Below are 1076035 nucleotides of genomic sequence, written 5' to 3'. Positions count from 1 at the left end.
CCTGCCCACGTTTTGAAAGGTTGTGAAGTCTGGATGGAGGTGTTCCACAACAGCTGAATAAATCTCCTTTTCATTCCCATGACAACTGATATTAAGTGGATGGTTATAATGGCAAGCCAGATGACAGACTGTTACCAGTTTCTTAGCCAACACAAACATAACTCATCTCTTTGGGCATAGCAGCTGAACAGGTCTCACACTTCTAATTACACTGCACAGCTGTGTTCTCTTTTCAGAAAATGCATGTAGTAAAAGGAAGAATGATGTACATAATTACAACGCCAGAAGCAAAAAGACATTTTGACTCCACATTAAGGCTATCTTTAGCACAATAATGGGTGCTCAATGATGCAACTAAAAATTTTAATAATTCACTCAGTGGTATAAAACACCTGACAGATAGCAAAGTAAAATTTGAAAACAAACTGAAAATGTTGCTGCTTGAGAGCTTCTGTTCCACAGAGAAATTTCTATTATTGTAATGTGTGCAAGGTGGAGGATTGGAATTATTAACTCACATCTGTAGATTTAATAATAATGAAAAATTAAAAAAAAACATAAATATTCAGCATGTAACCTTATTTAAAAATTAATTTGCCGTGTGAATGTAAAATGATTCATTCCATACCAGCATGATTTATTGTGCAAGTGATCCATGGAATGTGATGCTGTTCCTAGCATATAGCTAGATTACATTAGCTGACAGAAGTACATGATTAGTGATATGTGTTAAACCAAAATGGAGTACTTCTATATTTTGATTAATTATTGTAATTGTGGAATATACAGTTAAATACATCTCTCACGGTCCATGAATGGTCATATTGTGATCAAGACTGACTGTCAGATACAAGTATGAGTACAGCTGTGTAGTGCATGATGCAATTCCTAATCTTAAAAGGGTGTTCAGCACCACCTACACAAAATATTTTTAAGATAATTGTAGCTAAAAACAAAGATGATGTGACTTACCAAATGAAAGCACTGGCAGGTCGATAGACACACAAACAAACACAAACATACACACAAAATGCTAGCTTTCGCAACCAACGGTTGCTTCATCAGGAAAGAGGGAAGGAGAGGGAAAGACGAAAGGATGTGGGTTTTAAGGGAGAGGGTAAGGAGTCATTCCAATCCTGGGAGTGGAAATACTTACCTTAGGGGGTCAGTATACTGAAGAATACATCCATCAGTGTGACAGCTTCCATTAGACATCATCAAGATAGTGGATAATTCAGAAATGAAAGAGGTGTTTGACAAGGAGACTCAATGTTACCAAAACTATTATCAGCAGCTCTAGAGGAATTTTTCATGCTGTTAATTTGAAAAAGGATGAAAGAGGTGTTTACTCTTTAAATTATTTACATTCTATTACTGTATGAGAATGATGAAAGTGTGTTTGTTAACAGAACATAGCTGAACTCCTTCATTTTGCTAGTAGCATGGTACTGTCCATCTTCTAACCTATTCACTTTGCAATGGGATAAGTATTTAAAATTATTCAGCAAATCTGAATGATGAGCATTGGTGTGGTGTGTGGAAATAATTCTCAAAACCGTGGGAACATACAAAGGGGTGCTGAATCACCACTGTGTGACATAACTCACAAAACTTGTAAAAATTGTTTATTATGTGTCTTTGACTCTTCTTTATAGTTTTCTTGGTGCTTTTCATTAGCACAGTATATGTCTAGATGTATGTGCCCTACGTGAAGAGGAAAGATCCCGGGTCATAAATCTGGTGACTTAGCAACATTAAAATGATTTGTTGCAAAACTTTTTCTCTTGATTTTTTCCAACATTTAATACTTTGTTTTGAAGAACGCATCATGGCACACAAATTTTGAATTAAAAAAAAAAAAACTTTTCATTTAAAAATATCTGCCTTAACACCACATTGGCAACCAACACACCATTCTCAACAAGAGCCGATTAAAATGAACCACAAAGATAAGTGATGCATTATTTGTTAGACCGCGGACATATTTTAATTAAAATTATCAATTTTTGAAAATATAATGTGATTTTATAGATAAGAAATCTACACACCAAGTAGTGGCCGGAGAACACACATGTAACGGTATTGAAATTTACAAGTTTTGAAGCCTGTGCCCCCTTATTCTGGCGGAATGGTTGAAGGGTGAGGGGAGAGGTGAAGGAAAAGGGCTGGTGAGGATTATGAAATGGGAAAGTTCAGAAAAGTAGTGACTCAAGGGGAAGGAAGAAGGGTGAAGGAAAAGTACAGGTGTGCATTCTGAAATGGGGAGAGTTTGGAAAAGTTGCTGCTTTTCCAAACTCTCCCCGTTTTCTAATCCTCACCAGTCTTTTTCCTTCACCCCTCTTCCTACCCTTACAGCCTTCTGCAAGGAGGAGGAGCCCCTGGCTCCAAAAACCTGCAAATGCCAATACCTATGTATGTGTGTTCTCCTGCTGCCACTTGAGGAGTAGATTCTTTTTGGATATGTTTTGTTATACAAAGGTGTTGCTTTAACTCAATCTATGAAAGTAAAGATAATTTTATGTGTAACTGACATTCTAAATGTTATGAGTGATCATACAACACTGTAGAAATAATAATAATAATAATCATTATGAACTGTTTGCAAAATGTGTTTAACATGTTTTTAATACTACAATCTTCAGTCTGAAACAACTTTTTCATTACACGTTTTTACTTTTGAATTTGACTAGATTACATTTTACCATTTGCTTAAATGAAAATGAAAACCAAAATTTTGTGTTGAGTGAAAAATATTTTTGGACCAGGTAGTGACTACAGAATGTATTGAGTTGTGTACTAAAAATAAAAGTGTCTACCACTGACCAGCTCCATTATAACCTCTACAGGCAGATGTACTGTGGTGTCACCGCCAGACACCACACTTGCTAGGTGGTAGTTTTAAATCGGCCGCGGTCCATTAGTACATGTCGGACCCGCGTGTCGCCACTGTGTGATCGCAGACCGAGCGCCACCACAAGGCAGGTCTCGAGATACGGACTAGCACTCACCCCAGTTGTACGGACGACGTAGCTAGCGATGCACATTGACGAAGCCTCGCTCATTTGCAGAGCAAATAGTTAGAATAGCCTTCAGCTAAGTCAACGGCTACGACCTAGCAAGGCGCCATTAGTAACATTGCATGTATCTAAAGAGTCTCACTTGTATCGCCACAATCTCCAGATGTACCAAAAGGATGGATTAAAGTTAAGTATTCCAGAAGCTATGTACTTTTCTTTATAGCATTCATTACGTATCCTGTTTCAGACCTCACGCCATCCTGCTTTAGCTTAGCGCGTGCCTTTCGGCTTCCTCTCATTGTGTCTAGGCTGTCTTGTCTAGACACAACATGTACTTCCAACACCTAATGGAAAAAAACATAACTGAGCAAATCTGGAAGTAGGTGTGAGAATCAATGATGATAACAATAAAATAATGTGCACTGAACACAACGGAAAATCAAGTTGTACAGATTTACAATGAGGTCACAGAACCTGATGTTGAGATGATATGTTTAAGACAATTTGAGACAACAACTTTAGAATACTAGTAATAATAATAATAACAATAATAATATTTATTCAATTTTAAATCATTTTGTACAATGATATGGACTAGTCACACCTAAAAAGCTATTTGAAATACAGGATGCAGATAATATCACATGAAAACAAATTAATATACCTTAATTATGAACAAAAAGACTGAAAATCAAATGTTAAAATCCTCAATGCATTTCATGTCTTTGTAGCAGCAAGTGATATCGATTAGTGGACATAGACAGCTGTGATATGTTTCAGTGTGTTTTATCTTTATTTATGCATTTCTTTGTTCTATTTTTCTGGTGCTTGCTCTGGGTATGTTTTGGCTCTAACTCACTGTGTTTGTAACTTGTTCTTTAGTGTAAATACATTAAGTTATCTTGCATGTGTGGAGCTTATTCTTCCTTGACATCAATTCTACTCACTTAAGGTAGATAGCTAAAGTGGTGACCCCAACAAAGAACTAGAATCATGATTAACAACCCCAATGGCACTACAGTCAAGTCAGGGCCACAGGAGCAGCTTCAAAATGCATCTGCACAGGACACCACAGCAGAGACAGGCTCTTCAAATGGACTTACAGTCTCTGAAGTTCAAGGTCAGAACTTCGAAAATGTTAAGCTTCACACCTTCCTGACGAAAAAACTGCACCTCAGACAGGTAGAGAGTATATTTTTGCAACATTGCATCCTAGCTTCTCTCAACAGTTTTCATTGTGTTGTGGCACATCTGAATGTGGCACAAATTACATGAGCAGAGGACTTGTTAAGTTCATAAAGTCATGAGATTCTAAAAACAGGTTTAATCAAAGAGTATTCTTTAGCCCCAGAGAACAGATTGCATACACTGTTACAGGAGATGTCGACTGGTGACATGTCACCAAAACAAATACTGGCACAACAAAAATTACTAGCTTGCAATGATTTGCTGCCTGAGGCTTCACTTAAGTTATTGTGGCTTAGGCAGCTACAAACAACAATCAGCATTGCCTTACTAGCACACATCGAATTACCCTCAGGAGTCTTGGCTGACAAAGCCGAGATGATGGCTGAATATTCAGAATGTAAGGGTTGTAACACTGTCAAACAGACACCTGGCCGAAAGCCCTGTACTGAGCATTACCCATAAAGGTGGGCAAGATACCCCCAACTTATGTATAGTGCCAGCCATGCATGCAAGCAAAGCAGAACAACTGACAGAGTGTGTGTATGTTACAAGCCATGGTGGCAGCTCTGAAACATGAGTAAATAGCCACTCTGGAGACAAAAGTAAACACAGATAAACAAAAAAATATCAATCCATGCAATTTTCCAAACTAGTTCAATAATGTGGTAAGGATGTAGGTGATCTTTGACAAAAAAATTGCCCTACTGTTTCTTTTTCTCCCATGTCTACCATGCAAGGGTTACAGGAGTTGATTGCTGCCATATGAAGGCAATGTGGGACATACCTGGATTTGTCAAACGAAGAAATTTCCACGGGCTCACCATTCAATGATCATCAATCAACAGGTCATGTACCACTGACATGAAATGGGATCCACCAAACTGTTTTTATGCCAAAGGGAAGCATTGTCTACCATGCAACTCAGAGGTCTGTGAGAAGACAGTGCATAACATTTATGGAGGGACTCAAAACCTGTTGGTTCAAGGAGCTGCAACTGGCAGATAGGAGGCAGTTGACAAAACAGATTGCCTTTGCATGTGCAACTAAGAAGCAATCTTGCCAGCTGTTTGTGAGGGACAATGCATCCGGAACAATGATTTTGGTAGAAACAGGTTCTGTTGTAGTGTGTTACCAGCTGGAATTTTCACAGGAGATGGTTCCAAGGTTCTGATAACTCTAACAGAAGCATATAATTCTAGAACCGATATTATGGAAAGAATAGTTTTGACACTTGATCTTGGGCTACAACACACATTCACATGGCCATTCCTCATGACAGACAGGGTGGAACCAATTTTGGGAGCTGATTTTTTACAAGTCTTCCGACTGGTTGCAGACTTGTCTTCTAACCGACTCCTAGAAGTGGCTTAATTGGCACAAATGGATGTGACACGGTACGGCTAGAATTTCCAGAGATTATAGAAATCAGGAAAATAGGAACAGCTTGCAAGAACAACACTCAGCACTACATTCAGACTTCACCCAGTCCTCCAACAATGGCACGCCCACACAGGCTTACAAAAGAAAAGTTCACCACAGCTGAGGATGACATAGACATTCAGATTACTGAAGGCATCTTGTCTCTGTCAGATAGTCAGTAGGCATGACCTATCTGCCTAGTAAAAAAAAAGGAAAGAAATTGGCACATATGTATGGAGTATAGACTCCTAAATTCCCATACTATTGCTGGTAAATATCCATTACCTTAAGTGGCAGACTGGAACAACACTATAGCAGGAGCGAGAGTTTTCAGTGTTGCAAGGTGTACATACAGATTCTTGTCACAAAGGGCAGCAGGAAGAAGACTACTGTCACTACTCCAATTTGTTTGTTCCATTTCAGCTTTACATTGTTTTGTCTTAAAAATGCTGCACAATCATGGCAAAGGTTTATTCATCAGGTTTTTAGAGGGCTTCCATTCCTGTTTTGTTGCATGGATGACATTCTTGTCTTCTCCGACAGTGTGGAACAAATAAGGTGCACTCACAAAGCCTTTTCCAGAGGCTTAAGGACTCAGAGTGGTAATCAACAAAGACAAGTGCATTTTGGTACAGAGAGCATACAGTTTCTCAGGCTCTTCATTTCTGCAAAAGGTCTGTCTCCAAACCCTGACAGAGTACAACTCACCCGTGACTTCCTGGTTCCGAGGACTTTCGATGAATTACAAATATTCTTGGGAATTATGAATTTCTATTGATGCCACACGCAGCTGTGAGACAGGCTCCTCTGACTGCACTTCTGACAAGAAATTTCACCTCAGGGAACGAGAAGGTACCATGGAATGAGAATCTACTGGAGATCTTCAAGAATGTTGAGGATACTATGACAAAGGCTGTGCTATTACATCATCCTATTCATGATGTCAAACTGACAGTCATGGTTGACACCAGGCAGGTGACAGTCGACACGACATTACGAGGATCAATGTTGATTGGCAACCATTTGTCATTTTTTTCCCCGCCTCCTGACAGAAGCACAGTGCAAGTGGAGTGATACAGAGTGTGAATCACACCATTAATGCAGCAATTAAATTCTTCAAAGAATACCTGGAAGACAAGCACTTTAAAATTTGTGCAGATCATGCACCGCTTACAGCATTCTTTTCCAAGAGACAGACCTTGCATCGCCCCATCAGTGTTGTATAGTGGACTTCATGGTACAGTACTCCACAGACGTTAGACACATAAGCAGCGTGAATAATCTTGCAGCTGATTAGACAGGGTAACACTGATTCTGTGGCATGGGATTTATTAATCAATTTCAGATAATTTTTGTCTGCTCAATAGGAAAATAATAATGGTTTTGTTGAATTGACTCTACTTTTTGAAGTAAAGTCAATCCATTTATACTGGAAATTAAATTATAAAAAATAAGAGAATATTTTTTAAAAGGTTTATTTTAAAGTCATCATATGATTTCAAACAAAGTGCTATAAATGATACAGAGAATAAAAAAATTAATAACAACAACAAAAACACATCAATAAGAATTAAGAAAATCATTTTGTTTGGGATTTTCTTCAGTGTTTTTGGTCTGGACAGTCTCTCTGCAAGTCCCAACAGTTGACTGCCATCATATGGAAATCCCAAAAGTCTTGATATCTTACCTTCAAAATCTTGATGTCCTGGAGGAACATTTTCCCTGTAATCGCCCAAGTTATTAGCAAATTTATCTAAATGATTATGCAAAAAATGCAATTTGACACTCATATTAGTTCCTAGTTATAGAAATTCTGGAGCATTTTCTCTACTATTTTGGAATATTCTTCAGCTTTGTGATCCCCCAAAATTTTTTGAGAACTGATACAAAGCTTGTCCATGCTTCCAATCAACCTGAGTCATGCGGTTTGTGAATTCATCATTGTTTATAAGATTTGTGGCTCATCAAAAATTCCTACTTTTAACTTTTTTATACTGAGACCAGGTAATGATTGATACACATATTTGAAGCAATCGTCATTCCTATCTAAAGCTTTAGCAGACTGTCTTATAAGCCCAAGTTTAATATGTAGTGGCAGAGGAATGATTTTTTTCTCAATTGACCAATGGTTCATGAATGATGTTATCTTTTCCTACAGTAAGGTTCATTCTTGGCGGATAGTATTTCCTGTTCCAATGTTCATTTTTCGCACTACTGTCCCACAGACAAAGAAAGCAGGAATATTTAGTGCATGCATTTTGCTGATCCAATAGAAAATTCACCATTTTTAAATCTACACACACTGATTTCAGCAGTAAATAGGAATATTAAAAAGGGTAGGAAGATTTTTCTGTTTAGAAAAAGTGACAAAAAGCAGATTTCAGAGTACCTGTTGGCTCAACACAAAAGTTTTGTCTCAAGTACAGATAGTGTTGAGGATCAGTGGACAAAGTTCAAAACCGTCGTACATAATGCGTTAGATGAATATGTGCCAAGCAAGATCATAAGAGATGGAAAAGAGCCACCGTGGTACAACAACCGAGTTAGAAAACTGCTGCGGAAGCAAAGGGAACTTCACAGCAAACATAAACATAGCCAAAGCCTTGCAGACAAACAAAAATTACGCGAAGCGAAATGTAGTGTGAGGAGGGCTATGCGAGAGGCGTTCAATGAATTCGAAAGTAAAGTTCTATGTACTGACTTGGCAGAAAATCCTAAGAAATTTTGGTCTTATGTCAAAGTGGTAGGTGGATCAAAACAAAATGTCCAGACACTCTGTGACCAAAATGGTACTGAAACAGAGGATGACAGACTAAAGGCCGAAATACTAAATGTCTTTTTCCAAAGTTGTTTCACAGAGGAAGATTGCACTGTAGTTCCTTCTCTAGATTGTCGCACAGATGACAAAATGGTAGATATCGAAATAGACGACAGAGGGATAGAGAAACAATTAAAATCACTCAAAAGAGGAAAGGCCTCTGGACCTGATGGGATACCAGTTCAATTTTACACAGAGTACGCGAAGGAACTTTACCCCTTCTTGCAGCGGTGTACCATACATCTCTAGAAGAGTGTAGCGTTCCAAAGGATTGGAAAAGGGCACAGGTCATCCCCGTTTTCAAGAAGGGACGTCGAGCAGATGTGCAGAACTATAGACCTATATCTCTAACGTCGATCAGTTGTAGAATTTTGGAACACGTATTGTGTTCGAGTATAATGACTTTTCTGGAGACTAGAAATCTACTCTGTAGGAATCAGCATGGGTTTCGAAAAAGACGGTCATGTGAAACCCAGCTCGCGCTATTCGTCCACGAGACTCAGAGGGCCATAGATACGGGTTCACAGATAGATGCCGTGTTTCTTGACTTCCGCAAGGCGTTCGATACAGTTCCCCACAGTCGTTTAATGAACAAAGTAAGAGCATATGGACTATCAGACCAATTGTGTGATTGGATTGAGGAGTTCCTAGATAACAGGACGCAGCATGTCATTCTCAATGGAGAGAAGTCTTCCGAAGTAAGAGTGATTTCAGGTGTGCCGCAGGGGAGTGTCATAGGACCGTTGCTATTCACAATATACATAAATGACCTTGTGGATGACATTGGAAGTTCACTGAGGCTTTTTGCGGATGATGCTGTGGTGTATCGAGAGGTTGTAACAATGGAAAATTGTACTGAAATGCAGGAGGATCTGCAGCGAATTGACGCATGGTGCAGGGAATGGCAATTGAATCTCAATGTAGACAAGTGTAATGTGCTGCGAATACACAGAAAGATAGATCCTTTATCATTTAGCTACAAAATAGCAGGTCAGCAACTGGAAGCAGTTAATACCATAAATTATCTGGGAGTACGCATTAGGAGTGATTTAAAAAGGAATGATCATATAATGTTGATCGTTGGTAAAGCAGATGCCAGACTGAGATTCATTGGAAGAATCCTAAGGAAATGCAATCCGAAAACAAAGGAAGTAGGTTACAGTACGCTTGTTTGCCCACTGCTTGAATACTGCTCAGCAGTGTGGGATCCGTACCAGATAGGGTTGATAGAAGATATAGAGAAGATCCAACGGAGAGCAGCGCGCTTCGTTACAGGATCATTTAGTAATCGCGAAAGCGTTACGGAGATGATAGATAAACTCCAGTGGAGGACTCTGCAGGAGAGACGCTCAGTAGCTCGGTACGGGCTTTTGTCAAAGTTTCGAGAACATACCTTCACCGAAGAGTCAAGCAGTATATTACTCCCTCCTACGTATATCTCGCGAAGAGACCATGAGGATAAAATCAGAGAGATTAGAGCCCACACAGAGGCATACCGACAATCCTTCTTTCCACGAACAATACGAGAATGGAATAGAAGGGAGAACCAATAGAGGTACTCAAGGTACCCTCCGCCACACACCGTCAGGTGGCTTGCAGAGTATGGATGTAGATGTAGATGTAGACCTCTGATGTCAATGAAATGAAATTGTCTCTAAAACAAGTTTAACATCTTGATATTTTTCCTTAAGAGTAGTTGAATGAGCTATTGTGATCAAAGCTAATTCATTTCCATTATGCAGTAACACACATTTAGAACTTGTTTTTGAGCTATCTAGGAAAAGTTGCCATTCTTTTGGTTGGCATACTGGTAGACCCATTAAAAAGCCCAGAAATATTACTACACCATATGACATCATTCATCTCATTAAAATATGGAAGATTGTCATGCTCTCTAGTTCAATAGGATGTTATTGATATGCTAAGCTGAAGGCAGTCTTTTTCTTTCAGTCTTGATGCAAGAAGTTCAGCTGAGTTCTTAGATAAATTTAAATATCAAATCAAGTCATTTAGCTCAACCTGAGAAAAGCCTTTCAGAATAGACTGCATTCTTCGAATTCACTTTCATTATTGCTTTTACTCTGACTGTCTAACATTTTCACACATCACAGTATTTGCCTGATAAGAAAGTAAGTACCAGTATTGGCAAATCTCCACTATGCAAGATTGGTGGCTTAACGGATTGTATGTATTTTTTATAGAACAGTTTATCATGAGAACCAGAGTAAAAAAAAAAAAAAAGGGCTAAGTACTTCATCATCGTATGTATCTAAATAGACTCAGTAAACTTATGCCACAGAGAAAAACCTTTAATTTTTTGTTCCCCTGTGTTATTTGTCATGTAGCTGTGCAAGTTTCAAGGTAGTCTTCTGGGAGAAGATAGCAGTTGATCAAAAGAAAGGCCCTGAATTGGATCGGTTGTTGGCTAATCAGTCTGAAGGTTTGGTCTTTGATAAAGCAGAGGTGAAAGACTTTATGGTGTGATACATCACAGGATAGATTACATCCTTATATTACGCGAGACACAAGAAAGAGGTTGTCTGTGCCTTTCATAATTTAGCACTTCCAGGAGTCAGGGCTTCAACTAAACTGCTGGTAAAATACATCATATGGCATAGAATAACAAAGGATTCCCACTGATGGACTCAATGTTGTTTACAGTGTCAGAAGAGTAAGGTCGGCAGGCGTGCACTGGCCTATGGGAATGTTCACTGAACCTACAGTCCACTTCATGCAGTATTGATTTGGTGGAACCTCTTCTGTATTCCACAAGTGTAGTTACTTGTTGATGGTGGCAGATCAGTTTGCCCATTGACCAGAACCATTCTCTGTTTCCAACATTTCAGCAGATATGTCAGTTACAAACTACTGACTGCCTGTTTTGCTCTCTATGGCATACCCCAAGTGATCACGTATGACAGCAGACGAGAATTAAAGGCTTGTCTATTTCAAGAGCTGATGCAGATATGGAGCTGCAGTCACATTCAGACAACTAGTTACCACCCAGCAAGCAATGGGTTCCATGAAAGATTTCGCTGATCTCAATGGGTGGGTTAACGGCACATGGCTCTAAGTGGACGGGTGCTTTGCCCCTAGTGTTGTTAGGCCTTCGATCAGTGATGCAGGAAGATCTAGGTTGTTCATTGGCAGAGTTGGTGTTTGGTGAGCAAGTATGCCTGCCTGCTGACCTACTGACTGACGAACCTACAATCCTAATGTCTGAGGAACATACATTTGATTTCGATCGACAGTTAAGAGCGAGAATGTCACAGATCAATATGCATCCTCCATGACATTATGGCAACAAAAAAGTTTTCATACACATGGATCTGGTCACATCAATGCATGTCTAACTACTGGATGACATTGTACAGCCCCCTCTTCACCAACCATATACATATCTGTTTCAACTCTGCACTGATTGCCGAATGATGTCATGATAGATTGGAACAGAAAGCATGAAATGGTCACCATAGTGTGGGTGAAACCAGCTGACCTCAGCACACAGAATAAAGAGACTTTTGAGTGCAGCCACTACAAACCAAGGCCTAATGGGGCCACACAAACCTCAGGCTATGGACCACACCGCACCACCTACAGACCCTGCACCTATTGCTCCAGTGATCACACGGGCCAGGCGAACTGATCACTACCAATACCCCGAGTTACCTGGGGCACCAAACTTCTAAAACAGGGCCTAGTGTAGCTGCAAGTGGACATAGATAACAGTGACATGTTTCAGTGTGCTTTATCTTTATGTATGTATTTCTTTATTCTATTGGTCTGTTGCTCACTCTTGCCATGTTTGTAATTTGTGCTTTAACATATATATATTAAGTTGTCTTGTAAGTATGGAGCTTATTCTTCCTTGCCATCAATTCTATTCACTTAAGGTAGATAACTTAATCTATAATGAAACACACATCATAACTACCACTCTCACAGAATCAATATTGCTCTTCACCTTGGTTGCTTTTACTGGGTAGTGGGTACCTGAATACAGCAACAATTAAAATAGAAAAGTATAAACATTCTTTTCATTTATTCATAGTGTTCCTTTGTATAGTTTCAGGATAACAATTAACGGAATTTGCAGGTAAGTTCCAGACCTAAATGTAAGAATAATGAAGAAAAGTGTGCATCATGCAAAAATTTTAACTGGTATTGCAAACGGTTATGTATGACACGTTATACAATTTTCAAGCAGCAGAGAAAAGTGCTAAAACTAAAAATTTTTATAAAAAGAATTCTCTGGAGATAAGCGTACAAGAAAGACTGAGCTCTGCAAATAAAAGCAAACAATCTGAAAAAGTGTGTGAAATGTAAGAAGTCTGAAGTATTTTGTGACAGGCATGTATCTTTTGTAATGTAATCATGAAGGTTATGGAAAGTAACAAGGTACTTGCAAAAGAGCATGAACACACTGTTTGCGTAGCATTTAATTCATAATACAGTCATGAGCGTAGAGCAGCAATGGCCAGCAAACAGTGCTTATGTACAAAGCAGTTCTTAATAAATTATAAGTTTTAAATTTAAGATTATAAATAACAACTGTGTAAACGAAAACCCAAAACAAAATATATGAATATGTGGCAACTGTATAAAAGTGAACACTAAAGATAGCAAGGAAGAAATCACTAGTATTATTAGAAGAGTTACAAATATTAAAATCTGAATATGACAAGTTGTTGCTTAAAAAGCAATGAAGTAAATGTGAAATCCAAGATGAGAGTAACAGTTGGCACAAGCCTAAAAGACAATGAAATCTTGTTTCTCAACAATTAAATCACGTGAACACCAGCAAACATTTTAATGCCTTAGCAGATAAAATTGATGAAACAGGAAAATTCTGCCAAGTGACAAAACAAGAACAGTCATCCTAAAATACAACAAAAAGATCATTTAAGAGTTATCATATGAAAACAAAAATTTATTAGTATCTGAGTCATCACCAAAAATATGCTTCCCTGCTAGACAACCTTGTAAAGCCTAAAATTGTTAGGCCCTAAATTTAATATTTTTCAGTTAACCTGTTTTGAACTGAACTTGCTCTAATAACAGATGAACACAGTACATGTAGAAGCTCATTACTTAGAGATACTTTTTTTCAAGTAACCATGCTCAGTACAGTTACAAATGCACTTGCACGTAACTGACATTTTCCTTAATTTAATTAAGAGAGAAAAGAAAGAAAGAAACCACTCATCTCAACACAAAAGACCCATCTTATGGCATAACTGACAGTCTTGGTTTTCCCAGGGGCTATGTCAGTTTATCTGTTAGCAGATCTTCAGCTAAAACACACGAAATGTGTACCTGTTCTTCTATCACTTCTTTTCGAATAAAAATGAAGGTCTTTATCTCTATATGTTTAGTTTGAAGAAGGAATTCAGGATTTGTGAGAGCCTCACCATTTTAGCACACTTGATGGAACTTTGGTCCACTTTCATATTTCTCTAAAAATTCTACACATATAAATTACTCCCTTAGCAGCTTCTGTTACAGCTATCACCTCTGTTTCAGATGTTGATATCAGGCCCGGATCGGGTGGGGGGGCAAACCTTTGTTTTTGAACATATTCTAAGTTGATGCTTACCTGAAGTCTCTGCCAGAGGAATCCCTGTTGCATCTAGAAATGAAAAAAACTTTCCTCCAGACAAAAGGGGACGGCGCTATAAGAGATGAGCCGAATAAATCCTGAACAATTGAACGCCAATCACTGTTTGTTCGTGTGGTTGATTGGGTGTGTGAATGATCAGCCTTGCTATAATTACTAGTGAAATCCACATAGTCACACTACCAGTGTGGAAATAAATGACTAACAAGGATAACAGGTAAGAAAGATTACATATTAATCTTCTTGGCATGTGAAAGAAAATAAATTTTGACAGAAAATTTTTGCACATATTAATCTTCTTGGCATGTGAAAGAAAATAAATTTTGACAGAAAATTTTTGTCCTATCACTACACTGCTAAGGTTCAGTTGTACAGTTCCCGGTTAGCAGCCGCTAAAGTTCTGTTCTCGGAATAACGTGGAGAATGCGTTGTACAAACAGATAATAATGCCTAACCGGAGAATAAGCGCGTGGTGATTCTGGCAAGGTTAATGAAGTCAACTGGAGAATAAGTTTTGACAATGGCAGCAACAGTTGCGGGATTAGTGATGAACGATTGTTTGCTAAAAAAAGGAAGGAGAAGAAACGGGGACATCATACAAATTCTACAGATAAATATGATGATTCTGTTAGCATATGAATGAAATGTGAAACTATTTCCTAACATAAAACTGTTTCCTTGTAGTGGGCCTAGCAGACAGTTACAAAACAGACGTAATCAAATCAAGAAACCACACCAGGTTTGAGTGTATTTGTATTAATAGCTTTTTGAGTATTAGATAAAAACATTTTGATTTTTCATGTACCAAAACGTTTTACTAACTTTGATGAGATAATAGAGTCTTTCGCAGAAAGGAAAGCACGCTGCATAGAGCTGTAGCAAGATAAGAGAGAAAAAATGTTGTGATCTAAGGATTGAAGAAATGTGTTCTGCCTTGCTTGTCTTTACTGCTATTATGTTTCCTATATCTAATTTTATGTCACACAAAAGAGAAAGTTATTAGCTTATAGGCAATAAAAGGTGTAAGTTTTCTGAAGATTTTTAATTCTTCCAGTTACAAGTAATCCCACACAGCAATAGTTGTGAGCTTTTTAAAGGGGTGTCGGACGTCAAACAGGCTGACTGCAAGCAGGATAGGCAGCTCGTGACATTTTAATTTCCACTATGCTGAATATAGGTTTGATGGCTCCCACTACAAAATATACACATTTGAATTCCACAGAGCGAAATACAATGATGTGCGATAGAAAAATGCTGTGTGAAGGGGCGCGGCACTGCACTTTGGTACACTTAAGACCAAATAACATATATCACATTTCCTCAAACACATATGTTTTACGTATCAAACTCTTCAGAAAGATATGTGCTACGAAATGAACATATTTTTGAAAAATCAAGTTTTGTATTAATTTTTTGATGACATGTAGCAAACGCTCGAGGTGGGGAGGGGGGTGCCACTATCAAGTTTTTGCCTCACTCTGGAAATATCGTATATCTTAGGCAGGTTGGTATGACATCGGTGATCTCTATACTAATATACTTAGTATGGAGATCATTGTATGACAGTCATTGTCTGTTTCTCGCTGAGCCAGGAGTTAGCTCCATCTGTACAGTGTAATAAGGACATCAAATGTAGACCAAATGGTTTTGCTGCATTCTCCAAAGTCTACATTACTGTAGCAAATCGCGAATGCCCAGCACAAATCTGGATGACAGATTATATACTCATGTCAGGATAAAGTTCGTATGAAAGAAAATACTTGAAATATTCCCCCTAAAAATAGGAGATTTGGTAGGGTGACCATATTTTCTGCGGCAAAAGTGGGACTTTCATACATTTTCTTGGCCAAAAAGTGGGACAATTTTTATTTCTCGTTAAATATCACTTTTAATGCTAACATTTCTTCTTCCTCTGCAAATATAGCCTTCACTGATATTTCTGTGTGTGTGTGTATGTGTGGGTGTATGTGTGTGTACAAAACCAAACAAAGAATGGAAAAACTGGAAAGAAGTACATTTCAAGTTTTCAGAAATTTACTTATTAAGAAATGTAACATTTATAACACAGAATGTAGAAAGACATACAGTAACAATCACTACAAAAAAAACACAACGAATTTATGGTTTTGTGGATTCCACACTGCAATCATATTTCTTCGAAGATGAAATTTCATTCAGAAACTCAGGTTTGCCTAATAGGTATGAGTAGATGTCAGTGCAACTGTATTTACTGAAATTTAAACAGGTCAGTAAAATACACTTAACGCTCCTCAATGTAAATCTATTCCTCTCAGCTGTCCACTGTGGCGATAGTAAGCTGAAAACTCTTTCAACATTTGCATTGTGGGCAGGGAGTGAAAAAAAGTACTGCGCTATATTAAGCGATTCTCTGAACTGTTCATTACACTGGCAAGATCTGGAAAACCTACACCATTTTTCATGTGCCATCAACTGGTTCCATTGTTCACTGTTGTTTCCACTTGTTGTTTTACAAATGACTGTATATGAACTATTTCATCAAATAAGAGGCTGTCTCTTACTAGAATGTCCTTTTCATTTAGCCACATTAAAGTATTTTCAACTAGTTATGATTCTGGTGGTTCTGTGAGCATCCATGAGAATACAGAAAAATCAGCTATTCCCTGTAACCATGAGGATAAATAGTCAACTGAAGCATCATAAAACGTTGATACTGCTATGTCACATTTCTTAACAGACTGGTCATCACAATCATTCAGCAGTTTTTTTACACTTAGTTGTACAAAATGTTCATGTTTCCATGAATTTACAATTGTCAAAGCTTTATTTAAGACTGCTAATACTTAACATATGGAATTATTCTGTTTCTCAATGCTCAGAATGGTTCGTTGGAAAACATTTGTGAATGTACAAAAAGTAAATAACATTCATTTATAGGATCACTGAAAAAATTCTATAAGATTGCAGGGCACTTTGAGTTAGACTGTGACAAAAAGTATGATTTTAAAGGTTCATACATTTTCAAGATCCTTTCTATGGCTGGCAACAATGAAACCCACCTTGTTTTGGAAAAGGAAAGTAAATTTTTATAAGTGACACCAACAAATTCACAGAATTCAGTGAGTTCTGCAACACAAATAGAAAAAATATGAAAATTGTTGTACAACTTCATGACAATGCAGTCAATGTCAACAGGTAACATATCCGAAGCACTTTGGAGTGCGTTATGAACAACATGTGCTGGACAACATATGCCAACAATTTTAAAGTTTTTTAATTTTTCTTTCAGACGTGTGAAAACAATATTACCCCCTTTCTTCATTAACCTCCCAAAATTACAGTTAGTATTGTCTGCACCAAATGCAACACACTTTGAGATGATACTGAATGACAGTATAACATGAGAAAGATAATTGGAAATTGTTTCGGACTTTTCGTTCTGCAATTCGTAAAGATCAAGCAATTTTGTCTGCAGTCCACCATCACTTACAGAAAACTACTGAACTATCACAGGAAAAATTTTCTGATGCCCATGGTTGCTAAAGTGTGCGTCATTTATGTTGGCGGTCGAGTTTAGGTTCGTTCTGCGCATCTGACGTCAAACACAGTCAGCCAATGAACAGAGAACGAAGTTGCCAGATCTCGACTGCAGTGCAGAGCATGGACAAGTGTCTTCAGTTTTAGAAACGTTCAGTCATAAATAAAGTAATAGAACAAATGCAATGTCTTGATAGCAGATATTCTTTTATAGAAAGTTTGGAAAAAGCTTTCTTTATACCAATTGCTTCATATTCTATTAATTAATTAAACCAAACAAGCAATAAGACTCCTAATTCAGGCGATAGCAAGGAAAGGTGTTTGTATCACTCTCACGAACCGCTTTTTCGCAATAAAGAACAGCGGTAATTGTTTATTTCCTATTGTACTTCAACGAAGCGTGAGTAATTCGTAGTCGTACCAACAGTGTTTGTCAGTATTTTGCGTGACGTGTTAAAGTCATCATGACGTAATGTAGTCAAATGAGGTGCATTGGCGTATTGGTATTAGGCTGATACGCGAGAGGTTATGAGTTCAGACCCTGTGCGGTGCTTAATATTTTCATTATTTAAAAACAGTATCGAAGAGCCTTACTTCACGAATTATATTCGTTTGAATGCAATTTTTTGAAGTTTCTAGTGCTGTGTCTCTTCATTAACCCTTTCGCTGCTGCAGACACGTGCTCGCCGCATTCCGCGCTGTGCGCGATTTTGTCATCACTGCACTGCTCGCCTGTGCAGACACATGGTGTTCCCACTGCTTTGACACACTTATCATTCGATTTCACAAAAACTATTTGGCCCAAAAATTTGATTTTTACACGTCTTATTGACTGATACCTTCCGCCCATAAATGACTTAATTTTGTCTCGATGTTCAAATCAGTTATTATGCAGCATTAAATATAGTAAACCATTGCACGAAATTTTGAAGAGTTTGCAGAGGTAAAAGTCCATAGAGTATACTTTCCGTATGGTCGATTTTAGTTGCCACAATGCTGAGAATGAAATATCGACAAGATACCTAAATTTCATATAAAATTTACTGTATAACAATATCTCATTTAATTTAAGTACGACATAGGTGTCGTATGCAATATTGAGAAATATTCCGTCTTTCGCGACTGTAATAAAAGTATTATTTACACCGGACGCGTTTGGCTTTATTTTAAAGCACTTCAATCAAGGAGAGGTATGGCACATGCACAATGGTACTCATGTTCTCTTTCTTGTTTTTGTTCCACAGTCGCAGTTTTACCAATGGTACTGAAATATATTCCTCTTCTGCAGCTGCAATAAGGGGCTTATTTAGACCAGACGCGTTATTCTCTTTTGAAGCATCTTCAGTGGACAGTATTTTGTCTCCTCCATTGCCAAGTCACCTTTCGTAGTTTTGTGCTGCGGTAACACAATATTCAAAGTTTGTGTTGGCAGATCAGTGTTTTAGCAAATAAATGATGTTTGTGTTTGCCACACACAAAAATTATATTTGACATAGCTCAGAGCACTTCACTGATAGACGGTATATGCAAGTCCTAATGTTTTTGTAAGTCCACAGTTTTGTTTAATGTATTTTGTCTACTTCCTTATGGTTGATTGAAGTGCTTTAAAATAAAGCCAAACGTGCTCAGTGTAAATAAAACTTTTGTTACAGTCGCGAAAGACGGAATATTTCTCAATATTACATAGGACACCAATGTGGTACTTAAATGAACTATTGTTATACAGTAAATTTTATATGAAATTTAGGTATCTTGTCCACATTTCATTCTCAACATTGTGGCAACTAAAATCGACCATACGGAAAGTATACTCTATGGACTTTTACCTCTGCAAACTCGTCAAAATTTCGTGCAATGGTTTACTATATTTAATGCTGCATAATAACTGCGTTGAACATCGAAACAAAATTAAGTCATTTATGGGGGGAAGGTATCAGTCAAGAAGATGTGTAAAAATCTAATTTTTGGGCCAAATAGTTTTTGTGGAATCGATTGATAAGAGTGTCAAAGCAGTCGGAACACGATGTGTCTGCACAGGCGAGCAGTGCAGTGACAAAATCACGCACAGCGCGGAATGCAGGGAGCACGTCTTTGTAGCAGCGAAAGGGTTAATGCGGCCGTGATGGCTTTACTTCATGAACTGCACGCTCCCCCCTAAACGTAAGCTTGCGAACTATGCTATACTATGGCGCTGCTTCTATTGGCGCGTGCATCGTGTGGAACTGGCAACGCAGCAATCTCCCGCGTCTGGGCGGGCATGCGCGAGCCGCCAAGATAAAAGAATTGAACTATAGTGTCAGTAGATATTGAAAAGTATTTTGCACTATTTACAGCGCCTATTACCTGTTTCTGGGAATGCGGAGCTACAACATTGTTGATAATTGCTTCACACGAAACATTTTCTGCAATCTTAGAATCAGGAATTTTTCTGTTTTGTTTAGTTGAACACTGCAGTCATTAGAACGATAGCTTTGGTGGTGTTTAACAACATGGAATGACAGGGTTCCTTCTGCTGCAGCTACGTTTTTCTGTTCCTATGTATTTGAAGTCACAAAATATCTCGTCATTTTTTGCGAGGAACCTGCCGATCGAAGATCGTGTTTGAATGATTCCATATGATGCTTGAGATCTGCAGCACCACCATGAGACACGGATACAGCACAGTTACATACGTTACATTTTGCTGAACAGTCATCGTCTGTAGCAGTGAAGCAAGGAAGTTTCCTCTGAAGCTCTTCCGAAAACTTTGATTTCCGTTTCGGCATCGCCACGACGTGCTAGCACTTCACGAAACTGATACTGAGTGCTGATAACAATGGCAAGCAAAAGGAAAGAAAATAAGAGCACGCAACAATTGCAGAGTAAAGATCTCTGGAGTGAGCATTGCGTTCTGCTCATGTTGTCAACATTAAACCAGGATTGTCACGTGTTTTCGGGACTTCGCTGTGCGTGTGTGCGTTCTGCAGCGTTTGAAGTTTATAATATCAAGAGTTTTTGTTGTGTTTCACCTTTTGTTGATAGTGTAATAGCGATGGTGAATTACTGTGTAAGGAGGAATAGTAATTCTTCATGGGTACATACCATGTAGCTCTAATTACAGTTATCATATTAGTAAGAGACACTGTATATGTTCAAAAATTTCGAGACGCATTATAATTAAGGCTTGATTCTGTAAACCTATTTTTCTACGATTTTATGACTATATTATAGACATTACGACTCATACAAAAGCTTACAAACAATCGCTTCCTTTCTTAAATTTGAGTGGAACAGGAAAGGGAATGGTTAGTTATTTCAGCAAATACTATCCTCCATGCATTTATCAGTGACTTGTCGATCATGTATATAGATTACTCAGACTACTATTTATTTAATAATCTGGGAGCAAGTACTTAAAATGAGTTAAATAAATACTTCAAAGTGTCACCAGTAATAAAAATTGTGCTTTAGGTTGCAAAAACGAGAAAATAAATACACAGAAATGGCAGAAAAAAGGACGAATTAGCAGGGATATAATCGCTAATGTGTGGCAAATTTGGTGTTTTTCGGACACTTGCAAAAGTACTAGCGTTCTGTCAAGTCGTTTTGCAAGACTATCACTGTAAAACTGTACGTCAGGCTCTGTAATACTATAAAGTGCAGTATCATACCGAAAACTACCAAAAATCATGTGCATCTGAACTGTGAGACCTATCGCAAAGAAGCAGGATGTAATATCACTTGCCCTTAAAAGTTACGTAGCTGGTTTATTCCCGGTATCAAATGAATACTGTTAAAATGTCTGCACAACATATATAAAATAATCCACGACATGTACGAAAAGAATCCGTCTCTACTAGGGATGTAGTGACATTCCTAATATATAGGGCGTCACACGGACAAACACACGACTTCCCGAGAACACGTGACCAGCCCGGCAATGTATGTTAACAACACAATATCTGTTCTGCACATGTGAATGCTCACTCCAGAGCAATTCCAACCTCCCTCCAATCAAGATTCTCCTCCCCCGTCCCTTTCCACCCAGTGATCCTCTGGTTATCTTTCAGGAATTCCTCTCTTCTAGTGTGGCCTCACCTTCCTTTCCTAAATCAGTGAGTCTAACATGCCCAGCATCACTCCAGTGGACCACACAGCTATCTATCACCTGAAAACCAATCCAGACCTCATCATCCTTCCTACAGACAAAGTCTACACCACAGTGGTCAGGAATTGTAGCGACTATGTGTCTTAGGGTCTCTGCCAACTTTCCAACACCAATGTATACAAACTTTACAACCATGATATCATGCCAATCTCCTTCCTGACCCCAAACTCCACAAACCCAGTCCCACAGATTTCATTCAAGATACTGCTCACTTCATTCTTTGCCTTTACACAGTTCCTGCCCATTACCACCAGACTCCTTGTTGGTCACTGTGGATGCAAAGTTCTTACATACTAACATTATTTTCCAACATCCTCCTCATATCAAACACACCACCTCTATATTTTATATTTTGCGAAAAAGTGCAACTGTAATCGATTTTTGAGTATTCAGTTGATTTCAGTTTGTTATTTATTTTTCGGAAAAAAATGCTATCAGGGAGGCGTCGAAGTGTCTGATGGTGTGCGTGCAACACAGATAAAATGATTAATCATAGACTCCATTTTCTGCAATGTACGAGGTGTTGTCCAAGAACACGTTCACCGACTGGGAAGATAGCGCTCGATCTGGAAAAATATTTCTCGGAAATCGACAATAGTAATGGACAAAACGCCTTACCATTCCGTTTGGATGCATAAAGCTCGAAGGATGCAGTGGAGGAAGGTGGACATTTTGCTGTGGCACATGGAAATGTTCCATGAAGTTGAACCTAGCATGTGTAAGCGAAGTTAATGGAACTTGTAGGGTTATACTAGCCAAAACTAACGCTACTGGGTCGGCGAACTTGCTAACGGTGCAGGGAACAGTTTAATCAGGCTTCTTCCATACCATGCTCGTTTAAATCCGACAGAGTATATGGTTCTAGGTGAAAAGTAATGTGGCAAAAAACCATAGTAAGTACTCTCACTGAGGCTGAAATGCTGACAAAAGTTAGACAAGACTGGTCTTAAGTTATTAGACATACCAAGAAGGTAGTTGAGGAGACATTGATTCATGAAGGACTGTGTCGAGTTTTGAGGAAGGTGTAACTTTCTCTAGTTGCCATGTTAAAATCTGATTCTTTTGTCGAAACACAGCAGAGTTTATAATTACTCATATTACTAACATTTTATTCTTAATGATTATTTTAATACATCTATTTACCACAGATTACAGTTACTTATGTCTTTAGCTGAAAATAGGTTATTGTATTGTAAATTATATAATTATATGTAATTAAATATTTCATATTATTATTGGATACATTATATAGATTCTATTTTATTTAATATAGATTATTCGTTTTATATAATCAATTATTTTAATTCTATTAACATAAATAATTATTTATCAATGAATAGATTTTTTAATTACTAAATATTTACGTTAACTTAATATAAAGTTAATTTTATATTAATAACATATTGTAAAAATTTACATATTATATCTAATATATTTATTATATTATTTAATGTTTCTTGATTATTAGAGAAAAGAGAGATTAAATAGAAAGACATAATATAATAGATTTATTTTGTATACAGGTTCCATATTTATTTTAAGTTATATATAATAGAGAAGTTGTTGTGGTCATGACGAGGAGCACGGCTCAATTTTTGTTCCTATTTGTTTTTCTTTTCTTTTAATTTCTTCAAATATTTGTGTTTTTTCTTATCTCTTGTGATATTTAATTTTTTATCTCTTTATTGTTATACCTTAAAGTTTTATTCTTTTTTGTTTATTCACTTTTAATTTGTGTTATTTGTAAGTTTTTTTAAACTAAATTTTCTTTTTGCAGTAATTTGATTTAATTATTAAGTGGACTTGGATATAGTAATTGACTAATATCGGCATAATTTGTGCTAGCAGCCACGGTTATACGATTGATACAAGGGAATATTATTGGTTGAAACAGTTGATTGTATTTTTTGGGGTGAAATGTAAATTTGTAAGGTGAAATGTTAAAATTTCTTTATAGCTCTTTTTATGAATCTGTGAAATTTAATTAAAGAACTAGGATTACCCTATTAATTTAAATGTTAATTATATTTACCAGGGTATTATTTGTTAAGGTCTTTAAACCCTACGAATTTTGCTGCATCTCATTCCATTCACAGGAACCTGCCCTGTGATTGAAAATACATGATTTACTCTACTTAATTTACTTGTTTGTATGTCTCCATTAGCAGAGAATCATTCTAGAGTTTTAATTCTCAGGATTTGTAATTATAATATATGTCAGCTCAAGGTGCAGCTTATAGTTAAAAGGAGGTGGGTTACAATAGCGTTTTGTTTATAACGGATTTGATAGTGAAATACTTACTGTTGATGCAGTTGGACTTGGTAATAATTTAATTCATTTAATTTAATAGATATTGATCTGATATGTGTACACGTCACCCATTGCTCTCATTATTGATTATTCGATTACAGTTAATTTAAGGTAGCTTCAATTTAGATAACTTGTAACGTAGCTGATGTACTGGAAAGTGTATCTAGCTTCTAGCTTCAACATATAAGTTATTAGTAAAGTATTTCAGCTACACTGAAAATTTTTCTGTGCAAATCAGGATGTCTTGATTATTTTTTTTTATTATATTTATTTTCTGTTTATTTAAAGTAAAATTTATTTTCTGTATCTTTTGTATCAGGGCTTATCAAAATTTTCGTATTTATATCACTTATCTCGATTTAGGTTGATTTATACATAATTTATAGTTAATGTGTCATAATTATTGTTAAATTATTTATAGAAATTAAATGTTAAGCATTTCCTTACATGTCTAGTTCCTTAAGAAAAATTTGATTTTTTAAAGTTAATTGTTTTTATTCAATTTTTTAATTATAAATATTAACTTATTTATTCTTTTAAGGATAGGCTTAAAAGCTATTAACTTATAATTTGCTTTTTGAAGTATAATAGTAGGCTTTAAACCATCTATCTTTAGGATTACATTATAGTTCATTATTTTATATTTTGATTTTATAATAATTTTTGGTTTTATATTAAGATTCTTGATATAATTTAAAAGTCTTTGTCATAATGATAGAATTTGTATATTTCTTTATATAAAAATTTTACCTTGTTAACTTACTATAAGGAACTAGACAAAATTGATTTCTGTATATTTATCAAAAACATGTCCTCTTGAAAAATTTTGGAGGTCTGCCCTGCTCACTGAGCGAATTTTTGAAGAGCTGCGGTATTTTGACTGTGCAGATTTCCAGACTGTGACGAAAAGTATATAATAGCAAAAATGGAATCGCTAAAGACTTCTTTTCGAAGAGAAAAGAAGAAAAGTATTAAATTCGAAGACCAGAACGGTAAGCGGTCAAGATGATGTGTATCAACCGACTCTGTGGTGTTACGATTTACTATTAATCACTGCTGCTCAGTAAATCGCCAGGAAACCCTACCATTGTTGGGAAAATGGAGCAGAGATGTGTCAATGGAAGATGAGGATGGTGAGTATATGAAAGTGTGTGGAAATCTTAATGTACATGTTTATTTTATTTCTGATAGTAATTACAATAGACTAAGAACTGTAACATCACAAGTATTACAAAACTTTAAACAGAAAGTCTAAAACCTTACTGAATTATTGTTGTTTTAGGAATGTGTTAAATATTGGAATAAAATGTGAAAAATGTAGGGATGGAGTGGAAAGATAAGGGTTAAGGTCCTTGAGACTCACTTTGTATATTACTGCAATAAGGAGGTTAATTTCTGCAAGCACAAGTAATTACAACCATTTCGTAGTACGCAAGGAACTTAGTGTTGTGAAACATATCAGTTCATTTGGTTTTGCAGTAAATTGTATTATCAACACTTGTTGATAATTTTTTCTTGATATTCAACACTTCCATCAGCGTTATAATAACATTTGTACAGATCTCAAATTGCATTAGCGATTAACTGTTCTTTACTCCATGTTTCTAAAATAGTTATGGATCTGCTAAACCAGCACAATTACATAGACAACAGTCAGCAGTGAAATCCATATTTCGCAGATACAAATGTTCAGACTCAGCCTTTCGCCAACAACAGGATAGGTAATCCACATCCATTGAATTTTGATCAATTCCATTCATACTCTTTCAGTATCTCCAATTACTTTCCGTATTTCAACAGAGCACCTTCCCTACTATATTCTACAGAAACAGGCACAGTGTCTTATGATACAACTGTTCATACTAAGTGCACCTAATCTAAGTACATCACATCCTGATAATAGACTTTTTCGAACAGAAGCATGTAATTCTTCTTCTAATCGCCAAGAGATGAAGAAAGAGACCAGGGAAGATCTTGGAGAGCTTTTACTTCTGGATAATGTTGCAGATAATGAACGATGAATAAAATTTAAATATATACGGTTTTCTAAGGTGTTTTATTAACCATGTTTTCAATAAATCTGCATTTTTACTACCATACAGTCGTAAATTTCAGAAACTTATAATTTGTACATTGCATCATCGATTAATATTGTGCTAATGCAGGCTGCTAAAAGTTTCACATTGAATATTTTGATGAATTGATAATTACAGTGTTTGAGATACAAATATTAATTCATATCAGATTACTATTCAAAATATTAACATTTCAAACACAAAACACGATTGTATTATTCTCAATGTATAGCACAATTTATGCTGTAAATAGTCTTTACGGGTTTGACACCTGACCGTGTTGTGCAAATTCCACAAAATTTCCTTGTAGCTACTGTCTGACATCTTCAGGAGGTACAACCTCGCTGGTGGCTAGGTACAACTTATGGTATCAGCATGTTGATGCCCCGCTTCTAGAAATAGGGTGTCGACATGTGGATACCGCCATTTGTAACTAACCAACAGCAAGGTTGAACCACATAAAGATGTCGGACATTTGCTCCAAGGAAACCATAAAAACCATACATTTAAAACTCAGTAGTGAATTATATTATGAATGTCATGTGATATTAAGTGCTGCGGTGTTAGACTTGGAATACCCACAAAAATTCATTACAGCTGTACTTGGAAGAAAATAATTGTTTGAAATTACGTGGAATTTTCACTGAAAATTATTCTATTTTCTAGCATGACATCTGACAATACTAGCTGCACATTGTTTGCTCAAGAATGCAAGGTGAGATCTGTCCTGAAATAAAAATGGCTTACCTCTTGCTCAGCATACTGTATTTGTATCTGGAGTAGTGAAGTTCTGGCATGCAAATACAAACCAGCAGATTGCAGGAGCTAAAGGATAATAAACTACTCACTGCTAATATCTTGTCTTTTGATTGTCAGAAACAATATGTGACTTTGTGTAAGGTGCATTGTATATACAACAAAATAATCAAAACTTTACTATAAATTGTGGAGGTTGGTATTGTTGTTGTGGTCTTCAGTCCTGAGGCTGGTTTGATGCAGCTCTCCATGCTACTCTATCCTGTGCAACCTTTTTCATCTCCCAGTACCTACTGCAACCTACATCCTTCTAAATCTGCTTAGTGTATTCATCTCTTGGTCTCCCTCTACGATTTTTACCCTCCACGCTGCCCTCCAATACTAAATTGGTGATCCCTTGATGCCTTAAAACATGTCCTACCAACCAATCCCTTCTTCTGGTCAAGTTGTGTCACAAACTTCTCTTCTCCCCAATCCTATTCAATACTTCCTCATTAGTTATGTGATCTAGCCATCTAATCTTCAGCATTCTTCTGTAGCACCACATTTCGAAAGCTTCAATTCTCTTCTTGTCCAAACTATTTATCGTACATGTTTCACTTCCATACATGGCTACACTCCATACAAATACTTTCAGAAATGACTTCCTGACACTTAAATCTATACTCGATGTTAACAAATTTCTCTTCTTCAGAAACGCTTTCCTTGCCATTGCCAGCCTACGTTTTTTATCCTCTCTACTTCGACCATCATCAGTTATTTTCCTCCCCAAATAGCAAAACTCCTTTACTACTTTAAGTGTCTCATTTCCCAATCTAATTCCCTCAGCATCACCCGACTTAATTCGACTACATTCCATTATCCTTGTTTTGCTTTTGTTGATGTTCATCTTATATCCTCCTTTCAAGACACTGTCCATTCCATTCAACTGCTCTTCCAAGTCATTTGCTGTTTCTGACAGAATTACAATGTCATCGGCAAACCTCAAAGTTTTTATTTCTTCTCCATGAATTTTAATACCTACTCCGGAATTTTTTTTTTTTGTTTCCTTTACTGCTTGCTCAATATACAGATTGAACAACATCGGGGGGAGGCTACAACCCTGTCTTACTCCCTTCCCAACCACTGCTTCCCTTTCATGTCCCTCGACTCTTATAACTGCAATCTGGTTTGTGTACAATTTGTAAATAGTCTTTCGCTCCCTGTATTTTACCCCTGCCACCTTCAGAATTTGAAAGAGAGTATTCCAGTCAACATTGTCAAAAGCTTCCTCTAAATCTACAAATGCTAGAAACGTAGGTTTGCCTTTCCTTAATCTTTCTTCTAAGATAAGTCGTAAGGTCAGTATTGCCTCACATGTTCCAGTGTTTCTACGGAATCCAAACTGATCTTCCCCGAGGTTGGCTTCTACTAGTTTTTCCATTCGTCTGTAAAGAATTCGTTTTAGTATTTTGTAGCTGTGACTTATTAAACTGATAGTTCGGTAATTTTCACATCTGTCAACACCTGCTTTCTTTGGGATTGGAATTATTATATTCTTCTTGAAGTCTGAGGGTATTTCGCCTGTTTCATACATCTTGCTCTCCAGATGGTAGAGTTTTGTCAGGACTGGCTCTCCCAAGGCCGTCAGTAGTTCCAATGGAATGTTGTCTACTGCGGGGGCCTTGTTTCGACTCAGGTCTTTCAGTGCACTGTCAAACTCTTCACACAGTATGATATCTCCCATTTCATCTTCATCTACATCCACTTCCATTTCCATAATATTGTTCTCAAGTACATCGCCCTTGTATGGACCCTCTATATACTCCTTCCACCTTTCTGCTTCCCTTCTTTGCTTAGAACTGGGTTTCCATCTGAGCTCTTGATATCCATACAAGTCGTTCTCTTATCTCCAAAGGTCTCTTTAATTTTGCTGTAGGCAGTATCTATCTTACCCCTAGTGAGATAAGCCTCTACATCCTTACATTTGTCCTCTAGTCATCCCTGCTTAGCCATTTTGCACTTCCTGTCGATCTCATTTTTGAGACGTTTGTATTCCTTTTTGCCTGCTTCATTTACTGCATTTTTATATTTTCTCCTTTCATCAATTAAATTCAATATTTCTTCTGTTACCCAAGTATTTCTACTAGCCCTCGTCTTTTTACCTACTTGATCCTCTGCTGCCTTCGGTACTTCATCCCTCAAAGCTACCCATTCTTCTTCTACTGTATTTCTTTCCCCCATTCCTGTCAATTGCTCCCTTATGCTCTCCCTGAATCTCTGTACAACCTCTGGTTCTTTTAGTTTATCCAGGTCCCATCTCCTTAAATTCCCCCCTTTTTGCAGTTTCTTCAGTTTTAATCTACAGCTCATAACCAATAGATTGTGGTCAGAGTGCACATCTGCCCCTGGAAATGTCTTACAATTTAAAACCTGGTTCCTAAATCTCTGTCTTACCATTATATAATCTATATGATGCCTTTTAGTATCTCCAGGGTTCTTCCATGTATACAACCTTCTTTCATGATTCTTAAACCAAGTGTTAGCTATGATTATGTTGTGCTCTGTGCAAAATTCTACCAGGCGGCTTCCTCTTTCATTTCTTAGCCCCAATCCATATTCACCTACTATGTTTCCTTCTCTCCCTTTTCCTACACTCAAATTCCAGTCACCCATGACTATTAAATTTTCGTCTCCCTTCACAATCTGAATAATTTCTTTTATTTCATCATACATTTCTTCAATTTCTTCGTCATCTGCAGAGCTAGTTGGCATATAAACTTGTACTTCTGTAGTAGGTGTGGGCTTCGTATCTATCTTGGCCACAATAATGCGTTCACTATGCTGTTTGTAGTAGCTTACCCGCATTCCTATTTTCCTATTCATTATTAAACCTACTCCTGCATTACCCCTATTTGATTTTGTGTTTATAACCCTGTAATCACCTGACCAGAAGTCTTGCTCCTCCTGCCACCGAACTTCACTAATTCACACTATATCTAACTTCAACCTATCCAATTCGCTTTTTAAATTTTCTAACCTACCTGCCCGATTAAGGGATCTGACATTCCACGCTCCAATCCGTAGAACGCCAGTTTTCTTTCTCCTGATAACGACATCCTCTTGAGTAGTCCCCGCCCGGAGATCCGAATGGGGGACTATTTTACCTCTGGAATATTTTACCCAAGAGGACGCCATCATCATTTAATTATACAGTAAAGCTGCATGCCCTCGGGAAAAATTACAGCTCTAGTTTGCCCTTGCTTTCAGCCGTTCGCAGTACCAGCACAGCAAGGCCGTTTTGGTTATTGTTACAAGGCCAGATCAGTCAATCATCCAGACTGTTGCCCTTGCAACTACTGAAAAGGCTGCTGCCCCTCTTCAGGAACCACACGTTTGTCTGGCCTCTCGACAGATACCCCTCTGTTGTGGTTGCACCTACGGCATGGCTATCTGTATCATTGAGGCACGCAAGCCTCCCCACCAATGGCAAGGTCCATGGTTCATGGGGGGGGGGGGGGGAGGTTGGTATTACTTTAAAGAAAATCGTTCTTGAAAAATTAAACATTAATTATTCACAAATGGACTGTAAAACACAATAAGACTCTAACATCTACAAAATTACAGACATCTCAACCACTTGCATAATTTGCGAAATAATGGAAAGAAAGAGATCAAATTGATACTAATGATAAAAGTTATTTCTCTGAAGGACAAAGATTTACTCTTTCCTGATCTTTAAAATTCCTCCACTCTCTTCTCCATCAATACAAAGAATGAGAATGTATTATAAATGCGTTTTCATCTCCAAAATAAAGTATTCCAGGTAGTTTCTCCCACATTTACAAATAGCAGATCTCATTCTCTAACAAACTCAGTTGCTCACTAGTATGCCTCAAATAAGAGAGCCCAGTGCTACACGACTGACTGAGTAACAAGCCAACCACAGATAAAACTAACCCCAGAGTCAATGATCTTATTCACAACTCATGCAGTGCACTCATCATCTTAGCCACAGTACAGTATAGTGGTGTATTTACAATAGCAAAAAAAATGAGAACCTTACAAGCTTTTCTCCTACTTCCTTCAACCTGTGACCTTTCAATGTTAATCAGTTAAATATGCTACATAGACAAATGTATCCCTGAAATTTCATTACTCTACTTTAATTACTTTTTGGTGCGGGGTTTTTTTTTCATCAGTGTAGATTCTGAAAATAGAGATCTTGCGAATCTCTGTTCGCTCTATTCCTCTATGAGATCCACAGTGCTGTAGACATTGGCGCTCAGGTTGGTGCCGTGTTCTTCAACTTCAGGACTTCAGTGCCAATTACTGAAAAAAAATACGAGCTTACCGAGTATCGGATAAGATTTGCGATTTGATTCAAGACTTTCTTGCATATAGAACATGACACGTGAATCTTTATGGAACCAAATCGACAAATGTAAAGGGAATTTCGAGAGTACCCCAGTGAAGTGTGATAGGACCGTTATTGTTTACAATGTACAGTATGCAAATGATCAAGTAGAATACGTCAGAAGCTCTTTACAGCCGCTCGCAATGCTGCAGTTGTCTATAAGAAAGTAGCAATGTCAGTAGACATTATCGATTTTCAGAATAACTTGTAGAGGATTGATGAATGGTACAAGCTCTGGCAGCTGACCCCGAATGTAAATAAATGTAACATGTTGCATACACATAGGAAAAGATCCACTACTGAACAACAGCATTACTGATGACAAACTGCTGTATACAGCATATACCGTAGAATATCAAATAGCAACTATCCAAGGCGACATTAACTGGAATGGCCACATGAAACAAATAGAAGAAAAAGCAGATACCACACTAAGATTCATAGGAGGAATCTTAAGGAAATTTAACTGGTCCACAAAGGAAGTATCTTACTAGGTGCTATTTAGACCAATTCTTCAGTACTGTTCATCAATCTGTCACCCTTACCGGATAGGTCAGATAGAAGGGATAAAGAAGATCCAATGAAGAAGAGTGCATTTTGTCTACACGAGAGCTTTACACAGATGCTCAACAAATTCCAATGGCAGAATTACAAGAGAGGCATTGTGCATTACAGAGAGGTTTACTATTCAATTTTCGAGTAGGACTTGACAGGAAGAGTTGGACAACATTTTACTTCCTCCCACATACATCTCATGAAATGACCACAATGAGAAAGCGACAGCTTTAAGAAGTAGCCAGAAGCCTCCCGACCATGGTCAATGCAGCTTCCAGCTGTTTACTGACAGCAGTCAATTCCCATTGTGTCAGCTCAAAACAACCACAATCCTTAGCCATATCATAGTGTTTAAAAATTGCTGAATAAGAACTCAAGAAACACAAACAAAACATTCATGAGCAACTGAGAAAGAACAACCAGAACCCTGCAAAAGAGAAACTCACCTAACTGTGGCGCTACTGAAGTTAGGATGTGTCCAAAATATAGAGCAGAAGAATAAACAAATACTAAAGTCTACACTGTAGACATATTGCAGAGATGTTGGTGCTGGGAGTAGAGTTCGCACTATAACTGAAGATTGTAAGACCTTCAAGTTCTTAAACCAGAATTTAATTTTTCTGCTGATAACAGGTATATCAACAGTTACTAGTCATTATAGACTCGGCTTTCAGAAAGACTAGTGCAGCAAATAAATAAACAAGTTCTAAACGTAAATAAATTCTAATTAGGCAGATAAGATAACAGCTAATTTTCACTTCTTCTGAGAAATACGACTAATCCCATTTAACATTCTGGAAGCCAACATAAATTATTAGGTTTGAAGCATCAGGCACCATATCCAAGACCTCAATGGAATACAGCTAAGCGCTCGGTCTCTCATTCACAATAATTTCCACCCATGCGGCCAGAGATGCTCACAGTCACAAATGATGGATTCGCGTGCTTCCTGTACATTTGCTGTATATGTTTAAAACAACAATATACTTTTATAAGTTTTTAATGCATTATTGTGTTCGTTGATGAAGGTCTTGTGAAGAGTTTTCCTTTTAATATTTGCAATAGATAAATCACAATTGAGGACGTTTTTCTGTTCACCATCCACAATTTCAAGCAATACTTGATCTCCTAAACTTCTATTTGCATTCGTTTTTGTCATTCCATGAACAAGATCGTCCCTTCTGCAGTTCGAGAAACTATACAGTTGTTGCTAACGACAAATTCTCAACTTTTTTTGTAAACTGAAAAAGTCACAACGATCTGTCTGTCACACATATCTGTGCAATTGTCTGTGCATTCAATAAATCGCTGCAAATATCTTGTGTTTACACGATGCAACTTTCAGTCTACTGCTCACCCACCATCTGTAGGTCTAGGAAACAAATTTCAGTGGCAAGCAATATGCATTCGCAAACTCAAAATTTATTTCATTTATTCTTAATAGAGAAAGTACTACTGTAATCTGTGTTTGCAACTTGTGTAGCAAAATATTGTAAACGTAATGCAAGAAACGGAAATAAATATCAAAACTGGTCTACACCAGGGTGTAACCTCCCCACAAAATAAAACAACTAATATTGGTTAATGATTCTGATTTAGTGTAACCTCAAAACAAAATTCTTTCACAGTGTAACCTCCCCACAAAATTCATTTACATTTATAACCTCCCTACAAAATTCTTTCCACATTAACCTCCACACAAAATTCGTTTACATTTAATCTATGCACAAAATTCTTTGTGATTTAATCTAAGCACAAAATTCATTCACATTTAGCGTAACCTTAAAACAGAAAAATTCCTAAACCTCTCAACAGTAAAAATTATAATTATGTCGTTCACATTCAGTGTAACATCCCAATAAAAAAATAAATTCAGTAACCTGGTAATAGAACAATGTAACTAACTTCTCAATTAAATTGTCACTTATGATTTTTCAATAATTCACTGTGAATTTAACCTGGTAAATTTTGGATGACAGCAGTGCTGCGTCATGGCCCTGAAAGATCATTCTGAATAAAAAAAGGAAAAACTTCTTACCTCAATGAAGTCGCCGGATATATCTGCTCTTACAATAAATTTTTCCGGCACAGCTCTGTGCAATGCTGGCCGACCTATCTGTCGTTTATGATAGGAAGCAACTGATTTTTCTATTGCAATAATCGGGATGATCATGGATGGGAGAAATTAGTAAATTCTTTAAATTGAAATGAATGGTTGTTAAAAGTTACTTTTTATGAGGAAGATTATTATTACGAGAGTTTTAAAGCATTTACATACGACTTGAGATAACATTAATACATAGGCGCGAGGCTGCTTTTTACCTTATACAATAATACTCAGACTCCGGTATCGCCCCACCGCGACCCGGCCAGCCAACATGATACACCAGACCAGACCAGAGCAGACTCCAGACTAGCAAGTAGCAACAACTTACTGCTACAGCTACACAGTTCCTACTGCAGTCAACACTGCTCTCTGGTCAGAGACCTTGCATATCGCAGGCAGCACATGAGCAATACATCGAAATTACATCTGCTCGGATCTCTTACAAGAGCTGGCCATGGCATGCCAAACAGCCCGTGAGCATGATATGTGAGCTGGTTGTAGGACGAGGCTTGGTGTATCTCAACTTTGCTCAGGCCTTCTCAGTAGTAACCACTACATTGAAACATTTTATTTAGTATTGCGGTGTGCCACTTTGTTGGCTGATTTGACTAACTTCACTTTGGCAGAATCATGGAGTTAATACTGTTTACCCTTCGCTATCAGTTGTTGCTATGTCGGACTTTCACAGCTCCAGCGACTGTTTGCATAAAAAGAGGCAGTCTAGTGATTTGTCCCTACAAATCTTTAAAAGTGATATCGAATGACAGAAGAGATGGATGAGAATTCTCAGTATCTATTTCGCATTTGCAAATTTGTTATGTGATGACGTTACAACACCATGCAGAAAGAAATTAAAGATGTATTTGACAATGAAAGAGCAAAAATTGCGATGGTCAACAGATGGGATACAGTGTTCTGTACATCAAGAAGCAATGAAGAAACTGAATTGAATTTCTGGAGTTGCATGCATCATTCCATTGTCTATTTCAACATTTTTCGATGGAAATGAATGAAGAGTATAGAGACTTTAGCATTACTGTAAAGTACGTTGGTTAAATTAAGGGAAATGTCTAGAATAACGATTTAAAACCAGCTATTATTCAATTTATGAAGGTAAAAGGAGTGCAGGAAAGAAAATTATAACATTCGAAATCGATCACAGACCTCGCATTTTAAGTGGACTTAACTGCCCACTGCCTGTGGTAAGACACTGCAAGATGTAAAACAACTTATTTTTGATCTGGCAGGGATGCATTTAAAAAGAAAATCGCACTGCAAAAGGGACAAATTCGGACAGAAAGCACAGTCCGGTTCCCTAAGTTCTTAACGTTAAAGAACACGTGAGGTTTGAAGAACTCATCGTGAGGACATTGCACCATGCTTTAACTTCACCACAGTGAAGGTATCATAAGTGTAAATCTGTAACTGTAAAGGCATGGAACTCATTGTCGCCTTGATGGAGTTATAAGGATAGTTTTTCTAGGCGTTTTGAGGACACTGCCAGTCTTGCATCTGTTAGACAGTTTGACACTTCAGTCGAAAGTGTTCCTGTGCATATGTGAATAGAACAGATTGATCTGCATTGAAATTCCATTTTAAAGACAAATCTTTTTCCTTGATGTTGCCCAGGACGTCTACATTGTTTTTCTCTGGAAGAGTTTCCCACATCTCCATCACAGGTCTGCAAACACGATAAAATATTTCGATCAACATATGTGTGTGAATGTTTTTTTTCAGTTATGAAACTAAATAAGTCATCATTACGTGGCAGTCTGAGAGCCAAAATCTGTGAATCTGTCTCCGACTGCCATATGCCGACAGTTTGTACCAGATGAAAATTCTATTACGTCTACAGTGCTCCAAAAACAATTAAATAATTCTGAAAATTCATTTCGTTTGAGATATATGTTTCTGATAAATATGAAATATGAATATAATCGTATGTAGTGTGACTGCATTTCCACTTAGTTATGGCACATCCTCAGTTTACCCCTCTTCACCCACCTTCTATTCAGACAACATGGAGTGGCGTTTGGGAAGTGTGTAGTGAGGCTGAGCACTGTGACACAAGCTGCATTCTTGATGTCACTGATCTATACAGTGGCTGCTTAAAGCGAAGGCAGGTAAATTTACTTCACGATATGCAGGAAGAATCCTACCACTGACATAATGATCTGTGGATTGCTTTGGAAACATATAATTATCTTTTGGCGTTCATAACTTCTAGAATAATACGGAAAAATATTTGTGTGAGGAGAGTAGTTTCTCCGCATGAGCAGCTGATGGTCACGTTAAGGTTCCTGGCAAAAGGAGGAAGGTATAAGGATCTAGAATTTTCGACTGTAATTTCAAAAGAACCATTGAATGAAACCATACACTATACATGTGTAAATTTGAACACTTTCCTGAAGGCAGCTTTCCTAAAGGCAAGTAAATAACGTCAGATCTGTAATATATCACTAGTGAAAAGGTACAGACATTATTTTTATAGTTTTAGACGTGTTTGAAACTCAGCATATCTAAGAAATTATAGGTGTGTGTGGTATTAGCTGCAGTTTAGTTTCTGAGTTCGGATATTCAATTTGCTGCCTGAAGTCCACCAGCAACCCATTATAAGCTTCCTCACCACAATATAAAACTCTATTTCAAATTATTATATAGGGATTACAGCCCATTTGTAAATTTTTACTTCTAGTTATAACATAGTGATTTCTACAGTTCATCTCTAATTCACTCTTACTATGAGCTACATATTGTTTTAAGATTTCGTAACTTTGCTTATCTGTTTACAATAAACAGCTCCAACGATACTTTTATTTTATTAAAAGTTTTCTTTATCGTTTCCCTATTAGTCGTAGAGTTAAATGCTCGTATTTCCTCTGTTAACAATGAGAAGCTTATCTCTGTCGCTTTATTCATTGCCCTTTATTTTCCACAAACATATGTGACTCCAGAGCACTGATATGTAGGCCTATTTGCCGTTCTGAAATTCGTTGTGAACACACAGACATGAAACACTGGACTGCAATAACAAAAAACTAAGTCGAACACCTTCCACGCGCTGGGTTAGAATCGATCTCCTGTTCACACGCCACTACTTTTCTGTGTAGATGTGGTTGTCGGCAACAGATTGGAGCAAATGTCCTGTCCACATGCAGGTAGCTCGCTGCATAGTTGTGATATGTGCAGACATTTGCGCCAGCAGACCATTGCATGTGGAGAGGCCTTAACACGAAAAACCAGAATACAGATATGGTACTTTGAAATTCTCCCTCGAGGTGGCAGTTGAACGACATTAATTGGTGGTAGAACACAGAAATTGGCGTCACAAAGTTAACCAGTTTTAACTTTTAGTGGTACGGCTAAAAGTGGTATCACCCGAGGGAGTTCACAGGAATCTGGATATTTCCAAATGCAACTTTAGTATCGCCACTCAAGTTACGGATGAGTGGCGTCACTTTAGTTACACGTCGCAATAGTGCATTTGGACACCTGTTGGTAACCCAAATTACAGCATCTGTAGCAAAATCTGTGCTGTCTTTCGTATATAGTATCTTTGGTATTGTTGTTATTTTGTGGTATTATGGCGGATAGCAGTTCAGAAGAATTGTATGATGATGCTATTTGGGTGTTTTATAAAGACAGAGTTAATTGGAAGGATGTTACACCAGTTCCACAAGATGATGGACCACATCCAGTTGTAGCTATATCATATACTGAAAAATGTGCGTGGTATTTCACTGTCAGTCAAAGTAAACATTGTGTGCTAGATAAGATTGTAACTATTATTCTTCCATACTGTAAGGTAGCCAAGGGATGTGTGTCACAATACGAGTGGAAATTATTTTTCAAGCTCTGTGTGCAGTGAATCATTGGTGTATAGTACTGTTGGGAAGGAAACAAACGTAGCACGGCCTAGAATGTTTGCTGTTTTCGGTTAGTGACTTATTGAATGCACGGTAGTTTGTTGACATCATACAGTCTGTATAAAATTTGCCTAGACATGTGCTAATAAGTGGTAGTTTTATTAGAACCGATAACCATCAGATTCATGGCATTCAGCCGCACGAACTAAACCTGAATGATGGGCAGGTGAAGATGTTTGTTTGGAAAATATTCCAGATAATTAATAAACCGCGTTCAGGTGCACCATATTTGTAGTTGTTTTAAGTTACATGTACGGAGGACGCTTCGAAATTGTTTTATCATGCTCATCTAATTGATTAGTGGTTACCAGCAGCCTGAAAATCACGACGCCGGGCGTTGGTCGAGACCTGTGATGTAACGGAAGACGTGACGAGCGACGTTATAGTGTTATTGGTAGTATATTTATGTGCTCTGTGAGAATTGGGCGTTTGTAGCAGACGTTTGCTTTGGGTGACGCTGCCTAATGTCTAATTATGCTCCTGGAAAGTTGTTGGTTGTGGTGTTTGTAAAAGGGTATTTTGTGGGAAACGACGGTATGGATCACACTATAAGGTGTGTTATACCACGTGATGGAATGGGACATTTGCATACATTTTAATGTGTTTATATTACATAAAGAACTCTTTCGGTGACCGCAAACTATAATTTCAATAAAGTAAACTATGGGATTGTTATTAAGTATAGAGAGAGTCATCTGATGTAACAGGGCCCAAGTCAACATAAAAATCTATCTGTGGTAATGTAGTATAATAATCTTATTAAATTACACTCAACTGGAGTCTGAAATATCTTTTGCTTGATAAGTAGATGGAAAGTAAAGTCATATGACATTGTCACCCAGGAGATCCTAAAGGGCAGATTTAGATGCATAATTTCAAAGGTTTCTTTATTTTTCTTGTACTTGTGGCACCTTTCATACACAAAGTGTGTGAGATGTGTATTTAACTGTATCTGGTTAGGGTAGGTGATAGTAAAGGTCCTTTGTAGTGTGGTGTCATGCCTGTGTTGATGATGAGAGAATGGTTAGGATGAAACCTAGTGCTGGCAAATAGCCTACGTCTCTGGAAGAGCACCGAGGGGACTGACAAGCTTAATATCCTCATCTGATGGACATCTCACTGCCAACAGTTTCACATGCCCTTACATAATGAGACAATGCAGAGAGATTTGGAGTTTAATCCAGGACAGTAGTGCCAAGATTGGTGCCCAGGGAGCTTACAATGCCATAACTCCACCCTTCTGCCTTAAAGGCAAAGGGAAATCGTCCAACATCAAATGGTATACCCAGGCGATGACCCTGCATTAATAATTTTTGTATTCCTGTCTGTTATTTTAATATTAAAATTATTTCTTGAAATGATGTGATGGGAAAAGTACAAAACAATTTCATTTTGTCCTACTTTATGTAGAAGTTATTTGTTTCAAACATGAAAATGTACTATCATATGATATATCATTGATGCGCAATCCAAGTAATGAAATCCTTTGTCAGTGGTTAATATCAAGAATATAAACTGAAGAGTATCACACCTTGACACACATGCAGTGTTATCAGTTTTAAATGTAAATTCAGTGACAGCACTGTTAATTCAAAGGAAAGTCATTTGTTTATCAATGCCTCATATTAGAACTTTTCCTTTGAAGTGCATAATCATCATTTTGGTTGCAAATTTAACAAAGGAACTCGCGTGAATATCTCTTTTCACCATCCATTTGACCATTGGCCGCCCTTCTGTAATCTCTCCACTGTGTCAATCATTATCTGGAGACCAAGCTGACATAAATGGCCTATGCATTGTCAGACCCATTCCAAAAAAGGGCTGGCAGAAGCATCCGATCCCACGCATCGGCTTTGACCCATGATGTAAGGGTGTTGTCGTGTGTGACGGCGCAGAGTTTGGTTTGTGAGTATGGTGTGTTTGTACATGTCGTCGTGTTGTGGTTTGTTGTGCTCTCTGGTGGTATGTTCAGGGTTTTCGTTTGTGTGGTGTAATAGGCTCAGTTTGCTTTTGCTCATTATCCAGAATTGTTCGAGTGTTGGCTGTGTTTGTAGTGGAATTTGTTTCAGTGAGTTAACGATTTTGTGTGAAGGTTAATTTAGTGTTGTTTGCTGTACTTCGTGTGGTAATTTTAGTAAAATTAATCGGTTGTTGTTTCTGTTCAGGAATGGATATGACGGATAAAATTAACAGTGTGCAGGTCAAGGAAAGTGTTCGATCCCAATGTGTGGCTGTGTATGTTGATATTGGTATCGGGAGATGTTTTTGAGCTATATAGGCCAAGGGAAGTGTTTGACCCTAATTTATGGGATCGGGAGCTGCTGTTGAGCTATATAGGTCAAGGGAAGTGTCCGATTCTAGATGAATTGTGTTTAGTGGTATTTGGGGAGTTTTGTGATGTCAGTTTTTTTCGTCATTTTGTGTGGTTTTGTATGGGGGTGGGTGTCTAAATTTGTTTATATTTAGTTTGCCCCCACCCAAAAACACCCCATTTCTCGCGCTTGCCCCGTTAGTGTCATTAGGCATTTTGTGGAAAGTGTGTGTGTTTGTTTTTCAATGTATTTTCGTCCTCATAATGTGTACGTACCGACTTTATATGCGCCATATTGGAATCGTGGTTTATGGTCGTTCCCGCCATATTTGTGACGTCATGGGTCAAAGCATACGGGCGGGATCGGACGCTTCCGTGTTTCCCCAAAAAAGTTATTTTTTTCTCTCTCCTAAACTCCCAGCCATCTGGCTCTTCCACTTACATTTTTGCCAAGCCTGGCATATACTGTAAGTTTAAACAAAATCTGTGAAGACGAGTAGGCACAGACTTTTTGTTAGGCTAGTTTTTTTTTTCTAAATTTCTGTGGAGATATGAGGTTGAGTGGTATATTTCGTAATGGTTTCCTGTGAACAGAAATCGTGGCTGAGTTAACTGGATCACAGCAGATATGTTTATCCTTCCCTAATGATCACTGGTCAGTCATCTGAACTGTCACAACTTTCAGTCTACAGTAAAATAACATCTCATTATTATTCGCTTTCAGGGACTAATTTCTATGTCAAACTCAAGATCACTATGACTATTAATTTTCAGAAGACTTGCCTGAACAACAATACACGAGAGAGGCAGAAACAGCACGTTTTGTTGTTGAGCATACAAAGCTGCAGGTGGTAAAGGCAATATCTAGTGGTAGCCATCTCAACTTAAACATGACTGTCAGTGCTGAGAGATGTATAAATAAGGTTTTATTTTTTCAAAGAGCTGTTCTCAAGTTACCTGAGTATACTCAGGATTTTAAGTTTCTGTCAAAATAATAAAAGTGAGAATTTAGGACTTTATGTTTAGGGTAATGTGTTCCAACTCTCTTCTTTCCCTAGTCTCAAATGTTGATTATTCTACCTTTCGTCACTGTTTTTCCTCAGCTACCATGAGACCTTGCAGGTCATGAAACGAGTTGATGCATAACCTGTTTATTTTATTTTTATTTACGTACTTGTTTTACCTGTCAGGATTAGAACCTTCATACATTTTATTTTCAACCACATCTCCTTAGTCAACATAACAGTAAGTAGAGTACGTGAGCAGTATATAATGATGATGATAGTGATGACAATTAATTGCACAAATTAAGGAGAGAAGAAGATAAAGAAAGAATTGGTATTATGCCTGGGTGCAGCGAAGATTCTTGGATCTGGTGCTGCTGTTATGGCGTGATAGATATTTGGCATTTGAGGAGAGGTATTGAGGACACCACTGGCTAGGAAGCTAGTGCATAAAACATAGTGTATGAAAGCCGTGGCACCAATCTGGCCATATCCACAGTGCTGTACATATGAAGGACTGACATAATCAAACAACCAAATATTCCACTCATGTCCTAAGCAAGTGTTCATGGCTAATTCAAGTCATCTGGCATTATCACTATTTTTGCTGTGTTGAGTTACATCACAGTAGTAAATATTTCACAAGACTGGAGACTGACCTAATTTTTGTTTAAATTGAGGTGAAAATATTCTCTAAGTTTTTTGATTGCACCTAGGGAAGGCAAGAGATTTTCTGCAAGCTGAAACAGTTTGTTCTTCTCAATTTAGATGCTTATCCAAGACATCTTTTACTGTGTTTGATAGTATAATTGGATATCATTAAGGATTGTTAGAGGAGCTGTTTCACCAAACTGTCCGTTAATCAACTTTTGATGTAACATGAAGATGATAAGTGGCTCTTTAGCATTCAGTTTAAAATTTTATGTCGATCATGATACTGACTGAAGTTGGTTGCTGATATAGCAGCAGCAATGTCCCTAGGGCTGGTGCGTAGAAATAACTGGCTGTTTTCATTATATAATCAGTGATTACCAGGATGTAGTGCATATGAGATGACATGATATAGATATGCAATGAGAACAGTAATGGACGAAGGCTGTACCCTGGAGGACTCTAGTGTGTGTTTGTTTCCATGATTACTGCTCTGGCCGGCAGACAAGTCTTTAATATTTGTTTTTGAACTAGCTGTAGAACTGTGTTGTTTGAGAAAAGCAGCTGTTTCATTTCTGTAAGCTTGCAGAAATCAAGCAGTGTCAGAATTGTCACTTCATGCCTATGCATGGTGTTGTCAGTCATTTTAATAAAATTGCTGTGCTCTGATGTTTTTGGAGGCCTGACTGATATTGTCAAGGATCTTATTAATTCTAAAGTAGTCCCTCAGTTGCTCATATGATGGTACTGCAGTTAATATGCTCATCAGGCCATACTCGCTTGGTGACCATTGGCTGTTGGTCATTGAAGGATATGGAAAACTAAAAGATGAAGATTGAAGGCATCAGTGAGAACTGGAATTTAATATTGACAGTGTTCTTAATCATACCTGTGGGATTTCATCAGTACCTGCTACTTCAGAACATTACTTTATTTATTGTTGTTGTTGCTGTTGTTGTTGTGGTCTTCAGTCCAGAGACTGGTTTGATGCAGCTCTCCATGCTACTCTGTCCTGTGCAAGCTTCTTCATCTCCAAGTAACTACTGCACCCTACATCCTTCTGAATCTGCTTAGTGTATTCCTCTCGTGGTCTCCCTGTACGATTTTTACCCTCCACACTGACCTTCAATACTAAATTGGTGATCTCTTGATACCTCAGAACATGTCCTACCAACCAATCCTTTCTTTTAGTCACGCTGTGCCACAAATTCCTCTTCTCCCAAATTGTATTCAGTACCTCCTCATTAGTTACGTGATGTACACATATCATCATCATCATCATCAGGATTTGCTTCCAGCGAGCCGGTTAGGAACTTTGTGAACGATATGCCTCCATTGGTTTCTGTCTTGGTATAGCTTATCCCTCTCCACTACATCCCATGTTACTCCTCTCTTCTTGAGATCTTCCTTAACCTGGTCTGTCCACCTCTTTCTAGGCCGCCCAGTTGGTCTTCTTCCTGGTACCTCCGTCTCCAAATACTGGCATGGAGTTTCAGTCGGGTGCATTCGCTTCACACGACCGAACCACTTCAATCTCAAAGCACTTATCCTCTCTTCTGTAGTCAATGTCAACTACAGGTCTCTCCTTACATAATCATTCCTGGCTCTCTCTCTCTTCTAGCTTTTTGTAGAGCTGACCTAAGGAACTTCATTTCACATGCTTGTATTTGACTCTCTTCTCTCTTATTTATGACACAGGCCTCTAGACTATACAATATGATTGGCAGGTGATAAGTTTTATACATGGTCTGTTTGGCTCTTTGAGGGACTTCCTTGTCCCAGATTAGATTTTGTACTTGGTGGAAGAAGCTAGAGCCTTTTGTTATTCTGTTTAAGACTTCTAGTTTGGAACTTCCATCTTGTGATATGATGCTACCCAGATAACTGAAACTTTTCACACATTCAACCATCTCCCCCTCCAGTATGATGTGACAAGGTGTGGGTGTCCTGCTCGTCTTCATTGCCACTGTCTTGTTCCTACTCACAGTTAACTTGAATTTTTTAAATTTTGTGTTCCAGTAATCTAGTCTTCTATGAACCTCCATTTTCGTCTCTTCCCAAATGGCGATGTCATCAGCAAAAACAAAAGCGTTGATATCTTCATTTTCTTCTTGCTTGATTTCTTTCACAATTGTGTCCACAAGTGTAATGAAGAGTAAAGGGGAGAGCGAACTGCCTTGCTGAACAACTCTCTTTGTCTTAAACCATTTTGATCTTCCGCCTCCTACTTGTACACTGCTCTCACAACCATCGTACAGCACCTGGGCTTTTTTAATTAAGGAATCAGGAACATTATGTTTTCTCAAGCATTCCCATATTTTATCCCTTGGTACATTGTCATATGCTTTTTCCAAATCCACGAATACTACTGTCAAGTAATTTCCTTTTTTTTCAATATTTATCCATTAACTACTAGAGGGAGAAAATGAGGTCTATTGTTCCCCTGTTACTTCTGAACCCATGCTGTTGTTCCTCTAATTGGTGTTCTAGAATTTTATGCAATCTTTTTTCTATGACCTTCTTCCATTATCTTAAGGCAGTGTGATTCCTCGGTAGTTGGTGCATTTCTTTCTACTACCTTTCATGAACAATGGTATTATAATTTCTTTTTTCCATTCATCCGGCACTTTGTTTTATTTCCAATCACCCCCAGCACCTGGTGTAACCATTGTATTCCATGGATTCCTATGGCTTTAATCATATCCGCTGTCGGCTCATCTGCTCCAGCCACCTTCCCACTTTTCATCTGTTTCATGGAATTCTCTGTTTCTAACCAAGAGATTGGATCCTGCCCTTCCTCTAATTCAATGACTTCGGTGTCACTTTCTTGTGCACCTTCCCCATTCACTAAGATTTCAAAATAATTCTTCATCTCTTCTCTGATACCTTCCGTGTCCCTGATAATATCCCCATCCTCTGTTTCAATTGCTCTTATGTCTTCACTATCAGATCTTTTACTTTTCAATAACCCATATAGCAGTTTTCGATTCCCTTTGCTATCCTGCTCTAGTTTCTGGGTGAATATTTCCCTACTCTTCTCCTTTTCTTCCTTCACAGTTCTCTTTGCTTGGAGTTTCTTTTGTCAGTATTCCTTCTCCAGTGTTGTCACCTTGTGTTCATCTAAATGTTTTAAGAAAAATGCATTCTGTGGGAAGATGCTGTCCTGTGGCTAACAATTTATCACAACCGAGGAACGTATTGCTGTTGAGAAAAGTTGTTTTATTTGTATGTAGGGGCTTGAAAAACAGCATCAGTTTTTGATTTTTCTATGCTGAATCTGTACTGCTGTTTCTGCAGTGCTGCTGGATTTGACACTCTGCATACAACACAGGGACTTCATTTTGCTCTACAGGATTGTATGCATACAAAAATTTAGGTATTGGATTTTGCTTGAATCTTTTATGTGCAGAGTTTCATTTATTAACTATCTAGCATCATTCCATAGTCAGCCAGAGGTATCTTTGCTTTAATACATCACTGAGGGGCGTGTTTTCACAAAACACTCTAAGCCTGTGACTGAATTCCCACACTTTCCTGTGTTAAAGTCGGCTCATTGCTTATATTCTGCTTTTGAACATCTGAAGAGATCTTTTGTACTACTTCAAGGTTAACCAGGATTAAGCTTCTGTAGATTATAAGGTGAGATTTTTCTGTGGTGGTATGATCTCTATCTGCCAGAAATTACGATTTGCCTCATAGTTTGGATGGTCCCTCTTTCACTTTCTTGATTCCCGCATGCTGGTGGCTGTCAGAACATCAATCACTATGTGATTGACCCTTTCTGGGATTTGGTTGGTCAGCAACTTGCTTGTCACTGGTCCTTAGTAGCCCCTATTGCTGCTTTTTGGACTCTCAGGCTGTTCAGAGACTAATTACAACATGTGGGGCTTCACAGTCTATTGAATACCCAAAGCCGGAGAACACACAGTTTTTTAATTGTAATCACCTGTGTGTTGACTAATCTGTGTTTGTCACACTAATATTTATGTTGTAATTTTTACAAACAGTAGTACAACATCCTTCATTGTACACATGTTCATTGAAATTCATTTCTTTTGCAGTTGTTGATGTTTATAACTACTTTAGAGCAATCCTGAAATCAGGAGAGAAATCAGAGCGAGCCCTGCACCTTACGAAAGATGCACTGGACTTGAATCCTGCAAATTATACTGTTTGGCAGTACAGGTAATTTTTTTTTTACTTTCTCGAGATTAGTTTGAAGTCACTGTTAACCTTATGTCTTCCAGGATACACAGTAGGCAGGTAGGTTTGATTTCTTATGGTTGTAATCAGTAACATAGTATGAGATTGTGTTGTACACATGGGGCACATATGTGTTTTGTACGTACTGTATGTGGATTAGATCAGATTAACTTCATGGTTTCTACACCATTTACTTTATACTTTTTACACTATTTGCTGTAATGAGTGAATTGAAGGACTGCTTTGTTTATACATCAGAGAGGAAAGGGACCAGTAAGCAGCAAGGGAAGAAGTGTAATGAATTGTGTGCTTATACATCAATCTGTATATTGAGCAAGCAGTAAAGGAAACAAAAGAAAAATTCTGAGTAGGTATTAAAATTCATGGAGAAGAAGTAAAAACTTTGAGGTTCGCCGATGACATTGTAATTCTGTCAGAGACAGCAAAGGACTTGGAAGAGCAGTTGAACGGAATGGACAGTGTTTTGAAAGGAGGATATAAGATGAACATCAACAAAAGCAAAACGAGGATAATGGAATGTAGTCAAATTAAATTGGGTGATCCTGAGGGAATTAGATTAGGAAATGAGACACTTAAAGTACTAAAGGAGTTTTGCTATTTAGGGAGTAAAATAACTGATGATGGTCGAAGTAGAGAGGATATAAAATGTAGACTGGCAATGGCAAGGAAATCGTTTCTGAAGAAGAGAAATTTGTTAACATCGAGTATAGATTTAAGTGTCAGGAAGTCGTTTCTGAAAGTATTTGTATGGAGAGTAGCCATGTATGGAAGTGAAACATGGATGATAACTAGTTTGGACAAGAAGAGAATAGAAGCTTTCGAAATGTGGTGCTACAGAAGAATGCTGATGATAAGTAACTAATGAGGAGGTATTGAATAGGATTGGGGAGAAGAGAAGTTTGTGGCACAACTTGACTAGAAGAAGGGATCGGTTGGTAGGACATGTTTTGAGGCATCAAGGGATCACAAATTTAGCATTGGAGGGCAGTGTGGAGGGTAAAAATCGTAGAGGGAGACCAAGAGATGAATACACTAAGCAGATTCAGAAGGATGTAGGTTGCAGTAAGTACTGGGAGATGACAAAGCTTGCACAGGATAGAGTAGCATGGAGAGCTGCATCAAACCAGTCTCAGGACTGAAGACCACAACAACAACATCAAGTAGCTGTATGCAATGTTGTATTTGCCAAAACAAGTATAGCACCCAACATCCAAGGTAGCAGGAAGTGAACCCCCTGCTACAGATAGGTAGTTGCTGTACAAGGTAGCTGTCTTTTACACTAATAACTGATGTGCTCACAGGGCATTATAACTGAAACACAAGTAATGTGTGCAACACAAAATAAAACAAGTAAGGACAGCTGACAGCAATGATCCCCCTTCAATTTACAAAAAATAATTAACATTTATTAACACAACAAACAATGAAATACTGAGCTTTGAGTGATGAGTGATGCATGACTCTGTAGTTGGAGCTGTAACACTAATCTAATTTTTATCACAGTGAATGAGAACTATCCAATGTAGAGGTTCTCAAACTTTTTTGGTGACAGAACCATTTTGCGATGCTAAATATTTTACAGAGGCCTAAAATGTGCATTGATGTTCATTCTTTAATTATAATCGTTTATTGAAAATAGTACAAAATAGATGCATTATACACTACTGAATTCTACAGCAATGTACAAAACAACACACAATAACACAAAACATAAAATATATGCTGATTGTTTTGTTTCACACAGTTATGTTGTTGGGAACAGGAGAAGAACAGACAGAGCCTGTGTGCAAGTTTTGGTTGTTCATCACAAATGCTACACCAAAAATCAAGTGACATAGTTTTGAGTGATGATACCATGCTTGACTAATGTTGGTTCTAAAAAGGAATCATAGTTTTGTTTGACATATGTATGGCTTCTGAAAATTTGGTTCACAGGAATTCTGAACTCACAAATTCATTTTCAGTTTTTTAATCTGCTTTTCAGGGAAACATGTCGCAAAAGGTGCAGGTATATGGTGGAGACGGACCAATTCTTCAGATATTTCATTTGGTAATTCTGCTCTCGCCATAGAACACATTCAGCATTAAAAAGCTTTCTACTTCTTATTTGCCAATATAAACAATCCAGAAATCTAATTTCTGCTTTGAAGGCGGTTGTTCTGTTATTAGTATTGAAAACTGTTCTGCTTTCCTTGTAAAGATAAATTTAATTCATTAATTTTTCAAAATATATCTGCCAAAAAGGTTAGTGTGAGCAACCAGGTGACATCTCTCAAATGGTCTTTTAATTTAAAAGAAATATCAGACACAAAAGCTTGTAATTCAGCTCATAGTTTGAATAATCTTGTTAAGGTCTTAGCCTGAGATAGCCATCTAATCTTGGTGTGGAGTAGTAGTGTTTTTTGTCTGCTGCCATAATTGTCACACAATATAGAAAACAATTGGGACTGAAGAGAGTACGATTTAACATGATTGATTGTTTTTACTTCATCACCTAAAGCCAATTTTAGATATGGTGGCATCGTCTTTATTGCGAATGCTTGTCTATGTAGGATACAGTGGCTGAAACTACAGTTTGTTGCTTTACTTTTTATTAGTAGTCCTGCTCTTACTTTTTTACCAGTTATTGCCTTGGCCCCATCAGTATGAAAATTGAACAGTCAAACCAATCGAGTTGGTTTATAAAAAAGAACTTGTTAGTTATGTTAAAAATTTCTTTTCCAGTAGTGTTAGTTGGCAGTGATGGGCACACAAGCAAGTCTTGTTTGAGTGAATGTTATATGGACGTCATAAAATTATCAACAAAGTGGCTGGTCCAGAACAAGATAGTTTGTTTGTGTTGAAGACGTCCAACTAGTTCTTGTTTGGTGTAGCCTGCGAAATCATTAATTTGATACAAAGTGGTGTCATTTGAAGGTTGCACTGTAGAAAGATGCTTTGCAGATTTTTCATCAAGCATACACTGTTTTATGTCTGCCATAGATGGTTTTATTAAATTCTCAGCATTAGTGTGCATTTTGCCCACTTGTGCAATGCGATAGCTGACCAAATACAATGCCTCCTTTTTTTCATTCACAGTTTGAGCCGCATACTTCAGTTATTTGACTTCTTAACAATAGTTCTTTCTTACATATAAAAAATCCTTCATTCTTGTCTTTGCAATTGGGGTGTACAGTTTCTAAATGTTGGGGCATGCTAGCAGGTACCATGGACTATTAGGAAGTAGCTTGGTACGTAACCTGCAGAGATGTGTGCCATTAGAATTAACATATCTGAGATTGGTGTAAGACTCTTCAGCTTTAGAGACTAGTTGGAAACCTTACTGCTTACAGCCAAGGAACTAGAAGTCATTACAACGCCTTTTCAAATTTCCGTCTTGATTGTAAATCTTTTAGGTTGATGCTGCATCTTTTATGTGAATCACCTTTGAGGTCTTGATGCAAGACTTTTTTGCAACACCTTTAAGCCAATGCTCCTTTCTATCTTTTTAAATGAACAGTTTAATTTACAATACAGCAAACGTAAAATAGTGCTGCCAGAAGATGGTGAATTTCACATCTATAATCAATAACAAACATGAATTGAATGTAGTGTAGTCTGCGAGTGGTGTGCAGGTTCACCATGCCAGATTGGATTGCACATTGCAATTACAAACTTGAGTAGGAATTGTACTCTGTGTTGCACTGTGTGGGTTTATGTAGCTGCAGTTGGAGAAACACAGTAGTGAAGCCATGAGTACTTTGAGGCAGTTCGAGGTGTTTGTGCATGAGAGAGGGATGGAGACACTGTAGTGACATCATGGCAGCGTGTGTAGGTGAGACAGCAAGAGAGAGAGAGCATGACAGCACGGTTGCCGCATGCATGTATAATGTTGAGTCACCATATACGTACTTGTATAACCTGAGAGAGAGAGCATGTCAGCACGGTTACTGCATGTGTGTGCAGTGATAGTTACCACATGCCTGCTTGTACAACCTAAATTCTTTTCAGTCAGTAAAATTCTTCTGGGTTTGAGGCCACATTGTCATCTGTAAAATTCTGATGTTTCGGCGACTGTTGCAAGGCGTCTTCCTCAGGGTGTATTGCCAACTGCTGAATGAGCACTAGTTTGGATACTTATATACTATGGAGGAGTGCAGACGTCCCTCATAAAATTGTACAAGGCCAGGAATATCTGTGTACAGGCTAGCAAAGCTTTGTTGTGGGTAAGTATCCGCCACATTCGTGGTAGTCTTGACACAAACAACTTAAAACTGTATGAACTGCACCTCTTTCTGAGTGGGAAACTGGATGAGGATGACTGGCAGAAGGTCAACAGTTTAACCTTCCAACAAGCCACAAGGTCAAATGAAAGTACCACTAGTCTCTAGCTGATGAAGTTTGACAAATTGCAACAGAAAACAACAGATGAAGGACCAATTCTGGATGCGCTGAACAGTGGTGAACCTCTCCAGCCATACCTTGAGTGCTGCAGCCAAAAAAATTTTGGCCGAAAGGATGAACTAAGCAATCGCACCAGAACTAGTACCGAAAGAAGACATTATTGAATCAGTTGAGGCCTCAGTTCATCATCTACCACAACCAGAAGCAGAGAAGATCTGACAAAAAACAGTACGAGTCTTGGCTCACTCAAAGCCTCCGAAGCAAAACATCAGTAAGGAGGAACGTCACGCCATCATGGAGCTGAAGAACAACTCTCAGATAGTGCTAATATAGGCAGACAAGGGAAATGCCACCGTTGTGTTGGACACAGTAGATTGTGACAAGTGGATGGAGGATCTTTTGAATGAACCCATTTACCTTAAACTTAAGGGAGATCTGACGGCCAAGATAATGAAATCGATTCAAGCGCTACTGAAGCAAACCGAGATGAATTTTGATATGACCTGAAGACTCATTCCACAAGTGCCACAGGCACCAAGAATATATGATGTACCAAAGATCCACAAAGAAGCCTTTCCTTTACGGCCGATAGTGAGTAGTATTAACTCGCCAACCTACAAATTAGCGAAAGAATTGGCTCCGAAGCTTAGACGTTTAGTGAGCTGTACAGATTCGTACGTTAAGGACTCCACCCATTTTATAGCACTTTTGAAAGAAAAGCATGTATCAGATACGGATCTGATGGTCAGTTTTGATGTGAAGTTTTTGTTCACGAATGTACCTGTGATGGACACCATGAACATCTTAGAGGAACACATGGCACCTGATATCTGTGAGCTAGTGCGCCACTGTTTGCCGACCACCTATTTCAATTGGAAAGGGTTTTTATGAGTAGATGGACAGAGTAGCTATGGGTTCCCCTCTTTTGACGGTCGCAGCAGACAATTTTATGCAAGCGTTTTAAGAAACAGCACCCCAGTCCGCACCATTATGCCCAGAAAGCTGGCTACAATATGTTGATGACACCTTTGTTTTCTGGCCACACGAAGAAGAAGAGCTTCAGAACTTTCCGAACATCTCAACCACCAGCACAGCAAAATTCACTTTACCATGGAGCTAGAAAAGAATGGGATATTACCTTTTCTCAATGTGGAAGTTTACCGTAAGCCAGAGGGGAAGCTTGGACACAGAGTTTATAGGAAGCCCACCAACATGGACAGGTACCTGCATGCACCCTCCCACCACCTTCCTACGCTAAAGAATTCGGCCCCGCAAACTTTAACTAAGAGAGCATACAGGATCAGTGATGAACACAACCTGCAAGCTGAACTACAGAACCTCGGGTCCATTTTTGGAACTAATGGCTACAACATGAGGATGATACACAAAACTATGGTGCCGAAGGAGGAGGGCAACAGGGAAATGCAGAACAAAGCACAGAACATTGTCGTGTTACCATATGTACAACAGGTTACTGAACGTCTGGGCAAAATTCTCCATTGGGCAGGCATTAAGCCAATTTTTCGTAGCAACAACAAAATAAAAGACATTCTGGGCTCGATGAAAGATACAATTGACAAGTTTCATGCTGCCGGAGTTTATGAAATTGGGTGCGATTGTGGACTGGTGTACGTAGGTGGGACTGGGCGCCCAATAAGCACAAGGTTAACTGAACACAAGAGGTATATCTGCCTCAAACAATACAACAAATCAGCAGTGGCATAACATCAGGAACAGTGCAGGATGAAGATCGAATTTTGAGAGGCCCACGTACTGGTGAAACAGCCGTTTAGTTTGAGGAGGAAGATTAAGAGAGGCTATGGAAATAACCAAGCGATCCGACAATATAAATAGAGAAGACAGGTAGCGGCTTCCAGCGTCTTGGCTGCCAGCTGTGACAGCTTTGCGGAAGGACAGCTCTCGCAGAGCAACAGGCACGCGGTAGGCCACAGCGGTAGAGGACTGACGCGGCCTAGTCGATACTAGGTAGTTAGTAAACAACCCTATGTTGTAGTCGCCGCTAAGGCTCCTATTTGCCGATTTCCACCAATGCAAGCAGTAAAGGAAACTCCAGTGGAAAACGCCCATTTCCGCCAATGACGACACGCAGTGCAAAGGCCAATAAAATGACCTCCTAATACCCTTCCTCCTCACCCTCACATCCAATGACAGCACTCCTCCACAGTATATAAGTATCCAAATTAGTGCTCATTCAGCAGTTAGCAATACACCCTGAGGAAGGCCCCTTGCAACAGTCACTGAAATGTCGGGATTTTACAGATGACAATGCGGCCTCAAACCCAGAAGAATTTTATTGACTGTGACAGTGGCCACAGAAGCCTACGTTTACAACTAAATTCTTTTGTTCGTAGTTTTGTAGTTTTTGATCATAGCATTATTGTAGGGTTATCATCATGTTTGTTGCCCCATTTTTGGCTATTACCCACTTGAAGAAAAAATAACTTTTATAAAAAACATTCTCAGTGTGTGAAAGACTCGCTGTACTTCGTTCTTTAGGTTGATATTATTTTGGCGGAGCCCTCCCAGATTCCTCAGAGAGTCCCAAGGCTTTGTGGAGCACTCTTTGAGTATTTCTGATCTACTCTATAGAAGTTCAGCCTGATGATCAGTGTAGGCGAGTGTTGCTGGCAATCTGTGCATATTGGAACTGTCTGCAACTCTTGCACACAATGAACTGTGACAGGATTTGCAGCTGTGCGGACTGATGAACTGCAACTGGCTAAGGGTTGCTGTGTGTGCATATGTCTATTCTTGGTGAAAGCAGAAAGTAGTTCCTTGTGTCAGTGCCCTCTGTGTGACTGCCATCACTTTAGGTGGAAGTGAACACTTTGAAGGTCTCATGGTGGAGGCATAAACTAGCTACACGTTGAGCACCATCTGTGTGGTGGCAGATTGGAACTGAGTGGTACGTGGCACGGAGATTGCCTGCTTGGTGGTGCCCCCTGGTGTTTATTGCTGCACACCATGTCTATGCAGCATATAGTAATGCATATTTTAGTGTTTTTTTCTAATTAGATGTTAAACATTTGAGGTAGAAATAGGAGCCCAGTGCAGATTTTCACAAAAGTTTACTGATGTCATGCTGTACCTCTGAGCAGTTAATTAGTTAGTTGTTCATTTCTCCATAGATCATTTACAAAATGTCAGACATAGCCATTAATTCTTAATTGAAAATGGAAACAATTTTTGAAAAAATAACTAATTAATGCTTACAGTAATATTATCTTATAAGAAAAATGCTTTAACGCCATCCCTCTCCCCCTCCATCTCCCCCCCCCCCCCTCCCCCCTCTCACTTCACTGGCATCAGGGCCTCGGTAGTACTTTCAGCATTTTATTGAGTAATTTGTGTTGTCACCTAGGCCCATCTGAAAAAGCTGAGTCAGCACCTCACTACCATGATGAGATGTTGAGCTCCTGAAAGTGCAAAAAGATCAGAATTACATCTTGGGTTGTCGGGTGTTCTGCCGGATATCAGCGTCGTACTTGCACGATATTTCGGTCACGTAGCTCGAGACCTTCATCAGGTGCGACCTGAGACTGCTCCTCGAGTGGACCTGGTCCAGTATTTATGCCTATGGCCTTCCCCCTCCACCAACGGCTGCAGGCGCTTCTTCTGTGGTCCGCGCCCATTCCCTGTGACCTGCTGGAGCGTTGCTGCTCCGTTTTCCGTCCGCTGCGGTTATAGGTGTTCCCTCTGCGGTCCGCGCCCACCAAACCCGCTCCTGGGGGTTTCATCTACGGTCTGGGGTACCAGGCGTTCCTCCTGCGGTCCGCGCCCGCTCACCACGACCTGTTGGAGCGTTGTCAATGTGGCATGTCCTACATTGGCCAGACGACAAGAACTGTGGAGATCAGGTGCAAAGAACATCAGAGGCACACTAGATTAAGACAGGTGACTAAGTCAGCCATTGCTGAACACTGTCTAGAACTAGATCATGCCATGAAGTATGAGGATACCAAGATTCTAGCACAAACACCCAGATTTTGGGACAGTGTTATAAGAGAATCGATTGAGATTAAAATGGCTGACGATCTTATGAATCGTGACACAGGGTACCAGCTAAGCAGAGCCTGGGATCTGGCTCTGGAATTGTTAAAGGAGCAACGGGGCCAGCTGCAACACTACACAAACAGAAGAACCAGAGACATGGAGATGGTAAACGAGCCCCTGACAGACTGCCCGGAGCACCAGACCGAAGATGGAACACCCAGAAGTGGGACTGGTGGGCGCGGACCGCAGAGGGAACATCCAGAGCCGCAGCAGACGAAAAACGGTGCGGCAACGCTCCAACAGGTCGTGGTGAGCGGGCGCGGACCGCAGGGGGAACGCCTGGTACCCCAGACCGTAGATGAAACGCCCAGGAGCGGGTTTGGTGGGCGCGGACCGCAGAGGGAACACCTAGAACCGCAGCGGACGGAAAACGGAGCAGCAACGCTCCAGCAGGTCACAGGGAATGGGCGCGGACCACAGAGGAAGCGCCTGCAGCCGTTGGTGGAGGGGGAAGGCCATAGGCATAAATACTGGACCAGGTCCACTCGAGGAGCAGTCTCAGGTCGCACCTGATGAAGGTCTCGAGCTACGTGACCGAGATATCGTGCAAGTACGACGCTGATATCCGGCAGAACACCCGACAACCCAAGATGTCATTAGTTCGCCGGGAAAGCCTGAAGATCAGAATTGTCTGTCAGATACTGGGCACAGGATTTTACAGAAAGAAATATTAAACTATGACAGTTTTCTGTAAATAACAGTTGTTTACTGATAAATAATGTTAATTCTTTACCATTCCATACCGTGTTATCTAAATAATGCTCAACTTTCTAGTACAGATGTAGGAAAGTTCTTGTAGCGTGTAAATACTTTAGGATTAAAGGAGACCAATCACTGAAAAGTAGAAATGTTGAGTTGTCAATAGACACATACAAAAAGAGGGAAAACTTCCTAGCTTTCGGAGTTATTCTTTGATGAGCCAGAGTATTAAAAGAAAAAACCCACCCACACCCAATCCTTTCTCGAGGACCGGCATTTTCATTATCGCATTGGTGATGCCATGTCTTACTCTATGTTCAGGAGAATAGATGTCCCTGGGCAGTGTCCTCAGTGTCACATTGTTTGCCAAGGCTATCAGTGACATTTCCTCCACAGTCAGGAGCCCTGACAAATGCTCTTTGTTTGTGGATGACTTTGCAGTTTTCTACTCTTTCTCTGATCTTACAACAATGACAAGGAAACTATAGCTGACCATTAGGAGGCTGGAAACCTGGGCCCTGACAACTGATTTTTGGTTCTCACCCCGAGAAGACTACATGTGTCAATTTTAACCGTGCTCGTCGGAGTTTTAACCAACCAGTGCTCACAATGGGGAACAATATTTTATGTTTTCAAGACACTGTGTGCTGTTTGGGTTTATTATTTGACTCGAAATTGACTTGGCTTCCACACCTGAAAGACCTACGAACAAAGGGCTTCCAGTCATTGAATATTTTGAAATGCCTTAGCGGAAAAACATGGGAAACTGATTGGTCCCGCTTCCTGCAGTTTTATAGGGCATTTGTTCGATCATGCTTAGATTATGGCAACATGGTCTATGGATCGGCCCGTCCTTCCTACCTCAGTATGTTAGATGCTATCCACCATGAGGGCCTTCGGTTATTGACTGGAGCCTTTTGAACCAGCCCAGTTCTGAGTCAGTGTGCAGGGGCTGGTGAACCACCACACTGGATTCGGTGACATATCATTTTGGCTCAACAGGCACAGAAAATCTCAGCCTCACCTCAGTCATTGACATTTAGTTTAGTGGTCCAACCCACCTTTGAATGACTGTTCAGGAATTGGACCCATGCAACCAAGGCATTTGGTATGTGTGCTACAGACTGTCTCAAGGACCTGGATCTTTCAGGTGTCAAAATACACTGTCAGGAATGGAATGCATTGCTGCTTTGGCGTCTTCAGAGGCCCAAAGTGATTTTAAGCTTGACACAGTACAAGAAAACTTCTACTCCAGATTTTGTTTATGCAACTTTGTTTTTGCCCATTTTTAATACGTATCAAAGTTTTATCATTGTTTATACAGATGGATCCCAGCAAGAGAATGCTCTCCATTGTTCTACTGTGTTCCCGGGTGCAATGGTTGAAATGATCTCAGCGACAAATCTAAAGTGTATTTACGTGTGCAACAACAAGGATGCAGTGGGAATGCATTTACATCTGTTGGGCGAATGTTATGAAAGCAAACACTCAAAACCAACGTTTCATGACAATTAATCTGTAAAAACACACCAAATGTCATAAAGAAAGCATGTAAACCATCTGAGGATGAATCACAACGATTCCAAACCGGTATCGGTTTCCTTTGTATAAAGGAACTGAAAGTAAATTTGTGGCTGGTTGCTGTCCTAACACCATCAACATATTGGCTGTTGTTTGACGAAGCCTTTGAAGAAATAACATGCATGATTTTGTTTACTAGCAGTTTTTTACCAGAACCTTTTCCTCTGTAAACGGAATGCTCACTGGGTGGTATTTTGTAATATCTGTATTGTTCTCCTTTCCAGGATTTACTGCTGGTACTGTTTTGATTTTCTTCCATTTCTTTGGAAAACAGCAACGTTTTAAGCAAGTGTTGTTTATACTTTGGAAGAAGACTAAACATGTGAAGGATCATTTTGCTGTTGATCCCATTGTGACAAGGACTAATTTGGATTCATTCCTTTTATTATTTCAAAACTTTCTTGCTCTGTAAGTTTTCTGTCATCAGGTGTTTCTATAGCTTTCTGTGTCTGCCATTGTAATTGTTTATGGTGTTCATTATCAGCTCTTTCTTCATTTCTTGTTGCAAAATAATCATTGATTTTGTCTTCTAAGTTATAGTTACAGAGATTCCCTAATTTCTTGAAAGTGATCTTCATCACAATTATACATACAATTTTTCCAGCTAATAGACCACAGACTTGGTTCCAAGAGTTAGTTTTGGGCATTAGGTCACAACATTCCTTCCATAACTATAATTTTCAATTTAGTATAGACTTGATTTACTCCTTTTCAGCAAACCATTGTGTATTTGTGTGTGCGCTAAGCTCATCATCATTTTTTGTCCATTGATAAAGTCACCTCATTGTGTTTTTTTCCCCTTTTCGTTAACCACCTGTCCACCAGGGAAATGATTTGTTCTGCAAGTAGAATGTTTTAAAAGCCATACTGCAGGCCGTTCGTGAAATTATTTTGTATGCAGCTACAATTTTTCCACTTTTGTTTCTCTTTCAACTAGTTGGCTCATCTTGTCATCTATTTTCCTTTTCATTATGCTGCTCATGTGAAAATTCTGGCAAGCAAGCTTGTCAAATATATACCCATAAAATTCACCCAATTTCTGTTCTTTGGTGATGAATATGTTTGAAATGAAGGTGTCATGAGGTTAGCTAAGTATTTTCTTATAATGGAGCAAACAATTTTACGATCTGAACAGCTTTCTTCTTCGCTAAATTCCCATTAATGTATTACAGATAGCGTGTGAATTTTCCCTATCATGAGGTCAGTATTACTCTTGCCTTTGCTAATTTCAAAAGTGTTTTATCACTGGCTTCATTCATAATGTCTAACCCCCCCCCCCCCCCCCCCCCCAGGGAGCCCACAGCTCTTTTGTGGCTATATGTGTGGTTTGCACGGGGCTCTGAGCTATTGCAGCCTTTCTCTCTGCCGGGCTGCATTCCCTTTCCCATATCCAATCCTTCCCATCCTAACTCCTCCCTCACCTGCCACACCTCCTTTCTTTCTCGGTGTTTCCCTTTATGACAACCTGGGTAATCCCTCGGTTCTGCTATTCCTGTTCAGTCTCGTGTTTCCACTCTCCCCCCCCTTTTTTTTTTTTTTTTTTCCTCTGATCCCCCTTGGGGTTTGACCTCCCTTTCTAAATTATTTCCATTAAGTGAGCCATTTGGGGAAGAGCTTTCTCCCTAGCGTCTCCGGTGCAGGCTTCTCTCTCCCTAGCATCTCTGGTGTGGGTTCCTCTCTCCCTAGCATCTCCAGTGTGGGTTCCTCTCTCCCTAGCATCCCCGGTGCGGGTTCCTCTCTCCCTAGCATCTCCGGTGCGGGTTCCTCCCCCCCTAGCATCTCCTGTACAGGCTCCTCTCTCCCTGGCATCTCCAGTGTGGGTTCTTCTCTCCTCTTCCTTCCCCACCATAGCCTGCCCACCCCCCACCCTCTTGGTATGTCACTAGCATTTGTAGCCAGTCCTTGCAGTGGGGCTTTTATGTATCCGTTTGGCTGAGCCCCCTGACAACACAGGGATCACACTTCTGCTACCTGAACTGTCACTGTCTCGTTTTTGCCTACGAGTGGTTTCTCATTGTTTTGGGGCATCAGAATCTCGCCATTGATTGCTGTGCCTGGTGGCCCTTGCTGCAGCTGGGTGGAACTCATGGGGTGATGGGGTGAGCCCCTGATTATAGTGGGTGGTACCAGAGTGGGTGCTCTGCACATGAAGAGTGCTAAGCACTGTACTTCTGGCTGCTCTTCTGTGGCCATCTCTTCAGGCAGGAATGGTTCTCTCTCTGCTCCTATTTTTGCTTCCTCACCCTTTCCCTTCCCAGTCACCCCCTGGGAGGAGGGCCAGGCCCCGTGAAGTGTTGCCATATTTACCTGTGTAAATATGCCCTTGGTGGCTGCACCTCCATTGCATCTGGCTGAAAAAAGTGATTGTCTACAGTAGGCTATTTTAAATGATGCTGTCCAGATAAGGTTTTCAGTCCAAATACTTTAATTGTACATTGTTGTTGAATAATCTACATGTGATAGCCAGATCAAGTCTCATTCACTATAATTTATGCACCAGTAAACAGCTAGCCACATACTACACTTCATAGATGTCATATATTGTTGTTTGCGTGCAGCAACCTAACACTGAAGTGACCCAAGTTTTCGTGTGGCAAGTAAATCAGTAACACAGTTACTAGTTACACTGGCCTTCCAAGAAGGTAATTATATTGTAAAAAAAACGATGTGCACTGTAAGTATAATTTGCAAATGACAACAGTTTAGATAGATCCTGTTGTCACAGTAAGCATTACTTCAGATTAATACAGTTCAGGAAACCAGTTAAGAGTTCACTGTCAATCATTGAAAAACATTCATTGTGTAAACTGTGGAACATGGCGTTTAGATGAAACTCTACACATTTTATGAGTTGTATTTGTGCTAACTTTTCTGCGGCACATTTTTAGACACAAAATGACTCGGATGGCTTCCAGCAGCCTCTCTTTTATAACATTATAATAATTAGCAATACATTCACGTATCATTGTTTGCTTTTGTTTTACAAATTACAGTTGAAGATTTACATTCCAGATTAACTTAATAGTGGGGAAAGATTCTTCTAAATGTGAACTTTTAGATACAGCAATAATTGCTATTTAATTATGCTGTCTAGTTTGCCAAAATATGGCATCCTATTTCAGTAACAATGTTTTGACTAAAAATGCCAATTACTCTGAAACTAAATGAGAACAAGACTTACTACCATTTTTCCAACATTAGCTGTATAAATGCTATAATTATCTGTAAATAGTTTGATCTGCTTTATGTAGAAGTTAGTAGTTGGGTATATGTTTACATAGGAACAATAACAAAGTTTTATATTACTAGTATCTTGCAATTACCACAGTTTTTAGATAAACTAATTACACTAATGGCTTCTCAACAACAGGGGGGGGGGGGGGGTAGAATCCACCTGCTTTGTTACACACATTACTCGGTTTGTTCCATGGCAGATGGGGGGAGACTTTTGCCACTACCAAACCATTCTATTTTTGTAGAAAACATCAAAGATAAGTTTGGTGAAGTTGACCCACTTAGTAATATATGACCTAATTCCTTGCTGAATAAAACCTCGTCTGTCAGGCAATCGGCTTCCTAGGAACTCTCTCCCTGATGTCTCCAGGACAAGAAGCATGTTCAACTCCCATGCCCTATGGGCCTCAAGGCTGCTTGTTATCTTTCAAATCCTGATATTATTGCAACTTGTTCTCTTCCTAATCACATCTTCTTTTGCGCTCTGAAGGGGAAGAAGAAGAAGAAGAAGAAGAAGAAGAAATGTCATTCTCAGGATGAGGTGCCCCCCCACCCGTGACATCCCAGAGGTCGTCGCCCCCTCCCTCTCAATCAGGACTGATCCTATATCATGGCTGTTACTCTGTCATTACTGATGATGGACACGACTTGTCACAATGACCAATTCTGGCTCATTTGATGCCCATCCAGCCTCTTGTGCTACTCTTCTCAAATGGAACTGTAAAGGTTATTATCGTCACTGTCCAGAATTGCAGTCTCTTCTTTCTCTTCACTCTGTAGCTTGTGTTGCATTGCAGGAATCTTGTTTTGTGGATACTCATTTGCCGACTCTTCATGGCTTCCAAGCCTCCTGTCAGAACCAGGTCAGCCCTTTGAAAGCCTCTGGTGGTGTCTGTACCTGGTCCACTTGGACGTCATTAGTTCCTGGGTTCCTCTTCATACTGCACAGTAAGCAGGTCCATTCATATCCATTTAGACTATGTGGTAATGATATGCGATCTATATTTCCCTCCAGACTAGCCTCCTACACTTCCTGCTCTTTGTGTCCTCTTTTGACAGCTCTCTCCCTCCTACCTTCTCGTTGGGGATTTAATGCTGATAACACTGTGGTATGCTACTGTGACCACTGACTGGGGCAGGGTTGTTAAAGACCTGCTTGATCTCTGCCTCCTCAACACGGGAGCCCACACAGACTTGAGTGTTGCACATGACACTCTCTGGGCCATTGATCGTTCCATCTGTAGCTGTGGATTCCTCCCCTTCATCACACTGAGAATTAATAATGATTTGTGTGACAGTGATCATTTTCTGATCGTCTTATCTTTACTTCAGCACCACTCGCATGGATGTGTGCCATAACTAATGCGAGTTGGGATACCTGTTTCTTGGCTGCTATCCCAACTGCTCCACTACACGATGACATTGATGAGTCTATAAGGAATTTGACCGACACCATCCTTTCAGCAGCTATGTTGGTGATTTCTTCTTGCTTGGGTTCTCCCTCACGGAAGACTGTCCCTTGGTGGCCCCTGAAATTGCTGCAGCTATTAAAGACTGCCATTGTGCTCTCCAATGCTATAAGTGACATCCATTCTCAAACCACCCCCTGACATTTAAATTGCTTTGTGCCTAGGCTCATTATCTTCTTTAAAGGCAAAAATGGATTTGTCAGGAATAATATGTCACTGCCACACAGCTGCATGCTCCCTCTTCATAGGTATGGGCAAAGATCACTTTTAGCCGCCTCCTTCCTACAGGTATACCAGGAATTTCCCTGAATAGTGTTATCCTCACCAACCCAGACATTGTTGCTGAGCATTCTGCTCAGCATTTTGCCCGGGTCTCAGTGTCGATCCACTAACCACTCGCATTCTGTCTTCTCAAACACTGTCTGGAATTTATCTTTAGTTCCCCTCCACCTGGAGCCTTGTAACACCCCATTTAGCAAGTAGGAATTCATCAGCATCATTCTCTCTGTACTGACACTGCTCCTGGGCCAGACTGGGTGCACAACTGAATGCTTCAACAGTTATCAGTGGCCAGCCAATGTCATATACTTGTACTTTAACCGTCTCTGGAGCAAGGGGGAATGCCCTTCCCAGTGGTAAGGAAGTTCTGAAATTGAGTAAGTTGCCCCTTCGGATGGACAGCTATCACATGATTAGTTTTACCAATGTCCTCAGCAAGTTACTTGAATGATTGGTGAGTCGAAGGCAGTATTGCATCCTTGAGTCCCAGGACGTTTTGGCTTTGACCCAGGATGGTTTTTACCGAGGCTGCTCTACTGGAGGTAGTTTACTCCATCTGGAGTATGCTATTCAGATGGCTTTTACCCAGAGTCAATGCCTTGTTGCAGTTTTCTTCAATCCCCAAAAATCTTATGATACTGCATATCACCAACACATCCTTGCCACCTTAAATGAGTGAAGCCTCCCTGGGTCACTCGTGATTATTAACTGGATCTTTCTTTTGTGCTGTACATTTCAGGTTGGCGCCTCCCATCTGCAGAAGAATAGGGTTCTGAAGGGTTCTGTTTTGAGTAGCCCTCTCTTTTTTATTGTCTGTTAATGGTCAGGTGGCAGCTGCAGAGCCTTCTATGTCCTCTTTGTAAGCTGATGACATTTGCATTTATTTTTGCTTGTATGTGTTGAGCATTGATGAAGGTAGACTGCAGGGGCAATACACTAAGTGCAGTCTTGGGCTCTCACTCATGGCTTCCATTTTTCAACTGATAAGACCTACATTATGGGGTTTCTATTATCATCATACAGTCCATCCCCATCCAGATCTGTACCTTGGTGGCCAGTCCCCCAATGTGGTGGACAACCACCATTTTTTGGGACTGGTCTTTGATTCCAAGTTGACAAGTCTTCTGCATCTACACAACTAAAGTGGACATGTTCTTCGCAACTTGGTGCTCTTCAATGCCTCAGCAACACCAACTGGGGTGTGGGCCTCTCTACACTGATAAGGCTGTACACAGCATTGGTCCAATCCTTTCTAGATTACGGGAGTCTGGCATACAGCTCAGCACCACCCTCAGTGTTGCAGATGCTGGACCTGATACACAATTGAGGGGTATGACCAGCAACTGATGTCTTTTGCACTAGCCCCATGATCAGCCTCCTAGCAGATGCACGGGTTCCACCATTGCAGGTTCTGTGCCAGTAACAGTTGATTGCTAATGTTTTATGCATCTGCTGCTCCCTGGAACTCCTGAACTACTGTTTGCTCTTTACAGATATAGAGATCCATCTCCTCCAACGGCAGCCCAGGTCTGAGTTTACTATTGCTATACACATTCAGTCCCATTTTCCTGGACTCCAGCTTTTGCCTCTACCACCTCTTCTCCGGACCCACTCACATGCTCCTCTGTGGTGCTTCCGTTGCCCACAGCTCTGTCTTGACCTATCACTAGGTCTGAAAGACTCGGCTCATCCTGAGACCCCCCCCCCCCCCACATGCTCCTCTGTGGTGCATCCGTTGCCCACAGCTCTGTCTTGACCTATCACTAGGTCTGAAAGACTCGGCTCATCCTGAGACATCCCACCCCCACTGCCAATTCTTCTTCATTTTCAGCACATTTCAGGATTTAGAAATAGTCGATACTAATAGCTCGATGGTTGCTGGTCGTGCTGGTTTTGCTTACATTGGTGTGGGATGCAATGAACTCTGCACCTTGCCGGATGGCTGCAGTATTTTCATTGTGGAGTTAGTAGCCATCTCTTGTACTCTTGAGCATATCTGTTCCTGCACCAGTGAGTCCTACCTCATATGTAGTCAGTCTTTGAGCAGTTTACAAGTTCTTGACCAGTGTTACCCTTGCCATCCCTTCATCCTGACTATCCAAGATTCCCTTTTTGCCCTCGAACAAAGTGGACACATGGTGGCCTTTGTCTAGATCCTGGGTCACATTGAGGTCATTCCATGTCAAATCAGCCAGAAATTTTAGGAAATGACACCCATCATCATGCAAATCCTTGTAATTTTGGGTAGTGGAAATTTACCTAGATATATTGACATTTCCAATTGTAAATGTTGCAGATCAATTACTTTATCACTTATGATAAAAAGAAGTTGTATAGATTCAGGAATTCAGGCTCTTATAGACGAGCTGCATTGTATTTTAAAAATTCCTATAGTTTTTGCAGTGGAAGCTTGAAATTTTTTAGTTAAAGAGGAAGGTTTATATTTTTATAGGAATGCTTCTTGTGGTGAATATCCATCATCTACATCTCAGAAAGAATTGTAAATAATTTCTTTTAAACAAAATCCGTGCATGGACATTAAAATTTTTTAAAGGTATTGTCCCCTCATAGATACCTTTGAAAAATTTTCAATATTATTATAAATATTCCATTTCATCACACAAAAAGAATCAGTTTATAGAAATAATGTGAAGTGTGAAAAACAATGTTATTGTAAAATGAAATATTGAAGTTGCTAATTCATGACTACCATGTCATCACTAAATTGTTGAAGTTGGCTACACTGGATTTCCCTAGAAACAAATCATATTTGAAAACACTGTTTTATTGCCACTACATTATTGCATCATCCAGTTCCTTTGTTTTGAGTCATGTGTTCACAGAGCATGTAGTTCTGAGCTCTTGTACTGAGTTGTACCCAGAGTCAATTATTGGTTAAAAATTCTTTTAACTATTCATTCCAAAACAAAAGTAAGTCCCGCAATGTTACAATAATAATGTGAAATAGTTTTGTAATGAAACAATGGGATAGAATGATTTTTTTTATTATTTAAATACTTTTTAGGTTACACCAGTCATCTTTTGAATTATTTGCAACAAATGTTGGTTTTATGACTGCAGCAGTACGGAAAGTACAAGTAGGCAGTGTATTCTTGGACTGCATCTGCAAGATATATGTGATAATGCCCTGACTTGTGTGAATGAACTGACCAGTGAAGAACAAGAACTTTTATTATGGCAGAGCAACAGTCATTCCTACTGTGTTTCATATGTGTGCATTAAACACAAAGATAGGTACCTGCACAGATTCTCTCTACATAAGAAAATTTGCTGTGATCCCTTCAATTGCCATAAATCTGTTTCATATGGATTGCATGAAATTAGCTTAGAAAAGGCAAAGACCTTCAAAATGAGAGGCTTTAGTGTTATTCCTGGGGAGAAAATGTGCCCAACCTGTATCAAACTTATTGACGAAAAACAAGCAAGTGGCGACTCATCACCAGACTATATAAATGACAGTAATGTGAAGGTGCAGACTCCTGAAAAATCTGTGCTAAGTACTAGCTTAACTAGCTTATGAATATCTCCTGCAAAGCTGCATTCAGTTGCTTGGCATAGTCGGTATGCAGCAGCCAAATGAAAATTGGAATCAGCAGCTGGGGCCCTGAAAACTATAATTTCACATACATATCAAGCTGATCTGGCTGCTGATGCAACACTATCCCTGACAGTCATTTAACAGAACTGGAATAAAAGGCAAAACATCATGATGAACTCATGGACAAAATCAAATAGAATATTGAATATACAAATAATCATGAAAAAATTCAGTTACTTACTCTTGTTCTGCCACCTTGGTCTTGACAGAAAGTTAGTTCCAAATTCCAGGTTTCTGAATATTTGGTACGACAAGCAGAGGCTCTTCTAATGGAGAAGGGTATTTTACTGATGGCTGAGCAAAAGAGAGGAAAGACATTGCCACATGATGCAGTGCAAAAAGTAGAGAGTTTTTGTTTGGATGACGAAAACACAAGAATAATGCCTGGGAAAAAAGACAAAGTGAGCACCAGCAAAAATACCTATGAACAAAAGCGTCTTGATAATCAAAATATCCACGGGTATGCTGCCGGTCTATAGTGTCCAACAGGCACAATATTTCGGCGATCATACATGTCGCCATCATCAGGTGAACTGACGGACTGAGCTCCTGTGAACATGCCGGCACGGAGATCCGTACGCTATGGCTGCTCGGAGGGAACTGGGTTCGGCCGCGGCGGCGGCCGATTTAAATACCCTCCGCCCGCGGCGCGCTCCCTCCGCCATCAGCACCCCGCGTCACGGTCGCGCGGTGGAACAGATTGCGACGGCGTCTGAGATGACGTCGGTGTGATGGCTCTGTCCGCCGTGGTCGTCACAACTATACGTTTGCTCGATTTACTCTTGATTAACCCGATCACTGGTTCCCAAGCCTTGCTAAGATTATAGCCACAGTCACGGTCTATGAGGTCGTCATTGGTGCGAATTTCGATGGCCTCTCTAACAACGCTGTCCCAGTATCTCGACGTCTTTACCAGAATCCTCGTGCGGTTATACTCCATGGCGTGATTTTTCGACAAACAATGTTCAGCGACCGCCGACTTGCTCGGATACATCTGTCGAGTGTGCCTCTGGTGTTCACGGCATCGATCCTCGATGGTATGCATCGTCTGACCAATATACGACTTGCCACATTGACACGGAATCTGGTACACGCCGGCCTTCCTCAAACCGAGGTCATCTGTGGCACTCCCCACCAGTGCACGAGTTTTATTTGGAGGACAAAACACAGTTCAGACCCGGTGTTTCTTCAGAATGCGGGCGATTTTCCCCGAGAGTGCGCCTGTGTATGGAATAAATGCAGTGCCTACCTCCTCCCTCGTGACTTCATCCATCTCAACAGGTTGTGCTGCAGTGGTTGGGCGGAGAGCACGTTGAATCTGCCACACTGAGTACCCATTTTTTCGAAATACAGTTCTCAGATGTTCCAATTTCTGGGGTAGACTCTCTGCGTCAGAGATAGTGCGCGCCCTATGTACTAGAGTTTTAAGTACCCCATTCCTCTGTGAAGGGTGGTGGCAGCTGTCTGCGTGCAAATACAGATCAGTGTGCATAGTCTTCCGATACACCCCATGACCTAGGGCACCCTCAGCCCTTCTCTTGACCAAGACGTCAAGGAAAGGTAATTTACCCTCCGTTTCAGTCTCCATAGTGAATTTGATGTTTGGGTGTATGGAGTTTAGATGTCTAAGGAAGTCAAGGAGTTTATCCATACCATGTGGCCAGATGACGAACGTGTCGTCCACATAACGGAAAAAGCAAGTAGGTTTCCATACGGATGACGACAGGGCTTCCTCCTCGAAATTCTCCATGTACAAATTCGCTACCACCGGTGAGAGTGGGCTACCCATGGCGACTCCCTCCGTTTGTTTGTAGTATTCTCCATTAAAAAGAAAATACGTGGAAGTCAAGACATGCCTAAAAAGTTCAGTGGTCTTCTCGTCAAACTTCTGACTAATCAATTCTAGTGACTCTCGCAGGGGTACCCTCGTAAACAAGGAAACGACGTCAAAACTCACCATGCTATCTGACTCATCCAACCTGAAGCTATCAAGGCGTTTAACAAAATCCACGGAATTACGGATGTGATGAGGGCATTTACCCACATAAGGACTTAATATTCCCGTCAGGTATTTTGCCAACAAATATGTAGGTGCCCTGATGTTGCTGACAATGGGGCGTAATGGTAACCCCTCTTTGTGAACCTTCAGGAGTCCATATAGTCTAGGCGGTACCGGACCTTGGGGTAACAATTTCTTAGTGTCACCCTCCGGTAAATCTGCGTCCTTCAGAAGCGCCCTCGTCTTCTTCTCCACCTTCTTTGTAGGGTCAACGCTGATCTTCCGGTAGGAATCGTTATTTAGCAGGCTCTGCATCTTATCAGTGTAGTCCTTATGGGAGACAACAACTGTAGCATTGCCTTTGTCAGCCGGTAAGACAACAATTTCAGAGCGCTCCCTCAGATCACGAATGGCCGCCCTCTCTTTACTGCTGATATTTGACTTCATCGGCTTGGATTTCGTCAACGCACGACAAGTTTCACGACGTATTTCCTCGGCTGATTCTGGCGGAAGTCGAGCTGCAACCTGTTCAACAGCACTAACAATTTCTGCGACCGGAGTGAACTCGGGGGGGTGGGAGCGACCGAACCCAGTTCCCTCCAAGCAGCCATAGCGTACGGATCTCCATGCCGGCACGTTCACAGGAGCTCAGTCCGTCAGTTCACCTGATGATGGCGACATGTATGATCGCCGAAATATTGTGCCCGTTGGTGATCTGACTTCGGTGATCTGACGGGAACCGGTTCTGTTAAGATTGATAGTCTGGATTTGGACCTTGATTGCTATCGTACTGTCGAGTTCTAAGAACTTGGAGTGGCGTACTCTGACTTCTGAACAAATGATAGGTGGTAAGGGAGACCAACCCCCCCCCCCCAGTCCCCCCCCCCCCCTCACCCCCCCAATGAACCATGGACCTTCTTGCCGTTGGTGGGGAGGCTTGCGTGCATCAGCGATACAGATGGCCGTACCGTAGGCACAACCACAACGGAGGGGTGTCTGTTGAGAGGCCAGACAAACATGTGGTTCCTGAAGAGGGGCAGCAGCCTTTTCAGTAGTTGCAGGGGCAACAGTCTGGATGATTGACTGATCTGGTCTTGTAACTCTAACCAAAATGGTCTGGCTGTGCTGGTACTGCGAACGGCTGAAAGCAAGGGGAAACTACAGCCGTAATTTTTCCCGAGGGCATGCAGCTTTACTGTATGGTTAAATGATGATGGCGTCCTCTTGGGTAAAATATTCCGGAGGTAAAATAGTCCCCCATTCGGATCTCCGGGCAGGGACTAGTCAAGAGGACGTCGTTATCAGGAGAAAGAAAACTGGCTTTCTGCAGATCAGAGCCTGGAATGTCAGATCCCTTAATCGGGCAGGTAGGTTAGAAAATATAAAAAGGGAAATGAGTAGGTTAAAGTTAGATATAGTGGGAATTAGTGAAGTTCAGTGGTGGGAGGAACAAGACTTTTGGTCAGGTGAATACAGGGTTATAAATACAAAATCAAATAGGGGTAATGCAGGAGTAGGTTTAATAATGAATAAAAAGATAGGGCTGCGGGTAAGTTACTACAAACAGCATAGTGAACGCATTATTGTGGCCAAGATAGACACGAAGCCCACACCTACTAAAGTAGTAAAAGTTTATATGCCAACTAGTTCTGCAGACGATGAAGAAATTGATGAAATGTATGATGAGATAAAAGAAATTATTCAGGTAGTGAAGGGAGACGAAAATTTAATAGTCATGGGTGACTGGAATTCGAGATTAGGAAAAGGGAGAGAAGGAAACATAGTAGGTGAATATGGCTTGGGAGAAAGAAATGAAAGAGGAAGCCGTTTGGTAGAATTTTGCACAGAGCATAACTTAATCATAGCTAACACTTGGTTCAAGAAACATAAAAGAAGGTTGTATACATGGAAGAATCCTGGAAATACTAGAAGATATCAGATAGATTATGTAATGGTAAGACAGAGATTTAGGAACCAGGTATTAAATTGTAAGACATTTCCAGGGGCAGATGTGGACTCTGACCACAATCTATTGGTTATGAACTGTAGATTAAAACTGAGGAAACTGCAAAAAGGTGGGAATTGAAGGAGATGGGATACTGAAAGAACCAGAGGTTGTAGAGAGTTTCAGGGAGAGCATAAGGGAACAATTGACAGGAATGGGGGAAAGAAATACAGTAGAAGAAGAATGGGTAGCTTTGAGGAATGAAATAGTGAAGGCAGCAGAGGATCAAATAGGTAAAAAGACGAGGGATAGTAGAAATCCTTGGGTAACAGAAGAAATACTGAATGTAATTATTGAAAGGAGAAAATACAAAAATGCAGTAAGTGAAGCAGGCAAAAAGGAATACAAACGTCTCAAAAATGAGATCGACAGGAAGTGCAAAATGGCTAAGCAGGGATGGCTAGAAGCCAAATGTAAGGATGTAGAGGCTTATCTCACTAGGGTAAGATAGATACTGCTTACAGGAAAATTAAAGAGATCTTTGGAGAAAAGAGAACCACTTGTATGAATATCCAGAGCTCAGGTGGAAACCCAGTTCTAAGCAAAGAAGGGAAAGCAGAAAGGTGGAAGGAATATATAGAGGATCTATACAAGGGCGATGTTATTGAGGACAATATAATGGAAATGGAAGAGGAGGTAGAAGAAGATGAAATGGGAGATATGATACTGCGTGAAGAGTTTGACAGAGCACTGAAACACCTGAGTCGAAACAAGGCCCCGGGAGTAGACAACATTCCATTAGAACTACTGACGGCCTTGGGAGAGCCAGTCCTGACAAAACTCTACCATCTGGTGAGCAAGATGTATGAGACAGGCAGAATACCCTCAGACTTCAAGAAGAATATAATAATTCCAATCCCAAAGAAAGCAGGTGCTGACAGATGTGAAAATTACCGAACAATCTGTTTAATAAGTCACGGATGCAAAATACTAACGCGAATTCTTTACAGCTGAATGGAAAAACTGATAGAAGCCGACCTCGGGGAAGATCAGTTTGGATTCTGTAGAAATATTGGAACACGTGAGGCAATACTGACCCTACGACTTACCTTAGAAGCTAGATAAAGGAAAGGTAAACCTACGTTTCTAGCATTTGTAGACTTAGAGAAAGCTTTTGAGAATGTTGACTGGAATACTCTCTTTCAAATTCTAAAGGTGTCAGGGGTAAAATACAGGGAACGAAAGGCTATTTACAATTTGTACAGAAATCAGATGGCAGTTATGAGTCGAGGGACATGAAAGGGAAGCAGCAGTTGGGAAGGGAGTGAGACAGGGTTGTAGCCTTTCCCCGATGTTATTCAATCTGTATATTGAGCAAGCAGTAGAGGAAACAAAAGAAAAATTTGGAGTAGGTATTAAAATCCGTGGAGAAGAAATAAAGACTTTGAGGTTCAACGATGACATTGTAATTCTGTCAGAGACAGCAAAGGACTTGGAAGAGCAGTTGAACGGAATGGACAGTGTCTTGAAAGGAGGATATAAGATGAACATCAACAAAAGCAAAACGAGGATAATGGAATGTAGTTGAATTAAGTCGGGTGATGCTGAGGGAATTAGATTAGGAAATGAGACACTTAAAGTAGTAAAGGAGTTTTGCTATTTAGGGAGCAAAATAACTGATGATGGTCGAAGTAGAGAGGATATAAAATGTAGACTGGCAATGGCAAGGAAAGCGTTTCTGAAGAAGAAAAATTTGTTAACATCGAGTATAGATTTAAGTGTCAGGTAGTCGTTTCTGAAAGTATTTGTATGGAATGTAGCCATGTATGGAAGCAAAACTTGGACGATAAATAGTTTGGACAAGAAGAGAATAGAAGCTTTCGAAATGTGGTGCTACAGAAGAATGCTGAAGATTAGATGGGTAGATCACATAACTAATGAGGAGATATTGAATAGAATTGGGGAGAAGAGGAGTTGGTGGCACAACTTGACAAGAAGAAGGGACCGGTTGGTAGGGCATGTTCTGAGGCGTCAGGGGCTCACAAATTTAGCATTGGAGGGCAGCGTGGAGAGTAAAAATTGTAGAGGGAGACCAAGAGATGAATACACTAAACAGATTCAGAAGGATTTAGGTTGCAGTAAGTACTGGGAGATGAAGAAGCTTGCACAGGATAGAGTAGCATGGAGAGCTGCATCAAACCAGTCTCAGGACTGAAGACCACAACAACAACAAGGGAGACCATGAATTTGTGGAGGTCATCCATGCGGGCCCCTCGCAAGGACTCCGTTGTCCTTTGCCACCTCAGCATCGCTCATACTTGGCTGACTCATGGTCATCTCCTCCATTGCAAGAATCCACTCCACTGTTTTTGTGGTGCCCATTCGATGGTGGTTCACATTTTGCTGATCTTCACTAATGTAGCCGCCCTGCAGCAGACTCTCTAATCATTCAGACTCGCTACCCCTGGTGTTAGTGGGCAATATGTCAGCAGGTGGATTGGTCTTACAGTTTATTCATGGATGAAGTTTACCATTTTCTCTAAGGGAGAGCTCCTCAGCCTTTTCAGCCAATTGAGGGGTGCGCAGGACACGTTGTTGCCATCTCTGCCCTTAACAGGCTCTGGACTTGGTGGTCTGCTCCAGCCCTTACCCTACCCACTCTTTTGCTCTTCTTCCCCCTTCTCGTTTGTTCTGTTTGACATGGTGTTTTTTCTCTATTTTCCTTTGCTTGTCTTGTACCTATCGACAGTCTTTTCGGAGTATTAGTGGATGGTGTGCCTCTGGTACATGGTGAGGGGTATGCCTCCATTGCATGTTCTGCCTTTGGGGCCTTCTGGCTGCTCTCTGGATGGGAACTTCGCCTTCCTTTCTCCCTTTTTCTTCTTCCTTGTTCCTTTCTCTAGGCTTTGTTGACCTTTGGTAGACCTTGGAGTTTTCTTTGCTAGGGTTTTGTGCACTAGAGCCTTCGTTGGTGTAGAGTTTTGTTGATTTGCCTGTTCCAGGTAGGAGCAACTGATGATCTTGTAGTTTGGTCTCTTTAAGCATTAAACCAAGCAACCACAATACACAAATCTCTGATGCTCAAGTATCCTTCCATTTCTTTACCGCTGTCATTGGTTACTGAGTCATGCTGCATGCTGGACCTTGCCAGAATATCTGTGGCAGCACCTTTCTTAATAGATAAAATTTTATCTGTTTTTCCTAAAGGAAATTGTAGGTCCCTTTCTATATCAGAATGCATGTCAACTCTCTAGAGTTGTAAGTATTTCACAGTTATTTCTACCACTACAGTATCCTCATCTGAATACTACTTCAATATTATTTTGTTTGTTCCTTTGTTGATGATTATTACTGTGATGAGTTTCCTTCTTACTTCTTTGTTATTCCAGAGGTTTTATTTTGTATTCAGTATGATACTTTGGCAAATACTAATATTAAAAAAAAAAACGTATAAATCACAAAGTATTCTATAATACAATTGGATTGATGAAATATCTACGGAGAAAGCGCTGGCAGAGAACACATGTATAAAATGTATTATGTATGCAAGCTTTTGGAGCCAGTGGCTCCTTCTTCTCACAGAAGGGTTGAAGCGGGAGGAAGAGGGGTGAAGGAAAAAAACTGGTGAAGTTTAGGAAAGGGGGTAGAGTTTGGAAAAGTCAGCCAGGACCTCGAGTCAGGAGAGACTTATTGGATGGGATGAGATGGAAAGACTGATTGTTGTGGACTCACCAGGTGAGATTTGAAAACCTGAGAGCTTAAAAGCAGAAGATAGGGTAATAATGCAAGACAGAGATTACTACTAAAACATCATGCATGAGTTAATAAGAATGAATATCTAAGTGCATTGTACACTGTGTGATCAAAAGTATCCGGACACCCCCAGAAACATATGTTTTTCATATTAGGTGCAGTTTGCTGCTACCTACTGTCAGGTACTCCATACCAGCAACCTCAGTAGTCATTAGACATCATGAGAGAGCAGAATGGGGTGCTCCACAGAACTCTTGGACTTGGAATGGGGCCAGGTGATGGGTGTCACTTGTGTCATACGTCTGTACATGACATTTCCACACACCTAAACATCACTAGGTCCACTGTTTCCAATGTGATAGTGAAGTGGAAATTTGAAGGGATACTTACAGCACAAAAGCGTACAGGCCGACCTCATCTGTTGACTGACAAAAACAGCCAACAGTTGAAGTGGGTCGTAGAGTGTAATAGGCAGACATCAATCCAGACCATCACACAGGAATTCCAAACTACATCAGGATCCACTGCAAGTACTATGACAGTTAGGCGGGAGGTGAGAAAACCTGGATTTCATCGTCGAGCAGCAGCTCATAAGCCACACATCACGCCAGTAAATTCCAAACGATGTCTCGCTTTGTGTAAGGAGCGTAAACATTGGACGATTGGACAGTGGAAAAACATTGTGTGGAGTGACAAATCATGGAATACAATGTGGTGATCCGAAGGCAGGGTGTGGGATGGCGAATGCCCAGTGAACGCCATCTGCCAGAGTGAGTAGTGCCAACAGTAAAAGTCGGAGGCTGTGGTGTTATGGTGTGGTCACCCCGTGTTGTTTTGCGTGGCAGTATCACAGCACAGACCTACATTGATATTTTAAGCACCTTCGTGCTTCCCACTGTTGAAGAGCAATTTGGGGATGGCGATCGCATCTTTCAATCTTTCGAGCATCTGTTCATAATGCACAATGACCTCAGCAGTTTGGTCATGTAGGAACTTACTCCCCCCCCCCTGCCACCACACTAAACAAACAAAAGGTAAATAAAAAAATTACAATCACTTAATCTTGGGAAATGTACTTGCCCATGTGAATCTACTACCGTACTTTACAGATTATAAGATGCTATGGGCTGTAAGAATGCACCTTAATTTCCGAGCAATTTAAAAAAAAAAAAAAACACTCACCATTTTCATTATTAGATTACCAGACTAAAAATATTTCTTAGTTTTTAAAAACTGAACTGACCTTTAAAATCCCTGGAAATCATCATCCGGACTTTCTTCTTCTCCATCTTCTTCTTATTCTTCTTCTTGCTCCTCTTCATTGTCATCATTGTTCTCTTCATGTATAAGATGGTCTTCACTGCCATTGAGAGCATTTCTTATGTCAGACTTTTTGAAAAATTTAACGATAATGCCTTCTTTCACTTTAGACTATGATTTGGTTTATCCACTGACACGCTTGTTTGATTGTTGGTCGTTTTAAAGCCCCCTTAGGCGTGAATTCATGTCGGGTTTCATCCATCGTCCATCTGTTCCATCCCTCTCTCATATATACTCTAAATGGTTTATTTATCAAGACATCAAGAGCGTACAATTGTGGAGTAATTCCTCATGAAATAACAGCAAGCTCTGGATTTCTGTGTCTCAGTTTCACTTTCACAGAATTTTTCAAATGACTAATAAAATGATCTAGCCCAAGAAAAGAAATCTTTTTCAATAAATCATCTTTCCTTCTCTCTCACACTCTGTTAATCCATAATTTCATACCAGCCTTGTCCACCCAGCCATTGTCATGTACATGAACGTCACCACCTGGCAGTATTTCAGACGGTTTTGACATTGTTTTGCACTTGAAGATGACCATTGGATTAAATTTAGTACCATAAGCACAACCTGAAAGGACAACAGTGTAGTGCATTTTTTCATGTCCACCTGTTTTTATTGTTATAGTTTTAGCATCTTTCATGGCAACAGATCTATTATTTGGCATATCACAGTTTTAGCATCTTTCATGACAACAGATCTATTACTTGGCATATCAAATGTAAGAGGAGTTTTGTCCATATTCCCTACTTGGCTTATTTCCACACTGGTTTTCTTTCGATATTTAATAATAAAGTGATGAAAAGGTAATATTTACTCTTCATACTCTTGTGGCATTTTGTGAGATATTTTGGTTTTGGTTCACTTGCTAAATCCATGATGCTTCATAAACCTATAGCACCAACCAACTCCACCATTAAAGTCTGTCAAGTTCCACTGTAGTGCTAGCTTATGAACATGTATTTGAATCATTTTTACATTAATTCCAGTGACATTTTGATGGTCTTGAATCCATTTCAATTTTCCATCTTCTAGTTTTGGCCGTTTTGTACTTAGTCTTCCTCATTGTTTTCAGTTCTTCTTTTGCTAGCCCACCAATCGCGAACGGTTTTTTTTTCTGTCGGTGGAGGGCCAAAATGCTGCTCAGCTGCTCTGTTTCTATGTTCTTTGGCATATGCAATTACTTTCAATATATAGCCTGCATTGTATGAATACCTTTTAATTTTTTCCATTACGAAACTAGCTACTAACAGAAATATTGTACTTTTACCGATAACACAAATCACTTTCAATTCACATTCTGTGGTGTAAACTGGAGTGATGCATCATAGGCTAGACAGTGTTCTGGGTTTGTGATGGTGGGGTGGGAGGGAGACAGCATTAGCAAGCTTGTGAATCCCTTCAACTCATGTTCATCGCATCGGTGCCCTGCTGCTGCCAGTCGAATCCAGTGTTGCCAAATAGAGGTATGATTCCGACGAGATTGAATATGTGGCCATTTTTCAGATTGTTGGGAGTTTTAAGTCAAACATTGGACATTTTGATATTAATTTTGAGTATAAGATGCACCTGAATTTCAAAGAAAAAAGTGCATCTTATAATCTGTAAAATACAGTATTAAACTGTATCTCACACAGAAATACTGATACATATAATGAGTTTATGCTAAATATTTTGCAGTGCTTGTTTAACCATTGCTATTGTCATTGCTAACCAGTGATAGGTTCAGCGCAGGTGTCAATTTAATTATACCCTCTGACTTATATAATAATGATTATCCAGTATCTAGATCACCTGGTATAGAGGGGCCTGAAGATGGTGCAATGGAACACAAAAATCGATTACAAGAAAAATAAGACCCGCAAATATAGCCTAAATATGTAATATCTACTACATAAAACATTCCTAATTGTAGTCTAGACCATTGTCCATCATTACACTTGAGATAGTATCCTGTGTTCCAGTTGAATATGAAGGAGCAGAGTCCCACAGTGTTTGTGTCTTTTAATTCTGTAGAATGACTGGTAGCCTGTTGGCAGCTTCCATTCTGGAGGGCTTGGATTTGGGTTTGTAGCTTTCATTTCATAGACCAGTTGCTTATTCAAAGTCAAGAGCCAAATTTACCTCAGGAGTTATCTTTGGAGTTCCTCCTACTCCTAGCTTTTAAGGAGCTATCCACTCTATACCTACAAGATAAGAGGGTGGTTTGAAAAGTTCTCGCAACAGAATAGAAAAAAAATACTTACATCATTGAAACCTTTTTTTTTTTTCATTGTAATCTCCTTGTAGATTAATGCACTTGGTCCAATAATGATCCAGTGCCCTGATCCCATTTTGCAAATGAGTTTCCTCCAGGCCTGCAAAATAGTTGTCAACTCCAGCTATCAATCCTTTGTTTGAAGTGAATCTTCGTTCACCAAGGAAAAGTTTTCAGTTTTGGGAAGAGATGGAAGTCTGACAGAGCTATAATAAGGCAGGTGTGGCAACAATTCATACCTTAGTTTGTGTAATTTTGCTATGGCCATGGTACATGTGTGCGTGCGCACATTGTGTTGATGGAAGATGAATTTCTTCCTTGCTAAACCTGGCCTTTTTTTGTATATTTTTTTTCTTTTTTTTTTGCAGTTTGTCCAGGGGTTAACATAGTATTCCCCAGTAATTGTTCGCCCAGTGGGGAGATAATCTACAAACAAAATCCCCTTCGCATCCCAGAACACTGATGCCATGACCTTTCCTGCCGAACGAATTGTCTTTGGATTCTTTTGTGGCAGAGAATCGGCATTTTTTCATTGCTTTGACCATTGTTTTGTCTGTGGGGTATAGTAGTGCACCCAAGTTTCATCTGTGATCACAAACCGGCGCAAAAAAATCTTGTTCGTTTCTCCTAAAACGGGCCAAGTATTGTTGTGATATGTCCATTCTCGTGTGTTTTTGATCCAGCATCAAGTATCAAGTGTTGCGGAACCCATCCTGCAGATAATTTTTTCATTTCTAATTCTTCAGTTAAAACGTGATATACCCTTCAGATGACATCTGGCAAGCGTGAGCAATTTCACACACTTTTAATTGGTGATAATCATTTTGTGCACTTTTGCACTGATTTCTGGAGTAGTGACATATCTTGGCTGACCACTGTGTGGGTCATCATCTAAGCTCTCCCGACCAAATTTAAATTAATTTGTCCACTTGGCAACAGTTGAATATGAAGGAGCAGAGTCCCACAGTGTATTATGGAAGTTGCATGAATGTCCTCTACTTTCATGCCTTTCTTTATGAAGTACTTAATCACTGATAGAATGTCAATTTTTTTTTCCATCTTCGCGAATCACTACGCGATAACAACAACAGAGCCATGTCATCACCACAGCTCTCTTCCAAGAGCACTGACGTGACGTGTTTACAGGCAACAGTCCAATGAATATCACGTGAACAACTTGGTGCGCTAACACTGACCTCTTGTGGTGATTCCAAGAACTTTCCAAACCACTCTCATAGTAGAGTGAGAGCTTATTTGATGATGGTACATATTCGCTATGTCAGTGGTCACTGGGCTCTCTGGTATATGTTGTATGATCATACTATTATTCTAAATTATTTACTTTTTTAATGACTGAACAGACTTTGTACATGTTTACACTTCATAATTTTTTGAATCTTTACATTAAGATCATACAGATGGTGATAACCAAATGTTTTGTACTATGGTAGTAACATCACACAGAAATTTTTTAGCTTGTTAGTGAAACACCTTTGGGTTAGAGATCACTCATTGAAATGCTGAAGCATTGAGTTATCGATAGGCACTTGGTGGGCACCTGTTGATGGCTCAACACATCTGCCTTTTTGGTGAGTGATCGCCTATAATCCAAAAGTATTTATGCTGTATCAGAACTTTCCTGTAATGTTTTTTACTGAAACAGTTTCTCATAATTCAAGGACATTTGAGTTTCGGTCTAAAATTTTTGAGTGTCATCATTCCGATTTTGAAAAGTGTGTTAACTGCGAATGTACTAAAAGCTTTTGGTTTATGCTAACATGTTTTTAACTATAATAAGATTTATCACTACAGCATTCAGTGAATATAAATTTAATTTATGGTTTTCTGACTTAGAAGTGTAGTTGTCTCATGGGTTACAGAAATATAGCCGTGGTTTCGTAAGTGCTTTGTTATGAAACAAGTTATTTGATTTATAAATATTGGAATATTTTGTGTTTCAGGAGAGAGCTGTTGAAACATCTAGGCAAAGATTTAACAGAAGAACTAGAATACGTTAAGGCGATGATTGAAGAAAATACAAAAAATTATCAAGTGTGGTAAGTTCGTGACTGCAGTTAAGGGGGTGCTAGGAATCTGAGTCAGATATTAATTTGCATTGACTATAATTGTGTGTTCTTATTTGGTAATGGCATTTTGTGCTGACAGTGAGCTCAAGGTAATGTCCATCTTTAACCAACTGGAAATCTCAGTTATAACTGCAACTTGTTAAATTCATCTTCTGGTTAAATTTATAATATATTAATTTTACTGTCTCATTACATGCCGTTTTCCACATCTCTTATTAGAACTCTGTGTTATACACTGATATTTACAGTATTTTGTTCCATTTTAATGATTGATTCATTATGCCAGTTGACTAGTTGGATAATAAGAATGTTTGGGGTTCAGTCCATGGCCACTACAATAATTCTTTTCAATATTTAAACGGTAATCATCTTGTGCATAAATTCCTCTATTTTGAAATGGAAATGTTCAACCCAACTTTGTGGATGTGGTATTGCTTCAGAGGACTCCAAGGGATTTAATTAATGTATGGTTTGTGTCCTCAGTTGATAAAATTATAGTTTTTATTGTATTTATTTTTTTTTTCTTCAATTATCTAGTGATGAAGTAATCATTGATTTTGTGTGCTCTGATGTCAGTGTCTGGATTTTGTGCTTATCTAACTACATGCATTTTTAAACTTATGCATGTAAGCTTGTTCTCCTGTTACTTAGCTTGCCATTGCTGACTGTTTATAAATGAGACACACATTTGAGAGTATTTAGTACTATCAGTGTAGTTACTCAGTGTTGTGTAACTTTTGTGTAAAAACACTACACTTGTGAAATGAGATTAACCTATATACTCAGAAAGGGCAGTCTATAGAATTCATGAGGGAAAAGGGGTACCAAATTAAAGAAATGGCTATAGTAGCAGAAGAAGAAGACATGTGATAAAGGAAGTTCTGGCAGAATGTAAATAATTTGGGAGTAAAGGTGACCAGTCACCAAACAGCAGAGGCACTGAGTTAATGAGCCAGTGTGCGCCCCCCCCCCCCCCCCCCCCCCACACACACACACAAAACTGTGACCTGTGACTCTACGTGCCGGCTAGGTAACATAATGGTAGGAAGAGGAGTTGGGGATGCCAGAGCCATGGTGTGTAGGGCGTGATGAAGGTGACATGGTGGTGTGGACTGGGTAGTGGTGACAAGACAGGGGGAGGGGAAACTGTTGGGTAGAGGACAGTGGGGGCAGTGGGTCTCATCAGTTTCCCCTTCCTCTGTTCTGTCAGCCCCTACCAGTCCACATATCAGTGTCATCTTCATTATGCACTGCACCTCACTGGCTCTGGTGCCCATATGTGTCGTATGCTTAGCTCCTGCACGAGTTTTTGTGTTGTCCTTGCCTCTGTGGAGTCTTGCCCTGCCATCTGGCTTGCGAGGCAACAGGAACTTCATCTGGAAAACTGCTGCCAGGGCACACATCCAGGCCTGAGGGTGTTTCCTGGAGTGATGATGGCGACGGTGACGGTGATGGCGGGTCTAGATCCAAGGGGTCAGTGAGTGGGGATGGTGGGAGCAAGGGCGCATCGTTCATCTGCTCTTCCTGGGATGTCCTGGTGGCACCTACGGATGGCTGCGAAGGCCGCAAGGTCCTGTGGGGCCGTGAAACTGGGCGAAGAAAAGCAGCAAAATCATGGGGCAAGTGCCATGCCCGAATTTGGTTCTGGTGGTGGTGCTGCAAGCCATTGGCCCCTGCAATCAAGTACATAAAAGAGTCAATGCATTCCTTGATCACACCTCTTTCCCAGTGTCCATGGTTGCCACAAACCCTGAAAATAATGAGATTGTGTGGGGCAAAGCGATACTTGTGGACCATTGGCGACACCGGATGGTGCGGTGGGTGTAGCAAGTGTAGCAGTGTCCGATGGCAGTTGCTGTGCAGAAGTTCTGCTGGTGATGGTCCGTCTCATGGAGCAATAGGAGACGAGAAGGAGTTGCAGCGCCTGTTCCCTTGTGTGGGTGGTGCAAAGCTTGGCTGTCTGTTGCTTGAAAGTGTGTACCAAGCGTTCTGCTTCGCTTTTGGACTGCAGGTGAAACGGAGCACTTGTTAGATGACAAATGCCATTTTGTTCACGATCACATGAAGTGAACTGTGGTCCATTGTCCGACACAAGTACTTCTGGCAAACATTCTATGCAAAATGCGGACTGCACTTGAATGGTGCTATATGATGTGGTAGAAGCCATAGACACAGAAAATGGAAACTTGCTAAAAGATTCTACCGCTGTGAGCCAATGAGTGTCCAAAATGGTCCTGCAAAGTCTACGTGCACTCGTTGCCATGGTGATTGAGTATTAGGCCAAGCTGCAAATATCTATGGTGGAGCGAATAGGTTTTCTGCACATGTTCGACTTTGTGACATCATCTGTTCAATGTGGGGATCCACGCCCTGCCAAGTACAGTGCCATTGTGATAACTGTTCAGTGCGAACAATTCCCCAATGTCCTTGGTGGAGCAGTTGCAACCCATCCTTTTGTTACACTTTGGGAATAAGTACACATGATTGTCCACTGTCAGTTTGAACTAGAGCCAAACCCTATTAAAGAGAAAGGTTATGCTGACTTGCAAAATATCAGTGCACCACTGAGTTCTGGATGCTGATTTGGCAGCAAGGTGCAGCAGATGCATGAAAATCAGAGTCTAGGCCAATCGAAGGCAAGAAAAGACATCTGCATTGCTTTGCTTTGCTGTAGGTCTGTACACAATTTCATACTGATGTTGTGAAAGCAACAAATCCCATCATTACAATTTTTGGGCAGTGTGTGTAAGAACTGGCTTTGACGGATGAAACAAGGACTGTAAAGGCTTGTGAGCGGTCACTAAATAGAACTTGCGACCATATAAATAGTGATGGAATTTTGTCACACCATACATAGCGAGAGCTGCTTTTTCAGTTTGAGAATAATTGTGCTGAGTTTGACTTAACAGCTTTGAGGCAAAAGCAATAGGTCTGTCTTGTGCATCAATTCTGTGCAAAAGCATAGCACTGATTCTGTAGGAAGAGGTGTCGACTTGGAAAACTACTGGCTGTGCAGGGTCAAAATGCACTAAACATCTGTCACTAAACAAGGCATTTTTGAGTTTCTGAAAGATGTCTTGACAGTCTTTAGTCAGCACAGAGATACCTTTTTTCCAATGCAAGCGATGCAATGGAGTCGCAATCTGAGCGGCATTCATAATGAACCGAATGTAGTATGTCATCTTGCCTATTACTGACTGCAGTTCAGACACATTGTGAGGAACAGGCAGGTCACGGATTGCAAGCAGATGAGATTGAAGTGGGTGCACACCCTGACTGTTTACCACATGATCTAAATATTATAGTTCAGTTTGAAAAAAGTCACACTTTTTGAGATGACACTTGAGTCCCGCTTCTGACAACATTTGAAAAAGCGTACACAAATTAGCAAAGTGTTCCTCTGGTGTATGACCTGAGATGACAATATCGTCAAGGTAGTTTGAACAAAATGGCACACTGGCAGTCAGCTGTTCCAAGAAACCTTGATAAATGGTGGGTTCGGAAGCACTGCCAGAGGGCAAACACGAATACTTGAACAGTCCTAAGTGTGTGTTTACAACGAAAACCTTCTGTTATTCTTCATCCAATGGAACTTGCAAGTAGGCGTCATGAAAATCTGTCTTAGAAAAGTAATGTCCTACGCCAAGCCTTTCCACGAGTTCCTCAGGGCGAGGTAACGGATAAGTGTCAGTTACTGTCTGTAGGTGGAGTGTAGACTTGAAGTCAACACACAGGCAAATGCGACCAGAAGGCTTAGGCAACAAAACTAGTGCCCTTGCCCATTGACTAGCGTGAATAGGAACAATTACACCATTATCTTGCAATTCTTTCAATTCAGTGGCTAGTTTTTCTCTTAAAGCAATTGGAACGGAGCAGTCTTGGAAAAACTTAGTCTGTGCATTGTCTTTCAGTGTAACATGCACTACAAAGTTATTAGTTTTTCTCATTATGTCTGGAAATAGTTCAGGAAATTCTTTAAGCAAGGTAGCTACATTGGTGTTCGGATCACAAGCTGATAGGGAAAGTTCGTTGTCTTGGATGCTAAGGCCAAACAAAGCAAAGGCATTTAAACCAAAAATGTTCTCACTGCCTCTTGACTTCAACATAGTAAAATTCAATGTCCTAGTGTGAGATTTGTAAGTGCAGGCAAAATACACTGTCCAAGCACTGGAATTTCCTGTCTGTTGTAAGCAGTGAGGTGCTTGCTAGATTTAGAAAGGCATGGTGAGCCTAACTGTTCGTACGTGTCATGATTTAGCAAAGTTATTGAGGCACCTGTGTGTAACTGAAAGTCAATGGCCTGCAATGCGTAACGAGACAAAAAGTTTGTTTGAACACCATTGCACAGCATTAGGGTGAGTAGGAGGCACAACCTTAATCTCACTTTTGTGAGACCCTGTTGTAGTTTTTGAAAATGCAGTATTTACTGCATGTGCATGAGTCTGTTTTTCTGGGAGCGGGCAAAATTGGCGTTTTTGTGCTGTTGCAAACAAACTGCTTGGACATGGCCTTTTTTTCCACATGTGTAACATGTTGCATTACGTGATGGGCAGTCCTGTCTTTTATGGTGAGAAAAACATCTATGGCAACATTTCACAGGGCTGTTTACATGTCTGTGTAGCTGTCTGTGTGGCTGTGTATGCTCTCGTTGTTATGGCTGCTTGCTGCGGTCGTGAGCAATGGGCAACTTGACCCGACAAATCAGGGCCTGGTCAAACTTATTGGCTGCTGTGGCACCCGAATAAAATTGCTCTAAGATTTGCAATACTTGGGGAAATGATGGATCAGAGTGCTTTAGGATCTGTTCCCATATTCTAGTTTCTGGGACATTGAATGTTATTGCATCCCTAACCATTAAATCACTGTAAAAGTTGCCACAACTACACTTAAATTTACACTTCCTCGTCATGTCCGTTAATTCTGTGTACCACTGACGATACGTCTGTTCAGCTTTTTCTCAAGTGAAAAAACTGATATCTGGCTGCAGCTACTTGAACTTGCTGGTCATAGTATTGAGTTAATGCAGCGATTACTGGGTCATAACTGAGTTCATCGGGAGATGCTGTTGGAAATAGTTTTTCTATTAACCTGAACATTGGGGTCCCTGCAATCAAAAGATAGTATTGTAGCTCTACAGTACCTTCAGCACGACGAACTTGACAATGTGCTTGGAACTATGAGAGGTATTTGAGCCATTCCTCTTCTGTGTCACTAAATTGCAGGAACATTGGTATAATGGTCGGCAGCACTCACTGGGCTGATTTGTCGCCTGTTGTGCGGCCGAGGCCGCTTGTGCAGCCAGTAGTTGTTGTACTGTTGTCAGCAAGGCAGCAGTCTGTTGGTTCTGAAACTGAAAAGCTGCTGTTAGATCTGTCACATTGGCTGTCTGCTGCTGAGGCATGGGGGCACGGGTGGAGGGAGTGGGGTAGCAATGGTTCACACAAATACTTTATAGCAAAATAGCAAGCAAAGCCTCTGAAAAAAGAAATTTGATTAGTTCTGCGGCTACCCTCCTGGAATGCAGGAAAGAACACAACAACAAATTAGCAAAATGAGCCCCCCTGCAAGCTAAAACACAAGAGAAGCAAACAAAATCTTTGGCCAAGTTGATGAACTTTGATCTGCACTGACATTTCCTCGTCGCCGCTTTTGTGTCATCATTACCACTGTAGAGTTTTGTACCAGGTGTAGCAAGGGAGAGGATGTTTGGTGGCCGGTATCCCCTTTCTACAACACAACAGCACACATGTGTTAACAGGGTTCTTTATTCATAAGAACAAGAAACTACTTCTTCAAGCAGGTTGTTGTGGTACAAGTTCTTCTGCAATGGTCCACATTAGCCTCACTGCTGGTAAAGTACAAGTCCAGCTATAAACATTGCACTCTCGTGGCCGGTGATGTGAACTGTCAGGTACCAACTAGAATAATAACTGAGCTGACTGCGACTGTCTCTGTCTGTGCCTGGCTGGGCCCACGACTGGCGGTCGAGAGGGCGTTGGCAGCACATTGCTTGCAAGTCTGTCTTTGGCCCCTCTCCTGATAGGCGCACTTGATTTAGCACCTATTATCAATCTTCTTGCAATATCTTTGCTGACTGGAGTGCTGCCAGCACACATGCCATCCCTCTCCCTCCCACAGTCCTAGTGAGCAAACCTGCTGTGTCCCTCCGAGGCACTATCTACTGAGCCCCGACACCTCTTCCAGCCAGGGTGTATACGACCCAAGAAAACTTGAAGATCCGGGAAAAAACTGGGAATTTTTTAGAATTCCGGGAAGTTTTCATGGTTTTAGTTTTCAGTTAAATTTTTATAATTTCGACTGGTAAGAACCGATACTCTAACAAAGGATATTACTGTATCCCGCTATTGCAGAATAATACTGCAACAATAAAACATGAACGAGAGAAAAAAATGAAAAAAATAAAACTTAAATTGCAAACGAAATGCGCCATATACAACAAAACACAGTGCTCATACAAGTGTCTGACAACAGCAAAATGTTTCAAAGGCTTTAGGAAGACTATGCAATGCTTCATAACAAGAAATTGCTTCTGATGAGCATGATGTCCCAACTGTTAACATTAGATTCGTTTTAGCAGTTACGAGCGGGCTCATGTGCACGTGCAATTGAGTCGCATATGAGTAGTACCTTCTCCTGCTTCTGGCTGCAGAAATGTGGCTGTTGGCTTTGTAAGCAGTCGCAGCAAGCAGCTAGATGCTACTGGGAAAAATTTTACTGGTGCATTCAAGCTGCCAAATTCACGCATGCACAGCAGGCCCAGATCTAGGAGGCAGTGGAAAGGGGGGGGGCAAACTGAGGTATCCGATGCGGTGGAAATATTGGGTGGGGGGGGGGGGGGGGGGGGGGAGAGGAGAGGGCTCCAAATTCATATTCTTGAGGAAAAAGAAAACCTTATTTCACAAAGCGCCTAGCAATCAGCACACATTGGTTTATCGATTTTCATATGATTTTGAAACGCTTCCCTTTTGGTTTTCGAACATATTCTAAGCTGATTTTTGAATGAAACATGAGTTGGTTCTTGAATGCGTGCGTAGTGTACGTGATGTCTCTGTCAGGGGCATCCCCAGTGCATCTAGAAATAAACTTTCCTGTCCTGTAAAGCCAGACAGGTGAATACCAATCACTTTCTGCTTATGTGGTTGATTGGGTTTACGAATGATCAGCATTGTTATAATTACTATCGAAATCCATAGATTCAGACTACCAAAGTGGAACGACTAACAGGAAGAACAGGTAAAAAAGATTATTTATTATCTTCTCGGTGTATCCAAGAAAATGAAACTTTGCCAGAAAATTTTTGGCTATTTCGCTACACTAGTAAGGGCCAGTTATACACTTCCTGGCTAGCAGCCGCTGAAGTTCTATTCTGGATGTAGCACAGAAAACACATTGTATGAACATGTAACAACGCCTAACCGGAGAATAATCGTGGGCTAACTAAACTGGTGATTCTGGCAAGGTTAGTGAAGTTAACTGCACAATAAGTTTTGAAAATGGCAGGAACAGATATAGAATTAGTGATGACAAGATTGTTTGTTAGAATGAGGAAAGAGAAGAAATGGGGGACATCACACAAATTATGGAAGAAAATGACGATTCCAAATTTATATAAAAATTTTGTACTACTACTTTTCAATTTCATGCTTGAGAAACTGGAACGTATGATTGAAATCTGAAACTATTTCCTAACATAAAGCTTTTTGCTTGTAGTAGGCCTAATAGGTATTGAATATTGGTACTTTGTGAATTATATCCTGTCGTGTCATAAAAATGACGATTTGTGCCAAAACAGTCTCGTTTATTTGGTGTGTGTTACAATTGCTGCAATAATAAAAAGGCCTATTTTGTTTTATATAGCAGACAGTGACAAAATAGACATAATCAAATTGAGAAACCACACCAATCTTGGGTACTATTTGTATTAACAGCTTTTTCAGCATTAGACAATGACAATTTCATTTTTCATGTAGCAAAATGTTTGACGAACTTTGATGTGGTAATAGATTCTTTTGCAGAAAGGAAAACACGTCATGTAAAGCTGTAGCAAGATTAGAGAGAAAAAATGCTAGGAGCTAAGAACTGGATAAATGTGTACTGTTTTGTTTGTCTCTTGTCTATACTGGTTTTATATACCCTATATTTAATTTTATGTCACACAAAACAGTACGTTATTAGCTAACAGGCAATAGTGTGTGCAAATTTTCTGAAGAGTTCTTGTTCTTGCAAGTACAAATAATCCCATTCAGTATTAATTGCGAGTGTGGCTTAAAAAGAGAGAGAGAGAGAGAGAGAGAGAGAGAGAGAGAGGGGGGGGCTGTGGGGGGGGGGGGGCTGGGGGGGAGGGGCAGGATGTCAAACCGGCCAACTGGGAGAAGGAGAGGCACCACAGGACATTTTAATTTCCACTGTCCTGAATATAGTTTGATGGCATTCATTACAAAATATACATGTTTCAATTCCACAGAGCAAAATACATTGATGTGCAATAGTAGAATGCTGTGTGGAGAGGCATGGCACTACGCTTTGGCACACTTAAGACCAAATAACATGCCTTACAGTTCCTCAAACACATACATTTTGTGTATCAGACTCTTCAGAAAGATGTGCCTACAAAATGAACATATGTTTTAAAATTTGATTTTTTAAATTTTTGATGTCCTATCTCAAACACTCAAGGGAGGGAGAGGTTGCCACTATCCAGTATTGCCGAGGTTCGGAAATATTGTAGATCCGGGGGTGACGTGCAGAGTAGTCTGAATTATAGTGGGGAGGTGGGTAGTCTCCATGTGACCCTTGTTTACATGTAGTGATTTTGCTGTTTCCTCTTCGTTTACTGCTCTCACGTCAAATGAAAACAAAACGGATTTCCATGGCAGGGAGCTGTCAAGCAAATTAAAATACATTCACATAATTATGGAAGGCCAAAATATGTTATTAGTTTCAGATTTTATTTTATTTACACCTTTCTGACAGTCAAGCATTAATTGTCTTGCAGAACAATGAAGTTATTTTTGTCGGAATGCTAGAGAAATTTGGCTTTTATTAATCTTTTCCACTGAGGCAGACATGTATTTGAAATGGAGTGTTTAATTCCACACTATTGGCTGGCACACTACTGTTCGCTCTGTTTCAAGTGCACAATTTCATCTCCTAGCATTTATGGCATTATGCCATAATAAAGAAGCAAACATGAGATAATACAGTACTGGTACTCCAAGATGATTTATGCCCTGAAAACCACACTGAAAAGCTTAATATCAGGTCGAGGCCTTATATCATTGGGAATCTAGACATATGAATGTGCACTTTAGGTATGCACATTTTAGTATGGCTCACAAAATTGCGATGCTCTTGGAGTATCCTCTGATGTGTTGTTTCTTTTATGAAATAATGTAAAATGTAAGATCATTCAACATTTTACATGTACAAACATATGGGCTTCCTACATTGTCGTAGCTGCGCAAACGTGGTGGTGCCTGTTACCTTGTACTCTGTGACAACTGCTGAAATGAACCTATTTCAGACAGGTCACAAATATTGTGAATGGTGATTTGAAAAGCATTACTTTCAAAGTAAATTTCCTTTTACGCAAGTTGAACAATGTGCGAGAATGTACGATGAATTTTTTTAAATCACATAGCATTTGACTCTCATTTAACAGTCAACTCTTTGATGATGAGCCATTTAGAAGAATGTTAAGCCCAGATATTGGACATTTATGTTGTTAATAAAAATTTTACTGGCACATTTGTGTGATGTATCTTAAGTGTGACATGCACAAAAAGATCAACATTATATGTGAAAGCATATGTTCTCTTGCAGCTTATTAATCTTCGAGACCAATATTATATGTGAAAGCTTTTCTTTTCTTATAGCAACACTATGTTTTAATTTAAGCCATCAACTTTTCCTATTCGTGTGCATGGGCTACTTAACAGTGATGTTGTAATTGGGTGACTACATCACATGTCCTATGCTCTGAATATCTGCTGTCATTGGCTAGCGAGATCACGTGACGTGAGCTATGACTGGCTTACAAAAGCACATCGCAATCTCGATTTCAATTCTTTGGAAAGTAACATGCAGTGTTTGGTTCAATTTGAATTTATCCTTTTGTAATACAAAAATATGCAGCGTACATGTTGCTGCACATCAAAGATCTATCCAAAACATCTTTTTTTCCCCCTGAGTTTTGCTTTCTAAAGTGCTGGAAAATTCTATACCCGTGTATAAAATCATAACCATTCAAAGGATTGATAAGTTTTACAGTTCCAACTGAAAATATACTGTACTATCGCTTAACATGGTGGTTTCACTCTGGAGAAAGTGTTTTTTTTAACTGGGAAATCTGGGAAAAGTCTGGGAACTTTTTCCCCTTGTCCGCGTATACGTCCTGTGGCACATTTGTATGATGTATATTAAAGACCAATACTATATGTGAAAGCTATATTACTGTATGTTCTCTTAGCATTTGTGTACAATCACCTCACACCCCAACAGAAACGGAACAGAAACAGGTGGTTAAAATATGCCAGTTAAGTATGATGTGAGATGCCATGGTGATGCAAGAACTCAGAAAAGTGTTGGAGGAGATGGACTTGCACATACTGTGTATACAGGAGTCATATTCCAGGAATAGGACATTACCCCACATTCCTGTTACAGCACACATCATAACACCAGGTCATATCCAATGGCTGCTATTGTGGTGCTAGATAAAGACAACAGTGACAAAGATACATCAGCTGTGTGATAAACACATGGTGACAATAGAAATAATGACTGTCTTACAAAAAATTTTCATAACTGATCAATATTTTCGATACTGTCAGAAGATACAATCACATATAGAAAATTTAAAAACAGCAGAAATACTGGGTCAGCACAATAGACACATTTTCATATTGGATGCAGAGGCAAAATCAACATTGTGGCATAACAGAGTAATTGATGAAAAAGGAATCTCGACTTCAGGACTCTATGCAAGAACTTGGCCTTCATGTCATTAATAGGCCTTTCCACCAGCCAGCTTTCCAAAATTGCACAGGTTTGGCAACAAATATAGATCTTAGCCTCGCAAATTTGAGAATCTCACCACATTGCAAACTAAAAGGTGTGTGACGGACTTACAAGAAGTAACCATAATCTCATTTACTTCTCAATTAAAGGTGCAGATAATGACTTAGAAGCTAAAATTCCATTTGAGTGGCTGTGCAATCTATACCACGCGATTGGATACTTTTAAAGGCAGACTTCAAGACACAACCACTGCAAGGAAGCAGATTTGATGTTGAAGCCAAAGCCGGTGAATTGGTGTGAGTGTTGCAAATAATGCAAAAGAAGGTGATCTTAACATTTATTAGAGAGTCAAAAGGTTTAAAATTTTCTGGAGTTTTGCCATACAGTTTTTAAGATGCTGAGCAACACAGATGAGATGATAATACCAAAGATCCTTTGAGGAAACAGAACAACAAAGAAGGCTGAATTTCTTTCGAACAGTCAAACATCATGAGGAAAAAGACTGCTTCAGCTGTAGGATAAATATTTATTTATTATCCTACTAGTTTCATGGTGTTACAGCCACATCTTCAGGGATACATCTGTATATAAAGAAAAGAAAAACACATAAATATCTTGTTTGGTTAAAATGTATGGGGTTTCCTCAGAAAGTAATGCACCACATTTTTTCCTTCAACAATTCTTTATTGAACATAATGATAACTACACACAGGAAAGAATGGTGTTTTATGTACACATCCTATTTTTCCATGTAAACTCCATTCTGTTCTGTGGCCTTCCTCCAGCGTGAGACAAGGGCATGTATGCCCTGTTGGTACCAGTTCTTGTCCTGGTGGTGGAGCCAGTGCTTCACTATGTGATTCAACTCCTCATCATCCTCAAAATGTCTTCCATGAAAGGCATCCTTTAATGGCAGAACAAGGAGAAGTCCGAGGGGGCTAGGTCAGGGCTGTCAGGTGTGACAAGCCTTGGATGGTCTCCCAGACTGGTGCAAAATGTGGAGCTCCGCCAAACCGCCTTCTGATGGCCTCACCCTCTGTGCCCAGCAACTAGCTGTACTTCTGTTGACAGCAGATGCTCCCTAGGCTTTGCACAAACATTTGTGAATATTTCCTATAGTTTCTTTCTCTGTAGTGATAAATTCAATGATGGCATGTTGCTTGTAACACACACCACCTACAGACACCATTTTTAAACTGTCCTGCTGCTATGCTATCTGTTGGAAGTGACAAAAACTTGGTGCCCTCGCTCAGTAGACTTCAAATAATGCATACATAACGTTTCACATTCGTAACATTGTTTTCAGCTAAGGGGGGGGGGGGGGGGGGAACAATGTGGTGCATTACTTACTGGGCAACCCTTGTATATAGAAAAAGTATATACTCACATTTATTTCGTAATTTACTTTGAGCAATAACCAGTAGGTGACCCAACATTCTTTGACCAAATGTGATAAAAATGTCCAGCCATCAAGAGGTCGTCAGTCCAACTTAAAGTATGGCAGAATGCAGGGAACATCATCACAATACAGGAAATGTAGAATAAGGATAAAGTGGTAAACCAGATTGAACAAATGATGTGTGTAGGTGATGAAAGTCACATTCACACTGGTAAGATAAAATAAATCTTGTAATGCAGAGCTTATATGATTGTACAGTAGTTAACGAAGGTCATGTTTAGATAAGGTGTTGCTTACAACAGAGGCCGTCTTGCTAAAAGATGAACTGGGGAAAGGTAGACCGCACGGAACATCATCAGGATGCAGGAAATCTAAATTAAAGTGGTAAATCAAATGTAACGTAAAAGTATAAAACAACTTATGTGTAGGTAATGAAACCTACGTTCACACTGTAAGGTAAAATAAATGTCATAAGACAGGGTGTGCTTGATTGTATGATAGGTAATGAGAGATATTTAATTTGTCTTACCAAGTGAGTGTAGGTTTCATCACTTATATATCATTTGTTTTATGCTTTTATGTTGTATTACATTTACATTCCATCCGATGTACCACTTTGTTCTGCCCCCTCTACGTTATGAGCTGTAATTAGTGGCATATTTGACATTTGTGTGTACATAAAAATTAGAAATTTGATATAAAAATGTATGTTTTTGTCTTGTTTTACATGATTTTTGTCCTCAACGTTCATGTACTATATAAAGTTATGTCATTCTCAGATCCAACTGTAGCATTTTAATATCATTTAATTAATTTTCTGTCTTAGCAAAATTCGCCATGGTGTTCTTAACTTAAACTTTCTCAAAACTTAATTCATTCATCTAAGAATGAAACTCTCACTATAATAATGCTTTGAAATTTTCCAGGCATCACCGGAGAGTGATTTCTGAATGGCTGAATAATGGTTCATCAGAACTGGAACTTACTGAAGCTGCTCTTTCATTAGATGCCAAGAATTACCATGCCTGGCAGCATCGACAATGGGCTATCCGACATTTCAAGTCAGTAAAATCATTAATATGGAAATTGATAAATTTTATGTAACACGAATCTTGCATTACAGGGAAGCATTAGGAAACGCTTGAATGGTTTTTTAGAGTTAGACTGGCTCACAAGGAAGTTTTGTACGTTGAGTTACGTTTCAAGTTGTGGAATGCAAAACAAATCATATTGTTATTTATTCAGGTCACAGAGGTAGGTCTGTGTAGAAAGTAGCATCTTTATCACATTGAAATTAGCATCAAGGGTTGGTCAAATAGAGGTGGTTATTTGAGTAATAATATGTATAATATTAAAATGTTGGTAAGACATGTGTTTGATACTTAAAAGCATATTTCCCATGTTGTATGTGAATGATTTTCTGGGAAAATACAGGGTAATCATGAAGTCCATGAAACATTGTAAAAAATTGATACAGGTAAATTGCTAAACATGCTACACATGAAGCAAAAAATGATGAAAGACAGAAAGACAAACTCTCATTTTTTTAAGTGTGGTACTGGAGAGTAGTTTGTTTGGAAAACTGTCTTCAGAGGCATCAACAATAATAAGTTGCTGAAAATGGTGGTGAACTAGGCAAAGTATGCAGAGAGCTTTCCATCACAACTTTCACAGGATACCACTGGTCTATGTGAGAGAAGTGATGTTTTGAAGTCCTACAAAGCCTGCCTATTGAGTTAATGCCGAATTGAATTTCCCCCAGCCAATAGTGGGAAGAATCAAGGCATACAAACTGCAGCTTGCACAAGTCATAACCCTTGATGATAAATTGTTTGATCAGCAGTTTTGCATGCTATGCAGAACCATTTGAAAAATAATGACTTTGCAAGCAAATTGATCTTCAGTGATGAAGCCCCTTTTCATCTTTTCAAAAATGTCAACCAAACAACACTCACAAGGGCACAGAGCATTCACATGCACCTGTTGAACATGTTTAGGATTCTGAGAAAGTTAATTTGTTTTGTGCCAAGTCCAATAAGTAAGACAGTCTACAGACCTGTCTTCTTTGCTGAGAGAAATGTCAGTGGTATCACCTATGTCAACAGGCTGCAGTTGTTACTCATACCGTAACTGGAAATTAATAGCAGGGATTTTATCTTTCAACAGGATGGTACCCCTTGACATTTCCATTATTGTGTAAGAGATTTTTCCAATGGGACCTTGCCATATCACCCTGATTGGGCTTGTGTGTGTTCTTAATCTCACTCTTGATATTTTGGGGTGGGTATGCACAGAATTGGGCTACCAATTAGATGTGTGCCATGTGATAAAGGATGTGCACACAGAATCTTTTTAATCATTGTAAAAAGACTGTGAGTGTTAATTTTTCATGTACTGTATCATTTGAACATTGTCTTTTGCTATTTATCTGAAATGATTTTTTGAAATGTTTTGTGGACTTCAAAATTTCCTTGTATATGGCAGCTGTTGACAGTTACTCAAGCCATCTGATATTTAAAACGGCAGAACCAATGACATAATTGCATCTCATATGTGCCATCATGAACTTACCAGAAATCAAACTAAAGAACTACAGTAATTATAAAGGTACCTGTTGTACAGTATGTTTCTGATTGAAAGTAGTGTTCAGTATTGTTTATTATGAAGGGTCTCACAATGAAAATTTACAAAATTACCATTTGTCATTGAAAACATGTGACATTACAGAATGTGAGAGAAAAGACATATAAATGGAAATACTCATATTTCCTGCATTTTGGGTTCATACACGATATGAACTCACACCCCAGATTTGGATTTTATAATTTTCTTTGGGTGCCTTTCCAGACAACATGTCATCATTTACATGAAGTGCTCAAAAATAAACATAGAATATTGGAAGTGACTGGAAAGCAGTCTATTAAAAAAAAAAAAAAATCTTGTGGATTCAGGACTCCTCTTAGTTTTATGTTTTTATTTTTAATTTATTTCATTTGTAATGCCTGATGCCCAACACAACTGTCCTCTACGAAGAAGACAATCTGCATGATACAGTGGTAAATGTAGTGCAACATAAGCTCTATATATAATCGAAGTAAATCTACATTATTCTACAACTTCTACTTGTAAATGATCTGTGAATTATGCACATTAGTTATTAATCTGTTCTGCAATTATTACTTACTGAGCAGAATGCTTGTGGATGATTCAAAAGATTTTGCACCACCACTACATTCAAATGGAAATAAGTCTTCAGATCTTCAATGTTATCATTTTGCTTCAAGCAGGGACCTTTTCACAATGCAGTTGTTTCTGTCCTTGTCAAAAACTGATGATTGTATTTGTGTAGTGGAAGAATAAACTTCTTTCCTCTTTGAGGAAGAAATGTACTAACTTTGATGTCTCAGATAACAAGGTATATAATTCTTCATCTTGAATGGAGCAGTACATAAAATAAGGGAAAGGCAACCACTCACCTATAGTGGATTGATGTATCAGTCACAGTAACACACAAGACAGCATTCACACAAGCTTTCGAGCATTAGCTCTTTGTTGAGCTATGGTACACACATTCACACACTCAACCACAAGGGCATCCAAAAGCACGTGGCCACAGGAGCAAAACTCAGTTTGCTTTTTCGAGCATGTAGTTGTATGTTGTTTTAATTTATCACCTCTTCTAGCATGAGCTTTTGTAAATTACAGATTGCAGTGATCAGTCATCCTTGTTTAAATTTTATTGTGCCTTGTGTGTGTGTGTGTGTGTGTGTGTGTGTGTGTGTGTGTGTGTGTGTGCGCTATTGCCAGAAAAAGAGCTAATGCTCGAAAGCCAGTGTGAATACTGTTTTCTGTTGTGTGTTTCTGTGCCCCACGCATTGATCAACCATTGGTAAGTGGTTGCCTTTCCCTTATTTTACGTATTGCTCCATACAGGAATTTCCTTTATTGTTATAATTTTTTATCTTGGTTGTTCATTGTGTTGATAATTTTACAGGTTGTATGATGGTGAACTTAACTTTGTAGACAGATTACTTGATGATGATGTCCGCAACAATTCTGCATGGAATCAGCGCTATTTTGTGCTCAAGCATACAACAGGATTCACACCAGATATTATTCGACAGGAGGTAGAATATACCAAAGAGAAAATAAGAATAGCATCAAACAATGAAAGTGCATGGAATTACCTTGATGGGTATGTATAACCAAAATGTTTTTTTGGAATAATTGTTTTGTTGTAATACTAGCAAGTGTGTACCATGTTGCCATATTACTTCTGTAGGTGTTACAGGAATGTAAAATATCATTAGTTGAAAAGGTTTTTTCCATTTTGCAGCACCATATCTGCCAAATTTTAAATTTCTATCCTTTCTATTAAGGCAGTGGAGATGTAGTCAGGAGCTATGTTGTTCAAATCCTTTCGTATCTAGGTTTTATATGGCTTCTCTAAATCACTTATGGGGTGTGCTAGGATGATTCCCTTGATAAACCTATGCCCTATTTCCTGCCTTTTTTTATCTAATCTGAGCTAGGACTTTATTTGTAATGAAGGCAATGAAAACTTTTTATTTTTGAGACTCCTATGACTTATAGGTGGTATAGCTTCACATTAAAATATCCTCCTTGCCACAAGAGGACAAATCTGATTTTCCATTAATTTTACAAAACTCAGTTTGCTTTTTCGAGCATGTAGTTGTATGTTGTTTTAATTTATCACCTCTTCTAGCATGAGCTTTTGTAAATTACAGATTGCAGTGATCAGTCATCCTTGTTTAAATTTTATTGTGCAGATCTAGATTTCGGCTAGAAGCTAACCATTCTCAGTGCTAAGGATACAAGAAGTACATAGTTAGATGATGTCATAAAAGTTACAAGTAAGGGCTTAACTCCTATGGTTTGTATATTCATTGAATACTACGAGGGTCACTCCAAAAGAAATGCCCACTATTTTTGTAAAAATACAGTGTTCATTCAGCATGTGTGAAAGTTTTAGTGTGTAGATACATCCTTCCCGCTTGTTTTCAAACTTAGTTCAACCTGTTCCCGTGAGTGGCGCCGTCACAGCATGTCTTCAAGTTGGCTGCTACACTTGATGTTCATCAGAAGCAACGTGCTGTCTTAGAATTCCTATGCTGTGAAAATGAGACAGTGGGAAACATCCACAAGAGGTTGAAAAAGGTGTATCGAGATGCTGCTGTTGATTGCAGTACAGTTAGTTGGTGGGCAAGCAGTTTATGTGATGAAAGCGGGCATAGCAATATTGAGGATTGTCCTTGCAGCGGCAGGCCTCGTACTGCACACACTCCAGACAATGTGCAGAGAGTTAACGAATTGGTGACTGCTGACAGACGCATTACAGTGAACGAATTGGGATTGGGGAAGGAAGTGTTTGCAGAGTACTGAAAGTGTTGGCATTAAAAAAGGTTTGTGCCATGTGGGTTCCCAGGATGTTGACAGTGGCTCACAAAGAAACAAGAAAAACGGTATGCAGCAAACTTTTGGAACAGTACAAGATTGGTGGAGATGAATTTCTTGGAAGAGAGACGAAGAGGCAATCAATGGAGTGGCATCATGCAAATTCACCCAAGAAAAAAAAATTCAGGACCACACCTCTGGTGGAAAAGTTATGGCTACGGTGTTTTTCGATTCCGAAGGACTCTTGCTTGTGGACATCATGCCAAGTGGAACCACCATAAATTCTGATGCATATGTGACGACGCTGAAGAAACTTCAAGCTCGACTGAGTCGTGTTCGACCACATCGGCCAAAGTAGGATGTTTTGCTGTTGCACAACAATGCACGGCCACATGTCAGTCAAAAAACCATGGAAGCGATCACAAAACTCGGATGGACAACACTGAAACACCCGCCTTACAATCCTGACCTGGCTCCTTTTGACTATCATCTCTTTGGGAAACTGAAAGACTCTCTTTGTGGAACAAGGTTTGAAGATGATGATTCCCTTGTGCCCACTGCCAAAGAGTGGCTCCAACAGGCTGGTCCAGAATTTTACCGTGCGGGTATACAGGCGCTGGTTCCAAGATGGCGTAAGGCAATTGAGAGGAATGGAAATTATGTGGTGAAATGAAAATATTGTTCCTAAAGGATGTATCTACACACTGGAAAACTTTCAAACATGTAGAATAAATCATTTTGAATCTCAAAAACTATAAGGCTTCGGGAGAGAACCAAATTACAGCTGAACTGTGGAAAAATGTCAATAGAAATGCCATAGAATCTCTCCAAAACATATTTGAAGAAATATGGAAAACAGAAAGAATTCCGGATGAATGGAAGATGGCCCTCATTCACCCAATTCATAAGAGGGGATCCAGAACAGACCCCAACAATTACAGAGGGATTTCGCTCCTTGACGTAACATACAAAATACTGTCTAAAGTCCTTTTGAACAGAGCAGAACCCCAGCTAGATTGTCAACTTGGAGAATACCAGGCAGGCTTCAGGAAGGGAAGATCCTGCCCAGAACAAATTCTAAACCTCAAAAATCTTATGGCCTACCAAAAATCGAGAGCAAAAGCGTATGTCATCACATTCATTGACTTTCAAAAGGCGTACGACTCCATAGACAGGGAATCTCTAATCTCCATATTAAAAGAATTGAACCTAGACAATAAAACTACAAACCTAATTAGAGAAACCATCACCAACACATACTCCAAAATTAAATTTATGGGAGAACTCTCAGACCTATTTGAGATAAAAACTGGAGTACGACAAGGTGATGGACTCTCTCCATTGTTATTTAACTGTGCCCTAGAAAAAATAGTAAGAGAATGGAACAAGAAAATCAATAGTGGAATCCGACTAGGAACAAAAAACAAAGGCATCAAGGTTAATTGCCTAACATTTGCAGATGATATGGCCCTACTAGCTGAAACATGGGAAGAAGCCAAAGAACAGATCCTCGAATTACAGAAACAAGCAGAGAAAATAGGCCTTAAAATTTCTTTTGAAAAAACCAAAATAATCACAAATATAAAAAAGCCAATGAAATATCTTAAAGTAAGAGACCAAAAGATCGAAATTGTTAAAGAATTCAAATATCTTGGTGAATGGATTAGCTGGAACGCCCTTGAGAAAAAAGCAATAGAATTAAGAAGAAACAAAGTTGAACTAGCCTTTCAGCTTACTAAAAATACTTATAATAAAAAGTCCCTCTCATGGAATTCAAAAATAAAACATTACAACACTGTCATTAAACCAGAAGCACTATATGCAGCTGAGACATTATCTATCACTAACCATGGCCCAATTGAAAGGCTAGAGATCAAAGAAAGAAAAATATTGAGAAAAATTTTAGGCCCCAAATTTCATAACGACAAACTAATTCATACCAAAAATGAAACACTCTACAAAACCACAGAAAAACTTTCGGATACAATGAGGAAAAGAAGAATTGAGTTTTATGGGCACATTCTCAGAATGAACCCAAATAGACTTACAAAAAGAATGTTTGACTACTTCAGGAATAAAAAATCCAAACCAAATTGGTTTATCCAAACAGAGAAAGACTTAAGAGAACTACACATCACAGAAAAAATGCTCACAGACAGGACCGCAAAAATGGTAAGCAAAGACAGAAAAGAGGGATTCCAGCTCCAAAATAGAAAGAAAAGAACGATTGTCATCTCTGATGAGGAAAGAAAAGCAAGATCAGAAAGAATGAAGCAGTACTGGGCGAAAAGAAAGGCACAGAACACACAGAAGTGATTGATTCAACGTACCCCAAAGTTGGGTGAAACGAAGAAGAAGAAGAAGAAGAAGAAGAAGAAGAAGAAAAGATGTATTTAAAAAAAAAAAAATGGTGTGCATTTCTTTTGGAGTGACCCTCGTATACTGAATACTACATTGAATACTGCTGTTTGCGGAAGGCAGGCTGTATGGAGAACACATCGGTTAGTTGCATGGCACCATCTACGTGAACTATGTATATGAACTTCAAGGAAAGTAAACCACTGTGGATGAAGCCCGACCAACAGGCATTACATGTAATATACAAACCATATCAGTTAAGCCATTACTTGTAACTTTTATGACATCATCCAGCTATGTACTTCTTGTATTCTTAACATTGAGAATGGCTAGCTTCTAGCCGAAATCTAGATCTGCACAATAAAATTTAAAAAAGGACGACTGGTCGCTGCAATCTATAATTTACAAGTCAATATAATAGTCATGGAGTGCAACAGCTTTCAGAGTGGAAGGTAACCTGACATGAGATTTTTATTAACCACTTGGACAGATTGGAAGAAAACATGGAAAGAAAAATGAGGTTTAGCTCCTCAACTGATATGTCTTGAAAAGTGCGCTCCATGAGTGATTTAGGGAAGCCAGGACGAAATTGAGCTATAACATCACACTTCATAAATAGAAGCCCATTGCCTTAGTAAAAAGGTTGAAAATTAGAGATGAACAGGTCAGTTCCAAAGAGCTCTTGCAGTGAGTTATTGTTTCTTGTCTTATAGATTCTGTTGATGAATTATGCCAAACTATAAAAGTAAACGAACATCAGAAGGGTGTTTGTTTGCCAATAACTGAAACAAAACAAAGTAGCAGTGATAGAGACATGAATAAAAAGTCTTTGGGATCAGCAGTTCCTATCCATGGATCCATGGTCAGAAATGTGGAAGTAAAATGAGGTGAAAATATGATAGCGTAGGCAAGAAAGTGATCCGTACAACCAGTTTCTGTTTTCACCTTGGAGACTGGAAATTTGATGTCTCCTTTTCTCTCTACCTGCCTTTTGTTGTTGTTTATATACTTCACTGTTGAGGGGGGAAAAAAGTATCTTCAAGCCACATCAGTAAAGTTCCTGAACCACAGTCTTCCTTCCATGTTTTCTTCCAATCTGCCAGTTAGTTAATAAACCACTTATACATAAGAGGAGGTAATAAAATGTAACTGAAACACAACTACTTGCTCAAAAAATTTAGTTAATTATTGTAAATTTAAGGCAAGATTGAATGTGTCCTCTTATTTTAGACAAAGAGGATATTTTAAAGGGAAGCTATACTACCAGTAAGTAATCAAATCTCAAAAATAAAAGTTTTTATTGACTTTTAATGGAACATTGTTTTCTTTGCTGATCTCTGAATGACAGAAAATTTCTAAAGCTTATTGATAGTTGTTTCATTTATAATATGGATGTGGAATATTGAAAGTCTGTCATTAGAATACATTCTTCAGTGCATTGTTTCTTTTTGTTTCTGTTAGGATACTGTTGCACGCAGAACAGAACATGGCACAACAATTAAGTTTACAGGAATTCTGTGAAGAACTCTATGGTGCAGGCAGCCGTTCACCCTATCTATTGGCATTTATGGTCAATCTTTTAGAGGATCAAATAGAGCAACAGCCAGAAAAAAGGCCAGAACTGTTGCAGAAGGCTCTTGCAGTAAGTTTTTGTTTTATCTCATTCATAAATAATCCTTTACTATAAAGTAAACAAACATTAATTATGCGCAATTCAGTTTGCCAATAACTGAAACAAAACAAAGTAGCAGGGGTATAAAAATGGTAAAATGACTTTGTTACCAGCAGTTCCTTCCAGTGGACAGAAAAGTGGAAGTAAACTGAAGTGTAGGTAAGAAAGTAGTACTCATCTCCAGTTCTTGTTCTGAGTTTTCACTCTAGAAAATTGAAGTGCCAGCTCAAGAAGTTGGAGAATCTATGTCTCTCCCTCTATCTACCTTTTATTGTTGTTGATATGTGCGATTGTTGAATAAAATCCTCTCTGTTGAAGCCATGTCAATTAAGTTGTATTCTCAAGATTTCAACAGTTGTCACTATCACAGTCTTCAGTTGTAATTTCCGAAGGGTTATTCAGCTGTTGGAAACCAAAAGGATTTTATGAAGTCATGGTGCTGGGAAAGACTTATAGGGGATATTTGATTGTTGTTTTAATCTTTATCAGGTGTGACATTGGACTGGGCTTATCTTGTAAGTAATTAATTGTAGATGGAGTATCATGAAGAGATATAAAAATAATATCAGAACTTTCCCAATATAATGCAAAGCAGCAGCTCTTTACAATACTTTTAAGTGACTTAGCTGGTCATTTCTGTAATTTATGAGATTCCTTGCAGCATTTGCTGTTAACTGTTGAGAGGTGTTGTCTCGTAAGGAATATTAAAATTCAGAATGACTTGCAAAAAATTAGTAATTTTTTTATTTTAATTTTTTTTAGTGACCTACTGTTGACTGTATTGTTGTTGTGTTGTGGTCTTCAGTCCTGAGACTGGTTTGATGCAGCTCTCCATGCTACTCTATCCTGTGCAAGCTTCTTCATCTCCCAGTACCTACTGCAACCTACATCCTTCTGAATCTGCTTAGTGTATTCATCTCTTGGTCTCCCTCTACGATTTTTACCCTCCACGCTGCCCTCCAATACTAAATTGGTGATCCCTTGATGCCTCAGAACATGTCCTACCAACCGATCCCTTCTTCTGGTTGTGCCACAAACTTCTCTTCTCCCCAATCCTATTCAATACTTCCTCATTAGTTATGTGATCTACCCATCTAATCTTCAGCATTCTTCTGTAGCACCACATTTCGAAAGCTTCTATTCTCTTCTTGTCCAGACTATTTATCGTCCATGTTTCACTTCCATACATGGCTACACTCCATACAAATACTTTCAGAAATGACTTCCTGACACTTAAATCAATACTGGATGTTAACAAATTTCTCTTCTTCAGAAACGCTTTCCTTGCCATTGCCAGCCTACATTTTATATCCTCTCTACTTCGACCATCATCAGTTATTTTGCTCCCCAAATAGCAAAACTCCTTTACTACTTCAAGTGCCTCATTTCCTAATCTAATTCCCTCAGCATCACCCGACTTAGACTACATTCCATTATCCTTGTTTTGCTTTTGTTGATGTTCATCTTATATCCTCCTTTCAAGACACTGTCCATTCCATTCAACTGCTCTTCCAAGTCCTTTGCTGTCTCTGACAGAATTACAATGTCATCGGCGAACCTCAAAGTTTTTATTTCTTCTCCATGAATTTTAATACCTACTCCGAATTTTTCTTTTGTTTCCTTTACTGCTTGCTCAATATACAGATTGAACAACATCGGGGAGAGGCTACAACCCTGTCTTACTCCCTTCCCAACCACTGCTTCCCTTTCATGTCCCTCGACTCTTATAACTGCCATCTGGTTTCTGTACAAATTGTAAATAGCCTTTCGCTCCCTGTAATTTACCCCTGCCATCTTTAGAATTTGAAAGAGAGTATTCCAGTCAACATTGTCAAAAGCTTTCTCTAAGTCTACAAATGATAGAAACGTAGGTTTGCCTTTCCTTAATCTTTCTTCTAAGATAAGTCGTAAGGTCAGTATTGCCTCACGTGTTCCAGTGTTTCTACGGAATCCAAACTGATCTTCCCCGAGGTTGGCTTCTACTAGTTTTTCCATTCGTCTGTAAAGAATTCGTGTTAGTATTTTGCAGCTGTGACTTATTAAGCTGATAGTTCGGTAATTTTCATATCTGTCAACACCTGCTTTCTTTGGGATTGGAATTATTATATTCTTCTTGAAGTCTGAGGGTATTTCGCCTGTCTCATACATCTTCCTCACCAGATGGTAGAGTTTTGTCAGGACTGGCTCTCCCACGGCCGTCAGTAGTTCCAATGGAACATTGTCTACTCCGGGGGCTTTGTTTCGACTCAGGTCTTTCAGTGCTCTGTCAAACTCTTCACGCAGTATCATATCTCCCATTTCATCTTCATCTACATCCTCTTCCATTTCCATAATATTGTCCTCAAGTACATCGCCCTTGTATAGACCCTCTATATACTCCTTCCACCTATCTGCTTTCCCTTCTTTGCTTAGAACTGGGTTTCCATCTGAGCTCTTGATATTCATACAAGTCGTTCTCTTATCTCCAAAGGTCTCTTTAATTTTCCTGTAGGCGGTATCTATCTTACCCCTAGTGAGATAGGCCTCTACATCCTTACATTTGTCCTCTAGCCATCCCTGCTTAGCCATTTTGCACTTCCTGTCGATCTCATTTTTGAGACGTTTGTATTCCTTTTTGCCTGTTTCACTTACTGCATTTTTATATTTTCTCCTTTCATCAATTAAATTCAATATTTCTTCTGTTACCCAAGGATTTCTACTAGCCCTCGTCTTTTTACCTACTTGATCCTCTGCTGCCTTCACTACTTCATCCCTCAAAGCTACCCATTCTTCTTCTACTGTATTTATTTCCCCCATTCCTGTCAATTGCTCCCTTATGCTCTCCCTGAATCTCTGTACAACCTCTGGTTCTTTTAGTTTATCCAGGTCCCATCTCCTTACATTCCCACCTTTTTGCAGTTTCTTCAGTTTTAATCTACAGGTCATAACCAATAGATTGTGGTCAGAGTCCACATCTGCACCTGGAAATGTCTTACAATTTAAAACCTGGTTCCTAAATCTCTGTCTTACCATTATATAATCTATCTGATACCTTTTAGTATCTCCAGGGTTCTTCCATGTATACAACCTTCTTTCATGATTCTTAAACCAAGTGTTAGTTATGATTATGTTGTGCTCTGTGCAAAATTCTACCAGGCGGCTTCCTCTTTCATTTCTGTCCCCCAATCCATATTCACCTACTATGTTTCCTTCTCTCCCTTTTCCTACACTCGAATTCCAGTCACCCATGACTATTTAATTTTCGTCTCCCTTCACAATCTGAATAATTTCTTTTATTTCATCATACATTTCTTCAATTTCTTCGTCATCTGCAGAGCTAGTTGGCATATAAACTTGTACTACTGTAGTAGGTGTGGGCTTCGTATCTATCTTGGCCACAATAATGCGTTCACTATGCTGTTTGTAGTAGCTTACCTGCATTCCTATTTTCCTATTCATTATTAAACCTACTCCTGCATTACCCCTATTTGATTTTGTGTTTATAACCCTGTAGTCACCTGACCAAAAGTCTTGTTCCTCCTGCCACCGAACTTCACTAATTCCCACTATATCTAACTTCAACCTATCCATTTCCCTTTTTAAATTTTCTAACCTACCTGCCCGATTAAGGGATCTGACATTCCACGCTCCGATCCGTAGAACGCCAGTTTTCTTTCTCCTCATAACGACATCCTCTTGAGTAGTCCCCGCCCGGAGATCCGAATGGGGGACTATTTTACCTCCGGAATATTTTAGCCAAGAGGACGCCATCATCATGTAATCATACAGTAAAGCTGCATGCCCTCGGGAAAAATTACGGCTGTAGTTTCCCCTTGCTTTCAGCCGTTCGCAGTACCGGCACGGCAATGCCGTTTTGGTTATTGTTACAAGGCCAGCTCAGTCAATCATCCAGACTGTTGCCCTTGCAACTACTGAAAAGGCTGCTGCCCCTCTTCAGGAACCACACGTTTGTCTGGCCTCTCAACAGATACCCCTCCGTTGTGGTTGCACCTATGGTACGGCTATCTGTATCGCTGAGGCACGCAAGCCTCCCCACCAACGGCAAGGTCCATGGTTCATGGGGGGGGGGGGGGGGGTTGACTGTATTTATCACACACATCATTACCAACAGAAGCTGGTGAAACTGTAAGTGCACTACACCAGTGTGTGCATCTCCTTTAAATCTGACGTCTGACAAAGGTTTTCATACAGTCATTACATTTTATATGATTTTGAACAATAATGTCGAATTATTCCAGCAATGTCAAAAATTTATTTCTACATTTATTCAGGTTGACTGTATTACCTGAATAAATGTAGAAATAAATTTTTGACATTGCTGGAATAATTCGACATTATTGTTCAAAATCATATAAAATGTAATGACTGTATGAAAACCTTTGTCAGACGTCAGATTTAAAGGAGATGCACACACTGGTGTAGTGCACTTACAGTTTCACCAGCTTCTGTTGGTAATGATGTGTGTGATAAATCGTGAGTAGTCAACATGACATATCCGGAGTCAGACATAAGTAACCAATGAGCTTCTCCTTTATAATTTTCTATGGGTTTGTTAGGTTGGAATTAAACTGCATCCACAAATTTTTTCTCAAAATGAGAAATAAGACGTAGAAGTGGGTTATTATAAATAATTTAGAAGTAAAGGAGACCACTCACCATAGCAGAAGTATTGAGTTGTCATCAGGCACACACTGAAGAGAATTAATATTTTGGTATCTTCCAGAAGAGTCTATTGACAAGATAGTTCTCTCTCTCTCTCTCCCCCCCCCCTCCCTCCCTCCCCCTCCCAATCCCTCCCCCAACACCTCTCCCCCCTCTCCCCCTTCCCCACTCTCCCCTCCCTCCCCCACTATCCCCTCTCTCCCCCTCCCACTCTCCCCATCCCTCTTTCCCTCCCTCTCTCCCCCTCCCTCTCTCCCCCTCCCTCTCTCCCTCCCCCCTCCTGGCCCTCTTCCCCTCCCCTCCCCCTCTCCTTTCCCTCTTCCCCTCCCTCTCTCCCCCTTCTCCCTCACTCTCTCCCCCTTCTCCCTCCCTCCCTGTCCTCCTTCTCTCTCTCTCTCTCTCTCTCTCTCTCTCTCTCTCTCTCTCCCCCTTTCTCCCTCTTTCTCTCCCCCTTCTTACCCGCACCTTCCTTTGGTAGGTGGAGTGGGGCGGTGGCTGTGTCAGATGGTGTGGTGTAGGGAGAAAGTGGCGGAAGCAGAAGGAAGCTTTGGCTTATGCTGCAGGTCAGTCTGTCAGCTCATCTAGTTTTTTCCCTGTCATCAAAGATATATGAAAAATCAGTAAGCAACCTTAAAATTCATTATAACCAGCTCACTAAACATTACTATCACACTATCCATATCAAAAATGAATGTAACATCTTGAATGTAAAACTATCAATATCATCTTCAGTTGAAACTTCCGGGCTGAGAGGCTGTGGTCGATGTATAAAATTTCCACCTAACGTTCCGTCTCCATCTGCGCGAGACATCTACTGCAGTAGCCAGATGGCCTCAGAAGATGTCTCCTGCAGATGGAGACGAAACTTTAGGTGGGAATTTTATACATTGACCACGGTCTCTCAGCCTGGAAGTTTCAACTGAAGACAACACCGGCCATGAAAGCCTACATTGTGTCAATATCATCGTCCTAATAGCACAGATAAAATTGCTATTAGTGACATAAACACCAATGAAATTTATGATCTTGGTTATCACAAATATTTGTCTATTTTCCTGAATATGTAGCAAGTTCCAAGGTTGTGGTTACCATGTGACCTGAGAACACAGCTGTTTTTTAGTACATTGTGGATTTCACATCTGGGTTGATGTGAGAATGTGACAGTATTCATTCGTCTCTTGCTTTACATATTGTATGCTGTTGCTCTCTCTCTTCAGTTGTGTATAACCAGCAGCTGACACAGCCCCTTTTGTTCCCATCAGACCTCACAGTGAGCATTGACATTGCTGCTTGGAACACATAAGTGCTCCATTGACCCATATCTAGACTTTCAATGCAGTTTAAACAAAATAGATATTCATTAAAAGCCAAGGTATGTGGTGTACTTTCACATGCTGGGCAGCATGACAAAATTTGCTGCCTGCTCACCACTTCCCTTCCCTTATTTGCCCTAGTGCTTGGCCAAGCTTGTGTTACTAACCCCTTCCAGCTAGTATTGTGCTTGAAAATGACTCAAACTGTTCAAGTTCAGCTTGAGAAATCCGTAGCTTTGATCAAGTATTCAAATGATGCACAGTTTAGTGACTTCTGTTGATACTACTTGCTTGACGTGTCTTCATTTATTAGTATATTATTGATGTTCATCATAAAAGTAACCGTAAAACACAAACTGCAGTATCTTATAGAGTGCAGGTAATATGTAAACACAGTTGCTAATAAATAAAGAAATGATCATAATCATGATTTAATCTTGATGTCTTGTCTTGTCATGTGATCAAGTTACATCTGTATCAAGTTACATCTGTTAGTATTATATCACAACATGTTTTACCACTGCACTTACTTGCATGTTCACAGTTACAGACAATTTACTATGATTTATTTCTTTTGTTAGGCATTTAATCCAAATTTATTGTGTTAATAACAAAGTTGATTTTTTTATCTCATAGAAGCATTTGTTTATTTGTAAATATTCAGCTGTAATCTATCAGTTTTGACTCATTCCTATCTTATTAAGTGATGATAAGAGAAGTAGCTATAATAACCACAATAAATAATAATAATTGTCATAACAAAAGAAAAATTATTTGATTGAAAATGGAATACTTAAAAAAATTTCTTGGTGTCAGGAGACGACACTTCATGAGCTAAAGAAGCCGTTCAACTTTGATGGGAACCTATCAGAACTTGATGAAATACCAAGTGATGATATGAGTGGTGAGACCTTTGTCTCAGTTACAGGCGCAGCATCTGTAGTTAAGTTGTATGATGATGACTCAAATGTGTTGGATCAACAGTGATGAAGTCACACTTCTTGGCACTGTATGTGGGTATTTGAGTCCTTACTGCTCAAGCTTTTGAAGTGGTAGTTTGAGGAGGAAAAGAATTTTTTTTTGTGTTTTTCCTTTGCATCTGCATGGATTGAATACAGGTGGGACTGCAATGCTCTGAAAATGGAGAGTTAATAATTAATAGATTACCCGAAATTCAAGGTTCAGGAATCAAAATGGTTGCTCTATGCTAAGAAGAATCACATGGCAACACCAAAGAGTACAGTAAAGATGATGTAGACGTAATATCCAGCCCTCCAACAAAAAATAAAAACTTCTGGTGTGATATCCAAGCCAACCCGAAAAGGTAGACAGGAACATTACATATGCCAGATCCCCAGAGGGGATCGCCGTTCTTTGGCGGGTTCTTGCTTGGCTCCCATGGGGCCCCAGCCTTTGCAGCATCTTTTCCCTTCCTGAATGAGGAGTCATCACAAAGGGAGTCCCACAGGGTTCAATTTTGGGTCCTCTGCTGTTCCTTATTCTTGTGAATGACCTCTCACTTAACATGCAGCAAGCAGAATGAGTACTTTTTGCAGATGACATGAGTGTTATAATAAATCCCATTCCAGAAAAAGCAGCTGAAGATATTGTTAAGGATGTCTTTCAAAGAATTATTAAGTGGTTCTCAGAAAATGGACGCTCCCTTAATTTTGAAAAATCTCACTATATCCAGTTCTGTACACTGAATAGAGTCATACCAACAATTGATGTTGCTTATGAACAGGGCTCAGTTAACAGGGTAGATTTCTCCAAATTTTTGGGTGTTCACATTGATGAAAACTTGAACTGGAAGAAGCATATTACTGAGCTTCTCAAACAATTAAGTTCAGCTTCTTTCGCTCTTCGTTTAATCGCTAGTCTTGGTAATAAACGGATCAGCCTCCTAACATTCTTTGCATATTTCCACTCAATAGTGTCTTATGGAATAGTTTTCTGGGGTAACTCACCACTTAGACATAAAGTATTGATTGCGCAAAAGAGAGCAGTGAGAATAATTAGTGGTGTCCACCCAAGGATGTCATGTAGGCACCTATTCAAGGAGTTAGGTATTTTAACTGCACCGTCAGAGTACATATATTTGCTAATGAAATTCATTATAAATAATCCATCTCAATTCGCGAAGAACAGTGATGTTCATACGTACAACACTAGAGGGAAAAATGACCTTTCCTATCCATTATTGAAGCTGTCAGTTGCTCAAAAAGGAGTACATTATTCAGCAACAAAAGTCTTTGATCATTTGCCCAACAACATTAAAGTGTCTGGCAGATAGCAGACCAAGTTTTAAATGTAGCTTAAAATCATTTCTTGTGGACAACTCCTTCTATTCCATGGACAAGTTTCTGTTTCAGAACTGGTGAAGAAAAAAAACCTCTAAATGTAGTTGCATGTGTAGAACTAAAAATTTCAGTAATATTAATATTAGCACTATTCATGTGTGTATATATATCTTGTAATCTATCTTGTTCCACATCATATCGATAAAGTAATTGTGAAAATGATCTAATCTATGGAACATGACATAACTAAACTAAACTAAACTATGCTGCATGTCTATCCTGTTCTTTTACCCCTCCCTTGGGGAACGTGTCTGGGATGTTTTTGGGAATGTTCCGCATAGTCTGTCATTGACATAAGAACAGTCTCACCATTGTCTTTTGTTCCCTTTTACTTTCTTTGTTTACCTTCTCCTCTTGTTCCTCTGCTTCGGCATTTGAGGCTCCTCTTTTTCTTCTTCCTCCCTGTGTGCTCCTGATGGCCAGCCCATGCGTCTGACATGTAACAGGTGATGGGTAACGCATAATTCCCGGCCCCGGGTTGACAGATGGGGTTCGCATGTACCCCCTGGTACAGACCAAGCCCAGGGAGGAGTGATTGTCTGAGCTGCTACCTTCCCAAGTTGTCAATTGATCCCTCTGTCAGGTGTTCTGGAGGTGTGACTTGAGGTGTGAACAGTCACCTAAGACAGGTGCGCCCCATTGTGAAGGGGGCCCCAGTTGGAAGGAGTGTGCCATCGGAGACACTGGCAATCGTGGGGGATTTTCTTGCAATGAGACAATCATCTTCACAATCGGTGTCTACAAAACATAAACGGAATGAGGCTAACGATTCCGAGACCCTTCCAGCTGTACCACGGTTTCACGTTCTGAAGACGGTCAGTCCTTCGCTATGCTAAATCCACTTATTATTCTGAAAGGTGTTGATACAATTGCTGGCCCTGTGAATCCTGCTGTCATTCACACAATGGTACTTTGTTTTTGGAGACTACTTCTGATTCTCAAGCACAACTGCTTGCAGCTTCGCTCTTCCACAGCTATCCTGTTTGTGTCGAGGCCCATACAACTCTGAATCCTTCCCATGGTGTTATTTACACTAGGCTGCTCGATGGTCTGACACAGGCAGAAAACCAATCTTACCTCTCTGAACAGGGTGTCATTGCCGTCTGTCGGGTGATGAAAAAGTTAGCCCTGTAATGGCCTGTCTCTCGCCATGCATCTCCAGCTCCCTTGTTTATGTGTCTGTGCGTCCGTCCCTCTTATGCCGTCTCAACACTATCCACCATTGTGGCATCCGTTTGGCCAGTGGCGCCTTTTAAACTACCTTGGTTGAGAGTCTGTATGCTGAAACTGCTGAACTACCGCTGTCCTACTGCTGTGACTTTCTCCTCAGCAGGTATGCATGCCATTTGTCTGCCATGCATGGCCACCCATCCTGTGTATCCTTCTTCGGTGATTCCTTTGATTGCCAGTATTGGATGCGTCCTTCTTCTCTGTTACCTCCTGGAGTTCATTTTCGGCACTTTCTACGGCTGCTTATCTTCACACTACCTGCAACTTTCCTGGTGTGTGTGAACCGTTCATCACCTTGGCATCATGAAGCGGGCCGTGTTACCCTTGGCCTTCATTGGCTTACTAAGGATACTACTCCAGCCTCACTCTATTGCCTTCAGTTTCATGATCTTTGCATGGAACTTCGTTATAGTACATTTTGTGTACACTGATGGCTCTTGGACTGACGGTGGTGTAGGTTGTGCCTTCGTCATTAACACCCACATCTTTCAATATCGGCTTCTGGCACACTACTCAGTATTTACAGCTGAGCTCTTCACTTTGTATCAGGGCATGGAGTACATCTGGTGACACAGACATTTCAATTGTGCCCTCTGCTCAGACTCTCTCAGTGCCCTTCAAAGACTACTTGCACTGTACACCGCCCATCCCTTAGTGCAACAGGCCCAGGAAAACTGTCACTTGGTCACTGTTAGGTGGAGCCACTGTGATGTTTATGTGAGTCCCCGGTCATGTACGTGTGCCAGGAAACAAGGCTGACAACGCTGCTTCCAATGTTGCGGTCTTCATACCTCAGCCCATTAGTTCCTGTATTCCCTCCAGTGATCTCCGTGTTGTCGTCTGTCAGGAGGTGGTGTCCCTTTGGCATCGGCATTGGCCCTCCCTTCATGGGAATAAGCTCTGCATAATTAATCCTCTCCCAGTGCCTTGGAGGACTTCCTCTTGGCCCTTCCTCCGTCTGAGCTACTGGCCGTTTTAGCAAATGACTCGTGAGCTGTCAATCGCATTCTACTGTTTATCCGTCAAAGCAATATTGTGAAGGCCATTTAATTTTTGGTTTTGGACCTCCATTTCTGTATGGTGTCTTTTGTAGAGCTGTTTCTCCACATCCCTGTTTTTAGCTGTCTTCTATTATGTCAGTTGGGATTGACGTATAGTCATTTTTTAATGCCTCTCTGTCTTTGTGTTCTATAGTTTTGACTTGGGCCTGTATGACCCCAGTTGTTTTTGTGCCCTAAAGCAAAACAAACAAACAAACAATCGGAACAGTCTCATCACTGTTTATACGATCCATTTTTCTTTCTTCGTTCATCTTTTCCTATCCTTCCTCTGCTTTGGTATTTGAGGTTCCTCTTTCGTCTTTTTCTTCTTCTCCCTCCCTGTGCACTCCTGAACGGTAACCCATGCATCTGACGCATAACAGGTGACTGGGTAATGTATAATTCCCAGCTCCGGCTCGCACATATTCCATGGTACAGGCCAGGCCATGGGAGGGGTGACTGCCTTAGCTGCTACCTTCCCAAATTGCTGATTGATCCCTCTGTCAGGTGTTCGGGAGGTGTGACCTGAGGTGTGAACAATCACCTAAGGCAGATGTGCCCCCTTTTGAAGGAGCGTGCAATTGGAGATGCTGGCAATTATGGAGGACTTTCTTGTATTGAGCCAATCATCTTCACAGTCAGTGGCTACAAAACATGAATGGAATGAGGCTATCAATTCAAAGACTCTCCCAGCTGCACAGTGGTTCCTCGTGTTTTCCTGTACTGAAGATGGTCAGTCGTTCGCTATGGTAAATCCACTTGTTATTCTGAAAGGTGTTGATACAATTGCAGGCCCTTTGAATCCTGCTCTCGTTTATACAATGGTACTTTGCTTTTGGAGACTACTTCTGATTCTCAAGCACAACAAGTGCTTGCAGCTTCACTCTTCCACGACTATCCTGTTTGTGTCGAGGCCCATGTAACTCTGAATTCTTCCCTTTGTGTTATTTACAGTAGGCCGCTTGATGGTCTAACACAGGCAGAAATCCAATCTTACCTCTCTGATGAGGGTGTCATTGCCATCCACCGGGTGATGAAAGAGATAGCTTCTTCATTAGTGGCCACCCGCACTCTACTTCTCACCTTTGATAGAGTGGTGCTTCTGTCCAAGATCAAAATACACTATGAAATTATCACAGTCCCACTGTACATTCCGAACCCGGTGTGCTGCTACCAGTGTCATCATTCCAATCACACTAGAACGTCTTGTCGACACTGAGCCCCATGTGTAACCTGTGGTAGGGATGCACATCCTCGTCCCCATTGTATCAGCTGCAGTGGTAACCATGCCACCTCCTCCTGCAATTGCCCTGTGTGTCTCAATGAGTGGGCTATCCAGGAGTTTTGGGTGAAGGAAAAAGTGCCTTACTCGGTCGCTCGCAAGTTGTTGGCTAGTCGGGAACTCTGTGTCTATAATCTGGTACCTACAGTACTGTTCTTGCTACCTCTCACTCCATGAAGGACATGGCCACGCATACGTGCAACCTCACATTCAGCTTTGAGGTTGTGAAATCATCCAATGTCATGGTAGTGTCCCTGTCTCCTCCTTCAGCTGTGCAACATGCCACCAAACTGTCACCTCTCAGGGTGAAGTCACCAGCTATACAATTGGCAGGCCAGAAAGGACAGAAGGAATACTCTCATGAAGGTTTCCTACATCCCTCCAGGCAACCAATATCTGAATCTTCCTCTGCAAACCAGAAAGGCTCAAAGGAGTCAAACAAAGGCAAATGGTCTCCTCATTCGCCGACTTGAAGATCCTCTTTGACTGTGTCACCATGTGATACCTTCGCCCGGCCAACCTCTGTGTCACTGGTGTGCAGTACAGAATGTTTTGCTGCACTGTACTTCACAGGCTGATAGCAGAAAAATGGCGATGCTCCTGTAGACCACAGGGAGCAGGATCCGAATTGTGGTCTTTGATCCAACATAGAGCATTTATGGCTGCTCTTAGCGTAGCAGTGTCCACTTGTTCTCTGCCTTCAGGAAAAAATTGTCCTCACAACCACTTTGAGCTCTCGTGTTTCCTCCTGGTCCATTTTGACCTTCCCTCTGAGTTCGGCATTCCATCTCATGAGGGAGACATGCTGCTCATATGGGATGCCCGTTCATAGTCAACCCATCTCCCTGACTATCTGCCTACAAGCTGTTGCAGTTCCCTTTTCCTTCCTCACTTGACCTTTTCCCTTTGTAATGTTTACATCCCTTCATCATTCAGTATTACCAGGGCAGACTTTCTCCAGCTTATTGGGCAGCTACCTCACCCCTTTCTGCTGCTCGGTGACTGTAGTGTGCACCATCCGTTTTGGGGTTGTGCACTGCCCAGCTTGCACATCGTCTCGAGTGGTTCATTCTCTCTGACACATACTCGAGTGACCATTTCTCGTGTGCAATCCATTTGTTGACACCTACCCACCTATGTTCACACCCAAATGGCAACTTGGCATTGGGAAGGCGTTATAGAAGATAGATCAGGGATGGTACATTAGTAAGCACTGTGTCAGCAGCAGCCCAGAAAATTTGAGAACAGAGTAAAAAGCAAAGATAGATTGAGGAAAGAGAAGTGAAAACTGCAAATAATTTCATGCCCCTCTCTCCCCTCCCTGCTCTGTGTTGTGTGGTTCAGTTCTTAATTGCACTATACCTCTCTTGTCTTCCTATTGTATCTCCACTTCTCTCTGGACAGAAGCTGGTGCAGTGGTGACCATTGTACTATCTCTGATATACTTTCCAACACCTCACCCTTTATCTTTATCTACCCACGTCCTCACTACAATTGGGTCCCTCTCATCCTGGGTTCCTGAGCTACTTGCCCTTCCTTTCCAACCTTCCACAACCAATGCCCCTCTCTTCCCTTAGAAGGAATCAATGGGTCTAAAAGCTATGATAGCATCACCACATTCACTATTGTGTGTCTCTGTTCCCAATACTAAACATTCTGCCTCCTGAAATTAAGTACTGGCCAGCCATTGTGTCTCAGAAGTTATTAATTTTCTCAGTTGAATTTTCCTTTGATATAACTGAATATTTTCTGTTACACAAAATAAATGTGCTTCATAATTAAGTTTCACCATTTGTGTTTTTTATTGTCCTCCAGCTCTGGACACTACCACTGAGACTGGAAAACTATAATTGTACTTCAGTCTACAGGGTAATTATAAAGTCCATGAATTAAAACTAAAAAACTAAACTCTGTGATCAGGCCCTGAAAACCATTCAATGTAGATCAGCTGGTGTCTCATCATCCACCAACATGGCTTCATGTGGATGCAGTCTTAAGGGACATGTGGTCAGCACACCACTCTGCCGGCTGTTATCAACTTTCAAACCTTGGAGCCACTACTTCTACAAGCAGCTCCTCAGTTGGCACCACGAGTCTTACTGCATAATGTTCCAGTCCCCTCACAGGAAAAATACCGGGAGTTGAACATAAAACGTTTTAAAATATCAGTGTAGGTAAATGGCTAAACATAATGTACAAACTCTCAGAGTGTTATTTATTTTTAATTTGGAAGACTGCCCACAGAGGCGCCACCAGCCATAGTGGCTGAAAATGGTGGTTATCCAGCCGGAGAGAGCATTTTGAATGCTAGAATTTGACTTTTGCCAGTTGATAGTGAGTGTGCAAAGAGCTTTCCATGGGGAGTTTTTACAAGACAGCAGCAGTTTACAACAACATTGTAAAGTAGTACAATGCATTTGAGGAGGATGGATGGTTGTGTGGTGCAAAATGTTCGAACCAACAGGGTGTTACAGAACAGACAGTGGACCATGTGAGGGAGATGATATTGTGAAGTTCCACAAAATCTATGTATCGAGCTAGTGCAAAACTCAACATCCGTCAGCGAACAATGTGGAAAATCCTTCATAAGCGATGGTGAGTGAAACTGTATGAATTGCTGTTCATGCAAGCCGTAAGCCATGATGAGGAACTGCACTGTCTAGTGTTTTGCATTGGCATGCAGAACCGTCTTGAGAATGACAACTTCCCAAGCAAATTAAGTTTCAGTGACAAGGCCTCTTTTTATCCTTGGGGAAAGATTGTTGTTCTTTCCACCTTGTGACCTTTTTTTTGTGTGATTACTTCAAGGATAAAATTTTTGTTCCAACTCTCCCACAAAATCTCAAAAACGTCTGATTCCGCATCACAACAGCCGTTCTCACCTTCACTCCTCTTATGCTGGCTCTAGTATGGGTAGAATTGGGCTGCTAGTTAGATGTGTGCAATTTGATGAAGGGTGGATACACAGAACATTTATAAACATTCTAAAAAAGCTTTGAGAATTTAATAATATTATCTGTTATCTGTTCTTGGCCATTTATTTGTAACAGTTTTTTTCAAATGAACCTGGATTTTAAAATTACCCAGTATTTATTTGTCAGTATTCATACTACAACTCTGGCAGGTAGACTTCCTGCTCTTCAGACCATGAATTAAAAGGTATATCCCAGTTTACTATGTATGATTTTCTTATGTTTTTAATTTGAATATGGATTTTGTTTTCAGTTGTGTGATGCCCTAGCTAAAGAACACGATGTCATCCGTGTTGCTTATTGGAAATATATTGCAAGAGTACTTGCCAGTAAAGCTTCAGCCAATAATCTTAGCAGTGATACAAGAGGAGGAGGTGATACCATTTAATTTTATTAACAAGATTTTACCTATCTCCTGGGCTCTGTACAAATGCTGTTACTTTTAAATGGCACTCTAAATGAATTCAGTTTATTTAAGAACCTGCAGGACCATCCATATATTTGCAGACTAATATATGAATCAGTGTTTCTTTTGTAATCACTTTTATCATCTGAGGTAACTACAAAGTTGTATAAAACATATAACTTGCAGTATTTTTCTGTGATACACTTATGTATATTACTGTACATTCTTAAAGTTACTTTATTTTTACAACTTGTATATGAGTGTTGAAAGAACTTACTGCTTTCCACTTAAGATAAATAGCTTAGCACATCTTTTGCTTTCTTATGCGATTAACACTGTACAAAGACTGTATACAATAAACAGATATCAACAGTAAACTTATTTGAATCTCTGTGATTTATTATAATCATTTAGTGACATATAATACATAAAAATCCTTATGTTACTTATGGCTGTACAAATGTTTAATAGATTCTATCTCCTATTACATATAAATATGTAACACCCCCCCCCCCCCCACTAAAAAAAAAAAAAAAAAAAAAAAAAAAAAAAAAAAAAAAAAAAAAAAAAAAACCATTTTTAGCTTGTGAACTGTAGTATCCCTCTTATGCCAGAACCACTAATGTACCTACAAGAAAAAGGCAATTTTGATGTACATGTATTGACAAGTTTAATTTTTGTGTTCTTTGTTATGTCAAAACATTGAATCAGTTGCCCTGGTGGTGTAGGAAAGAATGCAGTGTCCTTTATCATGAAAGTTTATAATGGGCATACTTTGTGATGCCACAACATCAAATGCCACATTTGCGATTTGACACTCTGTTAAGAACCATCAGTGTGCTGTGCAGTAATGAATGTGCTACACAAGTTGAGTAAGTATCCTTATAAATTTTCTTGCACGTGGTTACCGTTGTGTATTTTGTCATTATTTTTTTAAACTTTGGATATAACAATGTGACTGATAACACTTAAACTGTTCACTTAAGAGATCAGTTCTTGATACACGACTTTATTGTGAGAAAAGAATGTATTTCAACAGTGTAGCCAGGAAAACACTGCACTTTATTTGCTACTCTTTTGTGGTGAGCAGTAATTATTAAACAGTGTGTATGATATTACAAGAATAATACGTGGTATGGCCAAAGAGGAGTATGAAGGAACTGAAATGATACTGGCATCTTGCAGAGTAGTAGTATCAAATATGAATGTGGTCGCACTAAAAGTCTTATAAGTTTTAATTTACTTTCACTTTCCATTAGTTATGGAGTTAGTGACTATAATCAGCAAAAGACTCTAGAGTCATTCCATACCAGTTGCTCCAAGGGGAAAAAAAAGATTACTTCACCATATTAGAAAAATATGATACTTCCTGGGTGAATTCTCTAATGTTTAGCGAACTCAAAAATATTTAAAAATTTTCTATTATCACTTAGTAACAGTGGCCATTTTTGTTTCAGGCCACATTTTTTTGCATGTGCAACCATCTGTAGTTTTTTAATTATTCAGTAATGGGATGTAATAGGTCTTTAAAATAAAAAGCATTTAGTTCAGCACATTCTGGCCAACAAATTAAAACCATTATCACCTAGCAAAATACATTCCTTAATATATTTTTGATATCTCAAAGTTATTGGTCAAAAATAAAAAAAAAGACCCTCAATTTTTGAATAGTAGTTCTCTGAAGACGGAGTAATTTATCAGCCTTAATATTTTTTATGCTGTTATGCTGTATAGTATTGTTACTTTTTATTGAGTGTAAGTGGTGAGAAGCTTACACTTAAAACGGATTTTTTGAATTTTTTCATTTTTTGGCGTGCAGTATCTAGGTTAGGGGACTAGATGAAAATCTGAAAATTACACACTTAATATGACTTTTATGATCTCAAACTTCAGTATAAATTTCAACTTAGAGAATCAGTTGGAAGGTAGGGAAAAAACTTACAGATATGAGTCAAAAACACATTTTTAACATTTGCGATATCTAGTCTAATGCAGTAAAGTACAATATTATGAAAAAAAAAGTTGCTACTCACCATATAGCAAAGATACTGAGTCACAGATAGGCACAATAAAAAGACTGTCAGAAATAAAGCTTTCAGCTAGTAAGGCCTTTGTCAACAATAGACAAAGGAGGAGGCTGGGGTGGGGAGGGGAAGGGATAGTATGGTAGGGGTGGTGGACAGTGAAGTGCTGCTGTTTAGATGGAGGGCAGGGGAGAGGTGGGGAGGGGGAGCAGGGAGAAATAGCCAAAAAGGAGAGAAGTAAACAAACTAGGTGTGATGGTGGAATGACGGTTGTGTAGTGCTGGAGTGGGAACAGGGAAGGGGCTGGATGGGTAAGGACAGTGACTAAAAAAAGTTGAGCCCAGGAGGGTTACGGGAATGTAGGGTGTATTGCAGGGGAAGTTCCCACCTGTGCAATTAAGAAAATCTGCTGTTGGTGGGAAGGATCCATATGGCACAGGCTATGAAGCAGTCATTGAAATGAGGGATGTCATGTTTGACAGCGTGCTCAGCAACAAGATGGTCCACTTGTTTCATGGCCACAGTCTGTGTGTGGCCACTCATTTGGACAGACAGCTTGTTGGTTGTCATGCCACATAGAATGCAGCACAGTGGTTGTAGCTTAGCTTGTAGATCACTTGACTGGTTTCAACCCCACTGCCCCCAAATCACACCCTGTTAACTTTCCAGAACTTCCTAATCTCGAACCTTGCCTCACCATCATTCCCCGAATCCCTTAACATGCAAACTAACTTTATATCCACAGAAAGAACCACAATCTGCCATCTAAAAACTGATCCTAACCTTATAATCCTACATGCGGACAAAGGCTCCACCACTGTTTTGAACCGCAAGGATTAGCCAGCCGAAGGACTCCGCTAGCTGTCAGATACTTCCACCTACAAACCTTACCACAGTGACCCCATTCCAGAAATCCATTAGGATCTCATCACTACTCAAATCCTAGGCCCATCCCAGAACCTCTCCCTGGAGTCCATCTCTCTACTACCCCTACCACTCCTCACACTCCTGCCTTCTACACACTTCCTTAAGTCCATAAACCTAACCACCCAGGACGCACCTGTGGCCGGTTACTGCGCCCCCACTGAGAGAATCTCTTCTCTCGTAGACCAACAGCTTCAACCTATTACCTGGAACCTACCCTCCATATAAAGGATACCAACCATTTCCTCCACCCACTCTCCACAGTTCCTTTCCCTTTACCACACGGTGCCCTGCTCATATCGATGCCACCTCCCTTTACACTAACATTCCTAATGCCCATGGCCTTGCCGCTATTGAACACTACCTTTCCCAATGCCTGACGAATTCCAAACCAGCAACCTCCTCCCAAGTTGCTATAACCAATTATATCCTCAGCCACAATTACTTCTCCTTTTAAGGCATTACCTACAAACAAATCTGGGGTATGGCTATGGGCACCTGCATGGCACCATCCTTTGCCAACCTATTCATGGGCCATCTAGAGGAATCCTTCCTGAAAAATCCAGAATCCTAAACCCCTCACATGGTTCAGATTCGTTGATGACATCTTTGCGATCTGGATTGAGAGTGAGGACACCCTATCCACATTCCTCCAGAACCTCAACAATTTCTCCCCCATTTGCTTCACCTGGTCCTACTCATCCCAACAAGCCACCTTCCTAGATGTTGACCTACACCTCAGAGATGGCTATATCAGTACCTCCATCCATGTCAAACCTACTAACCACCAGCAACACCTCCACTTCGACAGCTGCCACCCTTTCCATACCAAGAAGAGCCTTCCGTATAGCCTAGCCAACCATGTTTGTCGCATCTGCAGTATGAGCGGTCCCTCTTGATATTACTGAGGGTCTCACTGAAGCCTTCACAGACTGTAATTATCCTCCCAACCTTGTACAAAAACAAATGTCCCGTGCCTTATCTTTCCAGTCTCCCACCACCACCCAAAGTCCCACCGTAAGGCCACAGAGAAACATTCCCCTCGTAACTCAGCACCACCAAGGGCTGGAGCAACTGAATTACATTCTCTGCCAGGGTTTCGACTAACTCGAGAAATGTCCTGCCCACTATCCTTCCCACCCCTCCCACAGTGGTATTCCGCCGTCCACCAAACCTACACAATATACTCGTCCATCCTTACACAACCCCTGCTTCGACCCCTTACCTCATGGCTCATACCCCTGTAATAGACCTAGATGCAAGACCTGTCCCATACATCCTCCCCCCCACCACCTACTCCAGTCTGATCACAAACATCACCTATCCCAGTCAAAGGCAGGGCACCTGTGAAACCAATCATGTGATCCACAGCTAAGCTGCAACCACTGTGCTGCATTCTATGTGGGCATGACAACCAACAAGCTGCCTGTCCACATGAACGGCCACCGACAAACTGTGGCCAAGAAACAAGTGGACCACCCTGTTGCTGAGCATACTGCCAAACATGACATCCTTCATTTCAATGTCTGCTTTGCAGCCTGTGCCATATGGATCCTTCCTGCCAACAGCAGCTTTTCTGAATTGTGTGGGTGGGAACTTACCCTACAACATATCCTATGTTCCCGCAACCCTCCTGGGCTCAGCTTTCGTTAGTAACTGTCCTCGCCCATTCAGCCCCTTCCCTGCCCCCATTCCAGCACTACACAGCCGTCATTCCACCATCAAACCCAGTCTGTTTACTTCTCTCCTTTTCCACTGTTTCCTGCCTGCTGTCCCTGCCCACCTCTGCCCTGCCTTCCATCTAACCAGCAGCACTTCACTGTCTGCCACCCCTACCATACTATCCCTCCCTTCCCCTCCCCGTCCCAGTCTCCTCCTAACCCCCACCCAGTTGCCACTCCCATCATGCAGGGGTGCTGCTGCTCGCAGTGTGGTTTCAGTTGCCTGAGACTGCAGTCGTGTGTTTGGTTTCTGCATGTGTGTGTGTGTGTGTGGGGGGGGGGGGGGTGTCTATTGTTGATGAAGGCCCTACTGGCCCAAAGTTTTATTTGTGACAGTCTTTTTGTTGTACCTATCTTCGACTCAGGAGCTCTGCTATATGGTGAGTAGCAACTTCCCTATTCATAATATCATCCTGGATTTTCCATTGTTGGAATAAAGTACAGGGTGATCAACTGTTAATGGTACTGATTTTGTGGCATGTGGCCGCCGTGTCCATAGTGTGGTTGACAGATCTGCAGTAAATGTAGTACAGTTTATCATGTAGGTTATTTCTAACACACATGACATAAAAACGTAAAAAAAAAGTAAATTAAGCATCTATACAAAGCAAGGGGTGCTGGAACTGCCTCCCTTTATTGTTCAAGCATTTCTGATACCTGCTTAGAAAATTGCTCGTTGCACTTTGTTGTTCCCTCTGAGAAATGGCAGCAATTTCTTGACAAAAATTTATTGTTTTAGTTCATCTAAAGTGTGTGGATTCCACTTGTACAGTTTCTCTTTTAATGCCCCCTCAGAAAAATTTCAGGAGGTTAAATCGGGGAAACCAGGGGTCATATGTTATTACCTTGAAACAAGTCATGAATTTCCTGTAATGAGAAGGTGGCTGTAGTGCCCTCTCAGAGTCATGCTGAAAGGTCACAAAGTATGGTCTCTCACAGTCAACTGGCAAAAACAGGCCACCAAATGTGTTCCTTACATCTCTCGCTTTCCTGGAAAAGAATAGGACCTATTATTATCTCATCACCAATGCCACACTCCTATTTTTTGCTGTTGCAGGAGTGCTTTGTGTGTGATGTTGATATGTTAGGCTTTTCAGAGCTCCAATAATGGTTATTTTATGAATTAATTTCTCCATCATGCACCCTATTCAAAATCCACTCATGAAACAGTAACCTCTTTGCAGGACCACCCGATTTAAGTTCATGCACTGCAGTTATTTTATAGGATTGTACCATTTACCATTGGTAATTTATAGCTGGTCCTGTGGCTCACAGGAAATTCCCATTTGCTGAGAAAGATGTTGAACTGAATTTCTAGGAGACCTTTCCAAAGCATGTCCAGTGTTATGAAGAGTTTTCTCTGTGAGTACTGTAAGTGGTTGTCTGTGTTTCCTTCAATAACACTTCCCATTTCACAAAATTTATTGACCAATTGATCAGTCATATGCCAATTGGAAAACAGAATCAGGAAATTCCTCTCAAAGTAATCTGCTTACTGCACACGTGGATTCTGTACACACGTATGAGTCACACATGTATTTCCCGTTTCAGTTGAAACATTTTCACTCAATATACTGCTTTGTTCTGCTTAACAAACATAGGATACCTGCACAAAATTTCTAAACAAAAAAAACCTCGCAGTGGAGGGGAAATATACTGCCCACCAGTGCTGGTACCGGCTTGCCACTGGCAGGGGAAAAAATTTCCTGCCTGGCGGTTGCATGAATGATTGATCACCTTGTATATCAGTTATATAATTTAAGCTTATCTATGCTTACTTGTTATTTTTTGTTGAAAATGAACCAACTAATTATGTTATCATATTCTTGTCTAATTTGTTTTTACTACACTGCTCATTGAACAGCTGAGAAACTTCTTCACTCAGTTTGGGCATTAGGTTAAAAATTCTACAATCACTGTTGTAAATTTCAGGGGGGACAGCTTCTTCATTACATTTTTAACTGCAATCTGACCTTTATCCCTCTCAACTTTTTTAAATGAGGTCCATGGTCCAAGTGGGTGATAAAATGTAACATAAACTTCTTGGTTTGACAATCAGTATTATCAACTTTGACAATCCACCACTGTTAATCGAAATTGCTAGCTACTATGTCTTTATTATGAAGTGTTAGCAGTAAAAGTTTTCCACATTGGTGAAGTTCACTATCAGGGTTGTTGCAGTGAACATACAAGTGAAACTGTTATGAGACTTGTAGAGGTCTTGTGTGTGCTTGCATTTTACTTACTCTTGACAGAATTTAAACATTTATAGGTCTGGTTCTCATAGGTCCATTGCAGCCTAGCTTTTGTTACAGTTCGCTTTGTTATACCCTTGGTCCCATCACACACATTCTTCCCATGACATGAATCAAAACAGTGTTATTCTACATCAAGTCCAAAATCTTCTTTGTGGAAGGAGATGTTAATTTTTTTGTTTTTATGTTAGTTTGCAGCACCCTAGAGAAGGAGGCCGCCCCCCCCCCCTCCCCTCCACCCCCAATGAACCATGGACCTCGTCATTGTTGGGAAGGCTTGCGTGCCTCAGCAATACAGATAGCCATACCGTAGGTGCAACCACAGGGGAGGGGTATCTCTTGAGAGGGCAGACAAACGTGTGGTTCCTGAAGAGGGGCAGCAGCCTTTTCAGTAGTTGCAGGGACAACAGTCTGGATGATTGACTGATCTGTGGCCTTGTAGCACTAACCAAAACGGCCTTGCTGTGCTGGTACTGCGAATGGCTGAAAGCAAGGGGAAACTACAGCCGTAATTTTTCCCAAGGGCGTGCAGCTTTACTGTATGGTTAAATGATGATGGCGTCCTCTTGGATAAAATATTCCGGAGTTAAAATAGTCCCCATTCGGATCTCCAGGTGGGGACTACTCAAGAGGACATCGTTATCAGGAGAAAGAAAACTGGCGTTCTACGGATCAGAGCATGGAATGTCAGATACCTTAATCGGGCAGGTAGGTTAGAAAATTTAAAAAGGGAAATGGATAGATTAAAGTTAAATATACTGGGAATTAGTGAAGTTCAGTGGCAGGAGGAACAAGACTTTTTGGTCAGGGTTATAAATACAAAATCAAATAGGGGTAATGCAGGAGTAGGTTTAATAATGAATAAAAAAATAGGAGTGCAGGTAAGCTACTACAAACAGCACAGTGAACACATTATTGTGGCAAAGATAGACACGAAGCCCGCACCTACTACAGTAGTACAAGTTTATATGCCAACCAGCTCTGCAGATGAGAAAGAAATTGATGAAATGTATGATGAGATAAAAGAAATTATTCAGGTAGTGAAGGGAGATGAAAATTTAATAGTCATGGGTGACTGGAATTTGATAGTAGGAAAAGGAAGAGGAAGAAACGTAGTAGGTGAATATGGATTGGGGGTAAGAAATGAAAGAGGAAGCCGCCTGGTAGAATTTTGCACAGAGCATAACTTCATCATAGATAACACTTGGTTCAAGAATCATGAAAGAAGGTTGTATGCATGGAAGAACCCTGGAGATACTAGAAGGGATCAGATACACTTCTGGCCATTGAAATTGCTACACCACAAAGATGACGTGCTACAGACGCGAAATTTAACCAACAGGAAGAAGATGCTGTGATACGCAAATGATTAGCTTTTCAGAGCATTCACACAAGGTTGGCGCCGGTGGTGACACCTACAATGTGATGACAGGAAAGTTTCCAACTGATTTCTCATACACAACCAGCATTTGACAGAGAAATGCGTACCATCACGTTTCCGACTTCGTTGTAGGTCGGATTGTAGCCTGTAGCGATTGCGGTTTATTGTATCGTGACATTGCTGCTTGCGTTGGTCGAGATCCAATTACTGTTAGCAGAATGTGGAATCAGTGGGTTTAGGAGGGTAATACGGAACGTCATGCTGGATCCCAACGGCCTCGTATCACTAGTAGTTGAGATGACGGGCATCTTATCCGCATGGCTGTAATGGATCGTGCAGCCACGTCTCGATACCTGAGTCAACAGATGGGGACGTTTGCAAGACAACCACCATCTGCACAAACAGTTCGATGACATTTGCAGCAGCATGGACTATCAGCTCGGAGACCATGGCTGCGGTTACCCTTGACGCTGCATCACAGGCAGGAGCGCCTGCGATGGTGTACTCAACGATGAACCTGGGTGCACGAATGGCAAAACGTCATTTTTTCGGATGAATCCAGGTTCTGTTTACAGCATCATGATGGTCGCATCTGTGTTTGGTGACATCGCTGTGAACGCACTTTGGAAGCGTGTATTCGTCATTGCCATACTGGCGTATCACCTGGCGTGATGGTATGGGTTGGCATTGGTTACTTGTCTCGGTCACCTCTTGTTCACATTGACAGCACTTTGAACAGTGGACGTTACGTTTAGATGTGTTACGACCCGTGGCTCTACCCTTCATTCGAGCCCTGCAAAACTCTACATTTCAGCAGGATAATGCACAACCGCATGTTGCAGGTCCTGTACGGGCCTTTCTGGATACAGAAAATGTTCGACTACTGCCTTGTCCAGCACATTCTCCAGATATCTCACCAATTGAAAATGTCTGGTCAATGGTGGCCGAGCAACTGGCTCATCACAATACGCCAGTCACTACTCTTGATGAACTGTGGAATCATGTTGAAGCTGCATGGGCAGCTGTACCTTGACACGCCATCCGAGCTCTGTTTGACTCAATGCCTGGGCATATCAAGGCCGTTATTACGACCAGAGGTGGTTGTTATGGGTACTGATTTCTCAGGGTCTATGCACCCAAATTGCATGAAAATGTAATCACATGTCAGTTCTAGTGGAATGTATTTGTCCAATGAATACCCGTGTATCATCTGCATTTCTTCTTGGTGTAGCAATTTTAATGGCCAGTAGTGTAGATTATATAATGTCAAGACAGAGATTTAGGAACCAGGTTTTAAATTGTGAGACATTTCCAAGGGCAGATGTGGACTCTGACCACAATCTAATGGTTATGAACTATAGATTAAAACAGAAGAAACTACAAAGAGGTGGGAATTGAAGGAGATGGGACCTGGATAAACTGACTAAACCAGAGGTTGTACAGAGTTTCAGGGAGAGCATAAGGGAACAATTGATAGGAATGGGGGAAAGAAATACAGTAGAAGAAGAAAGGGGAGCTTTGAGGGATGAAGTAGTGAAGGCAGCACAGAGGAAAGTAGGTAAAAAGATGAGGGCCAGCAGAAATCCTTGGGTAACAGAAGAAATATTTAATTTAATTGATGAAAGGGGAAAATATAAAAATGCAGTAACTGAAGCATGCAAAAAGGAATGCAAACGTCTCAAAAATGAGATCAACAGGAAGTGCAAAATGGCTAAGCAGGGATGGCTAGAGGACAAATGTAAGGATGTAGAGGCTTATCTCACTAGGGGTAAGACAGATACTGCCTACAGGAAAATTAAAGAGACCTTTGGAGAAAAGAGAACCACTTGTATGAATATCAAGAGATCAGATGGAAACCCAGTTCTAAGCAAAGAAGGGAAAGCAGAAAGGTGGAAGGAGTATATAGAGGGTCTATACAAGGGCGATGCACTTGAGGACAATATTATGGAAATGGAAGAGGATGTAGATGAAGATGAAATGGGAGATATGATACTGCGTGAAGAGTTTGACAGAGCACTGAAAGACCTAAGTCGAAACAAGGCCCCGGGAGTAGACAACATTCCATTAGAACTACTGACAACCTTGAGAGAGCCAATCCTGACAAAACTCTACCATCTGGTGAGCAAGATGTATGACACAGGTGAAATACCCTCAGACTTCAAAAAGAATATAATAATTTCAATCCCAAAGAAAGCAGGTGTTGACAGATGTAAAAATTACCGAACTATCAGTTTAATAAGCCATGGCTGCAAAATACTAACACAAATTCTTTAGAGACGAGTGGAAAAACTGATAGAAGCCGACCTCTGGGAAGATGAATTTGGATTCCGTAGAAATATTGGAACACGTGAGGCAATACTGACCCTACGACTTATCTTAGAAGATAGGTTAAGGAAAGGCAAATCTACGTTTCTAGCATTTGTAGCCTTAGAGAAAGCTTTTGACAATGTTGACTGGAATACTCTCTTTCAAATTCTGAAAGTGGAAGTGGTAAAATACAGGGAGCGAAAGGCTATTTACAATTTGTATAGAAACCAGATGCAGTTATGAGTCGAGGGACATGAAAGGGAAGCAGTGGTTGGGAAGGGAGTGAGACAGGGTTGTAGCCTCTCCCCGATGTTATTCAATCTGTATATTGAGCAAGCAGTAAAGAAAACAAAAGAAAAATTTGGAGTAGGTATTAAAATCTATGGAGAAGAAATAAAAACTTTGAGGTTCGCCGATGACATTGTAATTCTGTCAGAGACAGCAAAGGACCTGGAAGAGCAGCTGAACGGAATAGACAGTGTCTTGAAAGGAGGATATAAGATGAACATCAACAAAAGCAAAACAAAGATAATGGAATGTAGTCGAATTAAGTCATGCGATGCTGAGGGAATTAGATTAGGAAATGAGACGCTTAAAGTAGTAAATGAGTTTTGCTATTTGGGGAGCAAAATAACTGATGATGGTCGAAGTAGAGAAGATATAAAATGTAGACTGGCAATGGCAAGGAAAGAGTTTCTGAAGAAGAGAAATTTGTTAACATGGAGTATAGATTGAAGTGTCAGGAAGTCGTTTCTGAAAGTATTTGTATGGAGTGTAGGTATGTATGAAAGTGAAACATGGACGATAAATAGTTTGGACAAGAACAGAATATAAGCTTTCAAAATGTGGTGCTACAGAAGATTGCTGAAGATTAGATGGGTAGATCACGTAACTAATGAGGAGGTATTGAATAGAATTGGGGAGAAGAGGAGTTTGTGGCACAACTTGATTAGAAGAAGGGGTCGGTTGGTAGGGCATGTTCTGAGGCATCAATGGATCACCGATTTAGTATTGGAGGGCAGCATGTAGGGTAAAAATCATAGAGGGAGAACAAGATATGAATACACTAAGCAGATTCAGAAGGATTTAGGTTGCAGTATGTACTGGGAGATGAAGCAGCTTGCACAGGATAGAGTAGCATGGAGAGCTGCATCAAACCAGTCTCAGGACTGAAGACCACAACAACAACAACAACAACAACAACAAACAACAGAGAAGTAGATCTATTTGTTTACGGGAAGGTGGTGCTGTTTAATGTAATTTGTTAACTGCAGTTGAGAAGCGTGCACAGCTGTAGGGTTGTGTTCAAGGTGGTCACTTATGACTAGAGCTGTGCGTTACCAAATTTTGATACAGTACATAAATGATGTAGTAAATGGTAGGATCACCAGTGGTATTAGTAGCTTTGATAGAGAAAGAACGTAAATGTATATGTGGGAGAGGAACTGGGAAATGATGACTTTTCTTTGTTTTATTGTTTGTCTGTTTCATGCATAAATAAAACCACACATCAGTATTAATCCATGAATCATTTTATATTTTTACAAAATGCAAATTGCATTGTGTAAGTAATAAAAAATTAGCTGCATGTGTAACCTCTGCATTTTTATGTAACCAAAGTAATTACCTTTGACACAAATACAATTTGCAAGCACAAACACAAAACATTATATAATTATTGTTGTTATTTTGTAAAATAGAACGTTCATCATAATCAAAGGCAAGAGTTTTCATCTTACTGATAAATGAAAAAGTTGTTTAGCAATAAGAGACACATCTTTTATATAAGATCATCGAAGTACTGTAGCAATATTTGAGATGTTTTAATTTTTCATTTTTAAAAACTTTTAATGATTTTTTTGAGGAACTTTTGTTTTCAAGCACTGTATGATAAATCTGTATTTCATTTTTTATTTTTACCACATCATCTCTCTGTTTCACATTAAAAAAATAAACTATCAAATAAAACCTGAATTAAACATTAGCAGTTTCAATTTTTCTATGAACACTGTATATTTTTAAATAACAGACAGGAGGATAATTACGTGAAATAAAAATATTTTGTAGGTTATGTGGCCATTTATATATCATCACTCAGTTTCTAGACGGTTCACCACTTCCAGTTTCTAGGGGAATCGAGTAAGACACTGATCACATATTCAAACAAAGTGATCAAAATGGGGCAATGCCCGACAGGTGGTCTTAACTGACCAAAGCTGCTGGGAAAAATACCCTAGTGAACACTGAATTACAGTAGTCCATGGTAACATATAGTAGTTTTACAATTCTACTTATGACACAAAAACTGAAACTCTATAGTTTATCTTGATCTTTATAATAGAATGCAAATGAATGAATTGTGAATGATTTATTTATCCAATCTTGAACAACGAAGGAATAAAATTCAGAAAAGTTTGCAAGAGCTAAGCATTCATCAACTACTAAGGTTTGCTTTCTGTCTTTCATAAATTTACAGTCAGCCTTGGTGATAAAAAAAGATGCATTTTCAGATTTTCAAGGTTAGCTACCAGCACTTGAAAAAACACTTCTTGTGATTTTATGATTGTCACCATTTCCAATCTGTTTCGTCACCCATTGTTTGTATTCTACATTGTTAGTCATTACATCATCATCTTCAGATTCTGCAGGCATAACAAGTAAAACTTGTTTGCGTGGACAATCTTGACTTTTCTCATGATCATACACATATAACTGTCAACACTGCTTATCACAACTTCCAAAATATTTTTATAGTCAGCTCTAAGAGTGGCAAATCAATCATCAACTTTGCATTGTGCTGATACAAACGCATACATTATGGGTGTCAAATATCCCTTCAACAGTACACCATTTCGGTCTCAACTCGCAAAATTTTGACCTTTCAGTTTCAATGTCAGGATTTACTTTTTTGAATTCAATAAATAGTTTGTTTAAATTACACAATATTAACCTTTTTTGTCTTTGAATCTTATCTTTTTTGGCTGAATAATTTGTTTGGAAAATATTAAATCTTGGGTGATTAATGTTTTTGCAGTGCTTTATGCCATACAAAAGAGCAGTAAACACTTCAACCATCTCAGTTTTTTTGTTGATGAAAACATCGTGTCATCTGACAATGGTGCAAAAGTCTTTTTGTAGGTTTTGTTTTTTGTGAAAGTTTGAAACAGTTTGTTGTTTCCTATATTGTAGAAAGCAGCCATGTAATTGCAGCCTGTAAGTGCGTGGAACGCTGGTAGATGCTGTTGCTAATTCTGTGCAGTTGATGCTGTTAAGGCCTTTATTAATTTTTGTACTAGTGGCTGAAACTGCCACCCAAATGTCAGATTCAGAAACTTTATGCATACTGGTCGGTAATATTATTAAAACATCAGTATCAGGGACTTTTACTAAAATTTTTGACATTAGTGGCACTGTGCCAACATGAAACATAAACTATGTATCCTCTTCTTCATGTTGATGTTTGTAATCAATCTCTCCAGCTTTTACAACATGATTTTCCTTTGCTTGATAAGAGTAAGAAGCACTGACCTCCAATGGCTATAAAGGCTTTCTTAGTTTGCATTATTGATATCAAATAGTCATCCCTCCATTAATGTACTAAGATCTATACCAAAGCCTCCTTAAAATAATTAAGTCTTCCCACAAAATTGGTAGGTTTGGCTTGTGGAGGTTCTTTTAATTCTATAACAAATATCAAACTCTCATTGATTTTGATATTCGGAACCTTTGATTGAACAATATATTTATCTCTGGAGTATAATTTGAACAAAATTTTATGAGAATAGGCTCAGCTGCATTTGCTAAGGTTTGTGGCAAGGAGGACCCAAGCTGATATAAGATGTAAAATCTGCCTACTATTTCAACATAGATTTGTATGAACTTGAATTGTGTCGACTTGAGATTCCAGTGTCTTGAAAAATGTGGTCTTGTCTGTTTTTAACATTACCCCTGTACACAGGAAAAGAGTAGATGGTATTGATCCTAGTGATAGTGTCTAACAAGTGTTCTACACATACTTTTTTGTCATGGCTAATTGCGTGTAGCTGAACAAAGATGTTTTTCCAATTTTCAGTCCTGCCTCTTTATCTTCATTCATTTGAACTCTGGAGGTGCACTGTGATGAGAAATTTGAATTTTGTTTTATGATGTTGGTTTCTCAAATCTTCCAATAACAGGACTGCATTCAGAAATAAAACTTAACTTTTATTGATTTTCCACTGACTTAACAGTAAGCAGGAAATCTCTAACATCAAATGATGCTGCTCTACCAGTAGAAATTTACATAAAACATTTTTTTGGTACTGTCATCAAATTAATTAGTGGTATTTTTAATCATCTCTCTCTCTCTCTCTCTCTCTCTCTCTCTCTTTAGATATATTATCTTATTGTGACAAACCAGGATTTTACATGACAGCAGTCAATATTTTTGTTCTCATACTATGGTGAGAGCCAATCTTTGATACGCAGACATAGAGTTCGCAGTAAGATTATTAACAAATTGATTACAGGCAGCAGCGTTAAAAGCCTGCTCTAGTGTCATGTCAGCAGGTGATCTAGCAAAATTGGCATTTGTATGCCTAATTCCAAATGTGCCTTGTCGAAATTTGGTAACCAACAGTGAATTTTCTTGATTCAGCCTGACTGAGTTACTTAAGCACATTAAGGACCGTCTGTCATAATTAGTCTGGTTTAATGCAAAAAATAAATCAGTCATGCTGAAAACTGAGTCAGAGTACAGTTGAAATTTACTGGTACAGATGCTTTTCAAAAACTGCTTGAATTAGTTGATAACTCACAACAGTAGTAGTAGCATTGAGCCATTTTTCCATGTTCACCCATCAAAGTATGCCTGCAGAACTCTTTGTAACCTTTAACAGCTTTGCTTAGTAAATTAGGTAATTCAATCCTCTCGATGTCAGAAAGACTTTGATTAGATGTAGTATTGATAAATATTTTCAAGAGTTCATCCAGCATCTCAAGCACAATTCGAATTGTGAATAAGTGCAGTGTTTGCAATGAAGCAGCAGTCAGCAGATGTAGTTGCTTACGATGATTTAAGTGCTTGGTGTAAAAAAAAAAAGCTGACTATTGAGCCACCAGCTAATACTTCTGCTTGAGCCAGTACTTCAGCTAATCCACAGGAATGTATAAATTTTCCAGTGGCATCAAAAAATGCACCCAAATTTACAATTTACCCTGTATAGTGCAGCAACTCAATGTGGCGTGGACTCAACAAATCATTGGAAGTCCCATGCAGAAATATTGAGCCATGCTACCTCCATAGCTGTCCATAATTGTGAAAATGTTGCCAGAGCAGGAATTTGTTCATGAACTGACCTCTTGATTGTGTCCTACACATGTATGATGGGTACGCAAATCATTCACTCAAATTGTCCAGAATGTTCTTCAAACCAAATCACAAACAATTGTGCCCAGTGACATTGCACATTATCGTCCAGAAAAATTCCATCGCTGTTTGGAAATATGAAGCCCACGAATGGCTACAAATGGTCTCCAAGTGGCAGAATGTACCCATTTCCAGTCAATGATTGGTGTAGTTAGACCAGAGGACCCAATCCATTCCATGTATATACAAACCACACGATTATGTAGCCACAACCAGCTTTCACAGTGCATTGTTGACAACTTTGGTACCGAGCGAGGTGTCGCACTGGTTAGCACACGGGACTCGGATTTAGGAGGGTGACAGTTCAATCCTGAGTCCGACCATCCTGATTTAGGTTTTCTGTGCTTTCCCTAAATCACTTCAGGCAAATGCCGGGATGGTTCCTTTGACAGGGCACGGCCAACTTCCTTCCCCATCGTTCCCTAATCCGATGAGACCGGTGACCTCGCTGTTTGGTCTCTTGCCCCAAATCAACCTAACAGCTTTGGTCCAAGGCTTTGTGGGGTCTGTGCCATACTTGAATCCTATCATCAGCTCTACGAGCTAAAATTGGGACTCATCTGACCAGGCCATGGTTTTTTAGTCGTCTAGGGTCTAACCAATATGGTCATGAGCCCAGGAGAGGCACTGTGGATGATGTCGTACTGTTAGCAAAGGTACTTTCATCAGTATTCCGCTACCATAGCCAATTAACACCAACTTTTGCTGCACTGTTGTAATGGATACTTTTGTTGTACATCCCACATTGATTTCTGGGGTTATTTCATGCAGTGTTGCTTGTCTATTAGCACTGACAACTCTGCTCCACCACCACTGCTCTTGGTCTTAATGGCTGTCGGCTACTTTGTTGTCTGTAGTGAGAAGTAATGCCTGAAATTTGGTATTCTTGGCACACTTTTGACAATGTGGATCTAGGAATATTTAATTTCCTAACAATTTCTGAAATGGAATGTTCCATGCATGTAGCTGCAACTACCATTCCATGTTCAAAGTCTGTTAATTCCCATTTGGCCATAATCAAATGAGAAACCTTTTCACATGAATCACCTGAATACAAAGACAGTTCCGCTAATGCATTGCCCTTGTATACCTTGTGTACATGATACTGCCACCATCTATATACGTGTATATCACTATCCCATGAGTTTTGTCACCTCAGTGTAAATAGTCATCTTGGCTATGGTCAAATCATACAACATGATAATTACTTTTCCACATTTTTCAGCTGTTTTTTGGACAATGACAACTGTTTCATTTACAGCAGCATGAGAAGTTGGAGAAAAAATTATTGCAGGCAAGCAGTCAACTTTTTGAATTCTACTATGATATGTTGCATCCGGCAGTCATGTGGAAGGCATGCAACCATGGAGTTTCATGCTCACTGGACAGAGCTGCAGTTTCGGAACCATTCAGTTGTATTTCTCTGTCAGGCAGAAGGCACAGAGAAATGAGTATGCTTACTCTGTTTTACTCAGTGACTGTCTCACATGCTGCTTTTATTCTGTGTCTTTCTCTATCACATAGGTTTTTAAATTGTGTTTCTGTGCTGCACAGTGCTCTCATACTGTACATGTACAAGAAAACACAGTGAGGGGAATTTACTGCTACATGCTTACCTCTTTACATCTAGCAATCTTTCATTATTCTCTGGAAGAAAGAGGAAACTTGATTTTGGCTTTTTATTTACATCTTTTACTCTTTATTTGTGATATATATATATATTTTTAAGAGACTACGTAAGAGTTACTACTGAAAAAATTTAATTAAGAAATTTTTAATTAAAAATAGCTGTGCAGGGATATGGCATGGGAAACCAATCATGTTTTGTTTGTTTATACTTTATTGTACATAAAATATACATCTGATTATGAAACTTGATGGTTGAAGGTTGATGTAAGTCAGGATCTTGGACTATAAGCTCAATTCCAAACAATCACCACTGTACGTGTTCGCGATCAGTAAAGATGTCCCAAAATCATTGAATGCAAATCTTTGATGATGTCTTTGGAAAGGAAGGTTGAGCTTATACCCCATCCTCCTTTGCTGTGGGCTTGTGCTACATTTCTAGTGAAATTGCTGTTGAAGCATCAACCCCAATCTTACTTTCAATTTGACAGAAAATTTCTGTTAAGGGTTTTTTTCTTCAGATAATTGTGCATAACAGTATTAAAAGGTGTAGCTGCTCCTTGAAATTGAAGGTACTGCCTCCGGCAAAATGTACTCTGTCATGAGTACTTGATTGTGTGTAAACAGATGGGGGACAGTGAACTCTTAAATACTGTACCTGTAGCATCCACTTACTTTAATTGAAACATTACTCTGAGAATTAGCAATTATGATGTGAGTTATATCTTTGTCTTCCTTGGCTTCATGGCAGATTGGCACAGAGCATGCTTCAAAGCAGTGTACAGTCAACTGGCAATTGATCTAGGGGCTCTAATGTAAATTAACAGTATATGTGAAACCGAGATTATATGATTCAAGGAAATGCAACCAAGTTACTGCTAATACCTTCACAACTGCAATGTAGGGTAGAAGAGTCCTTGAAAATAAGGGTTGGAAGAAGAATTGAGAATATAGCTGTTGATAGCAGTTTATATGAATACTGTGAATGGAAGGAGTCATTCACAATGAATGAGACCAAGTAGTTCACTGGAGAGCAGAGCCTTTAGAGGTTGTTTTACTTTGGCCATGTGATTAAGGAGTGTTCTGTGGAAGAGGATGGTAGCCAATCCAGGCAGACATAAGTGTGCATATAGTGGGAATAGCTGTGTGGTCCACCAGATCCCTGAAAGATAACTGCATCTGAATGAGGCAGCTGCTGTGTGTTTCACATCATAGTCAGCAGTTGACTGACATCTTTATGATTGTTGATAGTGAACAAAAATCATGTTGAATCTGTAGTGTGGGCAGAACTATAAACAGTCAAGTACATTGCAAAACTGGAAATTTTTCAAATGGTGTACAGTTTGTGTTAACATCTACATTAATTTTAACAAAAACTTGTCATTCAAATAGGACACATACAGGAAAAGTAGGGTGTAAATACTGTGTAAGTTTTACCTAAGTGTCAACATTAAGAATTTGTTTCTGTGGACAGCAGCAGCATTGTGTTACAGAACTTTCTCTACATCACGATAATGGCCTTGTGGGTGCTTCTTTTCTGATTGATTACATGTTTGCTCATTTGAAAAACTGTTGTTTTTTCATAGTTTATTTATTCATACAACTATTATTAATGCTACTATTATTGTCATCATTGTTGTTATTTCATTTGATAAATTAGGCTGTGTACTTTACCATGATAATGATCTTGATCTTAAGTTAAAAAGGAATAAGGAGGCTACTGCCTTAAGGATGTAAAGGAAAGAAAAACATTATATTAGGATTTAAGCTACACATGTGAACTGCACATAAAATTTATTTTGTATCCAACATTTATATACTATTTAGCATAGTCAGAGATTATGTTAGTTTAACAGGCACATTACATAAAATATTTTGACACAGACAACTTTTGTGTTATATGCATATCAAAATACATTCACTTACATAAATACATAAGAATATGCTTTTCTGATAACAGAGATGAACTGCTTGTACAATTTTCTTCCTCAAAAGATTCTTAATTTTTCATGAAAACTGGATGATCAAAGATCTGTTTGTGTATGTGGCTCTAATTCACACTTAATACTTGTTGTAACATAATCATTTATGCTATTACAATTTTTACAATTTTATTAAAAATAAAGCAAGAAATATTACATATAAAATAAAGTTTTTGATGACCATGATCTCTTGTTATATTCTTAGTTCATTAGAATAAATTTTATGCTAAATTAAGGTTGTGTGTTGTTGTAGAATATGGCAAGCAAACAGTTGGGCGGTATTTACATTTAATGAAGAAGATGGATCACAATTTAGTTGTCACTCAGACCTATAGACCATGATGAAAAGAAACTAAAAACTCGCAACATATTTTTGGTTGGCAAGTTACTCTTTGAGTATCCTTCTTATATATGATGTCCCTGAATAAGAATAAAAACCTCCAAACTGGAAATGTCACTCTTTTCAAAAATTCTTGTTTCTCATTCTTTTATGGAAATTATGGTATGCACCACTATGCAGTTATGGACATCGCTATTTATGCATGGAGGTATGAAAAATGGGTAAGGGTTTCACTTAAACAGAAATGCAGCAAAGCAAGAATATCTACATAAATATTTTATTACCATATGCGGAACCAAGCTTTGAAATATCGAAGCCATGTCATTAGGTGTGGTAATGACAGATTTGTGATAAGAAGGCACGTTAGCAAAGAACTGCCATTCTGTGAAGTGTATTGGTATTGTACAGTGTATTTTAGTAGAAATTCCAAATGCACACTGTAACTTATGAGAATTGTGTGGTGTTTTGATCACTTAGATGATTAATGACATTGAATTAATTTAAGGAGCAGATCACAGAAGTGACATGGGAGAGAGAAGACTTAATCTTTATAAAGTGTGTGTGTGTGTGTGTGTGTGTGTGTGTGTGTGTGTGTGTGTGTGTGTGTGTGTGTGTGAGAGAGAGAGAGAGAGAGAGAGAGAGAGAGAGAGAGAGAGAGAGAGAGCGAGCACTGTTAGGGCTGAAATATGGGCAAGACTAACTTTTGGAACTGACAGCTCTCATTGAGTATAATGTGCATGTAATTTTACAAAATTTCCAAGTTTAGACTGTGATGATTATTAGGTCGGCAATGGTCTTTTTATGATTATTTTCCTCAGTTCATCCAAGTCTTCATTTATTTGCCAGGTTTCCACAGAGAGCAACAAGTTTTTGGTGCAGCATTGTTTTAATTATTTGTTGATTCTTATTGTGGTTGAGTGTTACTTAGAAGTTGTGTTAAATAAAGAACACACTTAACAAATCATAGTTGTTTTATTGATGCCAGGGGCAAGACAACATTTTCTCATTTTAAATAGAATTATGCTTTGCATAAAAAATTTGGGCAATATAATTCTGATCTTTTTTCCTGTTTTATGATCTCACAAAGAGAACTAAGTTTAGTTAACATAGCATGTGAAACAAGAAGTTAATATTGACATTGTAGATTACTTATGGAGAATGAGGTTTTCAGAGTTTCCATCAATAGTGATGAACAATTTACTGTACAGAAGGAACAAATACAGTGATGGAAATCCAAAATTTTGTTGAGATATATGATAAATATTTACCACAAACTAAAGACACCACTGTGTTTTGAGATTATTCTGGTGCTCTATGAACAAACATGTGTGAAATGACTATTTAATTTCTGTTATAGCATAAATAGGTACTACCAGAATTAAAACGGCAGTTTTAGGGAGAAATCACTAGATTTCTTTTCTGTAAGTACGTGTGATGGGAAGTTGTCAAAAAATTAAATTTGATCAAAGGACAACAGATTTGCCAGTATGTATTATTTCTTACAAGAGTTACATAGTTGAGGAGCAAACAGCTCAGCAAGAATAACATTTTGTGGTCATACAGTGGTGAAATAGTATGCACTGACATTTTATTTGATGAATTTTCCATAGAGATTATAACAGATCCCATTAGAGTACACACATATTCATATTTCAGTTGTTTCTCACTACAGTTAAAGAAATTTTACACCACAGTAACATTTATGCCATGGGTTACAACTTTTGTATCATTAATATCTGAATAACTGATGATATATCAGCTTCTTCTGATTAAAATCAAATCAGTTTTACACTTATGGTGTAAAGATATTATTTCTTTTCCTTTTGCTTGACAGAGAATGATATGTACATTATACAAATTACTGCATTACGAATGTGGAGTTTCACTTTTATGAATTTTGTATGTATTTGATTTTCTTGAACATCTATGAGATAGTATTCTTAAGAAGTATTGTATAAATAAGATCATTTAATACTTAAATTAGAAAAAAGACTGAAATTTTTTGCAACTATTAGATATGGTTTTTGAGTAATTACTATGGCTTGCCAAGCAGTCAATAAAATGGTGAGCTTATCGAGTCGAAATATTACTAAAAAATAATAGCTTTCTACAACCTTTGATACAAGACCATGTGTGGAGAACCATTTCCATATAATAGTAAAGCCAACAAAAAACAAAAACAAAAGGTGTGGCGGAAGAGAGATATAAAAGTGATTATCTAGACAGTAACCCAAATTCAGTTCTACATTTCATATATAACATGCAGCCATCTTATATCTCATTGCAAACTGTCTCATAAAGAATTATATTGCAGTAAAATATCAGACACATCAGTAACAGTGTTTTTGCCCATGTTTTTGTGAATTGTAAATTATGCATTTATCTATGTTTTTAAACAGAAGTTCCAATCATGATACTTGTGTGCATATTTTACTGTCAATGATCTGAAGGTGTCACATACATATATAAGCTCAAATGCGTTTTTAAACATCGACCATGAAGAACTGCTCTTTCCAGAAGATCATTTAAGAGGAAAACATTCATCCCTATATACTTGTGACGCATAAAGCTGATTTGAACACACAGTTTCATACACTAATTGTGAGGAAATAAATATTCTTTTACAAAATTAATGTCTTATTTACAATACTATCTGATGGCTTATAATTTATCCCAGTAGCATTATTTGTCACAGGTAAAGGTCTATCCATGCAATCAACAACATAAACCCTTTGTTTTTTTTCTTAATATTATGTTACTGTTTATGGATGTTGTAGATTTTATGCTTAGCAAAATTCTTTTACTTGTTAATATCTTTTTAGTTAACACACAGAAGTGACAAAGAATGCATATAAGTTCAAAATGCTACACACCGATAAAGCTTCTTGTAATTCAAATATACATTGTGCTTCATGATAGTCTTCACACATTCTGTTTAAATTTTCTTACAGAATATTCAGATATGATCTTTCTCATATAAAAAGAATTTCTAGTACTAAAGCATTTTTTCTCTTAGCTAAGTGTATATTTCATACTTACAGAGTTTGTCACACTACTGTATTACATTCTTTTCTACATCACAGAAATAGTTTGTTAATATATATATATGTGGAAATAATTACTTTTGTGGACAGTAGGAGGTACATAGAGCTGCATTAGAGACATATCTTTTTGATTCCATCAGAACATACAGTGCAGATACCTAAGTTTTTATTTCAGTATCATGTATCCAATTACCTTCTTCAGGAAATGTACCTCTTTTGAGCAAACCTCCATCCAGTTTTCCTCTGTGCCATGTTTATTTTAGCGACTTTCTCTTCATCTGGAAAGAGATAAAGATGCCATGAGTTGAATTACTTCAGGTACTTGTAATGTACAATATCACTTTTCGATGCGTGCTATAATGAGACTACATCAGTGTGATCCTGGAGTGTAGTAGCTGGTGATATAGCTGTAATCAGTTGTACAACATGATATGCCTTTTTGCTATTATAATATTTTGTAACATTGGTAATGTATATTTTTGTCAATATGAGATTATTGGTTTATATTGATTTTGGGGATCCATATTTTTATGTAATGTTTATTTACCTCCTTTTATTACAAGAGAGTATCCAAAACTAATTGATTGTTCAAAACTTAACAAAATACAATCAGTATCTGAAGTAAAATATTCTGCTTAATTAGCATCTGTGAACAAAAATCGATATGTATCTCTGTGAGTTGTTGATGGAAAGTTTTTGTAACTTTGGTTTATGTTTTCTCTGTGTAGCAATAGCTGAGAGCTGGGTGTGAGATGTGATGGAGAGAATCTGAAATGTAACTCATCTCTGATGTACCCTTGTGGGTCATATTGTTAATATTTTATGAAGTGAGAAAAAGTTGTTTTGTGGTTAATCAAATATGATGAATAAGTAAAAAAGTAACTTTATCAGGTTTTTCATTTTAACTAAATTACATTTAACACCTGTTTATGCTGATTTGAGTACAAGACAGAAAGGCATTATTGATGGCTTACTGAATGGAGGAATCATACCACAATACTGACAGCAAGAAGAAGATTAACATTGACTTTTCACGATGAGCAGTGTTAATGAATTAGTTCTTGGACCCATGCCTTGCAATTGATCGTAATCATTTTTTTGTTTGCCAACTGCCAACAGAATTATAACTGTAGTTTTGTTACATCAGTTATTTACTGAATGGAGGAATCATACCACAATACTGACAGCAAGAATCAGTTTGGATTCCGTAGAAATGTTTGACTACGTGAGGCAATACTGACCTTACGACTTATCTTAGAAGAAAGATTAAGGAAAGGCAAACCTACGTTTCTAGCATTTGTAGACTTAGAGAAAGCTTTTGACAATGTTGACTGGAATACTCTCTTTCAAATTCAATTATAGGCAGAACAGGCTTCCATTAGAATGCGAAAACTTTGTCTGCAGAAAACACAGATAATTCGCTTATGAAATTTCCTCTTGCATTTTTTTGTTTCCTGAGTAGAAACAAGGCCGCGGGAGTAGACAACATTCCATTAGAACTACTGATGGCCTTGGGAGAGCCAGTCCTGACAAAACTCTACCATCTGGTGAGCAAGATGTATGAGACAGGCGAAATACCCTCTGACTTCAAAAAGAATATAATAATTTCAATCCCAAAGAAAGCAGGTGTTGACAGATGTGAAAATTACCAAACTATCAGTTTGGTAAGTCACAGCTGCAAAATACTAACGTGAGTTCTTTACAGAGGAATGGAACAACTGGTAGAAGCCGACCTCGGGGATGATCAGTTTGGATTCCGTAGAAATGTTTGAATACCTGAGGCAATACTGACCTTACGACTTATCTTAGAAGAAAGATTACGGAAAGGCAAACCTACGTTTCTAGCATTTGTAGACTTAGAGAAAGCTTTTGAGAATGTTGACTGGAATACTCTCTTTCAAATTCTAAAGGCGGCAGGGGTAAAATACAGGGAGCAAAAGGCTATTTACAATTTGTACAGAAACCAGATGGCAGTTATAAGAGTCGAGGGGCATGCAAGGGAAGCAGCAGTTGGGAGGGAGTGAGACAGGGTTGTAGCCTGTCCCCGATGTTATTCAATCTGTATATTGAGCAAGCAGTAAAGGAAACGAAAGAAAAATTCGGAGTAGGTATTAAAATCCATGGAGAAGAAATAAAAACTTTGAGGTTTGCCGATGACATTGTAATTCTGTCAGAGACAGCGAAGGACTTGGAAGAGCAGTTGAATGGAATGGACAGTGTCTTGAAAGGTGGATATAAGATAAACATCAACAAAAGAAAAACGAGGGCAATGGAATGTGGTCGAATTAAGTCGGGTGATGCTGAGGGAATTAGATGAGGAAATGAGACACTTAAATTAGTAAGGAGTTTTGCTATTTGGGGAGCAAAATAACTGATGATGGTCGAAGTAGAGAAGATATAAAATGTAGACTGGCAATGGCAAGGAACGCGTTTCTGAAGAAGAGAAATTTGTTAACATCGAGTATAGGTTTAAGTGTCAGGAAGTCGTTTCTGAAAGTATTTGTACGGAGTGTAGCCACGTATGGAAGTGAAACATGGACGATAAATAGTTTGGACAAGAAGAGAATAGAAGCTTTCGAAATGTGGTGCTACAGAAGAATGCTGAAGATTAGGTGGGTTGATCACATAACTAATGATGAAGTATTGAACAGAATTGGGGAGAAGAGGAGTATGTGGCACAACTTGACAAAAAGAAGGGGCCAGTTAGTAGGACATGTTCTGAGGCATCAAGGGATCACAAATTTATCATTGGAGGGCAGCGTGGAGGGTAAAAATCGTAGAGGGAGACCAAGAGATGAATACACTAAGCAGGTTCAGAAGGATGTGGGTTGCAGTAAGTACTGGGAGATGAAGAAGCTTGCACAGGGTAGGGTAGCACGGAGATCTGCATCAAACCAGTCTCAGGACTGATGACCACAACAACAACAACAACATGATTTAACAAAATTAATGTCAAAGTAAGAGTCAGCTGTGAGTGGATATTTCAATAAGCAGTTCCGTGGAAGACTTCCTGGATCACATTGACAATACACAGCAGATACCTAACAAGTGTGGCAATGGAATGGATGGTTTCGCAACCCTGGAAATAGTACATTATATTAGAAACCAAAAATGGGAGCGGTGCCATCTTTTCAACAAACCTTCGCTATTGACCCTGATATCAATGTTCAGCTGAGATGGTGTTGTGTACCGGTGAACAAAGTGCTGTTGCCATGAAGGTGTTTTACAAAAATATGGCCGTGTAGCACGTATTTTGTGTTCATTACAATTTGATACATCACACTGAGTGCCATAAACACATGCTGTTGAAGTGTTGGTACAGAACTTTGAGGAAATGGATGGATGTGCAAAATGTGTGCACATCAGAGAATATTACAGGAGTTGAAGAAGCCTTCAGGCAAAGTCCCTCCCATACATCCTGCATACAAGAATGCACTGCAACTTGAAATATCGGCTCACAGTGTACAGGGAATATTGCACGAAGAACTGCAATGCCACCCATAAAATATTCAGATAGTGCAAAAACTTAATCCAGACGACTTCGCTTGGTTTACAACTGAAACATTTTTTGCATTTTGTGACCAGTGTGCTGTTTAGACCAAGCAATTCCACTGAATCTTTATAATGTGATTGTTTTGCATATGAATTTGTTGGTGTAATGTTGTTCTGACTTTTGTTCATGAGCTACAATAAACTAGCGACAGTCCTATAAATATTGGTATGTGTGAAAACTGGTATATAATGTTTAGATTCCTTTCAGCATTCTCTCTACATCATTTGCTTTATTATACACACTGAAAAGTCACCCTGTATGTAGAAATGAAGAAATGCTGCGGAGTCGACGAAAATTAAAATTGTTAGTACTCTGTGAAATTCCGTTTTAGGAATTACATTATCCACTCTTACCAAGAAGATTATTCACATGTCTTGAAAAAACACTGCTTAAAACAATCAACAGTAAAGTCAAGACACATCCTGAGGTTAACATTATGACTGGAACAGTTTGCCCAATTCTGCACTGATCAAGAAAAGGTTTGTGTCACTCTCATCATTTAAATAGTTTTTCTTCTGTTTTTAATCAGTATTTAAATCAGAAACTTCTCTCTTAATACTCTTTTGACTACGGAAAATAGCTGTCTACAATTACCTTTGCAATTGAGGTAAAAGAAAAACACCATCCTGAGTGCAGTTCATTAGAGCATACCACGTTTGCAACTTTGAACAGGACAGGGCAGTTGACAGAGAATCCTGTTATGACTTACTGGCAACCAAAAGATCCAAAAATTGTGGTACTTTTGCAGAGTTTTGCCTGTGACCTACATTCTCTGTGATCTACAACTGGAAGAACTTATATCTTTCTTGCAGAGCATTAAATTTCTTACAATTTGCATTGTTAACACACTGCCTGCCTTGAGACTACCAGGAGCCACAGCTGACCCTCACTTGTGCCTGATGCTGTGTGCCCACCGGCCTGGTGGTGAAACGTCCATCATTGTGCATGCAGCTGTCAACATGTTTAACATTTTTTTACACAGATACAGTCAAAAGATACAGAGCTTCAGAGGAATAACAGAATTCTCAGAGTATCTAAAAAAACTGCAAAAATGCAGGTTTTAGTGTTACAATTTTAATTTTACATTTTTTTTTTTGTGAAAACAAAGTGGTACAGGCTTCTGATGGTCTATGTTTGTCAAATGAAAAGAAGCTACCTCCTCTTCCCCTCCATGCCCTAACAACAGAGTGTTTATTTCTACTGGGGTTGGAGAGTTAGGAGGCCAGATGCTGATGCATGAGCACAATGCACCCTTGTGAAGACCTCCCCACACAGTGGATAACCTCCAGAGGACAGTTGCTTAAATGTAGGCTTGAGCAGCCATATCTCGACAGCCTTGTGGAGAGCATTCCAAGGAATATTCATCCATGTTGCAATGCATAGGGTGGAGCATCATGGTGTCGAATGGTACCAAGAAGCAGATTTTGATTTAAAAGATATGCACTTTCTAACAGTTTAGTTTTATTTTGTTTATTCTTTTGTTTTGTTGCCTTTCATAGTGAAGTTGTTTTTTTCATAAGACTTTTTCTTTCATTCCTTTTCACCCCTGAGTGTTAGCCTGTTTATGTTCACAGGTATGCATGTAGTGCAATTTTTTTGCAATTTTCTTTACAATAAAACAAAGAAAATGTATATTTTTTTGGTTAATAAGTGAAAACAAGTTTCAATTTATTGACTTGTTCTATACCACTGTAATCATTTCATTTAGAATCTGTGCAATGGACATTAAATCATTAATGCATGTGGAAAGTATGTATTCCACAATAAGTTTTTCAGATGCATTCTGCATCTATGAGGACCTCCTCAAGATCAGTCTATGGAACAAATAATGTGTCTGATGTAATTCATGGTAAGACTATTCTGCTGACAGAATGTCTTGTTACCGTACAACAGATAATTTTAACATATCACAAATACTGAAATTCTACAAGCAATCAGTCCTGGTGGTCATTTTCACATAAGCAGTGGTGATGCACTGTGTTAGCAGAATGATTTACCACAATTTGTCACAAGGTTAACCATTGATAAGGCAGTAGCTGATCAGTCAGAATGTGAGGTACCAAATTCCATTGGAGTATTTAAAGTTGTAATTTCGTGACAATTTAGAATAGTATTATCTATCAACATTTACAGCAAGGGTTGCTGAAAACCTATGAGATTGCATCTCAAGGACATGGTTTTTCAGCTTGCTACAGTGTGCACAGTGTAAATGTAAATGGTTCAGAGCCTTCATGAAAGAAGTTTTGTATAGCATGTACTTTTCATTCACAGAATGGTGTCACAATAACTAATGACATCAGGAAGAGGAATTTCATGTTTGGAGTTATGTTTATACTCTGATGAATCAGTTCAGTGTTGGATTTGACAGCGGATAGTTTTTCATTTGGAGAGAGGAGTACAGAATATTAGGATAAATTAACTTTATCCACGGAGCATCACAATATTAAGCAGCTGACTAATGATGAGGGTGGGAATCAGCAACTATAGGTGCACAGACCCTCCCTGTCAGAATATCTTTTAAAAAAATTGCTACCAGATTCCAAGTATAACATAAAAATGGAGGGATCTATCTGAAGTTGAACTGTGAATATGTCAGGGTTAAAATAAATACAACCAGTAACTGTATAAAATTAGCCTTGCTCAATTTATATCTATACTCAAATACTTGGCTGATTCTGGACAAGAATGTTCTACATATACTTGCAGTTACCTGCTGTTGAGACAGCTGAAACTTGCTGGCAATGGGTGTGGTCCAGTAGAAGGAATCTGGCCAGGAACAGAATCAAGCAGTGGGTACCACTGAGCTACAGGCTTTCGTGGGTTGTCAAGCATCTCCAACCAGTGGTCGCGACCAACACCAATAAAGCTTGCACCAATTGCTGTACAACCCATGAGTTCATTTGGTCCAATCCTGTTGGAAAAATAATTAGAATTTTTATATTTTAAATTGACATTGTAAGTGTGATAAAAATGTAAAATATTATGAGTGAGGACACTGATATTGTTCACGATTATATTTGTGATTGTAACTATTAACAAAGATAATAAAATGAACATACACTGCTTAGTCAAGACATTATGACCACCTGTTTAGTACCATGTTGTTCCATTTTTCAAACACAGTGCAACAGAGATTCTGCTTGGTATGGATTCTAAAAGTCCTTTACAAGATTCCAGGAGTATGTGGCACCAGATATCTAAGCACATATCAAGAAATTTGCACAGATTACAGCATGATGGTTTACGGGCGCACAGCTGGTGCTCGATATGTATTCCGATGGGTACAGAGCAGGCACACATTCCGGCCAAGACATCAGTTCACAATAATGCTTCTCAAACCACTGTAGTAGGATTCTGACCTTGCAACAGGACAGTTATCCTGCTGGAAGGTGTCATCACCACAGGTGAAAACTCGAGCACGAAGCATTGCAGATGGTCCACAATAATCTTTATGTAGTTCATGATGCCTTCGATTACCACCATACAGGGTGTCCAAAAAGTCTTTCCCTGATTACATAAATTAATAACTCAGGCTAGAAGTAAGATACAAATATGAAACTTGTGTCAAATTGTTTACAACTATCAAAGTTTTTTTCTGTTTTAGGTTCACAGTACGTAAGTAGTGGATGAGGTACAGTGCCCAAGATGCCATGTTAACCAATCAGGAGAAGGCAGAGTGTGTCCTGTGGTACAATGAGACACGATCACCAAGCACAGTGCAGAGACACTTCCAGACAACATTTGGAAGGAATCCACCTGATGTCAAGAGCATTAAAGCCGGGTATGAGAAGTTCAAGAACACAGGATCGGTTGCTGACCTTCCGAGGTCTGGTCGACCAAGAACCTCAGCAGACAGGGTGGAAGCTGTAAGGTAATCTTTTCTGTGAAGTTCGAAGAAATCGGCGCGCAGGGCCTCACGTGAATTACAGACGTCAGAAAGCTCTCTCCATGACGTTTTATACAAACGTTTATTGTTCCATGCATGCAAAGTGCAAATTGTTCGGGCCTTGTTGCCCAATGGCAGTACATGTCAATATGACTTTGCGGTCGAAACGCTATCACGTATTGAAGACGATGATGGTTATCTCAGACAAATTGCATTTTCTGACGAAGCGACCTTTTTTGTCAGTGGAATAGTGAATCGCCATAATGTGTGCATTTGGGGTTCACAACCCCCTGGCGAGGTCATGGAGTTCACCAGAGGCAGTCCAAAGGTGAACGTTTGGTGCGCACTATTGCACGATCGAATTATCGGGCCATTCTTCTTTGCTGAGGCTGCCATCACATCTGCAGTGTATCTGGACATGTTGCAACTGTATGCTGTGCCTCAGCTGCTTTAGTATCACCCTGATGTCTTGTTTCAACAAGACAGTGCACCGCCTCATTGGGGTTTGGACATCCGTGCCTATCTCGATATGATCTTTCCTGGGTGATGGATTGGTCGTGATGGGCCAACGGTTTGGCCTCCATGCTCTCCTGACATAACCCCATTAGACTTCTTTTTATGGGATTATGCCAAGGACGAGGTCTATCGAACACGTGTACCAGATCTTGAAACCCTGCGGCAACAGATAACCACAGTCGTTGAATCGATCCCTCCAGTGATGTTGGCTAATGTGTGCACGGAAATTGAATATCGCCTAGATGTGCTACATCCTACCAAGGGTGCTCACGTGGAAGTTTACTGATGTATGAAAAAAACTTTGATAATTTGTAAACAATTAGACACCAGTTTCATATTTGTATCTTACTTCTAGCCTGAGTTATCAATTTATGTAATCAGGGAAAGACTTTTCAGACACCCTGTATATCCCATGGATGCACTACTAAATGTACCCCAAAGCATAAAACTACCCTCACTGGCTTGCATCTGTGGCTCAGTGCGTGTTTTGTGCAGCCATTCGCCCGTGTGACGGGGTGTAAGGACACAACCATTGACCTGGTGTTACAAGGAATGCGATTCATTCGACAGGCAATACGTTTCTACTGACCCATAGTGAAAACTCAGTGATGCCGTGCCCACCACAGTCATAACTGATGGTGGCATTGGGTCAACACAGGAGCACATGGGGTCATGTGATGTGGAACTCTAGGTTCAACAATGGCCTTTGAATGTTGTACTCCGAAACACTTGTGCCTGCACCAGTATTGTACTCTGTCTTCAGATCTGCCACAGGTGGCTGCCTATCCTGGATTACATCACTTTGATAAAAGCATGGCTTAATTTCTTATACCTCCCAGGGATTTTCTTTTTAAACTCACTGGAACAAGTCAACATCAGGGAATTAAAATGGTACATGTCTATTAAATCACAACATATCTGTATTTTGAAGATGTATGGTTTGTGTTCATTACATGAATTAAGAGAAACCATCAACATACTTGTGGAGGTGGGTGTCCCTCCATTGTGGTTACGGCGCCAACGTTTGCTGGCCGCTTATGCTACGCATGTTTGTAGCTTGCCCGGGTATCCTAACTATTGTCTTCTATTCCCACAGTCGCACGTCCATCTCCCAGAACGTCGGCCCCGGTCGGGTTGTATGATCGCGGTCCGCATCAGAGAACTTCTCTCCGGGCTTGAGGTTTTCCCTCTTCCACCTCCTTTCCGGGCCCCTCTGCGTACACCCACGTGGTGTGAGCCCCACCCTTGCCTTCGGCTCGAATTGGCACAGGGCCCGAAGGACTCAGTCCTCCCAGAGGCCTTCCGCCGCCGCTCTTATTCCATCCTAGCCATGCATCAGGGCTCTGGCGTTTTTTACACTGACAGTTCGATGGTTGCTGGTCGTGTCAACGTGCTCTAACTCAAGGGGACCATTACGAACAACGATCCTTGCTGGCTGGCTGCAGCGTTTTCACTGCTGAGCTGGTCACCATCTTTCGTGTCCTAGAGTATATCCGCTCCTGCTCAGGTGAGTCCTTCGTTATCTGTAGCGACTCCCTGAGCAGTTTACGAGCTATCGACCAGTGTTTCCCTCGCTCTCGTCTGGTGATGACTGTCCAGGTGTCCCTCCATGCTCTTGCCCGTTGCGGACGCTCTGTGGTATTTGTGTGGACCCCAGGCCATGTTGGGATACCCGGCAATGAACATGTAGACCGCCTGGCGAAAGAGGCCACCAGTAAACCATCTCTGGACATTGGCCTCCTGGAGACTGATTTGCGGGCAGTCTTACGCCGCGCATTTCTCACGCTTTGGGATGCTGAATGGCTCGATCTAACCACATGTAATAAACTCCGTGCTGTCAAGGAGACGATAGCTGTGTGGCGATCATCCATGCGAGCTATTCGCAGGGACTCAGTCGTCCTTTGTCGGCTCGCATTGGACACACCCGGCTGACGCATGGATATTTACTGAGCCGTGGGGACCCGCCTCTCTGTCGCTGCGGGGCGGTTTTGACGTTGGTGCACATTTTATTGTCCTGTCCGCTTTTAGCTGTGCTCAGGCAGAAATTTGCGCTGCCTGATACCCTCCCTGCCGTTTTAACTGAGGAACCTGCTATGGCAGGCTTAGTTTTGCGTTTTATTTGGGCAGGGGGCTTTTATCAACTAATCTAAGTGCTTGTCTTTCTGTTTTGATTCTGGCCTATGGCCTCGGATTTTAGTCTGAATTTTTAGTGTGTTTCTCAGTGGTTGGCTTTTCCTTTTTTGTCTCTATGGTCGGCCAACCACTGTCACACTCTGTGTGATTTTAATTCGTTTTGTCTGATCTCTCTCTGAGTCTTTCTTGTCCTATGTCGTCTGCCGACTTTTCTGTTGTTCGTTTTTTATTCTCTGTGGGTGTTTTTAGTTTTTGGAAAAAGGGACTGATGACCGTAGCAGTCTGGTCCCTTTAACCCCACAAACCATCAACATCAACCGCATTCATGCTTTGAAATAAATACAAAGCCAAGAAGTGCAAATTTGTGCCTGATTGGGACTCGAATCCAGATTTCCTGCTTAACACAAACAGTCGCCTTGACCACCTTGGCTGTCCTGGCACACTTCTCATCTGACCCAAATTCCCATCCTGTTGCATGTAAGTAGCGTCCCTGCCCATTCTCTACCTGGTGGAAACTCTCCCTGGTTCCCACATGACTTTGGACGTAATGTGAGAATGGACAGGGACACTATTTGCATACGACAGAATGGAAATTTGGGTCGGATGGGAAGCTTGCCAGGATAGCCGAGGCAGTCAAGGTGACCGTTTACGTTAAGTGGGGAATCCAGGTTTGAGTCCTGGCCTGGCACAAATTTTCGCTTGCAATGTTTGGATTTATTTCAAAACCCAAATGTGGCTGCTGTTGTTGGTTCCCTTTAATTCATAGTATATGTCAGTAACCTTCGTGTCGACTGTCTTTTGTTTACAACTGCCAGCAACCTCAGCATTCTGTAAGTTGAGTCGGTGTAAGCACAGGCACTGACTCCATGAGTCTGAGGGAGCCCTTGCCCCCCCCCCCCCCCCCCCCCAATAACTTAAGAAAATTAATAGTTATATTATGCTTTGTAAAATCACAAAATTATGTTGGAATTTTTTATTTTCCTTGTTTGACGATACTTACCTTTCAAAATACATAACAGTAATGAGTTAAAACAAATAATCATTAAGGTAGTAAGCAAAAAAATGGTTCAAATGGCTCTGAGCACTATGGGACTTAACATCTGAGGTCATCAGTCCCCTAGAACTTAAACCTAACTAACCTAAGGACATCACACACATCCATGCCCGAGGCAGGATTCGAACCTGCGACCGTAGTGGTCACGCAGTTCAGACTGAAGCGCCTAGAACCGCTTGGCCACACTGGCTGGCGGTAGTAAGCAGGTTAACTGAAAACGAGTGGTGTACATCATGATAGTGTTACGGTGCTGTGGGCACACTTAGAATTTGTCTCGGGGCGCGAACCTTCGGGTAAAGTCTGGTGCCGCAGCCACAGAGACATCGAGGACTGGAGCAGAAGCGCCTGGAATCCTCCGCCTTGCGTCGCCTTGATGCTTTGGGACATTATGACGCTGCGGCTATATAAAGCCTACCCTGCTGTCACAGTCATTCAGTGTGGGTAGTTTCATTCAGTGCATGCTGCAGACGTGTTTAGTGTTCCGACTTTAGTGTCTAGTGGACTATTTTACATGACTATATTTTATTCGTTTACTTTACGCTCTTAGTGTATTGTGAATTAAGTTTTTATTGGATAAATTTGTTACCAAAAAGTCGCACTTGGAAGTTGATGATACTGCAAGTCAACCTCCAACAATTACTGTGTTGTCAATTGATTCGTTGTTTTCAGGCGAGAACAGTTCACAGCCGAAACCTGGACAATCTGGTATGGGAAGATCATTTCAGAAGTGTTGGTTGATCAAATATACATGGCTAGAATATGAAGCATCTACCGAAAAAGTTTTTTTGCAAAACCTGCAAAGAGGCAGATGCTAAAAATCTATTACAATTTTCTTAAAAGGAAGAAGATGCATTTAATTCCGTAGGGTTTTCTAACTGAAAAAGGGCTTTGGAAAAATTTCATCTTCATGAAAATATGCTTACCAGTATGCATAAAGAAGGTGTTCTGAAACCAGATTTTATTGCTAACCGAAGTGTGGCCTCTCAATTGAATGAACAGTTAGATAGTGATATGAAGAAAGGCCGTTTAGCTCTTGAGACAATTTTTACTACCGTGCAATTTCTATGCCGACAAGGACTAGCAATTAGAGGGCACTAAGATATAAACTCAAATTCTTTTCAATTGTTGGAATTCCGAAAGAATGACTTACCTGAGTTTAAAGATTGGTTAGGGCTTTTGGGGGTATAAATGGACGTCGCACGATATTCAAAACGAGATCATTTATCTACTAGGAAAGTCCGTGTTGAGAAAGGTATTGGCTTCAGTCAAGAAGACCGACCATTTTTCTATTATGGTTGACGAAACAAATGATTCTTCGATTCACAAACATGTGTCATTTTGTATTCTTACTGTCGATGATTCCATAATCTTCAACGAAGACGTTATTGGCTTATACGAGACCCCCAACACTGAATCACAAACTCTGTTTAGTATTTTAAAAGATGTTTTTGCTCATCTCGATTTGTCAATGGATAACTTAAGAGGACAGTGCTGTGATGGTGCCTCGAATATGAGACGTAAGTTCAAAGGACTAAATAAGTTAGTTTTGGATATACAACCAAAAGCACGTTATGTGCCTTGCACTGCTCACGCGTCAGACTTACGACACTTCCTGTGGCTAGATATGAATCTGAGCGTCATGCAAAGTCTTGGCTAGCAAAGGGGTTATTATCGTGCAATTGATACACAGACAGAAAAGAAGCGTTAAAGTGTATAATGAAGATAATATTGTGTTATGAAGATGTTTTTCTTATTTCAGCTTAGGCTGTTTGTTTTTGATTGATTGTGTTTGAAATAATTTGTTCTTTCTTTGTTGAGCTTCTGAAGTAGGAATTCAGTTAAAAGTACGAGCTTAGTCAAAACTAACTACAAATATACGAGTGGTCACCACAACTGACTGGTCACATGACACTGACTTTCGTCAGAATTCAATAACAGATGTTTATCGTTTTAAGTTAATATGCTATGCTGAAAGCGTAATAAAATTTAAAGGGAAATCATCATTTGATTGTTGAAAATTTTCCAGCTCCAGGCTGCATATGTTTGGAACATAAGCCTCGTCATGTAGTCCTATTTTGCCACCGTCTTTCTGTGTCTCTCTGGTCCAGTCCTCGCCTCTGTTTTCTACACACTCCACATCTTTCAATCATCTGTCCCTTAAGTCGTCCTCTTGGTCGTTCCCTTCGCATCTTCTCGAGAATCCTCTTGCTTTCCATTCTCTTTACCATCTTAGTCTCGATGTTTTCATCCTGCTCTGCAAAGTTTTCTCTTTCATTGTTTCCCTTACCCTTGCATTCCTCATCCTGTCTCCCTTTGTTACTCCTATCCTACTTCTGAGGGACATATTTAAATATTTAGACAATATTGTTTAATTTGGTTACAGGGAAATAATCAGTAGCTGTAGAACGAAAGAAAAGGAGCAGCAAGTGGAAACGTTCTTACAAGGGAAGTGTCTCGGCTTGAACAGGAATTAGGTGTTTCAACTCTACTTAGAAGCCGTACGTACCACTGAGACTAGGATGGTGGAACAATTCCATTGGTTTACTCGTAATTTTCGACTATCGTACTTTGAAAATGTACATGAGGCTCCTCAACAAAATACATGAAACAGCATGCAGAATCACAATAGTCACATTTGGCGAAAGCAGTATCTGGACAGTCCTTACAATCTCATTCTTCAAACGCCACTTGAATCACATTTCTGAATTCAGCAACATGTGCGGAAGTATTGTACGCAGCCGCTTGCCAGGAATACTGAAGCATAAGCTGATACACTGGAGCAGACAGCTGGTTATGAGTAACAGAGTGCATTTTCATTACGAAAATTCTGTTTCCTAATTTAGTGTCGAAATCACTGTAGAGAATCCTTACAGAGTCTGTTATAATTCTTACACATATTTTGTAATGCCCGACGAGATATACATCCAAAGCCTGTACGTATTTTATTGAATTTCCGCCGAATGATCATGCATTCAGTGTCTTTACCCGCAAATGAATCATTTACTACAGTTTTGTCCTTGTGAGTACTCCCAGAATCACAAAGTATTATAGACTTCTGGTTATTTGCGACATTAACAACATTCACGAAAAGGGATATCAAATGGTCTTTTGACGTGTTTCCCCACATTTGCTAGCCTCCAAATTTATATATTTCGTGGACGATTGTCTTCAGTAGGTTTTTTAACTTTCGGACTGAAAGTTTCTTCCAGAAGACAAATATTCAGTTCTTTTGTTTGGTCTCCACTCATTGAAAGTCCATTATCTATTGTATAACTATGGATTGTATTGTGTGGAGATTGGACCAAGGCAGCTGTTGATTTCCCTCCATTTCTAGAAAACGTCGTACCAGAAGACAGTTTATAATTAAATCCACTATGATCAGTGGTCCAAATAAAGTGTCGCTGTATCTGGAAACATGCGGTTTTCTGGTTTACTTCTTCGACAAAATGCATCCCAGACTGGCTAATATCTTGCTCTTCCTGTATATCTCTGGCTGTCATGAAAGTAGTGGTGTTTTTAGGGCACATTCTGTATTATTTATTGATATGTGCTATGAAAGCTGCAGAATATTTAGACTTTTGTGCCCAGTTTCTGTGTTTTTTTTTTTTTTTGTATTGCCCAAAATTTTAGGTGCCAGTAATGGATACACTTTATTTCATCACATACTATGTCAAATTGGGACAGAACGTATTTTTTTATCTCCAGTTGTTTGATTGCCTTGTTTCCTCGAAATGGATGTCTTTTTTTCTCTCCACATAATAAAATGTTACTTTGATGTTCAGTGTGTTTTTTATAGATGGATATCTCTTCAACAACGACCGGTAGGTCGCAGTTTTACGTGGAGGTGTGTGATAATCATCATAAAAACGTTCAAGACCTTCTTCCGAAAATCCTGTTAAAATACTAAAAGTGTTTGGATTTCTTTTCTGGTGAACGTTCAAATCAGCAGAACTGTTAGCTTCTTTTTGATGAGTACTGTTTCCGCCGCTGCCGCTAGCCCTAGAATCTTGGGCTCTTATTAGTCGCGTTATCGTCTATAAAGCTATTTTCTTCGTCCACTATCCTATCCGTTGTAACTTCAGTTGAGCACTCAAATGAATATTCATGTTTCTGAATAATCATATTCTCCACAAACTTTGCGTCAGTGTCATCATTCTGTCGTATACCGTCTTTCGTTGGATAACGCCTTCTTAACTTGGATGCCACGATATTTAAAACGTTACAAATATTAATGGTTTCGTTCATTTCTGCTGTACCTGTCTGATAATGCAGTATCCGCTAAAAACGTAGACACTACTTTTTTGTTTCAAACAAAAATATCTTACGACGATCCCCAGATATTTCCTGATGGTTACATGTGTTGATTCATCTAGCAATAAACTGTATTTTTGGTCACCTATGTATGTATGTCAGTTAAGAATTCGTTCTTGAAATGATGTGCTAGAATATAGTTTATTTGCTCTGTGCATTTGGTTCTACGTAATTTTATGTCGTTTGTCGACTTCGAATCCTTAAAGCAGTTTTTACACACATCAGTCAAGTGACCGATGTTGGAAATTGAGCTATATTCAGCAATGTACAAAGCTAAAGTACACTAAGCTCTTGCACAAGAATTGCGTTTCCACTGGGACTGGTCACATGTCAATTGCTTATTTTGAGAAATCAGTTTATAGTGGTGTAAAAGTGTTTTGAGGCAGAATATGTACTCGTAGAATATTACCCAGTAGAGTAACCTTTTCTTTTCCCTCCCCAGAAAGGGAATTATGGAAGTAAAGGACTGTTGATATTTATTAGGAACAGAAAATTAGCACAAAACTGAGGATGCAGCGGTGGCACATAGCCGAAAGTGAACAGGACCTGCGTTTTTTGCTTCTTCTAAGGTAACTTGTGCTAGGTGTAACTTAAGAAATTGACATAGGCTAAATAAGCAGAAAACATCACAGATGAACTTGCAAGAGGACTAAATGTCACAGGTGTGAAGCAGAGTCTTAAAGACATATGCATTTTGATAACTGGCAAGCGGAGTAGATAAATACAATAGGTTCACGTAAGGCATAGAAGAGAGAACAAGGGCACAAGGCAGTTTAGAAGAAAAAGTAGCAGCCAATCTCTATGAATGTAAAAGTTGTGTCTAGTAGTGAATATTAAAATGAGTCTAAAATCACTAAAGAGACTCGCGAAACAAATTACAGTCGACGTAATGCATGAGGAAATACGTGCCAGGCACTCGGATATACTCCTTTTTTTCTTTATTGTCATTTTAATATCTTAGACAAGGTAGGCTGGCAACGGCAAAACTACGCCGCTCTTCGGCCACAGGTAGCACAATTAGTACAGATGAAGACTTAGAAAAACAAAACAAAACGATGGATAAAAAACAGTAGACACACAAAGTAAAATACATAGAGCCGTTCACAGGTGTAGCGAAACGAAAAACGTTCAGCATTGCTAGACGAACATAGATGACAGAAACGACACACGTGATCGTCGGAGCGTGGACGGTGAAACACTAAGGCAATAACACGATGGCACACAAAAAACCGATGCCGATGATCTCCGGCTCGCGAATGTTCACTGTTTGTGTACGAGTCTGGGGACCTGCCAGAGGGGAAAAGGTGGGGGAGGAGGGAGAGGAGAAGGTGTAGATGCCAGTGGCAGAGGAGAGGGGATGGGGAGAAAGAAAGTAGGGGGGTAGGGAGAGCCCAGGGAAGAGGAGGGAGGGAAGAAGGGAGGAGGGAGAGAAGGGAGAGAGGGTGCCCTTGGAAAAAACACAGGGGGTCGAAGGGGAGGATCAAAGTTGGTAGGAGGGGTAGATAGAGGGGATCAGGGCATCATGAGGGAGGGGGAGTTGGCGGTAACCACCTTAAGTGAGGAAATGGACAGTGGAGAGACGGAGAACAGGTGGGACATGGGAATACAGGCGCGGCAGCGGACGGGGGTGGGAGAGGATGGGAGAGACAAGTAGATGAGGGGGATCAAGTTTGCGGGAGGTGTAGAGCGTCCGTATCCGTTTGAGGAAAAGGAGGAGGTGCGGAAACGGAATGAGGTCATACAGGATCCACGTGGGGGAGGGGAGACGGATGCGATAGGCGAGGCGGAGCGCTTGGCATTCTAGGATTTGAAGGGATTTGTAAAAGGTAGGAGGGGCGGAGATCCAGGCGGGATGTGCATAGCAGAGGATAGGGCGGATGATCGGATATACTCAGTAATCTGTTCCTTTGATACTTAAACAAGTCAGATTATAATTCATTTCCGGTCTGAGAGCATTTTCGATGACAGAATTACGCCTCTGCTACTGTGAACCGCACATATTATATTACTCTAAGATTTTATTATTGTACGTCGAAATTAATAGTAAACGGGATACAAATGTAAACATATTTTCCAGTTAGTGGCAACACTGATGTCCCAAAGCAGCCCCAAGCTGTTTCGCTGCTTGTCTGATCCATTCAGCTGTCACTACAGTCTAGTCGCTTGGAGCGCTAGCATCGCTGCAGTTGTCAAAAATTTTATTATTTTGCCCAGTGGAGTTTCGTTGCTGTTTGACAGAATGTTCCTGGTACCGGGGATTCCTGTTTTATATGATTTGATGCTGAAATTACCAACCAGTATCAGAAGTTGTTCAAAAATGGTTAAAATGGCTCTAAGCACTATGGGACTTAACATCTGAGGTCATCAGTCCCCTAGACTTAAAACTACTTAAACCTAACTAACCTAAGGGCAATCCGAGACAGGATTCGAGCCTGCGACTATAGCAGCAGCGCGGTTCCGGACTGAAGCGCTTAGAACCGCTCGGTCACAGCGACCGGCTCATAAGTTGTTGACTGGCTAAGTGCATGAATGTAATAATTATATTTTATTTATTATGTTTGGTTAGCCGCACGTTCTTAATTTATTAACGTTGCGTTTGTTTGACCTCCTAAAAATTCAGCATTTTTTTTCCCGCTAAAACCAGAATTTTACCCACCAACCCTAGAACGGCAACCCTGATGGTAAGCGCGGCGTGAGGAAAGGAGAGAGGGGGGAATGTTTTTCTCTTTATTTTGCATTGCTACCAACCCAGTGGCCACGCACCGATCAGCGCTGCTATGGTACAGATAGAAAGTTCGTTTTCAAATCTGTTGCTTATTTGTAGTAATAAATATGAACTTAAATCAATCCATTTGTAATACACCGTAATAAATAGAGGACAGTAGACATTTAAAGCATTTACTAAACCTCTAACTCCGTGTCTCATGGCTCATCGTGGTTTGGTTTTCCTAATTTTTTGTGGAAGTAGAAATTATGTGTGTCCCTGTTGGGCAAGCCATAAACTCATCGCCATTCATCGCTAAATGCTTTATTCATTAATATTGGACACACGTTCACCGAGCAACTATAATGCAACTGTTTGAACTTTGCAGCTGCCTAAACACAGATGCTGCTCCTCCGGTGACGTCGCTGACTTTATATTGAAAACTGGCACTGATGTCGTGTCTGCGTATGTTTTCACTGCATGCCCTCTCTGTCGAATTTACTCCCCCTTTCGAAAATTGCTCCATCCATGGCGTGCAGGCGCATGCGCAACAGTGATACTACACAAGCCTTCTGTCCCAATGCGGGCCAGCGGAGTTAAAATTCATTTATCAAAATAATAGGGCTAAAATTAACTGTCGCCAGATGTATCATTAGGCATGAAGTTTTGTCTTTATGAAAGTACCAGAGAAATCACCTGGTTCCAAGCCCTATCAAATAGAAATCTGATGTCACGAATAGTAAGATCTTGTGCCAAACGTACGAGGGTGACTCCAAAATAAATGCATACCATTTTTTTTAAATCCATCTTTTATTCTACATGTTTGAAAGATCTACAGTGTGTAGATAAATCCTTTAGGAACAATATTTTCATTTTTCAACATAATTTCCAACCCTCTCAACTGCCTTACGTCATCTTGGAACCAGCGCCTGTATACCTGCACGGTAAAATTCTGGACCAACCTGTTGGAGCCACTGTTTCGCAGCGTGCACAAGGGAGTCATCATCTTCAAACCTTGTTCCACAAAGAGAGTCTTTCAGTTTCCCAAAGAGATGATAGTCACATGGAGCCGGGTCAGGACTGTAAGGCAGGTGTTTCAGTGTTGTCCATTCGAGTTTTGTGATCGTTTCCATGGTTTTTTGACTGACATGTGGCCGTGCATTGCCGTGCAACAGCAAAACACCCTGCTTTTGCCGATGTGGTCGAACACGACTCAGTCGAGCTTGAAGTTTCTGCAGTGTCGTCATATATGCATCAGAATTTATGGTGGTTCCACTTGGCATGATGTCCACAAGCAAGAGTTCTTCGGAATAGAAAAACACCGTAGCCATAACGTTTCCAGCAGAAGGTTTGGTTTTGAATTGTTTTTTCTTGGGTGAATTTGCATGATGCCACTCCACTGATTGCCTCTTCGTCTCTGGTGAAAAATGATGGAGCCATGTTTCATCACTCGCCACAATTCTTCCAAGAAATTCATCTCCACCATACTCGTACTGTTCCAAAAGTTCGCTGCATACCGTTTTTCTCGTTTCTTTGTGAGCCACTGTCAACATCCTGGGAACCCACCTGGCACAAACCTTTTTTAACGCCAACACTTTCAGTATACTGCAAACACTTCCTTCCCCTACCCCAACGTAGCGTGACAATTCGTTCACTGTGATGCGTCTGTCAGCAGTCACCAATTCGTTAACTCTCTGCACATTGTCTGGAGTGAGTGCAGTACGAGGCCTGCCGCTGCGAGGACAATCCTCAATATTGCTGTGCCCGCTTTCATCACCTAACCTACTTGCCCACCGACTAACTGTACTGCTATCGACAGCAGCATCTCCATACACCTTTTTCAAGCTCTTGTGGATGTTTCCCACTGTCTCGTTTTCACAGCACAGGAATTCTATGACAGCACGTTGCTTCTGACGAACGTCAAGTGTAGCAGCCATCTTGAAGACATGCTGTGACGGCACCACTCACGGGAACAGGTTGAACTAAGTTTGAAAACAAGTGCGAAGGATGTATCTACACACTGTAAAAATTTCACACATACAGAAAGAAAACTGTATTTTTATAAAAATAGTGTGCATTTCTTTTGGAGTGACGCTCGTATTTCCACAGATTCCTTAATAAATGAATCCCAGAAGGATCTCGGCGTGACCAAGATTTTAGTGACAGAATAATCCGTAGAATGTTCTGTGGAGATACAGCGTTAGGCTATGGTTGCGCTACTGCGCTGCAAAAGTATGGATACCATATTCCACACAGTTTTCATGAACTGTGCGTGTGGTCTGACCTACGTAGGCTTTGCCACTTTAAGTTGGTATTCTGTAGACTCCATCCTTCCGCAAACTCAAATTATCATTTTCCGAGTCGAGAGGGGCACAGGATTTTGCATGTGGCTGAAAGATTTCTTTGACATGATGATTCTTAAGGATTCTGCTTAATATAGAAGAAATGTTACCCACATATGGGGTGAATGCCATAGACTTAAACAGCTCTTTCTCTTCTTTATGTTGAGAATGATCTCGTTACTACCCGTTAACGCTATCCTAATTTGATGTGAAGAATATACAGAAGTACAGATTGTAGGTGCTCCAACTCCTTTACAAGACACAGCATGTGTCCGATGCACCATTGTATGAAGAACGCCACAGTCTGTGAAAGATGGTGGCAGCTAGACGCCTGTAGTATATGTCCGTCTCTGTGCGCTCATGATAAACAGAACGCCCTAGTGATCCATCCCCTTGCCGGCTACCTAAAACATCTAGAAATGGAAGATAGTCATTGTGGTGTGCGTACTGTAAGACCTTCGGTACACACACTATCAGATTATTTGACTTGTCGCTCTAACAAAGTAGGCGAGTGTCAGTAATATGTCTCGTGGTCTTATCGTGGCGTGTTTATCTTCTGCCGTTAGGTCAGACGATAAAATGCCACTTGCACGCTTAGAGTAGCAGTTTGACGGTGACCAACTTTAAACAGAACTTGATTAATTTTCACACACATTTATTAAAATAATAATGAGCATAAAAATAACTTAACTTGGTTCCGGATGCTATTTACAATTGACAATCTGAAGTTCCTTTGGTCTTGGTACGTTAATCTTATTCTCACATATATCTCTGATACTTGACAAAGTGTCTATACATTTCTCTCCATGGATATGTACAGGAATAAGATAATCTTATTAGGCGCAGACTGAAACTTGACTATGGACTGGTACAGACTAATGCAGACTCGTACATACTGGTGCAGACAAATGCAGACTGACTAATCAGAGGTCTGTACACTCGTTATAATACCTCGCGCGTTCAGGTATCACTGCGCGAATGTGATCCGCGAGGAGAAAAGGTTCTACGTTAGCAGCAATCTCATTGGCTGCGTTACATATTAATACGCGGATCGGCGGAAGCAGAATTTGGTCCGCCTCTAAGATAGCGCCATCTCGTAGTGCGGAGACGGACGAGCGCTGCGCCTGCGCTGTTGTGCTTAGCGGGGCGCGCTCTAGTGGGAAAGTTGTGTACGCGCTGACTACACGGAACTATGTACACAACAGTCATCTTTCCCCACCTCCATTATAAACTGAATATTTTGTGAATATCATTTAGGTTTTGTAAAAATCGTGACAGGTCTTCCTCACAAGGGGCTCATATCACAAAAGTGTCGTCCGCATATTTTCGGTTTAATTTCTGCGCACTTGAGTGTCCTCTCTTCAAAGTCTTCCGTAAAAAAAAGAGTTGGCTACCCGAAGGGGATAGGGGATTACGCATAGGAGCACCGTGAATTTGGTGAATTTGTTCAAAATATTCACTACTGAACAAAAAGTGAGCTGAAAAAAGTGCGTGATGGAACAGCTTTTATGTCGGGTTTGAAGTGCAACGAATCATTATAGGGAGCCTTGCGAAGAGTGGAGCAACATCAAAACTTTTTAATAAATTTGATTCAGTGAGTTCCACAGACTTCAACGTATTCCTAAAGTGAGCAGAATTGTTGATACAATGTGAACATTTTCTTCCAAACGGTCCCAGCACCAAAGCAAGATGTTTAGCTAATTCTAAGTCGTAAGCCGGTGCTACAGTATTACTCACAGCTGGCCATAGTAGTAGACCTTCCATGTGGATTTACAGAGCAGTTAGTATTCTATCTTACTACAGCTTATCAGTCAACTGTGATGCTGATCCATACTTCTATGAAGGACCTGATTCATGCTGTTGCTAGACATAGATTTGTGGAACCGACTGACTTCATGTTCCGGCTTAGGTGAAAAATGAAGGTAGAAAAGTAAAATCTGTGTTGGGCCTGTTCACTTTGTGTCACAATGCCTTTACAAAATGAATCCTTAAGTCATATATGACAATGGTAACGTCTCAAAAATATTGCTATTTGACATGGTGGTGGAATATTAGTGTCACTACACGTGTTCTTTGTATTTGAGCGGTCTCTGTTTATATCGGGAAGTAAAGGCATTGGAAAGGCACTTACCTGTCATAATCGATGACGTTGACAATGAGGCTCACGTCCTCGATGTTTTCTGCGGGCACATCAAACACCAGAGCCTCGTTGTAGACTGGACACAGCGTTGCCTTTTTGACAGTTGTTTTCTTCTTCTTTATACGTTTCCCTTCGCACAGTAGGTACACTTTGACGTACGGATCTGCAACAAGAGAGCGTGTAACTGTATACATCGAATTACTACGGTACACACCAACTGCGTGTGGCCTGCAGTTTGTAATTTATATTAGGAGTAAGTTTCTTGTTCTGGCGTGTCTATGGTGCTGAAAGAGGCTCTCCAGCCAGAACAGTGGCTCTCCAAAGGGGATTGTCGCTCACTGCTGTTGTTTTATCGTTACAGGATAGTGCTTTATATTGAGAATTCCTCGAACGTTTTCATCTGCAGAATACTTCGATCTAAGAATATATCTTAGAAGTGATTGTCGTGCAAATGGAAGTACTGTCATTGAATTTCTCTTGCCAAACGTCCAGCCTCGGCTTATACAGGTAAACCTTAACGTCAGTGTGAAGTTCGCTACAGTAACGATATCATACCGGCGCAGCCTCCACAACATATGGCTGGGAGTGACTTCAAATTTTTTCTGTGGTTGCACAAGTGACGTCAAATGTCTGAGAGGGAACAACTACGCTAAAATCGCGTTTCAGAGAAATGCAGCATTTGAAAACGTTTCGTCCGAAAATTTGAGAACACATTTCAGGTAAATAATTTAAGAACTATAATAGGAACAAACCTCACAACTTTGACGACGTCACAATTTACACAATATAAATCCAAGTCTGCACTCAACTACCATCAGTAGTTCACTTACCGCTACGACTTTTGAACGTAGGTCTGAAGACTCTGTGAGAGTATAAACGAGGAACGGCCGTTTGTTTCAGTCGTTTCCATCAATGATCTCCGTCGTTCTGTATTACATTAAGAAATTCAGTCTGTTATTTTTTCTAAGAAGAGGATCTATTTACACTACTGGCCATTAAAATTGCTACACCATGAAGATGACGTGATACAGACGCGAAATTTAACCGACAGGAAGAAGATGCTGTGATATGCAGTTATTGGCTTTTCAGAGCATTCACACAAGATTTGCGCGGGTGGCGATACCTACAATGTGCTGACATGAGGAAAGTTTCCAACCTATTTCTCATACACAAACAGCAGTTGACCGGCGTTGCCTGGTGAAACGTTGTTGTGATACCTCGTGTAAGGAGGAGAAATGCGTACCATCACGTTTCCGACTTCTATAAAGGTCAGATTGTAGCCTATCGCGATTGCGGTTTATCGTATCGCGACATTGCTGCTCGCGTTGGTGGAGATCCAATGACTGTTAGCAGAATATGGAATCGGTGGGTTCAGGAGGGTAATACGGAACGCCGTTCTGGATCCCAACGGCCTGTTATCACTAGCAGTCGAGATGACAGGCATCGTATTCGCATGGCTATAACGGACCGTGCAGCCACGTCTCGATCCCTGAGTCAACAGATGGGGACGTTTGCAAGACAACAACGATCTGCATGAACAGTTCGACGACTTTTGCAGCAACATGGACCACGGCTGCGGTTACCCTTGACGCTGCATCACAGACAGGAGAGCCTGCGATGGTGTACTCAACAACGAACCTAGGTGCACGAATGGCAAAACTTCATTTTTTTGGATGAATCCAGGTTTTGTTTACAGAATCATGATGGTCGCATCCGTGTTTGGCGACATCGCGGTGAACGCCCATTGAAAGCGTGTATTCGTCATCGCCGTACTGGCGTATCACCCGGCGTGATGGTATGGGGTGCCATTGGTTACACGTCTCGGTGACCTCTTGTTCGCATTGACGGCACTTTGGACAGTGGACGTTACATTTAGATGTGTTACGGCCCGTGGCTCTACCCTTCATTCGATCCCTGCGAAACCCTACATTTCTGCAGGATAATGCACGACCGCATGTTGCAGGTCCTGTACGGGCCTTTCTGGATACAGAAAATGTTGGACTGCTGCCCTGGCCAGCACATTCTACAGATCTCTCACCAATTGAAAACGTCTGGTCAATGGTGGCCGAGAAACTGGCTCGTCGCAATACGCCAGTGACTACTCTTGATGAACTGTGGTATCGTGTTGAAGCTGCATGGACAGCTGTACCTCTACACGCCATCCAAGCTCCGTTTGACTCAATGCCCAGGCGTATCAAGGCCGTTATTACGGCCAGAGGTGGTTGTTCTGGGTACTGATTTCTCAGGATCTATGCACCCAAATTGCATGAAAAGGTAATCACATGTCAGTCCTAGTATAATATATTTGTCCAATGAATACCCATTTATCATCTGCATTTCTTTTTGGTGCAGCAATTTTAATGGTCAGTAGTGTATTTATGCCTTTACCTACTCAAGATACTGTGGCTTTTAGTCTCTACCTGTGGGCTTACGAAGTGTGCCGGATTTATTGGTAGTAGGTTCGGTCAGAAATTGGCTGTGGACCTTTACCAGGCCATAATGTTACTTGCCTGGTCATACAGCATCTACTTGAGCTGGCCTTAACACAAGCAATTGGAAAGTATCCCCTGCTGAAGAAAGCTGAGGTATTTGGAAATAGATGTATGTAAAAATATTAAGGGTTCTGTGGACTGTGCTGCTGGTCCTGGCGGAGGTTCGAGTCCTCCCTCGGGCACGGGTGTGTGTGTGTTCTCCTTAGGATAATTTAGGTTGAGTAGTGTGTAACTTAGGGATTGATGACCTTAGCAGTTAAGTCTCATAAGATTTCACACACATTTGAACATTTTTTTGCTTCTACTTAAATGTGTTTGTGTGTGTCTATGTGAGGAGGGGGGACGGATCAGCGCATGCTTTCCTAGCTCAGTACTTCATAAATTATTAGCTTGTGCCACACATAGTCCAGCAGACCAAAGCAAAGACATTCGTGTTTTGAAATACACTGATGGAAAAAATCGCAACACCAAAAAAATAGTTAACGTAGGGTAAAGAAATTTCGAGAACACGTTTGTGAGGTAATCTAAACGCGAGATAAGACATTGTAAATGTAACCGCCAGAATGGTGAATGCAGGCATGCAAACGCGCGTGCATTGTGTTGTATAGAGACCAGATGTCAGTTTGTGGGACGGAGTCCCACGCCTGTTGCGAGTGGTCGGTCAATACAGGGACCGTTAACGCTGTTTGTGGATGACACTGGAGTTACCGTCCGATGATGTCTCATATTTACTCGATTGGGGAGATGATGATGTTGATGATGTTTGGTTTGTGGGGGCGCTCAACTATGCGGTTATCATCGCCCGTACAAATTCCCAACCTTTGCTCAGTCCAATCTCGCCACTTTCACGAATGATGATGGAATGATGAGGACAACACAAACACCCAGTCATCTACAGGCAGGTGAAAAATCCCTCACCCCGCCGGGAATCGAACCCGGGACCCCATGTTCGGGAAGCGAGAGCAAGATCGTGAGACCACGATCTGCGAACGATTGGGGAGAGATCTGATGTTCGAACAGGCCAAGGCATCATGTCGACACTTTTTGGAGCATAGTGGATTACAACAGCGGTATGTGGACGAGCGTTATTCTGTTGGAAAACACTCCCTGCACTGCTGTTCATGACTGGCATCACCACAAGTCGTATCACCAGACTGACACACAAATTTGCAGTCAGGGTGCAAGGGGTAGCCATTAGAGTGCTCCTGCTGTCATACAAAATTGACCCCAGACCATAACTCCAGCTGAATGTCCACTGTGTCTAGAACGCAGACAGGTTAGTTGCAGGCACGCAACTGGCCTCCTTCTAACCAGCACTCGACCATCACTGGCACAGACAGAACCAATTTCATCAGAAAACGCAACAGACCTCCACGTTGACCTGCAATGAGCTCTCGATTGACAACACTGAGGTCTCAAATTGCAGTGGTTTGCGGTGCATGGCACCTGGTTCGGAGCTGCCCTTGAAGTAACCGATTTGTGACAGTTCGTTGTATCAATGTGATGCCAACTGCCCCTCAAATTGGTGCTGCAGATGCAATACGATGCGACAGGGCCTTATGCCGAACACGATGGTCTTCCCTCACGGTAGTGCCACGTGGCCGTCTAGAGCCCGGTCTTCTTGCGACCATACATTCTCGTGTCCACCGCTGCCACCAATCATGTCAAGTCTTTCTTCAATATCGCAAAAGGAACATCCAGCTTCTCACAGTCCTGTTAAACGACCTCGTCCAAACTCAGACAGGTATTGTTGATGGCGTCTTTGCGGCCTTAAAGGCGTTCTTGACCATTATCAACTCACCACATCAGCCTTAAAGGTAACTAGCACTCACGACCGTTACAGCGCGTATTTAAAGCTAACTTCATCTGCATCCTGATAGTGGCGCTACCGGCGCCACTTTTATGCGACAGGCGCGAAATTTGGATAGACATCATCTTTCAGATGTAGAAACACGCCTACTAACTTTCGCTTATGGCTGTGTTGCGATTTCATTCCATAAGTGTACACATTTCCTTGCCAATGATCAGTCTCCGACAAGTCGCGACATTACGCCTGCGAGGTCGGCAACACATCATACACCCCACCACCACGGGTTGACGTCCTGTCAGGCAACCACTTCTCGCGGAAAGGCAGATTTCCTGGCATTCCACTAGGCTGCCTAATAATGCCGTCAGAGGTTGTGGGTCGCGGTAACCTACTTGCTTTTGCGAGTCACGTGACCGAAAATAGATCCCATGATATCCCGTCGCTGGACGGTATTTAGGCCGGCGCACGGCCGTTCGTCGGCGGTTCACTCCGAGCCAGGACTCCAGTTCAGACATACAGCTCGACGCAGATGCCGCTGTCTCCGTCATCGCCACCGCCGCCGCTACGGACAACGCCGTACGTCACTTCGACGCCACAGACAGACCTGTCTTAATAGTAGTGGATGCTGTAAAACTGTGTATAAATTATTCCTATAACACATTTGACTGTTCGAAGGGCATTTTAACTCCGCGCATAGTGTGGTGATATTTATGAGAGAATGTGGCACACCCTTGGAGAGCACAACTTTCCGTAAGCTACGCCGTTCGTTGGATGGTGTGTGCTAAGAGCTCTGGATATACAAAGTAAGTAATATTCACATTAATGGAAACAAAATAAGCTGTATCGGCTCATAATAGCAAATGTGTCTATGTCTGTGATCTGTATAGCTTTATATTAGAGGCAGTGTGTGCTGTGCAATGTTGTTTCCTTCTGTTGCAATGGGTCGAGGACGCTGGAGCAAAGGCGCCGGACCTGCTGCAGCAAGGTCAAGCTGGTCACCATAACGCGCTAAGCCTACGGGCGTGCCAGGGTGAAAGACGTTGTCATTGGGACAATGCCTTTGATTTTTATTAAAAAAGATATTGTATTGTAGAAAGAAAAAAAAGATTAAAAGCTTTGTATGATCTTAATTCATGCATCAGTTGTTACCTGGTTGTCTTCACATCATTGAGTCGCACTCTTATGAGTAATATGAGTGCGACTCAATGATGTGAAGACAACCAGGTAACAAATGATACATGAATTAAGATCATACAAAGCCTTTCAACTTTTTTTCCTTCTACAATACAATACAATACAATATCTTTTTTAATAAAAATCAAAGGCGTTGTCACAATGACAACATCTTTCAGCCTGGCACGTAGAGTTTCTGTTACTACATTGACGATAGAAATGAATTATGAAGAACGAATAAAAACCATACAAAATACACTCCTGGAAATGGAAAAAAGAACACATTGACACCGGTGTGTCAGACCCACCATACTTGCTCCGGACACTGCGAGAGGGCTGTACAAGCAATGATCACACGCACGGCACAGCGGACGCACCAGGAACCGCGGTGTTGGCCGTCGAATGGCGCTAGCTGCGCAGCATTTGTGCACCGCCGCCGTCAGTGTCAGCCAGTTTGCCGTGGCATACGGAGCTCCATCGCAGTCTTTAACACTGGTAGCATGCCGCGACAGCGTGGACGTGAACCGTATGTGCAGTTGACGGACTTTGAGCGAGGGCGTATAGTGGGCATGCGGGAGGCCGGGTGGACGTACCGCCGAATTGCTCAACACGTGGGGCGTGAGGTCTCCACAGTACATCGATGTTGTCGCCAGTGGTCGGCGGAAGGTGCACGTGCCCGTCGACCTGGGACCGGACCGCAGCGACGCACGGATGCACCCCAAGACCGTAGGATCCTACGCAGTGCCGTGGGGGACCGCACCGCCACTTCCCAGCAAATTAGGGACACTGTTGCTCCTGGGGTATCGGCGAGGACCATTCGCAACCGTCTCCATGAAGCTGGGCTACGGTCCCGCACACCGTTAGGCCGTCTTCCGCTCACGCCCCAACATCGTGCAGCCCGCCTCCAGTGGTGTCGCGACAGGCGTGAATGGAGGGACGAATGGAGACGTGTCGTCTTCAGCGATGAGAGTCGCTTCTGCCTTGGTGCCAGTGATGGTCGTATGCGTGTTTGGCGCCGTGCAGGTGAGCGCCACAATCAGGACTGCATACGACCGAGGCACACAGGGCCAACACCCGGCATCATGGTGTGGGGAGCGATCTCCTACACTGGCCGTACACCACTGGTGATCGTCGAGGGGACACTGAATAGTGCACGGTACATCCAAACCGTCATCGAACCCATCGTTCTACCATTCCTAGACCGGCAAGGGAACTTGCTGTTCCAACAGGACAATGCACGTCCGCATGTATCCCGTGCCACCCAACGTGCTCTAGAAGGTATAAGTCAACTACCCTGGCCAGCAAGATCTCCGGATCTGTCCCCCATTGAGCATGTTTGGGACTGGATGAAGCGTCGTCTCACGCGGTCTGCACGTCCAGCACGAACGCTGGTCCAAGTGAGGCGCCAGGTGGAAATGGCATGGCAAGCCGTTCCACAGGACTACATCCAGCATCTCTACGATCGTCTCCATGGGAGAATAGCAGCCTGCATTGCTGCGAAAGGTGGATATACACTGTACTAGTGCCGACAATGTGCATGCTCTGTTGCCTGTGTCTATGTGCCTGTGGTTCTGTCAGTGTGATCATGTGATGTATCTGACCCTAGGAATGTATCAATAAAGTTTCCCCTTCCTGGGACAATTAATTCACGGTGTTCTTATTTCAATTTCCAGGAGTGTATGTTATTAATGAAAATTTGTAACCTGTGTTCAGAAGTTATTTGTTGCAAGAGTGTTTGTGCTACATGCTCATTGTGTTAAATCTTAACCAGACAATGTTACTGAACGGAAGGCGCGACATTAACTAAGTGAGGCTGAGGAAAAGGGACTCCAGTTCAGACATACAGCTCGACGCAGATGCCGCTGTCTCCGTCATCGCCACCGCCGCCGCTACGGACAACGCCGTACGTCGCTTCGACGCCACAGACAGACCTGTCTTAATAGTGGTGGATGCTGTAAAACTGTAAGACTGACGATTTTGGATGAAGTGACTTTGGTTTTTGGAGGCAGTATTAACATTCACGATCAATTCTGAAAGGTCATTAATGCTCTTTAAGTGCTCTAGAGTTTACACAAGTGAAAAGATGCCGTAATTTTTGACTCTGACGTAATGTTAACTCAGATATATGAGTTATGCAGTCAAGCCCAAGACTGATTAGTTGCATGTACTAATGTCTTGGCTGTCTTAGCAATGGACGACAATATCTATATGTTGAGCTGCAAAAAAAAAAAAAGGTTATTTCTTGAGATTACGAGCAGATTCATTTATCACAGTTACTCAGTTAATGCCCGCTGGTCCTATTAAACAAGCTTTGTATGATCTTAATTCATGTATCATTTGTTACCTGGTTGTCTTCACATCATTGAGTCGCCCTCTTATGAGTAATATGAGTGCGACTCAATGATGTGAAGATTGAACACAGCATGTTGTTATCAATGGAGAGACGTCTACAGACGTTAAAGTAACCTCTGGCGTGCCACAGGGGAGTGTTATGGGACCATTGCTTTTCACAATATATATAAATGACCTAGTAGATAGTGTCGGAAGTTCCATGCGGCTTTTCGCGGATGATGCTGTAGTATACAGAGAAGTTGCAGCATTAGAAAATTGTAGCGAAATGCAGGAAGATCTGCAGCGGATAGGCACTTGGTGCAGGGAGTGGCAACTGACCCTTAACATATACAAATGTAATGTATTGCGAATACATAGAAAGAAGGATCCTTTATTGTATGATTATATGATAGCGGAACAAACACTGGTAGTAGTTACTTCTGTAAAATATCTGGGAGTATGCGTGCGGAACGATTTGATGTGGAATGATCATATAAAACTAATTGTTGGTAAGGCGAGTACCAGGTTGAGATTCATTGGGAGAGTGCTTAGAAAATGTAGTCCATCAACAAAGGAGGTGGCTTACAAAACACTCGTTCGACCTATACTTGAGTATTGCTCATCAGTGTGGGATCCGTACCAGATCGGTCTGACGGAGGAGATAGAGAAGATCCAAAGAAGAGCGGCGCGTTTCGTCACAGGGTTATTTGGTAACCGTGATAGCGTTACGGAGATGTTTAATAAACTCAAGTGGCAGACTCTACAAGAGAGGCGCTCTGCATCGCGGTGTAGCTTGCTCGCCAGGTTTCGAGAGGGTGCGTTTCTGGATGAGGTAGCGAATATATTGCTTCCCCCTACTTATACCTCCCGAGGAGATCACGAATGTAAAATTAGAGAGATTAGAGCGCGCACGGAGGCTTTCAGACAGTCGTTCTTCCCGCGAACCATACGCGACTGGAACAGGAAAGGGAGGTAATGACAGTGGCACGTAAAGTGCCCTCCGCCACACACCGTTGGGTGGCTTGCGGAGTATCAATGTAGATGTAGATGTAGATGTAGATCCTGCTCGGCTAAAGTATTTGATCGGAAAATGTGACGGTGATATAGACCAAATCAGAATTGGTGAAACAGTTTGTAACATTCTTGTAAACATTAAGGTCTTATAAGCCAGTGTAAAGACTAATTAGCTGTTAAGAGTATTGAAAGACCATACAAATCAACATATACGAGGGCTATTCGGAAAGTAAGTTCCGATCCGTCGTAGAATGGAAACCACTGTCAAAATCCAATGAAGTTTTGGCCAGATGTGTTGGCCAGTGTCTCCAGTACTCTCATCGATCGCATGACGTCGCTCGTTTCAGTTACGAGTGTACAGTGAGCACGTAAAGATGCTTCGGAAAGTGTGTCTCCCGCCAAGTATGAGGGTCAAGTGATAAGTTTCGCTTGATGGCATGCAGCCCACGTCACACAACTGTCATGCCGTTCCTTCTTCATGACAATTCTCAGCTGCACTCTGCAGGGGCGATGAAGATCCTCCTACAGAGTTTTCAATGGGAAGTGTTTGATCACCCACAATACAGACCGCAGTTGACCCCCCTGAGTTTCATCTCTGCTCACTTGAACCGATGGCTATGAAGGCAACATTTTATCATAGGCAACGGGGTATAGATCAGCGTAGAGACTTAGCAGAAAGCACAGGCGGCAGCCTTCTATGACGAGAGTATTGGAAAGTTGGTACAATGCTACGATAAGTGTCTAAATCGGAGCGGCGACTACGTAGTGAAATAGCTGGAAGGTGTAGCTCATGTTGCATATAAATCATTTTGTATTTTCACTGTGGTTTCCATTGCGCGACCTATTGGAACTTACTTTCTGAATAGACCTCGTAGCATTGAAGTTGCTAATACGTTGATGTATTGTCAACGAATAACACGGACAGTTCGATTGACGGACCCTCTGCAATGGACAGGAGAACTTAAATTGTTTGTTGGATGTCAATAGTGTGCCAAGACGGAAGAACTAAAATTCTTAGTTGTCTTTTCATCAAGACGGACTGAGTGAGACTTAGCATTTTCATTTGTGTGATAAACTTCTCCTCCAAACTACGGCCTTCAGGCAGTTACTTTCAACTTGTAAATCTGGTATTACTATCCGTCGGAGTAGATAAATAGTGTTTATTTTTGTAAATAAACTTTTTAAAGAATCTGTTACATTTTTGTGTCGCCTACGGTGGGTTCTTCACTCTCTCAACATAATTTTAAGAGTGCAATGTTTCTTATTCACTGATGAAGCAAAACATCATGACCACCGCCCACAGCGACGTTGGATGCCGCCTGGGGGCGTTGCGAGCTCGTGACGCAGTAACAAAAGTGTGTAGGCCGAGCAGACACTGACGGGGGATCACCCTAGCGAAGATGTGGGCTGCAAATGGGGAAATCCGTTGAGATAAGCGATTATGACTAATGGCAGATCATTATTACGCACAGTCTGTGAACGAGTACCTCCGAAACGGTGAAGCTGATCGAATGTTAACGTGCTACTGTCGGAGTATCTATGGAAAGAGGTAGAAGAACAGTGAAACTCCCACCAGCCGCTAAATGGTTGGACGTGCAGGATTCTTCACAGAACGTGGGGTTTGGAGGCTTGTCTGCTCTGTAAAGTAGGGTAGATGGTGATCTGTCGCATCTCTGCCGAAAGAGCACAATGCTGGTGCACGCAGAAGTGTTTCGGAGCACGCCGTTCATTATACATTGTTGAACATGGGGCTCCGCAGCAGACCACCCCTACGCGTTCATATGTTGACCCGACGACATCGTCAATTACGATTGCAATGGGCACAGGACCATCGGGATTCGACCGTTGATCAATGGAAACGTGTCGGCTCTTTCGGTGAAGCGCATTTTTGTTGCACTAGGTCGATTGTCGTCTCCACAAACGCCGTCATCGAGGGGAACGGCAGCTCGAAACGAGCAGCACGAGACGTATACAGGCTGTGCCTAGACATCTAAAGCCGCGTACCTCCACAAACCTACCAATGACCTGTAGGATCACTGATACGTAGAACCAGTGATGTATTTCATTCCAAAGGCAGACAGACAAGCTATTAAGCAGCTGGTCATAATGTTCTGGCTCATCAGTGTACATGTGTACAAACTTACATGAGTGCTAGATTTCTTGATGTTGTGGGTGGCTGTGGTTTGGGCTGTTGGACACAAGATAGCATTTTATTTAGCACTTCAACAACTTAAAGTGATGCGATTGTTAGTACAATAAATAAAATATTAACACTTCCTTTATTAAAAACGACTAAAAGGGAATTTCATATAACGATCCCCCCCCCCCCCCCCTACTCGTCCCCCTCTCTCCCCTCGACGCACAAACACACAGGCTCACACATCTGCAAGAATGCAAAGGCCATAGAAAAGCTAAAGACAGAAAATGATTGTGGTTCTAAAGCACAGTATAAGAAATAAAGATTAAATGAAATGTTGCAGCAGACAGAAGTTGGTTGCTGATACTAGACTGAAAGCTGGTGAGCGCAGCACTGTGGAGACAGATTAGGTAAGGAAGAGTCTGTCGGCTTACAGAATTTGGAAAACTGAAGCATATTCGTCTCGTAAGTTGCTAAAGTCCCAAGTTTAATTTATAGCTGCCTATTGCTGTAAAATGAAACACTTTCCAAAGGAATGTGGTCAAATATACAACGCCCTTAACAAATCAGAATTTCTCCGTGGGCTCTAAATCAAATCATTTGTCTACGTAACTCATTTTTTAAGCGCGCAGTTGCTGTTGTTTGCTTTTAAAAAAAATTAATAGTAAATGGATCATGAATTTAAATTCACAAACAGTTTGTTAAATATATTCATGATTGATATAATTAACTGAGTAAATGAGACTGTTTTCACTTCACAGCGTCTCAAGTTTCGAGATCAAACTGAATACAGCTGTTATTTTCTGTCCCATCTTAATTCTCACGCCGTATTTACTCTTTATTCAGCGATCGCCGAAAACCTAGCTCCTTACAAATAGAGTGAATATTCGTTGAGATTTACCACCGAGAAGTGGATATTCATCTTTTACTGATATCCAGAAATCACCAAGTTCCATGATGATGCCGGCCGGGGTGGCCGAGCGGTTCTAGGCGCTACAGTCTGGAGCCGAGCGACCGTTACGGTCGCAGGTTCGAATCCTGCCTCGGGCATGGTTGTGTGTGATGTCCTTAGGTTAGTTAGGTTTAAGTAATTCTAAGTTCTAGGGGACAGTTGACTTCAGAAGTTATGTCCCACAGTGCTCAGAGCCATATGAACCATTTGAGCCATGACTATACCCAAGTGAGCACCTTTCGGCCCACGCTTATCGTCGACCACGAATATCTTTCGTCAGGGCTCCAAAAATATGAAAATCGCATGGAGAAAGATCGCGACTGCATGGATGATGTGTATAGTGCAACAATCATCCCACTGAAAAGAGTCCTTCGTCATATCGGCCGAAACAAGCTCAAGAAGTAAACAGTAACTTTATTGTCAGTCTTTTACTATTACTTTTTTGATACTGGTAAGACTGTTCATAAAAAGTTCGCCCCTGCTGTTCGTAAATCAATAAAGTGTTCTATCGCAATGTTCTAAGACATTCGATGAAGGATTTTAGGAGAGAACGTCCACAGAAATGCCCTACGATCGACTGCCTACTCCACCATGACACTGGCCAACATTATTTAGGAACTTTTGACTAAGAATAAGATAACAGCTTGTCGCCATCCGTTGTACTTAGCTCCACGTCACTTCTTTCTCTTCTTCAAAATGAAAATGAAGTTCAAGTCGTCGAAAGTTTGATACAATTCAACTGGAATCGCGGAGGGTACTAAACTTCTTGGCAAAGAAACACTTTCAATACGTATTTGAAAAGTGACGGAAACGTTGAAATCGGTGTATTCACGCCCAAGGAGACTACTTTTAAGATGATGGGGCAGAATAAACTTAAGGTAATACGTAACAATTTTAACTAATACAGGGTGTTTCAAAAAGAATATATATATTTAGAAAACATATATTTATTAAACTGTAAGACATACAACTATGAAACTCGGTATACATATTTACGAATCTTTCAGTTTTAGACTATAGATGTTCAATATGTTCTCAACCAGTGACACGAACAATATCACATCGATACTTGAATTCCTCCTATACTCGGGTAAGCATATTCATCGTCACTGATGTTAAGGCAGTACGGATCCGCCTCTTCAACTATTCCAGGTTCTGTGGTAATGTTGGTGCTTAAACGTTGTCTTTAATGAAATGCCGCAGGAAGAAGTCGCAGGTTGTCAGACCCGGTGATCGTGGAGGCTAGCTGAGGAATGCTATTTCACCAGCTGTTTGACGACCAATCCAACGGCTCAATAGAGTTTCATTCAGATATTAACGCACTTGGCGACTCCAGTGAGACGGTCTTACTGAAAAATGAAGTTGCCCTGACCCAGCCTCGGTAACAACCAGTTTTGTAATATAGTAAGATACTACTGACCGTTACTGTGTTTCTATCAAAGAAGGATGGGCCATGAATGGGATAGCGCACAAAACACATCGATTTTGGGTGAAACTCGTACATGTTCAAAGTGTGCATGTGGGTTCTGTAGGCCCCAAATTCGAACATTGGGTTTGCTTACTTTCCCACTAAGATGGAAAGTCGCTTCATCATTGAACATGATACGTTGTGTGAAAATCTTATCGTTGTCAATAGCATTCTGAAGCTCGTCAGAAAACGGTAGCGTTTGTCCTTATAACGTAGAGCCTGAAACAGCTGTTACTCGTACGGCTTCATTACCAACAGATGTCTAAAACACGCCAAATTATTGTTGTAGGCAGTTATAGCTCCCGACTGGCACGACGAGTTGATTTTGTAGTACTACATTACAAGCGGTTTGAATTCGTGCGACATTTTTGTCGGAAACATGAGGCCGGCCAGGACTCTTTTCTTTACCTACACAACTTGTGTCTACAAACTGTCGATACCATCTGCGAATGTTCCATACATTCAGAGGATCAGTTTGGTACCTCTTCCTGAAACGTCTTTCACTGTTATCACGAAACTACATTTCGCAAACTCGAGAACACAAAATTATTTCTGCTGCGGAGTAGCCATTTTGAAACATGTGACGGTACCGAAACAAAGAGAAGAAATCCGACATCGAGTGGCAATGAATATAAACTCGATCATGCATTCGTTCCTCCAATATCCGAGCCGTGGCGCAGCGGTCGACAGATTTGACAACATAATACTTTGTAACATGTTTTTTTTTCTTTTTTTAATCACCCCTTATTTCGGAAACTTCTACATACCAGCTCGCAGTTTCTAGCATTTTGTTCTCCCTGCACGAGCAACGTTGGCTCGTGATGAAGCGCCGCTCTGAGTGCAGCAATTGGCTCTGCCGGACGTCACAACGCGGCCATTTAGCTTTTATTGGCGCGAACGCTGCATCGGAATTTATCGCGGACTATTCTCGCGCCCGTGTACAGCGAGCCAGAAGAGCAATGTTGACTCTGTTAATTACGGTGTGCGTGCAGCAACAAAACTCAGTCTCTTCGCCGGCGGCCGGGTGACCTATGCTTCATTTACCAGCCAAATAACCAAGTACCGGTCGTCCAGTCTCGGGGAGTTTGAGTTTCGCCGCAGATTCAAACAGCGCTGATCATACAATATAATGTGCGGCTTACTGTTGCTGTGAATACCTCCGGCATATAATATCGTCCATAATTTCTCAAGAAGCTTTCTCATAATGAGAAATCGATATAAAATAGTCACAAAGAACATGAAATGGATTAAAACATCCGCTCCTCACTGAATATCTAGATCTAGGTATGAGGTGGTATCCAAAAGTTTCCGAAATATGCTAATTAAAATTATTACGCCTAACCTTGATTCTATTCAGCGCCATCATCTTCAAAACTTGGGAGCGGAAGCACCGATTTTAATGGTTCTGTTACATTTGTGACCAGAACGGACGAACTCTTTATAAATAGTCTAAAATTTACTGTTGCTTGTGGCTTATTTTAATGAGCACATAATAACATCTTTGAATGATAAAACATCGCCAGTTGGGATCTTCTGTCACTTATCGAAGGCATTTGATTGCTTCAATCATAATATTCTATCAGAGAAGTTAAGTTTTTATGGAATATGTAATTCAGTAAGTGCCTGGTTGAGTTCTCGTTTAAGAAACAGAATGCACAAAGTTACTTTAGCCTTTTGGAATGAGACAAAGAGGAATGCCACGTCATCTGTATGAGGAGAAATTACCCTGGTGGTCCCACAGTGTTCGATCATTGGCCCACTGCTGTCCTTACTTTCTGTTAATGCTGTGCCATTTTATTTGAATCAGAAGGCAGACGTGGTCCTCTTTGCAGATGAAACGAGCATTGTTGTGAAACCGAGCAAAGAAGCACCAACAGAGAAAATATTAAAAAACTTTTGTGAAAGTTGATGAATGGTTTTGTTCAAATGGGCTAACTGTAATCTTTGAAAAAAAAAAAAACACACATTTCGCCTAGTTTTGTCCTGTCAAAAGCATCCCGCTTCCTATCGACCTAGTATACCAATAGAAATAGTAAACTGGGTAGAAAACTGTAAGTTCTTTGGTATGCATATTGATGACAACTAGAAGAAATCATATATAAGCCCTGCTAACACATTAGGTTTGGCTACTTTTACTATAAGAATAATTGCAAACTTTGACGATGTAGAAGTGAGTAAATCAACTTATTTTGCATAGTTTTATTCATTGATATCTTCTGGGGCAATACTCTGTGGTACCTCCTTACGTAGGCAAGAAGTATTCATTGCACAAAGGAAATTACTTAGAATTATGAGTGGAGTTCAACACATACATCTTGCAGGTATCCCTTTAAGCAGCTGAGAATATTCATCACAGCTTACAGTGCATTTACTTACTTATGAAATTTCTTATTAACGATCCATTTAACAAGGAAATATTCCTAAGTAATTTGGAAATCCTGCTGAATTTTGTTTTATATTTTGTTTTCTGTCATGTATATCATGTGAAGCAATATCGTTTATTTTACGGCCATGGTGTAAGAATATATTGCATTTTAAGCATTTATTTACAATTTATCATTACTGTAATGATTTTATATCATAACAATGACTTACTTAAAATTTTCAGTTAACAAAATATATGTGCGTGAAACGGTTACCTAAGAAACAAAAAAATGGATCTAGAAAGCAAAATAACAATTTAAAACATAAAGGAAACATAAATAAAATAAGTAATTAGACCAATACTGAATGATTAGACATTAAATAATAAGTTGAAAAGACTCTGATAGAACATTGCATTCAGCTTATTTTCCAAAACAGGTATATTTAAAAAACTAGCTTATTACGCATGGATATATCTAGCTTGAAAGCTTCTTTATGTCGTAAAAAAGTTTTCGGTTTTCAGCGTTAATTAATGGTGGTGGGATACTTCGAAAAATTTCAAATGACTTCAAAATTCGACTATACTGCTTTCAAGAATGTTAATTGCTTATCAAAGTTTATGTGAGAAACATTTTTTGTATACCATCGTTCAGAAGATATTCCCTCTGAACTTAATATGGCAAATTACTTTTTTGGGGGTGTTTTACCCCTTAAAAATGAAATTGGACACAAAGAAAAAACTAAGTTTTGCATTATTTTACACCTTTTACACGCTTGCAAGTTTCATGCAGATCGTTTATTGACACTTGGGTAATGTTTCCTTGTAAATCTGAGGGTAACAGGTATATTAACAAGTACAACGATAGAAGCCAAAATATCTGCATTACCCTTTAATGAATCTAACTTTGGCACAGAATAGGTGAATATGCAGCCCTAAAAACCTTTGACAATCTACCCTTGGAAGTAAAATGCCTGACAGATACAAGAAATGTTTCAGTTGTGGATTGAAGAGCTTTCTCCTTAACAATTCCTTTTATGCCATAGAGGAACTCTTGAATAGAGGTAATTAGTCACTAAAGAAATACTTGTAAATGGTCCGTAGGCAGCCAAATAAACATTATTTTGTCCTTTGTTACTGATTTGCATATAATTTTGTATGTTTGTTCTGTTTCTATAGTACGCATCATAGCGTTTATCGTGAATTTAATCTACGGAAGAAGTAACTAAATAACTGATGTCAGTCTCATGATGGCTGTAGAATATATGTGATGGTGGTAGCAGCATTGTGGCACTGGCTTTCTCAAAGAACGATTCCCTAAATTTATGAGACACCATTTAGTGAGACCTGTGTGACCAATCTACTAGAGACTAATTTAGTTTTCCTGAGCATCTCTGTTATACTTTAGTATCTGCTACATCGATCTGATACAATCCCGAATTCTGAACGCAGTCGAGATGTATTGATATACGAACTCTAAATGTACATCAAATAGTAGTACACTCTTGTGTGCCATTCCCATTATTCATGCACACCACTTTCCCAGAAATCCATCAACAAAACTTTTTCTTCATTCTCCTTCCCTTTTACGTATTTGTTTTATTTCATATTGCTTGTACCATATTGACTCTAAATACACCACCTGAAAAAAAGTGAAGCACCCAGGAGGGGAGGAAGAAACGAAATGAAACTTCAAGGGTTCACGTTCTGGTACGTGATGTTATTACAGTGATAACAAAACAGAGACACATATACAAAGATCTCGGCAGTACGAACCCAGTTATTAGTATGACGTTGTACCCACTCTGGCCTGGAAGTACGCAATCACTCGTTTGCGAAGGGTGTCGTAAAGCTGTCGCATCCTCTCTTGAGGACAGCTGGCTCACAACTGTTGTAACTGGTCGTCGATGACCTGGACACTGACTCTGGGATAGTGTTGAGGTCCGAACTGGTCCCCCACGGGTTGTGTCGGAGACAGATCAGGGGATGTTTCCGGCCGCAGAAGTACCCCTACACCACGCAGACAGTTCATAGAGATAGGTGCCATGTGTGAACGAGCATTGTCCTGTTGAAAAATGCCATAATAATACTTCCACATGAAAGATGACACACGAGGGCGCCAGATGTCCGTGACGTATCGTTGTGCCCTCAATCAACACAAGCCGTTGAAGTCGTATCTGACAGCTCTCCATACCACGAGGCCAGGAACAACACCGCAACATCGCTGTGCCTCTGCAAAACATTGGAATAATGGGACCAGTCCCCAGGCGGCCGTGATACTCGCCTATGATGGTCATCTGAGTTAGTGAAGATTCGCGATTCTTCTCTGAACACAGTGTGACGCCACTCTAGTCACAGTTCGCTCCGAACACAGGCGTCCATGTTGTGGTGGCAATGGCAGCCTGTTTATGGGACACTAATTCCCTAGTCATGCTGCTGCTAGCCGACCAATGTTGTAGCATGAGACAGAATGATGCAGGGAACTATTACTTCATCTCTGATGGCAGGCGCAAATGTGAAGGGGTTACGATGTGCTTGGTTCGATCCTCCATTGTAATGGTTGGACGAGCATGCTTGTCCTGTAATGGATACAGCACGATTTGACCTGCCGGCCCAATGGAGACCCAATTAGGCCCTTTCCAAACTCTGTGAGGTGCTGATAACGCTTTATCACATCAGTGCACGGTACCTACATCTACATGATTACGCTGCAATTCACAATGAAGTGTCAGGCAAAGGGTTGATCCACCCACATTCAAGTTGTTTCTCTACCGTTCCATTCTCGAACAGTGCGGAAAAACGAACACTTAAATCTTTCTTTACACCTCTGGTTTCTGTTATTTTATTGCAATGATCATTTCTCCCTAAGCAGGTTGGTTTTCAGAGGAGAAAGTTGGTGACAGAAATTTCGTGAGATATCGTTGCAACGAAAAACGCATTTGTTTTAATGACTGACACTCCAACTCGAGTGTCATATCCAGGAAACTCTCTCCCCAATTTCGTTATAATACAAAACGAGGTATCCTTCTTTCAACATTTTGAATGTCCTCTGTAACTCCTATCTGGTGCGCATCCCACAACATTATCTATGTGACCATTCCAATGTAAGTTATTCGTAGTGGTTATCCCTAAGTATTTAGTTGAATTTACAGTCTTTAGATTTGTATGTTTTATCGTGTAGCCGAAATTTAGCGGATTTGTTTCAGTACTCCAGTGCATGACCTCATACTTTTAATTATTTAAAAATCCACATTTCGCGCCATACGGATGTCTTGTCTAAATCGTTTAGCGATTTGTTTTGATCATCTGATGACTTTATAAGACGGTAAGTGGCAGCATCATTTGCAAACAATGTAAGAGGGCTGCTCAGATGGATTCCTAAATCGGTTATGTAGGTCAGGAATAGCAGAGGGCGTATAACACTTCCGTGGGGAACGCCGGATATCACTTCTGTTTTACTCGATAATTTTCCGACGATTACTATGTTCTGTGACACTTTTGACAGGAAATCACGAATCCATTCGCACAAATGAGACGATGCTCCATGCGAATGAAGTTTGATTATACGCTGAAGCGCCAAAGAAACTGGTATAGACACGCGTATCCAAATACAAAGAAATGTTAACAGGCAGAATACGGCGTTGCGGCCGACAACGCTTATGTAAGACAGCAAGTGGCTGGCGCAGTTGTTAGATCGGTTACTGCTGCTAAAATCGCAGATTATCAAGATTTAAGTGAGTTTGAACATGGTCGGCGCACGAGCAATGGGACACGTCTCTGAGGTAGCGATGAAGTGGGGATTTTCCCGTACGACTATTTCACGCGTGCACCGTGAATATCAGGAATCCAGTAAAACATCAAATCTCCGACATCGCTGCGCCCGGAGAAAGATCCTGCAAGATAATCGTTCAACGTGACAGAATTGCAACCCTTCTGCAAATTGCTGCAGCTTTCAATTCTTGGCCATCAACAAGTGTCAGCGTGCGAACCATTCAACGAAACATCATCGATAAGGGCTTTCGGAGCCGAAGGCCCGCTCGTGTATTTTTGATGACTGCACGACACAAAGCTTTACGCCTCGCCTGAGCCCGTCAACATCGACATTGGACTGTTGATGACTGGAAACATGTTGCCTGGTCGGACGAGACTCTTTTCAGATTGTATCGAGCAGATGGGCGTGCACGCGTATGGAGACAACTTTATGAATCCATAGACCCTGCATCTTAGCAGGGGGGTGCTGATGCTGTTGGAGGCTCTGTAATAGTGTGGGGCGTGTGCAGGTGGAGTGATATGGGAGCCCTGATAGGTCTAGATACGACTCTTACAGGTGACACGTACGTAAGCATCCTGTCTGATCAGCTGCATACATTCACGTCCATTGTGCACTCCGACGGACAGGAGGACAATGTGGCACCCCACACGTCTATAATGGCTACAGAGTGGCTCCAGAAAAACTCTTCTGAGTTTAGTCCGCCCCCGGTAGCTGAGTGGTCAGCGCGACAGACTGTCAATCCTAAGGGCCCGGGTTCGATTCCCGGCTGGGTCGGAGTTTTTCTCCGCTCAGGGACTGGGTGTTGTGTTGTCCTAATCATCATCATTTCATCTCCATCGACGCGCAGGTCACCGAAGTGGCGTCAAATCGAAAGACTTGCACCAGGCGAGTGGTCTACCCGACGGGCGGCCCTCGTCACACGCCATTATTATTATTATCTTCTGAGTTTAAACACTTCCACTGACCACCAAACTCCCGAGATGTTAACATTATTGATCATATCTGGGATCCCTTGCAACGAGCTATTCAGAAGAGATCTCTACCCCCTCGTACTGTTACCGATTTATGGACAGCCCTGCAGGATTAATGAGGTCAGTTCCCTCCAGCAGTACTTGAGACATTAGTCGAGTCCATTCAACGTCGTGCTGCGGCACTTCTGCGTGCTCCCGGGGGACGTACACGTTATTAGGTAGGTGTACTAGTTTCTTGAGGGGTAAGTAGCCTGTGAGGAACGGTATCAAAAGTCTTCTCCGTGTCCTTCACATTGTTTGCTTGACGCCTCACACAATTCGCGGCCGTTATATACCCTATCTGGCCTGGTAACTACAAACACGAACAACACTAATGTACTATGGTGGTCGTCCTATCTGTCACAGACAATTGCAACTCATACCATTTACATATACAGGGTGTTACAAAAAGGTATGGCCAAACTTTCAGGAAACATTCCTCACACACAAAGAAAGAAAATATGTTATGTGGACATGTATCCGGAAACGCTTACTTTCCATGTTAGAGCTCATTTCATTACTTCTCTTCAAATCACATTAATCATGGAATAGAAACACACAACAACAGAACGTACCAGCGTGACTTCAAAGACTCTGTTACAGGAAATGTTCAAAATGTCCTCCGTTAGCGAGGATACATGCATCCACCCTCCGTCGCATGGAATCCCTGATGCGCTGATGCAGCCCTGGAGAATGGCGTATTGTATCACAGCCGTCCACAATACGAGCAAGAAGAGTCTCTACATTTGGTACCGAGGTTGCGTAGACAAGAGCTTTCAAATGCCCTCATAAATGAAAGTCAAGAGGGTTTAGGTCAGGAGAGCGTGGAGGCCATGGAATTGGTCCGCCTCTACCAATCCATCGGTCACCGAATCTGTTGTTGAGAAGCGTACGAACACTTCAACTGAAATGTGCAGGAGCTCCATCGAGCATGAACCACACGTTGTGTCGTACTTGTAAAGGCACATGTTCGAGCAGCACAGGTAGAGTATCCCGTATGAAATCATGATAACGTGCTCCATTGAGCGTAGGTGGAAGAACATGGGGCCCAATCAAGACATCACCAACAATGTCTGCCCAAACTTTCACAGAAAATCTGTGTTGATGACGTGATTGCACAACTGCATGCGGATTCTCGTCAGCCCACACATGTTGATTGTGAAAATCTACAATTTGATCACGTTGGAATGAAGCCTCATCCGTAAAGAGAACATTTGCACTGAAATGAGGATTGACACATTGTTGGATGAACCATTCGCAGAAGTGTACCCGTGGAGGCCAATCAGCTGCTGATAGTGCCTGCACACGCTGTACATGGTACGGAAACAACTGGTTCTCCCGTAGCACTCTCCATACAGCGATGTGGTCAACGTTACCTTGTACAGCAGCAACTTCTCTGACGCTGACATTAGGGTTATCGTCAACTGCACGAAGAATTGCCTCGTCCATTGCAGGTGTCCTCGTCGTTCTAGGTCCTCCCCAGTCGGAGTCATAGGCTGGAATGTTCCGTGCTCCCTAAGACGCCGATCAATTGCTTCGAACGTCTCCTGTCGGGACACCTTCGTTTTGGAAATCTGTCTCGATACAAACGTACCGCGCCACGGCTATTGCCTCGTGCTAATCCATACATCAAATGGGCGCCTGCCAACTCCGCATTTGTAAACATTGCACTGACTGCAAAACCACGTTCGTGAGGAACACTAACCTGTTGATGCTACGTACTGATGTGCTTAATGCTAGTACTGTAGAGCAATGAATCGCATGTCAACACAAGCACCGAAGTCAACATTACCTTCCTTCAATTGGGCCAACTGGCGGTGAATCGAGGAAGTACAGTACATACTGACGAAACTAAAATGAGCTCTACATGGAAATTAAGCGTTTCCGGCCACATGTCCACGTAATATCTTTTCTTTATTTGTGTGTGAGGAATGTTTCCTGAAAGTTTGGCTGTATCTTTTTGTAACACCCTGTATACCAAAGACGTGTCCGTATATAAAGTTATATTGATGCCCGATCATGTTTTCTGTCTGTTTCATTTTCTTTGTCAGGCAGTGTACATCAGACCTAACGGGTGCACTACCATGTCCGAATTCACTAAACTGTAGCCATACAATAGTAAGTGTACGAGATGCAGTGGGGCCCGTCGGATGCTTTTCCAGAAGAATGAAAAAATAAATGTAAATAATTAATTTTTAGTTTCTTTTCTGGTATACGTAGAAATTCCCGTGCCACAGTACTCAGCACGATGCCAGAGAGCCAAAACAAAATAGCGTAGCCCATTCATAAAATGAAGTTTCATGTGGTAATACGTTTTCTGCATTTGAAGGAGACAAAGCTGTGACAGTGCTAGCTGAGTTGGTGAAAGTATATGGTAACAATCCACCATCATATGAAACAGTGATTATGTGGTGTACTCGCCTCCTGCGTGGTCAAACGAGTTTGAATGACAAACAGTATGATAGACCGTCTCCAGTTGTGGCACTGCAGTCGTAGATTCTAAAGTGACAATGGAGGAAAATTCAAAAGTCCAAAATAGCGCTGGTGAGAAATTTAAAAATACAAGGTGGCGGTAGGGAGAAAATGAAGAAAATGCAAAATGGCGGAATTAACCCAGTAGTGCCAGGAAGAAATTAAAAAAAAAATGAAAAATTAATAAGATCGAAAAGCGTCCTGTATTGGGGAACTAGCCCATTTATGCTTTGTAATCCCACTGATACTATAATCCAAGATAGTGGCCTGTTCAAAAATATCCAAAAGATTTGGATTTTGCGCTAGTTTCAGCAGCATTCGAATATTTATCAAAAATACATAAGGATACTGACAACAACGGTGTACCTTCGCGCTAGTGATCTAATTTGTAGGTTAAGCAGCACTTGTCAGCAAGCTTAATTCGATTCACGTACCACACTTGGTATAAGGCACAAAGGACTCTTCCACACACACACACACACACACACACACACACACACACACAAATTGCGTAAATGGGTATCATGTTCAAAGTATCTGACCGACCTGCATTATTTGTTAAAAATACATAAGCACACACAACGATTGTATCAATGCTGTTTCACAATCAAACAGTAATATTTGAAATTTGTTCCAGGCCTAAATGAGGTACTGGTAGTAAAATCAAGATGCAGTATTTATCAAAAATCTGGAAGCTGACGCACCCAGTGCTTACGTGAGTGTTATTTCCACGTCAAAATACGTACAGTGTGTAATCTACAGCATTTCCATATCTAAAGTGTACGTGAAAAATATGTCAGTAACACTATGTATATGTCAAGTGACACAATGTAATTTTCATATCTAAAATACATACACGCTGTAACTTAAAGTTTCCCTCATCTTAACTGTTCTACAAATGTACAAAACAAATGTGCTTTGCTGAAATAAAATGCTAAACAGTATGCTGACATTTCATCTTAGGCCTAAATAACTGACCAAGCTCCATTCTAGAGGTGGGAGGGGGAGGAAGAATAATGCATCATGTTCTACTCTAGGAAATATAAGAGATATTACTGAGAGGCTAACATGGCTTTTTGTTACTGGAGGTTATGTACGAATAAAGAACTTTCGTGGAAGGCTGCAACGTTTCCCGATCGTAAGCATGGTGCGAGGACCCTCTCAAATGTATACAGACCGTATTTCTGTACTAAATTACTAAATAATACCAAAATCTAATAGTAATGCCCCACATATGAGATATAAACAAACAACATAGCTAAAGACAAACTATCTGATCAAGCAACATTTTTTCTGGGAAAAGGGTTTTGAGGCGATCTTTAATTTGTTGTATCATTTAAACCAAACAGTCTAATAGTATGCAAATATAACTTCATGTTGCTCCAAATATAAGATGTAAACATACAACATGTCCAAAGAAAATAATGGAGAAGCTTCCAGGCACAGAGATGGAAATCTGATACCTAGAAAATATGATCTTTGCACCAACGTAAAATTATTTATCAACTAAGTAAAGATACTGAGCACAGACCAAAAGCAGGTTGTTTATTGTAATATACAATTACAGCCTCTGACTACGAAGAAGAATTCGAGCTCTGCATCAAAATAAAATTATTTATCAAGAAATGAAACTATTTTGAGTACAAAACATATTGGCACTACTGTTGTAATTTAACTGTCCTGCAAGGTTTTTAAAAAATACAAATTGCTTGTATAATAGCACAGACCAAATACAGGTTGCTTATTGTAATACACAAGTATCATTACAGCCTCTGACTGCGAACGAGAATTCGATCTCTGCATCAAAATACAATTATTTATCAAAGAATGAAACTATTTTGAGTACAAAACATATTGGCACTACTGTTGTAATTTAACTGTCCTACAATGTTTTTTAAAAATAGAAATTGCTTATATAATAGCACTACTGATAAAACTTAACTGAACTTTGACATCTGTGCCACACTTTGCAAGATACCACAGACCCTCAAACTGAGGGTTATTATTAAAATTAATTTGATTACATTCCATTACCCTTATTTTACTTCTGCTGATGTGTATTTCTGTCAGAGACACTACTCGTTTCATTCCGTTCTTTTCCCATATCCTTTGCAGTCTCATGAAGAATTATAACGCCACTGGCAAAACACAGAGTTTTTATTTCTTCTTTCTGAACTTTGATTTCCTTTTCAAACATCTCCTTGATTTACTTTACCACTTCTCAGTGCACAGATTGAATACGTTCAGGGACAAGCTACAACGTTGTCTCACTCCTTTCTCATTTACTACTACAGTAGAGCTGTATGTCACTCGGAAAAAATCACAGCTGTATTTTCCTCTTGCTTTCAGCCATTCGCAGTACTAGCACAGCAAGGCCATGAAGTGAAGTGATCATATGGCGTTATCGGCTGGGAGACACTGCCTTGGGTTGCTCGGCCATCTGGTGTCCTCTATTTGACGCCATTTTGGCGACTTGCGTGTCGATGAAGATGAGATTCAATGATTTGGACAACAGAGGCACTCAGTCCCTGAGCGATGAAAGTCTCCAACGCAGCCTGGAATCGAATCCGGGACTCCAAGATCTAGAAGCAGCGACACTAACCTTCAGACCACAAGCTGTGGACACAGCAAGGCCATCCAAGTTGGCTAATGTTACAAGGCCAGATCACTCATTCATCCAGACTGTTGCCCCTGCAACTATTGAAAAGTACGTGTTAGTCTGGCCTCTCCACAGATACCACTCCACTGTGCTCGTCTCCAAGATACGAGTGTGCGTATTGGTGGGGCATGCATCCTCTCCAACTTGTGAAGGTCCACGGTTCATAGGAGTTGGGGAATAATAACAATGACAGGTATGAAATGCCTTAATATATGCATAATAATTAGTGTACGTTGTAAGGTTTTTATATTTTTCTGCCATTTTAAATAGTTGACCTTTACTGTGCAGGGACAAATATGAATGAGTGCACTACTCGAGTAGTGAATAATGTCCTTAACTCTGTGTTTAAGTTTATCTGTGGTTCGCTTGCTTGCCTGTTAGTTGTGAGCGCTGGGGCATTCTTATTTGGGTACAGCAGAGAACAGTTGAGTTTTTAGACAATGTTTATAAATCTGAGAGAAATTATCTCCAAACTTTATTATGGAGATGAAAACTTGTATGTGAACATATCTTATTGATTCTATAGGTGGAGAAGAGTTTTTGAAGTAATCTTTCAAGGTAACTAACGCATCCGAAAGAATGAAATGTTTGTTTGTCGGAACTATTAACCGAAGGAAATCTTTTCCCTTCAGATAACTAATAACATTCATGATTAGTGTTAATTAGATCTCGTTCTTTTCATTATGTCACAAATAATGCAATTGACTGGAATGTCTGTAATTTTTGTAGTGAGAGAATTTCGTAATTGTTAGTGTCTTCTTGTGTTGCACAATCTTTTTTGACAAAAATCAGATTTTAATTTTTCAAGAACGACCTTCTTGAAAATAAAACCATCCTCCATCATTCATAGTACAGTTTTGAATATTTTGTCGTGTGTGCATTGCACCTTGCGCCACACGAAAGCACAGATTGTTTATGGCAAGTAAAAAACTAATTTTGTGGCGAGTAGTTTATTTTTTTTCTTTAGCTGCTGTATCTACCGATTTCCCTTTGCTTTCCAGAAAGTCAGTTCACCAGACACAAAACAACGTACTGAGCATGAGGTAAGTTACTTTCATTTCAGGGCAGATCTCACTTTACATTCTTATGAGAAAACAGTTTGTCGTCAGAATTATCAGGTGTTGTGGTAAGCATGAACATTAATTTACAGTGAACGGTGTACTTTTTCTCAAACAGTTATTTTCCTTATTAGTAGAGCAGTTTTTTTATTTTCGTGCACATTTAAATCAGAAGTAGCACTTCATGTCACGCAACTTTCATAATGTACTTCAGTGTTGAATTTCGGTTAAATGGATTTCACTGAGTACAGAATTAGTCACTTTTGGCGTTTAATTAGATTGGTTTTCGTTATTTCAAATTCAGGAGTTCACTAAGTTTAAAATTTTATTTCACACACTGTTCACATGCGCAACACAATGCCAACCAACCGTCAGTTTCGCTCAGCAGTTGAATACGATCTCTGAAGCTCACGTTACATGAGAAAAAGTTTAAAAAAAAAAATCTGCAGTATTTTTATTTATAGACAAATTTTTTTTGGAAGCTTACAACATCAGTGATTAATACAGTGCCTTTGGTTTTCTTTTTGTGGATGGGGTAGTTATCTTGAGCGTATGACCCTTCCTTGGAACCTCGCTTGCCGCAAATACCACATTAAAATCAGAGGGGTTCTAGCTTATAAGGAATCTTACCACCAGTTGTTCTTGCTGCGCCTCGTTCATGAACGGGACAGGAAAATAAGGCGGGGGGGGGGGGGGGGGGGGGAGAAGTGACTGTGCTGTAATGCAGAAAGTGCCCTTAGGCAAACACAGTAATGTGGTTTGCGGATTTTAGATGTACTTGCACAAACACGAAAGCAGATAGATAAGGCAACCCTGTTTCAATATCAGCCGGTAGCCGGAACGAGTCCCCTCTTCCTGACGGAGCTTTTTCAGATCGCTGTGAGCCATTTCGTCCGATTGGGCTGGCTGCGTGCTGGGACTAACTATCTTTCCTCCGGCAACGATCTCGGCGCCATTCAGATGCAAATCAGCGTTCGGGCGCTCTCGCCTCCGCACACCTGCGCTCACATTGATACTTCTGCCGTCCCTCGTTACGCCAGTCCTTTGCGCTTCTCATATTCCGGCGGCGCCTTCCTTTCAGCATTGCCGGTGATGGGATAGCGGACGCGTGACGGCAAAAATTGGAAGCTCGCACTGCCAATATATGATGTCGCCTTGTCTCGGCAGCCTGGGAAGCCCTTCTATAACCAGTGCAACACGTTAGATTTATTGCACGATGGCTCAAAAATCTTATGGTGCTGACAGCGTTGTACCACAGCTTAACACGTGCAATTGTGACACTCACCAAACACCAAAAAACCAGAAGTGCAAGGACCACGTTACAATACACAAACAGAGATTTGACAGTAGCGTTCCTAGTGGCCTGGCATTGAACTTCGAATTTGGGGAAACATGACGCGATACTTTGTATTCTTGCTTTACCAAATACGAGTACTAGATGATAATATTTTTCATTTATACTTATGGGTGGCTCTGGTAAACTGGAGGTAAAGTGTATTTATTCGTAAAACCCAATATTGCAATTTCGACCCTGTGGCTGTTATCAAGTGGAAATTATGTTCCTTATTACGACTTTCTTGTGCGTATTCCACTCTTTGAACTACATTGTAAGTATGTTGTTCGTATTCTGCTTAATTTTTGTTCTCATTCATAATATTTGATGGGATAAATTATTCCATATTTAGAAATGTTTTATGGAGGTGCTGTTGAGCAGCTTTAATGAATGTTAAATTCTACATTAAGCATAGTTATTTTTCGTTCATATGAAATAGAAGCTGGTTTCATCGTATGGTCTGTGGGCTCACCCTATTTACTTCTGCTTTAGAACCCGTGGGTGAACCGCTCGATTTAAATGCGTTGTAATGGTGTTGCTCGTATTCTATGTTATTTTTGTTCCCATTCGTTTTTCGTGCTCTCGTATTTAATGGACACCACCAGAATTTTCATTTACTTGTGCTAAAATGTATGTTCGTAGCAGCCCCGGGTCTACAATATTTCCAAACCAGGGCAACAACAGTGGCATGAAAAATCAAAATGTCGTTGTCTAACACTGAAAATGCTTTTAATACGAACAGTATCAAAACTGGTGTGGTTTCTTGATTTGATTACGTCTATCTTGTTACTGTCTGCTAGATAAAACGAAATAGGCCTTTTTAATATTGCAGCAATTGTAACACAAGCTGAATAAGCGAGACTGTTCTGGCACAAATGGTCATTTTTATATACTTCATTTACACAAACAACACGACAGAACATAATTCACGAAGTACCAATATCAAATGCCTATTTGCCTCCTACAAGCAAAAAGTTTTGTGTTAGGAAATAGTTTCACATTTCATTCACACGCTCCAGTTTCTGAAACATGGGATCGAGAAGTAGTAGTACAAAATTTTTATATAAATTTGGTATCGTGATATTCTTCAACATAACTTGTATGATACCCCGTTTCTTCTCCTTCCTCGTTCTAACAAACAATTTTGTCGTCACTGATTCTGTAACTATTCCTACCATCGTCAAAACTTTTTCTCTGGTTAACTTCACTAACCCTACCAGAATTACAGGTTCAGGTCTCCCACGCTTATTCTTTGGTTACGCGTTCTTATATGTTCGTACAATGTGTTCTCCGCCCTATGAACAGAACTTAAAACGGCTGCTAAACCGTGGAGTGTACAACTGGTAGTGTAGCGATCTGGCAAAAATTTCCAGTCAAAATTTCATTTTCTTGGATACGACGAGAAAATAATATATAATCTTTCTTACCTGTTATTCCTGTTAATCGTCTGTTTCCACTCTGGTAGTCTGAATCTATAGATTTCGCTAATAATTATAACAACGCTGATCATTCGCTCACCCAATCAACCACATAAACAGTGATTGGCATTCACCGTTCGGGTTTACTCGGCCCAGCTCGTATAACCCTGTCCCCTTTTGTCTGCGGGAACGTTTTTTATTTCGAGACGCGTCGGGGATTTACCTGGCAGAGACGTCACTTACACTACGCACGCAATTAAAAATTAACTTACGATTCGTTTAGAAACCAACCTAGAATTTGTTCAAAAATATTCAAAAACTAACTGGGATGCGTTACAAATTCATATGAACAATCGATAGACCAACGTGCGCTGTATTCTAAGGTGCTTTGTGAAACAAGGTTTTTTCTTCAAGAATATGAATCTGGCGCAGCCTGAAAGTGCTGCCCGAACGGATACCCCGGTCTGCCCCCACTTAGGTCCAGGCTTGGGTTGTAGTACTCTTTAATAACGTGTGTTTTGTAGAAACGAAACTATATATGGAATCCGATTACGGATGCAAGCAGAACTTAGTGAGGATACGAGCAACATATTTACAGTGCAATTCAAAGAGCGCAGTACACACGAGAAGTCGTAATCAGAAGCACAATGTGGTGAAATCAGATTCTGTTATAACTACGAAACGAAAATAAACATAGAAGACTAATAAATTTCAGCCAATAAGAAAGCGAGCTAGTGCATTGATAAACCTGCAGCGCTCCAAGTGGCCTGGCTGTGAACCAAGGTCGTCTTATTGGACGTACCTATATGAATTTCACACCCGTGGTGACAATCCTGCTCGTTTTTGTAATACACTACGACAGCAGCACATCAAGTGGACAGAAGGCTATACTTTTTAATATGAATCGGCTGAATGCGAATGGTATCTGTTATACTGATTTGTAACATAGTTTTTCAATAGGGAGCGAACATAGTGCCACAAAAAAAAACGGCACTAACTGAAAAATGGCACCACTTTTGTTTGTCTTTAGTTTACTAAGGACCCTGGGAGGTATGAAACGGTACAGCACAAAACAGCTTATCTACGATTCTCTTGTGACCTACAGACTTTTACCGAAGCATGTCGTTTTCTTTTAGGAACAAAAAATGCCTGATAAACAGCAGAAGGCTTAAAATTTGCAGAAAGTAGTCGTATATCTACACATCAACGTAAAGTTTTCTTCACTGCACTTGCAGTCAAATCAGAGAGTGTCGAAATCAGGGAACTCGTATGGAATGCAATAACTACATTACTTAACATATCAAATGACCCACCACAACTGTAGCTGAAGGGGAACCCATACAAACGTGACACTAAAGAATCACAAGCAATAAAAATGTTTCCCATTACAGAAGAAACCAGTTCCACAATTGTTGCTACATCTATATCACAAACGGCAAGAATCTGCAGCACGTTCGCCTCTGAAGCAAAAGTAACTGCGTTTACAGTTAGTGGTAGCTTGTTTGGCAGTTTATCTTGTAGCGAAATTGAAGTACATATTGCCTGCGAGTTAGTATAGGTAGAGTTCATTCTTGGCAACCGGAATAAAATAATAATTGGACCCTTTTTCCGACCTCCCAATTCAGATGATACAATTGCTGAAAGGTTCAAAGAAAACTTGAGTCTAATTTCAAACACGTACCCCATAGCTGGTGGTAACTAACATTTACCCTCGATATATTGGCGAAATGCGTGTTTAAGTCCGGAGGTAAGCGTGGTACATCATCCGAAGTTGTGCCAAACGCATTCTATGAAAATTATTTCGATCGGTTAGTTCATGAGCCCACTCGAATAGTATAAGGTTGTGAAAACACACTTGATCTCCTAGCAACAATTAATCCTGAGCTAATAACGAGGAACAAAACGGATACAGGATTTAGTTAACATAGGGTTGTCGTAGCGAGACTGAATATCGTAACTCCCAAATGCTCCAAGAATAAACGAAAAATTTACCTATACAAAAAAAAAAAAAAAAAAAAAAAAAAAAAAAAAAAAAAAAAAAAAAGCGGATGAAAATTCGCTTGACGCCTTCCTGAGAGAAAATGTCCACTCCTCCCAAATTAACAATGTAAGTGTATACTAGATCTGGCTTGAATTCAAAGAAATAATATCAGCAGCAGTTGAGAGATTTGCATCAAATAAATCAACAAACGACGGAACTGATCCCCCTTGGTACACAAACAGGTTAGAGTACTGTTGCAGAAACAACGAAAAAAGCACGGAAAATTTAAGCGAATGTAAAATCCCTAAGATTAGCGATCTTTTACAGAAGCTCGAAATTTAGCGCTGACTTCAATGCGAGATGCTTATAACAGTTTCCACAAGGAAACTTTGTCTCTAAACCTAGCAAAAAATCCAAAGATATTCTGGTCGTATGTAACGTATGCTAACGGCAAGACACAATCAATGCATTCTCTCAGCGATAGCAATGGAAATGCTGCCAAAGCAGAGTTACTGAAGATAGCCTTTCGAAATCTCTTCACCAAAGAAGACGAAGTAAATATTCCAGAAAAAGAATTAAGCTGCCACCATGCGTAACTTACAAGAAGATGTCCTCGGAGTTGTGAAGCAACTTAAATCACTTAATAAAAGCAAATCTTCCGGTCTAGACTGTATCCAATTAGGTTCCTTTCAGAATACGCTGATACAGTAGCTCCATACTTAACAATCATGTTCAATCGTTCGCTCGACGAAGATCCGTACCCGAAGACTGGAAAGCTGCACAGGTCTCACCAATATTATAGAAAAGCTATAGGAGTAGCCCACTAAATTACAGGTCCATATCATTAGCGTTGATATGCAGCAGAATTTTGGAACATGTATTTAGAAAATATATCTATATTGTGCGAAAATTGGCAATTGATCCAAAATTATGAAAAGTGTGAGTGCTAAAAGGAATCCCTTAAACTTCGGTTACACGATTAATCAATCAAATCTAAATGTCACAAATTAAACTAAATACCTAGGAATTACAATTACGAACAACTTGAATTGGAAAGAACACACAGAGAATTTTGATGGGAAGGCGAACAAAAGTCTGCGATTTATTGGCGGAACACTTAGAAGACGCAACAGATCTACTAAAGAGGCTGCCTACTATACGTTTGTCCATGCTCTTTTGTAATACTGCTGAATTGTGTGGGGTCCTTACCGGATAGCATCAACAGAGTACACCGAGAAAATTCAAAGAAAAGCAGCACCCTTTTTTACTATCAAGAAATAGGGGAGGGGAGAGAGTGTCACGACATGACACAGGATTAAGCAGCACCCTTTTTTACTATCAAGAAATAGGGGAGAGAGTGTCACGACGACACAGGATTTGGGGTGGATATCATTAAAAAGGCGTTTCTAGTTGCGGGGGTACATTCCCATGAAATTTCAGTCACCGACTTTCTCCTCCGAAGGCGAAAATGTTTTGTTGACGCCGAGCTACATAGGGAGAAACGATCATCATAATAAAATAAGGGAAATCAGAGCTCTCACGGAAATATATAGATGTTCGTTTTTTCCACGCGCTTTTGGGGATTGGAATAATAGAGAATTATTGCGAAGGTGGTTCGATTTACCCTTTGCCGGGCTCTTAAGTGTGATTTGCAGAGTATCCATGTAGATGTAGATGCAGACAAAAATGTATGTGTAGTATAAAGTCGAGTAAAATGTAAGAATGTGGGAATCGTTAGACTACATACAAGAGTGTTACGTGTCAAGAGAAGTAAATATCATAATACGAACTGGCAACAACAGAAATACATGCTCCTCATGCTTGAAATACGTGTTTATATTCTCTTGCTTTCCGCGGAATAAGCTACAATTATACACATAGTAGCACAGAATCCCGGTGTTGCCCAGGTATTTATTTATAGCTGTACGTGCACGCCCGTACCGTGAAGTTTCAGGCCTTGTGCTTAATGTTTATGACGTCACATCTCGTAAACTACGTGTCGTACACTGATATAACATTGTAGAGGCATATGTGGATACTGTCTGCGGAATTGGTTGCGAATAGAGTCAGTAGCAAAGAAGTAATAAATTTAAACGCTACGCATGATGCGGCAGTTTTTCACTCATATCATTATTTATGACGTCATATACCCTGGACTACGTATTGTACGATGATATAATTTTCCACTTACATTCAGTGGTATGTACGCATACTGTCTGTAAAATGTGTCGCGAATGCGGTTAGTAGTAAAGTAGTAATAAATTATAACGTCATACCTCATCCGGTACTTCTACTGCATGAATCGCGGAAAAATAGTAAGGGATGAACTGTTTTACTTTCATCATTTTGTAGAAGATGTCAGGGAGAAAAAAAATTCGTGAAGGTTTGAAATTACGTATAAAGCTTGTTGCAAGTTGGTAAGTGTTCGCATTCTCAAATACAGGCCGAATAACTTCTGGAAATTCACGTGTTGCGGCCTATGCTTCTTTTTCACCCTCATCCAATCCATTTGACAGACACGTGGTTCTTACCCTCGCAGCGATTCTTTCCAGACAGTTAAGTGATAGGAGCACCAAGTTTGGTTGCAATCGCTCCAGTGGTTTATGATGAGAGGTGGAACATACATCCAAACGAACATCCACATTTATTATATATAGGAGATCGAAAGTGAATCTTCATTAATAAGTTATAGCTTATGACGTCGAATCAGAGAGATTAGGCTATTTTTACACTTGTTTCACTATCATTCATATCTTGATAATTTACTAATGATTGGAATGCAGAAACGTAAGGACTATTTGGTTAGGTAAGCGCAAAAGTAATTAAAAACAAACATTAATCTCACGTTCATCCTTCTCGTCACTAGGGGCGCTGGTGTTCCAATTGTCAGACTGCAACAGAAATGAGTGTCGCGGTTGTGTTGTGCCTGTACTGTTAAGGCGGCTGCTTCAGCAAGGCAGCCACAAATTCCTCATCATAGCTCCTTCCACACCGCAGCCACAAAATAATCGTCTGCCAACGCCCCTGCCTTGTTACTTGTCGTATAACACGATTTTCTGGAGCCACGGTCAGGCGCTAACGACCGCCTCCTCTCCTTATAACTTGAAAGCCGTTCATTAAAAAGTCGCGTTTCAAGTTATTCATTTTTACGCGAGTTGTGAGTCACTTAACTATTGCAAAGGCATTATGTTCCCGAGTTATAGATTGCAAGGCTTCTTACAGTCTGACTGGTAAAATTACGCCTGTAACCAATATTTTGGCGCTATAATGATCTGACGAATGAGATGCCTGTGCAACAGAACTGGGTCGAAGCGTGCACTGTAGAACGAGGAGCAAAAGAACTTTGTTTCCACTGTCCACCTGCGACTTTATGTTCCCTGCATTATCAGTGCTTGTGGACACTCTGGCGTTACGTTCTGCAGACCATTCCCATGTTGCAAGGTACAAGGGGAAATGTGAAGTCGTGCTATTGCTAACCTTCAGTAGTGTCCCGACTTAACTCCTGTTGTTCAGAGAGAGAGAGAGAGAGAGAGAGAGAGAGAGAGAGAGAGAGAGAGAGAGAGAGAGATCTTGTTCCATGCTCGCGGTCCAATGGTCCATGCGTGAAGTTAGCATATGGCATCCACTACGTTTCCACACTTATAACACTGTCAGAGTATTCTAGAGTGTACGTACTTTTGTTTTGCTCTGATTCTCATGCATCATGGAACAGTAATAGGTGCGATAGTCAAACGCGCGATTTGGCAAACCTGGAAATAGCACATTACGTTATTAATCAGGAAACGGGAGTGGTGTCATCTGGACAACAAACCTTTGCTACTAACCATGATATAGGTGTTCAGGCGAGATGGCGTCGTAGACCGGTGAATAACGCGCTGTTGCTGTGAAGGCGTTTTACAAAAACCAACCGAGCGATGTGGCGCAGTTGTTAGTACACTGGGCTCGCATTCGGGAGGATGACGGTTCAGACCCACGTCCGGCAATCCTGATTTAGGTTTTCGGTGATTTCCCCAAATCGCTTCAGGCAAATGCCGGTAAGGTACCTTTGTAAGGGCACGGCCGATTTCCTTCCACATCCTTCCCTAATCCGATGGGGTGCTTCAAATGTCTCTGAGCACTATGGGACTTAACATCTGAGGTCATCAGTCCCCTAGAACGTAGAACTACTTCAACCTAACTAACTTAAGGACATCACACACATCCATGCCAGAGACAGAATTCGAACCTGCGAACGTAGCGGTCGCGCGGTTTCAGACTGACGCGCCTAGAACCGCTCCGCCACACCAGCTGGCTAATCCGATGGGACCGATGACCTCGCTATTTGGTCCCCTCCCCAATATAAACACAACGAGAGCTACGTGGCCGCACAGCGTGTATTGGATGCTCATTACAATCTCGCACGACGTGTTTCGGTCCCATCGGCACGTACTATCAAAGACTGGACACTGAACTTCCAGGACACGGGTGATACGATGTAAAAGAGGGGTGGATGTACAAGCGGATGAGCACACCAGAGGACGTTGCAAGGATGGAAGAAGTCTTCTGCCAAAGTCCCAGGTGTTTTGCACGCAACCTTACGCTGCAACTTGACATATCGGATAGAAGTGTACAGCGAATACCGGGATGAATTTACCGTACTCCCCCGGCCACCAAACTGCCCGGATTTAAACCCAATCGAGAATCTGTGGGACCATCTCGACTGGGATACAAGCGCCATGGATCCTCAACCTAGAAATCGAGCGCAGGTGACCATGGCACAGGAGTCAGTATGGCTCCACATCCCTGTCGGTAACTTCCAGAACCTGACTGACTCTCTTCCTGCGCGTCTCGCAGCGGTTCGCGCCGTCGAAGAAGATTGTTGAGGATTTTGACAGATGGCCACATTAATGTGACTAGACAGTGTATGTTGCTGTGGATAAATTTGTATCGCTGATGGTTTCAAACTAGCTCGTTCCACTGCCACACATGTTTCGTGTGTAATTGTTGTTTCTCTCTTCTTACTGTATTGGTTAGTAATAATTAGGAATGTAACTAAAGCATCTTAGATTTTTCTTCATCCCCAAATATTTACGAAATCTGTACGATTTTTGAAATGCACACTCGTATGCAATATTCATACTTGAAACGTTACTTGATCTGAGAACGAATTGTTACTGCATTACACCTTCAGCCTTACATTTGTCAAAGCAAAAGGAACTGCCACCAGCAGAAATATGCACACTTTTGCAGCTAGTTAGGTTACCGAGTCTCCGCGAGACTTCGAGACAGCGTGCTGCCGAGACTTCGTTCTGCGTGACTGCTATATTTCATGTGTTTTTGTAGGTAGATGTTAGACTTCTAATGTGAGGTTGTACATTCTCATGATACATGATCTTCCTAAAATGAAGTTCACATACACACTTATGAATCAGGATAGGAAATTTCAAGGCGTAATCGTGATCTTAGATTCATTAGAATATTAGCACAAGCTCCCCTTTTCTTTTCTGTTGCGCGATGAAATCACCTCTTGCTCTTGAATGTTTCGTTTAAAAAGAGGTGAGACAGCATTAGTAGTTATTCTTGAGTCAAAATTTCGTATAAAAAGGGGAATATTTTCATGACATTTTACTGAAGTCACATATTTAATGTACTCATTTTAGTTCAAGACAAAGGATAGGAGGTTTTCAAACTGGTTTTGGCACGATCACATTTGAGCACACCAGACACTCAGAGGCAATTAGACCCCCGCATTCTGTTTTCTTTATTACTAGACTTTTCCTGCAGCTTCAACCACATATGTGTTCAGCACACATATTGAAAAGGCCTCCTCCTCCCCCTCTCTCCACCTCATCCTCCTATCTCTATCTTCCCCTCCCCATACTCTTTGTCATATTATCTTCTTCCCATCTCTTTGTCCATTTCCTCCATCCCCCCTTTCTCATCATATCTTCCTTCCTGTCCCTGTGACCATGTCCTCTTCCCCCTCTCTCTTTCCATATCTGCCTCCCCCTGTTCCTTTTCCATCTGCCCACTAACCCTCTACCCTTCCAGTTGCCTGTTGCATCTCGCACTCTTCCTCTGTCTTTGTCCATTTTCTCCTCCCCCTTGCTCTATCCATACCTTTCTCCATTCATCTCAACCTGTCCCCAGCAATTCTCATCGGCACATGTAGTCCCTGCAATACAGTTCAATAAAGCAGGACAATATTACTCCCACAATACACCTGTCATGCAGGACAGGTCACACATCATGGGCTTGAAAATCATTTGGTTGCCCCTGATGTACAGGCCACCATGCAAAGCAGGTCAAGAGAGCAGGCTAATGCTATTCCAACACAACACACCTGTCGTACACGGCAGCCTACACATGTGGGCCTGGAAAATCGTTTCTTGCCCCTGATGTGTAGGCTAACCTGCAAAGCAAATTGCTTTGTCAGGCTGATACTGTTCCCAAAAACATGTCTGTCATGCAGGGCAGCCTATATGTCAGAGGCAGAAGAAAACGCACTCGTATTAGAGCAAGCGGGCTATAAACCCCACAGTGCTGATACTCGTGAGGCCTGCTGTTTCTGTGCCAAATGTGGTTGAAATTGGTCCAGGGAGTAGGGAGGGGATTCTGGATGTATACACTTACATTATGCTTTTACAGAGTGAGGCATTTTTACTGTCATGACCACGTTGCTCCAAAATGAAGGGGAAACTTGAAATTGTTTTCATACAAAATTTGCGGTTTTTGTAAGGGGACATACGAAAGTGACCATAACTCGTCCTTAAAACGCCTTCGTCAATGTTTTTCGGGGTCAAAATACTTTTTTTTAAAAAACGAGATAGCGTATTTTCTTCTATGGAAATGGAAAGGGCATTCAGGTTCAAGTATAATAGTTGTAGTACATGTGTCTGGTAGGGGTGATAGCAAATGGTTTTCACACACTTTGACTTTACTGGCATCCATATACATACAATATGTACAGTACTTGTACACTGCATAAACACAATTCATGTTCACATTACAAACAATTTCAGTTTAATAAATGCTCAGACTTACGACATTAACTTCGACGTATTTCGGAAAACGCGCTAAAATGAGTGTTGAACACGCCTCGACATTTGTTTGCTGATTCCTGGACAGATACTCCTGATTTGCTGACATAGATCGTCAGGTGTGGTTGGAATTTTTTGATAAACTTTGTTGTATCGCCAGTGGTACAATGATACATAATCCCAGAATTCCACACCAAACATTCACGCTCAACTGTCTTTGGTGCTCTGCTTTCTGTAACCATCTTTTATATTCCACTGAACAATTATGCATATTACACCAGTTCACTTGAGCATGATTGGTCGTCTCATCAGAAAATAAAATGTTAGATATCATACCATTTTCAATTTGTACTAGAGCTCATTGGCAGAATTCAACACGCTTCTGGAAATCATCCCCAGTTCGGCAACGCCGTCGGTGTGCCCTTTGCTGGGCACTTTTACAAGTCTCTGCACAGAGACGCACATCCACCCATTTCTACCCCGCCGATGGGACAGGCAGTTATTTTGAAGCCCCTCAGATTTCGTTTGCGGCCGGTAGGCGATAGTGTCTAGTGTCTCTACCCGCCTGTGGGACAGGCAGCCCTTCCAGCACGCCTCAGATTTCGCATGCTTCCAGCAGGTACTAGTGGCGAGAGGGTTGCCTGGTCTGTCGGCGGGTGGGGAACAGTGTGTGGATGTCTTCGTACAGAGACATTTTTAAAGTGCTCAACAACGATGCCCAGGTGACATTGGGCGTGTTGCCGGACTGCGGGATCCTAGAGGTCCTCATTTGTCGTTTAATTCACATGTATGTTAGTGTTGCACCTCCCGTGTACACGCCACTGGAGGATCCGAAAAAGGAGGGTTGAAAAACCATAAACACACTTTGCTGCTTTGGTTCATATTCACATTCCTCGAATGCTTTTAAGTGGGTTTCGTGGTTGTCGAGGACGTCGTCCTGTCGCACATCGCATAGAGAATTGTAGTTTCGGACCACGAAATGCATGAAAATGAACGCCCCATTCTGAGGCCTCTTCGTGTAGGCTGTGACCAGCGGCGTGTCCAAAACGTTTTCCTCCGCCACCCGTAAGAAAACTGCGTGATTTGAACCCTCGGTAGCGAGATATGGCACGTCCACAGTGACGTTGGTAGAACTCTATCAAATTTTCATCTACTATGACATCATTAACCAAACTTACACCTGACTTGATCGTCTAAGCTCTGACCTTTTTATTATTCATTTATTTTTTATTTTTGCATGTGTTGACACGTTGCTGTCTGAAACGTCACCGAGCTCCAGGGTGACGTCGCAGGGCGCCACGTTTTGCAGCATTACACACGAAGTTTGTAGGAGCTCGTGCCAAATTTCGATCTTATGTGTCGCAACCGGAGAAAATGATGGGGTTTCAAGAAAGTGGCGTCTTAATTTTTTTGTACAGTGTGTGTCACAAATCAATTTTCATCAAAGATAAAAATTTAACAACAAGCCGTCTTAGTACTACACAAGTCGCTATTACAACAGTCGTGCACAAATGTGACAAAACAAAAGTTGATCAGCTCCGGTGGATAATTATTACAACAGTATGCATTTTATAGAATTTATTGAGACTACAGAACACCATATACAAGAAATATTCAAGTCATTGGCAGTCTGAAAGAACGGAAGATATTGTGAAGGAGAAGCCACTTGGCCCGAATAAGTTTGTAAGGACTGTGGAAAACATGGAGAGGGTGACACATGCGGCGTTTTGGAGCAGAAGGATATCTGCATGGAGGCACGCACCTCAATTAAGATTAAGTCGTGAATTACTGGGTCAGTTTTACGAAATAATTTAAATACTGATTCATACAAGATTCATGTTTTTCAGCAATATATGGCATCAAATTATGAGCATCGAGAGAACTTTGCGATTAGAATCCAAGTGCTACTTGAGGAAAATGAAAATGCAGTAATCACTGTAGCCAACGGCGTTGCCGCAGTGGTAACACCGGTTCCCGTCAGATCATCGAAATTAAGCACCGTCGGGCTGGGCTTGCACTTGGATGGGTGACCATCCGGTCTGAAGAACGCTGTTGGCAAGCGGGGTGCACTCAGCCCTTGTGAGGCAAATTGAAGAACTACTTGATTGAAGAGTAGCGGCTGCGGTCTCGGAAACTGACATACGGCCGGGAGAGCGGTGTGCTGACCACATGCTCCTCCATATCCGCATCCAGTGACGCCTGTGATCTGAGGATGACACGGCGGCCGGTCAGTACCGTAGGGCCTTCATGGCCTGTTCGGGAGGAGTTTAGTTTAGTTTAATAATCATTGTATGTGCTGAAGCTCATGTTGTGTGGGTGTGTGCAAGCGATTAATAAACAGAAACACTTCTCCACTCAAAGCATTTACAAATGAGGTAAGTAATTGGCATTTTTGGCATCATTGGATCATACAGCGTCTAACCACATCAATGTGACCACTGCTTATGTTCGTCATCAACGTGCAATAACCGCTCAGGCCGGCCGGAGTTGCCGAGCGGTTCTAGGCGCTACAATCTGGAACCGCCCTACCGCTACGGTCGCAGGTTCGAATCCTGACTCGGGAATGTACGTGTGTGATGTCCTTAGGTTAGTTAGGTTTAAGTAGCTCTAACTTCTAGGGGACTGATGTCCTCAGAAGTTAAGTCCCATAGTACTCAGAGCCAATAAGCACTCACAGATGGCAGGTGACAGAACTAGCAGAGAAGGGTATACAGGGTGTTACAAAAAGGTACGGCCAAACTTTCAGGAAACATTCCTCACACACAAAGAAAGAAAATATGTTATGTGGACATATGTTCCGAAACGCTTACTTTCCATATTATAGCTCATTTCATTACTTCTCTTCAAATCACACTAATCATGGAATGGAAACACACAGCAACAGAACGTACCAGCGTGACTTCAAACACTTTGTTACAGGAAATGTTCAAAATGTCCTCCTTTAGCGAGGATACATGCATCCACCCTCCGTCGCATGGAATCCCTGATGCGCTGATGCAGCCCTGGAGAATGGCGTATTGTATCACAGCCGTCCACAATACGAGCACGAAGAGTCTCTACATTTGGCACCGGGGTTGCGTAGACAAGAGCTTTCAAATGCCCCCATAAATGAAAGTCAAGAGGGTTGAGGTCAGGAGAGCGTGGAGGCCATGGAATTGGTCCGCCTCTACCAATCCATCGGTCACCGAATCTGTTGTTGAGAAGCGTACGAACACTTCGACTGAAATGTGCAGGAGCTCCATCGAGCATGAACCACATGTTGTGTCGTACTTGTAAAGGCACATGTTCTAGCAGCACAGGTAGAGTACCCCGTATGAAATCATGAGAACGTGCTCCACTGAGCGTAGGTGGAAGAACATGGGGCCCAATCAAGACATCACCAACAATGTCTGCCCAAACGTTCATAGAAAATCTGTGTTGATGACGTGATTGCACAACTGCGTGCGGATTCTCGTCAGCCCACACATGTTGGTTGTGAAAATTTACAATTTGATCACGTTGGAATGAAGCCTCATCCGTAAAGAGAACATTTGCACTGAAATGAGGATTGACACATTGTTGGATGAACCATTCGCAGAAGTGTACCCGTGGAGGCCAATCAGCTGCTGATAGTGCCTGCACACGCTGTACATGGCACGGAAACAACTGGTTCTCCCGTAGCACTCTCCATACAGCGACGTGGTCAACGTTACCTTGTACAGCAGCAACTTCTCTGACGCTGACATTAGGGTTATCGTCAACTGCACGAAGAATTGCCTCGTCCATTGCAGGTGTCCTCGTCGTTCTAGGTCTTCCCCAGTCGCGAGTCATAGGTTGGAATGTTCCGTGCTCCCTAAGACGCCGATCAATTGCTTCGAACGTCTCCCTGTCGGGACACCTTCGTTCTGGAAATCTGCCTCGATACAAACGTACCGCGCCACGGCTATTGCCTCGTGCTAATCCATACATCAAATGGGCATCTGCAAACTCCGCATTTGTAAACATTGCACTGACTGCAAAACCACGTTCGTGATGAACACTAACCTGTTGATGCTACGTACTGATGTGCTTGATGCTAGTACTGTAGAGCAATGAGTCGCATGTCAACACAAGCACCGAAGCCAACATTACCTTCCTTCAATTAGGCCAACTGGCGGTGAATCGAGGAAGTACAGTACATACTGACGAAACTAAAATGAGCTCTAACATGGAAATTAAGTGTTTCTGGACACAAGTCCACATAACATTTTTTCTTTATTTGTGTGTGAGGAATGTTTCCTGAAAGTTTGGCTGTGCCTTTTTGTAACACCCTGTATAAAGCGTATCGGCGGGACGGGAAAACAGAGCAGTCATTGTCGTAAGACGGAAACAGTGCGATTTATCTTACTTCCAAAAGGGCATAATCATTGTCTTTTGGGCCAAGGGTGGAAGCATTTACGAAACGGCTAAATCTGTAAAATGTCCGCATGTCGTAGTGGTTAAAACATTGCAATTGTGGTGGATTATGGCCCATAGAGGACAAGGGTGAACGACGGCTGCGGAGATGTGTACGGACGAACAGACGTGCAACAGCTGAGCAACTGACCAAACGGATGAGCCAAGGGGCTACCAACAGTGTCTGTTCAACGCTGCTACGTATGGGCCTCCGGAACACACGACTTGTTCATGCACCCAGGCTGACTGCTGTTCATTGGCAACCAATGCTGTAATTTGCACACCAATACCGCGACTGGACGTCCACTGCGTGGCGGTAGGTATCCTTTTCAGACGAATCGCGTTTTATGCTCCATCTGACTGACGGCCGTTGGCGCATACGGCGTGAAACGTCTGAAAGCAAACCCCCTGCAACAATCGTCGGAAGAGTTCAGGCCAGAGGGGGGGGGGGGGGGGGGCGTTATGGTCTGGGGAACATTTTCGTGGCATTACTTGGGTGATCTTGTCATTCTGGAATCTACAATTCATCAACAGGAGTATGCAGAGAGTATGGAGAGTACGTTCATCTCTACATGCATTTGTTTTTCCTCGGCACGATGACAGATACCAGCAGGGCAGTTTATTTCCTCTTTTGGCGACATCTCTTAGTTCTCAAGGTCTATTGAGTCTTTTTCGTCAGCAGACTTCAAATCATATGTCCGTACTCACAAACTCACCATGTCAACCAAATGTTGTTGTTGTGGTCTTCAGTCCTGAGACTGGTTTGATGCAGCTCTCCATGCTACTCTATCCTGTGCAAGCTTCTTCATCTCCCAGTACCTACTGCAACCTACATCTTTCTGAATCTGCTTAGTGTATTTGTCTCTTCGTCTCCCTCTACGATTTTTACCCTCCAAGCTGCCCTCCAATACTAAATTGGTGATCCCTCGATGTCTCAGAACATGTCCTACCAACCGATCCCTTCTTCTAGTCAAGTTGTGCTAAAAGCTCCTCTTCTCCCCAATTCTATTCAATACCTCCTCATTAGTTATGTGATCTACCCATCTAATCTTCAGCATTCTTCTGTGGCACCACATTTCGATAGCTTCTATTCACTTCTTGTCCATACTATTTATCGTCCATGTTTCACTTCCATAGTTGGCTACACTCTATACAAATACTTTCAGAAACGACTTCCTGACACTTAAATCTATACTCGATGTTAACAAATTTCTCTTCTTCAGAAACGCTTTCCTTGCCATTGCCAGCCTACATTTTATATTCTCTCTACTTCGGCATAATCAGTTATTTTGCTCCTCAAATAGCAAAACACCTTCACTACTTTAAGTGTCTCATTTCCTAATCTAATTCCCTCAGCATCAGCCGACTTAATTCGACCACATTCCATTATCCTCGTTTTGCTTTTGTTGATGTTCATCTTATACCCTCCTTTCAAGACACTGTCCATTCCGTTCAACTGCTCTTCCAAGTCCTTTGCTGTCTCTGACAGAATTACAGTGCCATCGGCGAACCTCAAAGTCTTTATTTCTTCTCCATGAATTTTAATACCTACTCCGAACTTTTCTTTTGTTTCCTTTATTGCTTGTTCAATATACAGATCGAATAACATCGGGGATAGGCTACAACCCTGTCTCACTCCCTTCCCAACCACTCCTTTCCTTTCATGTCCCTCGACTCTTATAACTGCCATCTGCTTTCTATACAAATTGTAAATAGCCTTTCGCTCCCTGTATTTTACCGCTGCCACCTTCTGAATTTGAAAGAGAGTATTCCAAGCAACATTGTCAAAAGCTTTCTCTAAGTCTACAAATGCTAGAAAGGTAGGTTTGCCTTTCCTTAACCTTTCTTCTGAGATAAGTCGTAGGGTCAGTATTGCCTCACGGGTTCCCACATTTCTACAGAATCCAAACTAATCTTCCCGAGGTCGGCTTCTTAACCAAATATGGGGAGACAATCAACGAGGAACTGGCAAAAAATGACCGGCTGTAGTTTGACCTCGTACACATGAATTTTCGGCAAAGGCTTTCAGAAAAAGTACATCATGTTATTGCATTTCCATTACAAAACTCAAAGTTTTACATTGCTTTATTTTATTAGGCCCTTTCAAAAGACGTCGCACTGTAACATCTTACACACCCTCAGCCCCTAAGCGTTATTATTATTATCATCATTTTAGTAGAATTTATTTAGTTATCGTTGTCAGTTTCTATCAATTAATCACATAAAAATTATTAACCAGAGATATTTTTGTTTTTGGCTTTCTCTGATGAAACAAATAATATACGACTTCTTTTCAGTCGTTGGAGGAAGCAGATGAATTTGTATTTTCGGAGCCTATGTTACGGATGAAGCAAACAGAAACGGGCGAGTTCAGAAAAGATGTATCGGACAAATTATTCACTTCTAATGGTTCAAATGGCTCTGAGCCCTAAGGGACTTAACATCTGAGGTCATCAGTCCTCTAGAACTTAGAACTACTTAAACCTAACTAACCTAAGGTCATCACTCACATCCATACCCGAGGCAGGATTCGAACCTGCGACTGTAGCGGTCGCGGGGTTCCAGACTGAAGCGCCTAGAACTGTTCGGCCACAGCGGCTGGCTCACTTCTAATCCACACCTTTTTTCGGTTACCACCCGAGTGGCCTCAAGAGCCTACAGGCATGCAGGATTATTCATAAGAACTTCCAGGGTTTCAGCAGATGACTGCGAAAAACTACAAGACACAGAAAAATGACACATATGATTGGATGGCGGATGTCTCCATGTTTCGATTTGTAATATTTGCTGTAGAATAGTCGCACAGTAGGTAGCAGGGTGCAGGTCTATTAAAATACGTTAAGCCGTACACGTAGGGTAGTACTGAATTAGTTCGAGCCTGCAGACACGCAACTCAGTGAACAGATTTCCCAAGTGGGTTACTGTCAATGCGATTTCAATGAATTGCACCTACATGATCTTCCGTTCTAATGACATTTTCCGCACCACCAACGGCGCCCATGTTGAGCACCTATAATGTGAGTTAAAACCTGGAGAGATTGTCTAACCACTCTCTTATGTCCATTTTCTGTGTCTTGTAGTTTTCAGACAGTTGTCAGTTGCCTTCTAAAACTTCGGAGATATTTATGAATAACCCCGTTTTTAGGAGGAAATTAAGCCATGCTCCATTAAAAATGTGTTATAGTATGAAGACGACTTCAAGAAAGCACTTACGGCTCAGTATTGAGACAAGCACCTAGTTGTAAGCTGACAGTGATTGGGGTATATCGGAAATATGAGATGAAGTGTTGACTAAATACTACAGTGGGAAAGGGTTTTAGCACTACAGTACCGTGCCCCGTAATTACCAACTAGAGAGAGAGAGAGAGAGACAGAGAGAGAGAGAGAGAGAGAGAGAGACAGTAGTTGCAAGTTATCGGCGGTGAAGTATGGACGCAGAGTGGATCAAGGGCGTAATGAAGTGTGTATTGTCAAAATGGTGTTTTAAATATCACAAGGCATGGTAAATGGATCGCCGACCACATATTTGGTAACAGAACAAAGCGTGCAAGAGTAACTGGTAACTGAATTATTGAAAGAAGATTACCGTGTAGCCGAAGCTAATAAAAGTTGCTCGTTATTGAATATAGCTTGTTGCCATTAATTATTGCCACAAAATGTAGTACGTAGCACCATCTGCAACTCGCCTCAAAGAAAGATCGAGCCATTTAACTGATTAATTTTGTATACGGCTGGCCAGCGTCGTAGACACAATATTTCAACATTATAGTGTTTTTAGCTGAACTGTAATTGACCTGAGTGCTGTTATTACCCTGCTTCGCAAACTATCAGTATGTTCCTATCCTTTCACCATTACTGTCGAGAGTATCGTAAGTGGAAGAGATAAAACCATTTCAACTGAGGGAAATTGAATTGCACTTGGCAGTTAACTAAAATCGAAACTTTTCACGAATTTAAAAGGGTTTGCTGAAAAATAATGCCTCTGAATTCTTTATGTGAAAAGCCTAGAGTTTTTTAAATAAAACAAACGTTATTAATATGATACATGCATGTGTGCTTTATGTGTGGACGAACTCTTCGAATTCGAAACTCGGTTACACCAGACTATTTCTTTCGCACCGATGTAATTATCTTACATACCGCCATGTTACACGCTACAATTCAGAGTCCTCTAGCGGCAGAGGGCTGTAAATATGTAGAAATAATGAATAAAGAAATAGAATCTTAATAACGTCTGCTTTATTTAAAGAGCGTTAACAGTTTTCGCACAAAAAATCCGGAGGTATTATTTTTCACCACACCCTCGTGCATGCAGTAGCCGGCCGCTGTGGACGAGCGGTTCTAGGCGCTTCAGTACGGAACCGCGCGACCGCTATGGTCGCAGGTTCGAATCCTGCCTCGGGCATGGATGTGTGTGATGTCCTTAGGTTAGTTAGGTTTAAGTAGTTCTAAGTCTAGGGGACTGATGACCTCAGATGTTAAGTCCCATAGTGCTTAGAGCCATTTGAACCATTTTTTTGGCTCTGAGCACTATGGGACTTAACATCTATGGTCATCAGTCCCCTAGAACTGAGAACTACTTAAACCTAACTAACCTAAGGACAGCACACAACACTCAGCCATCACGAGGCAGAGAAAATCCTTGACCCCGCCGGGAATCGAACCCGGGAACCGAACCATATTTTTTTTTTTTTGCATGCAGTAAGAATTAACTAACGTTCATTGTACATTGTAGTAGTTATACCGCATCTTATCAGTAACTAAGTAAAAACAATGCAAAGAAAAAATGTTTCAAATTGCTGGTAAAATAAAGACAATATTCAGTTTGACTAAAGTGACTATAATTTTTTCGTGTGTTCGAAAATATTACAAGTATTTAGATTTTTCACAACATTCGTTTTGTCAAAATGTTTGTCGTTAATTAATGTAATTATACGAGCTTTTCTGAAGTAATATCTACTATAAAACAGGGATTAGCCGTGCGTATTTGCTTCACAAAACCTGACAACAGATAGCATTACAATGAGTGATGTTTTCCTCAGTACATATCGCATTACGTGCAATCAGTATTTATTTGACTGTAGTAATTACAAAGAAGTCCAATTCCCTACTAATTAACTTAAATACATATTACGGTAAGTGGCTCTTCCAGTTGTGCTTGCAAGTGTGCATTTTCTGTTCCGTTACTGCGTACCTTTTCATCTGTAATTATTTACGTAATTTCAGATTCAGTTCAGTAACTCACTTACTAGCTGCAATTTCTTACTCTGTAATTAAAACTTTATACAATTTCAATTACATATTCAGGATTATAGTTATCTGCAGTTTATTATTTAATTAATTTCGAGAATTCTTTCCGATCGTTGTCGAACACAATACATATGTGTGCGATAACGGTGAAGTTACAATCCTGTTTACATGATTTTGGTTAGCATTATTCTTCGGAATTCATGCCTTTTCTGTAAAATACAGAACATAGAACATTAGGTTACAGAGATCATTAAATCACTAATATACTGCGGAACGTAGCCACGTTATAGCGTTACAGATGACGTGCCAAGCTGCCAGTACATATTGCTAATCATTACGAAAGTCATAACTATAAAAGATAGAGACTTTAGGGAAACTATTTATTTATTGACTATGCTCCAATAATATGGCCGGCCGGTGTAGCTGAGTTGTTCTAGGCGCTTCAGTCTGGAACTGCGTGACCGCTACGGTCGCAGGTTCGAATCCTGCCTCGGGCATGGATGTGTGTGATGTCCTTAGGTTAGTTAGGTTTAAGTAGTTCTAAGTTCTAGGGGACTGATGACCACAGATGTTAAGTCCCATAGTGCTCAGAGCCATTTGAACCATTTTTTCCAATAGTATGCAAACAGTGTTGCGTTATATTAACTAAACCAGTTGTAGCTTGTAAAGTCAAACCATGATTTCTGAATGTAGAGGAAGATCGGGTAGTACATGACAGGTAAAGCTTTTAGAAATTACAATACCTGACGGAAAAAAAAATTCGCAGTGCCGAGAAGGAGTTGTGCAACTTAAAAAAAGTTGGTAAGTGTGTTTCTACATCTGAAAGATGATATGTATTGAAATTTCGTGCCAGTCGCTTAAGAGTGGCGCTAGTAGCACCACTATGAAGATGCAAATCAGGTTTGCTTTACATACACGCTATAACGGTCGTGTGCATTAGTCACCTTTGAAATTTGACGTGGTGAGTCGATGTCAGTCACGAATGCCTTTCAAGCGACAAAGACAACACTGTCAACACTGAGTTTGAACGAGGTCGTGTAATAGGGCTGCGAGATACTTGATGTTCCTTCTACGATATTGTAGAAAGACTTGGCAGGAATGTAGCCACTGTACATGATTGCTGGTAGCGGTGGTCACGGGAATGTAAGGTTGCAAGAAGTCGAGGTTGTGGATGGCCCCGTGGCACTAACGAGAGGGAAGACCATCTTGTTCGGCTTGTGGCTCTGTTTGTACGGAACATTCAGAGCGTGAATCCTACTTGCACTTCGCGAATTTTCTTCCAGCTGTCTCATTTGACTGCCCCTAATGTTTCACATAGAAAACAACCGGTAATTATGTGAAAACAAAATGTAATTATAATATTTAATGTATCCTGATCGATTCTAATGTACTTTAGTTTTGGTTCATAAACTAAAACGAACGAAGAAATGTTTTAGTGGATGACCGGGGCACGTGGTGCGACTGCTCCTGCCAGCGCTAGCAGAAATTATCCACTGAAGCACTGAAATGCGCACGAAAAATACCTACTTAAGGGATTAATATGCATTAAAACTGGCGAGCGATTAGGAGATATTTCATTTTATAAAAATGATTTTTTATTGAAAACAAATTGAGTGCTGTGTATTTCAAAAACGTCAGATTGCTGTACGTCGCTCTGTATAGGAAGGCTATTCGGAAAGTAAGACCCGATAGGTCGCGAAATGGAAACGACAGTGAAATCCGATAAGGCTTTGCACAGATGTGTTGGTCAGTGTCCCTAATATGCCTGTCGCATCACGTCGGCCGCTTCAGTTCAGAGCACACAATGAGAACGCAACGATGTCTAGAACAGTAGTGTCTCCTGCTGAGTATCGATTCTCCTTTAGCAGGCTGCGCCTGATTTCATGCAACCCCACATAACACAGCTGTCATGCATTCCTTCTTTATGACAATTATCGACTGTACACTGCAGGGGCAATGAGGACCTCCCTACACCCTTTTAGATGGGAAGTATTTGATCACCCACCCAAAAAGGTTGGAATTTAAGGAGATGGCATCTGGATAAACCGAAAGAACCAGAGGTTGGACAGAGTTTCAGGGAGAGCATAAGGGAACAATTGACAGGAATGGGGGAAAGAAATACAGTAGAAGAAGAATGGGTAGCTTTGAGGAATGGAATAGTGAAGGCAGCAGAGGATCAAGTAGGTAAAAAGACGAGGGCTAGTAGAAATCCTTGGATAACAGAAGAGATACTGAATTTAATTGGTGAAAGGAGAAAATATAAAAATGCAGTAAGTGAAGCAGGCAACGAGGAATACAAACGTCTCAAAAATGAGATCGACAGGAAGTGCAAAATGGCTAAGCAGGGATGGCTAGAGGACAAATGTAAGGATGTAGAGGCTTATCTCACTAGGGGTAAGATAGATGCTGCCTACAAGAAAATTAAAGAGACCTTTGGAGAAAAGAGAACCACTTGTATGAATATCAAGAGCTCAGATGGAAACCCAGTTCTAAGCAAAGAAGGGAAAGCAGAAAGGTGGAAGGAGTATATAGAGGGTCTATACAGGGGCGATGTTCTTGAGGACAATGTTATGGAAATGGAAGAGGAGGTAGATGAAGATGAAATGGGAGATAAGATACTGCGTGAAGAGTTTGACAGAGCACTGAAAGACCTAAGTCGAAATAAAGCCCCGGGAGCAGACAGCATTGCATTGGAACTACAGACGGCCTTGGGAGAGCTAGTCCTGACAAAACTCTACAATTTGGTGAGCAAGATGTATGAGACAGGCGAAATTCCCTCAGACTTCAAGAAGAATATAATAATTCCAATCCCAAAGAAAGCAGGTGTTGACAGATGTGAAAATTACCGAACTATCAGTTTAATAAATCACAGCTGCAAAGTACTAACGCGAATTCTTTACAGACGAATGGAAAAACTGGTAGAAGCCGACCTCGGGGAAGATCAGTTTGGCTTCCGTAGAAATATTGGAACACGTGAGGCAATACCGACCCTACGACTTATCTTAGAAGAAAGATTAAGGAAAGGCAAACCTACGTTTCTAGTATTTGAAGACTTAGAGAAAGCTTTTGACAAAGTTGACTGGAATACTTTCTTTCAAATTCTGAAGTTGTCAGGGGTAAAATACAGGGAGCGAAAGGCTATTTACAATTTGTATAGAAACCAGATGCAGTTATAAGTCGAGGGACATGAAAGGGAAGCAGTGGTTGGGAAGGGAGTGAGACAGGGTTGTAGCCTCTTCCGGATGCTATTCAATCTGTATATCGAGCAAGCAGTAAAGGAAACAAAAGAAAAGTCCATGGAGAAGAAATAAAAACTTTGAGGTTCGCCAGTGACATTGTAATTCTGTCAGAGACAGCAAAGGACTTGGAAGAGCAGTTGAACGGAATGGACAGTGTCTTGAAAGGAGGATATAAGATGAACATCAACAAAAGCAAAACAAGGATAATGGAATGTAGTCGAATTAAGTCGGGTGATGCTGAGGGAATTAGATTTGGAAATGAGACACTTAAAGTAGTAAAGGAGTTTTGCTATTTGGGGAGCAAAATAACTGATGATGGTCGAAGTAGAGAGGATATGAAATGCAGACTGGCAATGGCAAGGAAAGCGTTTCTGAAGAAGAGAAATTTGTTAACAACGAGTATAGATTTAAGTGTCAGGAAGTCGTTTCTGAAAGTATTTGTATGGAGTGTAGCCATGTATGGAAGTGTAACATGGACGATAAATAGTTTGGACAAGAAGAGAATAGAAGCTTTCGAAATGTGGAGCTACAGAAGAATGCTAAAGATTAGATGGGTAGATCACATAACTAATGAGGAGGTATTGCATAGAATTGGGGAGAAGAGGATTTTGTGGCACAACTTGACTAGAAGAAGGGATTGGTTGGTAGGACATGTCCTGAGGTATCAAGGGATCACTTTCTGTGTATAACTCAAAAAATAGAACTTTGGACTATCTTTCAGAAGAAGAGAACAAAAGTTAAGAAAAAATTACATAGAGTCCCAGCTTATTCTACAATTATCATCTAGAAGAAGGGTCTGTTTGATAATGCTCCTTTTAGTACTGGAGGGCAACGTGGAGGGTAAAAATCGTAGAGGGAGACCAAGAGATGAATACAATAAGCAGATTCAGAAGGATGTAGGCTGCAGTAGGTACTGTGAGATGAAGAAGCTTGCACAGTATAGAGTAGCATGGAGAGCTGCATCAAACCAGTCTCAGGACTGAAGACCACAACAACAACAACCATACGAGGTGGAATTCAAAATTTTAGGGACTGGTGCTGGCATCTGGAAAGTAGGAGTAGTGGATCGTTGCACGACTATGTGGTGAGAGCTGCATATATGATGAGTCAGTGTGCAGAGTGGCATTCGTTTGGGAGGACGTGTTGCGTGTCCACAGTGATTTCCGTAATACTGTGTGTTTGGTGTATGGCGATTTTACGATGGATCCACGAACGGAACAGCACGTGTGTATCAAATTCTGTGGGAATCTCGGGAAAACTCCTATGGAGACCCTTGCAGTGATTCAACAAGTGTTTGAGGGACAGAGCGTGACCCATACACGTGTGTTTGAGTGGCATGCTCGCTTCAATGCTGGCCATACAGACGTCGAAGATGATGCTCACACTGGAAGGCCCGTTAGCCACACAACGCCAGACATTGTTGCCAAACTTCAACAATTGTTTCGTGAGGATCGACGTCGAACCATTCAAGACCTTGTGGATGAAGTGGGTATTGGTTATGGGGACATGTCAACGAATGTTGACTGATGAATTGGGCATGCATCGGTCGCCGCGAAATTTGTGCCAAGGATCTTGACCGCCAATCAGGAGGCATATTGTGTTGAAGTGTGCACAGACCTTCGTCAGACCACATCTGATGATCCAACGTTTTTGTCACGGGTTTTCACCGGCGACGAGAGCTGGATATATGGTTATGAGCCAGAGACAAAGCAACAATTGTTCCAATGGAAGATCCCGGGAACTTCAAGACCCAAAAAAGCGAGACAGTTGAAGAGCAAAGTGAAGAGCATGATCATCGTTTTCTTTGATATCAAGGGAATTGTGCACAAAGAATTCGTCCCACCCAACCAAACAGTGAATTACACTTACTACTGTGACGTTTTGCGACGGCTCCGTGAAAACGTGCGGCGACGATGGCCCGAACTTTGGCGTCAAAGGAACTGGCTGTTGCATGACGACAACGTGCCCTGTCACACGCCCTTGCTCATCAGGTCCTTTTTGGCAAAAAACAACATGGCAGTTGTACCCCACCTACCGTACTCGCCAGATTTGGCACCTTGCGACTTCGCGCTATTCCCAAAACTGAAACTCAAGTTGAAAGGTCGTCGTTTCGACAGTCTAGAGAGGATTCAAGAAGCATCGCTGGTGGTGTCAAAAACCCTCAAAGAACAGGACTTCCAGAGAAGGTTTGACCAATGGCAGAAGCGCTGGGCCGGTGTGTACAAGCGGACGGGAACTACTTCGAGGGTGATGGTGATCATTAGTCCAAAGGTTTTCAACAGATGGCAGTACCAGTCCCGAAAATTTTGGATAGCTCCTTGTACAGCCCAGACTTGGCTCACTCTGATGTTCATCTCTGCTCACTCGAACCGCTGGCTATGAAGACAAGATTTCGGCACAGACGACGAATACAGACCAGCGTAGAGAAGTGGTGTGAAGCACAAACGACTGCCTCCTATGACGAGTATTCTGGAAAGCTGGTTCAACACTACGACAAATGTCTAAGCCAGAGCGGCGACTATATAGAGAAATGGCTGGAAAGTATAGCAAACTGTTGCAAATAACGCGGTTTTGATTTTCACTGTGGTTTCCATCTCGCGACCGATCGTACCTTACTTTCCGAAAAGCCCTCACATAATCTTGATTGACTGACGTCAATGAGGTGGTCCAGTTTGACGGCAAACTGCATCAGAATGGGAATTATGGCTGTCGTGATAATCGTGAGCTACAAGGTGCGAGATGGGTAGGGCCCCGGAGGGAAACCCACCCGGTAACCACGAGTAATGGAACGCCCTACACCCTGGGGGCGGCCCGTAGGCATCACTATCGCGTGAGCTCAGCCGATGCGGGCCTGCACGCTCGCACTTTCACGCACTGCGTCTCGTTTTTGGTCATACGAGTATCCTACTGGCCAGCATATATGCCGCATCCGATTGTATGCTGCAGTCTTAATTCTGAGGGGGGTGGAAGGGGCGTGGGAAAGGTGGGGGGGTGGGGGGGGAAGGAAAGACTGTCATGGAAAAAATACGCTCATTAGTCATTTACATCTACACTACATGACAACTCTACAAGTCCCAATTACGTGCCTGGCAGAGGGTTCATCGATCCATCTGCAAGCTGTTCCTCTAACGTTCCACTCTCGAACAACGTGCAGGAGAAACGAACACTTTAATCTCGTTTGATCTATTAGAAATCGTTTGTGAAAGCCTGCGATTGTGATAATAAGGGGCCTGCTAATAAATAACTTTTCTGCTACGAGTTACGATTTTTATTTACGTTTTACACGGCGCATTTTGGAAATGATTCCCATTTTCAAGTGCGTTTTTCTCTGTGTAGTACGCCATTTTGTCCTTATGTTTTTGATGCGCTAGGTTCTGATTTTTTCTGTTGATTTTGCTGCAATATATAAAAAAAAGCTGAATTTTTAGTTGATTATCGATCTTTATACATAATTAGTGGCGAAATTAGGAAGAACTTGTATTACAGTTTTCTTATGGTTCATTTGTGGAGTCTCTCACGTGTTATACATCACATGCAACCTTCTGTACACAGTACGTAGCGAGAATAACAAACAGATCAAAGATGTTTTTAGATGTAGTCACCAGAGGTAATATTATATGTTTTCCACAATGTAGGATATGTTTTTGTACAGAGAATATTCATTATAATTTGCGTATGTTTGTTTGCAATATCGCTTCTTTCTATGTGTTTTATTTAATTATACCGTTGACACTTCTGAAGAAATTCACTGATTCACTTTCAAGTTCTTCGTTTAATATTTGATACTGATATTTTCTGTCATGTGAATATATCTTCAATTTCAAATTTCGCCTCTAACAATTTCTAAAGAGCGATAACCAATTAAATATTGCGCTTTTTATATAATGCAGTAAAATCAACAGAACAAACCAGAATCTCACTCATAAAATACATTACGAAAAAAAATGGGATAATACACAGAGAAAAACGCACTTGAAAGTGAGAATCATTGCCCGAAATGCTTCGTTTGAAATGTAAATAAAAGAAAATCGTGACTGACAGCAGAAAAGCCACTTATGAACAAACCCACAGAACACTTACATGTGTCCGTGAGAGCTCTGATTTCTCTTATTTTTATTACAATACTCATCTTCCCTATTATGTGGACAGAAGCAATTGTTCGCTATATGGTCCCTCTGAAACGCAGTTTTCAATAATATAAAAGAGAGAAATATCGGCTATCTAAGCAGAGTCTTCACTGATGGCTCTGTTAACTTTACTACAGGGTTTTGTTTAATTACTCTCACTATTTTTGTCTCTCCGTTCTCAAAGTCGGTTGTCTTCGCTACCATGCAAGGGCATTGTTGACGCAACTCTTTGCAGGGGTGCATCCGGGATTCAATTCTTTTCAGGTGGGGGTTGGGGGGCAGGGGGGACGGTGGGGGCGTTGTTACTGTCTACACCTCCTTCCAACCCCTACGCCGGAAATTATACTTACTGTCACCCAAACTTTTAATGTGCCACAGGTGCCTACAACATTAATAATTATAACAATAAACTAAATGAAATTTTTTAATATAATGTTAACAATAATTTGTTTACGTCATAACTTAGTAGTGCTTCAGCAACAAATCACAATTCAGATAAATATATTAATTGAAAAAGATTCACCCAAAACGTTTAAGAAAAACACGTTTCATAACGTTAATTTAAAAACCACAAGTGTGAACCCGCTTAACTTTATTGGAAAACACTTCCTGCAGATCTGATTGCGATATGCTTCTCACTTATTCAGTTATTTCAGTTTTTGGTTCACAAAGCGAGTGAAGACGATTGCGACACACTACTTTTGTTGCTGCTCCCCCCAAGAATCAAGTCAGTGATGACTGGTAATCGTGAATTCTCATTTATGTCGCAAACGGTTCGCTTTCGGATCTATGTGTAACAAGATTTTTTTGCTTCGAGTATCGTGTGCTTTCAATCGTATGCGTTTACGCTATTAATTGTGATGCACCTTGTATAAGTGGTAGCAATTATCATTCAGTGGAGTCAGGAGTAGACCAGAGTTGAAGCCGTTCAGTGAAAGTGAACTACTGCTGTGCACTATCTTCAGACATAATTGAAGTAGTGTAATATTTATGCCAATAAATTATTGTAAATCGTTGTTACTCTGTGATGCCGTCGGCCGATGTGGCCAAGCGGTTCTAGGCGCTTCAGTCCGGAACCGCGCTGCTGCTACGGTTGCAGTCTCGAATCCTGCCTCGGGCGTGGTTGTGTGTGATGTCCTTAGGTTAGTTAGGTTTAAGTAGTTCTAAGTTCTAGGGGACTGATGACCTCAGAGCCATTCGAATAATTTTTTCTGTGGTGCCGTATATTTCTCTTCAGCTGTTTCCTAACCCTATGCCGCACCGTGAGGAGCCCGTATAGTTGCTCAATGCAAGCAAGCCACGTCATAACATTAACTACTTTGGATGATAAGTGTTGGCTCTTGCTCACTCGTCTCGTATAGGGTGGCTTAAAGGATGCTGCGTTCTCGGAATGCTATACAACAGTTCAAGCAAATAACATCAGTACTGTTTTTTCAATAAAACAAGTTGACAATACTTAACTTGAATGTAAAAAGGTGTCGCAGGAGATGGACGACATGCAAAATAAATCAGAGTTCTTGCTATACACAATGTACAGACAAACAATGGATATGGATCACTACGATCTGATATCGTAGCACTCTCTTCTAGGCCGTGCTAATACTCCACCAATGTCTGTATACTGAGCCGACCTGAGCGGCAGAGGCTGCCAGGAGCAGCGCTTATATTCACTTCGGCTTGAGGGCGCTCCTGTCGCAGTGCCGTCCTGTTCCGCGCACCATTGTCCGACGTCGTTTCACCGCCATTTCTGGTCTTGCGTACTTCGTCTTAGTTCCGGCGCTTGTGGTTATGCCAGAACAGTAAGGGTTCTCTTCCTGCCACCTATTAATGCTTGATGCCAAGTACACTGGGTGATTACAACCAAAGGTAAGCTTAATTTAGCAGCTTTGTGTCTTAGTTTACTCTCTATTCTGTGCATGCTCTTTAGTTGTACTTGAAATCTCTATATCAAGATTCATTAATCTCCTTGGTTTTCTTCTAATATATAATCAATGCAATAACAGCCCTCGGTCGCAAAAATTAAGTCTTTTGATCTGGTTTCGACTCTACTATGAGTGCCTTCACCAGAAGTAAAACAGCCAAACTGGCCTATAACATAAGTACAAAAATTATGGGAAAAATATTTTTTTGAATAAGTGTAAGTACTGACTAACATTACAAGAAAGAAACAGTACTTACATATCACATAAAATAAATATCAAGCGATAAAGCTTTAGTCACAAAATTTAAAAAAAGAATGCATGGAAGGCAAGCCACTGTGGGCTGCTCACACATGTCAAGCCACTGGTAGCAACAGACTGAGGCGCCCGCGTTAGCAACTACGGGCAGGTGAACATTACACCAAGAATACCATCTAATAGCCGAAAATACAAATAGGCTACTTAACATTCAAAATATATAGAGATATTGATTCAATTATTGTTAACGACGTGGTGTAAAGTGTTAATTCCAAAATGTATGCGATATGGCCTCTTCCTCTTCCGCGGCGCTACCTTCAAGAGCCAGGTCTTTTGAGTTCGGAAGAAAGGGATAACGGTGGGTCTCATACAGTTGTCGAAAGTCGTTGAACAAGCAGTTGGTGCTCTGAGAATTGGAACGATTTCTGTGAAAGAAATAACGAGGGAGAAGTGTGCTGCAGATCTATAAGAGCCAACTGCTGCTCTTGCGACTAAAGGAGAAACCAGAGTGCTTGCTGCTAAAACGACGTAACTGGATAATTTTCAATAGGATGCAATACGGCGACATATACACAGTATGAGTGTTACGAGAGGAAAAAATATCCTACACGGAAGAAGCTGCTACTCTCATTAGGAGATAGTGAGTTGTTTTTCGGAGAAAAAACCACTCCTTAAGTTTTACTGAAGAAGTTAGGAATTCCGATCGAAAACGTTTTTTGGAAGAATAGTTCTGGTTGAACGGGAGGATATCGTTGTCAGGAGGTGCCTTTTTTTCTTAGGGAGGTATTTAAGTGTAAGCCTCTCGAAATCGTTTGGTTGGACGGAACGTGGGTAAATGCTAGTCATTCCAGTCCGACTATGTGGACAGTTGACACGGCACAAGGAAGAACGGAAGCTCCAGTTGAAAAATGCAGTTGGCTCATTCTTTTATATGCTGGAACAAATGCTTTGTTGGTGTTTACAATAAAGAAATCTGTGGTCTATTACAAGGAAATGAAGGGAACTAGATTTAAAGAGAATGGTTCGTATAAATTTTGCTTCCGTACACAGAAAGGAACTGAACTGTTTATCACTCCATCGAATCAAGCAAAGCAGCAGGAAGAGTAACATGGTGGACTGCTGATGAAGAATGGCTTAGATCCATTTGATAGGGAAATGAAAATGCCAGAACTGCTGGAAACCGTGAAACAGTACAAATAAGGTAATATAATTTACGAGAATGACAAAATTTCAAAAGAAAATGTTCATAGAGTGTTGCGCCTTCCATCATATAGTTGCCATTTTAATGCACTAGAACTCGTCTGGGCTCTGATGAAATTATATGTTGCAGACAGAAGTAAAAGTTTTAAATTAAAATTTTTAGTACATGAGGCATTGGGTAGTATTACTGTAAGAAAATGAAACAATCTTGTTAAACAAATATCGCAAATCTTCGAACAGACATGGCGAAGAGAACGTGCACTGGAAGAAAGAGTGGAAGGATTAATAATAAGATTAGGAGATGATAGCAGCAGCAATAGTCAAGATAGTGACACTGACATAGGAGATGTGGATAATGACAGCAATCTCTCTGAAGACTGTGGGGCCTACCCTCTTCCCTAAAATGCAGATTAGAAATTGCATCTATCCATTAAAATACTGAAACATCGTAACTTTTTTTCAATATTTCTATTATGAATGACAAACTGTCCCTGTAATTTAAAATTGGCGATTTATCTGGTAGCCAAAATGCAGAAAGTCGCTTTTTTGGACTTTAGATACAATTTATTTTACCATTAACTAGTTTTCAAGACACTGCAGCATCGTCATCAGATGGAATTTTGCAGGACTACTTCCGGTCACAATACCAAACGTGTTTTCCCAATTTTCACAGAAAAGCCAAGCCCACTGATGCTGCCATTAACAGTACGTCATACTAACCGAACTAACATTAAACTGCGTTCTACAGGTCATCTGTAAACTGAATGCCCCACATCCCCATCAGTGAAGCAGGTGCATGTAACGAAATTAACATACTTAAATCTATAGCACAAAACAATGGCATAAATAATTCAAAAGCCAAGATCGCTTAAACCGTTTTTACTAGATGACCGGTTTCAACACACTAAAGGTGCCATCATCGGACCTGAATGTAGCTTAACATGCATACATCATCTGGATGTAACGATACATGACGCAGACCAGCTGATATAAAATCAGTGTCGCCGAAATAAAAATTAAAAGACAGCTGCTCTCATGGTCATTTTATTCCATCAGATACATAAAACCGAAGTCACAAGATAAAACTGTGACATCTGACCGCAGCTCGACTAACAACCGTCGGCATCACACTTCCTCTTTCGCGCCTATTTGCCTGCTGTGACTTCGGTTTTATGAATCTGATGGAATAGAATGACCATGAGAGCAGTTGTCTTTTAATTTTTATTTCTGCGACAATGATCTTATAGCCGCGCGGAATTAGCCCCGCGGTCTTAGGCACTGCAGTCAGACTGTGCGGCTGGTCCCGGCGGAGGTTCGAGTCCTCCCTCGGGCATGGGTGTGTGTGTTTGCCCTTAGAATAATTTAGGTTAAGTAGTGTGGAAGCTTAAGGACTGATGACCTTAGAAGTTAAGTCCCATAAGATTTCACACACATTTGAACAATGATTTTGTATCAGCTGGTCTGCCTCATGTGTCGTTATATCCAAATGGTTTATGCATGTTAAGCTACATTCAGATCAGATGATGGCACCTTTAGAGTGTTGAAACCGATCATCTAGTAAAAAGTGTTTAAGCGATCTAGGATTTTGAATTATTTATACAACAGAGTGATCGCCCCACAACACACTACGTGTTCACTCCAAAATAATGGGTATTACATCTCCCTCATAAACACCCTAGTTGAAAAAGTCTGAACTAAGAATAAGTAACCGTCACCACCATTACAAGGTAAGAAAGAAATGCCAAAATTTGTAAGTCTACCATTCTTTGGCAAAGTGTCATACAAACTTACAAATCTTTTTAGATCGTTTAACGTAGAAATATATTTCTACACGGACAATAAATTAAAACTGTTCAAAATAATAAATCCACCGAAGAATGGCATCAAAAGGTCAGCATACACAAGGTCACATGCTCCTGTTCTTGCTTCTGTATAGGAAAAACAAGTATAAATTTCGCATGGACAATAAATTAAAACTGTTCACAATAATACATCCACTGAAAGAATGGCATCAAAAGGTCAGCGTATACAAAGTCAAATGCTCCTGTTATTGCTTCTAAATAGGAATAACAAGTATAAATTTTACAGCCAGCTACAAAGAACATATGGATGCTATTCGACTCAAAAACGTAAGTAAGACACTCTCTACATCACATATTGTTCATCATGAACACCCTGTCGGTGATATCTTTCTGTTCTACACATTGCTGAAAAAGAGTTAATATGGATCTCCTTGAACAATTAGAGATTTACATTCACAAGCTAAAATCATCTCAAAAAATCCTTAACGAACAAACAGAATCAATGCAGAACTTTTTCTTCCAGAATTTCAAAGACATCCTGGCACCACAACTCCAAAAAAGACATATCGATCCTCTGATCTATATTCATTGTACATTGTCAATAAAAGAACACACCTGCAGCTAGCAAGACTCACTTAAGATTAGGTTCTCATTCAAAACGGTCGAAAATTCGATTTTTCATTGCATCTTTTCAAAGATTTTTTAATCCGTGCGTTACAAAAGTTTCTACAGCCAATTGTTCGAAGCAGTGTCACGGCCGCCGTGGATTTGCTCTCAGCATTAGACGCCAGCTCAGGTAGAAAACTTGTCGTGCCGTGACGCACGTTCACAAAATGATTTATATTGCGGTATGCATGCACACATATTCACCGACAAAGCTGACGAACAACGTGGGCAGGCTGCCGAATGCAGCTTATCCAGCTCAGCCAGATCAGCTTCTCTTGCCAAGGTGAACGAGGGAATCGTTCTCCAGAAGGAAGAGTTGGAATTACAGACTAAACAGAAGTAACGAAAACATTTTGTTGGTCATAATTAGTCAAAACATAATTTTTGATCCTCCATATTGGATTAGCCATTTTCAGTTTTGAAAATCTAACTTCAGATTTGTGTTCAGCGACATCAAAAATGTATGATGAGTGGTAGCTTTCATGCAAATTGAACTTATAATATATATAAAAGTCTTTGTTAAACTATAAACAGGTTTTTCGCGAGACACGATTTTTCAAAACTGGGTGCAACATAAAATAAAAACGGTTCAACCTATTAACTTCTACCTTCTACCTTTAACCCTCAAAAAGTAAACACATTGCTAATGAGCTTATACCTATAATTTACGAAATTTGTTAATATTAACCATTTTTGTAAAGCCACAAAGAGTGAAAAAAATCCTCAAAAATCGAATTTAAAGTTCGAGTTAGGTGCATATCGTTAAATTTAAGGTTAAATGTAGTACCGACTGATGTTATCCGCTTTCGATTTCAGATAACTTCTGAAGGGGTCACAATGTACGAGGTCTGTCTACTTCAAATTCGCAGGACCTTGATCAAACAATAATGACGGGCGCCAAATTCTTTTTTTATTGAAAACCTAAAGTAAAGTTCAAAGTATCAAAGTATGATCAACCATAATCCAGACAGGTCCTTAGTGTGTCTTTTCATTGCCACAAAAAAATAAAAAATAAAAAAAATCCTAACTTGGCACATTATTTTGCTCATTGAATGAGAACTTGGCCTTAAATATACACTATGAGATCAAACGTATCCGGACACCTCCAGAAATATACGTTTTTCATATTAGGTGCATTGTGCTGCCACCTATTGCCAAGTACTCCATACCAGCGAACTCAGTAGTCATTACACATCGTGAGAGAGCAGAATGGGGCACTCCGTGGAACTCACGGACTTCGAACGTGGTCAGGTGATTGGGTCTCACCTGTGTCATACGTCTGCACGCGAGATTTCCACACTCCTAAACATCCCTAGGTCCACTGTTTCCGATGTGATAGTGAAGTGGAAACGTGAAGGGAGACGTACAGCACAAAAGCGTACAGGCTGACCTCGTCTGTTGACTGACAAAGACCGCTAACAGTCGAAGAGGGTCGTAATGTGTAATAGGCAGACATCAATCCAGACCATCACACAGGAATTTCAAACTGCATCAGGATCCACTGCAAGTACTATGACAGTTAGGCGGGAGGTGAGAAAACTTGGATTTCATGATCGAGAGGCTGCTCATAAGCCACACATCACGCCGGTAAATGCCAAACGACGGCTCACTTGGCGTAAGAAGCATAACCGTTGGACGACTGAACTGTGGAAAAACGTTATGTGGAATGACGAATCACGGTACACAATGTGGCGATCCGATGGCAGGGTGTGGGTATGGCGTATGCCCGGTGAACGTCATCTGCCAGCGTGTGTAGCATGAACAGTAAAATTCGGAGGAGGAGGTGTTATGCTGTGTTCGTGTATTTCATGGAGAGGGCTTGCACCTCTTGTTGTTTTGCGTGGCACTATCACAGCACAGGCCTACAGTGATGTTTTAAGCACCTTCTTGCTTCCCACTGTAGAAGAGCAATTCGGGCATGGCGACTGCATCTTTCAACACGATCGAGCACCTTTTCAGAATGCACGGCCTATGGCGGAGTGGTTGCACGACAATAACATCCCTGTAATGGACTGGCCTGAGTTCTGACCTGAATACTACAGAACACCTTTGGGATGTTTTGGAACGCCGAATTCGTACAAGGCCACACCGACCAACGTCTTTACCTCTCCTGAGCGCAGCACTTTGTGAAGAATGGACTGCCATTCCCCAAGAAACCTTCCAGCACCTGAGTGAACGTATGCTTGCGACAGCATTACGATGGAGGGCGCCACGAATTTGTAAATCATTTTCAGCCAGGTTTCAGGATACTTTTGATCACATGGTGTATTATCTACACTTGTAAATATTTATTTTGTAATACAAAGCGCCTCAGGCCAAAGATCATGATGTAGTGACATGTTATTGCTATTTCATACATATTCTTCTTGTTTACATTCAGTGTTTACACTCTATGAATGGGTGTGGAACCAAGTGCAGTGCCTTGTGGTGTAGCCGCCCTGTCTGGGGCGCCTTGTCACGTTTCTCGTGGCTCCGCTCGTAGGAGGTTCGAGTATTCTCTCGGGCATGGGTGTGTTTGTTCGATGACTTCAGCAGTTTGGTCCCATAGGAACTTACCAAAAATTTCCAAATTTTCAAGTGCAGCTAAATATTGTGTATATTTGTATGCACACCCGATTAAGGGAATGGATTTGTTATGGATACCGCCATGCAGTACACAGTAAGTTGGTTCAAATGGCTCTGAGCACTATGGGACTTAACTTCTGAGGTCATCAGCCCCCTAGAACTTAGAACTACTTAAACTGAACTAACCTAAGGACATCACACACATCCATGCCCGAGGCAGGATTCGAACCTGCGACCGTAGCGGTCGTGTGGTTCCAGACTGTAGCGCCTAGAACCGCTCGGCCACCCCACAAAGTAAGTACCCAAAACCCTAACAAGTCCGTTTCATAAACTTTGCGTTACCGATTATTGAATTTCCGTCCGTTTCGCCAGCCCCATCATCACAGCGTCTAGCTACATTTGGTCCACGATATAATTTTCCTGTAAGATCTACACTTGATGTTGAGCTTGCTGTGGCCTGAAAACTAATTCATGGTACAATACAATGTTAGGAGGAAATGCCAACCCAAAACCCTGAACATCTAAGGTTGTGCCTCTGCAGTTAACAACCGTAGTTGTAAACGGAGCTTGCTCCACCCAAGGTTAACTACCTACGAAAGTCAACCATGGAAAGGTCTTTTAGGAAAAAAATTCCACCATCCTGTCCAAGAATGCAGGAGAAGGCTACATCGGATTCAGTGGATAGCCACTTAGAAGGCGTGAAAGAGTCGGAGCATTGGCAATCATCCATTCTTATGCTAGTTCATAAGAACAGGATCAAACAAAGTCAGATCAAGTACATTGTAACTCAAAATTTCAATTCTCTAATTAAAACAGGAAAACTAAAGAATTTGACGGATCAATTACATAAACAGAGGATTTTAATAACAGGACTACAGGAAATGAGAAATGCTACAGAAGAACCATTCGAATCACAATGCTACAGAATTTACGATGGGAAACCAGGAATAAGGGTTATGACAGAATGTCCCAAATTTGGAACTGGTTTTATAGTCAATGTGAATATAATAGATTCGATTATCGATTTTCAAGCCATCTCCCCTAGAATTGTAATTTTGAGTTTAAAAGCATCCAACAAATTTTATACCACCATTATTGCCCATGCCCCTACTAACAAGAAGAGTTTTCTAACAAAGACTAGGAAAGAAGTGTAAAATTTTTGGAATCTTCTTGACCAAATAATAAACCAAGTAAATATTAACAATGTTAAGATCCTGTTATGGGACTTAATTGGCCAACTCGGAAGAGAAAAGAATTACTGGGATATCATTGGGAAATGGGCTCCACATTAACAAACAAATAAGAATGGTCAAGACTTGTTGTAGGGAAGACAAACTGATCTCAAAGTCCACATACTTCAAAAGGAGGCCTAACAAACTTAAAACGTGGAAACATCCTGATTGGAGAAAAGGAGAATTGCAGCTGGATCATGTATTTATTGACAAATTCTTCCACAGAAAAATCTACAGTGCTAAAGTATTAAGAGGGGTAGATACAGGTTCAGATCATTACATTCTCAAAATCAAAATTAAGTTCACACCTCAAAAAACGAAACCAATGTGCAATAAACGAGAGAGGAACCTCGATCCCCACCAATTAATTAGAAATGATAAATAAAAAGAGAAGTCACACAAAACATAAAACGGACAGATAATTTAGAAGAACTGGTTCAAATTCTCAGGCAACAAGCAGAAAATTTAGCCCCACTGAACCCACGTAAAAGACATGCCTGGTGGAACTCAGAATGTGAAAAAATTCATGAAGAAAGACATCATGCATGGTTAAAATTTCAAACACACAAAACAGATGAAAATGCAACCAACCTCAAACATATCAGGAAAAAGTTCAATCAAATTATCAGGCAAACTAAGAGACAATCACAGAAAGATCTAATTGACTCAATAGAAGAAAATTACACAAAACCAATTCCAGCGACTTTTACAAAATGTTTGGAAGACAATTACAAAATTTTACCCCTCCCACGTTAATGCTGAAAAGGGAAGATGGAAAAATGGCACATAACGAGAAGGAAAATGCTGATATCATGGCAAAAGCATTTAGTAAATTTTTGAATTGTGAAGAACCCCAGGAACTTTTAGCAATTAATACAGACACACCCATCAAGACTCCACCTGATCTCATAAATCCTTCAACAGCTCAAGAGCTGGAAACAGCGCTCAGAGAGGTGTGGGGAAGACCAAGTTTTTGCAGAAATGTGGAAATATGCCAGTGATACAGTTCGAACATCCTTACACATAGCCCTAACAAAAATCTGGATAACAGAAAAGTTTCCCAAACATTGGACCACGGCCATAATCCACCCACTCCACAAAAGAGGAGATAAAAGCAACCCAGATAATTACAGAGGTATCTCTTCTTAGACTGCACATACAAGATTTTCTCCAGAATCCTATTCAAGAGGATCAAAGAGCAACTAGAGGAAGAATTAGATGAATACGAAGGAGGCTTCAGACCTTCGAGAAGCTGTGCAGAACAGATCATCACTTTAAAATTAGCCATAGCATATTACAAGAAACGAAATAAACGACTTGTAATAACCTTCATAGACTTTACAAAAGCGTATGACTGTATCCATGGACCTTCAATGTTAAAAATCTTAAGAGATTTCGGGCTCCATACAATATTAATCAAATTGATAGAACTCACCTTTACCAACACTGTATCAAAAGTCAAATTTAGGGGAGAACTCTCTGAGCCATTCGTCATAAAAACAGGTTTAAGACAAGGAGATTGCTTGGCACCCCTGCTGTTCAACTGTGCTTTGGAATACATAATGAGGGAATGATACAAGATTAACCCAAAGAACATCCAAATTGGAAGTCCCAAAGACAAAATAAGTTTAAATTGTCCAGGATTTGCTGATGATCTTGCTCTCTTGTCCAACAGTATTCAGGAAACCAAACAACAAGTTATCTCACTACAGGAAATAGCACAGAAAATTGGTCTTGGAATATCCTTTGAAAAAACAGCCATCACGTTAACTGACCCTCCACTCATAAACAAAATTGCGTTAGGAAACCAAGAAATCAAAATGTAGATGAATTTAAATATCTGGGAGAAATGATAACATAACCTCAATAAAAGCCAACATGGCATAACAGAATAAACAAATTGACTAGAGCACAATACATCACCAAGAACACCTACAACAAAAAGAGCCTGTCAATAGCAACAAAATTAAAACACTACAAAACAGCCACTCAACCAGAAATAACATACGCAAGTGAAACCATCTTCAAAATAACTAACACTGCACAAATAGACAAAATGCTCAAAATAGAGAGAAGAACCATCAGAACGTGCATCAACAAATCGTACCAGAAAGATGGTCACCAGAGAGTAGCTACAACCGAAACAGTCCACAAGGATATAGAAGCGATAATGAGTACAATCAGGAAGAAACGCATTTCATTTTTCGGACATCTGATCAGAACACAAATGGTTCAAATGGCTCTGAGCCTATGGGACTCAACTTCTGAGGTCATCAGTCCCCTAGAACTTAGAACTACTTAAACCTAACTAACCTATGGACGTCACACACATCCAAGCCCGAGGCAGGATTCGAACCTGCGACCGTTGCGGTCGCGCGGCTCCAGACTGTAACGCCTAGAACCGCTCGGCCACTTCAGCCGGCAATCATAACACCAGAGAACAGGATCATGAGGAGAATAACAGAAAAATTGTGGAACAGTAAGTGCCAGATTAAGCGGATTACAGAAATCAAGGAAGATATGGATGAGCAACAGATTACATTGGAAGACCTAAGAAGCAAAACTGACAAAATCAGGAAACTCGCAGACAAACAAACCAGACTGCAAACGAGAATCAACAAACAGACAGTATGAAGGGTGATTCCCGATGAGGAAAGAAGGAAGAGATCCGAGAGAATGGAGAAGTACTGGGCTGACAGGAAACTGAAAAATTCTTTGTATAAGGTTGGCTAGAGTGGTCCAATGAAGGCCATAAAATGTAAATAATAATAATAATAATAATAAGTATCTAAAATCCAAAAAAGTTTGTGGTTACATATTTGTACCCAGATAAATGGGCAAATCGTAATCTTTACTTTGTCTCGACACATATTTCCAATCAGTCTCTTTTTCATTGCGAGGACAGCTTGCTTTGATCCCCTGAGGCTATTAGCATTTTTCACGCTTCAGTGGCACGACACTGCTGCGGCTCTAAAATTTTTGAGTGTGATATTCGCAGACGGGCGACCGACACATCGTAACAACAAACAGCCGCGTAGTAGTACTGGCAACATTGACCGTCAGCTGCCAGGAACTTCCTTTGTGCGGTCCACTTTGTAGCTTCAGGGCACTGGGTCACAGTTCCGACGTGTGGCTGGCTTCTTCTCTTAACTCCCCCCCCCCCCCCCCCCCATCCACCTCCTTCTCCTTCTCCTCGTCTTCTTCTACTCCTCCCGCACTTCCGACCTGCGTCGCCAGGCCATCCAACTTCCCTACACCGACGTCTCCTCGGACATAATGAAGAAGAATTGGGCAGCTTCTTTAGAAGACGCACCCACGTAGTGGCCAACACTTGTCAGCCTTAAGACATTTCTGCCACAGCCTTCTACGCGAGCGAAAAATAAGCCCTAACATAATTTGTTATCAGCTTTATTTTATTTTCCTTCTTATATCTCATGCTCAGCGCTTTAACCCGAAAAAGTGGGAAAGTTTTAAACTTCCGGCGGCGTACTTTTAGCCTATATCATCATAAAGAGGGCAAGCGGTCTCTTATTCTTTTCCTTTTTGCTATCTAAAGAGGACGACTGACATGATTCGTACAACCATTTATAGCAAGAGTAGAAAAGAAAACCACATTGTTTTTGGTAATCAGCATTTGTTCAGTGTACAGGGTGAAAAGTATTTAAACCGACAAACTCTGGGAGGTAGTAGGGGATATCGAAACAAATATTTTTCCCTAATGTCATTTTTTCCTATGAAGAGTATTTAAACCGCTAGAGGAAGATTTCTCTGGCGGCAAATTAGTTAAACCAACAAAAAACTTTTCCATTTTTTTATGACCAAGAGACCACACATTGACACAACCCAATTTCAATTACAGTAGATTTTCAAAAAATGTGTGTTATCCTCACTCCAAACATGCGAATTGTGCATGTTGAAGACTCCATCAAGCCCGAACTTTGCTTCATCGGTAAACAACACAGAGGATGGAAATGTTGGATGCATTTCACACTGTTCCAGGTACCACTGCGAAAACTGTGCCCTGGGTGGATAATCAACTGGTTCTAGGTTGTGGACACGCTGTAAGTGAAATGGACGTAACAATTTCTCTCGAAGGACTGCTCTTACATTCGTCTGATTCGTCCCCATGTTACGTGCAATTGCACGAGTGCTGATTGAAGGATCCCGCTCCACATGCTGCAAGACAGCTTCCTCAAATTGCAACATTCTTACCTTACGATGGCGTCCCTGTCCAGGTAATCTGATGAATGACCCGGTCTGACGCAGACGTTGGTACACAGCAGCAAAGGTCGTATTAAGCGGGATACGGCGATTAGGATATTCTTGTTGATAAACCCGCTGTGCAGATCGTCCGTTGTGGTGCGCTACGTAGTACACACCAACCATATCAGTGTAACACAGTGTAATACGGCCTCTAACAACTGGAGAGCGTAATACGGCCTCCAACGGTTTAAATAATCCGCATAGGAAAAAATGACATTAGGGAAAAATATTTGTTTTGATGTCCCCTACAATCTCCCAGAGTTTGTCGGTTTAATTACTTTTCACCCTGTATAAAATCCATCCCTGCGACTAAATAAAAAATAAAAGTAAAAAATTTAGAACTTACAGTAACGTCTGCATCAGAAACTTGCTTTTAGGATAACAGTCGAAGACTATGGCAAGACAACCACAGTACAGCAAATTTAGTCAGAGTGATACTAATAATCCATCCGGCGACCACAGAACGACAGAAGATATATAAACCCATTACTTTTTGGGATCGAGGTCTTCCTATTATATACCAGGGGTCCTTGAAAGGATACATAAAGTAAAAATCCAAATACTTTCAAATGCTACTACTTTCTTCCATGTAGCACCACACTCCAGACAAATTCCTGATACTTAAATTTATATTCGATGTCAAAATTACCCCTTTCTTCAGAAAAGCTTTTCTTGCCGTTACCACCCGGCATTTTATTTTCTCTTTACTTCAGGCATTACAGTTAATTTTTTACCCAATAGAAAAATTCGTCTTTTGCTTTTAAGGTCTCATTTCCTAATCTAATCCCATCAGCATCACAGGATTTACTCCATTACCTTTCATTATCCTTCTTTTACTTTTCTGTTGATAGTCATCTCATAACTTCTCTTCAAGACCATTTCCTTTCTTAAAACCCTGCCTTACCCTCTTCCGTGTCCTTTGATATTTGTGTCTACGGTCTGGTTTCTAAACAAGTTGCGGATAATCTTTCGCTTGCTGTACTTACCCGTGATAATTACCGAATTTTGAAGAGTGCATTCCAGTCAACATTATCAAAAACATTGTCTAAATCTACAAATGCTATAGCTGTGAGTTTCTCCTTCTTCAATCTATCTTCCACGAATTGTAGTAGGCTCCTACGTCTTTGTTTCTCCTTAATTGACCTTCCACCTGATCGCCTTTTAACATTCGTTCCATCCTTCTGTAGAGAATTCCTGTTAGTGGTTTTCTGTTAGTATATGGGCCAACCAAATGACGAGATAGATTACTGCTGAAATAATAAACAAACAGTTGACTGACTTTTTTCCATCTGTGCCGTTTTCATTTGACTGCCCCTTATATTTTGCAACCATGATTCGGTCGTACATCAATCAGCGCAGCCATTGTTGGTATTTATATTGTGATATTCTTCTTGAAATCTATTTGCTGTACGCAGCATTCATCTTTCCAATATTCATGCACGCTTCTACAACTTTGCATGTATCCTCCAGCCATTCCCACTTTGCTGTGTTGCATTTTCTGTCAAGTTCATGTTTATACGTCTGTAATTTTTTTTATTGCTTCGTTTTTATATTTTCTCTTTTCATCAGCTGAAATGAGTACATTCTATTTTACCCAAAGATTTCTACCGGACCGTGTCTTTTTGCCTTTTTTCTCTTTGATAGTTTCACTATTTCATTTCTCAAAAGCTATTTGCTTTGTTTCTTTTGCCTGTACGAATTATTTGAGCTTAACTCTCAGCAATCTTTGTTTCGATTTATTCAGGTTCCGCTGCCGCGCGGGTAGCACTTTGTCACGATTCACACGGCATCCCCCTTCGGAAGTTCGAGTCCTACCTTGGGCATGGGTGTGTGTGTTGTCTTTAGCGTAAGTTCGTTTAAGTTAGATTAAGTAGGGTGTAAGCCAAGGGACCGTTGACATCAGCAATTTGGTCCCATAGGAACTTACCACAAATTTCCAGAATTTCAGGTTCCACCTCCTTAACTTTCTATCTTCCTTTAGTTTTAATAGGCAATACATACCCAGTATATTGTGGTTGGAGCACACATCAGCTCCTGTAATGTTTTGGAGTTTAAAATCTGGTTCATAAATCTCTGTCTTAACATATATAATGTATCAGATAGCTTCCGGTGTCTCCAGGTCTGTCCATGTATACAACCCTCTTTTAGTATTCATATACCTAGTATTAGCAATGATTAGATTGTCCTCTGTGCGTAAATCTAGCAGGTGGATTGCCTTCCCAACCCTTACCTGGTTCATGTAATTCTACTATTTTGCTCCTGTTCCTTTTCTTTCTATCAGTTCTGTTTCCATGTCACAACTGTATTCTCACCTGCCTTGACGTATTGGATAATTTATCTCATCACACAATTTTTCATTCACACCACAAGCGCACCTATTACACACACACAATAACACACACACACACACACACACACACACACACACACACACACACACACAGATATATGTACATATTTACTTATACATTGATGAGGGAAAACATCATGACAACCTGCTTAAGGGGATGTTCCGGTCTCTCAGCCTTATTTTACGCTCAAAAAATTGTTTTTGCATCAAAATCTTTATCACCAAACAAAGTGCACATCTTAAATTCTATGTAAACAGTTTATGGCTAGTAAATTGATTAGCCAATGCAGCAGGAAACGACCGCCAAAATAGCTCTGCATGGATTGCGTAACTAAACGATTCGCACGACTGAGCGTGAAGTATAGGTCTGCAGTCAAAATTAAACGTAAGTACGTTGGCAGAATTAAATTCTCTATGGCGTGAACCTGCAAAATCGGTTCCTGGAGTGCATTTAAGAAAGGCAGCCACTTGAAAACGCTGATTCTGAAAATCAACCTATTGTGTTGCCTTTAACTGTAAATAAATAACAAACAGTAAGAAAAAGGTATTTCTTTAGATACATGCCAAACTTACACATGTCTGTTTTACTAAACACAAAGCGGAATCCAATTTTACCGAGCAGTTTTTTGGACCAAGCAAACCAGTTTAAAAGACAAGCTTTATGTGTATGTAACTATAAAATTTTTCAACTCATTATTAATCTGATATCCCTGAACAATACAGCAACCTTCCTTTTCTCCGAAGAACTCGTCTTCTAGAGTGCGAGTCTCTCTAGCCGCAGTTCTAGCCTAGACGCTGGTCTGAAACGATCGCCGCTTCGAATGCTTGAGGCCTTTTCCTCCGTTTTTGTGGCGAAAGAGCAAAGCACAGTGCCGACAACGACTCCCATGACTTAAATCCGTCGTTAAAAATGACTCGCGCCCGGTTGTAAATAATTTGGACGGCTTTTACATTGAGCATACTTGTAACATCTGGTGGGCAAGTACAAAATCTATGTCGATATTTTCTTCGACCCAGGACTTTACAATAGCTTTACAGAGAAAGAGATACCGATCGGAGCCCCAAGCGCCAAGAGCGGCTAGGGTGGGCGTACGAGCGTCCAGACAAACGTGATTTTCGAGTATAAATAATAATTTCCCGACACAATCCTTTTGATCACACTTTCTTAAGAATATAATGAGTAACAATAAGAAATTAAAAAAACGATTTTTTGAAACCTCAAGACCGGAAAATTCCCTTAATAGAGTGTGGGTCCACCTTCGTAACGCAAAACAACAGTGATTGCACTTGCTACAGATACGAAATGTCCTTGGTATGTTTCCGACGGGATGTAACACCTTATCTAAGTACAGACCAAGCAATTCCCATAAATTACGAACCGGTGATTTTTGGAGGCGAAGCTGGGACTCAATATCGACCCAGACATGTTCCATAGGGTTCAGATCAGTCGAATACGGTGGTCAAGATATCAAGGTCAGTTTCGGTGTGAAGCTTCTCAACACACTGTAGCACGATTCTGGCTTTGAGACGCGGACAGTTATCGTTCTGGAATATTTCATCACCGTTGGGGAAGACATCAAGATTGAATTGCTGGAGATGATCCGCATTAATGTTCATGTAGACCGCAGCTTTCATGGCGCCTTCGGTTACTACCAAAGGTCCAATGAAGTACAGGTGAATGTTCTCATAGCGTAACACGACCTCCGCCGGTATGTGTTTCTGACACAGTGTATGTTTCGAGCAGACTTTCCATGGCTGGTGGCATATTCCGGACACGACAGTCAACACGGTGCGACGAGAAACCTGATTCATCCGACCAGCCGACACGTTTGTCCATTGATCCACAGTCCACTGGCGATGATCTAGTACCCACTGCAGTCTTAAATGATGATGTCGTTTGGCGACGTGGGAACACTTAAGGGTCGTCCGCTGCAGAGCCCAATGTTCGGCAATATGCACTGAACGGCGTGCTGTGCTTGCACTAGCATTTCAATGATTCGTCAGACCTGTCACAGATCCCCATCAGTTCTGCGCCACAGTGCAGTCAAGCCTTCAACCTCCATGTTATGTGATGAGGCATGAGCATCCGGCACCTTGGCTCCAACTCGTGATTTAACTGTCCTTCAAACATTTTCGATAAACGCTCACGACAGTACCACGTGAGCAGCTGGCCAGCTTCACCGTTTCCAAAGGAAGGGAGGCAGGAAGATCAGAGTTTACTGTCCTGTCGACATCCAGGTTATTAGGGACGGAAGAAAGGCTCGAAATCTTTCAAGCATGGAGAAGGAAATCGGCCATGCCCTTTCAAAGGAACCCTTCCGACATTTGTTTGGAGCAGAGAAATCATGGAAAACATAAATCTGGACGGCTGGACGTGGATTAGAAACATAATCCTCCCGAGAGACATTTCCGAGATGGTCGTTGCAGGTACGGGGCATAACAATCCATCCTTCGTTGGAGTCGCTTATTTCAGCGGATTTCCCCATATGCGCGCCATATCGCCATTAGAATGGTTCCACATTTCTCTCTACTCCACTTCCTTAGCGCGTTACGTGCGCCCAACGTCAGCGTGCTGTATTAGTCTCGCAGTGGGCAGTGAACTTAATGTTTGGGCTGATCAGTGCGTACTACTAGGGTGGGTCGAATGTTTTTGTCTGTCTTGGCTGTGCTGGTAGTCCACTAAGCCGTTCTTCTTAGTCTGTGACTAACATTCCAGTTTTCTTGTTCATTATGCAACACACTCCTGTCTGAGTTCCTGCTGCTCTCCAGTACTCGCCTGACCAGACGAGTTATTATTCGTGCCACCATACTTCACAAATTCCCAATATATCTGACTTCAGCCTACCCATTCCTCTTTTCAAATTGTTTAACGTAGCTACATAGTTAAGGGAGCTAACCTTCCTTGCTCCTCCGTGCTAAAGGCCAGATTGCTTTTCCTAACGGTAACAACCTTCTTAGTCGTCCCCGCTCAGTATCCGAATACGGGACTGTTTACGTCTGGAATATTGCACCTATGAGGATACCATCGTCCTTGGATGAGGACCGTCGTGAGGATACCAGTCCTTGGAAAATGTAATTTCTGTGCTTTCTCCTTGCTTTCAGCTGAGTTGCAGAATCAAGCTAGCAAGGCGAAGTTGGCTACTGTTATTAAGCCAGATCAGTCAGTTATCCAGAATGTTGTCTGGGAAACTACAGAAAAGGCAACTGTCCCTGCTCAGGAACTGTACGTTAGTCTGGTCTCTCCACACAGATATCCGTCGAATATGGCTGCACCTACAATACGGCAGGTCAGCAAGCCATCCATGCGCATCAAGGTCCATCACTCGTGTATTGGTCCAACTGTGCACGTATTCTTGAATATTATGACTAAAACTGGCGTGTAATACATGAGAGTACTGGTCTGGCTACAAATGAATAGCTTCATTTAAAATTTTGCTTTCATTGGACTCGTCATGGGTACTCCCCTTAATCCGATGGTTGCCTGTTCCTTCACTGAGCACTTCGAAAGACAGGCGCGTTGTAAACATAACGTGTGGTAAAGGTGCGACGACGACACTTCCGTCACGTGGAGTAATGGTGAGGAACAGTACGCTGCCTTCTGATGGGCCACAATGCCAACATTAAATTTACTATGGAGGTAGTAAAAGGTCAACAGAAACCCTTTGTAGATGTAATGATTACGAGGAATAGTGAGGACCTGGGCCACAGTCTGTATCGAAAACTGACTCATACGGAGCGACACCTGTTCTAACTTTCAAATCTTCACCTATCCAGAAAAGAAGTGAGACTAACACGCTAGTAACGTGCATAAGACGAATACATACGCCGCAGCCCTTTGGACGGGAGATGTAGCACCTGGAATGTGTCCTGAGAAACAAGGATTCTTCACCATAATAACAGCGACCTGCTCCGGCTCCGCACGCTTCTATCGCCAGAGGACTTGTCTGTCGCAGCTGTAATAAATTACGTACACACAAAAGTGCCTCGATGACTATTCTATCTACTAGTGGAAACCATATAAAAATCCCTGTAGTATTTCCTGATATTAGCCTTCATATACAGACAAAAACAAGTGGCGTGGGTCTTTAATTTGTAATATGGGTAGAAGTGTCACGAAACCTAGCACCCGGCGGAGTGCCACATCAGAAAAGGATTTGTCTTGCCTTTCTGCCTTACATCCCCACGGTGACAGATAGAAGCGTATACCCGACAAATACAGCGTAAAGACTTTATACAAATCGATCGAATAGATCAGGATGTCTCAGGACAGTAAAGGACCAAAGGGACACATTCCCCATGTCTGGAGTATGTCGCACACCGTGTACATGTGAAAAAGTCTGTGTTGGAGTGGCAAGACGATCGATCAGTGCAAAGATCATCGAAAATGTACGGTTGGCTGGTTTTGGTGGAGAATCGGCAATGACGGAGACCGGTCGTGGAGCAAAATTTGCCGACAAGCAGGTTATCGCTGTGGAGAAGAGCTACCACGCCCGTTTGTTTCGGAAAGCCTTTGAAATACCATAAGAATGACATTAGTTTTAACAAGAAATAAGAAATCCTGATGACAAACGGATCATAGATTCTCGTGCTATAGTGAAAGACCGTTGCAGTTAACGAGGGAAGAACCACAGGGTAATGACAAGGGAAAGATGCGACTAGTGTGCATAGCCTCCTATCGCGGCCTCGACTCCAGTCCGCCATCAGTAACTGAGAGCGAATCTTTCAAAATGCCAGCCACTTGTGCTGGCGAAACGTAAAAAAATCAACAAACATCGGCCACAGATGGCTCAAATGGCTCTGAGCACTATGAGACTTAACATCTGAGGTCATCAGTCCCCTAGAACTTAGAACTACTTAAACCTAACTAACCTAAGGACATCACACACATCGATGCCCGAGGCAAGATTCGAACCTGCGACCGTATCAGTCGCGCGGTTCCGGACTGAAGCGCCTAGAACCGCTCGGCCTCCACGGCCGGCTCAGCCACAGATCCCGAGCCGCAAACCAACAGGCAGTATGTCGCGGGACTCCTTAAACATTTCAGTAGTGCCCTCACAAAAGTTAACTGATGTCAGAATACAGAAATAAATTTGTGCTTTGATAATGTGTTTAAATGTTCTGTTTTTAGAAATGTGGAATATAAGGAAATTTATGTAGAGAGTTGTAAAGCATTTCAGACTCGGGTACGTGGCTAAAGGAAACAAATTTCCAAGTTTTTTGTTTGATAGTGCAGTTATTGAGCGATACACTTTTAATTTAGAGTTTGTACACTGAATGGAGTCGCCTACGCTCTGTAATTGTACGGCCTGACTTGCAAAAAGAGAAAAAATTACACGATATTGTTGGTGTCTCTCTGTAAATCAGACAATTTTGTGCAACGGTTATGCGACAATTGAAAATATCTACCACCATAAAACCAGAAACTTGTTCCATAAAGATTAATCCCAACCTTAACTGTTTTGTTTATGCTGTGGCGTCTAAAGACGAGAGCTGTTTTACTGAAAGTGACTTTCATTAGCACTTGGTAAGAAGAAAATGACCATCGATGCCAAAGGCAAATCATAGACTGATCCACCCTATTTTAAAACCGCGCTGTGTAGAGGAAAAGTAGATTACGCGCAGGCGCTTTGAAGTCACCGTCTGCTGGAATCTGGCAGCAGCGTGGTCTTTGACTCTCCCTGACAACACATCATCTGTCTTAATAATGCTGGCCACAGCGTACAGCGTGTCAGACATTCCTCAGCCTGTCAAGGCGCAGATAATCCAGGATAACGACTGGACGAAATAATGTGGCCGGCCGCTGTGTCCGAGCGGTTCTAGGCGCTTCAGTCCGGAACCGCGCTGCTGCTACGGTCACAGGTTCGAATCCTGCCTCGGGTATGGATGTGTGTGATGTCCTTAGGTTAGTTAGGTTTGAGTAGTTCTAAGTCTATGGGACTGATGACTTCGGATGTTAAGTCCCATAGTGCTTAGAGCCATTTGTACCATTTTTGAAATAATATGAACAGCGCGCTAATATAGAGTGGGTACGTCTTTGCCATCCACCTGTTCCAATTCCTCAAGCAGAGTTAGGCGGTCCAAGAGAATATATTCGGCAAAGCTATTATTTATAATGTAATACAGTGTCTTTGAATTCAAAGATGACCTTCATCTCGCTTGAAAGCAAAAGCGTACTTGGGATCTGAGCTTGGAGCGGATAAAGGGAAGTTATTGAGCAGGGATGAGGGCAGATGAGTGTGTGTAGTGGGGAGGGGAGGTGTGGGGTGAGGGGAGGAACTAATGTACGTTTCACGATGTAGAGCGAAATAATTTTGAGATTTCACAACAAACGGCTCTGTGTATACTCGCTATTGGCCAGCACTCATCATATGTTGCGTCTTTTTTAAAACAATTACATCAGTGTAATGAGGCATCATGCGAGTTTGGATCATGGGGATCATTTTCCCCAGAAGGGTAGAGGAGAAAGTTGTCTCCTTCCGCCCTTTCTTGTTTGGTACTTTATGCTTGTTTTGGAGATACAGAATACTGGGATTTAATTACGAGGGCTTACTGAAAAGTGATGCCTCCGAATTTTTTATTCTGTTCTTAACATCAGTTGAGGTATTAATTGTCATGCATATTACTCAGTTGACTTTCCCGCGTCACTGATGCAAGTTGCTATACCCTCTGACGCTAGAGGGCTCCGAATTTTAGCGAGTAACATGGCGGTGTGCAATGTAACTATGTCGGTGCGTGAGAATCAGCGCGCCGTAATCGAGTTTCTAATCGCAGACAACTTGCCTCCAATTGAAATACATAGCAGAATAAAGGCTGTGTACGGTCACTACTGTATCGGCATCAGTAATGTACGACGTTGGTGTGTTAGTGCTCGTAATGAAGTAAGTGCAGGCGCTAACCCGAGCAAGTGTGGCACAGCTCGGAGTGGAAAAAGTCGTACGGAAGACGACGAGACTCATTGTAAACGAACTGATGAACTCATCAGAGAAAATTGTCGGATAATACAGACACAGCTATCAGATGAGTGTGGCATAACACGAAGACGTGTATAAGCAATTATTCTAGAACTTTGGTAAAGAAAACTGTGTGCGCAATGGGTGTCTCGAATGCTCACTCCTGATATGAAGCAGAAGAAATTGGACGTCTGCCAAAATTTTGTTTTGCGTTTTGAGCCTGAGAGTGATGGGTTCCTTAACAACATTGTTACAAGCGATTCTGTGAGTCTGTAAACAAGAGAGCACCAATGGTTCCACCAGAACGGATCACCAACACCAAAGAAGTTCAAGGTCATGCCATCAGCAGGCAATGTTATGATCACAGTGTTCTGGGATGTTCAATGTGTTTTGCATTTGGAATTAATATCCAAAGGCACCAGAATAAAATCTTCAAGATACTGCGAGAATCTCATAAAACTGAAAGCACGAATCCTTCGAAATCGTCCATACATGGAGCACCCTCTCCTTGACAATCTCGATCCACACACGAGAGCTGCGGCATCTGCAATAATCCGACGCCTAACGTTCACTGCCATCGATCACCCTCCATATGGTATCGATTTTGCCCGATCCGATTTTCATCTGTGTCCAAAACATCTTCAAAGACTTGTGTTTGGTAGTGATGAAACTGTGCAAGCAGAAGTGAAGTTGTCGCTCTATCAACGAAGTCAAAGATTCTACAGTGATAGTATGAACAAACTGGTCTCTTTCAGGGAGGAATGTGTTCGTTGTCAGAGAGAATATGTTGAGAAATAAGTATGTAGAAATGAAGGATAAAGATGTTAATAATATTCGTTTTATTTAAAAATCTTTAAGGGTTTTCACATAAAAAATTCGGGGCATTATTTTTCATCAGGCCCACGTATTTTAATTTATTTCTTGGGTAAAATTGTCAATTATCCCAGACAAAAATCGAAGTTTTCACAGTTTGTCCAAATTCCTTTAGGACTGTGGCTACCAAAACTAGAAGGCATAAGTTAAGTTCACAAAATCACTGTATTTATTCAAAATAATATCCCCGTGAGTCAATACACAGCTGAAATCGAACTGTTTTGAAACACTGCAGTGTTTTTGTGGAATTGCAGTTTGCTTGGATGTATTTAATTGTGTCGCAACAGTGTCCTTTCATTGCCAACTTCAATTTGGGGAACATCCAGAAGTCCGCTGGGGCCAAATCCGGAGCATACGGTGTGGTGATCCAGGACTGATCGGTTTGCTGGCCTAAAACTCGCGCAAGACCTCCGCTTTAAGGGCGCGGCAACTCGTCACGAAATAGCATTGCAGTTTGAAATTCCATACAAGCAATCCTGATAGAACTGGGATACACTGTTTAGTGCATGTGTTTGCTGAAGTACCATGTTATTGATTATGTATAGCATAAACTTGAAACAGAGCGAGGTGGTGCAGTGGTTAGCACGCTGGACTCGCATTCGGAACGACGACGGTTCATGTCCGCGTCAGACTTAGGTTTACCATGATTTCCCTAAATCGCCCCAGGCAAGTGTCACGATGGTTCCTTTGACAGGACACGGCCGATTTCCTTTCCCATCCTTGACATAATCCGAGCTAGTGTTCCAACTGTAATGAGTTCGATGTCAATGGGACGTTAAATCCAATCTTCCTTGTAAACTTGGACTAAATTTTTTCTTTTTTTGACGAGAACAAAACAGTGAATTCCAGATATTTATAGAAATATGGTTATTTTTGTAGTTTAGTATTTTGTATGCGTCATGTCTGTCTGCTGTGTGGAATGAGAGTGACTTACACATAAATACGTAATCTGGATTTTAGGAGGGTATGTAGACGAAGCACATTTCGTTTGTGACAAAATAGGTGGAGATAAGGCTTTGTGGAGTTAACACTGCACGGGAAATTTCAAAGACATGTTTTTAGGCACTCAAATAGTTCGTAAGGCAATTCATCCCATGTAACTGAAATAATCGAGTATGTCTCTGACTGCAGAAAGAAATACATCATAAATGTTTTGTTCAGTGAATTATAAGATGATATTTTGAGATGATTTAATGTGGATAATGTGAAGGAGCGTAATAACCAGACTCACTCTCTCCCTATTAGACTTGGAATGAAAAGTCGCTGTCATCGAAGCGTAACTCAGTGACACCTGGAGAAATTTCAGTCAAATTGTTAGGTTCATGATCTTTTACTGAATAATAATGGTTCAAATGGCTCTGAGTACTATGGGACTTAACTTCTGAGGTCATCAGTCCCCTGGAACTTAGAACTACTTAAACCTGACTAACCTAAGGACATCACACGCATCCATGCCCGAGGCAGGATTCGAACCTGCGCCTAGAACCGCTCGCCCACTCCGGCCAGCATACAATAATAATGCTGTGGGAGTAAGATTCCCCACTACCACTAAGGTGGGGATGTGGATCAGACGGACAGGGTAGCATGAAATTAATCGAAAACGCGCTTTTGGTATTTATTTTCTGTATTTGGCTGACTCGGAATTAGGGCGTTTATAAATTAGTTATACAAAAGTTACCTTTGATTGTGAAAAGGATAAATAACGTACAGAAACGTTTGATACAGCATTGAATGCAGTATATCTTCAAGTTCTATTCCTGCCTAACACTATTAGCTGCCAACGTGCCAGCATGTGGCATGCACAAATAAGTTATTCCAACAGTCACCATGCTGGCGGACCTTGATCTGGCGTCCAGTATGTACACAGCCGGTTTAGGTGAAACGACTGTAGCAGCTACTAAGAGTTTGTTTTTGAGGTGGCGGTTTGCGATATTTAGTTCTTACTTGTCTTCGAACTGTAGTAGCGGATTTGGATTCATGAAATCATAGACAAAACTGCGCACACTCTGCGCTATTATACAACTCCATGATGACTGTTGAAATAACTCATTTGCGCATGCCACCTAGCCGGAACGTCGGGAACTATCAGTGTTAGCAGGAATAAAACTTGAAGTCATATTGCATTCAGAGATGTAGTAAATATTTCTGTAAGTTACATACCTTTTTCAGACTTAACGGTTAGTTTTGTACGACTAATTTATAAACACGCTGTACTTTTAAAATTATGAAGTGCTGTTCAGTGCGTCAATCAGGTTGCGAGAAGGGACACTGCAAATAGGTAATAATTTTGCAAACGTGTTTCAAGATCTAAGACCAGGTCCAATGGCTGATTACCACAGATAAAAATTCTTCCAATCCATCTGTGGCATGAATCAGCAAACCAGTGTTTAGTAGTAATAGTTGAAAACAGTCTTGGTTGCAATTTTAGTTTATTTTATTTATCAACTACGCGTTTCACCTTACTTAGGCATCTTCAGGCTTATCTTAATTCGGTATTTCTTAGGACGATCCTCTACACAGTGTAGCTAAAGGACATCGTCGAGTACATCAGGCCAACATCGTCTTCGTTAACCTCAGTAAATACTTTCTAGGTGGACGTGAGTGGCTCCAAGACCTTCATAACGCGTACACATAGTTGATAAACAAAAAAATAAAATTGCAACCAAGACTGTTTTCAACTAATACCAAAGATAATGGCTCTGAGCACTATGAGACTTAACATCTGTGGTCATCAGTCCCCTAGAACTTAGAACTACTTAAACCTAACTAACCTAAGGACATCACACACATCCATGCCCGAGGCAGGATTCGAACCTGCGACCGTAGCAGTCGCGCGGTTCCGGACTGAAGCGCCTAGAACCGCTCGGCCACCGCGGCCGGCCATCCTGATCTGTTTGATCGATTTGTATAAAGGGTTTATGGGTTATACGCTTCTAACTGTCACCGTGGGGATGTAAGGCAGAAAGGACGTGGCAGACAAATTCTCTTGTGATGTGGCACTCCGCCGGCCATCGCGGCCGGCTACCACAGATAACTGTAACATCCTCTCTAAAGACGTATGGTATAAAACAGCGGAGAATGAAACATGTATGTGTAAGTTATAGGACACATACGCGCATGTTCAACGTCTCCTACTAAGCCCTTGCACCGATTTCAACCAAACTTGGTATACGTATTTCTTACTATTTGGAGACAAATGCAGTGGAGGTAAAAGCCAGCAACCTCCCATTGATGTGTGTGTATGTGTGTGTGTGTGTGTGTGTGTGTGAGACAGAGAGAGAGAGAGAGAGAGAGAGAGAGAGAGGGAGGGGGGGATGATAATGGAGTGATGAACAGAGAAGCAGAGGCTGGAGTAGGTGGATTGGGGAGGAGGAATGAGGAGATGAACGTACAGAGAGAGTGGGAGGAAATGGACAGAGGAGGGGAGGAGATGGACAGATAGACGGAGGAAGAGAGATGGACAGAAAGAGGGGTGAGGAGATGATGGACAGAGGGGGGGGGGGGGCGGAGGAAGAGATGTACGCAATATATCTGCCTACACACACACTGATGAAGCTGCAGGTGAGGAGGTGGTATAGATACTTTACTTTGTTTAGTTGGGGTGTAAGTATAAGATATATTCAGTGGAGAGATCAGTATCATATGACACTACACGTGCAAGCATACATCTTTATGCCATAGAACAACGATATCTGATTTATGCTCTTTTATCCGAGTGCAAAACACGCTGCTCTACACCAGCCCTGTAGCAGAGCTAGGTCACGTGGACTAGGGCGCCCACACACGCAATCACGTGTCCCAGGAGCACGTGCACTAACGCGGGTGCTATTACTTAATTAGTACGTCGCTCCAGTTTCTCTCAAGTTTACCCCCTGTGTTCCCCTGTATCCGAATGAAGTGACCTAAAGTTTCTGTTTAAATACCTTAAGTATCGAGAGCATTAAAAGGTTCGTTGGTTCTACAGAACAAGAACGGGAGAGGCTGTGCTGTCATTGAAGGACTCCGCTGCTAATTAAAATTTCAGTATCACTTCGACTCAATGCCCATGTGGCATCTTAGTGTACTAAATTTTGCACCATGTATATCCCTGAATGAGTCACAAATTTAATCGTGTGTTCTCTCTACTATACTGTATACGCATATAAGTAAAATTCCATTGTTTGATAACTTTATTGTGTGCCAGTTTTGGTGGCTAGTAGTATATTTGTGCATGTCATTCGATATTATCGTGATTAAATCTAAAATGAAATGTGTATTGCTCCCGATCTTAAGAAGCAGCACTGTACTTACTTTCCGCTTAAGCAACGTCAGGTAAGTAAAATGCATTAACTGTTCATTTACGTGTATTGTATGTACCGTGTATACGAAGGATGTCTTTTGCCTTTTGTCACTTTATTGTCTTTTGTCAGTTTAACATCGAACGAGCAAGTTCCTGGTAAGAGGATCCAGTGGCGTTATACCGACACAGTGGTTAGCAGTACGGGGCTCTGAACGAAGGACACCGAAGTTCATGACGGAGAGAACAGCTGGGAATAATTCTCATGAACTGCTGCACTGCCTATCAATAAAAAAATGTTCCGAAAGGACTATGAATTATGTATCAATTTTATATCAGTCTTTAAAAAGGCTTTCATATGTAATGATGCATGTAACACTTATCAGAGAGTGATTAAAAAGAAGTGTTTTCTTTAATTTGTGACGCGCACATCTTTTGACTAGAGTAATAACTCTAAAACGACAAGAAAAGGAATATTTGTTCAAATTTACTGGAAACCGATTAATACGGTATAAATCTGTCAGCGAGTGATCTGAAAAGGAATTTCTTTATTTATGAACTTATTCTGAACAGGCAATAAACATTCAAATGGCTCAAATGGCTCTGAACACTATGCGACTTAACTTCTGAGGTCATCAGATGCCTAGAACTTAGAACTAATTAAACCTAACTAACCTAAGGACATCACGCACATCCATGCCCGAGGCAGGATTCGAACCTACGACCGTAGCAGTCGCTCGGCTCCAGACTTAAGCGCCTAGAACAGCACGGCCACTCCAGCCGGCAATAAACATTCAAATGCCGTTAGTGAGAAAATATTAATTTGCAAACTATTATGAATTTCAAATAATATTGTTATGTGTATTGATCTTTGGTAAACGACTCATAGCTTATTACAGTGAAAGTAGTGCTTTGGTCTCCCATAGTGTCGTTTTAAAGAGTGATAATTAATTTGTTTAAAAGTAATAGCTAAGGGTCAAGGTCATAAAAATTATTCGTGGAGGTATATTCCATCTATGCAAATAATTGAAGGCCATACGCGTTTCGCTTCTTTTATTTGTGACGCATTTTCGGTGGCGACTTCCACCGCTTTTAGCACCTGTATGTGGTCCTGAAAATGTGATCATGTCTTCATGTTCAAGTTCGGTGATTCCCGGCGTTCTTTCACCCACATTTGATTGAACACTCCACGTACATGACTTGCACTTTACATTTTGTGTTCAACATGTTAATGATCAAATTAGAATTTGTAAGTAATTGTTTGCAAACCAACTGATCTTACAATTAGAACATTAAAGTTTGCAACGAATCGTAACATTTATGAATAGCTACTGATAATTAATTTAATGTTCAAAGGTGTTGCCGGCCAGAGTAGCCTAGGTTCTAGGCGCTGCAGTCTGGAACTGCACGACCGCTACGGTCGCAGGTTCGAATCTTGCCTCGGGCATGGATGTGTGTGATGTCCTTAGGTTAGTTAGGTTCAAGTAGTTCTATGTTCTAGGGGACTGATGACCTCAGAAGTTAAATCCCATAGTGCTCAGAGCCATTTGAACCACCAAAGGTGTTCTGAAGTCTATGAACTAGGAACAACTCAGAAGAATATCAAATATTAGATTATACGGTGAAACTTAGAAGTTCTAGCAGTGAAACTGACTGAGATAATATATGGAAATGTTGTGGAGCAATTCAGTTAAACAGAATTTGCCCATTACCGATTACCGTTGTGAAGAGTGATTGTTTTTGACGGAATGCTCACAATTTAATTCGAATTAACTCTCTGAGGCAGTGCATTCTCTCCTATACAAATTAACGGCTCTGTTGATATTTGAGGAATTGTTTAACCTATTCGCATTTAATGGGAGCACTGGAATATCAGATAAAACTCATAGCTTGTGGTGAGCGTACGATATTTAGCATGGACAAACTACTATTTGAAGAGAGACTTTCTATCTGTTATTAGCAAGAAGGTGGAACCAAATAACGGAGTTTCGCACAATATTATCTAGTGTATATATCAGTCGTCCTTATAGAGAATCAGGACTGGAGCGATGCAGACTAGATTGGCCAAATAACACGGGAGCTACACGCGCACGCCTTATTCAAAAATGGTTCAAATGGCTCTGAGCACTATGGGATTTAACATCTGAGGTCATCAGTCCCCTAGAACTTAGAACTACTTAAACCTAACTAACCTAAAGACAGCACACACATCCATGCCCGAGGCAGGATTCGAACCTGCGACTGTAGCAGTCGCGCGGTTCCGGACTGAAGCGCCTAGAACTGCTCGGCCACCGCGGCCGGCACACGCCTTATTGAAAAGTAGCTAAGTACCCGGCGTTGCCGTGGTATGTACTTATTTCGATTATCTATTAATCCATGTCCTCCCTCTCCCTCACTGTCTGTCCATCTCCTTCCCCTTCTCACTCCACATTATCACGTTCACAGCAAGAGGAATTATTACCTCCATATGTGTGGTGTGCGTACTGTAAGACGTTCAGTACACACACCATCAGATTATTTGACTTGTCGCTCTAACGAAGTAGGCGAGTGTCAGCAATATGTCTTGTGGTCTTATCGTGGCGTGTTTATCTTCTGCCGTTAGGTCAGACGATAGAAATGCCACTTGCACGCTTAGAGTAGCAGATTGACGGTGACCAACTTTAAACAGAACTTGATTAATTTTCACACACATTTATTAAAATAATAACAAGCATAAAAATAACTTAACTTGGTTCTGGATGCTATTTACAATTGACGATCTGAAGTTCCATTGGTATTGGTACGTTAATCTTATTCTCACATATATCTCTGATACTTGACAAAAGTGTCTTTACATTTATCTTCATGGCTATGTACAGGAATATGGTAATCTTATTAGGTGCAGACTGAAACTTGACTATAGACTGGTACAGACAAATGTAGAACTCGTAAAGACTGGTGCAGACAAATGCAGACTGACTAATCAGAAGTCTGTACACTCATTATAATACCTCGCGCGTTCATATATCACTGTGTGAGAGTGATCCGCCAGGAGAAAAGGTTCTACATTAGCAGCAATCTCATTGGCTGCGTTACATATTAATACGCAGATCGGCGGAAGCAGAATTTGGTCCGTCTCTATGGCAGCGCCATCTCGTAGTGCGGAGACAGACGAGCACTGCGCCTGCACTGTTGTGCTTAGCGGGGTGCGCTCTAGTAGGAAAGTTGTGTACGCGCTGACTACGCGGAACTATGTACACAACAATATCTAAAATATATTTCAAGTATGTTTAACAGATCTCACAGATATTTGTACACACATTTCACCTGTATCTCTAGCGAATTTCGTCCTGCGGTTTCATTTTCATTCAGCTCAATGTTTCTGATGTCCTATTTCCTGACCTACGTATCGCAAAATGGTATATTTTTGTTGGTACATTCAGCGATATATGTGGTTACTATACGCAAAACGTGTTGCGAATAGAGTTACTAGTAAAGAAGTAACAAAATAAAACGTCATTCCTGGACGCAGTGCGAAAGTATAGTAGGCGATAAAGATTTTACCTTTCATCGTGTTATGAGGGTCGCCAGCGAGAGAAACATTCATGAGGGTTTGAAGTTACGTGTTGAGTTTGTTGCATTTCTCTAACTGCTCTCATTCTCAAATACTGGATGGCTAAATTATGGTTATATGAAGATGGTATCTATTTTTTAGGACATGACCATGCAGCTCGTTATAATGAGATTACAATGATATAAATATCCTCAGCTGTATACAGGCGTTGATATAAGTTAACAGGGACAGTTGAAAATGTGTGCCCCGACCGGGACGCGAACCTGGGATCTCCTACTTACATGGCAGACGCTCTATCCATTTTTTTTTTTTGTAATCTCATTTTGTTTGTTTTTTTCGTTCGTTTCATCTGCTCGGTGCGGACGTCGCAAGACACTCGTTTCAGTTCGTCGTTGACCCATTAACTCAGTTTTTTTTTTGGTATTACAGAGGGCAGCTAACCATCTGACCGAACACGCTGAGTTACCGTGCTGGCTTACATCTGAGCCACCGAGGACACAGAGAATACTTCGACTGCAAGGACTTATCTCTGGCACGCCTTCCGTGAGACCCACATTCGCAACTTATTGTCCCGCACTATATTCATAGTGCCCCTGTCCATCATACTCGTTACCCGCGGCTTTACTGCCGATTCCCGTAAGAGTTCGGGCACTGTTTGTGCGTCCGCACAGAGGAAGATGGTCAAATGGCCGGTGAGCCTTAATGATATATATATATGAAGAAAGAACAGATACGATCTTCACATATATAGTTAAGGCTCACCGGCCATTTGACCATCTTCTTCCGTGCAGATGCACAAACAACGCCCGAACTCTTACGGGAATCGGCAGTAAAGCCACGAGTAATGAGTGTGATGCGCAGGAACACTATGAAATAGTTCGGGACAATAAGTCGCGAATGTGGGTCTCACGGGAGGCGTGCCAAAGGTAAGTCCCTGCAGTCGCACTATCCTTTGTGTCCTCGGTGGCTCAGATGGATAGAGTGTCTGCCATGTAAGCAGGAGATCGCAGGTTCGAGTCCCGGTCGACGCACACATTTTCAACTGTTCCCGTTGACTTATATCAACGGCTGTAAGCCTCGTTGTGGGCTACAGTGCTTTTCCATCCCCACCCCTTTGATGGACTGGCGGTTCATATCCCACAGCGATGAAACCCTGACAGTAAGTGGTATGTGTACTAAGTTTGGTTGCATTCGATCCAGCTGTTTAGGAGGAGATGTGGAACAGACATGCATACATATGTGCATCCATTTTAATATATCTGGATTATATAGATGAATACCGCACGTGGCGAGGTCTACAATACAAAACGGAAGGCTTCTACAAACCAAAAGCGTACCGGGTCACGGCAGATGTTGATATTACTATATAAAAGAAAGAAATGGTGAAGTATGAACTCATTTAGAAACTGAACACAGCCCAGCACGCAGGTACTTTGTCGAGCAGTCGCGTCGTGTAGCTGTTAATAGAAACGAAAATAGCTCGAGATGGCGTCCTGCAGGTACGGTGATCGGGCGGCGGGCGGTGCGTGCTCTGCGCGGCGACTGCTCCTACCCCAGGCGGACGTCTCCGGCAGGAGGTGAGCGAGTTAATTCGGCAGCTATTCAGAGGGAGCCTGCGTTCGAATGGAACACTTGTCCCGCAGCCAATGAAGCGCGGCTCTCCAGAAAGCAACGGACAAATTCGAATGGGGAACAAATCGCGGGCGGAATACAAAAGTGGGTCGCCGGCCATTGTCCGGCTCGCCCGGGCTTATCTGTCGCGGCCAGCCGGCGTCCGGGCCTTCCTCTCGGCCCTGTGCGTCCGTGTACCGACCCCGGGCTATTTTCAGTAGGCTGCGCAGGCCTAAGCCGGCGCCTCTTCCTCGACGCTTTTTGGCCTTGATTTTCCTGTCCTCGTTTTCTGCCGATCTGAACGAAATGGCATTCGCTGAAGGGCGGACAACGCGTGGCTTTCGTCGCGTCCCGGCGCACACAGCGGGTCGAGCGGATTTACTCATTCCGTCTGACGCTCCGCTGCTCGTAGATTTTGTCGGGCGAGCAGCGGCGGGAATCAAATCGCGAAGGCCGGCCGCCCTGGGTCAGGTCAATAACGCAGTCCCCAGAAACCTGATTCGCGGAATTGCTGTTGTCACTGTCATCTGGGTGAAGGTCCCTGTTGGCAGAACACGCTACCAGTCGAGGATAAGTTACGCGAGGTCGATAAATAACAGAAATAAGGTCGCAACTCATGTTTGATCACTTTCATCATCATCTGCGAGCGCACTGGTATCTCGTTTGTCCGGACTATGTGGGACCGTGTCATCCGGTTTATCGAAAATGCGGATAATAAAGAAATTCAATAAAAACTAGTATGACGTTGCGTAAATACTATAAACATATACGTTACTCTCATCTCACGTAAACATGCGAATTAGACGTTATTTTCAAACAAATTTTAAGCAGATATTCAAGAACTTGAGTTTTATGCATTGAAATACTTGAGTATTGCTCATCAGTGTGGGATCCGTATCAGATCGGGTTGACGGAGGAGATAGAGAAGATCCATAGAAGAGCGGCGCGTTTCGTCACAGGGTTATTTGGTAAGCGTGATAGCGTTACGGAGATATTTAGCAAACTCAAGTGGCAGACTATGCAAGAGAGGCACTCTGCATCGCGGTGTAGCTTGCTGTCCAGGTTTCGAGAGGGTGCGTTTCTGGATGAGATATCGAATGTTTTGCTTCCCCCTACTTATACCTCCCGAGGAGATCATGAAAATTAGAGAGATTCAAGCGCGCACGGAGGCTTTCCGGCAATCGCTCTTCCCGCGAACCATACGCGACTGGAACAGGAAAGGGAGATAATGACAGTGGTACGTAAAGTGCCCTCCGCCACACACCGTTGGGTGGCTTGCGGAGTATAAATGTAGAGGTAGATGTAGAAATCCACATGTATTGTAAAAACGGATGTGGATGTACACTACGTGATAAAAAGTATCCGTACACCCTCAAAAACATACGTTATTGATATTAGGTGGACTGTGCTACCACCAACTCCCAAGTAGTCCATATAAGCGACCTGAGTAGTCATTAGACATCGTGAGAGAGCAGAATGGGGCGCTCCGCGGAACTCACGGACTTCGAACGTGATCAGGTGATTGGGTGTCACTTGTGTCATACACCTGTGCGCGAGATTTTCACACTCCTAAACATCCCTGGGTCCACTGTTTTCGATGTGATAGTGAACTGGAAACGTGAAGGGACACGTACAGCACAAAAGCGCACAGGCCGACCTCGTTTGTTGACTGACAGACCGTCGACAGTTGAAGAGGGTCGTAATGTGTAATAGGCAGACATTTATCCAGACCGTCACACAGGAATTCCAAACTGCATCAGGATCCACTGGAAATACTGTGATAGTTACTCGGGAGGTGAGAAAACTTGGATTTCACGGTCCAGCGGCTGCTCATAAATGTCAAATGATGCCTCGCTTGGTGTAAAGAGAGCAAAAATTGGACGATTGAACAGTGGAAAAACGTTGAATGGAGTAGCGAATCACGGTACACAATGTCGCGATCCGACGGCAGGGTGTGGGTATGGCGAATGCCCAGTGAACGACATCTGCCGGCGTGTGTGGTGCCAAAAGTAAAATTCGGAGGCGGTAGTGTTATGGTGTGGTCGTGTTTTGTTGTTTTGTTGTTTTACGTGGTACTATCACAGCACAGGCCTACATTGATGTTTTGTGGACCTTCTTGCTTCGCACGGTTGAAGAGCAGTTCGGGGATGGTGATTGCATCTTTCAACACCATCGAGCACCTGTTCATAATGCACGGCCTGTGGTGGAGTGGTTACACGACAATAACATCCCTGTAATGGACTGGCCTGCGCAGGGTCCTGACCTGAATCCTATAGAACATCTTTGGGATGGTTTGGAACGCCGACTTCGTGCCAGGCCTCACCGACCGACATTTATACCTCTGCTCAGTGCAGCACACCGTGAAGAATGGGTTGCCATTCCCCAAGAAACCTTCCATCACCGCCGGCCCCGGTGGTCAAGCGGTTCTAGGCTCTACAGTCTGGAACCGCGTGACCGCTACGGTCGCAGTTTGGAATCCTGCCTCGGGCATGGATGTGGTGATGTCCTCAGGTTAGTTAAGTTTAAGTAGTTCTAAGTTCTAGGGGACTGATGACCACAGATGTTAAGTCCTATAGTGCTCAGAGCCATTTTTGAACCTTCCAGCACCTGATTGAACGTATGCCTGCGAGAGTGGAAGCTGTCATCAAGGCTAAGGGTGAGCCAACGCGATACTGAATTCTAGCATTACCGTTGGAGGCGCCACGAACTTGTAAGTCATTTTCAGTCAGGTGTCTGGATACTTTTGATCACACAGTGTATATGTGTGTATATATACCCCATATCTTCTCCTAAACTGCTGGTCGTATTTCAACCAAACTTGGTACACATATCTCTTATTGTCTGTAGATAATCGCTGTGGGGTAAGGGGTGGGGATGGGAATGGGGGAGTGGGGGGGGGGGGGAGCAATGTAGCCCACGACGTGTGGGTATCCTTACTATATGAGAATAGTACCATTTAGTGACTTGAAACGAACCTTACACATAACATCAAGACTTACTGACATTTTTTCTCGCCAATAACCTCCAAAAAAAGATGAAAGGAAAAAAATTTATCATTTACTACATTTTCGCTGTTCGCGCAGTAAATCTGCAGAACGAGGCATGACCTTTTAATTTATTACTTCATTACTATTAATTACAATCGCAACACATTTTGCAGACAGTAATGACATATACCTCTGAATGTAACGGCTAAATTACGTAAGTGTAAGACACATAGTTCATGAGAGATGACTTTATAAACACCGAGCTGAGTGAAAAACTGCCATATCATGCATGACATTTTAATTTATTAGTTCTTTACTGCTTACTCCATTGACAACACACTTCGCGGACAATACTACATTTACCACTGGAGGCATCGCAAAATTATGTCACTACAGCACATAGTTCAGGAGATATGTTGTCGTAAACAAAGAGCTGCGTGAAAATGAAGTTGCTGCGCGAATTCGCTAGAGATGCATATGAAATATGTGTTAACATACGTCTGACATATGTTAAACATATTTCAGATATGCGTGCGCGGGCAAAGTCTCAGGTAAAAAGCTCTTCCTAAACCCTTCGAACCAAAGCCAGGGTACATATTAGTTAAGACCTGCAAAAAAGTATTTTGGGGGTAACAGTCCAGTCACCAGTCTCTTGTTGGGTTGATGGCGGCGACTTGGAGAGAGAAGCGGCAGGAGGAGATGGACAGACAGAGGTGGGGGGGGGGGGGGGGAGGGAGGAGCAAATGAGCACAGATAAGGGGCGGTGGAGATGCACAAAGAGGGGTCAGTAGGTGATGGACAAAGAAATGGGAGAGGAGGAGATGAAATTAGATGGAGAGGAGGAGATGGACAGAGTGGGAAGGAGTAGATGACAGATGGGAGGAGGAGCAGATGGACAGAGAGGGGCTGAAGGAGGAGATGGACAGAGAGAGGGGGAAGGAGAAGATGGACAGAGAGAGGGGGAAGGAGGAGATAGAAATATCTGCTCGGACAACATCGGGTACTCAGCTAGTAATCATTAAATTTCTTTTGAGCCAGTTTCGCAAGTAGTTTATGTGTAGCATGATCATGTACTCACTTCGTCAGCAGTAGTTCAACCGACGTTGTTTCCGTCTGGCGCTCCAAATAAAACATTATTTTATAAGCTAAGTTGTTGCCTCTGTGTCATAATGTCTTCAGATTGAGCGCGAAATTTCCTAGATAGCTCTTCATCACTATCGTCATCGTCTGCAAACGAGCAAACGACTGTAATGTCGACATCAGAAACCATACCGCGGTTGTCATGTCGTATCAAGTCATTTACGTCATTAATATCGATGTCTGTGCCTCCTAGCGTGTATGCAAACACTTTAATGAATTCCGACAGGTCGAACTTTCCACTAGCTCCTTAACAGATGTAACAGCGTCAATGGATTCAAAAACGGCTAACCTTACTTTAACAGTCTGTCACCGTTGAAACTCCAACACAAAATTCAGCATCAGTCCTTTTAAAGAATTCTTCTTTATCCATACTATGCCCTGCATCTCTTTATTCATTGACACTAACACATTCTTGCTCTTTGTTGTCATTTTGCACACGTAACAAACGGAACCAACAACAAACGTTTCCAGGTCAGCGTTTCAATTTTAGAGTCACATGGCCAAACGCGCACTAGAGACCGCTATTTTCTACAGTTTTTGTTGTTCTGTGACAAGTGGTTGAGTTTTGTGCAGAGTTTGTAAATGTAAGGAGCTCTATATATTTAATAGCTGTGTGATACATTACAACTATTTAGGGATTATTAATTCCTCAGTTACTGAGTTCTAAGGTGATAAAATTCTATATATTTTTAAAACTACACTGCGGGAAAAATTAGTACACCCTTTTACAGTTACGCAAGATTGTTTGTTGTAACAGTGCATGTGCAGTAAATGAAACGATTACATTCACAGATGAATAGCACAAGCGGTTCCGAGGTATCAGGTGTCGACCCATACTGAAACACCCATGATAGTATGTGGTGTAGCCTCCTCGGTCGGTATCGCAGGCACTGAATCTGGCACCCAGTTGATCGTGCGTATGGCGGATACTGTCCTCGGATACGTTATTCCGCGCCTGCTCGATCTGTTCACGCAATTTTGTAATAGTTGTTGGTTGACGAGTCACAAAAGCTGTTTCTCGTCTCATCGTAACCCACATGTGCTCGATTGGAGACAGATCCGGAGGTCATGCTGGGCAAGGAAATTGCTCCACATCTTGCAGAGCATGTTGAGTTTCGTAGGCAGTGTGTGGGCGAGCATTGTCGTGTTGGAACAACACATCACCTTCCTGTTGCGAGAACGGCAAAAGAATTGGTTTAACGACATTATGCACGTACCGAAGGCTGGTTAGCGTCCTCTCCATAAACAACAAACATGAACGAGAGTTGTAGCTTATCGCACCTCAAACCATGAGGCCTGGGGTGGGGTTGTGTGTCTTTCACGAATATGCTCTACGAGACAGCGTTCATCAGGTCAACGACTTACGCGCAAGTGAGCATCACTTGTGTGCCGCCAGAATCTGCTTCATCTCTGAAGACCACGGCACACCATACCAATTCCCAAGCGATCCTCTGATGGCTCCAGTCGAGCTGTGCGAGTAGATACTGCGGTGAGAGTAGAAGACCGGCTAGAGGTTTGAGCGCCCCAGTCCCACTGCTAATACTCGGTTCGCAACAGTATATGTTGACACATCTGGGCTCACAAGCCCTCTTATCTGTGCTGTAGTGCCTGTACGATCTGCCACTGCTGCCCTTACAACACGACGATCCTGGATGGTGACTGTACTATGGACGTCCAGCGCCTCATCTACTGGTGTCAAAATGTTCAGGTGACAATTGATACCAGCATCACTGCACAGCTGATGCGGCACGTCCGACTTGTGTGGTAATTCTCCGAACGAATCATCCCGCCCCTCGGAAGGCCACAATTTGACACCTTTCAAACTCGCTGAGTCGGCTGTAGGAAGCGTGAGTTCATCTCCGTGGCACGGTTGCTTTCTTGCTTCACACGTTTGCCCCACAATGAGACTGTTGTGTACATAGTTCCGTGTAGTCAGCACGTACACAACTTTCCCACTAGAGCGCGCCCCGCTAAGCACAACAGCGCAGGCGCAGCGCTCGTCCATCTCCGCACTACGAGATGGCGCTGCCATAGAGACGGACCAAATTCTGCTTCCGCCGATCCGCGTATTAATATGTAATGCAGCCAATAAGATTGCTGCTAACGTACAATCATTTCTCCTCGCGGATCACACTCGCGCAGTGATACCTGAACGCACAAGGTATTATAACGAGTGTACTAACCTCCGATTAGTCAGTCTGCATTAGTCTGCATTAGTCTGCACCAGTCTGCATTAGTCTGTACCAGTCTACAGTCAAGTTTCAGTCTGCACCTAATAAGATTACTATATTCCTGTACATAGCCATGAAGATAAATGAATAGACACTTTTGTCAAGTATCAGAGACATGTGAGAATATGATTAACGTACCAAGACCAAAGGAATTTCAGATTGTCAATTGTAAATAGCATCCAGAACCAAGTTAAGTTATTTTTATGCTTATTATTATTTTAATAAATGTGTGTGAAAATTAATCAAGTTCTGTTTAAAGCTGGTCACCGTCAATCTGCTACTCTAAGCGTGCAAGTGGCATTTCTATCATCTGACCTAACGGCAGAAGATAAACATGCCACGATAAGACCACGATACATATTGCTGACACTCGCCTACTTCGTTAGAGCGACAAATCAAATAATCCGATGGTGTGCGTACCGAAGGTCTTACAGTACCCACACCAAAGAGACTTATGACTGTGAGTATTTCCTTCTAAAGGGTAGACAGATGGCACTCTGGTAGCTACACCACTACGTTATCTGCTGGTGGGTGATGTTACAACCATTATCAGTACATCCACTATCCCCCAGGTGGCATATGCTCTCATGGAATCAAAATAGACGTCGTCTTTTCACCTATACATTTTTTTTCCGGCAGTATAATTATATAATACACTCCTGGAAATTGAAATAAGAACACCGTGAATTCATTGTCCCAGGAAGGGGAAACTTTATTGACACATTCCTGGGGTCAGATACATCACATGATCACACTGACAGAACCACAGGCACATAGACACAGGCAACAGAGCATGCACAATGTCGGCACTAGTACAGTGTATATCCACCTTTCGCAGCAATGCAGGCTGCTATTCTCCCATGGAGACGATCGTAGAGATGCTGGATGTAGTCCTGTGGAACGGCTTGCTATGCCATTTCCACCTGGCGCCTCAGTTGGACCAGCGTTCGTGCTGGACGTGCAGACCGCGTGAGACGACGCTTAATCCAGTCCCAAACATGCTCAATGGGGGACAGATCCGGAGATCTTGCTGGCCAGGGTAGTTGACTTACACCTTCTAGAGCACGTTGGGTGGCACGGGATACATGCGGACGTGCATTGTCCTGTTGGAACAGCAAGTTCCCTTGCCGGTCTAGGAATGGTAGAACGATGGGTTCGATGACGGTTTGGATGTACCGTGCACTATTCAGTGTCCCCTCGACGATCACCAGTGGTGTACGGCCAATGTAGGAGATCGCTCCCCACACCATGATGCCGGGTGTTGGCCCTGTGTGCCTCGGTCGTATGCAGTCCTGATTGTGGCGCTCACCTGCACGGCGCCAAACACGCATACGACCATCATTGGCACCAAGGCAGAAGCGACTCTCATCGCTGAAGACGACACGTCTCCATTCGTCCCTCCATTCACGCCTGTCGCGACACCACTGGAGGCGGGCTGCACGATGTTGGGGCGTGAGCGGAAGACGGCCTAACGGTGTGCGGGACCGTAGCCCAGCTTCATGGAGACGGTTGCGAATGGTCCTCGCCGATACCCCGGGAGCAACAGTGTCCCTAATTTGCTGGGAAGTGGCGGTGCGGTCCCCTACGGCACTGCGTAGGATCCTACGGTCTTGGCATGCATCCGTGCGTCGCTGCGGTCCGGTCCCAGGTCGACGGGCACGTGCACCTTCCGCCGACCACTGGCGACAACATCGATGTACTGTGGAGACCTCACGCCCCACGTGTTGAGCAATTCGGCGGTACGTCCATCCGGCCTCCCGCATGCCCACTATACGCCCTCGCTCAAAGTCCGTCAACTGCACATACGGTTCACGCCCACGCTGTCGCGGCATGCTACCAGTGTTAAAGACTGCGATGGAGCTCCTTATGCCACGGCAAACTGGCTGACACTGACGGCGGCGGTGCACAAATGCTGCGCAGCTAGCGCCATTCGACGGCCAACACCGCGGTTCCTGGTGTGTCCGCTGTGCCGTGCGTGTGATCATTGCTTGTACAGCCCTCTCGCAGTGTCCGGAGCAAGTATGGTGGGTCTGACACACCGGTGTCAATGTGTTCTTTTTTCCATTTCCAGGAGTGTATGTACGTGGTTAACTGTAATAAAACATTTGTATGCTGACAATGAGAAGCACAACTGTCATAAAATATTATTGCGTCAATGTCGAGATGTATGCGGAAATTTTCCAAAAAAATGGTTCAAATGGCTCTGAGCACTATGGGACTTAACTTCTGAGGTCATAAGTTCCCTAGAACTTAGAACTACTGAAACCTAACTAACCTAAGGACATCACACACATCCATGCCCGATGCAGGTTTCGAACTTGTGACCGTAGCGGTCGTGCGGTTCCAGAGTGTAGCGCCTAGAACCGCTCGGCCAACCCGGCCGGCTGAAATTTTCCAATTGTTGAAGAGCTGGCATTGTGATATTTTATAAAGTTATATTTTATAAAGTTATTTCAATGGTAAGACATATAAAAGTCTTTTTAAATGTAATTAAATGTTAGGAAAGGCTACAGAAAGATTAAGTAAATGAAAGTTTGTGACAATGTGAGCTGTTTCTCATTCGCAACGAACTTTACTGGAATAGTTATATATTCACATATATGCGAATAGACAGTCGTCTCCTTTGGTGAATGAGTGCCGGTTCGAGCCTGCGCACGGTCCAGGTCCATCGGAATAGGTCTCCTTTCATCAGAGCTGTTTTAATTTTGTCACTAACTTCCCCGAATCTGACGCTAGCTTTTAAGAATCAGTGGAGTGTCTACTGCGCCTACTCTATAGTCACGTCTGTCTGTAGCGAAGTTGCGTAAATACAGAACGTTTCAGAGAACGACGGAGTCTACCAGAATCAGTAGCGCGGAGCAGATAAGAGCTCAACGTTCCAGCACAATTCTCTTTCAGATTACGGCGACTGTGGAAATTCAAGTAATGTAGGAAAACTTTCAAAACTTGCTGGGTAAACTCTGTCCTGATGAAGGATATTTAGTTATTCAAGAGGCTACACAGACTTTTTACTATAACACATTTCATATAGCAGAAATATTTAAAACTTTATGAATTTATGAGTAGTAAGTAAATATACAATCATTAAACGTGTCAACCGTATAAAGAACTCCAATTTTGGGGGAATTTCGGGAGTAATATTAGATGTAGACAGTGTTTAATCTCTGTTGTGTAACTTGGTTGCATGTTTTGCTGCGGAGCTGTGTGTCATCGCTGACTGACTGGTCCATCAGAGATGAATTTAATGAGACAACAATATTTCATACAGGCAAGCACAGTTAAGTGTTCTTCTACTGTGGTTCACCTGTACCAGTTTTATGAATGAGGTCTCCTCATAGAAAAAAGTAGAACGCTGTTTGTTTCATTGCAGTTAATATGGAAATGTGATACAGTGCATTGTAACGTCTTATATTTATAGTGCATAGACTACTGTATGTATTGATAAGTTAGTGTGATCACAGGAGGGAGCGTTAACATCAAATAGTGAATTTTGGTTATGGTCAGGACCCCTTCACAATACAGAAGAATGCAGCGCTAAGGGGAGCAAATATTGCGTCCGTTTCTGAAGATTGTGTGCAGAGGCAATAGCTTCGCAGCAGGCAGTAACGGCTCTATTAAGGCAGTTAAGAATTTTAGCCACATCTGTTGCAGATGATTCTGCAAATGTAGCTAATATACAAACTAAGCAATCTCAAATGAACACCGAGATAGAGAAAGCTGTAATTAAGCAAGATTTAGAGTCAATTACTTCGGGTATTTCAGATATAGCTGCAAGACAACAACAAAGGTCGAATGAAATAACACAACTGTGTTAAGTGCAGGAAAATTTTCCGAATTGACAAAGGTTTCACGGCGGATTAAGGACATGAGCAAGCGTCAGGATACTGTGAAATCTGCAGTAGATCAGTTAAATACGACTGTTAATAGTATGTCACTGGCATATACGAAACTCATTTCTGAGAAATTTAACGAACATAAGAAGTATTTTTCGAATAAACTCGAAGAGTGGACTCGAGTGAAAGGAGGTCAAGTTTCCGCTTACGTTCATCAAAGCATACAGAAAGCTGTTTTTAAACCATCGGCCGAGAACTTGCTTTCCGCTAAAGAATGTAAGACTATGTTACAGGAAGCTAAGGACAAAATTGGCTCAGACTTCCTTCAGTGGAAGAAACAAATTAATTAGCCACTCGACAAGATTTCTAGAAGAATAGTAGGGTCCGAGAGACAATACAGAATCAAAACCAGAGGTGCGTGGCGAGCACGTATCACAGGCCTCGAGCTCCGTACCAAATCGAAGCAACGTGCAGGCGTGTCAGATATTCTATGCTAACAGTTATGACGCTGCCAGCGGCGTGCTTTCACCTACTAATTTAGATACGACAGTGCTGACGGAAGAGAAGCTGTTAAAGCATAGACAATTTCAGCCTTTCTCAGCAGAGAAGAAGACTGTTAATCCTGTTGCATTTACTAGAGGATTTCGTGGAGTTTTACCCCGACCGTTGACAGAGACGCAAAAGATCAGCTATGTTGCACGATATTTTCAACAGGATTCAGCTCTCTTTGCTACAGATATCATGGATCAGTGCCGGACGTGTGAGGAATGTGAACATGCATACCTCGCAAATTACTGGTCACATGGGATACAGGAACTGTTGAAGAAACAAGTTTTTCATTCTAAAGTGTTTTCATATAAGAATGGTAATTTGCAGAGATGCTTTGAGAAGTATGAGAACAAAGCCCATTACTGGGATGAACGCATTTCACACAAAGACTTGTTACGCATACTGAAGGCAAAGTTACCGTCGTAAGTAGTTGATAAACTGATTAATGCGAACGAGGATAACGTGGAAGAGTTTATGTCGATCTTGGATTCCATAGATTTCATCCAAGAGGACATGAAGTTCAGACAGGGACAGGGAAACGAGTGTATGACAAACCCAAACTAATACAATGGCCAATCACACAATCACAACTCAACGGCAGATCATATGGCTAACAGTATGAATCAGACACATAATTTGAAATATAGCAATAATGAAAATCATGGTCATTACAATAAGAACGGCAATCGTTCTTGTTTCAGGCATAACAGAAGCGAACGAAATAGACCGAATTGGAGACTTAATCCTATGTATTGTAACCATCTGAGCCAAAATGAGAACCAACAGTGTTATCAGAAAAACCACACGGTTCAGCAGGAACAACAAATAACTCAGGACTGGCGAGAGCAGCGACCGATTGTTACGGAAGTAACTGAAGAACGTGCTCGCCGACCATGGCCTCACCGGTAAGCTAAGCTTGTCCGTACCGTGCCTCAGAGGAGCAGGCGAAGAGTGTTTCGGCGGCTGTATGGAGAAGGTGAATTTCTTCAGATAGAATGATGATGTAGAACTAAAAGAGGAACTCTGTGTTGATACAAATAAATGTAATGGGGATTAGCGAACGGTACCGATCTCAGGGGTAAAAATAAATACTGAAGGACTTCATGTTACTGTTGTTTTGAAAACTGGTGCTTCGGTAAATGCGATCTCCTGCAGTCTCTTTGAAATGTTGCCTCAAAGAAAGGAGTTGCCTACTTTACCTGTAAGCAATTGTAGGACAGTTGGAGCCGTCGCAGATATTAAAGATACAAACGTTGCTTACACTAAAGTGATTCAATTTGTAATACCGAAAAAGCAGATAAAGTACCTTCTGCACCATCCAAAATTTTCGCCGTTTCATATCCACTGGTAACTTGTACTGTAATTCTGATTCTGAATCTGTAAGCTTTATTACAGAAACTATATGTAATACATAATCGATGTAAGAGTGTATTTATTTCTGACTGTATACAGGGTGTTACAAAAAGGTACGGCCAAACTTTCAGGAAACATTCCTCACACACAAATAAAGAAAAGATGTTATGTGGACATGTGTCCGGAAACGCTTAATTTCCATGTTAGAGCTCATTTTAGTTTCGTCAGTATGGACTGTACTTCCTCGATTCACCGCCAGTTGGCCCAATTGAAGGAAGGCAATGTTGACTTCGGTGCTTGTGTTGGCATGCGACTCATTGCTCTACAGTACTACCATCAAGCACATCAGTACGCAGCATCAACAGGTTAGTGTTCATCACGAACGTGGTTTTGCAGTGAGTGCAATGTTTACAAATGCGGAGCTGGCAGATGCCCATTTGATGTACGGATTAGCACGGGGCAATAGCCGTGGCGCGGTACGTTTGTATCGAGACAGATTTCCAGAACGAAGGTGTCCCGACAGGAAAACATTCGAAGCAATTGATCGGCGCCTTAGGGAGCACGGAACATTTTAGTCTATGACTCGCGACTGGGGAAGACCTAGAACGACGAGGACACCTGCAATGGACGAGGCAATTCTTCGTGCAGTTGACGATAACCCTAATGTCAGCGTCAGAGAAGTTGCTGCTGTACAAGGTAACGTTGACCACGTCGCTGTACGGAGAGTGCTACGAGAGAACCAGTTGTTTCCGTACCATGTACAGCGTGTGCAGGCACTATCAGCAGCTGATTGCCCTCCACGGGTACACTTCTGCGAATGGTTCATCCAACAATGTGTCAATCCTCATTTCGGTGCAAATGTTCTCTTTACGGATGAAGCTTCATTCCAACGTGATCAAATTGTAAATTTTCAGAATCAACATGTGTGGGCTGACGAGAATCCGCATGCAATTGTGCAATCACCCACGAACACAGATTTTCTGTGAACGTTTGGGCAGGCATTGTTGGTGATGTCTTGATTGGGCCCCATGTTCTTCCACCTACGCTCAATGGAGCACGTTATCATGATTTCATACGGTATACTCTACCTGTGCTGCTAGAACATGTGCCTTTACAAGTACGACACAACATGTGGTTCGTGCACGATGGAGCTCCTGCACATTTCAGTCGAAGTGTTCGTAGGCTTCTCAACAACAGATTCGGTGACCGATGGATTGGTAGAGGCGGACCAATTCCATGGCCTCCACGCTCTCCTGACCTCAACCCTCTTGACTTTCATTTATGGGGGCATTTGAAAGCTCTTGTCTACGCAACCCCGGTACCAAATGTAGAGACTCTTCGTGCTCGTATTGTGGACGGCTGTGATACAATACGCCATTCTCCAGGGCTGCATCAGCGCATCAGGGGTTCCATGCGACGGATGATGGATGCATGTATCCTCGCCGACGGAGGACATTTTGAACATTTCCTGTAACAAAGTGTTTGAAGTCACGCTGGTACGTTCTGTTGCTGTGTGTTTCCATTCCATGATTAATGTTATTTGAAGAGAAATAATAAAATGAGCTCTAACTCTTTGTTTGTGTGTGAGGAATGTTTCCTGAAAGTTTGGCCGTACCTTTTTGTAACACCCTGTATAATTGATTGTAATTATAATGAAAATATTGTAAACTGCTGGGACATAGCCATGGGAACTTTATTTAAATGTATTGATAGCAACGATGAAATGGCAGTAGCTGTGCCGTTTTTATCTTTGAGTATGGAAAGTCTCTGTAGCGTTGTAGCAGAGAGGAAGCAGAGCAGCTTGAGTAATGAAAGAGTGCGGCAGTGTTTGTTGGATGCTCCCGCACACGCGGTGTGCAGCTATGCTCGCGCCAGTGTAGACGCGCCTGATTCGTTAACCCGCGAGTACGTATTGAGAGCACGGCAGGAGTGGACAGGTGGAGAAAGCTGCAATTCTGACTGTTGCGTGTCCCATAATTATCCGTGTCTCTGGAGACGACTCGCGGCTCTCAAACAGCAGCAGAAGCAACAGCGGCAGCTACATTCTTCGTCAGCCGCACAGCTACAACATCGTACGACTGTTAACTGACAGATATAGTACTGTAGAGGTTATACCCAGTTCCATTTCCTACAAAAAGTATGACTAACTCGAGTAATAACCTGCAATAGTTAAAACTTGTAAGGCCCCTGTGTTGTCATTGCCCTCAGACATTGTAACCAAGCACGGTCAATTTCCTTTCCATGCAATCGCCGAGTGTGGTAAATACATGAAAATTGAATAACTGTTCACTGCCAGTTTCGTTTGTTTGCTAATGAGCAGTTTGAAAATGGTTCAAATGGCTCTAAGCACTATGGGACTTAGCATCTGAGGTCATCAGTCCCCTAGACTTGGAACTACTTAAACCTAACTAACCTAAGGACATCACACACATCCATGCCCGAGGCAGGATTCGAACGTGCGACCGTAGCAGCAGCGCGGTTCCAGACTGAAGCACCTAGAACCACTCGGCCACAGCGGCCTTCTGACCAGTTTCAGTCTAAATTTTCTGCCTCAGTAACTGTTCATTCTTGTATTGCATAACAGAGGCTTAACTAATTTCCTATTTTGAGTATTATCTTCATTCACTTGAAGTGGCGTAAAATTACACTGGCAAAAGTAATAACTAAAGATATAGCACAAATTAAGTGTGCGCAATTTGAATTATTCTGTATTTAGCTTATCGAGTGACTTCTGCTGGCTTGGTATGTATTTTACTGTTGTTATATTAAAGTTAAAATCAGTTGCTCATTTGCTTAACGGGAATTCAGTTCAATCTTTCAATGGTCAGAAGTAAATTGCTTGTCCTTTTCTAAATTTTGCATTGCGTTGCACTGAGGTTACTGAAAGTATATTCTTTACATAACAAAATTTTAGTTACATTCATTTAACCATTAACTCCACTTAACTTTACTATCAAAATTTAGTATTTCAGAATAAGTAACTGCAAGCTCAGTGCTTTCTGATTCATTTATTTTCTCGTGAACTCTTGTGCTGTGGAAAAGTGTGACAACCTTCAGTTGCCACGCCAGAGATCATTTACTTAAATTCCTTTGCCATTACCTTTCTTAAGATCCTGGAGACTCAATGCCCTAGTGGTTTGGCGACCGTTCAGTTATCTCATTTGTAGCTAACCAGTATTTTTTTGTATTATCAGTATTTATTTGTATTAAATATTACGTGGTATCCTTCCCTCCTCCCCCCCTCCCGGTGTCGTTCGTGGGCGATTGCACTATATTCCACCAATTCCAAAATTATCATCAGTATTTAGCTTAAGTTTAGAATAGATTCTTCCCTCAGAATAGTCTGTTGTACACTTTCCTCTAACTAACCGGTGCTTCGGTAACGATAGCTTTACTCACTGTAAAATTTCATTAGGCATATTCGATAACGGTCAATTACATCGCAATCCAGTAGGCTGATTAGGAAGGGTGATTTTACAAATTCATTTTCTTAGTGATTAATTCAGTGACTCTCGATTGTATCGTAGGATAGGACAATAGCCGGCCGCGGTGGCCGTGCGGTTCTAGGCGCTCCAGTCCGGAGCCGCGCTGCTGCTACGATCGCAGGTTCGAATCCTGCCTCGGGCATGGGTGTGTGTGATGTCCTTAGGTTGGTTAGGTTTGAGTAGTTCTAAGTTCTAGGGGACTAATGACCACAGCAGTTGAGTCCCATGGTGCTCAGAGCCATTTGAACCATTTTTGATAGGAAAATATATGCGAGAACGACGGAAGAATCCACTTCGGTGTTGGAAAATTTATAATTAAGTTAGATGGTGCCGAAATTTAACTAGACCTGTTGAGAAAGGAGAGTAAGCACGAGCGCTACTGCAGAGGGGCATGCATAAAATTGGTTATTTATGGTAACCAAATGTGTTCCAAGGGACTACAACAAAAGGAAAAGATAAGATGTTTGAATGATCAGGTCCGTACGACTAGATCAGTTAACAAATTTAATTACGAGGGCAGTTCAATAAGTAATGCAACACATTTTTTTTCTCGGCCAATTTTGGTTGAAAAAAACCGTAAATTTCTTGTGGAATATTTTCAAACATTCCCGCTTCGTCTCGTATAGTTTCATTGACTTCCGACAGGTGGCAGCGCTGCACAGAGCTGTTAAAATGGCGTCTGTAACGGATGCGCGTTGCAAACAACGGGCAGTGATCGAGGTTTCTTTTGGCGGAAAACCAGGACATCTCAGATATTCATAGGCGCTTGCAGAATGTCTACGGTGATCTGGCAGTGGACAAAAGCACGGTGAGTCGTTGGGCAAAGCGTGTGTCATCATCGCCGCAAGGTCAAGCAAGACTGTCTGATCTCCCGCGTGCGGGCCGGCCGTGCACAGCTGTGACTCCTGCAATGGCGGAGCGTGCGAACACACTCGTTCGAGATGATCGACGGATCACCATCAAACAACTCAGTGCTCAACTTGACATCTCTGTTGGTAGTGCTGTCACAATTGTTCACCAGTTGGGATATTCAAAGGTTTGTTCCCGCTGGGTCCCTCGTTGTCTAACCGAACACCATAAAGAGCAAAGGAGAACCATCTGTGCGGAATTGCTTGCTCGTCATGTGGCTGAGGGTGACAATTTCTTGTCAAAGATTGTTACAGGCGATGAAACATGGATTCGTCACTCCGAACCTGAAACAAAACGGCAATCAATGGAGTGGCGCCACACCCACTCCCCTACCAAGAAAAAGTTTAAAGCCATACCCTCAGCCGGTAAAGTCATGGTTACAGTCTTCTGGGACGCTGAAGGGGTTATTCTGTTCGATGTCCTTCCCCATGGTCAAACGATCAACTCTGAAGTGTATTGTGCTACTCTTCAGAAATTGAAGAAACGACTTCAGCGTGTTCGTAGGCACAAAAATCTGAACGAACTTCTCCTTCTTCATGACAACGCAAGACCTCACACAAGTCTTCGCACCCGAGGGGAGCTCACAAAACTTCAGTGGACTGTTCTTCCTCATGCACCCTACAGCCCCGATCTCGCACCGTCGGATTTCCATATGTTTGGCCCAATTAAGGACGCAATCCGTGGGAAGCACTACGCGGATGATGAAGAAGTTATTGATGCAGTACGACGTTGGCTCCGACATCGACCAGTTGAATGGTACCGTGCAGGCATACAGGCCCTCATTTCAAGGTGGCGTAAGGCCGTAGCATTGAATGGAGATACGTTGAAAAATAGTGTTGTGTAGCTAAAAGATTGGGGAATAACCTGGTGTATTTCAATGCTGAATAAAACAACCCCTGTTTCAGAAAAAAAATGTGTTGCATTACTTATTGAACTGCCCTCGTAATACTTATTATAAGGTCTTTGAGGAAAGCCCAGGTTTTTTAAAAGGATACGCTTGCCACCTCGATGTTTTCCCACACCAAACCGTCTGCCATAGTTTTATACCATACCCGGGAAGCTGAAATCGGCAATAGAAGAGGAGGTTAATCGAACGATTTCGTAGGATTTGATCGAACCCTCGAGCAGCTCCACATCGTAGCCCGCTCCCGGTGGTACCAAAGCAAGCACAGGTTCGGCATGCACCCAAAGGATACACACAATATAAAATAAAAGGTAAAGTACATATGTAATTTCCATGAAATAAATGGAAGAAAACTACCATCTGTCAAACAAACATTAAAGGTTCTCTTTTGAAATTTACAGATGCTTAAATAACTAGGAGTCAAAGTGTCACACTAGCTGTGCGGGAAGTGTTACTAAATGGGAAAATGCGCGAATTCCGACACTAACTGAGAAACCTAAATTAGGAGTTTCATATCAACCATGGAGGAAACTACAAAAACATATGCTCATAAATAAATGTTTCGTTCAAAATCTTTATGACATATGACACCGTACATGCTCATGCTTTAAATATCTTTACTACTGAAGGAGATAGGCAGTTTTTAATCAACCAAGGTTGAAACGACGGTCAGAGTTAATGCATGGGATTGATTATCAGCTTCTTGAGAAAGAGAGAACTTCTGAGCGAAATGCGGCAGCTGGGAAGAGGTTAGTTATGAATTTATTACATAAATGTTGTACACTCATACATTTGAAAATAGAAGAGAAACCCGTATTTCAGTCGATTAACTTGCTATCATTGAGATCTTTCTTATCGTCACAGTCACAGGTCTAAATTAATACCATGCTGTCTGCAAACATAAGGGATATTGGGATATCGTCTGCCTGAATTTTTCTTTATAATCCAACCTTTTAAAATACCATTCAGCCATCCCAACACAGGAAATGTTATACTACAATTTGTTTTGACAATTCATGGTAGACATTATTTTAAGTCGTACCATGGTATGAAGTTACATAGGAGCAACAAAGGACTGATGCGGTATAAAACAATATTTACAATAAGGGTACCGACTATTGTTCAATGGCTGGTCGTGAATACGATTATTTTTCCAGTACGCACAGATTCAGAGAGTAAACAAGACGGAATTAGAACACAGGCAACAGTTGTAGCATACTATAAATATTCTACTGGTAACATAATAATAAATGAAAAATCACCGTTGGTACACATTTGGGATATTCCCAGTTCAGTCCATATAAATGACTACACGTCTAAATTACAATAAAGTTTTGTTTGTATGTCCAATGAGAATTGTTTGAAAGCTATGGACAGAGAACTGGATATTTGTGCAGGTCTATAAGTAAACGAACTGGTGATCAAGACATTATTCCCTTTTAGTTTTTAAGTACCATCTAGACAGCATAGGATGACTGTTTACAAGAACCAGAGCTGTTTATTACTGCCACACGTATAGACAGATATTACCCGCGCTATCATTTCCGAAAGTGGGAGACTGCTATAGTCCAGCTATTCGCCTGACACTACCGCTACCTGCCACACAACTGTCATCGGCGGGTCACTCTAGTGCTCCATATACCTCCCACAGTTGCCAGCACCGGTGCCGGCCATCGAAATACTGGCTAACACACGCACCGTGCGTATGGAAACATTCCGGACGAGAACATCAACAGGCCTGTTTGTTGTCCAAGGAACCTCCTACAGCCGCCACGGAAATAGGCTCCACTAGAGTCGCCACGAGAGGTGCGAGCCTCGCTACTAGCGGCGCGAATTTTACAATCAACAGCGCTGCAGTCGCGGGCACTATCTTCTTACCTTTGTGAATCATTTGCCCTCTGAGTGACAACTAAATATCCTTTCGCAGGGCAGGTATTTAGGGAGCCATCTGACTGCTATGGAGCAGCCGCCAATGGACCACTCCCGTCTGACTAAAATAGAGTTCGGACAGTCAGGAAACAAGAAGAAGAAGAAGAAGAAGAGGAAGAAGAGTAAAAAGCCGCCAGAGACAACTGGCCGTTAATTCTTTGTTCCAGATAACCTAGAGGCCCAACCAGTACCAGAGGAAAAACAACCCGACCAGTCAGGAATAGAGGAGGAACAGCGTCTCACAGCTTAAACTCCTATGATTCGGGCCAAGGATAAGGCCCGTCATTTTAGCGTCAGCGTCAGCTATGGAGCAGTCCAGTTTGCTGAGCCTACCAAGTATCACCTCTCTGAAGTGTCCATACAGCCAGCCGTTTCAGGACCCAGTTGAAGCTGATGCTCCTCCTGGACTCCAGCACCTTCGTAGCTTTATACGAGCTGCCAGCAGTCCACCATGAGCAACGCCCTGCGGCTTTGGCCTCCAAGGACTCCAACGCCAGGAACTGGTATCCAGCAGTCTTAGACTTTTTCTGTGTTTCTGCGTTTGGAACAGCCGTCCAAACTGTGGTCCATCTGGGCGTGGAAATTTATTGTGTCAGTGTAGCAGGGAGAGCATTTTGTGGCAAACTGTGATTAAGGCTGGCCACTGATTTTCAAGCTATAAGACGGCTACCAGAGTGACTGACTTAATCGTTGCTCCTGTGGTCAACAGGAAGTGCCTCTGCTTGTGTTACTGATAATGAGGTGTTTACTCTTAATTGTCTACCTGGAGCCTGTTCCTTCTGTGTGAGCTCATGCCAAGGCACATCAGAAGACTTCTGGAGTGAAGAGTGCTTGCTCTTGAAAGGGAAACTGCTCTGCTCACTCTGACCTCTATCTACACGTCTGGGGCACTGACGTGTCACGATATAATCAACGCGGTCTGTGACATTAGGACGAATTTAGATAGGGAGACTGAAACTTGCTACATTGGGTAACGAATGAATTTGTCATGCAGAAGTAATATGTTAGAAGTTGATGCTGTTTATTTTTACGAGGGTTGGAACTTAAATAGTGGCAACTATTTATTCGCAACCGATACAAAAGAGTTACATGTTTGCACCTGTTACTGTCCTTCGAGGTAGTCACCAGCGTTGTGTAGAACCCGTTGCCAGCAACATGGAAGGCGTAGTACATCGTTAGCAGAGTCTGTTCTGTTGATGGTGCACGTTTCATATTACGCGAGTCACTTGTTCCTTAGAGAATCACCGTGAGGGATATATTGGTCACTCGCGAATCTTTGACCAGTGCTGGCCAGTCAGGGCAAGCAGAGAGCAGAGCTTTACTCAAGTTCATGCTTCTTCACCAAATGGATGTAATATAGATACTTATCTAATTTTTTTCGAGGTGAGTGCATTCAGCAGGTTGCGTCGAAGGATTTGGTGAGATCGAAACTTGCTTCTTACTTTCGCGTTATCCTTACACTGCTGGAATTTACGTATGCTTCAAAGCTGCGCCAAATCTAACTAACTTCTAGTGTTTCATTACCATTCGTATTCTGAGTGAATTTAGAATTATTGTGTGGTCAATCCGATACCGCAAGAGTACGTGGAATCCAATATAGTGTTTTACTTCATGCATACGTGGTTATAAATGACTTATAATCTCTCTCTCTCTCTGTCACCTGTAAAATCACGATATTCAGTTTTGTAATTCTAATTTTAAGGTGTTTTGTGTGACGATGTGAAGCTTCAATTTGAACACGAAACATTTAGTGTATGGTATTTGACCGTGAGGTATAATTCATTTTCTACAATCATTTTGATCTTTATAAGGCTTCTTCAGTACTTCCGGCGTTCATGAATTCATTGCTTCACATATTTGCCTTTGTCTATAATTCCCACCACATGTCCCTCACCTACAAATACGTAAATTCAGAGTGGAAATCATGGACACGTGCCCCATTCACCTATAACGTGTTATTCTTGCGTGCCAAGCTGTTGTCTATCTTAGAATTTTCAGAGCATTACAGGTAAGACAACTTGATGCAGTTCTTCGGGAGACGTAGTCGCAGCAACGTGTCATCGCACTTCACTATCTCCACCACATCAACTCGTAGATTATTAGCTTTTCATGCATTAGAGATTACAAATGGCAAGGAAGGTTTGCCTGCACAAGCAAAGTGTATAAAGCAAGGTTTAATAACGGTGATTGTTTGCTATGCGGTATTTGTAGTCAGTGTTTCAATCTAAAATTTTTCAGAATCGTTTAACAATATCCCTTTGTTGCGTTTGCAACAATTGTATCTCATCAGGAGTATTATTATTCAACACGGATTGCGTTACTGAAGGCCATACTTAATAATTTCAGAGCACATTATATTCAGGAAGTTTCGTGAACATTCAGGTTTAATTTTTGAAGGAGTAGTATAAGTTCAAGTTCTCTGTCCCGAAAGAGGATTACATCCAAAAAACAGTATACTTTTCCTCTTACAGAAATGGTATTTTCGTTGCCTAACAGATAACATTCCACTTTGCCCTCACACTATCCAACAGGCAAAGAGATTCACCTGAAAACCCCAGCGATCGGCTAGCGTGCGGAGCAAGCTCACCTGAGGAGCCGGTGATGTCCATGGCCTTGAGGTTGCGTCCCTTGATGATGGTGACAGTGAGCCGACCCGCCGTGGGCAGGTAGCACAGCGACAGCATCAGCTCGCCCAGGTCCACCTTATCCTGCAAGCAGACGACTTTTTTTGAGCTTTACTTCCAAACCTGATACCTTGTTGCATGGTACATGAAGTACACCGCTGGCCACTAACAATGAAATAGCACGATGGTTGCATACAACATACATCAAACTGACGTGAAACGTACCACATGCTCGGTATGTAAACTACACTACTGGCCATTAAAATTGCTACACCAAAAATAAATGCAGATGTTAAACGGGTATCCATTGGACAAATATATTATATTAGAACTGACATGTGATTACATTTTCACGCAATTTGGGTGCATAGATCCTGAGAAATCAGTACCCAGTACCAGTACCTCTGGCCATAATGACGGCCTTGATACGCCTGGGCATTGAGTCAATCAGAGCTTGGATAGCGTGCACAGGTACAGCTGCCCATGCAGCTTCAACACGATACCACAGTTAGTTAAGAGTAGTGACTGGCGTATTGTGACGAGCCAGTTGCCCGGCCACCATTGACCAGACGTTTTCAATTGGTCAGAGATCTGGAGAATGTGCTGGCCAGGGCAGCAGTCAAACATTTTCTGTATCCAGAAAGGCCCGTGCAGGACCTGCAACATGCGCTCGAGCATTATCATGATGAAATATAGGGTTTCGCTGGGATCGAATGAAGGGTAGAGCCACGGGTCGTAACATATCTGAAATGTAACGTCCACTGTACAAAGTGCCGTCAATGCGAACAAGAGGTGACCGAGACTTGTAACCAATGGCACCCCATATCATCACACCGGGTGATACGCCAGTATGGCGATGACAAATACACGCTTCCAATGTGCGTTCACCGCGATGTCGCCAAACACGAATGCGACCATCATGATGCTGTAAACAGAACCTGGATTCATCCGAAAAAAATGACGTTTTGCCATTCATGCACCCAGGTTCGTCGTCGATTGCACCATCGCAGGCGCTCCTGTCTGTGATGCAGCGTCAAGGGCAGCCGCAACCATGGTCTCCGAGCTGATAGTCCGTGCTGCTGCAAACTTCGTCGAACTGTTCGTGCAGATGGTTGTTGTCTTGTAAACGTCCCCATGTGTTGACTCAGGGACAGAGACGTGGCTGCACGATCCGTTACAGTCATGCGGATAAGATGCCTGTCATCTCGACCGCTAGTGATACGAGGCCGTTGGGATCCAGCACGGCGTTCCGTATTAAACTCCTGAACTCACCGATTCCATATTCTGCTAACAGTTACTGGATTTCGACCAACGCGAGCAGCAATGTCGCGATACGATAAACCGCAATCGCGATAGGCTACACTCCGACCTTTATCAAAGTCGGAAACGTGATGGTACGCATTTCTCCTGCTTACACGAGGCATCACAACAACGTTTCACCAGGCAACGGCGGTCAACTGCTGTTTGTGTATGAGAAATCGGTTGGAAACTTTCCTCATGTCAGCACGTTGTAGGTGTCGCCACCGGCGCCAACCTTGTGTGAATGCTCTGAAAAGCTAATCATTTGCATATCACAGCATCTTCTTCCTGTCGGTTAAATTTCGCGTTTGTAGCACGTCATCTTCGTGGTGTAGCAATTTTAATGGCCAGTAGTGTATTAGCAGTTCAGCGCAATCGCACAAAAATGTTTGACTAAAGCGCTATCTACAATGCGTGCCAAATTTAAAAGAACACAAAATTCCCAAGACTAGCGAAGTTTTACAGAAGCATGAAATTTAGCGCGATCTTCGATGCGAGATGCTTTTAATAGTTTCCGCAACGCAGCTCTGTCTCGAAATCTGGCAGAAAACCATAGTGATTCTGATCATATGTAAATTATACTAGCAGCCAGACGCAATCAATACCTTCTCTTCGCGATAGCAATGGTAATGTTACTGATGACACAGCCACGAATGCAGAGTTACTAAATACGGTTTTCCGAAATTCCCTCAACAAGGAAGACGAAGTAAATATCCCAAAATTCGAATCAAGAACAACTGACCAACTGAGTAACTTGGACGTAGATATCCTCGGTGTGCCGAAGAAGCTTAATTCACTTAATATAGTCAAGCCCTGCAGTTCACATGGTATACCAGTTACGTTCCATTCAGAGTAGGCTGTGGAAGTAGGCTGTTTAGGTTTTTATGTTGCTAACGCCACGTAGCGCTCTGTATGAAAACCACTGACTGTGCTGTGTGCAGTCTGTGGCTGGTTTGCATTGTTGGAAATGGCTATTGTAGTGTTGGGCAGTTGGCTATTAACAGCACGTAGCGTTGCGCAGTAGGAGGTGAGCCGCCAGCAGTGGTGGATGTGGGGAGAGAGATGGCAGAATTTTAAGAGCGGACGATCTGGACGTGTGTCCGCCAGAAAGAGTAAATTTGTAATACTGGATATCATGAACTCATATATATATATATAATGACTTTTGAACACTATTAAGGTAAATACATTGTTTGTTCTCTATCAAAATCTTTCATTTGCTAACTATGCCTGTCAGTAGTTATTGCCTTCAGTAGTTAGAATCTTTTATTTAGCTGGCAGTATTGGCGCTCGCTGTATTGCAGTAGTTCGAGTAACGAAGATTTTTGTGAGGTAAGTGATTAATGAAAGGTATAGATTATTGTTAGTCAGGGCCATTCTTTTGTAGGGATTATTGAAAGTGAGATTGCTTTGCGCTAAAAATATTGTGTGTCAGTTTAAGCACAGTCATTTATAATTTTTCTAAGGGGACGTTCCAGCTGATGCAATAGCTGCTCACTTAGCAATCGTATACAACCGATCGCTCGTCAAAAGATCCGTGCCTAAGGACTGGAAAGCTGCGCAGGTCATGCCAGTAATCAGGAAAGTAAACAGGAGCAATCTGCTGAATTACAGGCCCAGATCAGTGACATCGAATCACAGTAGGATTTTGGAACATATACTGTGTTCGAATATTATTAATTACATCGAAGAAAACGATTTATTGACAAATACCCAACACGGATTCAGAAAGTATCGCTCTTGCGAAACGCAGCTACCTATTTATTCTCACGAAGTAATGGGTGCTATCGGCAGGACACCTCAAATTGATTCCATGTTTCTGTATTTCCAGAATGTTTTTGTCACGGTCGCCCACAAGCGACTTCTAATAATAGTGCGTCCCTGCGGACTACCGTCTGAATTGAGCGACTCGATTCGTAATTTCCAGTTCAGAAAGGTCACGGTTCGTAGAAACTGACGGAAAAGATCGAGTAAAACAGAAATAATATCAGTCGTTCCCCAAGGAAGTGTTATAAGCCCTCTGCTGTTCTTGATCTATATAAACGATTTAGAAGAAAATATGAGCAGATCTCTTAGATTGTTTGCAGGTGATGCTGTTATTTACCGTCTTGTAAAATCATCAAATGATCAAAGCCATATGAAAAATGATTTATACAAGACATCTGTATGGTGCGAAAACTTCTAACTGGCTCTACGTAATGAACAGTGTTAAGTTATGCATGTGATTACTAAAAGGAAGCTGCTAAATTTCGGATAGACGATAAGTCAAACAAATGTAAAAGGAGTAATATCAACTAATTACTTAAGGGTTACAATTGATAAAACTTTAAATTGGAACGATCATATGGATACTGTTGTGGGGAAAGCGAACCAAAGGCGGTGATTTATTGGTAGGACACTTAGAAAACGCAACAGGTCTACCAAAGAGACTGCCTACACTACGCTTGTAAGTCCTCTTCTGGAGTATAGCTGCGCGCTGTGGGCTCCGCATCAGATAGGATTGACGGAGAACATCAAAAAAGTTCAAAGAGAGGCAGCCCGTTCTGTATTATCACGAAACAGGGAGAATGTGCCGCGCGTCTGATACTAGAATTGGAGTGACCGTCATTAAAACAAAGGCGTTTTTCGTTGCGGCAGGATCTCCCCTTGATATCTCAATCACTAACTTTATTCTCCAAGTGCGAAAACATTTCGTTGACGCCCACCTACTTAGGGAGAAATGATCATCATAATAAAGTAAGAGATAACAGAGCTCACGCGAACATATTTGAGTGTTCATTTTTACGCGTACTGTTTGAGAGTGGAACGGCAGAGAAATAACTTGAAGGTGGTTCGGTGAACCCTTGCCAGACACTTCATTAGGAGTTTGAATGTTGTTTCTAGCTTTGGTCGGGATCTCTTGACTATCACGGAAATATGATATCGATGGGTATAGTGAGACCACGCTCATCGCTAGGCAGGATGTCAATGGCAGTGCGTGACTAGCGCCTGAGAAGACAGACGTATTGTTGGTCTGACCGTGCAGAAACGGACGACATCCTCAGCGTTACAGCCTGTCTGCATGGCGACAATTGTGGAGCTTCCCTTCTTGCGGCAGTAGAGAGAGGAGCACCTGACAACGGCACGGGACACGGCAGTCACACCACGTTGTTTCTGCAGACGAGTTACGCTTCAGCACGCTGCATTACGATGGGTGTTGCTGTGTGTGTAGGCTCCGGGGAGAATGAACCTTGAAAGGTCTCTGTTGGATTCCTTTCATGTTTGATTTCTTAAATCTGTTGTCATTTACGGCATAAATTCCTCTTCTAAATTTACTGTGGCGTTTCTGACTATCTGGGAGGAGACTGAGTAATGGAACGTGTTACTTTTACACATAAACAAGAACGATCTGTCACACTACTACACTTTAAAACACAGTTTATATGTAATTCATGTCACACAGTCTCATACGGAACCTACATCCGCTTTCTTTTATAAACTGTATATGAAAAGATACTGTCATCCCCCTTCCCTTCTGTGTGAGAGGATGAATGAGCAAATGTATTTCTAGTTGCATGCTTGAGGGTAGCAGACAAGCCTGTCTGCTAGAGAACAGTAGGACCAACGTCGGAACAGGTAGCTACGCTTTCTAAAAGCAAAGAGGTTTCTATCCTTAGTATGGTCCTGTCCGTCCGTTGTCATGTTGGTATAGGAAGCTGCCCCTCTGGCCACTTCCGTTTGTATTTGTGAGCCACCCCTCAGGAAGAGACCAGTCAGTCTGTCCGTGGCGAGCGTCTGAAGTGGTAAGATCTCCGGCTAAGCGCGTGTCTGCTAAGTCCGTAGGACAATGGATTTCTTAAGTTCAGCCTAACTGAACATTTAATCACCTTTATTTCAGGTTTAGCTCTAAAATATCTAATGTTATCTTAAATTGCAGCGCAGTGTAATTCTCGTGTGAAGTTCAGAATATATTCCGGTAGTTGCTTTGTCGCTACTTTGTGAGTAAAGTGGAACCACGTGTTGATCAGTAACTCTAAGTTCATCAATCTTAAATGCGAATGTGCGTGAGAGTATAACGTCTCGTCTTGACAATATTTTTCAATATAGCAACTTTTCTTTATGTTCAACCCACGTGGGGTGTACTTTGTGAAACCAGTACCACGTGCTTATACAATTGTTTGACCCATCAGGTTAATAGTAAGACGATAGTAACCAGTTCGAGGTTTTTCTTTTGTAAATTGCTTTTCGATCTAATTTATTTTAATTGTCAAAATTATTGTGGAGTTACACTCTTTGTGTAAACCAAGTTGACCACGTGAAGCATGTGGTGTAATCATCAAAGTAGCCCTCAGCTATTCTTTTCGCGAAGATTTCACAAAGAGTTAATATGAATTTAGTATACCAGTGTGTGGTAATTACATGACGGACAGGATTGTGCTACGAACGTAACTTCTTTGGGTGAAAATTGTATCGGTTGGTAGTGGTTAATTTTATCTTGCATAGGTTTCAACGTTCTTTGTGTGTTGTTTTATGAATACAGTGTTGTATGCAGTCTCCCAATCTTGGCTCCATATTTGATGCGTTCCGTAAGATTACAAATTCACATTTTCACAATCCTAAATAAGGCACCAGCTTAGTTATGACTCACGTTTAATATGCTGAAATTTCAATGATCAATGTTAAAATAAATTTCCAAGTATAAACTGATTTATTTCTTTTTATTTAAATTCTCTTTTATATATGTATATATGTATATATATATATATATATATATATATATATATATATATATATATATATATATATATATATATATATATATCACCGGTTGTCGTATGACTATTAAAAGATTATAATTAATGTTAGTCTGGTTGGGAATTTGGTAAGCTAGGCAGGATACCTGGTGAAACAGTTGCGCAGTAATGCAAGGTTAACTTCCCCAGACAGTTCACAACTTTTAACTCGCTTTTATTGTCTATCAGTACCGCTTTCAAAGAAAATGAAAGTAACAACGTTACAACCTTTCCAGATTCCATTCACTGTCATGGTACGGGCTCAGTACCTGCTGTGTTGATACGGCGTGATGGTGTATACAGAACACGATCACCCCTTTTTCGCTTATCTACAACTACAATAATACTACGCAAGCCAGTGTACAGTGCATGGTGGGAGGTAGACTGTACCAAATATTTATACGATTTCACGTGCTCAAGATGTTTATCTCTACTCTTGTAATCATAGGCCAATGTCCTACTTTTCTTACTTTTTGCTGTAGGAATTCTCTTACATTTATCCATATCTAAAGAGAGCTTCCATTCACGAAACCAAGTAGAACTGTTGCTGCACCATGAGTAAGTGCAGGCGTGGATTTGTGCAATTCTTGTAAATTTCACGCAGCTATGGCTGGAAGGTAGCAGTTAAGAGACCGATTGTCAGATTGCATGGCAGGCACGGGTAATGCTACGAGGCTAATCCCAAAAGTAAGGTGTCCTATTTTTTTATAAGTACGTAGACATGTTTATTTCTACAATGGTGTACATCAGTCTACAGCTTGAACATTTAGCTATTTTTCGACATAATCACCATTTCTGTCGGCGCATTTTTGTAGACGCTGTGGCAGTTTTTGTATGCCCATGTCATACCAGCTCGCATCCATGCTGTTCAGAAAGTTATGAACCTCTTCTTTCACCTCGTCGTCGGAGCTGAATCGCTTTCCGGCCAAATGTTCTTTTAACCTAGGGAACAGGCGACAGTCACTGGCGCCAAGGCAAGACTATAGGGTGAGTGGGTGATTATGTTCCACTGAAACTGTTGCAGGAGAGCAACGGTTTGCCGAGCAATGTGTGGGCGAGCGTTGTCCTGGAGAAATTGTACGCCCTTACTCAGTATTCCCCTTCTCCGGTTCTAGGCGCTACAGTGTGGAACCGCGTGACCACTGTCGTCGCAGGTTCGATTCCTGCCTCGGGCATGGATGTGTGTGATGTCCTTAGGTTAGTTGGGTTTAAATAGTTCTAAGGGATTGATGACCTCAGACGTTAAGTCCCATAGTGCTCAGAGCCATTTGAACCATTTGAACCTTCACTGGTTGTGAATTGCCCGTTTGAGTTTTTTCTCAGTCTCACAGTACATATCAGCGTTAATTGTGGTCCGTGTGGGCATAAAGTCGACCAACAATACCCCATTCCGATCCCAAAACACGGTTGTCATGACTGTGTTTGTTTGAATTTCCGCGGCTTTGGCGAAGAAGGATGCGCCCACTGGCGTGATTGTTGCTTGGTCTCAGGTGTAAAGTGGTATGCCCAAGATTCGTCACCCGTGACTATTAAGGCCAGAAAGTAGTCCTGTTCGGCTGCAAGGCGGTGAAGAAACGCGCGGGATGAATCATCTCGTTGCCGCATGTGGTCCTCAGTCGGCCTGCGTGGCACCCATGTTGCGCCCACCTTCCGGTAGTTCAATGTTTCCGTTAAAATTCTGTGAGCGGTGCTTCGGGAAACCTCAGGAACCAACGTGCAGAGATCATCCAGGGTGATCCGCCGATCTTCACACATGCTTTGCTCAACCTTCAACACTGTCTTCTCAGAAACTGACGGTCTCCCGTTCCTTTGTTCGTCGTGAATTTCGGTCCGACCAGCTGCAAACTCTCTACACCACTTAAGAACATTGTTGACATCCATGTACGACTCACCATACACTTCTGTCAATTGGCGATGGATTTAAATCGGCGCAGTGCCCTTTGCGTTCAAAAACCGAATAACTGCGCGCAATTCGCATTTGACGCTAACATCCAACGGCAGCTCCATTGTCAACGGCTGCCAAGTCAAGATTGAACGCCTTAGCGCGACGTGCGCATGTTTACACACAGCGCGTGAAGCACTCTTCATAACAGTGTGACCAACTGCCACACAAACAGAGTTCTGTACTTATAAAAAAATAGGAGACCTTACTTTTGGGATTTCCCTCGTAGTATTTAGTGAATTATTCTGTGAAGCAGGTTCACGACACCACTTGTAGGCGAGAAGGCACTGTCCGGTGGGCACTGTATTCAAGTGTGAAGTAATCAGGGCAGCACAGGGCACTGATGTGCTGTGAAGAACCCACACGTTGCAGTTACAACAGCGCCTAGTGACTTGTGTGTAGGAGCCGAAGTGGGATGAGGAAAGCTGACGTTGTCCCCTCCAGAGGAGCAACGTCAGAGGCGTAGGGAAAAGACGTAGAAACAAGTGAGCCCGCAGACTCAAAGGGGGCAGTAGTGTCGCCCTTCTGTCCACATCTACACCTGGAGAGAATGATGACTGTTTAAGATGCAGGGCAACCACGACGACCATCTGGTGATGGATATCGGTGTCCAACCTGCCTGCTGAAACCATCACCAGCCTCTCCTGCACGAATGTGGCGGGGTGGGCCACACCTTGGAGTTGTACTGGCATGAGGAGCGAGAGGCCTGCTGGCCTTCGCTCTCTGGCAAAAATCATCTGGCAGACTGCAAGCTGCCGTCCGCAGGGATGGGGCCGGGGCGCGAACTTGCGGCCTCCCAGGTGCAGAGCAGTCTACGGTCACTGACCAAGCTGCCCTGGGCGCATGCTGGAGCTCCTAAGGCTCACTACAATGAAGGCAGTTGGTTGTTTCCCTTCAGCGCTCTACATGGGGTCCACGAGTTGCGCTAGAGGGAGCAGCCAACCGTGTCTCGAGCTATTGGTACAGCCAACACACACGGCGGCCACTTAGCCATGGCTTGAATGGGAGCGCTACGTCTAGGAGGCTGGGCAACCGGACGCCGACACAGCGGATTCCGGCATTGACATTGGCGCTGGCTCATGCACGCAGGTCGCTCGGCGCCTTCACCGTGCCGGTGTTTCTCTGCACGCTTTGGTGTGAGTCACCTCTCTCTCCCAAACCGTACCTCTCGGTCGTTCTGACATATTACAACCCCTGAGTTCGGGGGCACTGTAACATTGTTGTCCCACTGTTTCTGCAATTTAGTGCGATTGTTCAACGGTGGTACTTTGCTGTACACATCACAGTCACCGTGCATTGTCTTATAATGGCGCTGATTCTGTCTGATAAATCGTTTATCTAAGGGTTATTCAGAAAGGTGATCCCAGTTTGATTAATTTTCATTTCAATACTCGTAAATGGGACTTGAGCAACCTACACACTGAAGGAAAGAGGAAGGTGCAAAGTGTTGTTAACCACTAGCTGCGTGAACGGCCACTAGGATGGTGATAGTTATGAAGGACACTTGCGCTGTTAAGCAGTTGAAAGTAAGATGGCTACGATGCAGCAAAATGTTCTCTCGTTCTTGAGTTTTCAAGAAGTGAGTTGCCACTTACAGTGCAGCGGGCACTTGATCTCCGATCCCACACTGAACCGCCAACTACGGGAAGCATAAGATACCAGTTTAAGCAATTTCAACAGACTGAACGTCTCTGCAAAGCAAAAAGCCCGAGCCAACCGTGTGTGCCAGAGGATGACGTTAGGCGAATGCAAGACAGTTCCTCTTCCAACACGATGGAGCTCTATCCCATTGTCACCGTTGTGTACTAGGAATTGCTTAATCGAGCCATTACTCGCCGATGGGTAGATCACATGAGAAATCAAGACGTAGCTGTACACTTCTGGCCACCGAGGTCTCCTGATCTCATGGCCTGTGACTTTTTCGCTTGGAAGCCATGTTAAGGAAGCTGTTTACATCCCATCCCCATCCACAACTCTGGCCGACCTGTGGAATCATGTTACTGTTGCGGTGAACACCGTAACACAACACGTGCTTCTTCGCATGAGGGCCAAGTTTGGCTACCGCTTAGATGTTTGCCGTGCGGCAAAGGAGGGTCATATTGACATTCATAAAGATGTGTTTAAATAAACAAACTCGAAATTTCCTCCTTTCATTGGTATGTAGACTGTTCGAGTACAATTTATTTTTCATGAAATACAAATCAATTAAATTGGCCCATCTTCTTGAATGAAAATTTCCTCCAGCCAATCACTTCATACGAACGCACCTTGATTAGCAGTCTGTGGTGTGCTGCAGCGTCGAATCTATGGAAATCTATGAGGATGCAATCTATCTGTTCATCTACTCCGCATATTGTTAATAACACACCGTGTATGAATATAGCAAGCTGTATTTCACACGAGTAGTTTTTCTCTGAATCTGTGCAGATTCTCCGAAAGAAGTTTTTTTCCCTCGTAGGACGTCGTAATGTTTGAGCTTTGAATACGTCCTAAGATCCTACACAGACGGAAATTACAGATATTGGTCTATAATTCTGCGCATCTGATCTATTACTCTTTTAGTAAGGGTAGTTTCCAGTCCCACGAGATTATTTGCTGCGCAAGCGACTGTCGATAAATATGTGGTAGGAAAAAGAGATTATTCCGGGGTGTATTCAATGCAAAATCCAACTGGAATTCCCTCGGGGCCTGTTGCGTTGTATGCTTCAAGTAGTTTCAATTGTTTTTCAATACCGGGCTGCTAATATCGATATCGCTCGTTTGTCTGTGCGGTGGTACTGTAGTGTCCTCTTGAGTGAATTTATTTTTAAGTACTGAATTTAATACACATGTTTTCTGTCTACTGTTTTAGTTTTGGCACCAGGCAGACCAACAAGAGATCGAATCGACGGTGTACTTTCGAAGTGATTAAAATTTGAAAGATTTGATAAGGTAAGTTATTTATGTAATAGCGGTCCACGATATAAAAAGGCTAAAAACGTGTGTTTTCCTGTGTAAGTACGGTAACGTTAATCTCTAGATCTCAGTAACGGATAATGACGTCGAAAAATTTTCGAATTTCCTCGAGAATACTCTCTTCAAATCAGATGGTAAAAATTTAGACGATCTGCCGTGAATAAAAAAGTGCTCATCCTCACATTGGTACTCTTCGAACCTAAAAATCATGATTTTTTGGGATTTTCTCACGAGCAGCCCATAAACAAATGGTGCTTTTATAAGCCGCATACGGTCCACCCCAGACCACACTTAAGGCAAAAGAACCGACCAATTTTCTCAGTTTGACTGGGCTGGAGGGGGTGTGTAATGTTTAAATTTTGACTCTGTACTGTAGGATAGTGAATGTATGTCCGTTCATTCGATACGTACACAAATAGCCTCTAGGCCAATGGCTCCCCAGAATAATTGATCCATAACCTCTTTGATCAATAGAGCGAGAGATATGACCTGAAAAGTCGCATAGACCGATATACCGACATAATTAACCAATCTTCGTATACTGTCATATCCAGATTCTACCTAGTAATATCACAAATTGAGTCCACCTTGATGCAAACATTGTGTTATTTATTTATTTATTATCCCAAACTAGTTTCGGCGACAAAATATCACCATCATCAGAGGTTTTTTTTTTTAAATCTAAAACATTCAGAAAATGTTAGCTAAGCAAATGTTAGCTAAGCAACAGCTAAATACACACCAAAATAAGTGGTTTCCACAAACACTACCACAACCCTAAGTATATACTGCTGACATACGAAGTTCACCTTTGAGTATTTGTTTACTAACAGCCGCTCACATGGTTTCAGATGACATGATGTTCGCTAAGTATAGAAAGACGGCAACAGAAAGAGAGCACAGAAAATATGTCACAAGCAGCGCCAATAATAGCTTAAAACATGCTGTAGCATACAATAAATAAGGTAGTATAAAAGTATCAATATAAAACTATATTTCAAAAGACGATTTATAAAAATGTAATTATGTTTTACTGTGTTTGTACAACCATACCATTTTCTGAATGTTTTAGATTAAAAAAAACCTCTCACGGTGGTGATATTTGTTGCCGAAACTAGTTTGGGATAATAAACAAATAAACAAATAACACGGTGTTTGCATCAAGGTGGACTCAATTTGTGATATTACTATTTTTCTACGCAAATATGGACCAAATGGAAGAGTTCCAAGATAATATTATTGTAACAGTTTCTACCTCTACGCGTTGCGCCGCTACCAACGGTCACTGCTGCTGGGAAGTATTTCTTCCTAACAGCATCCCATACGAGCAAAACAGTTGCGTCTTTACTTGCGGTTACTCGCACTTTACGTACTAGGGCTACACAGGACTTTGTTTAAAAAGAATAGCTTGATATAGTCATAGGGTCGAGGCACGCACGTCTGCTTTCATGCCCCGCAACTAATTCGCTGCAAACAATAAGCTGTAGCTGTGGTTCTGCAGTCAAACAGTCTATGCACTGGATAGAACTGCGAGTTAATAAAATACACACAACTATAAACAAAAGATAAAAGAATAATTTAATAAAAAGGGTTCTGTTCTAACTCTGTAAGTGATTAAGACGACAGAGAATTACTTTGAATAATATTTATTGAAGAAAGGACATCTGAAATGAACGGGCAGTGATCCTTCAATATTCGGTTAAAATACAGACAGAAAATAACCTTATCAAATGCAGCAAACTCAAATTGAGAGCGATACGAGAATGGTGGCAAAATCCCCAAACTAAATAGTCATTAAAGACTCATGAAAGCTAAGTCCATTTTGTGATCACAATACACGAAAGATTCACCAGTTCAAAATAGTTCTTAGTTCAACACGATGATTCACAAATTAACACACGTGATATAATAAATAGTAACTCGTACTTTGTCCACAATTCAGCATTTCAAGCGGAAAAAATTAGAGTTCTGCTCTGGAGCACATTCAGACCTATCGAATTACAATGTCCCTTCAGAAGCATGACAGCGGCCATTCATCGCCCAGAATCAATCACCTATACGACTGAATCGCGCACGTTTCTCTAGATAGGTCTGCCTTCTTCCAGCACTGGACATAAAGTGTCCCGAATCACCCCCTGAGTGCTTCACTCGAGAAGTCCCTGTCTCCACTTGACTGCAGCAGTATTTCGCTATTATCCGCTCCTCCATTGGCTGATGGCTATCCCCACCAAAAATACACCGTCTTTAAGCTCTACAGGCATGATCTGATTCAAGGTGACCACTTCCCAGACTAAAGTAATATATTACAGCAACTAAATAAAGAAATGTCATTAACATTCTATTACACTCAGATCATTTACAATAAATATAACTAATAGCTGAATAATAAATAAATAAGCAAAAACTCTTGCGCAAGTGCGCTCTCGTTAAATGAGTACAGATTATTGTTTAAACAATTATTTATACCTGCTTGACACAATCAACTTTTGGCACTCTTTACAATAGAGGTGTCAGCTAACACAAGCGATTGACCACTTTCAAATTACCATTGTTTTAATAGCATTTTCTCTGCTTTATGCCTCACTTGTCAGTTCTGACGAGGTGGGAGGCCATACCTCCCTCGTAAACTTTTACAAAATTGTAAAAAAATAATCGCATTACTTCGTAACATGTATAAAAATCACAATTCACGGAGCTGAAACAACAAAGTGTTTCAGTAGATCTGAGCCAAACATTATTAAAGTGACGCGAAGAATTTATTTCGTGACGCATTAGACCCATTAAAACATTTAAATAAAGTTACTGGCAAAATAGTAAACGTTCATTAAATAACTACAAAAGTATGATAGTATGAGGTATTGATGCTGCGTTCATTTGCTGTGTAAATGTAGCGAATAAGATGTTCTGACAAACGTTTGCATAATGAAGAAGATATAAAAGACATTGTAAATCAATAAATGAAATAGATACGCAGCTTTCAGGGATGATAGCTATAGTGTAAAGCTATAACCTGAGATAAGGTTTGTTTTCATCGCTTCATACGATGTCAAGTAGTTAATTCAGAAATTCATTGTGTAAATATTTATTGAAAGTGAAATGTTAATTACTGTAGTTTTAGAGCTACTGAAGTATTGTTGTGTCACTGGATCCTCTCAGTTTTCTGAGATCGCAAATGTATTCGGAACTGCATCAATAGTTGATGTGTTATTGTCGAATCTCAAAGAGCTGTAACTTGGCCATCCTTAAGATTGTCTGACACTCCGCCATTTCCTGGAGCATATTCTGCACAAAGGTAATGCGAGCATCAGCCGTCCTAATTTCCGGCTATGGAATTTACCCGTTTCCGGCAACGAGCTCATTGTGTCTGCATTTCGCTGGCCACAAATGGAGCCTATTAGCTCGCCTAGATATGTGTAGAGTTACAGCGTGGAACGTAACGTTTGACGGGCCAAACTGGGTCTAATGCGTCACGAAATAAATAATTCGCGCCATTTTAAGAAAAAATAATGTTTAGCTCAGACCTACTGAAACACTTTGTTGTTTCAGTTAGGTGAATTGTGATTTTTATACATGTTATGAAATAATGCGATAATTTTATTATAATTTTGTAGAAGTTTACGAGGCAGGTATGGCCTCCCACCTCGTCAGAACTGACAAGAGAGGCATAAAGCAGAGCACGTGCCATGAATGCTAATGAACGGCCACGGCACCCAAGCGGTTCGCTATGAAGTCTACGGATGGACGTTACATACGAGCAGTCTTTGTTAAAAAGTGCAAATAACGCTGTTCCTTTGCGTTTTTAATTCAGGATGAGAATGGATTTTAGGACAGCTAGTTTTTGGTTTGGAGCCGACTGGGTGTGTTGGTCAGTCAAGTGTGGTCATCTAATTGGAAACAGGAAAGAACTTTTTTTTTGGGGGGGGGGGGTTAATTGGACGTATTGTTTTCATTAGTACAGTTACGATTAATGTGGGTTTCAGATTTAATTTCGACGAGTTCCAGAGAGAAGAGGCGAAACCATTAATTGCAATGTAAAATTTAATTTGGGTAAAAGGATATTAGTTTCGGAAAAATGGTGAACATTAGCTGATCGTGAAGTAAACTACATCTCTAACAGATTTGGAGATAGATTTAAGGGAAAGTTAATTGGCGGATAATTGTATCGCTCGTTATACAGAGTTAGTAGCTATTCATAGACAGCCCCGTGTCCAGTGAGAATGGTGGCTGTTTTCTTTTTTTGATTATTGTTGTTGTTATTATTATTGTTATGGTGGTAGGTCGTTCCGAGTTCTAGAACAGACTCATTTGTAATTTGATGATGAAGTGGATGCTGCTGTTAATGTTTTCCGGACAGTTCGAGACCTCGTATGAAGTTAATAGTACTGAGCTTCACAGAGAAACAGTTTTTGTTACCCAATTTGCGGGTTGATATTTCGGAAATGCATTTTTTGTACGTTCGTAACAGGATGTTTGTAACATACACCACGTGTTGTAACCAGTCTAACTACGACACTTCTGTTGATTGAGACGCCAAACGTCTGAAGTGGAAGAGATTTGCTTCAGTGTGTTGTAAAGAGAGTGAAAGTGACGGTGGCTACTAGCCTTTAACTCTGTGGTACAAGACAGCGAGTATATGAAAGGAATGAAAAAAAGCATATTCTTTTGTAACAGTAAAAAAAGTTCAAAAAGACTGTTGAGCGTATTATTTTTCAAGTTATCCCAAAGTAAATTTGACATCGGATTACGAACGAAAATAAACTGAAAATATATTTTATTTCCCTATGAAGTAAGTACAAGAAGGAAACCGTAGTAGTTCTTTAACTGAGTGGAGACTCTAGGTAGATGTATTGGTCAGTGCCTTATAAGAGGAGTAATTTCATTCCGATAATATGGGAGAAGTAATTATGCAGTGAGGTGTATGTTGAGAATCCTTATGTAATAAAAATAACTAACTAACATTATATAGCTGAAACTAAACAGCAAGCGAATATCTCCAGCTTGTGTTACATCACTGGATTGTTGCTACATTTTTATTAATAGAGGAGTGATGAAAATCCAAAATGGAGTTTTCTGCGTTACTGACGCACAAGTTACATTAATTAATCAATATTGAAAGGGAAGTCTTACTGTATTCTGAACAGAAAACATTTATAGATGAAGAGTATATTACTGGGCGAAGTAAATATCTTGATTTCCATAGTTTTCATTAATTACACGAAAGAGACTGCTACACGAATATAATAACTTCATATCGATAAAACCATAACATGGTTAGTGCTTGTCCTTATTAATTTAGAGAAGGATTTATATTTTTTCTCTCGTTACGGTGCAAAATGTGCCTAATGTAATAAACCCAATATCTAAATTGTTATATTTTTATTACTCGAACTGAGTTCGTTACTTTTCCGTAAGAATTTTTTATGATGTCTGATAAAGAGTGGCACAATGAATAGTAGAGTTGGACAGTCTGCTTTCGCTATAATTGAGCATCTTGAGTGCTTGCTGAAAAAAGTTTTTGAACGAAAAAATGATATATAACAGAAAATAGAAAAAAATTGCAAAAGGGCAGACACAAGAACAAATCAAAGATAAGGATAGAATAATGGAAAGTCCTCAGGAATTAGCAAATTTTGTAAATTATTATTCCTATAGGACTTCGGAGAAGCTGTAGCAAAACCTTCCTGAAAGACACCCACAATGACTTACACAGCAAGAACAGTGATGTTTCCCACAACAGAGTTTGAAGTCAGGAGGACAATAGAACAATTACAAAATAAGAAGTCAGCATGCATCGATGAGGTTCCTGTCTCTTTTCTGCCGGCTTGCATAGACAGCATAAAGCTCCCCTTTAACGAACATAATAAATGAGTTCTTTAATTCAGGTACTTGTCCTGGGAACCCAAAGCATACACGAGTTGTGTCCTTACTAAAGAAAGGTAACACAGATAGCATTGAAAGCTGCAGACTAGTTTCACTACTGTCTCCATTCTAAAAAAAAGGTTACTTGAATAAATACAACCTTTTTGGCGAAGCACCTTTTGATATCCGAAATAGAGGAAATACAATATCAGCCATTTCAGAGTTCACAAAGGGGTACTTGAAGATCTTGACTAGGGTAACCGTGTTACAGGCATATTCTTTACTTGTCCAAGTTTTATGACACATTGACCACAAAATACTACCAAACAAGCTGGAAGTGCTAGATACAGGAGGAACAGTGAACGACTGGTTCTAGTCGTAGCTGTGAAACAATGGGCGAAAGGTAGATATAGTTCACACATCTGCTGATGATAAATGTTTAGTAAAACAACTGTCAGACAAGAAACAAAAGTTTTCTTCGCGAAAGTGTATAGGGTACAATTATGTTCTTCCTACATATCAGTGACTCTGCACACAGTATAAGATATGGAGAAAAAGTGATCTTTTATGATGTCAACAACATCATAGTCGCTGATAAAATACCAGAACTTCTATTAGAGATAGCAAATAAAATCATAAGGACGTATACGGTAGGGCAGTATGCAGTAAATTAACGTTGAACATAAAAAAAACAAAAAAACAAGAGTGCAGTTCATGAGAAAGAGGTGAAACAAGTTCGTCATATTAAGCATAGATAATACAGCTACAGATAGTGTAAAAATCAGAAAGTTCTCAAGGATTAGCACTGATTATTAGCCAACATGGAATGAACACATAAAGATGCTGACAAAATGAATACCATCAGAATGTTATGCTCTTAGGCCTACAGTGGTTTGTAACGGGCTATGGCTTTTGGTGACATACTATGCCTACGTGCACTTAGTTCTTAGCTATGAGATTATATTCTCAAGATCGAAGGTACAAAACATGGACACAGTTTTTAAACTGTAGAAAAGGGTCGTAAGTATAATAGCCAGAAGCAGTAGTCGGGCTCATTGTAAAGAATTACTTAAAAAAATTGGGCATCTTTACTGCTCCAAATGAATATATCCACCGGTCTGTGGTGCATATCAGGGCAAACATGATCAAGAATTTAACTTATAGTTCTATACGTAATCATGGGATAATAGCCAGTTGGGACTTACACTCCTGGAAATTGAAATAAGAACATCGTGAATTCATTGTCCCAGGAAGGGGAAACTTCATTGACACATTCCTGGGGTCAGATACATCACATGATCACACTGACAGAACCACAGGCACGTAGACACAGGCAACAGAGCATGCACGATGTCGGCACTAGTACAGTGTATATCCACCTTTCGCAGCAATGCAGGCTGCTATTCTCCCATGGAGACGATCGTAGAGATGCTGGATGTAGTCCTGTGGAACGGCTTGCTATGCCATTTCCACCTGGCGCCTCAGTTGGACCAGCGTTCGTGCTGGACGTGCAGACCGCGTGAGACGACGCTTCATCCAGTCCCAAACATGCTCAATGGGGGACAGATCCGGAGATCTTGCTGGCCAGGGTAGTTGACTTACACCTTCTAGAGCACGTTGGGTGGCACGGGATACATGCGGACGTGCATTGTCCTGTTGGAACAGCAAGTTCCCTTGCCGGTCTAGGAATGGTAGAACGATGGGTTCGATGACGGTTTGGATGTACCGTGCACTATTCAGTGTCCCCTCGACGATCACCAGTGGTGTACGGCCAGTGTAGGAGATCGCTCCCCACACCATGATGCCGGGTGTTGGCCCTGTGTGCCTCGGTCGTATGCAGTCGTGATTGTGGCGCTCACCTGCACGGCGCCAAACACGCATACGACCATCACTGGCACCAAGGCAGAAGCGACTCTCATCGCTGAAGACGACACGTCTCCATTCGTCCCTCCATTCACGCCTGTCGCGACACCACTGGAGGCGGGCTGCACGATGTTGGGGCGTGAGCGGAAGACGGCCTAACGGTGTGCGGGACCGTAGCCCAGCTTCATGGAGACGGTTGCGAATGGTCCTCGCCGATACCCCAAGAGCAACAGTGTCCCTAATTTGCTGGGAAGTGGCGGTGCGGTCCCCTACGGCACTGCGTAGGATCGTACGGTCTTGGCGTGCATCCGTGCGTCGCTGCGGTCCGGTCCCAGGTCGACGGGCACGTGCACCTTCCGCCGACCACTGGCGACAACATCGATGTACTGTGGAGACCTCACGCCCCACGTGTTGAGCAATTCGGCGGTACGTCCACCCGGCCTCCCGCATGCCCACTATACGCCCTCGCTCAAAGTCCGTCAACTGCACATACGGTTCACGTCCACGCTGTCGCGGCATGCTACCAGTGTTAAAGACTGCGATGGAGCTCCGTATGCCACGGCAAACTGGCTGACACTGACGGCGGCGGTGCACAAATGCTGCGCAGCTAGCGCCATTCGACGGCCAACACCGCGGTTCCTGGTGTGTCCGCTGTGCCGTGCGTGTGATCATTGCTTGTACAGCCCTCTCGCAGTGTCCGGAGCAAGTATGGTGGGTCTGACACACCGGTGTCAATGTTTTCTTTTTTCCATTTCCAGGAGTGTATATTTCCCAAGGAAAAACAAATAAAACTCTCAAAATAGCATTTTGTATAAGGGAATAAAATTATATAACGCATATTTCAAAAGGAAATGAAAAATACTAATATACATCTGTTTAAAAAGCCAGGTTATAGATTATTCATGAAGAATGCATACTACACAGATAAAGATTGTTTAGAGGACTCGGAGTAATGGGTAGCAATGTCAGAGAATAACTACAACACTCTGTCACATTTCAACACGTGATCACGGTTTACTGCTTTCAAGAGGGTGTGATTTATCATTCTCCTGAGGTCAACGTCTCACTCGTTATCGGGGGCTGCTGACTCAGTTTTTCTGGTATGCTGAATATGTCCGGGCATGGGATCTGCTTTCTGAACAGATTGTAGTTGGTGCAAGGGGCACAGAAACATCTTTACAGGCAAGGAATACCTAACTGGCGCCGTTAGCGTCTAGAGTCTTTCATATTACGAGCTGCCAGAAAGAAAATAGAAGTCAAGGAACTTTGTGCAATGGGGACTAACCGAATGGGGCGGTGAAGCTGGTAAGAGATTGACCTAATATTCGGGAACGTGGAGTTGCTCTGTCTGGCCATTCGTAAGTGGGTTTTCCGTCGTTTTCCAAGATCGCTAAGGCAAATGACGAGATGGTTCGTTAATCAAAGCCACTGCACGCCTCTTGTCATATCCTCACAGACCACCTATCCTATCCTCATAAAGCATTTTATATATTCTGTATGTTGTATATTTTTAGCTATTGATCTGTACTGTATTATCTTGTAAGTCCTATGTCATTGTGAGATGATCCTTGGGTGACTAAAGATGATAACAGTAATGAATGTGCTGCTTCTAAGGGGTAGTACCCCAGTGTACGTCCATTGGGTATCACAATACTAATGAGAGCCTGAATTACTTCTCGCTGTTGACGGAGAGTCATCAGTAGTTGTACTAGGGCAGCATAGCGGATAGCGACACGATATCTGTTTAACAGCAGAGACACTAGGCTTTCAGATCTGTGTGTGAATTTCGAGTAGAATGAACAGAACGTACCTATTTGTTGTCCTGAACATGTCGGGTTTTGTACCTACAAAGTATTACTCCTCTGCTTTCATCTCAAGAAATCTGTTGCGGAAATTCATCTTTTAGTAGTGGAAGCGTATGGAGAAAATGCTCTGTCGGAAACAATGTGCAGAGATTGGTTTCGACGATTCAAAGACCACGATTTGCAGGTGAGTGACAAAATGCGTACTGTTCGGTGTGGCGTAACACGAGCTGTTGCACCGGGTCAAACGGCAAATCATGAACGCTACAAAGAACAAATTACTCAATTTGGATCGCAAACTTAAGGACACGCGTCCGCAATATGCTCAGAGATTTGACGAACTCATTCTGTTTCATGTCAGTGCCATACAACATGTTCCAAGCTGAGTGAAGGAAAGGTTTAAGGGAATTCGATGAGATGTCTTATTCTACCCGCCACATTAACCAGACATTGGCCGTTCCTATTACCATTTGGTCGGTCCATGCATCGTGACGTTGCTGAACAACACATCTTTTAACGATCTATAAAACTGTTGAACGGATCACCTCGCAAGAAGAAATTTTTTATCGTGGCATCCATTTGTTATACGAAAAGTGGAAAAAGGTTGTAGCTACCGAAGGACACTCTTCAGTAAATTAGCTCATACTACTCAATTAAAATAAACGCGTTTTTTGTCCAATAACCGGCGAGAATTAACTCAAGCACCCATAGTGGGCGAACAGTGCGTGCTTTCTCTAGCAGGGATGGAGATATTAGCACAACAACAATAATTAGAAGCGAGGTGATATGTCGACAGCTCGATAAGACAAAGAATTTGCAGATATCGGAGGAACTAAATATAACTCTAAATAATGCTAGAATTTTTGTAAGGAAGTACTTTCTTGGTGAGTGTGTGTCTGCAGAATGGGCAAAGAGGGTATCGTGAGATAGCAAAAACTGTTACTACCAGAAAATTCAACTGTCGAAACAAAGAATCCGGTTTGGGCAGTCAGATAGATGCAAACTGTCATAGCAATTTTGCAGAATGCTAGCGCAGAGCCCCTGCTAGGCCTCAGAAGCACTCCATTCCCTTCTACATTTCATCTGAGTCTATTCAACATCTCCTCAGAGGGTGTGCAAGGTTTTCTTTGTGTACTTAAGCAATGACTGCGAGAGTCGCAGTCTTTAAGCACCTGTTGCCTGAACCAGCCGCTGCAGCATTTCCCCACCACCTCCTTAAGAGGCACCTTTCTCTATGACACAGCACAGCCATCACACAATGGTATTCTAGTCCAGGGATCCCTTACCGGGGGTGGGAGTCCATGGAATAAAAATGATGCAATTCAATGCTGCCAATGCAATACTTTTTACTTATCTTTTTCTTATGTATTTATGTGTTTTCAATATCATATTGTTCTGTATTTTATTTTAGTTTTCAAGCATTTTATCAGGTTCCGTTTCATCACATGCCTCTCCCTGCTTACCTTACTGCCCTCTACAGGCCTCACTGTAAAATGAGCATCCAGTATTTAAATCGTACTTCCTTGCCCGTGTCGGCCACTGTGGCCGAGCGGTTCTAGGCACTTCAGTCCGGAACCGCGCTGCTGCTACGGTCGCAGGTTCGAATCCTGCCTCGGGCATGGATGTGTGTAATGTCCTTAGGTTAGTTAGGTTTAAGTAGTTCTAAGTTCTAGGGGACTGATGACCTCAGAAGTTAAGTCCCATAGTGCTCAGAGCCAGTAGAACCAACCCAAGACCTGTTCCGGGTGCGGCAAAGAAGGCCACCACAGGCCTGTCTGCCTTCAGCAACGAATCACCCAATTTCCAGCCTCTACCGTGGCGCCTCCGACTCCGACGACGGTTTTACCGATCACCTTCGCATCGGCGCTCTATTCTCCTCCCTCCGGCCGCCGTCCGTCGGACCTGCTGCTATGGATACCGCCGGGGTCGACGCGTCGCTCTCACAACCTGACCCTACTCCGGCGCCACTACCAACAGCGACGCCTTCCGATCCCCACCCGGCCGATGATATCGACGCCCCTTCGCTTGACGTTCCCGCGACAGCCTTCCTCCCAGAGCGCCTTCCGTCTTCCAAAACAGAGGGACGAACACGCAAACAACGTTCACCTAAGAGGCGCAAGAGGAGGCGCTGTACGGTCTCGGAATGAGACGGACCACCTCCCACTGAGGCTTCAGAGGCCGTCCGGCCCCGACGAGGCCTCGGAGAACCTGCACCACGACACGAATGACAACAATTAGTTTTACCATCTCTGTTCTCTCATCATCTCCAACATGAACACGACACTGCACCACGCAAAAACACCATTACAGTTGTCTATAGTTGAGAGATAAAGTTAGACACACAACTCTCATACTCAGCGAAGGAACGGTGCGTGCGGGCGAGAAGGATGGAGAAAACCTTCCCAATTAGGCGGATAAACCTGCCCTTCCAGGATCTCGCAGCCATTCATGCTATACGACTTTATTCTCGCTGGTTGACGTTTACTGTTATTGCACGAGACATTACCCAATGTTTTAAAAACCAACCAAAATTCACATGTAATTCCTGAACGAGAAACCGCATACGTGATCTTTCGTTATATATTCAATTTCCGCATATGTGATCTTTCGTTATATATTTAATTTAGAAGGCGCTACTCCTAGAATGCATGCTTTAGCCTCCACCTACAGAATCGGTGTGACAGGAGAGGGGAGAAAAGTAATAATGTAGGTTCCCTTGTAAACGGCCATTTCGTGGTGGTGAGAGGGGTGCAGTTCGACAGCTGAAATCTGTGCACAAAGGCATATCTCGTATAATTTGCAAGTTACCGCTTATGAGTCTGATAACGATCGTTTCAAAAGGTGATGCAAAAATGAGCAATAATTTTCGACAAATATAGGCGTTCAAAGTCAACAGTGCGGCAGAGAACCTAAAAAGAAATAGCTGCATAGACAAAGAATCAAATCCAACCATGCGCTGCCAGAAGGAACCCTCTTCTTCTATTTCTTCTGCAGCTTTCGTTAAGTTTGAGGGCTCATCAGGAAAGACTGAGACTAATTTTTTTCACAGACGTTTATTACTCCATTTCAATTCTTACATATTCTTTCTCCTACTTAAATACGCTTTTCATAGCGTCCCTACCAGTCCTTGAAAACATGGTGCAGGCCATTCGTTGTCAGGTCCTTGAGAATTACCTCACTTTTCTCGAGCAATGCTTCAGAGTTCTCAAAACGAACGCTCCGAATATTTGCCTTTAGTGATGGGAACAAAAGAAAATCACAGGATACAAGATCGAGGCTATAAGGCGGAGGCGGTACACAGACATTACTGAACTGAGCGAGAAACTGTATCACTTGATTCGCAATCTGAGGCCGCGCATTGTCATGATGAACTCACCACCTAGCCAGAGAAAGTTCTGCCCGTTCCCTAGAAATGTGCTTCCTCGGTTTAGCCAATAGTGACGTATAATATGCTGCTGTAAGAGTAGTATGAGAGGAAGCCGCATGCTGGTAAATCTTTACATGACGGTCAAAAAATGTGATCACTATCACTTTCTCGGCAGAACAACTTTCGCCATTTTTTATGCTGGCGAACCCGGCAATTTCCACACTTTGCTGACTCATTTTTCTTCAGAATCATAATGATGGAACCATGACTTATCACCGGTGATAATCGATCCCAGAAACGCATCCCCCCTATGAGCTAAGAGACCTCGCGGCGTTTCTCCATTCGCACAGTCTTTTGTTTTGGAGTCAGCAGACGTGGAACCTAACAGAGCAGAGAGGCTGGCCATATGGAGACGATAATGCATAATCGTAAAGACACTGTCATACGAAATTCTTAAGACTTCGCTGAGGTTACGTAGTGTTATCCGACGATCATCACGGACAATCACAGCAGCTGTGTTGATATTGCCTGCGGACATGGCAGCAGCTGAAACTCCGGGTCCATCTTGCTTAATAGAGACAAATCGGCCGTCTTTGAAGTCCTTGAACCACCTAAACACTGTTGCATGAGATATTGCATCTTCGCCGTACGCCTGCCACAACTTTTCGTAGGTTTCAGTGGTTGAACTGAACACAGAATTTTACTGTACTGTTCCTCTCTCGTCACCTCCATTGCTTGGCATGAAAATGCAAAGAGCATCTAGAAAATAGAACAATACTATCAACCTACCGATACGAGAGTGCTGCCGCCTATGGACATTATACATAAAACCCCTGTTTTCAAATATGCGTGGTACATATAGTAAACTATCACGAAAGCGGCAGGAAAAAATCATTCTCAGTCTTTGTCGATCAGCCCTTGTTCTTGTAGCTATGTTCCCCCCCTCCCCCTCTTCTTTATTCTTTTTATTGTGACTTTGGAATACGTAGCGGTTTCTGTAAACCCCTCAGGCACACTTTTTAATATTATTTGTTCTTTCCTGTGTCTCTTCTGGGGAAAATTCAATAACGTTGCATATAATCACTTGAGTCCATCCCTGCATAGACGGTGCGTGAGTATTGTGGTTTCATGATATGTAATAAAATAATAGCAATGATGTAGCTAGATCTAAGTGTGCAGGTCGGTAGGTCACAGGCAACTAAGGTGGCCGCCCCTTTGGAATGAAGGGATAGACTTACTCGGCGCTGAGGAAGAGAATGTATTTCTATGCATGGGCTAAGTTAATTTATTCGAGCTCTGCCTACTCTGCGTTGATGCCCTGAAACGTTGACCAATTGCATATCCACGCATGCAGTACACTTTGTACCAATTTGAAGTTTGTTGGATACTACCTTCATGGTGACTGAATGGCCAGCAGTACAGTTAGTAGTCGCTGACATTTTCTGTGTTGTTGCACAATACGTCTGAAGGAACAGGCACTGTGGCGTCTACAGCCGTTACTAAACACATGAAATGTATTCGCAGTTGCGAATATGGACCATCATCATCTGTATAATGGAATGGCGACAATGAAAATTTGTGCCTGACCGGGACTCGAACTCGGATTTCCTTGTTAACGTGAGCGGTCTCCTTATCATTCGGCTATCCGAGCACGGTTCAGAGCCAGACCCAAATTTCCATATGTTGTCAACTACGTGTCTACAACTTGTACATTCATTCTGTATATTACAGGGGAGACATATAAAATGAAAGTCACTTGCCCGGTGTAAGCCGATAAATACGATACTGCAGTGCCCGTGTTGTTCAGAAGTGCAGTGCTGTGTTCCTTCGGACATGCATGGATGTTCTTGAGAGTCTTCACATAACCTCTGAATTAATGGTCGACCGTTATGGCAACACATTCACGAGAATGAGATCGTCATAATTTTCAAAAGACTGTCATCACGACTTTGCCAGCAGAGGAAGCTGCCTTGAATTTATTTTTTGTGATTGCGGATGTTGACACTTCAGTGATTGCCTTTTTATTTTCAGCTCAAAGTGATGCGCCATGTTTCGTCACCTGTAGTGACCCGTGACAGAAAGACCTCTTCATTACCCTCAAACTTCTCTAACTGTTCAGATGAAATCGGTTTTATTGCAATCCTGTGATCTGTTATGAGTAATTGTGGAACCCATCTTGAGCACCTCTTCGAATACCCAGCAGTCTCTATCACTGCTCACGCATTTCCAATACTTCTGGCAGCTGCACAGCCACATGTTGAGTTTTGGTGCGCCGTTATGCATAACGTCATTCAGACGATTCACCATGTCAGGAACAGTGGCTGTGACCGGATGTTACTAATGTGGTCGTGGAGCTCAGTTTCCGTACCTCTTGACGCTGTGACTCTTTTTTAAGATCGCCCCACAGTATTCCTATCAACTGCATTAATACCACACGTTACACACAAAAGTTTATCGATGTTTGCACGGCTTCCTTTTGCGCAAACAAGAATTCTGTAACAGCATTTTGCTGATAACGAGTGGCCGACCAGAGTGGCCGAGCAGTTCTAGGCGCTACAGTCTGGAACCGCACGACTGCTACGGTCGCAGGTCCGAATCCTGCCTCGGGCATGGATGTGTGTGGTGTCCTTAGGTTAGTTAGGTTTAAGTAGTTCTAAGTTCTAGGGGACTGATGACCTCAGATGTTAAGTCCCAAAGTGCTCAGAGCCATTTGAGCCATTGTTTAATTAAATACATTACCTACAATTTATCATGCTGAAATAATTTTATTGATATTGAACAAAGCATTTGCTACTTTTCTACATGGTCGCTACGTTTTTCCAAGTATCTTCTTAATGTGACAAATTTTTTCCATGGCAGTGTAGTACTGTAACGGGTCCTGTGCTTATAACCAACTGTTGACTGTTGATGTGACTACATCATTGGTGTTGAAGTGTGTACTTCCAAGATGACCTTTCAGTTGAGGGAAAACGTGAAAGTCACTAGAGGCAAGATCAGATGAATATGGAAGATGTGGGGACACTTCCCAGTTGAATCTTGCTAGCTCCGCCTGCGTCATTCGAGCTGTATGAGGCCGAGCGTTGTCATGCATGAACGGGACTTTGTGAGACAAAAGTCCAGGACGTTTTCTTTTGATGACAGCTAGCAGATTCCTCTCTGCATTCACTGTGGTGTTGCGATACAAATGGTGAACGAGAAAAAAACCACTGACAGTTCCAAAAGATGGTCGCCATAACATTCTCTGCCGAAATGTGAGACCTCTGCGTTTTTAGGGACAGTTACGCCACGTTACTTCCACACCATGCTCTGACGTTTTGTCTCAGGAGTCATATGGTCGACCCAGCGGCAAGCCTCCCTCCGATGCATTTCTAGAAACATTCTGGCCAAACCCATCCGTTGCTGCTTGTGGACTTCATTCAGTACACGTGGCACAAACTTTGCACGGGCACTGCGGTAGTGAAGGTGGTCTGTCAGGGTTCTTGTGATGGATGAGCGTCCACTTGCAGCCCCAGGAGGTAGCAGCATTAGTATTTGTCAATGTAACTCGATGTTCCTCCAGAATATTGGGAACTGCAATAATGGCATCAACATACACTAATGGCCATTAAAATTGCTACACCAAGAAGAAATGCAGATGATAAATGGGTATTCATTAGACAAATATATTATACTAGAACTGACATGTGATTACATTTTCACGCAAATTGGGTGCATAGATCCTGAGAAATCAGTAGCCAGAACAACCACCTCTGCCGTAACAACGGCCTTGATACGCCAGGGCATTAGTCAAACAGAGCTTGGATGGTGTGTACAGGTACAGCTTCCCATGCAGCTTCAACACGATACCACGAACGGTAGTGGCTGGCTTATTGTGACGAGCCAGTTGCATGATGCTCAGCCACCATTGACCAGACGTTTTGAATTGGTGAGAGATCTGTAGAATTTGCTGCAGTCGAACATTTTCTGTATACAGAAAGGCCCGTACAGGACCTGCAACATGCGGTCGTGCATTATCCTGCTGAAATGTAGGGTTTCGCAGGGATCGAATGAAGGGTAGAGCCACGGGTCGTCACACATCTGAAACGTAACGTCCACTGTTCAAAGTGCCGTCAATGCGAACAAGAGGTGACCGAGACGTGTAACCAATGGCACCCCATACCATAACGCCTGGTGATACGCCAATATGACGATGACGAATACACCCTTCCAATGTGCGTTCAACGCGGTGTCGCCAAACACGGATGCTACTATCATGATGCTGTAAACAGGACCTGGATTCATCCGAAAAAATGAGGTATTGCCATTCGTGCACCCAGGTTCGTCGTTGAGTACACCATCGCAGGCTCTCCTCTCTGTGATGCAGCGTCAAGGGTAACCGCAGCCGTGGTCTCCGAGCTGACAGTCCATGCTGCTGCAAACGCCGTCGAACTGCTCGTGCAGATGGTTGTCTTGCAAACGTCCCCATCTGTTGCCTCAGGGATCGAGACGTGGCTGCACAATCCGTTACAGCCATGCGGATAAGATACTTGTCATCTCGACTGCTAGTGATACGAGGCCGCTGGGATCCAGCACGATGTTCCGTATTACCCTCCTGAACCCACCGATTCCATATTCTGCTAACAGTCATTGGATCTAGACCAACGCGAGCAGCAATATCGCGATACGATAAACCGCAATCGCGATAGGCTACAATCCGACCTTTATCAAAGTCGGAAACGTGATGGTACGCATTTCTCCTCCTTACACGAGGCATCACAACAACGTTTCACCAGGCAACGCGGGTCAACTGCTGTTTGTGTATGAGAAACCGGTTGGAAACACATTGTAGGTGCCGCCATCGGCTCCAACCTTGTGTGAAAGCTCTGAGAAGCTAATCGTTGCATATCACGGCATCTTCTTCTGTTGGTTAAATTTCGTGTCTGTAGCACATCTTCGCGGTGTAGCACTTTTAATGGCCAGTTGTGTATGTCGCTGTAGTGGGCATCCCTGTGCGCTGTTCGTCATTCACATCTTCGCAGCCTTCCACAAAATACACACGCTAACGCTGAATCATTTGAATGCTCATACAGCCTATCTCATTGACAGACGTTAATTTCCGATGGATATCGACAGCAGATAATTGTTTTCCTGCAAAAGAACGAATGACAGAGTGTAACTCACACTCGGATACATATTGCTGTGGTAACTCCATGATAGCTGGTTCAAATGGCTCTGAGCACTATGGGACTTAACATCTGAGGTCATCAGTCCCCTAGCACTTAGAACTACTGAAACCTAACTAGCCTAAGGACATCACACACATCCATGCCCGAGGCACGATTCGAACCTGTGACCGTAGCGGTCGCGCGGTTCCAGACTGAAGCGCCTAGAACCGCTCGGCCACAGCGGTCGGTCCCATATATCATGAGCATAGCTTATTTTGCAGAGAAACAAAACAGGAAAATTTAGTTACTGGACGACCCTCGTATTTACGGCTGTAAAAAAATTAGAACATTACTTATTGAACGACGCTCATAGTTCTGAGATGGTGCTAACAGTTCTGATAGACTAGCCGCCCCCTGTAGGCCAGCCAGCAGCCGCCTCCGCTATGTCAGCGTTTCCTCTAGTGCCGGCCCTCCGGCGTCTACCTGCTGTTTGCGGGTGCTCGGATGCGCCTGTTTACCTCCACGCTGCCTGCGGCGTAGCTCTCGCTTCGCCCGCCCCAATTAGCTCGCACCGGACTGTCTGCGCCATCCTCTCGAGTGGTCGATGTGTGATGTGTGTGTGTGTGCTCATTTCCCGCCGCCCACGCGTCAGGTGGCTGAGACGTATCCAATCACTGCCACCACATTTCCGGCACACCGGGCTAGTCTCAGAGATTCTAGCGGTTCCTCCAGTCCCAGTTCTCTAGTTGTTACATGTTCCACTGGTCATTTGAACGATTAAAAAAAACTATTTAAGGTAAATTATGTAGAGCGAGTCAGTTTACAGGATATGTATTCACGATTAGTTTTAACTTTGATGAACATATTATTTTTCACTCCTACTCACGCAACGCACTTAAAAACTATATATTTTTTTAAGACTACAAGCTTTTAAATAAAAATTCATCCATGGAGAAGAAAGAGATTTCGTGACAAAATGATTTTAGGCTAGCTTTAAAACTTGCTTTGCTTCGCATGAGACATTTCATATTGTTGGACAAAGCATCCAGATTTTTTGTAGATGTATGTTGAACTCCTTTCTGAGTTACTCATAGCTTTAATGATAGGTAGTAAGTTAATTTTTTTCTTCTAGTGTTGTGGGTATGGATATCGAAGACATCACTGTTCTTCTCAAATTGTGATGGGCTACTTACAACGATTTTTCTTCAAGTACTCCGCCACGTGTTTTTGACTGTATGTTATGGCTAATCTCAGGAACTACTGTAGGGTTTTTGATACAATATCTGCTAGTATATAGAATGATTCACACTAATTCGGATAGCAGCCGACACGGTAACTCACTGTGTTTGGTTAGAGGCCTGACGGCCCTCTGTAATAATAATAATAATAATAGAAACAATAATAATAATGTAACTCTTCAGGCTTTCCCGGCGAGATCTTGACATGTGGAAAATCGGGTCTACTGCCGGATGTTTGTGTCGCTCTGGCACAATATTTCGGCCACGTAACTCGTTGCCTTCTTCAGGTGCTACCTGAGACTGCCGTGTTGGAGTTTTTTTTTTTTTCTTTATTGTGATTTTAACACCTTATACAAAGGCGGGCTGGCAGCAGCACAATACGCCGCTCTTCAGCCTTGAGTGTTACAACAAGTAGTACATAAAGGTGGCACAGAGTAGACAGTAAAAACGGTGGGCAAAAAATGTAGACACTAAAAATCGTTAAAACATGTAGCCGTTCACGCTAGACGAGAAACATCACTAACACTGGGCGACACGATGCACAGAACATGGATGATGGCGACGGCACGTGAACGGTGGGGGCGTGACGGCGAACAACACTCCGTGTTGGAGGATCTTGTCCAGTATTTATGCCCAGAAGGCGCTGGGTGCTCTCTTTGCCGTCCGCGCCCGCCTGGCGCTGCTTTTAATGTGTTGTCTCTTCCCCGGTGTTCCCTTGGACGTCCGCGCCCGACTTGGGCGCCATCTGTGGCAGCTCTCTGAGGTCTGTCCTGTGTCGGGCGTTCCGTTCGCGGTCCGCGCCCGCCAGGTACTGCTCCTGAGGAATGGAGCGCCCAACAAAGGACAGGTCTCAGAGAGCTGCCACAGATGGAGACCAAGTCGGGCGCGGACGTCTGAGGGATCACCGGGGAGGAAACAACACCTTACAAGCAGCGCCAGGCGGGCGCGGACAGCGAACAGAGCCCCCCGACGCAAGACGGGCCTCAGACAGCTGCCACAACTGCAGATGGTGGACTAGGCGGGCGCGGACGTCCGTCGGAGCACCAGGGAAGTGCCAACACCTTGGGAGCAGCGCCAAGCAGGCGCGGACAACGAACGGAACGCCACATGCGGGGCCGGCCCCAGACAACTGCCACGACCACAGATGGTGGACGAGCCGGGCGCGGACGTCCGTGGGAGAACCAGGGAGGGGTAAAAACCTCAGGAGCAGCACCTGGCGGGCGCGGACCGCGAGCGGAACGCCCGACACAGGACAGGCCTCAGAGAGCTGCCACAGATGGCGCCCAAGTCGGGCGCAGACGTCCGAGGGAACACCGGGGAAGAGACAACACATTATAAGCAGTGCCAGGCGGGCGCGGACGGCAAAGAGAGCACCCAGCGCCTTCTGGGCATAAATACTGGACAAGATCCTCCAACACGGCAGTCTCAGGTAGCACCTGAATAAGACCACGAGTTATGTGGTCGAAATATTGTGCCAGAGCGACACAAACATCCGGCAGTAGACCCGATTTTCCACATGTCAATAATAATAATAACAATAACAATAAAGAACTGAGTGAAGTATTCAACGATGAACCTGAAGGGGTGTCAAGTAACGTCGAATCAAATCAAATGACGAGAACAATGACGAACAAAACGGAAAAAAAGTCGGTACAGCGCTTGTCTGCAAAAGCAAAGATTCCGAGTTCGAGGATTTTTTTAAAATTTTTTTTTTTTAAAAGTAGCCATCCGTGTTAAAGCGCCGCTTCCGGGATTGAGAGGTGCGCTGGTCTCATACAGAATCCGCCCGGTGGATTAACGACGATGTGAATACCGGGTTGGTGCCAAAGTCCAGTCTCAGTTAGTTGGAAAACATTTAGAAAACTTTCGCTCACTGTCACATGAACAACACTACTCGCAGACAGTTGGGGTAAACATATTCTGTACTGGGAGGGGCAGGGCGAGGAGCGAGGGGAAAGGATACAATACAAAACCTAAATCACGGTTTGCAGACTCCCGAGTAATTGTGCAATATTTTAAGGAGAAAGCCACCTCGCTCGCCATGTATTTATTGTTCAGTTTGGTCTGTAGACGTGGAATCACACTTCTAAAAGAAAAACCGGCAGATAACAGTCAAGTCAAGTAGTTAGAGATGGGTGAGGGGAAGGGGGGGGGGATTTGAGGCTAAAGTAACAACGTGGCGACAACATGAAAGTTGTCATCTTGGATGAAACTCGCAATTTTCAGTTGGAAAGAGGGTCGTGTGATATATTAAACAGATAGAGTATTACCCCCCAAAACTATGCATCTTTAATAGGTGTATTCGTTCCCGAGTTAGACTAATATCTCTTCCCTACAAGCGACATGTAAGCTGACGGTGTGGTGTGAACTCGCAAAATTCCGTGGAACTGGCTCTGTCGGAGTCAAACCGAATGCTGAACTTTCAAATACAGCAGTGGATGAAGCACATTAATCACAGTTCTGGCGTCGTTTAGTGAAGGTACAGTTTAGTTCACGCCACATCCTACAGGAAACAGGGGGCAACGTAAATCAATAATACACACATCAAAAAAAGTTTTGCAATCCCTCGGTTCCCAGAATTCCTGAAGATAGACGTTGACTGTGGATACTGCATCACAGTCACAGTCCCTTTGACTGTTCATATATGTCACTACACCCACCCAAAGATGTAAACAACCATGCATGAGTAGTGCCTATTAGACGAAGGGGGTCCGACAGCCGATCAGTTCGTCATTCCACCAGGAAGGGTCCGACAGCCGATCAGTTCGTCATTCCACCAGGAAGGAGGTACACAGATCGTGTTGTCTGTAGTTCAGCCATACCCAGACCGTCCTCATTGTATCTTTGTGCCAGGAAGGGCTCTCAACAAGGGAAATGTCCAGGTGTCTCGGAGTGAACCAAAGAGATGTTGTTTGGACATGGACAAGATACAGAGAGACAGGAACTGCCGATGATATGCCTCGCTCAGGCCACCCAAAGGCTAATACTGCAGTGGATGACTGCTACTTACGGATTATGGCTCGGAGGAACCCTGACAGCAATGCCACTGTGTTGAATAATAATTTTCGTGCAGCCACAGGACGTAGTGTTACGACTCAAACTGTGCGCAATAGACTGCGTGAAGCGCAACTTGACTCCCGACGTCCATTGCGAGGTCCATCTCTGCAACCACGACACCACGCAGCGCGATACAGATAGGCCCAACAACATGTCGAATGGGCTGCTCAGGATTGGCTTCAAGTTCTCTTCACCGATGAGTGTCGCATATGCCTTCAACCGGACAATCGTCGGAGAGTGTTTGGAGGCAACCCGGTCAGGCTGAACGCCTTAGACACACTGTCCAGCGAGTGCAGCAAGGTGGAGTTTCCCTGCTGTTTTGGGGCGGCATTATGTGCGGCCGACGTACGCCGCTGGTGGTCATGGAAAGCGCCGTAACGGCTGTACGATACATGAATACCATCCTCCGATTGACAGTGCAGCCATATCGGCAACATATTGGCTAGGCATTCGTCTTCATGGACGACAATTCGCGCCCCCACCGTGCACATCTTGTCAATGACTTCCTTCAGGATAACGACATCGCTGGACCAGAGTGATCAGCATGTTCTCGAGTCATGAACCCTATCGAACATGCATGGGATAGATTGAATAGGGCTGTTAATGGACGACGTGACCCACCAACCACTCTGAGGGATCTTCGCCGAATCACTGTTGAGGAGTGGGTCAATCTGGACCAACAGTGCCTTAATGAACTTGTGGATAGTATGCCACGTCGAACATAGGCATGTAACAATGCAAGACGACGTGCTACTTGGTATTAAAGGAAACGGTGTGTGCAGCAATCTGGACGCCCACCTCTGTAGGTCTCGCTACATGGCGGTACAACACGCAATGTGTGGTTTTAATGAGCAATAAAAAGGGCGGAAATGATGTTTATGTTAATCTCTGTTCCAATTTTCTGTACAGGTTCCGGAACTCTCGGAACTTAGGCGATGCAGCCGGCCGGAGTGGCCGTGCGGTTCTAGGCGCTACAGTCTGGAACCGAGCGACCGCTACGGTCGCAAGTTCAAATCCTGCCTCGGGAATGGATGTGTGTGATGTCCTTAGGTTAGTTAGGTTTAATTAGTTCTAAGTTCTAGGCAACTGATGACCTCAGAAGTTAAGTCGCATAGTGCTCAGAGCCATTTGAACCATTTTTAGGTGATGCAAAGCTTTTTTTGATGTGTGTAAGAATTTATGCACATCCTGTGTCCTGCTTGCTAGGGTCTCCTCAATCCAATCACGAAGCTGATACGATATTGTGTGAACTCGTATATTCATTATTTGGCGTCGACGTGGGACTGTATCGAACGCCTTCCGGAAGTCAACGAACACGAGATCAACTTGGATGGCGTATCGCGGCCTTCTGGGCCTCGTGAACGATCAGAGCGAGCCAAATTTCAAATGATGGTTATTTGCGAAATCCATATTGATTCCTACACATGAGATTTTCGGTCTCCAGAGCGATTGTGATACATGAGTTTCAATTCTGCAACACACTGTTTCAGCAGCAAAGGCATCCGTTCGACGACTCTTAGAATCAGGAATGACCTACACTTTTTCCTATCAGTTGAAGCTCTTCGTTCCTCCAATGACGCAAATAACATTTGCTCTGTTCTCATTGGCATGCGGTAGTACTGACGCAGGTAACACGGGTGAAGATGAGAGAAAGGTGACTGTTTCGGACTGTCACAGGTGCCTTTACGTATGTGGGTCACAGCTGAGCTACAGGTGCCATTTGTCATCTTTGTAAATATGACCGTAGCTTGCGGTCGGAATCCTATTTGGATACAGCACGTAAATCACATTCGGTACCTGTCAGCTATCGGTTCGACCTTCGTCCCAATATTACGTTCACACACACACACACACACACACACACACACACACACACACACACACACACACGCACACGCACACGCAGAGAGAGAGAGAGACAAAGAGAGAGAGAGAGAGAGGGAGAGAGAGAGAGAGAGACATACATACTTATGTGATGCCTATAAAAGAATACATTTCTTGGAATTTCACAGAAATATACTACAATATATTTGAAAAAGTGGAAAAATCTTTATAGCGGCCTTTAACATAAATATCCAAGTTCCTGATACGGATCTTTACGATAAATGTTTTGCAAAGACCAGTCCTTTCCTGCATTGATTAAAATTACCTCCACGTAATAAATAAAGCTGACTTATCTAGTAGCTCTAGGAAAATCAGTTATCATGCAGTTACAATGCCGTATGCCGGCAAAGTAGCGAACAAAATCGGCAGAATCCTGACCCAACGCAACACAAAACGAGTTTTCCATCCAGCTCCGAAAGCGCATACACTATGAGATACAGTGAAAGATGACTTGGGATGCCGTATACTGGGTGTCTATTTATTGCTTGCAAATGCTCTAGCGCATATTTCGGGAAGACAGTGCGGACAGCCGAAAAAATGTCCCATGAGTACAGGAGACTCAGTGAATTCAGCAAAACGTACAAAACATGCTATTTTGCAACACTGCATAGCTACAAGGGATGCAATGAAGTATGAACAAACGGAAGTGCTAAATAGGTCTCGTCATTTTGACTTAGTGTTTTAAAGGAAGCTGTTGAGATACGGCTGTTCGAAGGCCTGATCTGTAGAGACAGTGACTTCACTCTCAGTAAAGCGTGGGGCTAACAATCAGGAAAGTGAATTTATAATTTATAACGTGAGCGGGAGGGGGGGGGGGGGGGGTGGCGACTCCCATATCCGACGGCGGGGGCAGTAGCACTGAACCGGTGTTCGCGCCCAGCATTCGACCATCTTCCCCTCAACTCCCTCCTACCAACCACCACCACCACTAAGACCACCACAATCATCAACATTATCGTCATCACTACATCTGATGATGTGTGCGGTGGAGTAAGAGCTCATTCTACAATTATCACCTGATGATATGATAATGTACGCTATCGCATTTCGTGTACGACTCTACTTGGCTGAACACACGAGACCAGTGCAAAGGGTTGCCTCGTCAAAATACCTTGAGACGATACAGAAGTACAGAATCTAACGAACTAGAATACGTCTTCGTTGTCACCTTCAGTTTACATCACCGCAAGTTTTGTTTCATTGCAGACTATAACGCAATTTGTGGTTCGGTCGGCTCGGGGTTTTCCTCATATAGTGGGTATGAATAATGACAATGGAGAAAAGAGAGATATGTGACTCGGTCTGTGAAAGCACAAGTTAGCAGAAACCTCCTTTTTGTTATTTATGTTTCGCGTGGCACTTTAAAAGTTGCAAGACTATCAACTAACGGCATTTCGGCGGTATTCATGTCAGCTATCTCAAGTGTAACTGTAATAGTGAAAGTGACCGGACGATTGTAGCATTATACTTGTGCTCTTTGTGAGGATGAGAGGTGACACTAGCATTATCCTTCCAAATTGCAGCTTCAGGTGTTCCGATCATAATGCCCACCTCCAGATCGACGGATCACTACCTCAGAGTAACATACACTAGCTCCGTGAGAGCGTGCGGAGAAGTACGAGATCCAACACAGGGAAAGTAACAAACGGCGTACATGCTTTCCCTTGGCGTTAAATGAGCATAAACATCTTCACAGATTCTCTTACCTACGTATATTCAATCTTGTGGCAAGAAATCAGGAGACTACCGTCAAACACTCAGATACAACGCAACTCACGGTATTTCTATTTCAAATTGATTAACTTTTCTACCGCTATGAAATTCTCCATGAATCATGAAGAAACTATCTACTGACTAGTATTGATGTTCCGGGAGTTGGCGTGTGCTCCTAGATGTGAGCAGGGTTCATCACTCATAAAATACACTGACGTTTTCAATAACCACTCATATTATTTAAAGTATACACATTTATTTACAGAGTAGTATTCCTCATTCACTATTTTGACATGTGACATTTTGTACATCTTATTTCGAAGATGTGGTGAAACACTTTCACAACATCTACGCGCATCACAATAAATTACGTGATGGCTTCTCAAGGCATTGGATCACCCGTGTTTGAATACCTGAAAACCAATGAATGTACAGGGTTTGATAATTTCGTGCCATGTTCTCACAAAACGTGCACGAAATCAAGTGATAGGTAACTTCTTTTTCATGGGTGAGCTACGTGTCATTTATGGCACCACGACTCACGCATGTCCTCATTATTACGGTGGTGGTGGTGGTGGTTAGCGTTTAACGTCCCATCGACAACGAGGTCATTAGAGACGGAGCGCAAGCTCGGTTTAGGGAAGGATTGGGAAGGAAATCGGCCGTGCCCTTTCAAAGGAACCATCCCGGCATTTGCCTGAAACGATTTAGGGAAATCACGGAAAACCTAAATCAGGATGGCTGGAGACGGGATTGAACCGTCGTCCTCCCGAATGCGAGTCCAGTGTGCTAACCACTGCGCCACCTCGCTCGGTCATTATTACGCTCCAGACCTTTACAGCCTGGTATTTACGTTGCTGAACAGAATTAAAGGATCACTTTTTAGAAACTTCATAATTGTCTCCCTTTCCGCAGCGTAAGTTTTACGTTTGGTTCAAAGCTGCCTAAAACCTTAATCGGTAACGGTGAAAAAGCGCGGCGTCCTACGACGTCACACTCGGGCTCGACGGCATTTCAAACAGCAACGTATAGACACAGGCGGAAAAAAGATCAGAGGTCAGATGTTCATGTGACATGTGAAGTGGGTTAATGATGTTACATTGGCACCATATTTCACTACAAAGTTGCCCAACGTCACTATGGACATGTCACAATAAAAAGGTCGTCTCAGCCCCTATTACCCACATTTCATCCTTTCTTTTGACGCCTCCACGATGAAGGTCAGAGCTGCGACATCCAACGTTGAAATTACGTCGTTTTCTTGTGGATGGCAGAGGAAAATATTTCAGACGCACCGCCATTCAGAATCGAAACTAAAAGGCCTCAGGAGGCTGCATAAATTGCGTCAATGAAACTACCCCTTTCCTTGCAACATTTGATTACCACATGTTTCGCGGTCGATAACCGCAGTTCACATTGTGATGAGGAGCAGAAAGATGTTCTTGACAAACTTTGGTACTGTTGATGCCTCCTGAGCCATACTGCCCTTCTCAATGGGTATCATGTTCTGGTGTAACGTCAAGTGCCGGCACGCCAGGTGGGAATGGTAGAGCAGAGACGGCTGCAGCACACTGACCGGCGCCTCTCCAGGACGACAATGCCACAGTAGCGCCACCTACACAAAGAGTACATAAGCGCTCGCTGCCTGGCCATGGCTCAGTTGAATACTAGCAGTTCTATGACTTACACAGCGATATCAAGAATAGGCACTTGTATAGCAGGGACTTGGGAACTGTAGTACTTCTCTTGTATTTTTTTTTTTTTTTTTTTTTTTGTCATCAGTCTACTGACTGGTTTGATGCGGCCCACCACGAATTCCTTTCCTGTGCTAACCTCTTCATCTCAGAGTAGCACTTGCAACCTATGTCCTCAATTATTTGCTTGACGTATTCCAACCTCTGTCTTCCTCTACAGTTTTTGCCCTCTACAGCTCCGTCTAGTACCATGGAAGTCATTCCCTCATGGCTTAGCAGATGTCCTATCATCCTGTCCCTTCTCCTTATCAGTGTTTTCCACATATTCCTTTCCTCTCCGATTCTGCGTAGAACCTTCTCATTCCTTACCTTATCAGTCCACACAATTTTCAACATTCGTCTATAGCACCACATCTCAAATGCTTCGATTCTCTTCTGTTCCGGTTTTCCCACAGTCCATGTTTCACTACCATACAATGCTGTACTCCAGACGTACATCCTCAGAAATTTCTTCCTCAAATTAAGGCCGGTATTTGATATTAGTAGATTTCTCTTGGCCAGAAATGCCTTTTTTGCCATAGCGAGTCTGCTTTTGATGTACTCCTTGCTCCGTCCATCATTGGTTATTTTACTGCCTAGGTAGCAGAATTCCTGAACTTCATTGACTTCGTGACCATCAATCCTGATGTTAAGTTTCTCGCTGTTCTCATTTCTACTGCTTCTCATTACCTTCGCCTTTCTCCAATTTACTCTCAAACCATACTGTGTACTCATTAGACTGTTCATTCCGTTCAGCAGATCATTTAATTCTTCTTCACTTTCACTCAGGATAGCAATGTCATCAGCGAATCGTATCATTAATATCCTTTCACCTTGTATTTTAATTCCACTCCTGAACCTTTCTTTTATTTCCATCATTGCTTCCTCGATGTACAGATTGAAGAGTAGGGGCGGAAGGCTACAGCCTTGTCTTACACTCTTCTTAATACGAGTACTTCGTTCTTGATCGTCCACTCTTATTATTCCCTCTTGGTTGTTGTACATATTGTATATGACCCGTCTCTTCCTATAGCTTACCCCTACTTTTTTCAGAATCTCGAACAGCTTGCACCATTTTATATTGTTGAACGCTTTGTCCAGGTCGACAAATCCTATGAAAGTGTCTTGATTTTTCTTTAGCCTTGCTTCCATTATTAGCCGTAACGTCAGAATTGCCTCTCTCATCCCTTTACTTTTCCTAAAGCCAAACTGATCGTCACCTAGCGCATTCTCAATTTTCTTTTCCATTCTTCTGTATATTATTCTTGTAAGCAGCTTCGATGCATGAGCTCTTGTATTACAAATTGTATATACTGAAGAGATTCCTTATTTGTCTGTCGCCCTTTGCTTGTGACATATCATTGTAAATTTCTCAGTGTTAAGTATTGTCATTTATTATCTGCAAATAAATACGATTTGCTTGAATTTTTGTCTAGTGATCCGAGAAAGCAGGTTTCCTAGGCACCCCGTATTCAACGAGTAGGCAGGATACAATACATCACAGGGTTGCAACGCCACTGAACGTGATCTCCCACCTTTGGAGTCCAGTGTGACAGCAAGTTTTGCTCTGGTGTACAGTGTGGAATCACTAGGGACCGTTCAGAGACATTTGATGTAATTTGAATGTGGTCCCAAGCAGCAAAGGGTCTTATACTTCTACATGACATACTGAGATGTGGTCATGGTGGGGTGCGACGTTGACACATGCATGAATAAAACGGCAGTTCCGTAAAATTCTCGGTGGCACCTGCCCTCTTCAGTTGAGTATTTTAAAAACCTGCCTTTACAGAGCAAACCTGCGAAATACTCCTAGGTGGCTGCAGGCAGGCAACTGGCTTTAGTGTCAAGTGTTTGTTTGCCTGAGGCGCCTCAGGCTACTTCACAGATTTTCTCTGTAAAGACACGTTTTCAAAATTTTCAATAAATGTGGGCGGTTGCCATCAAGGGTTTTGCCAAGTGTTGCACTCCTCAATCACCATGCCACAGGAGGGCATGAAACAAGACCACTGAAAATGCATAAGAACTCTTTGGTGCTTCAGAGCAAGTTCAAATTTCTTAGAATGGTTTTGATCGGTTCCTAGTGGTTACACTCTGTACACGAGAGCAAAAGTTGTGGTCGCACGGCACGACGAAGGGGTTGGGGCACGTTCAGTGCCGCGCGGAGTGGCCGCCGGTTTGAGGCGCCATGTCATGGTTTGCGCGGTCCCTCCCACTGGAGGTTCGAGTCCTCCCTTGGGCATGGGTGTGTGTGTTGTTCTTAGCGTAAGTTAGCTTAAGTAATGTGTAAGTCTAGGGACCGATGACCTCAGCAGTTTGGTCCCTTAGGAATTCACATACATTTGAACATTTCTTCACGTTCAGTGGCGTTTCGAACCTGTGATGTCCATCGAGATGGGTTGAATCGCGCGGGAGATGTCAATAGTGCCTAGAACTTCTTTCTGTTCCTTATCGCACTATGAACTGTCGTTTTAAACTGGCAATCAAAGACCCAAGAAAAGGGATGGTTTCATTGACGGCCTTTATGCCACCTCCTGATGCAATCTAGTTTCATTTCTGAGCGAAGGTGTGTCTGAAATGTTTTCATCAGCCAGCCATTAGAAAACCGCATGATTTCAGCCCTGGGCGTCGCGTTTATGACCTCCATCGCGGAGGCTCAAAAGAAGGGGTTAAACGTGGGTAAAAGGAGCCTAACGACCTTGCCATCGTGTGACACGTCCGTGGAGGCGTTGGCAGCATTGGTGAAATTTGGTGCCAATGTGACATCATTAATCCACTTTACACATCAGGAGAACTTTTGGCCCCTTTTCGCAAGTGCAGAGACCTTACTGGGTGACGTCACAGGGCGCCGCGCTTTTGCATCACTACAGAGGAAGGTTGTAGGCACCTTTGAGCCAAATTTTAAACCTACTCATCGGAATGGGAGACAATTACTAGGTTACGAAAAAGTGATCCTTTAATTCTGTTGTGCTGTGTCTTATGGCACTCGAGATAGGGAGGTGTTTGTACACCGTCCAGTGCTTACTTCTCTTAATGTGGTGTATGTGTAAGGTATTGCACGAAATAATGTGAATATTTACCTATCGCGGTAGGGCCACCTCCAGCATATATCGCAACCTTGTTTCTGTTGGATATCTGAATATATATAAATGCTGATTATCAAACCAATGGCATTTCATTGCATTTATTCCAAGAACAACAATCAGGCTTTGTTGCAAGAGGATGTAGAAGCGTAACTGGCTCTTTATTATTTTCGTACTGGGTACACAGTAGTCCAATAATAATCACATACGATGACTGTAGAGGTCAAGGAATACGTTTTAGTTTACGTGTGCGGTAATCAATCTTGAATGATTACAACCACATAAATGGGAACATACAAACAATTGATAGTAATATATACCACTTGGGTGAAGTACCGGGTGATCAAAAAGTCAGTATAAATTTGAAAACTTAATAAACCACGGAATAAAGTAGATAGAGAGGTAAAAATTGAGGCACATGCTTGGAATGACATGGGGTTTTATTAGAACAAAAAAAAAAGAAACAAAGTATTGCTAGACGCGTGAAAGATCTCTTGTGCTCGTCATTTGGTGATGATCGTGTGCTCAGCCGCCACTTCCGCCATGCTTGGCCTCCCAGGTCCGCAGACCTCAGTCCGTGCGATTATTGGCTTTGGGGTTACCTGAAGTCGCAAGTGTATCGTGATCGACCGACATCTCTAGGCAAGCTGAAAGACAACATCCGACGCCAATGTCTCACCATAACTCCGGACATGCTTTACAGTGCTGTTCACAACATTATTCCTCGACTACAGCTATTGTTGAGGAATGATGGTGGACATATTGAGCATTTCCTGTAAAGAACATCATCTTTGCTTTGTCTTACTTTGTTATGCTAATTATTGGTATTCTGATCAGATGAAGCGCCTTCTGTCGGACATTTTTTGAACGTTTGTATTTTTTTGGTTATAATAAAACCATATGTCATTCCAAGCTGTGTGTCAATTTGTACCTCTCTATCTACATTATTCCGTGATTTATTCAGTTTTCAAATTTATACTGACTTTTTGATCACCCGGTACAACTGGCCCGGAAAACATTTCGAGTGCTTTAAGATAGGCAATCCAGTTAACATTGTCTGCACATGCATACGAGTAAAGATGATGTAAGTTCCGCCACCTATCTTAACGTGCTAGGAATATTTCTCGGGCCAGAAGAAAACCTCACTAAATGACATATATTTTTTTCTTAGTTGCTTGAATTACAGTGGTATGGTATCAACTTCGGCTTTTTGAAGGGAACTGTAGTAATTTCAAGTTGCTGCATGCATGAAGGAACATTGCATCAAACTATACAGACACTGTCAAATACAAACAATGCACCAATCTATTTCACGCCAAAGCCAAGGCAACTTGACAAGGAAGATGAATATGTCTCTCCCTGGGCGGGAGTCACATAACTCTGCGAGCACTATGGAAAGCAGAAACTGGGATATGTGGAGGTTTGGGTCGGTCCAGGAAGCGTGCTTCGATAGTCGACAGGGTTAAGGCGACTGCTCGCGACCAGCGGTAAATCCGGGTTTGAAACCCGGCCATTCATTTATATTCGTATGTTTCCAGTAAATTGCGTAGCTCTTGCGGAGCCGTATTCGCGTTCTGCGTATTTCTTTCGTAACAAGATAAATTAGATACGCTGCCTCTTGACGGAGAATGCAGAAAGAACGCGAAGAGAACATTTGAAATTTATACACAAAGGTATAGCGACAGACGGTGGCCGACAGACTCTTCAGTGAGTGTACAAAAAGTTGTTAGAAGAACGTTGCAGTATTACGTGGAGCGTAAGGACCAAGCTTACAGCTAGCGGAGTGAAACAAATAAACGTTCCAACTGTTGCTCACAATCCACACATAAGCACTAGAGAAACTGTGAATGCTTCTGGAATAACTCAGCCCAGCGTTTTGGGTGCAAACATCTTCCATATGCATCATGCGTCACTTCACCAGGAGATTAATAAGCGAGATTGCAAAAGACGCATGGGAGTCTGTCGCTCCATTCGGAAGTGAGATCAGGACAATAGGTTCTTTCTTGAAGGAATTCTTTTTACCGATGAAACTATCTTTACAAATCATGCAATGCCGAATGTAACAAATATGCTACATTGAACCACTGAGAATTCGCACAGACAGAGGCAGATTGAACATCAGAGGTACCGGACTGTGAATGACGGTGCGGAATTGTTGGAGAGTACGTGACTGGTCCTTCCTTCATCGATAAAAACCTTTAACGGGTTCAAGATACGCAGTGCTACTGGCTCTTCTAAAGAAAGCACCACTTGGAATTCGTAGATTTACGCGGACTGTCCAGAAAGTACGTTCCGATTGATCGCGAAGTTGAAGCCACAGTAAAAATTAGAAATGTTTTAATTGTAACACTTAGCTACAAAAATGGCTCAAATGGCTCTAAGCACTATGGGACTTAACATCTGAGGTCATCAGTCCCCTAGATTTAGAACTACTTAAACCTAACTAACCTAAGGACATCACAAGCATCCATGCCCGAGGCAGGATTCGAACCTGCGGCCGTAGCAGCAGCGCGGTTCCGGACTGAAGCGCCCAGAACCGCTCGGCCACAGCGGCCGGCACTTAGCTACACCTTCCAGCTACTTCTCTACGTAGTCGCCGTTCTGACTTAGACATCTGTCGTAGCGTTGTACCAACTTTCCAATACCCTCATCATAGAAGACAGCCACCAGTGCTTTCCGCCAATTCTCTACGCTGGCCTACAGCTAGTTTTCTATGCCAGAATGTTGTCTTCATAGCCAGCGGTTCATTTGAGCAGAGATGAAACTCAGAAGGAAACAATTACGGGCTGTATTGTGGGTAATCAAACATTTTCAATTGAAAACGATGCAGGAGCATCTTCATTGCCCCTGCAGAATGCGACTGAGAATTGTCTTGAAGCAGAAACCGCACGACAGTTATGTAATGTTGGCTGCATAGCTTCAGGCGAAATTTCTCACCAGGCCCTCGTACTTGGCGGGAGACACTATTTTCTAGACATCTTTACGCGCTCACTGTGGGCTCAGAAATGAGAAGAGCGTGATGCTGTCTAGGGTAATACTAGAGACACTGTCCAACGCATCTGTGCAAAGCCTTATCAAATTTTCGTAGTCGTTTTCATTTCGCGACCGATCGGAACTTACTTTCTGGACACCCCGAAGAGGGCACACAAAGGTGAGCGTATGGATGGGCTGTGTGGGGAGAAAGAGGCCCAAAAAAAAAAAAAAACAAAAAACATAAATGTCTCGTGTAGTACCACCAAGAGGAGTGCCTGGTTCACTACTCAAATGCGACTATGTGAGTGCTCACCCAATTCTATCCTGTTGCTGGGTAGGATGTGGAAGCGTTATCAGTTGCCCTGCACGTTCGTGGTGATTTGATTCTACTGACGTTTTTCTTTAGAATAAACTGAAATATGAAGTCCATGCACAATTTCCGACACTCAAAGAGGATTTAAAGCATCATATTGGCCCAGCGTGTGCAGTGATATCGAAGAAAACTGTTCAGTCTGTGCAGAATTCCTTGCACCTGCGACAATAAACATGTATCGTAATAGACGGCAGGCACATCGAATAGATGAATAAATTGGATTTCCAGAAAGTCTTTCTGACCACACATGTAATTGTTTACTTGAAATTAAATCTACGATTTGAAGTTAAATTATAACTACCTTTATAACGCATTTCCCTATTTTAAAAAATCGTTCAATATTTTAAATGTACCTTTCTTAAAAGGCCCTAGCAAAAAAAAAAAAAAAAAAAAAAAAACAAAACAAAAAAAAAAAAAACAAGCAGAAGTGTTACCATAGTTAGTTGGTAAATTATCATTAGATTCCACGTGCTTTACCTTCCAGCTGGTGTGGGGGTCCCACCACAAGTAACCGAATCTAATTAGTATCAGATTTTAATCAAACTTTTCTCTACAGTTTCGCTTTTGTAAATAGACATTTTAGCTACGTCAAGCCCCTTTTAACTTGTCGCAACATTTCCGTATAAAACGTTTTAATCATGAGGCAGCAATCAAGTTTCATGTTAAAAACAAATAAATCCTAAGTTTTAGATATTGTAATTTCTCTGAAACCACTAATCCGAATCTGAATTGTGTAACGCCGTTGAATTTTTCTCTTCTAGCATACTAGCAGCAGAAACTACTAGAGTTCCATTTCATCAAGCGAAGTTGATACCGATACGTCTGCAAACAATACAGCTATGAAACAACAACACTACCTCACAATTCATTTGAGTGAAAACGAAGAAAGGTGTCTTAAACGGTTCAGGTAATACCTGATGCAAACACTTTAGTTGAATCGCCATACACACCGAATGTTTCTCGCAAGGGTCGTCAGGCGTATTTTCTCCGGTATTTCGGCAGATATTTGCATTTTCGTTTTCGCAAACAAATATTACTCATGGTGTGTTTCATATGAGGCCCATTGTCGAAGGAAGGCGCTGGTTTCTTTCCCGTTACGAACAAAATGATTTTTAAAGCGGAATTTCATGTGCCATTTCAATAGAGCGGTACCAGAGTAGTATAAGCGATGTTTGTTTTATCAACATGTGTTAATATGGACGGTAGAACATGAAGACTAACGAGCACTCCATCAGCGACAGTGCAGCCCTCGTCCGTGCTGACTAACATCCTTACAGCAGCGCTAATCAGCCGATGCTGGAGTACTGGCCACCCTTCGTGTTTTATTGCAACTGTTAGTATATGTCGATAAAACGAATATCGCACTACACTAATTTGGGACTGCTTTATCGAACGGGCATATAAATTCAGTTTAAAAAATATTTTTTTTTTGTAACGGGAAAGAAATCGAGGCTGTCCGTCGACAGCGTGCCTCGCATCAAAGAGATGATGGGCAGTATCTGTTTGGACTGACTCTTGCTACACGCCGCAATAACGCAATTGCAAACATATGCCGAAATATCAGAGATAATGTGTCTGACGACTCATATGAGGGATGTCCTGTACATATATACAGCGGCGATTCTGCGTGGCATGTATTCACAAGTGCCTGGCATGTCCTGGAGGTATGTGACGCCAGGTTCTACACACGGGTCACGCAGTTTCTGTAAATTATAGGCCGGTTGTTAGTGGACGTGGAGGTGCCGCCAGACAGCGTCCCAAATCTTTTACGTGAGTCCAGATCATTCGAAGCTGAGGCCAAGAAATCAACACGGGTTCACTGTCCTGCTCCTCAAACCACTGCAGCATGATTATGGCCTTCTGAGACAGACAGTAGTCGTGCTGGAATATTCCCTCGCCGTCAGGGAAGACATCAAGCATGAAGTAATGAAGGTGTTCCGCAATAATGTTCACGTAATCCATAGCTGTCATCGTACCTTCGATTATTACAAGTCCCGTGGGAGTCCAAGTGAAATGTCCCTCATAGCAAAATACTGCCCCTCCCCCTCCTGCAGTCCGTGGCACAGTGCATGTCTCGGCCAACCGTTCTCATGGATGGCGATTTATCCAAAACTACCATCGACCCGTATGACAAGAAACTTGATTCTGCTTTTTGTCTCCAAGTTCTGTGATGAGATCTCGGCATAGAACACCTTCTCTCCTGCGCCGGCCAGTGTGGACGAGCGGTTCTAGGCGCTTCAGTCCGGAACCGCGCGACCGCTACGGTCGCAGGTTCGAATCCTGCCTCGGGCATGGGTGTGTGTGATGTCCTTAGGTTACTTAGGTTTAAGTAGTTCTAAGTTCTAGGGGACTGATGACGTCAGATGTTGAGTCCCATAGTGCTCAGAGCCATTTGAACCATTTTTGAACCTTCTCGCCTACTTGCGGATTTTGCAGTCCTTCAACAACTTCCCGCAGATCCTCACAACAACAGCATGGAAACAGTCAGTTTCATCGTTCCCGAAATGCTCATTCCAGTCCCCGGGTGCTAACAATCTGCCCATTTGTCACAGTCACTCTATCAGTGCATTTCACTATTTGCGGCCTGTATCATCATTTGAATGAGTCCACATCTGTCTGGTCTGCTTTTGCCGCTTAATGTGTCACGTGCCCGCAAGACTACCAGGCGGTATTCAGTGGTAGTCATACTTTGTGGTTCATGTATTTACTTAGTGGAATGCTTCCAGTTTGATTTAATGTGTAATGTGTAATGAGCACACAAAAATTGTTATAAGGAAGTCGGATAATGTGCTGAGAACCATGTAAAGAGTTACAAAGAACTGTAACTCTGTCACAAAGGAGCTAGGTTACAAAACTCTCCCTGTAGTGTTTTTGGAGTATTCTAATCTTTTGAGATTCCTTATCGAACTGGACTAGCACAGGAGATAGAGAATATTGCAACAAGGGCTGCGCGCCTACATTTGTGGCAGTCATTTATTGGATTGAGACTTATCGTGTCCTATTGCCATGCTTTACGTTAATTCATTAGGTCTGAGCTAAGTCTATGTTAGCTGATGAATCTCACATTTATAGCAAGAAATCATCTGTGGTTGCAGAGATTAGGACTTCAATGTCTGAATACTACTACCACCGCCACTACTACTCTCTCTCTCTCTCTCTCTCTCTCTCTCTCTCTCTACATTGGTGGCAGATGCGCGCAAATATTTTCGTAACTTTCTTCAATAATGAATCTCAGTTGGGGCACCGCCTGGGATCATTGTTTGTAAACAGTGAAATTAAGTTCAGGAGCGCGACCATTTCAGCTTACAGGAGGCTTGCACACATTCAATATTTATTGACAATACGAGTTTGTCAAACCAGTAATATAATGAAGCGACCTCACACCCTTAATAACATTGACAAAAATTGTCAATTGACAATGGGGTGTTACAAGGTGAGGATGTCGAGCACTCAAAAGAAAGCGTGTGTTGCACTTATATTAGCTGTAGCTTGGAAGCAACAGAAAATAACGGAAAAGAGGAAATCGGTGGAAGACTGGTTGAAAAACGGGAGCGACTGGTCACTCGTTAATTTACTGACTCAAATTAGAACTACGGGCCCGAAATATTTCGTACATTATTTTCCGATGGCTCCTGTATCATAACAGAAGTTATTTACGTTGATACGAGATAGTATAGAGAAGAAAAATACGTTAATGGGAGAGGAAATCGTAGCCGACCAGAGATTAGGAGTAACTTTGAGTTTTTTGGCTACAAGCAGGTCTTTCGAGTGCTCGAAGTTCAGTTCTGTAATATCAGCAAACGCAATTAGTAAAATAATATGGAAACCAGTGAAGCAATTATGTCTGCCTGACAAGCGCACGATCAGGCCATTAACGTGCAACATTCTTTTACGTTTTGTGATAATTTGGTGAAAACGATATACATTTCGCAGACCTCTTTGTAATCACTGCAGATATATGACGTATTTTTCGAAGTGGATGCCTTTTTACAAACTACTATGTAATTCACCAACCTGTAGTATATTAATGGAGTAAACAGTGTCGTGGAGAATCCTGCGTTGACCATCCTAAAGCTGTGCAGTATATATAACGTTTAGCTTGCAAAGGCCTATTAAAATTGTTTTGTGTTAAAAGAGCAATTGAAAATATGAGTCTGGAATGTGATATGCACAAAAGCTTGTTGAAATCATAAACAGCGTGTGGCTGGTTATGGATGTCTGTCAGTATCTGAATGGAGAATATTGTCAAACGGTCGATACTTGACCTCACACATTCAGTATTTATTGACAGTACTGATAATATTTTTGGTACTATCAATACTGCTCGTCAGTATTTCTAGTATTGGCAACACGTCAATACGCGTCCTCAGGCGGGCAACATATTGACGGTTCGACAGTGTTATTGCACGTGTGAGGGTGTCTTAAGGGCCAGGCAGCGGATGGTCCCTTGTAGCCGAATGGCTATGCCGTTTGGCCTACGGCAGGGCTTAACAACTGGCCGGTTTTGAGAGCGAGTACTCGTGTCTGCTCAGGCACGAGCTCGCGAGCAGGTGCAAGGTCGCGGAGTAGGGAGGGAGGGGAGGGAGGGGAAATGCGCGCGCATGTTTGAATGTGATCTCGCGTTCTTGGCAGATTTAACTAGCCATCTGAATGCTTTGAACATTTTACTACAAGGCAAAGATCTGCTAATTACTCAGTTCATAGATCGAATATGAGCTTTTAAAATGAAATTGACACTTCGGGTGAGTCAGCTGGAAACAGGAAACCTAGCTCATTTTCCTAAATTATCATCCATGCAAGATGTCCACAAAGACTGTGAACATTACTCACATAGTTTAGTTGTATCAGCGCTTTCAAGATCTGACAGCACTAGACAGTGATTTTGATCTGTTCTCTCCATATTCAGCGAATAGATTCGTCCTGAGCTGCAGCAAGAAATTATTGACCTGCAGTGTGACAGAGAATACAGAGACAAATTTCAGAGCAAGAAAAACATTTTGGAATTCTACAGACACTTCCCTCAGGATAGATTTCCTCGTTTGCACAAACTGGCGGCTACAATAATATCAATGTTCGGTTCCACGTATGTTTGTGAAAAACTGTTCTCTGCAATGAAATGTAACAAGACGCACCTGAGAAACGCATTGTCTGATCGAAATTTAAACTGCACGCTGCGCCTAAAATGCACAAGAACAATTACTCCGAACATAGACGCTATTGTAAAGGGCAAAAAGTACAAGATAACCGAGAATCCCACACTTCAGTGACACCTTTTATTGTGTAACAGTTCACAAATTAATGCGAATGTTGAGGCATACACTAAGCTAATAAAATTATTGACCTGCAGTGTGACAGAGAATACAGAGACAAATTTCAGAGCAAGAAAAACATTTTGGAATTCTACAGACACTTCCCTCAGGATAGATTTCCTCGTTTGCACAAACTGGCGGCTACAATAATATCAATGTTCGGTTCCACGTATGTTTGTGAAAAACTGTTCTCTGCAATGAAATGTAACAAGACGCACCTGAGAAACGCATTGTCTGATCGAAATTTAAACTGCACGCTGCGCCTAAAATGCACAAGAACAATTACTCCGAACATAGACGCTATTGTAAAGGGCAAAAAGTACAAGATAACCGAGAATCCCACACTTCAGTGACACCTTTTATTGTGTAACAGTTCACAAATTAATGCGAATGTTGAGGCATACACTAAGCTAATAAAATTATGTGGCGTGTGTACATTCTCCTTTATTTGTTTCATTTGTCGCAGTAATAATTCGTGAGTGATATCCCTGCAGGTGGCCGCGGATTTACGTTGACTGGAGGCAGCTGTTGTGTACCCCACGTGACTCTCCCTACTCTCCGCTCTGGTCCAGTAGTGGGGGTAGCGTGCTCGCGCTGCTCCGTGCTCGCGCCTTGCTGCTCACAGCTTGCTCCGCGAGCACGTATGTTGTGAAGCCCTGGTCTACGGTATTGTTCGGGGTATTGCGCTCTTCCTGCCGCGAATCTAATAGCTGTCCCAGAACGGCATTTCATGCTATGTCTGGTCCAGCAGCCTTCCTAAGAACATCAGATAACGGAGCAGCAGAATACTTGAGTTTGGCAGAGCTTAGCATGCCGGACTAGGTGAGAGCAAAAGTTTGACAAAAGAAATTTGTTTTCAAGTTGAAAAATCCCTTCCCAGAAGTGAGTGGTGTGAAGCGGCAGGTCTCTTACGGTTCCGTGAGAAAGGTAGCAGCTCTTCTCTTCACATGGGACAGCCCGAATACCTTTTTCAAATTTGGGAACGGCGCTACTTACTGGTTAACAGCAATAATTTAGCAGAGGGGAGCAGCTGAGCGCTGCTTTCCAGAAAATTCAAAACATGGAACTAGCGAGTTGACTGGAGAGACAACTCGACAGCAAGTGGGGGCATCAGGCTGACTTGTTAGGACAAGAGTGCTTCCGTAGGTTAACGTTGCAAACTCGGGAATTATTGATTTACTTAAGACCGAGCCATATGGCAGCGTATTGTAAAATAGGCTTATTGGTGCACAGACAGTCGTGCAGATGCGGAAGCCAGATACTCTGGGGAGCAAGCAGAATTAGTTTCTCCGTCGTGGGGCATCGAGTACAGATTTCTTCCTTGGGAGGCGTCGGGGAGAGACTTTTTCCCTGGGAGCGAACGAGAGCAGAATTCCACCAGGAGCACTTAGTAGCAGATCATGGTTTCCGTTCATTAACTTACAGATATTGGTGAGATTACTCGAGCTCACGCAAACAGATGAAGAGACTCAGAAGCTATGTGCAGGCATGATCATAGAAGTGAGTCGTTGTTTAGTATCTTATTGTGTCATGGAGAGTTGAACGGCGCATTCAGTCCATTGTTGGATGTACTATGCATGCTTTAGTTAATAATTCTGTCAGTGTAATCACGCAATCAGTGAGCAGGCATCGCGAATTCATATTGTTACAGCTGATTTATGAGATGACGACCATACAGATTCCCTTATATTCCAGTCTTCGTCAAGAATTTAGTATCATTCCTGTCATACAATTATTTAGCCTAAGTTTTTCCATTAGTGACCCTCAATGACATAATTAAATTTATGTTAATATTTTACAACTGCAAACTGTAATAAACTAAATTTACTTGGTAACCTGCTTCATTGATTAATTACATTCTCCCCTTTGCCTAAATATTAATAAATAAAAATTCAGCCTGAGTATGTTAGTGCTTGCAAAACTCGAAAAGGAGTCGGTCAATTGACAAGAAATTTTGACACAACGTTGCAATCTAATACGCGTATGTTTTATATACCTGTTATTTTGTATGTAGCATACAGGGTGGTCCATTGATCGTGATCGGGCCAAATATCTCAAGAAATAAGCGTCAAACGAAAAAACTACAAAGTACGAAACTCGTCTAGCTTGAAGGGGGAAACCACATGGCGCTATTGTTGGCCCGCTAGATGGCGCTGCCATAGGTCAAACGGATATCAACTGCGTTTTTTAAATAGGAACCCCCATTTTTTATTACATATTCGTGTAGTACGTAAAGAAATATGAATGTTCTAGTTGAACCACTTTTTTCGCTTTGTGATACATGGCGCTGTAATAGTCACAGACATATGACTCAAATTTTAGACGATCAGATGGTAACAGGTAGGCTTTTTAAATTAAAATACAGAACGTAGGTACCGTTGAACATTTTATTTCGGTTGTTTCAATGTGATACATGTACCTTTGTGAACTTATCTTCTGAGAACGCACGCTGTTACTGCGTGATTACCTGTAAATACCACATTAATGCAATAAATGCTCAAAATGATGTCCGTCAACCTCAATGCATTTGGCAATAAGTGTAACGACATTCCTCTCAACAGCGAGTAGTTCGCCTTCCGTAATGTTCGCACATGCATTGACAGTGCGCTGATGCATATTGTCAGGCGTTGTCGGTGGATCACGGTAACAAATATCCTTCAACTTTCCCCACAGAAAGAAATCCGGGAACGTCAGATCCGGCGAACGTGCAGGCCATGGTATGGTGCTTCGACGACCAATCAATCGGTCATGAAATATGCTATTCAGTACCGCTTTAACCGCACACGTGCTATGTGCCGGACATCCATCATATTGGAAGTACATCGCCATTCTGTCATGCAGTGAAACATCTTGCAGTAACATCGGTAGAACATTACGTAGGAAATCAGCATGCATTGCACCATTTAGATTGCCATCGATAAAATGGAGGCCAATTATCCTTCCTCCCATAATGCCGCACCATACATTAACCCTCCAAGGTCGCTGATGTTCCGCTTGCCGCAGCCATCGTGGATTTTCCGTTGCCCAATAGTGCATATTATGCCGGCTTACGTTACCGCTGTTGATGAATGACGCTTAGTCGCTAAATAGAACGCGTGCAAAAAATCTGTCCTCGTCCCGTAATTTCTCTTGTGCCCAGTGGCAGAACTGTACAAGACGTTCAAAGTCGTCGGCCATGCAATTCCTTGTGCATAGAAATATGGTACGGGTGCAATCGATGTTGATGTAGCATTCTCAACACCGACGTTTTTGAGATTCCCGATTCTCGCGCAATTTGTCTGCTACTGATGTGCGGTTAGAAGGTCGTGGTTGACGTTTCACATGTGGCTGAACACTTCCTGTTTCCTTAAATAACGTAACTATCCAGCGAACGGTCCGGACACTTGGATGATTTCGTCCAGGATACCGAGCAGCATACATAGCACTCGCCCGTTGGGCATTTTGATCACAATAGCCATACATCAACACGATATCGACCTTTTCCGCAACTGGTAAACGGTCCATTTTAACACGGGTAATGTATCACGAAGCCAATACCGTCCGCACTGGCGGAATGTTACATGATACCACGTACTTACATACGTTTGTGACTATTACTGCGCCATGTATCACAACGTCAAAAACGTGGGCTAACTAAAACATTCATATTTCTTTACGTAGTACACGAATATGTAATAAAATATGGGGGTTTCTTTTTTAAAAAACGCAACTGATATCCGTTTGATCTATGGCAGCGCCATCTAGCGGGCCAACCATAGCGCCATCTGTTTTCGCCCTTCACGCTAGACGAGTTTCGTTCTTTGCAGTTTTTTCGTTTGATGCTTATTTCATGAGGTATTTGGCCCAGTCAGTATCAATGGACCACGCTGTATACTAGCCGTACCCGGCCACGTGTTACTTCGCCTAGCATGGTTAAGTGGAAAGGAAAGAAAAGAGAAATCAAACTTTTTTAAGTATGCGAATTCGATGTACGTCCTAATATCTGTCTTTCTCCTGTTCCTGTCCATCTCCTCCTCCCCCTCTATTCTATAGTAGTATTACAATCATAAGCCGATAAGCCAGAAATACAACTTTTCTGTTTTCTGCGAAAAGCGTCTGTGAGGGAGGAGGAAACAAAACAACACTGTTGTGTATATAATTTATGTTTAAAAACATATTCAATCAGAAACAATATACATGAGAGAAACGAACTGTCTAATGGTTTAAGTGCTCCACTATCGTTATTAAAACTGCCTGCGAGAAAGGAAACAAAATCGCAGATTTTCACAGCAGGTCATTTTTCTTTTCGCAGTTAGTTTCAACAAAAATCCTGTACATTGTTGTTTAAAAGTATATATATATATATATATATATATATGTTGATATGTCCTGTATATACTACTACAGAATCTGAATTTGTGCAATAACAATAAACAAAGCTCAAGGTATGAAGTGGGGGGGGGGGGGGAGGGGAAGATGGACAGAGGGGTGGGAAGAAATCGACGTAGATAGCGGAAAGGAGGAGATGGACAGAGGGTGGGGGCAGAAGGGGGAGAGGGAGGGGGACGAGAAATTGGACAGAGAAAGGGGTAGTAGGTGATGGACTGAGAGAGGAGAAAGGAGATGTAGAAAGAGAGTAGGCGGAGGAAATGGACAGGGTCGAGGAGGTGGGGGGACGAAGGATATTACGTCGTGTATCCAATTCCCATACACATCAGAGACATGTCCTTTCTCTTTTCTTTAACCAGATTGAGCCACACCAACGCGTGGCGGTGGGCAGCTAGTTACATATATAGGCTGCTACTGGGTGGTCGATTCATGACTCATGTTTCATGAGGGCATTCTTCACAAATTAATTTTATCCATTCCGCACAGTTCATTTAAATTACATGAGTTTACCGAATTTTAATGCACAAAATAACCGACCACCAGTAGCTTCCCCAAAAGCTCGTTTAGCGTGCATTACAAGTATGCTCATTAAACGGAAGTGGCAGAGGCTACAAGAGACCAGTGCATGACGCAGGTGCTCATTGTTAAAATGCAACGAAAGAATTGTTAACTGACGTATAAATACCAGCTTATTCGATGAATGTCACACGAGATGACCATGTCTATAAAATCACACCCGAGATTACTAGTCGTTCATTCCACGCTTTGTTTGTGAAAGAAATGGCTCTGAGCACTATGGGACTCAACTGCTGAGGTCATTAGTCCCCTAGAACTTAGAACTAGTTAAACCTAACTAACCTAAGGACATCACAAACAACCATGCCCGAGGCAGGATTCGAACCTGCGACCGTAGCGGTCTTGCGGTTCTAGACTGCAGCGCCTTTAACCGCACGGCCACTTCTGCCGGCTGTGAAAGAAATCAGCTGAGGGGAAGATAGCAGTAGAAACGGATGATAGGGACACACGTTTTACCGTCCACCACACACCATCAAGGGTCTTGCAAAGTAGATATCTCCATGCAGACTATAATCTCAAGATGTAGATCAAACGGAATAGTCACTTCTGTGACAGAGGTTGATTTCTGAAAGGCAACACTAGTCTTTGACGCCACACGTTTTATATTACTAACAATTATATGTTTTTATTCTATCATTGTGTTTAGTAGTGCTCTCTTAGCCACGAATTACACGTGGCAAAATTAGGCGGGACAAATTGTATGCAATACCTGACCCACAGTATCGGGACACCCCTATGTAAAGTGGAATTGGCCACTAGCTGCCACGAGAGATGGACCTGCCTCTGTAAAAGGAGGCGGGGAGTGTTGCGTGGTCAGTAGAGAAGCCGTAGGGGCAGAATGGGTTGGTCAGGAGGGCTCACTGTCTTCAAATGTTGACTAAAAAACTAAACTGAACTCCGTCAGAACAGGCCATGAAGGCCCAGCGGTACCAACCGGCCGCCGTGTCATCCTCAGCCCACAGGCGTCATTGGGTGCGAATATGGAGCAGCATGTGGTCAGCGCATCGCTCTCCAAGCCGTATGTCAGTTTACGAGACCAGAGCCGCTGCTGCTCAGTCAGTAGCTCTTCAATTCGCCTTACAAGGGCTGAGTGCAACCCGCTTGCCAACAGCTCGCGGCAGACTGGATGGTGCCCCATCCAAGGGCTAGCCCAGCCCGACAGCGCCTAACTTCGTTGATCTGACGAGAACCGGTGTAACCACTGTGGCAGTGTTACCACTGTGGCAAGGCTGTAGGCTGCGAAGGTTGACTAGTCATTACCTGAGCAACAAATCCATCATGGTCATTTCAACCCTTCTCAAGTTGCCCAAGTCGACTATTGGTGAACTGACTGTGAAGTGAAGACACGACAGAACGACAGCAGCTAAACTAAAACCAGGGAGTGATGCGGAGGGTGTGATGTACGGCTTAAAAGATTACCGTTACCTCTCATAAACCAATTACTGTCCGAGAAGTGACTATTCCGATAGATCTACCTCTTGAGATTGAGACTGCGCATGTCACCTAACAGTGTGTGGTGGACGGTAAAGCATGCGGCCCTATCATCCGTTCCTACACCTGCCCGTCAAGTATCTGGGTGTGACTATCCGAAATGATCTCAAATGGAATGATCAGGTTACACAAGTAACGGGCAAGGCGAACTCTAGATTGTGATTTATTCGTAGAATCCTGAAGCGATGCAGTCCTTCAACAAAGGAAATTGCTTACAATACGTTAGTTCGTCCAGTCTTAGAGTATTGTTTGTCTGTATGGGACACTTACCAAAAAATGTCCAAATGTGTGTGAAATCTTATGGGACTTAACTGCTAAGGTCATCAGTCCCTAAGCTTACACACTACGTAACCTAAATTATCCTAAGGACAAATACACACACAGCCATGCCCGAGGGAGGACTCGAACCTCCGCCGGCACCAGCCGCACAGTCCATGACTGCAGCGCCTGAGACCGCTCGGCGGACCCTTACCAGTTGGGTCTGATTCAAGACATTGAGAGGGTCCAAAGAAGAGCGGCAAGATTCGTAACTGCTACATATAGCTATCGTGAGACCGTTACAAATCTCATAGAAAGTTTGAAGGGGGACACACTTCCAGATAGACGACGCGCTAAACGGAAGGGCCTGCTCACTAAATTCCAAAATCAGATCTTCGCCGAGAATGTAGAGCATATATTATTACCGCCAATTTTCAAATCGAGCAATGATCACCATTCAAAGATAAGGGAAATCAGAGCTCGTACTGAGGCGTTCAGACTGTTGTTTTTCCCTCGCGCGATCCGCGAGTGGAACAGAGGGGGTGAAATATGACTTTGGCGCGAATTGTGGCTTCCTCCACACACCGCTTGGTGGCTAGCGGAATATATAGGTAGATGTAGATGTCTCCCCCTCAATGTGCGGTGCAAAAGCTACCGTATCACTTCTGGGTCCCCTAAACAGATCAGTCCGAAACCCAAATAAATAAAGAATTACGGGATGAACGCTGTTTGTAGTCGGAGTTGTCTCTATTTTCTCCTCTCCCTGTACCGGGGGTGACATCGTAGTGGGTGATCTCTGTGTAATGTGATGATACGATGGTTTATGGTCTGTATCATCGATAATCTGCCACTGTACAATATATGGGAAGTAGGTGTTAATAAATTTTGCAATGTCAATAGAATTTGTATATGTTTTGGTGTGAATATTTGTTGCTTTAAAAATTATGTTTAATTTCTTATGTTTTTCTCGTGAGGATTGGCGAGATTGAAGTACCGTTGTTCACGTCCAGACGAGAAACCATCGCCGGACCCCACTGGCACCAAACAGACAGGCGTCTGCCACAGAACACATCTCGAAGCAACTCGGCAGACCCCTCGAAAACAGTGAAAACAAGCGAATAAAATGTACTAAGAATTGAAAAACAATGAGTAGTGTTCAGCTCGTGTTCATCTTTAGCGACGCTTAGATGAAAATAATCAAGCAAATGTAGCAATGTTTTAGACGTAGAAGTCTCGTCAGTGTGTAAAAAAAAAAAAAAAAAGAAAGGCCTATGTCATAAATATTTTAAAAAGTGTGAAAAGTTACTGGGAAGATTTTAATTTATGCATGAAAATCATTATCCTGAACAATTGTGAATACGTTATCATGTATTGAAATTAACGACACTGAAATGAAGTTTGAAATACGACACGAAACAACTGAGTCTTGAAACAGCATCTCTAACGTTAGGGAAAGTACGCTTCGGAATTACGTGTGATCATATTTTTCAAATTTTGATGAAAAAGTTTGTAGAGGCTATTTTCCGAAATATTGGTTGATTTTCTATCATTATGGAAATAAATGGTTTCATTAATTATGGAAATGTATTGAAGCGACAGTTACGATTTAAGAGAACAGAGATTATCGTTGTGTGTAGAACTGAGCCGAATTCACGGCTGAAGTGGACAAGGCTATTAATATCGGTGGTGGTTATTTTCTATGATAAATGAGTTATTAATGGTGAATATGGTAGTCCATACGGGAGGATGGTAACAATATCCTAAGTTAAAAGCGTTTCATATGGTTGATTAACTGCACAGAGTAAGGTGTGTTCATATTTCGTGGTTGGATTGCGCTTAACTTAAAAGTACTAGGTGGAGATTCAGAGACTGTAGATTGCGTTATATCCGCACAAAGGGACACTCTGTGGACTACTATAACAACGAATCAACAACACCATAATAAGGCAATCAAAATCCTGGATTTATTGACTACCATTAATAATACACGTATTTGTGTGGTGTTTGTTCTGTCGGGCTTGTGTTACAGAACGGACACCACTGAGATATACACATTTCTGAAAAAAGAGGAGGACGACTCCTCGACGTTTGTTTCAGTGCGAATACACAGCTTGCGTCCGAATTCTACGGGAATCAGGATTTGAGAATAGTGAGTTTAAAGGTCGAGGGACCTTGCATTGCAGCGTGCAATAAGTTGGAAATTTGAGCTGGTCAGCGACCGTGTCCATGTAGCCGAACGGTTAAGGCAACTGCTCATGGTAAGCGGCAAATCCGGGTTCGAGTACCGGTTCGACACAAATTCTCAGCCGGCCGGGGTGGCCGAGCGGTTTTAGGCGCTATAGTCTGGAACCGCGCGATCGCTACGGTCACAGGTTCGAATCCTGCCTCGGGCACGAATGTGTGTGATGTACTTAGGTTAGTTAGGTTTAAGCAGTTCTAAGTTCTAGGGACTGATGACCTCAGAAGTTAAGTCTCATAGTGCTCAGAGCCATTTGAACCATTTTTGAACAAATTCTCAACTTTCGCTGTTGCCTTACCACAATATCCTATGCGCCAGGAAGTCAAGAGTTCCCATCCATCCGTTTCCTTTATACCTGCATTCTGTATTTCACATACATACTATCAACAAGGAAAAAACAAAGCTTAAGCAATCGCCGATCTCACACGAGAATACATAGACGGAAAAAAAAATCGCAACTTCAAGAAGGAGGTATGCGAGTTAACGAAAGTTCGTAGGCGTGTTTCTACATCTGAAAGACGATGTCTATTCAGTTTTTGCGTCAGTCGCGTAAGAGTGGCGCTAGCAGCGTCGCTCTGAGGATGCGAATCAGGTTTGCTTTAAGTATAAGCCGATCGTGAGCGTTAGTTATCTTTGTGACTGGACGTGGTGAGTTGATGTTAGTCAAGAATGCCTGTAAGACGACAGAGACTCCATTATTAGCATCTCAGTGAGTTTGAATGAGGTAGTACGAGGTGCATTCAGGTTCTAAGGCCTCCGATTTTTTTTCTCCGGACTGGAAAGAGATAGAAACATGCGCATTGTTTTAAAATGAGGCCGCGTTCATTGTCAATACGTCCCAGAGATGGCAGCACCGTACGGCAGATGGAATTTTACCGTCAGCGGCGAGAATGAGAACTGTTTTAAATACTTAAAATGGCGACGTTTTCCTTACTTGAACAGCGTGCAATCATTCGTTTTCTGAATTTGCGTGGTGTGAAACCAATTGAAATTCATCGACAGTTGAAGGAGACATGTGGTGATGGAGTTATGGATGTGTCGAAAGTGCGTTCGTGGGTGCGACAGTTTAATGAAGGCAGAACATCGTGTGACAACAAACCGAAACAACTTCGGGCTCGCACAAGCCGATCTGACGACATGATCGAGAAAGTGGAGAATTGTTATGGGGGATCGCCGAATGACTGTTGAACAGATCGCCTCCAGAGTTGGCATTTCTGTGGGTTCTGTGCACACAATCCTGCATGACGACCTGAAAATGCGAAAAGTGTCATCCAGGTGCGTGCCACGAATGCTGACGGACGACCACATGGCTGCCCGTGTGGCATGTTGCCAAGCAATGTTGACGCACAACGACAGCATGAATGGGACTTTCTTTTCGTCGGTTGTGACAATGGATGAGACGTGGATGCCATTTTTCAATCCAGAAACAAAGCGCCAGTCAGCTCAATGGAAGCACTCAGATTCACCGCCATCAAAAAAATTTCGGGTAACCGCCAGTGCTGAAAAAATGATGATGTCCATGTTCTGGAGCAGCGAGGGCGTAATCCTTACCCATTGCATTCCAAAGGGCACTACGGTAACAGGTGCATCCTACGAAAATGTTTTGAAGAACAAATTCCTTCCTGTACTGCAACAAAAACGTCCGGGAAGGGCTGCGCGTGAGCTGTTTCACCAAGACAACGCACCCGCACATCGAGCTAACGTTACGCAACAGTTTCTTCGTGATAACAACTTTGAAGTGATTCCTCATGCTTCCTACTCACCTGACCTGGCTCCTAGTGACTTTTGGCTTTTTCCAACAATGAAAGACACTCTCCGTGGCCGTGCTGCTATTGCCTCAGCGATTTTCCAGTGGTCAAAACAGACTCCTAAAGAAGCCTTCGCCGCTGCCATGGAATCATGGCGTCAGCATTATGAAAAATGTGTACGTCTGCAGGGCGATTACGTCGAGAAGTAACGCCAGTTTCATCGATTTCGGGCGGGTAGTTAATTAGAAAAAAAAATCGGAAGCCTTAGAACTTGAATGCACCTCGTATAATGAGCTACGAGAAGCTGGATGCTCCTGATGCGGTACTTCTGAAAAACTTGGCAGGAATGTAACCACTGCACATGACTGATGGCAGCCGCCTGTCGCAAGAAGGCCGGGCTCCGGACGGCGACGTGGCGCTACCGAGAGGGAAGACCATCGTGTTCGGCGTACGGGTCTCGTGCATTGTACTCTTATCTTCAGTAGCAATTTGAGCAGTACTTGGCAACGCAGTGACACAACAGCTCTTACAAAATCAGTTACTTCAAAAACGGCTCCGAGCCAGACGTCCTGTAACGTGCATTCCACTGACGCCAAACCACCGCCATTTGAGACTTCAGTGGTGTCAAGCGAGAGCTCATTGGAGGGCAGGGTGGAGGTCTGTTGTGTCTTCTAATGAAGGCTGGTTCTGTCTCAGTGCCAGTGATGTCTGTCTGTTGGTTAGAAGGGGGCCAGTTGAGGGTCTGCAAGCAACCTGTGCGCATTCTAGACACACTCTACCCCTGGAGTTAGGGTCTAGGGTGCGATTTCGTACAACAGAAGGAGTACTCTCGTGGTTATCGGACGCACCTTGACTCTAAATTTGTACGTCAGTATCGTCATTCGACCTGTTGTGATCCCACTGGTGAACAGCAATCCAGGGTGTTTTCCAAGAGGATAACGCTCGCCCACATACCACTATTGTAACTCCACATGCCCTAGACGGTGTCGACATGTTGCGTTGGCCTGCTCGATCACCAGACATGTCTCCAGGCGAGCACGCATGGGATGTCATCGGACAACTCCACCTTCATCCATCAACAGCACTAACCGTCCCTGTATTGACCGACCAAATGCAGAAGGCATGGAACTCCATCCCACAAACTGGCATGTGGCACCTGCACAACTCAATGCATGCACGTTTGCATGCTTGCATTCAACACTCTGGCTGTTACACCAGTTAATAATGTACTAGCATTTCACATTTCCAATGGCTTACCTGGTGCTAACATTAACTTGTGGTCTTGCATTATTAATCTCTTAAATATGTTAGCTATACCAATTTTTTCCCTTGAGATATCACTATTGGCTAAAACAGGCAGAAGACGTGCTTTGTTGGTGCTATACATGTTAACCATTTAATGGCACCACTCCATGTTTCGGCTAAAGGTACCGCAGCCTCTTGAAATCTTTAGGAAAGAATAGACAGTCTCGGGTGCAAAATGGTTTTTAATTTATTCATTGATATTATTTAATTCTGCTTCTTTTTTTTTCATCTTACATAACGTATCTAAGTTTATCATTAATCTGTAAACACATTCTGTGTTTTCCCGTCTGGCGGCGCCACCTAGTACAGTGTCGGTCATTTTGTTTCATAGCTCTGTAGTAGGAGCCGTGAACGTGAGCCGTAAGGCTGCTTTATACAACTGGCCTATGTTGCAAAAATGCCCTGCGTTGTGTTAAGAGTGAGCACGCATTAACACAGGTAACGCGTGACTCTTGTACCATTTTATTCCTCATATTACCCACATGCTCTGTGATTAGACATCTCTTAGCCATCAATATCTCTTTCTTTATCTCCATCCTTATCCACGTGGTTGCTTATGTTTGCTCCACTTACCGCTCTTCACCTTGAAACATATCCTTATTTATTTCCGTAGATGGATGTGTCCTGTAAATTATATCTGATGACGCGTCACTTCCGGTGATTGCAGGACTTTCTGTACACTTGGCAGTGTTCCTCGAGTGTATATAGCCGGTGAGTTTGTCTTTTATTACAATCTTTTCACAACTCTGGTCGTGGTTTCCCAGTTGCTTTATTTAACTGATAATGTAGCTTTATATCTGATTCCTGACTCATAAATTTGTATCGAGGAAACTTGTTTTCTCCTAGATGCTCCTCTCAGAGTCAAATGCGTCACAAATTAAATAAATTAAAAACTGTTTTGCAACCAAGATAGCATATTCTATCTTTTAACGATTTTGACTGAAGTAAACTCACGCTGCCGTGTTCTTCTTCGTATGCCAGTGTTGAAGCAGCTGAGTGAAGAATCCGTGCTATTCGCACGTTTATTTATATGTGAAAGCCGACTTCGTGGGAGACCGTGTGTAGAACATTCATGTGCCGATTTGAAATTCCACATTCACATATTTTACTTTTCGCGTCACTTCTGCATTATCTTTCATGGATTTAACCAATGCCCATTTGTATTGCAATATATTGTGAAATTTCGAACATTCACGAGTGCCGTGTTAAACTTGTACTGTTATCATCAATTGTAGGCTTATACGTATTTGTGCTCTTTTAAAATTTTGGAGAACTGTAAGCCTATCCTCGTTCAAAACAATCGTTCTCTAAATTCATTGTATAACTGCTTCAGAAATAGGTTATTTTCGAGAATTTCCGTACGCTTACAGAACTAAATTTTCGTATGCTACCGGTGCGATTGTTTTGGATATGTAACTTACTTCGTAGCAAATCAGCATTTGTGGTTCACAGTTACTGCCAATCAATAGATCAGCACTGAATTTCATTGTCCAAGCAGATAACCGTGCTTTTTGGAAAATTTTCGAAAACTGTCATTGTCTTGTGCATAATCTAATTTGCAGTAAATTGGCGTCTGTGATGTAGTTACGTAGCAGGTACTCTAACCAACATATTATCTTACATTTGGTTTTCCCTTAAACAGAAGTAGCCGTATATATTACCTACATTTACCATAAATTAACTCTTTTTTTCGAGTTTGCTCACAGCCTCAATATGCTTTAGAAAAGCAGTAACTTTTATCACAGTTTTTTCTGTTGCCTTAATGGAAATCTCGTTTTGTGTATTTGCTTCTATTCTTACAGGGCATTATCAGCTTTTTAGCTCAACAGATTATAATATAACCAGTGGGCTTAATTTAAAGTTATTTGTGCACTGTGCTGAAATAAAAGGCACCAGCTGAAATGCAGTCCTCTGTGAATGGTGTACTCGAACAAGTAATGAGCTGTAAGGAAATGAAACGCCCACAGCCGTCCGTATGATCTTGTATACTGTACCAGTTACGGCGGTTCAGCGCGCCGTCTTCAGGCCGTAGTTGATGGCGAAGGGGTTATCACGGTCCATGTATACACTGCATCTGTCTGCAATTGTGGTTTCAGCACTCCAACTGACTGTTGGCAGTTGGCAGTTCATGGCTGGAGTGCTGAAACGTCTACAGCCGTCCTTATGATCTTATTTGTTGTCCCAGTTTCGGCGCTTCAGTGCACCATCTTCAGGTCTTAGCTGATGGTGAAGGGGTTATCACGGTCCATGTATACACTGCATGTGTGGCCAACATAACTGGTTTACGCAGACTAACTGTAATTGAGGCTTCAGCGTTCCAACCGACTGTTGGCAGTTTGCAGTTCATGGCTGGAGTGTTGAGCCACAGTTACAGATAGTCTGCGTAAACCAGTAATGTTGGCCACCGATGCAGTGTATATATGGATCGTGATAGCCCCTTCAGCATCAACTGCGGCCTGAGGATGGTGCACTGAAGCGCCGAAACTGGTACAATAAATAAGACCATGAGGACAGGTGTAGGCGTTTCATTTTCTTACAATAGTGAACAGCCGTGGTCCCCAAGACTTCCACTCAAAAGCGTGGACATACAAAAAGTAATGAGCTCATTGACATTCGTGAGCAGGCGGGAAGCGCCTTGAATACTATCGAACGATGGACAGCCGTGACGAGTCGTCGTGTTCGAAGAGCTCCCGACAATCATGTAGCTGTGGTAGCAGTACCTAAGGTACCTCAAGTACTGTCTGCTCCTGTAGGTCCTGTCTCTTCTACAGAAAGTACAGGATCTGTCACTAACCATCTACTTGATTGCAAGTAGCGTTTCAATGGTAGAGGTAGGCATCCTGCACGACGTGAATGGGGACCAGGGAAGACTGTGCCGATCGGCCTGACAAACAAAATTGAGATGCTGTCTCTCACTGAGCCAATGGGACTCACTTCACCTGTTTTGGGGAAACCTGTTTTTTTCAGTGTCTAGAGGAGAGGTCTATTAGTCGTCAGCAGTTCAAACGTATGGGGAATGATGGTAGCCGCTATGAAATGGCAACAAGGAACAGGAAAAGACACCAGGTGCACTCAGTGTGTTTGCCTGGGGGTGTCATTCAATATGTTGAAGAGGCTATTTCGACAGCTGTTGAGGGAGCGGGGTGCAACCAACTGCAGATTGTTGCGCACGTTGGAACAAATTATGCCTTTCGTCTGGGCTCTGAGGTCATACTGTGGCCCTTCCAATGACTGGCAGACGAGGTTGAGAAGACCAGTCTTGCACGTGGAGTTTCAACGAAGCTCACAATTTGCAGCATTGTCCCGATGACGGGTCGTGGCCCTTTGGTTCTGAGTCGAGTGGAAGGACTGAACCAGAGACTTCGAAGGTTCTGTGACAAGTTAGGTTGTGGTTTCCTGGATTTGCGCCATAGGGTTGAGAACTGTAGGGCATCCTAAATGTGCACTACACAAATGAGGCTGCTATTCAGGTAGATGACTGTGTGTGTGGTGCATACAAAGGTTTTTTAGATTAGGCGACTCTCCATCGAGTCCAGATAACCCTGGCTTTAGGAAGCCATACATATCAGCGTAAGATCGAAAGAAATGCCTCCCACAGGCAAGAGTATTACAATCGTAGTGTTTAACTGCTGAAGCATTTTCAAGAAAGTGCTGGAGCTTGAAGCTCCCATGACAATCAGTGAAGCTTACATAACACTAGGGACAGAAAACCGGTCGAAGCCTGAATTTGACAGCAGTGAGATTTTTGGGGAAAATTTAAGTGTGTGTCGACAAGTTAGGCCAATGGGAAATGGAGATGGTGTATCTGCCGCAGCAGACAACAGTCTCGAATCCATGGAGACAGAAATTGAAATTGCATGTGAGACTGTTTGGGCAAGACTCAGTATCAGTTGTGAGCGTAAAATGATACTTGGATCCTTCTATCGCCCACTGGACTCAACTCCTGACGCGACAAAAAACTTTAGACAAAACTTAGTTCACTTGTAAGTAAGTTCCACAATCATACAGTAAACATCAGTGAAGACTTTAATCATCCAACAATCAGTCGGGAAAATTAGACTTTTGTTAATGTTCAGTAAACTAGATAAAAATCAGTAGTGTTATAGGTCAGTGAATTTGAAACTTTCAGCGCGGGGAAGGAGAACTTAGAGGAACTACGACTCAAGTTTAAAAGAATAATTGACCCTACACTGGACAGATATGTACCCATTAGAACAGTTCATAATGGAAGGGATCCTCCACGGTATACAGTCGCTGTAAAGAAACTTCTAAACAAACAGAGACTGCTGCACAATAGGTGTAAAACAAAGCATAGGCTGTAGATAGAGAGGCACTGAATGAAATACTTTTGGCTGTCGTGAGAGAAATGTGTGATGCCTTCAGCATTCTACATAGTAGAATACTCTCACATGATTGTTCACAAAACCCAAAGAAATTTGGTCGTATGTAATGGCTGTTAGTGCCACCAAAGTTAGTTTCCAGGCCCTATTGAATGGAGGGAAGCCAAGCAAAAGCTGAAATGCTTACCTCTATTTTAAAATGTTCCATTACGAAGGAAAACCCAAGAGAATTGCCCCAATTTAAACCTCGTACAACTGAAAAGATGAGTGGAATAAGTATTAGTGTCAGAGGTGTTGGCGAAACAGATGAAATAGTTCAAATTGAACAAAGCTCCTGAGTTCGATGGAATCCCCATCAGATTCTGTACTGAATATGCGGCTGAGTTAGCCCCTCTTCTAACTATAATCCATCTTACATCCCTCGAGCAAAAAACCGTGCCCTGTTCGTTAAAAATGATCTCAGATCACACCCGTCTACAAGAGGGGTAGTAGAAGTGATCTACAAAACTACCATCCAGTATCCCTAACATGGATTTGTTGTAGAACTTTAGAACATATGTTGTGAGCTCAAATATAATGAGTTATCTCGAACAGAATGACTCCCTGCATGCCGTAAACCTCGATCATGTGAAACCCAATTCGCACTTTTCTCACATGACACACTGAAAGCTTTGGATCAAGGCACGCAGGTAGGTGCAATATTTCTTGATTTCCGAAAAGCATTCGACTCATTACCATACCAATGCTTATTAACAAAAGTACGATTATATGGGGTACCAAGTTAAATTTATGACTGTATTGAGGAGTTTTTGGTAGGGGGGACACATTTTATCCTGGATGGAGAGTCATCGTCAGATGTAGAAGCAACTTCAGGTGTCCCACAGGGAAGTGTGTTGGAACGTTGGTTGGTTGGTTGGTTGTTTGGGGAAGGAGACCAGACAGCGTGGTCATCGGTCTCATCGGATTAGGGAAGGATGGGGAAGGAAGTCGGCCGTGCCCTTTAAGAGGAACCATCCCGGCATTTGCCTGGAGTGATTTAGGGAAATCACGGAAAACCTAAATCAGGATGGCCGGACGCGGGATTGAACCGTCGTCCTCCCGAATGCGAGTGCTGTTGGAACCTTTACTGTTCATGGTGTATATTAATGACCTTGCAGACAATGGTAATAGTAACCTCAGACTTTTCGTAGCTGATGCAGTTGTCTGTAATGATGTACTGTCTGAAAGAAGCTCCATAAATATTGAGTCAGACCTCGATAAGATTTCAAAGTGGTGCTAAGATTGGCAACTTGCTTTAAATATTCAGGAATGTAAAATGGTGCACTTCACAAAACGAAAGAATGTAAAACCCATGATTATAATATCAGTGAGTCACTGCTGGAATAGTTCAACTAATACAAATACCTGGATGTAATACTTTGTAGGGATATAAATGAAATGATAGTTGTGGGTAAAGCAGCTGGTAGAGTTCGGTTTATTGGTACAATCATTGGCAAGTGCAATCAGTCTACAAAGGAGATTGCGTACAAATCATTCGTGGGACCGGTTCTACACTGAAGCGCCAAAGAAACTGGTATAGGCATGCATATTCAAGTACAGCTGTATGTAAACAGGCAGAATACGGCGCTGCGGTTGGCAACGCCTACATAAGACAACAGTGTCTGGCGCAGTTGTTAGATCGTTCACTAGTGCTACAATGGCAGGTTTTCAGGATTAAAGTGAGTTTGAACGTGGTGTTACAGTCAGCGCATGAGCGATGGGACACAGCATCTCCGAGGTAGCGATGAAGAGGGGAGTTTTCCCGTACCACCGTTTTACGAGTGTATGGTGAATATCAGTAATCCGGTAAAATATCAGGTCTTCGACATCGCCGTGGCCGGCAAAAGATCCTGCAAGAACGGGATCAACGACGACTGAAGACAATCGTTCAACGTGACAGAAGTGCAACCCTTGCTCAGATTGCTGCACATTTCAATGTTGGGCCATCAACAAGTGTATGCGTGCGAACCATTCAACGAAACATCATCGATATGGGACTTCGGGGGCCGAAGACCCACTCATGTACCCTTTGACTGCACTAAGCAAAGCTTTACGCCTCCCCTGGGCCCGTCAACTCCGACATTGGACTGTTGATGACTGGAAACATGTTGCCTGGTCGGACGAGTCTCGTTTTAAATTGTATCGAGCGTATGGACGTTTAAGGGTATGGAGACAACCTCATGAATCCATGGACCCAGCATGTCAGCAGGGAGCTGTTCACGCTGGCGGATGCTCTGTAATGACGTGCAGCGTGTGCAGTTGGAGTGATATGGGACCCTTGATACGTCTAGATACGACTCTGATAGGTGGCACGTACATAAGCATCCTGTCTGATCATGTGTATCCATTCATGTCCATTGTGCATTCCGACAGACTTGGGAAAGTCTAGCAGGACAGTGCGACACCCCGCGTATCCAGAATTGCTACAGAGTGGCTCCGGGAACACTCTTGTGAGTTTAAACTCTTCCGTGGCTATCAAACTCCTCAGACACGAACATTTTTGAGCACATCTGGGATGCCTTGCAACGTGCTGTTCAAAAGAGATCTCCATCCTCTCGTACTCGTACGGATTTATGGATAGCTCTGCGGGATTCATGGTGTGAGTTCCCTCGAGCACTACCTCAGATATTAGTCGAGTCCATGCCACGTCGTGTTGCGGCACTTCTGCGTGCTCGCGGGGGCCCTGCACGATATTGGGCAGGTGTACCAGCTTCTTTGGCTTTTCATTGTAGAATATTGCTCAAGTGTGTAGGACCATACCAAATAGGACTAACAGGGGCTACTGAATGTATACAGAGGAGCACGAATGGTTACAGATTTGATTGATCAGAGGGCCAGTGTCACAGAGATACTGAAGAAACTGAACTGTCAGACTCTTGAAGACAGACATAAACTATCGCGTGAAGGTCTGTTAACAAAGTTCCAAGAACCAGCTTTCGATGATGACTCTAGGGATAGAGGAATATTCTACAAACCACTACGTATCGATCACATAGGGACCATGAGGATAAGATTAGAATAATTACTGCACGCACAGAGACATTCAAACACTCATTCTCCTTGCGCTCCATACATGAGCGGAACGGGAAGAAGCCGTAGTGAGTGGTAGAAAGGGACGTACCGTCTGCCATGAACTTCACAGTAGTTTGCAGAGTGTAGATGTATTTTCTAAATTTCATTACTCTACATTAATTACATTTTGGTGTTGCGATTTTTTTCTGTCAGTGTACCAATAATAAAAAAGAGCGTAAGTAGTCGTCGATGAACAGAAGTACAGTACCCGTGAAATTAATAAAAAGTTTCTTTAGAACGGCCCAGAAGAGAGCAGCTGTTGTTCGAGTTACTTATTACAAAAGAAAACGCTCGTAAGCGTCAGTTTATCGCATTCCGGATCGCGTTTAGACTTACGGTTACTTTAGTGGACAGGAAAGAAGATGTGAAACCAGAAACGTTTGTCGGTGAGCTGGCTCTGGGGTCTCTGGCGCCCTCTGCCTGCCCTGGGTGGCCTGTAAAGGCCTGCCCAAGATCTGAGCACTGCCTTTCAGAGGCGGCGGAGGCGGCGGCGGCGGCAGCCTCAATCACACGCGGGTCAGCCCAGACTGGAACAGCCGCCCGCCTTTGAGGACGGCGGCTCGTTAATTGCCGGCAGTCTGGAAACTTGGCCGGAAATATCTAACGAGGATCCGGCCCGAGTTGTGCATCTTACCCTCCTCTCCTTCTGCACCCTTTCTCCACCACAAAACTTCCTCAGACGCACCGTTCCTTATCTTATCTGTCTGCTTTATTCAATAACGTCTGGCTGCCGTAGAAAAAAAATCGAGCTGCTATAATGAGAGTGTAAACATACTAGCGCACCGGCCTGTTTTATTTGCCGCTGTCGGCATGGGCAATGCATGACCTAATTTGTTCGCTTGACTCTTTTTTTTATCGGAGGAATGGGTCGTACACCGCCGCTTTTAGAGGTCATATATTTAGTACTGAACTAATCCTCACACCCTTTTCCGTAAGTAGACAAATTAGCGAATTATATAAAAACATGTGAAATGACTGGATAATTCCGTAGGATTAATAACGTTGTCGAAACCAGAGAGCTATATTTTAAACTAAATAAATGTTAATTAAATAACTTTCACTCATAGGTGTATGATGGTCTCACGTAAATAGCGCGTTCCAAGGAAAAAATTGCCCAGGTGCGATTAGGATTCTCGCACTGACGCCTCCGTACAAACTTAATCACTTGTATGGACAGTTAATCCATTCTGGGAACTGAGAATCTCCCTGATTTTTGCCTGTTATCGACACTGATACTGGAAAGATATCAATCCCACAGTTTCCACGACGTTTGAAGTCATATAAGAACTACACTGCTGGCCATTAAAATTGCTGCACCACGAAGATGACGTGCTACAGACGCCAAATTTAACCGACAGGAAGACGATGCTGTGATATGCAAATGATTAGCTTTTCAGAGCATTCACACAAGGTTGGCGCTGGTGGCGACACCTACAACTTGCTGACATGAGGAAAGTTTCCAGCCGGCCTGGGTGGCTGAGCGGTTCTAGACGCTACAGTCTGGAACCGCGCGACTGGTACGGTCGCAGGTTCGAATCCTGCCTCGGGCATGGATGTGTGTGATGTCCTTAGGTTCGTTAGGTTTAAGTAGTTCTAAGTTCTAGGGGACTGATGACATTGGAAGTTAAGTCCCATAGTGCTCAGAGCCAGTTTTGAAAGTTTCCAAGCGATTTCTCATACACAAACAGCAGTTGACCGGCGTTGCCTGGTGAAACGTTGTTGTGATGCCTCGTGTAAGGAGGAGAAATGCGTACCATCACGTTTCCGACTTTGATAAATGTCGGATTGTAGCCTATGGTGATTTCAGTTTATCGTATCGCGACATTGCTGCTCGCGTTGGTCGAGATCCAATGACTGTTAGCAGAATATGGAAACGGTGGGTTGAGGAGGGTAATACGGAACGCCGTGCTGGATCCCAACGGTCTCGTATCACTAGCCGTCGAGATGACAGGCATCTTATCCGCATGGCTGTGACGGATCGTGCAGCCACGTCTGGATCCCTGAGTCAACAGATGGGGACGTTTGCAAGGCAACAACCATCTGCACGAACAATTCGACGACGTTCGCAGCAGCATGGACTATCAGCTCGGAGACCATGGCTGCGGTTACCCTTGACGCTGCATCACAGACAGGCGCGCCTGCGATGGTGTACTCAACGACGAACCTGGGTGCATGAGTGGCAAAACATCATTTTTTCGGATGAATCCATATTCTGTTTACAGCATCATGATGGTCGCATCCGTGTTTGGCGACATTGCGATGAACGCACATTGGAATCGTGTATTCGTCATCGCCGTACCGGCGTATCACACGGCGTGATGGTATGGGGTGCCATTGGCTACACGTCTCGGTCACCTCTTGTTCGCATTGACGGCAGTTGAACAGTGGACGTTACATTTCAGATGTGTTACGACCCGTGGCTCTGCTCTTCATTCGATCCCTGCGAAACCCTACATTTCAGCAGGATAATGCACGACCGCATGTTGCAGGTCCTGTACAGGCCTTTCTGGATACAGAAAATGTTCGACTGCTGCCCTGGCCAGCACATTCTCCAGATCTCTCACCAACTGGAAACGTCTGGTCAATGGTGGCCGAGCAACTGGCTCGTCACAATACCCCAGTCACTACTCTTGATGTACTGTGGTATCGTGTGGAAGCTGCTTGAGCAGCTGTACCTGCACACGCCATCCAAACTCTGTTCGACTCAATGCCCAGGCGTATCAAGGCCGTTATTACGGCCAGAGGTGGTTGTGCTGGGTACTGATTTCTCAGGATCTATGCACCCAAATTGCGTGAAAATGCAATCACATGTCAGTTCGAGTACAATATATTTGTCCAATGAATACCCGTCTATCATCTGCATTTCTTCTTGGTGTATCAATTTTAATGTCCAGTAGTGTAAGAAGAGAAATATTTTTTTCGTGTGATGTAATTACAAATTAACCATCACAGAAAATGTATTCAGAGTTTCCGATATAAACCACCTTGGGCTGTATAATGGAAAGACGACAATGAAAATTTGTGCCACCCCAGGACTCGAACCCGGATCTCCCGCTTTGAGCGGGCACTAGCCTTAACCGCTATTTTTTTATGAACAAGGTGTAGGAAAAAACGTAAGAATAATAATAATAAAGATGTAAGCTAAGAGGTGTGAAGTAATATACAGTGGAGTGAGGGAAAAACCAGTGTTTTCTGGTATAGTGCATAAAAGAAAGGAGGCGCGTGTCCATGCGCCTACTCCACTGTGGGTTACAATGTAGAGAGTAGCGCGGGGGGGTCTCTGAAGTCAGCAGGGGGGGGGGGGGGGCGGGAGTGCTGTCGGCGTGTGGCACCATCCAACTGAGCGGGGGTGACGTAAAGATCGCATGTAGGTAATTGGCGAAGAAGGCGCGGTAGCGCGGTCGGTGTTCGACTTCACTGTGGGCGGTTTGCAAGTACTGCCAGAAATCGAGGCGTGATTTGTCGCCATCATTATACATGTAGGTGATCGTCCATCCCTTGACCCATACAATCGCATGATTTTTGGTGGCGGGGAAATAAGTGTTCTGAGGATGGATAAAAGTCCATGGGTCAATCGAGTCCAGCGGAACGCGGAGGTAACAGGCGCGAACTGTCGGGCAAGTTTCCAGACGTCACTGGTGGCATCACAAGTCAGTTGATGGACATCGTCATCCACTTGGTGGCAAATGGAACAAAGTGGAGCGTCCTTTAGCCCGATGGCGTGTAGACGATGATTTGTGGCGAATTTTTCATTTGCGACTTGGTACCATGTTGCCCGGACGTTGGAGGGAAGAAAAGGCTGGTGGATGTGACGCCAAACCGTGGGCCACCGCGTGGATGGATGTCTCAGTTCGATATTGTTGTTAGACATGGAACGAAGGAGTGGGGTGTAAAAATCTTTAGGTCGAGGAGAACGCGTGGTCGGTAAGTGTGTGTGAGCATAACTGAAGTCGACGATGAAATCAGAAATGTGCGTCAGATGGTGCTTGATGTGTCCGACTGGTACTGGTGGTGTTATGGTCGCGGGCATAAGAATTTCCAGCAAGCTGCGCGTAAGGGAGGTGCCCCCGTGCCACTGCTTGTGCATGGTGGACATGTACAAGGACGCCGCGCGGAGTCGCACATTGACAAGGCCGAGGGCCCCGCTAGCGGGGGAAGGGTGAGCGTGTCGTAGCGGACCTCAAAGAGCGTACCGGCCGTAAGGAAGTATCCGAAGGCAGCCTGGAGGCTGCGTCCAATAGTTGATGGCAGCGGGAGGACCTGTGCATAGTGGACCATTCTACACGCCACATGTTGATTCAGGTACTGGACACGTTGTAAAGAATCGAGTCATCGGAGAAGATTTTGTCGCACCGTCGTGCGGATAGTTTGGAGTGCACGCCGAAAATTGATGGCAGCGGAGCGGCGCACAGTGGAGGTGAAAATGATACCAAGGTATCGTAGTTTTTGTACACACGGGAGAGGTGCTAAGTCGTCGTGTGAGAGGCCGCGTCCAATGGGCATCGCCGCGGATTTAGCCACATTCATGTTACTGCCCGCTGCAGTGCTGTATGTTGATATCAAATCAAGTACCGTGTGTGTTTCACTCCGTGAGCGGATCAAGAGGAGGAGGTCGTCCGCATACGCACGACATCGAAAACTGTGCTGTCGCAGAGTGAGACCAGAAAGGTGGCTCGTCAGGCTCCCGATGAGTGGCTCCAGGCTTATGGCATAAACTAGGGTCGAAAGTGGGCAGCCTTGCCGTACGGAACGCCACTGGTCCCGCCACACGGCCATTAACCTGAATCAGCGATTCGGCGGTGCCGTACAGGCGCCGGAGAACATCGATAAAGGCTGGTGGAAAACCCAAGCGGTTCATCACTGAGAACAGAAAAAGATGCCGCACTTTGTCGAATGCGCTGTCAAAATCAATGGCAACCACTGCGGCGCGGAGTCTGCACGCCGCTGCCAGTGCAATTAAATCGCGACATTCTCCTGTGGCCGTTTGTATATTAACTGAGCGGCCCGGAGTTGTCTGTTCCGGGGATAGAATGCTAGGCAGGACCTTGCGGCATCGCGTTGCCAGTAGGCGTGTAAAAATTTTACAGTCTGCGTTAAGCAGACTTAGGGGACGGTAATGTGCTGTCGTCACACCTGGTGTCGGTTTGTGGATGGGTATAATAATTCCCGTGACGAAGGACGGCGGTACGGCGTTCCCCATCGTCAGCAGTTCATGAAACATCGTTGTCCACCGTGACGCCATTAGTGTGAAGAAAGATCGATAAAATTCTATCGGCAATCCGTCGACACCAGGTGACTTATTCAGAGCACCTTTTTTGACTGCATCGTGGATTTCGTCAAGCGTAATGGGCTCCATCAGCTCGTCCGCTTCATCGCTGGTGAGGGTGCGAGTTACGTGTGGTAACACAGACTCCTCAGCGTGGTTGTTGGTAGTCTCCTCCTGGTACATTGTGCGGTAGTGGTCGACAAAGGAACTGACGATTTCAGCCTGGCAAGTGACGTGCTGGCCGCGACAGGTGGTGATCTCGGTGATGATGTGTTGTCGTCGATGTTTCCTATCGGAGGCGATATGATGCATGGTCGGATGTTCTTGTTCCGCCGAATCTTGACATCGGGTTCGCACCATAGCCCCCTGCAGTCTACGGCGTGTCAAAGTTACAATTTGCGCCTTAATCCTGCTGCGTTCCCTCTGGGTGTCGGGGGTGGGCGGTTGGGCTTCCAGGTCGCGGAGAACGGCGTAGAAATAGTCGGTAGTGTGCCGGCGCCACGTAGCAACGTCCTTCCCATACTGAATCAAAGTACGTCGAATGGCGGGTTTGGCACATTCTAGCCACCAGGTCAAGGTCGTGCAGTATTTAGGTAAGCGACGTTCACAGGTGGCCCATGCCTCGGTAACACGTTGAAGACATTCGGGATCATGAAGATGGGTGTTTAGCTTCCACAGTGCACGACTACGCCAGACCACTTGCTTGGGGAAGAGAATGTTGCAGATGTAGGCACAGTGGTCCGAAAAGGCCAGGGGCCAAAGTTCTGCACCTTGGAAAGCAGGTGTGAGTTCCCGAGAGACGTAAATTCTATCAAGGCGGCTCGCGGAGTGACTCGTCTGGTAAGTATGTCCAGGCGCGTCGCCGTGCTGAACTTCCCAAGTGTCGCGGAGCAACAGATGTCGGACGACAAGACACAGTTCTTGACAGGTGTTGTGGTGGGGCACTTGATCTTTAGGGTGCAATACACAATTAAAATCACCCCCAAGCAAGTAATGGTCGCAGCGTCCAAGAAACAAAGGAGCGATTTCTTCTGAATAGAAGAGTGCCCTGTCGCGTCTGCGGGTGGAGCCTGACGGAGCGTAAATGTTGACAATACACGTCCCCATGACGGTGACGGCCATGCCTCTGGCAGATGGAAGGTATGTGATATCGGCCACTGGAATGCCTTCTCTGGCGTAGATGGCTACGCCGCGTCCCAGGTGGTCACCAGGAGAAGGATAAGTGTTATATCCCGCGACGTCTGGAAGTGTGGCCAAGTGTACTTCCTGTAGTAGTGCGATATCGACGTTCGACGCCCATATCATCTCTCGCAGCAGTTGAAGTTTCCCTGGTGAGCTAATGGTGTTAGTGTTGATCGTCGCTATTCGGTAGGTTTGGAACCGTACCCCGCCGTGGAGGGGAACTCAACCGGCGGAGGATGAAGAGGGGCAAGCCAACGGCGAGCCGTGCCGTACGCCACCTGACGGCGTTATCAGCGGCGTAACGATGCTTCCGTCTGGGGTAACTCTGTCCCCAGCGTGTGGTCCGGATCCTCATCGACGTCCTCACTCCACACCATTGAAGGCGCTGTCGTTGTGATGGTCGTACGTTCAACGTCGGTCGTAGGGGCGGTGGACGTCTCGGCGGCAGTTGCAACGGTGGAGTCCATTGGTTCAGGAGCACCTGGGCGAGCCAGTAGAGTAGGCATCGACACAGCCACAGTCGGCGTCATGTTGTCGTCATTCGTATCGTGGTGCAGGTTTTCCGAGGCCTCGTCGGGTCGGACGGCCTCTGGAGCATCAGTGGGAGGTGATCCGTCTCGTTCCGAGACCGTACGGCGCCTCCTCTTGCGCCTCTTAGGTGAACGTTGTTTGCGGGTTCGTCCTTCCGTGTCGGAAGACGGAAGGGAGTCGCGTCGCTCTGAGAGGAAGGCCGTCCCGGGAACGTCAAATGAAGGGGCGTCCATATGTTCAGGCGGGTGGGTGTCGGAAGCCGTCGCTGTTGGTAGTGGCGCCAGAGTAGCGTCAGGCTTTGAGCGCGACGTGTCGGCCCCTGCGGTATCCGTAGCAGCTGGAAGGGTCACCGGTACGTGGTCCGATGGGCGGCGGCCGGTGGGAGGAGAAGAGAGCGCCGATGCTTAGGTGATCGGTAAAACCGTCGTCGGAGCCGGAGGTGCCACGGTAGCGGCTGGCAATTGGGTGATTCGTCGCTGAAGACACTCAGATCTGAGGTGGCCTTCTTTGCCGCACCCGGAACAGGTCTTGGGCTGGCCGTCGTATATGACAACCGCGCGGCACCCGCTAATTTGCAGGTAAGATGGCACGTGGCGATGGAGGTCGATGGTGATCTGCCGTACACCGTTAAGAACGGGGTACGTTTGGAATTGCGCCCAGCGTTCGAAAGTGTGGCCATGTACAGTGCCATAGGGGCGGAAAGCCGCGATAACATCTTCCGCCGGAAGCTCGAACGGGAGTTCGAAAACTCGTATGGTGCGCATTCCTAAGCCGGCATGGTCGACAGTGACCACTCCGACATTGCCGTGTATTCGTTGCAGAAGTTGAATCGTAATGTTGATTTTCGAAAACGGTTGGCCATGGTTCTAGTGCACGTAAGCGACACGTAAGTGACGGCCGCTGAAATGTAAACAACAGCGAGCGCGCGCGCTCCGCAGGCGGAAACAACAACACGTCCGCACTGCACGGCGGCGAAAGCCGGACTGATCGGCTATTCGTGCACCAATCATGATCAGATCAAAACTTCGATATGTCGTCGATCTTGTGTCAGAACCTGCACTTCACCTATATTCCCGTTGAAGGACTGAACATTTATTGAGAACCGAGTGCCTGGTATTGCGAAATAAACATGAAATCGCAGTGTCTATGTTATTAAGAACAACGATGAAATGTTCCGTTGGACATGCATTTGTCACCACAGGCATTACGATTTCGGAATTACAATTTCCTGATTTTTTGCCTTTACTTGCACTGAGAAACCTTTCTTCTTGCCAAATTTCATGATTCTTCGTCAACGGGAAGTATCGTCTGAGATTTCCTAAGTCAGTTTGCGAGTATTAAAATATGCGACATAAATGTCATTATCTTTAGATTGCACTGACTTAGAAGCTTGAATTTTTTACATCACCAAGTGACTGTAAACCATACTATGAGACACGAATTTCAACTTGATAGTTCTAGCTATTCCCAGAGAAAAAGGTTTTTTAATAGCCGTGTAGATAGGCCGACAGTCTGACAACGAAGTGATCCTATAAGGGTTCCGTTTCTACCGATTGAGGTACCGAACCCTAAAAACAACTAAACAATGATTAATGTATAACGCTCAGTCAAATAAGAACGAGACAGATGGAAAAATGTAAGTAAAGTGTTTATTATTTCAAAAGTAATTGCCATAAATGTTAATATATGCATCACACTATGTAACAAGACGGTCAGTGCCTTCATGGAAACATATTTTCGGATCAAACTTCCTGGAAGATTAAAACTGTGTGCCGGACCGAAACTCGAACTCGGGACCTTTGCCTTTCGCGGGCAAGTGCTCTACCATTTGAGCTATCCAAGCACGACTCACGCCTCGAACTCACAGCTTTACTTCTGCCAGTACCTCGTCTCCTACCTTCCGTGAGTAGTGCTTGGATATCTCAGGTGGTAGAGCACTTGCCCACGAAAGGCCAAGGTCCCGATTTCGAGTCTTGGTCCAGTACACAGTTTTAATCTGCCACGAAGTTTCATATCAGCGAACACTCCGCTGCAGAGTGAAAATCTCATTCTGGATATTTGTGGATGTCTATTGAAACATGATAGTAACCAGATGTACACCTTTTCGTCCGAAGCACATCGACGGCCACGAGATAAACTTCGCAACATGTGACCGGGCTCATATGTCGCCAGTATTGTTTCGACTATGCTGCAGAAATTTCGCTGGGAAGCCCTTACACAGTTACTCTCCCCATGCGATTTCGATATCTTTGGAAACAAGAAGAAAGACATTTGTGGGTGTCGACTTGCTTCGGATGATGCGCACGCCCGGTTAAAACCATGGTACCATAGGCGACAGCAAACGTTTCTCCATGAATGCATTGTTCGTCTTGTCTCACAGTGAGATAAATGTATTGATAGTTTTGGCGCCGGCCGCGGTGGCCTTGCGGTTCTGGCGCTGCAGTCCGGAACCGCGGGTCTGCTACGGTCGCAGGTTCGAATCCTGCCTCGGGCATGGGTGTGTGTGATGTCCTTAGGTTAGTTAGGTTTAAGTAGTTCTGAGTTCTAGGGGACTTATGACCTAAGATGTTGAGTCCCATAGTGCTCAGAGCCATTTGAACCATTTGATAGTTTTGGCGATTACTTTTGAAATAATAAACAGTTTTACTTACTTTTTTCCATCTGTCTCGTTTCCATTTGTCTATCCCTTATGTGTACGCAGTACGAGCAGAGCATCGACTACTGAAACGTGTGTGAAGAAATTTCATTGAACTACATATTAATTCACAAAAATCAACAGTAAACACTCAACGTTGGAAAGCGCAGTTTCCCATTACCATGTGCGGTATAAAGTTCGTTAATCTAAATATATACGAATATGAATATTAATTGCCACAAATAATTACATTCGCAGGATCCAAAAATCCCGTAGACAAATTTAAAGTGGTATAGTCGCAAACAGTCACCGGAAATATTCTTTAAAAATCCAAATTCAGTGAAAAGATATAGTCTGTAACCCACTCTCAACAAATTACTCTAATTCCACTGAAATGTTAAAGTATTAACTCATGTGGCTGCAATGCCGCTCAACCTCCTCAACAATTTCGCCAATCACCGATCAACACACACAGACACCGACAAAAAAATGCCTACGAAAGACTTTACTTTCTGTGACTTCCGAAACAACTGAAACCAAGTTAGAAACATAAATAATGTCCACCATTCAAATTTAAAGGTAGCTGTACCACCTAGAAGATAGTGAAAATTATTGTGGTCGTTTCGTAGTGACTTATTATGATATCACAGACTAAACAAATTGTTAAGAAAATTCACATAGCTTGCTTATATCCAGTTTCACAAAATGACAAAATTGTATGCAAAACTATACATACACGTCAAATAGTAAATTACGGGTACTCACCCACTAGGAATATAAGGGAAGGGTCTGGGAAACTCACGCTGTCCTCATACTGCTTGTAACTATGGAGGATTTGTGGTATTTGCATACTTGCATACCATCTTTTACAAACGCATCTACAGCTCTTTATACATATGTCTGATTTGAAATGTAGCTTGTTGTGATGTGTATAATGACATCGTCAGCTTTCATATGGCGCATCATATGATCAGATTGTTCCAGTGGTTGAGTTGTTATTAATTTTACGATCTACCGCAATTAAAAAAATTCAGATTGCTTAATATCAATCCCAGAATCATGCTTGAAGCTGCAATGAGCTTGTCTCACCACCGCGATTTTTTTGGTTCACTTGGTTTTCTGTACGATGTTTGTAGCGTCTGTAATGGCTTTTCGTGGAAAATATAAAATTTCCCTTTTATTCTGTACGCCTCCGTTGTCACTATGTTGTCTCCACCCCTCTCCCTTGACCTGAGCCAGAGTTATCGATATATCAGGATATCGATAATTTTATATTATCGATATATTGTGCAGAATACTATTGGCGTTTTTTACGTGCTTCAATCGACCAGCTAGCCGCTAAAATACTTATCACTACATTTCGCTATGTAGGTTAGGTTCTCGTAATGTCAAACAAACCTATAAAAAGTGGACAGACTGCAGTTCACGAATTAAACTATTGAACTATTGCAAGAAAACACAGAAGCTAATAAGAAAAGAGCTGCAAAATTACAAGCGGACAATCTCGCTTACATTAGATTAAATTGGATTAGATTCAGCTTTCGTTCCATAGACCCAAAAAATGCGATGATTCTCGTAGGTGAGGAGCATGTCAGAAAGTGTAACATAAAAACATAAAACTTCTGAATATAATACTTGCCACCCTGATTATTTGTTAGGAGCTTGTCGAAATAGGCGAATATAATGCAGTATACTGGAACAGCTAGTATTTACAGAATTAACAAGCTGTCAGAATGAAACATTGTTATGCACTATTAATAAATTTATCATACACAAAATACCTAATATTGACTGTTAACTACAAATTAATTCACAAAAATCAATCTGTTTCACAAAACGCAGAACTGCAACACTGTTCCGCAGTTGTTGTAACAGAAGTGGTCGTAGTTTACATGTAGAAGCGATGGTAGTTGGTTGCAGATCTCAAAAAACATCGGTAAACAATAAAATTCTGAGGGAAATCATGGAACCCTGACGAGAAATGAAATCTGTTTGAAGAAGAAATCAAAGGAAGTCTATAGAGTTACACAAACAGGATAAGATCAAGAAATGATGATTACATTTTGTCACTTACATGGATTGAAGAAAACTTAGATTTCTCAGTGAAGAACTGAAACAATGAGAGAACCGAAATTCGCGAAGATCTAAGGAATCAGAATATACGGAAAATATTTCAAGACAGAATAAATTCAAAAGCATGATTAACAATGTAAAATTTGCTCAGGATTCACCTCGACAAGCTACACTGAGCAAGCTGGAGCAACGGTACGGCACTGGACTCATATTCAGGAGGAAGGCGGTTCAATTCCCGTCTGCCATCCAGATTTAGGTCTTTTTGGTTTCCCTAATTCACATACGAGAAATGCTGGGTTGTTTCCTCTGAAAGGAACAGCCAAATAGCACCATCGTCCTTCCCCAATCTGAACTTGTGTTCCGCATAAAGTCATTATGTCAGTGACGGCTCTCAAACTCTCCGTTCCTTCGCAAGTTACTGGATGAAAGAAGAAAAAACGCAGTGGACTGATAAACAATTATTGCGAGGAAAAGAAGTCAACATAAGTTCACACTTGGTCCTCTGTTGAGCACACCAAGGAAAGAAAAGCTCAATTAAAACAGTAAAGTCAGGGAAGCAGTTAATACCCTTACGTATAACATCAGTATTCTGAAGATGACGAAAATTAAAGGAAAGGACAAATAGAAAAAGAAATGACAGTGGTTCTCATAATACAAAATTAAGTAAATAAATAAATTGTTGTTGTTGTTGCGGTCTTCACTCCTGAGACTGGTTTGATGCAGCTCTCCATGCTACTCTATCCTGTGCAAGCTTCTTCATCTCCCAGTAACTACTGCAACCTACATCCTTCTGAATCTGCTTAGTGTATTCATCTCTTGGTCTCCCTCTACGATTTTTACCCTCCACGCTGCCCTCAAATACTAAATTGGTGATCCCTTGATGCCTCAGAACATGTCCTACCAACCGATCCCTTCTTCTAGTCAAGTTGTGCCACAAATTTCTCTTCTCTCCAATCCTATTCAATACCTCCTCATTAGTTATGTGATCTACCCATCTAATCTTCAGCATTCTTCTGTAGCAATAAATAAATTAAAGAAATAATATTAATCTGAAGAGGCTGGCCGGAGTGGGCGAGCGGTTGTAGACGCTTCAGTCTGGAACCGCGCGACCTCTGCGGTCGCAGGTTCGAATCCTGCCACGGGCATGGGTGTGTGTGATGTCCTTAGGTTAGTTAGATTTAAGTAGTTCTAAGTTATAGGGGACTGATGACCTCAGATGTTAAGTCCCATAGTGCTCAGAGCCATTTGAACCATTTCAATCTGATGAATAAGTTTTGACTGTGCTAGAACTTAGCCTAGAATAATCACATGCATGACTTGTGATTTAGATTCATTTCCACGTAAAGAACTTACCTTACAATAAAAAAATGCTATGATCAACGTGCATGTAGCACTTTTACAGCAGAAAAAAATCAAGGGGCGTAATGTCTGGAGAGCGGGATGGCCAGGGTGTTGGACCATTCCTTCCAATCCACCGATCCAGACATTACTCCCCTCTCCAGACATTACACCCCTTGATATTTTTTTCTGGGGCTATACCAAGGACAGAGCCTTCGTCACACCAGTTGCTGACATCGACGAACTGAAGGCTAGGATACAAGCTGCTGTGGTTACTGTGACAGAACACATGTTACGAAACACCTGGCGGTAAAGGAACACCACCTCGACATTCTCCGAGCTACCGAAGGAGCACACGTTGAGGTTTACTAACGTAAGTGGCCTTAAAAAAACCAGTAACACTAACCTACGTAACGTCATCAAATGTAATTTATTATGTCAAACGGTTATTCTGTAATAAATTGTTATAATCAGGGCAAGACTTTCTGCTCACCCTGCACATTTTTTTTTTTTCAAAATTGTGATGTAAAGAGTTCTTGATGTTAGAATGCTAATGGGAAAAAAGTACTTCGTTGAAGTTTACATTCGAACAATTAAATATCTACACTTGCTCAGGAGAACCACATGCCCATGTCAAATTGTTCCCATCGATTTGTTTACGTAGTATGGCCGAGCGAGATGTCGCAGTAATAAAAGGGGCGTTCGGGTATTTGTGTTTCTCATAAATCTCCCAATGAAAATGCTGTAATGGTTCATTTGGTACAGATGCGGTCGGTTTCCATTCCAATCTCTGTTCAATCAGTGCTTGTACTCCGCCTCTAATGACCTGTCACAAACGAGTGGCTAAATCCAAATCTTCCTTTCGTCTTCCTCCATTCATTTTGGACATTCTTTTTTCGTCCTCGTTTCATCTTTAGGACTGCCGATAATGGTCTCTCCAGAAACTAGCAGATGCACCTGAGAATTTAATTGCCTGGTTGACACTTCGTATTATCTACTGAATGCAGCCCCGCTCCGGGCGCTTTTAGGAGAGGCGTTAAGTTACTTTATGACGCACGGCAAATGGAATACGTCTCAATATCAACTTGATGCGTTTGTGTTACAGATTTATAACCGCGGCTGCACAAGTTTGGGATGCTGTCTGTCTGCCATTTCTCTTTGTATGCCACATTAAAAACAATATTACGCCTATCTTTTCCAGATGAATAAAACAACACACTGAATAAATCATATATCTACAACTGTTCCTTATTTTCTGTTTTCTTAGCTGAGAAAATTATCATTATGCCCTTTTAAACTGTACTCCCTTTTCACTAAATCTAAAATCTCAGCAGTATTTCTTTTTCCTTTATTGTATTTCAATTCCCCATCAGGGTGGGCTGGCAGCAGCATACGCGCTGCTCTTCAGCCGAAAGACATAGATTATACTATAGAAGACATTAAAAATAACATAAATGAGAAAATACGGTGTACAGAGATATAAAAAAGGGGGGAACATTATGAAGACAATGGACAAAAAGGGGGCGAATGTAAAACGGATATAAAGAACCATAAAAAAGCAGCGCACACAAAAAACCACACACAGGGACAATTAAAAGAACACACAAGGCGAAGCATGACCGGAGCATGAAAGTATCGTTCGGACGGCGCAGCACATAGCAATCACTGACAGTAACACTATGTACAAGTCCAGCACACAATTAAAATCACAGCTCTCGACCCACAGGAGAACAGCACCAAACACAACATGGACGTAGCACACTGATGATGATGAGGAGCAAACAGAGGATCTGACAGGTGCATGGAGATAAGGGAGAAGGGAAGAGAAGGGAAGAAGGGAGGGAGGGGAGGAGAGGGGGGAGACGGGTGCGGGGCGCGCCGAAGAGGGCCGGGGAGGGAAGGATATGGGAGGGAAAGACTTGAGGATGGGGTGCAGAGACTTGGAGGGGGGGGGGAGGAGGAAAATTCGCTCTGGGAGGAGGAGGAAAAAGGGGGCCCTGGGAGGGGGGGGGGGGGCACAAGGCCAGGTTACAGTTGGAAGGAAGGGTATATGTCATGGCGAAGTTCATCATCCAGGAGTAGGAGGTGCTGGAAATTGCCCTGATGAAGGAGATGGAGTGTGTGGAGGTGGAGAGAGGGAGGGATACAGCGATAGAGGTGTGGCAATGGATGGGGTTTGGAGAGGAAGGAGGAAACCAGGGGGTGGGGATCAAGCCTGCAGACAGTGTAAATGATGTGGAGATGTTGGTGGAAAAGGAGGAGGTGGGGGAAGGGGATGAGGTCGTATCAGTATTTTTATCCAAAGAGGTCTTTTAAAACAACAAACTAGAGTCATTTATTCAGATCAGCAATATCTGACATTACTTTGTATCGGATTAGATTCATAAGGTAGAGATATTTTCTATTTACTGTTCTCTTCAGTTTAGTTTACTGCAAATAATTTATTTTATTTACTCGGTTCAGTCACATTAGTGTAACAATCGCCTACGTTCGACATCAACGTGCAATAACCACTCACAGACGGCAGGTGGCAGCACTAGCAGCGGAGGGTATAGAAAGCGTGTAGAGGTGGGGAGGGGGATAGCGGAAAAACAGTATAATCGTTGTCGTAATGCGAAAACGGAGCAACTGACCTGACGTCCAAAAGGGTATGATCATTGTCTTTCGGGATAAGGGTGGAAGCTTTCTGAAACGGCTAAATTCGTAAACTGTTCGCTTGCCGCCATGGTTAAAGTATCTCGTGCGTGGCAAAATGGCATTGTCCAGAACAGGCACTGAAGAAACTGAGGTGCACCATGGGTCATAGATGACGGGGACGAACGACGGCTGCGGGGATATGTACAGGCGAATAGACATGCAACTGTTGAGCAACTGACCGCCCAGATTAACAAAGGGGCTACCAACAGTGTCTACTCAACGACTGTTTGGCGTACGTTGCTGTGTATGGACTTCCGCAGTCATCACCTGATTCATGCAGCCATGGCGACTGCTGTTCGTCGGCGACGAAAGCTGTAATTTGCACGCCAGTACCACCACTGCTCGTCTACTGAGTGGCGACAGGTGGTCTTTCCAGATGAATCACGTTTTATGCTCTATTGGACAGATGGCCGCTGACGTGTTCAGCGTGAAACGTTCGAAAGCAAATACCCAGCAACAATCGTTGGAAGGGTCCAGGACGGAGAAGGGAACTTTATGGCCTGCTGAATGTATTTTGTGGCATTCCCTGGGAGATATCGTCATTCTGGAAGGTGCAATGCATCAACGCAAACATCGATCTATCCTTGGTGACCATGTCCGTCCCTCATGCAGTTTTTTTTCCTCGGCACATTGGTATCTAAAAGGAGGACAATACAACGTTTCACATAGCTTGCAGTGTGCGTGCATGGTTCAAAGAGCACAAGAATGAGTTTAGTGTACTCCGCTTGCTAGAAAACTCCCTGGATTTAAGCTCAGTCGATGATCTTTGGACTATCTCGACTGGGCTGTTCGCACCATGGATCCTCAACCGAAAAACCTACCGCAGATGGTCACAGCAGTGGAGTCGGTGTGGCTCCACATCCCTGTCGGTTCCTTGCAGATCCTCATTAACTTTCTTCCTGTACACCTCACAACGGATCGCGCCACAAAATGTGGTTAAAAAATGGCTCTCAGCACTATGGGACTTAACATCTGAGGTCATCAGTCCCCTAGACTTATAACTACTTAAACCTAACTAACCTAAGGACATCACACACATCCATGCCCGAGGCAGGATTCGAACCTGCGACCGTAGCAGCCGCGTGATTCCGGACTGAACCCCCTGGAACCGCTCGGCCTCAGAGGCAGGCCAAAAGGAGGTTATTCAGGCTTTTTACAGATGGTGACATTAATGTGACTGGACCGTGTATACTGGCCTATCACTAAAGCTAAAATCTCAGTCAGTGTTTTTGTCCATTCTAAAACAACGAATTGGAATAATTTATTCCGTTCTGCACTACCTGACATTACTTTGTGTCAGATTAGCTTCATGAGGTAGAGACGTTTTTCTTTTTACTGTTCTGGTAAGTTTAATTTACTACAAAATATTTATTTTATTTATTTGTCTTCAGCTTGCTCTTTATATCATTGAACATACAGTTGCATTCTGGAAAAAGATAAATCATTTTAATATGCACTCGTGTCCTTATAAGCGGACGATTTCGGCGCAGAGATTAGCATAGTGGACTCGTATTCGAGAGGATGGCGTTCTAATACTTGTCTACCCATCCCAATGTAAGTTTTCTACAGTTTCCCTAAATTGCCTAAGTCAAATGCGTGGATGGTGCGTGTGAGAAGGATATGGTCGATTTTCTTTGCCAATTTCTCCAAAGCCGAGCTTATGATTCACGCCTAATGAACATACAGTCGACGAGATATTTAACTCTAATGTTCATAATCTTCTATAGCCTTATGTGATTGGTACCAGCCACTTACGTACCTGATCAAGGCATGAATAGAGTTCTGTGAGCCATCAGACAGAAAAATATTTATCAGTCATCGAATGTCCTCTTGCCTTTCTCAGTGGACCAGGAGAGTTGCCGGACGTGGTGGCCGAGCGGTTCTTAAAAACCATCCGCAGGATGGCCAGCACACCGGACCTCGACACTAATTCGCCGGGCGGAATCGTGCCGGGGACCGGCACGTCTTCCCGCGCGGGAATCAGGGCCTTAGATGGCGCAGATAGCCGGGCGGGCTGTGGACTCCGTTGATCACAGACCGTCACTAGCTTCCCCTGACAGCGAAATGGGCTCATCATTGCTAGAAACAAGGAAGTGCTAGGGTGTTTTACTGCTAGGCCAAAAGCTTTGACTGGGGGCGGCCAAGAGAAACGCTAGGCGGCAGAATTCGTTTGGATTCCAGCATTCCATGAAGCAGAAGGCGTTTTCGTCTTGTCCTACGTCAGGCCCAGCGAACTGCAAGCAACAGTATTTCGTATTTCGTCTTGTGTTAATAGGGCTCCATTCCACCGGAAATCTTCGGTGTGATAGTGAGATCGCAGCCAGAAGCGAACATCGCATTATGATTGGGAACTATAATAGTATGCAGATTGGATCAACATCACCAAGACGAAAAGGCTGAACAACTGTGATTGTTAAGAGACTGTTATTTCAAATGTGTGTGAAATCTTATGGGACCTAACTGCTAAGGTCATCAGTCCCTAAGCCGACAGACTACTTAACCTACATTATCATAAGGACAAACACACACACCCATGCCCGAGGGGGGACTCGAACCTCCGCCGGGATCAGCCGCACAGTCCATGACTGCAGCGCCTTAGACCGCTCGGTTAATCCGACTGTTATTTCAGTAAACACAATTCGTACTGGTTGTTCCTAAGTTTTGTTTGTGTGAGTTTAGCGCAGCATAAAAGACGTTTATGCAGTTTATAACTGCGCGGTTTGAGGCGCCATGTCACGGATTGCGCGGCCCCTCCCGCCGATGATTCGAGTCCTCCATCTGGCATGGGTGTGTGCTTGTGCTTACCATAAGTTAGTTTAAGTAGTGTGTAAGTCTAGGGACCGATGACCTCAGCAATTTGGTCCAATTCACACACATTTGAACATTTACAGTTTCTACCTCATTACGGCTATGAAAGGCTGTATGCCAAAAATTAATGTAGATAACACAGCAGGAAACAAGGCTCATGTTTTCACTTTTCCTAAAGACGATGTAATGAGACAGAAACGGCTGCATTCAATTCATGTTTTAGATTATGGTACATTATTGTTTTCCGTATTGTTTGGCTTGAATATGCTACGAATAATGTGCTTCTTGCTCATTCATCAGATCTGTCACAGGAATTTCAAAGCTAGCGGCATTATCTGGGAAGCATCTGCCATGGATGAAGAAACCGTAACTTTTGCACCTTCAGAGCCACGGCTCGTTTTAAATGTCAAGCCGGGCGTTTTTCCCACCTGTCCAGCCCACCTATCTGCAGCTGCACGACTGTCCAGTGAGGGACCAGAACTAAAAGCTCGTTGGAGGCAGCGATATTCCAGGAAAGGTTAAAGACTAATGTAGCCAGTCACAATGAATACTAGCTTAGAGCCTGCTGCCTCGTTCGTGTAGACCATATTGTCTGCACAGACTATTTTTGTTTTTCTTCAATTGAAGTTTTATGTTGTTCACAAACTGCAATATCTTCTAAACTTTTCATACAAATTAAAGACTTAGAGACATGGTCCATAGCGAATGACTTCTGACCAAAATGCTATTCTTGTAGCTGAAGTTCGGGGTCTTTCTTAATTCTGCCTTTGGTGATATTTCCAGAAAAACTTTCATCTTCTAGCCCATATTACTTCATAAGTCAAATACGAATTTTCATAGATTTAACTTTAAAAATATTTTAATACAATGAAATATTTTCATAAAAGATTTCACCCCCTTATGGATTGAATTTCTAAAAACTCTGAAGCACATATTTTTTTATTCCTAACCAAGAAGCCAAACACAAATTTTTAGAGGTTTAGTTTCAAAAATGTTTTCATAATGAAATGTTTCCATAGAAACTTTCATTCTTTATTTTCCCCCCTTGGGGGTACATAATGAAATATTTTAAAAAAATTTTCATCCTCTGTTTCACCCTCTTAGGCGTTGAGTTTCCAGAAACTGAAAGACGCAATTTTTTATTTCTAATTGAGGAGCCAAATTCAAATTTTCGTACATATAGCTTTAACGTCTACATCTACATCTACATGGTTACTCTGCAATTCAGACTTATGTACCTGGCAGAGGGTTCATTGAACCATTTTCATACTACTTCTATACCGTTCCACTCTCGAATGGCGAGTGGGAAAAAGGAACACCTAAATCTTTCCATTCGAGCTACGATATCTCTTATTATATTGTGCTGATCATTTCTCCCTACATAGGTGGATGTCAAAAAACATTTACGCATTCGGAAGAGAAAGTTGGTGATAGAAATTTCCTAAATAGATCTCGCCGTAAAGAAAACCGCCTTTGTTGCAGTGACTGCCACCCCAACTCAGGTATCATATCAGTGACACTCTCATCACTATTGTGCGATAACACGAAACGAGCTGCCCCTCTCTGCACTTATTCGATGTCCTCCTTCAAACCTACCTGGTAAGGATCCCACACCGAGCAGCAATATTCCAGCAGAGGACGGACAAGTATAATGTAGCTGTCTCTTTAGCGGGTTTGTCGCATCTCCTAAGTGTTCTGCCAACAAAGCCCAGTCTTTCTTTCGCCTTCCCCACAATATTATCTATGTGGTCTTTCCAATTTAAGTTGCTCGTAATTGTAATTCCTACGTATTTAGTCGAATTGACAGCCCTTAGATTTGTGCGATTTATCGTATACCCAAAATTTATCGGATTTCTTATAGTAGCCTTGTGGATGACCTCGCACGTTTCTTTGTTTAGTGCCAATTGCCACTTTTCGCACAATACAGAAATTCTCTCTATATTATTTTGTAATTGGAATTGATCGTCTGATGACTTTACTAGACGGTAAATTACAGCGTCATCTGCAAACAATCTAAGGGGGCTGCTCAGATTATCACCTAGATCATTTATGTAAATCAGAAACAGCGGAGGACCTATGACACTACCTTGCGGAACGCCAGATATCACTTCTGTTCTAATCAATGATTTACCATCTATCACTACGAACTGTGACCTCTCTGAGAGGAAATGACGAATCCAGTCACACAACTGAGACGATATTCCATACGCACCCAATTTGATTAATAGTCGGCCGGCCGGAGTGGCCGTGCGGTTCTAGGCGCTACAGTCTGGAGCCGAGCGAACGCTACGGTCGCAGGTTCGAATTCTGCCTCGGGCATGGATGTGTGTGATGTCCTTAGGTTAGTTAGGTTTAATTAGTTCTAAGTTCTAGGCGACTCTTGATCTCAGAAGTTAAGTCGCTTAGTGGTCAGAGCCATTTGATTAATAGTCGCTTCTGAGGAACGGTATCAAAAGCCTTCTGGAAATCTAGGAATATGCAATCAATATGAGATCCCTTGTCGACAGCACTCATTACTTCCTGGGAATAAAGACCTAGCTGTGTTGCACAAGAACGGTATTTTCTGAATCCGTCTTGGTTATGTATTGCTGCAAGTTGAGGTCAGTGATATGGGTCTGTAATTCAATGGGTTACTCCTATTTCCTTTCTAGAATATTGGTGTGACCTGTGCTACTTTCCAGTCTTTAGGAACAGACCTTTCGTCCTGTGAGCGGTTGTATATGATACAAAGGCGTTATTGTGTCTGCATACTCCAAAAATGAACCTGATTGGTAAACCATGTGGACCAGAAGACTTGCCTTTCTTAAGTGATTTGAGTTGTTTGGCAGCACCCAAGATATCTACTTTTGTGTCACTCATTCTAACAGCTGTTCTGGTTTCGAATTCTGGAATATTTACTTCGTCTTCTTTCGTGAAGGAATTACGGAAAACTATATTTAGTAACTCCGCTTTAGTGGCACCGTCATCGGTAATATTTCCATCGCTATCGCGCTGTGACGGTATTGACTGTTTTTGCCACTGATGTATGTTACATACGACCAGAATCTCTTTGGGTTTTCTACCATATTTTGAGACAATGTTTCATTGTGGAAACTATTAAAAGCATCTCGCATTGACGTCCGCACTAAATTTCGAGCTTCCATGAAACTTAACCAGTCTTGGGGATTTTGCGTTCTTTTGAATTTGGCATGCTTCTGTCGTTGCTTTTGCAACAGTGTTCTGACGTGTTTTGTGTACCATGGTGGATCAGTCCTGTCTCTTATTAACTTATGCGGTATGAATCTATCTACTGCTGTCGACACTGTATCTTTGAATTTGAGCCATATCTAGTCTACACTTACATAATTAGCTTGGAAGGAATGGAGACTCTCTCTTAGGAAGGCGTCAAGAGAATTTTTATCTGCTGTTTTAAATAGATATATTTTGCGTTTATTTGTAGTGGTTTTGGTTGATATGGTTTTGAGCCTCGCTACAATGACCTTGTGTTCACTAATCCCTATTTCCGTCATGACGCTCTCTATTAGATGAGGATTATTTGTGGCTAAGAGGTCAAGTGTGTCTCCGCAACCATTTACAACTAGCCTGTTTTTTAATTGCTTTGATAATGAATTATTTTCATAAAATATTTCGTCCCCTATTCCATCAAATTTAATGTATAGGTTGATACGCAATTTGTAATATTTTGTTATTTTGAAAACTTGATACAATGATGTTAAATTTTGAAATCTATTTTGTCAAACTACGTGATTCTCTGAAGGAGAAACTTTATTTTGAATACAATTTTCTAACTGAACCGTTCGGTCTTAGCATATCCCCATTTAAGTACCTCATCATCTTCCACATGGTATTTATTTAAAACCAATGAATATTTTTTAAAAGAAATGATTTTTCAGCGTCAGAAAAAATTTAATGTGCCAGAACCAGAAAAGTATTAATGTTTGTAACAGTTTTAATGCGGACAGCATTGCACAGCGCTGAGCCAAGATTGAATATTTTGTATGCCTACTGTGGTGAGAACAGAATACCAAGATTACATCCGTTGGGACTCAAGAGCTAAAAATAATGTATTTCTTTGTATATTTCCAGTTATTTTTAAAGAACGTTACAGTAGTTATGGTACGTACGGTCCCTGACGGCAGGAGCGATTAACACGGAAGGCAGGTTAGCTTGCTAATTACAGCATTGCTATTCACAGGAACTACTCGAATGCGCGACAACTGGCCTGTATGCACGCAGCACATCGTCGGACGATTGACTGTCGTTCGAAGATTCCTGGCTTGTCCGCAATGGTACTAGCAGTGGTGATAATTCTAGCGACCAGGTCTTCTTCTGTTTCCACAACGGTTTCGTACATCAGCTGCTTCATATGTCCGCAGAGGAGGAAGTCCAAACACGTGAGGCCAGGTGAACTGGGTGGCCAGGACAGCCGATCTATCGATTGCCGAAGGTGGTCCTCAGATGACTCCTCACAGAAATGCTGAATTGGGCTGGCGCCCCATCTTGCTGGATGTACATCCTTTGTCTGAATGTGAGAGGACATCCTCCAGCATTTCTGGCAACACGTGTTCCATTAAAATGCGGCACATTCGTGCATTGAAGCAGACTGGAAGTATGTGTAGCTCAGTTAATCTATCACCTAGAATGCCGGCTCATACATTAATTAACACGCAATAGTTGTTTATGAGCATGAGGCCGAGCATATCGTGGACTGACAAGTGCCCAAACATGCCAGTTGTTGATACTGAAACAGCTTTCACGAGTAAATAGAGCCTCGCCGGTGTTCAGGACCTCGGCTAGGAACAAGGTGTGCAAGGAAGTTTGTAGTAAAAACCACCGTGCGACCTGCACGGTTTGCGGAGAATCTTCCGGTGGTATTGTTTCCACGCGCTGAAGAAGGAAAGGGTGGAGCTTCCGGTGATGTAACACATTTCACGCAAGACTGTCTACCGCAATACGTCGTGTACTTGTAGATGGAGCGTCTTCAATTGATCGCAGAATCTCGTCGTTCATTTCGGGAGTTCCCACTATTCGATTCAGACCTGTATCGTGCATACTGGCAATGATGATGATGTTTGGTTTGTGGGGCGCTCAAATGCGCGGTTATCAGCGCCCGTACAAATTCCCAACCTTTGCTCAGCCCAAAATCGCCACATTCATGAATTATGATGAAATGATGAGGACAACACAAACACCCAGTCATCTCGAGGCACGTGAAAATCCCTGACCACGCTGGGAATTGAACCTGGGACCCCGTGCTCGGGAAGCGAGAACGCGTCCGCGAGACCACGAGCTGCGGGCAATGAAAATGCCTGTTTTACGTAGCAGACCATGCACACGTCCGAATGTTTGGTGTTGTGGAACGCGTCGGCTGGGAGAGCGCTCTCGATACTCTCTCACTGCAGCTCATCCATTTTCATTCCGAGACCCATGTCGGCCATTTCGGCATACGTAAAACGCTCTCTCTTCACTGTTGGCGTCACAAGGCGGTGATGCTCGCGAACGAATTGGTGTGTTTCCAAGCAGACATCAGAGGCAACCATTCGAACACAGAGCAGTTTTGAATGTCAGCACTCATTCCCAGTCAGCGACTTCTACACAACAGCTTAGGTCAGCACCAGTAGAAAAAATGTTGCCTAAAAATTACAAGTTGGCTTCAGAGACAATTTTTTCCTTACCGAAATATATTTGTATTGATGTATTCTACCTCATGTATTAATTTGAACGAATAGTTTCTGAACACACTGTGTACGTCATCAAAGTTGTAAAAATCACTTTGGCTCGCCCTGTACTCTCCTCCTCTCTCGTAACAGAACATATGTCAAACCTGCATTCCTACTTGATCACCAGCATAGTCAGTGCTCCTAAAATGATCTTTAACTGGCACATGTGTCTGTGTAATGGGGCAGCGTGCAAGTTTGATTCGTGAAGATAATAATTTTTGTTTACTAAAATGGTGGTGTGATGGTGGGGAGGGGGGATGTGCTGTCATCCACTGTCTTTCGCTGGGTATGACCTTGTTGCCACACATCTAAGAGAGTCAGTACTGTAAGCAATTAATACCCCTTTATGCTTCCTGAATGCTTGGTAAAATCAGGAAGGAAAACGATGAAGTTATACAGGGTGAAAAGTATTTAAACCAACAAACTCTGGGAGGTTGTAGGGGACATCAAAGCAAATATTTTTCCCTAAGGTCATTTTTTCCTATGAGAAGTATTTAAACCGGTAGAGTTCTCTGGCGGCAAATTAATTAAACCAACAAACAATTTTCCATTTCTTTATGACCAAGAGACAACAACTAGGTAGCAGATACGGCCCAATTAAACAGTCTCCAACAACACCGACGCACAAATTAACGAAGAACCGCACTTGGTGAGCGTTAGTAACTGTGGCATGTGGGTTATCCTCACTCCAAACATGCGAATTGTTCATGTTGAAGACTCCATCACGCGCGAACGTTGCTTCATCGGTGAACAACACAGAGGATGGAAATGTAGGATGCATTTCACACTGTTCCAGGTACCACTGCGAAAACTGTGCTCTGGGTGGATAATCAACTGGTTCCAGGTTATGGACATTCTGTAAGTGAAATGGACGTAACAATTGCTCTCGAAGGACTGTTCTTAAAAAAATGGTTCAAATGGCTCTGAGCACTATGCGACTTACTTCTGAGGTCATCAGTCGCCTAGAACTTAGAACTAATTAAACCTAACTAACCTAAGGACATCACACATATCCAAGCCCGAGGCAGGATTCGAACCTGCGACCGTAGCGGTCGCTCGGTTCCAGACTGTAGCGCCTAGAACCGCACGGCCACTCCCGCCGGCGACTATTATTACATTCGTCTGATTCGTCCCTATGCGACGTGCAATTGCACGAGTGCTGATTGAAGGATCCCGCTCCACATGCTGCAAGACAGCTTCCTCAAATTGCAGCGTTCTTACCGTGTGACGGCATCCCTATCCAGCTAATCTGCTAAATGATCTGGTCTCACGCAGACGTTGGCATACAGCATCAAAGGTCGTATGATGCGGGATACGGCGATTAGGATATTGTTGTTGATAAACCCGCTGTGCAGCTCGTCCGTTGTGGTGCGCTATGTAGTACGCACCAACCATATCAGTGTACTCACTCCAGATGTATCGCTCCATTAGTAAACAGAGACAATGCACTACTACACTGGTGGACAGCAGTTGGCTACAACTGAAGAGCGTAATACGCCCTCTAACTACTGAAGAGCGTAATACGGCCTCCCAACGATTTAAATAATCCTCGTAGGAAAAAATGACATTAGGGAAAAATATTTGTTTTGATGTCCCCTACAACATCCCAGAGTTTGTCGGTTTAAATACTTTTCGCCCTGTAGAATTATCATATAAGACTTGATTATTACGTTAGTCTATCCCTCTCGCTCGAGTTGATCCATTAGACTCTTCCAGATATTTGGGCCTGTACTCAGTGTGGGTCTCCGCGGTGAAACTGCTGTCAGCAGCGCGGAGCGTGTCGATCGCTCAGTCCTGTCCCCCGCGTGAGCAAGTGTCGGCGTTCCATTATACAAAGTACGGGGCCAGGCCACCCGTGGCCCTCAAGTTTTCTCTGCCACCGCAGGCGGCAGGGGGGGTGGGGTGTAATTAATCTGATGCGCTCTGGCTGGCGACGGCCGCCCAGAAAAGGTGATGAATGTCGCCGCGCTGAAATGGCGTTCCATTCGTCAGCGCTAAGGTGGAGAGAGAGAGAGAAGGAGGTGGGTGTGGGGGAGAGAGTGGAGAGGTGGCTGTGCTGAGGCGGCGCCGAAGTAGTCGGCATGTGCTGGATAACCAGTCTCTCTGGAAGATACGTTAAAGCCGTCAGATGTTCGCTAAGTTGTTTGTAATATCCTAGCAGGAGATACAGCTTATCCGCTTCTTCGTCTTGCGGGTGCCCTACAGCTGTTACAGCATCCCGCATCTGTATCGCCAAGCGCCTCGACCCCGTCATTCTTCCTCATCTTCTTCTATTCCTGTTCTCTCCATCGCTTCTTGGATATCTCTTAGCCACCCTTTTCGTGGCCTTCTTCTTTTTCTTCCAGGTGGTCGCCATGAAAAAAAGATCCTTTATTATTTAGCTACAATATAGCAGGTCAGCAACTGGAAGCAGTTAATTCCATAAATTATCTGGGAGTAGGCATTAGGAGTGATTTAAAATGGAATGATCATATAAAGTTATCATCGGTAAAGCAGATGCCAGACTGAGATTCATTGGAAAAATCCTAAGGAAATGCAATCCGAAAACAAAGAAGTAGGTTACAGTACACTTGTTCGCCCACTGCTTGAATATTGCTCACCAGTATGGGTACCAGATAGGGTTGATAGAAGAGAGAGAGAGGATCCAACGGAGAGCAGCGCGCTTCGTTACAGGGTCATTTAGTAATCGCGAAAGCGTTACGGAGATGATAGGTAAACTCCAGTGAAAGACTCTGCAGGAGAGACGCTCAGTAGCTCGGTACGGGCTTTTGTTAAAGTTTCGAGAACATACCTTCACCGAGGAGTCAAGCAGTATATTGCTCCCTCCTACGTATATCTCGCGAAGAGACCATGAGGATAAAATCAGAGAGATTAGAGCCCACACAGAGGCATACCGACAATCTTTCTTTCCACGAACAGTACGAGACTGGAATAGAAGGGAGAACCGATAGAGGTACTCAAAGAACCCTCCGCCACACACCGTCAGGTGGCTTACAGAGTATGGATGTAGATGTAGATATAGATGTAGAAAGTTCTCTGTTTAGCCATCTGTCGTCTTCCATTCTTTTGACATGCCCTAATCATCCAATCTGTCTTTCTTCTATTTTATAAGTAATACTACAATGAGTTGCGTCCTTTCTCTTTTTTACTCATTTATTACGCGGCTATGTTGGGAAATTCTATGTGCTCTACCCAATTGGTCCATTTCTAAAGCTTTAATTCTCTTTTTATTTCTTTCTATGGGTTCCTAACATTCACTTCCACAACTCGTTATTGGTTCCGCTATGGATTTGTATAATCACAGTTTAACCTTTAAACTCATTTTTTAGGGTCAAGGTGTAGGATTTAATTTTTGGATAGCCTATAGCTGACCTTCCCTGCCCTTTCTGTTGTTGGCCCTCTCTGTCATATCTTCCGTCACTTGATAGGATATTACATAGATACTTCACTTGCTTGTACATTTCAATTCGATGTCCGCCAATGTCCAAGCTACTCCCTTGCTTTCTGCAACATGGGTATAGCGTCTTCTCGAAATTAATTTTGAAACTCCACTTTTTATCTTCTTTCAACAGCTTCCTAAGCATCCTCTTCATCGTTTGCTGTAACGTCCTGATCACCAGCATGCAGAAGTGTCTACATATGCTGATTTCCTGCGTCACTCCCCATGCTTATACACTTTTTGCATCAGATGGCAGTGTCTTCTTCACATATTGTACATCTGAAAGAGTCTGGGGGCCAGTATCCTGATTTAGTCCTTTAGTTATTGTGGAGACCTCTTTAGAAAGTTCTTCCCCGTTTTAATGACACATTCTGCGACTTGTAGAGGTTTATGATACTTCTTATATACATTTTCGGCAGTAACCCTGACTACAACAGGGCGAACAATATCCGTAGTGGCACTGTGACATACATTTTCTCAAGATCTGTGAAGACTAAATTTCTTTGAATTCTATGAGGACTAGAATCTATTCCAGTCTCTTCTCCGTGATCTGACTAGGGAGAAGATCTTATAATCTTCTCCATTCTTGATTTTAAAATCCTCCCGTGCAGCCTCCAGCTAACTGAACTTGTGACACTTACGCCACGATAATTACTACACATTTTCATGCTTGCTTTTTGATGTATGGGTCTTAAATTCGCGAAGTTCCACTCTGCTGGAATTTCTTCCCCATAACACATACATATATTAAATATTCGTACAGAATACTGAAGCCATACGTCACTAACTATGTTGGTACATTTCCATGCCTTCTGTACCTCTTTCGTGGTTTCTCTCTCATCGCGGGCCTCTGTGGCCGAGCGGTTCTAGACGCTTCAGTCTGGACCCGCGCGACCGCTACGGTTGCAGGTTCGAATCCAGCCTCGCGCATGGATGTGTGTGATGTCCTTAGGTTAGTTAGGTTTAAGTAGTTCTAAGTTCTAGGGGACTGGTGACCTCAGATGTTAAGTCCCGTAGTGCTCAGAGCCATTTGAACCATTTTCTCTCTCATCTCCCACTTTATTTCCTTGTTCTCTGTCCCATTTTCTGTTAAAAGGTTCTTTAAAGTGGTTCTACAACTCTATCAGATTGATAATGGGCCTGTTTGCTCTTTCTTTTACCCCTTTCCTCAACCTTGCAGCTATTTTACGTGTTACCGCCACATTTGTGCCACCCATGCGTCGATCGACTTCGTCGCATTTATCCTCCTAGATTTCACTTTTCCTTTTACGGGTCTCCTTTATTACTTCTCTAATCTTTCTAGCGTACAAGGCTCTGTTCTGTTTGCCCCTTGTTCTCAACCAGTTATGATACATCATCTTTCTTAGGTTCACCTTTACGTCAATGCTTTCAAGCCACCATTGTGGGGGCCTTTTACATTCTTCTTTATTCTGCCCCAGTGCATCAAAAGTTATATCATGTATGCACTTTTTAATTCCTTCATATATATGCTTCGTCGTTCCTTCTCCTACGTGACTCAGATCGTTTGCTAACGATAATTTTATACAGACTCTTGTTTTCAACTACCTAAGTTGTGTTTCATTAGCTCCCATTGCTCTCATGCGAAATGTCTTTTTTAATTTCTCCTTGTTCCTCCCTGTAGACTCTATCATCATTTGTTTTTTGTTTTGAGTAATATAGTCGATTATTAACCTGATTTTTCTGGTAGGACTCTCCGATGTATTGTCGTGGATCTGCTTGTGAGGAAAAAAACCACTGGAAACCTTGAAGGACTATGTCTCACATATATCAACTAAACTTTCTCCGATGTCATTTACTGTGTCATCCTCATATACTTCCACTGCTCCACTATCGGTTTCCGCACAACACTAAAATTTCCCGATGAATTTTTTTCTTTGTATGCACTTATTTTCTCTAGCACCATCGATAATTCTTCAGAAAACTCGTCTTTTATTTTACTGCCAGCGTCATATGTAGATGCCTAAGCTCCGACAGTGATAATTTCGTGGCCACATGTTAATATTTCCAAAGTTATAATCCTCTCGTAAATATCTTCCCAGCATTATCCCTTCTAGGCTTCTTATGGACGGCCATTCAGTTCCTTCTTTCAATTCCTTCCTCCATTGTAATAACGAAGGTAATCTGATGTAATTTCATTTCCCTTTCCCTTGATCTTTGTTTCACTGTGAACACACATCTACATCGAACCTCCTTAGTTCCTGGAATACTTCTCTTTCCTTTGTGCCCAAACTCTGCACATTACACATTATATAGTCCTCTTCCGTAGCCTTTTCGTCCCCGTGATGATCCAATCCTGTTATTTTTTCGAGTCTTTTAACCGTGAACTTGAGCCGAGAAAATAAGTGTTACAAATGCTGAGGAGCCGGTCCATCGCAGAGCCCTCACCCTGGAGGAGCGGGTAACATTTCGGGTTACCGCTCCCTAGTCAGACCGCCGTCCCAGGGCTTCGAGTAAACAGGGAAAAGAAGTATCAGGACCGGATGAATTAAAGATGGAACGTTGTGAAACACTCTTGGTGTGTGCCGGCTCGGAAGACCGGGCCAGCAGCTGCGCTGCCACAGGTGTAGTCCTCCACTTAATTGAAACATGCAAACCCTCTCTCTCTCTCACAGGCAATGCTACGGTAAGATGGTGTTTCCTGAGAAGGGTCAGCTAATCCAATCGTCTTCAAAAATTTCTTATTGCTCGTATCAGGCGTCTAGACAGCATTTTGAACGGAGTGAGTATTACTTGCTAACCGGAATGCGACGAGCTTTTCTCTTCTAATGAATTTATTAGTTGATTTTTTTGTAATTGTGTCAGTTGCAGTTTCAGTGTTTTCTAGAAAGATACGAATGAGTCACAACTCTTCATACTAATTAGTAATTTATATTAGCACATCGGAAGGTCCCCCCTCCCATAGACGACATCACGCTAACAGCGGGTAACACACGATCTAGCTTTGATAACGGCCTCATTCACGTAGGAGCATTAAGCATTGCTTCTTGAATAAAAGGTATAGAACAAAAAGACGAACAACAGTTGTACAAAGATGGTACAATATAGTTAGAAGGTGAAGCTTTAAGTTTAAAAATTAAATACAAGTAAATTACAAACATAAATTACAGTTTTTTGACAGTAACATATGGACGAACAGTAATTGTACGAACATGGTAAAATATGGATAAAATGAGAAATTTAAAATTTAAAAGAGGGATGCAAATATGTCACAAAAACAGGTTACAGGCCTTCAGCCAGTCCAGTGCAGCAGTCGTGGATATCTTGCAGTGATTCTTCCAAGTGGGTATTTGGGCATTCGAACGCTTTGTGTAAGGTTGTTTGTTCTTTGGCTTCACACTTTACAGATGAAGGATTTTTGACCATTCCCCATTGGAACACTAATTTATTGCATAATCCCCGCCCAGTGCGGATTCTGTTGACGTTGCTTCACACCCTTCTACTGTGGCTGAAATCAGCAACTTCCGTTGTCAGGTCTTTTACGAGGTTACAGTTTCTGACTTCTTGTCTCCATTGTGATTGCCAGTGCTCGTCTCTAGTAAATTTACGAAGTTGTGTTGCTGTCATCACTGGGGATCTCATGATTTCAGTCGTAATTCCTTATGGTCGTTGGTAAATTGTGTAGAATCGGCGTGAATATGCAATGCTGGTTTGTTAGAGCATTTTTGCAGCTGAGACTTTAGAGCAGTGAGACGTCTGGTCTGAGGTGGCGCTCTGTTGCTGAGACCAAGTAATCACTGAGTGGGAGTTGTCCTAATTTCATTGCATGGTTGAGTTGGACATCAACGAAATGTGTGTAGAGGCTGTGATCCAAAGAGGAGCAAAATTCTCATCAGCAGAGTAGATTAGAGAGCTAATGGTGTTGTGAAGGTGTTGTATTCGGCTCCCCAAGACGTATTTGCTAATTAATTTACGTAAATTGATACAATGAAATAGCTGCTGTCAATATTACTCGCTGTAAACGAAGCAGAAGGAGGCTGTGGGTACTGTTTGCGCCGAGTTTTACATCTCTGTAAAGGTCGTTACGTTACATCTATGGACTTAATGTTTTTAAAAAATTTTTAAACTTTCATTCTGTCTTTCTTTTCCACCATATACAAGGGGGTAGAAGGAGTAATAATTGACAATATTTGGGAGTGGATTTCTAGTTTCATATTTGATTACTACAATGGAGGCCTTCAGAAAACCTTTGTCAGAATCGGGGAATGAGAACTACACTGTCTGAAAATAAACAAATGAAACACCCAGAAGATGTGGTTGGATGTCTTTGTGAGTTTGTATATATACACACCACCGGACGGTATGTAAATGATTAGCATTACAATTCTTTGCTAAAGTTAGAAGGTGCACGTGGAGTGCATTAGCATTGTTTATGTTAATGTTGTTAACAGGCCAGGTCATGTACAGCGTCAGATATTGAGTGATCACAGTGATGGACATGGAGATGCGGCTTACTCGGGTGATACAATGTTGTCAGCACCTGAGAGAGTTTGAAAATGGCTTCATTGTGGTCTCCATTTGGATGGCTGGTCGAATCATCCAATTGTTGTGGGGCATTTGAATGTGAGATTGGCCTGAGGTTGGAGAACATGGTTTTGAGGGCAGGCATACTCTTCGTCAGGACCGAGATTGACACGTTTGAATTCTCTCTAATAACCCCTTCACATCAGAACCTGCCGTCTGAGAACAAGTAATAGACTCGTAGCAACATTCTGTGTCATCCCACACCATTGGTCAGAGACTAGCAGCTGCTGAAACAGGCAAATATTGTCCCCCTGTGATGCTACAGTTAAATTCAAATTGAAATATCTAAAAATTGTTTTTATTTACATGGTATCGAACCTGTGCTGGCGTACGCTATCGCCAGCACACCACTCGGCAAAGAGGTTGCAAGAAGATCGATAATGGGCCCTGAATCAAGCGTGACTATCTGGAGAGAGGCCAAAGACAGACTCGCAAGCAATGGACCTCCAACGCCCTTTCGATTGCCAGTGTATAGATCGCCGTCGCGGAGCCAAGGGCCCAGCCAGTCAGTCAGTCACAGACAGTCAGTCAGTCGCAGTCGGAGTCGCAGTTACTAGCTCAGTTACTATTCTAATTGAAATCTATCAGTTTACACCACCGGCTACGAGGATGTAGTGGTTATAGCTGGACTTGTACTTCACCACCAGTAGGCTAGTGTGAAATATTATGGAAGAGCTTGTACCACAACACATGGACTAGACAAAAGATAAGTAGCTTTCTGTTCTGGTAAATAAGGAACCCTGTTAAGACATGTATACAGTTTTGTTGTAGAAAGAGGATACCCACCACCATACAATATCCTCTCCCTGGCTTCCTCTGGTACAAGAATCTACAGTGGCAACGACGACACAAAAAAATGAAAATCCAACCAGTATAATTATCGAGCTTATGCTAAACAATGTCAACATGTAAAAGTGTTATTTTTGTGATAAATGTTCGTTGGAAGGAGGGTATATTATGTGAAAACACTAATAATTTTATGGAAAATAAAATATGGAAAGGACTGCAATTTATAAATGTACTGACTGTAACATTCTACGGTATTAGAACATGTAACCCACTTAAACAAACTGAAATCATGAAGGTAGGGAATCTACTGTTGGTTTTAGATTACCTTGGCGCCAGCAGCGCAAGGGAGGAAAAAAACGCAAAATCAAAGACAGTTGCAGTTGGGCCTTGGCAGTGTACGTATTGTAGCATGTCATGTCTGGTGCTGTGAAGCTTAAACCGCAAAAAATTCGGTGTGAAAGCGCTTAATAGTTGTGACAGTAGCTTATAGTTCCTGAAGTCGTCTCCAGTTTATTTTATATCGGAAAAGAAGAATAACAGACTTGTTTTGTATGTTGGAATATGGAGCCGAAGATACAGCAAGTTAACAAATCTACCACATATGTGTGTTATTATAAATTAATTCCATCACTGTAGATGTGAAGAGCCTATCCAAACTTTCGTTCAGCAAGTGAAAACTTCAACAAGGCAACATTTTCGTATTAATCGTATTTAGCAGTGTGTCAAGATGTTACACTCAACCTCATAGTTTGCCAAAGTTTTAACGTAGTTTTAATAAACGTATATGTTACAGCCATTGTTCCAAAGTCATAAAGCGATCCAGAATTCCACCTCAATTTTGTTAAATGTAAATTTTGTGACATTTTGTACGGCCAAAAGATGAAATTAATTAATTTTCGTGTTATGACAATCTTTCAGTGTCGTGTAAAAGTAGTTGCCAAGAATTTGTTTACTTTCGTTCTGAAGAGATAATAAGTATGGTCGCTTTGATATATCATTGTTAAATTTTATGAGATTTCTTGCCTTTAAATTAGTTTTAGCAGAATGTTAACTTAATTATTGAAAATCAGGATGGCAGACATTAAGCCACGTAAGGATGTCTCAGTCTGCCTCCATCTAGTTTCGAAGTAAAATTGTTGCCGCAACAGTCATTAATGTAAATTTACTTCTGATACATTCAAAAACATAAACTAAAAGAAAGTATTTAAACCGTTCCTTCTGAACGGCCGGCCGAAACAATCTTTGTAGATATAGTTTTTCTTTTTTGTTACGGGGGTGCGGATAAGAAGAAATCCTGGTAGCCCATATAAAATGTCGTGTGTGTCGTAACTTGTGTTGTGTACGGATACTGAAAATCGAGCGCCGTTATCCACACCTCGCTCTGGAGCGAAGTTTAAATCATAAATAGGTGCCTTGCTAATAATAGTATTCTGTTATGTAACACGTGTCAAAATTTTTTGTTAGAGATTGTTGTTAATGTTGAAAAACAGTGTATTGTTGTGCAGTTTTAATGAAAATGCCTACTGGGCGAACTAAAAGCTGTTTTTTTTTTCTTTTTCTGACAAGCGGCACGGAGGCAGCGCAGGAGGGACGTAAGTTATTTTTTGTGAGACGGTCCCAGCGGCTACCGGTGCACACCAGTGGTGCCATAAATTCGCCTGCCAAGCGGGTTCACTTTTTGTATTCAGCCAACGCCATGTTTCACTTCTGGAGAGACACAAAAATTTATTCTGCGTGTTATTAATTCCATTTTAAGCAATATTAGACGGTAATACGGGTAAATATTGTCACGTTTGTAGTTGAAGACCTTTCCTTTCCCTGCTGTGTAATGTTAAAAAACAATTAGATTACACGTGATTCGGACATATAAAAGACAGAGGCTAATTGGTCAGACGTGGAATACGGGTTTCGGTTATACACTACTGGCCATTAAAACTGCTACACCAAGAAGAAATGCAGATGATAGACGGGTATTCATTGCAGAAATATATTATACTACAACTAACGTGTGATTACATTTTCACGCATTTTGGGTGCATCGATACTGAAAAATCAGAACCCAGAACAACCACCTCTGGCCGTAATAACGGCCTTAATACGCCTGGGCATTGAGTCAAACAGACCTTGGATGGCGTGTACAGGTACAGCTGCTCAAGCAGCTTCAACACGATACCACAGTTCATCAAGAGTAGTAACTGGCGTATTGTGACGAGCCAGTAGCTCAGTTGGTGAGATATCTGGAGAATGCGCTGGCCAGGGCAGCAGTAGAACATTTTCTGTATCCAGAAAGGACCGTACAGGACCTGCAACATGCAGTCCTGCATAATCCTGTTCAAATGTAGGGTTTCGCAGGGATCGAATGAAGAGTAGAGCCACAGGTCGTAACACATCTGAAATGTAACGTCCACTGTTCAAAGCACCGTCAATGCGAAAGGAGGTGACCGAGAAGTGTAACCAATGGCACCCCATACCATGTCGTCGGATGATACGCCAGTATGGCGACGAAGAATACACGCTTCCAACGTGCTTTCCCCGCGAAGTCGCCAAACACGGATGCGACCATCACGATGCTGTAAACAGAACCTGGATTCAGCCGAAAACATGACGTTTTGCCATTCGTGCACCCAGGTTCGTCGTTGAGTACACCATCGCAGGCGCTTTTGTCTGTGATGCAGCGTCAAGGGTAACCGCAGCCTTGGTCTCTGAGCTGATAGTCAATGCTGCTGCAAACGTCGTAGAACTGTTCGTGCAGATGGTTATTGTCTCGCAAACGTCCCCATCTGTTGAGTCAGGGATCGAGAAGTGGCTGTACGATCCGTTACAGCCATGCGGATAAGATGCCTGTCATGTCGACCATCCGGAACCCACCGATTCCATATTCTGCTAACAGTCATTGGATCTCGACCAACGCGAGCAGCAATGTCGCTATACGCTAAACCGCAATCGCGATAGGCTACAATCCGACCTTTATCAAAGTCGGAAACGTGATGGTACGCATTTCTCCTCCTTACACGAGGCATCACAACAACTTTTCGCCAGGCAACGCCGGTCAATTGCTGTTTGTGTATGAGAAATCGGTTGGAAACTTTCGTCATGTCAGCACATTGTAGGTGTCGTCACCGGTGCCAACCATGTGTGAATGCTCTGAAAAGCTAATCATTTGCAGATCACAGCGTCGTCTTCCTGTCCGTTAAATTTCGCGCCTGTAGCACGTCATCTTCATGGTGTAGCAATTTTAATGGCCAGTCGTGTACTGTGAGTAGGTTGCCGCTAGCACAACAATTGCTGCGTTTGCAGTGGTGCCGTGATAAGGGAAGCATGGCGTCGCAATGTATTCAGCGATGAATAGATGTTCTGCACTACCTCGGATGACCTTCGATGGCGATTTTGTTCGCGAAGTTGGGAGAGGTCCCATTCTTCGAAAATTCTGGAGAGGCGTCATGGTGTGGGGAGCCAGCGTGCATGACTTCAGGTCCGGACTGATTGTGACGAAGTGAGCTCTGACGGCTCAATAATGTGTCACGGACATCTTGCGTCCTGATGTGTTACCTCTCATACGACAATCGTGGTGCTGTCTCTGAACAGAAAACTGCTCGTACACAATTGGAACGTGTCTCTATGAACTGTCTGTGCGATGTTGGGGTACTCCCATTGCCAGCAGCATCCCTAGATTTGTCTCCGATAGAATATGTGTGTAAGCTGCTCAACTGTCAACTCCGTCGCAGTACCAGTGTCCGGGATATCAAGAATCAGTTACAACAGCCGTGTGGCAGCTTCCCTCAGAAGAATATACAATGGCCTTACGACACCCTTGTTAACCGAATCAGTTCATGCATTCAGGCCAGATGGGATGGTACGTCATTTTGATTAGTGCGCTCAGACTGCCAAGTTCTTTGTAAATGAGACTCGATCTTGTAATCACTGAAATAACATCACATATCCACTCAACACGTGAAGTTTTATTTCGTATTCTTCACCTCTTTTAGGTACTTCATTTTTTGTTAGGTAGTGTATTCTTAATTTAATTCTGTGACAAGTAGTACAGATTGACTCGTAAGATGGGAAATTTTGGAATGGAAATTAATGGATGAGCACAATTGCATTACACATATTTATTTACCTCGACGTACAGTACACATTATGCCACTATGAATGTCATAAGCATTTTTATTTCTCGAATATCACATCCGCTGAACAACCTCCTCGTCGGCATTCATATTCCTGCAGCCTAACAGCAACATTTAACCTAACATTTCAGTAGGAATCCTGGAGATTTCCTCTGGTGTTATCGGTTTAAGTTATTCGGTGGTAGCAGGTCGAGTACGGTAAACCGCATTCTTATGGTAGCCCATATGACAAAAAAAAAAAAAAAAGTGTGCCATGCAATGTCACCGTACCTTGGAATGCCACGGTTACCAAACAATCGTCGTACAGCTCCCATCGATATCCGCGCCGTATGTGCCGTGGCTGTCAAGTTGAAACCAACTGTTGGCGGGAAAATGGGGCTATTCGTGAACAACAAAACTTTCCATGGAGGCAACATACCGAACAGACGTTACAGTGGTTACGCACCCGTCATCATCTTCAAGAAAATAGGGGTCTATGAGACCACTCGATAACATGTCGCAGTGCGTGATTAGCCGAACGGTCTAAGGCGCTGCAAAAATGGACTGTGCGGCTGGTCCCGGCGGAGGTTCGAGTCCTCTCTCGGGCATGGATGTGTGTGTTTGTCCTTACGATAATTTAGGTTAAGTAGTGTGTAAGCTTAGGGACTGATGACCTTAGCAGTTAAGTCCCATAAGGTTTCACACACATTTGAACATTTTTGATAAAATGTCGCAGCATATAGCAACCCTTCCTGCTATGCTGAGGTGGATCTTGCTAGGATGAATAGCGAAAATTATGTCTATTGACCAAGCCACTGAGATCGAGTGAGCTTCGTCCGACATCTACAGATTGTTAACTAAATTGTCGTCATCATGTACTTTTTCTAACATGCGTTCAGTATATTCTACGTCCTTAGCAGATCGTTAGACTGAAGTTTCCAAACGACCTGCAGCTTGTACGGATAGAACTTGGAATTCATTTAGTATACGATGCTACTGTAGAGGCTTTGAATGATGCCTAACACAGTGCTGTGAGTTTCTCCAGAAAGCAGTTCGCACAACCTCGATATTGTCTCCGGTACGAGTGATTCGAGGTCTCCCTGCAGATAGCTTCTTCAATTCAGAACCGGTTGCTTCTTCAAAATTGCGGGCCCAGGTGTTGATTGGATGCTGTGAGGGAAGACGACCATGCCCTCCGATGGTGGAATGACGACGAAATTCTTGACAGGTGGCCCCTACACTTCCATTATTTTACTGCCAATGCACGCTGCACACTGTTCCATTGCCCCATGTTTGCTATTTACTAAACGGCAAGACAGTGCGAGCAAAATTGTATGTGTCAAATAGCGCCACCCACGACGCAGCGTTGCTTCAACACGATTCAAAATATCCGATTCTTTTGCGTCAGCCTGCTGCTGTAGGATTATTTTCTTATGTGTAAAACAGTGCAGTCGCTGGATTGCTCGACATACGAGGTGCGGCTAGAAAAAAACCGGACTGAAGCTGGAAAAAACATTTATTTACAATTATTTACAATTTCATGTTATCTCCTTCAATGTACTCTCCTCCTCGGTCTCTACACCGCTCCATACGAATTTTCCACTGTTCATAGCAATGCTGCAGATCATTTTCGGTAAGTCCATACATTACTTCCGTCGCTTTTTCTTTTACTGCTTCAACAGTCTCAAATCTAGTTCCTTTCAAAGCTGACTTGACTTTAGGGAAAAGAAAAAAGTCACAGGGGGCCAAATCCGGTGAGTAGGGTGGATGATCTAAGATGGGAATGTTGTGTTTTGCCAAAAACGTCTTCACTGACAACGCACTGTGAGCTGGGGCATTGTCTTGGTGGAGGATCCATGACTTTTTTCTCCACAAATCGTTCCGTTTTCTCCGTACTCGCTCACGTAGGGTAGCCAGGACGCTAATGTAGTAATGCTGATTCACTGTTTGTCCCTCTGGTACCCAATCAATGTGCACAATCCCTTTGATGTCAAAAAAAAACTATCATCATTGCCTTGAATTTCGATTTTGACATTCGTGCTTTTTTTGTCGTGGAGAACCAGGAGTTTTCCAATGCATCGATTGGCGTTTAGTTTCGGGATCATAAGTAAAAAACCACGATTCATCGCAAGTAATAACATTTTGTAAGAAGTTGGGATCACTTTCAATGTTTTCCAGGATGTCAGAACAAATCATTCTTCGGCGTTCCTTCTGTTCAATTGTGAGACACTTTGGAACCATTTTTGAACACACTTTGTTCATGTTGAAACTTTCATGAAGAATCTGCCTAACACTTTCCTTGTCAACTCCTGTTAACTCAGACACTGCTCTGATTGTTAAACGGCGATCTTGTCGAACAAGTTTACCGATTTTTTCAATGTTTGCATCAGTTTTTGTTGACAATGGTCTGCCAGTGCGAGTGTCATCACTGGTGTCATCGCGGCCATCTTTAAATCGTTTAAACCACTCAAACACTTGTGTTCGCGATAAACAATCATCGCCGTACACTCGTTGTAACATTACAAACGTTTCACTTGCAGATTTTCCTAGTTTGAAACAAAATTTGATGTTAACACGCTGTTCTTTCTGTACACTCAACATTTTCCGACGCACAGACAAAACGTCAACTACTTAAAACAGACGCCACTGGCAGACTGAGTGCAGGAGGCAGATGAAACTCGAGCAGTAGGCGGAGCGAGAGTCACGTGACAGGCCACGCGACTTTCAGCCTTATTGCATTCGTTTTATTGTTTCACCAGTACTAGTCCGGTTTTTTTCTAGTCACACCTCGTACACAATATTCCTATGTCGCAGGCAGGTGTAGACCTTTTACTACACAGAGAAATTTTATGGAGTCCGCGTTCCAGATGAAAACTCTATTCAGGCTAACTGGAGCCCATATTTTGAGCGATGGAGTAGACGGCTAGTGCAAGCAGGCCTGACCTGTCGCTGCATGCGCAGCAACAAGGTCTACGACAAAATAAAACGAGTCTGGTGGGCGGTGAAAGGCGCGTATCTGCCTGCAACAAGCCAGCGCACGTGTCGGCTGCTGGGTGTCGCCAGGCGCACAAATAATTTGGGGAACAATAGCGGCGGGCTCTTTGTCAGAGACCGGACGCAGCTCCCGCAAACGGCTGGCCCGTTCGCTGTGTGTTCTCGTAGCTGTGCGCGAGCTGGGCGGTTGGGGAAGGGGCGGCGGCGGTTTTAATGTCCCATTATCAAAATTTCTCTGAACGGCGAAATGTGCGACCGCCTCCTTCACTTCTCTAAAGCCCGCGCAGATACAACGCAGAGCCCCGACGTTGTTTAATTACAGACTTGGTTGGCACCATTCTTCACAGAACTTGATTTTACGTCACTCTCTACACGAAGAACAATAGGCGGAGGAAGACTGGCTATCCACGAAGAAGCGTCCTAGCACCTACACTTTATACAACGTATTCACAAATGAACAGCCAATACCAAATCACAACAGATACTTCGTTTACGTTGACGAAATAGCAGTGGCAGTTATAGATTGGAGTTTCTTAAAGGTAAAAGGAATACTGATACGATCTTTGAATACGCTCCACTTCTACTATGATTCTAACCACCCGAAGCCAAACCCCAGCAAGAAGCAGGTCCGTGCTTTCCACCTTAGTGGTAGACAGGCATGGCGAAAACTTGTGGGGCTAACGACTCATGCTCTGCTCGTAGCTAAAATATCCAGGAAGGAAGATTAGGGTAAACGTCCTGTCGAAAAGGAGGTCGTATTAGATGGAGCACAAGCTCTTCGCGTGTGCAGTGACATTGCTTCAGGTGAGGAGAGGATAAAATGGACACCAACTGCCGCTACACTGTGCACGAGTTGAATTCTATGGGAACGCGCCTGAGAGCCATAAAAAGCAGTATGCAAGGAACACTGGTTCTCGTGGGTGCCCATCAGGAGTACCGAATGGACAGATGAAGAACACAACTGGAGATCGTGGATACCCTTCCACAGCCTCTGGCGGCGAACTTCCATACCCTGTGTGGCGAATTTTGAACAGGAAGGGGGGGGGGGGGGGGTGACTCGCTGCAAGGCCGACATATGGAAATATTACCTTTAATTTTAATTCAAACGTGGATGGGGGATCAGATAAATAATTAACTTTATTACTTGCTTTACTACTCCTACATGTGAAGGAAATAATCATGTGAAGTAAATAATTATGAAGTTAACTAATATCCTAGCTCCTTGAAATTAAATTATTTTGTGAAAGGGAAGGTTCTCATTAATTTCAGCTGAGTTAGAATCGTTGATTATTATCTATTCAGAGAAAATACAGATTTCCCTCACTATCTTGAATGTTATTGATTAGGCTCCTTACTGAATGAACTTTGCATACAAGATCTCTCTCAGGTTAATAGCAAGGCCTCATTGGCCACAGTTTTCTGGAAAAAGTTTATTTCAGCTGACACAGCTATAAATAAAATGCACGGTCCAGTCACGTTAATATGACCACCGACTACGGTCGATATGAAGATGGCATGTGTTCTTTCGGACATGTCCGAAATAACAGATGCCATCTTCATATCGTCTAAAGCTAACCGGCTAATGAACTTCTTGAGTGCGGATGCACACGATTTGCCTGAACTCTTACGGGACTCGGTGGATTGTGTGCCGCGAGTAATGGGTATAATGGCAGGGGCACTACGAATGCAGGACTATAAGTTGAGAATGTGGATCTCACAAAGAGCGTGCCGTCGATAAATCCCTGCAGTCGCACTATCCTCTGTGCCCTCGGTGGCTCAGATGGATAGAGCGTCTGCCATGTAAGCAGGAGATCGTGGATTCGAGTCCCGGTCGGTGCACACATTTTCAACTGTCCCCGTTGATGTATATCAACGCCCATCAGCAGCTAATGGTACTGATTTCATTGTAATTTCAGCCTACGGTCGAAGCCAACGTGCAATAACCAGTCACAGCTAGGAGGTGGCAGCACTAACAGTGGAAGATGTATAAAGCGGTTGGGACGAAATCACTGTCGTAATGCGAAAAAGGAGCGATTTATCTGCCGCCCAGAGGAGCATGATCATTGGCAAAATGAAACTACGAGTTCTACAACTGGCGCTGAGCCCACTGTGGTGCACCATGGGCCATATATGACAGGGGTGAACGAAGGTGTGTAGGGGCGAATACACGTGCAACTACTGAGGCAGATGATCTAGATGATCTCGCCAACGACCGTTCAGCGACCGTTGCTGTGTATGATCTCTGCAACAGCGCCTGGTTCCTGTACGATGCTGACTGCTGTTCATCGGCGATTATGGCTGGAATCTACGCCAGTACCGTAACTGGACGTCCATTGAGTGGCTATAGGGGGCATTTTCAGAAGAATCATATTTTGTGGTCCATCGGACAAATGGTGGTTGGCGTGTATCGTGCGAAAAGTCTGAGAGCAAACACACTGCAACGATCATCGTAAGGATCCAGAGTGGAGGGGGGAGCAATATCATCTGGGGAATGTTTTCGTGGCATTCTCTGGATGATCTCGTTATTCTGGAAGACACAACGAATCAACACAAATATTCATCTATTCTCAGGGACCATGCTTCCTCTACGTGCTGTTTTTTTTTTTCCTCGGCGCGATGGCATCTACCAGTAGGACAATGCAACATGTCACACAGCTCGCAGTGTACGTGCGTGGTTCGAAGAGCAGCAGGATCAGTTTACATTTCTCCCCTGGCCATCAAACTCCCAGGATTTAAACCCAGTCGACAGTACATGGGACCCCCATTGGATCTCAGCAGAGAATCTTAGCGCAGCCGGCTATGGTACAGGAGTCGGAACAGACCCACATTACATCACCACCAGTACCTCTGAGAACCTCACTGAATCTCTTCCTGCTCGTCCACACTGCAAAAGGTGGATATTCAAACTTTCTACTGATGGTCACATCAGTGTGACTGAATAGTATATGTCACTTTGTTTAGGGTATAAACATCTGATCGAAGGCACCCATATACTTTTTGGTGGACACTAATATGGAGTGTGTCTATCCTTCGCGTTTGTAACGGCTTAAACTCTGCTGGGGACACATCCAATAATGTAACTGAACGGCTGCGGAAGAATGCCAGCCCATTCTTCTGCAAGGGCGGAAAACAGGAAAGGTGATACTGGACACTCGGATATGGAGTGAAGTCAGCGTTCTAACTTACCCAAAATGTGTTCCATTGGCTTCAGGTCGGTGCGTTTCGGGAATGTTATTGTCCACTAGACATTGCCTCACAGACAATGCTTTGTGACAGGGACATTGTCATGCTGATACGAACCATCATTGTCTCCGAAATTCAAATGGCTTTAAGCACTATGGGATTTAACATCTGAGGTCATCAGTCCCCTAGACTTAGAACTATTTAAACCTAACTAACCTAAGGACATCACACACATCCGTGCCCGAGGCAGGATTCGAACCTGCGACTGTAGCAGCTGAGCGGTTCCAGACTGAAGCGCCTAGAACCATTCGGTCACAACGGCAGGCCATTGTCTCCGAGCTGTTCGTGTACTGTACGGAGTACAGAGGACCTTCGCCATAGTGTTTAGGAGGCTGATGGGCCTGTTGTTGGTGGGGACTGTAGGGTCTTTGGACCTCTTGGGGATCGCAATCAGCTTGGCTTGTTTCCACTGAGGGGGGAATGGGCCAGATGTGAGACAACAGTCTAAAATCTTGGTGAACAAGATGAGTGGTGTGCGGGATAGGTGGCAAAGATGTTCATTTAAAATTCCGTCCAATCCAGGGGCCGACCGGCCACGTTTCCGTCGAAGGATGCGCTGAATTTCTGCCATGGACGTAAGAAGGGGAGCAGACTGGGGTGGGCGGTTGCGGAAAGCAGCAACAGCTGTCAGGACTTCATGTTCTTCCTGTAGTTCGTTCGGAGAAAGGTCCTGGACCAGAGGGCGGTTTTGGGCCTCGAACGCATCTGTCAGCGTTTCGACAATTTGCAGGGTATCATATGACAAGCCCGCTGCTGTGCGAATAGGATGAGCAGTCGCTGGCTTAGAACGCCGCAGGGTGCGAATGACAGCCCAGTCAGATTTTTGGTGGAGTAGGAAAGTGGACATCCTGTCCTCCCATTGTTCAGACCTCCATTCGGCGAGCCGGTGGCTGAATTCACGTTGGAGGCGTCTCATTTGGCGTTTGTCCTGGGGGTCACGAAACTGCTTCCACCTCCAGCGGTAGCGGTTCTTTTGCACCTTCAGCTCTCGTAACAGAGGGGGCAAGTCGTCCAGGGGTGTTAAATTTCGAGGTGCAGTGGAGGTGGAGAGTTTCACTGCTTTCTGTATTTTGGCGGTAAGGTAATCCACAGCACGGACTATATTGGCCGGTGTTGTCAAATCGAGGTCCTGTCGAGTGGTGTTCTTAATAACCCTGGTAAACTTGTCCCAATTGGTGAGGATCGCAGTGGAACGAGTATCAAATGAAAGGGCAACATTGGTGAGGTGCAAGAGTACTGGCTCATGGTCAGAGGCCAGTTCGTGGATAACTTCCAGCGAAAACTGAGCAGTGATGTTTTTGAAGATGGCCACATCCAGAACGTCTGGCTGGCAGTTAGTACGGACTGGGATATGGGTAGGTTCGTGGGGGCCATAGACTGATAGTGCTAAAGTATCCTCCAGGTCAAGGAGGAGCCGGCCTTTGGGGTTAGACACGCGAGAATGCCAAGCTGGGTGCTTGGCATTGAGATCTGTCCCAATGATAAGCCTGTCAAAGGATGACAATGTGCGGAGGTCTGCTTCCAGCAGTGGCTTGTTTGGGCTCAAATACGCTGCTGCAAAGGTAATGGCACCAAGGCGTGTGGAGATGGTAACTGCTGTGGCCTCTATGTGTTCCATTGGCTGGAGAATCTCTTGGGTATGGACAAGAGCTTTGTTGAGGAATACAGCTGTGCCTCCACCACGGCGGTCGAGGTGGTCAGAGCGGTAACACACCATATTGCGAAGGCGGAAATCGTCTGCCGGTTTGAGGTGTGTTTCTGTGACCAGTAAAACATCCACACGATAGTCATGGAGGAAGGTGTTCAATTCCATCTTCATACGTTTTATGCCATTGGCATTAAAAATGCAAGTGACAAGATCCCGAGGGGGCTGGTGGTGGTGTGGAGGTCCATTCGCCATTACAACAATATTTGACTAAGTCCCTCCACTAGGGCGATGACCTTGGAGAGCCCGTCCTCCGACTGACGGATTTTTTGTGCAGTGTCACGAATAACAGCCCGGATGTGGGGTTTCGTGAAAAAGGAGATGACCTGGAGGATTTCACGCATGTCCGCCCAAAAGGACGCATCAGTCTCCACCACTGGGGCAGGGTCCCGGGTGGTCTGCTTGCCCCTACGGCGCGCAGGAGCAGGTGTAGCAGTAGGCAGAGTGGGGGTAGGGGCAGAGGGCTGAGACAGAGCCACAGATGGACTGGAGGGAGCTGTAGCTGGCTCCTGTAGTTGGTGAGCAGTGGGAGCCGTCACGGAAGACAGACAATGAGGAGGAGACCAGGCTGCAGCAGCAAAGGATGTCGTGGGAGTCTGGGCAGGAAGGGGCACAGGAGCCACCAAACCATCTGGTGCCTGAGTGGCTGGTACCAGAGTGGCTGCTGAGGACAGTGCACCAGGCTGACCCCGCAAAACAGGGTAGTTGGTCATGTCCCTTAGCGGTGGGGGAGGTCGATTTGTTCTTGGTTTCTTTTTGGGTGGACGAGAAGACTTCAGTGCCTTCTGGTAAACAGGGCACCCCCTCCAGGATGGCATGTGGTGGGGATCGTGCGTCGTTCCAAAACATCTGGCACAGGTAGGTTTCTCCAAAGCAGGGAGTGTGCAGTTCTCCACTAAATGTGGGCCAGCACACTTAACACACCGCAACGGCAGGGAGCAGTAATTCCCAGTATGTCGTAAACGTTGGCATTTGCGACAGATGGCTGGCCCGTTCCGGCCCTCGTACGAATCAATCTGGACTTTCGTGTACAGAAGATACCGGATTTGGTAAATCCGCTCTATGTCCTCCCTCCGGGAAAGGGAGACGACGTGGGTAGGGCAGGGGATCAATGTCCAGGTCTCAGGATTCCTCTTGCTATACTGGTGGACCAAAGGATCTTCGAAATCGAGTCGAAGCAGTTCCTCCATGACCTCCTCTGCTGTAACCTCTGGTGGCAAATCCTTGATGACGATTTTGGTGCGGCGATTACCCGACGTCTGGTGGGTAAAGTAAGGCATCGCCTTTGATTTTACGAAATCGAGAATGGTAAGATAGTCGTCCCTACTGTCAAGCAGGTATTTCACATGATCTTTTTGGTAAACAGCTCTCAATTGGCCGACAATGAGCCGCTGGAGCTCAGTGTTCAGTTTCGTGTAATTAGTGACATTATATACCACAATGGGGAGTATCCTCTCTTTCGTCAGAGGGCTTGACGGGATCTCTTGAGAAGGAGGGTCGGGAGCATGAGTCATTTCCTCATCCACAGGACCATCCGGTGCGGCGTCCCCCGGCAGGGGGGTATCAGAACACGATCCGCTGCCACCACAGCCCGCGTGGGTGGAGGGGCGTCTGGAGCGACGGCCAGAGGACTTTCCGACTGGGTCAGGGTGTCCAGAAGACTCGCCACGGTGGCGGGACGGCGTAGAAGAGGTGCAGGTACAGCCGGGTGGTGATCAGACAGAGCCGATGTGTTCGCCGCTTCACTACGAGAAAGATCAATTACTAGGCGGTCAGGTGAATCGTCGGACGACGACGACGACGCAGATGAACGGACCCTGACACGCGACGGTGGACGGTCTTCATGATGATCGGTTTCAGTGCCGGTGGTGTCCACCGGCGATTTGTGGCGGTTGGCGCGATCCCGCGTGGGTGGAGGGGCGTCTGGAGCGACGGCCAGGGGACTTTCCGACTGGGTCAGGGTGTCCAGAAGACTCGCCATGGTGGCGGGACGGCGTAGAGGAGGTGAAGGTACAGCCAGGTGGTGGTTAGACAGAGCCGATGTGTTCGCCGCTTCACTACGAGAAAGATCAATTACTAGGCGGTCAGGTGAATCGTCGGACGACGGCGACGACGCAGATGAACGGACCCTGACACGCGACGGTGGACGGTCTTCATGATGATCGGTTTCAGTGCCGTTGCGAGGTGGGCAGAGCATTATGCGCGACGGGAGGCCGGTGCGAGCGGCGTTTCCGACGCGGTTCTCCCCGAAGGGCGGCGGTGCAAGAGTCGGGGGGTCGCGAAGGCTGCTCCGCGAGTTTCTTCATAGTGGACGCGGGTCCGCCTCACGGCTAAGGGCCCGGCACGAGAGGACTGCGCACACCAAGGGCTTCCCAGCTATCCTGGGGTAATAACTACTAAGACACCAACGCCAAAATGGTGGATATACAAGCGCTGATAGGCGGTGCAAAAACTATAACGATTCGACACAGTAACGCACTCGTTTAAATAGTAACACTTCCAGGGATCCAACCTGAAGCACACCTAGAAATGTTTTTTTTTTTTTTTTTTTTTTCAAATGGACTTGTAGTCCGGGGTGATATGTTACAGTACAGCATCACCGGTCTATTGCGGTCTAACTGTGTTGGTGAGGCAGTAAATTTCCACAGGGCAGTGACTGCGTCACTGCAATTCACTTAGGAGGTGTGGCGGTGGGACTTGAAGTCCCGTACCACCCTCTCACGGTGATAGTACTACATGAGTCACGCAGAAAAATTTTGCCAAACATGGGCAGGTGAAGGTGAGCCCCGTATCGGCGTTTTTACATGACCTAGAAATGAAGTGCGACTGGCTATTAATATGACAATAAATATAAAATACCTGCGCGAGAGATAAATACTATGTGGAATTTAAGCATCTCCGTGTGAACTCGATAACAAAGATATACAGACTGCATTAAGCTACGGCAGTGTCACGAATAACAGCCCGGATGTGGGGTTTCGTGAAAAAGGAGATGACCTGTCCATGTTGGACATTGGAGGAGAGATGTTCTATGTCGGATGGAGAGGAGATTGTTGGAAGCCGCCATTAAGGCAGCAATCTATGTTTTATGGTATTCAAGAAAATAAATTCATGTAAAAGCACAAAAGGAGTATCTGGTGTGTAGAGTTCATAACCCTTAATCATTTCAAAGGAACTATTCAGTGATTATAAAGACGCAAGTCGTTCGGAAGTGTTGTGTGGTTTGATTCGTCGAAAATATTTCTCCGAAGACCTAAATAATTTAACGAACTGAAGTTGAACGCCACATTCCATACACATGACACAGAATAGCACTTGGCTGTACCGATCGATTTCCGCAGAGCAATAAATTATCTTTAGTGATTTCAGGTGGAGAAGTTCCAGCAAGCAGACTCAACGGGATCTGCTGCTACGAAATGCATATGGTATTACCGTATTCTTCAACTTGCGGAGAACAGTAAGCAATATCTACTTCATAACCACCGCAAACATAATTAAAAGGACTCAGCTTAAATAAAAGAAGCAAACAGTAAAAAGGAATCGCTAAACCAAACAATAAATAAAAATAATCAATAATAATACGCAATCACATTAATAAAACGCTCATTAAATAATAAAGAGAATAAAAATAAGAACTTTAAATAACGCAAGACTTAACGGCAAAATGATCCTTTTTCTACCTCAGTCTCACTATAGTCACTCGGTTAACGTGGCGCCAAAACGAACGAGAATTGCATACGAAGGTCCTGGGCTGTCTCTAGTATGTGTACCCACTGATTAACGCAACACCAACGTTACTGAAACACATCAGTGGCCTGCCGTAGAAGACACCGCTCTGACAGGTAGAGCTGAGCAAGAGATACTTGTGGTCGAACAGACCGGTGATTTCCCGATACGCTGAAGAGCTAGGCAGGGTACTGGGCGCTGCTCTAACCATCATGTGATACGTGACTGGCATTGCACGAGTGAAAGAAATGTTATGCGGATAACTCAGAAATAGCCATAAGAACAAGTGACTGCTTTGTTTAAACTCCTATAATTTCGTGGAGGTCAAGATGGAGTGTGTTAATCCTGCCAGCAACATATAAAGTAAAACTTACTGCTATATTTGAAACAACTTCCAAATGGAGTCTCATAATAAAACTAGAGCTGTCATCAAACCTAACGCTGATCTGAACACCACAATGCTTTACTAGTCATGTTCCTACCCTAGATAGTATGCCGTTACCTTACAGGGCATTTCAAGTGGATTCCAAACCACAGAAGAACTCTACATGTTTCACATTAAGACATACTGCCCAGAATGAAAGAAGTCATGAGTGCGAGATAAAATCCTAGAACTTTCCGGGGATCGATCCCCAGACATTTGGATTCATAGTGTGGCACCGTAACATTGAGTTATATACACATATGTTCAGAAAAAAACACAACCTTGAACAACTAAAGGTTGGACATTCATATTTACAGGACATGTATGTTCTGCAGAAACAATTAGCATTTGAACGATGTCGGCCCGCGGGTTCAAGGTCAGCATCGATATCGCGGCACAACACCACCTACCGGCAATATTTGCCTGCGGCTCTCGCTGTCGCTGTAAATCGAAGGTAATGGATCAGTGTGATTTGAGCAGACGTGCAAGATGCCTCACAGATACATACGCGAACCGTACCGTCATATTAGTTCTCCTTAGCTCTGGCGCAACAGTGGAACTGTGTAATACGTTGTACACTATCAGGGATGACCGTCCCTCGCCGTTTAATACGGCTTGGGTTACATGCGTGTTACTTCTCTGCCCATCTTTGACAAATGTGCAGAAATATACTAGATGACAATGGTGCGTGGAACGACATCGCTGGGGACAGTAATGGCATCAGATAGTGTTTCCGGACGGATTTTGGTTCGCCGCAGACAGGGGGAGTGGCATCTCAGTGACTACATTCGGCCATGACATACAGCTCCAACTCAAGGCCCTATTGTGTGGGTTGCTATTGAGTACAACCACAAATCACGGTTGGTGCGTGTCCAGAGCAGTGTGACCATTGTGACCTATGTGAATGACTTCTTGCGACCCCGTAGCCACACTCTTTTTACCCAACACCCCAAACGCCATTTTTCAGCAAAACAACGCACGACCACATGTCGCTGCGCAAACACATGCCTTCTTGGTGTTACAGGATGCTAGAATTTTGCCTCCAATCGATAATATGTAGGATATGGTGAAACTATGGGTGCAGCACTGTGACCTAGTGCCAACTACCACAGACGAACTTTGAAACCAGGTGAATGCCGTATGGATAGCTATACTACAGGACGCCATTCGCACCTTACACGCGTCTATGCCATTACGCATGGAACAAGTCATCAGGGCCCCTAGCGGAACCTGCGACTACAACCTGCACTCGTAGATCCATCATATATATTCCTTACAGGGAGACATTTTTTAGTGAAAGTTGCTTGCCTGGTGTCGGCGGATAAAAACGAAGTTGCAGTGCCTGTGTTGTTCAGGAGCACGGACTTGGCGTATATTCAAATTTTCATTTTCGTCATTGCATTATACAGCTGATGGTTGTCACTATTCGCAACTGCGAGTACATCTCGTATATTTCACAACGGCTGTAGTTGGCACAGTGCCTGTTCCTTTGAACATGCATGCATCCCCGAAGGAACATTGCATGGTACTTCCGAACAATATAAGCATTGCAATATCATATGATAAATGCATCGCCGCTGCGTGCCTCCGATGATGAACATGTTACGATTATGAAGTTATCAGTGAACCGAGGTCTAGGCGCCACCTGACTGCCTCAGAAGCAATTCCCATTATGAATGTTCGCACAGTTTCACTTACCGTCAACTCTAAAAATGGTTCAAATGGCTCTGAGCACTATGGGACTTAACTTCTGAGGTCATCAGTCCCCTAGAACTTAGAACTACTTAAACCTAACTACCTAAGGACATCACACACATCCATGCCCGGGGCTGGATTCGAACATGCGACCGAAGCGGTCGCGCGGTTCCAGACTGTAGCGCCTAGAACCGCTCGGCCACAATCGTCAGACTCTCTTGGTGCATACTTCGTCTTTCATTTGTCTTGTAAATCGGTCATGAGTGGTTAATTTGACAAAGTAAATTATGTAATTAAATACATATAAAGGGGTCCTTTTTCATCGTGCTGCTTAGATTTCCAGTTAACGTTAACAATGCCAAATCCGATAATATCCACGCCGACCACATCTCTGTAGAAAAGAAAGAGAAAAGGAAAAGAAAAGAATATTAGTATCAGACAAGTGAGACACGTAAATCAGTATTTGATCGGGTTAGCAAAACAGATTCAGGACGACATGGAAAGACCTTAGTGAACATCAGATCCGGATTCCGAAATTAGATTTTTGCCTTCTGGAAACTGTGTCGCTTATAAACGTGGAGGTAGACGGACGGAGACTGACAGCGATCCACTTGCAAGAGTACCGGACTGTATGCCAGTATTACTTTGTTCTCCTCGTTTCACGGGAGTAGACACGGCGGTGCTGCCTCCGTGGCGAGATTATCACTTCACTTTGTCGATTAATAGCTGGCAATGTGTTTACTTCCCACACTATCTGTAATGCTTGTTTTGGTGTCAGTCAGTACACACTGTAAAGTTATGCTCCAAGTTCATTCAATTCTTAGCTTTCGTTTTCAGTAGTACCATAACTGGAAGTCTATTCTTAGACCTTATGATAGAATTTTATTGAACGCTCTGGTTTTTTCATAAGCCAAGGACGATTGCGACGATGTCAACGGGACGTTAACCCCAATTTTCCTTCCTTCCTTCTACTCCGAGCCCTAGATCTGTTCCTAACCGATTGCTTCAGACGGATGATGCTTTGTTTATCATTACATAAATTTTCACGTAAGAACATATGGTCCCGAGGTAAGATCACTGGCGCTTTAGACACCTACATTAAACAGAAATTATCCATCTGTATCTTTTTACTCCTTCCCCATGAACCATGGACCTTGCCGTTGGTGGGGAGGCTTGCGTGCCTCAGCGATACGGATGGCCGCACCGTAGGTGCAACCACAACGGAGGTGTATCTATTGAGAGGCCAGACAAACGTGTGGTTCCTGAAGAGGGGCAGCAGCCTTTTCAGTAGTTGCAGGGGCAACAGTCTGGATGATTGACTGACCTGACCTTGCAACATTAACCAAAACGGCCTTGCTGTGCTGGTATTGCGAACGGCTGAAAGCAAGGGGAAACTACAGCCGTAATTTTTCCCGAGGGCATGCAGCTTTACTGTATGGATAAATGATGATGGCGTCCTCTTGGGTAAAATATTCCAGAGGTAAAATAGTCCCCCATTCGGATCTCCGGGCGGGGACTACTCAAGAGGACGTCGTTATCAGTAAAAAGAAAACTGGCGTTCTACGGATCGGAGCGTGGAATGTCAGATACCTTAACCGGGCAGGTAGATTAGAAAATTTGAAAAGGGAAATGGATAGGTTAAAGTTAGATATAGCGGGAATTAGTGAAGTTCGGTGGCAGGAGGAACAAGACTTTTGGTCAGGTGAATACAGGGTTATAAACACAAAATCAAATAGGGGTAATGCAGGAGTAGGTGTAATAATGAATAAAAAATAGGAGTGCGGGTAAGCTACTACAAACAGCATAGTGAACGCATTATTCTGGCCAAGATAGACACGAAACCCACGCCTACTACAGTAGTACAAATTTATATGCCAACTAGCTGTGCAGATGATGAAGAAATTAAAGAAATGTATGATGAGATAAAAGAAATTATTCAGGTAGTGAAGGGGACGAAAATTTAATAGTCATGGGTGACTGGAATTCGAGATTAGGAAAAGGGACAGAAGGAAACATAGAAGGTGAATATGGATTGGGGCTAAGAAATGAAAGAGGAAGCCGCCTGGTAGAGTTTTGCAGTTTTGCACAGAGCATAACTTAATCATAGCTAACACTTGGTTCAAGAATCATGAAAGAAGGTTGTATACATGGAAGAATCCTGGAGATACTAGAAGGTATCAGATAGATTATATAATGGTAAGACAGAGATTTAGGAACCAGGTTTTAAATTGTAAAACATTTCCAGGGGCAGACGTGGACTCTGACCAATATCTATTGGTTATGAACTGCAGATTAAAACTGAAGAAACTGCAAAAAGTTGGGGATTTAAGGAGATGGGACCTGGATAAACTGAAAGAACTAGAGGTTGTACAGAGTTTCAGGGAGAGCATAAGGAAACAATTGACAGGAATGGGGAAAGAAGTACAGTAGAAGAAGAATGGGTAGCTCTGAGGGATGAAGTAGTGAAGGCAGCAGAGGATCAAGTAGGTAAAAAGACGAGGGCTAGTAGAACTCCTTGGGTAACAGAAGAAATATTGAACTTAATTGATGACAGGAGAAAATATAAAAATGCAATAAATGAAGCAGGCAAAAAGGAATACAGGCGTCTCAAAAATAAGATCGAGAGAAAGTGCAAAATGGCTAAGCAGGGATGGCTAGAGGACAAATGTAAGGATGTAGAGGCTTATCTCACTAGGGGTAAGACAGATACTGCCTACAGGAAAATTAAAGAGACCTTTGGAGAAAAGAGAACCACTTGTATGAATATCAAGAGCTCAGATGGAAACCCAGTTCTAAGCAAAGAAGGGAAAGCAGAGAGGTGGAAGGAGTATATAGAGGGTCTGTACAAGGGTGATGTTCTTGAGGACAATATTATGGAAATGGAAGAGGATGTAGATGAAGATGAAATGGGAGGTACGATACTGCGTGAAGAGTTTGACAGAGCACTGAAAGACCTGAGTCGGAACAAGGCCACGGGAGTAGACAACATTCCATTAGAACTACTGAAGGCCCTGGGAGAGCCAGTCCTGACAGAACTCTACCATCTGGTGAGCAAGATGTATGAGACAGGCGAAATACTCTCAGACTTCAAGAAGAATATAATAATTCCAATCCCAAAGAAAGCAGGTGTTGACAGATGTGAAAATTACCGAACTATCAGTTTAATAAGTCACAGCTGCAAAATACTAACGCGAATTCTTTACAAACGATTGGAAAAACTGGCAGAAGCCGACCTCGGGGAAGATCAGTTTGGATTCCGTAGAAATACTGGAGCACGTGAGGCAATACTGACCTTACGACTTATCTTAGAAGAAAGATTAAGGAAAGGCAAACCTACGTTTCTAGCATTGGTAGACTGTAGAGAAAGCTTTTGACAATGTTGACTGGAATACTCTCTTTCAAATTCAAAAGGTGGCAGGGGTAAAATACAGGGAGCGAAAGGCTATTTACAATTTGTACAGAAACCAGATGGCAGTTATAAGAGTCGACGGGCATGAAAGGGAAGCAGTGGTTGGGAAGGGAGTGAGACAGGGTTGTAGCCTCTCCCCGATGTTATTCCATCTGTATATTGAGCAAGCAGTAAAGGAAACTGTGGTGTCACCGCCAGACACCACACTTGCTAGGTGGTAGCTTTAAATCGGCCGCGGTCCATTAGTACATGTCGGACCCGCGTGTCGCCACCGTCAGTGATCGCAGACCGAGCGCCTCCACAAGGCAGGTCTCGAGATACGGACTAGCACTCGCCCCAGTTGTACGGACGACTTAGCTAGCGATGCACACTGACGAAGCCTCGCTCATTTGCAGAGCAAATAGTTAGAATAGCCTTCAGCTAAGTCAATGGCTACGACCTAGCAAGGCGCCATTAGCATTACATTGCATGTATCTACCGAGTCTCACTTGTATCTTCAAGAGCGATGTACAAATGATGGATTAAAGTTAAGTATTCCAGCAGCTACGTACTTTTCTTTATAGCATTCATTACGTATCCTGTTTCAGACCTCACGCCACCCTGCGTGAGTTAGCGCGTGCATCTTGGCCGCCTCTTTCTATTAGTGTACGTAGTGTTGGCAAGTCTGCCGACACTACACATAAGAAACAAAACAAAAATTCGGAGTAGGTATTAAAATCCATGGAGAAGAAATAAAAACTTTGAGGTTCGCCGATGACATTGTAATTCTGTCAGAGACAGCAAAGAACTTGGAAGAGCAGTTGAACGGAATGGACAGTGTCTTGAAAGGAGGATATAAGATGAACATCAACAAAAGCAAAACGAGGATAATGGAATGTGGTCGAATTATGTCAGCTGATGCTGAGGGAATTAGATTAGGAAATGAGACACTTAAAGTAGTAAAGGAGTTTTGCTATTTGGGGAGCAAAATAACTGATGATGGTCGAAGTAGAGAGGATATAAAATGTATACTGGCAATGGCAAGGAAAGCGTTTCAGAAGAAGAGAAATTTGTTAACATCGAGTATAGATTTAAGTGTCAGGAAGTCGTTTCTGGAAGTATTTGTATGGAGTGTAGCCACGTATAGAAGTGAAACATGGACGATAAATAGTTTGGGCAAGAAAAGAATAGAAGCTTTCGAAATGTGGTGCTACAGAAGAATGCTGAAGATTAGATGGGTAGATCACATAACTAATGAAGAGGTATTGAATAGAATTGGGGAGAAGAGGAGTATGTGGCACAACTTGACAAAAAGGAGGGACCGGTTAGTAGGACATGTTCTGAGGCATCAAGGGGTCACAAATTTAGCATTGGAGGACAGCGTGGAGGGTAAAAATCGTAGAGGGAGACCAAGAGATGAATACACTAAGCAGATTCAGAAGGATGTGGGTCGCAGTAAGTACTGGGAGATGAAAAAGCTTGCACAGGATAGGGTAGCATGCAGAGCTGCATCAAACCAGTCTCAGGACTGAAGACCACAACAACAACAACATCTTTTTACTCGTATCTAGGGAAGACAGATGAAAATGAAACAAATGGAAAACGAACTGTTTGTTACTTGGAAAGTAATCACCGTAACAGTTAATACATTTACCCCACTGTTAGACAAGACGGTCAATGCCTTCATGGAAAAATGTTTGCGTTAGTTTACGGAACCGTGATTGCACCCAGGCGCTCGCCTCTTCGTCCGTAGCAAATGGTCGCCCACGAATGTCTTTCTTCAAGGCTCCAAAAATGTGGAATCCGCATGGGGAGAGATCGGGACAGTGTGGAGGATGTGTAAGGGCTTCCTAGCGAAACTTGTGCAGCGCAGTCGAAACGACCTCCAAACAAAATGCCCGCCCACATGTTGTGTGTGTTGTTTCCAGTACGCTGCGGAAGTTTCGCTGGGAAGCCCTTACACGTACAACATACAGTCCCGATCTCTCTCTCTCTCTCTCTCTCGCTCCCACCCTCCTCCCCCCCCCCCCCCAATGCGAATTCATATTTTTGGATCCTTTAAGAAAGACATTTGTGGCCATTGATTTGCTTCAGACAAACAGGTGCACGCCTGGGTACAATTATGGCTCTACAGCCGACAACAAACATCTTTCCATGAAGTCATTGGCCGTCTTGTTTTACAGTGAGATAAAATGTATTAACAATTATGGCTATCATTCTCGAAATAATAAACTGTTTGCTTACATTTTACCCATCTGTCCCATTTCCATTTGACTTCCCTTTATATTTAATTTATCAGCTTTCTTCGTGTAGTTCAGGTTTTTCTATTCGTCTTCTCTTTTAAATATTGTCCGCATGGTTACGACTTCTATTGTAACTCAGAACCACCTCTTATTTGCAGTGACATAAAAACTTTTCCGGCGAGTAGCTTTCATGAGCTAATTCTCCGAGGCCTCATGCGAGAGCATTGCTAAACTTACTTTTCAAAAGTAGTTTTGTGAAATAAATGAAGTATCACTGCCTGCAAGTTACGGTGAATGTAATCGGTATTGGTAATGATTTTCTCGATAATATCAAGTACTTGCCGCCAACCTTTCGCCAAAATCTTGATAGTCCTGCTTCATCAGAAAACTATGTCCAACTTGTTGTTCTTGCGGAGTCCAAGAAAAAGCACTTTGGCTCCATTTTTCAGTATTTGAAAATAGAGGATTATCTAATAAAAATCAGAGTGCAAGGAAAATAATTATTTAAAGTAAATAGTGAGAGTTGTGACTTAACTATAATAGGAGCTCTTTTCATTTTAATGTTTAGGAAAGTTCATTTCACCCCTAGGCGCTAACTGACTCTAGGTTGGAACGCGTTGTTTTTGTGAGTAGGGTGGTTGGATTTTGGTTGACCACCTCATGATTACAGTCAACTAAGTGTTTCGCGTCACCCGATTTCAGCGACCAGGGCGTTGGAGTCTGGTGACAGGTCTATACCGTGTTCAAATCCCAGGACGTACTAAACAATTCGCACGTACAAAACACTGAAGCCTACTCAACAAAGGAAGGAAGGAAAATTAGATTTGCAACATAAGTTTGGAATAGCAGGTTCCGGATTAAAAAGGGTGTAAGGCAGGAAGTAGTCTTTCGCCCCAACTATTCAAGAGTGGAATTAAAATTTAAGGGGAAAGGGTATAAATGATAAGATTTGCTGATGACATTGCTATCCTCAGTGAACGTGAAGAATAATTACAGGATCTGCTGAATGGAATGAACAGAAGACGAAAGTAATGAGAAGAAGCAGAAATGAGAACAGTGAGAAATTTAACATCAGAACTGGTAATTACGGAGTAGATGAAGTTGAGGAATTCTGCTGCTTCGGCTGCAAAATAGTCCATACGGACGGAGTAAGGAGGACGTAGAAAGCAGACTACCATTGTCAAAAAGAGCAGGGTATTCCTGTCCAAGAGAAGTCTACTAATATCAAACATAGGCCTTAATTTGAGGAAGACATTTTTGAGAATGTACGGCAGTGAAACACTGACTGTGGGGTAACCAGAAAAGAAAAGAATCGAAGCGTTTGAGATGTGGTGTTACAGAAGAATGTCGAAAATGAGGTGGACTGATAAGGTAAGGAATGAGGAAGCTCTTTGGAGTATCGTCGAGGAAAAGAATGTATGAAAACACTGACAGTTGAAGTGACAGCGTAGTAGGACATCTGTTAAGGCATCACGGAATAACTTCCACGGTACTTGAGTGAGCTGTAGAAGGTAAAAATTGCAGAGGAAGAGAGAGATTGAAATACATCAAGCAAAAAAATTGAGGCTGTATTGCCAGTGCTAGTCTGAGATGAAGAGGTTGGCACAGGAAAGGAATTCGTGGTGGGCCGCATCAAACCAGTCAGAAGACTGATGATTCAAAAGGAGATGGAAGCGGAAGGAAATCGGCCGTGCGCTTTTCCCGACAGTTGACTTAAGCGATTTAGGGAAACCATAAGTATACTTGTGTGAGAACAACGAGCAATGCGGTTCCCCATAATACAAGATGGTAAGCGCTGGGAAACACCGCAAAATGGTTGGTGGCGAGGAAGGCGGAGCCTTTCCCGACTATCTCGCTGGATATCACTGCTTTGAGATGCCAAGCCGCGAGACGTCAGAAGACTGTAGGGCTGTCGCGACGGTGCAGATAGCGGGCTTCTTTGTACTCCGGAGTCTGCGCTCCCCCCAGCGTTAAACGGCTGCCGGTGATGTTCTTTCGAGACGATCAAAGCACCTCGTGAGCCGTGACACCAGCTTGTTTGCTTTTAACAACAAATCATATTAAGCCATTTTTCGGTTAGTTTGAGCACTCGTTAGAACTTAAACGCTGGAGGCAGTAACCATGTGTAATACATCAAGTGCTGTAGGAATTTATCCCTTCAACAGAAACCTGCGATACCATCTGGTTTTTGGGCACATTTCAACCTATTTTCATTTGTAAAATATTCAATTGAAGAGTCTGGACGATTATAAAGTTTTCTAGAACTCGGGCGTAACTTTGCCACATGCATATTTTTCCGTTTATACGTACATCGAAGTTACTTAAGCTACGATAATACATCGTGAGAATTTATAATTGTTAGTAAAAGTGTGTAAAGTATATTATTATCACTTATTCTTATTTTGTAAAGTCATTTTAAAGTCATTCAAGACAATTGTTACCATTTATTATGTTACTGATATACAATCGATATCCGATTAAGGTATATACTTAATATAAAGCTAAGAACTTTAGAAATATTTACTCTAATTTTACAGTACTGATATTAGCTGTTAATTTCATAAATCTCTAAAAGAGATTTGGGGAAAATAAACTTTAAGTCGAAAAGACTACAAAACTTAAAAACGGAAGTTACGTGATATTAATTTGATTTATAGATCTTTCTGGAAGCTTCCAGAACAATCCGCACGATATTCAGGATGTAACTGGTATAAGTGCACATATTTTTACTGGTGACTGAGGGCAGTGTACTGAACAGCATTATCCCAGTATTATTTGCAGACTAAATTTTAGCAATTTGCAACAGAATGTTTTTAGGTTGGGTAGTACCACCAAATACATGTGCCAAGAGCAAACAATTAATGTTTATTTTTCCCACTGGCAACACGTCAGGTGGTAAAATGTGACATGTGGGCGCAAAACGATTAGTCTATACTGTAAGCTTAGTTCACTTAGTGGTGCAGGTACGACCGTGCAGAAAATATCAGGTAGTAAATTATGTGATGTATTTGGGGGAAGACTGTTTAATTCAGAGAAAAAATAATCAATATACTGATGTGTATACATATAAAGATAGCACTTAATGCCCGTTACATGCTATAAACTGTTCCTGCTTTGCGCCAATTGCGTCAGACCAGTTTTGTATCGGAGAGAGTGAACACGATGTGAAGGTCTTTGCTTGTGGTTACAAAGACATTGGATCGCTTCTTAACTTTAATGTACATTCCGAATTTATATTTGCCTTGAGATTTGGGGCAGTTTTTGTGACCATGGATTGATTAAGGTTAAATGGAAATAAAACATCATAATCTGGAAACAAGTTATTAGAGTCTGGCGTGTCAGAAATCCAGGACCTAATGAGGTGTATTAAGACTAGGCAGCTGTCGCCGCACCTGACATTGACGTTATTTGCAAGTTACGTAAATAATTGACAATATGTGTGAAAATTGACAATATATGTGAAGATTTCTCTCTTGAACGTCATGTGTGCACATTGTATATGAATTGGTTTACACTCATAAAGCAGTTCCATTTAAAATTAATATTTGCTATGTTGAAAATTAAGGAAGGATCCTTAAAGATCACTCTGAATTGGCAAGCAACTCGATTTCGCGCATGGCTCATATAAGGATTAAACCTTCTACCTGCATGTTGACTCACAGCCACTCCCTATGCATCATCTTCATACTTGGATATCTCAAGGTCTGCTACAAATTAAGTATATCGACATCAACAATTAATTTTTTTGGTAGAGTTCTTCTATTGATTTTGTTTCGCTGTCGTCCTGCTAATGAACGTAAAAGGTTTTCGCAGAAAAAATAACTGGACGCTATTGCTCTAGCACCCATCTCCAGGACCAACGCGGCCGACGTAGGCTTCTTCGCTGACACACAGCCCGAAGGAAGTCTGTTCGAATCTTGGTGTTGAATAATTATTATTGCTATTACTTGGCCGGCAAAAGGCAGGAGAGCTGGTGGCGTACAGTTCTTCACTATTATGCTATACACCAAAACCGAAAGTTCCAACTATCTTCGTGGAGAGAGGAGAAGTCACACTTTTGTTGGTGATCCGTCTGTCGGGCGAGTATGTTAGTTTCCGTGAACCAAGAGCGCCCATAAGATGGTTTTTAAGAGGGGAGGGGGGAAGGGGGATAGACCTTAAGGTATGAAATATTTTTAATATTTTGGAAGACGAATATCCAGTTTTAAGTAGCCAAAACAATTCCAGTAAGGCTCAGTTAAAAATCCACGTAATACCGACTTTTCAATCAATTTATTGAAAGAACAGTTCCTGATTACAGTATATTTTTTCCTTTGCCTGAGTATTATGGGTGTGGGGCGTTCGGACCCCCTTGCCCCCGGTATGGGCGTCCTTGCTGTGACCCCCTTGATGCCCTTCAACCTTCAAGAGAAGTGGGCTGTGTACCGAAACCAGGTTCCACGCACCCAATTTTCCCATTATTGTCAACAATAAAATCACGTATAGTAATCACTGCCCTGTTCGTAAGAGAATTACACATATAAACAGTTCAAATGTGGTCTACCGGTAAAGCTTGTAGCATATTCTGAGCCAGTGGAGTTCGTCATTCTCATGGAGGTAACAAAGAAGGGAGATGGCGCTTTAAACTTCAGTTATACGTTGTTTTGAAGTCAGAGTGGGCGGGGCCGCCATTCTAAATACTTCAAAACATTAGCAGGCTACTGTTTACGATTGCTTCTTGTTCAATATTTCAGTTGTGTGCACTCAACAGCCGTTTTAAATACTAACAATTACAGTGCTCTGAATAACATAGTGTCAGGAGGGCAATTTCGAACGTTTTTCTGTTCTTGATTGTGTATTTGCTCTAGTAATACGACACATTTGTGCCCGTTAATGTAGCTTGCTTTTCGTTGATATATTTGAAATAACCAAGGAGAGAAGGATCTGATGTGAAAAGAATACCTTCGTAATCCATTCAATTCCACTCCTACTGTGTTTGTATCGATAGCAAATGAAGCTGAACTCCGAAACCAATATTTGTTTGCTTACTGGTACTGCTTCTTGTTCGTCAGATTTTCAGTTTTCAACTCGTATGCACGACATTTTTAATGTTCACAGTTGCGAAAAACGTTGCGTACTTTGTTAGGCCATAAACGTGTGCAATGAAGAAAGAAGCAAGGCATGTTATCGTATACTGTGCATGTCGACAGAGTGAATTGGTTATTGGAATATCACCGGAACAGAACTGATAGGAAATCTAAAGTCAACTGACACAAATAAAAGCACTAGAACAAAAGTAAAAAGCAAAAGCATAATTAATGTATACAAAAGAAAATATTTCTTGAACGGCTCCACTTACGAATGAAATGTGATCCCTTTAAAGTTTAGATTATGATGGGATCGATTAGTATTCCGGTAAACGACGCAAGCTGGCATTTTTGATGAAACAACTGCGTCTCTACACAATCAAAGCACCAGACGCTATTTGGGATACGATCACGAAAGTCAGTAGAAATCCCCAACAGTCGAAACTGGGCAAGGGCACGTCAGAGTGACGTCACGGGGAACTAGCACCACAGTGAACCACGGAAGTATAAATGCGGTGAATCTAATGTTTTTGGGCTACATAAGATGGATTCAAGTTTGTGAGGCAATGACAACTCCGTTCTTTTTTTCACTTCCATGGTTATTCTCGTGGTCACAACAGTTCTCTTTGTAACCAATATCATGAAAACCCAAAAACGTTTTGTACCATCTGGATATTTAAGAACGTGTGCGGGCTTACAACAGGTAATGAATGAAGAAGCATAATTTACTGTGAAATACATAGCCTGACGACAGAAGTGAAGGACTCAGAAAGGAAGAAGGAAAAAAAATGAAACGTCACGGATTAAGAAGACATGTGATGATATTTCACTGATTACAGCAGCAAACCATATTGACAAAGAACTTAGCAGCATGAATCCACTTATCAGTATGACACTGCACCATCTCCGTGACAAAGCCGTTATGTCCTCTCCTCGGGCCATCTGGTCCACTACTGTTGTAACAGTTTCTTAATGTCCAATATACTGGCACTAAGACACCTTTAACGTCCAAGGTGCTCCCACAGATGTCGTTCTATCGGAAACAGTTTCCGGGGTCTTGGTCACCTTCAAGCACACATTTGTGCTATATGTGGACGACCATTGTCCTGTTGATAGCGGTTGAATGTTCGAATGATGTCGCTGTAGTGTACACCACTTTGGCGACCAACTTCCTGTGCTGAAAACCCTTCTTGCCTAAAGTGACAACGTTTGCACTGTCTGGTCTGGAAATGACCCTCCACGGCTTGTGGACAAACTATAAACGCAAGCCACACTGTCCAGCTCACTGAGAGTGGTTCAAATGGCTCTGAGCACTATGGGACTTAACATATATGGTCATCAGTCCCCTAGAACTTACAACTATTTAAACCTAACTAACCTAAGGACATCACACAACACCCAATCATCACGAGGCAGAGAAAATCCCTGACTCCGCCGGGAATCGAATCCGGGAACCCGGGCGCGGGAAGCGAGAACGCCACCGCACGACCACGAGCTGCGGACCTGAGAGTGGTGGTTACATTTTCTTCCACTACGTAAGTGGCCGTACGTAGCGATCTTCTGTAGTCAAAAGAGTAATGAGGAAGAGGTTCCCAATCAACAAACACGAACTACGGAAGACATGATGATGGGTGCAAATTATTTTCGTATGTTTATTTTAAGCTGGAAGTTACTGTATCCCATGGAAAAGTGTAATTTGCAGCTGTATGTCTGATTCTAGAACATCTGCATACAGGACTTTCCTTTAAAAACCTCTTGGATGTGCAGAACTTGCCTGGTGGATACTAATCCGAAAAAGAACAGACCGGGCGGTTTTTTCAAAAAATCTTCAAATGTGTGTGAAATCGTATGGGACTTAACTGCTAAGGTCATCAGTCCCTAACCTTACACACTAATTAACCTAAATTATCCTAAGGACAAACACACACACCCATGCCCGAGGGAGGACTTGAACCTCCGCCGGGCGGTTTTTTAGTTAGAGGGTGTGGGGAAAGTACAGACAGGGCTTCAGTCTTAAAGGGTGCAGAAAAAACTCAGGAAAAGGATTGACAGAGCAACAACCAGTACTTGTAAATTTTCGCAGCTGTGTTGGGGAAGAAAGCTCCAAGCGTTAATAGAAAGCGCTGAAGCTAAAATCATTATAGGTACCGAAAGCTGGCCAGAGTCGGGGATAAGTTCAGTCAAACCTTTTAAATAAGAGCTAACAGTGTTCAGAAACGACAGATTACATACATTTGTATGACAAGAAGTTTCTGGCCTAGTGTCGTTCCCTAGAGTTTAGCGACGTTGGATAGCGTCTGGTGGTGTTGCGGGCACGGAACGCGGTATCGAAAATATGTAAGCGAAGTTGACACGGCTCTAGGCGCTCAGTCAGGAACCGCGCGACTGCTACGGTCGCAGGTTGGATTCCTGCCTCGGGCATGGATGTGTGTGATGTCCTTCAGTTAGTTAGGTTTAAGTAGTTCTAAGTTCTAGGGGACTGATGACCTCAGATGTTAAGTCCCATTGTGCTCAGAGCCATTTGAGCCATTTTTTGAAGTTGACACGGACGGGGACCCTCCCTAGCGAAGACATGGGCTGCAAAAGATGAAGTTCATTGAGGAAAGCGGCTTCGGCAAAGGGTAGGTAATTATTACGCAGAGGGTGTGGGCGGGTATCTCGAAAACGGCGAAACAGGTCGAATGTTCACGTGCTACTGTCGTGAGCATCTAACGAAAGAGATAGAAGAACAGTGAAACTACCACTAGGCGCTAAGTGGTTGGACGTCCACGACTGTTCACAGAAAATGGGGTTCGGAGGGTTGCCTGCTATGTAAAGTAGGATATATGGTGACTGGTAACCTGTGGCATCTCTGCCGAAAGAGCACAGTTCTGGTACACGTATAAGTTTTCGGAGCACATTGTTCATCGTACACTATTGAACATGGAGCTCTGCAGCAGACCACCCCTGTGTGTTTACATGTTGACCCAATGACATCTCTAGCTACGTTTGCAGGGACTACGAAACCATTGGGATTCGAACGCCGCTCAATGGAAACATGTCGGTTCTTCGGGTGAATCACGCTTTTGCTACGCCACGAACTCCGTCATCGAGTTGAAAGGCGGCTCGAAACGTGGAGTGCGCCACGGACGCAGGCTGGTGGGAGCAGTATTATGCTATGTGAGACATTCTCCTTCGCTTGCATGGGACCAATGGTAGTTATCAAAGACACGCTGACAGCAGCGAACCACCTGTATTCCTTCATGCTTGATGTCTTTCACGGCAGCGATGTAATCTTTCGACAGTATAATTGTCCATGTCTCGGAATCAGGACCGTGCTACAGTAGTTGCGGGAGAATTACAGCAAACTCACGTTAATGTCTCGGCGATTAAATTCCCCGGATGGAAATCCTATGGAACCCATCTAGGTCGCTATCGGGCACCATAACCGCGTACGGATACCTGCTGCCCGTTATTTACGCGTTATTACATGAGCTGTGGGTAGACATCTAACGCCACATACCTCCACAAATCTACCAAGAAACTGTCGTATACCTGATAAGCAGAATCAGAGATGTATTTTGTTCCAAAGATGGACAAACAATCTAATAAGCGGGTGGTCACTGTGTTTCGGCTCATGAGCGTACGTTACCTTAGCGGCAACGCCACGAAATACTTTCGGTTTGAGTTTTAGAATCCGGAGATTTGGTTGGTTCTTACTGCTATTTTCCGTAGAGCACGCAGATTCCCAGCCGTGCCTACGCGTCAGCCTTCTCATTGGTCCTTTTGAAAGTGGTGCCAATTAGGGGAGAGATTTTCTGCCTCGCTCCCCACCTCAGAGCATTATTGGTCGGAAACAGCAAAATTAAGCTAAACTAGGAGACTGTTTATCATCTTTACTTGGGTTTTGCTGGACAGAATTCGCAATGTCTGCCACCACTGAACGGTGAGTTTCTCCTCCGGCGAAAAGCAGCCAAGTTACAGAGCGTCCAGAAAGAGCTCAGTTCGTTTCACGCTTTTGGACAGTAATGACTTGATACTGAGCGATGGATTGGTAATGATTTCATGTTAGGGGATGGAAGAGTACCTCTTGACCTGGGAGATCATGGAGTGAAGACTTATTGCTGGACGACTGATGAGGTGGGCATTGCGGTCGCAGAGGAATGTTTCCACTTGAGTTCTAAGGACAGAAAGAGAGCCGAACTCTGGATATCAAGCCACTATTGCCACTGCCATACACATTACGTTGCGAGTGTGGTGAGATGCACTATCGCTGCATTCAACGATTCAGTAGAGACGCGATATTAGTTGACTCCCTTCAGAAGCCGCTTATTTCGTTTTAATACTCCGCAGCTAGCTAGTTTGCTTTCAGTACGCGCTTTGGTGATGTCACTGGTTTTCGATCTTATTTATCCGCATTCATCCTGTACTTTACTAAACATGCGTTCAGTCACTGGTCGTATTTGCAACTCGTATCATTAGAACCCTTTGTCCAAGTATTAAAAGATTAATTGTTTATCTCTGTGGGTAACTCATGTATTTCATTTTAAGATAATAAATCTGACTGTTATAGTGACCGCTTGTTTCTATTATATATATACTAGCTCAGCGCCCGCTTCTCCTCTCGCTTAGGCTGTATGGCATACAGAGATTTTTTTAATGCAGTTTTATCGACATGGTTGGAGACCGTGGCTGTTATATAAAATAAGATGTTGATGGCGTACAGTTCTTATTTAATCGAATTATTATTTTGTTCACAAACTGAAACAGCTTCTAAGCTTTCCACGCTAATTAAAGCCATATAAACATGGTCTTTTCGAATGTACTTCTGAGCAAAGTTCAGTTCTGGTAGCTGGAGTCCGAAAGTTTTGTTAATCATGACATTTCCGTTCTTTTGGGGATGTTCCCATAGCAACTTTCATCCTCTAAAAAGTATTTCTTTATATTTATCCGAGAAGTGCTATATCAATTTTCATGAATTTAGCTTTAATTTTTTTTTAATGTAACGAAATATTTTCTTAAAAATTTCATTCCCTATTGCACTTCCTTGGGGACTGAATTTCACTGAAACACCATTTGTTTTATTTCTAACCGAAAAGTCAGATACCATCCGTCATAGATTAGTCTTAAAATTCCTTAAGTAGTTCTTTAGCAATTATTCATTTTGAAAAAACTTTCACCCTCTATTTTATCCTCATAGTGGCTGCATTACAAAAATGATGAAACATATTTTTTCATCTCTAACCCCGAAGTGAAAGACCGATTTTCAAAGATTTAGCTTTAAAAATGCTTTCACAGTAAGCTAATTCCATAAAAACATTCATTCCCCATTTCACCCCATAGAGGCTGAATTTTCAAAAACAGTGAAACACTTATTTTTTATTTCTAACTGAGAAGCCAAATAAAAATTTTCAGATTTAGCTTTAAAAATGCTTTCCTAGTAAAAAATTTCATAAAAATCTACTCCTCTATCCCACCTTTTTGGGGGTTTAGTTTGCAAAACCACTGGAACACTTATTTTTTATTTGTAGCCGTGAAGTCAAATACCAATGTTCATAGATGTAGCTTTAAAAATGCTTTAGTAGTTTTTTAATAACGATATATTTTCAAAAAAAACTTTCACCCTCTATTTTACCATCGTAGGACTGAATTTCCAAAAACGCTGAGACACTTATTTCTTTATTTCTGACCGAGAAACCAAATACCAATTTTCGTAGGTCTAGCTCCAAAATTACGTTAGTCGCGATTTTTTTAAAAGAACCTCCATCCCCTATTTCACCCCCTTAGGGTTGGAATTTCGAAAAGCCTCTTCTTAAACTACGTCTACAGTATAAGCTCCACACTTTCTCCAAATTTCTATCCTTAGCGATTTTGACTGGGTGATGATGAGTCAGTCAGTCAGTCACTCAGTCAAGACATTGCGTTTTATATGTAGAAAGATGATCCCTCCTGTCATTAATTTGACTATGTGCGTGGTGTGGTATCCATATCCTCATGTTTGATTGGGCCCAACGTTATTAATTACCATTCAGTAAGACGTTTCCGTTCCGCGACATGATCATTTATTTTAATTAATTTGCATGATCATATGGGGTGCTTTCCTTCTCTGTAGTCTCCAGAGGTCGGACTTTAGCATCATAGGTGTATGCAAAACAGCACAACAGACACCCCACAACATCTCGACAATTCTGTGACGTTGCGTCTACCGTTCGGCGTCTGAATACGATGACTGCAATCAACCGACTATTGGCATGTCGCCATTACGTATCACTTAGTACTGGAAGATAAATTTGTATGCAGTGCTTGCCGTGACTGACCTGCGGCGCGCAGAGGATGTTCATGGTGTACTCCATCTCCTGCAGGAGGTCGACGCTGTCGAGCAGGCCCTTGAGGACCACCTGCCCGATCAGGTCGTGGCGGGAGAACCGGTCGAAGTCGTAGACGGAGAACTGCAGGTACCGGTGGCGGAGGTCGTCGTACGGAACACTGCAAGATACAGAGGTGTGCTTCGTTAGACGCTGAGGATCATCTGCACGACGAAATTACGCTGGAGAACTGGAAAAAGGCGTCTGCTTGAAGAACATTCGCACGTGACTGTTCTAGGTACTTATTCGGCCAAATTCTCGCAGTGCTTTCGGGACTGAGATGAAGCTTTCTCGCACTAAGACACAGAAAGTAAACAAACGGGATTCGATCGTGTGAAGTTTTGCAAAAATGGAGGGATCATATAAATGACAAAAAAATGAGAAATGTACCTCATTTGCCACAAACTTGGAATTTGCGCCGTAACCTCTAGAAATTTCAAAATAATTGCCTGACCACAATACAGAAACACTTGATTAAACTGAAATGTAATATTTTAATTATCGTATAAATTATTAATTCATAGGTTCTAAAATTAACATGAAGGTTTTCGGTGTGTTGCAGAGACGTGAGAGGTATAGAAATAGAATAATGCTATTTGAGATGTACAGATGTATTGCTTTTTTGCGGATTTTAATGTTAATGTAATTCGTTTCAATTTATAACTACCAATTTTCATTTAAATGAGGATGACTGTTGAGTTCTTTACGAAACAGGAAGCCATGAGCTCAAGGGTACCTCTGGTTTGTGCGAGAGGGGGGCGGGGGGGGGGGGGGGGGGAGCGCGGAAGGAGTGGAGGTCAATGAAGACCAGTCTGGTAAGGGCAATAATACAAATCAGTGGGATTCTCTTGCAACTCACTTGTGAAATGACCTTGTTTCTTTAGGAACTTGAGTTCAGGGTTGCAATAGGAACAGTACCAACTACGATGCTAATCTCTTTCTTGCTAGAATAGAGCCCTGACATGCGACCCAGGAAGATACCTCAGCCTCACAGTCGCCTCTCTTCTGGTGCATCGAAATTATAGTCCAAGTAATGTGGTCAGTTTTCTCAGCAATTGGCCCAGTGGTAGGCGCCATGTTGGTGAGAGTTTTTCCAGTGAGAGACCGTACACTGGAGGTAACAGTAAGAATTCCTAAAATACTTTGTTTTTCTAGAGGGCGTGCTTCAAAGTAATGCCTCCGAATTTTTTTATGTGAAAACTCTTAAAGCTTATTAAAAAGCACAAACGTTACTAACATTCTACATCTTTATTTTTCATTTGCCATACTTATTTCTCAACAGTCATCCCGGCGACGAACACAGTTCTCCCAATGAGAGACCAGTTTGTTGATACCGTCCTCTAGAACGATTGACTTTGTTGACGGAGCCACAGCCTCAGCTCTGCTTGCACCACTTCATCATTATCAAAGTGAAATCCTCGGTCTTCTTTGAGTTTTGCAAGCAGGCGAAAGTCGGTTGGTCCAGGCCAGGACTGTATGGATGATGATCGATGACAGTGAACCCACCGGCCGGTGTGGCCGTGCGGTTCTAGGCGCTTCAGTCTGGAACCGCGTGACCGCTACGGTCGCAGGTTCGAATCCTGCCTCGGGCATGGATGTGTGTGATGTCCTTAGGTTAGTTAGGTTTAAGTAGTTCTAAGTTCTAGGGGACTGATGACCACAGATGTTAAGTCCCATAGTGCTCAGAGCCATTTGAACCATTTGAACAGTGAACCCAAGGCACAGGATTGTTGCAGGTGTCGTAGCGCTCGTGTGTGGTCTGGGGTTGTCATGTTGAAGGAGAAGACGGTCCATGTGTTGACGAACTGTTTGGATTCGAAATTTAATTACAGCACGCTGTTTCCCCCTCACCGACATACTTGCGTTACACATCATGCTACACGCTACAGTTCGGAGCCCTCTAACGGCAGGGCGTTGCAACGTGCGTCAGCGAAGCGGGAAAGTCGACGGAGTAATGTGCATGACACGTAATATCTGTCGCAGCTCGTAGTCTAGTGGCTAGCGTTGCTGCCTCTGGATCACGGAGTCCCGGGTTCGATTACCGGCCTGGATGGGGATTTTCTCTGCTCGGGGACTGGGTGTTTGTGTTGTCCGTATCATTTCATCAGCATAATTCGTGACGCTGGCTAGATTGGACTGTGTAAACATTGGGACTTTGTATGGGCGCTGATGACTGCGTAGTTGAGCGCCCCACAAACCAAACATCATCATCATCATCATCATCATCATTATCGTCACGTAATACCTCAACCGATATTGAGAACAGAATAAAATATTCAGCACATTATCGTAGATATTATTAGAAGTAGTAGCATAGACTAATTAGACAAAACACTCCGGTTAACATTACACAGATACAGCTGCTAGACTGTAACCCAGACTAATACTACAGAAGGTGTGAGGCAAAAGCAAATGAATAAGTTCAAAGTCGATTTTCATAAATTCCACTTCTGACTTCAAGGCACTTTCAAATGTTCCTGATAACCACTTGTCCGTTCTTCTGTCGTCGTCTTAGCGTTCTTTTATGACAGCAGTGTTCATACCCCGAGCGATCAAATCGCCTACTTTGTTTACTTTTTCTTTGTAGACTTTGTCTTTCAACCATCGCCAGAGATGAAAATCTCAAGTCCGGGGACCTGAGCAGCCGAGAAACATGGCCATTTCTTCCGGAAAATATTAAGATTAGACGATGAATCACCTGATTACTAGAATTTCATCCTCCTGAAACAACCTGTATATAGCGACGTTTATGTTTCAAGAACCGTAAATTCCCTCCGTAATCTACGTAACTGCAACATTAACCGCTGCCCTGTTGTCCACAGTTACACGTGAAGATGCTGTCGCCTACAATTTAGGCAACTCGCAGCTACGTTCCACTGTCGCTACTCGCAGCTCAAAAAGCTCTCCTTTGTACGTCTAAACCAGATAGGTCCTTTCGAAAGATCAGAAGATATTCATTTCGTAGCCTTTTCTGAATTAATGACTTTCTTAACCTGGAAAATCTGGTGAATAATATTTGTGTCCTCTTTCTCACCGATTCAAGGTCAGAAAATTTGTTTGCTGATGTAAAGGTAAATTTTAGGCACTCAGTAGATTTCAGTTACCAACTAAAAGTTTTATTCTTCTCGATGTTACGATTAGCTTAGGACTTTCTGTTGACCCACATCCCCACCATCAACCTTGATTACCCAATGCAACAGTTCAATGTTTCATTCACGTCTGTAAGATTCGTCGAGGGTTCACGGTATGGAACTTTCACTCATTAGAGGAAATTGTGGGCGGTTTATAATAATAAATACAGGAGAAAAGAAAGGCTATAGTTTAGCTCCTCGTATAAACCGTTTTTTCACGAGGGTAAGTTTAATCTACATCAATAATGGAAATAAAGAATTTCTTTTCCAACCTACGATAGGTGGTTGACAAAAGTCAAAGTTAGTGTATATTGAATTTCAGGTAATTTTGGGTGCTAGAGAAATGTTAGGAACTTGAAAGAAAATATTGAGCCTAACACTTATACTAGAAGACAAATTAAAGAGAGGCAAATCAATGTTTACATCATTTTAGAGTAATTTTCTTATAATTTAGACTAAAATACACTGTTTGGAATTGTACAGAAACCAGACTGCAGTTATAAGGAGGAAGCAGTGGTAGAGAAGGGGTGAGACAAGGTTGTAGTCTACGCTCGATGTCATTCAATTATTACATTGAGCTGTCAGTAAAGGAGACTAAAAACAAAATAGGAAACGGAGCAAAACTAAAACTTTTTCTATTGGCCGATGACATGGCAATTCTGTCAAAGATGCAAAGGACTTCGAACAGCTGTTGAACGGAATGGATAGTGTCTTGAAAAAGGACTGAAAGATGAACATTAGCTAAAGCAAAACAAGGGTAATGGAATGTAGTCGAATTAAATCAGGAAATGCTGAGAAAATTAGATTAGAAAATGAGACACTGAAAGTAGTAGATGCGGTTTGCTATTTGGGCAGCAAAGGGACTTACGATAGCGGAACTAGAGAGGATCTAAAATGGAGATTGCCCGTGCCAAACAGAGCATTTTTAAAATGAGGATTATGTTAACAGTGAATACAAATTTAGGTGTTTGGGGGTCTTTCTTGCAAGTATTTATCTGGAATGTATTTTTGTATGGAAGTGAAAAGTGAACGATTAAAGTATCACACAAGAAGAGATTAGAAGCCACTGAAATGTTATGCCACAGAAGAATGATGAAGATTATGCGGATACATAGAGTAACTAATGAGCAGGTATTCGACAGAATTGCGGAAAGACGAAATTTACGGGACAACTTGACTGAAAAAGTATTGGTTGATAGGATACATCTTGAGGTATCAAGAAATAGTGAATTTTGTAATGGAAGATGTGTAAGGAGTAAAAATTGTAAAAATAGGGCAAACATATTGAATGTTTCTAAAATCTAATCTGACCTACGAAGAAAAAAGTATAATATCGACTGGTATAATATTTTCGCTATGTGTAAGCCGAGTGTTAACTCAGACATGAAGAAACTTGAACACTAAGAAAAATTTTAAACTGATGCTCCCATGAAAATCTCAACTTAAACTCCGTAGGCTTTTTTGAAATTGCAGAGGAAATAATTTACATGTGCAAGTCCGTATCATTGATATATAAGAAAAAGATAGAACACAACATAAAGCACTGTAGAGAAAGTTGAATAGTATTCTGCATTAGATGATTTTGGGATCGCATGATTGTAGGTAGAATGCTCCGTGTTTAGATTACCTAAGCGCAGTGTAGTCAAGAAAATATTATCTATCTTGAAGCCGAGAGAAAATGGAGAAGAAAATCGATACATTTTGAAATCTGTTTACAAAAATGGACGAATATGCTTCACGTTGCCAAAAAAGATTTGTGATGTTTTTGAACATTGTGCGGTACCCGTAGCTGATGCACAAAGCTGACTGAATATTTTTTGTCTGGAAATTTTGATGTCTAAGATACACCCCAATCTACTTGTATGGGACTAAAAATCGGCCACCAATAGGTTCCGATGCATTTATGCTGTTTAGAAACGCCCCGAATTTAGATGCTCTGAATAATGAATCCAAATTCTAACTCCGAAAGATATCTAAATTAGAACAAAATTTCACAACTTTATGGGTGACCAAATTTGGCCACGTACGAAATTGGTGTATGAAAAATGTGTTCTTCGAAGTAATGTTAACTTACGCAAAATAATTATAGGTGCAAGAAAAATGCTGGTACTGTGTGGAGGAGTGTTTGGATATTTATTGCCTTGTATAAAAAAAAAAACAAAATAAAAACTGTAATAGTTTTGCTCCACGTGTCGTGACCAAAACTCTGATGGCCAGAGGTCTACGCATACAAGAGAAGTGAGCCTATAATACGTACCGCATTCGCAAGTCTTCTGTCTTCACCATCCGCGGGTATTCAAATTTTGTTGACAATTTTATCCCGTCCGGTACAGTGGAATTCGAATGTTGATTTTTCGTCTGCTTAAGCCAGACTCGTAGTTTAGAATCCATGAACTAACAACGCAGAGGCCGACCATGACCACACTCTAATATAACATAGCCTGTCACACTCTTGATACATTTATTATGTTAATATCTTCTATCGTAATTACTGAGCCATATTTTGTGAAATTATTTGCGGGACAGCTCCCCACAATGGGAAGTCAGTTGAAGTCGTGCTACAAGTTGTCATGTATTGCACACTGTTAAACATTATGTGGCAAGAACGACATTTCTGTTGGGCTGGTGATCACAGTGATTAATTGTTTTTAAAATAATTAATTATCCGGCACAATCACATTTACGAGGGCCAGTCAGAAAATGAAACTTTCTAATTTGATGGTAGTGTAGTACTCATGAATTTGGTGCACTTCTTCTACCGCCCACTCTCGGGACAGCGCCCTTCATCAAACGATGGCAGCATTGTGTACGTTAGGAAACGGTCAGCATTGATGTTAGTACAAGACAGCGTTCTGTGATTGAATTCTCTACTACAGAAGATGAAACGATCAATTCGTAGCTGTAGAGAAGCTGAAGGGCAAACAGTGTTAGCTGATGCAACACAGAGCAGCCAGACAGCAAATACAGCGATGTCACGCAACATCCAGCTTGTCGACCAAATCATCAGACCCTTGGGTAACAATAGATGAATTATGTCGCCAGTTATCCATCGGTGATGGCAGTTCGATGACCATTATACACCGACTGACCAACTCCAAGACGCGCAGATACTGTGCACCGAAAATGTCGAATGGCCAGAATAAAATGGCGAGGAAAACTATTCATCCACTCTGTTGCACCTTCAGGCCTCCATCTGTTCGGTCCAATCAAAGAAGCTCATCGGGGCGCCATTTTGAAGAAGTGGATACCCTGAAAATTTTTGTGCGCCAGTGGCTGAGAAAGCAGGACCGTGAAGTTTATCGCACAGGCAAGTGCTTTTCTTGTAAAATAAAAATAAAGAAAGAAAGCATTACTTTCCAAATGACCCTCACATTCCTAACGAAATGCCCAGATTCGGCCGACATCGGCCACCATCAGACCATAAAGTATAAGCTGTACTTCAGTCCCACCAGTGTGGAAACCACACTTAGTAGCAGTTGGTCATTTCTTTACAAATAAATCTGTTAAATATTGGCTATATAGTTTTTTTTTGTGAAAGGTACTTTAATTCAAATTCACCACAATGTTAAATAATTTTAATATCCTACACCTCTCAATGTGATAGGTGTTGCGTTTTGTACACGTATACTGCTCGTTTTTGCATCGAGAAGTAGATCATCTTGTTCTTCCTCCTCCTCCATTCTCCATTATCTAAGATCGGCCCCATGTCTTCTTCGTTACTCTTCTTTCAGATGCTATAGCTTTTCCTTTTTTGTCATGACCAAATGAGAAAATGAAAAAAACTATGAATATTTAAAAGAAGAGTAATGAGGAAGATAGAGGGACCGATCATAGAAAAGGAGAGTGGAGGAGGAGGAGGAAGAACGAATAAAGCTCTCTTTTGGCGCAACAACCAACAATCCTACAGAAGATGAAGCGCAAAAGAATTCAGTGGGCTGGCCAAGTAGATCATATGCCAGAAGAAAGACAGGTGAATAAGGCACTTGATGGAAACCAAACACCAGATGCCCGACTGGACGAGGAAGAAAGCTCTGAATGGACGACCTAGTGAAGGACCAGGCAGCTCTGAACACTCCTGGTCGAACCGAGCACGAAACATCAAGGAATGGAGGCAGTTAGTCGTAGCAGCGCTTAGTCTGCAGGGCCTGTGATCGTTGGATATGTATTTGAGTATATTTAAGACAAACGTTGATAGATTGACTAATTTTGGGCAGAACATTATTTATAATGTATGAGACAAACAGAGGCCAGGCCACGTAGCGAAGATGCCATTGGATGCAGCCTATTAGAAAATTCTTTATGTCACTTCAGCCCCTTTAGTTTCATGAAGTTGCAGTAGTTGGCGGTGCTATACGTAGCCTTCAAAATGGTGTCTGTAAAGTAGGTGCGTCCCAAGCAGAGAGCTGTTACTTTTCTTTGCAAACCAGAGCATCGCAGAGTGTCGTCACAAAAATGCAAACGAATATATCCTTCGCCCTGACATCGCAAGGCTTCACACAAGTTCGCGGACCCTAGAGGAGCTCATAAAATTTCATTGGACTGTTCTTCGTCATCCACACTACTGCCAGGATCTCGCAGCTTCCGACTTCCATCTGTTTGGCACAGTGAACGATTCACTCCGCCGAAAGCAGTACGTCATGATGGAGAGGTTACTGATGGAGCAAGATGTTGGCTCTGACGTCGACAAATAGAGTGGTACCATGCGAGCATACAGGTCCTTCCAGTAAAGTGACGTAAGGCCGTCGCACTGAATGGAGATTGTGTTATAAAATAGGGGTTTTTAGCCAAAAGAGTGGGGAATAATATAGTGTATTGGAATCCTGAATAAAACCGACTTGCTTTCAGAAAATAAAGCGTTGCGTTACTTACTGAACGCCCCTTGTAATACTGACTTAAAAGTATGATTATTATTATCAGCTCCATGTAATTCAGAAAGGCAAAAATCATAATACTGAAACTGTACTTTATCTTCTAGCCTCAGCGTAATTATTAATGTAAAAATCTGTAGATATATTCGCGCTGGCGCGGACCTCTAATTATGGCTCTATGGGCATACAAAGTGGTATCGCAGACTGCATGCGGCCTAAGGGTTGTCGCACATTGATATAATAGATAAAATCAATATGAAATTTTGAGTTCAAAGAATAGTTGATTCCTCACCTAAAGATGAAGGTCTCGTTAAAAATGGGGTTGAGGTTCTTGCGGTGCACCTTGGTCTGGAACTTCTTCTTGCGGTCCGGCAGCAGGTAGACCTTGACGTATGGGTCGCTGCTGCCCATCATGTCCTTCACGGGCAGGTCGCGAGCCTCCAGCACCTGCAAGCACAGAGAAGATTCAGTAGACTGGCGGAGTGAAGCTGCCTTGTAGGTTTCTGGAACAAAACTTTCACTCTTTATACAAATCAAATGTTTTTGAAAACTAATATGTGGAAATTGAGTGTTCAACCAGAAGATGACCCTTGAGTGGTCGACAGCTATCCTGTGGCTACTTATGATCCACCCTCATAGCTTTAATTTGTCAACATGTCCTCAGGAGATCTCCTACACCACTTGGTGCACTAACGCTATTAGGAGCGAAGGTATAGTGGAGAATGGATTCCTTTCTCTCTTCACAAGAATGTTTGTCCAGAAAGGTTTCTGCTTACTATAGTCAAGCCGTGATTCTCCCCATACAACTTTATTTTCCCCCTCCCCCTCTCTCCCCAACTCTTCCCTCTATTACCAAACTCATAATACCTTCATACTTCAGGATGTGTCTTATGACATGAGCCCTTCGTTTGTCATCTTGAGCGATAATTCCAATTTCTCCAATTAGATTCAGCATCTCTTCATTAATTATATTGTATGATCTACTCGACTAATCTTCAGTGTTCTTCTACGACACCTCATTTCGAAAGTGTCTGTTGTCTTATCTGAATTGTTTATCATGTGCATTTCACTTCCATTCAAGGCCCCACATAAGACAAATGCCTTTAGAAACCATTTCCTAAAGTGGAGGCGATGTAAGAAGATCCCTGACAGTTGCAGTGGGCTGGGTGCGTCAGATCCGCGAGTCTACCTCAACCAAACAGGTAACCCGATCCTATAAACATCTCTGTGGGAACGCTTCAGTGTTGTCGCAGCTCTACAGAAGGTTACTCCCTCACAAATAGTACTTCGCAAGTGAAAGCTGGCCACAGCGCGCTTGTGGGGGATCTTCTTACACCGTCTCGACTATGACACTACTTCTCTACTGCACCCACAGTCTTTTATTCTACTGGCAAACTGATCTAATACTTTTGCTATCTCTTTCCCTAATATAATTTCCTCAGCAACCCGTGATTTAATTTGCCTACACCTAATTACTCTTGGATAATTTATGTTTATGTTCATTTAACAAAGTCTTTTGAAAACTCCATCATTCCATTCAGCTAATCTTCCACGTCCTTCGCTGTCTCTGACAGAATTAGAATGAAATCGGCAAACCTGAAAGTATTTACTCCGCGCATCACAGTTGAAGGATCATTTTTTCTAAACCTCATTATTGTCTCCCATTGCGACGCAAAAGTTTGAAATTTGACTCAAAGGTGTCTAAAACCTTCCTCTGTAACGGTGCACAAATGTGATGCACTATGACGTCATACTCGGGCTTGGGGACGCTCCACACAGTAAAGTGTCGACACGTGCTAAGAAAGGGCCACAGCTCAGAAGTTCATGTGCGGCGCAAGGTGGAATCATGATGCCACATAGGCACCAGACTGCAGCACAATTCTGCCCAAAGCTACCGTGAACGTGTCACACCCATCTTACCGACATTTCACTCCTTCTTTCGACATCTCTGAGATCGAGGCCTGAACCACTACGGCCAGCGTTGAAATCACACGGATTTCTTATGAGTGGCCGAGAAAAAACATTTCAGATACACCATCGCTTGGAATCTACTCAAAAAGGCCTCGGGCGGCATATAGGCGTCAATGAAACCACTCCTTTGGGGCGCTAATTCTCTAACCGTTCACAGTCGAAAGTGGCAGTTTGTCTTCTGATAAGCGACAGGACAATGTTATTAACAGCCCTTGATACTGCAGACATTCTCTCTGGACGATTTAACTGTCTCTAAGGACATTGTGAACATGCAATACCGTTGAACATGATTACTCCCATTTGGTGTGTAGTGTGACCACAATATCCGGCCGGAGTGACCGAGCGATTCTAGGCGCTACAGTCTGGAAACACGCGACCGCTATGGTCGGAGGTTCGAATCCTGCCTCGGGCATGGACGTGTGTGATGTCCTTAAGTTAGTTAGGTTTAAGTAGTTCTAAGTTCTAGGGGACTGATGACCTCAGAAGTTAAGTCCCATAGTGCTCAGAGCTATTTTTTGGTATTTCGCCTGTCTCATACATCTTGCTCACCAGATGGTAGAGTTTTGTCAGAGCTGGCTCCCCCAAGGCTGTCAGTAGTTCTAATGGAATGTTGTCTACACACGGAGCCTTGTTTCGACTTAAGTCTTTCAGTGCTCTGTCAAATTCTTCACGCAGTATCGTATCTCCCAACTCATCTTTACCTACGACCTCTTCCATTTCAATAATATTGCCCTCAAGTACATCACCCTTGCATAGTACCTCTGTATACTCCTTCCACCTTCCTGCCTTCTCTTCTTTTCTTAGAACTGGTTTCCCATTTGAGCTCTTGATATTCATACAAGTGGTTCACTTTTCTCCAAAGGTCTCTTTAATTTTCCTGTGGGCAGTATCTATCCCTGCTTGGCCATTTTGCGCTTCCTGTCGATCTCTTTTATGAGACGTTTGTATTCCTTTTTGCCTGCTTCATTTACTGCATTTTTATAGTTTCTCCTTTCATCAATTAAATTTAATATCTCTTCTATTACCCAAGGATTTCTACTAGCCCTTGTCTTTTTATCTACTTGATCTTCTTCTGCCTTTACTATTTCGTCTCTCATAGCTACCCATTCTTCTTCTACTGTATTTCTTTCCCCCGTTCTTGTCAATCGTTCCCTAATGCTCTCTCTGAAACTCTCGACAATCTCGGGTTCTTTCACTTTATCCAGGTCGCATTCCCTTAAATTTCCATTTTTTTTGCAGTTTCTTTTAATCTTTTAATCTACAGTTCATAACCAATAGACAGTGGTCAGAGTGCACATCTGTCCCTGGAAATGTCTTACAATTTAAAATCTTGTTCCTAATTCTCTGTCTTACTATTATATAATCTATCTGAAACCTTCAAGTGTCTCCAGGCCTCTTCAACGTATACAACGTAGGTAATTAAACCTAACTAATCTAAGGACATCACAAACAGCCATGTCCGAGGCAGGATTCGAACCTGCGACCGTAGCGGTCGCTTGGCTCCAAACTGTAGCAACTAGAACCGCACGGCCACTCCGGCCGGCGGCGGAATACCCTCAGACTTCAAGAAGAGTATATTAATTCCAATCTCAAAGTAAGCAAGTGTTGACAGGTGTGAAAATTACCGCATTATCAGTTTAATAAGTCACGGCTGCAAAAGACTAACACGAATTCTTTACAGACAAATGTAAAAACTGGTAGAAGCCGACCTCGGGGACGATCAGGTTTGGATTCCGTAGAAACGTTGGAACACGCGAGGCAATGCTGACCCTACAGCTTATTTTAGAAGATATATTAAGGAAAGGCAAACCTACGTTTCTAGCATTTGAAGACTTAGAGAAAGCTTTTGACAATGTTGAGTGCTATACTCTCTTTCAAATTCTGAAGGTGGCAGGGGTCAAATACAGGGAGCGGAAGGGTATTTACAATTTGTACAGAAACCAGATGGCAGTTATGAGAGTCGAGGGACACGAAAGGGAAGCAGTGATTTAGAAGGGAGTGAGACAGGGTTTAGCCTATCTCCGATGTTATTCAATTTGTATATTGAGCAAGCAGTGAAGGAAACAAAAGAAAAGTTTGGAGTAGGAATTAAAATCCATGGAGAAGAAATAAAAACTTTGAGGTTCGTCGATGACATTGTAATTCTGTCAGAGACGGCAAATCATCTGGAAGAGCAGTTGAACGGAATGGACAGTGTCTTGAAAGGAGGATATAAGAGGATCATCACCAAAGCAAAACGAGGATAATGGAAGGCAGTCTAATTAAATCAGGTGATGCTGAGGGAATTAGATTAGGAAATGAGACACTTAAAGTAGTAGATGAGTTTTGCTATTTGAGGAGCAAAATAAATGATGATGTTTGAAGAAGAGAGGATATAAAACGTATACTGGAAATGGCAAGGAAAGCGTTTCTGGAGAAAAGAAATTTGTTAACATCGAGTATAGATTTGAGTGTTAGGAAGTCTTTCTCTGAAAGTATTTGTATGGAGTGTAGCCATGTATGGAAGCGAAACATGGACGATAAATAGTTTATACAAGAAGAGAATAGCAGCTTTCGAAATTTGGTGCTACAGAAGAATGCTGAAGGTTAGATCGGTAGATCACGTAACTCAGTGAGGAGGTACTGAATAGAATTGGGGGAGAAGAGGAATTTGTGGCACAAAGTGACTAGAAGAAGGAATCGGTTGGTAGGACACGTTCTGCGGCATCAAGGGGTCATTCATTTAGTATTGGAGGGAAGCGCGGAGGGCTAAAATGGTAGAGGAAGACCAAGGCTTGAATACACTAAACAAATTCAGAAGGATGTAGATTGCAGAAGTTACTCGGAGGAGAAGAAGCTTGCACAGGATAGAGTAGCATGGAGAGCTGCATCAAACCAGTCTCTGAACTGAAGACCACAACAAAAATAAAGAGTCGCTGGCATTGCTTTATGTGCCGGCCGCTGTGGCCGAGCGGCTCTAGGCGCTTCAATCCGGAACCGAGCTGCTGCTACGGTCGCAGGTTCGAATCCTGCCTCGGGCATGGATGTGTGTGGTGTCCTTAGGTTAGTTAGGTTGAAGTAGTTCTAAGTGTAGAGGACTGATGACCTCAGATGTTAAATCCCATAGTGCTTTGAGCCATTTGAACCATTGCTTTATCCCGTGAGGGAAGGTTAATGTCGGAACCTCTCAGGCACCACTGAAATAAGCTCTGTGACGTTCTGGTTACTGTCAAAAAGATCCAATATCCAACCAGTGGGCTGAAAAATATGCACCATTAAAAGTCAGTACACTGTTTCCGAAGGGTTCCATAGATTATCCGCAGGGTAACAGTTCAATGGTATATAGTATACAATGATCAGCCAGAACATTACGACCAGCTACTGAATAGCCGGTAACTCCATCTTTGGTACGTATGACAGCGGCTACGCATCGTGATTTGGAAGCAATGAGGCCTTGGTAGATCGGTGGAGGGAGTTGACACCCACATCTGCACACACAAGTCACCTAATCCTCGTAAATTGCGTGGAGGGGGCCGATGAGCTCTGAAGCCACGTTCAATTATACATCCAGATGTGTTCGATTGGGTTCGAATATCGCGAGTTTGTGGGCCACCACGACAATTGGAACTCTCCACTGTGTATCTCGAACCACTCTATCACACTTCTGGTCTTGTGACATGGCGTATTATCTTGCTGAAAAATGCCACTACTCTCGGGGAAACATGATGGCCTTGGAGGGGCGTAAGTGGTCTGTAAGTAGTGTACGATACTCCTTGGCCGTCATGGTGCCTTGCACGAGCTCCACTGGACCATGGATGCCTAAGTAAGTGCATAATGGATCGGTCCCCGGCTTGTCTCCGTCCCGCAGTACAGGTGTCAAGGAGCTTTTACCCTGGAAGACGACTGATTCGCGTCCTTCCATCGGCACCGGGATTAATCAGCTCATGCAACGCTCTCCCACTACGCCAACGTCCACTGCCGTTGGTCACGTGCCCATTTCAGATGTAGTTGCCCATGTCGTGGTGTTAACATTGGCAAAAGCTTGGGTCGTCGGCTGCGGAGGCCGATCGTTAAAAGTGTTCGATGCACTGTACGTTCAAACATGCTTGGACTCTGCCCAGCATTAATGTCTGATCTTACTTCCGCGACAGTTTGGCTCTTATCCTGTTTTAGCAGTGTGCCCGTCCTACTACGTCCGACATGTGTAGTGTGGGATGGCATCCCACCTCCACGACGTCTGGATGAGGTTCCACCTTGGTTTCGCCGCGTGTTGAAGTGTTGAAGACGCTCACCGCACCACTCCTCGAACAGTCGACAAGTTTTGAAGTTTCCGAAATGCTCGTGCCGAGCCTTTGGGTCGTCAGAATCTGCCCTCGCTCAAACTCGGTTAGATCGTGCGCCTTCGCATTCTACACAGGGACAGCAAGCTCACCGGTATTACACGCACCGTGGATGTGTCTGACTAGCGGACATTCCTCCCGAGATGACGCTGCTATGGCCTAGACAGTTTTTTATTGATAGCAAATTTGTCGTCATAATGTTCTGGCTGATCAGTGTACATCACAAATGAGGTCCGTATACTAGTTTTAAGATCGTCAGCATGGCCTATGACGTCATCTGCGAACTCTCGCTAGGAGAGTCGACTCGCCAGTCTTCGCCGATGCCGATTTAACTGAAAATTCGTCACCTGAGTGTGTTATAGACGTGCACTATATCATCCATGAAAGGAGAGCGAGGACACGAGTTTGCAAGTACAACCTAAGACTTGCGGCACTGCCGCTGCATATACAGCTGTTCGACATGACGATCATTTTCCACCAATACACTGACCAAGTGATTAGCAGTGAATGTTGTTTTATATACACACCGTGATTCAGCGGCCCCTATTGATGCCGTTTTATGGAGCCCTCAATTTTGTATCTGTCTAAAATCTGCCCGTCTGGTATGCCCGGAAATCAGATATCTTGGCAGTTACTGCCTCACCATAATAGGAAGCCGTAATGTTACTATTAAACAATGGAAATCATACATGTGCTCTCAAGAGAATATGACACTGATACGTCGTCGAAACTCTAAGGTGGTAGCGTCACTGCCTTAAAACTAATACATGCTATAATCTGCACCAATTGTGCTGTACTGTGCTGTAACATAGTTGGTTAAGGGCAGTCAAAGTGTTACGGAGAAATATCGGGTGTTAGGCACAGCGTTCGAATCCGGAGCGAGAATTCCCTTTATTTTGTATATTTGTTTGGTTTTGAACACACATAATGTGGGTGAAATATGCTATTTTTGTGCAAATTGTCTGTGACCCTAAAGGGGGGCGATTTATTAGTAGACCGGGAAAATACGGAGCAGAAGTAAGGGCAACAGAACTGCACAGCAATGTTTACTAAGTCAGCAAACCCTCAAAGTGATGACTGTTTTGGTTTATTAACATCTGGACCCATTGCTGAATAGATGTGTTTGCGTGACGAAGACTTACCGGCGTTAATGATTTGCAGGTTACTGTGACGAATTGCCGTAGGTGGTCGGAATTTTCTGGCGCTGAATTCAAACTACTTGCTTCAAATGCCCCCACGTTAAGAAGTCTAATGGCGTTAAATCCGATGATCTGGCTGGTCAAGCAACAGATCCTCCTCTACACGTCCAGTTCCCTGGAATTCCTCGTTCAGATTGTTACGATCTTGCAATGACACATCCTCCAACAGTAGTGGAAGATCCTGATACAGAAAGTGCAGGCTGCGTGTGTCAGTCAAATGGCCCTCAAATAAATACGGCACAATAAGGCGATCACTCAATATACCACACCAAACATTTAATCCCCATAGTACTTGGTAGGTTACCTGTCGCTCCGACTGAAGATTGTCAGTACTCTAGTGCATTTGTGGTGAGTGATGGTCGCATTATTCTGAAATCGTGATTCGTCCGAGAAGAAGATGTGAAATAGGAATGCTGCATGATTGTCCGTATTCCCTGATAGCTCCTGACAGGAATTCATTAGCGCTTCGAAATCCCGCCCGTGGAGTTATTGTTGTAGCTGTAGATGGTATTGGTGATATTTATGTGAATGCTGAATACATCATACACAGACGACTGGTCGGTGTTCAACAGTTGTGCATTTTGCTTTGTACTCATGTGTTGACTAGTAATAGCTGTATCCAGAATGGCATCTTCATTTTCACAAGATGTTAAGGTCCTCTCTCGGACACGTGGTAATTTTTGACTCACACCTCTTGTCCTCACACGTCTTTCACCACTGCGGATTGTCTTTGCAGTCAGGTGTCGCATTTCGGGATACTGTTCATGATATAGACGTAGCTCAGTTTTTCTTGCTTCTCCATACATAAAGAGCATGCCAATGAATTCCTTTGTGGAAAACATGACGGGTGACAACAGAGCCTACACTCGAGTCTTATACCAGTGCACTGTTCGCAGGTCGCAATATCAATAACAGCGTCGTTTTTCTATTTGAACGCTGCAGGATTCGAACCACGTTTCATTAGTTGCTTGGCTAACGGATAACCACATGCGCCATGCTAAACTGCTAGGAACATGCTTGTATTTCGAACAGATTACAGTAGGTACTGCATTATTTTGTCGCTTAATATGTTTTTTACTTTGCTGTTGCCACGTTTCAAGCATTAATTTCGTTCTTCATTATATATGGTCAACAGGCAGAACATATTAACATAGTTACGTAGTAGACGAATGTAGATAAATGATTTAAAGGACTGATGTTTGCAAACGCACTATACCACTGTCAGGTACGTTCAGAATCGTTTGCAAGATGAGCTTACAGGTAATGTGCACCATAACAGGCAGCATGAGAATATCGACCCCATGATGAATTCACATGATGAATTGGGACGCATCAGACAATTTCGGTAGGGTTAGCTGAATCACTCTGTACATATATACAGGATGTAACGGGCATAAGTGTAGATATCCCTACTGGTGACTGACGACAGTGTACTGACCAACATTACATCTGTGTTTACATCATCTGCAGATTAATAATTATAGTCATCATAAGTCGTATGTTTTTAACCCACCAGGGTAGCCGAGAGCGCTAACATGCTGCTTTTTGGACTCGGGTAGGCGCGCCGGCCCCGGATCGAATCCGCCCGGCGGATTAACGACGAGGGCCGATGTGCCAGCCAGCCAGGATGTTGTTTTTAGGCGGTTTTCCACATCCCGCTAGGTGAATACCGGGCTGGTCCCCATGTTCCGCCTCAGTAAGACGGCTCGCAGACATCTGAACACATTCGCACTACTCCATGGATTACACTTGACGCAGACAGCTGGGGTTCACTAATTCCGTCCCGGGGGGTACGGGGTGGTGGCAGGAAGGGCATCCGGCCACCCCTTAAACATTAACATGCCAAATCCGGTTAACGATGGCCGACCCTGCGTAACTGCCGGACAAGGCTCAAGCGATAGATAGATAGAACTCGTATGTTTTTAGGTTGGTTAGTACCTCCAAGCACAAGTACATGTGACAAGAGCAGGTCATTAATGCCTATTTTTCCCTGGGCAGCAGGTCAGGCGTTGAAGTGTGGATGCACGGTCGCAAAACCGTCAGTCTAAACTGACAGACGTCGTCCATTTAGTGGATCTGTATGATTATGCAGAAAAATCAGGTCATAAAGTTTGTAACGTGCGTAGATCCTGGGAAATCAGTATCCAGAACAATCATCTCTGGCCGTAATAACGGCCTTGATACGCCTGGGCATACACGTTTCCAATGTGCGTTCACCGCGATGTCGCCAAACACGGATGAGAGCATCAAGATGCTGTAAACAGAACCTGGATTCATCCGAAAAAACGACGTTTTGCATTTCGTGCACCCAGGTTCATCGTTGAGCACACCATCGCAGGCGCTCCTGTCTGTGATGCAGCGTCAAGGGTAAACGCAGCCATGGTCTCCGAGCTGATAGTCAATGCTGCTGCAAACGTCGTCGAACTGTTCGTGCAGATGGTTGTTGTTTTGCAAACGTCCCCATCTTTTGACTCAGGGATCGAGACGTGGCTGCACGATCCGTTACGGCCATGCGGATAAGATGCCTGTCATTCCGACTGCTAGTGATACGAGGCCGTTTGGATCCAGCACGGTGTTCCGTATTATCCTCCTGAACCCACCGATTCCATATTCTGCTAAGAGTAATTGGATCTCGACCAACGCGAGCAGAAATGTCGCGATACGATAAACCGCAATCGCGATAGGCTACAATCCGACCTTTATCATGGTTGGAAACGTGATGGTACGCATTTCTCCTCCTTGCACGAGGCATCACAACAACGTTTCACCAGCAACGCCGGTCAACTGCTGTTTGTGTATGAGAAATCGGTTGGAAACTTTCCTCATGTCAGCACGTTGTATGTGTCGCTACCGGCGCCAACCTTGTGTGAATGCTCTGAAAAGCTAATCATTTGCATATCAAAGCATCTTCTTCCTGTCGGTTAAATTTCGCGTCCTTAGTACGTCATCTTCGTGATGTAGCCATTTTAATGGCCAGTAGTGTATCTGCACTTACAACTGGTAAACGCTGTGTATATGTATAGAGTGATTCAGCTTCCCCTGTGGGTTGTATGCAACGTACAGCGTCTTCAAATGCAATATGTAATATTTTCATATTCTCTCGCTCGCTACGTGCAAACTATTAATCCCGCAGAAAAAATTAACAGGACCTTTCTGCAGGACATTTAATGCAGTTAAATTTTATATTACCTTCAGACACGTTTTTGTTGAATAACTCGAAAACCTTGGCTTCTAGCGAATCCCGGTACAAATATTAACTACATAAAATATCCTACAAAAAGATTCTGCTCATTTTTTCTTTAGGGTTAACAGTTCGTGTATAGTGAGCGAGAGAATACGAAAATTTCGTATTTTGTTTCTGAAAGCATTATGAATTGCACAAAACCCATAGGTAGGGGCAGTTTAAAATATATATATATATATATATATATGGTGATTAATCAAAATAGTAAAATATTTTAATATGTTGTTCTACAAGTAAAACTAGAGAAAAAAATTTATATAAACATAGGTCCGCAAATGTTTAGTTACGGAGTTACGGCTAATAAATAATTTTGCCTGAAATTTAGCAACTTCGCTCATATGAAGCCATCGCAAAACTGTACAAGGTTGTTACTGATCTGGTGAATCTAATAAAACATGTTCCAGGCGTGTATCTGCAGTAGTTTTCCAGAACATCCAAAGAAGCAAAGATTATTATACAAGTAAATTTGTTTACTTTCCGTTAAGAATAGATTAATTGTTGGCAACCGTTAGTGAATTGTTTCAGTCGTTTTCTAACCTTGAAACGAGTTAGTTTTCTGTATTTTTCAATGAAAGAACATAATAGCAACAGTGTATTTATGTGAAAAAACATAATAACTGCTGTAGTTTGTAGATTATTTATGAAATAGGGATGGCTTTCAAATTTACGACAGAGGAATACGCCGATATGGTGTTTATTTACGGCAAATGTGATGGTAATGTTACGGCTGCAGTTAACGAATATAACGTACGTTATCCAACTCGGGGGATTCCGAATGCACGAAGAATTAGTGAAGTATTTCGAATGTTACGGGAGACAGGTTCTCTACCTAGCGTTCATAATCAATACGAGTGCTCGATACGTGAAGACGATGATGAGGATATTATGGATGCTGTTCAACGTAGACCGGGTACCAGTACAAGACCTATCTCTCAACGATTAGGCATTTCACAATTTCAGGTATGGCGTACACTGAATTGCAATAATCTGTATCCTTACCATGAACAAAAAGTGCGCAATTTACATCTGGGAGATCCTGCCCTTCGCTTGGAGTTGTGCAATCAGCAGTTACCAAATATATTTTATTTACTGATGACGCATAGTTTACTTGAGATGACATAAACAACTTGCATAAGAGGAAGTATGGTCTGAAGCAAACCCACATGCAACAGTGCAACGCAATTTCCAGCAGCAATTTAGCATAAATGTGTGGTGTGGTATAATCAACACAACTTTATTGGACCATTTATTTTCGCAGGACGTCTAACCGTCGAGACGTATTTGAAATTCCTTCAAGAAGAAATGCCCTTCTTGCTCGAAGACGTTCTACTTGCTAAGTAAATGGCCGGCCGCGGTGGTCTAGCGGTTCTAGGCGCTCAGTCCGGAGCCGCGCGACTGCTACGGTCGCAGGTTCGAATCCTGCCTCGGGCATGGATGTGTGTGATGTCCTTAGGTTAGTTAGGTTTAAGTAGTTCTAAGTTCTAGGGGACTGATGACTATAGATGTTAAGTCCCATAGTGCTCAGAGCCATTTGAACCATTTTGCTAAGCGAATGAAAATGTATTTTTATCTTGATAGCGCTCCTTCATATTTCACCAACGCCGTTACTAGACATTTAAATGAACATTTTAACCAGAAATGGAATGGTCGTGGTGCTACACGTCTGTGGCCACCCAGATCGCCCGATTTAACACCAATGGATTTTTGTGTATGGGGAAGGATGAAAGACATAGTTCATGTGGACAAAGTCAGGCATTACTTGCTCGCATTATGAATGCAATAGTCGAAATTAAGAACAGTTCTGTGAAACTGAAACGAGCAACAAAATCTGTTCATACGCATGCAGCTAAATGCATTGAACTCGTTGGAGACATTTTCGAATATTTATTGTGAATGTATTGTGAAATTGTATTACACTGTACAACTTCCTTAACATTGAGCTTTGTTTTTTTCTACACTCCTGGAAATTGAAATAAGAACACCGTGAATTCATTGTCCCAGGAAGGGGAAACTTTATTGACACATTCCTGGGGTCAGATACATCACATGATCACACTGACAGAACCACAGGCACATAGACACAGGCAACAGAGCATGCACAATGTCGGCACTAGTACAGTGTATATCCATCTTTCGCAGCAATGCAGGCTGCTATTCTCCCATGGAGACGATCGTAGAGATGCTGGATGTAGTCCTGTGGAACGGCTTGCCATGCCATTTCCACCTGGGGCCTCAGTTGGACCAGCGTTCGTGCTGGACGTGCAGACCGCGTGAGACGACGCTTCATCCAGTCCCAAACATGCTCAATGGGGGACAGATCCGGAGATCTTGCTGGCCAGGGTAGTTGACTTACACCTTCTAGAGCACGTTGGGTGGCACGGGATACATGCGGACGTGCATTGTCCTGTTGGAACAGCAAGTTCCCTTGCCGGTCTAGGAATGGTAGAACGATGGGTTCGATGACGGTTTGGATGTACCGTGCACTATTCAGTGTCCCCTCGACGATCACCAGTGGTGTACGGCCAGTGTATGAGATCGCTCCCCACACCATGATGCCGGGTGTTGGCCCTGTGTGCCTCGGTCGTATGCAGTCCTGATTGTGACGCTCACTTGCACGGCGCCAAACACGCATACGACCATCATTGGCACCAAGGCAGAAGCGACTCTCATCGCTGAAGACGACACGTCTCCATTCGTCCCTCCATTCACGCCTGTCGCGACACCACTGGAGGCGGGCTGCACGATGTTGGGGCGTGAGCGGAAGACGGCCTAACGGTGTGCGGGACCGTAGCCCAGCTTCATGGAGACGGTTGCGAATGGTCCTCGCCGATACCCCAGAAGCAACAGTGTCCCTAATTTGCTGGGAAGTGGCGGTGCGGTCCCCTACGGCACTGCGTAGGATCCTACGGTCTTGGCGTGCATCCGTGCGTCGCTGCGGTCCGGTCCCAGGTCGACGGGCACGTGCACCTTCCGCCGACCACTGGCGACAACATCGATGTACTGTGGAGACCTCACGCCCCACGTGTTGAGCAATTCGGCGGTACGTCCACCCGGCCTCCCGCATGCCCACTATACGCCCTCGCTCAAAGTCCGTCAACTGCACATACGGTTCACGTCCACGCTGTCGCGGCATGCTACCAGTGTTAAAGACTGCGATGGAGCTCCGTATGCCACGGCAAACTGGCTGACACTGACGGCGGCGGTGCACAAATGCTGCGCAGCTAGCACCATTCGACGGCCAACACCGCGGTTCCTGGTGTGTCCGCTGTGCCGTGCGTGTGATCATTGCTTGTACAGCCCTCTCGCAGTGTCCGGAGCAAGTATGGTGGGTCTGACACACCGGTGTCAGTGTGTTCTTTTTTCCATTTCCAGGAGTGTAGTTTAACACGAATTCACGTGTGCTATTGTGTTAATAAAAGCAGATTATCTGACACACTAATACAGTTTCAGTTAACGTTATTACCATCATTTTTCCAAAATTAAATTCTCTGTAAGTTCTGTTGAAAACTTTGTGCAGTTGTCTGGAATTTAAAAAAGAATTTGGGCCAAGTAGCTAATAAATTACAAATTTTACGAAATTACTACTTTGCTTCTCTGGATGTTCTGGAAAACTTCTGCAGATACACGTCTGGGATATGTCTTATCAGATTCACCAGACCAATAACAACAAAATGAATGGAAATCGTGCTTTCATTTAATCTCAAACAGTTTTGCGATGACTTCATACGAACGAAGCTGCTGAATTTTAGCTAAATGCATTGAACTCGTTGCTGTCAACTCCATAACTAAAAATTTGCGAGCCTATGTTTACATGAACTTTTTTCTTTAGTTTTACTTGTAGAATAACATATTAAAATACTTGCATATCTTCGTGAACCACACTGTGTACACACACACACACACACACACACACACACACACACACACACACATATATGGTGTATCTGAAGTTAATGTAGAGAATGAGAGGGCCGGTAGAGTGGATCATAACAAGCATATTTCACATAGCAACCCATGTCTGCGTCCCTTAGCGTACGGCGCTAGGCTTCGATGAACAGCGTCACGCGCCGCCGAGAGGGTAGGCACACAACATGCCATCCGAACCGTCATGGTAGCAGGTCTGCAGGGCAACGATTTCAATGCGTTTGTGACATCAAGGTAAGAGAGACGTCGGGTTGAAGTTTCATGTTCTTTATTTGCGAACGCTGTAGTTTACATAGTTGCGGATATTCCATGCGGGAAAACACTGCAGATTTTCCGACTCTTACTGAAACGTGAAAGCGTTGCTTTTGACTGTGCAAATACCTGTTTCACAAGTGTTGCATAGAGGGTAGCACCTGTGTGCGCTGCGGAGTCCCTTTGGCCATGCGTCAGTCTGTCATCAAACGGGGACAGTTTTGTGTTTATTACTGTGTGGAGCGGACAGGATATGAAGCGCTACTCTTGGGAGGAAAGGGGAGACGTGCGCTGTGCTGACGGGGCAGCGGAGGATGGAAATACTCGCGCTGCCCGTTTGTACTTTCGGCGGCTTCTGAATCTTCGAATGCCAGATCCACGCATATTTACTGCCATACACTGGTCCCTGCGAGAGACAGGTTCAAGTGGTTCAAATGGCTCTGAGCACTATGGGACTTAACATCTGACGTCATCAGTCCCCTAGACTCGGATCTACTTAAACCTAACTAACCTAAGGACATTACATACATCCAAGCCCGAGGCAGGATTCGAACCTGCGACCGTAGCGGTCGCGCGGTTCCAGATGTAGCGCCTAGAACCGCTCGGCCACCCCGGCCGGCAGAGACAAGTTCACTTGAGATTCGTTCTCCACTGGCAAGTTCTCGCAATGGCACATGTGCATAAGGCCTATTTTCAGACCCGGTGTGTTCATTTTGTGTAACAGGCACGAGGGCCTGATGGACGCGGCCGTCAACACATAGCGCGTACACCAAGGCTTGAAGGGGAGGCGTTAGCACTACCGGAAAACACACGCTCAATAAGCTCGCGGCATGTTGCACGGGAAATGGGTGTATGCCACTACACAATTCGGCGCGTTTGGCATGAAGATCATTTACACCCCTACCGCCTTCAGAATATTCGCACCCTTAACTCAGGCGATTTTCCACATCGAATTGAATTCTTCCAATGGTTTTTGCAAAAGGTGTGCTATTAAACTGGACTTTCCGAACCGTGTACTTTTTACAGATGAGACATCCTTTACGCGAGAGGGTATTTTCATCAACAACCATCAACACGCGTGGGCACAAGAAAATCCGCACACCGCCTTTGCTCGTCATCACGAAGGTCGTGTTGCTGTCAACATTCCGGCCGGCTTGGTAGGCGAGACTCTGGTCGGTCCATACATGTTTCCCCGGAGACTGAACGCAGACAATCTTTTCACGAGAAACTCTGGCAGTGGTGTTGGAACATGTTCCACCCAACGTGCGACAGCGAATGTGGTACCAACACGATGGTGCACCTCCGCACTTTTCACATGCAGTGCGAATGCATCTCAATGAAATCTTTGCCGGCCACTGTGACCGAGTGGTTCTAAGCGCTTCTGTCCGGAACCGCGCTGCTGCTACGGCTGCAGGTTCGAATCCTGCCTCGGGCGTGGATGTGTGTGATGTCCTTATGTTACTTAGGTTTAAGTAGATCTGAGTCCAGGGGACTGATGACCTCAGATGCTAAGTCCCATAGTGCTTAGAGCCACTTGAACCACTTTGATGAAATCTTTGGTGAGAATTGAACAGGCTGCAGTGGGCCGATGGCATGGCCTGCACGTTCCCCATAGATTTCTTTGTTCTGGGGTCACCTGAAACCAGATGTCTATGGGACACCCATTGAAACTGATGAAGAGATGATAACGCCCATTATGACAGCCTCAGATGAAATTTCTACTTTGCCAGGACTGTTTGAAAGAGTGCGACAGTCACTCCAGCGTCGTTGCGCGGCGTGCATTCAAGCAGGAGAGCGTAATTTCGAGCAAAGTATCTAACTGTTTTCAAAGAAAGGTTATAAAATTTCACCCCGACTTCTCATTTACCTTAACGCCACTAATACATTAAAACGTTGCCCTGCAGACATGATGCCATGAAGGCTCGCATGGCATGTTGTGTGCCTACCCTACTGGCGGCGGACGCTGTTCAAGAACGCCTAACTCCGTACGTTAAGGGATGCGGACATGGGTTACTATGTGAAATTTGTTATGACGCACTCTACCAGTTCTTTCATTTTCTACATTCATTTCAGGCGCACACACACACACACACACACACACACACACACACACACACACACACACACACATACATACATATATATATATATATATATATATATATATATATATATATACTGACGAGACAAGGAAACTGGTACACCTGCGTAATATCGTCTAGGGTCCCGGTGAGCACGCAGAAGTGCCACAACACTACATGACATAGACCCGACAAACGTCTGAAGTACTGCTTACTGCTGGAGGTAACTGACGCCATGAATCCTGCAGAGTACGAGGGGGTGAAGATCTCTTCTGAACAGCAAGTTGCAAAGCATCCCAGATATGCTCACTAATGTTCATGTCTGGGGAGTTTGGTGGCCAGCGGAAGTGTTTAAACTCAGAAGAATGTTCCTGGAGCCGCTCTGCAGCAATTATGGTCGTGTCGGGTGTCGCATTATCCTGCTGGAATTGCCCAAGTCCGGCGGAAAGCACAAAGGGACATGAATGGGTGCAGGTGATAAGACAGGATGCTTACGTTCGTATCACCTGTCAGAGTCGTATTTAGACGTATCAGGGGTCCCATAACACTGCAACTGCACACGCTCCTCACCATCACAGAGCCTCCACCAGATTCAACAGTCCCCTGATTACATGCTGGGTCCATGGATTCATAAGGTTGTCTCCATACCCGAGCTCGATACAATCTGAAACGGGACTCGTCCGACTAGGCAACATGTTTCCAGTCAACAGTCCAATGTCGGTGTTGACGGGCCCTGGCAAGGCGTAAAGCTTTGTGTCGCGCAGTCATGGAGGGTACACGAGTGGGCCTTCGGCTCCAAAGCCCATATCGATAATGTTTCTTTGTATGGTTCGCACGCTGACACTTGTTGATGGCCCAGTACTGAAATCTGCAGCAATTTGCGGTAGGATTGCACTTCTCTCACGTTGAACGATTCTTTCCAGCCGTCCCATTCTTTCAGGATCTCTTTCCAGCCGCAGAGATGTCGGATATTTGGTGTTTTAACCGATTCCTGATATTCACGGTACACTCTTGAAATGGTCGTACGGGTAAATCCCCACTTCATCGCTTTCTCGGAGATGCTGTGTCCCATCGCTCTTGCACCGACTATAGTACAACGTTGAAACTCACTTAGACCGTAGACATCTAATGCTACGTAGCTCCACAAACTTACCAACAAACTGTCGGATCCCTGATACGCAGAATCAGTGATGTATTTCGTCCAAAGACGGACAATTAAGCTATTAAGAAGGTGGTCATAATGTCTTGGCTGATCAGTGTATGTTAGTACGTACTAAGCCATAATGCTCACCTACAAGAACCTGAAAAACTGACTAAAATTGCACATCAGAGCACAGAGAACTCATTTCCAAATTGTTGTTCACTGTGAACATTAAATTCCAACATAAGAAAACAGCACCTTGACTCCATAGGGTCAGCGCCAGATGCTACAACCATGTGGCGAACCTGCATGAGTTGTTATCTTTCCCCACCATTCGTTTTTCCCGCGACTCAGCTTCCATCTAATAAGTGAGTGTGGTAAAGTACGACTAAGAAAAAAGATGAATTATTCTCTGAAAGATTTTAGCCATAGAATTAATTCAAAAATAATACAGAGAGGTTAGGGATTGCAGTTGACTCTATAGTGACAGGTTTTAAGTTCCTCTGTTGGTCCATCATGGCCAGGGGACATCGGCTGGTAAGTACTTTCCAGTGTCAATAAATTTCACCAACAGCCATATACTTAAAGACATTTTATTTTATTCTGAAAGCAATCAGTTTCCGCAATTAATTTTGCCATCTTCAGGCCCCATACGCTTTTATACAAATAAACGAACTTATCGTATAGCGCCATAAAACACTGGATGCCGTATATTCCAATCGTTATATAAAAAGACGTCACGTCTTCGTATGAAACATTTATACAACGACTGGAAATCGCGATATCCAGTGTTTTAAGGCGCTATACGATAAGTTCGTTTCTTTGGATAAAAACATATTGGGGCTGAAGATGGCAAAATGAATTGCCGAAACTGGTTGCTTTCAGAATAAAATAAAATAGCTTAAAGAATACGGCTGTTGGTGATGTTTATTGACATTGAAAAGGATTAAAGTTTGGTCCTGAGACGGCAAAATTGAAACAAGTAGCTAACATAACGGAAGTTCCCTGGAAGACCTCTACTTGTTGTGACTATATCTCTTCCTTTCCGGCCGGCCGGGTGGCCGAGCGGTTCTATGCGCTTCAGTCCGGAACCGCGTGACTGCTACGGTCGCAGGTTCGAATCCTGCCTCGGGCATGGATGTGTGTGGTGTCCTTAGGTTAGTTAGGTTTAAGTTGTTCTAAGTCTAGGGGACTTATGACCTCAGAAGTTAAGTCCCATAGTGCTCAGAGCCATTGGAACCATTTTTACTACGTTTGTTGTGGCTACTCCCATTTCTACGTTTCTAATATTTTAAAGCAAGCGGAGCATTGTACTTCATTGATACTGCACTTTGTAAAATGCTTCCAGACTAGGGATAATGTCATTCTGTAATACAACTGATGTCCGACGACAACAGTGCGCGTCGCGTAGGATGGCGCTTCCGCCCATAGAGGCGGAGCGGTAAGAAAGTGTGCTCTCAAATGGCTCTGGGCACTACGGGACTTAACATCTGAGGTCATCAGTCCCCTAGACTTAGAACTACTTAAACCTGACTAACCTGAGGACATTACAAACATCCATGCCCGAGGCAGGATTCGAACCTGTGACCGTTGCAGCAGCGCGGCTCCAGACTGATGAGCCTAGAACCGCTCGGCCACAGAGAAGTGCGCAACGATGAGAACTGCGCGCTAGCAGACAGCGGGTAAACGAAGTCCACGTTGCCGAACAGTGTTGCTGAGGACAACAAATCTATTTAATAAATTTTATATCCGATTTTGGTCAATCGCCATACGAGGAACATTAATTCAAGTCTTGAAGATGTTCCGTCCACTGCTCCTCAGATTTAGTCTGCGTGATGTCTGGAGGCGAGAAAAGTTGACACAGCTTTGTGAAGACGTGCAGTACAATTTTTCTCAAAATGACAATTGCCTTATGACAAGATCATTAAAACTGCTTGCAGTTATCATTCATTGTGATTTGAACTGTATTACAATTAAAAACGCAAACCACAACAAAATTAACTTCAAGCACGAACCGAAATCATTTTGATTGCTAACTGCATCTACTCAACAGAATTTTTAAAAATGTGTGGAAGGGGTGTGTGTGTGTGCGTATGTACTTAAATGTAATCACTGTGTGCAAAAAAGAATTGCTACTAGAAAGACTAACATAAAAGACTATCGTAAAATGGTCAGCAAGTTGTCATATTTTCCTCTTTCAACGGGAATTATAAGTGTAAACTAACTCGTTCGACATTACAGTGAGAGGCTGCATATATAATCCATTGAACAAGGAACGAATTAACCATCATCTGCGAATAACTCCAGCGAATGCTGACAGATAACATTCAAGGTGTCAGGCAAATCCAACACCTTCCATGAAAACCCTGACATGATAAGCAAATCCAGTAGTATGTCACATAGCTCCGAATAAATCGTGACATTAAATTAACCAAAGTAATACGAGTAACGAGTGAGCAAATGGAATACCACAGACTAACACAAGAATGCCTAAATGCATGTCATACCTTCGCACCGTGAGACAGACGCAGTTCCAAGGAGAGAAACGAGAACAGAAGTCGAGAGCAGAACCGTGTTAAGCTACAAGGCCCTACGATAAAGGACGGATACCCACCTTGCCAGCTAACCACCAGGACCACCCCCCAGCCCATGTTAAAAGCTAGAGCCCTCCAGAAGAACAGTATAGATCTTACAATAACATTTAAAGAGCCACATCAGCCGCAAGTTTAAGTTTAAGACTTTTTCGCGTCTCTGTTACGTTGCAAACGTTAAAAACATTGCCCCACCACGAAAAGGAACCGCCAGGACCACCCCCCCCCCCAGCACATGTTAAAAGATGGAGCCCTCCAGAAGAACAGTACACAGGGTTATTACAAATGATTGAAGCGATTTCACAGCTCTACAATAACTTTATTATTTGAGATATTTTCACAATGCTTTGCACACACATACAAAAACTCAAAAAGTTTTTTAATCATTCACAAATGTTCGATATGTGCCCCTTTAGTGATTCGGCAGACATCAAGCCGATAATCAAGTTCCTCCCACACTCGGCGCAGCATGTCCCCATCAATCAGTTCGAAAGCATCGTTGATGCGAGCTCGCAGTTCTGGCACATAACCCCACAGAAAGAAATCGCATGGGGTTAGGTCGGGACAGCGTGGAGGCCATGACATGAATTGCTGATCGTGATCTCTACCACGACTGATATATCGGTTTTCCAATCTCCTGTTTAAGAAATGCCGAACATCATGATGGAAGTGCGGTGGAGCACCATCCTGTTGAAAGATGAAGTCGGCGCTGTCGGTCTCCAGTTGTGGCATGAGCCAATTTTCCAGCATGTCCAGATACACGTGTCCTGTAACGTTTTTTTCGCAGAAGAAAAAGGGGCCGTAAACTTTAAACTGTGAGATTGCACAAAACACGTTAACTTTTGGTGAATCGCGAATTTGCTGCACGAATGCGTGAGGATTCTCTACCGCCCAGATTCGCACATTTTGTCTGTTCACTTCACCATTAAGAAAAAATGTTGCTTCATCACTGAAAACAAGTTTCGCACTGAACGCATCCTCTTCCATGAGCTGTTGCAACCGAAATTTCAAAGCGTTTGACTTTGTCATCGGGTCTCAGGGCTTGTAGCAATTGTAAACGGTAAGGCTTCTGCTTTAGCATTTTCTGTAAGATTTTCCAAACTGTCGGATGTGGTACGTTTAGCTCCCTGCTTGCTTTATTCGTCGACTTCCGCGGGCTATGCGTGAAACTTGCCCGCACGCGTTCAACTGTTTCTTCGCTCACTGCAGGCTGACCCGTTGATTTCCCCTTACAGAGGCATCCAGAAGCTTTAAACTGCGCATACCATCGCCGAATGGAGTTAGCAGTTGGTGGATCTTTGTTGAACTTCGTCCTGAAGTGTAGTTGCACTGTTATGACTGATTGATGTGAGTGCATTCAAGCCCGACGTACGCTTTCTCAGCTACTGTCGCCATTTTGTCTCACTGCGCTCTCGAGCGCTCTGGCGGCAGAAACCTGAAGTGAGGCTTCAGCCGAACAAAACTTTATGAGTTTTTCTACGTATCTGTAGTGTGTCATGACCATATGTCAATGAATGGAGCTACAGTGAATTTATGAAATCGCTTCAATCATTTGTAATAGCCCTGTATTTCAAGAATATGTTGCAGATAAGATCGTCAGGAGAAAGAAGAATGAAGAGAGAGGAAGGTGGTAAAAAGAAAGTAGTTTCAATAAAAACAAAAACAAAAATAACACCAATAGTACCATAGATGAAGGTGAAGGGATAAAGCGTAGATAGTCTAACAGCATGAAATACTAAAATGCTATACACCACGACACTACACAAAAAATAAGAAAACGAATTTGAGGATTCTCGTAGAAGTTAAGACTCAAAATATCTTAGAATTGTAACATGGAAACGGCGCTGAAATTTGTAAATCTTTTTAAGAAGGCGTAAAACAATGTAGGTACTAGACATACGTTATATGATTATAAGTAAAACTTTTTGTAAGAACCATTGTAAAAACTCCAGGAAAGACCAGATGCAACGACCCACAAGTTGCAACGCGAGAAGTATCATGAAAGAAAAGGACATAATTAGCAAGACACGATTCCTACAAGGCAGAAGTGTCGAGAGAAGGGAAAGGACAGCGAGACCAACAGAGGGCCTTTGTAGCCAAAGAGGGCAGTAAATCTGCTGAACCACAGAGTGGCGGAACCCTGCTGGGACAGAACACGGAACCACAGAATGGCAGAACATGGAAGGCCAAGAGGGTCTTGGAATGCCCCAACTCAGCGGAGCGAGCAAGTAAAAATGACATGCCCAAACAATTTATCAAACTGTTACTAAGAGAAGAAATTCAAAGTGACTAGTTATCAATAAATATTTCCATATCCTGCCCAGAGAAGAATCAAGAATCAAGTAAGAAGCAGAGAAAAGCAGGAAGAACAGAAGTTGAAGATTCACAAGATTGAGACCAAGAAAGAAGATGGGTGAAGAAAAGATGACATTCCTTCCCAAATCCCTATCCTATTGTAAACTAGTCGTCTGCGAAGTATTACAACGAAAAACGACCGCATTCAGCGTCACATAACGATAACTTTCACGCATACAAAGCCAGTAAACCACAAGATTCTGCACTCACAGCTCCATTCCATTATGGGACCTCCACAACAGCAACACACCCTTGCAAAGCCAACAAAGAACGACAATCGAAACTGTACATCAAATACTTGCCTACATCCATCTCACTCAAGTCCATCACCTTCGTGGAAAAATATTCGCCAACCTCATGGTTAAACATTCATAGGATTGTGTGAATGTGTGAAATCAAATTATGTAATGTAGGAATTGTGCAAAAGAACTGTGTGAAAAACTAAATAAGTTAAGCACACCAGACAGCTAATAAACTACAAAATAACAGTCATTGACTATGGATTTAAGTAAAAAATAGACTATCGATAAAAATAAGTCATTAGTTCTGAAATGGACAGTATATAAAGATCAAAAGTAAGGCATAATAAACACTAAAACTATATGCCACTTATTTTCTCCTCATAAAAATAAAAGAATAACTATATTTTACTTATTTCTCCTTATAAAAACAAAGAATAAAAAATTATCTTGTTGGATGTTTTCCCTTTTTTTAAGATTTGTACCATTTGCTAGGATAACATCTCAATACTTGTGTATGTATATTTCTTTGTCAAAGCAATTCTTGGAAATAATTCTTATTTGTTAGTGTAACAATGTTGAAATGAGTGTGTATAAACAAGAACATTTTACTTGTACATGATATTTAGAAAATGTGTTAGGATTAGATTTTACTTAATTACTAAATTTATAAAAAATATTTCTAAGAAAATCGCTGTGAAAGGCTCCTCACTTTCGATAAAAAACTTCTTAAAAAACAAACTTCACAATTAAATAAAGAAAGAAAATAATTAAAAATTATTAATAATAATAATAGCATAAAAATATTCTTCTCTTGTCAATATAAACATATTTTTGAGAATAATGTGGAAGAATATAAAAATATAAATTAGTAATACAAACTAGCACAGAACCAGAATAACATGGCTGAACAGTAGGTACCGAAATTTAGATAAAGGAATAATTTTTTACCTACTTAGACAACGATTCAATCATTGCCTTACTTCAGTGCAAAAATTAAGTTCGAAGGCTGGTGATATGTAAGGTGTCAGGCAAATCCAACACTTTCCATGAAAATCCTGACATGATAAACACATCCAGTAGTATGTCACATACCTGTGAATAAATCGTACATTAAATTAACCGAAGTAATACGAGTAACGAGTGTGCAAATGGAATACCACAGACTAACAAAAGAATGCCTAAATGCATTTCATACCTTCCCACGGTGAGACAGACACAGTTCCGAGGGGAGAAACGAGAACAGAAGCCGAGAGCAGAACCATGTTAAGCTAGAAGGCCTTACGATAAGGGACGGACACCCATGTCGCCAGCTAACCACCAGGACCACCCCCCAGCCCGTGTTAAAAGCTAGAGCCCTCCAGAAGAACAGTATAGATCTTACGATAACACTAAAAGGGCCACACCAGCCGCAAGTTTTAGCGTGAGACTTTTTCGCGTCTCTGTTACGTTGCAAACGTTAAAAACATTGCCCCACCACGAAAAGTAACCGCCAGGACCACCCCCCTGCCCATGTTAAAAGATAGAGCCCTCCCGAAGAACAGTATAGATCTTACAATAACACTAAAAGGGCCACACCAGCTGTAAGTTTTAGCGCGAGACTTTTTCGCATCACTGTTACGTTGCAAACTTTAAAAACATTTCCCCACCACGAAAAGTATAACGTTTCTCATTGGATGGACAGAATTTTTGTAGGCGGAGCTTAAGGTTAACATTGAGAGCCCTCATTGGTCAGATGAAAACACAGCCAGACTTTTTTTTAAACCAACTTCGGTAAATTGTAGTAAGGAGAAGTTAGGAGAGAGTTGCTTCCGAGATGGCGAACTGTATGGAGCTGCGCCGGCCACCGCCCCCTGACGTACACCAACAAGTTAATGAACGCACGCGATGCCACATTTTTGACCGCATAAGGCTTCACTCAGAACTGAAGAAGTCTCATCTGTTACACCCCCGTTTTGCGTAATACTAGTGTCGATCGTCAATTAAAGCTCATGGTATTCACATTTGCTACCTAAGTTAAAATCTGAAACGCGATGATTTTTCTGTTATATAATTATTGAGAAGCCACATCAGTCACTGTAATTTACGACAATTAAGATAAGTAATTAAAGATAATTGAGGGTCATTGTAGACCATTTTGATAGTTTTCTCTTTTGTGAAACTTAATTTAAACCTAGATTATAGATGTGATATGGCATAGGTCATCCTTCGATCCATTGTAGAACTTGGAAACCCATTCAGGGAATATTCGTTCACATTTTTGTTGAACGCAGTTGGTTTTTATCATCCTGTATTAAAACATTTCCTTTTATCAATAATGCAATTTATAAACAATGTTTTGTGAGTAGAATAAAATTTCCAACGGTAAACTTAACTGCTTTTTCGACGTTATTTTACCAGCTAACTAAAAATAGGAAGGCCTTGAACCCCTTCCACTAAAGTTAGTTAATATTAAGATTGCTTTACAGGGAGTGCAGTGGAGCTGACGCTGAAATCATTAAGTATTTGGTTATATCATCGCTAGCCTCACTGAACTCTTCTGAACTCTACATGTCATGTGTGTTCTGACGTCTCCTTGCCAGCAACAGGTCCCAGGTTCAAACTAGTCAATTCCCTAAAAAACACGCTCAGAGCGTCGTTGCGCGAAAGTGGTAGGGAGACACGACGTAGAACAACAGACACCACGCAGAATGATAGAAACATCGAAAACTGCCGATATCTCAATAAGTAACAGTTACCGTCATTTTAAGGCATATTTCAGTTCTGCCTTGAAAATTACAGTGGCATACATGCGGAATTATCGGACTTTGACAAATTTATCCGGCTGCATTCTCGAGTGTTATTGGAGCAAACAACAACTTGGGAGAAGCTTAACTTCTCCTTGAGAAATATGTTGAACATTATGGTCTGCATAATTCATAGGGTACGATATCCTATCAATAAAGGCTAAGAAGTTCTCATTACTACGTATCTAACTGACAAACCCATTTTTTAAACCACGAGTCTTTAAAACTAAGAAATATTATCACTTTACTTTGTTTCGAAGTCTAAATCGTTTACCATCGCCCCTGCTATTTAAGTGTGTTTCCGGACCATCTGATTTATGATGATGGGTTCAACATCGCTTCCCTGTCAAATTCTTCTTTCTGAAGCTTTCCAGCATGCCGCACAGACAGTCCCACACTAAAGGGGGGGATGTTACCTACTGCCTCATGTACAGCGATTCAGTGTGTATTATCCTGAATGTTTTCGGTTATTTTTCACCCACATAGGCTTTAGGCTTTGCGCAATTTAATTCCATGGGGCTATACTGACAGTGACACGTGGGTAAACGCAAAACTGTGTGACCTCACTCACGGGCAAGCAAGTCACATTTGTACGTTCTGTCGCGTGACTGCAGATCGGCACGAGTCCGGTTTATATTGTGCTAAATATTTTTATTTTTAAGCCAGGGAAAGATATCCGCATTTCTGATGTTTGTTCTTGGTGTTTCCTGTGTAACAGTTGAACTACAATTGTCAATGACCAACTTCGAAGCAAGGTATGACAGGAATTGTGAACCACGTCACGAATGGTAGTCACTGCTGTTTTTCTTACACCCAATTACAAGCTGAGTCTCAGGAACAAAACCAGAAGAAGAGCGAGCATGCAGAACAATTATCCGAGAACCTATTCCTGAGAGAACTTTAAAACCACCAGTACCATCACTCATTTGCAGCAGGTCTTTCTGGAATTATTCTGATTGACCCATGTTTCATAAAGATAATATACTACCGAACTACCTCCTTCTCTTGTATCGCAAATCTTTACATGGGGTGTAGTCCGTACTGGACCTATGTCACTTCTCTTACTTTTGACGACAATTTTCTCTTGCATAGCCGTAACAAGTTTTTGTGACGTCGGACATTCACCAACAACATGGAGCACTTCAAAACATCGATGCTGAAACCATTCAGTTGAATTACAGGTTTTTTGCGATTTCGATGCTTTCCAGGTGACACGAAAGCAACTTTTTCCGCGGTTCCTACGGCTCTAATACTTCCGTTTATAATTCTCTTTACATTTCTCTCGCTGACACCACAAGCTCCTGCAGTCCTTTCTTGTGTCTTCAGATGCCAACAGCAGGAGACCTCCTTTCAGATTCACGTTTGAAAAAGTTAAAAATGCGGCAAATAATCCCCGTCGCCAGCTTGTGAAGCACTTCACGTTTATTACCATCACCTGACTTTTTTCTAATCACACTAAAACATTCACAGATAAACATTCACAGCTATAGTGCCCTAAGAAAAAGAAATGACGAATGAATGAATAATTCGGTTATTGCGAAGTACAGCAACAGTGCAGCGTGCAGGAGATTCTCGCTGTTGGGCTGTAACTCTCTGCTAGCCGCTAGGAAAGAGAGTGAATATTATTGGCTGTCAGCGGCTAATGAAGGACGCCCAAAATGGCTGAAAACTGGGCCGTCTTCGTACATGACGCGGACTTTAGTTCCAGCTCCAATCGTAGATATGCGCTGTCGCCACTATGCGCCATTGATCAGACCAGTTGGGACAAGTCTTGCACACTGCATGTACATGCGTACCATGTAATAGGCGACACCACATGGTAACAGGTACACTATTGTCTCAGCAACGCTGTACCAGTTCTTATGCCACGTGTTTGTTGCTCGTTTCTGTCGACGCTATTATTGAAGTAGCACTTACCACTTTCTCCATTTTTGGTTGTAGTGCAATATCCGAAAGCAATAGCAACGCTACGAATAAAAATTACTTGTTTTTTAAAAAAGTATTGCTTAAAAACCAAAAATTTTGGAGCTGCTGCTATGGTTGATTAATACTTAGGTTCTTTTACACGGTTAATAGCAAAAAATAAATAAAAGTTCATGTTTTAACCGAGGCCAAACAAATTCAGAATAATACCGGTTATTCAGAACTGAAATAGGGGAACTCGGGGCAGAACGGGATAGCGGGGCATGATGGAAAATTGCTCTTTTCTAGACTGGACAGTGTTGCAACCTGTTATATGGGCATGTTACTATTTCTCCGAGTGGAAGGGAAGTGAGGGCAGCCATTCTGATTTAGTTTGAAGTGCGAGATCTAAGTGAATTGTTGTCCGTCACGTTACCGCTTGCGTTGTTCTAAAGTTTGGTGAATTTCAGCGCCAGGTAAGCTGTTAATTGTATATCCTAAAACGACACATTTCCTTAAAGTGCATGACATTTGTTATACTTTAGTTATTTAGTGTGTTTAAATACGTCAGTTATTACACTCCATGAAAGTTGTTAACCCCAAAAGTGCTCTTGGGGCGGAACGGGACAGGGCAGAATGGGATAGTGTCCCCTTCTGCCCCGTCATATTTTGACGCAAGTAGAAAGCAAACCCAGCCTGGATGTTCATGGATGACAGACTCTCCCAACCAGCTATGTTCGCCGAATAACTCAGCTTTCCAGATATCGCCCGAGGCTGTCATTCCAATCCCACTAATCTGTCAAAATACTCGGCGGAGTACAAGACGAAAAGGAAAAACCGTCGTATTAACAGATTCTCCTTATAAGAAGGAACTGCAGAATGCTGTCGCACGTAAATTAGGCCTACAGAATGGAGGAGGGTGCACAAATATAAACAATGTCAGGGCAGAGACGTCACGTGCAATGCAACTTAAGGCAAAAATATCAAACTGTACACCCTAAAAAACCAAAACAGAGGACATCAAAGACCTTAAGAAAAGTAAAAGGAAGAAGATGTTGGAGAAAAGAGAATCAGAGAGAGAGGATGCTGAGTGTCTCTACTGTGGGGACTTCTACTCCGTTTCTAATGAGGGCTGGGTCGCATGCCAGAGTAGCCGGCCGGACTGGCCGAGCGGTTAAAGGCGCTACAGTCTGGAACCGCACGACCGCTACGGTCGCAGGTTCGAATCCTGTTTCGGGAATGGATGTGTGTGATGTCCTTAGGTTAGTTAGGTTTAAGTAGTTCTAAGTTCTAGGGGACTTATGACCACAGCAGTTGAGTCCCATAGTGCTCAGAGCCATTTGAACCATTTCTTTTTTTGCATGCCATAGTGGGCACACAATTCATGTGCTGGCATAGACAGTGAAGATGAAGAGGAAATACTGATTTGTGACTATTGTCGAAAGGGCTAGTAGTTAGTGGTTTGGTGGTTATTAAGCATTGTACATTTTTCAGAGTGACATTAAAATATTTTCTTATTTTGAAGAATGACTTTTTAATTGTTAAAATTACACATTCCTTAGTCTGAATTACCTGTTATACAAAATTTTGTCATAGTTTAATACGATATTCGTAATTAAAATTCAACGTTTATGCAATAATTTAACAAAAAATACCCTTATCCCATTCTGCCTTGTGGGCGGGGCGGAACGGGAAATACGCAAGACTTTCTTTGAAAAATTGTAAAAAATGCAAAATGTATTGTTTTAAGTGATTTTAAAATAAGGTACATTAGGTACACTACAAGGTGTTTTTTTATCACTTTAAGAAGTGTTCCCTTATTTTACAGAAATTGTTAAACATTAAGTATCCCGTTCCGCCCCGAGTTCCCCTATCGGTATCAATTTTAGCCGGTCGGTTTTCCTGTCCGTAGTCAGGAGGGTAAACATGCTCTGTCCTACTTCGATTAGGCGGAGCCAGCGCGTCCAAACATTTACGGCAACCTCGCGTGCTCAAAGAGGTGAACGTCTGCGGTTGTCGACCGTACAGCGTACCGCGCCGCGACACCTAGTGCAAGAACTGCCTAACTGCCACGAGGCGGCGGGTCGCGCTCTTTGTGTTGTTTGGCGGGCGAATACTCGGCGAGGCATAATTTATTGCGGGACCCCGCTTCCCTCCTCTTGCGTTCACCGAACAATGAGGAGAGACCTCCCGTGACTGACAAGGCAAACAATTGCCGGCAACAAGTGTGATTTGTGTGCGGGTTTTTCGCTTCCTTTCTTTTTCGTTTCGTTTTTACCTTCGTAATTTGTCACTGTGCGGGAGAACAGAGGTAGCGAGTTCGTACTTGCCGTGAAACTGATTGTGGAAACCAGCGCGCCATAGCAAGGTAAAAATTTCTAAGCCTGATGGTGAATGCGTATTGTAGATAAAAACATTCTCTTACTGTTCGACGTAATCCGCTTTTCGTTCAGTGCAGTATGTTCAGTTCTTCTCCTCTCAGCAAATTCCACCACTCATGTGTGTTTTTTTAAGATTTCAAAATTAACTGTCTTGAGGTTAAAGCTCACTTTTTGTTTGCAAGTAAATATAACAAAGGTCCTGTGGTGGCCATATTCGCAGCAGCTAAATTGAAATTGTGGAAATTTAAAATAAAAAAGCGTTTTACATGCTGCACATTAAGTATCTTATGCGTTTCATCTTATTTACAAGGTCTCTTCAGTGGATGTCGTGAAATATTACGCGATTTTTTTTCGTTTTCACATATAGGATATAGATTTGAAACAGTTGATTGAAGTTCTTATAATAAAATGGAAAGGTACTTACGGATCAGCGTCTAATTCATTATTTGTAAGACACACTGCTTTCCCTCTTGTGAAAAACCGATTGGAAGCTTGCAGTTTTCATTCTGGTCACTATGTTTTCGAAATATAGCCATTTTCTGTGTCTAGACTGTCGTTCTTTCTGTAAGTGCTACCAACTGTCTGGTTTTTTGATTTCAGTAGGTTTTTTGTTTGCTTGTCTGTGTGTTGTTGTAAGTTTGTGTGTGTGTGGGGGGGGGGGGGGGGTGCGTGTTCAAAATGGCTCTGAGCACTATGGGACTTAACTTCTAAGGTCATCAGTCCCCTAGAACGTAGAACTACTTAAACCTAACTAACCTAAGGACATCACACACATCCATGCCCGAGGCAGGATTCGAACCTGCGACCGTAGCGGTCGCGCAGTTCCAGACTGAAGCGTCTAGAACCGCTCGGCCACTCCGGCCGGCTGTGTGTGTGTGTGTGTGTGTGTGTGTGTGTGTGTGTGTGTGTATGTGTATATTATTACTTTTTTGTAAATTTTTATTTTTATTTATTTATATTTTTCATTATAATTTTTTTTTCATTTTTCATTGCTTTGTCAAGAAATATGGGACTTCATTTCCATTTCCATACTTAGGGGAGGAATGGGATTTTTGGCCATCAATTGGGACCTTTTTGTATTACATGATCAATCAGTGTAAACAGTGAGTCGTTAGTCATATTCACTAGGTAATTTATCAGCAACTTCTTTTCAGCCTTTATTTGTATATGTGATTACTTTCCTGTAAGGTTAGGACGTGTCTTTCAGTATTTATTCTAATTATTTCCATATCTTTTTCTCTTCTATTAGGTTTGTGATTATTATTTCTTAAATGTCTGCAAAAGTTGAGTGGCTTGTCCTGTATTTCCATGCTGTGGTATGTTCTTTGTGTTGGGTTTGTCCCACATACCTTTCATCACAAGAGTTGCATTGTAGTTGGTATGTTCCCCTGTCTGGCAGATGTCTGTCTTTTGTTATATTTTGAATGTAGTTTTGGATTGAACTCTCTGTTTTTAATGCAATGTTCACACCTTGTCATTTGAAAATGTCTATTTTATGTGTGAGTGTACGCTTGTATGTTATTGTGTATAATCTTGAATCTTCTTCCTTGTGTTCATGTATTTTTTGTGTTGTCGTTATTCTGTCACTATGTGTCTGTTTGTGTAGTGTTTTGTCAGGCTGTGGTTTGTGACTGTGTATGTATCGTATTTATTGACTGCATTTTTGTTTATTGTTTTTATCTAATTATGTGACTAGATTAGTATTGCACCCATTGTTTGTTGCTTCTTTTGTGATGATGTCTAGTTATTTCTCAAAGTTTTTTCTGCCGAGTGGTATTGTGTTGAGCCTATGAAGCATGCTCTGAGTGCTGACTGTGTGAGTAGGTGTGATCTGAGGTCTGATGCGTGACTGTGTTACTTGTTTTAGGTTTACAGTAATTTTCAAAGTTATGCTGATTATATCTAAGATTTTTATTTGGTTGTCACGTTCTTCTTCGATTGTAAATTGTATGTGAGTATGAATATGATTATCCACTTACTGTTTACACTGACTGATCATATAACACACAGAAGTCCCAATAGATGATTACAAATCTCATTCCTCTCCCAATTATATGAATGAAAAATGCAATTTAAAAGTATAAAAAAGATGAATACGTAAAATGTAATAAAATAAAAAGGGTACACACACACACACACACACACACACACACACACACACACACACACACACACACACACACACACACACACAATCTTATACCAACACCCAACACTATTGATAACAAAAACTGAGAACATTGGCAACAGTTACAGAAAGAATGATACTCTACAGACAGAAAATGACAGTTACAGTGCTATATTTCGAAAACATAGTGACCACGATGAAAACTGCAAGCTTTCGACCGGTTTGTCACATGAGAGAAAGCTGACTGGCTTTGCAAACAACGAATTAGACGCTGATCTGTAAGTGCCATTGAATTTTATTATAAAAACTTCAATGAACTGTTTGAAATCTATAGCTTACACGTGTAAGTGCAAACTATAACCTACATGTGCGAACGAAAAAATTGCTTGATATTCATACAATGGAGGCTTTCACGACTGAATGTTTCAGCTGCCGAGAATTCTTCCGGGTTGTATGGCCGTGGTCTGTGGAACTCTTCTATCCCTGACTTTTCGTCCAAAGCTACGTTGGATATCTTCGGAGGTGCTCCTGGTTGTGCTGAGTCTCGCCGACTGACGAGTCGGACGTCGAAGAACGGCCTAAACATCGTGAAAACTGGGCGTGATCTGGATTTCGCGTGATAGCAGAGATAAACCTTGTCAAGGATAAAATATAAGTATCGATCATAGTACGCCAAAGATAAAAACTTCTCATCGATTCTGTAGCGCCACTATACACATATCGCTGAGTTTAAGAGCTTCTTCTTTTCTGTTAAAATTATCCCCATGTTTATATATTTCGAAGGCTTCTCTATAAATCCGTGGATAATAGTTCGTCATAGTGCATAAAACTTCAGTTTCCGAAAATTTCACTACGTGATCACCCAGCTGAAGAGCATGTTCCGCCACGGCTCACTTGTCTGTTTTCCCTAGTCGCAAAGACTTTTATGTTCCTTCAACCATGTATTCACACTTCTTGTTCCAATGTACACCTTACCACATGTACACGGAATCTTGTATACACCACTTGCAGACAGAGGGGGACGTTTATCCTTAACAGAACGAAGTGCTTGACCTATTTTCTTAGTTGGTCTGAAAATCGTTCGAACGTTGAGTTTCCTTAAAATGGATTTGATCCGTTACTTTTTTGATGAAGGGTAGAGAAACGGTGTTCTTCCATCGCTGTGTCCTATCGTTGTCCTTAGGCCTCCTGTTATTCGGTCGTAAAACTCTATTTATTTTCCTACTAGAGTACCCATTCTTCTCAAAAGCCTGCTTTAGCTGTTTTAGTTCGGCTTCCAGGTATCCGGCGCACATATCCTTTTAGCTCTGACGACTAGACTTTTAATTACACCTCTTTTCTGTTGTGGATGATGACAGGAATCCTTATGCAAGTATCTGTCGGTATGTGTAACCTTCTGCAAGACTTTATGCTTCAAGCTGCCATCAGTCTGTCTCATAACGAAGACATTCAAGGACGATATTGAATTGTCTTTCTCCATTTCCATCGTAAACTGGATTTTAGGATTTATAGTATTTAAATAACAAAAGAATTCCTCTAAAGTTTTTTGCCATGTGACCAAACCACAAATGTACCATCCAGGTATACAAACCATGTCTATGGTATCGCTTTGGACGAAACGTCAGGGACAGAAAAGTTCCATGGACCACGGCCATACAACCCGGAAGAATTCTCGGCAGCTCAATCGCGTAATATTTCGGGACTCCCGCTGGAGATACGTTATAAATAAGGCGAAACGCGTCTGGGTGCACAAGTTAAATAAGAGGCTTAATTTGCAGCATGCAAAAGGCGTTTTTCTTTTAAACCATGGCAGTTCAAGTAAATATGTTTTAGAGATGGTTTCTGTCTTCAATAAACAATACTTTTTCGACCAGTTCGTATTTTAGTGAAGTTTTGCCGTTTTCATTGTGTTCCCTTCATTTTTATTAACAGCAGATACCGTACTTCATGCAACTATCTGTCACTTGCACTGCAGCTGATATTCCTGCACAGTTTGTCTTTCAATGTTTCGTAAACAGTGGTACAGCGTGTATTTGCGATTACAGTTTCTTAAAGACATGATAACACAGAAAGCGCAAAAACTGGAGATGACACGCGGCAGTGTGCTCTAATATCTTCTGTACTACAGATAAACAGCTGCATCAACAACAGAATTTACTGTAAAGAAAACTAAAGGGAACTCTCTGAAGATGGTGAAACTTCATAGAAACATGTATGAGCGAAAACGACGAGAACAGTGCTTGCTCCCGGCATAATCCCTCTCCAACACACACGAGGGCGCAGTGGAAGTGTAGCCTCTGAATTTTTTATGTGAAAAAACTTTGGACCTTTTAAATAAAACAAACGTTATTAACATTCTACATCTTTATTGTTTACATCTACCAATTTGCAGCCCTCTGTCGTTAGAGGGCTCCTAAATGTAGCGTGTAACATGGCCGTGCGTAACGCAACTATGTGGGTGCGTGAGAAACATCGTGCTGTAATCGAATTTCGAATTCAGAGAGATGGTTCACACACGGAGCACCCTCTCCTCCAGATAGACGGTGCTAGATCATTCACGAGCGCTGCGACATCGGCAACAGTCCGACGCCTTCGGTTCAATACCATTGATCGTCCTCCGTACAGCCCCGACTTGGCCCCATCCGATTTTCATCTATTTCAGGAAACTAAAGAAACCTTCGAGGACTTCACTTTGATACTGATGAAGCGGCGCAAGCAGAGGTGAGGTTGTGGTTCGGTCAACAAAGTCAAACATTCTACAGTGACCATATCAAGAAACTGGTCTCTCGATGGGAGAAATGTGTTCGTTGCCAGGGTAACTATGTTGACAAATAAATGTGCAGATACTAGGAATAAAGATGTAGAATGTTAATAAGGTCTGTTTTATCTGAAAAGCGTTAAGAGTTTTCACATAAAAAATCGGAGTCGTTACTATTCCTCGCGGTCTCAAACATTTAGTAGTCATAATATTATGGCCACGTACGAGGGCAGTTCAATAAGTAATGCAACACATTTTTTTTCTGAAACAGGGGTTGTTTTATTCAGCATTGAAATACACCAGGTTATTCCCCAATCTTTTAGCTACACAACACTATTTTTCAACGTAATCTCCATTCAATGCTACGGCCTTACGCCACCTTGAAATGAGGGCCTGTATGCCTGCACGGTACCATTCCACTGGTCGGTGTCGGAGCCAACGTCGTACTGCATCAATAACTTCTTCATCATCCGCGTAGTGCCTCCCACGGATTGCGTCCTTCATTGGGCCAAACATATGGAAATCCGACGGTGCGAGATCGGGGCTGTAGGGTGCATGAGGAAGAACAGTCCACTGAAGTTTTGTGAGCTCCTCTCGGGTGCGAAGACTTGTGTGAGGTCTTGCGTTGTCATGAAGAAGGAGAAGTTCGTTCAGATTTTTGTGCCTACGAACACGCTGAAGTCGTTTCTTCAATTTCTGAAGAGTAGCACAATACACTTCAGAGTTGATCGTTTGACCATGGGGAAGGACATCGAACAGAATAACCCCTTCAGCGTCCCAGAAGACTGTAACCATGACTTTACCGGCTGAGGGTATGGCTTTAAACTTTTTCTTGGTAGGGGAGTGGGTGTGGCGCCACTCCATTGATTGCCGTTTTGTTTCAGGTTCGAAGTGATGAACCCATGTTTCATCGCCTGTAACAATCTTTGACAAGAAATTGTCACCCTCAGCCACATGACGAGCAAGCAATTCCGCACAGATGGTTCTCCTTTGCTCTTTATGGTGTTCGGTTAGACAACGAGGGACCCAGCGGGAACAAACCTTTGAATATCCCAACTGGTGAACAATTGTGACAGCACTACCAACAGAGATGTCAAGTTGAGCACTGAGTTGTTTGATGGTGATCCGTCGATCATCTCGAACGAGTGTGTTCGCACGCTCCGCCATTGCAGGAGTCACAGCTGTGCACGACCGGCCCGCACGCGGGAGATCAGACAGTCTTGCTTGACCTTGCGGCGATGATGAGACACGCTTTGCCCAACGACTCACCGTGCTTTTGCCCACTGCCAGATCACCGTAGACATTCTGCAAGCGCCTATGAATATCTGAGATGCCCTGGTTTTCCGCCAAAAGAAACTCGATCACTGCCCATTGTTTGCAACGCACATCCGTTACAGACGCCATTTTAACAGCTCCGTACAGCGCTGCCACCTGTCGGAAGTCAATGAAACTATACGAGACGAAGCGGGAATGTTTGAAAATATTCCACAAGAAATTTCCGGTTTTTTCAACCAAAATTGGCCGAGAAAAAAAATGTGTTGCATTACTTATTGAACTGCCCTCGTACTTCATAGTGTGTTGTTACGCTTCTGGAACGCAATGCAGCAGCGATTCTGCGTTGGATGGATTCGAATCCTTGATAAGGTTCCGGAAGTACGTGGAACCAGACACCATAAATTACACAGCGTTAATTTGTGGCTGCGGAGATGGCGTCTCACAGTGAGCTACGTCTGTTCCGTCTCGCTCAGATTCGGTGCATTTGGTGCCCAGGACGACAACGTGAGTTGACTATCATGCTGCACAAACCACTGTAGCGCGTTTATGACCTTGTGGCACAGAAACTTATTCTGCTGGAAAGGGCAATGGTAGTCAGGAAAGATTTAAAACATGAAGGGCTACCGGTGATACAGAATAATGCTCAGTTACAAGAGGACCGCCCCCTACCCGTCATCGTCGAGTTCGTCACAATTTGTGGGATACGCGGCGCTGGGCCAGAAGTGAAATTCACAGAAGTGGGAGCGCCAGATGGCAAAACGTACAGAAAAAAAACCAGCATTTTTGGCGCGGATCGGAGAGGCTTTAGCCATTTATGCTAGCGTAGTTTCTAGACGGTGGTTGTCGTAGCGGCAAGAGTGCAGAACAGTAGTCAGGGTCGCTGTGCAACGTTACTTTCGCGTTCTCGTCAATACGGTACCAGAACGTTTAAATTCTACCACTGTAAAGACGGAAGATCCGCGGTTCGGAATGTCGGAACAGTGTAGTAAGTAGCGGCAGGAACATCACCACAAAATTACGCAGCACTAACATTCCAAACCATCGACTCTCGGAGAGAGATTTTAACTGTGTTCAACTTAATGGTAAAGTATCGAACTATTTTTCTCCGAATCATACAGTTTGTGGGAAAAGCAGTGGGAATAATTACTTTTGGAAACCCTTTTATCAGACAAAGCCTGTTATAACAGTGAATTGTTTCGCTTAATAAAACGGCTGCCAGCCCAAATCGGGCACAGTGTCTACACAAAAAGATGAAGTCAAATAACTACTTTCACTTACTACGTAATTTGAACACAACCACTTAATTTCCATTTACAACGGTCACTTGGCAGTAAGTACTATTAATTCCACTTTCTGTTACTCATGGAATTTATCACTATACTTCAGTAATTATTTAAAGAAGGCACACATATGTTTCAACAAAGATACAAAAAACAAAAATTAAACTTATAGCTATCATTCATATGACCAAAACTATTATTTAACACGACTAAATTTCATTTCTTTAGGACTGTTATTTGTTAATGTTTTACTAACACCAATATTTGTCTGGATTTCTTTGACATGGAGAAGCAAGTCCAACAATTACTGTTAAGATTGTTGCAGTTAAACAATTATGTTACTTTACTTTCAGAAATGCTATTGAAAACTTATCCTCACGGTCACGCAAAGCAGTGGCCCTTAAACTGATACGTGGTAACTTTAGTATTTAATAATGATTTTCAGAATCTACTACCAAAACAGTGCTATTGACAGTAATTTACTATTATTCAAGCTTCAATAAACATTAGGATACTCAGAATAAATTCATTTAGGTAAGGACCCTACTGAGGTAAATGAAATAGGAAATTTACGGTTAAACACAAAGGTACATTTAACACTTATATTCCACTGATCGAAGATGGATGGTTCATATTGTGATACACTTCTAAATAAAATACTTTGCCTGTTATTGATGTCGAGGTGGCGTGAGGCGGTGTGCGTAGTAACATTGCGCAGGTACGGCTCTTGATGTACATAGCTCTGTCTCCCTCTTGATGGCGACGATAAAATTGCAAATTTCTGAGCTATTAATTTATTACCGTACTGCGCCAATCATGTAGAACACATCCGAGGCCAAAACCCAGTCTTGCAGGTAAATTCGGGGCCTCTAGTGCTTGACAAACGTAATGCGTGTTCATCACTTGCAGTGCAGCTACCGACTGTGTGTGCCACTTGCGCGCAAATTCTCACTCGCGCGCCACACCACCTTTCCCATTCCACCACAGAACGGAGTTCCGTTCTACCTATGATCCCTACACCTTTTCAATTTACACTTCTGCTTACAAAAACCCTAAGTATGAAACATCTACAATTGCATGACAGCATATACATACAAAATTGACATAATTAATTACAGTTGTACTTGAAATATTACATAATTATTTACAAAATATGTTTTAATACATTTATTCCTCCTACGTCAAAGAGGTTATTTTAAACAGATAAACTACACTTATCAAAAGCTTACTCTCGTTATAGTATTTGCTTAATTTTTCAAAATTATTACGGAACAAAAAATTTTAAAATATACAGATTAATGGTAGTATTATATTTACAGTAGCATTACAGATGGGTCGAGTATCTTTGCGGAAACTTCTTTATTTTCAATTATTACGTTACTTACACTTCAAATGAACCTAAATAATGCTCAGTACATTGTATTTATTAATATTTTTGTAAAAGGCGTGAAGAGAAGAGGCAAAGGAAAATTTGGAATAGCAAATAAACTTCCAGGAAGGTATTTTATGGCGATTATGAGAACTTCGTATTTGAAATTAATTACTTTTATTATTTTGCAGTTAATGATTTACACCTGCTGCAGTGCCAGTCATCGTAAAAACAGAGGTAACAGTAATCTTCTCGGTATCTTGCACACGTCAGGAAGACAGATTTTTTACAATTATGCATTTGTTTTAAAGTTTATATAAAACACAAACGTATTTTACATTCACAGACAATTCTCTCACATCGGGCAGTTTGGCAGCAAACCACGCTTAAGTTAGGATTCCTTCTTGGAAAGCTATTTTCAGAGTCCTCGTGGACCCTCCAAGTACAATCCATTCCTGCAAATTTATTTGAAATCCCATTTTTCCTTTCCCTTTCTTTTCCAAATCTTTTGTGAAAAAATAATAAATGCAATATATTGAGCATTATTTCGGTTTATATGCAGTGTAAGTAACGTAAAAACTGAAAAGATAAAAGAAGAAATGCTTCCACGTAGGGAACTGATCCCACCATCCTGAGATAACAATTATGTACTCTTTCTGACTTGACAGCCGCTTAGTGGATGCTGTGCTTACATAGATAGCTCATGCATTACTCAGTCAGTACACGCCCTAAACTCTTGCTCATCTGGCGTTCACACTTCTATCACTTTAGTTTATGGCCAGGCCCAGCATATGCCATGAATCTGTACGAAAACGCTGATGACGAGTCTGCGCGATCTCCTTGTTGGTGCACATCTGCCATGGTACGCTCGGTTAGTACCGCAGTCCCCATGTGAGCTCAGGTGAATGTTGCCCAAAGCATAATACTGCCACAAATGTTGTGCGTCCACGGCGCGGAGCATGTTTAGCATTTCGCCTGTATTACGACGTATCAGTACAAGAAAATCGACCAGGTGTAACAAGAAACATGATTCTTCTGACCAAGAGAATCATTGATCTACTATCCAAACTCGAAGACTACGTCTTCACTGCAGTAATATTAGGTTGGTGCATTTGTTCGTAGCGTTTTTCCGTAAGTTTAATGAATACAGAAGATACATCTAACAGAGACTTGAGACATCAATACCGTAATCCTCACACGCTCGTTCGATTTCATAACGCTTTGCAACGTTACGCCCAGGTATTGAAACGACCTGACTGTGTCAAGCAGAACACTACTAATGCTGTATCAGAACATTATGGGTTTGTTTTTCCTGTTCATCCATATTAACTTATTCTTTTCTACATTTAGAGCCAGCTACCGGTCATCACACCAACTAGAAATTTTGTATAAGTCGTCTTGTATCCTTCTACAGTCGCTCAGCTTCGACATCTTCCAATAGGCCTTAGCATCGTCGGCAGAACAACCGCAGACTGCTGTCCACCCAGTCCGACAGATCATAAACATGGTTATTACAAATGATTGAAGCGATTTCACAGCTCTACAATAACTTTATTATTTGAGATATTTTCACAATGCTTTATACACACATAAAAAAACTCAAAAAGTTTTTTTAGGCATTCACAAATGTTCGATATGTGCCCCTTTAGTGATTCGGCAGACACCAAGCCGATAATCAAGTTCCTCCCACACTCGGCGCAGCATGTCCCCATCAATGAGTTCGAAAGCATCGTTGATGCGAGCTCGCAGTTCTGGCACGTTTCTTGGTAGAGGAGGTTTAAACACTGAATCTTTCACATAGCCCCACAGAAAGAAATCGCATGGGGTTAAGTTGGGAGAGCGTGGAGGCCATGACATGAATTGCTGATCATGATCTCCACCACGACCGATCCATCGGTTTTCCAATCTCCTGTTTAAGAAATGCCGAACATCATGATGGAAGTGCGGTGGAGCACCATCCTGTTGAAAGATGAAGTCGGCGCTGTCGGTCTCCAGTTGTGGCATGAGCCAATTTTCCAGCATGTCCAGATGCACGTGTCCCGTAACGTTTTTTTCGCAGAAGAAAAAGGGGCCGTAAACTTTAAACCGCGAGATTGCACAAAACACGTTAACTTTTGGTGAATTGCGAATTTGCTGCACGAATGTGTGAGGATTCTCTACCGCCCAGATTCGCACATTGTGTCTGTTCACTTCACCATTAAGAAAAAATGTTGCTTCATCACTGAAAACAAGTTTCGCACTGAACGCATCCTCTTCCATGAGCTGTTGCAACCGCGCCGAAAATTCAAAGCGTTTGACTTTGTCATCAGGCGTCAGTGCTTGTAGCAATTGTAAACGGTAAGGCTTCTGCTTTAGCCTTTTCCGTAAGATTTTCCAAACCGTCGGATGTGGTACGTTTAGCTCCCTGCTTGCTTTATTCGTCGACTTCCGCGGGCTACGCGTGAAACTTGCCCGCACGCGTTCAACCGTTTCTTCGCTCACTGCAGGCCGACCCGTTGATTTCCCCTTACAGAGGCATCCAGAAGCTTTAAACTGCGCATACCATCGCCGAATGGAGTTAGCAGTTGGTGGATCTTTGTTGAACTTCGTCCTGAAGTGTCGTTGCACTGTTATGACTGACTGATGTGAGTGCATTTCAAGCACGACATACGCTTTCTCGGCTCCTGTCGCCATTTTGTCTCACTGCACTCTCGAGCGCTCTGGCGGCAGAAACCTGAGGTGCGGCTTCAGCCGAACAAAACTTTATGAGTTTTTCTACGTATGTGTAGTGTTTCGTGACCATATGTCAATGAATGGAGCTACAGTGAAGTTATGAAATCGCTTCAATCATTTGTAATAGCCATGTATATATAAAATAACAGCGGTCCTATCAACTTCAATGTGGCACCCCTGACGATATGTTCGTCTCCCATGAACACTCGCCGTCGAGGACAACATACTCGGTTCTATGCCAACTGGACTCATTGCGGTGACGGGACGCTTCAGGGAAAGATTGCAAGAGGAGCGGAGGGGAGTGGGCAATCATTCTAGCGACGATAAGGGACGCAAACTGGATGAAATCCACTGATATAACAGGCTATCAGAAGGTCAGACTGTTCTGGCCTGGAACCTAGGAACAAACATTTCTGAGACGGTTCAACTCGTCAGCTTTCCGCATGTTACTGTAGTGAATATCTGTGGAGAGTAGTTGAAGGACGGTGCCTCCAAGAGTAGGCGACAAGTTGTTGGACTTATGACATCGCTAATTATTACGATTACGCAGAAGTTTGTAGTGTTTTTGTTTTGCTTGTTGGTATTCCTGTTACAATAGGTTTATTTATCGATTGAAATTTTTTATTTGTAATTCACTGTTGTAGTTTGAGTTTACATTTTGTAATTTTGTCATTTGTAGATAATGAGTGGTGCTGTGGACCCAACAAAGTGGAGTTACAGGTGGATAAATCGGAATGTTTTCGACATATTTTTCTGTTTGAGTTCAATAGAGGGTAACATCAGCGGAGATGGTCGGAAACACTGGTGCTGTATATGGGGTTATGCCATTCGACAGAGCATGAAAATAAAATTGTTTTCTGTTTAAGGAGGATCCTTTTGACGTTAGTCACCCTCCACGTCAAGGAGGACCTTCGGGGTTTGATGAAGATCGTCTAAATCCATTAATCCACAATGATCCATGTCAGTGTGCTCGAGAACTGGCAGATGTGATAAACTGGGATCATTTCACCATCGTGTGGTATTTCCATGCAATGTGAAAGATTTAAAAACTGAGCCTGTGGGTACCACATGCTCTAAGCCAAATTCACAAAAATGAGCAGGTGGTCGTAAGTGCATCTCCGCTGGCTCGTCGTCAGCTGGTTCGTGAACAACACCTATCATTCCTATCATGTACTGTTACTGGCGACGAGAAATGGTGTCTTTAGGGTAACATAAAGAAAAGAGAGGAATGGTTGAGCCCAAACAAAGCAACAACCACCCGTACAAAGACCTGCGCGCGTCCGTAAAAGATCATGTTATGCATTGTGATGGAACTTCATCGGTGTGGTCTACTACCAACTGCTTCCCCGGGGAGTAACCATCACTGCTGACATTTATTATCAACAACTGAGGTGTCTTTGCAGACGCAGTCCAAGAACAACGACCAGGAAGACTGAGTGAAACAATGCTTCTCCACGACAACCCCCGCCAGCTTTCTGCTAGACTGACAGAAAACACCATGCAGGAGCTGGGTTGGCGAGTCATTCTGCACCCACCTCATTCACCTTTTCTACTCTCTATCGAACAGTCTTCAAGGAACTTCGTTTTAGGATGAGTTCTTCGCCTCAAAACCAGGTGATTTCTACAGTCGTGGAATCGAAGTATCCGACTTCGGTTTATAGGGGGATTTTTAGGAAAGTGTTGGTCATCTACTATTCTTGAGTAGTGTTCGAGTGCTTGGGATCCGCAAAAGGTGGATTAAAGGAAGACATTCAGAGGCGGCCTGTTAGATTTATTACCAGTAGGCTCAAACAACACACAAGTGTTACAGAGATGCTTCGGCACTCAAAAGGGAATCCTTGGAAGGTAGGCGACGTTCTTTTTGTGGAAGACTATTGAGAAAAATTAAAACTGCACAACAATCCTACCGCCATAAACATACGTTTCGCATAAGGACCACAAAGATAACATACGAAAAATTAGGGCTCATACGGAGGCATAATGACACTCGTTTCTCCCATGTTCTATATACGAGTGAAACAGGAAAGGAAACGACAAGAGTGGTACAGGGTACCCTCCTCCACGCCCCATAAGGTGGCTGCCGGAGTATGTATGTAGTGTAGATTCAGTCTCGCTGTAGGCAGTGATCATAATGTTTTGCGTCGTCATTGTACTTAAAATGCATCTGTGGCTATTCAGAGATCACACACAAGTCTCCGGCTTCTACGATCTTTCATTTAGATTCTGAGAGCGTAATGTGATAGTGCGTGATTACTCGTTGCCCTCCCATTACTTTCATTCAAAGATCAACGAAAAACATTCGAAAACGTTTGAAATTAGCTGAAAAGTTAGTTGGAAGTATCTCTCATTCTCAAATACTGGATGAATGTGGTAATACACGTATGTGGTGTCTCTTCTTTCAGACGTGTCGGAAAGAACAGATACCACATATACAGGGTGAGTCACCTAACGTTACCGCTGGATATATTTCGTAAACCACATCAAATACTGACGAACCGATTCCAAAGACCCAACGTGAGGAGAGGGGCTAGTGTAATTGTTTAATACAAACCATACCAAAATGCACGGCAGTATGTTTTTTAACACAAACCTACGTTTTTTTAAATGGAACCACGTTAGTTTTGTTAGCACATCTGAACATATAAACAAATACGTAATCAGTGACGTTTGTTGCATTGTAAAATGTTAATTACATCCGGAGATATTGTAACCTAAAGTTGGAGCTTGAAACCTCCGACGTTCAGTTGCGTGTTGTAACAAACACGGGCCACGGTCGGCGAGCAGCATCTGCAGGGACATGTTTACGATGACGACCGCGTTTACGAGTGTGGCTGTAGTGCACTGTTGTGGTTTGGTCTAGCTGTCGCAGTGTCAGCATGTAGCGCTTGCTGCTATTGTTATTCTGCATTCGTCTCCGCACGCAGACCAACTGTAGTACACCGTGTTACCAGACGTCTGTGATAGTGTAGTGTTGTAGGAACTGTGACCATGGTGTATTCGAACTCTGAAAAGGCGGAGATGATACTCACCTATGGCGAGTGTCGACGAAATGCAGCTGAAGCCTGCAGGGTGCATGCAGAACGGTACCCGGACAGAGAGCATCCAACGTACCGCACATTGCAAAACATCTACCGCCAACTGTATGCAACAGGTATGGTCGTATCACGCAAACGGGTCCGTAACAGGCCTGTCACAGGAGAAGCGGGTGCAGTTGGTGTGTTAGCTGCTGTTGCCATGAACACACACATGAGTACACGGGACATTGCGAGAGCCGGTGGACTGAGTCAAAGTAGTGTCATGCGCATACTGCATCGTTACCGCTTTCACCCGTTTCATGTGTCGCTACATCAGCAATTACATGGTGATGACTTTCAACATCGAGTGCAATTCTGTCAATGGGCATTAACAGAGAATGCGTTGCAGTTCTACCTGTTTACCGATGAAGCGGGTTTCACAAACCACGGGGCAGTGAATCTACGGAACATGCATTACTGGTCCGTGGACAATCCTCGCTGGCTCAGACAGCTAGAGCGACAGCGACCGTGGACTCTAAATGTATGGTCCGGAATCATTGGCGACCATCTCATTGGTCCTCACTTCATTGCAGGGGCCCAAACAGCTGCAACATACATCACGTTTCTACAGAATGATCTGCCAATGTTGCTCGAAAATGTCCCACTGGAGACGCGTCGACGTATGTGGTATCAGCATGATGGTGCACCTGCACATTCCTCAATTAACACTAGGCTGACCCTTGACAGGATGTTCGACGGGCGTTTCATAGGACGTGGAGGACGCATAAATTGCCAGCCCGTTCTCCTGATCTTACACCTCTGGACTTCTTTCTGTGGGGTACGTTAAAGGAGAATGTGTACCGTGATGTGCCTACAACCCCAGAGGATATGAAACAACGTACTGTGGCAGCCTGCGGCGACATTACACCAGATGTACTGCGGCGTGTACGACATTCATAACGCCAGAGCTTGCAATTGTTTGCAGCAAATGATGGCCAGCACATTGAACATCTACTGGCCTGGCATGTCGGGACACACTCTATTCCACTCCGTAATTGAAAACGGAGACCACGTGTGTACGTGTACCTCACCCCTCATGGTAATGTACATGTGCGTCAGTGAAAAAGACCATTGAAAAGGTGTTAGCATGTGGACGTAATGTGCTGTTCCAGTCTCTTCTGTACCTAAGGTCCATCACCGTTCCCTTTGGATCCCTACGTAATTCGGTGCTCTCCGATACACACGATCGAACAGCGGAGGAGTGGTACTCAAGCGTCAACTTTAGGTTACAATATCTCCGGATGTAATTAACATTTTACAATGCAACAAACGGCACTGATTACGTATTTGTTTATATGTTCAGATGTGCTAACAAAACTAACGGGGTTCCATTTAAAAAAAAACGTAGGTTTGTGTTAAAAAACATACTTCCGTGCATTTTTTTATGGTTTGTATTAACCAATTACACTAGCCCCTCTCCTCACGTTCGGTCTGTGGAATCGGTTCGTCAGTATTTGATGTGGTTTACGAAATATATCCAGCGGTAATGTTAGGTGACTCACCCTGTATAATTAAGCCGAGGACGACCAGTGAAGATGCACACAGAGCTCGAAGTCTTACGGGGAATGGAAGAGATACCGCGAGTAATAACGCTAATGAGTGGGAACACTACATTCGTAGTGTGTGGTATGAATTAGGATTTTGAATCTGACGAGAGGCGTGCTAGGATAATGCGTGCAGCTGTGGTGACCACTGTGTGGGGATAGGATAGTAGTCGGCGCATCTGCCTAGTAAGTAAGAGATCTGGCTTCTTATCCAAGTCCGCGACAAATTTTTAACTTTCCCTATTGATATAAATCAATGCCTATTGGTAGTTAACGGCTTTAATTCCTTCGTGTCAAGGCTGTAGTCTACACAAGCTCAGTTTCTAAATTTAATACTTATCTTATTGCGTCAAATCTTAAATGTAAGATTATATCACTTAATGAGGAGACGGTATGAAAGTATTTAAAATTTTTAAATTCTGTCAATAATTTTGTGAAATACTAAAAATTAAACTTTTGTTATCCCTCCAAGCCGTCAATAGACAACTTGCAACTTGTACTAGTTGATTTTAGCCATTCAGTAATACAAATGCCTTGGCGAGAGTGAAAACCCTATAACATGCAGTCACCAACACGTAAAATATAAAACACATAGTAAAGCGACGTCCATCAAGTGGAACACACACTTTTATCGCTGCGGAAACAGTTCAGCTTAGCGTCCTTGCGCAGATCTCCCATTGCATTCAGTGAGCCCATAAAGGAGATGCATATCGTCGATCTCTTCCTCTCTAAACCGACCCATACTCCTGAGTATCTCTGTTAACGTCCAACTATGACAGCCGCAAAAACAAACCCGAGACAGGACTGACAAGGGGAAGCTCTCAAACACGGCCCACCAATTCGATTTGTACTTGACAGGTCGCTTGTGTACAACCTAAAATGTAAAACTCTAGGATATTTTGGCTCAACACTCTTCCGTGTTTGATAGAAACTGCCCCTAAAGAGTTCATGACGCGCAATCGACTCAAAATTAACGGAATAGATAGATAATTAACGACTGAATGTTTTTCATTCCTATATATGGGCTCCGCAAATGTATATTTTCCTAGAAATCGATGAAGGAGACTATTACAACGGCCGCGTATCGACTCATAACGTAACGGCTCTTCAACAAGCGCCGCTGGTGTAGCGACCGATTCTCAAATGCGTTATGCAAATTTTTTATTTGTTTTTATTCCAGTGTCGAAATGGGTAGAAATAGGAGAGTTAATAAGACAATCAATAGTTTCTCAAACCACATGGATTAGTAAATAAGTAAAATTTTAAGCATCGTTGTATGAAAAAACTCCGAGTAGTGTTGCTGCGAAATCGTGACGAAGCACAACAGACAGCCGGGGTCGCGATGCGGTATAGAACTTTATTTGGAGGTTCCTGAAGTGCAGTGTGCTTCCGTATATCCATCGAGAATTGTCAACCGGACGCATACAACAACGATTCATAGCATATGTCATGATAAGCTTCCAGCATCGATTTTGCAAGTGACGTTATCGTACGCGTGGTATTCATAAAATTAATTCCTGAAAAATAAGTATTTCTAATATGAATAATCCGTCAAATCTTCCACAGGTACGATGTAATTACGCGAAGATAGGACTCATAAAATGTTCTTGGTGCAGCGTGTATATTTGTTTCGAATACTTATGTGACAAGTACCATCCATGTAGTTGTTCGAAGGAGACTGAGAACATTAACAAAATGTGTGTAGAGCTATTTTAAGTAGACCCGGATTAAAATTTTAATTCACTGCTTATCTAAGTCGTTAGAGAAATTTATCGTCTACCTTGTTGTTTATATGTTGTCTTCTTTATTTTCGGCTCCTTTTTCCGCAGTTACACATACACAGTTGTCTAGGTTAACTGCCGTCTTTTGCAGCTGTAATCAAAGTCTTATTAAGAACAGATGCGTGTCGCTTTATTCTAAAGCATCTTCAGTGGTCACTGTAACAATATCGTTTTTTTCTCTCACAATTTTATAGATCGCATTCCATACTTACTACTATAAACAGTTTCTGTTCTTTTTCATACATGGTTCTTCAACTCGAGGCGGTTCTTTTGTGCATCGTCTTCGTCTTTCACTAGTATGTGTCGAGTTTTTGCACACAGCACTTTCACTGTACTTAATACATACGCATTTCTGTATTGGAAAGTATCGCCATTTCGCGTGTTCTCTTTTGCTATTGCGTGGTACGTTAATCTTGTAAGAGGAAAAGTCATATTATTATAGTGACTACTGCAGACGCTTTAGAATAAAGCGAAACGCGTCTGATTCTTAATGAGACTTCTGTTACAGCTGCAACAGACGGCAATTAACCTATTCAACTTGTTATTATTCCTTATTGCTTATCTTGTTAACCCTCCTATTCCTCAATGCACAAATGGAAAAAAACTTCCGGATGGATACAGGGATCGAATACAGGTTCTCTGGTGCGCAACCAGATGGCTTGATAGCTACGTCAGCGGCGCTTTCTTTCACCTGCCTTTACCTTAGCTCCTATGCGAATGTAAGCGGCAGCCGCAGCAACTTCTTTCCTAGATTACTAGGGAAACGTGTTTTCGGACCCCGTATGTAATGATGAGAAATGCTGAATTTTCAGTTGTCTATCAAACTTGTTAAGTTAGAGCCGATTGTGCGTCATGAATTTTAGGGGTTATTTTTTCAAGAACGGGAAGTTGTTAGCTTTTGAGCCAAAATCTTTTAGAGTCTTTTATTTTACTTTCCATGCACACGGCCTGCCAAATATGAGCCGAATCGGTCGCCCGTGTCTGAGGTCTTTGTCTTCCGAATAGTATTGAATGAAGCTAGGGGCCGTAGAGAAAAGTGGGCAGTATTGTTGTCAGTAGCAAGCACCGTGAATAAGTGAAACAGCAGATTTGTTTATTGTCGTACAGATACTAAGACAAATAAGAGTAAGAAATCAAACGAAATGCAAATACCTTATAACGAGTCATTGAAGACCACTGACCCCAAAATACCCAGAAAATATCCCTTAGCAATGCTCGAAATCGGGTTCATCTGTAAAGAAATATGTGCTAACTACTGCACTTATTGTCAGTCCAATGTTGTTGCTGTCCTCTTACCTTCACTATGAGCCCCTCGATGTCTTGGTCGTATCTGAGGGCGAAGTGGAGTTTGCCGCAGTACTCCATCTCGGTGCTGGAGCTGTCCGTGGAAGACTGGCGGGCCATCATCTCCTTCTTGTACAGCTCAGGCTGCAACATAAGAGGCAGTGCGTTAGACAATCACTAGGGTTTCTGCAAAAATGCGATTCCAATACCCATAACTGAAGGTTCACTGTCGCGAGGTTTAGATTCTAGTTCGGGAAAATGCATTATCTTGTCATTAATGACTAAAAGAATGTCTTGACAGAAAAGTAACGGGATATCTTATGTATCAAATGTGGTGAAAACGTAAAAGGCCGCATGTGACATACGGATTGAACGGGAAGCACGTGGGATCTGAGTATCACTTGAACAGGAACAAGGTAACATATGTGTCGTCCTGACTAACAACACAGTAAGCGTCCCGCTCTATATTTCAAGGAAGTTACACAATCAGAAATGCGACTAACGATGAAACTTCCAATGGTTCAAATGGCTCTGAGCACTGTGGGACTTAACATGTGAGGTGATCAGTCCCCTAGAACTTAGAACTACTTAAACCTAACTAACCTAAGGACATCACACACATCCATGCCCGAGGCAGCATTCGAACCTGCGACCGTAGAGGTCGCGTGGTTCCGAACTGTAGTGCCTAGAACCGCTCGGCCACACCGGTCGGCCGATCAAACATCGAGTTAAAGTTAAACATTCATTTAATAAAGGCAATCTGGAAAAAAGCCTTAGCCTCTTTATACAAATTTCCTTCATTTCATTGGAGCGCAACACGTTTCAACTTTCTTGGTTTTCATCAAGTGCAGAATAAATGACGGTTACATTACTAACCGCCTATCTACATATCCGATCGATCAACTGTCGTCAAATAACTCGAATCAGCGTGCACGACCTATGTATCACCTAAGGTCTGTTGTTGTGGTCTTCAGTCCGAAGACTGGTTTGATACAGCTCTCCACGACTGCACTATCCTGTGCAAGCCTCTTCATCTCCCAGTAGCAGGGTTTTACTGGTAAAGCTGTTTTATCTAATCGACAGTAACAGTGCTGCTAATCTTCACGAGTATCGACGCATTAAACGAATACGTGAAGATCCTCTTCCTGTACCGTACCGTGGTTGAAGAACATGATTCGGCAGTTCGAATCAACAGGCGATTTGGAAACTGCTCTTGGGAGAGGTCGACGGTCCATTGCGCAACAAACTGTTGAAGAAGTTACTGTTGACATCACTGAGAGTCCTGGACGCAACGTGCGATCTTCAAGCTTTGCACTTGCAATATCACGACAGCCGAACATTGCAAGGGCTGCGAACAACTGTGGAATGGTTTTATTATAGCCACCCTGTACAGTTTAATCCCTAGGTATAAAATACTATTTTAAGTTTCACCTTGTAATTGTAAGTTCAGTCTACATGTTGTTCCAGAACGATTTATGCAGTAGTTATCAAGGTTATTTTTTATATGAACAATAGAATGGCATGTATACACATGACTAGTTAAAATCCCCAACTTTTCATAAAATCTTCAGAATAGGTGCAGTTACTAATTCTTGTTGTTGTTCTTACTTCTCCTTTCCGTAATTTGTGGACTTTTTTTGTATTTAATGGAACTGCTGAACAGAAGACAATGCTATAGCTAAGAATTGACATTAGATATGAATAATATGTGACTAAAAACACTGTCTGCTACACACTGATGACAATTCTGTAAGAGACACGACAATGCGCGCTGCTGGAACGCCTTCAGTTTGGCGAATGGTGGAATGCGCAGCTGATCTCCACGTGGAACTGGATCTGCAGCATCCGTTGTCGAGCTGGGGCCCTCTCTGCTCAAGAGTTGCTCCAACAGCTTGAGCACGACTGTCGGGCAAGGGGCGCCGTTGCCGGAGAACGCTTCACGAGGAGGAGAGACCCTCCAAGGCCAGTCGAGAGGTTCGTCCCAGAGACAAACCAGTGGGCGCTGTTAATTAATATCCAAAAGCCTCGCCACTAATTAGTATCGCGCATCAAAACGTCAACTAGACACCGGCAAACCCTGTGAATTAATGTTTTACAGGTGCAATACAAAGAACGAGCGAGACCGCGCACATTTCCTAACGCCCTATTAACCGGTCATGTTAGTTTGTCCTCGAACTGTATCGTTATGCTGCCATACGTTTCATGTTTACTTCAAATCACAGGGGTCTTGATCTTACGGACTGCACCTTTTACATTTTTTTCATACTTACAAGATTTGAAGCTCAGCGCCTGGGCGTTAGTTTCGTAAAAGAGTAAGACACAGATAAAAAATAAATAAAGAAAGAAAGAGAACTAAAAATATATTGGAAAAGTGATATTAAATATTAAAAGATTTCTTTTTTTTTGCTGTGTTAACTAAATCACCTTATGAGCATATCAGTGGAGTCACTGGAAACCAAAGAAATAAAAATGAAAGGTATGTATATATACGAGTCTTGAAACCGTGAGTAGCTGCCTCGATTCTTAGTATCTGCAGTTTATTTCTAGCTTCGCAAATTTCTGTATTTATTCTCAAAATGAAAAGTTAACTAACAAATATAGACTGTTAATGTAGAATAAAAATATAATGTTTATATTTTTAATGTCATGAAATTGAGAACAATCACAATATATTAAAATATGATACAGAAATGCGAAACGCCCAAAACAAAGTAAAAATCCCTTTTCTGTTTCTAAAGCTTGAACAGTTTTATTGATATGTGAAATTTTTCAGTAACATCTTAGCATATCTGCGGCAAATTATTATTTATTTTTATGTGATTAGTAATTAAAATAAAAGATGTTATTTTTATTAGAAAATTATGATTCAATATTTGTTAATTTAAATAAATAATGTAAATAAAAGTAAAAAACTGGCACGTACTGGGAATCGAGCTGGTGATTTTGCACTTTCAAGACCCGGATGCTACACACCCAACAACTCTGCTAATAGCCCGGAAATGTTATATGTTTAATAGCGCTCGGAAACCTTATTAAATTGAAAGGCGGCTTTTTCCGATATTTTTCTTTTGAGAACTGCACTGTACTGCTTTAGGAAATTTATGTTCCAGCATTGAACTTCAAATGCTATACGTATTTAGAAAATCAAACAGCGGCAGGTTTGCAAGATCGAATTCTTAGTGGTTGTGGGTGAAGACCTGCTCCACTATCCTCGAAGGAGATTTCTGTTTGTGGGAATAATGTCATGCTTTGTGACTAGTTTTGGGGCTGAAGCTCTATTTTTAAGCATTCATTCTTTTAACGAATGTCAAGCTGTGAAATGACAACATCATTGCTCACAATTGAACTACAATTTCATAAAAATATCAATATGTGATCAGTTTGTCAGCATGCCTCATAACGAAGATGAAAAAATGAGTGTGAGATTCCTCTCCGAAACTAGCCGCCATGGATGAAATATAAATAAATAAAATAGACGCAATAAAATTTAGCTGCCAAACTGCAAAACAAACTAACGACAGCTAATGAGCAATTTACTAAAGACGTGTACTAGTACTCCACAGGTAGATGATGTGTTTGAAGTCGGATACAAAAACAACGAGGCTAGTAGCGTAAATTTTTCTATTTAAAATTCAGCATGTACTAAATTTTTTTAGGGACAAATTTATAGATACGGCAAATGATTCCAAACTGAGTACTTTGAGATAACAGATGGTCGGAAATGAGAACTTAGTTTTTTTGGGTATAAAGAGTTTACACCTTAGGGGACGTCTGTCAATTGCTTAAGCTCAAAACGGGAAGGAGAGGTCCAGCAAAATCTCATCAAATCTCATTTAAAGAGAGGGGAGGGGGGGGGGGGCGGAGGGGCAACGAAAACCTCAGGTCAACTTTTTAATTCAGAGAATATACATTATTATAATGGATAACATTTTGTTTTATATAATTAATCCCGAGCATACACGGTAGTGAAATGCCCACCAATCTTTATGGTCTCTCTGAACTGAACTGAATGCTTTACACCTGTGCATGCGTGGCATTCCCCGATTTGAAACAAATACGGCACTCGTGTTAGATTTCATTCCGGGAGTTCTCTCCCGCGCTGATCGAAATCACTGTAGCAGTCAGCGAGTCACTCGTTCTGCAACGCATATAATGCCAATGGAATTGGATGCAACATGAATTGGTATAAAAACTTGTACAGTGCATATATTAAGCGGCATGCCTACATGTCGGAACACATGTGTGAGCAAGAAGTTAATCGTTTCTGGAAAGAAACTAAGCTGACGTTCACCCAATACATTCTCTTAGTGATCATATAGATCATGAAACTGAAGAACTGCATAATCATATGGTTCAACAATGTTGTCTATCCTATGGAAGTAAATAAAGGTTCAATGACATTCAATGGAAACTAAGTTGAGGTCCACGCACAAGAATTCTTTTAGTGATCATATACATCGTCAGAATGAAGAGATACGTAATTATATGGTACAATAATTTTGTCTTTCATGAGCAAAGTAAATAAAGGCTCAATGACATTTAATGTATAAACTATCAATAACAGCTCAATTTCTCAGGGGTCCATCAAAATGGTTATTACCATTCTCGTGAAGCCCCTTAGTCCGTCTGTCTCTGTGTGTCTGTCTGTCGTTCCTAACACTACTCAGGGCTGATATGCTTAAAATGAAGTAGTTTTGATCGTGTGTTAAAACACTTCATAAATAAAACATGGTTTATTAAAATAATTCTCCTCAAATTGTTCTGAGGAAACATGTTGTTCTTGAAAATGTAGGTTATAGTGTTCCAGCTTGAGTGTTTGGCTACAGACGCATTTGCAGGCAAGGGATGGCCCAGTGGTTCGCGCATGTGCAGAAGGTGTGCGAATAGGGCTGCCTGGAGGGTAACCTAGCTGCGCTCGCTTGTGAGCGAGCTAACAGGCGCACCAAACGCCCATGTCCCACGGAGTGAAACTGGAACTGCCTAATCTACACCTACATTTACATAGATCTACTCTGCAAGCCATCTTACGGTGCATGGCGGAGAGTACCCTCTACCACTACTAGTCATTTCATGTCCTGTTCCACTCGCAAAGAGAGCGAGGGTAAAACGACTCTGTATATGTCTCCGTAAGGGTCATAATTTCTCTTACTTTACCTTCGTGGTCCTTACGCGAAATGTATGCTGGTGGCAGTAGAATTGTGCTGCAGTCAGCTTCAGATTCTGGTTCTTTAAATTTTCTCAGTAGTGTTTCTCGAGAAGAATGTCGTCTTCCCTCCAGGGATTCCTGTTTGAGGACCCGGTGCATCTCCGTAACACCTACGTGTTGTTCGAACCTATCGATAACACTTGAAGCAGCCCGCTTCTGAATAGCTTCAACGTCTTTCTTTAATCCGACCTGGTACGGATCCAAAACACTCTAGAAGTACTCAATAATAGGTTGCACCAGCGTCCTACATGCGATCTCCTTTACAGATGAACCACTCTTTCCTAAAATTCTCGCAATAAACCAAAGTCGACCATTCACCTTCCCTACCACAGTTCTCATATGATCATTCCATTTCATATCGCTTTGCAACGTTACGCCAGGTATTTAAATGACCTGACTGTGTTAAGCAGGACACTAATAATACTGTAACCGAAAATTACATATTTGTTCTTTCAACTCATCCCCATTAACTTACATTTTTCCACATTTAGAGCTAGCTGCCATTCATCACACCAACTAGAAATTTTCTTTAAGTCGTCTTGCATCCTGCGACAGTCACTCAACTTCGACATCTTACCGTGCGCCACAGGATTATCAGCAAACAACAGCTGACTGCTGCTAACCCTGTTCGCCAAATCATTTATGTAGGCTATATAAAGAACAACAGCGGTCATATCACACTTCCCTGGGGCGCTCTTAACGATATCTTTGCCTCTGATGAACATTCGCCAAAACACTGTGGTTTCACCGTTTCAAGAAATCAGTTTCTCGTAAGTTGCCACGCGGGATTAGCCGAGCAGGTTAAGGCGCTGCAGTCATGGACTGTGCGGCTGATCCCGGCGGAGGTTCAAGTCCTCCCTCCGGCATGGGTGTGTGTCTTTGTCCTGAGGATAATTTAGGTTAAGTAGTGTGTAAGCTTAGGGACTGATGACCTTAGTAGTTAAGTCCCATAAGATTTCACAAACATTTGAACATTTTGCTAGTAAGTTTCTATCCGCGATGATGAATTTCTTCCACTCAGGATGACGTGAGTTGTGAAATTCTTTTCTGCACTTTCGTTCCGCTTTCTGTTCACTACATCCTGCTGCATCATAAACTCTACCGTGGAACTTTTCACAGACTGTTGTATGACTTATTCCAAGTTGGTGTCGCACACGTTAAGCAGCAGGCAGTCGTTACGAGGTAAACGTAACAAAAAGAAGTGCTTCACGCCTATTGTCTATTATAGATCGCATATCATGTGAATATACATTTACAGCCATTGGATCCTCATCTAAAATGTTACTTTATTTTGTACTACAGTCGAGTCGCCGTAAGAAAAACCTTTACAACTGCTCTGGGCCGGGCAAAGCAGCTTCGCGCACCTGCTGCAACCAATCGCATTATGCGATTTTGTTACAGTCTCTATATCGACACCTCAGCGGGTCCTCAGTGTTGCCGGAGCGCTATAGACTGCTATTGATTTTGTCTGCAGTCTTTGGTACTTCGCAGTTGAAAGCTGGCATCTGCGTTTCCAGCTGTCAGGGACCAATTTACGCCGTCTCGACTATAGCAACCCACCTCCACTTCACACAGGTAGCACTAAGTATCTTATGGAGGGAAGACTTGTTCATAATATGTGGTGAGGAGTGAGATGATGCATGAGGCTCTGTATGAGAATTAAGTTGCGCCTCGCTTTCAGACTGAATTTCCAAAGAGCGAGCTAATACTTGATATATTCGAAATACAGCAAGTCTCGCCCCACGATCTTCACTGGATTCTTGATACTGCGCAGTCCTTAGACTTGTAGTTATTCTATTTGTATCGAGAAAGACTAGACCATTTTGTAGGCATTTTTATTTGTAAAGAAAACGAAACCAAAATGTAGTAAGTAGGCACCCAAATCAGAGAGTAAAAGAAACAAATTTGTTTTTCGTAGGCGAGAAACCGAATATAAATAAAAACTATCGAAAAAAAAGAAAGCAATTTGTTTAAGTTTTTATTACACAAAGCGATATCAGTAAACCTACATACCCTAGCCAAGTAAATTCAATATTAGTATGTATTCGTAGCGATAAGATTGCGGTGCTTAATTCTGTTACTGGCGTAAACTTCCGAAAATACTTCTGTCAGATAAGGAAACTTACAAAGCCCTCTTTCGGTTCTTTGGTGTACTACGCCGTGATGATTGTATCACTGAGGTAAACATCCGAACTGCAAAGCTTAGCAGACCCCTAAAAATTTAAATGAAGATATCATTTTTTTTCATGATCGTGTTTTGATGAAATAAACCCTATATGTTGTGCCAAGCTATATGTGAAAACCCCATGGATATTTTCTATTAGTTTTCGAGACAGCTTGCTCAGACAGACAGATAAATAGACAAAGTTTTTAAAAGTAGCCTCTGTATAAGGCTGTGTACTGTGTCTGTGGAGGAGAGGGAGTTACCTTATGTATTATCTAATGCATAAAATTCATAAAAGTGAGACCGAGTGATCCTAGTGAGTCCCTAAGGACTAGGTCACAGTGAATAAGGAATATTTCTGAGGCTGGCATTATTTTCTCCTGACACCGTAAAATGTCGTTCAGATAATAACTATGTCACTTTACCAACAACATAACAAAATAGATGAAAAACCTCATGATTACGGTTATGAGCTGTTTCGGTCGACTGACCATCATCAGGTTCTTGAAAGCATTTACAATACAATTTTAGGCGAATATGCACGGATAAGTCAGATTAATGTGACCAGCGCCAAAGTTCAACGTCAACGTCCAATAACCACTCACAGACGGCACGTGGCAGCACCAGCAGTGGAGGGTACATAATTTGTGTCAAGGAAATGCGGAAAAAATGCAGTTGTCGTCGTAATGCGGAAACGGAGCGGTTTAACAGACATCCATAAGGACATGATCACTGACTTTCGGGCCAAGCGAGGAAGCATTTCCGAAGGGGTTAAATTTGTGAACTGTTCACGTGCCGCAGTGATTAAAATGTATCGTGCATTTCAAAATGCCGCTATCCACAGTCAACGCCAAAGCAGCTGTGGTGCACCAGGGTTTAACGACCGCTACGGAGACGTGTATGAGCGAAGAGAGGTGCAGCTGTTGACAAACTGACCATCCGGATGAACGAAGGGGCTACCAACAGTGTTTTCCCAACGATCGTACAGCGAACGAAGGCTGGAATTTGCACGCTAACAGCGCAATTGAACACCCACATCGTCGAGACAGATGGCATTTTTGGATGCTCCATCGCGCAGGTAGCTGTTCGTGCCTGCGGATTGAAACGTCTGGAGTGAAACACCCTCCAACTGGGAGGGAGCGTTATAGTATGTCGAATGTTTTCATGGTATTCCCTGGAGGATCTCCTAATTCTGGTAGCCACAATGAATCTACCCAAGAATGCATCTATCCTTGGGGGCCATGCCCACTTCTACATGCAGTTTGTTATTCCTCGGCATGATGGCATACGCTAGCGGGACAATACAACGCGTCAGGAAACTGGCAGTGGACGTGTGTGTTTCGAAGAGCACCAGAATGAGTTTACCATACGACCTGGTCACCAAACTGCCGCATTTAAACTCAGAGACTCTAAGGGACCACCACGTTCGGGCTGTTAGCGCCATAGATACTCAACCGAGGAACCTAGCGCAGTTGGCCATGGCAGAAGAGTAGGCATCCCTGTCGGCACCTTCTAGTACCTCAACCAATCTCTCCCCTCACATCTCGCGCTGCAAAAGGTGGTTATTCTGGTTTTTGACGGGGGTTCACATTAATGCGACTGGACAGTGTAAAATCATTGAAGTCAGGTAATAAAATCTTGAGTTAGCCATCGTTCTCACATCGAAACATAAAGTATATCGTCAGTATGTGCTTGTATCCTGATGATGTATATTATAACATGACAACAATGATTAATTCGTGGTTTCATTATGTGACGTCATTGGTTTTATATTCACCTGATATGATATTTTAATTGCTTTTAAGGACCTGATGATGGTCAGCAGAGTGAAACTGGTTTTTCGAATAAAAATTTTATCAGCAGCTCAAGGCGGCGACCATGGAAGTTTTCAAATATGTACTAGCTGTGGAGCGCCATCTGCTGAATTTTTTTTTTTTTATCTGTGTGGGGGTCAGCTATTAGACTGATGTAAATGTACTCGACATAAAATTAGCACATTATGTTTTCCTACCCGACAACAGCAGAACGCATCTTTTTCGTAGGCAAGTCGAACGTTACAGTTCTTTGGAAAATTACATATCCGATTTTCAATCCTATCTTCACCCTGTCCGAGTTTTATGGTCTGTCCCTGTTGACCGCGTCGTCGACGGGACGTTACATCCTTATGTTTCTTCCCTCTTCCCTTCCTGCCTCACCCCTATCATCCACACTGAGTCACCTCCCACCACCCTCACACCCTCGCATTGGCAGCTGGTGACGCATAGACCCCCGCGTCGCTGGCGGCAGCTTCTATTATTCTGCTTGTTTCCCACCGGAAGCGGCTGACAGCCTCGGGGGTCGTCGATCGATGTCCGCCGAGAATTGATGGCCTTGTTTACGTCACCTTTACGATAACCGATAATGGTTTCACCCGGGACATTTTTTTCCCCGATGTCTAAGCCGCAATCTAGAAGCAAGAGGCAGCTTGGCTGGGATTCCCCGTGGAAGTGGACCTCTGTGTGTTTTACGGAAGCAGGAAACATTTATCTCGTCAGAATTTCAGGGAAATATCTTTTCTGGTCTTCATAACATTATCAATCACTTCATTGGACATTAACGCTGATTTATGATATGCTTTACATGCAGGAACCTGCGAGGGTTGCCCAGAAAGTAATACGCCGCATTTTTTTCTTCAGCAATTCTTTATTGAACATAATGATAATTACACACACGAAAGAGTGGTGTTCATTTTTCCACGTAATCTCCATCTCGTTCTATGGCCTTCCTCCAGCGCGAAACAAGGGCGTGTATCCCCTGTCGGTACCAATCCTTGTCCTGGTGGTGGAGCCAGTGCTTCACTGTGTGAATCACTTCCTAATCGTCCTCAAAACGTCTTCCACGAATGGCATCCTTTAATGGCCCAAACAAGTGGAAGTCCGAGGGTGCTGGGTCAGGGCTGTCAGGTGCGACAGCCCTGGATGGTCTCCCCGACCGCTGCAAATCGTCCTCCATAGACTTTACCCATAATTTGTGAATATTCCCCACAATTTCTTTCTCTGCAGTGAGAAATTAAATGACAGCACATTGCTTGTAACGTGCATCACCTACAGACGCCATTTTGAAAGTGTCCTGCAGCTACACTGTCTATCGGAAGAAATGGAAGCTTTGCGCGATCACTCAGATGATTTCAATTAAAACATACGTACTGTTTCGCATTCGAGCATTGTTTTCGGCTGAGGAAAAAAATGCGGTGCATTACTTTCTGGACAACCCTCGTATAACAGATGGATACAGTAAATCGCTGCACACTGTTTAGTTTGTTTGTCAAAGAAGTGGTAATGAAAGGTGAAGAATATATCGGAACAATACAAAAGAAAGGTGAATGGGCAAGACTAAAAATAGTATTTTTCATGATTCACATTGTACGAGTATTCATGGCTAAATTTATAAAAAGCCACACTAGAAATAATCAAATAATCATAAGAAAAGAAATATAGTAAAGTAGAGGAAAGAAACTCGAAAGATAACATAAAGCTGGTATAACCAAGAACATATTTCAAACAATGTACCGTGTATCATGAAGAAAAAACAAGAATTTACAAGGTTGAAAGCTTATTCACTGTACAAGCTATACTTTGACACAGAAAATCAATGGTGGTAGGGTTACTTGGGCTCCAGCTTTTTCCTTCATCGCCCTTCATTCATTTTAAGAAGTAACTAATCTCCGAGTGTCTATTTGTTTTAATTATTTTCTATCCACCTTAGAACCAATGTTACGTTTTTCTTTTCTCGATGCACGGTAGTCTCTGAAATGTTATCTGTTAAAAAATTATAAACTTGACGAACTGGCGTAATTAAACCAAGTTCACACGTTAGGTAACAAGTAATCACTGAATTCACATAATTCCTCAGACAGAAACTTAAGAAACTACGCAAAAGCTTGGGGAGTCTTCAGCTGTTTCCTAGAGTGTGTGATCTCACAGACTCTGATGGCGGGAGGGAAACATAGTTTAATAGTAAAGACTTACTTGTAAGGTGTATTTATATCTGTTTAAATGAAAGCAAAGTAATGCACTTTTTCTGTTGAAAGAGTTAAGAACTAGAGTGAATCCTGAACGGAAAACGCATGGAAGTTATTTAGTACGTGCAAGAGATCTGACTCGAAAAATTAGGAGCTCTTCCGCTACGAAAGGATTGGTTTTACATTAATGTGAATAGGTCTTTGTGCCAGTTTATTTGACACAAAAACGAAAAAAAGAACGCCTTGATTTCTGGAGCAGAGACGTTATTTGGCGGATTATACTATTGCGTACCTAATTCATTCTATGATGTATTTAAATTTCTGTGTTTCCAGTAAATATCTGAACTAGTAAAGTAAGAATTGATACTAAATGTAAGTGATTTTCAGTTTCATAATGAAATTTAAGGTTTTCATAATTATTACTAAATTGGTACTCAGCAATATTCAAAGTGCAGTGTTGCGACTTGGCTATCTGTTCAGTAGCACATCACCTTAATTACGAATGCGCCAGTGTAGGGACGGAAACAAATACACAAACCAGTAAACCAACTACAATAACTGAATTTATTAGAATACTCAAATGAACGTGACAGTCTTATATACCTCAACACAAATCCCTCTCCCGGGATAGGAAATTTCAGACAACAAAGTCCGCAACTTGACAATAAATCCAAGTGTAATAGTTCTTCTTACGAGTCCACATCTGTCGCGTTGTATTTCAAGATGGTTTCATGGAAGTCCACTGTGGAGGCATTGCTGCCGCTCACCGATGACTACCGCGGGAGGCAGTTCGCTGGCTACTTGGAGACTTCAACCTTGGTCTTCCGTGAACTCGCTGTGCTCTCCGTGGGCCGAGTGTAGACCGGCTACGGATGCTCGGCGGCGCTAGTTATACACTCTAAGAAAAAAAGGGAAAAACAGTCGCATTACGAAGGAATTATCCACATGGGACCGAAGTCGGGAGGTATAATGCACATGTACAAAAAATGATTACAATTTCAGAAAAATTGAATGATTTATTCAAGAGAACGAGCTTCACAAACTGAGCAAGTCAATAATGCGTTGGCCCATCTCAGGACCTTATACATGCTGTTATTCGCCGTGTGATTGATTATTAGAGATGTTTGATGTTCTCCTGAGGCATATTGTGCCAAATTCTGTCCAACTGGCGCATTAGATCGTCAAAATCCGGCGCTGGTTGGAGGGCCCTTCCATTCCCACAAGCTCCAAACGTTCGCAATATTGGGGAGAGATTCGGCTACCTATCTGGCCAAGCTAGGGGTTGGCAAACGTGGAGACAAGCAGTAGAAACGCTCGCCGTGTGTGGGAGGGGGAGGTGGGAGGGTTTGCTGAAATGTAGGCCCAGAATCGCTTGAAATGAAGGACAAAAAATGTGGCATAGAATATCAACGACTTACTTTGATACTGTAAGGTTGCCACGGCTAACAATCAAAGAAGTCCTGCTATGAAATAAAATTGCACCTCACACGACCATCACTTCTGGTTGTCGGTCTGAATGATGGGCGGGAGTCAGTTTGGTAGCCCATAGTTCTCTAGTGCGTCTCCAGCCACGTCTTAGCTGGTCATCGGAGCTCAGTTCGAAGCGGGACTCATTACTGAAGACAGTTCTACTCCAGTCAATGAGATTACAGGACGAAGATGTTTCTGGAGACGCCAGATCTCTCCCAAATTGAGAACGTTTGAAACATTATGAGCAGGGCCCTCCAACCAGATCGGGATTGTGACAGCCTAACACGCCAGTTGGACAGAATTTGGCATTATGTCCCTCAGGAGGACATCCAACTCTGTTCAAATGGTTCAAATGGCTCTGAGCACTATGGGACTTAACATCTTAGGTCATCAGTCCCCTAGAACTTAGAACTACATAAATCTAACTAACCTAAGGACATCACACACATCCATACCCGAGGCAGGATTCCAAACTGCGACTGTAGCGGTCGCGCGGTTCCAGACTGAAGCGCCTAGAACCGCTCGGCCACAGCCGCCAGAAACAACTCTGTCAATCAATGCCAAACAGAATAATTGCTTGCATATGGGCCAGGGCTCGACCAACGCATTATTGATTTCCTCAAATTGTGAAGCTCTTTTAGTTGAATAAATTGTCCAATTTTATGAAATAGTAACCTTTGTTTGTCTGTACGTGGAGATAACATAATCCCATTTCAGTTCCATTCAGATAGTTCCTTCGTGGTGCACCGTGTTTTTTGTCTTGCAGTGTATTATAACGTGGATGACCACACTCGTGATTGGCTGTCGCCGACCGAGATGACACGCTGCTTATATATTGGCTCTCTGCGTAGCGAGATGTCCTCCGGCGGATGATTGGCGTCATGACAGGGGTGGCAATGTAGTCCCTTTAGCTGTGGTGCCCTTCTTACTGCAGCCGTTGACATCAATGTTGCCTAATGGCCGCACCTGGTGCTTATGCAACCCGGGAAACCGCGTCGTACCACGCGATATCGCCAGCGAGTGCCACAGGGTGTAACCTGCAGCAACTGCGCAGCAGCTTGGTGAAAGAAGAGCACCGGCAGTTAAAGTGAGTTGGCCTGGTTGCTCGCTCGTTTTCGACAACCAGTCACTTAATACGATTTTGTATACGTCTCTATGGCAACGCCTCAATGTTGTCGCTGCTCAATAGACGGCTATTGTTTTCAGTCACGTAGCTTCGATAATATCAGCAGTAGCTTTTGGCGCTTCACAGTTGAAAGCTGGCAACAGTGCTGCCAGCTAGCACGGCTGTTCTTCCGGTGCTGGCGTACGGAGTACAGATGCTATTAACATGTGTGTATATGTAGCTGTGTTAGTAACTTCATTCACATCTGTGTTCCACAAAGATAATTGTCTTTGCATACACCAAAAAAATAAAATCTACAAAAGAATAACATGACTGATACACACTGACGGAAAAATCACAATACCAAAAAAATAATTAATGTAGAGTGATGAAATTTCGGGACTACATTTGTCTAATAAAGATAATTAAGATAATACTGGATCCTAACGTAAGGCAGCTTCCTGGACTTGGGTAGGCGCGCCGGCCCCGGATCGAATCCGTCCGGCGGATTAACGACGAGGGCCAGTGTGCCGGCCAGCCTGGATGTGGTTTTTAGGCGGTTTTCCACATCCCGCTAGTTGAATACTGGGCTGGTCCCCGCGTTCCGCCTCAGTTACACACGTCGCAGACATTTGAAACACGTTCCGACTATTTCACGATTTACGATACATGCAGACAGCTGGGGTACACTGATTCCATCCCTGGGGGTATGGGGTGGCGGCAGGAAGGGCATCGGGCCACCCCTAAAACTAACCTTGCCAAATCCGTTCTAACCACACCGAACCTGCGATCGCTGCAGGACTATGGCATAAGCGAAAGAAAGAAAGAAAGAAATTGCAAGCTAATGTAAGGGCCAGTGAAGCCATTGCAAAAATGTGAAATGCTGGTACAGCCGCCAGAATGTTGAACGAAAGCACGCAAACGTGCACACATTTTATTTTACAGGTACTCGGTGTAAGTTTCTGGGATGGAGTTCAATGTCTGTCGCACTTGCTTGGCCGATACACGGACATTAAATGCTGTTTGCGGATGACGGAGGAGCTGTCGTCCGATGATGTCCCATATATGCTCAACTAGAGACAGATCTGGTGTTTGAGCAGACCAACGCCACATATCGACGTTCTGTAGAGCATGTTGGGTTACGACAGCGATATGTGAGTGAGTGTTATCCTCTTGAAAAATACCCCATAAAATGCTGTTCTTGAATGGTAACACAAGAGGTCGAGTCACCAAACTGACGTAGAAATTAGCAGTCAGGTTGCATGGGATATCCACGAGAGTGTCCCTGCTGTCAAACGAAGTCGCGTCCCAGATCATAACTCCAGGAGCAGGTCTACAGGGTCCAACACGCAGACAGGTTGGATACAGGCCCTCATTTTCCCTCCTCCTAACCAACACACGGCCGTCGCTGGCACCGAAACAGAACCAGCTTTCATCAAAAAGCCAGTGGAATGCACGCTACAGGACGTCTGGCTCGGAGCTGTCCTTGAAGTAACCGATATGTAACAATTCGTTGTGTTACTTTTGTGCCAACTTCTGCTCAAACTGCTGCTACGGATGCAGTACGATGCGCCAGAGCCACACGCCGAACACTTTGTCTTCCCTCCCCTCCGGAGCCCGGTATTCTTGCGACTATACATTCTTGTGACCAACGCTGCCAGAAATCGTGCAAAGTAGCTACACTCCTACCAAGTCTTCGTACAGTATTGCAGAACGAACATCCAGCTTCTCGTATCCCTAATGCACGACCTTGTTCACACTCAAAGAGATACTGATAAAAGCATCTTTGTCGCGTTGTAGGCGTTCTTGACTAATATCGACTCACCACCGCCAATCTTAAAGGTAACTGACGCTCACCAACGCTACAGCGTATGTTTAAAGCAAATCTGATTTTCATCCTCATAGTGGCGCTACTAGCGCCACATTTCTGCGAAATTTGAATAGATATTATCTTTCAGGTGTAAAAGCCAGCCCACCATCTTTCCTTTATCTCGCACAATTCCACCTTGGTGTTCCGATTTTTTTCCCGTAGTGTATTTACACAGCATATCACTAGAGACTTCTTAAATTCATTTGTATGTGCTGCATTGTTGTTTGGGCTTTATGTTCGTTAACTTAATGAGCGAAGGACGCTCATGATACCTATTTGGTAGGTTTTAGAACCATAATTACAGTCTCCATTGTAATGTTATGTAAATCTGGCATTCACATTCATATTGCCGTTATTTTCAAGCAGTAGTGCAACATATCAGACAGGATGCACACTTTTATTGGGTATAAACTCCTTTCAGTGCCAACAGGATAAAAGGATATTTCCCAGTCCGTAACCTAAAGGAAATTTTAAACAATTCTCGTTTATTCTAAAGGAAATTTAAAACAATTCTCGTTTATTATTCAGTCTTACTTGTACATTTTTAATGCATGACATGTTTCGCTCTTTCTGTATCATCTTCAGATTTATAAAGTTGCGCCAGCAACCCGTCGTGTCTGTGGCAGAACCTCGTATCAGAGTTCTGTGGTTTGCAAACACAGTACTCTGATATGAGATTCTGATAGACACGACGGGTTGCTGACGCAACTACACAGATCTGAAGATAATCCAGAGAGATCCAAACATGTCAACTGAGACTGATGAATAAGAGAGAATTGTTTTAAATATCGATGCAGTTGTTGTTTTCTCGTGAGGAATGTGCCTGCTAAAGGGAAATGAAGTTTCTTTAAGCACTTGTTCTTCGACATATCACCGTACTGTGACCTGAGATGTTCCAAGGAGAGTACACTATCCCCCATGTTCTTTTCTAGAAGGTCTGTAAAATATCAGTCTACATCTGCTTTAACCTTGTTATTGATCTCGGAAGGATTTCCAGCCAAAATTTTCTGCAGATGCTGAATAGGTCACAGGGTGGCAAATTCGGTTAATTGTGTGAATGACCTAAGAATTCATGTTTGAAATCCCTTAAACTTTTACTAGTCACCTAACGAGATGTCGCCGTCCTTAAGAGACTGGACTCTATTCGCTAGGACAACAGTTCACGTTCCATTCCGGCCATCCGGAGTTAGGTTTCCGTGGTTTCTTTGAATCACGGCAAATACCGGAATGGTTCCTGTGAAGAGGAACGGCCGATTTCCTTCCCTATCCTCCTCCAGTTCGGCTTTGTGGTTCATTCTCTGGACATTTAACCCATTACGAAAGTACTTAAATCGGCGGCTGTAATGTCTTGATTAAATGTTAGTTTACTCTTTCCAATCCGAGACACTTGTAAGTGATTTTATCATCGAGATGGCACACCTGATTTCCGCACTAAATCCTAGTTTTTTGTTGCACAACACAGGATTTAGCGATGCCAGTAATGAAAGAAGTGGGAACGGCAATAACCATAGATACAAATACAAGAACAAGAACCATGATGGGTGATTTAATCCCAGTTATCAAAAGGATCCAGGAGCGTCACCCTGGAATCAGAATAGTAATATTCCACCAAATCAAAACGAAAGCAGTAATGATTGGCGGAATCAATCAGCAATTATTACTGACAAGTGTCACCGAAACATAGACCGCAGGAAAACTAGACGCGACCAACTTTATCCCCGAAAGGTTGAATAGGGACGTGACAGTAATATTAAGATGATAAGGTACAGCCATGTTGCTGACATTAGGGACGAATCATTGCACGGTGACAGACCCTACAACCTTAAACCGAAAAGCATGCCACGAGCAGCTGTTAATGCCAAAAATGTTGGGATTCAATGTTATAGCAATCTTAGACACGGGGGCAAGTGTAAATGCTATCTGCACGGCTCTTATGAGGAGATTACAGGTACGAACAAATTTGCCGGCCTTACCCATAGGGAACTGCAAAATACTCGTACTTGGCGCTGTAGGAGGGCGCTCTCGTTCTAATATCTTGCAAACGAGAATGAAAATAGAACTCGGTAAAGGAGCTATAGGTTGCACGTGCATTAGTGGTACCTAATCGTGTTGTGAATTTAATTTTGGGATGCGAATTACTGAGAGCGATTAATGCAGAAGTAGACTACGCCTCCAGTAAGCTCATGTTAATTGTAGATAGAGTAGCTCAGACAGTTAATCTGGTATAGAAGCAGGAACTGCATGGGCGGAATTGCAAAGGATCAAAGGATTGCCATAAAATTCATTACACGGGATTATAGCAGGAAGATCACCAACCTAATGACTAGTGGTTATTGCTTAAGCATATTAGAGCAGATTAACACAAAAGTAAATGAACCTAATGGCCTAGTGCCTCAGAAAAAGCATGAATTAAAACAATTATTACAGGATTATGCTGTCATGTTTGAAGAGAAACCAGGCACTGTAAGAGGATATCTCTGTCATTTAAATGCGAAATCTCATAAACGTACTGTCACAGGTATAACTCCATTCCTTGGGCACTGTTGAGCTATCCAAATAGTCATAATTGTAGTCCATTACACTTGGTGCCCAAATAAGATGGGAGTTTTTGCTTGGTTCTGGATGTCAGAAAAATAAATAAGATTATTATTCCAGTAAGATTACAAACTCCTAATATAGAGGAATTAATCCAAAAATTTCATGGTACTGCGCAGTACGTCATCCACAGACTCACGACGGATTATGTTCCGTGTACTGGAAAGCCACATGTTTTGTTGTCTGACAATTCAGCCAATTTTACGGGACATAGATAGAGAAGACATTTACAGGACAACGGGATTAGACAAATTTTAAATTTCAGATGCCACCCGGAAGGTAACCTGATTGTGAGGTGGTTTCGTGAAGTAAAAAGATTTATTAGAACATATTGCCAATATAAACAGACATTGTGGGTGGATTATCCGCAGCAATTTGAAGAAATTTATAACAGTTTAACGCATTAATAAATTGCGTCTACACCAACAACGGTAATGATGAATAAGAGACAGAACAGTAGGTGAGTTAATTGTTTACAAGAATCCTACGAGGCCTTGATTCGTCCAGCATTAGTCACAATGGAGAGAAAAGCTCATCAGAGGCAAAATTATTATGAGCAACAATTGAAGAAAACACAGAAATACCAAGTGGGCACGAAAGTACTACTAAAGACCCATCTAAAAGCATTATTGCTTAAAAGGAAGTACAAGAAATGGTCACATATGTACTTGTATGCTTCTATACCATTTCTATACCTAATCGTGGAGCCTATGGATTAAGTCACACCAATAGTAACAAAGTGAAGAGAATGTACCCTCATCACTATCTGAAACCTTACCATACAAAGGACTGATATAATCAGTGCCTAATAATTTTATTAAAGGTTTAAACGTAAGTTTTGCACTAGTTTTAGTCACAATATTGCTCACTAACTGAGATTAATTTTTATATATAGATATTATGTTGTTTTAACTCTAAACGTATTCATTTTAATTGTTTCTACCAGCATTGCAACAACGATATCTTGTTATTTCTTTTAGTATTAACTGATTAGGGGTAACTTCTCACTGTACGAAAAGGATCCTAGTGATTTGTACCTACATAGAGCACACACAGGCATACACAATTATTTATGGATGATAGACTTTAATATTAGTGGTGTCTGTCTATTGATAATATACACAGATTCTTGAGGTGTGTATTCGGCTCCTATGAGAGTATTTTTTTGCACATTTATCTCTTTCGTGTTAGGAAACCCATCCCCATGAGATGAGTCAGTAGAGTATGAAAGTGTACATACTAAGGTACAACTCCATCTCATGCAAGTATGTATATATATATATATATATATATATATATATATAGAAGCTCCTAGTTTAGAACGCACCAGTTTCTCGCAGCTATTGATGCAGTCAAACGAGAATGATCTGTGATTTCATAATTACAACAAGATCTGAGGACAGTGCACTCTTCTTAGCTTGTGTGCGATCAGTGAAGTGGAAGATTTGAAAGTGACCTGGTCTTAAAACTAATTTTGTATCCAAAACGAAAATTTCCGACTTGGCTTCTTTACCAAAACTTCATCTACTACGTCCCCTCTGCAACCACTGCCTGTAATAGGAATTTTAAACCACCTTGTATATTATTTATTACCACTGCGCCAGGCAAGTCATCCGTCCGCGGGTACTTAGAGCTACCTGTGCGAAGCCGGTGCGGGGTGGTAGTAAGTTAATAAACGGGCGGTTCAGACTGCATTGAATCTGACCAAGAACTTCAGTTTGCACTGTGGAAATTTGTGGTAAGATCTTATGGGACCAAACTGCTGAGGTCATCGGTCCCTAAGCTTACACACTATTTAATCTACGCTACTGGCCATTAAAATTGCTACACCACGAAGATGACGTCCTACAGACGCGAAATTTAACCTAAATTATCCTAAGGACAAACTCACACACCCATGCCCGAGGGAGGACTCGAACCTCCGCCGGGATCAGCCGCACAGTCAATGACTGCAGCGCCTAAGACCGCTTGGCTAATCCCGCGCGGCCCGGTGGCGACACCTACAACGTGCTGACATGAGGGACGTTTCCAACCGATTTCTCATACACAAACAGCAGTTGACCGGCGTTGCCTGGTAAAACGTTGTCGTGATGCCTCGTGTAAGGAGGAGAAATACGTACCATCACGTTTCCGACTTTGATAAAGGTCGGATTGTAGCCTATCGCGATTGTGGTTTATCTTATCGCGAAATTGCTGCTCGCGTTGGTCAAGATCCAATGACTGTTAGCAGAATATGGAATCGGTGGGTTCAGGAGGTTAATACGGAACGCCGTGCTGGATCCCAACGGCCTAGTATCACTAGCAGTCGAGATGACAGGCATCTTATCCGCATGGCTGTAACGGATCGTGCAGCCACGTCTCGATCCCTGAGTCAACAGATGGGGAAGTTTGCAAGACAACAGCCATCTACACGAACAGTTCGACGACGTTTGCAGCAGCATGGACAATTAGCTCGGTGACCATGGCTGCGGTTACCCTTGATGCTGCATCACAGAAAGGAGCGCCTGCGTTGGTGTACTCAACGACGAACCTGGGTGCACGAATGGCAAAACGTCTTTTTTCGGATGAATCCAGGTTCTGTTTACAGCATCATGATGGTCGCATCCGTGTTTGGCGATATCGCGGTGAAAGCACATTGGAAGTGTATGTTCGTCATCGACATACTGGCGTATCACCCGGCGTGATGGTATGGGGTGCCATTGGTTACACGTCTTGACCACCTCTTGTTCGCATTGACGGCACTTTGAACAGTGGACGTTACGTATCAGATGTGTTATGACCCGTGGCTTTACCCTTCATTCGATCCCCGCGAAGCCCTACATTTCAGCAGGATAATGCACGACCGCATGTTGCAGGTCCTGTACGGACCTTTCTGGATACAGAAAATGTTAGACTGCTGCCCTGGCCAGCACGTTCTCCAGATCTTTCACCAATTGAAAACGTCTGGTCAATGGTGGCCGGGCAACTGGCTCTTTACAATACGCCAGTCACTACTCTTGATGAACTGTGGTATCGTGTTGAAGCTGCATGGGCAGTTGTACCTGTGCACGCCATCCAAGCTCTGTTTGACTCAATGCCCAGGCGTATCAAGTTCGTTATTACGGCCGGAGGTGGTTGTTCAGGGTACTGATTTCTCAGGATCTATGGACCCAAATTGCGTGAAAATATAATCACATGTCATTTCTATTATAATATATCTGTGCAATGAATATCCGTTTATCATCTGCATTTCTTCTTGGTGTAGCAATTTTAATGACCAGTAGTATATACAGGGTGTTACAAAAAGGTACGGCCAAACTTTCAGGAAACATTCCTCACACGCAAAGAAAGAAAATATGTTATGTGGACATGTGTCCGGAAACGCGTACTTTCCATGTTAGAGCTCATTTTATTACTTCTCTCCAAATCACATTACTCATGGAATGGAAACACACAGCAACAGAACGTACCAGCGTGACTTCAAACACTTTGTTACAGGAAATGTTCAAAATGTCCTCCGTTAGCGAGGATACATGCTTCCACCCTCCGTCGCATGGAATCCCTGATGCGCTGATGCAGCCCTGGAGAATGGCGTATTGTATCACAGCCGTCCACAATACGAGGACCAAGAGTCTCTACATTTGGTACCGGGGTTGCGTAGACAAGAGCTTTCAAATGCCCTCATAAATGAAAGTCAAGAGGGTTTAGGTCAGGAGAGCGTGGAGGCCATGGAATTGGTCCGCCTCTACCAATCCATCGGACACCGAATCTGTTGTTGAGAAGCGTACGAACACTTCGACTGAAATGTGCAGGATCTCCATCATGCATGAACCACATGTTGTGTCGTATTTGTAAAGGCACATGTTCTAGCAGCACAGGTAGAGCATCCCGTATGAAATCATGATAACGTGCTCCATTGAGCGTAGGTGGAAGAACATACTGACGAAACTAAAATGAGCTCTAACATGGAAATTAAGCGTTTCCGGACACATGTCTACATAACATCTTTTCTTTATTTGTGTGTGAGGAATGTTTCCTGAAGGTTTGGCCGTACCTTTTTGTAACACCCTGTATATAGCTCCTAGTTTAGAACGGACCCGTTTCTCGCAGCTGTTGATACAGCCAGACGAGAATGATCTGTGATTTCATAATTACAACAAGATCAGACGACAATGACCTCTTCTTAGCTTGTGTGCATACAGTGAAGTGGAAGATCCGAAAGTGACCGGATCTTAAAACTAATTTTGTATCCAAAACTTAAATTTGCGGACTTGCCTTCCTTATCAAAACTTCATCTGCTACGTCCCTTCTGCAACCACTGTAATAGGAATTTTGAACCACCTCGTATATTATTTATTACCACTACGGCAGGCAAGTCATCCGGCCGCGGATACTTAGAGCTACCCGTGAGAAGCCGGTGCGTGGCGGTAGTGAGTTAATAAACTGGCGGTTCAGACTGCATTGAATCTGACCAAGAACTTCAGTTTGCTCTGTGGAAATTTGGAAATTTGTGGTAAGATCTTATGGGACCAAACTGCTGAGGTCATCGGTCGCTAAGGTTACACACTATTTAATCTAACTTAAACTAACTTACGCTAAGGACGACACACACACCCATGGCGAACGGAGGACACGAACGTCCAACGGGGGGAGGCGCGCGGACCGTGACAAGACGCCCTCGACCGCGCGGCTACCCCGCGCGGCAGGTTGCTCTGCGACGGGCTGGCTGTGAACTCAGCACTCAGCCCATAGTCTTATCCAAAAGGAATTCATTATGTCTTTAATAAATGCTTAAATCTGAATGTTGATTATTGAGGAATGCAATATAGAGGCGTAATAGATAAGATTTTACCAATGAATTTGCTTCAGTAATAATGAAATGGAGGTTACTAGCCACTCAAGACTTAGTGCTAACGCCGCCTGATAGGCAGTTGGAGAAACCGTCTTCCTGTAGTTGTATGATTTTAGGCGCTTCGCTTCTGGAGCAGCTAATAAAGCCAAAGAAAATGTGCGTCTTCCCCGCGACCAGAGGCATTAGACGCTGTGACGAGCAGCATTGTGGCCACGTGGCAGCAAAGGCGCGGCGCGGCGAGGCGGTGCTGCGGCAACGGCAGCGGCAGCAGTTGCTAATGAAGGCCGCGCGATTGTTTCCGTACAGCAGCAGCAGTGGAGGCGTGCCTAACGCCCGCCTGCCCGCCTGCCCCTCCGCTATCGGCTTCCAATAGCGCGCCGCCAGCTGCCGCCGCCTCCACAGACCGCAGTACGAGCGCCTCGCTGGCGCTGCTTAATGTGTTCGGTGGAGCACGGCGGAGGAGCCGACGCGAGGGAGTACAACCTCCGACTTGTATTCCACCCTCAGACATGTTCCACCTTCGTCTCGCTTGGAATAATGGAGTAAATAAGAGTGCGATAAGATGTAAGTCTGCAGGCTTTCGTGGCCGGTGTCACTGAAGTTAAAATCTTCTGGGTTGTTAGGCCGCCTCATGTTTCTTCTAAAATGTTCGACGTTTCGACCCCTCTTCTGGGATCTTCCTCAGGATCTTTTGGTGTCCACTATTGCTAGAACACTGTCAGAGACGAGTGTCACGTCCACTTATAAAGGGGGAGTTTTCTGGCGTTCGTGCTGGAGAAGTGATAGTATTGGTTAAAATTCATATGGCTACCATTGGTGGGCCATAGTCATAGGCTAATGCAGAAGAAGGGGGCGTTGGTAGCTCATCTCCTGTCGATACCGTTGGCGGTTAACGTCATTGGAAAGAAAGGCATTATTCTACAATTATGCTGGAGAAGGGTTATTGGTTCAAGTGCCTGCTACCGCTATTGGTTGGTCGTCATCGAAAGGGACAGAGCAAGAGAGGAGGAATGTTTACCCAAAATATTATTGTCCGCCGAGGTGACTTCCAGCGCGTTGTTTATGCCGCTCACACACCGCGTATGGCGGGGAGCTACGATGCCGGAAGCCTATAGCCGTCCTCTCTATTGCAATTAGATGCATTCTTCGAAATTTCAACCACTTCTCGGACCTTTCTTCTACAAATGTTTGTTTCTTTAGCTATTACACGTACGTTATTAAAATCGATGTCACGGCCACAGTTCTCGTGATGTTCCGCTAATGCCAATTTTGCACTTTGTTTTAGGCGCATATTCCGTTCGTGTTCCTTAATGCGTTCATTGACAGTTCGTCCCGTTTCGCCTATATACACTTTGCCGCAGCTACATGACACTTGATAGACGCCTGCATTGTGGAGGTAATCAGGTGCATCCGTTTTCCGTCGGAAAAAGTATTTTATTTTGTTTTGACTAAAGAAAGGCGTCTGAATACCATTTTTCTTTAAAATTCTGCTTATGCGGTCAGTGACTACAGAAACGAACGGTAACCTGACGGAGTGAGAAGGCGGTTCCTCGTCATTCTTATTAGCTGTATATATATTCCGCCTAAAAGCCCTGTCGATTGAGTAACTATCATACACATTTGCCTTCAGTGTCCTCTTTAAAAAATTCAACTCCGATTCTAAGTTGTCGTCATCGTTGATACGGAAAGCACGTGAAGACAGAGTGTTGAGTACTGCTTGCTTCTGAGCTGGGTGGTGGTGCGAAGTGGCATCCAAATACCTGTTTGTGTTAGTCGGTTTTCTGTATACTCTGTGACTTAGAGTGTTATCAGATATTCTGTATACCAACACATCCAGGAACGGGAGACCGACCTCACTCTCAACCTCCAAGGTGAATTTGATTTTGGGGTGAATTCCATTTAAGAAATTGTGGAACGCATGAAGTTCTTCATCGCCGTGTGGCCATATAACAGATGTACCATCCACATAGCGGAGCCAGCAGGAAGGCTTCAAAGGAGCACTTCCTAACGTTTGTTGCTCAAAATGTTCCATAAAAACATCAGCAGTAGTGGACACGAAAAGATCATGAGGAAGATCCCAGCAGAGGGGTCGAAACGCCGAACATTTTAGAAGAAACATGACGCCGCATAACAATCCAGAAGATTTTAACTTCAGTGCGATAAGATGTTCTCCAAAACTAAATACTGCTTTTCCCGTTATCTTTAACACACACAAAAACCTGTCGCTCACAAACAAAATAAAAAATTTCGAATTTTCTGAAAGGCATGACGTCAGAAACTATTCTGGTTAACTAAATTATGCAATAAACTACAGAGAACCGTCAAAGTTGCAATGTTAATTTAAGTAAGTGAATATACAATGAGGTGACAAAGCGTCATGGGATACCTCCTAAAATCCTATCGGACCTCCTTTTGCCCGGCGTAGTGCAGGAACTCGGCGTGGCATGGACTCAACACGTCGCTCGAAGTCCACTGCAGAAAGATTCAGTCATGCTCCCTCTATAGCCGTCCGTAATTCTCAAAGTGTTGCCCGTGCAGGTTCTATCTTGTGCACGAACTGACCTCTCGATTATGTCCCAAAAATGTTTGATGGGTTTCACGTTGGGCATCTGGGTCACCAAACCATTCGCTCCAACTGTCCAGCCGCGCAGGATTGGCCGTGCGGTCTAAGGCGCTGCAGTCATGGACTGTGCGGCTGGTGCCGGCGGAGGTTCGAGTCCTCCTTCGGGCATGGCAGTGTGTGTTTGTCCTTAGGATAATTTAGGTCAAATAGTGTGTAAGCTTAGGGACTGATGACCTTAGCAGTTAAGTCCCATAAGATTTCACTCACATTTGAACATTTTTTGATCTGTCGAGGATGTTCTTCAAACCAATGGTGAACAATCGACGCCCAGTAACACGGTGCATTGTCATGTACAAAATTCCATCGTATTTTGGGAACATGAAGTCCATGAATGACTGCAAATAGTTTCCAAGTAGCTGAACATAACCATTTCCAGTCAGCTGGACCGGAGCTCACTCCACTATGGAGCTACCACCAGCTTGTTGACGACCTGCGTCCATGTCTTCATGGGGTCTGCGCCACACTCGAACCCGAGCATCAGCTCTTAACAACTGAAATCAGGACTCATGTGACGAGGCCACTATTTTGCAGTCGTCTAGCGTCCTATGGATATGGTCATGAGCCCAGGAGAGGCGCTGCAGGCGATGTCGTGCCCTTAGCGAAGATACTCGCTTCGGTCGTCTGCTACTATAACCCGTTAACGCCAAATTTCACCGCTCTATTCTAATGGATACGTTCGTTGTACGCCCCACGTTGATTTCTGCCGTTATTTGGCGCAGTGATGCTTGTCTGCAAAAACGGACAACTCTGCAGAGAAGCTGCTGCTCTCGGTCGTCAAGTGAAGCCCGTCGACCACAGCGTTTTCCGTGGTGAGAAGTAATGTCTGACATTTGGTACTCTTGACACTGTGGATCTCGGAATATTGTATCTGTTAACGACTTCCGAGATGGAATGTCCCATGCGTCTAGCTCCAACAACCATTGCGCATTCAGAGTCTATTAAGTCCCGTCGTCAGAAACCCTTTCTCATGATTCATCTGAGTACAAATGACAGCCCCGCCAATCCACAGGCCTTTTATACTTTGCATATGCGATACTACCGCCGTAGGTATATGTGCATATCCCTATCCCAGGACTTTTGTCACCTCAGTGTAATTATCTGTGTTTGACTGTTATTCTGTGAGCAAAAGTGTTGGTTACTTTCGCTTATTCGCATAGCTAGTAATATATTCAATCACAGTTTTAAATTCGGGTCTCCTTTCTCCCCCTCCCATGTTTCCCCCCGATTCCACCTTCTCCAGCACCTCCTCTCCCACATCCTCTCCACTTTCTGTACATCCCGGTATAGGCTATGTTATGACAAATGAGATTGGTGTTGGACTTTACGCTACTAATCTTCAATGGGTTCCATAATATGTTACTTATTTATTCTTATGGTCTGCTAATTTGGTTCGTTATCTTAATATATCCACCTACACTAGGCTTGCCGCAAGATAAAATTAGCAGTTTTTTTCTGAAGGTAGGTAACTAATGTGAGAGTCGTGCACGCGATGCGAAATGAGGTACTACAGAACGTCTTTTTTAAATAGGACTATATTTTTTTCGCCAGTCCACTTCTTCTTCGTAGAACCTATTCAAAAATGTACCACTGCGAACCGCACATGTAAGCGCGAAGTTATTAAAAACGTAACAAAAACTAATTTTGACTTTCCTGTACTAGCCCCCCCCCCCCCCCCCCCCCCCCACAAGTACCAATGGTAACGTGACTTGTCCACTTGCTGGAATTGCCAGTGAACTATTGGAAATACATGGAAAGTGTACACCGGTCATTCAGATTCAGTCTACCATGTTCAGTTGATGGTTTCTGTGAGTACTACGTATGTGAGAGTTCTACGACGACTCCATTGAGTTGGGTTGAATCTTCCCATTTTCTGAAGCGTCACACAAGGTATCTGGTGGGAAGGCGTGTTCTTGTCAGGATATCGCTTTCTATAGAGTGGCTCCTCCTGAGTAAAATTACACCTACCATTAACCACAATAAAAGGAAACTAAAGCTGCAGGTTTTAATCAACGACTCCCTTTACTGTAAACGACATATCGTTTAAATTTACTACAGTACTGTAACACATGTAGCTGTAGAAATAATTCAAAAGCCAAGATCGCTTAAACGCTGTTTATTAGATGACCGGTTTCATCACACTAAAGGTGCCATCATCGGATCTGAAAATAGCTTAACATGCTGATTTTATATCAGTTGGCCTGCCTCACGTATCGTTATATCCAAAGGATTTATACATGTTAAGCTACATTCAGATCCGATGATGGCACCTTTAGTGTGTTGAAACCTGTCATCTAGTAAACGGTGTTTAAGCGATCTTAGCTTTTGAATAATTTCTACAACAGAGTGATCACCCCACAACACACTATGTGTTCACTGCAAAACATGTAGCTGTATTGTAAATAACGAAACGTTTCTTCAGTTGCTGTTCTGCAAACTTACATTCTGCAAAGGACACTAACGCTCCTACTGTAGTATCACCCAGACAGCGCGGTACCACACCGAAGTCGGCAACACTTATCGATACGACAGACGTCAGTCAGGTCTCGTTGCAATCTGCAACGATGTACAGGAGGTGCTCCGGAAGACCACACCTCCCTTCTCAACACAGCAGCGTCCACATACCGAAGGTCAATGCAGAGCCGAGTATGAGAGAGTTCGGCCCCCAGTTCCTGACTTCATCTGAAGGAGTCAACATAGCAGTATAGGAACAACGAGTTGTTAAAGTTTCTGATGAACTTGTACTTTAGTATTTGTTGAACACTGTACCTCAAGAGAACAATTTATTATTTAGTACATCATGTGATGCTTTGTTAGTGAATGACACTTGTAAATTATCCAGTACTTCTGTGGTGAAGAAGTGTGTCAAAGTTGAGTCAATCTTTTATTCATTAATGTGGCAAAATGAAATGATATTTCTCACGTTGTAGTTCCCATGTTCCGCCTCAGTGGGCAATCAAAGAAGCCACAGTTACGTCCGGATGACTGTAGTCTCGTATGACCAAAGCATCTACCTTCTCTTCAGTGGTGTACAGTCGTGGACAAAACGAGCGAGACCCCTCGCCTTTTCGTTATGCTGGTCCGCACAGCTGTAAAGTCTGTTACACAGCATAACAGGCAAGGTGACGAAGTGCTACCAACATACTATGCACAGGCGTGAAACTGAAAAACTATCTGAACTTTGTCAGACTGTTAGCAATCATGTGTAAGACTACATCAATGCTGATTAGTGTGTTAAACACAACACGTAAATGTAAGATATAAATGGCAGAAGAAACGCTAATTAGTATGAACTGTACCAATAAAAATGAATTTCAGCTTATCGAGATAACGTAACTGTTTTAGTAAGACAAAGTACCCTAGATGGTTACGAATTAGCAAAATATTATGCGCATTCGGCCGCAAAACGGTCTGTGTCAACGTTCGGACTAGTCATACTGGATTACCGTTGCTGACCTACCATGAAAGTGTGCAAATTTAGCAATGCGTGAAGATTCATAACGAAATTCACTCAAAAATCATTCAGTGCCACACTTAAGTCAATTCGTTTATTGATAGAAGCGGTAAAAGTAGGCAGTAACAAGTATGAAATTCTACAAGATTTTCATATTTACATCCACAGGGCGCCGGCACATAATGAAGGTAGCAATAAAACGTATTGGGGGCACGAGAATTTCTTAAAATTTCCTTACTGATAGTCTATCTTCCCCCATCGAGTATAGAACCGAAAACAAACCAGACCTCCCTTGCAGTAGCAAACACCTTTCACTACGCTAGCTGATGCCTCGTGATGATTGGGTGTTGTGTGATGTCCTTAGGTTAGTTAGGTTTAAGTAGTTTTAAGTTCTAGGGGACTGATGACCATAGATTTTAAGTCCCATAGTGCTCAGAGCCATTTGAGCCATTTGAACCATTTTGAACTTATTATATCATCCATCACTACTATGAAGAGTAATGGTAAAAGTGCACTTCCCTGCCTCAAGCCATTCTTCTGTCCAATCCAAGCTGATCTCTCTCCTCCCTCTATCATACAGCTCACACTTCCATGGTACATTTCCCTTATCCTCCAAATAATCTGTTTTGCTACTCCTCTGTTCTCCAGGGCTTTCCGCACCTAAGGGCGTAGAATAAGGGAGGAAATTTTCTTAACTTTGTCGCTAGTAAGGGTGCAACCTACGCTAGCAGACAACCCAGGCAAACAGCCCTCTCTTATTACCTCACACATGTATAAGCCGGCAATTTCGCACTGAAAATGGCAAAATGATCTGTAGTTTCTGTTGCATAGAGCTCTCTGGGGTCATAAACATGAATTTTCTACCTTTATGTCACCGCATATGTGGCAATCATTCGGGATGTTTGTCGAAATAACAAAATACTGTTATTAGCGGGTAAATTTAGTAGAATAATTCTGCACCACTTCAGGAAATAAAGCCACGTAGCTGCCAAACGTATTCTACAATGTTTCGAATTCTCCATTACACTCACCACAGCCAGAAAACATTCATTAGCCGAAGATTTTCTTAAGCTAGCTAGCAATGGCAATGCTCGCACTTCTAAAACGCAGTGGCATTAATACTGGGATCTGAATTACCACGTGTATAGGCAAATGGATTTTATTTGCATTCCTGTAAACGTGATTTAGATCGAAAGCGTAGCTGCGATTAATATGCTGATGTATCGACTGCAACTAGAACATTTCGAATAAAGAGTAGGGGGTGTTATTTATGCGGCCCTCATCTTCAGTAACTGTTGTAGCTATTTTCGTTGTTAGGATTTCGTCACCAAAATCGGTAAAAATGGGACCCTACTAGTCTCACTTTCTTTACCGTCATCTGTCTACCCAATCCTTAAAACCCATTTACCTCGAGTACAGGTAGACCTAATAAGCGGAAATGTATCGCACTTCCTGCAGTATACGGTCCCTTGGTGGTGTAAGAAATTCATTTTTATTAGTAAGTTCATACTAATTAGCGTTTCTTCTTTCATTTATATCTTATATTTATGCGTTGTTTAACACACTAATCAGCATTAATATAGTCTTACACGTGACTGAAAACTGTCTGACAAAGTTCGGATAGTTTTTCAATTTCACGCCTGTGCATAGTATGTTGGTAGCACTTCGTCGCCTTGCCTGTTATGCTGTGTAGCAGACTTTAAAGCTGTGCGGATCAGCATAACGAAAAGGCGAGGGGTCTCGCTCGTTTTGTCCACGACTATCATTGTTCTCAAAGAAACCTTAAACTGAAGGCAGTTGATTGAGTGATCGATGTGCGTTTTCCTTGTGTTTTCTTTGGTTTACTGTCAACTCCAGCTATCGGGCGAGTTATGTTATTCCGGATACTTGCACTGTAAGCTGGTACAGGGCACCTACAGTCAATTCTATGTTACGTTTTTAATGATTTCACGTTTACGTGAACTGCACATTGTGATACGGTTTTGACGACATTTTGAAAGGTAGATATAAGTGTCATTCAGAAAGAAACGATCCGGAGGCTGTCAAATGGAAACTGCTGAAGGGATTGTAATGTCATTGGCTGTGGAAGAAGGAGTGTTTCCTATCAGAGAATCGTGGGCTCACATTCTCGCGACAACAAAGCGAGCTTGTGGATGTGTGGACCGGCTACTGCTCTCAGTTCTGCTGAAAACAGGGGAATGGAGGCTCCAAAAGAAGAGCAAATGGAGGCATTCCAACGCTCAGTCCGGAATGCCACGGAAGCTCGACGGTCTTCAATACTGCGGCCATCCATCCATCTGATGGGCAATGGTCCTCCACGTCGTCAACGAAACACAGAAAGCAACAGATAGAGGCGCACAGGTAGATACGCTATTCCTCCACTTCCGAAAGGCATTCGATACAATTCTGCACGGCCGCCTAATGAACAAAATAGGAGCGTATGGAATATCATATCGACATCGTGACTGGATTGAAGAGTTTCTAGAAAACAGAGAATAGCATGTCACGCGTTACGGAGGGAAGTCATCAGACGCAAAAATAAATTCGGGCGTGCTCCAGGGAATTTTTGTAGGACCACAGATTTTCACAATTTATGTAAATGATCTTGTACATAACGTCGGAAATTCCACGAGACTATAAGTCGCGACGCTAGAAAATAGAAGCGAAATGCAGGAAGACCTGCAGATGACAGACACTTGGTGCAGTGAATAGCAAGTGATCCTCAAGATAAACAAAGGTAACGCACGGCGAATACATAGACAGAAAGACCATTAACTGTATGATTACTAAATTACAGAACAGTCACTTGAAACAGTTATTTCCATAAAATATGTAACAGTATGCGTACTGGGCAATCTGAAGTAGGATGACTACATAAAATTAATCGCGGGTATGGCAGATACCAGGAAGAGATTCATCGGAAGGATTTGCAAGAAATGTGCTCGTAGTCCTTGAACAAAGGAATTAGCTTACAAAACACTCGTTCGATCAGTACTTGGATATTACTCATCAGTCTGTGATCCGCACTAGATAGGATTGATGGAAGAAATAGAGAAGGTCCAAAGAGAGCAGCGCGTTTCGTTACAGGTTTATTTAGTAAGCGCGACAGCGTCACGGAGATGCCTATACAAACCCTTTGCCAGACGGTGCAAGACGGGCGTTCTGCACCACGTTGTGTTCTACTGTTAAATTTTCGAGAGCGCACATTGTTAGAAGAGTCAACCAATATGTTGCTTCCTCCTACGTATACTTTGCGGAAAGCCCATGGAGATAAAATTAGACCGATCAGAGCCCATATGTAGGCTTAGCAGCAATCATTCTTTCCGGGAACCATACGCGATTGGAACATGGAAATAAGGAAGTGACACTGGTATACAAAGTATCCTCCGCCACGTACCATAAGGTGTACAGATGTGGATGTCTCGATAATGCGATATGGCGTTCCACATCGTGCGCCACCGGCCGGCGACATAGTTCTTCCTTGAATCGCTTTTGTCACGCCTTGATCCTTGGTGCGGACGTGCAGTACTCTCCATACAGTCGAGCCACTCTGTGATGAATTTCCGCTCCACGCATCCTTCCGCTATAAGGAAGCGCACGACATCCCTTTGCTCTTCTTTTTAAGTCTCCATTCCCCAGATTAAAGCAGTGTAATGAAAGGCTGACGCGTGCACGTGCTGGGTCAATCGTCACGGAGTTATGATCCCGTGTGTCTCCAGCAACGTGTCTGGGGCCTCGGCGGTCTTATAGGGACCACACCTTCCCACGTAGACAGCAGTTTTACGATCCCTTGAGCAGTTTTCATTTTACAGTCTCCGGCTCGTTTCCGAGAAAATACACTCCTGGAAATGGAAAAAAGAACACATTGACACCGGTGTGTCAGACCCACCATACTTGCTCCGGACACTGCGAGAGGGCTGTACAAGCAATGATCACACGCACGGCACAGCGGACACACCAGGAACCGCGGTGTTGGCCGTCGAATGGCGTTAGCTGCGCAGCATTTGTGCACCGCCGCCGTCAGTGTCAGCCAGTTTGCCGTGGCATACGGAGCTCCATCGCAGTCTTTAACACTGGTAGCATGCTGCGACAGCGTGGACGTGAACCGTATGTGCAGTTACGGACTTTGAGCGAGGGCGTATAGTGGGCATGCGGGAGGCCGGGTGGACGTACCGCAGAATTGCTCAACACGTGGGGCGTGAGGTCTCCACAGTACATCGATGTTGTCGCCAGTGGTCGGCGGAAGGTGCACGTGCCCGTCGACCTGGGACCGGACCGCAGCGACGCACGGATGCACGCCAAGACCGTAGGATCCTACGCAGTGCCGTAGGGGACCGCACCGCCACTTCCCAGCAAATTAGGGACACTGTTGCTCCTGGGGTATCGGCGAGGACCATTCGCAACCGTCTCCATGAAGCTGGACTACGGTCCCGCACACCGTTAGGCCGTCTTCCGCTCACGCCCCAACATCGTGCAGCCCGCCTCCAGTGGTGTCGCGACAGGCGTGAATGGAGGGACGAATGGAGACGTGTCGTCTTCAGCGATGAGAGTCGCTTCTGCCTTGGTGCCAATGATGGTCGTATGCGTGTTTGGCGCCGTGCAGGTGAGCGTCACAATCAGGACTGCATACGACCGAGGCACACAGGGCCAACACCCGGCATCATGGCGTGGGGAGCGATCTCCTACACTGGCCGTACACCACTGGTGATCGTCGAGGGGACACTGAATAGTGCACGGTACATCCAAACCGTCATCGAACCCATCGTTCTACCATTCCTAGACCGGCAAGGGAACTTGCTGTTCCAACAGGACAATGCACGTCCGCATGTATCCCGTGCCACCCAACGTGCTCTAGAAGGTGTAAGTCAACTACCCTGGCCAGCAAGATCTCCGGATCTGTCCCCCATTGAGCATGTTTGGGACTGGATGAAGCGTCGTCTCACGCGGTCTGCACGTCCAGCACGAACGCTGGTCCAACTGAGGCGCCAGGTGGAAATGGCATGGCAAGCCGTTCCACAGGACTACATCCAGCTTCTCTACGATCGTCTCCATGGGAGAATAGCAGCCTGCATTGCTGCGAAAGGTGGATATACACTGTACTAGTGCCGACATTGTGCATGCTTTGTTGCCTGTGTCTATGTGCCTGTGGTTCTGTCAGTGTGATCATGTGATGTATCTGACCCCAGGAATGTGTCAATAAAGTTTCCCCTTCCTGGGACAATGAATTCACGGTGTTCTTATTTCAATTTCCAGGAGTGTATAATGAAGAGAACTGCATGCTTTGGACATTTGGAATGCAAATCCTCGCAAAAGACCACTTCTCGCAGCGGCACAAGAAGCTGCACTTCTTCAATGGATCAAACAACACAAACATGCACAGTAGATGACTGGAGGCGGCAAATTACCAAACAGTCCTCTCAATGGACAGCGGCACTATTCTCGTACTACAAGTCTGAAGCTATTGCCAGTTCAGTAATGATGTGTTTCACATCATCTACCTGCCTTGCCGCGCGAGGTAGCCGCGCAGTCTAGGGCGTCTTTCGTGCATCGCGCGGCTCCCCTCGTCGAAGGTTCGAGTCCTCCCTCGGGTATGGGTGTAAGTGTGTTGTCCTTAGCGTAAGTTACTTTAAGTTACATTAAGTAGTGTGTAAGCTTAGGGACCGATGACTTCAGCAGTTTGGTCCCATAGAACTTACCACTAATTTCCAAATTTCCAAAAATATACCTGCCGCGCGGAGGAGCCGTGTGGTCTTAGGCGCCTTGCCGCGGTTCACGCTGCTTTCCCCGTCGGAGGTCCGAGTCCTCGGGCATGGGTGTGTGTGTTGTCCTCAACATGAGTTAATTTAAGTTATATTAAGTAGTGTGCAAGCCCAGGGACCGATAATCTCAGCAGTTTGCTCCCGTAGGAACTTACCACAAAAATTAAATCAACGTCCTTTACCTGACGAAAAATGACATGTGAAAACAAAAGAAGCAAAAGATATCGACCCGAATGTCCGTCGAATTTTCTCACGGGGAATTGCATCGGTTGTGGGAGGGATGAAAACAAAATTATATCAAAAGTTCCTTGTGGTGGACATTATTGAAGCAGCTGTATATAAACTGGAGTAGTTTAATAGAAAATCGCTTTATCCATGCTGCAGGTTAAGTTTTTTTTATTTAACTTGTGCACCCAGACAAATTTCGACTTATTTACAAAGCATTTTCAGTGGATGTCTGAAATTTTACATAATTTCTTCATCTTTACATATAGATTATCGTTTGCCCATGTAGGTTATAGATTTAAAACAGTTCATTGACGTTTTTATAATAAAATGGAAAAGTACTTACAGATCAGTGCCTAAATCATTATTTGTAAACTAAACAGGTTTCTCTCATGTGGTAAACTGGTTGACAAACTGCATTTTTCCTTGTGGTCACTCTTTTCGAAATATAGTACTGTAACTATTTTCTGTGTCTTAAGTGTCATTCGTTTCTGTAAGCGTTGGAAACATTCTCATTTCTCTCCTAAGTATATAAGTCAATGATGAAAAAGGAAAGAAAAAAATTAAACCGTAAAATGGATAAAGAAACAGACTCTTCCCCCCCCCTCCCCCCAACTACGCGCAGAGAGACAGAAGCTAAGCAAGCACACATGTAATCAAACAAAAAACAACTGAAAGCAGCACATGAGAATGTTGGCAACATTTACAGAAACGAATGACACTGTAGACACAGAATATAGTTACAGTACTATATTTCGAAAATAGTGACCACAAGGGAAACTGTGAGGTCTCAACCGGTTTGCCAAACGAGAGAAAAGTGTTCAGATTACAAATAAGGATTCAAACGTTGATCTGTTAGTAGCTTTCCAGTTATAAAAAATTCAATGAACTGTTTTAAATCTATAACCTTCTGTAACATATGTGTGATAACTATAAGGTATGCGTGCAAACGAAAAAATCGTGTAATATTTCAGGACACATACTGGAGATGCCTTGTAAATCAGGTTAAACGCTTCTGGATGCTCAAGTTAAATAAGAATAAAAAACTTAACCTACAGCATGCGAAAGGAAATTTCTTTTAAAGAAGTGCAATTTAAATATTATGTTCGATAAATGCCAACTCAACAAACTTGTTATCTTAAATTAGAATGGGAGTTATTTGATGGACATCATATGAACAACCGCTTGGACATAAATATCTTCAGAAAGAAAAGGAACTGAGTATTATTTTTATAATCTATCGTCTTCAGGTGTCTTGAGTAAATATGACAACCAGTGCTCTCAGAAAAAACACTGTACTTATATTATTTATTTCGTTATCCGAAGTTAGTACTGAAAGAAATATCAAAGGAAGCGTGAACACGTTGACGAAAAACTGTACCCTGTACTCATACATCAGAATTCTCAACAAAGAACGCAAGAAATGTAACAGAAGCCTTTTCAGCTTTGTACACTGCGCTGACATGAGTTATTAAAATTCATTACGGAAAGTGCTTTCCTGAAACACTCGAAGAGCGAAGAAAGTGTTAGGACTACGGGGTTTTTGAAAACTCTTGTCTGTCTTTCGGAGAATGTTGTCGATGGCGCTCTACCTGTCTGTTATTACCTTCAAGACACGGAAACATAAGGATAAAATGCCGGTTTATGGAAATTCTTTGAACACATTGCGTAATGAAATTCCGTAGTGAGATACACCCATACTAGTAAAATCGTTGTAGAAGCACTTACTGAAGCGAGCACTAAAATTCAGCCATGCAGAATCAACTCGAAATGTTTTCGCAGCAAACATAGGTGCATTATGACAATACGCCAGAACTGTTTACAAATTCAATGGTCAGCCGCACTATAATTACATTTGACGTTCGCGCCTGTCAACATCCATATCATCATAAGTTTACTCTCCACTTAACTTTAATGTCCTCGGAAACTATATCGGCAATCACTTTTTTGGCAGAAAATTTGTAGCATCAGATCCTTTTACATATATTACTTACTTAAACATTCGAAATCAACCGAATTTCACTCTTTCATTTCAATGAAGTGTTTGACTCCCACCTGTGGATAATACAGTTCAGGTCAGAAATGATTCTGTGAGTCTTTGAGGTGAGTCTTTGAGCCCACTCATTTAAGTTACCTTGAACATGAACCAGGATGGTTATTTCAGTATCGTCAGTACCAAGTGTTCTACTGCCTTCTTCCATACTGAAGCGTTTTCTCCGTTATTTGAATGAAGTAACAACTTTTCTAAAAACGAGGTTGTCAAATGAATTTAATTTCACTCTTATTGAGCAATGGAGCAACAATCATTGCTGATGGTGGCGCGCATTCTTCCTACTTTATCTGATATGCATCTAAAAAGAATGCAATGAGCTCAAAATAAAATTGGCTCCCGCAGTTTTTACCATTTACGAGTCGTAGTAATTTAACGCCACCATCGATTCTATGGGGTCTTATCAGACAGAAGCGAAAGCATCAGATTCACAGTTTGTAGGGACTGGCTGGATCATACGAAATTTACACGTGTTCAAAACTATAGCAAGTCCATATTAAATAATCCGCAAATGATCTCATGGACGCGCTTTGCTAATAGCGGAATGAAATCATTGGTTAAACATGAATTGCATTTGGGACATTGTGTTTTTTTACCACAATCTGCTAAGCTCCAGCTAGCTTTTCTGAGACAAATATGACAAAAACCATAATTCACATACAGCTTAATAATTGCTGGAAGTACATTTACTTATAAATAAAAACGAGAATGTAACATGTTTTTAACATATTTAATTACAGATCAAATCTATATCTACTACTAATACATTTACACAAAATACGTCTGCTAAGTTCAATGGAGACAAGAGAAGAAGTGAGTTTCATTTTTCTGAGAGAAGATTCGCCCCTCGTTTTTTTCTTAACACATATGAAAATACAATTCCACAGTTTCGTTTCACACATAAGCTGATTTGTGTGATTCGTTGGTCTGAATTTACAGTTCATAAACGTTTTATTACATTTTTGCTAGCCAACTTGAAATATTTCTTTAATAAAAGAGTGAACATTCATGCAGGAGAATTATTTCGGAATAATTGTATGCCTAAAAAGAGATGACATTAGCTTCAACTCGCAAACAGAGCAAGGGAAAGAGATTGTACGCTCCCGTATGAGCCCTAATTTCTCACATCTTCGTGGTCCTTACGTTAAATCTACTTTGGCAGCAGACAACAGGCAGATTCCATATTCCTAGATTTCTGGGAAGCATCTGAAACAGCGCCTCACTGAAGACTGCTAGTGAAGGTCCGAGCGTAAGGAATAGCTTCCCAGATAAGTGAATAACTGGAAGACTTCGCAAGTAATAGAACCCAGTATGTTGTCCTGGACGGCGAGTGTTCGTCGCAGACAAGGGTATCGTCAGGTACGCCTCAGGCAAGTGTTACAGCACCGCTCTTGTTCCTTATATACATAAACGATGTGACGGATGGCGTCGTGATGACGCTGCAATTTACGGGAAGGTGTCATCGGCGAGTGACTTTAGGAGGATATGTTATGCCGGGCGATGTAACACTCGTCGGCACAGTGGTGAGCTCTTAGATTTACTTCTGAAGGACGCAGAGTTCATAGTACACCGAAGCGCCAAAGAAACTGGTGTGGGCATAGATATTCATAAACAGGCAGAACACGGCGCTGCGGTCGGCAACGCCTATACAAGACAACAAGTGTCTGGCGCAGTTGGTAAATCGGTTACTGCTGCTACAATGGCAGTTCATCAAGATTTAGCCGGCCGGTGGGTCCGTGCGGTTCTAGGCGCTTCAGTCTGGAACCGCGTGACCGCTACGGTCTCAGGTTCGAACCCTGTCTCGGGCATGGATGTGTGTGATATACTAGGGGGCTGATGACCACAGATGTTAAGCCCCATAGTGCTCAGAGCAATTTGAACCATTTGAACCATCAAGATTTAAGTGAGTTTGAACGTGTTGGAATCGGCGTACGAGAGATGGGACACAGCATCTCCGCTGTAGCGATGAAGCGGGGATTTTCCCGTACGACCGTTTCCCGAGTGTGCCGTGAATATCAGGAATGCCGGCCGGGGTGGCCGAGCGGTTCTGGGTGCTACAGTCTGGAACCGCGCGACCGCTACTGTCGCAGGTTCGAATCCTGCCTCGGGCATGGATGTGTGTGATGTCCTTAGGTTAGTTAGGTTTACGTAGTTCTAAGTTCTAGGGAACTGATGTCCTCAGATGTTAAGTCCCATAGTGCTAGGAGCCATTTGAACCAATATCAGGAATCCGGTAAAACATCAAATCTCCGACATCGCTGCGGCCTGAAAAATAATCCTGCAAGAACGAGACTAACGACGACTGAAGAAAATCGTTCAACGTGACAGGAGTGCAATCTTTCCGCAGATTGTTGCAAATTTCAATGCTGGGCCATCAACTAGTGTCAGCGTGCTAACCAATCAACGAAACATCATCGACATGGGCTTTCGGGCCCGAAGGCCGACTCGTGTACTCTCGATGACTCAACGACACAAAGATTTACGCGTTGCCTGGGACCGTCAACACCGACATTGGACTATTGATGACTTGAAACATGTCGCCTGGTCGGACGAGTCTTGTTCAAATTGTATCGAGCGGATGGACGTCTACGGGTATGGAGACAATCCCATGAATCTATGGACTCTGCGTGTCAGCAGGAGAGTGCTCAAGCTGGTGGAGGCTGTGTGCAGTTGTAGTGAAATGGGACTCCTGATACGATTAGATACGATTCTGACAGGCGACACGAACGTAAGCATCCTGTCTGATCACCTGCGTCCTTTCATGACCATTGTGCATTCCGACAGACTTGGGCAATTCCAGCAGGGCAATGCGACACCGCACACTTCTAGAAATGCTCCAAGGACACTCTTCTGAGTTTAAACACTTCCGCTGGCCATCAAACTCCCTGAACATGAACATTGTTGAGCATATCTGGGATGCCTTGCAACGTGCTGTTCAGGAGAGATCTCCAATCGCTCGTACTCTCACGGATTTATGGGCTGCCCTGCAGGATTCATGGTGTCAGTTCCCTGTAGCATTACTTCAGACATTAGTTGAGTCCATGTCACGTCTTGTTGCGGCACTTCTGCATGCTCGCGGAGGCCCTAAGCGATATTAGACAGGTGTGCCAGTTTCTTTGGCTCTTCAGTGTAGTACATAATAGAGTAAAGTGGATCAATATTTAAGCTCTAGCTCTTCTTTAATTACATTTTAACTCTTATCATTTTGGTTGGAGTAAAACATCAGACATCATATCTCTGGCTTTGTAACACGCCTTTGCAAACAGTGCTTACAATCAGCTACATGTAGCGCTAAAGCTCTTCAGCTGTTTGTCCTATACCTGTAAGGAACATGGAGGTAAAAGAAGAGGCTAGGTGGCATTACGTTACATACTTGAAGCCGAGGTCCGCCGTCTTATCCAGCCCAACACATTAGCTTCACCACATTCATACCCCCATAGCTCACAACGGTTAAATGTGTGAAATCTTATGGGACTTAACTGCTAAGGTCATCAGTCCCTAATCTTACACACTACTTAACCTAAATTATCCTAAGGATAATCGCACACACCCATGCCCGAGGGAGGACTCGAACATCCGCCGGGACCAGCCGCACAGTCCACGACTGCAGCGCCTTGGACCGCTTGGCTAATCCCGCGCGGCTCACAACGGTTAACCTTACCCGTGAACTCACTCTCACTGTATAGTATTGCTAGAGCAAATACCTATTAAAGAACAGAAATACGTTCGCAGTTGCCTTCCTGACACTGTATTATTCACGTAAGCTCTATAATTTTTAGTATTTAATCAGTTATGGCGCTCGCACGACAGAAATAATGAACAACAAGTTCTCGTAAACGGTAGTCTGCTAATGTTTTGGACTACTGTAGCTTCAAAACAACGTACAGCATAAGTCTGTAGTGGCACCTTCCCTCCTTTTTTTACCTCCACGGACAGTGTACCGACGACGGCCGCTGTGTGTTATTCCAATTTTATAATGTTTTTATACTATGTGACGATGACAATGGCTACAAATTTTATTGCCTCCTGTTTTTAATTTCAAGGAGACAGGTATCTTGTTTGTTAGGTGGTTCTCAGATAATGCAAATCAACACTACTTCTTATAATCGTAATACTCTTACTTATTAATAAAATGCACACTCTTTTTTAGATCAGTCTGATAATAATCACAACGATCGAAACAGCTCATTAAATAAAACAAGTAATCGCGATCAGAGACTGCATTGGTTTTCACATATTGTCAAACATTAGAGCCCAATTATCTTCAAGGTGACCATTTGAGTCCGCAGCTCGTGGTCTCGCGGTAGCGTTCTCGGGTTCGATTCCCGGGTTCGATTCCCGGCGGGATCAGGGATTTTCTCTGCCTCGTGATGACTGGGTGTTGTGTGATGTCCTTAGGTTGGTTAGGTTTAAGTAGTTCTAAGTTCTAGGGGACTGATGACCATAGATGTTAAGTCCCATACTGCTCAGAGCCATTTGAACCATTTGACCATTTGACCACTCGTTAATTACGATTTCTCTTCCTATAACCATAGTATGAAATCAGCTTGAGTATCCCAGACCATTATCCAACATATTATGATGCTTAAGCAACCACAGTTTGATGTTTTAAGGTGTCATTATAGGGATTTGTTCAAATTTCAATACGATACAGGCCGAATATAGCCAGGTATTTGTGCATTTATTCGCATCTATTGAAATCATATATAAATATGTTAATGAAAGGTCGCAAACTGACCGTGAACATTTATTCTATGCATTAGTGTGTTGTATATATGTGAAACTATTGTTTGATTTGATATTGGTCGTTCTGAAGATACTTGTATTGAGTAGAAGTAATCACATGGCTAAAAGGAAAAAAAGACGAAAAAATCGGCGTGCAGTGACTTTTGGCGGTCTATTTTAAAGGTACTATTAAAGAGGAAAGTTGTTGAGTATATTTCGGCAGCCAGACTGCCGCAAGATAGCGTTCGTCGGAGTGAGTAAATTTCTTGTGGTCGCGAGCTGAACACTTAGAAATATTACGAGACTTTTCGTGGAAGTGAGGTCTAGACTTTGAAATTTGTCGGGGCTGAACGATTTTGTGTATCTTCTAGTGATTGTTTCTGCGAGCACGCGGTCCTTATCATTGCTTTAACAGTCTAGGGTACCAGTGAACTTTAATATTTTGCGATATTTGGTATGATAATAGTGTGACAAACATGTTGGATATCTGGGGCGATAGTAATGGTGATTAATTAACTTCAGCTTCCTCTGTGGTTATTAATGAGGTTTCGTGTTGACGAACTTAAAGATTTTGCTACTGTTTTTCGTGAGTGAACTTCTTTTGCACATACTATTGCGTGTAAATGGCCCACTTGCAATATGCTACTACATTTTGAATTGCTGGTTTACCTATTGTTCAATTGATTTATCCATTTTATCTATGTAAGAACAGAATTAGAATAATGATGTATAGATTTCTGAAATAAACATATGGCTTGAACTTTAAATGTAATTTGGTTTACTCCTTATTACTATCATACAGGATAAATTTTAACCGTTGGTATAACATTTTAGTTGTTTTACTTAATATTTTCGCTATCTTGTTAATCTGCTATTAACAGGTTTGATCAATATTCACTTGTTTTAAGATTTGGACTGCAAAGTGATGGTGCACAACCACTCTGTATGGCTTCAGAGAACCAGGCTAGAGTTTTAGTTTGGGCATTGCCGACGCCAAGCTATCAGACAAAATTGAGGGTGTACAGCCACAATGAGGCGTGTTCGTCTGCGACTGGACGTTCTCGTAGCATAAAGGAACCGTCGCATCATAAGCAAACTGAATTGCATTTAGATGCATTCTTGCATTTCTTTTTATTCATTGGTTGCTCTATGCACAGGCAAGCCAAGGAATTAACATCGGTTTATTACCAGCAATTTGGCTGAAGAACAGTGTGAATCAGTTTCGTCCTTAGATTTTGCACCCTAGTGTAACTTTCGGATTATGTGTCACTGCCAAGTAATATAGCCCGATGAAACTCGGGCCACATAGCTAAAGAACTGTCGTGGAACATATAGCGGAAAGACAGATTACAGGCCATAGGAGGGGGAGTTTTCATTGCAGTTGACAAAAATATTGTCTCAATTGAGGTCGAAGTTGAGTGTGACAGTGAAGTCGTCTGGTCGCTTATAACAAGTGTAGGTGAAACTAAGTTAATTGTTGGATGTTTTTACCGGCGCTGGCCAGGGTGGCCGAGCGGTTCTAGGTGCTACAGTCTGGAGCCGCGCGACCGTTATGGTCGCAGGTTCGAATCCTGCCTCGGGCATGGATGTGTGTGATGTCCTTAGGTTAGTTAGGTTTAAGTAGTTCTAAGTTCTAGAGGACTGATGATCTCATAAGTTAAGTCCCATAGTGCTCAGAGCCATTTGAACCATTTTTTCCGGCCACTCGATTCCGCTGTGGCAGTTCTAGAGTCATTCAAAGAAAGTCTACGGTCAATAGCTCGTAAGTACTCAGTCCATGCAGTACTTGTTGGAGGCGACTTTAATTTGCCGAGTATAGACTGGGATGTCTATGGACTCATTGCGGACGATACAGACAGGCAGTCATGCGAAATACTTCTGAACACGTTTTCTGAAAACTGTCTTGAGCAGCTAGCTCGGCAGCCAACAGGCAATGTAAATATCGTAGACCTTATAGCTACAAATAGGCCAGACCTTATCGACAATGTCAGCACAGAAACGGGGATTAGGGATCATGATGTCTTTATAACAACTATGATTAGGAAGGTTAATAAATCAGTCAAGAAGGATGGGAGAGCGTTTCTGCTATACGTTTCTGCTATACAGAGCGGATAAGCAGTTATTAACATCTTACTTAGACAGTGAATTGGCATCACTTAGTACCAGTAAGATGAATGTAGAGGAATTATGGCCAAAGTTTTAGCAGATTGTAAGTCGTAGTCTGGAGGATTACGTACCTAGTAATCGGATGAAGGATGGAAAAGACCCACCATGATTTAATAACGAAATTCGTAAGATGCTGATAAAGCAGAGGCTGTTGCATTCTAGGTTGAAAAGGGGACATACAAACAACGATAAGTGGCGGTTAGTAGAGATTCGTGCGTCTGTGAAAAGATTTATGCGCGAAGCTTACAACAACTACCACCGTCACACGTTATCAAAAGATCTGGCAGAGAACTGGAGAAAATTCTGGTCGTATGTAAAATCGCTAAGTGGGTCTAAGGCTTCCATTCAGTCCCTTATTGACCCGTATGGTGTGGCAGTTGAAGATAGTGAAACGAAAGCCCAAGTTTTAAATTTTACTTTCAAGAAATCGTTCAAGCAGGAGAATCATGCAAACATACTGCCGTTTGGCTGATGGTTCAAATGGCTCTGAGCGCTATGGGACTTAACTTCTGAGGTCATCAGTCGCCTAGAACTTAGAACTAATTAAATCTAACCAACCTAAGGACATCACACACATCCATGCCCAAGGCAGCATTCGATCCTGCGACCGTAGCGGTCGCTCGGTTCCAGACTGTAGCGCCCAGAACCGCACGGCCACTCTGGCCGGCCGTCGTTTGGCCATTGAACAGACTACCGTATGGAGGAATCCCTTGCATGGAAATACAACTGAAACAGTTGAAAACATATCAGTCACCCGGTCCAGATGGTATCCCAATTCGGTTTTTCACAGAGTACTCTACGACATGGCCCCTTACCAGGCTTCCATTTATCGTGTATCTGTAGCACCGCACAAAGTCCCAAGCGACTGGAAAAAAGCGCTGGTGACTCCAGTATATAAGAAAGGTAAAGAACGGAACCGCAAAATTACAGACCAATATCCCTAACTTCAGTTTGCTGCAGAATCCTTGAACACAGTCTCAGTTAGAATATAATCCGAAACTCAGCCTGCACTTTTCTCACAAGACATGCTGAGAACTATGGGTGAAGGGCAACAGGCAGATTCAATATTTCTAGATTTCCGGCAAGCATTTTACACAGTGCTCCATTGCAGGCTGTTAACGAAGGTCCGAGCATATGGAATAGGTTTACAGATATGTGAGTGTCTCGAAGATTTTTTAAATAAAACTACCCAGTACGTTGTCCTCGATGGCGAGTGTTCATGAGAGACAACGGTATCGTCAGGAGTGTCCCAGGGAGGTGTGTTAGGAGCGCTGTTGTTGTATATATACATAAATTATTTGGCTTACAGGGTGGGCAGCAGTCTGCAGTGGTTTGCTGATAATGCCGTGGTGTACGGCCAGGTGTCGAAGTTGAGTGACTGTAGGAAGGTACAAGACGACTTAGACAAAATTTCCAATTGGTGTGATGTACGGCAGCTAGTTCTAAATGTGGAAAAATGTAAGTTAATGCGGATGAATAGGAAGACCAAACCTGTAATGTTCGGATACAGCATGTCCAGCTTGACACAGTCAAGTCTTTTAAATATCTGGGCGTAACACTGTAATCCGATATAAGGTGGGACGAGCATGTGAAAACTGTGTTAGGGAAGGCAAATGGTGGACTTCGGTTTAATAACATTTATGCAAAACATTTTGTCACGCCAAAATCATGTTTTTCTTAAGAATCAAGGGATATGCTAACTTGCCGATGAAATTCTCATTTACATCGTTTGGTTTGCAGATGATAAGGTATCAATGCAGGACACCATACAGACGGTCCGGCAGAACCATATAATATAAAGTCACGGTAAGAAACAAAACGGACAAAAACTTTCTTTGGACCTCACTTCGTTAAATCAGTAACAACCTAAAATTTGCCCACTTTTTACAGCTTTCAATTAACAAAACCTACCGATGCTCGCACAGAGCTGCCGAAACATATTTGCACAAAAATAAAAAAAAGTGTGTTTGCATAAGGTGAAACCTATATCCTATAATCTGTTGTGTGATTTAGATTTTTGTTCATGTTATTCAGCAACGTTTTTTGAGGAATGCCGATGGCAAGAAATAGCACACTAATTTCGTTAAAAATTGTTTCTCAACGTAGCTGGTGTGCTATTTCTTCATATCAGAAATCTTGTTATCCCAATCACATCGCCCCCCCCCCCCTCCCAATGCTATCGGACTTCTTTGCCCACCAATATTTTATATTTGCGTCACACATTCAAAGAGAAAGACTGGATGAGATGAAAGCTCAAAAAGGAGTAAGAATTCTTCACGCAGTGAAAGTAAACTTATGTTCTATTACAATTTCAAATATTTATCGACAAATTGCGAAAAAAATAAGATATAAAATAAAAATATTGGCGCTCGATGTTGATATTTTGATATATCTAAGAAAAATATATTGCCGATGTATATGGATGCTTTTTGGGAAAAATATCGATAATAGATATTTTATCAACAGCCCTAGTGTCAACCTCGCTGGTGGAGGAACGGAACACCCTACCACAAGAACTCCTTACCAGATTTGTGGCCAACATGGGAGCGTTGCACAGCATACACTGTGTCTGTGGTGCTTCCACACGTTACTGAGAGCCATGTCTCACCTTTTGTGATGTCCGGGTGGGCCCATCATAAATCGCGGTGGCTTCAGTGTGTTTATTGACTTTGAATAGAAGTGTCATTTTTGTTTGTTCCACAGTGTATTTCTTTCAGTTACCTTTCGCACTGTACTGTAGCAGTTATTTCTACGTGTAGGCCAAATTTCATCGATCTATGTTACTTGGCAGTGACGCATGGCGAAAAAAGCTTTTCGTCTTTAAGTTTTGCACACCAGTGTATTAACGTCAGTGCGCAGTGAGGGGCATAAAGCAAAGGGGGAAAAAAATGAACGGGGCGCAGGAGTGAAGACAACTACCTGGGCGGTGGGCACAGTGTCACCTGCTGTTCCTGCAACAGTCAGGATGGCAACAGGCGGGGCTTTTCAGCAGGGGGCGTCGCCCGTCAACCCTGGCTGCTAATTGGGTCCCGGGAAGGACAACAGAGCGCCACGCCCAGGGCTGGCTGCTACGCGCGACGTGCGACACATGCCAACTACACCCCAGCGTTTTGTTTCGCCTCCCAGCGTGCGCTGTCTCGGAAAAACACTGTCCGAGCTCTGTCGCCCCGCTACGACAATCTCACTCACTTTTGCTTCGCGACGTGCAGTGAATACGTGAGTAGCTGTCAGATTTCAGGCATGTCTCTCCTCTCCTCTTCCTTCTTTCTTTCCCTTGCTCGCTGTAACAAAGTGCACGGAATTTGCTCTCCGTGTCCAGAAAGCCTGGCAAATTCTTGCGTCATTTCTTTTCCTTTGGATCGCCTCGACTGGGGGGAGAGGTTTCCACAATGAGATGTTGTCTGCTAAACTCAGTGCGACTTGACTTCTAACAAGATTAGCTGTGGGCGTTTGTTTAGTCATTAGACCAATTAATCGTTTCAACAGTTGTGTTTCTGTATTCGTGACTGAGAAGCAAGCAAGAAATCACCTGATACGGCGCTTAATTAGTCGGGATAGTAGCGATGAAATGCAGGGAGTGAATGGTTATCTACAACAAGCACAGAATGCAGACTATTGTTGCAAGAATCGAACATGAAAGTGTAGCACCCATTGAGAGGGGTTGAGAGAGTGATGCGTGGTTTTAGACTATCTCCAGTGTTATGTAATGTCTATAACGAGCAGTCAGTAAAGAAACCCGAAGCGAAATTTGGAAAGGGATTATGGTTCAGGGAGAAGAAATTAAAACTTCTGAGGTTTGCTGATGACATTGTAATTCTGTCGGAGACGGCAAAGGTCTGGGAAGAGCAGTTGAACGGAACGGATAGGGTCTTGTAAAGAACTCTAAAATAAGGGTAATTGCATGTTTCTGAATTAACTCAGACGATGCTAAGGGATTTCGCAAAGCAAAAGAGACAGGTAATGCAGTAGACATGTGTTGCTAATTCGGCAGTGAAATAACTATTGATGGTCGAAGTAGAGAGAATATGATGTGCAGAGTGGCAATATCAAGTAAAGTTACCTGAAACAGAAAAACATTTTAACATTCTCTCTCTCTCTCTCTCTCTCTCTCTCTCTCACACACACACACACACACACACACACACACGCACACACAACATATGAATGTATATAAACTCAAGTGGGTTGCTCACGTCTGTGTATTCAGGCTTATCTCAGGAACTGCGGTAGGGCATTTGATCCGATTTTCATTAACATATACACTGATTCAAAAGGGAAGATTTTGTATAAAGTTTATAAATATTTTAAGTATTTCGTACGGATTATCCAAATTATGATGAATTAAAATTAAGTTGTGTAAACGATGCCATTGCCACCTAGCGAACAGCCGCCATAAATCGAGAGAACAGCGGTGCTTCAAAAACAGAGTAAGTGGGACCGACCTAACGCGCATTTAGCGTGGCGATCTAGACTTTCAGAATACTTTGATAGAGTAAATAGTCATTATTATTACTACTCTATTCGAAATGATGAAGGCAATGGTTTTTTTTACACCGCTTTATCAAATTAATCCTCAGAATATTAAGCCGAGGTTCAGGAAGAATCTTAATAAAACGTCAGTTAACGAGAATATTTAACTGCAGTAATTCGGTGGGACAGGGATGTCCAAAGTCGATGGCCCTGTTCGCCATCGCATTGGAACTTCTGCTAGTCACTCTAGAACAACAGCTAACAGGACTAAACATAAATGTACAAAGTATCATATTAGGGCATACACTGATGACGTGCATCTCGTGGTTACCAATGAGAATCGTGTAGAGAAGTCCATACAAATCATTGGCTAGTACGAAATGGCATCAGGAGCAAACCAAAATAAACCTAAATCATGTATGAAGAGCATCGGACTCGGAATACGCATACAAAACTCAGGACAATTAAAGATAGTCCTCCATACGGAAATATTTTGTATCGATTACAGATCCAGCATAGAGCATACCATCGCTGCTAACTGCAAAAAAAACAAAAAAAAAAAAAAGTTACTCGCAAGCTAACGAAAAAGTGTACAAGAGAATAGTATCAGGAAACTCGACGAATATCAGGAAGCATCCATGGCTAGTATATGCATCGTTGGAAAAATCAACTATGTGGAGCGAGTGGTACCCATTTCTCGAAACGCACGACTACCACAATTACGTCGGCCTTAGGTCGCTTTGTAACCCATGAAAACACTTTCAAAGTTAAATCTGGTATTCTAACTCTCCCTGCAGGAAACGGTGGAATAAACCTTGTGGATGTTAGCACGAAGTCTATAGCTTTGTTTATATGTCCTATGTACAAATTACGGAAAAAGATTATTCAACAGCTTAACATCTCGCTCGCTCAACGAATTTATTCCAGTCAATGTGAACCCGCCCGTGAATGCGCAACATGTCCTAACGGGATTTCACCCTCTGAAACAATTTTTAATCGGATTTAATTACATTCAGTGAAACATTCCGGCGAAGAATGTGACGAAGACAAGGGAAAATAAAACTGGCGGGAAACAAAAGTAAAAATGCGATCGAGTTAAAATTTCCAGTCTCTGACTGGAAAGCCATCTACAAAAATATCAGTAGTCGAAATGTACCACCAAATGTAAAGGCATCTGGTATAAAGCAGTTAACAGAAAAGTTACGACGAATTCCAGACTGTATACTGTTAACCTAGTGGACTTACCATCGTACTCGTCGTGTTATTTAATCGACAGCGAATAGCACAGATTTGTGTGTAAAAAAAAAATGACTGAACTTTGGCAGGTTATCTGGCAGAAGCTAGCGAGTATAAAAGGAACAGTTCTCAAATATATTACACTAGCAAATCTTCTAAACTCAGATGACGTCCCATACCAGTCGCAAAACGCAATGCTGTGAGCTGGATCAAAGGACACACAATACACCAAATACTGACGGAAGAAAATAGAAACAAGGAAAATTTCTGGCTGTATATCACAACCTATGGTAAACCAAAAAATATAAGGAAAAGTTCATAAATTTCGTAAATTTAAGTTTATATTAAAAAAAATCAGCTGACTGAAATTGACGAGAAATAGAAATGTGAATAAAAGTTAATTTCGAAAGTTCCAGCAGATGTCCGAGAATCTGACAGTTCATCAGCAATGGATACACATTAAAAGTTCGTGAAATTTTACACTCACAAACCCCGACGAAATAAACAGAAAGTGTATTCCCACAAATATCCATCCCTAAGACTCAAGTGTGGATGTGTTACGCTATATATAACAACTCATAAACTGATTTTTTTGTTAGTATGTTGCCGTGGCATACTTCTGTAAAGTTATTTTGTTAAATAACGTTTTGAGAAAAATATGGTAGTGTGTGTGGCTAAAGTATTTTAGCACGGAATTCATCTCTCAGTCAGATCTTAGCAACTGAAACCGGGACTCATCTGACGGTTTTTCCGTCGTCTAGGGCCCAACGGATACGGTCATGAGCCCAGGAAAGACGCTGCAGTCGATGATGTGCTGTTAGCAAAGGCACTTATGTCGGCCGTCTGCTGACATTGTCCATTAACGCCACATTTCGCCGTACTATCCTAGCGGATACGTTCACCCCACATTGATTTTTGCGGTTATTTCACGCAGTGTTGCTTGTCTGTTGGCACTGACAACTCCACGCAAACGCCGGTGCTCTCGGTGGTTAAGCGAACGGCGTCGGCCATTGCGCTGCCCATGGTGAGAGGTAATGCCTGAAACACGGTATTCTCGGCATACTCTTGGCACTGTCGATCTCGGAATATTGAGTTACCTGACGATTTTCGAAATGGAATGTCACATGGGCCTCCAACTACCATTCCGTGTTCCAACTGTATTAATTCCCGAGGTGCGGCTATAATCACGTCGGAAACTTTTAACATGATTCACCTGTGTGCAAATGACAACTCCGCCAATGCACTGCCCTTTTATACCTTGTGTACGTGATATTACCGACATCTATATATGTACATATGGCTGTTCCATGGGTTTTGTCATTTCTTTGTAATAGAGAGTTTAAAATGGCGTATATGGCTTGCATTACAGCTAGAATCATTCCACAGCGATAAAAGTGTAGTGAAACACGAAGTAGCTTTCTGGAACTTGAAAACCGCTATGTACCAAACTATCCTGATCGTCATATTCAGTCTACGTATACTGTATGATGTGCGATTCAGCAGCCGTGGGAAACATGCTTCTAAGTCACTGAGAAAACCTACCAAAGAACTAGACACTCATTACCAGTCATCTTATCTGCTGCTTATATTACAAAGTGAGGTAACTTCAAATATTTCTCGGCCTCATGATTGTATGGCTGCTCTTTACGTCCAATTTGGTCACAGACTGTTCATTAGATTTCATTACTTATACCTATCCCATTTTCTACTTACGTCAGATTGGTATGAGTAATTCTGATACCAAGCTGAATGTGTTGCCTCTCTTTGCTTCTGTAAAGCACACGTATTTTCTATAAGGCCTATAATCACACCTTAGTAACAAGCAATACCTTTCAAAAGAGCATGTTGGCTTACTCTATTTTCTATAGAGGAAAGATTCACCTTCCAGTTACATTCATTTCCATTACAGGCCCTAATGTATCTCATCAAAGGAACCTCCTTGAATTAGAGTTATACTGTGTGATTTAGCACGCCATTAAAATTTTAGGAATTCTCTTCCAAAGGAAACGAAGTTATTATCGGAAACTATTCTGTATTCCTCCCAAGTCTCTTCCAGAAAGAAATCCGTGATTTATTACTCCACATTCATAAAATTCGGACAACTTGAAAAGTAAAGTTATTAGTATTTTTCTCACTCCGGGACTGTTAGCTCGATTCGTGATTTAGTTACATTGATTTACGACCTCCTCGCTTTTATAGCTCCACTCCAGAAGGATGGGTAAATTGGCGACGCTTCCAGAGGAGCGCGAGCAGCGTCGCATCGAGAATGATAAGTTCGGGCGGACGGAGAACTGCTCAGCTCGAAGAAAATCATCATTGAGCAATATAAATTCAGTATCTGTGTAATTATAAGAACGGTGGACGTCGCAACGACCTTGCATTTCGCGTTGAGTGCCGTGTCCGAGAAATTTCCACGAAACACATCCGCTAGCTCCAACTCCATACAGCTGACTGTATATGTATAAGAAAAAGTATTGAAAACAGTAAAAATACGAAGAAATTTAAGCAGAAACTAATGATGGGTGGACAACACATTTCATCTGTTAAAACGGTATACGAAGCAATGTCTAACAATAGATAGAAAATTGTATAAAAAACTCAAAAACAAAGAAAAGAAAAGAAAGATTAGAGATTAACATACTGTCGAGGCAGGGTCATTAGAGCTCACGTTAGGAAGAGGGAAGAATGAGAAAGGAAAGTAGGTGTGGGTTTTCAGAGGAACCATTCAAGCATTCGGCTTAAGCGATATAGGAAAATCAGGGGTAAATTAATATGGATGACCGAAGGGGACTTGGAACTAGCGTCCTTCTGAATACAAGTCCACCGTGCGACCTCCCTCGGTAAGCATTCCAACTTCCCTTCAACTATTTGTACAGTTCAAGAGACGAGTCGGAAATACAAATATTCAGTGACATAATAATGACATTCCGGATGAAATGTCAGACGAAAAGTGTAACGCCGTTCAAAATATGTATACTGACATCTATACTCCACAAACGACCTGCTGGTATGTGACGGGGGGTACTTGGTGTGTGACTGTCACTTATCCACTTTATAGTTCCAGCTGAGGATGTTGCGCGGGAGGAGCGATTGGTGGTAAACCTCGGCTAGCTCGAATCACTCTAACATTGAATTAAATTTTCACTCTGAAACAGAACGTGCGCTGATATGAAGCTTTCTGACGGATTAAAACTGCGTGCCTGACCGAAACTTGAACTCGGGACCTCTGCCATCCGCGGGGAAGTGCTGTACCGACTGAGCTACCCAAGCACGACTCACGACCACTCCTCACAGATTTACTTCCGCCAGTACCTAGTCTTCTACCTTCCAAACTTCACAGAAGCTTTCCTGCGAACCTTGCAAGTCTAGCATTCCTGGAAGAAAAAGTACTGAGGAAACAGGGCTTAGCCACAGCCTGGAGGGATGTTTTCAGATTGAAATTTTCATTCCGCAGCGGAGTGTGCGCTGATATGAAACTTCCTGGCAGATTAAAACTGTGTGCCGGACCTAGACTTGAACTCAGGACCATTGCCTTTCACGGGCAAATGCTCTCTTTAATCCTGCCTTCGAGGTATTTTCGTGAAATATACTTACGAGGGGCGTTCAATAAGTAACGCGACACATTTTTTTCTCGGTCAATTTCGGTTGATAAAATTCCGGAATTTGTTGTGGGACATTGTGGACTATTAACGCTTGAGTCCTTATAGTTTCATGAAATTTCGATATGTGGCCGCGCTACACCTAGCATTCAAATGTTCAAATGTGTGTGAATTCCTAAAGGACCAAACTGCTGAGGTCATCGGCCCTTAGACTTACACACTAAACTAAACTAAACTGCGTCCGAACAGGCCTTGGAAGGCATTGGAAGGCCCAAAGGTACCGACCGGCCGCCGTGTCATCCTCAGCCCACAAGCATCACTGTATTCGGATATGGAGCGGCATTTGGTTGGCACACCGCTCTCCCGTCCGTATGTCATTTTACGAGACTGAAGCCGCTACTTCTCAATCAAGTAACTCCTCAGTTTGCCTCACAAGGGCTGAGTGCAACCCGCTTGCCAACAGCGCTCGGCTGACCGGATGGTCACCCATCCAAGTGCTAGCCCAGCCCGACAGCTCTTAACTTCGGTGATCTGACAGGAACCGGTGTTAACCCTGCGGCAAGGCCGCTGGCTTAGAAGTTCCTTACCAATGATTTAGTTAAAAAATCTTTCATCCACTATCTGAACCCCAGAGCGCTTAAATTTCCAAAAATGATGAAAAACGTATTTCTTTATTTCTGACCAAGAAACCGAATAGCAATTTTCGTAGTTCCAGCTTCAAAATTATGTTAATAGCATGCACCATGCGGGGGATCTCTGCTTTTATAAGTGGTCTTGTTGCTTGTTTCGAAGGACCTCGCCTTCCACCATCCATTCCTTGCGAAGTGACTATTATTACGTAATAACAGGAGCCGGTACGTTCACAAAAAGAGTTTATCATCCCAATTACAAACTGGTTTAGCTTTCAATCGACAGTAAGTTCATGAAACCGGATAACAACATGAATAAACTCTCCTTACAGTTTCGAACCAGATTCGGCTCTGTTTTATACACAGACCTCGTTAGTTCAAAATGGCTCTGAGCACTATGGGACTAAACATCTGTGGTCATCAGTCCCCTAGAACTTAGAACTACTTAAACCGAACTAACCTAAGGACATCACACACATCCATGCCCGAGGCAGGATTAGAACCTGCGACCGTAGCAGTCGCGCGGTTCCGGACTGAGCGCCTAGAACCGCTAGACCACCGCGGCCGGCCCTCGTTAGTTGCCGAGACCCACTATCACAGAACTTCGCCATGGATGGAGCTCTATAGCATTCCACACTGATCAGAAAACTCTCAGCCCCTATCTGCTCTGAAGTCACGGGTAGCCGTTCAACACTCCCGGAAAATGTACAGCATAAATCACCACCACACCAATCCGCACAGAACCTAATTTTATTTTACCTATAACTACTGTTACCCATACCTTGTCTTCCGCGATTCAACTGTCAGCCCTACACGAATAAGAGGGGAGTTGAATAGGTAATACAACACTTACTTTTCTCGGATAATTTCGGTTGAAAAAATGCGGAATTTGTTGCCGGACATTATGGAATATTCCCGCTTTAGCTCCTATAGTTTCATGAAGTTCCCATAGGTAGGGGCGCTATACATAGCCTTCAGAATGGCATCTGTAACGGAGTTGCGGTCCAAGCAGACAGCTGTCACTGAGTTACTTTCGGCGGAGATCTAGAGAATCGCAGGTATTAATACTCATTTGCAGAACGTCTACGCAGACTGGTAATGAACAAAATCACGGTGAGTCGTTGGGCGTTACATCTGTCATCATCGCAACAAGGTCGTGCAAACGTGTCCGACCTCCCGCGTGCTAGCCGGCCACATGCAGTTGTGACTCCTGCAGTGTTTGAACGTCTAGACACTCTCATTCGATGTGATCGATGGATCACAATCAAACACCTCGCTGCACAGTTGGACGTCTCTGTTGGTAGTACAGACACAATTGTCCAGCAGTTTGGATACTCAAAGGTTTGTGCCCCCTGGGCTCCTCGCCGCCTAACAGAAGATCATAAAGAGCAATGACGACGGACAATTTGGGCTGAATTGCTTGCCCGTTAAAAGGCTGATTGTGACAATTTATTGTCATACATCGTGACAGGCGACGGAACGTAGGTTCATAACTTCTAACCTCCAAAGAAAAAGTTCAGAGGTGAACCTGGAGCTGGTAAAGTCATGGTGACGATCTTCTGGGACTTTGAAGGGGCTATTCTGTTTGATTTCCTCGCTCATGGTGCTGCGATCAACTCTGAAGTGTATTGTGCTACCCTCATGAAAGTGAAAAAACGAGTTCAGGGTGTTCATTGCCAGATTTCCAGAAAAATGACAACGCAAGGCCTCACACAAGTCTGGGCACCCAAGAGGAGTTCACAAAACTTCATTGGACTACGAGGAGCCACAATAAAGTAATGAGACTGATTTTCTTTGCAAGATGTGGCAACCCTGCTGGCTTGCGTAGGCACAATATCTTTGACCTTGGTCTATAAGCTGCTTCTAGTCCAAGCAGCACATCGATGCAACTGCTCAGTCGTGAGTTGTGCTGTAATAAGTTAACACATGTTTGTGTCTCTCGTCACAGAAATGAAATGCATAATATTGCGCAACGGTATGCCATTTATTTTTTGCATTAAATTGGGCGAAAACACGACAACAGCTTATGATAAGCTTCAGAAGGCTTTTGGAGAGGAGGTTATGTCAAGAGCTCAAGTTTTTCGTTGCAATAAAATGTTTAGTGAAGGTAGAACGAATGTTGAAGACGAAGGCCGCAGTGGACGACCATCAACCTCAAGGACTGATGTCAACTTGGCCAGGGTGCATGAACTCCTGGACAAACAGTTAACCAATATTACTACAAAGAAATTTTAGAAAGACTTCGTAAAAGAGTTCTTCGTGTCCGTGCCAGGATTGCTGATAATTGGATTCTGCATCACAATAGTGTGCTATCCCATACTGCTCTGTCATTAAAGCAATTTTTAACCTCAAAACAAATTTCAGTACTACCACAGCCACCTTATTCACCAGATATCGCTCTGTGCAATTCCAAGAGTCAAATTGGCGGTCAAGGGACACCATTTTCAAACAACACAAGATGTCCAAAAAGCTGTGACGAGGGTCTTGGAGGATATTACAGAAGATGAGTTCCAGAAATGTTACCATCAATGGCAGAAGCGGTGGAAAAAGTGTGTGCAATCAGAAGGGAACTACTTTGAAGGCAACACTAAACTTGACTAAAACGGTAAGTAACATTTTTTCACATCAGTCTCATTACTTTATTGTCGCACCTCGTATTCTTTCTCATCCACCCTATTGGGTGGATCTCACACCTTCCGACTTCCATCTGTCTGACCTATTGGGTGCGCGAGGAAGAATAGTCCAATAAAGTGTTGCGATCTCCTATCGGGTGCATGAGGCCTTGTGTTGTCATGGAGGAACAACGATACACACGATGCTGCAATCTCAGTTTAGCAGTAAAGTTGCACATCACCAGCTCCCACTGACCACCATACGCATTTGCACCCTTACTAGCGACAGAGTTAAGAAAATTTCCTCCCCTATTCTACGCCCTTAGGTGCGGAAAGCCCTGGAGAACAGAGGAGTAGCAAAACAGATTATTTGGAGGATAAGGGAAATGTACCATGGAAGTGTGAGCTGTGTGATAGTGGGAGGAGAGAGATCAGCTTGGATTGGACAGAAGAATGGCTTGAGGCAGGGAAGTGCACTTTTACCATTACTCTTCATAGTAGTGATGGATGATATAATAAGTTCAAAATGGTTCAAATGGCTCTGAGCACTATGGGACTTAACATGTATGGTCATCAGTCCCCTAGAACTTAGAACTACTTGAACCTAACCAACCTAAGGACATCACACAACACCCAGTCATCACGAGGCAGAGAAAATCCCCGATCCCGCCGGGAATAGAACCCGGGAACCCGGGCGTGGGAAGCGAGAACGCTACCGCACGACCACGAGCTGCGGACATATAATAAGTACAGTAGCACAAGTGCACAAGTAATTGGTGAAGGAAAGATGAAAGCAATGGTGTTTGCAGACGATCTGGTGATTTGGAGGAATAAGGAGGAGGAAGTACAACGGCAGTTGGACGTATGGGAAAGAACAGTACAAGAATATGGGATGAAATTTAGTATAAGTAAGCCTGAGATGATTATCACAACAAGAAAGAAGGAGAGAGGAACAACTGGAATAACAATTGGTGGGGAACGATCGAGGAGAGTGGAGAGTTTCAAGTATCTGGGAAGATGGAAAAAACGACAGAGAAATAAACTAGCGGGAGAGAAAAGCAGAAGCATTTTGGAAGAGTGTCAGAAGTCTGATATAGAGCAAGAATGTACCCCAAATAAGTAAAAAGGTTATATACCGGTCATAGTATGTCCCGATCGTGACATGTATATCCGAAACCTGGGTTATGAAAGGAAGAGAGAAAAGCAAAGTACAAGCTAGTGAGATGAAATTCTTGAGGAACAGTATTGGAGTGACAAAGATATACAAGTTAAGAAATGAGAGGATCAGAGAGTTAATGAAGGTGGAACCATTACAGGAGGAGATAGAGAAATCAAGGCTGAGATGGTATGGACATGTTACGAGAGTGGAGGAGAAGAGGATACCCAGGAGTATACATTAGATGAAACTGGAAGGAAAGAGACCAAGACGAAGACCGAAAGACAGATGGCTGAAAGGACTAGATGAATGCGTCCAGAAGAAAGAAGAAGACTGGATCAAGGTGAAGACGGAGAGATGGTGGCAAGACAGAAGACGATGGGGAGGCCTTCCTGCATGTCGCTATAATTTTTGACGTTGAGACTTCTCTATGTACAACGGTCTGCGAACGTCGTGAACTGTTGACGTCATCTACTAGATATGAAGAAAGGCTAGGCTCTGGGAGATCGTTTTTCAGTAGAAATGATTAGTGTTGGAGGAAAAGTTACACAAATGGAAATTGTAAAATTATTTACAGAATTGTTGCGAAAAAAGACAGTCGTAAAACCTGGAACAACACTAACTTTTCTGCTTTACAATCACAAGAGAAAAAAACTGTGAACCCACTATCCATAACGTACACGATACGCATTAAAATTTTCACCAGCCGCACGAAAGAAATACTGTGAGTACACTGACCTTAGGAGAAAATGCTCGGATATAGCTTGTGTTCAGGGAAATAGTGTATCATTGGCCTGGAATTCTTGTAACTTTAGTCTCCCTCTGATCGTCTATGAAAATTCCCGTGACCATGTGAGCCTAACCGAATCAAAAATTAAGGCTCTCGTTTCCGAAATAATAGTTATTAACGGGATTAATATATAACAAGGTATTTATGTAAAGCTCTTACTGCACCTTCTTCTGACGTAAATTTTGAATGATTCTTATGAAGGAATGCAAACTACATACAACAAAGACAACGAAAAGTACCACATAATTCTGAGTAACCTACAGCAAATCAATGAAGTTATTTTTATATTCGGTCACAAGCTGAATTGGAGAAACACTATTCATTAACCAGTTGTTTACTGGAACAGGAATTATCGCGTACCTTACATGAACAAACTTTTACTATAGGAATAGATCATACACGATACCAACAAAATCACTTTACAAAACAGTAGGAGAAATTATTCACAATGACATTAAATTACTTAAGACAATAAAATGTAACAATTAAAAATGTAACTTAGTGTTATGGAGATGGTTAAATGGTGAGCCCTCTCTATTAGAATTAAAATTACTTAACCATAGTAACGTTTACCTGGACACGCAAACCTCATCAATGTCACAAAGAAACTTTATTGGATTTCACTGTTTGAAATAATTTAGAACCACATGCTTGAAATAATACAGGATAGTGCCCTAAACCAGAATCGCTCCAGTCCTAAAGCGGACCTGCTGGTCTCTTGGCTCTGCATTCTACTCAACTCTAGTAGGCCCAAGTATAAATAGTAGTTTGGACTTTTACCACTCTGTAACAGAGCGCCCAACTCGTCCGCTTCACTTGTTCCTTATCACATGTTCTGATGACGGGCAAAGATTATACATTGTCCTTCATTTTTATTTAGTTTCCATAGATACTAACAGATAAGCCTTGCACTCTGTATATATTTTTGAACAGTAAGGTTCAAGGTTAATTTTTATGACTAAACCGTTTCATTTAGATGATTGGGTAAAAATTTATTGGGTTAACAAAATGAGGGCTACAGCTGCGTAAACTGGAACCCCATCACTAGCTTAAACCGGACACATTACTTTTTCAGTTTAAAGTCAGCTTCTTTTAGAACACAGCCTTTTTGTCTGGAAATATATTGCATATTCCATGAGGATAATGGGGAAGGTTGATCAAAGAAAGAGGAGTCTGTCTGAAAAGACTAAAGCTATTGAAAAAGTTAAGAATAAGAAAATGGGTTGGAAGGTGGCCACTAAACATTCTGTTGTCCTATATGAAGTAGGGAACACCTGAGGAAGCAGCAAAAAGGAAAAGAATGAGACCTACAATTTTGGGTAAAAACATTGAACAACAGCTAGTTTAATATTGGCTTGCTATGGAAACTTACTCGTTATGACTTGTGAGGAATGGTCGTAGGTCTACAATTCCCGGAGAGTAATTAACATTGCAAATCCTTTCAGAGATGAAAATTCTGATAAAAAGTGGATTAGTCGTTTTCTTAAAAGCCACAAAACTGAACTTTTATAAACGAAATTTTCAGGAACACCTTATAGCAGGGCTCTTGGGTTCAGCAAAGAAAACAAAGGTAAGTTCAGTAACCTTCTGTAAGACGTAACATTATATCTAATTTGAAATTATATTTTCTCCTATTCTGTACCTTTTTCCAATATCATTTAGCGCAGTCTCGAATATTTTTGGAGGAGGTCCGATGCTTGCAACTATTTCTCTATTTCACAAAGAGCAATGTTCTTACAAACAATTTTTCAGAATAACATCTAATTATATTTTTTAAGAATAAAGTGTAAACCGTGGGTAACATTGTAACGAAAATATTACATGCTTTTGAAAAATAATTTTTTATATTTTCTATTTAAAAAAATAGAAAACAATTTGGAAATTTCATCTAATAATCAAAATTCATTGCAGTTGTAACACCAAAATACGAAACACCAAGCAAGTCAACAGAGCACTTTCGCATATGTAGTCCCCCCTGTGTCTCGTAAAATATGTTTCGGTCTCACATTGTCCAGCTTTTCAACCTGCGTGAGGTACACACCCACTCTAAATCGTGGCTGGTTCTGAGCGCGCGTACTCTGATGTAAAATGACAACTCACAGAGACGTTGCAGCTACCATAGTTCACTCTCTAACAAATATAAAAACACTCATCTTTCCCTAACGTTTTCCTACGGACATAACCAGGTGTAATATTAATTTACACATCTTTTTTTGTAAACCGAATGGCAAAAGACACACACTTGGAGGGAGAGGTGTCAGGACAGGGAAAAATCATCGTCTTAAGAGGCTCTTACTACGCCTGAATTAGAAGCAACTATCACCATGGGAAATTAAACCCAGTTTGTAATGTTGTCAGTCTGATAATCAAGCAGATTAATAAGATGAATCAGAACGGTCGCAACGTTTGTGAGACTTAGTGGATGCTAATGTCACCGCCTGGCAACACTTCAGCATCTTCAGGGTTAGCATTTGACTGTATATCCAGAGTCAGAAAAGGCAACCGCATGCAGGTACTTTCGGCAAGTATCGCTACCGTAACACACTTCCAACATTGTAGAAAGCTTGGTAAGGACTTCTGTCATATAATCAAATACATATTGGACATATGAATATTTCACATGCGCGCTTAAAAAAACATGTAGTTCATTCCATAGTTTTGCTGATGATCAGATCATCCAGGAAAGTGAATTCATCAGCAATGTAACACTAATTTTTTACCGTCTACCGTAGTGATCAACACACCAATAGATATTGCGATGAATGTCATGAAACTGGTAGAGTGAATAAACCAGTAAAAACATTCTGACATGGAAGGAGGTATTCCACAATATTTTTAGACAGTAATTACGTCAGCTTACCGGCTGCTCATATTACACAATGAGGTAACTGCGCGTATTTCCCGGCCTCATGTCTCTGTTGTTGACGTCAACTTTGGTCACAGACCATTCACTTGATCTCATTATATCTACCTATCCCATTTTCTACTTATGTCAAATTCAAGTGAGTAATTCTGACAGTGAATATGAAGATATGGCTACTCTTTGCTTCTGTAATGTATAGGGAGCGATCAAAAAGTTTCCGTTTGAAGGCCGACAGTCCAGAATCGGTACGACAATCAGTCATAATCGCCTTTAGCACTCTAGCAATCATCCGACAGACCCGCAAAATTGAAGATACTGGTTTGGTAAAACATTGTGTCCTGCTGTCCGTAACTGCCTGCTGCACATCCTCGTTCGGCAGAACTCGTTGACGATTCAAGGGCTTTTTTTAATGGACCTAAGGCGTGTCAACTGCGTGGGCAGGGATCAGCACTATAAAGCGGATGCTAGATTGTTCCAACTTGACATGGCGTAACTTCTACATTACGACATTCGAAATATGGCGACGTTCGTTATCATGAAGCAACAACACTCCTTCTCGCACGATTCTACAACGGTGATTTTCGACCGGCATGTCTCTCAAGATATATTATTTACTGTGCAATGGATGTCTACCGCTATTTGTCCTTAGGTAGGTAAAAAAGAATAACAGCGCTTTGGTCCTGTTTGGACGCATTTGGTAATATCCTCGTCATAGTTCACGTTTCCACATTTACCGCACACACGTCGAAAGATATGATTGCCACAGTAGTCCCTTGCCTTCATGTCGGTGCTTGTATACTAGGATCACAGTCAGCCTACCTTGTATATAAGCTGCAGCAGCGCCCTCAAACTGATCATTTTGATCGTCCATTATATTTATGCCTGTCTTATAGTGTTACATGCTTCACGTATTTTGAACTAAGCTGCTCTTTCACTTTTGAGAGGAGACTGTTGATGCCTTCCTGTTCGCACTGTGTCCCAGAAAGTTGACATCCTTGCAGAAGTTGTGGCTGTGCGAAATATTGACAGTATCAGCGTGTTGTGTCGACTGCGCGAAGTTGTAGACACCTGCACGTACGGACGTCACGTGGCCAATGATGCGCCTGCTTCTCTCCATTCCGGCGCTAGATTTCAGCAGCAGATTTCCCCAGGCGCGTATCAGCGCCGCAGTAAACTCGCCGACGCAATTTACAGCCGAGTCCGCCGAAATATAAATCGGCTGCAGACTGCAATGGGAAGGCTGAAGGAAAAGGCGGGCTTCGATATAGCGTACCGAGCCGCAGTTGTAAACAATGTGCAGCGCTGCAAGTTGTATGTTTCTACTCTGAGTTTGGTGAAGCGCAGTGTTTCAAAAAGACAGCGTGCTGAATTAGCTGCTACGAGTTTATAGATATGAAGATGTTCTATTTTGGCTAAAACTACTCATCGAAAACAAAGAAAAGTATAAAAAGAAATTGTGATGTGTGAATGCATGGTCTCGCATAGCTACAATCACATGAGATTTCGACGGAGATCCCCTCGGGCATTGTCAAGTGATAAACGTGGGATATTAACCACATGACGCGGCTGGAAGCCCGAGAAGATTTCATTGAATAAAATTGTGTTCCATGTCTCTGAAAACAAGGACTAAAAAGTTCGTAATCACTTTTGTCGAAAAATTTTGAACGTGGCTGCTTGGTTCAGTGACCGTTTAAAAATTAAAATTGAAACAAATACTAAGACTACATAATTGTGACCGAGGTCTCAGTTGTTTCAATTTCACTTTTGTCGACTTCAGAAAAGCCTACGACTCACTCGATAGGAAGTCACTGTTTGATATACTTAATTGACTGGGCTTAGATAGTAAAACCACAGCTCTAATTAAGCAAACACTAACATACACTAATTATGAAGCCTAATGTACAGCCGATATTTGTAAAAGTTTGGGATCAAATCTTCCCGCTGCTCTTTAAAGTCATAAGGGAATGTAAAATATCTATTAGGAGAAAGCCAGGTCAGTGAGAGAGTTATATTAGGCTACAAAACGGACAACTTATAAAAAATGGTTCAAATGGCTCTGAGCACTATGGGACTTAACATCTGTGGTCATCAGTCCCCTAAAACTTAGAACTACCTAAACCTAACTAACCTAAGGACATCACACACATCCATACCCGAGGCAGGATTCGAACCTGCGACAGCAGCGGTCACGCGGTTCCAGACTGAAGCGCCTAGAACCGCACGGCCACACCGGCCTGCGACAACTTATACAAATAGACTGTTCAGCGTCTGCACATGAAGTAGTTATTTTTTCAGACTCAGTGGAAACAGCTACTAGACAGAACTGTTTAAAGAACAAACTGAAAAATCATGCTTACAAGCCTGTTTTGAGAAAATCAAATTTATGACAAACCTTAGGGGAGCCCTGAACATAATGAAAACTACATATGAAAAAACTGAGATAACTATCATGTCAGAGTAACGAGGAGAAGTAACTGAAAAAGACATTTCGGAGAAACAAGCCAGTAAAGCAAGAGTTAGTAAGATGGAAACAGCATACTACCTCACTAAGGACGTATATAATAAGAAATTAAAATCCAATAATGCTAAACTGACACATTACTCTACAGTAATTCACCCTTACGCCCATTATACAGCAGAATGTTTAACTCTGGAAATCACAGAAAGAAAAATAGTAAAAAAATATGGGACCAGTTACTGATCAAACATAATACTGAAGACGACATAATAGTGAACTTTATACGCATTCTGAAAAATGATTAGGAAAAGAAGAAGAGCTTCCTAACGCTGCATACAAAGGATGAATCTCAATAGACTGACTAAAAGACTGTTAACTTACTTCTGTAAATTAAAAATAGATAACACATAGTGCATGGAACATGGACGATCTCCAAATGACGCCTCACGATTTTAAGGAACGACTGCCACTTATTAAGAAATTACAGGACCCCAAAGGTTTCTTCGAGAAACCCTGCAAGAAGACTGAAGCCACTTGGACAGAAGCTAGAAGAGAGAAACATGGAGAGATGTGGAAGAAAAGAAAGGAGAAACAGCTGAAATAACCGTAGTCCGTAGTGGCTCATACGTGAAGGAAAGAGAAGAAAACTCTGATTTATACCGAGATATCCAGACAATTTGTGTGTCTTTTACACAATTTTATTTATTTTACATACAAGCATATACAACTTTGAGGTAATTTTTACAATTACATTTAGGATCAGAGTTTTTATTTATCTTCCTATTCTATTCTATTTTTGTTACTGCTTGCTGGTGAATGAATTAGAATTTTTGAATTGGAAATGTTTTATGTCGTTTAGCTGTGAAGCCATAAATGGAAATTAATGAAACGCTTTTACAGTCAGTTACGGAGCGGACACCATCAAAGAAATCTGGAAGAAATTCAATAGTAATATTCTTAGTTTTATTTTCTTCTCAGTGGGAGATTTGACCTCTTCTTTCTGTTGCGGTGGTCGTCTCCAATACCGTACAGCCTACGTAGAAGTTGCTAATTGTTGACGCTGTCGCCTAATGAAAGAAACTTCTATTTCGATGTGATGAGATGAACTGTTTGTCAAATAAATAGACAGGCACTGTAATTCACTTCACTTTTTTTATTAACCCAAAATACAATCTTATTCAGAAAACTGTTCCAACAGGAAGAGCGGTAAAAGTTTTAGTGTTCTCTCTTCATCAAGACACACCACGGACTCCTCTCTTTCTACCGACTCAAAAAACAAGTAACAGCCACATCTCTCTCATCTAACAGCATATATGCTGCAGCGCATCGCTTCTTTTTTTACTACGAGATCAGATGACCTTGGGGACCTGGTGTGTTGCATATGCTGTTACATTGTGGCGGCTCACATTTCTACTTAAATGAAGGTTGCTTCAACAGTAAACGTGAAGAGAAATAGCTATCTTCCGTGTCCGCGTCCAGAATGAATTCGCAAAGCTATACGCATTGTTTTTTATCCCCGTCACAAAAGGCCTGCAACAAATGAACCTCGTGCGGTTTGAAGCACGTGCACTACATGCCGGGCACGTAGGCCTATATGGGGCATGGTTACCTCTCAGCTGACACTTCGATAGACTGGGGCAAAACTACGTTGAATCTGCGCTATATCCACAGCGAACCCATGACCTTATTGAGAATAATACCACGTCTGCAACTCATTGAATAGTGTTCAGATGCAATGTGTCGTTGAGGCTTTCGTTCAGTGTACATGCCAAGAGACTGTCGTTTATCATAAATGTGAAAATCATAGGAGAAAATCAAATCTGTCATTTCCTGAATGGCTTAATAAGACACAATGTAGCCGTTCACGTTGTTCACATTCCACGGAATCGCTATTGTTCTGATACCAGCGTAACCTCAAAAGGATAGGTACGAAATAACTAATGTAGGAGACAGTTGTGAAGTGCTATGTCTGACAACAGCATTGCAACCAGAGGACTAAGTAGAGGCAGATACTACATAATATCCCAACAGATATTTATCTCTTTACATATGTCTACACGGCTGCCTTTGTTCACATTCTGTTTCATTCGGAATGCAGATAAGCTGAATCCGTCTATGGATTAAGGACCCATAAATTCAAGTGACTGACGAGGAGCGTTTGACACACATTTTCAAGTATTAACTATTCTAACTTCGTGTCTGGAAAAGCTGCACAGCACTACAAAACTGTACGACTTCTGTATTGCATTTAAATCTCATGGATTGATTTACTCACGCATTTTTCTGGTATTACTGATTTCAACCACGTGTATTCCAATCCATATTGGAATTTTCATACTCTCTCATGGGGTCATATGTTTCTTGATAATGCTTGAAACTTTTGTTCAGGGTTACATTGCACACACACTACCTCTTAAGCTTTTGTGTGATGAACAATTGTCAACAAACAAGGTAAGTTGTCGCTGATGCTGCTGTTCCGAAGAGTGCTGAGACTACGTTACTGCGACTCATTGCATGCAACACAGGCTAAATGTTATTGGTCGTTAGGAAAACTATTTAACAGTTGGCAAAGACCGCCTCCCCTCTTGTTGCATATTCCATGAGCTCCCATCCACCTATCGTTAGTAAAAGGTCAGATCCTATTATCCATGAACCAAATTAATTTTATGTTCATGAATGTCAGGACGTAAAATGTGAAAATGTGTTCATTTCTTTGAAAAAATACTTAGCGGCTTACAGTATCAACGCCGTATTTCGACATGCTAAGGAATTTTCATCTCGCTCTTATTAATCGCGCAATGAAGTTCCCATTTGACCCCATAAATGATGACGCACTGAGCTTTCTGGATAGGGTCGCGAGAACTTTGTTGTCCCTCTTACAGCAGTCTTTGGAGCTATACAGCACAGCGACACGATCTTTAGTGATAGTGACTCACGCTGTACGTCCTGGGTGATTTAAAGCAGCCAATATATTTATAGTGATCAGTCATCGAATAAGTTGACACAGTATATGGGAGTTCTATACAAACACGGTGTGACTTACGGATAGGGCTTATGATGGGACGTGAGTATACTAGAGTATTGGAAAAGGCATGTGGAGTGAATGTGGATCATCTCCACTAGTGCTCGCCATCTGCGGAGGCTAAATCGCGACAAGAGAAACTGGAAACTATCAGGACAGAGTTCCCTTGAGTTACAGGAAGATCATGGATCTTTGATTCGCCGGTACACTTTCAGCTATCATCGAAGAAGAAATAAGTGTGTCATTGTACTTATAGATCTAGAAATGAAGCTTAGTTTGAGGCTGAACAGATACGTGTTACCTGATGCCCGTGGGTTGACAGCGCTCATTACCCCGCACGTTTAATTTCTAAAAAACTGTAGAGCACAATTAAGAACTGATACGTCCCAGATTTCACTCACCCATTATGTGCAACAGCGAAGCAGAAATAAAGAGCAAAACAGACAGCACTGCGGAGAAGTAGATTCTGAAGTAACACCCATTGGATTGCGATCTACGCTTCCAAACTATCACCAGTTGGTTAATTACTGAAAACCAATACTGCATAGCTAAGAAGAGTAAAGAGTTTTGGAATAACATGCCACTGTAAAATGACGTGATTTTGTTCTCCGTTTCATACATGGCTGAAGTGAACTGTATTAGAATTAGACTTCTTTTCTGTCCAGTCATATCCCTGCGATCTCTAAATGGAACGAAGGGGGATTCTCATATGAGAGTAGTTCGGGACAGTATTTCGATTATCAGTATTTGCCTTCTAGTCAACGGAAACAGCTAGAAAATTTTTGCTGGAACAGGAAGTGGGAACTAATTTTAATTTGTAGCTGAGAAATGTTATGAATAATATTTATTCTACATGTATGACCGTATATGTGTTATATAGCGACAAGGAGGAATAGTCAATGTATACATCTATATCAATGAGGTTCATTCAAATGAAACCTGATCAGTGCGTCTACCTTTGCCTTACACGTAAGGGGGCAACACGTAACTGCGGGTACGGTGGCGCCATCTATATTGGTAGAGAGGCGGACGCGTGCGCACCGTTTGATGTTGCATAGCGCCAGTGTGGTTTCACGTCGAAGAGAAGGTGGTCACACAAGTTATCGTCCAGTACCGAACATGCAGGCGAGTAAGCAGGAACAACGAGGAGTGCTTCGATTTTTGGCGGCAGAGGGAGTTGGAGGCCATGAGATGCTTCGACGGGTGAAGGATTTGTGGGGTGAGTACAGTCTGAGTCGTTTAAGTGTTGTGGAACGGCGCAAATAATTCCTGGAGGGCCGCGAGTCACTGGAAGACGATGCTCTTCCTGGACAGGCTCATCGTGTCATCACAACGAAAGTGAATGGTTTAGTCTTAGAGAACCGCAGAATCACCGTGGAGAGATCCAACAGCTAGTGGGTATTAGCGTGGGCACCGGCGAAGTGTGTGATGGGTCCAGGCGTGGATCCGACACCAGCCTACTAACTTCTTCAAGGATGGAATCGACCGGCTACTGTCGCAATGGGATAAATGTGCCAACAGTTTTGGTGACTATTTTTGAGTATGTGTACTGCGTATAACTACATTTTTGAGTTAATAAAATCGTTACCGCTTCTTTACACTAGTGACTGGGTTTCATTTGAATGTCCCTTATACGTACATACTCCGCAAACCACCGTATGATGGGTGACGGACCTGTACCTACTTCTCATTCGATTTCCTGTTCCACTCGCAAAGAGAGAGAGAGAGAGAGAGAGAGAGAGAGAGAGAGGAGAAAACGAATGTCTATATGCCTCCGTATGAGCCCTAATTTCTCTTATCTTCCTGATGCTTACGTGAAATGAATGTTGTTGGTAGTAGACTTGTTCTGCAGTCAGTCTGAAATGCCAGTTCTCTCAAATTTCTCAATAGTACTCCACGAAAAGATCGTCGCCTTACCATTTGAGTTCACAAACCATCTCCGTAATACTTGCGTCGTGTTCGAACCAATTGGTAACAAATGTATCAGCACGGCTCAGAACTGCTTCGCTGTCTTCCTTTAATCCGATCTGGCGCGGATCCCAAATACTCGAACAGTGCTCAAGAATGGGTCACACTCGCTTTTTATACGCGGTCTCATTTACTGGTGAACGACACTTTCCTAAAATTGTGTCAATACACAAAAGTAGACCATTCTCTTCCCCACTACAATCTCTCGTGCTCTTTCCGTTTCATTTTCCTTTGTGACGTCATGCCTGTGATTGCGTCAAAGAGCACAATACTAATTCTGTACTCGAACATTATGGGATTGCTTTTCCTATTCATTTGGAATCAGTTACATTCTTTTTACATTTAGGACAACCTGTCATTCATCACAACAACTAGAAATTCTCTCTAAGTCCTCTTGTATCCTCCCAAAGTCAGTCAAGACTACACCTTCCCGTCCGTATCAGAATCATCAGCAAATAACCGTAGATTATTGTCTTCCATGTCCGCCATATCATTTATGTAGACAGAGAATCGTAACTCTCATGTCACACTTCCCTGGGTGCACTCCTGCCGATAACCTTGTCTCTGCTGAACACTCGCCGTCGAGAGCAGCATACTGAGTTCTGTAACTTAAAAAGTCTTCGAGCCACTCACGTACTTGTGAAACTATTCCATGTGTTCCTATCTTATGCTCTTATCTTCTTTAACAGCCTACAATGGGACACCGCGTAAACCGCTTTCCGGAAACCTATAAATATGGAATCTGCCTGTTGCCTTCCACCCATAGTTCGTAGGATACCACGTGAGAAATGGTCAAACTGAGTTTCACACGAGCTGTGCTTTATAAAACCATGCTGATTCGTGGATACACTGGAGTGTATCTTCTCGGCTCGAATTATGAAAAGCTCATGGATGAAGAGAAAAAAAGCACTCCGTCTTCAGGCCACGAGTGGCCTACCGGGACCATCCGACCGCCGTGTCATCCTCAATGGAGGATGTGGATAGGAGAGGCATGGGGTCAGCACACGGCTCTCCCGGTCGTTATGATGGTATGCTTGACCGAAGCCGTTACTATTCGGTCGAGTAGCTCCTCAATTGGCATCACGAAGCTGAGTGCACCCCGAGTAATGGCAGCAGCGCATGGCGGCTGGATGGTCACCCATCCAAGTGCCAGCCACGCCCAACAGCGCTTAAGCGCTTTAGTTCCCCACCCTTACACAGTCCTCCCAGCGTGTGCTCCATCTTTAACGACTTCACTGTCTATAGGACATTTATCCCTTGATCATCCTTTCTTTTTGCACTTAAATACCCAAAAGAATAAATGATTTAATATTAATTGTATCTTCAATTCACTTTAAAATGGAATTACTTCTTTCTCTCATCATCCATGGCAACGGCCTTGCCTCAGTGGATACACTGGTTGCTGTGAGATCACCGAAGTTAAGCGCTATCGAGAGTGGTCGGCACTTGGATGGGTGACCATCCAGGCTGCCATGCGCTGTTGCCATTTATCGGGTAGCAATCAGCCTCGTGATGCCGATTGAGGAGCTACTAGACCGAATATTAGCGGCTTCGGTCAAGAATACCATCTTACGACCGGAATAGCGGTGTGCTGACCCCACGCCTCTCCTATCCGTATGCTCCACCGAGGATGACACGGCGGCGGATGGTCCCGGTAGGCCACTCGTGGCTTGAAGACGGAGTGAGCAAGCAGCGGAAGGGAACTAGCTAAAAATGCTCTTGCCAGAGCACAAAAAAGGCCAACATGCTCCTCTTTAAAAGACTCTGACAGAAAAGTGAGACAGGAAAGTGTGCAACCATCAGCTTCAACCTCATTCCACCTTCCTCCCCAAAACTTTTGCCATGTGAACATATTCGAGCTCTTTTGTGCTGAAAGAGAGTAGTAGCGAGACAGCGACAGTGGGATGGAGAGGAGACAGTGATGACAGGAGAGAGAAAATGGCACTGAAAGAGGAAGAGAGAAGACAATAGTAGTGGGAGCCAAAAAGAGAGGGCACAGTGGCTGTCAGTGAGAGACAGTGGTGGTAAAAGAGACAGGGAGGTAGATGGAGACAGTAGCAGTGGGAGGAAAAGAATGAGGAGACAGTGGAAATGAAAGAGAGAGATGGAGTGGAGCACATATATAGGCTTGGGGGTGGAAGTGGAGAAGAGGTGTCTGGATACCCTGCCCCTCCTACCAGCGAACTTAAACACGACAGAAATTGGCCACTATCGCCATCCCCTATGGCCAGGTGTTAAAATTTCTCGGTTTATGGGTCAAAACCCGTCAAACCATCCTCAAAGACGTGTGTGGAGACGAGACAACGGGGGCTGAAGAGAAAGACAGGAGACAGTTTGCAAGGAACACAGAGACAGTGGCAACTGGAGAGAATTAGAATGGGAGAATGACAATGACAGTGTGGCGGAGAGACAGTGAAAGTGGCAGAAGATGTAATGGTAAGGAAGAGCAAGACACAGGGATGAAGGCAGTGACAATGGGAGATACAAAGAGGAGAAAGTGCCAATGGAAGAAAAAGACAGCGGGAGAGACCCATAACTGTGAAGACAATGGCGGTGAGGCAGATGCTGAGTATGAAGTCTACACTACAAAGTGAGACTGGGTAAAAGAGCAGGAACATGTTTGCATACCAACACTTTTGTTGAGGAAGGTGGAAAGAGGGTTGAGGAAGCTGTGTTCCTACTTTTATGTCAGAGTCTTTTAAAGAGGAGCATATTCGCCTATTCTGTGTTCTGACAGAGTATTTTCCGGCTGGTTCTTATATGATGATGTACACAAGATATTCACTACTAATCTTGTAATCAGCTACTATCGGAACTTTAGTTTTGCTGTAGGCACTGTCTTACACTTATCCACATCTAAAGAGAGCTGTTGCTCATCACATCAATTTTTAATTTTGATCAAAGTTTTTCTGCAGTTTCTTACGACTGTTCAACGACAACATATTCCTGAAGTTAACGGAATTATAAGAATAAAAAATGCTCATACGTGTTGATGGAATTTCAGACGTAATTTTGAAAAATTGTTCTAACTTAACAAGTAATGCTCTTAATGATAAATGTAATGCCACAAGGAAACAGATTAAAACACGCAATTTTTAAAGTCTTTATAAGAAAGCTAATAAGAAATACTAAAATAATTAAGGTCCAATCTCCTTTTCCAAAATATTCGAAAGGGTACTGTGGTCAAAAGCAGTCTCACAATGAAGTAGCAGCAGTTTGCTTAGCATATCACAGTTTAAGTTCCAGAATGTTTACTCGACTGAGATTCACTCAACAAATATTAGAAGCCTTAAATTATAAAATATTACTAGTAAGTATTTTCTGTTATCTTTCTAAGACGATTGATTGCCTACGTCATGTTAAACTCTCAGAGAAACTTCAGTTTTACCGAATTTATAGCTTTACACACAACTGTTTTGAATCATATTTAACCAACAGATTGGAAAGAGATGTGGCAAATAATTTAAGTGTTGATAGAAGGAGAGAAAACTTGATTGACTGGGGAGAAATAACGAAGGGATTCCCACCAGATTCAGTTTTTGGTCCTCTACTATTCCTTACATATGTGAATGTCCTTCCACTACACATTCATCAAGCAGCATTGCTACTTTTTGCAGACGATAATGGTGTCAAAATAACACCCAAAAAACAGAGAGAGGAACAGAAAACATTGTCAACGACGTTTTTCAAAAACAGTTTGGTGGTTTTCTGAAAATGGACTCCCTCTAAAGTTTGAGAAAACGCACTATATTCACTTCTGTACAAGAATTACAGTCATGTCAATATTTGATGTAGCACATGAACACGAGCCAGTAAAAAGGGTAGAATTCTTGAAATTTTTGGTTACACGTGAATGAAGAAGCATATTACTGAGCTGCTTTCGCCCTTCGTATGACTGCCAATTTTTTAAACAAATGAATGAATCTCCTGAACTATTCTGCCTAACTGCGGTGAAGAGTAATGTTTTATGGAAACTCATCACTTAGAAAGAGAATATGGATTGTAAAAAAGCGTACAGTAAGACTATAATGGGGTTTCGTTTTCATGTAGATACCTCTTTAAGGAGTCAGGCATTTTAACTGCACCATTACAATATATACATATATATTCGCCAAAGAAGTTCATCATAAATAATCCATCGCAATTTGAGAAGAAAAGTGATATTCATACCTGCATCACTAAACTACAAAATGACTTTTACTATACATTATTAAAGCTGACAGAGGCTCAGAAAGGAGTTAAAAGCTAGCGCCAAAATTTTTTGATGATATGGCCTCTGCAATAGAATGTCTTGAATTTTTATCTACCAAAGTTTTTATTTTTTTCCAGACAGGATTTTGCCCCCTTCAAAGCAGTTCCCTTCTGCAGCTATACACCGGCGGAGTCGTTTTTCGAGTCTTGGTAGCAGCGCTGGCTTCAATTGTTACAGACTTTAACACGTCGGTCACATTCTCTTAAATGTTCTCCAGAGTCCCAAAATGACGACATTTTTCGATTTCTGGAAAGGAGAAAACTCACAAGATGACCTTTTTGAGTCCAAGATTCCGTGATGGAAGTATCCGTGTGACATGGGCCGCTGTCATGGTGCAGAATCCACATGTTTGCAGTTCGGTCAAAGTTTGATCTATGGTGAAACTGTTTAAGTTTAACGGGTTACTCATCACCCTTATTGCTAAACGTTGGTCTGATCTCACAAAAGCACGCATACGTTCGACGTATTTGTCGCGTTTTGAAATTGGAGGTCTCCCTGAGAGAGTTCATCTTCAGAGTATTCTCGGCCTCCTAAAAATAATTTGTGCCATAGAAAAACTTGTGATCTTGATAAGTAATGTTACTCTTAGATCCCATGCGAAGATTCTCCGAGTTTAACACAAAACTTGATGGCATAAAGTTGCTCTAAATTCCAGTGTTACCTTTTCGTAACACACAACAAAAACACAGCTTCACTTATGGCGCTCTCAAAAATCACATGTTGGCTGTACAGAGCAGAAACTCGGACTCAGCATCTGGAAGGGATGAACACACTGGTCTACACAAGCAAAACAACACAGTGTTGCCAGATCGATCGCGGTGTTCTCAGCCTCACCTTTCTCGCACACCTCGTGATGATTGATTGCGTTGTCGCATTTTCCTCTATTTTCTGCCTAGTATTCGGTCCAGTCTCATTAATGCGGCCGCCGCCTATGGTTGAAGTCAACTTGCAATAACCACTCACAGACGGAGCGTGGCAGCAGCAGCAGGGAAGGTATATAAAGCGTTTGGGGGAGACAGGGGACACGGAAAAAACTACAGCCGTTGTCGTAATGCAGAAACGGACCGATTTATCTGAGTCTAAAAGGGAGTGGTCATTGGTTTTCGGGTCAAGAATGGAAGCATTTCCGAAACGGCTAAGTTTGTAAACCGTTCGCGTGCCGCGATGGTCAAAGTACATTGTGGATGGCAAAATGGTTTTATCTACACACATCAAAAAAAGGTTTTCATCACCCCAGTTCCCAGAATTCCCGAAGACAGACGTTGACTGTGGGTATTGTATCACAGACACAGTCTCTTTGACTGTTCAGAGATGTCGCTACACCCGCCCAAAGATGTAAACAACCACGCGTGAGCAGCGCCTATTAGACGAAGGGTGTCCGACAGCCGATCAGTTCTGGTCATTCCACCAGGAAGGAGTTACACGGCTTTATTGTCTGTAGTTCAACCAGTCCTACACGGTCAATACAGCGGTTCTATCGCGTCCCCATTGTTACTCTGTGCCAGGAAGAGATCTCAACCAGGGAAGTGTCCAGGCGCCTCGAAGTGAACCAAAGCGATGTTGTTCAGACATGGAGGAGATACAGTGGGACAGTGGGACATGCCTCGCTCAGGCCGCCCAAGGGCTACTACTGCAATGAATGACCACTACCTACGGATTATGGCTCGGAGGAACCCTGACAGCAACGCCACCATGTTGAATAATGCTTTCCGTGCAGTCACAGGACGTCGTGTTACGACGTTAGGCTGCATGACGCGCAACTTGATTCCCAACGTCCATGGCGACATCCATCTTTGCAACCACGACACCATGAGGCGCAGTACAGATGGGCCCAGTAACATGCCGTATGGACCGCTCAAGATTGGCATCATGTTTTCTTCACCTATGAGTATCGCATATGCCTTCAACCAGACAATCGTCGGAGACGTGTTTGGAGGCGACCCAGTCAGGCTGAACGTCTTAGACATACTGTCCAGCGAATGCAGCAACGTGGAGGTTCCCTGCTGTTTTGGGGTGGCATTACGTGGGGCCGACGTACGCCGCTGGTGGGTCATGGAAGGCGCTGTAACGACTGTACGATAGGTGGATGGCATCCTCCGACCGATAATGCAAACATATCGGCAGCATATTGGTGAGGCATTCGTCTAGATGGACGGCAATTCGCGCCCCCATCGTGTACATCTCCTGAATGACTTCCTTCAGGATAAGGACATCGCTCGACTAGAACGACCAGTATGTTATCCAGACATGAACCCTATCGAAGACGCCTGGAATAGATTGAAAAGGGCTGTTTATGGACGACGAGACCCACCAACCAATCTGAGGGATCTACGCAAAATCGCCGTTGAAGAGTGGGACAATCTGGACCAACAGCGCCTTGGTGAACTTGTGGATAGATGCCACAACGAATACAGGCATGCATCAGTGCAAGAGGACGTGCTACTGGGTATTAGAGGTACCAGTGTGTACAGAAATCTGGACCACCACCTCTGAGGGTCTCGATGTACGGTGGTACAACATGCAATGTGTGGTTTTCATGAGCAATAAAAAGGGCTGAAATGTTGTGTGTGCTGATATCTCTACCAGTTTCCTGAACAGGTTCCGGAACTCTCGGAACCGAGGTGATGCAAAACTTTTTTTGATGTTTTGTATCACTGGCGCCAAGACAGAGGTATTGCATCATGGATCAGATAAGACGGGGATGAACGACGGCTGCGGAACGGTGTACGTGGGAATAGAAGTGAAACTGTTGAGGAAGTGACCGCGTCCAGTGGGTGATCCCGTCACTCTGGAAGGCACAATATGTCAGCACAAGTACGCATCAATTTGTGGACATCGTTTATACCTCTACATGCAATTTGTTTTTCCTCAGCGTGATGGCACCTATTAGTAGGACAATGCAAGGCGTCAGACGGCTCGCAGTGTACGTCCGTGGTTCGAAGAGCACCAGGATGAGTTTTCCGTGCTCTCCTGGCCACCAGCTTCCCGGATTTAAGCCCAATCGAGAATCCGTGAGACCACCTCTATTGGGCTGTTCGCAACATGGATCCTCAACCGAAAAATCTAGCGCAGCTGTCCACCTCACAGGAGTCGGCGTGGCTCCACATCCACCTTCCAGAACCTCACTGTCTCTCTGCACGTCACGCAGCAGTCTGCACTGCAAAGGATTGTTATTCAGGCTTTTGACATCCTGTCCCATTAATGTGACTGGACAGTGTACAAAACTATTTGAAGCTGTGTTATACGCTACTGGCCATTAAAATTGCTACACCAAGAAGAAATGCAGATGATAAACGGGTATTCATTGGACGAATATATTATACTAGAACTGACATGTGATTACATTTTCACACAATTTGGGTGCATAGATCCTGAGAAATCAGAGCCCAGAACAACCACCTCTGGCCGTAATAACGGCCTTGATACGCCTGGGCATTGAGACAAACAGAGCTTGACCAGACGTTTTCAATTGCTGAGAGATCTGGAAAATGTGCTGGCACGCTTCCAATGTGCGTTTACCGCGATGTCGGCAAACACAGATGCAACCATCATGATGCTGTAAACAGAACCTGGATTCATCCGAAAAAATGACGTTTTGCCATTCGTGCACCCAGGTTCTGTTTCCATAAAGGCCCGTACAGGACCTGCAACATGCGGTCGTGCATTATCCTGCTGAAATGTAGGGTTTCGCACGGATCGAATGAAGGGTAGAGCCACGGGTCGTAACACAGCTGAAATGCAACGTCCACTGCTCAAAGTGCCGTCAATGCGAACAAGAGGTGACTGAGACGTGTAACCAATGGCACCCCATACCATCACGCCGGGTGATACGCCAGTATGGCGATAACGAATACACGCTTCCAATGTGCGTTTACCGCGATGTCGGCAAACACAGATGCAACCATCATGATGCTGTAAACAGAACCTGGATTCATCCGAAAAAATGACGTTTTGCCATTCGTGCACACAGGTTCGTCGTTGAGTACACGATCGCAGGCGCTCCTGTCTGTGATGTAGCGTCAAGGGTAACCACAGCCATGGTCTCCGAGCTGATAGTCCATGCTGCTGCAAACGTCGTCGAACTGTTCGTGCAGATGGTTGTTGTCTTGCAAACGTCCCCATCTGTTGACTCAGGGATCGAGACGTGGCTGCACGATCTGTTACAGCCATGCGGATAAGATGCCTGTCATCTCTACTGCTAGTGATACGAGGCCGTTGGGATCCAGCACGGCGTTCCATATTACCCTCCTGAACCCACCGATTCCATATTCTGCTAACAGTCATTGGATCTCGACCAACGCGAGCAGTAATGTCGCGATACGGTAAACCGCCATCGCGATAGGCTACAATCTGACCTTTATCAAAGTCTGAAACGTTATGGTAAGCATTTCTCCTCCTTACACGAGGCATCACAACAACGTTTCACCAGGCAACGCCGGTCAGCTGCTGTTTGTGTATGAGAAATCGCTTGGAAACTTTCCTCATTTCAGCACGTTGTAGGTGTGGCCACCGGCGCCAACCTTGTGTGAATGCTATGAAAAGCTAATCATTTGCATATCACAGCATCTTCTTCCTGTCGGTTAAATTCCGCGTCTGTATCACTTCACGTTCGTGGTGTAGCAATTTTAATGGCCAGTAGTGTAAAATACAAATACTGATGCTGTGTGCTTTAAGTCCTTGCCTTGATTTTCTGGAGCCAGGTTGTAAGAAGAGAGATATAGTGGCACAAAGGGGGGAAGGAGGAGTTGGTGGTTGGCGGGGAACAGGACAGGCCCGCCAAGAAGGCACGTGAGACAGTGTCGCCGTGCAGCTCTGTCGCGCCTTTTGGGATTATGCAAATGTCAGAGACTCCAATTTTCTGCTCTGCGGGGCGCCCGAGCCTGCTTACGCCTGCTCAGCAAATTCTAATTCGCAACAACGGCCGCGGAATTAAATGTAAATGAGAGCAAACTGTTCCCTTTGCCGAGCCCTGATTAAATTATGACGCTAACGCAGGCGTCAGAGTAACCAGAATAATTGAGGGAGGATACTTGTCTCATATCGCTCACCCAAGCACAGGGAGAAAAGAAAGGCGAAGATTTGCTGCTGACACCGACTCGGGTTCCAATGTCTTCAGGTGTGGCAGCCTTTAATTTGCCATGCTTTCTGCTTATTGCTGCTGCATCCACACTACGTACGTTACTGTATGGTAAAAAGAATACATAGCCTTAGTCGTGTAACAGTACCACCCTCGTGAGTCGCTTAAGAATTTCGTGACCTCAAGCAGCCGTGGTTCATAGCTCTCTCTGTTTCCAGTGGTCTTTGTTCAGACGTGTTGTCTCTGTTGGTGCTGCGTCTGTCAAAGACTTTTCTTGACCAGTGTGTGTAAGTACTGGTTCGTAGCTTCATTCGTTCCTTGACGACTGTTTCCATTACTCCTGTGGTAATACATTGGACATGCAATAGGGAGGATCCTCGTCCACCCATAAAGATTTAGGTTTTACGAATTTTCCTTAAATATCTTAAGGTAAACGAGCATCACGTTGTCAGCTTATGCTGTATAGATCTGCAAGTAAGAACACGAGGGTGTGGTGTGTTCTGCGCAGTGAAAGAGAGAGAGATAAATAGATAGATAGATAGATAGAGAGAGAGACGTGGAAACAAGGAAAATACTTTGCGGTATTGCTAGTTGCTCTCTATCTTTCCCTCTTTGTTCCAGCCTTGTAGACCAGCTGTCACCTAACCTCCTAAATGGCTGGCAACTCTGGGGTAAGCGCCACATTGACTGCTCTTACTGTTTCAGTCTCTTCCCAGAAAAATTTATGTACTCAAAAAGTTAGCGATTCTTAATGTAATACTTGCCGTGTTTGCTTTAAGCTACCTATGATGAACACTATACTGCGTAAGTACCTTCAGCAAAGCTAAACAGACATGACAATCAACGCTACATGTTCTGAAACTCACCCTGAACTGCACGGTGCATATAGACAGGACAGAATGACGCTATTAGACGGATCGTCATGTGATAGATACACTGTCCATTGCCGCCCGATCTATTTATAAGATCAGCAACACTATAAGACCACTGACGATGCTGTGGTATACATTAGTTAGTACGTAGTTAGTTACATGTTCCATAGATCATTTGAACGATACCTTTTGTCGAAGTGAAGTGGAACGAATCAGTTATAGGAAATGTATATCTGTTAATATTAATCAAGATATTAATCTTTTGTCCTACTTAACCAATTACATTTAAAAAACTAGGTTTTTAAATAGGATACCAGTTTTTAAATAAATATTCATCCATGGAATAGAAGTTGTCCAGGAGAAATGATTTTAACTTATATTTAAGTCTCTGAAGAAATTCAAAATAATGTGACCGACATGTTAGAGAACCTACCAGCTGAAGCGTTACAGCGCTGCTACCAAATCTGAGGACAACGACTCCGGTAGATAAAAATTCAGTCTCATTACTTTTCGCACTCGTATGTTGGGCAGCCCCTAAAAAGACCACACTTGTCACTTTTGAGCGTTTCACATGGTCTGGGAGTGGCACCAAGCGGTCATGTGACTGTCCACCGCTGACGTGTCATGACACTGAAGTTGTATGTGTGCGTCTGTCTGTTGTCTATAATAAGTGTACGGAGATGGACCGATGCGGAGACGTGACGGAACAAAAGACAGGAGCTACAGTGCTTGGACGCGCTCATGACCACACCGTGAATGAAGTTGCCCGATATGTTGATCTATCGACAGGCTGTCCAACAAGTCCATAGGAAACCACATATCGCTTGCGGGTAGGTTAGACGGAGTAAGGACAGCAATTGTAAAGAAATCACAATTGACGGGGACGAGAGACGAGTGTCACTCCTTGTTAACGGCAATCTGTTTCAAGTCCGACAGGAATTGTTGCTGTCGCTGAATACAGATCCGTTTCAACCAGCTTCCGAGCGAACATCGCGAAGGGAACTGTCCACAGTGGACATTTGTAATTGGGTTCCTCGCAAATGTTATGGCTCATAGTGTCACATAGTACTGCTCGTCTTTCATGGTCCAAACAAACTGCAACTGGACAGCACGTGAATGGAGGCTCTTAGTGTAACTAGACGTATCATGATTTCGGTTCTTTTCAAATTATTTTCCACACGTCGAGTGCACCTGTAGTCCAATGAGGCGATTAATGTCTAGATTACTTTAGTAAGAGGTCGAGTAGATACTACAATACACACAAAAACCATTAGTAATTCATTAATACTTTTCCAAGGACTTTGCCGCAGTGGTAACACCAGTTCTCATCAGATCACCGAAGTTAAGTGGTGGCCGACTTGGCTAGAGTTTGGATGGGTGACCGTCCGGAACTGCCTAGCACCGTTAGCAAGCAGGGTCCACTATACTCTTCTGAGGACGATTGAAGAGCTACTTGACTGAGAAGAAGCGGCCTTGATCACGAAAACTGACAACGGCTGGGAGAGCGGGGCTGTTTTGTTTTGTTTTGCTTTAGGGCGTAAAAACAACTGGGATCATAAGCTGACCACGTGCCCCTCCATTCTGCAACCAGTGATGCCCCTCAGCTGAGAACGAACGGGGATCGGTTGGTACCAATGGGCCACCCACGGCCTGTCTGGATGGAGTTTAGCTGTTAATACTTGAGCATGGTAAATATTTAACTGTGGAAGCTGTTAGTTTCCACACAGATGACCTGTATTTGATGCTATCGCTGACTCTTACAACATTTAGCACTTTTACGAGTACATAAATGTGTGGTATCTGTTCTTTCGGACACATCACGCATTCTTATAACTGATTCGTCTAAATGGGCAATGAATCCACCACCTTCAGCGCGGAGGCACGATTACGTCCGACTCCTGCGGGAATCTCAAAGCAGCGAGGACTTGGGTGGGAGTGTGAGTCGGCCGAGAGCCGTGCCGAGACAGTCCGTGCAGGTGCGATAAACTGTGTGTCCACGTGGCGCAGTGTTTAACGCAACTGCCTCGTAAGTAGGAGCTCCCAGGTTCGAATCCCAGTCCCGCACACATTTTCACCCGTCGACACTGGTTCAACATACACTCCTGATGCAGCTGACATCTGTAGTCCCTTTCCTTTTCTTTCTTCCCCGTCCACCTTCAGTTTACGAGGGTCACTCCAAAAGAAATCCACACTATTTTTTTAAAATCCATCTTTTATTCTACATGTTTGAAAGTTTTACAGTGTGTAGCTACATCCTTTAGGAACAATATTTTCATTTCTCCACATAATTTCCATCCCTCTCAACTGCCTTACGCCATCTTGGAACCAGCGCCTGTATACCCGCACGGTAAAATTCTGTACCAACTTGTTGGAGCCACTCTTTGGCAGCGTCCACAAGGGAGTCATCATCTTCAAAGCCTGTTCCACGAACAGAGTCTTCCAATTTCCTAAAGAGATGATAGTCACATGGAGCCAGGTCAGGACTCTAAGGCGAGTGTTTCAGTGTTGTCCATCCGAGTTTTGTGATCGCTTCCATGGTTTTTGACTGACATGTGGCCGTGCATTGTCGTGCAACAGCAAAACATCCTGCTTTTGCCGATGTGGTCGAACACGACTCAGTCGAGCTTGAAGTTTCTTCAGTTTCGTCACATATGCATCAGAATTTATGATGGTTCCACTTGGCATGATGTCCCTCGGAATCGAAAAACACCGTAGCCATAACTTTTCCAGCAGAAGGTATGGTTTTCAATTTTTTTTCTTGGGTGAATTTGCATGATGCCACTCCATTGATTGCCTCTTCGTCTCTGGTGAAAAATGATGGAGCAATGTTTCATCATCTTTCACAATTCATCCAAGAAATTCATCTCCACCATTCTCGTGCTGTTCCAAAAGTTCGCTGCATACCGTTTTTCTTGTTTCTTTGTGAGCCACTGTCAACATCCTGGGAACCCACCTGGCACAAACCTTTTTTAACGCCGACACTTTCAGTATTCTGCAAACACTTCCTTCCCCTATACCAACGTAGCGTGACAATGCATTCACTGTGATGCGTTTGTCAGCAGTCACCAATTCGTTAACTCTCTGCACATTGTCTGGAATGTATGCAGTACGAGGCCTGCCGCTGCAACGACAATCCTCAATACTGCCGTGCCCGGTTTCATCACGTAACCTGCTTGCCCACCGACTAACTGCACTGCGATCGACAGCAGCATCTCCATACACCTTTTTGAACCTCTTTTGGATGTTTCCCACTGTCCCGTTTTCACAGCACAGGAATTCTATAACAGCACGTTGCTTCTGACTAACGTCAAATGTAGCAGCCATCTTGAAGACATACTGTGCCGGCGTCACTCACGGGAACAGGTTGAACTAAGTTTGAAAACAAGCGGGAAGGATGTGTCTACACACTATAAAACTTTCACACATGCAGAATGAAAACTGTATTTTTACAAAAATAGTGTACATTTCTTTTGGAGTGACCCTCGTACATTTTAGTACTTTGTTCGTAGCAGAACGAGAGTTTTCTATCACAGTGCAATTGTCTTTAACTGGGTATAAAGTGCTGATTAGCTAGCTGTTCTACTTGCACGCTGCTGCATCTGTGCTAAGACGACACTATAGTGGTTAGCGGTGATTGCAAGTGGTCGCTGATTACATACAGTCTGGGCTATTACAAAGAGATTGGGATGATTACATAGAGACCAGGCAGAGCGGCACTGCTATCGGGCATATATAACTTTCCGGATGCGGCAACGTAAGGAAACACTTGGGGGCGCTTCAAAGCCGACGTCTCCAATTCGTTTCTGCATTTGGCAGCGACCGTATTCACTTGTGGTGCCGTTGTGATGCACCAGCTTTCGCGCGAGACTTCGTTTTGCGAACGACGCCACAGAGGGAACGTGTTCTGTAGTCTTTCGTGGGTGATTTTTGGAGCATGGCTTGTGTCCACTATTTGAATTTACCGTGAACCTGAACCAGGATGTTTATTTTAATTGTTTCAGTGAACAAGTATTGATCTTCTTTTTACATCTTACTGATGAGTGTGTTGCGAAAATTTCGTTTTCCAAGATGATGGGCATGTTCACAGGGCGACATGCACACGTTCCTGGTTTGACGAACACTGCTCCTACCTCACACGGCCAGATAAATCACTAAATCCAATTAGGATATGCCTGTGAGTATTTGTAGAAGTGGGTGTAAGATAAAGATCAACATTGTTGTAATTTGGTAGCTCTTTGAGATCTAACCATTGAGCTACATTTGGTATACCTGAGAAATCTTGTGGACACTCTTCTTCGACGAATCAGGTCATGAGCAAGACTTACAAGATCTTTCATAGACGTATCTTGATGAGTGCTAAGGGTGAATAAACTTTTTGTCCGCTGTGGCTATTTCGAGAAAGCAAACAACGTAAGAGAAAACAATAACATAAAGAGCTAGAGGGAGAGTATTCTCAGTGTGAACTAAATCTGTGCTAACATCCCTTCACAAATAAGATGTTGATTCAACCGATGTCTGTATACAGAAGAAAACATACAACGGTGTTAAGATCCCGTGATAGTTGTCAGGACAAGGAGAATTGAGAACTGAAGCAGGAATCAGGCAATGGTATTGTATAGGGCGTTTAAAATAGCCACATTATATTACGGTAAGACAGATATTTTTGGTCGAAACTAGACGAAAAGTTCCCATAATGTTATGTCCGGAAATCAACATCTGTAGAGACATAGGTCAACCTATCGTTTCGTTCCCGCCTGTCTGCTAGGTAGAAGTAGTCATTATAAGCAGTACTGCATGGGTTGACCATGCAACCCGACACATCCTTCACCTCTTCTTCGTGGAAAATCACGCTTTCTTTCAATAACACCTGGTTCCATCCACACTGCGTTCCATTTATTGGTCACAGGCTCCTGTAACGTCTAAAATGTCTTCACCATAGCCAGCAATTCAATGGATTCCAAGTGCAGTGAAAAGGGACGCGATGCTGCAGGACTTCTCCGGCTTATCCATCGCCCATGGAACGTTGCGGTACTGTCTCACTATCTGTAGAGAGCGGGGTGGTGCCCCGTTGCGCATAAACCACTGCCTTTGTCTTCCTTCAAGGGTAACGTTCTGCGATACCGCTGGTAACTTATCGAACAGAAATCGATGGTAAGAAGCACCTGTTAACTGTTGATTAAGTGTGCAGACCTTTGAGTCTGTCACCGACAGTTCTTACCCATACATTGATACTGAGGCGATCCTGATGTCTCACCTCCATTATTGCTCGAAGAATTGCACCTGTCCACACGTGCTTGTGGTAATTTACTGTTCTACCTCTTGCGAATACTGACTCAGCTGTAAGTAAAACTGCTGTGAATATTTTAAAATCTGGTTCTGAAATCTGTCTTACCGTAATATAATCTGAAATCTTTCAATGTCTTTTTTCTCTTCCGTATATACAGTCTTCTTTCATGATTCTTAAGCCTAGTGTTAGCGATGATTAGATTATACTCTGTGCAAATTTCTACCAGGCGGCTTCAGTGACTCATATCCCAACGGATACTAGTTTATGGACATATCATTCTAGGAACTTTCCTTCTGGTTCAAAATGTTCAAATGTGTGTAAACTCTTATGGGACTTAACTGCTAAGGTCATCAGTCCCTAAGCTTACACATTACTTAACCTAAATTACCCTAAGGACAAATACACACACCCATGCCCGAGGGAGGACTCGAACCTCCGCCGGGACCAGCCACACAATCCATGACTGCAGCGCTCTAGACCGCTCGGTTAATCCCGCACGGCCTTCTGGTTTAGACCAATACTACATACCACACGAATTGTGATAATTAAAAAAAAAGCCTGTGTATCGTTACAATTACGCTCAGCAATCGCAAAGTTTCCTAAAAACAAATGAGGATGAAGCTTCAAGAAATAATGGGAGAATTTAATGTAGCAAATTCAAGAGTGGGTGTGCGAATCCATCATAATATTACAAAAAAATGTATGAAATATTAAAAAGAAAATAATACAGATTAACAACGTCGTCTTAGAACATAATGATGACAATTTTTCCACATACATACATACACAAACACACACACACACACACACACACACACACACACACACACACACACACATACATACACACACACACACACACACACTGAGACGGGCCCATAAGTTCCGTTTCGTTATGGTGAGATTTTTAGACGAATGTTGCATATGTATCACGCTGATTTTCTTGTGAGGTACTTAATTAATCTGCAGAGCAGTAATCTCTGGAGCAGAGATTGTCCGATTTGTTCATTTGCGTGTTGTTCTGCGCTCATGAACTAATGAATATGAATATATGGTAAGTGTGAATGCTTACGCGGGTAACCGCAGAGGCATGGACATTTTAGATCAATTGTCAACCTAACTCCAGCAGCAAGTTTAGCAAAGAACGAAGACTTGGAGATAAGTCAAAGACAGAATAGAACTTTGCCATGCAATAATTTGTCAGGCCCAACAGGTTTTTCCCGCCACCATTCTTTTGAAAGTCGGCAAGGTTAAGCAATCTATCTCCAGCGTAGTAAGTTGACGAACAAAGTTCTATAGCGCTGCCTCGGCTGCATTGTGAATACTGGTAATAGAATGCATTATTTTCGTTATAGAACGCCTTGGTTCTTTTTCAAAATGGCTCTGAGCACTATGCGACTTAACTTCTGAGGTCATCAGTCGCCTAGAACTTAGAACTAATTAAACCTAACTAACCTAAGGACATCACACACATCCATGCCCGAGGCAGGATTTAAACCTGCGACCGTAGCGGTCGCTCGGTTCCAGACTGTAGCGGCTAGAACCGCACGGCCACTTCGGCCGGCGGCTCTTTTTCCTTCATCGTCATTTGTTTTAGGAAAGTGAGCATACGTCCCATAATTTTGATTCTTTAATTTTATTTCTCTGTAATTGTGTAGCCTGATGTTCATTGCTTTGCGTGGGACTGAACCGTTGATACGTGTTTAGGTACCCAATGCCTTAAACACTATAGGTTCATAGCTTATTAACATTTTGTATGTAGATAGTTCAACTACAAATTCGCGTGAAGTTTATCCTAATTTAGTGATTCTTTGGGGCCATTATGAAGATTCTGTTCGCCACTACAACCAAATGCTCATTATTTCATTGGCAGTAAGCCAGGATACGTTGCATTGCGGAGTACATTAAAATCCGCGTAGGATGACTACCTACATTCAATATGTATTACTAACTGACGATTTTTTCTGATTATTCGAGATTGTCTTTCACGTACAGTCTTTAATATGGGCTTCACCTAACACACACTGTGTCTAGTCTTTTGCCCCCCCCCCCCCCTTCTAGTTAAGATGAGGGAGAAGTATGTGTGAGGATTTGGACCTCTCCAAACGATTAATTCTTGTCGATATTTCGCCAACCTTTGATCGCTATCATATCCACGTGTTCAGATTCCATTACTAGGAAGCCATAATATCTTACATTGTGCCGAACATCAAAATGTGCATTGAACGACTACCTGCTTGCTGTCCGAATTATTCTTAAAAGCCATTCTATGGATTATTGAAGTCTTTGTCGATGTACGTGTGCTTTTGGTATGAGATTCGTCTACCATCTGGTGCTTTTGCCCTTTGCGCATCTAGCTCATAGTACACAGTAGTTAGTGTATTTGTTTGCTGTTTATTAACTGAATGAGTGCATGAGCGATTTACGCATTTGGATCAGCTAGTGATGATCAGTGATGCTCAATCCCAGTCATACCATGTGTATCTAGGCAATCCTATTACAATCAAATATTACGGGGCCATCAGTTCTATATGAGTTAATATAACTGCCTGTGCGATGAGTGTGTTAAGTATGTTCCAAATCGACAGCGCCAATTCCTTGGATTTAAGGAAACAAATATCTGACTCTAATTAAAAAGGAATACTGTTGGTTACGTAAATGATTTTCCATTCCCCGAGACCTTGTTCTTTATGCCAAACTCTATTATCCCAAGAGATCAGTAAGTCTACAATGATGACACTGATAAACAGCAGATTAGTGACTGAGAATCTAAACTGCCTTACGAAACGTTGCTTCCCTGACTAGCTCATGTCAAATCGCTTTATCCCTTGTGCTAAGAATCAGTGTAATCCAGTTACTGGGTTAGATTAATCCTACACGAAGACGAGCCTTTTAGACAGCAATATCAGGTGTCTGCAAGCGCATTTCCAGTCTTTACAAGAGACCATCGAACTCGTTTAAAACCAGTGATTAGGAATTTTCTTTCTCCTGAGCGTGAGCTATTCATTAGGAAATAATCCAGATCATATTTTCTACATCCCACTTTGAGCACCAACCATAAACGGGACAGGAATGATGGCCCTAGCCTTCGCTACACACCGAAAGAGGGTCTTAGGAATGTCGATGCAGATGTAGAGTTAGACAGCAGAGCAGGAATAGAGAAGTGGCTGGGAGCCCGGCCAGACGAAGTTTTCTTTGTCCAGGCCGCCTCGTCATTTGAGGGGGAAGTCGTCCCTCCTCCCCGAGGGAGCAATTACCGCTACACGGCCAGACCGGGCGGCGCCAGACGCCGGACACCTCCACCGCAGTCAGCTGTACAACAGTACAGCGGCAGCACTGAGGTTGCCGCGATGCTACACCACCTAAGACGCCTTCTCTCACATTCTCATGTCACCTCTATGTGCCCCCTCCTTTTCTTTAGCATGGAATGTCGTTATACAGGGTGGTCCATTGATCGTGACCGGGCCAAACATCTCACGAAATAAACGTCAAACGAAAAAACTACAAAGAACGGAACTTGTCTAGCTTGAAGGGAGACACCAGATGGCGCTATGGTTGGCCCGATAGATGGCGCTGGCATAGGTCAAACGGATATCAACTGCGGTTTCTTAAATAGGAACACCCATTTTTTATTACATATTCGTGTAGTACGTAAAGAAATATGAATGTTTTAGTTGGACAACTTTTTTCGGTTTGTGATAGATGGCGCTGTAATAGTCACAAACATATGGCTCACAATTTTAGACGAAATGTTGGTAACAGGTAGGTTTTTTAAATTAAAATACAGAACGTAGGTACGTTCGAACATTTTATTTTGGTTGTTCCAATGTGATACATGTACCTTTGTGAACTTATCATTTCTGAGAACGCATGCTGTTACAGCGTGATTACCTGTAAATGCCACATTAATGCAATAAATGCTGAAAATGATGTCCGTCAACCTCAATGCATTTGGCAATACGTGTAACGACATTCCTCCCAACAGCGAGCATTTCGCCTTCCGTAATCTTCGCACATGCATTGACAATCCGCTGACGCATGTTGTCAGGCGTTGACGGTGGATCACGATGGCAAATATCCTTCAACTTTCCCCACAGAAAGAAATCCGGGGACGTCAGATCCGGTGAACGTGCGGGCCACGACCAATCCACCTGTCATGAAATATGCTATTCAATACCGCTTCAACCGCACGCGAGCTATGTGCCGGACATCCATCATGTTGGAAATACATCGCCATTCCATCATGCTGTGAAACATCTTGTAGTAACATCGGTAGAACATTACGTAGGAAATGTGCATACACTGCACCATTTAGATTGCCATCGATAAAGTAAGGGCCAATTATCCTTCCTCCCACAATGCCGCACCATACATTAATCCGCCAAGGTCGCTGATGTTTCACTTGTCGCAGCCATCGTGGATTTTCCGTTGCCCAATAGTCCATCTTGTGCCAGTTTACGTTACCGCTGTTGGTGAATGACGCTTCGTCGCTAAATAGAACGCGTGCAAAAAATCTGTCATCGTCCCGTAATTTCTCTTGTGCCCAGTGGCAGAACTGTACACGACGTTCAAAGTCGTGGCTGACGCTTCACACGTCTCTGAACACTTCCTGTTTCCTTAAATAACGTAACTGTCTGGCGAACGGTCCGGACACTTGGATGATGTCGTCCAGAATATCAAGCAGCATACATAGCACACGCCCGTTGGGCATTTTGATCGCAACAGCCATACATGAACACGATATCGACCTTTTCCGCAATTGGTAAATGGTCCATTTTAACACGAAGCAAATACCGTCCGCACTGGTGGAATGTTATGTGATACCACGTACTTATACGTTTGTGACTATTACAGCGCCATCTATCACAAAGCGAAAAAAGTGGTCCAACTAAAACATATTTCTTTATGTACTACGCGAATATGCAATTGACCTATGGTAGCGCCATCTAGCAGGCCAACCATAGCGCCATCTGGTTTCCCCCTTCGAGCTAGACGAGTTTCGTTCTCTGTAGTTTTTCGTTTGACGCTTATTTCGTGAGATATTTGGCACGGTCACGGTCAATGGACCACCCTGTATATTGTGGTTGGACTGAAACATTACTAGAAAACAGCATGTCGCTCTGAGGAGAGAGAAATCTTTAGATGTAGAAGTAGCTTTGGGATTAGAAAAATTGAGTGTTAAAGGACATTACTGTTAACCATAGACAATGAGATGCAAAAAGTCATGGGATACCTCCTAATAGCAAGCGGAACCTTCTTTTGCCCGACGTAGTGCAGCAGCTCGACGTGGCATGGACTCAACAAGTCGCTGGAAGACCCCTGCAGAAATATTGAGCGACCACACTTGTGAACGTGGTGTCGATGCAGGATTTTGTGTACTTATCGATTATCTCTCATAAATGTTCGATGGGATTCATGTCGGGCGATTTGCGTGACTAAATCATTCGCTAGAATTGTTCAGAATGTTATCAAACGAGTTGAGAACAACGCGCCCAGGTGACAAGGAGCATGGTCATCTACAAACATGAAGTCGTTGAATGTCTGCAAATGCTTTCTAAGCAGGTGAACGTAATCATTTCCAGCCAATGATCGGTTAAATTGAACCAGAGAACCGTGTCCATTCCACTTACACAAGCCCACCTAACTATGGAGCCGCCACCAGTTTGGACAATGGTTTGTTGACAACTTGTGCCCATGGCTTCATGGGATCTGCGCCTCACTCGAAACCTACCATCAGCACTTACCAACTGAAATTGGGATTCATCTGATCAGGTCACAATTTTTCATTCGTCTAGGCTTCAACTGACATGATTCAGCCCAGTCGAGGAGCTGCAGAAGACGCTGTGCTGTTAGCAAAGGCCCTCTTATTGGTCGTCTAGTGCCATAGCCCATTAACGCCAAATTTCACCGCAGTGTCTAAAGGTTACGTTCGTCTTACGTTGTCACGTTGATTTCTGCGATCTGTTAGCACCGACGGCTCTACGCAAACGCCGCTGCTCTCGGTCGTTAAGTGAAAACTGTCAGGCGCTCAATTGTCCGTGGTGAGAGGTAACGCCTTAAATATGGTATTCTCGGCACACTGTTGATACTGTGGAGCTCGGAATATCGAATTCCCAAACGATTTCCGAAATGTAATGTTCCATGCATCGATTTCCAACTATCATTATGCGTACATAAACCTTTAATTCCCGTCCTACGGTCATAATGACGTCGGAAACTTTAATAATCACCTGATTACAAGTGGCTTCCCCGACAGCGCTCTCCTCTTCTATACTTTGTGTACGCGATACCACCATTACCAGTATATGTGCGTACCGCTATCCCAAAACTTTTGTTACCTCATTAAATATAGACAAGGGTGTAATTAGGCTGTGGGAACCGGGATATTGATCCACGACATACGGTGTAAACGGTGTCGCCAAATGCGTACTTCGTTTGGTTTCCTAAAACCGAAGAAGAGAGGCATACAAAAATTGTGCATGGGACAGTAGTAAGGATCGAACCCAGAGCCAAAGACTGAGCAGTGTCAAGCGCTATCATCTAAGTTATTAAAACAACACTAACTATATGTGGAGGGCTGCTTGAATGTGTGCGAACAGCGACCTAATTAGCTAACTCGCAAATGTTGGAACGTATCGAATTTTTTCTTAACAATTATTTCTCAGCACAACCTACCCTGCAACACCCGTACAAGCTTTTCGGACTGATTTTATCACTTTGTACATTTCATTAGCAGTCTAAATTTTTAGATGGATATTCAAGCTTCAGTTCTTCTTTAAAATTATCTATACGTTTTTCTTTTGTCTTCAATAGAGTATTATATTTTGCAAAATTATTGTTCTTTAATGACTGAGTTTCTTATTGCCATTCAGAACGTAAGAAGATTGTCTTATTAGTTGAATGCAGGTTGTGATAAGACACAGTTTGTTTTAATATATTACTGCAACGTAATTTGGGTAGTGTGCAGCGTTAGACGCAACGGTGTAGGGACGAATACGTTTTATGCATGGATCAAGCAAGGAAAATTTGTTAAGATTATATTTCGCTTCATCAAAGTAATTAAAATAGATCAGATTCTTTAAAAGTTTATTTTACTGATTTTGCTTTATGATTCAAGACGGATAAAAGCGGGTTGAATGTGCACTGACGTGACAAAAGTCATGGCATAGCGAGACGCACATGGACAGATGGCGGTAGTATCGGATACACAAGCTGTAAAAAGGGGCAGTGCATTGGTGGAGCTGTCATTTGTACTCAGGTGATTCATGCGAAGAGGCTTAAGACGTAATTGTGGCCGCTCGAAGTGCATTAATGTGCCTTAACAGACTGTGGATGCGGAATGGTAGTTGGAGCTAGACGCATGGGACATTCCATTTAACAAATCGTTACGGAATTCAATATTCCGAGACAAACTCTGCCAAGAGAGTGCTGTTAATACCAAATTTCAGGCATTACCTCACACCACGGAAAACGCAGTGGCCGACAGCTTTCACTTAATGACCGAAAGCAGTAGCGTTTGCGTAGAGTTGGCAGTGCTAACAAACAAGCATCACCGCATGAAGGAAGCGCAGATATCGATGTGGACCGTACGACAAACGTATCTGTTAGGACAGTGCGGTTAAATGTGGCGTTAGTGTGCTATGGCAGCAGAAGACCGACGCAGTGCCTTTGCCAACAGTACGACACGCCTAGGGCGCCTCTCCTGGGCTCATGACCATATCGGTTGTACCCTAGGCAACTGGAAAACCGTAGCCTGGTGCCGGCCGGAGTGGCCGTGCGGTTCTAGGCGCTACAGTCTGGAACCGAGCGACCGCTACGGTCGCAGGTTCGAATCCTGCCTCGGGCATGGATGTGTGTGCTGTCCTTAGGTTACTTAGGTTTAATTAGTTCTAAGTTCTAGGCGACTGATGATCTCAGAAGTTAAGTCGCATAGTGCTCGGAGCCATTTGAACCATTTTAATCGTAGCCTGGTCCGATGAGTCCCGATTTCAGCTGGTAAGACATAATGGGGGGGTTAGAGAGCGGCGCAGGCCCCACGAAGCCATAAACCCAAGTTGTCAGCAAGGCATAGTGCATGCTCGTGGTGCATGTATAATGGTGTGTCCTGTGTTTACAGAAAACTGACTGGGTCCTCTGGTACAACTGAAGCGGTCGTTGACTGGAAATAATTATGTTCGGTTACTTGGAGACAATTTTCAGTCTCATTCATGGACTTCATGTTCCCAAACAACGATGGAATTCTTATCGATGACAGTGCGTCGTTTCACCAGGCCACAATTGTTTGCGTCTTGTTTCAAGAACATGCTGGACGATTCGAGCCAATTATTGGCCACCCCGATCGACATAATCCGGAGGTCTGTTCGTGCACAAAATCGAGCCCGTGCAACACTTTTGCAATTATGGACTGCTAAGGAGGCAGGCGGAGGTGACCATGGAAAGAAGATTGAATAACCAAAGAAAGGATAACAGGGTTCTACGGGTCGGGACGTGCAATGTGAGAAGCTTGAATGTGGTAGGGATGCTAGAAGAACTGAAAAAGCAAATGCAAGGGCTCAGTCTAAATGTAGTAGGGACCAGTGAAGTGAAATGGAAAGAAGACAACAATTTCTGGTCAGATGAGTATAGACCAATATGAACAGGATTCGTTGTGAATAGGAAGATAGGGCAGAGAGTATGTTATTGTGAACAGTTCAGTGATAAGGTTGTTTTTATCATCTCATCAGAATCGACAGCAAACCAGCACAGACAACTTTAGTTCAGGTATACATGCCGACGTCGCAAGCCGAGGATGAAGAGATAGGGAAAGTATATGGGGATATTGAAAGGATAATGCAGTTCGTCAAGGGGAATAAAAATCTAATAGTCATGGGGGACTGGAATGCATGTGTAGGGGTTAGGACAAGAAATAAGAGAGGAGAAAGACTAACTAAGGTCTGTAATAAATTTCAGCTAGGAATAGCCAATACTCCGTTCAAGGATCACAGGAGGACGAGATATACTTGGGAAAGGCCGGGTGATGCGGGGAGATTTCAGTTAGATTACGTCATGGTCATTCAAATATTCGAAATAAGACAGTGTATTGTAAGCCATACCCAGGAGTAGATATAGACTCAGATCACAATTTAGAAGTGATGAAAAGTAGGCTGAAGTTTAAGACATTTCTTAAGAGACAATACGTAAAGAAGTGGGATATGGAAGTACTGAGGAATGACGAGTTACGCTTGAAGTTCTTTAAGGCTATAGATACAACAATAAGGAGTAGCTCAGCAGGCAGTACACTTGAAGAGGAATGGGCATCTCTAAAAAGAGCAATCATAGAAGCTGGAAAGAAAAACTTATGTACAAAGAAGTTAACTGCGACGAAACCATGGGTAACATGAAATACTTCAGTTGAGCGATGAAAGAAGGAAGTACAAAAACGTTCAGCGAAATTCAGGTATACAGAAATACAGGTCGCTGAGGAATGAAATAAATAGGAAGTGCAGGGAAGCTAAGACGAAACGGCTGCAGGAAAAATGTGAAGAAATCGAAAAAGAAATGGTTGTCAGAAGGACTGACTCAGCATATAGGAAAGTCAAAACAACATTTGGTGAAATTGAAAACAAGGGTGATAACATTAATAGTGCAACGGGAACACCATTGTTATATGCAGAGGAGAGAGCGGATAGGTAGAAAGAGTACATTGAAGGCCTCTATGAGGGGGGAGATTTCTCTGATGTGGCAGAAGAAGAAACAGAAGTCGACTTAGAAGAGTTAGGGGATCCTGTATTAGAATCAAAATTTAAGAGAGCTTTGGAGGACATAAGATAAAGAAGGGATAAATAACATTACATCAGAATTTCTAAAATCATGGGGGGAAGTGGCAACAAAACGACTATTCACGTTGGTGTGTTGCATATATGTGTCTTCCGACATACCATCTGACTTTCGAAACAATATCATCCACACAATTCCTAAGATTGCAAGAGCTGACAAGTGCGAGAATTAACGCACAATCAATTTAACAGCTCAGGCATTCAAGTTCCTGACCAGAATAATATGAAGAATATTGGAAAAGAAAATTGAGGATGTGTTAGATGACGATCAGTTTGAGTTTAGGAAAGGTAAAAGACCCAGAGAGGCAATTCTAACGTTGCGGTTGGTAATGGAGGCAAGACAAAAGAATATTCAAGCCACGTTCATAGGTTTTGTCAACCTGGAAAAAACGTTCGAAAATATGAAATGGTGCAAGATGTTCGAAATTCCGAGAAAATTGTGGTAAGCTATAGGGAGAAATGAGTAATATACAATATGTACAAGAGCCAAGAGGAAATAATAAGAGTGGACGACGGAGAACGAAATGCTTGGATTACAAATGGTGTAAGACAAGGCACTACTGTTCAATCTGTACATCAAAGAAAAATGGCTCTGAGCACTATGCGACTCAACTGCTGAGGTCATCAGTCGCCTAGAACTTAGAACTAATTAAACCTAACTAACCTAAGGACAGCACACAACACCCAGCCATCACGAGGCAGAGAAAATCCCTGACTCCGCCGGGAATCGAACCCGGGAACCCGGGCGTGGGAAGCGAGAACGCTACCGCACGACCACGAGATGCGGGCATACATCAAAGAAGCAATGGTGGAAATAATAGGAAGGTTCAGGAGTAGGTTTAAAATTCAAGTTGAAAGAATATCAACGATGCGATTCGCTGATGACATTGCTATCCTGACTGAAAGTGAAGAAGAATTACATGATTTGCTAAATTGAATGAACAAGCTAATGAGTACAGATTATGAACTGAGGGAAAATCGAAGAAAGGCGAGACTGGTGAGAAGTATCAAAAATAAGAAAATCGAAAAACTTAACATCAGGATTGATGGTCACGAAGTAGATGAAGTTATACAATTCTGCTACCTAAACAGCAAAATAACCAATGATGGACGGAGCAAGGAGGACATCAAAAGTAGACTAGCACTGGCAAAAAGGGAATTTCAGGCCAAGAGAGGTCTGCTAGTATCAAACATAAGCCTCAATTTGAGGAAGAGATGTCTGAGTATGTACGTTAGGAGCACAGCATTCTATGGTAGTGAAACATGGACTGTGGGCAAACCGGAGCAGAAGAGAATAGAAGCATTTGAGATATGGTGCTACAGAAGAATGTTGAAAATTAGGAGGGCTGATGAGGTGAGAAATGAGGAGTTTCTGTGCAGAACAGGAGAGGAAAGTAATATGTGAAACAACTGACATGGAGAGAAGATCCCTTAAGACATCAGGGAATGACTTCCATGGTACTTAGAGAGAGCAGTAGACGGCAAGAACTGTAGAGGAAGACAGAGATTGGAATATATCCAGCAAATAATTGAGGACATAGGTTGCAAGCGCTACTCTGAGATGAAGAGGTTGGCGCAGGAGAGGAATTAAAAAAAATGGGCAGAGGGCTCACGTTATGCACATGCCCCGCAATCCTCATGACAGAACTACCTCTCCTGCTAGCGGATAACGTCGGAACGTCCATGAAGCTATTGGGGCAAGATGCTGCTGTACTTGCAATAAAACATTTTAAGGAGTAAAAAGAATTGTAACTTGCCGTTATGAAAATAAGGCGTTTCAAGGCAAAGGCATATAGCAGGTCCATCAGAAACACATTATTGTTGGTACGATTTGTTATAATTAAATGTCTTTAGTAACATGTATGTGATTCAAGCGTCCAGAAGATAATAAAATACAAGACAACGTCTTATGGTGTTCAGAGTAGTGTAATGGATAAAACGCAAAGCGATACGTGAGTGCTAGTTCTACAAGGCTCGCAGAAGTGCTTCTGTAAAGTTTGGGAGGTAGGAGACGAGGTACTGGTAGAAGCAAAGCCGTGAGGAGGGGGCGTGAATCGTGCTTGGGTAGTTCCGTTGGTAGATCACTTGCCCGCGAAAGACAAGGGTCCCGAGTTAGAGTCTCGGTCCGGCACACTGTTTTGGTCTTTGTTTTCAAGTTAATACAAGTGTACTCAATAAGAAGAAAATTTAAGCCCGCTCTGTTTCAGCAGTGTGTGAGTTCGATTGCCTTTATCTATAAGAGAGCTTGCACTATTTGCAGTAAGATATTTTGCACATTCTCATTTAGTTTTGCATTCCCATGTTCTAAAGATTCTGTTACTGTATAGAAAGAGCGATCAAATAAGAATGGCCCTAGGGTTTCACAAAAACGTGAGAAAGATGAAATAATTTTTATCTTATGCGAACTACTGCAAATTTGTATCGCGCCATTGGTAAAGGAATTTATTAATTTGATCTCATAACTGACTGTATACCGAACTTCCTTTTTTGTCTTTTAATGTGTTCATGGACATCGAAGTTTTTATTTATATACAGGCAGAAGAACACGAGTAGCATATGGGCTAGGGAGGAAATATGCGTTTTAGTTTAGCCGGCGTAGGAATTTCACGCTCGTCCGTTTCGTAATAAACTGTGTGATTTGCTAGCCAGATACAGCCGACAACTCCGGCTGCAGCGCGCTGCGATCGCATACACCGCACTGAGGTACGCGAATCGTATGCACAAGCCGCATCTCTTCTAACAAGGGAATCTCCCCATCGCACCCCCCTCAGAATTAGTTATAAGTTGGTACAGTGGATAGGCTTGAAAAACTGAACACAGATCAATCGAGAAAACAGGAAGAAGTTGTGTGGAACTATGAAAAAATAAGCAAAATATACAAACTGAGTAGTCAATGGGTAAGATAGGCAACATCTAGGTTAATCTAAACCCATGAGCGCCGTGGTCCCGTGGTTAGCGTGTGCAGCTGCGGAGCGATAGGTTCTTGGTTCTAGTCTTCCGGTGGGAGAAAATTTTAATTTTTTATTTTCAGACAATTATCAAAGTTCAGGCACCCATATATAATCGATTTCGCTCTCCAAAATTCCACGACATGTTCAGATTTGCTTGGACATATGCAGGATTTGACGATCTACACACGGAAAAATATGAAAACGTTAAAAACATATGTTTTGACAGAGCACAGACAAAACTGTGCCACTGTGAAACTGTTGCATTAATTTGTTGCAGTTTATGTGACAAACTCTTATGTTTTCACACTTTTTTGGGAGTGATTATCACATTCACAAGAAAACCTAAATTGGGCAAGGTAGAAGAATCTTTTTACCCATTCACCAAGTGTACAAGTTAGGTGGGTCGACAACATATTCCTGTCATGTGACGCACATGCCGTCACCAGTGTCGTATAGAATATATCAGACGTGTTTTCCTGTGGGGGAATCGGTTGACCTATGACCTTGCAATCAAATGTTTTCGGTTTCCATTGGACAGGCACGTCCTTTCGGCTACTAATCGCACGGTTTTGCGGTGCGGTCGCAAAACACAGACACTAAACTTATTACACTGAACAGAGACGTCAATGAACGTCGGACAGATCATAACTTTGCAAAAATAAAGAAAGTAAACTTTTCACTCTAGGGAAGATTTGAACCAAGAACCTCTCGTTCCGCAGTTGCTCACGCTAACAACGAGACCACGGCGCTCCTAAACTCGGACTGTCCTAGATGTTGCCTATCTTGCACGTGGACTACTCAGTTTGTATATTTTGCCTAGTTTTTTCATAGTTCCACACAACTTCTTTCTGTTTTCTCGATTGATCTGTGTTCAGTTTTTCAAGGCCTATCCACTGTGCCAACTTATAACTAAATCTGAGGGGGGTGCGATGGGGAGGTTCCCTTGTAAATGGTCAGCAGGACGTTGAATTCGGCACGTTCAGCGTTGACGTTCGAATGTTCGGTGGTGTGCCGACGCTTTAATGCGGGATGTACCGTACACTGGAGGGGAAAGAGGTTTGTGAAATACTGTTTTGACATTGGTAAGATGCTTCGTTCATTGCTTCACGGTGTGCGGTTTTTAACTTGTAGTTGGGGCAGGCAACTCTTTGCTTTGAACGTTTTTATGTTGCGATTCACAAATGCAGTGCAAACGAATGAAACGAGTTAGTGTGTAATTAAAGACAGCGTAGCTCTGTTTGTTGACTTCGTTGTTGCGCGTTATCTTCTTTGGATTTTAAATCTGACACTGTTAAAGTGAAGTCTATCTCCAGGATATGCGCTTTACCTTAACGCGATTGGCACGATTAAATTGCATATCGAAAATCAATTTCATTTCATAATAATCTTAAGTCGCTTATGTTAATTCATTTTGATTTTTAGAATACTGTTAAAGTAATATTGGACATATATGTCCCCGAGGTTGACAAGTTACGTACTCAAATTATCAATTTTTTTTGTGGAATAACATATCTTCTCGAATAAGATTTAAAAACACATTAGGCCGATGTGTTCACTTCCCCCTCCTCTTCCCTCGCCTTCAACATCCCGCGAAAACGAATGATCTGGTTGGTACTCCGCTGTGCGATACTTCGCACTTGGGCATTAGGCGGCTGTTGTGGCGCACAGTGAGTGACAAACTGACGGTGCGAGCTGAAGTTAAAAGCTGCACGTAACTGTGTACTACTACAAGGATTATGACTCATATATTTTGGCGAGGGATATCTTGCAATGTGCTTTTTCTGCTTAATATATGAAATTGGTGACGTTTCCTTGCCAGATAAGTCCCAGATCTACGAAACTGGAAAGATATATAGGAAGATCTGCAGACGATCGATGATTAGTGCAGAGACTGGGAGTTGAGCGTCAACACGGTAGAAAAATATCGTAGATGCATGGCTCAAATGGTTCAAATGGCTCTGAGCACTATGCGACTTAACTTATGAGGTCATCAGTACCCTAGATTTAGAACTACCTAAACCTAACTAACCTAAGGACATCACACACATCCCTGCCCGAAGCAGGATTCGAACCTGCGACCGTAGCGGTCGCCCGGTTCCAGACTGTAGCGCCCAGAACCGCACGGTAGACGCATGAATAGGCAGAAAAAGCCATTATTGTTTTATCACACGATTGGTGAACGATCACTCGAAACAGTTGTATTCAATAAGTACGAGTGGTTATAATTAAAGTGCAGCTAATCACGAAGGTACAGCGTAAACTGTAATTACTCGTATAGTTAAGGCAGCGAAACTTGTCAGTTCTGCTAATGCGTTAACGCTGACCGATTCACGTTGGCCACCAGGTGCAAAACAGGCGCTGTGACTGCAAGAAAGACGTACAGAACTGTTTGCATATGTAATGGATTTGGAACAGGATGTGGGCAGGAAAGTCAAACAAGTGAGAAAGGGATAATGGTGATTTTACTATTAACCGTCACTTATACAATTTGTAAATTGAAGATGTAGAGGAGAAGAAAGGATAGGAATAGGGTGGGATGATAGTTGTCAGCTGTATTGGGACACTACGCGGAATCGGCGGCGACGAGAGAAAATGTGCAGCAGACCAGGATTGGGACCCGGGATCTCCTGCTTACTAATGCAGGTGCTGTAACCACTGTGCTATCCAGGTCGCAGTGTTATCGCAACTGCCCGGACTATCTCGGCTGGCCTCTCGACCGATCCACGCTCCCATCGAGCGCCACCTATCCGCAGCCACTGTCCATTTCCACCATGTTTTCTCCCTGAGATTCCCACAGGAGTTGGGACATATTTGTGCATCCGCACTGAAGCAGGTTGATTCATTGCCCTGCGAGACCTATCAAATTATGAGTGTGTGATGTCTGTTCTTTCAGACGACTCTACGCAAACATCGCTGCTCTCGGTCGTTAAGTGAAGGCTATCGGCCACTGCGTTGTCCGTGGTGAGAGGTATTGCTTTAAATACCGTATTTTCGGCACACTGTTGAAAGTGTGGAACTCGGACTATTGAATTCGCTAACGATTTCCGAAATGGAATGTATCATGTGTCGAGTTCCAACTACCATTCCGGGTACAAAATCTGTTAATTCCCGTCGTGCGGCCATAGCGACGTCGGAATCTTTAATAAACGCCTGAGTACAAATGACTTCTTCGGCAATGCTCTCCTGTTTTATACACGTTGTACGCGATACAAAAAAATGGTTCAAATGGCTCTGAGCACTATGGGACTTAACATCTATGGTCATCAGTCCCCTACTTAAACCTAACTAACCTAAGGACAGCACACAACACCCAGTCATCACGAGGCAGAGAAAATCCCTGACCCCGCCGGGAATCGAACCCGGGAACCCGGACGCAAAAATGCTACCGCACGGCCACGAGCTGCGGACGTACGTGATACAACCACTACCTGTAAATGTGCGTATCACTATCCCAAGACTTTTGTCACGTCAGTAAATATAGACAAGGGTGTAATTACGCTGTGGTAGCCGTGACATTGCCCCAGGTCCTCCGAGTTTGGGTACCCGTAGCACCAGAAGAAAGAAACGAAAAATAAGGAAAAATTAAAATAATAAATTACTAACATCGATCAGTCGCGTAAAATCTTATTCTGTATTAAAATAATCAAATTTCGTTTTGAAAGTCATTCTGCCAATGGAGTGCATGTAATTTAGTCAACTTCAGCTAGCAGACAATGATGTGTTCAGTGCGTCATTGTGAACGAAAGCAGCTTAACACACAGCCTTAAGGATCATAGAAGTTTTATACATAGCTGATTAGAAATGGTTTAAATTTATTAATATGCTCACTGCAGACCTATTTGAACACAATATTGAAAGAGCTAAGACTGGTAGCGACAAGAAGGAACTGTATGTAAGTCGAAGTCGTAGACTGTCTTTCGAATTCTATCAAGACAGCAACTATCGTCAGCCACTGCTTGGAGAGTCTTCTCAGAGTGAATGATTAATACCTTTTGTGTCAGATGCAGAGGTACCCAATGGCATAAGAGGTCATGTGCAAATGATGCTGCTTATCACTGAAATGAAACACAATATTAAACGATAAAGACTATAGTGCCAAGCCTGTTGCACGCTGTGTCATTTGATCGCCAAAATTGACTGCGAGAAGGATCAACATATTAACAGCTCGAATTCTTGCGATCTCTACCGATTCAGTACTAGGGGGACGAGAAGCTGAGCAAATGTGGGTGCTCTGTACCGGGGTTGGCGATACGAAATGCACTGCCCCACAGACGAAAGCTGAACAGCCTTATTTAATGATACGTAAGAGAAGACAACAATCTACAGTCGCATTTTACCCCTTTATGAGACAGTTATAGTTTTAAAGACAAATAAGTTTTCTTAGAAAAATACAAAATGTCTCTGAGCACTATGGGACTTAACATTTGAGGTCATCAGTCCCCTAGACTTAGAACTACTTAAACCTAACTAACCTAAGCACAGCACACTCATCCATGCCCGAGGCAGGATTCGAGTCTGCGACCGTAGCAGCAGCGCGGTTCCGGACTTAAGCGTCTAGAACCTCTCGCCCACAACGTAGAAAAATACAGTTTAATGTTTGAAATTCGTCTACAGTCGTTAGAAATACGTATAAAAATGTATTATATATTGTGATACGTGCAGGTAAAATGAGTGTTTCAGTACAAAATGGTAACACTCGATTCGTCGGACAATACATATACGAGCGAATAAAGACAAAACTCGACACAGAAACTATGTAGGGGAATGTATGATTCGCAATCTTCAAATCTTCCTGTAATTACAAGATAGTTAATATTCATTTTTCCGAAACACTGCCTCAGGCAAACCTTGATGAAAGATCTGGATGACTGGTTAGCAAAAACAAATTACCGTGAATATAACTGCAGTGTCGAAGATCTCCATATTCATTATACACACATACCTGTGAGAATTTCTGCGACCTCAGAAAAGGTGCAGTTAATTTGACGCCCGTGCCTTGAGTGCGATGGATTGGCGATACACCAATGATTGTTGTAGCTGAGCATCGACTGATATTCATAGTTGCTCCATGTTGTTAACTGTATTCCACGGTTTTCCTAAGAGTTTGCGCATTGGAGGCGGATACATTCATGTTGCTCGCTATTCATCTCGTCACAGACTATTGCCAAGCAACGGCACGGACGGCTGCAGAGACACGTATTGTTGAGAACTGCGTCACATCACGATGTATGATTTTACTGTATGCGAATATGCGGGAAGCAAGCGCTGAGGAGTTACAGAAAGTATCCAGCTATACTACCAGGGGCGTAACTAGAATGGGACGACCACGGAAATGCTCGCGAGAATGGGGCCCCTATGGAAAAACTAAAATAGGGAGGAAAAGTGGAAAGGAAAAAGGGTAACATCAGTCACGAGAAGTCTTTCACTACGTTAAACCAATCAAATATTATTTTGGTAATCATTCTGGTTTGTCATGCATTTACTCCTTTACACGGATCAAAAGCTAATCTATGTTAGCCGTTTAACATCGGTCAACTGAATCTGTAGAACGAAAGGGAATAACTGTGAGCAGGTGTGCTGGTCAAGCCTATGATGAATCACACTTTCTGAATGGCCTGTGTACAAATAAGAACCAAGTAAGAATTTAGATTTAGTCATTTTAGACGTTGCAGAAGCTAAGAGACTAATCCAGGAAACGTCCCGTGTTTAGAAACATCATGAGGTTTCAGTTGCTGTACGAGTACCAATGTAAAATAAACCGCAAAACTTTGCCGTACTGTTGACCATGGGACAGTCAGATCTCGTGAAAATGCGCGAGTAGTGGTACTACCCGGGGCACGAACTGCATGGTCAGCTACAGCAACAGCAACCTCGTTAATAACTTCCACCGGGATAGGTCGCCTTCCTCTTCCAGCTGCCACTCCAACCCCACCCGTGTTTTCGAATTTCATTATCGTCTTCTTTAAAACATTTAATGACATCGGCCATCTCCTCACACACTCTCGGTGCAGCACTGCTTTTGCTGCCGTTAAGTTTCACTAATAGCGCACGATCTCTCTTATCGATAGCCATACCGTTCACTCAGGCTGTGGCTTCTCAAATAACAGCGTGGGTCTCATACGGTCGTACATACTGTGTAAAGCGCCAGATTTCTACCTGGTGGCCACAATGGGATGTAATTTGTTTGTCAGCGTAAATCGGTTCCGCATTAACGCATTAGCATATCTATGAAGTTGCGCTGCCATACGATAACTATAGCCCATAATGAATCTCTGTGGGTTGCTGCGCTTTAATTATAACCACTCGGGTTCTGAGAGGACCCGTGCGAAGCGATTTAAAACTGATCGGCCGCATGAAACCAGTCGCAGGGAAGGCAGACTTTAGACTGAGTTTCGTTTGAAAAATTCTCAGTGAGTGTCGTCCACCCAGGAAGGGTGGAACCCGTATCATCTAGAACTGGTAGAGAAAACTACGAATATCGAAAGAGCAACTGCGCTTTTTGACCCGGGTTCGCGAGATGAGGGCGGAAGCGCCACGGATAGGCTCGTCCAACTCTACTGGCAGACGTTACAAGAGAGGCATTGTGTGCATCACTGTTAAAAAAACTCGAGAATGTGCATTCCTGGAAGAATGAACCAACATATTACGTTCTCATGAAGGTAAAATTAGACAGATTGGAGTTCACACGAAGGTTTATCAACAATCGTTCTTGCTGTGTACCACTTGCGACTGGCACAAAATACGGGGGAAAGCAGCAGTGGTACAAGAAGCACTCTTCGGCATGCACCATACCGTGATTTCGCTAATTCAGGAATGTATCGGCATATGTCTACGTACCTCCATGCATTGTTCTCTTCAATTAGAGAAAGGACATCGATAACATTGTGGTTAGTGCAGTATTTGTATTCACTCTACAAAAGAATCGCCTTTTGTACATTAAGCACTATTTTATAAATTGAATAGCAACCCTACAATCAAATCACGAGTCTGATGTGGTACAGCGTTTAGGTGGAGCTTACGTATATCGATTATGAGAGCTGAGAAACGAAAGTGAAGCTTACATTTCCAGAATTGCTTTCGTGACAAACCTAATTTGGTATTGGGAAATATGTTTACGGAAAAACTCACCTACTAATACTCACCTTCAACCTGCAATCTCATTATTCTCGAGTATCAGAGTGAACTGCGCTGTATCAATTTTGTATGTGTGCATCGCAAATATATACGCTAACTTTAACAATCGTATTCCACATCCATTGGAAGTTGGACTCAACTTTGAAGGAAATCTGTAAGTAGGAACTGTTCTTAGCAGAGCTTCCGCGAAGTATTTACCAGTTCTCCTGATACATGCCGCATACTGGATTGCGGGAGACGTGAAAATCATCTGTCCTGACATATGCTGTCAAACCTACAATTTTCTTCATTTGTTGTTATTTCATTACCTCACCAGTCAAGGCGAGGGTTGTTTGATGGCGGTAAATACACTATGTGATCAAAAGTATCGGGACACCCCTCAAAACATACGTTTTTTGCTATTACGTGCATTGTGCTGCCATCTACTGCCAGGTACTCCATATCAGCGACCTCAGTAGTCATTAGACATCGTGAGAGAGCAGAATGGGGCGCTCCGCGGAACTCACGGACTTCGAACGTGGTCAGATGATTGGGTGTCACTTGTGTCATACGTCTGTACGCGAGATTTACACTCCTAAACATCCCTAGATCCACTGTTTCCGATGTGATAGTGAAGTGGAAACGTGAAGGGACATGTACAACACGAAAGCGTACAAGCCGACCTCGTCTGTTGACTGACAGAGATCGCCGACAGTTGAAGAGGATCGTAATGTGTAATAGGCACACATCTATCCAGACCATCACACAGGAATTCCAAACTGCATCAAGATTCAATGCAAGTACTATGACACTTAGGTGGGAGGTGCGAAAACTTGGATTTGCCGGCCATTGTGGCCGAGTGGTTCTAGGCGCTTCTGTCCGGAACCGCGCTGCTGCTACGGTCGCAGGCTCGAATCCTGGCTCGGGCATGGATGTGTGTGATGTCCTTGGGTTGGTTAGGTTTCAGTAGTTCTCTGTCTAGCGGGCTGATGACCACCGATGTTAAGTCCCATAGTGCTCAGAGCCAAACTTGGATATCATGGTCGAGCGGCTGCTCATAAACCACACATCACGCAGGTAAATGCCACACGACGCCTCGCTGAGTGTAGGGAGCGTAAACATTGGACGATTGAACAATGGAAAAACGTAGTGTGGTGTGACTAATCACGGTACGCAATATGGCGATCCGATGGCAGGGTGTGGATATGGCGAATGCCCGGTGAACGCCGTCTGCCAACGTGTGTAGTGCCAAGAGTAAAATTCGGAGGTGGTGGTGTTATGGTGTGATTGTGTTTTTCATGGAGGAGGCTTGCACCACTTGTTGTTTTGCGTGACACTATCACAGCACAGGCCTACACTGATGTTGACTGCATCTTTCAACACGACCGAGCACCTGTTCTTAATGCACCGCCTGTGGCGGAGTGGTTACACGACAATAACATCCCTGCAATGGACTGGTCTGCACAGAGTCCTGACCTGAATCCTACAGAACACCTTTGGGATGTTTTGGAACGCCGACTTCGTGCCAGGCCTCCCCGACCGACATGGATACCTCTCCTCAGTACAGCACTCCGTGAAGAATGGGCTGCGATTCACCAAGAAACCTTCCAGCAGCTGATTGAACATATGCCTGCGAGAGTGGAAGCCGTCATCAAGGCTAAGTGAGGGCCAGCACGATATTGAATTCAGCATTACCGATGGAGGGTGCCACAAGCTTGTAAGTCATTTTCAGCGAGGTGCCCGGATGCTTTTGATCACATAGTATAGCTGCTCTTCAGCCGAGAATATTAATGAAGTAACCAGAGATTCTACGGTATTTTAAAAACATGAAACATGTACATATTCTAAAATGTAGAGGACGGCTATAATTAAAGTTTCGCTATGTGAGAGGGCCCCATGAAAAACTGGTGATCGTAGGACAATGAAATTTTGTGGAAATATTTGTAAAGAGACACGGAGGCGAAATAAGTAATAAACCATTGAAAGAAACTTATTTTAATTTCCACATGAGAGGGCAATATTCGTTAATTGTGTGCAATGTTCACGTTCCAAGATGCATACGTTGTTCAATGTGACAATTTGCATCCACGACAGCCTGCAACCGCACTAGAGATATCTTTTCACAGTTTTTCACTGCACTTTTCGAACTGTGCACCATGGAATGCTCAGCTGTTTTGACATAGCTCGTGCACTGCCTGAAGATCGCACGCTGCGTCCAGCTTAGAAAGTGACGGAAACAACGACTTCTTCAGCAAGTTGTGCCGCAATTGGCCTTCGGTCTCTCCCACGAGCAATTCAGAAGTTGCCTGTTAATTCGACTTTCCGAAAATGGTTCAAATGGCTCTGAGCACTATGCGACTTAACTTCGGAGGTCATCAGTCGCCTAGAACTTAGAACTAATTAAACCTAACTAACCTAATGACATCACGCACATCCATGCCCGAGGCAGGATTCGAACCTGCGACCGTAGCGGCCTCTCGGTTCCAGACTGTAGTTCGTAGAACCGCACGGCCACTCTGGCCGGCCGACTTTCCGAGTCACGTGGGTCAACCCCGATGTGGAAAGAGGACCTCTCCGTATTGCTTTAAAACAGGGACGACCACGGCGTGCCAAACTTCACGCGTGCGGGCCACAGCCCAGCCTGTCATTCGGCTTTGCTCGGTGTTTTCCGGAAGAACCCGTAACAGTCGACGCTTCACGTAGCATTGCGGAGCGGCGTATTTCGGCCGGCACAACTCTCTGAGTTCGGCTGAATCGTACTGTCGGCACTGTTTAGCCTTCACTATTTGTTCGTAGTGTGAAGGACGTTCACAGGTCCAGTGGCTGTATGCACGAAAAGAGTCAATCTAGCGATCTATCGTCGCAATTTCTTAACGTGAAAGGGAATGACAGAAAAGAGGGATGGAAATTCTCAATTCGCATAAGCTACGGGTATTGCACATTTGCTATGGAACAACATTACAATACCATTTAGAAAGAATTTAAAGATTTAGCTGACAATGAAAGAACAAAAAGTTACAACGATCGATAGTTGAGATTCATTGCTCTGTACAAGAAGCAGTTTGTGCCAGATTTGCAGGCCTGGAGCACGTGAAGAAATTGGTAGTACAAATAGCAAAATTTCTAAAGTCGCACGCACTATTCCAGGACAGTAAGGGCATCCGGTCATGCTCTGTTACTAACACCACCAAATCCTGATTAACACGCCATTTCCGTGAATATACAGGGTAAGGTCAGGAAAAATAGGAAGATATACGAGAAAAAAGAATACCATTTTACAGGAAAATTTGAAAAAATGAATTCAAGTAGAAGGTACAGGTCTTTTTGGAAGAAGGAAAAGCTGTGTGAGTCGCAGTGATACAAGAGATTACTATAAGATGTGAGAAGCAAATTTATCTCTCTCTGAAATGGATTTCGTACGATGCTGTCAATTAACAATTGTACAGTTTAAAAAGAAATAAGTATTTATCACTAAATCACGTTCTTTACGTCTACTTAAGATGAAGGTTATCGCAAGTACATGTATCAACTTCTACAAGACAGATTTTTCGTATTAACATGCAAAACAAAAATGCTATGAACTTATGCACCAGTCTAATATATCTGTTGAGTGTAGATGACTGTACTACATCTGTGCAAAATGAGATGTGTCTTGTATCCTCCTGAGATAAGGGAGAGGGTGTAGCATGTAACCGTTCAAAATGTTCAAATGTGTGTGAAATCTTACGGGACTTAACGGCTAAGGTTATCAGCCCCTAAGCTTACACACTACTTAACCTAAATTATCCTAAGGACAAACACACACACCCATGCCCGAGGGAGGACTCGAAACTCCGCCGGGACCAGCCGCACAGCCCATGGCTGCAGCGCCTTACACCGCTCGGCTAATCCCGCGCGGCTCATGTAACCGTCTCCTCTCAAATAGCACGACGGGGCCCGCCGGGCTTAACATCCCCATCCGATCCAATGGATCACCATGAACATTATGAAGGGTTCTTATTACGTAGGACACTGAGACGACTTCTAGAATTTAATTGAGATTATTTGCGTAATGTGTTAGCACCACCTCTACTCCTCTTCCCGGCCAAAGAGGAGATCTGAAGCATTATTTGATTTCTGAACGTATCGCCCAGTCCTCAATACACCTTTATATGAATGCTTCAGAGAGGCATATCCTATTACAGGAGGGCAAATAAAAGTGCCCAGTACGAGTGTATACCATTGGGAGTGAATTTGTGGGAGCATTAACGAAGGAGAAAAAGACCTACAGTTACTCGCAACGGGAGGGAGCAACTGCCCATACAACCGGCCGAACCTTGGAGCACATTAACGCGATGTTCACTCCTGGTTGCCTCGTTAGCTGGCCGGCTAGGTCAGCTGATCTGTCAGAGTGCGATTACTTTGTCCGGGCAGCCCTCAAGTCTGAGGTAAATGGAAATGAGCATTTAGCGTCATTGGCCGGGAGGGTCCTTGCGGGGCAGGTCCGGCCGCCTTGGTGCAGGTCTTATTACATTCGACGCCACATTGGGCGACCTGCGCGCCGGATGGGGATGAAATGATGATGAAGACAGCACAATACACAGTCCCTGAGCGGAGGAAATCCCCGACCCAGACGGCAGTTGTGACTTGGCAAGACAGCCAAGTCACTATGAGAGGAAGCCGAAAGGCACGCGTTAAGCTCACGCAGACTGGCGTGAGGTCTGGAACATTACAAGGAAATGAGAACTTATAAAAACGGACGCAGTTGCTGTAATACTTAACTTTAATCCATAATTGTAGAACATCGCTCTTGTGTATACATGCTTCACAATATAAATATCAAATGCTATGGCGCCTTGCTAGGTCGTAGCAAATGACGTAGCTGAAGGCTATGCTAACTATCGTCTCGGCAAATGAGAGCGTAATTGTCAGTGAACCATTCCTAGCAACGTCGGCTGTACAACTGGGGCGAGTGCTATGAAGTCTCTTTAGACCTGCCGTGTGGTGGCGCTCGGTCTGCAATCACTGACAGTGTCGACACGCGGGTCCGACGTGTACTAATGGACCGCGGCCGATTTAAAGGCTACCACCTAGCAAGTGTGGTGTCTGGCGGTGACACCACACCGGGAATCGAACCCGGACCGGCCGCTGTAACCGAGCGGTTCTAGGCACTTCAGGCTGGAACCGCGAGACCGCTACGGACGCAGGTTCGAATCCTGTCTCGGGCATGTATGTGTGTGATGTCCTTAGGTTAGTTACGTTTAAGTAGTTCTAGGGCACTGATGAGCTCAGATGTTAAGTCCCATAGTGCTTAGAGCCATTTTGAACCAATCGATCCCGGGCTCGTAGACGGCAATCCCTCACGCTGACCACTCAGATATCTGGGCGGACAAGTCTAAGGTGTATCGCAACAACTTCAGGAACTGAAGTAGAACATTTCGGATGCGATTGCAGTAATTCTAGCAGTTCAGCTTCAACCGCTTTCAGGAACTTGCTGACCACGACCCAAAAGTGTCGAGAGATGAATGTTAGTCATTTTTACCTTCTGCTGTAGTCAGGATGGTACTGTATTTCCTTTTCTCTGCTGTATTTCAGCTGGAATTCTGTTCTCTGGGCCACTTTTATTTGCTCCACCCTGTATAACAAGAGTGTGCACTCCACTTGTGGCAGTTCATTCTCCTGGTAATGAATAGCATAGCGTCGTATATTATAAAAAATTGTTAGTTAACACTTTCGCAAAATTCATTGCATATAAATTCTGTAAGTACGAATTTCTTTACTTCCTTATTCATCTTCCCCCCCCCCCCCCCCTCTCTCTCTCCTCTGTCTCTTTTAATTTCGTGTCGTCAATGGCGTCTACTTCAATTAACAGCCATAGGGATGTATAGCACGTGGGACACCTTTCCAATTGTAAATAGTCTACTGTTTCTCTGATGTCAAAGGGTAATGGCTTATCGAGAAATACGATAAATCCATCAGTCACAAACGGAAATTAATGGTGGTTATGAAATGGGAAACAATGAATCATGTAAGTTAATAGAGGAATACAGCAAAAACTAAATTTTTCGTTTTACTATTGATATGCAATCGATTGTTTCGGACCAGAGTGTTAAGAGGACTGGAATTTAGGAACGCACATTCTCTGTCGCGTGTTATTTCGTGAAAAAAAGAAAAACCTACATATTTGAATTGAACGGAAGTGTAACTGTTTGGAACTAGCGAAAAGAGACAATGAATATAAAGCGGCCAGAAGCAACCGAAGCGCAAAGTTCTGGAACACCTTTCAAGTAAATTAGAAACATAGCCGCGGAGCCATTTACGTAATTGTGAAGTAATGAGATTACAGGCCGGCGCGCAGACTTGAAGAGAATAAGAAGGGAACAAAGGACATAAAACTTCCAGTGTAGTTTCATGCAATAGTCTTTGAGTTTCTAATTCACTGTCCGTGGCACTATACTGCGTAATCTATGCCTGAGATCCAAAGGAAATATATTCTGCAGGCGGCTGACCCCCTTACTTCATCAACGAAAACTACTTTGTACTCTCATATCTCAACGGTGATCGAGTGCCCTAAAAAAAAAATTCTCATCGTGTTAATGCTGCATTTCCAACTGCGCTCGAATTGCTGCAAACTTTGAGTACGAAGAACGGTACAGTATCTAGCTGTCAAATTTAATATCTGGCCTTTTCTATAGGAAAGAAATTAGATTTTTGCACGTGCCCGGTACAGTATAATTCAACATCACATAGTCTACATCCATGTCTGTACTACTCATTTAAGTTTTCAGTTTTGCCTTCATGTCACATATCCCTCTCTCTCTCTGCTGGTCGTTTCTGTACGCGCAAGGACGTGTTAAGTTACTGCAAGTCGCATCCATTTGCAACATAATTAACTGTGTATTTAAGGCAGCTACACCAGCATGAAGAATTGGTGTTAGGAACTGCTATCCCGAACCAGGTTCCAGTAGCAGGTTGTCTATCTAACGGGTCCCAGGCGCAAAGATAATTTGATTTTCTATACTTCGTTTAACTATCGACCGAATTAAAAAAGTTAAATGATGTTATAATCTGTTCATTGAGAAGTATAACTTTACGACACGTTAAAAGTTTAACACAATAAGACAAGCGCTGCAATTGGAAACTACACTATGTGATCAAAAGTATCCGGACATCCCCAAAAACATACGTTTTTCATATTAGGTGCATTGTGCTACCACCTCTTGCCAGGTTCTCAGTTTTAGATATGAATATTTAAGTTTTGATTTTCTATTTGATATTCTGTACATCAACAAGCTAACAGTCTGCTTATCCCCCTTGGAGCAAGAATTGAAAGGAAACCGATGCACGTTCATGCTTGTCGATGACCACATTGACAACAATGGTAATTGCATGTAAGTGGCACAGTAAAAGGGGGGTTGGTCGTTCGGTTTCGTCACATATCGATATTGTATGGAACACTGCATGTCGATTTTCTGTTTTTTTTTCATTTTTGCAGACGTCAGAGAATTAGCAGTCGTAGGGTCAAAATTGCGTGGGGAGGTCAAACGTTGCAGTTTCTGTTGGTAGCGCCGAGCTCCGATTACGTCAAAACTTCCCTTCACACGTCTTCGCCCACCGCAAAGACCAGTCTTGTCATTTATATTTTTGTTCGTCAGTTTCAAACAATGCCGATGATAAGAAATTGTACACCAGCTGCGTTAAAAATTCTTCACGTCGAATATCTTACTCCATTCACGCCGCCACTCACCAGCGCAATCGAACTTCTTCTTTGTGCCATCTATACTTGGTTCACACAGTCAAAGAGAAACATTGGACGTGATGGAAGCTTAAAAAGTAGTAAGATTCCCCCACACAGTGAAAGTAAAATTACGTTCTACTACAATTTCAAAAGAATAATTTCAAATATTTACCGAAAACTCCGCAAAAAATATAATATGAAACAAAAATATCGGCTCACGATACTGCCATTTCGCTATTGATGTACCTGTGAAAAATATGCCGACGTATATCGAATTTTTTTGGATAAAATATAGACATATCGATACTTTATCAACGGCCCTAGTGTGTAGTGTCCTTTACTCTCAGATTAAAACTATTTTGGTGACTAGCATTTCAGAAGTCGAGTGGTAGGGGTGAGACGTCAGCTAATCGCAGCTGTTTCTTGGGCACCACGTCCACGCCAGGCTGCTTGTTTTGCGGGCACAAGTCTTGCCAGGAGATGCGGACGCGACTGCACGGTTTGGGAGGGTGAGCCAGCCGGCGCAGGCTACAGGTGTGGGAGGGGAGGGGAAGGAGTGGCCAATACGCAGTGATTTTTGCCTTGTGCTACTATAAAAACATTGTTTTTCAAATAAGGCAGAAGTGAGTCTGCTGCTAAAGTTAGTCTTCGGTAAATGTTTTCATTTCTGCCCAAACATACTGAAGATAAAGAAATACCTCAGAGTCATGATCTTTATTAGATGATCATAAAACTATTTGGTTAGAAGCTTCGATTCTTTTCGCATCTTATAGTCTCACATTCTAGTTTACCTTTAATGGCCTTATTATAACGATGTTTAGAAACTAAGAAACCTACAGCAATTAATTCGGAGAGCATGCAGGAATAAATGTTTAATTTGGGGAGCTTGCAGGAATAAATACGGTCGCTTTATGTTAGTGGAATTCAGGAAACATGTTACTATACATAAAATGCAGCCATCTTAGCGAAATTCTTTTTAAAGGTGAAGGGAGAGTTATATCGCACTACAAATACAAGGGGCGTTCAGTAGGTAATGAAACACATTTTTTTTCTGAAAGCAGGTTGGTTTTATTCAGCATTCCAATACACCACGTTATTCCCCATTTTTTTGACTCAGTACCCTGGTTTTAATCATTATCTCTGTTCAATGGCCACGCGTGGTACCCGTGCCGGCTAAGGAGCCTTGTCACGGTTCGCGCGGCTCCTCCCGTCGGAGGTTCGAGTCCTCCCTCGGGCATGGGTGTGTGTGTTGCCTTTAGCGTAATTTAGCTTAAGATAGAGTCAGTAGTGTGTAAGCTTACGCCACCTTACAAGGAGCGCCTATACTCCTGCATGGTACCAATCTAGTGGTCGACATCAGAGCCAACGTCTTGCTGCATCAATAACCTCCCTTTCATCCATGTAGTACTTTTCGCAGAGTGCATCCTTCATTAGGCCAAACAAATGGAAGGTGCGAGATGCGGGCTGTATGGTGCATGAGGAAGAATAGTCCAATGAAGTTCTCTTAGCTCCTTCCAGGTGCACAGACTGGCGTGAGGCGTTGCTTTGTCGTGGAGAAGGATCAGTTCCTTTGCATTTTTGTCCGAAGAAAACGCTGGAGCCGTTTGTTCAGTTACCTGAGTGTAGCACAATACACTTTATAGTCGGTCGTTGCACCATGAGGGAGGTCGTCAAACAGGATAACCCCTTCAGAGTCACAGAATACCGTCACCATGGCTTTACTGTCTAAGGATGCGGCTTTGGACTTTATCTTCGGAGGAGAGAAGAAGAGATGGTGGTGTGGTATCACTCTATTTCCGTATTGTTTCCGGTTCGAAGTGATGCACCCATGTTTCATCGCCTGTGACAACGTTCCACAAAAATTGTGATGATTAACTTCGTAATCGGCAAGCAGTTCCGCACAGATGGTCTTTTGTTTCTCTTTGTGGTCTTCTCTTAGGCAGCGAGAAACCCAGTGGGCACACTCGTTTGAACAGCCCAACTGGTGGATGGGTGTGTCAGCACAACCAACAGAACACTCAGTTGAGCAGGGTGGTGTTTAAATGGTTCAAATGGCTCTGAGCACTATGGGACTTAACATCTGTGGTCATCAGTCCCCTAGAACTTAGAACTACTTAAACCTAACTAACCTAAGGACATCACACGCATCCATGCTCGAGGCAGGATTCGAACCTGCGACCGTAGCAGTCGCGCGGAGCAGGGAGGTGTTTGTTTTCTATTGATCACCTCGAATGAGAGTGTCCGCACACTCCACCATCGCAGAAATCACAGCTGCATGTGGCCGGCCGGCGCGCAGGAAATCGGAGAGATAGGCGCGCCCTTGTTGCAATGATGATACACGCCTCGCCCAACGTAGACATTCGTCTCCGTACACACGAGTTCCCGTAGACATTCTGGGGGGCGCCTATAAATACATGTGATCCTCTGGTTTTCAGACAAAAGAAACTCATCGACAGCTCCCTGCTTGGAAAGCAAATTCGTTACAAACACCATTCTGAAGGCTACATATAGCGCCGCCACCTATCGGAACTTCATGAAACTGTAGGGGCTCAAACAGGAATATCCCGCAATGTTCCACAACAAATTTCGCATATTTTCAACCACATTTGGTCGAAAAAAATGTTACATTACTTACTGAACGTCTTTCGCATAATTTATGGACTCGCAATACAGCATTGTAGGACCGAGTCAAAGTTGTACTCGTGCACATGCTGAATTCATGTTTCGTGCTTCTGTTGCGCATGCAAGTTATAACATCAATCGCATAAACAATCTAAGTTGGCGTTACAGTTACAGGGTACTGTAACAAGATTAAATGAAACGAAACTGTATGTTTGAAACATTAGTATAAAAGAAAAGTAGTGGTTTGTTACTGGAAATGCTGTGTGATCAAATACACATTGAACCTTTTTTTAAGCTTACTGTTATTTTTCTGCAGGGAAACTGTGTTGTCGTGGTAATGCAGCAATAAAACTAATGGCTCTGATTTCAGTTTGCACAATACCATTTTCGTATTTTATTTCTGTGTCATTGTACGGAAAACGCTGAGAATTTATATAAATTCATTATTACTGGCTTTTAATTGTTGATCGATGCATTAAAATGTAATCGAGATTTACCTCGGCTAAATGTATAAGAATAGTGCTCTCGTTGATATCAAAGAGCCATCAAAAAAGTTCAACAAACAATCAGTAATACACTGAAGCGCCAAAGACACTGGTATAGGCATGCGTCTTCAAACACAGAGATATGTAAACAAGCAAAAGACGGCGCTGAGATCGATAACGCCTATAAAGACAACAAGTGTCTGGGCTGGTTGTTAGATCAGTTACTGCTGCTAAAGAGGCATGTTATCAAAATTTAAGTGAGTTTCAACGTGGTGTTATAGTCGGCGCACGTACGATGGGACACAGCATTTCCGAGGTTGTGATGAAGTTTGGATTTTCCCAAACGACCATTTCACGAGTGTACCGTGAATATCAGGAATTCGATAAAACATCAAATATCCGACGACTGAAGAGAATCGTTCAAAGTGCCAGAACTGCAACCCTTTCGAAAATTGCTGCAGATTTCAATGCTGAGCCATGAACAAGTGTCAGCGTGCTAACCATTCAACGAAACACTATGGATATGCGCTTTCGGAGCCAAAGTCCCACTTGTGTATCCTTGATGACTGCATGACACAAAGCTTTACGCTTCGTCTGGGCCCGTCAACGCCGAAATTGGACTGTTGATGACTAGAAACATGATGTCTCCTCGGACGAGTCTCGTTTAAAATTGTATCGAGCGGATGGGCATGTACGGGTATGGAGACAGCCCCATGAACCCATGGACCCTGCGTGTCACCAGGGACTCTTAAAACTGATGGAGGCTATGTAATGGTGTGGGGCGAGTGTAATTGGAGTGATATGGGACCCTTGATACGTCTAGATACGACTCTGACAGGTGACACGTACGTAAGCACCGCGTCTGATCATCTGCATCCATTCATTTCCATTGCGCATTCCGACAGACTTGGGCAATTCAAGCAAGACAATGCGACACCCCACACCCCCAGGATTGCTACAGAGTGGCTCCATGAAACCTCTTCTGAGTTTAAACACTTCCGATGGTCGCCAAAATCCCAAGGCATGAACATTATTCAGCATATCTGGGCTGCCTTGCAACGTGCTGTTTAGACGAGATATCCACCCCCTCGTACTCTTACGGATTTATAGGCCGTCCTGCAGGATTCATGTTGTCAGTTCCCTCCAGCAGTACTTTCGACATTAGTCGAGTCCATACCACGTCCTGTTGCGGGACATATGGACACGAACAAACGTTTCCATACCAGACCACTGTAACAAAGGTGAACTGCTGAATCTCGTGACTCAGAATAAGCCACCTTTACCTCTGTATGTTGCAGATAACTACCGGAAAGGTAAGGACATAAGGTTCTCTAACTGCCCTCATATCACTACCATTTCTATTCCATTGAGCTCACATGGACTCAAAGGTTATGTGGCGAGGAAAAACAAAAGATTCACGTAGGCAGAAGTGTGAAGATTGAAAATTGGTACTGTAAACCTTGTTTCATCGTCAGATTGGCATAATTTTGTAAAGACACACGCAGAAAGTAATAATGAAAGAGAATAAATGTGTAGAGGAAAGTAACACAGGGCAAGGTATTATTTAATTTAATTCTGACTGCCGTTCTTGAGACTACACAGACGGCAGTGAAAGTGATTAAGATATAACTGGCGTGCATCCGTTTGTGGTACAGTGTATTACGCTGCTGAAAATTCAGGTGTGTTGACTCGTTACAAATTTCTTCTCTTTATTAGATAATCTTTTACTTTGCGTCGTGTGTGTGACTGAACTCTCATCTTTTTGCCGTTATTCTCGCTGTCGTATTCGGAATCCAACGAGTTTAACAATTTGGCTGCTGGTCCTGAATCACGTAAGATTATGTACCGAGCCGAGGACTTTTTCAGTTGTGTATAATTGTTACACATGGCCTGTGGAGTTAATTTCCCCAATATCCTACCCGCTATGCCATGTGTATGGGATGTATGCACAACCTCTAATAACGAATCAAGAGTTCTTTCAGCATTTCAGACTAATGACATTTTTTGGAAGATTAGAGCAAAACTAATATAAATTCGAAATATTTATTAATTTAAAATGTTGGATTATAAATTCACAGCAGATGTAACAACATATTTGAATTAATTAATAGATTTTATGCTTTACTTTACATGTGGAAATAACGAGAAAACAGCCCAGGTACATGAACTTTTCATTCCGGCAACCCTTACAGTTTGTGATGACTTGCTTTGATTTGTTCATAGCTCCAGTGTGTCTAAATTTGTGACAGTTTCGTTGGTAACATGATGTGCACCTGTTTCTCTTGCTGCCAGTTCCATGATTTCGTAAACGTCATGTCTCTGGTGTTCCTGGTACATCTTTTGTGTTTCCAATGTTTATCAGTGCAAGTACAGCTTTCTCTCGAAATTCAGTTACACGCACATTTTTGTCAATTACTTGCTTGTAGATAGCATGAGCATTGACAGCTGCCGTATTTTTTAGGAGCTCGAATGGAATCAAGTGGTACCATTTCACTCCTTTTCGTAAAGTGGAGGCATAAGATGCTATTTGATCTGAGATGTCGGTGAAGGAGTTTTCGTAATTTTATTTGAAAATCGTGGATGGTTTTGTAGTTACTTGTTTTCTTCAGGTGGCTGCTACCGTTTCTGGAAAATTCTTAATGTTGAGAAACAAGAAATCTCTCTTGTCCTTCCATTTTCCTATAGTAACATCTGTGTTACTCTGCATGCATAACATTTCACCTTTCTTGACCTTTCCATTCACTACGGTCATTGTATTGTATTTTTTGTTACTCCTCAATGTATTAACGGGGTGGGTTGATCGTTCGTTCAACTTATGAGATAAGGCGATGCTTGTGTAGTATTTGTCGTACAGAGAGGGTCCGGCATACAACGATGCCATCAACTCAATCTCTACACTGGAGGACATGTCATGATCTGCGGGGGCAATCTCCTTTCCCGCACACACTTTCACACGCCAGGTATATCCCCTATGACGACAAAGTTTGAATAGCTTGATACCATGTTCATGACCTTTCCCCGGAATAGACTGGCGAAACCCCAGTCTTCCTCTAAACGTCACCATAGTTTCATCAGTGTACACTTTCATACCAGGACAATACACTTAGTGAAATTTATCGTTTAGCAGGTGAAATAATAGTGAAATTTTGTGCAGTTTGCCGTTGTCTGTACCAAAATTGTCAGGAAAATGTACCATACTCAAAATTGCCTCAAACATGCTGCAGGGTAAAGCCTTACTCACTTCAGTTTTGTACAGTACATTATTTGACCAATATTTCCGGAGTGTAGGTTTTCGATGGAAACCAGTCCACAGGACTAATCCAAAAAATCGTAGGATTTCTTCGTTATTTGTGCCTATTCATTGCTGTAGTCTGCTGTGTTCTGTACATTTTTTGTTGACAATACTGTCAATAATTCGTTGCTCGGCATAACGGTTCGTGTCGGTGATACTCATTTCCAAAACTTTATCATCAAAAAACAATCGGTAAAAATACAGTTCGTAACATCTTCCAGTTATTTTCGTCTTCACATGATAAGCAATAGCCTAATTACAGGTTGTGGTAAAATCATTAATATTTCCAGTTACATCATAACAAGTAACTTCGGAGAGGTCTCCTTGCGGCACAGTTGCACAGTTGTTCTTTTCCTTTTTCCTAGCCCACCTGCATCAGAATCACGATCGGAACGCTCAGGAGTGTATGTAGGACCATCGCCGTCAGATATGTCGCGAAACAAACTGGTCTGACTCTCATTGAACGCGCTTCCGTCGTCCAACCAACCTGCAGTTGACTCTGTGTCGGATTTTGTCACAAACTTACAAGAAAACAATCTCAAGTCTTCAAGGAAACACGACTTCAAACACAAATAACCTCTAACAACGTTGCCGCGCGAGTTATCGCGAGTGCAAACAGAGGTAGTAAACGCATGGAAACAGTTGACTGCAGGGAAGCTACAAGAGTCGACCGTCACACTATCCCACAACTAAATTCGAAACCAAACGTGTACGGCCTCTCCAGAAGGCAGGGCAACTATCTGTCCATTTGAAGTCCTGGTAGCTGTTTATACGATTTATACACCCAGCCTGGAATGAATGTATCAGTTTGATGCTTATAGGCTGCTAGGGAAGTCACCTAGTGAATCATTTGATACACACGGCAACCAAAATGTTAAATTTCATATAGTGGCTAGCAAACGAGGTACAGCTCTTGCGGCAACCAACGTTACCACGACCACGATATTGACGGTGGTCAGAACGTTGAGAGAAGCCAGTCTTTTGTTTGTCTGTGTGGGAAGTAGACCGCTTTATTTGGTGAATCGTTTAATTTTTCTTTGAACTTTGTTTTACGAAATATAAATGAAACATGCCTCAAGTGTGTTCAGCGTTCAGTTGCACGAACTGAAGTGGCGGGAGCTGTGTTGAGTTGGGCAACAAATACGAAAAAGAAAAAAAAAAAACTGTTTTCAGCTACAACGAGCTACATCTGCTCAAATCACTTTCAAGGTAATTGTATGTGGGACACAAATGATGAGAGGTGCCTTTTGTCTAAGGCATCCCAATTCCAATTAACTTCCTCTAAAATTTTCAAAGGAAGATGAAATTGCACAACAATGACCTGAAAAACGAACTTTCGGCAGTTTGGTCAAGAATATTCTTAGTGTGCCATCAGTAGCACATAATAAATCTGTAATTTAATAATTAGACAACTTTTACATATTTTCATACAAAGAAATATACCATTTTTACTAGCTAACCACGACGCATTTCAAAGTTCATTCCATAATCTTCAGATGGTACCTGCTCAATTTGTATATATTTCCGTCAAGTTTACGAGCAACAAGAATTTATCACGGGTGGACGAAAATGTTTTGAGTCGTTTTACAACTTAATCTGCATCGAAATGTTCACCAATATTTCTACCAGAACATTCCTTGTTGCTGCCAGTGTACACGGATGTCACCACTGATTACTCTTTATTGAGGAAAAATGAAGCTTGCTTGAGCTGTTTGTGTTTAGGCTGTCAATTTCAAGGGGGTGTGACGCAGCAGGCGATGCCCTTGACTACAGATAAATGGCAAAAGGAATTCAATTTGCTTCAGATACCGAGAACGTATAGCCACTCTATGAAATTTAAACTCGTTATTGGAATATTATATATAGCCGTACCTACAACAGCAGTGAGCCCAACCACTACCTTACCTACTACTATACAACGACGTTGGCAACAGTCGATAAGTGGGGACTACTTTTTTTAAATTTTGTAGGTGCACATCTATCGATCGCGTGATAACGTGGTATACCGTGTATGAACCGGCAGCTCTGCTCCCCACCACCGCCACCTGTCAATCACAAAGTAATTTTCATCAGAGTGTAAACTGTTGTATAAATTGCTAAGCGATGAGTGAGAAGGTTGAAACACGCAGTCAGCGAGGCTGTAAGCACATATGGCGCTGAAAATGCGCCAGAGGTGAGGATGGATCTAACTTGACGATCTTAAATGAAGGGAAACTATCTGCATTTCGGAGTGAAACTAAACTTTATCTGTATCGGATATCGTTAGAGTCCACTTGTGACATAATAAATTTTAGGGTAACCTAAATGTCATTAAAGCTATGTTACCATAATTGCACTACACCGTAAACTGTTTAAGTTCTTAAGCTGCAATCGACATGCTATCGACAATGTACGGATCATTGCGAGATTGTACAAAGTGTGCTAGAGATTTCTGTTGCACGCCATGCACGTCAGTCGGCGGTGGGGTGCACTTCAGATCTGATTCCTGTGTCTAACATGCTCTCGATTCACTGCAGTCCTCTAAATTAATTGTATCAAAGAGAGCATTTTACGAAATTCATTAATAAATGCACCGTACTGTCATCATGGAATGTTGTTTGAATTTGATTAGCTATCTGTTCAGCCAATCGTAGCCACGTAATTGGACTGTTTGCAGCCAGGACCGATGCCAATACGCTACGAGATCTTCTACAAGGGACTTAGTCAGCAAGACCACTGGACAGGACTGATAGAGGAAGTTCTAAGCGGCAGACCACAAAGGTACTCCAGGGAAGGGTTAACTATAATTTTGCAGTCTCTAATGGGCAGGAATCCAACAGCCTTGCTGCAGTGGTAACACCGATTCCCGTCAGATCACCGAAGTTAAGCTCTGTCGGGATGGGCTAGCACCTGGATGGGCGACCATCCGGTCTGCCGAGCGCTGTTGGCAAGCGGGGTGCACTTAGCGCTTGCGAGGCAAACTGAGGAGCTACTTGATTGAGAAGTAGCGGCTCCGGTCACGGAAACTGACATACTGCAGGGAGAGCGGTGTGCTGACCACATGCTCCTCCATATCCGCATTCAGTGATGACGTCTTTGAGCTGAAGATGACACGGCGACCAGTCAGTACCTTTGGGCGTTCATGGCCTGTTGGGGTGGAGATTAATTTTTAATGGGCAGGAACGATTGGTTTTATTGCGCGTCATCTATACTGCTTTCTACTGAATTGTGGCTAAATTGAGAAACATTTGTGCAGGTTTGGTGTATGAGGGCATCGTCAGTAGTCATCTTGCTCCCTTGTCCTGATGAATACATTGTTTTTTTTTTCTCCTATAGTAATACATGCAATGATACTTGCTGTTTACTTGCGTCCACAGTATTGCAGTATGTCAGGTAGGACACCTTCACCCTGGGTTCTTACTAAATTTACTTATTTACAATCGAAATTTTTGCTGTTGTTCATAGAGCTATTTCTGTCGTAGCTCACACCCGGAGCACGCACAGTGACGATAAAAAGCGCAGTGACACAGATTCGGTAGGGATCATTATGTGAAGTGCTACAATCTTTTTATATAGATGACGAGGAATCCTGTTTTATTACTGTTATGAATGAGATATGTAAATATGGTTGACATAGTATAAAGCCCTCTTCAGAGGAATGAATGTACATTTACAAACTTCATATTGAGCAATAGCCGAAATCGCAGTCAAATATAATTACAGGTTGTCGCTCCGTTTATGCCACACTGCGGGCCACGATTTATAATATCATATATAACTGGTTACTCTGCTGCAGCTGTGCGAGCCGACTGGGGCGAGAAGTTACCCACTCCACAAGTAACAGATGGGCATTCTGTATGGACAGGGGTATGCGTGAAAGCTATCAGGGTATGTGCGTTGTCCTGGCGCGTAGACAGATAGCAGAAATCCTATGTTAGATGTGGCACCAAGATAAACAGCTTCTGTTATTAATATTTAATGTTGAGACAATTAAAAACTATTCTTTCAGTATTGGTGCATATATATTACAATTTCAGTTATCCAAAATTAGTCTGTGAAGATTAACCCCGCGCGGTGTCAGGCGCCTTGCCACGGTTCGTGTGGCTCTCCCCGTCGGAGGTTCGAGACCACCCTCGGGCATGGATTTGCGTATTGTCGTTAGCGTAAGTTAGTTTAAGTTAGATTAAGTAGAGTGTAAGCCTGGGGACCGATGACCTCAGCAGTTTTGTCCCATAGGAACTCACCACATATTTCCAAAAAAAGAAAAAAAATTAATTTCATGTGGCGAATGATGGCGAACTTAACCGACCAATCACGAAAGCACGTTGCACGGGCAGTCGGGAAATAGTTAAGATAGCCCAGAACCGAGGCCAAGACTAGCCATAATACACGAAAGATGTGTCGTTATTTCGTGTAATTATAAGCGAAGTAAGTATAACTTTGCTGTGGGAATCATTGTACCCAAACTAGTATTGTCATCAACATTGTGAACACGTATAAATCGGGAGAGCTAACTTGAAGTTTCATGCTGACTGGTGGGACGAATAGAACTGAAGAAACTTGGAAACAGATACCGTGTATTTCTTCTTGAATATTATAGTGCTCGATAAGTTTTAATCAGATCCCATGATGGTTATTGCGATTAATGATTTCTGACTGGCTCTCGGAGAGGGTTGATTGTGGAAACGCATTTTCCAGTTTTGGGTTTGAATTGATAAATAGGTGTCATCCCACGTATTGAAATCTTACTGTAGCTTCGTAGCAGCAGTGCTGAAAGCCACTCCAAAATTCACTGTATTTTGATCGCACATTAGGAGTGACTGCCTACGGAAAAAAAGTTCAGTGAGGATATCGACACAGTTTTAGAAGAGACGAAGTAAACACTTGGGGATCGAGTGAAGATGCAGATGAAATCTGTTGGAATTTACGGTCGCAGCTCATTCAACGTATCCCTCCATAGGTAAACTTGCGCAAACTACACCTTGCGTGGTTAGCATATTCATCGTAGTAATGTGATACAGCAGGAACATTTCTTCTCGTTATTTATTTTAAAGGAGAGGAAACGCTACAATGTTCCAAAACGATTCATCGTATTTGCAGACATCATACCTTTTACGTCAGGTGGCGGCCAAAATTTCGGCTCGCAGGCTGTGCCCGGGCACGATTGCCAAATCGCCAAGCCTCACTCCACGCTTCCCCGACCGCCACGCTAAGCTGTATGAGAGAGAGGAGGGGGAGAGGGGAAAACTGGGAATGAGTCGCATTTAAATTGCAGTTCAATTGGATTGCGTACTAATTAGTTTTATATTTCGTGTTTCTCAACAACATAGGTCACAAACAAAACAACCTTTGGGTATTATGTAATTATTTTTGGCGTGCTGAAGATGTCATTTTTATCAGGTACAAATTGTCGCTATACGGAGAGACACGGACAATTTCTTACAGTTTCGCACTCAAGCTACCACATAATCGTGACTTATTTCGTTTCATAAATGAAAAAATGTCTGTGAGAAAAATATGTTGATCGAAATATTATAGCACTTTTGCAACTTCATTATGGAGATTTGGAAACTCTATCTGAACAAAGCAATATACACTGAAGAGCAAAGAAACCGGTACACCTGCCTAGTATCGTGTACGGCCCCCACGAGCACGCAGAAGTGCCGCAACGCGACGTGACATGGACTCGACTAATGTCGGAAGTAGTGCAGGGAACTGACACCATGAATCCTGCAGGGCTGTCCATAAATCGGTAAGAGTATGAGGGGATGGAGATCTCCCCTGAATAAATGATTCAAATGGCTCTGAGCACTATGGGACTTAACTGCTGTGGTCATCAGTCCCCTAGAACTTAGAACTACTTAAACCTAACTAACCTAAGGACATCACACACGTCCATGCCCGAGGCAGGATTCGAACCTGCGACCGTTCCCTGAATAGCAAGTTGCGAGGAATACCACATATGCTCAAAATATTTCATGTCTGGGGAGTTACATGGCCAACGTAAGTGTTTAAACTCAGAAGAGTCTCCCTGGAGCCACTCTATAGCGGTCCTGGATGTGTTGTGTGCCGTATTGTCTTATTGAACTTACCCAAGTCTGTCTGAATGCACTATGGACACGAATGGATGCACGTGATCAGACATGATGCTTACGTACGTGTCACCTGTTAGAGTCGTATCTAGACGTATCAGGGATCCCATATCAATTCAACTGCACGCGCCCCATACCATAACAGAGCCTTCACCAGACTGAACACTCCCTTGCTGACTTGCAGGGTCGATGGACTCATGAGGTTGTCTCCATACCCGTACGGGTCCATCCGCTAGATAAAATTTGAAACGACACTCTTTCGACCAAGTGTGTAGGTACATGATTTCTGTCGAGTATTAACTGAGTGAAAGCTGCTTATTCTTGTGAATAAGCTAATATTGTTAACACGAAATGATAGCAAAGAATATATATTGAGAGGCGAAGGCCAGATTCGTGAACAGGGGCCGACAAGAGGCTCGTGAACTCACACCAATTATTGTCCGAACCACCTGTTTCAGAGCCAAAAATGTGCGTTTAGAATGGGAAGAAATTCCTTCGTTGTTTGGGAACAAGAAGTCCATGAATGCGTGCAAATCGTCCCCAAGTAACCGGACATAACCAGAGGACCCAGTTTATTCCATGTAAACATAGTCCACACCATTATGCAGCCAACACCAGCTTGCACATTGCCTTGTTGACATCTTGTGTCCATAGCTTTTTTGGTGTGTGCGCCATACCCGAACCCTAACATGAGCCCTTACCAACTAAAATCGGGACTCATCTGAGCCGGCCATGGTTTTCCAGTCGTGTAGCGTCCAACCGATATGGTCACGAGCCCAGGAGAGGAGTTGCAGGCGATGTCGAGCTGCTAGCAAACGCACTCGCATCGGTCATTTGCTGCCATAGCCCATTAACGCCAGACTTCGCCGCACTTTCCTAAAGGATATGTTCGTCATACGTCCCATACCGATTTCTGTGGTTGCTTATGCGTTAACTCTACGCAAACGCCGCAGCTGTCGGTCGTTATGCTAACGTCGGCGGCGGCAGCGTTCTCCGTGGTGAGACGTAATGCCAGAAATTTAATATTCTCGGCACTCTCTTCACATCGTGGATCTCAGAATATCGAATTCCCAAACGATTTCCGGAATGGAATGTCCAATGCGTCTAGCTCCCACTAGCATTCCGCGTTCACAGTCTGTTAATTCCCGTCGTGCGGTCATCACGTCGGAAAACTTTCCCATGAATCGCCGGAGTACAAATGGAAGTTCCTTCGATGCACTGCTCTTTCATAATTTGTGTAGGTGATACGCGCGGGATTAGCCATGCGGTCTTAGGCGCTGCAGTCATGGACTGTGCGGCTGGTCGGGGCGGAGGTTCGAGTCCTCCCAAGGGCAATGGTGTGTGTGTTTGTCCTTAGGGTAATTTATGTTAAGTTGTGTGTAAGCTTAGGGACTGATGATCTTAGCAGTTAAGTCCCATAAGATTTCACACACATTTGAACATTTGTAGGTGATACTACCTCCATCTGTATAAGTGTATACCGCTATCTCACGACTTTTGTCACCTCAGTGCTAAACTTGGTATTTGGAAGCTGAAAACAGTGCACCATTTGCAAAGAGGATTAAATAAAATAAAGGAGGAGGTGAAGAAACTTTGAACGATGCGATCTTGAGATTACTTTTCAGTTGCTATCTACCCACATGTGAATGGTTCTTAAACGCCCCTATAAGGCGTGGTGCAATTAAAGTGTAAGATCTACTTTCGAAATTGGCTTGCCGGTAGTTTCTGAAGTGCCCCCGGCGTCCTGGCAGCTATCGCTTGTTGAAATTACCTCGTAGGCGGTCATTAATTACCCCAGGTGGGCATATCGGCTGGAGGGTCAGAGAAGCGCGCCGGCTCTTTAATTCCGCTAAGCGGCCCGGCTGCGAGTTAGCGTATCGATTTCGGATGTAGCCACGGCGTGGGCGGAGATGCTGTCTCCGCGATGCTGCCCACGAGTCAGCCAGGCAGCCGTCGTCGGCTTAATTTGTGTTCCTCCGCCCCTCTGTTTAGCCGTCGCGGTGAATTGCAATCAGGCACTGAACTTCGAGGGCGATATAACTTCGGCAACGATGCCAAGTAGAAGAGTGAAGATGCTAGATACAGTCTGCGTTTTGCAAGTATTCGGTTTCCTGAAATCGGGAAACAATGGAACATGCTGGCTGTATTGCGGAAGGCTTTAACATTAGCTAATTTGTGGTACAAAAAGAGGATCAGGACGGGAGAGCATTCTGTCTGCCTATCTTTTAACCTGTACTATGATACCATGCACACGGATGTCTTAAGCAATACTAAGCGATGAAAATTTGATGTTTATCTACTCATAACATCCATTTCCCCCCTATGAACCATGCACCTTGCCGTTGGTGGGGAGGCTTGCGTGCCTCAGCGATACAGATAGACAACCATCGGTGCAACCACAACGGAGGGGTATCTGTTGAGAGGCCAGACAATCGTGTGGTTCCTGAAGAGGGGCAGCAGCCTTTTCAGTAGTTGCAGGGGCAACAGTCTGGATGATTGACTGAACTGGCCTTGTAACACTAACCAAAACGGCCTTGCTGTTGAGGCACTGCCAACGGCTGAAAGCAAAGGGAAACTACAGCCGTAATTTTTCCCGAGGGCATGCAGTTTTACTGTATGATTAAATGATGATGGCATCCTCTTGGGTAAAATATTCCGGAGGTAAAGTAGTCCCCCATTCGCGTCTCCGGGCGGGGACTACTCAAGAGGACGTCGTCATCAGGAGAAAGAAAACTGGCGTTCTACGGATAGGATCGTGGAATGTCAGATCCATTAATCGGGCAGGTAGGTTAGAAAATTTAAAAAGGGAAACGGGTAGGTTAAAGTTAGATATAGTGGGAATTAGTGAAGTTCGGTGGCAGGAGGAACAAGACTTTTGGTCAGGTGATTACAGGGTTATAAATACAAAATCAAATAGGGGCAATGCAGGAGTAGGTTTAATAATGAATAGGAAAATTGGACTGCGGGTAAGCTACTACAAACAGCATAGTGAACGCATTATTCTGGCCAAGATAGACACGAAGCCCACGCCTACTACAGTAGTGCAAGTTTATATGCCAACTAGCTCTGCAGAAGATGAAGAAATTGATGAAACCTATGATGAGATAAAAGAAATTATTCAGATAGTGAAGGGAGACGAAAATTTAATAGTCATGGGTGACTGGAATTCAACAGTAGGAAAAGGAAGAGAAGGAAACATAGTAGGTGAATATGGATTAGGGCTAAGAAATGAAAGAGGAAGCCGCCTGGTAGAATTTTGCACAGAGCATAACTTAATCATAGCTAACACTTGGTTCAAGAATCATGAAAGAAGGTTGTATACATGGAAGAACCCTGGAGATACTAGAAGGTTTCAGATAGATTGTATAATAGTAAGACTGAGATTTAGGAACCAGGTTTTAAATTGTAAGACATTTCCAGGAGCAGATGTGGACTCTGACCACAATCTATTACACTCCTGGAAATGGAAAAAAGAACACATTGACACCGGTGTGTCAGACCCACCATAGTTGCTCCGGACACTGCGCGAGGGCTGTACAAGCAATGATCACACGCACGGCACAGCGGACACACCAGGAACCGCTGTGTTGGCCGTCGAATGGCGCTAGCTGCGCAGCATTTGTGCACCGCCGCCGTCAGTGTCAGCCAGTTTGCCGTGGCATACGGAGCTCCATCGCAGTCTTTAACACTGGTAGCATGCCGCGACAGCGTGGACGTGAACCGTATGTGCAGTTGACGGACTTTGAGCGAGGGCGTATAGTGGGCATGCGGGAGGCCGGGTGGACGTACCGCCGAATTGCTCAACACGTGGGGCGTGAGGTCTCCACAGTACATCGATGTTGTCGCCAGTGGTCGGCGGAAGGTGCACGTGCCCGTCGACCTGGGACCGGACCGCAGCAACGCACGGATGCACGCCAAGACCGTAGGATCCTACGCAGTGAATGGAGGGACGAATGGAGACGTGTCGTCTTCAGCGATGAGAGTCGCTTCTGCCTTGGTGCCAATGATGGTCGTATGCGTGTTTGGCGCCGTGCAGGTGAGCGCCACAATCAGGACTGCATACGACCGAGGCACACAGGGCCAACACCCGGCAATATGGTGTGGGGAGCGATCTCCTACACTGGCCGTACACACCTGGTGATCGTCTAGGGGACACTGAATAGTGCACGGTATATCCAAACCGTAATCGAACCCATCGTTCTACCATTCCTAGACCGGCAAGGGAACTTGCTGTTCCAACAGGACAATGCACGTCCGCATGTATCCCGTGCCACCCAACGTGCTCTAGAAGGTGTAAGTCATCTACCCTGGCCAGCAAGATCTCCGGATCTGTCCCCCATTGAGCATGTTTGGGAGTGGATGAAGCGTTGTCTCACGCGGTCTGCACGTCCAGCACGAACGCTGGTCCAACTGAGGCGCCAGGTGGAAATGGCATGGCAAGCCGTTCCACAGGACTACATCCAGCATCTCTACGATCGTCTCCATGGGAGAATAGCAGCCTGCATTGCTGCGAAAGGTGGATATACACTGTACTAGTGCCGACATTGTGCATGCTCTGTTGCCTGTGTCTATGTGCCTGTGGTTCTGTCAGTGTGATCATGTGATGTATCTGACCCCAGGAATGTGTCAATAAAGTTTCCCCTTCCTGGGACAATGAATTCACGGTGTTCTTATTTCAATTTCCAGGAGTGTAGTTATGAACTGTAGATTAAAACTGATGAAACTGCAAAAAGGTGGGAAATTAAGGAGATGGGACCTGGATAAACTGAAAGAACCAGAGGTTGTACAGAGTTTCAGGGAGAGCATAAGGGAACAATTGACAGGAATGGGGGAAAGAAATATAGTAGAAGAAGAATGGGTAGCTTTGAGGGATGAAGTAGTGAAGGCAGCAGAGGATCAAGTAGGTAAAAAGACGAGGGCTAGCAGAAATCCTTGGGTAACAGAAGAAATACTGAATTTAATTGATGAAAGGAGAAAATACAAGAATGCAGTAAATGAAGCAGGCAAAAAGGAATACAAACGTCTCAAAAATGTGATCGACAGGAAGTGCAAAATGGCTAAGCAGGGATGGCTAGAGGACAAATGTAAGGATGTAGAGGCATATCTCACTAGGGGTAAGATAGATACTGCCTACAGGAAAATTAAAGATACCGTTGGAGAAAAGAGAACCACTTGCATGAATATCAAGAGCTCAGAAAGACCTGAGCACTGAAAGACCTGAGTCGAAACAAGGCCCTGGGAATAGACAACATTCCATTAGAACTACTGACGGCCTTGGGAGAGCCATTCCTGACAAAAATCTACCATCTGGTGAGCAAGATGTATGAGACAGACGATATTCCCTCAGACTTCAAGAAGAATATAATAATTCCAATCCCAAAGAAAGCAGGTGTTGACATGTGAAAATTACCGACCTATCAGTTTAATAAATCACAGTTGCAAAATACTAACGCGAATTCTCTACAGACGAATGGAAAAACTGGTAGAAGCCTACCTCGGGGAAGATCAGATTGGACTCCGTAGAAATGTTGGAACACGTGAGGCAATACTGGCCTCACGACTTATCTGAGAACATAGATTAAGGAAATGCAAACCTACGTTTCTTTCATTTGTAGACTTAGAGAAAGCTTTTGACAATGTTGACTGGAATACTCTCTTTCAAATTCTGAAGGTGGCAGGGGTAAAATACAGGGAACGAAACGCTATTTACAATTTGTACAGAAACCAGATGGCAGTTCTAAGAGTCTATGGGCACGAAAGGGAAGCAGTGCTTGGGAAGGGAGTGAGACAGGGTTGTAGCCTCTGCCCGATGTTATTCAATCTGTATACTGAGCAAGCAGTAAAGGAAACAAAAGAAAAATTCAGAGTTAGAATTAAAATCCATGGAGAAGAAATAAAAACTTTGCGGTTCGCCGATGACATTGTAATTCCGTCAGAGACAGCAAAGGACCTGGAAGAGCAGCTGAACGAAATGGAAAGTGTCTTGAAGGGAGGATATAAGATGAACACCAACAATAGCATAACGAGGATAATGGAATGGAATCGAATTAAATCGGGTGATGCTGAGGGAATTAGATTAGGAAATGAGACACTTAAAGTAGTAAAGGAGTTTTGTTATTTGGGGAGTAAAATAACTGATGATGGTCGAAGTAGAAAGGATATAAAATGTAGACTGGCAATGGCAAGGAAAGCGTTTCTGAAGAAGAGAAATTTGTTAACATCGAGTATAGATTTAAATGTCAGTAAGTCGTTTCTGGAACTATTTGTATGGAAGTAAAACATGGCTAATAAATAGTTTAGACAAGAAGAGAATAGGAGCTTTCGAAATGTGATGCTACAGAAGAATGCTGAAGATTAGATGGGTAGACCACATAACTAATGGGGAGGTATTGAAAATAGTTGGGGAGAAGGGAAATCTATGGCACAGCGTGGCTAGAAGAAGGGATCGGTTGGTAGGACATTTTCTGAGGCATCAAGGGATCATCAATTTAGTATTGGAGGGAAGCGCTGAAGGTAAAAATCGTAGTGGGAGACCAATGCATGAATACACTAAACAGATTCAAAAGGATGGAGGTTGCAGTAGTTACTCGGAGATGAAGAAGCTTGCACAGGATAGAGTAGCATGGAGATCTGCATCAAGCCAGTCTCTGGATTGAAGACCACAACAACAACAACATCCTTTTCTTTTTTAGAGTACAACTGACAATCACAAGTGCACTAATTGTACTACTGACCTCTAAAATTATGAACATTGCTACAAATCGTGACATAATCAGAAATTTGACCTTTAACTTGGGTCTTCGAAGACATGGAAACAGAGTTAAATCTTCTCAATGTCGTTATATAACTCTCATCATTGTGTTATATCTTTGTCTTATATGAGGTACAAAATACTATTTTTTCTCTTCTTTTCATTTTCAAATTGCGGTGACAAACACATGCGGTGCGCCATGCCAACATATGGGGTACGGTTTTAGTTTACTATACAGTAAGTTGCAGCTTATACATATGAGTAGAAGTATAGCAATGCTGCAGTTTCCGTTAAGGTTTTACGACTAGTGCTAGGCTATATAAACGTTCTTATTCCATCACTATCTGTCAAATAATGACAAAGGCAGTCCACGACGTAAATGGAATGAAATGCTCTTGATGATGATGGCGCGACCATTGGAACGCGAATAGCATTTTAAAGAAAAAGTGAGAGAAGACGGAACCGAAGTTCAAAAAATGTTCAAATATGTGTGAATTCCTAAGTGACCAAACTGCTGAGGTCATCTGTCCCTAGACTTACACACTGCTTAAACTAACTTATGCTAAGTACAACACACACACCCATGCCCGAGGGAGGACTCGAACCTCCGGCGGGAGGGCCCGCGTAATCAGTGACATGGCGCCCCAACTCACACCGCCACTCCGCGCGGCTGGAGCCGAAGTTAATTCGTGTGTCCCAACGTTAGCATTTTATAAAAGCACATCGCCTCTTAGACTTCCTTACAGAGTAGGCCTACAAGTAGCTTACGTGAATAGTGCCCCCAGGCTGTGAGTAGCTGCAACTCTCCTCTGCATCCTTTCACCCTGGCCTACAGGTCCCGTACCATCACATCTACATCTACATAGACACTGTACAAATCACATTCAAGTGCCTGGAAGAAATGAAAAGAAAGCTTCAAGTGGAACCTTTCATTTCGTCCTTGAAAAATGCTCGCATAGAACAACTGAAGTCACAGCACATGTAAAACAGATACCCTGGTGTGATTTCTGGTCCTGCGCATATGTTTAACATGATACTAACGTTTATCACAGCTTACCGGGTGCATGACGTAGGTGCAAACGAAAGGGCTTAAAAGAGGACAATGAAATAATATTAATAAACATATGTCCCCGATAAAATGTATTACGATTTAACACATGAACCCCTTGCAGGTGAGTCCCTGAGGATCCAGACTGCAGATGTGCACTTGAGGATACACACATTACGGCATGTGTTCCACAGGGTCACGGTACATGTGTAGGTAGGCCTCAGAACGTTTACGCTTTGATGGCAATACACGTTCAAAAATCAAAGGGATGTTCGAAACGCATTGACAACCACGCACAATGCGTTACAGGAATTCACTGACGTTATCAACATATACATGTATTACACACCCATCCTTTCATCATAATGAACATCACCCAAACAGTCGATTACCTTCTCCATTATTGCACTTATGCTTACGTCATATAAGGGAAACCAGAGGATTTCGCACCCCTGTTTACTAGGATTATTTGCTCGTTTCATTGTCTTATATTCTGCCCCTTCATTAGCACTTACAAATGTCAAACACTTTATACCCTCTTCCAAACGAGCAAATGTTATTTTACAGAATTATCCAAGGTACTGGTGTCGTCTTCTATCTCACTAATCGTTATAACCGTAAAAACCACTATACGTTAATTTTTTGCGTTGATGATCCACTATGGAGCTTGAACTCTGCCTGCTCTTTCTACGGAGCAGTTAAGTAACAGTGGGGATATTTTATCTCCTTGCCACACCCCTTTTTTAATTATTATCATCGTCGTTATCACAATAAATAACAACGACGACAATAATAATAATAATAATAAACTGAAACACTATACGATAATGCTAAGACCAGAAAGCTTTTGTTAATGTGAGTGATTAATGATGAACTGAAATTTAGACTGAACAGATGTATTTGAGAGACGAATTATGAGGAGAAGAATGCTTGCAACACAAACTACAGGTGTCTGGAAATCGAGAAGACGAGGAAAAAGAAGTCAACAATGATATGGTATGCAGATGTAAGTAAAGAAGTAGACAGAAACAACATCAAAGAATCAGAAATTACAGAAAGGATCTTTTTAAGAATAAAAACACTAAATTTCGAAGGGTTTGAAGGCAGGATAAGAAAGAAATCAGAAGCAACATGGAGAAAAAGAATGAAGACAGCATAGGTACAAGATGGAGCACTGCAAAATAGGTAACGACAAAGAAAGAAGGGCAGCTGAAGTTACTTCATGACCCTACTTGGCCAATACGATGGCAAAAGGTCATCTTTATACATAAAAGGCAGTGTCTCGACTGACTGGCTCACTCACTGACTCATCATCGCCAAGCCCAGACCTCTAAGAGTAGTACTTGAAATTTTCAAAGGATGCTGATATTACAACACTTAAGGAGGTGAAATACGGGCTGAAATGTTTTTTTGAAAATACGTCGCTATTAAGGCAATTCTGAAGCTAGGCATACGAAAATTTGAATTGGGTTTCTCGGTCCGAAACAAACAAACAAACAAAAAAAAAAAACATGTTGCGCCGTTTCTGGAAATTTACACCCTATGGGGGTGAAATAGGGACGAAAGTTGTTATGGAAATAATTCATTATGCAAGCTTTCTTGAAGCTAAATCTATGAAAATTTGTATTATTTGCCTTCTCTTTTAGAAATAAAAAAATAAGACTTTCGTTGTTTTTGGAAATTCAACTACTTAATGGGAGCAATACGGTGTTAAATGTTTTATGAAAATATTTCATTGTGGAGGCATGTTTAAAACGAAATCTTTAAAAATTGGTGTTCGGCTTATCGACAGGAAATGAAAAAATATGTGTTTCAGTGTTTCTGCAATTTAAACTTGTAAGGGGGTGATATATGACCAGATTGATTCACTGACTCTTAATCGATCAAACCAAACAGCTAAGGATAGAGACTTGAAAACTGGACAGGGTATTGATCTTACACTTTAGACAGCGTTCAAGATGGAATTTTTCGAAATTTCACGCCTATGGGGGTGGAATAGGAGATAAGAGGCTTTTTGAAAATATGTCGCCATTAAGATAATTTTGAACGTAAACCTATGCATACTGGTGTTTGGTTTCTCAGTCAGAAATAAATTACGTCTTTCAGCATTTTTCGAAATTCAACCACTAAGGGGGTAAAATAGTGAATGAAAGGGGTTTAGGATATAAATCATTATTAAAGAACTACTAAAGCATTTTAAAGCTACATCAGTGATAACTGGTATTTAACTTCTCGGTTAGAAATTTAAAAAAATTCTTGTTTCAGTGTTTTTGCAAATTCAGCCCCTAAGGGAGTGCAAGAGGGAATGAAAAATTTATAAAGTTATTTCATTATGAATGCATTTTCTAAGCTACATATACGAAACTTTGTACTTGACTTTTCCTTTAGAAATAATAAAAGAAATGTTTCTCTGCTTTTTGGAAATGCAATATCTAGGGGGCTGGAACAAGGAATAAAAAGTTTTAGGAAAATAATTCGTTATATTAAAAATTTTTTAAGCTGAATCTATAAAAATCCGTATTTCGCTAGTCGGTTAGACACAAAGGAATCTGTGCTAGGGGATGAATGTTTCTATGGAAATATCACCAAGAGAATTCAAAAGCCAAGATTGACATAAACTTTGGGCTCTGGCTATCAGAACCGCTTTTTGGTCAGAAGTACATTCGGGAGAAAACGAACTTCTATGGCCTTAATTAAGGCGAAGGAGGTGTTGAAATCTGTGAACAACATAAAAAAAATCGATAAGGAAACCAAAAGGACCTGTGCAGACCATACAGTATACGCGAGTGAAGCAGTGGGCGCTAAGCTAATAACAAATATAATAATACGAATAGTAGTGAATTGATGATTTGAACCAGAACTGTATATATCTAAAACTGTAACGATATAAAATTTGTACATGAGAAACCAAAGAGCAAGGTGCACAAAGTAAAACCGACTCGGGAAATATTTATAAGACTGACGCGGAAGTGAAACTTCTTAATAAACAGGAGAACTACCCATCACAGAAAACCGACAAACTGATTTCGATGCACCAGTCGGTTACTGTTCCACGACTGCACATGCGCATCTCCAGTACTCTCTGTCCCTAATACGTTACTTCTGTCATTACTTCTGAGTGTCGAGTGAGGGGAACAGAGGTGTTTAGTGAGTGGTTGAATGCAGCACAAAATGGTCCTCCTCATGAAAAAGCACGTGTTCATTATCGAATGTTACGCGAAGCAGAATTTGTCGAAAACGTGTGCAGGACTGTTTGCGAAAGAGTTTAAGACTGGAAGTGTTCTGACAAAGCCACCAGCAACGTATGCAATGCAAAACTTACTGCCAAAATGGTACAAAGCAATGGACATAACCAGGATGTTTTGTGATATTCATTAACAATTGACATTCCTACTGTTAGTTCTACTGTAGATATGTTCCGGGTCAGTTTTATTTTTTCCACCCTGTATGAAGTAAGGCAGGACCTGGATGTCCTAATATTATTAAAGAAAGTAAATGAATAAAGGAGTTAGTTTTATTTCCAATTATTCAGTTGCAATGCGTTGACGAGTGCTGAGACTTCCTGCAAGCTCTAGCTATGTCTTCAGACTATTTAAATGCTTTGTGTAATATTATGCCACAAGAAGCTTCACTAAGGGAGAGAAATTTGTTCGTCACACTTAGGTTTAAAGAGAGAAGGAAGTTGAAAAATGTTGGGCTAATTAGCCTAGAATGACTGCTGGGATCGCTTGGGTACTGCATGGATTGAATTTTGACCATATATAGTTTGCTCTTTGTGCTAGTATACGCAGGTTAACACTCATATTCTCCATTGCGTTCCTGAAGTTAATTGGTTTTGCACAGGAGGTCAAAATGGTTCAAATGGCTCTGAGCACTATGGGACTCAACTGCTGTGGTCATAAGTCCCCTAGAACTTAGAACTACTTAAACCTAACTAACCTAAGGACAGCACACAACACCCAGCCATCACGAGGCAGAGAAAATCCCTGACCCCGCCGGGAATCGAACCCGGGAACCCGGGCGTGGGAAGCGAGAACGCTACCGCACGACCACGAGATGCGGGCACAGGAGATCATCAGCATCCATGCAGCACTTACAGTGAGATCTAGCCGATGACACCATGGGGCTCATTGTTAGGTAAAAATAATAGAGTAAGTAGATATGCTCCAAGGTATAGTCCAGCGCTTCGTTACAAGCTAGTTACGGAAGCGCGAAAGTTTGAACAACGCCATCATCCACTCCCAACAGTAGATGCGTGATGGAATCAACTATCGATTGATTTCGGAAGCTACGTTCTTAGTGTGCTTATGATGTTTTCTTAGCATTCTTACAACGACTGCCAATCCGTCATCTGTATTTATTACAACTACACCGTCCAGACACATTAATGTAACTATCTGTCAAAATACTGTATAACCAACTTCTGCAGCGCGAGATGTCCAGAAGCGAGTAACTGAGGTTCTGGAAGATACCGACAGAGACGTGGAGCCACGCAGACTCCTGTGCCGTGGCCATTTTCGCTAGTGGTCCAAGGAGTCTCGATTCGGTTTAATCCGGGGAGTTTGGGGGGCAGGAGAGTACAGCAAACTCATCCTGGTGCTCTTTGAACCACGCACCTACACTGAGTGCTGTGTGCAAGTTACATTATCCAGCTTGTAGAAGCGTTCAAACTGCATGTAGAGGTAGACATAGTCTTCAAGCATAGATGCATGCTTGTTAATCCATTGTGAATTCCAGAACGATGAGAATATCCAGGTAATGTTATCAAAACTTTCCCTAGACTATAACACACCCTCCTGCGGCCTTGACTCTTCCGACGATTGTTGCAGGGCCGTATGTGCCAAAGGCGTATATTTATCTGATAACTGTCCGCCCCGATAGCTGAATGGTCAGCGTGACAGACTGCTGTCCTAAGGGGCCCGGGTTCGATTCCCGGCTTGGTCGGGGATTGTCTCCGCTCAGGGACTGGGTGTTGTGTTGTCTTAATCATCATTTCTTCCCCATCCGTCGCACAGGTCGCCCAATGTGGCGTCTAATGTAATAAGACCTGTACCAAGGCGGCCGGACCTGCCCCGTAAGGGGCCTCCCGGCCAATGACGCCAAACGCTCATTTCTCAATTCCATCTGATAACTTCTCCTGTCAGCACTCAATGGACGTCCAGTTGCGGTATTGGCGAGAAAACTACAACCTTCGTCGCTGATGGGTGCATGACCCAGGCGCCTACTGCGAGGCCCATATGCAGCAACATTCAGTGAACAGTCGTTGAACAGACATTTCGGTAGTCTCTTGGTTCATCTGGCCGAGTCAGTTCGTAGACAGTTGCAGGTCTACTCTCCCATACACATCTCTGCAGCCGTCGTTCACTCAAGTCATTTATGGCTTGTGCTGTACCACAGTTACCTCGTCGCCGGTTTTGGATAGCGTCATTTTGCTATGTGCGGTATACTTGAACCACGGTGGCATGCGAACAGTTTACAAACTTAGCCGTTTCGGAAATACTTCTACACTCGACCTGAAAGACAATGATCATGCCGGCTGCGGTGGTCTAGCGGTTCTAGGCGCGCAGTCCGGAACCGCGCGACTGCTACGGTCGCAGGTTCGAATCCTGCCTCGGGCATGGATGTGTGTGATGTCCTTAGGTTAGTTAGGTTTAAGTAGTTCTAAGTTCTAGGGGACTGATGACCACAGTAATTAAGTCCCATAGTGCTCAGAGCCATTTGAATTTGAACAATGATCATGCCCTTTTGAACGTCCGATAAATCTCTCCGTTTCCGCATTACCACAACGAATGCACTGTTTTCCGTATCCTGCAGACACGTTTTATATAACCTCCACTGATAGTGCTGCCAGCTGCCGTCTGTGAGTGGTTTTTCGACGATGACGTCGAACGTAGGCGGTGGTCATATTAAGGTGACTCGTCGTTTCATTTTAAATCTCTAGAGTCTTTCTCTTCGATGTTTAGTGGATGTGACTTATCTTTCTTCTTTCTTGGTACTGAAGATGGATGAAGCTGCTGCTGTCGTTGATTGTCTGTGATGGAAAAGAAAGATGAACGCGGTGGTAATGGGGATTTATACGACTGAATCAAAGAAGTCATAGTGAAGAGGATTAGGTGTGAAAGCAAACGTCGATTGGTTATATGAAGTATGAAACAGCAAGGTGTGGAGCAGTAACGAAGCTGTGGAGATGCAATGTAAAGTATTTGTAGTTAGGTAAGATAACGATTGTTTGGAGCTGGGAATGGGAAGCAAAAAAATAAGACGATCTTGATTTGTGGAAGGGACAGAGCATAGGGGTAGGAGGGGCAGTTAGATATAGCAGGAGACAGACGTATCGAGTTAGTCTTCTTCTCTGGCAGTAGGAGTCGTGTAAAATCGACTTGGGAAAGGAACTGACGCACGTTCAGATGTAGAAATCTGGTATGCGGGACTAGGGAGGCGGAGCGCTATGGCTGCAAAAGAGGCACAGTGACGTCGATCTTATGGGACTTAACTTTACAGGGGACGTAAGAAATTACGGGCGAACGCTATGGAGAAGAAGTTGTGGAAATGTGGAGAGTGAACAGAGGACTTGTGATAGGGATGGGAAACCAGTCCCTCAATTGGAGTTGCTGTGCGTGTTAAAATAATAAATGGACGGTTCATTTTAAGTGTTTGGTAAATATTTTTTATTTATCCTGGCAATATTACTGCCATTAAGCCCTCTATTACACACAACCAGGGATTCTAATACAGTGACGGAAAAAAATTGCAACACCAAGAAGGAGTTGTGCGACATAAACGAAAGTCGGTAGTCGTGTTTCTACCTCTGAAAGATGATGTAGATTCAAATTTCGCGCCAGTCGAGTTTATAGAAAAATTTAATGCGCTCAGGGACGCTCTACACCAACAACATCCAAATGTGAGTAAGTTCATCACAGTCTTATGATGCAGTACTGGGATACCATCGAGAAAAAATGGAGGCAATTGTTCGCGAAATTATGAACCACTTAATTTATGTGCGAAATATTATTTAGAACTTTTTCGCATTTAGTTTAACTCGCAAATTTTCCGTCATTCATCAGGACAATGACAGTAAAGATCTTTTCAAGGAGAGGTGAGTAGCAGTTTTAATCTACATCTTAATATCGATACATTTTCACTGCCATATAGAAGGGCTATCTTTTTTAAAGATCCGATCTGATACTAAATTAAAACCGCAGTGAAAATCCGATAAAGCTTTGCACAGATATTTTGCGTAGTGTCTCTAGTATGCCCGTCGATCGCATCTTTCACTTTCGTGCGAACAGTGAGCACGTAAAGACGCCTAAAACAATAGACTCTTCCGAAAAGTGTGGAGTGCGTGCTTTCATTCAGTTTCTTCATGATGAAGGATTCTGTCTAACTTTTTTGCAGTCCAGGTAACGTAACTGTCATGCGTTAATGGACGTGACAATAATAATTTGTCATTTAAATTCACATTCACACTAATACTTGAACACTTCAAATCAGAAATAATTAATAAAAGGTATAAATTTAGTAGCAGATAACAACTGTGTAGGAACGTTGGTGCCACGCTACTATAGATGTCTGAGTCAGAGCTGCAGTGGTACGGGAAATTTGAAGCATGAGCTACAGACGTTCGTGATTCAGCCAGCCAAGAAAGGAAAGTAGTACAATTGATGATCTTGTTCAGGCGATTCGAGAAAATCCTCTACAAAGGGCGGTGCAGAACAAGCGGAGAGGAATGTTGTCATCAGGCAGTCTTCCTTCATGACAATTCTCGGTCGTACACTGCATCTGGAACAAAGACGCTCCTGCGGCGTTGTCTAAGGGAAATGTTTGATCGCCAGCTATATAGCCTGGAATTGGCTGCCTCTGATATTCATCTCTTCGCTCTCATTCACTTCAGGATAGGACGACAATATTTTGGCACTGACAACGAATTGCAGACCGGCGTAGAGAATTGGCGGAAAGCACTGGCGGTTGGCTTCTATTGCGAGATGCGGCACCGCGGTGGGTTTTTGTTACTTACGGAAAATGTCCCACTAATCTTACAGTGATATGTTATTCTGCAGCAGCTCACATTCGTGGCCTGTTAGAAGACGAATAACGATTCTCAAATGGATAAGTTGTAGCAGAACCAGTCGGGCTAAACGATTCTGATGGGTACCACACATCAAAAGTTTTTTAGTTTCATCTTAACTAAGCTACTAAATGACAAATAGTTTTCAAATGAACGCAACGGTATATTGTTACTTCTTTGTTGCATAATAACCGCGCAGTCCGTACCAGTCTGAAGTTACAGTATCGAACGAGCGAGGTGGCGCAGTGGTTAGCACACTGGACTCGCATTCGGGAGGACGACGGTTCAATCCCGCGTCCGGCCATCCTGATTTACGTTTTCCGCGATTTCCCTAGATCGCTCCAGGCAAATGCTGGGACGTTTACTTTGAAAGGGCACGGCCGACGTCCTTCCCCGTCCTCCCTAATCCGATGAGACCGATGACCTCGCTGTTTGGTCTCTTCCCTCAAACAATCCAATTACAGTTTCGACATTCACACACAAGTTTACAAACGGATGTACTGTGTTTTCAAATGCTGTCTCAGTCCCGGAAATCGGTTGCTTCCAATACTCAGTTCCGAATTACGACTTGCACAGTACGCAAAGCGGATTATAGCTGTTTATCAAGTCACGGTTTGCACAGAAAAGTTGGAATTCGCAAGTTAGTCTTCGTCAATCGTCCACGATTACTTTACGGCACTCGACGACCAACCTGAAATTTTAATTCCGGAAAACTACTATATCTGTTCGGCGCTCCATAGCATACGTGCCCTATCATCACGGTAGATGAGCTCCGAATGCATCTAGACTCCACAAAGCAACGCTGTAATCTAGAAAATATGCGCGAATGTACTCTCTTTCGATTGGCTGAGAGCATAATCGCCAATCCACTATCAGAATTAAACCGCACTATGCTGTGTGTTTTACATTGGACCAATCACAACTTAATACTTTCTGAGCAATTTATTAAAAGCACAAAATTTTGAAAACCCACAAATATCAAAATAATCCGCTCTTTATCTAATAGAATTATCTAACTATGTTTCTTGTTTCACCAATACCATAAACTGACGAATTATTCGTTACCAATTTCCCCTGAGCATATGACTCATGCTGTCTACATACAGTTCTCACGCTAACATATCCTCCGCTAATTGACATGACAATAGTTATTTATCATTTTACCTCACATTCACGCTAGTAATTAAAAACTTAAAATCAGCAATAATTAATAAAAGATATACCAATCATAGATGAAAATTCAAATTAGGCTGAGCACGGAACTCATTGTGCAAGAAAGCGTCAACATCTCTCCATGCCCTACAAAAATATAAAAAGCTCTTCCCTCTCGACGTAAAAAAATTGTACAAACACTTATATTTCTAATTACTTTTTACAGCAAGGTTGTTCTGCAAGACCTTTCTCTGGAAAGCTCACGGCGCTTGCAATTGGTTACGCATGCCTGTCTTCGTAACATTTGTGATGTTTGACTCTTTGCTCACATGTCACATTCATACATAGCTATCCTGGCTGCGTGCAGACAAGCGCAGAGATTTCTATGCCCTCTTTCTCCTCTACTCTATTATCAATGTGAACACTGTCCTCAGTCTTAACGCTCTTGTCTGAACAAAATGGCAGAAACATCCGTTTCCATCAGAACAAAATCTTTCCTGTCCCACTCCATCATTCAGCCACTTTCTCGAAGTCCTTTTAGTAGCAGGAACCCGGCTCTGGAATAACCTCCCATATTATATTTGAGAACTGAAAAAACATCCCCAGCTTCAGAAGCCAGTTAATGTTGTATTGAGATATCTACTAAAGCAACAATGTCCTTAACCCATTGGGTCTCCTTACATTTACTTTCCCAAGAGCTCGATATGTCAGAAAACAACTGTTTTGTACACCTATAAATTCTTCTTATCTGTCACTATCGCTATTGTTATTATAGTCATTATTAGTATTATAATAATCACGTCGGTGATGTGGTTTGTCTGCCTCAGCAATACAGATCGGCGTACCGTTGGTTCAATCGCGGCGGAAAGGTATCTGTTGAGAGGCCAGTTTTGATTTAGGGGAAATGTAGGAACACTCGAAGGGATACTGACCCTACGACTTACTTTAGAGGATAGTTTAAGGGAAAGCAAATCAAAGTTTGTAGCATTTGTAGATTTAGAGAAAGCGTTTGACAATGTTGACTGGAATACGCTTTGAAATTCTGGAGGTACCAGGTGTAAAATGCTGCGAGCGAAAAGTTATTTACAACTTGTACAGACACCAGACAGCAGTTATAAGGGTCGAGGGGCATGAAAGGGAGAAGTGGTTTAGAAGGTAGTGAGACAGGATTGTCGTCTATCCACAAATTTATTCAATACGTGCATTGACCAAAAAGTAAAGGAAAAAAAGAAAAATTTGGAGTAGGAATTAAAATTCAGGGAGGAGAAATAAAAACTTTGAGTTTTGTCGATGACAATGTAATTTGGACTTGGAGGAGCAGTTAAATGGAGTGGACAGTGTCTTGAAAGGAGGATATGAGATGAACAACAACAAAAGCAAGACAAGGATAACAGAATGTAATCGAATTACATCGGGTGATGCTGAGAGAATCAGATTACGAAATGAGACACTTAAAGTAATAGATGAAGTTTTGATATTTGGTCAGCAAAATAACTTGTGATGGGCGATGAAAAGAGGATATAAAATGTAGGTTGGCAATGGAAAGAGAAGCGTTTTTGAAGAAGAGAAATTTTTTAACATAAAATATAGACTTACGTGTTGGGAAATCTCTTCTGAAGGTATTTGTCTGAAGTGTAGCGATGTGTGGAAGTGAAACGTGGACGATAAACAGTTCAGATAGTAAGAGAATAGAAGCTTTTTAAATAGTATGCTACAGAAGAATGCTGAAGATTAGATGGTGGATCACGTAATTATTGAGAACTGCTGAAAAAGGAATTTGTGCTACAACCTGACTAGAAGAGGGGGTCGGTTGATAGCACACATTCTGAGACATCAAGGGGTCACGAATTTATTATTAGACGGAACTGCAGGGGGTAAAAATCGTAGATGGAGACCGAGAGATGAATACACTAAGCAGATTCAGAAGGCTGTAGGTTGCAGTATTTATTTGGAGATGAAGAAGCTTGCATAGGACAGAGTGGTATGATAAGCTGCATCAAACCAGTCTTCGGATTGAAGACAACAACATTGCTGTTAGTGGTAGCAGCTGCAGTGATACAAGTACTGCCAGCATTAACTTCATTTGTTCATAGTCAATTCAATTTACTTACACTGCCATTTCAGACACCCAAATCATTTTAATAATAGTTGTCACATTAGAATTGTTACTTCTTAGGTAACTATGAAGTAAAAAGCTACTGCATGTGTGGACACCTGATCTGATGCAAGAGAGGGCGTGATGGCTCTAATCAGATCAGGTTAAACAAATAAATAAAATAACTTTAGCAGCAGATCACTATTTACAAAACTACATTTATTTATGATTGCTTAGGATATTTACCGTCTGAACGATAGTGCCATAACTCGGCCATAGCCGTAACTAATTGAAACTAACAGGTTTATACTGAACACATCTGTCGTGACAGACCCATGGCTCATCTTTACATGAAGCAGCCTGTTACAGTAATACTGCTTTATATGATGTAAGGTGCTATGCCTCAGAAGGTACTGGAAACTTGGTACCACGCTACGACGTATGTCTGAATCGGAGCGGTGACAATTTAGAGAGGTAGCTGAAAAGTGTAGCTAAATGTTGCAAATAAAACATTTTTGGTTTTCACTGTGGTTGCGATTTGGCGACCGCTTGGACCCCGAAAAAAAAAAGCCGTCGTAGATGATAAAGTAACAAATCAGAATGCAAGAGCATATGGAATTTGCACTCGAGTAATACAATTCTTGATAAATAAGAAAATCAGATAATGCAAGGAAATGTTTGAGAATAATGTAAGGAATGTAATACAGAAGTAAAGTGCTTATTCTTGTGGACAGTAAGCGAGCATGTAAGTTAAGCCTCAAGATGTGCATACTTGGCGGTCGTGCTGGCGGAATGGAGGGTCTGGGCAAATACCTGAGTGCGAGTATTACTCGGCGCTGGGTATTTGCCTGTGGCGGATGAGAGTGTAGACTGTGTGCTCAGCAGAGTCCGGAGACCCCGTGACGCACTGCAGGCTGCAGCTCTTATTTGACTCCGTGTTAAGAGATTTACAGTGAGCGGGAGGGCAGAGAGGCGATGCCAAAGAAAATTCCCTTAGAGCGAAACGTGCATTTGGTGCTGCCTGTTCCGGTCACTGAGAAAGGTGCGGCAGCATTCATACTGTTCGCCTCGAAGAAGAATAAGTGGAACAGGAATGCGCCACTGAGTCGAGGGTGCGTTGTGATGTACTCCAAAGCAGTTTTATCGAATACAGTTAAATCAAAAATGTAGCTATGGCTGACTTGAGGAAGTTGAAGCAACGTAAGTGTGTTCAACAATGGTTCAAATGGCTCTGAGCACTATGGGACTTAACATATGAGATCAGCCCCCTAGACTTAGAACTACTTAAACCTAACTAAGGACAGCACACACATCCATGCCCGAGGCAGGATTCGAACCTGCGACCGTGGCAGCAGCGCAGTTCCGGACTAAAGCGCCTAGAACCGCTCGACCACAGCGGCCGGCTGTGTTAAATAGTTTCACTACGAAAATGCACCGCTGCTTTCGGTATATATCCGTCAAATTTTCCAATTGTTTGTATATGGTTTCAGTAGTTGCTGCACCAATAGTTTATTAATACTTGTACTGATCCATGCAACAGTTTACGTATGAGAATGCAGGCGAAACAACAGTATTGTTTAGTGTAGCATTAAATTTATTTTAGGGTAACACTTACCGTGTCCAGTTGTTGCAGTTCTGCAGTTTAATTTCTCTAGTTTAAATCTAAAACCATCCCAGACAATAGATTACTAGAGAACAGAGAAAATTGTCGGGAAGAAGTTAAAAAATCATATTGTTGTGGATGTAAAATATAGTGACTTTTTATTTATTTATTTTTAAATCTTGGCTTAATGTAAATGCACTGCTCTACGAAACGTAAGAACAGCAAGCATGCAATGTTAACCTGGCCATGCAACAACTTTGTAATAACCTTATTTGTATCAAGTGGGACAGAGATTCCCTGTGTTATGATTAACGTTTGCTTATACATTTTATATATGCTAATTTGAAGTTTCCGTAGCTGCGATTTCAGTCAAACAGGCTACGATGCTTTGCTACAATTTTAATTTATTTGGTAGGAGACTCTTAGAAATTTCCTGTTCTTTGGGTGCCGGTACTGGACTGAACTAGGCCACTTTCTTAAAATGCCAGTACTAAATGACTGTCAAGTTTTTCAATAATGGCTGTTTTGTTATTTTCAAAAAGAGAGATGATGCGGTGACGCCACGTGACGGTCACATAAAGCTGAGCGGCATTTGACTGTTTTTCTGCTCATTTATTGGCTGTTTCTGAGGACAGTACAAGGTTTGCAGATTCTGGAGGAAGGCTTCAGATTATCTTGTTACGAAATAAAAGGGTCACATGTCTATCTTGTTGTCTGGCTTGACCACAGGCTGTCAGTCTTAGAGACTTTGGAAAAGGGAAGACGGTCCTCCGGGCACTGCAATTTGCGAATGCGATTTCGAAGTCCCTGCGCTTCGCCTTGTTGGCGAATGTGGCTTTTCCTTTGTAGGCAGCGGTCGCTAAGCCACATCAAGTCTCTAGCGTATAATTATGCATGACGAATTCACTTCCCTGTTCACAGATCTAAGAACAGGCGAAAACGCCGCTACTCGGCCAACCTGATTAAATTCGCTGCCTTTTCTTCCCAAATCTTTTCACCCAATGAACTGTGTCTTGCTAGGCACCATATTTAGGGGCTAAGGGTTCGAATAACGTGTGCAACAAGGCTCGTTCCTAATACTAAGCTCTTACAAGTTAAGATGGAGCCTGTAAGTAAAGAATGGGAAATTTCTGTATTCACATAAAGAAAGCTAAATTCTTGCTGGTCGCTATGATAGTGGCTGGTTGTCTTCCGCTTCCATGTAGAGTTTTTAGAAAAGTCATGGAGTGAGGTTAGGGGAGGATACTTTCAGAGTCATCGCAGAGAAGCCGTCTGGGGCAGTCTTGATCCAGAGAATGTCGGTGGCAGCAGCCTTTTTCTGCCGCCAATTCGGCCGTCTTTATCCGGTGCTGCCTGTCGTGTTCTGACAAACGGTGCTGAATTTTGAGTAAGTTACATATTTCGCATCCCTGCTGCCCACTTTCTGAGTAGCTAACAATTTGTGGGATTTGCTTCGCAACTTGAGTTGCCTGATCAATTGGATTATTTCGTGCGATCTGAACTCGTTTACTTTGCATTTGCGAGCTGCACAGATTAGGAAAACTAGTAGCATTTACCAATCAGTCTTCCAGGAATGTGAGGTTTTTCCCTTCAGGCTTAGCGGGACATTAATCATTCAGTTTAGCTGTTTGACAGCTTTGTGGTTTCCGTATTTTATACCACTTTGTGTTCGTTCCATTGGAGCAATTTCTCAATCAACATTACGAGACTTTACGTTCATTTAGCTGAAAAGTTGTTTTCTATCAATTTATTGTGGTAAACGTCGAGACTACGGTAAAAAATTGACTTATTAAACACAGATTTGATTTGAATCTCAGAATCAAAGTATTGTCCCACGACCGATCCTGGTTAGGAGACCATCTTAACTACATTCCTAATAAGCTTTTCTCACTGTGATGGTGTTCCATTGCAAAGCAGGATAAAACCTTTCGTCAAAATACAAAATAGGAATTTATTTTGATCTGCGGTTATGAACTATGATTTACGAGCGTTGCACTGAGCACGTCATTGACGTGCTAAAGCCAGGTCTCAGAAGGATTATCAATGACAGCAAAACGCTTATTGTTCAAAGATGTGTTGACAATATTTAAGTTTTACATCAGCATTTATGCAATTGTGAAATGCTCTAGTTCAACGTATTTCGTTACAGTAATAAAAAAATAAAAGAAAGCCTTTGGGTTCAACATAAGAGAGGTGGTGAAAATATGCAAAACCGATATTAAGAAAAATGATGATGACGTACGTGAGAGAAAAAGTTTCTGGCGCAGGAAGACCATAGAATTTTACTTCAAATATCTCAGAGATCTACACTGTCTAGACGAAAGAATAGTAGAGAATTAAGGGAAGATAAAACAACAAATTAAAGCAAAACTAGTAACACTGAAGCGGCAACAAACATAAGGCTACAAAATAAGATATAGAACGCACAACGCGATACACGAAGAGGAGGTGTGGATACACCATGTTACTCGGGGGAGTAAACGAACAAACACGAAAATATTCAGAGAAGTCACTGTAGACGATGGAACAACGCTCACGAAACAAAGCAAATTAGAGCAGCAATATTTAATTATCTCACTGGACTGGTGACTAACGAACCTACCGAGGAAGGGGCTCAACAAGAATTAACGAGAAATTTACGTGGAAAACTAAGCACCAGGGAAACAGACAATCTGACAATGGAAACCAGTGAAGACGAGGTGGAAGGCACAATTTCATTAAGCCCAATAATAAAACCTGGACCAGACAGCATCCCCGTGGAATTTTTATCTGATGTTCAGGTCAGAAATAAAAATTAAAGTATCACGCATGCATAATTAGGTACTAAATCCTTACTGTTGTATTCCGAAGAATCTCGAAGACCGAATAATAGTCTTACACCTCAAAAATCGACGAACGAAACAGTAGGGAATTAACAATCTATGACCTTCTTGAACGGAGACTATAAAATTATGGATTTCCTCTTAACTCAGATACTAAAATCTAAAATGCACAAGATAATCAGTTCACATAAACTGAGAGTCGGGAAAGACAGGAATATACTTCAGAATTTATGCGAACACAGAGATATAGTATCACTTACAGAAGTATGTAAAGTAAAAAGCGCTACTGTTTCCTTGGACGTGGACAATTTTTACTGATCATTATGCACGCAACGGGACTCCTACGATGATTCTCCAATACAATAAAAAAATATGTTTTACGCTAGACTGTAAGAAAAGCGAGGATCAATAGACAACTACGTAAAGAGACTAAGATAACCAAGTCCATAAGGTTTATAAGATAAAGCTGGATACTTTACATCATCCTCTTCGTCATTGCTACCTACTCTAACGGAAAAATTTCAAGAGTGGCATATTAACGAGAAAAATTGCGTGTAGGCTTCTAGGTTCGAAATGAAGAGGAAATACAGGCAACTTTACAGGTTACATTCGTGTACGAACCCGTGTATGATGTGAAAGTACAGGGTGGTCGTAATTAAATTTTCACTACTTGACAATGAATCTTTTGTATGGACATGTAGAAGAGAATATTTGCTAGGACATGTAGAAGAGAGTTAACGAATAACCATTGAAAAAAAAATGCAGTTTAAGTTTTACATGAGTGAGTAAGATTTGTTAACTGCGTAAATTGTTCACGTTCCCGGCTACAAGCGTTGCTCAGTGTGACGACCATCTGCATTGACGATACCACGGATATCATTTCACAATTATTCACAGCACTCTTCGAGCGGTGGACCACGAAATGTTCAGCTGGCGTCACACACCTCCTGCACTGCTTGAAGATCGCACATTGCGTCCAGCACTCAGTCATGGCAACAGTAACTTCTGAATCAAATTTGGGCCGCAATTGGCCGTCGGTCTCTCCTAAGAGAAATTCCTAAATTGCCAGTTAATTCGAACACCTGACCGAATTCTTCAATCGTACTGCGGAAGGAGGACCTTTCGTGTTCCTTTAATACTTCATTACTCGCGAAGAGAAGCAGCACTGTTGTTTTTTTTTGGTAAACCAGCTTTACGAGGGGAGCCCTTGCTCACTTGTCTGGAGTCGTATTGACTGCCTGAAACTGTAATGCCCACTGGAGCTTGTGTTTCAAACCTACGCCACGCGGGGCAGCCTCGTGGTTTGGGGCGCCTTTTCACGGTCCGCGCGGCTCCCCCCTATCGTAAGTTCGAGTCCTCCCTCGGGCATGGGTGAGTGTGTTGTCCTTAGCGTGAGTTAGTTTAAGTTAGATTAAGTAGTGCGCAAGCTCAGGGACCGATGACGTCAGCAGTTTGGTCCCATAAGACCTTACCACAAATTTCAAAAATTTCAAACCTACGTCTTCGTTCCAGTGTCGGAGCTTAATGGCTATGCTTGACACTAACACTACCAACAACGCAAATCCTGAAGAGGGCAGCCTAAACATTGTTCCTGTAAAGTTTGGTATCCGTACGGTAAATAGTTTTCCTTCTACATTGTTCTCGTAACGAGTTTAATTTTATCACCAATCTGTAACTGTCAGCTGCAGTCAAATGGAAAGGCCACAGAAGAGAAAAAAGTCAGTAAACTGTTTACCTTTTCAGAGGAAACCAGCATAACTGTTAATACATTTATCCCACTGTGAGGCAAGACGGCCAATACCTTTATGGAAAAATGTTTGCAGTTGCCTACGGATCCATTAATATACACAGGCGTGCACCTCTTCGTCGAAGCAAATCGACGACCACGAACGTCTTTCTCTAGAGCTCCAAAAAATATGGAATGGGGACTATATGAAGACTGTGTGAGGGCTTCCCAGCGATACTTCTGCAGCGTAATCGAAACAACTAGTAACAGGCCCATGTGTTGCCAAGGATGTTTCGAGTACAATGCAGAAGTTTCGCTGGGAAGCACTTACGTAGTCTCCAAACACTCGAGCTCTCTCCTGAGATTCAATATGTTAAGAGCCTTGAAGAAAGACTTTAGTGGCTGTCGATTTGCTTCGGACGTAGAAGTACACGTCTGGGTAGATTAATGGAACCGTGGGACAACTGCAAACATATTTCTAGAATGCATTGGCAGTCTTGTTTGACAGTGGGATAAGTGTATTAACAGTTACGGCGATTCCTTTTGAAATAATAAACAGTTTCCTTACTTTTTTTACAGGAAGCATATTCGCAGTTGCAACCTCCAACTGTGGATTGGAATGACTACACTGAAACTTTATGTAGGGCCAGGATTCGAACCCGCATTTCTCGCTTATGCGGCTATCTGTTCATGCTTCACGGCCAGACCCGAACTTCCTTATGTCGTCGTCCGTGGGACTTTAACCTGCACTTGTACACTTACTATAATTCCCGCACAGGGGGACATCTTAATCGAAAGTCACTAGCCAGGTATCGAAGGTTACATAAGATACTCCAGCGCCTGAGTTAATAAGTGCGATACAATGTTCCCTCGGACGTGCATGCATATCTGAAGGACCGCTGCTTCGTCCTTCTTACAAATACAAATCCTGAAATATCGTATACTTACTTTTTTCAATCGGCCTCTTTTTCATTTGAAACATAGGAAAAGGAATAGCAACACAGAACTAAGGGCAGCTAACCGAAATGACGTAAATGAAGTGCCTAGTATCGGCTTTAGGAGCAATATACACCACGCCAAGACTACGAAAATATCAACAAACGTAAGGACATCCATAAATGGACACAACGACAGGAGGCTATAGGAAATCCAAGAAGCAAGCTTTCCGGCCATCATTTTCAAATGAACAAAACTAATTACGTGGCACAAGGCCTTCGTCTACTATATAACATAACGAGAATGGTTATTTCGGCAGTAGGCCACTTTGTGAGACAGGGACACATTTTTAAAGTGAAATATGACACATTAAGTTCTCACTGTCACTTCATGAGAGCTAAATCTTACGCACGTATACATAATAGGTCAAGAGCGCTCTGTGTATGTAGAACGTACATACAGTCACTTGCTCACTGAGATAATTTTTGCCAGCCTACATTGGTCAGTTAATGTTCAGCATATACCTAATGAACTCGTATACCAAAAATACTTTTAATAGATGAGGCTACATTGAACTAAAATCTCCACAGGAAGCGAGGTGCAACGTGGAAAAGTTATACATGAACCTAATGGAATGCAAGGATAGAAACGTAACTGAACAGAAATGTCCAAATTTTGACTGGTCATCAGTTAAAAAAAAATATCTGCAATCGTGGTCTACTATGTTGAGTGAACTCTGCGTGGTATATGTCAGTTAACAGTAAAACAGCTCCCAACTTAAAAACTGCACGGCGTACTTTTAGCCGATTCACCGATGTGTTCAATAAGTATATCAACAAATATCGAAAAACAAAGATTTTTATGCGAAAGCGAGGAAGAAATATGGAACTTCACCCGACAAAAAATCATTTGAATCAATAAAACATACCCAAAGGTCTAAAACTGGCAGGTTTGATAAATACAGACAAAAGACCGTTCCCAGACGGAAAAAATGGATTAAAAGTTACACAATTTATTTTATCACGTAAGACAGAAACAAAGCCAAAGAAGATTACTGGATATATCTCACTGTAAAACATCAAAGATCAGAAAATACAAAGATAAGTATGCAATTATCTGAAAGTAACTATCATGTGGGAAATGATGTGCCTCAGTGCAGAAGTACGATCAAAAGAAAGCATTTATTTTGTAGGATTTTTTTTCTGTGTTCTGCATTTTAATCAAGTGCACGTTATTTCTTGTTAACTCACTTAATTATCACGCTTATTCCTGTGACTAAAGAGCCAGTTGTGGAGAAAAGTGGTTAAGTGCCAGATTGCTGATCCGGAGGTATCGGCTTCGATCCCTGGTCAGTCCTAGCATTTTTATCCACCACTTATTAATCCTCTTACCTCTAGCAACAGTATAACACCTCGAATAGGACCTTGCCTAGTAAAGCACTGTGATGATTAAACCAACCTTTGGGTTGGTGACAGTTTTACTCACAGTGAATGCAACAACTAAAATGCATTTTTATGTTAGGAGACTTTTTTGGTTTTATTCTGTTAAAACATTGCTAATAGGTTTTCTCGTCCGTCTCTTGATTGCAACGCGGAAGACATGTTTCCATGCACGTTTAACTATAATTTTCCCCTTTGAAATTGAGTTTTGAAGTCAAACATTGATAGATGCAGAATGAGCACTGCGAAAGACACAAAGATGCCGCTTACCCATGTGATACAGCGTTGTCAGTATCTGACTCAGCTTGAAAGGGGCCTCGTTGAGCGTCTTCATTCGGACAGCTTATCGAATCGTACAGCATCCAGATTTGTGGGGACAGTGGCCCCGTGTTGGACTGCATACCGATATTTTACTTAATTTTATTCATTGTTTGCAATGCTTTTTTCGTGACTGTATTACTTTCGTAATAATAAAGAACAACCACCTTCAGCCACAAAGCGCGATTTTATTAAAATACACGATGCGTTTCGAGTCCTGGCGACCCATCTTCAGGTGCTTTGACAGTGCACATCGACTTTACATTTCGTTTAATTCTGGGCTGTTTCTAGCAGTAGGTGTTTGGTTCTCGGAGAAAGTTTATGTACAAATACACCAGTTCTAATAAACAGCACATTTGCAGAAACATTTTGACACTGCAAATTTTCGAACACAGTGCAGAACTTTTTTTGACACACAACATTTTCGAACACGAATCAGAACTTGTTTTGAACTCCGTTCGAAAATGTGCTATGTCAAAATGTTTTTGTAAATGTGCTGTTCAATACAAAGTGTGTATTTGTACATAAACATTCTCCAGAACCATACACCTACTACTAGAAACAGCCAGGAATGAAACGAAATGTAAAGTTGATGTAGATTGTCAAAGAACCTGGAGATGAGCCCCCAGGGCTCGAAATGCATCGTGCATTTTAATAAAATAACGATTTCTAGCTGGAGGCTGTTGTTCTTTGTTACTGCATTCTGATAACTGGGCTCATACTGTCAAGTTCTTTTCAAATTGCCCTCTATATGATAATCAGCGAAACAATTGCACATATCTTCCCAACCCGTGACATTTCATTTTTTTTTTCTCCTCCTGCGCTGGGTGCTTCGTTTTTTTTTTTTTTTTGTCAGGCAGCGCATCTTCGGCCAGAACCTAACCACTCTGGCAGGACTATCTTCAGTCCCATCGTAGCTGTAGGATTACGCACAGTACAACCAGTCATATAGAAGCTGTAGTGGTGGTTGTGGGATAGGGGAACAACAATTAGCAAATCCTTGATCAAACTGGTTGATCCATTAGACCGGCAGCGTGTTACCACAACGAGACTGTATGTGTAGATGCGCTTCAGTTCGAAAAATTAAATAAATTTCTTGTAAACACAGACAAATACAGTGGAATTTAAAAAATCCCAGTTTCCAGGCACGCACATTACCGCTAGACCAGCAGGAGTGACACATAGAGATAGTTTGTCCGTAGATTCTGATGAGTGACCATGCGAGTATCAAAATATGTGACATAAATGGCCGCCTCTTTGGATTGCATTGACTTAGATGCATAAATTAATTACACCGCCCGGGGCCCATACACCTGACTCCACCGAAGCTCCAAAGAAACTGATATAGGCCTGCGTATTCAAATACAGAGATATACATATAAAGAGGCAAAATACGGCGCTGCTGTCGGCAACAGAGTGTCTGGCGCAGTTGTTTGATCGGTTAATGCTGCTACAATGGAACGTTATCAAGATTTAAGTGAGTTTGAACGTGGTTGGGTTGTTTGGGGAAAGAGACCAAACAGTGAGGTCTTCGGTCTCATCGGATTAGGGAAGGAAGTCGGAAGTGCCCTTACAAAGGAACCATCCCGGCATTTGCCTGGAGCGATTTAGAGAAATCATGGAAAACCTAAATCAGGATCGCCGGACGCGGGATTGAACCGCCGTCCTCCCGAAGGCGAGTCCTGTGTTTGAACGTGGTGTTATAGTCGGCGCACGAGAGATGGGACACAGTATCTCCGAAGTAGCTTACGAACACTTTACGAGTGTACCGTGAATATCAGGAATCCGGTAAAACATCAAATCTCCGGCATCGCTGGGGGCGGAAAAAGATACTGCAAGAATGGGACTAACAACGACTGAAAAGAATCGTTCAAGACAAGCGCAACCCTTCCGCAAACTGCTACAGATTTCAGTGCTGGGCCATCAAGAAGTGTCAGTGTGCCAACCATTCAACGAAATTCATGGATATGGGTTTCGGAGCCGAAGGCCCTTACGTTAGCATCCTGTATGATCATGTGCACCGTTCATGTTCATTGTGCATTCCGACGGACTTTGGCAATTCCAGCAGGACATTACGACACCCCACACATCCAGGGCTGCTACAAAGTGGCTCCCGGGAGACTCTTCTGAGTTTAAACACTTCCGTTGGCCACCGAAATCCCCAGACATGAAATATTTTGAGCATATGTGAGATGCCTCGCAACGTGCTATTCTGAAGAAATCTCCATCTCCTCATTCTCTTACCTATTTATGGACAGCCCTTCAGGATTCATGGTGTCAGTTCCCTCCAGCACTACTTCAGACATTAGTCTAGTCTATGCCACGTCGTGTCGCGGCACTTGTGTGTTCTCGGGGGCGCTACACGGTATTAAGCAGTTGTACCAGTTCCTTTGGCTCTTCAGTGTATTTGACATAAAGTTCAACTTGATACCTCAATCCGTTCCTGAAGAAAAGAGTCTTAAAAGATAGACGGGCAGGCCGGCAGACGAACAAGAAATGGAAAAAAAAATATTTTTTATGTGATGTAGTTGCAGATGAATTACTTTCGGATTTTTTGCTTGACTTGTACTGTGAATCCTTGCTTCATGTCACATTTCATTATTCTAGGTCAAGGGATTTTGCCCTATATGTTACAATGAGTGAGATTGCAAGTATCGAAATATGCGACAAAAATGGCCGCGTCTTTTGACTGCATTGACTTAGAAGTTTAAATTATTTGCACCGCCCAGAGACCATATACTTTAGTATTTGACATAAATTTCAATTTGATACTTGTATCCATTCTTGAGAAAAAGGGGTCTTAACAGTAGAGTAGATGCAGACAGACAGACAGACAGACAGACGGACGGAAAATAGAAAGATCCTAAAAGGGTTTCATTTTTACCGATTGAGATATGGAACCATAAAAATAACTTAACATCACTGAATACCCATCCAGGTATGTCAGTAGATCTCAAGTGTTATTCTGGTACGGCGTGTGCTCATTATGAGTTTTCTGTTATGTTATCGGGTCCCTTGCTTTTCTATTTCCTGCGATCCGTTGCTTCCTCCTTAGTGTTGCTCCACGTGCTGCTGTCCATCACATCATCCAGGATCTGAAATCTCTTCCTTCCTTACCTGCTCTTCCCTTCCACATACGTCTCCAGGACTGTTTTTATAAGCCCTTCCTTCTGTCTTAGTAAATGTCCCGTTCAGTTTCTTCCCCTTATTTTGGCTTTGCTCTTCACTCTTCTCAGTACTTCCTCATTTTCGAAACTATCCAGTCAACTGATTCTTTCCACCCTCCTCCATGTCTACAAGTTGGAAGCCTCAAACCCAGTTGTGTCTATCTTCCTCAATGTCCACAGTATTGTACGTGATGACACTGCATACAAAACATTTTATTAGTCTTTTCCTTAAATCTTTGTCCATACTGCACAAGAAAATTCTACTTTTCTTACAGAATGCTTCTTTTTCCATTGCTAACCTGGTTTTAACATATGTGTTGTTTTTCCAGAGGGTTTCTATCCTGTTTCCTAAGTATTTAAAGCTTTGCACGTGTTCGAATATTTCTCCTTTCAGATTTTCTGTCTTAATGAGATTTTATCCTGGCCTCATGCGAATACGTTGTACGGGAACTTTGTGCAAAGGCAGCTGTTAAAATCGTCTGTAGCTAGATTATTAGTCATCTGATTTAGCCAGGAAGGAAGGGAATTTGTAACGAGGAGGTCATTAAAGACTGAGCACAAACTCGAATTGTGGGAAGAATGGGAAAACTCGGCCGAGTCCTTTTTGAAGGAACCACTTCGGCATTCGCCTTAAACGATTTAGGGAAACTACAATAAACCTAAATTTTGATTACTGGACAGATATTCGAAACGACGGGTGCAGTATCTTACCACTGCATCACCACTCTCGGTTGTAGTGTTTAACGTATCCTCACTTAATGTAGCGATGTGTTTCACGGCCCTCTTATGGAATTACTTAAAAGTGGATAGGTCTAGTTAGAAATGAACACACTATTGCTACCTGCAGAGCTGTACTTTCTTTCATACTCATGTATTACAATATTTTCATAACTCTACAGTAATTAGCTAACATTTTACGTGTAATAATGCAAGTATCGGAAAGTTTACGGAACGGGAGGAACTCTGGTTACGAGTGTGACGCAAATTGCCTCGATCAGTATGCAAAAAGTAGTCAAAGAAGACGCCGTATCGATGGATCCGAATTTACGTTGCGGCCGGTGGCAGCGAACCAATAACGTGGAGTTTAGGAAAGCATCGGCCGTGCAATCAGGGCAGAGGCAACCGGCTGCGGCCGCTTTATTGCGAAGTTTTTATGGAGAGCTTCCAGGGGAAGTTTCGTGAAGGACGGCACGTACCGCCTTGGGTTCGCCAATACATCTGTAGCGACAGCAGCAACGAAGAAGCGCTCGCTTCACGTCACTTGGCAGAATCTCGTCGCATATTAGAGTGAAGCTGTGTTTACTGCCGGAGCCAGGGAAGGCAGACATTTGTTGCTGTCCGACAAGTACACGCAGATATTGTCGTTTTTTTCAACTTTACGTAATTCACCTCTGGTGTTAGAAGAACTTCACTACTGGGTGTAAGATTTACGAGACATTATGCCAGAGAGGGGTTTATGAAATACGAAACATAAGACTAAGGAGAATACATAAGTGTTTTAAGAAGGAAAGTGTTAAAGATGAAAGAATTACGATGTAGAAAAGGTAAGGGGACAGATGTGTAGAGGTCCGAGGAAAGAGAGGTATGGTGAAAAGATGAAAGAATTTGAAGAAAGTAAAACAGCAAATGACAGGGAATTGGGACTGGCACGTGGTCCAGGGGTAGCCATCACGAAAAGAGAGAAAAATACCGAAAATAAAATGAGATGCATTGTTTAGTGTATGGTTTGCTACTTCGTGAGAAACTAATCCATCACTTAAAAGTGATCACAAAGATTGATTATAGAATATAAGTGTTAATTGTGAATAGTTTTTGGATGACTCATGCTCAATATTTAACATGTATGTTCATGATTTCTGATAGAGGTAGCGGTTCTAGGCGCGACAGTCTGGAACCGCGCGACCGCTACGGCCGCAGGTTCGAATCCTCCCTCGGGCATGGATGTGTGTGATGTCCTGAGGTTAGTTAGGTTTAAGTAGTTTTAAGTTCTAGGGGACTGATGACTTCAGAAGTTATGTCCCATAGTGCTCAGAGCCATTTGAACCATTCTGATAGTGATACCAGGCAGGTTGAAATGACGATAATTATGAGACAGGGCCCGAATCGTAAATCTTCTAAAATTACGTTGTCGGCTCGTATCCATCCTCGCTAATTAGTTCTGCTGGTGCGTTTCGGTATCAATGAAGTAGCTGATAAAGAATTCCTAGCTGTTTAGCACGTCTCAGATTCAATAAAGAAGAATTAATATAACCCTTGAAGATGACAGTTACGGAGACATGCAGTGTTGATCAACACAGTTCACGTTATAGCCACGATTTTATTGTATTTCATTGGAAATTCTGAAACGATTTCTTGTCTGAAGATCTGCCAAAACCAAGTTATTGGCATCATAATAATTAGCCATGCAAGGCTCTTGAAACAGAAATAATCAACAAAAATAGTTTTAATAAAGGCACACGCTCCACCAAGTACAAATTTCGGTCAAAAAAGTGCTTATATGAAATGTTACATTTGAACAAAGTCAGATATAATTTACAAGGATCGTGAAATTGCTTTGAACAATATTACGCGTACTTTAAACCTCCAAATGCAAACGCCAATGATCATTTAATGTTTCTAGAAGTACATTTATGCATTAGAAATAATCATCCTTCACAACTTTAGCTTCTTCGAAGAATTTCAAAGTCTATCTAATTTAACTTGTTGTAAAGACTATATTAACGTAATTTGTGTACGTATCGAAAGCGGGTCACGTATGGATCTTGAATGTTTCGTGAGACAGTTAGGGCGACGTAATTTTTGGTAGATACACATTAGTTTTCGACGTTTTCAAACATGTGCTTCAAATTGGAGAGATTTCCATCTTATGCAATACACCTTTGTGGTTTTGTTTTCACCCAAACATATTTCTGCACTTTTGTGCTATCTTCAGTGGGTTTGTCTATCTTCCTTCTGCAAAACTGTTACATTTTAACCTTTAAAGACACTTTCAGTACAAGATATTTATGTTCGTAACATAAGCGTTTATTGCTAAATGCTTTTACATCAGTTTGCATGCAGAACAGAGTTCACAAGATGATTATATACTTCAAACTTCAAACACTTTTACTTGGAAGCATATTGTTGTTATTGGCCCAATATCAAGATGAATTAAGCACCATATTTACTATTACCACCACGCGTTTTGGCGACTATAAGCTATTTCTGAAATCTGCTTGTATCTGATCAGAAGTGGCACTCATATTCCGCTGCTTACTGAGATATGGTGAAATGTAACACATAATTCTACGTAGACAATTCCGGAGAAAGAATGCCAGTGTAACAATAAATAAACACAATTATGCAAATACTTGCAGAGAGTAGTGATATTTATTTTCTAATGTTTCTGGAACAAAAATGAATTATTCCCTTCTCTGAATATTGTCAGTAGCACAGGGACTGAATATTGTCAGTTGCGCAGGGAGCAAAACACAGAGTAAATACACGTTAAAAAAATCGGTTGTGAAAGCACGAGGCGAAAGCAGTGAAATACGCTCGCAGATATCAAGAATAGGGCATCCTGGACATACTGGACAACCAAATACCGTTCCATCGAGGTTAAAATAAGAGGGAAGGAGGACGCGAAATTCCTTACTGAAGAGAATTCGAAAATAACAGAAGAGAAAAGCGCATCGTAACCAACAAACAGTTTTTCCTTGCGATCCTTGATGTTTTGAAAGATGTACGCGCAAAAGATGATGGATCAGCCTTTTCATTGGCGGCAGAGACGTACCTTATACACTGGAAAGATACTACTGATCAATTTATCGACTAGGATACAACATAGGATACATAAATGATAATAATAATTTTTATATACTCTTTTACACTGAAGAGCCAAAGAAACTGGTACACCTGACTAATATCGTATAGGGCCCCCGCTAACACGCAGAATTGCCACATCAGCACATGGCATTAACTCCACTAATGTCTGAAGTAGTGCTGGAGGGAATTGACATCACGAATCCTGTAGGGCTGCCATAAATCCGTAAGAATTCGAGGGGGTGGAGATCTCTTCTCAACAGCACGTTGCAAGGCGTCCCAGATATGCTCAATAATGTCCATGTCTTGGAGTTTGGTGGCCAGAAGAAGTGTTTAAACTTAGAATAGCGTTCCTGGAGCCACTCTGTACCAATTCTGGACGTGTGGGGTGTCGCACTGAGCAGCTGGAATCGTCCAAGTGGACATGAATGGATGCAGGTGATCAAACAAGATGCTTAAGCACGTGTCACCTGTCAGAGTCGTATCTAGACGCATCAGGGGTCCTATATCACTCCCACTGGACACGGTCCACACTATTACAGAGCGTCCACCAGCTTGAACAGTCCCCTTTTGACATGCAGGGTCCATGGATTCATGAGGTTGTCTCCATACCCGTGCACGTTCATCTGTTCGATACAATCATAAACGAGACTTGTACGACCAGGCAACATGTTTGCAGACATCAACAGTCCAATGTCGGTGTTGACGGGCCCAGGCGAGGCGTAAGGCATTGTGTCGTGCACTCATGAAGGGTACATGACTGGGCTTTCGGTTCCGAAAGCCCATATTGACGCACTTGGGAAATTCCAGCAGGACAATGCGACACTCCACACCTCCAGGACTGCTACAGAGTGGATCTATGAACACTTTTCTGACTTTAAACACTTCCGCGGGCCACAAACCCCCCCCCCCCCCCCCAGACATGAACATTATTGAGCGTATATGGGACACCTTGCAGCATGTTGTTCGAAGAGATCTCCACCCCTCATACTCTTACGGATATATGGACAGACCTGCAAGGTTCATGGTGTCAGTTTGCTCCAGCACTACTTTAGACATTAATCGAGTCCGTGCCACGTCGTGTTGCGGCACTTATGCGCGTTCGCGGCGCCCTACACGATATTAGGTAGGTGTACCAGTTTCTTTGGCTCTTCAGTGTATATTGCTAAATACGTTTTTGGCATCACAAAGAAAAATAAATATGTAATTTTAATAATGCTGAAGGATCGCAACACTATGAAGAATGTATTGTGTTCATGCACGGACTTGGTCCATAACAATGACAACATCTTGACAATATGAAAAGGAACAGAGAACTGTGTAGCACCAAGTGAATTTCTCGAAGCATCTAGTTCGGGAACGTATAATGACCCTTTTTATTTGTTATTTTCCAATAATGATACAGGAATTTATTTTGTGTGTAAGTAACAGTCAGAGTTTTCATTGTGCGATTTCGGTCTCTCTTGTGGTCACCCCAGCAGTTAGACAGTCTTGTTAAATTGGGACTCTGAACAACCGTAGAGACTTGATGTTTTTTAATGAAGAGGTGAAGGACGTCTTTTGGTGTTTGTTAAAATTTGTGACTATGGTGAGAATTGAATATTTAACCTTCGGATTATTATGCAACAAAATATCGACGAGACCACCCGAATCCACGGTAATAATGTGTAGAAACACAAACCTATCGACGATAGAGTTGTACTGAATCAGTCGAGTGCTCCAGCGCATTGCTTTCTTTCTTTTTCAAACTGCACTTCGTCTGCTAGAAGTATCAGTCTGATGGAATCTCAAAGGTAATTTACTTTACTGTCAGAGCCATCAGTAATGGCAAAAGTTTCTGTAAACACTTCTGCGGAAGAGCTCCCGGGTGTCTGTCCTGATGAGAGCAACTTCGTCTGAGACTTTCCTATCGATGCAGCCGATGGCATCCCCCGTCCACCCGCCGTCTGGCGTCCATTCAGGTGTTCGCGGCGCTTCATACTTTGCGGCTGTAACCTAAGGCGCACGATGTTGAACCTGCATTGGTAAGCATAAAATTCTTTATTAACGTGATTTGATTTTCCGCGCTAAATATGTTCTATAATGTGAGTGAACACAATACAGTAACAACAGCAGTGCGAATATTGATCGTGTAACATACGACGGGAGGAATATTGTGGTATGTAATCTACCACTGTGCACAAAAAAAGAAGGAAGGAAGGAAACTCCAGTGGAAGACTGCAGGAGAGACGCTCAGTAGCTCGGTACGGGCTTTTGTTGAAGTTTCGAGAACATACCTTCACCGAGGAGTCACGCAGTATAATGCTCCCTCCTACATATATCTCGCGAAGAGACCATGAGGATGAAATCAGAGAGATTAGAGCCCACACAGAGGCATACCGACAATCCTTCTTTCCACGAACAATAAGAGACTGGAATAGAAGGGAGAACCGATAGACGTACTCAAGGTACCCTCCGCCACACACCGTCAGGTTGCTTGCGGAGTATGGATGTAGATGTAGATGTAGAAGAAAGACTGGGGTTTAACGCCCCCCATAACAACGTACGACGTCATTAGAGACGGATCTTGTTGACAAATTTTACCTTAAATAAACAGGCTGGTGCACTTTCTACATCTACTACATCTACGTGATTACTCTGCTGTTCACAATAAAGTGCCTGGCAGAGGGTTCAACGAACCACCTTCATGCTGTATCTCTACCGTTCAACTCTCGAACGGCACGCGGGAAAAACGAGCACTTTCGTGGCGTTTGCGTTTGGTGTGTTGTCATGCAAGTTGCTATAAACGGATTTATCAATTATTTTTGAATTTTGGGTCTTAATAGTGTTTTTGTCATGACATGTTAAATGTTACGTACCTGAAGGTTACTGGAGTGTTGTCTAAGAGGGGACGTTCGTGAAAAAAAAAAAAAAAAAAAAAAAAAAAAAAAAAAAAAGACACACAATGTAAGAGACGCACAAAATCTTCAATTTGGAAGCAGTTCGTACTATACAAGATGTTATTTGTGTCAAGAAATGCATATTATAGATGTGGACTCACGTCAACCATTACTTGAGATGTGTTTCTGGTACATCTCGACCAATAATTTGTTTTAAGGGGGTAGGACGTCAAACGGGCCGACTTGGAGCAGGAGAGGCATCACAGGACATTTTAATTTCCAGTGTCTATACTTTTACAAATAAATTCCTAAAACTTTGTCAGCGTCACCAGGAAGGATTCAGGATTCACACTCATTGCAGTGGAAGTTCGAAAACGTAACAAAATAAATTTTTTTACGTGTGAAATTTCATCATTTTTTCACTTACTAATGGCTGCATTTGTTGCTATAGGTACACTTTTCTTCATAAGTTAGAGAGAGTTTTGCACAGCACACATACCATACTTACAGGTCTATGAAACTCTAGAATTTATTTAATTTATGAGAAAACGAATGATCTGTTGTATTTTAAACTTCATGTTTAGAAAAAAAATTGTAGTTAATTACCTCAATTTTTACCACAGTTTTTAATAGATTTGGAAAATTCTAGAGTTTCATACACCTTTAAGTATGGTTTGTATGCTGTGCAAAATTCATCGAACCATCTCTCTTACTTATGAAGAAAAGTGTACCTATAGCAATAAATGCTGCCATTACTAAGTGAAAAAAAATGACGAAATTTCACACGTAAAAAAAACTACTTGGTTATGTTTTCGAACTTATACTGCTATGAGTGTGAATTCTGAATCCTTCCTGGTCATGCTGACGAAGTTTTATGAATGTATTTGTAAAAGTATAGACTGTGGAAATTGAAAATGTCCTGTGGTGCCTCTCCTGCTCCAAGTCGGCCCGTTTGACGTCCTACTCCCCTTAATTCACATAACACAAAGGAACCTTATCTAGTCGCTAGTCAAGCTATTTGGTTGGTTTGCTCCACGACGCATCTGATTACGTTCGAGACAAGTACACCATACTTTAAAGGAAATTAAGACATTTATTTTTAAGTTCCATGGATTATATATATTTAACTTTTTATGGAATGTAAACGTTTTATCTTCAAAATATAATACATGTACCTTTTTCTCAGAAATAATTCAACAGATTTTCTAAATTTTTTCTGTTTAATTTCTTTGCATTTAGTAAGCTTCTCCCAGGAGGTATTTTGAATGGAGCGAATAGCAAAATATTAATAATTTTTTTAGTTATAATTCTGCAAGTATATTATAAAATTGAGGCAAAATTCCAAGCAATTTGCTCCATATCTCAGCTTAAACTCATAATTTCAAAATTTACTCTTGAGACAACATTTATTGCAAACATAGAAATAAATGTACAAAATTTCATAATTCTAGACTGCTTAGATTCTCAGAAAAATATATATAAACTTTAAAAAGTATAATTTTCAGGAAATGCAATTTAAAGTTCAACGTAATGTTTTTTCTTACGTCAGCTATTCAGAAGGCCCGAAATTCTATCTCAGAGTCCTCTTGCCCTTCAAGGCTTCTCTTCTGGTTTCTCATTTACTGCCTTCTTTTCTTTGCCAGGTCTTTGATTGACTTTTCAGCCGCAGAGAGGAGCTGTAAATCTACTTTTGTGCAGAGTGAAATTTCCCATCTTCTAATTCTCTGTAATACTTTCATCCTCCCTACTTTGCCATTAAATAAAGGAACTGAATCACAAGTTGGAATTCTGACAGCTGTAGCAGATGAAAATGTGATTATAGGGCATCGTTTCCATATGGGTGAATCCAGAGACTCATTTGGATTCTCAGTTTTGTTACTAAGATACGGAACAGAGTCACAGATCTGTAAAACCAAAGAGGATATAGCACAGCACTCTACGTGTATCCTGTGTAAGTTTGCTTGAGTGCAATCCACGTAATCGGTGTTCACTAAGCTTCAAAGCGTGTGCGTATCTGTAAGGTGACGACACCCATTTAATTATTTTTCGGGCGCTTCCGACGCGATTTCATGACTAAAGCTTTAGGAACTTATTGTCCTTGAGTTCTAGTAATAAATAAAAGATGGTCGTCCCCCTTAAGCTTTAGAAAACGGACCCGTCAAATTGAAGAAGTCAGACATTTGCGACATTTCGTTCGCTTTCTATATTGCTGGGTGGGAGAAGGGTGCCGGATGCTCTCGTCACATTTATTGTTTCAAGCACGAGCGTTATGATGTGAATTATTTGTTAAATTCAATGCGCAAGGTACAAATATCAGTAATAAAAGGAAGATTAACGTCCCATATGCAACGAGGTCATCTTAGCATTTGCTTTCTGCCATTTGGGGATATCATGAAAAACCTATATCTGGATGTGGAGACGGTGATTTGCATCACTGTACTCGAGAACAAGGGCGGAGGCTCACTGCATGCTCTAATTGAAATCAGCAAATATCATTTGGTGGCCATATATGTTTTGGCTTTGAACATGGTCAGGTGTACCTTCTCAGGTCGTATTTTCCCTCTTTTCCTGCTTTCTTTGAGTGTGTTTTTCAGTTTTATTAGGTCTCTCCACATTCGTTCCTTTTACTGTGTGTCAGGGCGCTGATGACCTCGATGTTGAGCGCCCATAAACCCCAACACACACACACACACATGGTCAGGTGCGTCATCGAGCATACATAACGAACATCTTGATTGGTGACGACATGTTTTTCCTTTATATTAAGTGCTTTAGAAGAAATTATTGGCCGAGATCTATCAAAAACGCATCTCAAGGCATGGCCTGTGTGAGTTCACAAAGAGAATATACTTCTCGTGCTGCAAAGAAGATGAAGCGTACTACGAACCGCTTGCAGCGGTAAGTCCATTGCAGTCGGCCTTTAAGCTGAGGCGCTATGCCGTCGCAATATCTGTAAAATGACCAAAGCAGACTGCATAAGGTGTTGCTACTGCACTTTGATGATTTCACAAAAGGAGCTACTGATCTTGTACTTTTAAACGTCCCGTTATAAGCAACCACCAAGAAAATGCGCTTCAGACTTAACTTCACGACATCTTTAACTGAAGTCTAATAGGTTTATACAGGCATGAGATCGAAAAATTATCAGAGCATTGTCAGACTGTTTTAGATAACAAGTGAGGATATATCGTTGAGGATTAACTTCTCCCTTATGTTTATCTGTTGTGTCCGAAAGCTAACGAAAAAACGCTGTAAAGTATGAACTGTACTAACACAGATGAATTACAACTTATTATGATATCTTTACAATGAAATCCTTTTTTAATTCTAGAAATTATCCATAGAACGAGCGTACCCCAACAGCCTCCAATTAGCAACATACTATACACTCCTTTCCTCTAAATGACCTGTGTCTCTGTGCAGTCCACTGATACACTGTAGTACAGTTATAAGCCTATCTCGAAATTGTGGAAATTTAGCAACAGGAACAAGCACATAATGAAACCCAATTGACAAATTATTCGGTGATAGAATTTAGTCAACAAAACTGTGAATTCAAAAAAACTAAAAATTATTTCAGCAGAAGCAGGAAAATGCAGACATAAACACTTGTGCAGCTCTGAAACATTTTAATCTGAGGAATACTGAATCATGTTAGTGAGAAGACTTTTTAGGGAGAAGTTAGATTAATATTTCCTTATTGCTCACCTATCTGGCTGTCTGTAGCTGTCTCACAGAAGAGGTAAGAATTTGGTCTCTAGCAATCTTAGAATCGCCAACTAATTTAGCCTTATCTGTGAAACACGACAACATTGCCACTGCGCTAGCAAACGACAGTGACTTCCAGGGCTCTGTCATTGGCCCAGTGATTGTTAGGACTGGTGTTTATCGATGTAAAAGACGATATTAGTTGTAGTTATTGCTTGAAACGAGCTTCCTGGACCCAGAAATGTAAAACTGCTAACTCGATGTCACGCCTTAACTGACAATCATTCAGATTTTTATTAAAAATGATAATATATTTTCAGTTGAATATAGTAGGATAATTGTCAGCCATTGCAGAAAGGAAGGTGACTATCACAGAGTCGCCAAACTTATTCGGGGATATTGGCATGTCTCATGCTAGTGGCTGGTAGAATACTTTCCATAACGGAACTGTTTTTTGAATGCCTTGTTCTTGTGATCCAGAGATCTTGCTATGGAAGCTACCAGATTGGCCATACGAGTAGGCCAATGCGTTTTATTCAGCTTCTATAACTAGGGGTCGGAGCTGATGCGTAGCTACAAATTGTATACAGATTCACCGATTGCAACTTGAACACCATGAATTAAGGACAGGGCGAACTATTCAATAGTACCTACCAGCTATATTTATTTTTGGTTTTCGGTCTTAAGCCTACTGCAAACTGACAAGCTCATTTCCCACTTGTAATTCCACAACAGCGACTGATTGCATCACTATATGTTTTCGAAACAGGAACAATGGTGTTGGATCAAGATTGAATGTGCCAGAGGTCGTACAGCACGACAGTGTCATCAAGATCTTCAAGAGGTGTGTGGGGAATCTGCATTGCCGTACAGAAAGCCTTCAACGAAGGTCGGCAAACTGTGGCAGACATGCGACGTGCAGGTCGTCCTAACGTCTCTGAAGAAGAAGTGCATGCCGTTGCCGCGTTAGTGGATAGTGATCGACGCCACACGATTCGTGAGCTCGCCCGCGAAACCGAATTAACGCATAAGACTGTGCTTCGCGTCCTGAAGGAACGCCTGGGGATGCGAAAAATTTCGTCACGATGGGTTCCGCATGACTTGACGGAAATGCAGAAATGGATTCGTTACGACGATGCTCAGATGCACTTGGAGCGCTATGGGCGCGAAGTAGAGGCTTTCTTACACCGTATCGTAACACTAGATGAGACATGGGCCATATCGTACGAGCCAAAACTGAAACGCCAATCCAAAGAATGGCGTCATTATGGGTCACTGCGACAGTCGAAAGGGCGTCAGAGCCCCAGTATAGTGAAAGTTATGGTGATACTCGTGTACGACTGTGATGGTGTTGTCCTAACGCATTACGTTTCTCCACGGCAGACCGTCAATGCGCAGTATTACTGTTCGTTTTTGGAGCATCACCTGCGACTAGCTTTGCGGAAGAAGCGGCGCTACCCACCCACCATTTTGCACGACAGTGGGCGTGCGTATAAGCGCAAGCTGGACTGCTCTGTTCGGTCGGTGGGCCTGGGAAGTACTGTACCAACCACCATACTCCCGGGACTTAAGTCCTTGTGTCTTTGATTTGATTACGAAGATGAAGGAACCACTTCGTGGTATTCGCTTCAGAACTGTTCCAGAGATCCGACAGGCAGTAGACCGCTCCATTCACACCATCAACTGAACAGGCTCTGCTAACGGTATACTACGCCTTCGACATCGCTGGCAACGGGTTCTACAGAACGGTGGTGACTGCTTTGAAGGAGAGTAACAGGTGCAAACATGTAACTTTTTCGTATCGGTTGTGTATAAATGGTTGCCACTATTTAAGTTCCAACCCTCGTATGAAACACACACAATGCGTGGTAAGAATTTTAAGTACTTCGACAAGACAAACAATCCTCCCGGAGAAACATCCGCAATTGAGCACTCAGTCTTTTCGCCATTGCTCTGGTGGCCCTTAATTAGGGTGAGCTACTAAACGGAATATGCCTGTTTCCCATGCTAAGGACTTCAGGGTCCACCCAATTTGTGTCCTGCATAGCTGTAAAAGTCCTCTTTTAAAAGAACCTTACATATCTTTAGTTGAATATGGCGCGCTATTGTGCTTCTTTGTGTATGTCCTCATTAAATTAAAATTTGAATGTCGTTCGTGATGTAAAATTTAACTCTCTACATCTTACCTTATGCAAGCCGGCTTTTGGTTAGCAGTTTCATTACCTTTCTGTATTGCTGCTACTGTTAATGTGTCCATTTATTTCCAGAATGATATTTTCACTCTGCAGCGGAGTGTGCGCTGATATGAAACTTCCTGGCAGATTAAAACTGTGTGCCCGGCCGAGAATCGAACACGGGACCTTTGCCTTTCGCGGGCAAGTGCTCTACCATCTGAGCTACCGAAGCACGACTCACGCCCGGTCTCACAGCTTTACTTCTGCCAGTATCTCGTCTCCTACCTTTCTTTCAGGAGTACTAGTTCTGCAAGGTTCGCAGGAGAGCTTCTGTAAAGTTTGGAAGGTAGGAGACGAGATACTGGCAGAAGTAAAGCTGTGAGACCGGGCGTGAGTCGTGCTTCGGTAGCTCAGATGGTAGAGCACTTGCCCGCGAAAGGCAAAGGTCCCGAGTTTGAGTCTCGGTCGGGCACACAGTTTTAATCTGCCAGGAAGTGTCCATTTATTGCTATTGCTACTCGCTATGAAATAGTATCGGGGTTTTTGACTGTGAGAACTTTAAGGTTTAGCTACCTTAAATTTGGCTAAGTAGATAGCTTTTTTATTTTTATTTTTTATGAGAGTTGTGCACATGTACTTTTATCTCATAACTATGACACCTTATTCCTCGTCGCCTTATGCGTCCTCACAAAATTAAAATTAATTTGCATGCCACCCAAGCAAAAGAAAAAAATTCATTTAGTTTCACGGTTTTATACATAAGCTTTAAGTTGCCAGCTTCCAGTTGGTAGTTTCACTACGGTTCTGTACTGACCCTGTTTCAGTATGTTTCTTTATAACTCATAATGTACACTTATGCTTTTCATGCAACTTTTTTTTCCTTTTGCACGTAAATAACTAATTCAAATTGCGAACGACCGGGTTATTTGGTCCCCTATTATTCTTCCCGTCGATAGATGGCAGTAGTATTGCCAAGCTGGTTTCCCTGTTTGCTTCCTGCCTTCTGTTTGCTACTCGGAGTCCTGCGTTCGCTGATGGTACACCGCGTCCTATACTCTCCATCGCGGCGCTCGGGGTCACAGCACAAAATGTAAGTGTCCCGGTGTTCATTCCATAGTTCTTTGCACAGGCGGTCGTCCGTTGTATTGTCAGGTGTCGCTTTGGCTTTGACTTATGTTTTACCGCACGTAGCCCGATCGCTATTTTCTAAAATGCTATATGGTACTTCTTTTTCGTTTTATCGTGTCTACTACTTCGCGTACGAATGATTATTAGCTTTGGGCTCTTGTTTATTTTCAGTATCACACCTGTTGATGAGCATATAATAGTCGAAAAGCCGGCGCGGCGTAAGCATTGAAAAATAAAAAAACCTTACAACTGAAGCGGTATTTTCAGTCTCTACTATTTCGACAAGCACTCTGTCTTTAGGCCACAAGTGGCCCATCGGGACCATCCGACCGCCGTGTCATCCTCAGTTGAGGATGCGGTTAGGAGTAGCGTGTGGTCCGCACACCGCTCTCCCGGTCGTTATGATGATTTTCTGTGATCGGAGCCGCTACCATTCGGTCGAGTAGCTCCTCACGAGGCTGAGTGCAACCCGAAAAAATGGCAACAGCACATGGCGGCCTGGATGGTCACCCCTCCAAGTGCCCTCCACCCCCGAAAGTGCTTAACTTCGGTGAACTATTTCGACAAGATTACTGTAAATGGCGTTCTGCAACCGCGCTATCGACAATGCGTAACACACGCACCACGGAAGCTAAGAATGTCAAAATATCAGAAGCGCATGGCCTGTGTTAAAATAAGGAAACAGAGGCCGACGTTAGCACTCATACTGGCCTGGCAGTGAACATCGAATTCGGTTGGTTGCTTGATTTGGGGGGAAGGGACCAAGCAGCGTGGCAATCGGTTCCATCGGGTTAGGGAAGAAAGTCGGCCATGATCTTTCAAAGCAACCATCCCGGAATTTGCCTGAAGCGATTTAAGGAAATCATGGAAAACCTAAATCATGATTGCCGGACGCGGGTTTGAACCATCGTCCTCCCGAATGCAAATCCAGTGTGCTAACCACTGCGCTACCTCACTCGGTGGCCAATTCGGGAAACGTGACGTGATAATCTATGTTCTTGCTTTGCGTAATACGAGTACTGTATGGTTAAATTTTTTTCATTTATACTTTATGGGTGGGTGCTGTCGGTAAAGTGCGTTTATTTGTAAGTCCCAATATTGCAATTTCGAACGTGTGGCTCTGATCAAGTGGAAATTATTATATATTCCTGATTATTATCCTCTTGTGTTTATTTCACTCTTTGAATTGAGGTGTAAATATATTGCTCATATTTTGCTTAATTTTTTGATGTCGTCAATAATATTCAGTAGGATAACTGGTTCGATATTTGTTTTTGTTTCATAAACGAAACACGAGCTGGTTTCGTCGCATTGTATTCTGTGGACTAATGTCTGTTTGTTACTGCTTACGAATCCGTGTCTGAACTGCTTGATTTAAATGCATTGTGAGTGTATTGCTTGTATCCTACGCTATGATTGCTCCCATCCGTTTTTCGTACTCTCGCATTTGGAGGGCACCGAAAATTTCATGGACTTCTACTAAAATGTGCTGTTTGTAGTACCTGTTAACAACGTATGATAACGTTTGTTATATTTTCAAGGAACAGTGCTCTATATTTGCATCTATAAGTACGTGGACACTCTGTAAATCACACGTAAGTGCCTAGCAGAGGGTTCATCGAACCATCTTCACAATAATTCTCTATTATTCCAAACTCGAACACCGCGCGGAAGAAACGAATACCTGTATCTTTCTGTGTGAGCTCTGATTTCCCTTATTTTATTTTGAGAATATTTTCTCCTTATGTAGATCGCCGACCAAAAAATACTTTCGCGTTAGGAGGAGAAAGTTGGTGATTGACGTTTCGTGAGAAGATTCCGCCCAACGAAAAATGCCTTTGTATTAATGATGTCCACCCCAAATCATGTATCATGTCACTGACCTTCTCTCCCCTATTGCTTGATAATACAAAACATGCTGCTCTTTTTTGAACTTTCTCCATCCACTCTATTACCCTCTCTGGTAAGGGTCCCAAACCACGCAGCAGTACTCCAAAAGAGGACGGTCAAGCGTAGTGTAGACAGTCTCTTTAGCAGATCTGTAGCATCTTCTAAGTGTTCTGCAAATAAAACGGCCTTTGGTTCGCGCTCCAAACAAAATTTTCTTGTGTTATTTCCAATTTAAGTTGTTCTTAATTGCAAATCCTAGGTATTTAGTTGAATTTACTGCCTTTAGATTTGACTGATTTATCGTCAATCAGAGTTCAACGGGTTATTTTTAGCACTCACATGGATGACCTCATAGTTTTCATTATTTAGGTTCAATTGACAAATTTAGCACCGTTCAGATATCTTTTCTAGTCGCCAGACTGCAAAGCACACTCATCTACATATACGTCAATACTCTGCAAGCCACTGTGAAATGCGTAGCATGCAGTGGCAAGAAGCAATACCATTCAATGCAGAATTACATACTCACTCCATGACAAGATGTAATAAAGTTGAATACCCATAGTGTCAAAACCTGCCAATATGGAGTTCTCCATTAATTGCGAGAAAGTTCGGAAAACAGATGAAAACAAAAATAAAGTAAAATGAAAGCTATATACTTAACAGTGATTTAAATCGTGCTGTTTACTCACAGATCCGTAAGCAGTAACAAACACACAAAAGACCACAGAACACTATGTGATGAAACCAGCTTCTGTTTTGTATGAAGGAAAACCAAATACGGAATCTTTCACCCCACACAATATTATGGATGCAAGCAGAACTCAACCAGAATACGAACAACATATGTACAATACAAATACACAGGAGAAGTCTTAATCAGTAACTCAATGTTGTGAAACAAGCTTCTGTTAAGTACGAAACGAAACCAACCTTGGAAGACTGAGCAAGCAACAAATAAGAAGGCGACACGACAGACTGATAAACTTGCAGCGCTCCAAGTGGCCTGGCAGCGAACATACAGTGCGATTAAAATTGCTTCATAGTTGACACTTCAATCGTTGTAGTTGGATTCCTTCAATCAGGGCTCTCAACATCACAGCCGGACCGTTGACTGTTGCTAAAATGCCAGAAGAGTTACTCACTTCACTTCCAACTCTTTGTCCAGCTTTCTTTCTTGATGTGTTTGGATCCTGAATCCTGCGTGTCATCCTTTTATTTGTGTTTCATCACACATGATAACCACCCCCCCCCTTCACCCCCCTCCCCCCCCCCCACACACAATGATGATAACGAAATACACACGTTTCATACACAACGCTAACCAAACATTCCAAACATTTAGGATCCTTCCACAAATGACGCGAGTCAGCGTTGCGTACTGGGTGATCAAAAAGTCAGTATAAATTTGAAAACTGAATATATCACGGAATAATGTAGATAGAGAGGTACAAATTGACACACATGCTTAGAATGGCATGGGGTTTATTAGAACAAAAAAAAGTTCAAAAAATGTCCGACAGATGGCACTTCATCTGATCAGAATAGCAATAATTAGCATAACAAAGTAAGACAAAGCAAAGATGATGTTCTTTACAGGAAATGCTCAATATGTCCACCATCATTCATCGACAATAGCTGTAGTCGAGGAATAATGTTGTGAACAGCACTGTAAAGCATGTCCGGAGTTATGGTGAGGCATTGACGTCAGATGTTGTCTTTTAGCATTCCTAGAGATGTCGGTCGATCACGATACACTTGCGACTTCAGGTAACCCCAAAGCCAATAATCGAACCTGCTGAGGTCTGTGGACCTGGAAGGCCAAGCATGACGAATGTGGCGGCTGAGCACACGATCATCACCAAAAGACGCGCGCAAGAGACCTATCACGCATCTAGCAATATGGGGTGGACCGCCATCCTGCATAAACATCGTACGTTCGAGTAGGTGTTTATCAGCCAGGCTGGGGATGATGCGATTCTGTAACATATCGGCGTACCTCTCACCTGTCACGGTAGCAGTCACTGACGTCTTGCTCTCCAGCACCATCTGTCGGATATTTTGTGAACTTCTTTTTTTTTTAGCTCCTAATAAAACCCCATGTCAATTCAAGCATGTGCGTCAATTTTTACCTCTCTATCTACATTATTCCGTGGTTTATTAAGCTTTCAAATTTATACTGACTTTTTGATCACCCGGTATATAGTTATTACCATCACAAAGATCTGTTCACATTCGATAAGCTTCGCGCAACGCTGTGTGAAGCCGAATTTTTGAAGGCTGCAGTTAATCGTTGCAACTGGGTCACCAGAGTCATAAACACAAAAACCTTCCTCAGTGTAATGGCGTAGCGCATTGGTCAGCATCTAAGCCTGATGTGTGGAAGGTCGTAGGTCCGAATCTCGTTGAATGGAGTGAATTTTTATTTTTTAAAAATTTAATCAAAGTCTTTATTATTTTTATTCATTCAATTGGTTTAATTGCATTTTTCTAATATCTAATACTTTGTTGCATCATTTTCATCATCACATTGACTTTTTTTATTTGATCTTATTGTTTTTCCATCATTTTCCTTCCGTTTGGAATCTGCTTGTGTCGCCTATAAAATGCAGCCAAGGGCCAACCACGACTGCTCATCGATTGGTAACGCGGCAGCCACTTAGCCGTTGTGAGTAGAGTTTCAGGTAACAAATTACAACGAGAAATTACAGTTTGCTTTTACCGCCAAAACTGGAATTTTTCTGTCTTGAGTTTGCTTATAGAGGTTAGCGTTAAACGCTGTGAATAAAGCGATCGCGATTTCAGTTCTGCCGCAGATTGTTGATCGCCGTTTTCTAGGTTACATTGCACGTCTTGAGGTTGTGGTTAGGTTAAAATGGTTCAAATGGCTCTGAGCACTATGGGACTTAACGTCTGAGGTCATCAGTCCCCTAGAACTTGGAACTACTTAATCCTAACTAACCTAAGGAGATCACACACATCCATGCCCGAGGCAGGATTCGAATCTGCGACCGTAGCGGTCGCGCGGTTCCAAACTGTAGCGCCTCGAACCGCTCGGCCACTCCGGCCGGCCGGTTAGGTTAGAACATGAGTTTAAATTCAGGGCTACAAAATGCTTCGTCTGGCGCAGTTCAGTCATTTGGTCAGATAAAATCAGCTGTCAACAGAGCATCTTCCATTTGTGTCATACCTCGCGTCAGCCGCTTCCCACATTGCTCGGTGTTACCCTTTAACAGAATATGTGAAGGGACCCACCATGTTTGTGTATCGCCTATAACCGATCCGTGGTTGGCAGCGGATGTGCCACCACTGTAGCGGGAAGTGACAGACGTAAACTGTCAAGTAATTTTAACTGGTCTATAGATCGTGTTACCAGAAGTCAAGATATGAGTTTTCACTCCCTGCTAAGCCATCACTCTCTACCACCGCGCGCTGTGCTCGCCAGAGGGGCGAGTATCGACATAGACATGCGAGACGGGGAGCTATATCACAGTATGCTTATACGTCATCACCAGAAAATAATAAATATTATTCCTATTAAAAACAAATGGTTCAAATGGCTCTAAGCACTATGGGACTTAACATCTGAGCCGGGCATAGTGACCGAGTGGTTCTAGGTGCTTCAGTCTGGAACCACGCGACCGTTACGGTCGCAGGTTCGAATCCTGCCTCGGGCATGGATGTGTGTGATGTCCTTAGGTTAGTTAGATTTAAGTAGTTCTAAGTTCTAGGGGACTGATGACCTCAGCTGTTAAGTCCCATAGTGCTCAGACCCATTTGAACCACTTGAACTTATCATCTGAGGTCATCAGTCCCCTAGACTTAGAACTACTTAAACCCAACTAATCTCAGGACATCATACACATCCATGCCCGAGGCAGGATTAGAATCTGCGACCGTAGCAGCAACGCGGTTCCGGACAGAAGAGCCTAGAACCGCTCGGCTACAGCGGCCGGCTATTAAAAACAGCAGGAGTATTTATTTCAGGGTGAATTGCTCAGACACATAATCGAAATCTTAATGAACTACTAAATACTGCCAAACAGTTGACAAGCGAGAGCAAAGTCGCCTTATTTTATTATATTGGTTGTGACCTACAATTAAGAAAAAAATCTATAGGGTTGCAGAAAGTCAACTCACCCATTGACTTAAGTTTCGATATTTCGTACGGAAGCAGTGACTCTGCAGGCATCCGTGTGTAACCTGCGTGCTGTCGACTGGACGTTAAACGAAAAAGAGTGGAGAAAAGGGACAGGGAAAAGTGTGCGCCAATGAATAAACGGCACCGCCACAGTCGCAGAGCCTCACGAGCGGCAGACGCGCCGCACTGCGGGCAGCTACAGCTGAAGGGAGGAAGATAAAAACGATGCGCAAAGGAAAGCGAGTGCCTGTGATTAAGGACGAGCCTGAAAACACGCGGGAGCTGTTGCGCTCCGCCGCTCTGTGTGCAATTTGACGCTGGCGGCCGCGCTGGAGGGGGTAAGGGCGGTGGTGTTAGGGGGAGGCGGGGAGAGCGCTGTGGTGGGGGTAGCGAGCGGGCGCCGTACCGTTTATCGCAGATGGCAACGCTCGGCCGCTCGCCTGTGCAGCGCCCGGCATCGGATACCGTACGACAGCGGGCAAAAAGTTTCGTTGGAAAAGTGAAACAACGGCGAAGCGGCAGTGGGCCGCCGGTGGAACGAGACCGGACACGTGCTGGTAGTCTGCTGATAAACGTGCACAGCAGAACAGCGGCGGGCTCAAGCGCTTGCCGATGATGCGACAGGTAGGCACGTTTTGATCAAGAGGACGGAGTAATTTCCGAGGGGCAAGTAAATGTCGGTAGGAAATCGGTGTTTTATACTTGTGCAGCACCCACGTGAATCACAGAAGTACTAAAACGGCACAAGAGCCGTTTATTAGGGTTAACGTCTAGTCGACGAGGAGATCATCAGAGATGGGAGACAAACAGGGGGAAGCAAATCAGCCGTGCTCTTTCAAAAGAACTATCCTGGAATTCACCTTAGCAAATGTAATGAAATCACTTAACAGCAGGACCTGATTGGCCGGACAGGGCAGTAAACTGCTGTTCTCTTGATTACTAGTCCAGTGCTGTACCGCTGCGCCACTTTGGTCAGTGGGTGAAGTCCCTACTGTACTGTGGCTTGCAGAGACCTGCGAACAGAGCAGGTAAACGAGTTTTAACGAAGAGTTCGCCACGATTTGAAAGAATCAACTACCTGTTGTCTTTTATCAATCGGCATTTGAACCTGTTTCCCATAGTGAATCCTTTGTGTCCTTCGACAACGCTGACACCTCACACTACCCTCCATGACCAAATTAAGTATTCTTTGATGCCTCACGATGCGTTCTATAAACCAATACTTCCTTTTATTCAAGGCGTGACATAAATTTCCGTTCTCCCCTATTAATTACAGAATGATTTTATTAGTTATTCGACCTACCCGTCTAATTTAAAGGATTCTTCTGTTGCGTCGCCTTGCCGAAATCTTTGTTCTCTTCCTGTCTATACTGTTCATCGGCAACATTTCACATCCTTTTAAGGTAAATTCTCTTCCAGAAAAGCTTTCCTTCCTAATGTCAAACTGCATTTTGTACAGTCCAGTCACATTAATGCGACCGCCGCCTATATTCGACGTCAACGTACAATCATCACTCACTACAGTGGCGACACTTACAGTGGAGACTATACCAAGCGTGTCAGGGGACGCGGAAAACAGTGCAGTAGTTATCGTAATACGGAAACGCAGCTATTTATCTGACGTCCAGAAGGGCAATATCTTTGGCTTTTGGGCTAGGGGTGGAAGCATTTCCGAAATGGCAACGTTTGTAAACTGTTGGCGTACCGCTGTGGTTGAAGCATACAGGGCAAATCGCTCTAACCAAAACCGGCGACGAAACAACTGTAGTGCGTCACCGATCACAGATAACAGGGGTGAACGGCGGCTGCGGAAATGTGTACGAGCGAACAGATGTGCAACTGTTGAGCAACTGACCGCCAGGATGAACCAAACAGCTACCAAACTGTCTCCTCAACAACCGTTCAACGATCATTGCTGCATATGGGCTTCCACAGTAGGCACTTGGTTCATGCACCCATGCTGACTGCTGTGCATCAGTGACGAAGGCTGGAATTTCCACTCGGCCTTTTCATATGAATCATGTCTTATATTCCATCAGACAGATGTGCGTTGGAGTGTACGGCGAGAAACATTTGAAAACAAATATCCTGCAACAACTGTTGGAACGTTTCTGGTCGGAGGGCACTCCCTGGCTGTATTATCATACTGGAAGCCACAATGGAGCAATACAAGTATGGATCTATTCTTGGGGGCCATATCCAACGCAACATGTAGTTTTGTTGTTTCTCGACACGATGGCATCTTCCAGCAGGACAATGCAACGTATCGCACACGTCACGGTGTATGGACATGGTTCGAAGAGCACTGGTGAGTTTACTGTGCTCCACTGGCGCCAGTCTCTCTGGATTTAAATCCAGTCGATAATATGCGGGATCACTTCCATTGGGCTGTTTGCACCATAGCCGGCAAGACCTCGCTACTGTCTTCCTATACATCTCATGGCGGTTCGCGATGCAAAAAGTGGTTATTCACACTTTTGACAGTTTGTCGCATTAAAGTAACTGGGCTGGCCGAAGAGGTCGTGCGGTTTTAGGCGCTGCAGTCTGGAACCGCGAGACCGCTACGGTCGCAGGTTCGAATCCTGCCTCGGGCATAGATGTGTGTGGTGTCCTTAGGTTAGTTAGGTTTAACTAGTTCTAAGTTCTAGGGGACTAATGACCTCAGAAGTTGAGTCCCATAGTACTCAGAGCCATTTTTTTAAAGTGACTGGCCAATGTGTATCCTCTTTACTTCTGCCACTGTCGGTTATTTTACTGTCCGGTAACAAAATTCATCCATTAGTTTTAGTACATAATCTAGTACTATTACCTTCATCTGATTTATTTAGACTGTATTCCATCACCCTTGTTTTACTGTTCTTGACGTTCCTATTAGGAGCTGTTTTGAAGACACTATTCATTTCACAGTGAGAGTTTCACTCTGCAGCGGAGTGTGCGCTGATATGAAACTTCCTGGCAGGTTAAAACTGTGTGCCGGACCGAGACTCGAACTTGGGACCTTTGCCTTTCGCGGGCAAGTGCTCTACCAACTGAGCTACCCAAGCACGACTCACGCGCCGTCCTCACAGCTTTTCTTCTGCCAGTATCTCGTCTCCTACAAAATTCTTTGAATGCTGTGTCGTTTCTGGCTAGATATGGTGCACACACGTCTCTTCTCAACCTGGTCCACAATTTTAACTAGATTGTTTCTACAACATATAGTATATAGTTTCGAAATTTGCCTTTGATTCGAAAAAAAAAACTGCGGCTTCTATGGTTCAAAAACCGGTGCCATAGTTAGCTCTACGAGGGAAAAGTACTGCGCTTCTTCATCTAATACAAATATAACGTCAGCCGCCTCGTATATCTTTATTCAAGGACCGTAAATAGTGCGCAAATTCTCGATATTTTCGTCTACGATCTTTTAAACAACTAGAAATGTTTACCAGTAATCTGTCACATTCCTCTAACGAATGGAAGTATAGAAGATGCTAAAGCAGCTATTCCTTTCGTGAGCACAGATCTGTAAAAATAGATAACAGCTCGTGGCTCAATGACTTGGTGCGAGTCTTTCTATTGGACGCCTCTTCGAGGAATTGCGCGTTCCTATCCTAAACTCAGTTATCCAACTGAAAACGGGATCTACCGTTTAACGTGGAATCCGAGTTATGTGTCGTTCCTGGAAATTTCTCTTTGTTGCGAGGAGAAGGTTTGATTAAAGGCAGACTGAAAATTTCCGTGGTCTTGCCGGAATTCGCACCCGTGACCTCTCAGTTTCCAGGTACACGCAAACCACTAGAATACTAGACCTGACTTACAAATTGATGGAGAGGATTTCACTTCGCCTATAAAACTTCAACCTGCAACGCCGCCAACCCGCAATGCAGCTCCGCTATGCGGGTCATCGCTCCAGCTCCGCAGGCGCACCAGCCAAAGTCAGCCGAACTTCCCTGACCTGCAAGAAGCAGGTTAGTTCAGAGGGCGCGCAAGAGCAGTATACGCAGCCACATTTACGGACCCTTTCTTGCATCCGCTACGTCATTTTCCTCGGCCAATCCAAGCCCACATCGCCCGACAATGGCTGTCTGGTAGTCATCTGCCACGCGGGTTTAACTGCCCTCGTAAGGCCAGCAGCAGGCAGTTCCGTCTCCGCCAGCAGAATTAGAAGCTCGCCAGCGCTACATCACCGCCCGGCCTCGGCATCGCCCTTACCAACCGGGACCAAAGCGCATCGCTATCCGCTGACCCGGCCGTGGTCTCTGATGCTGGAACTTCTTGTACTACCCGTGAGATGGGCTTTAGTTTTCCACCTACTGTTGATGTCTAAGAAGTTAGTCTGCTTTGTTTGCAAGAGAACTTTTCAGAAGATAGTCTCAGCAGAGATTTACCTGTGTTGTCTTACAAGAACTTAAAGTTGTCAAAGAAGTCCTTCCTTCATTTTCAAGAAGAACTGCTCTTATTTCTTGTGAACTGCTAACGGGTCCCTGAACTTATACGAGGGACACTCCAAAAGAAATGCGCACTATTTTTGTAAAAATACAGTTTTCAGTCTGCATGTGTGAAAGTTTTACAGTGTGTAGATACATCCTTACCGCTTGTTTTCAAACTTAGTTCAACCTGTTCCCGTGAGTGGCGCCTTCAGAGCATGTCTTCAAGATGGCTGCTACACTTGACGTTCGTCAGAAGCAACGTTGGGATAGGGGAAGGAAGTGTTTGCAGAATACTGAAAGTATTGGCTTTAAGGGGATACGGAATCGGATTTTGGGTTAAAAAATCGAATTTTTTTTTATTGGCGTATTATATTCTGCCATGTTTCCTCTTTAAAATGACGTATCATACATAGCTCTACTACAATTATAACTATTTTATTTTTATATATTTGTGAGATCGGGTATTGCGCTTTAGTTATACACGTCTCTCGTGGCTGACCATGAACTTTTTGGCAGTACCTTTAAAGTGACATGAATTCAAATATCCCGGTTTCCAGCGACTATTTATACACTAGTTGCCCGAAAATGTTTCTCTCTGGTTTCCTCAAGTTACTCTTTGACTTTGTGGCGGGACTGTTTTGTAAACAGTGTGATATAAGAAAGTAGTTGTTGTTGAGTTATTTCGTATTTAGTGCTTCATTTTTCGCAGTGAAAATGCCTAGAGCTAAAGCAAAAGTATTTAAAAAGCGTGTGAACTGGCAAAAGAAAAGAAATAATGATTCATTAGCAAAGCAAAGCAGTTCATCATCATCACTGTTGGAAAATGTGAATCCACTTATTACTGATTTGCCGAACGAACTTACACCAAATGAAAACAGTGCTTCTCATAAAAAAACTAAGAGATTTGGAAGAGAAATATAATTTACTTGATAGAGGGAATGAAGTTTTTGAACTCATTGATACGAATATATTGTGTGAAGCTCTTGAAAACAGTTTGTGCTGCAAAAAATGTCATGGAAACGTTTCTCTGAAAGTAGAATCCCATGTTGGCCTGGCTGCCCAGTTTAATTTAATATGCAGTGTTTGTAAATACAGCTGTAAGTTTCCAAGTTCGGTTTCAGTAACTGTAAATAATGGATACAAGAAAACTGAACTTTATAGTGTAAATATTATGTTAGTTTATGGATTGCGAGCAATTGGTAAGGGCAAAGCAGCTGGTGATATGCTATGTGGTGTTCTAAATCTTCCAAGTGCACCTTCAAAGTTTGAAGCTTACAATTATGTACTAGGATCTGCAGTTGAAGATGTAGCACAGAAGTCAATGCAGGTTGCTGTGGAAGAAGCAGTGGAAGAAAATGACGGCAGTCGTGACCTCACAGTGGCGTTTGATGGCACGTGGCAGAAAAGGGACCACACCTCCAACAATGGTGTTGTAACAGCAACTAGTGTTGATACTGGCAAGGTTATTGATGTTGCAATAATGTCTAAATACTGTAGGTGCACAGGCAGGCTGAAAAATGAACACAGTGATGACTGTATTGCTAATTATTATGGTAGTAGTGGTGGCATGGAGGTTGGTGGGGTGAAGAAAATTTTTCATCGCTCTTCACAGTGGTATAATGTTCGCTATGTCAAATATCTGGGAGATGGTGACTCTAAAGCATTCAAAGAAGTTTTGGAAAGCAAACCATATGGGAACAGTGTAAATATAAGCAAACTTGAATGTATAGGACATGTGCAGAAGAGAATGGGTGCCAGGCTGAGAAGGTTAAAATCAGTTATGAAAGGGAAAAAACTAGATGATGGGAAAACCTTGGATGGCAGAGGAAGATTGACTGATTCCATAATAGACCACATTCAGAACTGCTATGGCCTTGCAATCAGGCAAAATACAGGCAATCTTGAAGAAATGAGGAGAGCTATATGGGCTTTATATTTCCACACCGCATCCACGGATGAGCATCCACAACATGGTTTGTGCCCCAAAGGTGAAAACAGCTGGTGTAAATACAATAGGGGACTAACAACAGGAGAGAAATACATTCACCACCACAGTCTACCATCAGCCATCATGGCAGAAATAAAGCCCATTTTCAGAGATCTGGCTGACAGAAGTCTTCTGATGAAATGTCTTCACGGAAAAACGCAGAACCCCAACGAGTGCTTGAATAGTGTGATATGGCATCGTCTCCCAAAAACAGTGTTTGTCGGAATTAATACACTACATTTTGGTGTGTATGATGCTGTGGCAACCTTCAATCTTGGAAATATAACTAAATGCCAGGTCCTTCAAAAGTTGGGTATGTGTGTTGGTTCCCGTACGGTACGTGCTATGTTCTTTTTAGATCAGCACAGACTAAGGCATGCTGATAATATAATCAAGACATTAGTGAAAAAAGCAAGACAGGTGCAGAGGGGTGCCAAAAGAAGACTTGAAGATGATTATGAAGACTGTGAAGGGGGTATTAGCTACGGATCAGGAATGTTTTAATCTTCTTTCTCCGTTTCCCGTAAGTTTACTTTTTACTTCATCTAGGAACATTATCTCAGGTACTGGTCAACCTAGAAGTCTGAAATTTTTATGACGTAGTGACATAGGTCCCTATTACATACTGAAACAACGATTTTTTAATTACTTGATTTACAAAAGACTTAGGGGTGATAGTCTAGTAAAAAGCGATGGAAAAAATTTACTTAAAAATAAATGTACAATATCTCTGTAAGAAAATACTTTGACAATAAACTGTTGTTTCAGTATTGTTGTAACATATGAATGCACATACAGTAAAATTTTTACCTCTCTGTCTCCAGTAGTTTGTGAGAAAATGTTCCCTATAGTAGGCATATATTAACATTGCGGGGATAGGTGATTCCGTATCCCCTTAAAAAAGGTTTGTGCCAGGTGGGTTCCCAGGATGTTGACAGTGGCTCACAAAGAAACAAGAAAAACGGTATGCAGTGAACTTTTGGAACAGTACGAGAATGGTGGAGATGAATTTCTTGGAAGAATTGTGACAGGTGATAAAACATGGCTCCATCATTTTTCGCCAGAGACGAAGAGGCAATCAATGGATTGGCATCAGGCAAATTCACCCAAGAAAAAAAAAATTCAAAACCACATCTTCTGCTGGAAAAGTTATGGCTCTGTTGTTTTTAGATTCCGAAGGACTCTTGCTCGTGGACATCATGCCAAGTGGAACCACCACAAATTCTGATGCATATGTGACGACACTGAAGAAACTTCAAGCTCGACTGAGTCGTGTTCGACCACATCGGCAAAAGCAGCATGTTTGCTGTTGCACGACAATGCACGGCCACACGTCAGTCAAAAAACCATGAAAGCGATCAAAATATCCTGACACCCCAAAAAACATACGTTTTTCGTATTAGGTGCATTGTGCTGCCACCTACTACAACGTACTCCATATCAGCGACCTGAGCAGTCATTAGATATTCGTGAGAGAGCAGAACGGGGCGCTGCACAGAACTCACGGACTTCGAACGTGGTCAGGTGATTGCGCATCACTTGCGTCATACGACTATACGCAAGATTTCACACTCCTAAATATCCCTAGCCCCACTGTCTCCGATGTGATAGTGAAGTGGAAACGTGAAGGAATACCTACAGCACAACAGCGTACACGCCGACCTCGTCTGTTGACTGACAGAGACCGCCGACGGTTGAAGAGGGTCATAATGCGTAATAGGCAGACATCTATCCAAACCATCACATAAGAATTCCAAACTGCATCAGGATCCACTGCAAGTACTATGACAGTTAGGCGGTAGATTAGAAAACTTAAATTTCATGGTCAAGCGTCTGCTCATGAGCCACACATCACGCTGGTAAATACCAAACGACGCCTCTCTTGGTGTAACGAGCGTAAACATTGGACGACTGAACAGTGGAAAAAGCTGTGTCGAGTGACGCATCACGTACACAATGTGGCGATCCGATGGCAGGGCGTGGGTATGACGAATGCTTGCTGAACGTCATCTGCCAGAGTGTGTAGTGCCAAAAGTAAAATTCGGAGGCGGTGGTGTTATCGTGTGATCGGAGTTTTCATGGAGGGAGCTTGCACCCCTTGTTTTGCGTGGCACTATCACAGCACAGGCCTACACTGATGTTTTAAGCACCTTCTTGCTTCCAACTGTTGAAGAGCAATTCGCGGATGGCGACTGCATCTTTTGAACATGATCGAGCACATGTTCATAATGCAAGGCCTGTGGTGGAGTGGTTACACGACAATAACATCACTGTAATGGACTGGACTGCACAGAGTCCTGGCCTGAGTTGTATAGAACACCTTTGGGATGTTTTGGAACGCCGACTTTGTGCCAGGCGTCACCGATCGATATTGATGCCTCTCCTCAGTGCAACACTCCGTGAAGAATGGGCTGCCATTCCCCAAGAAACCTTTCAGCACCTGACTGAACGTATGCCTGCGAGAGTAGAAGCTGTCATCAAGCCTAAGGGTGGGCCAACAGCATATCGAATTCAAGCATTACCGATGGAGGGCGCCACGAAGTTGCAAGTCATTTTTAGCCAGGTGTCCGGGTACTTTTGATAACATAGTGTATGAGCTTAGGCTATCCTCCCATGCATGCGATTTGTATTTTATCATTCGCAGATAAGCAATGAAATGACTATATCGATGTTTCGACTTTCCATACTCAAAAAATAAGAGACCGAAAAACAGAAACAGAGAAGAATGAATGAAAATTTCCTGAAAGTGAACTTAGAATAAATGATAAGAAGTATCGTCTACCTTTATTGTAATTTTATAAATAAGCTTTTTGGGCGAGTGACATAACTAGTAATTAATGCAGTTGACTCTCAATATGCCATGGAGGACGTTTTATAATACAGAAAATTGCAGTTTTCGGTAAAAAAATATTTTTTTCATGCAATTTGTTTTTTTCGAGTATCCAGATGGTACCGGGTCCGAATTAACCCCAATAACTAGGAACTCACTGTGTTTGTTTATTCACCATGTTTATAAGGTACTGGTGGGGAAACAACCAGGTATTCACCGTAACTGCTGTTGGCAAGCGGAAATATAAAGAACACTCTCATAAGTGGAAGGCTTCTGATGCCGCCAACCGATTCGGCTCTTGTTTGGCAGGCCTGTTGCGTACCACCTCAAATTAAGGCTGTAATGTTCTTTGTCTCCCTACCCTCAATTTTTGAGAAAACCTGCCCTGAAATACACGATACACAAATGTCCCAATACTGACGGGATTGACAGACTGTTGATAACTGAGCATTTTTCAGCGTCATATGTGGTGCTTGCAGATGCAGAATTTTCGAAAAAAATCGAGGAAAGACACTTTAACGACTGTCACCTGTGTACATATGAAATTGGCAACTTTCAACGATAGCGGCAGTGGCCGAACGACGAAGGCGTCTGGCCCTGAAGCGGAGGATCTTTGTTTGATTCTTACATGCATTCTCCATATTTGGTTTTCACCATATCGAAATTGGTGGGAATGAGAGGATTGATATGTGAAATGAATGCATAAACAATGACAACAATGCAGGGTGACTCCGTGAATATGTTTCCTTCGATTGCCTTTTTGTAAGTACCATTGATCTCCTTTTTCGGAGAAATGTCTGAATGCGTAACTCAGGGAGTGAAAGAGCTATCGTAAAACAACCAGGAGTAAAATTTTAATATTTCACTAATTCAAGTTGATTCATAAATTTATTTACTCACCTTGGTATTTATTCTCATTATTTTATTTACCTTACTAGCTGTACCCGACCACGCGTTGCTGTGACTCTGTCTGGTTAAATGGAAAAGAAAGAAAAGAGAAAGCACACGTTTCTGTAACATATGGGAATATATGGGATATACTTCCTAATCTCCTTCTCCCCTATTCCCCTGTCCCTCTCCTCCTTCTTACCTAGCCCGCATCTCGTGGTCGTGCGGTAGCGTTCTCGCTTCCCACGCCCGGGTTCCCGGGTTCGATTCCCGGCGGGGTCAGGGATTTTTTCTGCCTCGTGATGGCTGGGTGTTGTGTGATGTCCTTAGGTTAGTTAGGTTTAAGTAGTTATAGGTTCTAGGGGACTGATGGCCATAGATGTTAAGTCCCATAGTTCTCAGAGCCATTTGAACCTTCTTCCCTCTCTCTCTCACCTCCTGCCCCCTCTGTCTCTCCATCTTCTCCTTTCCGTTCTCCACATCCATTTCGTCCCACCCCTCTGTCCTCCATCACCTTCTCCTCCCACCCTTCCACCACTAACCTCGAGCCTTGTTTATTGTTGTTGAAAATTCTGGTTCTATAGTAGTATTCCAATAGCAAGCTTATAAGGCAGAAATAAAACTTCCTGTTTTCTGTGAATACCGTCTATGAGGAATAAAACAAAGCAGCACATTGTTTCGTATATAATTTATGCTGTAAAATATATATAGTGAGAAATAATATGTATGGAAGAAAGAATTTGTCTAATGGTCCAAGGGCCGCACTACCGTAGATAAAACTGCCTGCGAGAAACGAATCACAGCTTCACATTTTTACAGCAGAGCACATCAGGGCATTTTCTTTCTTTCAGACAGTTAAAAAAATATGTCATGTACGTCTGCCTGAATGTTTAATAGAGTATCGTTTAAAATTTAAAGCAAATCATGGTAATATATCATACATATTTAAAATTTACAGCCAATGACTGTCAAAATATTCGTGGGAGTTTCGTGTAAAGATTTGAAGAAAATAGTTTAAGAACTTTGATACTTTTGTTAACAGCGTTTCCCCTTTATGTATTACAACTTATTTATATATTACACATATTTAAAAAGAACAAGTACATAAAAACACACGCATGTTAGAATCCAACGTTGTGTCCAAATTTAAAGTTAATCGACTGACTGATTTTCGAGTTTTGCGAGTACAGACATAAACAGTTTGAATTTTTGTGTGCAAATGTTAAGCCTCCTATTCCTACGAATTTCGGAAGGGAAAAGATGAATAAGAAAAACTGCAGACTGCACAGGCCCTACTTTTCCCAGCCAGGTCCGTTGGTCGCTTGGCCAGCGTCAATTTTGAATCGATTGTTCGTCATATTCTTTAGGGGATGAAACACGGGATGATAGCGGGACAAAATATCTTAAGGCGGAATTCCATCAAGGCAACGCTAAGAAACACGTTGCCGCAAGTCGCATGCTACATGTCGCCTAGTGTAGCCAGCATTTACTGCACGACACGAAACCGTGTGTTTGTAGTATGCACCTCATTCAATTTCATTGAAGCAGCATCGGAGCAGTGCACTTATAATTGTCGTATGGCAGCGAAACATGGTAGGTATGCTGTTGCGTCTATGCGGGACCGATTTAAGCTGAAAAAACAAATTAGTTCCGATTGTATTCAAAAATGGTTCAAATGGCTCTCAGCACTATGGGACTTAACTTCTGAGGGCATCAGTCCCCTAGAACTTAGAACTACTTAAACCTAACTAAACTAAGGACATCACACACATCCATGCCCGAGACGAGATTCGAACCTGCGACCGTAGCGGTTGCGCGCTTCCAGACTGTAGCGTCTAGAACCGCTCGGCCACTCAGTTCCGATTGTATCCACCATATTCAGATCTAGCACTGTACACAGTTTGTACGATGTTATGACAACTCTTCGCTTTGTCGTGCAGATCGAAGTTGATGGCATGTGACGGGGCAATATTCTACGGAGTGATCAGGCACATTTTACTTACAGGGTGCAGTGAATACACAGAACTACCGAATTTGGGGTGCTGTTGAACCACGTGTTGTGCACGAAGAGCCACTACACTCGCCATGTGTGACTTCGTGGTGTGTATTCAGAGGCATCTTTATTCTCGGTCTGTTCCTCTTTGGATAGAATACGCCAGGTGTAACGTGGCGTCTGTACGTTATCGGGACATTCTTCTACAGCATGTGATTCCTGCTTTGGAAGAGCGCAGTGGTGTGTAAACCACTGATTTCATGCAAGACGGGGTGTGCAGCTCACCCTGTGCAACCTTCCACGAGCGCGTTATCTCCAGAGGTTATCCAGAAGTACGGCCTACAAGATCATCTGATCTGATTTTATTTTGGCTGTGGGGTTTCTAGAAGAACGCTGTTACCAGGGAAATGTTCGGTCTCTATCTGCTCTGAGGGGCAGTATCCAGGAACACGCTGTTCAGATTTCACCGGAACTACTATGAGCATTGATCACGACTTTTTACGGATGCAGTATTTCGTCGGCGTTTCCGGTGTCCATATTGAACGAACAGTCTAAGAAGCGGTTAATAGTACATTGAGCATGACGTTTTTCTCATTTTTTTGTCGTTTCCTGCCCACGTTCCGTTCTAAATTATTACACATTAGAAAGAATTTTTTTACGTCTTTCTTGCATTCACAGCGGCAGGATTGCACCTGGTGGCCACAACTGGAACTAATTTTTTTGCAGCGTAACTCGGTTCCGCATTAATGCTTTGGAATATCTATCACGTTTTACTGCTACACGATAATTACAGCCCACACTGGACTTTTTTAAATTATAACCACCCGGTACAACGCAGCATGTTGCATGCGCCGCCACGTCATTGCTACATACCACATGTTGCCCAAATGTTGCCTCGGAAGAACTGCGCCCTTAGAGTCCGTCATTTTAGGTGGTACGCAAGTGACAAGCCAATCATGAGCCACTGATAATCCAGCGAAAGAGTCATGAATTTGGAGCCCGTGTTTAGTGCGACTGTGCTTACTCTCGCTGCCTGACTCGCAAGCGCTCTGCCCGTTACGCTATGCAGGCAGGCGGGCTGGCTGCTTTACTTAACAAGTGGTAATACCTGAGCTCGCTCTCCTTGGACCGTCACTGCTGTTCCCTTATCTGGCTGGCGCTTACTACAGGCTGGCGGTACGGCTGTGAGGTGCAATCTGCCCTAGTGGCCAGGCTGCGTCTCTCCCGGAACAAAGGAAATGAGGCGGTGAGGGGGGAGGAGGGGGTGGGGGTGGGTGTCTTCCTGACCCCCGGCCAATGCTCTCACTGCAAGGAGAGCCCTCTGCCGTCTGCTTTCGGGATTACGTTTTCCACTACTCCACCATACCCCACCTGCCCAGCACTGCCGTTCGCAACCCTCTCAGCCCGTGGGGGGCTTTCAGACCCCCCTTCTCCCGTCTCTCCTAAAAGGCGTGAGCATCTCCTGGCGTCCTGGCTGTAACTACGAGGGTGGTCTGAAAAGTAATGCCCTCGAAATTTTTATGTAGAAACTCATAAAGCCTTCTAAATAAAACAAACGTTATTAACACCCTACGAGGGCGTGCGGAAAAGTAATGTCTCCGAATTTTTTAGTCTGTTCTCAATATCAGTTGATATATTATTTGCTCAAATTCCTCCCCCCCCGTCCCCCATGAAGCAAGTTCAAAAAACCCTGTGCCGCTAGCGGGTTCCGAATTGTAGCGTGTGAAATGGTGGTGTGTAACGTAGTTATGTCGGAGCATGGGGAAATGCGTGCTGTAATTGATTCTCTAACAGCAGAAGATTTCTTCCACACACGGAGCATCCTCTCCTCCTGCATGACAATGGGAGGCAACAAACGAGCGCTGCCACGTCTTCAACAATTCGGCGCCCTAGGTTCACTGTCGTCGATCGTCGTCTATATAGTCCGACTTGGCCCAATCCGATTTTCATGTCGTTCCAAAACTTGAAGAACGCCTTCGAGGACGTCCTTTTCGCAGTGATGAATCGGTGCAAGCAGAGGTCAGATTGTAGTTCCGTCAACAAAGTCGAACATTCTGCAGTCACGGTGTCAACAAACAAGTTGTAGAATGTTAACAAAGTATGTTTCACTTAAAAAGCTTTAAGAGTTTTCACATTTAAAACCCAGAGGCATTACTATTTAGCCCGAACTCGTATTCCTTTATTTTTCATATTTACATATTTATTTCTTAACATAAGCAACCTGGTGACGAAAGCATTTCTCTTGTAGTGACCTATTTCTGACTATCGATCCCTACAAGTGTACAGTGCTTCATAAACACTCCGTGAAGTGTTAATTTACGTGCAGTGGTATAGTTATTCTTTGACTTAGCTTTTGTTAGTTATTCCGTGATGTTCATGTCTACACAATTCATTCATGTGTGTAGTGTTAAGTTATTGCTAAATTTATGTGGGAATAAAGGAATTGTTTTCTCCAACACCCACACTCTTAATAGTAGATCACTTTGTTGATACCGCCGCTGTCGAATGTTTGACTTTGTTGGTGGAACTGCAGTCTCAGCTGGTCTTGCACGACTTCATCACTATCAAAGTGAAGTCTTTGAAGGTGTTCTTTGAGTTTTAAAACCAGGTAAAAATCGGATGGGGCCAAGTCGGGACTGTGTGGAATATGATACATGGCAGTGAACCCGAGGCTTCGGATTGCTCCAGATTTCGCGGCGCTCGTGTGTCGTTTGGTGTTGTCATGCTGAAGGAGAATGTGCTCCGTGTGTGGACGAAATGATCTAATTCGAAACTCGATTACAGCAAGGTGTTTCTCGTGCACCGACATAGTTATGTTACACATCGTCATGTTACACGATACAATTCTGAATTATCTGGCGGCAGAGGACTACAGATATGTGTAACAAACATGAAGAATGAAGAGGTGGAATGTTAATAGCCGGCCGCAATGGCCGAGCGGTTCTAGGCGCTTCAGTCTGGAACCGCGCGACCGCTAGGGTCGCAGGTTCGAATCTTGCCTTGGGCATGGATGTGTGTGATGTCCTTAGGTTAGTTAGGTTTAAGTAGTACCAAGTTCTAGGGGACTGATGACCTCAGCTGTTAAGTCCAATAGGGCTCAAAGCCATTTCAACCATTTTTAATGTTAATAACGTTTGATTTATTCGAAAAGCTTTGAGAGTTTTTACATAATAAATTCGAAGGCATCACTTTTCAGCAAGCCATCGTATTAAAAAAAAAAAAAAAAAACACAGGTGTTCATTAGCCGCTTATCGTATAGGCTGTTCCCCCGGAGGTGGTGCAAACATTCACGACTGATGCAAACGAGCGAATACACGTATCTGAGAGAGGGATTCCTGCCTCGGGAGAAATGACTCGGTTGAACGTTAACCTTTCGTAAACTGCCACCGACGAAAAATTAAGAACGGGGCGGGGATTATTTTATTTTTTAGGTAAATGCCAGTTGTTTGCTAAACAAAAGAGTGTCCTTTTGAGAAACTATTATTGTACGAAAGCCTATACTTTAATCTCTTTGTCAATATAATTGACACCAATAGCACTTGTGACACCTCAGTTATAGAGCTAACATCTTTTCTCAACATTATTAAGCATGAATCATACAAAAACGCCTTAATCGCATTAGTTACAGTGTTATTAAAGCACTTAAGTAGGGCAGCATAATGTTTCTTGCCAGGAAACATAAATATACGGCTGCAGCAGTTGTGGCAGTTATCTCAATATGCTATACGACACTAATCCTTAACTTATCTTTTTACTGATAGCATATGGAAAGATCCTTTCCATCGTAGGCTTTAACTGAATAATATTAATCTATAAAAATGACTCTTGCAGTGAGTTAGTAAATCAGGAAAATAAGATTAGTATGAATACCGATTCTAATATCAATCCAACAAGGTAAGACTATAAAAGGTGGTGATCTGTTTCATTAAGAGATGCTTTCGTAAATGAATTAATATGATCATGAAGAACTCTTCAATAGCCAACACCTGACATTATTGAGTAAAAAACATGTTCCATAATTCTACAACAGACTGACGTCAACGATATAGGTCTATAATTGTGTGCATCTGTCCTAATGCCCTTCTTAAACACGGGAATGACCTGCACCTTCTTCCAGTCGCTAGGTACCCTTCGTTACTGAAGCGATCTACGATAAATTACTGCTAGAATGTGAGTAAGTTCTTTCGCATAATCGTAGTAGAATCTTACAGATATGGCATCTGGTCCTGACGACTTTCGACACTCACAAATGTGGTACAGTGAACCGTCATAATATGCATTACATGTCACATAGTATCCTAGGTAGGTGCGTCATGTCGGTGGTCGACAGAGATAGTAAACATGTGGTGGGACATCTCTGGGGATGAAATCATCGGTGTACGCTCGTCTGCAGGTATACTGACAGTTGGGCTGTATCGAACTTTTAATGTCGATACTTTAGGTCCTCTCCTTGCAAATGTCCGTCTGGACATTAGAGGCTGCATGTGGATGCAGCACGATGGTCACCCAGTCTATTCTGCGCGAGATGATGTTCAAGAATTGAGCAACGGATTCCCTGGAAGATGGTTGGGGCGCCGCGAACCTCAGCAAATGGCCTCCATTTAACACCAGCAGATTTATTTTTTGGGGCTGTCAAAAGAATCGTTTTTATGTAGTGAACTCACAACCCCAGGCGACTGGAAACGGCGCATCGAGGAATCTTGGCGCACCGTAACACCAGCGACGTTACGTTTAGAAGGTGCATTGCATTGCGCATTCAGGAACATGGACTCCCATTTGATCAGCTCCCTTAAATCAACAGTCCACCATCAGAACACCCATATGCATACGGCCGAGTGTTATCTACAGCATGTTGCAGCCGCTCCTAACACTCTGAAGGTTACTACCTCCCAAACAAAACGTGAAATAAATGCGACAGAAGGCTGAAGTACTGCGACTGGTTTGAAGGCATGCTTCGCGAGGATGAACGGTTTGCAGGGATGGTTATCCAGTCTGACGAGGTGCAACTCAAATTGATCGGGACCGTAAACCGCCACAACTGCGTGTCCTGGGCTCTTGAAGATCCTCACTTTCATGTGGACAATCATGTTAAGGTACCGGGTTCTAATGTGTGGTGTGGTCTGTCAAAAATGGTTCAAGTGGCTCTGAGCACTATGGGACTTAACATCTGTGGTCATTAGTCCCCTAGAACTTAGAACTACTTAAACCCAACTAACCTAAGGACATCACACACATCCATGCCCGAGGCAGGATTCGAACCTGCGACCGTAGCGGTCACGCGGTTCCAGACTGAAGCGCCTAGAACCGCACGACCACACCGGCCGGCTGTGGTCTGTCATCGCGTGGTTTGATTGGCCCATTCTTCTTTGAAGGTACCGTAACAGGAGAGGTGTATCTTCATATTCTGTTACAGTTTGGAATCACGCGACCGCTACGGTCGCAGTTTCGAATCCTGTCTCGGACATGGATGTGTTTGATGTCCTTAGGTTAGTTAGGTTTAAGTAGTTCTAAGTTCTAGGGGACTGATGACCCCAGAAGTTAAGTCCCATAGTGCTCAGAGCCATTTGAACCATTTCATATTCTGCAAACATCAATTTTACCTGCCATCCAAGAGATGTCTGGAAATGCAAGATTTTTCCTATAACAAGATGGAACTCCGACTCACTACAACAAATGTCAGAGGCTACTTGGATAACTCTTCCTGGGCGATGGATAGCTCGCAGAGAAGATGTCGAGTACCCATCACGATCTGCAGAGCTCACACCTCTTGACTTCTACCTGAGGGGGACCATGAAAAATGACGTTCGTCAACAGGAGCCAGCTACTCAGAACGAGCTACGGAAAACCATCGAAGCGTCGTGTACGGCTGTTACGCCGGAAACATAGACAAAAGTAGTTCGGTCAACAGCTCAACCGCATCGACGTTGTCTAGCTGCTAATGAGGGTAACTTTGAACATATGAAATAACGTAATGGTATGTCATTTTGTTACATTAATACTGACTATCAAAGAGTGTCTAAATTTTTCTGGACTCCTCTGTACGTCATACCATAGATAAAATACCCTACTCTAAACATTGTGTATTCCCGGTGTACTGCATGTATTTTACTGTAAGTAAGGTATATCCTAGTGCTGCTGCAACTTGGGAGTGACTTTGTACGCGATTATACAGATGTGTATTTTTGCAGTGTTTCATATTTGATTGCTATAATTACAATTCGTTGTCTACATCCATGTAGCACTGCGACAGACTACAAATCGAGTGACTACAACACATTCACTATTGCTGGAATGTTAGCGACGATTTTCATGTTTACTGGTGTTCAATTTACTGATACTATGTATGGTATTTTTCTGTTCCACGCTTAATGTAAGTGTGTTGTGCACAGATAGCTTTCGTTTGTATTGTTACAGTCAAATTGTGTGCCTTAATTCATAGTATGGGTCATTATTCTATTATAGCGCATAGCTAGTGTAAATCAGGGCATGATGAGTCTTACTCGCGCTAGTAAACCAAATTTAAAACAGAGGAGACGACTTCCGAATAATGTTAAAAAATTACTCTCTAAAAATGGCCATTTCGTTGTATTCTAATATTTATAAAATGGCCGGCCACGGTGACCGTGCGGTTCTAGGCGCTCCAGTCCGGAGCCGCGCTGCTGCTACGGTCGCAGGTTCGAATCCTGCCTCGGGCATGGGTGTGTGTGATGTCCTTAGGTTAGTTAGGTTTAAGTAGTTCTAAGTTCTAGGGGACCAATGACCACAGCAGTTGAGTCCCATAGTGCTCAGAGCCATTTGAACCATTTTATCAAATGCACAACTAACAATACATTACAGTTTCCAAATACGGCCATTAGCGGATGAGGCAATGTGGCAGAAGTCACAGTTTGCACACGAATGAGTTTATTTGTAATGTGCATGCAGTCAGCAGTGACCACAACATACTGCAGCGCTTCACTTGCTTGGCGCAGAATATATAGTGGTTCCACAGAGTTCGTTCAATATAACGCACGTGAACAGTTCGTTCGCCAATCGGGGCGAAGTAATAGACTATTTGTTTCCAAATTGGCATTCCTTGCAGGCTTCTAAGGAGATATAAATTACGTTCGTTCTCAGCTTGCAAAGAAATGTGGTGACTCTTTTAACATTGCATAACCCCTCTGACAGTTTTCTTCGCAAACTGGAGCTTCACCAATGCACAACTGAAGTTAAGAACGGTTCGATATTACCGGAATTGACTCTAATACTCGACAGATGCAATAAAAATGCTCGGTCACAGGTGGAATAGCTCAGTAACAAATTATATTGCGAACTACTTTCCTGTTTGGAGAATTGGCAAGTAAATGCCTAGGTTCTTAGATCATCAGTGAAGGAATAATTTTCAGGTATAGCCAATGAAGACAAAGTACACCTTTCTGGTCACCACAAAGCCAAAACACCAGAAAATAGGTCCTCATAAAACCATTTGATACAATTATGATGAAATGTTGGTGGTAAGATTCTATTATTATCGAAAACATCTAAGGATCCTGACGCCTGTTACCAGAACGTACATTTGTGAAAGATGGTTTTTGGCTATTGTGGCAGTTAAAACAAAAATTATAAAATGAATGAACCGACTTAGGATTTAAATTGGCCAAAACAAAACGAATAAAAGAAATAAATGCTACCAACCATCTGAAAGTTTCATTATTTCTTGGGTTAATGCAGTATACACAATGGTAACGCTGCCATGAAGACATTAGCGGCAGCGCTGAGTTACAGTTCCTCTCCGTTCCCATTTCTCCAATCATTCAATCGGTCAGTTAGTCAAATAAATATGTTTCCTCAGTAAGATCTTTCAATATGGACAGTAAGGGATTTAACTAACAATTAATGTCGGATCACAAAAATATTGCAATTCAAGGCATTCTTACATTTAGAAAAATTCCACACACCAGAACACACAATGAATTTTTACACAATGAAAATTCAGTTGTATTATAAACGCTGAGCGGTGGTTTAGCTGAAGATAAAATCTCGAGACGAATGCAATTTCAACCCGGTTGTATCGAGAAACACACGTCTCCGTGTTCATCGCATGAGCGCTGCCGGCCAGTTGGTTCAGATAACACAACACGAACAACAACTCATAAAACACTGGCAGCAGTCAAAGATTATTTTAATTGCTGGATACAGCTTAACCAGCTGTTGCTGCATGACTGTCTATAATCAGTATTCACACAAACTAATGAATAAGCTTCAAAATTCAAAACGCAGCAACACAATCCACGACAAAAAAATGACGCACCATGATGCACATATGCAAATATACCAGAAATTGATAGTCTTACAGGTAGTGACGGACAATGCAAAACTGTAAACTTTGGCTACCGATGGATGAATGTGTGGCGCTGCAGTGCAGTTTCACGACTAGCTAGGAAAGTAAACTGGGAACATGTTGAGGCCAGGGCTCAAAGTCTTTGTGAATTTCATTTCGAGTACTGTCCGCGCCCGGTAGCTGAGTGGTCAGCGCGACAGAATGTCAATCCTAATGGCCCGGGCTCGATTCCCGGCTGGGTCGGAGATTTTCTCCGCTCAGGGACTGGATGTTGTGTTGTCCTATCATCATAATTTCACCCCCATCGACGCGCAAGTCACCGAAGTGACGTCAAATCGAAAGACTTGCACCCGGCGAACGGTCTACCTGATGGGAGGCCCTAGTCACACGACATTTACATTTATTTATTTCGTGTACTCTGTTGGATAGTAACTACAGGGGATATGCAAAATAATGTGAACAGTGATAGTGGGAGGGTTGTGTTTGACCGTCAACTTCGCAGATAAGGCACGTGTTGCGCTGGACTGTGAGTGTTCAATACGGACTAGGCATCAGTGCAGGTTGTTTACGAGTAGTGCACACTTCGTATTTGCATTCAGAGGCTGAGGTCGACGTGCAATGAAAGACCTAACAGAGTTCCAAAGAGGGCAGATTGTGGGGTCCGATTAGCTGGAGCAGCAAAAACCGACAGCCAACTTATTGAATGTTTCAAGAGCAACTGTTTCAACAGTCATGACAGCCTACTCAAAACATGGAAAGACATCATCGTGTAAACGTTATAGTGGGCGCAAATCAAAACAACATGACAGAGATCGTCGTACGCTTACACGAATTGTGTCAAAACAATACAAAACTACGGCGGCTAAAGTGACTGCAGAGCTCAAAAGCCATCTTCGAGACCTCATATCCATCGACACTGTCCGCCCATAACTCCATAAAGCGAATATTCAAGGACGACTGCTATACCGAAACCATTAGTAACGACAACCAACGCAAATAAGCGTAAAACATGGTATCAGGAACAAACGTTCTGGACGGCTGATCAGTGCAAATACGTCATATGGTCATATGGTCCAACAATGGGCCGGATTTACGTCTGGAGAACGTCAAAACAAGCCTACAAACCCTGTTGCTTGATTCAATCGGTTAAACAGGGAGGTGGAAGTGTGATGGTGGGCAGCCATATCATGGTATTCTGCTGGTCCTATTATTACTCTCAAAGGCCGTGTTACAGCCAACGATTATGCGAACATTTTAAGTGATCAGGAGCACCCCATGATTCAAATGTTGTTCCTCAACAATGATGTCATATTTCAAGACGATAATGTACCCATTCACACAGCCAGGACGTACAATCATGGTATGAGGGGCATCGAACCGAACTGCAGCGTCTTCCCTGGCCAGCACAGTCCCCAGACTTGAACATTTCGAACCCATGTGCGCGGTACTGGAGCGGAGACTCGGGAACAGATTTTCACCTGGCTGGTCACTACCGGATGTTAGAAGAAGTTGTGATCGAAGAGTGGCATAACATACGACTGGAGACTACGCCATCATTATACGAGAGTATTCCAAGAAGTATCGCAGCTGTATTACGGGCAAATGGGGGTCCAACCCCATACCAATAAACTATTCCAAGTACAGGTGTTCACATTATTTGGCCTATCCCCTGTATGCTTCGCGACCGGCGCGTAAGCTCTATATGGAAATGTCAGCGTTTGAGAGAGGACGTGTATTCGGGCTCAAAGAAGCTGGTTGGATTAATCGGCGAACTGCTCGATATTTGAATAGGAGCGATGCCACTACTAGACGGTGTTGGCAGGAATGGATGAACCATGGCCGAACACAGCGTCAAGAAGGAAGCGGAAGACTTAGAGAGACGAGAGAACGTGAAGACCGAGCTGGCACTCAGAGCCCTGGATTCATCATTATCATCAATCCGACGTACTACTGGTGTTTTAGTGACCCCAAGGACCATCAAAAGTTGGCTTACAGAAAGAGGGCTGGGCTCAGGGCGCCCCTTACCGTTGTCCTCTGCACGCCAGCAAGCCTGTTTACATTGTCAGACACATTCGGCCTGGAATCTCATTGCCTGGAGCAGGAGTGTCCTCAGTGACGAGTTCTGCTCTCAGCTGAATGAAGACATGTCTGGAGACGCCTCGGACAGCGGTGGGATGCCAGCCTGACTGTTGCGCGTACGGCCCTACAACCAGTGTTGGTGCCAGTTTATTTCATAGTAGGAATCTTTTGGGTCTCATCAGCAGCACACTTACAACAGAGTGCTACGTCGACGATACTGTACGTCCCGTTTTGTTGCCCTTCATGGCAAGCGATTCTTGGCTTGCAATTCAGGAAGATGATGCTCTCCCGCAGACGGTGAGAGCGTCTATTGCTTGTCTTCATGCTGGCCAAACGCCTCCTTGACAAGCAAGAACGCCGGATTTCACACCAGATGAGAACGTTTGGAGCATTATTGGCAGGTCCTCCAACCAGCTCCGGATTTTGACTGGCTAACGCTCCGATTGGACAGAATTTGACACGATATCCACCCCTCAGGAGGACATCCAACAGCTCTATCAATCAGTGCTAAATCCAATATATGCTTGAGTAAGTGCCAGAGGTGGACGAACGCGTTACTGACTTGAAACTTCCTGGCAGATTAAAACTGTGTGCCGGACAGAGACTCGAACTCGGGACCTTTGCCTTCCGCGGGCAAGTGCTCTACCAACTGAACACGATTCACGACCCGTCCTCACAGCTTTAATTCCGCCAGTACCTCGTCTCCTACCTTCCAAACTTCACAGAAGCTCCCCTGCATACCTTGCAGAACTAGCACTCCTGGAAGAAAGGATATTGCGGAGACATGGCTTAGCCACAGCCTGGGGGATGTTTCCAGAAGGTCCCGAGTTCGAGTTTCGGTCCGGCACACAGTTTTAATCTGCCAGAAAGTTTCATATCAGCGCACACTCCGCTGCAGAGTGAAAATCTCATTCTACATTACTGACTTGCTCAATTCGTGAAGCTCTTTCTTTTGAAGGAATCAGCCGATTTTTTCAGAAATTGTAATAATTTGTTTGTCTGCACATGTACATCGCATCTACTGATTTGCATCGCGTTCGAATAATTCCTTCTCCATGAGTCTCTTTTTTTTTGTCTTAAAGTGTAATGTGACGTGTGAGGTTACGGGATCCTCGCAGGGTTTAGTTGCTTGAACATAAATTAAATTTCATTTACCGTTGATTTTAAAAGTATCACTGTGTATTTTTAGTTAATTTACAGTGAAGTACTAAGTGTTGTTGGGGTTTTTACTCTCTAAGGGGTAATAATCTCAGAGATGTTGGACACCACAGTGTCACGGGAAATTCATCTGGCTGAGTATAGAACATACAGAATACGTTCCGAAAACCGAAAATGTGCTTGTGATATAAGATATGTGTCCGAGACGGCAACGGCCTTGCCGCACTGGATACACCGGTTCCGTCATATCACTGAAGTTAAGCGCTGTCGGGCATGGCCGACACTTGGATAGGTGACCATCTGGGTCGCCATGCGCTGTTGCCGTTTTTCGAGGTGCACTCAGCCTCGTAATTCCAATTGAGGAGCTACTCGACCGAATAGCAGCGGCTCTGGTCAAAGAAAACCATCATAACGACGGGGAGAGCGGTGTGTTGACCACACGCCCCTCCTATCCGCATCCTCAGTAGATGACGACACGGCGGTCGGATGGTTCCGATGGGTCACTTGTGACCTGAAGACGGTGAGCTTATGTGTCCAAGGGGCTGCCATGAGCGATATAGCCTGGGCAGTCGTTAAGCTGGACTGACGTCTCTCGGTACCCAAGGTAACGTAACATTCTGAGCAGTCGGTGTTGCCACATGCTCTGTCTTGCCATTTCCATGGAATGTTTCCTCCCTCTTGCCATTCTCTATGGTCTTATATTGAGGACGTTCACATACTAAATTTTCGCAATGTATATAGCAGGCCAAGTACTTGTAGTATCATCCAGATGTATTCGCTGTGTCGTCCTGCTTTTCCAGCACAAGAGTGTAACGAACATGTATACATAACCCGCAGTGAAAATCACTAATATAGGAGGCACTTTTGGAAATTGATAGTCTTCCATATCCCTTTGTGACAGCTGGAATTCGAGAGCATTGCGTCTAGAAAGCGGCCGGGCGCCTTACCTTGATGAGACCGATGCCGGTGTCTGGGCGCGGGCCGAGGCTGCAGACGCTGAACTGGATGTTGGGCAGGTCCAGCCGGTGCGACAGCTGCCTCTGGAACGTCTGGTGGCGCGTCGGCACCGACGGCAGCGTCGTCTGACGCAGCACCTGCTGCACAACAAACACGTCACCGCGTCAGCCTCGCCCAAATTGTAGGGGAACGGCTCCACCGCATTCAGTTACAATGGAATAAGCAAATACTCAACATGAAACTTCCTGGCAGATTAAAGCTGTGTGACGGACCGAGACAAGAACTCGGGACCTTTGCCTTTCTCGGGCAAGTGCTCTACCATCTGAGCTACCCATGCACGACTCACAACCTGTCCGCACAGCTTCAATACTGACAGTACCTCGTCTCCCACTTTACAAGCTTCACAGAAGCTCTTCTGCGAACCTACGAACCTGCAGAAGAGCTTATGGGAAGTTTGGAAAGTAGGAGACGAGGTACTGGCAGAATTGAAGCTGCGAGGACGGGTTATGAGTCGTGCTTGAGTAGCTTAGATGGTAGGACATTTTCCCGCTAAAGGCAAAGGTCCCGAGTTCGAGTCTCGGTCCGTCACACAGTTTTATTCTGCCAAGAAGTTTCATATAAGCGCACACTCCGCTGCAGAGTGAAAATCTCATTCTAAATACTCAACATGATGTTAGAAGTTCTTGGGTACTGGCACCGCATTATCATGATAGTCCTTCTTTCTGAGAACTTCTTCAGTGAAATTATCTCACATTATGGCACACTGGGTAGTTTTATCTAATGTAGGAAAGTATTATCGCGTTTGTCTACATCTACATACACTGCCTGAAAATAAAAAATAGAAAAAGGAACAATTCAAAAGACCAGGTCAAATTTCAATGTAACTTCATACATGTACGTAACATCAATGGCTCAATGCTCGACTGTAAGGGAACATGAGGTTAGATATGCCACAAACTTTACACAACGGCTAGAACTCCATCTATTAGCTACTAACAGCAGGGAACGCGTATTAAAATCAAGGAGCAATCCCTTTCACGACCAGCACGTCTTCATGCTAGTGACTTTATAATCTATGTTCAGTTCGCCAGTCTCTACTCCACACACATACTACTAATTACACAGTATTAAATACAGGTATAATACAGTATCTCCGGGAATCGCTTGCTTGGTGCGCTGTTTAGAAAATTTATTACTGCTCGGGATTCGTACCCTCCTGGAACGGCTTGTGACAAATGCAGCCTGAATGTCCATCTAGTATTAGGTTCCCTCACAAATAAGATTACCAGCGTTAGACATCTGAATGTTGGTCCTGGCTCCCTAAATCGCGGCATCCGGAAACTGCATTCTGCGTCCTCCTGCACCATTGGTCTGAGATTAGCAGCAGCCGGACTAGAGAATTGCAATATTGTGCGCAGTTGACGTTAATACCACAACATAGACAGCTGCATTTCATGTGGATCCACGACTGGGAATTATGGACTGCTGACCACTGACTTCGCACTGATCGCACTGTATTGAGCGATACTCGCGGCTTTGCACTACGAGGGGCGTTTGAAAAGTCCGTGCAAAGTCCGAGAGATGGTACCACCGGCGCGTATCGAAGTCATGTTTAGTTAGTAGCATCTTTGCAAAGAACGCACTCCAAGTTTCGTCATATTGTTTTATTTCTTTGCGTTTGGCATGCATGTGAATCAAGGAAGTCAAGAGATTGTCAACAAATGGACGAAAATGAATTTCGTGTGGTGAATAAACATTACTTTATAAAAGGCAGAACGCCTCAGGAGACTAAAGAGAAGCTTGATAAACATTATGGTAACTCTGCACCTTCGATTAGAACAGTTTATAAGTGGTTTCAAAATTTTAAAAGTGGCCATATGGGCATAAGTGATGCTGAACGTTCTGGACGCCCTATGGAGGTTACGACTCCAGAAATCGTTGATAAAATCCATGATATGGTGATGGATGACAGAAGAGTTTAGGTGCGTGAGATTGCTAGTGCTTTGGGCATCTCGAATGAACGAGTACATAATATTTTGCATAAACATTTGGACATGAGGAAGCTATCCTCAAGATGGGTTCCGCGATTGCTCACGCTTGATCAAAAACGGAATCGTGTGAAGTGTTGCAAGGATGGTTTGCAGCTGTTCAGGAAGAATCCGCAGGACTTTAAGCGTCGTTTCGTCACTGTGGATGAAACATGGGTACATTACTATAATCCTGAGACCAAACAGCAATCTAAACAATGGGCTACCAAATGAGAATCTGCACCGAAAAAGGCGAAGACCATTCCTTCGGCCGAAAAAATGGCTCTGAGCACTATGAGACTTAACATCTGAGGTCATCAGTCCCCTAGAACTTAGACTGGAACAGGAAAGGGAGGTAATGACAGTGGCACGTAAAGTGCCCTCCGCCACACACCGTTGGGTGGCTTGCGGAGTATAAATGTAGATGTAGATGTAGAACTACTTAAACCTAACTAACTTAAGGATATCACACACATCCATGCCCGAGGCAGGATTCGAACTTGCGACCGCAGCAGCAGCGCGGTTCCGGACTGAAGCGCCTAGAACCGCTCGGCCACCGCGGCTGGCTCGGCCGGAAAGGTTATGGCAACTGTCTTTTAGGATTCGCAAGGGCTAATCCTCATCGAATATCTGGAAAAGGGTAAAACTATTACTATTCATCGTTATTGGACCGTTTGAAAATCGATTTGCAAGAAAAACGCCGGCGATTGGATTGGAAAAAAGTCCTTTTCCATCACGACAATGCACCAGCACACACCTCATCAGTTGTGCTGGCAAAATTATTGGAAACAGGATTCCAACTCATTTCACATCCCTCCTACTCTCTAGACTTGGCTCCCTAAGACTACTATTTGTTCCCCAATTTGAAGAAATGGCTCGCGGGACAAAGATTTTATTCACTTATACTCCGGAAGACCATCTTACGCAATAATGGCGGCTACATGGCGAGAGGTTCTATTTTTCCAGTGCTTTGGAGAGACTAAGTGCTATTACTCACAGTGCTATGGTGTCGGGAACCATAGAGTATGATTTCAGGTCTCTGTTGATGATGGAGGCAACCCGAACGGCACAACGATAAGCCATGGGCATCTTCTATGGGCATGTGTTACGCCCCATGCGACAGTATCGTGGTGTTATTCTTCAACTAGCTGGTAGCCGTCCACACATGACATGCATCAATAAACTGTCTGCGTGATGTCAAGGTACTCCTGTTGCCAACAAGATCCCCAGATCTGTCCCAAATAGAAAAAGGAACAAGGGTGAGACCAGCTCCTATGTCAAGCCAGTTCCAGTGACAGTATCCAGGAGATCAAGGAAGCGTTAAACAATTGTGGGCTAGGTTGCCTCGGGGGAGTATAAAATGACCATATGATACGATTCCGCACCGAATCAATGTATGCATGCAGGTCAGAATGGGTGCAGCATGATACGGATAAGTGAGCTCACAACGTCAAGTTGTTTGTATATCTCCACGATGTTTTCATTAATGAAATTGCCTTACATTCTTTCTCGGCCCGCGAAGTTTCATTTTGTCCACCCCCTCCCCCACCCTTTCCTCCCTTCTCGATGCTTCACTTTTCCTACCAGGCAGTGTATACAGATTGTATCAGAATACCGACAGACTTTCAGAGGTGGTAGTGTGGACGAAAGAAAGAAAAAAAGGTCTAGTAAACATAGGCTGTAAAATTCATGGCTTGAAAGATACGAACACTTGTTCATCTTCGCTACTGTGAAAACATCTCTTCTACCGAAAGCTCTCTGCTTTCCGTATCTTCAAAGGTGGTAGTATAAACCAAAACAAGAAAAAATGTCCAGCAGACATGGGGTCTAAGGCGCATACCTTAAGAGCAATGAGCACCTGTTCATCTTTGTCAATGTGAAACACATCTCTTCTTCACGTGTCGTAGAACTTAAGGTAAGCCTCTACTGGACATTTTTTCTTGTTTTGGTCCATACAACCTCACACAAAAATACGGAGAGCAAAGAGCTTGCAGTAGAAGAGATGTGTTTCAGAGTATCAAAAGTGAATAAGCGCTGTTAGCTAAGCTATGAATTTTAGAACATGAAGCATACCTTACAATTCGAGTGTTAATTTTTCATCATTTCTGGTAAATTTTCAAGATGAATCAGTTAAAATGTAAAGAGCAATATACCATAAAACGTGTAACATAAAAAACCAGAGAGTCCACATTAAATGTACTGGATAGGTATTGCAAGCGAGATGCTAAAACCATACTCTCTGTGACATTATATAAAACAAAATATATTGTAAAATAGGACTCCTTTTCCTGTTAACTGCTGTTATAGACGATGAAATAGCAGATATGTTTTCAAGTCTCTGTATACGTTGTACGATCTATTGAGTAATAAGCTCAATTGCATTTGAAAGGTGTCTGCAAGTTCTTTGTAGAATCCTTTAGTTAATCACATTAATTTGCTATGAGAGTTTCGTTAACTTTCAGAGAACATCAGAATTGAGCAGTCACTGTTTGAGAGCAGACCAGCCGAATGCTATATCGCGTCATGTCGTTTAAATATTATTTTTACAAACTGAAGTACCAAAAAAACTGGTATAGGCATGCTTTTTCAAATACAGAGATACAGCGGACAGGCAATATAATGTGAACAGTGGTAGTAATGGGATGGTTGTGTTTGATGGTCAACAACGCAGGTAAGGCATGTGTCACGCTGGACTGTGCGTGTTCAATAGGGACTAGGCATCAGTGAAGGTTGTTTAAGAGTAGTGCACACATCGTATTTGCATTCAGAGGCCGAGGTCGACATGTAGTGAAAGACCTATCACAGTTCCAAAGACAGCACATTGTGGGGACCCAATTAGATGCAGCATCACTAACCAAGGCAGCCAAATTACTGAATGTTTTAAGAGCAACTGTTTCAACAATCATGACAGCCTACTCAAAACATGGGAAGACTTCATCGTGTAAACGTGATATTGGGCGCAAATCAAAACTAAATGACAGAGATCGTCGTACGCTAACACGGATTGTGTCAAAACAACACAACAGCCATCTTTGAGACTCCGTATCTATCGACAATGTCCCCCGAGTACTCCATAAAGCGAATATTCATGGACGAGCTGCTATACTGAAATCGTTAGTGACGACAACCAACGCAAAGAAGTGTAAAACATGGTGTCAAGTGCATAAATCCAGCACTGTTGATCAGTGGAAACGCGTCATATGAACCAGCAAGTCAACGTTTTCGTTATTTCCAACATCGAGCCAGATTTACTTCTGGAGAACGCCAAAAGAAGCCTAAAATCCTGATTTCAGCGGTTAAGCGTGGAGGTGGAAGTGTGATGGTGTGGACAGCCATGTCATGTTGTTCTGCTGGTCCCATCATTACTCTCAAAGTCAGTGTCACAGCTAACGATTATGTGAACATTTTAGGTTATCAGGTGCACCCCATGATTCAAATGTTGTTCCCCAACAATGATGCCATATTTCAGGACGATAATGCACCCATTCACACAGTCAGGACAGTACAATCGTGGTATGAGAAGCATGCAACTGTACTGCAGCGTATTCCCTGGCCAGCACAGTCCCCGGACTTGAACATTACGGAACCCTCGGGGGCGGTATTGGATTGCAAACTCCGGAGCAGATTTTCGCCTCACTCTTCTCTATAGGAGTCAGCAGAGGTTCTGTGCGTGGTGTGTGTGTGTTTTGGGATCTTATGGGCGCCCAACGGCGAGGTTATCAGCGCCTTGACATTTATTAAAACAAACGAATGTGGACAAGAACTAAACTGTCGTACACGCATGCACTCGAAATGATCATACAATCACTCTATCGCACAGGCACTCTCACATGCACTAAAACCAATGAGGAGGCAAGATAGCTAATCAAGAAATTAAAACATAGGGAAAACAAAACACAGAATAGCTAAAAGAACAGAACAGGGAAATGTGTCTGGCTGACCCCTTACGAAAAACTTGGGTGACCCAGCCACCCTGTTGACACATTAAAAACATCTCCCCAGAATCTTGTTAAAAATTTTAAAACGAAAACCATATTCGTTTGCTCATTACAGAAAATAGATTGCAGATCAGCCGACAAATCCGCTGCAGTCCGCTGGTCAGCAAATAAAGTGTTGTCCAGTAAAACGTACCGCACCGTGATCTGCAAGCACAAGCGCCACACAAACGAGGGTCCTCTCGCCGGAGTAAAAATCCATGCGTCATGATCGAAGAGTGGCATAACATTCCACTGGAGACTACACAACCATTACATGGCAGTATTCCAAGAAGAATCGCAGCTGTATTACGGACAGATGGGGGTCCAACCACTTATTAATAAACCATTCCCAAATAACTGCATGTTTCACATTACTTTGCTTATCCCCTGTATGTAAACAGGAGGAATACGGCGCTACCGTCAGCAACGCCTATATAAGACAACAAGTGTTAGATCGGTTACTGCTGCTGCGATTGCAGGTTATCAAGATTTAAGTGAGTTTCAAAGTGGTGTCATAGTCAGCGCACGAGCGATGGGACACAGCCTCTCCGAGGTAGCGATGAAGAGGGATTTTCCCGTAAGAACATTTCGCGAGTGTGCCGTGAATATCAGGAATCCGGTAAAACATGAAATCTGTACCACGACTGCGGCCGGAAAAAGATCCTGCAAGAACGGGACCAACGACGACACAAGAGAATCTTTCAACGCGACAGAAGTGCATCCCTTTCTCAAACTGCTGCAGATTTCAACGCTGGGCCGTCAATGAGTGTCAAGTGTGCGAACCATTCAACGAAACATCATCGATATCGGCTTTCGGAGCCGAAGGCCCACTCGTGTACCCTTCGTGACTGCACGACACAAAGCTTTACGCCTTGCCTGGGCCCGTCGACACCGACATTGGACTGTTGACGACTGGAAACATGTTACCTGCCCGGACGAGTCTCGTTTCAAATTGTATCGAGCGGATGGACATGTCCGGGTATGGAGCCAACTTCATGAATTCACGGACCCTGTATGTCAGGAGGGGAATGTTCCATATTGTGGAGGCTCTGTAATAGGTTGGGGCGTGTGCTGTTGGAGTGATATGGGGCCCCTGATACGTCTAGATACGACTCTGTCAGGTGACCCGTACGTAAGCATCCCATCTGATGACCTGCACCCATTCATGCCCATTGTGCATTCCGGCGGACTTGGTCAATTCCAGCAGGACAATGCGACATCCCACAGGTTCAGAGTTGCTACAGAGTGGCTTCAGGAACACTCTTCTGTGTTTAAACACTTTCGCTGGCATGAATTTGGCTTTCCAGGCATGAACATTATTGAGCATATCTGAGATGCCTTGCAAGATGCTATTCAGAAGAGAGATCTACCCCCGTCGTACTCTTACGAATTTGTGGACAGCCCTGTAGAATTCATAGCGCAAATTCCCTCCAGTACTACAGACATTAATCGAGTCCAATCCACGTCGTGTTGTGATACTTCTGCGTGCTCGTGGAGGCTCTACACGATATTAGAAAAGTGTACCTGTTTCCTTGGCTCCTCAGTGTCCAAATTCGAACCTGCATTTCCTTTTACCACATTTCTTACGTTGAAGGCAATATGTTATTTTCGCGGTCACAGAATTCTTTCAAACAACTGAGATGTACCATAACCTGCATAGTCTGATACATCAAAAGCAGAAGGTAAATGCGATGGAATTTGTGTGGGATCAAAAAAGCTGACGAAGTTAACTGAATTTTCTATTTGATGTACGCTGATGAGCCGAAATATTATGACCACCTGCTTAATAGCTTGTTTGTCCGTGTTTGGACGAAATACATAACTGATTCTGCATATCAGGGATCCGTCAGTTTGTTGGTATGTTTATGGAGGTACGTGGCATTAGACGTCTACGCTCATGTGGAGTTCAAAAATGTTTTAAATGGCTCTGAGCACTATGGGACTCAACTACTGAGGTCATAAGTCCCCTAGAACTTAGAACTACTTAAACCTAACTAACCTAAGGACATCACACACATCCATGCGCGAAGCAGGATTGGAACCTGCGACCGTAGCGGTCACGCGGCTCCGGACTGTAGAGCCCAGAACAGCACGGCCACTTCATGTGGAGTACTTTGCGTAAATAACGGGCCCCTGATTTGCATACGCAGTCATGGGGCTCCAAAGCGACCCAGCTGATTTCAACGGGATTCACATCAGGCGAATTTGGTCCGCGAGACATCAACCTGGGTTCACTATAATACTCCTCAAAACATTGCAGCACGGTTCTGCCTCCGAGACACGGACAATTATACTGCTGAAAGAGACATCAGCGTCTGGGAAGACATCAATCATGAAGGGATGGAGGTGGTTCGAAGCTGTCAGCGTGTCTTCGATTACTACAACACATCTCTTGCAAGCGCAGGAGAACGTCTCCCGTAGCATAATACTGCTCGCACGAGCCTGCGTCCGTTGCGCGCTGCACGTTTCGAGCCGCCGTACACCTCTATGAAGGCGTTTGTGGAGGCAACCATCAACCTAGTGTAGCAAAAATGTGATCCACCTGAAGAGCTGACACGTTTCCATTGACTGACGGTAGAACTTCGATGGTTTCGTGGCCAATGCTATCGTAATTGACGATGTCGTTGGCTCAACGTGTGAAAACGTAGAGTGGTCTGCTGCGGAGATCCACGTTCAGTAATGTGCGATGAACAGCGTCCTACGAAACACTTGTGCGTGCACCAGCATTGTGCTCTTTCGGCAGAGACGTCACAGACCACCGTATATCCTACTTTACAGGGCAGACAGGCCTCCGAACCTGACGATGTTTGAAGATTCGTGGATGTCCAATCATATAGCGCCTAGTGGTAGTTTCACTGTCCTTCTACCTCTTTACGTAGATGCTTACGACATTAGCGCGTGAACATTAGACCAGCTTCGCCATTTTCGAGATACTCGTTCACAGTCTCTCCGTAATAATAATGGGCCCTTTTTCAAAGTAGCTTATCCCAGTGGATTTCCCCATTTGCATGCCATATCTTCGCTAGGCCGATCTCCCGTCGATGTCTGCTCCGCTTACATACTTCTGTTACCGCGTCACATGCCCGAACGCCACAAGCTGGCATGCAACGTTGTGGTCGGCGGTGATCGTAATGTTTTGGCTTATCGGTGTATGTTATACTGTTAACAGCATCTTGCCATCGGACTTGTGACGTACTTTTCTCGAGGCAACCCATTCTTCAGTGCATTGCATACGTTTTTATACCGTCTAAATACTTTTCCAAATTTGTCCTGTCATTGAGGAGAGGGTATGTTAGAAGCCAATGTTTACTAGGCATTTATGTCTTGTTTTGGTCCATACTATCACCACTGAAAGTTTTTTCTGGTTCACCCTGTATACTCCGCAAACTATTGTGCTGTACTTGGCGGAGGATACCTGGTACCAAATTTCATTCGGGTACTGAGCAAGGAAATAATGACTGTCTACATGCTACGGCACGAATTCTGAACACTCTTATCTCATTCTTGTCTTGCCTACACGGGATATACGGTAGTGGTAGCACACTGGTTGCACAACCTTCTTCGAATAAAAAACATTCCCTAAATTTACACCACAGCGTTTCGTTACAACTATTTCGTCTTTCTTCAAAGTGTTTTGTGTGTGGATGAAGTAAGCTGTGTTTCACGCGAGTGGTTTTCTCCGTGTGTGAAATCTTATGGGACTTAACTGCAAAGGTCATCAGTCCCTAAGCTTACACACTACTTAACCTAAATTATCCTAAAGACAAACACACACACCCATGCCCGAGGGAGGACTCGAACATCCGCCGGGACCAGCAGCACAGTCCATGACTGCAGCGCCTGAGACTGCTCGGCTAATCCCGCGCGGCGATTTTCTCCGGAGTCAGTGGTATTTCTTTGAGAGTCGCTTGTTTTCTCCCAGGAATATCGTAATGTTTGAGTTTAGAATACACAACAGACGAGCATCAGCAACACTGGTCTTTGATTCGGTGTATCCGGTTATCACCACGGGTGTTGATGACTAGCCGTTGAATGACGTCGCCGTGGTTGATTGTCTTCTGGTGACTAGAGAGCTGGCCATGTGTGGTGTTTAGTTTGTGTTTATGTCCGCACACATCAGTAGTGTCCTCGAAGTACGGACGACAAAACACCGTGGCGGCAGTAGCTAAAAGGTATTGTCACGGTTAAAAAGTTTAGGCAGTTTAGTAATTTCGACCGAAACAAACTTTTCCTTTACACTAACAATTCGTGAGTCCTCCACACAGGTATACATATACGAGGGTCTGATCCGATCCGTCACGAAATGGAAACCACAATGAAAATCAAAATGTTTTATTTGAAGCAGTTAGCTACACCTTCGTCGGCTTGCTTAGCTGAGTGATAATGTGCCTGAATACCACGCCGCGGCCCCGGGTTCGATTTCCGACCGGGTTGGAGATTTTCTCCGCCCTTGGACTGGGTGTTGTGTTCGTCTCATCATCATCGCCTCGCAAGTCGCCCAATGTGGCGTCACCCGAAATAACACTTGCACACGGCTGCCGAACTTCCCCGGACGGGGCTTCCCGGCCGACAATGCACACGGCAATTTCATTTCATTTTTTCAGCTACACCTTCGAGATACTTCCCTGCTTCGAATTAGACGTTTATCGTAGCGTTGTACCAACTTTCCAATAATCTCGTCATAGAAGGCAGCCGCCTGCGCTTTCCGCAGCTATTGCAAAATGTTGTCTTCATAGCCAGCGGTTCATGTGCCCGATAGCTGAATGGTCAGCGTGACTGACTGCCGTCTTAAGGGGCCCGGGTTCGATTCCCGGCTGGGTCGGGGATATTCTCCGCTGAGGGACTGGGCGTCGAATGTAATAAGATCTGCACCAGGGCGGCCGGACCTGCCCCGTAAGTGGCCTCCCGGCCAATGACGCCAAACGCTCATTTCCATTTCCGCGTGAGCAGAGATGAACACCAGAGGGAGCTGTATCGTAGGTGATCAAAAACTTCCGCTGTAGGAACGCCTTTTTTGCTGCTGCATTTTGCGGCCGAAAATTGTCATGAAGAAGGAAAAGTGTGACAGTTACTTAACGTGGTGTGCATGGAAAAAGGCGAAGATTCTCAATACGCACTCATGCTTGGAGAGAGACACTATTTTCTAAGCATCTTTACGTGCTCACTGTGAGCACGCAACACCCAACTGAAAAGAGCGACGTGTCACATACAAGAAACACCGTTCAACATATCTGTGCAAAGCTTCACCGGATTTTCACTGTGGTTTCCATTTCGCAACCGACTGTCTTTAATAAACGAACAGCCCTCATGCAAGAGGCAGTCAAATGAAAACGAGTCAGATGGAAAACAACTAAGTAATCTTTTTATTATTTAAAAGATAATCTTCATTCCTGTCAATATATTTACGTCACTGTGAGACAACACGGTCAATGTGTTCATGGAAAAAACGTTTGCTGTCGTCTACGGAGCAATGATTGTAGCCGGGAGTGCACAACCTCGTCCGAAGCCAATCGGCGTCCACGGGTGCCTTTCTTCAGGGTTCCAAAAATATGGAAATTCCATGAGTACTGTATGGAGGATGTGTAAGGGCTACCCAGGGAAACGTCTGTAGCATAGTCGAAAGAACCTGCCAAGAAAATGACAGCCTCCATGTTTCCAAAGTTGTTTCACCTAAGCTGTAAAAGTCTCGCTGGGAAGCCCTTACACATCCTCCATTCCGTTCCGACCACTTCCCATGCGATTTCCATGTTTTTGTTGCCCTGAGAAAAGATATCCAAGACCAGTGTGTACGAGTTGTGTATGAAGTGTACCTGTTGAGCGTAGGTGACTAAATGCTGTACGGTGTTATGTTTATTTTGTACTAGCTGAGAAACATGGCGTTGCCTGGGTATTTGTGCCTGACACTTCGTATACGTGAAATTATTTTTGACTTATAAAGCTCCTTTGTACACAACATTTGAAGTACGAGGGTAATCCCAAAAGTAAGGTCTCCTATTTTTTTTAAGTACAGAACTCTGTTTGTGTGGCAGTTGGTCACACTGTTATGAACAGTGCTTCACGCGCTGTGTGTAAACATACGCACGCCACGCTGAGGCGCTCAGTCTTGGCTTGGCAGCCGTTGAGAATGGAGCTGCCGTTGGATGTTACCGCCAAGTGCGAATTGCGCGCAGTCATTCGGTTTTTGAACGCAAAGGGCACTGCGACGATTGAAATCCATCGCCAATTGACGGAAGTGTATGGTGAGTCGTACATGGATGTCAAAAATGTTCGTAAGTGGTGTAGAGAGTTTGCAGCTGGTCGGACCGGAATTCACGACGAAAAAAGGAGCGGGAGACCGTCAATTTCTGAGGAAACATTGTTGAAGGTTGAGCAAAGCATGCGTGAAGATCGGCGGATCACCCTGGATGCTCTCTGCACGTTGGTTCCTGAGGTTTCCCGAAGCACCGCTCGCAGAATTTTGACGGAAACATTGAACTACCGTTAAGGTGTGCGCAAGATGGGTGCCACGCGTGCTGACTGAGGACGACATGCGGCAACGAGTTGATGCTTCCCGCCCATTTCTTCACCGCCTTACAGCCGTACAGGATAACTTTCTGGACTCAATTGTCACGGATGACGAAACCTGGGCATACCGCTTTACACCTGAGACCAAGCAACAATCATGCCAGTGGCGGCATCCTTCTTCGCCAAAGCCGCGGTAATTCAAACAAACACAGTCTGCCGGTAAAGTAATGACAACCGTGTTTTTGGGATCGGAAAGAAGTATTGTTGGTCGACTTTATGCCCATTGGGACCACAATTAACGCTGACAGGTACTGTGAGACTCTGAAAAAACTCAAACGGGCAATTCAGAACCGGAGAAGAGCAATGTTGAGTAAGGGCGTACACATTCTCCATGACAACGCTCGCCCACACATCGCTCGGCAAACCGTTGCTCTCCTGCAACAGTTTCAGTGGAACATAATCACCCACCCACCCTATAGTCCTGACTTGGCGCCAAGTGACTATCACGTGTGCCCTAGGTTAAAAGAATATTTGACCGGAAAGCGATTCAGCACCGACGACAAGGTGAAAGAAGAGGTTCATAACTTTCTGAACAGCATGGCGGCGAGCTGGTATGACATGGGCATACAAATATTGGCACAGTGTCTACAAAAATGCATCGAAAGAAATGGTGCTTGTGTCGACAAATAACTAAATGTTCAAGCTGTCTACTGATGTAAACCTTTGTAGAAATAAACAGGTCTATGTACTTATAAAAAAATAGGAGGCTTTACTTTTGGGATTACCGTCGTAGTACGATGCGGCACATGAATGAAGCAGGCAATTGCTTCAATAACATGGGGGAGAGCTACATAGCGTTGGCCATGCGAAAAGCAACTGACACTAAGGTCGATGCCCGCAAAAAGCAGCAACTGCCCTTGTGCTTTGTTTACGGTAATGGTACAACATAAGCTTACTGGGATACACACGTTTAAAGAGAAGTGGTAAAGTGTTAATAATAAGTGGGGTCATGGGAACAAAAACTCGCTCGTCTGCGCGACTTTCCATCAGAATTTCAGCTTTTATCACGTTATGTTGGAGAGGAGTAACTTTAAGCCTCTATGAGTGTAGGGTTCTGAGGAGCGAGGTCGTGCATGATGCTCTCAATCAAAGTTTTGTGCCTCACTTTCGGGATGAGATTTTAAACAGTGAGTTAAAGTCTGGTGTTCTCGAGCCACAGCAAGTCTCGCCACACGAGCTTAACTGAATGCTTGGGACTACATATTCCTCAGTCCTTTAGCCATTCTGGTGCATTCAGAAAGACACAACGGTTATAATGGCATTGTTATTCTTAAACAGAACTAAATGAAATTGTATTGAGTAGGCAACCAAAACACAAAGCACACTTAATAAATTCGTTTTTGATAGCAAAAACTATAAATAAGATCTATCTAAAGAAGCACGTTGTTTAGTTCTTAAAGCACAAAGCGAAATCAGTAGATCTATATATCACAGTCAAGGAAATTCGCTATAGTTTGCATTTTTAAAGAGAAGATTAAGGCTGTTAATTCTGTCACTGACATAACTTTCGGTAATACATCTGATAGTGGGTTATAAAACACTAACAACGCCGTATGTTGGTTTTTTGGTATACTACGAAACTAATAGCGCCATTTATTGTGTCTTTGGTGTACTATGCTGTGATGGCTAAACAACTGAACTACGAAGCTGACGATACGATATTAGATAAGATTTTAAATTACGATATCTTTTTTCCATGTTCCGATTTTGATTAAATAAAGGCCGCATTGTGGCCCAAGCTACGCTCAAATTACCTGTGAAAACTCGATGAAAATTCGTCACATGGTTTTGGAGATTGGCGTGTTCATACTGATAGACAGACGGACACGACGGTTTTACAGTTTTATTATTAGAACAGATATAGATGACGAGGAAAACAGAGGGTGAAACCCGGTGCAGTCAAACTGCCTTCTCCTTTCAAACAGTTCTGTCGGGGTGGCCAGGCGTAACGTCCCTATCCGACGTGCGGATCACTCTCAGGAATGTTACAAGCCGTCAATTCCTCAGAAAATGCGGAGAGATTTGGAATGCGATCGAAGGGATGAGCGCAACGTCTTGTCATCTGTAACTGTACGCCACCACCTCTTCTCCCCTTGCAAGCCAAATAGCAGTGTTGAAAATTTTTCTTCTTCAAGGATTCGAACAAGCTACCTCTGAGCCGAACGGCACCGCATAGACTTGCGTTAGCGATTTTGGCTCCTGATGCTGCGACTGGGACTAAGTGATGCTCTCGAACACAAGAATTTATCCAGGATTCAAACAACAGGCATATTCTGACATATAAATCAAAATTTAATGAGTGTCAAGTTCACAACGAGCTAGGACGTGTCCGAAGGAGCGGTTTATTGTCTACGTGTTATCGTTTGTAAACATAATGATATAGCTATTGTCGGCGCCTTCATCCATGTACATTACCAAGCCCACGCTCATTTAAATTATACGGGCATGCTATTGTACTTGTTCCGACACCCTTCACAGGTTAATGAGACTCTCATTACACGGCCAGTATACCTCTCCACAAGCTGCTTCGATCGACAGCTGTCTGGCGGTATGTAACTCGTACAGCACTACATGCCTAGGTTAATACCCTCTGCATCCTGTATTTCGTGGACGTTAACTGTAGAAAATTTAATTGAAAGCAATCGAAAATTATTTACTAATGGCTGGAGGGCGAAAACTCACACACAGTTCGGTAAGGGAAGATGTGGAACTGTGACCGTGCGTCTAATACCAACTCCATGTTCATGTTTCGATATAGTTTTCATTATTTATCATTGCAGTTTAATAGAGGGGAATAGCACGTGGTATATATTCCAGTAACTGGGAAGGAGCAAAGTAGTAAATATAGTGACCTTTACGGCGTTTGAACCCAAACAGTTTCAGTTCACACTCGAATTCATCACCATTTTTACAACAAGATTTTCACTGCGGCGAGGGACATTTTAGAAACTGGGTTATGAGAATCGCGATAATTTAACTGAAACATCGTACAAAACATACCTCATCATTCTCATGCGACTGTTCACCGTAACTGCTTGAGCAACTTTAAACTCGAATGATACACTACACGATCATGCGGCTTTTCGCGGACGATGCTGTAGTATACAGAGAAGTTGCAGCATTAGAAAATTCCAGCGAAATACAGGAAGATCTGCAGTGGATAGGCACTTGGTGCAGCGAGTGGAATCTGACCCTTAACATAGACAGATGTAATGTATTGCGAATACATAGAACGAAGGATCTTTTACTGTATGATTATATGACAGCGGAACCAACACTGGTAGCAGTTACTTCTGTAAAATATCTGGGAGTATGCGTACGGAATGATTTGAAGGGGAACGATCATATAAAATTAATTGTTGGTAAGGCGGGTGCCAGGTTGAGATTCATTGGGAGAGTCCTTAGAAAATGTAGTCCATCAACAAAGGAGGTGGCTTACAAAACACTCGTTCGACCTATACTTGAGTATTGCTCATCAGAGTGGGATCCGTACCAGGTCGGGTTGACAGAGGAGATAGAGGAGATCCAAAGAAGAGCGGAGCGTTTCGTCACAGGGTCATTTGGTAAGCGTGATAGCGTTACGGAGATGTTTAGCAAACTCAAGTGGCAGACTCTGCAAGAGAGGCGCTCTGCATCGCGGTGTAGCTTGCTGTCCAGGTTTCGAGAGGGTGCGTTTCTGGATTAGGTATCGAATATATTGCTTCTCCCTACTTATACCTCCCGAGGATATCACGAATGTAAAATTAGAGAGATTGGAGCTCGCACAGAGGCTTTCCGGCAGTCGTTTTTCCCGCGAACCATACGCGACTGGAACAGGAAAGGGAGGTAATGACAGTGGCACGTAAAGTGCCCTCCGCCACACACCGTTGGGTGGCTTGCGGAGTATAAATGTAGATGTAGATGTAGAAAAGCATATGGATACCTATTAGTGGACATTACTATGGTGTGTGGCTATCCCTCGCCTTCATGACGAATAGAAATTTGCTGGGAAGAGTTCAGTGTAGTGTCTAAATGACTGTGGAGGAATGGCAGTCCATTCTTCCTCAGGAGCCAAAGTCAGAGAAGGTGCTGTTGTTGGGGTTTGGGGTGAAGCCGAAGTTCTGACACAACCCAGAAGTGTTCCATTAGGTTCAGGTCGGATCTCTGATCACTACAGTCCATTTCAGGAATGCTATAGTCGATAAACCACGTAGTCCTACAGGTGCCGCTTTATGACAGGTTACATTGTCACACTCTCCGAAACTGTTCCTCTACTGTACGCAGTACACAGTGCTTTAAAATGTGTTCACATCCTTTCGCATTTTAGCGTTTTCTTGAGCACAATTAGGGGATCACACCAGAACCACAAAAAACACCCCCATACCGTAACACCACCTCCTCCAGTCATTCGCCAAAGCCGGCCGGGGTGGCCGAGCGGTTCTAGGTGCTACAGTGTGGAACCACGCGACCGCTACGGTCGCAGGTTCGAATCCTGCCTCGGGCATGGATGTGTGTGATGTCCTTAGGTTAGTTAGGTTTCAGTAGTTCTAAGTTCTAGGGGACTGATGGCCTCAGAAGTTAAGTCCCATAGTGCTCAGAGCCATTTCAATTTGAACCATTCGCCAAACCAAACCCTTCCGTCGGACTGCGTCAGGGTACTGCGTCAGCATTGACTACAGAACCATGTAACTAATGAGGGGCAGCTCGGCGAGTGTGCTCCATTCTTTTTAACTCCCTACGCCCAGTTATTGTGATAGCTGGATTCCTGGTAGCACTTTGCAACCCACGAGTGATTCCTTCCACTGATTTCATGCATGTTTTTTTAACCATTCTCCACAATGCTCGACGGTCCTTGTCTCACAGTATATGAAGTCTGCCTGACCTTAGTTTAACTCTGGTTGTTCCTTCTGGTTTCCACTACAGAATCACATCAGCAAAAGTGAACTTGGGTAGCCTTAGAAGGATTTAAATTTAGCTGATGACTTTGTTGCTCACATAGATAACTAGTCCACGTTCGAAGTTATTGAGTTCTCCTGACCAATCCATTCTGTTGTTACTGCTTCTGATCATGACAGCGCAATACTCCCCGTCTCCTTTTATGCTGGCGGGTCGGCATACTGTGACATGTGGTGGCCAATTCTGCATTGCATAAGGGTGCCCGAATACTTTTGATCAGAATGGCATACTCCCTTACAAACATTGTTTTACAGTCTTATCGATTAAGATTAATCTCTTCAGAATATTTACCCTTTTTACCTATCGTCTACATTAATTTCATATTTTATGTTCACAAAAAATATTCAACTACAGAAATCATCACAAGCATCATTTAATACCGAGTAATACCGCACGTGGACTTGAAAACTTGCTGGTCTCGATTAGGAAGTGAGTCCACAAGATTGGGCAGGTACATCGCATCTATTTTAAGCCACTCGTCGAGGGTTTGATCCCACAGTCCCAACAATCTGCGGGGAAACTGATGCCGCTGTTCTAACATGTCCCATAGGTTTTCTGTGGGGTTCAAGTCATACGATTTAGCAGCCCATTCGAGATACAATAGGGTGAGGAAGTGTTCAGAAAACCAGTCGCATATTTTTCCAGCCTAATATAGGCTACTTATATGCCTGTGTGATCAGTGGCCTCTTGCGACATGACAGACTCCAAATATTCATTGTATGTGCATCCCGTCGCAACGCTCTCTCGCTAAGCTTTGGGATGGACCTTCATTCACTGGCTGCAGCAATTCCTGTCGGGTTTGGAAGCGATTTTGATTCACAAGCAGTGAATTGCTTCGCTGGTCCCTCTGGCAGCATCTTTTCCCGATCACGGTTCTGATGTCCACGTATGTTACATCTCAGCCTGTAGACTCATTGAACAGTCAGCTGCGAAACACCAACAAATCCAGCAACTGCTCACACTGTATGGCCATGGGCACGACCAAACACGATTTCCACTTTTACCCACTCTGTAATGACCTTACATTTATCCGTGTTTACGTACAGTGTCCACTTTAGATAGAAATGTCTCGTTGATAGCTACTGCCGTATGTTCAAATTGAGGCAGTGAATGTGCGGTTGAGAATGTGACTCGATCGCTGTGCCATCTGTAAAGGCTTAAAGATTCATCTGTGCATGCGCTCTGGAGTGACCAATTTTGTGTCCGGTGAGCTTCTGTTCTTCAAATTTATGCCTGTGTCCACCAGTTGCCCCGGCTTACTAACTATTGAAAATGCACACGTGCTTGTATCCAATCAAAGTCCGTGTGCAAAAGAACCTGGATCTGGTAGCCGTGATAGAATCATAAACTGTCATATTCAATCAACAGATGTTCCCCCCTTGACTACTCTGAAAGCAGTGACCTGTTACAGAATTTGCACACAAACTGTACGTGTTTTGACATTAGTTCTCGTATCAAACCATTTGCTTAATACAATATTTAAATGGATCAACATTTGTTTCCATTTCACATATTAAAATAGCTCCAGAGATAGTAAGAACTTTATCGAATGTAAAATTATGACTCATATGTCTGAAGTAAATTGTAATTCCATCAGACCAATGGATAACCTGCACCTGACGTACAGGCAGGATTCTCCGCATTATGTAGAAGGCTGGCATGCTGTTCCAATATTGGGGAGCCTCGGCAATGATGACTATTTGAGAAGGGGAAAATGGACGGAAGGCATGGACTGAAATTTGCGTTAGAGAGGGTTCTGGATTAGGGTAATCCGTGCAGCTATGTTAACTGTACTGGTGCGTGATGTAGTTTTATCCGTGCGGTCTAACGCATGGCTTTCCGGATTGGGAAGGAGCACCTGGTCCCCGGTACGAATCCGTCCGGCGGACTTGTGTCGAGGTCCGGTGAGCTGGCCAGTCTGTGAATGGTTTTTAGGCGGTTTTCCATCTGCCTCGGCGAATGCGGGCTGGTTCCCCTTATTCCGCCTCAGCTACACTATGTCGGCGATTGCTGCGCAAACAAGTCCTCCACGTACGCTTACACCACCATTACTCTACCACGCAAACATAGGGCCTACATTCATCTAGTGTGAGACGTTCCCTGCTGGGGGGGGTCCACCGGGGGCCGAACCGCACAATAACCATGAAAGAGTGGTTCGGTGTGGGGCGGCGGAGGGATGAAGTGAACTGCGGTAGACGTTGTGGGGTTGTGGACCACTGCAGCTGCGGCAGGGACGGAGCCTCTCCGTCGTTTATAGGGCCCCGGTTAATATACAATACATACATACAATACGTGATGCAGTTAGTACATCACCCTAGTAAGCAGGAGACTTGGGTTCAAGTCCTGTCCCAGCACGAATGTTCGAATTTCAAGTTCTATCATTATTGAAGATAATGTTGAGAGATGTATGTCTCAAGGAAATTGAAATTCCATCAGGGCAAAAGTAAAGATTGTGCTTACATAGAATTGATCGATATTAGAATTCAGAAAGAGGCAGAAATATTTTTAATTGCAACGTTACATTGCAATAAACTCAAGCGTACCTATAGAGCTTACTAAATGACATAGTACTGTCGATATACCTGTTGGCTATTCTTGATAGGAAGAAGAGATGTTTTGTTAAATTTCTGTATGTGCAGGATTACTCCATTTATGTGACAACTGTGCGACAGCTGCGTTTTTCCTGACATAATATTGCAGAGCTTTATAATTGTTGCTTGAAACTAAACAATTCGTCGTATAGTACATGGCTTTAGTCACTGGAGTCAGTTGTTACAAAATTATTTTCGGCTACAAAGCACGTCTTGTTATATACACCAACAATCCTGTCACTATTGAAGCTGGTCATCGTCAAGGTATGTAGGACTACAGTAGGACTTTAGCTATAATATAAAACATATTACGCTTAATATTTAAGTTAAGCTTGCATTACCACAGCAGTACTGAAAACTAATGTCTCCGAAGTTTTTATGCTGTTCTCAGTCTCAATTGAGGCGTTACATAACACTCATATTGCTCGGCCGACTTTTCCAATTCGCTGATGCAAGTTGTAGCACTCTGCCGTTAGAGGGCTTCGAATTGCAGCGTGTAACACGGCAGTGTGCTACGTAACTATGTCGGTGTGTGAGAAACAGCGGGCTATAATCGTGTTTCTAACCGCAGAAAACGAGCATCGAGTTGAAACCTATTGATGAATGAACGCGTTTTACGCCGATGATTGTATAGACATCAGCAATGTGCAGCCTTGGTTTGTTCGTGCTTGTAATGAAGGAAACGGTGGTGATAACCTCAACGTGTGTAATAGCTGACGAGACTCATCGGAATGCGGTTGATGAACTTGACAGAGAAAATGGCCATATCACACAGACACAGCCCTTACGTTGGGGTGGCATATCACGAGAACTTGTACAGGCCGTCACTGCAGAACTTCGATACAGAAAACTGCGTGAACAATGGATGCCTCGAATGCTCAATCCTGGCATGAAGCAGAGGAGGCTGGACATGCCAGCAATTTTTCTTTTTGGTTTTGAGTGAAAGCCCGAGAGGTTCGTTAACTGCATTGTGACAGGTTAAGAAAGCTGGATGCATCATTTTGTGAACGACAGCGAGAAAACATCCACGGAGTTCCACGATAAAGGATCACCGACGCCAAAATAGTTCAAGATATTTCATCAGCAGGCAAAGTGATGTTCACAGTATTCTGGAATGTTAAAGTGTGGTGCATGTGGAATTCATTCCTGAATGGACCACCAAAACTCTGCAATGTGCTGTGAGATCCCAGAAAACTGGAAGCACGAATTCGAGAAGTTGTTCCTATAAGGGGCACTCTCTCCTTCGGCATGACAATGCGGCACCACACACCAGCGCTGCGACATCTGAAAGAACTGACTCCGACTCCGTGGGTTCACTGTCATTGATCATCCTCCATACAGTCTCGACTTGGCCCCATCCGCTTTTTGTCTGTTTCTTCGCCTCAAAGAACACTTTCACTTTGATAGTGATGAAGTGGTGCAGGTCGAGGCGAATAATGGCACCGTCGACAACGTCAAACATTCTACAGTGATCACCGAACTGGTATCTGGTTGGGAGAAATGTGAGCGTCACCAGGATAACTAGTTGAGAAATAAATATCTAGAAATAAAGAATAAAGATGTAGAATGTTAATAAAGTGTGTTTAATTTAAAAATCTTAAGGCTTTTCAGATAAAAAAAGTCTGATACATTACTTTTCAGCACAACTTCGTACATACTCTGATGATGACCAATTTACGCTGGGACTGAAACGTACATACACCGTTCCACAACATTGCGAGTTGTAGAACCCAGAAGAATCTTATGACATTTCTTTTCATGCTACTGCTTCACTCTTTCTGCAGTCCGCAGTGGTTAGCAATGACTACTGCAGGCGCTGAGAGAGCTTGAATGTTGTTCGCATCAGTATGCAACACTATCCTTTTGAAAGGATTTTCCTGCACTGTATGCCGAAACCGAACGGCCTTCGTCAAGACAGTTTTCTGTTAGTTTCAGGTCAGTTTATTGAAGTGACGTGTGAGAGCATCTACTGAGAGCACCATACAATGCCTCTGATATTCTGAGAGTAAATACTCTGTTAACCGGAGTCTTATTCTATCTTACTCGTGTAAATTTTACTGTGATCTCATTTGTTATCTCATTGAATATCATGGAGAGACATAAGAAACTTTTACCTCATGTTAACTAGAATGTTGTTATTCTATGGACTTACAATGAAGAGTTTTGCGTAACGTGAAATATTTTATAAATATTTTATTAAAAATTTACATTATTGTTACTTTTTGACAGCGTAAATCTATATGAAATAAACCCAGGTGAGAATATGTTCATGAATATTTTCCATATATTAGCGAATGGGTGTAGGGGAACCTGTAAGAATCGAGAACAATAGGTTGAGTACTTTACCAGAAAATAAGTAATATGCCACGAAAATTGTTCAAAGTGAAAGATTAATTGTATGCTTTCAGGTATACAGTCAAATTGTTGTTTCCATTTTATGCACAATGTTTCGACAAGCGACTCATTTGTCACTATGTGCATAAAATGGAAGCAACAACTGGGGTGTGTACGCGGAAGCACACAATTCATCAGTCACACAAAGAATATATGAGTGATGAGAGAGATATATTTAAAATTTTAAAATCATGAAATGTTTTGTCTCAAATATAATTTCAAGCATTATACGTCCCTAATTTTAGTGTCTATCCTGTAGCGCCACGACTATTTTTGACGTGACTAAGCAGCAGCTAATGCAAGAGGCCATGAGAGCGGGTCTGATCGGATCACGCCAGACACAGACACGACAGGGGATGCCCGATGATACGGCAAATACTGACTCCATGGCGTTGGGTGGATTACTATACGCGGAGGCATCAGACCCATCATACCACTGACGCAGCAGAAAGTCAGAGCCAATGTGGCGTATGTGACCTAGTTGCTTCACAGCCGAACCACAGACTTATTGTGCCTTACATGGTCGTAACCGCAGCTGTAGCAAAACAAGGACTTTTTATTTCTTTATTGTGATTTCATTCCCCTGCCCATATGGGGCAGGGGAGGGCTGTCAGCGTCACAATTCACCGCTCTTCGGCCGAGTGACATGACAAGTAAAACAAGAATAAAATGATACATACATAAGAAGATAAAAAAGGGGAACATAAAACAGAGTAAGGGGAGAAAATGTAGGTAAAATATACACTGACATGGAGACGTTCATGGCGGACAGTTAAAAAAGTCACCAGAAATTAAAAAAAACACAGGTGGCGATTCTTAAAACACAGAGAAGACACTAAATGCGCAGGCACAGGTTAAAAGTCGGCCACAGTATTAAAAACACTCCGGAACAACACACTTAAAACCCACTTGGAGCACACACGACGAAGAATAAAACTGCCAGGTGGGACCTGCTGAGGGAAAGGTCAGAGAGGATGGAAAAGGAGGGGAGAGCATGGGGCAGCTGGGGAAGTGGCGGGATCAAGAGAGGAGGGGCATCAGAGGGTTCATGAAGAGGCAGGAGACACGTGGGGCGGGAGAGAAAGATGGAAGACAGGGCAGGAGGGAGCGCAGAGACACTGAAAGGAGGCATAAGAGAGGGAGGGGGAGTAGGAGGTTCAAAATGGTTCAAATGGCTCTGAGCACTATGGGACTCAACTGCTGTGGTCATAAGTCCCCTAGAACTTAGAACTACTTAAACCTAACTAACCTAAGGACATCACGCACATCCACGCCCGAGGCAGGATTCGAACCTGCGACCGTAGCGGTCGTGCGGTTCCAGACTGTAGCGCCTTTAACCGCTCGGCCACTCCAGCCGGCAGGAGTAGGAGGGGGAAGCCGCAAGGGACCAGGGAGGGGGAGGAGAGGGAGCCCTGAGGAGGAGGCAGGAAGATGGGGTTAGAGGTGGTAGTAAGGGTAGATGTCAGGGCAAAGCTCATCATCCGAGAGGGGTAGACGGTGGAACTTGTGTTGGGAAAGGAGATGGAGGGTGTGGAGATGGAGAGAGGGTGGGACACAACGGTAAAGGCGCAAAACAAGGACGGAGGATGCACATTTAAATACTCGTCAATTTTAGTCCAAGGTATCGCACTCTGCGAGCACGAGGCGCTAGTGGGGCCTACGACGATCTATGAGTCTGCGAGGGTGATTCAATAAGTTGCAAACTGGGATAGAGACGTTAGAGCTGCATACAGGGTGGTCCATTGATAGTGACCGGGCCAAATATCTCCCGAAATAAGCATCAAACGAAAAACTACAAAGAACGAAACTCGTCTAGAAGGGCGAAACTAGATGGAGCTGTGGATGGCCCGCTAGATGGCGCTGTCATAGGTCAAACTGATATCAACTGCGTTTTTTTAAAAATAGGAACCCCGATTTTTTATTACATATTCGTGTAGTACGTAAAGAAATATGAATGTTTTAGTTGGACCACTTTTTTCACTTTGTGATAGATGGCGCTGTAATAGTCACGAACGTATAAGTACGTGGTATCACGTAACATTCCGCCAGTGCGGACGCTATTTGCTTCGTGATATACTACCCGTGTTAAAATGGACCGCTTACCAATTGCGGAAAATGTCGATATCGTGTTGATGTAAGGCTATTGTGATCAAAATGCCCAACGGTCCTGTGCTATGTATGCTGCTCGGTATCCTGGACGACATCATCCAAGTGTCCGGACCGTACGCCGGATAGTTTCGTCATTTAAGGAACCAGGAAGTGTTCAGCCAAATGTGAAACGTCAATCACGACCTGCAACAAATGATGATGCCCCAGTAGGTGTTTTAGCTGCTGTCGCGGCTAATCCGCACATCAGTAGCAGACAAATTGCGCGAGAATCGGGAATCTCAAAATCGTCGGTGTTGAGAATGCTACATCAACATCGATTGCACCCTACCATATTTCTATGCACCAGGAATTGCACGGCGACGACTTTGAACGTCGTGTACAGTTCTGCCACTGGGCGCTAGAGAAATTACGGGACGATGACAGAATTTTTGCACGTATTCTATTTAGCGACGAAACGTCATTCACCAACAGCGGTAACGTAAACCGGCATAATATGCACTATTGGGCAACGGAAAATCCAGGATGGCTGCGTCAAATGAAACATGAGTGACCTTGGCGGGTGAATGTATGGTGCGGCATTATGGGAGAAAGGATAATTGGCCCCCATTATATCGATGGCAATCTAAATGGTGCAATGTATGCTGATTTTCTACGTAATGTTCTACCGATGTTACTTCAAGATGTTTCGCTGCATGACAGAATGGCAATGTACTTCCAACATGATGGATGTCCGGCACACAGCTCGCGTGCGATTGAAGCGGCTTTGAATAGCATATTTCATGACAGGTGGATTCGTCGTCGAAGCACGTTCACCGGATCTGACGTCCCCAGATTTCTTTCTTTGGGGAAAGTTGAAGGATATTTGCTATCGTGATCCACCGACAACGCCTGACAACAGGCGTCAGTGCATTGTCAATGAATGTGCGAACATTGCGGAAGGCGAACTACTCGCTGTTGAGAGGAATGCCGTTACACGTATGGACAAATGTTATGAGGTTGACGGACATCATTTTGAGCATTTATTGCATTAATGTGGTATTTACAGGAAATCTCGCTGTAACAGCATGCGTTCTCAGAAATGGTAAGTTCACAAAAGTACATGTATCATAATGGAAAAACAGAAATAAAATATTCAAACGAACCTACGTTTTGTATTTTAATTTAAAAAACCTACCTGTTACCAACTGTTCGTCTAAAATTGTGAGCCATATGTTTGATACTGTTACAGCGCCATCTATCACAAAGTGAAAAAGTGGTCCAACTAAAACCTTCATATTTCTTTGCGTATTACAGGAATATATAATAAAACATGAGGGTTCCTATTTAAAAAACGCAGTTGATATCCGTTTGACCTATGGCAGGGCTATCTAGCGGCCAACCACAGCGCCATCTGGTTTTACCCCTTCAAGTAAGACAAGTTTCGTTTTTTGTAGTTTTTTCGTTTGACGCTTATTTCGTGAGATGTTTGGCCCGGTCACGATCAATGGACCACCCTGTATACCGGCCTAAAATTTATTTTCCTTTACAGCGTACTGCCGCTGTAAACTTAAACAGTCATCCCATCGTTGGACAAGGAATTAATGGCCTGCTCCACAGAATTCTTATGGCATCTTGACCTCGCGTGATATAACAAGTTTATTTGGTTCCTGTTGCTGGCAGGTGTGAAAATTACCGATCTGTCAGTGTAACAAGTCATGACTGCAAAATACTAAAGTCAATTCTTTACAGAAAAATGGAAAAATTGGTAGAAGCTGACCTCGGGGGAGATCAATTGGGATACCGGTGAAATGTAGGAACACGCGAGGTAATGCTGACTTACGACTTACCTTGGAAGACAGGTGAAGGAAACGCACACTTATATTTATAGCATTTGTGGACTTAGAGAAAGTTTTTGACGATGCTGACTGGAATAAACGCTGAATTTCTAAAGGTTGCGGGGGTAGAAAACAGGAAGCGAAAGGGTATTTGCAACTTGTACAGAAAGCAGACGGCAGTTATAAGAGTCGACGGTCGTGAAAGATAGGCAGTGGTTGAAAAGGGAGTGATACAGGGTTGTCGCCTATCTTCAGTGCCATTCAATGTGTATATTGAACAAGCAATGAAGGAAACTAAAGAAAAATTTGGAGTACAAATTAAATATCAGGGAGAAGAAATAAAAGCTTCAAGGTTTGCCGATGACATAGCAGTTCTATCAGAGACAGCAGAGGACTTAGAAGAGCAATTGAACGGAATATACAATGTCTTAGAAGGAGGATATAAGATGAACATCAGCAAAAGCAAGGCGAGGAAATGGAATGTAGTCGAATTAAAACAGGTGATAGGGACTTAGAACGGGAAATGAGACACTTAAAGTATTGAGTTTTGCTACTTAGGCTGCAAAATAACTGAGAATGGAGGAAGTAGAGAGGATATAAAATGTAGACTGGCAATTGCCAGAAAAGCATTTGTGAACAAAATAAATTTGTTAACATCGAATACAGATTTAGGTGTTAGGAAGCCTTTTCTGAAGGTATTTATCTGGAGTGTAACCGTGTATGGAAGTAAAACATGGACGATAAACATTTTAGATAAAGAGAGAAGAGACACTTTCAAAATCTGGTGTTACAGAAGAGCGCTGAAGATTAGATGGGTCGATCACGTAAGTAATGAGGAAGTGCTTAATAGAACCGGGGAGGCAAGAAACGTGTGGGACAACTTGACCAAAAGAAGGGAACAGTTGATAGGATACGTTCTGAGACATCAATGTATCACCAGTTTACTGTTTGAGGAAAGTGAGGGAGTTAAAAATCGTAGAGGGAGACTAAAGGTGAATACAGTCAGCAGATTTAGACGGATGTAGGTTGCAGCAGTTATTCGAAGATGAAGAGGCTCGCACGAGGTAGAGTATGATGGATAGCTGCATCAGAACAGTCTTCGGACTGCAGACCACAACAACATTTGGTTCCGTAAATTGCTGAAACCCACAGAACTGTGTGTCCTGGGGGTAACGAAATACCCCTAGACGGGGAAACAATGGGCCGTCATTGGATAAGCAGGGCGAGTAGGACGCCCCTTGTCTGTGACGTTTTTTCTTTGTTGAATTCCTGTATCAAATTGATCACAAATTTCCATGAAATACAGTTCTAAGCACGTGGTGTACGAATTTCGGTATGGACTTGTCTGAAAACAGTTCCTCGGCTCACAAAATATCTCCTTGTTCTAATCCGGTACACACTCGTAGCACACCCTCTTAATTGGTCTCATAACAGATCATTAACCACTGGCCGCGGAATACTGTGTATAGGCGAGAAATATAAAACGATATGCTGTATTCTGACATCAGCGACTTGTTTATTGACTCACCCTCGTACATAGTTCAACAACTCACCAATTTCAGACTACACCACTGCTAGCTGCTGCCCCACAGCTTGCACCAAGTTCGATGCTGTGTACTTCGCGTACTTCAGTCGCCAGGCTGCCCGGAGCCTACTTCAGCTATTGCAGGCCTCCTACTCTGGGAGTCGACCATTCGAGCCCGGGGTCGGGCAGCCACTTAGCTGCCATCGCTTTGGCGGGCGAACCCCTTGCTGCCTACCTCAGCTCGTGTGGAGGACACTGATGCTGGTGCGAGACCGTCTCGTCCACGCTTAACCACAGCGTGATTCGGCGTGCCTCTTCAAATGCCACATGGCAGCTGATGGTCAACTCCTTCACGGGCCGCCCACCATTCCCGGGGACTTACGCAGTGCCACGTTCCTCTTCCAAGTTTTTACTTACATTACCGACATTTCGACCTCTCTTGTATGATCCTCCGTAGGAGCTTCTGGATTCCCCGGTTAGCTAAACTCTATCGAAGAACAATGTCACGTTCACTTATAAAAAGGAGTTCACTTAGTACAAGCACGAGAAAACTCACTTTTATAAATGAACATGGGCACTGGTCTTTGACAATGTTGATCTAGCCGGGACACCAGAAAATCCTGAACATCCCAGAAAGTGGACAGGGAAGAAATTTTAAGTGGGACATGACGGCCTAGAAGTTCTTACCTTCAATTTTTTATTTTTTTATTTTACTGTCGAATGACTGGAATGAAAGTGACGTGTCCGCAGATAACTTGAGGTAACATTTGCATCAACTGACATTGTGGACAGTATGCAGAGCGAGTTACCTGTATCAGAGAGGGAGGCAGAGAAACCTATAATTGCTTTCTTACACCACTGAATTACGTATGCATTGCAGCAGGTATATAAACGTAGAAGGAAGTACAGAGGTTGAAAAAAAAATGGAAACACCGCGAGAAACACATGCTTGACCACAACGCTAGTCACGCCTCCAGGTTGCACTGGTGTGTTTCTTCGTGAACGGTGTTTGTGCAGTACCCTCAATCCGTTGCAAGTGTGGCTCGAGATCAGTAGATATCTGTGTAGATGCGAGTGCATTACGTCGCAGCTAAAACAATTCGAACGAGGGCAAATTGTTGGTGCTCATATGGTGGGTGCGTCCTTAACCGAGGTAACCGAAGTGTTTGGTGTTCCGAGAGGCAGCATGTCGAAGATTTATGCACATCAAAAAAAGTGTTTCATCACTCCGCTTCCCAGAACTCCTGAAAATAGGCGTTGACTGTGGATATTATATCATAGACAGAGTGCCTTTGACTGTTCAGAGATGTCACTAAACCCGCCCAAAGATGTTAACAACAATGCATGAGCAGCGCCTATTAGACGGAGGTGGTCCGACAGCCGATCAGTTCCAGTCATTCTACCAGGCAGGAGGTACACGGCTCGTGTTGTCTGCAGTTCATCCATGACCAGATGGTCAATACCGCGGTTCGGTCGCGTCCGCATTGTTACTTTGTGCCAGGAAAGACTCTCAACAAGGGAAGTGTCCAGGCGTCTCGGAGTGAACCAAAGCGATGTTGTTAGGACATGGAGGAGATTCAGAGAGACAGGAACTGTCGATGACATGGATCGCTCAGGCCGCCCCAGGGCTACTACTGCAGTGGATGACCGCTACATACAGATTATGGCTCGGAGGAACCCTGACAGCAATGCCACCGTGTTGAATAATGCTTTTCGTGCAGTCACAGGACGTCGTGTTACGACTCAAACTGTGCGTAGTAGCTTGTACTCCCGACGTCCATGGCGAGGTCCATCTTTGCAACCACGACACCATGTAGCGCGGTACAGATGAATCCAACAACATGCCGAATGGACAGCTCAGGATTGGTATCATGTTCTCTTCACCGATGAGTGTCGCTTATGTCTTCAATCAGACAATCGTCGGAGACGTGTTTGGAGGAAAAGGTTCAAGGTGAACGCCTTAGACACACTGTCCAGCGAGTGCAGCACAGTGAAGGTTCCATGATGTTTTTGGGTGACATTATATGGGGCCGACCTTAACGGCTGTACGATTCATGAATGCCATCCTCAGACCGATAGTGCAACCATATTGGCAGCATATTGGCGAGGAATTCGACTTCATGGACGACAATACGCGCCCCCATCATGCACATCTTGTGAATGACTTCCTTCAGGATAACATGGCCAGCATGTTCTGCAGACATGAAGCTTATAGAACATGCCTTGGATAGATTGAAAAGGTCTGTTTATGGACGACATGACCCGCCAACTACTCTGGGGGATCTATGTCGAATCGCCTTTGAGGAGTGGGCAATCTGGAGCAACAGTGTCTTGATGAACTTGTGGATGGTATGGCACGACGAATAGAGGCGTGCATCAATGCAAAAGGACGTGGTACAGGGTACTAGATGTACCGGTGTATACAGCAATCTGGACCACCATCTCTGAAGGTCCCGCTGTATGGTGGTACAACGTGCAATGTGTGGTTTTCATGAGCAGTAAAAAGGGCGGAAATGATGGTTATGTTGATCTCCATTCCAATTTTCTGTACAGGTTCCGGAATTCTTGTAACTGAGGTGATGCAAAACTTTTTTTGATGTGTGTATATCACTTATAGGGAAAGCGGAAAAAAATCATCCGCTGAGCCACAGTGCGGACAAACGTGTATGTTGAGTTATTGTGAGAGACGGCCATTGAACAGGAATGTGACGAAAAATAAGGAAACAACACCTGAATAACTCACTGCAGCTGCATTTCGCACCCTGTCAGTGCCAAAACAACACCGAGGGACCTCCAGAAGCACGGAACTGCTGTGCCAGTTGGAACTCCAAAACCACTCATACAGTGATGGCCAGTGCTCGTAACAGGAAAACATGGTGACGAATCCATAAAACCTGGACTATGGAACAATGTAAGAAAGTAATCTGGTTTCCGATTTGTGGCCTAGTTTACGTCCAAGAGCGAAATATGGTAGGTGTGTAGTGTTATTTAGGCACCTGTATCGTGGTATTCTATGAGCCCTTTGATTGTTCTGCAAGATCGCATTACTTCCGAGAGTTACGTTACCGTTTTGGCTAATTAGACACATCCCTTGTTTCAGCGTTTGTTCTCCAGTAGTGAGACAGTGTTCCAAGGCGATAGGGCCCCTGCTCACTTAGCTTGCATAGTCCGGGACTTGTTTTGTGAGTACGAAGACGAATTGCACTCCTCTCCTGACCGCCACAGTCACCAGATCTCAATATTATTGAGCTTCTTCTTAAGTGTGACAGTGTGCCTGGCGTCGAGAAGGAGTAGCTCCTTCAATCGCTTTCACATTGACAACCGTTCTGTACTTTTACTAATAGTACAGTTAAGGCTCCACTGTAGTTCCAGAATAACGGGGCGGGTATGTCAAAATCTGGTCTCAGGCACTTTTATCAAATGGTTCAAATGGCTCTGAGCACTATGGGACTTAACATCTGAGGTCATCAGTCTCCTAGAAGTTAGAACTACTTAAACCTAACTAACCTAAAGACATCACACACATCCATGCCCGAGGCAGGGTTCGAACCTGCGACCGTATCAGTCTCGCGGTTCCGGACTGAAGCGCCTAGAACTGCTCGGCCAGCGCGGCCGGCGCACTTTTATCACTCATCAAGTGTACAATGGTGTTTCAGTACTAACCAAAAGACAGTGCATTGCGAAAAATATGTTTAAATAATATTTCATCATAGCTTTTTTTCTTTACTTAAAACCACTACTATGTAATGTACAAGTGTTTTTTTATGAATCTTTTAGATGTAATAGCAAAGGCAACAAGCCGGCTGGTGTGGCCGAGCGGTTCTAGGCGCTTCAGTCTGGAACCGCGCGACCGCTACGGTCGTAGGTTCGAATCCTGCCTCGGGCATGGATGTGTGTGATGTTCTTAGCTTAGTTACGTTTAAGTAGTTCTAAGTTCTAGGGGACCTCCGATGTTAAGTCCCATAGTGCTCAGAACGATTTGAACCATTTTTTGAAGGCATAAAGCCAGTAAGTTGCCAGTGTCCATAGTCATATTCTCTGATAAATTCTTTGGTTTTATGGGGGAGTACAGCAGCGCCACTAAGGTGTTCTCACAACACGATTAATCACATCAGCGTATCTAACTTACTTATTATGTCTAGAAATTACGCTGTCTATCGATATGAATTCTTTAAAAAATATCAGTTACAGTTATATCCCGGGGACCATTTCTACGTTTATATTCAACGGTACAGCATGGGTATTAAACGTATCTCGAGATGTACACAACTTAATCCTATTTCCAGCTAGCGTATAGCGTCAATCAGCCTACACAATTTCGCACGTGATTACAATGTCGTGATTACCATGTAAGCCAATTTTTTTTTAATCCATCAACTAAATTGATTGCCGCTAACAAATACTATTTACTTTATTTCGGTTATGGACGTACCTAACACGTATTCATCCATATGTACCAGTCTGTACTCAGAAATCTTCTGATAATCGCTCCATTACGTTTTTCTATTTATATATGGATCCAGTTTCTGTTATTCTAGTTTTTTATTCGAAAGCAATTGCCGTATCTTGTTTATATGTAATTAATTGCGGAACCAGTCTAGCCTGCGCTGCACCATTTACAGTACACAGCAGCTAACAAACGGCAAAACAAAATCCCCTCGCCGTGGAAAATGATTTATACACTCCATTAAATGGAAACAGTAAATTGTGCCACTTTTAGCGTTTAAAAAAGTTCCTTAACACTGCAGTTGCGAGGGTTTTATTTCTTCAAGAATGGCTTATGATTTATTTGTTAAACGCAAATGTTGGGAGGTGTGTATAATATTATGTGAGATGGTATTGGAAAAAATGTGACGCATCTATTTGTCACCTAAGTTTCAATAATTTCTAAAGTCACGTTTACCTATTTTATTCACTTGCACACGTCGTTTTCACAGGATACTTTGTAGCAGAGAAGACAGGATACAACGACATTCATACTGCGGTTTGGAAATGACACACTGGGCCACAACAGAGTTTCGTATCTGTAGGCCACAGGTTCTGCAGATCGGAGCTGAAATGGGACGGGCACTGCATCGCGAATAAACCGCAGCATAACTTTAGCGACATTCTGTTGTTCTAATTTTATTAAACAGAGAAGAGACCTTAGCAGCAACAATGCTAGGGACGTTTTAGTTTCACGTCTTGTCTTGTGGCCAGACGATAGAATGAGATCGCTAGCTCAGTTGGGAATGAGTCCAGCAAGGAAATGGCTATGACATAGAGTGTGTGCCTATAAAAAAAATTGTGTGTGCATTTGTGCGTATGTGTGAGACCATCATCACGACCGTAATAATAATCATCTTCGTGATTGTCATCACATGTTCACCATTCATTTGACGGCTTCTGCTGGGTAAAGGATTCTCGTAGACTTTTAATGCATTTTTATCTTTAATTACATGCAGGCATGCTCCTCCTGTCGTTTTCTAGTGGCCGGTTTCCCCCGCGCCCGGGTTCCCGGGTTCGATTCCCGGCGGGGTCAGGGATTTTCTCTGCCTCGTGATGACTGGGTGTTGTGTGATGTCCTTAGGTTAGTTAGGTTTAAGTAGTTCTAAGTTCTAGGGGACTGATGACCGTAGATGTTTAGTCCCATAGTGCTCAGAGCCATTTGAACCATTTTTTTGGCCGGTTTCCTGTAGAGTGTCAAATGGTTCAAATGGCTCTGAGCACTGTGGGACTTAACTTCTGAGGTCATCACTCCCCTAGAACTTAGAACTAGTTAAACCTAACTAACCTAAGGACACCACACACATCCATGCCCGAGGCAGGATTCGAACCTGCGGTCGTAGCGGTCGCGCGGTTCCAGACTGTAGCGTCTAGAACCACTCGACCACACCGGCCGGCTGTAGAGTGTCATTTAATTCTTCTATTCTCTGTTGTAGTTCAAAAAGAAATTTAATGGTCTGTCTGCTAGTAATTTCTTTGGATATATGTTCCGCCAAACGCCATTTGATTTCTGTTACAGACATTATTACGTATTCCAATTCAGACTGATGCCTGATTTATTTCTTCGTATTCACTTGTACTATCAGTCACGTTAAAGCTAATAGGCAACTCTCTATTGATCACTGAAAGATACTAAGTTTTTGAATTGTCTTCGTATTAAAAGCCAATTTCCCACTGTTCTACACCAAAATTTTTAATGGACACATAAGCTTGCAGTTAAAATCACTCCATTCCGTAACTACTGCGGTGGCACTGGTATAGCAACCGTAATAGATCTTCAGATACAGAAGAAACTGTACTGGTTGCACAAACCAAGACTGTTTCTTTTGCGTCTAAAAGTGAGCTTGCCGTCCCAGACAGATTGGAAGGTAAATTTTGGAAACTGAATATCTAACATAGGGGATATAAGTTACAAATGGTAACTTATTGGGAATGTTTGTTAAATAATATGCGACGTAATGACAATGTAACAAAGTAAGCTGCTGTTAGAATTATTCCTTAATAATATCAATAGTAATAATAATAATAGATTCTAGTCTATGTCGTATTTCCAGGGGAAATTAGACTTAATTCTATTTGCGCAGGCCTACCTTACGGTGTACAACTATGCAGCCTGGTCCGAGACGCTTGCTTGACAGTGTTTGCACCGTAAATGTTTCCGGCCAACGTGCTCGCACATCCTATGACATTTCTCGAATTTATTACGATAGATTTCAACGTCAATATTAACAAACGCTGTATCACTGTAATTGTCTTTTCAAGAGGTATCGAATGCAATTACAGGAAGTATACCGTTCCATTTTAAAAAAATGAACTTACTTCAATATCTCAGTTGATTACAGCGCCAAAAAGTTAACCAGATAAAAACATACGTGCCCCTCGAGGCTCCAACATTTGCCGAAAACCTGAACCCTCTAGCCAATTGCAAGGGGACCTTCAGTTTGAAGTCGAATGCAAAACACGGTGCTACTTGGCCATTTTTAACTTAACTACTCATTCTGGGCGATAAGTGACAGAGAAAGTCCTCAGAGCGGCTGCAGACTGACTTAGACAAAGAACTACAATCGTCGATCCTACGTTTCCATTCGGCGTGTGGATCACCACTACCAGTGTCATTAGCTTTCATTCTAGGAGAATAGGTTTGTAATTTAATCTAGGACAGTATTCAGTCAGCTATCTTCGAAACGAGCGCCACCGTAAAGGTGACGTCGTCTACGGAGTCTAGTGTGAGAAAGTACGTTATAGCTATACATAGGCACGTGTGCCGTATTTTTGGCGATAGCTGGGGTGGAACTGGTGTATTTCTGTTTCGTTACAAGTGTGAGGATGGCTTAATTCATAGGATGTCTCCCAAGTTGCTTTGGTTTTGGAAAATATGATGGCTGTATTTCACTCGAAGCTCAGATTGCCAGCCGGTGTGGCCGAGCGGCTCTAGGCGCCTCAGTCCGGAACCGCGCAGTTGCTACGGTCGCAGGTTCGAATCCTGCCTCGGGCATGGATGTGTGTGATGCCCTTAGGTTAGTTAGGTTTAAGTAGTTCTAAGTCTAGGGGACTGGTGACCTCAGGTGTTAAGTCCCATAGTGCTCAGAGTCATTTGAACCATTTGAAGCTCAGATTCACAAATCAAGGTGTTTTTACACTTGCTATAACTTACGTATACTCACTACTTGTCCTCGGGTGCAATCTGGCAATGCTGCAGATTTGTTGGTGTTAGTTTGCTCAGATTTTATGTAATTTAGTTATCCATTCCGGCCAGTGAATAACGAACCCTGGAAGTTTCATATCAGCGCACACTCCACTGCAGAGTGAAAATTTCATTCTGGAAACATCCCCAAGGCTGTGGCTAAGCCATGTCTCCGCAATATCCTTTATCCAGGGGTGCTAGTTCTGAAAGGTTCGCGGAAGGGCTTCTGTGAAGTTTGGAAGGTAGGAGACGAGGTACTGGCAGAGTTGAAGCTGTGAGGACGGGTCGTGAGTCGAGCTTGAGTAGCTCACTGGCTGGCAGGGGACTGGATGTTGTGTGTCGTTCATCATCATTTTTATCCTCCGACCAGCTTCTCTCGATCCACCGCTCAATGTGGCACCTATTTCTCCATTATTGTACCACGTCGCCAATTGTTTCATAGAACTCAGCTACGTTCGGGCCTATCTTCCAATCACCCGTCCTCCCAGTACGAAAGATTATTATCGTTTGTTTATGCTGTCCACCCGTTGCGACCCCATGGTGCTACAGCACCCTGACATTAACTGGCGAACGGTTTGGAGGGTGTGTGCATGCACCCTTTTTACCGTCGTCTGTGTCTGCACTCTGGTATGTTTTAGTCTATGGCAAATTCCCGTCTAATAGTCGACTTTATCGCATAGGACTGGCCACTTCCCCACTCTGACCTGACTGTCAGCTCGAAGACACCGACGAGCACCGTCTTACGTGCCCCCTCAAACGAAACGTAGGACTCCTCATCCAACGAATCGTGCGCTTTTACCTCCGTGCCCCGCCAACGACGGTAGCCCCAGGTTTCTTGTTGTTGCCTCAGACATTTCATTACCCTCTTGCTAAGCACCATACACTCATCTGGTTTCGAGGACACTTTCAGAGTGGTCCGCATACAGTCCTTGACTTCTGACTTCTGTACAAAGTTGTGACCGCGCATGGCACCCTCACCCGAAAACCATCTCACCGACAAACTTTTGCCGGTTATCTCCGCAGCGTCTTCCTTGACCCCCCTCAAAGTTGGGGTGTGCCGTGCCTACCCGTCACATGATGCAACACCCTTTTCCCCGTTCTCATACATCGACAAAAAAAGAATATGTTATATTTCGTTGTATTTAATGTTATTCTAATATTTTTGTTAACTAACAATCATTTGCATATGTTTAAATGGTACCTTGAAGATCTGTTGCATTATATATATATATATATATATATATATATATATATATATATATATATATGTATATATACTGTTAGTTTGTTCAATAAAGGAAAAGGAGTGGTGGAGCACTTGCCCGCGAAAGGCAAAGGTCCCGAGTTCGAGTCTCGGTCCTGTACACAGTTTTAAACTGCCAGGAAGTTTCATATCAGAGCACACTCCGCTGCAGAGTGAAAATCTCATTCTGGACCCAGGGAATAGTTTTGCACGCTGTGAATAACATAATTTAAGTTCACACGTTAATCAGACGGCCCTTCAAGCCATACGCATGCACTACACTGAGACAGAATCTTAAGTATATTGCTGTGAATTATTAAAGACAGTTTTAATCACACAACTGTCGTGAAACTTTTTATTACATTTTGTAAGGGTGATAGTTAACAACAGTACAATTTCAGGTTTTTGTGTTAAATAACTTCTGGTATACAAAACTTACCTAAAATACATAATTCATGATTTTTTTTGATAAGTAACATCCTGATAGGTTAATATATTTTGTATACTTGCAGAAGTCAGTAAAGAATGTTAACTACAGACTTGAACCTTAAATAAAAAAATGGTTCAAATGGCTCTGAGCACTATGGGACTTAATATCTATGGTCGTCAGTCCCCTAGAACTTAGAACTACTTAAACCTAACTAACTAACGTAAGGACATCACACAACACCCAGACATCACGAGGCAGAGAAAATCCCTGACCCCGCCGGGAATCGAACCTTAAATAAAGAAGAAAACAATATTTTGATGAAAAGATTAAAAATTTACGTATTTTAAATTGCCTCTATTATTTTGTGAACGATATGATTTCCAGTTGTTTTGTTGTTTGAGTCAAGGAGGCAACGAGTGCAGTATATGTGTGGAGTATGAGTCAGTGAAATTGTGAGTGAGTGTCGAAATCAGTTTGTACAGCCTTGATGTGAGTCACATACCATTAGTATAAAATTTTTCTATTTTCGTTCTTTCATTTCTGGAACTATTTGCTGGGATGGACTTTGTAATTCATGTATTTATCCAAAGTGACAATATAGAAGTTTTAATACAAAGAGTTTCGATCATGTAGTAGTTATAGTCAGATCCGATAAGTGACTGACTTCAACAGTATAATGCGTTAAATATATCCGAGTACTTTGTTGACATGTGTACTGCAGCTAATTTTTTACAGCTCTTCTTAGCTGAGGAACATTATACGTCGCTTCATGGCAAACCGTGTTTCTGAAGAACTCACTAAATTGTATACTTTCTGTATTAGCAGGAAAGCAGAAATTAATTGAGAAGCCAGACAACCAATACAAACGGTGTCACATTAACAGCTGGTGGACCGCGATGTTAGCTATGAATATGAAAACAGGTCAATAAAAAACTAAGTAAGTTTCAAATGACATATGGACTCAGTACATAGAATACTACTTGAAAATACAAGAAAGGATACAAAGCTACAATTTTACAAATATATGGAAGAAAATCTTGTACATTAACTAAGAAAGACAAAATGAGAACGCAGTCGGCTAAAATGAAATTTGTAAGTAAAGTTAAAGATTGTAGTTAAAGAGTAGAAATACAAAACAGTATATTAAGATAAGAACTTCACATATTCTGTACCAATGAATAATTTGAGCATGGATGCATGAAACTGAAGCAGCATAAAATAGAATGGAGGAAGACGGATTAATTAAAGAAGTAATCAACTATAAATCTTTACGAAAGAAGAATGTGGGACGATAGACGAGGAAACGGTTCTTGTGAAGACGGAATTGCAGTAAGCACCCTATATGAAGTGAACAATAATAATAATAACAATAGTGGAGGCCAAGGAAAGGAAGATTCTGAGAAAGATCTTAGGTCCCATCAAAGAGAATGTTGAATATAGGTGACGTCATAATCATGAACTGTATTCCCACATAGAGCAGATAACCGATACCATCCGGAAAAGGATTATGTTTTATGGACATATGACCCGAATGAGCCCTGGAGGACTCACCAATCGTATGATCACCTACTATCAGGAGCAGGAAACAAAATGGGCCTGGTTCACAGAGGTGGAGGAAGATCTTAAAGAATTGGTGATCACCCATGATGACATCTTGGAGCGTGTCCGACTCAAAGAGAAACTTATGGCGAGGCAGGGTTTCCAGGAAAAGCCAGAACTAAAAACAGGAAAGGCTTGGACCCAGGAGAGGAAGGAGCAACACCGAGAACGAATGCGGGAGCACTGGACAAACATCAGAACAAATAAAGCAAAAAAGTTGAAATAACGTGGTCCAAAGATGGCCTATACAAAATGAATGAATGAATAAATAAATGACAATAATAATAAAGAAGAAGAAGAAGAAGAAGAAGAAGAAGAAGAAGAAATTGCGGCGATAATCAGTCAGCTCAGTAACAACAAAGCACCAGGAGAATGTGGGATTATCGCAGAACTCCGGAAACTGAACGATTCCACACTGACACAGAAGCTTCATCACCTAATCTCAAACATATGGTAGACGGAAGAAATACCAGAAGACTGGAAATGCGCTCTGATGCACCCGTTACATAAAAAGGATGATAAGACCGTCATCAACAACTACAGAGGAATCTCTCTGCTCTCCAAAGCACTTCTAAACAGAATAGAACCCGAGGCGAATCCACTGCTTGGTGAATACCAGGCAGGATTCAGAAAAGGGCGATCATGTGCGGAACAGATCAGGAGCCTAAAGACGATACTACAAATGCGAAAATGCTGGAATACAGTAATTACATTGATCGATTACGGGAAAGCTTATGACTCAACAGACAGCGAAACCCTCTTTAAAACCATGGAAGAATTCGGAATCGACCGAAACACCGGGAAAATCATGAAACAATCACTTCCAAGAACAACTTTAAAAGTGAAATTCATGGGTGTAATATCGGAGCCCTTTGAAATTAGAGCGGGAGTACGGCAAGCGGACAGGCTATCCCTGATTATTTTCAATATTGTTCTAGAAGAGATCATCAGAGAATGGGAACCTCGTGTCCAAATTGGTAACAGAAAAGAAAACCGTAATAAAGTAAAATGCCTTGCCTTCGCGGACTTTTGCGATTATCAGAAACAACAGGACAGAAGCGATTCACGCCGTTGAAAAACTACATGAAATTGCACAGAGAACTGGATTGCAAATTGAAAAATTAAAAACCTAGTATGTGGAATTACGGCCAGAAAAATAAGTCCCCGCAAATCACGAGACATGGTAACATCACACAAGTCAGCCACTTGAAATATCTTGGCGAAACTGTGCAGTCATCAGGACTACACAAAATTGCCAATGAGCAAAGGATCAGCAAGCTGCAGAAGACATATAAATTAACATGGGCCTACTACAACAAGAAGGGAATTTCGACAGACGCAAAATTGAGGCATTACAAATGCTTCAAATGGCTCTAAGCACTATGGGACTTAACATCTGAGGTCATCATTCCCCTGGACTTAGAACTACTTAAACCTAACTAACCTAAGGACATCACACACATCCATGCCCGAGGCAGGATTCGAACCTGCGACCGTACCAGCAGCGCTGTTCCGGACTGAAGCGCCCAGAACCGCTCGGCCACATTGGCCGGCTGAGACATAACAAAACTGTGATTCTTCCAGAAGCAACATATGCAGCTGAAGCAATGATAATTGACGGTCACTCCAAAATTAGGGAAATAGAATAACAGGAACGAAAAATTCTTAGGAAGATTTACGAAGCAATCAACAAAAACGGCATTTGGATGAAGAAACCTCAGAATTTTCTCTCTTTCTTCTTTTGCTTCTGCCTTTGTTCCGCAATGACGCATGGTCGGCATGGTTAATCGGATTTGGCAAGGTTAATTTAAGGGGGGCCAGATGCCCTTCCTGCCGCCACCCTATACCCCCCCAGGACGGAATTAGTGTACCCCAACTATCCGCATCTAGTGTAATCCATGGAATAGGGCGAATGTGTTCAGATATCTGCGAGCCGTGTAACTGAGTCGGGACGTGGGGACCAGCCCGGTATTCACCTAGGGGGATGTGGAAAACCGCCTAAAAGCCACATCCATAATTTCGGTTTGTCTGATTATGTACTGCATTAATTTACCTTATTTGCTACACTGTAGCTCTTCTTTCTATGTATGGTCCAGGTTTTTACGAGCTATGTCAGTTGGCAGTAACACATCACGTCAAAGTCACTTTCGCCCTTAGGTTCTGCACACCAATGTGTTCATTACGTCGACAGAGAGCTGGAATTAATGAAAATGGATCTGTACTCAGACTAAAACAAGTAAGGGGACAAAAATGCGTGACTAGCGTGAACTCTACATAGACACATTGTACGGGGTGTTCAAAAAGTCTCTCCGCAGTGCCGTATGATTGTCAGCCGCGCGTGCTGTATGCAGCAGTGAACATATCGAAATGAAACTCAGTGAAATGCAAGTTATTAATTTATTGAATATTCATTTTCACTTACAAATTTTCACATTAAATGTTGAAAGTGTCCCCCCTGTTGTTGAATACAAAATTCAATTCGTCTAATCATGTTTCCAAACACAAGCTGTAACATTTCAACTGTAAGAGAAGCAGTGAAAGTGGATAATGCAGTGTTCAATTCCTCGATGAATTTTGGACGGTTTTTACAAACAGTTGCTTTCGCTACTCCCCAGAAGAAAATGTCAGGTGCTGTTAGGTCAGGTGATCGTGGAGGCCAAAGTCCCTTCGAAATTATGCGATCACCCAAAACACAGCAAGCAGTGACATTGAGAAGCGACCTGTACGCGCGGTTGCACCATCTTGTTGAAAATAACCCTTCAGTATTTCACTTAACACAAGTGCTCCTATGAATGGGTACAGAATATCCAGAATATCACCGCAGTATCGTCGTGCGTTTATTGTTTCATTGAAAAATGTGGGACCCACAATCTCACGTCTAGAAATTGCAATCCAAACTCCTACTTTCAGAGAATGAAGTGGTTCCTCATGAATACACAATGGATTTGCAGTATCTCACATACGAGAATTTTGCGAGTTCATGTACCCGGATAAATGAAACCACGCCTCATCGGTGAAAATCGTTTCATTAAGAATATCCCTTCCATTTTATTGAACGAAATTTTTGAACCATTGACAATAATGCAGTCTCTTGCCATGACCGGTATTTTTCAGTTCTTGCACGACTGTCACTTTGTATGGCAAAAGTTCTAATTTTTAAAAGTTCTAATTTTTACCGAGCGAGGTGGCGCAGTGGTTAGCACACTGGGCTCGCATTCGGGAGGACGACGGTTCAATCTCGTCTCCGGCCATCCTAATTTAGGTTTTCCGTGATTTCCCTAAATCCTTTCAGGCAAATGCCGGGATGGTTCCTTTCAAAGGGCACGGCCGATTTCCTTCCCCGTCCTTCCCTAACCCGAGCTTGCGCTCCGTCTCTGATGACCTCGTTGTCGACGGGACGTTAAACACTAATCTCCTCCTCCTCCAGTTCTAATTTTTTCCTCACAGCTGCGTGGGCCGTTACGACACTAACATCGATTTCCTGGGCGAGTTATCTTACAGACGTGTTCGGACTCATGGACATTTTGTCGGGAATATCGAGTAGTTTATACTCAAACAAAACGCTAGGGCGACCACTTCTAGGTGCATTTGTCACTGAACCCGTACTTCGAAATTTGTTAGTCAAATATCGCACAATATCGCGATGTGGGAGTGTTGTCTCCGGGAAAACTGAATTTAATGTTTGACGAACTGAAACTGTGGATTTACCGCCAGCTTTGAACACTTGTTCAACTAAAAACACACGTTCTTCAATGGTTAGTATTTTAACAGTGACAAAAACGAAACAAACGAACGAAGGACCTAAACTTAACCGTTCACGTCAACACGTAACGACACACACCAACGATACTACTGACGCTGGCTGAGATAAATGAAACAGTGGAATGTTAGGAGAGTCCACTTGAAGGAAAGTAACCCAGGCAGGCGAACAGCCATACGGCACGCGCGGCTAACAATCATACGGCACTGCGGAGACACCCCGTATAACCGCATTACTATTTGCAGTGCACGAAAGACCTTGACCCATATTCGTAACACTGAGCGATGATGATATAGCGACAGACCTCTCTTCTCCCCCGTCTAAGAAGCCACAGAAAGGCAATACTGCCGGCCGGAGTGGCCGAGCGGTTCTGGGCGCTACAGCCCGGAGCCGCGCGACCGCTACGGTCACAGGTTGGAATCCTGCCTCGGGCACGGATGTGTGTGATGTCCTTAGGTTAGTTAGGTTTAAGTAGTTTTAAGTTCTAGGGGACTGATGACCTCAGCAGTTAAGTCCCATGGTGCTCAGAGCCATCTGAACGATTTGTACCAAAGGCAATACTGAATGAACATGTTATTCCGAAGCTGGAATATAAGTTTTCCTCGGAACAACTTCTCAGTTCTCTTCAAGAAGCTACTCGGACCCCCTTAGAGTTCTCTCAGTACAGAAAACACTTCGGTAATCGGACGGGACTAACAAACAAGCTCACCACTCAGATACGAAGGCGATCATTTTGAATAATCCTCTCATTTGAATGTAGTATACTTTTAGCCCAGTGCAACGAGTAAATACATTGACTGAAAAAATTGCAGCACCAAAAAATAATTAATATAGAGCAAAAAAATTTCGGGAATACTTGTATCTGCTAAATATGTAAGTGATTAAAATTGCAGAACACAGGTTAATTTAAGTGCTAGATATGCCACTGCAAGTACGAAATGATGGCACATTAACAAGTGTTTAAAGCAAACGATTGCGTTGTACAGGTTCCATATTTGTTTGTGAGATGCGTGTTCCATGTGGTCGCTCAATACAGGGACGGTTAATGTTGGTTGTGGATGACGCTGTGGTTGTAGCCCGATGATATTCCACATGATCTCGACTGGAGACATATCTAATGATCGTTCAGGCCAAGGCAATATGCCGACACACCGTAGAGCATTTTGGGCTACATACAGGCGAGCGCTGTCCTGTGAGGAAACACACCCCATTCTTCCCCCCCCCCCTCCCCCCCCCCCCCCCCCGCTCTCGGCCCTTCTGGAATCACTTTCATGAATAACAGCACAACAGGTTGATTCACCAGACTGACGCACAAATTTGCAGTCAGGATGCGTGAGATAACCATCAGAGTGCTCCTGCTACCATACGAAATCGCACCCCAGACCATAACTCCAGATGCAGGTCCAGTGTGTAGCGAGAAAGGTACTCTGCAGACTCACAACTTGCCTCCTTCTAACCAACACACGACCATCACTGGAACGGAGGTAGAACGAGCTTTCATCAGAAAACACAACAGATCTCCACCCTGCCCTCCAATGTGCTCTCGCTTACCCAATGAACTCGCACATGGCGGTGGTTTGGGGTCAGTGGAATGCACGCCTTAGGGCATCTGGAATGGAGCTGTCATTTCAGTAACAGTTTTGTAACGGTTAGTCTTGTCACTATGGCGCCGAGTGCTATTCAAATTACTGCTGCAGATGCAATACGATGCGCCAGAGCGATACGCCGAACACGATGGTCTTTCCTCTCGGTAGTGACACGTGACCCGGTCTCTTGTCACCATACGTCCTCCTGACCACCGGTACCAGCAATCAAGTACAGTGGCTACATTCGTGCCAAATCTTTTTGCACAATCGCAGAAAGAACATCCAGCTTCACGTAACACTATTACACAACCTCGTTCAAAATCAGTGAGTTGCTGTAAAGGCGTCTTTGTCGCCTTAAAAACACTCTTGACTAATAACAACTCTCCATGTCCATCTCAAACGTAAATAGCGCCCATGACCGTTACAGCGTGTATTTGAAGCAAACATGAGTTGTATCCGCATAGTGGCGCTACCAGCGCCGCTCTTATGCGACTGGTGCGAAATGTGAATGGACAGCATCTTTCGGAAGTAGAAACACGGCTACTAACTTCCATTTGTATCATTCGGATCCTTCTCGGTGCTGCAATTTTTTTTCCGGCAGTGTAGTTAGGTCAAACACGAGAAAATCTTGGATTCAAATTGTATCAAAGAACATAATGCGATGATCACTTTTCTGTTAAGAATCTCGTTGAATTGGTAAGTTTAAAGACTGCTTGTAACATTACTTGAGTATCTGAGTGAATACCAAAACATGATTTCGAGTTCAGTGGTATATTGTGCCGCGCTATCCCTTAACTCTCACCAGTGAAAAATATGACAAATAAACAAAAATTGATTGTCTTAGTACTCAACGATGCGACAAAAATTAGCAAAATAATTTTGTTGACTAGATTAATGTTGTCGCTTTAAGGGGGGACGTTGATGAGAAACACACACTATTTCGAAAATGCACCAAATCCACAGTGTTGGAGATATGGCAATGAAATTTTGTACCAAGCTTTACATGAAACTAACAAATTTACATCTAAAATTCTTTGATTATATATATTCAACTTTTTTTGAATGAAATTTGAAGTTTTACTTTCAAAAAATGAAGTATGTTCCTTTTTCTCAGAAAGTATTCAACAGATTTCTACAAAACTGTCTCTGTTTCATATCTTTATATGTTGTAAGCTTCTCTCATGAGGTTTTTGGAATAGGTCAAATAGGAGTATTTTCATAATTTTCAAATTATAATTCCACAAGTGCAATTTTTAATTCATGCAAAATTCCAGGCACTTTGCCCCATATCTCAGATTGCAATCAGATTTTCAAATTTTCTCTTGAGAAAACGTTTATTAGGTTTACAGAAATATGTGCGCAAAATTTCATAATTCTAGCAGTCATAGATTCTGAGGAAAAGGAACATCAACTTCAAAAATCAAACTTTTCGGGAAACGCAATTTAAAGTTCAACCTAACTTTTTCATCATGTCACTTCTTCAGAAGGCACCACATTTGTACTCTGGGTCGGGTTTCCCTTCAAGGCTTCTCTTCTAGTTTCTTGTTGTCTGTCTTTTTACCTTTACCAGGTCTTCCACTGACTTTTCAGCTGCAGAGACGCGCTGTAAATCTATTTTTCTCAGGATGTCTCGAGCAAAATTTCCTATCTTGAAGCCCATTCTTCCTAATACATTCCTCCTCCCGATTTTCCCATCATTAAATACAATAACTGCATCATAAGTTGCAATTCTGATAACTGTAGCAGACGCAAACGTGTTTTTAAGAGTATAGTTTCCATATGAGTGAATTTAGAGACTCATTTGTATTTTGGGTTTTGCCATGAATACATTTTGATCTATAAAACAAAAGAGAATGTATTACGGCCTTCTAGATGTATCCCACACATGTTTGTCTGAAAGTAATACACAGAGTCGTTTTTCACTGAGCTAGTATTGAAGTGCTGCTTCAAAACGTGGGGGTGGCAGGGAAGCCGCGTCACATTTTTAATTAATTTTCAGGCACTTCGGATGCGATTTAAACATTGAAACTTTGGGAACTTATTGTCCATGAGTTGTGCTAACAAATAAAAAATAAATCGAAAATTGACATTTTTGGTCAGTTTCATCAACGTACCACCTTAATGGTTTACCTATGAAGAAGAGTGAGATTGGTATTATTGGAAACGAAGGTTCTTTAAGTAATTGTTACTGTTGCAAGCAAAGCCCATACTTTCATCACGTTTGCAAATTCTCTTGACACGACAGTCACTAGTGAGCAGTAATAATTACTGACGTAAATAGTCTATAGAATGAAACTCATCCATCATTCTGCTGCGGCATTTGAGCTGCTTCAGAAATTTATGAAACGTATCATAAGAGGCGTTTTTGTTTCTTAGCTTGAATTTAATCTTGTAGTCTTTTCTTCTGCTTTATAAAGCCTTTGCGCTTTTCTATACAAAAACTACTCCGTTTCAAGCAAAGTATTTAACTTCGGCTTGTACTTCTGGAATAAAAGTTTGCATTAAACTGTGAGATGGAAATACACAGACCAGGGAAAAAAAGTGGCCCAGGGAACAGAGTTGCCGGATAAAAGGAAACACGGTAGAGGAAAGGAAATACAGTACTAATCTGACTATAGCAGATGTTGAAAGTGACCACCATTGACCCCGTGACACTTTTGGGCTCTGGTCAAAAGTTCCTAAAGGCGGATAGAAGCTGGACTGCTGGGATTGCTGCAGTCTCATCCGAAATGTTCTGAAGCAGTTCTTGAAGACTACGAGGGTTGTTGCGATACGCCTTAGACTTGAGAGCTCGCCACACAAAGTAATTGCACACTGACAGATCAGGTGAGCTGGATGGCCAGCTAGAGCAGCGGCCAGACTGCTTGTCCGGGTGGAGTATTCCTCCGCGTGATCGACGTGATATGCAGGTCTCTTGAGAGAGCCGTCGGGTTGTTTGGTAGGACTCTGAAGTATCTTCTGGTGAACTGCAGCCACATTTTCTGGCGTGCAGGCACGTTTCGGAATATGTTTTGACTTGGAACTTCCTGGCAGATTGAAACTGTGTACCGGATCGAGACTCGAACTCGGGACCTTTGCCTTTCGCGGGCAACTGCTCTACCATCTGAGCTACCCAAGCACGACTCACACCCCGTCCTCACAGCTTCACTTCTGCCAGTATCTCGTCTCCTACCGTCCAAACTTTACAGAAGCTCTTCTGCAAGGTTCGCAGAAGAGCTTCTGTGAAGTCTGGAAGGTAGGAGACGAGATACTCGCAGAAGTGAAGCTGTGAAGACGGGGCGTGAGTCGTGTTTGGGTAGCTCAGATACCGCCGGCACGGTAGCTCAGCGTGTTCGGTCAGAGAGCAGGTAGGCCTCTGTACTAAAAAACTGAGTGGAAGGATCAACAAACGAACCTGAACGGAAGTCATGTGACGTCCGCAACGACCAAACACAACGAACAATAAATGCAAAAAAAAAAAAGATGATATGAGCACTTACCCGCGAAAGGTAAAGGTCCCGAGTCGAGTCTCGATCCAGCACACAGTTTCAATCTGCCAGGAAGTTCCATATCAGCTGCAGAGTTAAAATCTCATTCTGGAATGTTTTGACTTGTTCAAAAAAGATCCTGTCTCACGCCATTTTCGGACTAAGAGTTGCATGGCATTCTTTGCTGCCACTTTGACACCGTTAAAAGTCTCAGCAAACAATTGACTACATCGTTTCCACGACTTTTTTGTCATGTAACTTTCCACAATAAACACCAGTAGCTCCACTGTGAGCACCACCGACCCATTTGCACTGCGTCACTCACACTGACAGCCTGCAGCACACTCTGAACCGGTGCGGATCACGTGGTAGCCGTACACGTGGTGTGTACGTCACAGGATGGTTATGTGCACACGTTCACGTCCAGTCGTATCCTCACGTCCGGGCCACTTTCATTTGCCCCACCCTTTATCTGTGGAAAGCAGAATCACTTAAGTTTTTATTCCCCTCTATCTAGCCAATTTTGACCGCAATAAAATAGTATATAATTTGATGTTTTCGCACTTGGAAATAACATGATGAACACACAGTGCAAGGTCAGCTAGTATCGCTTAAGAGATTTGGTTCCTGCAGCGGGAACGTTTCAGAACTGTTAGAAAAGCCGGCCGGGGTGGCCGAGCGGTTCTAGGCGCTACAGTCTGGAACCGCTAGACCACTACGGTCGCAGGTTCGAATCCTGCCTCAGGCATGGATGTGTGTGATGTCCTTAGGTTAGTTAGGTTTAAGTAGCTCTAACTTCTAGGGGACTGATGATCTCTGAAGTTAAGTCCCATTTTGTTAGAATAGATACATCGTGGTCTAAGAGTGAACTGAATCTATTCGAGGGTAGAAATGCATGATTATAGGAGTCATATTTGAGTCACGAATATTGGAAACTGTTAGAATAGATACATCGTGATCTAAGAGTGAACTGAAACAATTCGAGGGAAGAAATGCATGATTATAGGAGTCATATTTGAGTCACGAATATTGGAAGCTGTAGTGATAACAGGAACAAATAAGCAGTTAGGAGAAGGACGTAAGAGACCGTTCCACCGAGATCAGAGTATCGGCGAGGATCAACGATCCTATCAAAATGGGGATGGAACATTGAAACGCTTTGCTTAAAAGCATGCGGGCAACAGCACGGAAAGCTAGGATGAGCCCAGATGAACGAGTACTAAGGAGCTCAGTTACAGTACGTCTTAGGGATATATATATATAAAAAAGAAAATGTTCAAACGTGTAAGAAATCTTATGGGACTTAACTGCTAAGGTCATCAGTCCCTAAGGTTACACACTACTTAACGTAAATTATCCTAAGGACAAATACACACATCCATGCCCGAGGGAGGACTCGAACCTCCGCCGGGACCAGCCGCACAGTCCATGACTGCAGCGCCTAGACCACTCGGCTAATCCCACGCGGCTTTAGCGATATCGTCAATTATTTCCGGAACAGGGGAAGATGCTGCTCTCTGGTGGGACCGGCGCTGAAGCATCTGGCAGGGGGATGCACTTACCAACGATTGGAGAATCTAATAACAAATTTCGAGGATATTAGTAGCGAAGAGGTTCACAGGGCAACTTTGAATGCGTGGCAGTTCTGCTAAGCAGGAAACTCGGAAGTAGGAGCCTTCTTGAGTATTTAGATTTGGGTGGCTAATATCCAGCGTCAGACGATGGCGGGCTTGGCGATATATCGACAAGGTAAAAAAAGGTAGCGATACTAAAGGGTGAATGAGTGATACATTGCACGACAACAACAGAATTATGCAAAAATTTCGTTCCCATCTTTCATATTGTATAACCGTTCTTATTTCGGATTCAAGTTTTTGTTGACCGCCCAGTGTTACAGAGGTACATAAGTATCAGAGTGGCATTCTGAACGTTGTTCCTGATCTTCAGTGATGCAAAGAGCTGCATAGAGATAAATTCAGTGGTTCATTTACAATGTATGCGGCCCGCCACGACTTTCTCTCCTGTCCCAACCTCTTCTTCTCAGAATAGCACTTGCAACTTACGTCCTCAATTATCTGCTGGATGTATTCCAATCTTTGTCTTCGTGTATCATTTTGCCCTCTACAGCTCCCTCTAGTACCATGGAAGTCATTCCCTCATGTCTTAATAGATATCCTATCATCCTGTCGCTTCTCCTTACCAGTGATTTCCACATATTCCTTTCCTCTCCGATTCTGCTCAGAATCTCCTCATTCCTTACCTTATTAGTCCACCTAATTTTCAAAATTCGTCTGTAGTATCACATCTCAAATGATTGCACTTACATATATTAAATGTACGGAAGCGACAGTACTATATTTAGGCGTGTTGAATGTCTGTGAATGTGGTCGAGCTACTGCGAAGCGCGTTCGATAAGTAATGCAACACATTTTTAAATCTGAAAACAAGTTGTTTTACTCAGGATTCCAATACGATATATTCTTCCCCCCTCTTTTGACTACAAAACCCTATTTTTCAACACAATCTCCGCTCAATGCGATGGCCTTACGCCACCTTATTGGGAGGGCATGTACACCCGCATGCTATCGCTCTATTTGTGACGTCGGAGCCAACGCCTTGGCCGGCCGCGGTGGCCGTGCGGTTCTAGGCACTTCAGTCCGGAACCGCGTGACTGCTACGGTCGCAGGTTCGAATCCTGCCTCGGGCATGGATGTGTGTGATGTCCTTAGGTTAGTTAGGTTTAAGTAGTTCTAAGTTCTAGAGGACTGATGACCTCAGATGTTGAGTCCCATAGTGCTCAGAGCCATTTGAACCAACGCCTTGCCGCATCAACAACTTCTCCATCATCCGTGTTCTGCTTCCAGTGGCAAGCATCCTACACTGGGCCAAACAGATCGAAGTCGTAAGGTGCGAGATGCGGGCTGTAGAGTGGATGAGGAAGAACAGTTCAGTGACGTTCTAATGACAGACGCCTCGCTCAAAGACTAACCGTTCTTGTGTTCACTGCCAGAACTCCGTAAACATTCTGCAAGCGCTTGTGAGTACGTATCTGTGATGCTCTGGTATTCCGCGAAAAAAAAACTCAATGACAGTTCTCCACTTGGAACGCACCTCCTTTACAAATGTGATTTCGAAGGCTATTTATGTAGCCGCCGCCTATCTGAACTTCATGAAACTATAGATGCGGAAGCGAGAGTATTCCACGATGTTCCACAAGAAATGCCGCATTTTTTCACGCGAAACGGGCCGAGGAAAAAATGTGTTGCATTACTGGTTGAACGGACTTCATAATTAAAATTAAGGAGTGATTCTTCAGATTCTCCCGGCGTATTTCTTGCTCGAACAGTCCACGGGTGTGCTGCCGGTCCATAGTGTCCAACGGGCACAATATTTCGGTGATCAGATACGTCGCCATCGTCAGGTGCGCTGACGAACTGAGCTCCTGAGGGCGGGCGGCCGTCTTAAATCCCCTCCCCTCGCGAGGCGTTCTCTCCGCGGTCCGCGCCCGCGCGTCAGCGGTCGGTGAGACTCTGGAGTCGGCGTCTGTGGTGCCTCGTCCGCCCTCGTCGCCCGTTCGTTTCCTTTGCTGAGCGTCTTTTTAATTAGACTCAGTGCTGGTTCCCATGCCCTGCTGAGGTTGTGGCCGCAATCTCGGTTGATGTGTCCGTCCCTGGGTCGAATTTCGATAGCCTCTCTAACGACGCTGTCCCAGTATTTAGATGTCTGTGCCAAGACCCTGGTATGTTGGTAGGCCATTTTGTGGTTTTCGGACAAACAGTGCTCTGCTACCGCCGACTTGTTGGAGTTCCCAAGTCGAGAGTACCTCTGACTTTCTCGGCAACGATCTTCGATGGTGCGCACTGTCTGTCCAATATAAGTCTTCCTACATTGACGCGGAATCTGGGGTGTGCTGGCCTTCCGCAAACGAAGATCGTTACACCGACGCCACCACAGACGCCGACGCCAGCGTCTCACCGACCGCTGATACTCAAGCGTGGACCGCGGAGAGAACGCCTCGCTAGGGGAGGGGATTTAAGACGGATGCCCGCACTCAGGAGTTCAGTTCGTCATGCACCTGATGATGGCGACATGTTTAATCTCCGAAATATTGTGCCCGTTGTACACTATGGACCGGCAGTACACCCGTGGACTGTTCGAGCAAAATTAAGGGGTGTTGACGAGATTATAATTCTCGTAAGATTACAGGCGAAAATAAACTGGTGAATTCAAAGACGCCCTCAATTGAACATCCGAGAATCTCACTTAATTAGCCACTGTGGTAGCGCTGCAATGAGTGGCACTATGTGGTTAAACTGTTCAAGATTTATAAGTTTTTGGTCCTGTAGTCACTGCTCGATCAGCTGCAGAAAACCACAAAGAAGAAATTTTTAAATACAAAAGAAAATGAAAGCAAACAAGCAAGCAGGAGAGAAATTTTGTTATCTGATTAAATGACGGTAGCAAAACATTAGCGCTAGATGAGGGGCAGCGTGCGTGACTTCGTGGATCGGTAGCCGTCGTATTTTAGAGCTATAGCCGTAATATGAGTTGCACGAGTTGCGACTAGCGAGCTTTAAGGACTTAAATAGCTTGCTTGCCGAAAACTGGAAGCCTTCAGTAAACGTCTGAAGCATTAACACCACAAATCCCACGTAGAGCCTTACGTTTAGCAATCCCAAAGATACAACTATCAAAACTGTCGTAAATAAAGTGACCACCTAACCAAAAACTAAAAAACCTCCTGTCTATACCCGGCTGCACGTTCCTTCCCATCCTAACACAATCTCCTAAACTGCAATTCCAAAATCAGTGTAAAATACTGAAAGGAAATGATCTACTCAGTTGGTATCGTACTCTTCCTTTCATTTTTTCTTTCGTGTATGGTTTTCTGCTTTTTATTGTGTAAATCCTACGTGGATGCTGATCGATCATAAAAATATGTACATCAAACATTTACCTTTAAAGGTAGGGATACACAGACAAGAGCAAATATTGATCCTGTAATTTCTTTCATGGCAGAGATCATATTAGAGCAGATGTCGGCGCATCCTGGGGTTGATGCAAGGAACTAATCAATACGTTTTTCTAATAAAAGATGTGAGGCGTGTCACATAGACGGAAGGCAACCGCGATGTTTAAAAAGCATAATAGCGCAGTGAAGCACAGCAAAATCAGCTATTTGTTAATTATCAGTCTCTGTATAGCTGTATCTGTGAAATGTGTTTGAAAAGATCAGGCATCTTGTGATTAGCGGTTTCTTTTGTCTAGACGTGCTAAGGGCAAGATGTATACACCATTTGTAATAATTTATTGTATTGCTTGAATTGACAGATTTATGTTAGTAATCTCTGTGAGGACAAACGGTAATTAATCATTTGAAAAATAATAGGTTTTGCGATGAATAACCAAGTGTTAAATGTAAACGACGAATTACATTATTGTTAATGCGTTACAATAAAATTCATTTATTTATGAAATCATTGGTCCTCTTACAGTTAGACATTGGTGAATTAACTCGTCTAGACATGACGACTATACACTTATAATTTCAGCTGAAACACAGGCAGACGAAATGGACTGTTCAAAGATTCTTCCGTACAAATCTTACTGTAGCCAAAATGCTGGATTTTCGAATCCGCCTTTATAGATAATTCTACAAATAAAGACAGAGCTATAGGAACATCACATCAAGACAACAGGTAAACTGAGACTTTCCTTGCTTTAATCTTTCTTACCATTATGATTTTTCTAACGTCCACACAAGACGCAGTGCAGTCAGGATAAACTATGCTACGCACCTTAGACACTATGTTTGCATGATTATCTGGAGATGTTTTTCAATTAACGTTTTCACAATTTTTGGAACGTTGGTAAGTTGGTTGCCACAGCAACAAACGTCGATATTTATGTGGCTGCAATTATTTCAACTATTTCGCACACGGCCTCAGGTTATCTTATGAATTCATTATCGTATGACTTGTGTGTTGTTTTTTAAATAACATTGCAATACATCTACTCCTATAAGTATAGGGGCAGAACTACCTTCGCGCGGCCCCTCTCGAATGAGGTTGAGTCCTCCGTCGGTCATGGGTGTGTGTGTTGTCCTATGCGTAAGTTAGTTTAAGTAGTGTGTAAGTCTAGGGACCGATGACCTCAGCAGTTTGGTCCCATAAGAATTCACACACATTTAAACATTTTTTGAAATACACAGACATGTAAACAGGCAGAATAAGGCGCTGCGGAATTCCCACGCATTTGAACAGAACTACCTACCGCAAAACCTAAAAGGACTGTTCCCATTTGCTTTATAGACACGCCAATCCATCATAACAACTACATGTATCTCACGATCCACCATAGAAAACGTTATCAGTTTTATCTAAACAGTCCTACAAAATATCCATCCGTTTGAGATATCTCAGTTCCATCATAAGATACGCTGGCTGTATGCTGTATTTATCATCCCAATGCCACCACTTCAGACTACCAGAATCACACTTGTTCTTCTTCTCTCGTCATCTTATCCTTGTCTCATCCCATTCCCGCCCTACTGTGTACAGCAGCTGTAATATTATTACACTTGCTCTCCATCATAAACTCAAACACACTCTGTCCCGTTAGTCCACCTCTTCAAATAATCCTAGAAAACTCCCTTTCTAAATCCGATTGTGAGTGTACCATGCTCACGATACCATTTTTTAAATTTCATACATATTATTATTGTTGTGCACCTGTTAATATTAATCAGGCACAGTATTCCAGAACAGCATGACGTGAACGAAATCAATAATTGCTGCCAGCAATACACTTTTCAGTCAACAATGCTGGCTGCATCGAGTGTGCAGGGTGCGAAACAGTTGTTGGAGACTAGCCTTCATGTGGATAAGAATTTTCTCGCGCACTTTGATAAACTTTGTATAGACTGTTTGACAAAAAAGTGAAGCACCCAGAGGACATGGTTGGATTTCAATGTAACTTCGTGCATGTATACACCAATAACAGATATCGTGATGGTTAGTGTCGTAATTCTCTGTGTTAGATTGAATGGCCACCAGATAGCATTAGTGTCGCTTGTGTTTAGCATTGTTGCCAGGCCTGGTAGGGTACATAAGAGACGTGAACACCATCTGATGTTGATCCCCCTCCTGGATGCTCTCTCTCCCTCCATTTATCCCCCCTATCAACTCTGATCCTCACTTCCCCCTCCCTTCCTCTGTCCTTTTCTTGGGATCCCTCTCCCCTCCCTTCCATCCTGTTTTTTTTCCATCTACCCTCTCTCTGCCTCCCTTCTCTCCCCCAAGTCCTTTTGCATTCCCCTCCTCTGCCTTTCCAAACTTCCTCTCGTGTCTCCCCTGCCCCCTCTTATGAGTCCTCTCCCTCCACCAGTCCCTCCCCCCCACTTCGTTTTTCCTCTCCTCACCCCTTTCTTTCCCTTCATCTGTCCAGGTCCCCCCTATCTGCCCTTGGCTGTGGTGTGTCATCTTCGTGCCAACTTTTTAGTGCAATGTTTTAAGTGAGTGTTTACTGTTGTGCACCTTTTCTGAAGTGTTGCGAACAGAAATCATACTGTCGCTTGGTGTGATTTTTTTAATATCTCTTGTGAACAGAAACCAGACTTTCGACGTGTTTTTTTAATTGTCTGTCTACTATTTTATCTGTACGCTTCCTGTGTATTTTATTAGCATCGCCAACCCTTTGAGTTATGTTTTAACTTGCGCAATATTCCGCCATTTTACAATTTAGTCACCGTTTTTATCGCTTGCTTTTATAGTTTATTCTCTTCTTCTTATGTTTTAAAAATTTTGTAGGCTGAAGTGCGGGGTACTAAGCTGCTGCCAGCCTGCCGCCTTCCAGAAGGAACCGAAACTCAATAAAGGAAAAAAAAAATCAGATGTTGAGTGATCGTTGTGAAGGGCACGGAGATGCCACGTACACGTGTTAGACAGTGTTGCCAGCACCCGACAGAGTTTGGGAGAGGCCACACCATAGGACTCCATTTAGTCGGATGGCCGTATAGTGCAATACCTAGATCTGTAGGGCATTCAGATGTGACAGCAAGTCGATGTTGGATTGTGTGGAACGTGCGGGCACAGATACTCGTCGTGGAGGTTCCAGTCCATCCCATGGACGGTTGCCGTATTGTGTACCAAGCATATAATAAACATTTCCCATCTCTCTGCCATCCGCGAACCAGCAAGGACTCATGCAGTATTTGTGTTAGCCCGCATCATCGGTCAGAGAGTAGTAGCACCAGACCAGGGAAACATTTTCCCTTGCATAGGCTGCTGTCGACCGCACACCACATACAGCTGTGTCTGGAGTGGGTGCCGTGATCGGGAAGCGTGGACTGCTGATGAATGGTGTCGCGCTGTGCTCATCAATGAATAGCGGTTCTGCGCTACACCGGATGATCATCGTCAGCGAGTATGGTGGCTACCTGGGGAGAGGTCCCATTCCTCCCCTGTTTTGGTGAGGCACAGTGGCGTTGGTCCTGGCATCATGGTGTGGTGATTCAACGTGTATGACTTCAGGACACGGCTGTTTGCGACTAACGGAACTTTGACAGCACAATGGTGCTTCCTCATGTGCTAGGTCTCAATACGATTCACGTGTCTCTATGGACTCTCTGTCTGTTACTGAGGTCATTCCATGCTAGCAAAGTCCATAGATCTCTTCCGGACCAGCTAGTATGTCAACTCTGTCTCACTGCCAGTATTCAGGATAAAAATGACTAGTTGCAACAGTTGTGTGCCATGTTGCCTCAGTAGAGGATGTGATGGCTTTATGATACCTTTTCCAACCGAATCAGTGCATTATGCTGTCCAGAGCACTTGTCCCGAGTTCGAGTCTCTGTCCGGCACACAATTTTAATGTGCCAGGAAGTTTCATATCAGCGCACACTTCACTACAGAGCGAAAATATCATTGTGCCAGCATAGTGGGATGTTTTTAAATAGCTGCGACGCTTCCTCACCTTAGTAGGTCATCAAGAGGTAAACTAATTGGAAATAAGGAAGCAAGATTAGGGTTTAACATCCTGTCCATGACTGGGTCATTGGAAACAGAGCGCATCCTTGGAATAGGGAAATATGGAGTTGAAATCGATATTATCTTTTAAAAGGCATTTTCGTAAAGCAATTAAAGGAAACCGAAATCATTATGACCGTTTGGGCATACGAACTGCCGCTCTCCCAAATCCTATGCCAGCGTCTTACCACTGCACCACCTCGCTCTGTGAAACACGGGCATGAGAACGGGGTGCTACAATGCTGCACATCCCCGTTCCACATCTGTTTCCTCTTCATGACTCAGGATGTGATCTGAAGCTGATCATAAGGACTGCAACATCGTCTTCCAAAAAACCAACTGTAGCATCGTCACCATCGTCCAAGACAACATCAGTGCCACAACTAGGTACATCAGGCGGAAGAGAACTGTTATTCGCAGGAGACATCACGCTTAATACCGTGTAACACTGCCTCTATCCTTTATAACGATCTCAATTCGTCAAGGGCGAGTGTCCACCAGCCGCTTATGGTATGTCACAACCAGACTGGCCACTTATTGATCATTAGACACCGAAGGACAACCAAACGGCGTGGATGTTGAGTGCTTCACCTGCTATTGCAAAAAGTCACAGACGTATTTAGTTGAACTGAGATAAGGTGGTTTAGCGGGCCATTCAGGATGCAATAGTATGCATGAGTATTGTCAAACAAGGGACGTCTGAACTGATCTCTATAAACATGACTGCTGTCACCGTAGAAGACAGAATAGTATATAGCACTGACATCATAAATATATGGTTAGAAGGACAACTATCGGACACTGAGGACGTTGAAAAAAAAATTCAGGTTCATGTTCACGGTAACCTAAGTGATTACGTCCAAGACATGACACAAAACATCCCCAAGCATCACAACACCACCGGCCTGAACTACACCCTTTACAGACTGAGCGTTAAGCAGCTCACCGTTACTTCGGTGTATTCGACACTTTGCAAGCAGGTTGGCAGCCGTGACCGAGACGGCAGACGCTGGAATACGTAACTCGTAAGAGATATGCGTTTAATTTTGTTACAGCCATTAATTACGTTAATATTACGCTTAAATAAGTAAATAAGCGCCTCCTCTGAATTATTGATTGTAGATTTAGCTTTTCCAAACGTATTTTTCGAGAAAACAAAACATTTCGTAAGTGCCGGTTTTCGGGTTTTCGAGACGTAGTTTTTCAGAGACTTGAGACATTTGGGTAATTAATGAGAGCAAAATTTAAGTTGCTTTGGTTCGACATATATAAAGTGGAGCCTTACCTACTTGGGGAAGCAAAGGTTTAATTTTCTGTCTTTTATTTAGTTTGAAAACGCGAAAAGTCCATACCATGCTTACGCAACTTTAGGCCTAGCTTCACGAGTGTACAAGTTTAGCATTTTAAAGTAATTTTAAGAGCATTACGTTTCTTTTTTAATAGTACATACATTTATTAGTGTCCTACATAACTTTAGTTTCTCCAGGGATCTGTAGATAATAGTTTACCGTTTCTTCTAAGCTAAATTTCGTAAATAAATTTGTAAATAACCATGAGAGCGAAGTGTTTAAGCTGCCTGAGGAAAGTTGGTTCTGGAGTTCAATGCAGCTGTTGTGATAAATGGTTTCATTTTGGGGGGGGGGGGAAGGGGAATGGGGTGTGGTGGCATGGGAAATAAATGAGAGTCTTCCACGGTATTGCAAAGTATGTTCAATAGACAGGAAAATAGCTGCTCACGAAGTAAAGGTTAGAGCCCTTGAGGCTGAACTGGATAGCGCTAGGGAGGAAATGTTAATGTTAAGGGGGGAGAAGAGTGAAGACAAGTGGGAAATGGTAGAAGGGAACAGGGGCCACAGAAAGGGAACGATATCTGATCGTTTCATCATTGGCTCAAAAATAGATTTGCCTTGCTACCTCAGTTAAGTAATGAAAAGGCTCAAAAATGTGTGAAATCTTATGGGACTGAACTGCTAAGGTCATCAGTTCCTAAGCTTACACACTACTTAACCTAAATTATCCTTAGGACAAACACACATACCCATGCCCGAGGGAGGACTCGAACCTCCGCCAGGACCTGAAAAGGCTCAAGTAGACGTAGCTGTAATGAATACCCAACAGAATTACATTAGTAAACCAACTTTTCAAAAAAAGTAGAAAGTAGGGGGAAAGTTCTGTTGCTAGGAGGTAGCCATAGAAGAGGTCGTAATATTGCAGGAAAAATTAGGTGATAGGTACCAGGTCACAAGTTTTTTCAAGCACAGTGCATGTCTTAGCCAATTGGTAGAGAATGTAGGATCCTTATGCAAGGGCTTTGCAGAGCAGGATCATGTTGTGATAATAGGTGGAGCAGTAATCAGTATTGATAGGGATCAGAGTTACAACATTGAGAGTGACCCAGTAAACATAGCTTCTGATACGAACCATACAAATGTTTGGTTGGTGCCTGCTTACATGCAGAATGATTGACCCCAGTTGAGGAGCTCTATAAGTAGCCTCAATATGGTGTTGGATCAGCTGCTTCAGGCGGCTTCTGTGTCAGACATGGGTTTGGTTCCCGTTGATGCTATTGATAGGTTGGATCTCACTAGGCCTGCATCTAAGTAGGAAAAGGAAGGGTAAATTGGTTGGGTTGATAGCAAAATCTTTAAGGGGTGCACTGAAACTAATGGAAGTAGCTCTTTTTTAGGATGAGATCAGTATTCAGTGATACAACATTGAAAGGAATGAAAAAAAGGAACAATCCTAATGAGAAGCTCAGACAGGTAGATACTAAACATGTTAAAACGTCAAAAGACTCTTACAGAAGTATAGTGAAAAATAATGTTAGTGTACTGCATCAGAATATCAGGCAATTAAATAACGATGTACATGAACCTCTTGTTTGTTTGAAAGATTTAGAAGCAGAGAATACAATAGATGTAATATGCCAGTCAACATCATGAACACACAAGTATGGAAAAGGTAAATGAAAGTGGATATAAGTTTTCATCACATGTATGTAGAGACGATACGTAAAAATTTGTTATAGTGTGAAAAATTTAGAAACTAAAAAAATTTGTATAGAGGAGCATATAGATGCATGTGCCTGTGAGCTTAAACTAAACGATGGTAATTTTATAATTCTAGCTGTGTATAGCTCTCCACTGAAAAATTTTCAACTATTTCTGCCAAACTTGGAATATTGTTGTGCTGACTCTCAGACAGAGGGATGCAAATTATTATTTGTGGTGATTTCAATGTAGATTTTCTGAAAGAGTCTAATAAGAAGAATTATCTTGAAGTATTACTCAGTTCTTACAATTTGACGTCAGTTACTGGTTTTCCTACTTAGGTAGTACAGGAAAGCAGCACACTGATAGATGTTATAGAATATGATAACTTTAATCAAATAAGCATTTATCCTGTTAAGAATTGTGTTTCTGATTATGAGACATAGCTAGTTACAGTGTATGACACAGCTCCATAGAATAATGCAAAACAGTTCTCCAAAACGATGCGTTCGATTAACACTTTTAACGACTGCACATTTTAGAAAAAGCTTGCAGCAGTTAAACTGGGATGAAGTGTACTGGGAACCTGATGCTATTTTAAAATATAAGTTATTTCATGATATGTTTATGAGTATTTTTGAAAACAGTTTCCCTGAGAAAACTGTTAAATGCAATAGTAAGAAACATGTAAACACCCTGGCTTACAAAAGTTGAAAATATTTTTAATAATCATTTTTTAAATGTTGTGGAGAATATAAGACGCTGATATTCTTTAGTAAAGGCAAACCTATGTATGGAAGAGGCAATACCTATGCAATTTGATAAAATTGAAATTCCACCCACCAGTCCTTCTGAAGTTAGGAAAATAATAAACTCACTCAGAAGCAAAAGCTCGCTTGCAATTGATGGCATCTCCAGCAAGGTACTAAAAGCTTGTTCCCAACACATATCTACATCTACATATATACTGCGGAAGCCACCGTACGGTGCGTGGCAGAGGGTACCCAGTACCAATACCTGTCATTTCGTTTCCTGTTCCAGTCGTAAACAGAGTGGGGGAAAACGACTGTCTGTAGGTCTCCGTATGAGCTCTAATTTCCCGTATCTTATCTTCGTGGTCCTTACGCGCGATGTATGTTGGCGGCAGTAGAATCGTTCGACAGTCGGTTTCAAATGCCGGTTCTCTAAATTTTATCAACAGTGTTTCTCAAAGAGAGCGTCGCCTTTCCTCCGGGGATTCCCATTTGAGTTCCCGAAGCATCCGTAACATTTTCGTATTGATCGAACCTACTGTTAACGAATCTAGCAGCTCGCCTCTGAATTGCTTCGATGTCTTCCTTCAATCCGGCCTGGAACGCGTCCGAAACACTCGAGCAGTAATCAAGAATAGGTCGTACAGCGTCCTACATGAGGTCTCCTTTATAGGTGAACCACTATTTTCTAAAATTATCTCAATAAACACAAGTCAACCACTCGCCTACCTACCATAGCTCTCACATGTTCCTTCCGTTTCATATCGCTTTGCGACGCTACGCCCAGATATTTACACGACTTGAGGGTTTCAACCAGAAGACGAACATTACAGGTTTGTCCTTCCTAGTCGTACGCATTAACTCACATTTTCCAACAATTAGAACTAGCTGCCATTCATCACACTAACTATAAATATTGTCTGAATCGTCCCTTTATCTTCCTACAGTTACTCAAATTCACATAATGAATTGCCCAGAGCTAAATCATAATTTAAAACTTTCGGACTTTTAGGAAAAACTAGAAGCTGATTCATCATATAGTATTGTCCGCCGCTGGTAGCTGAGTGGTCAGCGCGACGCAATGTAATACCTAACGGCCCGGGTTCGATTTGTGGATGGGTCGGAGATTTTCTCCGCTCAGGGATTTGGCGTTGTGTTGTCCCTAATATCAGCATTTCATCCCCATCGACACGCAAGTCGCCGAAGTGGCGTTAACTCGAAAGACTAGCACCAGGCCAACGGTCTACCCGACGGGAGGCCCTAGCCACACGGCATTTCCTTATCTAGTGTTGAAGAAGGCAGTTAAAAACCTCATCCACGCATCGAGATTCGTAATCTGTGTGCTTTTCCTAAAAGTAATTTAAGGTAGTTCCTCCGGTATGGATAACGGCACATTGCCTCTCCATTCTTTCGTAATGAGCCCGTCACTATGGGACGTTTGAGTTAATTTTTCTTTGTGTCTTGGTAGAGAATATACAACACTGGCCATTAAAATTGCTACACCAGGTAGAATTGCAGATGATAAACGGGTATTCATTGGACAAACATATTATATTGGAACTGACATGTGATTACATTTTCACGCAATTTGGGTGCATAGATCCTGAGAAATCAGTACCCAGAACAACCACCTCTGACCGTAATAGCGGCCTTGATACGCCTGGGCATTGAGTCAAACAGAGCTTGGACGGCGTCTACAGGTAAAGCTGCCCATGCAGCTTCAACACAATACCACAGTTCATCAAGAATAGTGACTGGCGTATTGTGACGAACCAGTTGCTTGGCCACCATTGACCAGACGCTTTCAATTGGTGAGAGATCTGGAGAATATGCTGCCCAGAGCAGCAGTCGAACATTTTCTGTATCCAGAAAGACCCGTACAGGACCTGCAACATGCGGTCGTGCATTATCCTGCTGAAATGTAGGGTTTCGCAGGGATCGAATGAAGGGTAGAGCCACGGGTCGTAACACATCTGAAATGTAACGTCCACTGTTCAAAGAGCCGTCAATGCGAACAAGAGGTGACCGAGACGTGTAACCAATGGCACCCCATACCATCACCCCGGGTGATACGCCAATATGGCGATGGTGAATACACGCTTCCAATGTGCGTTCACCGCGATGTCGCCAAACACGGATGCGACCATCAGGATGCTGTAAACAGAACCTGGATTCATCCGAAAAAATAACGTTTTGCCATTCGTGCATCCAGGGTCGTCGTTGAGTACGCCATCGCAGGCGCTCATGTCGGTGATGTAGCGTCAAGGGTAACCGCAGCCATGGGCTCCGAGCTGATAGTCCATGCTGCTGCAAACGTCGTCGAACTGTTCGTGCTGATGATTGTTGTCTTGCATACGTCCCCATCTGTTGACTCAGGGATCGAGACGTGGCTGCACGATCCGTTACAGCCATGCGGATAAGATGCCTGTCTTCTTGACTAATAGTGATACGAGGCCTTTGGAATCCAGCACGGCGTTCCGTATTACCGTCCTGAACCCACCGATTCCATATTGCGCTAACACTCATTGAATATCGACCAACGCGAGCAGCAATGTCGCGATACGATAAACTGCAACCGCGCTAGGCTACAATCCGACCTTTATCAAAGTCGGAAACGTGACGCTACGCATTTCTACTCCTTACACGAGGCATCACAAGCTCTGTTTGACACGAGGCAACGCCGGTCAACAGCTGTCTGTGTATGAGAAATCGGTTGAAAACTTTCCTCATATCAGCACGTTGTAGGTGTCGCCACCGGCGCCAACCTTGTGTGAATGCTCTGAAAAGCTAATGATTTGCATATCACAGGATCTTCTTCCTGTCGGTTAAATTTCGCTTCCGTAGCACGTCATGTTCGTGGTGTAGCAATTTTAATGGCCAGTAGTGTATTAATTTATTGCAAATTTAAAGACTTGTTACCTGCTGTTTTAAAAGAGGTCGTGTGCATTTCAGTTTTCGATGGTCATCCTTTTTATAGTTTTTTTGTTTTGATTTTATCTGTAGCATTTGCGAAAGGATAATATTTTAACAAACAAACAGTGATTTGCGGTTGAAATATAAATAAAATTTTGTTTTTTAAAAAGAATATAGAAAGATGATAGCACAGAGGAGAGATTTGTTAGTGCCATATATCTCGGAATAGTTTCTCCGAGTGTTGACCGCCAGTCACGACAAAACAGCTGCCTCGCTAGGGAGTGAGGAGAGCGAGCGAGCGGGCCTGACCTTCTTGGGGTCCTTGGGGTCCTGGACGTACTCGGAGCGCGGCGGCTCGGGCTGCAGCTCGGGCAGCGAGTGCGAGATGCGGATGGCGGCGGCCGCCTGCCGGCCCAGGAAGCCGGCGCCGCCGTCGTCGCCGCGCGCCTTGGAGCGCAGCCAGCGCCAGGTGGCGGCGCAGTGGTACGACACGGCGGCCAGCAGCACCAGCGCCATCGCGCCCACGGCGCCCGCCGCCGCCACCCCAAGCCACGAGAAGCCGCCTGCCGGCACGAAACGGGCTCAGTCGCTTGACCACAGCACAACACCTACTATTACTCACTATTTTTAGGGTTCCGTGCCTTAATCTCTAAAAACAAAACCCTTATACACTGAAGCGCCAAAGAAACTGGTATAAGCATGCATATTCAGATACAGAGATATGTAAACTGGCAGAATACGGCGCTGCCTACATAAGGCAATAAGTGTCTGGCGCACTTGTTAGCTCGGCTACTGCTGCTGCAATGGCAGGTTATGAAGATTTAAGTGAGTACGAGCGTGGTGTTATAGTCGGTGCACGAGCAATGGTAAAGAGAATCTCTGCGATGAAGTGGGGGCTTTCCCGTACGATCATTTCACGAGGATATCGTATAAGGAATGCGGTAAAACATCAAATCTCCAAAATTGCAGCGGCTGGAAAAAGATCCTGAAGAATGGGTCCAACGACGACTTGAAGAGAATTTTGGTCTGAGAAGAGAGAAAATTCTACAACAGCAACAAAATTTGAAACTTCCTGGCAGATTAAAACAGTTTTAATCTGTCAAGAAGTTTCATATCAGCGCACACTCCGCTGCAGAGTGAAAATCTCATTCTCGAAACAGCCCCCAGGCTGTGGCTAAGCCATGTCTCCGCAGTATCCTTTCATTCAGGAGTGCCAGTTCTGCAAGGTTCGCAGGAGAGCTTCTGTAAAGTTTGGAAGGTAGGAGACGAGGTAGTGCCAGAAGTAAAGCTGTGAGAACAGAGTGTGAGTTGTGCTCGGGTAGCTCAGTTGGTAGAGCACTTACCCGCGTAAGGCAAAGGCCCCAAGTTCGAGTCTCGGTCCGGCACACAGTTTTAATCTGCCAGGAAGTTTCATATCAGCGCACACTCCGCTGCAGAGTGAAAATCTCATTCTAGCAACAATATTTGCTAAGAAATAATTATTTTGCCAACATTGCTGGCGATCAGATATAGATAAATCAAACTACCATTAGGAAATGTTGGCAGGATATGGAACCCCCAAAAAAGGTAAAGGCTAAAGGAAACGAGAAAAGACATCATAAAAGATTAATGGTCTACTTCAGTTTGTTCAGCCGGATTGCTTTTTCGATTTTTTTGGCAATATTGTGGCTATCGGTTGTCTTCTTCAGCTGCGAGTTGTACTGTTGTTTGTACTCGCTGCCTGGACTCCAATCAGCCAGTGAACTATTCTTGCTCTCACACCGCCATTTATAGTTGTTTATGAATTCAACTATTGGCGTACTCTACGCCATTTGATGCTCCTGTCGTTTTATATCGAACTAAAGGCGTCAGCAAGTCTAACAAATAGGGACCGAGGTTGTAGTCCAGTACTCAATTTATTAAAGTCTCACCGGCCACCAACCACACCCATCAGAGCTCGAAAACGCTGAGAGAATATGCGTGTTAAGGAACGGGCTCTGAAAAACAGAACTGCAGCACCTGACGTACTGAACGGCGGGAGTCGAACTTACAGACAGCTGACTAGCGGTGCGAAACCAACAACAGTTAACAGTCTGGTTGGAGTGCAGGCAGCGAGCATACACAACACGACTCGCAGCACCTCAACAGGACGGCTGGGTTAGTCGTTCAAATACTGTGCAGAAAATGGAAAACAAGTCGGCTCGAAAGTCAGAAGTACATAATCAATCGATCACACCAAGAAAACCTGAGATGCGACATCATACCAGATGAGAAAATGTTTCGAGAAAGGGTTTGTTATAGAAACCACTTTACTAATTTTTTGTGGATGGGTCCATTTGCCTGCCGGCTCACTTGTCTAATAATAGTTTGATTTAACAGTTGTTTTGTTCTAGCTGTATAGTGTACATGTACGAACTCCTAGCTACTAGTTTGATATTCGTGCGTCATATCGGAAAGCAGGTACCAACTATTCTGTTTGTAACGCACGTCCAGCTTATCTGTATTAGTTTTCTTACTAGTTTCACTCTGAATAGGCTTTCCACAATAGATTTTATATTTTGGATGTTTTAATATTATATTTGTGATTTACGTTACCAATATTAAGCCATTACAGTTAACTGTAGACTTAAGCTCCAACAATTAGGGCGCACATAGTTTCACACTACTAGCGCCTCTTTGGGCCTGTTAAGTTGACGAGTTATTCCGTGACTTATTCTGTAGCGTATATACGTTATATAAAAGTTAGTTTGATTTGTGGCTTAATTAACTTGTATTTTACCAGCTCCTTTTTAGGGCTGTGTGTCTCAATCGGTAAAAATGGAATTCTTATAAGATCATTTTGTTGTCCGTCTGTCTGTCTGTCCGACAATTAAGACGACTTTGTCTCATGAGTGGGTAGAGGTATCAAATAGAATTTTACGTCACATACTAAAGTTTCTGGTCACTTGGGGGTGCAAAAACTTAAGCTTGTAATGCAATGAAATCAAAAGATACGGCCATTTTTTTTATAGTCGAAAGCTTGTAACACCTATTTTCGACGTATTCTGTATCTGTGTCGAAATGTCTATATCATTTTGTAGTGTTGCTTATAAAGAATGTAGTATTTATCATGGAAATTTTTTGACAATGTATACATTTTTTAGCTATGTGGACTTTTGAAGGATGTTGTTTAAAAAGTGCTTGTGAATTTAAATAACTACAAGTATTATTGTCATATAATGTACTATAAATGACTTGGTTCATAGTTAGGGAACGTAGTGTTGAATGTAAAAGATGTGGGGAAGCCCCGCAGCTACGGAAATAGCCTGGCGGAGTGGAAAAGATGTAGTTGACGCGCAAGTGGCAACTCGTCCTTTGTGACAGGTAAGGAGTCTGGGCTGAGCAGTGCTGTGGTTAACACCTCGTTGGCAGTAGCGGACCATTGTGGATCATATTCTTGGAGTTTTTAGGCCAGAAGAGCTTAAGAGCAGTATTTGTGGGCCTCGGATGCTGTATTTGGTGATAATATTATCATGGCACGGTTTTTTGGCCTTACAAAATTATAATTCCGACTCCAAGAAGATCTATAAAACGGCGAGATCAACAGTACTGCCATAACTGCATCGCGGCCATGTTAGCAGCTACTGCAAGTTACGACATCAGTACCATCAGCCTTCCACGAAATTGCTTACATCTGGCACTCTGTAAATGGACCAGGTATTTGTGAAATTTGGTTGATTGTAATAATAATCGTAGTGTTGCTAAAAATTATATCTTACAACCGTGACTATCCCAAATCACAAACCTGGACAGGAATCCTATCCTAGTGAATTTAATTCCGGGTGTCCTTATTTATTATGAGAAAGCGACTGAACTTAAATTTATTGCTGTGTTGTCATCTGCACAGCCAATTATATTTTTGAGTAGGTCAAGAGACTGCTTATCAAAGCACATTTGTTATTTAAATATTTATAGTTAGTTGTGCTTTGCTTAGTTAATAATTAAGGATAAGAGTGCTTACCATTTCTCATACATACTTTAGTTTCATTAATGAGCATGGTTCTTCAAACCATGAAAGTTTAATGGCCCTTATGTACAAGGCCAGGTAGTTAATGAAGAAATTCAAATTCTCCTTCAGAGCCAGTGTCGTTAGATTGGCATTCTGTTTAGTTGCTTTAAACCGAGTTTAAGAAAGAACTATTTACTGTGTTATCTATTCTAATGCAAGTTGGTTAATTCACATACATAGAGAGCCTGTACTAAGAACTGATGTTATAGAGTGTGATCATTAGCAGACCCCCTGATTTAAATTCAGTATCCTTTCAAGCCTTACCCTATTCGCTATTGCTACTAGTTTCATGTGGTTTTATAAACTGTTGTACCTATTTCATTTAAGGTACGTCTTGTTGAGAGGCATATGTTGCTGTTTACTATCTCATTGGTCATTTGTTTGTATGACTTACTAGTTAATAGCACATTTATCTTCAGGTTAGGTTATTGTGTGAACAAATATAAAGAAAGAATTTAATATGTGCGTCAAGGAAGATTAGGTTAGCCTTAGAACTGACTTATGATTCATTAAATTGCTTGACACAAGAATGCCTTATTAGGCTGGCGACCGATATTAATATGTAATGTTACAACTTGCTTTTGTGCTGGGAGAGTGTCTGTTCCTGACCCACTTGTTTACTGTTAGTTATACTCTACTGGAGTGTTTCGAAAACGAATCTCAGTTTGATTGTTCTGTTCCCATTAGGTTACCTCATGGTCAACTTTCTCAAAAATTTCTCGCAGAGGTACAACGTTAGCATCCATTGTCGTTTAAGGCGAGCATTGTAACAATTAGAAGCTCACTCGTCAAAACCTATAAAGTACTTCTCGTTGACCTAGAATTATGAAATTTGGAATGAAGCAAGGTTCCACAGTACAAGTAAAGTAAAAAAAATCCTAAAACGGCAGTGGATAATTATTTCACAAGAAAGTACTTTTTTGCTACTACAGACTTACATTGCAATCGTAATTCGTCAAAAATCTCAGGAACCATAGTAGGGACTTTCATCTGATTTTCAGTAATAGGTAGAGTGATTCACGAGGAACGTTTATATATATATAATTTACAAACATTTCGTGGTAATTGGCTGAGCTACAATGAAATGAAGAACCTGGAACTGTGGAAACGATGCCTCTGCCATCTAGCGTGATAGGCGTAAAGCCACCTGACTGCAGCGCCACGCGGGCGCTAGCATCGTAGGTCCTTCACAAACTGCTCATTCTAGATGTCAATGTTTCCTGAAAGTGTATACCTACAAGACACACGGCATCTGTAATGATTGAAAGCAAAGGGATATCGGTAATTGATGCAGGATTATTTCACTGCCAATGTTCGGGATTAATTTGCGATATCCTGTACAATGTCCGTTGAAACGTCCCAGACAAGAATTCCACGTTTGCGAAACAACAGTAACCCTATGTCCGGCTGCACCATTTTCTTCTCCCGCTACGTGTATCAAATTTTACCAGTGATCACAGCAGGGATGCGAGCAGATGATGTCAATGCATCTGAAACTGCTTATTAGCACAGCACGTTAATTAAACTCCAAAACTAATAAAAATGAGTAATTATATTAGTGAGCGAAAAATTACACAAAAATTTAAACTTAAATCTTAAAATCAAAACATTTTCGAAAGTCTTGGAATTCCCGGGACTGATATCTTGCCAGAATCGATATCGATGACACAGAAATTTTCGAGATTCTCGATTCCCGGGACAGATAAACTTTCTATGTGCGTATTAAAGTTCGTGCGTAACCCTCGGTGCCCGAATCCTGTTTTCACTTGTTCAGTTTTTTTCTTCCTTTTTAAGCATATCATCTGCTGATTGCGTGGTAATAAGTGAAAACAGGTAGTGACCCAACTTGAGTGATCTGGGGCTAAAATATATATGATAATTAATTTTTACAAGACCATCGTTGTGTTCTCCTAAGTCAGTTTGTCTGCTCTGTGTAATAACAGCGGAACTCCGATGTGCAAGGCAGACTCTGTTTTCAAAATATTTTATTCACAATATTAAGTTACACATGGTGACTGGGAAAAGAGCCGACAGACGATGCACCTTTTTAAATCTTCTACACACTAGCCGCATGTGTTTTGCGTATCCACTAAACACCACAGAGCCAATCGCAATTAGAGAAATAGTAATCTAGTAAATAGGTGCAGGGCAGTGGTCTAGACACATGGCGTTTTACCAGGATGGCGGTTTCGGCTTCTCCATCAACAGCCGACCGCGAATAACAAATTGTGGTCTGTAGTGTAGTTCTCCTGTCAGCAGCTTGTCAAAACAGTGAACGGAACGAACACACAGCAAGGGGTACTGAAGAGTAGTGCGGCGAGTCGAAACCACAAGCGGTAACTACTGGCTTGTCAGATCCATGGCATTGCTAGGTCGGCGCATTAACAAGCTTCGCTGTTTAGAGAACGTATAGATGTTTTTACATATGAACAAGGTACAGACCGCAATTTATTATTCGCGGTCGGCTGTTGATGGAGACGCCGAAACCGCCATCCTGGCAAAACGCCGTATCTGATCAACCCAAGAAGAAAGTTAAGCAACTCGACAGTATTAGATTACAAGATTAACGCTGAACATGGAGAACAGCACATAGTTTAAATTTTTATGTAATACTAAGAAGCATAGTCGTAAAACTACCCTACACTACGGTAAATTATCATTAGTGTAGACTACCACAGTTATTTTAGTAGCATTAGTGAATTAAGATCGCAATCGCGTTATATGTACGTTACGTGTATTGTTCGCGTTATATGTACGTTACGTGTATTGTATACCTGTGGGGCAGTACCTCGTTTCAATTGCTTTGTTGACGTATGTGATCAGTGTCTTATAAGATTCGCCTAGAAACCGGAAACGGTAAACCGTCTAGAACAAAGTGAGGATATATAAAGAGCAAGAGAAACCTACGGAACATTTTTGTTCCAAACAGTCCTGTTTGTTACTTAAAAATCGCCACTCTCCATTATGTGCGAGTAATGCCAAAATAGTCTGTCGTGAATAAAAATTAATAATTATAAGCAGCTATTTTGGTACATCTTTTTAATGATCATATCATTATCATAAATGTATTATGCTGATAGCCTAACGAATGAAAAAAAAAGAAACATGTTTGTGTGTTATCAGGGTAATAATAATGAAATGCCATTGTTGTGATTTCTAAGTGTTCACGTTTTTTTGCTTACCAGCTGACATAATTTCTGAAGTTAATTCTATTACTCTGTTAAAGTTCCTTATAACCGTCTGTTATCTTAACTGGTGCACGAAGATGATGGTTTAAATTACATGTTCACGTCACATACCGCTCTTATATTTCTCTTCATTCTTTCTAGGACTACTACAGCGTTTGCAAAATAAAATGGGCTGGAAAATGTTTTAGTCACCTTAACATAAGCGACCCAACCTATATCTCCTTCCCTGGGTGTATAAGATGTAAGCTGGATTGTCTATCTTAAGGTCCATGAAATATTTTCCATGTCAGTTTTATTTTGCCCACAGTGTAGTACTCTTTATATTGTACAAGACAACAAGCTTCCCCGTATGAATACACAAAAATGTCTTTCAATAAATCACTGGAGTGGAGCAGATTTCTCAGTAACGTTCTTCCCGAACTTATGACTGGCTCGTTTAGTATGCCCTACGCTCGCTCGTTTGATTTGGGCCACTCAGAGAGTCTGCAAGTCTGAGAAAATTCTGTTAACTGCTATGGGATGTTAGATGTTGAAACACACCAGCATTTGTGTAAGCTTCCACTGAAATCAAGTCTATTTCAGTGACTGAAAACAATGAGTCGTCATCGCTCCACACAGTTTGTTATAGCGGATACTGACTGGAATTGACCCAAGTGCTTGGCTCAAAATATAATTTTTTTCGCTTTGTTTCTATTGTATGCTATGTTCCTTGATCATACCCAATATGAAAACAATAATGTTTTCTGGTCAGTGTAACTATATATTTAAAGGTCACTGCTACAGCGTATTTAACTACGAGGGGCGTTTGAAAAGTCCGTGCAAAAATAAAAACTAATTAAGTGTTTGGGGGAACCTTTTTTATTTTTCGACATGGTCTTTTAGAATTATACACTTTGTCCAATACTGTTCTAATTTGTTGATCCCTTCCGAATAATAGGAATTGTCCAAGTCTGCAAAATAGCTATTAGTTGCTGCAATCACCTCCTCGTTTGAATAAAATATTTGTCCCTCCAGTCATTTCTTCAAAATGGGGAACAAATAGTATTCCGAGGGAGCCACCTCTGGAAAATGGGGGGGGGGGGGGGGGTGAAAGGAGTTGAAATCCTATTTCCAGTAATTTTGCGACCACAACTGCTGGCTGCTTGAGTGTGTGTTGGTGCACCGTCGTGATGGAAAAGGACTTTTTTTGCGGTCCAGCCGCAGGCGTTTTTCTTGTAACTGGAGTGTGTGTTGGTACACCGTCGTGATGGAAAAGGACTTTTTTTGCGGTCCAGCCGCAGGCGTTTTTCTTGTAACTCGGCTTTCAAGGGTCCAGTAACGATGAATAATATGCACCTGTAATAGTTTTACCCTTTTCCAAATAGTTGATGAGGATTATCCTTTGTGAATCCCAAAAGACAGTCGCCATAACCTTTCCGCCCGAAGGAATGGCCTTCGCCTTTTTTGTTGCAGATTCTCCCTTGGTAACTCATTGTTTGGATTGTTGTTTGATCTCAGGAGTATGGTAATGCATCCACGTTTGATCCACAGTGACGAAACGACGCTTAAAGTCTTGCGGATTCTTCCTGAACAGTTGCAAACCATCCTTGCAACACTTCACACGATTTCGTTTTTGGTCAAGCGTGAGCAATCGCGGAACCCATCTCGCGGATAGCTTTCTCATGTCCAAATGTTTATGCACAATATTATGTGCCCTTTTATTCGAGATGCCCACAGCACTAGCAATCTCACGCACCTTAACTCTTGTGTCATCCATCACCATATCTTGGATATTATCAATGATTTCTGGAGTCGTAACCTCCACAGGGCGTCCAAACGTTCAGCTTCTTTTGTCCTCATATGGCCCCTCCGAAAATTTTTAAACCACTTATAAACTGTTCTAATCGAAGGTGCAGAGTCACCGTAATATTTATCAAGCTTTAGTCTCCTGAGACGTTTTTCCTTTCATAAAGTAATGTTTAATCACCACACGAAATTCTTTTTCGTCCATTTTTTGACAATCATTCGACTTCCTTGATTCATACGAATGCCAAACTCAAAGAAATAGACCAATATGGCTGAAACGTGGTGTGCGGTCTTTCCAAAGATGCTACTACCTAAACATGAGCTCGATACGCGCCGATGATGCCATCTCGAGGACTTTTCACGGACTTTTCAGACGCCCCTCGTATACGGGGCGCTCAAAAAGTGTTTTTTCGAAGGCTGTGTAGACCACAATCCATACGCGAATCAGGCAAATAGCCGTGAGCGCTGAGGTAATCATTTCAGCGATGCACCAGTTTGAAGACAGCCGTTTGCTAAAACACCGTGTCCCTCTGCGTGAAGAAGTCCGTAACTGCCTTTTGCTCATCGTCGTCACACAGGAGTCGTCGGCTCTTCAAGCCCTTTTTTAAGCTCTCGAAGGCGTGATAATCGCATGGTTAGAGATCAGGAGTACAGGGTGGGTGTTCGAGTGTCTCCCACTTGAGTTGGCGTAACTTCTGCGTAACGATATTTTCGATATGGGGACTTGCGTTATCATGAAGCAGCAGCACTGCTTGGCGCACGGAACGTCGCGCACCACTTTCGACAGACTTGCTGCCACATTCATATTCTTCATTCTGCGATGGATGTTTACCAGTGTCCGTCCTTCCGCAGTCAAGATAAGAATAACAGCACGTATTTGGTAGTAACATCACTGTAGTACACGTTTCCGCATATACTGCACACACATTGGAAAGACACGAATGCTACATTGAGCACTTGTCTACATGTCTCTCTGTTACTTTAAAGGTTGTAAATTTTGTACACGGCGGTCAGATACTGTCAGAAAGAAAGATCTTTGCGTGTGGGGTACAGGGCTTATTGTTTCCTGATCTACATCTACATCTACATGATTACTCTACAATTCACTCTGAAGTGCCTGGCAAAGGATTCATCGAACCATTTTCATACTACTTCTCTACCATTCGACTCTCGAATGGCACATGGGGAAAAGTAACACCTAAATATTTCCGTTCGAGCTCTGATTTCTCTTATTTTATTATGATAATCATTTCTCCCTACGTAGGTGGGTCACAAAAAAATATTTTCGCATTCGGAAGAGAAAGTTGGTGATTGAAATTTCGTACATAGATCTAGCCGCAAAGAAAACCGCCTTTGTTCCAGTGACTGCCACCCCAACTCGCGTATCATATCAGTAACACTCTCACCCCTATTGCGCAATAACATGAAACGAGATGCCCTTCTTTGCACTTTTTCGATGTCCTCCGTCAATCGTATCTGGTAAGGATCCCATACCGCGCACCAATATTCCAGCAGAGGATGGACAAGTGTAATGTAGGATCTCTCTTTAGTGGGTTTGTCGCATCTTCTAAGTGTTCTGCCAACAAAGCGCAGTCTTTGTTTCACCTTCCCCATAATATTATCTATGTGGTCTTTCCAGTTTAAATTGCTCGTAATTGTAATTCCTAGGTGTTTAGTCGAATTGACAGCCCTTAGATTTGTGCGATTTATCGTATACTCCAAATTTATCGGATTTCTTAGATGCACGCCAGGTTCCAGTGCAGCAAACACCGAGCTGGGCTAACTGCTGCGCCGTCTATCTTTCCAAGAGGTCCAGTAAAGGAGGCCTCTATGAAAAGTACACAGGACGACTTCGCAATTGTCGAATTGCAGAAGACACCAGTGCCACTGCATCAACGCAGAGAATCTCTTAATGTAGTGCCTATACTCTGTAGGTCAAGTTAGGGTTTGATTGGCAGCTGTAAACTACAAGCATTGAAAGTTACTGAAAAGTCTAATGTAATCGATTGAAAATCCATATATGCGACAGCTTTTTGATGTTGCCCCCTTCCTGTTCATTGTTGGACAACTAAAACAATCCCAAAAGTAACTCTGTTTATTGAAAATTAATTGAACAGCACAATACTTCTTATGTTACAAGGATTAAGAGCATGTTTCACTAACTATGCTTTAATCTATTTACATGACCGAAATTAAAGTAGTACCTTATTAGTACGTGTAGCCAATTTTTTTAAATGTAGACATGTAATACCATTTATGATACTTTTTGTGAACAATAAACATATATAACAAATTTGCGACTTCTGTAGACTGAGGGAAAAAAATAGAAGTCTGTTGCAATCAGAAATGACGTATGAGTCTTAGACACTAATCATTTTATAAACATTATTCGCATCGGAGGAACACATTTGCAGCACGGCACGTCATTACCCATATGGATCATTATTTTCTCAGCGGGAAAGCCATTTGCTAACGGTGGTGCTGAAAATGATATGACTTAGTCTTATGCCTAAACAGAAAAACATTGTTATCTGAAATTTATTATGGTGTGCCTCCGTGTCTTTCAAGCAGTTGCACTGAGTTTCGAACGAAGATGTAGCTGTGAAACTTATCTCATCAGACAGGACATTAAAATTTCTTTTCTTTCCCGTAAATTTTTTTCCTGTTTAGAAATGGTTTTTTCCTCTTTTAGAAGACAAAAATATTTTAATTTACTCACCATAAAAATACTGAAATTTTCATTTGACTATAAACAACGTTTTATGTGTAGCAGGGAAGAAATAATTTTATCAGGACATGTTACATCTAGTTTACGTCGCGAAGAAGTATTCCTTTTTCTTAGTAATACATTTTATAAAGGAAAAAAGATGACGGAAAAGCACTTGCAGTAAACAATATGAGGATCTTTTTAAAAAAATGTTATAGCGGAGAAGCTCGGCAACGAATACGTCACTGGAGAGAGAAGGGACGGACGGGCTATAAGGAATGTTATGAAGGACAGGTAAAAAAAAAGGTTGGAGAGAAGCAGAAGGTGCTATAAGGCGCGATGGGAGAAAAAAATAAAGATAAAATATAAATCATAAAGTGACAAACTATGGATCGAAAGGTCTCGAGTTCGATCCTCAGTGAGTCCTAGGAGGTTTGTCTGTCACTTTTCCCTTCTTCTCCTCTGGCTATGTATGTTTTGAAAAATACCGAGCTACGTTGTAGTAAGGAGTCTTGTCTAGTAGACCGCTGTGGTGTTCAAACAATCTTCGAAGTGATGACAGCTTTACCTTATCACTCTGCTCTGCTTCCGGATCTATACAGTGTGAATCACTTATAACTTGTAACGCAAATATTACAGAAATGGAAAATGCTTTTGATGTGCAGTTTTCACAGAATGGATTGGTAGTCGGGGGGCTCGTACTGTTAGTCAGTATATAGATTGTAATAATGCTTAGAACGTGTAATTTTTGTCGAGTCGTTTACGAGATGTATTGGGCAGCGTTTCTGCACCGGTACTTGTTTATGCTGTTCCAGCTGCATGGTCGCTAGCTATGATGTTGTTATGTTTGCTTACAGTGCGCTTGTGTTTTCCTTGAGTACAATGCGACTTGCTAGTCAGTTAGTGTGACAGTCAAAGCAATAGATCGTGAATGGACAATGGGATTTACCACTGGAGAAAAACCAGCCATGCTCATTGTGAATGAAGAGTGTAGGATGAATGCAGTTCGTTCTTTTCCGATGCATGCTGGAAGATATCTCAATAGATGTAAGACATCTCAACAATTGTTTAACAACTTCTTCAGCCACTCAAGTGAAGGTGGTAATGTAACAGCTGGGCAACGCAACAGAAGGAAACATTTGACCACAGAAGAGGCGGAAATTAATGTTCTTTCTGCTGTTACAGTTGATCTGCACGTTAGCTCCCGCACAGTCGCACAAGGAAGTAGCATGAGTAAGGCAAATATCCTCCGCATTCTCCATCGACAAAGGATTCACCCCTATCACATCTCTCTCCATCAATACCCGCATGGAGATGATTATGAAAATAGTGTTAATTTCTGTACATGGGCATTAAGACAGGATACTGCCACTGTATCATGTACGAGGGGGAGTTGGAAAATAAGTTTCCCCTGTCGACTGTGGGCATAGTTGTGTGTTATGTGCGAAAGACGACACGGCAGGTGACCGCGCACGTGCAAGACACCGATACACCATGGGGTAGAGGTCGACCGGGATCAAGCAGATGGCGCTGTCGCAGTGCCAGCGCAAAGCGGAGGCCAGCCGCTCAGTCTTTCCCTGGGGCCATGAAGAGAAGGTGCGTTTTGGAGCCGTGGTCAAAGACGGAAGTGAGAGCTGTTATCCGCTGTCAGTGGGCACGTAGAGTATCAGGCACAGAAATTCATAACCGCCATGTTGAGGTGTAGGGGTCAGGTGTGATGTCAAGGCAAATGATGCGGAGATGGTGCCAGCATTTCAGTGATGGACGTCAGCAAGTGCAGGACATACCGAGACCTGGACGGACGCGCACAGCCACTACAGATGCAAATGTCAGGAAGGTGGATGGCATGATTAAAGCGAACCGGTGTATCACCATCGATGGAGTAGCGGCAGAACTTGGAATCTGACATGAGCGAGCTCTCAGGATCATCCATGACATTCTTCGATACAGGAAGGCGTCAGCACGATGGGTACCCCACCAACTGATCCCGACACACATGGAACAAAGCATGGCGTTCAGCCTGGAACAGCTCGTGCGTTACCATGAATCTGGCAATGACCTTCTGTTTCGGATTGTGACGGGGGATGAAACGTTGGTCCACCATTACACGCCCGAATGGAAGGCCACATCCATGGAGTGGAAACATCCGTCATCACCTGTCCGAAAGAAGTTCAAAAGCACTCCGTCTGCTGGTAAAGTGCTGTTCACCGTTTTCTGGGACGCCAAAGGAGTTTTGCTGCTGGACTTTTTGGAGGATGCAACCATCAATGTTGCGCGGTACTGTGCCACTCTGTCGAAATTGAAAGAGGTGATTCGGAAAAAGCGGCCTGGCCTTCTCAGATCTTCCGTCGGATAACGTGGAACAGAACCTGAAAATCTCTAAAGAAAGTTGTTCCTCGCGTAATGTGTTGAGTCCGTTTGCAAGTCCGCACAGTCTTCTCAGCGATGGGAACTGCTGATTTTAATTGTCTGTTACGGTTTTATGATGATTTGCAATACGCGGTTAGTTAGTTATTGCAGTATTGAGTGAATCATTAATCACCGGCGTTGTTTCACACCACTGAAGCGAGGAAAAATTCATTTGCGGTTCAGTATCAGTTGTTGTTGTTACGTTGCTGGGCAGAATTGTTCACTACGGCCCGACACAAAGCCAGAGATAATCTACAATGCTATCTTGCTTTCGTGCGTCGTAATGTTATTTCGGCAAAACACTCCTTTCAATGCTCAATGTTCATCAAGTCACTCTTTCAACTAAAATGTTCACTGTTAATTAATTTGGATCATCAACTATTACAACTCAATTAATGATGGAGCCAAAACGTGAGATTTCCATTACTGATGAACAATTTTTATTGTTCCTTCTTAGCAGTTAGTTTATAATCATCACACCACACGCACACCGATGGATCAGGTCAATTACGATTTTTTTCAGTTCGGTGATCGTGACAATTACGACAACTTTTACAATCGGTGTATTCGTATTATCTTCGTGTGATCGTATTAATGTTTCCTATTCAAGGCTAATCAGGTATTGCAGTCTTCGATACTATGTCCATTCTTCGTTGTAGCTATTCAGCTTGAAAAAGATTGAGTCCAACAATAATATCTCCAATAATTAAAGTTCATTAACTCGTCGTACACTATGAGAATATCACTTCAGTTCACGTTCTCAAGTCAGAATAGCTGAGAACAAAGTCCGCGCATCTCTATCACGCAGTAGTATTTTTTTTTAAATAGAAACAATCTCGTAGCGTTTCGTTTGAAGTACTATAACAAACGGTGCTCTCTCACGACTTGATAGCAAGCAAGCTAGCAAGCGACTAACATTTCCGTGATCGAGCATTGTAGACGCATTGAATTTCCTTTTCGCTGCGTTTACAACTCTCTTTCAAAATACATGTTGTCTCTGACCGACGTATTACTTTGGACTTAACTTTCGTCGTACTGATTTGCTGTTATTACTGAGACGTTTGATAGCTAATTAAAAAGAAACTTTCTAGCTACCTTTATATCATGACATACTCAGAGATTATTGAAATTGGTCTTCATCAAAACTTTAAGGTGTTATATTATTGTCAAAATTGCCGTACCTGTCAGAATAACACTGTTCCCTACTTTAAATTACCATGACATTTTTATTTGGGTTTTCGGGTTTCATGGGGTGCAAAACAATATTGCAACTATTGGTTGGGAGCACCTACACCATCCGCCTTACAGTCCGGATCTCGCACTAACTGACTTCAATCTGTTTCCTGCTTTGAAGAAGGCTCTCGGCGGAAGGCGCTTTGGCAGCAACGCTGACGTCAAACAAGCCGTTCAACGATTCTTCAGTATGCAACGACCTTATTTTTTCCTGCAAGGCTTTTTTGAAGCTTATAAAGCGGTATGACAAATGTCTCAATGTACTTGGAAATTATGTAGAAAAATAAAGATATGTATTATCTTTACTGTCTCATTCTCTTTTTTTCCTTTCACACACAACTCTGACCACAGTCGACAAGGGAAACTTATTTTCCAACTCCCTCACGTATCTTCTTTACTGTTGAAGCCACATTTTACAATCATGGGCAGGTAAACCGCCGAAACAGGCACTGCTGGTCAGCTGACAATCCCCGTTGGCTTCATGAGGTGAACGTCAGCGTCCATGGACAGTAAACGTGTGGTGTCGTACAGTGAACCATCAGCTCATAGGCCTGTTTGTCATAGTCGGAAAAATTAACGAGAACAAGTATCGCAGCTTCCTAACATACCATCTTCCAAGGATGCTAGAATAGGTGTCTCTGCAGCCTATGAGGAACCTGTGGTACCGACATTGTGATTGTCCAGCCCATAGTGCACGAAGTACTGCAGCATGTCTTCACGAATTGTTTCCAAATTATTGGACTGGACACAGATGACCTTGGCAGTCCGGTCCCCTGGAATTTGACACCTGTAGATATTTTTCTCAGGAGAAAGCTGGAAGATGGTGTCTACAAGGACATACCAACTACATCCGATGTTATGCAACGACGCATTACAACAGCCTGCTCGGACATCTCCGCTGAAATGCTAGCACGTGTGCAGCAGTCCAGCAGTCGTTCCATACCGGACCGTAAGGGCATTGCCGCTGCCAGTGATCATTGTGAACTCAGCCTGTGATGGTTACTTGTCTCGTTACTGCTCAGAATCCACATAACTGGTTTATATGATTGTATTGTTGTTTATTGTGTGCTAGCACAGGTATAGTACAAGTGTCGGTATGAGAACTGATCAAAATACGATAGCTCATAAACGTCTCGCACTACAACTCTGCAAACGAACACCACTGACATTCTAATTTGCCCTTCATTTAGTTTGTTAATGTCAAAGGGCAATGTTCCATTTAAAAAGTGTATGATTACACAAAAAATAGACTTTCCAACTGTTATTACAGTCTGTTTATTGCCGAACAATATGAGCCTATGGCTATCAGTCTATTCTGTGAACACCACACATGAAAAGCACTTTTCATTTTCACAAAATTTGCGATGCAAATTTTAAGCGAATCGCTCTGTATACTAATTACGTGTCCTGTTATACTTATAACGAATTAAAAATATTAAAATTGTTGAAATAAGATTCCCAAATCAGATTTTCTTTATTTTTCTGGTGGCACTGTATTTCCAGTCTCCTTTAATGTGTGTAACCTAAGATTTAAGTAATCTTGCTAGAAAGTCTGGTGATCTGCTTGATTATATTAGGCATAAAATGGGATAGCATTAATTAAACAGGTACCCCTCCGCTGGAAAATTATCAAATATTATTATATCAGCAGCACAGGAAAGAAACTGAAAGAAAATATTATGGGTTTTTCAAAATACTTTTCATTCTTTAGGTAGTGCAGGTGTTCGTGTAATGACCCATGTAGGGTCAGGAACTTTTCAACCGGCAATGGGGCAGAAAGGTTCCCTACTGGGAACACTGGGGGCGTTATTTACAATTCCAGCATTTGCATTACAACAAAGGAAAACCTCCTGAAAACCTTGGTCAGAATTGGGCCAGTTGGGGAGAGGGACTGGAAAAGTGAATATTATGTATGAAGAACGTAAAGACTGGTAGAAACCGACCGTGGTCAATATCAGTCTGAGTTGTGGAGAAACATAAACATGAAGCAGACCTCATTTAAAGAATTTGTACATTTAAAGAAAGCTTATGTTAGGTGGAAGATATTCTTTAGAATTCTGAAGCTGGTAGGTATAAAATACAGGGAGTGAAAGGTTGTCTACATTTTGTACAGAAAACAGACTGCAGTGATGAGTCGAAGGACATGAAATGGAGATGTTACTGACGCAAGTATAAGAAATTTATGACACTACTTGAGAAAGTGAAGGGCTCCGTTGATGGGGCATATCCTAGAGAACCCAGGCTTAATCTATCCCAACTATGGGAAAGAGTGTTGAGAATAAAACAACAAATAAATGTGAGAATATAGGGAGTATCCTGACGGATACAGGGATTTGTGACCATAAGATCGACATAACGAGACTGAATACCGTAATATCCAAATCCACCAAAACTAGACTAAGAATATATCGATTTGCCTGACGCCTTCCTAATCGACATTCTCTAATCCTCCCGAACTCACTCTGTAAGTGTAGACCAGATGTGGCTTAAACTCAAAGAAATAGTATCAACAACAACTGAGAGATTTCCACTAAATATATTAATAAAAGGTGGAGCTACTCCACAATTGTATATAAAGCAGGCCCCAACACTGTTGCAGAAGCAACGAAAAGTATGCAAAATTTAAAACAACACAAAATGCCCAAGATTGGAGAAGTATAATAGGAATTTGCAATTTGATGCGGATTTCAATGGGAGACGCTTTTAGCAGTTTCGACAACGAAACTCTGTCTCGAAATCTGGCAGAAAATCCAAAGAGATTTTGGTCGTACGTAAGTTACATCAGCGGCAAGACACAATCAATACCTTCACTGTGCGATGGTGATGTAAATATTACTGATAAGAGTGGACACTAAAGCGGAGTTACTAAACACTGTTTTCCGAAATTACTTCGATAAGTAACACTAAGTAAATATTCCATAATTCGAATAAATAACTGCTTCCAACACAAATAGCTTGGAAGTAGATGTTCTCGGTGTGGCGAAGCTACTCAATTCGTTTAATAAAGACAAGTCTTCGAATCCACATAATATACCAATTAGATTCCCTTCAGAGTATGCTGATATAATACCTCCATACTTAGTAACCATATACAATCGCTCACTCGAAGAAAGATACGTGTTTAAAGACTGAAAAGTTGCCAGGTCAACACCAATACTTAAGAAAGGAAATAAGAATAATCCACTGAATTACAGACCTTTATCACTGACGTCGACTTGCAGTAGGGTTTTGGAACCTATACTGTGTTCAAACATTATGAATTACTCCGAAGAAATCTATTTCTGGAGACATAACATAGATACAGAAAATATCGTACTTGTGCAACACAGCTAGCTCTTTACTCTCACGAAGTAATGATTACTTTCGACATGAGTTTTCAAATTGATCCCATAGTTCTACATTTCCAGCGGGCTTTTAATACCGTTCCTGACAAGAGACTTCTAATGTAACTGGATGCCTACGGAGTATCGTCTCAGTTGTGCGATTGGATTCACAATCTCCTTTCGGAGAGATCGTTGATCGTAGTAACGGACGAAAAGTCTTCTAGTACAACAGAAGTGATATATGATGTTCCCAAGGGAAATGTTATAGGCCGTCTGGTGTACCTCATATATATAAATGATTTAGGAGACAATCGGAGAAATCATCTTAGATTGTTTTCTGACGATGCTATCATTTACGATCTAGTAACGTCATCAGAAGATCAAAGCCAATTGAAAAATGACGTAAGACACGATATCTGTATGGTGCGTAAAGTAGCAAGTGCATGTAAATAATGAAAAGTGTGACGTCATCCACATGAATACTAAAAATAATTTTAAATTTCGTTTCCACGATAAATCATGAAAATCAAAATGCTGTAAATTCAACTAAATGCTTAGAGATGACAATTATGAATAACTTAGATTGGGACGGTCACACAGATAATATGGGGGAAGGCGAACCAAAGACTGCGTTTTATTGGTAGAACGCTTAGAAGATGCAATAAATTCACTAAAGAGATTGGCTACTCTTTGCTTGTCTGTTCTCTGCCAGAGTGTTACTGTGCGGTATGGGATAGTATCAGATAGGATTGGCAGAGGACATCGAGAAAGTTCAAAGAAGGGTAGCTCGTTTTGTATTATCTCGCAATAGGGAGATAGTGTCTGGGATATGATACAGGAGTTGGACTGATAATCATGCAAGCAAAGTAGTTCCGTAATGCGGCCAGACCTTCTCACGAAATTTCGATACGAAAATGTTTTGTTGATGTTTAACTACATACGGAGAAATGTTCATTGTAATAAAATATAAGGAATCAGAACTCACACGAAGAGATTTAGTTATTCATTTGTCCTGTGCGCTATTCGAGAGGGGAATTGTAGAGAAATAATATGAAAGTTGTTCGATGAAAGCTTTGCTAGGTACTTAAGTGTGAATTTCTACGTATCCAGGTAGATCCAGACGTAGAAAATTGTAGAGGAAGGGTAAAGTTTGACTGTAGAAAGCAGTTTACAACGTGTGTAGGTTTTATTAGTTATTTAGTGGTGAAGCGCCTTGCACAAGAGACAACAGCGCGGAGAGCTGTTTCAAACTAGCATTCACTGTGAAAACCACATAAACAACAAGAACAACTTTAGTACGGACTGTGCACGTGTAATTAATTCAATACGACTTTTGTGAAGCGGAACTTGACATAGCGATTCCCGTAATTTTCGGAACGTCGCTACGAGCTGACCATTAAAAAAAAATAATATAAATACAAAACAATTAGAATCTACAAGTTGCATAGTTTATGAATTTGCGAAAATATAACTAAGATGTAACATCTCAGTATGTTAGTAGTATTTCTGCAGAACAGAGGTGCTGTACATTGTTAGTATTCGACTATGTGGCGGGTCGCGCCTGTGATGGCACAGAGACAGACATCCTGAGACATGTGGGCGCCTGTCGCCCCACGTAGGGCAGGGCAGACGGAGGAGCACCGAGGCGATTAACTGGTCGGTGCGCTGGCAGTTTCGGCTTTGAGACTGAGCTGCGAGGCCTGCAATTAGTTTCGGATTACCGCCTTGCCTCGAACTCTGCGCAAGTCACGTGGCCCAGCACACTGAGAGACACACAGCCCCTGGGTGGCAGGCCACCTAGCAGTGCACGCTACGCGTCCGTCTACCGTTGTGCCGCATGCGATGCGTTGCTTTGCGACGCCGTTATCGTCACCACGTTAGCTTCCCCTTCCCATACGCGGGTGCTCACTCCACGTGTTGATACATCTGTTCTGACCCAAGCATCAGTAGAAGTTTTGAGCACGACGGTGATTTTTCGTTAGGGATGAAGGTATCCAGAGGAGAGCCCCAGCCGGACGGAGTGGCCGTGCGGTTCTAGGCGCTACAGTCTGGAGCCGCGTGGCCGCTACGGTCGCAGGTTCGAATCCTGCCTCGGGCATGGATGTGTGTGATGTCCTTAGGTTAGTTAGGTTTAAGTAGTTCTAAGTTCTCGGGGACTGATGACCACAGCAGTTAAGTCCCATAGTGCTCAGAGCCATTTTTTTTGGAGAGCCCCATGGAACTGTGATAGAACCGCTCTTGTTCTCCACATATATAGATGATCTGAGGGACAGGTTGAGCAGAAATTAGTGACGTTTGCTGGTGATGCTGTAGTGAACAGGAAAGTGTTGTCCTAAACTGCAGAAGGATATAGGACGACTTCTAGGGAATTTTTGTGTGGTGTGGCCGCGCGGGATTGGCCTAGCGGTCTGCGGCGCTGCAGTTGTGGACTGTGCGGCTGGTCCCGGCGGAGGTTCGAGTCCTCCCTCGGGCATGGGTGTGTGTGTTTGTTCTTAGCATAATTTAGGTTAAGTAGTGTGTAAGCTTACGGACTGATGACCTTAGCAGTTAAGTCCCATAAGATTTCACACACATTTGAATATTTTTGCCTGGTGTGATGAAGAGCAGCTTTTTCCCAATCTGTAGAAATGTACGTTAATGTAGATGACTAGGAAAAAAAGTCCCGTGTTGTTCGAATATAGTATAAGTGGTGTGCTGCTTGACAAAGTCATGTCGATTAAATATGTAGGCGTAACGCTGCAAAGCAACATGAAATGGGACGAACATGTAAGGTTAAGGTTAGTTGTGAGGAAGGGGAATGGTCGACTTCGGATTATAGAGAGAATTCTCGAAAGGTGTAGCTCATCTAAAAAGGGTATCGCTTACAGAAAACTCGGGTGAGCCATTCTTCAGTACTGCTCGACTGTTTGGGATCCCGCCGGACTGGATTAAAGGAAGCCATCGAAGCAAACCAGGGGTGTGCTGCTAGATTTGTTACCGGTAGGTTCCATCAACAAACGAGTGTTATGGAAATGCTCCACGAACTGAAATGGGTTGAAATGGGTTCAAATGGTTCAAATGACTCCGAGCACTATGGGACTTAACATCTGAGGTCATCAGTCCCATAGAACTTGGAACTACTTAAACCTAACTAACCTAAGGACATCACACACATCCATGCCCGAGGCAAGATTCGAACCTGCGGCCGTATCGGTCACGCGGTTCAAGACTGAAGCGCCTAGAACCGCTCGGTCACACCGGCCGGTAACTGAAATGGGAAACCCTGGAAGGAAGAAGTAGTTCTTTTCCTGAAACGCTATTGAAGAAATTTAGAGACGTGACGTCTGCGGCAGGCTTCAGAACGATTTTACTGTTACCAGCGTACAACTAGCGCAAGGGTTGTGAAGACGAGATAAAACAAATCATACTTTGTACGGAGGCACACAAAGAGTCGTTTCTCCCTAGCACCGTATTCGAATATAACAAGGAACGAAGCGCCCCATGCACCATGTGGTGATTTGAGAACTGTGGATGTAGACGTGTGTGTTGTTATGAGCGTTATTTCTCGTCATAAAAGTAGGCACAACAAGGTCACATCGCCTGCTTACGCTTACATTGCTGAAGACGAGTGATAATTTCATTATTACTTAAGAAAATTGAAAAAAAAGATCATGGTTCAGTATTACTGAATCCGTAGTATTGCGGTGGAGATGACTCCTTCTGTAAGATGGGAGTGGGGTCCTTTGTATTAACAGCGTTCATTTATGATATATCCGATATACAGTGGTAACAAGTATTAGCAACGGAGGAATGGGAAGTGTGTTCGTGGAGTAACGAACAGCTTGATGAATATATGCGCAAATTCGCGACAGACTTTGAGTTATACTAAGCTATTTTCATGTGTATACTTAGCTATTTCCATCTGTAATTGCTCTCAGATAAGTGAACGAACACTGCCGACTTTCGTTAATCCTGTATAAGTGTACAAAAATTTCAGCAAGGTGCGGGATCCTGTATTGTATGACGCGACAAATGAATAGTTTGCTTTAAGCGAGTTCTTGTTCTTTATGAATTATGTGTTGAGGAACACATAATGAAACAAACAGTACATGTGGCGGTATTCTCAAAAGTTCTCCAACTGTACAATTAAAAGTGAAAGTAAACTGAAATACAGACTGCAATATTTGTTGAATACCTCAGGAAAACCCGAGCGCGCACGGAGACTTTCCGGCCGTCGTTCTTCCCGCGAACCACACGCGACTTGAACAGGAAAGGGAGGTAATGACAGTAGCACGTAAAGTGCCCTCCGCCACACACCGTTGGGTGGCTTGTGGAGTATAAATGTAGATGTAGATGTAGATGCGAGTTATTTATTTGTGAGCGCCAATACTTACGTAAAACTCATTTTTCCTAAAGTTTTGTTTGTGGTATCGTATAATTTAATTTAATTAAACATCAAACATTATATCGAAAATCGGTTGTATTTTGTACATCAATATAAAAATGAACAATATCATTGGCACGATATTCTGATGCCACGTTTGCTATGGGTTTGGCCCAAGCGGTAGCCATCAATACCAACAGATATCTGAATATTAATGGGTAGCGACTTTGCAACATGGTCACTTTGCAGAAGGTAATCCTTCGCTAGGCGTTACGAAAAATATCATAGACTAATACAGCAAATAATTTGCTGAAAAAATATTTTCTTACTTCGTCCCCTCGAAAAAGAATTTTTAACAACTGTAATCTGAAAAAAAGGTCTTGGAAACTTCTCAAGACTTACAGATACAAGGAATGAGTATTTTGCGGTAAACACTTAAAATTGTTTGAAAATAAAAAGTAAATTAGTGAGAAATGAGTGAAATTATTTTGCTTGCGAAACGAAAAATGTTGTCGCCCTTGAATTTATATTCTGTTGCACCTCTCAGAAACTTCCGTCAAGAAAGTTGTCAAAAAATAATAAAATTAACTGTGGTAACTTATGACACATTACCATTCTATAATTCTACAAGGAAACTTGATTTATTTGCGATAGAGTCCTTGCACAAAAGGCTCTTGGATCCGCATAGCGCTAGCCACCCAAATTTTTTCGTTTGCTTGCCAGAGGAATCTGTAACTTCCTAAAGTGTTATAGTTGTAGTACTTACAGTTCCACATCTCCTTCACAGTATTTTAATGTGTAGGATAATTCATATAAAATGTGCAATTAACTACATACAGCCTGTAAATGGTATAAGCTGCAAAATAAAAATTCTGTTAGTAGAACACAAGTAATTGATTTTAAGCGTATAGTAACATGTTTGTCCATTTCCTACGGTTGTCCCAGAAGAACAGTTTATCTGTCGTCAATGTTTTTGGAAAAGTAGACACAGGACAGTGCACCCGGGTTAGACGTGTTTTGTGGAAACATGATACACTTCAGACAGCGAGAATTCATTAAACAGGATAAAAACACTACGAGCTGCCTGCTCCATCCCGTCCCCCAACACTGCTGCACATACGTAAGCACTTATGTAAGCTATCGGTTAGTGTTATTTGCTGCTGCGCATACTGGCATCGCGACCTTGAGTCGCAAACACGTAGACAACAACGGGCTGCGAGTCTGACTCACTGTAATACGGCATGACAGAATACGGCTTACCAGTACATATTTAATTTGCATAAATTGAGAGATACTGCCTATTTACCACCCCACGCAGAAGGCAGAGGACCACAACGCGAAGAACATGCATTGAAAGCTGAGGAACAGTTTCTGCACAGCATCCATGAAGATCCTACTACTAGTAGTAGAAGCGTCGCCCACCAAGTGGGTGAATGGTACACTGCAGTTCATCGCACTCTGAAACAGGAGCGTCTTCGGCCTTACCATATTCAACACGGACAGCAGTTGGAAGAGTAACATTTCCTTCCGTGTCGAGAATTCTCAGTTTGGTTTTTGTTACAAAGGGTGTCGCATAATTTCGTAAAAGAACTCGTAACAGATGAAGCTTGTTTCAGTCTGGAAAGAAAAACCAATTGACATAAAATACACACGTGGAATGTAGACAGTCCGCACCAAGTAGTAGCAACACATTTTCAGCGCCGCTTTTCCGTAAATATATGGGCGGGTATAATGGATGGTTACATTATTTTATCTTACGTTTTACCTGCACGATTGACTGGAAAAAATTACTGGGCCGTTCTAAAGGAAAGATTGTTACCAACTTTATTAGAAAATATTCCTTTAGCCGTACGTCATAACACGTGGTTCCTCCACGATGGTGCTCCAACCCACATTGGTCACAAAGTACGAATATTTTTGAATAGAAGGTATCCAGCATGATGGACAGGACTTTTTGGTCCACGCCGATGGCTAGCACGCAGTCCTGATTTAAATGTAATGGATTTTTGCTTTTGGGGCCATATGAAGGAACTTATTTACGCTCAACAGGTAAATAATGCGGATGAACTTAAGATGCTACTAATACCATAAAGGCACATGTGCTTGTGTATGAACGAGTGCTACGAAGGGTTCTCGACAATGAAGCTTGTATCGAATTGCATGGTGGGCGTTTTGAACACTTATTGTAGTATTGGTGTAACAGGAAACAAAGCAATGTGGGTTTCTTTTTAGTTACTGTACTGCTGTAGAAAAGGAAAATAATCCGGATTTAATTTTCGTTATGGTATTGTTGTTAAAAGAGGAAACAGATGATTGTAATTAATGCAAAACTAATTACGTGGTAATTGCTTGATTTTGCACTAAGGTAAACACATTTTATTTTATGTTAGCTTTGCTTTTCTACCACGACCTTTGTTATGGTAATGCTGTAAAAGAGAAAACGTCTGGTTGTGTTTAACTCATTGTTCGTAAAACGAATTACACGTTCTTGACAACTCAATGAATGTTTACATTGCTTGTTTTGGTAGTACCTAGCCGCCACGCAGCGTCGTTCTACGCGTCCAACGTTTACATTGCTCTGGTTCGACCGTTACCTTTCCTTGACTGCCACGTCGATATCGATAACAGACAAGCAAGGTTGTGTGCCATCAGTTGACATTACATACAGAAATGCTTGTACTATCAAACCTACAAATATCTGTAATTTAGGAATACAAAAATAAAGAACGTGATACAACTATATTTCATTAGACTTAATTGTCAAACACACCGAGATGTACCGTCTGTATAGTTTTGGCAGGTTATACTGTTTACACCCTGTATAAAGGTGCAAAATGGCGGCGAGTGAGAGACGTGCGTTAGCTTGGCTCGCAAGTTTACGTGAAATCTGGAGGTGTTTTAAGCAGTTAGGCTAGTCTACATATACTAAAGCCATAAATCTACAGCCGAGTGTCGTATTTTACATCACATACTGAGCACCAATTACACGGAATCGCACTTAAAATGGAAAATCGCCGAACAACGCGCAGTGCAGCCAACGGCCAGGCCGGCGACAGCGCAGGCGTGGAGTCTACACCGGGAGCTGCGGCCGCTCCGACCGACAACGCAGACATCGCCGCACTCGTGAAGGCTGAGGTGAGGTGAGTGCCGCGCTGCAGGCTAAGGAGACGCTCGGGCTCGATGTTCAAACCATCGCTGATGCTGTCACTGCAGCAGTGACGGACAAAATACAGAAAACTCTGGAGGCGAATGCGAGCGAGATCCGCGCACTGGACACATCGTTAAAAACAAGTGAGGAGAAAGCACGACTGCTCGAACAGAAATTGATCGAGAAGACGGACTAGCTCGAACAATATCAGAGACGCAATAATCTCAGACTGTTCGGCATTCCAGAGAGCAGCAGAGAGAACACAGATGAACTTGTGATAAACCTTGTCCAAGAAAAGCTAGGCGTGCAGGTGACTCTGAGTGACATTGACAGAAGTCATAGAGTGGGTCGTAAGTCGCCAGGTTCTACAAAACCAAGACCTATAATAGTGAAATTTATGTCGTATAGGAAAAGATCTGAAATCTTCAGAGCAAAGAAGAATCTCGCGAAGTCGGGTCTGACAATACGCGAGGATCTGACCTTTGAAAGACTAAACATTTTGAAGAGCGCCATTTCGAAATTTGGGCTACAGAACGTATGGACAAATGACGGCAGGATAATGGTTAAGACCGAAAACGGAAAGAAAACAATTTGCAGTGTTAATGAACTCGAAAGCCTGTGCTTTAGAAGCTAAATCGCGTCTAATATTGCTGCCACTAACCTGTATGTTTATATTGTCTACACTGTCAACCATATCTTAACTAATGTATTATCAAATTGTTCGTTTCTCTAGGTAACTATTTTTTTATCTCTAATTATTTTTTCTCGTGTAATTTTTGTTATTATTTGTATTATCAACTTTTCGTTTCTCCACATAACTATTTTCATCTTTAATTGTTTTTCTCATGCAATTTTGTTAATTATTACATAAGGTAGTCTCACTTCCATCCTTAATTAGCAACCCACCATCATACTTTAGTTGTTATCCTCATAAGTGAAATTAATATCACATTCTGTCGTAACGTGCAGATTACTCCTGTTGTGTTTAGCGAAATTCCTTCCCCTGCCAGCCCACGGCTACTTCCAGAACCGTTGCAGACCTCGCTGACCTTGGCCGCAGTTCCCGTTGCCTCCTCGGAGACCCACCCCCTCCCCCTTCCGGACGCTTTCGCTGCACAGAACTGAGAGGACACTCCATCACCCCCCCCCCCCCCCACTCCTTCACACGCTTTCCGTATTCCTCATGCCAGACCCTCTTGTCACCGCTAACCACGACCCACAAACATCGGTCGGCAGCCTCCTCGGGCAATCAACACCCGAACGCACCAAGCTGCATATTGCACATGCAAATGTCCAGTCTCTGCCAGCTCACTTCGACGAGTTCAAAAATATATTTCAAACTGCTGATATACACGTAATATTTTTGTCAGAGACTTGGCTCAAACTAAGTATTCCTACAACTTCCGTAAACCTAGATGGCTATGTCTTTCTCAGGCACGACAGATGCAACAGACGAGGGGGCGGAGTAGGGGCGTACATACGCTCTGATTTGTCACCTACAGTACTACACACATCCGACAACAATGTAGATAAACAAGTGGAATATATGTTCATAGAGATCAAATCACTTAACAGGAAGTGCTTAATGTATGTCCTTTACAAACCTCCTAAAGTAGGTGGGTTCGCCTGCTTCGAAACTGCCCTCTCTAGTCTCCAATCGTCATATGAACATGTAATTATAGCAGGTGACACTAACATTAATTTTCTGTGCAATAGTCCTTCCACTGGGAAATTTAAGAGGATGCTTTCTTCCTCAAATATGACGCTACTTCAGCTGGCACCTACTCATCACACGACTACCAGTCACACTTTCATAGATATATTCGCAACGAAATCTCCGAACAGAATAATCCGCACCTCTCAAATATCTGCGCCTGGCATGTCTGCCCATGACATCATTTCCATGACGTATTCACTAGAATGCCCTATAAAGAAACAAAAACTGTCTACATACCGAGACCTCAAACGCATAAATTTGCCTGAACTCGAAACTGAGGCACAAGAAATAGTTTGGGGGATGACCTCTACTCCCCTCATGGACATAAACGACAAACTCCAGGATTTCACTAGCAAAATTACTCAACTATATGACAAATATGCTCCAATAAAGAACAGAAAAGTAAAACGGCAACCTGCACCTTGGCTGACTGATGAACTAAAACAGCTCATGAATCTCAGGGATGCTGCACATCGAGCATACAAGATACACCCTACACCTGAAAATCATGCTGTATACAAGCAGAAACGAAACAAAGTCAGTCAAGCGGTGAGAAACGCTAAGCTCAGACATGCCCGTACATTAGCTGACAATAGATGTAGACCAGCTATCCTGTGGAAAAATCTCTGTAGTCTCGGTTTAGGCAAAATAAAAGTTGTAGAAATCCCATGGTCCCAGCAGAAGAACTAAATCGATTCTTCACATTACCTACAACCAAAATTGAACCGCAAAAAAAAAAAAAAAAAAGAAAAACAGAGAATCATTGATTACTTCATGGGAATGAACGACTGTAGCAAAGAAAAATTCCATCTACAGCGCATCACTTGCAGTACTGTCAAGAAAGCCATAATGCGGATTAGATCAGCATCTACTGGACATGATGGTATCACTATCCAGATGGTAAAACTTATTATTGACCAACTACTGCCCTCTATAACAGACATTTGCAACGATTCATTAATCACAAGTGTTTTCCCTGACGCCTGAAAACTGGGACAAATTAAGCCACTGCCTAAAAAGGACATCGCCACAGCACCCTCTGACTACCGCCCCATCTGCCTTCCTTCTGCACTATCAAAGGCCTTAGAATATATAGTTCATGACCAGCTCACCAACTACCTAACTACTATCAACCTACTCTATAACAGACATTTGCAACGATTCATTAATCACAAGTGTTTTCCCTGACGCCTGGAAACTGGGACAAATTAAGCCACTGTCTAAAAAGGACATCGCCACAGCACCCTCTGACTACCGCCCCATCTGCCTTCCTCCTGCACTATCAAAGGCCTTAGAATATATAGTTCACGACCAGCTCACCAACTACCTAACTACTAACAACCTACTAGACGAATACCAATCAGGTTTCCGTAAACATCGAAGCACAACATCTGCAATGATAAAGGTGACAGATGACCTGAAACTTGCCATGGACAGACAAGAAGCGACTATCATTTGCTTCTTAGATTTCAGCAAAGCATTTGATACTGTCGACTTCGACATCTTACTAACCAAACTTAGCGGTCTAAATTTCTCACCAAGTGCAGTGCAATGGTTTCGTTCATACATGACGTCTCGTCATCAACGTGCCCTGTCTGGGAATATAAAATCACAATGGCGGCAGGTAGTGTCAGGCGTTCCCCAAGGCTCAGTATTAGGTCCTATACTCTTCTCTCTGTATGTCAATGATGTGTCATCGGTTCTGACCTATTGCAAATATCATATGTATGTTGATGTCCTTCAGTTGTATCTAAGTGCGAAACCAAGCAATCTCAAGAAAGCTATTGAAAATTTCAATACTGACCTCGATGCACTGTCAAAATGGGCACAGGACATAGGTCTAAAACTAAACCCATCCAAAACCCAAGCAGTACTTGTTGGTCACTCTAAGCTCATTAGCCCAAAACATCGGGAATCCGTACCACCTCTTATCCTAAATGGAACAAATATTAACTTCTCTCCCTCAGCAAAGAGTTTTGGAGTAATAATAGATGAAAATCTAAATTGGACAGTGCACGTAACTGCAGTGTACAAAAAAGCATCAGCATCCCTTCATGTCCTACAAAAATATAAAAAACTCTTCCCTTTCGATCTTAAAAAGAAATTAGTACAAACGCTTATACTCCCAATCATTGACTACAGCGATATTATCATACAAGGCCTCAGGAAAATTCCCGACGTCTAGAACTGGTCATGAATGCCTGCGTCTGATATATCTGTGACGTTCGACTTTTTGATCACATTTCACCAGCATATGCAAAATTGTCCTGGCTGCGTGCAGACAAACGCAGAGATTTCCATACACTCTGTCTCATCTACTGCCTTATAAATGTACATTGTCCCTCATATCTCTCCTCGTCCCTAACGCTCATGTCGGAACAACATGACAGAAACACACGTTCCCATTATAATAAAATCCTCTCCGTTCCACTGCATCGCTCAGTCACCTTCTCCAAGTCCTTTACAGTAGCGGGAACCCGACTCTGGAATAACCTCCCTCGTTATGTTAGAGAACTTAAAAACATGTCCAGCTTCAAAAAACAGTTAATGACGTATCTACTTAAGCAACAGTAATGCCTTCCTCTGTACATGAATGCACTTCACCCCATTACTTCCCTCTTTCCCCCTCCTTAAATCTCCCTTCCCCAAAACTCGCTATACTAGTAAACATCTACTTTATAGACCAAGATATTAATGTACATCTGTACAAACCTTCATTACTACTGCCAATCTTTCTCATGTTTGTCATTATTATTTGACTTTTTTTACTGTTATTATTATTGCTTTTATCATAATCTGTATGTATTGCACCTGTTGTAAAAATACTGCCAGCATTTACTTTATTAGGTCTTAGTCATGTTTATCATTATTATTTGATTTTTTACTGTTATTATTATTGCTTTTATCATAATCTGTATGTATAGCACCTTTTGTAAAAATACTGCCGCATTTACTGTATTAGGTCTTAGTCACTACCCTTTATTCATATTGTCACTAGAGTAAGCTAATTTTCTCATTTAATCTATGGTCATGATGTAACTCTGATGTGTGAAATGCTGCATGTGTGGAACACTGGTCCGATGTAAGAGAGGGCCTGAAGGTCCTAATATGATCAGGTTAAATAAATAAATAAATATATATATTAGAACAAAAGAAGTACAAAATACAAATGAGAAGAACGAACGCAGGGTTAATGTGTAAAATGAGACTCAAAAATCAGTTCTGAGTTATGGACAGCTAGTGACTTTGGCGTGATCCTCATATTGAACAAAAAAGCAGCGAAAATTAGCTACACACAACAGCAAAGCGAATTGTGTGGACTGACCGGCCGTTACCGAACATGTCAACATCAAGGGGCGAGGGGTGAAGGGGACTGAGACTGCAATAACTGGAGCAGCCTAGTTTTAGGACGGTTGCTGTAGGTACAGCACACTATTCCTCACGTAAAACGTCTCCACATTAGAACTGACGTTATGAAAAGAGCGAGCTTATACAAATGATAAGCAAGACTTACAGGGAACAGAACAGAAGTCACACAAATGCTATGTAACGCATTAAATGTAACAATATCCGTTTGTTTCAGTGTTCAGTAGTATCATAAGACCTACAGTACTGACTGAGTGAAGGAATATATGTCCCAAAGATTGTATCTAATATTCAAGATCCTGTGACTTGTCATCTAGCTCACGAGAAAATAATTTTAAAAAGTAAAATAAAGAGAATGAAAAAATAATTGGTTTGGATTATGTGACACAAGGAATGGAAAAGAAATTAGAATAATTCAACAATGCTGGAAAAGGAGAAAATTTTAATGATTTCTAAAAATTACGAATGAACCCCCGCAGGTTTCAATATGGTTCACTCATTCACGTTATACACGTATATGAGAATGATCTCCCAAGTAATGTACATCAAGCAGATCTGGTACTCTTCCGAAGATGACAAAAACGTTATAATTTATCCGACTACAGAGACAAGACCTGAGGAAACTGTTAATGCTGTTCAAGGAATCAAAATGTGGCTTTCTGAAAATGTATTCTCTCTGAATTTCGAAATAAATCGCATATGTTGTTCTGTAGAAAGACAATGATTAATTTATTACACGAACAGTAGTCAGTAATTATGCAGGATGTCTACAATTACTGAGCTTGCACGTTTATGAAAATTTGAACTGAAGGTAACATGTTCTTGAGGTTCTTAACCACCTAATTTCTTTTGCTCTTCGCGTAATTGCCAGTATGAGAGAAAAAAAATCAATGTATTAACGTATTTTGTACATTAACACCCATTAATGCGTTAAGATGTAATTTTGTAGGGTAGCTCATTGGTTAGGAGGAAAGTATTGATTGTACAAAAGCGAGCGGCGAGAGCAATATGTGGTGTTTCTGCCATATCCTCGAATGTAGAAAATTCGTCTTGAGATAACTTGTATGTCCACTAATGAAATTTGTCATAAATACTCTGTAGGAAACTGGGAAGAACGGTAATGTCCGTAGCGGCAGGACAAAACGAAAAAAAACTTAACTAAAGCTGTCAATATTCGGTCATACCTTAAAAACATAATCTCTCTGCAGCCTGTCGATAGAAAATGTGCACATTATCTATAGAAAATTTAGCTAACTAAATAACAAACTTGCCACGTAACTACCCCACACATTGCTTTTTATTAATTATGTCATCAGTGATCAATTACGTGCAAAGTAAATTATATGCACCATACATATGTCGGTTTTACGCAGTAGTTTGATAGGCTACAGTGGGGCCTTGTAAATGAATCAGCCAGTACACTCCATGATAAGTCTATGCTAGGCGTACCTCCCAAAAGACGTCGAGTGGAAATTCTCTGGCACTTTGGAAGTTATTTTCAGCTCTCATTTCTGGTATGTGTAGCCTGCCTAAAGGAGTACTGCTTCACAAGTGTTAATCGTGGTGGTGAGAATGAATGGTCGCTACCCGTTTTGTTTCTGATTCTAATCGAAATACTGTTTTTTTAATGTAGGCGCGTTTCTCATATTTCTGGTAACCTCTGTGGTTTCCAAGCACTTAATGTTCCATCTGCGTGGCAGTGAGTTAAAATCTCTTTTGTGGCCAGTCCAAATCATTTGTAGAGTTGTTTCCCGGCTTTTGCAGTTCTCCAGAATCTTTTTGTCGATCGAGATCTAGTCACTAGTCTTAATTGTTACTACATTTATTATCGTTACTTTTTTTTAGTTTGCCTACAGAGGGCTACATGAAATAAATTAAGTGTTCTCTCTTTTTTCCAGCAGTTTTTCATTCTTTCCCTATGTTGTTCCTTACTTTCTTCTGTTCATATTGCACCTGCTTCTTCCTTTGTTTTTTTCCTGAAACTCCTTCAAATTTTTAATTTTGCCCTGAAATTTTCAATTTGTCCTTTTTCTTCCTCCGCCATTGCCATTTCCCTCAGAGCCATTGAGTTTTTGGATTTCTGTCAAAAAAGTTCAACATTATTTTCGTTATAATGTTTTAATCTAACCCTTTTAGGTGTCCATAGAACACAACTCTTTCATTCCTCATTGTCACTAATATTCGTTCTGTTCTATCATGAACTTCTTTATTGCCTTTTAATTTACTTTTACCATTGTCATATTTCTGTCCCTAGATCTCCCAGATTATTTTTCTTTGCTTCTCTTCTATTTCACCTAAAAGTCTGGCTCTATGACAATGTTGTAGTGCTGGAACTCTTTCATTTATGGGTAAAGATTTCTTGTTACACACTTTTTTTGTTAACTAAATATGCACTTTCATTTTTCTTGCCCTTGTTAAGTTAGCTTTTTGTTTGTCATATACTCTGTTTTTTAAAAAGATATACATAGAGGTACTTTTGAAGCTGTCCCTGTAGGCGGTTCATCTACACTTTTGCATTTTCTACAGGTTCAGCTAATTTTTATTATTATTATTATTATTAATCTCTGTGTTTACAAGCCCCCTTTATAGCTGAATGGTCGGTGTAGATGGCTGCCATAGAGAGGACCCGTGTTCGATTCCCAGTACTCCCAAGAATTTTTCCTGTATGGGAGGTCTGGCACAGGGTGACGGCAATTGAGGAGTTACTTGACGTAGTAGTAGCGGCTCCACGGCCTGAGAAGTCTGCAAAACGGCTAGGAAAGCGATGTGCTAACCAAGTCGCCGCAAGGGTGACACGGCGGCCGGTACACACCCTTTGAACGTTCACCACCTGGCGAGGAGCTCGTTATTATTACTACACTGATATATAAAATACGCACCTAACTAGGCCCCAAGTACGCACAGAAATTGGCAATCTTAGTAATTAACATTTAGTAGTAGTGTTTGAAATGTGTAAGTCCTTATGCCAAGTAAAGTGGGTCTAAAAACGCTAATGTGGTCATTCTGAATAAAAATAAATGAATAATGAGAGTATGCACACGTGCAAATTTTAGCTTTGGCAAAAAAGGTTTTGAATGAGTTACAAGCACTAACTAGGAGAACACGGCACGTGCCATAACTCGATTTCCCAGAAACCGTACTCAGTAGAAGAGGGGTCAAAATAAGTGGCACGTGTCTCGGCTTGTTCCTAGATGCTTGACCATTTCTGAGAAAACAACGGTCAATGTTTTGGAGATTCTTTATAAACTTTTTAGCGAGTAAGCAGCAACCGAAGCGGCGGCGCAATGGGTAACATCGCGTCTTCATCTTTCGCGCCCCGTGTTCGAAACCAGATTATTGTTTTTATTTTTATTTCTCATGTATCTGGCCATGTTCATTGTGAAGATTGCCACATGAATGTTTTCCAGAATACAATGAACTAACGTTGTGCTCACTCGTTTACTAGTTGTACCTACGTCTATTGAATGAATTAAAAAAAAAAAAGAAGAAAACTGAACTAGAAACTTATCTGAAGTTATTTTCGATGAAATTGCTGCAGTTTATTTTGATTCAAAATCAACTGCAAAGGCCAGTTTTCGGTAAAGTGATCGCTTATGCTCGATTTTCCGCCAAATTATTGCCAACGCATAAAATCTTCAGTAGTGTTAACGATATTTTTTTCCCGAATGAGATTCATAGGAAGAAATGTCACTCACTGTGGCAAAGCTTCCTTCGCGTGATGTTAGCGATGTTCAGAATTTCTATGTTCGAACGTTTCTATGATCGGTATCATCCAAGGGAATGTACCAAATCTTCCTGAAAAATAAACATAAAAATAAAATATAAGAATGGAATACAAGAATATAAGAATTTAAAAAAAAATTATCCTTGAAAATACCATACATACATGTACACTGAAGCGCCATAGAAACTCGTATAGGCATGCGAGTTAAAAAACAGAGATACGTAAACAGGCAGAATGCAGCGCTGTTGACGGCAACGCTTGTATTAGACAACAAGTGTCTGGCGCAGTTGTTAGATCGGTTACTGCTGCTACACTGACAGGTTATCAAGATTTAAGTGAGTTTTAACGTGGTGTTACAGTCTGCACAGGAGCGATAGGACATAGCATCTCCCAGGTAACGATGAAGTGGGGGTTTTCCCGTACGACCACTTCACGAGTGTACTGTGAATATCAGGAATCCTGTAAGACATCAAATTTCCGACATCGTGAAAGTGTTGTTAATAAAAATTCTCTATTTGAACTAGACTGAACTGTATGTGACTGCTTTGGTCTTTAATAAAACTTGCATCTGACTGCTTATTTAACCGAACTGAACTTTATCTGACTGCATGAATATATTGTTGGAAAATTAATACTCAAAATACACATCTGACTGCATGAAAGTTTAGTGGTAAAAATACATGAAAGTCGCCAACCTGCATCTGACTGCGTCTGTGGACTTAGCTCGTGCACTCCTTCCCGTTTAGCCGATAATAAAACATATATTCAACTCAGCCGTAGTGCAATGGCATAAAATTGTCATTCTAGATAACTTTACTCATTTTGGCCCTGTTTGTTACTTAGTAAAATTTCTGTCCTGATCTGAATAATTTGCCAACTGTGCAATGGCATATAGATTATTTTACTCTGATAAATGAAATTATTAGCTTTACTCATAGGAACTTTACTTTAATGTACCTTTTGGTTCAATGCAAGCACAGGATGCGGAGAACGACATAAGGTGTGAGATGAAACTCTAATTTTATCTAAAAAAATATTTATTGTTCAAACTATTAAGGCACATGTGAAAAACTAAAAAAAAATTCTATAGCATGGATTTACGAGAAAGTTTCACAAAACGCTTATTGCATCAACAATGGGATTTCTATCTAGCTTTTAGACATTATTTAACCAAAGAAAACCTATTTTATTAATTATTCTTTCTAGTTTCTCCAGGTATGTGCCGAGTTTCGCTCAATATATAGCTTACTATGTGCGTAGCGCCAGTTTTTACGTTGATGCTGTCACGACCCGGCTGCCTCCTACAGGCATCTAGCTCCGACTCGAAACACGTCTGCCGTTTCTGCGCATCTCCTCACCACTACTCAAACTTTTACCGCGTGCACCTAGCTCTGTTAGCTGTCAAAGATCTTACTACTCGAAGATGTACTACTCGTCCAACCTTGCGGTTGGGAACTATCGACATTTTTCACTGGCTCTATCCTAATCGAATCTCAGCACATACCTTTCAATCGCTGCGGCCGGAAACCGATCCTCAAAGAACAACACCAACGACGACTGAAGAGAATCGTTCAACGTGAAAGAAGTGCAACCTTCCGCAAATTTCTGGGGGTTTCAATGCTGGGCCAACAAAAAGTCTCTGCCTGCGAACCATTCAACGAAACATCATCGATATGGGCTCTCGGAGCCTTAGGCCCACTAGTGTAACCTCGATGGCTGCACGACACAAGGCCTTACGCCTCGCCTGGGCTCGTCAACACTGACATTGCACTGTTGATGATTAGAAACATGTCGCCTGACTGGACGAGTCTCGTTTCACATTGCATCGAGCGGATGGACGTATACAGGTATGGAAACAACCTCATGAATCCATGGCCCCTGCATGCCAGCATGGCACTTTCAAGCTGGTGGACGCTCTATAATGGTGTGGAGCGTGTGCAGTTGGAGTGATATGAGACCCCTGATACGTCTAGATACGACTCTGACAGGTGACAGGTACGTAAGCATCCTGTCTGATCACCTGCATCCATTCATGTCCATTGTCCATACCGACAACTTGAGCAATTCCAGCACGACAATGCGACACTACACACGTGAAGAATTGCTACAGAGTGGCTCCAGGAACACTCTTCTGAGTTTAAACACTTCCGTTGGCCACGAAACTCCTCAGACATGTACATTATTGAGCAAGTCTGGGATGCCTTTCAACCTGCTGTTCGGAAGAGATCTCCACCCCCTCGTACTCTTATGGATTTATGGACAGCCCTGCAGGAGTCATGCGGAACAAAAATGGCTCTAAGCACTATGTAACTTAACATCGGAGGTCATCAGTCCCCTAGACTTAGAACTACTTAAATCTGACCAACCTAAGGACATCACAACACATCCATGCCCGAGGCAGGATTCGAAGCTGCGACCGTAGCAGCAGCGCGGTTCCGGACTAAAGTGCCTAGAACCGCTCGGCCAACACTGCCACCATCATGAGAAACGCAGTTGTACATTTACAGTTAATGTAACGCTGTTATATCCCATAAATTAATAGGTAACATTTGTGTAGTAACCTTGTACAGACGTTGGTAGATAAATGAAAAAGTCAAGTATATAAAATAATTCAAAAGAATAATCGAGTTTCGAACATTGGGCACAAATGTGAGAGCCTGTGACGCTAGCCATTTCTTTTTCTTTTTTTCGTTGATCTCATTTTGTTCTATATTGTTCGTTGAATCTTTTCGGGGCGGACGTCCGATGACACCCGTTCAGGTTCTTTGTTTACCCGTTCACACAGTTTTTTTATTATAGAGGGTAGCTAACCCTCTGACCGAACACGATGAGCTACCGTGCCGGCCACCAACTAGTCAGCAGTTCGATTGGCATCATTCTGCTGTGAAAGACGTCTAAAGTATGCCGAAAATTTTGACCGTCGTTTCCCCAGAAACGGTCAAGTATCTGCGGATAAGCAGACTCATGGTCGCTTGTTTTGACCCCTCTTCCACTGAGTGAAGTTTCTGGGAAATCGCATTGTGGCATTTGACGTGTTCTCCTCGTAAGTTTGTAAGTCACATAACTGTCACAAAAAAGTGGGTCACCGATAATACCGCTTTGTATGCATTACATGAGAGTTTCCTGGATGCAGAGAGAGGAAAAATAAATGACTCACAATAACATCTTTCTACACAGTCGGCAAAACGTGAATGTAGATAGAGAGGCACTGGATTGAGGGGGGGGGGGGGGGGGAGGAGGAGTCAGTGAAGCGGCAGTTACATTACAGGCAAACACAAAACCGGGGAACAAAAGCCGTCGGTGCGACTGAAAATGGAACATTTGAGCCGTGGCGAACGTTCTCATTCGCGTGGCCGCTCGGCGGTGCGGCTAGCTGCGCTGAATGGTCGGAGGGCCGCAGATTGAATTTACGGGGTGAGGCGCTAAACGAGCGCGTGTCAACTGGCGTTCATCCGACCGCGTTCCGAGACCCACTGGCTGCGCCCGCCCCGCACACAGCACCGTTATCCCGGTCTGCGGTCCGCCGCGCCGCTAATATCCCATATACGTCGCGTGTTAATGCTGTACTATCTCGCTGAAGTTTGTAGCAAATGACTGCCGCCCACAAGCATTCGGAAGGACCGGAAAAAAATTGCGTTTCCACCGTTTGTTTTTGCTCTTTATTTGTCTTTCCCCGCAATACCAGACTACGCTTCCACAAACGAGTGATTGCCTTCACAAATGGACCATTTGAGGACTCACAGCTGTGCCAGTTCAGTTGATGCATATCGTTTCTTACCTATTTTATTTTTAAACAAAACATAGTCAATGAAAGAATTCTCGATAGGCAATAGGCAGAATATTGGTGCAACTTTATCAGCGTGAAACATTTTTCTGACTGTGAAGTACATGAAACATAATTTCAGCATGTAGTGCAGTCTTAAAACAATCTTCAACCCTAGTTTGAATGGGCACAATCAGACGACAAAGCAAGCCAAGTGAAATGTATGTACACTAAGTCATCAAAAGTGTCCGGGCACAGCCAAAAACATAAGCTATTCACATTAGGTGCATATTGCTGCCGCCTACTGCCAGGAACAGCGACCTCAGTAGTCACTAGGCATCGTGAGAGAGCAGATCGGGGCGCTCCGCGGACCTCACGGACTTCTAACGTGGTCAGGTGATTGGGTCACTTGTGCCATACGTCAGTACGCGAGACTTCCACACTCCTAAACATCCCTAGGTCCATTGTTTCCGATGTGGTGGTGAAGTGGAAACGTGAAGGGACACGTACAGCACAAAAGCGTACAGGCCGTCCTCGTCTGTTGACTGACAGAGACCGCCGACTGTTGAAGAGGGTCGTAATGTGTAATAGACATCTATCCAGACCATCACACAGGAATTCCAGACAGCATCAAGATCCATGACAATTACGCGGGGGGTGAGAAAACTTGGATATCACGGTCGAGCGGCTGCTCATAAGCTACACGTCATGCCAGTAAATGCCAAAAGACCCCTCGCTTGGTGTAAGAAGCGTAAACATTGGGCGATTGAATAGTGGAGAAGCGTTGTGCGGAGTGACGAATCACGGTACACAATGTGGCGATGCGATGGCAGGGTGTGGGTATATCGAATGCCCAGTTAACGTCATCTGCCAGCGTGTGTAGTGCCAACATTAAAATTCGGAGGCGTTGGTGTTATGGTGTGGTCGTGTTCTTCAAGGAGGGCGCTTGCACCCCTTGTTATTTTGCTTGGTACTATCACAGCACATGCCTAAATTGATGTTTTATGCACCTTCTTGCTTCCCACTGTTGAGAGCAATTCGGGGATGGCGATTGCATCTTTCTACACGATCGAGCACCTGTTCATAATGCATGGTTTGTGGCGGAGTGGTGACACGACAATAATATCCGTGTAATGAAATGCCCTGCACAGAGTCTTTACCTGAATACTATAGACCACCTTTGGGATGTTTTGGAACGCCGACTTCGTGCAAGGCCTCACCGACTGACTTCGATACCCCCCTCAGTGCATCACTCCGTGAATAATGGGCTGCCATTCCCCAAGACACCTTCCAGCACCGGATTGAACGTATGCCTGCGAGAATGGAAGCTGTCGTCAAGGCTAAGGGTGAACCAACACCAAATTGAAATCCAGAATTACCAATGGAGGGCGCCACGAACTTGTAAGTTATTTTCAGCCAGGTGTCCGGATACTTTTGAACACATAGTGTATATAACTCGTAATTAATAAAACATTCTATGCTATAATGCCGTGGTCGAATGGATTTCACATTTAAATGGCTCTGAGCACTACGGGACTCAACTGCTGCGGTTATCAGTCCCCTAGAACTTAGAACTACTTAAACCTAACTAACCTAAGGACATCACACACATCCATGCCCGAGGCAGGATTCGAACCTGCGACAGTAGCAGTCGCACGGTTCCGGACTGCGCGCCTAGAACCGCGAGACCACCGCGGCCGGCGATTTCACATTTAAAACAGTACCTTTGACTGCTGAGAGATGTCACTAAACCCGCCCAAAGATATAAACAACCATGCATGAGCAGCGCCTATTAGACGGAGGTGGTCCGACAGTCGATCAGTTCCAGTCATTCCACCAGGAAGGAGGTACGCGGTTCGTGTTGTCTGTAGTTCAACCATACCTAGACGGTCAATACTGCGACTCGATCGCGTCCGCGTTGTTACTTTGTGCCAGTAAGGGCTCTCAACCTGGGAAGCGTCCAGGCGTCTCGGAGTGAACCAAAGCGTAGGACATGGTGGAGATACAGAGAGACTGTAACTGTCGATGACATGCCTCGCTCAGGCCACCCAAGGGCTACTATTGCACTGGATGACGGCTACCTACGGATTATGCCTCGGAGGAACCTCGACTGCAACGCCATCATGTTGCACAATGCTTTTCGTGCATCCACAGGACGTCGTCTTACGATGCAGGGAGGTACAGATGGGCCCAACAACATGCCGAATAGGCCGCTCAGGATTGGCATCACGTTATCTTCAACGATGAGAGTCGCATATGCCTTCAACCAGACAATCGTCGGAGACGTGTTTGAAGGCAACCCAGTCAGGCTGTACGCCTTAGACACACTATCCAACGAGTGAAGCAAGGTGAAGGTTCCCTGCTGTTTTTGGTAGCATTACGTGGGGCCTACGTATGCCGCTGGTGGTCATGGAACGCACCTTAACGGCTGTACGATACGTGAATGCCATCCTCCGACCGATAATGCAACCATATCGGCGGCATATTGGCGAGGCAATCGTCTTCATGGACTACAATTCGCGCCTCCATCGTGCACATCTTGTGAACAACGACTTCAGTCGACTAGAGTGGCCAGAATGTTCTCCAGACATGAACCCTATCGATCATGCCTGGGATAGATTGGAAAGGGCTGTTTGTGGACGACGTGACCAACCAGCCATTCTGAGGAATCTACGCCGAATTGCCGTTGAGAAGTGGGACAATCAGGGGCAACATTGCCTTGATGCACTTGTGAATAGTATGATTTGATTTGGTTACGAAGATGAAAGAAGCACTTCGTGGCATTCGCTTCAGAACTGTTCCAGAGATTGGACGGGCGGTAGACCGCTCCATTCGCACCATCAACAGAACAGGCTCTGCTACGGTCGCAGGTTCGAATCCTACCTCGGGCATGGATGTATGTGATGTCCTTAGGTTAGTTAGGTTTAATTAGTTCTAAGTTCTAGGCGACTGATGACCTCAGAGTTAAGTCGCATAGTGCTTAGAGCCATTTGAACCATTTGAACAGGCTCTGCTAACGGTATACTACGCCTTCTACATCGCTGGCAACGGTTGCTACACAATGCTGGTGACTACTTTGAAGGACAATAAAAGGTGCAAAGATGTAACTCTTTTGTATCGGTTGTGAATAAATAGTTGCCACCATTTAAGTTCCAAACATCGTATTTGGTGGTTGTTTTAAAATTTAAGTATTTTATATTTTGTTTCTTTTCTCTTCAATAAAGTTATTTTAGGATCCATTTTCATATGTTTGTTTCTGCACATTCCCATACAAGCTACTGATTACGTTTAGGGTACAAAAGTTGAAACCAGGAGACAAGAGATGCACATTCCCATACAAGCTACTGATTACGTTTAGGGTACAAACGATGAATTCAGGAGACAAGAGATGATTTCAAAATCTGTGTCTGACAGGCTCATTGCGCCCAAACACAGTGTGTTGTACCTCTGTTAGCACTGAAGTTAGCCAGTCAGGCAGTTACACGAGCAAATTTAAGCGGCCTGCCCACATATGGCGCCGCCAAATATGCTCTTTGTTTCGTTTCCTAAAACTGAACAAGAGAACGATGCAAAAACAGGAGATGGAATGGTAGTAAGGATCGAGACAAAGGCTGGGGAGTCTTATGTACTATCACATATGAGAATAAGTGACACTAATTATATCTACGACATTGCAGAGGTTGTGTTGTTTGAAAGTACGATGCAATGTTCCTTCGGACATACATCCTTGTCTGAAGGAACATGCAGTGTGGTGACTACAGCTGTTATGTAATACATCAAATGTATTCGCAGATGCGAATATGGACCACCATCAGCTCTATAATGGAATGAAGACGGTAAAAATTTCTGCCAGACCGGGACTCGAACCGCGATATTCCGCTTATCGCAAGTGCTATCAGAGTACGCATGGCATGCATCGCGTTGTACTTTTGAACATCACAGCCCCATAAATTGCTTCCGTCTTCGTATATCTCGCGAAAACTCCATGAATATGAAGTTAGAGTGATTCCAGATCACGCCGTGGCTTACCAACAATCATTTTTCCTCAGTATTATTGGCGACTAAAAATGAAAGGGTGGGTGTGACAACTGTACATGAAGTGCATTTTGAACAGTCACTATTAGCTTACGTTCTTAGTATATTGTGTAAGTTGTTTCTGTCAGTAAAATACTAAATACCCACGTCTTACCACCAGTTCTTTATCTCAAAGAACTCGATTAGGAATCTTCTATAACGTGTATAATTTTGTCTGGACATTCAGATTTAGGTTTTCTGTGATTTCCCTAAATCGCTCAAGGGAAATGCCAGGTTGATTCCTCTGAAAAGGCACGGCCGATTTCATTCCCCATCCTTGACACAATCCGATGTTGTGCTCCCTCTCTAAGTATCACAATGTCGACGGGACATTAAACAGAATCTACATTCATTCTTCTACATGTATAATTTTAGTCTTACAGCTTTGGGACACCTTGCATATTTCAGCGTTGTGTGAAGTGTGGGGGACTATGATGGTACAACAAGATGATATAATTTTCCACTGGTTAGTTAGTTACATGTTCCGTACAGATATAAGCCGACCTCGGGAAGAAATTCAGAAATACAGGAGGATATACTAACCATACGACGTATTCTATAAAACAGGTTGAAAAAGGTAAAGCTACATTTATAAGATATGAAGATTTAGTGAAAGTAGATTACAAACAGTTATTGAACTTCTGAGTGTAACTGGCATTACATACAGGGAGCAAAACGTCAGCTACAACTTGTGTAGACACCAGACAGTAACTGTAAAAGTGGACGTGTACGAAAAGAGGCGAAAGTTGAGAAATGAATAAGAAAGAGTTTTAGCATGTTACTGTTGTTATTCAGTCTGTACGTTGAGCCATTCAGCGAGCAGTAAATGAATTAAAGAGAAATTTGGAAAAGGAAGTAAAGTTAAAGGAAGAGAATAAACACATTAAGGTTTGCTGATAACATTGTAATTCTGTCACAGACGGAAAAGAGTTTGGAAGAACAGTTGAAAAGAATGGATGGTATCTTGAAAAGTGGATATAAGATGAAGATCAAGAAAAATAAAATGTAGGTAACGGAACGTAGTCAAATTAAAATCTGGTCATGCTGAGAAAGGTAAGTTAGGAAATGAGGCATTAGATAGATTCTGCTATTTCGGCAGCAAAATAACTGAAGATAGATGAAGTAGGGAAGTTATAAAATTCAGGCTGGCAATAGCGATGAAAGCACTTCTGAGGAGGAGTAATTAGTTGGCCTCGAACTATAAATTTAAATGTTACGAAGTCCTTTCTGAAGGTATTCGACTGGAGTGCGATCTTATATGGAAATGAAATGTGGACAACAAACAATTCAGACAAGAAGAGAATACAAAATTTTGAGATGCAGTAATACTTATGTATGCTAATACCTGTAAATAGTTGCAGAAATCACATAACATATGAGGAAGTATTGGACAAAAGTGTGGGTAAATTATGGCACAATCAGACTATAAGAAGGCGCCGGCTGACAAACAGCATTTCAAGCTATGAAGGAATCGTCAATTTTATTGTTTTACTGTGTAGAAAAGTGTGAGAAGGAAGAAGGCGTCGTAAACACTGCAGAGAGAGACCATGTCGAACCCAGTAAGGAGGTATATGGATACTGGCTGCAGTAGAAATGCCGAGATAGATAACAACAACAACAGCAACAACAACAACAACAAGTACAACCTGATCAACGACGAGTCAGGACAGCAGAAGAGGGAATCGTTCTTTCAGACTCCTTTATTACAAGCTGTGTTGTATTCTGTAGTTTCGCAAAGCTGTGATGTCTTCTGTAGTTTCGCTCTATGTAACACCACTATGTGTTCCGACGCTGCATCAGGATTGATTTTTTCAAGGCTATACAGAACTTTTAGTTAGAATTTAAACTGTAATCATCTTCCCATAAATTGAGAAACAATTACAAAGTCAGTAACGCCTGTCATTCTCGTCTCCTAGCTGACCTGCATTTTCCGATTCTACGGATGTATTTATCATTCGTCATGCAATCTGGCAGGTGCGCGGTGAAATTTACAACGCTTTATGTCGGCAGTTTTTGTCAGCATACAGTGCCAGTGATTCGAATTACTGAAGCGTAAAATGAGGTTCCTGTTCGGTAACACATTGAATCATAAATCATACGTTATGAACGCTCATGAATGCGAGTAGAGCTGACCTTGTTAACGGTAAACATATGTAAACAACACAGACTTTTCTTTTTCAGCGTACAGACAATACATAAATACAACCTCTCATATCGTGATTGTGACTAAGTACAACTGGTGAACATTTCGGACAGTCAAGAAATATTGTGTATAAAAGCTTATTTTCGCTTTCGTTTCTGTAAATACCGTCCATAGTTACATTCAGTTACGCAATGACACGGGGATAGATTTATTTGTCCGAGGACTGTAACCTCTGCATTTCCATTACCAAGCTTTAGTATATTTGACTGTCACACTGGCACAAGAAGGAATTGGGTTCGATCCCCAGTAACAGCAAATTTTCTTTTTTCCTTGGGAAAGGTACAAAGCGGTACCACAGTCTCGCGGAAGCAGTCAAGGAGTAACTTAAAACGGGAAACAGCGCCTACGTGTTTAGAGGCCTACATTAATGTCCAGGAAAGGATAAGATGCAAGTGTTCTTCTTCACAGCAGTCATTGAGCAACAGAAGTGTTTCCATGCTCTATATAGCCAACAGTATCGCAATGTTTAGTTAATTCAATTAAATTATCAATTTTTGAGAACGTTTCTCGTGGAGAATATCAGCGGTCTACATAAAGAATAACTAATAGCCGGTGCGTCCACCTTTGGCACAGATAATAGAGGCGATGCGTCATGACATGGAAGCAATGAGGCCTTGGTAGGTTGCTGGAGAGAGTCGGCACCACATCTACACACACAAGTCACCTAGTTCCTGAAAAATTCCGGGGAGGGGGGTGATGAGCACTGACGTCACATTCAATCACATCCCAGGTGTGTTAGATCGGGTTCATATCTGGCTATCTGACGGTCTAACAAATCAATTGAAACCCGCCACTGTGGTCTTTGAACTAATCCATCACACTACTGGCCATGGGACATGGCGCATGATCTTATTTGAAAATGCCATTGCCGTTGGGAAACATGACCGTCACGAAGGTGTGTACGTGGTTTGCAAGCAGTGTACGATACTCCTTGGCCATCACAGTGCCTTGCACGACATTCACTGAAGCCATGGGTGCCCACCTGAATGTTTCCCAGAGTATAGTGGAGCCGCCACCAGCTTGTCTCAGTCCCATAGTAGAGGTGTCAAGGTCCTGTTCCCCTGGAAGACGACGGATTCGCGCCCTCCCATCGTCATGATGAAGAACGTATCGAGCTTCATCTGACCATGCAGTGCTCTACCACTGCATCAAAGCCCAGCGCCGATGGTCACGCGCCAATTTCAGTCATAGTTGCCGATGTCGTGGTGTTAACATTGGCACATGTATGGGTCGTCGGCTGCGGAGGCCCAACGTTAGGAGTGTTCGATGCGCTTTGTATCAAACACACTTTCACTCTACCCAGCATTGAAGTGTAATGCTAATTCACCCACAGTTGCCGGCCGGAGTGGCCGAGCGGTTAAAGGCGCTACAGTCTGGAACCGCACGACCGCTGCGGTCGCAGGTTCGAATCCTGCCTCGGGCATGGATGTGTGTGATGTCCTTAGGTTAGTTAGGTTTAAGTAGTTCTAAGTTCTAGGGGACTTATGACCGCAGCAGTTGAGTCCCATAGTGCTCAGAGCCATTTGACCCACCCACAGTTCGGCGCCTGTCCTGTTTTACCAGTCTGCCCAGCCTACGACTTCCGACATCTGTAATGAGGGGTCGTTGCCCAACCCCTGACGCCTGGACGTGGTTTCACCTTGGTTTCGCCATGTGTTGAAGACATTCAGCACAGCACTTCTTGAACACCCGGTAAGTAGTGTAGTTGGACATAATGTTCTGGGTGATCAGTGTCCTGTCAATGGCAACCGGTTTCGGCCAAAATGTGACCATCTGCACACAATATTACACTATGATAACAGCAACATCCACAATACCTGCTCCGTTCACCACCATCACCTGCCATCATGATGTAATATGATGTGAAGAAAGTTTTGACTGAACCTAGTTACCATGGCCAATGAATATTTTATTGCAGTCAAGACTGTTTTAGCAACTGAAGCACAGAAAACCATAAAGGCGTAAGGCACATCGTCGTGCATTTTGAGACAGTAACATGTATGCCTGATCATGATATCTGATGATATTAAACTGTAGTTTTATGCTCATCCCCACTCCCCCGCCCCCCCCCCCCCCAAAAAAAAAGTACAGATTTTCATTTCTGTAGGAACGCTCACTGGCTACGCTGACGCCCATTTATTCACAAAACCTGGAAAATCTTGAAGTAATTAATGCCTTACCATAACCTTACGTTTCATAATTTCAGTACCCAATTTGTAAAATGGACTCTGAGGATTTCAGAATACTTAAGAGTATTATCGATCTCACTGCCGAACCAAAACTTGATGTTCATAGTAAGAACATACATTTCACAAATTTTACAATGATGAAGTTCTCAACAGATTGCAGTGAACTGTTATTTAAAGTGACATATTTTTCATTGGTGTCATGGGAGGTCACTATTTTCTGTAATATATGGAGCAGGTCACAATTTGCTACTTCCCCATAGTTTGTAGAAGCCTTGCAAAACCTAGTGCCCAAATATCATGATTGAAACACATAAACTTAACAATACTACTAGGTTTCATGCCTGAAATGAACAGTTTTATCTGAACATCAAGCCAGAGAATGTGATAAAATGAAAACGATGGTAATGAAGACCATGAAGTGTTGAGATATTTCATAATTGTGTGCATGGTACACTATGTGATCAAAAGTATCCGGCCATCCCCAAAAAAATACGTTTTTCATATTAGATGCATTGTGTTGCCACCTACTGCCAGGTACTCTATCTCAGCGCCCCCAGTAGTCATTAGACACCGCGAGAGAGCAGAATGGGGGGCGCCGAAGAACTCACGGACTACGGACGTGGTCAAGAGATTGTGTGTCACTTGTGTCATACGTCTGTACGCGAGATTTCCACACTCCTAAACATCCCTATGTCCACTGTTGCTGATGTGATAGTGAAGTGGAAACGTGAATGGACACGTACAGCACAAAAGCGCACAGGCCGACCTCGTCTGTTGACTGACAGAGACTGCCGACAGTTGAAGAGGATCGTAATGTGTAATCTAGCCAGACCATCACACAGGAATTCCAAACTGCATCAGGATCCACTGCTGGTACTACTACAGTTATTGATTGTCTAAAATTTGTATTCCATTTGTTGCTGCCGTTCTCAGATATTTTTCCGCTCAAATATCAAGTTTCTTCTTCAGTTTTTGCTCTCATTTGATTTAATTTGAGTATACTCCATTATCCTTGCGCTACTTTTGTTGATTTTCATCCTATAATCTCTTTTCCAGGCACTGCCCATTAAGTTCAGCTGATATTCCATGTCATTTGCTGTGCCAGACTCAATTCAGAATTACTACGTTACTGGCTAAAATTAACGTTTTTATTTATTCTCTCGGACCTTGAACTCCCTATCTGAAGATATCCTTACTTTTCTTTACTCCGTACTCAATGGGTACTAAAGTATGGTGGACAGACTGCTAAACTGTCTCACTCTTCCCTATTACTGTGTCCCTTTCATGTCCTTCAAGCCTTATAACTGGAGTGCGGTTTCTATACAAGTCAGAGATAACCTTTAGCTCCTTTTATTTTATCCCTGACAACTTCATAATTTAACTGAGTGTATTCTAGTCAACATCGTCAAATGCTGTGTCTAAATCCAAGAATTTGGTAAATGTGGATTTACTTTTGTTTGAACTATCTTACTACGTCGTAGAATCAGAATTATATTCTATGTTCCTACATTCCCTAGGAATACAAATCTGTATTCTCCCCAGTCGGCTATTATCAGTCGTTCCAATATTCTGTAGCTAATTCTCTCTAGTACGTTACAATCATGACTTATTACACTGGTCGTTCGGAAATAGGTGCACCTGTTAGCTACTGCGTTTTTTTGGATGAGATTATTACATCCCCTCCATTGTAGGTCACGTAATGCTCTTGAGCCACATTAGATAAATTGGTGGTACCGACGAGCTTTATTTTCGAGCACCACCCAGAAATGTAACAGGATGGGGTATAGAAAATTCGGTACTATGGTGTCTGTCACGCATCATATGGTGTCGCAAGGACCACAGATGTTAATTTTTTAAAAGTTGATGTTTCTTGCGGAAGTATCTACTTGGACTTGAAACTCTGCAAGCTTTTGTTCTGTAGAGTTGTCGGTTTATCAGCTCTATGACCAATACAGATCATTAAATCTGCCTGATTCAATGTTAATTTTCATTCTTGCTCTACTTTTCATGAACGAGTACTACCTTTTCTTCTGTTACAGCTTCAACTTTTCCTTTATTTATATCACATTTATTTCTAAGTCTGTATTCAATATAAGATGTAGGATTCCTTAGAACCTGTGTCGTAACACACATAGCTTTCCTCATCATCTTCCTGGAGCATCTGTGGTAGTGCACTACGAGAAAATGTTAGGTACCCTGAAGACAGTAAGTGAGCCCAGAGCTGCGGATTATTTGTTCGACATGAGGACGGCTCCGCAAAGCCTGAGACGGTTCTTAGTTTTAAGCGAAGTGGATAACACATAGGAAGATAACATCCTCTCCCATTACCAAGTCATAAACTGTATTACAGTTACTTGTTTCCAAAAATGCTGCGGATCTCATTAACTTGTTTGCCTTACAGTATTAGCGGAAACTTTGTTTCAAGCCGGGGTTCTTCGGATATTATCGTTTTAAGAACACCTGCGCCTGTGTTAAATTGCTTTCAGGTCAGGGGCTCAGGCCAAGATGGCGGCTTAAAGGAGCTCAGTGAGCGTCCGCTGGGCGGGGGCGTGCTGGGAACTTGGAAGCTCCATCTGCGTTTTAAGTCTACGTAAGCAGCAATATGCTTTCTTATTACTTTAAAGTCCGCCCACGTAATTAACTGCCTTCACTTCGCAATATGTAATACTTTATAATAAAGTTGTGGCATATTAAGATTGCTTAATATCGTCTCATTAAAATAACTTGATTTCTGGAGTAAATCAGCCAGAATTGTCGATGTCACGTGATAACTGTGCACTCTTTCTGATGAGCCACAACAAAAGGATGAGTTCACTCCCAATGACGAGCAATGCTGAATATAAAATACGTGTTTCGAGTTGCCGACGCCGTGGGCTATAAACATATAGATTTTTTTCTGTTGTTGTTTTGTTGGGAATCTTAAGTTAGTTGCGGACCCAGGCCTCAGGGTTCCAAACAGACATAAACGAAAACTAAACAAGGGAGTATACTGACACGACAATCTCTTAAATTTGTGTGCAATGTGCTGATACACTTTGAAAGGTGAATGGAAGTCGAGGACCTCTCTTAATTGTATCCACAGTAATAACGGTGCTTATAAGTGGAGTGACTGTGCTCCACATTGTGAAAGAAAAAAGAAAAAAAGAAGGAAGGCAGTGAAACAGAGACGTGAAGTCCAATGCACGGGAAGGGAAAAACAATTTTCGGAAGAATATAATAATTCTGTATCCTTTTCCAGAGACGTTATCCGGCGACATGTATACTGGTTATTATCTTTCATCATCACAGAAGCACCCTAATTTAGTTAAGCTATTTACTCCTTCTCCACACTTTTTAAGAGCAGGAAATCTTCATTGAAACTCGTTCACAGGAAGCTTATTACTAAATATAAGACTGTTTCCGGTCATATAATGTTGGTGAACTCAGCAAATACATCTGGGTGGCGATGCTGATTTTGCGAGAAGTGGAAATCAATTTCGAGGACGTATTCTGGATTTTCTCTAATACAGTGGATGACGTGTGGTAGTGTTTAGGTTGACGAAATAAATCTCGGGTGAACAGCCTGGTGTGAGTGTACAAAGGACACAATATTTCGGCCATCGTCCTTGTTGCCATTATCAGGTGAGATTTATTTCGTCATGAAATACGTCTGGAGAAATTGAAGAATCACAGTGTTTACATTGTTTGCTTACCATTCCGCGCGCACACTGCCTGAAATCAACAGCTTTACAATAAGTGCCGCATGTTATATTGATACCCGACTTTTGCTGAAATGAACAGCTACAGAATATTCCATCCGCCCATTGTTCTCTCTCTGGTATCTTAAAACTAGATCCTGAAACAGCGTCTTGCGTTCGCATCAAAACTCATGGCGGACGCAGCCAGCATGACCTGGAGAGCACACATAATAATGAGACAAAACTTTACGACCATCCCCTTTAAATTTATGGAACACGAGAGGATAAACCCGGAGTTTCCCAGGCATTTATTTATAACTATACGTTCACACTCGTACCACCCACCGTCTGGCCGTACGCTTAATGTTTATGACGTCATATAACATCATATGTCTTGAACTATGTACCCCGTACAACAATATAATTTTGTACTTACATTCAGTGGGATATGTCAGTAGTGTGTGGAGAACATTTAGTAGTAGAGAAGCAATAAATTATAACGTCATGCTTCATGCGATACTTTTACTGCACGAGAAGATCCAAAGAAGAGCGGCGCGTTTCGTCACAGGGTTATTTGGTAAGCGTAATAGCGTTACGGAGATGTTTAGCAAACTCAAGTGGCAGACTCTGCAAGAAAGGCGCTCTGCATCGCGGTGTAACTTGCTGTCCAGTTTCGAGAGGGTGCGTTTCTGGATGAGGTATCGAATATATTGCTTCCCCCTACTTACACCTCCCGAGGAGATCATGAATGTGAAATTAGAGAGATTCGAGGGCGCACGGAGGCTTTCCGGCAGTCGTTCTTCCCGCGAACCATACGCGACTGGAACAGGAAAGGGAGGTAATGACAGTGGCACGTAAAGTGCCCTCCGCCACACACCGTTTGGTGGCTTGCGGAGTGAAAATATTGATGTAGATGTAGATGTAGAATAGCGGAAAACTAGTAAACGACGACTGTTTTTCCTTTCATCGTTTTGTTGGGGTTATCATTGAGAAAATATTTCGAAAAGGTTTGAAATTATATGTAAAGTTTGTTGTAAGTCGCTAAGTGCTCAAATTTTTAAATAATGGATGAGTGAATTCTGAGAATTCACACGTCGCGTGATACGCTTCTTCTTCAGCCTCACCCTCACCCCTTTGATAGGTAGGATGTTTGGATGTTTCATTATTATCTCCTCCCCCCTCCCCCCCCCCCCCCCCCCCCAACCGATTGTCGCCTGACATAAGGTATATGTGTACCACGTGTTTGGTTGAAATCGGTCCAGTGGTTTAGGAGGAGATGTAGATCAGGAAACACACACACACACACACACACACACACACACACACACACACACACACAGATATATAGATACATTTATATAATATGTATCGTTTCCGTTGATTCTTTGGGAAAACTTAAAAGCACAGCATTAATGTTCCACAATAATACACACATCAAAAAAAGTTTTGCATCACCCAAGTTCCCAGAACTCCTGAAGATAGACGTTGACTGTGGATATTGTATCACAGACATAGCACCTTTGACTGTTCAGGGATGTCACTAAACCCGCCCAAAGATGTTAACAACCATGCATGAACGGCGCCTATTAGATGGAGAGGGTGCGACAACCCATCAGTTCCAGTCACTCCACCAGGAAGGAGATACACGGCTCGTGTTGTCTGTAGTTCATCCATGCCTAATAGGTCAGTACCGCGGTCCAATCGCTACCGCATTATCACTTTGGGCCAGGAAGCGCTCTCAACAAAGTAAGTGTCCAGGCGTCTCGGAGTGAACCAAAACGGTGTTGTTCGGACATGGAGGAGATACAGAGAGACAGGAACTATCGATGACATGTCTCGCTCAGGCCGTCCAAGGTTTACTACTGCAGTGGATGACCACTACCTACGGATTATGGCTCAGAGGAACCCTGACAGCAACGCCACCATGTTGAATAATGCTTTTCGTGCAGCCAAACTGTGCGCAATAGGCTGCATGATGCGCTACTTCACTCCCGACGTCCATGGCCAGGTCCATCTTTGTACCTACGGTGCGGTACAGATGGGCCCACCAACATGCCAAATAGATCGCTCAGGATTGGCATCATGTGTTCTTCACCGACGATGGTCGCATATGCCGTCATCCAGAAAATCGTCGGAGACGTGTTCGGAGGCAACCTAGTCAGGCTGAACGCCTTACTAACACCGTCCAGCAAGTAGAGCAAGATGGAGGTTCCCTGCTGTTTTGGGGTAGCATTATGTGGAGCCGACATATGCCGCTGGTGGTCATGGAAGGTGCCATAACAGATGTACAATACGTGAATGCCATCCTCCGACTGATAGTGCAACCATATCGGCAGAATATTGGCGAGGCATTCATCCTCATGGACGACAATTCGCACCCCCACCATGCACAACTTGTCTATGGCTTCCTTCGACATAACGACATCGCTCTATTAGAGTGGCTAACATGTTCTCCAGACATGAAGCCTATGGAACATTCCTGTGATAGATTGAAAAGGGCTGTTTATGGACAATGCGACCCACCAACCACTCTGAGGGATCTACGCCGAATGGCCGTTGAGGAATGGGACAATCTGGAGTAACAGTGCATTGATGAACTTGTGGATAGTATGCCATGACATATACAGGCATGCATCAATGCAAGGGGACTGGATATTAGAGGTACTGGTGTGTACAGCAATCTGGTCCACTACATCTGAAGGTCTCGCTGTCTGGTGGTACAATATGCAATGTGTTGTTTTCATGAGCAATAAAAAGAGCGGAAATGATATTGATGTTGATCTCTATTCCAACTTTCTGTACAGGTTCCGGAACTCTCGGAACCGAGGTGATGCAAAACTTTTTTTGATGTCTGTATCTATTTAATAGGTAGTTATAAATTTGTTATGAACCGACTCTCGACTTCCCAGGCCATCGTCACAGAATTTAATAGTACACAGATTCAGTGAGAGTTCATAGCTATACAAACATTGTTTCTCAAAGATATGTGACATTGTACGATTATATCGATACAAAAACACAAGCACAGTGTAATACAAGTATGGCTCTGAACAAATGAATCTTATAGTATCTTATATTCAAAGATGAAGAGTGTGTGAATATACAAGCCGAATATATATGTATAAATGAGAGATAGCACAGACTATTATGCTATATGGACAGACTGGTGAATGTGATAAACGGGCCGAAAAAGGGGTGCTGGCAGAAAGAGAAAGAGTCTATGGAATGTGGGTGTGCAACAGTCATAACGAACAATTACCTAATGATGAGAGAAATACGAGCTCACTGCTGATTCTTAAGCAGGAACGAGTAGTGGAACTGTGTTACTCATAAAGGACTACATTAGCTTCCTTTGACTGTTTTCTATTAATGGACAGAATTTCAGTTAGTTTTCTACCTTTGTTTTCTCTAAGGAGAACACCACATTCTCACTGTTACTCATGTAGCAGCAGGTAGTTAATATTTCTCACACCATTAGATAATACGCTTGTTATAACTGTTGCACACCCACATTCTGTGGACTCCTCCTCCTTTACTGAAGTTGTGTGGACTGTCTGTTTAATATTAAGTTATCTGACGATCACCTAGGAAGGGGAAGGCTAGTACATAACGAATTATTAAATTAATATTGTTGTGGAAAATTAATACTGCCTATTCAAGTTTTTAAAGTATGTTTAACAGCTTTTGGGTCACTTTTTGAAGGCAACTGGAATCTGTGTGGCATAGATTAGACAATTCTTCGTTAGGTTTATGGAAGTATGTGGCACAAGACGTCAACGCACAAGTCACACAATCCCAGTAAAACAGGTGGTTTGTGAGCACGAATCACGCCCCCAATATCGCCCCAGTTGTGTTCCAACAGGTTCAGAACAGGCGAATTTGGTGTCCACCACATCAATGTGAGTTCACCATGATATTCCTCAAACCACTGTATCATGATTCAGGCCTTGTGACACGGACAGCTATACCGGAAGATGCCATCGCCATCGTGGAAATTATCAAGCATGACCAGATACAGGTTTACTCCAAAAGTCTTTACGTAGTCTACAGCTGTCGCGTTGCCTTAGATTCCTACTGAAGCCCAGCGTAATACATTGAAGTGACAAGTGTTCTTTGATAGCGATATCCACATAATAGCGATTTTGTACATATTTCGACGGCGGCTGTATCGCGTACACAAGGTACAAAAGAGCAGTGCACTGTCAGACCTGACATTTGTACTCAGGTGATTCATGTAAAAAGATTGCCGACGTGATTGGGGCCATACGACGGGAATTAACAGACTTTAAGTGCGGAATGGTAGTTGGAGCTAGATGCATGGGACACTATTTCAGAAATCGTTAGGAATTTCAACATTCCGAGATCCACAGTGCCAGGAATCTGCCGCGAATTTTAGGCATTATCTCTCATCACGGACAAAGTAGTGGCCGACTGCCCTCACTTAACGAACAAGAGCAGTGGCCTCCGCGTAGAGTTGTCAGTGCTACCAGACAAGCAACTCTGCATGAAATAACCGCAAAAATCAAAGTGGGACGTACGACGAATGTATCCGTTAGGACATTGGGACGAAATTTTGCGTTAACGGGGTATGGCAGCAGACGACCGAAGCCTTTGCTAACAGCACGATGCCTCCTGCAGCGCCTCCTCTGGGCTCGTGACCATGTCGGTTGGACCCTAGGCGACTGAAAAACCGTGGCCTGATCAGATGAATCCCGATTTCAGTTGGTACCTGCTGAATGGAATGTGGCGCAAACCCTATGAAACCATGATCCCAAGTTATCAACGAGGCACTGGACTGGGTCCTCTGTTCCAAGTGAACAGATCACTGACTGGAAATGGTCATGTTCGGCTACATGGAGAGCATTTTCAGCCATTCATGGACTTAATGTTACCAAACAGGGACGTAATTTTTATGGATGACAATGCGCCATGTCACCAGGCCACAATTGCTCACTATTGATTTGAAGAACATTCTGGACAGTTCGACCGAATGATTTGGCCACCCAGGTGGCCCGACGTGTATCCCATTAAACATTTATGGGGCATAATCTAGAGGTCGGTTGGTGCACAGAATCAGGTACTTACAATAATTTCGCAGTTATGGACTGCTACAGAGGCAGAATGGCTCAATACTTCTGCAGGAGACTTCCAACAATTTGTTGAATCAATTCCACGACGAACTACAGTAATACTAGGGGAAAAGGAGATCACAAGATATTAGGAGGTATCTCATGACTTTTGTCACATTAGTGTATATTGATCCTAACTTCAGTACTTGCCTTATTGTGTTTAATCTGTAACGTAAGATAATACCTCTTAATGAGTAGATAGCATTTGAAATTTTGAATTGTCATTTCAGTGATAGGATACAATCTGAGACATCAAGGGATCACCAATTTAGCATTAGAGGGAAGTGCGGAGGCTAAAAATCGTAGATAGAGACCAAGAGCTGAAAACAGCAAGCCGGTTCAGAAGGATGTAGGTTGCAGAAGTAATTCGGAGATGAAGAGGCTTGCACAGGACAGAGTAGCATGGAGAGCTGCATCAAACCAGCCTTCGGACTGATGACCAACATCAACATGTTTTCCTTAAACTGTGTGTATGGCACCATTTGCCCACAGCTAGGTGACCTACATAATTTAATGAACACGTTTCTAATAGGCCAATTTCAACTATTTTGTGTTCTTATTTGATTCTTTTTGTTGTGCCTTGGTCTCACATCGGCACAGAGTCAACCAGGTTGTTAGCAGAACTGGCATGAATAGTTTTTAGGGGGTGGCCCGATGCTCTTTTTGTCTCGACCCCGTTACCTCCTGGTAAGGTATGTGTGTACCTCTACTGTTTACATATAGTGTCATTCGCGTGAAAGTGGGCGGAAATTTTTTACAATGTTTATGAAGCGCGTAACTGAATAGGCAAGGAAGTCAGACTGGCAACTTCACAGCCCAGCAACACCCTTCATAGGGCTAGTTCCCCCTCCACTGTCTACCTCGTGCCCTACCCTTACATCCCGGTGATACTCGAGTCAGCTCCATTGTTTTGGGATTTACTCTGCACTTCTTTTTCAGATTTATGATTATCAGTGAAGATCTTGGTTTTGTGGGCTTCTGTAGGATTCGAATCACAGATAATGCCACGTGATTTGGCAGTTCTCTAGTTCTGTGCTACGTGATGTGAAAGGAAATTCGGAAACACACTAAACTCTTGCATAACAAATGAGTGTGCCTATATTTACTCAAAATATATTAATAATTACTATTACAAACAAGAACACCAGAAATATAAAGGAGAATCCAAACAACTCTTAAATGCTTGTGTTCAACATCTTACGTACGAATGGACAGTCACAACAAAACTGCAGTTTCCTTAATACATTCCTGTGGGTTATTTCGTTATCAATGTTATTTGTAGCTGCCTAATAAACAGGGTCATCAACACAAAAGTGCTTTAGTGATGAAGTCAACATTGGAGGTACTATGCCATTTCCTTCGTCATATCTGAGAGCTGATCCATCTTGGCAATAATCCTGATATCTACAGCTTATGTGGAATATGTACCACTACATTTATGGTGTGCTTCCTGCTGTTCATCCGAATTGTTGTTCCCATTGCATGCAGGACTTTTTGACGACTGACTCAGTCTACAACACTACAACACAGTGCTTCACGTATTTTACAGTCACTTGAGTCTATATTTTTAAAACCTTTTTCGTAATTATATTTATTTACGAGTTTTGTCAGTAATTAATGTTTATGAAACAGTAGTACGAAGTTACAAGAACAAGTAAGAAATAATAATGTTAAAACTTTGTAGTATCAGGGATATTCATACTGTACGGAGCCAAAATAATATCTTTTATTGTAACAATAACCTCGCTGGTGCAAGCACGCGCAGTCATAGCAGTGGAGGCAAGATAGGGAGTTACGAATCATCTGTGGAGGGTTACGTACGTGAAGAGCAGACGCGCTAAAGCCAAATAGATTGTTCTGAAGTTGGGTGGCTCAAAGATACTCAAGCTTTTCGTTAACCAAGAAAAACTTGTTGCCAATAATGAATACCATATAGAGCATTACGTCTCACCACAAGTAACTCATCGCAGACTAAAGTCAAGCCAGTTATTTTGCAGTTGTTTACAACGCTTGCCACAGTAATAATTAATATTTTGGAACATTATAGTGTTGTTTGGTCAAATAATAAATGTAGTGAGCAAAACAGACTAACCGAAGTCATTAACCATCAGCAAGACCCCACCCTTTCAACAAAACTTCCGATAAAGTCACAAATGAAATAAATAATTAAAAAACCATAAATCCAATTAATTTTACATTCATTTACTTATTGGAATCAGATGCATTATCAATTATAGTTCTTCATACAGTGTTGCACTACTACTTCAGGAAATCAGGCAAAACAAAAGTTATTTAATAGCAGTTTATATTTCAAAGATAAATGTCTGTTGACACTAATGCAGCCGAAATAATTTTATGATTTTACGTTGTGTTTTACAAAAATTTTCATGCTGTCATCGTAAGACTGACACTGTCAGTCGATTGTTGCTATAAATGTAACCACTAACGACCTTAACTTGATAAGTAACCATTTAGGAACAATGATAGGTGTTGATCACCTATTTGCAAATCTGATTTTCAGACACACAGCTATATGGTGAGTTACCTAATTCAGTACCGTTTCAATAAAGTGTTGCTGATAATGGTGTTCGTAACTATAAGTAATATCAGTGTATTCCAAATTAACATAATTTACTTAATTTTTAACGTGTCATGAACATCTAAGCTCACGGGAATGCATTTTTCTCAGTTGTAATTATTATTCGATCACAGTTATTACGTGATTTCAAAGTCACGTCAGTCATTAACCATATTATCTTTTGTTCGTTTCTAAGCTGGTGATCGTAATTATTCTGGAGTATAAATTTATTGAACACTTTAATTATTGGAAATTATTGCTGTCTACGGTGAGTAGTAACTTACAGTCATTTCCATACTTAGATTGTCTTGTACTTAACAAAACCCTGTGCGGTAACGTTCGCGGTATAGCTATCTGCATTCTTTTGTTAAATATTGCTCTTCTTAATTAATACCTTGTTTCCATTAACTGAGGGACATTAAGTATAAATCTCACAAAACCTTTTATACACCAGACAGTATAGTTACGTTATAAGTCGTCTTCTTCAAGTGCTATTCAGAAATTGTTGCACGTCGTTGGCAAAGGGCAAGGACATATTAATTGGCATGAGAAATTCTTGAATCGGCTCTGTATCTATGGAATAATACTATAAATAGGTCGGATGCTAAATGAAAGGAAAGCACAGCAAACGACAAGCCAGCTTGCTTTTGAACCTTCCGTATATTACCATTATGCATAAAGGCCGTTGTCAGCTGGAATTAGTTACTTAAGTTTCTTCCTCTGCGCTTAGTACAAAGTGGAAACTATTTTAGAACGTTGCTTAATCCACGCCACGCAGCGATGACGAGCAATAATAGACTTTAATGAAATCACGTAAGGCGAAAGTAATTTCGGAGACTCTCGGAAGAAGTTAAGTCTGCGTTGTCTAACTTGCGGAGACATCTTTTCATTTCACAGCTGAACGGTCTGCGAGCGAAGTTAATCAAGACGGGAGTGCCGCGGTGGGATAAGAAGTTGCTGATGGGCGGAAGGAACTCTTTAGGACTTAAAAAGAAAAGATGCTCGCCTGCAACAACGGGGCAAGCTACAACCTTCACCACCCGCTCAGCCAATAAACAGGTGGCGGGACGGCTAACCGCTTGGCTTTCCACGTCAGTTACAACTCAGCAGCAGAGTGGGCCATTCTAACAGTGCTTAACACAGACACAAACAATAGGATTTTTTTCCAACTGCTTGTTTATTGCTTTTGAGCTTTTTTTATAAGGGAATACAGCGAAAACAAATCGTATCACATTAGCAACTTATAAGAAAAATTTTTTCCATTATGAACGAATCTTAAGAGATAAAACTGAGAAGTGTAAAAAAAAATGGTTTTGAAAAATCTGCCGTAAATGAACACATATGCAAAAGGCGGAAAGAGCATATGGATTAACAAAAATGTCTATATAAAAGTAGCGTATCACGAAATGCGACAATAATGCAATGCAACGCACTACTGAAGTAAGGAATTTCCGCACGGAAGTGAATGGCTAACACTGTGTGATGAATTATGCAAACTAGAAATAATAGAGAGAAAAATTGTGAGAAATATTTCGAATGCAATAAAAGGCACAGAAGCCTGGAAATCAACAATTAATGACGAAATACGCCACATTAAGGAAAAATAACAAATTTTTAGGAGAAAAAGGCTGGTATTTTGTGGACATTTATAGAGGATGAAAAATACTTAACTAGGGGAAAAAATAACAAATATTAAAGTTCTTCTGGGAAAAGTAGCTAACAACAAGTTTGACACGAGAAGTCAAAATTTATTTAGAAATACAGAATATAAAAGCGCGAGACACATCGCAAAGAAAGAGAGCTCAGTATAAAGTGTTAAATTTAGATGGATTCCAACGGAGAAACACTTTGAGAACAGTGTGAAATGATCTGACTAAAGAAAAAAAGAGACACACAGGAAAGCTAAAGAATATTGATGTACGGAAACAGAGCAAATAAAGAAGACATTAAAACTTCACGTAGTCCTTAGATGGCCAAAACAAAAGGTTCGTAAGAACGTCTAGCATTAACCATCACTTCCTCCGTTTCTACTTACCCAATAGCTCTGTTAATATCATGATTTGTGAGGTAAAAATTTTAAATACGTTTTGTTGTTGGCTTAAGATCAGATTCAAGAGTAAATAATTAGAGTGCACTTGCAGATGATTTAACATTTCTGGCAGACAGTACAGAGGTAGCAGAAAACCATAAAGACATTCTTAAACTTGCAACCACGTACCATTGTTACTTCCTCACTTTCCTGTTCCACTCTTTAATGGTCTCCAGGAAGAATGGTTGTTGGTAAGCCTCTGTTTGAGGTCAGACCTCCATAATTCTTTCGTCCATGTTACTTTCGTAATATAAACGTAGTTCAAAACAAAATGTCGATTGACTCTCTTAGGAACATACGCTCTCGGGATTTTATCAGTAAACGACTCCGTGATGCATAATGCCACTTCCGTAGCGTCTGCCATTGGAATTGGCTGATCATCTCCGTAACTTTGGTGCTTACTAAGTGTATCTTGTCTGTTGCGGATCGCGGACTAAAGTGCAGTATTTAAGCACTGGACGAATGTAAAGAAAAGTAATGGTAGTCATAACGAACAATACAATACCTTCGAAATTAGGTACAAATTAGGAAAAAATGTGAAGGAAATACAAACATTAGAACCTATGAAAAATCGTCCAACACCCTGGAGGGTGATAGGAATCCATCAGAGAAAGACTGAGGCAGACGGACTTAGCCTTTCACTTAAAGAGAGTTGTTTATAATAAAAAAATCATTCCTTATAAATGAAAAAATTCATCATTATAAGGCAGTAATTTGGCATATAAGCATGCAAAACACTCATTTTGGGATAAAAAAATGACGGTGTCAGGAAAAATGAAAGAAAGATTTTGAAGAATATATTAGGAAAATACAACACTGAAATCATTTAAATTAAGAAGGTAAACAGAAATATACAACCAAACAGAAAAAGTTACAGACCAAATTACGAAAATGAATCTAATGTTCTATAGGCACATTCAAATCTAGCTGACTGGTAAAAAAAGTGGTACAGCATTTTCCAAAATTAACAAGAAAACCCGACGGGTTTAGAAAAGTGCGTGAGATTCCTTAAGAAATAAGGAACAGATGAGAAAGAAATACATACAAAAAATTAAGAAGGCTTACAAAGAACGGAGTTCGGGGAAGAAGATGGTCAACAGAGAACGGGAAAAGAATAAATTGAATGTGTGGAGTAGTGGAGAATGTGTACACCTAACTTATTGGCTTTAACGTAGCCGTTAGCTGGACTGTAATATGAGTGCACTTTCAGATGGTGTCCCTCTGAATCTCAACGATCTCATGAAATTAACTCCCAAGAGGATAAGAATATAGTTCGCCCATTTGTGCGACTGTACAACTAAGTCACGTACCTTGAGTTAGGAAATAGGTGTGTTTGCAGCAAGATAAGTTGGTCATGGACGGCAAGCGACATCTAAAGCCCCACGGACTGTTAGCATGACGAGTATTGTTGCCGTTTCCGTTGATGGGGCAGCACAGAGAGGCGCAAGGACAGTGGTGTCCTCAGCAACGCTGGATTCATCATGTGGATGCTCCGAGGAAAACGAATAGCGCCACATGCATTCGTCATGGTCATACAGATCCAGCGTCTTGCGTTTCATATGGGGTGCCATTGCGTACGTAACATGATCATCTCTCGTTCACATAGCAGGTAATTTGGACAACAGGCGTTACATTTATGACTTCTCATCACCAATGGCTGTGCCACAACTTCGATGGCTCCACAATCTTTCTTTCGACTAGATAAACCAAGACTGGATGTTCCACGTTCTCAATATCTTTCTACTACTGAAAACATATGGTTTTGATTGGTTTGCTGACATGCTTGCACATCATTACTCGTCACCCGTTACATTTGAAGAAGTGGGGCATCGAGTTGAAGCAAAACAAGATGACACATTTGTAAGTGTTATTCAGGCTAAAATCAACTTGGCGCTCAGGCAGGTCGTTACTGAAACAGGTGTTCTAAATTTTGTGCCCTGTTTCTCCAAGTTACCTCCACATACAGTCATTTATTCTACCTACTAAACTGCATAAGCACAAGAAGCAAAATTTTGTTATATGCTGTCATATATGTTGCAGTTTTTGTGACCACCAGCAGTGTGTTTCGCAAAGCAGTTAGCTGCAATATTGTGTAAATTTAGGTTAGAATCTTAAGGCATTTTATCAGTTGTGTGCAGAATGTTGAAATAAAAAAGAGTGATCGAAAAGGCAGTCTCATCTGAAAGCAGACAGGTGGAAGTGTATCACTTACGTAAATTAAAGATAGGGAATGATTGATAGTGCTTTTAAGAAGCCTATATAAGACAGAAAATAGTTAAACATAGCTAAAAGTATTGCTTATTGTTTGCTGTACTGCGTAACTGCAGTTACTCTATGAACACAGACAACTGTGAGTGGCTCAACAACAGCTTACATTCCAATTATGGCTATGGGAGGAATGAATACTTTTTTGCTGTATGTATTCAGTGTCGTCAAGATATCTGCGTTTTTCAAATTATTGGTTAATTTCGTTACTCAACGTAATTACAGTTGAAATTGGAACAAGTAAATACTTATTTACTATCATAACAAATAATGTATTTATCTGTTAACAGCGTCCACATCAGTATGATTAGTATGTGAATGATGCAGAACTTATACGAAACTGTTGTGTTGGGTCTGTGGTCTGTGCTAGAGCTCTCGTGCAACTTTACCACCTGCAGGTGTTCAGATAATTTTGCTGGAACCTAGAGGCATGCTGGGTAATATATTACGTTTTTCGCAGTATCATGGGATGTTTTGTTATAATTTCACTGTACATGGGCGTTTTGCTACAATTTTTTCACAATAAGGTCATTTTGTTATAATTTTACTGGAACATGTGGCACTTTGTTACAGTTTTTGATGGAACATGGGATAATTTGTTGCAGTTCATTGTAACGCAGGACTTCTGTTACAGACTCACTCTAACTTGCGGTATTTCGTTATAGGTTCATAGCAACATGCCGTATTTTGTTATAATTTCTCACTAACGTATAGATGAATGGGGTGAAGTGTTATGGAGTCTCCACTGGCCAACACACGAATCGTTCAATTTCACACCATATCCCCACTTCATTTGAAATTTTCAAAGTATGAATTTCATCTGAAATATTTTCGAATACCTTTAACAAAATAAAAGTCCCACAACCTTGAATAACTCTCATTTCAACGACTGTAAGAAATATTTCACTACAGTCAACATATTTCAATGCCTTATAGCTAGTTGAATTTCTGAAGTTCGCAAACAGTCATTTCGAAACCCATCTCTGAGTACTCGAAATCTTGATCGGTAGGAGCCTCATTCTTGTTGAATAAATTATACCTGTATTTGTCAGAAAGTTATTTGGAAATCCTATGTCAATGTGTATGCTCAAAAATAGAAGTCTCACTACCCTCAAATCGATTATGAACATGGAAACCTTTTGCATATCTCTCACGCCCTCTGATTCCTCAACTTTCACAATTTAGAAATCCGTTGGAAATGTTAGATGTCTTACATACGACGTAAAACGTTTATAATTTCTGCGGGTACTACTTAAGAACGCTTAAAAATGGTGTGCTAGCATGAACATCAGATCGCTTTCTGTTTATATAAGGAATGAATAGAGTTGAACGTACTATCTACACTGACATTACACTCCCATTGCACCAAGACATATGTATAACGAATATCAGTATTAGTTAAAGCATAACACTTCCACAAGTAAAAAGAAGTTTGTGGTCATCACGGTGCAGCTACTTGACAATCTATGGTATGAATCTGTTGCTGCTGCTACTACTGGTACTACTACAGCCAATTGGGAACAACTCAAACTACATTATGAATCTGCAGATACTACATTATTGAATTCACCACAGGACCTACCCTTTGCATCTATGGAACGAATCTACTATTGCAACAACCAATAGCATTACACTAACTGCACCATAAGAACCACAAATTTTTATGGAATATTATACTGGATTTTCCCTCACAAGCCCCCTTATATATATATATATATATATATATATATATATATATATATATATATATATATATATATATATACACTCCTGGAAATGGAAAAAAGAACACATTGACACCGGTGTGTCAGACCCACCATACTTGCTCCGGACACTGCGAGAGGGCTGTACAAGCAATGATCACACGCATGGCACAGCGGACACACCAGGAACCACCGCCGCCGTCAGTGTCAGCCAGTTTGCCGTGGCATACGGAGCTCCATCGCAGTCTTTAACACTGGTAGCATGCCGCGACAGCGTGGACGTGAACCGTATGTGCAGTTGACGGACTTTGAGCGAGGGCGTATAGTGGGCATGCGGGAGGCCGGGTGGACGTACCGTCGAATTGCTCAACACGTGGGGCGTGAGGTCTCCACACTACATCGATGTTGTCGCCAGTGGTCGGCGGAAGGTGCACGTGCCCGTCGACCTGGGACCGGACCGCAGCGACGCACGGATGCACGCCAAGACCGTAGGATCCTACGCAGTGCTGTAGGGGACCGCACCGCCACTTCCCAGCAAATTAGGGACACTGTTGCTCCTGGGGTATCGGCGAGGACCATTCGCAACCGTCTCCATGAAGCTGGGCTACGGTCCCGCACACCGTTAGGCCGTCTTCCGCTCACGCCCCAACATCGTGCAGCGCGCCTCCAGTGGTGTCGCGACAGGCGTGAATGGAGGGACGAATGGAGACGTGTCGTCTTCAGCGATGAGAGTCGCTTCTGCCTTGGTGCCAATGATGGTCGTATGCGTGTTTGGCGCCGTGCAGGTGAGCGCCACAATCAGGACTGCATACGACCGAGGCACACAGGGCCAACACCCGGCATCATGGTGTGGGGAGCGATCTCCTACACTGGCCGTACACCACTGGTGATCGTCGAGGGGACACTGAATAGTGCACGGTACATCCAAACCGTCATCGAACCCATCGTTCTACCATTCCTATACCGGCAAGGGAACTTGCTGTTCCAACATGACAATGCACGTCCGCATGTATCCCGTGCCACCCAACGTGCTCTAGAAGGTGTAAGTCAACTACCCTGGCCAGCAAGATCTCCGGATCTGTCCCCCATTGAGCATGTTTGGGACTGGATGAAGCGTCGTCTCACGCGGTCTGCACGTCCAGCACGAACGCTGGTCCAACTGAGGCGCCAGGTGGAAATGGCATGGCAAGCCGTTCCACAGGACTGCATCCAGCATCTCTACGATCGTCTCCATGGTAGAATAGCAGCCTGCATTGCTGCGAAAGGTGGATATACACTGTACTAGTGCCGACATTGTGCATGCTCTGTTGCCTGTGTCTATGTGCCTGTGGTTCTGTCAGTGTGATCATGTGATGTATCTGACCCCAGGAATGTGTCAATAAAGTTTCCCCTTCCTGGGACAATGAATTCACGGTGTTCTTATTTCAATTTCCAGGAGTGTATATATATATATATATATATATATATATATATATATATATATATATATATATATATATATATATATTGTGGTATAAGGCACTAATCATACACCGTTTGTTTGAGGAGCACCCACATTTACTTATGTCTTAGCATCAAATTTGTCTGACCTTAATGTATCGTGGATGGTGTACATCAGATAAGAACCGATAGTTTATGCAAACATGCGATGCCATATACCTCTGGGAACCTCGAAAAATCTGTTGTAACATGTTGGATCTGTTGAAAATCCCATGCAGGCATGTGGAGCGCAGTGTAAATCGTAATAGCAATATGCCAAGAAGTTAAGTTAAAATTTTCCATATAAATGGATGTGTTTTTACTGACTGATAATGTAGCTCTTACCGATAAACGTTCTTACTTTGACACTCCACAATGTTATATAGAAATAACTGTGCATTTTATAACATGAATCAACTTCGCATTTGTGACAAATTTTTGTGTCTGTAACATCCAGAATGTTTATACCGCTGGGTTCAAACGTTCGCTTATGGCTATATGATAGATGTCTTCTGTCAGATATCTCCGTTCGTGTTGTGAAGAAGACGTCAGGCTTCCATACAACGCTTATAGGCGTGTGTCCAATAGACCAATGCAATAATGATCAGTCATCTTTATTTTTTTTTTAAAAAGGCAATCATGTAAAAACATGGATGGAAGACTTAGCTTTGTTGGAATGGTCCTCGGTAAATGTCCCGTACATTGAAGGTAATAGCATAGAAATGCCAGTATTATTATTTGTAGAGGTATGTTTGGAGTATTTATGAAGTAAACATGCAAACAGAATCGGACGACATCAAAGAGGTCATGCTACTGTTTGCAGTCAAGACCAAAGTTTAATGGTAGGGAGCGGATTTAATGCGAAATTCTCTGAGTTACATACGAATCCAATTGATTTCTTTACAGTACTTGCTGATTTCAGTTTAAAAATGACATGAAAGTACAGTGAGTTGCTGTACACGCTATACTGAAAATGTCGAGCCTTGCCAGCAAAGTAAAGTATCACTCTCCATCGATCGTCACGAACACCTTCCACAAAACAACAGTGCTGGACTGCTGCTGGATGTTATTACGTGCTCCCTCATGGTTACTGCGGTGTGCGATCCTTTGACTGGGTAGTCGCAAGCTGTGGCATTGTGTAGCACTGACTGGAGATATTGGCTCATATTTACGGAATGTCTTTACGAATGGTCTACCTCCTATTTGTGCAATTAGGCAACTGTGTTCAGCATCCCTTCACTAGATGGCGCAACTCCTGCAACTTATACTGCAGACTATTTTTCTTGTAATACGGCATATACACTACGGCCATTAAAATTGCTACACCACGAAGATGACGTGCTACAAACGCGAAATTTGACCGACAGGAAGAAGATGCTGTGATATGCAAATAATTAACTTTTCACAGCATTCACACAAGGTTGGCGCCGTTGGCGACACCTACAACGTGCTGACATGAGGAAAGTTTCCAGCCGATTTCTCATACACTGATTAAACGTTGTTGTGATGCCTCGTGTAAGGAGGAGAAATGCGTACCATCACGTGTCCGACTTTGATTAAGGTCGGATTGTAGCCTATCGCGATTGCGGTTCATCATAACGCGACATTGCTGCTCGCGTTGGTCGAGATCCAATGACTGTTAGCAAAATATGAAATCGGTGGGTTCAGAAGGGTAATACGGAGCGCCGTGCTGGATCCCAACAGCCTCGTATCACTAGCAGTCGAGATGACAGGCATCTTATCCGCGTGGCTGTAACGGATCGTGCAGCCACGTCTCGATCCCTGAGTCAACAGATGGGGACGTTTGCAAGACAACAACCATCTGCACGAACAGTTCGACGACGTTTGCAGCAGCTTGGACTATGAGCTCGGAGACCATGGCTGCAGTTACCCTTGACGCTGCATCACAGACAGGAGCGCCTGCGATGATGTACCCAACGACGAACCTGGGGGCACGAATGGCAAAACGTCATTTTTTTTCGGATGAATTTAGGTCCTGTTTGCAGCATCATGATAGTCGCATTCGTGTTTGGTGACATCGCGGTGAACGCACATTGGAAGCGTGTATTCGTCATCGCCATACTGGCGTATCACCTGGCGTGGTGGTATGGGGTGCCATTGGTTACACGTCTCGGTCACCTCTTGTTCACATTGACGGCGCTTTGAACAGTGGACGTTATATTTCAGATGTGTTATGACCCGTGGCTCTACCCTTCACTCGATCCCTGCGAAACCCTACATTTCAGCAGGATAATGCACGACCGCATGTTGCAGGTCCTGTACGGACCTTTCTGGATACATAAAATGTTTGACTGCTGCCCTGGCCAGCACATTCTCCAGATCTCTCACCAACTGAAAACGTCTGGTCAATCGTGGCCGAGCAACTGGCTCGTCACAATACGCCAGTCACTACTTTTGATGAACGCCATCAAAGCTCTGTTTAACTCAATGCCCAGGCGTATCAAGGCCGTTATTATGGCCAGAGGTGGTTGTTCTGGGTACTGATTTCTCAGGATCTATGCACCCAAATTGCGTGAAAATGTAATGACATGTCAGTTCTAGTATGATATATTTGTCCAATGAATACCCGTTATCATCTACATTTCTTCTTGGTGTAGTAATTTTAGTGGCCAGTAGTGTAAGTAGGTTACGGACCGCTACTATCGAGAAATGTAGTTCTTCTTTCATCATATATATTGAAGTGCCATAGAAACTGGTATAGGCACGCATATTCAAATACAGAGATATATAACTAGACAGAATACGTCGCTGTGGTCGGCAATGTCTATATAAGACAACAAATATCTGGTGCAGTTGTTAGATCGGTTACTGTTGCTACAATGACAGGTTGTCAAGATTTAAGTGAGTTTGAAACTGGGTTACAGTCGACGCACGAGCGATGGGACACATGTCTCCGAGGTAGCGATGAAGTGGAGATTTTCGCGTACGATCATTTCACAAGCATACTGTGAATATCACGACTCCGGTAAAACATCAAATCTCCGACATTGCTGCGGCCCGAAAAATATCCTGCAAGAACCGGACCAACGACAACTGAAGAGAATCGTTCAACGTGACAGAAGTGCAACCCTTCCGCAAATTGCTGCAGATTTCAGTGTTGGGCCATCAGCAAGCGTCAGCCTGCGAACCATTCAACGAAACATCATCGATTTCGGCTTTGAGAGCCGAAGACTCATTCGTGTACCCTTGATGACTGCACGACAGAATGCTTTACGTCTCTCCTGGGCCCATCAGCACCGACATTGGACTCAGAATGACTGGAAACTTTTTGCCTATTCAGATTGTATCGAGCAGATGGACGTGTACAACTATGGAGACAACCTCATGAATCCCTGGATCTTGCATGTCAGCAGGGGATTGTTCTAGCTGGTGGAGGCTATGGTGTGGGACGTTTGCAGTTGGAGTGATACGGGAGCCCTGATATTTCTAGATACGACCCTGACAGTTGACACGTACATAAGCATCGTGTCTGATCACCTACATCCATTCATGTCCATTGTGCATTCCGACGGACTTAGGCAACTCCAGCAGGACAATCTGACACACTACAGATCCATAATTGCTACAGAGTGGCTCCAGGAACACTCTTCTGAGTTTAAACACTTACGCTGCCCACCAAACTCCCCAGACATGAACATTATTGAACGTATCAGGGGTTCCTTGTAACGTGCTGTTCAGAAGAGATCCCCATGTCCTCGTACTCTTACGGATTTATGGACAGCCATGCAGGATTCATGGTGTCAGTTCCTTTCAGCACTGCTTCCGACATTAATCGATTCCATACTATGTCGTGATGCCGGACTTCTGCGTGCTCGCGGGGGACCTACACGACGTTAGGCAAGTGTACCAGTGTATATTTGCGATGTTTTTTGAGGGTTAAATTTCGACTTCCCGTTTCTAGTAAGTGTGCTTCGTTCTCAAATGTGCTGGCACAGATAAGATCATGAATAAAATCTACCTAGGCTGCTCTCAATGTTGGAATTTCGGTAGGTGATAGTTTCCAGTCGTTACCGTCTACGTCTTTACTGTTTCCGGCAGACATTACTGCGTGTCATCACCATTACTTCTGCTGCCAGTCATGGCTTTTGCTGCCAATCCTCACTGCCTCTGCACACTGCTAATCGTCCCCTTTGCTGCCAATCCTCGCTGCCTTTCATCGTCTACTCCCACTTGTACTCCACTTCCACCTCCACTTACTCCTTAGCCTCCATCTCACTGTCCCCTCCTGCTCTTCCTTCTTTTCCTTCGTTTCGTACTGCTCGGATCACTCCATCAGTCTTCCCACTCACATGCACTTCATCCCAGACTTACTGACATCTCATTGGCAGATCAGTCCAGCATGCTCTGCAGCCCCATTTCCAGCGCCGCAACCACCACCACCACCATCACCTCCACCACCTACATCAGATCTGCACCAGCACTATCAGCCCTTACTGATGCTCCATTTCCACTACCCTCATCACTACACCTGGGTTCAGAAGCAGAAGGCCCAGCCACATTACTTCTGCAACAACCAAACATTCACCAACATCTTACGTCATTGCTGTGACTGTGTCAGCTACATCTTGATTGGATTCAACGCCACCATCTGGAAGTAAGAAAAAAGATAATTCGTTCAAAATCCTATCCCACTCTACAGTCAATGTCCTCTAACGCTACATCCTCAAACAATCCCTACAGTACACATATATCGATATCCCACCTATCTTAGACATCCACCCCCACCAGCCCCACACATCAGAACCAATGGAGTCCACTCCCATCCCATGACACATATCTCCTCAAACGCCCTGATTTCCAATTCCTCAACCCTGAACATTTTCCCCAAAATAAGAAATTACCTTCCAAACATCAACATATCACAACTTATAGCCTGCTAAGACTCCATTATCATCAAGACCTTTTATCCTGATTTCGAAATCTACCTTCTGCAATGCCTACCTTCTACAACGAACACACTCTGCCTCCCCCCCTCCCCATCCACCCTTTGCCAGCTGAGTCCTACTGCTGTGATCTATGGGGTTGACACAAGATCACAGCAGGGAAGTTCATGGGAGCTAAATTCCAATCCTTAACCATAGATCAGAAAAGCTCCTCAAATTAACGTCCTTTCTGGTCTTGCATTCCTCGTTTGCATTTTTCGTGAAGATGGCTGAAACATAGGTCACCTCATGTGGAATAGAGCCTTCATCTATCACCACAAACATAAAGCAGGGGCTTCCTGGTCCCAAGGCCAAGCCAAACATTGCCACAAATGCCTCATCTACAACGATCATTTATGTACAAACTGCGAAAATCTTCCTACCTGTCCCTGTTGCAGAACCGAGTTAGAGGTAATAACCTGCACTTTGAGTTAGAGAGTCGAGTCAGATGTGTGTGTGTGTGTGTGTGTGTGTGTGTGTGTGTGTGTGTGTGTGTGTGCGTGTGCGTGCGTGCATGTGTGTGTATGTGTAGCATCCCTGTGTGTGGAGCTTTCACCAGCTGGTCAGTGATTGCCAGCACTCATGGCCCTTATCCTCCAATGATGGCTGCAGTGATTGCGACGTGGCTCATATAGGACCTAGATTGTTGTTTGTTTACAAAATGTCACAAAAATTCTAATCCAATCCCAGCAATGGTGGCAGTTGCTTAAACATGAAGTATGAGGATAGCACTTGATTCAGAGGAAAAGCAATATATATTTTTTTAATTTCCCACCATTTTAAACTTGGGACAATTTATTTGATAACAATACAGAGTGCTAAGGTCAGCTATATCGGACTGTGACATCATAGGGCTGGAGAAATCTGCGAACAATGCAAGCTGTGCCGAGGTGGGCCATCTTGTTGGATTATGATGCCATAGAGCTGTGCTAAACCATCCTGGGTGGGCCTAGGTAGACCATCGTGGATTGTGATGTAATAGAGCTGTGCTACTATCAGCCATCTTGGGCTGTGATGCCAGTGGATAATGATAAGACCAGCCAGCTTAGATTTGGATTTTACACTTAGCATAACTAGGCTGGGTCCACCATCTTCGTTTTTTGTCCCAACAATGTTAGAATTTCCTACTATTTTACAAATGGGGAAATTGGTCTCTGTCACAGAGGTTGTGGAGTGGCAGTTGGAAGAAATCTGGAAATGGTGGATGATGACGTTAAGAGAAAACTGGCAAAAATGCAGCCTGTGCTAAAACTGACTCAGTTCCACTGCTCACCATTGTTGTGTGTTAATACTATACTTACTGCAAAATGTGTTCACTGTTGTTTCCTTACGAATAATGCATTATTGTTTTATTTTGTACGTGTTTAATGATGTTGAGTGCAAGCTTTCATGTGGTTCCATAGTACTGCCCAGTTATGTGTTATGTAACGTATTTTGCTAATAAATTATTGTTAGATCCTGTTCTAAGCCATCTTTCGCAACTCTGTCAACCTTGATTCAATTATGTTTTCTAATTTAAACGACCGATTTTTAAACAAAACACGTTAAAGGACAGTACTCGTACAATATGTGTTTGCATCTTGTTAGCAGTAATACAAGGCTGTGCGTCCGATTCACCTATGGTCAGTAAGTCTTATGAGGAAGGATGTTTTAAATGATAAGCCCTGACAGCCGAGTTGCAGCAGATTTACAGTGGAATGATCATATAAAATTAATTATAGATAGCCAGATGCATCGGGCATGGATGTGTGTGATGTCCTTAGGTTACTTAGGTTTAAGTAGTTCTAAGTTCTAGGGGACTGATGACCTCAGATGTTAAGTCCGATTTTTTGAAACCCTATTTCGACGGAAACGTGAGTATATCTCTTCCGTCTGGTAGCGTTAGGATTAATAGAGGAAACAGAATATGCGAGGAAGAGCTTCATTTCACAACTGTATAAAGTGTCCATGTTGACAACCTTACGGAAACAAAATCTTGATTGTAACATGTTCCTCGGCATGATCGCTGGTGCAAAACACTGTGATATATATCTTTGTTCTGTAATAAGGAACGTATATGGGTAGACTAAGATCTAGGAAATGCATACGGGGCAGACTCTTCAGTGGGTTGGAGAAGTACTGGATGGAAGTATGCATAAAGTAAAGATTGTTTCACGATTTTCATTTGTATCTCCATGAACATATTTCGTGGTTAGAGGCGTTGTTTCAGATGGACTACAGCTATAGAAATACAGAGTGTGTTAGAGTGGTGCAAAAATACCTTTATTTTGTTAAGAAATACTTCATTTGAATATTGCCGTGTGTCACACTGCATGGGTCATCTAGATCATGCTTTATACAGGCATTTAACTAAATTTATCTTTTACATAAATACCTGAGTTTCTGGGATATTTTCTTTAGTGACATGGCGGCAGAATTGTGATGAGTGGGAAGAAGAAGAAAGTAGGTAACTTCTGACTGATAGTTTAGTTTATCTTCACAAGTGTGTGTGAAATGAAGGCCACAAAACTATTTGTAAGTGATCTGTAATCAACATGCGAGGTGAGAATGTTTCATTGTATACTATCAGATAGTGTTTCTCCACATGAAGACGGTGTCAGAATTACTGTTCTAGCAATGTACAGGTGAAGTTTAAAGGGTGAACATAATAGTGAAGCTCATCCAACTCTAGCTGGCATCACTATGCTGTTGTTTGAGGACCACTCACAGCTGTAATAGGAAACACTGGGAAGTGAGCTCTGCCCACACCATAAGATAGCGCAGACGTGGAAATGTGGAGCTCTATTCTAACTTTAAATTGAGAAAGAGAGAGAGAGGAGAGAGAACACCCGTGGGATACAAGTACAACTAGCTACCGCATCTCTCCTGGTATGCAAGGTGTCTGGATGCCGACAGTAATACAGCCCAAGTCTAGACTAGTTTCACAGCTGTCGAAAGTTGCACGAGGCGGGCCGTGTGTGAAACTGGTAGGTGGAGCGCAGGTCTGGCGCGGCAATTTCAGAGTGACGAGCGTTGAACCCGAGCGCGACAGTCTGCACTTGATTCACGCGGCTGGCGCCTCTCGGCCCGGTGGAATTTTCCGCCGTGCAGCTTTCGCCGTACAGTGGCAGCAGGCTGATATTGGAGAAGTTTCGCTCACAGGGTGGCCGTCGCTGTCGGAGGAAGCCATATGACCCGGCTGTCGCGTGCAAAGGAACTGCCCGGCTTTCCGTGAGGGATCCTCCACCTAAGTTCGCTCCCCGTTCTGCCCTCTACCCATACATTTTCTTCAGGATAGTCCCCGATAAAAGTAGATGGAGTTCTAAGGGCTCCTGAGGGCCAGGTACTTGATTTATTAGGTTTGTCTGCCAACAAGACTGGTTTTATTCACATTGTCGGAAAAAGAAAGACCCGAGAGAATTTTATGGAACTAATAAGCGAAGTGCGCCTCTTCAAATGGATGAAACTGAATACAAGTTTTTTTTAAGTATCGCGATACTGAAACTTTTCTTCTTCTCTACCCTCGGAGTTTCCGCAATGTCTGGCGACGACGCACTCGCGAGGAGGGCCTGTTCCATACTTTCTTAGCGCCGTGCGATGCGCAAGGCATATTAAGTGATGTACTGCTTCTTCCAAAACGCTTATTGGCGAGCACGGGTTATTTCTGTACATTGCTACATACATACTATCATGTTAAACGAGCGTCACCAGCCCCTCTTTGACTCGCAAAGCCCGGTTAAAACAGTAACTTCTTCTACGCGCCATAGCTATGCAACTACTTTTAAAATCCGACCACTGGATTGAAGAACAAGCCTCGCAAACAGTCGCTAAACCGTCCTGCGCTCGTTAATATTAGGTCTACATCTTTGCTTCCGCCGTTCTTTCTCGAAGCTAGAGGCTTTATTGTGAAAAACTCACAAAAAATTTATGACTGAAAGTATTGGCCATCGCTGACTACCACTTTCTTTCATCTTTCAGGCAGAATAGGAATTCCATGGTGGGAGAACTGGTCTTCTTTGGAGGAGATCTACGAATCACTCCAATTATCGAATCGAAGTGCTGGTCAGCCAGGCCGTGTGCCACTGTCGAAAAAGCTTGTAGTCACAGGGAGCAATGGCAGGTGGGGTAGGACTTCCCATTTCAACGATTCCAAGTGTGCTCTGACGGATTTTGCGACACAGGGTCGAGCGTTGTCTTGTTGCAAAAATCACCTTTTCATATATATCGCTCTATTGTCGCCGTTTGTCTTTCAGTGCTCGTCTCAAATGCATCATCTGCTTTCGATAACGCTCTCCTGTGACTGTCAGCAGTTTCGAAAATCTCTGTTCCTCTCCCATGCCTGTCGTCCACGTCAAAATTAGCATTCTTGGTGCGTTGAAACCATTCTATGTACGTATTTCGCTAACAGAAGCCACACCATAGGACCTACCCAACATTTTATGAGCCTCATCCGCAGATTTCTTCATGTCAAAGCACGAAGTTAAAACTTCTCGCAAATGACGAGAAGTGGATTTGTAAGTTGGCGTATTCAGTAGAGAATAACTTTATGATGCAATCACAAATCGACTAATATTTTGATGGCGATATGTTAACATATGTCTAAGCTTATTGAATGACGCGACTTACCACATTCAACACCACTTGCCACCACTACCATTTATTGCAAAGCGGCGGATTCTGAGTTGTAGATCTAATAGGTTCATAGTATCTCCTCCATATAGTAGTTCTACTAGATCGAATGAAGACCATTTTATCAAAACTCAACGAACGCCATTTTGTTCAAAGTGCGATTTTAACGGTCTTTGTTACTTTAATATGAGCGTCACACAATGCTATCAGAGAATACGGCAAAACAGACCATTTGCCATTGTAAAAGGCGTCAGTATATCGCAAATTTTCACAAAGCTCGACATATTCATTTTTCATACAAAAAAACCAACTAATCATTCTTTTACGCTGAATGGTTGAAACTTTAAAAATTAAATTTAGTAGCGTTCAGACTTGCATCTATTGACTGTCAGGCAATCTCACAACGTCCTGCAAGATAAACCAACCGCTTGATAAGCGATTGTTGGACAACACTGCATATTTCCCTGCGTAATTCTCTTTTATGTTCAGCCACTATTTTACTGTAAGATTAGTTATAGAACGCTCTTATTGGAATATCATTATTAACATGTTACGAAATTCAGAATATTCTGAAACAGTTCAGGAGATGAAAAGTGGAAGCCAAAGCATAAGCACTTCTTCATCTTTGGTACTATGAAACACATCCTCCTCTCTACTGAACAAGTGCTCATAGATGTTTAGGTGAGCACTTTACGGCCTCCGTTTACAGGGCAGTTTTCTTGTTTTCGTCTGTGGCAACTTATCTTAAAATATGGAAAGCACAGAGCTTGCAGTAGAAAAGTTCCACTATCAGAGGCATCAAGACGATTTTCAGCAATAACGTTCATTTCGTCGTTTGTGGAGCAGGGTCCCTTTCCTCAAATTAATACATTTACCCTTCTCCATCACCCCTGACAGTTTGTAACATCATCATGGAATCACTTTGTATAGTGGTGTAGAAATGTATGTGTTTACGTATAAATGTTTATAGAACCTATATAAGTATAACGAATCTGTTTCATTATTTTGCCGTTGGTCGAATGTTATTTAAAAATATTAAAATCTATAAAATATTCTTTTTATCAGCTGCTTGTTGCGCGACCTTAACACGGTCTACAGGCAACGTTTTTGATCTTGCATTCTTTTGCAAGGACATAAAGATTTTGTGGGGTGGATGCGCATGGCTATGTCCAGTAGAATTGTCCACGAGAAACGCACCGTTTTTCTAAATGCACACCGGCATCTTTAAGGTTGTTTTAGAAACTGAAGAGATTGAAAACTTTTCAGAATCTTAAGAAAAAACAATAGGTAGTTAGGGATACAAAGAAACAAGTAAATATTGTACAACTACTCAATTTAACAGAAAGTTTGTAAAATTATAAGAAAAAACAACTTTTCTTACTTATTAAAGATTACTGACGAAAAATCTCTAAAAATATTCACAGCGAAAAATCTCACACAATAAATGTTTAAACACCTGTTTAATTTCTGACTGTATTATCAAGACTAGGTTAAATGTGAAACTGAAAATTAGAAAATATCTCTTATCTATAACAAACTGGATTGCTGTTTCAAGGCCACTAAATTAAAATTTTCAGTTTCCAAAACTGTTAAACAGTGTTAAACTGACGAATAAAGTGTCGCTTCCAAGCGCTGCATACGGAGGGACTTGGGCAGGAGTATGCAGCTCTGCATTGTGCTATTGCAATACCTATACGTTATGCGACGTGTAGATTATAAAGCAAAATTTATAATTTTTAACAGAGTTAACGGTTATCGTTGTAAAGAAAATGTTCCATTACCTCTTAGGGATCGACTTTTCCCTCTCTTTTTCTAGAGCTAGCTATGTTCTTCCTCAGATATCAAGTTATCTCCGTACTAAGTTTCACCAAATTGGGTTCAGTGGTTTAATAATGAAAACGTTGCACATAGAGCTACTTTAACGTTTATAGTATTATTATGCATAAGCTAAACTTCATGTACAAAGTGTGCTTGAACGACTAAACCTGTTGTAGACAGCTGGGGCAGTTATTAAGGCAGGTGCAAAGTGGTGGACAACCAGCACGTATGACTGAATAGCCACACTTTGACTTCAGAGTCATTCACTAATCCGGACTCCAGTCAATGTTCGAACCAATGTGAGAGCACTTACGCTAGATATGATGAATATTTTCTCAACCAAGGGGGTCGGACTGCTGCCCCATGAGATTATCGCAGCTTTTCCACAAGGCTAAGTGCTCCCACGTAAAGGAACAGTGTTTCTTAAGTAGTGCGTTAAACACTTTGTACACAATGTACTGAAAGCTGAGAGGAGCCGTCCCTTGAATTTTGTGTCCATGGTGGTAAGATGTGCAACAGCTACACATTTATTTAATGATTAAAACATTTTTTTACACTATATACAAGATGATGTATTTATACATAACTTTTATATCCTTGACTGTAACTTTCCCACACTGTCTGTTAGAATACTTTCCAGCACTGTGGATAGCTGGCTAGTGATTTCAGTGTACTGGGTGGCTGTAAATAAAGCGCAGCTTCTCACAGAGGTCCAGTATGGGCTGTAATCATTATATGGCAAAGAAACTTGGTAGATACGCTAATGCGTTAAAGTGGAACGGATCTGCACTTAGGAAAAAAATTATTTCTGATTGATGCCAACAGTCGCAATTCTGGCATTGTACACTGTATGACGGTATGACATCGACGCTGTCATTTGACAAGCCATACCTGATTGAACAATATGGAATCGAGTAGAGTGACCGTGTACTTTTAGTGAAACGTGAAACTGTGCAATTACAGTGCTGCACTGAGAGAGTATGTCCGACTGAAAACTCTGAGGAGAGACCTGATCTCACGTGGTAAATGTGTGACTAGAGCCTCCCGTCGGGTAGACCGTTCGCCGGTTGCAAGTCATTCGATTTGGCGTCACTTCGGCGACTTGCGCGTCGATGGGGATGAAATGATGATGATTAGGACAACACAACACTCAGTCTCTGAGCGGAGAAAATCTCCGACCTAGCCGGGAATCGAACTCGGGCCCTTAGGATTGACATTCTGTCTCGCCGACCACTCAATTATCAGTTCAAAAGGCTATGAGCACTATGGGACTTAACATCTGAGGTCATCAGTCCCCTGGACTTAGAACTACTTAAACCTAACTAACCTAAGGACATCACACACATCCATGCCCGAGGCAGGATTCGAACCTGCGGCCGTAGCAGCAGCGCGGTTCCGGACTGAAGTGTCTAGAACAGCTCGGTCACAGCGGTCGGCTCAGCTACCGGCGGGTGGACACCTGATTTCATTAAATGCTTTAATGAAGATGATAATAAAATTCGAAAGCGCGAGTGAGCTTGGTGTGGAATCTAGTAGAGGAAGGCGTCCTATCCCAGTAGAAGTTATTGACGAGATTGCACAGTTGCTGTAACTGACCATTCAGCACTTGCCCCGGTTTGTGCTAGTGCTCGTGCGGTTTCACGAGATTTGTCTGTCCCATGGTCACTAGCACGGAAAATTTTGCGGTCTTGTTTACACTGGCACCCATACAAAATCCAGACAGTGCAGCTATTGACACCTCACGATGTACAGCAGTGTTCTGAATTTACACTTCAGGTTCTGCCACGAATCGAAGTTGATGGCATGTGATCGCGCTATGGAGTAACGAGACACATTTTACTCTACAGGAGGCAATGAATACACTGCCGAATTTGGGGTACTGTTAAAACGCATTTTGGGCACGAACCGCCATTGCACTCGTCTTACGTGACTCTGTGGCGTCGATTCATAAGCACCTTTATTCCCAGTGCGTTCTTCTTTGAAGACAGCCTGTCACGTGTACAGAGACGTCTGCACGTTATCAAGACCATCTTATACATCATGTAATTTCTGCTTTGGAAGACCGCAGCTGTGTGGAAACCACTGCTTTCATTCAAAATTGGGTAACACTTCATGTCACTCGCCTAGTGAAAGATCTGCTTAATGCAACTTCCCACGAACGTGTTGTCTCCAGAGGTTTTCCAGATGCATGGCCTGCAGGATCACCTGACCTGAATCCATGTGGCTTTTGGCTCTGCAGATATCTAGAAGAACAGGTTTTCCAAGGACAATTTCAGTCTGTACCTGATCTGAAGACCAGTATACAGGAACACGTCGCTCAGATTCCGCTGGAACTGCTGCGAACAACTGTTGATCACGTCGTTTTACGGATGCAACATCTCGTCTACGTCTCCGGTGCTTATACTGTGTAAGGAAATCAACATTATGCTTTTCTCACTTGTTGACCTTTTCCTCCCACGTCCAGTTCCTAATCCATTACATATGAAAACACTTCTATACGTTTTTCTTGCATTCATAATGCCAGGTTTCCACGTGGTGGACAAAATTGGAATAATTTATTCCAGCGTAAATCGGTTCCACATTAACACATTAGAATGTCTACCAAGTTTCGCTGCCATACTTTAGTTACAGCTGCAATGGACCTCTCTGAGTAGCTGGACTTCAGTTTTATCCATTCGCCAAAATCACTTGCTAGCTGTGATCAGATCAGTAGCATCGTGCTTGGTGCTTCTGTTGTCACTGCCAGTCTTCCGAGATCTGGGTTACAGCCTGGTTTGTGTCACCATAAAAACCCATATAAAGGTTTTCATTTGCATGATATGGATGGAAGCGAACATGGCGAGCTCTGTTGGAGCGAGGACCGCGGCAGCGGTCAGATAAAAATCTCTCCTTCCGCGGTTCTCATCTTCCGCGACAATGTCTGAGGCTTTTGGCGCGTTGTAGGCAGTCGACAAAGACACTATCTCCCCCAGCCCCCATCCCAAACTGCGCATCGTCGTCGCATAGTGTGCGTGCGGGCAACCTCTTGGGGAAGTCTTTGCCTTGGTCCAGCTGATGGAGTTGGCAGCTGCTCTATGGTAGATGGTGCCAACCAACCTGCGTCCCGGCATTCGTCAAAAAAATTGGAGGTAGAACGTCCATCCCGCGGCAGATGTGGTTGCACCATTGGCGCCGCTGAGAACGCTGAAGGCCGGACAGTTGCAGGGTCGATGTTCGTGACTCACGTCGCTGAGAATGGCGACGTGTGTTGTGGCTGCGGTAACGGTTGCGGAGGGACGCAGTTTAAAATTTCTGTTCCTCTGTGGTGATGTGTGCGACACGCGGCACGCCCTTTGTGGTTGAAAAATACCGCCGATATTGCATGAATAACAGAATTGCGGTGCGGCAAAATAACGCGCCGCGTCTCGGCCGCGTTGCATAAATGGGCCTTCATATGCTCTTATTGCGCAGTAATACTCTGTCAGTTCTGGTCACAGCAGCTGACAACGACCGGGAGAGCGATGTGCTCACCATAGGCGCCTCTTACCTGCCGCATCCAGTGACTTCTATCGGATGAGGAGGACGCGTCGGTCGGTCGGCACCGTTAGTCCTTTCGAGGCCTCTTTGGACGGAGTATACTTTTTTACTATTGTGTTAATATATTGCACGAAAGTGCGAGGTCTAGAGTGGAACAGTATTATTGCGCAGTATTTATACCCGGGGTGCGGCAGTTAGAACTCTGTCTTCCTAGCGAAAATGTCGGCAGTCGACTATGTGGAACTCGCCTATACTATGACTGAGATGCTTGCCTTGCAAAACACAAGTAGAAATTATGCAGAATAGACTAAGTAAGTCTGAAAATGTGCCAGTAAACATTTCAATAAACCAGGGACTCATTGACTGCGGCATATTTCGTACACCACAACAATAATTGATTTGTTTTTTTTTTTTTTTTTTTTTTTTTTTTTTTTTTTTTTTTTGTGGTTTTAGGGCGCAAAACTTCTATGGTCATTAGCGCCCAATGTTGATTTGTTGTGTGCATGTGCTGTTTTATATGTAGTTCTCTGCTGTACCAACTGTGCAAACGGAGTAAAACAAGTATTTACCTATTATTGATTGAAAGCTTACATGAACTTGTGCCCATGGTGCGGCAACTGTTACCGTTTAATGAGCGATACTATCCTCATATGTTACGATATACAGGGAGTCCGGAAATTCCCGTTACAAACTTCTCCGACTTGTAGAGGGGAGTGAGTACATAATGTTTTGTATAGGAACTTGTGTCCAGAAACTTGCCGTTTCCGTGCTGCAGTCGTCTGAAAACATGTTTGCTAACTAGGTTTGCCGCGCGGTCTAAGGCGCTTCAGTCGTGGACTGTGCGGCTGATCCCGGCGGAGGTTCGAGTCCTCCCTCGGGCATGGGTATGTGTGTTTGCCCTTAGGATAATTTAGGTTAAGTAGTGTGTAAGCTTAGGGACTGATGACCTAAGCAGTTAAGTTCCATAAGATTTCACGCACATTTGAACATTTTTTGAACTAGGTTTGCAACAGGGTGGCGGAGGGAGGGGTGGCGGTGGGGGGTTGGGGGGGGTGGCGCTTACGTCATTTGACGTCTGTCCTACGTCTACGAGTTGGTGCGAACCTCATTCAAGTGTCTGTGTTAGAGCAACATGCTTGAGTACACGTATGCAGAATACACCGTCGTGTTCCTTCCGTATGGGGCGAAGCTCATGGTAATGGAAGAGCTGCTCGTCGCCTTCACCAAGATCGTTATACACGACTCCATCGCATATCCTTTTCGCCACAAGTACGCAACGGCTTCCAGAAAGGAGTACCTTCGCCGTCAGCAGGCGTGACTGCGGTGCTCCAAGAAAACGCCGCACACCCAAATTGAAAGGGGCCGCACTGAAACACGTTGAAGAGAAAGCGTCAACAAGTACGCCAGCTATTGCGCGTGTAAAGGATGTTGCTTCAACACCGCCTGGTATGTTCTGAATGACCAACAACTACATCCACAACATCTCCAACTCTCCATACCACCTCTAACACTAAAAGACACGTGAATGAAGCTCGAAGCAGGTGAGAGAGGGGAGACTAACGTCAACTGACATCAGCCAGTCCGAGCTAAGCACCCACCAGCGTGACTACCATGTTGCAAACCTACCTAGCTGACACGTTTTCAGCCGGCTGTAACACGGAAACGGTACAATTCCGGACAAGCGTTCCTATTCAAAATATTATCTACTCACTCCCGTCTATGTTGCTGTTGTTGAGGTCTTCAGTCCAGAGACTGATTTGATGTAGCTCTCCATGCTATTCTATCCTGTGCAAGATTCTTCATCTCCCAATACCTAATGCAACCTACATCCTTCTGAATCTGCTTACTATATTCATCTCTTGCTCTCCCTCTACGATTTTTACCCTCCACGCTGCCCTCCAATACTAAATTGGTGATTCCTCGATGCCTCAGAACATGTCCTACCAACCGATCACTTCTTCTAGTCAAGATGTGCCACAAACTCCTCTTCTCCCCAATTCTGTTCAATACCTCCTCATTAATTACGTGATCTACCCATCTAATTTTCAGCATTCTTCTGTAGCACCATATTTCGAAAGCTTCTATTCTCTTCTTCTCCAAACTATTTATCGTCCATGTTTCTCTTCCATACATGGCTACACTCCATACAAATACTTTCAGAAACGTCTTCCTGACACTTAAATCTATAATCGATGTTAACAAATTTCTCTTCTTCAGAAACGTTTTCCTTGCCATTGCCAGTCTACATTTTATATCCTCTCTACTTCGACCATGATCAGTTATTTTGCTCCCAAAATAGCAAAAATCCTTTACTACTTTAAGTGTCTCATTTCCTAATCTAATTCCCTCAGCATCACCCGAGTTAATTCGACTACATTCCATTATCCTCGTTTTGCTTTTGTTAATGTTCATCTTCTATCCTCCTTTCAAGACACTGTCCATTCCGTTCAATTGCTCTTCCAAGTCCTTGGCTGTCTCTGACAGAATTACAATGTCATCGGCGAACCTCAAAGTTTTTATTTCTTCTCCGTGGATTTTAATACCTATACCAAATTTTTCTTTCGTTTCCTTTACTGCTTGCTCAATATACAGATTGAATAACATCGGGGATAGGCTACAACCCTGTATCACTCACTTCCCAACCACTGCTTCCCTTTCATGCCCCTCGAGTGTTATAACTGCCATCTGGTTTTTGTACAAATTGTAAATAGCCTTTCGCTCCCTGTATTTTACCCCTGCCACCTTCAGAATTTGAAAGAGAGTATTCCAGTCAACATTGTCAAAAGCTTTCTCTAAGTCTACAAATGCTAGAAACGTCGGTTTGCCTTTCCTTAATCTTTTTTTCTAAGATAAGTCGTAGGGTCAGTATTGCCTCATGTGTTCCAATATTTCTACGGAATCCAAACTCATCTTCCCCGAGGTCGGCTTCTACCAGTTTTTCCATTCGTCTGCAAAGAATTCGCGTTAGTATTTTGCAGCTGTGATTTATTAATCTGATTGTTCAGTAAGTTTCACACATGTCAACACCTGCTTTTTTGGGATTGCAGTTATTATATTCTTCTTGAAGTCTGAGGGTATTTCGCCTGTCTCATACACCTTGCTCACCAGATGGTAGAGTTTTGTCAGGGCTGGTTCTCCCAAGGCTATCAGTAGTTCTAATGGAATGTTGTCTACTCCCAGGGCCTTGTTTCGACTTAGGTCTTTCAGTTCTCTGTCAAAATATTCACGCAGTATCGTATCTCCCATTTCATCTTCATCTACATCCTCTTCCATTTCCATAATAGTGCCCTCCCCTCAAGTACATCTCCCTTGTATGGACCCTCTATATACTCCTTCCACCTTTCTGCTTTCCCTTCTTTGCTGAGAACTGGGTTTCCATCTGAGCTCTTGATATTCATAAAAGTGCTTCTCTTTTCCCCAAAGGTCTCTCTAATTTTCCTGTAGGCAGTATCTATCTTACCCCTAGTGAAATAAGCCTCTACGTCCTTACATTTGTCCTCTAGCCATCCCTGCTTAGCCATTTTGCACTTCCTGTTGGTCTCATTTTTGAGACGTTTGTATTCCTTTTTGCCTGCTTCATTTACTGCATTTTTATATTTTGTCCTTTCATCTGTTAAATTCTATGTATCTTCTGCTGCCCAAGGATTGTTACTAGCCCTCGTCTTTTTACCTACTTGATCCTCTGCTGCCTTCACTACTTCATCCCTCAAAGCTACCCATTCTTCTTCTACTGTATTTCTCTCTCCCATTCGTGTCACTTGTTCCCTTATGCTCTCCCTGAAACTCTGTACAACCTCTTGTTTAGTCAGTTTATCTAGGTCCCATCTCCTTAAATTCCCACTTTTTTGCAGTTTCTTGATTTCAGTCTATAAGTCCTAGAAATTAGTGACAGGAATTTGCGAACATTCTATACAGAGCGAGCGTCAATATTTTCAAAGCTCTGCAGTTTACGTCAATGTATTGTGCAAATCGTCAATACCACTCCCAGACCCTGAAAATTGTTGCGGAATTTTCAGTACTGAGCGTCTGAAAGCCCCTGAATAGCGGAATGTGTGCACAGTATACTGTGGCTGGACTGAAGTGAGTCGCGGCGGGGTGACTCGACGCGCTCACCTGCGGTGGCAGTGCTGTCGTGTCGTGTCTGGTACACATCCGCTGAGTCGCTGTGATTAACGAGCCGCCCCGGGGGAATAATATAATTAGCTCTGCGCTGTTCCCAGAAGCAGCCGGTAACACTAACTCACACGTGGACACAAAGGGTAGAAAATACGAAATGTTATTACTGTCAGTATATCACACTCAAAGCACAAGCAAAATATGCCAGAGTAATTGGCGTAACTGCGGTTTGCTCAGCATAGAATGAGCATACTATCTGTTCCTTATCGAACACATGTAAACAACTTTCGTTTGGCTGACGACGTATCATGGCAACTCGTGCATACGAGGCGTATTCGAAAAGTAAGGGTATTTCAGTCAGATACAGAATGATTCACCTAACCTGTTCACTTTAACTGTTCACCGTTTAAAATAGCGTAACGAATATAGATTAGCTGCGAAAAATTTGTCACAAAATGAATTGTAATTTCTGTCAATAGCTATATTAATTTTAGAGATATCGATATAAACTTCACTTTTTCAAGTGGAACTGTAGTAATTTCTGCAGCTATTTCCTTTGTTGTAATTGAGAGCAATTCAACAGTGTTTGGCGATTGAAAATCCGATTTGTGATATAGGACAAATTACGATACTTAGGATTTATCTTCTACGCAGATAAAACCGATAGTTACCTTGTGCAAAAGTTCATATTGTTATACAAAACTGTCGTGCCAGCCTGTTCATGCGTTGCAGGTAGAAGCAGCTAAGAAAGTTAGCTTTCAGAAGCGTAATCATGGAGAAAAGTTGAATTTAAAACTGATACCAGTCACACTCGGCTACATGTGGTAAGACAGACACATTTCTCGGAAGGTAAAGGACGTGGAAAGAAGGACGTTGAGAGTTTAACAGCCCGTCGACAGCGAGGTCATTAGAGACGGTCAAAGAACGTGGCATCTAAGGATGATTCACCAGTTAATTATGGTAGCGGTTCTGCTCTTGTTTCTGCGAGAGCCTTTAAAGCAAAGAAACTTGAATGGATTTGTGGAACAGGTATTTTGGGTATAAAGACTGTTAAACAATAATTTCACGTTATGTGTTTAATGTTAATGTACACACTTAAATTGCAAAAATACATCGGTAACAACAACGAAAAGGAATACACATAAGGATAGGGTCATAAACACTTCCTTAAAATTCAGTTTATGTAATCAAAGATTCGAAATCACCACCGTGTGCTGAAATACACGTTTGAAGTCGCTGGTGCAAGGACCTCTGGACCGGTCGGAGAAATTTCTTCGAAATGAATGCACATTCCGCAACAATGCGATCATTCAAACATCTTTCGTCTTCGGAACTTGTGAATGGCCTTCATCTCTGAGTTTACCCTCAGGAAAAGGTCTGGCGGTATCATACCAGGTGCACGTCTAAGCCAACCGATAACGCTTCCAACGTCCTATCCAACCACCGGGGAAAGAATTGGGAGAGCGATTTCCTATCCATACGCGATCATTGATCCGGTCACCTATCGCGCTGATGCCGGATACTGCTACTTATTTCAGCTGATACTTCCTCTATGAACGCCATTAGGACTTCGGTAAGAAACTGTGCGTAACTTTTACTGTTAAGATCTCTTCAATGAGGTAAGGGCCAGTCATGTGATCTCCAATAATCCCAGACGTAACGTTTACACTCCACTGTATCTGATGTTCAGCCTGTCCCTGCCAGTGGAGATTCTCAGCGACCCAACAATGCATATTTCTTGCATTCAGATTTCCATGATTTGTAAAGGTAAGTTCATCAGTAAAGAGAGTTATTTGAAGAAACAACCTATTGTCCGGATGACGCATTAGAGCCGAGAAACGGAACTACATTTGTCTTCCATTCACTCACGTTACTTGCTGCTGTCAACAGCAATGCCCACTTGAGTCTTCACCACCAAACTTGCATTCAGCACGGTTTAGTTATGTCCCGGATTTATTTTCCTGGTATTGTTTGTTGTACGTTAACAGCAACAGACTGCAGTGTAGGTATATGTAAGGACTGTGTAAAAACTAAGACGATATTCGGTGATCAGATCTAGAGGCACGCGCCACCCCATCCAGTCACCGTGTCATCCCCGGCCATAAGGCGACATTCGGGTGCGCAGGGGGTCAACGCATCACTCTCGGAGTAGTTGTCGGCTTTCCAGGCCTTGGAGTAACTATTTTTCATGCCAGTAGTTCCTCAGTTGGCCCTACGAGGCCGACTGCACCCTGTTCCAGACCTCCTACCAAGGAAGAATCCCTTGCAGCACCCTATCCTCCTCATTGTAGTCATACGTGCTGACCATTCACAAGGAGAGGTTCCCAGCGGTAGGATCGACTTTCTGAAACTATATCTACCTTGATGTAGGTTAAGATCTTCCATTAATCGTGGGGGGCGGTCGTTTGCCAATAATCGACGAAAACAAAAATCAGAATTTTGCGTGACCTTCAGTAGCATTGAAAACAAACATTTTATGCCTTTTTTGCGTGGTGTAATGCGCAGGGATGAGGCTTAACATGCAGAGAGTGCTGGGTTCGAATCTTGTCAGTTACATTACTTTTATTTTATTTATTAATCTTTATCGAAATGACTTTGATAATTATTTTTATTCAATTAACTGATTTAAACGTATTTCTTTAATTTCTAATTCTTTGTCACATAATTATAATCGCAATATGACGTTTTTCATTTGATATCATTGTTTCTTTACATCATTCGGAATGTTCTTGAATGTGAATTTAATTATAGTATGAAGGCTTTCACGACCGGATGACATATCTTCTGGTAAACCTTGCGGGATGTAAGGTCGTGGTCCATGAAACTCTTCAGCTCCTAACGTTTCGTCCAGTGCTTCGCTGGACATCTTCAGAGGGGTGTTTCTCCTCCGGTGAGTCTTGCCGACTGACGGGTCGGACGTCTGAGAGCGACTTATGTATCGTAGAAAGTGGGCGTGACCAGAGTTACACGTGATATGCAGAGATAACCTTTGTCAGAGATAAAACTTAACTATCGATCGTAATCTTGTCACGGATAAAACTGTCTAGCAATTCTGTAGTGCTACTGTCCAAATATCACTAAGTTTCATGGTCTCTTCTTTCCGATTAAAATTATCCCTATGTTTATATATTTCAATTGCTTCTCTACAAAGCCGTGGGTAATAGTTCGTCGTCGTAGATAAAATTTTTGTTTCGGAAAACTTCACTTGATGATTTCCTGGCTGAAAAGCGTGTTCTGCTACAGCCGATTTATCTGTTTTTCCTAATCGGCAAAGACTTCTGTGTTCTTTTAACCGTGTATTTACGCTTCTTTTTGTTGTTCCAACATAAACTTTACCACATGTACACGGAATTTTATATACGCCACTGGCTGATAGAGGAGCGCGTTTATCTTTTACAGACCGAAGAACATGACAAATTTTCTTCGTTGGTCTAAAAACAGGTCTAATATCATGTTTACTTAAAATCTTTCCAATCTGATCCGTTACTTTCTTTATAAAAGGGAGAGAGACTGTATTCTTCCATCGTTTTTCGGACTTGTCCTTAAGCTTTTTGTTGTTTGGGTGCAGAATTCTGCTTACTTCTTTCTTTGAGTAGCCATTTTTCTCAAAAGCTCGCCGGAGTATCTAGACGACGAATTAAAACATCTGAAGCACGCTTTTGAGAAAAATGGCTACTCAAAGAAAGAAGTAAGCAGAATTCTGCACCCAAACAACAAAAAGCTTAAGGACAAGTCCGAAAAACGATGGAAGAATACAGTCTCTCTCCCTTTTATAAAGAAAGTAACGGATCAGATTGGAAAGATTTTAAGTAAACATGATATTAGACCTGTTTTTAGACCAACGAAGAAAATTTGTCATGTTCTTCGGTCTGTAAAAGATAAACGCGCTCCTCTATCAGCCAGTGGCGTATATAAAATTCCGTGTACATGTGGTAAAGTTTATGTTGGAACAACAAAAAGAAGCGTAAATACACGGTTAAAAGAACACAGAAGTCTTTGCCGATTAGGAAAAACAGATAAATCGGCTGTAGCAGAACACGCTTTTCAGCCAGGAAATCATCAAGTGAAGTTTTCCGAAACAAAAATTTTATCTACGACGACGAACTATTACCCACGGCTTTGTAGAGAAGCAATTGAAATATATAAACATAGGGATAATTTTAATCGGAAAGAAGAGACCATGAAACTTAGTGATATTTGGACAGTAGCACTACAGAATTGCTAGACAGTTTTATCCGTGACAAGATTACGATCGATAGTTAAGTTCTATCTCTGACAAAGGTTATCTCTGCATATCACGTGTAACTCTGGTCACGCCCACTTTCTATGATACATAAGTCACTCTCAGACGTCCGACCCGTCAGTCGGCAAGACTCACCGGAGGAGAAACACCCCTCTGAAGATGTCCAGCGAAGCACTGGACGAAACGTTAGGAGCTGAAGAGTTTCATGGACCACGACCTTACATCCCGCAAGGTTTACCAGAAGATATGAATTTAATTATATTTATCTGTTACAATCTTTAAATATCTGAAAATGCCGGTATCAGTTCAAAAGAAAAGACGATATAGTTTACTTATACCGACTGTGCGATGGTCTCAAAAGTTTATTTTTAGGTGAAAGATGGACATATTTTGACTGGTTATCATCATACAAACATTTAAAGTGGCCTACATTCCTATTGCACTTAGATGATGAGGTCCCATACTCCGAGGAGCGTAGGGGACGATGGGGGGGAACCGCACCGCTGTCCTATGAAGGTCCTAGCGGAGGTGGTTCACCATTGCCTTCCTCCTATTGCACTATGGACAAGAATCCACACATGAAGATTTAAACGAAAGAAAGGATTACAAATAAAACGAAATACAGGCAAAATGAGGAATATATTAACGAATACAATAACGCTGACGAAAAAATAGGATTCCAAAAATGAAATAAATGAAGTCGAAATTAATACATAAAATTAATTAGAATCACATGAACAAAGATTTCAACTGAAAAAGAAAATAGAAAGAAAAATGAGTGAAAGAAAATAGAAAGAAAAATGAGTGCAAATGAGGAAGTTTATATGATGATTAAAATGATATGACAAAGGAACAGAAATAAAAAATTACTGTTAAACCGGTTAACTAAATACAAACAATAATGCTTGTCATTCTGATAAAGATTTAAAAATAATAAAAAATTAATGCACCTGATAAAATTCTAAATCACGGCCTTTTACATGCGAAGTTTTTATCCTGTCCATTACACCACGCAACAATTGCAATTAACACTACCTTTTTAACGCTACCGATTGTTACTCAAAGCTCCAAAATTTTTTCGTCAGTTACTGGCAGACAATGGTGCTTAAGGGGGAATGGCTGAAGTGTCACTGTAGTGACGGATTCAAAAAGGCGATCCCACCGCTGCGGATCTCTCCTTGTCAGCTGCAGAGGGGAACCACTGACTGCAAAACTCGTAATTATAAACAATGTGTATTCGCATTTGCTTGTAGGCCAGGGTGCACTGAACTAGTGTCATTGAGAAGCTCGGCGTTTTCTGGCAGCTAGCTTTAGAGTTTTTAACGAGTTTGAAAGTGCAAATCCTTGTCTAAAAAACGGTCCTCATTTTTGTCTGTGTTTTACCTATTGCTGGCCGGTGTGGCCGAGTGGATCTAGGCGCTTCAGTCTGGAGCCGCGCGACCGCTACGGTAGCAGGTTCGAATCCTGCCTCGGGCATGAATGTGTGTGATGTCCTTAGATTAGTTAGGTTTAAGTAGTGCTAAGTTCTAGGGGACTGATGACCTTAGATGTTAAGTCCCATAGTGCTCAGAGCCATTTGAACCATCTTTACCTATTGTTTTCACTCGAATTTTCGTGTAGGATGGATAGGGAGTGTACATGGTGTGTGCAGATGCACGAAGGCTGGCCGCAGGTCGCGAATAGCTGGTGACATTGAAGGCCACGGTCAGCCATCTTCAGGCTACTGCCTCGGGGTGCAGCGGCGGCTGAAAAACAGGCGCGTGATATGGGACTATTCAAATGTCACTTGTTCCACACGCAGGGTCTACTGCCAAAGCACCTTTCAGTGTGCCCAACTCGGGGGAACCGGCATTTGTGGTTGACTACAGAACGATACTACTGCCACCAATGTACATTTCGCGTAAGAATTGCGAACATAAGATAAGGGATATTAGGGCTCGTTTGGAGGAATACTGACAATCTTTTTATCTCCTTGTGTTTTCGAATGGAACAGGAAAACTAATGATGCGTAATTGCGCAAGATACTCTCCACTATGCACCGTTTGGTGGCTCGCGGAGGGTACATGTAGATGTAGATCTTATTTAAAGGTCGCTTTCAACAGGTCTGATTGTTGCTCCGTTGATTAACTTTTTGTTAATCAAAACATCCAATGTCCTGTAATAAGCAGCTGACGACATTATACGCTTGCGATAAAGGAACGTTAGACCTTCTGTAATGCACATAGCACCTTAGTCTGGTGGGCTCCTGCATTTAGCTGACGCGGCACCTACACTCTTATTGGCTACTGCAGTGCTGCAAGATCGTCGAATCTCATAGCTTCTTTATCTATTGTTTGTTACATACGGCACCAAATAAGAATTTGCATAAGTACAAAAGGGCCTCTTATCAATGTAATTATTATGAAGTAGCTATAAAAATAATCTGACAACAACATCTGAACATATGAAAAGTTACATACAGCTCGAATCGCTCAGAGTGTTGTATTGTCACCAACATACCGCGAGTCTCCGTGTAATGTAGAACAGTTACGCATTAGGAAAGTTTTATTTGTTATTAATTTCTATAAGTATGTTAATTACGTGTATTGATCACTTTGCGTGTGTATTTGCAGATCGCTTATCGATGTGAGGACACGACTTTATGACGACTGTTGTTGCTATTTACCCAAATTTACCGGCTTGAATAAAATAGCTGACGTACCTTCCGAAATTTCGACTTCATCACGTAACAGCGTAGTCACGTATCGCGTAAGGGGCGATCAAAAAGTTCCCGCTTGATGTCGTTCCCAAGGCGTTTATGAAACGTAGCGCGACTCCGCTGCGGATATATTAACACCGACATATAGGCAAGGGAATAGCGTGGCATTCGTGTCTTTCCGACGTGCATGCGGTAAATGCGGAAACATGATCTATGGCGACGTTATTACCAAATACGCCTAAACAGGACCAGCGTGCTGTTATTTTTTTTTCTTCGCTGCCGAAGGACAAACACTGGCAGATACCCAACGGAGAACGAAGACTGTATATGGGTCAGCATAACTATCAAAAACCACTGTTGTGCCATAAGAGGTGCCGCTGCTTCATGATAACGCACGTTCCCCTATCGCTAATGTAACGCAGAAGTTATGCCAACGAAAGTGGGAGACACTCGAACGTCCGCTGTCTAGCCCTGATCTCTCCCCATGCGTTTATCACGCCTTCGGCCTCGTAAAAGAGGTCTTGAAAGGGTCGACGATTTCTGTCGGACGAAGATGTGCAGAAGGCACTTATGGACGTCTTCACGCAGCTGGGCAGTTTTTTTTTTTTTTTTCAAACGGGTATCTTCAACCTATTGCGTCGGTCGGATGATTGGCTCAATGATCATGGTGATTTAGGTACCGGTTCTGGACTGCACAGCCTTAGAAAGGAGACTTTTAGATCGCCTCTTAACAGCAATTCATTTCAGCCGACAGTGCTTGATCAAGATCTGACAATTCGCTTTTCTCTGCGCTGGGGCAACAGCTTCGAGTGAAAACACTGAGTCAGACCAATTTGTACGGGGCTTTGCGATCATTACTAATACTTTAAAATACAACTGCGACCCCCACATGGACCGAGGTCTCGAGTAGGCGAATACTGCTATCAAAGCAGTAACATTTGTAGAAGGAAGATTATATCCATATACAAGGTGCGACAATAAAGTAATGAGACTGATTTTCTTTGCAAGATGTGGCAACTCTGCAGGCGTGTGCAGGCACAATATCTTTGACCTTGGTCTATAAGCTGCTTCTAGTCCAAGCGGGACATCGATGCAATTGCTCGGTCGTGAGTTGTGCTGTAGTAAGTTAGCACGTATTTGTGTCTCTCGTCACGGAAATGGAACCGTACAATATCGCACAACGGTATGTCATTTCTTTTTGCGTTAAATTGGGTTAAAACGCGCCAACAACTTACGGTAAGCTTCAGAAGGCTTTTGGAGAGGAGGTTATTTCAAGAGCTCAAGTTTATTCGTTGGCATAAAATGTTTTGTGAAGGCAGAACGAATGTTGTAGATGAAGACTGTAGTGGACGACCTTCAAGCTCAAGGACGGGTCTCAACTTGGCCAGGGTGCGTGAACTCGTACGGTCTGATCGAAGATTATCAGTGAAAATGATTGCAGAAGAACTGAACATCAATCGAGAAACTGTTCGTCTAATAATAACTGAAGATCTTGGTATGAGAAAGATTTGTGCAAAAATGGTCCCCAAAAATCTCACACTACAACAGCGAGAAACGTGGAAAAATGTGGCAGCCGATCTGTAAGAGCAATCGGAAATAAATCCAGAATTGTTGAGCCGTGCTATCACTGGTGATAAAAGTCGGTTTTTTCAGTATGGTCCAGAGACAAAACGCCAAAGTTCGCAATGGTGCTCAAAGGGATCACCCAGACCAAAAAAGCTTGCATGTCAAAGGCAAAAGTGAAATGCATGCTTGTGTGCTTCTTTGATTCCAAGGGAGTTTTTCATAAAGAGTGGGTGCCTCCTGGACAAACAGTTAACCAATATTACTACAAAGAAATTTTAGAAAGACTTCGTAAAAGAGTTCTTCGTGTACGTGCCAACATTGCTGATAATTGGATTCTGCATCACGATAATGCGCCATCCCATACTGCTCTGTCAGGACAGCAATTTTTAACCTCAAAACCAATTTCAGTACTACCACGGCCACCTTATTAACCAGATATCGTTCCGTGCGACTTTTTTCTATTTCCAAGAGTCAAAACTGCGGTCAAGGGACACCATTTTCAAACAACACAAGATGTCCAAAAAGCTGTGACTAGAGTCTTGGAGGATATTACAGAAGATGAGTTCCAGAAATGTTACCATCAATGGCAGAAGCGCTGGAAAAAGTGTGTGCAATCATAAGGGAACAACTTTGAAGGAGACAACACTAAATTTGACTGAAACGCTAAACAACATTTTTTTCACATCAGTCGCATTACTTTATTGTCCCACCTCGTATTAAATTGGTGCGTAAGTTTCGTAGCGTTTTCCCATAAGTTTAATAAAGACGACAGATACACACATCAGAGACTTTAGTCATCAATAATACTTACTTCTTCACTGTATAGTTTGTCAACGCTGGGGTATCTTTTCGATGCTGCGACTGTTGTAATCACCTTGTTTTGAGGCGAATAACTCGTCGAGCAATGTTCGGAGCGTATTTTTATCCGGAAAGGAAGTTTCTAGAAAGTTGTGCGACTGAGAGAGGAAAAGGAGAAAATTTTAGTGTGCAAGATCAGTGAATAAAGTGGGTGTGAATGACTTCCCAGCCCAGCTGGTGTATAGTCAATCTAGCACAATGTGAGTGGCCGTTATCGTGGAGTAGCTTCACTTCACGCAGTCTTCCTGGCCGTTGTTCTTGGACTGCATGTGCAAGACGTCTCAGTTGTTGACAATAAACGCCAGCGGTGATAGTTACGTCTCGGAAAGCATTTCTTCGTACACCACATCGTCGCTGTTTCACCAGATTCATAGCATTATACCGAGCGAGGTGGGGCAGTGGTTAGTAGCCTGGTCTTACATTCGGGAAGACAACGGTTCAAACCCTTGTCCAACCAGCCAGATTTAGGTTTTTCCGTGATTTCTCTAAATCGCTCCAAGCCAATGCCGCGTGATTCCTTTGAAAGGGCAGGGTCGATTTACTTCCCCATCCTTGAAACTATCCGAGCTTGTGCTCCGTCTTTAAGGACGCGACGTTAAACGTAGTCTTCCTTCCTTGTTCCTTGAATAACATTATTACTTCTGGACGCGTGCAAAGCTTTGTACGGACAGTTAATGCTTTGTCTGGGCTCAGGCACTCCTTTCTTTTCCTTATGATACCATAGATACACCCTTTATACTCACCAGTAACGATAAAGGATTGGAAAGGTCGGTGGTGTACACGAGGCAATTGATGATGGAGAAGCAGAGTTGCACATATGAGCACCCACTGATTTGTGTGATTTTGGCTTAGAGCATGCGGTACCCTATTTTTGAAACTTCCCCATTGCGTACAAATGTCACACGAGAGTGACAGTTCACCACATTTGCCAGTTCTCGAGTGATACACTGACGTGGACCATTTTGGATCAGTGCGTTTCAACAGTCTACATCAAACCACGAAGGTCTTTCTGAACATGGATAGCCATTAAAGTGAAAACTATCCGCTTTAAGACGAGAAAACCATTTTCTTGCGCCGGCGGGGGTGGCCGAGCGGTTCTAGGCACTTCAGTCCGGAACCGCACGACCTCTACGGTCGCAGGTTCGAATCCTGCCTCGGGCATGGGTGTGTGTGATGTCCTTAGGTTAGTTAGGTTTAAGTAGTTCTAAGTTCTAGGGGACTGATGACCTCAGAAGTCAAGTCCCATAGTGCTCAGAGCCATTTGAACCATTTTCTTGCGGCGCTGTGTCCAATGGTTTTATTCCAATGCAGCGCCCAAATGTTCCTGGCTGCCTCCACTGCTGTCACCCCTTTGTTGAATGCAAACAGAAGAATGTGTCGGAAATGTTCAGATTTTTCCACCGGGAACTCCATTTTCCAGCGCCCACAGCTGCACACACTGTCGCCAAATGACAAAATCTACATCTACATCTACATCCATACTCCGTAAGCCACCTAACGGTGTGTGGCGGAGGGTACCTTGAGTACCTCTATCGGTTCTCCCTTCTATTCCATTCTCGTATTGTTCGTGGAATGAAGGATTGTCGGTATGCCTCTGTGTGGGCTCTAATCTCTCTGATTTTATCCTCATGGTCTCTTCGCGAGATATACGTAGGAGGGAGCAATATACTGCTTGACTCTTCGGTGAAGGTATGTTGTCGAAACTTTGACAAAAGCCCGTACCGAGCTACTGAGCGTCTCTCCTGCAGAGTCTTCCACTGGAGTTTATCTATCATCTCCGTAACGCTTTCGCGATTACTAAATGATCCTGTAACGAAGCGCGCTGCTCTCCGTTGGATCTTCTCTATATCTTCTATCAACCCTATCTGGTACGGATCCCACACTGCTGAGCAGTATTCAAGCAGTGGGCGAACAAGCGTACTGTAACCTACTTCCTTTGTTTTCGGATTGCATTTCCTTAGGATTCTTCCAATGAATCTCAGTCTGGCATCTGCTTTACCGACGATCAACATTATATGATCATTCCATTTTAAATCACTCCTAATGCGTACTCCCAGATAATTTATGGTATTAACTGCTTCCAGTTGCTGACCTTCTATTTTGTAGCTAAATGATAAAGGATCTATCTTTCTGTGTATTCGCAGCACATTACACTTGTCTACATTGAGATTCAGTTGCCATTCCGTGCACCATGCGTCAATTCGCTGCAGATCCTCCTGCATTTCAGTACAATTTTCCATTGTTACAACCTCTCGATACACCACAGCATCATCCGCAAAATGCGTCAGTGAACTTCCGATGTCATCCACAAGGTCATTTATGTATATTGTGAATAGCAACGGTCCTATGACACTCCCCTGCGGCACACCTGAAATCACTCTTACTTCGGAAGACTTCTCTCCATTGAGAATGACATGCTGCGTCCTGTTATCTAGGAACTCCTCAATCCAATCACACAATTGGTCTGATAGTCCATATGCTCTTACTTTGTTCATTAAACGACTGTGGGGAACTGTATCGAACGCCTTGCGGAAGTCAAGAAACACGGCATCTACCTGTGAACCCGTATCTATGGCCCTCTGAGTCTCGTGGACGAATAGCGCGAGCTGGGTTTCACATGACTGTCTTTTTCGAAACCCATGCTCATTCCTACAGAGTAGATTTCTAGTCTCCAGAAAAGTCATTATACTCGAACACAATACGTGTTCCAAAATTCTACAACTGATCGACGTTAGAGATATAGGCCTAAAGTTCTGCACATCTGCTCGACGTCCCTTCTTGAAAACGTGGATGACCTGTGCCCTTTTCCAATCCTTTGGAACGCTACGCTCTTCTAGAGACCTACGGTACACCGCTGCAAGAAGGGGGGCAAGTTCCTTCGCGTACTCTGTGTAAAATTGAACTGGTATCCCATCAGGTCCAGAGGCCTTTCCTCTTTTGAGCGATTTTAATTGTTTGTCTATCCCTCTGTCGTCTATTTCGATATCTACCATTTTGTCATCTGTGCGACAATCTAGAGAAGGAACTACAGTGCAATCTTCCTCTGTGAAACAACTTTGGAAAAAGACATTTAGTATTTCGGCCTTTAGTCTGTCATCCTCTGTTTCAGTACCATTTTGGTCACAGAGTGTCTGGACATTTTGTTTTGATCCACCTACCGCTTTGACATAAGACCAAAATTTCTTAGGATTTTCTGCCAAGTCAGTACATAGAACTTTACTTTCGAATTCATTGAACGCCTCTCGCATAGCCCTCCTCACACTACATTTCGCTTCGCGTAATTTTTGTTTGTCTGCAAGGCTTTGGCTATGTTTATGTTTGCTGTGAAGTTCCCTTTGCTTCCGCAGCAGTTTTCTAACTCGGTTGTTGTACCACGGTGGCTCTTTTCCATCTCTTACGATCTTGCTTGGCACATACTCATCTAACGCATTATGTACGACGGTTTTGAACTTTGTCCACTGATCCTCAACACTATCTGTACTTGAGACAAAACTTTTGTGTTGAGCCAACAGGTACACTGAAATCTGCTTTTTGTCACTTTTTCTAAACAGAAAAATCTTCCTACCCTTTTTAATATTCCTATTTACGGCATCGATGCCGTAACCGCTTTATGATCGCTGATTCACTGTTCTGCGTTAACTTTTTCAAATAGTTCGGGTCTGTTTGTCACCAGAAGGTCTAATATGTTATCGCCACGAGTCGGTTCTCTGTTTAACTGCTCAAGGTAGTTTTCAGATAAAGCACTTAAAAAAATTTCACTGGATTCTTTGTCCTTGCCACCCATTATGAACGTCTGAGTCTCCCAGTCTATATCCGGCAAACTAAAATCTCCACCCAGAACTATAACATGGTGGGGAAATCTACTCGAAATATTTTCCAAATTATCCTTCAGGTGCTCAGCCACAACAGCTGCTGATCCAGGGGGCCTATAGAGACATCCAATTACCATGTCTGAGCCTGCTTTAACCGTGACCTTCACCCAAATCATTTCACATTTCGGATCTCCGTCAATTTTCTTCGATACTATTGCACTTCTTATCGCTATAAACACGCCTCCCCCTTCACTGTCCAGCCTGTCTCTGCGGTATACATTCCAATCTGAGTTTAAGATTTCATTACTATTTACATCTGGTTTCAGCCAACTTTCTGTCCTTAGTACTATATGGGCGTTGTGACCGTTTATTAATGAGAGCAGTTCTGGGACCTTTCTGTAGACGCTCCTGCAGTTTACTATTAGCACATTAATATTGTTATTCTCTGTTGCATTATGCCTCCTCCTACCTTGCTGCGTCTCAGGAGGCGTCTTGTCGGGCCTAGGGAGGGGATTCTCTAACCTAAAAAACCCCCATGTGCACTCCACACGTACTCCGCTACCCTTGTAGCCGCTTCCGGCGTGTAGTGCACGCCTGACCTATTCAGGGGGACCCTACATTTCTCGACCCGATAGCGGAGGTCGAGAAATTTGCACCCCAGATCTCCGCAGAATCGTCTGAGCCTCTGGTTTAAGCCTTCCACTAGACTCCAAACCAGAGGACCGCGATCGGTTCTTGGAACGTTACTACAAATAGTTAGCTCTGATTTCACCCCGCGAGCGAGGTTTTCCGCCTTCACCAATTCCGCCAACCGCCTGTACGAACTGAGGATGACCTCTGAACCAAGACGGCAGGAGTCATTGGTGCCGACATGAGCAACAATTTGCAGTCGGGTGCACCCAGTGCTCTCTATCGCCGCCGGCAGAGCCTCCTCCACATCTCGGATGAGACCCCCTGGCAAGCAGACAGAGTGAACACTGGCCTTCTTCCCCGACCTTCCCGCTATTTCCCTAAGGGGCTCCATCACCCGCCTAACGTTGGAGCTCCCAATAACTAATAAACCCCTCCCCCCGTGTGCCTGCTCGGACCTTGCTGAAGGAGCAGCCACATGTCCACTCACAGGCAGAGCGGGCGATGCCACACGGCCAGCCTCCACATTGACCCTCCGCCTCGTGCGCCGCGAACGCCGCCGAACCCGCCACTCCCCTTGGGGAGAAGGTGGCCCAACCGCGCCCAGTACACTCGAAGATGTCTCGACAGCAGGGACAGTGGGTGAAGCATGTAACACCTGGGGTGTACCTTGCGACGCACCAGACTCCCCACTGCCGCTACACTCCGAGGCAGCAGCCTGAAGACGGCTGACCGCGGCCATCATCAGGCTCAGCTGTTCGCGAACAGTGGCCAGCTCCTCCTGCGTCCGTACACAGCAGTCACACATCCTATCCATCCTAAGGAATCAATTTACTGAAGAAAGTTAATCAACATTTAACTAGACTGCTAATTCACTAAAGGCGGCTGTTTACTAACTAAACTGTGGTTGCTAGGCACTTCTTGTAGAAAACAATGAAAATAGCACTACCTGTCTCTGGACTGTATTGAAAACAAACACTATCACTACTGGCACTATGGCTGACTAAAGGGACTCTCTCTGACTGTATTCAAAACAAACACGAAATCTATGGAACACTATTAATAGCACCCGACAATTAAAGCTTCCTAAAAGCAAATACACACGGAAGAAGAAGTGACAAGTAAGAAAAATACAGTTAATACTTAAATTAAGGTAGCTCGCTGCACAGCAGGCGTGAAGATGACAAGATGACAAGCTCTAAATTCGAATAGCAACAGTTAACTACAATTAAAAAATTGTAGTTGATAAATGGACCCGTAGCAACTAGAATACCAACAAGAAAAAAAAAAAAAAACACGACCAACTTTTGTACCACACTAATAATGATTACACTGTTGTACACTGGTTCACACTGAATTAAACGACTGTGGTGGTGCTACTAACGGGTTTGAAGTACACTACTACGTCAAATAACTCTCGTTAATACAAAAACAAATAAATACATTAAAAAGCGCTACACACACTCAAAACGAACATGTCAGAAACATGTAAGGAAAATCTAAACACTTAAGCCAACGGCTGCTGTGCAAGTTGGTAGAACTGTTGCGATACTATGGGATCAGAGACAGACACGTACCTTATAACATGACCCTGTTCACATGCTGTCATAGGAGAAACAGGTTACGTGACTGTATTGGCAAGGCACCAGAATCCTTTTCCACTTTTCCCATATATAATCCACGAAGAAGGAGGGGATTGTAGAAGGATGTAGCGTCGTCGGAAGACGTTAAGCCTCTTGAGCGCCATGCCTCCCTCGTGACACGTCGTTTTGCACCTTCGCGGAACTAAATGCGGGTACCCATCCCTCCCTCCATGAAACAGCCGACGCCTATTCCGTATCGCCTACCACCCGGTCGCTGTTGGGCGGAATTAAATTTTGTGCCTCTTACCCCCCTCCACTTCCCTCCCCCCACCCACCTCCTTCCCCCCCTCCCAACTGCAAATGGAATCAGCTCAGTTGAATATGCAGAAGGCCACGACGAAGAACCTGAAATAACTCCACTGCAAAATGCGTGAAAGCCCAAAAAGACCCCCGAAATTTCACTGCTCCATCTTTAGCGACTCGCTCGCTGCGCAAAATGCCGAAGCAAAGAACGGTATACGTTTGTTCGTATTCGAGGAGGAGAGATCGTTGCTGCATAAGTCTCCCGTTGAATATTTAACTAGCTGCTTGAGCGTTACTTTAAAGTATATAAAGATATTCGTGTGGAGGGTCTAACCCGTGATTTAATGCGACCTGAAATCCCATGATTTCGCAGGAAAAGACATTACAGGTGTTTTTCTTTTAGAAATGATAATTTAAAGCAATTAAAGCAAAATAGCATAATTCGGTTTAAAAAAGATCATATAAACTTCCACCTTCGCAGAGTAGTCTTTAAGGGCGAAACCTACTTTGCTTATGTCCTCGCACTTATTACTGCTCTGCTTCTTACTTTCGTCATTGTGACGTGCTCTCTTCCTTACTTCCGTTATTACCACATCATTACAGAACCTCTAGCTTTTGCTCCTATGGTGTAATTCACAGCACGCTTGCTTACTAGACTGAGAGGTGAGCCAAAGCATGAGCTAACCCCTGAACAGGATTAAATGTCGTTCATCTCGTACATCAAACAGCTTATTAGTGGTTTTCAGGCGGTTCTCCACAGCGGTCTGGGCAGATACCTAGTTCATTACATTCCTAGTCTCTGAATAAAACACCGAAACAAGCAGATCACTGAAAGCTTCGGAACAAGGAATTTACTGGAGTTCCAGATTACAACATTTGCCTCCTTGTTGCATTAAGGCAACAGAACGTGAAACTGGCCTCTTTGAGTGAGTGCCGAATAACGCCAAAGGAAAAGCTGTAGCGTAAAACTACCACTTTTAATCAGAAAACAGACAACCGTAATCTACCAGGCTGTAGGAAGACGTCTACTGTACTAGCGTTATGTCGGGCTTTCTGAGCTGATCAGAGAGTCAGTATGTCGTAAGTTTCCCATACCAGCTATAACAATTTCGGATTTAGTAATACCGGTCTCACGGGGAAAACACGGCAAGTGTCACAAGGCGATGTCGCAGGAACTCGCTCAGTGTAAGACAAGTTAAATTAATCGAAAACTTGTATTCGACAGTTTCTGAGAAAACGACGGTCAACGATTTCGAGATATTTTATGTGCATTTTAGCAAGTATACTGATGAGCCAATACATTATGACTGCCTGCTTAATAGTTTGTTTGTCTGTCTTTGGAACGAGATACATCGCTGATTCTGTGTATCAGGGTACCCACAGTGTGTCGGTAGGTTTGTGGAGGAATCTGGTATTAGATATCTACGCAAAGGTAATTCGCGTAAAGGACGGGCCGCGGATTTCGTACGCCGTGATGGAGCCCGATAGCAACCCAGATGCGTTCAATAGGATTTAAATCAGGAGAATTTGGTGACCAAGACATCAACGTTAGTTCACTATAATGCTCCTCAAACCACTGTAGCACGGTTCTGGCTCCGAGGCACAGACAATTATGCTAGTGAAAAATGATGTCGCCGTCGGGGAAGCAATCAAGCATGGAACTGTGCAGGTGGTTCGCAGCTGTTAGCGTGTGTTCGATTACTACCGCAGGTCACATGCAAAGCGTAGGAGAATGTATCCCGTAGCATAATACTGCTCCCACCAGCCTGCGTCCGGGGCGAGCTGCACGTTACGAGCCGCCATTCATCTCGATGACGGCGTCTGTGGAGACGACCATCGACCTACTGTAGCAAAAACGTGATTCACCCAAGGAACCGACACGTTTCTATTGATCGACGGTCGAATCCCGATGGTCCCGTGCCCACTGCAGTTATAATTGACGGTGTCAATGGGTCAACATGTGTACACTTTGGGGTGGTTCAAATGGCTCTAAGCACTATGGGACTTAACATCTGAGGTCAACAGTCCCCTAGACTTCCAACTACTTAAACCTAACTAAACTAAGGACAGCACACACATTCATGCCCGAGGCAGGATTCGAACCTGCGACCCTAGCAGCAGCGTGATTCCAGACTGAGGCGCCTAGAACCGCTCGGAGCTTCGTGTTCAACAGTGTACGATGAATGGTGTGCTGCGAAAGACTTCTGCGTGCACCAGCATTGTATACTTTCAGCGGAGACGCCACACATCACAATCTACCCTACCTTATGCAGGGTGAAAAGTATTTAAAGTGACAAACTCTGGGAGGTTGTAGGGGACATCAAAACAAATGTTTTTCCCTAATGTCATTTTTTCCTATGAGGATTATTTAAACCGGTGGAAGCCGTATTACGCTCTTCAGTTGTTAGAGGCCGTATTACGATCTTCAGTTGTTATAGGGCTTATTACGTTCTTCAGTTGTAGGCAACTGCCACCAGTGTAGTAGTGCATTGTCTCTGTTTATTAATGGCGCGATATGCCTGGAGTGAGTACACTGATATGGTTGGTGCGTACTACGTAGCGCACCACAACGGACGAGCTGCACAGCGGGTTTATCAACAACAATATCCTAATCGCCGTATCCCGCATCATACGACCTTTGTTGCCGTGTACCAACGTCTGCGTGAGACCGGGTCATTTAGCAGATACAGGGACGCCGTCGCATGGTAAGAACGCTGCAATTTGAGGAAGCTGTCTTGCAGCATGTGGAGCGGGATCCTTCAATCAGCAGTCGTGCAATTGCTCGTAACATGGGGGATGAATCAGACGAATGTAAGAACAGTCCTTCGAGAGCAATTTTTACGTCAATTTCACTAACAGCGTGTCCAGAGCCTGGAATCAGTTGATTATCCACTCAGAGCACAGTTCTCGCAGTGGTACCTGGAACCGTGTAAAATGCATCCTACATTTCCATCCTCTGTTGTTTACCGATGAAGCAACGTTCGGGCGTGATGGAATCCTCAACATGCACAGTTCACATTTTTGGAGTGAGGATAACCTATATGCCACAGTTACTAGCGCTCATCAAGTGCGGTTCTTCGTTAATGTGTGGGTCGGTGTTATTGGGTACTGTTTAATTGGGCCGTATCTGCTACCTAGGCCATTAAATGGCAGGCACTATCACAATTTTCTCGCCAGAGCATTGCCAGAATTGCTGGAAGACGTCCCGCTCCCTACAAGGCAACGCATGTGGTTCCAACATGACGAGGCGCCGGCACATTTCAGTCGTCGTGTGCGTCGATTCCCGGACCGACGGTTCCCAGAAACGTGGACTGGCAGAGGTGGTCCTGTACTATGGCCCAGATATGTCCCCATTGGACTTTTTTGTGTAGGGAGAGATGCGCAACCTTGTTTACGCAATTCCTGTTGGATCATAAGAGGATCTGTTTGCCCGGATTGTAGCAGCAGCAGGAACAATTCAGGATACTCCTGGGGTTTTAGCCCGTGTCAGACAGAACATGATCTGAAGGTGTAATCTTTGTTTACGTGTCAATGGAGGCATTTTTGAAAATCTACTGTAATTGAAATTAGGTTTTGTTAATGTGTTGTCTCTTGGTCATAAAAGAATGGAAAAGTGTTTGTTAGTTTAATTAATTTGCCGCCAGAGAAATCTTACTCTACCGGTTTAAATACTCCTCATAGGAAAAAATGACATTAGGGAAAAAAATATTTGTTTTAATGTCTCCTACAACCTCCCAGAGTTTGTCGGTTTAAATACTTTTCACCCTGTAGAGCAGACAAACCTCCGAACCCCATGTTTGCGAAGAGTCGTGGACGTCCAACCATTTAGCACCTCTCGGTAGTTTCATTTTCCTTCTACCTCTTTCCGTAGAAGCTCACGACAGTAGCACGTGAACATTCGACCAGCTTCGCCGTTTTCGAGGTACTCGTTCACAGCCTCTATGTAATAATAATCTGCCCTTTTTCAGAGTCACTTATCTCAATGGATTTCTTCATTTGCAGCCCATATCTTTGTCAGGTGATTCACTATCTGAGTCTGCTCCTTTTATATACTTTTATTATCGCGTCACGTGCCTGCAACGCCATCAGGCGGCATCCAAGGACTCCGTGGACAGTGGTTATAATGCGGTGGCACAGTGGCTAGCGTCGTGGCTCAACACTTTCGCGCCCGTGTTCGAAACCTGACTATTATTTTTACTTTTATTTTTATTTTTGTTTTTCATTTATCTGTCCATGCCCTTTGAAAGATTCCTACAGGAATGTTTTCCAATGTGCATGGCAATACACATAAGCCAGAACTATTTTAGTGGGCCATAATATCCCTCCGAAAGCTCCTAGAAACAGGAAAGTCATTCTAACGATTTCAGTAGCTCTGGGAGAATCAGAAGTACCCCGCGATTTTGGAAAGTTGATTGTTGTTTCTGCGCATGAGATCTGTGTACGGCACAATAGTGTGCTTGTTCGGCTCGTCTTAGTTCATTCGTAGACTTCTCGGTTACGGTTTGTGAAAAATGGTTCAAATGGCTCGGAGCACTATGGGACTTAACTTCTGGGGTCATCAGTCCCCTAGAACTTAGAATTACTGAAACCTAACTAACCTAAGGACATCACACACACCCATGCCCGAGGCAGGATTCGAACCTGCGACCGTAGCGGTCACGCGGTTCCAGACTGAAGCGCCTAGAACCGCTCGGCTACACCGGCCGTCAGGTTTGTGAAGTATGTGAGTGTGTAGTTTGGGCCGTGTGACAATAACAAGCAAATTAATGATTCGTTGACGGTCTGTCACTAGAAGAAACATGTAGAACACACTTCAAGAGCTGGTTTTTATTAGTTACAACACAATGGGCATTTCGGAGAGAATTCAGTGTGCTCAATGTTCCAACAAAGGCAACAATTTTGTCGATAGTATGGAAACTGGAGACAACTGGTGTACTAAACAGCGACAGTAGTAAACAGGGAGCATCAACGAGCCCAGATGTTACGCATAACGTTCGAAGGCGCTTGGAGAACTCTCCAGGGAAATGGTTGCGTTGATTGAGCCAGTAGACGTGCGAAGAAATCGGCATTGTGACCATACAGAGTGAACATAATGCATTGCGTGAAACGGATCATAAGAAAAGAAAGCGTTACTGTCGGTTGTTTCAAGGGTTTCTTGTTCAATGTGCAGATATTCTCACCATATCTTGGTTTATAGATTAGGCATGGTTACATCTGACAGGTTACATCAGCACACAAAATAGCAGATATATTCCGGAGAACACGACAAGCGCCATAAGGCAATTGTCCAGAAATAGACCATACACGAGACACCACTGCGTGATGAAAAACGTGGGGTGTGGTGCTTGTTGTCATCTTCCAGGATTACTGGCTCCACCATTTTTGATGCGACTGGTAGACACCACAGTTTATACTGGCATCTTCAATACATTTTTGGAGCAGCTGGACGACGTCGACCTTTCAGAAGGTTATTTCCAACAACATGGAGCAACGTGTCACACGTCTAACGCTACCATGCAACTTGTAACAAGTTTCTTGGTGACCGAATAATCTCAAAAAATTTGGGGCCTCCCAGTCACCTTACTTAATCTCCGTGGGTGTTTCAGTTGTGGGGCTATCTTAAAAGCTGAGTGTACAGGAACAGACCACGGACAACTGCAGACCATTACACGAGAAACAGGCAACATTGACGAGGATGCAGTTCACAGGGCATCACGGAATAGCGAAAAACGAGAACAGTTGTGCATCGATGTTCGTGGAGGTACTTCCGCCATTTACTGTGAGAACTTTGTATGTATCTACGTAATCTCCCAGTTGTATATTATCACCTACCGGAATTGGGAACGTGTTCCACTATTCGTTCGAACGTTATGACTGATTAAAGTAGTTCAGGTTTATTTGGATCGTGCTTTATACTGAAATAACGTTGTCCTTTTTCTTCTGCTAATTGTGTGTCGTCTGAATGAATTACAAAATCAATCAATAAATGAATGGAAAATTTATTTGAAATTGTATTCGGTGAGATTACTGTTGAAAATATTGATTATTAATCAACTGAAGCTCTAGATTTCGGAAAAATGATCTGTTGTGCGTGCTTTGTTGCAAAGTTATTGCAAGCGAGTGAAATCTTCAGCATTGTTAACGACGATTCTTTCGCGAGTGAGATTCGTACGAAGAAAAGCTACTTTCCCACTATGCTCGTGCTGTTCGGAATTTATATGTTTCACATGTTTCTACGCCAGATATCGTCTGAAGGAATACACCTAATCTTCCTGAAGAGTAAACAGAAGAATAAGAATAATTCTTAATACCAGAAAGAAATGTTTATTTCATAGAATATATTAATTGTGTAATTGCAACTGGGTTTCAAAATAAGTGTACAAATTTTTTATATGCTGTATGTGTGTGGTATTTTGAGGGGTTACAATTTTTGAAATATATATAATAAATTAGAATACTTATTGTGAAACCCAGTTGAAATTATACAATTAATGTAACATCCCTCGTATCCCTTAACTTGACAAGAAACATTCGTGTAGTAACCTTCTACGGACATGGTTACATAAATAAAATAAATAAATAAATAAATAAATAAAAACAACAATCGTATTTCGATCACCGGACGTAAAAGTGTGTAGCCGCAAGTGTGTGTGTGTGTGTGTGTGTGTGTGTGTGTGTGTGTGTGTGAATGAGTGAGAGTGAGAGGCAGAGAGAGAGAGAGAGAGAGAGAGAGAGAGAGAGAGAGAGAGAGAGACCGCAGTGCTAGCCATTATGCCACTTTTTGGGCTGAGCTTACTACACACAAAATGGCATCTAAATTATGTCGAAAGCTTTGATGCGCGTTTTCTCATAAACGTTCGAATACCTGTGGGTAAGCCAATACATGTGTTAACTTATTTTGGTTCCACTTCCACTGAGAGAGATTTCTGGGAAATCGCTTTATGTCGCTTGCCGTGTTCTGCTCGTTAGTTGTGTGATGAGCTCTGCTAGTATTCTCTTTCACTTCAGGCGTTTTATACACAAGTCTTTGACTTATGAACATCTGACTCCTACGAATATATGTGAATTTGAATCCAAAAAAGTCAACATAGTGTTGATTTATATACCAGGTAGTTAAACTTTTCCTATTTAACACGTTGTAACACGGAAACTAATTACCGTACGAGTACCAAACTTGGTAGCATTAATGTCAAGAACATGGGTAAGAGAAATAATGCAGAATCAATTTCCTTGGTAGACCCTGTGCTTCAAGTAGCCTCACAACCAGAAGTCACAGGGAGTGAGATAAAGAGACCATGCCACACAAGCGCTTGGAAGCAGTCGGCTGACAATTTGGTAGTTTCCAAACGTGTTTCGGAGAAGCAGGTGAACTTCACGAGTGATATGCTGTGGGGCCCCATCTTGCATGAAAACTGTTGAGCTCAATGCGTCTCTCTCCTGTATGGTGGGTACGACGTGTTGGCGAAGCATATCGCAATAACGCTGGCCAGTCACACTGCACATCTTTGGTCCTTGAGCACCAGTTTTGTCAAAAAAGAATGGGCCAATGATGAACGTAGCCGTGAAGCTACACCACACGATGATACGCTCACCATACAGAGGAACTTCACGCACAGTGACTGGAGGTGAAGATTCCCACACTCGCCAATTCTGCGTGCTTACCTCACCCGTCAGAGATAAATGAGCTTCGTCTGTCCATTGGATGGTCCAGAGCAAGCCCTCGTCAATGTCAATCCTTGTGAGAAAGTGGAGAGCGAAGTCAACACGTCGTTGTGCGTCTTGTGATGCAAGCCGCTGTACGATATGGATCTTGTATGGGTACCATTTGAGAATGGTTCGAAGTAGCTTCTGTACAGTGGACTACGGTATGTCCAACCGTTGTGACACAGCACGCGCACTCCCTGACGATCGGGAATTGCGGGCAGCCATAGCAACAGCGATTCCATCAACCATCTGTGGGGCAACCGGTCGTCGGCCTAATTCTGGAGGGACGCCCAGTTCTCCAGTTAATTCGAACTTCTTCATCATGCTCCGCACAGCAGGTGGAGAAAGATAATAGAGCTTTCCCCAATGGTGCCCTGCTTCTCTTGCCTGCAGCAGAGGAATATATGCAGCAACTTCGTTCAACGATACTTGAGGAGACGCAATTGGTAGCTACTTAATTCATCTTGGAGGTCAGTTTCTCAAGAGTTGCACATCTCCACAGTCGTTGTTGAGCCCTGCCATTTGTAGCGCCTTAGGACCATAGTAATCTCAGCGCCGGTTCCGGATGACGCCATTATGGCACTGCATTGTTTACTTCAACCACGACGGCATGCGAACAATTTACGAACTAAGCCGTTTCGGAGATGATTCAACATTTGGTCAAAAAGCCAAGGATGATGACCGTTTGGACATTAGATAAATCGCTCCCATTCCGTATTACGACTACTTCTGCACTGTTTCCCGCTCCCCCCCCCCCCCCTCCCCACCCCTTTGACATGCTTTGTATACCCTCCACTGCTAGTTCTTCCACCTGACATTTGTGAGGGGTTATTACACGTTCACACTAAACATAGGCGGTTGTTACATTAATTTGAGTGGGCCGTGTATATTTTAAGAGAGAGAGAGTGAGAGAGTGGGCATTATTTAAATGTGAGTTATTTGAATATTTTGACGAGATTGATACATCGTTCGTACACTAAGGGGATGTTTCGTCTATTGTCGCATAAATTTTCAATTTCATTATCTGATATCATGCTGCTGTCTTTGTGTATTGGATCACATTGCCGAAGGGCAGTTTTAATCGTGCTGTAAGACGAATAAATGTTTCCATACTGCTTCTTTCACTGTTTACAAGCTGGGTGTTTGTTTGAGTATTGCTTTGATATTAATTACCGGTTTCATTTTCTGATTTCACTACACTTTCTTTATGTACTGAGCCACGTGCACGGGTTCTGTTTGGCTCTGTTATGAGGTGAGCAGTGTTTCTTGTAGCTCTTGGGTGTGCAACACATTTTGTTTGATATGCTGCCCTTCCCAAGTAGTACGCTAATAGTCATTCCTCCACACTGTGTCACATAACAAGGAAACGACAGTGGCATCTCATTCTTTCTTCCTATATCTGAATCGTGTATGCTGTTGTTTGGCTGGTATGCGTTGTCCATCACTAACTTAGCGTTAACAGTGTGATTTATTCTCCTTTTTGAGTGTTGTTATTGACCTCGTGTTTCTTTGATCAGATACCACTAGACCAAAGTATACAGTGAAAGTTATTCGTTCAAAACCAATTCCTACCACGCATTCTTGCGAATGCTCAGTTGATTGATTCTGATTAGGAACGAGTTGGTCAGAGGCTTTGATTATATGCTTGAACCTGGAATTTACATAATGAGACACCTTGTCAAGCTTCTTTTAACTAAAAAGAACCGTATTACGATGATCCTTAGTTAAATCCTACTTCTACTTTACGGATCAAGCAAAAAAAAAAAAAAATGGTTCAAATGGCTCTGAGCACTATGGGACTTAAGAGCTGTGGCCATCAGTCCCCTAGAACTTAGAACTACTTAAACCTAACTAACCTAAGGACATCACACACATCCATGCCCGAGGCAGGATTCGAAACTGCGACCGTTGCGGTCACGCAGTTCCAGAGTGAAGCGCCTAGAACCGCACGGCCACACCGGCCGGCCGGATCAAGCAAACCTCCAACGCCCATGTTCTGTAATGAGGCGTGAGCGTCCAGCAAACTGTTACCTTCTCGCACGCACACCGTCCTTCAACTACACTCATGCTCATAAATGAAGGATAATTGCAGAATGTAGTGCCACACAACGTGGCACTACACAAAACAGGCGCTTGTTGCATAGGCACATAGGGAACACACACGACACAGATCTGTAAGTCCAGGGTATTGGTGATAAGTTGAGAAAACCGTCCCGAAACACATGTGCTACAAAACGCCACTGTTTCCTACGCATGTACCCCGACATCAGTATAGGATATGATCACCATGCACACGTACACAGGCCGGAGAACGGGTTGGCATATTCTGGATCAGGTGGTCGAGGAGCTGCGTGGGTATAGCCTCCCATTCTTCCACCAGTGCCTGTCGGAGCCCCTGAAGTGTCCTAGGGGTTTGGAGACGTGCAGCGTTACGTCGAACGAGAGCATCCCAGATGTGCTTGATGAGGTTTGGGTCTAGAGAACAGGCAGGCCACTCCATTCGCCTCATATCTTCTGTTTCAAGGTACTCCTCCACGATGGCAGCTCGGTGGGGCCGTGCGTTATTATCCATCAGGAGGAAGGTGGGACCCACTCCATACTGAAAAGGCGGACATACTGGTACATAATGACGTCCCAATACGCCCGACCTGTTACAGTTCCTCTGTCAAAGATATGCAGGAGTGTACGTGCAACCCACACTATCAAACCACGACCTCCATACGGGTCCCTTTCAAGGACATTAAGGGATTGGTATCTGGTTTCTTGTTCACACCAGATGAAAACTCGGCGAGAATCACTGTTCAGACTATATCTGGACTCGTCCGTGAACGTAACTTGGGGCCACTGTTCCAGTGACCATGTACTGTGTTCTTGACACCATGCTTTACGGGCTCTCCTGTGACCAGGGGTCAGGGGAATGCACCTTGCAGGTTTCTGGGCGAATAAACAATTTCTGTTCTGTCGTCTGTAGACTGTGTGTCTGGAGACAACCGTTCCAGTGGCTGCCAGAAGGTCCAGAGCAAGGCTACCTACAGTACTCCGTGGCCGTCTGCGGGCACTGATGGTGATATATCGGTCTTCTTGTGGTGTTGTACACTGTGGACGTCCCTTACTGTAGCCCCTGGACACGTTTCCTGTCTGCTGGGATCGTTGCCATAATCTTGAGACCACACTTTGTGGCCACGGAGGGCCCGTTCTACGACCAGCTGTGTTTGACCAGCCTCCAGTCGCCCTAGTATTCTGCCCTTCATAACGTCACCAATATGTTTTCTTTGAGCCATTTTCAACAGACTGTCACCATTAGTATGTCTGAAAACGTCTGCACACTTACTCGCTGCACCGTACTCTGACAGGCACCAACAAACCTCTGCTTATGTGGACTGCAGCCAGCGCCACCGTGCGACGACCGCAGGTCAAATGCACCGCATGATCATACCCCGAGGTGATTTAAACCCGCAAACCGCCCACCAGAGCGTTGTTTCAGCATGTATCAGTATTATCCTTAATTTATGAGCATGAGTGTAGTTCAAAATGGTTCAAATGGCTCTGAGCACTATGGGACTTAACATCTGTGGTCATCAGTCCCCTAGAACTTAGAACTACTTAAACCTAACTAACCTAAGGACATCACACACATCCATGCCCGAGGCAGGATTCGAACCTGCGACCGTAGCAGTCGCGCGGTTCCGGACTGAGCGCCTGAACCGCTAGACCACCGCGGGCGGCCATGAGTGTAGTTATCATAGATGCACTTGGCAGTAGCACACAAACAGCATAACAGTTTCGACGTTTCACCAATTCTCGTTCTTAGCCCTTAGTCAATGGACGTTCCAATATGCGACCGGTACCGTAGTTAGTATGATTCCCCATTCGTCTCTGTTTCACTGTCATACACTGCTGGCCATTACAATTGCTACACCACAAAGATGACGTGCTACAGACGCGAAATTCAACCGACAGGAAGAAGATGCTGTGATATGCAAATGATTAGCTTTTCAGAGCATTCACACAAGGTTGGCGCCGGTGGCAACACCTACAACGTGTTGACATGAGGAAAGTTTCCAACAGATTTCTCATACACAAACAGCAGTTGACCGGCGTTGCCTGGTGAAACGTTGTTGTGATGCCTCGTGTAAGGAGGAGAAATGCCTACCATCACGTTTACGACTTTGATAAAGGTCGGACTGTAGCCTATGGCAATTGTGGTTTATCGTATAGCGACATTGCTGCTCGCGTTGGTCGAGATCCAATGACTGTTAGCAGAATATGGAATCGGTCGGTTCAGGAGGGTAATACGAAACGCCGTGTTGGATCCCAACGGTCTCGTATCGCTAGCAGTCGAGATGACAGGCAAATTACCCGCAGGGCTGTAACGGATCGTGCAGCCACGTCTCGATTCCTGAGTCAGCAGATGAGGAAGTTTGCAAGACAATAACCATCTGCACGAACAGTTCGACGACGTTTGCAGCAGCATGGACTATCAGCACGGAGACCATGGCTGCGGTTACCCTTGACGCTGCATCCAGACAGGAGCACCTGCGATGGTGTACTCAACGAGGACCCTGGGTACACGAATGGCAAAACGTCATTTTTTTTCGGATAAATCCAGGTTCTGTTTACAGCATCATGATGGTCGCATCCGTGTTTGGCGACATCGAGGTGAACGCACATTGGAAGCGTGTATTCGTCATCGCCATACTGGCGTATCAGACGACTTGATGGTATGTGGTGCCATTGATTACACGTCTCGGTCACGTCTTGTTCGCATTGACGACACTTTCAACAGTGGACGTTACATTTCAGGTGTGTTACGACCCGTGGCTCTACCCTTCATTCGATCCCTGGGAAACGCTACATTTCAGCAGGATAATGCACGACCGCATGTTTCAGGTCCTGTACGGGCCTTTCTGGATACGGAAAATGTACGACTGCTGCCCTGGCCAGCACATTCTCCTGATCTGTCACCAACTGAAAATGTCTGGCCAATGGTGGCCGAGTAACTGGCTCGTCACAATGCGCCAGTCACTACTCTTGATGAACCGCGGTATCGAATCGAAGCTGCATGGGCAGGCGTACCCCGTACACGTCATCCAAGCTCTGTTTGACTCAGTGCCCAGGTGTATCAAGGCCGTTATTACGGCCAGAGGTGGTTGTTCTGGGTACTGATTTCTCAGGATCTATGCACCCAAATTGCGTGAAAATGTAATCACATGTCAGTTCTAGTATAATATATTTTTGCAATGAATACCCGTTTATCATCTGCGTTTGTTCTTGTGTAGCAATTTTAATGGCCAGTAGTGTAGTTTCCTTATCTAGTCACGTACCCGCAATGCCACCAAGCGGCATTGAATCTCGCGGTTCGCAGTTGTCATAATGTGTTTGCTTATGAGAATATGTTACGCATTTTGAAATCCAGTGAATGATTTATGTCTATCTATTGGTTACGTTATGAGACAATGTAGAAGGATGCTACCGTTAGGTTCAATGCTTCCCCTGAATGATGCTAAGCAAAAATGTCTGAAATATTATGGTACTTAACTGGTAAGGTCATAAGTCCCTAAGCTTACACACTACTTAACTTAAATTATCCTAAGGACAAACACACACACCCATGGCCGAGGGAGGACTCGAACCTCCGCCAGGACCAGCCCACAGTTCATGACTGCAGCGCCTTAGACCGTGATGCTAAACGGCATACCGTACTAGTATGTGACACATTTCTGCATTATTCCATCAGGCGATCACTGCTGTTGTTTTGAGTACGCTGTCAGAGTGTATGTCCTGGTGAGGCTGTCAGGCTGTCTCAGTAGAGACGGCGTGTCTACGCGGCAGCCGCGTGTCCCGGTGGGTGGAGGCCGATCCCGGCGCCCCGCCCACGCACATTAAGGGCGGCAGCTGGTGCGGCGGCGACGTCGGCACTGACGGCCCCGCCCAGGCAGCGTCGCGTGTCGCCCGGCGAAATCTCGCCAGGGCGGCGCGGCGCACCGGCCTTCACTGTTTACAGCACGGCAATTAAGTTCAGTGCCGAGCTCCCGTTTTGGGGTTTATTTGCTATCTACTGTATGTCCTGTGAAAAGACAGTTTACCAATTGCGGGCGCGGGAAATGCTTTACCTGTCTTTAGCGGACCAACTTTTTAGGCCACTTGTGCTTGTTTCGTGTCCTAATATTAAGAAAATCTTCTCGGACTTACGTCCATGTCAGGTCGTTAAACCTCACGAGATTGTTACTGAGTAGTAATATCCGTGTACAGAGTGCAAAGTACTATGCCTGCCAAAATAGTTACGTGACTTTGGTATTGTGTCTGCTGCTTGTAACACCATTTTCCATTGTGAATAATTGGTACAGTGTAATTAATTGTATGTAATTATTGAGTATTTATTATTCACGCGTTAAGTACATTGAATTTTTTTAGGTAATTGGAACTTTATGATGTATAATTTGTTTAACTTAATAATGTGATTAAATAATGGAATTTTATAAAATTTGTCTCTTTGTAAAAACTAAATTGCATACAAATAACTGATTCATAAAAAAAGCACTCCGTCTTCAGGCCATGAGTGGCCTACCGGCACCATCCGACCGCCGTGTCATCCTCAGAGGAGGATGGGGATAGGAGGGGCGTGGGGTCAGAACACCGCTCTCCCGGTTGTTATGATGGTATTCTTGACCGAAGCCGCTACTATTCGGTCGAGTAGCTCCTCAATTGGCATCACGAGGCTGAGTGCACCCCGGAAAATGGCAACAGCGCATGGCGGCTGGATGGTCACCCATCCAAGTGCCGGCCACGGCCAACAGCGCTTAGCTTCGGTGATCTCACGGGAACCGGTGTATCCACTGCGCCAAGGCCGGGAAATTATATGATATAACTTTAAAAAGGCGTTGGGAACCCCCTCCATTACGGAAGGGGCTTGGAACGCAAGAAAAAGTGGAAGTTTAAATCATTCAAATGGCTCTGAGCACGATGGGACATAACTTCTGAGGTCATCAGTCCCCTAGAACTTGGAACTACTTAAATCTAACTAACCTAAGGACATCACACACATCCATGCCCGAGGCACGATTTGAACCCGCGACCGTAGCGGTCGAGCGGTTCCACACTGTAGCGCCTAGAACTGCTCGGCCACTACGGCCGGCAAGGTGAAAGTGGCTGTCTGTCTGGGCGGTAAGCGAGAGAACACAGTAGCGAGTCAGTGGCTAGCAGTCGCATAGTCAACACCGCAGGTGCCAAGTGAGGTGTTCTGTAGCTAAATCCGTAATGGAATGGCCTCGGATTGGGTTCCGGCTGTAAAAAGGGTGCTCTCGTATTTGGAAAAGATCTAAGCATGATGAATACGCCGCCAAGAAGAATTAAATAGAGCTTAAAACCGCCAGAAGGAGACCTGACAGCCACCACGTTCTTGCCACCAATATTGCGCAACTGCTTCAACAACTTTGGAAAACTGATATGCATGTCAGTATGAACCAGTGTGCTTGTGTGTGCTTTTGCAATAATAATCAGTATTGCAAAATACGTCTTTAAACTTTGAACTGCCCTCTTCATGATACCAAGTACGGTCCTGTCCTAATAGTGCTAAAAAGCGAGTATCCTTATAATGAAGAAATGATAATTTGTTTGGATTTAAATGTGCCTAAGTTCAGTTTCAAAGCATATAGAAGTTACTGATTAAATCATTTGTTTCACAGATAAAAAGAGAGGCGCATAATACTTAACTGATGAAAAGTTTTAATTTGCTATGAAATGGTTTAATTTGAAGGTGCCAAAGTTTTAGCACTAATGAACATGAATCTGGTTACTTGGAATTACTTGCTTCACAATTGGTGTTATGAGCCACTTAAATTTGATCCTATTAGAAACTTAATTTGAACTTTAATTTATTTCCAAGGCTTAATAAGAATATTGTTAGAGTAAATTGTCTAAAAGCACTGAGGGCTAAATAATCTTAAGTGGAGTTGTAGTTCAGCATTTATGTGATGCAAAGTCTTTCTGAAATGTGGGCATGCTTATAAAGAAAGGGACAGTTTAAGGGCCCCCACTTTAATCTTTACTAGCATGGGAAGGCCAATGTGAATCTGGGTTTTGCAAATGAATCTCAAATATTGCCACTGCGGTACGAATATGAAACGTGTTATTTCAGTGTCATATTATTGCATTTGTAATATGTATATGTGTGTTGGTTAAATTTGAACTCTTGTCAGGTATTACTTAGTCTCGTGTTGTCTTTGGGGAAAATTCCCGTGCTGAATCAGTTAAAGGTTGAAGTGATGATTGTAGTTAACAGGGGTAAAGTCTATTTTACATTTCTGTGATTGCTAACCTATACTGCTGATAATTACTGCTACCCATAATGTAGTTCATCTGGTTATCGTAGGTGTTCATTGCACTTTACTAAGAAAGAATTTTTGAAAGTTACTTTTTCAAGTGTATACACAAATCCATTGAGAATAATGTTTGCTCATTATCATATTTTGTACGTGCCACAGGATTAATTTATTTGTTCAACACATTTTCGGCTTACAAGGCCATCATCAGCCTTTAACTGTTTTATGTTCGTGAAGAAGTTAGGTCATTTCCAAACAACGGTGGAATAGAAGTTATTCACTTAGAGTGAGTCACGAACACGGAGTAAATGTCACTCTTGACAGTGGAGTGGTAACACAATTAAATAGTTAAAAGTTGAACGGGAAATAAACATAAAACGAGCAAACAAGAAAAAAAAATTAACACTACATTTGAAAAACAATAGCTATATAACAATTTAAATTAATTTAACAATGCTAATAAAATTGATACTGGACAAGAATCTTAAAGAATAACTTAAAGAAGTATTAAATTTGGAAAGTGATGTAGAAAATAATCAAGGGTAGTACTGACAATTATCGCAGCAGGATTTTTGGAGTATGTGGGCAATCACAATAAAACGAATAAAAACAGGAATTTGGAGGAATAGAAACGAACAGACATTGTGGGAAGAATTGGGGTGAGCTTTAAGTGAAGTTTAGAGGAGTAGAGGCCTTGAATTGTGATTGGTTATTTAATATTAAATCAAGACTGTGCAACAGATGTTTGTCTATTTTCAGGACTTCCAATAGGTTGAGTTCTTGGCCTCTATTTGCTAAGTAGAGGATGTGGGACTGTGGTTGGTAACTGAGGTCCTATCTCAGTACATGCTCAGCAAATGTGGTGTCATAATTCTTCAGCCTCCGGCTGCGTTCATGTTCAACCAACTTAGTTGCTGCGTCTTTGCCACATGACATATCACAGTCAGGACAGTTGATTTTGTACATTCCACTGTTTGCTAGTAACTGGATCTTATCTCTGCAACTAAAAATACACTGGTGTATGGTGTTCCTCACATAGTAGGACATCCAGTATCTGCAATATTTCAGAGTTGTTCCTACACTCTGTGATGCCTGTCCTAGGTATGGTGTACACCAGTTGCTATAAACATCAGAAAGAGCAGCAAAGTGGTCATAGAGTAAGGAAATAATTTTCAGATTTGGTTTGCTCATTCTGGAAACATCCCCCAGGTTGTGGCTAAGCCATGTCTCTGCAATATCCTTTCTTTCAGGAGTGCTAGTTCTCCATGGCTCGCAGGTGAACTTCTGTAAAGTTTGGAAGGTAGGAGACGAGGTACTGGCAGAATAAAGCTGTGAGGACGAGGCGTGAGTCGTGCTTGGGTAGCTTAGTTGGTAGAGCACTTGCCCGCAAAAGGCAAAGGTCCAGAGTTCGAGTCTCGATCTGGCACACAGTTTTAATCTGCCAGGAATTTGCATATGAGCGCACACTCCACTGCAGACTGAATATCTCATTCTGGAAACATCCCCAGGCTGTGGCTAAGCCATGTCTCCGCAATATCCTTTCTTTCAGGAGTGCTAGTTCTGCATGGTTCGCAGGACAGCTTATGTAAAGTTTGGAAGGTAGGAGAGGAGGTACTGACAGAAGTAAAGCTGTGAGGACGGGGCGTGATGGTTCAAATGGCTCTGAGCACTATGGGACTTAAAATCTGAGGTCAACAGTCCCCTAGAACTTAGAGCTACTTAAAGGTAACTATCCTAAGGACATCACACACATCCATGCCCGAGGCACGATTCGAACCTGCGACCGTAGCGGTCGCTCGGTTCCATACTGAACGGGGCGTGAGTCGTGCTTGGGTACGTCAGTTGGTAGAGCACTTGCCCGGGAAAAGCAAAGGATCCGAGTTCGAGACTTGTTTCGGCACGCAGTTTTAATCCGCCAGGAAGTTTCACACCTTAAAACACTGCATCCTAGCCTTGACCCTTGGCGCCCTATCTTCCTCCCTCTCCCTATACACTTCTATTCAGTTTTATAGAGCTACTGCAGATCTTCTTGTTCCCATTATAGTACATATATCTTCATCCCCATGATGAAACGTAACTGTCCTTCATACACCATTAAGACCACCATTAAGCAACGTCAGCATAATGATCACTAACAATAAGTAATTTTTACACTCATTTAAATCGCTTGTCTATGGTGAGAATTCATGCTATTGTCATCAGCACACAGTTTTTAAATCCAAAATTATTGCTTCATTTGTTTTATTGTGCAACACTGTATAATATGTAATACTTCGATTGAATAGTGGTTTTAACCACCGTCAATCTGCCCACTTGTGATAATGTTGGGAACTGAAATTAGAATGAAGAAAACAGCATTACTTCTATTGGTGAGGAAGACTAAGTAATAGTGTAACGAAATTTCCGTTTTATGCAGTAAGACTCCTGAAAATGATCGCACTCACTATTGTGTGCTCATGTTAACTCTGACATGGGTTAAGAGAATCTAGATACAATGTACATCAAATCAAAACTCATTTTCCCAAAATGAGATGTATTAGGAATCCTCTATTGTTTTAACTATCAATAATAATATCAGCTTAGCAATACAGTAACGACACTACTAGAGCAAATACAAGACGCTAAGGAAGTAATTCAAAGCGAGGCTACCCAGACGTTGTTACCTCAGGAAATGCTTGATGATACAACAAGAACTACCATTTTGACGCCAGGCAATTACCACATCGCCAGCCTATCAGAAAGACAGAACCTCTGCAGTATTGGAAACCTGGTTACCTCATGCCTGAGATGACGGCTCTGTTGGGGCTTATCTGATGGGAACTGATACCTTGGCAAAAGAAGTATGCACTAGACAGGTGCAAGATTCAAGGGGTGGCCTGCGCTGGTCTACGAGTTGACATGAATTTACAAGCTGCCATCACACGACTTGGCCTACTGTCGGTTGTGAAACCGAAGTTGCTGACTTAGGACCCTGCAACAAGTGGCCCACTTCCAGCTCAAATCGCTGCCAGCCTCCTACCCTGGAGGACTACTGTTCGAGGTAAGGCCTTGGTAGCCTCTTAGCCACCTTACCTGTGCAGGAGTAGTGTTGCCGTGCACCTCTGCTTCCACAGGCAGGCAGTATTGCTGAGAGCTGTCTTCCTGTACGGCGTCTACAACAGGATTCCACACTTCCTGCACTGGTGTGTGAAACTGCGTCCAGTCGGCACGCACACAGCCTAGCCCGCCGCTGCATGCGACTTGGGTCGACGCCCTCGCTGAGTCACCGGCGTCATCGTTTCCCCTGGTACACGACACTGCAAGCTGCCAGAGACTGCAGGCCGCACATTAGCTCAGTGCCACCACACACGCTGTCAACTGTACACGCCCTGTGTGGTGTTGGCACCGTCGGTCTTTACTGAGACTGAGTCTGGTCACTAATACACTCCTGGAAATGGAAAAAAGAACACATTGACACCGCTGTGTCAGACCCACCATACTTGCTCCGGACACTGCGAGAGGGCTGTACAAGCAATGATCACACGCACGGCACAGCGGACACACCAGGAACCGCGGTGTTGGCCGTCGAATGGCGCTAGCTGCGCAGCATTTGTGCACCGCCGCCGTCAGTGTCAGCCAGTTTGCCGTGGCATACGGAGCTCCATCGCAGTCTTTAACACTGGTAGCATGCCGCGAGAGCGTGGACATGAACCGTATGTGCAGTTGACGGACTTTGAGCGAGGGCGTATAGTGGGCATGCGGGAGGCCGGGTGGACGTACCGCCGAAATGCTCAACACGTGGGGCGTGAGGTCTCCACAGTACATCGATGTTGTCGCCAGTGGTCGGCGGAAGGTGCACGTGCCCGTCGACCTGGGACCGGACCGCAGCGACGCACGGATGCACGCCAAGACCGTAGGATCCTACGCAGTGCTGTAGGGGACCGCACCGCCACTTCCCAGCAAATTAGGGACACTGTTGCTCCTGGGGTATCGGCGAGGACCATTCGCAACCGTCTCCATGAAGCTGGGCTACGGTCTCGCACACCGTTAGGCCGTCTTCCGCTCACGCCCCAACATCGTGCAGCCCGCCTCCAGTGGTGTCGCGACAGGCGTGAATGGAGGGACGAATGGAGACGTGTCGTCTTCAGCGATGAGAGTCGCTTCTGCCTTGGTGCCAATGATGGTCGTATACGTGTTTGGCGCCGTGCAGGTGAGCGCCACAATCAGGACTGCATACGACCGAGGCACACAGGGCCAACACCCGGCATCATGGTGTGGGGAGCGATCTCCTACACTGGCCGTACACCACTGGTGATCGTCGAGGGGACACTGAATAGTGCACGGTACATCCAAACCGTCATCGAACCCATCGTTCTACCATTCCTAGACCGGCAAGGGAACTTGCTGTTCCAACAGGACAATGCACGTCCGCATGTATCCCGTGCCACCCAACGTGCTCTAGAAGGTGTAAGTCAACTACCCTGGCCAGCAAGATCTCCGGATCTGTCCCCCATTGAGCATGTTTGGGACTGGATGAAGCGTCGTCTCACGCGGTCTGCACGTCCAGCACGAACGCTGGTCCAACTGAGGCGCCAGGTGGAAATGGCATGGCAAGCCATTCCACAGGACTACATCCAGCATCTCTACGATCGTCTCCATGGGAGAATAGCAGCCCGCATTGCTGCGAAAGGTGGATATACACTGTACTAGTGCCGACATTGTGCATGCTCTGTTGCCTGTGTCTATGTGCCTGTGGTTCTGTCAGTGTGATCATGTAATGTATCTGACCCCAGGAATGTGTCAATAAAGTTTCCCCTTCCTGGGACAATGAATTCACGGTGTTCTTATTTCAATTTCCAGGAGTGTAGAATGAAAGTTTAATCAGTACTATTTCCATGACACGTCGGACTGTAACCAGACAACTGGTCCCCTGTTTTCATCTGCGTTCCAAACTTAAAGAACACCTTCCAGGACTAAATTTTGATAGTGACGAAGCGGTGCAAGACGCGTTGAGGTTGTGACTCCGTCAGCAGGTCAAATATCATACAGTGATAACATCAGCAAACTGTGTCTCACAGGGAGAAATTTGTTCATCGCCAGGGTGACTTTCTTAAGACATAGATATATAGACATGAAGAATAGAGAGTGTCTTGATAGGAGGATATAAGATGAACATCAACAAAAGCAAAACGAGGATAATGGAATGTAGTCGAATTAAATCGGGTGATGCTGAGGGAATTAGATTAGGAAATAAGACACTTAAAGTAGTAAAAGAGTTTTGCTATTGGGGGAGCAAAATAAACGATCATGGTCGAAGTAGAGAGGATATAAAATGTAGACTGGCAATGGCAAAGAAAGCATTTCTGAAGAAGAAGAATTTGTAACATAGAGTATAGATTTAAGTGTCAGGAAGTCGTTTCTGAAAGTATTAGTATGGAGTGTAGCCATGTATGGAAGTAAAACGTGGAAGATAAATAGTTTGGACAAGAAGAGAACAGAAGCTTTCGAAATGTGGTGCTACAGAAGAGTGCTGAAGATTAGGTGGGTAGATCACATAACTAATGAGGAGGTATTGAACAGAATTGGGGAGAAGACGAGTTTGTGGCACAACTTGACAAGAAGAAGTGATCCGTTGGTATGACATGTTCTGAGGCATAGGCATCAAGGAATCGCCAATTTAACAATGGAGGGCAGCGTGGAGGGTAAAAATCGTAGAGGGAGACCAAGAGATGAATACACTAAGCAGATTCAGAAGGATGTAGGTTGCAGTAGGTACTGGGAGATGAAGAACCTTGCACAGGATACAGTAGTTTGTAGAGCTGCATCAAACCAGTCTCAGGACTGAATACCACAACAAAAACAACAGCAACAACAACAACAACAACAAGAATAAAGATATAGAGTGTTAATAATCATTGGTTTATGAGAAATGTTGACGAGTTTTCACATAAAAAATTCTGAGACATTACTTCTCAGCACGCCCTTCAACTTTCCGCCTCGATACTGTAGGAAAGGGATGTCGCTCATTGCCAGAAGTTTATAAGATGTTAACCACATCTAGTGGTTCAGGAGATGAAGCTAAGTTTTATCAAGCAGTATTTGTTGTTTGCAGTGTGTAAAGTAGTAATTAACTCAGTCATAGAAGTTATGTTACAATAAGAAGGGTTATGACAGTAGCCCATTTAAGTGTCCATATCGTCTGTGTTTTGTGTAACTGAATGGGGTTAATCATGTCGTTGTCGATATCACCGGGGACTACCCTGTTGTAACACTGCATACTTTAGCAGTCCAGTTAGCGGAGTCGCAAACAGACAATGCAAATATGTATAAGGAACGGGAAGATCTTGGATAGACTTGAAAGAATGGAAGACGGAAGAACTGCACAGAAGCAGTAAGTAAGAAGAAAGATTATAGTAGGAGAGCCTCGAGAATACTGAAAATTTAAGAAGGGAAAAATAGATTGAAGCCATGGACTAAAGTTTATGTTACGGGGAGAGGGGGGTGGGGGAGTTCTGGACCAGGGCAGTCCATGCGGTTGTGTTAGTTACACTCTTACGGTGGTGTAATGGTTAACACGTGTGCCTAGTAAGCTGCGGGCAACATGATACCATGTCATACTTAGGAAATTCTCCACAAATCAACATCTTCGCACAATCGGACTGTCGGACATTCAACTTTGTTGAATTTGAAGCCTCGTGGATGACGATGCCCACTATCTGACTTGTACTGGAACCAGTGACGTCTGAAAACAAGTCGACAATTTGTTGCCTGCTATATCCGCGTTCTACATCTACATCTAAATCTACATTTATACTCCGCAAGCCACCCAAAGGTGTGTGGCGGAGGGTATTTTTACGTGCCACTGTCATTACCTCCCTTTCCTGTTCCAGTCGCGTATGGTTCGCGGGAAGAACGACTGTCTGAAAGCCTCCGTGCGCGCTCTAATCTTTCTAATTTTACATTCGTGATCTCCTCGGGAGGTATAAGTATGGGGAAGCAATATATTCGATACCTCATCCAGAAACGCACCCTCTCGAAACCTGGCGAGCAAGCTACACCGCGATGCAGAGCGCCTCTCTTGCAGAGTCTGCCACTTGAGTCTATTAAAGATCTCCGTAACGCTATCACGATTACCAAATAACCCTGTGACGAAACGCGCCGCTCTTCTTTGGATCTTCTCTATCTCCTCCGTGAAACCGATCTGGTACAGATCCCACACTGATGAGCAATACTCAAGTATAGGTCGAACGAGAGTTTTGTAAGCCACCTCCTTTGTTGATGGACTACATTTTCTAAGCACTCTCCCAATGAATCTCAACCTGGTACCCGCCTTACCAACAATTAATTTTATATGATCATTTCACTTCAAATCGTTCCGCACGCATACTCCCAGATATTTTACAGAAGTAACTGCTACCAGTGTTTGTTCCGCTATCATACACTCCTGGAAATGGAAAAAAGAACACATTGACACCGGTGTGTCAGACCCACCATACTTGCTCCGGACACTGCGAGAGGGTTGTACAAGCAATGATCACACGCACGGCACAGCGGACACACCAGGAACCGCGGTGTTGGCCGTCGAATGGCGCTAGCTGCGCAGCATTTGTGCACCGCCGCCGTCAGTGTCAGCCAGTTTGCCGTGGCATACGGAGCTCCATCGCAGTCTTTAACACTGGTAGCATGCCGCGACAGCGTGGACGTGAACCGCATGTGCAGTTGACGGACTTTGAGCGAGGGCGTATAGTGGGCATGCGGGAGGCCGGGTGGACGTACCGCCGAATTGCTCCACACGTGGGGCGTGAGGTCTCCACAGTACATCGATGTTGTCGCCAGTGGTCGGCGGAAGGTGCACGTGCCCGTCGACCTGGGACCGGACCGCAGCGACGCACGGATGCACGCCAAGACCGTAGGATCCTACGCAGTGCCGTAAGGGACCACACCGCCACTTCCCAGCAAATTAGGGACATTGTTGCTCCTGGGGTATCGGCGAGGACCATTCGCAACCGTCTCCATGAAGCTGGGCTACGGTCCCGCACACCGTTAGGCCGTCTTCCGCCCACGCCCCAACATCGTGCAGCCCGCCTCCAGTGGTGTCGCGACAGGCGTGAATGGAGGGACGAATGGAGACGTGTCGTCTTCAGCGATGAGAGTCGCTTCTGCCTTGGTGCCAATGATGGTCGTATGCGTGTTTGGCGCCGTGCAGGTGAGCGCCACAATCAGGACTGCATACGACTGAGGCACACAGGGCCAACACCCGGCATCATGGTGTGGGGAGCGATCTCCTACACTGGCCGTACACCACTGGTGATCGTCGAGGGAACACTGAATAGTGCACGGTACATCCAAACCGTCATCGAACCCATCGTTCTACCATTCCTAGACCGGCAAGGGAACTTGCTGTTCCAACAGGACAATGCACGTCCGCATGTATCCCGTGCCACCCAACGTGCTCTAGAAGGTGTAAGTCAACTACCCTGGCCAGCAAGATCTCCGGATCTGTCCCCCATTGAGCATGTTTGGGACTGGATGAAGCGTCGTCTCACGCGGTCTGCACGTCCAGCACGAACGCTGGTCCAACTGAGGCGCCAGGTGGAAATGGCATGGCAAGCCGTTCCACAGGACTACATCCAGCATCTCTACGATCGTCTCCATGGGAGAATAGCAGCCTGCATTGCTGCGAAAGGTGGATATACACTGTACTAGTGCCGACATTGTGCATGCTCTGTTGCCTGTGTCTATGTGCCTATGGTTCTGTCAGTGTGATCATGTGATGTATCTGACCCCAGGAATGTGTCAATAAAGTTTCCCCTTCCTGGGACAATGAATTCACGGTGTTCTTATTTCAATTTCCAGGAGTGTATAATCATACAATAAAGGATCCTTCTTTCTATGTATTCGCAATACATTACATTTGTCTATGTTAAGGGTCAGGTGCCACTCCCTGCACCAAGTGCCTATCCGCTGCAAATCTTCCTGCATTTCGCTACAATTTTCTAATGCTGCAACTTCTCTGTATACTACAGCATCATCCGCGAAAAGCCGCATGGAACTTCCGCCGGACTTGATTGACCGATGGACTTTTATCATTTCCCTGACACCAGAAATCATGCGATCGTAGAGGTCAATGGATGGACCATCAGTTAGCTGTATACTTATGCACTGATGACGGTAAGTCATGCCTCGGTGTCTGGCAGTACTTACAAACCGCCCACAATGAAATCGAGCACCAACTGTGCTGCCGTGTCTTCTTCACGAATTACCTCCGTGCGGTCTTTACGTCACCACCGCTGATCTGGATGGCGCCACACGTAGTGTAACATGTACTAGAGGTAAGAGGGAGCTTTATGCAAAAATTCACCTTAGGTGGTGCACGACTGAACTTGGGGAACAATGTTGCAACTTGGGGAAACTGTTGTCAGTGATAAAAAGATGCACGGTTCGTCTGTTATGAATGACCGACCAATTAAACTGCAGGTGAATTCGATAATACTCAGGTCGCATGACCTGGTACTGCAAGTCGCAAGGAAACGTAATACTGCAAGAAGGATTCAACCTGCGATTAACATTACAGTGAGGAAAATTAGTGGCACTACCTGTCAACGTATTGTGTGAGGTAGTGCCGTACAAGGTTTACGAGTGTGTATAGAGTTAGGATTATCTCTTCTGGGAAAAGTTTATAGAAACTTCCGTCAAGTGGAGAAGTTCCAAGAGACGTACGAGAGTAGCGGGTAAAGACGCCTATTAGGGAAGTTCAGCAAACTTATGACTACATGAGAGGGACACATTTCTGCAAAGCAGTTCCTTCAACTCGTGCAACAATACGGAGATAATCAGCATCACACAGTCGTAACTATGAGTGTACAATATCGAGCACCTTGGTAATTCTGACTCTGCTTTGTTCAGCCTTCACCTAAGCCAGGTGGAGGACCGCCCATCTACATCAACTGCCGATGGACTTGATTACCTAGAGGCAATAAGGAAGAGTTACGTGAAGTTTCGCATAGACACTGCCTGGTAAGCGTGAGGAATTTATTGGGTCAATCCATTTATTTTTAAGTACTATTAGGGGATGAATCGAGAGTAAAGACTCTGATAATGTAACTTTGCTAATTTGTAATTGGTAATTCGGTGAAATAGTAGTCATCGGTAAAAATGAAACAAGCTAGTGCGCTAATCGTGGAAGCACTGTTTAGATTAAGTATGCAGCCAATGAACTTTATGGTTTAAGCCGACTATTGTAAGGGAAAAGCTGAATGTATTTTTCACAGTTATCAATTTGTAGGATGTACGTCGAGTCTTTGCAAAATTACGATGAGCTGGGATCCGGAAGCCGTATCTACCAGAGAGGAGAAGTGTTAGCGCCACCAATATTTTCTGGTGTGGGTGAATGAAGTAACGATATGGCTAATACAAGACAGACCGAGCATAGAGATTTTATAAAATGTGATACAATGTGAGCCTGTGTCCACATGAACCAGTCAACGAATAAATCAAATAAATGTCATTACAGATCATCTTGAATGCACGTAAACAATTATGTAGGATGCTTTGTATTGTTGAGAGGGTATATTTCAAGTCATTCAATCCTAGTTCTTTTAACGTTAAGCACTGGTGGTCTCTAGAAATATTAATAAGTAGTACTAAATCCGCTGTCATTTAAGAGCAAAACCTTCAAGGAACCTTTTGACATTACAGTGCAGATGGAGTATTGGTATTTGGAGAAACTCCACAGGCTGTGTGAGGAACATATCTGGTAGAGGGATAAAGATGATTTCCAAACCAAATTTTACTTTTATTTAAAAAAGAAAACTGAGTTCATACTTTGTGAAAGTATAACCAGATAAATTTCGCTTAGGTCCTAGAGAATGTAAGATTTTGAAATACCCTAATAGTAGTAGACGAAATCTGGCTTTCAGGTTAAGGTCCTGAAAATATAGTGTCACGGTAATATTTACTTCCTTAAACTGCAACACGTATTACTACGTCACCGCTTGATCCTTTGATTACTGAGACGTTTCAGTTGTACCTCAGCTGCTGTGAAATTTTGCGCTCCATGGAGTCTACCGTACCCAGATACTGATCGCTTTTCTTGAGTATGACAATTAAGATTCCCTCTTGTTACTCTCAACATGTACTCATCTAGCTCGCAAAATTTATTTATAATATTTATCTACATTTCTGACATGTGTTTACTCGACAAACATACAAGGTGGTCAGAAACAGTCTGAAAAGCTTTGAGGTTGTTGCAGGGAGATAGTGCTGAGAAATAACTGGTAAGGAAAAAATTCAGTATGTTTCACCATTTCTGAATCAGTTAGCAATGAGTTAACCAATCAGGCCATTAAGTGCGCAGGTTCAGGAGCACGCCAGATACACTTAGTGTCAATTGTTCTCATAGCGTACATGGCAGCGCACGAGACAGCTCAACCTTTGACTTGAGTTCAACCCCATGCGTTTCACAATAGCTAATACGAACATGCACTCGTACCTCTTAAGGTATAAATGTTACACCCCAAGTCCAAATTTGTAGCGCTTTATTGTTCGTTTTAAGGGAACCAAATGAAGAACACGTTTGACGACACCATTTCTTGCTGGCCGCTTAAATTTTCGTGCGCAGTGGACTGATTGGGTAACTTAAATGCTAATTAATTTGGTGACAGCGCAACGTATTGATTATTTTTCTTATCAATTCCTTCACAGCACAACCAACCACGCAACACCCTTACAAGCTTTCCAGCCTGTTTCTGTCCACCCTGTACGGACACTCGCAACTGCTATATAGAGTGTTTCATTAACATAAGCTCCTCCCACCAGATGCTCTAGGATGGAAAAAGAGTGAAGCAACATGTAAAGGATGCAAAAAAAAGTATTCCACGTTTTGAGAAGTTTCTGTATGCACCAAAGCATGAGAAAAAGACCAGTAAAAATGGGCTGTAACATGTAATATCTTAAGAGCTACGAGCACGTGTTCATCCTGGCTATTGTGAAACATACCCCTTCTAGTGGAAGCCCTTTGCTATTAAAAACGAGGTCGTAAACGAATAAGGATACATTCCTCTGTTACTGTTCATAGATCTAGCATACAGCACAGTAAACGTCTGTTAGTTTTGCTACCGTAAACCGCATTAACAGTATTAATAAATGCATAGGGTACATAAGTTCTAATCGACCCAGTTTGTGTTCTGAAAAGTTTGATATAGCTTCACATTGTAGTTTCATCTCTGCACTTACTAAACTAATGGAAGTCTGTTACTCCACACGGGAAATTCAACATTTCTTTTAGCGACGGCTCCCAGATTCAGGTAGTATGGAACAGCAAGCAGATTACATTAGAAGCTCGGCTGGTTCATAGAGGCAGGATAGTGTGTCCTCATTTGTTTACTCATTTGTCCGCTGGATTCTATAGGCCGTTCGTAATAGCAAAGTGCTTGCAGTAGAAGAGATGTTTTACACAGTAGGGAAGATGAACAAGTGCTCACAGCTCCAAAACTAAGCACTTTAGAGCATAAGTTTACTGGGCATTGTTTTCTAGCTTTGGTCATTATTATCACCTCTCCAAATATGTAAAACCTTTTTCAACATCCTGCATACGAAACTTGTAAGTGTTCTGGCGCTACCGGAACTGTTAACTTTAAATGTGTTACTCTATGATGAATGGGAAGCCAGTTGCTATAAAGCAACGAAATTGTCATACGGACAAACGTTCAGAAGACACGTTACATCACGACACGGCGCCCAGGAAACCATCACCATTCAAACATTGAACAGGTATCTGTTGTATGAAATTGGTAAATACTTTTAAAGTCTGGACAGGTTAGGAAGCAGTATACAGGAAACAATGCAGCACGTCGTGTTCACATCTTTTGAAATCGCCAGCATTGACCCAAAAGTAAAATTTTTTGGGTGGTCAGCCGATAAATCAGTCCCTGAAATGTTGTCAGCCCACACTAATGTCGCGTTACAGGCGTAAACAATAGAGAAGCTCTCCAGGCCAACATCCCAATTTTCCGCCTCTTGCTTTGCTATTGTGGAGGCAAAATTTTAGATCGGTGCCTCTGTGATTGTAGTTTACAAGATTTTTCTTTACCAACGGTATCACGGTGTGTTGCAACAAGGCACTGACGGATACAGATCTCACTACGGCAAAGTGATGTGTTTAATGTCATGTGACCGCCATTGTTGGCTGGCTTCCTTCCCGACAACATTCGGTAGCCATGCGATGTGTCTGAAACCATCTATCTGGGTTGGCGGGATAGCTCGCTGAAACTGGCCCTTACGAAAATACACTCATGCCCATAAATTAAGGATGATTGCAAAAAAAAAAAAAAAAAAAAAAAAAAATGGTTCAAATGGCTCTGAGCACTATGGGACTTAACATCTATGGTCATCAGTCCCCTAGAACTTAGAACTACTTAAACCTAACTAACCTAAAGACATCACACACTTCCATGCCCGAGGCAGGATTCGAACCTGCGACCGTAGCGGTCACGCGGTTCCATACTGAAGCGCCTAGAACCGCACGGCCACACCGGCCGGCACACTCCAAACGTCCTCGATGGTATTTAAGTCGGAGAAATGGCAGGCCAGTCTATTCGCCGAATAGTCTCTCGTTAAAAGAACTCCACCTCTATCTGAGCAGTTCGATGCGGTCGCTCATACCAATCACTAAAAATAAAGTCAGAGCCGAATGCGCTCCTATAAAGACCATCGTGAGAGACGATTACTGTGTCATAATAACGTTGACCAGTGACTGTGCCGTGTTCAAATATTTGGAGGTCAGTATGCCCAAAATTTATGGCTTCCCACACTATAACACATGGACCACCAACCCCGACCATGTTTCGTCAATTTTCCTGTGTGCCTGACGTGCTCCCGTATGTTGAGAGGTGGAAACACGTCTTACTGCGTTTTTCTTTCAGTTACCTTCTGTACTGTAGCAGTTCTTTCTACCTATGACCCAAATTACATCGAGTAGCGTTAATCGGCATTGAAACATCTTGGGAAAGCTACTTTCGTCGTTTAAGCTTGCACAGCAGTGTATTATTCTACAAAAAACAACGAGTGGTTCTAACTGTAAAATTTTACAACATTAGGTATAATTTCTAAGAAGTGTGTGTTACATCAAAAGAAACGAAATGCGTGAAAAAATAGTTTAGAAGTTTAGAAAACCTTTTAATGTCGGGGGGAGGGGGGGGGGCGGGGGGATCTATATACACATTTTCGGATGTTCGAAGAATGGAATAATGCAATAAGTCCTAGAACTTCTATATTTATATAGCCCAGATAAATGTTTGATATAAAATAAACTGTAATTTGATAAGGTTACAGTTTTATGACACATGCAAATGGAAACTAATATAGTAAATTGGGAAACTGGATTAGGTTCCGGTGTATCGTCAATAAAGTGAAGGATAAATTTCAGCAATAATTACTTCATGCCTTTTTTCTTCATCTAATAGCATGAGATTTGGGGAGGGATTATACTATCCGGAAATAACTTTCCTACTGCAAGTCTTCAATAATAAAACAAAAGAGTCTAAACCAGAGCATAAATGGAACTCGTGACGATGAATAAGAAAGTATAAGACAAAGGTTCGTTAGTTATTAAAACCGTAACAAACTCTTTAATCCTGTCTGGAACCAAACACGCTATTACAAAATTTACCACGAATCGGAAAAACATTAAACTGAGTTGGCATCTCACAACGAAAAATCTTAATGGTAAACTTTACTAAAAACCGGAAAACAACGCTGAATACATTACAAATTTATATCCATCACCCAGTAGACCCTAAAAAAATTTTTCAAACTTAATTGTGTATATAGGTAGTTCATCTACAGGTTTTGATGAGCTAGTTTGCGAATGTCAAAATATTTGACGTAATTGGCCATATCTTTCGATTACATTGACTTAGAAGAGTAAATGTTTTGCACCGCCAAGGGGTGGTACAGCTTAGTAGTTATCATAAATAGTACTTTGAAACCCCGAAGCGTTCCTGAGAAGAAAGGGTCTTAACAGACGGACGGATAAACGGACAACGAAATGAACCTGTAACTTATATACCTGCACATATGGTTGCAGAATTTACATTGCTTCGACTATTGCTCTTCGTCTAACTCGCAGAAATTTCATCTTTCGTTTTCTTATCGACAGAAGTGAGATAAAGGAAGAAACTCGTTCCTGAGAGAAGGCCCTTTTACACGGAACTAACGTACTTGTTTTACTTTAACGAGAAAAATCCCAGAATGTATTAAAAATGCTAAGATGAAAAAATATATGAAGCGTATGGCAAGACGCTAGCCTACTTTCTTCGACTCTGTAGTCCACTTCCTTAACCACTGCTCTACAACAAAGACATGCAAGTTTCGATTTCATCGTTGTTCACCTTAGAATCTCCTGAAGGTTTTTGGCGTCGACGCTTCACTAATTATCATTTAATTATAAGAATTTGTACCAAAGGTGACGTGTTTGTGATAAATCTTCAGTGCACAGCTACCTTGAAACGGCATGCTATAAGTTATAATAGGAAAACAGCTGAATACGAAGAAATCATTATGGCGTCTGTCGCATCGAGTTGCAGTCATTTTGACGTCACTTCCCAATAAGCTTCTATCTCGTTTACCTGCTAGTCCGTACACCACTTGTACAGGGAGAGACAAAGACATCATACTTCACCTGGCGGAACGTTAGTCTTGGGCAAGGTGTGTCGAAATATATAGTTGAAGATCACGTAGTTTGCAAGCGCCAGTAGACGAAGAAAGTCATACACAGAAAAGCTTTTATTTAGATGCCAGACAGTGTATAGACATTGATAAATAGTAATACTAACATCGAGGTGAATCTTTTCGACACCTCACAGACCAAAGAGCTTTTGTATTGTTCGAGTCCTTCCTTTTAGTCACTGAAGACTGAGAACAGTAGATTTGAGAGAGTTCGTCACAGTGTGGGTTAAAACCCATATGCGATACCAGGATGAATTCATTTGAAATAAGGGAAACGACTACATCTGAGTGCATTACGATGCAAGTGTTGCGTTGATGGTGACTCACGTAGATCAGTTGCTACAGCAATCACGATTGGTGATTTTTTCGTCTTTCTGTAAATCAATCTATTAATGTTGACAATAAGCACACTACAGAAATCATTTATTCGTTGTCAGTCGCCCTTTGTCGCTTGAATCTCGCAATACCATGGGAAGAGACGGCGGAGCGATGGTGGTGGGGGGAGGGAGGGGGGTGGAGGGGGGCTTAACAATGGTTGTGATCTTTTGCAACAAATTTCATATGCACATTTTTGATTTCAGAACCATTCCTGCACACAAATACATCCTTAAAAAGCATGTCGCGAATCAAAGTCAACATAAATTCACGAAATTTTTATTTTTTAAATATTTTTAGTGGTCATGAAGAACATCCCATCCTCTAGGTAGAACACATTATGGAAAATGCGATGGTAATGCTACGGTTAAGACACAGTAACTAGTTTGTCTGTTGAATTCAGTTAAACTTGGGAGCTGTTGTATTAATTAACTCCTGGCTCAAAGTTAATTACGGCCATTAGTTCTGACTTGCGTAGAATTTCGCGTGGGGTGAGGCTGGATGTATAAACAGAATCAGGGAAGTTTCGCTTCGGTAATTTACAGATTTACAGGTGCGTCGTTTCTCATACTGATGCTCCAGTCTACCGCCTTGAAATATCTCGTACTGGAGAGCATTCAATACTTAGTAGGATGTTTCCCATTTGTGGATGCATGATTATTACACTGCCCTTCTTTGAAATCTAGAAATTCCAGAATAAAACTGCCCGACTAATTAAGTCTCAGAAGACGTGTAGAACACAGAAGGCCTACATGCAATTAGTTGTTATCATTGCCGAGCGATCGTCCGCACTTAGCCACACAATATTCCTAGTTATTCAGAATCAACATCTTCCGAAAGAACGCACATAAACAAAGATCAGTATAATGTCAAACTCTTTCAATGAAGTGTCAAGACACGAAGATTGCACTTATCTTCGTCGCATCTAAGTAAACTTGAAACAGGCAATATAGTCTGTCCCTAGGGAAATGAATTTTCCGCTCAACTACATTGCATTTCGTACTGGACATAGTCCAAGACATTAATGCATGTGTGGAGCAAAATGATAGGAGAATTTAAGCGAGTTTATATTTTGATTTGAGATCTGTGCACTCCTACTTTTCTGAAACCAACAGGCGTAGTATGTCGTTGGAAATTGTATTTTAATCTTGAGTTATAATTTTGGGTTTATTATTTCCTGGCTTTTCATTTATTAAGAAAGTTAAAGGGTGGAGAATTAATGTCACCTGAGCAAACTGTTGTGAAATAGATATTTACAACTGGAAGAATCTGTTGAGAATACAGCAATCTTTAAAATCCTTATTTTTACTCATAAATGATATAAAACATCAAAAAAGGGAAAGTGTTAGTCTGATAAAAACAAACTGTATTTTCTAATATGTGAAAGAAGTGCGTGATCCTTGAAGAATAAGAATTACTAGTGTGTGTTTCGCTTTGGTGCCATTGGGTGTTGAATAGCTCCATTTTTTAATGAATACACGTGAAAAAGAGAGATTAAACTGACACTACTTTGACAATGTCAGATTCAGGGGTAAAACACTGATATTCCACGCTGAAACGAGTGCAGTAGAACTTTTGAAATAGCTCGATCTAGGAACATATAAATGTCAGACTGCATCTCACTAATGCCTTAATTTTTCAGGGAATGAATATGGAAATTTATCAAATAATGTTTCTTTAAAGACAGTGCGACTTTTCATCACAGCAGCTTCAGTTGTTAATATACACTTATTTAAATACATGAGCGATTTCGGCCTCCAAATGAAGGCCATTTTAAAATATATCGGAAAGCTGTGCTGCGGTGAAGCAATATATAAGTGACCTAACTGGTCGTGGACTTGAATAAACCATCTATCAGCAACAGTAGCGGTTTTTCATTAATTATATAATGTTTTGGTAAATATGCTACTTTTGAATAAAATATTTCGAAAAAAAGTTTTCGTGCGATATTTCTTTTCTTCCCTAAGTATAGGGGCACAGAGGCACCACTTCCCCTTTAAATATTGACCCAAAATTACACACAGATCATTTTCTTGGAGCCGTAGAAGTGACCTTGGGTGTTGCACAAAGAAAAGAAACAAAATCGGAAATGCAAACCAGATTTGGTTCTCTGACGTGCTCCACATTCTCTACGATCTCCTTCCTTTGGAACGAATCGTATCGTATATCTTATTATTGCCGCCATTCGGTCGACCGCTCTTTATAACACACCCGCCGCCAGTTACGCCGCGTTCCCCACAGCCGCCACCGCTGCATGAGGACGCTCCAGCTACAAGTTATGCATTACTTTTACTATTTGATATTAGGTGTAGAATAAATTAATATCTGCATTCTCTGTCCACGAACCGCATCTATTCCTCGTCCCTGTAGCCATTAAAGAACCACAAAGCGTCCAAAGGAAGTTACAATAATTATATCTAATCTAATTGAACCCAAAATACTTCCCGTCCATCACACGCCACATTTCAGCAGGACAATATCCCCCAATATGTGGTGAGGAATATGGGAGCCTTCGTCGGAGGACATCGGTTGCCTCTGCTTCCCTGATCTACATATTAGCGTGATGTATCGCACATCAAACGAATCTGGTATGTGGGTAGCAGGCAACTGTTTTTCAGCGTCCTCCAGCAACGTTTGATGGTGCTTCATGAACCAGCATTCAAACTGTGCGGAGGTGATTCCCTCCGTACGTCTACAATTCCTCCTCGATGCCATGCCATCGAGTTTAAGAGGCTCCTGACTGCAGCCACGATTGGGTTCATATTGTGCTGAATTGCTCATAGATCGTGAACAGCCCAGTCCTCTTACTATTTCTGTGTTGTTGTGTGCCTGATTTGTACCATATGAATTGGACCCACATCGTTTTCAGAAAACGGATCTGTTGCAGTCGTCTATGACTGAACAGGTTCCGGCATGTGCACTATAACCTACTATATCACTATGTATGTGATGACCTGTAGTAACGTAGTAATCACCATATGATAATACTTCTGTAAAAAGGAAATTAGCTTTGATTTGCTGCGTCGAATGGATGATGGATGTTTTTGTGATAGTGAAATATTGTCTTCGTAGAATGAAATTTTTTTCTGTCTCATCAGCAGAAACGAATTTCAAGTTTCATCTATAGAGTAAACGTTTCTTTTGAACATTTGTGCATGCAATATCTGTTTTGCTTGTTGTTTTTAATACACTTCGAAAGATGGCCGTTTTGAATTGGACGCCTTTGAAGTATCGCTGAACAGCCGCCTGCACGACGTAAATCACTTCTTTGATCACAGACATTCAGTGCCGCGTCTCCCATTCCTGCGTCAACGAGATATCTTTGCCAAAACGAGAAAGTAAAAGCGTATCTTACCCAGAGGGTTGCTTTTTGACCTACTCCGGAAAATAAGAACGCTAGGTGGCAGAATTCGGTTCTGTTCCACAACGCGCTGTTGGACAAAGGCTCTTCTTCCCTGTTAGCGTTCCGAGGCAGCACGTTGTAACAAAGAGTTTTGCAGGCATTTACCCAGTGAGAATATGAACGCAATCGGTCAGCAGACATAGTGAGATCTCAGCCAGCTGCAAGCATTACAATAGTTTTTTGTTGTTGTTGTTGTATGTAGTGGAACCACGTTTGAGGGCAGTTAGGTAAAGTTGTACTGTTTTCGCATGTTCTTTTTTGCGCAGATCTCATCTGTAAAGTATAAAGTCTTTGTTCACAGTTTTACCTGGTTCAGAACAAGTAATGATCTGCATCCATTCCGTACTAGACATCTGTAAACTCAAGTGACTTAAAAGTAGACTTTTCCAATCACGAAGAAATTTTCACGTGATCTGTGATATTATTTCTTTCGTTAAAAAGAAATGATGTTCGGAAGAAATCTGAGGTGGTCTTACACTAGGTCTTTTTGTCGCGCCTACTGCGAAGTTGTGTAACAAACCGGCCGGTAAATTATTCTATTATCTACTGTATTTAGATTTCGCTGATTCATTATCTAACACATTCTCTTTGTATTAGACATCTCAGCCTCTTGTATTTGCCTCCTTATTAGAATTCCCATATAGTTTTATGGGGTGGTATGCCTCTTGCACTTGTGTTGGAAATGATTCACAGTTGCGTTGCACGTACGTTCTCTTTTAGAGTTTATTGTAAGTTGATAATGATGCAGTTACCTCGAGAGTTCCTGCTGCAAAAATTACGTAAATAAGTTAAAATAGAGAATATGTTATCAAGTGCTCTGACCACAAGAAATAGAATAAGGTAGGGAGATGCATTCTCCTACCATCTGTATAGCTTAGCCATGGGAAAGATGATAAAAGATGTGGGCATCAGTGCAATGGCTCTTAGCTGCTCAAATCAGTTCAGGTGCTGGTATATGTAGATGATACGCAAGAAAGCAATGAAGCCTTTACAAGTCTTCATAGAACTGCTAGAAAGATAAACCTAAAGATAAATGAATGGAAAACTAAGTATATACTGGCAACTAAGAAATATTATTCTGATGAGCCCCCATCCATGAAAACTGAAGTGTGTAGTTTTAGTTACCTTGGAACGGTAGTAAACCATAAGAACAATGTCAGCGTCGAAATTCAAAAACGAATATTGTCCTAAAAAAATGCTACCATGACCTGGAAAAACACTGAACTAAGCTACTGTGTAGGACAACTGAAGCTATGATGTTCAAAGTTTTAGTGAGGCTGGTGCTGAAATACGGTACTGACAGGTGGATATTAGCTTGGCGTATTTGAAAGAAAGATCTTGGAACAAATTCTTGGGCCAGTGGAAGAAAATGGCGTGCAGAGGAGGAGATTCAATTATGGATAGTCTATGCAAGGTGATCATAAATTGTGTGAAAAGCCTGTAAGTCTGTTGTACCGTTGGTTGTGCTGACAAATAATTGTTCAGGAAAAAATTCAATACTTTGAGTCGTTTCCGAGTTAGTTAGACTTGAAGTTAGCGAATCTTGCGCGCGCAAAACGCGAGGGGCCAGACAGAGACGGTGTCGCCAAACGTGTTTTTCGCTTGGCTCCTAAAACCAAACAAGAGAGCAATACAAAAGTTGGACATGGGACGGTAGTAAGGACCGTACAAGAGTCAAAGATTGGGCAGCCCCATTCGCTATCATCTACGCTGTGAGAGCAACAGTCACCAACCGCATCTGGTGGGCTACTTGAATTTATGGGCGCTACGTCCTCATTGCCTAACTTCAATGCCAGTTAACTCAGAAACAGCACAATGAACCAAATTATTTTCTTAATAGTTACTTCTCAGCACAACCTCCCCTGCAATACTCCTAAACTTTTCAGACTGCTTCTGACCACCCTTTGTAATGAATCAGATAGTGTCAGCTGGAATCCCTGACATGTCAGAATCATTAAGACGGCATTCACGGCATTGAATGGGGGAATCAGGAGAGTTGAAAGACCGAAGCTAAGTTGGAAGAAAGGTGACAGAGAGGACATAAGCAAAACTGCAATTTAGAATTGGAGGAGTTCGGCGCTAAACAGAGAAATATGGAATAATTCTCTACAGAAGTCCAGAGCTCACAAAGAGCTGTCGTGCAGATAATGATGATGATGAGACTACGTTAATGCAAACCACTGCATTCACCACACAGGCTACATCTTTATAAGTAATTAGGCTAAGTAGATAACAGACGCCGGCCGGAGTGGCCGAGCGGTTCTAGGCGCTACAGTCTGGAACCGCGCGACCACTATGGTCGCAGGTTCGAATCCTGCCTCAGGCACGGATGTGTGTTATGTCCTTAGGTTAGTTAGGATTAAGTAGTTCTATGTTATAGCGGACTGAAGACCTTAGAAGTTAAGTCCCATAGTGCTCAGAGCCATTTTTTAGATAACAGACGACAAACGCGTTTGTCCTTGCACAATTCTGACCTTAAAGCTGCGATTTATCATACTTGGAGGTTCTGTTGTATCTGGTTAACAGATTCATGCGCATGCTCAACATCAATTACCTTACTTGAGAGTAACTTGTCGCCTTTTCGTTACGCTTTGCGTGAGATTGCCATCTCCTACCATTAGTAAGAAGGTTAGTTTGCATTATAATTGGGTCACGCTGACTTTCTGGGAGTAATAAAGTGTGTTCATCACTTGCATGAACAATTGTAGCTAGTAACGATAGGTGGTGGGCATACAACTCATTTTGTTAATTTCTTGATATTTATTAGTTTCGGGATAGTTATACATCAGTCTATTCCGACCGGTCTCGAATTACGATATTACAGCAGATAACCGAAACCAGCGGATCATTCGGGAACTCCGACTTGCTATTTAGTTAATATCCCCTGAACAGCTCTTTCACGTTTCGTGGGTCTAGGAGATCGCTGGCGTTATGGACGTGTGTGTAATAACGGTGAGGCAATCAGAACGACTGACCGATATGCCGATTTGGTTGGGCGACGCTGCTGGCACTGAGGTCCATTTCCACGGCCGATCGCTCGCAGAGAGCCTGGCAGATGTAGGGATAATTACGGCGGCCACAGTTACTGGTGCCCACCTCATTGCTCTGCGAGCACTCCACACGTGCACTGCGCGGTTGCGGCTCCGCCAGGCGCATCGGCGTTCGTGGCTTCGGATTCTCACGCCAGGCCTCGCCGGTGTTAACCTGCATACCGCGACTGAGTGCCCCAGCCGGAGGCTAGCGCCGGCTGACCTCACATTACGAGCGACCTGAACCAGATTACAGCCCGGGCAGAGTCACCGGCGTAGGTGCTACTCCCTGTCGCAGTAAGTGCACGGGTCCAACGCTAGCAATGCCCGGTTTTAACAGCGGACGGATCAGTAGTCTGTTTCTTCGTTCAGTCTGCTTTGTCAGTCGAATGAAACAAACGATCGGATCTAGCCTCTGCGATTACGTCAGTCACATGAATATATTTTCACTCGCCCTCCATCTCTGAGTGGTTAAACTTACGAACATAAATATCTTCACTGAGTCTCCAGGTTTGAGTGATTTCACTTACATACTTAAAAAGCTTTCTCCGTTAGGCGCAAACCATGACTAGGGTTGCCTATTTCATTAGAGTTAAGTAGCGTATCTTATTTCAAGGAGAGCGAATGGAAAGTACTGCATATTTCTAAAACTGAAGTTTTTTTTTTTTTTTAAATGTTTGTATTTATTATTTAAATACAAAGATTTTGTACTTCCGTCTTCAAATATGGATTTTTGATTGTTTTAAAAACTGGCAATACACTGTATATTTATGTTTAAATAAATGAGTAATTACCTTTTAATGAAATATATTGAAACATTTTCTCTCACTTTCTAGTAGCTTTGCGCCCATCACCGATAATTCTCTTTCGGTAAATGTTTAGGCGATGTGAACAGGTAGCATATAAGAAACAACTACGTATTTTAATTACTTGGTATCTTAATGTGGCTTTTGAATCATACACCGTCACTTTTCGGAAGCTTTTTTTCTGAAAAATATTTGTGATCATTTGTTAATTTAGTTTGAATTTCTTTAATTAATATAATTTCAACACATGAATCATACTTGCAGACACTGTATGTCGCATTCAATTTATTTTGAAGGTTAGTTTTTATGCTGTTATATGATTTCTTCCATTTCCACGCCACTGGCCGTTTCCACTATTAAGTAACTGCCTACATATAAACATGGACGGAAAAGTGAACTTAAAGCTAGTTGTTGGCACTGAGTACAAAGCAAATACTGGAACGATGTAACAGAGACTACAGCGATAACACAGTCAACAATAATGATTTAACATTATTAATAGGATATAATGTTTCCGCTCAGAGATGAATACGCCACGGATCATGCGAAACAAATGGTCGTTCCTAAGGTCCAGATGAGTGAAAACGTGGAAGCAGACTGTTAACAGTGATGGTTAGAGGCAGGCTTCACTGCAACACTGAACTGCCACTGTTTGAATGTGAAAATTACTTCTTCACGCCCGTGAAATACTACACCTGCTACCTTTTGAAGACTGTAAATTGTAAACAACTTTGCGTGCATGAGTATGATTTGAACATACGTACGTAGTTGATAACGTCAATTTCTGGTGAATATATTTGTCGTTCACACAAAGAAATGGCTGAATAAGTGCTTAAGAGCTCGATTCAAACTGTTTTTAGTTAATGAACAGAATCACACCTTTTCATTAAAACAGCATGTAAACAGTCGTTAAGATTTGGAAACGTTTGCTTCTTCTTTGCGTGCCTCTAACGAACTACTTTAAGCTTTCTACTTTGAACAACTTTGAACCACAATGATACACCAACTTAAGTAATTATGTGTTAATAGCATCTCTAACAACTTAATCCACATCCGCATATTAACTGGTTTTAATTAATGAAAAAATTTAGTCTATTCACTAGATCATTAAATCAATATGTATAATGCTTACTTTAATTGTGGCTTACCCCCCGGAGACGTCTTCACATAACCCTGGATAGATACACTAGGGTATATGTGTACTGCGGTAGTTTACTACAGCTTAATTTCAAGCAATAGAAGTACTGAAGATTGATTTTACTTATAAAACTGAATGAGTAGCTCAGACAGATAAAATATTGAAGGGTGGCTTCAGCTAAACGAGATAGTATATGATTCAACGGACAGAAAAACTGAAGACTTGAAAGGAAAGAATGAATTTAATCCAGTTATTATGTAAAACTGTAACTGACGGTGTCGAATGTTTTGATTCGGTTGTTCCCACAAACTTACTTCACTCAAACTACTGAGTAAATGGTCCAACCCATGTATAAATCTACAACCGACTGAATCAATTGTTTCCATTCCGTTGTTCCCATCAGTATTTAATGCCTAGTACCAAGTGATGAACACTGCAACTTCTAAGAGACAGGTAGGAGGCGTATTCGGAAAGTAAAGGCCGTTTTGTCATCTTTCATATGAATACACAGCGTTCACACTTATCACTGACTCTTCCTGAATAAAAACCGGTGTCCGTCAGAGCGACGGTCTTTCTCCACTTTTCGTTTGACTCATTGTGGGAAAATTCACCCGAGATTTGGAAAAATAATTACCAATTTAGAACTACTGAACCAGGAGGTCAGAAAGGTGGTATCAGAGCTGTATACTGCACCTCTGTATTCATGTCCATTATAGGAAATGACGAGACCACTGCAATGAAATGCATAGAAACTATCAAAGAATGCGCTGAAAGAATCCATAATATGACTGGTTTCATTAGATTAAGAAGTTGTGCACCGCAAACCATTTAGAATATTATTGATATTAAATAGTTAGCTTTTTTCTGGGGTCAAAAGCCAACTAACTACAAAACTACTGGATAGTATGTATGTAGTATTACACTGTCTTCTTGACTGTTTATAGGCATTTAATCGCCGTTTTAACCCTTTGTTGCGTAACACATTCATTTTATATCTAAATGCTGAACCCCATTGTCTTCATTTTGAAAGTGTGTCGTTGCGCGTCCCCTAGGACTAAAGTGATGGTTTACGCAGCATGCCAATAATGTGCTCTGTTTTACCTGTATCAAGGTGGAAGTGTTTGTGGGAAGGAAATCTTGTTAAATATGTGGTGTCACCGCCAGACACCACACTTGCTAGGTGGTAGCCTTTAAATCGGCCGCGGTCCGTTAGTATACGTCGGACCCGCGTGTCGCCACTGTCAGTGATTGCAGACCGAGCGCCGCCACACGGCAGGTCTAGAGAGAGACGTTCTAGTACTCGGCCCAGTTGTACAGCCGACTTTGCTAGGAAAGGTTCACTGACACTTACGCTCTCATTTGCCGAGACGATAGTTAGCATAGCCTTTAGCTACGTCATTTGCTACGACCTAGCAAGGCGCCATAGCATTTGATAATTAATATTGTGAAGCTTGTACAGTAACGAGAGATGTTCACCAATTGTGGATTAAAGTTAAGTATTACAGCAACTGCGTCCGTTTTCTACGTTCTCATTTCCTAGTAATGTTCCACACCTCACGCCAGCCTGCGTGAGCTAACGCGTGCCTTTCGGCTACCTTAGAGTGGCTTGGCTGTCTGGCCAAGTCACTACAAAATAGGAAACCCGGTCTAAGGCGCTGCAGTCATGAACTGTGCGACTGGTCCCGGCGGAGGTCCGAGTCCTCCCTTGGGCATTGGTGTGTGTGTGTGTTTGTCCTTAGGATAATTGAGGTTAAGTAGTGTGTAAGCTTAGGGACTAATGACCTTAGGATTTAAGTCCCATAAGATTTCACACACATTTGAAATAGGAAACCCACAACAGTATTTGTTTTTTAGTTGTGGATTACTATTAAATTATCGACAGGAATCCATCATATTTGTCACTGACGTGATACACTTTTCCGAATAGTAAAATTAACACAATACTTTGCTTACTATTCACTTGTGACACTCATGCCTTTCTTGCTACACGAAGTTTAAATTAGATAAATTACGTCACTTCCGCGCTCCCATGCACGCTGCCACACGATGATACACTCAGGGAGTCTCTCTCTCACGCACACACATACACATACATACCTACACACACACACACACACACACTTACACACATACACTCACACACACACATACACACACACACACACACACACACACACACACACACACACACACACACACACACACTCCTGTCCTCCTGTCCAAGACCATACACCGTTCTCTCTTGTATCCCTCTACGACCGTCGCCACTTTCCCATTTCACTGGACTCTGATCATATAAATACTACACAAAGTTTAACAGCAGCGAAGCATGCATTTCTCATTGATAGTCTGACGAGCACAAAAATTTTTGGATGATTTCTTTTTTCACTGTACCTTTATAAGGAAAGAATGAAATCAAAGACGCTAAAACTTGAATGTGTAATGTACCAAAAGGTAAAAACGAGTGTTAATGAAAATGGGGAGTGACATCTGAAGTGTCCGAGGATATGGTCGCCTAACAAGTTGCCTCATAAATTTCCTTCCAAAAAGCTTAGTTTCTGTTTTAAAATCGCAGGCATCGAAAAATTGGTGAGATTGAGCGTGTTCCTTACTTCAGACACCTAATGATAGTGTTCAGGGATTCATTAGGTGATCCTGGTATCGCCATAAGGGGGACGTCCAGTATTGTCGAACATAATCATTTGCTGGTGCGGATGTTACGGTGTGGGAAGGCATAATGTTGTATGGGGGTCCTGACCACCAAATCTTTGAACAGGATACCGTAACCGGTGAACAATATTCCGATATTTTTCTTCTTGCCATGTCCGTCGTTTCAGTGGTACATTTAGCCTTGAACTCAATTTTCATGGATGAGAATGCGCGGCCGCGTCGAACTGCGCAGGTGGATCAGCTCTTGGAACGAGTGAGGCCTGCGCGTTTGCCCGCCTTACACAACACATAGCACGTATGGGATGCGTTGAGGAGACATATTGGAGCAGTTCAACATGTGACAACCACCACGCAACAGTTGTCAACTGCGCTGCTGGAAGAATAGACCTACCTAACACAAGAATTTCTTACCGGCCTTGCGGCCATTATGGGAACACGTTTCACTGTATGCACTGCTGTCCGTGGTGACCACACACCCTTTTACCAATAAAGTTCCGCCTTTTATAATCTCCAAGGGTTCAACATCAGTTACGGTGACTTCACTGCAATTATTGTCTTTGAGTATTTTCTACAATTACCTTCTGTACTATAATGTAGCAGTTCTTTTGATGTAGGGTCCAAGTTTCAGCGCGGTATGTTACTTGGTAGTGACACATTGTGTTAAAGTTTCTTTACACCTTAAAATTTTGCTCATCAGTGAATTTTCTCCTGTTTACCATTTGGTACGCTTCTCTGTTCACTTCAGTGCTACCACATCAATTTATTAGCGGAGATTCTTCTATGTATAACTGAGGGCTTTATTCAGTATAACAGTTTATATGAAACTGTCTACGACTTACATGTGTCACTTTATAATCTCCCCATCTGACCTTATTTCTATTAGCAGTTTGACCACAATCACAATCATTAAGCGATAGGCCTATGTCCATTATGACTGCAAGAACAAGAGGTTGTTGATGCGTGGATCATGTTGAGGACAACCAGCTGTTGTGACTGACAGATCGCAGTTTTTCACAAACACATCTTTTATTGATGTAACTTCAGAAGGTTGATGACTGAACAACAAACAAAATGTAACAATAACAATGCCAGTTTAAGTCTCTTAATTGAGGCAAACAAAAGTTCACTTCTAACTATCCACGGAGGTTCATGATAACAAATACACGCTAGTAAAAGTCCAATTCTGAGATGAAGGCGTAATCATCAGTGTTCGAAGTACACAAGGTCGGCATCCAGAGTGAACTCAACTTTTGGGGCTGGTTCTAGCCCCTAAATAGCTGTCTCCAGCCATTCAGGTTTTTGCGTAATGGTACTTCCTGCAGGAGGTGACTCGATCTCCCCCTGCAGGAAGTAGTGCTCGGAATGTCTGTTTCCATTATCTTGTATGTAAATAGTCAGTATATACCATGGTGCTTTTGGTACGCCCTCGACATAGACAATCTCGTCCTTTGTGATGTAATATGGGTTGCCGGCACTCAGAGGCTACCTTGGCTCCGGCAGAATACCAGCTGTAAGGCATTTTAATAAAAACAGACAGTAATGGGTGGGGAACAGATACAATACACATTTCTAGGTATAGGTCTTTGTCGGGGATGGTGAAGGAAAAAATTCTAAGAAATGGTACCAAGACTAACCTGAGTACTCGACAAGAAAAAAGCCAAAAAAATATTAGTCATTAACTCGCTGGTTGGTCGTAAAGCTGCTTTACTAGGCATGGCTCTTTTAACTGACTTACATAGTCATTTATAGGGTCAGGAGTTGGGGGTTCCACACTTCAACGTGGCCTCTGTGCTGTGGCCTTCTCCACCAGACATCACGGCGCCTAGAGTATCAGTCGCGGCACACCGAAGCACTACACAATCGACAGGCAATATTGATGAACGGCCACAGCAACAACCACAACAACAACACCACAGCAAAGACACCAGCGGCCACCAGGGGCCACTACCGGCCCACATAAACATAAGCAAGAGGTCGCTGCAGAGCCCGGAACTACACTCCTGGAAATTGAAATAAGAACACCGTGAATTCATTGTCCCAGGAAGGGGAAACTTTATTGACACATTCCTGGGGTCAGATACATCACATGATCACACTGACAGAACCACAGGCACATAGACACAGGCAACAGAGCATGCACAATGTCGGCACTAGTACAGTGTATATCCACCTTTCGCAGCAATGCAGGCTGCTATTCTCCCATGGAGACGATCGTAGAGATGCTGGATGTAGTCCTGTGGAACGGCTTGCCATGCAATTTCCACCTGGCGCCTCAGTTGGACCAGCATTCGTGCTGGACGTGCAGGCCGCGTGAGACGACGCTTCATCCAGTCCCAAACATACTCAATGGGGGACAGATCCGGAGATCTTGCTGGCCAGGGTAGTTGACTTACACCTTCTAGAGCACGTTGGGTGGCACGGGATACATGCGGACGTGCATTGTCCTGTTGGAACAGCAAGTTCCCTTGCCGGTCTAGGAATGGTAGAACGATGGGTTCGATGACGGTTTGGATGTACCGTGCACTATTCAGTGTCCCCTCGACGATCACCAGTGGTGTACGGCCAGTGTAGGAGATCGCTCCCCACATCATGATGCCGGGTGTTGGCCCTGTGTGCCTCGGTCGTATGCAGTCCTGATTGTGGCGCTCACCTGCACGGCGCCAAACACGCATACGACCATCATTGGCACCAAGGCAGAAGCGACTCTCATCGCTGAAGACGACACGTCTCCATTCGTCCCTCCATTCACGCCTGTCGCGACACCACTGGAGGCGGGCTGCACGATGTTGGGGCGTGAGCGGAAGACGGCCTAACGGTGTGCGGGACCGTAGCCCAGCTTCATGGAGACGGTTGCGAATGGTCCTCGCCGATACCCCAGGAGCAACAGTATCCCTAATTTGCTGGGAAGTGACGGTGCGGTCCCCTACGGCACTGCGTAGGATCCTACGGTCTTGGCGTGCATCCGTGCGTCGCTGCGGTCCGGTCCCAGGTCGACGGGCACGTGCACCTTCCGCCGACCACTGGCGACAACATCGATGTACTGTGGAGACCTCACGCGCCACGTGTTGAGCAATTCGGCGGTACGTCCACCTGGCCTCCCGCATGCCCACTATACGCCCTCTCTCAAAGTCCGTCAACTGCACATATGGTTCACGTCCACGCTGTCGCGGCATGCTACCAGTGTTAAAGACTGCGATGGAGCTCCGTATGCCACGGCAAACTGGCTGGCACTGACGGCGGCGGTGCACAAATGCTGCGCATCTAGTGCCATTCGACGGCCGACACCGCGGTTCCTGGTGTGTCCGCTGTGCCGTGCGTGTGATCATTGCTTGTACAGCCCTCTCGCAGTGTCCGGAGCAAGTATGGTGGGTCTGACACACCGGTGTCAATGTGTTCTTTTTTCCATTTCCAGGAGTGTATTTTCACACGTCAAACCACGTGATGGAAAATAGTTCCGAGGTACTCATCCGCCGAAGCGCTATAAAGGCCGACACTCGGCCGCACATCGGTAGTTCATCGACCGCTAGCAGACTTGGATAGCTGGCGCCTTGGCAGCCCGGCTTGGATCTTCTCGCTGATCTTTGGCTTGGTGTATTAGGCTTGGTATATCGGAGAAGTCTCTGGCGGAGACTAGTAGGAAATTATTTCAGTTGTTTTCTATCTTAATCTTGTATGTAGTTGTGATTCGAAGACGGATCACTGTTTTATGTTGGTGTTATACTTGGAGAATTTGTTTTGTTTAACTGAACAGTCCAATAAATTCTTTTCGGACTTTGATCCTTAGTTTCTTTTGCTTACGCAGACATATCACTCTGGACCACAATATTTTCGGAAGTAAAAGCAGAAATAGGTGACGGGACAGAACTTTGAACCAGCAGAGGGCAGAAACCTAGAACTTTAGATTTGCAATGTGACACCTATCTACTTAGCCATCTGCCTAATGATTGTTTTTATACGATACTTACTCACCTCCCTGTCGAGAAATATAACGTACTACAGGCTACGCTCAGCCAGCAAGACATTTTGGAGCAGTTTTATCCAGTAAAAATGAACCGTAGATACCTGTACTGCACACGTTCTTGTTTTCTGATCAATGCTGCCTTGTTTTAACTGTGTCTTGCGCACAACACTGATGTGACACATTGATTTTCCCCTATTTGCCACAAAAGTATCATTGTACGTAGATTGACTACACATTATATCACAAATAACAATGTAGGTCATAAAACACCAGTAATTTAAAGGATCTAACTCCCATGTACGAAATAACTTCAAACGTGTGATTACTGTGAAAGTGAATTAATGTGTTAAATATTCGACTTAAAGCATGGAATCGAGGAATTACGCTCAGAGCTTGTTGGAAGTCGCTAAGTGCTTTCATTATGAAACAATGGACGAATATAATATGGATAATGTGAGCTGTGTTTTAAGGAGAAACTAGTTTTCCACGCATCTAAATGTTTATGACGTCATATAACCTATCTACCGCACAACGACCTAATTTTGCAGGTACATCAGTGGTATATTTGGGTACTTCCTGCAAACAGTGTTGCGAGTAGAGTAGGTGGTAAAGTTATAATAAATTAATACGTCATGCTTGATGTCGAAGTCTGACTGTATGGACAGTGAAAATGTATTAAGCAACAAACTTATTTTTCTTTATCGTTTTGTGCGGAGTGTCAGCGAGAAAGAATTTTGCAAGGGTTAAAAACTATTTACGCAGTTTATACTGGGAATCACTTGCTGTTCTCATTCTCGGATACTGGATGAATATAGTCCGGGTATTTGCATTCCCCAGATACGTTGCCTCAAAATAAAGTTTATAAAATTTTTGTTTACTTTTCATACAAGCACCGTTTTATGAAAGAACAGTAACCGTTTTCAGCCGTTCTGGCCACGTGCAGATGCTAAGACCAGCATTTACTGAACAAATGCCAATGCGTTGTCAAACAGTTCCTGATTGTTATACTTGTCTTACTGTGTTAAACTTCTAACGTAGAATTATATTTCTTAATAAGAATATTGTGACAGTATTTTAAATTATTAGTTTCGGTGAATGATTCAGAGAAATAATGAAAATAAAATTTTTGTTGCCCTTAAGGCCGTCAACTAGGCTACCTACGTCAGGTACCAGGATAGTGATTTTGTGGTATAGATATCGCGGTCTTCGAAGCCACTCTGTGGTTGAAGTTATAATGAATACGTTTTGTTTCTTGGTGATCTCAGGAACGTCTGTCGGCCTTTGTTTATGTATTGTTCTTCCATCGACTGATACCTCCTCATAATTTCAATGATAACTAAAATGAGTGGACATAATGACATGCTGGCTGCAAATGTGTTTGCAGTATTGTCCTGACGTTCTATTCCGAAGAAAATTATTGCAAATTACGTTACCATGAATGTAGTTTTCCCCTGAACAACTGAGATGTGTGAATAGCATACCATAATAAAAGCTAACAGATGTAATTAATGACCATTGATTTCTCATTAATCTTTCATTTATTGGACAATGGTCTCCATTTGTATTATGCGACGCCAATAGTCTCATGTATAACATCTGTATGCATCACAAAACCCGTGTACTCGATAACTGTGTTATACATTCGAAGCTGGTTTTTCTTATAAGCACTTGGTTTCCATTCTTGTCATTAAATCCAACGTTTACGATATAAAACACGCCCACCAAATGTGAAATACTAAACGGGAAGTTGCGCAAGTCCAGGCGGAAGTATGTTATCTTGCTGCATAGATGACTGGTACCTATTCTTTCTAGCTTTTGCCCCTGCGCCGTTATTGGTTATTTCCTGCAACAGCAAAGGACAAAGTATAGACTCCCACCTTTGAGGTAAAGGAAGAAATGCAGGCGACGTAACAAGTTAGAAAAGTTAATCTTACGCCTGGCAACATATTACCAATTCTTACGACGAACTTCTGTTAAACTGAGATGTTTGTGTTCAAAGAGATTAAATATTTTTGGTCATCAGTAATTTATTCATACTTCAGGTAGTATCCACGTACCCCATCTGCATGCGTCTAGAGTAAATTTCAAGGTCAGATATTACAAAGTTTCCTAAATGTTTCCGTAGCGTGTATCTGAGGAGGTACGTGGCTACCAGCACGGTATTTGCCTGGTGGGATATGGAAAACCGCCACCAGTTCTCACCGGTAATTCACCTGGTCGATTCGATCGGCGTCAGGCTCGACTACCCGTGCCTAGAAAACGACGGAAAAAGGCGCTCAGCTATCCGGGTTGGTGTTAAACTATAAGAATTTCATTCGTAAACACTACAATAGTCTCAGTATAGTCTTAGTTCATATTTTGAGTATAGTTACTTCTTCATTCAGTATGTAATTAACAGCGATAAATTTTTAAAATATTTAAATTTGTCAATTTGTCAGGAATTTAGTTTTCTACTTTGTACTGTTTTTTATTTGTTTTAAGTTTTCAAATTTTGTAAGATCAGATTTACATGCATAAATGCATCCATAAATATAATAAAAAAGTATGTACGTTCCACATCTCCTCCTAAATCAGCATATCGATTTCAACCAAACTTGGTACACATACCACTTACTGTCAGGAGAGAACCTCGGTGGGGGTGTGAACCACCTACTTCTTAAAAGTGCGGGAGTGAGAGTGAAAACTGAGTGTAGATCAGGATTCACAAACAACCGGAGTATATTCATCCAAATTTTGAGAAGTCGAGCACTTAGCGATTTGCACAAGATTTACACATAATTTCACCCCATTACGAGAATTTCTCTCGCTGACAACCCCTACAAATTGAACAAAGAAGAAAAGCTTATCACTCACTACATTATCGTTGTTCATGCAGTAAAACTGCCGCATAAGGCATCACCTTTTAATTTATTATATACTTACCATTACTCTATTTGTAACAGATTTTGCAGACATTATGATCATAATCACTGAATGTGCTTGAAAAAGTGTATCATTGTACGACACATAGTTCAGAAGATATGTCATAAACATTGAGCTGCCGCGAAACGAAACTACATGGCGAAATTAGCTAGAGGCGAAAAAATATTTGAAATTCGTTAAATATACATGAAGTATGCACAGGTTGAAAAATCTGTCAACCAGTTGCAAACAAAGGTTTATTAGCCCTTGGTCTAAGTTTCGATATTTATACAAATATCGTCTTCAGAAGTAGTGGGTTTTGTTACATCACATCATGGTACATAATAACAGATGAAGCCGAGGGGCTCTTGTCACATACAAAATTGACAAAACAAGAATTATTCCAAGCCACTGTTTTAGACAGCAGCCAGATTACATATATCATACTTCAGAATGAATGCTTGCTAGTAAATGCCCACAGGTAGAGGCTGTTGTTAACATAAAATTGTAATGGCGTTATAAGAGCTTCTACCTGTGGGGAATTTACTAGTGAGCATTCACTCTGAAGTACGTTATGTCATCTGGCTGCTGTCTAAAGCCATGTCTTGGAATAATTCTTGTTTTGTCAATTTTCTATATGACAAGAGCCACTGGGCTTCATATAATCTATCATCATGTGATGTAACGAGGCCCCTACTTCTGAAGAAGATATTTTTACTAATATTCAAACCTAGGTTAAGGGCTACTAAGCCTTTCTTTGCAACTGGTAGGCTGTTCATATTTACACAGTTGCTGTTCCGCAACCATGTTGAAGATTTTGATATATGAAATATACGAGATATGTGCATATGCGGGCAAATCCAAGCATAAAAAGCTCCTCCTAAGCTTCCAGAATTATTTAAACCGAACGTAGTGCACACAAGACCAACCGTCTAAAAAAAATATCGTAGGAGCAAGCGCCAGCAAACTCGTATTGAGATTGGTGTGATAACATGAAGAGAGAAGTAGGCAGGAGAAGATGAACGGATAGAGAGGGGAAAGAAGAATATAGACACACATAGTGGGATGAGGAGATGGACAAGGGACGGGCAAGGGAGAAATGGACAGAAAGTGAAGAGAACATGGACAGAGAGACGGAAGAGGAAGAGATGGACAAAGTAAGGGAAGAGGAGAGGATGGACAGAGAGATGGGAGAGGAATAGTTGGACAAGGAAAGGAAAGGGGAAGAGATGGACAAAGAGGTGCAGGAGGAGATGGCCAGAGAGGGTGGGGGTTGGGGGTGGGAGTGGGTGTGGGAAGGAGATGGGGGACGACGATGTGGATAGAGAGAGGGGGAAGGAGAAGATGGACTAGTAGAAGATTGTAATAAATAAATGCCCAACCAACGCCTGGAGCTCAGTTAGCTATGAATAAAGTTATGTCAACTCTACGCCTTTCGGGTTTCTATGTCCCAACCAGGATTCCAAGATTCACTTGGTGGCAATTTCCTTAGCTCCTCTAACGGAATGCTACAGTATGTGGATTCCAATGTGTACCTGGACTGCAAACCTGTACTTGGAAACAAATAAAACTTTATCTTATCGAAGTGGTAATTAAAACGTTATGACTATACCTCGTAATAAGGAGTAGTATCACGGCAATGTTGTTTGAGTGTCTATTGTCGGGTGAAACTTGAGTTTCGTCCGTCGTATGAAATGAAATGTTCGTACTACTTATGGGAATACAGCCAAGTGAACTCTTCGACAACCGTCAATATTTTTACAGATGAACAAAAATGCAGTGATACAACGATGCGCAAGGAAATGTAAACCTTTGGTAGGCAGGAGCATGCCTACCAGAACCATAACATGGGATATGCACAAAGACAACAAACACACCACAAACAACCACAACCTGATATGACCACTGTCAGAAGTTATCGAAGGTGTATATTAATTAGCAACGGAGGTGAAAGTAGCATTAATTCAGTCACTCTGTTGTTTGATCAGTGATCAGTGATCAGAGAGAGAGAGAGAGAGAGAGAGAGAGAGAGAGAGAGAGAGAGAGAGAGAGAGAGACAGAGAGAGAGAGAGAGAGAGAGAGAGAGAGAGAGAGAGAGAGAGAGAGAGCAAACAGAATTCAAGCAAAAAAGTTCAATCTCTGTTTATAAGGTTACTTGTTAATTTAATCTCACTTTTTCCTTGATACTATACAAATAGCGGAAGTGCACGCCAGAAACTCTGTGTTGTTACATGCCGTAGGATGACGGGTACCAAAGAAATGCCCTGCGATAGCAGATTTGCTCGGCTGTTGCAAGTATGGGTGACGCTTTGCTTTATACACCAGCTCTCCACGGTCTCGATGATCTCACACAACTTAGGTGTGAGGTGGTATACGGTAGACACCTGCCTTATGCGAACCAGAATCATGCAGACAGTAAAGGGCCTTAACCTTAGATGGTGGTCTCAAAACACACGCCACATCGTGTTTCCCCAGATTACGACCAATAGTACTGGAAATGCTTCCTGCGTAAGAAAAAAAGGCTGTAGTTACGTGACATCTCACTATTTTCATCACTTACCCGACCCACGGTTGATTTAGAGCGTAGTGTCGTGTTCTAACAACAGCACAGATAGAACGTAATTTCCGAGCAGTGACGAGCAAATGCAGGAAGACAAATCCCTAGTAAAGGCAGATTGACTTGGGTCAGGGACAAACACTGTTACAGTGCACATATGAGGGTGCAGATTTTGGAGTCGTTAGGAAGCTTGCAGCAGGAAACTCGTGGGATTCAGGGGTTTGATTAACACTGTTTACTAACGATCAGACTACTACACTGAAGTCAGTACTAAATATTAGAAAAAGCAAGAGAAGCAATTGGTTGCACAACAGAAGTCAGTGCCTGAAGCCAAGGAGGTGAGTGTTGACAGAAGTAGCGAACACTAGCAGCATGTTAAGTACAAACTTGAGAGCAGCGCTCCAAGTCAGAAAAACTGACACGTCGGAGATTACCGAGTCTGGCCACGAGTGACAAAGTGCTGGCACTGACTGAGAACTCCCTCTGAAAGCAAAGCCATGGGTTTTGAGAGAATTGTGACGGCGCGCTATTTCTCTCTTCCTATAGTCGATACACTGATCCACGAACACTTAAAAAGCTTCGGCTAATTTAACGAATCGCTCTGAACCTACAGGGCGCTTCTGGCCAAGCACATTTAGATTCCTTCCCTTCCCCTACTCGGTAGGGATGCTTTTGGACTTTGCATTAACAAACTCCTAGTCTGATGGCAACAGCCACTACCACTCCCATTATGGCCAGCAACAACAGTGTTTTACGTTACTTAGCCCCTCCCCCAGCCGTTTTATGGGTGGGAAATGCAGTAGTGGCACTCTGTCCTGTGTAAACCCACTGACGTTGCAGTTCTTAGGAGCAAGTATCAAGCTTGATGCCCCTGCTGAGACTTGGCTCTAAAGTGAAACTTCTCCCCTGGACAGCTGCTCAGAGCGTCTGCAATTTGCAGCGGTCTAGTGTTACTACTCAGCGCCAGTAACCTAAGCTGTACCATTTTTATCTGCTCTCTGCATTGTTTCTGATTTCCTATTTTGAAGTACCCTTGATAGCTCCCTACAGCCTTAATTGGTTCAAACGGCTCTGAGCACTATGGGACTTAACATCTGAGGTCATCAGTCCCCTAGAACTTAGAACTACTTAAAGCTAACTAACCTAAGGACATCACACACAATCATGGCCGAGGTAGGATTCGAACCTGCGACCGTAGCGGTCGCGCATTTCCAGACTGAAGCGCCTAGAACCGCTCGGTCACGCCTACTGGTCAGCCTTAATTGTAACGACGTACAAGTCATTAAGTCGTCAGTACATGACAGCAATGTGCATCTGATCTGGCTTATACTGTAGATATTCTGGCGAAAGGTGACTTCCAGGTTGGCTAACTCATTAGAGAAATTCAGAGGCAGCGCGGATATAGCCGCGTGGTCCATAACGCCTTGCCACGGTTCGCGCGGCGTCTCCTGTGGGAGGTTTGAGTCCTCCCTAAGGCATGGGTGTGTGTGTTCTACTTACCGTTAGTTAGTTTAATTTAGATTAAGTAGTGTGTAAACCTAGGGACCGATGACCTAAACAGTTTGGACCCTTAGGAACTTACCACAAACTTTCAGCGTCTGAGATGATGTGGGCACTGTGATGCGAGGTACAGCTGTATGCTGATAATTTAACGTCTATATACAAAATAAATGTGAGTTGTATTCCTATAAACTGGGCAAGTCCAAATGTACCATCGAACTTCCTCCTGACCGACACATCAACGAGGAGACTATCACTGTGAAGCAAAAATTCTTCGACATTTAATTCCGATGTTCTAGAAAGCTGTGGAAATTCTCACTGCCATTAGGTCAAATGTGAAAAGTATCGTAAACATGTCTAAAAATAATACGCAGGCTTCAATAACACTCTCTTGTTGCATTTGTGCCTAGAAAAAAAAATGACGGGCCGTGTGCCTTGTGACCTTGTGAAGACATCACCCAGCAACTAAACTGAGTGACCAAATAAGCGAAACCCTTGAGGCAAGGTGGCCAACAAGCGTTGTAACAGATCCTTGATATTCTGGCTAATGGCAAGGACGTCCCTACATGGGGTCAATGGGGTCCCGCAGCATTACGCAGGTTTTTAAAAAGGCCGGAAATGGAACTCTTCGTGGCTATTTACGAGTCACCATTCGTCTTCCAAAATATTAAAAATACTCCATACCCCCAGGACTAGCCTCCTCATCCCCCCCCCCCCCCCCCTACATACTATCGTATGGACGCCTTGGCTAGTGTTACTGGGAAGGAGCTGACGTCTGATCTGGCCCCACACATGTTTATCGGATACAGGTCTGGCGATCTTCTTGACCGCGGGAGTACCTCTACATTGCGCACAGAGATCATATGTGGGCGAGCCTTGTTCTGTTGAAAAATGACACCACGATACTATTACATGAGAGGTAGCACATGACGTCGCAAATTATTTCTGACGTACCGTTGTGCAACCAGAGTTCTCTCAGTCGCTAATAGCCATGGGATGAAGTCATCCTCAATGGCTCCCCTCAACAACGCAGGGGTTAACAACACAGGAGAAAGTGAACTTTCCCCAGGTCGCCACCATATTCACCAACAATGGTTATCCATGATAGTACGGATCTGCGATTCATCGTTGAACACAATGCGACGCCAAGGAAGCATTCCGAACTCAGCCGTTTGTGTTGTGGTGTTATTGGGAGCTTACACATGGGGCTGGAATGGCTCTGAGCATTATGGGACTCAACTTCTGAGGTCATCAGTCCCCTAGAACTTAGAACTACTTAAACCTAACTGACCTAAGGACATCACACACATTCATGCCCGAGGTAGGATTCGAACCTGCGACCGTAGCGGTGACGCGTTTCCAGACTGAAGCGCCTAGAACCGCTCGGCCACTTCGACCGGCATGGGGCTGGAACTCCCTAGTCTGGCTGCTGATAGTTTCCGACCAGTGTGTGAGATAACACTGAATATTACAAGAAGTCCAGTACTGATTCTCGGGTGAGGGGTGCAGATGCGAAGGGTCTAAGATGTGCTCGGTGTGCCGTTCGGCGAACCTCCCTTGTGGTGACTGGATGTAGTCGACGGAGACCTTGATGAGGACAAAAGGCATTTATTGAAACATAGGGCTTCATGACTCAAAAATAGAATAATGCACGATTCAACAAGAGCGCCAAATGGAGACCCACAATGAGGCCTCTTTCAAAGTGTGAAAGGTACTGCTAGTGCTGTCTCACCGGAATACACGACATCTCCCTTTCCCTCGTAACGGTCACTCAACATCGTCACACCCCTTGTATATACTATCAGGACTGATAACACTAAACACGAAGAACAGTGGCACACTCTGGTTCCGTTCTACTTGCTACGGAGAATTGCAACTCTGATCACGTACATACTCGCCCACGGTGTATGCACGTATGTTACTTTGACATACAACCAAGTCTTGTTCCGAGCGCATCACGTTTTTTTGTCGGGCGATATGTATGGTGTTGCTGGCCAGTTTTCGGTAATCTCTCTCCTCTCCTCTCGTCTCAGTTATTACACTCGCATCCAAGGCCATCAAGGGAAGGCTTGGAGACTGCCGTCCATAACGGGGGAGAGCACGTAAGCTGTCGTTTATTGCCGGTCGGTGCGGTGCAAGCTCTTGCCTGTGCGCTTACACAGCACATGGCGCTCGCTATTCATACGCGACTCGACACCCTGCTGCGCTGAATTACAGCATCGGGCAGTAAACGTCGACTGAGTTACGGCAGCAGAATACCGCGACGAATCCTGCGTAACGGCCGTTTTGAAATGGCCGATGCTGTCCGTTTTACGGCGCTCGGGGCCAGCGTCGGATACCGCTGCGTGGTCCGGACAGCGCGGCGCTGGCGAAGCTACAATACATGGTTGCCTCGTGTCGTAAATGTCCGGCCGTCATCGTGTGGGGTAGGCACCACATGAGCTATTGAACTGCAAGGAGTTAGTGGATGTGGGAATTCGAGGGGGAGGTAATGAAGCTCGCAGAAATATGCAACCCACAGGCGCGAAGACTCAGTGACAGGTAAAGGACTCCTGCAAATGTTCCCTTCGTCTGTTCTCGAAACCCCAGTAGCATTGCTTCAAATCACACACGGGGCACGTACTTCGGCGATTTGCGGCGAGCGGCACAAATTACGCGACGTACACCTCCACGAATTTCGTAGGAAACGTATTTTTGGAGGAAACGAATTAATTTGGTACGATGCTACACATGTAACATCAGTGTATACAAAAATCGGCAGCCTCGCGAGTTGAGAGTTAAATTTCTCACTACAACGAAGTCAATAATTAACAGCCCTGTATACTGCTATGCAAAACTTAAAGACTAATTACACAAAGTACCATAACATTGAAAGGTCTCTGTTGGATTCCTTTCATGTTAATTTCTTAAATCTGTTGTCATTTACGGCATACATTCCACTTCTGAATTTACTGTGGTGTTTCTGACTCCATCTGGGAGGAGACTGAGCAGTGGAACGTGTTACTTTTACACATAAACAACAACGATATGTCACACTACTACACTTTAAAACACAGTTTATATGTAATTAATGTCACACACTCTCATACGGAACCTACATCCGCTTTCTTTTATATACTGTATATGATAAAATACTGTCATCCCCCTTCCCTTCTGTGTAAAAGGATGAATCAGCAAATGTATTTCTAGTTGCATGCTTGAAGGTAGCAGACAAGCCTGTCTGCTAGAGAACAGTAGGACCAACGTCGGAACCGGTAGCTACGCTTTCTAAAAGCAAAGAGGTTTCTATTCTTAGTATGGTCCTGTCCGTCCTTTGTCATGTTGGTATAGGAAGCTGCCTCTCTGGTCACTTCCGTTTTGTAGCTGGAAGCACCCTTGGTAGGGGCCCACGGCAGTCGGTCTGCGGCGAGCGTCTGAAGTGGTAAGATCTCCGGCTAAGCGTGTCTCTGGTAAGTCTGTAGGACAATGGATTTCTTAAGTTGAGCCTAAATGAAAATTTAATCACCTTAATTTCAGGTTTAGATCTAAAATATCTAATGTTATCTTAAATTGCAACGCACTGTAATTCGTGTGTGAAGTTCAGAATATCTTCCAGTAGTTGCTTTGTCACTACTTTGTGAGTAAAGTGGAACCACGTGTGGATGATCCGTAACTCTAACTCAGATCATCAATCTTAAATGCGAATGTGCGTGAGATTATAACGTCTCGTCTTGACAATATTTTTCAATATAGCGACTTTTCTTTATGTTCAGCCCAAGTGGGGTGTACTCTGTGAGACCAGTACCACGTGCTTATACAGTTGTTTGACCCATCAGGTTAATAGTAAGACGATAGTAACCAGTTCGAGGATTTTCTTTTGTAATTTGTGTTTCGATGTTATTTATTTTAATTATCAAAATTATTGTGGGGTTACACTCTTTGTGTAAACCAAGTTGACCACGTGAAGCATGTAATGTAATCATCAAAGTAGCCCTCAGCTTTTCTTTTCGGGAAGATTTCACAGAGAATAATATGAATTTAGTATAGCAGTGTGTGGTAATTTCATGACGGACAGGATTACGCTACGAACGTAACTTCTTTGGGTGGAAATTGAATCGGTTGGTTGTGGTTAATTTCCTCTTGCATATGTTTCAACGTTCTTCGTGTGTTATTTTATAAATGCAGTGTTGTATGCAGTCTCCTAATCTTGGCTCCATATTTGATGTGTTCCGTAAGATTACAAACTCACATTTTCACAATCCTAAATAAGGCACCAGCTTAGTTATGAATCAAGTTTAATATCCTGTAATTTTAACGGAACAATGATCAATGTGAAAATAAATGTCCAAATATAAAATGATCTATTTCTTTTTATTTAAATTGTCTTTGTCTTATATATATATATATATATATATATATATATATATATATATATATATATATGTATATATGTATATGTATATGTATATGTATATAAAATCACTGGTTATCGTAAGATTACTACTAAAAGATTATAATTAATGTTAGTCTGGTTGGGAATTTGGTAAGCTAGACTGGATACCTGGTGAAACAGTTGCTCAGTAATGCAAGGTTAACATCCCCAGATAGCTCACAGCTTTTAACCCGCTTTTATTGTCTTGAATATCAGCACCGCTTTCAGAACAAATTTATGTATCAATATTACAACATATTAACTGTACGCGGATTTTTAACTCCTCGCAGCGTGATGAATAACCATTAAATTTCGGCCATGCTGCCGCGCGAATACTACTTCTTTCACTGATATTTCGACCGCACACTGTACTGCCATCTTCAGAGTGAGACGTAAGACTGACGGCAAGGTTGCAAGCGCGGCCTTATATGTTCCACCGCAGCGATATTGCGCATGCGGGTCAGATGCTGGTCGGGGGCAAAGAGGTACAATTACACACGCGCCGCCTGTGGTGAAAGCGTCCAGCATTCGATTCGCTTATCGATGAATGTTCGACGTCGGTAGCAACTCGATGACTTCTCTGAAATTTAAGGACACCGGGACCCGGATTCAATGCCTTATACAAATTAAAACCATTATCTCTATTTATTAAGTTGTCGCTTAATCTAATTTCCATGGCTTCCTTGAAAACAGAATCCCAAAAGGAAGAGATGGATGGTAAAAGCTTCACGTCACTTTACTTCGTCGAAAGACCCGTATCTACACGATGTTGTGCCATAAATGACTTGACTGGCTGTAGTAAACGTGTGTATCTTCGGTGTTCCAAGCTCCTCTCAAGAACTGTGCGTGTTGTCTGACCTATATAAGACGTATCACAATTTCCGCAAGGAATATGATGCACACCTGTCTTACAAAGCACTAACTCATTCTTCACAGAATAGAGTAAGGCTGCAATCGATGAGCCAATTGAATGTCTGAATTCCTTCACCACAGGTGGCGCTTGTGTAAGTGTACCTCTTTGCTGCCGACCAATGTCTGTGACTCGCATGCGCACTATCGCCTCGGTAGAGTGCATAAGGCCATGCTTGCCACCTTGGCGTCAGTCTAGCAACTTACACTGAAGATAGCCGTACGGTATGCAGCCGAAATATCAGTGATAGCAGTAGTATTTGCACAGTTGCATGGCCGAAATTTAATGGATTGACGTGTTGACTACTCCGTGGAAATGACTGAAATTGCTGGAGCATGTTGCTTGAGTCAGCCAGTTATTGTCACATGGAGCGAGGGCAGCATAACTACAGCACCAAATGACTCTGGCCCCGCAACACGAGGTCGTTCAAGGTATGGGAAAAGACACTACATGTCAATCAGCGCGTAAGGTGGCAGAATAAATGAAGGTCAGAGTCGCACCTTACATGAGAGCTTTATACATTGCAATGGGAACGTGAATATGACACCTAACTTAATTCAGCGGTAATGAGCAAATTTGCCTAGCAGTATGTAATGCAAAAAGGGATGACATTCAATCAACAGTAGTTAACACACCGTTCCTATAATGCATGTTTGAATGGAATGTGAAACAAGCAGCGAGAGGCATTTTAGTTTGGAATTCAGAGGGATGACACAGAGGCAAGGCCACGCTACAGGAGGCACCACGGAAACCACTTACAGGGAAGTCCCAGGCGGAAATTCAACGACGGACTAGGAGACTCAGATGGGGAGAGCGAGTATAACGGCCCACCTGAGGGAGGACAGGAGAGGAAGCTTTTAGAAAACTGCATTTCGGAATTACAAATGGATGTGAAACAAGACTAGCGACGCATTTTCAATTACATGTCCAGCGAGTGGTACACACATGGAAGGGTCAACATACGCATTTAGGCATCTGGAACTGGCGAAAAACCTCCGATCGGCGGAAACAAGCTAGGAAGCAGAAAAGAGCCAAAGTTCCGACGCAATTTAATGGTAGGGACCCTGCGATTGGTAGAGAGAGTTTTCACAAAATAAGAGGGAAGCTCCTATTGGTCAAAAAGAGCCGTGACGTGATCAACGAAAGAACCCAGGTGGGGAAACAGTTCGGATATAAGTAAGACAAGACGAAAATTTCCGGGAACTTTTCTCTGAACTGGCGTCAAGTGCAGAATGAAGCTCTTAACGCTCTGTATGAGGCAGAGGAGTAATTTGTGTGAAAACTGCGTTCACAGCGGCTTATATCCAGCTAGAAATTAGCTGGAGCATTGTTTAGCTCCAATTGTGGAGAAACGAACCAGACAATTAGTTCATCATTCTTGAGAGAACTGAGAGGGCATTATAATATGCACGCTGCTCCAGCCATGCGCGTGTATATCGCCACATTCTAAGAGTAGGGATGAGAACATGTTGTCTCGCATAACGAGATACATAGGGAAAGATTCTGCTGGAAAATTCAGCAAAGGTGTAGTTAGTTTTATAGGAATTTCAGTGGAAGAGAGTGGCCTAGCAGTAAAACATGTCTCGCCGCAAAGAAAACCGCCTTTGTTTCAGTGACTGCCACCCCAACTCGCGTATCATATCAGTGACACTCTCACCCATACTGCGCGATAACACGAAACGAGCTGCCCTTCCTTGCACTTCATCGACGTCCTCCTTCAGTCCTACCTGGTAAGGATCCGAAACCGCTCAGCAATATTCCAGCAGAGGACGGACAAACGTAATTTAGGCTGTCTTTTTAGTGTGTTTGTCGCATCTTCTAAGTGTTCTGCCAACAAAGCGCAGTCTTTGATTCGCCTTCCCCGCAATATAATCTATGTGGTCTTTCCAATTTAAGTTGCTCGTAATTGTAATTCCTAGGTATTTAGTCGAATTACAGCCCTTATATTTGTGCGATTTATCGTATACCCAAAATTTATCGGGTTTCTTTTAGTACCCATTAGGATGACCTCGCACTTTTCTTTGTTTAAGCCTAATTGCCACTTTTCGCACCATACAAAAATCATCTCTAGACCGCTTTGTAATTGGAATTGATCATCTGATGATTTTACTAGACGGTAAATTACAGCGTCATTTGCAAACAATCTAAGGGGGCTACTCAGATTATCACCTAGATCATTTATGTAAATTAGGAACAGCAGAAGGCCTATTACACTATCTTGCGGAACGCCAGATATCACTTCTGTTTTGCTCGATGATTTACCGACTATCACTACGAACTGTGACCTCTCTGAGAGTAAATTACGAATCGAGTCATTCAACTAAGACGATACTCCATATGCACGCAATTTGATTAATAGGCGATTGTGAGGAACGGTATCAAAAGCCTTCTGGAACTCTAGGAATATGGAATCGATCTGAGATCCCTTGTCGACAGCACTCAGTGCTTCCTGGGAACAAAGAGTCAGCTGTGTTGCACAAGAGCGATATTTTCTGAATCCGTATTGGTTATGTATCAATAATTCATTTTCTTCAAGGTGATTCATAATGTTCCAGTACAGTATGTGCTCCAAAATCCTACTTCAAATTGAGGTCAGTGATACGGGTCTGTAATTCAATGGATTACTCCTATTTCCTTTCTTGAATATTGGTGTGACCTGTGATACTTTCTAGTCCTTAGGGACAGACCTTTAGTCAAGTGAGCGGTTGTATATGATTGCTAAGAAAGGCGCTATTGTGTCTGCATACTCTGATTGGTATACCATCTGCACTCGTATATCCATTATGTACATTCCAGTACAGGGGAGACATTTTCAATTGAACGTCGCCTGCCCGGTGTTGGTGAATAGATAGGATACTGAAGTGCCTCTGTTGTTCAGAGGTGGGATGGAATGTTGCTTCGGATATACATGTACGAGTATGTCCGAAGGAACATTGCCATCGGCACAACAGACACTGCAATATCCTGTCGAATTTACACTACTGGCCATTAGAATTACTACAAGAAGAAATGCAGATGATAAACGGGTATTCATTGGAGAAATATGTTATACTAGATCTGACTTGTGGTTACATTTTCACGCAATTTGGGTGCATAGATCCTGAGAAATCAGTATCCAGAACAACCACCTCTGGCGGTAATAACGGTCTTGATACGCCTGGGCATTGAGTCAAACAAAGCTTGGATGGCGTGTACAGGTACAGCTGCCCATTCAGCTTCAACACGATACCACAGTTCATCAAGAGTAGTGACTGGCGTATTGTGACGAGTCAGTTGTTCGGCCACCATTGACCAGACGTTTACAATTGGTGAGAGATCTGGAGAATGGCAGGCCAGGGCAGCAGTCGAACATTTTCTGTATCCAGAAAGGCCCGTACAGGACCTGCAACATGCGGTCGTGCATTATCCTGCTGAAATGTAGGGTTTCGCAGGGATCGAATGAATGGTGGAGCCACGGGTCGTAACACATCTGAAATGCAAAGTCCACTGTTCAAAGTGCCGTCAATGCGAACAAGAGGTGACCGAGACGTGTAACCAGTGGCACACCATACCATCACGCCGAGTGATACGCCAGTATGGCGATGATGAATACACGATTCAATGTGCGTTTACCGCGATGTCGCCAAACGCGGGTGCGACCATCATGATGCTGTAAACAGAACCTGGATTCATCCGAAAAAATGACGTGCACCCAGGTTCGTCGTTGAGTACACCATCATAGGCCGTCCTGTCTCTGATTCAGCGTCAAGGGTAGCCGCAGCCATGGTCTCCGAGCTGATAGTCCATGCTGCTGCAAACGTCGTCGAACTGTTCGTGCAGATGGTTGCTGTCTTTCAAACGTCCCCACCTGTTGACTCGGGGATCGAGACGTGTCTGCACGATCCGTTTCAGCCATGCGGATAAGATGCCTGGCATCTCGACTGCTAGTGACACGAGGCCGTTGGGATCCAGCACGGCGTTCCGTATTACCCTCCTGAACCCACCGATTCCATATTCTGCTAACAGTCATTGGATCTCGACCAACGCGAGCAGCAATGCCGCGATACGATAAACCGCAATCGCGATAGGCGACAATCCGACCTTTATGAAAGTCGGAAACGTGATGGTACGCATTTCTCCTCCTTACACGAGGCATCACAACAACGTTTCACCAGGCAACGCCGGTCAACTGCTGTTTGTGTATGAGAAATCGGTTGGAAACTTTCCTCATGTCAGCACGTTGTAGGTGTCGCCACCGGCGCCAACCTTGTGTGAGAGCTCTGAAAAGCTAATCATTCGCATATCACAGCATCTTCTTCCTGTCGGTTAAATTTCGGGGCTGTAGCAAGTCGTCTTCGGATGAATCCAGGTTCTGTTTACAGCATCATGATGGTCGCATCCGCGTTTGGCGACATCGCGGTGAACGCACATTGGAAGCGTGTATTCATCATCGCCATACTGGCGTATCACCCGGCGTGATGGTATGGTGTGCCACTGGTACACGTCTCGGTCACCTCTTCGTGGTGTAGCAATTTTAACGGCCAGTAGTGTATTTTTTGGTGTAGGCTTGTGAACATTGGAAGTATCACTTCCAGTTCACTACAGTTTGATGTGAATGGTGAGCAGTGACACGTACTGCAGTCGGCACTCTCCTATTGTCCGGCTGCAGGTATTGTCCGTCGCCTGCCTGCACTTGCTGGACGCTGAGCACTTGGGGTGAGGGGTTGAATGGGCTAGCTGGGCGGCGAGTGGGTGGGCGGGCAGGAGAGGGGGGTGAAGCTCGTAGTCCCAGGAGCTCATCTTTCCATTCGGTCTTTCTCCAGGTAACAACTGGAGGCGGCGCAAAAATGGGGGTCGGTTGCTCCTGCCGAACCAATAGGGCTGATGCCACTTTTTCCATTCGCAGGAACCTTTACAGCAGAGTGGTCGTATCCTGATAATAGTCGTTGGACCGGAGATACGCTAAAGGTCGTCGGCGGAGAGCTTTCGCCAGAAATTGGACTCCGATACGAAAGATATTCTTTCCTTTCCTTAGTAATGACACTATAAACCTCCGAATGTTTGCAACGTTCATCGGATCCCAGGCACAGAAAGTTGTAAATTGTTGATGAGCTTACCACCTCGCTTTCTGTGGGCACACTCAGATCTTCCATCAGGGAGAATGTCCCTTGGCGTTTTTACACCATTATTTCTCAGCTATCCGAAAAGTACAATTACTTACTGAAATCGAAATGCTGAGTTGGCAGTTAATTAACAACTGAATCCGCGTGTATACAGGATGGCGGCTATATTCTTCTGGGTTTCGTAGTTCAATAGTGGAAGGTGGCTTCCGTCAGACCACTGCTTATAGCATTCAGTGTGCTTCATACGAATGAATAATTTTTCATGTGTGTATCAATGATATGTACATAACTAATTCTTAGACGATACGTTTTAAAAATGAAGTACAGTATGTCACATGTAAATAATGTTAAAGTGTGTTATATTTTTATTTGGATAATAAACAATTCAGACAACGGCTTATGCAAGATATTTTAAAATCATGGCCATATGGCAAATAACATTTGAAAATTCGAAGTCTACCAAATGACTGCACGTGGCCTAAAATAGCTGCAGAACTATTAAAGAAATAGAACGTTTTATTGATTATAAAGAAAAAAGTCATATATCAACATTGCCAGATTCTAAGTTTATTTTATTTCCAAATGATACAAATATTGTCTTAAAGAGCAGCCCAAATATATTTTTAGAAAGAGCTCTTAATTAAATTTTCATGGACATTAATTATGAATTCCTTCTCGTCACTAACTTCAAAGAGATGCATTACATGCATTTCATAACTTTTACTCGTAAGAGGGTTCTTCCTAGCATGACTCTGAAATATTACAAGAAGAGGTTGACAGAATTATTGGAATTACAGCTCAATAATAAATTCAGCTGTCAGGTGCACACCAAAAAACTGCATAAGCAAAGCTGCACTTATAAAGCGGACGTTGACAGATATAGATGATTCAATCATCCTCAGTGTCATGCAGGATCCTTCTTTAGAAAACTCATTAAGCCAAGCAAAAATTTTACGAAGAGTGTAATGCGAATTCTGGTATGAACTGAAGAACTGACTTCAGAGGTCTGTTCGAGAAGTGGGGCTACTAATTACAGCTCCCCAACATAGTTAAATGTAATGCAATTTGTCATACATAATATATCATTTTAAACCAATAGCTCAGTTCATGAATGCAAGTGACATCTCTGGGTCAACGTAAGGTTGACTGGGATGTCACTTTTTGAGGAGCACACACTTTCAATAACCTACCAGCAGCCGCAAAAAGTTTAGCTATTAATACTAGTAAATTACAATATGAGAATTTATTAACGAGAAACTTCTTCCAGTCAGTAGAACCTCCTAGTACAACTAACTGAGGTATGTATTATTAATAATATCATCCAACATAATGTTGTGTAGAATCCCACGTCTGAGTATCTTCAACGCAGCAACGACATCTTTATCACCAGTAAATGTTGTTAACTGTTTTCTGTTTTATTACGCTCGGCTGCAAACGCCTAGTAACTGTCTTTTTCACTTGTACGTACAAAAATGGTTCAAATGGCTCTGAGCAATATGGGACTTAACTTCTGAGGTCATCAGTCCCCTTGAACTTAGAACTACTTAAACCTAACTAACCCAAGGACATCACACACATCCATACCCGAGGCAGGATTCGAACCTGCGACCATAGCGGTCGCTCGGTTCCCGGCTGTAGCGCCTAGAACCGCTCGGACACTCCGGTCGGCTTTATATGTACAATGTGTAGGTTTGAAGTAGTGGGATAGCCATATTCACGTATACAGATGTTGGTAGTTCGCCTACACAAAGTATAAAAGGACAGTGCTTTGGCTGAGATGTCATTTGTACTGATATGATTCTTGTGAAAAGAGCTGCGGTGTTTGCTTAGAGTCGTCTGTGCTAACGGACAAGGGACACTGCGTGAAGGAACCGCAGAAATCAGAGTGGGACGTACGACGAACATATCAGTTAGGACACTGCTGCGAAATTTGTCGTTAATGAGCTATGGCAGCAGACGTCATTGCCTTTGATACCAGCACGACATCGCCTGCAGCGCCTCTCCTGAGCTGGTGATCCTGTCAGTTAGACCCTAGATGACTGGAAAACCGTGGCCTGGTCAGATGAGTCCCGATTTCAGTTGGTAAGAGCTGGTTGGGTGGAGTGTGGTGCAGACCCCCACGAAGCCATGAACCAAAGTTTTCAACAAGGCATTCTGCAAGCTGATGGTGGCTCCATAGTGGTGTTGGCTGTGTTTACGTCGAATAGACTGCGTCCTCTAGTCCTACCGAATCCATCATTGTCTGGAAATTGTTACGTTCGGCTACGTTGAGGTCAGTTTCAGCCAGTCATGAACTTCATGTTCCCAAACAACAATGGAATCTTTATGCACGACAATGCGCTATGTCTGGACATTTTGAACAATTTGCGCTGATGATTTGGCCATCCAGGCAACCCGACATGATTCCCATCGAATATTTATTGGGAATAATTGAGAGGTCAGTTCGTACACAGTTTGGACGGCGGAGTGGTTACACGACAATAACATCCCTGTAATGGACTGGCCTGCACAGAGTCCTGACCTGATTAGATTACATTCAGATTTCGTTCCATAGACCCAAAAAGTGAAATGATTCTCGTCGTTGTGAAGGATGTCAGGAAGTATAACACAAAAACATAAAACATTTGAATATAATACATACCACCCTGATCATTTGTCAGGAGATAGTCAAAATACGTTAATACAGTGCAGCAAACTAGAACAGTTAATATTTACAGAATTAACACGCTGTCAGAAAGAAACTCTGTTATCCTATAGAACACGTTTGCAATGTGTTGGAACGCAGACTTCGTACCAGGCCTCACCGACCGACGTCGATACCTCTCCTCAGTGCAGCACTCCGTGAAGAATGGTCTGCCATTCCCCAAGAAAACTTCTAGCACCTGACTGAACGTATACCTGCGAGAGTAAAAGCTGTCATCAAGGCTAATAATGGGCTAACACCATACTGAATTCCAACATTACCGATGGAGGGAGCCACGAACTTATAAATCATTTTCAGCCAGGTGTCCGGATACTTTTGATGACGTAGTGTACGTAGAAGACAAATATTGACTTAGGGACAGAAAGACTTAAGAAACCATTAGATTTCACGCCTGACGTGAACAGGCAGTTTTATCTGAACCTCAGGGCACAGTATGTGCCTAATAAAAATTACTTTAACGATAAGCATGACGTTTTTGAGTGGTTATAATTGTGTTTTTGGTGCACTTAGTAACTGTAATTTACATTCTGATTCTAGTTTCACGTTAACGACAAACGTTACAACTGTCAAGAAGACACTATTGTCACTAGCAAATGTATGAACATTCTATGAATTAACTTTTACAATAATAATCCTTAACATTCATTAAAATTTCATAACATAAAGTGATTGCGTACTTTTTCATAGGAAATATAGGATGTTGCGATGTGGTTACTAAAAAAGGCAAACTTACTAGACTGCTGGTTTTGTTACAAATTTGATTTTCACAAACGTCTATTTCTCTCAAAACTTTGTCTGTACTTTGGGCGCTTATGGCTCTTAGTAACTCAGTTATAAGTGGAATGACTTCAATACCATAATTTTTTAAAACGCGCACGAATGTATGTATAAGTAAATGTTTGTTTCGTCATAATTACTTATCACACCTCGCCACATATTTGCAATCACTGTCGTAATTATTTTTCCTTTCCGAAGAATGGGTATTAGTTGTTATACGAGTGTTTGATGGAAGATTATACGAAAATAACTGTGAGATTCCAGAGCAGGCTCGGGCAGGACGCTGCTCGACTGCTGGTACTCTCGTATGGTATTCAACACGCTCGTAAAAAATTTTGAAATTCCATTTCACGAAAACTCTTGAGAAGCACATCGGGCTAGAGCAGAGGTCTAAGTATGTACTACTAAAGTCCGAAACATAAAAAAATAATAATAAAAGCAGGGGTCCATTCGGTACACGAGTCTCGCGATAGTCGAGCTACTGTAGCCCATTGTAGCACGCTGCCTACCGAAATAGCTCAAATGATCTCATTTCAAGTCTTCCTCAAGCGGTAGATATCAGTTAAGAGCAAATAAGCACGGTCGGGTGGTGATCCCATTAAAGAGACAGTATAGCTGCAACTGTGGTTAAGGAATAGCAGCGCTGGAGGCTATTCCGCAAGTCAGAGGGAGGAATGCGCACGCGTTAACGTCTCCTGATGTAAACTAGGTCACGACACCCTGATAGTATTTTCAGTAAAATACCAACAGGTTGTCTTACAAGAAGTATTATTCTCTCGACTTGTGTAATTCATGGGTAAATAAGGGATCTTTCCCATAGAAATTAAAACATGAAAGGTGGGAGTGATGATTTAATGGGACTTAACTACAAGATTATCAGTCCTTCTATTCACTTGGAGAGTGCGAAAAGTTGGTTTATGTAAGTTGCCAGATTGCTAATCTTGGTAATCCTCGGGTTTTGATTAATATCTGTAGTGTTTCGCTTTTGCGAGTAGGATCAAAAAGGAGAATTTCTACATATAAAATTTTTTCTAATAATATTTTTAAACTTTTAATGCTGTAGGTAGTAATCAGATAACAATAATTAGATAATTATTTCAGAAGAAACTTTTTATTGCAGTATTTAAGTAAAGACATACAACATCCCCAGTTTGGTGAGAAATTGGTGTTAACCGTAAATGAAACACACAAAATACAGCATCTTAATAGCAGGAAGCATTCCATACGAAAATACATAACAAACATTTCTGTACCAAAATGGAATTCATGAACGAGATATCTTTATTAAAAATAGGCAGATCAACAGAAAGGCAGCAAAGGGGCTCTAAACCTACAAAAGGAATTAAGAACGCCATACAGAAATATAATACAAATTTAAAAATAGTCTGTTATCCTAAATAGGAAGGAAATTGATAGATACTATGTAGATAAGTTATAGGTAAATAGATAAGTTATAAAGGCAAGCATAGCAACCTGGATGAAAATATTTTTATAGCCTTATAGCACTGTGTTGTTCTTCCGTTTACATGCCCTGTTTTAATGAGCATAACAGTTAAAGAGATTCCATTCTGACCGACACATGCCCATTTTTTGATTTTATGTTTTTGATGGGAATGCTTCCCACTAGTCAGATGCTGTATTTTATCCATTTCACATACAGTTTACACCAATTTTTCACCAAAGTAGGTGTATTCTATCTCTTTACTAGTTATGTAGTTATTGTTCGCCAATTTATATCTAGAGAATTAATTTATTTTAAAAATATTTTAAAGTTTTTAATATGTATAAAGATATTTGAGATTGTTTTTATCCATAATGACAAAGACAGACAGAAATTTTAGAAGGAAAAGTAACACGCCCAGAAGTAGTGCTGTAGGTTGTTCGATCTAGACGGGAGAGGGAAGGTGGGCGGGGTAGGGGAGGCAGCTGTATGACGGCGTGAAGCTGGACTTCCTATGGTGCAGTTTATAATCTTTTCTGAGTGGCGCTTACTTTTCGACGCTCGTCTCCCACAGACATCAAATAAAATAAACTGCCTGATAAAAAGAAAGTGAAGCGGCCGGAAAACATGGTTGGATGTCAATGTAACACTGATCGCTTGGATACCTTCGGCGGATGTATAGAAGATCAGAGCTGCATTTCTCTCTGATAGGTAGAACAGCCACCAGAGTGCATTAGTGCTGTTCGTGCTTAGTGTTGTTCCCAGGTCTAATAGGACATATAAGGGGACTGAACAGCATCAGAACTCCATGCGGGGACTCTATTGTCCTTAACCTTGTATCGTCAAAACTGACAGAAAATTTGTCGCAAGACATAGTGTCGTATCGTCTTTCTACTATCGAGATGGCTGTATGGATACGAACCGAAAGCTAATAAATTTAAAAAGAAACAGGAAAAGGAAAGCATCAGATGTTGAGTGATCAATGTGAAGGACGTGGAGATTCTGCGTCCTCGTGTGCGGCAGCGTTATTGACACTTGGCAGTGACTGAAAAGGACCTCACTGTGGGTCTGCATTAGGCTCTGGTTGAATCGTGCAATATCAAGATTAGTGGTGCATTCGGATGTGACAGTGCCCCGATGTCGGACTGCATGGGAAAGTGAGGTCAGCAATACTCGTTGTTAAGGTTTTGGTCTACCACCCCAAGATAGGATCGCTGTTGTTGAGTACTTAGCATGTCGTAACAACTTTGGAATGGCACCTGGCAGCCAAAAAGAAGTAAGGGACTCCCTGCAACGTTCTGCGTCCTGTTGCACCATTTTCTGAAGACCAGTAGCAGCCAGTATGAAGAATTGCAAGCCACGATTATGCTGCAGTTAAACACCGTAAATGGATACATCTGGAGTGGTGGCATACCCGAGAAGCTGGGATTTCTAATTAATGGCTTAGAATTCTGTTCAGCGTTAAATAACGGTTCTGCACTACCCTGGATGACCATCGTCAGCGAACATTGCGGCGGTCTGGGAACAAGTCCCATTCTTCCAGCATTTTGGTGAGGCACGGTGCGCTTCCTGGCATCATAATGTGAAGGCACTGTGTGCGATTTCTGGTCGCTGCTGGTAGTGATTCAAGAAACTCTCATACATAACAGTGCGTCACAGACATCATGTTCGCTCATGTGTTACCTCTCATGTGATAGTGCTGTACCGGAGATTTCGCAGTAGCGATCGGCAACCCGCAGAGAACCTCGGGCACGCGTGCAGCCTACATGGCCCCTGCAAGCCACTTCATCGCGGACTCGCTCTGCCGCTGTAATGGAAGAACACCAGGCGGCGGTACCAGGTCTAGTAGAGGCTGCCTCTTCCAAGGAACCTATTCGCATCCGCCACACACACGACTAGAAAATAGTGCCGCGAGTATTCCGCCGACGACCGTTATACCGGGTAATCAAAAAGCCAGTATAAATTTGAAAACTTAATAAACCACGGAATAATGTAGATAGAGAGGTAAAAATTGACACACATGCTTGGAATGACATGGGGTTTTATTAGAATAAAAAAGAAAACAAAGTATTGCTAGACGCATGAAAGATCTCTTGCGCGAGTCGTTTGGTGATGATCGTGTGCTCAGCCGACACTTTCGTCATGCTTGGCCTCCCAGGTCCCCAGACCTCAGTCCGTGCGATTATTGGCTTTGGGGTTACCTGAAGTCGCAAGTGTATCGTGATCGACCGACATCTCTAGGGATGCTGAAAGACAACATCCGACGCGAATGCCTCACCATAACTCCGGACATGCTTTACAGTGCTGTTGGCAACATTATTCCTCGACTACAGCTATTGTTGAAAAATGGACATTTTGAGCATTTCCCGTAAGGAACATCATCTTTGCTTTGTCTTACTTTGTTATGCTAATTATTGCTATTCTGATCAGATGAAGCGCCATATGTAGGACATTTTTTGAACGTTTATATTTTTTTGGTTCTAATAAAAACCCCATGTCATACCAAGCATGTGTGTCAATTTGTACCTCTTTATCTACATTATTCCATGATTTAGTCAGTTTTCAAATTTATACTGACTTTTTGATCACCTGGTATATATCGGCGCCATTGCTGCAAAAGTCAGTTCCTCCGGCTTCGAGAGCCTCTCCTAGTCTCCTGGCAGGTGCTACTCACTCCATCGTCTTAGGCCGCTCTCGAAGCCCATCACAGAAACCGATGCTGCTGTATTCAGTCGTCATTGTTGTTCCCTTGGCTCGATCAGACTGTATCCAGGATACACTTTTCTGCTCGTATGGTGGTTACATTCAGAATGGGTTATTCGGACTTCAGTACAAATGTATTTGTCCATGAAGATTCTATTTGTGTTACTTTGTCAGACTTCGGAATCACCACACTGTTAAGTCTTCATTCCTGTGAGACACTGGCCGGCCAATGCAGCCGAGCGGTTCTAGGCGCTTCAGTCCGGAACCGCGCAGCTGCTACGGTCGCAGGTTCGAATCCCGCCTCCGTCATGGATGTGTGTGATGTCCTTAGGTTAGTTAGGTTGAAGTAGTTGTAAGTATAGGGGACTGATGACCTCAGGTGTTACGTTGGGTTGGGTTGCTTGGGGGAAGAGACCAAACTGCGAGGTCATCGGTCTTATGGGATTAGGGAAGGACGGGGAAGGAAGTCGGCCGTGCCCTTTCAAAGGAACCATCCCGGCATTTGCCTGGAGCGATTTAGGGAAATCACGTAAAACCTAAATGAGGATGGCCGGACACGGGATTGAACCGTCGTCCTCCCGAATGCGAGTCCAGTGTGCTGACCACTGCGCCATCTCGCTCGGTCAGATGTTAAGTCCCATAGTGCTTACAACCATTTGTGAGACACTGTAATGGGGATTCTGTTATTATCGCCGAAGCAAACGTTTCTTTCTTTGATCAATAAACATTCTGTAAACTGTGATTACTGTTTTCTCTGTGCCGGTGTGAGTGACACATTACGTTCCATGGTGGTATCATTATGCAACAGGACAATACTCGTCCACATATGGCACTTGTCTCTATGAACCGTCTTCGTAATTCTGAGATACTCTCGTGGCCGGCAGGATCCCTAGTCTGGATCCGATAGATTACGTGTGAGGCCAGCTCGGACGTAAACTTTGTCCCAGTGCCAGTATTGGGATATCAAGGACCAGTTACTACAGCTGCGGGCCACCTTGTCTCAGGAGAGGCTACTGTGGCCTTATGACACCCATCTCGATAGATGTCGTACTCATAAATGGGTTCGTAGGAGACCAGAGCTTGACTTCAGGAGAAACATCATATAGTCGTATATCGCAATAGTTTCATGGAGATTAAATACTTGCGCAGGATAGACTGTTGCGGAGAACTGCATGAAGCCAGTCACTGGACTGAAGAACAGAGCAAGATCATCTCAATGTGTGAACGTAGGAGCTGATATTCCATTTTTGTGTCTCAAACCATCACGTCTACTGTTTTTCCGTCATGCAGCTTATGAACAAAAAAAAAAAAAATAAAAAAATAAAAATCTGACAGAACGAGACTGCCACACGAACGGGATTACCGCTCTAGGACAGGGTGAAATGTGAGACGTCCAAATACACTAAATTTTATGATTCAGCAGACCAGCAATTTCGATCAGGTGCCCATCTGCAGTCTGGTGAATTTTTATTTTCTGGATAACGTGTACCGACTTAGAAAACATGAATGCCTCAAGACCAACTACAGCAGACAGCAGCCAGTCGCAGTGCCATATAGAACCTAAGTGAATTAAATCTGTGCAAGTATATGGTCCGTTAGAGCCATGCTGAGAAGATGACGTTCAGCCAGTTACATAGTCACATTGCGTAGTCTGGTAATCAGTCTCCACTGTGTTCGACTCTTTTTTTTTTTTTGTCCAACGGCAGCACTTTCAATTCACAGTTGTTAGCAGCAAACATTGTAGCAACCGAGATGCCACAGTATGACAAATCAATTTTTCAGAGAAGGAAGGTTGTGTTCCGCTCATGCTGATTGTTCATAATTTAAATGGCTCTGAGCACTATGCGACTTAACTTCTGAGGTTATCAGTCGCCTAGAACTTAGAACTAATTAAACCTAACTAACCTAAAGACATCACACACATGCATGCCCGAGGCAGGATTCGAACCTGCGATCGTAGCAGTCGCTCGGCTCCAGACCGTAGCGCCTAGAAGTGCACGGCCACTCCGGCCGGCTGTTCATAATTTACATCGATGAGGAATATGGTGCACGCTTTCAAGTTTCCCATCCGTTCAATGGCGTGTCACTGATTACCTTTGGCGCAACACCAACATTACATTTCCTTCCATGCAAGAGATGATGCTACTCGTACGCATTGCAAAATGCAAAAGATATCTGTATGGTGCGGAAAATGGCAATTGACCCTGACTAAAGAAAAGTTATTCACATGAGTAGTAAAAGAAATTCGGAAATATCCATTACGCAATGAGTCACACAGCACTAAATACTTGGGGATTACAATTACAAATAACCTAAATTGGAACGATCACATAGATTATGTTGTGGATACAGCAAACCAAAGACGGCGATTCGTTGGCAGAACACTTAGAAGGTGCAACAGGTCTACTAAAGAGATTGCTAAATACCACGCTTGTAGGCCCTATTCTGGATTATTGCTGCGCGGTGTGGGATCCGCATCTAAGTGGGACTGATGGATGACATCTAAAAAGTACAAAGAAGGGCAGCCCGTATGTATTAACTCGAAATATGGGAGATAGTGCCACGGACAGGATACGTGAATTGGAGTGGCAATCATTCAAACAAAGGCTCTTTTCGCTGCGACGGCATCTTTTCATGAAATTTTACTCTCCAGTTTTCTCCTCCGATTGCGAAAACATTTTCTTGGCACCCACATACATAGGGAGAAATGATCATCACGATAAAATAAGAGAAATCAGGGCTCGCACAGAAAAATTTAAGTGCTCGTTTTTCCCGCGCGCTGTTCGAGAGTGGAACGGTAGAGAGACAGCTTGAAGGTGGTTCGTTGAACCCTCTGCCAGCCACTTTATTGTGAATAGCAGAGTAATAACGTAGATGTAGATGTATCTGTAATCTCAGCCACTTACCCTTTCTCCTCACACTCATGGAACGCTTCCATATGCACTTCCTAAAAACTCGACCACAACAACCCTAACATTTCCCTCTGATTTCCAGTCCTGGTTTGCTGCTTCATCTATGCTGACAAGCGCCACTGATCCCACACCTGCGAACACCATGCTGTAGCCAGCTACTCAAATAGCCAGACTATAGTACACTCATCCAGAAATGGAGGGCGTCACATATGCGCAGCAGATAGCGTGCGTCTGCATCTACATCTCCATGTATACTCTGCAAATAACTTTTAAGTGCCTCGCTCAGGGTTCTACGAATCACCATCACAATAATTCTCTGTTATTCCACTCTCGAACAGTAAGCGGGTGAAACGAAGTACTATATCTTTCCGTGCTATCTCTGATTTCTCTTATTTTATTCTGATGGTCATTTCTTCCTACGTAGGTCGGCGTGAACAAAATATTTTTGTATTCGAAGGCGAAAGTTCGTGATTGAAATTGCGCGAGAAGATTCCGCCGCAACGAAAAACTCTTGTTTTAAAGATTTACTTGCCAAATCCTGTATTGTGTCCGCGACAATCTCTCCTATTTCTCGATTGTACAAAACGTGCTGCTCTTCTCTGAAATTTCTCGAAATGTATATAATAATCCTATATGGTATGGATCTCACATTTAGCAGCAGTAGTCCAAAAGAGGACGAACAAGCTTTACTAGTCTCTTTACTAGATCTGCTACATCCTCTAAGTGTTCTGCCAGTAAAACGCAGTCTTTGGTTCGCCTTCCCCACAATATTTTATATATGTTCTTTCCAATTTAAGTTATTCGTAACTGTAATTTCTTGGTATTTAGTTGAATTTACCGCCTTCAGATTGGACTGATTATCTGGTAACCGAAGTTCAACGGATTCATTTTTGCACTTATGTGGATGATTTTACACTTTTCATTATTTGGGGTCAATTGCCAATTTTTGAACCATACAAATATCTTTTCTAATTCGTTTTGCAATTCGATTTGATCCTTTCATGATTTTACTAGACGATGAATGACATTACTTGCAAACAACCTAAGACGGCTGCTTAGACTTTCTCCTACATCGTTTATATAGGTAAAGAACAGCAGAGGGACTATACCATTTCCTTTGGGAATGCTAAAAATCACTTCTATTTTAGTCGATGGCTTTCCGACAATTACTTCGATCTTCGACCCCTATGACAGGAAATCACGAATCCAGTCACATAACTTAGACGATATTCCATAAGTACGCGATTTCACTACAAGCCGCTTATGAGATACAGTGTCAAAAGCCTCCTGGAAATCTAAAAATGGGGAATCCGTTTAAAATCCCTTGTCTATAGCACTCAACGCTTCGTGTGAGTAAAGAGCTAGTTGTGTTTCACAAGAACAATGCTAACGAAATCCGTGTTGAAGGACGTCAATAGACAGTTCTCTTCGAGGTAAGTCATAATTTCTCTGCCTCGTGATGACTGGGTGTTGTGAGATATCTTTAGGTTAGTTAGGTTTAAGTAATTCTAAGTTATAGGGGGCTGATGACCATAGATGTTAAGTCCCATAGTGCTCAGAGCCATTTGAACCATTTTTTTTGTAAGTCATGGTGTCCGAACACAATATATGTGCCAAAATCCTACTGAAAATCGACGTAAATAATTTGAAGTTATAATTTAGTGGATTACTTCTACTGCCTTTCTTGAATAACCGTGTGACATGCGGAATTTTCCTGTCTTTGAGTACGGATCTTTCTTCGAGCGAGCGGTTGTATATGATTCCTAAGTATACAACTATTGCATCAGCGTACCCTGAAAGGAACCTAATTGGTATACAATCTGGATCGGAAAACATGCTTTTATTAAGTGAATGAAGTTGCTTCACTACTCCGAGGATGTCTATTTCTAAGTTACTCATGTTGGCCATTGTTTTTGATTCGAACTCTGGAATATTTAGTTTATCTTCTTTGGCTGAGGAATTTCGGAAGGCTGTGTGATAAGTAATTCTGCTTTGGCACCACTGTCGTCGACAGTATTTCCACTGTTATCGCGTAGAGCAGGCATTGCCTTGCCTTTACATACGATCAGAACCACTTTGGGTTTTCTGCCAGATTTCGAGACAAAGTCTCGTTGTAGAAACTATTATAAGCATCTCGCATTGATGTCCTCGCTAAATTTCGGGCTTCTGTAAAAGATCGCCAATCTTGAAGTTTTTACGTTCCTTTAAATTTGACATGCATCGCAACAGGCTCGATCGTGGCTACATGACGTCACATAACGTGATCCCGTGGTCTCCAGAGCAGGATAAAGTTGCCCACTCAGAGACAACAAGGACAAGAAGCCAGTGTTTGAGGTCCCACGATCGGCATCCGCCGCCCTCTTTTTGACGAGATACGCTGCGAGCCTGGACTATGTTTAGTGTTTGACACTTGCTGGATTTCTCACAGCAGTGTGATGTACTTTGTCTTGAAATCCTATCACGTCGTGTAAATTTTCAACTGAATATACAAACGAAGTTTTGAAAGGGTTTCACCCTAATTTATATACCAAAATTTCAAATATTATCACTGGAAACTCAATCTGACATGCCAGAAACAACACAAACGCAGCAAGGGTTTTTATGGAGTATGTTTCACTTGTACAAAATCCAACGGGCAGTAAAATAAAAACAAGATTGGGGAAAAAGTGTTTATTATTTCCGAAGTAATCGCCATAATCGTTTTTACATTTACCCTACTGTTAGACAAGACGTTCAATGTATGATAAACTCTTAAACTTGCTCCACAAAATTCCAATCTCTCCCAACGCGATTTCCATAGTTTTGGAGGCTGAGGAAAGACTCTCGTAATCGTCGATTGTCTTCGGACGAAGAGGTGCATGTGTGGAGACATTCATAGTTCCGTAGGCAACCGCAAACATTTTCCGTGAAACCACTGACCCTCGTGTCTCACAGTGGGATAAAGGTATTAACAGTTATGATGATAACTTTTGAAATAATAAACAGTATACTTAGTTTCTTCCATGTGTCTGGTTTTCTTTTTATAGCCCCTCATGAAAATTAAGTCTATACGTTGCCAAATCAAAGAGTTAATGTTCTATTAAATTTGCTTCATGGACTCTGTCCGTGCGGGGCGAATGAACTTGCGATATGCTATATTTATCACTTGAAACAGTAATAAATAATGTACTGCTTTGGTGCATCTGAGAGTAATCAAATTAGTACTCCAAGCTACAACTCAGGAACTGTATCTCATTGTCCTTACATGATCACTGAAAAACACTACGAAAGAATGTTGGCGCATGCGTTACAGTGCTTAATAGGTGTCTTTCTCTCGGCAGAAAACACACCGGAAAATGAGATTAGATCCCATCTTCTGTGGATGTAAATGGGAAATCAGATGAAATGACCGTGTGGCATTGTTCGCCTGGAGGCCCCGTCCAGGGAAGTTCAGCCACCGGGTGCAAGTCTTATTTTAGGTGATGCCACGTTGGACGACTTGCGCATAGGTGATGATGAGGACAACACCCAGTCCAAGGAGGGAGAAAGTGTCCAACCTGGTCAGAAATCGAACCTGGGCCCGCTGCGTGGTAGGCAAGCACGCTACCACTCATCTAAAGTAATGGAAAAAGCCACGTGACTGTACTCATCCTATGGACAATCGGGATCCTCTAATGCCGTATGGTTCAAATGGTTCAAATAGCTCTGAGCACTATGGGACTTAACTTCTGAGGTCATCAGTCCCCTAGAACTTAGAACTACTTAAACCTAACTAACCTAAGGACGTCACACACATCCATGCTCGAGGCAGGATTCGAACCCGCGACCGTAGCGGTCGCGCGGTTCCAGACTGAAAATGCCGTATGTGTGCATATGAAAAATGTGATAAAGATATGCTATAATGTTCAAAATAATTGCGCAGAAATGGTAGTACAACATGGGCGATCCAAGCCACCAGTATAAGTTCTGCACAAGGTTGTAAATAAGTCAGTTGACGAGAACAAAATAAAAATGTTCCACTGCTTTTTAAGAGAGAGAGAGAGAGAGAGAGAGAGAGAGAGAGAGAGAGAGAGAGAGAAATAAATATTCCAAGCCATAAATATATATTGATTATAAATGGATACTGCCAAGTAAGTGTGCAAATGTATTCTAAAGGACCAAAAAAGGGTAACGAAGTTCCGATGCATTCAGAACACACATGTAACCTGAAAAGGTATTTTGAATAAGCTTGTTGAAAATACACTTGGAATGCAAGATAGGTAAGTACAATGCGAATGAAATGCACGGATAAAGCCTACAGCGGGCAGCAACTCACTTCCTACGAGCACCGTTCAGAGACACCGTCACAGCCACCACTGACATGTCTGGCAGAACGACTTTATCATACGAATGCCAGACCCAGGAGTAATGCTTCGTTTTCCAGGGCCTCCTGACACAACCAAATTTTGGAAATATGCGCTGTCATTGCCTCCCGCGGACCAAAGTTCCTGAAGTGACGGAGCCGTGTTACATTAGGGGCACAAAAGATAACATGCCTTGGCCGGTCTAACGTGCCAGCTCGTGATGCTTTGAAACAATCGACTCGTACGGGGTGAGACCATAGACTTACTACATAAAAACTAGACTGCGCATTGGCGCTAGTATGGCGTCCCCACACTGAATGTGATAGATGCCGCCATTTGCAGGGAAACAGTGCATAAACATGGTTCGTTCGTGTGCTGCTTTTAATTGTAACAGTATAATGGAAGCAAAGACGAAGACGGAAACAATGTTACATTTCACAGGTCAGTCATTTCAGGTTGTTTGTTACTTAATATTACTTGTATATAGTACTTTCATGGATAAATAATACATCATGAGCGTTTGTTTTTGTTTAGGTTTCCCCTTACAAATGATTTTATAAATCGGAAATGGATAGTTGCTACTCGGAGAGAGAAATTACAACTGAAAAGAAATCATTTGCTGTGCTCTCTTCATTTTGGAGAGAATTGTTACATGGAAAATTACGTACATAGACGTCAACTGAAGGACGATGCTATACCGACGGTATTTGGATTTCTAACTCATTTGAATAAGGTATAGTGTCCTGGAAATCGCGCAATATAGGCCTAGGTTAAATAGTGTGGAAATACTATCAGTGTGTATAATTTTGAACGTTCCTTTTCCAGGTTACCAAGGCAATCAAATATATATTAAGTATGAATAAGAGGTAGGTCGAATAACTGCGTTAAGATACTTAACATGTGTTGTCAGGTGGTGATTATTCTTCGTAAATGGTCAAATATTTGATCAAATGTTGCAAACTCAACCACTTTCAGAGGTGCTATCAGTGTTAAAAACTAATGTGCGACTGAAATTTCTACGGTGTTTATAGTGATATGGGTTATTACAATTAATCATACCAAAATTCGAGTGTAGACAATACTGTGCTAAACAAAAGTAAGCGTGCAAAATGTACACAGTAATCGGCAAAAAGCAATCAGGACCTGACAGGAAAATTACGTGAATTAAACAATAATCGTACTGTCTGCTACTTTAAAAGTTTCATGTAATTATTTAATGCAAATAACTCGATGTAAACTCGCTGCACCTTGTCAAGAAAGAGCCTTACATTCTTAAATTTCGCGTCTCTATGAAGATGTATTTCGGAAATTAGGAAACTTCATTCATTTAAGTATACTTTTAAAATACTCGAATACTCAGTACTTTTTTAAACGAACATGTGTTTAATTTGTGCTTCAATTGCTCTTGTTGCGTCTCATACACTTCAAATCACAACCCCAGTACTAGGATTCATCCCTGCAAATGGCGATCAGCTGCTTCAATTGGGGGACAGTTGCCTCGCTTCTCCGCTATGGCATGGTAGGGGCTTGGGTAAGACAGCGTGCAATATGAAACGGGGCGGTTTTTTTTCTGCGGGACGTGCCGCAGCAGAGCCTTATGTGCGGGAAATTTGTGGGCAGAGGCCTGCCCTGCCTCAGGTTTACTCGGTCCTTCACAGAATTACTCAGCAGAGTGCGATATTTTAGACTGCGGTACGGCATTTGTTGGCCGTCACGACTTTCTTCGTTTTGGCAGAATCATGGTGTCGCGCTGTTCACCCGTCGCTACTTGTTCGTGGTAGTTCACAGGTCCTGTGGCTATTCCTACAAAAAAGTGGCACTCTAGCGGTCTGTGCTCACAAGCCTGTAAAAACGAGCGCGAATGACACTAGAGAGGGATGTGAATTCTTAAATCACGTACAAGATATACAGTCACAAGTTTGCTGTGGAACAACATTACACCAAGCAGAAAGAATTTAAATATTTAGCTGAAAATGAAAGAGCAAAATAATTACTACTGTCGACTGACTGATGTCATTATTCTGTACATCTAGAAGCACCTTGTGCAAAATTTACAGGAGTGGAGCACATGATGAAATTAGTGGTACGAATAGTAAATTTTGTGATGTTATGCGCATTATTCCATAGGCACCTGCAGTAGTTTTCAATGGACGTGAACGAAGAGTATGGAGACTACATATTATTGCAAAGTACGTTGGTTAAGGCAAGAGGCATGTCTGGTACGATTTTTCAGTTCAAAACCCGGTATTGTTAAATTTGTGAAGGAAAAGGAGAGGAGGAACGAAAATTAGAATGTGTAATTGATTGCAAACTTTGCATTTTAAGTGGACTTGACTGCACACTGCTCACAGTAAAAAACTTCAAGGTGAGTAACACCTTAATTCAAATTTTATGCGGATGGATTTAAAAGGAAAATTGTATTATGGAAGGGACTAATTCTGAAAAAAAAGAAAAATACGTTTCCCTAAACTAATTGGCATTAGTGAAAATTTAATATCTGATTATAACACGAATTATTTTACGTTAAAGCTGTCCAGGAGGTCTGTGTTGTTTTTCTGAGGAAAAGTTTCTATGTCACCACTATGATGTTACATACCCAGTAAAGTGTTTCGATCTCTGCATCTGCAAAAATGACTTTTTTGAATTATGAAACTAAGTCAGTCACGATTACATCAAAGCCCGAGTACAAAAATTTAAACTTGTCTGTATCTGTCTATAAGCCAACAATTTGCATCAGATAAACCATATAAAGTCTTCAGCATGGCAAATTAATTAAATAATACTAAGAATTTGTTTGGGTTGTTATCTACGTTATGGAGAAATATGAGGGAGAAACATACAATACTAATGCACTACCATCTAAACGCGAGACTTTCGCAGTTTTCCCCTTTCCACTTTCCTCATGTTCAGACAGCGTGGCGTGGTGATGGGGAAAGTGTGCAGCCGGGAGAGACAAGTATGACACGCGAGCAGGAGAATTCTGGGCCATCCCTGCTTTATTCATGGAGTTGCAGTATTACACAGTGATCGTTCTTTGAATAACTGCAGCCAGCCAAAACTTTGTATTGTGCGCCAGACTCTTAACCAGTACAATACTTAAAAGTTATAACTAGCGTTATGGTTCAAATATAGGCAAAACCCCTGGTTGCTCCTCTCCTCTCCTCTCCAACCCGTGCCCTCTGCCGCGCCTTCACTGTTGTGTCCCTACCTTTCACCTCTACACCCTTCATCCCCTTTGCTAAGGTGGCTTCCGTCGACTACCCATCCCGGATCATGCCCCCTCTCCCTCCATTTATCCCTCCTATCAACTCTGATCCTCACCTCTCCCTCCTTTCCTCTGTCCTTTTCCCGGGCTCCCTCTTCCGCCCCTTCCATCCTGTCTTTTCCCTGCCTACCCTCGCTCTGCCTCCCCTCTCTCCCCTGAGTCCCTTTTTCTCTCCCCTCCACTGCCTTCCCCACTCCCTCTCGCATCCGCCCTGCCGCCCTTTTCTATGTCCCCTCCCTCCATCGGCTCCCCCTTTTCTGTTTTCCTCTCCTCCCCCCATTTTCCCCCTCATCGGTCCCGGTCTTCCCCCACCCCCATCAGCCGCCGTGTCACCTGTTTAGTCTTTTAAGTGAGCGTTCAGTGTTGTGCATCCCCTGTCAGTGTTGTGAACAGCCACCATACTGTCGCTAGTTGCAGAATTTTGGAACACGTATTATGTTCGAGTATAATGACTTTTCTGGAGACTAGAAATCTACTCTGTAGGAATCAGCATGGGTTTCGAGGAAGACGGTCGTGTGAAACCAAGCTCGCGCTATTTGTCCATGAGACTCAGAGGGCCATAGACATGGGTTCACAGGTAGATGCCGTGTTTCTTGACTTCCGCAAGGCATTCGATACAGTTCCCCACAGTCGTTTAATGAACAAAGTAAGAGCATATGGACTATCAGACCAATTGTGTGATTGGATTGAAGAGTTCTTAGATAACAGAACGCAGCATGTCATTCTCAATGGAGTGAAGTCTTCCGAAGTAAGAGTGATTTCAGGTGTGCCGCAGGGGAGTGTCATTGGACCGTTGCTATTCACAATATACATAAATGGCCTTGTGGATGACATCGGAAGTTCACTGAGGCTTATTGCAGATGATGATGTAGTGTATCGAGAGGTTGTAACAATGGAAAATTGTACTGAAATGCAGGAGGATCTGCAGCAAATTGACGTGTGGTGCAGGAAATGGCAATTGAATCTCAATGTAGACAAGTGTAATGTGCTTCGAATACATAGAAAGAGAGATCCCTTATCATTTAGCTACAAAATAGCAGATCAGCAACTGGAAGCAATTAAGTCCATAAATTATCTGGGAGTACGCATTAGGAGAGATTTAAAATGGAATGATCATATAAAGTTGACCGTTGGTAAAGCAGATGCCAGACTGAGATTCATTGGAAGAATCCTAAGGAAATGCAATCCGAAAACAAAGGAAGTAGGTTACAGTACGCTTGTTCGCCCACTGGTTGAATACTGCTCAGCAGTGTGGGATAGGTACCAGATAGGGTTGATAGAAGACAGAAGATCCGACGGAGAGCAGCGCGCTTCGTTACAGGATCATTTAGTAATCGCGAAAGCGTTACGTAGATGATAGATAAACTCCAGTGGAAGACTCTGCAGGAGAGACGCTCAGTAGCTCGGTACGGGATTTTGTTAAAGTTTCGAGAACATACCTTCACCGAAGAGTCTAGCAGTATATTGCTCCCTCCTACGTATATCTCGCGAGTAGACCATGAGGATAAAATCAGAGAGATTAGAGCCCACACAGAAGCATACCGACAATCCTTCTTTCCACGAACAATACGAGACTGGAATAGAAGGGAGAACCGATAGAGGTACTCAAGGTACCCTCCGCCACACACCGTCGGGTGGTTTGCGGAGTATGGATGTAGATGTAGATGTAGTTGTGTTTTTTATCTCGTGCGAACAGAAAGCAGACTATCGCCTTGTTTTTTGTAATTGTGCCTGTCTACTTATTGTGTGTCTTCATCCGCATCGTCACTGCAGTGTTTTTATATTTTAAATTCCACAACTTTCCGCTATTTTAGTTTTTTTTATAGTGTCACCGTTTTATCGCATTTTCTCTTGTTTGTTTATTTTCTCATTATGCTGCAGAGACCGGGGGGGGGGGGGGGGAATCGAAATGCAATAAAGGAAAAAATATAGGGAACAGTGTACACTCCTTATCCTTTCCCTATGCAATTCTAACAGACTCTCCCATAACGTGAAATTCGTACTGGGATTTACCCTTGCTACGAGGTCTAACCCAGTCCCTCATCTTCTTCCAAATCAGGACTCCTACTTTCCTCCCCCCACCCCCCTGCAGTAGCTGAGAAGTGAATTAGACGACAAGGTAGTTTCTTATTCTCCATGTTATTTAATGTGTACATTGATTCATAAGATTTCTTAAAGACTGTTTTTTTTTAAATCATCAGTGTGTGTTAGCGATTTTAGGAATGTAAGAAAGCAAATAAATATTTTATCTTTTTAACACTTTAAAACTATTTGTATTAGCATAATTGTTCCTGGCTGAAGATCGTCATGTTGTGTCACTGGCAGACCTACAGGGTGTTTCAAAAATGACCGGTATATTGGAAACGGCAATAAAACCTAAACGAGCAGCGATAGAAATTCACCGTTTGTTGCAATATGCTTGGGACAACAGTACGTTTTCAGGCGAACAAACTTTCGAAATTACAGTAGTTACAATTTTCAACAACAGATGGCGCTGCAAGTGATGTGAAAGATATAGAAGACAACGCAGTCTGTGGGTGCGCCATTCTGTACGTCGTCTTTCTGCTGTTAGCGTGTGCTGTTCACAACGTGCAAGTGTGCTGTAGACAACATGGTTTATTCCTTAGAACAGAGGATTTTTCTGGTGTTGGAATTCCACCGCCTAGAACACAGTATTGTTGCAACAAGACGAAGTTTTCAACGGAGGTTTAATGTAACCAAAGGACCGAAAAGCGATACAATAAAGGATCTGTTTGAAAAATTTCAACGGACTGGGAACGTGACGGATGAACGTGCTGGAAAGGTAGGGCGACCGCGTACGGCAACCACAGAGGGCAACGCGCAGCTAGTGCAGCAGGTGATCCAACAGCGGCCTCGGGTTTCCGTTCGCCATGTTGCAGCTGCGGTCCAAGTGACGCCAACGTCCACGTATCGTCTCATGCGCCAGAGTTTACACCTCTATCCATACAAAATTCAAATGCGGCAACCCCTCAGAGCCGCTACCATTGCTGCACGAGAGACATTCGCTAACGATATAGTGCACAGGATTGATGACGGCGATATGGATGTGGGCAGCATTTGGTTTACTGACGAAGCTTATTTTTACCTGAACGGCTTCGTCAATAAACAGAACTGGCGCATATGGGGAACCGAAAAGCCCCATGTTGCAGTCCCATCGTCTCTGCATCCTCAAAAAGTACTGGTCTGGGCCGCCATTTCTTCCAAAGGAATCATTGGCCCATTTTTCAGATCCGAAACGATTACTGCATCACGCTATCTGGACATTCTTCATGAATTTGTGGCGGTACAAACTGCCTTAGACGACACTGCGAACACCTCGTGGTTTATGCAAGATGGTGCCCGGCCACATCGCACGGCCGACGTCTTTAATTTCCTGAATGAATATTTCGATGATCGTGTGATTGCTTTGGGCTATCCGAAACATACAGGAGGCGGCGTGGATTGGCCTCCCTATTCGCCAGACATGAACCCCTGTGACTTCTTTCTGTGGGGACACTTGAAAGACCAGGAGTACCGCCAGAATCCAGAAACAATTGAACAGCTGAAGCAGTACATCTCATCTGCATGTGAAGCCATTCCGCCAGACATGTTGTCAAAGGTTTCGGGTAATTTCATTCAGAGACTACGCCATATTATTGCTACGCATGGTGGATATGTGGAAAATATCGTACTATAGAGTTTCCCAGACCACAGCGCCATCTGTTGTTGAAAGTTGTAACTACTGTAATTTCGAAAATTTGTCCGCCTGAAAATGTACTGTTGTCCCAAGCATATTGCAACAAACGGTGTATTTCTATCGCTGCTCGTTTAGTTTTTATTGCCGTTTCAAATACACCTGTCATTTTTTGAAACACCCTGTATCTCACCCATGAGGAGCGAGGAAATGAAAGATCAACTAAAAATTCAGTCACTTAGAGGTAGTATATCATTCATTTTTATTTTGGCTGGTCTTTCAAGGTGGTAGATGCAGTATAAAAGAGAATGCACACTGCTACTTATGTTCATAAAACAAAGTGATTTATGTCCATAAAACAAAGCGACTTATGTTTGTAAACTCCCAATATTATAACAAAATCCAAAGCCACGCTTTTAAGTGCTCCACATATTGTCTGTAAAACACGTCGACTTATTCTGTTGTCTTAACAGAATTACTGTTCACGGAGACGCATACTTTGCTAGTGGTGAAAGATCTTTACTAGCAAACATATCTGTATCGTATAATTCAGAAATTCAACTCAATCTTTTTCCTCGACTCCGTTAGTAATTCTTCTTCCTTTCTTTTCTATTTTCCTAGAAACAGCATTTGTCAGAGGTATATAAAGATTCTTATTGCTGCTTCTTTAATGTTTCAGAAGCATAGGCCCGCATGTCGTGGTCGTGCGGTAGCGTTCTCGCTTCCCACGCCCGGGTTCCCGGGTTCGATTCCCGGCGGGGTCAGGGATTTTCTCTGCCTCGTGATGGCTGGGTGTTGTGTGCTGTCCTTAGGTTAGTTATGTTTAAGTAGTTCTAAGTTCTAGGGGACTGGTGACCATGGATGTTAAGTCCCATAGTGCTCAGAGCCATTTGAACCATTTTTTTTCAGAAGCATAGTATTTAAACACTTCACGCGTTTCAGCGTGGTTTACACGTTCACCAGTTTTTAAAATCATATTTTTTGGGCTTTTACGTGGGTCGTCATTAAAACTGTTGCATTTGATACACTGCATAAAACTGAGATATTTGATACAGGCCTTTCATCTTATAACACGCAATTATTGCGTAATGTGTCTGCAAATAGAACACACGTCTAACTTGTGAAATATATCGTTCAAGGCAGTAAAGTAGACTGACTAACTTACAACGTTGCTTTTGAATGCAGAAGTGGCGCAATTTCCTAACTGAGATGTTGTTGATTAGTGCTAACACAAATCCACATATTGTAGGTGTCGGTTATGTTTCAGTGGGTACATATATACCACGTGTAGTTTTGTGTACTTTGCAAATGAGGAAGTATTTGCGAACTGGTGTGCTGTAAGAAGTACTATGAGAAAAAAGAAAAAGTTGAAGACATAGTAGATGAACCAGACTGTAAGAAAATGACAATAACAAAATCAAATTTTAGAACGAAAGTATAGTATAAAGAAGGGAAGCTCCATTGAACTGATATTCCAGATAAACAAACACAAGATACTTCAAGAATCTTCCCGAAATGATAGATTCCAGGTAACTGCTAGTGGTGGAGTTTGAAAAGATGACCCACTGCAGGTAAGCCAGCGATGCTAACTACTGCTTCACGCTGATGGCACCAGAGCTTATGCATTATTGCCAGCTGAAGTATTGGTATCTTCGACAAATTTCCTTTGTTAACTTCTGGAAATGTCGTGAAGACTGATGACAACTGTTTTTAAAAGCACCTACTTGAGTCAAAGAGAGAAAAAAGTCTTGATGAAGAACCACTTCCCGTTAATCACAAAGTAAAAAGATGAAATGTTAATAGTTGTGACAGATTAACACGAAAACAGGAGAAATCGTTTAAAGCAAAACTACTTTTAATTAGTGGCCGTGATCAATTACAATGAGAAATACGTTATACATCGAGATGTATAAACTTAAAAGAGACATGTGACTTGCGAGGGGCGGGGTGGAGGAGAATCGGTAATAACTTCAATTATTTCCAATGACAATAGCTGACAACAGTCCCATTTTATGAGACTAAAGGAGTTTATGCCTTCTCCAAGGGCTACTGTTCTCCATTTGCAGATCCATTAAGCGAGACGTCTCTCCGCGATTTAATAAAATGCGAAGCCCTGCTAAGACTCGCTGAAAATTCGTAATGCAAATCCACCGCTGACTCAGCAGACGAGTTAGAACTCAACGTTACAAGTTGCAAGGCTTCCGCTTTGTTTACTAGTTTGCTGCGGCTGCCATTGTCCCTCCTGTAGTTTTGTTTAAGTCACTTATGTCTCAGAGTACGGTTGTAAAAGGAAGTAAAATTTAAAGAACGGCATCACGAAATCATTAAAAGTTACTCTAGTGTGTATCTATTGTCCAACATCCAGTCTTGTCCTAGCGACAGTCTTAAAATCACGGATATCATCACATAAGGTTAAAAGAAGGCACCTTGACGTCAAGTATATTTAGTAGTTGTAGCATACTTCAAGTATACGGGGAATGGACAAAAATATGGGAGCACCAGAAACGAAACGGATTACCATACCTAATGTTGTGTAGTAAACCCGAAGGCTTTCAAAACAGCTTCCAGTCATCTCGGAATTGATCAATACAGGTCCTGTATGGTTTTCAATGGAATCTTATACCAATCTTCCTGCAAAATAGTGATAAATTAGCGTAACGGTGATGGAAGCGGATAGCGATCACCCACCCTTTCCTTCAAAATACACTAATGGCCATTAAAATTGCTACTCCACCAAGATGACGTGCTACAGACGCAAAATTTAACCGACAGGAAGAAGATGCTGTGTTATGCAAATGATTAGCTTTTCAGAACATTCACACAAGGTTGGCACCGGTGGCGACACCTACAACTTACTGACATGAGGAAAGTTTCCAACCGATTTCTCATACACAAACAGCAGTTGACCGGCGTTGCATGGTGAAACGTTGTTGTGATGCCTCGTGTAAGGAGGAGAAATGCGTACCATCACGTTTCAGACTTTCATAAAGGTCGGATTGTAGTCTATCGCGATTGCGGTTTATCGTATTGTGACATTGCTGCTCGTGTTGGTCGAGATCCAATGACTGTTTGCAGAATATGGAATCGGTGGGTTCAGGAGGGTAATACGGAACGCCATGCTGGATCCCAACAGCCTCGTATCACTAGCAGTCGAGATGACCGGCATCTTATCCGCATGGCTGAAACGGATTGTGCAGACACGTCTCGATCCATGAGTCAACAGATGAGGACGTTTGCAAGACAACAACCATCTGCACGAACAGTTCGACGACGTTTGCAGCAGCATGGACTATCAGCTCGGAGACCGTGGCTGTGGTTACCCTTGACGCTGCACCACAGACAGGAGCGCCTGCGACAGTGTACTCAACGACGAACCTGGGTGCACGAATGGCAAAACGTAATTTTTTCGGATGAATCCAGGTTCTGTTTAGAGCATCATGATGGTCACATCCGTGTTTGGCGACATCGCGGTGAACGCACATTGGAAGCGTGCATTCGTCATTGCCATACTGGCGTATCACCCAGCGTGATGGTATGGAGTGCTATGGGGTGCGATTGGTTACACGTCTTGGTCACCTGTTGTTCGCATTGACGGCACTTTGAACAGTGGACGTTATATTTCAGATGTGTGGCTCTACCCTTCATTCGATCACTGCGAAACCCTACATTTCAGCAGGATAATGCACGACTGCATGTTGCAGGTACTGTACGGGCCTTTCTGGATACAGAAAATGTTCGACTGCTGCCCTGGCCAGCACATTGTCCATATCTCTCACCAATTGAAAACGTCTGGTCAATGGTGGCCGAGCAACTGGCTCGTCACAATACGCCAGTCACTAATCTCGATGAATTGTGGTATCGTGTTGAAGCTGCATAGGCAGCTGTACTTGTACACGCCATCCAAGCTCTGTTTGAGTCAATGCATAGGCGCATGGAGGCCGTTATTATGGCCAGAGGTAGTTGTTATGGGTACTGATGTCTCAGGATCTATGCACCCAAATTGCGTGAAAATGTAATCACATGTTAGTACTAGTATAATATATTTGTCCAATGAATACCCGTTTATCATCAGCATTTCTTCTTGGTGTAGCAATTTTAATGGCCAGTAGTGTAGACCGCAAAGGCTCTATAATATTAAGATCTGGTGACTGTGGTGGACAGAAGGCATGCGGCAATTCATTATTGTTCTCACGAAACCAGTCCTGGACGATGCGAGCTATGTTAACAGGGGCCTTGTCGTCTTGGAACACAGATTCACCACCGAGGAATAAATATTATATCATAGGATGGATCTGGTCAGCCAAAATGGTCACATGGTCCTTATCGGTAATGCGAACTTGCAGGGTAGCCCTGGTGACCATGCAGTACCACGATACTGCTGTCCAAAGCATCACCGAGCCGCCACAGTCGTTCACTCTTGGGACATAAGTCCGGCCGGAAGTAGCAAACAGTGTGAAACAAGACACATTCGACTAAAGTGCGGGTGCCTGTTACGAACATATGCGTCAGTGATGCGTGGCTTACGAGTTCCATATCGCTCTGCCATTCTCTGCTTTTGGAGGTCCCTCCTTGTTGTTTTGGAGCTCACAGTGTTCGCGAGTGCGACATCCACTTATGCAGTGACTTTGGATCTGCCGTCGTCTTGTTTTTCTTAAAAATAGTCTTGAACGACCGTCCATCACAATCAATCAACAGCCACTTTTGTCCGCGTCGTGACTTAGCGGATGATGTTTTCCTGCTTTCCCTGTATCCGCAGCTCGTGGTCTAGCGGGTCACGGAGTCCTGGGTTTGATTCCCGGCCGGGTTGGGGATTTTCTTAGCCCGGGGCTGGGTGTTTGTGTCGTCCTCATCATTTTGTCGTCGTCCACATCATTCGTGACAGTGGCTTGATTGGACTGTTAAAAAAAAATGGACTACGAAAAAATCTGGACTTTGTACGGGAGCTGACGACCGCGAAGTTGAAAGCCCTATGAACCAAACATTATCATCATCATCCTGCTTTCCCTGCATACGGTATAAATCTTGGTTATGGTGCCTCTCGAAACACCAAACACTTCTGTTACCTTGGTTATGGAAGCCCTACCATATGAGCACCAATTTGCCCATGTTCGAAACCAATTAGCTCCGACATAATGGTCCCACAACTACACAGGACATAGTTATGACCGCGGCTGACATTTTCAACGAAATTAGGGCATAGCACAGGTGCCGTTCGGTCAAATACGGCAGCGTAACCAGCAGTTTCGGCTAGCATCTGCATTTACCTGCATATATGTTCAAGGACACATTTCTCACTGTGCTTCCATAATTTTGTACACCCCTTATAATTATTATCGGTTGCAGCATCCGTCACTTATACATACGTCCGTTGTGCTAAGTTTATGATACGCCGTTGCCAACAGTACGCGTAATAGTCGAGTAGTGCAGTGGACCGAAAATGTGCGCAGTAATATCAAAAAGTATAAGACGATGGACGAATGCTGCGAAATTTTGGGAGTTCAGCGGCATAAACTTTATTTCTTTTAACATTTCAGCTGCGAGTCTTCCCGACATCTTCAGAGTGAGCCGTTTGAGGCTACAGAAGGCTACAATGCGCTATAGTGCTTGTTCCCTCGTTTTAAATCACAGAAAACAACTTACGCTTATTCTTTGACGCCGAATAACGTCACTGGCGCTCGCGTTTTCGGTGGTTTAACATGACGGAGCAAGTAACTTATCTCCAGTCTGCTCACTCTGAAGACGGCAGGAAGATCGATGGCCCCGAAGTATTATAAAAAGAATAAATGGTGTTTATGCAGCTGTATTCCCGAAAATTACTGGATGAATTATTTGGCCACGGAAACAACTGGATTCACATTGCGCAGCACTGTTTCATGAACATATTTTGAAACGAACGAAAGTTGTTGTCTTGTCAGCATGTAAAGGAGTAATTAAAGTTTTGTTGTTGCGCACTGAAGAAAAATTAAGATACTTTATCGATTTCACACCGGATTAATATTGTTGTTGTTGAGGCCTTCAGTCCGAAGTCTGGTTTGATGCAACTCTCCATGCTACTCTATCCTATGGAAGGCTCTTCGTATTCGAACAACTACTGCAACCTACATCCTTCTGAATCTCCTTAGTGTATTCATCTCTCGTTCTCCCTCTACGATTTTTACGTGTAACACCTCCCTTCAGTACAAAATTGGTGAGCCCTTGATGTCTCAGAACGTGTCCTATCAGCTGAGCCCTTCTTTCAGTCAAATTGTTCCACAGATTCTTCTGTAGCACTACATTTCAAAAGCTGTTATTATCTTCTTGTCTAAACTATTCGTCGCCCATGTTTCGCTTCCATGAATGGCTACTTTCCATACAAATACTATCAGAAAATACTTCCTAACACTTCAGTCTGCATCCGATGTTTTCTTCGTCAGAAACGCGTTCCTTGCCATTGCCAGTATAAATTTTATATCGTCTCTACTTCGGCCATCAGCAGTTATATTACTGCCCAAACAGCAAAACTCATCTACTACTTTAAGTGTCTTGTTTCCTAATCTAATTGCCTTAACGTCACCTGATTTAGGTCACTATACTCCATTATCCTTGTTTTGCTTTTGCTGATGTTCATCTTTTCAAGACGCTGCCCATTGCGTTCAACTGCTCTCCCATGTCCTTTGCTGTCTGACAGAATTACAATGTCACCGGTGAAACCTCAAAGTTTTTATTTCTTCTTTCTGAACTTTAACTCCTTATCGAAATTTTTCTATCTTTTCCTTTACTGCTTGCTCATTGTACAGACTGAATAACATCTGGGATAGGCTACTACCCTTCTCAAGCCCTTCTCAACCACTGCTTCCCTTTCAAGCCCGTCGATTCTGATAACTACCGTCTGGTTTCTGTACAAGTTGTAAATAATCTTAATCTCCCTGCATTTTACCCCTGCTACCAACATGATTTCAAAGAGAGTACTCCAATCAACATTGTCAGAAGATATCTGAGTTTACAAATGCTATAAATGTAGGTTTGTCTTTCCTTCGCCTGCCTTCTAAGATAACTCATTGGGTCAGTACTGCTTCGCGTGTTTATATATTTCTCCGGAATATTCCCCGAGGTCGGCTTCTACCACTTTCTCCATTCTTCTATAAGGAGATCATGTTAGCATTTTGCAACTTTGATTTATTAAACTGATAGTTCGGCAGTTTTCAGGCCTTTCAGCAACTGTTTTCTTCGGATCGGTATTATTAGAATTTTATTGAAGTCTGTGAGTATTTTGCCTGTCTCATATATCTTGCACAGCAAATGGAAGAACTTTGTCATGGCTGGCTCTCCCAAGGCTATCAGAAGTTCTGACAGAATATCGTCTACCCCTGCGACCTTGTTTCGGCTTGGATATTTCAGCTATCTGTCAGATTCTTCTCACAGTATCATATCCCCCATCTCACCTTCAACTACGTCCTCTTCCATTTCTATAATATTGCCTTGAAGTTCATCTTCCTTCCTTAGACCCTCTACATACTCCTTCACCCATTCAGGTTTCCCTTCTTTGATTGGGACTGGTTTCCCACCTGAGCTCTTGATTTTTATACAGCTGCTTCTCTTTTATACAAGTCTCTTTAATTTTCTGTTGGTGGTATGTATCTTCCCCTTAGTGAAATATGCTACTAAATCCTTACATTTGTCCTCTAGCCACGCCCTCATATTATGCACTTTCTGTCAATCTCGTTTTATAGACGTTGATATTCCCTTCCGCCAGCCTCATTTGCCGTATTTTTATATTTTCTCCTTTCATCAACTAAATTCAATATCTCCTGTGTTACACAAGGATTTCCCATAGCTCTCGTCTTTTTACCTATTTGATCCTCTGCTGCCTTCACCATTACCTTTTCAATTCTACTGTATGCCTTTCCCTGTTCTCGTCAACCGTTACTTAACGCTCCCTGTGAAACTGTCAGAAACATCTGGTTCTTTCAACTTATCTATGTCCCATCTCCTTAATTTTCTACATTTTTGCAATTTTTTCAGTTTTAACCTACATTTCATAACAAATAAATTGTGGTCAGAGTACCCATCTGCCCCCAGAAATGCCTTACAATTTAAATCTGGTTCCGAAATCTGTCTTACCATTGCGTAATCAATCTGAAACCGTCCGGTATCTCAAGTTCTCTTCTTCGCGTAAATCTTCTTTCATGATTCTTAAACAAAAAGAGTTAGCGATGATTAAATTATGCTCTGTGCGAAATTCTACCTGGTGGCTATCTCTTTCATTCCTTTCCCCTGGTGTATATTCAACTGTTACTTTTCCTTCTCTTTCTTTTCCAACTATCGAATTTCAGTCGTCCATCACAACTAAATTTTTGCCTCCCTTAACCATCTGAATGATTTCTTTCAGGTCATTGTAGATTTCTTCAATCTCTTAATCATCTGCAGAGTTAGGTGGCATATAAACTTGAACTACTGTGGTAGGCGTTGGCTTCGTGTCTATTTGTCTACGATAATGCGGTCACTATGCTGTTCGTAGTATTTTTCCCCCATTCCTATTTTGTTATTCACTATCGAACCCATTCCCACATTACACCTATTCATCCATTAATTTCGGGAGTGCAGCCACATAAACTTTATTTATTGTTTTTCTAATATTTCGACCGTATGTCTTCCGGCCATCTTCAGAGTGGACTGGAGTTAAAGAACTTTCTCCGTGATTTTAAACCGCAGAATTAATATTATTTCTAGATAATGTGTTAAATGTCAAATTTCAGTTTCCCTGCCCATATTCCGACAAGGTACGCTGCAGATGTTTCGCTGGGAATCCCTTACACATCCTCCATACGGTCCTGAACTCTTCTCATGCGATTTACATAGTTTTGGAGCTCTGACGAAAGACTTTCGTGACCGTCGATTTGCTTCGGCTGAAGAGGTGCACACCTGGACACAATCATAGTTCGATTCGCAACCGAAAACATTTCTTTATGCCGCCACTATCCGTCTTGTGTGACAGTGGGATGACTTATTCATAGTTATGGCTATAACTTTTGAAATATAAGTAATAAACAGTTAGATTACTTTTTTCCATCTGTGTCGTTTCTGTTCGACTGACCCTCACAAGTATGTAATGCCAAAGAAGAATATTTTTTATCTGATATAATTACAAATTAAGAATTTCCAGATATTTTTCTTTTGAAACCATGCTTCTTGGGAAATTTCATTATTCTAGGTCAACGGAAAGTATCCTATAGGATTTAAAGAGTGAGTTTTCGAGTATCAAAGTATTGCCTCATCTTTTGATTGCATTGACTTAAAAGTTTAAATTTTGTACAAATGCAGGGGGCCGTAGACCTCAATGTGTGACATAAATTTCAACTTGATGATTCTATACGTTCCTTAGTAAATTGATTCTTACCTGCCGAACAAACAAACAGGTAGATCGACAAAAGACTGACAGACGAAGAACAAAATATTCTTATAAGGGTTCAGTTTCTACCGGTTGCGGCACGGAACTCTAAAAACTAGCCAAGTTGTCTCGGTGTCCGCAGATACGTCAGCACATTCCCTCTTTACACAAGTGTAACTCCGCGATGCTGACACAGACTCATCTAGAAAACATATGAGATCACACTCGAAAGCAAAGTGACTAGACTCAACTTTCAAAAGCGTAGTGAATTTCCCCGTCTACAAATTTGCATTCATGGAAGTTCGAAATATTTCAGATAACTTTCTAGCATATAAAAATTATGTGTTGGCTGAAACTCCGACACAAGACCTTTACATTTTGAGGGGAAATTGCTTTACCTGCTGAGCCATCCAGGCACGCCTTTCGAACACACTCCGCAGATTTACATTCACCATAATCTTTCTCGCAACTTCCCAGCTTCGCAAAATTTGTCCACAATGGAATAAGGGGCTGTTTACTTGTGTAACAACAAGACACATATTGTAATGGTGTACTTTTTACCATTTTATGATGTTCAGAATGATTATAATTTGAGTTAATGTGTCATGAGCATATAGTTTGTGGACTGATTATCACATCTGAGGATGAAAATAAATTTGCAGAAACCGATAATGTGAATTAGACGACAAGTTAAGAAGTGTAAATAATGATGTGTCCGCTTTCACGATTTCAAATCAACAGCAAAATAACCTGATGGAGAATGACAGTCAGGAAAATCGAATAAAATTACAAAGAAAAGGCGCACTCTTTTGAGACTACATATGAAACTGCCACTGTGCAAGTGTTGTATGTTTTTGAAAATAGCATATTTTGTGCCAATTGAAATTCTGCAATTTAATTTATTACGTTTACATTTAAAGCTAGTTGATATAGCATACCAACATACCACAGAAAATCCACTGGTGTGCAAGAGTATTTTACGAAAGTATCTTGCACTTGATGTGTCGTGCCAAGTATCGTAGCTCGAAGAAGCTTGGATCACACATAGGAAGAACTGCTACAGTATAGCACAAAATATAAATGAAAGAAATACTCAATGAGACGAACACATATGACACTTTTATAGTACCGAAATTACCACTATTCAAGCAGTTCCCCTGGACATTGCAGAGAGCGTCACATGGTTCTTAGTAGCGTGTTTTCACTACGGACGGCAGCAAATGCTCAGAAACGTGCCCCCATGGGTTGGAAGGGAGTTCTTGTGGTAGAAAGTTACACTCCTTCACCATCGCGGTGAAAGTCATTGGTACATGTGGGGGCGTTGCGATAAATCTTCCCAGCGCATCCCTCACGTACTCGATGGGTTTTAAGTCGGAAAGGGGGAGGCCAGTCCAGTCATCGAATATCCTCCCGTTCCAACAAGCTCCTCCAACTGCGCTGTTCCATGCGGTCGTACATTTTTATTCATAAAATGAAACCAGGTGTTAAGGAACTCCTGAAAGGAGTATACAGTGGAACGATAACGTCAACAGGTGAGTGTAACGTTGTGAAAGACTTGGAACACCTGGACTACCGAAACGATCATGTTCGACAATGCTGGACGTATCCTTATATGGCGAGAAGTGAGAGAGTATAACCCATCCAGAAATACTGGCGAACAGGATCGTTTTGGTGATCCAATAGATATGGTGTGAGGAGGTATAATATTACATGGGCATACAGACCTCCAGATATTTCAGGGTGGTACACTCACCAATCTATGTAATTATGTCAGTGTACTCCTTTAGTAATGTATTTTCAAGGATGCTTCGGTCCTCATTTCATTTTTACGGATGGAAATGTGCGACCGTATCGAACAGAGCAAATACAGAAGTTCTTGTATCGGGAGGCGAATGGACTGGCTTGCCCCTTGCCCCTACTTAAAATACGGTGATTATGTATGTGAATGAATGTGTGCATATATGTTTACTGTCTACAATCTGTTATAGCCTAAATTGTCTGTTGGGTGTGTATACAAGTCTCTCATCTGAATCGTCGTGTAATGTGTACCTAACTGACGAATGAGATGATGGAGCTAACTGGAAGCCTTCCGATGCAGGTTTTCAAATTTCGTTTGTATGAATGTGAGATGGATGGTGATCCTAACAGATCCCTAACGGACTGACGCGACAAAGATACTTGTATAGGCATGCGTATTCAAATGCAAAGATATGTAAACAGGCAGAGTACAGCGGTGCAGCCGACGACGCCTGTATAAGACAACAAGTGTCTGGCGCAGTTGTTAGGTTACTGCTGCTACAATGACAGTTTATCAAGATTTAAGTGGGTTTGAACGTGGTTTTGTAGTCGGCGCACGAACCATGGAACACAGCATCTCCGAGGTAGAAATGAAGTAGGGATTTTTCCGTACGACCATTTCACGAGTGTACTGTGAATATCAAGAATCCGGCGAAACATAAAATCTCCGACATCGCTGCGGCAGGAAAAGGACCCTGCAAGAACTGGACCAACGACGAATGAAGAGAACCGTTCAACGTGACAGAACTGCAAATATTCCGCAAATTGCTGCAGATTTCAATACTTCGTCATCAACAAGTGTCAGCCGCGAACCATTCAACGTAACAGGATCAATATCGGCTTTCAGAGACGAAGGCCCACTTGTGAACCCTTGATGACTGCACGACACAAAGCTCTACACCTCGCCTGGGGCCGTCAACACTAATACTGGATTGTTGATGACTGGAAACATGTTGCTTTGTGGGACGAATCTGTTTCAAATTGTATCGATCAGATGGGATCAAATTGTATCGGGTATGGAGACAACCTAATGAATCCATGGACCCTTCATGTTAGCTGGTGGAGGCTCTGTAATGGTGTGGGGCGCTTGCACTTGAAGTGATATGGGACCACTGATACGTCTAGATACGACTCTGAAAGGTGACAGGTACGTAAGCATACTGTCTGATAACCTGCATCCATTCACGTCCATTGTGCATTCCCACGGACTTGGGCAATTGTAGCAGGACAATGCGACACCCCAAACATTCACAATTCCTATAGAATAGCTCCAGTAACACTCTTCTGAGTTTAAACACTTCTGCTGGTCACCAAACTCCCCAGACATGAACATTATTGAACATATCTGGGATGCCTTGCAACGGGCTTTTCAGGGAGATCTCTACCACCTCGTACTCTTACTGATTTATGGACAGCCCTGCAGGATTCATGGTGTCAGTTCCCTCCAACACTACGTCAGACATTAGTCGAGTCCATGCCACACCGTGATGCGGAAGTTTTGCGTGCTCGCGTCGGCCTACACGATTTTAGGCAGGTGTACCAGTGTCTTTGGCTGCTCAGTGTAATATTGTGGCCTGCATGAGAGCACATTGCGAAGCATGCATTGCCGTTAGTGGTGATCACACGCACTGTTAAGGACCATGTATGCCTTTTGTGATATCCAGAGGACTATCAAAACTCGTGGTGGCCTCAGAGTAATTATTATCTTCGAATAAAAGTTTCATTCTGTGCTTACGGAGTATCGCCTCAGTTGTGCGACCAGATTCGTGATTTTCTGTCAGGAAGGTCACAGTTCGTAGTAATAGACGGAAAGTCATCGAGTAAAACAGAAATAATATCCGGCGTTCCCCAAGGAAGTGTTATACGTCCTCTATTGAACCTGATCTACATAAACGACACAGGAGACAATTTGAGTAGTCGTCTTAGATTGTTTGCAGATGATGCTGTCATTTACCGTCTTGTAAAGTCATCAGATGATCAAAACGACTTGCAAAATGATTTAGATAAGATATGTGTATGGTGCGAAAATTGTCAATTGACCCTGGATAAGGAAAAGTGTGAAGTTACTCACATGAGTACTAAAAGAAATCAGCTAAATTTCGATTACGCGATGAGTCACACAAATCTGAAGGCTGTAAATTCAATTAAATACTTAGGGATTACAATTACAACTAACCTAAATTAGAACGATCACATAGATAATATCGTGGGTAGAGCAAACCAAAGACTGCGATTCATTGGCAGAACACTTGGAAGGGGCAACAGGTCTGCAAAAGAGACAGCTTACACCACGATTGTCCGCCCTATTCTGGAGTATTGCTGTGTAGCGTGGGATCCGCATCAGGTGGGACTGACGGATGACATAGGAAAAGTACAAACAAGGGCAGCTCGTTTTGTGTTATCGCGAAATAGGGGAGATAGTGTCACAGACATGATACGTGAATTGGAATGGTAATCATTAAAACAAAGGCGTTTCTCGTTGTGACGGGATCTTCTCATGAAATTTCAATCACGAGTTTTCTCCTCCGATTGCGGAAACATTCTGTTGGCACCCACCTACATAGGGAGAATTGAACGTCGCGATAAAATAAGAGAAATCACGGCTCGCACAGAAAAAATTAACTGCTCGTTCTTCCCGCGTGCCCTTCGACAGTGGAACGGTAGAGGGACAGGTGGTTCATTGAACCCTCCGCCAGACACTTTCTAGTGAATAGCAGAGTAATCATGTAGATGTAGATGTCTCATTACGTAATTCTCTCAGTTACCTTCTGGACTGTAATTTACTGTGATGTACTGTACTGTACCATACGGTACCAGTACGTTCTACGATGGTCGAAGTTTGATCGCGCTCAGTTACTTGACAGTGACTTTCGTCCTTAAGTTTTGGACAGGAGTATATTTTGCAATTTAAACTCAATTTGTGGTGCTGAAAATACATAATCTTGTGGATACAAAATTTATACTGGTATTGTCACTTCTATTTGTTTTTTAATTCCTTCCTTTCTGTAAATGATTTGAAGGATACGTTGATGATGCCTAAGGTTTCATTAGTATCTGTAGAACGTTGTAGTTCTGTATATAACTTAGTTGGTAGGGTCTTTGCCCGAGAAAGAGATATATTCTGGGTTGACGTCCCGGTCCAGCACTCAGGTTTTAATCTGGCCGAACGTTTCTAATAAGCGCACACTCCGTTTAAGCGCGAAAATTCTTTTTTGACATGCAAGGAAAATCGCTAACTACTACACTACAACACTACTGCCCATTAAAAGAGCTACACCATGAAGGTGACGTGCTACAGACGCGAAACCTAACCGACAGGAAGAAGCTGCTGTGATATACAAACGAATAGCTTTTCAGAGCTTTCAGACAAGATTGGCGCTGGTGGCGACACACACATCGTGCTGACATGAGGAAAGTTTCCAACCGATTTCTCATACACAAACAGCAGTTGACCGGCGTTGCCTGGTGAAACGTTGTTGTGATACATCGTGTAAGGAGGAGAAATGCGTACCATCACATTTCCGACTTCGATAAAGGTCGGATTGTAGCCTATCGCGACTGCGGTTTATCGTATCGTGACATTGCTGGTCGCGTTGGTCGAGATCCAATGACTGTTAGCAGAATACGGAATCGGTGTGTTCAGGAGGGTAATACGGAACGCCGTTCTGGATCCCAACGGCGTCGTATCACTAGCAGTCGAGATGACAGGCATCTTATCCGCACGGCTGTAACGGATCGTGCAGCCACGTCTCGATCCCTGAGTCAACAGGTGGGGACGTTCGCAAGACAACAACCATCTGCGCCAACAGTTCGATGACGTTTGCAGCAGCATGGACTATCAGCTCGGAGACCGTGGGTGTGGTTACCACTGACGCTGCATCACAGACAAGAGCGCCTGCAATGGTGTACTCAACGACGAACCTGTGTGCACGAATGGCAAAACGTCATATTTTCGGATGAATCCAGGTTCTGTTTACAGCATCATGATGGTCGCATCCGTGTTTGGCGACATCGCGGGGAACGCACATTGGAAGCGTGTATTTGTCATCGCCATACTGGCGTATCACTCGGCGTGATGGTATGGTATGCCACTGGTTACACGTCTCGGTCACCTCTTGTTCGCATTGACGGCACTTTGAACAGCGGACGTTACATTTCAGATGTGTTACGATCCGTGGCTGTACCCTTCATTCGATCCCTGCGAAACCCTATATTTCAGCAGGATAATGCAGGACTACATGTTGCAGGTCCTGTACGGGCCTTTCTGGATACAGAAAATGTTCGACTGCTGGCCTGGCCAGCACATTCTCCAGATCTCTCACCAATTGAAAACGTCTGGTCAATGGTGGCCGAGCAACTGGCTCATCACAATACGCCAGTCACTACTCTTGATGAACTGTGGTATCGTGTTGAAGCTGCATGCGCAGCTGTACCTGTACACGCCATCCAAGCTCTGTTTGACTCAATGCCCAGGCTTATCAAGGCCGTTATTACGGCCAGAGGTGGTTGTTCTGGGTACTGATTTCTCAGGATTTATGCACCCAAACTGCGTGAAAATGTAATCACATGTCAGTTCTAGCATAGTATATTTGTCCAATGAATACCCGTTTATCATCAGCATTTCTTCTTGGTGTAGCAATTTTAATGGTCAGTATTATAGTTACTTCTGGTGTAGCTAAACTTTTTATTTCATCTCATTGGTGTTTGATCGAGACAAAATACAGCTAGTACCACATTGTGTAGACATAATTCGTAATGAAGCCCAATTAAAGTTTGTAACGTCCAGAAATATGATGTCGCCAGGGAGGAGTGAAAATCAGGGAAGGCCATGAAATACCGAGTTATAAAACAAGAGTCCAGCAGCAGCATTCGCTCGAGTCTTCAACATAAAACGTGCGAGCACAGCTGCGCAGAGGCAACTAAAGAGATACGGCCGAGTGTAGAGGGCAGGTTTGTCAGGGCGCTGACAGGGGGTGGTGCTGACAGACATAGAGGCAGGGGGCGGTGTTACGCGCAACAGGCTCCGGGGGTGGCGGGGCTGGCGGGGGGCGGCGGTGTAGCAGCGGGAAATGGAAGAGCCGCCGATAAGGCGCGGCCCGGCGCCGGAAATAGAGGGACGCGACGGCGAGCCGTGTCGGCGCCAGTCTAGCGGCAGCGCGGCCCGCAGGTGGCGCGGCGCAGCTCGCTGATAAAGTGCAACTTTTTTAATTACGCCGAAGAGCCACTGCGCGTGTCCGCGCGCCTAGTAGAGGTACGGGGAGAAACTCTGCGGCGTTCTTTTGTCACCCGCCGCGCGGCGGACGTGTGAGACGGAGACGAATGACGCAAAAAGCGACCTTCGAAATGAGTTGACGGCTCTCTTTAACCGTCATTTTCTTTACGCTGGTTCCACAGCCGCTAAGAGATCGTTTAAGGCTAAGGACACGATTCCACTGCGATTAATTAAGAACGGAACTCCGCAAGTATAAACTGACCAAATCATTGGCTTGGCGGAGATTCGGGCTTCAAGGTTTGAGCAACTGATGACACCAACACGAAAACATAAGGAAAAAAGAAAACAGTCAAACTTACGGGTCCTTCAAAGGGATTATGTTTCTTGCATAAAATATATTAAAAATATGAAATATCATACAGAGATACTATAGAATATGCGACAGTATATGTTTGGTTCAAATGGCTCTGAGCACTATGGGACTTAACATCTATGGTCATCAGTCCCCTAGAACTTAGAACTACTTAAACCTAACTAACCTAAGGACATCACACAACACCCAGCCATCACGAGGCAGGGAAAATCCCTGACCCCGCCGGGAATCGAACCCGGGAACCCGGGCGTGGGAAGCGAGAACGCTACCGCACGACCACGAGATGCGGGCCAGTATATGTTTGTTTATTAGCCTTTTCACCACAGCTTTGTCTCCACATTCATTCATTTATATTGAACATACCTCCTCCTCCCCCTCTCCGATTTAACCTCTTCCTCCGTCTACCTCATACTCCCACCTCTCTCTGTCTATCTCTTGCTCCGCATTCTCTCTGTCTCTTCATCTCGTCCTCCTCCTCTATTCTTCCATTTTCCCCAGCCTCTCTCGCTGAGCATATCTTCTCCTCTTCCCGCTGACAAAATCCTCCTTCCCCTCTGTCTTCCCATCTCCACTCCTCTTCTTTCTTTTCCTCTGTCTACTACCCACCCCCCCCCCCTTCCTACACCTAGTACCTGCCTGAAGTATCACCCCCTTTTCCTCTCTTTCTGTCCATTTCTTCCCCCCACTCACTCTGTCCATCCCTCCTCTATCCATCTCAACCTGCCACCTACCATGCTCATTGGCATACAGTTCAATAAAGCAGGCCAGTACTGCCTCCATGTTTCATGATATTGTCTCCATACCCTTACATGGCCATCCGCTCGTACAATTTGAAAGGAGACTCGACCGACCAGGCAGCATGTTACCAGTCATCAACAGTGCAATGTCGGCATTGACGCGCCCAGGTGAGGTGTAAAGTTTTGTGTAGCGCAGTCATCAAGGGTACACGAAAGGGCCATCGGCTACGGATGCCCATATTGATGATGTTTCGTTGAATGGTTCGCAGCTGACACTTGTTGATGGCCCAGCACTCAAATCTGTAGCAGTTTGCGGAAGGGTTGATCTTCTGTCACGTTGAACGATTCTATCAGCTGTTGTTGGTCCCGATCGTGCACGATCTTTTCCTGGCCGCAGTTGCGTCGGAGATATGATGTTTTACCGGATTCCTGATACCCATCTGTACACTATTGATATGGTCATACGTGAAAATCCCCCATTTCATCACCACCTCGGAGATGCTGTCTCTCATCGCTGGTGTGCCGACTATAACACCACATTTAAACTCACTTAAATCTTGATAAACTGCCACTGTAGTAGCAGTAACCGATCTAAGAACTGCGCCAGGCATTTGTTGTCTTATATAGGCGTCGCGGACCGCAGTGCAGTATTCTGCCCGTTCACATATCTCTGTATTTAATACGCATGCCTATACCAGTTTCTTTGGCGCATCAGTCCGTTAGGGATCTGTTAGGATCACCATTCATCTCCACATTCATGCAAACGAAGTCTGAAAACCTGTATCGCAAGGCTTCCAGTTAGCTCCATCATTTCATTCATTCATTACACGACGATTCAGATGAGAGACTTGTATCCACATTCAACAGACAATTTAGGCTATAACAGATTGTAGACAGTAAACATATATGCACACATTCATTGAGATACATAATAACCGCCAATTTTCATAAATCACGAAAGCGATGCTGAAAGTCAGTGGAGCTTCCAACATCCGAACGTCTCACGGCAGTTTGATTTAGTCCCTGACAACGATGATGGAGGTAATCGTCGAAAGCTTCGGATTTTATCAGAATTTGACGCGGCAAGTCAACCGAGACCTTTTATCCAAACACTCTTCTTTTGTTTGGGCTACGAAATTTTGTCTAAAACTGTGTATTTTCCTCTCTTGGCACCCAATCTTTTCTTCGTCAATGCGTTGCAGACAATTCCAGTTTAAGGGCGGGGTGAATTTCGAAATGGAACTTTTCCTGAACAGCGTAAATGTTAATTTCACCATGAGGTCTCCGGGAAGTCATCCATAGTTGGAATAAAATCTGTCGCATTGAAAGGTGTAAATGTAGAGCAGACTATGTCACAGCTTGCGGAGCTAACTCCGACAACAGTTTTTATGGTCACTCTTTGATTTTTTGGTGATGATAATTCAAAGGTTATGACTGTACTTAACTCCGTCTGAACAGGCCTTGGAAGGCCAACGGTACCGACCAGCCGACGTGTCATCCTGAGCCCACAGGCGTCACGAGATGCGGATATGGAGGGCCACGTGGTCAGCACACTGCTCTCCCGGCTGTATGTCAATTTATGAGCCCGGAGCCGCGACTTCTCAAACAAGTAGCTCCTCAGTTTGCCTCTTAAGGGCGGAGTGCACACCACTTGCCAACAGCGCTCAACAGACAGGATGGTCAGCCATTCAAGTGCCATCCCAGACGGACAGCGTTTAACTTCGGTGAACTGACGGGAACCGGTGTTACAACTGCGGCAAGACCGTTGGCACTATACGTAATAAAATTTTCAGACCATCTACAAGACTAAACGCGCACTACAAAGAGCCCGTTTTCGCTATATTTTGCTGATCAGTGCATGTTGATCCACAAATATCAACGGTTTTTAATTTTTATGACTTCCATTATTGTTCTATGTACTTCAAAAGCGAACCGCAATGAACAGGTGTTGGAAAAAATATGGAAAGACCGCGAGAAATGCTCGCTTGAAAATAAATACGATGCTAGCGAAGACTGCAGGTTGCTCCGTTGCATTTGACAATGAGCGACATCTGTCCAATGTCCTCAGTACGTTGTAAATGTCAATCGTTATCAGAAAAAGATCTGTGTAGTAGAAGTGCGTTATGTCGGACATAAATGAATAGGAAAGTGGGAAAATGGTTCGCGCTCGTGTGGTCGGTGTTTCCGTAACTATTGTAGCGGATTTGTTCGAAGTTTCAAGATGCACCATGTCGAAGTTTTATAGCCATGCAGGGAAAGCGGAGAAACGTCCCCTGCTGTCATAAAGCGGACGAAAGTGTAGGTTCAATGCTCGCGACGGATCGTGATCGCAGAGGTTTGTGAAGAGAAATAAGAGGGCAACAGTTCCAAAAGTCAATTAAGAACTGGACGTCGCACACGTGAACAACATGATGGGAGCTCCATAAGCAGGTAATTTCAGGTAGAGTTGAAATTCCAAAATCACTTTTTAGTGATGCAAATGTCCGCCCCCTGTAGCTGAGTGGTCAGCGCGACAGAATGTCAATCCTAAGGGCCCGGGTTCGATTCCCGGCTGGGTCGGACATTTTCACCGCTCAGACTGGGTCTTGTGTTGTCCTAATTACCATCATTTCATCCCCATCGTCTCGGAAGTCGCCGAAGTGGCGTCAAATCGAAAGACTTGCACCACGCGAACGGTCTACCCGACGCGGGGCCCTAGTCACACGACATTTACATTTAGTGATGCAAATGTGGTGCGGAAACCATAAAACATGGACTACGGTGGAATGGAAGAACGTCATTTGATCGGATGAGTCTTCTTTCACACTCTTTCCAAATTCTGGCCGAATTTACGTACCAAGTACCAAGAGTGAAACGTGATAGGGGCTCGGTGATGGTTTGCAAGCCATATTGTGGTATCCCGTGGTTACTCTGCAATGTCGCATTACGGCCAAAAATTATGCAAAAATTGTGGCTGATCCCGTCCATCCTGTGATACAATGGTGCGCTGTGTTTCAGTACGACAGCACTCCTGTTCACACAGCCCGGCATTGTCTGGGAATGGTTTTGTGACCTCGAGCATGAATTCCCGCATGATCCCTGGCCACCACGTTCACTAGATCTCTGTATTATTCAAAATTTGTGATCTGGTTTGGAGGAAAAGTGGCGTGGTCGGTATCTCCCTCCATCACATTTCATGAAGTCGCCACTATTCGCACGAAGTACGGTATAAGATTTTTTTGAAAACCATACAGACCTGTTTTATCAGTTCCGACGACAACGGTTTGTCTATACCGGGTTAGGTACAGTAATGTACCGTCTTCTTGGCGTTTCCAAGTTTTTGTCCTCACAAGTACGCCTTTCAGAAACATAATAGTCACGCTTTCCTCCTAACATAGACTCTACTCATAAGCTACGGCGCCAGACACTTTCAATCAGTTACTGTCCAGTTTGTACGTTGCCGTGCAGCTTTATGAGCCATTGCGACCAACGCTATTTTACGAGAAACCCGACACCAAAGGTCCGTGCACTGGTTAGCACGCTTCAGGAAAATTTTGGGGTGGTTCCTTTGAAAGTGCACTGCCGACTTCCTTCCCATTCATCCCTAATCCGATGGGACCGATGATCTCGCTATTTGGTCTCCTCCCCCAAATCAACCAACCAACTAACCAACCAGAAGTCCATTGTTTGCAGTTCTTGTCTGACAAGAGAAGTCCTCAAAGGTGCGATCGACTTTTGAAACGAAATATACTGCGATATTAGTTAAGATCCCAGGTATGGCACCCTGCAACCATTAACGCTGGTGGTGCCTCGCTTGCGAATGATTGACGAAAAAAAAAAATCGGATTTTTCCCTGATGCTCGGTAATGTTAAAAAAGTCGTGTTACATACAGTGGTTGGGTGGTGCAGTGGATGAGATAATGACTTCCTAAGCTGAGATTGTGGTTTCGAATCTCCTAAGAGACAGTAAATTTTTTTGTGTTTAAATCTTTATCGAAAGACTTTGATCATTATTCTTGTTCAATTATTTGATTTAAAAGTAATTTTTTATTTCAATTCCTTTGTCACTTCATTTAACCACTGAATGAACCTTAACATTTGTTTCATTTTTTATTTATGTTATTATTTTTCCAATCGGAATTTTCGTGAATGTGTATTTCATTATATTTATCTATTATAATAGGCAATTATTTGAAAACTTCAATTAGTGCAATGGCGTGAAAAATGTATTTTTCGTTACCAGATATGCAATTTTTTTTTTTTTGCACCGTAACCGTCATACGAACATTTGAAATATAATCTAAATTCCTATTGAATTACGGACAAAATAACGTAGATGAAAATTTAAATGAAAGAAGGGTTTATAAGTAAAACGAGATTTAAGCAAAATGAGTAACAGATATAATGGACGTAATAACATGGACGAAAAAACAGGGTGATAAAAGAAAGAAATTAAATGGTTATTAATACATAAAAATAATTGGAGACACTTGAACAAATATTTCAAGTGGTAAAATAATGATAGGAAGGAAAATGAGAGGAAATGAAGAAGTTGATGTTATGATTAAAATTATGTGACAAAGGAATGGAAATAAAAAAATTACATTTAAACCAATCAACTGAATACAAATAGTGGCCAAATTTATTTAGATAAAGATTTAAAAACAAAATTTTACTGCACCTGAGGAGATCCAAACCCACAATCTCTTGCGTATGAAGTTACTATTCTGTCCATTATACAGCGCAAGCAGACTATATAAAGCAACATTTTTAACACTATTGAGCGTTACACAAGATTCATGTCTTAGCAGATGTCCTATCATCCTGTTCCTTCTCCTTATCAGTGTTTTCCACATATTCCTTTCCTCTCCGATTCTGCGTAGAACCTCCTCATTCCTTACCTTATCAGTCCACCTAATTTTCAACATTCGTCTATAGCACCACATCTCGAATGCTTCGATTCTCTTCTGTTCCGGTTTTCCCACAGTCCATGTTTCACTACCATACAATGCTGTACTCCAGACGTACATCCTCAGAAATTTCTTCCTCAAATTAAGGCCGGTATTTGATATTAGTAGACTTCTCTTGGGCAGAAATGCCTTTTTTGCCATAGCGAGTCTGCTTTGATGTCCTCCTTGCTCCGTCCGTCATTGGTTATTTTACTGCCTAGGTAGCAGAATTCCTTAACTTCATTGACTTCGTGACCATCAATCCTGATGTTAAGTTTCTCGCTGTTCTCATTTCTACTGCTTCTCATTACCTTCGTCTTTCTCCGATTTACTCTCAAACCATACTGTGTACTCATTAGACTGTTCATTCCGTTCAGCAGATCATTTAATTCTTCTTCACTTTCACTCAGGATAGCAATGTCATCAGCGAATCGTATCATTGATATCCTTTCACCTTGTATTTTAACTCCACTCCTGAACCTTTCTTTTATTTCCTTCATTACTTCCTCGATGTACAGATTGAAGAGGAGGGGCGAAAGGCTACAGCCTTGTCTTACACCCTTCTTAATACGAGCACTTCATTCTTGATCGTCCACTTATTCCCTCTTGGTTGTTGTACATATTGTGTATGACCCGTCTCTCCCTATAGCTTACCCCTACTTTTTTCAGAATCTCGAACAGCTTGCACCATTTTATATTGTCGAACGCTTTTTCCAGGTCGACAAATTCTATGAAAGTGTCCTGATTTTTCTTTAGTCTTGCTTCCATTATTAGCCGTAACGTCAGAATTGCCTCTCTCGTCCCTTTACTTTTCCTAAAGCCAAACTGATCGTCACCTAGCGCATTCTCAATTTTCTTTTCCATTCTTCTGTATATTATTCTTGTAAGTAGCTTCGATGCATGAGCTGTTAAGCTGATTGTGCGATAATTCTCGCACTTGTCAGCTCTTGCCGTCTTCGGAATTGCGTGGATGATGTTTTTCCGAAAGTCAGATGGTATGTCGCCAGACTCATATATTCTACACACCAACGTGAATAGTCGTTTTGTTGCCACTTCCCCCAATGATTTTAGAAATCCTGATGGAATGTTATCCATCCCTTCTGCCTTATTTGACCGTAAGTCCTCCAAAGCTCTTTTAAATTCCGATTCTAATACTGGATCCCCTATCTCTTCTAAATCGACTCCTGTTTCTTCTTCTATCACATCAGACAAATCTTCATCCTCATAGAGGCTTTCAATGTATTCTTTCCACCTATCTGCTCTCTCCTCTGCATTTAACAGTGGAATTCCCGTTGCACTCTTAATGTTACCACCGTTGCTTTTAATGTCACCAAAGGTTGTTTTGACTTTCCTGTATGCCGAGTCTGTCCTTCCGACAATCATATCTTTTTCGATGTCTTCACATTTTTCCTGCAGCCACTTCGTCTTAGCTTCCCTGCACTTCCTATTTGTTTCATTCCTCAGCGACTTGTATTTCTGTATTCCTGATTTTCCCGGAACATGTTTGTAATTCCTCCTTTCATCAATCAATTGAAGTATTTCTTCTGTTACCCATGGTTTCTTCGCAGCTACCTTCTTTGTACCTATGTTTTCCTTCCCAACTTCTGTGATGGCCCTTTTTAGAGATGTCCATTCCTCTTCAACTGAGCTGCCAACTGCACTATTCCTTATTGCTGTATCTATAGCGTTAGAGAACTTCAAACGTATCTCGTCATTCCTTAGTACTTCCGTATCCCACTTCTTAGCGTATTGATTCTTCCTGACTAATGTCTTGAACTTCAGCCTACTCTTCATCACTACTATATTGTGATCTGAGTCTATATCTGCTCCTGGGTACGCCTTACAATCCAGTATCTGATTTCGGAATCTCTGTCTGACCATGATGTAATCTAATTGAAATCTTCCCCTATCTTCCGGCCTTTTCCAAGTATACCTCCTCCTCTTGTGATTCTTGAACAGGGTATTCGCTATTACTACCTGAAACTTGTTACAGAACTCAATTCGTCTTTCTCCTCTTTCATTCCTTGTCCCAAGCCCATATTCTCCTGTAACCTTTTCTTCTATCTGGGCCATATAGACGGCTTCAGAAAGTCGATCCCACATTGGGGACCTCTCCTTGTCAGTGTTCGCTCGAAAACTGGCTGAGATGAACTTGCCTTCACTACAGAAATTCTTCCTCGGTTTGAAACTCTCCGTCGCTGTTAAGACATACCTCACGTCTACAATCCCTGTTGATTAGTATCTACTCTTAACGCCGTGTTACGTGGCTGCAAATGGCACACTATTCCTTGTAGACTTGTTGGGCAATTCGAGTTGATATACTAACTAATCAGGTCACATCATTCACGTTGTAGCCACAGGCAAGTACAAACGCGGTAGCTCCCTTCTGATATTTAGTCTCGCCACCTCTTCGCTCCATCTTACTGCACCGATTCCATTCAATCGATTAACACAGACGCACCACTTCTTTGCTGTGCCTTACTAAAGTATGTCATATACACACATGTGTCGAAAGTCGCTACAGTTTTCCCCAGTTACTGTATTGTATCGTAGCCGAATCAAAATGCTGGTGGGAGAGAAGAAAATGAGAAACGTGAAACATTAAAAATGTGCTGAGGAGTGAGACACGGCCTTACTTTGTCGCCACAGATATTTAATCTTAATTCGGATATATCTGCAAAGCAGCCCTTGAAAATTTCGAAGCTGGTGTCGTCTTGAATGGAGAGATGATGAAAAATATCCGCGACATTGAGGATACTGTAATATTCGCTGACAGCTTAAATAGTCTTCGACATCTTGCATCTTGTACTCCGAAACAACGAAAGTCGTTAGCAAATTCCCTAGGTATGAACAAAAGTAAAATCGAATTAATGGTCATGTAGAAGTTAACGGAAATTTTACTGAACAGATAAAGAAAAACACTTATTTGTGAACTACCTACAGTAACCAGTGGGATAACTAGAAAAAAACTGAAGGCCGCAGTTGCAAAGCCAGAGCCGCGTATTGTAAAACGGTTAATGTGCTCAAAAGCAATCACCTCTCAATTCAAACAAAATTAAGATTTCTAAGTTGACTCCTGGTTGTCGAGTGAGACGAAGAGTAAACGACTTGACGCATTTCAAATATTGGTGTACGGAAGTGTGCTGAGAATTCCATGGACAGATAAAACTACTAAAAATGCCAAAAAACGAAAAAAAGTAAAAAATTAAATGGAAGACGCTACGATATCTCTGCCATGTAAAGTATAATGGTCACGGTTATAAACTGCTGGAGGACATTTTTCAAGGGAAGATGTCTGGTAAAAGAGACCGTGGAAGAAGAACATCATGTCGGCTCGGAAACTTAGGGACATGGACTTCACACACGGGTGAGGAATGTTTTGCAATAAACAGAAGTGATGTAGCTATGATGGTCGTCAGAATTCGAAACTGATAGACACTAGAAGAACAAAAAGAATTGCTATTCAGGAATGAATGATATTCAACCAAATAAGGATATACAGAATTCGGTAGTTTACTGTAGTCTCTCTGTCTCCTGTCGCAAAAAATTAGCATAGGAACAGAAGCACTCATGTTGTACTCCGCCTGCGACGCATTATCAGATATTTCCTAGGACTTGGAGCTCGTGATGCAAATGCTATGTGTCAAACTGTAAACGCACTTTTCCTTTCTTTTTCAAGTATCCCCTTTACTTATTGAAATCTGCGTCCGGAAATAGGTTAATATCCTCGGAAATGTACAAACCAATGTTTATAAATGTTTTCTAACGTATGATTTGTAGCTTTTATACAGATTTTTTAATGTCGAGATGCAGTACCTGCACGTTCTAGAGCTGCTGAGGTGCACTACAGCCTGTCACCCTACCGCCGTAGGTGGCCGCTGAGGGTCCAGCAGACGATTTTCAACAAGACTCGTATTTAAATTGTTAAAAGGAATAGCGGCGCTGTACGTTTGCCAAAAGTAATGGCTCCCATACTTTTACATATGGTCTAGATAGACAGTGCCGCTTTAACCGAACCACAAGTCGATTGATGTCACGAAGTAGTCTTGGGTACGATTGTTGTCGGGAGCGAGCTATTGTGTGTGGTAAGTCGTAATTGGAAGAGATTAGCAACAAACATGCTGCTTCGAGTATCTTGTCAAGATAAATTTTGGAGTATGTAGTTTACTAGTTTCATGGTTAACAAGTCAGTAATTGCCTAACAGTTTATGTGACACAAGGAGATCTTCGGCTGAGAGTTAGTTTTCGTCGGACAAGCGTAGTTATTGATTGGTATTGAACTTTGTTAATGGCCTGTAAAGAACAAGAGTTAATGATTATAGATCTTTCTTTTTGATTTATGCTATCAGACTAGACTCTGTACTCTTCTAGTGGTTCTAGTAGCACCCTCAGAGGTTTTTGAACTGTGGCTAATTTCTTGTAGCGTGGCACACTCTTCCAGGACGGAGTTGTTACTGTTTACTGTTTAGTGTTTGTGCACTGCAAGGTTTTGGGTCTTGAGCGAGGTAATGACTCAGGAGCATTGTTTAAGGTGAAAGACCCTAGAATTTGAAAGCGGAAGATTACATTGTTCCTACAGTGACGATTTGCCCGTGAGGTCGTGATGATCTGTCCTGATCCAGGCAAAGAGAGACCACGACTTTCATAGGAGCCATTGTAGAAGGTTCCTCACAGTAAAGTTATTACTTGTGATTAACAGTGTCGAGTGACCATTTAAATCAGGGATATTTAGTGGAATGCGTGTTGCTAACACCTGACAAGGTTTTAATTTTTATCTGATTGTTTACCTGTATGGACAAAAGTGGTGGTGTCACAGACGTTTTTTGCTTGTCCTTTTTGTTGATAATTTCTGTCCGTCAGTGGGGACTTATCTTCTTGCTAGCAACGTACACTTACGGCGGATTGGCTTTACTGAGTCAGGAATAAAAGACATACAATAACGCCTTGGTGATTAAACGAAAATTTGGTTCCAGAACTATGAATGAAAATAAATTGCCCTTCAACGACCTATTTTACTGATGAGAAATAATAATATCAAAAGACCTTTTAAGAAAGAAAGATATTCAATATACACTAGGTAGTCGTAATTGTGACAAAGTTGACGCAACGAGTTTTGATTCTACTACAACTTTCTAATTTGAAAGAGAAAGATATACATTATCAAAAGAGATTGATTGAAAATGACAGATTCGTATATTCTGTTTAATTCATTAATGTTAGAAAATAACTGAATTCGCAAAAGACAGAAAAGCAAGGGAAATCAGATTTATTGTCACAAAAGCAAAATAAAAGAAAGCCGGTGTAGGTAGTAAATTAAATCGCTGATTTGGCGTGGCGCTTAATTCTGATACAGTGATAATTTTAGAGAACGAAAGAGCGTAATTTTCGATGACCAGAATTCTGACTAATAAAAGTTAGTTTTCGCTCATATATTCACGTGATCCCCATGAGTGGAAGGTTTTATTTTTAATATCCGTTCCTGTATTAATTTTAATCTGAACTACTCTGAATAGATTTTCTATAATATATCGGTGCAAGTCTGAGACATATAATTCGCGCAGTGCGATATACTTTAAAAGCATGTAAAATTCTTAACACCATTAAATAAACTTCAGTAGATTTGAAAAAGCATTTTTACGGAGACAGTTTTTCTTAATCCACTTTACATCAGCAAATAACGATCTGTGATTATTTCCGAATACTATTACCTCTTCTCTTTAAATTCACAAATACGTATGACCATTCTATTCAGAACTAAACGATCTTTGTGTTAAAGTAATAAGTCAGATGCGTTAAAACAAGAAATTTCTTACACGCATAACAAATTTTTCACATATGCGATAGCAGACACGGACCAGTCAAACTATACAGCAACCATATAGTACCAATCAACTTGATCCACTTGTTTACCCATTGTTACGCAAATAAAATTATAAATATATTTGTTTATAAAAGTAGCACAGTGCAAAGACCGCTGAAAGTTCGCATTTTTCCTTTTGGTTTCTGTAAAATACAGATGATACATGCAAATTTGAAACGTTTTAGACTTTCAAACTTTTTAAAGCGAAAAAAGGAATGAAGGCTGTATTTATTTAGTGTTACAGAAAGAATCCATGCCTATGTCATGAGTCGTCAAAAGTACTCTTGGACAAGTACTTTAAGAATGCTTGTTAAGTGTTTGTGAGTGTTAACATACTATATGTCAAACACTCGAATGACATGACTGTGGCCAAAAATCTGGAAGTTACTCCTAATTGACTGTCGACTAGAATTGCTTAACTCATTACAGCACTTTGTTCTTAAATTGTTTCATTTATTAACAATAGTAAATAATTATTGGCCAGTGTGCGTAATAGAATGTAGCAGTTGCTGAAATTGAAGGTAGTTTATAACATGTGAGAAGAAGATGCACAATGACGGATAGCGCCAAAAGAAATGACGTACAGTGAACTGGAGGCCATTACAGACATCATACAAAAGAAAGGACCTCCTTTTAAAACACATTATGAAGAAACCAGAAACATGATTACGAAGAAAAATTACAGGAACACGAAACAACTAGGATGGATGCAGGAAATAAGTTAGGATAAAAAAGAGATAGAATTGACCCTGAACAATTTGCGAAAGAATTGAGATACAATAAAGAGTATTAAGAGATGAGGAATGTAATAAAAGATCGGAACGGATGAAGAAATAATGGGCAATTCGGAAATAAAACTTACTGAAGATGATGACCAGAAAATGATTGACTGAAGTGGTCCAGTGAGGCCGTAAAATCAGAGTAAGAAGAAGAAGAAGAAGAATTATCTCCAACCAGTTGCTTATATAGGTGTTTATTTTTCCAAGGTGAGATTTCAGTAGTAGATGCACCCCATATAGGTATGTGAATATTGATTATTTACTAATGGAGTTGCAGCAGTCTGCATTTTTAAGGCAGCCGTATGTAAAGAAACAATGCTCAAGACGCGTAGATAAATGTGAACATCTGAAGATGGGGTGAACATAAAAGAAATGTACTCTCAAAAATGCATGTTATATGGCAAAACTTGTCGGCGTGGCATGTAGGGGGAGCAGTGCCATTCATATCGCACCTTACCCCATAAACATTAACGTCATGGCTGTTTTAGTATTCACTTCAGGCGCTAGGGGCGCTGCTGACGCGTTACGTGACGAGACGGCCCACGAGGTTAAGTAAGTTGTGAATCAAGCCCGCAGGTCACTAAAGACTGCCCGTGTCTGCTTTACAGTATTGCCGGGAGGTGAGAGAGTATTTTAGGGTGCCTGTGTCAGACTGTTTGCCTGCGAAACCCAATCCCACGAAGCGCTGCCGGCAGGGCGGGCAGTCTGCGACAGGGGCGCGTCGCCGGCTGTTTGTTAGGCGGGGCTGCCGCAGCTGTCTGACGTCAGGCGCCGGATACTGGCGGAGTCTCTGGGGCGCCCGCCTTCGCTGCCGCTTACTTCACCTGTTCTCCACTCACCTGCATCGTGCTCCAGACCACCCCTTTAAAATCTACGTAAAGACCTAAATATTTAATAAACCATCGTCAGTAAAATGTTGGCTTCACTCCAACGATTGGTCTGACACAGCTGTCCCGCTTCATGTCTGTACATGTACTGCAACCTGCATCCATTTGAACCTGTTTAATGTAGTCGAGCCTCTGACTGCCTCTAAACGTTGCCCCCCCCCCCCCCTTCCCGCCGAGCGTCCACCACCCTCACACTCACACTAATTATCGAACTTCGGATTCCCTGATGCCGCAAGGTGTGTCGCATCAGCTGTGTAAGTAGGCTGTTTAGGTTTTTACGTTGATAACGTCACGTGGCGCTCTGTATGAAAATCACTGACTGTGCTGTGTGCAGTCTGCGGCTGGTTTGCATTGTTGGAATATTTGCTATTGTAGTGTTGGGTAGTTGGATGTGAACAGCGCGTAGCGTTGCACAGTTGGAGGTGAGGCGCCAGCAGTGGTGGATGTGGGGAGAGAGATGGCAGAGTTTTCAGTGCGGACGGTTTGGACGTTTGTCCGTCAGAAAAAGGAAATTTGTAAGACTGGATGTCATGAACTGAGATATATATATATATATATATATATATATATATATATATATATATATATATATATATATATATATATATATAATGACTTTTGAACACTAGTAAGGTAAATACATTGTTTGTTCTCCATCAAAATCTTTCATTTGCTAATTATGCCTATCAGTAGTTAGAATCTTTTATTTAGCTGGCAGTAATGGCGCTTGCTGTATTGCAGTAGCTTGAGTAACGAAGATTTTTGTGAGGTAAGTGATTCATGTAAGGCATAGGTTATTGTCAATCAGGGCCATTCTTTTGTAGGGATTATTGAAAGTCAGATTGCGTTGCGATAAAAAAAATATTGTGTGTCAGATTACTGTTGATAATAACAAATAAAAAGAGAAATGTCTGAGTACTTTCAGTTTTGCTCAGCTGTTTGAAAATCAAATAACGTAAGAGGTTTGCTAGCACAGTCTTCCATAATTTCTCTAAGGGGTTGTTTCAGCTCATCCCTTCTTTTAGTCCAGTAGTGCCACAAATTTCTTTTTTCCTCATTCCCATTCAGTACATACTCATCAATTATTATATCTACCCACTTATTTTCCCACAATCTTCTGTAGTACCACATTTCAGAATTTTCTATTTACATCATGTTCAAAATGTATTCCGTCTACGAGTCACCCACACGCAAGGCAACGGACTAAACAAATACAGCCATAAAACACTTCCTAACTCTAAAATTTGTAGGATCCTCCCCCCTCGTGTAATATAGGGTGCCTAGGAAGCTGTTTTCTTTGATAGCTAAACAACAATTCAAGCTAATACTATTAATGGAGTTTATTACAATATGTTAAAATGACAATACTTAACTTGTGTTTCTGCAAAGATGGCTCACAAGCAAATGGCGACATGCAAATAATCAATGTCCTTCGATATATGCAATTTCCATGCAAGCAAATCACACAGCCTAATGTCATTGCTATAGAATTCGTATCACAGCTCGTCTTCTAGTGCGGCTCTTCCACCGCGGCCGAGGCTAACTGAAGCGGCGCTTATACTCTCTTCGTATAGGTGCCGCTCCTGTCGTGGTGTTGTCCTAGTCGGCATTCTATTGGCTGATGTCGTCTCTCAGCCTTCTCTGCGATAACGTTCCACGCCGACGTGCCGGAGCTAGATGCTACGTCGGAACAAAATTTATATTTGATGTTGACAAATTTTTCTTTTTCAGAAACACTTCTATATCTACATGCCAAGTCTGCAAGCCACCGTAAAGCATGTGGCGGAGAATACTCTGTACCACTACTGTCTATTCCTTTCCTCTTCTGCTCGCAAATAGAGCAAGGAAAAAGGGACTGTCTGTATGCCTCCGTATGGCCTCTAATTTCTCCTATCTTACCCTCATTTGGTCCTTACGCGAAATGTATGTTGCTGGCAGTAGAATCGCTGTGAAGTCAGCTTCAAATGTCCGTTCTCTAAATTCTTCAAATAGCGTTCCACGAAAAGAGCGTCGCCTTCCTTCTAGGGATTCCCATATCAGTTCCCGAAGCATCTCCGTAATACCTGCGTGTTGTTCGAATCTACCGGTAACAAATCCAGCACCTCGCTACTGAACTGCTTTAATGTCTTCCTTTAATCCAACCTGTTGCGGATCCCAAATACCCGAGCAGTACTCACGAACAGGTCGCACTCGCGTGCTATACAGATGAACTAAAGTTTCCTTAGATTCTTCCGTTAAATCGAAGTCGAGTATTCGTCTTCCCCACTACGATCCTTACACGTTCCTTCCACTTCATATTGTTTTGCAACGTTAAGCGCAGACGCTTAAAAGACGTGACTGTGGCAAGTAGCATATTACTAATGCTATATTCGACAATTACGACTTCGTTTTTCCTACTCATCCGCGTTGAATTACATTTTTTTTACATTTAGAGATATCTGCTGTTCATCACACCAATTAGATATATTATGTGAGTCATTCTGTATATTGAGCAAGCAGCAAAGGAAACAAAAGAAAAATTCGGAATAGGTATTAAAATCCATGGAGAAGAAATAAAAACTTTGAGGTTCGCCGATGACATTGTAGTTCTGTCAGAGACAGCAAAGGACTTGGAAGAGGAGTCGAACGGAATGGACAGTGTCTTGAAAGGAGGATATAAGATGAACATCAACAAAAGCAAAACAAGGAAAATTGAATGTAGTCGAATTAAGTCGGGTGATGCTGAGGGAATTAGATTAAGAAATGAGACATTTAAAGTAGTAAAGGAGTTTTGCTATTTGGGGAGCAAAATAACTGATGATGGTCGGAGTAGAGAAGATATAAAACGTAAACCGGCAATGCCAAGGAAAGCGTTTCTGAAGAAGAGAAATTTGTTAACATCGAGTATAGATTTAAGTGTCAGGAAGTCGTTTCTGAAAGTGTTCGTTTGGAGTGTAGCCCTGTATGGAAGTGAAACATAGACGATAAATAGTTTGGACAAGAAGAGAATAGAAGCAATCGAAATGTGTTGCTACAGAAGAATGCTGAAGATTAGATGGGTAGATCACATAACTAATGAGGAAGTATTGAATAGAATTGGGGAAAAGAGGAGCTTGTGGTACAACTTGACTAGAAGAAAGGATCGGTTGGTAGGACATGTTCTGAGGTATCAAGGGATCACCAACTTAGTATTAGAGGGTAGCGTGGAGGGTAAAAATCGTAGAGGGAGACCAAGAGATGAATACACTAGTCAGATTCAGAAGGATGTAGGTTGTAGTAGGTAATGGGAGATGAAGAAGCTTGCACAGGATAGAGTAGCATGGAGAGCTGCATCAAACCAGTCTCAGGACTGAAGACCACAACAACAACAACAACAACATGTGAGTCATCTTGTATCCTACTACAGTCGCATAAATTTGACACCTTCCGGTACACTGCAGCATTCCCCCTGCGGGTCCGGGGTAAGAATAGGCCCGAGGTATTCCTGCCTGTCGTACGAGGCGACTAAAAGGAGTTTCAACCGTTTCGGCCTTCCATGTGATGGTCCCCCTTGGGGTTTGACCCCCATTTTTCAAAATTTTACAGAAGTACGAGCCTTTTGGGGAAGGACACCTTACGTGGTGTACCACTGGTCCTAAGTGCACTAAGACCTTGGCACTCAGCATTGCACTGGCGTTGTAACCATACCCACTATTCCTCAAATTGGGCGTAAACGCCTGATGGGTTGTCCAAGTTACGCCCATAGTGCATCTCCATCTGCACCAGCGATCATGATGGACTTTCCATGGCACCAGAAATCCAGCACGGTAGCCAGCCCGTTGTGGTGGGGTCGTCATGTACCCTCCAGGTTGTAGCCCCCTGACAACACAGGGATAGTACTGCCGATACCTGAGCTGCACCCTCCCCACGTCGGCCAAGGAGTAGATGCCCGTCTCCTTGGGGCATCAGGACTCCCGGCAATGGTCATCCTGCCAGGTGGCCCTTGCTGCGGCTGGGTGGCGCCCGTGGGGAGAGCCCCTGGTCGGAGTGGGTGGTATCGGGGCGGACGTTTCGTAGATGAAACGTCAACATGTATCAGGTCGCTCTGCGGCCGAGTCTTTCAAAAGAAAAGGTACCGTTTCTAGTTCTGGTTCTCCTGCCCTTTCCCCCTTGGCCACTCCATGGGAGGAGGGACAGGCCCGCCAGCTTGGGGCGAAGTACTTCCCCCGCTATTTGGTCTGTTCTCGAACCGATGGGGGCACGTTCGCCACCTCCAAGCCCATGTTCTTTGTTCAGCACATTGAGGACGTCTTCGGGGAAATCGAGGCTCTCAGCAAGATGCGTTCAGGGTCCGTTCTTCTCAAGACCACCTCCGCCACACAGTCGGCGGCGCTCCAGGCGTGCGACCGCCTAGGGGACATCCCAGTATCCATTGTCCCACATCTGGCACTAAATAGGACGCAGGGGGTTATATTTCATCGTGACCTCCTGCTACAATCTGATGAGGAGCTCAGGGCCAACCTGGAGCGCCGAGGCGTGCATTTCATCCGGCGAGTCCAGCGCGGCCCCAAAGACCGTCGCATCGACACCGGGGCCTTTATCCTCTCCTTCGAGGGGGACGTTCTCCCGGAGAAGGTAAAGGTGATGTGCTACCGGTGTGACGTGCGACCTTACGTCCCGCCTCCTATGCGTTGTTTTAGGTGTTTGCGCTTTGGGCACATGTCATCACGGTGTGAGGCTGAGCCCCTTTGTGGCGATTGTGGACGTCCTCTTCGTGAGGAACATACATGCACCCCACAACCTCGGTGCGTTAATTGTCCTGGCGTCCACTCGCCTAGATCCTCAGACTGCCCCGCATATCAGAAGGAGAAGAAGATACAAGAAATCAAAACTCTGGATCGGCTCTCTTATTCTGAGGCCCGGAAGAAGTACGACCGCCTCCATCCCGTGTCATTGACCACTTCGTTCGCCTCAGTTGTGTCCACTCCTTCCACGGTATCCTCACCCCTATCCTGTCCCCCCTCCGCGTCCTCCGCCCATCAGGGGGCTCTGCCTCCACCTCCCAAATCCCTCCCTTCCAAATCCTCCTCCCCTGTGGCCCCCACCCCCTCTGCCCCAGGGGCCACCCTTCCTCCTCCTCCTCCTCTCCCCACGCCACCTGAGAAGCGATCATCTTCTCAGGCGTATATCGGGGCAACGTTTCGGACCCCAGCTTCCGAGGTCCGGCGTTCCAAAACGGACCCCGCGCGTGAGGACCTTCTTCAGGTCCAGCCCACCATCCCTGTGCCTCCTCGGCCTTCCAAGAAGGCCTCCAAGAAGAAGTCTCTATCCCCCTCTCCACCCCGGCGCGTTTCGTCTGACGCTCCATCCGTGAGTCGCTGCTCCCGGCCCTCCTCAGTTTCGCTGGGACGCTCTGCTGCCAGGCGCTCCGCCGGCCTTTCGTCGGCAAATGATGCGGCCCCTCCTACACAACCAGGGACAGCGGCCGCGGCTGGCGACGAGTCGATGGAACCGGATCCGCCTCCCGTCGGTTGTAGCGTTGTTCCCTCGCAACCTGGCCCTCCGCGGCCGTCGAGGTGACCAGCTCTTCCCCCGTCTCGTTCCCCCAACCTTTTGACTAGCGATGGCGTTGCTTCATTGGAACATAAGAGGTATTCGATCTAATCGGGAGGAATTACAACTGCTCCTCCGCCTGCACTGTCCGCTCGTCCTTGGTCTCCAGGAAACCAAGTAGCGCCCGACTGACCGTATTGCCTTTACCCACTATACCTCGGAGCGGTATGACCTCACCCCGGTGGACAGTATCCCAGCTCATGGTGGGGTCATGTTGCTCGTTCGGGACGATGTTTATTACCATCCCATCACATTGACCACCCCACTCCAAGCAATAGCTGTCAGCATTACTCTTTCTGCTTTTACTTTTTCAGTTTGTACCATCTACACTCCACAGTCATCTGCTGTTAGTCGGGCTGACATGATGCACCTGATCGTTCAGCTTCCCCCGCCGTTCTTATTGTTTGGCGACTTCAATGCCCATCATTCCCTTTGGGGCTCTCCTGCATCCTGTCCAAGAGGCTCACTCTTGGCGGATGTCTTCAACCATCTCAATCTTGTCTGCCTCAATACCGGCGGCCCGACTTTCCTCTCGGACTCTACTCATACCTACTCCCACTTGGATTTCTCGATCTGTTCTACCACTCTTGCCCGTCGGTTCGAGTGGTATGTCCTTTCTGACACCTATTCGAGCGACCACTTCCCCTGTGTCGTTCGTCTCCTGCACCACACCCCAACCCCACGTCCTTCGAGCTGGAACATACTGAAAGCTGACTGGGGACTTTACTCCTCCCTGGCGACCTTTCCGGACCACGATTTTCCCAGTTGTGACAGTCAGGTCGAATACCTCACGGCTGTTATCATCAATGCTGCCGAACGTTCCATTCCTCGTACTACTTCTTCTTCACGTCGCGTTTCCGTCCCCTGGTGGAACGAGGCTTGTAGGGATGCTATCCGTGCTCGACGACGTGCTTTACGCACCTTTCGCCGCCATCCTACGTTGGCGAATTGTATTGAATACAAACGACTCCGAGCGCAAAGCCGTAGAGACATCAAAGACAGCAAAAAAGCTTGTTGGGCCTCTTTCACCAGCTCCTTTAACAGTTTTACTCCCTCTTCCGTCGTTTGGGGTAGCCTGCGCCGGCTGTCGGGCATTAAGGCCCACTCCTCAGTACCTGGCCTGACCTCAGGTAATGAGGTCCTTGTTGATCCTGTGGCTGTCTCCAACGCCTTTGGCCGCTTTTTCGCGGAGGTTTCAAGCTCCGCCCATTACCATCCTGCCTTCCTTCCCAGGAAAGAGGCAGAAGAGGCTCGGCGACCTTCCTTCCACTCGCTGAATCTGGAAACTTATAATGTCCCCTTTACTATGCGGGAACTCGAACGTGCGCTTGCACTGTCCCGGTCCTCTGCTCCGGGGCCAGATGCCGTTCACGTTCAGATGCTGGCACACCTTTCTCCGGCGGGCAAAAGCTTCCTTCTTCGTACCTACAATCGCGTCTGGACCGAAGGTCAAGTCCCCATGCGTTGGCGTGACGCCGTTGTTGTTCCTATACCCAAACCTGGGAAGGATAGACACCTTCCTTCTAGTTACCGCCCCATTTCTCTTACAAGCTGTGTCTGTAAGGTGATGGAGCGCATGGTTAATGCTCGGTTAGTCTGGATTCTTGAATCTCGACGACTACTTACTAATGTCCAATGCGGCTTTCGTCGCCGCCGCTCCGCTGTTGACCACCTTGTGACCTTGTCGACATTCATCATGAACAACTTTTTGCGAAGGCGCCAAACGGTAGCCGTGTTCTTCGACTTGGAGAAGGCTTATGATACCTGTTGGAGAGGAGGTATCCTCCGCACTATGCACAGGTGGGGCCTACGCGGTCGCCTGCCCCTTTTTATTGATTCCTTTTTAACGGAACGAAAGTTTAGGGTACGTGTGGGTTCCGTATTGTCCGACGTCTTCCTCCAGGAGAACGGAGTGCCTCAGGGCTCCGTCTTGAGTGTAGCCCTTTTTGCCATCGCGATCAATCCAATTATGGATTGCATTCCACCTAATGTCTCAGGCTCTCTCTTTGTCGATGACTTTGCGATCTACTGCAGTGCCCAAAGAACATGCCTCCTGGAGCGCTGCCTTCAGCGTTGTCTACACAGCCTCTACTCTTGGAGCGTGGCAAATGGCTTCCGGTTCTCTGAAGAGAAGACGGTTTGTATCAGCTTTTGGCGATATAAAGCGTTCCTTCCGCCATCCTTACATCTCGGTCCCGTTGTTCTCCCATTCGTGGACACAACTAAGTTTCTAGGGCTCACGTTGGACAGGAAACTGTGTTGGTCTCCACATGTCTCTTATTTGGCGGCCCGTTGTACACGTTCCCTTAATGTCCTCAGAGTTCTTAGCGGTTCATCTTGGGGAGCGGATCGCACTGTCCTGCTTCGCTTGTATTGGTCCATAGTCCGATCGAAGCTGGATTATGGGAGCTTCGTCTACTCGTCCGCTCGGCCATCCCTCTTACGCCGGCTCAACTCCATCCACCATCGGGGGATACATCTTGCGACCGGAGCCTTCTACACTAGTCCTGTCGAGAGTCTTTATGCTGAAGCTGCAGAGTTACCATTGACCTACCGGCGCGACGTACTGCTGTGTCGGTATGCCTGCCGGCTGTTGTATATGCCCGACCACCCCTCTTACCAGTCCTTCTTCGCCGATTCTCTCGACCGTCAGTACAGGTTGTATGTGTCTGCCCTGCTGCCCCCCGGAGTCCGCTTCCGTCGCCTGCTTCGACAATTGGATTTTGCCCTCCCTACCACCTTCAGAGAGGGTGAGAGCCCGACACCACCTTGGCTCCAGGCTCCGGTTCCTGTTTATCTCGACCTCAGATCACTCCCGAAGGAGGGTACTCCGGCTGCAGTGTATTGCTCACGGTTTGTCGAACTTCGTGCTCGACTTGCTGTCACACCTTTATTTACACCGATGGCTCCAAAACTGACGACGGTGTCGGCTGTTCCTTTGTCGTCGGGGCCGCCAACTTTAAATACCGGCTCCTCGACCAATGTTCCAGCTTTACGGCCGAGCTTTTTGCTCTCCATCAGGCCGTTCAGTATGCCCGCCGCCACCGCCATTCATCGTATGTACTCTGCTCTGACTCACTCAGTGCTCTTCAGAGCCTTGGAGCTCCCAATCCGGTCCATCCCTTGATTCAACGGATACAGCAGTCCCTCCATTCTTTCGCTGATAATGGTGGTTCTGTCAGCTTTCTGTGGGTTCCCGGACATGTAGGAGTGCCTGGGAATGAGGCTGCGGATGCTGCAGCCAAGGCTGCAGTCCTCCTGCCTCGGCCAGCCTCCCATTGTGTCCCGTCATCTGACGTTCGTGGGGATGTATGTAAGAGGCTTGTGTCGTTGTGGTGGGATGCTTGGTCATCCCTCCAAGGAAACAAGCTCCGGGCAGTAAAACCGCTCCCAACTGCTTGGACAACATCCTCATGACCATCTCGGCGCGAGGAGGTCCTTCTGACCAGGTTGCGGATTGGGCATTGCCGATTTAGCCACCGCTACCTGCTCTCCGGTGACCCAGCCCCGCAGTGCCCGTGTGGTCAGGCATTAACAGTGCGCCATGTTTTATTGTCGTGTCCCCGTTTTAGTCAATTTCGTGTTATCCTGTCCCTGCCATCTACTTTACCGGATGTTTTAGCTGATGACGCTCGAGCAGCTGCTCGTATTCTGCGTTTTATAACTTTAACTGGCTTGTCCAAAGACATTTAACCTTTTTACTTATTTTATCTGCATCTTTGTCAGGTCCTTCTGATGTCCCCCCATCCCCTTGAGTTTTAGCAGATTCCATGTGCTCTAACACCAGTGACTGGGCGCTATTGACCTCAGCAGTTGAGCGCCCTTAAACCCTACAAAAAAAAAAAAAAAAAAAAAAAAAAAAAACATTGCAGCATTTTCAGTAAACAATTGCAGGTTGCTGCCAACAGTTCCGCCACATCATTTATTTATATAAAGAATAATACCAGTCACACTTTTGTCGAGTACTCCTAACGATGCTCTTGTCTCTCATGAACGATCGCAGTCGAGGTCAACCTACTGAGTTCCGGAACTTAAGAAGTCTTTCAGCCACTCACATCACTGAGAACCTATTTCACATGTTGCTACCTTCTTTAACAGCCTGCAATGGGGCACAGTGACAAATGCTTTTCGGAATCTGGAATTATGGAATCTGTCTATTGCCCTTCATCCATAGTTCACAGTATGCCTTGTGAGAAAAAGACAATCTGAGTTTCGTACGAGCTATGCTTTCTAAAACCTTGGTGATTTCATTGTCATATCCTTTTCGGTGCCTAGGAACTTTTCTCTATTCGATCTCAAATAATATTTGGGAATTATGCAGTTAACCGATGTTAAGGATATTGGTCCGTAATTTTATCGGTCCGCTCTTTTACCGCTCTTATATACAGGAGTCACCTGCGCTTTTTTTCATTCGTTTGAGTCTCTGCCCTGGGCGAGAGATTCGCTATAAATGGAAGCTAAGTAAGCGGCCAATGCTCTTGAGCACTCCTAGTAAAGCCGAACTGGGATTCCAGCAGGACTTGGCGACTTATTTGTCTTCAACTCCTTCAGTTGATTTTCTATGCCATGGACGCTTATCCCTATATCCATAAGGGACTAGGTGCTGTGCTTGAACGACGATATATTTGTTACTATTCTCTTGCATGAACGATTATTTAAACGGAAGATTTAAAACTTCGTCTTCCGTTTTCTATTGTCACACCAGATTGGTCAACAAGTGACTAGATGGAAGCCTTGGACCCGCTTCCCTCGATATTTCCAGTATCCATTTTATATTCTATCTTCCTTGGTCATGGTCATTTTGTTTTGCTCCCCAAATAAGAAGAATTATCGAATACCGCTAGTTCGAAATTTATTAGTTCACTTTGAGTACTTTGACATCAACTGTGTTAGGTATAGATATACTGCATATTAGTTGTTGTTGTTGTGGTCTTCAGTCCTGAGACTGGTTTGATGCAGCTCTCCATGCTACTCTATCCTGTGAAAGCTTCTTCATCTCCCAGTACCTACTGCAACCTACATCCTTCTGATTCTGCTTAGTGTATTCATCTCTTGGTCTCCCTCTACGATTTTTACCCTCCACGCTGCCCTCCAATGCTAAATTTGTGATCCCTTGATGCCTCAAAACATGTCCTACCAACCGATCCCTTCTTCTAGTCAAGTTGTGCCACAAACTTTTCTCCCCAATCCTATTCAATACCTCCCCATTAATTACGTGATCTACCCACCTTATCTTCAGCATTCTTCTGTAGCACCACATTTCGAAAGCTTCTATTGTCTTCTTATCCAAACTAGTTATCGTCCATGTTTCACTTCCATACATGGCTACACTCCATACAAATACTTTCAGAAACGACTTCCTGACACTTAAATATATACTCGATGTTAACAAATTTCTCTTCTTCAGGAACGATTTCCTTGCCATTGCCAGTCTACATTTTATATCCTCTCTACTTCGACCATCATCAGTTATTTTACTCCCTAGATTGCAAATCTCCTTTACTACTTTAAGTGTCTCATCTCCTAATCTAATTCCCTCAGCATCACCCGATTTAATTTGACTACTTTCCATTATCCTCGTTTTCCTTTTGTTGATGATCATATTATATCCTCCTTTCAAGACACTGTCCTGGTTCTTACAGTTTATCCAGGTCCCATCTCCTTAAATTCCCACCTTTTTGCAGTTACTTCAGTTTCAATCTGCAGCTCATAACCAACCCTGGAAATGTCTTACAATTTAAAACCTGGTTCCTAAATCTCTGTCTTACCATTATATAATCTATCTGATACCTTTTAGTATCTCCAGGATTCTTCCAGGTATACAACCTTCTTTTATGATTCTTGAACCAAGTGTTAGCTATGAATAAGTTATGCTCTGTGCAAAATTCTACAAGGCGGCTTCCTCTTTCATTTCTTCCCCCCAATCCATATTCACCTACTATGTTTCCTTCTTTCCCTTTTCCTACTGACGAATTCCAGTCACCCATGACTATTAAATTTTCGTCTCCCTTCACTACCTGAATAATTTCTTTTATCTCGTCATACATTTCTTCAATTTCTTCATCATCTGCAGAGCTAGTTGCATATAAACTTGTACTACTGTAGTAGGCATGGGCTTTGTGTCTATCTTGGCCACAATAATGCGTTCACTATGCTGTTTGTAGTAGCTAACCCGCACTCCTATTTTTTTATTCATTATTAAACCTACTCCTGCATTACCCCGTTTTGATTTTGTATTTATAACCCTGTAATCACCTGACCAAAAGTCTTGTTCCTCCTGCCACCGAACTTCGCTAATTCCCACTATATCTAACTTTAACCTATCCATTTCCCTTTTTAAATTTTCTAATCTACCTGCCCGATTAAGGGATCTGACATTCCACGCTCCGATCCGTAGAACGCCAGTTTTCTTTCTCCTGATAACGATGTCCTCTTGAGTAGACCCCGCCCGGAGATCCGAATGGGGGACTATTTTACCTCCGGAATATTTTACCCAAGAGGACGCCATCATCATTTAATCATACAGTAAAGCTGCATGTCCTCAGGAAAAGTTACGGCTGTAGTTTCCCCTTGCTTTCAGCCGTTCGCAGTACCAGCACAGCAAGGCCGTTTTGGTTAATGTTAGAAGGCCAGATCAGTCAATCATCCAGACTGTTGACCCTGCAACTACTGAAAAGGCTGCTGCCCCTCTTCAGGAACCACATGTTTGTCTGGCCTCTCAACAGATACCCCTCCGTTGTGGTTGCACCTACGGTACGGCGATCTGTATCGCTTATGCACGCAAGCCTCCCCACCAACGGCAAGGTCCATGGTTCATGGGGTGTGCATATTAGTGACATACGAAAATTTGTGCCGGACCGGGATTTGAACCCGGAATGTTCATACATCACTAATAGGTTGTACATCTATATCTAATAGAGCTGATGTCAAAGAATTCGAGGTCAGCGAATAAATTTCGAATTATTTCTTACAACTGTAGATCGTCAAGAATGTGTGGTCTTTGAGGCATGCAAGTAAAGCTGCTTTTAGTGTTACGTTTCCGAATCAAATTTTAGCAACGTCACCTGACTTAACTCGACTACACTCTCTTACTCTTGCTTCACTTCTGTTTATATTCGTGCTATAGCTTCGAAGAAATTATTTTCCTTCTCTGACAGAATTATTATGTTATCGGTGTACCTCAAAGTTTTTATTTATTCTCTATCAACTTTAATTCCCTTTCCAAATTTCTCCTTATATTCCTTTTCTGATAACTCAGTATAGAGACTGATTACCACCGGGATGCGGCTGAAAACAGGTTTCACTTTGTTCCCAACTACAGCTTCGACTCTTAGAACTGCAGTCCAGATTGTCAAAAGGCTTCCCTTAATTTATAAACGTTATGAACAGAGTCTGTCTTCTCAGTTAAGTGGCAGAGTCAAACTGATCATCTCCGAGGTTGGCTTCTACCACTTTTCTCATTCTTCTGTAAGTAAAACATTAGCGCCATTTCAAATAGGGCAATGCTAAAAATCAGAGATTCCGTTAGTTCACACTTAGACTTTAGTAAAAATCAATTTATTTTTGAGAAGAATATCTGGAATGGAATTTTTGACATTATCCACATTTTCACATTTTTTGCACCTTTGAAAATATTGTAGCGATATGAGTAAATAGAAATCCGATGGAGCAATGTCGGGCAAATATGGTTGATGAGGCAATATCAACCAACGCAATTCATTTATTTCTTCCACTTACGTCTTGCACATTGCTGACTTGCATTATCATGTTGTGGATTAATCCTTTTCCTATTGACAAGCACAGTTTGTCCAGGTATGAGAATTTCAGGCACACAAAAGCACTGTTTTGGGGTGTAAACCCGACTTAGCTGTACTTCTTGGCGATTCATTCGGCCCTCTGTGGACCCCCCGGTAACGTCTCATACCGGACGAGTGTAACCCCAAATTTTTGCGTGGTAGAGTAATTATGGTGTATGCGTACGCGGAGACTGTGTTTTCACAGCAATCGCCGACATAGTGTATCTGAGGCGGAGTGAGGGGAAACAGCCCACATTCGCCGAGGCAGATGGAAAACCGCCTAAAAACCATCCACTGGCTGGCCGGCACACCGGACCTCGACGCTAATCTGCTGGGTGGATTCGTGCCGGGGACCGGCACGCCTTCCCGCTCGGGAAGCTGCTGGTTATACCGCGTGGCTAGCCGGGAAGGCTTTATGTACAGTACTTCTGACGTGCTTCTTTTGACCTTGTACCTGACTGACTGCTACTGACGTCGGGCGGAGGACGTGGGGCGTGGCCTCCTCTAGTTGGCTTGTAGCTTCCTCTCGCTATCCAGCATTTGACATCAGTATCTTTTACATACGATTCCTGCCCCATGTAGAAGTCCGCGCCTGGTACATTTGTGTATATCATCAATTAAGTACTGTTGTTACGTTTAGATAAAGGTTGCAGTTCTTGTTTATACATACCTCTAAATATCTAAATGTACTCTTATTAGTGAACCAATCACCATCTCTATACATAAAAGTCAACGCCCTGACATACTCATTGACTGACACGTCATCTTCCAGACCAAACTGCTAAGGATAGAAACTTGAAATTTGGAGAATGTGTGGAACTTATAATATAATCGTCGTTTAAGAAGGTATTTTTCTAAATTCCAACCCTAAGGGGGTGAAACAGGGGACGAAAGGCTTATTGAAAGTATGTCGCTATTAAGAGAATTTTGAAGTTAGAACTATGAAAACTGGAATTTGGTTTCTCCATCAGAAAATAAAAAAATATATGTTTCAGCCTTTTTGGAAGTTCAACCACTATAGGGTAAAATAGCGGGTAAAAGTTTTTTAAGTAAATAATCACCAAAGAACTATTTAAGGATTTTTAGCTAAAACTATGACAATTGATATTTGACTTCTCTGTTAGAAACAAAAAATTACACGTTTCAGTGGACCTAGAAATTCAGCCGTTAAGGCAGCGCAGTAGGGAATTAACATTTTTAAGATAGTATTTCGCTACATTAAAAAGTTGTAAAGCTAAATTTATAAATATTTGTACTTCTCTTCTCGGTTAGTTATAAAGAAATATTTGTTAGGGGATGAAATATGCTATGGAAATAGCTCCAAAGAAACGCAAAAGACAGGATTAATAAAAGCTTTAGACTCCAGCTATCAGAATCGGATTTTTTTATCAGAAGTACTTTCGGAAAAGACCATACTCATATGTTTTCATTCTCGTGAAAAGCTTAGAAGGTGTGGGAATTTGTGTAGAACACAAAAATTCGATTAAATAAAAAGAAAACAAATTTAGCCTCTGAAGGACACACACTCTACACGAGCGAAGCACCTAGCGCTAAGCTAGTTTTTAAATAAATGCTTTTATGCAATCAAGACTGCTTAATTTTTATTAAGAACGAGTGTCTCTTAGCGGAGAAACATATTTCAGAAACGAATCAGGAACTTTAATGTTCTTTGGTCCCTCTTTCACTCAGAGCATGTTACTGGATCACTGGCAACAGGTACTGCATACTCACGCTGCAGATTTCCTATGCCCTGTCATTTCTCAGAGGCATAACCAATACAAAAGCACGTGTAGCTTCGCTGGGAAGTGTCAGCGAAAATGTGGTTTCTAACAAAAGTTGTTTCCCATGACGGGATCTCTCACCAATAGATATTTGATGCCAAGATTCTGAAACACATTTTGTATGTTGATGGGACTGTGGTTTCTTCAGTTTAAATTATTGCACTGTGTTTTCTATACATTTTGGAACATGACTTTCAGGAACTATTTCTTGATGTTTATCTTTCAGTAACGATAATAATTATCCACTTTTGGAATTGGATTATATTTTGTTTCTTAACTAAATTTGCTTCACTTGATCCTCATACACATCTTCAGAGTTAGGCAAAATAATTTACAATTAAAACAGTTGTTCGCTTAACTGTAATATTTTAGGTAGTTTTTCATAACAGAAACTTTAGAATAGCACACTATTTACAGTAGTTATGATAATTTATGTAAACGAGAAATTACGTTTCTCTCTCTTTCTTCACTATGTACCCATAAAACTCAGTTACAAAGTACTAGAATAATTGTCCTTATCTACAAGATAAAGCTAATATGAACTGTTGATGTTTTTACTTACATGAATATTTGGTATGTTAATAATACCTCTATCTTTTAAGAGTATGATGAATATAAATTTAATTACTCGAGTTTTTTTAATTTCATTAAGCGTCTTACCTTAGTGATAAATTCTTGACAATGCTATTTAATGCAACACTAGTTATACAGCATTCTGGGTGGAGTTTTCTCCTTAGTTACGAGTTATCTCACATAGCGCCTCTAAAAACTATACATCTCTCAAAATACTCCCTGGAAATATTACAGGTGTTAATTAGGATCATCTATGATTAACAGTTACGTGCCGACATCTCAATAACATGGGAGCACACCCACATTTCAAACTTATGATCAAGTGGTGTAGATCGATGCTTACGATACTTGGCAAATGTAACGTGACAGGAGTACAGATAAGCCATCCATGGCTCTAGTAGACACGACAAGTGGGAGAGACCATATTTTTACGGTACCAGAGACATGACGCACTGAATACCAAGTACCATATCTTTTTTATTGAAAGTACTTCACCGTCAGGTCATACTTGCAGCAAGAAACAACATAAAAGCTACTGCACACACCGTAAATTGTTTGATGATGTAGACAGGACTCCAGAAATGAGAATAATTCATGGCCGACACCAACAGTCAACGGTAACAGCTTCTCTCACCATTGACCTGTAGGGTGTAGTGTAGTGTCTCCTTCGACAGCGTTTCTAGGTAACTGTACGTTGATCAATTTTTATATCAACACAAAGCATCTACTCTTCATTTATATTCGGTCCACTTAAAGAACTTTATAAACTGACCCACTTTTGGGAATGGATGAAAATTGAATTTTAAACTATAAATTTCCCTGTATTGCACAGTATTGCATCCATTGCCATTGGTGTGGCGGCTTATAACGGCACGCTCTAATTTTGTAAGTTCCAAAAATTATCATGATAAGCGTTTGGTTGTGCACACATATTCTGGTGTTTTCTCACTGGCTTCCCAGGTTGTTTGCATGCAGAAAAATCATGTAACCTCCAGTTTCCATTTGCAAGACATCTTTCTACACTAGCTACAAACATGACTGCAGTCGCCAGTGGAATTGAATAACTGTAGTCATAAACAGTAAATGTTAATGAAACGACTTGTTTTCGATTTGGGTGCACAATGAACAACCTGAATAACTATTAACATCCGATTTATGGAATACTGTTTGTTGTATCATCTGACACATTCGAATACTCTCATATAGACTGATGTTATTAATCTGAAACTGGTGTCCACAAAATATGACCGCGTTCCCTCGTGTTTACGTTTAGTTGCTTAGTTTTCTTATAGAGATCTTCATTGCTTCACTCCTTGTATTAACTGTTATTTTTGTGTGGTACTAATATTTTTCTCAGTATTGTCAACTCTCTTTTTTACGTATTTCTGTTGTCCCACCGTAGTCACATTAAGGCTTTCACCTACAAACAAATATTCTGGTTTTATTACTTTCTGGAGACACATTTTTTTGTAACCAGATAAGTCGTTTACATCTTTCTTGCCTATAGTTTATTAATCTGTAAGCAATAACCACTTTATCATGTTATCCTGACTTAAGCGTTTAAATTCATTGACTTTTCAAATTTTCCTGTATCCTGTGTTATGGAAATGTGGAGCATAATCAACATTTATTGTGTATTCTAACTCCATGTAAGACTTTTGAAGGTCGTGAATTTTGTACCTTGTTCTTTTTTTCCAAATATTGAGTTTTGTGATTTCTACTGATAATATTGCAAGATTGCACAGCAACAATTAAAACCAAATTCCCAAGATCCTTATTTTTATTTCGAAGTTGAATCTAGTCATTTATTCCCAGCTTCTGAGCACTTCTCCCCAATCCTGGGACACTATTTCCAGGCTACCATGGAAGGAAATAGGCGACAGAGTATTTATCGATCTGTTTGATGTACATTATTTTAATGTTATTGTAATTAATTTTCACACACATTTCAAACTTATTCTGTTAATAATGTTTGAAGTGTATCGGCCTTATAATCAAACAGCACAATGAAATCAACAGAACGACAATGGTTTGGACATGTTGCTCTTACTCTTTCCCTTCTGTTTTCTCAGTTGAAGATCAGACACTTTACTATAGGACTGATGAGAATGGATTTGGTGATATGGAGACAAGTAATATCACTGCTCTTTCAGTTTTGAGTTTCTCACTTGAAGCAGAAGCTACGAAGCCCAGAAAAAGTCGAATTCAGCTTATAATTCCATTCCATAATCATGTCTTAAAAATGATCTAGCCGTTTCTTTCACCTGACTGAAATGTATCTTCTTTCCATGCAATTAATTTTAACGAATGCCAAGTACATTGTTTATGTATTTTTATGTCTTGTCTGTCACGTTTCTTCGAAAGTTATGGGATTGTCACCATTTCCAAACATTGTGTAAGCCGTTCTACAAGTCTGTTTGTAGTATTTCTTTCCCACGTGGTACTGCTTCCGAAATGTCAATATCACTTTCACTGTGGAAAATAAATAACTTTTTACTCTCTTTTTGTTTCATATCCGAACAGCTGTATTTATTGCTTTTCAATTTAATTCCAATCGATTTCGAAACCTCCGGGCTCCAACTCTAGGCAAGCAATGTGGGAGGCAATGTTGAGTATCAGCGAGTATGTCATCTGAACATGAGTCAGTTTGTCCATGCACCCGTCAATGGGCATGAAAAAATTAGTCCTGAATTTCATGTCTGAAAACTGAGCCTTCTGCATAGATTGTACATTTACCTTTTAAGTACATTCACCAGTGGGTAAACTTATTCATTGTTACAAAAGAAGGGATATTTAATCTAGAAATGTTTCCTACAGTACACATGTCCACATAACCACTTATTGAATTGGTTACTACAAACACAAGCAGAACTCGTTCTGTAAGTGCATTTGATTTGTCTGGTTAATAGAATACACCACGTGAGTAAATATGTAAGCATATTTAGTCGATTATTTTCATGTATTAGATACTTTTTGGATTTGTTTGTTACACAATTCTGAATCAACATTTACTTGTGGTAGAATTTTAAGCCTTAATTGATATAATAAGACGAATGTGTTTTTAGGGACAGTGTTGCTGTTAGAAATCCAGATAATCTCACCGAACATGGTATTCCGCTTCTCCTAACCACACCTTGAAGAAATAGCTCAAATGAATAACTGGCCTTCAAATAGTCAACTTCACCTAAGGAAATAAAAAAGACAACCACAAAAATTTGACGAGAAACAAACAAAAAACACGAAGACACTTCTGTTGCGGAAAACATACGAATGGAGTGATATCAATTACATACAGAGTATAATGTATGTGAAACATCAGTATGCGAAGAATATGTACTTATATTGAGCACTTGTCCAGAGTGTGAGAACAGAGATGACGGTGAAGATACAGAGTAGTGTTCAATATGTACTGAATTTAAGGATTTTGGTTTATATATTTTACTTTTAAGTTCTCAATAAATGTAAAGTATCCGATGAAGACAGTTTGAAGTTTCCGTGTCATTTTGTTAAACACTTTGGTGATATTTGTCATTTTCTAAACTGATGTACGAAATAAACAGCACGGTTATTTGTGACACATATTTAGGTTGTATAATTAAAGGTTAAATTGGAAAGCAAAAAATATAGAAATATAAAGCTAATAAATAGAAATTATTTCCTGTTGTGAAAATTTTAGCAGCTTGGATCATCAATGAAAGCTACATAAATGACATAATTTTCCATGTTCACTAAATGCGTTTGTGTTTCATCTGACGCACACATAAAAGCGGTCAGTCTCGTACTCAGAAACTGAGCGACGGTGCCAGATGTGGGAATCCCACATTGACGTCATGGGCTAGGTGCTAGCAGAGGTGGTCTGCCGTTGCAGTCCTCCGAACGCGTATCTGTGTCGTGTAGCTGACTGTGGGAGTCCTTACACGGATATGTGTCTATGTTGTTATGGATGAATGAGTGTGGTAGTGTGTAACCTAGTGCTGACAAAGAGCCTACTCCTATTCCTAGCAGCCCCAAGGCTACCTTTGATCCTTCCGCTCACGGACCGACGGATCACCATCCACAGCGTCACATGCCATTACTCAACGAAACAATGCAAAGTGATCGCGAATTTAACCTTAGATAATTGGGCAAAGTCTGGTGGTCAGGACCTGTACTTCACCACGTCTCCTCTCCTCACTTCACTTGCCAAATACTAGGGATAAAAATTTCTTCCACCTCCAGAATTAAAGCCGGAAACCTCCGAGTTGAGAGTCACTGCACACGTGATGGCAATAAAATTGGACGTTCCAACTTCTCTACATGATCTTTCAAAATTTTGACACGACGTGAGTTTCAGTAACGACAATCGTCTCGTATGCCACCTGACAGATTCTTTTAATCAATATGCAGTGTAGAGGACTGATATTTCTCTCTAAAATTTCTTTTCTTCTGAAATTATTCATAAAGTCATATTATAAACTGCAAGTGTTTGCTTTAGTCAGGACGTCTCACTCTTATATTTAGAGCTACAGTTATCATCGTTACAATGAAACCGTCTTGAATCCCTGCAGAAAATATGATACAAATTTATTTCGCAGAGGCCATCAGCAGAAGTAGGTTTTTGTGCATTGCTAGTATTTAAATCGAAGTGTAAAGAGCAAGCGAGCAGAAGAGACTGTAGAATATGTGTTGCCATACTATCAGCTTGCTAAGACGACGTACGAAATGTTAGCAGTAAGCTCACGACAGAAAGTAAATCAGACCGCTTTTTTCAAAATTCCTATGAGTTGTGTTATGCTCAGAGGACACAATAAAATACTGGCAGGATGTCCTAGAAAGAGATCGACTGAACTTGATACAACAGACTCTCGTTGTTTCGGAATCGGACAGACGGAAAACTCAGTTAACCCGAAGTAGCTGTTCGGACCTTGTCAAATCACATCCAAAAATCTGTCGGTTAAACTGAATTCAGGATAATTCGTATTATAATCTAAAATCTGGTGTTCCCACTGTACTTATATATTCCATATGTTATTCTTCATGTAAACCGATTAAGCATAAAAACATCTAGTGTTGTTCACTACTGCATTTTCCGTTATGTATTTCACATAACTTTTGTCAATAGTGTACTGTACTATAGTTTCGCAGCAATGGTCCAATCGCTTGCTTTTGCTCACGTGCCACTTCCACGGCGTAAGACTCTAGGGCGGACGAAGACGGGGGCCGGTCAGCAAACCGCACACAACGTGCGACACGTAACAGTCCAGAAAATTCCCTGCCTCTGTTTGTGAACAGTCAATTTGTTTTTTCTTCCTTTCGCTCCATCGCTTCGAATATGCCACAGAAGCAGAAACACATTTAAAACATGAAATGTATTCGCAATTTCGAATATGGACAACCATCAGCTGTAGAATGGAACGTGGACAACGAAAATTTATGCTGGACAGTGACTCGAACCCGCATTTCCCGTTTATCACGAGCGGTCGCCTTACCACTTTGCTATCCGTGCAAGCACGCATGTCCAAAAGAACTTTTGATCGTATTCAGAATAACATAGGCAGTGCAATATCGGAAACAGAAACGGTCGCATAACGCTCTGACGTTAAATCAAATGCAACAAATTCTTCATATGGTATACAGTAGAGTGAAGGTTAAAACAAAGTTGCAGAGCACTTCCAGATACCGGAGTCTACTCTCTCGTCGATAATAAGTTCGAGAGACAAATTGGAAGTAAGTCTGGCAAACTGTTCATTTAGCGGTAACAGCTAGGTAATGAGGCCATCCAAACATGAAAAAGTGGAGGGTTCACTGTTTCTGTGGTTCACCATACGCACCACACTCCACGAAAAGGATCGTGAAATTCAACCCCCTTCAAGAAAAAAAGAGGAAATTTCTGATATTGAGTGTTCTGGCCATGGCATTTCCAGATGAGGCATAAAATCAGTGGGGACTGTGTCTGTGGAGAGGCTCGTAGGGCAAACGGGCTCATTTATATTACCCAAGATATGTGTTTGTTATGCTTAAAGCTCACGTTTCTTGTAACGTGATACCTGAAAATACACTACTTGTCAAGGGCGAAAAAAGTCCCGGAGGAAAAAACAGCAAGGATAGACTGACACTGGTCTTTTGTTGTAATACACATTGTTCTGAGAGGTTCAGATCATTAGTGACTGTATAATACAAAATCCACGTTGTTTTAAAAATAACTTGTTCAATTGGCCATGCCATTACGAGAATAACAGTAAAACTTTTATAACCATATCTCTCTTCTGTAGAAAGTTCAGCAACTAATGGTTGTGGGGAAGAGAAACATTTTACTAATTTTGGACCACTGCTCTGCGCATCAGCTCGAAGACCTTGAACTCCTGAACATAGAAGTTTTCTTACCAGCTAACACAAAGAGCCGTCGGCAGCCTTTAGAGCAAGGAATAATAGCTTCGATAAAGCGTAATTACCGACGCAGATTTGTGATGTTTGCCATCTGTACAATCGAACTGCAAGAAATAGTTCCACATTGGAATGTACTGCAAGCTATCCACAATTTATCTGCTGCTTCGGATGAAGCTGAAATAGACACAGTAACTAACTGATTTAAGAAGGCCAGGACAGCAACTGATAACGCCGCTGAACTTGAAGAGGATACAACATTTGAACTTACGCGTAATGCAGATACACCTTCGGATTCAGATGCTGCTCTTCTGAAGGGTCACAACCGGCTGGTACTCTTTTCTTCCGTCAGTATAGAAGAATGGCTTCACACAGACGACAGCATCTGTCCTACTGAAGACCCCGTCATCAGTTTCGCTGAAGATGCAGAAGACGATGGTCATGCTTTATTGTCATCTTCAGAGGAGGAACACGAAGATATGACCCCTTCTCCCCCTCCCTTCCACTCCCTCCACCCGATGAAGACGTAGCTGCAACTGCTGTTCTCGAGAGATTTGCTACCACTTCTTATGTCTCCATGCCATTTCAGGCTGCTCTGGGTATGGTATTTTCAGAGAGTGCTACAATAATACGACCAATGGTCAGAGAAATAACAATTAATTACTTTTTCAGATTGATGTGTAAAAGTGAACTGTATAATGGATAAGAATTCTTGTAAACTAAAACATTAATTGTGATTAACATTCAGCATATTAAAGAAAAGTACGTTAACGCATTTCTTCAGATTATCGTTTGTTGTATTACATGACGCACTAATTATTACATGATCACTAATTCAGTGTCTACAATATTATTTTAATTTTTTCTTGGATGTCATTCGTTGGTAGCAATAACAAGAAAAAAGTAAACTCAGCAGTCATATATATTACAAAAAGCTCGTTCATTCAAACTTCGTTATTTCTCGGCCCCTTGAAATTCGGTTAATTGAGGGTCTACGATGTGTTGTTTATAATCTGCGAACCCGATCAAAAGGAACCGTTTCAGCAGTGAAACTTATTAGCATTTGCACACATGGCGCAAGCGGTTAACGCGTTCTTGCGCCATTGCTGTACGCTCACGGCCTACATGAGTTACTTCAGTGACAGTTCCTGGGCACTACGAAAAAGATACCATCAAAATGGCTCGTTAATGTTGTATTCGAGTAAAATGTCAGGAAATCAGCGGATGTTTAATAGTTTTACGTCCACTCTTCATTAAAGTCATTACCGCAAAACATTTACTAACAAGCAGAACGCGTTTTTAAATGTTTTTTTACTAAACTTGGCGCACAGGAAAAGGATGGTGAACTACCATTATTAATGCCATGATATAAATTTCCAGAGTGCTGGACACCTGTTAAGCTCATGTTTTGTATATCATCATTCCACCTCACTGTATATCAGCATATATATTCTGCAAGTCATTACTCATTGCGTGGCGGGGGATACTTCGTGCCAGTCTTGGCGATCGTCTATCCTAGATGTCTCTCACCGCACCATGAATACACTCTTACTACCGTCTCATAATACGCTTATCTATGCAAGAGCTAAGAACTTTAAACCACGACTCGTACTTATGATCTGTAAGCTATAGTCGGAGACAGTCGTTGAAGCAATCTCGCTTAATAAAATTCGTACGTATGTCCCTCCAAGAAACGATATCTTTTCGTATCAGCCGATATTGCTTAGTGTTAAACGAAAATAGTATGAAATTAAACAGCATTTTGATAGGCTGCAGTATTAGCTCAAGTTGACTGATCGTTCGTGTTAAGCGTTTTAGTTTTCATCAACTTGATTGCCCGTCAATTCTTACCTTAGTATTTGGCAGACGGTTCACAGGATAACGTTCAGACTATTTCCTGACTGTTCCAGTCTTGAATAGCACATAGGAAAACTGAACACCTAATTCTTTCCGTACGAGATCTGATTTCTCATATTTCATTGTGACGGTCATTTCATCCTATTTAGGTGCAGTCAACAATATGTTTACGTGTCTGGAGGAAGAATTTGATAATTGAAACGGCGTCAAAAGGTCTCACCGCAACGAAAACCGCATTTGTTTTAACCCTTGCAGTATCAAAGGGAGGGTTATTATCCGGATTGAAAATATTATAATCGAGTCAGTTTTTGTTATATTTTAAAATCTTGTTTAATGTTTATTGTTGTAATGAGTTTTTCTCCCACCTTCTGCAAAAATTTGAACCTAGTAATTGCTCTATATTTTAAGGTTTTGGAAGAGATATATCGTTTTGAATGAATTCTTATACTGTATTCAACTACATTTTAAATTTTTCAGTTAAAGTTAAGCCAAAAGTTTAAGTGCCATAGTAGACATCACTTTCTCCAGTGAATGTCGTATTCAAGGTTTCGACGTCCAGAGCCTTACTTATACATCAACATCTCTGTAAAAAGTATGTAGTGAATAGAAGCCAACAACAATGAACGAAATTTTGTTTTTTGAAATTTTTCTTGTATTGGTCATGTATTCGGTAGAACACGTTATTGAACACTGATATCGGTAAGAGTGTACTAAAAGATATTTTCATGTTCTCGATTCTGCTTACACTTTCTTTCATTCTTTCTTTCTTTCTTTCGCTTAAGCCATAGTCCTGCAGCGATCGCAGGGTCGGCGTGGTTACAACGGATTTGCCAATGTTAGTGTTAGTGATTCTGGAGGCCCTCCTGCCGCCACCCCGTACCCCCCAGGACGGAATCAGTGTACCCAAACTGTCTGCGTCTAGTGTAAATCTCGAAATAGTGGGGACCTGTTTCAAATATCTGCGACGGGTGTAACTGAGGCGGAACATGGGGATGTGGAAAACCGCCTAAAAACCACATCAAGACTGGCCGGCACACCGGCCTTCGACGTTAATTCGCCAGGCTGATTCGATCTGGGACCGGCGTGTCTACCCGAGTCCAGGAAGCAGCGCGTTAGCGCACTCGGCTACCCTGGCGGGTCTCAATTCTACTTACACAACAACTCATTAATAAGTGTGTTGCTACCATAATTCAACAACAGTCAACGAATTTTGCTTTTTTAAAATTTTTCTTTGGGTGGGCGCAAAGCATCCCTCCCTCTACTTCCCCCCCTCCCCCCCCCCCACCACTCCGGGTAATGTACATTATGGAAAATGCCTTGGTTAGGTTTAAGTCTCAGTAGTAGAGGTCACTTTCCCCAACAAAGGTCGTATTCAGTATTATCCGGTTCAGTTCCTTACTTACAATCGATTATTTAGAATGCATGTTTGTTAGGAGTAAACGTCAGCTTCCTTCTTCTTTTTTTGTAATGGCCATAAAGGAGGTGATACACGTTAGAGGAAGTGCGTTGTTTCTGCAATAACATTAAGACGGCAGAGTGTTCAGAATAGCAGTGGGCCAATAACGCTTCCTTATGGAACCCCAGATATCTCTCTAAGCTTGGTGGCGCAGTGGTTATCACTCTGAATTCGCATTCAGGAGGACGATGGTTCAAACCCGCGAACACCCATTCTGATTTAGGTTTTCCGTGATTTCCCTAAATCTCTTCAAGCAAATGCGGGATTTTCCCTTTCAAATGGTTCGGACGATTTCCTTCCCCATCCTTCTATAATCTGAGCTTGTGCTCCGTCTCTAATGACCTCATTGTCGACGGCACATTAAATACCAGTCTCCTCTTCCTCCTCCTCCTCCTCCTCCTCCTCCTCCTCCATCTCCAAGTTCACTAAATGACTTTGGGTGAATTACTGCGATTTGTGACTGTGTCAGAGAGTTTTTATCGGACAATACTTGAACTAATTGTAAACTCCTAGATACCGAGGAGGCTACCGGCCGGCGCAGCAGGTCGTCCGCGAGTAGGGCGTGCCGCTCCACGCCGCGCCACGTACCACCCGCTATGACGTCATCAAGGTGAGTGTCGGTGGCGGTAATGGGCGGCGCGTGCTACTATTGTAACGGCGCGGCCAGTTATGGCGCCATTCCGTCCGCGCGGAAGGCAGTAAGCCCGCCGCCCATAATGACAGCCAGTACGGCGACACCGGGCTTGATTAAATCGGGAAACTTCGCGGCTGGCATGAGAGACGCAAATGCGAACGCTGCGGAATTGTGTCGGAGGTTAGCGTATCTGAAATCCGGGAACCCATTTCTATGATGGATCTTCCTCATCGTACTTTCCAGCGTGGCCTTTATACATGATTTCCAAAACAGATGATTATGCGGCCAATAAAAGTAAATTGAAGTGGAAAATTTGTTTTTATGCAGATATTCCACAGCTTATAGATGGCAAAAAGTTCTACAAAACGCAGACCGTTTTTCATAAGGCAGCCGTAAATTGTCGTCCGCATTCTCCCCACCCTCAACATTTTACCACTCCATACATGTTCTAGAACATCACACTGTCTGCTTGCCTTCCGTATCTATCTTCCCTCCTCTACATGTATCCCTAATGGCTGAGTACATTTCTGCCTCTCTACACAGTCCCCGAATATCTTCGTACATTGCATAAATCCTGCATACTCGCCTATCATAACACTGTTATCTCCTCAATCCTAATTAAGCCTGCACTCCTGATGTGCATTGCCAACACATGCTGTCTCCTACCCCCCCCCCCTCCCCCTCCCCGCGACCACAATCGCCATATCCTGTCTCAGAAACTTCAACTGGTTTCCTCTTCTGATCCAGAAATTCGCCTTGACCCATCGTACCAGCCAACGCCTTGGTCCCATACTCTTTCATTAGATCAAAATTCCACTACTTCTCCAAGCCACAAGTCCCAGCATCGCTCCTTCATTTTTTAGCTCTACTTACACATACCCCTTCCCTACGTATACACCATCCCATCATTCCTACACACTGCGACACATTTATCTGCATTGCCCTATTGCCCCTCATTCATTTCTACGTACATGGCATTTACTATGAGCTGATATTAAGGGAATTGCTGCATGCATCATCACCAGCATCATCATAACGATCACAACAGTCATAGTCATCATTATCATTTTTGTCTCAGTAGCAGGCACACCATCGCCATCTATGTACTGTCATCAAATAAAAATGAGCTATTTTTATTGTGGTATAATCATATTATATCAATGTCTTAACCGTAAAAATACAGGATGCAAATGTTTCAAAAAAATTTGGCTGCAAAGCAGCTGCTGCGCCCAACCTGCCCAAACGCTCCCACCACCGATCAACAAAGAAAAAAAAGTAGGCCTCCTCCAGCCTTGAAGTATATTGCTGCATTCCTTGTTATTCTCCAATCATTTTCGCTGTAAGAAGGTATTAGGATACAAGACGCTGTAGGGTACCAAGATAAGCCTGATGGATAATTCAAGCCATGTTGCTGGTTCGTCTGCTGCACACACCATTCTGTGGTGTGTTGCCTGAGGCGGTACTGGTTGTCATCCACTTTTCTGCAACTATAACTACATCTACATTTCTCCACTGCAAATCACGCTCAAATGCCTGACAGAGGATTCATCGGACCACATTGACCTTAATTCTCTATTATTCCACTCTCGAACAGCGCGCGGAGAAAAAAACACCTATATGTTTTAGTGCGAGTTCTGATTTCACTTATTTTATTATTATAATCGTTTCTCGCTTTGAGGTCGGCGTCAACAAATATTTTCGCATTCGGAGGAGAAAGTTGAGAAGCTCCCACCGCAACGAAAAACTCCTGTGTTTCAATGATTTTCACGCCAAATCCTTTATCATGTCCGTAACACTTTCTCCCTTATTTCTCGATAGTACAAAACGTGCTGCCCTTCTTTGAACTTCCCGGTACACTCCGTTAATTTTATTTGGTTGATTTATCGTGTAACTCAAGTTTAAAGGATTCCTTTTAACACTGATGTTGAAGACATCACAGTTTTCATTATTTAGAGTCGATTGCCATTTTTCGCGCTCTTCAGATATCTTACCGAAATCATTTTGTAATTGGTTTATCTTATGATGACTTTCCTAGACGATAAACAACAGCATCGTCTGCAAACAACCTAAGACGGCTGCTCGGATTGTCTCCTTAATCGTTTATATGGATAAGCAACAGCAGCAGGCCAATAATCCTACTTTGGGGAACACCAGAAACCACTTTTGTTGTACTCGATGGCTTTCCATCAATTACTACGAATTGTGACCTCTCTGGCAGGAAGTCACGAATCCAGTCGCATAACTGAGACGATATTCCATAAGCAAGCAATTTTATGACAAGCCGCTTATGGGGTACGATGTCAAAAGCATTCTGGATATCTAGAAATACGAAATCAGTTTAAAATCCCCTGTCGACAGCACTCAAATATTCGTGTGAGTAAAGAGCTAGTTGTGTTTCACCAAAAGCATGTTTTCTAAATCCGTATTAACTTCTTGTCAAAAGACCGTTCTCTTCGAGGTAATTCAGTGTCTGAACACATAACATGTTCCAAACTCCTGCAGCATATCGCCGTTAATGATATGGTTCTATAATTTAGGGGACTACTCCAATAGTCTTTCTTGAATACTGGTGTGACCTGTGCAACTTTCCAGCTTTTGGTACGGATCTGTCGTCGAGCTAGTGGTTGTATGTGATTGATAAGTATGGAGTTATTGCATCAGGATATTCTAAAATGAATCTAACTGGTATACAATCTGGACCGGAAGACTTGCTTTTATTAAGTCGGTTACATTGCTTCACTACTTCGAGGATATCTCCTTTTAAGTTACGTTGGTAGCAGTTCTTGATTGAAATTCTGGACTTTTTGCGTCATCTTCTTTGACGAAGGAATTTCGGAAGGCTGTGTTTAGTAACTTTGATTTATCATCACTGTCATCTGGAGTACTTCCATTGCTATCGTGCAACGAAGGCAATGATTTTGTCTTTCCGATAGAATACTTTACATACGACAAGAATCTCTTTGGATTTTCTGTCATGTTTCGAGACAAAGTTTCGTAGTGAAAACTATTATAAGCATCGTGCACTGAAATCCTCAATAAATTCCGAGCTTCTGTAAAAGATCCCCAACCCTAGAGATTTTGCGTTCGTTTGAATTTGACATGCTTTTTTCGTTGTTTCTGCAACAGTGTTCTGATTCGTTTCTTGTTCCGAGGGCGATCAACTTTGTAATTTGTTAATTAACTTGGTATGAGCCTCTCAATTGCTGTCGATACTACTTCTGTGAATCGAAGTCACAACTGGTGTACACATACATTATTAATTTGGAAGGAGTGGAGATTGTCTCTCAGAGAGCATTGAGCAAATTTTAATCTACTTTTTTGAATAGATTTATTTTTTATTTATTTTTGGTGGATTTCTGAGTTACAGTATTCAGTCTCGCTACGATAACCTTGTGTTCACTAATTCCTGCATCCGTTTTGATGCTCGCTGTTAACTCTGGATTACTTCTTGTTAATTGTTCAAGAATGTTCTTACGACTGTTTACTATTCGCGTGGACTCATGAACTAATTGCTCGAAATATTTTCAGGGAATGCGTTTAGCACAATTTCTGATGATTTTTTATGCGTATCTCGAGATTTTGACACGTATTTTTGCCAACATATCAAGGGTAAACTGATGTCACCACCAACCATAATTTTATGAGACGGGTTCGTGTTTGAAATTAGACTCAGGGTTTCTTTGAACCTTTCAGCGATTGTATCATCTGAATTGGGAGGTCGTTAAAAGGATTCAATTACTGTTTTATTCCTGTTGTTAGAATGAACTCTACTCATGCTAACTCACAGGAACTATCTACTTCAAGTTCCCTACAAGATAACTACTTCTAACGGAAACAAACACGCCACAGGCAACTGCATATAGCATATCCTTTCTGAACACCGTTAGGTCCTTAGTGCTTTCTATTAGCGCTTGGAGCTCTGGTACTTTCCCAACATAGCTTCGACAATTTACAACAGTTATAGTGATGGTTTCTAGATCTACGTTCTTCCTGTATTAGATCTGCGCCCTTTGAGAATAAAGCCCTTTCTGTGCTTCCCCGAGACCTTCCAACCTAAAAAGCAGCTCAGTCGACGACACAGAATCCCGCTACCCGTGTAGCGGCCCCCTGCGTGTAATGGACTCCTGACATATAAAGCAGAACGAGAAACCCCACCACCCTATGCCGTAAGTCGAGAAGTCTGCAGCCTATAAGGCCGCAGAATCATTTGAGCCTCTCATTCAGACCCTCCGTTCGGCTGACAATCGACCCTGTTGAGTATGCTACAAATGGTGAGCTCTGCTTTCATCTTCCAAACCTTTACCACTTCACCGATAGCCGATCGAAATATGAGAGAATCTCTTCCATTCCAAAGCGACACATATCGTTAGTACCGACGTGAACCACAAACTGCAGTTGGCTGCACCCTGTGCTCTTCATGGCATGACGAAAGAACCGTTCCACGTCTGGAATGACTCTACCCGGTATGCGTACGGAGTGCACAGTGGCTTTCTTGGTAGTCATGTCCCTAAGCGGACTCATAACGCGTCTAACACTGGAGCTCCTCCACTGTGGAAGAAGATTTACGAAATCTGGGAAAAGATGTAAACCGCCGACGCTGGATTTCATGGACCTGTCGGTGGAATCTGAAGAACTGTAGAAGTATGAGAGAGCCATGTCTGTGAACCAGTGGAAACCAACCAACTAGGGTGAATTGTTTAGATGCACACGTGTAACCTGCTGCGCTCTCTACGGTTTTATCCATATGTATAAGATTTGTAGGTCAGAATCCGAACATCAGTTTGCTAAAGCAATACGACGCAGCACTATAAAGAAACTAGACAAAAACGCTTTAAAGATTAGAAGATTTCTGAGCACTGGTAAATATATAATATTTTTGGCTTATGTAGCGTGCACCGTTGTTCACGAAAACCTGGGGGAGACAAATTTCATCCACTTCGTGACTGAACAAATGATTTACATAATTAACATAAATATCACGTGTTTACTTTCCTGTGATACACATGACATTGGGGCATTTTCTGGAGCAATGTTGACATCGAGATACAGAGAATCAAACGTTTTAAATAGTTTATTTATTCATTTAAAACTCATGTTGTTTGACTAAATTTCAGTCAAATATAAACGAAAGACTATATCTTCAGGATATGTGGCGTGAAAGCGTAAAATGTAAGGATTACTGACTGCTTTTTATTTCATTGAAATCGTTGTTCAAGAGACTGCTTCAGTTATTATTTCATGAAAAATCAAGTATTTTTCAGAAATTATTACAGTTCTGGTGTTTAATTTGTCTAATTTACGTCTAAAAGTAGTTCTAACAATATATCAATATAGCAAATACAAAATGTTCTGCAAGAGACAGTTAAAATTCTTGTTGCCGGCCGGTGTGGCCGTGCGGTTCTAAGCGCGTCAATTTGGAACCGCGTGACCGCTACGGTCGCAGTTTCGAATCCTGCCTCGGGCATGGATGTGTGTGATGTCCTTAGGTTAGTTAGGTTTAAGTAGTCCTAAGTTCTAGGGGACTGATGACCTCAGTAGTTAAGTCCCATAGTGCTCAGAGCCATCTGAACCATTTTTTGAAAATTCTTGGTGATACAACTGCACACGAGTATTTCCTCCTTTTATCTTATTTCTTTTATTGAATTTTTTAGATTGATTCCTCGCCGAATTAAATAATTTGAAATATGTGTTGGTCGTGCTACGTTTCACATCAACATTTGTACAGAATTGTATTTTTTGTATTGCAGCACAATAAAAGGTGGTAGCTAAAGAAAAATAACGGATTCCATAGAGTAACAGTCTTATAATCGCGGAGTAGCTGCTTCAAATTGCGCCAGTAGCTGTCTCTCTATCTCTTTTCTTTCACTATACATTTACTGTCATCTGGAAATGTCAGTTAAGAAATATTGGATCAAAATACGCTAATGAAAGTAACATCTTGTTTTTAATCACTGGCCGTATGAAAATAAATTACATTCAGTTACGTGAAATGTCTTATTGTTAAATGAAAAAAATTGTGTACATTAATAATACTGTTTAATCTCTGGATGTAAAGCAGTATTTTACTTTATGATCAATGTACCGTAGCTTGCAATACCGGTACATTTTAATTTAGTATGAGTATCTGCATTTTATGTTGTTGTTCTTGTTGTTGTGGTCTTCAATCCTGAGACTGGTTTGATGCAGCTCTCCATGCTACTCTACCCTGTGCAAGCTTCTTCATCTCCCAGTACCTATTGAAACCTACATCCTTTTGAATTTGCTTAGTGTATTCATCTCTTGGTCTCCCTCTACGATTTTTACCCTCCACGCTGCCCTCCAACAGTAAATTGGTGATCCCTTGATGCCTCAGAACATGTCCTACCAACCGATCCCTTGTTCTAGTCAAGTTGTGCCACAAACTTCTCTTCTCCCCAATCCTATTCAATACCTCCTCATTAGTTATGTGATCTACCCATCTAATCTTCAGCATTCTTCTGTAGCACCACATTTCGAAATCTTCTATTCTCTTCTTGTCTAAACTATTTATCGTCCATGTTTCACTTCCATACATGGCCACACTCCATACAAATACTTTCAGAAATGACTTCCTGACACTTAAATCTATATTCAATGTTAACAAATTTCTCTTCTTCAGAAACGCTTTCCTTGCCATTGCCAGTCTACATTTTATATCCTCTCTACTTCGACCATCATCAGTTATTTTGCTCCTCAAATAGCAAAACTCCTTTACCACTTTAAGTGTCTCATCTCCTAATCTAATTCCCTCAGCATCACCAGACTAAATTTAGTAACTAAAAATAAAATGTCTTGGTTTCATTAAAATTTAGATTCAGTTTGTCGTTATCAATATTTTAATCTGTTAATAAATATGTAATTTAAATAACAGTAAGAGAAAGGTTGCTACTAGGGAGATTTGCACTTCACAGCTACAAGCAGCCTAAGCTACATATTCAGCTAAGGTTCTTTTCTTAACTAAAACATTTACTGTGCTGAGATAGAATGGACTACAACATTGTACAAACGTTTATTCAAAGCTTAACTATTAAATATTCTGCTATTGGCCAGACATGTTATGAAATAACGTCTCCCAGAAATTATAATCTTTAAAGGAAATTTTTCGAGTTGTTTCGATTGGTTCATGAAATTGAAGTCTTTTGACACTGTGCTTCAAATCTTATAAGAACGTAAAAAATTCGACGAGCGCAGATCATTCCGTAAGGTCCCATTGGGGGAGAGAACCGCCAGTAAACTAGCAGGTATTGTGGATAACAGCCTCCATTAATATGCTATATCTAGCCAAAGGCAAATACAGAATAGTGAAGATCAAGCAGTTAAAATTGGCTACACACAAAGGAAGAATTGATATCTGTATGAGGTCGCTCATCATTGATCTGTTAGGCGTTCCACGTCACAGCCATCTGAGATGCCAGTGCATTGAGATGCCAACCAGCCAACAGTCGCTACGGCCCTCCGGCCGCCAATCCCAGGGAACCGTGCAGTGTTGCGCAAAATATCACTTGGCCAATTCCCACGCTGACGACGTGATAGGGGATGGACAGCGATAGTGGTGGTGACTCTGTTGTGAACAATCACCTAGTGGAAGAGGATGTGCAGTCAGGCAGCTGAAGCCCACCCACAATCATACATCGTGCATAACTTGTAAGCTATAGCTAACGAGTCTGCAATACAGGATACGTTACCACAACCAAGAATTCCACAAATATACCCGCCAAAGTCAATAGTTTCTTACGAGTGTATCAAAAAGGAAATAGCTGCATATACAAAGGATCATCCAAAGCAAAACAAGTTCGGCCATACGCTGCCAGAATTAAATATCACTAAAAAAAATGCTGTTCCAGAGTACAGCTGAATCCATGAATATCAGTGTACAAAACATGCGAAGATCTCAAGATCCAATTTTGGGGTCTCCGGCATAAACCACTAAAGGTTGTTCCAGTGAGTCTCGGTGCACTGGACTCAGTTGTCAAAAATCTCAGTGAGCAACTGAAAATATACGCATCGATAAAATGTTACAAAAGCTTCTTTACTGTGATCTGCACGCATCAAGCAGTGTTAGGTGCTTGAGAAGTTTACAGATGGTGGCAAAATAGGAAATCCACCACAATGATCTTATTTCATGTTCTTAATGTCGTTATTCATATCTACGTTAGTAACAAAGGATTGCTGCACTTCTCGAGTAACTTCAAAATGACAGCATCATAATTTCCACTCCGTACTCCAAAGACGGTACGTCAGACGTAGGAAATTCATTGACAAAGACCATTACCAGCAGAGGCAGCTTACCTGTTGCAGCATTACAGCAGATATCGTGGAGAGCACAACGTATTATCCGGCAAGGCAACAGTTGCTCGAAACAGCAAGTCCTACAGCTGCAATCTTCAAGTCAGTTCTTCACGAATACGTATAATTTAATGCCACCATGCAGTTCTACCCTTCGGTGGTTAACGGTTTCTTCAGATTTGGACTGAGACGTTACTACGCGACGAACCACAGACCCCCACTGATCATTGTTGTCTCCTGTGAGCGTAAAACAGATGAACGCACAGATGACAGTTTCCTCAGCATTGGTCCTATTTTGACATCTCTAGCAGAAAGCTATCTTCGATTTGTACATAAAATTAAGTTTCATTTCAAAACGAGATCGTTTTAATCGAACATTTCCATCCTTTATTGTAAATGTTCAACTGAACTGCAACGACATTGGTATTACTTTCAATAGTGTGGGAGCAACGCTTTATCTGCTTGCAACCATTGAAAACGGACAAATTAAAACAAAAAAACACATTTCTTAACTTCAGATCCAGACGTGGAAGAACGTACGTTAACGCGGATGAGTAGGAAGAATAAACCTGTAATGTTCGAATGCAGTATTACTAGTATCCTGCTTGACACAGTCAAGTCGTTTAAATATCTGGGTGTAACGTTGTAAAGCGATATGAAATGGGACGAGCATGTGAAACTGTGGTAGGGAAGGCGAATGGTCTACTTCAGTTTATTGGGAGAATTTTAGGAAAGAATGGTTCACCTGTAAAGGAGACCGCTAACAGGACGCAGGTGCGACCTTTCTTGAGTACTAATCGAGTGTTTGGGGTCCGTACCAGGTCGGATGGAAGGAAGACATCGAACTAATTAATTGAGAGGCGGGCTGCTGGATTTGTTACCGGTAGGTTCGAAAAGCACGTGTGTGTTACGAAGATGCTTTGGGATCTCGAATGGAAATACCTGGAGGCAAGACGACGTTCTTTTCGAGAAGAGAAAATTTAGAGAACTGTCGCACGATTCTACTGCCTCCAACATACATTGCGCGTAAAGACCAAGAAGATACGAGAAATTAGGGCTCATACGGAGCCATAAAGACAGTCGTTTTGCATCTCTCTATTTGCGTGTGGATCTGAAAATTGGAAAATGGTAAAAAAAATATGTATTAAAAGCATGTAGCGTTTAATTTATAGTGTTATGCACCATTTACATTTTACTCTTCTGTACTATAAAACACTATAAAACTATTGTCTGTCTTTTCGCACGTTGATCTCCAAACCTACTTGACAGATTTCTATGGGATCTTTACTGGTAACTTCAGCGCCGCTAGGGAGCGGCATATAGGCTTCATTTCATCAAAATCGGATATCAAAATCGGATATCAAAAAACATATTGCAGTTTCAAGTTTCACTAAATTTATTGCATTTTCGTCTGTCTCCTTGAAGACGCCAATCGCCAAAACTACAAGACGGATTTTCGTGGTATTTTCGCAGACAACATGAGCATAGCTTTGGGGATTGTATAGTCTTTATTTTATCAAAATACATGCATATTATACAGGGTGGTCCATCTTAAGTTTCGGGTGAGATTATCTCGAAAACTATACATCGGTAAAAATAGTGGGTAAGACAAGTTCGTAAGCTCAAAGGGGGACATAAAATGATACTAACACGTGAGCCCCAGCCCCCGTCCCCTTGGGTGAGGTGGAGGGCAACTTTTAAATCTTAAAGCGAAACCCCCATTTTTGTTGCAGATTCGGATTCTCCATAAAAAAGTAATCAAGTTTTGTCTGAAACATGTTTTTAAACCATTGACTGATGGCGATTAAATCGAGAAAATTTAAAATTGGGGAAGAACTCTGATTTATTTAGAATTATCCGAGAAAGACGCATCAAATGGATAAAAAATGTGCACAAATTCTTTCGTTACGCCAAATTAAGCTATTTTTGTACAAAATGTACTGCATCCTACTTTTAGCGTTACCGAGGAACAACGACATGGACGTAGTAGAATGACGTTCCCTTGGGGTGCTTCATTAGTGTGAGTCCCCCTGTCTCTCACATGTTGGGGTGCTTCATTAGTGTGAGTCCCCTTGCCTCTCACAATTTGGGTGCTTAATTAATGAAATTAGCCACGAAGAAATTGTTCGAAGGTATCCCCATTTGCTTCAATGCATAAAGTCAATCGTCTGCGAAAGTTGTCCACAGTTTTGAGGAGCACATCCAGTGGTACGGCTGCACGCGCTCTTCGAATGCGTTGCACCATATCGTTTCTGGTTGTGGGCTGTCTTTCATAAACAATACTTTTTAAATAACCCCACAAGAAAAAATCAATCATGATGATTTAATTCGACATTGTTTTTGAATGTGGCTTCATCGGTGGACATAACGTAAAAAAAGAAAAAAAAGTCACCTCTTACCATTTCCAAGGCCCATTGGCAGAAATGCATGCGTATTTGCAAATCTTTCGGCGTCTTTGTCAGTGTGATATTATACGCATGATATTTATGTGCCTTCAAAATCTTCAAAACAGTTGATTTCCGTATTCCAGTTTGTCTCTGAATCGCATGACTACTAATTTCGGGATCCAGTTGAACACAGGCGAGAACGGTAATGGTACGAGCGTCATTTTCTTTGTATTCGCGATGACGAGGTGGACGGTGTATGTATCCATTTCGAGCCCATTGAGTGCAATTTCGAATAATGTTTTCACTTGGATGTAGCGTGTTTGGGAAACGATCTGCATACAATTGCGCAGCTGCAGCGTAATTGTTATGGCATTCACCTAAAATTAACATCACATCAACAATCACTGTAGGAGGATAGTGAGCCATTTTTCGCAAAGAATAATTTACTTTCGTCAATTGATGTTTACGGTTCACAATTTAAAGTGAAGTGACGCCTGATCGCATTGCACCTTTATACTGAACCATAGTTGGCGGTTTGGCCACGGCAGCGAAACAGTTGCGTGAGTAATGCAATTGTGAAGAGTTCCCTAACGAGATTTTAATACCATTCCGCCTCCCTCCATCAAAAACTGTGGAGCGTAGAATACATTCTGTAAAAAAATAGCTTAATTGGGCGTAATGAAAGAATTGGTACACATTTTGTATAGATTTGATGCGTCCTTCTCGGCGCAATCTAAATAAATCGGAGTTCTTGCCCAATTTTAATTCTTATCGATTTCAGCACCATCTATCAATGGCTTAAAAAGGTTTCAGACAAAACTTGATTACTTTTTTTATCGAGAATCCGAATCTGCAATAAAAAATGGGGGTTTCCACTTAAGATTTAAAAGTTGCTCCCCGGCCCATCCAAGGGACGGGGCCTGGGGTTCACGTGTAGTATCATTTGATCTCCTCCTTTGAGCTTACGAACCGAAGCTTCATATATATATATATATAGTGTGTGTGTGTGTGTAAGTGTGTGTAATGTAAGATGAAAGGAAAAAATATTGTCACTTAAAACATTTGCCTGTTCATTTTCGCATCTGGCGTAAAGTTTTGATTTATTACTTCTTTACTGTATTCGCGACACATTTTTCATACTGTGTCACATATAACACCGTAATCTACAGAATTATCTCATCGTACGATACTTAGTTGAGGTTATATGACGTCAAACATACTGAGATGCGAGGAAAACTTTATCATATTTGTCAAAATGCTTTTATTGGTTAATATATGCCACGTGACACGATTCAAAGTAACGAATACAATGTTTATACACTCAACAATGGATTTAGTCCATACTTCCACACAATTTGTTGCACAATGTTCACGCTGCATAATGCCTAGCTACCAAGCGTGCTATCCAGTATTTGAGATCGAGAGCACTTAGTGACTTGCAACAAAGTTTACACATCATTTCAAACCATTGTGAAATCCCTTCTTGGTTACAACCCCCAGAAAATCGTAAAAGGAAGAATGTTTATCAGTTACTAGATTTTCGCCCATCTTGCAGTAGAACTGTCGCATCATGCATGATGTCACGACGTTTACATTTATTACTTCTTTGCTGCTAATTCTATTCGCAACACATTAAGTAGGCAGTGTCCACATATGCCACACAATTTACCTACAAAATTACATCATTATACGACACAGAGAGAGGTGGAGAAGGAGATGGGCAGAGAAACTTTGTAGCAGATTAAATTTGTGTGTCGAACTGGGACTCGAACCCAATACTTTTCCTATCGCCGGAAAGTACTCTACCAACTGAGATACCCAAGCAGGACTCACGATTCGACGTCACAAGCTTACTTCTACCAACACTTCACCTCCTACCCCCCAAACTTCACAGAAATTCTATGTCAGGTAGTTTCGAATCAGTGCAAACTCCACTCCAGAGTGGAAAACCCACTCTGGAACCATCCCCCAGGCTGTGGCAAGGTCGTGTCTCCGCAATATCCTTTCTTTCAGGAATGTCAGTCCCGAAAATTTCACGGGAGAAATTCTGTGAGGTTTGAAAGGTAGCCCATCAGGCCCTATCGGAATTAAGCTGTGAGGTTCAAAATGGTTCAAATGGCTCTAAGCACTATGGGACTCAACATCTTAGATTATAAGTCCCCTAGAACTTAGAACTACTTAAACCTAACTAACCTAAGGACATCACACACACCCATGCCCGAGGCAGGATTCGAACCTGCGACCGTAGCAGTCCCGCGGTTCCGGACTGCAGCGCCAGAACCGCACGGCCATCGCGGCCGGCTGCTGTGAGGTGACGTTGTGAGTCGTGCTTGGGTAATTCAAGTGGTACAGCGCGTCCCAGCATACAGTTTTAATCTGCCAGGAAGTTTCATAATTAGGGATCATTATAAAAAAAGATACTTTCCAAAAATTACAGTTATCAAGTTTGAAAATTAGTTGCCAGTAGCAGAAACCTTGCAAAAATAATCAAAACAACGATAAACAAAATTAGAAAAAAAATCAGATAAAACAACCTAATTTCGAAGTATAAGTGCAATGTAACACCTTCCAGAAGGTTACAGAATTTCTATGTTTTTCCTGTGCTGAACCCAAGAGCCCTGCTGTAGGAAGTTCCTGTAGACTTTCTTTCCGATAGTCATGTTTTGCGACGTTTTTAAAAAAAGACAAAACTTCTCAGGAGTTTCGACTTTGAACGGATGATCATTGTATTCGTCTCTGCCAATTGTACAGCCATTCTCCACATGTCATTACCAGTAAGCCGAAAGGAAGAAGCTTCCGTAGCAAAACAGTAGTATACCACCCATTCTTCAAGATCTTTACCCAGAATTGTAGGTCTGCCTTCCTTGTTTTTGGTGATTTCTCAATTGTGATATACTTGCACAAATTCACAAGTGTTGTTTTTGGAACTTAAACTGTTTACTAGCCTTCTTCCAACTCATCTTCTCATCAAAGGAATTCCAGGAGAACAAGAGCGCGTACTAATAGAGGCAAACTTTAAACATGAAAGGGGAAACGATCCGGTTTGAACAACTGAAGTGAGTCCAATTTACGCGACAATAAATTTTTATACAATCATATAAAAAACGGATTGGTTATAAACATTAACCTTAAACCTTACTTTATTCAAGAACACATATATGCTGGAAGACTTACCTGTCAACACATAGGAGAAATAACGGAAAATGTAGCAAAATGTACAAACTTTTCCTTTGTCAAACATGTAATGGCGAACTGATAAGCAACAATCGAAGTGGGGGACTGGCGCACTCCGCTGTGGTGGAAACCTAAACTACTACTCGAACCCACTACAGTTCAGGACTGTCGAGCAGGAAACCAGGGGGGGGGGGGGGGGGGCAGCTTTAGGACACTTTCCTCTACAGGGTGATTCCGTGATAATGTTTAAAACTTCCAGGGATTGAGGAGAAGAGTAAAGGTATCAATTTGAAGTATGGGAGCCTGGTCTGCATACGGTCGAGTCGATAGTTATAAGCGAAAATCCTTCTGATACCTCTGACAGTCGACCTTTTCTAGCGCAAACTCTTTGCTTTCCACAGTTTGGGAACATGTAGTACGGACCATAACGAGAAAAAATATCCAGTGAACATGGGATCTAAAGAACATAGCTTAAGAGCTTTGGGGATATGTTCAGTAGAAGCAATTTTTTACAGTAGCAAAGATGAACTAGTAATGACAACTTTAAAGATATGCACTTCAGAGCCCATTTTTGCTGCACATGGCCTTCAATACTATCAACTCCTAAAATATTGAAAGCAAAGAGCTTTCAGCAGAAGAGGTCCACTGTCAGAGCTATCAGAGCGATTTTCAATTATAACCTTCGACTTGGTCATTTCAGGACGAGGGTTCCTTACTTCAAACTGATGCATTTACCTCTCTCGATTATCCCGGAAAATTTGTAACATCATAACGGAATTACCCTGTATGTCTGTCACCTCGCCGGCCGTAGTGGCCGAGCGGTTCTAGGCGCTTCAGTCCGGAACCGCGCGACCGCTACGGTCGCAGGTCGCAGGTTCGAATCCTGCCTCGGGCATGGATGTGTGTGATGTCCTTAGGTTAGTTAGGTTTAAGTAGTTCTAAGTTCTTGGGGACTGATGACTTCAGAAGTTAAGTCCCATAGTGCTCAGAGGCATTTGAACCGTCTGTCACCTCTGGGACTAAACACGTGGGGGCACTGTATCCTGCATGGCGTTGAGTACTCCCCAGATGATGCAATCTATTCTATATATTCGTATGACATTCGTGGCACCAGGACAAACGCGGGCTGCAAAATCACGCGATAACAAACGGCGGCCGGCCGCGGTTGTCTCGCGGTTCTAGGCGCGCAGTCCGGCACCGTGCGACTGCTACGGTCGCAGGTTCGAATCCTGCCTCGGGCATGGATGTGTGTGATGTCCTTAGGTTAGTTAGGTTTAAGTAGTTCTAAGTTCTAGGGGACTGATAACCACAGCAGTTGAGTCCCATAGTGCTCAGAGCCATTTGAACTATTTTTTTTGATAATAAACGGCAGTGTCGGTAGCCCCCGACCCTGCCACTGTCAAACTGCGGCTATTGCTAATAGATGTTTCTCCTCATTAATTAAGGCATTACACGATCGTTTCACAAACAGCGAGTTTTGGGTGAGAAATGCACTGCGTCATTTTTCCGTTTGTGCAGTGTGTAGATTTAGCAGTAGAATAGTATAGCGTGATAGGAAGGACGAACGGAAAATACGCGTTGTCTGCTTTCAACTCGGGGAGCTGAAATCCCCGCTATCACGACATTATTCGCCTGGTGGCGTAATTAAGAGCAATGCACGCTGGATTTCACTGATATGCATACCAAATAATTTAACGAATCCGAAGTGGGAAGGCAGAACTGCTACTACCCCATCCAATTTACTTGCTGCCAAATGGATGATGCAGAACTGCCTAGATGCTCCGGACAAAGCGCGTTGACCAAACAACATGGATTACTCTTTTTACACGCGCTCTTTCGGCACTTTAATGAATCCGTATAATGTGTGGAGGTATAGGTGGAGCGGTACATTTACGCTTAGCGACAGCTTCCAGCTACGTCTCCGCATAGCCGCCTCTCCAAGCTAGACATTTGACATAGCGCTGTACAGACTTTCAAATATCCTCGTTATAGAAAGCGCCCGCCTGTGCTTTTCGCCACTTCTCTACAGCTTGTCGTCTGAGCCAAAGTGCTGTCTTCATAGCCACCTGTACAAGTGAGCAAAAATATGAAAAACAGATGGAGCCAGATCCAGGCTGTATGGTCAGTGACCAAACATCACCCAACAAAGAGGCTGCTAGACCGTCTATGTTGCATCTGCTGTGAGTTTCTGCAACACTGCTGCACTTTGTTGCCACGTATGGCAGCGAAGTTATGTGGTCTGCGTGCTGTCACGTGGAAACCCTCAACGAATGCCAGCACGCATTTTACACTTGACGGGAGACTCTATTGTTCGAGGCATCTTCATATTCTCATTGATACCTCAGAACTGAAAAATACGCTCTGACGCAGTCGATGAGCATACTACACATTCTGCGTAACACATCTGCACAGAGCTTCATCAGATTTTCAATGCGGTTTCAATTTCACGACTGATCGGACCTTGAATAAAAAGTAGCGCTTGTGTTAGGCCAATGAGAAAATGTTTTGAACGGATATACACACGGCATTGAAATCTATTAGATTTCGTTTTCTGTGATGTTAGGCCTACAGAGGAATCACATTAATGAACACTGCGTATGACATTTAAAGCACCTTAATAAAGGCTAAATTACTGCTCTTAGCTAAACAGATACTGAAGAAACCGTAGTATGCGTCATGAAAAAGAAACTCCTAGAGAAAAATCTGCGCCCAGTTGTTTCAAGAAGGCAAAATGTGCAAATATGTACTAAGTTCAAAGTTCAAATGTGTATGAAATCTTATGGGACTTAGCTGCTTAGGTCATCAGTCCCTAAGCTTACACACTACTTAACTTAAATTATCCTAAGGACACACACAACCATGCCCGAGGGAGGACTCGAACCTCCGCCGGGATCAGCCGCACAGTCCATGACTGCAGCACTTGACCGCTCGGCTAATCCCGCGCGGCAAACATCTACTAGAATGGTAGCAGAATTGATGCACAAAACTACCGTCCAGTGTCTTTGACATCCCTCCGTTGTAAAGTCTTAGACCATACACTGAAGCGCCAAAGAAATTGGTATAGGCATGTGTATTTAAATACAAAGTTATGTAAATAGGCAGAATACGGTCCTGCTGTCGGCAGCACCTATCTAAGACAACAAGTGTCTGGCGCAGTTACTACATCCGTCACTGCTGGCACATTGGCAGGTTATCAAGATTTAAGTGAGTTCGAACGTGATGTTATAGTCGGCGCACGAGCGATGGCAAACAGCACCTCCGAGGTAACGATGAAGTGGGGATTTTCCTTTACGACCCTTTCACGAGTGTACTGTGAATATCAGGAATCCGGTAAAACATCAAATCTCCGATATCGGTGCGGCCCAGGAGTGGCGTAAAGCTTTGTCTTCAAGGGTACACGAGTGGACCTTCGGCTTCGGAAGCCCATATCGATGATGTTTTATTGAATGGCTCGCCCACTGACACTTGTCGATGGTCCAGTTGGATGGATGAAGAATTCTTGTCATACATTGAAACCGGAACGCAAAAGAAGACTACAAGGGATTGATACGGATTATTGAAAAGGTTGCCGCTACATCGATACCACACATAACATACGCCACGACCATGGTGGCACGAAAAATACCATACAGCGATTTCAGAAAGGAAGTAAGTGCTAGAAGGACTGAAAAAGTTAGTACGAGGAAGATCTTCATTCGGTTTAAAATGTATCAAACATGAATGAAAAGAAAATTGAGAGAAAAGAAAAGGTGCTAATGGGCAGAAAACTGTAATGAGTTAAATCATCAAATCCCAGTAGTGGCAATCTGGAAAAATATTTAAGGATCTATGACGCTAAGGATGCATTGCCCTTCACACTGACAAACTGCCTAATGATGGAGAAAATACTGTCCCGCATAAACCTGCCAACAGTAAAGAGCTTGGCTGCACCAACATAGTCAAAAAGTTGACTATCATCTTATGCAACATTTCATATTAACTGAGCTGAAATGGCCATCTAATGATCCAGTAGTACATCCCCCACACCTCCAGACTGGTTAACATCTGCTATCCCATGATGAAGCTCTCGCCCTAATGAGGAAAATATACTTTATTACTCATTTTAAATGAAGTGTGGAAAGACAGAATTAAGGTCACAGATATGAAAACTATACGCACGGTGACAATTTTACAGAAAGTGAAAAACGCAGTGCGAGCCGCTTCATAAAGATCGCTATCTTTGTTATCCTATGTCCATTACATTTTGATACGTATGGTTGAAAGACCGTTGGAATGGTACGAAGAGTATTTTGAACCACATCTCAACTTTCAACAAGGTTTCTAGCGTGGACAGGACTCGTCAGACTTGTAGCACGTGATAGTGGACATCCAGTTGAATTACTCTACGAATAAATGTCCAATGTTATTTTATACGGATTTAAGTCATGTGAACAATAAAGTGATGTTACCTATCCTTGCTCAAAAGCTGAGGAACTTGCAGCTACCACAGAGTTTCATCTGCAGCCTTCTGTCTCGGTCGCAGGAAAGGAGGTTGATAATATTTTCGGATCAAGGCACTATCGGGCCGAACATGACCAGTACGAGGCTGGCACAAGAATCGATTCTCTGCGATTTGTTTAACGTTTATGCCAGTGACCTCTGACGTATCTTGTCAGACAGAATTTGCATACTTCAATGTGCCGATGATCTGTGTATTTATGCTACTGCAGTTCATTATAGGCCGTTAAAAATAACGCGAACGGGACAGTACAGAGTTTTAGAAAGGGGCTACAGGTGAACGCATTTAACAATATGCCTAGTAAGTTGGAGTCTGCGTTTGCTCACGCCACATATTTAAAACGATTGGAACCATACTGGTAGGTGCTTACTAGATTCCTTTCAAAGGATGTGTTAAATAACTAACAGACAAAAAGCTTTAATAGTCCCGCCATATAAACCATATCGAAGCTAAGTGGTGGGTGAAAGTGCTTTGAATGTGCTTCGTGCCCAGAGGGAAACACATGGGGTATGGCTCCCGCAATAGCTTTATGTAGGTCTGACGCTGTGCTGCGACCTCAGGTAGATAACGCGTGCTTTGTGTATAGCACAACTTCCAGGCAGCTGCTGCGGACACTCGACGGGCATCACTACAAAGCACCACGATTACGCATACATGTTCTGGGATCTGCTCCTACGAACGCACTGTCAGTCGAAACAGCGGAAGCTCCGTTATCACCACGTAGGGAGTACCTCAGCAAAAAATTTATTCTGAAAAACTGACAGCGCTTAGAGGACAAGCTGAAAAAAGTTTTGCGTCCTTATAGTACCATGCTACACAAAACGTTACTGGACCATAAATCAACAGCAAAGCTTGTTGAGGCATTTTCAACGCTAAGCAAGTATCTGAATCTTTTCCGAAGAACCGCAAGTGCTACCCTACCTTGGTCAAGACTACGAACATATCAGCCGGGTACTGGGCGCACGTACAAGGTACGTGAGAAAAGTTATGAGAATGATTTTTTACCCACCAAAGTTTTTATTTTTTTCAAAAAAGCAATATCGTCCCCTTCAATGTAGTTCCCATCGGACTCTGTACATCGGTGGAGTTGTTGTCCTCTACCTTGGTAACAGGTCTGACAGACTTCACTTGGTTGGGTGTTGAGCATGTCTTTCACATTCTTGTCAACGTTCTCCAGAGTCCCAAAGTGACGTCCTTTAAAGGAGTTTTTCAATTATGGGAAAAGAAAAAGTGACACGGACTCAGATTAGGTGAATAGGGAGACTGTGGAATAAAATTTCATGATGGAAGTTCTGTGTGATATGGGGCGTTGTCATGATACGTCATCCACTTGTCTGCAAAGTCCTGTCTCAATCGTTTCACCATTTCCCTTAGCCATTCAAGGACATCTTCGTAAAACGTGCGGTTGACAGTTTGTCCAGGGGGAAAAAAATTCTTTATGCGTGGTACCCCTACTGTCAAAAAAGGAAATCATCGTTATTTTGCTTTTAAATTTTCTCATTCGAGCTATTTTAGATTGAGGAATTGTCTCAGTGTGCCACTCCTAACTTTGCCACTTGGCTCAGGATCTCACTCAAAAATCCAGGATTCATCACACCACATTCGTGGTCATTGGCAATACTCTGATGAAGATCAACTCATACCTTTCTTCGATTATCCCTGTGCCCAGCTGTGAGGTTTGTTGCCACCATTTTGACACAAAACCTTTCGCATGTGCTAAAGTTCGGTCAAAGTACGATGATAGTGTTTTAGTTTAGCAGATCACATATCATTCTTATTATTAAATGTCGATCGGACCTGACAAGAGCGCCCACTCATTAGACGTTTTCGTTTGATTTTGAGGTTAAAGGGCCGGCAGGAGTGGCCCAGCGGTTCTAGGCGCTTCAGTCTGGAACCGCGCGACCGCTACGGTCACAGGTTCGAATCCTGCCTCGGGCATGGATGTGTGTGATGTCCTTAGGTTGGTTAGGTTTAAGCAGTTCTGAGTTTGAGGGGATTGATGACCTCAGAAGTTAAGTTCCATAGTGCTCAGAGCCATTTGAACCATTTTCAGGTTAAAGGTCTCCATGAGCCTGGTTCATCTTCAACCGCATTACAAAAACGGTTTGTGCCAGCGAAAAACTTATGCTCTTGATTAAAAATATTACCCATAGGACTCCTTCAACTTTTCAAAGGTCACACTTGCCGTTTCTCAAAGTTTGAAAGAAAACTTGATGGCATAACGTTGCTCTAATTTCCGCTGTTCCATTTTCGTAGCCAACAACAAAAAAACACAACTTCACTAATGGTGCTCTCAAAAATCATGTGGTGGCTGTACGGAGCTGTAACTTGGGCTGAGCATCTGGAAGAGATGAACAACACAGTGTTGCCAGATTGCTCTCTGTGTTGTTAATCGCAGTACTTTTCTTACACACCTCGTATTAATCGTGAGTACTTAGAGAACCCAGTAATCAGTAACATCATTTAAGAAAGCCTTCTCGAATTGTGGCTAATGCTGTAAGTACAGCGCCGGGTGGAAATACAAGAACTACGTCAGCTGTCCCTCTATAGATATTAAAAAAAAGAAAATTAACTATTTCTCCTAAGGAAAGAGACTGAACTCCTAGCCATTGAAAGATCACTAAGATACGACAAGACCATAGCAAATAACCACATTGTAATACCCGCGGACTCGCTCCTCGCGGTGCAAACACTGACATCTGTCGGTAAGCACAAATAGCTACTGCTGTATCAGAGCTGCACAGAACTGGTGCGAAGGTATCGTTTGTATGGATTAAGGACCATGCTGGATTGCGTGGAATGAGAAAGCTGACCAGTTGGCTACGGACACAACGACGAATGGCATACAAGAACGATTCATTGCTATCATTGCTGCAGTTAGAGATATGGCCAAACGCGAATGGAAGAACTCATGGGAGACCAAAGATCTGTACCAGAACAACACAAATTTACCGAAGGCCCAGTTGTACGCTGAAAAGTGGGCTCTAAAATGCATTTCAAATGTCATAGGGAAGGAGGGACAGTTTGTGAGGCCCATCGTCAGGCTGTAATTCAGTCGCTGTTGACAGTCTCAATACTTTTCTCAAACACCTCCAACGTCAACAACAACGTGGGCTCCGTCTCATCCTATCTCCATATTGCGACTGTGGAGAGACACAGTTCGTCATCGACATCTGCGGTGGCTATCCACAATAAAGAAGAAAGACTGGCTACTTACGAAGCTGGTCCACACGCACCAAGAACTTCCTTTGAACGCGTTAACACACTTGACTGCAACGAATATAGGCTACATAAATTGCTTGTAGCATTCATATTAAAATTTAGGATTAAATTGTAACTGATAATTGTGTGTGTGTGTGTGTAAAAAAATGGTTCAAATGGCTCTGAGCACGATGGGACTTAACTTCTGAGGTCATCAGTCCCCTAGAACTTAGAACTACTTCAACCTAACTAACCTAAGGACGTCACACACATCCATGCCCGAGGCAGGATTCGAACCTGCGACCGTAGCGGTCGCGCGGTTCCAGACTGTAGCGCCTAGAACCGCTCGGCCACCATGGCCGGCTGTGCGTGTGTGTGTGTGTGTGTGTGTGTGTGTGTGTGTGTGTGTGTGTGTGTGTGTATAAGACTTTATTTCGAAATATTTTAAATCCGTTTGTTAACGTGAATGGCCACTTTATTTATTCATGTGTTGTTCACTGTGTCACTGAAATTTGTTTTAAATTTCTCGGATGTTACAGCAACAGTAGACTGATGCCTTCAAAGAACAGGCAGCACTGTAAGTTCGCACTGGCTGTATTGGTGCACCCAAAGGCCGACAAATAATAAAAAAGGACTCAATGGTTTCTTTGTTGATATTATCTCAGTGAAACATTTTCCACCAAACTTGGTAGATCTATGACTTACTAACTAAAAAAAAATCGTAGGACATCACATCTCTAGCTCCTCTAGGAGTATTTTTTTTAATACGTAACTCATTAAGTGTAAGTCGCCCCCAATATTGTAAAGGCAGGTTGGGAAGTGGCCAGGCTATGATTTATAAAAATAATGGACAGCTACCGATATTACCTTCGAATCTACAGTTTCCGGGATCTATAGTCTGACTGAGGACACTCCTGTGACATTTAATTTCACCGCTAAGAATAGGGTTGAGTGTAGGAGAGGGAAAAGGGTGACACCTAAAGATAATCTACAACAGCAAGTATCAGTTTCCTGCAAGTACCAGCTTCCTGAATAAAGGTTTGGCGTCTCTAGTCTCACTGGTGACTGTCTTGGAGACATTTCACCAGCAGGTATATGGGGGAGATGCGAGGGAACGGAATGATATTTAAAATTAATACGAGATGATCGATTTCGGTAAAGGACACCATGTGCTGCACTTGAAGAATGTTTATTTCTCAAACAGTTATTCGAACATGTAGCCCATCACCACCATCATCTGGTGTAGAGGATAAACAGACAATGCATATCGACGTATTGTTTGTGTATCCCCCGTATTAGTTATCACTGGTAACGGCCTCTATCCCAGAATACCGGTCTGGCAAATAAATACTGCTCAAGTTCAGTTGCTGGTGTACATCATCCCAACATTAAGGATTTTCACGAGCGATATTGTAGTCGAATCAATACTTTTCGTACTCACCTGGCACATTGACGACAGTTCCGGTGACATTTAATGTAGTAGAACTTTCTAGAAAATTTTTCGATGTCTTTTTGTTTTGGGAAACAGGTCATTTACACCTGTCCGTTCGCAAGCATTTGTGTGTATAGATAGCAGATATCGGCAGAAGGTGGGGATTATAGCTACTACACAGCGCACGCAAACACACACGCACCCACAAACACAGAAACACACATAAACTCTCATCTATTTTTGCTCAATTTATCTATTTTTTCCCGTAATATAGAAAAAGACCGGGTTCTTGTGTTGGATTAATATTACACCTAAGTACTGATTCATTATACTTTATAATTTGCATATTATGCTTATGATTCTAGCATATTTATTTTACCATGTGTGTTCTGTTCAATTCGCATAAAGTATCGTCACTGGTCTGAAATCAAACATATTTACATCGTTGATTTGTTTCTAGACATAAAACCAGTTCATTCTGAAAACACAGTGAAGTATGGATTTCATTTACTGCACATTTGTCTGATTTCCGCTTACTTCAGAGTGTGTTGTCTGCATTTACGCTGTTCAGCAAATAAAATTCACAGTTCAATATTTTTTGAAACGAACAATTGTAAATTGCAAACTGAAATTGTAAACATATTTTATTATAGACTACTGATTATCTTTTAAATGAATAAAAAGAAATGCTTGTTGTAACGTAAGTACACATTATTTAGTTGCTGCAAAGACAGAACTAAAATACATTAAATAAAATAACTTTCGTGTAGATATTTTTCGTCTATGCAAGTAATTGAAGGCAGTTTGTTTATTGCCATACGCGTTTCGCTTCTTTTATTTGTGAAGTATCTTCAGTGGCCTGTAATCATGTTTGTTTTTATACATATCATAAATGTATTACGTGGTAGCTACAGTATGTTACTATGCTGCATTTTGTTATGTTTTTCTCTTCTTTTTTAGGTTAGAATCAACTTTTTATAGCACAAATTTCGTGATTTGAATTTATTGTTGACTGCTACTTACGATTTACAGCACTGTTGGCCCATGTGTTTGGCCCTGGAGATATGTTCATTAGTCTCCATGCTCCAATTGGCCGATTTCCGGCGGCTTGCACTTTGCATTTTGTGTTCAATGTCTGCGTGTTTTCGGTGCGTGTGGTTTGATATTTTTATCTGTTTTGTGTGTGTGTGTGTGTGTGTGTGTGTGTGTAGCGATCTTGGTGGGAGTGTGATTTATTTGTTGGCTATTTGCGTGTGTGTGTGTGTGTGTGTGTGTGTGTGTGTGTGTGTGAGAGAGAGAGAGAGTGGGGGGGGGGGAGGAATATTCATTATTTATTCTGGTTAGGTTTCGGATCTCTGTTTGCTATTGTTTTAGTGACTACTTCCTACTTTGTTTGTACACTGTAGTTACATATGAGTCCTTTCCGTATCTAATAGGGGATTACAATTACCTGGTAGCACCAGCTAATCAAATATATGCCTATTGTTCTAAAAATTGCGGCTCGTCGATATTTAGGTGGCTGGGATTGTTAGAGACAAAACACATGAGGGAGAGTGCCCCACGGCGAGCACACTGTACACTAGCAATTGACAGTTACTCTCTGACGTTGCTCAGGCCTGCTACAGGCTACGAGTCCCGCTGTTTCTGTGTCCGTATCTGCCCGTTACCTCAGACGGCCTGGCGTTTCGTGCGCAGCCCTTAGCTTTTATCTCTCGCTGCCGGCCCCAAACGGCTCGGTGGAGGTCCGGCCTTGCAGCTAATAGCTTCCCCTAATGCGTCGATACAGATTCTGCCTGGGCTCAGTGCACGCAGCACACCTGCTGAAAGGCAGCTAGCATAGTCCTGCAAGTCTTACTGTCTGGCTACATCTCAGACTACTGAGCAAGGGCGTTTAGATATTCATTTTATCTATATTTGGCTTCTCAGTTTTTATTTCTGATTTAGAGTTGTAAGTAGGCTGCTTAGGCTTTTATATTGGTAACGCCACGTAGCGCTCGGTATGAAACTCACTGGCTGTGCTGTGTGCAGTCTGTGGCTGGTTTGCATTGTTGTTCGCTATTGTAGTGTTGGGCAGCTGGATGTTAACAGCGCGTAGCGTTGCGCAGTTGCCGGACGAAGTGGCCATGCGGTTCTAGGCGTTACAGTCTGGAGCCGAGCGACCGCTACGATCGCAGGTTCGAATCCTGCCTCGGGCATGGATCTGTGAGATGTCCTTAGGTTGGTTAGGTTTAATTAGTTCTAAGTTCTGGGCGACTGATGACCTCAGAAGTTAAGTCGCATAGTGCTCAGAGCCATTTCGTTGCGCAGTTGGAAGTGAGCCGCCAGCAGTGGTGGATGTGGGGAGTGAAATTGCGGAGTTTTGAGAGCGGATGATCTGGACGTGTGTCCATCAGAGACAGTAAATTTGTAAGACTGGATGTCATGAACTGCTATATATATTATGACTTTTGAACACTATTAAGGTAAATACATTGTTTGTTCTCTCTCAAAATCTTTCATTTGCTAACTATGCCTACAGTAGTTAGTGCCTTCAGTAGTTTGAACCTTTTATTTAGCTGGCAGTAGTGGCGCTTGCTGTATTACAGTAGTTCGAGTAACGAAGATTTTTGTGAGGTAAGTGATTCATGAAAGGTATAGGTTATTGTTAGTCAGGGCCATTCTTTTGTAGGGATTTTTGAAAGTCAGATTGCGTTGCGCTAAAAATATTGAGTGTCAGTTTAGTGTTGATCAGAATAAGTAAAGAGCGAAATGTCTGAGTACGTTCAGTTCTGCTCAGCTGTTTGAAAATCAAATAATGTAAGAGGTTTGTCAGCACAGTAATTCATTAATTTTTCTAAGGGGACGTTTCAGAGTGACTGTTCTTAAATCTGATTTAAATCTAGTTCATGCTTTTGTAGACCCATTGGTCTCTATCATCCCCCACAACGTTGCTCGGCGCATGCTGACCTAGGACGTATTGAACAATGCTTCTGAATTTAGTCCATGTTTGCTTTACGTCTTCGCCCTTGAAGCTGAATAACTTACGTTGGCTAATTAGATACTCTGCAATTTTTTCCCTGTCACATTGTTTTCCCATAACAAAAAGGTGTGTATTTTGTGGTAATCGTAGGAGCAAAATGTTTTAACATGCTGCTGATTTGCTTGTAACTGGAGTCCACACACTGGTGAAAACAATGTGTACGATCCAATCCACAACAGCACTTTATGGGAACTGAAGTTGATACCACTATGACGAGAAGACGTCTTCTTGGAAACGTCCCGTTCGCTTTTTGTCGACTTAGGGATTGGTAAAGCTTTCTACACGAAAGGTCGTCCTATTTGACCAGAAAGCGTTGGCCTCTGGAGAACAACTGCGCCAGGATGCTACAACTGCACGAAGGACATTGCTAGAAAAGAACGATTTAGCCATAGCCGATGCAAGTGGCAACTACACATGGAATTCGTGATCGCAACGTATGTCTGTAGAATTTTTTTTGATGGACGAATTAAGTAGCAGCTGAACACTTAGTGCAAGCCACAAGTTTCTAACCGCTAGACGGAGAACGTACCACGGACGAACCAATAAAAAATAGACCATGGGGATGCCCGCCCGGCTAGCCGTGCTATTTAACGCACTGCTTTCCGGGCGATAAGGCGAGCCGGTCCCCGGTACGAATCCACCCGGCGGATTAGTGTTGAGGTTCGATGTGCCGGCCAGTCTCCGGATGGTTTTTAAGGCGGTTTTCCATCTGCCTCGTCGAATGCGGGCTGGTTCCTCCTATTCCACCTCAGTTACACTATGTCGGCGATTGCTGCGCAAGAACTTTCTCCACGTACGCGTACACCATTATTTTCCCTGCCACGCAAACATTTGGGGTTATTCTCGTCTAGCGTGAGACGTCCACGCGGGAGTTCACTGGGGGCCGAACAGCACAATAATCCTGGGTTCGGTGTGGGGCGGCGGTGGTGTGAGTGGACTGCTGTAGCCTATTGTGGGATTGTGAACCACAGAGCGCTACGCGGGGACGAAACCTCTCTGTCGTTTCTAGGTTCCCAGTTCAGTACAATACAATACAAACCATGGGGATGGAAGAGCACGGAAGAAAGTACAGTGGTGTTTGGTTGAAGCTTAAGAGAAGAACACTTGGCAATAGATGCTTGTTCTTTTGGTTTCTTGGAGGATTCCAGATGTTTCCCTAGCTGCTGCTGCTACTGCGATATGATAACTTTGACAATTACTGTCAGCGCCGTCTTGTACACGCTCTGCTGCTGATATAACAACACGTATTCCCAGCACAATAGTTCGAGATTCGCTGCATCCATAGTGATGTGCACGTAAGAGGGTTTGTGGTGGTGGTGGGATGACGTGTAGTGGGAAGGGGAAGTGTACCACATGACACTCCAGCAAATAGCGTCATTCTGCCGCTACTGTCTGTAGCATGCGATTTAGGATGCAAAACCATTTATCGACGATTTCACTATGGGTGGCATAAAGCAAACAAGACTAGCATTTGATTGAAAAGCAAAGAAGCAACAGCTATAGTTTTGGGAACATATAAATTTTCTAGGTGATTCAGAACCAGAAACAATGGCTCAATATGACGCTTAACCCTGCGTTGCCAATTACGAGGGTAGGCAACAGCTGGAGCATCTGGTATGGAGCAAAGACACAAGGCAAGGTGGTGACATATAAAAGTATTCTCGTTCTATCCTTACACAGAACGCATCATGCACCTTGCACAACACTATGGCTAAGGATATGATGAACACGTGACTCGTTGTTCATCACAGCAGATCTATGGCACTATCTGCGTCTGCATCTTGTGTCATCAACGTATCTTGGAAGACGATGATCCTCAGTTTTCCGTAAGTCTTTTCCTACAGTAGATAAGAACATATAATCCCAAATAAGATGAGTCTCTAGCATTACCTCGACAAAATGCGCTCGGGGAATGTTCCTCACTGAGGAGCTACTAAATATTTACTTAATTACGTCAAGATCGCCTAAATACTGCAATATGTAAAATATGAATTTCAATAGTTTATCGCCATCTTGAAATATGTTAATTACTCCACGAACAAATTCGTCATGATACATAAACTCAAATTCTATGCATTCTGAACGACATGTCCATGTAATACACTGAAGAGCCAAAGAAACTGGTACACCTGCCTAATATCGTGTAGTGCCCCAGCGAGCACGCAGAAGTGCCGCAACACGACGTCTCACGGACTCGACTAATATCTGAATTAATGATGGAGGGAATTGACACCATGAATCCTTCAAGGCAGTCCATAGATCCGTAAGAGTACGAGGGGGTGGAGATCTCTTCTTAACAGCACGTTGCAAGGCACCCACATGTGCTCAATAATGTTCATGTTTAGGGAGTTTAAACTCAGAAGAGTGTTCCCCGATCAACTCTGTACCAATTCTGCACGTGTGGGTGTCGCATGGTCCTGTTGAATTGCCCAAATCCGTCTGAATGCACTATGGACATGAATGGATGCAGGTGATCAGGCAGGATGCTTACGTACGTGTCACCTATCAGAATCTTATCTAGACGTGGCAGGGGTCCCAGTTCACTCCATCTACAGACGCCCCGCCGGCCGCGGTGGTCTAGCGGTTCAGGCGCTCAGTCCGGAACCGCGCGACTACTACGGTCGCAGGTTCGAATCCTGCCTCGGGCATGGATGTGTGTGATGTCCTTAGGTTAGTTAGGTTTAAGTAGTTCTAAGTTCTAGGGGACTGATGACCACAGTAGTTAAGTCCCATAGTGCTCAGAGCCATTTACAGACGCCCCTCACCATTTCAGAGCTCCCACCTGCTTGAACAATCCCCTACTGATATGCACAGTCCACGCATTATGAGCTTGTATCCATACACATATATATTTTCATCAGCTAGATACAATTTGAGACGAGACTCGTCTGACCGGGCAACCTGTTTCCAGTCATCAACGAACAATTTCGGTGTTGACGGGCCCAGGCGAGGCGTGAAGCTTTGTGTCGTGCAGTCATCAAGGGTACACGAGTGGGCCTTCGGCTCCGAAAGACCATATCGATGATGTTTCGGTGAACTGTTCGCACGCCCATACTTGTTGATGGCCCAGCGTTGAAATCTGCAGCAACTAGAGGAAGGATTGCACTTATGTCACTTTGAACGATTCTCTTCAGTCGCCGTTGATCCCTTTCTTGCAGGATCATCCTCCGGCCGCAGCGATGTCGGAAATTTGATGCTTTACCGGTTTCCTGATATTCACGGCACACTCGTGAAATGCTTTTACGGGACAAAACCCAGTTCATCGCTACCTTGGACATGCCGTGTCCCATAGCTCGTGATCCGACTATAACACCTCGTTCAAACTCACTTAAATCTTGATAACCTGCCATTGTAGCAGCAATATCAGATCTAACAACTGCGCCAGACACTTGTCTTACATAGGCGTTGCCAACCGTAACGCCACGTTGTGCCTGTTTACATGACGGTTTATTTGATTACGCATGCCTATACCAGTTTCTTTGGCTGTTCATAGGTTAAGATACATCACACCGTCATTTGGACAAAGGGACCGAAATTGAAATACTGCCGCGTGTTCTTTATATAGAGCATATGGATTAAAGATTCATGGGCAGTGTGGAAAATGGGGGGAGGGGGGGGGGAGATTGTCAAACAAGATGATAGGTGACGGTGTTCACGTCGCCTATGACCTTGGATTTTCCCCCACCTCCCATTTTTAACTACCACACACTGTCATGCAAAGGATTTTTCCACATCATTTGGTATGAATAAGCACTGTATTCGTGTTATAAGTCTGTGTAATATGGCTAACCAACTGAGCTACTCGCCAGACAATTTCAGCAGTAATACTATCGATACAGCGGAGATACACTATGTGATCAAAAGTATTCGGACACCCATAAATAGCCGGCCGCGGTGGTCTAGAGGTTCTGGCGCTGCAGTCCGGAACCGCGGGACTGCTACGGTCGCACGTTCGAATCCTGCCTCGGGCATGGGTGTGTGTGATGTCCTTAGGTTAGTTAGGTTTAAGTAGTTCTAAGTTCTAGGGGACTTATGACCTAAGATGTTGAGTCCCATAGCGCTCAGAGCCATTTGAACACCCATAAATACATACGTTTATCATATTAGGCGCATTGTGCTGCTACCTACTGCCAGGTACTCCATATCAGCGACCTTAGTAACCATTAGACCTCAGTAGTCATTAGACATCGTGAGAGAGCAGAATGGGGCGCTTCGCGGAACTCACGGACTTCGAACGTGTCACTTGTGTCATACGTCTGTATACGAGATTTTCGCACTCCTAAATATCCCTAGGTCCATTGTTTCCGATGTGGCAGTGAAGTGGAAACGTGAAGGGACACGTACAGCACATAATGTACAGGCCGACCTCGTCTGTTGACTGACAGAGGCCGCCGACTGTTGAAGATGGTCGCAATGTGCAACGGGCAAACATCTGTCCAAACCATCACACAGGAATCCCAAACTGCATCAGGATCCACTGCAAGTACTATGACAGTTAGGCGGGAGGTGAGAAAACTTGGATTTCATGCTCGAGTGGCTGCTAATAAGCCACACAATACGCAGGTAAATGCCAAACGACGCCTCGCTTAGTGTAAGGAGCGTAAACATTGGAACAGTGGAAAAACGTTGATGGAGTGATGAATCACGGTACACAATGTGGCGATCCGATGACAGAGTGTGGGTATGGTGAATGTTCGGTGGACCTCATCTACCAGCGTGTGTAGTGCCAACAGAAAAATTCGGAGGCGGTGGTGCTATGGTGTGGTCGTGTTTTTTATGGAGGGAGTTGCACCCCTTGTTGTTTTGCGTGGAACTATCACAGCACAGGCCTACATTGATTTTTTTAAGCATCTTCTTGCTTCCCACTGTTGAAGAGCAATTCGGGGATGTCGATTGCATCTTTCAACACTATCGAGCACCTGTTAATGCACGGCCTGTGGCGGAGTGTTTACACGACTATAACATCCTTGTAATGGACTGGCTTGCACAGAGTCCTGACCTGATTCCTATAGAAAACCTTTGGGATGTTTTGGAACGACGACTTCGTGCCAAGCCTCACCGACCGTCATCGATACGTCTCCTCAGTACAGCACTCCGTGAGGAATGGGCTGCCATTCCCCAAGAAATCTTTCATCATCAAAACACGCCTGCGAAAATGGAAGTTGTCATCAAGGCTAAGGGTGGGCCAACACGATGTTGAATACCTGCATTGCCGATGAGGGGCGCCACGAACTAGTAAGTCGTTTACAGCCAGGTGTCCGGATTCTTTTGATCACATAGTGTACGACAGTGTGCTTGCAACACTTCAGGGCACTATTGCAAACAGATTGTCGAAATCAAACTTCAAGCACTAGGACCTCATCCATGACATTAATGTAATATTTCCAACTACTCTTCAATTGTGCAATGATGCGTCTTCCTTCATTTATTTGTTGCCAACGGCCTTGCCGCAGTGGTAACATCATTTCAGGTCAGATAACCTAAGGTAAGCTCTGTCGGGCTGGGCTAGCACTTGGAACGCTGTTGGCAAGCGGGGAGCACCCAGCCCTTGTGAGGCAAACTCAGGAGCTACTTGATTGAAAAGTAGCGGCTCCGGTCTCTTAAAGGCCGGGAGTTGACCATTTCCGCATCCATGACGCCTGTGGGCCTAGGATGACACGGCGGCCGGTCGGTACCTTAGGGCCTACCAAAGCGGAGTTTAGTTATTTATTTATTATGTCCTTTTGTCAATTTAGGATGAGTGTCTTGTTCAGTACGTCTCTTTTTTTTCCAATATCACTTCTTGTTCCGGCTTCTCCTAGTGCTATCTGTTACTGTGATGTGTGGTTTTCTTCTTCTGCTTTTCGAGAACTGATGTAAACTGTGCTTGTTTCTGCATGGGTCGAATGTTTTCCCTTGAAGTAGGTAAAGCCTATACAGAAACTAAAGAATATTGTTGGGTTTCTGAAGGAGGGGAAAGTCACATAGTGCTTTCGTGGAAGATCCTAGCAGGGTGGATTGCCGATACCAGCCTTTGATGACAAAGTGAAGTGTTTAAGTGTTTGTCCGTGTCGCGTAGATAAATTGTGACATGTACTTGGACAGAGCAGAGTCGTGTGTGGTGTTATGAATATTTATGAAGCGGAAGGAACAGAGAGGATAAAGCGGTGAGTCGGCCCTTAATTTATTCCAAATGAAAAGCCATTTGGGAACAACCATGTTCAATGACTTCTTCTGATGGGCAACTCACCTTCAAGAATGTTATATACTTCCCTCTATGGGACACAGACAACGCTGGTGCAGTCTCATCATCACGAACTACAATCCACAACCTCTCTTTCCGGTGCCGATACTTGCTAGGGAAACTTATTACATAGCAAGGATTCTAGTAGACTGCTTCCTGTTCAAGGACAACTTCGTTGGCTTCTAGCAGGATCTTTGATTTTTAAGCGTACTGAAACAGTTATTATTTATATTCCGCAACTCTAAGGGACACAACGAGTTCTGCTTCGTGTCCTAGCATCCCCAACATACTTTTCGGCAGGACTATGGAATTATCGTGCCATGCGTAGGCCGTCGTTAACACCGCAACACAAACGCCTACGTCTGGAATGGTGCCGTGGCCGGAAAGCGTGAACTGCTGATAAAAGGTGTCACGAAGAGTTGCAGTTCTGCACTGCTCCGGATAACCACTTTCCGCGAGTAGGTAGCCGGCCTGGGGGAGACATCTCATTTTTCCAATGCTGTCGGGTGCACAACATTGTTACTCCTGGCGTAATGGTGTGGGGAGACATCCAGTACGTCTTCAGGTCACGACGGCGATGACTGAGGAAACTCTGACAGCGCAAGGGCAACACAGAGGTGCCGAGCGGGGACATGTCTGCATGAAGTCGGGATAGCCGTTGGGTACCTGCGCAGCCTCTCTGACGCTACGCTAGTAAAACATTGTAAGAGTTCCGTTAGTTATTAACCATGTTTATAGTTATCTTGTTCTACAAAGGCCTTGAAGCTGATGCCTCACTGGCTGCGTGCTGGATACCCGCTGACAGCTGCAAACGAAGAGTGAGTAACCTCAAACTGCTGCGAGTTGCCAGCGCGGCTATGGTGCAGCAGGAGTAGCTGATGGAGTCCGCTTGACCCCACTCCGAATTCTGTGTTGACCCTTCACGACGCATCCGCAATGTATTGGTTTCCGAAGTAAAGTTCAACAGGCAAAGGCCATCATCTCAAGTATATCTTGGCTGGTTCGTAGACTGTTCTGGAGTATCTAAGACACTGATTCGGTACAGTATCGTAATCGTGGGATGAAGTGATATTGCTTTTAACGCCATCGATCCCAATCATCAATTCCTCCAGAGCTGAAGTGCTCGAGTCTTTGAAGGGAGATAACTTGAGGCTATGACTCAATGCTCGGTTGGCTATGACGGCATGTGTCGTTCTTTGAGCCGTAGTAAAGTTAGCTTTGAAAAGCGCGCCGCAGGGTGTAGCGTGAAGCAGTCGCCCTCCGTTTTCTGGCGTTGTCGCAATTGAAGACCTCGGTGTCTCCCTCTAGCGGGAAAGGGGAAACGTGGGCTGTTCGCGTGGGTTTAAGAAGTGGCTGTATGGGCTCTCGTGGAGAGTTGGCAGTCGGGGCATCAAGAAGCGACTTCTCTGCCGGTGCTAGAGGGACAGCACGCAGACCGCGGTATCAGCGTAAGCGACGCGAGCAGCGGCTCCGTGGTATGGGGCGTTAACTGCTCGTCGCGAAAGGTTCAAAAATGGTTCAAATGGCTCTGAGCACTATGGGACTTAACATCTATGGTCATCAGTCCCCTAGAACTTAGAACTACTTAAACCTACCTAACCTAAGGACAGCACACAACACCCAGCCATCACGAGGCAGAGAAAATCCCTGACCCCGCCGGGAATCGAACCCGGGAACCCGGGCGTGGGAAGCGAGAACGCTACCGCACGACCACGAGATGCGGGCTCGTCGCGAAAGGAATCTGCCTGAGCGTGGGTCCGCAACGTGCCTGATCTGCAGTTCGGACGTATGCCTTCGACCGGCGAGGAGGTTCTGAAAATCAGCGCGCCTTCCTGCGTCTGCTGAAACAGCTGGCAGCGGGCGGCTCGGCAGAACATTTGGAGGTGCTGCGTTGGTTCAGTCCTGGGAGTTGTAACGCACCAGAAGTTGAGTATTGATTGTTAACACATTTTATGAAGTTTAATTGAACTCCATTTACTTATTCTTGTTAATTATACCAGCCGTATTTTTGGGTGGTTTCCCGGCATTCATTTTCATTTGCCTACCCGCGGGAAGGTGGTAATCTTAGAAAGGGTGGTCCGTTGCTCCCCTTTTGAGGACGAAATGGGGAGAGTCAGTGTAAAACTGTGGTTCGGACTGCTTCTTTCCCCTCCCAGCTTACCTACGGGTTTATGGGACTGTTAGCCTCTGCCATGTCTGTGAAAGTCTAAGGCACCAATGACTGTACTGTTTAAAATGCAAGGTTGTAAGACCTTCGTGGTAAGAATTAGTCAATTGCGTAACGAATTCCTGCTCATCTGGAAGCTGTAACTTACGTAAATTTGTGCTTATGTATATTTGGCTATAATAAGCAAGGTTGTTAACGTACGCCGTAGTGGATTTTTTTATATTGTTTCTAGTCAGCAAAAACTGTTCTTTGACTTTCCAGTTCAGTACCTTTTAAGGCTTTTACTCGACGAGCTTATTTGTTTTATACAGGTAATTGGTTATTAGTGTTTTCTTGCCATGCAAAAGTTTGCCATTTCATTACGGGTAGAAATTGTTGTAGAAGTCCGCAAGTCCTAACTGGCGAACGTGTGTGTTTGCCGTAAGTTAACTGGCAGAAATTTGTGAATTTTTTTAAATATATTTTTGGAAATGTTTATGAAATTATCTGTGAGTGCCACCCCCCGTGTGCATGACTCATGCGTTTTGGTTTTTCGATTTTGAGAACTTTTGTAAACAGGATTGTCTTTATATGTTGCAGACAAGTTATATTCTGTGCCATTTAATGAATGGAGTGAAATTCACCTGTAATTTAGCTGAGCTTGAAATATTATACGGCGTCGCGTTGTATACATTAAATTGCTTGCCTGTACTTGCCTTTTACTGGCGTGAAATTTTTTTATAATAATTTAAAAGCCCTTTCCTATCGTAAATTGTGACTTACTTGTTAAATGATTACTGGTCTTTTTTTAAAAACTATCATTAAGTCTTGCATCAAATTTGAATAAAGAGTGTTATTGAAAATTGTGTTTAATTTCACCAGTTATTCCTTGGCACCTACTTCCGTTTTACATTTTGTGTATTGATTGAGATTAATAACCTTTGGTGAACCAGTAGTAATTTTACGGTTCACTTATTCTGCTATATTCGCTTAACAGGCTTTTAACTGTTGTGTAACTTATCTGATACTGGTTCTTGTGAAATAGCTACAGTTTCTTTCGGCATTTCCTACGAACTAACTACTATGCGTAACACGGTTCCGTTGGTTTTCTGTCCCGGATTATTTTCTGCTGAGCTTGTCCTCCCTGCCTCGGGGTGGTGTTGTAACGTGCTGAGGACTGATCCGCTTGCGACATACGGCTTATTTTTTGATTCTGCCTCTGCCTCTGGCAAGACCGCACTTTACTTGTAGCAAGGTGAATAAGTTTCAATAAAATTTTCTAATTTTCAACGTTACGGATATCCTGCGTCCACACTGTGTTACTTCTTATACAACAGATTCATGGTACCATTATTAAACAAGAAAATGCTCGCCAACATGTGGCACGTGCGTCTGTCAAGTGTCTGTGTGGTGCTGAGGTACTCCTATGACCAGGAAGATCTCTAGATCTGTTCCCTATTGAACGTACGTGGGACCAGTGTCAGTGCTCAGGGTATATATGAACAGTTACGAGTACAACAGTTGCGACCCACCTTGCCTCAGGGGAGAATACAAGAGCCTTATGGCACCCTTCCCAAATGAATCAGTGCACGTATCCTTGTCAGAGAGGGTGCATTTTCATACTGATAAGTAGTTTCATACTGCTGTATGTTCTTTGCAAATTTGACTCGGTTTCTTAAACGAAATAACAAACCACAGCCGCCGAACTCGTTAAGTTTCATTTTTTCCCTCCTCTCCTAGGAACTTCATTTTTTATGAGGCGTTGTATTTCGTACAGCCTTTCGGCAGATGTCTGCAATAGTGTCTTTCCAATGTTAGGATGAAGGCAGCCCGCCGGCCGAAGTGGCCATGCGGTTCTAGGCGCTGCAGTCTGGAGCCGCGAGACCGCTACGGTCGCAGGTTCGAATCCTGCCTCGGTCATGGATGTGCGTGATGTCCTTAGGTTAGTTAAGTTTAACTAGTTCTAAGTTCTAGGGGACTAATGACCTCAGAAGTTGAGTCCCATAGTGCTCAGAGCCATTTTTTTGAAGGCAGCCCAACTAAATACAGATCATCACGCGTTGCATGCTATGTTCAGTGGTTAACAGAAAACGTCAGTTCGTTTCTCTTTAAAAAGGTACTTTTTAAAGTGTAATTTTATGTCGACTTCAGTAAAGTGACCCAATATAGCACGATACTTATTTCAATATGTCATCTAGGGTCCGTCATAGAAGTATAACTTTGTTCGTTGCTCGTGTGGCCCCTACTCGTATCTCGTGCTACCCTTTCCGCGCTGCCTGTCTACTACCGCTATGCAGCAGCGCTACTCAAAATCAGTCGCTGCTGGAGTACTATCAGCTGTTTGTGTTAGCTGTCCTTCAGTATACGGGTGGTCAAATATAGTCTGAAAAGCTTGTAAGGTTGTTGAAGGGTAGGTTTATCAGAGAAATAATTGTTGAGAAAAAAAAAATTGATACGTTGGTCCGTTTCCGAGTCAGTTAGCACTGAAGTTAGTCAATCACGCCGTTCCACGTGGAAATTCAAGCTGCGCGCCAAACAAAATTAGTGTCAGTTGTATATGACAGTAAACAAGACTGTTCAACCTCTGCCTTCGGTGCAATCCTTACTACCGTCCCAGGTCCAGTTTTTGCATCGCTCTGTTATTTGGGTTTTGGAAACCAAACGCATTTGGCGACACCGTCTCTGGTGGACCGTTTGAATTTGCAAGCGTAACGGCCTGATTGGCTAACTCCAATGATAATTAAGTCGTAAGCGGCACAACATATCGAATTATTTCTTAACGATTATTTCTTAGCACAACCTACCTGCAACACACTTACAAGCTGCCGCGCGGGATTAGCTGAGCTGTCTGGGGCGCTCCAGTCATGGACTGTGCGGCTGATCCCGGCAAAGGATCGAGTCCTCCTTCGGGCATGGGTGTGTGTGTTTGTCCTTAGGATAATTTAGGTTAAGTAGTGTGTAAGCTTAGTGACTGATGACTTTAGCAGTTAAGTCCCGGACGATTTCACACACATTTGAACTTACAAGCTTCTTAGACGATTTCTGACCACCCTGTGCATACTTAAAAGGAATATCGCACTGGACCAATATTTAACCACTCCATCGAGTGCGTACATTAAGTTTTACTTTCAGTATCGTTTTGTTAGTAACATGAAGTAATACGCAGTTTTCCGTTGACAAAGGGCTTCGCGTAGAACACGTAATGAAGATTATTTGTTTGGGCTACTTTCATCTGCACAGTGAAAAGCGAAACTGCAGTTGTCTAAATAATTGTCAGAGAAATTTCTTCTGTCGTCTCTCACGAGAGACGAGCGGTATGTTGGTTCTCTATGCATTCTGTTGCCTTTGAACATCTTTCATATGATCGTCCCCACAACGTAATATCGCCTCTCTATATGTACCTGTTCTTCAGTACATATGATACAGACGTTTTACTTGAGTGCTCAGTCGACACATAGATCGGCAAGACTGTTTCATAAGCAAAGTTACAGTAATGAGGTATATTCTTAGGTGCAGTACAGCGAGTTAAAGGCAGTTCCAGTGCCTAACTCTTCTATGAACAGTTTGAAGTTTAATCATCATTGTTACTTCCTAATAATTATGTTAATACTTCTACATTTTCGCATACATACATATTCCGTCAATCTCTGTACAGTGCATGGCGGAGGGTGCGTCATATCAATGTCGATACAAATTTTCATTCGTCACTTCAGTCTGCAAATATACATCATAGATGTCTGGGACTTGAAAAAGTTTCTGAAACCGTGTAGTTTCATTTGATTAAAGTATCTATGCCTGTATTTCAGTCAGTATTCTCAGTTTTGTTCGCCGCGTTCGATGCTGGGGCGCTGTTCCCATACAGATGGAGCGCCTCTGCAATGCTACTCAAGTAAAGGGGAAATACCAAGTGGGCCGATTTGTGAATGGGAATTTGGATTGAGGAGGGAGGGCGTGCTAGGGTAGACTGTGCAAGTCTGTAAAGGCACTGTGCCAGGGTGGCGTAGTGGTTAGCTCATCTGCCTAGTGAGTAGGAGACTCAGGTTTGAATCCCGGCCTTCATACAAGTTTTCATTTGTCGCTTCAGTCTGCATACATGCTTCATAGATGTCTGAGACTTGGTATGGTATCTGGAACCATAAAGTTCCATTTCATCAATATTATCGAATTCTCTCCAGTTCCACAATCGTATTGGGCCCTTCACGAGTTGTATCATGGTGGCAACAGAATGCTCGCACAGTCTTCTTCGAGTACTCATTATCTAAATTCCCCAACGGGGATTCGTTAGAGCTACCTCGTCTTATTTCCAATGATTCCCATTTAAGTTACGCACAGGGAGTGAAGTGCAAAGCCAGAATTATGTTCGATAGTGGAATATTAAAATAAATGAAAACATCAAGCTCATACAGTCTTCTTGGGACTCCCCAGTCGTTGACGCAAAAACTGTAACGTCTACAGGCTTATAGCAATATTGCTGGTATCACAGCCACAAGAAATGAGTTGATAATATCGATTTTTAGTAAGGGTCTCTAAATGACACCTTTACAGCCAGAATAATAAAAGTAAGTATTTTGAAATAGTTTCCTGTTGTTGTTGAGTCAATAGTGAGTATGGCGATGCTGTGAGTTGATCCACTTTTAATGCAACCGCTGGAAGGCCTTAGCGGCCATAAAATGTTTCCCTGTATTAGCGCCATTTTTATGCAGTCTTTATGACCCACTTAAACTGCAGACCCAGCACGTAACATGGAAGTTGTTTACGCTTCGCGCTCGTAAAGAAAGGAACTTCGCTATTCATCCTACAGATTACGTTTGTCATTAAACAGCAGTGAACATGTGTTTGAGGCAAGAAGGAGCTGAGGTCGCAAAATAGCGGTAAGCAGGACTGGTTGTCGTGGTAACAGAAAAGCTGCAAATCAACCTAAGGTACCAAGCCTAGCGCTACTGGGAGAACAAGTTAGTCCAATACCGTCTTCAGTGAAATCTACTTTTTGGCAGTAAGTCAGATCCTCTGGTGTGCTTAAATTACATATCTGTGCTTTCACAAAACGAGACAATTTCAGATCTAAGAACCTATAGTTTACTGTGTGGGTCATGCTTGAATTTCAGACTATATCAAACAATTTCAGTGTTCAATAATTACTTGCAATATAGACACCACATTAGTCCTAAGAAATAGTGAATAATATTGCAGCCGGTCGCTGTGGCAGAGCGGTTTTAGGCGCTTCAGTCTGAACCGCGCGACCGCTACGGTCGCAGGTTCGAATCCTGCCTTGGGCATGGATATGTGTGATGTTCTTAGGTTAGTTAGGTTTAAGTAGTTCTAGGGGACTGATGAACTCAGATGTTAAGTCCCATAGTGCTCAGAGCCATTTGATCCAATAATATTGCAACCATTAAAAAAAAGTAATCATTCACTATCTAACTAAAATAACATTTTGCAGCACTGGTCAAACAGTCATTCATAATAATAAGAGGTACTCAAACAATGTTCACATTATTCGCTAGTGTGTAACATCGTATACACATCTGACTACATATCGTTAAATAATGATACAAAACTGATACGTAAATTAATTGAAGTTGAGTACTTGACTACATCCACATTCGTACTTCTGCATTTGCAGTTTCAAAATATATCATGTCTTCATGATTAATTTCTCGTGACTCTGTAGTGCAAAACGAAGAATGTTAGACTTTTCTCGGTAGTGTAAGATTAGCACAAAATGTCTATGCGAGGTTTGAACTGTAAGAATTTCGTGCATTGTTTTAAGCAGGCTGAACTGATGAAGAAACTAACTTTGGTTAGCTACAGAGAATATATCTCTTTCTACTGGGCAAGTAACCGAATCTGTATGAAAGTGGCGTAAATGACAGAAGGTAGCATTTGGACTAGAGCATGGAGCAAAAGGTAATAAAGTTAACCATTACGGACGTTGTATCTGTGTTTCTGCACGAAAGAGTAGAGAATAACGACGGACTAGGATTAAATAAACAAGCGAATGTGATTGGTCGCGGTCCAGTTTTTCGATGACATAGAAAAGAAAAACTAAAATACGATACTATCCACTGAGTTATACGACGCAAGGACAACAAGACGTAATTGGTTTACTGAAACACGCTGACCATTGCTTAAAAGTCACTTACTAACTAATCACAAAACTTATCCTGTTTGCACGAAGAGATCTGGAGTGAAGAAACCTGCAAATTTTAAGTAACCATACTTGCTAAATATTCATTAGGGTTGGAGAACTACTATTGCCACATTTATTTGTCAGAGGCAGGCAAAGATTTGCATTAAAAATATACTTAGCTACTTCATAAGCAGTAATAGAACAAAACAACGGCAGTAAAATGAGATTGTGTGTACCAGTGAAAATTATTAAGAACCATGACTGAAGTGCATAATATACGCACCACAACAGGGTTCCTCAAAATGTAAGGAACTAAAAATATCTAAAAATAGCCTTGTTGTCACCGAACAACATATTTTTGTACAACATAAATATATTAGCCACTTATATTATTGAATCTACATCTACATCACGGCTCTGCAATTCACAATTAAGTGCATGGCAAAGGGTTCATCGATTAACTTTCAAGCCATTTCTCTACCGTTGCACGCGGAAAAACATATATTTAAATTTTTCCGTGCGAGCTGTGGTTTCTCTTATTTTATTATGATGATCATTTTCCCAATGTAGGTCAGTGCAAAGAAAATCTTTTCGAATTCAGAGAAGAAAATTGGTGATCGAATTTTTTTGAGGAGAACCTGTCGCAAAGAAAGACGTCTTTGCGTTAATGATTGCCAGCACAGTGCTCACTGTGAACATTGTGAGGCTTCGTTACAACTTCGAAGAACCAAACCGTTTCTTTTTTAACGCAATCGAAGTCATTATGCGTGGGAGTATGGAATGCAGCGGTCCAGCTTTGAAAAAATATCACTGCACCTTGTAAATATTTTTCTGCAGTTAAGATTTAGTTTAGTTATTGTGTCTCGGTTACCTCAAGTAAATCTGTAGGAATATACTTGAATACACCTCTCTTCACTTTTTAGGCCGTGTAAGAGACTTTGAGTAGTGAAAAAGAGGCAGTTTTGGTACACATGAATCAGTAACAAGTTACCATGGGTTACACTATGTTTTAAACATTTTCTTATCTGAAGCTAATACCGATATGCAAATGTACTAAAAGTTCTGTTTGGTTAACGTTCACGCAGGTAACTTTACGAGCAACTACACGAATAAAACATCTATTTTTTATGACGACTATAAGACCTCGTTGTTTTACGAACCGAACCACGCAGATGGGAGACTCATTCTAAATGTCACGAATCACAGATGGCAAAGCGTTTTTACGACCTCGGAACAGTTTTAAAGTTATTCGTACTTTAAAGAGGGTGCGATAAGATTTTTTCCCTGCTGAAATACTGTCAAACGTCTCTAGAGTGGTTGAGTTTTCATTTAAAAACTATTGTCAGTTGTCGTTCTGTATTACAAATTGTAGATATCACTATGTAAATTATGAATAGTCATAGTGTTTTATCAACCATTCTTTATGAAGGTATTATTTACAGAGTTTTTGACAATCAAGCTTGATAGGAGAAAAGTAATGGGAATACGTACTTTACTATATTTCTAACAAAGCAACAATGGTCTCTATCGTCTAATGTTACAGCTCCAATACTTGTGATATTTCATGATGGAATAAAAAAAAGTTGAGTTTGGTGATAAAGGTTTTCTTCATTTACAGAATTAATACATTCCATTTCTTCGACTTGAAAGGGTTGCCCTCGCTGAATTTCATGGATTGAGCCTAAGAGGAATCTTAAACGTCTGTTGTTCTGTCATCGTCAGTTGCGCGTAATATAATGCAGCACTCGCTCTCTCGAATAAGTGCTCTTTTTTTCTATTCCTCTTACCTCAGACTCTGAAGTAAACATATATTACAGATTGCTTCCTTAACACACAATACATATGCGATTAGTTTGAATAAAACCCAGTCTTAAGTCTAGGATCAACTTTCTAACTTACCGTTCATATTAAGAAAACTGATGTTGCCTTTCAAATAATAAATGCGCAACGCGTTTGGCAAGAAAAAATAGTTTTATTCAGTTGTAATTAGACGCAGCTAAGGTGATAAGTCTAAATAACAATGTAGGAGGAGTGACTACGTATAAGTTACGTCTCTAATCAAGTTTTTAATAATGCAACTATATTTTTGCAAGAAGATGGAAAATAATCGTAGACTACGTCTCGAAAGTCTATCTTTGGAACTATTTGTAGTGTTAGGTGTTTAATTCTTTGCCCAATAAATGTTTCCCCCTTTCACGTAAAACCCCCTCTGTGGCACACGTGCCCTATTTCTTTCTATTCCTGTTACTTCTGACTCTCAAGAAGACGTACTCCACAAACTGTCCCCTTATCTCGCAATGTATATATGCGATTAGTGTGAATAGTATCCAGTTTTCAGTGTTTGATCATACTTCTAAGTGTTTATATTAAGAAAAATGATAGTTTTGCAACGAAGCGCAATTGAACGTGCAATGCGTAAATTCAGTATTCTTAGAAGCCTCTTTACAACGGCTGCAATAAAAGCTTACAAGAAACCTGTATATTTACTACGCGTATCAACATTAGAATGACCAGTGGTGTTACAAAAGCACTATTCCCCTCTTAAAGTCTGTGGCTTCACTCAGCACATACAGCGCAGCATGTTACTGGCATTGGCGTAATTTAAAACATTACAACACGTGAATTAATCAAGCTTGTCATTTTTTGTGTACACTCGACGTTTCCAATTCAGTCAACACAATTCGAGGCTCCCGGACTTAGCACTATTCGCTTCTGTGTCAACGCGACCATTGAGGAAATTAGTAAATACAAAGCCTCAAACGAATGTTTTCGTCTACGGTGTTGCAATAGAGAAACTGTCGTTTAGAATGTGAACACTCTGGTTAACATGACCAGTGACTCCATTTTTATAAATTAAAAACCGAAAGCTAATATAATAGTTGGGTGCAGAACGAACGCGTAATTTATCATTTCAAAAATGATATGTGATAGAAACATTCGTGTTATTCCAGTTAGGATTTAACATAGAACAGCTATGTGTGGGAAGCAATACGAATGAGAGGCAATAACTGATGGGGCAACCATGGGAGAAGCACATGCACCCGGCTCCACTGCGGGGTCCCGACGGCACGGGAGGTGGGCTGGCCGGCGGCTCACCTGTGGAGTGTACCGGGACGTCGGCGTCGATGTCTGCGGCGGCAGCGACCCCTCGCACCACTCCCATGGCGCGACGTCGGCCGAGTGCCGGCCGCAGGTGCCGGCTGCTGGTCGCGGCGTCGTCGTCGGCGGCGTCGGCGGTGGGGGCGGCGCGCTACCGGCCTATCGCAACAGGCGGCGGCGCGCGCACCCCGTGACGTCACAGCGCCACAACAGGTCCCGGCGAGTCCCGACGCGGCGCCGCGCAGCGCAACAGGCCGGTCAATGTCAGCTACTGGGAGCCGAGGAGGGACAGCAGACCAGCATCTGCTCTGCTCGAACATCGATCGCCTGGGGGAGAACGCCGAATGAGCACACCGGGCCAAAAACGGGTTGCTCCACCAGGGGATATCACGCTAATGCGTGTAACTCCACTTCTACCTTTGGTACTGGCTTCAACTAGAGGAGGAAGAGAGTCCCCGAGCGATATCTAGCTGAGGACACCCACTGATGACTGGATCCCGTAGAGGTACAAAATTGCTGTGGTGTTGTTTCCAACTTTTAACCCGCTGTTCCAAATAGGAAGAGACATTTTCCATGGGATTGAGAGCGGATGTTTCTGAGCGCCAATCGAGATGCGATAGGGTGCTATAGTTTCATCGAAGCAGGAGGGCTGAAACTTCCCCTTAGAAAAATTCATGAATTACTGTGCTGATAAACCCCTTACGTTATTTGATTTTCAAACAGCTGAGCAGAACTAAACGTACTCAGACATTTCGCTCTTTACTTATTCTGATCAACACTAAACTGACACACAATATTTTTAGCGCAACACAATCTGACTTTCAAAAACCCCTACAAAAGAATGACGCTGACTGACATTAACCTATACCTTTCACAAATCACTTACCTCACAACAATCTTCGTTACTCGAACTACTGCAATACAACGAGCGCCACTACTGCCAGCTAAACAAAAGATTCAAACTACTGAAAGGGACTAACTACTGATAGGCATAGTTAGCAAATGAAAGATTTTGATAAAGAACAAACAATGTATTTACCTTAATAGTGTTCAAAAGTCATAATATATATATCAGTTCATGACAACCAGTCTTACAAATTTACTGTCTCTGATGGACACACGTCCAGATCATCCGCTCTCAAAACTCCGCCATCTCTCTCCCCTAATCCACCACTGCTTTCGGCTCACCCCCAACTGCGCAACGCTACGCGCTGTTCACATCCAGCTGCCCAACACTACAATAGCAAACAACAATGCAAACCAGCCACAGACTGCACACAGCTCAGCCAGTGATTTTCATACACAGCGCTTCGTGGCGTTACCAACATAAAAACCTAAACAGCCTACTTACAGGGCTTTCGTGCAGCGTTGTGAACACAGCGTTTATTTTGGAAGAGAGCAGTGTCCAGGAAACACTCATCATGAACATGCAGAAGGAATACCAACACTTCATTGTCGAGAATGTAGAAATTTACGGGATTGGGGAGAAGTCGCTGCCTAGTTGGAAATTTTTAGCCGCCTGGTGTGGCCGACCGGTTCTAGGCGCTACAGTCTGGAACTTCGCGACCGCTACGGTTTCAGGTTCGAATCCTGCCTCGGGCATGGATGTGTGTGATGCCCGTAGGTTTCTTAGGTTTACGTAGTTCTAAGTTCTAGGGGACTGATGACCTCGGAAGTTAAGTCCCATAGTGCTCAGAACCATTTTTGAAATTTTTATTAATGAATATTTGGACACGGAAACAGTTGTAGTAGCTTCTGAGTACCATGAGAATTTGTGTACTACACTAAAATTCCACATATGCTCCTTCGTTTTTGACTAAACGATGTAAACGTGTGGGAATTCCACCAATTGATTTCTCCAGGAAAGTAACAGGTACATTTCCGACGACAGCTGAGATCCTCTCCTCTAATTCGTCCAGACTGCGTGGGATTTTTCAGTAGTTCTCTTCTTTGGTCCACCCGACAAGAAGAAGTGACAACGGATGAAGTAGAGACTTCTCGGAGGCCATTCATGTGGTCCTCGCCGTTCCAGCCAGTGTCCTAGGAAGTGCTCGTGCAGCCAGTCACGAAACATGCAAACACCTTGGGCATGGATGTGTGTGCTGTCCTTAGGATAGTTACGTTTAAGTAGTTCTAAGTTCTAGGGGACTGATGACCTCAGATGTTAAGTCCATAGTGCTCAGAGCCATTTGAAAAGATGCAAACAAAGGAGGTGGTGCTCCGTCTTGTTGAGAAAGGATATTAGCAACATTTTCCCATTGTGACATCAGTGGCGACAAATATTCGTTTAGCGTTTAGCATTTGGCGATACCAGTCGCTTTTTATGGTGTCTCGCAAAATGAGTGGATCAATGAAACGATCCACGGTCATACCGCAACAGAATGTCAAGTTTGGTCGACTTCGTGATGTTTCATCTGTTTTTCCCGGCTTTGTTTCTGCCCAATGATAGCAGTTGTGTCGATTGACGAATCCCCCAACGTGAAATACCGCCTCCTCGCTCCAAATAATGTCCTTGAACAATTTGGGCCAATCGCTATGCCATGACAGTATAATTTCTTCGTCCACCCTAGATACCGGATCTCGCACCTTCCGACTATCATCTGTTTGGCTCAATGAAGGTTGATCGCAGTGGGAAGCAGCAGCACGTTGCCTGGGACGTCGACCATTAGAGTGATACCTTGCGGGCATGAAGGCCGTCCCAGTAAGGTGGCGTAAGGCCGTCCCATTGAACGGAAATTACGGTGAAAAATAGAGTTTTGTGGAGAAAAGAGTGGGGAATAATATGGTGTACTAGAATTGTGTATCGGACCAACGTTCTTTCATAAAAACGTGTTGCTTTAGTTGTTGAACGGTCCTCGTAGTACATCCAAGTACAGTGCGACTCCTTCTCAGTCGGTTAGATCCGTTTTCGCTGCCAAATGTGTCAAGCCTGTGTAATAGCTTCCTCACCCTGTATACCACCAAATCACCTCCTGTCATGCATTTTCATTGTTATACTCAACACACACAATAAGTGCAACTACGCTGTTTTTTGTCCTTCCTTGTTGTAATTTTAGTGGCCAAAAGTGTGCATCTGTTTTTTCTTTTCTTTTCCATTTTTTACTAAACAAAATGTCGGTCGGTTGATCGTAATGTAGGTACTGAATATCTGAATATTTCTATCTCTTTTTTTTTATACTTGTCTGGTATCGGCCAATGACCTGCCAGTTCATATTGTAAGCCACGTTCTAAGTACATTCACTTCCTCGCTTTTGTTTTCATCATTACATAGTCACACCTGCAGCATAAGAAGAACGGAGCCGGTATCCTTAGGACTTCCCACTAATAATGGAATACTCATCCATAAAACATGTTGCCGGTTTTATGGAAAACTACTTTTACTTTTCAGTGTGCTGTCTTCACGGAGCTCTGATTGACTATCTCAAAAGATACCTTCGCACAATTTAAATACCCTTTGAGCCAAAATATTTATTTGTAAATTTTAGAAGTGAGAAAAATGTAATTTCTGGTAGCACTTGTTGTTGTTGACAAGCGCTGACTATTACTATTGGACCCAGAGGAAACACGGAAGGATAAATTTGGCCTATAAAGCTTTACCTCGGCTAAAAAGGACATCGAAAACCATCCCGGAAGGCAGTGCTTGTTAAGGCGCCGCTTCTGATACATGGAGGTGCGCTGGCCCTGAATCCAGTCCGCCCGACAGATAAACAACGAGAGGTGGTTTGCCAGCCAGCCTGGATGTCGTGTGTAAGAGGTTTCCGACATCTGCCTAGGTGAATACCTAGCTTGTACCCAAATCCCGCCTCAGTTACACGATTAGCTAAAATTTCGGAAACTTCGCTCATTTTCACTTAAATACCACAACATGCAGACAGTTGAGGTACACATATTCCGTTCAGGAGGTTAACGTCGTGGTGGTAGGTAGGGCACCCGTCCACCTCTTAACAACATCGCCGAGTCAGCGCCGATGTGGGACAAAGACACAACAAAAAGAAGAAGAAGAAACAGAACTCTGAAAACAGAGCTTACTACGTTCCCAGAAAGATAATTTTACTAGCTGTTTCAACATGCGGCTGTGGTATTTGGACTTTTAGTGCGAAAATTGTTCAAAAACTGCGAGTTGCTCAACGATCAGTGGAGAGTACCATGTAGTCAATTGCCAGCGGAGATAATTAAAAAGTGACTCAGAAAACAGAATGACATGAAACGTGATCATGAACGCAGAGAAAATTAATTGTAGGTGGAGCGAACATGCAACCACGCGAATGAGTTTAATACGGCCAAAGAAACTTATTTGTTGTATTCCAAGAGATGATAAAAGACCGAGACGACGACATGATGAAAAGTGGGCCGCTGTTGTTGTTATTGTGGTCTTGAGTACGAAGACTGGTTTGATGCAGTTCTGCATGCTACTCTATCTGTGCAAGCCTCGTGACCAAAAAAATGTTCAAATGAGTGTGTAGTCTTATGGGACTTAACTGCTAAGGTCATCAGTCCTTAAGCTTACACACTACTTAACGTAAATTATCCTAACGACAAACATACACAACCATGCCCGAGGGAGGACTCGAACCTCCGCCAGAACCAGCCGCACAGTGCCTCTTGACCTTCGAGTAACTTCTACAACTTACATCCTTCTGAATCTGCTCACTGAATTCATCTCTAGGTTACCCTCTGCGATTTTTACTCCTCACCCCCCCCCCCCCCCCCGCCCCTCTACACACACACACACACACACACACACACACACACACACACACACACACAGTTCCGTCCAGTACAAAATGGGTGATCTCTTGATGTCTCAGAATGTGTCCTATCAATCGAACCTTTCAGCCATGTTGTGCGACAAATTTCTATTATCCCCAGTTGCATTCAGTATCTCCTCCTTAGTTATGCGATCCACACACCAACCCACCTATTCTTCTGTAGTACCACATTTCGAAAGCTTCTATTCTCTTGTTGGCTAAACTGTTTATCGTCCATGTTTCAAAAATGGTTCCAATGGCTATGAGCACTATGGGACAACATCTGAAGTCATCAGTGACCTAGAAATTAGAACTACTTAAACGTAAATAACCTAAGGACATCACACACAGCCATGCCAGAGAGGATTCGAACCTGCGACCGTAGCGGTCGCGCGGTTCCAGACTGAAGCGCCTAGAACCGTTCGGCCACAACGGTCCGTGTCCATGTTTGACTTCCATACGTGGTGGCTACACTTGAGACAAATACCTCCAGAAAAGACTTCATAACACTAAATCTGTACTCTGTGTTAACAAATTTATCTTCTGCAGAAAAGCTTTTCTGGAAGTTGCCAGTCTACATATCATATCCTCTCCACATCGGCCATCATTAGTTATTTTGCTGTCCAAATAGCAAAACTCATGCAATTCCTTAAATGTCTCGTCTCGTAATTTAATTCCCCCAGCGTCACATCATTTAATTCGACTACATTCCATTACCCTTGTTTTGCTTATTTAGATGTTTATCTCACGGCTTACTTTCAAGACAACGTCCATTCCATTCAACTGTTCTTCCAAATCCTTTACTGTCTCTTAAATAACGACAATGTAAACGGCCATCTTCAAAGTTTTTATTTCTTCTTCCTGAACTTTAAATCCATCTCTGAATTTTTCTTTGGTTTCCTTTAGTGCTTGGTCAATGTACAGGTTAAACAACGTTGGGGATAGGCTACAACCCTGTCTAACTCACTTCTCAACCATTGTTTTCTTTTCATGCATCTCGACTCTTACAACTGCCGTTGGATTCGGTGTAAGTTGTAAATAATCTTTCGCTCCCCGTATTTTAACCTACTACGCTCGGAATTTCAGAGTATTCCAGTCAACATTCCCAAAAGCTTTCTCTAAGTCTAGAAACGCTATACAGTAGGCCTGCCTTTTTTTATTCTGTCTTCTAAGAGAAATGGTAGGGTCGGTATTACCTCGCGTGTTCCTAAATTTCTACGGAATCCAATCTGGTCTTCGCGAGGTCGCCTTCTACCAAGTATTCCATTCTTCTGTAAATAATTTGCGTTAGTATCTTGCAACGATGACATATTAAACTGATAGTTTGGTAATATTCACACGTGTCAGCACCTGCTTTCATTGGAACTGGAATTATTATACTCCGCTTAAAGTGTGAGGTTATTTCTCCTGTGCCATACGTCATGTCCACCAGATGGAATACTTTTGTTGTGGACAGACGACACTAGAAAACAAGGACGAGCAGCATGGGTACTTACAGCTAAGGACAGTTACCCTAAAAACGGCTAGAGGATGCCATTATCCAGCAGTAGATGTCAAATGGATGTCGATGTTAAGCTAATGGAAACTAGAGACTAACGAAGTAATTCTGAGTCACGATTAAGCCCTAACAAAAGCTTTCTTATTTGTAGTCCTCAGGTAAATTGAATTAATCCCGCCCCCAGGGGTAAATAACACCCAAAAGGGGGTCGGCGTGCTTATTAAGGAGTGACCGAGTGACCTACCTACCGCTACCCCTCCACCCCGTTAACGTCCATGACGGAACTCGTGTATCTCAACTGTCTACGTGTAGTGGAATTTATGTGAAAAAGAGCAGTTTTTGAAATGTTAGCGAATCGTATAACTGAGGCAGAACTTGGACACCAGCACAGTATTCATCCAGTTGTGTGTGGGGAAACCTCTTAAAAACCACATCCACGCTGGCTGGCAAACCGACCCTCGTCGTTGATCTACCGAGGGATGTAGATTCAGGGCCAGCGCATCTCCCTGTCTCTGAAGCGGTGTTTTATTGCGCACTAGTTTCTGGGCTGATTTTCAAAATCCTATTTAGCTCAGGAAAAGCGTTATAGACCAAATTTATCCTTCTGTACATTTTGTTTGTAATAGTCAACATTTCCAGCAGCAACATATTCTATCATAAATTACATATTTTTCTAATTTCTTAAGTCTACACACAATTATTTTGGCTCAAAGGCCATTTAAAGTGAGTGAAATATTTTGAGACAGTCAGCCACAGCCTCTTGAAAACAACACATTGGAAAGTAAAAATAGTTTGTCATAAAACCAACAGAAGGATTGTGGGCGAGTATTCCATTATTATCAGAAAGTGCTGAGGACACTGATTCCATTCCTCTCAAGTTGCAAGTGTGTAAGGAGATTTTCGACTGCGTTATAGTGAAACGAAGGCGGAAAAATGAATTTACTCGAAACATGACTCGCAATGTGCGCTGGCCATTCATTGGCCAATAGCAGAAAGGTATAAAAACAGAGACATAAATATTCAATTCCTACAGTATGACCAACTGATATTTTCAGTAGTAAAAAAAACAAAAAACAAAAAAGAAACACGCACACTTTAGGCGACTAAAGTTACAGCACGAGGAAGGATAAAAAATAACGAAATTGTATTTATTGTGCTTATTGCTTATAAAAGGGACAATACAAGATTGCTGGTGATTTGGTGGGATGCAACGTGCGAAAACTATTACACAGGCTTGACACGTCTGGCAGCAGAAACGATTGTAACTGATTGAGAAGGAGTCGTACTGTGCTTGGGTGTCCTACGAAGAACGTTCAACAAGTGATGCAACACATTTTTTTTTTCTGAATGCATACTGGTTTGGCTCAGAATTCCAGTACATCATATTATCCTCCACTGTTTTGGCCACAAATCCCTACTTTTCAACATAATTTCCGCTCAGTGCGACTGCCTTACCCCACCTCACTGGGGGGGCCTGTATACCCGCATGATAGCGCTCTAATGGTCGACGCTGGACCTAACGTCTTGCTTCTTCCCATTGCAAGCATCCTGGAAGTCTGAAAGTGCGAGACCCAGGATGAAGGGTGGATGAGGAAGACCAGTCCAACGAAGTTTTGTGAGGTCTTCTCGGGTGCGCAGACCTGTGTGAGGCATTGTGTCCTCATGATTCGTTGATCACCTTGAATGAGAGTGTCCACACGTTCCAACATTGTAGCAGTCGCAGCTGTGTGCAGTCTGCCGGCACGCGGGCGATCGGACAGGTTTCGTGACCTTGCCGCGACGATGACAGTCGCCACGCCTAACAACTCACCGTGCTTTTGTTCACTGGCACCTCCCACTATACATGCTGCAAGCGCCTATGAATATCTGCGATCCTTTGGTCAGCGACAGGTCTCTGCTTGGAACACACCTCCTTTACAGACGCCATTTTGAAGGCAACGTATAGCCCTGTCAGGAGTCAAAACCTTATGGAACTATAGGGGCTCAAGTGGAAGTATTCCACGATGTGCCACAAAAAATTCCACATTTTTTCACCCGAGGTTTGCCGAGAAAAATATGTGTTGCTTACTTATTGAACGTCCCTCGCATGTGAGTACTTCAATCCATAATGCTTTAAATGTGTGCCAGAGGGCATCATTCGTACTAAATGGTGAGTAGTGGCTTGCAAGTGTAACGGCAAATCAGGACCAGATATCTTAAACAGTTAATAGAACTGAAGAAGTGGTGGCCAGGGCAACAGCCGAACTCCGTGTCGAAGTAGGTTAGGACAGCATGTGAAAAAAATAGCCTTGGGATATCTTGCTGAAAAAGAAAGCGTCACAGAGAACGCGAAGACAGGCCAGACCCATAGGCCTTAACAGATCGTAAATAAAACCCTTGCTGTTCAAATTACCTACTATACAACCAGAGGTGATCGTATTCTATCGCAAAAAATGGTTCAAATGGCTCTGAGCACTATGGGACTCAACTGCTGAGGTCATTAGTCCCCTAGAACTTATAACTAGTTAAACCTAACCAACCTAAGGACATCACAAACATCCATGCCCGAGGCAGGATTCGAACCTGCGACGTAGCGGTCTTGCGGTTCCAGACTGCAGCGCCTTTAACCGCACGGCCACTTCGGCCGGCATTCTATCGCAAATGATAACCTTTACCTTTAGGCCATGTGCTACGCCAAAATGATGATGAAGAATGTAATCTGGCAATGTTTTCCTCTTCGGAACTTCTGCACTCGGATACGTCCTTAGTTATTCTCTTACGGAGAGTACCATGTTTCAGCTAGAAATAGTCCACTCTGTGTGATGTGATTGGATGCACCACTATCAGCGTGCCTTTAGACGATGCACACCACGTTTTTCTTACAAACAAGCAACATTCAGATACGATTTCTGAGTGAGAAACCTACCGCTTAACCTCTACTTATACGCATAATGCAGAGGGTGTTTCATCTACTCTGGGTGACTGCATTGAACTACATCTACATTTACATCTACATATATACTCAGCTAGCCACCAAGAGGTGTGTGGCGGAGGGCACAATTCGCGCCAAAGTCATATTACCCTCCCTCTGTTCCACTCGCGGATCGCACGAGGGAAAAACGACAGTCTGAACGTGTCAGTACGAGCTCTAATTTCCCTTATCTATGAATGGTGATCATTTGAAAGTTGGTGGTAATAATATATGCTCTACATCCTCGGCGAAGACCGGGTTTCGAAATTTAGTGAGCAGCCCCTTCCGTTTAGCGCGTCGTCTATCTGCAAATGTATCCCACCTCAAACATAGCTGGCCGGAGTGGCCGAGCGGTTAAAGGCGCTACAGTCTGGAACCGCACGACCGCTACGGTCGCAGGTTCGAATCCTGCCTCGGGCATGGATGTGTGTGATGTCCATAGGTTAGTTAGGTTTAAGTAGTTCTAACTTCTAGGGGACTTATGACCACAGCAGTTGAGTCCCATAGTGCTCAGAGCCATTTGAACCATTTGAACCTCAAACATTCTATGAGATTTGTAACGCTCTCGTGATAGCTAAATGTACCAGTCACGAATCTTGCTGCTCTTCTTTGGACCTTCCCAATCTCTTGAATGTGACCCAGCTGATACGGGTCCCATACAGACCAACAATACTCTAATACTGGACGAACTGACGTATTGTAAGCAATTTCCTTTGTTGAAGGACTGCATCGCTTCAGGATTCTACCAATAAACCGAAATCTAGAGCTCTCCTTGCCAGTTACGTGTGTAACGTGGCATATCTTGCATATCTAATCATGTATACACAGGGTGACCAAACTGCCCCTGCCACTGTTATTTTATGCAATCACGCGCTATATTTTCATAATCTCTGGCTGAATATGCGCAAACTATTAGTCGTACAGAAGAAATGAAAAGGATCTTTTTGTAGGAAATGTTACGTAGCTAAATTTTGTAGGGCATACGTTTTGGCTAGAGGACACGGTTTTCGAATCATTCACGAAAAATGAACAAAATTGACCTTCACATGGATCTTCAGCCCCCCACTTATCATTCACCAGTCAGGATTTCTCGTATGTTGTTCTGGCACTCCAACTTACCACCGTTCAAAAATTTCTGACTGTAAGATATGTTCCCGACATTCGACTTTTTTTAGTCTCCAGCATAGTAGGCTATTTAGTTAACATTATTAATTTAAAAGTGCAGGGTGATGAAAGTAAAACAACTTTTCAAACGCTGCGTGAAAACTAATTACGTGGACAATTCGATTCAAACTTCACGCTTAAAAGTACAGTAGTTTCGTAGTCGGAGTGCCTGACGAATTCAACGTTGTAGATGTTTACTTTGTGCTGCTTAAATTCACAAAGTTGTGAGGTAAAATTTACACAAACGTCGATTTTGATGTTGCAAGTGCTCGAATACAACGGAGGCGTAATGAGGTCCGTCAATGAAGATCAAAGAAGGTCGATTGTGGGAAATAATTTGAGCAGTCACAAATTTTTGTACAGTGGTCAGAGGCAGCGCCATGACCACCGTACTAGAAATCCGGATCGGTGGGGGCTGAGTGTGGGGATATGGGTGGATTTGAAGGTCTCTTTTTGCGTTTTTCTTGAATACCTCGAAAACAACAGCCTCTAGCGAAAACGTATACCAGCAAAAAATTTAACTACATTACATTTCCTGCAAAAGTGTCCCCCCTTCATTTTTTCTGTGGGATTAATAGTTCGCACGAAAAGGGAGAGAAAGATAATATGAAAATCTCACTCGTGGTTCACGAAGGCCGTATATGACATTGTGGACTGCATAAAACGACATAGATAGAGGCAAGAGAATCACGCTATATAGCCCATGAGACGAGCGTCTGTTATTGACATTTCACGTGGCCAGGTGTCATTGTTGCCAGACATGGCTTACGGAGCACTGTGTCCGGTCCCTGCCACCCTCATTCTCTAGCAGCAAAAACAAATTCCTCGACAATATGCATGTCATATTTGTATTCATGAATTTACAATTCCAAGTTTTAATGTATAAACACGAAAAATTGAAACGACCGTTTAGTATCTAGTATTGCAAGATTACTACTTCGATAGGAGTCGACAAGTGCAAATCTATCACAATTATTAAGAAAACTTATATTAAAATCTGGCCTCGTTTCACAACAGACAATCCCAGAGGACTACCTACGTCTGTGTAAGAGTAGTGGCTCAAGTTGCCAAACATCATGGACTTCGGTGCTTGACCTAGGTTATCGAAGTGAGGAAACAAGTAATTAATGTAACTTTCGTTTCACTCTTAGCTGACATGCGTGCAATGGCAACCGTCTGAGATGACTTTTGAGCTATATCAATGACCTAATATTATTTTGCGCAATAGTCAGATCCCGGAAATACGGTTCGACAGCTTGACGTCGAAATGCCCTTTCCTGAGACGCTTAATATGCATAAAGTCTGCACGTCTCGTGGAAACATTTGGAGGATGTGCGAGTACGTGAGGAGGGGAATATTTGACAGAACATAAATTTATTACAGTAATTGATAGCCCACACTTAATATGTGACCTAACGTTAGATTAAAAATAAAGTTTATGAAGTCCAACATTTGTAGATGTCAGCCTTAAACGAAGTTACACGAGAGCGACAGCACAAATGATCCCAAGGAAATGACACGAAAGTGGAAAAACATGCTAAAATCGAAAATAACTGATCTGAGAAGTATTGGTACGAAAGTGGGAATCCATGCTAAAATAGAGTATAATCCCGCATTATTATTGACACAGACACATGCTACATACTAACAGAAAGGAATAAAAACTTCCTCAACCACTACTGAACCACAAACACACGATATTTTTCAGTCTTGCCTACATTTTATTTTTGTTAATTTGATTACACGTTCACCTAACTACCAGCATCGGATCTGTCAAGAGCAAAGAATAAACACGTGGGATGTACAATTCTCTGCCCATCTTACAAAATTATTTTTTGTAAGAAAATAAAAAATCAATGGGCTGCACATTATTTCAGTAGACCACAAAATTGAAATTCTCACCATAAACAGGGTAAAAACCAGTAACATACGTAAGTAATGCATACCAAATAAAATAAAGAGACAAAGAAACTGGTACATTTGCCCAATATCGTGTGGTGCCCCCATGAGCACGCAGAATTGCCGCAGCACGACGTGTTGGTCCAAATGGCTCTGAGCACTATGGGACTTAACATCTGAGGTCATCACTCCCCTAGACTTAGAACTACTTAAACCTAAGCAGCCTAAGGACATCACACACATTCATGCCGGAGGCAGGATTCGAACCGGCGACCGTAGAAGCATCGCGGTTCCGGACTGAAGCGTCCCGAACCGCTCGGACACAGCGGCCGGCTACGACGTGTGATGGACTCGACTAATGTCTGAAGTAAGGCTGGAAGGAACTGACACCATAAATCCTGCAAGCCTGTCCATAAATCCGGAAGAAATTCGAACTGCTAGACAGAAAAGACATGTCGTTGCGTGTGCCATCAAGTTGTTCCAGATATCGGTAACCCAGATGGTGCATTGTCACCTTGGAAGGGGCGGTTCGGTGGACGCCGTCAGCTGCTCACTCAACGACAGGTACGCCACTAGGGATGCACAGACATGTAGCCCACAGGCCAGGAAAGGTAAACGCCAGTAGGGTAGCAGGGCGGGTATGAGGCAGAAAATTGCCATCAGTAGTGTCAGTTTACAGCTGAGGCAACTGTACTTGTTACATTCAAGCTTGTCCCTGGGGAAGGAGGGGGGGCCGGCCGCGGTGGTCTAGCGGTTAAGGCGCTCAGTCCGGAACCGCGCGACTGCTACGGTCGCAGGTTCGAATCCTGCCTCGGGCATGGATGTGTGTGATGTCCTTAGGTTAGTTAGGTTTAAGTAGTTCTAAGTTCTAGGGGACTGATGACCACAGATGTTAAGTCCCATAGTGCTCAGAGCCATTTGAACCATTTTTTTTTGAAGGATGGGGGCAGGGATGGGAATGGGAAGGGATAGGTGACGTCTGGAGAGGGGAATGAAGGGAAGGCGAGGTCAGCCAACAGCGAAATGTCGACATCATCATGCTCTTGCCCCGAAGCAGCAGGGCCTTGACGTTTTCACCCAATAGGGATCAAGTTGCCCTCTCCGCCCATTTTTACGGTTCCGTACATCGGACGGTAAAAGCGGAACCCTTATAAGATCATTTTATTGTACATCTGTCACTCTTACTGTCTCCAGACTGTTAAGACCCCCTTTTCCTTAGGAACGTTAGAGGTATGAAGTTGAAATTTATATAACCTAATAAGCCTTACATTCACTTAGTCGTGCAAAAAATGTAACCTTGCAAGTCAATGCAATCAAAAGACTGCATTGCTATTTCTGTCACATATTTCGATAATGACAAACTCTCTCAGCAACACCTATAGGATACTTTGCATTGATGTAGACTTGTGAAATTTCACGAGAAGCATGGATTCATGGTACAAAGAAAGCAAAAATCCGAAAATTCTTAATTTTAATTTTCATCACATAAAAATTATTTTTTGCCATTACGAACTTCATTGCAGTCGTAATCCGTCAAAACTGTCAGGGACTACTGTAGAGACTTTGACCTGCTTTTCAGTAGTAGTTACAGTGATTTTGTTCATAATTTACAAATATTTCATGCTGATTGGCCGAGCTACGATGAAATGAAGTCCTCTGTTGCTATGGAAACAATGTCTTTGCCATCTAGCAGAGATAGGTGTAAGGCCATCCGAATACCATACCAGCGCTAGCTTGAACTGTCCTTTATGAATTGCTCATTCTACGTATAAACATCCCCTGAGAGTCTGTCACTAAGACACATACGTATCTGAAATGTTTCAAAGTATCAAAGTAAAGTAATAGTATTGCCTGTCTGTTGTTTGGGATGAGATTCTGATGTCCCATAAAATATCAATTGAAGCACTCCAGAGAACAATTCGACATTTGCTTAACAATAACAGCCCTACTGACATCTGTACCATTTTCTTCTCTATGTACTTCCATCAAATCGTACCAGTAATCGCGATAGGGACAAGAGCAGATGAAGACAACGCATCTGCGATTGCCAATTAGTACAGCATGTTAATATATTCTCCAAATTTAATAAAATAAATAAAAAAATGCATTGGTGAATGTGAAATTACACCAAAAATATGAACTTAATTCTTAAAATTAATTCATTGTCGAAAGTATTGGAATTCCTGGGACCAACGTCTTTCAAGCATCACTATCGATAACAGGTAAAAATATCGTCGAGATTCTCCATTCCCAGGATGGGTGAACTGGCTGCATACATAATTAAGTTTGTGTGAAACCCTCGGAGTACGAGTCCTTCCCGCAATTGCCCTTTTTTTTATCGTAGAAATCACCTTCTTCTCATCTGAGCTGTGTGCATTGTTGTTAAACATCACCATGATGAGCCATCAGCAGATACAAACCAACTCCAGACAGATTAGGAAGCAGATGAAACCTCTTTGTATTTTTCCGTCAATTATTAACAATATCCGTTTATTAATAAATTCATGTATACTTACGTTCACTTTTGTCCCAGCAGCTCAACGCATCCCAGATTCGGCATTATCAGAACTGTAGGCGTTGTCCCCTCTTCAATTAACTGAGACTCATCTAAGTGACAGCCGAATACTGATATTCACCAAGCCGGCCAGAATGGCCGTGCGGTTCTATGTGCTGCAGTCTGGAGCCGAGCGACCGTTACGGTCGCAGGTTCGAATCCTGCCTCGGGCATGGATGTGTGCGATGTCCTTAGGTTAGTTAGGTTTAATTAGTTCTAAGTTATAGGCGACTGATGACCTCACAAGTCGCATAGTGCTCAGAGCCATTTGAACCATTTGATATTCACTAAGTCATATAATTTGACTCCTAATGTGTTGAAACACGTGAATGTTGGTCTAGTACATGATAGTGACTTTGATCTACTAACTGAATTAGAAAGCGTTCAGTATGCTGGGGCCAGATTGCAGTGTTCATGATACAAATGAGACTATCTGTGCAGCATGAAGGAATACAAAGAATTAAGATAGCAATAGAGTATGAGTCACTGCATACGCAGATTGACATCAGTATGTTTGGGAGGAATTTTTCATTAGCGAATAAGTGTGGAGAAGCTGTGGTTGAATTAATTCCAGGTGACATGCGTATCTAAGTAAAACATTCAAATGTTATGAATCTGGATGATGTGTACTGGCAAGCATGTATTTCATATTTCACCGGCTGTGTCAGTCCAGACTAGTTTGGGCTTGCAAAATGGATAACCAGTGAGTTCATGCTTGCCATTACCCAATAAACATGCACGTCATATTACGCTGATTGGATGGGAGAACTGCCAGAACAAGAAAAAAGCTAAGTCAATCTTATTGATGTCTGCCTGCCTGGTTTGACACTCAATAACAATTAAGATGTGGAAAATAATTAAGTTAAGGCTTTAGAATTTCGCAGATACACAAATGGTGCTTTACGAATTTCAGAGTGTTCAGATACTTTCTTTTGAACACACTGTGAAATATCTGAAAATACTGCAATTAACACTCTTTAAGAAATTTTTTGGTTTAATATCGCACAAAGGGAAAAAAAGAAATTCAGAACTTTCGAATATATTTGATCTCTATGTGAACTACTGCAGTGTACACCCTTTAGTTTTTGTGGATATATGCTCTTGAATATTTCTCAAAAACAGCGTCTGAGTACTTTAAGCACTGCGTAAGTACACTGAAATACTGCAGTTTATATATTTTTAGTAATTTTCGATTGAATATGGCGCAAACGAAGGAGCATTCGGATACCTTTGATCACTCTGTATAATTCTTTTACGTAACTTTTTGGATAACATGACACAAAAAAGAGCATTCGAATAGTTTTGAGCACTTAGTAAGAACTTAGCGCAGGGATGTGTGTGTGTGTGTGTGTGTGTGTGTGTGTGTGTGTGTTTATTAAACTTATTCCCATTAACCATCTTTAATTTTAAAATTGTCCGCCGTCCACCATCTTAAATTTTTGAAATTTTCTGCAGTCACCATTCTTAATTCTTAAATTGGTAGCATCTTTTTTTTTTAACTTTTTGCTATGCACTGTGATGATGACATCGCCGAAAAAGGGGTGTTGCCTGTGGCGTCATAAATAAGGGGGCTAGCCTTGTGACGTCATTGGTAGGTCGTTGAGCTGAGTCACATGATGACACATCTGTAAGAAAATGCACCATACAGTAGATTGCCTTACTACTCATCACCACTGTGTCCCATTACTGGAAAGGAATCTCACTCAGTTTAGTTGAAACTGCTCCTTGTCACCCACGCACATTGCTACCAAGTCTCAACGATCCATATGCCCATTTTCGAGAAACTAGTTACATAGAGTCATTTTTATGGCAACATATCCCTCCTGATAGTATACTGTAACCTTTATTTCATCTCCTCTAAATGGATAAATTTAGCTTCGTTCGTTACCGCAGAGTAAGGCGGTGCAGTATTTAAGACACTAGTCTAGCAATTGGGGATGACAGTGGTTAGAATACTAGTGGAATCATCCAGATGTAGACGTGCACTGGGTTCCCAGAATCGCACCGTGGGGATAGTGCCTTTGAAACATACACGAGCTTGTGCACCGTTTATAAGGACCACGTCGTCTACGGATCGTTAAACTCTACTAGAAAAGAAACGAACACCCGAAACTTTTTTTGTCTTTTGCGACCTCTTTACCTTGAATACTTGTATGCCAGGATTTTTAGAATACATCAGTAAGAGAGCAAATGGCTTGTCATCTTACAAGTTAGAGGATGTTTTCTGCAAGATGACTGAAAATTCAACGAAAATCAGTTGATAATCTGAAAATGAAATGATCAAACGGATTTAACAATTTAGAGTGTGTACGTGGGTTCCAATGTGTAAACAGAGAGATGTAATAACTTCGTGTGTGAACGTTTCTGGTTACTGCAAGGGTCCACCACCCCAGAGTTTGCATTTGTATCTGTTCTGAGCAGCGATGGAGAAACAGAATCACTTAAACGTCCGTCCGATAGTGATACTAAAGGGGACGCCGTGGATGTTGTGTACTGTATTAAGAGAGTGGGGCACTATGCACTTTAAGTACAGTAGTAACAGAGGTGGCCACAGTAAATAGCGATTCTGGGTAGTCTCCTCGCTGGACGGACGATGATAAAACCACGAATGCAGCAATCCACCCCTATAGAAGTGTCGATCACTTCTGCAGAATCTGGCACAGAGGACTGCAACGGAAACATCGTGAATTTGGCTTACCGAGAACCTAAATTCGACTAGTGGTTTCGTGCTCTCAGTATACCTTTACAGTTCACACTGAAGACATGGCATCGACAAGCAGAAGAATCCAAGCCCCGATGACACTAGAAGCTTTACTCGATTAACACATTCAGTCTCCCGGAAAGTCGTAGCGTCGAAGGATCTGTACAGCTGGCCCTATAGACATGCTAGCAAATGGTTCAAATGGCTCTATGCACTATGGGACTTAATATCTGAGGTCATCAGTCCCCTAGACTTAGAACTACTTAAACTTAACTAACCTAAGGACATCACACACATCCATGCCCGAGGCAGGATTCGAACCTGCAACTGTAGCAGCAGCGCGGTTCCGGACTGAAGCGCCTATATATGCTGGCATGCACCCCTCAATTTTGTATCTGATCTTCAAAATCCACGCACGAGATTTTCATATTCTCTCTCTCATGCGCTCTAGCTACTACTCCTACAGAAAAAGGAGCAGGGCCTTCTTGTAGGACACTTATTGTCATTAAATTTTATACTGGAATTCTTTTACGTTGGACGCCACCGTTCCCGACTTATTAAACAGAAACCTAGAAAAATGACTTCCAGACGCACCTCCAGCTCCACACTCATACCCCACCAGTCGGGTTGTCTAGTATGTTGCCCGTGGCACTCCCTCCTACCACTGCACAAAAGTTTCCCACTACACGGGCTATTTCCGGTATTCGACCTTTTTCTATCTCTATTGATTGGTCTTTTACACTACCAGTGTAGTCGGCTATTTCGTTAAGACTGTTATTTTAATAAAGACCATGAGGGTATTGAAAGGAAGACTAATTACGTTGACAGTCTGATCCAAACTTAGCACTACAAGAACAATAGTTTCGTAGTCACAAAGCCGGACGAATACGATTTTATTGTTTAGTTTATGCTGTAAAATTGACACTATTGTTAGGCAAGACTTATACAAGACTCAAATTCAAATTTTTAACTGCTCGACTAAGCCGGTAGTGTAATAAGGAAGACCAAAAGAGGTCGAATATGGAAATAATTAGTGCAGCCGCATATTTTTGTTCAGTGGTAGAGGGGAGTACCATTAGCAGCCTACTATCACACTCAAGCTCCAAAGAAACTGGTATAGACATGCGTATTCAAATACAGAGATACGTAAACAGGTACGAGTAGAACTCGGGGCTGCGGTCGGTAACGCCTATATAAGACATCAAGTGTCTGGCACAGTTGTTAGACCGGTTATTGCTGCCACAATTGTAGATTATCAACATTTAAGGGCGTTTGAACGTGGTGTTATTGTCGGCGCACGAGCGATGGGACGCGGCACCTCCGAGTTAGCGACGAAGTGGGGATTTTCCCATACGACCATTTCACGAGTGTACTGTGAATATCAGGAATTCGGCAAAACATCAGATCGCTAGCACCGCTGCGTTCGGAAAAAGATCCTGCAAGAACGGATCCAACGACGACTGAAGAGAATCGTTCAACGTGACAGAAGTGCAACCGTTCCACAAATTACTGCATATTTCAATGCTGGGGCATCAACAAGTGTCAGCGTGCGAACCATTCAACGAAACATCATCGATATCGGCTTTTGGAGAGGAAGGCCCATTCGTGTACCCTGTACGACACAAAGCATTAGTCTTCGACTGGACCCGTCAACACGGATGTTGGACCATTGTTGGCTGGAAACATGTTGCTGGTCGGACGAGTCCCGTTTCAAATTGCATCGAGCGGATGGACGTGTACGGGTATGGAATCAACCTCATGAATCCATGGACCTTCCGTGTCAGCAGGGAACTGTTTAAACTGGTGGAGGCCCTGCGATGGTGTGGGGAATGTGCAGTTGGAGTGATATGGGATCCCTGATACGTCTAGATACGACTCTGACAGATGACACGTACGTATGCGTCCTGTCTGATCAACTGCATCCACCCATGTCCATTGTGCATTGCGATGAACTTGGACAATTCCAGCAGGACAATGTGACACTTAAAACGTGCAGAATTGCTACAGAGTGGCTCCACTAACACTCTTCTGAGTTTAAACACTTCCGCTGGCCATCAAACTCCCCCGACATGAACGCTACTGAGCACATCTGGGGTGCCTTGCAACGTGCTATTAAGAAGAGATCTCCACCCCCTCGTACTCTCACGGATCAATCGACAGCCTTGGAGGATTCATGGTGTCATTTCCCTCCACCACTACTTCAGACATTAGTCGAGTCCGTAAGACGCCGTGTTGTGGCACTTACGCGCGCTCGCGCGTGAACTACACGATGTTAGGCAGGTGTACCAGTTTCTTTGGCTCTTCAGTGTAATGTTGACCGGTGAAGACTAAGTGTGGGAGTAGTGGTGCGTTTGAAGTACATATCTGTACTTATTCCTTGAATACCTCTAAAACTACGGCCTTTACCGAAACTGTCTCTCAGCTTATTATTTAACCTCATTAAATTTCCTGCAAAAAGGTTGTGTTTTTTTTCTGTTGGGCTGATAGTTTGCTCGTAACGAGGAACGTAATATGAAAATCTCATGCGTAGTATTTGAAGGACAGATATAGAATTATGAACTGCATAAAACTACATTGGTAGGGGCAGCTGAATCACCCCGTAAATTCAAATGACACCGCCCCTACCAACTTGAGCAGATGGCGGCAGGCTGTGTACAGGAGATTACAAGAGACACGTCGAGCACTTGAAACCTGTCATCCGAATCAAGTCAAAGGAAATTGACCGTTCTGGCACTGATGGACCAGTCAGGACCGACCTCTGCCAACGGCGTCATTCGATGGGGACGGAGGGGTGTAGAGCAGCTCGCAGCTCTCTCGGCTGTTGTCGGATCTCTTGGCCTTGGAGACTATACTCTTATTTAAGTAGCTCCTCTGTTCTCCCCAAGAGGTTTAGTGTACAGCGTAGCAGTCCTTTCATCAACGAGAAATCCCTGACAGTACCTGGGTCCTTCTGATAGCAGCCGGATGTGCTAACCACTGAGCTACAAAGACAGATAACCCCATGAATACATAAGCAGCCTTTTCACCAGCTGCAGTAAAGTGGACAACTACCCTAGGCGTTATAATGGACAGCAGGTTGACATGGAAAGCGCAAACAGTGGAAGGGAAACACAGTCAACCACCCCTTCAGTTACCGGGGCGCATTTTACTGGGACGTACATAACATCCTTAACTCTTTAACACTAATTATTAATTTTTGTTTCTGTGTTATAAAAATGCAGGTGGAATTAATTTGAAATTTCATATATGAGGTTTCAAATGGTTCAAATGGCTCTGAGCACTATGGGACTCAACTGCTGAGGTCATTAGTCCCCTAGAACTCAGAACTAGTTAAACCTAACTAACCTAAGGACATCACAAACATCCATGCCCGAGGCAGGATTCGAACCTGCGACCGTAGCGGTCTTGCGGTTCCAGACTGCAGCGCCTTTAACCGCACGGCCACTTCGGCCGGCCTATGAGGTTTCATCAGTAATGAATTGAAGATGATCCACCTTTTGCAAGTACGCAAATTATTGCTTTGTTTTGTCACTGAAACATGTTTCACCACAGTTGCGGCATCCTCAGTGAATTTTCTTTTATTTTCTTCCTACATAGATTGAACAGAATTTCAATGGACAAAGATAGCTACACACGGGCGCTAAACATAATCATACAGATTGGTACACAAAATGGTTACAAAGTAAACACTGATGGCAAACTAAACCAAAAAATAAAAGTACAATTGACACGGATCTCACACAACAGTATCAAATGGTTCAAATGGCTCTGAGCACTATGAGACTTAACATCTGCGGTAATCAGTCCCCTAGAACTTAGAACTACGTGAACCTAACTAACCTAAGGACATCACACACATCCATGCCCGAGGCAGGATTCGAACCTGCGACCGTAGCAGTCGCGTGGTTCCGGATTGAAGCGCCTAGAATCGCTCGGCCACAGCGCCCTGCTCACAACAGTATCACAACGCAACAGAAGATGAAGAAACCACAAAAAAAAACAAGAAACAAGGTTCATTCTGACATTGCACTACCAAATAACTCACAGATCAGTGAACATAATGAGAAACAGAGGTATAAAACTGGCATAAATACAAAGGACGCTATACAGAAAAGATTAAAAAATGCCCAACACCACTACAGACAAATTCAACAAAGTAGTTATACACCAGGTAACCTGCGAAGACTGTAGTTTAATATACATCAGACTGACATGCAGGAGTTTCAGGATAAGATATACAGAACCTTTAAGAAAACAGAAAGGTGACAGCATTAATTCCACATTTGCAGACCACCTCATTAAAAAAATAAAACCGGAAAAAAATTCCAACATCCAAAAAGCTACCACACTGGGCAAATAATTTGTCTTTTACCAAACAGTACTATGCAACAAAACGCTATTCAGCACTCTAAAAGAGTTAGCGGACAATACAACATAAAAATAAAATACACACACCACACACACACATACACATACACACACACGCACGCACACACACACGCAACTAAAACAAACGGAACAGATTCAAAGTTCGCGGACCTCAAACCAAAACAAAACAGTAAACAAACTATACTCAGAAGTGCATCAGAGACAAATTCACTAATTAGCGAGTACTTTACGACTATCTGCCAAATAGCCGGTATGTCCACCTGCGGCACGGATAGCAGCGGCGATGTGTCGTGGCACGGAAGTAATGAGGCCTTGGTGAGTCCCTGGAAGGAGTGAGGATCACATCTGCACACACAAGTCACCTAATCCCCATAAAACCCGGCATGGGGGCGATGAGCTCTGACGCCAGATGTGTTCGACTGGGTTCAGATCTGGTGAGTTGGCGGGCCATCACATCAGTAAGAACTCGCCACTATGTTCCTCGAACCATTCGATCACACGCCTGCCCTTGTGACATGGCGCATTCTCTTGTTGAAAAATGTCAAATGGTTCAAATGGCTCTGAGCACTATGGGACTTAACATATGAGTTCATCAGTCCCCTAGCACTTAGAACTACTTAAACCTGACTAACCTAAAGATATAACGCACATGCATGCCTTAGGCAGGATTCGAACCTGCGACCGTAGCGGTCGCGCGGTTCCAGACTGAAGCGCCTAGAACCGCTAGGCCAGAACGGGTGGCGAAAAATGTCACTGCCATTGGAAAACATGATCGCCATGAAGGGATGTACGTGGTCTACAACCAGTGTGCGAGACTCCTTGGCAGTCATGGTGCCTTGCACTAGCTCCAGTTACCCATGGGATACCAATGCAGCCACTCCCGCCATAGGTTCGAGTCCTCCTTCGGGCATGGGTGTGTGTGTGTTGTTCTTAGCATAGGTTAGTTTACGTTAGTTTAAGTAGTGTGTAAGTCTAGGGGCCGATGACCTAAGCTGTCTGGTCCATTGGGAATTCACATACATTTGAACATTTTTTGTTACCATTGTGAATGTTACCCAGAACATAATGGAGCTGCCACCAGCTTGTCTCTGTCTCGCAGTACAGTTGTCTAGGTACTGTTGCCCTGGAAGGCGACGGATTCGTGCCCTCCCATCGGCATGATGAAGAAGGTATCGGCACTCATCAGACCATGCAACGCTCTGCCACTGCATCAACGTCCAGTGCCGATGGTCACTTGTCCATTTTAGTTGTAGTTGCCGATGTCGTGATGTTAACAGTGGCACATGCACGGGCTGGCACCCATCGTAGGAATGTTCGGTGCATAGTGTGTTCAGACCCACTTGTACCCTACAGCATTAAAGTCTGATGTTAGTTACTGGCTCTGAGCACTATGGGACTTAACATCTGAGGTCATCAGTCCCCTAGAACTTAGAACTACTTAAACCTAACTAACCTAAGGACATCACACACATCGATGCCCGAAGCAGGATTCGAGGATTCGAACCTGCGACCGTAGCAGTCGCGCGGCTCCAGACTGTAGCGCCTAGAGCCGCTCGGCCTGATGTTAGTTCCGCCACAGTTCGCTGCCTGTCCTGTTGTACCTGTCTGCCTAACCTACGACGTCCGACTTGTGTAACGAGGAGTAGCCGAACACCACGACGTCTGGTCGTCTTGTTTCGCCACGTGTTGAAGACACTGACCACAGCACTCCTCGAATATCCGACAAGTCATGCAGTTTCCGAAATGCTCGTACCGATCCTCCGGCTCATCACAATCTGCCTTCGTCGAACTAAGATAGCGCGCACGCCTTCCCCATTCTACACAGGGACAGCACGCCCACCGGTACTACGTAGACCGTGCGTGCGTCTGACTAGCACTCACCCCTTTCCAGATGAGGCTGCTACCGCCTGGACGGGGCTATGTCTGTGGTGTCACCGCAAGGCACCACACTTGCTAGGTTGTAGGCTTTAAATCGGCTGCGGTCCATCAGTACACATCGGTCCCCCGAGTCGCCACTGTCGACGCTAACAGACCGAGCGCCGCCACTCGGTGGGTCTTAAGAGACAAGCTAGCGCCGTGGCCAGTTCTACAGCCGACTTGAATAGGAATGGTTCACTTGTTATAGCTTCAGAGATCTCATTTGCAGAGACGCTAGTTAGCATAGCCTTCAGCTAAGTCAGTAGCTACGACCTAGCCAGGCGCCACATACAGTTTATGCATTAACAACTGATCTATATGTGTGAAGCAATCACAATTGTAAAGAAGTAATCGCAGTTCAGTCTATGACTGCACTTGTAAATATTATTGTACAAAGTCAAGATCGACATTCACCGCTGATGCTGAATTAAAGCTAAGTATTTAATTGTATTCCTGTCTACTAACTTTCTAATCACCTAGGATATTCCAGATACATCCCGTCAAGTATAGTTCATTGATCCTCACGTCAGCCTACGTGATCAACGCTGGCAGTTAATAGCCACACCTCGTAATCAAACTAAGGGTCAAATTGCGTGACTCAGCCCGGTCACCATTTTTCCACGAGGCCCATGGTTCCGCCTCATACATAACAATGTCTATAGTACGTCAGTAACCATAATGTTCTGGCTGGTCAGTGTATTTGTGCAGCGAAATGTCTGTCCAAGCCACAGCAACATAGCAAGACGCTTTATTTAGAAACGAGCAGGAAGAAACGTGAGTATATACTGTCAAAACACAAAATATAATCCATGAATAAAGACAACACGAGATAGCTCCCTATACCTATGCTTCACAAAACTTTTACCGATGTCCACAGATTCAACTCAGCTGCACAAAAACACGCTTGATACATAAAAACAAACCTGTCACAGATCAGCGCAAGCCAAATATTACAATGGTAAGACCAAAACGAGCTGTACGGCACGAATTTTACCAGAACACACATTTTAAGGATAGGATAACAGACGAAAATCCAATGCAGACGATTTTATAATACACTTCATGCCTGAAGATGATATGGAGTACTACAGGACACACAATATAAAATAAAATAAGGTAAAGTGCATACATAATTTTAATAACAACGAAATCTGATGTATCATGTTCCCTAACTTAAACATAACCTGTATGTATGTATTTAAGAAAAAATAAAAGAAAAACCCCTATGAGTTTGCCACATAGGTGTTGAAACATGTTTGGAGGTCAAACAAAACCATAATTTGTATACTTGCAAAAAGGCGGACCCATGCTTAATTCGTATTTATTTTTCTGGAAGCTCAAAAACTGAGCTCAAAACTCCAATATGATGATCATTACTTTCATAACTTCACATAAAAATAATTTTGTGGATTTTTTTGACGATCGTGTGATAGATGCTCACTTCTTGGGCCGCAGTGATAGTGGCTTTGTGCCGCCCATGGGCCAAGAGTTGGACACCCCTTCACTACACCGAAGCACTAATGAAAGTTTAGAACTCTCCATTAAGAACGGACTAGCTCTCTACAGGGATTTTATTAAGCTCCTTATGGACCACGGCTGCTTCGCATGGGACAATGCAGCGGCGGGCCTTCCGCAGAGACTGCAGGATTGTACAGAATAAGGCACCGAGGATGATATTCCACGTACCGGCATCCTTGCCGGCCAAATACCTCGATGAGGCAGCAGAGGAACGAGAAGTCCTACAGAGATTTAAGAAGACAGCTAAGGCGCTATATCAAAAAGCAGCGGCCTCACACATAAAAAATACTGGATTCCTTCAGGACGTCCGAGATCGTTATAAGCCGGCCATAGACCTACTAAGTAGAGAGTAGACTTCTGTGAAGCTAACTTCAGTTGAGTATAACATCGCGGCAAAGGCGATACAAACAAATTGGAAGTCCCAAATTATATCCCCTCAAATGAACATAATAGTAATAATAATGGCCGGACGAAGTGGCCGTGCGGTTCTAGGCGTTACAGTCTGGAGCCGAGCGACCGCTACGGTCGCAGGTTCGAATCCTGCCTCGAGCATGGATGTGTGTGATGTCCTTAGGTTAGTTAGGTTTAATTAGTTCTAAGTTCGAGGCAACTGATAACCTCAGAAGTTAAGTCGCATAGTGCTCGGAGCCATTTGAACCATAATAATAATGCAGTGTGGCTAGGGCTTCGCGTCGGGTAGACCGTTCACCTGGTGCAAGTCTTTCGAGTTGACGCCACTGCGGCGACTTGCGTGTCGATGGGGATGAAATGATGATGATAAGGACAACACAACAGCCAGTCTCTGAGCGGAGAAAATCTCCGACCCAGCCGGGAATTGAACCCGGGCCGTTATGTATGAGATTTCGTCGCGCTCACCACTCAGCTACCAGAAGCGGACAACATAATAGCAAATGCTTAAGGATAGATGCTACACAATAGCGCAAGGAATGACAAGAGAGCGAGAATTTCGTTATCCACCCGCAGTCCTTTAAAACATGCAGTTACGCAACCTAGTCATACTGTCTTCAGCGCTCTATTTTGGTGTTAGACGTTGACCCCTCTACAATTATCTGTATTTTTCTCTCAAAGGCGCTTTCGTCAACTGATAGCTTATCTCACAACTTTTCACATGAGCTACCTGGGTACAGTATCAGCGCTATTGTTGACTCTGAACGTTACTACGTAGAAGAAATGTCTGAGGACTGGACATAGTAATCTGCATACGTCTTTAACATCAAAACGATATAGTCCTATGATTTTGGTATTTCACGGCAGTTTGCATTTTTCGATAATGTCAGTACTTAAATGTTAGACGTACACTAAGTGAGCAAAAGTATCCGGACAACACAAAAAACATACGTTTTTCATATTAGGTGCCTTGTGCTGCTACCTACTGCCAGGTAGTCCATAACAGTGGCCTCAGTAGTCATGAGACATCGTGGAACTCACGGACTTCGAACGTGGTCATGTGATTGGCTGTCACCTGTGTCATACGTCTGTACGCGAGATTTCCGCACTCTTAAACATCCCTAGGTCCACTGTTTCCGGTGTGATAGTGAAGTGGAAACGTACAGGCACACGTACAGCACAGAAAAGAACAGGCCGACCTCGTCTGTGGACTGACAAGGATCACCGACAGTTGAAGAGGGTCGTAATGTGTAATATGGAGACATCTATCCAGACCATCACACAGGAATTCCAAACTGCATCAGGATCCACTACATGTACTACGACATTTAAGCAGGAGGTGAGAAAACTCGGATTTCCAGGTTGAGCGGCTGCTCGTTAGCCACACATCACGCCGGTAAATGCCAAACGACACCTCGCTTGGTGTAAGGAAGGTAAACATTAGACGATTGAACAGTGGAAAAATGTTGTGTGGAGTGACGAGTCACGGTACAAAATGTGGAGATCTGATGGCAGCGTGTGGGTCTGGCGAATGCCCGGTGAACGTCATCAGCCAGCATGTGTAGCGCCAACAGTAAAATTCGGAGTTGATGGTATTCTGGTTTAGTCGTGTTTTTCATGTAGGGGGCTTGCACCTTTTGTTGTTTTGCGTGCCACTATCACAGCAAAGACCAACAATGATGTTTTAAGCACCCTCTTGCTTCCCACTGTTGAAGAGCAATTGGGGGATGGCGATTGCATCTTTCAACACGATCGAGCACCTATTCGTAATGCACTGCCTGTTGCCTAGTGGTTACACGACGATAACATCCCTGTAATGGATTGGCCTGCACAGAGTCCTGACCTGAATCCTGTAGTACACCTCTGGAATGTTTTGGAATGCCGACTTCGTGCCAGGCTTCACCGACCGACGTCGATAACTATCCTCAGTGCCGCACTCCGTGAAGAGTAGCCTGCAATTCCCCGAGAAACCTTGCAGTACCTGATTGAACGTATGCCTACGAGAGTGGAAGCTGTCATCAAAGCTAAGGGTGGGCCTAAACTACACTAAATTCCAGCATCACCGATAGAGAGCGCCACGAAATTGTAAGTCATTTTCAGCCACGTGTTAGGATACTTTTGATCACATAGTATAATTGCCATGCTATCGCCGATTTATTTATTAATAACAGCAATAGGGCTGAAGTGTTGCTGCTACAGTTGCAGTTTGAAACTCGCCGAAGAAGGAAAAGTACTTTTCGTAGGTAAGGACCACATGGCTCTAGTTACGGTTACCATACTAGTAATATGCTCGTTCCGTATTGTCTAACATCAAGACGGTCTAATAAAGAGTTAATATCGTATAGTTAATTTTCTGACTTGGTAGCGGTATATACGTTGGCGTGCAAAACTTAAGGACGAAAGTAACTTTCTCATGATGTGTCACTGCAATGTAACATAACTATATGAAACGTGGATCACACATGGAAAGAACTACTGCGATATAGTATAGAAGGTATCTGAAAGAAATGCTTATGGTTCAAATGGCTCTGAGCACTATGGGACTTAACATCTGTGGTCATCAGTCCCCTAGAACTTAGAACTACTTAAATCTAACTAACCTAAGGACATCACACACATCCATGCCCGAGGCAGGATTCGAACCTGCGACCGTAGCAGACGCGCGGTTCCCGACTGCGCGCCTAGAACCGCTAGACCACCGCGGCCGGCAGAAATGCTTAACTAGACGAACAGAAATAACTTTTCTGTCCAAAGTTAATGTTGAGACTGAAGTCACCACGTTGCACGATGTTCCCCTGGACATTACAAAAGGCGGGGAATGGTTCTTAATAGAGTGTGTCATCATCTCGGCGGCAATCCATGCACTGAAATGTGCTCGTAAGCTTTCGACAAGAATGGTAAAGAGTTGTTCTGGTAGGATGAACCACTCCTCCGCCATCGTGATTGACAGCTGTCTGATGGGCGTTGGTGCATGTAGATGCGCTGCTGTTTGTCTGAACAACGGGCACCACACTTGCTCGATGCGGGAAGCAGGGGAGCGGACAGGTCAGTCCATTCGCCGAATATCCTCTCATTTAACATGTTGACCATCTGCGCTGTTCGATATGGTCGCGCTTTGTAATCCACAAAAATGAAGTCCGGATGTAATGCACGACTCAAAAGGCGAGTGTGGTGAAGGAGTAAACTGTTACAATAACGTTTACTGGTGAACGTACCGTGTGCAAAAATATGCAGGTCAGTACGCACATGCAACATTACATCTCCACACACAATGCCATAAAGAACAAACACCACACGTATAAATAACATACACTGAAGCTCCAAAGAAACTGGTGTAGGCATGCGTATTCTAATAGAGAGATATGTAAACAGGCAGAATACGGCGCTGCGCTCGGCAACGCCTATATTAGACAACATGTGTCCGGCGCAGTTATTAGATCGTTCATTGCTGCTACAATGACAGGTTATCAAGATTTAAGTGAGTTTGAAGGGGTTGTTATAGTCAGTGCACGAGCGATGGGACGCACCATTTCCGAGGTAGCGATGCAGTGGGGATTTTCCCGTACGACCATTTCAAGAGTGTGCCGTGGATATCAAGAATCCAGTAGAACATCAAACCTCCGACATCGCTTCGGCCGGGAAAAGATCCTGTAAGAACGGGACCAACGAAGACTGAAGAGAATCGTTCCATGTCACAGAAGTGCAACCCTTCCCCAAATTTCTGCAGTTTTCAATGCTGGAACATCAACAAGTGTCAGCGTGCTAACCATTCAACGAAGCATCATCGATGTGGGCTTTCGGAGCCGAAGCCCACTCGGGTACCCTTGATGACTGCACAAACACAAAACTTTACTCCTCCCCTGAGCCCGTCAACACCTACATTGGACTCTTGATGACTGGAAACATGTTGCCTGGTCGAACGAGTCTCGTTTCGAATTGTATCTAGCGGATGGATGTGTACGAGTATGGAGACAACTTCATGAGTCCATTGACCCTGCATGTCAGCAGGAGACTGTTCAAGATATATCAAAAAGTGGTGTCTGTCCTTTTAGACATGTTAAAACATCAGGGAATAACTTCCATTGTCCTCGAGGTAGCCGTATAAGGTAAATGCTGTAGGGGAAGACAAAGACTGAAATACGTGACAAACAAGTGCTTCTCTGAAATGAAGAGGGAGAAAAACAAAAACAAAAAAGGGGGGAGAGAGAAAGAAAGATAGAAAGAGAGAGAGAGAGAGAGAGAGAGAAAAGAAAAGTCGTTTCGTCCATTCCAGGCAGTTGTACCCACTTCAGAGGCAAACTAGGCCAGAATACCACAACTCTTGTAACTGGTCCTTCATATCCTGCATACCGTGTAAGACTTTGATATGTTTTATGAAATTTAAATAATTTACCTTGACTGTAATGAGACAAAGATGAACGAGCGCACTGCACGAGTAGTAAATCGGATTGTTAACTGTGTGTTGAATGTAATCTATGGTGCGCTTGCTCGAGTATCAGTTGCGCAGCGCTGGGACATTCGTATTTGAAGCATAGTAGCGGGCAGTTGAGTGTTTAGAAAAGGAGTTTTGCTATTTGTGAATCTGAGAAAAATCATATGGAATAATTTCTTATGGAGATGAAAACTCGTTTGTAAACATACGTTATTGATTCTATTAATGGTGAAGATTTTTTGGAGGAATTTTTCAAGGTAACTAATGCTTGTGCAAGAAGGAAATGTTTGTTTGTCAGAACTATTAGTCCAAGGAAATCTAATAAAACTCACGATTAGTATTAATTTGATTCCTTTGCTGTCGTTATGTCACAAATAGCGCTGCTGGCTGGAATTTCTATAATTTTTGTACTGAAATAATTTGTTAATTGTTAGAGTCTTCTTATGTTGTACAGGCTTGGTTGACACTAATCAGTCTAATTTTTCAAGAACTACTCTCTCTAAATTAAAATCCTTCTCCATCATTCCAAGTAAAGATTCGATATTTTGTCGTGTGTGCATTGCACCTTACGTCATATGAAGTCACAGATCGTTTCTAACAAGAAAAGAAACAAATTTTGTTGTGAGTAGTTTATTTTTCATTAACTGCTACATCATCTGACTTTTATTTGCTTTCGAGAACGTCAGTACATCAGACACAAAACAACGTGCTGAGCACGAGGTAAGTTACTTTTATTTCAGGGCAGATCTCACTTCGCATTCTGGTGAGGAAACATTTCGTAGTTAGAATTATCATATATTGTGCTAATTTACGGTGACCACTGTAGGTAGCGCCAAACAGTTATTTTTCTTATGAGTAGAGCAGTATTTTATCTTTACGGATATTTCAAGTCAGAAAGTGCACTTCATATCGTGCAACTTTCATAATGTAGTTCAGTATTGAGTTTCGGTTAAATAGTTTTCGTTGAGTACAGCATTAACTACTTTGGCATTTAATTAAATTGGTTTTCAGTATTAAAGTGCAGTACTTCACTAAGTTTAAAGTATTGTTTAAAGACAATGTTCACACGCGCAACACAAGGACAACGAATAGTCGGTATTGCTCAGCAGTTGAATACGATACCTAAACCACACGTTACACGATGATAAAGGTTTTGAAAGAAAGAATATTCATTATCTTCATTTAAAAATAATTTTTTATAGAGAGCTTACAACTGGCTATGGGGCGGAGTTGCCGTCCAAGTTGGTTCCACACACGTCCTGCGGGGCGCAGATCTGGACACATTGTTTACACAGGAGTGCATCAAAGTCACGCAGGCAGTTCAGAGAGAGACAGCGTTGTCCTGCTGAAACACACACCACGCTTTTGTCACATGAGAGATTACAGGTGAGGGACGCAGGATGTTCGTGACGTAACGTTGTACCGTCATAGTTCTCTCAATCACTACCATCCGTGACCTGAAGTCATACCCAATGGCACTCCACAACAGAGACCATGACTAAAACCTCTGAGCTTCTCCAAACCATTGCAAAAGGGGACCTACACCAATGTCGCCGCCATACTCGTTGTCAATGGTCTTCCGGGATAGTGCAGAGCCGCAATTAATCGATGTACACAATGCGACGCCATTCATCAGCAGTCCACACTCGATGGCCACGGTACTTCCTAGACGCAGACCTTTGTGTTGTGATGTTTACAGCAGTCTACGCATGGGAAGGTAATTCCTAAGTCCGGCTGCTCTTAGACCAGTGATGCAAGGGACACAGAATGTTGTTGGGAGTCCATTACTTGTTCTCAGATGGCAGACGATCCTCTATTGCCTGCCCTCACGTCCAATTCAGTCCAAAATTAGGACACTGTCATTCAAACGCCCTACAGGTCTGTATACTGCATGATTCGACCAGCCGGCCAAGTGGAGACAATGACGCCTGTATTAATCTGTATCAGATGCTGATAACGCTGCCTCGCCCGAGTACACAGTGTCCTTCACAGTGATCCCTGAACAGCTGATACTGTATTTGCCTCTTATATACCCTACCAGGGAGAACACTAATGAGCTGTGGTCAACCTGTCACAAAGGACTGCAATTCTGATAGTTTCCATACTGGCCTGCAGTGTGTATATGAAGGAGGCTACATTAACATCGGACTGTAACTTCTGGATACATCAAATTTTTCGACAGGTTTTATATACAGGGTGAGTCAGGAGGAACGTTTCATGCTTTGAGGGGTGAGGGTATCAGAGATTTTGAACAAGAAACGTTATATGAACTTACGCTGTGTTCTAATAGTTTCCAAGGGAGTCAATGCAAGCAGTGGGGAACAAGACTAATACAGGAGGTAGTGAATGAAACATCGATATCTAACGTTTTATTAAATTGTGTAGATTTACTAACAAAACGTTCACTGCCAACTGCAATGCTCTTTGTAGTTCTTGTAGACAGGTGTTATCTTGATGATCTGAGTTCATTCGTACGATCCTTTACTTTAGCCCACGCACGTATGTAAAATACGGGTGGGATGTTCCCCATTTGTATCCACTCAGACCTTGTAGAATTCACTCTTAAGACTCATGAGCCAACCCCACAAACAGTAATCTATTGGAGACGCTCGGATGACCTCAGTGGCCAACAAATGACGGCGACCGAGAAAACGCATAGGATATGCTTCAGTGAGGTATTGTGTCACTGGCAGTATGCAATGTGCAGGAGCTTCGCCATGCTGAAAATCCGTATATATGATCGAGTTGCCAAAGTAATATCCTCCAAGTATTTCGGTAACACATTTTGAAGAAGATGCTGATACCGTACTTCATTGAGATGGTTATCTGAAACAAGAAGACCGATGCGTCCGTCAATTATAATACCGCAGCACCTGTTCACTGAGAAACGTCGTCGAAAATTTGCATCCAGAGAAGCGAGCAGGTTTCCATGTGCTCACACGTGAGTGTTGTGCGTGTCACTGGTGCTGACTCATAACTGAACAGATTACGCAGAATACAGCGTTTATTGGCTGTAATTCATTCACAGATTTCCTTTCGTCTGGCATCATCTCCTACATGCCGGTATTGCACACTCTGTCATTGATATGGATGCAAACCTTGCTGATATACTGTGCGCATTACTAGTGTTTGTGGAACGTCAATCTTCGCAGCAGTTCTTCTAAAGCTAGTAATTGGGCTGCGTTCTACCATTTGAAGACTATTCTCAGTTGCACTAAAATCTTGCTGGAGGGCACCTTCTGGTGCGACAGATACTTTCGGAAACCTTCCACGATCACGTAACCTGTCAGAGACCCAGACAAATGCCATGCTGTCCAGATGTCTGCAATTAGGAAATCTTCGTTCGAATTTGCGAACAGCGAATCTGGAATTCCGGTTGAAAAACCCGGAGACTGAAGAGATGCTGCAAGAACGGAACCAACGACGACTCAAGAGAATTGTTCGAAGTGACACAAGTGCAAACCTTCTGCAAATTGCTGCAGATTCAATGCTGGGTCATTAACATGTGTCAGCGTGTGAACCACTCAACGAAACATCATCCATATGGGCTTTCGGAGCCGAAAGTCCACTCGTGTACCCTTGATGACTGTACGACACAAAGCTTTACGCCTCGCCTAGGCCCCTCAACACTGAAATGGACTGTTGATGATTGGAAACATGTTACCTGGTCGGTCGAGTCTCGTTTCAAATTGTATCGAGCGGGTGGACGTGTACGGGTGTGGAGATAACCTCATGAATCCATGGACCCTGCACGTCAGCAGGGGACTGTTCAAGCTGTAATAGCGTGGGATGTGTGCAGTTGGAGTGATAAATGATATGAGCTCTCTGATACGCCTAGATACGACTCTGACAGATGACACATACACAACATCCTGTCTGATCACTTGCATCCATCCGCGTCCGTTCTGCATTCCGATGGACTTGAGCAATTCCAGCAGGACAATGTGACACCCTACACATCTGTAATTGCTTCAGAGTGGTTCCAGGAACACTCTTCTGAAGTTAAGCACTTCCACTGGCCACCATTCTCCCTAGACATGAATATACACACATAAAAAAAAAACATTTGCATCACCTCGGTTCCAAGGGTTCCGGAACCTATACAGAAAATTGGAATAGAGATCAACAACATTATTTCCGTCCTTTTTATTGCTCATGAAAACTACACATTGCATGTTGTGCTACCATACAGCGAGACCTTCACTGGTGGTGGTCTAGACTGCTGTACGCACCGGTACCTCTAATACCCAGTATAACCTACACTTGCACTGATGCGTGCCTGTATTCATCGTGGCACACTATACACAAGTTCATCAAGGCACTGCTGGTCCAGATTATCTCACTCCTCATCGGCGATTCGGATTAGATCCCTCAGAGTGGGCCGGCCGCTGTGGCCGAACGGTTCTAGGCGCTTCAGTCCGGAACCGCGCTGCTGCTACTGTTCCAGGTTCGTATCCTGCCTCGGGCATGAATGTGTGTGATGTCCTTACGTTAGTTAGGTTTAAGATGACCTCAGATGTTAAGTCTCCCATTTGAACCTGAGTGGTTGGTGGGTCACATCGTCCATAAACAGCCATTTTCAATCTACCCCCGGCATGTTCGATAGTGTTCATGTCTGGAGAACATGCTGGCCACCCTAGTCGAGCGATGTCGTTATCCTGAAAGAAGTCATTCACAAGATGTACTCGATGGGGGCGCTAATTGTCGTCCATGAAGACGAGTCCCTCGCCAATGTGCTACCAATATGGCTTTCACGTATCGTATAGCCGTTACGGCTCCTTCCATGACCAACAACGGCGTACGTCGGCCCCACATAATGCCACCCGAAAAGAGCAGGGAACTTCCACCTCGCTGCACTCGCTGGACAGTGTATCTAAGCCTGACCGGGTTGCCTCCCGATGGTCTCCGACGGTTTTCTGATTGAAGGCATATGCGACACTTATCGGTGAAGAGAACGGGGTGTCAATCCTGAGCGGTCCATTTGGCATGTTGTTGGGCCCATCTGTACCACGCTAAATGGCGTTGTAGTTGCCAAGATGGTCCTCGCCAAGGACGTCGGGATTGAAATTGAGCATCATGCAGCCTATTGCGCACAGTTTGAGTAGTACCACGACTGTGGCTGCTCGAAAAGCATTATTCAACATTGTAGCATTGCTGTCAGGGTTCCTCCGAGTCTTCCATAGGTAGCGGTCATCCACTGCAGTAGTAGCCCTTGGGCGGTCTGAGCGAGGCATGTCATCGACAGTTCCTGTCTCTCTGTATCTCCTCCATGTCCGAACAACATCGCTTTTCACTCCGAGATGCCTGGGCACTTCCCTTGTTGAGAGTTCTTCCTGGCACAAAGTAACAGTGCGGACGAGATCGAACCGTAGTATTGACCGTCTAGGCATGGTTGAACTACAGACAACACGAGCCGTGTACCTCCTTCCTGGTGGAATGACTGGAACTGATCAGCTGTCGGATTCGCTCCGTCTAATAGGCGCTGCTCAAGCAAGGCTGTTTACATCTTTGGGCGGGTTTAGTGATATCTTTGAACAGTCAAAGAGACAGTGTCTGTGATACAATATCCACAGATTATATATATATATATATATATATATATATATATATATATATATATATAGAGAGAGAGAGAGAGAGAGAGAGAGAGAGAGATACCGCTCCAACAACATGTGTAAGTTACATACACTGGAGAGCCAAAGAAACTGGTACACCTGCCTTATGTCGTGAAGGGCCCCTGCGAGCATGTAGAAGTGCCGCAACACGACGTTGCATGCACTCTATTAATTGCTGAAGTAGTGCTGAAGGGAACTGACCCACGAATCCTGGAAGGGGTGGAGATCTCTTCTAAAAAGCACATTGCGTTGCATGCCAGATATGCTCAATAATATTCATGTCGGCGGAGTTTCGTGGCGAGCAGAAGTGTTTAACTCAGAACAATTCTGGACGTGTGAGGTGTCGCATTGTCCTACTGGAATTTCTTAAATTCCTCGGATTGCATATTGGACATACACACACACACACACACACACACACACACACACACACACATAGCCGGCCGAAATGGCCAGCGGTTTCAGGCGCTACAGTCTGGAACCGCGCGACCGCTAAGGTCGCAGGTTCGAATCCTGCCTCGGGCATGGATGTGTGTGATGTCCTTAGGTTAGTTAGGTTTAAGTAGTTCTAAGTTCTAGGGGACTGATGACCTCAGCAGTTAAGTCCCATAGTGCTCAGCGCCATTGGAACTTTGAACATACATATACCTACATATATAGGGAGAGTCAAAAGTACTTGGACACCTTCATAAGTTGGCAGATTAAAGGGAAAATTGAAATGTGGTGATGGAAACATAGGTTTGACGTGGGACCGCAACTTTTGGAGTGAATGTCATTCATGACCGCCATCTTGAAATCCGCCAATTTGGATTCAAGTCATTCTTTTAAATTGGAAGGGGGGTATATGACACATCAAATAACACTCCCTTGAGCTCTGGAATTGAGTGGTGTAATTTGTTTTTCTCTGTCTTGTACAGTTTAGACATATATATATAACCTTTTTTTTATTCATTTGTCAACCGATCTGGTGGAAGCAATCTGTTTTATAAATGAGAAACAATGTGTAGTTTATTAGTTTATTTACATTTTGTTATCAAGATGTAGAAGACTCATTATGTGCATACACACAAAGCGTAATGCCAGTCTGAAGATGACAGCACGATTCTGCCGAAACTAGTAATTGGGTTAAAGGTCTTAAAATCATGCGATCCTGTCTTGCACACACGCACACACGCACACACGCACGCACGCACGCACGCACGCACGCACGCACACACACACACACACACACACTCATTAATCCAGAATCACCAAATGTAAACTTAGCACGTTGTGAATAGCTTACTCAATAAACAAAATATGACATTCAATTTAATGAGGTGTCCTGTAATTTTGGGGGCACAATTATACTGAAATGTCTAGCGCAATGGTTGCCATAATAGAGGGTCACAGTTTTATAAAGTAAGTAAAGAGACACGCATGTAAATACTTTGAAAGGTACTTGTTTTACAAATCAAGCTGCCTTTTCCTGCTGCTAGTTACTTTATTTATCCCATACGCGTTTCGCCTTCTCCTGTTCTAAGGCATCATCAGTGGGATCTATAACGATACAGTTTTGTTGGTTATAGATTATCTAACAGTTCACTTCGCGATTTTTTTTGTAAAAATGTAATTACTTACGTTTTGGTGATCTGCGTTTCCTCACATCTGGTCTGAAGGTCGCACTATCACTTTTATCACTGTTCTATATTCACATCTTTGTATTTTCGCCATCCACACACTGTTCACGATGTTTACTACTCTTTTTTGTGATAGATTATCGTTCTTCTGTCACTCTATACAACTATTTCATCGTACACTTCTTTTCACAGCGTAAGTATTGCGACTCCATTACGTGTTTCATCGCCTTTGGTATGTTTACCTATTTGTTGCCAACCCAACGAAGTATATGTTCGTTACTAACTTCTGTTTATGATGTTTATACCATGTGTGTGCGTATGAGTGAGACAGTGGGGGGGGGGGGGGGAGGGGATAGAGCCGAATTTTTTTTTTTCAGTATTCTGGGGTGGGGTCATGGATGAGGGAGTGTAAAGATGTTGGGTTCTATTATTATCACATTGGACAGAATTATTATATTTGTCCTTTTTGCGAACATTATTCTATTATTTTATTTATTAGTGTAAATAATGAATTGCTTGTCATGTGTACTTGGTCACTCAACAGGATTTTCCCCTCTGCTTTGGTTTTATGTATTGTGTAATCTTCTTGCATGGTCAGGAGGTGCTTTTTATTGTTGATTCTAATTATTCTCATCTCATCTTCTCTAGTGGCTGGTTTGTGGTCATTTTCTGTTAGGTGTTCTGCAAATGTGGAGTTGTTTATCCCATATTTCCATGCTCCCATGTGATCTTTGTATCTGACATCAAATGTTATCCCTGTTTGCCCTATGCATGTGCCTTCACAAGTGTTACACTGTAACTGGTATATACCTGCTTTCTGGTATGTCTCTGTTTTTTGTCAGTTTTGGTGTGTATTTTTGTATAGACTTGTCTGTTGTGTATGCTATGTTTATTCCCTGACCTTTGAAAATGTTGGTGATTTTATGGGTGAGTTTGTGTTTGTATGTCATTGTGTACTTTGAAAGGTACTTCCCCTGTATCTGGTTCTTCGAAAGCGAAGATCAGAACGAGACCGCGGGCGGCCGTTCTATTTTTGGCTGCAGCTGCCCCCAGAACGGGTGGTGCGGCGCGGGGCGGGGCGGCGCACGCAACTGGGTCGGCCGCTCGTCCGGAGCTGAATGGAGGGGCGTGGCCACGTGCGAGCGGCCTCGGGACTGGGTCACGGCCCGGGGTCGTGAGCAGGCGGCTCCCGTCCCAGCACAGCCACGTGTGCCACCCGACCCAGCCCGGCGGCCTGCGCACCCGCTGGGTCGCCGCGGTAGGCCGCGGTCGCGCCGACCCACTGACATTACCTGCCTGCCCTCACTGCCTCACTCACGCTCAGGTAACGGCTCCTGTATCTTTAGCCAAACTGTCCAGCTTCTTTCCTCAAAGTATAGGGTATTCCTATTTGTTTACGTGTGACTCACCATGCCAGAAGATACTTCTAATTCAGGTTATTGAAGAATTAGTCGTAAATATGGGTGGCCGCTCAGCTGTGAACTGCACTAACTATTGCAGCAATGGTGTTTTGCATGTTTAAATTTCCAAATTACCCCGAACGAAGAAAAAGCTGTACTATAAATTGCATGACAGACAACTGGGGAACAGTATCTGGTGATCAATCGTCTATTGCAAATAAATGTTGATTAAAGTAGTTATTCACAATGTTGATAACGGCTGTGATGTGGGATCTGAGTGGGATATTGTCAAGTGGGGGGTGCCTCAGGGATCTGTGTTGGGGCCACTCCTGTTCCTTATTTATATAAATGATATGCCCTCTAGTATTACGGGTAACTCTAAAATATTTCTATTTGCTGATGACACTAGCTTGGTAGCAAAGGACGCTGTGTGCAACGTTGGCTCGGTTTCAAATAGTGCAGTAAATGACTTCAGTTCATGGCTTGTAGAAAATAAACTAACATTAAATCCCAGTAAGACTCAGTTTTTACAGTTTCTAACACACAGTTCAAAAAAACCTGACATTTTAATTTCACAGAACGGGTATATGATTAGTAAAATTAAACAGTTCAAATTTCTATGTGTTCAGTTAGATAGTAAGCTGTCGTGAAAAGTCCATGTTCAGGATCTTGTTCAAAGACTCAATACTGCCATTTTTACTATTCTAACGGTATTAGAAGTGAGTGATACTTCGACACGAAAATTAGTCTACTTTGCTTATTTTCATTCGCTTATGTCGTATGGTATTATATTTTGGGGTAACTCTTCCCATTCTGCAAGGACATTTCTGGCTGAGAAATGGGCTGTTCGGGCAATAAGTGGTGTGAATTCACGAACCTCTTGTCGACCTCTGTTCACTAGTATGGGTATTTTGATATTAGCCTCTCAATATGTATACTCCTTATTGTCGTTTCTTGTTACCAATATTAGTTTATTCCCAAGAATAAATAGCTTTGACTTGGTTAATACTCGGCAGAAATCAAACTTGCATTTGGATCGGACTTCCTTAAGTCTTGTGCAAAAAGGTGTGCAGTATACTACTGCATCCATTTTCAATAAGCTGCCACTCGAATTCAAAAATCTTAGCAATAATCCACGCGCTTTCAAATCGAAACTGAAGAGTTTCCTCATAGGTCACTCCTTCTATTCTGTCGAGGAATTCCTTGAAACATTAAGCTGATTCTTATTGTATTGCTGATAGCGTTTACTAAAACTTATGGATTGACTTTTTTCGGGTTCATGAACATTTATTTTTATCTGTTATTACTTTTATGTTGTGATTTCTTGTACTGACACGTTCCATGGCCTTGGAGATTTGCTCCTCAGTTAGGTCCTACGGAACTTGACGTGTAAATGAATAGCAATAAAATAAATAAACATGAAATCAGTTGGATACAACTGAGTTTCTTCACCCAGTCGAAAACTATACTCAGGCAGTTTGTCCCAAACTTTTTCGGTTTACGCAATTTGTGATGTACCTATCAATACGTCCTTACCATAAACATACCTACACAAACTAAAGAATATTTAACGCCATTTCTTATATAGGTAATTAGGACGACCGATAGTAGAGATTTTTATAACTGATTGGTCATGGTGAGGGAATCTGCAAAAGTAACATAACCTTCAAAGAATAAAGTTTTCACCACAGCTCAACATGCAACAGACGTATCATGAAGTACACAAAATGAGTACTGGTTAAATGGTAGATGAAACTATTAATAAAAGTTCGTGTTGTGTCTAGACAAGACAGCCTAGACACAATGTGAGGAAGCCGAAAGGCACGCGCTAAGCTAAAGCGGGGTGGCGTGAGGTCTGAAACAGGATATGTAATGAATGCTATAAAGAAAAGTACGTAGCTTCTGGAATACTTAACTTTAATCCATCCTTTTGGTACATCTGGAGATTGTGGCGATACAAGTGAGACTCTTTAGATACATGCAATGTTACTAATGGCGCCTTGCTAGGTCGTAGCCATGGACTTAGCTGAAGGCTATTCTAACTATCTGCTCGGCAAAGGAGCGAGGCTTCGTCAGTGTAGTCGCTAGCTACGTCGTCCGTACAACTGGGGCGAGTCCTAGTCCGTATCTCGAGACCTGCCTTGTGGTGGCGCTCGGTCTGCGATCCCTGACAGTGGCGACACGCGGGTCCGACATGTACTAATGGACCGCGGCCGATTTAAAGCTACCACCTAGCAAGTGTGGTGTCTGGCGGTGACACCACAGTTCGGTTCACTGTAACATGAAACTATACCTTTCCCCTTATCAGTACAATAAAAACGCCACATTTCTTAAAGTACCTACTTACGATTAAAAAAGAAAAGCCTCTTTCACAAGTGCCTATATGGGCAAAAACTAATAAATAGGCACAGGTTGTTACTGCATAATACCCATATTTGAAGTTATTGCTACCGATTTCTTAACTCATTGCATTTAATGTTTGCAAACTACCACACAAATTCTGAGAATACATTTCTATAGCCGGGAAATAGGCCTATTACATTTCAATTTTTCTGTTATACAAAAAGAGTAATATAATTATCTCTATATACAGTAATTACTGATCTGTACACTTCTGATATCTAATATCAAATAGTTTGAAAGAAATATTGTAAAAAGTTGCTTGAATAGGTTCATTAAACACAAGGTAAACAATGCCCAAACCTCAGAGGTGGGGAAAACATGGTGGACGGTTCAGCCTATTACATAGGAGCTCTGCCCTGAGGTCTCGGCATGAGGACGAAATGAGCAGATCAGCATCTTTAGCTAAGAGGAACACGAGCAGGTGGTTCGCAAAAGATGCGTCCATGTGATTTGGGCGATGGATCAACTGATATCGACACTGTGAAAGTTTACTTCGAATGGTTTTAATACGAGCCCCCGCTAATATTATCCCAAATCCACAACTCCTGTGGATGTAATGACACTGCTCGACAATTACTAAGGAATAACTGGCACTTGCTAAGGAACAGCTGGCTATGGAACACCTCACGAATAGTAGTAACAGGAAGTGTAGAGTGAGGAACATGTTAACTGCAGCGAAGACTGTTCACCAAAGCCCTACATGCATTCGACAGTTCATGCAGTACGGTGTTTGACGGAAGTTGTGGAACTGATTAGTGCGACATTTCGTGTGATACGGCAACATGACTGCAAGGCATCATTTGAGTGCTTATGATCGTGGGCGAGCAGTTGGACGCCCCAAAGACGGTCAAACTATCACTGCTGTAGCGACAATAATGAATTTGTTCCAAAAGTATCATCTCGTCATCAAGAAAAGCCACTGAAGAAGGAAATGCTGAGCGAAAGCATGCCAGTGATCGTAGATGCACTACAAGAGGTCGGCACATAGCCCTCGTGACGAAAAAGAACTGACATCACTCTTAGGCAGATCGCTGCAGACTTCACAGACACTAGTGATATAGGCGTCTCTGCCAGAACCATTTCGCGGTGACTGAATCAGGCTGGTTTGTATGCTCGCAAGCCTGTTAAGTGCATCCCAGTTCACCCATGGCTTCGTCGAGAAAGAGTTCGTTGATGTAGGGAACTTGTTGGTTGGAGTCGGCAACAATGGTCTAGAGTGAAGCTCTCCAAAGAATTCCGTCGCTGCAGAAGTGACTCAAGCCACCAGTGAGTGTGGACGGAATGGGGAACGCGTTACATACCAAAAATGCTCTCGAACGTCACATTATGGCTTGTCCATTATGGTGTGGGCAGGCATTATGAAAATGGCTGAAAACGGCTGCGTATCTGTGCGCGAGGTACCGTTACAGCACAGCTGTTATGCAGGGAGATTATGCTGGCTCACGTCCGTCGGTTTGAGCGTTGGGTTGGTCCAGACTTCTTGTTTATGGACGACAACACACAGGAACGCTGAGGTATTGGACACGGTGGAAAGTAAAGATACTGAACGTATGGAATGGCCTGAGACCTTCTCAGGCCTAAGTCGTACAGAACCTGGCTGGGATGCTCTTGGCAGACGTTTTTATCGACGAAAACCCCCTCCCCGAACCGTGCAAGATTGAAAACTGCCTTCAGTCGGACAATATCACGAAGGACTGCTCAAAAGTTTGGTAGCCAGCATGAATAAGAGCAAAATGTGTATTAGTACCCCAGGAGTACATATCCCTTACTGAGAGCCGGATATCGACTTTATGTTGCGAGTCTGACCCGTGAAAAACATGAACGTTATTTATATCTGCTATCCTGATTTCCATTGTGATGAAATCTATACCATTTTTCGTTATAAATATACCACCCCACCTCTATTACGTACGTACAGTGTTTCATGTCCTCCATCAGTTTATGTTATTTTTCGTGTCCAACAATGTCTTTGTTCCTTCACTATTGTCAAGCCGTGTATATCGTGGTCAGTCGTAATTTTGAGTAATGCCTGTTTGTTATTTTTCAGTACAATAACAATAACACAGTTGGGATGCAGTGAGATGTTTCGCAGCGTCTATGTCGACACCTTCACGCTAGGCAAAAACGATACAGCGCCATCTTGAAAAATATGCACATCTGTAGCTGTCGATGTGACCGCTTGCTACAGCCATCGCTATCGTGGCGAGATTCTCCGCAACTGCTACATTCAGTTAAGGTTACTTCTTTTGTACTGGTGGCTCCTAGCGTCAAACAAGCCTGCAGTTATATCTACGACTTGTCTTACTAGTCAAATTTTCATATACTTCTAATCTATGGAGATCATCATTTACATAAAAAATTAAGAGAGTCAAAATTAAGTTTGAATTCTCTCACAAACAGTAGCTTTCAGAGGACGTGTTACTGTCAAGTACCACAGTGTCCTAAGTGCAATACAGAAGGCAACTGAAAGAAATACGCAATGAGAACAGAAATGATACTTTTACCAAAACATAATATTAATACTGAATTCCATTTGCCTACCAGCCGAGTTGACAACACTCGAGTGGTCGTTGTAGCATGTGGACATGCTGCAGTATGTCTCACCAACGCATCCCACGCGTTTTCTAAGGGATGTGAGCCGGGGAAACAGACAAACCAATCCATTCCCCGGATATCCTTTCGTTTCGAGAGATGCTGAACAGTTCGACGCTGTCATACAATAGTGTCACAATAACATTCATCGGTGACTGTACCGTCTCCGCACACCATAAAACCACAAAAACGATCATGGTCGACAGCGTTGCTGGATGTATTAAGTGTTCCCACCCCTCGTCATATGAAGGTGCGTCCAGAATAACTACTCACAAGGAAACATCAGTAATTTGACCTCGTATTTTAGCGAGAAAAAATCACACTTGTTAGATATCAGCTCCACTAATAGAGCCAGCACTAAAACTTGGGCCATAATTCTGACAGTAAGTAGTTTCGACCCTCTGAATGTACAGATTTTAAACTTCGCTCTGCTCCACTGCAGTCGCCTAATGCCCGAGCCAGGTACTGTAAAGCAGAGGAAAGATCAGGGAGGGAAGGAAGGAAGGAAGATTAGGGTTTAACGTTCCATCGACATCGAGGTCATTAGAGACGGAGCACATGCTCGGATTGTTCTATGGATGGCGAGGGTAATTGGCCATGGCCTTTCATAGGAACCATCCCGGCATCCTACATCTGGATACACGGGCGCGGATTTGAACCGTTGTTTTCCCTAAAGTTGTGGAGGAGGGGAACACGCCTGCCGAGCGAACTTTTGTTCGAGAACACGTTGTTTCGTTGTTTTACGAGAAAAGAATACGTAATAAGAATCCCACAGATATATATAATCATTTTTTCCAAATTTTGCCAAATATCGACCGATTGGAACTTAGGACTTTTGGCCTATCCTTTCCTCTCTTCCCAGAACCTCTTCATTCTTTCACTTCTTTTCTTTATCTCCTCCTCTTCGAAAATGTAATGTGTGGACCTTCTCGTTAGTGGTTTCTCTTCAAATGATTTCATGCTGTCGACTTTGCTTCTTATTTTTCCCTGTTTCTCTAGTGTAATGCCAATTTCTTGTGCATCTGTTTTGACCTCTTCTAACCACTTGGAGGTGGACTTTAATGATGTGATGTAACGGAAGATCTGTTTGCTCAGCCGGTGTTCATCCATTTTCGCTAGGTGTCCGTAAAATTTCAACCAACGTTTCCGCATTCTGTCCATAATTTTTCGGGTTTACTTGTAAAGCTCCTCATTTTTTTTCTATTCTTCCAAATTCCAAGAGTAGTCTTCCGAGATTCCAGAATGCTCGTGAGAATATTTCTTTCCTTCTTTTGAAGTTAATCTAACTGTTTCTTTTTATTTAGAATAAGACTATGGTTCGAAAAACGAATAAACCTAAACAAATGAAGAATTACTATAAAATAGATTTAATGATTTTTCGATTTACAATTATACATGTCAATCATGTTGAAGGATAATATAACTTCTTCTCTTCAACAGTATCAGTTCTTCAATTCAAAGAAAATAACGCACAGCAGTGATGTTAATAGCCGGATAAAACTGCGCTACTTCTTTAATGACTTACTCATTCATTTCATTAAATTACGCTGCAAGCGTTCAGAGCAAAGAGATCTCTGGCACTAGTACAAGGTTGGAAAGCGAGCACTTTTACATAATGAATAAAGCACTACCGCTTGTTAGTTCACTGAGATCACGAACACGAACCTCTTACTTACTTTGCTGCACAGTACGTCGCACTCTGTCATTAAGCGGCTGCAGTCCATCGCAACGAGTGACAAACAACCGACGCGCGCAGAGTATGTAAGCTGTACATTCAGAAGGCCATAACTGCGCACTATTACATTTATGTCCTAAAGTTTTTCGTGGGATCGATTGCTGCGGTGATACCTTGCTAGCGCGCTCTTTTGTTTCATTAAAATATGAGGTCAAGTTAGTAACGTTTACTTGTCCGACTGAATCTGCTCTCATCCGAGAAGCACACGCGTATGAGTCCTCCTTGGTCCAGGTCCTACACTCTTAGCGCCATCGCAAAAGGTGCCGAAATTGCGAGGGTATGGTCATCGGGACAAAAGCCCAGTGCAGTTCCCGCGCCACTGCAAAGTGCGAGATTGCGTGCTCTCCAGTCCTGTTAAATGTGGCTGCAATTGCACCCGCTGTTTGATGTGGGTTTCTTCTTACCTGTTGCACAATATAGCGCGGTTCATATGCCTCCGTAGTTTACTGTGGTCGACAGCCTCCACTCCTTCGGACAGCAGTGCCTGTGGTTCGGAACGCTCCCCATGCATTTGAAACTGTGCTGTGAGTAAAAGGAAATTCCTGGGGTTTACACGACGCATTTCGTACTTCTTCCAGTGTACCGATGATTCTCCCCCGTGTGTAGTTAGTGAGGTAATTAAATGCTGTCCCTGGGACAAGCTGTAAAGAAGAACACCACTACAATGCGCCGTCACTGTTTGCTGTCTCACACACACACACACACACACACACACACACACACAGAGAGAGAGAGAGAGAGAGAGAGAGAGAGAGAGAGAGAGAGAGTTTTCCCGTTGCTTCAACTGCCCCATGTTGCCCCCTTCGGTGCTATAGTCACACTTATCTCACGTTATGTGACGTCCAACTCTCTGTGGACGACTGGGAGACTTCTGGCAACAAGCTTCCGCAATGTCATTCATTTCCACCAAGTACTCAGTGTGTTATGTAACTTTATCTAGCTCGTCCATAAATTTTTCAGAGCACTGTGTATCTCCTGAACAGTGTTGGAACCTGTCTGGAATGACTAAAACCACACAAAAATAGACATCACTAGAAAACTCCAAATTTAAAATAAAATAGAATTTTATTATGATGTCCACCAAAGGATTTCGTTTGGTCTTCAGATTACGGAACAGAAACTGTATTTTGTCTAGATAAAGCGTTGAAAGATTGATCCACGAATCTTAATCAATTTCTAACTAATTAATTGTAAATAAAACATCACATTTTAAATGAATCTCGTTACCTGAATAGAGATATTTTGATCTCGTACTTTGATTGAAATGCATCATTTGCTTCAAAAAACTTTTATTGAAAAAAACTCAAATTTACGATGAGCGCTGTTCTCATATTAAACTTTGAGCGTTACTTTATGAAAGTTAACTCACGCAAAATTTATTGTCACAGCGAACAAGCTTAGAATCTGACTTACAGTGCGTGTTAGTACTCTGAGGATAATTTCTAGAAACGAAACCAAATACGACAACGAGAAACTCAAAAAGGAATATGATAAAGTGTAAAAAAAGATCCATAGGAAAAAGGAAGAGTAATTTCAAGTAATTTTATGCAGTGGCCACAAGTGTGTGTAACAGTAAATGATGCCTACAAGTGTGTGTGATAGTAAATGAAGACCAACTTTTATTGCATAAAATTTAATGTTAGAATTTACAAAGCAGTTTTTATTTTAGTCAGTAGTTTAGGAATAGATAGGGTTATCGGAACTGGTTTCAGATTAATGAAAAAGTGGCGAGTTCAACACATGTAGGCCATATCACAGCTAGTAGGTTCATTTTATAGGTAACGCTTTACTGAAATATTTCCATGGATTGTTTGGCGCTGATTCCATTGCGTAGCGTATCCTAAACGAGACTCTCCCCCCCCCCCCCCTCTCTCTATCTCTCTCTCTCTCTCTGTCTCTCTCTCTCTCTCTCTCTCTCTCACACACACACACACACACACACGCACATACATACACAGCACATGGAACTTACAAGAAATTGCATTAAAAATGATTGCATTCAAAAAGGCGTCGACTCGAATAGAATTGTGCCTAGATCCAGCTTTAGGCGACCATGGTATGGGATGCTGGGCGCGTTGCCCAGGCAGACGACCTACGAAGCCACTGGCCAACTGCATATGCACCTCGGTCTCTGACATCTCGTAACATATGAAGTGCCTCCTGCTGGTGAAGGCGATGCGTTCAGTTTTGTAGGGAGTAGGGAACTGGCAGCCCGTTTCCTCCCATTCGAACACCTTTTTCGTCATCAATCCCACATACTACGCAGTTAAAAAAAAAATGTGTGTGAAATCTTATGGGACTTAACTGCCATGTTCGAATACAGTAGGCTCGTAGACGGCAAGTGGCATCTCTAACAGTGGAAGCTACACACAGCATGTCCGGAGGATATGGAAAAACAGTGCAGGTGTTGTCATAATGCGGAAACGGAGCGATTTATCCGACCTTCCAAAGGGCACGATCATAGGCTTTCGGGCCAAGGATGGAAGGATTTCCGAAACAGTTAAATTTGTAAACTGTCGAGTACCGCCGTGGTTAAAATATACCTTGCATGGCAAAATAGCACTATCCAAAAGCGCCCATAGATACCAGGGGTGAACGACGGCTGCAGAAATGTGTACGGGCCAATAGATGTGCAACTGTCGAGTAACTGACCGCCCAGGTGAACCAAGGGGTTACCAAACAGTGTCTCCTCGACGAACGTTCAACAAACGTTCCCGTGTATTGGCCTCCGCAGCAGGTACCAAGTTCATGTTCCCATGCTAACCGATCTTCATTAGCAATGAAGGCCGGAATTTTTACGCTAATACTGCGACTAGACTTCCACTGAGTGGCGACAGGTGACCTTTTCAGATGAACCACGCTTCATGTTCCATTACCCAGGTGGCCGTTGGCGTACAAGGCCCTGCAGCAATCGTCGGAAGGTTCGGGCCGGAAGAGGTTGCACTATGGTCTGGGGAATGATTTTGTGGGACGGGATTCCCTGGGTTATTTCGTCATTCAGAAGGCACAATGGATCAATACAGTTATGCATTATTCCCCTAAATCGCTTCAGGCAAAAGACGGGATGGTTTCTTTGGAACGGCACGAACGATTTTCTTCTCCATCCTTCCCTTATCCGATGAGACCGATGGTCTTGCTGTTTGGTCCCCTCCTCCAAATCAATCAGCCAACCAGATACCCCACGTTCTAAATTTTTACCTCCGACATAATACACTCACGACCATACAGAACATCGTTCTGTCCACGACTAACTCTAGCAACGCATTGAGGACACTGCACAGATGCCATTCGTGGCCAAGTACAACAATTCAGCCTGCATTTACATTGAGGCATGCATTTCCCGCTTCATATTCTAAGTTTTTTCCAACCCCTGTTTAAATAGATCAAGGAATGCCAGCTTCGCCCTACACGTCATATGTTAGGACGGTACGCAGAGCTGCACAGCACAGAGTGGAGAAGGGCTGCTTAATCCTCTTATGAAATACAATGGAAACGAAAATTCCGTGTGGGTAGGGCCTCCCATCGGGTAGACCGTTCGCCTGGTGCAAGTCTTTCGAGTTAACGCCACGTCGGCGACTTGCGTGTCGATGGGGATGAAATGATGATGATAAGGACAACACAACACCAAGTCCCTGAGCAGAGAACATCTCCAACCCAGCTGGGAATGACAAGATAGGATGGTACATGTTTGGTCAGTTCAATTTTGATCTGTCGTACCCCGTTAAGAACCGGGTACGTTGTAAAGGTGGTTCCTATTTCAGCTATGTGGCTGACCACTCTGCCGTAAGGCTGGAAAGCCGCGGTGACTACTTCTGGTGGTATTTCGAAAGGGAGTTCGAAGACGGGTATCGTACGGAGGCCAAGCCCAGCGTGACCGATTGAGACCGCCCCAATATGGACATCAAAATGTTTGAATTTAAGATCGTTCGCATGAGCGCGCACTATTCTGTTGCACATCTCGTCACTTACTAACTTGACGTAGACAACACTGCTCGTGATAGAGAGATGGATACCAATTATGTCCCGCGGTTCAGTTTTAACATGATGATAAGGACAACACAACACCAAGTCCCTGAGCAGAGAACATCTCCAACCCAGCCGGGAACGACAAGATAGGATGGTACATGTTTGGTCAGTTCAATTTTGATCTGTCGTACCCCGTTAAGAACCGGGTACGTTGTAAAGGTGATCCCTTTTTCTGCCATGTGGCTGACCACACTGCCGTAAGGCTGGAAAGCCGCGGTGACTACTTCTGGTGGTACTTCGAAAGGGAGTTCGAAGACGGGTATCATACGGAGGCCAAGCCCAGGGTGACCGATTGAGACCGCCCCAATATGGACATCAAAATGTTTGAATTTAAGATCGTTCGCATGAGCGCGCACTATTCTGTTGCACATCTCGTCACTTACTAACTTGACGTAGACAACACTGCTCGTGATAGAGAGATGGATACCAATTATGTCCCGCGGTTTAGTTTTAACATGATGATAAGGACAACACAACACCAAGTCCCTGAGCAGAGAACATCTCCAACCCAGCCGGGAACGACAAGATAGGATGGTACATGTTTGGTCAGTTCAATTTTGATCTGTCGTACCCCGTTAAGAACCGGGTACGTTGTAAAGGTGGTCCCTTTTTCTGCCATGTGGCTGACCACACTGCCGTAAGGCTGGAAAGCCGCGGTGACTACTTCTGGTGGTACTTCGAAAGGGAGTTCGAAGACGGGTATCATACGGAGGCCAAGCCCAGGGTGACCGATTGAGACCGCCCCAATATGGACATCAAAATGTTGGAATTTAAGATCGTTCGCATGAGCGCGCACTATTCTGTTGCACATCTCGTCACTTAGTAACTTGACGTAGACAACACTGCTCGTGATAGAGAGATGGATACCAACTATGTCCCACATTTCAGTTTTAACATGATGATAAGGACAACACAACACCAAGTCCCTGAGCAGAGAACATCTCCAACCCAGCCGGGAACGACAAGATAGGATGGTACATGTTTGGTCAGTTCAATTTTGATCTGTCGTACTCCGTTAAGAACCGGGTACGTTGTAAAGGTGGTCCCTTTTTCTGCCATGTGGCTGACCACACTGCCGTAAGGCTGGAAAGCCGCGGTGACTACTTCTGGTGGTACTTCGAAAGGGAGTTCGAAGACGGGTATCGTACGGAGGCCAAGCCCAGCGTGACCGATTGAGACCGCCCCAATATGGACATCAAAATGTTTGAATTTAAGATCGTTCGCATGAGCGCGCACTATTCTGTTGCACACCTCGTCACTTACTAACTTGACATAGACAACACTGCTCGTGATAGAGAGATGGATACCAACTATGTCCCACAGTTCAGTTTTAACGTCGTCACGTAGAAAACGTTCCACTTAAAAAGCTCTCGGTCGTGCATGATGGGGTTGAAAACTGATCTTGATGGTGGTTTGTCTGTATGAATGTGCCATGCTGCGTCGATAGTGATGGACTCTAAACTAGCGACGACGAAGTAGTTCAAAAATGGTTCAAATGGCTCTGAGCACTATGGAACTTAACATCTGTGGTCATCAGTCCCCTAGAACTTAGAACTACTTAAACCTAACTAACCTAAGGACATCACACACATCCATGCACGAGGCAGGATTCGAACCTGCGACCGTAGCAGTCCCGCGGTTCCGGACTGAGCGCCTAGAACCGCGAGACCACCGCGGCCGGCGACGAAGTAGGAACAACTACGGACACTCGCGACCGCCCGGACGGAACGTAAACAAGACGTCCTCGCCGCAGCGCTGCGGAAAGCAGACTTGCCACTTCGGCTACCCGTACACACGTTCCAGACTGATCCAAACTTCCGTATATCACAGTGTCTACTTCACACAGTACTCGCACAGCGTTCATGTGATTCCCGCATTGGGAGAGACAATGTTTTTTCCACTCCATTTACCTCACTTTAGCATTGAATATAGCTACTGCAATGTCTGATTTGACAGTGCCTGTATAGTTCGATGGAAACGCATTCATATCGAAATATAGAGACACAGTCAAATACAGACACTCCACTAACTGTTATTGATAATACGTTGAGGTCGAAGTTCGTTACAGAATGGTCTCCTTATCATTGAATCCTTAACATTACGCAGTCAACTCAGTAACTCTTCTCATCTATTTAGCTCACTTTACGCGTTTCGTGGAGTGATGCATACACATTTGTATCAGTGTGACTGATAGGTCACCGAGAAGATGTTGGAATATGGCGAAGACCTGCATATGATTTTCGTAGATTTGAAGACGGCATACGACTGCATCCACTGAGAGAGCGTCATGAATTCCCCAACCGAGTATGGAAGAGCCAAGAAACTTGTCAGCCTAATTAGAACTTGTCTCGGTGGTTCCAAAGGCAATGTGAAGCTCGTAAACGAAGCCATGGAGGGCTTTTATATAAACGCAGGCTTGAGACAAGGAGACGGCGTATCACCAATGTCGTTAAACCTGGCGCTCGAAAAGGTATTGAGGCAGGCTTTCCATAAAAACTGATCGAGGTAGAGAGAAAGAAAGTCACACATCTCGCAATTTGCCGACGATGTGGCTCTGTTGTCCAATCCAAGGAAGGACTGACGCGGATGAGCGACAGCGTGGAGCGGGCAAGGAACAAGATCGGTCTCCTTGAGACTGTATCGATGAACAAGTATCTGGTGGTGAACAGGATTCATGCCTATTCAAAAGACCCACTCCAGGCTCTGGTGGTCGGAACCGGATCATACAAAGGGTTCATAATTTTAAATATCTGGGGGTAATCTTTACAGAGGACGCAACGTGCGACGCAGAAATCAAAGTGAGGGTCCAAGCCACAAACCGAGCATACTTCAGACTTTTCAAACCGCGGAGTCTCTCACGGAATTTCAACCTCTAGCTGTATAAAACACTCGTCCAACCCATAGAGCTATATGATTACGAGTGTCTGGAAAAAAGTCTTAAATAATATCCTCGTTTCCGAACGAAAAGTCTTAAGGATGATCTATGGGTCGGTGAAAGATGAGATCACTGGAAAATGGTGGATCCAGCATAATTATGAGCTGCATGAACTGTACAATAGATGAAGCATCGTAGGCATGATCGGAAGTAAGCGGCTAGTAGCGGCAGGACATGCCGCTGGGATGGATAAACATCGAGGGCCATTGAAATCAATGCATTTTGCTTCCTGCGGAAGAAGAACATTAGGAATATCAAAGAAAAGGTGGAGAGATGGCATTCATGGGAAGTTGCTGCAGATCGGCACGGATGGCGACTGGCGACGGAAGGCACAGAACAGAATCCAGCGGAAGAGGACGCTCTTAACGGTGCCCGGTCCTCTGGTCCAGACTGTATGAAATAAAGTAAGTGACTGATTATAGTTTCAGTTGAGGTAGACACGTTTTTCGGAAGACAGGTGGGCTGCGCTCGATAGTGTTTTCCATTTCCACTTCGTAAGATTTTTATTAAATACTGACGTACATTTTGAGGCATGCTTTGTCCACCACCATGTTGTGTTCTCGTATGGTATTTTGCCACCTTTGTTTACTTAACAGTTACAGAAAACAAAGTTCATCAAGCATATCAGTTCACAAACGGTAGGAGCGTGGTACGGAACTACGGAACTATAGCACAGACAGAGGGTGGAGCGTTTATCTGAGGTCAGTGACATTTATACAATTCACTTTTAATAAACACCATTTCATGTAACAACACGTTTCGAAGTAGCGTCATACGGGTAGTTAACGGTTAAAAGACTATTATTTTACAGAAAACTATGTCCCATAGTAACAAATCAGCACACTAACAAATGGCTCTAAGCACTATGGGGCCTTAACATCTGAGATCATCAGTCCCCTAGACTTAGAACTACTTAAACCTAACTAACCTAAGGACATCACACATATCCATGCCCGAGGCAGGATTCGATCCTGTGACCGCAGCAGCAGCGCGGTTCTGGACTGAAGCGCCTAGAACCGCTCGGACACAGCGGCCGGCCTTCCTTCTCTCCATACTGCACCTTTTCCTTTATTTTCTCCAGGAAGCTTTAGAAACGTTTATCTTTTACTCTGAACTTTTCTCATTTTTGTGTCTTCCTCCGTTATTTCCATTTCCCTCAGGCATGCTTAATTTGTTCCACTTCACAGATTTTTTTTTTTTTTGGTTATGTAAAAAATTGTAAGATTCCCTTTGTTATTCTTTTCTCATTTAGCCTTTTTAGGTGTCCATAAAATACAAATCCTCTCTTCCTTATCGTGTCTAAAATTCGTTCCATTCTTTCATAAACTTATTTATTATTCCTTAATATATATTTTTCGTTGTCTTATTTTGGTACCAAGATTTTCCTGACTACATTCCTTCTTTTTTATTTCATCTAATTGTTTTACTGTATTTAAGACAAGGCATCTGAAACATAAAGGCGTTTTTGTTATTGAAAATGAAGTTCTGTTTCCTCGTCAGTTGCAAAGTTAGCTTCTTTGTACGAAGTATTTTGTTCTGTCATTCCACCGAGATATTTAAATTTTGTAGTTGTCTTTTGTCTTCCATAATCTTTTCTTGCAATAACAACAATCAGTCACAATCTCACTGACTTTTTTAAATTATTTTTGCATATAAAAACTTCAGCTATAAATGGCCATCTTCAGTGCATTCCAGTGAGCTACAGTCCAAAACTCTCGTAGCATTACATGTCACACGCTGATCACAAAGGTTTCTTTGGAAACAGTTAATTAAGTTTCCTTATATTTTGGTGCCATCATAGCGTCTGTCATATACCCTGTTTTTTGAGAATATATGCATAGGTCTGCTTCGAAAATGTCTGTCTTTGGAGGCTTATCTGCTCTGTTTCATATTCTATACATATAAGATGGAAAGATCGACTGTGAAAGCGAATCAATCAGTGTTCATATGATTCCCTTTTCATACTAATTATGATTTTTTAAAATTCTTTTTTTCTATTGTTTTCTTCCATTCCCTGATTATCTTTTGTAGTACACGATTGAACAGCGATGGGGACATCCATCTCCTTGTCTTACACATATTTTATATGTTTTATTGCTATTGTTATTAAAATCGTAGGTATTTGTGGCACGTTAAAAGTAAGGATAAATTGAGGGGTTTGTGAGACAGTAACAATCTTTAATCTCCCCGAAACAGAACCCCGAATTCATGCCATGTGCCATTTGACAACTGCGTCTTAACACTGCGCCTTGTAGCCTTACAATTCCACCACCTGAGCGTAGATTGTTGCAGAATTGTTCCCCTTCGAATGCAGAAAATGCTCTTTACCTCGACACATCACTTTATCAGTGGGTTGTGCCTCTCTTTTTTCTCCTTTTTGCGTCTCTAGAGACATGGTACGGTACAGTCGGGCGTGGATCTCGTTGTTCGCCAGAAATGCAGAAATTTGCCTGTAAAAATCTAAAGGAAAATTATGTTACCATACTTTCTTTCCGAAGTATAAATAGTATTCCGTTCAATGCTTGCCTTAAGTTAACAACTAAGTCTCTACAAGAAAATTATGTTACCATACTTTCTTTCCGAAGTATAAATAGTATTCCGTTCAATACTTGCGTCAAGTTAACATCTAAGTCTTGAAGTCATCCTGCCAAAATACAAAATGAAACAGTGGTGTCCTTAGTGTCAGCCCCACACTAGACGTTGTCCAGCTGTGCCTCTCTGGCCTCCACAGTAGCAAAAATTTCCCCGGACAAACCCTGAAGGCGAAAAACTTCAAGTGGATTGGAGAAGAAAAAGACGAAAGAAAAGAAGAAAAAATGCAGCCATGATAGCCTCACAAATTTCTGCAGTTTCTCCGAAGTTAGGAACATAGCGAAACAGGTGTTCCTAATGGGAACATTACGGGCGCAGAAAGAGATCTCTAAATCACAGATTCGCGTGGGCACTAAAATGAAAGGCAGACTATTATGTGCGGCATCTACAAGACAGTAGTTTCGCTGGAGGCGAACAGTTTTCATTTGGCAGCGAATATATCGATATCCTCGAATATATCAGTGCTATGTATTTGTGAATGAGAGAATAAGAAGCCGTTTATGATGAATGTTCATGTGACTTAAACTACGAGTTGTATTTTCCTACTTTTCTAACCGTACGCCCTTTGCTAAATGTACACACGACGTTTTAAAGGACTGTGATAGAACCAACAATAATTATAACAATATTAATTTATATTGTTAGTATTGTCACTTTGGACCTGTTGAGCCGGAACAATGTAACAAGACACAGTTTTAACAAATTAGAAAGAAGAAACGTGAGTAAACGATTTTAAAGTACAAAACGTTATCAGCTAAATAGGAAACCATACCAAATAGTTCCGCCCAGTAAATTTTTACCAATGTCCACTGGTCAGTCCAACTACACAAAAACTGCAATACCGCGCTTGGAAAACAAACACAAACCAGCCACAGCTCAGGACAAAGCTAATGCAGCCAATGGTACGTCCAACAAGGTGAATATACCACAATTTTTACCGAAATGTATATTTTAATGGTTGGTTTATAAACAGAAGTTCAATCCAGATGACATCCTAACATCCCTCATGTTTGCAGATGGCATGGTGTACCAACTTAGGCTTGTGGTTGATTTAAGTTGTCAGCAACAGGACACATACAATGTAAAATCAAAGGTAAAACACATATATAACCTAAATAACATATTTCCTAAACTAATTATAAAGTGTATGTATGTATTTCGCAAAGATAAAAGACAAAGCGCACAGTGGATGCCAGATTAGTGGTGAAACATGCACTATGTGATCAAAAGTATCCGGACACCTGCCAAAAATGACTTACAAGTTCGTTGCACCCTCCATCGGTAATTCTGGAATTCAATATGGTGTTAGGTCTGCCTTAGCCTTGATGACAGCTTTCGCTCTCGCAGGCAAACGCTCAATCAGATGCTGGAAGGTTTCTTGGGGAATGGCAGCCCATTCTTCACGGAGTGCTGCACTAGGGGGGAGAGGTATCGATGTCGGTCGGTGAGCCCTAAGTCGGCGTTTCAAAACGCCCCAAAGCTGTTCTATAGGATTCAGGTCAGGACTCTGTGCAGGCCAGTCCATTACAGGGATATTATTGCCATGTAAACACTCCGCCACAGGCCGTGCATTAGGAACAAGTGCTGGATCGTGTTGAAAGATGCAATCGCCATCCCCGATTTGCTCTTCAACAGTGGGAAGCAAGAAGGAGCTTAAAACATCAGTGTATGCATGTGCCGTGATAGTGTCACTCAAAACAACAAATGGTACAAGTCCCCTCCATGAAAAACGCGACCAAACATAGCTGTTAGCATTACACACGCTGGTAAATGTTCACCAGGCATTAGCCATTCCCACACCCTGCCATCGGATCGCCACATTTTGTACCGTGATTCGTCACTCAACACAACGTTTTTCCACTGTTCAATCGTTTAATGTTTACACTTCTTACTCCAAACGGTGCGTCGTTTGCTTTTACCGGCGCTATGTGTGGCTTATGAGCAGCAACTCGACCATGAAATCCAAGTTTTCTCACTTTTTGCCTCACTGTCATAGCACTTGCAGTGCATCCTGATGCAGTTTGGAATTCCTGTTTGATGGTCTGGATAGATGTCTGCCCAGTACACATCATGACTCTCTTAAACTATCGGCGGTCTCTGTCACTCAACAAACGCGGTCGGCCTGTACGTTTTTGTGCTGCACGTGTCCCTTCACGTTTGCACTTCACCATCACATCGGAAAGTTGACCTAGGGATATTTAGGAGTGTGGAAATCTCGCATACAGACGTATGACACGAGTGACACGCAATCACCTGACCACTTTCGAAGTCAGTCAGTTCCGCGGAGCACCCCATTCTGCTATCTCACGATGTCTAATGACTACTGAGGTCGCTGATATGAAGTACCTGGCAGTAGGTTGCACCACAATGCACCTAATATGAGAAACGTATGTTTTTGGGGGTGTCCGGATTCTTTTGATCACATAGTGTACATGGACGGAAAAAATACAACAACAAAAAATAATTAATGTAGAAAAATGAAATTTCGGGAATTTAGGTAGCAAATTTAAGTCATTAGCATTGGAAGTTAATAGGTTAACGTAAGCGCGAGATGAGCCATTACAAATGTGAGATGCAGGTACATTAACAACAGATGTAATCGCCAGAATGTTGATGTGTTGTACAGGTGCCGGATGTCAGTTTGTGGGTTGGAGTTGCATGCCTTGCACTTGGTGGGTCAATACAGGGACAGTAAATGCTGGTTATACACTCCTGGAAATGGAAAAAAGAACACATTGACACCGGTGTGTCAGACCCACCATACTTGCTCCGGACACTGCGAGAGGGCTGTACAAGCAATGATCACACGCACGGCACAGCGGACACACCAGGAACCGCTGTGTTGGCCGTCGAATGGCGCTAGCTGCGCAGCATTTGTGCACCGCCGCCGTCAGTGTCAGCCAGTTTGCCGTGGCATACGGAGCTCCATCGCAGTCTTTAACATTGGTAG

General features: G+C 42.7%; 2 protein-coding genes across 2 annotated transcripts; one reads left to right on the top strand and one right to left on the bottom strand.

Annotated features, from left to right (window-relative positions):
* The first annotated feature begins 37485 nt into the window (after nt 1–37485).
* LOC126412743 (protein farnesyltransferase/geranylgeranyltransferase type-1 subunit alpha) lies at nt 37486–116276 on the top strand. Its single transcript, XM_050082481.1, has 7 exons — nt 37486–37647; nt 45876–45999; nt 78615–78710; nt 92106–92240; nt 95174–95374; nt 100414–100594; nt 115737–116276. The coding sequence occupies exons 1-7, from the start codon at nt 37506–37508 to the stop codon at nt 115869–115871; spliced, it is 1014 nt and encodes a 337-aa protein (XP_049938438.1). The 5' UTR covers nt 37486–37505; the 3' UTR covers nt 115872–116276.
* Nucleotides 116277–138970: 22694 nt separating this feature from the next.
* LOC126413122 (synaptotagmin-10-like) lies at nt 138971–744817 on the bottom strand. Its single transcript, XM_050083014.1, has 10 exons — nt 744757–744817; nt 731572–731825; nt 667882–668028; nt 467843–467974; nt 418533–418687; nt 410194–410362; nt 272452–272572; nt 161531–161702; nt 145164–145364; nt 138971–139178 (listed from the first exon to the last, which is right to left on the bottom strand). The coding sequence occupies exons 1-10, from the start codon at nt 744815–744817 to the stop codon at nt 139175–139177; spliced, it is 1416 nt and encodes a 471-aa protein (XP_049938971.1). The 3' UTR covers nt 138971–139174.
* Nucleotides 744818–1076035: the final 331218 nt, after the last annotated feature.

This window comes from Schistocerca serialis, chromosome 7, assembly GCF_023864345.2.
Source record: "Schistocerca serialis cubense isolate TAMUIC-IGC-003099 chromosome 7, iqSchSeri2.2, whole genome shotgun sequence".
NCBI lineage: Eukaryota > Metazoa > Arthropoda > Insecta > Orthoptera > Acrididae > Schistocerca > Schistocerca serialis.
Note: the sequence above shows the minus strand (reverse complement) of the source record. Positions and strands in the feature narration are given on the sequence as shown.

What these genes read in the sequence shown, in the direction of transcription:
- LOC126412743 (XM_050082481.1), top strand. Translation starts at nt 37,506, where the DNA reads ATGGCGGATAGCAGTTCAGAAGAATTGTATGATGATGCTATTTGGGTG. An exon ending in ACAAAAAATTATCAAGTGTG is followed by an intron (nt 78,711 to 92,105) that starts GTAAGTTCGTGA and finishes GAAATTTTCCAG; the next exon opens with GCATCACCGGAGAGTGATTT. An exon ending in TGGGCTATCCGACATTTCAA is followed by an intron (nt 92,241 to 95,173) that starts GTCAGTAAAATC and finishes ATAATTTTACAG; the next exon opens with GTTGTATGATGGTGAACTTA.
- LOC126413122 (XM_050083014.1), bottom strand. Translation starts at nt 744,817, where the DNA reads ATGCCATCCACCTTCCTGACATTTGCATCTGTAGTGGCTGTGCGCGTC. An exon ending in CCGGCATCGGTCTCATCAAG is followed by an intron (nt 467,975 to 667,881) that starts GTAAGGCGCCCG and finishes CTTATGTTGCAG; the next exon opens with CCTGAGCTGTACAAGAAGGA. An exon ending in AACGAGACCTTCATCTTTAG is followed by an intron (nt 410,363 to 418,532) that starts GTGAGGAATCAA and finishes TGTATCTTGCAG; the next exon opens with TGTTCCGTACGACGACCTCC.